This window comes from Tamandua tetradactyla, chromosome 2, assembly GCF_023851605.1.
Source record: "Tamandua tetradactyla isolate mTamTet1 chromosome 2, mTamTet1.pri, whole genome shotgun sequence".
Taxonomy (NCBI): Eukaryota; Metazoa; Chordata; class Mammalia; order Pilosa; family Myrmecophagidae; genus Tamandua; species Tamandua tetradactyla.
In genome coordinates this window covers 150,614,649-151,674,363 of record NC_135328.1, presented here as the reverse complement: position 1 = coordinate 151,674,363, position 1,059,715 = coordinate 150,614,649, and the positions used below count along the sequence as shown (strand labels likewise).

The window sequence follows — 1,059,715 nt, the reverse complement described above, 5'->3', positions numbered from 1 at the left end:
GTAGATGAGTATAACTCTATCACCAAGAACAGCTGGTAACACAAGACTCGATGTAAAGAAGACAGACCTGAACTTTTGGAAGTACACTTCATTGACGTATAACATACATACAGAATAGTGTACAAGAATAAGCACAGTTTGATGAATTTTCCCAAAGCGAGCATAGCACATCAAGAAATGTGTGATGGTACCACAACATTGTGAATGTAACTGCCTTATATATTTATATATAAGTGTATATTTATATATACAGCACTGATTTATCTATTTCGATGTGATAAAAAGGGAGAAACTTTAGGTCGAATATATGTTAATACAATAAAATGTATTTAAAAAAATAGAACTGTACAATACACACACACAAACACACACACAGTGCAATGGATCATTACCAGTATCCCAGAAGTGTCCTCATGCCCCCTTCCAGTTTTTCACCCCACCCAACAGTAACTATTATTCTGATCTCTAACACCCATTGATTAGTTTTCCTGTTTTTGTACTTTATATAAATGGAAATATATATACAATATTAACTCTTCTGTGTCTGACTTCTTTTGTTCAACGTTATGTTTGTGAGATTCATCTTTACTGTTGCATGTAGTCACATTTGTTCATTCTCATGTGGAATTATATTTCACTGTGTGACATCTAAAATTTTATTTATCTGTTATACTGTCGATGGACATTTGTGTTGTTTATAATGTAAGGCTATTATGAATGGTGTTGCTATCAGCATTCTTACATGGTCCCTTGAGGGAATATTTGTACTCATTTCTGTTGGTTATGTGCCCAGGATTGGAATCGATGGGTTAAATGGTATGTGTGTGTTCAACTTTAGTAGATGCTGTCAAATAATTTTCCAAAGTGGTTCTACTAAATTTATATTCCCGCCAGTACTGTGAGTGTCAGTTGTTCCACATTCTTACTAAAACTCAGCAGCCTTTCTTATTTTATCCATTCTGGTGGGTATGTAGTAGTATCACATTATGGTTTTAATTTGCATTTCCCTGATGCCTAGTGAATTTGAGAAAACTAAGCATCATTTTATATGTTTACTGATCATTTGAACATTTTTAAGTAGAGCCTGTTTAAGTATTTTGCCTATTTTTTTATTGGGTCATCTGTCTTTTTCTTATTGGTTTGTTTGAGCTCTTTAAATATTCAGGATAGGCGCCCCGCAGCAGCCGAGCCGCCCGCCCTCCTTCTCCCCCCTCTTTCTCCTCCGGCCCGCTGCACGGCGCCCGCGCCCCGCAGCAGCCGAGCCGCCAGCCCTCCTTCTCCCCCCTCTTTCTCCACCGGCCCGCCGCGCGGCGCCCGCGCCCCGCAGCAGCCGAGCCGCCCGCCCTCCTTCTCCCCCCTCTCCTCCCCCTCCTGCTCCAGCTGCTCTCCAACCACCACGGTGCCCTCTTCCCCCGCCTTCACCGTGCTCCTCCGCCACCAGCCTCGACAGCCTTGCCGCCCTCACCTGTCCTCCTCCAGAACAGCTACTGGGGGAGTGGAGATAATACAGAGCAGCTCCCGGAGCCACGAGGGAGATCAAAGGGACAGCGTACCCCATCCTGGAACGGCTGACTATCTGGGAGAACCAGCTCCGGTGAGATCACCAAGGGGCACGGGCTTTCCTGGGTGGGACGGCAAGCGACCGGAGTCCCTCCCTTCCACCTTCCTGGGCCAGCTGGTAGAATTGGACAGGCGGTCCCCTTAGGCCGCGGCGGCTGGTGCCCCCACCACACGAGGCCCCCCAGAACAACTGAGATAGTTGGGTCGGAAATCCCCAGACTGCGGAGAACAGTGACCGGGGGATCCCTTCCAAACACGTGACTCCCCCGTCGGCTGGGAACAGTGCACTCTCCCGGGCTGCGACAGCTGGCGCCCTCCCGCCACGCTTGGTGCCCCGGGCCGACTGGCTAATTTGGCCGGACGCTCTCCTGTGCTGCGACGGCCGGCGACCCTCCCCGCGTTTGGAACCCCGGGCCGGCTGGCATTCTTCCAAGACGCTTCGGTTGCCGAACCTCCCCTACGGCGAGAGTTTTCCAGAGTTGAGGGACCCACAGCAACTTTCGCTGGTGGAACCCACAGACAGGCGTGTGCCACGAGCGCCACCTACTGGGCAGGATAGGAAGAACACAACCCAGAGATTGCACAGAAAAATCTTTCGACCTGTGGGGTCGAACACCCGGGGAAATCTGACTAAATGCCCAGACGCCAGCAGAAGATAACGGATCACGCTCAGAAAATTGAACATATGGCCCAGTCAAACGAAGAAACCAATAGTTCAAATGAGATACAGGAGCTGAAACAACTAATGCTGAATATACGAACAGAAATGGAAAACCTCTTCAAAAACGAAATCGATAAATTGAGGGAGGACATGAAGAAGACATGGGCTGAACATAAAGAAGAAATAGAAAAACTGAAAAAACAAATCACAGAACTTATGGAAGTGAAAGATAAAGTAGAAAAGATGGAAAAAACAATGGATACCTACAATGACAGATTTAAAGAAACAGAAGATAGAATTAGTGATTTGGAGGATGAAACATCTGAATTCCAAAAAGAAACAGAAACTATCCGGAAAAGAATGGAAAAATTTGAACAAGGTATCAGGGAACTCAAGGACAATGTGAACCGTACAAATATACGTGTAGTGGGTATCCCAGAAGGAGAAGAGAAGGGAAAAGGAGGAGAAAAACTAATGGAAGAAATTATCACTGAAAATTTCCCAACTCTTATGAAAGACCTAAAATTACAGATCCAAGAAGTGCAGCGCACCCCAAAGAGATTAGACACAAATAGGCGTTCCCCAAGACACTTACTAGTTAGAATGTCAGAGGTCAAAGAGAAAGAGAGGCTCTTGAAGGCAGCGAGAGAAAAACAATCCGTCACATACAAGGGAAACCCAATAAGACTATGTGTAGATTTCTCAGCAGAAACCATGGAAGCTAGAAGACAGTGGGATGATATATTTAAGTTACTAAAAGAGAAAAACTGCCAGCCAAGACTCCTATATCCAGCAAAATTGTCCTTCAAAAATGAGGGAGAAATTAAAACATTCTCAGACAAAAAGTCACTAAGAGAATTTGTGACCAAGAGACCAGCTCTGCAAGAAATACTAAAGGAAGCACTAGAGTCAGATACAAAAAGACAGAAGAGAGAGACATGGAGAAAAGTGTAGAAAGAAGGAAAGTCAGATATGATATATATAATACAAAAGGCAAAATGGCAGAGGAAAATATTATCCAAACAGTAATAACTCTAAATGTCAATGGACTGAATCCCCCAATTAAAAGACATAGACTGGCAGAATGGATTAAAAAACAGGATCCTTCTATATGCTGTCTACAGGAAACACATCTTAGACCCAAAGATAAATATAGGTTGAAAGTGAAAGGTTGGGAAAAGATATTTCATGCAAACAACAACCAGAAAAGAGCAGGAGTGGCTATACTAATATCCAACAAATTAGACTTCAAATGTAAAACAGTTAAAAGAGACAAAGAAGGACACTATATACTATTAAAAGGAACAATTAAGCAAGAAGACATAACAATCATAAATATTTACGCACCGAACCAGAATGCCCCAAAATACGTGAGGAATACACTGCAAACACTGAAGAGGGAAATAGATACATATACCATAATAGTTGGAGACTTCAATTCACCACTCTCATCAATGGACAGAACATCTACACAGAGGATCAATAAAGAAATAGAGAACCTGAATATTACTATAAATGAACTTGACTTAACAGACATTTATAGGACATTACATCCCACAACAGCAGGATACACCTTTTTTTCAAGTGCTCATGGATCATTCTCAAAGATAGACCATATGCTGGGTCACAAAGCAAGTCTTAACAAATTTAAAAATATTGAAATCATACACAACACTTTCTCGGATCATAAAGGAATGAAGTTGGAAATCAATAATAGGCGGAGGGCCAGAAAATTCATAAATACATGAAGGCTCAACAACACACTCTTAAACAACAAGTGGGTCAAAGAAGAAATTGCAAGAGAAATTAGTAAATACCTAGAGGCAAATGAAAATGAAGACACAACATACCAAAACTTATGGGACGCAGCAAAGGCAGTGCTAAGAGGGAAATTTATTGCCCTAAATGCCTTTATCAGAAAAGAAGAAAAGGCAAAAATGCAGGAATTAACTGTCCACTTGGAAGAACTGGAGAAAGAACAGCAAACGAATCCCAAAGCAAGCAAAAGGAAAGAAATAACAAAGATTAGAGCAGAAATAAATGAAATTGAAAACATGAAAACAATAGAGAAAATCAATAAGACCAGAAGTTGGTTCTATGAGAAAATCAACAAGATTGATGGGCCCTTAGCAAGATTGACAAAAAGAAGAAGAGAGAGGACTTCCGGAGAAGATGGCGGCTTAGTAAGACGCGCGGGTCTTAGTTCCTCCTCCAGAAAAGCAACTAAAGAAACAGAAACAATACAAAACAGCTCCCGGAGTCACGACAGAGACCAAAAAAGACAGCGTACCCCATTCTGGAATGGCTGAACGGGTAGGGAGAATCCACTGCTGTGAGATACCCGAGGGGTGCACGTTTTCCCGGCTGGGGTGGCTGGCGTCTGGGGTCCCCTCCACGCACGTGGCTCCCTGGTCTGACTGGGAACATTGGAGAGCGGGGCCCTCCCGTCACGCTTGGCGTCTCGGGCCAGCTGGGCAATTTGGACCGGCACTCCCCCAAGCCACGGCCAGCGACCACCGCCTCCACGCGCGGACTGCCGTGCAGACAAATGACCGCCACGAGCGCCACCTACTGGGCAGGAAAAGAAAAACAGAGCCCAGAGATTCCACAGAAAAACCTTTCAACCAGCTGGGTCCCACACCCAGGGAGATCTGATCAAATGCCCAGACACCAGCAGAAAATAATGGATGACGCTCGGAAAATTGAAGATATGGCCCAATCAAAGGAACAAACCAATAGTTCAAATGAGATACAGGAGCTGAGACAACTAATGCTGAATATACGAACAGAAATGGAAAAACTCTTCAAAAACCAAATCAATAAATTGAGGGAGGACATGAAGAAGATATGGGCTGAACAAAAAGAAGAAATAGAAAATCTGAAAAAACAAATCACAGAACTTGTGGGAGTGAAGGACAAAGAAGAAAAAATGGAAAAAACAATGGATACCTACAATGGTAGATCTAAAGAGACAGAAGCTACAATTAGTGAACTGGAGGATGGAACAACTGAATTCCAAAAAGAAACAGAAACTATAGGGAAAAGAATGGAAAAACTTGAGCAGGGAATCAGGGAACTGAATGACAATATGAAGCGCACAAATATACGTGTTGTGGGTGTCCCAGAAGGAGAAGAGAAGGGAAAAGGAGGAGAAAAACTAATGGAAGAAATTATCACTGAAAATTTCCCAACTCTTATGAAAGACCTAAATATACAGATCCAAGAAGTGCAGCGCACCCCAAAGAGAATAGACCCAAATAGGCGTTCTCCAAGACATTTACTAGTTAGAATGTCAGAGTTCAAAGAGAAAGAGAGGATCTTGAAAGCAGCAAGAGAAAAACAATCCATCACATACAAGGGAAACCCAATAAGACTATGTGTAGATTTCTCAGCAGAAACCATGGAAGCTAGAAGACAGTGGGATGATATATTTAAATCACTAAAAGAGAAAAACTGCCAACCAAGACTCCTATATCCAGCAAAATTGTCCTTCAAAAATGAAGGAGAAATTAAAACATTTATAGACAAAAAGTCACTGAGAGAATTTGTGACCAAGAGACCAGCTCTGCAAGAAATACTAAAGGGAGCACTAGAGTCAGATACGAAAAGACAGAAGAGAGAGGTATGGAGTAAAGTGTAGAAAGAAGGAAAATCAGATATGATATATATAATACAAAAGCCAAAATGGTAGAGGAAAATATTATCCAAACAGTAATAACACTAAAAGTTAATGGACTGAATTTCCCAATCAAAAGACATAGAATGGCAGAATGGATTACGACCCAGCAATACCACTGCTAGGTATCTACTCAAAGGACTTAAGGGCAAAGACACAGACGGACATTTGCACACCAGTGTTTATAGCAGCATTATCTACAACTTCAAAGAGATGGAAACAGCCAAAATGCCCATCAACAGACGAGTGGCTAAACAAACTGTGGCGTATACCTACGATGGAATATTATGCAGCTTTAAGACAGACTAAACTTATGAAGCATGTAATAACATAGATGGACCTAGAGAACATTATGCTGAATGAGTCTAGCCAAAAACTAAAGGACAAATACTGTATGGTCCCAGTGATGTGAACCGACATTCGAGAATCAGCTTGGACTATATCATTGGTAACAGAGACCATCAGGAGTTAGAAACAGGGTAAGATAATGGGTAATTGGAGCTGAAGGGATACAGACTGTGCAACAGGACTAGATACAAAAACTCAAAAATGGACAGCACAATAATACCTAAGTGTAATGTAACTAGGTTGGAACACTGAATGAAGCTGCACCTGAAATATGGTTTTTTGTTTGTTTGTTTGTGTGTTTGTATCTTTTGTTTTTGTTTTTTTCTTTTTCCTTTTTATATATATATATATTATTAGTATTATTATTTTAATTCTCTTCTCTATATTAACATTCTATATCTTTTTCTGCTGTTTTGCTAGTTCTTTTCCTAAATCGATGCAAATGTACTAAGAAATGATGATCATACATCTATGTGATGATACTAAGAATTACTGAGTGCATGTGTAGAATGGAATGATTTCTAAATGTTGTGTTAATTTCTTTTCTTTTTTTTGATTAATAAAAAAATTAAAAAAAAAAAAAAGAAGAAGAGAGAGGATGCAAATAAATAAGATTAGAAATGAAAGAGGAGACATAACTACTGACCTCACAGAAATAAAGGAGGTAATAACAGGATACTATGAACAACTTTACGCTAATAAATACAACAATTTAGAAGAAATGGACAGGTTCCTGGAAAGACATGAACAACCAACTTTGACTCAAGAAGAAATAGACGACCTCAACAAACCAATCACAAGTAAAGAAATTGAATCAGTCATTCAAAAGCTCCCTAAAAAGAAAAGTCCAGGACCAGACGGCTTCACATGTGAATTCTATCAAACATTCCAGAAAGAATTAGTACCTACTCTCCTCAAACTCTTCAACATAATCGAAGTGGAGGGAAAACTACCTAATTCATTCTATGAAGCCAACATCACCCTCATACCAAAACCAGGCAAAGATATTACAAAAAAAGAAAACTACAGACCAATCTCTCTAATGAATACAGATGCAAAAATCCTCAATAAAATTCTAGCAAATCGTATCCAACAACACATTCAAAGAATTATACATCATGACCAAGTAGGATTCATCCCAGGTATGCAAGGATGGTTCAACATAAGAAAATCAATTAATGTAATACACCATATCAACAAATCAAAGCAGAAAAATCACATGATCATCTCAATTGATGCAGAGAAGGCATTTGACAAGATTCAACATCCTTTCCTGCTGAAAACACTTCAAAAGATAGGAATACAAGGGAACTTCCTTAAAATGATAGAGGGAATATATGAAAAACCCACAGCTAATATCATCCTCAATGGGGAAAAATTTTAAACTTTCCCCCTAAGATCAGGAACAAGACAAGGATGTCCACTATCACCACTATTATTCAACATTGTGTTGGAAGTTCTAGCCAGAGCAATTAGGCAAGAAAAAGAAATACAAGGCATCAAAATTGGAAAGGAAGAAGTAAAACTATCACTGTTTGCAGACGATATGATACTATATGTAGAAAACCCAGAAAAATCCACAACAAAATTACTAGAGCTAATAAATGAGTACAGCAAAGTAGCAGGCTACAAGATCAACATTCAAAAATCTGTAGCTTTTCTATACACTAGTAATGAACAAGCTGAGGCGGAAATCAAGAAACGAATCCCATTTACAATCCCAACTAAAAGAATAAAATACCTAGGAATAAATTTAACCAAAGAGACAAAAAACCTATATAAAGAAAACTACAAAAAACTGTTAAAAGAAATCACAGAAGACCTAAATAGATGGAAGGGCATACCGTGTTCATGGATTGGAAGACTAAATATAGTTAAGATGTCAGTCCTACCTAAATTGATTTACAGATTCAATGCAATACCAATCAAAATCCCAACAACTTATTTTTCAGAAATAGAAAAACCAATAAGCAAATTTATCTGGAAGGGCAGGGTACCCCGAATTGCTAAAAACATCTTGAGGAAAAAAAACGAAGCTGGAGGTCTTGCGCTGCCTGACTTTAAGGCATATTATGAAGCCACAGTGGTCAAAACAGCATGGTATTGGCATAAAGATAGATATATCGACCAATGGAATCGAATAGAGTGCTCAGATATAGACCCTTTCATCTATGGACATTTGATCTTTGATAAGGCAGTCAAGCCAACTCACCTGGGACAGAACAGTCTCTTCAATAAATGGTGCCTAGAGAACTGGATATCCATATGCAAAAGAATGAAAGAAGACCCATCTCTCACACCCTATACAAAAGTTAACTCAAAATGGATCAAAGATCTAAACATTAGGTCTAAGACCATAAAACAGTTAGAGGAAAATGTTGGGAGATATCTTATGGATCTTACAACTGGAGGTAGTTTTATGGACCTTAAACCTAAAGCAAGAACACTGAAGAAGGAAATAAATAAATGGGAGCTCCTCAAAATTAAACACTTTTGTGCATCAGAGAACTTCATCAAGAAAGTAGAAAGACAGCCTACACAATGGGAGACAATATTTGGAAACGACATATCAGATAAAGGTCTAGTATCCAGAATTTATAAAGAGATTATTCAACTCAACAACAAAAAGACAGCCAATCCAATTACAAAATGGGAAAAAGACTTAAACAGACACCTACCAGAAGAAGAAATACGGATGGCCAAGAGGCACATGAAGAGATGCTCAATGTCCCTGGCCATTAGAGAAATGCAAATCAAAACCACAATGAGATATCATCTCACACCCACCAGAATGGCCATTATCAACAAAACAGAAAATGACAAGTGCTGGAGAGGATGCGGAGAAAGAGGCACACTTATCCACTGTTGGTGGGAATGTCAAAGGGTGCAACCACTGTGGAAGGCAGTTTGGCGGTTCCTCAAAAAGCTGAATATAGAATTGCCATACGACCCAACAATACCATTGCTAGGTATCTACTCAAAGGACTTAAGGGCAAAGACACAAACGGACATTTGCACACCAATGTTTATAGCAGCGTTATTTACAATTGCAAAGAGATGGAAACAGCCAAAATCTCCATCAACAGAAGAGTGGCTAAACAAACTGTGGTATATACATACGATGGAATATTATGCAGCTTTAAGACAAGATAAACTTATGAACCATGTAATAACATGGATGGACCTAGAGAATATTATGCTGAGTGAATCCAGCCAAAAACTAAAGGACAAATACTGTATGGTCCCACTGATGTGAACGGACATTCGAGAATAAACTTGGAATATGTCATTGGTAACAGAGTTCAGCAGGAGTTAGAAACAGGGTAAGACAATGGGTAATTGAAGCTGAAGGGATACAGACTGTGCAACAGGACTAGATACAAAAACTCAAAAATGGACAGCACAATAATACCTAATTGTAAAGTAATCATGTTAAAATACTGAATGAAGCTGCATCTGAGCTATAGGGTTTTTTTTGTTTTTGTTTGCTTGTTGGTTTGTTTGTTGTTGTTGTTTTTTACTATTACTACTACTTTTATTTCTTTTCTTTATATTAACATTTTATATCTCTTTCTGTTGTGTTGCTAGTTCCTCTAAACCGAAGCAAATGTACTAAGAAACAATGATCATGCATCTATGTGATGATGTTAAGAATTACTGAGTGCATATGTAGAATGGTATGATTTCTAAATGTTGTGTTAATTTCTTTGTTTTTTTTCTTTCCGTTAATAAAAAAAAAAATATTCAGGATAGAAGCCGTTTGTAATATATACACATATATTTCAGTTATCTTTTCCCATTCTACGGACTTGCATTTTTCACTCTCTTAATGGGCCCTTTGGAGAGCCTCAGGTTCACTTCTAAGGGTGAACACGTGTGAACTCTTGAGAGCATGTGATTTTTGGGCATTCAGCTGGTAACCAAGACTAAGGCTCACTGCATGGCTCTGGGGGTCACCAGGCCTCTTTGAACCCTCCTGGGCCTTGGCTTCCTCATCTGTAAATGAGGCTTACTTTGATCATCCCTTGAGTTTTTCAATTCTGTGACCTCATTCTTCTGTGACCTGAGGATGATTTCCTGAGATGGTGAATCCTTTTAGCTGAGGAATAGAAATGGCTGAGAGAAGGGCAATGGATTGCAAGGGGTAAGAATTAGCCACAGGGAAATGTGAATTAAGAAGATTAAAAGTGAGGAATGAAACAGACCTGAGTGACTTTGAACAAATCACTTATGCTCCTGAGCCTGTTTCCCAATGAGGGTCACAGGCTTCTCTCTTTGTGAATTCTCATTCAATTCATTTACAAATGTTTATTGGGCATCCATAATGTGTCAGGCACTGCCATAGACATCATGTTTGAGGCTACTGGCCTCATAATGTTTGGGGCTACAGGTTTTCACAATCACACAGTCACACAATCGTGACTATGTAATTGTGAAAAACTTGTGTCTGATGTTCCTTTTATCTATGGTATGAACAGATGAATAAATAATATGTATAAAAATAAACAAATAGTGTGAACAAAGGTTAAAATAAATTGAGTAGATTGAAATACTAATGATCAATGTAAGGGAGCAGTAGCGTGTATAGAAAAAAAGGGGGAACAAAGGTTAAAATATATTAGGTAAATGGAAATACTTGTGGTCAATGGGGGGGGGTAAGGGGTATAATGTGCATGAGTTTTTTCTTTTTTCTTTTAATTTCTTTTCCTGGAGTGATGCAAATGTTCTAAGAAATGATCAAGGTGATGAATATACAACTATGTGATGATATTGTGAGCCACTGATTGTACACCAAGTATGGAATGTTTGTATGTTAAGAACTTTTGTGTTTGTATGATGTTTTGTCAATAAACGTATTGAAAAAAAAGTTAAATTGTTTTACAATCACCTTCAAGAATCAAGTCTATTGGAACACAGCTCAACAGTTTCAGGTACTTCCCTCTAGCCACTCCAATACACCATAAACTAAAAAGGGATGCCTATATAATGCATAAGAATAAACTCCAGGATAACCTCTCCACTCTGTTCGAAATCTCTCAGCCACTAAAACCTTACTTTGTCTTATTTCTCTCTTCCCCTTTTAGGTCAAGAACGCTTTCTCAATCCCTTGATTCCAGGTCCCGGCTCATCCCAGGATTTCTGCCCCATGTTGATAGGGAGATATACACCCCTGAGAGTCATGTCTCATGTAGGAGGAGGGCAGTGATTTCACCTGTCAAGTTGGCCTAGAGAGGCCGCATCTGAGCAACAAAAGAAGCTCTCTGGGAGTAACTCTTAAGCCTAATTTTAAGTAAGCTTAGTCTATTCTTTGCAGGAATAAGTTTCCTAGGGGTGAACCCCAAGACAGGAAATTCTCCAAATGGGGAAGTTGAATATTTCCCCCTTTCTTCACCGTGCCCCAAAGGGAACCTTGCAAATACTTTTTTATTCACTGCCCAAATTACTGTGGGATATATTGGGGAATCACACTAACTTGGACAAACTGACAAAGTCTCATGCCCTTTTCAAGATTCCATGTACTTATGGTGTTCAACTGAACTGACCATACAAGTTAAATTAGGAAACACACTATCCAAAATATAAATTTTGCACTAAATAAACATCCTTCCCTTTGGTCTCATATAGAAATTGAAGTTTTAAAATATGGAAGATATCATCCTTTACCCTGTATTCTGATTTACTTTAGTTATATCCAAATCAGCTTCATTCATATCTCTACTCGAAGTCAGATCCCTTTTTCAACTTTTTAAACAGTTTCCCATGGGGTACTGCTAACTTTCATAGCTTCAGCACTCTAACTCCGAGTCTCAGGTGTCACATAAATACCCAAAGTTTCTGTGAATGACCTGGTTATAAACAAACAGCTCAGTATCTCAGAATTTAGAAGTATCAGTTACAACTCCTGAATATATGTGACTGCTGTAAGAGTTTACAATCTAGGACCCTTTACAATAAATAGGCCCCAACCTGATAACCCATACTCTCAACTTCAATTCATTGAGTTTTTATATTACAGTTAGCTCATATGATTGAGGCATGATAATATTTTTCTTTTTGTTTCTGTCATTTTATTCAACACACAGTCCTTAAGGTTCATTCACCTAGTTGCATGCCTCACAACTACATTCCTTCTTGTGGCCACTCAGCAGTCCATTGTATGTATGCACCATAGTTCCCCTTCCATTCCTCAGTTCCTCAGTCTTTGTACCCCTAGGCCGCCTCCATTCATTGTGGATCATGATCACTGCTCCATAGAAACCAGTGTGCAAATGTGCATTTGTGTCCTCACCTTCAGTTCCTCCAGGTATACACTGAGCAATGGGGTTTCAGGATCATATGGCAACACCACCCCAAGCCTCCAGTGAACCACCACACTGCTTTCCAAGGGGCTGCACCTCTGTTTCCCTATGGACAGTGAATAGATACATCTCTTTCTCCATATTTTTCTCTAGCACTTATTTCTTTCTGTTCATTTCTATAGTTTTATTCACACATCATACACTCCAACCTAAGTATAGACATGCCTTCACAACCATTATCAATCTGAAGACATTTCCTTTTCTTCCACAAAGAACCCATATCCCTTTCTCAACGCCCTGACTGTTGACATTCAGTTTTGGCATAATGCCTTCATTACATACAGTGGAAGCATATTTCAATGTTATGGTTGACTATAGACCCCAGCTGGCATTGATTAAACTTTTTCCCATATACCATCTATTTTCAACACCCTGCAATATTGACATTCATTTGTTCTCCCTCATGCAAAAACATTCTTGTATTTGTACATTTAATCACCATCATTGCCCATGCTGGTGGACACTCTAGGCATTCCTAAGTTATACCATCTCAGTCTTTACCCTCTCTTTCCTTCTGGTTTCATACTTGCGCCCAGCCCTTCTCCTTCTATCATACTCACATTCTGCTTTATCCAGCATATTATTGTGCTACAATCAGGTAGTATTGTGCTATCCATTTTTTAATTTCTACAATCAGTCCTGCTGCACAATCTGTATTCCGTTAGCGCCAATTGCCCAATCTCAACCCTATTTCTATCTCCTGATAACCTATGTTCTTAACTTCAATTCTCCAACTTTGCTCATTAATGTTAGTTCATATTAGTAAGACCATACAGCAATTGTCCTTTCGTTTCTGGCTAATTTCACTCAGCATAATGTTCTCAAGTTTCATCCATGTTGTTACATGCTTCATGACTTTATTCTATCTTACAGCTGTGTAATATTCCACCACATGTATATACCACAGCTTGTTTAGCCATTCATCCTTTGATGGACATTTGGGCCTGTTTCCATTTCTTGGCAATTGTAAATAATGCTAATAATAAACATTGTTGTGCAAATGTCCATTTGTCGTCTTGCCCTCATTTCCTCTGAATATATACCTAGTAATTGGATTGTTGGATCATATGGCAATTCTATACTTAGCTTCCTGAAGAACCACCAAACTGCATTCCAGAGCAGTTGTACCATTTTACATTCCCACCAACAGGAGGTAAGTGTGCCGCTTTCTCCACATCCTCTTCAGCACTTTCTGGTTTTTTGTTTTTGTTTTTGTTTTTTTTCATAATGGCCAATCTAATAAGTGTCAGATGATATCTTATTGTGGTTTTGATTTGCTTTTCCCTAATAGCCAGTGAAGTTGAACATCTTTTCATGTGCCTTTTAGCCATCTGTAGTTCCTCTTCTGAGAAGTATCTATTCATGTCTTTTGCCCATTCTTTATCTGGATTGTTTGTCTTTTTGTGGTTGAGTTGAAGAATCTCTTAATATATTCTGAATATTAAACCTTTATCTGATATGTGGTTTCCAAATATTGTCTCCCATTGCATAGGACAAAGTTCTTTGATGCACAAAAGTGTTTAATTTTGAGGAGTTCCCATTTATCTATTTCTTTCTTCAATGCTCATGCTTTGGGTATAAGGTCTAGGAAACTGCATCCTATTACATGTTTTATAACATATTTCCTTACATTTTCTTCTAAAAGTTGTTTGACTCTAATGTTTAGGTCTTTGATCCATTTTGAGTTAATTTTTGTATAGGGTATGAGATATGCATCCTTTTTCATTGTTTTGTATTTGGATATCCAGTTCTCCAAGCACCACTTACTGACAAGGCTGCTCTGTCCCAGGTGGGTAGGCTTGATCACTTTATTAAACATCAATTGTCCATACATGACAGGGTCTACATCTGAACACTCTGTTCATTTCCATTGGTGAGTATATCTGTCTTTATGCCAGGATCATGCTGTTTTGACCACTGCAGCTTTGTAATATGCCTTAAAGTCAGGGAGTGTGAAACCTCCCACTTCATTTTTCTTTCTTAAGATATTTTTAGCTATTCAGGGCACCCTGCCCTACTAAATAAATTTGATTATTGATTTTTCTATTTCTGCAAAATAAGTTTTGGGGTTTTAATTGGTATTGCATTGAGTCTATAAATCACTTGGGTAGAATTGACATCTTAACTATATTTAGTCTTCCAATCCATGAACACAGTATGCTCTTCCATTTATTTAGGTCTTCCATGATTTCTTTTAGCAATGTCTTGTAGTTTTATGTGTATAGGTCTTTTGAATCCTTAAATTTATTCCTAAACATTTTATTCTTTTGGTTGCTGTTGTAAATGGAATTTTTTTCTTGATTTCCTCCTCAGATTACTCATTAATAGTGTATAGAAATACTGCAGATTTTTGGCTGTTGAATTTGCACACTGCTACTTTGCTGTACCCATTTATTAGCTCCAGTAGCTTTGCTGTAGATTTTGGGGGATTTTTGACATATATTATCATATCATCTGAAAACAGTGAGAGTTTTACTTCTTCATTTCCAATTTGGGTGCCTTTTATTTCTTTTTCTTATCTAATTGCTCTGGCTAGAACTTCCAACACAATGTTGAATAACAATGAGGAGAGTGGGCATGATGTCTTATTCCTGATTGTAGAGAGAAAGCTTCCAGTCTTTTCCCATTGAGGATGATGTTAGCTGTCAGTTTTTCATATATTCCCTTTATCATGTTGAGGAAGTTCCCTTCTATTCCTATCCTTTGAAGTGTTCTCCTCAAGAAAGGATGTTGAATTTTGTCAAATGCCTCTTCTGCATCAATCGAGATGATCATGTGGTTTTTCTGCTTTGATTTGCTGATATTGATTGGTTTCCTTTGCTGAACCATCCTTGCATACCTGGAATAAATCCCACTTGGTCATGGTGTATACTTCTTTTAATGGGCTGCTGGATTTGATTTGCAAGTATTTTGTTGAGGATTTTTCATCTATGTTCATTAGAGAGATTGGTCTGTAATTTTCTTTTGTAGCATCTTTGCCTAGCTTTGGTATTAGGGGGATACTGGATCTATAGAATGATTAATACAGCTTTCCATCCTCTTCAAATTTTTTGAGGAGTTTTAGCAGGATTGGTATTAATTTTTCCATGAATGATTTTCCTTGGACTCACATGTGACGCCATCTGGTCCTGGATTTTTCTTTTCGGGGAGCTTCTTTTTTTAAAAAAATTTTTATTAATAAACCAATCAGCATACAGCATGAGCATTCTTGCTGAGCGCAATCAATGGCTCAGAATATCATCACATAATTGTATATTCATCACCATGATCATTTCTCAGAACATTTACATCACTCCAGAAAAAGAAATAAAAAGAAAAAAGAAAAAACTCATACATATCAAATCCCTTACCCCTCCCTCTCACTGACCATTGGTATTTCCCCCTACCCAATTCATTTTAACATTCGTTCCCCCTATTATTTATTTATTTATAATCTATATTTTTACTCATCAGTCCATACCATAGATAAAAGGAGCATCAGAATAAGATTTTCACAATCACACAGTCACTTTGTGAACACTATATCATTATATAATCATCTTAAAGAAATATGGCTATTGGAATACAGCTCTACAGTTTCAGGCACTTCCCTCTAGCCTCTCTAATACACCTTAAACTAAAAAGGGGTTATCTATATAGCGCATAAAAATAACTTCCAGGATAACCTCTAGACTGTATTTGAAATCTCTCAGCCACTCACACTTTATTTTGTCTCATTTATCTCTTCCCCCATTCAGTCGAGAAGGTTTTCTCAATCCCTTGATGCCGAGTCCCAGCTCATTCTAGGATTTCTGTCCCATGTTGCCAGAGAGGTTTACACCCCCGGGAGTCATGTCCCAAGTACAGGGGGGAGGGCAGTGAGTTTGTTTGCCATGTTGGCTGAGAGATAGTCCACATCTGAGCAACAAAAGAGGTTCTCTGGGGTGACTCTCAGGCCTAATTTCAAGTAGGCTTAGCCTATCCTTTGCGGGTATAAGTTTCATATGAACAAATTCCCAGATTGAAGGCTTGGCCTATTGATTTGGTTGTCCTCACTGCTTGCAAGAATATCAGGCCTTCTCCAAATGGGAAAGTTGAATTTTCCTTCTTTATCACCATTCCCCCAAGGGGGCTTTGCAAATACTTTTTTATTCACTGTTCAAATCACTCTGGGATTTATTGGGCATCACTCTGTGCAAACCTACAAAATCTCATGCCCTACTCCAAGGTTCCATGTATTTGTGGTGTTCAATTAAACTGTCCATATAAATTGTATTAGGAGATGCACTAGTCAAAATATAACTTTTGTAGCAAATAAACATTTTTTGCTTTAGTCTCACACATAAATTAAAGTTTTAAAATATAAATTACTGTCTATTTTCAACACCCTGCAATATTGACATTCCTTTGTTTTTCCTCATGCAAAAGCATTTTTCAATTTGTACATTTAGTCACTATCATTGTACACTCAAGGCATTTTTAGATTATATTTTGGGAGCCTCTTGATGACTGATTCAATCACTTAACTTGTAATTGATTTGCTGAGGTCATCTATTTCTTCTCAAGTCAATGTTGTTTGTTCAATGCTTTTCTAGGAAGTTGACCATTTCATCTACCTTGTCTAGTTTATTAGCATAAAGCTGTTCATAATATCCTCTCATTACCTCCTTTATTTCTGTGGGGTCAGTGGTTATGTCTCTTCTTCCGTTTCTGATTTTATTTACTTGTATTCTCTCTCTCTCGCTTTCTCTCCCCACCCCCCCACTTCTCTCTCTCTCAACCTAGTTAAGGGCCCATCAATTTTATTGATTTTCTCAAACAACCAACTTCTGTTTTGTTGATTTCCTAGATTGTTTGCATGTTTTCAATTTCATTTATTCCTACTCTAATCTTTGTTGTTTCTTACCTTTTGTTTGCTTTGGGGTTAGTTTGCAGTTCCTTCCCTAGTTCTTTCAAGTTAACAGTTAAGTCCTTGATTTTTGCTCTGTCTTCTTTTTTAATATAGGCATTTATGGCAATAAATTTCCCTATTAGCGCTGCCTTTGCTGCATTCCATAAATTTTGATATGTTGTGTTTTCATTTTCATTTGTCTCAAGATATTCACTGATTTCTCTTGTAATTTCTTCCTTGACCTAGTGGTTGTCTAGGAGTGCATTGCTGAGCCTCCACATATTTGTGAATTTTCTGGCACACTGCCTGTTATTGATTTCTAACTTTATTCCTTTATGATCTGAAAAGGTGTTTTGTATGATTTCAGTCTTTTAAATTTATTGAGACTTGCTTTGTGACCCCACATATGGTCTATCCTTGAGAATGACCCATGAGCACTTGAGAAAAAAGGGTATCCTGCTGTTGTGGGGTGTAATGTTCTATAAATGTCTAAGTCTAGTTCATTCATCATATTATTCAAATTCTCTGTTTCTTTATTGATCCTCTGTCTAGATGTTCTATCCATTGATGAGAGTGGGAAATTGAAGTCTCCAGCTATTATGGCAGAGGTGTTTATTTCTCCTTCCAGGGTTGTCAGTATTTGCCTCATGTACTTTGGAGCACTCTGGCTCAGTGCATGAATATTTATGATTGTTATGTCTTCTTGTTGGATTGCTCCTTTTATGAATGCATGGTGTCCTTCTTTGTCTCTTTTAATTGTTTGATATTTGAAGTCTAATTTGTCAGATATTAGTATAGCTACTCCTGCTGTTTTCTGATTGTTGTTTGCATGAAATATCTTTTACCAACCTTTCACATTCAACCTATTTTTGTCTTTGGGTCTAAAATGAGTCTCCTGTAGACAGCATATTTATGGGTCATGTTTTTTAATACATTCTGCCAATCTATGTCATTTGTTTGGGGATTTTAATCCATTAACATTTAGTGTTATTAATGTAAAGGCAGTGCTTTCTCCTACCATTTTGTCTTTTGGATTTTATATGTCATGTAATTTTTTTTCTCTTTTTACATTTACTGATAGTCTTCATATCTACACTCTTCTCCAGACCTTTCTCTCCTGCCTTTTCCTATCTGTCTGTAGTGCTCCCTTTAGTATTTCTTGCAGAGCTGGTCTCTTGGTCACAAATTCTCTCAGTGACTGTTTGTTTAAAAATATTTAATCTCCCTCTCATTTTTGAAGGATGATTTTGCTGAGTATAGAATTCTTGGTTGGCAGTTTTTCTCTTTTATAATCTTAAACATATCATACCACTGCCTTCTCGCCACCATGGTTTCTGCTGAGAAATCCACACATAGTCTTATTAGGTTTCCCTTGTATGCAATGAATTGCTTTTCTCTTGCTGCTTTCAAAATTCTCTCTTTCTCTTTGATATCTGACAATTTGATTAGCATCTTGGAGTATGTCTATTTGGCTCTATTCTGTTGAGTGTATGCTGTACTTCTTGGATCTATAATTTTATTTCTTTCATAAGTGATGGGAAATTTTCAGTGCTTATGTCCTCCATTTCTCTTTCTCCTCTTTTGCTCTTCTCTTCTCCTTCTGAGACACCCACAATGTGTATATTTGTGTGCTTCATGTTGTCATTCAATTCCCTGGATGCTGATCATATTTTTCCATTCATTTTCCTATATTGTCTTTTGTGTGTGTCAAATTTCAGATGCCCAGTCCTCTAGTTCACTATTCCTTTCTTCTGTCTCTTCAAATCTATTGTTGTAGGTTTCCTGTTATTTTTTACATCTCATCTACTGCACCTTCCATTTCCATAAGTTCTGTGATTTATTTTTTCAAACTTTCAATTTCTTCTTTTTGTTTGCCCTTCTTTTTGCTTGTCTTCTTCTTTTTTTTTTTACATTTATTATTTTTATTTAAATTTCTAGCAGAAAATTTACGTACCTCCCCACCCCTTTCTTTAAGTTAGTGTAACAATTTTCCATAATAAATTGATTAAAGAGAAGCTTTGGTCAAGAATGGAATGAAAACAGCAAAAAAAAAAAAAAAAAAGCTACTGCTTCTTTTAAAAAACCAACACGTTCACCAATTATATTCAAACAAACACACAAATGATATTTGAACACTATGTTCTCAGTGTTTCTCGGCGGCTGGCTTTCCTCCCCATCATGCAAACGGCAGAGCTATTGTCAGTCGCAGTCTGTCATGCTAGATCCTGGAGGTTCACTCAGCTTCACATTATTCGAAGGCCCTGGATAGAAGACTCTAAAGTCTTGAAATCCCAAATTGTCATGGCTCCATCGATGCCAGTAGTGCAAAATTTGCGACAGTCTTGCTTGTCCACCTCATATATAGACACTTGAGTGATGCTATTCTGGTGCAGAGTCTCCAAGGTTGTATTGCGGTCCTCAGTTGTGGCCCTCTTGTCCATGTTGCGGAAGCGTTCCATGGCCGACATGTTACGCTGGATGCTCTGTTTTGGAAGGTCTAATTTGGAGACGAAGGTCAAGCAACCGCGGTCATCGTAGTTAAAGAGCATTGGGCAGCAGTCATGGCCAGCAGCTACAACGCTATTCTCAGAGATAAACGATACACTTAGGAGTGGCAGGAACTCTGTTTTCAGAGTTGAAACCCTGCATTTGAAGTCACAAGATCCTGCTGCCAGCAAAACATTATTGGGATGCCAATCCAAGCTGAGGACTGTGGAACGAATAGGCTTTTTAATGTGCTTGCTTACCCACCAGTCATTTTCAGACTCGAAGTAACAAACAGAAATGAGTCGCACTCCACTTCCCACAGCAAATTTGTTTTCAAGTGGGGACCACTTCACAAAAGAGGCTGCACGATTAATTCTCAGGATCACCAGGGTTGGCTTCCAGATACCATCTTTCTGACTCCAGACATAGGCATTGCGATCTGCCCCACAAGTGATGATACGGTCGCTCTTGGGGGCCCAGTCAATACCTGTGATATGTCCATTGTGCTCTTTGAGTTCATGAGCTTTCACCCACTGGCTCCCGTTTTTCTTATAGATGTGGACTTCGTGGTTATTGGGACTAAGGGCAATTTGGGTACGATCCCTGTTCCATGCATGACAAGTGATTGGCTCTAATAAAAACTGATGCAGAGACATTATTCTCAATGTTTTCAAAGGGTAGAAAGCTGAGGTCGGGGTAGTCTGGACAGCCGCGGAGCAGAAAATTCGCGGACTCTGGTCAGTCGACGCGAACAGGCTCCGGTGCGCGCGGGCGGAGACCGAGGCCGGGAGGGAGCGGCTCTGCTTGTCTTCTTTATATTCTCCCTCAACTCACTGATTTGAATTTTGATGAGATTTTCCATGTCTGTTCAAACATTCTGAATTAGTTGTTTCAATTCCTGTATCTCATTTGAATTGTTGGTTTGTTCTTTTGACTGGGCCATATCTTCGATTCTCCTAGTATGACTCATTATTTTTTGCTGGTGTCTAGGCATTTGGTTTCCTTAATTAATTTATTCTGGAGGTTGTTTTCACTCTTTTACCTAGGATTTTCTTGCTCAGTGGCTTTGTTCCCTCTGTTCTTTGACATTCAGTTCAACTTATTCTAGACCTCTAACTTAGGTTCTGTTCAACTGATCAGAATTTCTCAGTTCTTGTTTCTCTCTCTTTTTTTTTCCTATCCTGCCTATATGGAATCTCTCTTTTTTTTTTTTTCCTTTTTTTAAGAAGGTCTCCTCAGATATTATAGACCCTAGTCAGATTTTCCCAAACCAGACTGGTCCACATCTCAGGAGGAAAGTGCAACCAACATCAGTTTTCCCTGAGGGTGTGACTCAGCAGGTTGTCAAATTTTCCTATGAAGCCCCTAGACTCTGTGTTTTCCTATCCTGCCCAACATGTGGTATGTTTGCCCATGGTTTCCCACCAGCGTAAAATGATGTGGTGTCTTTAATTTCAGCAGACTCTTCCTGCCAAGAGGTGTGGTTGTGACAGAGATGAAGTTGTAGGTTGGCATTAATTGCTTCAGTTTTCCAGTCCCTGGGGCTCAAATTCCTTGAAGGAGGGATTCCACTTGAGCTGGGCCCCACCTTTCTCTCAGGGAAGGTACAGCCTTTAGGGAATTAACTCCTTTCACCTGACTCGTTACTTTATCTCAGACAAGTTTAATTCCACCCTTGCCTGGGGCACTGCTGGAGCCTGAGAAGCCTTTCCAGTTCTATCTAAAGAACTGTTAAAGAGTAGAGAACAAGCAAAAAAGGAAATAAAAACCTTTTCAGAATGGAACCCTACTCCTTGGGTTTGTCAATTAACAGCTTAAGCTGGTATGTAGCTCTATGTATCTCAGGGTCTAGGTGCCCCTTTTCTTGGGGTCCAGCCCTTTTCTGGTATTTTGTCCTGTTCAACCCAAAAGGCCTCTATGTTTTTTTTTTCCATCAGCCCTGCCCCCTCTCTGCCTGGGCAAAAACTCCTAATACCTTTAGTGCTTATTCCCAGTTTATCTGTACTGGGAACTTATTTTCAGTAGTCATATTTTGTTAATTAATTCCACAATTCGAGCTTGGTTGAGCTAAGCCCTTGCTGCTAGTAAAGTTTGTTTCCTTTCCCCTCAGGAAACCAGCCTGCTGTGCCCATGGGGGAGGGGTGCCAACATCTGTGGCTTGGGGGACTTACAATAATGTGTGGGGTCCCAGCCAGTCCACCTGGTCCACACTCTTGTATGCTGTGTGTCGGGTCACTGCTGTAGCCCCTGCAGTTGTTCTGTACTGTTCCTGGCTAATGGAGGATGAACTAAATTCTACACCTCACTGAGTGGCCATCTTGCCCCAGTATTGCTATTTTGAGCCTAAGATGCTGAGTAAATCAATTTAGGAATATTTGGGAAAATGCTCTTGAAATGAGGATGATTTGGAGTCTTTGTTTCCAAAGTAGGACTTACTAAGGAAATATTAGTACTTATATATTTTAAGTTCAAATATGAACTTGATTAATATTTAATAAATGGACTCATGGTTGAACATATCACTTAGAAATAAACATGCTTTGGGGATATATGCTCCAAAATGTTACCTGATAGAGGCATAATTAAAGAAATCTGAAGAACCCTGATCTCAGGCCTCAGGCTAAAATGGACAGCAGGGAAGAGCTGGCAAAGATGGAATGTAATTGGGTTTTGACACTGAGTAAGATAGTTAATTTCATATTCATCTTGGCCTAGGTTATGTTGTCTGGTTGTTTGGTCAAAACTGGCCTGTTTGTTACTGTGAAGATACTTCAAGATAAAATTTGCATCTACAAAAATCAGATTCTATCTATAATCAACAAAGGAACTTGTCCTCAGCAATGTGAGTAATCTCCTCATCTGATCAGTTGGACAGCTGAAGTTTTCAGAAGTCATAAGAAGAATTTCTGCCTCAACCTCAACATTACCTCTTGCTGGGATTTCCAGCTGAGCCAGCATTCCCAGGGGAATTTGGACTAAGGACTCCAACAACACCTTTATCAGAGTTTCCAGCCCACGACTTGCCCTATGGACTTTGGACATGCCCACTGTCATGGTTGCATGAAACAATTCTATATAATAAATCTCTCTTTCTCTCTCTCTCTACACACACACACACACACACACACACACACACACACACACACACACACACACACACACACATACACATACACATACACATACATATACATATACATACATATGCATATGCACATAAAATATCCGGTTAGTTTTGTTTCTCTGGAGATCCCTAACTAATACAGCAAGTATAAATTAGATCAAATCTGAAACTAAAGTGAGGTGACCTGGAAATTAGGTCAGTTCAGCAGTGGAAGCAGGAGAGGGGCTGAGTTGAAGAAAGGAATAGGAGCAGGCGAAGTGAGAATGACTATCATGATTGAAGCCACTAAGGAAAGACCTTTGGATTGTTCATTGTATTACTCTCAATCCTTAAATACCTGGTCATTTCCCAGGGGAAATTACGTGACACTGCCCTGTTAAACCCTTGGATGATGAGATGTGAGCAGAGGTGACATGTGCCACTTACAAGCAGAAGCTTAATAGCCAGCCCTCAGGCCACTGTTTCTCTCTTCCCTCTCCCATGATGACTACAATATCCATACCTAGCCTGCTCCTTCAAAGGGGATGCCCATGGGGAGAGGACATGGCGCAGAGCCACACAGACCCATGATGGTCATGTACTGTGAGTGACAAATAAATCTTTGTAGTCATCAACCAGTAAGATTCTAGGGTCCTTAGGGTTTGCAACTAACCTAGTCTATTCAGACTGATGTAGTGTGTGCTTTTTTTTCATAAAACCAGAACTGATAATCAAAATATTTAAAAGCCACTATAGCATGAATATCAGCTAGTCAGAATAGATGTCACAAATTGTCCTTTAGTTGCTAAATTTTCAGGATTGGGGTCCCAGGGAGTGGGCTAGGGTAACTAGGGTTGGGAAGAAGAGGTTCTTGAGGGACTCAGAGGATTAGCTATTTCCCAAGTGGTACAAAGGCATTTCAGTACAACTATGCCAGTGTTCCCCCGCTGTAAAGTACTGGGGAACTTACTTAGTGAGTTCAATACTCACTCAATACTCAGTGGATACTTAGTGAATCTTTTCAGCACTCAGTGGTGTACCCCAGAAAACCCATGTCCTTTAATCCTCATTCATCATTGCTGGGTGGAAAATTGATTAGACTATCTCCATGAAGATGTGACTCACCCAATTGTGGATATTAACTTTGGATTAGAGGGAGATGTGACTCCACCCATTCTAAGTGGGTCTTGGCTAGTTTACTGGAATTCTTTAAAAGAGGAAACATTTTGGAGAGAGTCCCTTTTTAGAGCTGCGAGACAGACATGAGAATGAAGAGAGAGCCACGTATCCATCTCCATGAAAGTTGAGAGTCCATGCAGCCAGAGACCTTTGTACATGAAGAAGGAAATCATCCCTAGGAGAGCTTCATGAAACAAGAAGCCTGAAGAGAAAGCTAGCAGATGTTGCCATGTTCGCCATGTGCCTTTCCAGTTGAGAGAGAAATCCTGAATGTCATCAGCCTTTTTGAACCAAGGTGTCTTTCCCTGATACCTTAGATTGGACATGTTTATAGCCTTGCTTTAGTTGGGACATTTTCATGGCCTTAGAATTGTAAATTTGCAACTCAATAAATTCCCCCTTTTTAAAAGCTGTTCCATTGCTGGTATATTGCATTCTGACAGTTAGCAAACTAGAACAGCATGCAATTTCTCAGCATAGAACACTCAATTCAGATATATATTGGAAGTTTATTTTCTTTTCTATTACAACATTAAATTGCTCTAACTTCAGGCTTTGGTCATTGCAATCATTTTCATTATTATCATCACCATTTTTATTATTATTATATTCCTGGCCTAGCATGATTTCCTCATACGTCTCATTCCTAGGCGCAGGAAAAGGAAAGGAAATTCACATAGCCACAGGATTGGATTTAGATTGTGAAGGGCATAAACAGCAGAATGTTGTGAGGCTGTATCAACTGTGGCTGTTGATATTATTAGTTGATATTATTTGTAGATGTGACATTACTATGATTGTGATATCACATTGCTAAAAAAGGCACTGGTAACTACAATCCCTATTTCTAAGGTGTTTGTATTTAAGAAACTAAACTCAGTGAAGGAAGAAAGATGGTTGCATAAAACACCTGTCAAGCAAAGACTAACCGCAAGGTGGGAAAGAGGCCCAAGATTTACTCAACGTACTTATTGCACGGAAACCAAACATTACTCTAAAATGTAGTTGAATATCAGGGATTTATGAGTAGTTATGGAGTCAATGTGTTTTATGCTCCAGGGCTTCTGAAGGGCAGTCTTTTTTGGCAGATTGTAGGATGCTAGAAATGGCCAAATTTCATCCTTATTTTAAATCCCTTAGCCCTACAGATTGTACATCAATTGGGCAGAATACAATGCCATATCACTATATTTTCCCAAGTACTTCAACATCACGTAAGCCTAAAAAATTCAAACCATCCTATTCACAGATACAGATTTTTTTAATTATTATATAAAGACTAAAGTTACATAGTCAACTTTGTAGGAACAATCCCAGCTCAGAGACATAAAGTAAGTGTGCAATATATGTATGTGAAATAATAAATAAATCATTCTGAAGCTATAGAAATCAACTCATTCACTTAGAGGGCAGACTCAAAATAATTATGCCTAAGAATCACCCCCAGAGAGCCTTTTTTGTTGTTCAGATGTGGCCTCTCTCTCTAAGCCAAGTCTGCAAATAAATTCATTACCCTCTCACCCACGTAGGACATGACTCCCAGGGATGTAAGTCTTCCTGGCAATGTGGGACATGACTCCCAAGGAAGAGCCTGACCATGCCATTATGGGATTGAGAATGGCTTCTTGACCAAAAGGGTGAAAAGAAATGGAACAAAATAAAGTTTCAGTGGCTAAGAGATTTCAAATGGAGTCAAGAGGTCATTCTGGAGGTTACTTTTATGCAAGCTTCAGTCAGATATTGCAAAATGCCACAATAGGCCAAGCCCCAACCAACAGTATTCCTGAAAACCCTTGAGAATACTCTGGGATCTACCTAAGCCGCCATAAAAGCTTTTCTTAGTAAGTTTTTTGTTTTTTTTTTTAGAAACCTAAGGCCTCCAGATTGATCCTATGCCAGATAAGCCCTGAAACCCAGAGATACTAGTCTCTCTAAGAACATCTACCAGGCTTTCTCCGCTGGCAGTGCTCCTGCCGCCACCCAGCCCTCCTCTCCCTCTTTCTCTGCTGGTGGCGCTCCCGCCGCCATCCTGCCCTTCCCTTTCCCCTTCTGCTCCGGCGGCGCTCCATCCGCCATCTTATCCTTCCCTTTCTCCTCCTGCTCCGGCGGCTCTCCAACCACCACCGTGCCCTCTTCCGCCTTCACCAGCTCCTCCGCCACCGTCCTCGACAGCCTTGCCACCCTCACCTTTCCTCCTCCAGAAGAGTTACTGGGGGAGTGGAGACAATACAGAGCAGCTCCCGGAGCGACGACAGAGATCAAAGGGACGGTGTACCCCATCCTGGAACGGCTGACTGTCTGGGAGAACCAGCTCCAGTGAGATCGCCGAGGGGCATGGGTTTTCCCGGGCGGGACGGCAAGCGTCCGGAGTCCATCCCTTCCTCCTTCCCAGGCCAGCTGGCAGAATTGGGCAGGCGGTCCCCTCGGGCCGCGGCAGCTGGCGCCCCCACCACGTGAGGCCCCCCGACCAACTGAGAGAGTTGGGTCGGAAATCCCCAGACCGTGGAGAACGGTGACCGGGGGGGGTCCCTTCCAAACACGTGACTCCCTGGTCCGGCTGGGAACGGTGTACTCTCCCAGGCTGCGGCGGCTGGCGCCCTCCTGCCACGCTTGGTGCCCCGGGCCGACTAGGAAATTCGGTCGGGTGCTCTCCCGGGCTGCGGCGGCCGGCGACCTACCCTGCGTTCGGACCCCCAGGCCGGCTGGCACTCTTCCAAGCCACTTCGGCTGGCGAACCTCCCCCACAGCGAGAGTTTTCCAAAGTTAAAGGACCCACAGCACCTTTTACTGGTGGAACCCGCAGACAAACGTGTGCCACAAGCGCCACCTACTGGGCAGGATAAGAAAAACAGAACCCAGAGATTTCACAGAAAAATCTTTCAACCTGTTGGGTCCAACACCCAGGGAAATCTGACTAAATGCCCAGATGCCAGCAGAAGATAATGGATCACGCTCAGAAAATTGAAAATATGGCCCAGTCAAAGGAACAAACCAATAGTTCAAATGAGATACAGGAGCTGAGACAACTAATGCTGAATATACAAACAGAAATGGAAAACCTCTTCAAAAACGAAATCGATAAATTGAGGGAGGACATGAAGAAGATATGGGCTGAACAAAAAGAATAGAAAAGCTGAAAAAAACAAATCGCAGAACTTATGGAAGTGAAGGATAAAGTGGAAAAGATGGAAAAAAAAATGGATACCTACAATGATAGATTTAAAGAGACAGAAGATAGAATTAGTGATTTGGAGGATGGAACATCTGAATTCCAAAAAGAAACAGAAACTATCGGGAAAAGAATGGAAAAATTTGAACAGGGTATCAGGGAACTCAAGGACAATATGAACCGCACAAATATACGTGTTATGGGTGTCCCAGAAGGAGAAGAGAAGGGAAAAGGAGGAGAAAAACTAATGGAAGAAATTATCACTGAAAATTTCCCAACTCTTATGAAAGACCTAAAATTACAGATCCAAGAAGTGCAGTGCACCCCAAAGAGATTAGACCCAAATAGGCATTCTCCAAGACATTTACTAGTTAGAATGTCAGAGGTCAAAGAGAAAGAGAGGATCTTGAAAGCAGCAAGAGAAAAACAAACCATCACATAAAAGGGAAACCCAATAAGACTATGTGTAGATCTCTCAGCAGAAACCATGGAAGCTAGAAGACAGTGGGATGATATATTTAAGTTACTAAAAGAGAAAAACTGCCAACCAAGACTCCTATATCCAGCAAAATTGTCCTTCAAAAATGAGGGAGAAATTAAAACATTCTCAGACAAAAAGTCACTGAGAGAATTTGTGACCAAGAGACCAGCTCTGCAAGAAATACTAAAGGGAGCACTAGAGTCAGATACGAAAAGACAGAAGAGAGAGGTATGGAGAAGAGTGTAGAAAGAAGGAAAGTCAGATATGATATATATAATACAAAAGGCAAAATGGCAGAGGAAAATATTATCCAAACAATAATAACACTAAATGTTAATGGACTGAATTCCCCAATCAAAAGACACAGACTGGCAGAACGGATTAAACAACAGGATCCTTCTATATGCTGTCTACAGGAAACACATCTTAGACCCAAAGATAAACATAGGTTGAAAGTGAAAGGTTGGGAAAAGATATTTCATGCAAATAACAACCAGAAAAGAGCAGAAGTGGCTATACTAATATCCAACAAGTTAGACTTCAAATGTAAAACAGTTAAAAGAGACAAAGAAGGATACTATCTACTAATAAAAGGAACAATTAAACAAGAAGACATAACAATCATAAATATTTATGCACCGAACCGGAATGCCCCTAAATACGTGAGGAATACACTGCAAACACTGAAAAGGGAAATAGACACATATACCATAATAGTTGGAGACTTCAATTCACCACTCTCATCAATGGACAGAACATCTAGACAGAGGATCAATAAAGAAATAGAGAATCTGAATATTACTATAAATGAGCTAGACTTAACAGACATTTATAGGACATTACATCCCACAACAGCAGGATACACCTTTTTTTCAAGTGCTCATGGATCATTCTCAAAGATAGACCATATGCTGGGTCACAAAGCAAGTCTTAACAAATTTAAAAAGATTGAAATCATACACAACACTTTCTCGGATCATAAAGGAATGAAGTTGGAAATCAATAATAGGCAGAGTGCCAGAATATTCACAAATACGTGGAGGCTCAACAACACACTCTTAAACAACGAGTGGGTCAAAGAAGAAATTGCAAGAGAAATTAGTAAATACCTCGAGGCGAATGAAAATGAAAACACAACATATCAAAACTTATGGGACGCAGCAAAGGCAGTGCTAAGAGGAAAATTTATTGCCCTAAATGCCTATATCAGAAAAGAAGAAAAGGCAAAAGTGCAGGAATTAACTGTCCACTTGGAAGAACTGGAGAAAGAACAGCAAACGAATCCCAAAGCAAGCAAAAGGAAAGAAATAACAAAGATTAGAGCAGAAATAAATGAAATTGAAAACATGAAAACAATAGAGAAAATCAATAAGACCAGAAGTTGGTTCTATGAGAAAATCAATAAGATTGATGGGCCCTTAGCAAGATTGACAAAAAGAAGAAGAGAGAGGATGCAAATAAATAAGATCAGAAATGGAAGAGGAGACATAACTACTGACCTCACAGAAATAAAGGAGGTAATAACAGGATACTATGAACAACTTTACGCTAATAAATACAACAATTTAGATGAAATGGACGGGTTCCTGGAAAGACATGAACAACCAACTTTGACTCAAGAAGAAATAGATGACCTCAACAAACCAATCACAAGTAAAGAAATTGAATTAGTCATTCAAAAGCTTTCTAAAAAGAAAAGTCCAGGACCAGACAGCTTCACATGTGAATTCTATCAAACATTCCAGAAAGAATTAGTACCAACTCTCCTCAAACTCTTCAAAAAAATTGAAGTGGAGGGAAAACTGCCTAATTCATTCTATGAAGCCAACATCACCCTCATACCAAAATCAGGCAAAGATATTACAAAAAAAGAAAACTACAGACCAATCTCTCTAATGAATATAGATGCAAAAATCCTCAATAAAATTCTAGCAAATCGTATCCAACAACACATTCAAAGAATTATACATCATGACCAAGTAGGATTCATCCCAGGTATGCAAGGATGGTTCAACATAAGAAAATCAATTAATGTAATACACCATATCAACAAATCAAAGCAGAAAAATCACATGATCATCTCAATTGATGCAGAGAAGGCATTTGACAAGATTCAACATCCTTTCCTGTTGAAAACACTTCAAAAGATAGGAATACAAGGGAACTTCCTTAAAATGATAGAGGGAATATATGAAAAACCCACAGCTAATATCATCCTCAATGGGGAAAAATTGAAAACTTTCCCCCTAAGATCAGGAACAAGACAAGGATGTCCACTATCACCACTATTATTCAACATTGTGTTGGAGGTTCTAGCCAGAGCAATTAGACAAGAAAAAGAAATACAAGGCATCAAAATTGGAAAGGAAGAAGTAAAACTATCACTGTTTGCAGACGATATGATACTATACGTCGAAAACCCGGAAAAATCCACAACAAAACTACTAGAGCTAATAAATGAGTACAGCAAAGTAGCAGGTTACAAGATCAACATTCAAAAATCTGTAGCATTTCTATACACTAGTAATGAACAAGCTGAGGGGGAAATCAAGAAACGAATCCCATTTACAATTGCAACTAAAAGAATAAAATACCTAGGAATAAATTTAACTAAAGAGACAAAAAACCTATATAAAGACAACTACAAAAAACTGCTAAAAGAAATCACAGAAGACCTAAATAGATGGAAGGGCATACCGTGTTCATGGATTGGAAGACTAAATATAGTTAAGATGTCAATCCTACCTAAACTGATTTACAGATTCAATGCAATACCAATCAAAATCCCAACAGCTTATTTTTCAGAAATAGAAAAACCAATAAGCAAATTTATCTGGAAGGGCAGGGTGCCCTGAATTGCTAAAAACATCTTGAGGAAAAAAAAACGAAGCTGGAGGTCTTGTGCTGCCGGACTTTAAGGCATATTATGAAGCCACAGTGGTCAAAACAGCATGGTATTGGCATAAAGATAGATATGTCGACCAATGGAATCAAATAGAGTGCTCAGATATAGACCCTCTCATCTATGGACATTTGATCTTTGATAAGGCAGTCAAGCCAACTCACCTGGGACAGAACAGTCTCTTCAATAAATGGTACCTAGAGAACTGGATATCCATATGCAAAAGAATGAAAGAAGACCCAAATCTCACACCTTATACAAAAGTTAACTCAAAATGGATGAAAGATCTAAACATTAGGTCTAAGACCATAAAACAGTTAGAGGAAAATGTAGGGAGATATCTTATGAAACTTACAATTGGAGGCGGTTTTACAGACCTTAAACCTAAAGCAAGAGCACTGAAGAAGGAAATAAATAAATGGGAGCTCTTCAAAATTAAACACTTTTGTTCATCAAAGAACTTCATCAAGAAAGTAGAAAGACAGCCTACACAATGGGAGATAATATTTGGAAATGACATATCAGATAAAGGTCTAGTATCCAGAATTTATAAAGAGATTGTTCCACTCAACAACAAAAAGACAGCCAATCCAATTACAAAATGGGAAAAAGACTTGAATGGACACCTACCAGAAGAGGAAATACAAATGGCCAAAAGGCACATGAAGAGATGCTCAATGTCCCTGGCCATTAGAGAAATGCAAATCAAAACCACAATGAGATATCATCTCACACCCACCAGAATGGCCATTATCAACAGAACAGAAAATGACAAGTGCTGGAGAGGATGCGGTGAAAGAGGCACACTTATCCACTGTTGGTGGGAATGTCAAATGGTGCAACCACTGTGGAAGGCAGTTTGTTGGTTCCTAAAAAAACTGAATATAGAATTGCCATACGACCCAGCAATACCATTGCTGGGTATCTACTCAAAGGACTTAAGGGCAAAGACACAAACGGACATTTGCACACCAATATTTATAGCAGCGTTATTTACAATTGCAAAGAGATGGAAACAGCCAAAATGTCCATCAACAGAAGAATGGCTAAACAAACTGTGGTATATACATACAATGGAATATTATGCAGCTTTAAGACAGGATAAACTTATGAAGCATGTAGTAACATGGATGGACCTAGAGAACATTATGCTGAATGAGTCCAGCCAAAAACTAAAGGACAAATACTGTATGGTCCCACTGATGTGAACGGACATTCGAGAATAAACTTGGAATATGTCATTGGTAACAGAGTCCAGCAGGAGTTAGAAACAGGGTAAGATAATGGGTAATTGGAGCTGAAGGGATACAGACTGTGCAACAGGACTAGATACAAAAACTCAAAAATGGACAGCACAATAATACCTAATTGTAAAGTAATCATGTTAAAACACTGAATGAAGCTGCAAAAAAAAAAAAAAAAGAACATCAACCAGTTTCATTCCTCTATCCTATAAGTTCAACATCTCTTTCCAGCCCGAAGAAGTTAAAGTGGCCTTTGCCCAGATATCCCTGAAGATTGGAGAAAGATCAAACAAGAAGAAGAGGGAGGAGGTGTAATTTTTTAGAAATAGGATTTAACAAATGATTATAACTACTGACTCATTATATAGATATTTCCTTTTAGTGTCTAGTGTTTTAGAATAGCCAGAAAAAAATACCTGAGGTTGTTGAACTGTAATCCAGTAGCCCTGTTCTTTGATAATGACTGTATAACTATATTGCAAAAAAAGAAAAGTCTGTTGTCTGAATGTGTTGTTCTGGTCCACTGATCAATTTGTCTATCTCTGACAATACTACACTGTCTTAGTTAACCTACCTCTATTGTAAGTCTTACAATCAGGTAGAATGCAATCCTAATGGTCAATATAAGGGTGGGGTAAGGGGTATGGGTGCCTAGGGGTTTCTTTTTTCTATTTCTTTTTCCGGAGTAATGAAAATGTTCTAAAAATGATCATGGTGATGAATGCACAATTGTGTGATGATACTGTGAACCACTAATTGTATACTTTGGATGGAAAGTATGGTGTGTGAATATATCTCAATAAAATTACATTAAAATTTTTAAAAAGCCATATACTACGATCATGTAATGAATAGTCTTCAATAATTAAGAAGTGTAGAGTGCTACCCAATCCATATAAGCTGAAGTTGTGTAAAATTTTTTAAAATGTACTTTACATGTTTTCTGTTGATTTACATACATGCTGGTGATTTTCAGATATAACTTACATTCATTACATTAATAATGTACCATCACAGCAACCATTCAGGGCACTCATTTGAATTAAGCTTTGGAACAATATAGAAAGATTTCACATTCTTTAATTGCAGATGTTCACTCAGAATTTGTTTACTTTTGCTTTGTACATACTTCTAAGAGATTTAATTAGTGGAACTCCAAGTCCATGACAGAGTAGCATAAGAAAATTAAAAGAGGGTACAGAGGCCCATGTTGGGCTCAGGAGCTAGTGTGGCTGAGGGCTCAGAACCAGGTAGGCAAGGTCAAATGAGTGAGAAGGACAGTTAGAACGGAATCTCACGGGAAGCTTGGAATGGCAGGAAGACAAAGCAAAGAAATGTCAGAATTAAATCATATGTGGAACAGGGCTCAAGACTGAAACACTGGACCAGATGGGGTGAAGCCAGATAATAAGGGAACAAAACGGAACGGGTAAATAAAGTTCAGAATCTGAGCAGTGGGGACGAAGTGTGTGTGTTGGGGCGGGGGGAGGGAGTAAGCAGACTCCTCCCAGCAGGTCTACTTGCTTGCGCTATTTGTCCAGGGCAAAGCAGCTTTGGGTCTAAATCCACTCTGCCCTCCTCCTTCAGCCCTATGGTTCTCACAAGGGGGATGACGCCTGCAGCTTCCTCCACTCCCCAACTCTCTCGTTTGGGTCTGATGGCAAAACGAACACCTGTGGGGAAATCATTCATTCAGTAAAATTTTAATTGTGCCTCTACTATGTGACAGACGCAATGTAAAGTGCAGAGGATCCACTACTGTATAAAACAGATTCTGCCTGCATGGAATTCGATTCTAGACAAGAAGACACTATAAACATAAATGTATTGTTCAAACTAAGAGAAGGGCTAGCAGAGTAGAGAATGAAGTGGGAGGAGGTAGGTACCAATCTACCAATCTAAAGCACCTTTAGATTGTCACGGGAAGTCTATCCACAGAGATGATTTTAAATTAATATGTGTTAAATCATCCAAAGTGCATCAGGAATAAGTCTGCAGTCTGGCAAAATCACAATGTTTGAGTTGCAGCAAGGCAGAAGGGGAGGGAGGTGGGAAGTGTTTTTGTAAGGACTAGTTTCCTGTGGAAGAGTTCTGAAAAGACCTCGTCTCATGGAGAGATCAACAGGAGGCTACTCTCATAGTCCAGGTATGAGATGCCAGTCTTGAATCAGCACTTAGCGCATATGGGGCAGAAAGTGGCACCTGGAGCCAAATTCCACCAGGTCCCTGTGGGAAGTTCTTCCGTAGGGAATGGGAAGGGATTCCACCAGCCGGGCTTTGGAGGAGTAAGAAGTGACAATTAACAGCTTGACTGCAAGTGGGTGGTAAAAGCAGACTCCAATATTAAAAAAAAATCTTAGCCTCAGGACACATACAAGTAGCACTCAACCAGAGCCCAGTACAATTATTAATTTTCAACAAAGACCTCTGCATACAAAAAAGTCTACGTACAGTTCATTCAGGTTAAGACGGCGGGGAAGTGTGTTGCATTTTACAAATGCACACATTTTTAATGAGGCTTAAAGGAAAAATTCCCATTTGTATGAAAACTTAGCTCCCCAAAGGAAAGTTTCATTCAGATAGCGCTCAATTCTCTAATCCTGGATCCCAGGGGCTGTAACCATAATCTCACATTGTCCGTTATGGTCAGAAATCACTTTACAGTCCGTTACTAGGTACCCGAGCCTGTGCTATCGGTCAAGTTAATCCAACACAGTACAAACTGGAGGGAGGGGCCAGGAGGACTCCGCCCCTCCCCGACGGCTTTTGCGTGTTTGTATGGTAACACGTACATAACAGGACATTTGCCATTTTAACCTTTTTAAAGTGTAAAATTTAGTGGCATTATTTACATTTACAATGTTGTGCTTCCATCACTACATTTGTTAGCAAAAATTTTTCATCACTCCAAACAGAAACTCTTTACCCATTAAGCAATAACTCTGCATTCCCCTCTCCCCTTCAACCCCTGGTAACCTCTCATCTACTTTCTGTCTCCCTGGTTGGTTTTTGTCTTTGTTTAAATTGTTGCGGTTCAGTCAACTCCCCGGCTACGGTGACGGGTTCCATAGAAACCACCACGTCTCAGAAAACAGGAAGAGGGGCTAATTCATAGCCCCCCCTTCCCTTCCCCCATTACCCAACCCTCTGGCCCCACCCTAGACTGCAGATGCACCAAACTAGGCGCTGGAGCCGGGAAGGGCGGGGTCCTAGAGCAGGGGCGTGGGCGGGGCCCGAGCACGCAGAAGGGCGGGGCCCTAGAGTGGGGCGTGGCCTGAGCGCGCCGGAGCGGACTGCGCAGGCGCAGCCTCACTACTCCAGCGAGGTGGAGGGGGCTTCACGGCCCAGGAAGGAAGATGGAAGATTACCAGGCTACTGAGGAGGTGAGCCCTTGGCCCTCGACGGGAAGGGTGTCGGCTGGGATCCCTGGGCGCGGGCACCCGGGGGTCGCCACGGGGGTGTTGTGGGCTCCGGGTCATGCCCGGAGAGCCCCGGCGGCCCTCTCTGGCGGCCTTCCTCCCCGCCGCACAGCTGCGTCCAACCGGCGAGAGCCGGACCTGCGCCCGCAGCTGTCCCTGAGCGCCGGGGCTAATCCTCCCCGCATGGCAGCAGCTGCCTTCCAGGCTCGTTTACGGGAGTGGGGATGAGTTCCAGGGATGGGAATAGTAAACTCGGGAGCGAGGACTCAGAACACGGACAGGGCGCCCGTGGGGGCGCTGTGGGGACGGACGAGTTCGATTGAGTTTGTTGGCGCCTCCTCGCCGGGCGGGCCGGCGGCGCCTGCTCACCCCGCGGCGGCCCAGGACCTTGCGAGGGTGGCTTCACCCCTTTATTCCGCGAGGCCCAGCCCCCGGGAAAGGTGTCTCAGGATCAGGGCTCCGGAGCACTGAAGGCTGTGGCAGGGTGACATATGTGTAGAATGTGCATCTCTCAAGTTCCTCCAGCCGTGGATTTTGTTTCCAGGCTGCCTGCAAAATTCAGAAGCGCGCACACTTATGAGAACCTTCCTTTGTCTCGCAACCTGCACCTTGTTCTTCAGTGCCGCTCTCATTCCCACCGTGGCCATGATCATTTATGTATCGTTTCACTTTGAGTTTGAAATATCAGTCAAGGCCGCTTATTCTTGTGGGCACAATTGTTCCCCTATTGCCTCAGTGAAAAAACCAAAGGAAAGCGCACAATTATCTGCCAAGCAGAAGACATTCATCTCAGCACTGTGCTGATAAAATGGCTTTCCTTCAAGCTAACAAGCCTTCAAGGATGTGCTATTATGGAGGAACAGTTGCTCATTCTCATTCTGTTAAATAATTCTTGTTGAAATTCAAGTAAATAGTGTCCTATGAATCATGCAGAACCTGTCAAAAACAAAAATTCTAGATAAATTTGGTAAGGTTTGATGTTTTATCACTTTTGAAATTTAGTATAAGCAGGAATTTTTTGAGAAGAAATAATTATGTGGTTTAAGGACTGATCTAATTTCCTCATTAGCACAGACTTTTCTATGACAGTGTCATAATGAATGTTTGAATGCTGCTAGTAACTGAGTAATTGTGATAAAATACAAGTCAGGAGTAGCTGGCAAAGGAAAAGCTTTTTCCATGAACTATTAACTAATATAATATTGTAAAATGGATTGTATTATAGGAATATTGAGTAAGACTTTACAGAAAAGTGGCATGTAAGATAAAGTTCTTAACAGCAATCTGCATTCTAATTCTGACTTTCACAAAAGAGGTGATTTAGTGACTTCATTATTCCAGATCTTAGTTGCATATTTGTAAAACGAAGGGCTCCCCAGAGTGATCTGTGTTTTACATTAGGTGTAAGCCTGAAAGGATGATACCATGACTATCTTATATGGCATGCTCTTCCATATGTACTAAATTGTCCATCCCAAACCTCAGAACTAAGCCTTTTCTGCATATCCTCTAATTTCATGTAGATACCAAGCTTGGTCTCTGTAACTCACTTCCAATTCATTATTCATCTTTCCTAGAGAAATTGCGACTCCCTGATAGAATCTGTACCTCTGCTCTACTTCCACTAAAAGTTCATTCACCAGCCCTTTTCATACTTGAACCATATGGAAGGTTATACAGGATTCTGATATTTGGTTTAGGATCACCATAGTCACTTGTAAGGCTCCTTTAAACTTCCGGGTATAATTTAATCTTAAGATTCTGCACGTTTTCATTAACTTGGGAATTAGCTGGATTTGTCTCCAAGTACGACTTCTGAGTAATGCCAGTGAGAGGACTCTTGGTCTTCATGAAAAGGGGCATTACAACAACAGTCCGAAAGTGCTTTCTGCTCAGATGATTTTCGGTAGGACGGAATAGGGTCCACAGTTGTGAAGCAGTCAGGCAGAGCAGAACACTCCCTGCCAACTCCAGGGGCCCTCTACCTTTGTTATCCCTGGATACACATTGACCCTGGTGGGCCACTGTGCTACACTCTCCGATGGCATGTGTGGAGGTAAGGACCATTCCCTGGGACTCAGCCCTAACTTTAAACTGCCTTTTCCCATATAAAAAAGCATATTGACTCTTTATATGGGAAAAAGCATCAGACAAGTGACTGATAAAGATGTTATTTTCCAAGATAACTTTGCATACATTCACATTTACTGTGTTTGTATGAGACATGCTTGTACAAAGAGAAAGAAAAAGAAAACCATTTATAAACTCTGGGCAGTAGATTACTACTGGCAGTCCACCTCAAAATATCAGGAAATAGCAAAATCTTTGGAAATTAAGTTCTTAAATTTAGAACCTCTTAATCAGCATACATCAGAGAAGAGTGAATTCTGTCTTTAAAATGGATTGCTTAAGGAGTTTCAGTTAACCTATAGAGTCTAGTACCTCCTTAAACTAATGTTTGTTAATTATTTTAGCAGCCAGTTGAAATGATGGAGAGATTATATTCTAGTTTAAAGTGAAGCCAATCTTTTGGATTGTAACATGATTAAAATAAAACAGAAACAAAACCCCTTACATTATATGCATGTATTCTAGTCCCCTGACTGCCACTCATTTGTGATCTTCAGAGATCCACTTGGTTCTTTTTGAGTCTCTTTGTAACAGTCTGTAAAATGAGCAGTCTGGTTAGATTATTTCTAAGGTTTTCATTGCTAAATTATGTTTAGTACCTAAATTTGTATTAATCAGTGCAGGGGAAACAGATCTTTTAAAGAAGTCAAACTTAATGAATTTTTTTTGCTCGCAGACTGCTTTTGTTGTTGATGAAGTAAGCAACATTGTAAAAGAGGTAAGAGGAGAAATACTTCCTTATTAAGTATTTGATTAATGGCTTGTATTAGTGAAAATAATGTGTCTTAAATACTGTCTTGGAATTGTTTCAACTGAGCCTGTGTGTTTTGACATTTCAAATAACAGTTTTTACTTCAATGAGTATCTAGATAATTACTCCAGTATTAAGTGTAAATTATATATTTTAAATAAGCTAGGAAATTTTACATGTGTAGTATTATTACTGAATGTTACTAAAGCATGATTCCATAACCTTTCAGTATAAAAGACTCACAGCATACAAATAAATGTTTCCAGTGTGTAATGAAGAAAGGGTGAGCAAAAAATTGAGCAACTTCCAAAGTATTTGGGACCTGGTCTTCCAGTTTGGGGCTTCTTCCATTCTGTATTTAAAAAAAATCCCAACTCTCTTCTTTATTAATCACATGTACCTCCCTTAGATGAGTATGATAGATTTAAAAAGGGGGGGGGGTATTTGTTCTTTATTCATTCATTCAAAACTGTATATGGGGGAGCATACTCTGGTCAGCAAAAACAGCTAATAGCCGTTGACTCTCAAAGAGTTTATGAAATAGGGATGGGGAAGAGTGAAGACAGTTATAAAACTGTCGTAGATGTAGGATTGCATTTACTGTGTGGTACATGCCACAGCATATGGTGCTATGAGAATGCTTAAAGAGAGATTTGACCTACTTAGTGAATTCGGGGCTCTCGAGTGGGTATATAGTATATTTGAGGGACTGAATGGAGGCAATGGTGCAGTTGGAGAGGAGAAAGCTGGGGAAGAAGCCCACAGCTTCCCTTCTGGTGTAAGAATGAAGACAGATATTGAAACTATTGACTAAGAGAAAGTCATTGGATGATCCTAGGGTCCTTCTGTAATTCAGAATTTACTTTAGTGCATATTATTAGTAGAAATTATTTACTCTAATGCCAGAGTAATAGAGAATCACAGCCTACTTTTGTGAACCATACCTGAAAATGATTTTGTTTTACCCTGTACATTATTCAGCATCAAGCTTGATTTTGTAGTTGCTTTGCAGTGTTTTTAAATTCTAAATTTCCTTTTCATTGTGTTTCATATAGAACACATTGGGGAGCAGGAAGATGGGTAAATCAAACTAGGACTGTGAGAGGTGGTGCTTGCTACAAAGTCTAGTTTCGTTTCACTGGTTTTCTGTATTACAGTGAGCAAGTACAATTGAAAGTAGGCATCTCACATCTAGATGGAAGCAGGAAGTAACATTGCGGTGTTACTTTAACATTTATCACTGGCCTCCCAAAGCTCCCCCCTCCTCCCAGTACTTTAGCTGTTGGGTAGTAATGAATTTCAGTGGGCTAAAATTGGAGGAGCATTTTCTTTTACCTTCCCTGAAAAACAGTAGATTTAAAATGTATGTGTATAAAGGAGAATTGTCAGTTTTATTTAAATTTCATTTCATTGTTCTCAGAATAATACACTTCCTTTATCAATCAGAAGGTATTTGGGTATGTCTAAGTGTGACCCCCTTTGTGTTTTGTTTTCTAGGCTATAGAAAGTGCAATTGGTGGCAATGCTTATCAACACAGCAAAGTGAATCAGTGGACCACAAATGTTGTAGAACAAACTTTAAGCCAACTCACTAAGCTGGGGAAACCATTTAAATACATTGGTATTGGGTTTTTTATTTTATACTGTTTGTTGATGGTGGATCTCTAAATACTGATAAGGGGCTCCAATTCCAGAAAAGGAGCTAATGTGGGGATATAAAGCCTAACTGCAAAGAAACTTCCTGATAATAATAGGCCAGTTGTGTGATTTCTGTTACGAGCTAAACAAAATGTCTTTAACTGGCACAATTGCAAGGCATAGATCAAGCAGGCATTCAGATCAGATGCTTATAAACAAGTCTGTGGTGAAAGAGAAAAAAATAATTTAATATGTGAGCTAAGGCAATCTGTAATTCTTAACATGAACATGATGTGATCTGCTAAAGGTGGGCAAAGAGAAATTTATGCTAGGTGGGTTTTCTAATGAAACTTGTTTTCATTTAAGTGACGTGTGTCATCATGCAGAAGAATGGAGCTGGGTTACACACAGCAAGTTCTTGCTTCTGGGACAGCTCTACTGATGGTATGCCTTTCGTTTGTGTATGTGAAGTCTTACCTTGTACATTGTTCCTAAAAATTGTCCAGTATCTTCTTGACCATGCTGAATTACGTTTTTAAAAGCAGTCTTTTATGAAATATCTGCTTGACTATTTCATGTCTTTGAATGCATGCTTATTAGACTTGCTTTTTTAAAAAAAAAAAAAAAACTTATAAATTAGGGACTTGCCAACCTTTTCTATTTGATTACCATAAAAAGGTAGGTACTTGGATGTTCTGACTTTATGAGAAATCAAAATGTCAAGTCTCACAGTTTTTCTAATTTTAAATGCTGCCGTCTTTTTTCCTCCCCAGGGAGCTGCACTGTGAGATGGGAGAACAAGACCATGTACTGCATAGTCAGTGCCTTTGGACTCTCCATTTAACTTTCTTGTCAAACCTATGCATTTTCTCCTGTTGTTTCAGTGTTTCCATTCCCTCTTCTAGACACCAAGTCTGAATTCTGTGAACACCTTTCTTGTTTTCTTTAAGTGGTTTTTTTTGTGTGTGTGGCACTCTCAAACTGTAGAGAAAAAAATCAAAATGATTGCACTGTTACATGAATGGTAGTCCGTGAGTCAGATGTGTAACTCACCGTAGTCAAAAGCTTGTATTGCCACTTGTCTTAACTCTGAATATTTCTTTTCAAGGGTGCTAAAAACTGGTATCTGCTAGTGTGAAATTTTCTCTGCTCTGAAATGATTCAAATACACTAATTTTCCATACTTTGTACTTTTGTTAGAATAATAAATTATTCAGATTTAATAAGTTTGTGGGTTGTTTTTCAGTCTCAATAGGATCATGAATGAATTCTTCATATTTAGTTGTTGGCTTCAAAATCTATAAAACTGTAAAAAGAAGTTACAATTCTGCTTTGGTCCTTTCCATAATAATTTGTTAACTTTTCCCCATGGGACCAGGACCCTTTCAACTTTGTTGTTGCCTGCCTAGTCCCACCTGAGCCTGGCCACATTTCTACCTAGTAGGCATCAGACACCCCCCACACCCACCCCGTATTCTATAATGCCCCTTTTACAAGGCTTAAGGTGGCAAAGATAGGCAAGCCGACTTCTGCTACTTTAGCCAGAGCCGACAGCACGTGTACACTCAGCCCAAATGTGTGACATTAACTTCTAATCCCATGTTATTTTTCAGTAGCAGTCACACACAAAAAAGCCTTAGTACTGCATAGTTCACAAGATGCTTTTACAATCATTCAGTTTACATCTATAACAACTGTGCACTTATTTAATAAGAAAATGTGTTTGGAGGTTTTCTCTGATATAAAGCCACACATCCAAGTAAGTGGGGAAAGTGGTCCCTGAACCTTGGCCTTCTGACTTTACTTTCAGTGCTCTTCCATGGGCTTTGTCAAACATGTTATCGTACACCTCAATGTCTACTTGCTGAAATGAAAAAAAAAAAAAAAAAGCCCTGCTCTTTGCTAAAACCCTTTTTCATTAAAACACTCATGTCTGAATGGCCAAATGAACTTCACATGCAAAGAGCACACAGAAATGAAGATACACATATTAGGATAGAATATTAAAATTTATTAACATTTACCAGAAAGGTAGTCTCAGAATAAAGCCATTCCCAAACATAAATATTTATTGACTTTTACCTGGCTAATTATAATGATCATTCTGTGATCAGGTGGTATGTGTGTGCCATTGGCACAGCTCCATAATATAATACATAATTCTCTCTTTTAGCTAAAAGTTAAGTGTTTATTTTACAAATACTTACAATGTTTTTGTAAAAGGCAGTTTTCAGTAGCAGAACATCCTTCTGTGTTTCATAGTATGGTATACTTATCGGTATATCTAAAACATGTCAAAAACAGGATAACGAGATTTCATAGACTAAAGCAATTCCCCTTTGGCCCAGGGAAAAAGATTTGCACGTTTTTTTCCCAAAAGTCTAACCTCTAAGGCAACTAACTGATTTCTTGTAACTCAATATGCACAAATATACTTTAGTGTTTCCAAGTCTAGTTTTTACTAGATGTTGATAGTTAATCATCCCTCTATAAGCTTCTGTTTTTTTTCCTGTGAAAAGGATTGAGGACTAAGTTACTGACCATGTGATAACCTATTTAGCATAATGAAACTTTCAGTCATGAAATACTTCACATTTGTCTTATACCCTGTCTATTATAATGATTGGATTTACATAATGTATCTAAACGTTTTTGCAAACTCCAACTATGTACAGTAAGAACCTAACAAACCTTGAATATCTTTTATCTATCCCCTTCTCTAGCCTTTCAAACAGGGCTTAAAAGAGAGAAAACTATCACTTTACTGCTGTAATGATTTAATAATAAATCAAGCAGACCTATTATCCACATGGATAGTGAAGCTGTCCCTAGGGAAACCGTTAATACCTATGATCATCTTACAGGCTTCTCCTAGACTGGACTGGTATAAAAAAGTTATCCAGAAGATGATGTTATTCAAGTTATTACCATGAAAGAACTCAAGTCAGCCCTTTGACTTGGTAATTTAAGTTTGTAAAACTCCAAAAAATGTTTTTTTCCTTGCTACTGTCAAGTTTCTGGCAGATCATATTTTAACCTAGTAACTTATGGCACATAGTCTACAGACTAAGGGCTATATACTTTAAGCACATTTTACATGGAGCATATAATACGACTGATTTATATATATGATACATCATGGAAACTGAAAATGCATGATTTAAATAACAATTTTCCCCTTAAGTACTGTCCATTGTAGTTTTTCTGGTTTCCAACTTAGCTACATAAAAGTTAAATAAATACTCTCATATTTTTAATTTCATTGACTTGATGCCATGAAGAGTTACAGTATGAAGATACCAGTCATCAGTTTATAATTACACTTGAAAACAATGACTATTTTTTAAAACTTCTAATACGTTCAGCTAAATGCCTCAAATATTTTACATTTACTGATAAATAACAGCATTCCAAATCATAAAGGACATAAATAAAATTTGTAAACTATATCACAGATCAGCATAAATTTCATTAGTTTACATTAAATTATTTATAGTATTTAGAAATTATAAAACTTGATAACAATATTTTTCCAACATACTGAAGCAAGTAATCATACCAATGCCAATGTAAAAGTGATGTAAACTTGAATTACCCTTGCAATAATAGTTGTTTTATTTCAAACATTCCTATTTACAAGGTTTTTTTAAAAAAACAAAACAATGTAAATGGAGTCCATAAGGTACATTATTGAAGTTTGAGTTAAAAAGTAAGATACTAAGGGGTCCATATGAATTGCCTCACAGGTCCAGCAGAACTAAAGGGGATTATAATTTTTAGCTGTGAATAGTAATTTGAGAGTTAATGCATAGATGAAGAAAATGTAGGTGCTGTTCGCAGAGTGGAATCATATTCTGTACTTGTGTATTTGCCATGATGGCATCAGAAAAGATGTTTACAATTTATGTTAATAGTTAAAGAGACATTAGTGTGTATGTCAAAGGAAAAACAAAGGAGGTATCTATACCAGGCTTCCATATTTAATCTCTGACGAAAGAAACAGGCAACTCGGCTTGGGCCTTCGATGATGCTACAGACCCAGCAACAAAAGAAACCTTTTCCACCAAGCAATTATTCTGTTTACCTGACCATCATGTGAAACACAGAGAATAGGGAATGATTTCCAAACCATTTACCTTCACCAATGATGTTTTTCATGACCTGTTTAGTATGTTTTGCTTTCTTTTCATCTAGTTTCCAAATGTGAAAGTGAAAAACTGGGCAAGAAAGAATCAGACCAATCATTTGTTAAAAAAAAAAAGCTCTAAGGAATGCCATGTTTTAATAGCACTGTAGAAAGTACTATTTATTGGAGTTGTGACAGTTACCCTGTTCCCCTCCCCAGCCACACACACAGATACACACAAGAACATACGTTCTTGAAAAACTGCATAGAAGCAATACCTCTCCCACTGGAGTTGGCAACTTATAAATTATCTTAGCCTTTCCTTATTAAACCCTCATTAGCACTCCACCACACCACTGCTTTTGCTTTCGTGCAGGTGAACTGCCCATCAACCAATCCCCTTATGAGCCATAACTCATGTATCACAGGACACAATCTCAATTAGCAGTCATTTAAGTAGTAGAGCCTTTCGTGCTCAGCTGTGCTGGGCTGCCCTTCTGTGGCAACCACGGGACAGACAGGTTTCCCATTAAGTGTAAAGGGTCAAACAGTACTGTGGGCGGGAAGGGCAGGGAGCAAGAGGTGCCCTGCTATGCACCTTAGTCTTAAGTGTTTCATGTGTACTTGCAATTAGTGAATTATGAAAAAAACCAAAGTACATAATTCTTTCTAATAAAAACAGGTAATTTCCCTCTCGCCACTGAAAATATGCTATTTTTCATTTAAAATCTTTGTATATAAAAAAAAGATCTGGCTATTGGATCTTTTTTGTCAGCACCTCTCCTTCCCAAATAAACGTAGCCACCCTGGCAATAAATCTGGTCCAACATTTAAATTTGCCCTCAGTTTTGGTTTTCATTGTTTTAAATATGTAAACAAACAAGGAACAGGAAATCTTTGCTTATAAGAAAATGTCTGAATATAAGCAGGTACGGGGGTTGGGGGGGGCAGGGAATGGTCACTGGAGAAAAATGTTCCGGTTCCTCGAAGTCTTGCCACTCTGGCAAGTCAGTCACTCTCCGACTCTTCCTTGTACTTGGCCCGGATGGCCTGGCCGTTCTGCAGAGGCATTTCTTCATAGTCACTCCTATTACAAAAGACATCTTTGATACCATGCTGATTTTGACAGCTCGTCATTTCTTCTCTGTCACAATGACTTGCCATTCTACCAAGAATTCATTTCACAGCTTCATTCTCGATTTTCCACTGTCGGCTGATGCTGCACATTCTTCCTCTCCCTCCCGCCTCCCCACCCCCACCAATTACGGGGACCCTATCAGTCCAGAAGGAACTGTTCTTGTGATCACCACTCAATTTAGATATTGAGCAAAAAGGAATGCCATTAAATCTAAGCCTGAAAAGATGAAAATGGAAAACCATGGAATCACATGATACTTCTAGGTGAAGTAGTAGAATACCCTGAAAATCATCTTAGAATGATTACCCCTTGGTTCAGTAAACGCAAAAAACAAGGCTACGGCCCCCCGTGAGATCTCCTTCAGGAGACAGAGACTTACCCATAGATCACATCATCATCTGAGTCATTCAGCATGGAAAATGCAGGATTGTCTTTCAACTGGGACTCTGAAACCAACAAAAGCATTTTTATCTTGAGCAATTCATAATATTATTCTGAGGAGGCCAGACCCTGTCCTGAAAAAAAGGATCAAAGTCAGAAAGGGCTGAGTTCAAATCCCAGCTTCCACCATTTATTATCCATGTGAACCTGAACCAATGATTTCATCCTGTGAGCTCATGTCCTCAACTACAAAGCAGAGATAATACCATCTACCTCACAGGGTTGTTGAGTAGATGAACTCAGCCTGCCTGAAAGTCCAGGCACAGGTTGGAGCCCACCAATGTGACCGGCCTCGGAGGTCCTGAGATGCTAGTTCCTTTCTCCCAGGTGCAGATAGGGAGTAAGGAAGGAAAAAGAGGACTCAGGAAACCGGCTCTGTCTGCCCTGCTTCTTGCCAGACCTTGGACCTGCAGCAAGTCATGTCTAAGTTCTTCCTCTGTAAAGTGGGGTTGATTATACCTTTAGCATCAAATTGCTATGAAGATCAAATGAGACACTGCACAAAGAAAGTGCTTTGGAAACTCACGAGCAATATGAAGTGTCATGTGATGATACTGAAATCTAACAATATATCCCTTGCCTCTGTCCAGGAAGTGCTCATCCTTTTAATTTCCTGTGTGAGAGGTGGGTTTGGTTTGTTTGTCTGTTTTGGTACCTTCTGGCTTTATTTTTAATAGTTTGGCCCTAAAACTCAGCAGACTTTATTTCCTGGGGCAGAGGGCTGATGGGCATAAAGCCTGTCATCTTGTGCAGAACAATACAATACAGGTTCAGCAAATGCAGTGTTCTAACTAAAGCCTAGAGCTTGCCACTTAAATTACCTTGAATTCACTGAAAGAGAAGGCACGGTGAATTGTGGTGCCCAACATTAATGAAAAACCTAGCAAGTAGGTTCTGCTGTTTAAGTTTTCTAACAGTAAGCCAGACCCCAGGGTGGCTTACCGTACAGAGCATTCTTCGATGGAGAATACACGAAGGCCAAGGTGTAGAGATAAAAGTTCAACAAGCCATAGAAAGATAAGAATTCCACTGGTGAAGAATTCCAGTCAAGGGAGATATGCAGTCCTGGGGACATAAAGGTTGGATTTATCGCGCCTTTGCTTCTAAGTCTGGCTGTTCCACCTGTTCACCAGGTGATTCTTTCTAGTGCTAAAATCTAGCCAGCACATGGCGGCTTCCATAAGCCCACTGTTAGCATGCTGTATTCCAATTTCACCATCAGAGGGGTGCAACAATTTTTCAAGGTCACAGTAAATCACAGGTAAACCATGACCTATCATACCAGCAGAGATCAGGCTCCCTCCTTGGAAACTTGGACTTCCCAAGACCGTGCTAGGGAATGAGGTGGGGAAGGGGGGCGGCCTCCTAACTACCCAGTGCCCATTGGCAGGACTGACAGATCAAGTTCTATGCCAACGGCATGAAAACCACGGGATTCTAGTTGAGTAAGTCCTCTTAACACAATGAGATGCAGAATTTGAAATAAGCTCTCAAACTGGTAGTTCTTAACCTTTCTAGATGACAGACCCCTTTGAGAAACTGATAAAAAGCTTACTGTGAAATTCAATCACAAAAAATTGAAAGCTTGTGCCTTCATTCTAAGGAATTAAGAGGCCCCAAAGCATGCATCCATGATTTAAAGGTTTATTTCCCAGGTGTCCCCGATGGCTTCCATCATTGCAGGGGTAGTAAAATGCACAGACTGGACCCAGCATTCTTTGGAAAATGGTCAGTTCAGCACATAAAGCAACAATCCTTACCCCCCTCACCCCTCTGACCCCACATATGGCATAGGAATGGACGACAGTCCCTATATGTTATGAGTCTTTCCTGAGACACTGAGGCTTAAACTATTCATGATTATCACAACGAAAAGAAACTACATTTTTATACACGGGGGTTACAGTAATAGAGATGCCAAATGGGTAGAGAGGATGCTCAGTTAGACTCTTTGATACCCCTCAGTGAAATGACCGACAGCTCCAGGCTGCTGTGAGCCTGGAACCCTGGCTGGGTTTCACATGTCTGTCCAGTTCTGTCCTGCTGAGAGGAAGCAATGAAGCATAAAGAAAGGGTCTGGTTCTCAGGAGTCCCTGGGTCAGAGTAAATGACCCCAGGGAGGTTCTTAACCCCGCAAACTTAAAGAAGTAACCTTGGCTCCCTTCACAGGCTGTACTAGGGATCAAACGACAGCATGTGTTAAGCAGTCAGCACAGACCAGGACAGTAAATGCAAGGTCCCCGCAGGTCTCCAGAGCCTAAGAGCTGTCTGCCTCTTCCTGATATTCATAAACCTACAACTCTAATCCTGGATGTAGAATGAACCCTTAAAATCTGAGGTTTCCCAATTAAAAGGATATAATTCTGGTAGTGAGTTGACAGTTCAGCTACAAAATTGTCTTGTAATACTTGTGCTCCAAACCTTAAATAAAGGATGATGATGCTGGAAAAAAAGGAAGACAGTAAAAATATAGAAAACATCATCAACTTCACATACATTATTATACTCATCCATTAACACTTACATTCTACCCACTATTATTTCACTTCATACACATGCACTCCCTGCCTCTGGTTTTTTTTGGTCTGTTCTAGGAGGACTAGAAATTGGTCAGCTGCTGGAACACAATGAGTTAACCCTGACATGGACAGTATCAAAAGTCTCTTCTCTCTTAATTTATGCTTTCAAGACCGTCTCCTCCACCAGATTATTAGCTGCCTGAGAAAAGTCTGCTTCTCCGTTATACTCCCACAGCCTCGGGCAAGTGACACAGTGACAGAAGCAATATGACTCTGAGCCAGATACATGCCCATTGATATATTTGGTTAGGAGGGGATTTAGGCATTTACCTCCACAGCCAACACTGGCTCTCCAGAAAAACCCCGACAGTCTCCTGATTGGGACTCCTGCTCTCATCTTACCTCCCTGGTGGGGTCTAGCCTCCACCTGGCTGCCACACTGATTATTCAATAAAAAAGTCAACTAGATCACATAAAATCCTCCAGAGGCTCCCGTGACTGAGAATAAAACCCAAATGCCCACGGTGGCCTGCAGAGCCCGCCCAGCCCAGGCTTCCCCAGCCCTGCTCCAGCCACACTGACCTTGAATGTGGCCTGTGCCTGCTGTCCCACCGCCCAGAGGCGTCCAAGGCTCAGCCTTCTTGTCACTTGGGCTTCAGGTCAAATGTCCCCTCCTCAGAGAGGTTTCCTGCTCCCCTTCCCCCCATCTAAAGCATCTGCTTCCCTCCTGCCACTGTCACTTCTCTCTGTCCTATTTTTATTCTGGCATCCGTGCCATTTATTTACTCATTTATCACCTGTCTTTCTCCATTAGAAAATAAACAGCACGCACAGGGGCAGCCTGTCTGTTCACCAGTATAGGCACTCAATAAATATTTCTTGAGTAAATAAATGAATCCCCTTCAAAATTTACATGAAGAGAGATCACAAAAGCATAACTTCCAAGATAAACAGTAGCTCTAACTACGGACTCCCTGAGGTGAAGAGTGTGTGGGGGGATGTGGGAGTGTGTGTGAGGGGATACGAGGAGGTGTGAGGGGTGTGTGTGAGGGAGGATGAGGGTGTGTATGTAGAGAGGGAAGTGTGAGGGGGTGTGAGGTGTGTGAGAGGAGCATCTGTGTGAGGGAGCTGAGAAGTGACAGAAAGACAACATGTGCACCAAGTACTAAAAAGAGGCTGAATAAGGTAAAACAAGGTACTATTACTTTAAGTGAATTTGTATGCTGTTATGGGTAACAATTCAAGCTCACATAAAGGTTCATGCTGATTCACGCATCTCCCTAGGCACTGTTCACTACGCCTGGAGGCTGGGGAACCGATGGGGGTGTTTAGAGGAGTCCTCACAGCCCGAACACCTGGGGACCCCCAGAATGGGCGGGTGAAGCCCGGTGGGGAGCCGGTCTCCAAGAGGCCTGTCCCAGAGGGCTGCATCTGACCCCCTGCACAGGAAAAGGTGCTGATACCCAGTTGCAATCCAAACCACCAAAAGAGAAAGGCAGATCACCAGATTTTTTTCGCTCTGGATTTTCATCTCAGAAGAAAGAGACAAACCATAAATAAGCAAACAATTATCTGGAGTTTGTTCAAAAGAACAACTCCCCAGGCCCTGTCCCTTCCTCATCAAAAGGCCAGCACCACCAGCAGCTAGGTCTGCAGCACCCACCCAAGGGGAGCTCCTCAGGTGGGGCGTCCTCCTGGCACAGTCTCCTTCCCAAGAGGACCATGGCCCTCCCACCTCAGCACCAGCAGTGCTGCTGCGCAAATGCCAAGTGCTGTGCTGAATTCAAACAAAAAGACCTCCTCGGGCTTCTTAGGATCCAAAAGGATTCTAAGGTGATAGGTAGGTCTCATGGTATTCTAATTTTCTGCAAGAAGTTCAACTGCATATGCTACTCGTACATGAGACTCAGGCAAGTGCCAGGTAAGAAGTCAGCTCTGATGGCTCCTGGCCATGTGTTCATGCTCTCCGCTTCCCTGGGCACGTACAGCAGAAACAGCTGCCCTCCTGCCCAGTATACGGGCTTCGTGCCCCAGCCACCCACCCCAGGTGAGAGGCCCTCTGGCCGGATGAATATGAGGACAGGCTGGGGAAAGACCATGAAATCAACCCCTCAAAATGAGAGAAAAAAAGGTTTGTGATAGCAATATAAAAACTCATAGCTTTGCTTCTTTCAAGAAATGAAGTCTTCTTACCTAATGACAAGCACCACAAAGGTCAATGCAGTCAAAAATTTTAACCTGAGGTCTGAAAAAGAAATAAATAATCCCATTAAACTTTGGAAGTAAATTCCACTCTCATGTCACAGATCCTAAAAATAAAAACAAAAACAAAGCAATGCCCCCTGAACAGAAAAACCCTCTTCCTTCTGCACTTTAAACCTCTGTGGGGATGGGAGAGATGCTGTCCTCACCGTCCCAGGGTCAAAAATATGGAGAGTAAGAGCCCCACGAGATCGGGCTGATGAGCCTGACTCTGCTGGGGCCAATTCTGGCGACAACGTAACCAGCACGTGGAAATCGTCCCAGATTATTCACTCACACTTGCCGGGGCTCCTCCCCAGGGACCCAAGGTACCAGTCCCTAGGCTGGGGTAAAGAGGATGAATCTCCTCAGGATAAGACTTCTCAAAATGAGACTCCAGTCCCTCTCGGGACACGGGCTGGGAAACCCATTCTGGCAGCATGCCCGGCAGTGCTTACCTACGTAAGGCATGTGACGCAGCTCCGAGCAAGCCCGCACTATCAAGAACAGAAGGTATAAAATGTACACGGCTGCCACCACCATGAAGAAAACCTTCATCCCCTAGAAGGAAATGAGACGGTGCTTGAGGAAAGAACAGGACTCCTCCCCTTCTACAGCCACCACCAACAGGAAGCTCAGAAATCCTTAGAAGGCCTGAGACACTGAAGCTCACTTCACAAAGCAGAACAAGAAAGTGCCCCAGTCCCTTCGACCTTTCTTTGATTGCAGCACATCCTCCTGTCTCTCTGGGGACACAGGCAGTTCACCTGGACAGGACCCTCATCTTTTGCTGACCAGATTTGTAAGAACCCAAACTCCTCCCATTACATGTGAGATGCTCCTCGCTTGGAGCATGTGATACTCTTGGCACACTGCCTCCACACAGTTGGTGCTCAATAAATGCCAGTGGCCACTGTCTGTCTCTGTCCCCTGGCGAGAGAACCTGGTTCCTTGTCCTGTTAGGAGGATGATGGCACAAGTCAAAGAAAGAATCCTGGATCAGATCGTAACACTCTCATCTTTTCTGGACCTCAGATTTCTTGTCTGTACAACAAAGGGGTTGAACACACAATTCTGTAATTTTGTTGCAGGGGAAAACACCCTTTCTTCTGCAGTTAGCAGTTTTGATACAGGAGGCAAGCACCAGCAAGTTCTGAGAGAGCTGGGGCTCTGGAAGAGGGGTGGGAATGGCCTGAAGCACTAAGGGTCCTTGTGGGGCTTTCCTTCACGCTGACCCCTTCATCTTAGCCCCTTGCCTTCCTCTCAGAATTCTGCTCTTGGTGCACAGCGTGGAGCAAGCAACTGAGGCAGGACACCCAGATTCTGTTTCTGCCTTACCACCAGCTGTGACTTTAGTCTGGGCTTTACTGTCTCCACTGTAAAACCAAAGGGTTTGGACTACAAAGCTGTGGGTCTCTCAGCATTTTAGCATCCTAGAAGTCTCAGGTTTCTGCAATGTTTGCTTTAGTAACAGACTGTGGCCACTTGGTCAGTCCTTTCTGGAAAGGAGATGATGATGTGGGAGCCACCTAGCCACTGGCTTTCCCCCACAGCCTGACTGAGAGGAGACACTCAGCCAGGGACCACTGCAGCCAGGGACCACCACGGCCAGGGACAACCATGGTAAGGGAACCTCACTCTACAGTCACAGACTTCGGGCCACCTGGGACACAGAGCCCTGGCCCGGTGGCTGCTCCCAGATGGGTGAAAGAGGGCAATTCCTACTACCTCCCCCTCAGTTTCCTCACATAAAAACTGAGGGACTGTTACAGACAAAGGCTTTGGGCGACAAGTAACAAAAAGTCACTTTTTTTTTACCAAAAAGTTTGAGGAAACTTTTGCCTGAATTGCTACATTTCATCTAAATCTGGGAGTAAAGGTCGACCAGTAGCCTAACATGTGATTGTCCCAGGATCTGTGGACTCACCCCTGCAGTACGTGCCAAAGCAGTTCCTTCTGCTCCATTCCTTCAGTGTCACTCCCACCCCAACCTAGAAAAGCCTCCTCTGAGTTCCTCATACTCCAGATGACATGACCTCCAAACCTCCTCCAGGTATTCAACTTTCCTTCCCAAGCCCAGCTCCCGTCCAGCCTCTCCCCAGCATGGTCTCCCCACATCCTGGGAGGAGCCAGCCCAACTGCCAGGCTCTGCATGCTCTGTCCCCTTTCTCCCTCCCTCCCTCCCCCCACCCAGTGCTTTCCCCACGCAGCCCTTGAGCAGTGTTTCGCTTCTCTGGCCTGGAGTGTTCCTCTCCAGTTCAAGGTACAGTCCTTCCCTACCCCTCAAAAAAAAAAACACAAAAAAAAAAACAGATTAAAGCATTTTACATAAAACTAAGTAAAACCCAACAAAAGGAAAAAATGCAAATAAAAGACTTCCTCCTCCTTAATAGTTTAAACCCCTCGGACCTCTCTATTTCCTGACTTTTCACTGTCCATAACCCACTGGCACAAAATAACATTCAGGTGGCAGAAAACTGTACAGTCTTTTATACTGGTCTCTTATTTTCCAAGGCTGTATTCCCTAACAAGGCATAAATTCTTTGAGGGCAAGGACCATGACATGTTATTCAGAAGTTTTATATCCAGAGACTTTCAAAAATCCTTGAACTTATCAACAACGAAATGTAAGGGCTACTGGCATGCTCCTATTATTGGATTTTAGTTAAGAACCAGACAATTTCTGTAAGTTTGAAATCCTTTCAAAATAAAAAGTTTAAGGATGAAAAAAATAAAAAGAATGAACAATTCAGTCATTAAAAAAATGCCTGAATTGCTAAAAAAAAAAAAAAAAAAAAGGAATCAGGCATATATCTATGGTCAAGTTAAACATCTTTTCAAGGCGTCTACAAAGAATTACTAATTTTATTAATGACACGGGAAGCTCTGTAAAGCCAAAGTGAGAAATGCTAAACTTCAACTAAGGTCACGATTCAAATCTCTGCTGCAGAAAAATCCCTCCTTTCTGCATGCCAGGGACCTCCAAGGACTGCCTGTGAGTAAGCAGAAGGGGTCTCGAACTCCCAGCTCCTGCACTGGGCTTCTTGCTGCCTCTCAGCACTGAGTGCACATGTGGGGGGTTGGCAGCTGGGCCCAGGGAGGGCGGACCCTGTAAGACAGAGAGGGGGCGTCTTTGACAACTTGGAGGATCTGAGAAAAAGCCACACTCAGAACCTGCTGCATAATTTGCAGGGTACTGGGTAAGATAAAAGTGTCGGACCCCTCGTTCAAAAGATATTAAGAATTCCAGGACGGTGACTGCAGAATATTAAACCAAGCACAGGGCCCTCTAAGCACAGAGGGAAAAAACTGTTTTAAAAAGTCTACTTTTTTTAATACAACTCAATCATATTTTCCAGAAAATTCTCCCACCAGGAACTTTCTATAGTTTTTTCAAATAGCCTGTTAGGCAAGCTCAGGTCAACAGTACAATTGAAGTGATAAAATTCAGTAATTGTATAAAACAGTACTTAGAAAAAAATCCTCAAGCTTCATTAATTATCCTTACCTGAAAATTTCCTGTGTCTACTCGATACTGGTATGTCGGATCATGTAATTCATTAACTCTACGAAACAATTTTATTTTAAAAATTACAGATTAATAACTGGCTTTGCTTTTTTTTCTTTTTTTTACTTTTTAATGTAAACTACTTACTAACCAACAGTAAAGAATTTTTAAAAAGCAATCCTAGATCTGTTCTGCAACTACGTATTGAAGAGTGCTTTGAAAATTACTGCTTTCTTCTTTCTTTGCTTTGAATATATACTATACAATAAAAAGAGTTTTAAAAAAGAGGCAATCCTAGATTTATAAGGTTGTTTCGTTTCACATTTAAAAAGGAGACACACCACTAAATGACTATGTACCCAGAGTTATCAGTGTTGTGAAGTTGCCCTCACAGAAAAATGCTGTATTTTTCTTCATAAAAATCCCTACATAGATCTTTCTCTTGCAATTCTGACAGCTGTTCCAAGCATCTTTTAATGGCACATGCAGGCACTATGCAATAGATGAGGGTGTATCAAGGAAGCAGTAAGAGTAAACATAGACTTCCATGAAATTCCTTTTCAAGATGGAAATGGGCAGCTGAGATGACAGGTGAGCAGGAGCATGTAGGCACAGAGAGGTGGGGATAATGAGAGGCAGGTGCCAGCATCACACTGGTCACGTAGGGCGAGTCGGGCATGCCAGTCACCAAAATCACACCACCTGGAAGGGAACTGCTTTGGGAAAATCCTACACAGGGGAATCAGGCTGTTGATACATTAGACTTCTGCTGCAGTACCACACGGCACAAATACTAACAAAAAGAATCTTTGGGAGCCAGTGTAAGGATGGAAGGTTTATAGGTGCAAGTGAAAGGAGAATCTAAAACTGAGAGGGTCTATGGAGAGCCAGGACCCAATCTGAGCATCATTTCTAAGTCTTGGAAATGAAAAGGAAAAATCTTTAGCAGTGACAGTCTTTGTCCTTTTCCAGCTTAGACTCGTGGAATGGTTAATATCTCTACAAGCCCTACAAGCAAAGACGAATTCCTCACTTTAAGTCATACTACCAACTCTTGAAACACTAGCTGACATATTCCCTTTCAGATGATTTCACAAAATACAGTGAGACTTTTAATCTGTCCACCACTGTTAAATGCTTTTCATCACTGAAATTTCACACATAATAAAATTACTCACGTTTGCCATATTCCTAGAGTAACAGAAGCCAGCCACAATAGTCCAACGATAAACAATTTAGGCAAATAGAAAGTTAAACACTTTCTTTCTCCCTAACGAGCAAAAAAAGAAGAAAATACAAAAAACCAAGTTAGTAATTCCAGCAACACAATGACCCCTGATATTCCATATTAGACACACTCCAATCATTTCTATGTAACACGCATTCTTCTATTTAGCATGAGGCTGAAGACAGATTGTCAAGGATAAATTCCTCTGTAAGAATTAAGTCCCCCAAGAGTGAAGAAGCAACCATGGGAGTCTGGGAAGGGAGGACTACATCTTAAGCTCTCTCCGCAGAGCCTACCTGGACCCGGATGCCGTGGTACACACACAGCCAGAAGAGGAGCAAGGCACACAGAAACATGGACTGGAAGAGATCGTCCAGCATCCCTGGGAACCAGCTGTTCACCAGAAAGGAGAGGGGGAAGAAAGGATCTGCAACACGAGAGGCAGAAATGCATAAACCAAAATGGGACTCCATGTCACCCAGCAAAGGGTACCCCATTCCCTTGGGAGGGAAGGCTCAGAACTCACTACCTGGTTCTCCCTGGGTCAGAGCCAAAGGAAAGTTAGTGAACCCAAGGGTATTTTGTTTTTCAAAACACCTAAAAGCTAACAAACAGATTGCTCTGAAAGCATTACAGAGAGCCGTATGCTCCCACCATCAGCTCCTCCCTGCAGGCCTGAGAATTCCTCCTGCTTCAGCGCTGGAAGCAAATACTTTTTGGAGCAGGTAAAGAGGAACAGACAGCAGTGCTTGGCCACCTTCAGCCAAATTCCAAGACTGCTGTGTCTGTAGCAATTCCAAGTTCTAACTACCAGAACAGTCACGTATTTGTTAAAGATCCCAGGCATCTGCCACATCTTGGGGAAACATCACTCATGGGGAGCTGAGGAACAGAAGGGTAGACATTCCTTATGGGGGTACCAGCAGGCTATTTCTGGAGCGCTTTGAGACTAGGCGACCTTTAAGATTCCTTTCATCTTTAAATTTTAAGGGGAAAGATTCCAAAATAAAAATGGCACCTACCATTATAAAGTAGCAGCAGAGGCAAAAGAATGGACATCCACTTCTGCTCGATTCCCCAGTCCCGCATGGAGAATTTCCGTAGGGAATGTGCAAACAGACACTGCAAATCAAATTGGGCTCACCAGTCACTGACGGAGGTGGGGTCCTCTTTGCATACATCCTGCTTCCTTAGAAAGCTAAGTCTTCCCAACTCTACAATCTAGGTAATTAGTGTCAGGCCTGCTGAGTTAAATCCTGGTTGAGCTAAGGTGGTCCCAGAGGTGACCAATGACAACTGAGGTAAGAGGGTAGAAATGCTGCAAAGGAGCCTTAGATAAGAGGGGTTCACTAACTGTTCTCGCAAGGGCACAGAAGGACCCAGGAATATAATGGCCATATCATCTGGAAAAGAAAAGAGCCCCACTCCTTAGCCCCTCTTCTGCAGCAGGTTGCTCCCAGAAGAGGCCAGCACAGAGGAAAACGCCCCCTGGGCAAAGGCCATTTGTGCGGATCCCACACCCTCCTGGTCCTGAAACTTCAAGGTGGCACCAGCTCTTAAGGAGGGCACCAGGTAGCAAGGCCTACGGCCATGGGCTGAGAGTGGGTCTATTTTCAAAAAACCCCCCTGAAGAAGGCACCCTGGGCCCATGGGAGATGTTTCTTTAAACTGTTTTAAAACTATTTCGTGATTTGTAGCCTGAGTTTTTTCCTGTAACTTGGCATAAACCAATTAATTTTCTAGGCAATCCGGGTTACTTAGGCTGATTGGTTATTTCCCCCAGTCCAAGTCATGTGACGAGGCTCAGGCATGCTTCTCTTCAGAACACACTTAAGGGCCTTGACTATCACCCCCTTGGGCCCAAGAGGGTAGCAGCAGAAATCAAGAAGGAGCAAGGACCAAATCGCAATGTCAGTTTTCCACTTTTATCTGCTACGTTCAGGGAACGGCTGGGGTTCTGAGGCCCCTGGCTTGGCCTGAGCATTGTACCCTCCAAGTTTCCGTCTATTCCAGTGATTGTGTCCTGCCTACCCAGCCATACCCCACAAACCACCACCATCTGTGTCCTTCCTCAGAGTTAGCCTGCTAAGTGCCAAAGCATCCTGGGGTGGCAACTGGAGAAGTCACCTCTGTTAAGCAGCAGGCACGTCCCCAAATGACACACCCTGTCAGCACCGGGGTAAGAATCCAGTGAAGGCAGAGTACAACCCTGCAGAATCAGTAAGTCAGGAATTCTGTTCTACTAAATGAAGCAGACATCTTCTTCCTCCGATTCGTAAGTACTTCTCTTCACAGACTGGGTCTCTGTGGGGATCTCTTCGGTTGGTAAGGGAAATCATTTTCCCCTAGAGTTACAGTGTGCTGTGGACACAAACCTCAGATCCCAAATGAGCCAAAAACCTGTATTTCCAGACCCATTTCCCTTTGGCCTTATACCTGCACAAACCCAGACAGAGACCGAAAGGTCCAGTATAATTTACCAAATGTAAAACCCCAGGAATGCACTGTTGGCCTTCAGAGAAGGGTAAACTTAAAATAATGGAGAAGTCCCTTCCCTGGACATGAAATGGTTGTTTTCAATGAATGATGATGAAATTGTACTAAAAAGCCAGTGCTGTGTAATTACTATTACATGGAAATCCTTGTTAAAAGTTACCATATCACCTGGGCTTTTATTCTTTTTGCACTACAGCATCCTAGCAGACATACATACAGCACATTTGATGGAGTGTCTAAAAAAGTTCAGACAGAGCTTCCATGTGGTTCACATTTTGATCATCATCATAGCATAAACTATATTTGTCCTTGCTAGGATTCTGACAGACTCAGTCAGCAAATGGTACTTACAGTGACAATGAAGGTAAGAACCACAAAGACAAATCGGAACCAAACTTCCAACTGCGAAAATGCAGGGTCATATGTCTTCCACTGAAATGGAAAAGGGAGGGAAATTTTAAAAAATAGTATAAAAAAGAAACACACCAGACTATTAATAATAGTTTTATCTCCCAGTGTGAGAATATAGATAATTTAAAAACTTTTTCTTCCTTATACTTTCCTGCATGTTCCAAAATTTTTACATTTTACATATGAGTACATTTAACTTACATATTAGAGAAATTAAAAGAGTTAAAAAAAAGTTCTTATGGTGTTATAGTAATTATGAATCTGGCAGATAAATTATTCTATAATCATAATAAGAACATTTAAATTTTACAGCTCACATCAAAAATTAATCTTGCCAATCTCTTTATTAGAAAAAACAATGTTTTCCACTAAAAGAAACATTTTTCTAAACGACACAAAAATATAAAGATGTTCTGAAAAAAACTTACAGTAAAATATATAAATATGAACCTGAAGCCAAGAAAGCAAACTGCAATTAAAGTTGCTGGCTCTCATGCTGGCTGGGTGGTGCCGCACGTGCCATGAGTGCACCTGGCAGAACCGAGGGTGAGCCACGGCTGAAGGCACTGCTGGCTGACAGCAGGGCAGAAGGCAGCCCTTCCAACCTTGTCACAACCAGACTGACAGCTAGACTCCAAGGCACTGCACTGGGCCAATGGGCCCCATCACGCTAATGCACATAATTAAAATCATCTGAGCAAGATTTAAAAACCAGATTGAGATTTATACTTCTGAACAAGATCAAGTAAAACAGTCTAAATATACCTTCCTGCCTCAAACAAATTAAAAACCAAGTAAAATAAAGGAAACCGTTTCCAAGACACTGGGCACGAGGCAGTGAAGGACAACGATCTCTGATGGATGGGAAACAGCTGAGATGAGCCCTCTCACTGCCTCTGCGCCATGAAGTGGGAACGGGGAGACCGAGGAACAGCTTAGTGATCTTCCTGAGCTGTGGACACACATCTGGGAGTCTGGGGAAACAAGGGGGTCAGAACTGGACAGGACAGCTAAACAGAGAAAGCTCAGATACCTGCCAAGGATTGTCCCTCACATGACTTTAGCTAAGCACACTTTTCAGGTGGTTCTTTGCCTTCCCTTGGGATTAGACGGAACAATGACCAGTGCTTGCACAGGGCCAGTAATAGTGCCTGCTCCCACAAGAAGAGAGAAAAATCTCACAGGAAAAGGGGTATCAGGAGCATACTCAGAAGAGTTTGCCTCAGTGGGAGGAAAACATTAGCCCGATATATATAAAATGCTGCTTTGGTTCTACCTGACAAAATTAAAAGGAGGGCCCAAAAAGATCAAACTGTCTCTGACTAACTAAATAACACCCCAGAAGAAAGCTCAAGAATATTTATAAGAGTACAAATATATTCAGCAACCAACAATGTCTGGCATTCAATAAAAAATATCAGACATGCAAAAAACAAAAACAAAAAAATCAACAAAGAAAATATAAAATGCTGAGAAAAATTAATCTTCAAAAACAGCAAGAAGCTGGTGAAACACTTAGAATGTTTAATAGAGACATAGGAGATGATTAACAGTATATCAGACATTAGAAACTCTAAAATGAAAGAGAGGGAAAAAAAAACTTATTGTACAAACAAGGAATCAGTAAGCTGTGGGACAACCTCAAGAAGCCTAGAATTTGCATATCTGGAGTTCCTGCACTTGGAGGTGGGGACCAAAAAGTATGTTTAAAGAAATAATGGCTAAAATTTTCCAAATCTGATACAAACTATAAACCCACAGGGATCAATATTTCAAAATATTGTAAGAAAAAAATGCTGACTTAGAATTTTCTACCCAGTAAAAATACCTTTCAAAAACCAAGGGAAAAAACAAACAAACAAATAAAACCAAGGGAAAACAAGTACACATAACAACTTGTTTTGAAAATGGGAATTTTTCCCAGTGCAGCTGATGTATCAGGGAACAACTTCAGCATAATATAAATTATGTACTATTTCCTTCACAAGAAATACTAGTTAATCACAGAAAACTGTTCCCAGCTGAAACACGCCACACAAGAATATACAAAAACAGACACACATGCCTCAATTATCTACCTCAGTTCACCGTGTATGTTACAAGCCTCACCCATCCACAGCTGGTGTTAAAACTTTCTGTCCAATTTCTGACAACCATCTTTCTACCACCTCACAATAACTTATTTCTGACACTTGCTTCTACAACTAAACTCCAGGTCTTTTTCATGTAAAGTGCCATATTTATTGTTGTGTGTATGGATTTCCTAACCACTTAAGATGTATAAAACTATTCTATTTATTGCATTCCTGTCATTTTTTATGTCACATAAATTTTTGAGTGCTGTGCCACCGATCTCAATTTTCCCATAAACCCTGTGGTTTTTACTGTATGATTTTATATACTATATTTATACAACATGGTGAATTTTAAGAACATCTTTGTTATAGCTGAACTGACAATAAAGACTTTTTACAGCATACAAAAGCTGAAAGAATTCATCACAAGCAGATGTGCACTATGAGAAATGTCAACGAAACTCCTTTAAAGCAGAAAAAAAATTTTTGTAGATGGCAAGTTGGATCTACACTGAAACAAAGGAAGGAAGACTATTGGAAACAGTGAATATGTGAATAAAAATAAAGTAATTTTTTTATTATTTAAATATCTTTTTTAGAAGTTGGCTATTTAGAACAAAATTAAACATGTATTTAGGATTTCATAACATATGTAAAAAAAAATGTATGACAAAGAGTTCAAAGGTGAGGAGGGAAGAAGTGAAAATGTATTCCTGTAAGGTTCTTAACTATATGTGAAATAGTGTATCATCACTTGAAAGTAGAGAGTGGAGAGTTAAAAGGTGTTTATTATACACCCTAAGGCAACACTTAAAATAACAAACAATTGTATTAATAAGCCAGAGCAAAGGACATAAAATGGAATCAGAAGAAAAAACATTCAGTGAATCCAAAAGAAGGCAGAAAAAGAGGAAAAGGGAACAAAGAACAGATAGCACAAACAAAAAAGAGCTAGCAAGATGGTAGATGGAAACCTAATCATATAAATATTCACTTAAATGGTCTAAAATTCCCAATAAAAAGGCAGAGAATATCAGACTGTATAAAAAAGCAAAAACCAACTATATGCTGTGTACAAGAAGCCTATTTTACACAGCAAGGCACAGGTTAAATTATAGGGAATGAAAAAATATATATATATCATGCTAAAACTAATTAATATTAGGAACAATACATTACAGAGCAAAAATTATTACCAGAGACAATGAAGGTCATTTATAATAATAAAAGGGTTAATCTATGAAAAAGACCTAACATTCTTAAACATTTATGTACCCAGTAACTAGATTATCAAAAAAATGAAGCAAAAATTGATAGATCTTTACATAGAAAAGTTCACATTATGTCAGATTCCAATAGCCCTCTTAATAATTAACAGAACTTGCAGACAGAAAATAAATAAGGATATAGAAAACTCGAAGACTCCATTCAACAATATTGAATAAATATTTCTTTCAAGTACAACATGGAACATGTACCAGGGCAGATCATATTCAAGGCCATAAAATAAGTTTAAATAAATGAAAAAGGACTCAGGTATACAAATTATGTTCTCTAACAAATGAATTAAATTAGAAATCAGTAACAGGAAGATATCAGGAAAATATTCAAATATTTGGAAACTAAATAACACACTTCTAAATAACTCATGAGTCAAAAAACAAATCAAAAAGGAAATTAGAAAGTATTTTGAACTGAATGAAAACAAAGTCAATACAAAAATTTGTGGGAAAAGCTAAAGCAGTACTTTGCAGGAAGTTTATAACATTAAACATTGTGCTGCTTTGAAATGATGTATGTACCCTAGAAAAGCCATGTTCTAATCCTAATCCCATTTTGTAAAGGCACATGTTTCTTCTAATCCCTATTCAGCATTGTATGCTTGAAACTGTAATCAGATCATCTCCCTGGAGATGTGATTTAATCAAGAGTGGTTGTTGAACTGGATTAGGTTGAGGTGTATATCCACCCATCTGGGTGGGTCCTGATTAGTGTCTGGAGTTCTATAAAAGAGGAAACATTTTGGAGAATGAAAGAGATTCTGAGAGTGCAGAGCAATGCAGCCATGAGAAACAGAGTCCACCAGCCACCGACCTTTGGAGGTGAAGAAGGAAAATGCCCCCCGGGGAGCTTCATGAAACAAGAAGCCAGGAGAAGAAGCTAGCAGAAGACGCTGTGTTTGCCATGTGCCTTTCCAGATGAGAGAGAAACCCTGGATTTCATCGACCTTCTTGATCCAAGGTATCTTTCCCTGGATGCCTTTGATTGGATATTTCTATAGACTTGTTTTAATTAGGACATTTTCTTGGCCTTATAACTGTAAATTAGTAATTTATTAAATTTCCCTTTTTAAAAGCCATTCTGTTTCTGGTATATTGCATTCCGGCAGCTAGCAAACTACAACAAACATATTTATTAGAAAAGATGAAAAGCCTCAAATCAGTGACTTCAGCTTCTACCTTAAGAAACTAGAAAACAGAGCAACTGAAATCATTCAACAGAAGAAAAGAAATAATAAAGATTAGAGCAAAAATCAATGTAATAGAACCAGAAAAACAATAAATAAAATCAATGAAACCAAAGCCATTGTTTGAGAAGATGAATAAAATTGATAAAACTCTAACCACACTTACCAGAGATAAAAGAGAAGATATAAATTATCAATATGTACAAGAGGAGTGATATTACTATAGATGTTAAGAGGATAATTAGAAAATGTTATGAACAGCTTTATACCTACAAATTTGACAACTTAGACAATATAGGCAAATTCTTTGAAAGACACAAAGTAGCAAAGCCCATTCAAGAAGAGAGAGATAAATGGACCTGCCATATGTCTGTTAAGGATATTCAATTTGTGGTAAAAATCTTCCAGAGAAAATTCCAGACCCAGTTGGCTGGTGAATTCTACTGAACATTTACGGAAAAATACACAAATTCTACATAAGTTCTCTCAGAATACAGAAAAGGACGGAATATCTCCCAACTCATTCTGTGAAATTAGCATTATCTTGCTATCAAAATTAGACAAGGAGACTACAAGGAAAAAAAAACTACAGACCAACATATCCTAAGAAAATAGATGCAAAAGTTCTTAACAAAATTTTACCTCAAATCCAGTAACTTAAAAACAGAGTAATATAGCATGACTGAATGGAGCTTACCCCAGAAACAGAAAGTTGATTTAACATTAGAAAATCAATCAATGTAATTTACCCTACAAATAAACTATAAAAGAAATAATACATAATCATCTGCGTAGATGCAGAAACAAGCCTTTGATAAAATCCAACATTCATTCCTGATTTTAAAGACTCTCAAATTAGGACCTGAAGAGGATTTTCCTCAAGCTGATGAAGAGCACTGACAAAAACCTACAGCTAATGGTGTACTTACTGGTGAAACAGTGAATGCTTTCCCTCCAAGTTCAGAATAAGTCAAGGCTGTCCATTCTCATCACTTCTATTCAACACTGTGCTGGAGTTCTTGATTCAAAAAGTGAAAAAAAAAATACTAGGCATGTAGCTTAGAAAGAAAGAAAACTATCTTTCTTCACAGACAATGCAACTGTCTGTGAAGAAAAATCGTATGGAATCTACAAAAGAAGACAGTAAAACTAATAAGTACTTTTAGTAAAGCTGCAGGATAATAAGAGCAATAAATGCAAATCTACACACTAGAAAGAAACAATCTGAAATTGTAATAAACAACATCATTTACAATAGCATCAAAAAAATACAAAATCCTTAGGGTGAAATCTGATAGGCAAGTCCTGTATACTGAAAACCAAAAAGCACTGCTGAAGAAAATTAAAGAAGGCCTGTGTAAATCAAGAGAAAGACAATATTCCTGAATCAGAAAGCTCAATACAGTTAAGATACTATTACCCTCCACACTGACCTATAGATTCAGTACAATCTCAATCACAATCCTAACAGGTTTTTTTGGTAAAAAATTGACAAGCTGATTCTAAAATAACCAAGGAAATGAAAAGGATCTAAAATATACAAAACAACCTTGAAAAGAAAAGTTGGAGGACTTAGACTACCGAAGTTTAAGATGTCATATAAAGCTACAGTTATCACAACAGCATGGTATCGGCATCAAGACTGAAGTCAATAACTTATGGCCAACGTGGCAAGTGAACTCACTGCCCTCTCAATGTAACAGAATAAGGAAAACATAAAAAGACCCCCATATACATGCTCAACTGATTTCTGACAAAAGTGAAAAGAAATCAAAGAAAGGGTAATCTTTCCAGTAAATGGTGCTGGATCAATTGGATATCTATAGGAAAGAAAGTGAGCTTAGACTATATCTTGTATCATATACAAAAATTATCTCAAAATAGATGACAAACATAAAAGTTTAAAAACTTTTAGAAGGAAATGTAGAAGCTTTGTGATGCTGGGTAGGATAAAGAACTCATGGATATAACAACAAAAGCACAGTCCATAAAAGAAACAACTGATAAACTGGACTTCACCAAAATTAAGAATTTCTGTTCTTTGAAAGAAGCTATTAAGAGAAAGAAGCTACAGACTGGGAAAAAAAAATTTGCAAATCACATATCTGATAGAGGACTTGTATCCAGAAATTTAAAAAACTCTCAAAACACTGATAAATCCCAAAATGATTTGAACAATGAATAAAGTATTTGCAAAATCCCCTTGAGGGAATGGGGAGAAAGGGGGAAATATTCAACTTTCCCTTCGGAGAATTCCTGAATTCTCACAACCAGTGGGGACAACCAAATCAATAGGCTGAGCCCTCAATCTTGGGGTTTGCCCCTATGAAACTTAGGCCTGCAAAGCATAGGCTAAACTTACTTAAAATTAGGCCTAAGAGTCACCCCCAGAGAACCTCTCTTGTTGCTTAGATGTGGCCTCTCTCTCTCCTTAAGCCGACATGGCAAGCGAACTCACTGCCCTCCCCCTCTACATGGGATATGACCTCCAGGAGCATAAACCTTCCTTGCAACATGGGACAGAAATACTGGGATGAGCTGGGACTCAGCATCAAGGGAGTGAGAAAACTTTCTCAACTAAAAGGGGGAAGAGAGAAATGAGACAAAATACAGTGTCGATAGCTGAGAGATTTCAAACAGCCGAGAAGTTTCCTGGAGGTTATTCTTACGCATTATACAGATATCCCTTTTTAGTTTAAAGTGTGTTAGAGAGGCTAGAGGGAAGTACCTGAAACTGTAGAGCTGTGTTCCAGAAGCCATGTTTCTTGAGGATGGCTCTATAATGATATAGCTTGTACAATGTGACTGTGTGATTGCGAAAACCTTGTGTCTGATGCTCCTTTTATCTAAGGTATGGACAGACGAGTTAAAAATATGGATAAAAATAAACAAATAATAGGGGGAACAAAGGTTAAAATAAATTGAGTAGACTGAAATACTGGTGATCAATGAGAGAGAGGGGTAAGGGGGATGGTATGTATGAGTTCTTTTTTTTTATTATTTCTTTTTGCTGGAGAGATGCAAATGTTCATAAAAATGATCACGGTGATGAATATACAACTATGTAATGATACTGTGAGCCACTGATTATACACCATATATAGAATGTTTGTATGTAAGAATGCTTGTATGGTTGTTAAGGTTTACAATAAAAATACTAAAAAAAAAACAAACTCTCAAAACTCAATGATAAGAAAATAAACAACCAAAAAAGCAAATGGGAAATATCTGAATAGTTACTGTACTAAAGAATATATACAGATGGCAGTTAAGCACATGAGAAGATGTTCGGTATCATTGCTAATTAGGGAAATGCAATAAAATTACAATGTGATATGACTACACACTTCCTAGAATGGCTAAAATTAAAGTTGACTATACCAAGTGTTGAGGAGGATGTAAAGCAACTACTCAGATGTGGCCTCTCTCTTTCTCTAAGCCGACCCAGCAAGCAAACACACTGCTGGTGGGAATGTAAAACGATACAATCACAATGGAAAATAGTTTGTTTCTTAAGAAGTTAAACATATCTCTACCATATGACCCAGTTATTCTATCACAGATATTTACCCAAGAGAAATGAATGCATACATCCATACAAAGACCTGTATATATGTTCATAGCAGCTTTTTTGTATCAGCCCCAAACAGGAAACAATTCAAATGCCCATTGACAGGTGAATGGATAAACAAATATTGGTATATCAACATCCACACAGTGGAATACTACTCAGCAACAGCAAGGAATGAACTATGAATACACCAACATCTTTTTTTTTCTTTTGCATGGGCAGGCACCGGGAATTGGACCCAGGTCTCCAGCATGGCAGGCAAGAACTCTGCCTGCTGAGCCATCATGGCCCACCCCATTCAACATCTTTGATCAACCTCAACATAATTATGCTGAGTGAAAGAACTCAGACAAAATAAAACAAAAAATGATGCATCCTGTATGATTCCATTTATACAAAATTCCAGAAAATACAAATGAATCTGTAGTGACAGAAACTGGGTCAGTGATTGACCTGCGGATGAGAAGGTGACAGGAGGAAGGGATTATAAAGGGACACAAGAAATTGTTTAGGTGTGAGGGATATGTTTATTATCTTGATTAGGGTGATGGTTTCCCAGGTATATACATATGTCAATCAGACCAAATTTTATATTTTAAATATGCTTACTTCATCACATGTCAATTATTTCTAAAAAGTCAACACTTAACAATTGATATTATTGGGAAATGGGAGATCATAATGATTAAGGACATAAGTGTTTTGAATTTAGAGACCCAGGGCTCAAATTCTACTCTTTTATTTCCTAGTTGGACAAGTTACTTAATCTCACTAAACCTCAGATTTCTCCTCAGAAAAAAGGGATGCTATTAACTACTTTGCACAATTATCATGGCTTTTAAATGAGATCATACAAAGATATACAAAGTTTAGCACAGTACCTGGCAAAAAGCAAAAGCTCAAAAAACAGCTGCTGTTACAAATCCAAAACATACAACTACTGTGATTACTGTTAAAGTATTTAGATTTTACCATAGCATCATTTATAGAATAATCATATTAGTGGTTATAAGGAATTGAAGGATTACATGAATATTCAAATAGAAAAAGCATAGTACATGTCTTAGCTAAAAAAACAGAATCGAAGGCACAATCAAGAAGTGAAAAAAAGAAATGATACCACCAGAAAACAATTTCAAAAACATGTTTAACATAACAGTGAAGAAAGTATACTGTTTTACCCTCAAGAACCTGTAACTCTTAAGAAATAAAACAACCATGGGCTCTATCAAAAGCGGGGCGGGGGATATTTGTTTTAAGATTCTGTCACAGAAGTAGAAAAGTCAACAGAGTCACTTTAAAAATTAACACTGAAAACAATGCTCTATTCAATAACTATAGCTAAAACAATTATTATTCATGTTAGTTCTAAAATACAAGTTAGTGGAGCGGGGGTGGTAGCAGGGAGATGAGGAGTTGAGAAGAAACAGAAGGAAGATAATGCTGTATTCTGGGCTTTCAAAATTGGATCGCACGTGCCAAACCTGATATCTGACACACAGCAGGCACCCAATAGCTTTACTGTATTCAATTCAGTTTTAATTTGCCTTCCTGTTGTACATGCCCCTGTCCTTCCCAACACCCAGACTCAGGGGAACAGTCTCCGCACATGCCTGCTCACTGGGAGGCTGGCTTTGTTAGCAGTAGCTAAGGATCACCTTTGGGTTCCTGGGGCCAGGCAAGCCTAACAGCTCAATCTGGCATTGGTTTGTGTCAAAGGTTTGAAAAGACTTGTTTTTTCCCTTGAGTGAGCCCAAGGGGAACATGTGAGGCTGAGAAGAGGGTCCTAACCAGACAGACCCAGCCCTGCCTTGACAGACCCCAGCTCTCCAGCACACAGTCTCCTGTGGTGTCAGGCCAGAGAGAAGAAAGTCAGACACCGAGATTCTGCGAAACCCCTAGCCTGAGCCAGAGCCAGGATTACAATCAGGATAGCGTCCACTGTACGCAGAAATTAGATTCTTTTGTTTTTATTTGTTAAACTCACGTACACAAAAATGTACTGAAATTTAAAAGTAAATGCAAAATAATTAAAAGGAAATTAAGTGTAAAATTCCCAGAAAACACTAAGGCTTTGGACATTTACTTTATAACTATCAATCCATTTTATTAGCTATCCTATCAAAGTCCCTCTGTCATTCAAGACGGTGTCTGTTTTCGGAGAGCTTGGGCTCACTCTGACACCATGAATAAACACTTGTTTCATATCCTAAGTCATTCCTCTCTAATGAAAAGCTAGGTTCTTTTGCTCTATTTCTTTTCTCCGCCCAACCAACCAATATTTGTTGAGGATCTCTTTATTCTACGTGCAAGCAAATACAATGCTATAGCCAAATCCTTGTGCTGATACTAAATAAATGGACTTCAAAAACAAAACTGGTAAAAATGCCTCAGGAAGCTGGCTAATTATTAGGCAAAGAACAACTGTTTGATCACATCCTCAGAGACTGCTCTGAAGAGAAAAGCCAGAGAACATGCAGGGATGGGGGTGGAGGTATTGCACTGCAGGCTGTCCCCAGCGGTGCTACGTGCAGTGACCAGGGCCGAATGTTGCAGAGTTCCTGGAACGGGATCCCAGTCTCAGAGTCACAGCCTGGGATTCCATAGCTTTAAAGAGAACATGAAGGATATTACACAGAAGTATTAGGGTGGGGGAGCCTAATATAGGCTTCAGTAATTTGTCCTATGAGAACAATTCATTAAGTAGAGATCCAATAATCCTGTCAATACTTATCAAAGCTACTGACTGCTACTGTTTTCATTCACATGGGGAAGAGATGACATTAACATCATAAAACCAGAAGAGGGTATTCCCAGTGATGCTGGTGAACCAGATAGAAAGCGGAAGGACTTGGAAACACAGATTACTGTTTTAATCTCATGCCCCATTGAAAGGTCATGGCATAGGAAGACAAAAGAGGGAATGAGAAGCAAATAGCTGGCTACAGAATGTCATTCAAGAATAGACTCGAAGAGCACTTAATTAGAGGGAAAAAGCCTAGATTAGCCACAAGGACACAGGGTTCAGAGGATGACGAACATGATGGCCACAGCGGGGAAGATACCACAAACACTCAGGAGGAGATGAGAGAAAAGCAAGTCAAAATGATCTGCAAGGTGTCAAAGTCCATACCACGTGGCATGTGCAGATCATGGGCAACCAAACAAGCCTTATTTAAACACAAGGAGGATGGGTGACAAAAGCAAAATGGCATATTAAGAACTCCAAACTCCTGTTTTTCCTACAGAAATCTTGAAAACAAGCAGAAACTATCAGAACCAATTTTCTAAGAACAATGAAAAACAGTCAAATGTTTACAACAACCAAGTGAATCCTGAATAAAGAAAAAGCCTTAAAAATGGTAGGAGTGAAAAGAGCTGATCACAAAAGAACAGATACTGTATGATCTCACTGATATGATATAGTTAGAATAAGCAAACTCATACAGTCAGAATCTAGAAGGGCTACCAGGGGTCAGGGTGGGTATAGGGAATGGGAAATTGAGGCTTAAGATGTACAGAATTTCTATTTGGAACAATGAAAATATTTTCGTAATGGATGGTGGTGACATAGCACAACATTGTGAACATAACAGCGCTAAAATATATATGTGAACATCATAAAAAGGGAAATGTTAGGTTGTATATATGGTACTAGAATAAATTTTTAATAATCCATGGAGGTGCACAACACAGTGAACCCTAAGTTAATACTACACTGATAAAAAACGTGCCATCATCAATTTAACAAATGCACTACACCAATGCAAGGTGTTAATAATAGGGATAGGGTGGTTATGGGAATTCTGCATTTTATGCATGTAAACCCACAACTTTTCTAATTAAAAAAAAAAATGGTAAGAAAGACTTGTGGCACCTTTTACTAGCCCTTTCTCCCCACCTTGGCTCATCACAGCAATAGCTCCCAGTCCCAGGGCAGGTCCCTGGTCCCAGGTTCGAGAAGGAGCAAAAGCATACCTCATTCACAGAATGGGGTGCATGCATGGTTCTGACCCCTCCGGTGGCTATCTGAAGGACTGATCCAAGCACTTGTCTCTGTCCTGTCTGTCCCAGAGACAACATATATACTTTGAAAAGTCCTGAGAACACCCTGAGCTTTCCTTCACCTCAACTATTCTTTACTATCACTACTAGCTGGCTGAACATTACAGAACCAGTCTGCAAAGGCTGAGAGAGTTGGGTTTTGTTTTGGTTTTCATGTTGTTAGCTCCTGGCATTCAAGGAAATCTCCGCTCTAACAGTAGCTGAATACAAGCTAAGGGAACAGAGAATTCAGTAAGTACACATCAAGGAATACAGTCTTTGCATGAATAGTTTGAGAAAAATCACTAAACAAATAGACTACTACTGCCGTCAACAATTAGGGGAAAAAAATATAACCCTTTGGGGTGGGGGGATAAAATCTGATTTCCAGAGCTAACACATTAAAATATTCAAAAGTCCAAATTTCAACGATAAAAAAAACAAAGTAAAATAGGAAGAGGCGGCCCATTCAAAGGACAAAACAAAATGATAAGAACAATCTATGAGGAAGCTGAGACATTGGCCTTACTAGACGTCAACTTTAAAACAACTGTTTCAAATATGCTCAAAAAACTAAAGGAAAGCATGACAAAGAAATACAGGAAATCAGGAAAACAACAGATGAACAAAATAAGAATTTCAATAAAGGGACAGAAATTACAAAACAAGAACCAAACAAATTATGGAACTGAAATGCACAATAACAAAATTAAAAATTCCCTAGAGGGGCGGGCCGCGGTGGCTCAGCGGGCAAAGCGCTTGCCTGCCATGCCGGAGGACCTCGGTTCGATTCCCGGCCCCAGCCCATGTAAAACAAACAAACAAACAAAATACAATAAAACAAGAAAATGTTTAAAGATGTTTCCTTTCCTTCCTTCTATCCTTCCTTCCTTCTCTCTGTCTTTCCTTCCCTTCCTCCCTCTAAAAAAAAAAAAAAAAAAAAAAAAAATTCCCTAGAGGATTGATGGATTTCAGCTGGGAGAGGAAAGAATCAGCTTTCTTCTTCAAGATAGGACAACCAAAATGTTTCAGTCTGAGGAGCAGAAAGAAAAAAGAATGAAGAAGAGCCCACAGGACCTATTGGACGCTATCAAGCATACCAGTATATATGCATTTTGTCTTAATGTGTCAGAACTGCTATGCCGAATACTATACAATGGGTTGACTTAAACAATAGCAATTTACTGTCTCTCAGTCATGGGAGATAGAAGTCCAAAATTAACATATTGGTAGGGCTTGCTTTCTCTCAGTGTTTTTAGTGTTTCAACAGTTTTCCATAGCGTGGCAATCTCTCTTTCTGGCTTCTCCTGACTTCTGACTTCTTATTCTCCTTCTCAGGTGCCTGTCTCTGTCTAAATTTTCTCTTCTTTTAAGGACTTTAGCCATGTGGATTAAGACCCACCCTGACTGAGTCAACACCTTAATTAATAATAGCATTTTGAAAAATTCTACAGCTTCGATTCCTGGTCCATGCACTACCCCCCACCCTCCCAAAATTCAACAAATGGTGCTGCAATAAACGGGACAGCCACCGAGAAAAAGAACAGGACTCAAACATTCTTTTGTGAGGGGCATGATTCAATCCACAACAAGGATCATGGGAGTCCCCGAAAGAGAAGAGAAAGAAAAACTGATAGAAACAATATTAAAAGATATTATGGCTTACAAGTTCTGAAATTTGACGAAGGACATGAATATACATATCCAAGAACCTCAATGAAATCCAAACAGGATAAATTCAAAGGGATCCATACCAAACATTTTATAATCAAAGCAGCAAATGCGAAAGAAAAAGACACTCCCAGATAAAATAAGAAGCTGAGGCAGTTTGTTACCAGTGTAGCTCTCCTACAAGAAATGCTACAGGAGTCTAACAGTTGAAAGAAAGGATGCTAGACAGTACTACAAAATCCCATGAAGAAATGAAGAATTTAGGTCTTCCTCTTCAGATGTCCATCTGATTGGATGAGGTTTACCCACATTATCTAGGGTAATCTCCTCTACTTAAAGCCAGCCAGTCAAGATGCTAATTGCATTAACAAAATACCTCCCCAGCAACAATCAGGCTAAAGTATGACCAAACAAAAGGAAGTTATAACCTAGTCAAGATGGCACAAAAAAATTAACCAACCCATGACCCAAAGCAATCTACAGATTCAAGGAAATTCCTATCAAAATTCCAGGAGCCTTTCTGGCAGAAATGGAAATGCCCATCTTCAAACTGATAAACCCTGCACAGCCAAAATCATTGTAAGAAAAACAAAAGGAGGATACACGCTTCCAGATTTCAAAACTTACTACAAAGACACAGTAATCAAGACAGTTAGGATATGCAAAAACATAAAGACCAACAGAATAAAACTGAGATTTCAGAAATGAACCCATACCTCTGAATCAAGTGATTTTTGACAAGGGTGCCAACTATACTTGATGAGGAAAGTACAGTCTCTTCAACAAATGGTCCTGGAAAGTGGACCCCTACTTCACACTATATTCAAAGAGTAACTTAAAATGATCAATGACCTAAATGTAAGAGCTAAAACCATAAAATTCTTAGAAGAAAATATACAGGAAAATTTTCAGGACCTTGTACTTGGCAACAGAGTCTTAGATATGATACCAAAAGCACAAACAGAAGAAAAATTAGATAAATCAGACTTCATTAAAATGAAAACTTACCAAATTTACTGTTGCATGCCTCTAGTGTATTTTTAATGCCATCTTTTTGTGCCTTTCATTCCCATAAGTTTCGTTATTTTTCTTTGCATGTTTTCAAATTCTTCTTTATGTTCGTTCACCTGGTGTTTTCTTAATAAGCTTTATCTCTTAGTCATATTTTCCTTCATCTCCTTGAATGAATTTTGATTTGTTTGAATAACATTCATTACAAATTCTTTATCTCCTCCAGAATTTTAATTTGTTCCTTTGACTGGGCCTTGTCTTTTTGTTTCTCAGTAAGGCCTGTCATTTATTCCTGATATCTGGGCATCTGATTATCTTCATGAGATTATTCTAAAGGTCGATTTCTCTCTCTTGTCAAGGTTTTCACCATTGATTGGGTTGGTGTTAAGGCTTTTCTTCTTTGACAGTTGGTTCATCAGTATTTCCCAGCCAAAACAGAGCCAGGGACTCATGCATGGGACACAGACCAGTTCCAAACGGCTCTGGGGACAGGGTCAAGAAAGATGCCCCAAAGTCTTTTCTTAGTCTCAACAAATGATGCTAAAATTGGATATTTATAATCAAAAGAATGAAAGATAACCCCCACCTCACAACCTTATACAAAAATTGACTCAAAATGGATCAGAGACCTAAATATAGGAGCTAGGACCATAAAATTCCTAGAAGATAATGCAGGGAAGCATTTTTAAGATCTTGTGGTAGACAATGGTTTCTTAGACTTTATACTCAAAGCGCAAGCAATGAAAGAAAGAAGATAAATGGGTCTGCTTCAAAATTAAAAACACTTGACAATAGGAGAAATATTTGGAAACCACATATCCAATAAGGATTTAATATCTAGAATATTTAATATCTAGAATATATAAAGAAATCCTACAACTCAACAATAAAAGACAACCCATTTTAAAAAAAAGCGAAAGACTTGAGTAAACATTTTTCTAAAGAGGAAATACTAGTGGCTAAAAAGCACATGAAAAGATATTCCAACATCAAGAGCTATTATGGAAATACAAATAAAAACTACAATGTCATAACATCTCATACCTATTAGAATGGTCACTATTAAAAAAACAGAAATCTACAAGTACTGGAGATGAGTGGAGACATGGGAATTCATTCACTGCTGGTGGGAATGTAAAATGGTGCAAGTGCTGGGGAAGACAGTTTGGCAGTTACTCAGAAAACTAAGTGTAGAATTGCCATATGATCTGGCAATATTAGGCATATACCCAGAAGAACTGAAAGTAGGGACTTGAACAGATATTTGCACACCTATGATCATAGCAGCATTATTCATAATTGCCCCAAAAGACGGAAGCAACCCAAGCACCCATCACCCAATGAATGTATAAACAAAATGTGTTTATCCATTTTGGATAAAATACATACGACAGAATATTATTCAGCTATAAGAAGGAATGAAATCCTGATGCATGTGACAACATGGATGAACCTTGAGAACATTATGTTGAGTGAAATAAGCTAGATACAAAAGGCTAAATAGTGTATGATCTCATTGATAGGAACTATATAATAAGCAAACTCATAGAGTTATAAATAGAAAAAAGGTTCACCAGGAGACAGAATGTGGATAAAGATTGGGGAGCTGATGGTTAATTTGTGCAGAATTTCTAGTTAAATTGATTGTAAGTGTTTTGATATGGATAGTGGTGATGTAGCCCATTATTCTGAGTGTAATTAATAGCACTGAATTATGTATTAATATGGAAACCATGAACTCTAGTTAGCAATATTTTAATATTCTTTCAAGAACTGTAACAAAGGTACCACATTAATGCAAAGTGTCAAGAACCAGGTGGTATATGGGAATGTTGTATTTTTTACATGACTTTTATTTAAACCTACAACTTCTAATTTAAAAAAAAATACGATTGAAAAAAAAAAACAGTATGCCACGTGAAAGAAACCAGATACAATGTTCTATATAGTGTATGATTTGTATAAGATGTAAAAATAAAATCTATAGAGAATTAGATTAGTGTTTATGTAGGGCTGGGGAAGGATAAAAGGATTGAGGAGTTACTGCTCAAGAGTACGGAGTTTTTCTCTTTGGAGCTATGAAAATGTTCTATAATTGACTGTGGAAATTGTAAGAACAGCTCTGTGATTATACTGAGAGCCACTAATTGTACACTTCGATGGACTGTAAGGTATGTGAGTAAAACCATGCTAAAAAAAAAGCCATTGATTGTACACTTTGGATTGACTATATGATATGCGAATATACCTCAATAAAGCTGATTTTAAAAAGTCAGTAAAGGGCGGGCCACGGTGGCTCAGCAGGTAAGAATGCTTGCCTGCCATGCCCGCAGACCCGGGTTCGATTCCCAGTGCCTGCCCATGAAAAAAAAAAAATCAGTAAAATAAATAAAAACATAGACTGGCAAGGAGATAAACAGTATGTCATAAATACCACTAAGACCTGGCAGGGTGGCAGCCTGACTGGAAGCTGACAATGTGCTGTGGGTATGAAGGGCGGAACTCATCCAGAAGGAAAAGAGCAAATAAAAGAGGCAGAGATGGAAGGATTGCTACCCTACTTCAAATATATTTATTTAAGTAGAAATCAATGAACCCAGTGCTCATGGAATATGGGGTTATGGACAAAAGGAGAGAAACTCCAGGCTTTATAAATTAGGGGGACATAAGAGTCAGCAACAATGCCAGATAGAAAATACAGTTCCCACGATAAGCCAAGACAGAAAAAGGACCTCAACTAAGAGGTTTGGACCCCAAACAGGAGACAAAATAACAAATGCCACACCATGGAACATTCCACTTAGTGCCCTACCCCACCTGGCCTAGAAACTCCCCACCGACACCTGGGCTCAAAGTTGTCTCCTCTCGAAACAGGCTCCCTCCCTCCCTGGGGCGACTGGTTCAAGATCCTTTCCCATTCCTCACCTGCCAACCGCCACCCCCACCCCCTACCCTGCACCACTTAACACCCCCCCTAGTTCCATTATCCTCCCAGTGCTGAAGGCATCCTTTCAGACACCCCCCATGCTAGGTGCCTGAATAAAAACATGTTGCCTGTGGCTGTCTGCCTCCATGCCTCTCAGACCATTTCTTCTCTTCTATTAGCTATCTAGACAGACACTTAAACACATCTTATGCTAAAAACAGAGCATCTGATAACTCTAGACTTGTCTTAGTGACAATTCTCTCTCTCAGTAGGCTGGATAACCAACTTACTTTCATCTTGAATTTTACGTTTTTTAACAAGAAAGAAGGGCTTGATGAAACAGAAATGACGGAAGCTGGGGGCAAGTGACCACGTGGGCCTGGAGTTCATAAAACCAAGGCCATTTGCAGACATGATGAGACATGGACCCCCCAAAGACTTCCCAAAGAAATATTAAATTAAAGGAACAGAAACAGAAAGAGAAGGATAATATTCATACAGAAAAGTATACGTATCGTAAGTGGGGACTGTACTTCTTTTTTTTTTTTTTGTACATGGACAGGAACCGGGAAATGGACCCGGGTCTCCGGCATGGCAGGCGAGAACTCTGCCTGCTGAGCCACCATGGCCCACCCTGTGTTTTCTATCTGGCATTGTTGCCAAGGGTCTAACGTATTTATTACCTTTCTGGATGCTCAAGAATGCTTCCAGAAACGAAGTTCTGGCTGTTGGCATAGATTCGTGGTGACCTATCCTAATGGTAACCAAAGAGGGATGACTTCTTTCTGAAACCACTCCCTGGAGCTCTGGCAGTAAGAACCTGTTATTTGCCTTCAATTAGTGATGGCAGAACTACATGCCCCCTGCTCATCTAATTGACGTATCAAATTATTTGGGAATAGATCTAAAAGGGAATGAAAAAGATACAAAAAATGGAAGACAAGAACCACGACCAACGATAAATTAAACAGTGGCCCAAACCCATGATAACAGGGTGAGGAAGTTAAAGCCTGTGGGGGGGGAAACGCTGAGACTGACTTTTAGGTGACAATGTTCAAATAAAGAAGATCAGAGAAAAAGGAGGTGTTTTACTTGGGAAGCATGGTGTTCTTTTCCTTCTGCATTCTTGAATTAGCATTCTAAAATTGCAAAGCCTGGAGCACAGAGGGTTAGCATGGGACAAGGTAAATTTAGGGGGTCTATTTTGGTTCAATCTTTGTACATGAATGTGAGGATACAGATTTCCTACCAGCTCCGCCAACCTCCCTGGGAGGTGCCACCTTGCAGAGTTGCAAGGTAAATGAGATGGTGCCCGAGAGGACTTATAGAAGAGTGCCTGGCACACTGGAACCTCTCAAACAACCATCAGTCTAAACAAAACCTGTACACACACACTCACAGCAGCATTATCATAGCCTCACAAATGGAAACAACCCAAGGGCCCATCAACTGATGAACAGATAAACAAAATATGGGCTATCCATACAATGGGATATTATCCAGCCGTAAAAAGGAATACAGTGCTCATACATGTGACAATATGGAAGAAGGTTGAAGACACTGTGTTGAGTGAAAGAATGCCAGACACAAAAGACAAATAGCGTATGATTCTGCTTATAAGAAATGTCCAGAATAGGCGAAACCAATAGAGACAGTAGATTAGTAGGGATGGGGGAAATAGGGAGTCACTACTCATAGATATGGGGTTTCTTTGGGGGATTGATGGAAATGTTCTGGAATTAAGAAAGGGTAGTCGCCCTACTTTGTGAATATACTAAAAACCACTAAGTTGTACACTTTAAGAGGGTGAACTTTATGGTCTTTGAATTATATTTCAATATAGTTGTTTTGAAAAATACAAGGGTACCCATTAACACCTTCCTTTAATATTCATAACTCTACGAGGTAGCAATTATTAACCCCATTTTACAGATAAGGAAATGGAGGTTCAACAAAATCAGACTAGTAAACAACAGAACCACAATCTGAACCTGGCTTATCTGTCCAACCTAAAACCCTCACTCCCATACACTGGCAGCACTGACTTCAACAAGTAGAAGGGACAAGGAGGGAGAGTTCAGCTGGATATAAGGAAGGGAAGTCAACCAGAACTGTACACCTGGGGCACGCCACCTAAGAATAGGGCATACCTTCTTGGCACTCCCCAGGACGAGGAGTGCCAAGAAGGTATGAAGGCCACGCCCAGGGCTGGAAAAGGGAGACCTCCTTTAGGAGGAGGACACTCTTGGTAACCTCTCAATTACTTTGCAATCTGAACACTCCATGATTTGACTCACTCTGTTTTTAGTCTCAGAACACCAGTAAGATTTTCCAATTTCTGTGTTGTTTCTTCAGGTTGTTCTTGGTTACTTAAGAAACGTACATAAGAAACTGTGATATTCCTATACTTTCTTGAAGTTTGACCAATCTTTTACTATCCAAAATAGCATTATTTAGACACTGTGATTTATTTCAATAATTCAGCAAAAGAACGGGAGCTAAAAATTGAGCTATAGAGCATTTGCAATCATCTGGTATACTTACTGTGAAGTTCATTTCCTTGATGGACTGCTTTAGGTGTTCAAATCCCACAATCACTGTGTACTGAGTGTAATTCAAGTAGCCAAGGTGGGCCACAATAATCTCTGCACATTTCTGCAAATAGATAAGATAGATTCTGCTCTCATTCAAAGCAAGCAAGACTCACTTTCCCACCAGCTGACCCATGAAATAACACATTTCAACAACAGATGATCAGAACTGATCATCTCCAGAAAACTCGCCAAAAGCCTAGAAAAATGCAGATACCAGCCAAAAGCAGTTCTTAGAAAGAAAGAAAGAATCAAATGGTTATTTTTGGAAAAACATTAACATATGACTTAAAATTTTTGGAATCTTTCTACTTCAGAAGATCGAAAATAATGTCACCTGCTTAAAAAGCTACATAAAAAGTTAACAATGTGATACAAACTTGGCACTTCCATACATGTACTGATGCACAGGGAAAAATGTAAGGTAAGATACTCCAAATCAGATACACCTGCCTAACTTTACCTCCTCGGTCAACTGTGCAATTGTTGTCATGACACAGAGTGGTTTACATATTTTCCTTTCTCCCCTATCAGCCTTTCATTCCCTACATGCCCACCCCCAACCCCCCATGTTCTCTTCACTAGGAGGTCAGGACCACATTAAAAAACAAGGCTGTGTGAACAGTCGCTAGTGTTATTATGTAGATGCGTGTGCTTATTTCTCTGCCAAGAGTCCTTTTCTTCTGTCCTTCCAAATCTGAGAGCAGGTCTCCTCTCTTTTGGCTCTATCCTTCCATAATGACAGGGAGGACAAAGCCTTGGCTCTGGGACGTGGCTGGTACTTGCCACCAAACCTCTGCCCCTGTCACCCCAGCAGGCCAGCACTCCCTTCAGAGCATCTCTCCGTTATTTGATGGTGCACTGATATTGCATCTTACTAATGTTAGATCCATTCATTCCTTGTCATGCTGAGTTCTTGCTGCCCATCTCTCTGTGCCATGTATATTTAGTTTTATCCAAACCAGGGACCATGCCCTCACATGCCCAGAGGATAGGTAACCAGTCCAAACAGGTGAGCTGATCCGGGCACTGCAAGAGAGTCCTGGTATTGCAAGACAGCCGCGCAAGGGGGCAGTTCTATGTCTTCCCAGGGATGGTTCGAGCTAAAGTTATGCCTCTGAATAGGGCGAAATCACCCCCTACATTACAGAGGGATGGAGGACCAACTTTATCAAAAGCTTCCCAAGCCTCAAATGTCTGAGGTTAGGGTAGGAAAACAGAACTGGGTTTTACCTGAGTAGCCTTGAAATACAGAGAGAATAATGGGTGGAAGGTAGGATGGGGGATTGGATAAAAGTGTGGGACTGATCTAACGGACAAGAAGGAAAGCACAGGAGGAGATGGGAGAAGGGTGTGCAGTGTTGTTAAAGCAGTATGGTGGTCACTAGATAAAATCTCTTTTAAAAACTCAGGCAAACTGGCAACCCAGCTGGCATCGGTCAGACAGGGGCTGCCCCTTAAGGGGGACAGATGCTCTCTTGCTGACCACATGCCCCATTTGCAACCTCTCCATCTGAAATCCAAGTCAACTGCTATTTGTCATGGTATTGAAGCTGCAGTTTGTCTCCTCCTGCCCGGATCAGCTCACCTGTTTGGACTGGTTACCTATCCTCTGGGCATGTGAGGGCATGGTCCCTGGTTTGCATAAAACTAAATATACACGACACAGAGAAATGGGCAGCAAGAACTCAGCATGACCAGGAATGAATGGATCTAACATTAGTAAAAGTATTTTTGCTGCATAGAGAAGCACATCTTAAAAGTTTAAAAATTTGCAAGGGATGCTTTAATTAACAGAAGAGTTCTGTCGGGCTGTGTACGCTTTCAAATAAAAACACCCTACAGTGAAACCACCTGAGGATGTGTTACTCCCAAGTTCAAATCACGGTTCTGCTATTTATTACAATGCACTTAGTGACAGTAGTTCCACTTTTTCACCGGCAAAGTGCAGATAGCCAAGATAGACAATGATCTTTTATATTTAAAAACAACCATGCAAAAGAAACAGTGGCAAATATCCCTGTAATGCAAAAACTCAGTAGCTTTTGAAGCGAGGGCAATGCTCTTTGCAGTGTTAGGGAAGGACCTGAGTAGAGGAACCCTGGAAAAGAGAAGTTTCCAAGGAGCTGAAGCAGTGTGACCCATAGCAGGGCCCCCAGTGGAAGGGGAAGGAACCCATGGAAATACACTGAAGGACAATTTTCAAGATGCACAATACAGAAGGCGTGTCCCAGAAGCCAACAGCACAGACAAACCAGCATATAAGGCAGTCTGGCTCTGCACGAAGCAAAGGCTTTTGGTGGAGAACAAACTCATTCTAGTTTGCACAAGACTTCCTGGTTTTAAAGTTGAGTGTCCTGTGTTATCATAGATAATTGGGGACCATCAGTTACACGAGCTTCAAGACATGCAGCCTTCCACCAATTGTTTATCATGTGCCTCCACTGAGAAGCAGCCACACTAGGGGCTGAGCTACCCAGTGAGCAAGGGCTTCAAGAGGAGGAGGCCAGCTACTGGCATGGGGGTCCTGCTAGACACTCATACCCCAAGGCCCTCCTCTCTACTCAGCAGAACCCACCTAACGCTTTCCATGCACAAGGCCTGGTGGGGCAGACACGGCCACCTCAAGCGGATACAAACAGCACATGTTTTCATATGTGTCCTCGAACTCCATCTTTGCTACTTTCCCCAAGACAGGTGGGGAAGGCATCATTCCATTTTATAGATAAGGAAGACACATTTCAGAAACTGGCTCAGCCCTGCTTACACAGGAGATAAAGAGGGAGGCAGAACAGGGGTCCAGATTACTTTCTGGTGTCTTTCCTAGACACAGTGCATGCTTGATGGATACAGAGAAGGGAACACTGCACTGATTCTTAAAGATTTTTTCTGATTGGCTAAAAAGTTTGGGTTTTTTAGTTATAAAATTAATTACAGGGACCTAAATAAATAAGGGGCTTGAAATGCCAAAAACAGAAAACAAGTACAATTTAAGGGACTGATTTAAAAATACATGGTACACAAAAAGGGGAAAAGAAGTGTAACAAACAAGGTATCAGTGGCTGAGAGAGTTCAAATACATTTGAGAGACTACACTTGAGGTCACTCTTATGCAAGCGTCAGTTAGACATTGCTACTATTGTAACTTGCCAAACCCCAACCAAAACCATTCCTGACAATTCTAAAGAATACCTAAGGCATTACATAAGAGTCTACAAAGGTTCCACGCACTCGGGTAACTTTCCAGAAATCTACAACATCCAGATGGGTCCCTGGACCAGGTAAGTCCTGAAATGCAGAGAGGCCACCCTCTCCAGAACATCAACTAGTTTTCCATCCTGCTATTCCATATTATCAATAGCCCCTTCCAAGGAGAAAAAGTTAGAATGAGCATAACCCAGATGCCCCAAAAAGTGGGAGAAAAATCAAAGGTAATGGTGGAGTTATACAAAGAAGGTAGAATTTAAAAAACAAGTATGGTTGCTGAATCATTATACTGATATTTCTTTTAGTCTCCAGTATCTTAGAGCAGCTAAAAGTAAAAACATAAAATTGTGGAATTGTAACCCATACCAAACTCTGAAATCTGTTCTACAACTAATTGTTGAGATGTACTTTGAAATTTAGTGCTTTTTTTGTGTATGTTATTTTTCATAAAAAAGAAGAAAAAATTGATTGTGATGATAAATGTACAGCTGTACGATGACACCGTGAACCACTGACTATATACTTTTGATGATTAAATGGCATGTGGGAATAATACACAGCAATAAAAAATAATTTAAAAAATGTGTGGTACAACCTACATGTAATTTTCCCAATGTTCCTTACAGGAACAGTTCCTTCTATTACTAGAAGACTTTCAATATACATAAGGAACATTAGAGACAGAAAAATAATCTCTGTTTCCAATTTTAACCACTTTATGTCAAGTATAATTCCTATATATAAATGCTAAAAGTCTTTATGGAAAGGTAGTTCATGTCCACTTATGGTGGTGTGAACAAGGAAGCTTATATTAAAATATTATAGACTGCAAGTCCTTGTCTATTTCACCACGGAGCAAGCTTACACAATATATAATTACAGCTTAAAATTTAGAAAACAGATGTACATGCTTAGAAATTCCCATGTGAAAAAATTTGAGTTTTATTTTCAAGAAGAGGGAATGCAGAAAAGAAGGGATGGCCAGGAGGCAGATTCTGTTCATCCCTTGTGAATGTACTAAAACCTAATAATTCAAAATGTTGACTGCTTTTCTTCTGAAGAACGCTGTATGAACTCACACGTGAAATGATTCCAGTGGCCCATCAGCGCTCCCTTCCCACAACACAGACTGTGGTTCTGACCAGGTCATTATCTTCTCTTAAACGTCAACAGAAGAGTGGCCAGCCACTGTACCTAATCCTTCCCCCACTTGAATTCTTTATTGTCAAGACAAACAAGGCTAGTGCTTTCACTTTTAATAGCTAGGCACAGGATCATGAGGCCTCGCTTTCACCGTCTGTGTTTGTAGTGAAAATCAAGATCAAGCGAACTTTTGCCCTTTGCTCCACGGGAGGTGTCGGTCCTCCCTGAGCTCACCTTAGGACACCTGCATTACCATTTGACAGGTGTACCGCCCCAGCCAAACTTCCCACCTGGCACTGTCCCAGCTTTGGAATAAAGAGCACGGGCTTAAAGCCTGGTCCCTGTACTTACAATCTGTGTCAGCCTGGGCAACAGCTTCAACCTCTCTAAGCCTCAATATTTTTCTTATATAAAGTGAAGTTCTAATAATAGTTTCTACTTCATAGATCTGTTGGGAGGATTTAATGAGACAATGTATGGAAAGTATGTGGCCTGATGCCTAGCCAGAGAAACCACTTGCTATGTGCTTTCAGACATTACTTTTCTCATCCTATAATGATGTGGGCTGCTCTATCTTTGGAGCTGTCCATGTTCTCCAGGCCCCAGTAACCTGCTGAATTCTGACTCAGATTCTTCACTCTAGCAGGTTCTGATTCTTCTGATTCTAAACAGAATACAGTGTAAGTAAAATCAAGAGTGAGGGCTTATTTCCCACTCTGGACTATCAGTTTTCCTCTCCCATAGCCACATGCTGCAGCATGAAAGAGATGCTCAAAAACACAGGCCACTGTTTCTGAGAGGCCAGGATCCTCTCAGGATGGATCGGGGAGTCATCATGATCTACAATCCCGTGATCAAGTATGGTCATGGCACAGTGAAAAAGCTTCACAGGTGACCATAAACATTCACCCATGGGTGAACTGGGCAGAAAGCTAAACAAAGTAAAAACAGGCAATCATGTTTTTATATGCTCAGGGTACGTGTATCTGTGTGTGTACGTGTATCTGTGTGTGTATATGTTTCTAAGACTCTAAAAGGGTATCAGCGCATAAGTTTAGATGAGTTTTCCATGCCATCGTTGGTATCATTCAATTTTTTTTTACTTAAAAAAAATTTAACAGCCTCATACTGTGCTGTCTACTTTTGACATCAGTGCGACCAGTCTGTAACAGGGTAGCATGATGAAAAATCATGGAACGTTCAAAAGCACATACCTCTGCACAAGTGAGCGTCCTTGTCCGATTGTGAACTTTGTTATGAACGAACATTGTGGTTCCATCTTGACCTACACCATCAACCTTAACAGTCATGGAAAAGGTTGTCTGAATAGAAGTTTCTACAAAAGAAAGAAAAGAGAAAGGAGTGAGTAAAAATTCTCTGTCCAAGACCACCTTGGGCACCACACACTGGAAAGGTGCTGCCTCTGCCTGCAATGGCCTTGAGAGCTGGGAACACACAAGAGTACCCGTGAGGATCTCAAGTCCACCATACGGCTTTGTATATTCGGAAACCTCCCACCTGCCAAGCAGAGTAAAGCTTTCCTCCTAGGTTCTGTCTCCTATCCACTGTTCAGGCAGGCTCTATAGAAACCTACATTTTAGATCCAACAGTTTCATTTTTCAAAAAGGCAGATCATTCATGGCTAAGGAATAGTTTTTAATATCCTACAAGTTTTTAATTTAACTTTATATCAAAATAAAAATATATTTCTTATTTTTCCTGTGATTTATTATTTTTTCTGACTATACGCTCATAAAAATTAAGAGGATTAAAAAAGACAAAGATGGCATTAACATTTACAATCCCACCACCAACAAATAACCTAAATAATAAACATTTTTTTCTTCCTTCTAAGCCATTTTCTAAGCATTCAAATACAGAGGAATATAAAATGTACTTTTGGTATTTTAAATTTTACAAAAGGAGGTAATTTTTTTGTGTTATGTGCATTTTTTCCCTCTACTTAATTTACTGGGGGCATCTTTCCAAACTCTTTCTCTACCAGAGGGCCTAATCTGAACTAGAGAAAAAGAAAATAATATGGGTGACTCTCTTCGCAACTCTCCCAAGGATGGTACACAAACAGTGCCATGCTAGATGGGGAGACATTAATTCATTACAAACAGTGGAAGCCTGAGCGTAGGGTTTTCAACTATTGCACTCCTGGCATTTGGAGCCATATAATTCTTGTTGGGTGGGGGGGTGGTTCCTGGGCATTTTAGGATGTTTAGCCGCATGTCTGACCTCTATCCACTAGATGTCAGTAGTTTGACCCCAATCAGTGACAACCAAAAATGTTCCCAGGCACTGCCAAGTGTTGCTGCAGGACACAGAACCAGTGCCTTAAGGTGTGAGGACTCTCCCAGAACCCCACTGAAAGAGGCCGGCTGCTGGGACCCCACTAAGCTAAGCTGACTATCCCCCCAACCCAACTTGCATCAAAATTTACTATGTCTCCTCCTAGAGAGTATTTACAGTGTTTTCAATTTTTCACTGTTATAAATTAAGAATGAACATCCCCTTACATTCATCTCTGAGTACTTGTCCAAATATTTTAAAGTCCTTTCAACCTCTAAATTATGGTGAACTATATTAAAAAAAAAAAAACCATCCCAAAATGTCAGGGTTCATACCTTTTGATTGATTCAACTCAACAACACATGTCAGCCACAGTTGCTGATTATATGTAGACAGTGGATTTGAAAGTATTTGAATTGGCTTTAGCTGGGGTGGAAAGAAAACACAAGTTAAGAAGTAATCCATGTGACCTTTCCACTGAGTCTACCAAAATATCTCCCCTTAACACAAAATTCACATTTAGTAAAGCAGGTCAGAGCATTAGCTCTGAAATTGAGACAGGTGTAACTTTCTTTTGGATAACACCTTTATCTGCCTTCCAGATAAAGAAAGGATCTGCTGCAATCCACTATTTTGCACCAAAATCTTTAGGCAGAGAGATTGCACCTCTGGAGCTGGGAGACAACTTATCTACTTGAACACTGAGGAGACACCACGCATGGAGAAAAAATGATGAGACATATAATATGATAACAAAGCACACCAAAGCAATATTTTCATATTCACGAGATAATACGTCTGGCACAAGCAAGCCAGACACAGCACTGTGTGAGGTCTGCTATTTTCAGCTTTAGGAAAGCCTTAATGGCCCTGGAGAGAAAAATTGGAAGGGGCCATGCTGCCAATGAGACTTCCGCAGTGTCTTTTCAAAAACCTAATATTGGTGCCTGAGAGCAGTGGGATACATAAGGAAGTGGTTTAAGGAGCCCACCCAAGGCTCCTTATTTGCAGGAACAATCTGTGGACACATATTTGTTGTTTCTATATTTTCATGCTTCTGTCACTTGCATTTGGACCATAATGATATCCCAGAGACCAAAGGCTTGCCTAACAGCCATCGTCCCCCTACAGGATGGCCTACTGCCTCCCAGAAGTGAGGCTGATCCTTTTGAAGAAAACCCTATGGTATGGAAGCTATTTTCAGTGTCAAAAATGAGACTTACCACCCTAAGAGCAGAAATTTTAAAAGCCCAAACTACAATCCGGAAACACCACAGCGACACCTCTTAAAACAGGTTGTCAGCTCAAAGGTTGAAGAAAATAAATAAGTGCAAACAAAGTGTGAAGACAGACTAAACAGAGGGCCCTTTCAAACAAGAGGAAGCAAAAAGAATGAAATTTGAAAGGTTTATATGTTAGGGCATTTTTCTCCTTCCAACTTTTTGAAAAATTGTAAGAGAAGAAATCTAGCAAGGAGAAGGGTTAGAAAAGACTGATGAAGGGGGACTGCAGATCAATAATCAGATTTAAACTATCCCTGTTATAGGGCTACAAAAATGGAATATGACTGCATTCAGTTTATAGATATTATGTTTGACATACAGAAAAACAAAAGCATTTAGTTGTTTGAGTTCCGACTCTTTAGTAATTATAAAAGAAAACTGAAATTCTCCAATGAGAAGGACCTTTGGTTTTCTCTGATAGTGGTGAAGAATCAAGGCACATTAAATTTTGTTGTTTTTTTTTTATTTAAAGTAAGTACATGCAAGGAATACCAAATAATCAGTATAAAGAACTGTTAACTGTTAAAAACTTGAAATGGAACCGAATTTTAACTTGGGCAAATGTAATAAGAAAAGGTCAGATAGTGTAAATGATCAATGTTAAAACTTACAATCTAATCAGATCTGTGGATGAATCAGGATGAGTTAATCACCCTTGGGAAATGAGCTGCAGTTCAACAAGAGCCAAGGCCACCACACTTCCTAAGTTCTGGGGTATTTATTAGAGCAGAAAAAATAATTGCGGCAATCAAGAACTCACAGGCCAGCAGGAAACAGTGGAATCAGCTTGCATGCTGTCTGAGGAAAAAGCCGAGGACAAGGATGGTCTACCATGAGGACCCTCCAAGCAGGGCCATCTCTTGATGACCCAGCAGTTTACAATGTCCCACTGGCTGCCACGGAGACCCATGTCTTACCTTTTTGCTATTATTTAGTGAAAAATTAGCTGCAGAAGTCTGGATCACTTTGGGCCCTAAAATACAACAAAAAGTGAAGGATGAAAAACAGGTTATATTTATATTGATATTTAAAGTATTGATTTTTTTTTCAAATGCCAAGAAAAACATGCTTTATATGGAGGTGGTTTTATTTTCCTGGTCATATTTTAGAGATTTTACAAATATAGGTAAAACACATAAACATTTGCAAACAGACACAAGAATATCTGCTCTGCTCTACTTCATGATTTCCCACCGTGGGGAGCAACATATGAATGCCACACATGCTGTACGATTTCCACAGGTTCTGTATTATTAGAAATCCTTTCCTTTCCTCTAAACAGGGCTCTCTCTACACCACACAGACCCAAGAAAACATTAACTGTCTAAACACTGTCTATGTATTTTGTAAAGTATTAAGATTTTTGTAAGAAATTAAAACACATTTATTTATTCATCCAATTAATCCAGTCTTCCAGAAATAGGGGACATGAAGCACAATATATATCAGGGCTCAAAGCGTTTCCTGAAATAATTAATTCACTAGCTTCACAGATTCTTACACTGTAATTCTTCAGTGCTTTGGCCTTAAAAGAAAAGAGTCAAAGAAGTCCCAGTGAATCTGATCTTAATTTAATTTAGAACTGGACTTGTTCTGTAAGCATACCACCCTCAACTGTGTGGTGCCAGTTTTCAGAGCTGCTCCAGCAACCAAAGCTGCCCGCTACCAACAATCCTCCATTTAAAAGGAAGAAACACACATGTATGTGCATCTGCCAATGCGTAACATGCCTTGGAATGTGTTTCTGCAATGCTGACAGAAGAAGGGCTTCTCTATGTAGGAAGGAAGCGTACAGCCACAGTGAAGCTTATTTTTAAACAGAATCACAATTGGAATGGATTCCTACCCCAGGAAGTTAGAGAGTCCGGTTTCCTGGAAAGAATTAAGTAAGGACTGGGAATCAGAAAACCCGGTCTCTAGTCTCAACCAACTAGGCTTTTTGGATCTCAATTTTCTCATTTGCAAAAGGAAGGTGATTAATTCGATGCTCCCTAAGGTACTTTATAACTTTGAAATTCTAATAACTTTCCCACATAAAGTAATTAGGAAGAGAGTACTCTACGGGGAAAAGAAAAGGATGTGGAAATCCTGCCACATTTCTACTTTTCTCAGCTTTGGTGCAACACTTTTCATGTCTGCAGGAGTGGAGAAGGTTGGATATGATCGCAGATGCTTGAGACAGAGAGTGGATTAAGAAGAGAAAGGTTAGCTGAGGTGCTATTGAGACTGGAGACCATGAGAACGGTAATAGCTGTAAAAATGAAGTAAGATCACAGATCTATCTGGTGCTGTGATTCATGCAATGTTTATTCCTTGGTGACTTAATGGGAAAGAAGAGACTCTATCAGCAGCAGCAGCACCTGAATAGCCACCCACGCCCCCAGCTCCCTCAGTCCATTCATCCACTCATGCTCAGTTTAGGTTAAGAAACTACTATTTTGAGACACAAATGCCTCTGGGACTGGTTAGGTCTAATTTTCATTCACACGTTAATGCTGAGTGCATCAATTAAGTAGGCACCTACCAGAAATCATCCTCACTGAAAAAGATATTTTATTTAGGAGGGAAAAAGAGAGAAACGGAGGAACAATGGATACTCTCCAACCACGTCAGGCTCCTGGCATCAGACGGCCTGGCCTTTGGACTAGGCCTGGAGAGACCCAGGTTTCTGGGAATGGTGTAAACCCTGGGAAGACCACTTGGCTTCCTTGGTTGTTCTCCATCTGTGAGAGCAGGCGTTGTACTAGATGGTTTCAAAGATCATCCTGAGGCTAAAATTTATGGTGTTGCTTTACACTGGCTGTCAAATGGGAGGATACCTAGTGCTCTGAAGACAAAGGGTGGGGGAGGACCCACCAGGGCCTCGCCTGGGAGGGCCCTGTAGCTGCTGAACACGTTTCACTCAGTCCTGCCAGAGCTCTGCAGCCACCTGGAGCAGCCCGGACACTCGTCTACAGCCCCCGTTCATAGCCATCGTACATGCTCTCGCCACCATTCGTTGGACTGAGTGCTTACACCACCTGTCTCCCACACAGGGCAGTGAGTTCTGAATTTCTTGGCACCCAGGGAGTGAGGGGGGCGAGGCAGAGTAGAAATGTTTGGAAATTGGAAATGTTTGATTGTCCAATAAAAGACACATTGTCAAGGCTGCCCAGCTGATGGGGTCCCTAGCTGCTGTCCAAGGCATAAAGTGTACAATCCTGATGGTTACTGGGGGCCTGCCAGCAAGTCCAGGAAGTACAGGGGTTGGAGCCCCTCTGCCCCAGTAGGTTCAGAGAGAAACAGCACTTCCCCTTCCAGCAAGGATGCCCTTGGCTGGTGAGAACAAGAGGGTACAGCTGGGAAGGTCTGAAAAGCCAACACCAAAGTTGCTGTAGTCTAATTAGGATGCAAACAGTTAAAAATGGGACCTTACCTTTGATCCCGACGAAGACTGTCAGGCCGAAACAAATGAAGAAGACGACAAACACAAGGACAAAGTGGCGCTTGGAGAGTGTGTACAGCCGCATGGGTGCCAGCCTGGGGAGCAGAAGCCAGGACGTGAGGGACAGACAGGGAGATGGGCGCACAGCAGCATGTGCCAGCTCTCCTGCCTGGCCCCCACCCCCTCACCAGAGCACTCATTCTGAAACCATTGGTCTTCCCAGACAAAACCCATCTCAGTGACCTCTCTGACCACTTCAGGGTCCAGATGACCTTCCTTTATGTTCTGGGCCAAACAGTTCCATGGTGGCCTCCTACCACCTGGTCTGCAGGGGGAAGCCCAAGCCACAGCCACACTCTCTGTGGCAGGAAAATGGCTTTCATACCCATTCAGGGCACGTTTCACTGTTCATGTAAGGGGTGGCTGGATGCTCCACTACACACACACACACACACGCGCACACACACACACACACACCTTCAGCTGCAGGTGCATCAATGCCCTCCCTAACCTTCATTCACTCACAGATGTGCAGCTCACTGCTAACTGTCACAGTCACAACCCAAATCACCGCTTTCTATATGGCATCCCCACTCACCCACAACTGTGTTTTTCCTATCCTGGTTTCTACATAACTAAAGACACCTCATTCGTTTCATCTCATCAGTGTAAACTGTGGAAGGCTGGTTTAGTTTCATTGTTTTTTTTTTTTTTTTTTGGGGGGGGCACAGTCCAGGAACCAAACCTGGGTCTCCCACATGGAAGGCAAGCATTCTACCACTGAACCACCTGTGCACCCATGGAAGGCTGGTTTTGATGCAACTGAATAATTGGCCTGCACTTTTCCGCTTTACACCAACATGGAAACTTATTCAGAGGATCAATCCTAACCTCACCCTATCAGGTTTCCCTCCTATTAATACCTATTTTTCCTTTAGTCTGAAGAAAATGAGAGTGGGATAGTTATCATTTTTCTTTTAGAACTTCCTAGATCAAACTTCAGCAAACAAAAGAAAAATCGGTAAAAGACCAGACAAACATTTAAATACTCGACTCTGAGGTCTAAGCCACCAGAAAAACCAGCAAGTACAGCTGTGCTCCAACAAAACTTTATTTACAAACAGGCAGCGAGCCAGAGGTGTACACCATGTGCCAATCCCTGCCCTATATCCATAAACCCAAAGAGAGGGGAGCAAATGTTTGGTTTGTTTTGCTTTGTTTCTTATGCTCTTCTTACCCCACAGCATTTCCATCCTACCCACCCCACCCCCACCCTACCTCCCCAAAGGCGGAGCCCGGAAACTAAGCAAAAGGTTATTTGCTTTCATGGTACAAAGCACACATGGGTATGCACTCACGCACACACACACTCTTCTCTGCACGGCTGCAGCGCACAGTCTCTGAGGAGGAACTCAGCCACCCAAGCTGAGCCCTATCTCAGGGCTGCGGTCACCACAGGTGACGTGGCCTTGCTGATACCAAGCCTGCTCACACCAGCCGTACCTGTGCAGCCTCCTGGTGAGTGTTCAGGACTTTTCCATGGACTCTCAGATCAGGATGTCCATGTCTCCTGAATGACAGGGTCAGTGAATAACAAGAATGAGTGCCTCCACGTCACCCTAGGGGGCTCTGGCCAGACAATGAACCACAAAAGATCCTGCTTTGTGGGGAAAGGGAAAGCCAATGAACTCAGTGGCCCCATCTCAAATGATTTAAAACCCCATAAAAAGAGAAGAGGCCTGAGAGCCTTGAAATATTAGGGCTAGAAATGACCTCCTGGGACAAAGTCTAACCTGTCCAATTTACAGGTGGGGAAACTGAAGTCCAGAGACTTGCCTGCAAGGACGCGGCTCGTCTTGACTGAGTCCACCCTGCCCTGGGGATAACTGTGTCTCCTTTAGAAGAAGCTCTGTGAGGCTGGACAGAGCTGAGTTCTGCCCATGCCCTTCTGGGGAGACTCCTGGGCAAGTATAAGGGTCTCCTTTCTCACTCTGACACCTTCTCTGTTCTCCCCAAGTGGAAGGTCTACCATTTAGTTTCTCAACTCAACCTGTTTAATGCAGTTTTGTTTTAGGGCCCTACAGACAGGAAGATTTCTAGGTAGCTGCAAGGGGTGTTTCCACTTTGAAAAAATATCATACAAGGCTAAAAAGCAATAAAAGATCTTGTACTAGATCCTAGAGCAGAGAAAGAACATGAGTGTAAAGACTGGAGAAATTAACTGGGTGGGGAGGGAGTCTGGGGGAAGGGTACACAGGAGCTCTCTGTGCTATCGCTGCCACTCCTCTGTAAATCTAAAATTATCTCAAAAAATAAAAAGTTTTTTAAAAAATGAGGCAGATGGAGTGGTGCGATGGTGGCTCAGTGGCAGAATTCTCGTCTGCCATGCCGGAGACCGGGTTCAATTCCTGGTACCTGTCCATGCCAAAAAAAAAAAAAAAAAAAAAAAGACTCCTGGTCCTTCTTAGGCACTGCCATCCCACTCTTGTCAGGGTGACCTGCCACCTGTGAGCAGGCCTGGCATCGAGACTCTAAAGAACACCGAGAAGCTCCTCAAGCACAGGCTGAGAGCATGGCAGAGGAGATTACTTAGAAGCAGAGAAAAAGGGATTACGATCATTATATTCTAAAGTTTGATTTTAAATATCTATTACCGATATCCTGAAAGCAGATATGGAGCAGGTAAGGAATGCTGGAAAATGAGACGTTAAGACGGACAGCCCAAGATCAAATTCAGGCAGCATACAACTTACCCAGGGCATTTTCCAATTTTATCCTCATTAAAGCTCAATAAAATCTATCATTTTCCTTTCCTTAACACTTCCACTTAAATTCAGCTCATTAGAAATTTTCCTGGTTGAGTAACCTCTCCAGATCCAACAGAAAAACGCAGAGAAGGCGGAATAAGGCCACCGCAGAGGAAACACGCTCACGGCTTCGGCGCCTACACTGCGCCAGGCTAGGTGGCGAGAGGACGGCAGCCAGTGTCTACTGTTCACTGTGAGCAGTGAGCCCTTCCAGCACCCTCCGCATGGGGAAGTCGGGGGCCTGACACTCTCCCTAGCGCACTGGGGTGCCTGGGGGTTGGGCGAGGGCACCCAGCAGAGTACAGGGTTAATGCCTGTGGGTGCCTTTCCTTCCTGGTTCTTTCTGCTCTCCACTTCCATCTATCTCATAGCTCTGAAGGACTTCACGAGAAAAATGAGACACCGGAAATCCCAAAAACATCACCCTACTTCAGACAAATCAAAGGTCTAAGGTGTGTTCACAGTCAAGCAAAACTTTGAGAAGCCAACATAAAGACAGGAGATGGAGCCAGGAGTACTTGCCAGAGCTGACCTACCCCGGCAGCCGAGACCCAGCTCTGTGACTACAATTGCTGGGCACAGTCCCCGTCGCAGCACAGAATACATTCCCTGTGCCAAACCTGGTGCCTCAAGGATTTCTCTGCCTACTTCCCATTTCGCTTTCTTGCTGAAATGCTAGCAATCACGCTAAACCTAGACAACTAACCTAGAGTCTTTTATACTCTATTATCAGACCACGGAGAGGGGAATATTTCCATGAAGGCATAGAAGGAAGAACGCAATGCAGAAAACAGACACAGCCTCGCAATGAGAGGCCGTTCAACCCAAGGTCTCTCCTTCACCCTGAGTCTACACCTCTGCTGTTACACATACTCTTCTTGAAATCCACCAGCCCACTATCCTGGCGCCCTTACTCTTCACCTCTCTAAATACGCTGAACTCCTGCTGCTTCTTTAGTTGTCCTTACCCCCCTTCAGGAGCCACTGCTCCTCCCTTCCCTCTCCCCACCCCACCCTAAAATAATCTCCCGCGTCATTTTCATTTAGACGCCCACTATATTACCTTATAGCCAATAGATTTAAAACCAAACTCATTCAAAAACAAAATAAAAGACATGCTTCTACTCCCAATTTCCTACCTCTATTCATTCTCATTACCCTATTTTGAAACTTTGGAGTCATCTCCTACACCCCACACAGCTAGTTTCCCTAAGTTGGTGGTGAAAGCCTAGGGTGCAGAGAAGGGCTCCTCATTTCCCCACAACACTAGGGACCAAGTCAAGCCTACCAGCTAACAAAATCTTCTGTCTAGATAACCAAGCAGGAAAACTTACTACAACCCCCTGCTGCCTCATGACAGCAGTCTCTACTTCTTCTTGATGGGACCCACACATCATCTTCCTCTCCACATATCTGTTCAACATGGCCATCTAATACATAAACTCTAAAATTCTGGCCCAGTTGAAGCACCCAGCCATTGGAAGATCTCCCAAATGCGATGGAACAGACTAAATCCTGAGACTCCCCTTGTACTCTTTGGGCCCCTTCTAAATAATCTTCATTTCATAAGTGCTTTGATACACCACAGAAATATTCCCTAGAGAAACTAAAACACTTTTATTGGAAAGGCTACCCAAAAAATGCAGACATAATCCAAATTATTGTAAGCCCTTCAATATGCATATCCATAACCAATATCCAAGGGAACTCTTCTAAGTAAGGTGAAATCTGTAAAGACACATCCAATTCATATGTGAAAAGAGCTGGAAAACTATCCTATGGAGCTCTCCACAGCCTAAGTGCATTATCATCTTATTGGAATATATTTTCATAATGCTCCTTCTCACCCTTTTTTCTTTTTCCCGTCTCTACTCTCCTCCCTTGGTGACTTCATTCTGTTTCAGGCTTTAAATATGATATGATTACATTGAACAATTACCACCTTTACATCAATTCAGCATTCTCCTGAACTCCAGACTCATATTAAACTACGTGACATCTCATGCAATGGGCATCTCAAACATGACATGTCTAAAACTGAACTGCTGATTTTCCTGCACATCTGCTTCCTCTGCCCAAGTCAGGAATGACCACTCCATCCTTCCAGTTGGAGGTCAAAACCCTTGAAGTCACCTTTGACATTTCTTGTTTCTCACTCCCTACAGCTGATCCATAAAAAAATCTTCAAAATATACATAGACTCTGAGTACTTCTCACTTATCAGACTAAGTCACTCTCATCTTTCATCTTGAGGATAGTAGTTTCTACCTGGTTTTCTCCTTCGACCTTTGAACTCTACACTCTGTCCTCTACCCAGACAACTTTAAGGAAAGTCAGATTGCTATTTCCACATTCAAAACTCTGCAATGACTTTCACATGACTAAGAGTGATAGCCAAAAACTTTATAATACAATTGTCACTGGTATGCTGGTTATCAATGCAGTTGTCTTAGTTTGCTAATGCTGTTATAACAAACACCACACTTGCGGGCTTAAACATTAGGAGTTTATCATCTCTGTTTCGGAGGCTGGAAGTCCAAATTCAAGGTATCAATAAACCATGTTTTCTACAAAGTCTAGAGTTCTAGTGGTGGCCTGCTGGCAATCAACCTCTGCCTCTGTCACACGGCAATCTGTCTCCTATCTACTCGTTCAACTTCTCTCCTCCTACAGCTCGGTCATCTGTGTCTCCATCTAGATTTCCTCTCCTTGTAAAGACTCCAGTCATTTTGGACAAAGGCCCAACCTGATTCAACATGATTTCATCCGAACAGGATCTTTGAAGAGACTATTTACAATTGAGTTCACACCCACAGGACCGGCGGTTAAGACTTGAATGTGTCTCCATGGAGGACATGATTCAATCTGCAAGATGGGTTTGTGTGCATATGTTTGTTTTAGCACAGCTCTCTCATTATTATTACCATTTCATTCTAAAGAACGGACAGGAGCCACCCAGAGAGGAAGGAAATTTCTGCTGACTATCCAGTGCCACACTCTGCCCTCTCTCACCCTGGGACTCCTGCTGCAAGCCAGCCTCCTGACAGAGGCCAAAAATGCCAAACCCTCCGTTCCCAGCCTTTCTCACAGCTAGGGCACAGAACCTGGAGGGAAAACAGCCGGGGGGACTTCTACAAAAGATTTCCCTTTCTAATAATGGGAGGTGTATGAAAGGAAAAACCTCTTTTGCTTCAGTGGATGTAATTATGACTCTGGAGTGGCTGTAGTCACCCAAGAGACAATAGGCAAGACACAGCAAACAGGCCCAGGACACAAAAGGGAAAGATGAAAACCACCAGTCACTGAATCAACAGCCCAACCCGGACTTGGGAATGAGTGAGAATATACCCTTGTGGCTGAAGACACACCAGTTAGATATTCTTAATAAAATCAAAAGCTTCCTAACAGTACACATACCCAAAAAATAAACCAAAATTTAAGATGAAACCCAAATACTAAGTCACACAGACATTATGGAAAATGGCCTATCTCAAGGCACTTGGAAATACCCGGAATATGAAAACAGTCATCAGTTTTCCCTCCCCCTGAGGTACTGTCCTTCCTACTTCCATGGATGAATTTCTCCATCTGGGCACTACCCCTCCCCCACCCCCACCCATTCCTCATTGCCCAGATGAGATCCCACTTCTGGTGGAGCCATTCCCCACCACTCTGACAGAAAGCAACTGTCTACTGGACAGCAAAGCACGATGCATAAGTCCATCTGGAGATTTTATGGTGGGTGATGAACTGTCCATACCCATCCACTCCTGCCCCAACCTGGAGCTCCTCTCTAGCCCCCGTGCCCAGTGCTGGCCTCGCAAATGGCAAGTATTCAATGTATACCAATTATTTGTATCTCTACTCACTCTTCCCTGGTTTACCCTTTTTTCCTTCATGTTCTAATATTTCCCATGCTATGAATAAATTATCTAACATGGAATTACAAAATTTAACATTTTTTTAATCTCAATATCATTGTTCTAGTTTGAAAGTTGCCCAAATGGGACATACCAGAAATGGAACGGGGAACTTAATAAGTTGCAAATTTACAGTTCTAAGGTTGTGAAAATGTCCAGATTAAAGCAAGGCTATAGCAATGTCCAATCTAAGGCTCCAAGGAAAGATACCTCAGTTCAGGAAGGCCAGTGACGTTCAGGGTCTCTCTCTCACCTGGAAAGGCACATGGTAAATATGATGATGTCTAATAGCTTTCTCTACAGGCTTCCTGTTTCATGAAGCTCCCTCCAGGGGTGTTTTCCTCCTTTATCTCCAAAGGTCTCTGGCTGCATGGGCTCTAAAGCTTTTTCCAAAATGGGTAGAGACACATCTCCAATGAAACCATCTAATCAAAAGTTACCACCCACAATTGGGTGGGTCACATCTCCACAGAAACAATCAAAAAGCTCCCACCCAGCAATACTGAATGAGGATTAAAGGATATGGCTTTTCTGGGATACACAAGATTCAAACAGGCCCAGCTGTCTTTTAATATTTTTTATGGCTCTGGCAGTTGCCCCTCCTTCTTTTAACTGGCCAAAGCACCTCCATGCAACTGTCTTCTCCCAAGTACAAATCCTCCAGGGCACACATGCCAGGTCAGAAGGCCACCCTGTCTCCTTACCCAATGAGCTGGAACCAGCGCCCTGATTAAGAGCCACTGCACACTTTAGATTCCCTGGAGCCAACATCATCCTTTCAGCTGAGCACTTCTTGCTCCCACGCAGGCCTTTAAAGTGTTAATAAATCAGAGCAGCTAAAAAGAAATGGTGGAGGGAGTACTCGATGAACTAGACTAGTTTAGGAGACTGGAAGTAGAATGAACATGATATGGATGGAAACTGGGTTAACAGAGACTGTGAGAAAGCACCTTGAGGTTCTGTCTTTAAGCAATGCAGATCAACAGATGGGAGGAAAAACCAAGCACCAACAAATGTCCCTGCCTTTTACAGAACCCCAAATGGCAACTAGCACCAGGAGTAAGGCAGAAGAGAAAATTATCCAGGCTTTTTATAAATATGTTTTGATCTCATTTCATAAAGTCACTAACAGTCGGTAGATATTACAAAATTTGCTTCATATTCAGCTGTTACCCACAGTTCCCATTTTAGAATTAAGCAATTAGACTCTGAACAGTAGTAAAGGACTTCAAATCTTTAAGCCAGTTCCCCACTTTGGTTAAGATTTTGTTTTTTCATAATCTACATAAATGCTGGGCGGGCCGCGGTGGCTCAGCGGGCAAAGTGCTTGCCTGCTATGCCGGAGGACCTCGGTTCGATTCCCGGCCCCAGCCCATGTAACAAAAACGGAGAAACAGAATACAATAAAACAAGAAAATGTTTAAAAATGTTTCCCTTTCTTCCTTCCTTCCTTCCTTCCTTCTCTCTGTCTTTCCTTTAAAAAAAAAAAAAAAAAAAAAAATAATCTCCCTTTGGTCCTAAAAACAAGCTTGGCGCCTGTCAGCCGGGATTCAAATACTGCCTCCCCTACTTCCTAGCTATGTCACAATAAATGAGCTCAATAACTTCTCAGGGCCTCAGTTTCCTTGCTATAAAATGGGGACAAGCAGAAAATGCACCTCATAGGGTTGTTGGGAGGCATAAACTAGAAAATAAGTATGAAGTACTTAAAATAGTATAGAAAGAATGTATTAAGAACTCAATGCATCAATTAAAGTAATTATTAGGCTTTTTCTCTCTCTACTATTTATTTTTTTAAGTTCCACTGTTCATTCTAATGATATCTCTGAAGACCCACTGTGAAAATCTCCCCTCCTCTAGCCCAGACACCCAAAGGAAAGGGCAGTAGTATATGACATTTCTTAAGCACCTACTTGGTGCCAGGCTAAGAGGTTCCCTGTGCAGCAGGTCTACCAGTCCACTGGCACATGTAAAGCAGGCAGAGGGGGCAACACACTTGCCAAAGATCCAGCGAGCAGACAGATGTGGGATTTGAACCCACGAGCACACACCCCAGCCTGTAAAGATTAGGGGAGAAAGGAGGCCCACCACCCCCTCTCACTCATAATTTCGGCCCCTCACCAAAACCTTTCCTTTTAAAATAATCTACTATTTAATGGATTTTGAGATGAAACTTCTGAGAGGAAGGAAAGAATGAGAACTCTGCCAAATTCAATCAGCCACATATAAGATATTACAAATAATTTACCTTTAGCTACTCAAGAATTAAGTTTGCAGAACATTCAAGAACCAACAACCTCAAAAGTTATTTTAACGAGCAATGGTCGAAGCTCCTCAAGGAACCATGAATTCATGGGTATCCTTTCCAGGTCGTAAGCCCAGTGACTCACAGCTGGGGACACATTTGCTAGGTCATCGAATGATTTCCAAGGCCAAATGGAGCAAGGAAGTAGGACCACAATGGTCAGCAAGCTTGGTCTAAGCAAGGGGCATGCTAACCTCCGAAACCAGCCCATCAACAGCACTTCAGCCGAGGGCCAGGCCGAGGGCTCTGGAGGCTGGTGGCCTGGGCTGGAAGTCACCCCTGCCAGCAGGTGACCCAGGGTGTCACCTCACCTCTTGGCATGTGGCCCTGAGAGCTCATGGGACTTCTCCGCACTTCACCTTCCTCATGGGGAGAGTGGTTTTGAGGACTAAATGAAATGATATATTTAAAGTGCTTACAACAGTCCCTGGTACAAAGTAAACATTCAAAAGTTATCTTTCCTGATTTCTATAGAGATCAATTTGGTTCAATAACAACAAAAAAAGATTCTAAGAAAAGCAATCCAGAAAAGTCTACGGCTGCAGGAAATTGAATAGTGAGGCCAGCCCGGTATCCGATCAAGTGCCAGGAGATTCAGAAGGCCTGGAACACAGAGACCACAGCAGGACCCACTGTGCTCAATTCATCGGAGCCATACCTTCACAGGTGGAGCAAGAGGAGTCAAGGGAAGGCACTTTTGCTTTTAAATGCCACCCGTATGAAAGGTACAAAATAAAATACACCTTAAAAAATGGTTTTAAATGCCATATAAGATGCACAAAAAAGTCGTATTTATTAAAATGTGCTACAGTAAGAGCAAAGCAATAAATGAATGTATCTCAACTATGTATAATACCATAGTTTAAGTAGGAAGTCATCTTCTCACCCTGTAAGACACACTCTACACCTTCCCTCACCCTTATTCTTGGGATCATCAGAGAAGGTGCTGCGCCACATGAATGGGGTTTGAAGGAGGCTTAACCATAACGTAAGGTTTTAGGAACTAGGATCTCTTTATTCTGACTGGTGTGGATGGCAATCGCTCCTGCCTTCTTAAGGAGAGCAGGCTGGGCTGAATCTGAGCAGGTTCACTCAGGACAGGATGAACAGCGGAGCGCATTGGGTACTTAGCTCGCCACCACAACTCCAAAGCGGCCACTGCTCCCCAAGGCCTCTACTCTCCATCCTCCCCACCCCAGTTCTTTCTCCCAGCCTCTCCACCTCTCTTCTGGCTCAAGTCACGTCTCACCTTTCTCAGCCCTGGGGCGGGCAGGGCTGTTACAGCCAATCAGTCAATGAACCTAAGTCAAATACACACTTCGGGTTTTCAGGCTCCTCACTCCCCACCCCCTGCCTCCTGCCCCAGGATTTTTCTTGCCTGCCAAAGCCTTTTTCCTACTTCCAGGTGCTGTTCTATTCTGAATGCTGGATGATGGTAGCTGTCAGACCTCCAGAGAACCACATCCCATACCAACCCCCTTATTCCTTGCTCAACACAGCCTGAGACCACTGCTTTAAGAAACCTGTTCAATAGTGGGAGAAATTAAAAGACCCCACTCCAGTGCTTCATTCAGGCTGTGGTTTTGCAGTTCTTCCTCAAGACCTTTACTTAGCAGCTTCCATTTGGTTCTGTTTCTCTGTCACGGAAGAGATTAGCACAGGACTCCAGTAGGAGACCCAGATTTCAGGCCTAGCTGACGCCCACAACACTCGGCAGTCCCTCAAACTCTCTGCCTCTCTATTTCCTATTAAAAGGGATAACACCACCACCCACCACCCAGAGCTGCTGTGAGGATCTAAGGACATCACCGATGGGAGAGAACTCCTAAGACAGCTAGATGTCACTCCACTCAGAAGATATGTTCCCATGGTATTCCAAAAGTGCTACTCACATAGGATATAAGAACACTGTCCCCTGGGCTGTGTAGAGACAGCACTGCTACCTCATGTCACTGCTACCTCCATCTGGGTTTTAATTTTTTTTTTTTAAGACCTTTAAATTACCCATCTAGGACTGACACTAGGCTAGTCTGATTTCCCATACTGTGCTGAAGTGAACAAAGCCGGGGCTTCTGAGGAAGCAGAGGGAATGTTTCCTTCCACCATGAGTTTGCACTGAAGAACACCCAGGATCTTACTTTTCTATGTTCAGAATCAGAGGTCAGCAGAGGTCTAATGCAAAACCTTTCTGCCTCTAAAACCCCAAATAAGCACAGAAATACACATGGTCCTGTTTTAAAGCATAACTTCTTTGGAGGATTGTGGGAACTTGTCCTCTAAACCTCCTGTCACCTACACTGCTCCACAGAGCAAGAAGACCCTAGGCATTGCTTCTCTGTGACTCTACAACTCCCCTCAACGCTAAACCTCTTTAATTCTCGCTTCTTCCTTTCCGGATGCTCTCTTGGGGGAAAAACCCAGGTGACTATGCTGCATCAAAAACAAATAAAACAGCGTCTCCGGAGCCCTTGACAGGTTTTTCCTCATTAAAACACCTGAGCTTCACAGAAGTAATAAGGCCCAAAGTCAGCAATGTAAAACTCATTAAACTCGGTATTCCTGTAGATCCAAAGCGGCTGTGGCAGGGTCACGACGTGCCATCATCATCAAAAAGCATTTATAAACCACCTCTCTTTACCCAGAGCTGGGCTACATCACAAAAAGCTGAGTGGGGCGCTCCGGACGCTTTTAATAAAAAGGTGCCGAATGGGGCCATTGAGAAACAGGGGCCCACAGCCTTTCCCTCAGGAAGACTGGGCCAGAGGCTGGGGGCAGGGGCAAGAGGTGCCCGAGTTAGGGCGCCGAGGGGATCCGTGGACAGCAGGCCAATCCTCAGTCTCTCGAGGAAAGAAGGGAGCGTCACCCCGTTTCCCCTGTGCGGGAACCTGCAGTGGGTCCCCAGACAAGCGGGGGGAGGGGGTGGCAGCTGGTCTCCAAAGATCCCCTTGGGTGTGTGTTCTTTGAAGCGCAGGAGGGTCCTGTAACCCCCTGCCCCCCCCACCACATTTCACATCTAACTCGAGCCAAGCTGGCAGGAAGGGGCACCAGCTCCCCCTCGTCTCCTCTTGCCCCAAACAGGCCCCCTCATCGAGGGACCTCCAAAAAAGCCCCAGCCCCTCCCGGCAGCGCTCCTCTCCTCCCCCTTCCGGACCTTTCCTCCGATCCCCGAGCTCCACGTGCGCTGAGGGGACGACGGGGGCCCCAACTTCTGACCCGGGTGCCCCGGCGGGCCCACCGACCCGGCTGCCAACTCCCCTCCGCGCCAAGTCTCGGTACTCACGGTTCCATCTCGGCGCCCCAACCCGCCCAGCGCCGCCCAGCAGCCGCGGCAGCCTCCGCCGCAGCCCGAGCGACGGGAGCCGCGAGCAGCGGGTTCGGCCAAACTCATCAGAGCGCGACGCCGCGGACGCGCCGCGGTCACGTGCGCGGAAGCGGAGAGGCGGGGAAGCGGCAGGCGGGGCGAGAGCAGGGTGAGGAGGCGGGCGCACCGGGGCTAACCGGGCAACGTCCACCCTTCCCGGGTCCGGCGTGCCATCAGGCAGAGTCCGCCTGGGTCCTCAATCAAAGGTCGTTGATAGAATGAATGAGTGAGTGAATGAAACGACTTGACTCTCACTCCTGGTCCACAGCGGGGGGAGACAGCGAGTTCATTCATTTTTCCAGGGAGTCTTAATCAGGATGTAAGGCTGGACCTTTGGAGTCCCATGCCCTGCAGTTATCTAAAAAACACCGTGGGGGGGTCTACATTTTTCTAGAGAGAGGATGGATAACTTTCTGCATTCCCCAACGGGTCTGTGGTTCCAAAAAGGTTTAAAACCGGGACAAAACTCACACACACACACACACACACACACACACACACAACCGTGATAGGAAAGCTTGCCCCAGCTCTGACTTTTTGGTGGTTTCCCCTGCAAATCTTTTCTTGACTACAGCTACCCGTAGCGTGTAGGTTTTCCATCCCCACGCCCGGCCCAGTCTTCAGGAAGGATGGGGTGTGGATCCTGGCATCTCACAGAGCGGAAAATATAACTGATGACCACAAGTCCTGGTTCTGTCAAGGCCCGCAGTAAAGAAGAGCAGGTGTCAGGGGCCACTTGCTCTTGAAATTGGCTTCTACGCAGTGGGAAGTGATCAGCTGACAAAAAGTACATTCCTGATTTAGGATACTGGCTCAAGGTTCTGGATTTCCATAATCAAGAATGGATGAGAGGGAGTGGCTGATAAGGGAAAGTTTATGTTGTATATATGTTACCACCCTGGACTGAATGTAGTAATATGGGAGAAAAAGCCCAAAGGGACATATGAAAAAATTGAACTATAGACTATAAGCTTTATATTAATGTTAAATTTCTTGAACTTGATAACTTTTCAGAATTGGAAGTATTAAGGATCTAAGGAGCATGATGTATATAGCCCACTCTCACATGTTTAGAAATTAGTAAACACATAGATGGATAGATAGGTAGAGTAATAGTAAATGTGGCAAAATGTTAAAAGTGGCGGATCTGAGTATCTAAGAGGGGGTATGTTGGAGTTCTCAGTATAGGTTTTGTATTATTTTTGCAACTGTCCTATAAGTTCAAAATTATTTCAAAATAAAAAGTAAGTTTAGAAATAGAAAAGAATGGATGAAAGACAATTTTCAAGTTTCTATTTGGAGCATTGGTCAAAATGTCCCCCTCCCCATATTGTTGTGGGTTTAAAACTGCAGCATGAAGCAAATCCATTAACAAGAACTTCATTCACGAAGCTGTCCACAAGCTCTGTTTTGGTACTAAGGGTGCCAAGATGAATAAGACATAGTTCCTGCCCTCAGCAAACTTCTGACAAAGTAGATTACCAAAACTGTGTGTCACAGGAACAGACTCTACAGTGGCCCTAAGGAAGCCACCTAGTTCAGCTGGGGAGGAGCTTGTGAAAATAAGAGAGAGGGTGCCTGCTGTCTGGGCGAAGTCGAGGGTGATTTGGAAATTAGGAAGGTGGATGGGAAGAGAGGCAACATCAGGCAAAGCAACAGCCTAAGTGAAGGCACTGAGTAAAACTAATCAAGTCCATCAGCACTCTGAGTCCTAAACCAAAGCTCTTAGAAGAATGATCAAAAAAGGATTATTACTCAAATTCTTTTTGCTGACAGAGGGAAAGGGGGCCTTTTCAGAACAAAAAGACCAGGAAACACAAACTCCAGTGCCTGCAGAGGCAGGCAGGGAACAGGGCACAGGTCGACTGGGTACTGTGAACTGGAGAGTGTGTGCATCTTCTAAAGGGGCAGCTGCCACCCAGCGCTTTGCTAGAATGTGAGCCCAGTACAGCTGGAGAGTCTGACTTTCAAATATGAATTTTCACAAGATACCTACCAATCCCAAAATGTTGGAAACTAATTTGAAAAAAATGTAAACCCTTTGCTGACTGCATTTGCCTGGAGGCAGCCAGTTTTGACCTCTGAGCTGGAAGCAGACTGCTCTGATGTAAAAGCCCTGCTCCAGTGACTGTACCAGCTTCCTAGCCTCTCCTAAGGCATCTCTAGGGAGATGAAACTCCAGCTACCCCAGGGAACCCATTCAGTTTTCATATGACTTCAGTCTTAATATGACTCCAGTCTTTAAGAAGCCTTGACATCAGCGAGGTCCAAACTGCCTCCTTGTAACATCTCACCATCGGTTCCCTTGTCGGCTGTCCAGCTGCAGTCAGACCAGCTTGAGCCCTCTTCCCTTGACACTCCTTCAAAGACAGCAGCATTGTCCTTCTTTGAGCCCCTCTTGTCTGGGTCACACTCTTTTTGTCATGTATTCGTTCTTCAAACATTAATTGAGCACTCAGTATGTGCCAGGCACTCTTTTCAGCTCGGGGTATACACTGCACATAGACGAGGTCCTGTCCTCATGGAACTTATCTTCTAGTGAAAGGCACAGCTACTAAACAAAGAACAACCCAAACAATTTCTTAATTACAACTGTGACAGAAAAGGAAATGAAAGAGTGCTATGGTAGTGTATATGATGGCTGGAGAAGGACCCAGCTTGTTCCGGGGCTCAGAGAAAACTCATCTGGTCCACAGACAATTTCTCACACAACATGATTTTGAGACTCCTTAACTCTCCAGCTTCCACTCCTCTGTCTATGCTTCCATTTTGGTAGGTTTGTATTTTAAGCTCAAAATGGAACACATCTCAGGTAACGTCCGTATCAGCCTAAGATGGAGTTCATATTCTGGCAGCTTCAGCTCCTTCATCCCATTATTTCATTCTCACGATATCTCTTTGGCTCTCCCACTCAGGGCCATGTTATCTAGTAATAAAATCCAGCATTTGGAGACACCTGCAGAGCTTAAGGAGTCAAGCCAATTAATTCTCCTAAAAACCTGATGGGTTATGAACCATCATTATTCTCATTTTGTAGAAAGGAAACTGAGGCCTAAAGAGGGTATGTGGGACTTCCGGAGAAGATGGCGGCTTAGTAAGACGCGCGGGTCTTAGTTCCTCCTCCAGAAAAGCAACTAAAGAAACAGAAACAATACGAAACAGCTCCCGGAGCCACGACAGAGACCAAAAAGACAGCATACCCCATTCTGGAATGGCTGAACGGGCAGGGAGAATCCGCTGCGGTGAGATACCCGAGGGGCGCGCGTTTTCCCGGCCGGGGCAGCTGGCGACTGGGGTCCCCTCCATGCACGTGGCTCCCCGGTCTGACTGGGAACGTTGGATAGCGGGGCCCTCCCGCCATGCTTGGCGTCTCGGGCCAGCTGGGCAATTTGGACCGGCACTCCCCCAAGCCGCGGCGGCCGGTGACCCCCCCCCTCCACGCGCGGTTTCCCGGGCCGACTGCGAGATTCGGATTGGCAAGATAAAGGAGCCACAGCATCTTTTACTGGTGGGACCCGCAGAAAGACGAGTGCCACGAGCGCCACCTACTGGGCAGGAAAAGAAAAACAGAACCCAGAGATTTCACAGAAAAACCTTTCAACCAGACGGGTCCCACACCCAGGGAAATCTGATCAAATGCCCAGACACCAGCAGAAAATAATGGATGATGCTCGGAAAATTGAAGATATGGCCCAGTCAAAGGAACAAACCAATAGTTCAAATGAGATACAGGAGCTGAGACAACTAATGCTGAATATACGAACAGAAATGGAAAAACTCTTCAAAAACCAAATCAATAAATTGAGGGAGGACATGAAGAAGACATGGGCTGAACAAAAAGAAGAAATAGAAAATCTGAAAAAACAAATCACAGAACTTATGGGAGTGAAGGACAAAGAAGAAAAAATGGAAAAAACAATGGATATCTACAATGGTAGATCTAAAGAGACAGAAGCTACAATTAGTGAACTGGAGGATGGAACATCTGAATTCCAAAAAGAAACAGAAACTATAGGGAAAAGAATGGAAAAACTTGAGCAGGGGATCAGGGAACTGAATGACAATATGAAGCGCACAAATATACGTGTTGTGGGTGTCCCAGAAGGAGAAGAGAAGGGAAAAGGAGGAGAAAACTAATGGAAGAAATTATCACTGAAAATTTCCCAACTCCTATGAAAGACCTAAATTTACAGATCCAAGAAGTGCAGCGCACCCCAAAGAGAATAGACCCAAGTAGGCATTCTCCAAGACACTTACTAGTTAGAATGTCAGAGGTCAAAGAGAAAGAGAGGATCTTGAAAGCAGCAAGAGAAAAACAATCTGTCACATACAAGGGAAACCCAATGAGACTATGTGTAGATTTCTCAGCAGAAACCATGGAAGCTAGAAGACAGTGGGATGATATATTTAAATCACTAAAAGAGAAAAACTGCCAACCAAGACTTCTATATCCAGCAAAATTGTCCTTCAAAAATGAAGGAGAAATTAAAACATTTATAGACAAAAAGTCACTGAGAGAATTTGTGACCAAGAGACCAGCTCTGCAAGAAATACTAAAGGGAGCACTAGAGTCAGATACGAAAAGACAGAAGAGAGAGGTATGGAGTAAAGTGTAGAAAGAAGGAAAATCAGATATGATATATATAATACAAAAGCCAAAATGGTAGAGGAAAATATTATCCAAACAGTAATAACACTAAAAGTTAATGGACTGAATTTCCCAATCAAAAGACATAGAATGGCAGAATGGATTACGACCCAGCAATACCACTGCTAGGTATCTACTCAAAGGACTTAAGGGCAAAGACACAGACGGACATTTGCACACCAGTGTTTATAGCAGCATTATCTACAATTGCAAAGAGATGGAAACAGCCAAAATGTCCATCAACAGATGAGTGGCTAAACAAACTGTGGCGTATACCTACGATGGAATATTATGCAGCTTTAAGACAGAATAAACTTATGAAGCATGTAATAACATGGATGGACCTAGAGAACATTATGCTGAGTGAGTCTAGCCAAAAACTAAAGGACAAATACTGTATGGTCCCACTGATGTGAACCGACATTCGAGAATCAGCTTGGAATATATCATTGGTAACAGAGACCAGCAGGAGTTAGAAACAGGGTAAGATAATGGGTAATTGGAGCTGAAGGGATACAGACTGTGCAACAGGACTAGATATAAAAACTCAAAAATGGACAGCACAATAATACCTAAGTGTAATGTAACTATGTTGGAACACTGAATGAAGCTGCACCTGAAATATAGTTTTTTGTTTGTTTGTTTGTTTGTTTGTATCTTTTGTTTTTGTTTTTTCTTTTTCCTTTTTTTATATATATATATATTTTATTAGTATTATTATTTTAATTCTCTTCTCTATATTAACATTCTATATCTTTTTCTGCTGTTTTGCTAGTTCTTTCCCTAAATCGATGCAAATGTACTAAGAAATCATGATCATACATCTATGTGATGATACTAAGAATTACTGAGTGCATGTGTAGAATGGAATGATTTCTAAATGTTGTGTTAATTTCTTTTCTCTTTTTTTGATTAATAAAAAAAATTAAAAAAAAAAAAGAGGGTATGTGATTTTCTTGGGTACTACAAGCAAGATAAGGACATCACCCCAGGGTTGCCTGGCCCTAATTCCATCCTCTTTCATTATTGTTGTCCTGTGCACTGACAGAGACATGTGACATTGCAGAGTCTCTGTGCAAATGGTAACCCATTTGTCATCTTTCCAATCCGACAGTTATTCAGCCCTCATAGCTCTACTTAAGAATGCTTCTAAAATCCAGATATGCTATTTCCACAGCATTCACCAGTAATCCTATTTAATTAGAAAATTTTGTCTGTGGATATTTGTATATATGTATTTCAAATGCTACATTGTTCCAAAAAGATCTAAGATGTCAGAAATTAGACTGGTCTGACATGATTTGTTCTCCTATCTAAGGTTCATTTCATTTTCTAAGGGCTGTTCTTTCTAGAATAGGACAGAAGGAAACTTCAGCAGTCTATAGTTTGCTGAATCCCACTCAAAGTTGACAGTAACCCAAGAGTCCCATCTGAAAAGACTCTTGATGCTCTAGGAAATCAATTGTTTGAACCAAGGGATTCAAACTCACTTTCTAATTTAACAATTTACATGTGTCTAGCATTTTATAGATACATTCTTTTGATCTCCTCACTGATCCTATTAATAATGATCATCAGAGTTGTGCTGGTTTGAAACTGTTATGTACCCCCAGAAAGCCATATTCTTCCAATCCTAATCCAATTTTTTGGTTAGGATGTTGTATTGTAGGTTGGGATCTTTTTGCTTAGGTTGTTTCCATGGAGATCTGACCCACCCAATTGTGGGTGTGACCTTTTGATTAGATTATTTCCATGGAGTTGTGACTCTGCCCATTCAAGGTGGGTCCTAATTAGTTTACTGGAGTCCTTAAAAGAGCCACAGAGAGCAGTAAGTTCAGATGCTTGGAGAGCCAACACAGAGAGCAGAGAGTTCAGATGCTTGGAGAACTGACACAGACACAGATGTTTGGAGATGCTAAACTAAGAAATGAAATCCAGAATTTGCCCCAGAGAAGCTAAGAAAGGACCCACAGACTGTTAGAGAGAGGAGGCCACTGGAACCAGAAATAAAACCAGAAATAATTGGAAAATTAATTCCAATTTTCCCTAACCCTTATCAATGGAAGATTTCTTTAAAAGGAAAATTCAGTGCAGAGAAAACAGAAGTCAATGCCAGTTATCTGTTCTTTGCATTCCCTATTCTTTGTTCCAAAGATAGAAAATCTCATAGTTTGGACTTCCACTTAAGAATGGTTGTAGTTGAAGACAGGTTGACATTAGTGATGTCTCTGGGACTGTGGTTTCGACAGCCCTGCACACCCATCTTCAGCTGACTCCTCTCTCCAATAAGTAGAGTTTCACACTTCTATCAGTGGCTCAATTCTCTTACCAAGATGTCTTCTCCAGAACCATTCCGTCTAGTCATTGGAAGGAGGGCTTGCTCCTGCCTGGGAAGGTGACTTCTCATTCTATATTTCTTTTTTTTTTTTTAAAGAGAGAGGGAGGAAGGGAAGGAAAGACAGAGAGAAGGAAGGAAGGATGGAAGGAAGGAAGGGAGGAAGAAAGGGAAACATCTTTAAACATTTTCTTGTTTTTATTGTATTTTGTTTATTTGTTTGTTTTTTACATGGGCTGGGGCCGGGAATCGAACCGAGGTCCTCCGGCATGGCAGGCAAGCACTTTGCCCGCTGAGCCACCGCGGCCCGCCCTCTATATTTCTTTTAATCCTAAGAACTGATCATCAGAAGTAGGGGTCTCAGGGGTGTAAACCTCCCCAGCAACGTGGAATAGAAATCCGAGAATGAGCTGGGACTCAGCATCAAGGAATTGAGAAAACATTCTCAACCGAATGGGGGAAGAGAAATGAAACAAAATAAAGTGTCAGTGGCTGAGAGATTTCAAACAGAGTCAAGAGGTTATCCTGGAGGTTATTCTTACACATTATATAGATATTTCCTTTTTAGCTTATGGTGTATTAGAGTGGCTAGAGGGAAGTACCTGAAACTGTAGAGATGCATTCCGGTAGCCATGTTTCTTGAAAATGATTGTATAGTGATATAACTTTTGCAATATGACTGTGTGATTGTGAAAACTTTGTGTCTGATGCTCCTTTTATCTACAGTATGGACCTTTTATTTACAATATGAGTAAAAAATATGGATAAGAAATAAACAAATAATAGGGGGAACAAAGGTTAAAATAAATTGAGTAGATTGAAATACTAGTGGTCAATGAAAGGGAGTGGTAAAGTGTATGGCACATATGAGTTTTTTCCTTTTTTATTTCTTTTGCTGGAGAGATGCAAATGTTCAAAAAAAAATGATCATGGTGATAAATACACAACCATGTGATGATATTGTGAGCCACTGATTGTATCCATGTCAAGAATGTATGTTTGTTCATTGTTTGTAATAAAAATATTTTTTTCAAAAAAGAAGTTGGCTTTATCTTGCTTATCAAGTTTAGTAACACCAGATATTCTTCTCCTGAGTTTAGTAACAGACATTCTTTTTCTGAGTAGTTATTGATAACTATAAGACTATCTTACTTTCTTATCAAAGTACTTGTTCTTGTATTTATTGCTGCCTAGCAAACTACCCAAAAACTATTAGTTATCTAATTAGTTTTAGGGTATTTTAGAATTATTAGTTATCTAATGCTACAAAATAAATTACTCCAAGATGTAGTGACTTAATACCATTTATTATATAACAGTTTCTGTTGGACAGGAATCCAGGTGCAGCTTAACTGGGCCTTTTGGCTAAGGATCTCCCATAAGACTGCAATCAAGGTATTGGCAGAGGCTGCATCTATTTCAAGGCTTATTGGGCACACATTATCTCTGAGCTCATGTGTGTAGTTGTTGGCAGAATTCAGTTCCTATATGTACTGTACTCAGTGTGTGATGGGTAATGTCCTGTGTCAGCTTGGCTAAATTATGGTATCCATTTGGTTAAGTTCTGGCCTGCTTACTACTGTTAGAGTATTTTTATGTGAGATTTGCATCCACAATCAGTCAATTGCATCTACAATTAATTGCATGTTTAACCAATAAAAGAGCTTGCCCTCAGCAATGTGGGGAGTCCCCTCATCTAATCAGTTGGAGCTGTTAAAAACCAGAACTGAAGATTTCAGAAGTCAGAAGAAAAATTTCTGCTTTAACTTCACCATTGGCTCTTGTCAGAATTGCCAGCCAGCCAGCCTCTCCTGGGGAATTTGGACTAAGGTCTTCAACGTCATCTTTGGTGGAGTTTCCAACTTGCAGTCTGCCCTACAGAGTTTTGGCTTGCCAGCCCCCATAGTCACATGAGCCAATCCTTTCTAATAAATTTCTTAATAGATACAGATATCTCCTGTTGGTTCTGTTTCCCTGGAGAACCCTGACTGAGACAGTTCCTTGTCATGTGGGGTTTGCCAAGGGACAGCTCAAAACATGGCAGTTTTACTTCATCAGAGTGAGCAAGTGAGAAGAAATAAAGAAAGAGAAAGTACTTCTTTAATCTTGGAATGACTTCCCTTGCTTTTGCTTATTCTATTTGTCAGAAACAAGTCACGACAGTTAAGCAATTAAGGGGATTATACAAAGAAAGGAATACAGGAGGTAGGGAACACAAAAACATTTTAGATGCTACCTACCCCAGGGCTTAAAACAACAACTTATTATTATTTCTTATGGTCCTGTGTGTTGACTGAGTCCTTGCTTGGCGCCTTTCTCACAATTGCAGTTAGATGGCACCTGGGGCTGCAGTCATTGGAAGGCACAATTGTGCCAGGCATCCAAAATGGCTTCTTTATTCATGTATCTGGTGCTGAGCTAGGATGCCTGGAACTACTGGGGTCTGACCAGGCACTCTTTCTCCATATGGCTGCTCCAAGTGGCTAACTTGGACTTCCTCTCAGCATAGAAGTCTTAGGGTATTAGAATTCTTCCATAGTGGCTAGTTTCTCCAAGAACATATATTATAGTACACCAAGGCAGAAGCTACAAGGCTTCTTCTGATCTAGCCTCAGACATCTACAACATTACGACCACCACATTCTTTTGACAAAAAAAGAGCCAAGGACTTCTGGGAAGATAGAATAGTATAGGTTACGTTCAACCCTGCTCCAAAAAACAGCTAGAGAAGGGATAGAAAAAAGACCTGGAGAGCGATTCCAGGGTGTAAGTAACCTGGGAGGGTCTTCTAGACCACATAGGGAGGTCCTGGTTAAAAAAGCAGAAGAACTCACATGCAGAGAACCAGAGACTGGCTAGCTAGTGCAAACAGCCTAGTGCTTCTGTTCTAGTTTGCTAGATGCCAGAATGCAATATACCAGAAATGGAATGGCTTTTAAAAAGGGAAATATAATAAGTTGCTAGTTTACAGTTCTAAGGCCAAGAAAATGTCCCAATTACAACAAGTCTATATAAATGTCCAATCAAAGGCATTCAGGGAAAGAGACCTTGGTTCAAGAAGGCCGATGAAGTTCAGGGTTCCTCTCTCAAGTGGAAGGGCACATGGCAAACACAATCAGAGTTTCTCTCTCATCTGGAAAGGCACATGGTGAATACAGGGTTCCTCTGTCATCTGGAAGGGAACATGACGAACATGGCATCATCTGCTAGTTTCTTTTCCTGGCTTCCTGTTTCATGAAGCTCCCCAGGAGGCATTTTCCTTCTTCATCTCCAAAGTTTGCTGGCTGGTGGACTCTCTGCTTCGTGGTGCTACAGCATTCTCTGCTCTCTCTGAATCTCTTTCATTCTCCAAAATGTTTCCTCTTTTGTAGGACTCCAGAAATTTATCAAGACCCACCCAAATGGGTGGAGACATGTTATCACCTAATCCAGCTTAACAACCACTCGATTAAATCACATCTACATGGAGATGATCTGATTACAGTTTCAAACATACAGTATTGAATAGGGATTATTCTGCCTTTATGAAATGGGATTTAGATTAAAACATGGCTTTTCTAGGGGACTTAGATCCTTTCAAACCAGCACAGCATCCATTTCCAGATAAAGGCCATCAGGAGTGTAGGACAGGAAGATGGCGACTAGGCTGCAGCAGCATAGAGTCCCCAACCTGTGCATATGCTCCACCACAACCCATCACTGCACTGCTGTGCCCCCCACCACGCCCTGCATACTGCTCCATACCCACCCTGCTTTAGACTACTGAAGGAAATCAGCATCCAACGTAACCCTATCAAGATATTTACATGCCACGAAGACAACAGAAAATCAATAACTATATAAAGATGGAGACAGATAGAGCTCAGTCCACTGACCAAATTAAAACACTGGAAGAGACTCAGACTTGGGGAACAACTAATCAAAGGTGTTCATATAACTTTACTAAATAAAATCAATGTGATGGCAAATGACATAAAAGAGATCAAGAAAACATAATAAGGAATTTGAAAGAATAAATAGAAAAATAGCAAATATTACAGAGATTAAAGATGCAGTAGACCAAATAAAAAATATACTAGAGACACACAACAGCAGATTTGAAGAGGAAGAAGAAAGAATGAGCAAACTAGAGGACACAACAACTGATTATGAACACACAAAAGAGCAAATGACCAAAAACATGGAAAAATTTGAATTGGATCTCAGGGAAATGATGGAAAAACCAAAGCATACAAATATAAGAATCACCAGTGTCCTAGAAGGAGAAGAGAAGAGTAAAAGGCTAGAAATATTAGTGGAGGATATAATGGGGGAAAGCTTTGCAACCTTTATAATAGACATACATATGCAAATCAAAGAAGCCCAACAAACTCCAAATAGAATAAATCCAAATAGGCCTTCCCCAAAACACATACTAATCAGTCTGTCAAATGTTGAAGAGTAGCAGAAAATCTTGAAAGCAGCAAGAGAAAAACAATCCACTACATACAAGGAATACCACATAAAACCGAGTTCAGACTACTCAACTGGCACAATGGAGGTGAGAAGGCAGTGGTATGATCTATTTAAGATCCTGAAAGAGATAGATTTCCAGCCAAGAATTATGTACCCAGGCAAATTGTCATCAAAACTGAGAGAAAGATTAAAATTTTCACAGATAAACAAATGCTGAGAGCATATGTAACAAGAGACCAGCTCTATAAAAAATACTGAGGGAGTTCTGCCAGCCAAAAGAAAAGACTGGAGGACAGCACAGAATTGAAGAGTACCAGTAGACTAACCTAAAGGATAAAAAAGAGAAAGAAGGAAAAGAACATATCAAACTGACAAATAAAATCCAAAGGATAAGATGGTGGATTCAAGAATTGCCTTTATAGTAACAACTTTAAATGTTAACAGACTAAACCTACCAATTAAAAGATACAGATTGGCAGAATGGATTAAGAAATAAAATCCAGCTATCTGCTTCTTTAAAGAGACTCATCTTAGATACAGGATACAAATAGATTGAAAATGAAAGGATGGAAAAAGATGTTCCATGCAATCCATAATGAAAAGAAAGCAGGAGTAGTTATACTACTATCAGAAAAAATAGACTTTGAATGCAAACACATCATAAGAGACAAACAAGGACACTAGATTTTAGTAAAAGGGACAATTAACCAAGAAGAAATAACAATCATAAATTTCTATGCTCCCAATCAAGGACCTTCAAAGTACATGAGACAGACATTGACAAAACTGAAGAGAGTGATAGACACTTCAACAATAATAGTAGGAGACTTCAATATACCATCTCCTCTATAGACAGAATAACCAGACAGAGTATCAACAAGAAAATAGAGAACTTAAACAATTTGATAAATTAATTAGACCTAACAGACATTTATAGGTCATTATATCCCAAAACACAAGGATATACGTTCTTCTCTAGTGCTCATGGAACATTCTCCAGGATAGATCATGTGCTGGGGCACAAAACAGGTATTTATGAATTTTAAAACATTGGAATTATTTAAAGCATTTTCTCTGACCACAATGGAGTGAAGCTGGAAATCAATAACTACCAAAGAACAAGAACTTTCACAAATACATGGAGATTAAACAATATATTCTTAAATAATGAGTGGGTCAAAGAAGAAATTGCTAGAGAAAGGAGTAACTATCTGGAGATGAATAAAAATGAGAATACAACATATCAGAACTTATGGGATGTGGCAGAGGCTGTGCTGAGAGGGAAATTGATTGCCTTAAATGCCTATATTAAAAAACAAAAAAGAGCAAAAATTGAGGACTTAACTGTTCACGTGGAGGAACCTGAGGAAGAACAGCAAACTAACTCCAAAGCAAACAGGAGAAGAGAAATAACAAGGATTAAAGCAGAGTTAAATAAATGGGGGAACAAAAGAACAATAGAAAGAATCAACAAACTAAAAGTTGGTTCTTTCAGAAAATCAATAAAATTGATGGACTATTAGCAAGGCTGACAAAGAAAAAAAGGGAGAGATACAAATAAACAAAATCAGAAATGTGAGGAAGGGTCATTACCATAGTCTCTGAAGAAATAAAAAAAAATCATAAGAGGATACTATGAACAACATACACCCACAAACTAGACAATTTAGATGAAATGAACAAATTCCTGGAAATACACAAACAAGCTACACTGACTCAAGAAGAAATAGAAGATCTCAACAAACCAATCACAAGTAAAAAGATTCAAACAGTCATGAAAAATCTTCCTACAAAGAAAAGCCCAGGGCCTGATGGCTTCACAGGGGAATTTTATCAAACATTCCAAAAAGAACTAACACCAATCCCATTCAAACTTTTCCAAAACATTGAGGAAAAAGGAACACTACCTTTTCTTATGATTTTATGAAGCTAACATCACTTAATACCAAAAGCAGGTAAAGATGCTATAAGAAAGGAAAACTACAGATGTTCATCCCTAATGAACACAGATGCAAAATTTCTCAACAAAATATTAGCAAATTGAATCCAGCACCATATTAAAAGAATTATACACCACGACCAAGTAGGGTTTATACCAGGAATGCAAAGATGGTTCAATACAAGAAACTCCATTAATGTAATATAGCACATTAACAAATCGAAAGGAAAAAAATCATATGATCATCTTGATTGATGCTGAAAAAGCATTTGACAAAATTCAACATCCTTTTCTGATAAAAACATTTCAAAAGGTAGGAATCAAAGGAAACTTCCTGAAAATGGTAAAAATGCATATATGAAATACCCATAGCTAGCATCATATTCAATGGTGAGAGGCTGAAAGCTTTCCACCTAAGATCGGGAACAAGACAAGATGCCCTATGCCATCACTATTATTCAACATTGTACTAGAAGTTCTAGCAAGAGCAATCAGGCAGGACAAAGAAATAAAAGGCATGCAAATCGGAAAGGAAGAAGTAAAACTTTCATTACTTGCAGATGATATGATACTATACTTGGAAAATCCTGAGAAATCTACAACAAAGTTACTTGAGCTATTACACAAATTCAGCAAGGTGGCAGGTTATAAAATTAATGTGCAAAAATCAGTAATGTTTCTATACACAAGCAATGACCTAATTGAGGAGTCAATTCAGGAAAAAAAATGTATTCAAAATAGCAACTAAAAGAATCATTTAAGAATGAACTTAACTAGGGATGTAAGGACTTGTACACAGAGAACTACACAAAGTGTTAGATTTAAATAGTGGAAAAACATTCACTGCTCATAGACAAGAAGGCTAAATGTAGTTAAGATGTCAATTTTACCCAAATTGATCTACAAATTCAACACAATATCAATCAAAATTCCAACAACCTACACTGAAGACTTGGAAAAGCTAGTTACAAAATTCATCTGGAAAGGAAAGAGACCCTGAATAGCTTAAATCATCCTAGAAAGAGGAATGAAGTAGGAGGATTAACATTCCCCAATTTTAAAACTTATTATAAAGCCACAGTGGTCAAAACAGTATGATACTGGCACAAAGAGAGAAGTACTGACCAATGGAACTGACTCAAAAGCAAAGAAGTAGACCACCAAATCTATGGTAAACTGCTCTTTGACAAGGCTCCCAAATCCACTGAACTGGGACAAAATAGTCTTTTCAATAAATGGGCATGGGACAACTGAATATCAATAGCCAGAAGAATGAAAGAGGACCCTTACCTTACACCCAATACAAAAATTAACTCAGAGTGGGTCAAACAACTAAATATAAAAACCAGTACCATAAAGCTCCCAGAAGAAAATGTAGGGAAACATTCCCCAGACCTAGTAATAGGAGGTAGCTTCCTAAACTTTACACCCAAAGCAACAAAAGAAAAAATAGATAAATGGGAACTCCTCAAAATCAAATGCTTTTGTGCCTCAAAAGACTTTGTCAAAAAGGTGAATAGGCACCTTTGGGAGAAATATTCTCAATGGGAGAAAATATTTGGAAATCACACTCAGATAAAGGTTTGATTTCCTGTATATACAAACAAATCATACAACTCAACAAAAGAACAAGCAACCCAATTATGAAGTGGGCTAAAGATATGAATACACATTTTTCTGAAGACCAAATACAGACAGCTAAAAAGTGCATGAAGAGATGCTCATTTTCAGTAGCTATAAGGGAAATGCAGATCAAGACTACAATGAGATACCACCTCATACCTATAAGAATGGCTGCTATTAAATGAACAGGAAACTACAAATGTTGGAGAGAATGTGGAGAAATTGGCACACTTATACATTGCTGGTGGGAATGTATAATATAGTACAGCCACTACAGAAGACTGTTTGGTGGTTCTTTAGGAAACTAAATATCAAGTTTCCCTATGACCCAGCAATAGCACTACTTGGTATATACTCAGAAGGGCTGAAAGCTGTGACACAAACAGATTTGCACACCAATGTTCATAGCAGCACTATTCACAATTGCCAAAAGATGGAAACAATCCAAGTGCCCATCAACAGATGAGTGGATTAACAAAAGGTGGTATATAGAGAGAATATTATGCAGCAATGAGACAAAATTGGTGTCCTGAACCATGTGACAAGATGGATGCGTCTTGAGAACATAATGCTAGTGAAATAAGCCAGACACAAAGGGATAGATCCTGTATGATTCCACTTTTATGACCATGGTAAAGGTAAAATCAGAGGCTTATAATACAGTATATAGGAGACCTAGATATACACAGAAGTTTGAGATGTGTGAACAGTTTGCTAATGAGGTTGAACTTAATTGTGAGGGAATAGACAGAAGTGAAGGCAATTCACTAGTGGACTATAAATAATATTACCATACTGAAGATGAACAAGATTGAAAGGGGTTGTATAAACTCGTGTGTTCCAGCAATTAACACTATAAATATAAGTTCTTGCATGAACTACTGCAAAGGTATGAATCTTGACAAAATGTGTCTAATTTTGGAGTACAGGAGGAAAACTGTTGCATGCTATGTGCTATGTTTAACAGGAAAACATCAATAGCACCACAGCAGTACCAGAGGTGCATAATGGGGAGAGATAAAGGAGTAGGGGAGGTTTGGATTTTCTACTTGGTAAGGGTGTGTTTATTGGTTATCTTTCTCTTGGGAACAATGAAATTATCTAAAATTGAAAATGTTGATAGAATGATGACTTTGGACATTATATGTGAGGCCCAGTAGGTGGAGGTGGCTGAGAGGTGTACTGACTGAGAATTAGATCGGTGAACAATGGTGTAAACATATGATCAAACATGCTGCTGCTACAAAAAGGAACGAAGTTGTGAGGCATGCAATGATGTAAATGAACTTGTGGGATATTTGGTGAGGCAAAATAAGCCAGAAACAGAACAGCAAATGTTGTATGATCACATTTAGAAAATACTTATAAGAAAACTGGGGCCTAGATTGTAAACTCTTATAGCAGACACATTTAGTCTGAAGTGGTAACTGTTATTTCTGGATTCTGAGGGACTGTTTTATATATGTATAACCTGGTATTTAGAGATAAGAATGAAGCTGATCGGGCTGGGATTAAGGTAATTCAGAACACAGGGGTATGCCGGTTTGAAATCATGTATATACCCTAGAAAAACCACACTTTAATCCTAATCCCATTTTGTAAAGGCAGCCATTTCTTCTAATCCCTATTCAGTACTGTATGTTTGAAACTGTAATTAGATCATCTCTCTGGAAATTTGATTCAATCAAGAGTGGTTGTTAAGGTGGATTAGGTACAGCATGTATCCACCCATTTGGGTGGGTCTTGATTAGTTTCTGAAGTCTCATAAAAGAGGAAACATTTTGGACAATGAGAGATTCAGAGAGAGCAGAGCAGAATGACATAGCCACGAGAAGCAGAGACCACCAGCCAGCAACCTTTGGAGATGAAGAAGGAAAACACCTCCCGGGGAACTTCATGAAACAGGAAGCCAGGAGAGGAAGCTAGGAGGTGATGCCATGTTCACCGTGTGTCCTCCCAGCCAAGAGAGAAGCCCTGACTATGTTCACCATGTGCCTTCTCACTTGAGAGAGAAACTCTGAACATCATCGGCCTTCTTGAACCAAGGTATCATTCTCTGGATGCCTTTGATTGAACATTTCTATAGACTTGTTTTAATTAGGACATTTTCTCAGCCTTAGAACTGTAAACTAGCAACTTATTAAATTCCCCTTTTAAAAAGCCATTCTGTTCCTGGTATATCACATTTCAGCAGCCAGCAAATTAGAACAAGGGGTAAGGAAAACATTGCCTATATTTTAGAACTCCACCTACTCTTTGAGATCAAAGGAATGAAGTTTTATTATGTCCAGAACCTAAATTTTCTGTAGTGCATTCCTAATTCGACCTGTCTGGATAGATCAATTAAACAATCCAAACACAAGGAGCCCAGAATAAGAATGAGGGCCTTTAATCCTATATAGTTTAATGTAATGCCTAGATACATCCCAGAGTGTATTAAGCAGATAATCAAAAAATATTGGAAAAGTCCCTTGAGGGATGGGAGAAAAATTATGGAACTATAAAACTTTACCACCAGGGAAACCCTGGATACTGTCAAACATTAGGGACACCCAAAGCAATAGGCCAAGCCCTTGATCTTTTTTTTTTTTTTTTTTTAAAGGAAAGACAGAGAGAAGGAAGGAAGGATAGAAGGAAGGAAGGAAGGAAGAAAGGGAAACATTTTTAAACATTTTCTTGTTTTATTGTATTCTGTTTCTCCGTTTTTGTTACATGGGCTGGGGCCGGGAATCGAACCGAGGTCCTCCGGCACAGCAGGCAAGCACTTTGCCCGCTGAGCCACCGCGGCCCGCCAAGCCCTTGATCTTGAGGCTTACTCTTGTGACGCTTATGTAGGTGGCATCAACAATGCCATCCTGACAAAAAGGGAGAAAAGAAGTGTAACAAATAAGGTATCAGTGGCTGAGAGAGTTCAAATAGAGTCAAAACGCTACTCTGGAGGTCAATCTTACACATGCTTCAGTTAGACAGTGCTAACTATCATAACTTGTGAAAACCCAACCAAAAACATTAGAACCAATCCTAAAGAACACCTAGGGCAATATATAAGATTCTACAAAGGTTCCATGTACTAGAGTAACTTTCCAGAAACCTACAACCTCCAGGTGGGTCCCTGGACCAGATAAGTCCTGAAATGTAGAGGGATCAGCCTCTCCAGAACATCAACTAGTTCCATGCCCCATCCCATATTATCAACAGCCCCTTCTAACGTGAAAAAGTTAGAATGGGCATAGCCCAAATACCCCTAAAGAGTGGGAGAAAGATCAAAGTGTGATGGTGGAGATATACGGAGAAAGTCAGGCTTAACAAATATGAGTGCTGAATCATTATACTGATATTTCTTTTAGCCTCCAGTACCTTAGAGCAGCTAGAAATAAAAACCTAAAATTGTGGAATTGTAACCCATACCAAACTCTGAAATCTGTTCTACAACTAATTGCTGCGATGTACTTTGAAATTAATTGTTTATATATATATATATGTTATTCAAAGAGAAGGAGGAGTGTAACAGAGAAGACAGGATTTAACAAATGAGTATGAGTGCCGAATCATTTTTATATTGCGATTTCTGTTGATATCAAGTGTCTTGGTGCAGCTAGAAGAAAATATGAAAAATTGTGAAACTGTAATCCATACCAAACTTTAAATCTGTTCTATAAGTACCTGTTAAAAAATGTACTTGGAAATTTATTGCTTTTTTATACATATATTTCACAATTTAAAAAAAAAGACACCAGTGCAGATTCAAGCAGAAGGGACTACAAAAGAACATGAATCCTGGGAGGTGTAGCTCTTTGGGGGACTATCTTTGGAGACTAGTTACATTAGGCAGGAAGTTCAAAAATAATTGCTTCTCTTTTATTCATCTCCCAAGAGGAAATAATTATGCACAGCACTTTTCAGTATCACTTTAAGGTTTACTACTATGCTAAGGTGTTTACATATGTTACCTAATTTTATCTTCTTAGCAAACATTAAAACAAATGCTCTCATCTTCCCTGGTACCTCTTGGTTGCTGGTATTTGTAATAATGAAACCTAGTGAGCAAAGGCAGGAAACCCTGCCCCTGCCCTGTGTGCCCAGCCTTGGCTCTTGCACACCCTGACATCACACAACCCTTACTCATGTGGCCCCAGGAGCCTCACCAGGAATCAGTGTCTAACACATCCCTACCCTTTGCCTTCTCTGCCTTTGGTAGTTTATGAGTTATATCGGTTTTTGAGGACTGCCATAACAAATTACCACAAACTGGGTGACTTAAAACAGCAGAAATTTATTCTTGCACAGTTCTGGAGTCCAGAAGTCTGGAACCAAGATGTTGGCAGGGATACGCTCTCTCCACTGGCTCTGGGAAGAATTCTTCCTTGCCTCTTCTGCCTTCTGGAGGTTGCCTGGCGTTCCATGTCTTGCAGCTGCCAGTCTCCGCCTCCATTTTCACAGAGCCTTCTTCTCTGTGTGTCTTTGTGTCCTCTCCTCTCCTTGCAAGGACACCCATCATCGATTAGTGCTCACCCTAATTCGGTATGACCTCATCTTAACCTGTCTATAACCACAAAGGCCCTACTTCCAGATAGGGTCACATTCACAGGTATCGGGGGTGAGGACTTCAACATATCGTTTTGTGGGGACATATTTCAAACCCATTACAGCGGTTTTTAAGTGTCAGTCACAATTTATGATATTAAAACTAGTATTTCATTTTATTGTCAAGGTTTGAATAGCACTATTCCCACCACTAACCCCTATGACTTCATTGTGCCAGCTTTTACCTGTCCTTTTCTTTCTGGGACCTGGCATTTAGCCTGGTCCTGACCGACACCCAGAACATGTTTACTGAACAAATGAATCAACTGGATTCTGTTAGATAACTAGCAGGAAACCAGTGATCCTGTGTTAACGGAGGTGCCCACTTGCCTGCTGGGGATTTCCTCCTGCTGAAAGGGTTAAGCACAGAGAACCGAGCAGTTGTCTTGATCAAAGATCAAGGGAAAGAATAAACAAAAGGACGGAGGAACAAATTCATTTTGGACAATGGGTCTTAAAACTTGCCAGCATTAGAATCCAGGGCGGCGGGGTGGGGGTGGGGGTGGCTGAAAAATCCCAATGCCCAGGATGAACCCAAACCAACTCATTCAGAATCTGAAGAAAAGCCCCAGGGGTGTGATGTGTCTGTGCAGCTCCAGGTCACAGGGTTCAGGTTGCCTAAAGCAATCCTCTCCTTTGGCCTGGACATATAGTACCAAGGGTCTATTGTGATTTCTTAGATCTGGCCTAAAACCGCCCAACTCAAGGAAATGTGGGGTAGAGTTGGAGGAGAGAGATGTGGCAAGAAGGCTGGAAGAAAAAAGTCCTGGGTTGGGATGAATGTGTGCGCAGAGCAAGCTCTGTACCTGAGCCGGGCGGGGTGGGGGTGGGGGGTAGGGGATGGAGGCATCAGGGGTCGCCCACCCCCACCAGGGGAGCCAGGTGAGGCCTAGAAGCAATCTCGCCACCTGGCAGCATTTCCTTTTAAAGTAGTCTTGCCTGAGAACTTTCATGTCCAAATGCAGATTATTTCATTATAAATTGCTTTCCTTTTATTTGTTTATTTAACTTACAGTTACGGACTTTATTAATTTTTAAGTTATGGGATTATGAATAAGAGAATGAATGAGAAGAGAGAGGAGAGGCACTCTCTGGGTTTCTTTCTTGAGAATCAGGGCTTTAGGCATGGTGGGTGGAAAAGGGCTGAGCCAATCAATAAGAAGAGCAAGACAATGAAAGCGCTGCAAGGGAAGAAAATTCCAGAGTGGAGAAGTTCCAGGTTGAAGCCCTGAACTCTTCCCTTTCTGCACATCTCAGCTAGCTTTCAGTCACCTCCTGCCCACTGTCCTGACAGTGATACCCCCGATACACGTGCACGCACACACACACACACAGACACACACACACACACACACACACACACACACACACACACACACACACACAGGCATATACACACACTGCCACCCTCAGAACAGGCACCTTCCCCAGCCTGCACTGATAAGCCTCAGGCAGCTCAGATGACATTGAGATTATAGAAGCTTCTGCTGGGGAGACCATCACTGGACCCTCCTCCCCCACCCCCATTCAGACTCATGGTGGACCATCTCTTTACTAACTTGGTTTTAGAGCCAAAGGCAGGGGGTGGATCTGAGATCATTCTATAGGATGAACAAACCCTAGTTCCGACAAGTGTAGCTTGCCAACTGAGCCAAGCCAGTCCACCAGCCCAGCCCTCCTAACTCTTGTTCCTCAAATATTTAGCTCCTACTTTATTCCATGTCAACAACCCTTTATCAGCACATCAGCTGTGGTCTTCAAGCAGAGACCCACCGCTCCTATTTCAGGGATGAGGCATGCTTTATGTTTAAGGTGTCCTGTCCCAGCACCTGGCCTGTTCTCATCTGGTGAATGATGGGCTCTCAGTTGGAAGAGCTGGGTCATTGCTGCAGTTGAAGGATGAGCCAAGCTCCAGGAGAAAATAGATGGGGATGCCTTAACCTGCCCTGCTATACAAGAAATTAATATCTTTACCCCTACTTTCTTTGCTATATGGATTTTGATTCTTTAGCTTTAAGAAATATTTTTCTCCCCTGATTATCAGATACCCTCCTGCATTTTCTTCTGTTTCCTTGATAGTGCTACCTTGTTCACTCAGGTTTTATCCTTCTTGACTTCACCTTGTATGTGCATTAGGTGGGGCTTGACTTTTTTTCTCCATATACTGAACAACTTTTCCCAATATCATCTACAAAACAGTCTTCTCTTTCACCGATGATATGTGAGGCCACCTTTATCAAATATTATGCTGTCATATATGCATGGATCAGTGTCATGGTCAGGTTCATGTGTCAACTTGGCCAAGTGTGGTACCTGTTTGTCTGGTTGGGCAAGTGCTGATCTGTTTGTTGCAATGAGGACATTTCATAGAATTAGATCATGAGCACTTCAGCTGCGTCCACAGCTGGTTCCATTTGTAATCAGCCAAAGGGGAGTGTCTTCTGCAATGAGTGATGCTTAATCTAATCACGGGAAGCTTTTCAAGGAGGATTCAGAAGAGACAGGCTCTCCTGTTTCAGCTGGTGAGCCTCTCCTGTGGCTCCATCGGAATCGTCAGCTTCACAGCCTGCCCTGCGGATTTTGGACTCTGCGTCCCTGTGGTCACATGAGACACTTTTATAAGTTTTATATTTGCTAGTGTTCCCTGTTGATTCTGTTTCTCCAGAGAACCCAACTAATACATTCAGTATCTAAGCTCTTTATTTTATTTCTTTGGTCCATTGTTATTCTTGTATATACTATTTTTCATTACCATAGCTTTGTAGTATGGGCAAAGTCATTCTCTTTACTCATCTTAAAAAAAAAAAATAATAACAGCTCTATGAAAGTCCTCAGTACCTCATACAGGAACTATTTAAAAAGTTGAAAAACAGACCAGACATCGAGTAGAGATATAAATGAAGCTGATCTGGATAGGACTGTGGTAGATCAGAATATAGGGTAAAGGATGATATTGTCCATATTTTAAAACTTCAACTTCTGTGTGAGACTAAAGGGAGAGCTTTTATTGGGTGCAAAATTTATATTTTGGGTAGTGTATATCCTAATTTAACTTGTATGGTCCGTTTGGTTGAACAACACAGGTATATGAAATCTTGAATAGGGTGTGAGATTTTGTTGGTTTGTCCAGGTTAGTGTGATGCCCTGATAAATTCCAGTGATTCTGGCAGTGAATAAAGAAGTATTTGCAAAGTCCCCTTGGGGGAATGGGGAGAAAGGAAGAAATTCAACTTCCCCATTTGGAGAATTTCTGATATTCTCCCAAGCAGTGGGGACAACCAAATCAATAAGCCAAGCCTTCAATCTTGGGATTCACCCCTATGAAACATTCCTGCAAAGTATAGGCTAAGCCTATTTAAAATTAGGTTTAAGAGTCACCCCCAGAGAACCTCTATTGTTGCTCAGATGTGGTCTCTCTCTAAGCCAACTCAGAGGTGAACTCATTGCCCTCCCTCCTACTTGGGACATGACTCCTGGGGTGTAAACCTCCCTGGCAACGTGGGACAGAAATCCTGGGATGAGCTGGGACCCAATATCGTGCGATTGAGAAACCCTTCTTGACCAAAAGGGAGAAGAGAAAAATGAGACAAAATAAAGCTTTAGTGGCTGAGAGATTTCAAACGGAGTAAAGAGGTCATACTGGAGGTTATTCTTATGCATTATATAGATATCCCTTTTTAGTTTATGGTGTATTGGAGTGGCTGGAGGGAAGTACCTGAAACTATTGAGCTGTGTTCCAGTCACCTAGATTCTTGAAGAGGATTGTATAAAGATAAAACATTTCTAATGTGAATGTGTGATTGTGAAACCCTTGTGTCTGATGATTCTCATATCCAGGGTATGGACAGATGAGTCAAAAACATGGATAAAAAATAAAAATAAATAAATAACAGAGGGGACAGGTAAAATAAATTGGGTAGATGGAAATATTAGTAGTCAGTGAGAGGAAGGGGTAAACTGTAAGGTATGTATGAGTTTTTTTGTTTTTATTTCTTTTTCTGGAATGATTTAAATATTCTAAAAAATGATCATGGTGATGAATACACAATTATGTGATGATTTTGTCAGCCACTGATTACATACCATGTATATAATGCATGTGTGCAAAGATTTCTCAATAACACACACACAAAATAACAGCTTTATTGAAATATAATGCCAATGCTATAAAATTCATCCTTTCAAAGTATACAATTCAGTGGTTTTTAGTGTATTCACAGAGTTGAGCAACTACTACCATTATCTAATTTTAGAACATCTTCATTACCCCCAAAAGAACTTGGTACCCATGAGCACTAACTCCCTGTTACTCCCTTTCCATCCCCTGACAACTTCTATTCTACTTTCTGTCTCTATGGAGTCCCTATTCTGGACAGTTCATATAAATGAAATCATATGCTATGTGGTATTTTGTGAATAGCTCCTTTCATTTAGCATAATTTGTTTTCAAGTTTCACCCACATTGTAGCATATATGAGTACTTTATTCTTCTCTATTGCTAAATAATACCTTATTGAATGGATGTACCACATTTGTTAATACATTTATCAGTTGTTGGACCTTCAGGTTGCTTCTACTTTTTGGCTATTAAAAATAATGATGCTAGGAACATTCATATACAAGCTTTTGCATGACATACATTTTTATTTCTCTTGGGTATATACCTTGGAGTGGAATTGTTAGGTCATATGATAACTCAGTTGCTGAACCTTGTGAGGAATTGCCAAACTGTTGTCCAAAGTGATGCATCATTTCATATTCCTACCAGCAGTATGTGAAGTTTCCCATTTCTCCACATCCTGGACAACACTTCTTAATAGCAGTCTTTTTGATTAAAGACATTCTGGTAGGTTTTAATTTACATTATTCTGATGGCTAATGGTGTTGGACATTTTTTCATGCACTATTGGCCATTTGTATATCTTCTTTGGAGAAATGTCTATTCGGATCCTTTGCCCATTTTAAAATTGTGCTATATTTGTTTTTGTTATTCAGTTGTAAGAGTTATTTATATACACGATATTCAATTCTCTTATCAGATAAATGATTTGCAAAACTATTCTCACATTCCGTGGGCTGTATTTTCGGTTTCTTGATGGTGTACAAAAAATTTTCAGATGGTATACAATGTATCTATTTCTTCTTTTCTTGTTTGTGCTTTTGATGTCATATATAAGAAAGTATCGCCTAATCCAAGGTCATGAAGATATAACCCTATGTATTCTTCTAAGAATTTTATAGCTTTAGCTCTTACACTTAGTCGTTGATCCATTCTGAGTTAATATTTTTATATGGTGTGAGGAGACCAGCTACATTCTTTGATATCCTCAATTGTTTTTCTGTTTGATGTTTCATTGATTTTATTCTAATTTTCATTATTTTGTTCCTTCTTCTTGCTTTGGGTTTAGTTTCTATTTCCACTGACTTCCAGCTTCTGACTATTCCCTATTGCTTTCTTCTCTGTGTCCAATTTCCTTTGTTTATAAGGACTTGCACTACGTTGGATTGAGGCCCAATGTCATTCAGTGCAGGCCCTCCTTACCTAATATCATCTTCAAAGGCCCCATTTACAAGTAGGCTCGCCTCCCCAGGACAGGTGCTGGGACCTAAGCATACCTTTTGGGGGGTACATGATTCAATTCTCAACCAAAACCATAGCTTATACTTTATCTAGGATTTTTACATCTACATTCATAAGTGAAATGGGCCTATAGTTTCTTTTCTTTTCTTATTTTATTTGATTTTGGATTCCAAATTACTCTAGTCTCATCAAGTAACTGGGGCAGCATTTTCTCTTTTTCTAGCTTTGGAACAGCTAGTTTGCAAATGACATTGACTTTTCCTTCAGTGTTTGACAGAACCCACTTATAAAACATCTAAGCAGGGGATTTGAGGTAAAAAGGTCTTGATTTTCATTTCAACTTAGTTTATGCTTCTTAGACTATCCATGTACTTGATTCTTTTTGTGCCAATTTTGCTCTTTATATTTTGCTAGGACTTTATCTTCTTTATCTATTTCAAAATTATTAATGAATCCAGAAGTGAAACAATATGAAGCTAATAAATTTTTTAAATATTTTTATTTTACACAAAAAACAAACATACAAACATTCTTGACATATGTGCTAGTTTTAAAAGATGTATGTCACCTAGAAAAGTCATGTTTTAATCTAAATCCCATTTCATAAAGGCAGAATAATCCCTATTTAATACTGTATGTTTGAAACTGTAATTAGATAATCTCCCTGGAGATGTGATTTAATCAAGTGGTTGTTAAACTGGATTAGGTGACGAAATGTCTCCACCCATTTGGGTGGGTCTTGATAAATTTCTGAAGTCCTATAAAAGAGGAAACATTTTGGAAAATGAGAGATTTGGAGAAAGCAGAGAATGCTGCAGCACCATGAAGCAGAGAGTCCACAAGTCAGCAACCTTTGGAGATGAAGAAGGAAAACACCTCCCAGGGAGCTCCATAAAACCAGAAGCCAGGAGAGAAGAAGCTAGCAGATGATGCCGTGTTCGCCATATGCCCTTCCAGATGAGAGAGAAACTCTGTGTTCACCATGTGCCCTTCTACTTGAGAAAGAAACCATGAACTTCATCGGCCTTCTTGAACCAAGGTATCTTTTCCTGGTTGCCTTAGATTGGACATTTCTATAGACTTGCAGCCTTAAAACTGTAAACTAGCAACTTATTAAATTCCCCTTTTTAAAAGCCAATCTGTTTCTGGTATATTCAACTAGCAAACTAGAGCAACATACAAACATTCTATACATGGTGTACAATCGATGGCTCATAATATCATCACATAGTTGTGTATTCATCACCATGATCACTTTTTTTAACATTTGCATCTCTCCATCAAAAGAAATGAAAAAGAAAAAAGAAAAAACTCATACATGCCATACCACTTACTCCTCCCTCTCATTGACCACTAGTATTTCAATCCACTCAATTATTTCAACCTTTGTCCCCCTATTATTGAAGCTAATAAATTTAATCATCAGGGCCTCTCACTTACACTGGCCCCATCCAACACAGTCTTTGCTTTTGCAAAACTTAACTAAGTAAGATATTTCAACAATCAGTTAGGACTGGTATCTTGTTCTACTCTACTTCCCCTTCCTCACACTTGTTGTGTCTGGGCATTGTAGAGGTGTTCAGAATTCTTAATTTTATGTTCTTTTTTCTCAAAAAGAGTCCCTCTTTTGAATATGGGCTTGAAGCCCCAAAACCTGGATCTGCCACTGCACAGAAGTTTTACTTCCAACTCCCTGCCCCCAAGCCAAATCCCCATTACTAATCTCTTCTGGGAGCCTTCCTCTTCCTCTCACTTCTTCTGATCAGCCTCCAGGTCCCTGCTCCTCATTTTGCTTCCTTTATCAGGTACAGCAACCTAACCACAGCAGCTCCTTCAAAATTACCTCCCTAAAGCCAATTACCATTCATTAGGCATGTGAAAAGCCATTCTACGGTCCAGAGATGTGATTTAATACTTCATAAACAAAATATACTTCTGTTACAAGATCCACCCTCTTTGATAAGGTAGTAGGGAATTTAAACATAACTAATAATTTTTTGTTGGCACAAATGATTTTTCTCCATCAAGCATATGAAACTCTGCAAAAGTGCTTCCCTTTAGTATTCCTGGAGTGTCTTAAAAGAAACTAAAGACCCTCTGGGTTATTATATGTTATGAAGTACAGTTGACCATGTAGCTTCTACCCTACCATGGTATCAGACCATGACCCAGTCTGGCTTGATTCACAAAGGGAATATTTTGCAAAGTTTGCACAATTCCTAATGTTATAATATTTTCTACAGACACTTCCCTATTTTTCTGCCTCATTCCCCCACCTCAGACACTTGGGCCATACATAATACAAAGATTCTGAAGTTCTTGTTATCTAGATGACTAAAGAGAGTTGGACAGTCTACAGCTCTGCATTGTGCTTTGAGAATCAGAGCCTGTCCCCACCTTAAATGGGAAGGATTTGGGAAGGTCTGAGCCTCTGATTCAGTACTATCAGCATCAGACATTGGGGTACCTGTTAAAATGTAGTTTCCTGGGCCCCACACTACATACTGACTAAATCAGAATTTTGTAGTGGGGCCTAGGTATCTTTATTTATTAAAACAAGTTACCCCCAGAAGGAGAAGAGAGGAGTAAAGGGCTAGGAAGAGTAGTTGAGGATATAATGGGGGAAAACTTCCCAACCCTCATAAAGGACAGAAACATACAGGTCAAAGAAGCCCAATGACTCCAAACAGAAGAAATCCAAATAGGTCTTCCCCAAGGCACATACTAATCTGTCTGCCAAATGTTGAAGAGAAGCAGAAAATCCTGAAAGCAGCAAGAGAAAAACAATCTACTACATACAAGAGAAACCAAACAAGATTGAGTTCAGACTACACAACTAGCATCCTGGAGGCGAGAAGGTGTTAGTATGATATGTTTAAGATCCTGAAAGAGACAGACTTCCAGCCAAGAATTCTGTATACAGCCAAATTGTTTTCAAAATTGAGGGAGAGATTAAAGTTTTCACAGACGAAGAAGTCCCGAAAAAAACTGTCAAGAGATTCGCCCTGTAAGGAAAACTAAAAGGAGTTCTGCCAGCTGAAAAAAAGACAAGAGAGGGAGGTCTGGAGGAGGACACAGAATTGAAGAGTGCCACTAAGGGTAATTTAAAGAATACAAAGAGAAAGAGGGAAAAGAATATATAGATCTGACAAATAAAATTTAAAAGCTAAGATGATGGAATCAAGAGATGCCTTTTTCAGTAATAACTTTGAATGTTAATGGACTAAACTTACTAATTAAAAGATACAGATTGTCAGAATGGATTAAGAAACATAATCCAGCTATATGCTGCTTACAAGAGACTCATCTTAGACACAAGGATATAAATAGATTGAAAGTGAAAGGATGGTAAAAGATTTTCCATGCAAGTTCCTAACCAAAAGAAAGCAGGAGTAGCTATACTAATATTGGACAAAATAGACTTTAAATGTAAAGACATCATAAGAGACAAAGAATGACACTATATACTAATTAAGGGGTCAATTCACTAAGAAGATATAACAAGCATAAATGTTTATGGTCCCAATCAAGGAGCTCCAAAGTCCATGAGACAGACATGAAGGGAGTGATAGATGTTTCAACAATAATAGTGGGAGACTTTAATACACCCCTCTCCTCTATAAATAGAACAACCAGACAGAAGACCAACAAGGAAATAGAGAAGTTAAATAACTTGGTGAATGAATTGGACCTAACAGACATATATAGGTCATTGCACCCCAAAGCACAAGAATATATATTCTTCTCTAGTGCTTGTGGAACATTCTCCAGGATAGATCATATACTGGAGCACAAAACAAGTCTTTATAAATTTAAAAGCATTCAAATTATTCAAAGAACTTTCTCTGACCAATGGAGTGAAGCTGGATCTCAACAACCACCAAAGAACAAGAACATTCACACATATACAGAGATTAAATAACACACTCTTAAACAACCAGTGGGTCAAAGAAGAAATTGACAGAGAAATCAGTAGCTATCTGGAGATGAATGAAAATGAGAATACAACTTATCAGAACTTATGGGACATGGCAAAGGCTGTGCTGTGAGGGAAATTTATTGCCCTAAACACCTATATTAAAAAACAAGAAAGAGCAAAAATCGAGGACTTAACAGCACACCTGGAAGAACTTGAGAAAGAACAGCAAATCAACCCCAAAGCAAATAGAAGAGAAATAACAAGGATTAAAGCAGAGATAAATAATGAGAGAACAGAAGAATAATAGAATCAATAAAACCAAAAGTTGGTTTTTGAGAAAATTAATAAAATTGATGGGCCATTAGCAAGACTGACAAAGAAAAAGAGAGAGAGGATGCAAATTAACAAAATCAGAAATGAGAAGGGGTGCATTACCACAGACCCTGAAGAAATAAAAGAAATCATAAGAAGATACTATGAACAACTATACACCAACAAACTAGACAACTTAGATGAAATGGACAAATTCCTGGAGAAACTCAAACAAGCTACACTGACTCAAGAAGAAACAGAAGATCTCAATAAACCAATCATAAGTAAAAAGAGTCAATCAGTCATCAAACATCTTCCTACAAAGAAAAGCCCAGGGCCAGATGGCTTCACAGGTGAATTTTATCAAACATTCCATAAAGAACTAATACCAATCCTAATCAAACTTTTCCCAAAAAATACAAGAAAAAGGAACTCTACCTAACTTATTTTATGAAGCTAATACCATTTTAATACCAAAACAAGGTAAAGATGCCATAAGAAAGGAAAACTACAGGCCAATCTCCCTAATGAACATAGATGAAAAAATTCTCAATAAAATATTAGCAAATTGAATCCAACAGCACATTAAAAGCATTATACACCATTACCAAGTGGGCTTTATACCAAGAATGCAAGGATGGTTCAATTAATGCAAGAGAATCAATTAATGTTATATAGCACATTAACAAATAGAAAGGGAAAAATCACACGATCATTCGATTGATGCTGAAAAAAGCATTCAACAAAATTCAGCTTCCTTTTCTGATAAAAACACTCCAAAAGACAAGAATCAAAGGTAACTACCTGTGCTGGTTTGAAAGGATGTATGGACCCTGGAAAATCCATGTTTTAATCAAAATCCCATTTTGTAAAAGCAGAATAATCCCTATTCAATACTGTATGTTTGAAACTGTAAGCAGATCATCTCCCTGGAGATGTGATTTAATCAAGAGTATTTGTTAAGCTGGATTAGGTGACAACACATCTCCAGACCATTTGGGTGGGTCTTGATAAGTTTTGGCGGTCCTATAAAAGAGGAAACATTTTGGAGAATGAGAGATTCAGAGAGAGCAGAGCAGAACAACATAGCTATGAGAAGCAGAGTCTACCAGCCAGCGACCTTTGGAGATGAAGATGGGAAATGCCTCCTGGGGAGCTTCATGAAACAGGAAGCCAGGAGAAGAAGCTAGCAGATGATGCCATGTTCACCATGTGCCCTTCCAGATGAGAGAGGAACCTGACTGTGTTTGCCATGTGCCCTTCCACTTGAGAAAGAAACTGTGAACTTCATCGGCCTTCTTGAACTAAGGTATCTTTCCCTGGATGTCTTAGATTGGACATTTCTATAGACTTGTTTTAACTGGGACATTTTCTTGGCCTTAGAACTAGCAACTTATTAAATTCCCTTTTTTAAAAAGTCATCCTGTTTCTGGTATATTGCATTCCAGAAGCTAGCAAACTAGAACACTACTTCAATATGATAAAGGGAATATATGAAAACCCAATAGCCAGCATCATACTCAATGGAGAGAGACTGAAAGCTTTCCCCCTAAGATCAGGTGCAAGACGAGGATGCCCACTGTCACCACCAATATTCAACATTGTGCTAGAAGTTCTAGCTAGAGCAATCAGGCAGGACAAAGAAATAAAAGGCATCCAAATTGGAAAGGAAGAAGTAAAACTCTCATTATTTGCAGATGATATGGTACTATACTTGGAAGATCCTGAGAAATCCACAGCAAGGTTACTTGAGCTAATAAATATATTCAGCAAGATGGTGGGATATAAGATTAATGTGCAAAAACCATTTCTATACACAAGCAATGACCTAGCTGAGAAGTCCGTTAAGGAAAAAATTCCATTCAAAATAGCAACTAAAAGAATCAAGTACTTAGGAATGAACTTAACTAGGGATGTAAAGGACTTGTACACAGAAAATTACATAACATTGCTAAAAGAAATCAAAGGAGATCTAATAGGTGGAAAGACATTCCCTGCTCACAGATAAGAAGGCTAAATATAGTTAAGATGTCAATTCTCTCCAAATTGATATACAGATTCAACACAGTACCAACCAAAATTCCAACAACCCACTTTGAAGATTTGGAAAAACTAACTACCAAATTCATCTGGAAGGGAAAGAGACCCCTGAATAGCTAAAAGCATCCTAAAAAACAAGAACAAAGTGGGAGGATTAACACTCCCTGAACTAAAAACCTATTATATAGCCACAGTGGTCAAAACAGCATGGTACTGGCACAAAGATAGAAGCACTGACCAATGGAACTGACTTGAGAGTGCAGAAATAGACCACCAAATCTATGGTCAACTGATTTTTGACAAGGCCCCCAAATCCTCTGAACTGGGACAAAATAGTCTTTTCAATAATTGGGCATGGAAGAACTGGATATCAATAGCCAAAAGAATGAAACAAGACCCCTAACTTACACCCTACACAAAAATTAACTCGAAGTGGATCAAACACATGAATATAAGAACTAGCACCATAACACTCCTAGAAGAAAATGTTCGGAAAAATCTTCAAGACCTACTAATAAGAGGTAGCGTCCTAAACTTTACACACAAAGCACAAGCAACAAAAGAAAACATAGATAAATGGGAACTCCTCAAAATTAAATGCTTCTGCACTTCAAAAGACTTTGCCAAAAGGTGAAGAGGCAGCCAACTCAATGGGAGAAAATATTTGGAAATCACATATCGGACAAAGGTTGATTTCCTGTATGTACAAAGAAACCATACAACTCAACAACAAAAGAATAAACAACCCAATTATAAAATGGGCTTTGACTAGGCATTTTTCTGAAGATCAAATACAGATGGCTCAAAAGCACACAAAGAAATGCTCATTTTCATTGACTAAAAGGAAAATGCAGATCAAGACTACAATGAGATACCACCTCACACCTATAAGAATGGCTGCTATTAAACAAACAGGGAACTATAAATGTTGGAGAGGATGTGGAGATACTGGGACACTTATGCACTGCTGGCAGGAATGTATAATGGTGCAGCCACAGTGGTATACTATTTGGTGGTTTCCTTAGGAAACTAAATATCAAGTTGCCCTATGACCCAGCAATGGCACTACTTGGTATATACCCAGAAGAGCTGAAAGCAGCAACACAAACAGACATTTGCACACCAATGTTTATAGCAGCATTATTCACAGTCACCAAAAGATGGAAACAAACCAAATACCCATCAATACATGAGTGGGTCAATAATATGTAGTATATTCATACAATGGAATATTTATGCAGCAGTAAGACAAAATGACATCTTGAAGCCATCTGTATATAGCGACCACTGTGGCTATATAATAGGTTTTTAGTTCAGGGAGTGTTAATCCTCCCACTTTGTTCTTGTTTTTTAGGATGCTTTTAGCTATTCAGGGGTCTCTTTCCCTTCCAGATGAATTTGGTAGTTAGCTTTTCCAAAACTTCAAAGTACATTGTTGGAATTTTGGTTGGTATTGTGTTGAATCTGTATATATCAGTGTCTATATTTTAGACAGGATGGATGAGCCTTGAGCACATAATACTGAGCCAAATCAGCCAGACACAAAAAGATAGATACTGTATGATTCCACTTTTATGACCAGCATAAAGGTATAATCAGAGGCTTATAATACAGAATATAGGGGACTTAGAGATACACAGAAGCTAGAGATGGGTGAACTGTTAGCTTATGATGTTGAACTCCAATGTAAGAGAACAGATAGGAGTGGAGTGTTTCTCTAGTGGGTCTGTGAGTAATATTACCATACTGAATATGAACAAGATTGAAAGGGGTTGTATAGACCTATGTGTCCCACTGATTAACACTAGAAATACAAATTAGTTCTCACAAGAATTATTTCAAAGACATAATTCTTATATAAAGAGTGTGTAAGTCCAAGGCACAGGGGGAAAGCTGCTATTGCACGCTATGAGTTATGTTCAGAAGGAAACCATCAGCACCACCACTGCAACAGCAAAGGTAAATAATGGGGGGAGAGACAAGTGTTAAGAGGAGGCTTAGATTTCCTATTTGGTGAGGGTGTGCTTATTGGGTTTTTATCTCTTGGGATCAATGAAATTATCTCAAATTGAGAATGTTAATGGACTGTGGACTTTGGGCCCTCTATATGATGCCTGATGAACTCAGGTGGCTGAAGGATGCACTGATGGAGAAGTAGATAGATGAACGATGGTGTATACTTATGAACGAAGGCTGTGCTGCTACAAAAAGGAACAAAGTCATGAGTCATGCAACAATGTGAATGAATATGTGGGACATTTTGTGAGGCAAAATAAGCCAGAAACAAAAGAACAACCATGGTATGGTCACCTTTAAAAATGCTTTTAAGAAAACAGCGGCCTAGATTATAAGTTTTTAGAGCAGACACATTAAGTCCAGAGTGGTGATTATTATTTCTGGATTTTGAGAGGCTGTTTTATAAATATAACCTGATATTTAGAGATAAGAACAAAGCCAAACAGGTTGGGGTTAAAGTAATTCAGAACATGGGGGTAAGAAAGACAGTGTCTATATTTTAGAACCACACATATTCTTTGAGGCCAATGGAAGAAAGGTCTATTTGTTCTGCAGCTGAAATTCTCTGTAGGGCATAATCTAATTCAACCTATCTGTATAACTCATTTGAACAATTGAAACTCAGGGAGCCCAGAATAAGAAAGAGGTCCTTTAATCCTGTATAGATTATTATAATGCCAGGATATGTCCTAGAATATATTAAGCAGATAATCAAAATGCATTGGCATTCTTTTTCTGTTGTCTTTTTCTTTTTCTGAATTGATACAAATGTTCTAAGAAATGATGAATATGCAACGATGTGATGATATTGAGAATTACTGATTATATATGTAGAACAGAATGATCATATGTTAATGTTTTTGTTTGCTGTTAATTTTTTTAATTAATAAATAAATAAATTTAAATATATATGTATATACAATAAAAAAAAATGCATTGGCAAAGTCCCCTGAGAGATGAAAGAAAAATATGGAACTATTAAACCGTACCATCAGGGAATCCCCTAATACGGTGTCAAACTTTAGGGACACCCAAATCAATAGGCCATGCCCTCGATCAGGAGGCTTATTCCTATGAAGCTTATGTAGGTAGCAGAGAAGCTTAGACTACCTATGCAAGCCTAAGAGTTACTTCTGGAGGACCTCTTTTGTTGCTCAGATGTGGCCTCAGTCTCTCTAAGCCCAACTCTGCAAGTGTTGGGATATGACATCTAGCGGTGAAAGTCTCTCTGGCAACATGGGAGATAACTCCCAAGGATGAATTCAGACCTGGCACTGTAGGATCAACAATTCCACCCTGACCAAAATGGGGAAAAGAAGTGTAACTAATAAAGTATGAGTGGCAAAGAGAATTCAAATAGAGTCAAGAGGCTACTCTGGAGGTTGCTCTTATGCAAGCTTCAGTTAGACCTTGCTACCTATCATAACCTGCCAACCCCCAACCAGGACCATTCCAGCCAATCCTAAAGAACAGCTAGGACAATATATAAGATTCCACAAGGGTTCCATGCACTTGAGTAACTTTCCAGAAACATACAACTTACAGATGGGTCTCTGGTCCAGATAAGTCCTGAAACCTAGCCCAGCCTCTCCAGAACATCAGAGAGTTCCATCTCCCTACCCCACATTAGTGACAGACCCTTCCAATATGAAACATTTAGAATCGCTATAGCCCAAACACCCCTAAAAAGAGGGATGGAAAGAACGGTGGAGTTCTATAGAAAAGATAGGATTTAACAAATGAATGTGAATGCTGGATCATTAAATTGGTATCTCTTTTAGTCTCCAGTATGTTAGAGTAGCTAGAAGTAAAAACCTAAAATTGTGAAACTGCAACCCATGTCAAAGTCTGAAATATGTTCTACAACTAATTGTGGTTCTGTGCTTTGAAATTTATAGCTTTTTTGTGTGTATATGTCATTTTTCACAAAATAAAGAAGGAAAAAAACCAAAAAACCAGTTATCCTGTGGTTCTTAGGCACATTACAGTTTGAGAGCCACCAGCTTAACCCAACACCTTGAAATTTAACTTCATGTTGCCCTTGCTGTCATACTTAGCCTGAGTTGCTTTACTAAGGCTCCTCCACTGAGGACTGAATCACGCCCCCCACAAAAGACATATTCTAGTCTTAATTTGAGTTCCTGTGGGTGTGTGAACCTATTCATAAATAGTATCTCTGGATATATTAAGGTGAGTCAGGGTGTGAACTTATTTGAGATGTTCCAAGGTCCTATTTAGGTATGGCCAAACCAAATCAGGGTGGGCCTGATTCCTTATGACTAGAGGCCTTATAAAGAGAGGAAATACAGATAAATAAAAATAAATGAGTAGAAGCCAGAGTCAGGGAAGCCAGGCGTCACAAAAAGTCACAGAATGAGACCCGGGACGTCACCACTGACAGAGACTTCCCTCACCAGAATGCGACTGACCCCGGGAGTAAGCATGGCCTGGCCAACACATTGACTTTGGACTTCCAGCCTCCAAACTGCGAGCCAGTAAATTCCTGTTGTTTAAGCCAACTCATTGTGTGGTATTTGTCATAGCAGATCTGGCAAACCAAGCTGTTTTTTGCTTTTTCCTTCGGCCAAATTCTCAAATGGGGCGTCTACCTTATTCCTTCACCATCCCCACCTTCGGATTCAGCCCTGATAATTGGGATTCATCCTACTCTCCATGCTTGACACCCTGTCTTGGAAACTTTCTGGTATCTTAGGCCTCCGGATAGCCAGGATTGGAACTTTATCTGTAAAACGGAAGTAGAAATGTCAAGAGCCTCGCAACTTCAAGTATGGTCCACAGGCAGGCAGCTCTGGCATCACCTGGGAGTTTGTTAGAACTGCTGAGTCTCAGCCCAAAGCTGCTGAATCAGAACCTCCATTCAACAAGCTCTCCTGGGGGATGTGAACGTGCACTAATGTGTGAGAAGCACCACTGGTTGGGAGAACTAAGGAAGATGGCATCTGTTTTGATCACAGCAGTCCCCCCTTCTACAAACACTGGAGTCCTGCTTTTAAGTCTCTGCCAGGAGGCTGATGGCCCTTACTAATACCAACCACTTGCCTTGCCTGCTCCTGGGGTCCCTGTTGCCAGGCGCTAAAACGGCCTCCATTACCAACTTCATCCTGGTCTTCCACCTGCAGCCTCTTTCCATACATTGCAGAAGCCACTCTCTGCCTACTGGATTGGACTTTGTTTCAGCAGCAAGCCTGTTCTGATCCCAGGTCCCAGCCCCACCACCCCACTGCCCAGCGCCCATCCCCACCCCACCCCCCCCAGCTCACCCAAACCTGCTGGAGTTAAATAGGCCCTCATAAGAGTCAGTGCTCTGTTGAGGGGCTGTGCCGAACTTTTTCTGAATAATCTGAAATCTGGAAGCTTCTAGCTCAGGGGTTAGAAGCAAGGACTGTGAAGGCACAGAGACTTGGGTTTCAGTTCTGGCTCTAAAATGTAACCTTGGACAAGTTCCTTGATCTTTGTAGATCTTATTTGCATCATAGCATTGTTAGGAAGATTATATAAGGAAATACATGTAAACTCTTAACCCAGGAACTAATACATAGTGAGGACTCAATGATAGGATAGAAATCTTAATCTCTAACAGAATATAATGCAAGGGACAAAGAAGGATGTTATATACTAGTACAAGGAACAATAGAGCAAGAAGGCAGGTCCACCGTAAACAGATAAACACCAACAATAACATTCAGCTTCAGAAAATATCAGCCTCAGGCTGTGGTTATACCCCTCTTCCCCCTTTCCTCAGTCTCCCCTATGGAATCGTCACTAAAATCTGTATCACTCTCTGAGACTTTGTAGAATGAGATTCTTCTTTTTCTTTCCTTTTTTTTTGAAGGACAATGAAGAAAGGGTGATGTAAGGCTGTATTCTAGTTTGCTAGCTGCCGGAATGCAAAATACCAGAAACAGAATGGCTTTTTAAAAGAGGAACTTAATAAGTTGCTAGTTTACAGTTGTAAGGCTGAGAAAATGTCCCAATTAAAACAAGTCCATAGAAAGGTCCAATCAAAGGCCTCCATCCAGGGAAAGATACCTTGGCTCAAGAAGGCCGATGAAGTTCAGGGTTTCTCTCTCGAGTGAGAAGGCACATGGTGAACACGGTCAAGGCTTCCCTCTCAGCTGGAAGGGCACATGGTGAACACGGCGTCATCTGCTAGCTATCTCTCCTGGCTTCTGGTTTCATGAAGCTCCATGGGAGCTGTTTTCCTTCTTCATCTCCAAAGGTCGCTGGCTCATGGACCCTCTGCTTTATGGTGCTGAAGCATTCTCTGCTCTCTCCGAATCTCCTTCCTTCTCCAAGATGTTTCCTCTTTTATAGGACTCTAGAAACTTATCAAGACCCACCCAAATGGATAGAGACATGTTGTCACCTAATCCAGCTTAACAACCACTTTTGATTAAATCACTTCTCCAGGGAGATGATCGAATTACAGTTTCAAACATACAGTATTGAATAAGGATTATTCTGCCTTTATGAAATGGGATTTAGATTAAAACATGGCTTTTCTAGGGGACACACATCCTTTCAAACCAGCTCAAGCTGTCATGGGTTGAAAACAGAAGTTGCTCCAAGAGAGGAACTAACATCTATATTGGGCACACTAGTGGATGTACGGTTTGAACAGTCAGATAAAAGAGGTTGATAATTGGTCAATGGCCAGTCTGAAGGAATTTCTCTAGAGGAGGCCACAGTGTTTATTGTTCTGCTGCCTTCTGTTCAGCACTTTAATCACTTGGATAAAGACATCAAAGCATGCTTTTCAAATTTGCTGACAATATTAACATCAACATTAGCAACCATCAAGAAGTACTTATTATAATTGGGTAGATGCAAATACTAGTGGTCAATGAGAGGGAAGGGTGAGGGGTACAGTACGTATGAGTTTTTTCTTTTTTCCTTCTTTTTCTGGAGTGATGCAAATGTCCAAAAAAAAAAGATCATGGTGATAAATGCACAACTATGTGATGATATTGTGAGTCATTGATTGTATACCAAGTATGGAATGTTTGTAGGTTAAGAATGCTTGTATGCTGCATTATCAATAAAAATATTTTTTAAAATAGAAGTGCTTTTTAGGTATTAGAGTCTGAGCTAAGAGTGCAAAAAATATCATAAATTTCAACCCACAACAACCCCACATGGAAGGCATTATTCTTTTCATTTAATAGGTGAGAACAAACAAACCTCAGCAACACTAAGTAGTTTTCACAGGATCACAAAGTTAGGAAGTAGAAAAGCCAAAATTCAAACTCAGGTCTGGCTCTGAAACCTATGCTCTTAACCACCATAAAAGCACTTGGGAGGTACAGCTAATATGAGGATGAGAGATGCAAATTTGGAAATGATCTCCAAAGGTTCAGGAGGTCAGAGATCAATGGAGTCTTGCACCACATTAATAGAAATAGCATGTCCACATCAAGGAAGGTGTGATACTCCTGTTTCTATGCTGGGTAGACCATCACACAGATGGGGTTTGCTCTGGATGCCATACTGCAAGGGGACCTGTGAAAAATCAGGATATTCTTTGCCCCTCTCGGTCCACAGTCCACTTTTATGGTAACTTCATCTTGGTTTGCCATCAAGCACCCACTCTCCCAGTTCTAAGTTAGTGATGTGATCCAGCCTACCAATTATGTCACATTGATAAGGCCCTCTGTTGACACTAGACTCAATCTCAGCCAAAGAAATTGAGCTCCAGGACTGTTGCTGGAACTACTGGGAAATAGAAGTAGACTCACTGTTGGCAGTGCCCAACTGGTAGAATGGAAATCTGCAGCCACTGTGGCTGTTGGTGCCATCTCTTGGGAAGAGCTTGACTGAGAAATGATCTGTCCAAGAAGAAAGAAAAGCTAAGAGAAAAGAGAGACTGTGAGTCCCTGTGACATTTTCTGAGCTCTTTCATTTTGCTGTTCAGGACTTTTCAGTTAAATGATCCAATAAATTTCCTTTTCTACAATAGGCAACACAAGTTGGGTTTTTATCACTTGCCACAGAAAGAGTCTAAATCCCAAACACAAAGAGGGAGAAGCCAGAGAACAATAACCAGAATGACAAGGACATGGGAAACAGCTTTCCCCGAAGAACAGCTGCAGAAAGTAGGGATGTTTGTACACAGGAAGAAGAAAAGAAACTACTGAACAATTCCAGAGATGCTGGAAAATGCCCCAAGGGCTGCAGTGTAGTGCAAGAAACAGGCCAGTTCTAGGCCCTGAGAGCAGGAGTGGGGCCCTGGAATGGAGGTTACAGGAACTAAAATTCATCTTACTATGGGCCATTCTCATACTTAGAGCTGGTTTAGTGGAGACAAATGGAGAGAACGCCATTTTCATGGATGCTTTAAGGAAGAAGGAGAAAGTTAAATGAAACTAAGTCTCTTCAGCCCTGAATATTCTAAGATCCTATGATCCCCTCAAAATAAATTAGCTAGGCTCATATCTAAAGGATGCAGAGCAGATGAGTTGTCATATTTTATAAACTATAAATCCCCTGTTTAGTGTAATTCATAACGTGTAGCCCATACCTTAATCTCAAGAAATCCCTCTAAAACCCCTCCTTTATCCCCCTCCTTAAGTTGCCATGCCATCCTTGGAATAAGCTTGTAGGTCAGAAAAAGAGAAACAAAACCAAAGTCTTAACAGCAGTCATTTCAACACTGAAAACTGGAGGCACCCATCAGAACCCCACCCAATGATAGTTCACTGGCAGAGGAAGGGAAAGGGACCAAACACATACCTCCATTTACATCCCCAGCCCTCATCCAAGAGAAGCAGAATATTCATGTCTTGCCTGATGTCAGAAGTCCCCTGCTGCTGCTGCTCTTTTCCCTGACTCCCTGTGGATCAGGGTGATCCTGAGTACAGGCAGCATACACTTCTTCCATCTCACAGTGACCACACCAGCAAACAGGTTTGGCCTGGAACTCGAATTTAAAGTTTGATTCCAATGTGAATATTCTATTTTCTGCACCCTTAAGTTAATTGAGAAATATTTTGAATGTCCCTGAATCTGAGCTAGCATCAAGACACTATCCCAAGGCCAAGGCAAAGAACAGGAGTTCCCAGAAGTTGTGGAATGATCCAGAACAGGTCTTGATGCCCTAACTGGGGGTTTCCAGAGTGCCAAGGATCTGCCTCCACCTCTGGCCTCCACAATGCTCAGCCTCTCTTTTTGGCCAGATAGGTAGCGAGAGCTGCTAACTTCTGTTAGTGTCTGCTTTGTGTAATCATTCTCAATACAAACACCAATATGTCCTGGAATAAAAAACAAAATCATTCTGTAATACATTTAACTCACATGATAGGTGAGGCAATAATGGAAGTTAATCAATGTCATGGCTTTGGGCACTTGCGGGGTCTATATTAAGTTCAAACAGCAAATAGGAAGAGACCCTGACTAAGATGCTTTGAAGCCATGTCAACGACAGTCAAAGAGGTAAGAGGAGAATCAGAAAGCAGTGGCACCACTGAAGCCCAGGGACTAAAAAGATCTAAAAAAATTCCAGCTCAGGGACCACACAATGCAAGGGCCATGGATTTGGAGCTTAGTAGGTCACCAGAGACCTTGACGAGAGTAGCTCCAGCACACGGTAGTGGAAGAAGACACAGGAGGGGAGGAAGTAGAGCCTGGGGTGAGGAGGAGGATGAGTCTGGGCTGAGTGAGGTTTGCTTGGACAAAGATCCATAAGTGAATAGGGAGGTGGTAGAGTTGGAGGAAAATCTGAAGGCCTAAGAACAAGAGGGGATAATTGGTGAAGCAAGATCCCAGGAGAGGAGATGGGTCAGGAGGATGGTGAGTGGTGCTGCCAGGAGCAACAATTGAAGATATGGGTGTGTCTGGAAGTGGATGACCTGTCCTGCCACCCACCATGGGTCCTCCTCTTATACATGTGTTGGCTGAGACCCTTGGTCCTACCTGCCTAGACTTGTGCCTTGTCCCAAACAGAAAATGATAGCACCAGCCTCACTCATGGAGCCAGATTGGTATGCAGCTCATTCTAAGTCCTCAAGCATTTAAGCTTAATGAAATTATTTTTCTATCTTTGCTCTGGTGGAGGTGGAAAACTTGGTTTTGAATTCACAGTCTCAACAGGGATACTTTCTATTCCCTCCCACCCCTCCAAAATAAAAAATAGTCAGAGAGAGTCACTGGTACTCAGTAGTTACAGTGAGTTGTCTTCCAATATCTTGAAAATAAGGGATAAAGATAGCTCTCTGCAACATTTACATTAAAATGAGTATGGAAGGGCTCAGGATAGCGATATGCAGATTTTGCCTTAAATAGAAAAAAAATAACCCTCTGACCTTTAAATATCTGTAACTTGAGCATATGTATTAACATATATAAAGAAAGGACATGTCAATCTGAAAAGGGATGTCAGTCAGCCTAGAAGCATGAAAAAAGGGAGATTCAGCCAAGGTCATCATTGAAGGTGAACACTGGGCTTTGTGCATGACTTCCAGTATTTTTGTCCCATTGGCAAATCCATCCCATTAGGAGATAGATGCACCAGGCTCTTTCAGCTTGATACTCTTAAACATTCCACTTGCACCTCAAGGTTCTCCATCCTGGCTAAGATACATACCACGCCAATTAAATCAGAATCCTTGAGCGTGGGCTCTGGGCATCCTTATTTTTCAATACTACCCCCAATGACTCTGACGTGCCACTTGCATCAACCATCCCTGTTCTAATGAATGCCCCTGGCTCGGACACCCGCTATTATTTGTTTTCTCATGAGGGTTCACACCGGCTAATGAAACACCAAGCATTCTGATTCTGCGCATTGTGTAGAGCTGGTTAATGTGAAGCCATCACTGAAAACAGGCTCTGCTCTCCATGCAATGTCAAAAACAGAACAGCAAGGCCAAGGGCCAGCTCCTGAGCCCTTTGGGAAGGATGCTCCTGGGCATTACTTCTCTAGCCAGGAAAGCCTAAGCCCAGCTTCATTGCTCCTAAACTTTACAGAGATAAAATAATAGTATGAGGAGAAACAATATGGAACTATTAAACTTTATCACCAGGGAAACCCAGACATTGTGTCAAACATTAGGGACATCCAAATCAATAGGCGAAGTCCTTCATCTTGAAGCTTTCTCTCATGAAGTTTATGAACATAACGGAGAAGCTTAGCCCAGCTATAGGTATAAAAGTCACCTCTGGAGGACCTCTTTTGTTGCTCAGATGAGCCTCTCTCTCTCTAAGGTCAGCTCTGCAAGTAAAACAATTGCCCTCCTTCCTACATGGAACATGATATCCAAGGATGAAAGTCTTCCTGGCAGATGACCCCCAGGGGTAAGTCTGGCCTTGGCACTGTGGGATCAACAATGCCATCCTGACAAAAAGGGGTAAAATAAGTGTAACAAATAAGGTATGACTGAGAGAGTTCAAATAGAGTTGAGAGAGGCTACGCTGGAGGTCACTCTTACACAAGCTTCAGTTAGACATTGCTAACTATCATAACTTGCCAAACTCCAACCAAAACCATTCCTGCCAATCCTAAAGAATACATGGGGCATTATGTAAGATTCTACAAAGGTTCCATGCCTAGGGTAACTTTCCAAAACCTACAACCTCCAGATGGGTCCCTGGACAAGATAAGTCCTGAAATGCAGAGGAGCCAGCCTTTCCAGAACATCAACTAGTTCCATCCCTCTATTCCATATTATGACAACCCCTTTCAACAGGAAAGGGTTGGAATGGCCATAACCCAAATACCTCTAAAGAGTGAGAGAAAGATCAAAGGTGATGGTGGAGTTATACAGAGAAGGTCGGTTTTAACAAATGAGTATAAGTGCTGAATCATTATACCAATATTTCTTTTAGCCTCCAGTACCTTAGAGCAACTAGAAATAAAAACCTAAAATTGTTGAATTGCAACCCATACCAAACTCTAAAATCTGTTCTATAACTAATTGTTGTGATGCACTTTGAAATTTATTGCTTTTCTGAATATATGTTATTTTTCACAAAAAAGAAAAAAAAGAAGGGAGAGTATAACAGAGAAGAAAGGATTTAACAAATGAGCATGGCTGCTGAATCATTATATTGATATTTCTTTTGGTCTCCAGTGTCTTGGAGCAGCTAGAAGGAAAAATAAAAATCGTGGAACTGTAACCCATACCAAACTTTAGAATCTGTTCTATAACTACTTGTTAATATGTACTTGGAAATTTATTGCTTTTTTGTATGTGCGTTATTTTTCACAATAAAAAAAATTATATGCTGAAATAAAAAAAAAATAGCATGAGAAACAAAATGAGGCTAAATAAGAAGGCCAACCACAATTCCCTGAGAACTGAACTCTATGGAAGCATCCTTATTATCCTTCATGTTTCTTTAATCTTGTTTCAGCTTGCTAATGCTGCTGGAATGCAATAAACTAGAAATGGATCAGCTTTTACAAAGTGGATTTATTTGATTACAAATTTATAGTACTAAGGATGAAAATGTCCAAACTAAGGCATCCAGAAAAAAGATACCTCGGCTTTGAAGAAAAGCCACTGGCATCTGAATACCTCTGTCAGCTGGGTATCTACTGGTCCTTGCTCCTGGCTTGTTGTTTTCAGCTATTAATTCCAGTGGCTTTCTCTCTGAGAGTCTGTGAAACCTCACTTAGCTTCTATGGGGCAAACTCTGGGTTTCATCTCTTAATTTAGCATCTCTAAACATCTGTGTCTCTTGGTTTTGTCTCTCTGCCTTCTGTGTTGGCAGTTCAAGCGTCTGTGCTTTCTCCAAAATGTTTCCCTCTTCAAGGATTCTAGTAAGCAGATTAAGATCTACCTTGAATGGGTGGGGTCACATCTACATGGAAACAACCCAATCAAAAGTTCCCACCCACGACTGGGTGGGTTACATCTCCATGGAAACAACCCTATCAAAAGGTCCCACCCAAACAATAGGTCTGCCTGCATGAGACTGAATTAGAACACGGCTTTACTGGAGTGCGTAATAGTTTCAAAGTAGCATAAACCCTTTACCATCTATACAGTGGATGAACTTGTTTACCTACCCAGCATCTGTTCCCTACATCCTTGCTTCCTAACACTACCACAATTTGGTTCAGCTCTCGGCTCCTTCTCTGTTAAGGACCCATGCCCTCAGCTCCTGAGGCCCTGTGACTTTCCTAAGTATAATTCCATGCCCCCAGCCAGTGCATGCTCAGGAAAGGGCAGATGGCCCCATTCTCATTTTGAGACAAAAGAGTTTGGTTTCTTTTCAGCTTTTTTACTATAGTTAGATATACATCCATACAAGTATACATAGCATGTGTACAGCTTGATAAATGCTCACAACTGAATACAGCTGTGTAACCAGCACCCAGAAAACCCTCTTCTGTCCCACTTCCAGACACTGTCCCCTCAAGAGAAGCCACTATCCTGACTGCTAATGGTGTAGAGTGGTTTTTCCTGTTTTTTACTTTTAATATAATGGAATCAAGTGGTATATACCTGATTTGTTTGGCTTCTTTTACTTGTCATTAATGTGTGTAAGGTTTATCTTTACTGTTATCTGTAGTTGTAAACTGTTGGCTTTCATTATTGTATAATATTCTATTATGGAATAAGCCAATATTTTTTATTCTTTCTACTTCTGATGAATATTTGGCTAGTTTCTAGCTTAGGAGTACTACAAATAATGTCACTATGAACATTTCAGTACATGTGTTTGGTTGGACATATGTATGCATTTCTGTAGGGTACATCTCTAGGAGAAGAAAGTTCAACTTAAGTAGATACTGTCAAACAGTTCTCCACACTAATTTTGACCAATTTACCTTTCATCTGCAGTGTATGAAATGCCTGTGTCCTTGTCAACCCATGTCTGTCTTTATCATTTATGCCATTTTGGTGGAGGTGTAGAGGAGATTCAAGGAGTTTTCCTGTAGACTTCAAAAGTTCTTTTTTTAGAGAGTCATTGAAAGCCAGCCAGTTTTCCCATGGATGTGGGTGAAAAACAGCAGCCCAAGTGGCTATAACCAACCAATTGCTTCCATGTTGTGGTGGATTGAATTGTGTACCCTAGTTTTGGTCTTGGTTCACATTCTGGTGGGTGTGGACCCATTGTAAATAAGATTTCTTCAAGATGTTACTTCAGTTAAGATGTGGCCCAACAGAATCAGGTCGGACTTTAATCTAGATTATTGGAGCCCTTTATAAGCAAGTGAAAGTCAGATGGAGAGAGAAGCCATAGGGAGTAGCTACATGCTGGACGTCAAAGGAATCCAGAAGAGAAAGGAGAAGATGCTGCCATGTACACTGCCACATGACAGAAAAGCCAAGAAACCTCAAAGATTGCTGGTCAGCCAAAAAATACTGGCCCCAGAAGGAAGCAAGCCTTCTAGCCTCTTGAAACTATGAACAAATACATTCATCTACCCATTGTATAGTATTTTTTTTGGCAGCTAAGAAACTAAAATACATGTTAAAAAGAAAGAATGTGGGAGCTTGACGTTATCATTAAGCTTCTGGATTAACCAACTCAATCCTATTGCTTAGACTGGTTTGCTTTGTGTTTCCTGTAATTAGCATCTGAAAGCATCTTTAGCCTCATCTTCATTTAGTACTTCCACTAAGTCACTTGAACCTCACAACGTTTTCGTGGAGAAGAGTTACAGGTTTCATTTTTCTGATGTGGACATTGATTACCAGTGAAATTCAAGTCAGTGAAGGGTAGAATTGAGACTAGAACCCATGTCTCCAGCTCCCCAATTTACTTGCTCTTCCCTCACACACCATGCCAGCTCTCCCCTTCCTGGCAAGCAGTACAATTGTCATCTCTCATTTTGTGACAATGACTGTGAGTCCCATGATCATATAGCTTCCACTTTTTCAGTGATGCCAAATTGCATAGCTAATATGCATAGCTAATATACCTAGACTGGCAAACCATCTATTGAAAATTGAGCTCCAGCAGCTGTGCTCTTTACCTCACCTTGTTATGAAAAGCTGACACCTATGTGAGGCAAATCCCCCGTCAGAAGGGCTGATGCATTATTAGTCATAAATCATTAATGAGGAAACCAAGATGGTGAGACGAGCAGGAGCAAAAAATATAGCAGCAAGTTCACCTTCTAGCTAGACAGATGCAAGAGCTGTAACTATCAAATTCTCAGCTTAGAAACCCAAGGGTGTTTCCCAGAGTTTTGTAAAGGAACAATCTATTGATACAATAATTCAGTAGAGCAGATGGAGACAGTTCAGTGACCTAAAACATCTCCTCACTTTAAAAGGTTTTTTGTGATTCAGTCCAACTGCTTTATCTACACAAAATACTATAAAGCACTCAACAGTAAACTTATTCTCATGGCAAGGAAGAGAATTCATTACCGTCCCCTTCCAACCATGGAGAATGCGCCATCAGGATCCAACTCAATTAATGATGTTATTCCTGGAGGAGTCAAGTAGTTGCTGGAGGACAGGTAGTCAAACTTCTCTTGTTCCTTTCCTGGCTTAAAATGCACCAATGGCTTCACATAGCAATTCTAATGAAATCCAAATTCCTTACTCTGGCCTTCAAGACTCTGCATGACCTGGTCCTGCCTAGCTCTGTGGACACTATGCCTCAGCCATGCTAGTCTTCCAGTTTTTTAACATACCATGTTTTTATTGCTTTATGGACTTTACACCCGCTATTTCTCTTTTGGAACTCCTCCCCAGCTCACTGTCCAGTGTCCTCCCCATTCTTCAGTTCTAAGTCAAGTGTCACTTTCTCAAAGAGCCTTTCCTAACCGCCTTCTCTAAAACTGCACTCTCACGGCTCTTTAGCATGTCACCTGGTATACTGTTGTCATAGCACTCATCCCCATATGTAATTCCTGTTTATTATCTGTAAGCCCGATGAGAGCAGACACACTCTCTGTCTTGGTCACTGCTATATTCTCAGCACCTAGAACAAGGGCAGGAATATAGGACATGCTGAATAACTGTTAGTTGACTAAATGGGTGAATGAATAAAGGAGTATCCATTTGTGGATTAACCAGTGGTGTGGACTTGTTCTCACCTCAGCTACCTACATTGAAACCACTTCACTATTCACTTGCCCTTTGCCAAAGACATATTCCCAGGAAAATGAAATACAGAGAAAAGAACCAATTAGAATGGGGGATGGGAGTGGGAGGTGGGAATTAGTGGAAAAGGAGGTTGGAACAGATATCAAAATTATGACTTGAGAATACTTGTGAGTTATTTTACCATGCTGTCAAGCCTCTCAGGAAGCTACATTAAACTAAAAAGATTGTGATGTTCATCCAAAGGGCTACACCCTAGGAAATGGGATTACATTTTTAAAAGGCAGAGGGAGGGGAAGTGTCTCCACTCATAATTGTGACCATGGTCCTAATATATTGCTGATTAGTCCCGGGAAACCAGTGAGACTTTGAAAAGATTTGATGTTAAGTATGATATAGACTCTTCTCTTCTCAACATATGTATGAAAGGGTGGATCATGCAAAAATGACTGCCCCTACTTCAAAGCTTCTAAGCACGAGTGAGCCAATTGCTATTAGAATCCTTGACTTCCACAGACCTTCTAGTTCAAGCTTCCCGTTTTACAGATAGGGAAGTCTGAGGTGCAGAATGAGCAGGCAACTTTCTCAGGGTCACATAGCTGGTAAGTAACAAAATCAAACGAGGTTCCAAGTCTCAGAAATCCTAGGAGAGACCTTTCTAGCACACCACAACACATCAGCTAAATCCAGCCATTCGCAATGGGTTCGAGCACTTTCCAGCCAGAATAGAAAAGCACAGAGAGGAAGGGTCTGCAGGTCCCCTCAGTGATCACCTTGGCTACAGCAGAGGGAGACAGAAATGAAAACAAACCACCCCCAACAGACAGCTCCGAGGGAGAGCTAAGGCAGGCTTGCTCATCCCATCATCACCGCGGCGCCATTCAGCCCGCAGGCCATGCTGCCTAAGGCAGTGCCCCAGCCTCAGCGATTTCCGCCAAAGCCCAGAGGTCTGAGGACCTCCAAGCACAGACCACAGCACCTTCCCTCCCACACACACAGAGACGTAGTGTGACTAGCGCGACGTAGGGTGACTGTCTCCCCAAAGCAGGACTCAGTGAAAACTGAGCCAAGACAGCGAGGGCGGTAGGCAGAGGGGAGGAGAAGGGAGAACGAAAGAGGACGAAATGGAAGAGGGAGGAGCCAAGCAAGCAAGAAAGCCCCGTGGATCCTTTTTCGGGATCTCAGAATCTCTGCTCAGGTTTCCGGACAAGAAGAAGGGCTCTTCACTCCAGCTCCCGCGACCTGCCCTTGACCCCGCGGAGTCAGAGCACCGCAACCAGAACCCGGCGCCCTGCCTCCTCCTCCCGGATTCCAGCTCCCAGCTCGCCCCAGCTCTCCCCACCTCGGGCCTCGGCGCTCCGCGGGAGGAGGGGCTGAGGGGCGGGGTCCGCTCTGCCGGGGGACAGCGCCGGGGGTCCCGAGGAGGTGGCGGCGGCCGACCCCCTCTGCACCCCACCTACCCCGCTACCCCGCCTCCCTTACCTGTAGTAACGGTCATCTTTGAAAGGCGTGAGGTCTTCCTTCAGCTCTCGGTACGCCTCCTGGAGCCGCTTGCACAGGTGCTTGAGCTCGCTGCAGAGCGGGGGCTCGAAAGCAGGGTACTCAGCATCCATCCCCGCGCCTTCCCAGCCGGCCGAGGAACCCCTCGCAGCACCCCAGCCGCCGCCTGCCGCGTTGCCACACGTCGCTATCCGGGGAGAGCCAGAGCTCCGGCGTCCCCTCCTCACGCCGCTCCTCCCTTTGTATTTCTTTCCTCGCCCCCTTCCTCTTCCAAGCTCCCGGGATTGGGGGTTGCCAGCATGCTGGGCGGGCCCGAGGAGGAGGCGGAGCAGGTGGCGGGAGAGGCGGGGGAAGCGAGGAGTGGGCTTGGGGGAGGGCAGGGGCCACAGTGGTGCTCTCTGAGCTCTACCGTGATAAGTGAGGAGCCGGCCCCAGACAGGGTGGGGATGAGGAGCCTGGCCAGGCCGTCCCGTCGAGGACCGGAGGTCTAAGGAGCCCAGAGGGCCGCGCCCAACAGCTACCGCCTGGGGAGGAGAAGGTGGGGGAGGAAGCCCAGCACAAGGTCATCTGCCTCCCATAACAAATATGTAAAAAGCCTCTCTCGCTAGTGGCATTATTGGGAAGGGGAAAGAAATTGGAGGCCAGAACAGAAAGGAAAATGGGGTTTGTAGGGCAGACCAAGAGTCCTTTCCTGTTGGGAAGGTCAAACGCAGACACGGCTCAGAGTTCAGCACCACGGACAGCTTCCGTGGATCAAGACTCGCTTCTTTTCCACTTGGCTTAAGGCAATACGTTTTAAACGAAGCCCATTGCGGTTATGTCATAATTAATATTATTTTTAACGATAAAGGAGTGACCAACTGAGTTGCTCCTCCACACCAAATGAGGGACTACGTTCTACCACTGCCAAATAAAGCCTAGGCAAGGGAGTTTCTCACGCTCTACAAAGCTCAACAAGAGTGTGTAAAATGAAAACTCACAAATTAACACATCTTCAATGAGATTGCTTATCTAAAGAATGGTGTGATCTTCTATTGTGAAATTTTCCTGTAATAAGTGGCGAAACGGTTTTTTCAGATGGTGTTGGTGCATTCTCATCCAAATCCAGGAGATGTTTCCATGCAAGGTTGATCTTTCCAGTAATACAGAGAACCTTTTATAAATATGCATTTGGAGAACCTAAACTGTTGACTCTAAATTCTCAAATGTGATCCTAGAAATTTGTATTTTCAAAGCTTCCTGGATTGAGTCTGATGATCACTCAGCTTTAGATACTCAAAATCTACTTTTACTGATGCTGTAACTTCACCCACTCTTGCTTGTTCTTTATTTTTATCTCCATGTTTTATTTCCTCCTTCCCTTTACATTTTTGAATGTTTTGTGTGCCAGCTGAACTCTCCTGTTAGGCTCTGCAAATCTTCTCATAACTTCTGATCATCCAGCATTGTGCACAGCTAGGTTTTAGCCTGAATGTATTAAGGTAAGTGGTTGCTCAGAAGGTCTGAAAATGGAGCTCAGAATTGGTAATATAGTGCGGAGAGACAAACAGTAAAACTCGTCACGTCAAAAAACATGCAGATTTGTTTTCTGCAATGAGATAGACTATGAGACCAGCATGTGGCATATTTCAAAGATTTTATTACTGACTACAGAGAGCTTTCATTAGGGGGAGTCTTAACCAACCACAAAGATACACCAGAATGCCTAAACATATTCCTGGAAGCCTTGCCTAGCTTCTCCAGCTTAGGCTTTTTTCCTTCTCTTTGACTATGGAAGCCACTAGAAGATAATACAAGACTGACTCTAAAGTAAATAATCTGACTCTAGTAGTAAATAATCTACTTTGTTATCTCTTTGACCACAAACAGCTAGAAATTCTAGGTAAAATATTGTATGCACACTCATGCCTTCACGTATAGTGACTGTGTAAATGCTGTGTACTACTGAGCCACATATAATACTATAATTACTTCCTTTTTCTGTATGTTATATTTCCCCTAGAATTAACAGTTTTTTTTATTGCTTAGCTTTCTATGTATTTATTGCTAATTCAGCCTCAGATTCCCCACACATTCTTTAATTCTCCTCCTCAGATATTTTGGTACATGAGGAATGCTATTGATTTTACTGTTGTATGACAAATCTTTTCTGGGGACCTCCTGACCACTGTGGAGTGGTTGCCCTCATGCCTAGTGCATGGCTATCATACTGAGAGGCCCCTCCACCCATTATCTGCGACTTCTTTTTGCTCTGTTATGTTTATATTCTATGTCTTTCTCTTTATTAGTGGAACATATCTGTTAGTAGTCTTCTGAGAAAGGGTGCATGGGATGCACATTTTTGGAGGTCTTAAATGTAGAAAAATGTCATGTTTTTACCATCACACTTATTTAATAGTTTGGATGGTAATAAAACCATAGATTGAAAGCATTTTCCTCTAAAGTTTATAGGTGTTTCTTCATTATTTATCAGATTTCAGTGCTACTGTTGAGAAATCTGAGATATTATTAATCCTGATCCTTTTTATACGGACCAGCATTTTCTCTCTGGAACTGCATATGCACTTCATTTTGTCCATAGAGTGATGACTTTTGAATACTACATGCCTTGATTTGGGGCTGTTTTTATCTGTTTGAACTGGACTTTGGGGTGCATTTTATGGCAATTTGGGTAATTCAGTATGGGCAGATTTTCTTGAACTGTTTGTTTGTTGAGTCTCTTCTCTCTTTTTCCCTCTATCTCTTTTTGGAAATCCCATCAGTTGGAAGTTGGCAGTCTTAAATTGGTACTTTAATTTCTTTGTCTATTGCCTCTACTTTTCTTCAATATTATCTTCTGATTTTTCTATTAAGATTTTCATCTCTACTATTATGCTTTTAATTTCCAAGCACCTTTATTACTTCACTGAATGTTCCTCCTTATAGGAGGTACTGGTCTTGTTTCATTGAGGCAACATTATTTCTTATCTCTCTCTGTCTCTGAGGGTATCAATACTAGTTCAAAAATATTTTCTCCACTTTTTATAATCGATTTCCTCCAAGTTGCTCTTTACTATTTGTTTGTGTCTCTATCTTTCATGTGAGAAGTTTTCTCCAGATGTCCAGCGATTTGCTTGAATATTTCTACTTAACAGTAGAGCTCTGGGGGTGCCAAGGTAGTTCAGTGGTAGAATTCTCATGTGCCATGCAGGAGACCTGGGTTCAATTCCCAGTTCATACACTTCCCCCCAAAAAACAAACAAACAAACAAAAATTCAAAAAATGGTGCTGCAATAACAAGAAACTCACATGGAAAAACAATGAAATGTGACCCCACCATACAGCATTAAAAAAAAAAGAGTAAGACTCTAAAATGCTTGAGAGCTCTGTGTGTAGGAGGGCTATTAACCATGGACTTTTTGTATATGATATTGTTGAGCTATATCCTTGGGGAACCTCTAATGTCAATATTATTGGGTCTTTCCTCTTGGACTGGTGTCCAAAGGGCACCCTTTTGTAATGTGAGTGTGCCATTCTTTATATCAGGAATCTATTTCCCCTTCCCTTGAATCTGCACTGGTTTTGTGACTTGCTTGGGCTAGTAGAATGTGTTGGGAGTTACTGTGTTATTTCTTCTGGCCCTAAGCCCTAAGGAATGTTGCACATTCCATTTTCACTCTCTTGAAAGCCAGCTTCCATGTAAGGAAGTTTGGGCTTGCTTGCTGGAGAGGACATGTGGAGAGAGGGCCCTGAGGATGAGAGCCCATGTGGAGGAGAGCTGAGGTGCCCCTGTCATAGTCAGCACCAATTGTCAGACATGTGAGCGAAGTCATATTGAATATTCCAACCTCAGGTGAGCTCTCAGCTGCAGGCAGCAACATGGATAACCCTAGACAACAACATATGGAGCAGAACTCTAGCCCAGCCTACCAAAAGATTTTTGGTGTTGTTTCAAACTAATAAGTTTTGGGTTGGTTTGTTTCATCACAATAAAAAATGGACACACCTGGTCTGGTGCTGTAAAGAAAAGTTCTTTCATTTCATACCGGTAGGTGAAGATCTCATTGCCACCATTCTGGAAGCAGAATGAAGGAAGAAAGATGGGAGAGGTCTGGCACATTTAGTATCCATGCATTCACTTCACACCCCTTTGGCTATCCAACGCTGTGCTGCAAAACTTCACAACTTAATACACTGACTGAAGCTGAATGTGAATATGGTTGAGGGAGAAGGGCTGGAGGCACATATGAAACCAAAAGGAAAGATAGAGGTTAAAGACTGAGATGGTATAAATTAGGACTGCCTACAGTAGACAAGGACGGCAATTAAAGGTACAAATATAAAAATGTTTTTGCATGAAGGAGAACAAATAAATATCAACATTGTAAGGGGCTGAAAATGGATGGTATACAGGAAAAGGTACAATCAATGCAAGCTAGGGTCTATAGTCAACAGTAACATTGTATATGCTTCGATCGAATGTAACAAAGGCATTATACCATAACTAAATGCTAACAAGAAGGGTGGGGGATGGGGGACATGGGGGAGGGAAATGGATTCTATGCAGAAGAAAAGAAAATGTCTTCATATAGATTATGGTGTTGAAGATGTGTTTATTTCCTCAGGTTGGATTGTATGATGTGCAAATACAATTGATTAAAAGTGAACAAGAGAAATGAGTGCTAGAGAAAATGTGAAGAAAGCAATGTACCTATTCACGCTGACAGGGAAACTGAGAGGTGAAGCCCCTCTGGAGGGCAGTGTGGTGGTTCCACAGGAAGCTAGGGGTGGGGATGCCCTAAGATCCTGAAACCCCCTTGCTAGTACATACCTGGAGGAACTGAGAGTGGGGACGGGAATGGACATTTGCACGCTGGTGTTAATGGCCACAGTGTTCATTCACAGTGAATGGAGGTGGCCTAAGGGTACAATGACTGAGGAATGGAAAGGGAAACTGTGGTGTTTACATACAATGGACTGCTGTCTGGCTACAAGAAGGAATGGAGTTATGAAGCATGCAACTAGGTGAATGAACCTTAAGGACAGTAGGTTGAATAAAATGTCAGAAACAAAAACACAAATATTATCATGCTTCACTCATATGGATTAACTGTAATATACAAACTCAGAGAATTGAAGTCGAGAGCATGGGTTATCAGGTTGGGGCCTATTGTAAAGGTTCCTAGAATGTAAACTCTTACAGCAGTCACATGTATTCAGGAGTTGTAACTAGTCATTTCTAAATTCTGAGGTACTGAGCTATATGTATATAACCTGGTCATTCCTTGAAACTTCAGTATATTTATCACCTGAGACTCAGAGTTAGAGCACTGAAGCTATGAAAGTCACCATTACCCCATTCAGCAACTGTTCAAAAAGCTGAAAAAATTACCAGACTTCATCTAGAGATATGAATGAAGCTAATCTGGATAGGACTAAGTAAACAGAATATCAGGTAGAAGATAATATGGTCTGTATTTTCAAACTTCAACCTCTGTGCAAGATCAAAGGAAAAGAGGTTTATTTGGTGCAGAATTTATATTTTTGGTAGCATATTATATAATTTAACTTGTATGATCAGTTTAGTTGAACACCATAATTACATGGACTCTTGAATAAGGAGTGAGATCTTGTTGGTAAGTACAGGTTAGTGTGATGCCTCAATATATCCCAGAGTAATTTGGGCAGAGAATAAAAAAGTATTTGCAAAATCCCTTTGGGGGAATGGAGAGAAAGGAGGAAATATTCAACTTCCCCATCTGGGGAATTCCTGATATCCTCACAAGCAGTGGGACAATGAATTCGATAGGCTAAGCCCTCGATTTTGGGGCTACACCTATGAAGCTTATTCCTGCAAAGGAAAGGCTAAGCCTACTGATAATTATGACTAAGAGTCACCTCTAGAGAGCCTCTTTTGATGTTCATATGTGGCCTCCTTCTCTAAGCCAACTTGGTAGAAGAACTCACCGCCCTTCCCCTCCCCATGTGGGACATGACTCCCAGGATGTAAATCTCCCTGGCAACATGGGACCTGAGTCCTGGGGATGAGCTGGGACCCAGCATCATTGGAATGAAATAGCCTTCTTGACAAAAAGGGAGAAGAGAGAAATGAGACAAAAAGTCTCAGTGACTGAGAGATTACAGAATCAAGATGAGGTAGTTTACAAGTTTAACCTCAGTACTGTTGTATAACTTTATGAATTTATGTGTATCACTTTATGGATTCATGTGTATTACTCTGTGTATTTGTGCACGTCACTATAAATTGATGCATTCATAAAGGTATATAATTGTAAGCTTTTTTGAAGGAAGAAAAGCAGAACGTCTGCAGTCGTGTAAACCATGTCCAGGCTTACTCAAGCATGTCCGAAGATATGGGTGTGCAAACAGGGAGGCTGCCAGGCCTGTTTTATGTCATGTCCTGGAGCTGCCTTTATGTCAGACAAAAGAGTTCTGCTGAGGGCCAGATAGTAACTCCCACCCTGCAAGTTCTGTCTCTACTTTCCGGTGCTTACCACCTATTCCCTTAGTAACTCCTCCCTTGCTCACTAGCCTATATAATCTAGAAACAAAGAATATTTGGGGTCAAACTTTGGTCTGCTGGAAATAAGGTTCTGGCCACTTCTCAGAGGCTCAGGTGCTTTCTTGGGTGAACAGAGTTTTCCCTACTTCAGAGAAGTTATCCTGGAGGTTATTCATATGCGTTATATAAATATCCCTGCTTAGTTTATGATGTATTGGAGTGGCTAGAGGGAAGTGTAAGGCCTGGCCCGGTAGCCTCTGGCTGGAAGGCCCCCACCTGAACTAAAACCGTGAACATCCGGGCATACAGCTGTTCAAACTCAGCCAATCAGGACCTGCCCTGACAAACAAAGGACCTCCACTGCACACGGCCCGTAGTTACGCCCACTGCACACGGCCCATAGTTATACCCCCACTGCACACGGCCGGTAGCTACTCCCACTGCACACGGCCCATAGCTATGCCCCCGGCCCTAAAGCACGCAAAACTCCTAGCCTACCCCGGGACAATAAAATTTTAAACTCGGACTCAGTTTCTCTGATTTCTCAGTTGGCTACCATTCAAAACATGACATTTTGGTGCCGAAACCCAGGAGGAGTTTCACGACCCCTCCCGGGGGAACTGACTCCTTGCCGGACGGACCTGGGACCCCTCTGCCGCTCATCGGCTGGCCTGTTCTCCGAGTGGACTTTTACTGACCTGTACCTTCAGAGTTGGTGAGTCACCCCTTGTCCATACCTCGGTCTTTTCCCTGCCATCCAGAGGGACCTGTCCGTAATCGCGGCCACGTCAGGAGCCCCTCTCCAACTGAGTCGTCCTCCGGGGACACCTGGAGGGCCTCTCGGTTTCCTGCCATTTCCAGGGACGTGGGGTGTGGAGACGTCCTCACCCTCACTCCTCCCTGCCAGTCCCCCAGGGAGACCCCGTTCCAACAGTCCGGCCACGCCTCGGGACGCCGTGACTTGGCCTATTTCTGGACTTGACTTAAATTATGGGCAACCAGGAGTCTCGCACGGACCCAAAAACCCCACTCGGATGTTTAATCCACAATCTAAGTACACTTTCTGCCAACAGACCAGCAAATGGTCAGAGGTCCCATATGTCCAGGCTTTCTGGCTTCTAAAATCCCGGCCTGATTTATGTGCTACTTGCAATCCTGCTCAAGTCCTCCTTGTGGCAAACAAACCTTCACCTTCTCCTTCCCTTACTCCTCCCTCATCTTCGGCTTCTGCTTTCTCCGATGAGCCGGAAGAGCTTGCCTCTCTGCCAGTCCCTCCTACTAACCCCCCTCCCCCTCCCAATGCCCCGGAACCTCTCGCTTCCCCAGTCAGCTCGCACACCTGGTCACTTGGCCCTCCAGCACCACCTTCTGCCCTGGCGTCATCTTCTGCACTTCTCTGTCCCCTTCGTGAAGTCATGGGAACCAAGGGCATGGTCCGCGTTCACATTCCCTTCTCTCTCTCTGATCTGGCTGCTATCGAGAAACACCTGGGGTCCTACTCTGCAAATCTTATGGCATATATTAAAGAATTCCTTCAACTAACCCAGGCTTACAACCTTACCTGGCATGATGTTCATGTAATCCTGTCCTCTACTCTCACCCTCGATGAGCACAGTCATATCACAGCTGCCTCCTGTGCGCATGCGGATCAGTTGCACCTGTCCAATCCTAACATGCTGGTTGGTAAGACTGCAGTTCCCATGGAAGAGCCTAACTGGGACTATCAGGTGGGAGGGGCCGGCTGTAAGTGCCGGGACCAAATGGCTTAATGTATATTAGCAAGATTAGAAAAGGCAGTCCAATAAGTTGTTAATTATGGTAAACTCCGGGAGGTTACCCAAGAAGCTTCAGAAAACCCTGCAGTTTTTCTAAATCGTCTTACTGAAGCTCTGATTCAGCACACTAGGCTAGACCCCGAATCTCGAGCCAGAGCCACGGTCCTAGCCACCCACTTTATAACTCAGTCTACCCCAGACATTAAAAAGAAATTTAAAAAAGGCCGAGGACGGCCCTCAACCCCCCATCCGTGACCTGGTGACCTTGGTCTTTAAAATCTTTAATAGCCAGGAGGACATGGCCAAAGCCACCCGGCAGGCCCATCTCCACCAAAAAGTAAATTTACAAGCCCAGGTCCTACTAGCAGCCCTGAAGCCAGCAAAGCTTCAGCAGCTAGGAAAAAGGAGTCCACCAAAAGTGGCTAGAAACACTCCGCCAGGAGCATGCTTCAAGTGTGGCCAGGAGGGACACTGGTCCCACCAGTGTCCGCACCCCAGGCCACCACCAAGCTGTGCCCAGAATGCAAGCGTCACAGGCACTGGTGCAGCAACTGCCCAAACCGGCAAACTGGCTCGCCCTTGGCACCTCAATGTGGAGTGCCAGCTGGCCAACTGGACGAGGCACCAGCACTGGAACTCCTCGGCCTGATGGATGACTGATGCAGCCCAGACTCAGTGACCCCTATCACCCTCGCCGAGCCCAGGGTAATGCTACAGGTGGCGGGTAAGTCCATTTCCTTTTTGGTGGACACGGGGACTACCTATTCAGTTTTGCCTTCTCATCCCGGTTTTAGCAGCCCCTCTCAGGTCTCGGCGGTTGGTATTGATGGCAAACCCTGCCAACCGCGGCAAACGCCACTGCTGTCGTGCAGCCTCGACCAACCCCCTTTTCTCACTTCTTCCTCATTTTGCCCTCAGGCCCAACTCCGTTACTAGGGCGAGACACTCTCCAAAAATTGGGAGCCTCAGTCCAATTTAGCTCCCTTCCCCCTTCCTCAGGGGTGGGACTCTTCTTAGCAGCCCTCATTCCAGAAAAGAAGGGCCTATCTCCACCACTCCCACCAGACATAGTTGACCCTGAAGTCTGAGACACATCGAAACCCATAGTGGCCACACATCATGCTCCAGTTATCATTAAACTCAGTCTTCTTGTTTTCCATCAAGGGTGGATCCTCCTCCAGGGAAAAATTGCTATCCCTCAGCTCCAATTACTACCTCTCATTACTGAAATCTACCAGTCCCTGCACATCGGGCCAAAGGCATTTCACTGCTTTCTCTATCCACTCTTTTCCTCCCCCTTTTTACTACAGGCTCTTAGAAAGGCACAAAAGACCTGTCTTACCTGCTCTAAGACTACATCCCAAGGTGCCCTCCAACCAGTTACGGGGCCACCTCCCTGGACAAGACTGGCAGCTGGACTTCACCCACATGCCCACTCACAAAAAATTCCGCTACCTCTTAGCCTTTGTGGATACCTTCTCAGGTTGGATTGAAGCCTTCCCCACTGCCAAGGAGACTGTGGAAACAGCCACTTCCCTTTTACTCCAGGAAATTATTCCACGGTTCAGTCTACCAAAACACCATCCAGTTTGACGATGGGCCGGCTTTCATCTCCTGCATCATTCAGCACGTAAAGAGGTAGCTGGGAATCGTGTGGAAGCTCCACATCCCCTACCACCCACAATCATTGGGAAAGGTACAGCCGGCACATGGAATCATCAAAATCCACCTAACCAAGCTAGCAGTTGAGGTAAAACTTTCCTGGCCCGAACTTCTTCCCTTGGCGTTAACTCACATTCGTGCTGCCCCGCGGGAGCCCACAGGCCTCAGCCCATTTGAACTCCTGTACAGTAGGCCATTTCTTCTCCCCAGTCTTCCTACCAACCCACCTTCTCTGGCAACATACCTGCCCTACCTCTCCCTACTAAGGGAATTGCTCCAGGAGCATGCAGACCAGGCCTTACCAGTCATAACAGGTAATTCTACATGCCTGCCCATCAAAACCCTACAGCCAAGTGACAGCGTCCTACTCTGTGAACTAAAACCACAATCTTTACAACCTAGGTGGTCAGGCCCATATATAGCCCTACTCACTACCCCTACAGCAGCAAAATTCTTAAGACATAGCACATAGATCCACCTGTCTCATCTTAAACTTTGCCTATCAAACCGGTGGAAAGCTACAGTGCTATCCCCCACCCGAATTCATTTTACATGCCATCATGGGCCCCCACACGGTCCTTCTCCTCACCTTTTTCCTATTCACCACCTAAGCCTCACCGATCCGACACACAGGTATATGCCTGGAAATTCACCATAAAAGAAGTTTGGGTCGTAGGATCAGCAGAACACTCTCAAATTATTGCCCAAGCTACTTGCCCAGTAGAACGGTGTCAAAAGCCTATTTCCATTATCATTGATCAGGGTAAAAGCCACCTCGATCCAGGAACAAAAAACACACCTGCGCTATGCTTCCTTTATAAGCAGCAACATGGCCACTGCCGCAAGTGACCAGAAACATATGGAGAGTATCCTCACTCTTCCTGCAGAATAACCCTACCCTGGGCAGATAACAAATACTACCGGGGTAGCCAGTACAGGGGGCCCATACTGCTGCCAAACCCGGATTGCTCACTAATCTGCCACCCCAACCGATCCTTGGAATTAAGAATAGCAGACCGATGGAATCCAAAATGGGAAAAGGGCGAAGCTGCAGTGGTCTATAAAGATCTCAGGTGGTCCCACCCACAGGGAAAATGGCTCATAGTCTGAAGCTATTGCCCTCTAACCACCAAGCCAGTAGACACTCTGCTGGAAATCAAAGATGTAATCCAGCAAGGTGAAACCCAGGTCCAACAAATCATGCAATCTGCAAAACCCTGAAACCCTTTCACCTGGAAAAATTTTTTGCACTTAATTGCAAGCACACTCAATACCACTCACATTTTTAATGCCTCTACCTGCTTCATTTGCACCTCCCTTGAAAAGCCTCTCTGGGCAGCTGCCCCATTACCAGACGCCCTTAATACCAGCATGCAGAATGGGTATGACCAGCAATTTCACTCCTTCCAAGTCCCTCTGCTCAAAAGCCACTTTTCTAGCTTCAGCATTTGTTATGTTGCAGCACAATCAAATTTCACATGTAACACAACTATCAGGGTGGAAAAGACACTCCATGCGGAAACACACTTCTTCTGGTGCAACAGGATCCTTACAAAAACCATAAACTCCTCCTCTCCCCTACCCTGCATCCCAGCAACTCTAGTTCCCCAAGTAAACTCTATGGGGAAGCTGAGCTGTTGTCTCTTCTCCCTGATCCTCATAGCAGGTGGATGATTTTCCTACCTGTACTTGTAGGATTGTCTCTTGCTTCTGCAGCTGCTGCCACAGGTGTAGGAGGGGGCACGTTAGACCATAGCTTGACAGCCATGGCAGACCTTGAGGGCAAACTGAATGCAGCCATCGGTGCCTCAAAGGCGTTCCTTGTCTCCCTTCAAAGGCAAATCACCTCCTTGGCGCAGGTAACCCTACAAAACCGAAGAGCACTTGACCTTTGACCCTTTAACAGCTGAAAAAGGTGGCACCTGTTTATTTCTGCAGGAACAATGCTGTTACTACATCAACGAAAGTGGCTTAGTTGAGGAGAACCTCAATGTCCTGACGAAACTGCAAAAAGACCTTGAAGAAAAGCAGGCTGTTGTCCAATCATCCTCCTGGTGGAACTCCCCTGTCCTGATGTGGCCAACCCCAATACTCACCCCATTTTTAGTTATCTGCCTACTGTTAATGCTCGTTTTCTTTTGTTTTAAGGTTCCTACAAGAGCGTCTCAAGGAACTTTCTCAGGTGACAGTCAATCAAATGCTGCTACACCCCTATGCCCCCCTTCCAGTCAAAGCACCGGCCAGCTAAAACCCCCTACCCAACGATGCCCCCGCTCACAGGAAATAGCCAGAAAGACTAAGACGCCCTATTATATCAAAAAGGCTGGAATGTAAGGTCGGCCGGGTAGCCTCTGACTGGAAGGCCCCCACCCGAACTAAAACTGTGAACATCCGGGCATACAGCTGTTCAAACTCAGCCAATCAGGACCTGCCCTGACAAACAAAGGACCCCCACTGCACACGGCCCATAGCTACACCCACTGCACACGGCCTGTAGCTATGCCCCCCCCCCCCCGGCCATGGCCCATAGCTATGCCCCCAGCCCTAAAGTGTGGAAAACTCCTAACCTACTACAGGAGGCCCTGTAGGCATCGTCAGCACCCCCACTAGCTAGCCTATATCTAACCCTGCCACTCCCGGCCCACATCCTGAGCACCCAGACCCAGGAACCTTACCCCAGGACAATAAAAGTTTAACTTGGACTCAGTTTCTCTGATTTGTCAGTCGGCTACCATTTAAAACATGACAGGAAGTACCTAAGCTGTCGAACTGTGTTCCAGTAGCCTTGATTCTTGAAGACGACCATTTAATGATATAGCTTTTACAACATGATTGTATAATTGTGAAAACCTTGCATCTGATGCTCCTTTTATCAAGTATGGACAGATGAGTAAAAAAAAAAAAGATAAATAGATAAATAATAGGGGGAGATAAAGGGTAAAAGTTGGGTAGATTGAAATACCGTGGGTCAATGAGAGAGATGGGTAATGGGTATAGGATGTATGCGCTCCCTGTTTTTCCTCTTTATTTATTTTTCTGGAGGGATGCAAATGTTCTAAAAATGATCATGATGAATATACAACTATATGATGATATTGTGAGCCACTGATTTTATAATATGGTTGAACTGTAAATGTGTGGATATTTCTCGATAAAAATATTTAAATAAATTTTTAAAAGATATATTTTTTAAAAACTTAGCAACTTAATATAACAGTCACTTATTTGCTCACTTTTTTTTTTAAAGCTAGACTTAGCAGAGACAAATTGTCTTTGTTCCACATGGCATCAGCTAGAACGACTCAACTAAGCTGGAGGATCCAGTTCCATGATGGCTCATTACCTTGACTGGCAAGTTGGTGCTGGCTTTTGACTGGCACCTCAGCAAGGGCTGAAGGGATTGATTCTTTTCTATGTGAGCCTCTTCATGTGATTACTTGGGCTTCCTCACAACATGGCAGCCAATTCTAAGAAGGAGAAAGCAGTCCTTCATAATGCTTGTGCTCAAAAGTTCCCGAACATCACTTTCTTTGCAGTCTGTAGATCAAAACTGTATAGGCCTAGCCTACTCCACTATAGATCTCTCCTCAGTGGGAGGAGACATGACTCAACCTCTTGATGGGACAAGCCTCATACCTATGTAGGGAGGGATGATATTTAAAGACTGTCTTCTATACCCTTGTTTTCAGTACAATTCCCTTGCCCATGATTGTGTCTGGTGTCCTGAGCCCAGAGACCCTCTATTTTATAGTCTTTAGGGAATCAACCTCTAGTTTCCTTCCAGCATTAGGGAAAGGAAGACACATAGTTGCACAGAGTGGGTAAAAGATTTGGGAATTTAACTCCTTCTCAGACTTTCAATCTATCCTCCTGTTTGCTTGTTTTAACTGAGGTATAACACACACAAAGTATACAATTTTAACTGTATAGATTATTCAAATTTTACATATTTCTTGATTCATGAAACTATCATAAAGGTCAAAATATAGAATATTTCCACCACTCCCAGAAGGTTTTCTCTTGCCCTTTCCTAGTCACTCCCCTCCCAGAGGTAACCACTATTCTATCTTCTATCATCTTCAATGTTTTGCTTTGTTTTTGAAATTTCAAGTAAATGGAATCACACAGTATGTATTCTTTCATGTTTGACTTTGTTCACTCAATATTACATCTGTGAGATTTTTCCACATTGCTGCATATTTTTATTTTTAATTTAAAAAATGCTACATAGCTTTCTATTGTATGAATGTACAACAATTTATCCATGCTACTGTTAATTTGGATTGTTTCCAGTTTGGGGTTATTACAAGTAAAACTGCTAGTGACAGTTTCATACATTTTTTAGGGAGGAGACATCTGCACTCATTTTACTTGGTAGTGGGATTTCTGGCATACGTGTAGCTTCAGTAGAAATGCCCAAAGTGTTTTCTAGAGCTGTGCCATCATTCCCGCCAACATTGTGGGAGAACTCCACATCCTCGCCAACCTTGATTTTTGTCTATCTTTTAAATGACAGCTATTCAAGTGGTTCATAGTGGTCCATCCATTCTCCTAATTTTTGCTCCATATTCACTTTCACTTGTAGAGAAGATTCTTGTGCTGCTAGTTCCTGAAATATTGGAGGAATCTATGGAGTACATTGGGCTGGCTTTCAGCTTTCTTCACTGCTGGATAAGGATTCAGGTTTCTCACATCTGTTCATTTGCTTGCTGTTTTGATTTGCTAATGCTGCCAGAATGCAATATACCAGAAATGGATTGGCTTTTACAAAGGGGATTTAATAGGTTACAAGTTTATAGTTCTAAGGCCATGAATATGTTCAAATTAAGGCATCAACAAGAGGATACCTTCACTCAAGAAAGGCCTATTGTGTCCAGGGTTTCTCTGTCACATGGAAGGCACATGCAACATCTGCTGGCCCTTCTCTCCTAGGTTGGTTTCAAAATGGCTCTCTCAGTTCCTGTCGGTCCTTCTGGCTTCTCCTGGGGTGTTTTCCCTCTCCAAGCGTCTATGGGCCTTCTCTTAGCTTCTCCAGGGCAAACTCTGGATTTCATCTCTGCTTAGCATCTCCTGTGGTATTTTCTGTCTCCAAACATCTGTCATCTCTCTGCAATCTGTTTGTCAAGGTTTATAATAATATCTCTCTACAATCTGTATTGGCTCTTTTAAAGGACTCCAGTTAGCTGAATAACACCCACCTTGAAAAGGTGAGTCACATCTCCATGGAAACAACCTAATCAAAGGATTCCACCCAACAATAGGTCTGCCCCTTACCCTCCACCAAGACTGGACAAAAGGATATGGCTTTTCTGGAGTACATAACAATTTCAAACCAGTACAATTTCCAAGTTCAAAAATTTTGTTGCTGTTATCTCCTCTCGTATTCTTCTGTCTTCGTGGTTTTATAAATATTTAAAAAATCCTTTTTCCATTGTCTTAGCAAGGTTTCAGGGAGTGTGAATGGAATTTCAGCAAAAGTAATGTGTGTTCGATCCTCTACTTTTATCTTTGCCATGTCTTATTAACGATGTTCTTCTGGAGTCCAGCTCAGAATAAACACTTAATACATGTTTGTTGAATGTTCTCAGATGATCCCTTCCATTTTCACTCTTGCCAGGGACCATTACCTTATTGCTACGCTCTTGCATAACTGTGAGAGAGAAAGCATGTTCGTTCAGTTGTGGCTAAGAATTCAGGTTCTAATCAATGTGAGCCTGTGTTGAATACTTAATCTCAATAAACCTCAGTCCCTTTCATGCGAGAAACGAAGATGATAATAGTTGCTTCCTAAATCTGTGGTGAGGATTATGTAGAGTAGTTAACACAATGCCTGATCTGCACTAAGTGCTCATTAATGCATTATGTGTTAACTCCCCCAGAGGCATTCACATATCCTCCAGGATTACTGAAATTTATACAACATTGAGAAGTTTAGGGAAGAGAATAAAAATCACTCATACATCCATTGCAGTTAACATCACTGTTAACATTGTGAAATATTTTTGTTATTATATATATAATACGATAAAATATTGTCAGAGCCCCTGTAGTGACTGGTAGAGAATGAATGGAAAGATACAATCACAAACCATAGTGATTGATTGATTTGAGAAACTCTCCAGTGCTAAACTGACAGCAGAAACCATCTTTTCTACAGCCAGGATACGGACAGGTTCAAATCTGGTCATTTCCATTCAAATAAGTCATTAGTCCTGTCTCTACCCAGTCTCCTTATAATTTTTGCAGATGTCACTAGCCAGGCCAACTCTCCCTTGCCACTGCTCTTTGTCAACATCTTGTTTAAAAATAAGACAGAACAAAAAACTCACCTTCAGACCAGGGCAGTGTGTGTACAAGTGACCTCACTCATTCTGTGCCCAGAACTTTCCTCATAATCTAGCACAGCAATACCACACATGATACTTTCCAAATATATCACTCAGGGATTTCTGCTGTAGACTGTTACTCCATTTCCCCTCAATTCTTAACTTTTACACAATTAGAACTATATCATATAAAGTCCCATTTAAGAACATAAATGACCCATTATTAAAAAACTCTTCTTAAATGTCATTTTAATGTTGCATGCTGTTCTACCCCAGGGATATACTATAATTCATTTGATCACCCTTCTATTGTTTTCTATTGTTGGTCATTTAGTTGTTTGGGGGTTTTTGCTACTACGAATAATGTTGCAATGAGCGTTTTTGGTTGTTTAGTTGTTTTGGGGTTTTTGCTATTACGAATAATGTTGCAATGAGCATCTTCATGTATAAATATTTGAATTTTTTTTTTTTTTTTTTTTTTTTTTTTTTTTTTAGACAGAGAGAAGGAAGGAAGGATAGAAGGAAGGAAGGAAGGAAGAAAGGGAAACATTTTTTAAACATTTTCTTGTTTTATTGTATTCTGTTTCTCCGTTTTTGTTACATGGGCTGGGGCCGGGAATCGAACCGAGGTCCTCCGGCATAGCAGGCAAGCACTTTGCCCGCTGAGCCACCGCGGCCCGCCCAATATTTGAATTTTTGATTATATTCTAAGGGTGAGAAGTGAAATTAATGGGTCTAAAAAAGTGCAGCCTTTAAAAACACCTTTTTTGTCATGGAAAGCTTCAAATAAAGAGGAGAGTTAACCCCTATGCACCCACTGACCAGCTTCAGGATGGTATTCCCTTTTAGCAGAGGATGCTTGCTAAATCAAAGTAAGGAATCTCTAAGTGGAGTTTAGGTCAATAGCTACTAGTTTACTATGTGTGTGTTGGGAAGGTGGCTCTTTGTTGTTGCAGAAGGACCTTCCTGCTGATGCTTCCCAAGTCACACCATCAGATAACCATGTTGCTATACAACATGGAAACCTCTTCATTTTGGAAAATAGTGTTGGCTACAAAATAGTTGTTCAGTAAATACTGTTGGTTGACTGTCTAGCAACACGGCTTGAAGGTCACCTGGAAAAAGAGATCCAGCCAGGAAGAAAAGAGACTGAAAGGAATTATGAGAATACCAATGAAAATTAATCCCAGGCTTAAAGAAAGCCACATAATGGCTAAGCTTTTAAATAATCTCTAACTTTTCATACAATTACAGTGAAATCAAATCTACTCAACGGAGTTGAATGGGCAGAGAAGCGCATAAGTCAGCATTTGTACAAAATCATGAGCTTTTCACCGAAACATTCAAGTTCGGTGAAAACTTGGGATGGGGAAACCAAACAATAATTCTCCCTTACTAATACAAACTAACAAGTCATCATTAATATCATCAATCACAGATGCTTCTTAGGAAGTTAATGGATTCCTTGTCTGATTTGGTTAAACCTGGTGAAAAGATCCTACTACAATGAACAGGATGAATAGATAGACTTAACCCCATCATTTGGATCTGTTCACGCATATGTTCCCCCACCCTCACCCCACACTGTTAATCTCTAGGAGGCAGGAACTGATACTAGATTCTGAATTTTCAGTACCTAAAATTATCTAGGACTTAAAGGGTATTAATGTTTGTTAAGAGTAAAATGAAATTAAAATGCCGTTCTTCTGGTCCAATGTATAATTTTTAAAAAATCAAAATCATGTTAATGAGGTTTGGAAAAGAATTTCAGGACACAACTTTTTATACATTGTCTATCTAAAATGACATACACTGTTTATCTAAATAAAAATTAAGTGAATGCATGCTGTGTAAATATATCTTTGATGCATCTTTCAAAGGTATTGGCAGCATAAAGAAGAAATACCACTTAAAATTATTCCTTCACATCCCTGTCTTTTTGAAATTTGAAATCATAGGAGACCACAGAGTGATACGCATTTACATTCAGTTCAGCCTTCACTATGCTTACTGGTTTGTTTATTTGTTAATTAGATTTTAAAGGGCATTGTTCCTTCTGAGAACATAAGGGAATTTGCAAAGAATCATCAAATCAAAACTACCCTTCAAATCATTTTCATCCTCTGAGAGGGATAAAATAAAGTCGTAGGAAAAAAACTAACTAGGAGATGAGATGTGAAGGGCAATTAACATGGTGGATATAATTTATTATTGCTGAATCACAAACAGTCAAAGAAACGATTCTTTCTCTGCTTTTCATAATACGTCTCTTATTTTTCTAGCCCTTCACTGAGATACTTCCTGGATACATTATTAATTGTATCTTGTTGCCAAACATAATTATAATAGACCCATTTTATTGAGCACATACTGTGTGCTGGACCCTGTGCTAAGCACTGGACAGTGTTGTCTTACTCTGTATTTTCAACAATATTATGAGGTGAATACGACTATTATGTCAATTTAAAGATGAGGTAACTGAAGCTTAGAAGGGTCAGATATCACTCATGATCTCACAGCAAAGTAGCAGGAGTGGGATTTGAACCTGGTCTCTAACTTCACAGAATTTGCTTTGACCCAATAAACCACACAACATCTAAGGAGGTGCCCCATTGAAGACCATTTATATTTGGAGACCCATTAGGAAACAGCACCCTTTCCCTGATTTCATGTAACATTGAAGATACTCCCCATATTTAAGGATATGTGAGGCTAAAACCTCTAGAAAATTTTAACAGTCTTAATAGAAACATTCATGTATTCATTCATGCATAGTAATATCCATGTCCTCCAGCCTGCCAATCTCATGACAGCGCCTCCCACTGAGTAAACCTGGCAGGAAGGGAGCTTGGGTTGGGGCTGGTGTGCAATTCACAGTGATGCCAACCTCCTGGACACAGAACTGGACACAGGAGGCAGAAATCTGGATCTGGGAGGGGGCTGAGAGCAAATGACCAGGCAGGTCCTGCTTGAAGAATTTCCCCCTGATGTCCATGAAACCATGAGGGCTGCTGCTTGATGGCATACACTATAAATAATACTGCAGAGACACGAGCCCCAGGAGTCACTTTAGGGTGAAGGACGAGACAAGGGGATAAAGCTGACAGACATGACGTTGCACTGGGGTATTTGAAGAGAAGGTTTACAAGTCATGGAATAGAGTACCAGAAGGTTAGCATGGAGAAGGGTGAGGCCAAGGAGTCCAAGTTAAGTGGCTACCACAAGATCACACAGTTAGTAGCCAGGCTTCCAGTGCTGAGTCTGTGTGGTAGTTGAATTCATTGTCAACTTGTGGTCAGGTGAAAGCACCTAGTTTTGTTGCTGTGGACATGAGCCAATGGTACGTGAACCTCATCTGTTGCTAATTACATCTGCAGTTGGCCAGGAGGCGTGCCTGCTGCAATGAATGATGCTTGACTTAATTGGCCGGTGCTTAAATGAGAGAGCGCAACGTAGCACAGCCCAAGCAGCTTGGCATTCCTCATCTCAGCACTCGCAGCTCAGCCCAGGCCTTTGGAGATGCAGAAAGAAGTCACCCCAGGGAAAGTTGTTGGAACCCAGAGGCTTGGAGAGAAGGCAAGTAGAGACCATCCTGTGCCTTCCCATGTAAGAAAGAACCTCAGTGGAAAGTTGGCTGCTTTTCCACTGAAGAACTAACAGAATAAATCCCCTTTTATTAAAAGCCAACCCATCGCTGGTATGTTGCACTCCAGCAGCTAGCAAACTGGAACAGTCAGTAATATATTATTGATGCCCCGTCTTTTAAAAGGGATTTAAGGCACATCTAGTCCCTCACATTCTTCACCACCACCAGACACTTCTGCAAATGTGACATGAAGCCACTATTCCCCAGAAGTTTCCTTCATATTGAATCTTAACATAATTTCAGACACAGCAATATAAACATGGCACCATATGTCTTATAATGAAATTCGGTGCTTTGTGATGATTGGACCATGTCTGTTTTTTTTCAGAAGGGATAGTTCTCTGGTTTGAAGATGGACCCAGATGAGGGACACCGATAGGCCCTGAGATGATAAAGGCATTGGCATCGCCAGCTCAGCTCTCAGGGGGAGCACTTTGGTTGCCTCGTTGCACTTCAGAGGTAAGTGCCTGGTACTGAAGTCACGTCTCCCTCAGGGCATATGAAGATGACAAAAAATAGCCTTTGTAGTTTTGAATAACAATTTTCGAGAGATTTGGAGTAAGAAAAACATCATTCCAACAAAGTTTCATTTAGGTGCCAACTAGTCAGTCTGCCCTTAAACAGCTGAGGCTCAGAGGGATTTGAGTCATTGGACAATCAGCTGAGATGCTGGGCAGCAGGACCCGAAAGCTCCAGCACCACCAGTTCTGCCAAGCGAGACTCTGGGCTCAGAACTGAGTCCCGTAAAATGCAAAGCTGTTCTGCAGCTTCATGGTTTGCTGATCATTTCTCATCAACCATCACCCACCCCCACTCCAATGTCATATATTGAGATTGAAATGCCAAGGCCACTCATCAAAATCCACAAGCTGCTGCCCCAACATTTGACAATAGATTTATCTTGCTTTTAAATTGAACATTGGAGCAGAGTGGAGCATATTAATTTCATTTTTACCATAATAAGCATTAAATATCCATTATGGCTCAGACAATATCAGGTATACTGGAAATATAAAGCAGAGTAAGAATCAATTCCTGTGTTCTAGAGATTCATAGTCTTTGCAGGATGGAGGATAGACACATGTATAAACAGATCCAAACGATATGATTAAGTCTATAATGGATCTTAGTCCAGGGAATGCATATACCTGGGAAGGCTTCTCAAAGGAAGTGATGCCTTTGCTGAAAAATGAGGAATGAAGAATTGAGACAATGGACAAGGGGGAGGAAAAATTCCAGCTGGTGGGGGGCACGTCATGTGCAAATAGCTCATTTGAGCATGATGTGTTCTGGAGCCTACAATAATTTGGCCTGGGTGGACCACAGGATTTGTTTTGGAGTGGCAAGAGATAAGGCTGAACAAGTAGGCAGAGGACAGACTCTGTGGGACCTCTGGACTACACTGAAGAGTTTGGGCTCTGTCCTGAACGCAGTGGGAGCAGGGGAATGACTGAATTGAATGAGATTTTAGAGAGATGGCCTCTGGGGGGCAGGAGTGCAGAGTAGAGGCAGAGGGCCAGTTAGGAGGCTGTTGTAGTTATCCAGAGAAGTGATGATGGCAATAGCCAGTACATAGTGCAAATGAGTGGAGGGGACAGTGTGGAAGATTTTTAGAAGGTAGAATTTATAAGACTGGAATTTGGGTGTGGAAAAAGAACACACCCCTTGGCTATTCCAATTATTTGGCTTGGGTGACTGACACTATAGGGCTGCTTGTTGAAGTGAAGCTGACTTTGGCTTTGGGCAATGCTGTGGGCTGCACCAGAGAGATGGCAGGAGGTGTGGAGGAGTGTTTCAGGTCTTGGATCTCAGGCACCACATGGTGTCCTAACCTCATCTGCTGATATAGCAAGACAGTGAGGTACAGCTTTAGTAGACTCAGTCTTAAAACAGTTTGACTAATTTTCTTTCTGATACACAATATGAGTAAGCTGATTTTGTTTTGAGAGGTGGGTTCCTGTTCTTGTCATTTTCAGGACCTGGAGAGCTGTCCATTTTCTCTCTTTGGGTTGACAGTGTTCCCAGGCTCTGCCTTTGGCCTTCCCAAGAGCCAATGTGGAATCAATGCACGCTAGCTAGAGTTCTGCATGCCACCTGCTCATTATTCCCTGCCCCTCATTTAGACTTCATGCTGTTACAGCGGAGTTTTGGCGAAGCGCATCCTTTCCCCAGAGGCCAAAGAAGGGGCAAGCTTAGCTCATCTATTCACCAAAATCCAACTGGTGTGATGTCAGGACCCAGAGGTGCTAATGGGAATCACGGGCAACGTGCCCTGGCCTCACTGAGCTGTGGGAGTTTGCCTCTTACTTCCATCTGCATGATTTCTTCTTGCCACTGCCAGCTGCCTGCTACAGTCTTTCTCTTGCAGTCACATCACTGCCCACTTAAAAAATGCCTCCTTCTCCCTTCCTTCTCTAGCTCTTTTATCCTCTAATGGTTTGATGCATCTTGGCTTTTGGGCTAGTGTGGTTTACCTTTTATAGTCACTACTTAGTCTGTATGGTCAACAAGTCCCACTGTGCTGTGTGTTGTCTCTGCTTCTTCAACTACAATCTGCTCGTCGTCCCCATCCACAGCTCGATGCTGTTGTAGATGTGCAGATAGCTAAACACCATCTTTCAGATAAAACACATGTGATTGTATGAAGTCATGATGAGATCAATAGCTCATGGATGTATTATTATGTTGAATCATATGAAATCACCAACATTCAACCATTTTGACCTTCAACAGTGACACTTCCAAATGTACTCACCTAATAAAATTGGTTGGTTTCTGATGATTAAACTCTAGGCACAACCTGTACGGCACACTCATTCACCAGTGGCCAATAATTTCAACACAGGAAACAAGACTAAAGGAAAATGTTCATTTCCTTTCTCCTAGATGCAGATATCCCAGCTCACTGATTAATTTGCATTATCTGCCTGTTGGCACCGACACAACAAAATTGAACTCCAGGTATGCATTTTATTTAAGCTGTTCATTTGTACCCACTTTGTCTTATTGTTATGGACGGAGAGTCATTCCATCACTGGAAGCAACACTGCATAAGTGTCACCACAGCATTTGCATGTGGGGCTTACCTGCCTCCTTGACATTTTAGAGTTTCACCCATAAAGCTTGGCCTGTCCAATTTAACACCGACCATTTTTTTAATTTAAACTAGTCAATGAACAGCTATTTAATTTGACATTATTGAACACTGGTATTCTAGGCAAGAATGCTTATTATCCTGTGGTTTCTATTTCTGATGCAATAAAAAATGGGTTTCTAAGTTATTGACAGAAAACAATCAGGAGTATTATCACTTAATATCTTTGAATTGCCCCCCTTTTGGGTTTTTATCAAGTTATGAGTTTATCAATGTGTCTTATTATATAATGTAGCTATGCATTTTTTCTCCCCATATGTGTATTATCTAATTATGGAAATATAATATAATATAATTACGGAAATATAAACTTTACCTATGAGTCGATTTCCCTCGGAGGACAGAATTAATGAGAAATAAACCTGCTTCATATTTCATTTATTCAACAAATATTTATTGGGACTTATGGGTCAGGCACTTTCTAATTGCTGGGAACTGGTTTTGGAGTTGGTATCAGGACTTCTAAAGTAGTTACGTCCTTTTTATTTAATCAAGAGTAACTTGGGTTGAGATACAACCACCATGCTCCCCATTCCCCAGCAACGCCCCAGCCCTTTCTGACATTGCCAGGCAGGACTCTTCCAAACAGATGGGTGTCCCTTAGTGAGTCAGGATTGATGAAGACAATAATGGGACCCTGAAAACAAACTTAGTTATTGGACCGGTTTGCTTAAGTTTTTCTGCTATAACACCAAAAAAAAAAAGAAACTCAGGCTTAAGTGATTAAATGTTGCCACATCAGTTTGTGGAAAGAGAAAGGGAGGTGAAGTGAAAATGTGCTAGGTATTTCTTAAGATGGCCTATAGTTTTCATTTAGTTTTTGTCTTGTTAGGGTATCAATGTTATACTTGCTTCATTGAGGATGGGAGGTGGTTCCTTTGTCTTCTAAAAATTTCTTGAATGTCTGTATAAGAGTGGAGGGATAAATCCCTTCAAAATTTGATGGTATTTACCAGTAAAACATTTTGGGTTTGTTTTCTTTGTAGGAAAATTTTCAACTAATGCTTGCATTTCTAAGGTTTCAAATCTAATGGAATAAAATTGTTCATAATATTCTTTATTTTTTTAAAAAAATCACTAACTGCAGTTATGTCCCATTTTTGTTCCTAATATCGTTTGCTTGTGCTTTTCTTTTGTCTTCCTATATCATGTCAGATATTTGTCAAATTCATCAATTTTTTCAAGAACTAATCTTTGACACCATGTACCTACTTGATTTTTTTTAATTTTCATGTTTATTAAATTTTGCTCTCATTATGTTTCCTTCTACCTTAAAGAAAAAGATTTTACTGTTATTTGTCCAGTGTGTGATGATGTATACTTGGTCACCAATTTTCAATCTTTGTTCTCATGTAAAATAAATATTCAAGGCCATTAATTTATCTCCAAGTAGTGGAGTAAAACTGCCAACCACGAATTCTATCTCCATCAAAACTGTCCTTCAAAAATGAGGGGGAAATTAAAACATTTTCAGATAAAAAAAATCACTGTGAGAATTTGTGATTTTTCATTCATTTTCAAGTTTTTCATTCAGTGAAAACACTGAATGTGTTTTCAGTGCATTCCATAACTTTTGATTCATTATCACACAGTTCTTCTTTGACTAATGAACTATTTAGAAAGCATTTTAAAATTTCAAATATTTGGAAAGTTTTATTTCTGTTTTTGTTATTGATTCCTACTGTAATTGCATTGCAGTCTGAGAACTGTGTCTATAACTGGGACAGACTTTTTGAATGTTATTAATAGTCGTTTTTTTTTTTTTGCTTTTTAAAAAATATTTTATTGAGATATCTTCGTGCACATACAGTCTATCCAAAGTTTACAATCAATGGCTCACAATATCATCACATAGTTGTGTATTCATCACCATGATCATTTTTAGAACATTTTCATCAGTCCAGAAAAAGAAATAGCAAGAAAATAGAAAGAAACATATATCCCATACCCGTCATGCCTCCCTCTCATTGACCACTAGTATTTCAATCTACCTAATTTTTTTTACCCCTTATTCTACCCCCCATTATTTATTCATTTTTCGTCCTTTTTTTTTTTACTCATCTGTCCATACCTTGGATAAAGGGAATGTCAGCCATTAGGTTTTCACAATCACAGGGTCACACTGTAAAAGCTATGTCATTATACAATCATCTTCAAGAATCAAGGCTACTGGAATACAGTTAGCAGTTTCTGGTACTTTCCTCTAGCCACTCCAATACAACGCAAACTAAAAAGGGATAGCTATATAATACATAAGAATAACCTCCAGGGTAACCTCATGACTCTGTCTGAAATCTCTCAGCCCCTGAAATTTTATCCTGTCTCATTATCTCTTTCCCTTTTAGTCAAGAAGGTTTTCTCAGTCCCATGATCCCAGGTCCTGGCTCATCCCCATGTCCCACAGTCATGTTCCACGTACCAGGGAGGGCAGTGAGTTCACCTGCCGAGCTGGCTTAGAGAGAGAGACCACATCTGAGTAATAGAGGAGGTCACTGCTAGGTATCATTATAAGTAGGCTTAGCTTTTCTTTTGCGGGAATAAGTTTCATAGGGGTGAGCCCCAAGATCGAGGGCTCAGCCTATTGATTTGGTTGTCCCCACTGTTTGCAAGATTATCGGGTCTTCCCTAGATGAGGAAGTTGACTATTTCCCCCTCTCTCCTTTGCAAATACTTTTTTATTCTCTGCCCAAATTACTCTGGGATGTATTGGGGCATTACCCTAACTTGTACAAACCAAGAAGTTCTCACTCCCTCTTTTAGATTCCACGTAATTATGGTGTTCAAGTAAACTGACTATACAAGTTAAATTGATAATGTGCTACCCAAAATATAAATTTTGTACCAAATAAACATCTCTCCCTTTGATCTCACACAGAGGTTGACGTTTGAAAATATGGGCCATATCATCCTTTACCCAGTATTCTGATTTACCTTAGTTCTATCCAGATCAGCTTCATTCATGTCTCTAGATGAAGTCTGATAACTTTTTCAACTGCTTTAACAGTTGTTGTGTGGGCTACTGCTGACTTTCATAGCATCACAGCTGTAACTCTGAGTCTCAGGTATTACACAAATACCCAAAGTTTCGGTGAACGACCAGGTTATATGCAAATACCTCAGTATCTCAGAATTTAGAAATAATAGTTACAAGTCCTGATTATATGTAATTGATGGAAGTGCTTACAATCTAAGAACCTTTACAATAGGCCCGAACCTGACAACCCATGCTCTCAACTTCAGTTCTCCAAGTTTGTACATTATAGTTAGTCCATTTGAGGGAGGCATGATAATAGCTGTCTTTTTGTTTCTGTCATCTCATTCAAAATACTGTCCTTAAGGTTCATTTACCTAGCTGCATGCCTCACAATTTCATTCCCTCTTGCAGCCACTTATTCCAAGTGAACAGTTAATTCCTCGATTTTTCCTCTTTCTTCTTTTTTGATCTAGGCATTTAGGGCAATACATTTTTCTCCTAGCACTGCCTTTGCTGCATCCCATAAATGTTGATATGTTGTGCTTTCATTTTCATTTGCCTCAAGATATCACTGATTTCTCTTGTAATTTCTTCCTTGACCTACTGGTTGTTGAAGAGTGTGCTGTTGAGTCTCCATATATTCATGAATTTTCTAGCCCTTTGCCTATTATTGATTTCCAACTTCATTCGATTATGATCCAAGAAAGTGTTGTGTATAATTTCAATCTTTTTAAATTTATTGAGACTTGCTTTGTGACCCAGCATATGATCTGTCATTCAGAATGGTCCATGAGCACTTGAGAAAAATGTGTATCCTGCTATCGTGGGGTGTAAAGTTCTGTAAATATCTGTTAAGTCTAATTCATTTATTGTATTATTCAAATTCTCTGTTTCTTTATTGATTCTCTGTCTAGATGTTCTGTCCATTGATGAGAGCAGGGAAGTGAAGTCTCCAACTATTATTGTAGATGTGTCTATTTCTCTTTTTAGTGTTTGCCTCATGTATTTTGGAGCACTCTGGCTCAGTACATAAATATTTATGATTGTTATGTCTTCTTGTTGAATTGTTCCTTTATTAATACATAGTGTCCTTCTTTGTCTCTTTTAATTGTTTTACATTTGAAGTCTAATTTGTTGGATATTAGTATAGCTACTCCTACTCTTTTCTGATTGTTGTTTGCATGAAATATCTTTTCCCAATCTTTCACTTTAAACCTATGTTTATCCTTGGGTCTAAAATGCATCTCCTGTAGACAGCATATAGATGGGTCCTGTTTTTAAATCCATTCTGTCAGTCCCTGTCTTTTGATTTGGGGAGTTCAATCCATTAACATTTAGTGTTATTACTGTAAGGGCAGTACTTTCTTCTATCATTTTGCCTTTTGGATTCTATATATCATATCTAATTTTTCTTCTTTTTACCTTTATTGATAGTCTTCCCCTCTACACTCTTCTCCACACCTCTCCCTCCTGTCTTTTCCTATCTGTCTCTAGTGCTCCCTTTAATATTTCTTGCAGAACCAGTCTCTTGGTCACAAATTCTCACAGTGATTTTTTTTATCTGAAAATGTTTTAATTTTCCCCTCATTTTTGAAGGACAATTTTGATGGAGATAGAATCCGTGGTTGGCAGTTTTTCTCTTGTAGTATCAAATCTATCATCCCACTGTCTTCTTGCCTCCATGGTTTCTGCTGAGAAATCTACACATAGTCTTATTGGGCTTCCCTTGTATGTGATGGATTCCTTTTCTCTTGCTGCTTTCAAAATTCCCTCTTTCTCTTTAACATTCTGATTAGTAAGTGTCTTGGAGTATATCTATTTGTGTCTATTCTGTTTGGGGTATGCTGAACTTCTTGGATCTGTAATTTTAAGCCTTTCATATGAGTTGGGAAATTTTCAGTGATAATTTCCTCCATTAGTTTTTCTCCTCCTTTTCCCTTCTCTTCTCCTCCTGGGGCACCCACAACACATATATTTGTGCACTTTGTGTTGTCATTCAATTTCCTGAGTCTCTGCTCATATTTTTCCATTCTTTTCCCTATATTTTCTTTTGATTGTCAGATTTAAGATCCACCAGTTCTTTAATCCTATCTTCTACCTCTTGAACTCTGACATTGTAGGTTTCCATTTTTTTAAAAATCTCTTCTATTGTGGCTTTCATTTCCATAAGTTCTGTGATTTTTTTCAGACTTTCAATTTCTTCTTTTTTGTCATCCCTTGACTTCTTTATATCCTCCCTCAACACATTGATTTGATTTTTGATGAGATTTTCCATGTCTGTTTGAATATCCTGAATTAATTGTTTCTCATTTGAATTGTTGGTTTGTTCCTTTGACTGGGCCATATTTTCAGTTTTCCTAGTATGATTCATTATTTTTTGCTGGCATCTAGACATTTAATTTCCTTAATTAGTTTATTCTGGAGATTGTTTTCACTTTTTACCTGGGATTTCCTTGCTGGATGACTTTGTTGTCTATCTGTTCTTTGACATTCAGTTCAGCTTATTGAACTGAATGTTCAGTTCAGCAGGTTGAAAGACTTTCCTATGAAGCTTCTAGACTCTGTGACTTTTTTCCTATCCCACCCAGTATGTGGCACTTTTCTGCCTGCAGGTTCCACCAGCATAAAATGATGTGGAACCTTTAACTTCAGTAGACACCCTCTCTTCTGGGGGCATGGTTGAGTCAGAAGAGAGGTTGTAGGCTGGCTTCAACAGCTTCAGTTTTCCAGACCCTGGGTTCTTAATTCCTTGAGGGAGGGAGTCCACCTGAGCTGGGGCCCAGCCCTCTCCTGGTGAAGGCAGAGCTGCCAGGGAATTAATTCATTTCACCTGACCAACCACTTTGATTCTCAGACAAGCTCATTTCCTCCCTTGCCTGGGGGAATTGGAGCCTGAGAAGCCTTGCGGTTGTATGCAAAGAGCAGTCAAGTCCACAACCACAAAAAAGAAAAAAAAATCCTTTTCAGTGCAGGACCCCCATTGCTCAGATTTGCCAATCAAGAGCTTAAGTTGGTACATTGCTCTGTGTATCTCCAGGTCCTATGTGCCCCCTCCTTTCCTTCAGGGCTTCGGCCTTTTCAAGTATTCTGTGCTGTCCAATCCAAAAAAACTGTTTTGTTTTGTTTTTTTTTCTTTTTCCATCAGCCCTCCCCAGCCTATGCCAGGGCAAAAAACAGCAACCTTAGCTTTTACTCTAGGATCAGTTGAGCTGGGGGTCTATTTTTAATAGTCAGAATTTATTAATTATCTCCACAATTGGAGCTTGGTTGAGTAAAGTCTTTTGGTGTTAGTAAAGTCTCTTTCCTTTCCCCTCTGGGAAGTAGCCTGTGGGGGAGGAGCGCTGGCTTCTGTGGCCTGGGGGACTCACGGTTCTGGGTGGGACACAGCTGGTCCAGCTTGCACAGACTGGTGTACGCTGTGTGTCTTGTCGCTGATGTAGCCATAGCAGTTGTTCTGTACTCTTCCTGGCTATTTATTAGCTGCTCTGGAGGACGAATTAATTCCACTCCTCACTAAGCTGCCATCTTGGACTGTAGCCCCAGGTCTCCTCTCATCTTAACTATAATTAGCCTTCCTATCCATGAGCACGGAATGTCTTTCCACCTATTTAGATCTCCTTTGATTTCTTTTAGCAATGTTGTGTAATTTTCTGTGTACATGTCCTTTATTTCCCTAGTTAGGTTCCTTCCTAGGTACTTGATTATTTTTGTTGCTATTTGGAATAGAATTTTTTCCTTAACTGACTCCTCAGCTAGGTCATTGCTTGTATATAGAAATGCTACTGATTTTTCACATTAAGTTTAGATAACACCACATTGCTGAATTTGTTTATTAGCTCAAATAACTTTGCTATAGATTTCTCAGGATCTTCCAAGAATGGTATCATACCATCTGCAAATAATGAGAGTTTTACTTCTTCCTTTCCAATTTGGATGCATTTTATTTCTTTGTCCTGCCCCATTGCTCTAGCTAGAACTTCTAGCACAAAGTTGAATAATAGTGGTGACAGTGAGCATCCTTGTCTTGTACCTGATCTTAGGCAGAAAGCTTTCAGTCTCTCTCCATTGAATATGATGCTAGCTACTGGGTTTTCATATATTCCCTTTATCATAATGAGGTGGTTACTTTTGATTCCTACCTTTTGGAGTGTTTTTATCGAAAAGAATACTGAATTTTGTCGAATGCTTTTTCAGCATCAATCAAATGATGATGTGATTTTTCCCTTTCAATTTGTTAATGTGCTGTATTACATTAATTGATTTTCTTGTGTTGAACCATCCTTGCATTCCTGTTATAAAGCCCACTTGGTTATGGTGTATGATTCTTTTAATGTGTTGTTGGTTTCGATTTACTAATATTCTATTGAGATTTTTGCACCTATGTTCATTAGAGAAATTGGCCTAAGAGCTCCCTCTAATCTTAGGATTAAGATTATGGCATCTTTCCCCAGTTTTGGTATTAAAATTATATCAGCTTCATAAAATGAATTAGGTAGAGCTCCTTTTCCCTCAATTTTTTGGAAAAGTTTGAGCAGGATTGATGTTAGTTGTTTTTGGAATGTTTGATAAAATTCCCCTGTGAAGCTGTCTAGCCCTGGACTTTTCTTTGTAGGAAGATTTTTGATGGCTGATTGAATCTTGCAACTTGTGATTGGTTTGTTGGGATCTTCTATTTCTTCCTGAGTAAGTGTAGCTTGTGTGTGTGTCTCCAGGAATTTGTCCATTTCATTTAAGTTGTCTAGTTTGTTGGTGTATAATTGTTCATAGTATCCTCTTATGATTTCTTTTCTTTCTTCAGGGTCTGTGGTAATGCACCCCTTCTCATTTCTGATTTTGTTTATTTGCATCCTCTCTCTTTTTTTCTTTGTCAGTCTTGCTAATGGCCTATCAATTGTATTGATTTTCTCTAAGAACCAACTTTTGGGTTTATTGATTCTTTCTATTGTTCTTTTGTTCCCCATTCATTTAACTCTGCTTTAATATTTGTTATTTCTCTTCTTCTATTTGCTTTGGGGTTAGTTTGCTGTTCTTCCTCAAGTTCCTCCAGGTGTGTTGTTAAGTCCTTGATTTTTGTTTTTTCTTATTTTTTAATATAGGTATTTAGGACAATAAAGTTCCCTCTCAGCACAGCCTTTGCCATATCCCATAAGTTCTGATAAGTTGTATTCTCATTTTCATTCATCTCCAGATAGCTACTGTTTTCTCTATCAATTTCTTCTTTGACCCATTGGTTGTTTAAGAGTGTGCTATTTACTCTCTGTATATTTGTGAATGTTCTCGTTCTTTGGTGGTTATTGAGATCCAGCTTCATCCCATTGTGATCAGAGAAAGTGCTCTGAATAATTTCAATGCTTTCAAATTTATAAAGACCAGATTTGTGCCCCAGCATATGATATATCCTGGAGAATGTTTCATGAACACTAGAGAAGAATGTAAAACACAAGGATTTGTGTTTTGGGATGCAATGACCTACATATGTCTGTTAAGTTTAATTCATTTATCAAGTTATTTAACTTTTCTGTTTCCTTGATCTTCTGTCTGGTTGTTCTATCTATAGAGGAGAGTGGTTATTGAAGTCTTCTGTAATTATTATTGAAACATCTATCGCTCCCCTCAGTTTTGTCAGTGTTTATCTCATGTACTTTGGAGCTCCTTGATTGGGAGCATAAACATTTATGATTGTTATATCTTTTTGGTGTATTGACCCCTTAATTAGTATATAGTGTCCTTCTTTGTCTCTTATGATGTCTTTACATTTAAGGTCTGTTTTGTCCGATATTAGTATAGCTACTCCTGCTTTCTTTTGGTTAGGAACTTGCATGGAAAACCTTTTACCATCCTTTCACTTTCAATCTATTTGTATTTTGTGTTTAAGATGAGTCTCTTGTAAGCAGTATATAGGTGGGTTATGTTTCTTAATCCATTCTGTCAATATGTATCTTTTAATTGTTAGGTTTAGTCTGTTAACTCAAATTATTACTGAAAACGTATTTCTTGATTCCACCATCTTATATTTTTTATTTTATTTGTCAGGTCTATATATTCTTTTCCCTCTTTCTCTTTGTATTCTTTAAATTACCATTAGTGGTACTCTTCAATTCTCTGCCCTCCTCCAGTCCTACCTCTCCTTTCTTTCTTTTTCAGCCAGCAGAACTCCTTTTAGTGTTTCTTGTAAGGCTAGTCTCTTGTTAACAAATTTTTTCAGACCTTCTTCGTCTGTGAAAACTTTAATCTCCCCCTCCATTTTGAAGGACAATTTGGCTGGGTACAGAATTCTTGGCTGGAAGTCTTTCTCTTTCAGGATCATGAATATATCATACCACTGCCTTCTCGCCTCCAGAGTGCTAGTTGAGTAATCTGAATCAGACTTCTTTGGTTAACCTTGTATGTAGCAGATTGTTTTTCTCTTGCCACTTTCAGGATTTTCTGTTTCTCTTCAACATTTGACAGACTGATTAGCATGTGTCTTGGGGAAGACCTATTTGGATTTATTCTGTTTAGAGTCATTGGGCTTCTTTGACCTGTATGTTTCTGTCCTTTATGAGGGTTGGGAAGTTTTCCTCCATTACATCCTCAACTACTCTTCCTAGCCCTTTAGTCCTCACTTCTCCTTCTGGGACACCAATGATTCTTATATTTGTGCACTTTGTTTTGTCTATCATTTCCCTGAGATCCAATTCATTTTTTTCCATCTTTTTTGCCATTTGTTGTTTTGAGTCTTCGAAGTCATTTACTTGTCCTCTGTATCACTTGTTCTTTCTTCTGTCTCTTCAAATCTGGTATTGTGTGCTCTAGTATGTTTGTTTGTTTGTGTGTTTGGTCAACAGAGTCTTTAATCTCTGTGATATCTGCTATTTTTCTATTTATTCTTTCAAATTCCTCTTTATGCTCTTCTACTATCTTCTTGATCTCCTTCATGTCATTTTCTATCCCACTTATTTTATTAAGTAGAGTTGTATGAATATCTTTGACTAGTTGTTCAAATGTCTGTGTCTCCTCTAGTGTTTTAATTTGATCATTAGGCAGGACTATATCTGTCTGCATTCTGTTATGCTTAGTGATCTTCTACTGTCATCATGGCATGTAAATATCTTGATTGATTTACTTTGGGAGTTGATTTCTTTCAGTAGTGTAAGGCCTTGTGTTTGTGGGATGGTTGTACAGCAGAGAGCAGGGTAAAGGGTGGGACAGTACCCTGCACCCAAGGAGTACAGCCTGGCTTACTTCCTAGTCCTGCATTCCTGTCCGTGTACTCCTGTGGGCTCCGCAGCTCTGCACCCCCATGCCAGGCTCCAGCCTTCTGCCTCTCAGTTCCTCGGCCACATCTGATCATTAAAGGCTTCCTGGAAGCAACTCTTGGGTATTATTATGGGTAGTCTTAGCTTCTCTTCTATAGAAATAAGTTTCATAAGAGCAAGCCTCAAAATCCAGGGCCTGGCCTATTTTCTTGGGAGTCCCCAATGGCTGGAAGGATACCTGAGGTTTTCAGATGGGAGAGTTTAATAGTTCCAGATCCTCAAAGGGCTTTACCAATACTTTTTAAATATCAACCCACCATAGAGAATTACAAGGCCTCATTTCCATTCTGGACTCTGGGAGTTTGGGTTGTTCAAATGAGCTATCCAGAAAGGATGATTTAGATTATGTGTAACAGGAAATTTAGGTTCTAGACATAATACACCTCTCTGTCTTTGATCTCATGCAGGAACTGAAGGTCTAGAGTACATACACTATTGTATTTATCCTATATTCTAGTTTACCTTAGACTCTATCAGACTGGCTTTGTTTTAAACTCTAATTAAGGCCTAATCTCTTTTTCAGTTACTTTAACTGTTGTTATCTATAGCTTTGCTAACTTCCAGTTCTGCAGCAGTCCATTTCTGGGACCTAGGAGTCACAGAGCTACTCAAAGTTCCGGGGAAAGACTAGCTGACACACATAGAGCTCAGTGTCTCAGAATCCAGAAATACATCCACAACTTCAAACCAAATATGGCTGCTATAAGTGCCCCCAATCTAGGCTCCCATTTTTTGGTACGTATTTTCTGAGCAAGACATTGGCATATTTGTTCCTTTGTTTCTGACTTATTTGTACAGCCTATTGTCCCTAAGGTTTATTTAGTTCATCATGTGCTCCTTGATGCCCCTCCTTTTTGTAGCCATGCCAAATTTCATCATATCAGTGTATCACTGTTTACCACTGTACTTCTCAGTCATTGTGTCCTTTAGCTCCCTCCATCTATTGGGCATCATGGGTAATACCCAAAATAAATGAACTGGGTCTTACAATATCTTCCTTTGGTTGTAGAATCAGTAGCACTCTCAATTTGAGACATTTTCATTGGTCTATAATGACAAAGAACCAGCAAACATAATATCATGAACTATTGAATCAAAACTATTCTTTATCACTTGTACTTCCCAGTTAGTTATAAGTACCATATAACTAACTGTGATATTATTGATATTTTAGTGTTAACTATTGGCCATAGCATGAATTTTTAGTTTCCCCCCATATCCCTATAACTATTGACTCTTTGTCCACTACCAAACCATTGAAAGAGCTCATGCAAGAACTTATTTATAATTGTAAATGTAATCATTGGGGATACATGGCACTATATGCCCCCTTTCAATCTATTCACCTTCAATATGGCAATGTTACTTATAAACCCACTAATTAGTTATCATCACTTCTATCCCTTCCCTTGCTTTAGATTCAACCTCTTTTGGATAGACTTTCTTCTGTCTCTAGCTTTTGTGTACCTCTAGGTTTGTATATTCTACAGTGGAACCTCTGAGATTACCTTTACCTGAGTCATACTAGCAAAATCATACAGTAACCGTCCTTTCGCAAATGACTTATTTCACTCAGCATTATGTCCCCAAGGTTTATCCATGTTTTCATGTATTCTGGGACATCATTTTGTCTTACTTCTACATGAGTATATATATATACCACATTTTGTTTATCCACTTGTCTGTTGATGGGAACTTGGATTGTTTCTATCTCTTGACAATTGTGAATAGTGCTGCTATGAACATCAGTATGCAAACGTCTGTTGGTGTCACTGCCCTCAACTCTTCTGGGTATATACTAAATATTGGTACTGCTTGGTCATAAGGTAACTCAATATTTAATTTTCTGAGGAATTGCCAAACTGTCTTCCACAGTGGTTGCACCATTATACATTCCCACCAGCAGGGAATAAGTATTCCTATTTCTCCACATCTTCTCCGACATTTGTAGTTGTCTGTTTGTCTAATAGCAGCCATATTTATAGGTGTGAGGTGATATCTCATTGTCACCTTAATTTGCATTTCCCTTATAGCTAATGGAAGTAAGCATCTCTTCATGTGCTTTTTAGCCATTTGTATTTGCAATTCAGAAAAGTGTCTATTCATATTCTCTTGCCCATTCTATAATTATTTTTGTTGTTGTTGAGCTGTATAATTTCTTTGTGTACACAGGATATCAAGGCTTTATCTGATATGTGATTTCCAAATGTTTTCTTCCATTGAATTGGATGCCTCTTCACTTTTTTTTTTTTTTGGCATGGGCAGGCTCCAGCCTTCACTTTTTTTTGACAAAGTCCTTTGAGGCACAGAAGCTCTTGATCGTAAGGAGTTCTCTTCTATCAGTTTTTTCTTTTGGTGCTTGTGCTTTGGGTGTAAAGTTTAAGAACCTACCTGCTATTACTAGCTCTTGAAGATGTTTCCTTGCATTTTCTTCTACAAGTTTTATGATACTGTCTCTTACATTTAGGCCTTTAATTCATTTTGAATTAATTTTTGGCTATTAATACCCAATTTTCCCATGCCCATTTATTGAAAAGACTATTCTATCCCAGTTCAGTGGATATGGGTGCCTTATTGAAGATCAAATATCCATGAATTTCGTAGTCGATCTCTGCACTCTTGATTCTATTCCACTGGTCAATCCTTCTATCTTTGTGCCAATACCATACTGTTTTGACTATTGTGGCTTTACAGTAAGCTTTAAAGTCAGGAAGTGATATTCCCCCCACTTCACTCTTCTGTTTTTAGGATATCTTTAGCTATTTGGGGTCTCTTTCACTTCCACATAAATTTCATAACCAGCTTTTCAAAGTCTTCAAAGTAGGTTTTTTTTATTTTAAATGGTATTGCATTTACTCTGTAGATCAGTTTGGGTAGAGTTAACATCTTAATGACATTCAACCTTCCTATTCATGAGCATGGAATGTCTTTTCATCTATTTAGGTAATTTTTATTTCTTTTAGCAATTTTTTTTTTTTTTTTTTGTAATTTTCTGTGTTTAGGTCCTTGACATCCCTGTTTAGGCTTATTCCTAGATACTTGATTCTTCTGGTCACTATTTCAAAGGGAATTTTTTCTTTGTCTCCTCAGATAGGTCATTGCTTGTGTATAGAAATATTACTTCTTTTTGTACACTTATCTTGTATCCCACCAATTTGCTGAATTTCTTTAGTAGCTCAAGAAACTTTGTCATAGATTTCTCATGGTTTTCTAAGTAAGTTCATCTGCAAATAATGACAGTTTTACTTCTTCTTTTCCTATTGGGTGCCTTTTCTTTCTTTCTCCTATTTAATCACTCCAGCTAGGACTTCTAATACAATGTTCAATAGCAGTAGTGACAATGGGCACCTTGTCTTGTTCTTAATCTTAAGGGGAATGATTTTAATTTCTCACTATTAAGTATGATGCTGTCTATGTGTTTTTCGTATGTGCCTTTTATGATATTGAGAAAGTTCCCTTTGATTCCTAACTTTTGAAGATTTTTTTAATCAGGAAAGGATGCTGGATTTGGTCCAATGCTTTTTCAGCATCAATTGATGCAATCATGTGATTTTTCCCATTCAATTTGTTAATGTGGCATATTATATTGATTTTCTTATTTTTAATTGGTGAGTTTAGACCATTAACATTCAAAGTAATTACTGTAAAACCAATTCTTGAGTCTACATTGTATCCTTTAGTTTTTATTGACAGATCTATAAATTATTTCTCTTCTCTCTCTATCATTTAAGTTACCATTACTCATATACTTCAATTATATGCTCTCCTCCAGACTTCCCTCTCCTGTCTTTTTTTGTCCCCAGCCAACAGATCTCCCATTAGTATTTCTTGTAGGGCTAGTCTCTTGTTGACTATTTCTCTCAATCTTTGTTTGTCTTTGAAGATTTTTAATCTCTCCCTCAATTTTGAAGGTTAACTTGGCGGGATAAAGAATTCTTGGCTGAAAGCCTTTTTCATTCAGGATCTTATATATATCATACCACTGCCTTTTTGCTCCAACTCAGTCTTATGTGTTTTCCCTTTCTGTAGTAGATTGCTTTTCTTGTGCTGTTTTCAGGACTTTCTGTTTCTCTTCAACATTTTACAGTTTGGTTAGTATGTGTCTTGGAGTAGGCTTATTCTGGTTTATTCCACTCGGAGTTCATTGGGCCTCTTTGATTTGCATATTTATGTATTTTATAAGGGTTGGGAAGTTTTCCCTGTTTTTATCTTCACCTAACTTTCCCAGCCCTTTCCTCTTCTCTTCTCCTTCTGGGACACCAATGATTCTTATATTTGTATGCCTCTTGTTGTCTATCATTTCCCATGATACAGTTGCATTTTTCAATTTTTCTTGTCATTTGTTCTTTTGTGCACTCTAGTTCACTTGTTCCGTCTTCTAGCTCACTTATTCTTTCTTCTGTTTCTTTGAATCTACTATCGTGTGTCTCTACTATATTTCTAATTTGGTCTACTATATATTTCATTTCTGGGAGATCTGTCATTTTTCTATTTAATGTCTGAATTCTTCTTTATGCTCTTCTAGTGTCTTCCTGATATCCTTTATTTCTTTATAAATATTTTTGAGTGATTGTTCCATATTCTGTGTCCACTCTGGAATTTTGATTTGGTCATTTGGCTGGGCTATTTCTGCTTGAATATTTATGTACTTTGTGATTTTTTTGTTGTATTTGGGGCATTTGATTATCTCAACTTGTTTTCCTCCACTCATCTAAAGTTCTGTATTTACTTGGTTTGCATTGAAGGTTTCCTTTTGCACTTGCCAAATCAAGGTCTGGATCTCATGTAGGGCATGCAACTCAACTTGAGGGTTTGTTAGAAGCCAGGCTGGAATGCATGGGTACTTCAGTGGTACTTTTCGCCACCTGGGAGACCCAGACTTGACTCTTGGCCCATATACCCCCCAAAAGATAATAATAATAATAATAATAATAATAATAATAATAATAAAATAAGACTATAAGTATGAGAAAACAATAAGAACAACAAAACACACTTCAACAGTAGTAGGTCCCAGAGTCAGGAGACACTGCAAGATATATTGGGAGTGAACTCAGACTGGTGCCCACCAAAGGGAGAGAAAATTTAAGGAAAAAAGTAATAAAAATAAATGAAATAAAATAGAATAATGAGACAATATATAAAATAAGAAATAAAAAATAATCAGGGGGTGCAAGGGTAGTTCAGTGGTAGGATTCTTGCTTGCCATGTGGGAGACCTGGGTTCGATTCCCAGCCCATACACTTCCCCCAAAACAAGCAAACAAGCAAAACAAACAAAAAACCAAAGATTCAACAAATGGTGCTGCAATAATGGGATACTCACATGGAAAAATAATGAAATTCGATATAAAAAATGCAAAAATATAAAATATCTTTTAAAATGAAAAAAACAGTTATACTACAAATAAAAATATATACAAAATATATTTTAAAAATGGAGAAAAAGGAAAAAATAATATTCAGAAAAAAACAGTAAAAAGATAAAAAATAAAAACCTAGGAGGATAGGGAGTCAGCTGGCCTGTACTTACTGTTTCTCGCCAGCAGGTGGCACTCCCAAGGCTCCTCCTCCATCAGGCCTGCCCAACCTGGTCTACAGCAGTTCAAAGATGGTGTGCATGGTTTGGGGGCTGCCCCAGACCTATGGTAAGTGGGTTGGTGGTCCCCACCAGTGGGACCGGGGAGCCGACCAGCACCTGGGGGATCAGGTGACTTTCAGTGCCCAGTGCCTGGCAGGTCCACCCCTGGTGGGGATCACGGTCAACTGACCCACCTCATTCTCCCCATCTCGATCCCTCCACCTGTCTCCTCCCCAGAAGCTCCCTAGAGACCCTGTTTGATTACTCACACCCTGGGACAGCAGTCCTGGTCATTTTCTCCCTGTCCCTTATCTTGTTCCATGGAGTAGGAGTGAACTCAATCCCCTCCACTCTGTCATCTTCAGATATTCTGTCTCTTTTAATTGTTTTACATTTGAAGTCTAATTTGTTGGATATTGGTATAACTATCCCTGCTCTTTTCTGGTTGTTTTTTTTTTGTTTGTTTTTTTGCATGTAATATCTTTTCTCAACTTTTCAATTTCATTCTGCTTTTTTCCATGGGTCTAAAGTGAATCTCCTGTAGACAGCATATAGATAGGTCCTGTTTTTTAATCCATTCTGCCAGTCTCTGTCTTTTTGTTTGTTTGTTTGTTTTCTTATTTTTCTTTTTTTGATTGGGAAGTTTAATCCATTAACATTTATAGGATTTTATGTCATATCTTATTTTTCCTTTTTACCTTTACTGATAGTTTCCATTTCTAGTCTCTTCTCCAGCCCTTGGTCTCCTATTTTTTCCTATTTGTCTGTAGTGCTCCCTTTAGTATTTCTTCTAGAGCTAGTCTCTTAGAAATAAACTCTCTCATTGACTGTTTGTCTGAAAATATTTTAAACTTCCCTCACTTTTGAAGGACAGTTTTGCTGGGTATAGAATTCTTGGTTGGCAGTTTTTCTCTTTCAAAATCTTAAATATATCATACTACTGGCTTCTCGCCTCCATGGTTTCTGCTGAGAAATCTGAACATAGTCTTATTGAGCTTCTCTTGTATGTGATGGATTACTTTTCTCTTGCTACTTTCAAAATTCTCTCTTTGTCTTTGACAGTCTGATTAGTAAGTACCTTGGAGGTCTATTTGTATCTTTTCTGTTTGGGGTACGCTGCACTTCTTGAATTTGGAATCTTATGTCTTTCATAAAAGATGGGAAATTTTCAGTGATTGTTTCCTCCGCTAGTCTTTCTTTCCTTTTTTCTTTCTCTTCTCCTTCTATAATACCCATGACACATATACTCATGCACTTCATGTTGTCATTCAATTCCCTGAGACCCTGCTCATATTTTCCCATTCTTTTTCAATTTTTTCCTTTGTATGTAGGACTTCAGATGTCCCGTCCTCTAGGTTGTGAATCCTTTCTTCTAACTCTTCAAATTTGCTGTTGCAGGTCTCCATTGCTTTTTATTATTAATTAATTTATTTATTTTACACGGGCAGGCACCAGGAATTTAACCCGGGTCCTCTGGCATAACAGGCAAGCATTCTTGCCTGCTGAGCCACCGTGGCCCGCCCTCCATTGCTTTTTAATGTCTTCTACTGTGCCTTTCATTCCCATAAGTTCTGCTATTTGTTTTTTCAAATTTTGAAGTTCTTCTTTATGTTCACCTAATGTCTTATTTATATTCTTCATCTCTTGTCATATCTTCTCTCAACTTGTTGATGTGATTTTTGATGTGATTTTACATGTCTGTTTGAACATCCTTAGTTGTTTCAACTCCTGTATTTCATTTGAAGTGTTGGTTTGTTCCTTTGATTGGGCCATATCTTCATTTTTCTCAGTGTGACTCATTTTTTGCTCGTGTCTAGGCATTTGATTTCCTTAATTAGTTTATCTGGAGGTCATTTTCACTCTTTTACCTAGGGTTTTCTTGTTCATTAAGTTTGTTCTCTATCTGTTTTTGGCATTCAACTTAACTTATTCTAGATCTCTAGCATAGGTTTTGTTTAACTGATCAGAATTTTTTTCAGTTCTTGTTTTTCTGGTTCTTTCCCTGCTATATGGAACTGTTTTTTGAGGAGGGTTTCCTCAGACATGATCAACCCCAGTCAGATTTTCCCAGACCAAACAGGCTCACATCTCAGGAGGAGAGAGTACCCAGTATCAACTCTCTCTGAGGGTGAGACCGTGCAGGTTGTCAGACTTTCCTGTGATGCCTCTAGACTCTGTGCTTTTCCTATTCTGCCCACAATGTGGCACTTTTGTCTTCCTGCAGCTTCCCACCAGTGTAAAGTGATGCAGTGCCCTTTAATTCTCAGCAGAATCTCCCTGCCAGTGGTATGGTTGAGGCAGAGGCTGAGATAGATAATGGGCTTAGGTTACTTCTGTTTTCTTGCCCTGGGGCCTGAATTTCCTGAAGGAGGGCTGCCACTTGAGCTTGGCCATACTCGCCTTTCTTGGGGAAGATACACCCTTTAGCGAATAGTCTACTTTTACCTCATTATTTACTTTGTCTCTCAAATATGCCTTAATTCTACCCTTGCCTGGGGCAGTGCCAAAGCCTGAGAGTGTTTGCAATTCTATGTAATGAGTGTTAGGAAGTAAACAACAAAAACAAAAAGGGATGGGGAAAGCCTTTTCAGAGCCAAACCCCAACTCCCTGGGTTTACCAATCAGGACCTGGAGTTGGTATGTAGCTCTATGTGTCCCCAGGAACTATGTGGCCCCCTTTTTTGGTGTCCTGCACTTTTCCAGTATTATGTGCTGTCCAACTCAAAAAGCCTGTTTGTTTGCTTGTTTTTCCCCCATCATCCCTGCCCCCTCTCTGCCAGGGCAAAAAATCCTGGTTCCTTTAGTGCTTACTCCAGGTTTATCTGTGCTCAGGGCCTGTTTTCAGCAGTCTGAATTTACTAATTAATTCCACAACTGGAGCTTGGTTTGAACGAACTTCCTTGCTTCTAGTAGATTCTGTTTCCTTTCCCCTCAGTGCTGGCCTCTGTGTCTTGGGAGATTCACAATTCTATACAGGATCTTAACTGTTCAATCCATTCCAGACTGGTGTATAATGTGCGTCTGGTCACTGATATCCCCACAGCAGTTGTTCCATACAGTTCCCGGCTATTTACTAGCTGCTCTGGAGTACAAACTAAATTTCACACCTTACTACACTGCCATCTTGCCGTACCTCCAATAGTTACCTTTTGACCTTGTATATGATCAATTTTTATGTGTTCCATATGCATTTCAAAATAATTTTGTATTCTCTATTTACTGGGTGCCAAGTTTATATATGTCCATGAAATCAACTTTTGGATTGTCAGATCCATCTGTAATAGAAAGGAATACATTGAAAATGCCCAACATGATCATGGATTTTTCAACAAATCCCTGTATTTCTATCAATTTTTTGCTTTGTAGACTTTGAGGCTATTTTCAAATACTTTTTGCCATGGAAATTTGCACATACTAAAAAATAGAGACTAGTATAACAAACTGTCCCTTTCCCCAACTCCTCTATGTCTCCATCACCCAGCTTCAGTTACAAACATTTTGCCATTCTTGATTCATCTATCCCTTCCCCTCTCCATCCCCATTTTGGCATTGTGGATATTTTTAAAGCAGATCCCAGATATAACTTTACACACAAGTGCTTTTTATATATTTCTCTAAAACACGTGAAATACATTGAGGCTCTGTTTGGTGCCTGTCAATGAAGAATTACTCTCACTTAGTGAGTTGAACCTCCATGGTTTTCACGTTCCTCTTTGGGAAGTTCACTTCCTCTCCAGTTAAGTGTATTCTGATAGAGCAGAGTGAAGGTATGTGAAGCAGCTTCTCCTGTGAAGTCCTGTCCCCTGGGGATGCTCAGTAAATGTTTGTGATAGCCATTTACCCATTGAAATCTTTAGAAATGGCCTTGGGAAGTCAAGGTTACTCAACAGGGAGCAACACTATGGAGTAAAATACTTTCCCAAATCTTGATATTACCATTGTTCTTTTCCTGCTATGCTGAACACTTGGTAGAAGCTAAGCAGGGTCCTTGGCAATTTTGGATAAAGGGAGTAATAGGGTGAAAGTGTTGAAGCCAAATATTATCTTCAGCTAAATCTAGGCAGACAGCCACTTTCTAATTTATAAAGGAGTTTTGCTGAATGAGGCATTCCTTGCAATGAGTGCCTCTCAAATGGGTGTTAGAAATCCTATTATAGGGATTTTATAAATATTGAGCACATAACATGTTGCAGGTGCTGTATGAGGCACTGGGCACTCCATGGGGTCCAGTGTAGATGGGAGGTAAACTGGTATTTATAGGTGCATCTTGATGAATGCATGAGCACAATGAGGTTATGTGCCCTGAAAGAAAGTAATCATAAACAAAACAAAACAAAACCCAAACTGGATGAATACTGTGACTGGGGATCCTTCCCTGAGAATATGATCTTGAAGGAACTCTGCAGGATGAGGAGCCAAAGGTGAAGCAGGGCATGTGTGTGAAAGCATAGCAGACAGCGAGATGAGCGTGTGCAAAGGTCAGTATGAAATGCAGAGCAGCGGGTCAAGTATTGATAGCTGAGACTGGAAAAGTAGGCAGGAGCAGGTAATGAGTTGGTCTTCTACCTAATAATAGTGGTGATGATGACAACAGCTAACCATGCATTTGCATATGCTAACTTGTTACCAGAATAAAAAAAATTTTAAACATCATCCTGGCTGCTGAATGAAGAGTGGACTGAGGGCAGGGGAAGCCAGAAGATCACCAGGTGGAAGGCTATTGGAGAGGTCTAGTGAGAGATGGTAAGAGCTTGTACCAGGTCAAGGGAGTGGAAATGGAGACTAGTGGAAGAGCTTGAGAGCCACAGCAGGAGGTGAGACGGACAGGACTTGGTGATGAATTGCATATGGAAAAGGCACATAAAAAATGGCTAATTGTCTGGTACAGCTGCGTTCCTTTACTGGGCTTGGAAACAACAGGTATAGAGTCAAGAGGATGAGTTTGACCTGGGACAGACTCTGCTGAATTTCTTCTGAGACTGGGTTTGTTTTGCATTCTGAAAAACACTACACCTAACCAGGATGTGCTAGAGTCGGCTTGTTCTGGCTCTTTGACAGCTAATGGCAAAATTTTCAGGAATCTTGCAAAGTTTTAAACATAGTCATTATTAAAAACTGAATTGCTCCTTATTGTGTATCTTTTCCCACCTCCCCAGTGACATCATCATGTTGGGTGCTTAAAATTGGGTCTGATGGGAATATTTACACTACAGAAATAAGCAAAAGCTCAAACCAAGGATTGATTTGGTTTTGTTTATTGGCTTAATCTAGGCCCCAGACTTTAAAAGTGAGGGAGAAAATGTGGACAATGCGCTTTAAATTAAAAAGTACATCATGCCTGGAGCCATTACACGGCACCAAAAAACTGAGGAACTATTTCCAGTATTCAAAAACGGTTATCTGATTCAGCAAAGAAGCTGCTCATGTCATTGATGTACAAGTAATGTTCTGACATTGTCTTACTCATAAATGCAAATGAAAACATCCACTAGCATTCCTGCTGAAATTACACGTGTCTGTCGATTACAACCACAGGTTGGCTACAGATAGGACAATTTGACAAAAATCAACAATGGCATTCTGTGAGAATCAATTGGCTATGTGGAATCTATAATAGAGTACCGTACATTTTATTATTTGTAACTGTATGCTACACACCCTTTATATCATTAAAATTTATAATACACAGTATATGTATGCGTACTGTTTTGGGTTATTTCTAGAGAGCTGGTGGTTAAGCATTTAGGCCTTAGCTGAAATGTTCTCATAAAGAGGGTAGCATGAGGGAGACAACGACCAAACAACAAAGAACACTGCATCAACAGGGGGAGATAATCATATGTCTCCAGCAGCAAGGATAAGGCCAGGCTGAATTATTTGAGTATGAGCACAGAGAAGGCAGAGTTCTGATAAAGTTGCCATTTCCATTTTATCCCATTTACCGAGCGTCTGGTAGACTCTGTGACTGCTTCAGCGATCGCCACACCCTGAACCCCTGAGAACACGCTGGCTTTGATATTCCTGAGCTGCTACAGCTCTGGCATGGTTCCTCTGGCCCCACCCCTCCCTTGCCCCAGTGGAGTTCAGAATCGATTTTTCTCCTTAGGATGGCATTGCTATTTAGAGGTGGGGGAATTTTTGTTAAAATATTTCAAAAACAAGTCAGGTGGTGACTGGCAACACAGCTCTTCTAAGGGGTGAGCACAATTTCCCTGAACTAATCTCTGTCAGTGAAGAAAATCATTGTTTTAACTCCACATTGAAAATGCAAAGCTTTCAAGAAATGCAAAAGTGCTGTGGGGACTGTTTTTAGGTTTCTTGGGGACTAACTCAGGCAATAAAGTGAAAATGAGGTTTGTGATAAAATGTTATTGTAACTAGAATTTGATCCACAGGGTATTTCATAATTATTTTTTTCTCACATGACTCTTAGTGATTCCTAAATTGTTTATCTCCCTTGCAATTGTTTCTGAATGTACCTGCATTTCCATATGCCCTTTCTGTTTTTGCAAGGTCAAGTTAGAAGCTGGGGCAAAATGCATGGTTTTCTGGATAGCATTTGTAACTTCTTGTGCATTTACAAGCGTAATTGTGTAATCATAGGTATTCTTACTAGCGTCAATTAATTTATTGTTCACTCACTGGGGGTAGGTTAGTTTTGTTCTTATGTTGATAAAATGCAGAAAAACTGGAAACTTGCTGATTTAAGGTGAAAGAACAAAGAATCTCTGGGTCATCATGAAACAATCCTGACCCCTGGTGTGCACTACTGGACATCTCTGTGGTGGCTCCTTCCAGAGGCCCTAGCTCTGCGCCTCACCCTGGAGGCTTTCGTGGGGCTTGGGACACTTCCTGGGAAAACAAAGCGCCAACTCCTAGCCCTTGATTTTCCTTTCCATTCAGGCTTTCGCCAGGTTGATGCCAGCTCTTAGGGGCTCCATGGGACATTATTCCTATTTCACTTCCAGATGAGTATTTCTGTCAATTGAAATGACAAGAAATCTTTTGCAAGAGTTCAGAAGAGCCAATTTACTTTTGTAAATCACCTAGCCAGCCAGTTCTATTTATGGCCACATTTCTGGATATCAATCCCTGGGAGCACAGACCTTAGTGAGGTTCTCCATGTAATCCACTGGTTTCAAGCCATACAAATCCTTGGCTGACCCGGAGTGGTTGGTTCTCTTCTCTAATTGAGTGGAAGATGATGTCAAGGGCCTCCAATTAAATGGGAGGCAGAAATCTCCAAGTGTTAATTAGGAACTGAAGATGAGCTGGGTCAGGATGAATCTGGCGTCCTCAATTTCAGCTGTCTGAGGAAAGACTAAATTTGCATAAGTTAGAATTGCAAATTTAGCAAACAAAATATTTGCATCTAGGGCGGTTTGTAAAGGGCAAGAGCTCATTTCTGTTTCCATCAGCTCTGCTTTGTAAGCAAGTACACTGTAAAAAATCTACCTTTGCAGCTCCAGCAAACATACTTCAGACTTGAGCAAGGTTCCCTTGCCAATTTGAGCAGAAACAAAGTGGATCTTTTACTTTAGCAGCGAGGGAGGAAAGAAAATTCACATAGGCCTTAGGTTTTCAATAAAATTCACATAAGCCCAGAGTTTGGAAGTTGGGAAAAATCTGAAGAATTTCTATTACAATAAAAAGTTATAGGCTTGGATTGTTGGTCCTGAAGGATGTTCCCTTAAAATAAGGCTCTGAGTTCAACATTTAGCAATACTGCACACTGCACATCTTCCTCTTGAAGACTACTGTGCGCAATACATATTGAAGTTTCTGGAAAAATCTTCTTTATTCTAAGGTGTGCAAAAATCCTGGGGAAATACAGGATATGCTGATTTTGTCCAATCTTCTCATTTTGTAGTTGAGCTAAATGAAGCCCAGTTGAGAGGCCTACCCAGACTACACAACTCCTTGGTGGCAGACCCAGGCCAAGCTCCCTTATCTTCCAGCTCTCTGAATGGTACTCTTCACATCTCACCCTCCTGCTGCTCCAGGATCCCCTGGCCAGAGTTTTAGCCAACCAGGTACTCTCGCCATGCTAGAACCCTTTTCACATGGTTACTGTGGTATCAGAAAGAGAGCGCCTCCCCATTCAATCATGCACATACATAGTTGTATAGAATTATGTTTGTTTAAAGGAGATGAATACTTCAGACATTTTTAATAAAATTTACAATGCTTCAAAAAAAAATGCCTAGGAGTGAATCCTAACCTTACCTATAACCTTGGAGTTCCCACAGACCCACGTATGAGCCCAGTCTCACTTGGGTCCCCAGTGGAGATGGACAGGCATATACCAGGCACCGGGTCTGAGTGGAGGCTGAAACATTTAGGAGCTGGTAAAGCACTTTATGGCTTCTGAGAGAAGAGGGAATAAAGCATTGATGGCTTCACAGCACAGCATGAAGGAGTCCTCTTGGACTCCACCGCCTCTTGGGGTGGGTTTGTGTCAGGGTTTTCTCCTGTGATATGCAGCTCTTTTGCCCTGCCCATGTGGGAAGTTTTGAAGACAACCCTTTTTACTTACCTTTGGAGCATGGCTGGCGTAGAATAATCTGGGGCTACTATCCTTTCTAGTGGTTTGCCTTTACCAAGCACTTTTCAACCACTCTGATAGTAAGTTCTCTGCCTCCATCTTCCTTTCACCCACACCCAGCCAGCTCCTTCTTGCTGGCAGCCCAGGCTCTCTAATGACAGTCTACTATTCCTGGAGAGTTGCCTTTCTTCTCTTAATTTTAACCTACTGAGTTTTCCATTTCTGTGATGTCCAGGTGAGGGTCTGGACAAGACAAATTTTATCCCTTATGTTGACTGAAAAGAAAGGAAGATTAAAACAAAGGTCTAGTTGCCCTGTGCTCACATCTGGGTGGCATCTCCCAAGACAGATTTCTACACTGAGAGCTGTGGGCTTGGGTTCACAGGAGTTGGCAACTTCCACAAGGCTGGTTCTCTGTGGTGTATGTTGCTTTATAGGAGCGCTTTGCAAAAGGAGCTGTGGGGCTCTGCCCCAATCAAGATGAAAGAGAGAGGCTTCAGGGCTTTGTTCTCCCACACAAGCACTGAACATCAAGCAAGAACTGGCAGAAACATCTTTCTCAAAGCTCCAAAAGCAGTTAAAGGATTACAGTAATAGGGGAGCACTGAAACAAGAAAAGCCTACTTAAAAGCAGTGGGATCTCAAGGTGCCCAGCTGCCCCCTTCCTCACCCTCACTGGGTGGGTGTGGAGCTAGTCTGAGCTCCTAGTGTGTGGATTCCTGGTTCTGGTGCTGGCGGAAGCAAAGGAACACTTGTGCACATATTGGGAGCATATATGTCTAGCCCAGTCTCTCTGGTGGTGGCCTGAGGGTCTGAACCAGGACACTTGTCACATACTCACTGCCTAGAACTTACCCTGTGTGTAGAAGGCAGCCTACACAGCTTTCTTACAGAACACTGTGGGAAAGCAATCTAGTGGCTGCTTGGGGCAAGGGGTTGCTGGCTTTAGGATATATATGCAGCATGGACCGTGAGGAAACTGTTTCCTAGGAAGAGGGAATGTTCCCGTATGTGTGAAACAGGAATTTCCAAGGCCACATGCACATGCCCAAGACAAGATGTATGTACAGAAAGGAAAAGATAGTCCCCTTTGAGCTATTCTCTTAACTCATTGTATGGCTAAACTCTGAAGGAAATCATTCTCTACAGGTCAATCTGCAAAGACTGGAAAAAATGTTTTCTCTTATCCCCACCTCCCCCTTTTTTTTTTGTTAGCTCTCTGTCATAACACTATCTGGATGACAGTTTAAGGAACAGACACCTCAGAGTCTAAGCTCCAGCAATAACACATCGAAATATCAAAAAAACTAGGTTTCAACAAAAGATTGCAAAACATAAAAGAAAGAGGAAGTGATGGCTCAGGCAAAGGAGAAAATTAAAGTATTATAAACCACCAATGAAGAGGATCAGATTTGGGACTTATCAAAGACTTAAAAAATGGTCTTAAATGTGCTCAAAGGGCTAAAGGGAAATACAGACAAAGAGTTAAAGGAAAACAGGGAAAAGATAGAAGATACAAAGAGAACAGTAATGTAGAGATAGGAATTATGAAAGGGAATCAAACAGAGCTGAAATTCTCTAATTGGGTTCAACAGCAGATTGGAGCTGGCAGAAGAAAGAATCAGTGAATTTGAAGATAAGACAATTGAAATCATCCAGTCTGAGGTACAGAAAGAGGAAAGAATGAAGAAAAGTGAACAGAGCCTGTGTAAGTTATGTGACACCATCAAGCATAACAATATACATATTGTGAGAATCCCACAAGGAGAAGAAAGGGGCAGAGAGAATATCCAAAGAAATAATGACTGAAGACTTATAAATTTAACAAAAGACATGAATGTACACATCCAAGATGCTCAACAAACTTCAAACCAAAGGTGCTGTGCTCTTGTTTTGATTTGCTCCAGCTCTCTCTCTTTCAATATACAGCGTCAATATATAGGTTTCAGGAAAAGTCACTTATTACTTTCGACCTCAGAATTCCCTCATTACCAGATTGGAACTAAATCTTTCCACAAAGGGTTTGTGAAGAGGGACATTTATTTTACTGGCAGGAGAGCAGTTTTTCACTGTAGCTGGTAGAACTTGCAGTTATTACGGGGTTGGGTTGTTGGAGTCATTTTCAACTTTGCTTTATTTTTGGACATTGCACATAGCCATATATTCTCGGGTTGTGCCATATTGATGGGAGAAAACGTTAGCTATTAAATTATTTTTAGGTGTATCTGTACAGCATACTGAGGGTAAAAAAACTCCAGGCTCCATATAAAGGCCCCCTGGTATAGATGTATTCACAACTTCTTTTTAAATATGTTTTTATTTAAGAATTTACCAGTCTTTTAATCCACATGATAAATCACCTGTTTTCAAGTACAATCTCATGGAAAATGCAACATTAAAAAATGAGAAAGACTGGATTAGTAAGTAGCACCGGGGCATGGTGGTTGGCCCCTGAGGCTAAAGGGGAACTGGCAAAGGTCTCATCTGAGTACTCAGTGCTGCCATTGATCTTGGCCACGGAGGGTGAGACTGCTGCCAAGACCCTGTCAGGAATGGAGAAACTAAGGCCTTCACTGCTCTGGCCCACTGGGGAGCACAATCTACCTGGGGAGCTACATGTCAGCAGCCAAGCAGGTTTTTGGAATGTCACATTCTCAAGAGGCTGCTCTGGTCTTGTCTGGGGTTTCCTGGAGACATCTGCATTTGTTTTTCCTGGGAGCTGTTTGTGGAGAAACTTGGCTGATCCCTTCAAAAGTCTGTTGCATTCCCCCTCCCCTCTTGGCTTTAGACCTCTAATACCTGCCAGTGAGTATAGGTGCAGGAAAAGAGGATGTTTCTAAGCCCTTTGCATGGGAGGGAAAACCTGCAAACCAGAGTTGCCAGCATGGGATCCATGGCATAAAGGGGAAGCCTAGACAAACTCCAAGTGGCCTGAGAACTCAATAAATTGAACACACTGCAGCTTTCAGAGAAACTGCCCTTCCCAATTTGCTTGGGTTTAGGGTCTTCAAATGAACTACTCAGTGTTTTTCTTCCACCAATGTTGGAAGTTAAGACCTAGGCTGGGCTGGTTATTCTAATGGAATGAAGACTTTCGGAGGGATATCTTCCCTCAGGATTTTCAAACATAGGAGTCAGAACTTCTTGTATCACTGAAAAACTATAACCCTAGGACTTAAGAGTCTCATGTAGTTGGTGGCAGGTCTTTGAGGAAAGTAGGAAGTGGTATTTAGTGCACACCATGCAAGTGAAGCACAGAAATTAATTACTTGAGGGTAGTCCTTCTTATAGTACAAGTACATGTTTTTTTTCACAAGTTCGGTATACTCTGGGCTGCTTGCTTTTTCATCCAGGAGGGAAAATAAAATATAACACTAATGAAGCCCAGGTTTCAGTGACAGAAGACACTGAAATGAAATGAACTGTACCTATTAGTGTAAGTGAAAAATAATATAGGTGCTTCATAGAGACCCTCAAGGTGGCACAAGGGGAGACAGGAAATTCTTAGTTGATTCACATGACAGGAGAAACCACCATCCATTTGAGTGAGATGGAGGAGAAACGAAAAGGATACATGGTGACCCTTGGTTTCCTGTACAAAGTAGGGAATGGTGTAATTTTTGCCTGTTTTGGAGAAGGGTGGAAAAAATAAGCATGAGGCTCTCTTCCTAAACTCCCTAATGGTTGAAGATAGTGGGAACAGGCTGGCATGACCTAGAAAGGCTCCTTACCAGTAAGATGCTGCTCTGTGGCCAATTTTTAACACATAAACTCCCATTTCTTTTCTGAAGGTGGAGGTGGGGGTATTGTGTAGCAGTGAAGAGGATGCATCATCAGAGGGCTCAGAGTGCCCGGAACAGAGCAGGAGCTAAAGGGGAAATGGGGTCCCTCAATTTCTGATAATACACACCTGGGAAAAGGTATAGACATTTCACATGGCCAAGAGATAGGCTTTGCAAGGGTTCTGACGCTGTCCTGAGAGGTGGCTTAAGTTTAACTTCAGACTTATTTCTCCTTTAGATTAAGTTAGTAATTTCTTTTCTATAGCCACGTAATTTCCTAATGAGCTTTTTGCTTCAACAATAGGGTTTCAAGGAAAAAAGTCTTAAAACCTCATGGAAGGCTTTCATTCTCATTTCAGAGGAACGTCCAGAGAGGTGGCCTTAACATCATCTAAGCCATGAGACACACGCTTCTTATGGAGGGAGGTGATGTGGAAAGCCGTAAACCCAGAAAAGAGCAAGTACAGGAGATGAGGAAGAACCCATTTATTTTTCACACCAGCACTCAGTTTCCTGTTGAGCTCTTGCTTCTAAACGGATACATCCTGTACTATTTGAAGCTATCACTCTAACGCGAATTTGAAGTAGATTTAAGAAATGAGCCCTTTCTTCACGTGAGTGGTTTCATACTCTTTAGTGCCTTGTGCAACTTTTTTTAAGATGTGCAGGAAAACAAATTCACACAGGCCTGCTCCTTTGGACGCTTGGGTAAGTAATACAGCCTGTGAAACCACCTGTTCACTTTTATGAAAATTCAACAAGTACTCAAATCTCATTCTATGGAAAGGATGAGCTCATGTCACGTAATGAGGGACAAAGGTGACCTCATCTATAATACTTCTTTTTTGGAAGAAGGCTAAGCGTTAAGTAGTCGATAGCTCATTACAAGCAAATAATCGCTAAGCACCAGAGTGAAAAGCTAGGAAAAAAACTAGGTTCTGTTCATTAATGTGACCCAGAAATCTTAGATTCTATTTCAGGATAGGTTTTGTCTATGGAATCCAGAAATTATTTTAACTCCTTAATACTTCAGTTTTCTTCTGAAAGAAAAAGGAGGTAAAAGGTATTCAACTTCACAATGGAGTTAGGAGTTTAGCTGCTGTACCTCTGTATCCTTGAAAAAATGCAATGTAATCTCCAAGAGGCAGTCATTTCTCTTCTACAATCAGTTTTTATTGCTAGGGTAGGAGGGCTAAATTGATTCCGTGTTATTCTGCTACCAGGAAAAGAACACTGAAAACTAGAATAAAAAGAAGATGCATTGTTTTCAAAACAACTCTGTAGAAAGAAAGGAGATTTGCCCCATTTTCTTACCAGGGCTTTAAAAATAAATAATTTCTGGAGCTGATGACTGAATTTGCACTGAATGGTCCAAAAGCTGAAGAATGGGGCTGGTGGAGATGGCAGTTTTTGATGGACTCCTTGGTATAGACTCAGGTACGTCATGATTGTTAGCGTTTGGGCCTTTCCCCACCTCCCCACCCCTGTCCATTTCTGACCAGGCCTCATTGCCTTTTTGTTTGAATGATGAGGATACAGTGAATATTAACTTGAAGTTCACACATTTTTATAGTAAAATGAGATATATTTTTATTCTGATATAAAATTCAGGTAAGGAACTTTGTCAAACTGTTATTAGCCTTCTATAACTATTATCATTTAAAGCACAGTTATAGGCTGATGATTATTTTAAAACAATGCCTAATTAGAATTTTCTAGTGTCCATAGTGGTTTTTGGCTTCTCTAGCTCCTAAAGCCTAAGTGACCACAGACCATAGGTTTATTTATTATCTCTGAAAAACCCAAAGGGTAGTCCTGTAAAGGTACCCATGACTAACAGTGCCTACTGATAAACCTGCCTCGCATGATGCCAAGTTCCTGCCCCATCGAGGTCAAGGGAATTCTAGAGGATGGTGAGGAGGCTCACTAAGCCTTTATTAATAACCACAATTAACAACTATACTAGTATTTATATTTAAATTGCTTAAAACCTGGTCTTATTACATTTTCTACAAAGTAACAAAGAAGGTGTTAAATATTTAGCACCTCTGATGTTTTAGGTGCTACACAGATGCAGCCTTAATCAGTTCCTCTTTAAAAACAAAAAAAATGCAAACAAACTTAGCTGCCACCATAATCTCTGACCTCTCAAAGACTTCAACATGAAGATAATAAGGATCTCAGGGTCACCAGTAACTCTGGGCAGTTAGCCAAGCCCCTGAGGAGAAACTGCAGGGTGGGTCATTTCAAGGAAGAGTGGTGATTTCTTCTCAAAGGATTCCAGACCACATCTGAATTCTGCACACTTTTTTTTTTGATCTGCAAAATTTTATTAAGCAATAGCTGGACAACTCTTACAACTTCAAATCATCAAGAAAAAAGCAAAAAGAGATTAATCCATCTCAATAAAGACAGAAAATAATTTGAACTAACCACATCATTTTGAATGCAAACCATTAATGCCTTCTAGAATACCTCCTATACAATCTAGTACACAAAATACATAAGAGGCAAATAAGGATGAGCTCATTAAAATGCAGTCAGAAATCTCAACAAATCTTGCTTGGAAAGTAAAACAAAGCAGGATGCTGAATTTAAAAGAATGCAACATTATAGGAACTGAGGTGCACAAAGCTGTGCACGCCATTTGCCAAGGTTTTGACAAGAACATGCTGGTGGTCTTGTTTGTTCTGGGACCTGTGCACCTGCATAACTGCACTTACATTAAAAGAGAAAAAAGAAAAGGAAAAAGAAAAAGCCAGTAGTAATAAACTTGAAATTATGTCCAAATTTACAGTACCAAAATAATGCATTTATAAATAAATGCAAAAAAATACCCCTTTGGTAAATAATACAGTGCCTTTTTCAGTCAAACGCATAACCCATGCTTTTCTATAACAAGAAATTTTTTTATCTACAATAAACAACAAGATCTTAAAGCCCTCCCCCCCCAAAAAAAAACAAATTTGTAAACTGAAAATACAGGTACAAATAAAGTTACAAGAAAATTGCACAAAGCCAAAGAGAATGAAAGCAATACAAAATAAGCCACAACCCTTCAAAGTTTTGTCAGCCAGAGATAAGGAAACACACAAATGGTGAAAAGTTTTGTGTGTTATTACAAAATACCAGGGTCTCAAAAAATGTTTCTTGACATATTACATCTCAACTAACTTCGTTCACAATAACTGACACAGGGACACAACGGGTTTCTTCTTCACCGATGCTGGGTGAATAATTTCCTTTCCAAGAAACCTTTTGAATTAAGATAGTGTAAAACTGCAGGACACTGAAGAACTCAAGTCAGCCTCGATATATATTCCTTTTTTCCTTTCTGAGCCAACCTACAGTTTAGAGGCAGTGGTAACACATTTTAGGGCTGTCCTCAAGGAGAGCCACTGAGCAGGGCACACTCATATGAAGAATCTGTCTTATCTGGAATCAGTGCTTTTTGTGGAATTTTATGAGAACAGGATTCCAAACGCATTTGCTTCTAGAGGTGAACTTTCTAAAAATTTGATTTGAACTACATTGGTTAAGTTTAGTGGATATCTCATTAACAAAGGGAAGGAAATATTTTTCTACAAAAAGGCATTGTTTTAAAACATACTTTCTACGTCTGAAAAGTGAAACAATGAAACACATTTTGAGCTCTCAGGCTGTTAGAGCTGGAAAGGAATTTAGAAGATTGTCTGGGCTGTCCCTTTCACTTTAAACATGGACAAATGGAGGTCCACACAGCCTCAGGGACTTGGCCAAGGTCACCCTCCAACTACAGGGCAGAGGAGGTTCGACGCTAAGGCCTCCTGACTTTGTGCTATATACTGAGATAAGATGTACGTGCACGTTTCTGAGACATTCTACAAGGAAGCAAAGGCCATGGATAAAAAATACTAACCTGCCAAACTCTTTGCTTTACACTGACATCAGAGCTTTGAGCTTCCTTGGTCCCAATTTTTCTCATCATATACACTTAATTGGCATACTGTACAGAAATAAGTGCCTTTGGTTTGATGAGGCTAGAATTTAAACACATTTAAAATTGGTTTCTAGGTTTGTTTATATATTGCCTCCCTCAAAAAGTCATGGATTCTTTATGTAGTTCACTTTTTACTGGACTAGTAGTTTTAAACTTAGGGATTCAATGAGGTATCTTAATATCTGTAGATTGCTATTAGTGAACACGAAGTACTTAGAATTCTGCTAAAGTACTGACTTTAGTAGTATTTAATAAATAGAGACTGAAAAGAATTTTTAAAATAAAACAATCACCATTAACTTAAATGACACTAAATTACAACTGAGGCAGACATCAATGTAAGCAGTATTTCGGCATAAGTTTATACCCTCCTTCTGGTCCCTTGGAGCAGAGACAAGGCTGGCAGCTGCTGCCTCTCACTGGGCACCGGCAGGCCCACATGCATCTGAAACATTATAGAATGTGGAGCTTTTTGTTCCCTTGTTGAGAAAATGTCTTTTGGGGAGTGAGCTAAGAATTTAGTAAGTTTAGCTCATTATTTGCTATAAATATCCATTCTCTCTTCACACACTTAAAGCTTTGAATTGAAGGATTTTCCCCTTATATTTGCTCTTAAGAAAAATTCTAAAATGTATCCTTTGGTGGTCTTTATCTCAAAAATCAACTAGAACTTAACAAGTGGAAACACATTACTTAATATTCCTTCATTTGCCACTCTCATTCTAAAATGACTCCCCCTTCATTTCACCTCACCCTCTATTCTAATTAAAGATAAAATTTCCAATAGAAGGGAAAATATTACTTTAGGTTATATTGCTGTAAAGAAATGTTCTTTCTATAATTGTTACCACAAAAAGACAAGAAAAATTATTTTTGAAGGATTAACAGGAATTTTTCTCAATTAGAAAAAGTTGCAAATTGTCCAGCAAAATCCCTTCTATCACACCTTTTTAAATTTCTTGCAGCAAAATATACTGCCACCAAAGAAGTCATTACAAAGATACTATTTTTTTCTAAATAAATAATGAAATGGGCATAATTCACCAATATATAGTAACAAAAGAATTCCTAAAAACACTGTTAAAAGTAAGATAAATAATCATCTTTTGGACAATATAACAGGGAAATTGCATTTAAATTATTTTAGAAATAGACTATAACTTTTATTGCACAACTAATAATAAGCCTTGAAACACCCTATATTGAAGCTCATATAAAATAACTAGATAATTCTGAATACATTGCTAAATTCTTTCTGGAAGAATTTACTCACCAAAAATCAGGTTCTATACCTTTAAAGATAAAATGGGAAACTCGGTATTAGCTGGCAGACATCCTTCAAGAGATTTAAAAACCTCAACAGAGTCTCTCTGGGGTCTGGAGGGAATAGTGCATGAAGCCATCTTACTCGGTGAAAGGAATGGGCCAGGTTCTTTTCTATTTTTTAGGCCACAATGTTTCCTCATGCTTATAGGCCAAAACAAAGGATTAAAAAAATTATTCTGAAAATACTTTTCTGGGACATTTCTTCTATCTGTTATCTGTTTTCAAACATCCAGATGTAGGACCCTAAACCAGTAGACAGTTCTTGTGTTCCTGCCCTAAGCAATCTTACAAATACAAACAATTAAAAACGGTTAACTGGGGCTCAAAGCAGGAAAAGGGTATTAGATCGACTGACTGACTGACTGATGGTCTGATCTGCAGTTAAAGAGTAAAGTGGTAAGTCAACCCACTATATTAAGTATTATAATTTTAACAATTTTCCCAGTGGTTTATATCTGCTCAAAGGTCTGTATACAGAGTTATTAATAAAACAACCTTCTTTCTTAGAGAAGATTATGAAACTTTTGTCAAAGATCTGATCATAACTCTTAATTTTTTAATACCCTGGTAAATACTTCAAATTTTTGCAGGTTTTTTTTTTAGGAGGGGGTGCATGGTTCGGGAATTGAACCTGGGTCTTCCAACCACCTGTGCACCCAATACATCAAATTTTTGAAGCTACAATTTCTAATCCGATGGAAGACATTTCAGTCAAATGAGCCTTAATGTAGCAGAGAAAAGGAAAGAAGCAGTTTCAAATCAAGTCATCGCCAACAATTTTCAAAAGAGAAAGTGCAGATACAGTGGTATCTGATGGGAAAGCAAGTCCAGAAATGGTAACTGAAACAAAAATAACCTTTACTAGTTTAAAATATAAGGGGGTGGGAGTATTAAAGGGGTGTTTCTCAGCAAGAGGGTATCTGGTGAGTCACCACCACTAGCTGAGACAATTACTGTCCTCTCTGGCTTCTGGCCAGGATCTCTACTTTCTCCCCAAGTCAATCATATTGAATGATCGTCAGAGAACCTATGGCATTTTGATGAATTATAAAACTAGCGGAGTCTTTCAATGTAAACGTCCTCAGAAGAGGAGTGTAGCCCTTGTACTGTTCCAAGCCACGCGGTATAAAGCACCTTCGGCAGTGCAGAGCCCTGTGAACACGCCTCAACTTGTGGGCCCTGCACTCGCCCGTGGTCCCTTCCCTCCATGCCAGCAAGTGAACTGTGTTTACACCTGTAGGAGCATCCCCCCATAAAGCCTACTTTTATTAATCAAACACAGTGCATTTGCCAAAACACCCTTCATTAATCAAGTCACCTTTGGGGGACTAACAGAATTTGCTTGTATTAACTGCTGCCCCAAGAGAACCTGTATCTCCAGGATTTTTGGATGTGTTTTTTTCAAAAAAAGGTTTTAGTTTTTACACTAGTGGTAATGTTGGAGGAGTAAAGCAAACTAGATGTTGTAGAGAATGAAGAGTAGTGCATACTCCCCCTGTTTAAAAGAACAGCTGGCTCTGAGGCAATCTATCCTAATTCTAAAGGGCCCCTTTCCCTGTGGAACCATAAGCAAACCCAGGCAAAGCAAAATGTCCGGAAAGAACACCAGATGGCTAGCAGCACCCTTTGCTTTCTAACACCACGCTACTATGTTTTGTTTTTGTTTAAAAAGAAAGAAAAGAAAGACTATAAAAGATAACAAAGGTCCAAATAAAGGAAAATGATTACAGTTGCGTACCCTCCCCTGGGGTCTGACAGACGTTTCCAGTTTCGGCTGTCTCTGGTCCTCCCAGGCACCCAGGCCGCGCAGTCTCCTTTAGCATCTTGGGACCAGACCTCCGAAAGGCTTCTCTGAATCTTTTTCTCCGCCTCACACTGTGGTTCTTCTCACTTGAGGCGTTGAGTCACGTTGGCCAGGGCAACAGCAAAGGCCTGCACGGCGGAGAAGGGGTACTGGAAGTCCAGAATGTACGCACTGCCATCGATCCTTCCAAACTGCATCACCTGTGTGGGGACAGCAAAGGCGTGAGAGGGGAAAAGGCCTGCACTTGGGCGATGAGGCTGTGTGCCCGACGGAAGCAGACACCACCATCTAGGAGACACTGCCATCAAAAGTGACGCTGAATCTGAACGAGTTTCCAGAGGAACACGTTAAACATCAAAATGGGAGACAATGAACATAATTCAGAACATGGAAAACTCCATAGGCCAAATGAGGTGGTTTTTTCACCAAGAGAAGAAAAAGAAAAAAAAAAAAAAAAGAAGAAAGGTGAATCTCAAGGTTAAGAGAGACTTAGGAGGAATATCAATCAATTGTAATTGTCCCATGCCTCAGAGCAGGGTTCCCAGCCACCTATGTGAAATTGCCCCATCTACGTACCTTGTTTTACTTGTTGCCTCAGTTACTATTATCCTATTATATTATACTAAGTTATATATTATATCTTATAACATATTTATTTGTTCATTTTTTTGGCCCCACTAAAATGTAAGCTCCATGAGGGAAGGGACTTTATCTGTTGTGTTCATTGCTCTTACTTAAAGCAGGGGTTGGTCAACTTTCTGTAAAGGGCCAATAATAAATGTTTTAGGCTCTGTGGGTCATATGGTCTTTGCCACAATTATACCACTCTGCCTTTTATAGTGTGAAAGCGCAATAAACAGTACTTAAAGGAGTGGGCATGGCTATGTGCCAGTAAACTTTATATAAGACAGGCAGCAGGCCAGATTGGCCTGTGGGCCAGTTTGCTGGCCCCCGGCTTGAAGGATTACTCATGCACATAAGTAGGTGTTCAATAAGCATCTGTCGAGTGCATTAATGAAAATGAGAATTTGAACATGAGATAGGTAGAAGGAATTCCCAGGATGGTGGAGACGGGAAATGTTAGATTTAATAGCTATGTGGCAGGGCTAGAACAACCATTCTAAACTGGAGTAGGAAGAACTGACAAATTCCCTCATGTTTCACTTTACCAAGAACTGTTTACATTCTGTCAAAGAACTGGATAATGACTTGATAATAAATACACGAAGAAATAAGCAAACTAACAACAACAAAGGAAAAAAATAAGCAATTATGTCTAGGGAATACTGTATAAAAAAGGAATGTAATCACACTATATTACATGGTTCAGCTGTGAATAATACTTATTGGCATGGTAAGATTCATGATTATTGATTTAACTGGGAAAAGGGAGAAGGGGTTCACATGTGGGTATATTTGTTTGCACGTTGGGGGGAAGAGAGGTGGTAGTCAAGAGACATAAACTCTCATCTACTGAAGGCAAAAGACAACATGGTGCCCAAAATTGAAAAATCAGTATAAAGGAGTACAGAAATTGGTATGGGGGTTCTGTTCAGGGTGATGGAAAAGTTTGGTAACGGATGGGGGTGATGGTGGTACAACATTATGAATATAATCAACACCAGTGACCTGTATATATGAAAGCAGATGAAATGGGAAATTTTAGGTTATATATACATGCTACCAGAATGAAAATAAAAACAAATGCATAATAGAGCGATAGAGCTGTACAACGTAAAGAGTGAACCCTAATGTTAGCTATGGATTACAATTAATAGAATAATTATAATAATACTGTTTCATCAATTTAACAGAGATACCACACTAATGCAAAAAGTAATATGGAAAAGCATGCATGTGGGGGGCCTGGTCATATATGGGAACTGTATTTTCTGCACTGATTTTTCTGTAAACCAAAAGGATGTAATAAAAAAAAATCTAGATATGTTCTTTACCAATATGGTGGGAAATACCAGAAAGAAACAAACAGGAGCTGAAAACACCTGCCTCTGGGAGAGTAGGTGTCATAAATGGAGGAGGACAGTGGACTGCCATTTTTCCTTATAGGTCTTGTAGGATCATTTGACCTTAAAAAATCAGTACACACATTACTCTGATTAAAAAGAAAAGATAGCAATGGGCTATCTTTGGAAAAGCATTAACTCCACTCTCTCTCACTTGGAGAGATTAGTTGTTTTCCCCATTTCTCATTTGGTCTTGACAGCCAAAGTACAGAAGACATCCACCCAATTTAAAGAATCCAGAGACTTGTCAGGATGAGAAAGGAGAGATTTCGGCCATGCCCTCAGATATTAAAAACAAAGTGACCATTGTTCCACAGCGTCCTTACCTGCCGCCCCTCCAACTCAATCTGGAAATTCTTTGCTGATTCCTGGGTTACCCGCCCCCCAAAGTCCAGCTGGTACACCTGGGTGGCTTCATTCCATAGCGGTTGCTTGTTGGCCATCACATACACAAAGCCTTGGCTGCCCAGCCGCCCATCTTCCTTCTCATTTGCTTTCCGGCACTTGAACTCATCTAGCTCATTGGCTGTCCTCAAATTTCTCTTGTTTTTCCACCCCTTTTTGCTGCCCTGACTTTGGTTCATCAGCTCGTCCCCACCGATGAACAGCTCAGGCTCACTCTCTGAGCTGTCCTGAAATTCGTTGGTCTTATTCAACTTCTTTGACTTCAGCTGGTCTTTCTGACTCTTCACTTTCTTCTTCTCCCTCCCCAGGCGGGGGCTGGAAATAAGGGAATTAAAGTCACTCAAAGTCCTGGCCTCTTTCTTCACTTTGCCCTCTGTGATAGCCTGGACACTTCCTTCCTCTGCTCGGCTGTCCAACCGCTTCCGGTTCTTTTTTCCAAATTTCTCAGTCCGCTGGGGGATGGGGCTTTCTGTCAGAGAAAGAACTTCCTGGAAGCTGTCTGCAGTCTCTACCATCACCTCTGTACCCAGGTGGCTTTGGAGGTCAGGAGGAGGTGGGGATACGATGGGCTTCTCCACCACTAAGTGTGGCTTGGTGGGCAGCGTGCCCTGGGAGTTCTGCACAGGAGGACACGCGCTATAGGAGTTCCATGGGTGCAAGGCGATAGGTGGCAGCTGTAAACTAGAACAGGTGCTGCTTCCTGGATACATCGGGGGCAAGGTACAGAAGGAGAGGTTGGGAGGGTATGCTGGCTGAAGGACGACAGCAGACTCCTGTTGTGCAAACTGTGTTGGGGACAGGGTGTCTTTTGGGGAACAGGGAGGCTGTACTCCCTGCAAAGGGGCGTTATTATAGCTTCCTGGATATGGCACTCCCATCCCATAGCCTGTCTGGAAGGTGGCAGTAGGGCTGGCTGGGGACTTAGGGGAAATAAAGGGCACTCGGGACACGTCCAGGTGCTGGCTCTGACCTATCACCAGAGGGGGGAGTTTTAAGGGGTTGGGCACTGAAGTCTGTGCTGTCCTTTCCTGAGGAACCCAAACGTCCTCACCCAGCACAGGGTCCCACTGGTAAGGGGGCGGCCGTTTCACGGTGACAGCAGCTTCAGTTAGTGTAGGGTGTCTCAAGGATTTCTCGACCTGACAGTGCTGGGATAGAGCTTCATCCTCTGTAAAGGCTGAGTTGACGTAGTCTGTCCGGTCCCGAGAGCTGTCAGGAGGGCTCAGGAGACTGTAGGAGGACTGCGAGGTCAAGGGGGAGGTGCTGACCGAGTGGGCCAGGGCCGAGCCAGGCTGGGAGCCGGTCCCTGCACTGATGTCTGGCCGGATACCACTACTTGCTAGGCTGCTGCTGAGGCCCATGCCAGACGAGCCACTGCTGCTCCCGCCAGCCCCACCCCCGCCAGAGCCACTGCTGCACTGGCTACAGGTGTACAGGGCTGGCAGGGGCCGTGCCGGGAACTGAGCTGCCACCACACTGCTCCTGGGCTTTGGAGGATGCTGCAGGGTGGCTCGCTGGCCTTCCACAAGCTGAGCTGTCCTGAGTGCAGTCTCACGGTTGCTCCTCCGTAGGGTAGCATGGATGAGGCTGTTATCCTGGCTCTGCGCTATGCCCCGCCCCTGCGCCAGCTGGCTAGCAATTTCAGGATAAGGAGGTGGGTCCCCCGTTGGGACCGAGTAGCGAGGTACTGTCAACCGGTTAAGGGTCGCACTAGTGCAGGGCTGTGGGATCTTCTTCTCAGTGGCCGTGAGCCTCAAGGTGGCAGAACTGCCCGGGCCTGGGAGGGTGTAGGTGTTCTGGGAACACAGCATCCGAGTCCGGGGCCGGCACACCTCCTCCACGTTGCCACTACTGTCGAAGGTAGTGATCCTCTCGTAACCCAGTGGAGTCTGGTAGTGTGCCGACGTGGGGTAAAGGGAGAAGTCGCCCTTCTTTAAGCAGACATCCACAGGGGGCTGGGGTGGAGGCAGCGGGGGAGGAGGTGCAGCCGTGGTGGGTGCAGCAGGGATGGTTCCTGGGTAAGGGGGTGGGGGATTCAGCTTATTCACCGGGACCTCCTGGGGAGCACTGAAGACCACCGCATCCCCCTCTGCTGCCAGCTGAGGGGCGGGCCGCAGGGTCCTGGCTGCCTTCTGTAGGTGCTCGTGGTCTCGGTCTCCACGATCCAGGACAGACAGCTGGATCCCACCCTGTGGCAGCGGTGGCAGAGACAACTGAGGTGGGCTTTGAATAATGCGGCCCATTTCCACACCTCCAAAAATCACCTGCCCAGGGTTGGAGTAGCGGCTGGAGACCGGGTATGGTGTAGCACTGTCTGCTACATGCTCGGCTGCCCCGACGGCTGTTGTCTGATTGGTCAGGACATCCAACTGTACATTCTGATTAGCCAGCAGGGACTGCACCAGGCCTATGCTCTGAGTGGGGGACATCGCTTGGGCAGAGCTGTGGATCGGAGCAATAGGGATGTTCACTGTACATGGTGGGTTGTTCTCAGGGACACCAGAGGCTCCTGTCGCTGGAAGGAAATAAAAAAAAAATGGTGCTTATAAAACAGTGGTATGAAACCAGGTCAGAATGAGCAATATATTTGGGCTCACCCAATTTTTTTACATACAAAATGCAACTGCTATAGACTGACATGGTTTGCTTGTGGGGAAAGCTGGACTGTTTACCCAAGTTATAAAAAGCTACCTCTAATATTTCTGAAAAGAAACCCAAGCCAATGGTGGGTGCTGCACAGTAGCCTATTGGTTGTCCATTAGCTAAGGCACTATCAGGCTTTTCAATGAAAATACCCTTGAATTTGGGCCCTGTGCCTGAAGTACCCAATCATAAAACTTAATTTAAAAAGGTATAAAGAAGCTTTTTTCCGCTATCCATAAAAATACCCACCCTGATGCAAGAAGAGAGAATGAAAAGAGTATGAAGCTCCACTGAGGACTCCCACGTGCCAAGGCTTCCAGTAGGTTTATCCACAAGTATATGTTGGTTAGGGTGGGAAGTGTCAAACGACAGATGCATCCTTAAAACTTGTACATAAATTTAGTTTTTATAAATAGAATACACAAGATGGAGTAGAGGAAGTAATTAAAAGAATTCTATAGCCAAATCTGCTTTTTAGCAGTTTAAACAGCAGTTAAGGTAGAGCCACATTGAATAAGACCCTGTAATACAGTGTGTATTTGAGAAATGATCTCCTGATCAAAAAAGGGTCCTTGGAGCTTTTATTTTATACTGTCTTATTTAAAGTACCTATTGAGTACTCCTGAATTTCACTCATCTGGGCCTAATTAAACCACCCCGTAGCTCCTAATCTAGTTATCTGAACATGGTGCTAAGTGCTGTGTGGCCACTCGTGTACGATCAGGAGATGTGCTCTAATAGGCTAAGTGTAAAGGCTGCTGACCTTCCACCAGAACCACAGAAAGAGACTGGACACTCTAGTAAAAGCTATGCTTGTCCCTGGGGCCCTTGAAGGGCTTGTCCCCTCTGCAGTCCTCTGATGAGATGTCACTACCCATGGCTGCATGAAGGGGTAACAGTAATCTGGGTCCTGTCTCTGATTTTCTGTTATTCCTGCTCAGATCCCAGTTCCAGATGTTTTCTCAGCTGAATGGAATATTGATAGTAGGCAACTTCACTGCTGAAGGGGAGGAAACTCTCTTTGTTGAGTCACCATCATTAAATGTAAGCTCCGAGACAATATGTTCCCTCCTCTTACTGGGAACAACAGACAACAACAGCAGCTGAGCAGAAGGGAGAGTTGTATTAGTCATACTCTAGGAGAACAGGGATGGTGTTAAGAGGAAAGTATAAAAAGTACTTCTAAATCTGAAATTCTGAAATAGTAAGAGATGTACTATGAAGCTCAAGTATGTGAGGCTTCAACAAACTGCGTATTTATGTGGCTGTAAAACCTTACCCATTAGGACTGCATTAATCTAGAACATATGTACACCTATGCATATGTATATATTCAGGAAAAAATAAACAATCAAATAACCTCAAATTTGTAAGAACCACTACTTGGGAAAGTAGAGTAGAAATAATCTTACAGTTAAAAAAACCTGGGCCGAGAGAAGGTAAACAAGTGAGGAGCAGAGCCCACTATGTGTCCTCTGTGCCTTACTGTCAGGACCAGGGCTCCTGCGCTAGCCAATGCCCAGTCCAAGGCAACTTCGTGTCAGAGGAAGAGTATGTTGGTGTGGCTGCACCTGGAGGAGGCAGGGCGCATGGGGCTCCTCTGGACTCACGCAACAGACACTCAGAACTGCACCTGCTTGTAAGCAGAGGAACTCCTATATATATCGAAGCACAGGTGGACTATTATTTAGAAAAGCAAATGCACATAACTGGGAATAGGTACAAATAATTGGCAAACTAATTTAAAATCATTTGACCTCATTATTAATCAAAATAAGATGCTTTAAGGACCTCTTTCACTCAACTAGAAAACACTTAAATTATCTTACATGCTACAGATATTTGAGACTTTGTAAAGTGGAACTGTAACATCTTATAACAGAGTTTATCTTTCACTTGATCAGGCGTATATATATTGAGATATGCATTGCATGTTGGAAGAGGGGTGTTTAAATGTAAAGATTGGATATCCTGGAGACAAGGCTGCTTTGGGAAATGGGGCTCTTTGGGCACCATAGAGGCATGAGATGCCCTTCTCTAAGGGGACTGAAAGCATGAGGAGTCTAGGAGATTGGGTTTTAGTTCTGATTTTATCTAGTCCTGTTAACTAACCTTTATTTGGGCACACAAGCCAAGAGGATTACAATGAGGATAAAATGATACTGCAGAAATGCTCTATAAACATAAGGTATCACTACCATTTCACTCATCCATATTCTTGTAGCTTCTTTCCTCCCCAGTTCAGTGACCTCTCTTCTGTGTCATGCCCATATTACCAACCTTAGCTTTTCCAAACAGAGGCTGCAGGCATAAATGAACACACTGTAATCCTCAACTACTCACCACCATGGTCCCCTCCACTTTCATGATCCACCAAGAGAGGGGTCATCAAAAAGAAGGGGACAAATGGGAACACACCTGGTAAATCATCTTCATCTTCACTGAAAACGTTTGGGTTGAAGACAGGTAAATTAATATAGTCCATGGAAATCTTTCGGACTTCTGGGAGATAAATGGTCATCTGCCGTGGCTGGAGATGCAGTAGGCTGGTTTTATAGATTACTGGGAGGAAAGATGGAAGGGCACGATTAATAGATACAATAAGGAGGAGCCAAAGTGTCAGCAGAGTCATGGGAAAAGAAATAGAAGGCTGTGGTTTTCTCTGTGACCAGAAGACAGAGTTGCATGACAAGGCCAAAAGCCCATGAGCAGCTCTTCATCTTGGTCCTCCTGGGGCCATGTGGGGCCATGCAAACCACATTTTTGGATCCAGTAATAACTTCTTGGTCTAGCTTGGCCACCTTGCCAATGGTTTGTCTACAGAATCGCAAATCCTGAAGGTTAAAAACACAGCTCACACTTACATTCTTTTTGGAATTTTTAAATGTAATTACATTTTTAAAAGACCACTTTTGTAAGAGAATAATAATTTAACTAAAATAGTGACGAAAACCAGAATGTCAAGCCCAGGGGACTCCCTAGAAATTAGAGAGTGGTTTGAAATCAACTACAAGATGATGGGTGACATAAGGTCACAGATAGTTAAATGTTGCTTTTTTTCAGGATAGGATTCTTGTCCTGTTGATTTTCAATTCCAATATAAGGATCAAGATAGAGATATACAGGGAATCTCAACATGGTTTCTTCAAACTCTAAGATTTAATTTGATTAACATTTAAGGGAAGGTTTAGATTGTAATTGAATAAATAAAGGAAACAATGAATCTGGATTTAAATTTCATAGTAGGTTAAATTGAGGACGAAATTGCCCTGTCAAGTTCCTTTTATATTTAGTACTCCCTCCAGTGAGATAAGCAGATAGAGATTATTATGATATTGATCTCCCACTGTAACCTTGCATAGCCTATTGGCTGGCCCAGCAGGCCTTCCTTTTAGAAGTGTCTTTGTAGAGCTGGTGCTCCACTGGCACTCACTAAGACAGCTTTTACTACCCAGCGGTTCTTACAGGCTTTGCCTATGTATTCGTCTCTATTGCCCACAAAAGAAAGTAAATATGAATTGTGGTTTAGATACTCTTTATGGTTCTGTATAGCTGAAGAATTAATGGATTAAAGTGTTATTCTTTGCTGTCCAGACTGACAAACAGCAATAAAATAAAATATCTTAGGAGGAGTTAAAACAAAACAAAACAAAACATCAGTTGCCTCCAAACTCATGGCTGAGGCACTGAGAGAGACTCCATATTTTACAAATTAAGAAATGCAAAAAATCAAAGATAAAAACATTCACAGGTCAGATCATTCTAATCAAAGGAAATAAATTCTTTGATATAGGGATCAGCACTCACTTTTTGTAAGTCCACCAAAACGTCATATATTGTCTTTGACACATATATATGTATATGACCTAAATGGGATGCCATATGCAACTTATTTTCTAGAATCTGTGTTCATTTAATTTTTCTCGTAAATCAAGGGGGAAAATTCTTTTAGCTTAATAAATGAATAGTAATTATACAGACTGAAAAACTCTTCTCAAACAGTCAATGATTAGGAGAATGACTTCAGTGCCATCAAACACAAAGCTTTTGTCCTGGGCACTCAAATTGCTCACACTTGAGACATATGCACCTCAAAAGTACCATAGACTTTCCCATTTTAACAACCCTATTGCCTTATTTGTGGATCTACCTAACATCCAGGAAATAAGAGCAAAGTGAAAAGATCCATCAATTAAATTCTCATTTCCATGCTTTTAAAAATATTTACTATAAGCAGATGATGAAGCTCTCAGCTTGCTGATGTGCAGATAATCATGATACTCAAATAGCAATGGTTACACCAACAGGGCACTGTTGAATAACTGAAGAAGAGGCTTTTGTATCATCAGACAATATCCAGGTTGTTAAAAATATTATAGGAGATTTTATTTGCATTTATGTTCAGGGATGATCCGCTGCATTTCTTAACTCAGTATTATGCTTTCCTTTTATTTCTCTTTCTCTTTGAACTGAGAAATCTCAACATGAAAAATCCAAATGTGGCAAGATGTAATTAATCTCTGAAGATGAATACATAGCAATAGGTCTTTTAAACATTTTATTTGGTAGAATAGTTTATTTTAGAGGATCTAACTGCATGAAACAACTCCTCTAAGTAGATTAAGAAATTTTCAGAAGCTGCACATAGTAGTTACACAGAGCACATTCAAGACGTAGGATGTCAGCACAGGAGGCTGTCAGCCAAGCCAGCCTCAAGACAGACAGTATAGAGTTGAACAATTAGGCAGCCTGAGATGAGGAGGTGAGCCACATGACTCCTTATCCAAATGGGATCTACTCATCAGAATTAAATTATCTTAAAAACACTCCCATGCCATTTTCCCACTGTCTATCAGATAAACATAACAAGATTGCTACTATTCATCTGGGCTGGGTTCCAGCCCAGCTTAGCATTCTCTTGGCTCAATTTTCCTCTATGCGTACTGTCATGGAAAAGATACATACTTACCTTGTATTTAGATATGACATTTATAAAGATTACCACTAAGAACTGTACTAACAGTCAGCCAGCTTCTCTTTACAGTCTTTAATGCTTTCTTCTTCAAAAGGAGTTTCTTTTGACTCAAGAACCTAAAAACACTGGTACCAAGATCTTCCGACAGTAAAAGGACTGGATATTAAAATGTCTAGAAACCAATCAGAGCTTTCTTTGATAGAGAGTTCTCCTATTTCTGTCATATATTAAAAAAAATAAGTGGCACTGGCAAAAAATCAATTTGAACGATAATCCTAAAATTAGTAAAATCACAGTTGCTGAAGTCAAAGTTTAGAGGTAAAATATATGCTAATCTTTTGGTGTCTTAAGAGCTCATTTCCTATTTTTGGCTGACTGAAGGATGAAATTGGATTTTGCAGTTGAAATTCAAACTGAGATAGGAGGTAGAAGACAGGACAGGGTTTTTACCTGCACCAAGGTTGGTTGGCAGGAAAGCAGCCAAGCCCACAATCTTAAATTTGGTTCCCCAGATATTAGACGTGACCTGAGCAAGATAGTTGTGCTGTGGAGAGAAAAAAAAAAAAGAAAGAAAAATCACAAACTATTTCCATGTTTTCTATTAGTCACTTAGTGAGTGCTTTAAAAGCCACAAGTGTGCATTGCCTGAAATATTCATTCCTTATTTTATTCTACCAATTTAAGACCAGAAGCTAACTAGAGCCGTGTTTACCCCTTTATTCTGCCACAACACATATGGACTGAATGCCAGGTACTTTTCTTTTCTTTTTTTTTAAATTTAAGAAAACAAAAATATACTTAGAACCACCAACAATGGATGACTTAGTTAGCTTAATCATAGGCATATTCAAATAAAGTATCCATATAATCATTGTAAAGCCTCTGTTTGTGCAAAGTTTCATAAGGCAATTTAAAATTAAGGCAACAAGGAAAACAATCTGCATATGCAGATAGCAAAGTTCTTAAATTCTAAGTATTAAACACTAAATCAGATATCATTTGATCAGCTGTCAAAACTGAATAATCTCAAAATATCAAGTAGAAAGTTCTTACAAATATCTGCATTGCCATAATAATGACCTACGTTACAAAATATTTTTCTGATTTCATGAACATGTGAAGATACAAATATTTTTACAATTAATATATGGAAATTTTAACCACCTAAACTGGATATCTTAGTTAGTTTATCCGTAGCCATATTAAAAAAATTTAAATAACAATCGTAAAGCCTGTTCGTACAATATGTTTCATAGACCAATTTAAAATAAAGGCAAGGAAGGGAAAAAATCTATAAATATGGGTATCAGAGTTACTTGAATTCTAAATATTAAACAGTAGCTTTTTATGTTTTTATTTGTTTATTATTATTTTTTAAATAGTATCTTAAATATCATTTGATTAACCATGAAAACTGCGTGCTCTCAAAAAATCAAGTAAAAACTTTTACAAATATCAACTTTGGTATAATAGTGAGCTATGTCACAAAATATTTTCAAATTTTTTATTTCAGGAATTTATTTTATCTAATATTACTATAACGGTCTATAGTTTCTTAAAACCGTTTTTTAGTTGTAAAATATAACATATATATACAAAGAAAAGAAAGAAAAAAAGCAATAATTTTCAAAGCACACTTCAACAAGTAGCTACAGAAGTTTCCAGAGTTTGTCATGGGCTACCATGCCCTCAACTCAGATTTTTCCCTCTATCTGCTCCAAAACACTGGCGGCTTTATCAGAGTCATAATAGTGGAATCACATAATAGTGGAATCTGTTCTTTTGCGTCTGACTTATCTCACTCAGCATTATGTCCTCAAGTTTCATCCACGCTATCATATGTTTCGGGGCATCCTTTTGTCTAAATGCTGCATAATATTCCATTGTATGTATATACCACATTTTGTTTATCCACTTGTCTGTTGACAGGTACCTGGATTGTTTCCATCTCTTGGCAATTGTGCATAGTGCCACTATGAACACTGGTGTGCAAATGTCTGTTCATGTCAATGCCCTCAATTCTTCTGGGTGCATACAGAGTATTGGTATTGCCAGGTCACAGGACAACTCTATTTAGTTTTCTGAGGAATCGCCAAACTGATTTCCATAGCAGCTGAACCATTTTACATTTCCATCAACAGTGAATAAGTGTTCTAATTTCTCTGCATTCTCTCCAACATTTAGAGTTTCCTGTTTGTTTAATAGCAGCCATTTTCATAGGCATGAGGTGATATCCCATTGTCATCTTAATTTGCATTTCCCTTATAGCCAATGAAGATGAGCAGCTCTTCATGTGCTTTTTAGCCATCTGTATTTGCTCTTCAGAAAAGTGCCCATTAATTTCCTCTGTCCATTGGTTCTTTGTTCTTTTGTTGGTGAGCTGTATAATTTCCTTACGTACACAGGATGGATATCAAGCTTTTACCTAATATATGCTTTCCAAATATTTTCTCCCACTGAGCTGGCTGCCTCTTCACCTTTTTGACAAAGTCCTTTGAAGCACAGAAGCTCTTGATCTTAAAGAGTTCCCATTTGTCTGTTTTTCCTTTCACAGCTTGTGTTTTAGGTATAAAGTTTAAGAAGCTACCTCCTATTACTAGATCTTAAAGATGCTTCCCTACATTTTTTTTCTAGAAGTTTTATGGCACCTCTTACATTTAGGTCTTCAATCCATTTTGAATTAACTTTTATATAGGGTGCAAGGTGGAGTCCTCGGTCATTCTTTTAGCTATTGAAATTCAGTTCTCCTATGCCCATTTATTGAAAAGACTATTCTGTCCCAATTCAGTGGATTTGGGGGCCTTATAGAAGACCAGATGTACATAAATTTGGTGGTCAATCTCTGCACTCTCGATTCTATTCCACTGGTCAGTCCTTCTGTCTTTTGTGTTGGTACCATGCTGCTTTGACCACTGTGGCTTTAAAGTAAGTCAGGAAGTAATAGACCTCCCAGTTCACTCTTCTTTTTTAGGTTATCTTTAGCTATTCGAGGTCTCTTTCCCTTCTATATAAAAAAATTTTTTTTTGACTTTTAAAATGGGAATTTAATGTTACAAGTTTATAGTTCTAAGCCTATAAAATTGTCTAAACTAAGGCATATGGAAAAAGATTCCTTAATTTGAGAAGGATGATGGGTGTAGAACACCTCTGTGAGCTGGAGAGGCATGTGGTTGGCATCTGCTGTGTCCTTGGCTTCTCGATTCAAACATCTTCTCCAGGGGCATTTTCTTCCAGTACCTCCAAATATCTGGGTCTTCTGTTAGCTCTGTCGCCTCTATCTGCTCTGAAGTTTCTTCAAAATGTTTCCCCTTTTAAAGGATCCAGTAAACTAATCAAGACTCACCTTGAGTAGGCGGAATCACACATGCACTTGGCACACATAAATACACACCTTATGTGAACATCATAATTACATGGAACCATATCTATGTATCCCCTTCCATATAAATTTGACAACTAGTTTTTCCAGGTCTTCAAAAGTAAGGTTGTTGGGATTTTTATTGGTATTGCATTGAGTCTGTAAAAAAGTTTGGGTAGGACTGACATCTTAAAGATATTCAATCTTCCTATCCATGAACATGGACTATCTTTCCATTTATTTAGGTCATTTTTATTTCTTCTTTTTTTGGGGGGGGGGGGAGCTGAGCCATTTTTAAAATTTCTTTCAGCAATTTCTGTAATTTTCTGTGTATAAGTCTTTGACATCCCTGGTTAGGCTTATTCCTAGATTCCTAATTTTTCTGGTTGCTATTCTAAATGGAATTTTTTCCTTAGTTGTCATCTCAGATAGGTCACTTGCTTGTGTATAGAAACATTACTGATTTTTGTACATTAATCTTAAATCCTGCCACTTTGCTGAATTTATTAGCTCAAGTAGTTTTACTGTAGATTTCTAAGGATTTTCTAAGTATAGGATCATGTCATCTGCAAATAATGAAAGTTTTTCTTCTTCCCTTCCTATCTGGATGCCTTTTATTTCTTTCTCTTGTCTAATTGCTCCAGCTAGTACTTTTAATATAATGTTGAATAATAGCAGTGACAGTGGGCATCCTTTTCTCTCCAATCTTAAGGAGAATGCTTTTAATTTCTCACCATTAAGTATGATGCTGGCTATGGGTTTTTAATATATGCCCTTTATGATATTGAGAAAGTTTCTTTCGATACTTAACTTTTGAAGTGTTTTTATCAGGAAAGGATGGTGGATTTTGTCAAATGTTTTTTCAGCATCAATTGATAATGATCATATGATTTTTCACTTTCGATTTGTTAATGTGCTGCATTACGTTGAATGATTTTCTTATGTTGAACTACCCTTGCTTGCATTCTTGGTATGAATCCCACTTGATCATGATGTATAATTCTTTTAATGTGCGGTTGGATATGATTTGCTAGTATTTCGTTAAGCATTTTCACATTTATGTTCATTAGCGAGATTGGTCTGTAGTTTTCTTGTATCGTCTTCACCCAATTTTTGGTATTAGAGTGATGTTAGCTTCATAAAATGAGTTAGATAGCATTCCTTTTTCTTCAATTTTTTGGAAGAGTTTCAGCAGGATTGGTGTCAGTTCTTTTTGAAAAGTCTGATAAAGTTCTCTGGTGAAGTCATCAGGTCCTGGGCTTCTTTTTCTGGGAAGTTTTTGATGACTAATTGGATCTCTTTACCTGTAATTGGTTTGTTGAGATCGTCTATTCTTGAGTCAGTATAGGTAATTCATGTGTTTCTAGGAATTTGTCCATTCATCTAAGTTATCTAGTTTGTTGGCATATAGTTGTTCATAATACTCTCATGACTTTTTAAATGTCTTCATGCTTGGTAACAACCCCCTTCTCACTCCTGATTTTATTTATTTGCATCCTCTCTCTTTTCTTTTTTGTTAGTCTAGCAAGGGGACCATCAATTTTACTAATTTTCTCAAAGAACCAACTTCTAGTTTTGTTGATTCTTTCTATTGTTTTATTGATCTCCAGCTTGTTTATTTCTGCTTTAGTGTTTATTATTTCTCTTCTTTTATTTGCTTTGGGGTTAGTTTTTCGTTCTTTCTCTAAATTCTCCAGGTGAGCAGTTAAATCCTTAAGTTTTGCTCATCCTTGTTTTGTTTTGTTTTTTTTTAAACATTTTAGGGAACAATTTTATTAGCTGCATGGTATTTCATCAAATGAGGGAACCATAATTTATTTAAATTTTTCTCCTACTGTATGACAGTTAAACCAGTTCAAGTTTTCCATATTATAAATAACATTGTGCAGAGCATAAGTTTTTTTGTGTGTATTTCTGATTATTTTCATAAGTTAGATTTTGAAAAGTAATATTACAAGTCATAAGTGTATGAACACAACAAAAAGTACATGATCATATCCACAGTTATTGATGCACACTCCAAAAAGTTTAAACCAATTTGTTGCCACCAGTAGTCCAGAGAAGGTGCCTGTTTTAATACAAACTCATTATGACTGAGTATTTTCTTTTTAAAATCTTTGATGATGTGATAGGCAATATCTCAATGATTTAATAAATACTTATTTGATTACCAGGAGGGTGATCAACCATCCTGGTTTGTCCAGGACTTAGTGGGTTCCTAGAATGCAGGTCTTTCAGTGCTAAAATTGGGAAAGTACTGGGCAAAATTAGGTGAATTCATCATCCTAATTACTAGTAAGGTTAAACATCTTTTGTTTGTGACAGTCTTTGCTCACTTTTTTCCCCTATTGACAAAAAAGAGTTCACTGTCCTCTTCTATTTCTTTAATGTTACATTATTTTACAAACATTACTCCATGTATTTTTATTACGGTAATAAAATATAAAATTTGTCATTTAAACCATTTTTTAAGTGTAAAATTCATGGCATTAATTACTTTCACAATGTTGTGCTACAATACTGCCTACCATTACTAAAATTTTTTATCACTCAAAAAGGAACTCTGTACTCATTAAACAATAACTCCCCCATCATTAAGCAATTACCTCCCCTAAGTCTCTGGTAACCACTAATCCACTTTCTGTCTTTATGAATTTGCATATTTAAATATTTCATCTAAGTGGAATCACATATTTGTCCTATTATGTCTGGCTTATTTCATTTAGCATAATATTTTCATGGTTCACTTGTCTGGAATGCATCAGAACTTGATTTATTTTTAGGGCTGAACAGTATTCTGTTATATGGCTATAAAACAGTTTATCCATTTAGGTTGTTTCTACTTTTTGGGTACTGTGAATAAGGCTGCTATGAATACTGATTTGTTTGAGTTTCTGCTTTGCATTCTTTTGGGTATACTACCTAAGACTGGAATTGACGGGTCGGTCATACGGTAATATGTATCTTTTTAAGGAACCACCAAACTGTTTTCCAAAGTAGCCGAACCATTTTATATTTTACCCAACAATGTATGAGGGTTCCTATTTCTCTGCATCCTTGCTAACACTTTTTAATTTCCTGTTTTTTTTTTTTTTTTTAAATAACAGCCATCCTGCTAGGTATGAAGTAGTATATCACTGTGGTTTTGATTTGCTTTTCCGTACTGAACAATGATGTTGGACAATTTTTATGTGTATATTGACCATTTGTATTTCTTCTTTAGGGAAATATCTGTTCAAGTTGTTTGTCAATTAAATTGTTTGTCTTTTTGTTTAGTTGTAAGAGTTTTTTTTTTACATATTTTGGATATTAAATCCTCATCAGATATGTGATTTCCAAATATTTTCTTCCACTGTGTAGGTTGTCTTTTCACTTTCTTGATGTTGTCCTTTAAGCAAGAATGTTTTTAATTTTGATGAAATCCAATTTATCTACTTTTTCTTTTGTTGCTCATGCTTTTGGTATAAATTGTAAGGATCCATTGCCTAATACAAGGTCCTAAAGATTTTCCCCTGTGTGTCTTCTAAGAATCTTAGAGTATTTGTTCTTTTATTTAGGTTGTTAATCTATTTTGAGTTACTTTTTGTGTATGGTATGAGGTAAAGTTCAATTTCATTATTTTGAATGTGAATATCCAGTTTCCCTAGCACCATTTGTTGAAGAGATTATTTTTTACACATTGAATGGATTCAGCACCCTTGTCAAAAATCAGCTGGCCATAGATTTGTGGATTTATTTCTGGACTCTTGATTCTATAACATTGGTTTATGTCTTTCCTTATGCCAGTATCAAACTGTTTTAATTTCTGTTGCTTTGTTCTTTTTCAGTATGGTTTTGATTATTCAGGGTCCCTTGCCATTTCATACGAATTGAATGACTGGCTTTTCCATTCCTGCAAAAACAGCTGCTGGATTTTCCATATTTTTCGCAGGAGGATAACAATAAGAACTTTTTGGTTACTGCTTTTCCTTCTTAGCTTAATTAACTATTCCCTTCTCTGGGGAAATTTATTTTGCCAAATTTCCATGATTATAAGTATTTCTGCTTGCCCCACAGGGCTGTTGTGAGAGCTTGGCCAAATCAAAAGGTGTTTTGACCTCTATAGTTGTGTCAGGTTTAGCAAATGCAGGAACTTCCTGTGTGTTTCTCCCTTCCACCTACTCCTCTTTAGTTGGCCTCCTGATCTCTGCCCCTCTAAAATTTCATCTTTTCTGAAGCTCTGTTGCAAAGGATCAGAAATCAATTCATGATCATTCTTTTATCATTTGATTATAAGCTCTTCTATAAATTGACCTTTTTTGCCTTCAATTCCCTGGAGGAGGTCAGCAACATATTCTTGTATCTCTTCAGCACTCTCAATTGACAAAACATACCTAGGACCAGAACAAGTCTCACTGCATGATCTCCTTGTTGACATCCCAAGCCGAAAGTTTTCCACAACTGCTGGGAGCACTAGCATACCAACTGCTCCCTGGGAGTCGCCCTGGCCACCACCCTGTTCCTCAAGCCGGAACCAGCTCGTTCTTGGTTTTTAATATAGGCATTTAGGGCAATAAATTTCCCTCTCAACACTGCCTTTGCCATAAATTTGGATATGTTGTATTCTCATCTTCATTCATCTCCAGATAGTTACTGATTTCTCTAGCACCTTTCTTCCTTGACCCACTGATTATTTAAGAGTGTGTTGTTTAATCTCCATATATTTGTGAAAGCTTGGGTTCTTTGGTGATTAATTTCAAGCTTTATTCCATTGTGATCAGAGAAAGTGCTTTGCATAATTTCAATCTTGTTGAATTTATAGAGACTCAGTTTATGTCCAGTAGATAATCTATCTTGGAGAATGTTCCACACGCACTAGAGAAGAATGTGTATCCTGGTGTTCTGGGATGTAAAGATCTATATATGTCTATTAGATCTGATTCATTTGTCTTATTGTTTAGGTTCCCTATTTCCTTGTTGATCCTCTGTGTGGTAGTTCCATCTATAGCAGAGAGTGGTGTACTGAAGTCTCCCATTATTACTGTTGACATGTCTACAGCTCCCTTCAGTTTTTCCAATATGTGCTTCATGTACTTTGGAAAGTATATTTATGATTGTTATTTCTTCCTGGTGTCCCTTTTATGCATATACAATGTATTTTTTTTGTTTCTTATGATATCTTTACATTTAAAGTCTATTTTGTCTGATAATAGTATAGCTACTCTTGCTTTCTTCAGGTTACTGCTTGCATAGAAGATCTTTTTCCATCCTTTCACTGTCAATCTAACTGTGTCTTTGAGTCGAAGATGCATCTCTTGTAAACAGCATATAGATGGATTATATTTTTTGATCCATTCTGTCAGTCTGTATCTTTTAATTGGTGAGTTTAGTCCATTAACATTCAAAGTAATTACTGTAAAAGCAGTTCTTGATTCTACCATCTTGTCCTTTAGTTTTTATTTGTCAGATCTCTATATTATTTTCCTTCTCTCTCTCTTTTCCTTTAAATTACCTTTATTCATATTCTTTAATTCCTCCTTCAGACCTCCTTCTCCTGCCTTTTTTTATCAGCTGAGAGGGCTCCCTTTAGTTCTTCTTGTAGGGCTGGTCTCTTGTTGACTAGTTCTCGCAATCTTTATCTTTGAAGATTTTAATCTCTCCCCTAATTCTGAAGGATAACTTGGCTGGATAAAGAATTCTTGGTCGAAAGCCTTTCTCACTCAGGATCTTAAAAATATTGTACCAGTGCCTTTTTGCTTCCATGGTGTGCTGGTTTGAAAGGATGTATGTCTCCTAGAAGAGCCATGTTTTAATCAAAATCTCATTTTGTAAAGGCAGAATAATCCCTATTCAATACTGTATGTTTGAATCTGTAATTAGATCATCTCCCTGGAGATTAGATTTAATCAAGAGTGGTTGTTAAGGTGGATTAGATGATGCCACTCCACCCATTCTGGTGGGTCTTGATAAGTTTCTGGAGTCCTACAAAAGAGGAAATATTTTGGAGAATAAAAGAGATTTGGAGAGAGCAGAGAATGCTGCAGCACCATGAAGCAGAGAATCCACAAGCCAGTGACCTTTGGAGATGAAGAAGGAAAATGCCTCCAGGAGAGCTTCATGAAACCGGCAGGAGAAAAAGCTAGATGATGCGTGTTCGCCATGTGCCCTTTCAGCTAAGAGAGAAGCCCTGATTATGTTCACCATGTGCCTTCTCACTTGAGAGAGAAACCCTGAACTTCATTGGCCTTCTTGAACCAAGGTATCTTTCCCTGGATGCCTTTGATTGGACATTTCTATAGACTTGTTTTAATTGGGACATTTTCTCGGCCTTAGAACTGTAAATTAGCAACCTATTAAATTCCCCCTTTTAATAGCTATTCTGTTTCTGGTATATTGTATTCAGGCAGCTAGCAAACTAGAACACATGTCAGTCTTATGTGTTTTCCTTTGTATGTAGTAGATTGCTTTTCTCATACTGCTTTCAGGACTTTCTGCTTCTCTTCAATACCTGAAAGTCTGCTTAGTATGTGTCTTGGAGTGGGCTTGTTTGGATTTATTCTATTTGGAGTTTGCTGGGCCTCTTTGATGTGTATATTCATGTCTTTTATAAGGGTTGGGAAGTTTTCTCCAATTATATCTTCAACTAACTTTCCCAATCCTTTACTCTTCTCTTCTCCTTCTGGGACACCAGTGAGTATTTTATTTTTGTGCCTCTTGTTATCCATCATTTCTTAAGATCTTTTCCATCTTTCTTGCCATTTGTTCTTTTGTGAACTCTAGTTCTATTGTTCTATCTTCTAGTACACTTATTCTTCCTTCTGCTTCTTTGAATCTGCTGTCATATGTCTTCAGTATATATTTTATTTGGTCTACTGTATCTTTCATTTCTGTGAGACCTGCCATTTTTCTATTTAACCTCCCAAATTCTTCTTTATGCTCTTCTAGTGTCTTCCCGATATCCTTTATTTCTTTATAACTATCCTTGAGTAGTTGTTCCATACTCTATGTTCCCTCTGGAATTCTGATTTGGTCATTTGGCTGGGTCATTTCTGCTTGGATCTTTGTGTGCTTTGTGATTTTCTGTTGTATTCTGGGCATTTGTTTAGCTTGATATGGTTATTATGAAAGTTGGTTTCCTTCACTCTTCTCAAGTTTTGTGTTTACTTATTTTTGGTGAATGAGTCCTTTTTGCAATTTGTTTGTTTGTTATTCTCTGCCAAATCAAGGTCCAGATCTCATGTAGGGGATTCAGTTCAACTTAAGGGTCTATTATAAGGTAGATTGGGGTACATGGGTACTCCAGTGGCAGACTTGCTGACTACTACACAAGAGACCCACGGTGAACTCCCAGCACCTGACCTTCAGTCCAGGACATTTTCTCTCCATCTTCTATCTTATTTCACAGAGCAGGAGTGAACTCACTTACTCCGGTCCACCATCTTCAGGTACCCATTTTTAAAATAATGAAATGTATATCTGGAATTGGGTGTGAGGGATGGATGTGTCCCAGTGTACCCTACATGTGTGTAGTCTAAAAAGTCTACCAAAGTGTTCTGGACACCTTTACTTGACTTTTCCTATCCCCTAATTACTAGACTAGAGAAAGTATCTAACTGATTCCATTTTTATCCTTGATATTTCTTTCTGAGGGTAATATCTGCTGCACTGATATCATTATGTCTTGAAACTGCTTGACTATTTGTTGTTTCATTAAATTAAATCCAAACCCATTAAAAAACAGTATTATTATGCTCAAGGCATGTATACACATACATTTTAGCAGCTAGGAAATAATACCATGCAATGGGTTGGCTTAACAACAGGAATTTATTGGCTCACAGGCATAGGCTAGAAGGCTTGCTTCCTCTTGGGATCAGAATCTTCTAGCTGGCTGGCAATCTTTGGAGTTCCTTGGCTTTTCTGTCACATGACAATGCAGATGACATTGTCTTCTTTTTCTTCCAAGTTCTGCTGACCTTCTCTTCCAGTTGCTGGCTGTTCACTGTGCCTTCCTTTACTATGTCCAATTTCCTTTGTTTATAAGGACTTGGACCAATTCAATTCAGTTTGGGCACAACTCTAATAACATCTTCAAAAGTCCTGTTTATAATGGGTTCACACCAACACAATCAGTGGCTGGGACCTGAACATGTCTTTTGTGGGAGACATGATTCAATTCCCAGTAGCCTACCTTCTGGATCCCCAAAAGATATGCCTCTTTCACACACAAAATATATTCATTTCCTCACAATATCCCAAAGCCTTAAATCATTTTAGTAACAATGCTAAGTACAAAGTCTCATTAAAATCAGTCATAGGTATTGTGCTGGTTTGAAAGTATTATGTACCCCAGAAAAGCCATGTTTAATCCTGATCCTATCTTGTGGAGGCAGCCATTTCTTTTAATCCTGATTCAATACTATAGGGCAGAAACTTGATTAAATCATCTTCACGGAGATGTGGCATGCCCAATTGTGGGTGTGATCTTTTAATTAGATGGAGATATGACTCTACCTATTCTAGGTGGGTCTTGATTAGTTTACTAGAGTCCTTTAAAAGAGGAAACATTCTGGAGAGAGCTCATAGCCAATAGAAACTTCAGGGCCGATGTAGACATTTGGAAATTGAGACAGAAAAAGCCCAGGTGCTAAGCAAGGAGTCACAGAAATAGCCAGAAACTAAAGAGAAGAAATCTCTGGCTCCAACAGATGCTAAACTAAGAGATAAAACCCAGAGTTGTGTCCTGGGGCAGCCAAGTGAATGCCCACAGATGCTCAGAGAGGAAATCACTGGCATCAGAAAGTTGGAAGCAATGAAATGGGAACCAGAACCAGTATATGCCAACAACGTGCCTCCACAGATCACCCTTCCTTGAGCAAAGGTGTCTTTCTTTGGATGCCTTAGTTAGGACATACTCATGGCTTTAGAACTGTAAAATTGTAACTTATTAAATTTCCTTTTAAAAAGCTGTTCTATTTCTGAAATATTGCATTCCAGCAGCTTAACAAACTAATACAGGTGTAGTCTGTCTGAGGGCAAAATTCTCCTCCATCTGATGTACCTGTGAGACCTGGAAACAAGTTATATGCTTTCACTATACAATGGTGGGACAGGCATAGGATAAACATTCCCCTTCTAGGAGGGAAAATTCAAAGGAAAACAGCAGACATGGGTCCCAGAGAAGATCAAAATGCAGTAAGACAAACCCTATTATATCTTAAGGTCTGAGAGTCATCTGAGGCTTTGGTGCTTTGAGTTATCTGAAGCTTTGTTCCTCTGAGCCTGATGAAGCAGGAGACCCAGCAGCCTCCCTTCCCTTTTAAGTGCTTGCACAGGAGTCATATCTCCTCAACACCTGGGTATTGGGATGGTGGCTAGTCTCACCAGGAATCTAAAGGCACAGGCCCACCATCTCCTTATGCTTTGTGCCTCATTGTTCAGCAAAAGTGCTGAACAATGAGGCACAAAGCCCGCCTTCTCCAAGTGTAGGGATGGACCTATTCTTCCACACATGTGAATGGGCCCGCTCTCTTGGCCCGAGGCCATCTCTTCTATCCAGACCTTGGTTACCATGCTCCTGCTTTTGAATTCTTCCTCCAATTCATCACTTTTCTGTCCCTTTCAGGTATTACTTCTATTCATACATATTTCCTAAAAACCTTACTGGCTTTGTGTGCAGTTCCAGGAGGTCCAAACATTCAGACAATAAAATTTTCCACAGATCTTTTCTGGATAACTGTAGTTCCAATCCTGGCTTCCACTGAATCCATGTTCAGCCACATCTTCGTTAGCAAGAGTTGTTCAGTTAAACCCTCACTCACATGGAACCCTATTCTCTGGGAGTCACTTCCTGAAAGCTCAGGGAGCAGCCTGATTGAGGTGTTTCTGGCCCTAATCTCAGAGAACATTACCTGGATAAGTCGAGAAGTTTCAAAATCATCAGTTGTTGGTTCCTTTGTGCTTAAGAGTTTAATTTTCAGCTTATCCCTTTACCCTTGCATTTTACCCTAAGCTGTAAAAAAGACAGACTGCACCTTCCACACACAGTTTGGAAATCTCCTCAGCTAGATATTCAAGTACATTGTTTTTAAGTTTTGTGTTCCATCCAACATCAGAACACAACACGTTCTCTGCCACTTTATAACAAAGATCACCTTTCCTCCAGTTTCCAGTAACACGTTCATCATGTGTTCATTCATCATTTCCCTCTAAGGGCTTTCCAGAAGAACCTTTAATGCCCATATTTCTACCAACATTCTTCTGTTCACGACGATATATATTCTCTAAGATGATACAAACTTTCTTTACAGCTTTCACTCATTTTTCAGCCTTCACAATTTCCTAGCCTCTACCCACTACACAATTCTAAAACCATTTCCATATTTTTAGGTATTTGCAATAGCAGTATCCCACTCCTGGTAACAAAAACTGTTTTACTTTCCTAGCTGCTACAACAAATACCATGCAATGGGTTTGCTTAATAACAGGAATTTATTGGCTCATGGTTTCAGAGGCTAGAAGGCTTGCTTCCTTCCAGGGTCAGTATGTTCTGGATGTCAGTGATCTTGGGGTTCCTTGGCTTTTCCAATACACAATGATGCACACGGTATGTCTTCTCCTTTCTCCTCTAGGTTCCACTAACATCCAGTTTCTAGCTGCTCCCCCTGGCTTCTCACTATCCAAATTTCATTCTTTTTATAAAGGACTTCAGTAATGCAGATTCAGGCACAATCTAATTCAGTTTGGTATCTTTTCCTTTCTTTTCTGGGTTCTGTGGACTTCCTAGCTTCTGGCTGCTCTCCCTGGCTTTCTTTTCTGTGTCTTGTTTCCTTTGCTTACAAAGACTTCAGTCATATTGGATTAAGGCCCATCCTCATTCAGTTTGGCCTCACCTTAATCAATATAATCTTTTAAAGTCCTATCTACAAATGAGTTCACACCCACAGGATCAGGGGTTGGGACCTGAACATGCCTTTTGTAGGTGATATAATTCAGTTACCAATAACAAATATCAATAAAAAACAGCATCAAGATACAGACCATCAAGGAGCTACTGGAAGAGATAAGGCTTGTAATTTTTTGTATACATGGAATTCCCTGTTACATGTTATATGGAAGTTATAAACAAGATGTTAGGAATTGCTGTGGCTGAGCCAGGGAAGGCTACTTCATGATGCCAGTGACACTCACATTAGCCCTGGAAGCATGTGGGCAGTAGCAGAAACAAGGGGAGGAGATAGAGCAGGTGAGTTGGGTAACCCAGGCATGGAAGATTCCCAGTGTAGCTGAAGGCTGGAGAACAGTAGGGCTGTGGCACATAGTGACTGAGGCGAGGTCAGGGGGATGGGGGTGGAGAAACCAAAACGGAAAGGCAGGCAAGACCAGCCTAAGAAGGGCATAAATACCAGGGATTTTGTTCTGTAGAAACTGGTGTGTGTGTGTGTGTGTGTGTGTGTGTGTGTGTGTGTGTGCGCGCGCGTGTGTGCACGTGTGTGTGTGGTCCTCTGAGGGATCAGAATGGGCTGGAGGTAGAGCACAGATAGATAAGTATGGGTATGTCTCAACCACAGCTATATTTTAGGTAGATGTGCCTGGCAATAGTCAGCAAGAAAGGACCAAAGTGGAGCAAGGGTAACTATGTTTGCATAGAGGCAGTGGCAGTGAAGAGGTGGGGATGAAGGGTCTATTCCTCCCCAAGCTTGATGTTCTGAATCAAGACAAAAGATAGGAACACACAGGAACAGGTGGGAGAGGAAGATGGCCAGTTCTGGTTTGGACATGCTGCGTGTTCAGCAATCATCAAGCAAACAATGAGAAAAGGTAAGAAAGACAGCTGGAGACCAGACATGCATTACAGCCCTGTAAAACACAATGGAGGCTGCGGCTAGACACTACCTGAGTGATATCTTCAAATGGAAACTCTCTTCGCGTCAGGCTGGGTGAGCCAATGGAGGGCTTCCGTATTGGTAGCCGAGGAGACCTGGATATCTCCTGAGCAGCCCGGGACAGCTTTGGGGACTTCCGAGCCTCAATGTTGATCCTACAGAGACAAGGTCGGAAGGTCAGACACCCGAGGTCAGAAAGCCTTACCATGACCTTGTCAAAAGCCAGCCATGAGTCTTAGCATGTCTCTTCCCATTCCAGACAAGTACCTGTGAATGCTCTCACTTGGGTCAGCTTTTCAGTGACCAGTTTTCTAAATTAACAGTCTCTATTGGCAGAAGGGTCTACTCTTTTTGCTTTATGAACATGAGGAAAGAATGATGGAACTGTATATTGAATAGCATATATTTAAAAATACACTGAGATTAAAGCAAGTGATTCATTTGTAAGGAACTGCAGGAAATTAAGTCTTTCACTTTCTACTGATTTATAGCAAGTTTAGGAATGCCCATATACCTTCTGCTAGGGGGTTGCAAAATTAGTCCTGAACAAAATGGCCAGTTGGAAGGGTAATTTCTTACCCTATGGCCACGATAATTTAAAAATGATTACCTATATCAGAGTTTTGATTTCAACAGATGTATCTAATACCACCTGCAATATTTAAATCAAATCAATAAATCTAAGGTTTTTTCTACTGCCTTTTGATCCTCTGGTCCTCAGTTCCTTTATTTATTTTTTATTTATTTTTTTTTTAGGGAGCATCAGATACAAGGTTTTCACAATCACATGGTCACACTGTAAAAAGCTATATAGTTATACAGTCTTCTTCCAAGAATCAGGGCTACTGGAATATAGTTCAACAGTTTCAGGTATTTTCCTCTAACCACTCCATACACCATAACCTAAAAGGGATATCTATATAATGCATAAGAATAACTTGAGGATAACTTCATGACTGTTTGAAGTCTCTCATTCACTGAAACTTTATTTTGTCTCATTTCTCTCTTCCCTTTTTTGGTCAAGGAGGCTTTCTCAATTCCATGATGCTGGATTCTGGCTCATCCCGGGAGTCGTGTCCCATGTTGTCAGGGAGATTTATACCAGTTCCTTTATTTTTAACATGGAGACACATGTATTTAATTCCAATGTTCCCAAAAGAGAATGTTATAAAATGAATATGGTAAAGTTTGTATGAAAGATATGCATTATGCTTCATATTTACTGCTTGAGTGCTTGTTAAGATACTTAGGGCTCCCGAGGATGGGAGGATGGTGGGGGCTTGAGATAATTAAAGCTATGTTTCAGGACAATCAACCTGGGCACTGCGTGTAGGGGGATTGAAAGTGGGGAAAGAAGGAAAGAAAGGAAGATGAATATAGGGAGACAGCAATATTGAGGAACCTTAGACTATAAAGAAATACATATATTAGCAATGGAATCACATCTAAAATATATAAAGAACTCTTACAACTCAATAAGAGAAAAATAACCCAAGAAAGAATAGGCAAAATATTGAACAGATAGTTCACAAGAAAAGATATCTAAATGGCCAATAGACATAAAAAAGTGCTCAACAGAGATATTAAAATTAAACTATAAAGAGATATCACTACATACACACTAGAATTGGCAAAATTACTCTTAAAAAAATGAAATGACAATACAACTGCAAGTGAGAGTGGGAAGCAGCTGGAATCCTCACACGTTGTTGGGGCTGAAAATGGTACAGCCACTTTAGAACACTGTTTGGTTGTTTCCAGTAAAGTTAAACATGTACTCACCCTGTGATGCTGCAATTCTCCTCCCAAGTATATCCCGAAAAGAAAAGTCCACAAAAAGGCTTGAATAGGAATGTTTATAATGGTTTTATTCATAATAACCTCTTAATGGAAACTACCCAAATATCTACCAATTGGTAAATGGAATAAACAAATTGTAGTATATTCATTACAATGGAATATTACAGAGCAATATAAGCAAAAACAAACTACCTATACATGAAACTACATGGGTGAATTGCAGAATCATTATATTCAACAAAAAACCCAAGAAGATAATAATACATGTTATTTGACTTCAATTATGTTAAATTCAAGAGCAAGCAAAACGAGTCTATGCTGCTGGAAGTTAGAGAAGTGATTACTTCTATGGGGTGGCTACTGAATGGGACAGGCCACAGAACAACTTTACAGGATGACTGAAATGCTCTTTATCTTCAGTGGGCTATGTGCTTAAGAGTTGTGTATTTTGCTGTTTGTAAAGTATGCCTTAATTTTGTTGGCAGGAAGGGATTTTTGTGAAGCTCTGGTCTTCTACAGATAAAGAAACTGAGATGCTAATCACATATACGCCACGGCGGCAGAGCCACAGCATCACAGCCCCTCCATCTCCTCACAGCTCTTTGCCATTCGTTAGCACAAACCTTTAAGGATCTAGATTAAAAAAAAAAAGAATAGTTTACTGTTTTTCAAAAAAAAAATACAGCATTATTATCATTTAGCCTGGCATTCTCTTCAACACATTATGTACACAGTAAACTTTTTTTCTTATTTTTCACAAACTGGAAGAAAAAACAAGTCAAGGTGTAGCTACCCCTATACCCTCAACCTTCATTGGTAACCACTAGGAAAGTGGGGTTTGGCAAACTTCCTTTCAGGTGCTTTTTTCTATGTAGAAATATGAAAACAATGAAATGCTGTAAAAATGCCAGGAGACTCTTTCAGATAAAAAGGCTGAAGATGTTTTCTCTTGCTGTGCTCTCCCTGAGTCAGTTTCAGTGGGACCCTGAGTGTGGGCACAGACACACACATGTCCAGCGGCACACGGGTTTGTTAAAAAAGAAGAACACGCTTATTGAGATTACCTGGGAAGTTTGGGTGATTTGCTAGCTCTGGAGATTTTGGGAGATTTCTTGGCAGCCCAGTCATCACTCAGTTCAATGTCACTGGAGTCTGAGCAGTTGCAACTGTCGATCACAGTAGAAATCAAGCTGTTTCCATAGATTTCATCTGGTAAGACACACCAAAAGCAAATTTAAGAAACAATGATCATTATTATAATCTGAAGGAGAGACTCCTTCTACAGGCCATCACTTGACTTCCAAAGGTTGGAATAAAAAGGGGCATAGCATTCTTTTCTGTTCTAACTTTTTATGCTGTTACATTTTCTAAGTAAATTAGGCAGTAATTGTACTGTTGTCAAAATGGTCAAAGCATTTTAATACCTCTTGGAAGGTACACAATAGTCTGGCACTGTTTACTGTGCCAAAGGCTGAAACAGCACATCAGATGTCCATCTGGTTCATGCTTCCAGATGGTTCTGGAATCCAGGTTGAGCGAGGGCTTTCTGACTTGTTGCTCCCTCAACAGCATCTGACGTGAGGCCTAGGGAAGGATCTGGTAGGTTCCAGGCCTGTTCTGGACTTGAATTCTCCAGATTCATGTCTGGTTTGGAGTCTTCAATAGTTTATGTTTACTGGAATTGCCACAAGATGGCCCTGGGGGCTTGGCTAGTCCTCAGTTGGAGCCACTTGTCTGCAAGGAGCAATGAGTGAAAAGAAGACCTTTCCAGAAGAAAATTCCATAGTAGCTCTGGGTTTTCTGAGGAGTCCTGCATCTAAGCCACTCAAATAATTTTGTCAATTGACCATGAGGAGGAAATGAGAGGTTCCAAGGTAGAAAATAAGATTATGTATACAGAGGACTCACAAAACTGCAGAGTAGTGGAAGTCTGCCTTCACCTCTGACATCCTCCTTGAACTCTCTTCTTGTCAACCCCCTCACAGTTCCCATTTCCAGGGCTCTCACATCCCTATACTACTCAAACCCCCACTCTGCCCTGTTCCCTGCTAGGTATGCTCTAGTTGGAAGTACCCCATTCTTCAAAATCGCTTTTTTCTTGCCAAATAAAGTCTCATTCCCTCAAGGATCCAAGAGCTTTACCAGTTAATAAAAAAGAAAAAAAAAACGGAATCATTCCATCACAACGAAATAATTTATAGAATATGGTGATTTTACCATTCGAAGAGGCTATTTACATTTCAGAGGTAGAGTTTGCTAATCTGAATTAATCCCTACACTTTTTTTTTTTTTAAACAAGGTAGGCACCAGGAATTGAACCCAGGTGTCTGGCATGGCAGGCGAGAATTCTGCTTATCTCTACACTTTTGACAATATGAATTAGACATCTGTGAACAGGGAGGCACTTGTCTTGGGGATGGAGGCTGGCACCAAATCTGTATTACCTACATGACCCACTTCTTAAACAACTTTCTGAACCGGAAAGCATGGCTCACGAATCCAGCCACGTATAGTAGTATGAAAAGGATTAATTCACAAGCCCCCAGCAGTGCTTTATGTTTTTAAAATTAGGAATGACTGGATCAAATGAAACTGTCATGATTCAAACACGCATGTCAGTGCACTTCTGTGTATTCCTGAACACATGACCAATTCACTGCCTGAGGAAATCCAATAATGCACTGCACACTCAACTCCCAGCTTACTCTTTTTTTTTTGTGCATGGGCAGGTGCCAGGAATCAAACCCGGGTCTCGGGCATGGCAGGCGAGAACTCTAGCTGATGAGCCACAGTGGCCTGCCCCTAGCTTACACTTTAATGCCAGGATTTTGCATGTGATGTGTCCCATACTATTTGCTTTTTCCCCTTTACTTATAACTACTTTTAAATCATCTGTCTCTTCAACTAATGTATAAATCTCAGGTGGGCAGAAACATTGTCTATTCTGTCTCCTGTTGTAACTCCAGAGGCTAGAACAATTCCTGGGACTCAAAAAGTACTTCTTGAGTATCTACTTTGTTGCCCAGGCTGTAGTCCAGTAATGAGAATCTTTGGGAGTGGGGCATGGACACTGATATTTTTTAAAGTTTCCCAGGTGATTCCCAGGTGCAGCCAGGGTTGAGAAAGACTAATCAAGGAGCAGAGGAAGACACTCTCCATAAGATGGACATTTAGGTAGTGTGTGTAAGAAAATGAAACTTGCTTTCTTATTACATCACTCCACCCCCCACCCTGCCACAGTCCTGCTTGTTCAGTGTAATAATTTCATCTGTGTAGACACTGGCACTATGATATATGTCATCAACATAACTATAAATTTACTGCCATGTATTAGCTAAACACTAGGGGAAGCCATTGATAGGTACCTCTTACTTCTAGTGAGTCTCATTAAATTATCATGGAAATTTTGGAACAATCCTTCAGGACATGTACCAAAATATAAGTTGGGATTGCTCTTTGAGAAGCAAAATTTTAACTACTGCATCTGGTGGCTTCATACCAACTGTCAATTTTTAAGAATATATACTTATTTCATCTGGATTGAAGGCGTTTCAAAATATGTAACCTGAATTAGACATCTTTTTAGAATTTGAAAAATTATTATTTAAAAGCTTTTTTAGTACCTTTAAAATATAATCTCTGACTAAAGCTTTCTTTTGAAAATGTTTGGATTTCTGCTTTCAAAAAAATCACTGGGATTCATGCTCTCTATTATAAAAACAAACAATTTTAATATCTGTTAAGTCACTCAGAGAACATTTATAATAGTGGAGTGCAAGCTATACTGCATAAAAACCACCTAGGGAACCCACTAAATTGCAGGGTTCCAAACCCCACCCAGAGGTATGGAATCATAATCTAAGGCTGAGGCCTAGGAAGCTGCCTTCCAGTATACCTACTAGGTGATATGCATGGAGGTGGCACACAAGAGTTAATTGGCCTCTCAAAATCAAAACTTTCCCCCTTCTAAACTAGTTTATATATACCATTCAGGTGGCAATGAGTCATATTCTGCCTGTGACACATCTGTTTTTGTCTTGAGGTGTTTAAATTCTTGACTTTATTAAACTTCTCAAATGTTTAAGTTTTTGCCCAAAATGGATCATAAATGTGAAAGTAGAGATATCCTGGTATTGTTTACCTATCACAGGAGACCAAAGTACCTATCAAAGTACTTACACTGAGTAAATATTTCTGGATTTGCTCTGCTTTCCAACTTTTTAATTCTTTTAATTATAAAAATAAAACATTCCCTCAAAGGATTGTCGGCAATCAATTCAACCTGGGTCTGACATGAGCTGATCAATGTTAAAAATCAAGAAACAAACAGGGCATTTGGTAGGCTGAGGTCAGGCATCATCTCTGAAAGGCTTATTTGTTCACCACACACCTATATCCTTCTACCCCTGGCCTCTTCTTTAATGGGAGGGAGGGTCACACATAAATGGTCAATATTTTAATCTGAGTACCAATTTTATAAAATTGTATATAAGGAAGGGATCTTAGAGATAGTTCCATTCAGTGACATCCCATGACCCAACACTGGTGTAATAACTCCTCAGTTAGCTCTAATTTCAATGTCTTTTTCTTTTCCTTTCCTCTGAAATTGTACTTTTCTTGCTTAATTTGCTGTTCTCCCTTCTGTCTCAACCTAACCTTCCTTCTTTCTGAAGTTATCCTCTCCCTTCTTCCTATCTGCCTCACTCCCAGCTCCCAATCCTTCCACTCACTCTCTTCTCTTGTTCGCTGATTGTGTCAAAAGACAGCAAAATTCACTAATACCCTTTTTTTTTTTTTTTTTTGCATGGGTAGGCACCGGGAAGTGAACCCGGGTCTCCGGCATGACAGGCATGTACTCTGCCTGCTGAGCTATCGTGGCCCGCCCACTAATACCCAATTTTAAAAGCATAGTTTAACTACTTTGAATTTCATATAGGAACACAGCAAAGTGCTGCTGCAGATGCTGAGAAGAAAAAAACAGCAGACAGAGGTGGATCAACTGTATCAAATCTTGGAGTAGGCAGGGAAGGCCGAGGTTGGAAAGGCCCATTGCAATGGGCAGTTAGGATGACTCTACCATGTCCTTGATGGCAGCTTCAGGGATGAGGGGTAGAGGCCAGTCAACTGGGCTGCAGAGTGAACAGGAGCCAGGAAGTAGAGAGAGTAAGTACAAACTAATGAAAACACATCTCATTCAACCAATGTTGTTTCAAGGGCAGGTGTCTGCTAGCACTGGGGATAGTGAGATGATTCAGTTTCCTTCCTCGAGGCCTTCATGACCCAGTGGGACAGTCAGGACCCCAGCGTACTAATGGCAGGGACCCAAGTAAGATGTCAGCAGTCTGCATGATGGGCCTCAGGGCACAGAGGACACGTGCTGTCCATTCTGCAGTAGGTGATAAGGGAGATTTCACAGGGAGGTGGCAGGATGTTTGAGTTGGCAGATACTGAGGGTATTGACACCTTAATATTCACTAATTGAGGATAAAGTGCTAGCACTAAGCAGTATAAGAAAAAGGACAAAGTCTCTTCCCTCCAGAAGCTTGTACCTAAGAGAGGCATGCAGAGAGCTTCTCGAATAAATTAACTGAATAATGAAAAATCAGAACAGGTTGAGGGTTTTGGGAAGGAGGGAGTGATTCATTATATCAAGATCTTCATGGACAAGCAAGAATTTTCACCAATAATCAGGTAAAAAGCAGTTAACAGTGGATTAGTGAGGGGTAGAAGCAAGATGATAGCAAGGAGAGGAGTAAGCTGAAGACAAGGGAGATTTCACAGGGAGATGGCAGAATGCTTGAGTTGGTGGATACTGAGACCTTAACATTCACTAATTGAGGAAAAGGTGCTAGCACATCATATCAAGATTTTCATGGACAAGCAAGAATTTTCACCAATAATCAGGTAAAAAGCAGTTAATAGTGGATTAGAGAGGGATAGAAGCAAGATGATAGCAAGGAGTGGAGTAGGTTAAGATTTGAAAACATTACTATTTCATATTGTTTCAATATTACATTAAGACACTCAATGGATACTTGCCAAATAAGTGAAGGGGAATCTGTAACTCCTAGAAGACCTGCACCTGCTTCCCTTGATTGAGAGTTAAGGTTTCCTCCACCCATAGCCCAAATTACATGAGACGTTTACAGAATGCTGTGATGACACTTTTGGAGCATACATTTAGAAAACTGTTAACTTAAATAGGATATGAAAATGTAGTAGCTTCCAGGATGTTCCACCCACCTAAGAAAGGCTCCCATTTTATATACAGGAATTATTACCTTTGTATGGCTTGTAAAGCATACTATTTCTCAAACGCACATGAGACCAGTGCCTTCAGTCCCTATAGCAAGGAGACCCACCTGGTTTGCTGTCTGTCCGCGGGTCCATAATGACGAACTCTGGCCTCAGCTTGCTGATGCGCCGTCCCTTGAGGATGGGCACGAGCCCACCCAGGTACTCCAGGTAGAGCGTGTAGCATGGGCCACCCACCTCTGGGTCATCCTCTGTGCGCTTCATGGTGCAGTGCAGTCGCTCATTGCCGGCTGAGGGGTAGCTGACAAAGTCTCTCATGTTGTTGGGGTCTGGAATCGGGGGCTGGAGATAGCATGTGGCAAGAAAACGAAGAATGAGTGGGTATGGGACAGTTGGCTGAGTAGGATCTCTGACTTCCCTGACATTGGCCTGGTCTAGAGCAGTGCTTTGCAGGTTTGGGCACACAGAGGCTCTCCTGGGGAGCTTTCCAATAAGCCCCCATTGGGATCCTGCCCCAGACAAAGAAATCAGAAGCCCTGGGAGTAGGGTCTGGGCAACTGTAGTCTTTTGTAAAAGCTCCGCAGGTGATTCTAATGTGCAGTCAGGCTTGAGAGTCACCGGCATAGAACCAAGATTTTAAGGCAATATGAAAAAAAAAAATCACAACAGATTCTGAAACTCTGGTTTCAGGAAAATGTTTCTTTCCGTGACCAAAAAAAAAAAAGCAATCTGATACTGAGAAACAGGGAAAGAATTTAAAAAAAAAGGTAGCACTCAAGGTGTGGTAGGTCTGATGGTAAGGGGGAAATCCACACTTGAACAGCACCTGACAAGATACATTCCACACACTATTAAAAACATACTGGTGTCTGAAGTGGCGGTACAAGAGATGGCTGGCTGTGAGTCCTGCATAAAGCAGGTTCTAGAATTGGATCAGGTGCAAATCCTGGCCATACCAGTGATGAACTATGGAACAAGTTACTAAACTCCTATGAAATTGTTTTCTTTTTCCTCAAATGAGAATAAAGGCAGCATCTGTTCTAGGGTTATCATCAGGAATAAACAAGATAGACTTTTACAAAATACCCCGAGCAATGTCTATTGTACAATAAATGCTAAAATAAACATTCACCAGGATGACATAGCAATTTAGCTCAGAATACTGCCTTTGCATAAGTAAGGTAACCTCTAGCACACAAAACAAATCTCACACAGACGCTAACAGTGACGCTAAGGACAAACTGCATTCTTGGAAGAAATCGGCAAAACTCTGCAGAGCAGCACACCTTCAGGACTCAGGTTTTCTTGTCAAGAAGTGGATAAGTCCCCTGTACCCTGGCACTGTTGCTTTCATGTTGTTTGTGTCTCTGCCCTTCTTTTAGTGAGCCCCCTGGAGCAGGGATATGAGAGGCAGGAGGTAAAAGGGGGTTGGGATGCTTTTACCTTGATGGTGGGGATGAAGGCAGTGGAGAGGTAAGAGCAAAGGCGGGGTGGCAAGGTCAGCTTGCTGACGTCCTTGTCTTCTCGCAGGGCACTGGCAATGGCCTGCTGGCACAGCAGCTGCAGGCTGGATACCCGATGCTCTACTCGTACCACGTACAGGGCTGGCCCTGAGGCCATGAGCAGCCGTGAGTCCCGGTGGCCCCAGCAGATGGAGATGATGGGGCGCTGCCAGCATAGGAAGAGAGACTATGATCAAGCTTTGCTCTAGTTTTAAGCACAGAAAGAGCATACACCCTTGCCTCAAGCAAAATAAAATGAGTTGTTGCTTTTGGGAATATTGTTTTTAAAACACAATAGAGAATGTTAAATGCTATATAATGAAAATTTTGTATTTTCACTGGCAAGTAGTTAAGTTCCCAGTCCAGAGCATACATAACAAAGCACTGGAGGTTTTATAAAGTCCTTTCCTGTGTATTATTCAATTTAATTTGATAGTAGCATAAAACATAAAACTTAATCAGTTCTGTATGCAGGCATATTATGGAAACACTGTGGGTATGGTTCCAGACCACTGTAAAATAGTAGATACCGCAATAAAGCAAGTCACACAAATTTTTTTGGTTTCCCAGTACATATAAGTTAGACCATATTATAGCCTATCCTGAAGTTAATTAAGTGTGCAATAGCATTATGTCTAAAAAACAATGTAAGTATCTTAATTAAAAAATACTTTATTGTTAAAAAATGCTAACCATCATCTGAGCATTCAATGAGTTATAATCCTTTTGCTGGTGGAGGGTCTTGCCTTGATTTTGGTGGTGCTGACTGATCAGGGTAGTGGTTGCTGAAGGATGGGGTAGCTGTGGCAATTTCTTAAAATAAGACAACAATGAAGTTTGCCACAATGACTGACTCTTCCTTTCAACAAAAGATTTCTCCATAGCATGCGGTGCTGTTTGAAAACATTTTACCTACAGGAGAACTTCTTTCAAAACTGGAGTCAATCCTCTCAAACCCTGCTGCTGCTCTATCAACTAAATTTATGCAATAGTCTAGCCTTTGTTGACACTTCAACAATGTTCACAGCCTCTTCACCAGGAGCAGATTCCATCCAAAGAAACCACTTTCTTTGCTCATTCATAAGAAGCACCTCCTCATCTTTTCAAGTTTTATCATGAGATTGCAACAATAGAGTCACATCTTCAGGCTTCACTTCTAATGCTAGTTCTCATGATTTTTACCACATCTGCACTTACTCCTCCACCAAAGTCTTGAACCCTCAAAGTCATCCATGAGGGCTGGAATCAACTTCTTCCAAATTCCTGCTAAAACTGATATTCTGACTTTCTTCCATGAATCCCAAATTTCTTAATGGCATCTAGAATAGTGAATTGTTTCCAGAAGGTTTTCAATTTACTCACAGATTCATCAGAGGAAACACTATCTATGGCAGCTATAGCCTTACAAAATGTATTTCTTAAATAATAAGACTTGAAAGTTGAAATGAATCCTTGATCCATGAGCTGCAGAATGGATGTTGTGTTAGCAGGCATAAAAACAACATTCATCCTGTTGTACCATGAGAGCTCTTGGGTGACCAGGTACATTGTTAATGTGTCTTTTATCCTGAACATTAGATCTCAATAGTGGGCTTAAAATATTCAGCAAACCATGTTGTAAACAGATGGCTGTCATTCAGGCTTTGTTATTCCCTTTAAAGAGCACAGGCAGATTAGATTTAACCCAATTCTCGAGGGCCCTAGGATTTGCAGAACGGTGACTGAACATTGGTTTCAACCGAAAGTCATCAGTCCCATTAATCCCTACCAAGAGAGGCAGCCTGTCCTTTGAAGCCAGGCATTGACTTTTCCTCTCTGGTTATGAAAATCGTAAATGACATCTTCTTTCAATGGAAGGCTTGTCTTGCCCATATTGAAATCTGTTGTTTATTGTAGCTACCGTCATCAATCAGTTTAGCTAGATCTTCTGGATAACTTGCTGCAGCTTCTACATCAGCACTTGCTGCTTCACCTTGCACTTTCATGTTATGGATACAATTTCTCTCTTTAAACCTCATGAACCAACCTCTGCTAACTTCAATCTTTTTTCTGCAGCTTCCTCAACTGTCAGCCTTCAAAGAATTGAACAGTGTTAGGGCCTCGCTCTGGATTAGGCTTTGGCATCAGGGAATGTTGTGGCTGGTTTGATCTTCCATCCAGACCACTAACGCTTTCTCCAAATGAGCAATAAGGCTGTTTTGCTTTCTTATCATGTGTGTGTTCACTTTTAATTTCCTTCAAGAACTTTTCCTTTGCACTAGCAACTTGGCTAACTGCTTGGCGCAAGAGGCCTGGCTTTCAGACATTCTTGGCTTTCAACATGCCTTCCTCACTAAGCTTAATCATTTTTAGCATTTGATTTAATGTGGGAGATGTGCTACTCTTCCTTTCATCTGAACACTTAAAGGCTACTGTAGGGTTATTAATTGGCCTAATTTCAATACTGTTCTGTTACAGGGAATAGGGAAGCCCCAGGAGATGGAGAGCGAGATGGGGCTGGTGGGTGCAGCAGCCAGAACACACACATTTATAGACTAAGTATGCCTTCTTATATGGGCATAAGCTTGTGGCACCCCAAAACAATCACAACATCAACATAAAAACCACTGATTACAAATCACCATAACAGATATACTAATAAAGAAAAATTTTGGAATATTCTGAGAATCACTAAAATATGATATAGAGACATGAAGTGAGGGCATGCTATTGGAAAAATGGTGCTGAGAGACTTAGACAATGCAGGGTTGCCACAAGCCTCCAATTTGTAACAAACTCAATGTCCATGAAGTACAAGTACAATAAAATGAGGTATGCCTGTAACAACATTTCTCCCCAGAACTTCAATCAGTTTGAGCTATAGTAACCTATATTCCTTACTGAAGCTCTGACATTACATCTGAGACTCTTACAGCTCCAAATAACCAGTGACATTTCCTATGGCTTGGGAGGAAGTGAGGAGGAAAACCAGATGGCCTTTCCCTTCTGTCCTGACAGGAAGCATTTTAGAGGGAACTCACCAAAATTGGAATCTGGTTTCAGGCTCAGTTCCTTTACTCACGAGCTGTGTGACCTGGGGACTATCATATAACTCCTGGAAGTCTTCCTTGTAAGTAAAATGGGAGCATCATGGGGATTAGAGATGATGGATGTGAAATGCTCTGTGACCTCTCACAGGTTACAACACGCTGATATTAAGTCACTATAATTTTCAGTCATCCTTGGGGCTGATGGGGCAGAGAAAGAAAGTTGAAAGCTATCTAAAAAGGGCAAAGGGGAACACAGCCATTCTTGTGATGGCCTATCTCAAAGGCAGACTGAAATCCAAATATGCAAGTCAGAAACTTGCTGTAGTGAAAAATGTTAAATGCTCATGGATACCATCTAAGTAAGGTCAGCCAAGGAAGAAACAAAGCGGCAGAAGGCTATGATGACAAAGCAGCAAGAGAAATGGTTCGTTCCAATCCAGACAGATAGACTTCTAATTTAATGAGCTCTTAAGGGATTTTAAAGATCAGAAGTGGAGATTCCAGGGTGGGCCACGGTGGCTCAGCAGGCAAGAATGCTTGCCTGCCATGCCCAAGGACCCGGGTTCGATATCTGGCTGCCCATGTAAAAAAAAAAAAAGAAGTGGAGATGCCAGATATTTCATATGAATAATGGAAAGGAACATAATTTTTACAATAATGTAGTGACAAACATGAAGATAAAAGGGACACAGGAAGAGACTCCTTTAAAATCACCTCCAGGGTCAGCTAATCCTGATTTCAACTTCAAGGCAAAATGCAAAGCTGAACATAATTTATCTTCCACTTCCATCACAGTTAGCCCGCATCACAGGTGGGACCAAAGCTGCAGCTTACAGGAGGAGGGTCCCCTGTTCCACTGGCTGTGGCGCCTGAAATTCAAGTTGGGGGCTTCTGGAACTTCTAGGATGGGTAGTCTTAAAGAAGATCCCACACAGAGGGTACACCCCTTAGAGGGGGCCTTTTAATTTAGAGCAAAGCATAATCATCCCTGAAGGTAGAAGAGATCAACTTACACACACACACACACACACACACACACACACACACACACATAGGTAAATATATAGTGATATAATTAATCCCTATAACTCCAGTGAGGACAGAGGCTCTCTAAATTTAATCTTAAAGATCTACCCCCTGACCCCTGAGCTTGTCAAGATAATATTCACAACTCACACTATTTGTCCCTCAAATAATGAGGGACAGTTTTTAATCAGCACTTGACTGGTAGGAACTGGCTGCGGAAATACAAGACACTTCTTTCCTCCAATTTTCCATTCCTCTTCAGTTGATCTACCTGACATGGCAATGCAGGGAATATCTTTACATCTCTCCTCCTGCTCCCTGCCTCCATCCCCACTTCTAGTTGTGCTTGTCATAACAACAACTTCTGTGTAAAATAGTTGGTTACATGGTCTTGGAAGGTCTCATATAAAATTATCATTATGATAAGTATGCATCTCTCATATCACTGTACTGAGGATTAAGCCTTTCCACAGATATTCAAACTGGATGAAAATCCTGATACCTTTACATGTATACTTACTACCCATTAAGACAAAAATGACAATCACAACTTCTTAAAACCTTACACATTCCATGGTACATTAAGCCTTCAGACACATTATTTCCTTTAATCCTCACAACTCCACCATACAGATCTTTTATTCCCATTTAACACAGGAGGCGAAGAGACTAAATAAGTAGTAAGGGAAGGGCTAGGATTCCCACCCATATCTGTCAAACTCCATAGCTAGCACTACTTTATTATAAGATGCTACCTCTCTCTTCAGTGTCAGAATCTTGATGCAACAGTCTATAGAATGTTTATTGTCCCACTGAAAAATGGAATTAACTCTCAATTATGAATAAAGTAATGAACCTTCAATCTGTTCAGTTAAGCCTATCTTACTCAGAAATAAACTGAAGGATATGTCTATAGAAAAGGCAAATGGACAAGAGGAAAAACAGGCTGCATAAATAGCAAATGGATAATGACCCAAATGATTCATTATGGCAAAAAGAAAAAAGAAAAAGAATCTACAGGTCATGGGGGCCCACAAGCAGAGATAAATTGGGTATATAGCGTTGTGAGATAAAGGTGAAACTGCAATAGGAGAGTATATCTTAAAGGTGAGAGAAGACTGAGCTAATCTACACTGTGTATAACACTAGTGAGAAAAAACAGAATTCTCAGCCAAGTAGCAGTGAAAGGACTTGAAAAATGAAAGAACTGAAAACTAGATATCAGGAGATAAGAAATTTTGGGTATAGAACTCACTCACCCGGCCAAGTTAGAGAGTTTATTCCAGCAATGGGAAGAAAACCTGTTAAGTTCATTTTTACAGCATATACTCCATATAAGGTGATAAAATAGCAAAATAAATGAAATGTTGTACCTTTGTTGTAATAATTTTTAAGGCTGTGTTAGAAAAATGAAGAAGAATTTATAGAAAGTAAGAGTTGCTTCTTTTCCCTGAAGATTTTGAGGTATCATTATAGGAAATGACATGAGGAAAATGAAATTATTACATTAATTAAGTCAGACAGTAGGAGCAGACCTATCAAGATTCCTTTAAGTCCTATCAGTCCAGAGAAAAACCTTTATAATCTGTCATCTCAAGTTTTTAAAATCACTTTCTTGCTGGCCTAATTTTTCCTGTGTTTTTTGTACAGATTCCAGCCTACAGAGCCCTCGCTATGACTGTTCTGTTGAGTTTCAGAAAGAACAAGAGCAGGAAGGACAGTAACTGCACATGCCTGCAGATGGGGGGTGTGGGGTGGCTACTGAGGCCAAGCTTGATTCAGCAGCCTTACAAGCACTGCTCCGTGGCTTGGTCCTCTGTGTTCAAGCATCCGCCGCCTGCATGCCTATACCCTTCCCAACACAGAGTACCCTTCTTCCTGGGAATTTCCAACCTCTTGGGATCAGCTACTGCGGAAGAGAAAAGGACCAAATGTTCAACTGCAATAAACCTTACAGGCACGGCTCCCACAGATTAATGTTTTTGTTTGAACAGCTGCTGTCTGTTAGAGAAAAACTCAGTTGTAAATTTGTGGGCTTAATCTCTTTCTCAAATTGTATGAAATGATTATTTTTAGAATCAATGTCTAGAACTGTGAAGTTGATGACATCCAAGTCTTAATTTGCACAGGAAAGCTCACATAATTTGTGCGTCTAAATCTGAGGCAAAGGGACAAGAAAATGAGCTTCATTTCAATGAGTGCTAGTATCGGGAAATCTAGTGCTTTTGTTAGTGGTATGGCACAAGGAGAGATAACAGTCAGCCGAAGAGGACACATCATTCACAATGGTGGTTTTGGAGGTGAGGGAGCTAATACAGTTAAGTTGTTCCTCAAGTATCTCACTGTCTAGTAGCCTGATGCTGAGCCACTTAAAAGGAGTGGAAGCTAGTTTCTTTACTTTGCTTACCTTGCTACGACAATATGGAATGTACTAGTCAATGTTTAGTGTTGACTCCTTACTATGGCATATGAAAGCATGATGAATTCCTCTCTAACCTTATCTTCTGCCACATGAAACAATACACATCATGCATACACTGAATAATTTATTCATCCATTGAGGTGTCAATCAGTCATTTAGTAAATATTTGTTAAATGTATACATAGGCTGAATACATTCACGGTATTAGGAGATTGGCACTGAATAGATTAAGTTCCCTGCTTTCATGGAATTTACCTTCTGGAGGAGTGTGATCTTAGTAACTCTAACATAATATGCCAGGTAGTGAGAAGCGCTATGAAGTAAAAACTGAACAGAATAAGGGGACAGAGAAAAAACAAGGGGAGCAGAGAAGGCTGCTCCAATGGATTGAACTGGAGGATAGGCCTGAATGAAATGAGGGAAATTATTTCTTTTTACTGGAATTGAAAGCTTCTGATTATATTCTTATTCTTGTATATAGCATCGAGTTGAATGGAGTCCTCCCCAAATTTAAGAGAACTTAAAAAAAAAAGCATGGTGACCTCTGCATATTAAAGGTAAATTATTCAGGCCTCTCACCTCTGTCTTTGATAGAGTGCCCACATGTCCTCTTTCATGAATACCTAATAAATTTTCTGCTTGTGTACTCTATGCTGTGCTGTGCCCCTGAATTTCTTCTTGCAGCATGGCCAAGAACGTAGAAGCCAAAATTCGGCAACCTATTTTGGCGAATCAGTCAGGAGGCACTTCTTCAACCTTCTGGACTGGTGAGTGCAGGGAGGCTTGGTTATATGCTGTCACTTTTTTTTCTCACTTAGCTCACTGATATCCTCTCCCATGTCATCATTTTCACTGCTCTCTCTAGGAACCTAGGGGCTCAAATGCGACTCCCCTGGGACATAAACATGTTTCACCCTGAGACATCGGGCTCTCTCCTTGGAGGTGGCAGAAGCCCCATCTCCATACCATGTAGATTCAAGGAGGCTTGAATTCATGTAGGGCAGTGGGTGATACTACCTTCTGGGACACGACTAGAGGCTTTTCCCTGTGTCAAGTAGGAGTTCAACAGGAGCCAAATCAAGTCCCTGTCTATCTGTTTCTCTCTCTCCTCTTCCTCCTTCCTTCGGCATTCTGAGACTTCCCCATACTCTCTTTTCCTTCCCTCTGAGGACCTAGACCCTTCCTCTTGCTGAATCTGTTCTTCTTTCAACCTCCTTCACAGAAGTCTTCTCCCTCTGCCTCCATGAGAACCTCCTTTCTCTACTGTCTGGCTTTCTATGCCTTCTGAGACATTCCATCCTTTGTAACACAGGATTCTGGGCTAAAGATTCTTGTACCAAACAAAGTGTTTAATACTCTAGGCAGTCACCTCTGGTTTATGCCAGAGGTACTTTCCAATGGGAGTTGTCTCCTTCTGAAAGCCAGAAGTGAGGTTTGCAGGGTAAACAAAAGCTCTGGCTATCGTTCCCTCCAGGTCTTTCCACTTCTTTGTCTGCTACCATGTCTCGAGTCCCAGCATGCTCTGCTATTAGCTTTCTTGAAGGTGTTGCCCCATGCAGGAAGAAACCATTGGCTGGGGAAAATAGCTGTTGGGTGTGTGTTCATTTTCTCTAAGATCTGTGCTGTAAGAGACGGAAGAAGCCTCATTCCTGGCCCTGTCCTAAAATATGTCCATACCTAAAACCCTCTAATTGCCAGAAAAGCCCAATAAGCCATGTTCTTAGAAGGAGCCCAATTTCCTTGCTGCATGTTCTTTCCTCTAGCTCGATAATGGTACCACCCGGGAATGGCATATGGGAAATCCTCTCCCGAAAATTTCACTGTTTGTCTCTGAGGCAGTAAATTAAGAGCACAGACACTCAGGAAGATGAATGAGTTGGCTTAGCAGCTTTGGGATAGTACTGGGCCATCCATCTCCTAAGTCTTTGAGGACCCTGGGGACTCCCGGGGATGGGGAGTCTAATCCCATGGGCCCAAGGGAACAGCAAGCCAGTGACCTGGGACAGCAGGTACCGGTATGGAAATCTGCCTTTTTATCTCTTTTCCTTAAAAGAGGTATTGCCTCCAGTATTTTCTACAGCATACTGCCTGGCCACAATATCACCTGGAGGCTGGCCAATGTTGGACCACAAATAGGACAGTAAGGTACAACCCTATTTTACAATTAAATCTCTTTTATAAGAAGGAAGGAAAGTGGAAAGAAATTCTTTACATACAGCTTTTATAGCCTTATATCAGGACAAACCTATTATAGGGCTCTTACAAATGATGTTTGCCCAGGAAAACTGTCAAAAGCTTCCTCCTCATGACTCTTCACGGAAGGAGGCAAATATCTGAAATAATCCTCTTTTATATAATGACTCCCCCACACTCCCCCAAGAATCCTCGTTTAGTCTCTATCAAAATGCATTGTGACCCAATTTAAAACTTCTAAGTTTTGCTTTCTTTTTAGCCTTCACCAAACAGGAAACTTAGAAGACAAAAAGTCTCCTCTTTTTCCTTTTGCAGAGAAGATGGGAAATGTTAACAGTCAATATAAACTAAAAAAGATGGGGAAGCATAGCTCTCCAATGGGACTCACAATTACAATACCATACCCCAGTCTGTAAAAGACAGGGGAAAGTAGTCAGAAATTCCCTATGCTCAGATATTTACAGCTTTCTAACAAGTCAAGGATCCAAAAAAGACACATCATTTTTGTTATGCTCACGTCTCAATTTCCATTAGAAAATCTTGTCTGCTAAAGAGCATGAGAATATATACCACCAAGCTGATTAACTGTAATAAGCTAAGGGAAATCACTCAGGAGAAAGAGGAAAACCCAGCTCTGTTCCAAGGGAGGTTAGTGGAAGCCCTAAATAAGTATTCTAACATAAGCCCAGATTCCTCAGAAAGCCAAATTTTGCTGGGCGCCCATTTCATCAGCAGTCTGCCTCTGACATATGGAGAAAGCTGCAAAAGGCCTGCAGACTCACACTAATGACTTATTAGAACCTGCCTTTTCTATCTCTAACAATCGAAACAAGACCTAGGAGGAGGCAAAGGCAAAGAGAGTTAAGAAACAGATTAGAGAACAAGCTCAGCTTATTGCAGTCACTGTTAACAGTACCTTGTCTTCTCAGTGTCACCTATATTGTAGCTTCAAGCCTCAAGAGCCTTACTTCAATGGGAAGTCAGAGGGTCACTGGCAAAGGGGGTGCCAGAAGCCTCAAGACAACCCTCAACCTTGGGACCCACTCGGATCTTGCTCCAAGTGCCACCAACATGAGCTTCAAGTCCAGGGACTTCACTGTCTCCCGAAGAGGGGACAGAACTGCCCCTCGAACCCTGCTTGGGGCAAGTGAAAAAGACTGAGGGTGCCCGAGGCTGCATATGGCTATGCTGACTTCACATATGACCAACTTAAAAGAGCCTCAGGTGACAGGTAAGATGATTAATTTTATAATTAACACTGGAGCCACTCTGTCCTCAACTGCCACTCTGGGCCTACCTCCAATCGGACTTGTCTGTTTATTGGAGTTGATGGTAAAACCTAAAACTAAAATCTTCACTACCCATCTCCTTTGTAGGCTGAAGGATATTCTAATGTCCCAACAATTTCTCATTGTCCCTGAATCCCATCCTCTTCAAGGGAGATCTTTTTTTCTTCCTGGGGGCCATCTTAAGACAAGTAAGCCCAGCTAGTGTTTACCTTCTTGTCTGCTCTGAGGCTCCTACTAGATGGAGACCTTTTGGCATCCAAGAAAAAATCTTAAGCAAATAAATCTGTCTGTATGGATGAAAGCATCCTAGGGCTAGGCCGGGAATAACCCTTGACTGCATGCAAGTTTTCCATTGTAAATCTTAAAAACACATTTTTGTAATCCTCTCTCACCTAACTCTCAATATCTATTTGCTTTTAAATGGCAGAGATAAAAGTAAGATTCCCACCCTACTCATTAAAATGATGTTGCCCTAAGGGTTTCAAAATAATCCCTACCTGTATCTTTAAAAATACCTTAGCAACAGATTTTACTGGCTTTCACCTGCCAAAAGGTATGAGGGTGGGCTTAATCCAATATGGCTGAAGTCTTCGTAAGCAAAGGAAACTGGGCACAGAAAAGGAAGCCAGGGAGAACAACCAGAAGCTGCAAAGTCTACAGAACCCAGAAGAGAAAGGAAAAGACATCTAACTCAATCAGGTTGGGTTTGAATCTGCATTACGGAAGTTCTTTATAAACAGAATGAAATTCAGATAGAGGGAAGCCACAGAGAGCAGCCAGAAACTGGACATCAATGGAACTTAGAGGAGAAAGGAGAAGACATGCCTTGTGCATCACTATGTAATGGAAAATCCAAGGAACCCAAAATTCAGATAGAGGGAAGCCACGGAGAGCAGCCAGTAACTGGACAGCAATGGAACTTAGAGGAGAAAGGAGAAGACATGCCTTGTGCATCGTTATGTAATGGAAAATCCAAGGAACCCCAGGACCGTTAACCAGCCAGAATACACTAACCCTGGAATGAAGCAAGCCTTGCAGTCTCTGAAACCAGGAGCCAATAAATTCCTGTTGTAAGCCAACCCATTGCATGGTATTTGTTCTAGCAGCTAGGAAAGTAAAACAGTTTTTGGTACCATGAGTGGGTACTGCTATTGCAAATACCTAAAAATATAGAAATGTTTTAATATTTTGTTGAAGACTTTTGTATCTATATTCATTAAAGAGATTGGTCTGTAAATTTCTTTTCTTATAGTATGGCTTTGGTATTACTTTGGTATTTCTTTTCTTATAGTCTGGCTTTGGTATTAGAGTGACGTTGGCTTCATAGAATGAGTTAGGTAGCTTTGTCTCCTCTTCAGTTTTTTTTTGAAAAGTTTGAGCAGGAGTGGTACTAATTTCTTCCTGAAATTGAATGCTTGGTAGAATTCACATGTAAAGCTACCTGGTTCTGAACTTTTCTTTTTTGGGAGTTTCTTTCTTTCCTTTTTTTTAAAATATATTTTTATTGTCAAACCTCGACAAACAAAAACATACATTCTATACATAGTGTACAATCAATGGCTTGTAATATCATTAGATAGTTATGTATTCATCACCATGATCAGTTTTTTGAACATTTGCATCACTTCAGCAAAAGAAATAAAGAAAAAGGAAAAATTCTTATATGCCATATTCCTTGCCCCTTCCTCTCACTGACCACAAGTATTTCAATCTACTCAATTTATTTTAACACTTGTTCCCCCATTACTTATTTTGCATACATATTTTTTACTCATCTGTCCATACCCTAGGTAAAAGGAGCAACAGAAACAAGGTTTTCACAACCACACAGTCAAACTGTAAAAGCTCTATCATTATACAATCATCTTCAAGAAACATGGCTACTGGAACACAGCTCTACAGTTTCAGGTACTTTCCTCTAGTCACTCCAATACACCATAAACTAAAAAGGGGTATCTATAAAGCATAAAAATAACACCCAGGGTAACCTCTCAACTCTGTTTGAAATCTCTCAGCCACTGAAACTATTTTATCTCATTTCTCGTCTCCTTCTTTTGGTTGAGAAGGTTTCTCAGTCCCTTGATGCCGAGTCCTAGTTCATCCCAGGATTTCTGTTCCACATTGCCAAGGAGGTTTACACCTCTAGAAGTCACGTTCTACGTAGAGGGGGAGGGCAGTGAGTTCACTTGCCATGTCACCTTGGAGAGAGAGGCCACATCTGAGCAACAAAAGAGATTCTCTGGGGGTGACTCTTAGGCCTAATTTTAAGTAGCCTTAGCCTATTCTTTGCAGGGTTAAGTTTCCTAGGGGCAAACCCAAAGATCAAGGGCTCAACCTATTGATTTGGTTGTCCTACTCGTTGCAAAAATATCAAAAATTCTCCAAATGGGGAAGTTGTATATTTTCCCCTTTCTCCCCATTCCCTTAAGGGGACTTTGCAAGTACTTCTTTATTCACTGTCCAAATCACTCTGGGATTTATTGGGGCATCACACTAACCTGGAAAAACCAACAAAATATCATGTCCTACTCAAGATTCCACATACTTATAGTGTTCAGTTAAACTAAGTATACAAGTTAAATTACAAAATGCACTAGCCAAAATATAAATCTTGCACCTAATAAACATTTCTCCCTTTAGTCTCACATAGGAGTTGAAGCATTAAAATATGGATCATATCATCCTTTACCCAGTCTTTAGATATACCTTATGTTCTAGTTTGCTAGCTGCCAGAATGCAACACACCAGAGATGGATTGGCTTTTAATAAAAGGGGATTTATTTCATTAGTTCTTCAGAGGAAAGGCAGCTAACTTTCATCTGAGGTTCTTTCTTACCTGGGAAGGCACAGGACGATCTCTATTGGCCTTCTCTCCAGGCCTCTGGGTTCCAACAACTTTCCCTGGGGTGATTTCTTTCTGCATCTCTACAGGCCTTGGCTGAGCTGGTGTTGAGATGTGGTATGCTGAGTTGCTTGGGCTGTGCTACGTTGAGCTCTCTCATTTAAGCACCAGCCAATTAAGTCAAACATCATTCATTGCAGCAGGCATGCCTCCTAGCCGACTGCAGATGTAATCAGCAACAGATGAGGTTCATGTACCATTGGGTCATGTCCACAGCAACAGAACTAGGTGCCTTCACCTGGCCAAGTTGACAACTGACTCGAACTACCACACCTTAGTTTTTGGGAGTTTCTTGATGACTGATCTTTTTACTTGTGATTGGTTTGCTGAGATTGTCTACTTCTTCTTAAGTCAATGTTGGTTGTTCATGTTTTTCTAGGAAGTTGTCCATTTCATTTACATTGCCTATTTTCTTGGCGTATAGCTGCTTATAGCATCCTCTCATTACTTCCTTTATTTCTGTGGGGTTAGTGACTATGTTCTCTCTTCCATTTCTGATTTTATTTATTTGCAATCTCTTTCTTTTTTTTTGTCAGCCAAGCTAAGGGTCCATTGATTTTACTGATTTTCTCAATGAACAAACTCTAGTCTTGTTGATTTTCTTGACTGTTTTCACGTTCTCAATTTCATTTATTTCTGCTCTAATCTTCATTACTTCTTTCCTTCTATTTGCTTTGGGGTTGGTTTGTTGTTCTTTCTCTAGTTTTCCAGGTTAATAGTTAACTTCTTGATTTTTGTTCTTTCTTCTTTTTTAATATAGGAATTTAAGGCAATAAATTTCCCTCTCAGCACTACCTTTGCTGCATCCCATAAGTTTTGATATGTTGTGTTTTCATTTTCATTTGCTGCGAGATATTTACTGATTTCTTTCCTAATCTCTTCCTTGTGTGCATTGTTCAGCCTCCATATATTTGTGAATTTTCTATTCCTCTGCCTGTTACTGATAACCAGCTTCATTTCACTATGATTTGAGAAAGTGCTTTCATAATTTCAATCTTTTAAAATTTACTGAGACTTGCTTTGTGACCCAACATATAGTCTATCCTTGAGAGTCATCAAAGAGCACTTGAGAAGAATGTGTACTCTACTGTTGTGGAGTGCAATATTCTATAAATATGTTAAGTCTAGTTCATTTATAATATTATTCAAAACATGTTTCCTTACTGATCCTCTGTCCAGATTTTCTATCCATTGATGACAGCAGTAAATCGACATCTCCAAATATGTTGAAATGTCTACTTCTGTCATTCTCTCTTCCATTTTCCTGTCTCTAGGTTGAGGTGTCTACTTCTCCCTTCAGTGCTGTGCTTGCTTCAGGTATTTTGGGGGACTCTGGCTTGGTCCATAAATATTTATCACTGTTATGTTTTCTTGATTGTTCCTTTTATTAATACTGTCTGGGGTATGCTGCATTTCTTTGATCTGTAATTTTATGTCTTTCATAAGAGATGGGGAATTTTCAGTAATTATTTCCTCTATTAGTCTTTCTGCCTCTTTTCCTGTCCCTTCTTCTTCTGGGACACCCATAACACACATATTTGTGCACTTCAGGTTGTCATTCAATTCCCTGAGATCCTACTCATATTTTACCATGCTTTTTCCTATGTATTCATTTGTGTGTAGGAACTCAGATGTCTTGTCCTTTAGTTCACTAATCCTTTCCTCTGCTTCTACAAAACTGTTGTTGTAAGTCTTCATTTTTTTATCATCTCTTCCCTATTGTACCTTTCATTCCCATAAGTTATATCATTTGTTTTTTCAAACTTTTGAGTTCGTCATTCTCACACAATGTCTTATTTATATCCTTCATCTCTTTTTCCATATCTTCCCTCAACTCATTGATTTGATTTTTGATATGATTTTTCATGTCTGTTTGAACATTGTCAATTAGTTGTTTCAACTCCTGTATCTTATTTGAAATGATCTGTTCCTTTGATTGGGCCATATCTTCGACTCTCCTATTATGACTCGTTATTTTTTATTGGCATCTAGGCATTTGATTTCCTTAATTAGTTTATTCTAGAGGTTGTATTCACTGTTTTACATAGGGTTTTCTTGTTGGTTGGCTTTGTTCTGTATCTGTTCTTTGGCATTCAGTTCAACTTTTTCTAGACTTCTAGCATAGCTTCTCTTTAACTTATCTGAATTTTTCAGCTCTTGTTTTTCTGTTTCTCGCCCTCCCTATATAGAACTTCTTTTTGAAGAGGGTCTCTCAGATATGATTGACCACAGTCAGATTTTCTAAGACCAGACAAGCCCTTGTCTTAGGAAGAGAGAGCAGCCAGTATCAACTTTTCCTAAGGGAGAAACCCAGCAGGTTGTCAGACTTTCCTATGAAGTCTCTAGACTCACTTCCTAACTGACTATTGCCTCTTGCCTCCCTCACTTCTGTCTTTGTGAGAATGCCCGCATGGATTCTTACATGTGTATCTAATAATTTTTTTGACTGCTTCCTCTAAAAAAAAAAAAGCCATTCAGGAAGAATTAAAATCAACAGAAAACAAAAGAGGTCAAAATCAATTATACTGCTTCAAGAGTGGGGAAAATGAGGCCACCTAAAGTCAATTCTTCTGATTGCTTCTGGCCCCTGGCTGAGGAGTGGCTATCCGGCCAGCTGAGGAATCAGATCCCTTACATGGCAGAGGACTCACCTGGTTGCCTTACAGCCAGCTGTTCCCCAGATTTGGATCCTCCTAAGAAGGAGGGGAACTGTCTTAGAGGAAAAACACTTAGAGTGCTTAACAGTACCTTGTGCAAGTAGGTGTTTAGTTTATGCTTTTTTTTTTTTTTTTACCAGGTTTGTAAAAAGAAGGAAGGCCTTCTCTAATAGTTCACTCAAAAGAAGTCTACTACTCACCATCAAAGTAACTTGGTTTAAGCCATTTTGATATATAAGTTGTAATGATTCTGCTACTAAGATAGAGGAATAAAACCTAGCTCAGGATTCAGTAAGCCAAATCTCAGTTTTAAAAAACACGACCAGTTTTGTTTTTCCTAAGAATACAACATCCAGATGGACCTTTTCATTTATTTACAGCAAACAGTGAAAAAAGGTGGACTCACGAAGCTTCATGACAATAGCAGAATTAATCTTCAACAAAAGGAGGCAAATATATTTTTGCTATAGGATTTTCCTTTAAAGGTTTAGAAGCGTATGCCCAAAAATGAAATCTCTTATTTGATATTCAGTTTCCACATCTATCTTTTTCCTCTTAAATTTTTACCCAAATACCCTACACATCAATGATGATCCTCTTAGAACACAGGGTTGCCTTCCCCCAACTTATCTTTAATGTAAAAAAGTTCTTAAAACTTAAAAACATCCAGTCTCCAATTATTGAAGTTTAAAACTTATAGTCAATAGGGATAACTCTAAAAATTTATTGTCTAGGTTATCAACTGTGTGGTTATATATAGATAGCTATAGTTATGAACAAATGAGATAAATTAAAGATTTTCAAATCATGTGCAGGTGGGAAAGCAAAATAAATGATAGTATTTTTCCTAATAGGAGCTTTGAACACAGGCATTGCTGCTATGAGTAATTCATGTGAATTGATTTTTTTAATCATCACAACTGATTTTTCTTTTTTGTGAAAAATAACATATATATTAAAAAGCAATAAATTGAAGGGGAGGGGCCAAGATGGCGGCTTAGCAATGTGCGCGTTTCAGTTTGTCCTCCAGAACAAGTGCAAAATAATCAGAAACAGTATAGAACAGCTCCTAGAGCCACAGCAGTGAATGGAACTGCGTACCTGACTCTGGACCAGCTGGACCAGCTGTGAGATTCCCCAGAGCTGTGAGTTCCCCAAGCTGCCGTGGCCGGGGCCCCCTCCCCACAGGCTGCTTCCCAGAGGGGAAAGGAAGAGACTTTAACAGCGGCAGGGGCTGAGCCCAACCAAACATCAATTGTGGCATTAATTAACAAATTCTGAATACTAAAAATAGGCCCCCAGCTTAGGTGAACCTGGTCAAAGTGGAGGTTGCTCACTGGGCTAACAGAAAAAGAAAAAAAGAAAAGAAACAGATGTTTTTGTGGCTGTAACTACAAAGGCTTGACTGCCTCTGGATTCAGCGGCAGGACTTCTCAGGCTGCAACTGCCCCAGGCATAAGCAGAAACAAGTTCCTTTGAGGGCCTGTCTGGAGCATGTGCCTTTCCCAGGGAAGGGGTGAAGCCCAACTCAGGTGGAATCCCTCCCTCAAGGAATTCAGACACCAGAGCTTGGTAATTTGAAGCCATTAAAACCAGCCTACAACCTCTTCTCTGTCTCTACCATGCCCAAAGCAGGGAGAGTCTGCCAAAGTTAAAGGTATTGCATCATCTTATGCTAGTGGGACCTGAAGGCAGACAAGCACCACATACTGGGCAGGATAAGAGAAAGAGAGTCCAGAGACTTCACAGGAAAGTCTTTCAACCTGCTGGGTCTCATCCTCAGGGAAAACTGAGGCAGGTGACTACTTCTCCCTGATAGGAGGCCACTTTGGTGAGGGAAAATCCGGCTGGGGTCTATAATACCTATGTAGACCCTCCTAAGGGTGGGGGCAAAAAAAAGCACCATACAAGCAGGGAAAGAAACAAGAAAACAAGAACTGTAAAATTCTCCTCTGTTAAACAAAACCTAAGCTAGAGGTCCAGAAAAAGCTGAACTGAATGTCAAAGAACAGATAGACAACAAATTCATCCAGCAAGAAAACCCTAGATAAAAGAAGTGAAAGCAATCTCCAGAATAAACTAATTAAGGTAATTAAATGTCTAGACACCAGCAAAAAAATAAGAAATCACACCAGGAAAATTGAAGATATGGCCCAGTCAAAGGAACAAACCAACAATTCAAATGACATACAGGAGCTGAAACAATTAGTTCAGAATATACGAACAGACATGGAAAATCTCATCAAAAACCAAATCAATGAATTGAGGGAGGATATGAAGAAAGCAAGGAATAAACGAAAAGAAGAAATGGAAAGTCTGAAAAGACAAATCACAGAACTTATGGGAATGAAAGGCACAGCAGAAGAGATGAAAAAAACAACAGAAACCTACAATGGTAGATTTCGAGAGGCAGAGGATAGGACAAGAAACAGAAACTACAGGGAAAAAAAATGGAAAAATATGAGCAGGGACTCGGAATTGAAAGACAATATGAACCACACAAATATACATGTTGTGGGTGTCCCAGAAGGAGAAGAGAAGGAAAAAGGAGGAGAAAAACTAATGGAGAAAATTATCACTGAAAATTTCCCGGCTCTTATGAAAGACTTAAAATAACAGATCCAAGAGGTGCAGCATACCCCAAAGAGAATAGATCCAAATAGATGTAATCCAAAACACTTACTAATCAGAATGTCAGAGGTCAAAGAGAAAGAGAGGACCTTGAAAGCAGCAAGAAAAAAGAAATCTATCCCATACAAGGGAAACCCAATAAGACTATGTGTAGATTTCTCAGCAGAAACCATGGAAGCTAGAAGACAGTGGGATGATATATTTAAATTACTAAAGGAGAAAAACTGCCAACCAAGAATTCTATATCCAGCAAAATTGTCCTTCAAAAATGAAGGAGAAATTAAAACATTTTCAGACAAAAAAATCACTGAGAGAATTTGTAACCAAGACACCAGCTCTGTGAGAAATACTAAAGGGAACACTAGAGACAGATACGAAAAGACAAAAAAGAGAGGTGTGGAGAAGAATGTAGAAAGGAAGACTAAGAGTCAAGGTAAAAAGAAGGAAAATCAGATATGACATATAAAATCCAAAAGGCAAAATGGTAGAAGAAGGTACTACCCATACAGTAATAAAACTAAATGTTAATGGATTGACCTCCCCAATCAAAAGATATAGACTGGGAGAACGGATTAAAAAACAGGACCCATCTATATGTTGTCTACAGGAAACACATCTTAGACTCAAAGATAAACATAGGTTGAAAATGAAAGGTTGGGAAAAGATATTTCATGCAAATAATAACCAGAAAAGAGCAGGAGTAGCAATACTAATATGCAACAAATTAGACTTCAAATGTAAAACAGTTAGAAGAAACAAAGGATACTATGTATTAATAAAAGGAACTATTCAGCATGAAGACATAACAATCATAAACAATTATGCACCAAACCAGAATGCTCCAAAATACATGTGGCAAACACTGAAAACACTGAAAAGAGAAATAGACACATTGACTATAATAGTTGGAGACTTCAATTCCCCACTGTCATCAATGAACAGAACATCTAGACAAAGGATCAATAAAGAAACAGAGATTTTGAATAATAAAATAAATGAGCTAGACTTAACAGACATTTATACAACATTACACCCCACAATAGCAGGATACACCTTTTTCTCAAGTGCTCATTGATCATTCTCAAAGATAGACCATATGCTGGGTCACAAAGCAAGTCTCAATAAATTTAAAAAGATTGAAATCATACAAAACACTTTCTCAGATCATAAAGGAATGAAGTTGGAAATCAATAATAGGCAGAGTGCCAGAAAATTCACAAATATGTGGAGGCTCAACAACACACTCTTAAACAACTAGTGGGTCAAGGAAGAAATTACAAGAGAAATCAGCAAATATCTCGAGGTAAATGAAAATGAAAACACAACATACCAAAACTTATAGGATGCAGCAAAGGCAGTGCTAAGAGGGAAATTTATTGCCCTAAATGCCTTTACCAAAAAAGAAGAAAGGGCAAAAATTGAGGAATTAACTGTCCACTTGGAAGAACTAGAGAAAGAACAGCAAACTAACCCCAAAGGAAGCAAAAGGAAAGGAATAACAAAGATTAGAGAAGAAATAAATGAAATTGAGACCATGAAAACAATTGAGAAAATCAATAAAACCAGAAGCTGGTTCTATGAAAAAATCAATAAGATTGATGGACCTTTAGCAGGAATGACAAAAAGAAGAAGAGAGAAGATGCAAATAAATAAGATCAGAAATGGAATAGGAGACATAACCAGTGACCCCGCAGAAATAAACAAAGTAATGACAGGATACTATGAACAACTTTATGCTAATAAATACAACAATATAGATGAAATGGACAACTTTCTAGAAAGGCATGAACAACCAACTTTGACTCGAGAAGAAACAGATGACCTCAACAAACCAATTACAAGTAAAGAAACTGAATCAGTCATTAAGAAGCTTCCCAAAAAGAAATGTCCAGGACCAGATGGCTTCACATGTGAATTCTATCAAACATTCTAGAAAGAATTAGTACCAATCCTGCTCAAACTTCAAAAAAAACTGAAGAGGGAAAGCTACCTAATTCATTCCAAGAAGCCAACATCACCCTCATATCAAAGCCAGACAAAGATATTACAAAAAAAGAAAACTACAGACCAATCTCTCTAATGAATATAGATGCAAAAATCCTCAACAAAATTCTAGCAAATTGAATCCAGCAACACATTACAAGAATTACACATCATGACCAAGTAGGATTCATCCCAGGTATGTAAGGATGGTTCAACATAAGAAAATCAATTAATGTAATACACCACATCAACAAATCAAAGCAGAAAAACCACGTCATCTCGATTGATGCAGAAAAGGCATTTGACAAAATTCAACATCCTTTCCTGTTGAAAACACTTCAAAGGATAGGAATACAAGGGAACTTCCTCAAAATGATAAAGGGAATATATGAAAAACCCACAGCTAATATCATCCACAATGGGGCAAAACTGAAAACTTTCCCCCTAAGATGAGGAACAAGACAAGGATGTCCACTATCACCAATAGTATTCAACATTGTGTTGGAAGTTCTAGCCAGAGCAATTAGACAAAACAAAAAACAAAAAACAAAAAACAAGGCATCAAAATTGGAAAGGAAGAAGTAAAACTATCACTGTTTGCAGATGATATACATGATACCATATGTCGAAAACCCTGAAAAATCCACAGCAAAACTACTAGAACTAATAAACAAGTACAGCAAAGTGGTAGGTTACAAGATCAACACTCAAAAATCTGTAGTGTTTCTATACACTAATAATGAACAATTTGAGGGAGAAATCAAGAAACGAATTCCATTTACAATTGCAAACAAAAGAATAAAATATTTAGGAATAAATTCAACTAAAGAGACAAAAGACCTATACAAAGAAAACTACAAGAAACTGTTAAAAGAAATCATAGAAGACCTAAATAGATGGAAGGGCATACCATGTTCATGGATTGGAAGACTAAATATAGTTGTCAATTCTACCTAAATTGATTTACAGATTCGATGCAATACCAATCAAAATCCCAACAACTTACTTTTCAGAAATAGAAAAACCAATAAGCAAATTTATCTGGAAGGGCAGGGTGCCCCAAATTGCTAAAAGTATCTTGAGGGAAAAAAAACGAAGCTGGAGGTCACACGCTGTCTGACTTTAAGGCATATTATGAAGCCACAGTGGTCAAAACAGCATGGTACTGGCATAAAGATAGATATACCGACCAATGGAATCAAATAGAGTGTTCAGATATAGACCCTCTCATCTATGGACATTTGATCTTTGATAAGTCAGTCAAGCCAACTCACTGGGGAAAGAGCAGTCTCTTCAATAAATGGTGCCTAGAGAACTGGATATCCATATGCAAAAGAATGAAAGAGGACCCGTATCTCACACCCTATACAAAAGTCAACTCAAAATGGAGCAAAGATCTAAACACTAGATCTAAGACCATAAAACAGTTAGAGGAAAATGTAGGGAAATAGCTCATAAATCTTATACTTGGAGGCAGTTTTATAGACCTTACACCCAAAGCAAGAGCACTGAAGAAAGAAAGAAATGGGAACTCCTAAAAATTAAACACTTTTGCACATCAAAGAATTTCATCAAGAAAGTAAAAAGACAGCCTACACAATGGGAGACAATATTTGGAAACGACATATCAGATAAAAGTCTAGTATCCAGAATTTATAAAGAGATTGTTCAACTCAACAACAAAAAGACAGCCAATCCAATTACAAAACAGGCAAAAGACTTGAACAGACACTTCTCAGAAGAGGAAATACAAATAGCCAAAAGGCACATGAAGAGATGCTCAACTTCCCTGGCCATTTGAGAAATGCAAATCAAAACCAAAATGAAGTATCATCTCACACCCACCAGAATGACCATTATCAACAAAACAGAAAATGACAAGTGCTGGAGAGGATGTGGAGAAAGAGGCACACTTATTCACTGTTGGTGGGAATGTCAAATGGTGCAACCGCTGTGGAAGGCAGTTTGGCGGTTCCTCAAAAAGCTGAATATAGAATTGCCATATGACCCGGCAATACCATTGCTAGGTATCTACTCAAAGGACATAAGGGCAAAGACACAAACGGACATTTGCACACCAATGTTTACAGCAGCATTATTTACAATTGCAAAGAGATGGAAACATCCAAAATGTCCATCAACAGACGAGTGGCTAAACAAACTGTGGTATAGACATACGATGGACTATTATGCAGCTTTAAGACAGAATAAAGTTATGAAGTATGTAACAACATAGATGGATCTTGAGGACATTATGCTGAGTAAAATTAGCCAAAAACAAAAGGATAAATACTGTATGGTCTCACTGATATGAACTGACATTAGTGAATAAACTTGGAACATTTCATTGGTAACAGAGACCATCAGGAGATAGGAATAGGGTAAGATATTGGGTAATGGGAGCTGAAGGGATACAGATTGTGCAACAGGACTGAATATAAAAACTCAGAAATGGACAGCACAATACTACCTAACTGTAATATAATTATGTTAAAACACTGAATAAAGCTGAATGTGAGAATGATAGAGGGAGGAGGGCTGGGGGCATAAATGAAATCAGAATGAAAGATAGACCATAAAGATGAGATGGTATAATCTAGGAATGCCTAGAGTGTATACTGATAGGGACTAAATGTACAAATTTTAAAAATGTTTGTGCATGAGGAAGAACAAAGGAATGTCATTACTGCAGAGTGCTGAAAATAGATGGTAATTCGTATTTTAAAATTTCACCTTATGTGTGAGACTAAAGCAAAAAATGTTTATTTGGTACAAAATTTATATTTTGAGTAGTGCATTTCCTAATATGACTTATGTATATGGCTTGGTTGAACACTGTGAGTGCTTGTAATCTTGGGTAGGACATGAGATTTTGTTGGTTTGTCCAGAGTGATGCCCCGATGAATCCCAGAGTGATTTGATCAGCGAGTGGAAAAGTATTTGCGGAGTCCCCTTCGGGGAACAGTGAGAACCGGGAGAGATTCAACTTCCCCAGGTTGAATTCTTGATATTCTCACTAGCAGTGTGGACAGCCAAAGCTATAGGCTGAGCCCACAGTTTTGGGGTTTGTTCATATGAAACTTAACCCCACAAAGGATACGTAAAGCCTACTTAAAATTTAGTCCTAAGAGTCACCCCCAAGTGAGCATCTTCTGTTGCTCAGACGTGGCCTCTCTCTCCAGCCAACACAACAAGCAAACTCACCACCCTCCCCCTGTCTACGTGGGACATGACTTCCAGGGGTGTGGACCTTCCTGGCAATGTGGGATAGAGATCTTGGAATGAGCTGAGACTCAGCATCAAGGGATTGAGAAAAACCCTAGAATGAGCTGAGACTCAGCATCAAGGGATTGAGAAAACCTTCTTGACCAAAAGGGGGAAGAGTGAAATGAGACAAAGTGTCAAGGCTGAGAGATTCCAAACAGAGTTGAGAGGTTATCCTGGAGGTTATTACGCATTAAGTAGATATCACCTTGTTATTCAAGATGTAGTGGAGAGGCTGGAGGGAACTGCCTGAAAATGTAGAGCCGTGTTCCAGTAGCCATGTTTCTTGATGATGACTGAATAATGATACAGCTTTCACAATGTGACTATGTGATTGTGAAAACCTTGTGTCTGATGCTCCTTTTATCTACCATGTCAACAGACGAGTAGAACATATGGAATAAAAATAAATAGGGGGAACAAATGTTAAAATAAATTTAGTTTGAAATGCTAGTGATAAATGAAAGTGAGGGGTAAGGGGTATGGTATGTATAATCTTTTTTTTTCTGTTATCATTTTATTTCTTTTTCTGTTGTCTTTTTATTTCTTTTTCTGAATTGATGCAAATGTTCTAAGAAATGATGAATATGCAACTATATGATGATATTGAGAATTACTGATTATATATGTAGAACGGAATGATATGTTAATGTTTTTGTTTGCTGTTAATTTTTTTTAATTAATAAAAAAGCAATAAATTTCAAAGCACATCACAACAATTAGTTGCAGAACAGATTTCAGAGTTTGGTATGGGTTACAATTCCCATGTAAATCAATTTTAGAACTGATGTTGGCTCACACTGTACTGGGCAATGGCCTTGTGCAATAACCTATAACTGAATTAACTTGGAAATGAATTATCCAATCTAAATTGCATTTAGTTATTTTTATAAATGCCCAATAAATTGCCTAACTTCCTCCCTGCTATAAAAATGCTCCTTGCCTTGGACTCCTTGAATAGCAGACCATGTGTGATTTTAGAATGATTATGGCCAAAAGTTAAGTCGGTGCTACATCATTAATACTGTACTTGATTTTTAATGGCACAATTATTTAGTTTTACATTATTAAGGCAATTTTTGAATGTTGACATGGACCTTCAAATGAAAAAAAAAATCAATAGTTTATTAAAATGCTGAAATACCACAGGGATATTTTTTTTCCCCAAGGAAGAGCAGTCCAAGAACCCCTCATATCCCTGGCCCTCAAATTGTTCGAATTCAAGACCCATTTTAATTTTGTGCAAGAGTTAATGAAAATGTTTGCAATGTTTATGGCTGTGCTGGTTTGAAAGGAAGTATGCCCCCTAAGAAAAGCCATGTTTTAATATAAAACCCATTTCATAAAGGTAGAATAATCTCTGTTCAATACTGTATGCTTGAAACTGTAATGAGATCATCTCCCTGGATGATGTGATTTAGTCAAGAATGGTTGTTAAACTGGATTAGGGGATGACATGTCTCCACCCATTTGAGTGGGTCTTGATTAGTTTCTGAAGTCCTATAAAAGAGGAAATACTTTGGAGAATGAGAGATTCAGAGAGAGCAGAATGACACAGCCATGAGAAGCAGAGTCCACCAGCCAGCGACCTTTGAAGACGAAGAAGGAAAATGCCTCCCGGGGAGCTTCATGAAACAGGAATCCAGGAGAAGATGCTAGCAGATGATGCTGTGTTCGCCATGTACCTTTCCAGATGAGAGAGGAACCCTCTCATGTGTTCACCATGTGCCTTTCCAGAGGAGAGAGAGACCCTGAACTTCATTGGCTGTCTTGAACCAAGGTATCTTTCTCTGGATGCCTTAAATTGGACATTTCTATAGACTTGTTGTAATTGGGACATTTTCTCGGCCTTAGAACTGTAAACTAGCAACTCATTAAATTCCCCTTGTTAAAAGCCATTCCGTTTCTGGTATATTGCATTCCAGCAGCTAGCAAACTAGAACAATGGTCTTTGAGTCTCTAGGACATTCCAGGCACAGTGAACATCAGAGAAATGAAGAAACATAGTTCCTCACTTCAAGAAGATAAAACAAGTAGACAAAGAAGTGGAACACATGCTGGAGGTAATAAGCCCCCACAGTGAGAAGAGGGGTCATACTCAGTTGTGCAGATTTTTAAAGAAAGCAACTAAGTTGGCTTTGGGACAATAGATTTCCCCAAGCTGGGAAAGCAGAGAAGAACCTTCCTTGTAGTAGAAGGAGGATGTTTGCTGGAAGGTGTCCTAAGTTATACAAAATATTAGATGGTTCTGAACATACTTGAAATATGTTTCAGAACTTGAATTAACAAATATTGTAATAAGCATGAAAGCATATTAACTCAGAAAGATTATAATTCCCACCCTCTCTTACCTTTCAATTAGGCTACGTATAAAACGCTCTTGTGAGATCTGCTTGAGAAGGGCACGTAACCCACTGATTAAAATAAGCAACAGAGGATGCACAGGTGGCTCAGTGGTAGAATGCTCATCTTTCAGGCAGGGAGATCTGGGTTCAATTCTTGGACCATGCACTACCTGCCCTCCTCCTCAAAAAAAAACAACAAGCAACAGAAAGAACAAAAGAAAGGCTATGTTGACAACTGACCACCTATTCATACACTGAACAAATATTTACTAGCATGAATTATATTCCAGAGAATATGCTGGCAGAAAGGTCACAACAGTAAACAAGGCAATCTCTCCTTCAGTTCCAAATCCACAGGGTCTCTGGTGCCTATGCTGATTTTGTGACACAGACTGGCCTCATGCATCCCTGGGCTGGCTTCAACACTTACAACTACTTGGCTTCTAAAATAGGAATCTGGATGTCTTACCCAGCCACACTTCCCATCTTGTTTTTATTGTTTTCTCTTGAACATGCCTTTTCACAACTTTATACTTCTAAATCTCAAGTCTGCCTCCCTGACTCCATGGCTGGCCCTTTCCATCACATTCTTAGTGGCTCCACGGAATCCTTCTATTTGTTGTCATTCTGCAGTACTACACCTTTCCAATTGTGCTGATCTGGATTATATACTTTATCTTCTGACTCTAGGAAATAAAGAGAAGACATGGACAGTGTTGACTCACTTTAAAGTCATGCTATCCAGCTACAGGTGTGACTTCATTTCAGCTTATTATCTCAAACGACTTCCTTATATTCCCCAAGGCACTGATGCCCATTTTTTTTCTATGATTCTCATCTCTGCCTTTTAGATCTTGGAGAGAATAAAAGTTGTCCTACAAGATGTGCTTCAGGTCCCTCCTTTCCTTAGAAGTTCTTTGGCTTTTCCCACAATCTCTCCTCCCAGCATGACTTGTAGATTAAGCTCCCATTCCTCTCAAACTCACACCTGCCAGCCTATAGTGGGCCCTTGTTCCATGCTGTTCTTTTGCTTCCTTCCTTTTTTTTTTTATCTCCCAAAGTCTTATTATTTGCTTATAAATATGGTCATTTCTCCCCATCTCATATTACCATGCTCCTTTTTTCTTCCCTTCACTGAAGGCTTTTCAAACAGTAGTCCACATTTACTGCCAAGACTGCTTCACCTGATGCTGCTGTTTAAGTCTCTAATTCTCTGTCTTGTCTGCCACAGCCATACCTTTAGCATATAGAACAATGCTTGGCACATAGAAGAAAGGCTCAATAAGTACTGATTGAACGAATAAACAAATCTTCTGCAACATTACTTCCATCACTATAATTTGATTGTAATTCTCTCCTCCTGCAGAGAGAGGCCACATCTGAGCAACAAAAGAGGCTCTCTTGGGGGTGGCTCTTAGGCCCAATTTTTTAAAATTAATTTTTAAATTTTTAAAAAAATACCAAAAAACACTAAACAAACAGCAATATGAAACCCCACTACTGAACTGACCTTCTAACCTTAAAATCCAATTTTCTCTTGTCTAATTCAGGTGTTGTCTTTTTGCTGGATATACTCTTCTTTACTGGTTTGCTTTGACACTTTTCTTCTAATTCCTTCTTTCTTCTGCTACTTGTTAAATGAAGACTTTTCCTGACCACCTAAAGTTCTATTCTTGGCCCTTTCCTCATTTCCCCTTTCTCTCCATTTATTTCCTTGGCCTTTAATCCAATCTCATTTCTCCAACTGTAGCTTCTATGCTGATGACTCCAAATCTCTTTCTTTAATCCCGATCTCTTGCCTAAACTACAGTCCCACAAATCAACCGTCTTCTAAACAACTACACCCAGACATATGGGTGGCATCTTTACTAAAATCTTCTACTTCTTACTCCAAAGGGCTTCTGATAAACTGATTTTACTGGTACTGGCACCTTTCTCCTCCTGGGTGTCACAGAACCAAGTATGTATCAGATCTTTTAATCTTGTTTCCCCAACTCTGTTTTCACTTACCTAGTTTTCACCCTCATTCCTCTTGGCAGGGATTATGACAACAATGCTGTCAAATTTGTCTTCCAAAAGCCCTGCTCTGCCTCTCTAGTGATCACAAATCAAAAATAGAAAATAAAACAAAAAAACAAATTAAGTTCAAACACCTTAACCAAAGATATAAATGCTGACCTAATCTGGTCCCAAAGCACTTTCCCAATCTTACTTCCCATCATTTTCCTTCACATAATCTATGCTTTAGTCAGACTATATTTTATTTCAAGAAGTTATTATTTTGTTTTTTAGATATCATGTTATGATGATTGCTGGTAGCTCAAGAAATGAAGAGAAAACAATACAGATGGGAAATGATTTTAAGTTATCAAACCCCTGAAGTTTGCTTAACGTACCATGACAATGCCCAGAAAGAAGGTTCATTCATTCATTTGGCCGATGTTTACTGAAATTCTACCCTGCAGCAAGCACAGCCCAAGCACCTGAGCCACAGGTAAGTAGGACATTTGAAGCTCACATCCCAGTGGGGTCAAATAAGTGAACAAATAATAACAGCATTTCAGGTGAAACTGCTGTGACAGAAAACAGTGTACTACTGCAGAGAGTAACTCTGATAGAGTAGAGTACTTCAGAGGGAGTGACATGGAAGTCTTTCCTAGAAGGTGAGATTTGAGCTAAGGACTGGATGGATGAAGAGGAGTCAGTCTTGAGAAAAAACAGGGGAAGGCGTGAAGCTGGCATGTTTCAGGTACAATGAGGAGGCCAGAATGGCTAGTGCTTGGGGAACAAGGAAGAGAATATGTTAGATGAGGCTAAGGGAAGGCAAGGCAGATAGCATGTAGTACCTTGTGATGGTTTGCAGGGGAAAGCCACTGAGGATTTTAAGCAGGACTGACATGTTGAATGTAAATCTTCTAATATGATATGATGGTACTGGGTTATGGAATAATATATGCTCCAAACAAAAACTCTGCTAGATATTGTGCTTATTACCTTGGCTGAGTGTGCAGGTCTCCAGAAAGGAGTAAATACAGTTTGTCTTTAATGTATTTCCTTAGCTCATGATGCAGCAAAATTGCCACATCAGACATCCTAACGCAGCTTTAGACCTAGAATTTTGCATGTGGGCTGTTGTTTTTTTTGAAGTGTTTTTTTCACTCAGTGTCATACTCTGATAAATGTTTACTGAATGCCTATTATGTGTAAGGCACTATGGACACAATAATGAATGAGATGAACAAGGACTCTGGCTTTCCACGACCTTACAAACAGACCTTGAGCAATTTTACAAGTTTGATGGGCACTACCCAAAAATGTTTTAAAAAAAAAAAAGGGTACTACAGGGTCAATATAATTTAACAGTCAGGGAAATCAGAAGAGAAATATAATTTAACAGTCAGGGAAATCTACATAAATGTAGAAGTGACATTTATGCTCAGACATAGCAGACACATTGGAGCTGGCCAAATGACATGTGGGGGAACAGCATGGTGGAAAGCCTGGAAGAGTGTGGTACTTCTATGGAACTGAAAAATCCAGAATGGAGGATCACAAGTGGATGGAGCAGGGAAAGCCAAATCTGGAAAGGATGTAGAGTCAGTTTATGGAGGTCCCTCTGAAACACACAGGAACTTTGGACTTAATCCTAAGGGTAGCAGAAAGCTATTGAGCTGATTTGTGATTAAAGCCAAAAGATTATGACTGCAAAATGAAGACTGATTTAGAAGGGGAGGGAGAGGCTTACAACATTCAGGTGAGATGATAGTAGCAGGGACTAGGGGGTGGTAGTCGAGGTAGGCATTGAGATATATTAGAGGTAATATCTCCAAGATTTGGTGGGAATAGGAATTGTCAAGAGGGCAGAGTAAAGGAAGACTTCTGGTTTCTAGCCTGAACAACTGAGATAATGGTACCCCATTCTGGAGGAGCACATTTTTAAAAATTAATTAAAAAAAAAACAAAAACAAATGCAAACATTCTTAACTTATGATCATTCTGTTCTACATACATAATCAGAATTCACACTATCATCACACAGTTGCATATTCATCATCATGAGCATTTCTTGGAATATTTGCTTCTATTCAGAAAAGAAATAAAAAGAAAACAGAAAAAAATTCATACATACCATACCCCCACCCCTTCCCCTCACCAATCACCAGCATTCCACTCTAAATTTATTTTAACATTTGTTCCCCCTATTATTTATTTTTATTCCATATGTTTTACTCATTTGTTGATAAGGTAGACGAAAGGAGTATCAGACACATGGTATTCACAATCACACAGTCACATTGTGAAAGCCATATCATTATACAATCATCTTCAAGAAACAAGGCTACTGGAACATAGCTCTACATTTTCAGGCAGTTCCCTCCAGCCTCTCCATTACATCTTGACTAACAAGGTGTTATCTATTTAATGTATAAGAATAATCTCCAGGATAACCTCTCGACTCTGTTTGGAATCTCTCAGCCATTGACCTTTATTTTGTCTCATTTCAGTCTTCTCCCTTTACATAGAGAAGGTTTTCTCAATCCCTTGATGCTGAGTCTTCAGCTCATTCCAGGATTTCTGTCCCATGTTGCCAGGAAGGTCCACACCCCTGGGAGTCATGTCCCACGTAGACGGGGGAGGACGGTGGGTTTGCTTGTTGTGTTGGCTGGAGAGAAAGGCCACATCTGAGCAACAAAAGAGGTTTCTTGTGGGGTAACTCTTAGGCCTAATTTTAAGTAGGCTTGACCTATCCTTTGTGGGGGTAAGTTTCATTGAACAAACCCCAAGATTGGGGGCTCAGCCTATAGCTCTGATTGTCCACACTGCTTGTGAGAAAATCAAGAATTCAACTTGGGGAAGTTGAATTCTCCCCCTTTTTCATCATTCCCCAAAGAGGACTTTGCAAATACTTCTTTATTCACTGTTCAAATCACTCTGGGATTTATCGGAGCATCACTCTGGACAAACCAACAAAATCTCATGTCCTACCTCAAGGTTTCATGTACTTATGGTGTTCAATTAAGCTGTCTACATAAGTTATATTAGGAAATGCACTAGTCAAAATATAAATTTTGTACCAAATAAACATTTTTTGCTTTAGTCTGACACATAAGGTAAAATTTTAAAATATTAATTACCATCTATTTTCAGTACTCTTAGGCCTAATTTTAAGTAGGCTTGACCTATCCTTTGTGGGGGTAAGTTTCATATGAACAAACCTCAAGATTGGGGGCTCAACCTATAGCTTTGGTTGTCCACACTGTCTGTGAGAAAATCAAGAATTCAACTTGGAAGTTGAATTTCCCCCCTTTCTCATCATTCCCTGAAGGGGACTTTGCAAATACTTTTTTATTCACTGTTCAAATCACTCTGGAATTTATTGGGGGATCACTCTGTACAAACCAACAAAATCTCATGTCCTACTCAAGGTTCCATGTACTTATGGTGTTCAATTAAGCTATCTACATAAGTTATATTAGGAAATGCACTAGTCAAAATATAAATTTTATACCAAATAAACATTTTTTGTTTAAGTCTTACACATAAGTTAAAATTTTAAAATATTAATTACCATCTATTTTCAACACCCTGCAGTAATGACATTCCTTTGTTCTTCCTCATGCAAAAACATTTTTAAAATTTGTACATTTAGTCATTATCATTATACATTCTAGGCTTTCCTACATTATACCATCTCAGTCTTTATCATCTCTCTTTCTTTCTGATATCATTTGTGCCCCAGCCCTCCTCCCTCTATCATTCTCATGTTCAGCTTCATTAAGTGTTTTAACATAATTGTACTACAGTTAGGTAGTATTGAGGAGCACATTTTTAAGGGGGAATTATTTGAGGTTTGAACACAAGTATGAAATACTGGTGAGACTGCGAAGTGGAAATGTGCAGTAAGCAGCTGGGATATCCAGGTCTCTTTACTATGCTTCAGACCTTTATAGAGACAGTTGTTAAAGCTATAGGGGTGGTTAAAATTGTCTAAGGAATGCTGAGTGAGATAAGAATAGGGCCCAGGCAGAGCTGGAAAAATTCCCACAAATAATAGACAGAAGACTCTTTTCCTCTAAATGATCACAGCACCTGGTAAAGATTTCTACTTCAAAATTTAAAGCATTTATGTGTAACTATTCCATTACCTTTCTTCATTAGACTCTGAGCTCCCAGGAGACATGGATCTTGTCTTCTTTCCTCATATATAAAACATTAGCAGTTAGAGCTAAGTGTCATGCATATATGAAGTCCTCAAAATGTTTGTTAGATGTGCGAATGAATAACAAACAAGAAGGTATACTATTTTGTCAAAAGACATATTTAAATAATTAATGCCTGTACCTATAATTATAAAATTTCCAAAATTTGGTATTCCTGCCTTTCTGATAAGCTGAGTAAGGTTATGGTATAAAATCCTTATTTATTATTTGCCTTATCTATTATCCACTGATTCCCAGACTGGTCTCCACTGCAACCCTTTGAATAGTTTATCCTTTGCTATAATTGACCCAGAATCAGAAAAGAACTAACTGGCCTAAAGGTTTCCAGAAATAAAAACAAATAGAAAGGGGCCCATCTGTGCATATATCCTTAAAGGTCCTTAAGCTTTTTATCTTATTGTTTCACAATAATTTATTTAAAACATAAAAATCTATCACTGGCAAAAAAACATAAAATTAAGAATGAATAAATGAGGATTCAACATATTACTTCTGGATGTTTCTATTTCTACTTAAGAACAAAGATAAACATCAGCTTACTGTCTATGTATTTGGATAGGGAACAGAATAAAGCACATTCTGCTTAAAACGCCAAAACTTCTTTTTCCCTTATTTCCCTGCTTTATATCCTATAATGAAATTAAATTCAAAAGAGTAAAATAAAGTTTATTAAAAATAATTATAATGGGTATAACCAATCCAGGAATATTTAATGGAGAGTGGTAGGATACTAGTACACTGATACCATTTATCAAAAGTAGTTAAATGATGGAAATGTTCAAATGTTGCTCAAGCAAGCCCATACCTGCACGAGTGTATCCAGTGTGAAAATGTGCTCTCCACGGACATTATAGAACTTGACCAGGGCACTCTTCAGAAGAGGACCATTGGGAAGTTCACCAAGTTGACTTTGTCGCTCCATGCCAGCAACCGCCAGCAAGTCTCCCTGGGTGCACCACTGGGCCACCACCTCTAAAATCACAAAGAAGAAAACAGTCAACAAGATAGGGCCTCCCTGAACTTTCCCTCAACAATGTGGTCATTTATCTTAGTAGTTTAAAAAATAGAGACGCTCAGCAAATACAACTGAACTCATTCCTTTTCCTCAGGGAAGACAGTAAATAATTTCTGTGACAATAAAGATCATGTTAAATAATAGGTATTTATTATATGGAAGGAGATTGCAGTTCCCCTAAACATAGCTAAGCAGGTAAATACCCTGATATGATAATGTAAGCATATTCATATCTATCTCTAATACCAGCATTTCCATAAGGGAACTTGCAGAACTCTTTTTTCCCTCTCTCTTTTTATCCTTTAAGTTACCCTTCCTTATACTAATACTCTTAAATTCTGTGCCTTCCTCCAGGCCTCTCTTTCCTGTCTTTTTTTTTTTCCAGCCAATAGAACTCCCTCTGGTATTTCTTGCAGGGCAGGTCTCTTGTTAACAAATTATCTCAACATTTGTTTGTCTGTGAAAATTTTAAGCTCTCACTTTTGAAGGACATCTTTGGTGAATAAAAGAATTCTTGGCTGGAAATTTTTCTTTCAGAATCTTAAATATATCATACCTCTGCCTTCTCATCTCCATGGTGTCAGTTGATTAGTCTGAACTTAGTCTTATGTGGCTTGTATGTGGTAAATTGCTTTTCTCTTGCTGCTTTCAAGACTTTCTGCTTCTTTTCAGCATTTGACCGTCTGATTAGTATGTGTCTTAGAGTGGGTCTACTGGATTTATTCTATTCAGAGTTCACTGGGCTTCTTTGATTTGCATACTTATGTCTTTTCTAAGGGTTGAGAAATTTTCCCCAATTACTTCCTCAAATATGCTTCCCAGCCCTTTACTCTTCTCTTATCCTTCTGGGATACCAATGATTCTTATATTTGTGCGCTTCGTATCATCAAATCATTTCCCTGAGATCCAACTTCAATTTTTCCATCTTTTTTACCAGTTGTGCTTTTATGCATTTGAATTCAGTTGTTCTATCCTCTAGCTTGCTTATTCTTTCTTCTGCCTCTTCAAATCTGTTTTATGTCTGTAGCATATTTTTATTTGATCTACAGAATCTTTCATTTTCATAAAAGCTACTATTTTCCTATTTATTCTTTCAAATTCTTCTTTATGCTCTTCTAGTGTTTCTTGATATCTTTTATGTCTTTAGCCAACCATTGAACTTATTGAGGAGATTTGTCTGTAATTCCCTGCCAAACCAAGGCTGGGACCTCATGCAGGAAGTGCAACTCTAACTGAAGATCTGTTGAAAGCCAGGCAGAAAGGCAGTTTGCCAGACAGCACTTTCCACATCTTTCCAGCAGATGGCACTCTTGGGCAACCTCTTCCCCTCAAGTCCTCCTCTCCTAGAATAAGTCAGTCGACTTGGCTGGGACCCAACCAGGTGCAAAGCCAGCTCAGGCCACAGGTCTCCAGGTGCTCAAAGTCGCCAACCCTGGGGCTGGGGGGTGAGCAGTGTATACCTCAACAAAGAATCTGTTTGTGGGCATGATAGGTTGGTGGTCCCCAGGCTCCTATGCAGAATTACCTTGGGCTGTGGAACTGAGTATTCAACTGCCCCTACCCACAGCCAGCCCAGGAGTGCCTCATCCCACCTCTCTGCCTGGTGGTGGGAGCAGGGAGTCTCTTTTGCTGGCCATCTGTCAGCTCAGCTCAGCTCTGTGTCCCTCACCCTCCTACAGAGGGAAGACCCCCAGTCTCAGCCAAAATCAGGAGCTCACAGCAGCCTGCCTCAGGGATGGGAGTAGGTACTATGTCCTGGCAGCAAGGTCTTTGTGCGGAGGTAAAATAAATCTGCTGGCTTCCGGATTCCCCACAGAAGCTCCCAGCTGAGGAGTTGAGAGAGAAGACACTGTCTACATTCTAGAACCTCTTCTACCCTTTGAGACCCTCTTGATGTTCTCAGTATTTAAAGGGATGATAAAAGAGACAATTCTATAAAACAAACAAATGAAACCCAGCAGTTTGAATGCTTTTATTCTAAGGCAAATGTGGGGTGAAATAAGAAGTACCTTTGAAAGCTTGTTCTACCACTGAAAGATGCAAGGGCTTAGTCAGAGGATTTCATAATTCATAACTGAATTATTTTTCCTCAAGAAAGGTAAAAGTCACAATAAAGTGTAAAAATGAAGTCTGACAGGTGGGGAAGAAGGCTGGTCATAGGAACAATAAGCTACTTGGAACTCTCAGTTCTTTACACATGACATAAATTACAGTGTTGATGATAAACTACAGAATATCATGAGTCACCTCCCTTCAGTGAAGTTCTCTAATATTTCTTTGGGACAGTAACAGAGGAAGACTAAGAGGATGACAGAGTGTCTCACCTCTCTGTAATAAGGTAGATAACTGTAGCCAGAAACTGCTGCCTCATGCCATCCTGACAGTATTCTGGTTAGCTCTTTCCGGTACTGACTAACAGAGCTTATCAAGCAGTACATAAAACACACAGCTGCTCACATCACATGTAAGACTGAATCATTAAAATGTTCCAATATCAAGAGAGAAAAGAGAAATTACCTACATGTAACATCTACTGTTTAGCACTTTACTTTAATCTAACTTTCTTAAATTAGGACAACTCCGTACAAAAGCATTTCCCTATATGAACGTAAATAAGTGAAGAAATTTTTAGGTTAGTACAAGCATTTGTTGACTAGAATGCAAAATTTGCCTGTTTATAGGATAAACTCAAGTAAAAAACTGTTTTCTGTGGGCGGGTTACTCTGGGTCATACCTTTCCTAGATCACCCAATATGTGTTACTATTAGACTCTGATGTACATTTGGAAGGAATGTGTTAAGACACGGTGATCAAATACAATCTCCTTTCAAAGCCATAGCACAAAACAACAAATCCAGGAGTAAAAAAAAAAAACAAAGTTTCCATAAACAAGATGGTAAACAATTTTTAAAATTTCCTATACAAAGAATAAAAAGAAATTGGGTGGTAATATTATTTTCACCATGATCAGATATTTGGCAGAGGACAAAGTCTGGGACTCCAGAACTAGAGGCAGGTTCCAAAGAAATTAAACTTGGTTAAAAGGTTTGAAAATAGAATTTTTTGAAGGAAAAAAGTTAAGCTCAGAATAATAAACATATGGGAGAATTTAGAATGACTAGCCCTAACATTAGCTCCTAGAAAGACAGAACATGCAGAAAAGGAAAAAAGCACAAGGAAGTTAAGTTCATTGATACCACAAAACAAAAACAAAAACAACTCAGTTCCTAATGGAGTCCATTTGTCCTATAAAGGACTTTTACATAGTTTATGTCCCCTTGGAGTTTATAGACTTAAGAATTCCTTACAATTACAGATTTAAACAGCAGAATGGGTTACCCAAAAGAGAGTGTATAATGTTTTTCTGAAAATATGCCTAGTTTAAAAACAGAACTCTTAAGCACAAGGGAATGTGAAGAAAGGTATGATACATCCCTGTCAACAAAGAATTAAATTCATAGACTTGATTCTTCATCCCACTGTGATTCCTGACTAGGCTGTACACAGCAATAATCTTTTGGAGTGATGCCCATTTTTGAATGACAGCAATATGTAGTATCAAAGGTTCAGACTTGTCCCCCATCTGCACCTCAGGAATTTCCACCTACTCCTTCAGATTACAGCAGGTCCTTTAACATCAAGGACCAGAGGAAGCCCAGGAATTGAATTTAAAAACCTTTCTACATTGTACCGTTCAACCCTGAAGGAGGAAGAATTGTTTTTCTAAAGCACTCATCAGGGTCACAACATAAAAGTATCGAATTGCAAAATTCAAAACACCACAAATGCAGTGTATGCGGACTTTCTCTTGAGATAACAGTATCTCATAGCATCAATGAGATGTTAACCTGTGTACCAGTGCTTCAGCCTGGCAATTGTAGGCCTTCCACAGTATTTCAAGGTAACTTTAAATAATGATCAGTTCATTAATAAGCCTACAGATTCTTAAAATTATAGTGGTTCTTTATAAATGATGTCATGCCCCATCTGCCATCTCAAGAATGGCAGGTGCTGTGTCTATTTACTGTGCAGTACAGTGTCAATCAGATGCAAACATGCTTGTACGCTCAAGAGATGATCACCATTGTCTTAGTGAGGAAAAGAGCAGAGTAAGATAAAGACTGAATATCAGAAATCCCCCTTCAAAATAAGAGGAGGTATCAACTTTTCAGATAAACACAGGAGCTAAGGGGAAATGGCCTTTATTAACCAGACTCCATTAAGCACAGAGGAAGTCACAGCAGAGAGCAGGAATCAATAAGTATTGGTGGAAGACAGCCATTCTGGAAGGCAAATCTGCACAGAGCTGATCTGTGGGCCTGGGGTCATATTCAGTGTTTTGTACCTTTCAGCCCTGAACGGATGACAGTAGGCGATAAGTCATCGTAGTTGTTCATTAGGCTGATGTCTCCAGAGGTGAAGCTGACGGTGAGCAGTGGCTTGACGTTCTGCATGGGGATGGGATAAGCTGCTGGACCATCTGTGGGAACAAAAGTGCTGAGTGAAAGGAAGGCAATAAGCACATGGTCCAAACCCAGGTTCGCAAGGCTGCTTGTTGCTGTAAAAAAGAAAACTGTCGGATAATGTAGATCAGACTCTGAGCTGACATGTTACCAAAAAGGCAACATTCTATGCATTCAGGAACTAATTACCTAAGGGCCATTGGAAGGGTGGCACTTAATGGCGAACTTGGTGTGGCTTGGGCTACCTGGGCTCTTTTGTGAAGTGGTGAGAATACATGAAAAGTTTATTAACTTATGTGTTAATGTGCTATGCTTCTAATGATCTAGAAAAATATTTTATGCCATATAATGTTCAAATACAAGGTTGGTGGGAAGAGGGATGAAAATGATTTCTTAATCCTGGCCTAAGACATGCAAAATTGCTTTTCAACACTAAATGCTCTTCAACTGACTGTTAATGGAAATGAACAGCCCCAGCAGCCACCACTAGTTCTTTCTGACATTTTAACCACAAAAGACCCCAAATCTGCAGAGAAGGCTGAGGCTGGGGAGAGTTCAGAAAGAATTTTGCAGTTTCCTCAGTGCACTAACAGCACTTATGTTCCGGAGGAGTTACCCAGATTTTAAGGAAGAATCCCTGATAGGCATGTAGTAGATTCTCTCCCGTTGTTTAAAAGAAAATGCAAACATCTCTAGAAGGGCTGGGGAGTCAGGGCTCTTTCCGAAGCCTCCTGGAGAGCTCCCCTCTTCCTGGATACTGAATTCCTCTCTTGGCAGGCAGAGATGGGGGAGTGGGGGTGGGGCTAGCCAAGATCCGCCTGCCCACTCACCCCCACTCAGATTTGCTTGCAAAGGATTCCCAGGCACAGCTCCCCTGTACTTCATCTGAAGAAGCTGTAGGTGCCTGCTTCCGCTCTCAAAGCCCCCAGGCTGTTACAGGAAATTGCTCTATCTGGAAGGCAAATATCTGCTATCCTCTCAAATGTCCCATTGCTTCTGAGAAGGATAACTGGTAACAGTGGCAGCCAGAGGCAGAATTCTATTCTTAGACTGACCCTTGACTGGCTTTATAAACTTAAGTAGGATTTTGGAACATAGTAAGCCTTACAAACTTAGTCTCTAGACCTAGTTTTTTCCAATAATAAAATGAATAAAATGCACTCAACCTATTAAGAGGAGTTCTATTTTAAAAAGCATGCTAAGTCCAATGTTATAAAGACATTTACTTTATCACTAGGAGGCCACAGAAATGATGAACATTGAAATCAAGGCTGGTATCCTATTAGGAAAAGATACAGTTACCTCCCAAGAGGATTTATGGGTACCAGGAATACTTCTCTCTCCCAAGACTCACTGATACCAAAATGCTACCCCTATAAACAGTGTCTTTTCCTAAAATAAATACACACATATGTACATATATACATAAACAAAATCACACATATGTGTGTACAATATGCATGCCTCTCGCTTGGAATCCCCTCTGTGTCAGAGGCAGAAGACACAATGAGAGCACTTCAAATACTAATGGAGCCAGATATTTTAAAAACTTGCCCTGAACCAGCCTATCCCCCAGGGACCTGCGTGTTCCAGGCACAGGAAAGGTAAATCCACTCCATGCCTATAATAGGCACTCCGCACAGCTGTAAGGCCACAGCTGCGCTGGTCAAAGACACAAGTCCTGCAGGGTGTCAACTTCTAACCATGGTGCCAATCACCTCCCACCATTTTCATAATATGTTTTCATTTTAAACAGATTGGGTATTGGTAAAGGAACAAAGCCCTGAGCAGGCCAGTGTTAGATGCTGATATTGGTGGTGGCCAGCATCAAAATCAAAGGCTTCCACTTTTTTTTTTGGCCCTTTACCCATTTGAGAGATAAAGTACAATGTTAGAAGTGAAGGAAGCTAACTTTTTAAACTCCAGCTTCTGAACAATTTTTTGTTTTGAAACAATTTCATTACTAGCCCAAATGTTCAAGTACTAAGATATCAATGAATCCAACATAACGCCACTGTGAAGCTAGTGGAGAGGGGGTAGTTCTTTTGAACTGAGAAATGGAACAGTTTCTGCCTGAAATAAAAAAGACAGACTGGGACATGGAATATATGCCCAAGGCACTGGCCTTCATTATGGACAGAACTAATCCTTTACTCACACAGCTGAAGTTACAGGCTTTAATAACATTAGGGATTTGGATATATCACATATTAAGTTATGTTAATAGCACAGAATTTTTCACCTTTAGCTCTACTCCTGCTAAGCGGCTAAGTCCTACAACACCCTAGGGACACAAGAAAGGTCACAAGTCTCATTGTATATCTAGGAAAACCTAAGCTAATTCACTTAACCAATTTGAACAGTGACTGCGAGAAAAGTGATAGAAGAGGGAAGACAGTCAAATCAGGAACAGAGATTAGGCCCAATCCTGTACTGTATTTCAGTTCTACATTTTTTCTAGTAAGTTCAGGTACTGTGAGTATGGTGGACCTTTAGACTTCCTCCTCTAAAACAGTTTATTCTCTTTTGATTACTCTTTTGTTTTATATCTTGTTAAATGACAAAAGAAATGAAGAGACACATGAGTTACCCTGTGGAGGGGAGTAGTCATCTGAGTCGGTGTCGCTCTCGCTGCTGTCCTCCACCAGGAAGATAGGGTAGTTCCAGGACATGCTGAGGATGCCGTCGGACTCATGTAGGAGGACATGCGCCAGCATCCTGCCATGACAGTCCATGACAATCACCTGCCCATCTGCAGTGCCAAACAACACCTGCAAACAAGACAGGACACCTGACTGGACAGGAAGAAAGTACAATAGCTTCTGACAAACTTCACTGCCTCAAATTTGTTTTAGAAGACAAAATATATATTTACAAATAAGAAAAATAAACAAAGGTAAGCAGAAACTTAGCCAGCTTTTATTGTAAGGATTTTTTATTTCTCTCTCTTTTTTTTTAACTTGTTAAATTATATAATATAACATATATACAGAGCAAAGAAAGAAAAAAAGCAATAGCTTTCAAAGCACTCTTCAACAAGTAGTTACAGGACAGGTTCCAGAGTTTGTCATGGGCTACCATACCATCCTCTCAGATTTTTACTTCTGGCTACTCCAGAATATAGGAGAATATTGAACTATCTCAGTCATTGATACTTTACTAGTTACACTTCTTCTCCCCATTTTTGTCAGGATAGAATTGTTAATCCTATGGTGCCAGGGCTGGACTCATCCTTGGGAATCATCTCCCACACCTCCAGGGGGACTTTCACCCCTGGATGTCATGTCCCACGCAGCACAGAGGGCAATGAGTTCACTTAGAGTTGGGCTTAGAGAGAGAGAGAGGCCACATCTCAGCAACAAAAGAGGACCTCCAGAGGTAACTGTTAGGTATACCTATAGGTAGGTTAAGCTTCTCCGCTACCTACATAAGCTTCACAAGAGTAAGGCTCAAGCGCAAGGGCTTGGCTTATTGATTTGTATGTCCCTAAGGTTTGACACAGTATCAAGGGATTCCCTGATGGTAAAGTTTTTCTCCCATCCCTCAAGGGACTTTGCCATTACCTTTTTTATTTATTTATTTATTTTTGCATGGGCGGGCTCTGGGAATCGAACCTGGGTCTCCGGCATGGCAGGCAAGAATTCTGCCACTGAGCCATGGCTGCCCGTCTGCCATTACTTTTTGATTATCTGCTTAATATTTTCTAGAATGTAGGCTTCCTAATCTACATCTATATCTTATTCATTTCAATTTAATACTAAAATGTGGCTAAAAGAATAATGAGTATATGCATTAGGTTGTATGGATATTTTCAAAGCACACTGGCAAAATCAAAATCACTGTGTCACCTTTTATGAGTTTTCTGTGTTTTTCATTTGTTTCATTTTGGTTGAAGGAAAGGGATTAAAAGAATACTCATTTGTTTTTCTGGAAAATGAAGGAACAGTCCCACTTTTTGTCATGATGGCTTGTCAATCCCATAGTGCCAGGGCCAGGCTCATCTGTGGGATGTATTCACAGTATTATTATACTCATTGAGTATTTAACTTTGTATTAAGCACCATGCCCAAAACATTACCTCAACTGTCAAAATGACACCATGAGTTAGGTACCAGTATTCTGTCATGGACCTCAATGGGTCTGAAGCCTGAAGTGCCGAGGGATGCTACTAGGAAATTTTCCTTCACTTACCATGTCTTGGTGCACACATTCAGGAATGTGTTGGTGGTGTAGGCACGCACACAGCCAGAGCTGAAGAACAATCAGGGGTATTAGACCCTCTCCACGAAAAAGGCAAAGGGAGTATCTTACAGCTGGAAACAGCCCCTGACAGGAGTGGTGTCATCACAACTAATGTCCCAAAGTGGAACTTTGGGACCAGGGAGGCAGGACCCTACTAAGGAGCATGCTGTGTAATTTTCAGGTTTATTGAACCTCTGTAGTGTCTGTTGCCATTAAAAAAAACTTTCTTTTTTGTCCAATGAAATTTTTCTATCCATCAGTATTTCATGTGAGAACTATGCAAATCATAATCTCCATTTTACAAACGTAGAAACAACTTAAGAGAGGTCCAGTAAGTTGACAAAACCATTAGGTGGCAAAGCTAGAACCATCTGACCAGAGAGGCCAAGATTTTTATGAAGGGAAGGCACTTAAGGTTCTTTTGGATCCTTGCTTCCTTTTGCTTTTTAAGATTTTGACATTCATTTCCTTGAGGGCAAAGATTTCACTGGATGCACAGCTGTATTCCTCATACTTAACAGAGCTTTAGGTACACAATGGGCACTCAAATTATTGCTAAATGAATTAAAGTCAGTGATAACCACAAGGCCATTTTAGGACATAAAAACTGATGATTCAAGATAGGTTAATTCAAAAAGGAGATATTTCACTGAAGCAGAAATAAGTTCATAGAATTTACAAAGCTTTTTTTAGAATAAATTTTCCATCAAATATTTTTAAAAATATGATCTACATTCTAATGACTGAAACTTAAAAAAGGCTAAAATAATTTTCCTCCAGAGCAATGCTAAATTCATAGCGCATGCCAGTTACAGGAAAAGCAAATAAAACTACAAGGGACACAGTAAAGTTCCTTTTAGCTAGTAACAGGAAAAATAAGCATGCCTACCAGAACTTCACGTAACACAGACATGGCAGTCAAGGCCCTGGAGGGGCAGGTCAAACCTGCTCAAGCCTAGAGAGGCAGATGTTTAATGTGCTTGGTAAGGAGCTTTTTGTATTGCTAAACACATAACATGATCTCTTACACCTTTAACTGAGATATACGACAGCATATTTGAAAAGAAAATGATATGTGGCTATTTATGCGAAGCAGACTCTTCCTTGACCCCTTTGACATTCTCACTCATTCAAGTATGTTCTGAAAAGCAACTATTTAAGTAGGTGCGAGGTGAAGGGATTATTTTCTTGCTTATATATGCAATTACTTTTGTTCCTAATAAATATAGCTCCTAACAGACAACAGCAAACAATTACTCACCACAAATACTTTCTCATTTCTCTATTGTGTGGTATTTTGATTTGTCTGACTCACATGCTATACTCTAAGCTTTTGAGCTTACAAATCTGCTTTGCTCACCATTATATGCCCAGATATATCACAGCATACGGCATATACCAGTAAGGATTTGTGAAATAAGGAAGGAAGGGAAAGAAGGAGGAAGTGAGTGGGGAGGATGATGGAGGAAGGAAGCAAGCCCTCTGCAAGAAGGGTCTTTTGAGAAAAAGTCCTATTTTCCATTTTAGAGAAGACCAGATACTAGACAACAGAACAGGCATACAATTCCTGAATTAAGGACTGGTAATTTAATGAGTTATCCAGCACTCAGCATCACTCTAAAGCAAAACAATTAAAAACAGTCCCCAAATCCCCCACAATTAATCAATTCAAACCACAGCTCCCGTGGAAAAGCAATGCACTATTAAGATCAGATAGAAGTGAAAAGAACCTCTAATAGTCATATTGTCAAGCAATGATGGAAGAAAGTTACTCTGTTTTAGAACAAGTATGTTTGAGAAAACTGAAGAACACTGATATCAGATGAAACCAGATTTAAAAAAATCTCCTCTATTACAAGTTCTTTTCATGCCTATTCACTTCCAATGAGATAAAGCTTATGTGAGTAAAGGATTTCAGGAGAACAAGACAGAAGTGTCTAATAATAATGAATACACAAATGGGCAAATGCATTACTCTCTGTAGCTTCTACTCTCTAATCCTCGTCAAGTAATGAATATGCTCTAAAAGGGCCACTGCTGCAAAAAAGGGGCTAGCTCCTCCTTCCCCAGCAGACTTCTTTCTTGGGTACTTCTTAGGGCTTGGCCCTAGGCCTTTCCGCTCTGGAATGAATGAATGATGGTAGCTGAGACATCTGTGTGAGAGCTTCTGGGACCCCACACACCTTACTGAAAACCACGGTCCCTACAGGCCTCTAAACTTCATCTTTGCATGCTTGTCTCTCCATAAGCTTCTTAAGGGCAGCTCTGCATTTTCAGGTTTCTCATACAGTGGCTCTCACAGCTGAATGCTCCACAATTATTAATAAATAAATTTCTTTCCCTTTGGCCTTTGCCCAAGTTTGCCTACAAACGAAGCAGCAACTTCCTTTCTTCTTTAAACTATAAATTTTAAAGACCAACCAATGGCCCAATTCTCCCACAAAACTCACTACCAAATACATTTTCAACGATGGATTATGTAAATTTCTGTTCCATATTTTCCTGACATTTCCTCTGTTAGCTTTTAGGCTTCACATACGGGCAGGGACAATGATTCGTCTGTAATGTTTACACCAGCAACCAAATAAATAGATCGAATCCTATGGGTCTGTAGGCCAATCACTGTCTCTTCAGGCTCAATTTGTTTTCCAGTCTTGAAAATGCTCATTGCAGGGCAGTTAAAAATTTTTTTTTCTCCTACCATTCATTTATTTAGTCTCTCCACTCCAGCCACATGGACTTCCTTGCTTTCCCCTTAACCCTGCAAGCAAGTTTCTGTTTTTATAGAAGTCTTCATACTTGCGGTTCCTTCTCTCCGGAAATTGCTCTCACCAGGTATCAGGGAGGCTGAATGCCTCACTACCTTCAGCAGTATGCTCAGTTATCACCTCCCAGAGATACCTTCCTAGACTACCCTTTTAAAAACACCAACTCCACACTCTACTACGACTGCTGAGCAGACTTCTTGCCAGTCTTTTTTGGCCTTTACTAAGTATCCATTTTTTTTTTCAATTAATTTATTTTATCATATATATTATATAATATTTACTACAGAAGTTGTAGGTTTACAAAACAATCAAGCACTAAATACAGGATTCCCATATACCAATTTACCCTGAAAACTTGAAATGGCGTGGAACGTTTGTTACAACTGATGATAGCATTAAAAAAAGTAATAGCTGTATTTTTTTAACTGTAGTTACTTCTTAAAGATTATTAAACTTGTACTATAATCTATCATCCATAATTTACATTAGGTATATTTTCCCCATATACTACTATTAACGCCTTGAATTAATACTGCACACTTGTTATAATTCATAAAATAACATTCTTATACTTGTATTATACTATAGTCCGTTGTATACAACAGGGTTCACAGTGCTGTACAGACCTATGCTTTATTTTTTAATTTTTATCCTAATAAAAAAAATCTTAAAGTTTCCCCTTTTAATCACATTCACTTCTATTGTTCAGTGCATTAATGTGCTATCACCACCATCTATTTCCACATTTTTACCATCAACCAAATCAGAAATTCTGTACAAATTAAGCATCAACACCTCATTCTCTAAACCTAATCTATTTCCTGGTAACCTATATTCTAGATTTTAATACTTTGAGGTTGCTTAATATAATTAAGTTCATAACAGTGAGATTATACAATATTTGTCCTTTTGTGTCTGGCTTATTTCATTTAACATAATGTTCTCAAGTTTCATTTACACTGTCACATGCATTAGGACTTCATTCCTTTTGACAGTTGAATAATATTCCATTGCATGTTGTTCTAGTTTGCTAGCTGCTGGAATGCAATATACCAGAAATGGAATGGCTTTTAAAAAGGGGAATTTAATAAGTTGCTAGTTTACAGTTTTAAGGCCAAGAAAATGTCCCAATTAAAACAAGTCTATAGAAATGTCCAATCTAAGGCATCCATGGCAAGATACCTCGGCTCAAGAAGGCTGCTGAAGCTCAGGGTCTCTCTCTCAAGTGAAAAGGCACATTGCGAACAGGGTCAGGGTTTCTCTCATCTGGAAAGGCATGTGGGGAAAATGGCTGTCATCTGCTAGCTTTCTCTCCTGGCTTCCTTTCATGAAGCTCCCCGGGAGGTGTTTTCCTTCTTTGTTTCCAAAGGTCAGTTGCTAGTGGGCATTCTGCTGCTTGTGTTTGTGTCGTTTTGCTCTCTCAGAATCTCCTCCATTTTCCAAAATGTTTCTTCTTTTATAGGATTCCAGAAATTAACCAAGACCCCACCCAATGGGTGGAGACATGCCTCTACCTAATCCAGTTTAGCAAACACTCTGGATTGGGTTACATCTCCAGGGAGATTATGTAATTACAGTATTGAATAGGGATTATTCTGCCTTTTACGAAATGGGATTTTGATTAAAACATGGCTTTTCTAGGGTTTGGCACATATGTATATATCACATTTTGCTTATCTGTTCATCAGTTGATAGACACTTGGGTTGCTTCCATCTTTTGCCATTTGTGAATAATGCTGCTGTGGGCAAATATCTGTTAGAGTCCCTGCTTTTGATTACTTGGCTATATACCTTATAGTGGGATTGCTGGGTATTTTTATACTTAATATTAAGTATTTTTATACTTAGCTTTTTGAGGAACTAGTAAACTGCCTTCCACAGCAGCTGCAACACTTTACATTACAACCAACAAAAGAATGAGTGTTTCTATTTATCAGCATCCTCTCCAACTGTGAAGTTTAGATTTTTTTTCTTTAAATAGCAGCCATTCTAATGCGTGTAAAATGGTATCACGTTGTGGTTTTGATATTCATTCCTCTGATAGCTAATGATATTGAGCACCTTTACATTTGCTTTCTGGTCACTTAAATATCTTCTTTGCCCACTTTTTACTTGGTTTGTCTGCCTTTTGGTTGTTGTATTAGTTTGCTAAGGTGCCAGAATGCAATATATCAGAAATAGAATGACTTTTAAAAAGGAAACTTATTATGTTACAAGTTTACAGTTCTAAGGCCATGAATATGTTCAAATTAAGGCACCAACATGAGGTTACCTTCATTCAAGAAAGAATGATGCCACCTGGAACACCTGTCAGCTGGGAAGGCACATGGCTGGCATCTGCTGATCCCTTGCTCCTGGGCTCTGCTGCTTTCAGCTTCTGTTTCTGTGGAGGTTCCTCACTTGGCTTCTGTGGGGCTTTATTTAATTCCCCTGGGACGCGACTTTGGGTTCTGGCTTGCTTAGCATCTCAGGGGAAGGCATGTGGCGATGTCTGCTGGGCTATGCCCATGTCTAGGCATCTGCTCTCTGTCAGAACTTCAAGCATCTCCAAACATCTGCCTCTTTGTCAGCTCTGAAGCAACTGCTCTCCAAGTGTCTACATCTGTATTTCCAAACGTCTGTGTCCGTATCAGAGTTTTCTCTAAAATGCTTCCCCTTTTAAAGGACTCCAGTAAACCAATCAAGACCTGGCTTGAATAAGAGGAGTCACATCTCCACCTAACCAAAAGGCCACACCCATAATTGGGTGTGCCATATCTTTGTGGAGATGATCTAATCCAAAGGTCACAACCACAACTGGGAGTGCTACATCTTAGTGGAGATTATCTAATCAAAAGGGTCTCTACAATACTGAATCAGAGTTAAAGAACATGGCTTTTTCTGGGGTATACAACACTTTCAAACTGGCACAGTCCTTAATTTGAAGAATTTCATTAAATATTCTGGATAGTAAACCTTTATTGGATATATGGTTTCCAAATATTTTCTACTATTATGTGGACTGTTATTTTACTTTCATGTTAAGGTCCTTTGAGGTAAAAAGTTCTGATATTTGATGAGGTCCCATTTATCCATTTTTTTTCTTTTGTGGCTTGTGTTTTGGGTGCCAAGTCTAAGGAACCATTGCTTAACTCAAGGTCTTGAAGGTGCTTCCCTACATTTCCTGTAGGATTTAGATAGTTCTGGCTCTAATATTTAGGTCTTTGATCCATTTAGAGTTGATTTTTTTATAAGACACAAGGTAGGAGAACTTTTCTCTCTTTTTTTTTTGGTTTTGCAAATATAGATCCAGTTTCCCCAGCATCATTTGCGGTAGAGTATTCTTTCCAATTGGGTGGTCTTTACCCCCTTGTCAAAAAATCAGTAAGCCAAAAATGTAAGGGTTGATTTCTGAGCTCTCAATTTGAATCTATTAGTATATATTTCTGTCCTTGTGCCAGTACCAAGCTATTTTGATTAATGTAGATTGTCGTAAGTTTTAAGATAGGAATGTGTGAGTTCTCCAATCTCATTTTTCTTTTTCAAAATGGCTTTAGCTATTCTGGACCTCTTACCCTTCCTTCCATGAAATTTGATTGGCTTTTTAATTTCTGGAAAGGTTGCTGAAATTTTTATTGGGATAGCATTGAATCTATAAATTACTTTATAGATGTTTAGTATTCCAATCCATGAACACGGAATAGACTTCCATTTACTTCTGTTTTATTTCAGCAAACAATGTTTCGCAGTTTTTTGTCTTTACACCCTTTGTTAGATTTATTCAGACAGTTGATTCTTTTAGTTGCTATTGTCAATAGAATTTTCCTTGATTCATTCTTCTGAATGTTCACTGCTTATGTATATAGACTCTAATGATTTGGGGATGTATTGATATTGTAACTTTCTACTTTGCTGATTTCATTTCAGAATTTTCTGTATATTTTGCATCTTCCCTTCCAATGTGATGCTGTTAATTTCGTTTTCTTACCAAATTGCTCCAGCAAGAACTTTCAGTACAATGCTGTATCACAGACAATGGACATGCTTGTCTTGTTCCTGATCTTCAAGAGAAAGCTTTCATTCTTTCATCATTAAGTAGGATGTTAGCTGTGGGCTTCTCAAATATGCCTTTTATCAGGTTGAGGAAGTTTCCATCTACTCCTAGTGTTCATAGGGTTTCATCAAGAAGGGGTTGAATATAACAAAGGCATTATACCAAAACTAAATGTCAACAAGTGGGGATCAAAGGGAGAGGTATGGATTCTTTGAAGAAGAAAAGGAAATGTCTTCATATAGATTATGGTGGTGAAGGCATGTCTATTTACTTAGATTGGACTGTATGACATGAGAATAAAATTGTTTAAAATGAACAGAAAGAAACAAGTGCTAGAGAAAATGTGGACAAAGAGATGTACCTATTCACTGTTGGCAAGGAAGCTGAGGTGCAGCCTCTCTGGAGGGTAGTGTGGTGGCTCCACAGGAGGCTAGGGATGGGGTTGCCACATGATCTTAAAATCCTATTGTAGATATATACCTGGAGGAACTGAAAGTAGGGACACAAATGGATATTTGCATAGCATACTGGTGATTATGAGGGTAGTGTTTGCAATTTGCAATGGATGGAGGTGACCTAAGGGTACAGTGACTGAGGGAAGGAAGGGGGAACTGTGTTGTACACACACAAAAGACTACTGAGCAGCTGCAAGAAGGAATGAAGTTGTGAGGCACGCAATTACGTGAATGAATCTTAAGGACAATGTGTTGAATGAAATGGCAGAAACAAAATGAGAAATATTATCATGCCTCACTCATATGAACTAATTATAGTACACAAATTTGGAGAACTGAAGTCAAGAACATGGGTTATCAGTTGGGGCCTATTCTAAAGGTTCCTAGATTTTAAGCTCTTACAGAAGTCACATCTACTCAAGTTGTAACTGTTATTTCTAAATGCTGAGATACTGAGCTATTTGTGTACAACCTGGTTGTTCCCTGAAACTTCAGGTATGTATGTGACACCTGAGAACCTAAATGAGAGCAGTGAAGCTATGAAAGTCAGCATTACCACATACAGTAACTGTTAAAAAAGGTGAAAAAGTTATCACACTTCAACTAGAGATATGAATGAAGCTGATCTGGATAGGACTAAGGTAAAAAAAAGGGTAAAGGATGATATCATCCACATTTCAAAACTTCAGCTTCTGTGTGAGACACAAAGGAAGGGATGTTTATTTGGTGCAAAATTTATATTTTGGGTAGCACACTATCTAATTTAACTTGGATGGTCAATTTATTTGAACACTGTAATTACATCGAATCTTGAATGGGGTGTGAGATCTTGGTTTGTACAGGTTAGTGTGATGCCCAGATATTTCCCAAAGTAATTTGGGTAGAGAATAAAAAAGTACTTGTAAAGTCCTGTTCAGGGACTGGGGAGAATGGAGGAAATATCCAACCTCCCCATCTGGGGAATCTTGATATTCTCACGAGAAGGGGGACAACCAATTAAATAGGCTGAACCCTCAATCTTGGGGCTTGCCCCTATGAAACTAATTCCTGCAAAAGAGAAGCTAAACCTACTTATAATTATGCCAAGAGTCAACCCCAGAGAATCTCTTTTGTTGCTCAGATGTGGCCTCTCTCTATAAGACAACATGGCAGATGAACTCACTGCCCTCCCTCCTTTGTGGGTCATGACTCCCAGGGGCGTAAATCTCTCTGGCAACGTGGGACATGACTTTCACGGAGAAGCTTGGACCCAGCATCATGGGATTAAAAAAACCTTCTTTACCAAAAGGTAGAAGAGAGAAATGAGACAAAATAAAGTTTCAATGGCTGAGAGATTTCAAACAGTCGAGAAGTTATCATGGAGGTTATTTTTATGAAATATATAGATATTCCTTTTTGTTTGTGATGTATTGCAGTGGCTAGTGGGAAGTACAAGAAACTGTTGAAATGTGTTCCAGTAGCCTTGATTTTTAATTCTATATTAACTATATGGCTCTTACAATGTGATCATGTGATTGTGAAACCCTTGTGGCCGACACTCCCTTTATCCAGGGTATGGAAAGATGAGTTAAAAAAAAAGGACAATAAATAAATAAATAATGGAGGGAGACAAGGAGTAAAACAAATGGGTAGAATGCAAAAGTAGTCAATGAGAGGGAGGGGTAAGGGGTATGAGATGTATGGGTTTTTTCTTTAGTCTTTTTATTTCTTTTTCTTTAGTGATGCACATGTTCTAAAAACAATCATGATGATGAAAACACAAATATGTGATGCTATTGTGAGCCACTGATTGTACACCATGTATGGACTGTATGGTGCATAAAGATATCTCAATAAAAGTATTTTTTTTAAAGAACAGTTCAAGACCAGATGGCTTCACAAGTGAATTCTACCAAACATTCCAAGAAAACTTTATTCTGCCCAAACTCTCCCAGAAAGTTGAAAAGGAGGGAACACTACCTAATTCATTCTATGAAGCCAACATCATCCTTGAACCAAGGACAGATAAAGATACCACTGTGAAGAAAACTGCACACCCATTTTTTCTTATGCATATAAATGTTAAAAACTTTACAAAATATAGGAAACCTAACTCGATAACATTAAAAGAATCACATACCATGATCAAGGAGATTCTATCCCTGGTATGCTGGGCTGATTCAATTTAAGAATATCAATTAAAATAATACACCATATTAAGACCATGATGGATTAAAACTACATGATCATCTCAATTAATGTAGAAAAGGCATTTGTCAAAATCCAGTACCCTTTCTTTAAATATTTTTTATTGAGCTATCTTTACACACATACAGCCCATATATAGTTATGCAATCAGTGGCTCATAGTATCATCACAAAGTTCTTTATTCACCACCATGATTATTTTTAGAGCATTTGCATCACTCCAAAAAAAGAAATAAAAAGAAAAAGCTCATATATTCCATACCCCTTACCCCTCCTTCTCAGTGACCACTAGTATTTCAATCTACCCAATTTCTTCCCCTTTATCCCCCCCCCACCAATTATTTACTTGTTTATTATCCTTATTTTTTTTTACTCATCTGTCCATACCTTGGATAAAGGGAGCATTGGACACACTTTCACAATCACGCACATCGTAAAAGCAGGGAGATTTATGCCCATGGGAGTCATATCCCAAGTAGGAGGGAGGGTAGTGAGTTCAGCTGCAAAGTTGGCTTAGAGAGAGAGAGGTCTTGGGCTGTTCTTGATGAAGGGTTTTTAATTATGATTCAATCTCTTTACTAGTAATTGGATTGAGGTCCACTTCTTTTTGAGATAGGGTAGTTTGCATGTTTTTTTAAGAAATTTTTCCATTTTATTTAGGTTATCTAATTTATTGTTCATAGTCTGTCCTTAACAGTCCTTTTTATTTCAGGGAAGCTAGTAGTAATATTCCCCTTTTCATTTCGGATTTTTATAATTTTCATCTTCTCCACGGGGAACTATCAAACTATTTCCACAGTGGCTGCACCATTTTACATTCCTACCAGCAATGTACATTCGCCACACCCTCTCAAAAACTTGTAGTCTCTGGTTTTTTTTAATACTTGCCATTATAGTGGGTGTGAAATGTATCTCATTGTCGTTTTGATTTCCATTTCCCTAATAGCTGTAATGTTAAGCATCTTTTTCTGTGCTTTTTACCATTTGTATTTCCTCTTTGAAAAACATCTTTGCCAATTTCTAAATTGAGTTGTTTGTCTTTTTACTGTTGAGTTGTTGGATTTCTTAATATATTCCGAGTCTTAAATTCTTATCAGATATTTTATTTCCAAATATCTTCTCCTAGTGACTGGGCTGTCTTTTCGCTTTCATGAGAAATTCCTTTCATGCACAAAAGTTTTAATTATGAGGATGTCCTATTTATTTTTTCTTTTGTTGCTTGTGCCGTGGGCATAGAGTTTAAGAAACCATTGTTCAATGCAAGATCCCCAAAATGATTCCCTGAGTTATTATCTAGGAGTTTTATAACCCTGGTTCTTTTTAAATTTGTAACATTTTTAAAGTTTGGTATGGGTTACAGTTTCATGATTTTTCGTTTTTTTCTTGTAGCTGTTCCAAGACACTGGAGACCAACAGAAATATCAATATAATAATTCAGCAGTCATACTCATTTCTTAAATCCTATCTTCTCTGTTATACTCCTCCTCCTCTTTAAATAACATATATACATAAAAGCAATAAATTTCAAAGTAATTGCAACAATTAGCAGCAGAACAGATTTCAGAATTTGGTATGGGTTACAATTCCACAATTTTAAGTTTTTATTTTTAGCTGTATAGACCTGGTTCTTATATCTAGGTCTCTGATACATTTTGAGTTAATTTTTCAATATGGTATAACATAGGGGGTGTTTTTCTTTTGTATACGATAGCTAGTTCTTCCAATGCCATTTGTTGAAGAGACTATTCTTACTCAGTTGAGTGGACGTGGCAGCCTTGTTAAAAATCAATTGACCAGGAAGATGGCGGAATAGGACAGGTTGAATTCATTCCTGCTCCAAAGAACAGCTAGAGAAGGGACAGGAAGGCAACTGAGATGGCGATCACAGGGTGTAATTGACCAATGAGGGTCTCCTACACCACATAGGGAGGCCCTAGTTGCAAAAGCTGAAGAACTGAGAAGCAGAGAACCAGAGACTCTGGCTGGGGCAAACAGCCAAACATGTCCCAATTTAAATGGAGCTGGAGCCCTCAGGGGTGCACAGATGGGGAGACAGGGACTAGGAAGTTAGCCAAGTCATGTTCCTTGAATGTACTACGCTCCCCGTGCAGCCCCATGACCTGTGATTCACCCCACATACCTGACTACCTACCCCATGCTTCATGCATGCCCACCCTACACATACCAGTCCCACCACCCCCACCCTGCACATACCCGCCCCCACACCCCCAGCCCAAGCACACACACGCCTGCCCCAGCCCAGCCCACCTTCCTGAGCAAGCAGTCTCACCCTGCTCCTTCCGAGACCCATCTCCTCCTCCCTACTCCCTGTAGGAGGCTGCCAGTGCATAAAGGCTACAGGTACTTACCTTTATACTCAGGCTACATTCACTGTCAGCCCATACAGTTGGCCAATCCTGCCCTGCCCCCATTGAGCTCTACAGATGTGTACATCAGTTTACGTCTCTCCCAGACCCATGCAAACACATCGCCCACAGTCATGTCCCCCAGCTCTGTGCAAGTGCTGATTTGCACAGCCAAGCCACATTCGCCCCTAGCCCACACAGGTGCAACCCCAGCCCATTGACCCTGAGCTCTGCACATGGCCCCACAAAGGTCCAGTTCCCTAGACCAGCACACATCAAGGCCATGACCCCCAGACCTGTGTACCCACACAGCCACATCCTCCCTGATGCTGGGAGTCCATGCATTCATGCACTGACTTCTTTACCTCAAGGCATCACACCATTGTTGTACCCTGCCCTGCACCCCACATCCTGCTCCACATCCATCCTGCAAATACAGAGCTTTAGACTACTGAAGGACATCAACTTCGAAACTAAACCAATCAAGATATGTACATGCAGTGAAGACAACAGAAGATCACTAAGTATATCATGATGCAGAGAGATATAGCTCAGCTTAAAGACCAAATTAAAACACCAGAGTAGACACAGACTTTGGAATAATTAATCAAAGATGTTGGTATAACTCTACTAAATAAAGTAAATGGGATGGCTAATGACATAAAGGAGATCAAGAACACACAAAGAGGATTTTGAAAGAATAAACAGAAAAATAGCAGAGATCACAGTAAAGATGCTGTATATCAAATAAAAAAATACTAGTGACACACAACAGCAGATTGAAGAGGCAGAAGAAAGATAAGTGAACTAGAGTACAGGATAACTGATTTGAACACACAAAAGAGCAAATGGCAATAAAGATGGAAAAATCTGAATGGGATCTAAGGGAAATGATGGACAAAACAAATATAAGAATCACTGGTATCCCAGAAAGAGAAAAGAACAGTAAAGGGCTAGGAAGATTAGTTGAGGATATGAAGGGGGAAAACTTTCCAACCCTTATAAAGGACATAAATACGCAAGTCAAAGAAGCTCAACGAACTCCAAACTGAATAAATCCAAATAGGCCTAATCCAAAACACATAGTAATTAGCCTGTCAAATGTTGAAGAGAAGTAGAAAATCCTGAAAGTGGCAACAGAAAAACAACCTACTACATCCAAGAGAAATCACATAAGGCTGAGTTCAGACTATTTAACTGGCACTATGAAGGTGGAAAGGCAGTGGTATGATATATTTAAGATCCTGAAAGAGAAAGACTTCCAGCCAAGGATTCTGTACCCAGCCAAACTATCCTTCAAAACTGAGAGAGAGATTATAATTTTCACAGACAAACAAATTGTGAAAGACTGTGTCAACAAGAGACCGGCCCTGAAAGAAATACTAAAGGGAGTTCTGCCAGGAGAGGCAGAGGCAAAAACAAAAGACAGGAGAGGGAGGTCTAAAGGAGGGCACAGAATTGAAGAGTACCAGTAAGGGGAACTTAAAGGATAACAAGAGAAAGAAGGAAAAGAATATACAGATCCAACAAATAAAATTGAAAGGATAAGATGGTGGACTCAAGTAACACCTTTTCAGTACTAACTTTGATTGTTAACAGGCTAAACTTACCAATTAAAAGATTGAGATTGCAGAATGGATTAAGAAATACAATCCAGCTACATGTTGCTCAAGAGAGACTCATCTTAGACACAAAGATACAAATAGATTGCAAGTGAAAGGATGGAAAAAAAGATGTTCCACCCAAGTTGTAACCAAAAGAAAGCAAGAGTAGTTAGTTGTTACTAATACTGGACAAAATAGACTTTAAATGTAAAGACATCATAAGAGACAAAGAAGGACACTATATACTAATAAAAGGGACAATTCACCAAGAACAAATAACAATCATAAATGTTTATGCTTCCAAGCAAGGAGCTCCAAAGTACATGAGACAGACATTGGCAAAACTGAAGGAGCGATAGCTGTTTCAACAATAATAGTAGGGGACTTAAGTACACTATTCTCCTCTATAGACAGAACAGTCAGAGAGAGGATCAACAAGGAAATAAAGGACTTGATAAATGAATTAGATGTAACACACATATATAGGTCATCACACCCCAAACCACCAGGATATATATTCTCCTTTAGTGGTCATGGAACATTCTCTAGGATAGACCATATGCTGGGGCATAAAACAGGTCTGTATGAATTTAAAAACATTGCAATTATTCAGAGGACAGTCTCTGATCACAATGGAAAGACGCTGGATATCAATAGCCACCAAAGAACAAGAACTTTCACAATAAATGGAGATTAAATAACCCCCTCTTAAACAACAAGTGGTCAAAGAAGAAACTGCTAAAGAAATCAGTAGCTATCTGGAGACGAATGAAAATGAGAACATAACATATCAGAACTTAAGGGATGTGGCAAAAATTGTGCTGAGAGGGAAATTTATTGCCCTAAATGTGTACATTAAAAAACAAGATTAGGCAAAAATAGAGGATTTAACTGCTCACATAGAGGAATTTGAGAAAGAACAGCAAACTAACCCCAAAGCAAACAGAAGAAGAGAAATAACAAATGTTGAAGGAGAGTTAAATGAATGGGAAAACAAAAGAACAACAGAAAGAATCAGTAAAACCAAAAGTTGGTTCTTTGGGCGGGCCGCGGTGGCTCAGCGGGCAAAGTGCTTGCCTGCCATGCCGGAGGACCTCGGTTCGATTCCCGGCCCCAGCCCATGTAAAAAACAAACAAACAAACAAAATACAATAAAACAAGAAAATGTTTAAAGATGTTTCCCTTTCTTCCTTCCTTCCTTCCTTCTCTCTGTCTTTCCTTCCCTTCCTCCCTCTTTCTAAAAAAAAAAAAAAAAAAAAAAAAAAAAAAGTTGGTTCTTTGAGAAAATCAACAAAATTGATGGGCGACTACCAAGACTGAAAAAGAAAAAAAGAGACAGAATGCAAATTTCAAAAATCAGAAAATGAGAAGGGGGTCATTACCACAGACCCAGAAGATATAAAAGAAATCATAAGAGGATACTATGAACAACTATATGCCAACAAATTAGACAACTCAGATGAAATGAACAAATTTCTGGAAACATGCAAATAAGCTACACTGACTCAGGAAGACATAGAAGACCTCAACAAACCAATAAGAAGTAAAGAGTTACAAACAATCATAAAAAATCTTCCTAAAAAGAAAAGCCAAGGGCCCAATGGCTTCACAGGGGAATTTTATTAAACATTCCAAAAAGAAGTAACACTAATCTTGCTCAAATTTTTCCAAAAAATTGAGGAAAGAGGAACACTACCTAACTCATTTTATGAAGCTAACATCATTTAAACACCCAAACTGGGTAAAAATGCCATAATAAAAGAAAACTATAGGCCCATCTCCCTAATGAACATAGACATAATAATTCTCAACAAAATACTAGCATATTGAATCCAACAACACATTAAAAGAATTCTACACCATGGCCAAGTAGGGGTTATACCAGGAATGCAAGGATGGTGCAACCCAAGAAAAACAATTAATGTAATACAGCATATTAACAAATTCGAAGGGACAAATAATATGATCATCTTGATTGTCACTGAAAAAAGCATTCGACAAAATTTACCATCCTATTCTGATAAAAACACTTCAAAATATAGGAATCAAAGGCAACCTCCTCAATATGATGAAGGGCATATATGAAAAACTGACAGCCAGCAGCATACTCAATAGTGAAAGGATATCAATACCAAAGGAATGAAAGAGGACTCTGACCTCACACCCTATACAAGAATTAACTCAAAGTAGATCAAACACCTAAACAGAAGAACTAGTACCATAAAGTTTCTGGAAGAAAATGTAGGGAAATATTTTCAAGACCTAGTAATAGGAGCTAGCTTAAACTTTACACCCAAAGCACAAGCAACAAAAGAAAAAATAGATAAATGGGAACTCCTCAAAATCAAATGCTTTTGCACCTCAAAAAAACTATCAAAAAGATGAAGGGCAGCCAACTCAATGGGAGAAAGATTTAAAAATCACACATCAGATAAAGGTTTGATATCCTGTATACATAAACAAATCATACAACTCATCAACAAAAGAACAAACAACCCTTAGGACAGACCAAAGCCTTTAACAGACTTTGATGAGATTTTTTGTTTCTGATTTTGTATTGTATTTGTATTGTTACTGAAATGGTCTAAGGTTTTCTGATATTGTGATGGAATGACTATATTCTATATTTGGAAAGAACATGTCTTTTTGGAGTCCAAAGGGTGAAATGTGATGGTTTGAATTTGTGGACCCCAGAAAACCCATGTCCTTTAATTCTCATTCAGTATTGCTGGGTGGGAGTTTTTAAATTATCCATGCAGATGTAACCCACCTAATTGTGGGTGGTAACTTTTGATTAGATGAATTCCATGGAGGTCTGTTTCCACCCACTCAAGGTGGGGTTGCTTACTGGAGTGCTTTAAGAGGGAACCATTTTGGAAAGAGCTACAGAACTCTCAGCCAGAGACCTTCAGAGATGAAAAAGGAAAATGCCCCTGGGAAGCATCATGAAACAAGAAGCCTGGAGAGAAAGCTAGTAGATGCTGCCATGCTCACCACATGCCTTTCCAGCTGAGAGAGAAATCCTGAATGTCATAGGCCTTCTTGAACCAAGGTATCTCTCCCTCAATACCTTAGATAGGACATTTCTATAGTCTTGCTTTAGTTAGGACATTTTCATGGCCTTAGAACTGTTGTTTTGCAACTTAGTAAATTCTCCCTTTTAAAAGCTGTTCTGGACTTCGGATTCTGGCCGTGTGGTTCCGTTTCACTCAGTGTCTTTTTTTGCGGGTGAGAAGATGGCAGCAGGGCCGCCCAAATCGGTGCTGTTTGTATGTCTGGGTAACATTTGTCGGTCACCCATTGCAGAAGCAGTTTTCAGAAAACTTGTAACTGATCAAAATATTTCAGATAACTGGAGGATAGACAGTGCCGCAACATCCACTTATGAGCTAGGAAACCCTCCTGATTATGGAGGGCAAAATTGCATGAAGAAGCATGATATTCCAATGAATCACGCTGCCCGGCAGATTACCAAAGAAGACTTTACCACATTTGATTATATACTGTGTATGGATGAAAGCAATCTGAGAGATTTGAATAGAAAAGGTAGTAAAGTTAAAAACTGCAAAGTAAAAATTGAACTACTGGGGAGCTATGATCCACAAAAGCAACTTATTATTGAAGATCCCTATTATGGGAATGAATTGGGCTTTGAGAATGTGTACCAGCAGTGTGTTAGGTGCTGCAAAGCATTTTTGGAGAAGTCAGAATAAAGCTGCAGCTGTTCATTGCTGAAGGCCAACAATGATTAACATCTTACAGTGATGTTCTAGATTTTTCAGTGTGTTAAAAATGTAATGTTTCATAGCTCAAGACCACAACTTTTGTTTCAATTGACTCGTTTATCTTAAAAAATAATTGTAGCTGGAAATCAGTGTGTTTGCAGAAGAATTAATAAAATTCTCTGATTGAGCTTACGGGGTACATTAAATGTTCTTAAACAAATGGGACCTCTTCTCTTGCCCCGATTACAAAAATAGTGAAACAAACAAAATAAAAAAAGTAGGACAAACAAAAAAGTAGAACCACAAAATACAATGTTTTGTGTGTTTTGTAACAATCGTTTCTTTTCAGTGTTTAACCTCAAGATACTATCCATGGACAACTAGCCTTCTAATATGCTTAATTATGATCTTAGTAAATAATTAAACATTACTTTCAGGCCCAAGTCAATATTTGAGCCCATTGAGACTTTTAAATAATCTACCTCTTTAATAAGACGATACGTATAACTTGATGGACAAATGTCTTCTCTTTACCTATACTACCTCTTTTCTCTTACCCCAGGGCCTTTTATTGAATTACATACTACCCTAGTTATGGGTTTTCACAATCTTGATAGTATTTTGATTCACACATACCCTGAGTGCACATTTGTATGTTAAAAGGAGAGGAATAGAATAATTTATGGTATAAATCTTAAGCATTAGTCTTAATTTTTCTTTATCTAGTTTATTTCATGAGGAAATCAACTTTTTGCTCCCATTTGGACCACGTTACCTCTGAAAATTTAATCTTATCCAGAAAGGACACTGTATACTGTTTCATCATACGCTCACTTTGACAAATGTGTCTGCTTTATGTGCACATATAACCCAAATGTCAAATATTATATATTGGCTTATATGGGAAAAAAATAGTTTAAAAAGCTAGAAAAAGAGAAATCTATTATGTTGAAGTCCTTAAATATGTGTCATGTTCTTTTATCAGTGTTTCATTTATAGGTAATTACTATGTACTTTGAGAGAACTGTATTTGACTATATAGCAGAAAAGGTTGTTTTCAAAATAAACTGGGGAGTATAAAAATACAATTGAGATATAAAAAAAAAAAAAAAGCTGTTCTGTATCTGGTATATCACATTCTGGCAGCTAGCAAACTAGAACAGGTGCCAAAATCCTCTTTGATGGCTTCTCAAATCTATGCTTTCCTGGGCTGCCCAGGAAATGTAGCCTTTCAGGTAACTGTCCCCCAGAGCTCTGAGAAAGCACTGACTCTCCACCACTTCTACCCCAATGAGAGGCAGGGTTGAAACAGTGGCTGCTGCTGCCTTTGTCCAGGATGGTTTGAAACACTAGCTCAGAGCTGTCTGGGACCCAGTGATCCAAATTTACTAATCAACAAGTATACCTCTGTTCTTGGAGAAGAGGGTTTTTACAATTTCTGTCCCCAGTGAGCTAGCCAGGGAGTGGGCCCCCAAGGTGGCCCATTGTGAGAATGGGGGATGGGTACCAGTAGCTGCCCCACGGAGAGAGCAACTCACTTTTCTTTAACGTAGTTTATCAGCCTCTTCCACCTGCGCTTCACTATATAGTGTTCTTTTGGCCTCTGGAAGGCCTCTGGAGCCCCCAAACAATTGCTTCAGACAGTTTCTGCCCATCTGATAGCTGTTTTGATGGGAGGCCTGAGTTCTGGAGCTTCCTATACTGTCATCTTCCCCAGAGGTTCTCAGACAGTTTTTAATATCAATGCTATTTTAAACATAATTATGGTATCCACATATAATCTCTTAACTTCTGTGTACTCCGTTCTAAATTATTTTTAGATGAAGTTATTTAAAAATGTAACAACTATTACCAATACTTTTTAAATGTACCAAATTATAACCAAAGAAGAGATAGAGGAGGTAAAATTATTCAAAAGAAATATACTTTGAGAGCAGTGGTGATATCTCATCAGTACTTTATCTTTGGACACAACCATCCATCTAAATTCTTGAATAAAGACCATGTTGGGTAATTTCAACTTCAAAAATACAAGCTTCTATAAATGTTCATCTCTTTTATAGTTTAATTAGTAGCACTGGAACCAAATCCTGCATTTATTTCCTTTTGTGATTTAAATAAATTGATTATGAATTCCCAGTAGTAACAGTACCACTGGTGGCAAACATCTAAATATGTTGGAATGGATAGAGGAATGAAAGGACAAACTGTGATGTCCCTTTGCTCTTTAGAAAGAACCTTCTCTGTTCTGACATGCCGCTATAGTAAAAGTTTATTGTTGTTTTTTAAAGACTTCCTTGTTGGGCTTCAGAAAACTGGCCTTTAAATGTGCTTCAAAGCCAGATTTGAATGTTTTGTAACTTCAGAAAAAGAGTTTCTGAAAGCAGATAGTTAATGACAGAATTGCTCAACTGAATATTTCCTGTTTTTTTAAAAAAAGGATGAAATGTAATTTCCCATTGACTATAGCAATCACTTTTAAAAGATTTTTAAATGTAAGATCTATTCTGATAAATATACGAAAGAATTTCACCCAAAGTTCTCATAATGAAACATCTGAGTCTTTGGGCTAAACAAGCAATTCTAAGTTATCTGATCTCTTTATTGCAGAAAAGAGTACCTTTTTTAGGGGTGGTGGTGGTGGTGCATGGTCCAGGAATCGAACCCTGGTCTCCCACATGTAAGGCAAGCATTCCACCACTGAACCACCTATGCACCTCTGAAAAGACCACTTTTAAACTAACCCATCAAAATAAACACTATCCAATGTCTAAACACTTTCAGAGAAGGAGATATTTTATCTGCATCAGACATCGAATACAATGTTTAATAATTCCATGGCTGGAATATTTGCCCCCAACTCCTTCAGGTTCCATTTTAAAGTTCATCCCACCTTTAATTACACCAAAGACAAATAAACAAACGGTCCTATAATCTCCTATGTGAGAAATTCATCATGTACCTTAGGCTAATCACCTTCTAAAGCACACTCTCATATTGTTTTTTGGGAGTGGAGGTTCAGTCTGACTAAGGGAGTAATAAAAAAAAATGCATTTAACTAGATTATCTCTGGAAGAACACAGAAGCAACTGGAAACACCAATTTGCAACTAGGGAACAGAACTGGGTGGCCTGGGAGCAGTGGAAAGAAGGGGGCTTTATATATCATTTTAACGGTTAGAATCTTATACTATATGAATGCACTATTAAAAATATTTTTACATATAATTTGAATTAGAAGAAATGTTACAAGAATACGGTCCTGTATTACGTCTTTGGAGTAGGCTTGAAGGGTCTCAAGAGGCCCATAGGGATGATGGTAAACTTTTTGTTTGAGTGAGAAATACTGCATGATGTTGCACTCTGCTTAGCTGTTTGCTGTGGACAGTCCAGACCTGCTGGGGAAACATTATTTCCTTTGCACAGAATTCAGGATTAGGGGTCAGTTGACCAAGGTATGGTCCTATTTTAACTCCTAACCACTCATGAAACTTTGGGTTGATCATTTATTTCTCCCTATGTCTCAGTCTCATCTATAAGCTAAAAAAGTTATATTAGATGAGTTCTCAAATTCTTTCCTGCTTCAAAATGCTATGAATCTTTAAAATATATCTAAATATATTTATCAATATTTTTATATAATTTTTCTGTGGCTAGAAATAAATTTCTTCAACAGAAGGATTAGGAGGTGATGATTTTCTGGTCTGAGGAGAATAAAACTTCTCTGAATTGCCAGCAGCTCTGAGGGCACACATAGATGTGAGCAGACCCAATAGCACTGTGATTGGCAGGGGCACACATGTGAAGCAGCAAACACATGCCTCCTCTCCAAGTGATGCCAAGATTCTGTGAGTGCCCAGGGAAGAGGGTGGTGGAGCAGCAGGGCACATGACTTGGAAGGGCCTCAAAAGAGCCTGGGCAGCTCATTTTTCAGTTTTCCAGTTCAGTCATCTGGTCAATCACTGGTATTCAGGTAAAGGCTGCACATCAAAACCAAGGTCATCATCTTACTATGGTATTAATGATATTAATAAAGGTATGTATACAAATCTAATAATAAGTTACAAGATATGGACTTTAAAATAAGTTTAGGCTACCAATATAGGGAAGGCATTATGTAATAATAGGCTGCATGTATCTTTCATTCTTGGCCTAACGAATAAATGTAAACTTCAAGAAACAATGTAACTTATTTATGCTAAGAGTGTTCTACATGGTAATTTTTTTTTTGCATGGGCAGGCACTGGGAAATGAACGTGGGTCTCTGGTATGGCAGGCGAGAACTCTGCCTGCTGAGCCACCACGGCCCACCCTCTACATGGTAATTTATCAATGATCTGAGTCCAGAAATCAAAAGGCCAACTTCATTTTTAAAAGTCTTAATTGCAGTTGTCAGTTAACCAAAGAACACTGACAAAATAAAAATGAAAGAGAAAGTCCTAAGACAGTAACTGTACTTGTTTCTGCAAAAGAAATCTATTTTCTCCTACAAGATGTTCAACAACAGAATCTCTAGAACATATACAAAAAGAAAAACTAAAAATTAAACAGCATCAATACCATATAAAGATGGTTACGCAGGGTGGGAGATCATCTCCCAGCTTCCTTTCCTGAGTTCATTTCCATTATTTTCCTTAATTGTTATTTATGTATCTCTTGCCTATTTTGCCAAAAACAGTTCCTATAAATTTTTGGTTCAGCGCTTTAGATAAAATACAATTCCTTTCTGCAGTACATGCGCTACTAAAAAGCCACGGGAGAGTCTAATCGGGAAGAACGAGATTTGTTCTTTCCATTAGTTTAGAGAAAACCTAATTTCAAAGCTGTGCTCCCACACACAGATAACTGGCTCCTCACCAGCCAGGAATTCCACCACAGGCCCTTGAACCTACTGACCATTCATTCACTATCTAGGGCCTTTAGTGTAGGAATGAATCACTGAGATGTTTGACTCCAGTGGGTTCGTGAATCAAAAAAAAATAATCTGAGTACAAGAGCCTGTGTAAGGGAGTCTTCCATGTTCTTCTAGCGGAATGTTGAGTACCATGGCTTTGAAGTCTTTTCATGGATATTAAAACCTATACACACCCACGGTACCACTTTAAATGGCCAGGTGTGTCAGGACAGACAACTCTGGGAGCCTGAAGGAGGTGGGAGCGACATGTGGGGTGCAGCCTGCTGAGCTGCTCTAAAAAACCAGCATCACAGGAACCACAAAGGGAAGTCTTTCCCTATAGTGAAAAAAACAAAACAAAACAAAAAAACTTTGCAAATAATGAACTGACTGTTATTTTTGGTTTGACTTTTTCTTTCAAAATGTGGACCTCACCTATATGTTAGTGTCAAATATCAGTAAATTATTCTCCTTTATAAAATTGTGGTGGCAACCTCAGGTTTTAACTGAGGAAGGAAAGGGAGGAGCAAATTGCTTTTAAACATTGCCTTTAAATCTCGTTTCATACCTGACAGTGGAAGAAAAAGAAAAACCTTCAGAAGAAATATCTCTATCTCCTCTGATGCAAACAAATGATTTACTTTAATCTGATGAAATCTTCTTCAAAGTAAAGAAAAGAGGAGGTGTGACAATACACCATGGTTATAGAAGGAAATGCTACTTTTGGAAGAGATTTATCTATATTGAATTATGTAAAGGTGAGATGACATGCTGTCTGAGAGTCACTTTAAAAACAGCAAAGAAAAAAAAGAAAAAAGTGATGAAAAAAAGCATAGGTGGCATGCTGGTTTGAAATGATGTATGTACCCCAGAAAAGCCATGTTTTAATCCTAATCCCATTTTATAAAGGCAGCCGCTTCTTATGTGATTTAATCAAGAACGGTTGTTAAACTGGATTAGATTGAGGCGTGTCTCCACCCATTTGGGTGGGTCTTGACTGGTTTACTGGAATCCTATAAAAGAGGAAACATTTTGGAGAATGAGAGATTCAGAGAGAGCAGAGAATGACACAGCCATGAGAAGAAGAGAGTCCACAAGCCTTTGGAGATGAAGAAGGAAAACGCCTCCCGGGGAGCTTCATGAAACAGGAAGCCAGGAGAGAAAGTTAGCAGATGACACCTTGTTCACCATGTGTCCTACTAGCAGAGAGAGAAACTGTGACCTTGTTCATCATGTGCCTTCTCACTTAAGAGAGAAACCCTGAACTTCATCAGCCTTCTTGAACCAAGATATCTTTCTTTGGATGCCTTTGATTGGACATTTCTATAGACTTGTTATAACTGGGACATTTTCTCAGCCTTAGAACTATAAACTAGCAACTTATTAAATTCCCCTTTTTAAAAGCCATTCTGTTTCTGGCATATTGCATTCAGGCAGCTAGCAAACTAGAACAGGTGGCAAAATATGAGGGTTCTTTGCTTTACTGAATTTTTATATTCTAAAATTTTTCATAATCAATTTTCTAAAATTATATAATTAAAAATCCCTGTAGTATCCTTTTATGACCTGGAATACATTCAGAAATTTAACAAATCTCCTTGAGTTCTATGGTGGTATATCAGTTAAGACCTTATATTCAAAAAGTGAATGAATAACTCTTTAGTGCATTTGAGTATCTATGACAGTCCATTTTTCATCAATATTCCTGAAAAGATAGGACTCTGTTACACTAGCTGCTCAAGTCCTGATTCTTCTCCATTTCAAATAGGAAATATAAGTCTTATTTCTTACAAAGTATACATATGGCAGAATAATATGCTTCCTTCAGGCTAACTTTATTCTTTGCAGAAACGTTTTCATTTTATAGCTGTCACAGCAGTCAAAGGGTACTAACAGTGATTGTTGCTATGTTGCTGTCCCCCATCATGGCACCAACATTGTTAACTGCTGTACTAACACCAGTGGACTCAGGGTCATCCATCACATCAGTACACACCAGATCAAGAGGGGACACATTTTGTGAAAAACCTCCATTTAGTGGACAAGAAGAAGCTTGGGACTTATCCTTTACAACCCAAAGCAAAAAGAATAAACATTCCTTCTGCCTTGGGAAAACAAAAGCTAACCAGCACAGAAGCTATAGAAGAAAATGTCACCTCCCTTACATTTGCATGGGATAAGACCTGAAAAGCTGAATCTCATCTTGGGGACTAATTTTATTAACCCAGACCCTTTCTACTTTTGAAGTCATGGTTTAAAGTACCTAAGGAAATGTTAGGTCTACTTTATTTAAGGTCCATGCCCTGGCCTCCCCCTATTTAAAGTTTTGTATTTGTAAACAAACATTGCCTGTAGTTATCCAAAAGTAAAGTCTAAATATTTAGCAAAAAGATGTATTAGGTGAAGAATTCCCATTTTACACTAAACAACTCTCTTCTAAACAAGGCCAAATTTTCACAAAAATAGATTTTAAATAGACAGCTTTCCATTTAAACAGGGAGAATATCTTAGGTGGGTATTTAAAATACAATCATACATAGACAAAATCCAGTTCATGTAAATTTTTCAACCTACCAAATAGTTCTATTTCAGTAGGACTATTATTTTCTCTAAGAACACTGAACATTCTAACCAGGTGAAATTTTTTTTTTCCTAGAAAGGATAGCAGCATGCTGAAAATACTGACAAAATATTCCAAAGGAGAACCCATTGGTTATTTATTATAATTAAAGGTGAAGTATAATATGCATATATTGAAAACAGTTTTCAACTTTTAAGAGTATGCCTATACCTCTCTCTCTAAGCCAACTCAGCATATGAGCCCACTGACTTCCCTCCTATGTGAGACATGACTCTCAGGGGTGTAAATCTTCCTGGCAATGTAGGACAGAAAGCCTGGGATAAGTCAGGACTTGACATCAAGAGATTGAGAAAGCCTTCTTGACCAAAAGGGGGAAGAGAGAAATGAGACAAAGTAAGTCTCAGTGGTTGAGAGATTTCAAACAGAGTTGAGAGGTTATCCAGAGATTATTCGTATACATTATACAGATATCCCTTCTTAGTTTATGGTGTATTGGAGTGGCTAATGGGAAGTATCTGAAACTGTTGAGCTGTGTTCGAGTAGCCTAGATTCTTGAAGACAACTGTATAAAGATATAACAATTACGATGTGACTGTGTGATTGTAAGAGCCTTTTGTCTGATGTTCCTTATATCCAGGCTAGGGACAGACGAGTAAAAAAATACGGATAAAAATAAATAAATAAATAATAGGGGGACAAAGGGTAAAATATATTAGGTAAATGGAAACCATAGGGGTCAATAAGAGGGAGGAGTAAGTTGTACTGTATGCCTAAGATTTTCTTTTTATTTCTTTTTCTGGAATGATGCAAATATTCTAAAAAAAATGATAATGGTGATGAATGCAGCAACTATGTTGATGATATAGTGAGCAACTGATTGTGCACCATCTATAGAAAATATGTGTGTAAAGACTTTCTCAATAAAACAATTTTTAAAAAGTAAGCCTATAATTAATTTTGGGAAGAAAACCTGTTTTTATGGCTCTACTTTCCCTTTTCCTATCGTATATGATTGTGCTCCTGATACATTTTCTAAGTTCATCATTACACAGTCTCCTTTGCTTTATAATTTAATCATGGTTTGCATCCTTCAGTGCCTAGACAAACTCTATGGACTGGTTAATTATCGGTATTTCCTAAATTTATGATGAACAAGCATTTGCCTTTATTATTTTTTTGAACACTGACTTGTGTTCTCATTAAAGGAAATGAACCTTAGAGTTTTCTCCTTGTGACTATAAACTTCCTAAATATAATTTTAGGATGTTCATCATGAATATGTGTCACAGGCGAACAGGGTGAAAATGAGAATTTCAGATTATTAATAGAGAAAATCTGTTGGCTCATAATAAAAATTCTCATTACCAGAGAGTGGAAGCTGTAGAGTGAAGAAGAGATGGAGGAAGGTAAGGAAAGGGGTCAGATATGACATGGGAAGAAAAAAAATGAAAAAAGGCTTGGGGTACAAGATATTTGAGGATATCATAAATCCTATTCTGCTGTACTCAGGCAGTGCCACTGGTAAACCATCCCAGGGAAATGGCAAATCTTTAAAGGCTTTATCCAAGGAAATCACATAAAATTTCTTGGTGGGATATTCTAATATTTAATAATTCTCACTGAGTTAGATTTTCTGTATCATAGATTAAGATTAAACTGGTAATAATTAATATTTGGAAACTGTTCATGGATTTCAGTGGAAGAAATAATTCATATATTAAAGTCCCCATTAGAACTGCTTTCTAAATGAATAACCAGAGACAAAAAAAATTAAAAAAAAAACACACACACAAAAAACCCAACATCTGAATTTAACCAGCCTTAACTGATGAGAGTCTCCACATCAGTATCAGCAGAGGTGAAAAAACTAAAATATTTAGACTTTTCTGTATAAAATGTTAGGGAGGAAAAAATAATGTGGAATCTCACAGAACAGGATATTTCGGGTAAACTAAGAATTCTTCTCATATATGTGGGAATAGGTAGCGAATACAGCAATTTCTCATGAGAGGCTGTGAACTTAGTCACCACCAGGGCACAGTGGTGAAGGAAGCTGGTAGTTTCAGAGAAACCATTCTTCCTTCACTTGCTGCAATGCCTACACTACAATCAGCATGGACCTGTGGACTCCAGGGAGAAATGAGACATAGTCCTCGCCCTCCTATCTAGTCAGGAAGAAAATAAGAGGTAAAAAATTACACCACAATGTAAAAAATGCTTCAAAATGTGCTCGTGGTATACAGGAAGTACTACTAAAAACCTGTGAGAGAATTTCTAACCCTGTTTGGGGTTGGGGCGAAGAGAGGTGGTTTTAGGGAAGACTGGTGACAAGGTGATGTTTGAATAGAGCCTTCAAGGATGAGTGGGAGCTTACCGCAGATGCACAAGGGGAAATGGGCAGAAGAAAGAGACTGGGCAAAGGTAGGAAAATGACCTGCATTTCATAAACCAAAACAGTTCACTCTGGTTAGTGTAGAAGTGGGGAAGAAAAAGGGCTAGAAAGTTGAGTTGTCACGTTATACTGAACACCTTACTAAACCCCACTAAACTGAGAGCAATGAGTGAAACGTCAGCAGAGAACTAGAGAAAAGAGGACGGTAGACAACAGAAGCAACTTCTTGAAAGCTGGAAAGCAGATGAACAAATGGCAACTGATCAAATAGATCAGAGCAAGTTGAAGCCCAAACCTGCGGCAGGGAAGAAGACAGGAGTGCTGATTTGTGCTATGGAACCTGAAGACTCTCCTGAAAGTAGTCACGGGGTTGAAAACAGGAGGATATGATCAGGCCTCCACCATTCCCTCTTCCACCCCATGTAGGCCAGCAACAACACTGGCAGAAGATCTATATTTTATTCTCTGGAAGGGGTGGATCAGAAGAACTGGATGTGGGAAGAACAGATACGGCAAAAAATCAACATACTAAATGAGAATACTCAAGCTTGCTTCAGTCACTAGGTAAGGTCCATCTACTAGTAGCCACTTTTAACACCATCTCTGGTTTAGGAGAAGACTACTGAAAGACAGATCCTGATGGATGGCAATTTTCCTAATCAGAAAGACAAGTCCACTGTTCGCCCCACAGGGAATTCCATCAAACAACTGTCTCCCTTATACAAGGCTTCCAGTTAGCTTTTTCATCCTCTTGGAATATAACAGTTAACCAAGGATCACCAGACATTTCAGAGAAGCATTTAACATGTAATAATATGAAAAAGATAGACTAAAACAAAAACCGAAAGAAGAACATGGAGGGTAAATGCAATGAAGAATACATAGCAAACTGTCAAAACCTCAAATTAATACTCTCATGTTGTTCTATGCTTGTCAAACAATAGGATGCTATTTTTTTAAAGGAACAATCAAGAAACAAAAAAAACCTTGTGCTAACTAAAAATTTAATAGAAATGTTTCAAAAAGAAAAAAAAATTGGAGGATATTGTTCAGGAAACCACCCAGATAAGAGAAAAAAGTAGATAAAAAAAGAAATTGGTAGATAAAGATGCTAAAATCAGATGATTAATCTATAAGGATCAACATCAAAAACAAGAATTCCATACAGAAAGAAAAGAAAAAAATTGAAGAAGAAACTATCACAGAATTAAATAGGATATGTCCTAGGGCTGAAAGACATGAGTGTTCAGGCTGAAAGCGACCATATGTCCCTAGCTAATAAGTGAATCATATGTATCAAAGCACATCATCTGGACATTTCAAAAACACCCTGAGACATGCTCCACCAAAATGAGGGAAGAAATCACAAAAGCGAGGAGAACAGGGATAAGGAAGGTCTAGGTGAAGATGACCTAAAGGCTACAAGGCGTAGGTCTTGTACACCTTGTACACTTTTGCTCAGAGCAAAGAACAGAGACCAGGAGTTAGTAATGTCAGGTGGGAACCACTAAAGCTGTGGCAGTGGAAGAAATTACTGGAAAGACAGAGAAAAGACACTAGAAATCAATAAAATGAGCAAAAGAGACAAGTGCAGAAGTCTGAGGAGGAGCTGTCGGGAAAGGGAACAGTACCCCAGCCATGGAGTAGGGGTGACAGATAGATCTGTGAAGGGGTAGTTCAAGCTCAGTGTGAGCAGGATTTGGTTGTCAAGGCATCCCTGAGGGTGGAGGGAGGGCAGTTCAGAAAGCATGAGCCCTGGATGTTCGACTGGGAATGGAGATGCCTTACAAGGAGCCAAGCAGAGGGTGAGAGAAGAGGAAGCAGTACCCAACTGTTTACAGAACCAATTTCACCTGAAGCCAAGAATTCTGAAGGTGATCCTCCATGGCTACTGGGGCCTAGACAGAGAGGTCAGTCTGAGTAGGAAGCAGACTGATCTGGCAAGAAAGGCCACCAGTCAAGGATTGAGGTGAATAAAATGGACCAGACTCAAAGGGATTGAAGCTGCAAACACCAGAAAGAAACACAGCAGTGGTCATTCTGGGCTGCAGTGAAGCATGGGAAATTGGGTATCTCTAACAACCGTAATGTGTACCCAGCTTTAATGCATTGACATTCCCTTAAAGTGAAACAAAACATAGTTCATATACTTGAATTATGTCTGTGCCATGTTGCAAGAACTACGGTACAGACAAGTACAAAAGAACACAAAGACACAAAGCCACAAGCCTGAGAAGTGGTACTCTGTAGAACTCCTTGTTCCCCATAGCAGAGGGAATGTTCCTGGGAAATCTCCCAGGAAGGGCAGGAATTAGGGAAAGTTCCCTTTCTACACCATTTAAAGTATAACAAATGAACTTTTGCTTAGAAGTTATTACAAAATTTTTCCTTGTTTAAACTAAATTCCTCAAGCTTGAATTTAAGACTTTTTTCCTTTTGTCCTACATGCTAGACGTATATTTTTAAATGTACATGTTTCATATATCAAGTCACACGATTGTATCCTGAACCCCCAGGGGATGTCGAACAAACAGCATTTTCTCCTTATATACCAGGCTATGATGCTGGGTGTATCCATCTCCCTTTCTCTGAGGCCCTCCATCATGGCACTTCCACAGCATACAGCAGCAGTGTATTTATTGGCCTAACTCCTCATCTGGTCCACAAGCACCTCAAAGGCAGGGCCAAATCCTACTCATTGTTGAATCCCCTAGCATCTCTGGGTCTCTACATCAATCACACTGTACAGGCATGGTGTAGTTGGGACCCAGGCTGGCCTGCTCATTGGGAACATAAGGTAAGCCTCATAGACGGCTCATGAACTCTGTTCCTCAAGGTGAGGGAACAATGTGAAATCAAAATTTCCACACACACCCCTTTTTTTAAAAGTAATTTAATATCTATTTTCTTATTTGATCATTACATAAGACCTGGGAATTAGGAAACAATTCATCCCCTTGGAACAGAAAAGGAAACTGAAGCAGGGAGAGGGTAAACACCTCACACAAGGGGCAGGGTGAGAGGCCAAACTTCCCCATGTACCATGCTTCTTTTCGAGGCAATGTAGGAGCAGTTAAAATGAATGAAAACAAAACTTTATATTAAATCTAAATGTTTCATATAAATACATGCACATATTAAAGATAATTAGATGTCTCTTTTTATCTTGGAAAGGAAGAAACTTGGAATTGGGAACCTTTCATGATTCTCATAATACTAACTTTAAAAGAGGGAAAATACTCAATTCAGTAAGAAAAATGGCTCAAAAATAGAACTATGCTTATGTATTCTACTGCTTGCTATTACCAATACTAAATCTAAATCACTGTTATGAAATATAGCATTCTAAGGATTCTGCTATGCTTGGAAAACACAAGTTTTGTATTTACAAAAGTTTAAATTAGTCGACTTTACATTTTTAGGGCAAATAATAAATATATGATTTTATTAATTTATTATATGTCATTTCATCATGAAAGCAAAATGGGCATATTGAAGAAAATTTTGAAATTCAATTAAAAAAAATCATAAAGGGGACAACCAAAGCAATAGGCTGAGCCCTCAATCTTGGGGTTTGTTCATATGAAACTTAACCCCACAAAGGTTAGGTGAAGCCTACTTAAAATTAGGCCTAAGAGTCACACCCAAGAGAACCTCTTTTGTTGCTCAGATGTAGCCTCTCTCTTTCAGCCAATACAACTAGCAAATTCGCTGGCCTCCCCTTCTCTACGTGGGACATGACTCCCAGGGGTATGAACCTTCCTGGCCATGTGAGACAGAAATCCTAGAATGAGCTGGGACTCAGTACCAAGGGATTGAGAAAACCTTCTTACCAAAAGGGGGAAGAGAGAAATGAGATAAAATAAAGCATCAATGGCTGACAGAGTCCAAACAGAGTCGAGAGGTTATCCGGGAGGTTATTCTTATGCATTAAAGAGATATCACCTTTTTTAAATTAAGGCATAACAGAGAGGCTGGAAGGAACTGCCTGAAAATGTAGAGTTGTGTTCCAGTAGCCATGTTTCTAGAAGATGATTGTATAATGATCTAGCTTTTGCAATATGACTGTGTGATTGTGAAAATCTTGTGTCTGATGCTTCTTTTATCTACCTTATGGACAGATGAGTAAAATATATAGATTAAAAATAAATAAATAATAGGGGGAACAAATGTTAAAATAAATTTAATAGACTGAAGTGCTAATGACCAATGAAAGAGAGGGTAAGGGTATGGTATGCATGAATTTTTTTCTGTTTCTTTTTATTTCTTTTTCTGAATTAATGCAAATGTTCTAAGAAATGATCATGATGGTAAATATACAACTATGTGATGAAAAAAAGCATGTTCATATTGTATGTTGATTGGTTTTATTAATAAAGATTTAAAAAACACCAGATACACACACTAATTGTAGCATTTTGATTCATTTCTTTCAGTTCTTTTTACTATGTGTATGGGTTTCTTTTGATTGTTTCATGATTTTTTTCTCTTCACATTATAAGATAATTACATCACTTTCTTAACTACATTCTATAATTCATTCAACTATTATATGATCCTTTGTGGGGTTGTATCACAGTTTACCAGACCATTCTCCTTTTTAGATAAGTAGACTGTTGCCAATCTTTACTATAATGAATAATGCTTTAATGAATACACTTCTAATTTCTTCCTTCTTGTTTCTTTTAGATAAATTTGTAAAATGTGAAGTGGATGATAATTTTTAAGACCACTGACATAATCTGCCAAATGGCTTCTCCAAAAGTTTAATATACCTCATTATCAGCAAAGGATGAGAATGCTTATTTCATACTACTCATCATTACTGTTCTAGTTTGCTAGCTGCCGGAATGCAATATACCAGAAACGGAATGGCCTTTAAAAGGGGAAATTTAATGAGTTGCTAGTTTACAGATCTAAGGCTGAGAAAATGTCCCAATTAAAACAAGTCTATAGAAATGTCCAATCAAAGGCATCTGGGGAAAAATACCTTGGTTCAAGAAGGCCGATGAAGTTCAGGGTTTCTCTCTCATCTGGAAAGGCACATGGTGAATGCAGTCAGGGCTTCTCTCTCGGCTGGAAGGGCACATGGCAGACACGGCGTCATCTGCTAGCTTACTCTCCTGGCTTCTGGTTTCATGAAGCTCCCCGGGAGGCGTTTCCCTTCTTCATCTCCAAAGGTCGCTGGCTGGTGGACTCTCTGCTTTGTAGTGTTGCAGCATTCTCTGCCCTCTCTGAGTCTCTCTGAGTCTCCAAAATATTTCCTCTTTTATAGGACTCCAGTAAACCAATCAAGACCCACTCAAATGGGTGGAGACATGTCATCCCCTAATCCAGTTTAACAACCGTTCTTAACTAAATCACATCAACTAGGAAGATGATCTCATTACAGTTTCAAATATACAGTACTGACTAGGGATTATTCTACCTTTAAGTAATGAGATTTATATTAAAACATGGCTTTCTTAGGGGGCATATATCCTTTCAAACCAGCACATTCCACTCTCTGGCCCCTAAAAAAGACATGTTTTTCCCATATACAAAATACATTAATTTCATAACAATATCAGATATCCTTAAACCTTTCAGTAGCAATACAAACAAAGTATCAAATTAGAGACAGTATAAAATCTCATCAAATCAGTTACAGGCATGGTCTGTCCTAAGGCAAAATTCTCTCCATTTGCTCTGGACCTTTGAAAACTCATGACCAGTTATTTGCTGCCAACATACAAAGAAGGAACATTCACAGGATACATAGACACATTTCCATAGGGAGGAAGGAACACAGGGGTCACCGGACCCATACAGTTCCGAAAACCTGCAGGGCAAAGTTCATTAGATTTCAAAGTCTGAGAGTCATTTATCCTCCGGGCTTTAGAAAATGGCAGTCCCACCCTTTCCAAATGCCTACGCCTGCCTCTCTCTGAATACAACCTTGGGGGATATTGGGGAGACCACCTTTCTCTCGGCTCCACCCTCTCCAAGCATGGGGGCCACACCCGGGCTCTCTGCCATCTCCGGGGCACACACTCAACCCCTCCATGTGGTGGCAGCCAGGCTCTCCCCACACCCCAAGAAACGTGCTTCACCCTCTCCAAGGCCTGAGGCGGCATGACTCTTCCACTGCAACGAGGTGGAAGGCCCATTCTCTGCCTTTGGGGCAAACTCACCCTCTCCACGGGCTTGGGTGGGTCCACTCTCCTGGCCTGAGGCTTCTTGACTTCAGACCTCAGCTTCCACGGTTTTGCCTCTGAAGTTATTTTTCCTCCAATGTGTCCCTTCTCTGAACCCCTCAGTCCAGATTGGCAGCGGCTCTGTTTATACAGGTCCCACAGCACTCTCGTTGGCTTTCTATGCAGTAGCCTTGGATCATGCCCATCAGACATAAGGAGTTTCCACAAATCTTTCCTGGATAACTCCATGTCCGATCCTGGCTTTCTCTGAAATGGCTGGCTGGTTCCACATTTGGTTAAATCCACACTCAGGGCACTATACTCTGGAGTCTCCCTTTCTGTAGGCCCAGAATTTTCCAGGACCTCAATTTCTAGTTTCTTTTTACTCAAGAGTTCAGTTCTCAGCTTATCTCTTTCCTTTCGCATTTCACTATAAGCTGTGAGGAGAAACCAGGCTGCACTTTCAACACTTAATTTGGAGATCTCTTCTGCTAAATATACAAGTTCATGGCTTTTACAATCTGCCTTCCAGCCAAAGCCACGAGTCAATTTTGCCAGATTATCTGCCATTTTAAAACAAGGCTCACTTTCCTTCCAGTCTACAATAACACGTGCTTCATTTCTGTCTAGGGCCTCATCAGAGGTATCTTTAGAGTCCACATTTCTCCCAACAGTCTCTCCAAAGCATTCTAGGCCTTCTCTATCAAGCTTCTCACAACTCCTCCAGAATCTTCCCCATATCCATTTAAAAAGCCACTCCAACATGCTTGGTATTTGCAAACCACAGCAGCAGCACCCCACTCTCTGGTACCAAAATCTGTTCTAGTTTGCTAGCTGCCGGAATGCAATATACCAGAAACGGAATGGCCTTTAAAAGGGGAAATTTAATGAGTTGCTAGTTTACAGATCTAAGGCTGAGAAAATGTCCCAATTAAAACAAGTCTATAGAAATGTCCAATCAAAGGCATCTGGGGAAAAATACCTTGGTTCAAGAAGGCCGATGAAGTTCAGGGTTTCTCTCTCATCTGGAAAGGCACATGGTGAATGCAGTCAGGGCTTCTCTCTCGGCTGGAAGGGCACATGGCAGACACGGCGTCATCTGCTAGCTTACTCTCCTGGCTTCTGGTTTCATGAAGCTCCCCGGGAGGCGTTTCCCTTCTTCATCTCCAAAGGTCGCTGGCTGGTGGACTCTCTGCTTTGTAGTGTTGCAGCATTCTCTGCCCTCTCTGAGTCTCTCTGAGTCTCCAAAATATTTCCTCTTTTATAGGACTCCAGTAAACCAATCAAGACCCACTCAAATGGGTGGAGACATGTCATCCCCTAATCCAGTTTAACAACCGTTCTTAACTAAATCACATCAACTAGGAAGATGATCTCATTACAGTTTCAAATATACAGTACTGACTAGGGATTATTCTACCTTTAAGTAATGAGATTTATATTAAAACATGGCTTTCTTAGGGGGCATATATCCTTTCAAACCAGCACAATTACTTAGTAAAACTCATCTATCTTTTTATTATTATTTTACTAATAAGTGAAAAAATATACCCTCATTCTGTGCTAATTTTGCACTGTTGTCTCAAAGAATGAATACTTATTCACTATATGACTAATGACTACTTGAGCTTCCTTATTTGTCAATTACTTATTCGTGTCCATTGGCTTATCAACCAGCTATTTACGTGGATTTAAATTAAATTTGCATGAACATTTTATAGAATTAAAATGTTAACTCAATGTTTACCATTTGATCGGAAATGCTATTTCCCCAAATTCAAATTCTCCAAATTAAAATATTTTAAGTTAATTTTTACTTATGCAGTTTTATTGTTATTTTTCTTTGTGATTCTTTATTAAGGATTTCGAGAGCTTTTCATGTGAGAGTATTTAACTACTTCTCCTTCTCAGCTTTCATGGTTTAATATTACACTTAGGGCATTACCTGCTGGTCATCAGGAGTCCAAATGCCACACGTGATTTGACTCTCCAAGTTGATCTCAGATGACCAGTGTCTTTGCCCACTGACAGAACCAACCAGAACAAATCCATCACGGTATGAAATAAGCGCTTGAGTCCCATCATGGCTCCAGGTAAAGTCACTCACCTATGAGACACATGCAGAGAGAAGTCAGTTTGTTATCTGAAAAGGAGAGTACTTCACAAAAAGATTTGTTAAAAATTTGTGGGTTTACAGAACAATCCTGCATAAAATTCACGATTTCCATATACCATCCTATTAACAGCTTCCACTGGTCTGGTACATTTGTTACAATTGATGAAAGCACATTTCTGTAACTGTACTATTAACTAGAGTCCATGGTTTAGCTTAGAGTTGTTCAGTTGCATGGATTTAAAAAAACTTTTATTCTAGTAACATATATACAACTTAACGTTTTTCCTTTTAACCACATTCAGATAAATAATTCAGTGTTGTTAATTATGTTCACAATATTGTGCTACCACCACTACCATTACCAAAACATTTCCACTGCTCCAAATAGGAGCGCTGTGCATTTTAAGCCTTAACTCCTGAAAAGGAGACACTTTAATCAGACACTAGATTTAGGTCATTAAACTTAGCCATTTGATAAGATTGAGATGCCTTAAAGGAAACAATATATAAAAGACATTATTTGAAAGTTTTTTTTTAATATATTTTTTTGCATGGGCAGGCACCGGGAATAGAAACCCGGGTGTCTGGCATGGCTGGTGAGAACTCTGCCAGCTGAGCCACCATGGCCCTATTTGAAAAGTTTTAAGAGAAACGATAAAAAACCTTATCAAGAGAGGGATATTTCATAAATTATCATTTATCATGATGTGTGTTTTGGACCTTTGTATTTTTTTCCTTTGAATATGTTTAATATGCTTATTAATAAAAATTTCTGCTTTGCATCTTCTAAAAAGAACCTGAAAACTTATATAATACAGCATTTTAGCTTCTTCATGCTGGAAAGGGGTGTTGACCTTACAGGGCAGAGGAATGAAACTGGCTGATGTTCTTGGAGAGACGTGGAGTACCTCATGGTTTTAGGGCTTATCTGGCATAGGAACAATCTGGAGCCCTTAAATTTTTGATACAATAAACTTACTAGGAAAAACATTTATGGAGTCTTAGATAAAGCCCAGGGAATTTTTTTAGCGTTTTCAGGAATATTATTGGTTGGAGCATGGCACACTACAGCAATTTTCCATTATCTGGCTGAAGGTCACATAAGAGTAACATCCAGAATAACCTCTCGACGCTATTTGAAATCCCTTAGCCACTGAAACTTTATTTTGCTTCATGTCTTTTCCTCCTTTTGGTCAAGGAGGCATTCTTAATCCCATGATGCAAAGGCCAGGCTCGTCCCTGGGAGTCATGTTGCACATTGCCAGGGAGACTTGCCCTCTATAAGTCATGTCCCATGTAGAGGGGAGGGTAGTGAGTTATCTGCAGAGTTAGTTTAGAGAGAAAGGCCACAACTGAGCAATAAAAGAGGCGTTTTGCAGTGCCTCTTAGGTAAAATTATAAGTAGGCTTAGCTTTGCCATTACAGAAATGTTTCATAAGGGCGGGCCTCAAGATTGGGGGCTTGGCTTCTTAAAATGAGAGTCCCTAATGTTAAGAGAGTATCAGGAATTCCCCAGGTGGGGAAGTCTGATAGTTCCACATTTTTCCCTAGTCCCTCAAGAGACCATGCAAATACATTTTTTTCTACCCAAAATACTCTGGAATGTATCAGGGTATACTGCATTAACCTTACAGAATAACAAGATCTCATTCCCTATTCTAGGTCCTGTGTAGTTACGTTGTTTAAATAAACTGACCAGACATGTTAAATAGGCAGTGTGCAAGAGACAGTTGAAATTTGGACAAAATAAACTTCTTTTCCTTTGGTCTCAAATAGAAGTTGAGGTTTTAAAATACAAACAATATCATCTTTTACCCTGTATTCTGATTTACTTTAGTTCCTAACCAGGTCCATTTCATTCATATCTCTAATTGAAGTCTGATCTCTTTTTCAGCTTCTTTGTAACAGTTGGTGCCTGCTGATTTTCAGAGCTGCAGAATTGTAACTCTGAGTCTCAGGTGTCACACACATATCCAAAGTTCCAAAGAACTACCCAGTTACACACAAAGAGCACAGCATCTCAGAATTTAGAAATAAATCAGAAATAGATGCGATTACTGTAAGAACTTACAATCTAGAGACCTTTATAATGACCCTTATTGAATACTCTGTACTTCTTATTCATAAATTGCCTAATCTCTGCTCACTTTTTATTCCCTGATAACTTGTGCTTTCAAATTCAATAAAATTTGCTCATTACACTTAGTTTACATTAGTGGGACCATACAATATTGTCTTTTCGTTTCTGGCTTATTTCACTCAACATAATGCCCTCAAGGTTCATTCACCTAGTCATATGCCTCACGACTTCATTCTTTTCTGTATCAGCTCAATACTGCCACATGTATATACCACAATTCACCTTTCCCATCATCAGTACCCTTAGGACACCTCTAGCATGAATTATGCTGCCATAAACACAAGCATACAGATGTTTATATGTATCCCTGCTTTCAGTACATCCAAATATATACTTACAACAGGGTTGCAGGATCATATGGTGTCATGGTCAGGTTCATGTGTCAACTTGGCCAAGTGGTGGTACCTGTTTGTCCGGTTGGGCAAGTGCTGGCCTGTCTGTTGCTACGAGGGCATTCTATATTTAAATCATGATCACGTCAGCTGCATCCACAGCTGATTCCATTTGTAATCAGCCAAAGGGGAGTGTCTTCTACAATGAGTAACACTTAATCTGATCACTGAAAGCCTTTTAAAGAGGATTCAGAAGAGACAGGCCCTTCCTGCTTTGGCTGGCGAGCTTCTCCTGTGGAGTTCGTCCAGACCCTACATCGGAATCATCAGCTTCACAACCTGCCCTGCAGATTTTGGACTCTGCGTTCCTGCAGTCACTACAGACACTTTTATAAATTTTATATTTGTGAGCATTCCCTGTTGATTCTGTTTCTCTAGAGAACCCTAACTAATACATCTTGGTACCAGGAGTGGTTCTTAAGAAAGAGAATCCTAAAAATGGTTTTTTATGAATGGTTTTCTACTCTGACTAGACTCAAAGGCACTAAGGACTCTGATTCCCATAATCAGAATGATACTCCCAATCCATGGCGTGAGTTGGCAAAAGAGACAGTCAAAATATTACCATTCTATTCTCCCAATGCTTCACTTGTACAAACCCAGGCCCTCGGCAATAATGTTTTTGACACCTTTACAGAGTTTTGTGGAAATAAGAGGTATAGAGATGTTGGCTGGTTGTTGTTAGATACACTGGCTACGTTAAGGAGTGAAAAGGATGGGCTTCAGGCTTCAAACGAGAAGCTTAAGTGCCATCTGACAGATGTAGACGTTTCTATGAGTATTCTGAAAGAAAACCTTATTTCCTGTAGCTGTAGACTTGAGATCTCTGAAAATCAGACTCAGAATCTTGCAAGAGTAGCAACTTTACAATGTAAACTGAAATCTCAATGTTGCATGGTGTCTGCCATTAAAGTGAGGGCAGTGATTGGAAAGGAGTGGGACTCTGAAAAATGGGATGGTGACATATGGATTGATAATGATGTCGGGGGTGAGGTTGAAATCCAAAGTCATGCTGAGTCTTCTCTAGATAATCCTGAGGACATAACCACCCCACCTCCAGCCTGCCCTGAGGAGTTGGCCACCCAACCTCCTTCTGAACAGATTAGCCCTAGAGTGATTAATTCTGTTTCATAAGATTAAACTGCAAATGAAGGCCCTGAAGCAAATGGCTTGGAAGATATTTCTAATTCTTTTCATGACCCACTCCTACAAGCCCTCATTTCTTCCAGACCTATAACTAGACTAAAGTCCCAACAGGCCCCTAAAGGTGAGGTAAAAAGTATCACACATGAGGAGGTATGTGATACTCCAAAAGAACTGTGTGAATTTTAAAATTTATATAGACAGAATCAGGGGAATATGTGTAGCAATGGGTTTTAAGGGTGTGGGATAATGGTGGGAGAAATATAAGGCTGGATCAGGCTGAATTTATTGATATGGCCCACTAAGCAGAGATTCTGCATTCAATGTTATAGCTCGAGTGGTTAGAAAAGGTATTAATAGTTTGTTTGGATGACTGGTTGAAACATGGATCAAAAGGTGGCCAACATTACCTGAGGTTGAAATGCCAGAACTGCCCTGGTATAATGTAGATGAGGGGATCCAGAGGCTTTGAGAGATTGGAATGTTAGAGTGGATTTATTATGCAATGCCTGCTCTTACACCCCAGGAATGTCTGGAGGATGCACCTGTTACCAGAACAGTGAGAAATAAATTTGTGAGACTAGCACCACCAACCCTGAAGAGCTCTGTGGTTGCACTTCTCTGTAGGTCAGATATTACTGTAGGAACGACTGTCACTGAGCTGGAATCCTTAAACACAATGGGGATGACAGGATCCCGAGTTGGCAGAAGCCAGAGGGCAGCACTTAATTGCCAAAGACAGGGTAAACACGGCTATTATAATAGACAGCAAACTCAAAGCAGACGTCAAAACTACATGACTTGCAGAATTTGTGGTATTGGCTAGTAAATCATGAGATACCTAGAAATACAATAGAAGGGCAGTCTACTAAATTCTTGTTCAAGCTGTATAAACAAAAGAGTTCGAGGTAAAATGAACATAACTCTAACCTGAATTACAAAAACACAGAATCTCGGCCCCTTGATCAATTTCCAGACTTGACAGTTTACAGACGCAGAGCCCCCTGAATGAAGGGGAGGCCAGGTCCCTTTGGGGGAGAACCCTGTTACACTGACACAAATTTATACTGTTAATCTTCCTACAAGTCTTCCCCAAGGAGACCGATGGCCTTTTACCAGTGTAACTATGCACTGGGGAAAAGGAAATGATCAGATATTTCGGGGATTATTAGACACTGGTTCAGAAGTGACATTAATTCCAGAGGATCCAAAACATCACTCTGGTCCACCAGTCAGAGTGGGAGCTTATGGAGGCCAGGTGATCAATGGAGTTTTAGCTCAGGTCTGTCTCACAGTGGGTCCAGTGGGCTCCTGGACCCATTCTGTAATTATTTCCCCAGTTCTAGAATGTATAATTGGTATAGACATACTGAGGAACTGGCAGAATCCCCACATTGGCTCTCTAACTCGTGCAGTGAGGGCTATTATGGTGGGAAAGGCCAAGTGGAAGCCACTAGAACTGCCCCTACTGAGCAAAATAGTAAATCAGAAGCAATACAGGATTCCTGGAGGGACTGCAGAGATTACTGCCACTCTTAAGGATTTGAAGGATGCAGGCATGGTGATTCCCACCACATCCCCACTCAACTCGACTATTTGGCCTGTGCAGAAAAACAGATGGGTCTTGGAGGTTGACAGTGGATTACCGTAAGCTCAGCCAGGTGAAGGATAAGTTCCTGCATCTGGTCCCTCCTATGACCAAAAAAGAGGCACAACACCTATTTGGTCTCTTTGGATTTTGGCAGCAACATATTCCTCGTTTGGGGGTGCTACTCTGGCCCATTTATCGAGTGACCAGAAAATCTGCTAATTTTGAGTAGGGACCTGAACACAAGGGAGCTCTGCGACAGGTCCAGGCTGCTGTACAAGCTGCTCTGCCATTTGGGCCATATGATTCAGCAGATCCAATGGTGCTGGAAGTGTCAGTGGCAAATAGAGATGGTGTCTGGAGCCTCTGGCAGGCCCCTATAGGAGAATCACAATGCAGACCCTTAGGACTTTGGAGCAAAGCCTTACCATATGATGCAGATACCTACTCTCCTTTTGAGAAACAGCTTTTGGCCTGCTACTGGGCCTTAGTAGAGACTGAACACTTAACCAAGGGCCACCAAGTTATCATGAGACCTGAGTTGCCTACCATGAGCTGGGTGTTGTCTGACCCACCAAGCCATAAAGTTGGGCATGCACAGCAGCAGTCTATTGTAAAATGGAAATGGTATATATGAGGTAGGGCCAGATCAGGTCCTGACGGCACAAGTAAGTTACATGAAAAAGTAGCCCAAATGCCCATGGTCTCCACTCCTGCCACATTAACTTCTCTTTCGCAGACCAGAGCTATGGCCTCTTGGGGAGTTCCTTACAGTAAACTGACTGAGGAAGAGAAAACTCAGGCCTGACTTACAGGTGGTTCAGCACGATATGCAGGTGCCACCCAAAAGTGGACAACTGCAGAACTACAAAAAAAAAAAAACAACCCTATAGCTCAGATGCAGCTTCATTCAGTGTTTTAACATGATTACTTTACAATTAGGTATTATTGTGCTATCCATTTTTGAGTTTTTGTATCTAGTCCTGTTGCACAGTCTGTATCCCTTCAGCTCCAATTACCCATTATCTTACCCTGTTTCTAACTCCTGCTGAACTCTGTTACCAATGACATATTCCAAGTTTATTCTCGAATGTCGATTCACATCATTGGGACCATACAGTATTTGTCCTTTAGTTTTTGGCTAGACTCACTCAGCATAATGTTCTCTAGGTCCATCCATGTTATTACTTGCTTCATAATTTTATCCCGTCTTAAAGCTGCATAATATTCCATCGTATGTATATACCACAGTTTGTTTAGCCACTCGTCTGTTGATGGACATTTTGGCTGCTTCCATCTCTTTGCAATTGTAAATAACGCTGCTATAAACATTGGTGTGCACATGTCCGTTTGAGTTTTTGCCCTTAATTCCTTTGAGTAGATTCCCAGCAATGGTGTTGCTGGGTCGTATGGCAATTCTATATTCAGCTTTCTGAGGAGCCGCCAAACTGCCTTCCACAGTGGTTGCACCATTTGACATTCCCACCAACAGTGGATAAGTGTGCCTCTTTCACCGCATTCTCTCCAGCACTTGTCATTTCCTGCTTTGTTGATAATGGCCATTCTGGTGGGTGTGAGATGATATCTCATTGTGGTTTTGATTTGCATTTCTCTAACGGTCAGGGACATTGAGCATCTCTTCATGTGCCTTTTGGCCATTTGTATTTCCTCCTCTGAGAGGTGTCTATTTCAAGTCTTTTTCCCATTTTGTAATTGGGTTGGCTGTCTTTTTGTTGTTGAGTTGAACAATCTCTTTATAAATTCTGGATACTAGACCTTTATCTGATATGTCATTTCCAAATATTGTTTCCCATTGTGTAGGCTGTCTTTCTACTTTCTTCATGAAGTTCTTTGATGCACAAAAGTGTTTAATTTTGAGGAGCTCCCATTTATTTATTTCCTTCTTCAGTGCTCTTGCTTTAGGTTTAAGGTCCATCAAACTGCCTCCAATTGTAAGATTCATAAGATATCTCCCTACATTTTCCTCTAACTGTTTTATGGTCTTAGACCTAATGTTTAGATCTTTGATCCATTTTGAATTAACTTTTGTGTAGGGTGTGAGATATGGGTCCTCTTTCATTTTTTGCATATGGATATCCAGTTCTCTAGGCACCATTTATTGAAGAGACTATTCTGTCCCAGGTGAGTTGGCTTGACTGCCTTATCAAAGATCAAATGTCCATAGATGAGAGGGTCTATATCTGAGCACTCTATTCGATTCCATTGGTCGATATATCTATCTTTATGCCAATACCATACTCTTTTGACCACTGTGGATTCATAATATGCCTTAAAGTCAGGCAGTGCAAGACCTCCAGCTTCGTTTTTTTTCCTCAAGATGTTTTTAGCAATTCGGGGCACCCTGCCCTTCCAGATAAATTTGCTTATTGGTTTTTCTATTTCTGAAAAATAAGTTGTTGGGATTTTGATTGGTATTGCATTGAATCTGTAAATCAATTTAGGTAGGATTGACATCTTAACTATATTTAGTCTTCCAATCCATGAACACGGTATGCCCTTCCATCTATTTAGGTCTTCTGTGATTTCTTTTAGCAGTTTTTTGTAGTTTTCTTTATATAGGTTTTTTGTCTCTTTAGTTAAATTTATTCCTAGGTATTTTATTCTTTTAGTTGCAATTGTAAATGGAATTCGATTCTTGATTTCCCCCTCCACTTGTTCATTGCTCGTGTATAGAAATGCTACAGATTTTTGAAAGTTGATCTTGTAACCTGCTACTTTGCTGTACTCATTTATTAGCTCTAGTAGTTTTGTTGTGGATTTTTCCGGGTTTTCGACGTATAGTATCATATCGTCTGCAAACAGTGGTAGTTTTACTTCTTCCTTTCCAATTTTGATGCCTTGTATTCCTTTTTCTTGTCTAATTGCTCTGGCTAGAACCTCCAACACAATGTTGAATAATAGTGGTGATAGTGGAAATCCTTGTCTTGTTCCTGATCTTAGAGGGAAAGTTTTCAATTTTTCCCCATTGAGGATGATATTAGCTGTGGGTTTTTCATATATTCCCTCTATCATTTTAAGGAAGTTCCCTTGTATTCCTATCCTTTGAAGTGTTTTGAACAGGAAAGGATGTTGAATCTTGTCAAATGCCTTCTCTGCATCAATTGAGATGATCATGTGATTTTTCTGCTTTGATTTGTTGATATGGTGTATTACATTAATTGATTTTCTTATGTTGAACCATCCTTGCATACCTGGAATGAATCCTACTTGGTCATGATGTATAATTCTTTTAATGTGTTGTTGGATACGATTTGCTAGAATTTTATTGAGGATTTTTGCATCTATATTCATTAGAGAGATTGGCCTATAGTTTTCTTTTTTTGTAATATCTTTGCCTCGTTTTGGTATGAGGGTGATGTTGGCTTCATAGAATGAATTAGGTAGTTTTCCCTCCACTTCGATTATTTTGAAGAGTTTGAGGAGAGTTGGTACTAATTCTTTCTGGAATGTTTGATAGAATTCACATGTGAAGCCGTCTGGTCCTGGACTTTTCTTTTTAGGAAGCTTTTGAATGACTAATTCAATTTCTTTACTTGTGATTGGTTTGTTGAGGTCATCTATGTCTTCTAAAGTCAAAGTTGGTTGTTCATGTCTTTCCAGGAACCCGTCCATTTCCTCTAAATTGTTGTATTTATAAGCGTAAAGTTGTTCATAGTATCCTGTTATTACCTCCTTTATTTCTGTGAGGTCAGTAGTTATGTCTCCTCTTCCATTTCTGATCTTATTTATTTGCATCCTCTCTCTTCTTCTTTTTGTCAATCTTGCTAAGGGCCCATCAATCTTATTGATTTTCTCATAGAACCAACTTCTGGCCTTATTGATTTTCTCTATTATTTTCATGTTTTCAATTTCATTTATTTCTGCTCTAATCTTTGTTATTTCTTTCCTTTTGCTTGCTTTGGGATTCGTTTACTGTTCTTTCTCCAGTTCTTCCAAGTGGACAGTTAATTCCTGCATTTTTGCCTTTTCTTCTTTTCTGATATAGGCATTTAGGGCAATAAATTTCCCTCTTAGCACTGCCTTTGCTGCGTCCCATAAGTTTTGATATGTTGTGTTTTCATTTTCACTCGCCTCAAGGTATTTACTAATTTCTCTTGCAATTTCTTCTTTGACTCACTCGTTGTTTAGGAGTGTGTTGTTGAGCCTCCACGTATTTGTGAATTTTCTGGCACTCCGCCTATTATTGATTTCCAACTTCATTCCTTTATGATCCGAGAAAGTGTTGTGTATGATTTCAATCTTTTTAAATTTGTTAAGACTTGCTTTGTGACCCAGCATATGGTCTATCTTTGAGAATGATCCATGAGCACTTGAGAAAAAGGTGTATCCTGCTGTTGTGGGATGTAATGTCCTATAAATGTCTGTTAAGTCTAGCTCATTTATAGTAATATTCAGATTCTCTATTTCTTTATTGATCCTCTGTCTAGATGTTCTGTCCATTGATGAGAGTGGTGAATTGAAGTCTCCAACTATTATGGTATATGAGTCTATTTCCCTTTTCAGTGTTTGCAGTGTATTCCTCACGTATTTTGGGGCATTCTGGTTCGGTGCGTAAATATTTATGATTGTTATGTCTTCTTGTTTAATTGTTCCTTTTATTAGTATATAGTGTCCTTCTTTGTCTCTTTTAACTGTTTTACATTTGAAGTCTAATTTGTTGGATATTAGTATAGCCACTCCTGCTCTTTTCTGCTTGTTATTTGCATGAAATATCTTTTCCAAACCTTTCACTTTCAACCTATGTTTATCTTTGGGTAAGATGTGTTTCCTGTAGACAGCATATAGAAGGATCCTGTTTTTTAATCCATTCTGCCCATCTATGTCTTTTGATTGGGGAATTCAGTCCATTAACATTTAGTGTTATTACTGTTTGGATATTTTCCTCTACCTTTTTGCCTTTTGTATTATATATATCATATCTGACTTTCCTTCTTTCTACACTCTTCTCCATACCTCTCTCTTCTGTCTTTTTGTATCTGACTCTAGTGCTCCCTTTAGTATTTCTTGCAGAGCTGGTCTCTTGGTCACAAATTCTCTCAGTGACTTTTTGTCTGAGAATGTTTCAATTTCTCCCTCATTTTTGAAGGACAATTTTGCTGGATATAGGAGTCTTGTTTGGCAGTTTTTCTCTTTTAGTAATTTAAATATATCATCCCACTGTCTTCCATGGTTTCTGCTGAGAAATCTACACATAGTCTTATTGGGTTTCCCTTGTATGTGATGGATTGTTTTTCTCTTGCTGCTTTCAAGATCCTCTCTTTCTCTTTGATCTCTAACATTCTAACTAGTAAGTGTCTTGGAGAACGCCTATTTTGGTCTAATCTCTTTGGGGTGCGCTGCACTTCTTGGATCTGTAATTTTAGGTCTTTCGTAAGAGTTGGGAAATTTTCAGTGATAATTTCTTCCATTAGTTTTTCTCCTCCTTTTCCCTTCTCTTCTCCTTCTGGGACACCCATAACACGTATATTTGTGCGGTTCATATTGTCCTTGAGTTCCCTGATACCCTGTTCAAATTTTTCCATTCTTTTCCCGATAGTTTCTGTTTCTTTTTGGAATTCAGATGTTCCAGCCTCCAAATCACTAATTCTATCTTCTGTCTCTTTAAATCTATCATTGTAGGTATCCATTGTTTTTTCCATCTTTTCTACTTTATCCTTCACTTCCATAAGTTCTGTGATTTGTTTTTTCAGTTTTTCTATTTCTTCTTTATGTTCAGCCCATGTCTTCTTCATGTCCTCCCTCAATTTATCGATTTCATTTTTGAAGAGGTTTTCCATTTCTGTTCGTATATTCAGCATTAGTTGTCTCAGCTCTTGTATCTCATTTGAACTATTGGTTTGTTCCTTTGACTGGGCCATATTCTCAATCTTCTGAGCGTGGACAGTTATCTTCTGCTGCTGGCGTCTGGGCATTTAGTCAGATTTCCCTGGGTGTCGGACCCAACAAGGTTGTAAGATTTTTCTGTGAAATCTCTGGGTTCTGTTTTTCTTATCCTGCCCAGTAGGTGGCGCTCGTGGAACACGTTCGTCTCACGTGTTTGGAAGGGATCACCCCCGGTCACCGATCTCCGCGGCCTGGGGATTTCCAATCCAATTCTCTCCGTTGGTTCGGGGGGATGCGCGTGGTGGGGGCGTCAGCCGCCGCGGCTTGAGGGGACCCTGTGGCTGGTCGCCGGCTGCAGTGGGCCCGGGGAATTCGCCACCGGACCAGGAAGTCGCCCGCAGGGGAGGGGCGTCGGTCACCGGCCGCCGCGGCCTGTGGAATTCCCCACCGGACCAGGAAGCCGCCCGCGGGGGAGGGCCACCGCGGCTTGGGTAGCCCTCTGATCCGAGACTCGTAGCCGGACCAGGAAGCCGCCCGCAAAAGAGGGGCGCCGGCCGCCTTGGCTTGGGAAACTTGCCTCTCCGAGACTCTCAGCCGGCCCGGGAAGGGGGGAGGGAGGAGCTCTGGCCGCCACAGCTGCCGCTGCTCGGGAAATCGCGCACCGCTCGGGGATCTCACCACAGCCGAGTCTCGCAGTCAGACTAGCCAGTCCAGACTGGGGTACGCTGTGTGTCCATTCCCTGCCGTGGCCCCGGGAGCTGTTCTGCACTGTTTCAGTTCACCTACTAGTTGCTTTGGAGGAGGAACTAAGACGCACGTACCTTACTAAGCCGCCATCTTGGCCCCGCCTTTAATGCTGTTTTGTTCATGTTATACTATCTAAGTTACAAGATATCAAGTTTAAGAATGAATATTACCCAAGGATTTGCACCCCATACTGGAGAGATTTAATGTGTTTCAAGTTATATGGAGGACAGTTGAGTATTGTTAGGTGAAAGAAAAAATGTATGTTTTATTGTTTTTTATTTAGAAATTAGATATGGTTTAAAGTAGTATGTATAGCTGCCAAGTTGACAAGGGGTGGACTGTCATGGTCAGGTTCATGTGTCAACTTGGCCAAGTGGTGGTACCTGTTTGTCCGGTTGGGCAAGTGCTGGCCTATCTGTTGCAATGAGGACATTTCATAGAATTAAATCATGATCATGTCAGCTGCATCCACAGTTGATTCCATTTGTAATGCTTAATCTGATCACTAGAAGCCTTTTAAGGAGGATTCAGAAGAGATAGGCCCTTCCTGCTTTGGCTGGCAAGCCTCTCCTGTGGAATTCGTCCAGACCCTCCATCGGAATCGTTGGCTTCACAGCCTGCCCTGCAGATTTTGGACTCTGCGTTCCCATGGTCACGTGAGACACTTTTATAAATTTTGTATTCGTGGGTGTTCCCTGTTGATTTTGTTTCTCTAGAGAACCCTAACTAACACATATGGCAATCCTATACTTAGGCTCCTGTGGAACCACCACGCTGCTCTCCAGAGGGGCTGCACCATTCTATTTCTCTACCAAGAGTGACTAAGTACAGCACTAGAGATTAATTTTGCTTGTAATAGAACTTCACATGAATGGAACCATAAAGCATGCTTACTTTAGCGTCTGCTTTTGCTCAGCATAATGGCTTTGAGAGTCATCTTTATTCTTGCATCTAACAGTAGTTCGTTCCTTTTTATAGATTAGTAGTATTCTGTTCTATGGACATACTACAATTTGTTTATCCATACAAACTGCTAAATATTTGGGCTGTTTTCAGTTTTTAGTGATTATAAAGTTGCTATAAACAGTCCTGTACAAAACTTGTTGTAGACACATGGTTTCACTTTTCCTGGATAAATACCTAGGAGTGGAATTAATCCCTTGGTCACTGGTGAATGTATGTTTAACTCTAACAGAAATTACCAAATTTTTTTCCAAAGTGCTTATGCCATTTTATATTCCCATAAGCAGTGTATGACAATTCTAGTAGTTCTACACCCTCACCAACATTTGATACGACCAATCTTTTTTATTTTAGCCATTCTGGTAGGTGTGCAGTGGTAGAACATTGCAGTTTTAATTTCTATTTCCTTGGTGACTACTGTTGTTGAGTATCAATTCACAATTATTGACCTTCTGTATATATTATTTTGGGAAGTGCCCAAATCCTTTGTCATCTCTCCCCCTCAACCATCACACACATACATATGGACTTGTTCACCTTTTTACTGCGTTGTAAAATTTCTGTATAAATTCTAGATACATGTCTTTTGTCTGACAGGTGCACTGAAAATATTTTCTACCAGTCTGTGCCTTGCTTTTTCTATTCTTAATGGTACCTTTCAAAGTGGAGAAGTTTTCAATTTTTATAAAATAGAATATAATTTTTTAAGTTTATGAATTCATGTTTTGTGTGTGTGTGTTATCAAGGAATCTGTGTCTAATCCAAAACTGCAAAGATTTTTTTCTTACATTTTCTTCCAGAAGAAGTTTAGGTTTTACATTTATTTCTATAACTCATTTAGAGCTAATTTTTATACCTGGTGTAAGGTAAAAATCAACTTTTTTTTTTCCATGTAGATATTTGGTTGTTTTAGCACCATTTGTTGAAAAGACCACCATTTCCCCAATAGATTACCTACGTATTTTTAAATAACTTTTAATACCTTTTATTATTTACTGTGTCTACAGTTATGCCAATTTTTCATTAATTAAGTTATTCATTTGGGTTTCTTCTTTTCTTCTCTTGATCAGTCTTACAGGTAGTTTGTCTGTTCTGTTAATTTATTTCCAAAAAACCAATTTTTGGATTTGTTGCTTTCTTTTATGGTATCTTTCCCCACACCTCCAATTGATATTAATATGGCTGCACCAGCTTTCCTTTCTTCTTAGCCTTTTCCAAACGTATTTTTGCTTTCCTTTTACTTCATATGTTCCAAAGTTTCAGGTGTGGTTCCTTTCTTTTTTTAAATAAAATTTATTTGTATTATCAAATCAAAACCACAAAGATGAACATTCTTGACATACAAACATTCTGTGTATGGTATACAATCAATGGCTCACACATATCATACCCCTTATCCCTCCCTCTCATTGACCACTAGTATTTTCATCTACTCAATAGATTTTAACCTTTGTTCCCCCTATGTTTTTCTATACCCCTTACCACTCCTTTTCATTGTTCACTAATATTTCAAGCTACTAAATTTGTTTTAACATGTGTTCCCTCTATTATCGACTTATTTTTAATCCATTTTTTACTCATCTGTCCATACAGTAGATAAAAGGAGTATGAGACACAAGGTTTTCACAATCACATAGTCACACTGCAGAAGCTATGTCATCATACATTCATCTTCAAGAAACATGGCTACTGAAGCACAGCTCTACAGTTTCAGGCACTTTCCTCTAGCCTCTCTAATACACCTTAAACTAAAAAAGGGATATCTATAAAATGCATAAGAATAACATTCAGTAAGAAAACCTCTCAACTGTATGTGAAATCTCTCAGTCATTGACACTTTATTTTGTCTCACTTTTCTCTTTCTCCTTTCAGTTGAGAAGGTTTTCTCAATCCCTTGATACTGAGTCCCAGCTCATTCTAGGATTTCTGTCCTATGTTGCCAGGGGGGGTTATACCCCTGGGAGTCCTATCCCACATAGAGAGAGGGAGGACAGTGAGCTTGCTTGCCATATTGGCTGAGAAAGAGAAAGGGCACATCTGAGCAACAAAAGAGGTTCTCTGGGGGTGACACTTAGGCCTAATATTAAGTAGGTTTAGTCTATCCTTTGTGGGGATAAGTTCATATGAACAAACCCCAAGATTGAAGGCTCAGCCTATTGATTTAGTTGCCCCCACTGCTTGCGAGAATATCAGGGATTCTCCGAATGGAGAAGTTGATTTCCCCCTTTCTTGCCATTCCCCAATGGGACTTTGTAAATACTTTTTTATTCACTGTTCAAATCCCTCTGGGATTTATCAGGACATCACTCTGGACAAACCTACAAAATCTCATGCCCTATTCAAAGTTCCATGTACTTATGAAATCAATTAAACTGTCCACATATGTTATATTAGGAAATGCATTTGTCAAAATATAAATTTTGTACCAAATAAACATTTTTTGCTTTAGTCTCACATATAATTAAAGTTTTAACATACTCATACCATCTATTTTCAACACCCTGCAATACTGACATTTCTTTGTTCTTCCTCATGCAAAAACATTTTTTAATTTGTACATTTAGTCACTATCTGTTCTAGTTTGCTAGCTGCTGGAATGCAATATACCAGAAATGGAACGGCTTTTAACAAGGGGAATTTAATGAGTTGCTAGTTTACAGTTCTAAGGCCGAGAAAATGTCCCAATCAAAACAAGTCTATAGAAATGTCCAACTTAAGGCATCCAGGGAAAGACATCTTGGTTCAAGAAGGCCAACGAAGTTCAGGGTTTCTCTCTCAGCTGGAAGGGCACACGGCAAACACAGTCAGGGTTTCTCTCTCGGCTGGAAGGGCACATGGCGAATACGGCGTCATCTGCTAACTTTCTCTCCTGGCTTCCTATTTCGTGAAGCTCCCCGGGAGGCAGTTTCCTTCTTCATCTCCAAAGGTTGCTGGCTTGTGGACTCTCTGCATCTCATGGCTTCATCTTTCTGCTCTCTCTGAATCTCTCGAATCTCCAAAATATTTCCTCTTTTATAGGACTCCAATAAACCAATCAAGACCCACTCAAATGGGTGGAGACATGTCATCCCCTAATCCAGTTAAACAACCATTCTTGACTAAATCACATCACCTAGGGAGATGATCTCATTACAGTTTGAAATATACAGTATTGAATAGGGAGTATTCTACCTTTAAGAAATGGGATTTATATTAAAACATGGCTTTTCTTAGGGGGCATACTTCCTTTCAAACCAGCACACTATCATTGTACACTCTAGGCATTCCTAGATTATACCATCTCAGTATTTATCATCTATCTTTCCTTCTGGTTTCATTTGTGCCCTCAGCCCTCCCTCCTCTACTATTCTCACATTCAGCTTCATTCATTGTACTAATGTTATTGTGCTACAATTAGGTAGTATCGTGCTATTCATTTTCAAATTTTTACAATCAGTTCTGTTCAATCTGTATCCCTTCAGCTCCAATTACCCAAAATCTACCCTATCTATCTCTTGATGGCACCTGTTCTTAACTGAAATTCTTCAAGTTCATTCACTAATGTTAGGTCATATCAGTGAGAACATACAGTATTTGTCCTTTTGTTTCTGGTTATTCTACTCAGCATAATGTCCTCAAGGTCCATCACATTGTTACATGCTTCATGGCTTTATTCTGTCTTATAGCTGCATAATATTCTATCATTACGTATATACCACAGCTTGTTTAGCCACTTGTATTGTTGATGGACATTTGGGCTGGTTCCATCTCTTAGCAATTGTAAATAATGCTGCTAGAAACACTGTGTTTGTGTTCTTGCTCTCATGTCCTCTGAATAGATACCTAGCAATGGAACTGCCGGACCAGATGGCAATTCTAAACTTAGCTTCCTGAGGAACCGCCAAACTGCCTTCCACAGTGGTTGTACCATTTGACATTCCCACCAACAGTGGATAAGTGTGCCTCTTTTTCCACATCCTTTCTAGCACTTGTCATTTTGTTTTATTGATAATGGCCATTCTGGTGGGTGTGAGATGATATCTCATTTTGGTTTTGATTTGCATTTCCCTAATAGCCAGGGAAGATAAGCATCTATTCATATGCCTTTTAGACATTTGTGCTTTCTCATCTGAGAAGTGTCTGCTCATGCCTTTTGCCCATTTTGTAATTCAGTTGTCCTTTTGTTGTTGAGTTGAACACTCTTTATTATTCTGGATACTGGGCCCTTATCTGATATATTGTTTCCAAATATTCTCTACCATTGTGCAGGCTGTCTTTTTATTTTCTTTTTTTTTTTTTTTTTTTTAAAGGAAAGACAGAGAGAAGGAAGGAAGGATAGAAGGAAGAAAGGGAAACATCTTTTAAACATTTTCTTGTTTTATTGTATTTTGTTTTTCCGTTTTTTGTTACATGGGCTGGGGCCGGGAATCGAACCGAGGTCCTCCGGCATAGCAGGCAAGCACTTTGCCCGCTGAGCCACCGCGGCCCGCCCCTTTTTATTTTCTTGATGAAGTTCTTTGAGGTGTGAAAGTGTTAATTTTGAGGAGTTCCCATTTATCTATTTCTTTCTTCAATGCTATGCTTTGGGTGTAAGATCTAGGAAATTGCCTCCTATTATAAGATTTATAAGATATTTCCCTACATTTTCATCTAAAAGTTTTACGGTCTTAGATCTAATGTTTAGGCCTTTGATCCATTTTGAGTTAATTTTTGTATAGGGTGTGAGATATGGATTCTCTCTCATTCTTTTGCATGTGGATATTCAGTTCTCTAGGCACCATTTATTGAAGAAACTGTCTTGTCCCAGGTGAGTTGGCTTGACTGTCTTATCAAAGACCAATTGTCCATAGATGAGAGGGTCTATATCTGAACACTCTATTCAATTCCTTAGTCAGTATTATGCTGCTTGGACCACTGTAGCTTTGTAATATGCCTTAATGTCAGGTAGTGTGAGACCTACGACTTCATTTATCTTTCTCAGGATATTTTTAACAGGGCCTTCTGCTCTTCCAGATAAATTTGATTATTGGTTTTTCTATTTCTGAAAAGTAAGTTTTTGGGATTTTAATTGGTATTGCATTGAATCTATGAATCAATTTAGGTAGAATTGACATTTTTATATTTAGTATTCAATTCATGAACATGGTATGCCCTTCCATTTATTTAGGTGTTCTGTGATTTCTTTTAGCAATTTATTGTAGTTTACTTGCGTAGGTCTTTTGTATCCTTACTTAAATTTATTCCTAAATATTTTATTTTGTCTCATCCTCCACTTTACTAATCCTATCGTCTGCTTGTTGGAATCTGACAATGTAGGTTTCCATTGTTTCTTTCTTTTTTTTTTTTACAGCTCTTCTACTATGCCTTTTATTCCCATAAGTTCTGTGATTTCTTTTTTCAGACTTTCAATTTCTTCTTTTTGTTTATTCTTGTCTTCTTCATATCCTCCCTGAATTCACTGATTTGATTTTTGATGAGTTTTTCCATGTCTGTTCGAACATCCTGAATTAATTAACTCCTTTATCTCATTTGAACTGTTGGGTTCTCCTTTGACTGGGCTTTATCTTCAATTTTCCTAGTATGATTTGTTATTTTTTGCTGATGTCTAGATATTTAATTTCCTTAATTAGTTTACTTTGAAGATTGTTTTCACTTTTTTATCTAGGATTTTCTTGCTGGATGACTTTGTTGTCTATCTCTTCTCTGACATTCAGTTCGGCTTATGCTAGACCCCTAGCTTAGGTTCTGCTGAACATATCAGATTTTTTCAGTTCTTGTTTCTTGCCTGGCCTGAATGGTGCTTCTTTTTTTTTCCCCCCTTAGGAGGTGTACTTAGGTATTATAAACCCCAGTCAGATTTTCCCAGACCAAACTGGCCTCCTCTCAGGAGAAAAGAGTCACCTGCATCAGTTTTCCCTGAGGGTGAGACCCAGCAGGCTGACAGACTTTACTTAGAAGCCTCTAGACTCTGTGTTTTTCCTATCCTGCCTTGCATGTGGCACTTGTCTGTGGGCAGGTCCCAGCAGCATAAAATGATGAGGTACCTTTAACTTCAGTAGACTCTTCCTGCTGGGACGTGGTAGAGACAGAGAGGACGCTACAGTCTGGCTTTAATTGCTTCAGGTTTCCAGACCCTGGGTTCTGAATTCCTTGAGGGAGGGATTCCACCTGAGCTGAGCCCCATCCCTCTCTTGGGGAAGGTACAGCCTCCAGGGAATTACTTCCTTTTACCTGACCAGCCTCTTTGCCTCTCAGACAGGCTTAATTCTGCTCTTGCCTGAGGCAGCTGGAGCCTCAGAAGCCTTGCAGTTACATGCAAAGAGCAGTCAAGCCATAGAAACACAACCACAAACAAGATAAGAAAAAAAAAAAAAAAAAAAAATCCTTTTCAGAGCAGGACCCCCATTACTCGGGTTTGCCAATCAAGAGGTTAAGTTGGTACATTGGTCTATATATCTCCAGGTCTTATGTGCCCCCTCCTTTCCTTCAGTACCCAGACCTTTTCAAGTACTCTTTGCTGTCCAATTTGAAAAGAAACCTTTTTTTTTTTGGTTTTTCTGACTGCCCTGCCCCCTCTGTGCCAGTAAAAAGCAACCTCACCTTTTACTGGTGGTTCAGCTGAGCTGGGGGCCTAGTTTTAGTAGTCAGAATTTGTAAATCAGTTCCACAATTGGAGCTTGGTTGAGCTCAGCCCTCTGGTACAGGTAAAGTCTCTTTCCCTTCCCCTCTGGAAGCAGCCTGTGGTGGACAGGCGGCGACCTCCGCGGCTTGGGGGACTTATAGTTCTGAGTCTAGCTTGTGCAGACTGGTGTACACTGTGTGTCCAGTCATGGATGTGGCCCCAGTAGTTGTTCTGTACCATTCCTGGCTATTTACTAGCTGCTCTGGAGGATGAACTAAATTCCACTCCTCACTAAGCCGCCACCTTGGACCTATCGCCTCAGGTGTGGTTCTTAACAGCATATATCTAGTTCAACTCAGAAGCCTGGGTTCACTGACATCATATTCCAACCAATTATGCTGTCTAGTTTTTGTTAAGAATTGAAAACAATGTTTCTCAGTGATAACACATTATATTACATTTTTCAGCGAAACTAAAAGTTCTTTCATTTTACAAGATAATGTTATTTATTTAAATGTATTTTAATCTATTTATCTCAGGAAAGAATTCTACCAAAAGTAAAAACATCTTCAAACTAAAGAGCTAAAATGTAGAGCCAGTGGAAAACAGCTTCTTAGAGACAAAAGCAATCTTACAGTCACAAAACAGAGAGAATATAGGATGTTTAAATGAATTAATTGTGTTTATTACATTATGTTGCCAGAGAGATATGAATATACATAATGGGAAAAACCAAATATATAGAGAAATAAGTAGAAATCCCCCTTCTTCTGCCTGATTTTGAATAGCAAAGGGTTGTGGATTAGCTGAAGCTGAACAGCAGCCCAGACCAGGCCACTGCCCAAGGGGGCTTTTCATTTAGAGCTTGTGCACCTGGCACAGTGGTTTATGGTGACCAATACTGTAAAATAATGCATGTACTGTTCCAGATTCATTGTTTTTTTTTTCAGATTTGTTTTTAAAATAAAGGCTTCATAATCATTTCCTGTAAAAGAAATTAAGTATCACTTGGCTTTTGCCAAGCATTTGATTACTTTGTCATAGTGAAAGATGTGCTCTGTAATGAGGATCAACTGCCACTTCCTTGAAAAGGTATTAGTTTTTCTCTGCATGGGTTTCAAGGATACTCCTCCTCCAAACCAAAAACCCACTCTTCTCTTTAGGTATGTTTTAGGTGCACAGAGCCACACTCCTTCCATGAGTGATTCACTGTTAACAGAGTCACCAAGTCTTTTCGTCAGATAAGATCTGACTCTAACAGAATTTAAAAGCAATCAAACCTCTCTCAAGTACAAGAGTTTAAGGGTGAACACTGCTCAGTGGGGGTTCTAAGGTTTAGAGAATCACAATTCCAAACACCAAAATTATATAAAAGATATATAAAATTACATAAGAGATATTGCAATTACTTTTTTTCACACCTAGTAGATAAAGGTATTGGTGAGATTGTAGGCTGCTTCCAGATGTTTTCTGGTCTAAGTAAATTCATTTGCCTTCAGGTCTAAATTCATCTACTCTTTTGTGCTTCTAAAGGGTTTGTCTGCTACAAAATCTGAATGGAAAGAAAGGTTGAAGATATGTTGGGGTGTTGGTGACCACATCGTGGCAGCACCAAAAGACAGAAGGTTCCTTCGTTGGAGATGCATACAGGGTGTGGGGGTTGCCCCACTTGGCTGTCCTAGCTTGCTTTTTCAATGGTAGTAAAGCCTGAGTCCTTTTGGACAGAATATGAACACACAAATTCAGCTAAAAGAAAAACTCATTTCTTGTCAGGAAACAACACAGTATGGAAGAGCGTTTTGGACTCAAACAAACTGGGTTCAAATCTTGGGCAAGTTACTTAATCTGCCTGACCTGGGTTTTTTCTTCCACTAACTGAGAATAAAAAATCTTGCAAATGGGGTTCCTTTGAAGATTAAGAGAAACAACCTGAAAAGGTCAAGAACTTAGCTGGCATTTAATAAATCCTAGCTCCCCTTCCTTTACTTTCTCTGAGTGATGATTTAGAGTTTTCTTGCCCTCCTAAATTAGAAGATTTGTTGCAACCTAAATCACTAGGCCTTCCTAGAAAAAAGAACTGGTTGCATAGGATGACTGGTGAATGACAACACTTTAGAGACACTGATGGACAAATTCAGAGAAATCTCCACTTTACAGAGACTGTGAAGAGAGACCTAGGTGCTGTTGATGACATTATGGTACAGTTTGCAGGACAGGTAGGTTCTATGCCAAGTGACTTTGGGGTAGTAGTACCTCATGATACTACAGGTACTATAACATGTAGTGATAACTGTTAGCATTTAAAAGTTTGCCATGTGGCAGGCATTGATATCAGTACTTCACATATATAATTTTATCTAATCCTTGTAATGATCTTCTGAAGCAGGTACTATTATAATTTCTGTATCACAGATGAGGAAACTGAGGCAAAGAGAGGTTAAGTAAATCACATAAGGTTACACAGCTTGGAGTCAAGGAGTGAGATTTGGGGCCTACGTGGCCTAACTACATAGCACGTGCTCTTGACCATGACATTCACCTTCAGGGTAACATGAACTTCTCCTGGTCAGAGCATTCCACACTCACGGTTCTACTTCAAGAACGTCAGCAGCAACAGAGCAGACTCTCTCCTTCTTCTCGCTCCATACAGGAAACTGATTAGGCCTATCAGTTAATATTAATGATTTACCCTACCAAATAAATAAACTCATAATAAAAGAATGTTCTGTTTTCACACAGAGGTTTATCTGTCTTCTTGTGTTGATGTTTTACAAAGAGTCTCAGCTTGCTAACAGTAACTATTAGTAAAATCTTTATTCCTTGTGACTTTATTTCACTGGTTTAAATCTTTCAAGCTTGGAGAGCTCAGAGCTTATTTAGTCATGGTGAGGGGAAGGGAGAATGATAATCCAGTTCCTGAGAAATATACAGGGGGGCAGTGACAGGGAAATCATTCTGGGGGCAATTAAAATAGCCCAAAAATCTCTCATCAATAAACTTCCCCAGAGGAACTGGGCTTGGAAGATACATATTTGTGAAATCTCAGGATAGGAAATGCTTGTTGTGACATGTGCCCTTAAACATGTGAGAAGAGGAGCTCCCTGGGCCCATTTCTCATGTTGAAGGAAGAGCACAACTGTAAGCCAGAAGGAACTTATAGAGTCCTTTTAAAAATAGTGCAACTCAGCAGGGCCTCCTTAGAGCAATTGTTTTCCTCATAGCTGAGACAAATCTCTATCAGAAAAGGAGAGGCTAGGGATGACAACAGGTGGCCACTCTAATTGAAACCTGATAGAAGAGCATATTACCAAATCTTTGCTTGGTGAGTAAGTAGTAAGACACATATGTGGAGCTCCCTGTGAGGGAAGTATGAAGATCACAACACAGGGAAAATACCTGTTTAAAGGGAGCAAAAAAGTGTTATGCCAGAAATACTTCGGATGATCCAAATATAATATGCATTCACAACACTGAATGGTAAAAAATGATTTCACAGATTCAATTAAAGCTTAAAATTTGGAAAGTTCTCACAAAAACAGCACAGGTGAAAAGAAGGAAATAAAATCTTGCATTCTCTCTTTTTATCTAGTGACATAATCAAGAAGAATTGAAAAATAGGTCTCTAATTTTGGTTATTTCTGCACCACCTTGCTACTGAAAGAGTTTTCAGTAGTCTGAATCCTTAGTCTGGTATTCCCTTTCCCACAGTCTTGCATTACAAGGGGCTCCCCCACTCACCTGAGCCCCACGGTCATTGACCAGCTCCACAGACCACCTGCCTTCATACTGGATCCACACGAATATCCCTCCGTCCGCATCACAGGTGGCCAGTTTCTGGTATGGCTCATTCCACCTCACCAGCACCACCTAGAAAACAGTCAAGGAGATATTCACCACAGTGAATAAGTCAGCAGGTCAGGACTACTCTACAAGGGGCCAGACTTAAATAAAACGTAGTTAGTCTGAGAACAAGATTGATAGAGAGTGTGGGAAATTAGCAGAGAGCAGGGCAGAGCCCACACAAGACAGTTTTACTCTGAACCAGATTTTTTTGACATGGCTTCCTGATAAACAGCAGACACCTGAGCAAATAACAAATTACTGCAAGAACATACCCATCACTATAACATGCCCAATTTCCATCTGTATCCAACACCTGTCCCTCACTTCCTCATCCTAAAAGGTAGAAACTCTGGTAGGTAATTTGTGAGATTAGGTGAACTCTGCCATCTCCAAGAGCTGGTGGAGCCTAAGGGCAGTCCTTACAACGCCCCAAGTTGTAAAGAATGAGAGGTACGAAATAGTTCCTGGAGACCAGGGGCCACAAAACCATCACTTTGAGGTTCACTGTGGTGAATGTCCCCTGAGGCTATTCCCCAACTGGCATATCCCAGTGATCATGATGAACTAATTCAAAGATTCAGCACATACTTCTTGAACCCATGCTATGTGACTAATATGAGCGGTAGGATATGAGGCCTCTGCCCTTGGGTAAGTTAAGAAATCCAGTTAGGGAGGTCAGTGGATAGACATAAATATGTGTCAATAACATGAAAATAATTTTTAAAAAATCAGTATTCTGCTATTCATAAGAAAGATTTGTAATTTCCTGTCTACTCGCAGGGCTCTCTAATAAACATATGAACATGTGACACAGTGTAAATGATTTCTAAATTCTAACCTATCTACTAAAATAGAAGGTGAGGTCAGGACTGACCATGAAGAACCTCCACAATGCCCAGATTCCTTCCTCATACCCATCTGTCCAAACCTACATTTCCTGCTTGCTGACCAACATGTAAATGCCATCACTTCTCAAAGTTATTCAAGGGACACACCGATTTTAGGATTCTAAATTTGTTTTCAGGATACCAGAGAGCTAGGAGAGATCCTCAGGAATTGTCTGATACAGTCCATCTTGAGCTAGGTTTCCAACCAGCCTTGGTTCACAACAATTGATGGTTATTGGCACTAGCTGGAAGATGCATAATAAAATCATCAAATTTTCCAAAATGAAATGATTACCCACTTAAAGTGTAAAGAATCCTATAACTTTTTAAAGACTCTGCAAAAAAAATCAGAGAAAGCTGTGAAGATGCAATCTTTTAAAACCTGACACTCTCTAGTCAAATCTGATAGACTTGATGGACAAGCATACTAAAGTCAATTTCCATGGTACGGATGTTGAAAACGCCCCTCAGCAGTCCGATCTAGCTTTATCCATCTGCTGAGACTGCCTTTCTTGCTCTGTTCATTGCTCTGCACAGAACCTACACACTCCACTGCAGCTCAGTTTACATGCTGCCTCCTCTGATGGATCTGTGCTGCTTGAGGAAAGGGACTGAGAGGAACTCATCTTTGAATACTGACACACAGTTATTCTGAGTATATTATGACAAACAATAGTATGATCAGAAGTTATGATCCTATTAAATTATATCTTTGAACTGAACTTTTTTGGGGGGGAGGGGGTGCATGGTACAGGAATTGAATCCGGGTTTCCCACATGAAAGGCGGGTTTTCTAACTACTGAACTACCCATGCACCCCCTCAAAGTGAACATTAATTGAAAACTATTCCAAGTAGGTTATTTTTAAGTCTGAAAGGCATTTTAACGTTACCAAACACTGAATGACTGCATATTATACACCAGACACTATTAGGTGCTGAGGGCAGATACCAAGTCACATCTTTGTACCCATGAAGTTCATGGGTTTACTAAAACCCGTAAGTTCATGTTTACTAAACAGACATAATGCAGTGCTCCCTCTGTGATTCTAGAGCTGAGAATATACACAGGAGGGGAACTTAACTTAGATGGAGATGGAGGGGCAAAAAAATCCAGATTAATTCCTTAAGTCTAGTTTTTAAAATTCCCTCATTTAAATTACTGAACTTACTTTTTTTTTTAAATAATAGTCAAACCAACAACAAAAATCTTTAGCTATCATTGAATGGATCATAAAATTTATAATTTCCAAATGTTCAATAATAGTTAACTTTGTAAAATTCTCTCAGATCCAAGATGATTTGGTCTAAACATTACAATTCACAAGTGTGTATTGTAATGAGGCTGTAATTTGGTCCCTAAAGACTCACCCTTCTTTTTTGGAATCATTAATAATTTGGCCCACAATCATTAATAAACATCAGAATGACTACCTTAGAATGGAATACCACAAGAAGAATACAGTATTCAAGAAGGATCAATTTTTAAACTATTTCCACAAGTTATCACAGTGAACATTCATTGCCTCTTTGTAAAACAATATTTGATGACAAGAAACGAGGTTAGTCATATTTTCTATGTTTTTGCCTTTAACATCCATAGCCACGTGTCGTTATGGATGTATATTTAGTTACCATTAACAACAAATCCTCTCTTCACGAAAACAGCCTACATAGTTATAGCCTGACACTAACACAGAAGAGCATAGGCAAAAATTATTTTAAAATTATTTCTAATATTACACGAAAGATTTCTTGGTCTTAAGACAAAATAGTTACCTTTGTTGGGTTAAGAAAACATTAACAGACTCAATTCCATCTTTTTATAATTCTCCATCAGTCAAAATGCAGCAGTAAATGAAAACAAGGTTCCCATTCCCATACTTCTTTGCTGTGAGTTCTAACTGGTATAAATGAATAGGTGGGTCACTCCCCTAAGGTAGAGAGAGGAATCTTTCCAGTGATTTTTGGTTTAAAAATAAAGAAAAACTGCTAATGCTGTTTCCATGGATTAGTATTCTCATTTCCTCTCTTGTCTACAACTCATAGCTATCTGCCTTATCTTTCCAGCAACTTATTTCCTGTTCTCCAAATCCTTCCAGCCTATTTGGCAATATGAAAACATACCAGAATGCTGAGGAATTACTGATCAGGGGGCCAGCTGGGCTCACAGTTGCCGAAATTACGTGGCCGAGTGTGAAGCATGTGCCCAGACATTCTAAGGCAGAACTTTCCTTCCCTTTTAAAGGAAAATGGGATTCCCATTTACTCTTGGCACAAAAGAACTTCAGTGTTCAGGGTGTTAGTTAAATGAAGTGTGTGAGCCTCTATGATATAGTCGGGGATGAGCAAAGTTTTGATGTAGGTCTTTAATGATTCAAAAAAATGCCAACCTGTCACCCTCTTAATATAAGACATATTCTATCATCTTATAGTGTTACTGTTATTAATAAGTACTTTTTGAGGGTAAAGAAATCTGTGCTAAAAAGACACGACAATCTGCTGAAAGCCTATTCGGGCTATAATCTAGTGCCCTAAATAAACCACTTGACTTCCTAAACCTAGAACTATTTTTAACCCAGAGTCAAACAAGCATCAGTTAAGCCATCTCGAGGATGGTCACCTTTTGAGGTAAGAACCCTTCAAATGGTGTTGACAAACATATTTACATAGGATACCACCTCAGTGAACAATCAGAATTACCAATATTAGGACATATTTCCCTCATCTTAAAAAAAAAGGTAATTTGAATGAGCTAGTGGCTAACAACAAATAGCTCAAGTAATAAATACTTGTGATAACCGCTCAGTTCTTATTCTGTGATTTAAGTGAAACAGCAACAACTTGAACTGTACAAGAAAAACAAAATGATTGCCAATTTAATTTTAGATACATTTAGTTATTTTAGCATCATGAAATAGAGGCTAGAAGGAGAACAATTTTTTTTTTACAGACTGATGTCAACCAGCATGCTGTTATTTTTCAAGTAAAGTCACCTGAAAAGATGGGGTAATTGGTAGCTCAGTGGTTAGGAGGGTAGGCTCTGGAGTCAGGTGGCCTGGGCTTGGGTCCTGGCCTCACCACTCTCCAGCTGCGTGGCCTGCTCACATGCCCAGTGTGCCAAACAGGGGTTAGTGGCACATCTTTCACAGAGGTGTTGTGAGGAGTCCAATGAGAAAGGACCTTACAACGGGGCTTGCACAAATATTCAAGAAATGATAGCTCTTTATTATTAACTTCTGAACTAAAAATTCAAGGAGATAAAAAAAAACTGGTCTAGCAAAGCACTGAAATGCCTAGTTTCCTCTAATTTAGTATAAGATAAATGATTTGAAAATTAGTCCCCCTTTCCAGCCTACCTCCTGCTGCTTTAACCTGTGACCTGACCCTGTACCTTAAAGACTAACACCTCCACATACTTCATGCCACCACTGACCTGGAACACCCTTCTGCCCCTAGACAACTGGCAGGTAAAGCCTTTCCTGACCTTTGAGACACTCGTCTTGCTTTTACTGTGCACCTGCTCTGCAGAGTTCTGGTGACGACAGTTTGCTGCGCTGCACTTACTTGCCTACACAGCTCTTCCTTACTGAATGACAGCCTCTTTGCTTCTGTATTCCAGTGCCAACACTGTGCCAGGCACAGGATGAGCATTCAGCAGGGTTTTCCACATTGAACTATTCCTGTAGACTTTTATATTAATCTTTCTCTCCCCCTTCTTTTCTCTATTCAATTCATTCATTAACAGGGGAAATGGTAAAAATGATAAAATGGTTCATATGAGAATTTTACCCACTTAAGGCATGCAATTCAATGATTTTTAGTATATTTACAGAGTTATGCGACCATCAACACAATTTATTTTAGAACATTTCATCACCCCAAAATGAAACTCATAACCTTTAGCTATCACCCTCCCTCCTCCCCCATTGCCTACTCCCTCCCACAACCCTAGGCAACCACTAATCTTTTCATTTTATACATTTGCCCATTCTGGACATTTCATACAAATAGAAGCATATAATATTTGTCTTTTTGTGTCTGGCTTCTTTCATTTTGCAGTGAAAGAAGGTTCAACAATGCTGTAGCATGTATCAATACTTCCTTCCTTTATATGGCCAACTACTATTTCATTGTATGGAAACAGCATATTTTGTTTACCCATTCATCTGTTGATGGACATTTGGGTTGTTTCCACCTTTTGGCAACTGTGAATAACACCACTAGGTACATTTGTGCACATGTTTTTGTGTGGACATATGTTTTCATTTGATTTGCATTTCCCTGATATCTAACAACATCGAGCATCTTTTCAGGTGTTTCTTGTCCATTTGTGTATTGCCTTTGGAGAAATGTCTATTCAAATTCTTAGCCTGTTTTTCAATTGAGTTAATTATCTTTCTGTTATTGAGTTGTAGGAATTTCTTTGAATATGTCAGAGGATGACTCTCTCAGTCTTGGCTGTTTTAGGACACCACTCAGGAAATGCACAGCAACACATTCCTTCCTATTATTTTCCAAAGCCTCCTTGCTAGAAAATAATATATCTTCTTATTGGATAGAGTTTGCATCGTAAGGCAGCAATGAATTAGGAATAAAAAAGAACTCCATGTCTCCTGATGAATGTCAAATTACTATTCCTAGCTGTTATGGGTTGAACTGTGTCTCCTAAAAAGATACGTTGAAGTCCTAACCCCCAGAACCTCAGAATGTGAACTTGTTGGGAAACAGGGTCACTGTAGTTGGAATTAGGTAAATTAAGATGGGCTCACACTGCAGTAGGACAGCCCTAAACCAATGTAACTGATGTCCTCATAAGAACAGAAGAGACAGCCACTAGGGGAGAGGCCATGTGAAGATGGAGAAGATAGAGAGTAGAGTCAGAGTGACTCATCTGTAAGCCAAGGAACAGCAAGGATTGCCAGCAAACACCAGAAGCTAGAAATGGAAAGGAAGGACTCTCCCCTACAGGCGTCAGTTGGATCACGGCCCTGGTGAAACCTTGATTTTGGGCTTGTAAACTCCAGAGCTGTAAGACAATAAATTTCAGTTGTTTTAAGCCACCCAGTTGATGGTACTTTACTAAGGCAGTCCCAGGACACTAGCTTTTCTATCTACTGACTGGAAAGATTCTTCTACTAAAGCAATATATAAAATGTCTTGAATAGTTATGTTAAAACTACAGTCTGTAGGAAATGCAAAAGTTAATACATTCCTTCCCTGACCACTTTGGCCACTGATTCGTGCACAGTTCAAAAATCAATGAAATAGTATACCTTTTCTAATTTCCTTCCTCTTCCATTTAGTCTTAGTTGCTATCTCCTGAGCAAAAAATTTCCTGAACTATCAACTATGTCTCTCCCTTCATGGGTCTCTCCAAAAACATATCAGTTTTATGCATTCAGGAGACATAACTAGGCACCTACAACACAACCAATGCTAGGTGCTGTGAGGTCCCAAACTTCTGAGAATACAACTGAGCTCCTGAGAAGCTTGTCCCACATGAACGGGACAAACTGTGAAAGAAGGTAATTCTTGCTGGTTAAAAGATATGATCAACTTATGGTAAATTCACACAATTCCTGACGGTCTTCCTCTTCAATCCTTTATGCCAACTTGCTAGGGCCTAAGGAGTAAACCTGCAGGCCCACTGGGCTTGGTGAGCTCTTGAAATGGGAGGCAACATCAAGGCTACAGAGAAGGATCTGCAGTCTGAGATCAAGCTGAAAAGCCTGTAAAATTAAAAAAGCTGAACCTGATATAGCACAATAAACTGGCCTAGGGCTGTTGGAATGCGGATCTTGAGGCAAATCTTGAAGTTGGTACCTGATCCTTCAACACTCAGCTCAAATATCACCTATTCTGTGAAATTGTTTCAATGCTCACAGGCAGAATGAACTGCTTCCTCCTCTGTGCTCTCAAAGCCCTTTTCTGCCCCTCTAATCCAGCCCTTAGCGTGCTTGGGTTTCCTTATTTCACTGCTTGTCTGTGACACTACACGTAAGCTACGTGGTTAGATTCCCTGAGTAGAGACGTAGGCTCCTCCTTTCTGACAAAGTGAATAGGCTCAAAAACTGTTTAATTAGAATGCCAGGAGATGAAAAAAACATTTCAGGTGTAGGAAAAGCACCCACCATGAGGAACTAAATGTCACCTGGGAGGGGCACAATAAGTGGAAGTTTCTAAACTAAGTGGGAAGTTTTATTCTGGGAATAGGAATAATAATGGCTAACATTTATTAAGATACTTCCTTCACTGCTTGATGAATTCTCTCTTTTTTAAAAAATTTTTTATTAATTAAAAAAAAATTACAAGAAACATAAACATTCCCAACACATACACTCAGCAATTCACAATATCATCACATAGTTGCATATTCATCATCATGATCATTTCCCAGAAGATTTGCATCAATTCAGAAAAAGAAATAAAGACAACAGAAAAATATAACAAAGAAAAAAAATTTTACATGCCATACCCCTTACTGATCCCTTTCATTGATCACTAGCATTTCAAACTAAATCTATTTTAACATTTGTTTCCCCTATTAATTTTTATTCCATATGTTCTACTCATCTGTTCACAAGGCAGGTAAAAGGAGCATCAGACACAAGGTTTTCACAATCACACAGTCACATTGTGAAAGCTGTATCATTATACAATCATAATCAAGAAACATGGCTACTGGAACACAGCTCTACATTTTCAGGCAGTTCCCTCCAGCCTCTCCATTACATCTTGGATAACAAGGTGATATCTACTTAATGTATAAGAATAACCTCCAGGATAACCTCTTGACTCTGTTTGGAATGTCTCAGCTATTGACACTTTGTCTCATTTCACTCTTCCCCCTTTTGGTCGAGAAGGTTTTCTCAATCCCTTGATGCTGGGTCTCAGCTCATTCTAGAGTTTTTCTCAATCCCTTGATGCTGAATCTCATCTCATTCTGGGATTTCCATCCCACGCTGCCAGGAAGATCCACACCCCTGGTAGTCATGTCCCACGTAGACAGGGGGAGAGTGGTGAGTCTGCTCGCTGTGATGGCTGGAGAGAGAGGCCACATCTGAGCAACAAAAGAGGTTCTCTTGGGGGTGACTCTTAGGCCTAATTTTAAGTAGGCTTGACCTATCCCCTGTGGGATTAAGTTTCATATGAACAAACCCCAAGACTGGGGGCTCAGCTTATAGCTTTGGTTGTCCACACTGCTTGTGAGAATATCAAGAATTCAACTTGGAGAAATTGAGTTTTTCCCCATTCTCACCATTCCTCGAAGGGGACTTTGCAAGTACTTTTCCACTCACTGAGCAAATCGCTCTGGGATTCATCATGGCATCACCTGGACAAACCAACAAAATCTCATGTCCTATACAAAGTTCCATGTACTTAAGGTGTTCAATCAACTATCTACATAAGTTATATTAGGAGATGCACTAGTCAAAGTATACATTTGTACCAAATAAACATTTTTTGCTTTAGTCTCACAGGTAAGTCGAAATTTTAAACTATTAAGTACCATCTATTTTCAGCATACTGCAGTAATGACATCTTTTGTTCTTCCTCATGCAAAAACATTTTTTAAATTTGTACATTTAGTCACTATCATTATACACTCTAGGCATTTCTAGATTACACCATCTCAATCTCTATCATCTATCTTTCTTTGTGATTTCATTTATGCCCCAGCCCTCCTCCCTCTATCATTCTCATATGCAGCTTCATTCAGTGTTTTAACATAATTGTATTACAGTTAGGTAATATTGTGCTGTCCATTTCTGAGTTTTTATATTCAGTCCTGTTGCACAATCTGTATCCCTTCAGCTCCAATTACCCAATATCTCACCCTATTTCTATCTCCTGATGGTCTCTGTTAACAAGGAAATATTCCAAGTTTATTCACTAATGTCAGTTCATATTAGTGAGACCATACAGTATTTGTCCTTTTGTTTCTGGCTAACCACACTCAGCATAATGCCCTTAAGGTCCATTCATGTTGTTACATACTTCATAACTTTATTCTGTCTTACAACTGCATAATATTCCATCTTATGTAAATGTCACAGTTTGTTTAGCCAACTGTCTGTTGATGGACATTTTGGCTGTTTCCATCTCTTGGTAATTGTTAATAATGCTGCTATAAACACTGGTGTGTAAATGTCCATTTGTGTCCTTGGCCTCGTGTCCTTTGAGTTGATACAGCATATAGATGGGTCCTGTTTTTTAATCCATTCTGCCAGACTATGTCTTTGATTGTAGAGTTTAATCCATTAACATCCAGTGTTATTACTGAATGGGTAGTACTTTCTTCTACTATTTTGCCTTCTGGATTTTATACGTCATATCTAATTTTCCTTCTTTTTACCTTTACTCATAGTCTTCCTTTCTACACTCTTCTCCACACCTCTCTCTTCTCTCTTCATATCCGTCTCTAGCATTCCTTTTAGTATTTCTTGCAGAGCTGGTCTCTTGGTCACAAATTCTCTCAGCGATTTTTTGTCTGAAAATGTTTTAATTTCTCCCTCATTTTTGAAGGACAGTATTGCTGGATATAGAATTCTTGGTTGGCAGTTTTTCTCTTTTAATAATTTAAATATATTATCTCACTGTCTTCTCGCCTCCATGGTTTCTGTTGAGAGATCTGCGCATAGTCTTATTGGGCTTCCCTTGTATGGGATGGATTGCTTTTCTCTTGCTGCTTTCAAGATCCTCTCTTTCTCTTTGACCTCTGACATTCTGATTATTAAATGTCTTGGAGTATGTCTATTTGGATCTATTCTCTTTGGGGTACGCTGCACTTCTTGGATCTGTAATTTTAAGTCTTTCACAAGAGTTGGGAAATTTTCAGTGATAATTTTCTCCATTAGTTTTTCTCCTCCTTTTCCCTTCTCTTCTCCTTCTGGGACACCCACAACACGTATATTCATGAGCTTCATATTGTCTTTCAATTCCCTGAGTCCCTGCTCATATTTTTCCATTTTTTTTCCCTATAGTTTCTGTTTCTTGTTGGATTTCAGATGTTCCGTCCTCCAGTTCAGAAATTCTATGTTCTCTCTTGAAATCTACCATTGTAGGTTTCCATTGTTTTTTTCATCTCTTCTGCTGTGTCTTTCATTCCCATAAGTTCTGTGATTTGTTTTTTCAGACTTTCAGTTTCTTCTTTTTGTTCTTTCCTTGCCTTCTTTATATACTCCCTCAATTAACTGATTTGGTTTTTGATGAGGCTTTCCATGTCTGTTCGTATATTCTGAATTAATTGTTTCAGCTCCTGTATGTCATTTGAATTGTTGGTTTGTTCCTTTGACTGGGCCATATCTTCAATTTTCCTAGTGTGATTTGTTATTTTTTGCTGGCATCTAGGCATTTAATTACCTTAATTAGTTTATTCTGGAGATTGCTTTCACTTCTTTTATCTAGGGTTTTCTTGCTGGCTGAATTTGTTCTCTGTCTGTTCTTTGACATTCCGTTCAGCTTTATCTGGACCTTTAGCTTAAGTTTTGTTTAACAGAGGAGAATTTTTCAGTTCTTGTTTTCTTGTTTCTTGCCCTGCTTGTGTGGTGCCTTCCCCCCCACACACACTTAGGAGGGTCTACTTAGATATTATAGACCCCAGCCATATTTTCCCAGACCAAACTGGCCTCCTATCAGGAGGAAAGAGTCACCCGCATCGGTTTTCCCTGAGGGTGAGACCCAGCAGGTTGAAACAGTTTTCTGTGAAGTCTCTGGACTCCGTTTTTCTTAGCCTGCCCAGTATGTGGTGCTTGTCTGACTGCAGGTCCCACCAGCATAAGATGATGCAGTACCTTTAACTTTGGCAGACTCTCCTTGCTGGGGGCATGGTGGACACAGAGGAGAGGTTGTAGGCTGGTTTTAATGGTTTCAAATTATCAAGCCCTGGTGTCTGAATTCCTTGATGGAAGGATTCCACCTGGGTGGGGCTTCACCCCTTCCCTGGGGAAGGCACAAGCTCCAGATAAGCCCCCAAAAGAGCTCACTTCTGCCTATGCCTGGGGCAGTTGCAGCCTGAAAAGCCCTGCTGCTGTATTCAGAGGCAGTCAAGCCTTGTAGATACACAGCCACAAAAACCTCTGTTCCTTCTTTTTTTCTCCCCCTTTTTTCTGTCAGTCCTGCCCCCTTGGTGCCGGGGCAAAAATGAGCAACCTCTGCTTTGATCAGATTCACCTAAGCTGAGGGCCTATTTTTAGTAGTCAGAATTTGTTAATTAATTCCACAATTGGCATTTGATTGTGCCCAGTCCCTGCTGCTGGCAAAGTTCTTTCCTTTCCCCTCGGGAAGCGGCCTGTGGGGGAGGGGCGCTGGCTGCCGCAGCTTTGGGAACTCACGGTTCTGGGGGGTGATCGCAGCCATTCCAGCTGGTCCAGACTGGGGTACACTGTGTGTCCGGTCACTGATGTGGCCCCAGGAGCTGTTCTGTACTGTTTCTGGTTATTTAGTAGTTGCTCTGGAGGACGAACTAAAATGTGCACATTGTTAAACCGCCATCTTGACCCGAAGTCCTTGATGAATTCTCTTTACTCAGATTCCCTAAAAGCAGAACCTGAGAGGGGAATTCTTGTGCAAGTGGTTTATTATGGGAAGGCTTTTGGGAGAATGGTAGTGAGGGAAGCAGGATAGGGCCGGGGAAGGAAGTTAAAAAAGGATGTGGTGTCAGGTGGAGACCAGCTCAGCCTATTCCCACGGACATCTCTAGTATGTGAATTGCACCTCAGAGTTGGCTCCACTGTGAGGCATGGGGGGGCCGGTGTTTTTTGGTTCCTCTGAGTCAGTCACCAGCTGCTGGCTACTTGGCAGGAACAGGGTCAGGGGTAGAGTAGTAAAGGGGACAAGGCGGCAGCTTTAAGCCTCAGCAGACAATACTCACAGCATCCAGTATACTTGTTATCCAGTAATCCTTCTGTCTTCCCTTTGCTAGACTTTCTTCCTCTTCTTATCCTTTAAATGTTGGTGAGCTATATAGGACTCAGCTGTGCTGCCTTCTCTTTTTCATATACATATTTCCTAGTGATCTGGTCTAGTCTAATCTTTACATATCATCTAAACACTGATGACTTCCAAATTCATATCTTCGATCCTTTAACTCCAGATTCTACCCAGTATCTCTATTTGATATCTCTAACGTGGATATCTAACAAACAACTTAAACTCAGTTTGTCCCTATCAATTCTCAATTTTGGACTTCTCCTAGTCTCAAAAACACAAGTCAATAAATACCTGTTGTTTAAGTCATCCCATTGCATAGTATTTGTTTTAGAAGCCAGGAGACAAAGTTTTGGGTACAGGAAATGGGGTGCTGCTAAGGCAGATACCTAAAGATATCCAAATGGATTTGGAATTGGGTAATGGGGTGAGGCTGGAAAAATTGTGAGGTGCTTGATAGTAAAAACCTATATTGCTCTGAAGAGAATGCTTGTACAGATATGGACATTAAAGGTACCTCTGATGAGGCCTTAGAAGCAAATTTATGTGTTTTTGGAAAATTTAGGAAAGATGATCTTTGTTATAAAGTGGTAGAGAACTTGGATAAATTGTTTTCTGATATTGGATGGCAGGCAAAACTTGAAAGCAATGAATTTAAATATTTAGCTGAAGAGATTTCCAAGCAAAGTGTGGAAGGTACAGCATGGTTTCTCCTTGTAACTTACAGTAAAATGCAAAACAGAAGAGATAGATTGAGATGGGAATTAAAAAATTCTCAGCCTATCCAGGTACTATGCTCTGAGACCAGGGCCAGAAGCAGCTCTATGAGAGACCTTCCTTAAGCGTCCAAGGAGTGAGTCCTGTAGAACAGGGCTCCATGTGAGGGTTTAAATGAACAACCCTTTTTGTGAAGAAGGGTGTGGCTGAGTATACATCCAGTCAGTGATTTCAGTGGAAGTGAGGATTCAAGATGCAGTTATCCAGCAGGATCTGTGGAAAGTGCTTTTGTTGGATGGCTTGAACCCCTGTTTCAAGCCATGTCAACATGTGTTTTGCAAAATTTGTATGAGCAGAAGTAATGCATGAAAGGGACAGAGAAGGTACTAACTGAAGACTGACTTAATCGGCAGAACCATGGAAGCAGAGGTCTGGAATAAAAAGATCTCCTCCGGTCAAGAAAGCAGGCCCACCCAGGTCAGTGGAATGGGCAGGTGTGCACATCTGTTTCAAGTGAGTAGACCATGCACCCCAATGTTTACAGATGGCATGGCCTATATCCTGGCATTAAGAGAGTTTGGATGCCATCCCAGTGCTGTGAGAGGGTAGGGCCTATACCTTAAAAATATTTTGAGAGATTGTGGTTGCTATGCAAGCACTTGAAAAGTGTGTAGCTGCTGCTCCAACAGGTAGAAAGACAAGGCACTATTCTAGAGGTGACTCTCAGAACTTGAAATCAAATGGATTTGCTTGCTGGGTGTTAGACTTGTTTGGGACCTGTAGCCCTTGTTTCCCTTCTGTAATTGGAATGCTTATATCCTCTACTCATTCATTTTCTAGACTTAACAGATCCATCAGACAGAGGAATTTTGCTCCAGGATAGACCACATCATAATTAAATCTGATACTTAGCAGGTTACTGAAATGACATAAGGCTTTGGGGATGTTGTGATGAAATGAATGTATTTTGCATATAGGAAGAACATGTCTTTTGGGGGTCTAAAGGGCAGACTGTGGTGGATCGAATTGTCCACTCCAGTTTGGAAATGCTCTTGGTCCATATTCTGGTGAGTATGGACAAACCATAAAGAGGATCTCTTGAAGATGTTACTTCAGTAAAGGTATGGTGCAACTCAAAACAGGTTGGACTTATATTACTGGAGTTTTTGATAAGCAGAATGAAATACAGATACACAGAGAAAGCCAGACATAAAGGAAATCCAGAGGATAAAGAAGAAGACATTGCCTTGTATGCTGTCATGTGAAAGAAAAGTCAAGGACCAAGTATTATGAGCAGTCAGCCACAGAATGCAAGTCTTCAGGGAAAAAGCATCATCTTGTGATGCTTCAATTTTGGAGTATTCCTAGACTCAAAATTGTGAGTCAATAAATTCTTGTTGCTTAAGTTAACCCACTGAGTGATACTTGTTTTAGCAGCTGGGAAAGTAAGACAACAACTCAAATTTTTATATTCTAAAACAAGAGAATTACTTTTATGATTGCATGGAAATTGATAGATTACAAAGTGGTCTGATTCTCAAAACCACCCCATGACCTGGTGGTACCTGTAGCAGGTATTATTCTTCTTTATTTCACAGAAAAGGAAACTGAGGTTCAAAGAGATTAAATGGATTTTCAAAATATCCCACCAGCAAGAGGCAAAGGAGGAGCCAAGAACCAGGAGTTTCCACTCCAAGTCCAGGGTGTTTTACAGTCTAAAAAATAAAGTTGATAAAGGCAGAATCATTTCACAATCCTATTGTTTGGCAACACCTAATCATCATGGGAAAACTACTGCATTTGTGAGAAATACTCAAAATTTTTAAATTACAAAGCTGAGCATACTAGTCCAGAAAATTTGGATCATACACAATGGACTATGAAAAAACGTTCTGAAAAAAACAGAAAGAAATTGGGGGGCAGAAGTGTGAGACATAAGCACAAATTATAAGAAAGCCCAAAGTTTCTATAAGTGAGGTAACTAATAATGGAATGGGCTTTCTTTAAAGGGAACCTGGACCACTGGAAAGAGTTCCAGCAGAGGCTTGACTGCCAGGTGCTGGGAAGTATCTCAGCCAATTAGGGACTTTGCTGCACTAGAACCAGAAGATATCCACATTACCACCCAGCTCCAACACTATGAAACTAAAGCCAGCATGCAACAGTAAGGATTAAATGTGTTCTCCACTTTAGTGATGTTATGGCCTCAAAAAAATAAAATAATAGAAAACGTTAGCCTTAAGATACCTACTAGTAATCCTATTCACCATTTGGTAAAGGCAAATTTAATTATTAAAGTATTTAAGTCAGCTATTCAATTGAAAATTTATATTTTAAAGATTAGACTTATCAGGTGTATACTTAAGTCACCGTTTATATTTAATCTACTATATTAATTTCCAAGATGATCCTCTTTGTTTCTCAGTGTAGGAATCAGGATTCTCAGCACCCTGCTAATCTTTATGGCACTGCTCCAGACACAATATCACCACCTTTGATCTGTAGTCAAGTTTGACTCTCAACTGAAAGTAAACTCTCAGCTCATCTTCCAATAAACCAGCCCAGAGCAAAGCCTGCCTCCAGTTCTGAGTGACTATGACAATACCAGAATAGGGGAACTGTGCTTAAGTGGCAACAGAAGACCTGCATTCTCATCTGGGATCTTTGCCTTCATTTCCTGTGTCTGATAAATCAAGTTAGCCTACATAATTTCTAAAGATCCTTCTACCTCTACTTTGATTCATTGGGCTCTATTTATTCAAATATTAATTCAAATATCAAAACATGCCAATTCCTAAGTGTAGTACATTGCAAAACTTAAAATATTCAACACCCAGGAAGAAACCTAGCAGCTGGATCATGCGTGACATAACCACCTGAACGAGAAGATGGGGGTCAGGGGAGGGGGATTCAGTGAATACTAGAGCAATCTTTCACTTCAAAGTTAGGATTTGGATATACTAGCTCCCTCCTAAGCACTTACATAATCTTTAAAAAAATGAGACATTATTTACTTTACTTTTATTTTATTTTTTATTTTTTTATTAACGGAAAGAAAAAAAAAAAGAAATTAACACAACATTTAGAAATCATACCGTTCTACATATGCACTCAGTAATTCTTAACATCATCACATAGATGCATGATCATCGTTTCTTAGTACATTTGCATCGGTTTAGAGGAACTAGCAACACAACAGAAAAAGATATAAAATGTTAATATAAAGAAAAGAAATAAAAGTAGTAATAATAGTAAAAAACAACAACAACAAACAAACAAGCAAACAAAAACAAAAAAACCCCTATAGCTCAGATGCAGCCTCATTCAGTGTTTTAACATGATTACTTTACAATTAGGTATTACTGTGCTGTCCATTTCTGAGTTTTTGTATCTAGTCCTGTTGCACAGCCTGTATTCCTTCAGCTTCAATTACCCATTGTCTTACCCTGTTTCTAACTCCTGCTGAACTCTGTTACCAATGACATATTTCAAGTTTATTCTCGAATGTCCGTTGACATCAGTGGGACCATACAGTATTTGTCCTTTAGTTTTTGGCTGGATTCACTCAGCATAATATTCTCTAGGTCCATCCATGTTATTACATGGTTCATAAGTTTATCTTGTCTTAAAGCTGCATAATATTCCATCGTATGTATATACCACAGTTTGTTTAGCCATTCTTCTGTTGATGGACATTTTGGCTGTTTCCATCTCTTTGCAATTGTAAATAACGCTGCTATAAACATTGGTGTGCAAATGTCCGTTTGTGTCTTTGCCCTTAAGTCCTTTGAGTAGATACCTAGCAATGGTATTGCTGGGTCGTATGGCAATTCTATATTCAGCTTTTTGAGGAACCGCCAAACTGCCTTCCACAAAAGACCATTTGACATTCCCACCAACAGTGGATAAGTGTGCCTCTTTCTCCGCATCCTCTCCAGCACTTGTCATTTTCTGTTTTGTTGATAATGGCCATTCTGGTGGGTGTGAGATGATATCTCATTGTGGTTTTGATTTGCATTTCTCTAATGGCCAGGGACACTGAGCATCTCTTCATGTGCCTCTTGGCCATCCGTATTTCTTCTTCTGGTAGGTGTCTGTTCAAGTCTTTTTCCCATTTTGTAATTGGGTTGGCTGTCTTTTTGTTGTTGAGTTGAACAATCTCTTTATAAAATCTGGATACTAGACCTTTATCTGATATGTCATTTCCAAATATTGTCTCCCATTGTGTAGGCTGTCTTTCTACTTTCTTGATGAAGTTCTTTGATGCACAAAAGTGTTTAATTTTGAGGAGCTCCCATTTATTTATTTCTTTCTTCAGTGCTCTTCCTTTAGGTTTAAGGTCCATAAAACTGCCTCCAGTTGTAAGATTCATAAGATATCTCCCTACATTTTCCTCTAACTGTTTTATGGTCTTAGACCTAATGTTTAGATCTTTCATCCATTTTGAGTTAACTTTTGTATAGGGTGTAAGAGATGGGTCTTCTTTCATTCTTTTGCATATGGATATCCAGTTCTCTAGGCACCATTTATTGAAGAGACTGTTCTGTCCCAGGTGAGTTGGCTTGACTGCCTTATCAAAGATCAAATGTCCATAGATGAGAGGGTCTATATCTGAGCACTCTATTCGATTCCATTGGTCGATATATCTATCTTTATGCCAATACCATGCTGTTTTGACCACTGTGGCTTCATAATATGCCTTAAAGTCCGGCATCGCTAGACCTCCAGCTTCGTTTTTTTTTTCCTCAAGATGTTTTTAGCAATTCGGGGCAACCTGCCCTTCCAGATAAATTTGCTTATTGGTTTTTCTATTTCTGAAAAATAAGTTGTTGGGATTTTGATTGGTATTGCATTGAATCTGTAAATCAATTTAGGTAGGATTGACATCTTAACTATATTTAGTCTTCCAATCCATGAACACGGTATGCCCTTCCATCTATTTAGGTCTTCTGTGATTTCTTTTAGCAGTTTTTTGTAGTTTTCTTTATATAGGTTTTTTGTCTCTTTAGTTAAATTTATTCCTAGGTATTTTATTCTTTTAGTTGCGATTGTAAATGGGATTCGTTTCTTGATTTCCGCCTCAGCTTGTTCATTACTAGTGTATAGAAATGCTACAGATTTTTGAATGTTGATCTTGTAACCTGCTACTTTGCTGTACTCATTTATTAGCTCTAGTAATTTTGTTGTGGATTTTTCTGGGGTTTCTACGTATAGTATCATATCGTCTGCAAACAGTGATAGTTTTACTTCTTCCTTTCCAATTTTGATGCCTTGTATTTCTTTTTCTTGCCTAATTGCTCTGGCTAGAACTTCCAACACAATGTTGAATAATAGTGGTGATAGTGGACATCCTTGTCTTGTTCCTGATCTTAGGGGGAAAGTTTTAAATTTTTCCCCATTGAGGATGATATTAGCTGTGGGTTTTTCATATATTCCCTCTATCATTTTAAGGAAGTTCCCTTGTATTCCTATCTTTTGAAGTGTTTTCAGCAGGAAAGGATGTTGAATCTTGTCAAATGCCTTCTCTGCATCAATTGAGATGATCATGTGATTTTTCTGCTTTGATTTGTTGATATGGTGTATTACATTAATTGATTTTCTTATGTTGAACCATCCTTGCATACCTGGGATGAATCCTACTTGGTCATGATGTATAATTCTTTTAATGTGTTGTTGGATACGATTTGCTAGAATTTTATTGAGGATTTTTGCATCTGTATTCATTAGAGAGATTGGCCTATAGTTTTCTTTTTTTGTAATATCTTTGCCTGGTTTTGGTATGAGGGTGATGTTGGCTTCATAGAATGTTAGGTAGTTTTCCCTCCACTTCGATTATGTTGAAGAGTTTGAGGAGAGTAGGTACTAATTCTTTCTGGAATGTTTGATAGAATTCACATGTGAAGCCGTCTGGTCCTGGACTTTTCTTTTTAGGGAGCTTTTGAATAACTAATTCAATCTCTTTACTTGTGATTGGTTTGTTGAGGTCGTCTATTTCTTCTTGAGTCAAAGTTGGTTGTTCATGTCTTTCAGGAACCCGTCCATTTCATCTAAATTGTTGTATTTATTAGCGTAAAGTTGTTCATAGTATCCTGTTATTACCTCCTTTATTTCTGTGAGGTCAGTAGTTATGTCTCCTCTTTCATTTCTAATCTTATTTATTTGCATCCTCTCTCTTCTTCTTTTTGTCAATCTTGCTAAGGGCCCATCAATCTTGTTGATTTTCTCATAGAACCAACTTCTGGTCTTATTGATTTTCTCTATTGTTTTCATGTTTTCAATTTCATTTATTTCTGCTCTAATCTTTGTTATTTCTTTCCTTTTGCTTGCTTTGGGATTCGTTTGCTGTTCTTTCTCCAGTTCTTCCAAGTGGACAGTTAATTCCTGCATTTTTGCCTTTTCTTCTTTTCTGATAAAGGCATTTAGGGCAATAAATTTCCCTCTTAGCACTGCCTTTGCTGCGTCCCATAAGTTTTGATATGTTGTGTCTTCATTTTCATTTGCCTCTAGGTATTTACTAATTTCTCTTGCAATTTCTTCTTTGACCCACTTGTTGTTTAAGAGTGTGTTGTTGAGCCTCCATGTATTTATGAATTTTCTGGCACTCCGCCTATTATTGATTTCCAACTTCATTCCTTTATGATCCGAGAAAGTGTTGTGTATGATTTCAATATTTTTAAATTTGTTAAGACTTGCTTTGTGACCCAGCATATGGTCTGTCTTTGAGAATGATCCATGAGCACTTGAAAAAAAGGTGTATCCTGCTGTTGTGGGATGTAATGTCCTATAAATGTCTGTTAAGTCAAGCTCATTTATAGTAATATTCAGATTCTCTATTTCTTTATTGATCCTCTGTCTAGATGTTCTGTCCATTGATGAGAGTGGTGAATTGAAGTCTCCAACTATTATGGTATATGTGTCTATTTCCCTTTTCAGTGTTTGCAGTGTATTCCTCACGTATTTTGGGGCATTCTGGTTTAGTGCGTAAATATTTATGATTGTTATGTCTTCTTGCCTAATTGTTCCTTTTAATAGTATATAGTGTCCTTCTTTGTCTCTTTTAACTGTTTTACATTTGAAGTCTAATTTGTTGGATATTAGTATAGCTACTCCTGCTCTTTTCTGGTTGTTATTTGCATGAAATATCTTTTCCCAACCTTTCACTTTCAACCTATATTTATCTTTGGGTCTAAGATGTGTTTCCTGTAGACAGCATATAGAAGGATCCTGTTTTTTAATCCATTCTGTCAGTCTATGTCTTTTGATTGGGGAATTCAGTCCATTAACATTTAGAGTTATTACTGTTTGGATAATATTTTCCTCTACCATTTTGCCTTTTGTATTATATATATCATATCTGACTTTCCTTCTTTCTACACTTTTCTCCATGCCTCTCTCTTCTGTCTTTTTGTATCTGACTCTAGTGCTTCCTTTAGTATTTTTTGCAGAGCTGGTCTCTTGGTCACAAATTCTCTCAGTGACTTTTTGTCTGAGAATGTTTCAATTTCTCCCTCATTTTTGAAGGACAATTTTGCTGGATATAGGAGTCTTGGCTGGCAGTTTTTCTCTTTTAGTAACTTAAATATATCATCCCACTGTCTTCTAGCTTCCATGGTTTCTGCTGAGAAATCTACACATAGTCTTATTGGGTTCCCCTTGTATGTGATGGATTGTTTTTCTCTTGCTGCTTTCAAGATCCTCTCTTTCTCTTTGACCTCTGACATTCTAACTAGTAAGTGTCTTGGAGAACGCCTATTTGGGTCTGTTCTCTTTGGGGTGCGCTGCACTTCTTGGATCTGTAATTTTAGGTCTTTCATAAGAGTTGGGAAATTTTCAGTGATAATTTCTTCCATTAGTTTTTCTCCTCCTTTTCCCTTCTCTTCTCCTTCTGGGACACCCACTACACGTATATTTGTACGGTTCACATTGTCCTTGAGTTCCCTGATACCTTGTTCAAATTTTTCCACTCTTTTCCAGACAGTTTCTGTTTCTTTTTGGAATTCAGATGTTTCATCCTCCAAATCACTAATTCTATCTTCTGTCTCTTTAAATCTGTCATTGTAGGTATCCATTGTTTTTTTCATCTTTTCTACTTTATCTTTCACTTCCATAAGTTCTGTGATTTCTTTTTCAGATTTTCTATTTCTTCTTCATGTTCAGCCCATGTCTTCTTCATGTCCTCCCTCAATTTATCAATTTCGTTTTTGAAGAGGTTTTCCATTTCTGTTCGTATATTCAGCATTAGTTGTTTCAGCTCCTGTATCTCATTTGAACTATTGGTTTCTTCGTTTGACTGGGCCATATTTTCAATTTTCTGAGCGTGATCCATTATCTTCTGCTGGCGTCTGGGCATTTAGTCAGATTTCCCTGGGTGTTCGACCCCACAGGTTGAAAGATTTTTCTGTGCAATCTCTGGGTTCTGTTTTTCTTATCCTGCCCAGTAGGTGGCGCTCGTGGCACACGTTTGTCTACGGGTTCCACCAGTGAAAGTTGCTGTGGGTCCTTTAACTCTGGAAAATTCTCGCCGTAAGGGAGGTTCGGCAGCCGAAGCGTCTTGGAAGAGTGCCAGCCGGCCTGGGGTTCTGAATGCGGGGAGGGTCGCCGGCCGCCGCAGCACGGGAGAGCGTCCGGCCGAATTAGCTAGTCGGCCCGGGGTGCCAAGCGTGGCGGGAGGGCGCCAGCTGTCGCAGCCCGGGAGAGTGCACTGTTCCCAGCCGGACGGGGGAGTCACGTGTTTGGAAGGGATCCCCCGGTCACTGTTCTCCGCAGTCTGGGGATTTCCGACCCAACTCTCTCAGTTGGTCCGGGGGGCCTCGCGTGGTGGGGGCACCAGCCGCTGCGGCCTAAGGGGACCGCCTGTCCAATTCTACCAGCTGGCCTGGGAAGGTGGAAGGGAGGGACTCCGGTCGCTTGCCGTCCCACCCAGGAAAGCCCGTGCCCCTTGGTGATCTCACCGGAGCTGGTTCTCCCAGATAGTCAGCCGTTCCAGGATGGGGTACGCCGTCCCTTTGATCTCCCTCGTGGCTCCGGGAGCTGCTCTGTATTATCTCCACTCCCCCAGTAGCTGTTCTGGAGGAGGAAAGGTGAGGGTGGCAAGGCTGTTGAGGCTGGTGGCAGAGGAGCCGGTGAAGGCGGAAGAGGGGAGAGGAGAGCCTATTTACTTTACTTTTAATCTTTTTTTTCTAATCATGAAAGCAGCAAATACACACTAACTATAATTCACATGTCACAGAAACGTGTAAATGGAGAATGAATATTCCTTGAAATTCTGGACCTCCAAAACAACTATCTTAACTATTTGTACACATTCCTGCAGATTCATATTTTCCATTCCCTAACTGAATGCATCCGAAGAACACCTTAATCAAAATAAAAGTATACTAGCTTCCTCTCTGTAAGCTCCTGACATCCTCTTTCCCATTTCCTGTCATCTTACATACATTAATATTTTAGTTTCAAATAGTTTCACATTTCTGTGCTTTGTATTTAAAACCAAACCACAACCTACTGGCAGGATGGACTACCTCCCTTCCTCCCCTCCACATTTCAGAAGACCTGATCCAAGTGTTAGGGGAAGAGCAGTTCCTTAATAAAGTGCCTGTTAATGAAGTATGATTTCCTTAAGAAAACTGATGGGAGCTCCCTCCCTGGATGACGCCGCTGACTGGTCTTTAATACAGTCCTAGGATATTTTTCTAAACAGTTTGAGTTTTCTAAACTCAAAGATGGCTCTTCACACCTCCTAGAATGGTACAGTTGTCAGTTAGGTAAGATACCATGAGGGACAGATTTCCAATCTTCTGAGCTGCTGCAGCATGAAGGCACAAACCACCTGTTACTAATTACTCAGTCTGACAGCACAGAGGTAGTAAAACTCATTTAAGGGACTAAACCTTCAATGTGACATCAACTGCCAAAATGACTATTTTCAGAGAAAAATTCACACATACATAGCATACACAAATGTTAATTGTCAAAGCCAACTCTTTCCTTTAAGATAATTTTCAACTTCTAATGACACAGTCATAGCAGTTAAATTAGTTCATTTCTTTTCAGACATTAAATCAGTCTACAATAGTAGGAGGAATGAGTAGGCAGCTTCCCCAGATTGGGGGTCCAGCCATGGGAACTGGTAACAAGTCTCAACTCAATAATATACCCTTACAAACAAACACAGCAGTTTCTTTAAAAAGAAAGGGGGTGGGGTGGGCCACAGTGGCTCAGTAGGCAGGAATGCTTGCCTGTGATGCGAGAGGACCAGGGTTCAATTCCTGGTGCCTGCCCATGTTAAAAAAAAAAAAAAAGAAAGGGGGTGGGGGTGGGGGTGGGGGTGGGGGTGGAGGGAGAGGGAATGGGAGGACGGGAAGGAGGAAAATAAATCCAAAGATTGATATCGATGATAAAGATGTTACTATGCATAGCAACAATTCATGATTCTTCAATAGAGTATGGACTGCGCAGATGGTACGACTTCGTTCCACTACTTCCTGGCTGTGTGGCTTTGGGAGGTCTGTATTCTCATACGGTTTTGAGAGGATTAAATGAGTCAATTCAGTTAACATTTGTTTTATCAAGGCCTGACACAGCGCTCAGTAAGGATTAGCTATTGTTGTTCTACCCTCTTTCTAATACTGAAAAAAAGTGGGTGTGTGTGAGTGTTAAAGGTACAACCTTAGATTGAAGTATAAAGAATTCATCATTTATATGAAATACTCTCACAAAAGCATGACTTTTCTCTGTCATTTTTCTAATGGGAAATTCAAAGCTAGGCCAAAACCCCTGACATCTTATACCCCAGAACTGTCTCCTTTGATCCTGCTTTATTCTTTCTTTTCACCACAGCAGAAATTTTCTAAAGTGAAAATTCAAAATAGGAATTTTTACTCATTACTCCAGAATTGGTAAGCATTTTTCAGAGAGCAGCATGAACAATATTTGCTTCCCTGTCTGCGGGCTCTCTTCAGTTCCACTATATCCCAAAGTGGCTACCAATCTGCTCCCATCCCAACATACTTGTGGACCCACTATACCCCAAGGTACCCCATGCACTCACATCAGGTCTCTAGACTACTAGGTGAGGAACCTCAAAGGGGTAGGGATCCAGGTAGTGGAACACACAGTAGATCATGGATGAAGACCCCTCTCTCAGCAGACAACCACACACACAACTCCCACCCCAAAGCCTGTAGACTACTGTTCTCTGCGTTATTTCTTCTGAAGTCAGTGATAGACAACCCTCTGGATGGAGGTTTGTGCTTCTACCACTGAGCTGTGAAGTCTCACAGGGCTGACAAGGGCCAAAATGTCCACAGACATAGATGCCACAATGAAATTATTCCCTGCCACTATAATTCTTTCTGTATGAACTCAATGTGCATTTACCAAGCACCCACAAAAATCCCTGGCAAAATATTTCCAAGCCCCTCACATGCACATGGAGCACTTAAAACCTATGGCTTGTTACCTGATACTTACGCTAGGAGAATGGCAACTTCCCACATCTTTCGGCAGCAGACAGGATCTTTTAACACGCAGAAAAGATCTTGCTAGGAAGAAAATCTAAACAGCATCCAATTTGCATTGCAGTGGACATTCTGGTATTAAAAGGCATACAATATCCAGGGAGTTTTATGAGCTAACTCTGGGGAATGCCTCAGCACATCAAAGAGGGGTGGAGCCTGGCTGTAGGCTGACATATCTGTGCCAGGGACTAGGAATGTTTTGTGTAGGAGACCTTCCTAATTCTCCAACAACCCTATAATATAAATATTGCCTCTTACTTTACAAAAGATGAAACCGGCTTTGGAGAGTGTGGTCTCGCTATTTAAAGGTAGACCCCAAGGCAAAGTTACATATTTAGAGATTGTATGAGATTCCTAAAGACTGGACAATGTTCTCACTGTCCATGTTATACCCTGATACTGATATACATGTTAGACAACAGCATGATGTTGTTAGTCACGGTTTTAGTTATTCTTAGAAGAGTTACAGATCATGGAAATTTACTTGTCAGTTACACTACTTTGCTCTAATGCTTCTCTAAAAGTACATGTAGTCAGCTAGAAGTCAGGCCAAAAAAGAAAGCAAAACAAGTATGCAAATTATGTTCTGCCTGATTAACATAATCCTAGCAAATTTGTATAGGTGAGACAGGACAAAACTTCTGCTATGTTTTGTGGCTGATGACCCCAGTATAAGTCAACTGCCAAATGTTTTTTTTTTTTTTTAACTTTTTTATTGTATAGTATAACATATATACAAAGCAAAGAAATTAAAAAGCAATAGTTTTCAAAGCACTCTTCAACAAGTAGTTACAGGACAAATCTCAGAGGTTGTCATGGGCTACCATACCATCCTCTCAGATTTTTCCTTCTAGCTGCTCCAGAATAAGCTAGAAGGCTTAAATATTTTTTTATCATCACAATCGACTTTTTTCCTTCTTTTTTTATGAAAAATAACATATACAAAAAAGTGATAAATTTCAAAGCACAGCACCAAAATTAGTTGTGGAACATATTTCAGAGTTTGACATGGGTTACAATTCCACAATTTTAGGTTTTTACTTCTAGCTGCTCTAAGATACTGGAAACTAAAAGAGATATCAATTTATGATTTGTTAAATCCTATCTTCACTGTATAACTCCACCAACACCTTTGATCTTTCCATCACTCTCTTTAGGGGTGTTTGGGCTATGGCCATTCTAACTTTTTGATATTGGAAGGGTCTGTAACTAATATGGGGTAGGGAGATGGAACTATCTAATGTTCTGGAGAGGCTGGGCCCTCTTGATTTCAGGACTTATCTGGACCAGGGACCTATCTGGAGGATGCAGGTTTCGAAAGTTACTCTAGTGCATGGAACCCTTGTGGAATTTTATATATTGCCCTAGGTGTTCTTTTTTTTTAAAATTTTATTTATTAATTAAAAATTAATTAAAAAATAAAACATCAACATATATAATCAGTAACTAACAATATCATCACTTAGTTGCATATTCATCATTTCTTAGAACATTTGCATTAATTCAGAAAAAGAAATAAAAAGACAATAGAAAAAGAAATAAAACAAACAGAGGAAAGAAAAAAAAAGATTATACCTACCATAGTCCTTACCCCTCGCTTTCATTGATTACTAGTATTTCAACCTAAATTTATTTTAACATTTGTTCCCCCTATTTTTTATTTTTATTCCATATGTTCTACTCCTTTGTTGACAAAGTAGATAAAAGGAGCATCAGACACAAGGTTTTCACAATCACACAGTCACACTGTGAAAGCTACACCATTATACAATCATCCTCAAGAAACATGGCTACTGGAACACAGCTCTACATTTTCAGGCAGTTCCCTCCAGCCTCTCCATTACATCTTGAATAACAAGATGATATCTACTTGATGCATAAGAATAACCTCCAGGATAACCTCTCAACTCTGTTTGGAATCTCTCAGCCATTGACACTTTGTCTCAGTTCACTCTTCCCCCTTTTGGTTGAGAAGGTTTTCTCAATCCCTTGATGCTGAGTCCCAGCTCATTCTAGGATCTCTGTCCCACGTTGCCAGGAAGGTCCACACCCCTGGGAGTCATGTCCCACGTAGAGAGGGGGAGGGTGGTGAGACTGCTCCTTGTGTTAGCTGGAGAGAGAGGCCACATCTGAGCAACAAAAGGGGCTCTCTTGGGGGTGACTCTTAGGCCTAAATTTTAAGTAGACTTGACCTATCCTTTGTGGGGTTAAGTTTCATATGAACAAACCCCAAGACTGGGGGCTCAGCCTATAGCTTTGGTTGTCCACACTGCTTGTGAGAATATCAAGAACTCAACTTGGGGAAGTTGAATTTCTCCCCACTCTCACCATTCTCCAAAGGGGGTTTTGCGAATACTTTTCTACTCACTGATCGAATCACTCAACTGCCAAATGCTTTTATTTCTTAAAATAGGTTTATTTAAAAAAATGCTTCTAAGAAAATTAGGGCCTAGACTGTAAGCTCTTACAGCAGTCCCATCTACTCCTGAGCTTTAACTGTTATTTCTAAATTCTAAGATGCTGTGCTGTTTGTGTTAACCTGGTAGTTCCCTGGAACTTTGCGTGTGACACCTGAGTCTCAAAGGTAGCATTCTCCAGCTCTGAAAGTCAGCATTACTCTATACAGCAACTGTTTAAAAAGCTGAAAAAAGAGATGAGACTTAGATGTGAGATATGAATGAGTCTGATGTAGTTAGGACTAAAGTAAATCAGCATACAGCATAAAAGATGATATTGTCTCTACTTTAAGACTTTAACTTCTGTGTGAGACCAAAGAAAGATTTGTTTGTTTTGCCCAAAATTAAATTTTTTTGTGTGTGTAGCACACTATGATTTAACCCATCTGGTCAGTTTTTTTTTAAAAAAACAAACTAATTACATGAAACAGAAAAGGGAATGAGATCTTGTTATTCTGTACAGGTTAATATAATACCCTGATGCACTTCAAGAATTTTGGCAGAAATGAAAAAGTACTTGCAAAGTCCCTTGAGGGACTGGAGAAAAATATGGAACTATTAAACTTCCCCACCTGGGAATTCCCACCTGTTCTCTTAAGCAATGGAGGCTCCCAATTTAATAAGTCAAGCCCTTGATCTTGAGGCTTGTCCTTATGAAATTTATTTCTGTAATAGCGAAGCTAAGCCTACTTATAATTAATGCCTAAGAGTCACCCCCAGAGAACCTCTTTAGTTGCTCAGATGTGGTCTCGATATAAGCTAAACTCTGCAAATAAACTCATTATCTTCCCCTACACATGGGACGTGACTTCCAGGGGTGGAAGTCTCCCTGACAATGTGGGTCATAACTTTCAGCAATGAGCTCTGGCATCGTGAAATTGGCAATGCTTTCTTGACCAAAAGGGGGAAAAGAAAAAAAAAATAAAATAAAGTTACAGTGGCTCAGAGACTTCAAATAAGAGTTGAGAGTTCATTCTGGAGGTTACTCTTATGCAAGTTTCAGCCCAATATTACAAACTGTCACAGCATGACAAGCCCCAACTAACAGTGCTACTGAAAACCCTCTGGGCTCTATAGCTTAAGTTGTTTTTTTTTTCAGAGATTTAAAGCTTCTAGATTGTTCCTATGCCAGATAAGCCCTGAAATTCAGAGGTACCAGTCCTTCTGAGAACAATCAATTTCATTTCCCCACCCTATAATGTTGACACCCTTATTTAGCATGAAGAAATTACAGTGGGTTATCACCCAGATATCCCTCAAAATTGAGAGACTGATCAAATGAGGAGTTGTAACCTACAACTTAGGAATTAACAAATGATAATGATTACTGAATCATTATATAGATATTTCTTTTTACTTTCACATGTTTTAGAATGGCCAGAAGGAAATACCTGAAATTGCTAAATTGTAATCCAGTTGCCTTGATCTTTGATAATGACTGTCTAACCATATAGCCTTTATCTTGTGACCTTGTGATTTTAAAAATCTTGTGCCTAACCCTCACTTGTATCCCTTTATACAGTTTTGTAAGTTTAGAGTTTTTGTGATCATTAAAAACAGCCCCTAATGTTCATTAATGAAGGGCCTTGAGTCAGTCTAGAACTAACATATCTCCAGTTATCAATCTGTGCACGGCTGATATTTAGATAATCTCCAACCTCACCTTGAGCCACTGTGCTCATTATCCTAAAAATTGCCCACCTTTTAGTACTATAAAACCATTAGAGTTACTGCAGTTTCAGGAGTCAGATTTTTAGGCTGATAGGCCATTTGATCTCCTGTTTGGCACTAAGCAATAAATTCTTTCTCTCTTTGAAACCCCAGTGTCTCAGGAATTGGTCATTTCAGTGCATCAGGCAGAAAACCTAACACTTTTGATTCGTATCAATACCATTTTACAAGCAAACTCTGATGAGAAGAGCTTTAGCTATAAATCTAAACTAAATGAATAATTACTGGCTAGGTGATTTAGGCAAAAGGAAATCCCTGAACAACTGAGTCTCCAAATTAAAATATCAGTCAAATAAGTGTTAATTAGAGGCATACCTGGGGTGTCAATGATGATGGAGAAAGGGGTCACAATAAGGAACACAGTCTACAACTGGAGGAGGGGAGTAGGCCAGTAGGAGTAGTCTCCAAATGCAGACTAAGCTGCTTAGGAGTCTGGTGGAGGGGGCAGAGATGCAGGCAGGTGGTTGAGCACAAGGAGGGTATAGCCAACCACTAGGAAACTTTTAAATTACTTTTAAAAAGCTAATGTCAATCATCAGCTCTCGAGCAATCTCTGGAGATTCACTCACGATAATTCAAAACTAAATGTACCATGTTTTTAAGGTATCAACTAACACCAACAATTTTATAAATGCCAAAGGTAAATGACATGTAAAGTTCTATAAATTTTTTAACTATGATTTTTGGATACTCTTTCTATAAACCGACTGTTGGTCTCAGAAAAAGAATTCTAAGAGCAAAAGGACCACTTGATGCAGAGCCTCCTCAGCCCCCACCCCCCAACCCCCAGCATCCTTGACAGGTCCATGGATCCAGATCTGAACCAACTGCTACACTGGCTGGTATTGCATCTTCCAGAAGAATAAAGACATCCCAGATAACTAGAAATATGTCATGATCTGTCTCTGCTGATAATGTCCTCTCCTACCTGATACATGCAGATGTACATCAAAGGAGAATAGTGTGTTAATACCTCAGCAATCTATCATACTGTATATCAACATGCCCTCATCTAATCAAGGGACAACACACCACCCAGTGGGTACCCTCCCCTCCCAGCATCACTGTACCTTTAAAACACAGTTCACAAAACAAAGAACCGGAGCCATTTTCGCTTTCTTCCCGCTGGTTCCCTAAATGGGAGCCATTCTTGGGCTCTCATCTGTTTTCTCTCTTTCACTCTTCCACTTCCTTTCTTCCTGCTTTATTCCCTCAATAAATCTGTTAAGTTTTAACTAGCTGTCTCATGTGGATTGCTCATACCTAACAACCTCGTGCCTAACACCTACAACTTCTCTAAAATAAATAAACATACATACATACACAAATGACTATGATTTGTTTCTACAGAACTGTACCATTTACACATTGTTTTCTCACAGAATTTTTTACTGTCTTCAAGCTTTATCATACAAATAATTTTGAAACAGTAACCAAAACCCAACACTCATTTGGTAACTGAATTAAATCAAAACAATCTGGGACCCCATCCACTTAAATTCAATTAAAGCAAGGAGTGAGCATTTTGCAAGGTCACTGAGAAGGAAAGGGCAGATGCAGGGAGGCACAGGGGCAGTAGAAACTTCATATGGGACATAAAATCAGGGTAGGTTTTGAGTAATGTTTAAAAATTCACCTGATGGTTAGAGAGATGTGTGTCTGCGAGGAAGCTACTCTGCATCGAGTGTAAAACAGCCTGGAACCTTCCTGGCAGTGCAAGTAACTTGGTCCTTGGTTGCAGCAGAAAGAGCAGCAGAAAGTGAAGATGGAGACGAGCATTGCAAACAGCTCAGTAAAGGACGGAGCTTACTTCAGTGACAAAAATAAAATTACTCTGCAATCAGAAGTTAGCTATTAGCTTTGTAGAATATCACAAATTGAAGAAGAAAACCATTTTGATGACTTTCCTCTCTCCAAATGCTAAAACAACCATAAAATTTTCATTTTGAAACAGAGAAGTATACAATGATGACAAAAGACATTTTAGAAGTAAACAGCTTAGGAAAGAAAAAAAAGGCTATTTTTATGTAAAGGTAAATTAGCCTGTAACAGTACAGAAAATTTGCACAGTTTAACCCACTGAATGTGATAACTTCCTTTAAATTTAGATCTAGTTGAATATCCCAGATAAGTGGGGCAACATGGTCCTCAGAAGATTAAAACATGCAGAAATAGCAGAAAGAAGGTAGCATTATAACTAGGGAGTGCTACTGAAAGTATTCTTGCTATATTTAAGTTCTCACTAATTCTCAAAAACAGACGTAAGTGTCTCATTAGCTAGGAAACAGCAGAAACCATTCCAAATTTTTACCTCTGAAGCTCAAAGCAGTTCAAAGTAAGTTAATTTAACTTGTCCTTACAATGTCCATGGGAACCTATTAATTCCTTATGAATTAAAAAGCAGTTTGCATATAAGAAACCATGTACAAAGACTTTCCCATTACTTGTTTGTAGAGCTAGCATTAAGGGTCAGGCTCCTATAATTCAGTCCAGAATACCAGTGTGGTTGCTTTGACTACACTGAGATACAGATTGAAATACTTTTACAAAAGCCAGATAATCCCACAAAATTATAAAGAAGTCTTAAACATGATAAATTAAACAAAAAGAAATAAAGAAAGTGAGGAGTTACAGTTTTCATCTATTAGGGCAATTCTAGTATAGAGTAAAACTTAAAAGATGAGCACTTTACATGAAATAGATGAGAAGTCCAGGGTTCAAGTAAGCTACCAACTGGATGATCAGTCTTTAAATCATTCAGAGCTGACTGTATCTTGCCACATGAAAGGACTTGCCTCAACATCCTTGGTCCATACCTTCCACCCCACATAGATTTTCTGGAGTTCTTCCAAATCAAAGAGGTTCAGGACAGTGCCATCTTTCAATGCTAACTGTTGTCTAAAACTGACTATACTTCTTGGGCTGTGGGACACTTTACATTTATAACCCAGTACATAATCATTAGATCAAATAAAATAGTAAAGTTAGTGCAAATATACAACATTCGTTGTGCTTTATGCAATACTTGCTAGTTTCTAGAAAAAAACTACTTTGTTAAAGAAGATCAACCTGAAATCTCCTGCTGTATCATCTAAATGATTTCTGCCTACTTTAGGACAGAGCCTGGAACAACACATCAATGGTTCTATGTTAAGAACTGAAATGTCATCATCCTTTTCTTTGTAAATAAAAACATGCATAGTAAGTACGAATTATGAGGGAAAACCAGCTGTGTTATCAAATTCAATTATGATTACTTCATACTTTGAAAGGATACAAATGAAATTCAGCATTCCCCAAACTATTTCCAAGATGATAGGTCATTCCCAACCAATGCAGTTACTTATAAAAAGTACCAAGTTGTCTAGACTGTAGAATTAATATGCAAATGACACTGGGTTGAATCCCAATGAAAATATGTAAGAGATTCTGGAGAAGGCTAAAATATTTCCTACTTTTACTGAGCATCTCCTGTACACCAGACACCATGCTGGAGCCAAAGAGATAATATGGTACTCGGTTCACATACATACAGAGGGAAGACAGAGAGGTAAATAATTATAAAACAGCTCAGGCCTGTGTTAGAAATATCTGGGAGGTGCTCTGAGAGCAGGAAAGATAATGTCGGGAAGCTTCCTTATTCACAAGCCTCTGAAAGAAATACATTTCCAGGTGACTCCAAACAGGGGAAACATTAGCACTCCCTGCTAAAACATTAATTATCCAGAGTTCCTAAAGCCTGTGACTTCCCTTCTGCTACATATTCCACTTTTAGAGTAAAAAGTGGGGCAGGGGGTTCTTAACAGCTGCAAATAGAACATTCTAATTATATGTTTCCTAACATATTTAACAATTAAGATTTTCTCTCAAAATATTTCTTAATGTTTAACTGCATGTGTATATGTGCTGCTACAGGATAACTTAACAAGGGCTAACATACAATAACTTAAATTACCTGAAATATATCTTAACTTTTTTTTTAACTTCAATACCATTTTAGCAGCTCTGTATTTACATTTAGTTTTTAGTATTTTCAAATTTTATTTTCCCAATTTAACCTTTTTTTTTTTTTTGGCATGGGCAGGCACCAGGAATCAAACCTGGGTCTCCAGCATGGCAGGCAAGAATTCTGCAACTGAGCCACTGTTGCAGAGCCCCCAATTTAACCATTTTTAAGTATACAAATCACTGACATTACATTCACAGTGTTGTGCAAATGTCACCACCACCATCCACTAACAAGATTTTTCATCACCCAAAACAGAAACTCTGTATGTACTGAACAATAACTCCCAATTTTCCCCTTCCCCTGGCCCCTGGTAACCTCTAATATATCTTCTGTCTCTTATTAATTTGCTTATTTTAGATATTTCATATAAGTGGAATTATACCATATCTGTCCTTTTGCGCCTGGCTTATTTCAATCAATATGATGTTTGCAAGGTTTATTCATGTTGCAGGATGCATTAGAATTTCAGAACTTCATTCCTTTTTATGGCTGAATAACATTCCATGGTATGTATGTATCATGGTTAGGGACATGTGTCAACTTGGCCAAGTTGTGGTACCTGTTTATCTGATTGGGCAAGCACTGGCCTGTCTGTTGCAATGAGGACATTTCATAGGATTAGGTCATGATCACGTCAGCTGCATCCACAGCTGATTCCATTTGTAATCAGCCAAAGGGGAGTGTCTTCTGCAATTAGTGATGCTAAATCTAATCATGGGAAGCCTTTTAAGGAGGACTCAGAGGAGACAGGTTCCATTCCTGCTTTGGCTGGTGAGCCTGTCCTGTGGAGTTCATCCAGGCCATCCATCGGAGTTGTCGGCTTCATACATAACCTCCCTGAACCTCAGTCAACTCATCTGTGAAACAGGGGTACCACCACCTAACCTACAGGACAGCTGCAAAGATCACAGCTGCCAAAAAAAAAAAAAAAATTACCATTCATTCTAGACTTAAAATCTACCAGGTTCTTTACATTTATAATCTCATTTAATTCTAAAACCTCTAAAAGGGAATTACTATCCTCATTTTAAATATGAGCAACTGAGGCTTAGCAGTGTTTATCTATTTCCCATAAATCCCATAACATGTGGGGACAGAGCTAGGATTAGATCTTACTCAGACCCCAAAGCCTGTACTCTTAACCTCTGAAATCTGCCTCCTTTCTATGGCTGAAATGACACAAGTATAACATTTGACCCAGTACATGGACAAAACTGGTCCTGGTGAACAGCAGCTACATTAGTTACTGTCATTATAATACAGCAAATTGCTTTCTTGATGTTCTTGGGGACTCCAACTTGGGCATCATGGTCCCATTCTGATTAGACAAAACCAATGTTCTCTGGTCTTTTCAGGCCTGCAGAATCTCACCAACACTGTCTTGAATCTTTTCTCTACCATGGTTTCCACCAGACTGCACTCTCCTGCCCCTCCAATCTTTTTTTGCTCAGCAGTCTTCGAAATTCCACCTGTAAAATGGGTGTGTTCCCCAAGGTTCTCTTTTCTACCCACATCTCATTTTCCACATCCCCTTGAGAAATATTTATCCTCACACCCTCAGCTATCACCTTTCTGTTACTGATTTTCAAATGCCTTGAAATCTGACCCCTCTCATGAACAGCACAGCCAATGAACGTCAGGGGACTCAGGGAGCCAACAACTCCCACCTTTTTCCTGCTTATCTGCTGCTTCAGGAGTGAACCTGGCCCAAATCACTCGGCACTATTTACTTCCGTCCTTATAAATCACTTGAGCAAGAACTGCCATCTCTCACTCCACTTCTAGGGAACCTAACCAGACACTGTAACTTTGGAAAAATGAGACTGATGTGAAATTTGGTGTTATCACAAGTCAGATCTGAGGATCAACAACGTCAGCATCAACTGGAAACCTGTTCGACATGTAAATTATCAGGCCAGCCTAGATCAACTGAATCAGAAATTATGGAGTGGGGTCCCCAATATGTGTTTTAAAAAGCCCTCCAGGTGATATTGATGAACATTAGTTTGAAAATCACTCCTTGAGTTCACTCTGAAGGAGATGGACAAGCTGTTTTTCATTTTCATGGAAGATGATGCCTAAGAAAGCTACTCAAGTGCCCAGGTGCCCAAGAAAGTTCCAGGTGCCCAAGAAAGGTACTCAAGAGGCCTGAACAGAAAACAAATAAATAAAAACATGGGAAGGCAATAGGGGGAGTGGTCCTTTGTACATATTTGGGTACATAATTATTTCTCCTGCAGAAACAAGAAAGGGGAGATAAACTTTGTAAAATTTTTGGTAAGAACAGGGATTGGCTTGGAAAAGAGAGGGCATTTGCAGAATTAAACCTTATAAAGTAAAGGAAAATCTGGGTTTTTACAATTATGAAATTGTAAAGAAACATTTTGCTGTTCACTTGCTTATTGTCATGTGCTACACACTAGAAACCCTCATTGATGATCCACAGAGATGTATCATTTGATCTCTGACCACTCTGAATGTGAGGTCATTTTTGAGATGATAGAAAGACAATCAATCAAACAGACTTTGGTGGAAAACAGTGAACTGCTTATCTTTGAAGGAAAACATCATTATAGGGTAAAGAACATGTGCTGAACAGGCTGACTTCTACTCAGGGAATATCCCGGGCATAACTCAACCCAAATGATCTTGACTAGGTAACTGGATGTACTGAGCACTACCACCACGGTGGAGGCCCTCCAGAGCCTGAGAGGATGGCAAGAGAGCTCAATACAGGAGAAGCAGGGGACACTTTCCATGGACTTAATCAGTGATTTCCAAAGTGAAGTGCAGGTTCCCCCAGGTGTCCACAAGACAATCCCACTGAGATACAGCAGAACATCTGGCACTTCTTCTTATAGTTATTTTAAAGTAAACAGAAAATAAATGCTACTAATATTTAATACCTAGAGTGACAATGGGGTCTCTGGTCCCTAATTCAAAAGTGTTATGCATGTCAGGTAAGGTCAGGCACTCAGAGGGAAGAGTACAAGTTCTATAACATTCTGCTGTTCACTTGCTTACAACAGGTATGTTAAATATCTGCCCAGGCAAGTAGGTTTCTGAGTTAGGTACCTAGTTTAACTAAGTTAACCTCACAAAATGGACAAGTAGTTTTAAAAGATCATTGCAAAGAAACCACTGAGTGAAGATAAAACTAATTATGCAAGCACAGTGAGCATGAGGGAAAGAAGGCAGAATTGACACTTCTCCTCCCAGAATGGATCTTCACCAGCCACATTATGAGGTAAATGCAAAGGTGATCTAAGCAGATCTGACAAGACACAGGCCTCTCAAAATTGAAATTATCAAGAAAGAATTTACCAAGAAGACTATTTTAAAATATGGATTTACATACACACTGTGAATTAATGAAGGTGGCCTTCTAAGCAGTATACCTTCAGAAGTCACTTTAAAATAGAATCAACCCATTATGACTGGCAAGGCATTTAAAAATAACATCTATTTCATTGACACATCCTTTCACAATTTCTTTTTGTTAATTTTATAATATACATTATTATTACGGTTAGAGTAATACATAATATATAAAAACAATATGGCATCTATTGGGATACATGCTTAACTTTTTTACTGACAGGCTTTTATAGCATGCCTATGTAACAAGAAATACCTTTACATTAATTTTAACCTCAGTAAATGTAAAAATTTTTACAGATATTTTTTAATTTGATAAACTTAATAAAATGGTAATTCTCAGTAAATTGATACCATAGTTAAACTCTATGTTTATGAGTAAACATTTTATCTTGTTAAATGTGCTTAGTACTAAACAACTCTGAGGTTAACAGATTGTTAAGCAATAGTTATAAAATGCTAGTTACCAGCACCTTCTTTTGCCTGATTATTGGGATCTGAAAAACTCAGGCAGAATTGCCTCAAGTGCTGCAGGTGACTGGAGGTCTGCGGGCAAGTCAGAGGATAAGAGAGGATATGAACACCCATCCCCTCCTTTTCGTCAAAACCCACGGATGTTAAAGACCTCTGAGTAGAGCACAATCACCACATGCATGGGCTCTGGAGTCAGACAGACTTGTTTTAATTCTGGCTGCAGAACACACTAACTGTGTGGCTTTGAGCAAGTTTCGCCTTAAATCTGGTAGGTTGTGAGGAATAAACAATTTTTAAAAAAACAAAAGAAAAGAAAAGGAATACAAAGCACCTGGTACATAGAAAACAGTCAATAAATGTTACAACTGATCACCTCTTACTTAAAAGTATATTCATGAAGTGCCTGGCCTTCCAACAACTGGATTGGAAATGTTTCTCAGGCACTGTGCTTTGGCTAGTAATTAACACCTCCAGTACACTGCAGGATACTTTAATTCTAGTTAACTAAAAGCTTCTTGCTGCATGTGTAGTCCTTGGACTAAGTAGCATTCACCTCACTTATGAGCTTGTCACAGGAGAACTCTAAACCCAAACCACTAAAAAAAAAAGAAAATCATGAAGGGCCAGCCATGGTGGCTCAGCAGGCAGAGTTGTTGCCTGCCATTCCAAAGACCCAGGTTTGATTCCCAGTGCCTGTCCAAGGGGGGAAAAATCTAAACCACTGTTGGAATGTCACGTTAAATGTTGAAACAGAGCTCAGTTCAGGATGAAAGGCAGTTGTTCCCGTCCTTGGTGAGACAAGTTAAAAACCACTAAGAGAGTACAGAAAGCTTGGAAGGTCATTCCAGGCTTAACATTAACCTTTCTTGTCTTTTTCCCCTTTCTCTTGTTAGGTCGGGGGAATGGGGAAGGGCACTGCAACTTGAGCTGTGGAGGCTGTGTCGCCCCTCCCAACATGACTTCCGGAACTAATGAACTGCCCCTTCTGGACATCACCTGGCCTCCATCCTCAAAAGCTGCCCACGCCAAAGCCCGCACGTGGATTCACTTCTCTCCATCTTGGGTTCAGTGAGCTCTGCCCGGGAGCACAGAAATATACCCGCCCACTTTAAATTTCCTGGTCTACCTTCCTTCTTTCTCACCCTTTCACCTCCTAAATGTTTCATCTTGGTGCCAAAACCCAGGAGAGGAGTGCAGGTGGTGCCTGCTTGGCCAGGGGTGCCCCAGCTTCCTCTCTCCTCCTTTCTCCACATAGCCAGCGACAAGGGATCCTTTGGCCGCCACTGCATCCACCATGGACTGGGTAAGTCCCTTCCATCCTAGCCCTGCTACTGGGTTTCGCCATTCCGAGAGAGCCTGTCTGTAAATTACTCCCCGAAAACCGTGAATTCACGTCAGGTTCTCTTCTGAGGGCTGAGGTGAACGGGGATGCCTGCAAGCCTCACTCCCTTTCCCGGGACTCGAAAAGTTGTGGGGATGCCCCACTTCTCATTTCCCTCCCAAATTCAGGTCCAGGACCTGAAAGGGCCTCAAACCAGGGTGAGACGTTCCCTGGGAAGACAAGCACCGGCTCGTAAGAGCTCCGAGGACTCTCTCAGGGTGTTGGGATGCCGACACTCTGGGCCAGTCCTTTGTCCTTTGAGACCCATCAGTATGGGCAACAAATCCTCGAAAACCAAACCTTGTACTCCTCTGGGTTGTCTTCTGACAAGCCTATCCACCCTGGATTTACTTCCAGACATCCGGCCAAAATGCCTCACTTACCTTTGTAAAAAGGCTTGGCCCCAATATCAGTTGGATAATGATTCTCATTAGCCTGAGGATGGGACTTTCGATTTTAATCCAGGGATTGGGTTTTTAAATTTGCCATTCAGCGGTCCCAGGATTCCTTCTCCACCCTTACAAACCACCGCAACTTTTGCCAGAGGAAAGACAAATGGGCCGAAATTCCTTATGTCCAGGCTTTTTGTCTTCTGCGCTCCCGCCCCTCCCTCTGTACTTCCTGCTCTATGGCTCAGGTTCTTCTAGCCAGAGAAACCCTCAAATCCCCACTTCTACACAAACAATCTGATGAAACTTCCTCCTTTTCCGACCCCCTCAATTCATCTTCCTTTAAACAACCAGGGCCTCCACCGCATTTAGGGAAACTATCCTCCTCTCCCTCTGGCGGAGCTACAGCCACCATCTTGTCCTTCACCTCCTACACCTTATTTGGTATAAGACTCCTTAACCCAGAATCCTATGTTACAAAAGATGGAATGTCTCAGAAGGCATTGAAAGCCAGACATGAGAAAGGAGACTGTCATGGAGGCAAGACATGACAGTCTCCTCTGCCGGCGGCTCTCCCGCCACCATCTTGTCCTTCACCTCCTCCTTCTGCTCCAGCAGCACCTCAGCCGCCATCTTGTCTTTCACTTCCTCCTTCTGCGCCGGCAGCGCTCCAACCGCCACCTTGTCCTTCTCTTTCCCCTTCTGCTCTAGCGGCTCCCCAGCCACCATTTTATCCTTCCCTACCTCCTTCTATTCCAGCAACTCTCCAACAACCACCGTGCCCTCTTCTCCCTTCACCAGCTCCTCCACCACCGCCTACTCCTTCACTGTCCTCAGCGGCCCTGCCATCCTCACCTGTAAGCTCCCATACCTCTCATAAAAGTACTTTACTCTGCCCGCTCAGGGAAGTTGCAGGACCTGAAGGGTTAATTCGAGTACACACTCCTTTCTCCCTGGCTGATCTCTCTCAAATCGAGAAATGGTTGGGCTCCTTCTCTAACGATCCAACTACCTATACTAAAGAATTTCAATATCTGGCTAATGCCTACGACCTTACCTGGTATGATATCCATGTAATCTGCTCTTCTTCCTGTTGCTTTTCTAAACTGGCCCACAGAAGCCCTCTCCCAATATACCCGCCTAGACCCTGACTCAGAGGCTGATAAAACCATCTTAGCCACACATTTTATATTCCAGTCAGCTCCAGATATAAGGCGCAAATTAAAAAAAATCAAGGACAGTCTTCAGGCCCCTATTCATGACCTGGTAAACACGGCCTTTAAAATTTTTAATACTTGTGATGAATTGGAGAGGGCGGAGAAGGAGCCCTGGGACCGCCGAAGGGCAAACTTACAAACCCAATCCCTGATTGTGGCCCTGCGGCCCACTTCAACTGACAAGAAGCTGGCTACGACTAATCCACCACCAGGAAGGTGTTTCAAATGTGGCCTTGACAGACACTGGTCCCGCCAGTGCCCCAATCTTCGACCGCCCAAGGGACCATGCCCCATCTGTGGGAAAAAGGGACATTGGAAAAGTGACTGCTCCACGGCACCTGGCCGTGGAGGGGCTGTCCTTCCAACTGTTGACCCCACCACTGGCAGTCCTGGGCCTGGCTGATGACTGACAATGCCTGGCCTCAGCGACCCCAATCACCCTCGCGGAACCCAGGATAACAATCAAGGTAGCAGGTAAGTCCACCTCCTTTTTAGTGGACACAGGGGCAACCTTCTCCATCTTCCCCTCCTACTCAGGTCAACTTCTTCCTTCCCAGGTCATAGGACCCCTTACATGTATAATAGAAGGCTACCCCATTACAAACTCTTTCTTAGTCATACCTTCTTGCCCCACCGCACTAATGGGGTGAGACCTTCTTGCCAAATTAGGGGCCTCACTACACTGGATACAAAAACCTCAAACAAATTTACTATTACCCTTATGTGTGGCCTCCACTTCCACTCGGGATTCCACCCTTCCCACTCCTCCCCTACCAGCTCACCTAGTAAACCCGGAAATATGGAATACCTCAACTCCCCTAATAGCTTCCCATCATAAACCAGTTCTCATCTGACTAAAAGATCCATCCTCACTCCCATCTTGGCCACAATTTTCTATCTCCATAACCCACCAGAAAGGACTCCAACCATCACTAACCAGCTCAAGGGGAAGGGATTCCTCATACCCACTAACTCGCCATATAACACCCCTATCTTGCCTGTCAAAAAACCTGACGGTTCTTACCATTTAGTCCAAAACCTCAGACTAATTAATGAGGCTGTCATCCCCATCCACCCAGTAGTTTCCAGTCCATATACTCTTCTCTCACACATACCTCCTCACACTACTCATTATTCTGTCCTGGACCTTAAAGATGTCTTCTTCACAATCCCTCTAGACCTTGCCCGTTACAGTTTATTTGCCTCTACCTGGGAAGACCCGGACTCTTTGGTGGCCCAACAACTTACATGGATGGTATTACCTCAGGGGTTTCGCGATAGCCCCCATATCTTTGGCCAAGCCCTAGCCAGGGACCTAATAGAGTGCAATCTAACTCCCAGTATCATTCTCCAATATGCAGATGACCTGTTAATTTGCAGCCCTTCTGATAAAACTTCCATAAAGGCTACAGCCACCCTATTAAATTTTGTAGCTGACAGAGGATATTGAGTCTCCCCCGCCAAAGCTCAACTTTCCTCCTCCACTGTCACCTACCTGGGGCTCTGCCTCACTCCCACATCCCAACACCTAACAGTAGACAGACAGCAAGCCCTCCGAGAACTCCAACCTCCAGAAAACGCTGAACAGATTTTGTCCTTCCTAGGTTTTGTGAGGTTCTTCCGACACTGGGTCCCTGGCTTTTCCCTCCTAGTGAAGCCTCTTTATGATGCGGCCAAGGCGACGTCCACGGGACACCTTGACGACCCCTCTACTGTAGCCAAAACTTTCTCAGTTCTCCCTGATGCCTTACTTCGATCACCTCCACTCGTTCTCCCAAATTCTAACAAACCCTTTTTCCTTTTCACCGATGAAAAGCAAGGAATAGCAGTGGGAGTCTTAACCCAACCTCTGGGACCAACTTATAATCTGGTGCCTATCTCTCTAAACAGATGGACCCCACCACCCGTGGATGGCTTCCCTGTCTCTAAGCACTAGCTGAGGCTGCTACCCTAACGTGTGAAGCTCTTAAACTCACTCTGGGTAGGTAGGCCTCTCCAAGTCCTGTCGACACATCATCTACAAGACCTCTTATCCCATAAATCTCTCTCTCTGCTCATCCCTTCCTGTCTCCAGGAATTTCATTTACTCTTCCTGGAAAATCTGGATGTCATACTTTCTGTCTCGCCTAGCCTCAACCCTGCTATTCTCCTCCCTCACGGTCCCCTATCAAGCCCCTCTCCACAGCCCACTCACCTTTGCACTGAAATCACTTTGTTCACCTCCCCACGTCAGGGCCTCTCAGACACGCCACTGTTGCAAGCAGATCTCACCCTTTTTATAGACGGTAGCTCAATTATAGACCAACAGGGATGGCGCAGGGCTTCATACACTATAGTTCCTCTCACCAAAATACTTGAAGCTGTACAGCTCCCAGATGGAACCGCACTCCAAAAAGCTGAACTAATTGCTCTCACTAGAGCCTTACACCTAGCCAAAAACAAATCCACCAATATCTACACGGACTCCAAATATGCTTTCCTAATCACACACTGCCACCCAGCCATCTGGAAGAAGCGAGGGTTCCTTACCACCAAAGGCTCACCTGTAATTAATGCTAAGCTTACTCAACGCTTGCTTCAATCACTTCTATTGCCCTCACAGGTGGCCATCATCCACTGCAAAGGGCACCAAACAGATAATTCCGATATCACCCGTGGAAATAATTGGGCCAATGCTGTCATGTGAGGACTGACTAAAGAGCCCTCACCTTTAAACCCTTCAGCACCGATTCTTTTCTTTACTCTTCCTTCCCTCCAACCTGCCTACTCTTCCAGGGAACGTGAAAACCTCCTTGCACAGGGAGGCTCTACTACACCGGAAGGCTGGATCTTCCTCAATAACAAGGTGGCTCTTCCAACCAAACAGGCCCCCGATATTCTTTCTCAAGTATATTGGTCACTTCATATCGGACCTAGGGCCCTCACATGGTTCCTCCAGCCCTTATTCCATCACTCATCCCTAACTAACCTCATAACGTCGGTCTGCTCCTCCTGTCCCACTTGCCAAATAACAAACTTGCAAGGAGGGTTGCGCCCCACTTTCCCAACCCATCAACTGAGGGGTCACCTTCCAGGGCAGGACTGGCAAATCGATTTCACACACATGCCCACTCACAAAAAATTACGATACCTACTAACTATAATTGACACCTTAACAGGCTGGATAGAAGCTTTCCCTACTAGTTGGGAGACTGCTGATGTGGTGGCTGGCATCCTCCTGAAACAAATCATTCCCCGCTTTCGACTACCCACCTCCATCCGATCTGATAATGACCCAGCCTTTATTTCTCAGGTGGTCCAGCAGACCTCGTCAGCCTTGGGAATAGAATAGAAACTACATGTTCCTTACCAACCCAAATCCTTTGGTAAAGTAGAACAAGCTAACGGTCTTATCAAGACACAACTAACCAAGTTAGCCATTGAACTATGACAATCTTGGGTTGACCTCCTTCCTCTAGCCCTTGCCCGACTATGTGCTACTCCATGGGCACCTACTTTCTTAAGTCCTTTTGAGCTCATGTACGGCTGCCCATTCCTACTTAATCACCACCTGCCCGTGCAGCCTCCCCCTTTGGGCTCTTACTTACCATATCTCTCCTTAATCAGGCATTTGCTGCGGGAACATGCAGATTGATACCTGCCACAACCCAAGGAAACTAATCCCACTGATCCTGCCCATGGGCTCCGGCCAGGAGATGAAATACTCCTTTAACAGCTTCAGCCTGGACCACTCCAACTGTGTTGGACACACAGTGATTCTCACCACTCCTACGGCGGTGAAACTTCTGGGTGACTCCTCTTGGCATCACCTATCATGGGTCAAACTATACAAACAGGATGAGAACCCCTACACTTGTCACCCCCTGGGGCCCACTTGCGTCTGCATCACTCGTGCTATTTGTTCTCCTAATCCACACTGAGGGCACATCCTACGTATGGAGCAAAATATTCAAACCTTAAACAAACTAAAAGAAGATCTCTACCACAAAAGACAAGGAACCAACTCTGCCTTAGACTGGTTTTCTTCTCCCCTGGCGACATGGCTCCTCCATCTACTAGGACCAGTTATCCTAATCTACCTCTTTTTTCTCCTAGCTCCCTGTTTCCTCAACTTCCTTCAGGGACGCATGAAGGAACTATCATGGGTAGCAGTCAACCAAATGCTCCTACATCATTATCACCACCTACCCTCCTCACCAGATTCCTATAGCTAACCTCCTCCCTCTCCTGACCATGACAACCCCAGTCTATCACCCCACATCACCCCAGTACAGCAGGAAGTAGCCAGAAGAATCTCGATGCCCTATTATCACAAAAAGGCTGGAATGTTAGGTCAGGGGAACGGGGAAGGGCACTGCAACTTGAGCTGCGGAGGCTGTGTTGCCCCTCCCAAAATGACTTCTGGAACTAATGACCCACCCCTTCCGGACAACATGATTTCCAGAACTGATGAACCACCCCTTCCGGACGTCACCTGACCTCCATCCTTAAAAGCTGCCCGCGCCAAAGCCCGTGTGCGGACTCACCTCTCTCCATCTTGGGTTCGGTGAGCTCTGCCCGGGAGCACAGAAATAAACCCGCCCACTTTAAATTTCCTGGACTACCCTCCTTCTTTCTCACCCTTTCGCCTCCTAAACCTTTTATCTCCTATTACTTCAAAATTCTAAAACAAATTGCCAACCTTTCAGATTCCTAATAGGCAAGGAACTAATCTGTGTAGTGGCAAAAGCATTTGTTTTATACATGAACACATAATTCCTATAAAAGGAAGGTACTAGCAATGTGATATATGTATGTATATATCATTACACACTCACAAGGGTGTTTCTACTTTTAAAAAAAAGGTCTCTAAGGGACTCAAAGATAAAAATAACTTGAGTCTTCAAGTAACAGGGAGTGGCAAATGCCAATGACATAATCCTACCAAAACAAATCAAATAACAGTTCACTGAGAAGTAACACTCGTTTTGTAATTTTGTTAAGGTATTTAAAAATAAGAAAACTGAATATTAAATGTCTATTAATGGAAAACGATTTTGAGTCTATACAGGTGGTTCTCTATTTAAAGAAAAATGAACTTTGTACAAATTGCCTCTCCACACTAAATTTTATACAGGGGCTCCAAAGCAAAGATTCATAAGTGAAAGTTATTTATTGTGATTTTTTTGGGTAGGGTGGGGTAGGGTAGAGGAACCGACAGTTAACTAACCATCTTAAGGTGCTGTCTGCTACAGCTGCCCCTGAGTGAAAGGTATTTTTTTGTAAAGGCAAGGAGGAAGCAGCAGCCATTTACAGCAAAGCAGGTCAATGATAAAAGGAAACCCTCTCTGGTCTTATCATGAAGGGTAGTCCTCAAAATCTCCAGTGGACAGGCATGACCTGTCCTAAAGGGTGGGAACTGAGTGTGCACCACAACCATGCCACACTAGATGACTGAAGACGTGAGGGGTGGGATGCATGGTAGGATACATGGTAAGCCAACAACCTTTTATGAGGCTTGGTTTGGAGAAACAGTGAAACCCTCTCCTATACGTATTTACTAGTGGCAACTTGTTGATCTTACACAGGTAGATTAGATTGTGAACACTAAAACCATAAGCCCTAGTACCTGTTGAAGAAGGTGCAAACTTATTATTTTATATTTTTCTGCAAGTGGACTTGTCCTCACTGCCCTGTGGAACACCTACATCTACCATTCTGGCTTTCAGACTTGACATTCAAATTTTCATAATACATGAATCAGCTTTCTACATCAAAATAAATCTGTTCTCAATGGGCTAGGCAGGTTAGTGTGCCAATGTATAGAACCTATATTATGGAGGGGGGCACGCCGCCTGCGTACTTGACCATCTCTCTCAAAAACAGCTCAGAGCACCCAGGAAAAGCCACAGGCTGGCCCGGCCATGCTGTCAGACGACAACAGAAAGAGAACTGTGACTTAACATAGATTTTTTTGTTTTACATACATCGGGAATTAAAGATCTTACGTGGTTAGAGGCTCCCCAGCGCAGTCACTTCTCTAAGAAGAATCTCAATGTAACGAAAATCCAAAAAGGAAAACCTCAGCCGCTTCTCAGGGTGAACGAACATGACTTCACCATGAGGCCTGCCTTTGGAGGCCCTGCCATCCCTGTGGGCATGGATGTACAGATGGAGAGTCTGGACAGTATCTCCGAGGTAGACATGGACTTCACCATGACCCTGTACCTGCGGCATTACTGGAAGGATGAGAGGCTGGCCTTTCCCAGCACCAGCAACAAGAGCATGACCTTCGATGGCCGACTGGTGAAGAAGATCTGGGTCCCAGATGTCTTCTTTGTTCACTCCAAAAGGTCATTCATTCATGACACCACTACCGACAACATCATGTTGAGAGTGTTCCCGGATGGTCACGTGCTGTACAGCATGAGGATTACTGTCACTGCCATGTGCAACATGGACTTCAGCCACTTCCCTCTGGACTCCCAGACCTGTTCTTTGGAGCTGGAAAGCTATGCATATACAGATGAAGATCTGATGCTGTATTGGAAGAATGGGGACGAATCCCTGAAAACAGATGAGAAGATATCCCTGTCTCAATTTCTGATTCACAAGTTTCACACCACTTTCAGGCTGGCCTTCTACAACAGCACCGGCTGGTACAACCGTCTGTACATTAACTTCACCTTGCGTCGCCACATCTTCTTCTTGCTCCAAACCTACTTCCCCGCCACCCTGATGGTCATGCTGTCCTGGGTATCCTTCTGGATCGACCGCAGAGCTGTGCCCGCCAGAGTTTCGCTGGGTATCACTACGGTGCTGACCATGTCCACCATCATCATGGGTGTGAATGCCTCCATGCCCCGCGTCTCCTACATCAAGGCCGTGGAAATCTACCTCTGGGTCAGCTTCGTGTTTGTGTTCCTCTCTGTGCTGGAGTACGCGGCTGTCAACTACCTGACCACAGTGCAGGAATGGAAGGAGTGGAAGCTGAGGGAGAAGTTCCCATGCACCAGAACCTATATTATAATTTACCTTAACCAAGCTCAACTGCAACACACATCAGCCCTAGGAACAGGTAATGTGTTTCAGCAGGGTTGAGGGGAAGGATGGATACCACTCTTGGAGTTGAGATGGGGCTATGCTTTATTGCAATAACAAATAATCCTGTGCCAGTTTGAAGCCATTATGTACCACAGAAAAACCATGTCCTTTAATTCTCATTCAATATTTGCTGGGTAGGATCTTTTTGACTGTTTCCATGGAGATGTGACCCACCCAATTATGGGTGGTAACTTGTGATTAGATGGCTTCCATGGAGACGTGTCTCCACCCTTTCAAGGTGGGTTGCTTACTGGAGCTCTTTAAGAGGGAACCATTTTGGAAAAAGCTTTAAAACCAACAGAGCCCACATAGCCAAAGGCCTTTGGAGATGCATAAAGAAAATACCCCCCAGGGAACCCACTGAAGAAGCCTGAAGAGAAAGCTAGCAGACATCACCAAGTGCCTTTCCAGCTGAGAGAGAAACCTTGAACATCATTGGTCTTCTTAAGTCAAAGTATCTTTCCCTCAATGCCTTAGTTTGGATATTTTTTTAGACTTCCCTTAATTTGGACATTTTCAAGGCCTTAGAACTGTAACCTTGTAACCTAACAAATTATCTTTTTTTTTAAAACCATTCCAGTTCTGGTATACTGCATCCCAGCAGTTTGCAAACTAACACAAATGCCTACCTCTAATTGGCTTAAAACAACAGGGTTCTTTCTTAATCATGCTTCATACCCACTGTAGATCAGCTGGGGTCACTGCTTCACACTGTTTTCCACGCAGTGACATGGGCTGATGGAGCCTCCAGTGCCTGTAACATAGTCAACTGCAGCATATGGAGAAGGGAATGTGGGAAAATGAGGCATTATTTTTTTTTAAGTTTCTGTTCATATTTCATTGGACAAGTGAAATTAGATGAAAACACCTCATTGGAAGGGAATGGAGAAGTGGGAACCTACCACGTCACTGGTAGGAGGAGAGCTGGAGTGGTCAGTACAGTGCAATGACTACGACTACCTCTACCTCAGAATCCACTTAGGGCCTTGCTGGCTCCAGCCATGACTGCCTCCTGTCCCTTAGTGTTACTCTAAGACATAAATGCCCACTTTCAAGATGGTTTCCACAAAGGCTTGAATAAATAGTACAACTGCTCTTGGAAGTCTTCCAGGACTATTTTCCACAGTTTCCACCTAAAATTCACCTTCTTGTTGGAAGCCCCTTTCCTGCTGAACAAACACATTCTCACTACCCATAATCACATCAGCTTTACAATCCTATCAAAATCTACTTCCCTCAATCCCTGGTTAATGTAACGTAAAATAATGTAGCCCAAAGTCATACACTTCCAGCTGTGTTCTCGTGAGATTACAGACAGAAAGCAGGCTCACCCGAATTTTCCTCTGGGATTCTGAATGCCTGTGCTTAAGAGAAAAAGACAGGCACTTGTTGTGAGAAAGTTAAAAACAAACAAGTTTTAAAAAATCCATTTTGAACACCTGTGACTATTTGAGTGAAACACTGTTAAACTTATACTACAATGTATGTATATATAGAAAAGTGGTCTGGAAAGAAATACCCAAATATAAACAAGGGTTACCTACAGGAGATGGATTACAAGATTTTTAAATTTTCCTCTTTGAGCATCCCCCCTCTTTTTGTAACAAAATAAATATATATGATTTACATAATTTCATATATATAATATATAAAAATTAGTAAACAGTATATTAAAATAGGTCTGTTTAGCACATTTTAAAGGAATTCTTTTTGTATATATTACCTCTTTTACTCTACTTTTTAAAACACTGCACTTGACGTAAAGAAAGCAAAAACTGATGAACATTGTATTTAGTTGATTTGTAAAACTGGACCTCTGTATCACAGACAGAATCTATGACATGCAGAAATCATCTGATTGAATTGCCTAAAAGCAAGGATGATTCTTGCCAAGAATATGCAAGTGGTGAAGTCAGCATGAGAGCAAGACAAATGGGAAGAGACAACCAGCACTCTGCTCTTTAAATGGTGGGTACTGACAGGACAGGGGTGGACAGGAGGGAATACTGATAGAAGTGATTATAACAGCAGCTCACATTTATTGGGTGCAGGTACCCTGCTTGATTCTCTGCTAATAGTGCTACATGCATTCTCTCATTAATCCTTGGACCACCCCTACTGAATAAGCACTATTGTGGCCCCTTACTTTTACAGATTAGAAAACTGAAACAGGAAGATAACACAATTTGCCCAAGGTCCCACAGCTTCTACAAGATGGAGCCATGATGTGGAGGCCAGGCATTCCTTAACACTAAGCCCGTGCTCCTTAAAACTATCCTAACTCACCTTGCACAATATTTCAAATCAACTTCAAGTGGACTGAGCAAAATGCAGAAATATCAAACCACAGCAAATCCAGCATAAATAAAATTGTACAAATATAATGTCTTTGAAAATGATCACTTTTTGAGCTTTGAGGCAAGAGGAAAATTTTGAGGAAAAATGACAGGCACAATTATAGAAAAGTAGAATTGCTGCTATTTGAGTCTATGGTGAACATGGTTGTTCTGTGTCCAGCACTCCTGTTTTCATAAAGGAGGGAGCAATGCCTTAGTCCTATCCACATATCTGTGCCAGGATCAGCCATCACCACGCTTCCCAGCTGCCGGGGAGGACCGGGACTCAGGCCATGCAGGCAGGTCTTCCAGACCTTACTGACAGGGATTGCTCCAAGGGATAGGATATTATGATCACTCCTGAAATTGTATATATTGGCCCTGAAGGACAGAGAGTCTTTCTTTTTCCCTAGATCTACTGTGACAAGAGAATAAAGTAAACACATGAAGAAAACACATGAGCCAAAGACAAAGAAAGCAGACATCTGAAGATACCATCTAAATCCCTGGACTGAAATGTGCTGAAAGTCACATCAACCGAGGGATATGTCAGTTTTGAGTTATAATAAATCCCTGATCCTGTGCCTTTTTGTTGCTGTTGTTAAAGTAGGATTTCTGCAACTTTTACCAAAAGAGATCTAATTAATGTTAACTCAAATTACTCAAATTAAAAGGTTAAGAGAAATGAGGGGGCCCCACCCTGACCAAGATGGCAGTGTAAAACACTCTAGGGTTTTATCCCCCATACTGAAGCTTTGAAAAATCAGGAATAAATGGCAAAAACGTCTTTCTCAAAGCTCTGGAAATACTTAAAGGATTGCAGTAATAGGGGGAGCAATGAATCAAGAGAAAAGCAATCTTAAAATGGTAGAAAAAATCTCATGACACCCTTGCTGGCCCCTCCTTCATCCCCTCATGGACTCAGCATGGAGCCAGCCCTGGTTCCAGAGGGAGCACAGTAACCTTTGTGAACATAGTAAGGTACATGTATGTCTGTGCAAATCTCTCTGGTGGCAGCCGGTAAGACAGAATCCAGGACACACACTGCAGCAGGTGGCTCAGAGAGCTTTCATACAGAATACTGCAGAACAGTCAACTCACAGCTGCCTGGGGTAAAAAATTGCTGGCAGCAGGATAGACAGTGCAGCAGAACTGTGAGAAAACACTAGGGAAATGAGGACATCTGTAATCCTAATTCTCTGGGGGAATTACCAGGGTCACCCATGCACTCAAGGCCAAGACATCACAGAAAAGACTGTGGAAGAGCCCATGTTTATTTGCCTCAGACTATTTCCCAAAACTCATTATTAGGATAAACTCTTAAGGAAAGCTTTCCCACAGGCCAAACTGCATAGTGTTTCCTTTTCCCTTTTTTTTTTTTTTCTGTTAGTTCCTCACAATCAAGCAAATCTCTGTCACACTAGCTGGATACAAGCCTAAGAAAAAGACACCTCAGATGCTAAATTTCCATGATAACACATTAAAATATCAAAATGTCCAACTTGCAACAAAAGATTACAAAATATACAGAGAAACAGGAAGTAATGGTCCAACAAAGGAAAAGATTAAAGCATTAGAAACCATCAATGAGAAGGACCAGACCTGGCATGTACCAAAGACTTTTAAAAAAATAATCCTAACTATGCTCAACGAGCTTAAGGAAAATACAGGCCAAGAACTAAAGAGTATCAGGAAAACAATTAATGAATGTGAAGAAAATTGTCAATAAAGAGAGAAATCAAGAAAAGAACTCAAACAGAGTTGAAGATCACAGTAACAGAAATAAAAAAAAAATTCCTACAGAGGTTCAACAGCAGATTGGAGCTGGCAGAAGAATGGAGTAGAGAATCTGAAGATGAGGTCATTGAATCATTTGGTCTGAGGAACACAGAGAAAAAAGAACAGCAATCTATGGGACACATCAAGCATACCAATACACACATTGTGGGAGTCCCAGAAAGAGAAGAGAAAAAGGGGCAGAAAAAATATTCAAAGAATAGCTAATGATCTTGCTGTATACAAGGACCATGTTGTTATTTAGTTTTTCAAGATATATGCATTGTTGTAGTTTACTAGCTGCCAGAATACAACACACCAGAGACAGACTGGCTTTAAATAAAAGGGGATTTATTTAGTTAATGTACAGTTCTTCAGAGGAAAGGCTCAACTGAGGTTCTTTCTTACATGGGAAGGCACAAGGTGATCTCTGCTGGCCTTCTCTCCAGACCTCTGGGTTCCAACATCTTTCCCTGGGGTGATTCCTTTCTGCATCTCCAAAAGTCTTGACTGAGTTGCGAGTGCCAAGATGAGGTATGCTGAGCTGCTTGGGCTGTGCTAAGCTCTCTCATTTAAGCACCAGCCAATTGAATCAAACATCATTCATTACAGCAGGCACGCCTCTTAGCCGACCGCAGATGTGTTGAGCAACAGATGAGGTTCACGTACATTGGCTCATGTCCACAGCAACAGAACTAGGCAAGTTCACCTGGCCAAGTTGACAATTGAATTTAACTACCACATGCATACTGTTACATTTCATCATAATATACTTCCTTATGTTTTTTTATTTAAAATTTTATACAATGAAATAAATAGGAACACTCCCATCCCCTAACTGTACTCCAAACATATATATTAGCCTATATAAGAAATCCTCTCAACATTAAAGTTGTGCTCATGCTATTTTTATTATTTTAAATACTTTCAATTTATTTCTCTTTTAAAATAAACACAGTACCCATGCAAAATGAAATTCAAATTATGCTGTCTGAATGAAGTTCTTTAGACCCTTGAGTTTTCAATTTTCAGAAAACCAATCCATAAATGGAATACTTTCCTCCCCATCTATCATATGACTTTTCAATTATTTGGCTTCAATATTTTTAGAATTCTGTTTGCTCCTTTTCCTGTTAGTTGATTTTCCTATCTGTTGGGCATAGTAATGACTTTTCCTTATCTGGGAAATACCCATGTGAACTATACTCTACAGATGGCCCCTGGAGGCCATTCCAATTACAAATACGTTTGGTGAAATGAAGTACAAGGAATAATAGTTAAGTCAGCCTTCTCTTTAACAGTTGTATGACAATCTGCTGCATAAAGTTAACTCTGAGGAGCAAATTAAACAAGCAATGATGTAGCTATTTGTAGATACTGCCCCATAGCTAGCACATTTGCACACTGTAGCAACTGATAAAACAAGTGGGTTCAGGTTAAAATACACTGTTTAAGTTGAAGGTGCTAAAAAATCAATAAGGAAAACAGAGACAAAACAATGTAAATATCCATCAATACACAAATGAATAAATAATAATAATGATACACCCATTCATTTGAATAAGAATCTTTTTCTTTTCTTTTAGATCGGTATGTAACATCAAGAAAATGTTCAAGTAAAATTAGATAGAGGGAAAAAGCAAGCTGCAGAATAGATGTACTGTGACTATCATTTTTTAAAGCGGTGTACCTTTACACATATGATTGTGTAAATTTTGCCTGTTGTTACATGCATAAAAAGTTTATGAAGAATACCAAACTGTCAACATTGGTTGCGTCTCTGGATACTGGATTCTCTTCTTTACTCTCTGAATATCTTAACGTGTTCAAAGTATGACTGATGTAATTTAAAATATTTAAACAATATTTAAAGCAGATTAAATTATCTGGCATAATTGCTAGTTCACATGCACATGAATTTTTGTTCAACGGAACTGAATCTGGCTATACTCTTCAACAGATGCTCTAACATTAAACCAAAACCTTTTTCATATATAAAGTGTGATAGGTACTACCAGGCTTTCATTCATCTTCTGGCCAAAGCCATACCAGTCATAAGGGAGTTGTTCAAAGTGTTGTTTGCCATCTCAAAGGACAGTAATAGAAAGAGGCATACCACATGAATTACATGACCCTTTATAGCATTTTGCAATTACTTATAAGTAGTTTTTAATTAAAACCTAAGAAAAAAAGTTTACAGTAAAATTCCCAACTTTACTTCTATTAATCTCCACATCAAAACACAATTTTCAATGTATATATGAAGTACAAGAAAAAAAAGTATGTCTTGCTTTTATTTCAAGGAAAAGTATTATTTTATTGACTTTAATAACAGAATTTATTAAGAAAATTTAATCCTTTGCCTACTGTGATACTCTCCATAAACATATACCAAATCTTGTAAAATTATGAAACTGTTGTTTATTTTGGCTCCATAGAGCTATGATTCAGTAGATCATATCATCTTGATATGGGACATTTCATTTTTAAAGCTCAGATAAGCAATCAGAGATAACTAACACTGGGCAAAGTGACAACAGTCTTGTATTTCCTGTAGATAAATTACTGGTGTCTACCATCACAAGTGCCCTTTTGGTTAGAAGCATTATTTTTCCCAAAACCAAAGAATACTTCTACAGAACTCAGGGATATACTATGATCAAGTCATGGGCAGCATAATCTTCCAGAATACTTAAAATGTGAAACAATATGGACCATGGGTCATCAGAAAAACATCAAGAACCTTTCATGTCATGTAAATAGCCCTAAATAAAAAGTGTTACAATGTAACAGTGGCACCTAATAAAGTCAACTGCTGTGCTAAACATGAATTGATTTACTTTGCAACTACTTTCTTTTCTTCCTCAGAAACCAGTGAAAAACCATAAGCTGGAACTGAAAATAAAAATCAGAAGTTTAATGTTAAAAAGGACAAACTTCGTGTGTGTGTGTACCTTCATTTGACCCCAAACCCCTGCAAAACTTAAATATATATACGGATACTCAAATACAAAATTTGCAGTGAGACATGGACTCCCATTTGGAGAAAAAATTATGTTTTATACTTTTGAGGACTTCAGACTACCCTAACATTGCAGAAGGATAGGGGAGAACAGCTGTGCCTCAGACTAGGTGCTTTGTATATTAACATATATGTTAATACTCTTAACTGCTAAGGAAAGATTTGACAGAAGATTCAAAGGGAGAATTGTGAAGTGGTGCGGTTACCGATGTTTATAAGGTTGACTATGCATTGCTAAGAAACAGTTCACTTCAGTCAATACTCTATTTAACAATGCAAGGAAGCAAACTAATCATTTCAAAAGATTACCATCTGTTCTAGTATGCTAGCTGCTAGAACGCGATATACCAGAAACAGAATGGTTTTAAAAAGGAGGAATTTATTAAGTTGCAAGTTTACAGTTCTAAAAGACTGTGAAAATGCCCCAATTAAAGCAAGTCTAGGGTAGGCTATGGTGGCTCAGCAGTCAAAGATCTTGCGTGCCATGCCAGGGACCCCAGTTCAATTTCTGGTGCCTGCCCATGCAAAAGATAAAGCAAAAAAGATAAAGCAAGTCTATAAAAATGCCCAAACGAGGGCACCAACAAGAGTTTACCTTCACTCAAGAAAGGCTGATGAATTTCAGGGTTTCTCTCTCAACTGGAAAGGTACATGGCAAACATGGCAATGTCTGCTAGCTTTCTCTCCAGGATTCTTGTTTCACAGAGCTTCCCTAGAGGGTGATTTCCTTCTTAATTTCCAAAGGTCCCTGGCTGAGTGGGATCTGGTGGTTCTCCTGGCTCTGAAGCTTTTTCCAAAATGTTTCCTCTTTTAAAAGATTCCAGTAAACTAATCAAGACCCACTTGGAATGTGCGGATCACACCTCCCTCTAATCAAAGGTTAATACCCACAATTGGGTGTGTCATATCTCTGTGGAGATAATCTAATCAAGTTTACAGCCTACAGTACTGAATAGTGATTAAAACAATCGGTTGACTACACAAAATGAATCAGGATTAAAACACGGCTTTTGTAGGGCACATAATCCTTTCAAGCCAGCATACTATCTTATTTAAAATGACAGACTTTAAAGGACCAACTGTCAACTAACTGGAGTTCACAGATGCCCCAGTTATCTGCCATGATGAATTTCTACAGCTTTATACTGTTAAGAATTAACGAATAAATTCAACATTTCCTTATTCAACTAATAATAAAAATCATTCAACTAGTAAATAAGGCCATATATTAAAAGTAAAACTTTTTTATGACTTAGATATTCTCTAGTCTATGCTATATATTTCTTAATAAAATTTCAATTATGATATTGATTATAAGTTATAGAATTTACTTTGATGATTTTAGTAAGATATTTTTTAAAACAGTAAATTTATTTTCCAGATGATCAGCAGAGTTACTATACCTGTAATGAGGACTTTGTTTTATTTACTGGCAAATGAGTATACTCTTTTTCTCTAAGTATCTTATGTGATATAGACTAGTTTTATTACCAATCTTCTACATAAGTGCATTTTAAGGCTAATTATTTGTTAGCTTAGCATAGAAAGCACTATGTCCTGGGTCATATGAATTAAATGTAATTTGGCAATTTGCTATAACATATAGAAAATGGGGGAAACGTAATTATTTATATTGATTCTACTAAACCGTTTTAGATGCTCAAGTTCCTTAAAAAGTACCTCTATTAATTTCACTAATATGTACTAAGATAGCAGAACTGATTAACTACAGAAATCACTTGTTGGAGGAGTGGGTTTGAGTTGTTCACAAGCACATTCAGGAATATGAAGAGTTACTATGAAATCTAAGCTAAAATTGCATACTCAATAAAGGCTGGTCACTAAAAAAATATTTCAATTGAATTCAGTGAAAGTGACAAAACTAAAAAATCAGAGGTAATAATCTGGAGGGATACTGCACCTTTCATCTCCCCAAGTGGCTTTAGAGTCTTGCTCACAAGAAACAGCTGTAACCACTGAACTGTATATTTTAAATAAGTGAAATTTATTTGTGAATCATAACTCTATTAATAAAGCTGTTAAAAATAAACTGTATTTGTGCAAGAAAGATCAGAAACCCCTTTTAAAAAGCTTTTTCTTGAACAAAATATTATCATTACCATATTTATAGCAAGTAACGCATGTCTAGACATTGGGAAAAATATCCTGGAATTCATGTAGTGAGCATGTGAAAAAATTATTTAGCAGAAATAAATTTAAAAATTATTTAATTTAAATTAAAGTTACATGTTTAGGGAATAGTTCTTTTAATTAATTAAAAAAAATTTTTTTAAATACCAAAAAACACCAAATGAACGCAAACATTCATAATTTTTGGTCATTCCATTCTACATATATAATCAGTAATTCACAATATCATCACATAGTTGCATATTCATCATCATGATCATTTCTTGGAATATTTGCATCTATTCAGAAAAAGAAATAAAAAGAAAACAGAAAAAAATTCATACATACCATACCCCCTACCCATCCCCCTCACCAATCACCAGCATTTCACTCTAAATTTATTTTAACATTTGTTTCCCCAATTATTCATCTTTATTTCATATGTTTTACTCATCTGTTGATAAGGTAGATAAAAGAAGCATCAGACACAAGGTTTTCACAATCACACAGTCACATTGTGAAAGCTATATCATTATACAATCATCTTCAAGAAACACGGCTACTGGAAATACAACTCCACATTTTCAGGCAGTTCCCTCCAGCCTCTCCACTACATCTTGACTAACAAGGTGATATCTACTTAATGCATAAGAATAACCTCCAGGAAAACCTCTCAACTCTGTTTGGAATCTCTCAGCCATTGACACTTATTTTGTCTCATTTCACTCTTCCCCCTTTTGGTCAAGAAGGTTTTCTCAATCCCTTGATGCTGAGTCTCACCTCATTCTGGGATCTCTGTCCCATGTTGCCAGGAAGGTCCACACCCCTGGGAGTCATGTCCCACGTAGACAGGGGGAGGGTGGTGAGTTTGCTTGTTGTGTTGGCTGGAGAGAGAGGCCACATCTGAGCAACAAAAGAGGTACTCTTGGAGGTGACTCTTAGGCCTAATTTTAAGTAGGCCTGACCTATCCTTTGTGGGTTTAAGTTTCATATGAACAAACCCCAAGATTGGGGGCTTGGCCTATAGCTTTGGTTGTCTGCACTGCTTGTGAGAATATCAAGAATTCAACTTGGGGAAGCTGAATTTTCCCCCATTCTCACCATTCCCCGAAGGGGACTTTGCAAATACCTTTTAATTCACTGTTCAAATCACTAGGGAGTCATTTTTTAGGAACCCCTATTTTACTCAATTTTTCTTTCTGTTTGGATTAATCAACTACCTTCCAGCCTCAATTCCTTCAGAAAAGGACACCTACTGTGGTGTGCTATGTTGGAGAACTTCGTGAAGCTTTAAGGAATACGTATAATTGACAGGTGGTCATTTGATATATAACGTTCATAACAATTTTGATGTCCTAGAAAAGTAATGGTCCTCAAATTCTAACTTGTAATTTGATGTAATGTAATGAATTTGTATCAAAAGTCTTGATTGCCAGAGTTTCAAAGCAGCTTCCTAAATCACACATAGTATTCTCTTCATGAGGACTCACAGTCCTTCCAGGTCTTGGCAGTAGCCTCATTCCTTCTCTGTTTTTGCCAGGACCTACTAAACTCACTCTCCCAATACCATGGCAAGCATTTTTCCTAACTGTATCCTCTGCTCTTGCCAAACTTTTCCTTTTTGGCTACTTTCTCCCAATTTCTCCTCATTTATTTCTGTAAAGCACTTGCAGATGAGAGTAAATAAATTCTCTCTAAATTTTCACTTTTAAAAATGGGTCACTCATCCAGGGGCGAAAGTCCCCCTGGTGACGTGGGAGATGACTCCCAGGAATGAATATGGCTTTGGCCCTGTGGAATCAGCAATTCCATCCTGACCAAAAGGGGGAAAAGAAGTACAACAAATAAAGTATCAGTGGCAGAGAGAGTTCAAATAGAGTCAAAAGGCTACTCAGGAGGCTGCTCCTATGCAAGCTTCTGTTAGACTTTGCTACCTATCATAACCTGCCAAACCCCAAATAGGACCATTCCAGTCAATCCTAAGGAACACCTAGGGCAATATATAAGATTCTACAAGGGTTCCATGCACTAGAGTAACTTTCCAGAAACCTACAACCTCCAGATGGGTCCCTGGTCCAGATAAGTTATGAAACCTAGAGGGCCCAGCCTCTCCAGAACATCAGCTAGTTCCATCTCCCTATCCCATATTAATGAGAGACCCTTTCAATATGAAAAATTTAGAATGGCCAAAGCCCAATCACCCCTAAAAAGAAGGATAGAAAGATCAAAGGTGATGGTGAAGGTTGAGTTATACAGTGAAGGTAGAATTTAACAAATGAATATGAATGGCGAATCATTAAATTGATATCTCTTTTAGTCTCCAGTATCTTAGAGCAGCTAGAAGTAAAAACCTGAAATTGTGGAACTGCAACCTATGTCAAACTCTGAAATATGTTCTACAACTAATTGTAGTGCTGAGCTTTGAAATTTATTGCTTTTTTGTATATATGTTATTTTTTCACACAAAAAAAGAAGGAAAACAGTCGATTGTGATGATAAAAAAATATTTAAGGGTGGGCCACAGTGGCTCGGCAGGCAAGAATGCTCGCCTGCCATGCCAGAGGACCCGGGTTTGATTCCCGGTGCCTGCCCATGTAAAAAAAAAAAAAAAAAAAAAAAATTAAGCCTTCTAGCCTCCTATGTTTTGGAGCAGCTAGAGGGAAAAATCTGAGAGAATTGTATGGGAGCCCATGACAGACTCTGGGATCTGTCCTGTAACTACTTGTTGAACAAGTGCTTTGAAAATTACTGCTTTTTTATTTCTTTGCTTTGTATATACGTTATACTATACAATAAAAAATGTTTAAAAAAATGGATCACTGTATGTGCCCGCAACAGTGCTAAACACTTTCCATGGATTCATATGTTTAGTCCTATGAGATAGGAATTGTTATCTCCACTTTACAAATAAAGATAAGAGTAACAGAGAGGTTCAGTAAGTGACCCAAGGTCATTCAGCTAATAAATGATTAAATCAGATTTCTAACTAGGCAGTCTGGACTGCACCTTTGTATGTAACCACTATTGTATACTTCTCTTCTGGATAAGGAAAATCCTACAGCTCTATTAAGCTGAGGTTAAGGAATAAAGGGTTCCTTATACATCAAATAACTTATTTTTAAAATACATTATTTTGTAACAAGAAATGTAGTAAGGCAGTAAAAAGAAAATGTACTAAAATGACACCATTAGGATCTATAAATATACTTTATGCAGGTTTTATTCTCTTGAAATAGAGCTAGAGTACATATCTATTAGTACTCTGTACGTTTCATTTTGTCTCCATGGCATATTGAATGTCCTCCAAATTATTTCAAATTATTAACTTTTTTACTCCAATAAATTTGTAGTTACCCCATTAAGATTTGAGCACTGAAATTCTAAATTTATCGTTCTAATTCAGAAAGCAGCTTCACCTGAAATTGGTAATAAAATTTACCAATTAGTAATCTACCAAAGAGTTACGGCTAGACTTCAATGAAATAATTCTAGGGGTGAAGATTCCAGTTAGCCAATGGCAAAACTTTGTAACCAAGATATTACACACTGTATTTTAGGTTTTCCTAACATAAACCAAGCTGTATGACACTATATTTGATGGCAAGACTATTGTGGGGAAGGACAGAGAGAGGAAAATACTTAACATTGAATAAGTATCTCTATGTACCAAGCACTGTGCTAAATTATGCGTGTGTGTATAGTGCGTGTGTGCAATAAATCAGTATCCAGGGAGTTGTATATATGTACACACATGCAGTTACATATGTATAGCAAATACTTATTTGTTTTATCTGTATATATGCGCATATATGCATATGTATAATTCTCACAATGCGTTGAGGCAGATGTTATTAACATTTTACAGAAGAATCTGAGATTCAGAGAGTAAGTGACACAAATACAAAATCTGAAAGCCAAGATGTGATGCCAGAGTATGCTAACTCCAGAACCCTCACTCTATAAGCCACCATGTGTTTCCTGTTTTGACCAAAATCATCCCCTGTGGGCTTTCATCTATGGAACTTCCTAAGTAAAGGGGGCCCCAAGCTAGAAGCCTTGGATGCAGACCAGTGATACATATTGGGAGATAGATTCAATAGAAAATCGGTAAGAATAGTCTTAGAATGTTTAATCCATAATGAACTGTCAATGTAGGCCCCTGATATTTTTATCCACCTGTGAATTTGCGTGAGGGTGGAAGGCTAATAGGTAACAGTGAATATTTTCTATTTTTCTTTGTAATTGCTGAATGGTATACTGAGACAGACTATATTCATAGCAGCAATACACTGAGGTAGGTGAGGGCAACTGCTTTTCAGATGAAAGCATCTAGTTTGTTATCTGAGTCAACTAACTTTTAACTTCACTAAAAGCTTGACTTTCGTTGGGAAGATGGCATACTAGGAAGCTCCAGGAATCAGTGCCTTCACCAGAACAACTATTAAATAGGCAGGAACTGTCTGAATCAACTATTTTGAAATTCCAAAATCCAGTAGAACATGGTACAGGGAAGAATGGGAGAAAGACACCGGTAAACTGTGGTAAATACTGATGAAGTACACGCTCCCTGTGCTACCATTGCCCATTCCCTCACCTCACAGCAGCCAACAGTGAGGTCCTCAACTCTAAGCCCTGGATATCGATTCAGTGTATATTTAGCTTTCTGGGAGAACACTGCAAGGTATTGCCACCCAGCTGACTATCCTATGAACAAATAACCAAATCCTTCTGTCCCACAAGCCCTCAGAGTTCTTTTGTTTGCATTTCTCACTCAGCCACAACTAACAATGGCACATTCAGACGTGATGCCTGAGCAACAGAGTCAACTGCTCAGGCCCAGGTGGGGTTGTAATGTCACCTCATCCCAATTTAGACAGCTGGGAAGTGTCAAATTTAAATGCTGGGCCTGAAGAAATGATCCATCCTGTCAAATAATAAGAAGATGTAAAAATAATGCTAAACAAACATATACTTCTTATACTAAAAATCATGCTTCCCAAAATTTCAAATTTTGAGAATTCCTTGAGTATTAGTCAGGATTCTGTAGGCAAAGAGAACCAACAGGAGATAACTGTAAATATGAGATTTATAAATGTGTTGCATACAACTGCGGGGATGCACAAATCCAAATTCCGAAGGGCATGCCGTGGACAGGCCACAACGATGAAGCTATTCATGATTCCGCAGAAGAGGCTGGCTGGCTGAAGTAGAGATGAAAGTTCTCTCTTCTGACTGCTGAAATTATCACCTCTCCCTTTAAAGCTTTCAACTGCCTAAATTAAGTCCAGCTCACTGGATTTTCTCACAACAGAAGACACTCCCCTTAGTTGATCATAGTTATAATCAGCCATAGATGCAATCAACTGATTGATTATTTAATAAACCAGCCTTCTGGTTTATTAACCATCCATCTGGCTGTAAATGCAATTTGTCACCAAGTCCTATTCATTGGGTCTTTTGAGTAATTCTTAAATTAGTCTTTCATTCTCTCTTCCTATTACCACTACTTTATCCCAGCCCCTAGTCATTTATTAGAGCACTCTCTAGGTGATCTCATCCAGTGCAGTGGGTTTAAATACCAATTGTATACCGAAAACAATAAAATTTTATCTCAAGTCTGAATCTCCTCCCTGAACTCTAAACTTCTTAATGAAACTACTCATTCAACACATTCACTTGGATGTGAAACCATCTCCAACCTAACAAGTTCAAAGCAGAGCTTCTGAATTCCTGCCCCAAACATGGTAAACAGGGCAGGAATGTATTTTTGTTTATTTTGTGTTCCCACCTCAGTAAATGGCAACTCCATCTTTCCAACTGCTCAGGCCAAAAATCTTCGAGCCTTCATTTTTCTCGCACCTCATATGTGATTAATTAGCAAATCCTGTAAAGTCTAATTTCAAAATATATCCAGAATCCAACCAGTCTCCCCATCCAACACTACCAGCCTGGTTGCCCCACCTAGATAAACTGCAAGAGCCCATAACTACTCTCCTATTTCCAGCCTGATCCACCTGAGGTCAGTCTACACAGCACTCAGATTTCTGTCCTTCTTCATCAAAGAGCAAAATCATTTCCACAGCTTTACCTCTGGGAATATGATTCCAAAAAGCTCTCTATTCTCTCCCTTTTGCCCCCTGAAACACTCCCACTCACCTGTACCTGCATCCCCTAGTAATCACTAACCTACTTGTGGGCTCTGCAAATTTGCTATTTCTAGTCATCTCTTATAATTTCTACCACAATATGCCTCACAACTTCACATTTTCTTATGACAGAATAATATTCCATTGTGTGTATGTGCCACATTTTATTTATCCAAGCACCTGTTGGTGGACACGGTTGTTTCCCCTTTGGCTACTGTGAATAGCCTGTTTTCACTCTCTCAGGGTATATATCGAGAAGTGGGATTGCTGGGTCATATTAGTAATTCTATATTTAACTTCTTGAAAAACTGCCATATTGCTTTCGACAGTGGCTGCAGAAATTTGACATTCCCAACAATGCATTCACTACAATTCGAATTTCTCTGCATATAGTCTCCAATACTTGTTACTTTTCCATTTTAAAATAATAGCCATCCTTGGGGGTGTGAAGTGGTACCTCATTATGAATAAGCCCTTAACTAACACATGGTTTGCAACTATTTTTCCCATTCTGTAAGTCATATTTTCACTTTCTTTTTTTTAATCTTGAACCCTGACTTCTGCAGTTCTCAATTTCCAGTTAAACACAGGTTTATTTCCACTTTGATAGCCTACTGTCACCTCTGCCTGAACATTTCCAAGTGAACTTATCTTTCCTTAAAAACTGTCACTCCCAACGTGATCACTCAATTGCTATACATAATATCATTATACTCCCAAGACAGAAACCTATAATTATTACTTCCTTTAAGTCTCAATGCATTTGGTAATATATTACCATTATAGCACCTGGGGCAGATTGAGAAAATGGCTATTGTGCATTCTCTTTCCCAGTGCAATATGACTTTGCAGCTACTGCATCAAAAAGTAGAGCCTATTTTTCTACCCTTGAATCTAGGCTTGTCCTGTGTCTTCGGGCAACAGAATGCTGTGGAAGCAATAATGTGCCAGTTCCAGGATCAGGACTCAAAAGCTTGCATGCTTATGTTTTCTCTTAGAATCCAATCCATCTGCCATGAAAACAAGCCCAAGCCAGCCTGCTGAATGGCAAGATATGTGTACTGGGTACCCTCATCATTTCAATTAACAGCCTGCCAATCCTAAGTGCAGAGTTCCCTAGGTGACTGGCAGCTGACCACAGCAGATGCATACTAAATCTAACCAAGACCAGAAGAACCATCTAGGTCAGCCCAGCCCAACTGCTGATGCACAAAACCTTGCACTAAATAAACAGTTGTTTTAAGTGCAAAGTTTTGAGGTGGTTTGTCAGGTGGTTAGTAACCATCACAAAACTTAACTCAGTGCATTAAAAGAGAACATATAAAAATTGCCTACTACATAGAAGGTCCTCGATAAATGTTCAGTACACCTCCAAATGTGATAATGGAGAGAAGTCTGTCTCCCCACTAGACTTCGCTCTTCAAGAGCAGGATCCTATCATGTTCCATATTTCCAACACCCAGTACAGTGTCTAGCATGAATGTAAAGGCACAATATCTAAGTGTTCAACGATTTTCAAGCGAAGATTTGAAAAATCTACACTTCAATGGCAAATTGATTTAGCGGCAAAAAATAACAGAACCTTACAATTAAACTTAGGCATAGTTACTAACTTTTCTAAAATATGTTACCTCATCCATAAAAAATGGGGATAAGAAGACTTCTTCGTATATTTCTGAGAGCTGAATGAGATAATTCATGTGGCATGCTTAGTATAACACCTGGCACACTAAAAGCCAGACATACATGTTGGGAGTTATTATTACCCTCTGATTTTCTAAGTAAATTATAAGTTACTTAGTAATAGCAGCTTTACTTTTATGCTTTTAGATCCCCCACTGGGCTTAAGATACCACTGAGTATACAGCAGTCATTTTTAGATAGTTCATTAACAGACTGATTTCAATTTCTACACAAGGAGCTCAAATGGTTTCCCAGTACCCACTAAAATGTCAACTAAACTTATGTAGTAGTAACAAAAACAAAAAAAAATCTTACTACCTAACCTATCATATATTAGGCAGCAGCATCACATATTCTATCAGTTAGGAAGGCTTTCAGGTACTAGTAACAGAAACCCAATTAACAATGTCTGCTTGAGACAAGATGCCTAGAGTGAGACAGGTAATGTCATTCATGCAGTAGCGGTCAAAATGCTCAAGCCAGCAACTTTTAATTCCTTTGGCCTTTCCCTTATAGCCACAGCTGTTCACTATGGTAAGAATGAGACTGTGACAGCCATGTCTGTACCTTTCATGTGGACTACATTTTTCCCAGGGTTGCCAGGAGATTCTACTTATTTCTCACTGACTAGAACTGTACCTGTTCCCACAAGAGAGGCTGTGAAAAGTAAGCAGTTAGTATTTTCCAAAGATAACTGCACCAATTTATCTCATTCCACAAGCTCTTCTTACTATGTATTCTATTTGCTGATGCTGCTGGAATGCAATAAATCAGAAATGGAATGGTTTTTATAAAGGAGGTTTATTAAGATATAAGTTTACAGTTCTAAGGCCATAAAAATGTCCAAACTAAGGCATGCAGAGAAAGATACCTTGACACAAGAAAGGCTGATATCTGTCACATGGGAAGGCATGTTGGCTGGTGTCTACTGGTTCTTGTTCCTGGTTCTGTTACTTCCAGCTTCTGACACCAGTGGCTTTCGCTCTAAGAATCTATGGGCCTTCACTTAGTTCCTCCAGGACACAACTCTGGGTTCTGGCTTGCTTAGCATCTCATGGGAAGGCACACAGTGACATCTGTTGGGCTCTGCATCTCCAAACATCCATGTCTACACATCCACTCTCTCTGCCAGTACTCCAAGCATCTTCAAATGTCTGTGTCTCTGTTGGATCTGGTTCCTGGCTAGTTTCTGTTGGCTCTCAGCTCATGGCATCTCCTGGAGCTTCTACATTTCCAAACATCTGTGTCTGCATCTGAGGTTCCTCCAAAATAGTACCCCTTTTAAAGGGCACTAGTAAACTAATCAAACCCACCCTGAGTGGATGATGTCATACCTCCATCTAATCAAAAGGTCACACCTACAACTGAACAGATTACATCTCCATGGAAATAATCCAATCAAAGTTCCACTCTGCAATGCTGGATCATGATTAGAGAAACATGGCTTTTCTGGGGTACATAATAGTTTCAAACTAGCACATCATGTGACATGGAAACTCTTCTATTGGGAAGTGGGGTTTATGCCCCTTCCTCTTGAATTCAGGCTCTAACCACAGTAGAGGTGATGATAGTGACTTTCAAGGCTAGAAGAGGTGATACACAGTTGTCACCTGATGCTTTCTTTCTCTTGGGACACAGAACTCTGGAGCCTGGGACTCCACGAAAAGTATTTGGCCATGCTGAAGGGGTCATGCAGACAGACCACACAGAGATACAGAAACGATATGTCTGAAGAGGACTTCCCTGTGCAGGCACCAGGCACATAAAGTGAGGAGGTATTCAAGAAGACCCCCGCCCCAATCACCACTGAAGCCTCATGGCAGATTCTGAGCCAGAACTACCCAATTGAGCTGTCTTGAGTTCCTGATCACAGAAACCAGGAGCAGTTATAAATGATAACTGCAGTTATAAGCCACTAAGTTCTGGGGTGATTTGTTAGGCAGCAACAGATAACTAAAGCAGTAGTGTTGGCAGGCCAGAGAAAAGGGACTTGGGAGGATGTTGGCTTAGCCTGGCAAAAGTTGCTGCTACTCATCATCTTTCTATCCAGTTGCTGTCCTCATTTTCCGCCATATACTCCAAGCAAGGTGTGGCCTTCATGCCTCTGTTTTTTCCATACCTGGAATTCCATCTCAAGTTAGCAAAAGCAGAGGTATCCTTCAGGTTATGAGACAATCCTACCATTTTCATTAAGCCACAAAGATCTATTTCTGTCCATAGCAGGCATTTTTTATTTAATTATATTCAGTCACATTATTCTTTTTTCCCCACTATTCTGGCTTCTCTTAAGTCTAGTGTGAACTCTTTTTCTTGGTGATCTCAACATGTACATATACATACATACACATTCACCCAAGCTCTCTATCAAGTAAGAAATAGATGGTTTATGCTAGGGTAAGTGTCTCTTTAGTATGCTTCACTATAAAGTAAGCCCTTCTCCTTATCACCTAGTAATGGTATACCCTGGAAACTCAGAGTAAAAGTAACTTCTCTGAAAATCTTCTCGGATTAAACCCTCTCATCCCTGCTATAACTGAGCACCTTCAACACCCTTCTATTTTAGCACTTGTTACATTAAATTGGACTTGTGTGTACCTGTCTTCCCAACAAACCACCCCTTTAATTAGAAAAGGACCATAGCTTATTCATCCTTTTATCCTAATAACAAATGTTGACACACATTCAACAAATGTTTAATGAATAAAGGGAAAAAGCACTAATGCTTAATTGTCAGCAATTAACAAAAGGGAAAAAAATCTTAAATTAAAACTCCCATTTAATTGCTTAAATTACATTTGGGAGTCTTACTTCCTTAATACTTAGTTTAGGTAAGGATAGCAAGGCTACTGATACATAAACACACCAAAAAAATGCCCTTAATAAGCTACTCTGGAAAACGGTCACATTTCAGACTTGTTTTAGAACAAAAATATAATAAGTCCTAGTAGGTACTGCTCATGAATAAATTTTACTACTGAAAAACTGAAACTAGAAGCTCCTATAATGGTACCCGGTACAGTATGATGTTTCCTATGTTCATTGTATTACTGTTGTTGGAAAGGAGAAATGTTTTTGTAAACAACTTTGTCAGCCCACTTCTAAGACATTAAAAAGTAAAACTGAATTTTTACAATGACCTGGAGAATTAAGAGATAAACCTTGTTACCTGTGGCACATGAATATCATGTAACAGGCTGGAAAGCTAAACATTCTTGTCCTGCTCCTCAGTCCATGGGACAATACTCTTCTCTCCCATGTGACAGAGCATTCGGGATAGAATACAAAATTGAGGATCTTCTCCTGGGATCTTACTAACAAAGTCATTATCTTCTTTGAACTTGCTAATTCTCCTACAATTTCTTTCCAGTTTTGAAAAATCAACGTAATTCTTAAAATACCACCTATATTTACATTATATCAACATTAACACTTCATTCCTGGAAAGTATTCGCTATTTACTTCTAATCGGCACTCACATCTAAGCAGGCCTTAGTACGTTATGTCATTAATAGTATCCTAATGATACTATAAAAATGAGTCAAGAAACAGTCTACACAATCAAGGATTCCAAATCGCGGGATGTGCCACCATAAAGATTCGCAGCTTCCTAGTTTTGAGTCTTATATGATCACAGGAAATAAACATTTATGATGCTCTTCTCTCTGTGCCCATATGAAATCTAGATGCTCTTCAAGGACCAAACCATTTGGTCCTAAATCCTTATCTCCAGCACAGCAGGGCTCAATAAGTATCTGCTGAATGTATCAACATGAAAAAAATAACTAGAAATATACTACGTTGCAAGGGAGTTGGTGAGTACTATGAATACATCCTAAGGAAAAATCTGTGTGGACTGAAACAGTTAAGGCAGCTTCTTGGAGAAATTAGCCAAACAGATCACCATGGTAGCCATAACTCATGTAAACCAAATACCCATTCTTTGAAAAGCATTAATTTCATTAAAATAAATTACCATGTAGAGTAAACTACATAATCTGTGAATAGATCTCAACAAATTACCTTTTAGGAATTTCCCATATTTTGAAGCTGGATGCATGCAGCATTTGAGTCTGATCCCAAAGTGCAAAGCTGCCTAGGATGGCGAAGACAGCCCAACTAAACTGCTAAGCCTGCTACTCTCTGCAACTGTGGATGCAGATCATCATGGTTTTCTCAACCGAGGGCTCCTTAAACAACACTCCAAGTGGAAGGCCAAACAGGCAGTGGGGAAGGGTGCCAGCCCTTGAGCCAGAACACTGGGGTGTGAACCCTGGCTCCACCATTTTCTAACTGTATAATCAGGAGCAAGTTACTTAACGGGCCTGCATTACCATTTCCTGCAAAATGAAGGTGAAAAGAGTGCCTGCCTCAGAGGGTTGCTGAGAGTACTGATGAATTTATATATGCAAATTACTTAGGACAATGCCTGGAACACATTAAGAGTTTTGGAAGATTACTGTTACTGTTACCATCATTGTTAATCCAACTCTACATTTTCACTCATATTGAAGAACTTTTTCTATAAGAACTTGACTTATTTACAGCTAAGCTCCCATCCCACTCTACTCATTACCTACTTTAACCTTCTGGTTCTTTCTATCTGAGCAATGTCGAGGTGGTCAGACCAGGCTCAAATTAGTAATGTATGTTAATACAGAATGCCCTTGATAGTTTCAGTTTTTATTACATAAAATTTCTCCAAACATTGTATATTACAGTCTGTTAAAAAACAGACAACAGTTTGAAAAAATGGTATTGGATGAAATACTCTATAAAAGTTCAAACAGAAAAAAAGATCAAATTACTGTAGATGGGGACTTTGAGCTCCAAGTGCATTAGAACCTTTTAAAACAAAAAAACGTATGGTTGGCTAGAGTATAAAAAAATCTTGTCATTTCAGAGTTCATTTCTAATATTAAGAACAACAATTCTGGGCCACAGTGGCTCAGCAGGCAAGAACGCTTGCCTGGAATGCCAGAGGACCCGGGTTCGTTTCCCAGTGCCTGCCCATGTATTAAAAAAAAAAAAGAACAACGATTCTGGAGAGATAGTGGAATAAGATAGGTTGAGTTCACGCCTGCTCCAAGAAAACTAGAGAAGGGTCGGTCATTCCAAGATGTAAGTGACCTAAGAGGGTCTTCTACACTATACAAGAAAGACGTGGTTGCAAAAGCTGAAGAACTGAGATGCAGAGAACCAGAGACTGTCCACCTAGAGCAAACAGCTTAATGTGTCCCTTTTGAAATGGGAGGCCAAAGCCCTCAGAAGGGCACAGACAGGGAGTCAGGGACAAGGAAGTAAGTAAAACTGTGTTCCTTGAATACGGTGCCTTCATACAAGCCACCACTGTCCCAGACCTGCGATTCACTCCCCACCCCACCGGAATCCCCAATAACACACCAAGACAACCCCTCACCCAGCTCCAACTCACAGGTGCATACCTACTTAAACCTGACACACCTCCCCATGCAGACGCACAATCTCACCCTGCCTCTCCTGAGACCCATGCCCAGTCCGCTGATCCACACCTAACCCCCTCTACCCCTGTAGACAGGTGGCTGCACATCTGGGTTGTAGGTACTAATCATCATACCCAGGCTACACCCGCCCCAGGCCCAGAGTTATGTAATCCAGACCCACCCCCTACCCCCAAGCTCGTTGCATGTGGACACCAGCATATGGCCCTGGAAGATCTGTGCACATGCACATGCACAACTCTACCATGTCCCAATTTCTGGGCAAGTGCTGATCTGCATATCCAGACCACAACTGCCCTTAGGCCATACAGATGCACCCTGAGCCTACATACTCCAGGGCCCCAACACCACAGACCCACGCATATAAAAAACCACATCCTCTCTACCAGGGACCTACACATCCATGCACTGACATCCTGACCCCAAACCCCAAACCCCTGCCCTGTACACACCCTTGTCCCACCTCCTGACAGGTGCTCACGTGTGTTTCTGTGCTGCAGAGCCCCTGTCACGCACACACGTACACGCCTGCACCAACCAAGTGGTCACTGCAATGTTGTGCCCCATCCCATGCTCTGGGTCCCCCTCCACATCCATTCAGTAAATACAAAGCTTTACACTATTGACGGACAATAACTTCCAAAATAACCCTATCAAGATATTTGCATGCCTCAAAGGCAACAGAAGTTCACTAAGAATATCAAGATGCAGACAGTTAAAGCCCTGGCTAACGACCAAAATAAAACAGGAGGAGACACAGACTTGGAACAACTAATTAAATATGTCAATATAACTTGACTAAATAAAATCAATGGGAGGGCTAATGACAAAAAGGAAATCAAGGAGACACTAGAAGAGTACAAAGAAGAATTTAAAAGAATAAATAGAAAAATAGCAGGTATCACAGAGATTAAAGACGCTATAGGCCAAATTAAAAAATATACCTTAGATACACATCAGCAGATTTTAAGAAGCAAAAGAAAGAATGAGTGAACTAGAGGATGGAGCAATTGATTATGAAAGCAAAAAAGATGAAATGGTAAAAAAAAAAGATGGAAAAATTTGAATTGGATCTCAGGGAAATAAGGGAAAAAACAAACTGCGCAAATGTAAGAATCATCAGTGTCCCAGAAGGAAAAGAGAAGGGTAAAGAGCTAGGAAGATCAGTGAAGGGCATAATGGGGGAAAACTCCCCAAACCTTATAAAGGGAATATATATGCAAATCAAAGAAGACAAGGAACTCCAAATAGAATAAATACAAATAGGGAAACCCTAAGACAAATACTAATTAGTCTGTGAAATGCTTAAGACAAGTAGAAAATGCTGAAAGGGGTGAGAGAAAAACAATCTATGACATACAAGGAAAAGCACCTAAAACTGAGTTCAGAATACTGAACTGGCAATATGGAGGAGGGAATGCACTAGTAGTATATATTTAAGATGGTGAAAGAGAAAGACTTCCAGTCAAAGAATTCAAGCCAAGGACCAGCCAAACTGTCCTTCCAAACTGAGGGAGAGCTTAAAATTTTCACAGACAAACAAATGTTAACATTACCAATTAAAATATACAGACTGACAGAGTGGATTAAGAAATATAATACGGGAATAGTCCAAGATGGTGGTTTAGCAAAATGTGGGATTAAGTTCGTCCTCCAGAATAGCTATTAAAGAGCCAGGGACAGTACAGAACAGTTCTTGGGGCGACATCAGTATGGACCAGCTGTGAGCATGCCCCAGAACCGTGAGTTCCCCAAGCCGAGGCAGCAGGGGCCGCTTCCCTGCAGGCTGCTTCCCAGAGGGGAAAGGAAAGAGACTTTACAAGCAGTAGGGTCTGAGCACAACTTAGCTTCAAGTGTGGAATTCATTCACAAATTCTGACTACTAAAAATAGGCCCCTAGCTCAGGTGAACCTGGTCAAAGAGGAGGTTGCTGATTTTTGCTCCAGCACAGAGAAACAAAAAAACAGAAACAGAGGTTTTTGTGGCTGTGTTTCAACAAAGGCTTGACAACCTTTGGATACAGCAGCAGGGCTTCTCAGGCTGCAATTGCCCCAGGCACAGGCAGGAAAAAGCTTGTTTGAGAGTTGGTCTGGAGCCTGTGCCTTCCTTCCCCAGGGGAGGGGTGAGGCTGAACTCAGGTGGAATTCCTCCCTCAAGGAATGTGAAGCCATTAAACACAGCCTACAACCTCTCCTCTGTCTCCACCACACCCCCAGGAGGGAAGGTCTGCCAAAATTAAAGGTACCACATCATCTTATGGTGGTGGGACCTGTAGGCAAGACAAGTGCACATACTGGGGAGGATAAGAAAAACAGAGTCCAGAGACTTCACAGGAAAGACTTTCAACCTGCTGGGTCTCACACTCAAGGAAAACTGATGCAGGTGACTCTTTCCTCCTGATAGGAGGCCAGTTTGGTATTGGAAAATCTGGCTGGGCTGTGCTACATTGCGTTCTCTGATTTAAGCACCAGCCAATTAAATCAAACATCACTCATTGCAGCAGACACGCCTCCTAGCTGACTGCAGAAGTAATTAGCAACAGATGAGGTTCAGGTACCATTGGCTTAAGTCCGCAGCAACAAAACTAGGTATGCTCACCTGGCCAAGTTGACAACTGAATCTAACTAACACAGGGGATTTATTGGCTCACAGAACTAAGAGTTCAGTAATACAGCAGGAGTGAATGAGGGAGACACTTCCTGCATCTTGGCATCAAAAAAATGGCTCCTTTAGTGTTATAAAAGAAAATAGCTCTGTTAAACACTGTCAAAACACTTTTTTTTTCTCTGCAAGGTTATACTAGAATTACACAATAAGGATTCATTGTACCATGCTGAATAAACAAATAATCAGCAAAATATATGCAAATATTGCAATGATAACAATAACTATCATACAAAATTTATAAACTCCATGCCTGTCCCACTGTGGACAACTATATAATTTTTCTGCACTTTTTTTAAAAGAAGTGTTTTTTTGATAAAATAGTACTAACAAATATACCATCCACAAGTCATACACCCTGTAGCTGTTATTATAAGAGGGATGGATCAGTAAGGATGCCTTCCCTCTTTAGGGAACAAGGTTATATGCTCAGAAAACGTGAAGCAATTAGCCTACTTGGAATTGAAGCAATACTCTGCTCTTTCCACAAGTGTTTTAACCAATCTCACTAATTAGTCTGATTCACAAATGCCAATAAACACTACCAGGGCATGGATTCCTCAGATGCTTCAACCATAAGACAAAATGCCTATTAGATACTGCTCAAAAAGAGTTAACTAATATCATGCTGAATCAAGCAGTTAAGCTAAAAAGAACTCAATTCTATTTTAAATTATTTTAGCATTAATGATCACAATTTTTCAAGTAGGAAATTCTAATTTTATAGATAACCAGTCCCTAAATAATGGCCCTAAATACAAGATAAAAAATCTTGTATTTTACAGACACAACTAATCAAAGGGCAACAGAATCATCAAAATGAAATTCATAGATAGTTCAACCTCGCATCTGAAACTCAGTACGTGACCTTGGACAAAAGTTTTGAGGGTTTGATGTTGGTACAATGAGTGCCACAGCCTTCAGGTAAGCCTCCTGTGTGCCAGAAACTTTAAGGAATGCAGGCACTTAGCCTGGTACTCAGTCACAGGGTTATGTCTATGCCAGGACCTCTCTAAGAAGACCTATCTTGTCCCTCTGTTGTTATTTACTTCTGTGCCTTCCTTCCTGATGCCAGTCCTCCACCAGAGCTCTTCTCTACAGGAACCTGGCTCCCTAAGACATGTACTTATTTACAATTCTTTCTTCTACTTAAAAGGTTAACCATAAGAGAATCACTGAGATCTGTCTGATTGGAATAAAATTTATATATTCTCAAAATTTTTGTTTGCCAAATTGAATATGCTATTTGCAGAAATTTTTAATCTTAAGTCTAACTTTTAAAAATTAACAGTGAATGGCTAAATACTTTTTATTAAAGTGAAAGATTTTTATCAATTTGTGTTGAATACTTTTGTGGGTTTATTTTTTAAAATAGACTCCGCACCTTCAGTTCTAAACAGATACCATATGGCTACTTCCTTATTATTTATTCTTCAAAAAATGTTAACTGCAATTCTGGCAGTTCTTCGTTAAACATTATTCATAAAACATAAACAGCTCTAGCAATTATCCACAAGAGACTTCAGAAGTGTGTAAAAAAGTGAATTCTACCTCCTTCTGACAATGACCTCTCTTTCCTTTCTCGAGTTCCCCGCTGGCTATCCTATACTAGCTGGGCTGCAGGATATCTATTATGACTTTCTAGTGGAAATAAAAAATGAGGCCTCATTTCTTCAGAAGCTATTTCTTCAAGCATCCAGGCTTCTGAAGAAAAACCCGAGAAAAACAGATATATATGTGGGAAGACAGAAGAAGAGAGTAACCAGCTCTATTCCCTGATTAGTTACATGGTCTTTGGGCCAATGAGCACCATTAACCAGCGTTATTCGTAAGGTTTAGAAAGTTGCCCCCCACCCCTCATACCACAAAGCAAAGCCTAGCTTGGAAAATAATAACTAGAAAATCCTGTGGAATGATGACTTCTGCAGAAGCCACAACATTTTAGATATGTTTTTAGATCAAGAATTCATAAGCTGCTTGGCCCAGATCCATAAGTACAGGAAAGTAAGTTGGAAGAATATAATGTGCCAAACAACCAACTCCACAGATAAGTCCTCCACATCCCTACTGCATATGGAAAGTTAAAATTTTCACAGCTGGAAGGGACCTTGGAGATTATCTAGCTAGGATAAAGAAACTAACATACAGAATTTCTGGTCAGCCTTGTGAGTTCAGGTTTTAAATACCACTTCACTATTTCAAACAATAGAAACAACTGATAAAATATTTTTAAGGAGGATAAAAGGAAAGCAGAAACATCTTTCTCAAAGCACCAGAAAAACAGTTAAAGTATTGACACAGCAGGGCAAGCACTGAATCAAGAAAAAGTCTGCCTAAAACAGGTAGGATCGTGTGATGCTTTGGCTGGCACCTGTCCCACCCACATCAGCTAGTACAAGGATCTCTGGTCCAGTTCCAGAAGGAGTAGAGTAATCTTTGTGCACATACTGGGAAAATGTATGTCTAGAAAATACTGTCTGATGATGGTCTGAGAAACTCATTTTCTCAAAACTTGCACACAAGTAAATGGCAGCTCATGGCTCCTACAGAATACCATGGGAAAATTCTCAAGTGACTGCCTGGGGGAAGGGATTGCTGGCTGTAGGACATACAATGCAGAGCCCAGGACTGTCAGGAAATCGCTTCTTAGGCAAGAGGGCATATTCATACCAATGTCCTGGGGGAATTCTCACGGTCGTATGCACATGCTCAAGACATGATGCATTTGCAGGAAGGATCATGGCAGCACCTGTATTTTAGCCTTGAGCTATAAACTCTGAAGGAGAACACTTGAACATTTCAATCTGCAAAAGACTGGAAAAGGTGTTGTTTTTTTACTTTGTTTTTTTTCAAGGAAAGCTCTGTCATAACAGTAGCTAGATATAAGCTTAAGGAACAGACACCTCAAAGTCTAGATTCTGATGATAATATATGTATTGAAAAGGTCTAGGTTTCAATGAAAGATTAAGAAACAGGAAGTGTTAGCCAAGGCAAAAAGAGAAGATTAAATCATTAGAAACCATCAATGAGGAGGATTAAACCTGGGACATACCCAACAAAAGACCTTAAAAAATTATCCTAAATATGTTCAAAGACCTAAAGGGGGAAAAAGGACAAAGAATGAAGGAAACCAGGAAAAAGACATATAAATACAAAGAGAATATCAATAAGGAGATGGAAATTATAAAAAGGAAATGGAGCTGAAGACCATAGTAATATAAATAAAACTTCCTTGGGGTAAGAGGGAGTTCAACAGATGACTGGAGCTGGCAGAGGAAAGAATCAGTGAACTTGAAGATAAGATGATAAAATCATCCAATCTAAAAAGCAGAAAGAAGACAAAATGAAGAAAAGTGAACACAACCTGAGGAACCTGTGGGACACTATCAAGTATACCGATAATCTACATTGTGGGTATCCCGGAGAAAGAAAAAAAGAGAACGAAGTAGAATATTCAAAGAATAATGCCTGAAAACATCCCAAATTTAATGAAAAACATGACTATGCATTTCCAAGACGCTCAATGAACTCCACATAGTATATACCCCAATAGACCCAGGCAGCAATATATTATAATCAAACTGTTGAATACCAAAGATAAAGGAAGAATTCTGAAAGCCACAAAAGAGAAGCAATATGTCACATACAAGGGAGCCTCAATAAGATTAAGTAGCTTTTCTTCATCAGAAACCATGGAGGCAAGATGGCAGGGAGACAACATATTCAAAGTGATGAAAGCAAAAAATTGCCAACCAAGAATTTTATATCCAGCAAAACTGTCTTTCAAAAATGAGGGCACACTTCCTGGAAGATGGCGGCTTAGTAAGACGCGCGGATCTTAGTTTCTTCTCCAGGACACCTACTAGGGGAGTAGAAACGATACAGAAAGCGCCCAAAGCCACAACAGAGATAAAAAAGACAGCGTACCCCATCCTGGAACGGCTGGCTGGCTGAGAGAAGCAGCTCGGGTGAGATCGCCAAGGCGCGCGGGCCTTACCGGGCGGGGTGGCAAGCGGCCGGAGTTACTCCCTTCCCCCTTCCCGGGCCGGCTGGGAGAATTGGAGAGGCGGTCCCCTGAAACAAAGACGGCTGGCGCCCACACCACGCGCAACCCCGGACCAACTGAGAGAATTGGATCGGAAACCCCCAGGCCGCGGAGAACGGTGACGGGTGGGGGAGGCCCCTGCCAAACCCGTGACGCCCGGGGAACGTGCACTCTCTCGGGCGGGCCGCTGCCGCTGGCGCCCTCCCGCCACGCTTGTTGCCCAGGGCCGACTAGGAAATTCGGACGGGCTCTTTCCCTGGCTGCGGCGACCAGCAACCCTCCCTGCGTTCGGACCCCGGGCCGGCTCAAGCTGTTTCGGCTAGCTAACCCCCCGGACGGCGAGAGTTTTCCAAAGTTTAAGGTCCCACAGCAACTTTTACTGGTGGGACCCGCAGACAAACGTGTGCCACGAGCGCCACCTACTGGGCAGGATAAGAAAAACAGAACCCAGAGATTTCACAGAAAAATATTACAACCTTGCTGGGTCCAACACCAAGAGAAATCTGAATAAATGCCCAGACGCCAGCAGCAGAAGATAACTGTCCACGCTCAAAAGATTGAGAATATGGCCCAGTCAAAGGAACAAACCAATAGCTCAAATGAGACACAAGAGCTGAGACAACTAATCCTGAATATACGAACAGAAATGGAAAACCTCTTCAAAAATGAAATCGATAAATTGAGGGAGGACATGAAGAGGACATGGGCTGAACATAAAGAAGAAATAGAAAAACTGAAAAAACAAATCGCAGAACTTATGGAAGTGAAGGATAAAGTAGCAAACATAGAAAAAATAATGGATAGCTACAATGATAGATTTAAAGAGACAGAAGATAGAATTAGTGATTTGGAGGATGGAACATCTGAATCCCAAAAAGAAACAGAAACTATCGTGAAAAGAATGGAAAAATTTGAACAGGGTATCAGGGAACTCAAGGACAATATGAACCGCACAAATATACGTGTTGTGGGTGTCCCAGAAGGAGAAGAGAAGGGAAAAGGAGGAGAAAAACTAATGGAAGAAATTTTCACTGAAAATTTCCCAACTCTTATGAAAGACCTAAAATTACAGATCCAAGAAGTGCAGCGCACCCCAAAGAGATTAGACCCAAATAGGCGTTCTCCAAGACACTTACTAGTTAGAATGTCAGAGGTCAAAGAGAAAGAGAAGATCTTGAAAGCAGCAAGAGAAAAACAATCCATTACATACAAGGGAAACCCAATAAGATTTTGTGTAGATTTCTCAGCAGAAACCATGGAAGCTAGAAGACAGTGGGATGATATATTTAAAATACTAAAAGAGAAAAACTGTCAACCAAGACTCCTATATCCAGCAAAATTATCCTTCAAAAATGAGGGAGAAATTAAAACATTCTCAGACAAAAAGTCACTGAAAGAATTTGTGACCAAGAGACCAGCTCTGCAAGAAATACTAAAGGGAGCACTAGAGTCAGATACAAAAAGACAGAAGAGAGAGATATGGAAAAGAGTGTAGAAAGAAGGAAAATCAGATATGATATATATAATACAAAAGGCAAAATGTTAGAGGAAAATATTATCCAAACAGTAATAACACTAAATGTCAATGGACTGAATTCCCCAATCAAAAGACATAGATTGGCAGAATGGATTAAAAAACAGGATCCTTCGATATGCTGTCTACAGGAAACACATCTTAGACCCAAAGATAAACATAGGTTGAAAGTGAAAGGTTGGGAAAAGATATTTCATGCAAATAACAACCAGAAAAGAGCAGGAGTGGCTATACTAATATCCAACAAATTAGACTTCAAATGTAAAACAGTTAAAAGAGACAAAGAAGGACACTATATACTAATAAAAGGAACAATTAAACAAGAAGACATAACAATCATAAATATTTACGCACCGAATCAGAATGCCCCAAAATACGTGAGGAATATACTGCAAACATTGAAAAGGGAAATAGACTCATATACCATAATAGTTGGAGACTTCAACTCACCACTCTCATCAAGGGACAGAACATCTAGACAGAGGATCAACAAAGAAATAGAGAATCTGAATATTACTATAAATGAACTAGACTTAATAGACATTTATAGGACATTACATCCCACAACAGCAGGATACACCTTTTTCTCAAGTGCTCATGGATCATTCTCAAAGATAGACCATATGCTGGGTCACAAAGCAAGTCTTAACAAATTTAAAAAGATTGAAATCTTACACAACACTTTCTCGGACCATAAAGGAATGATGTTGGAAATCAATAATAGGCAGAGTGCCAGAAAATTCACAAATACGTGGAGGCTCAACAACACACTCCTAAACAACGACTGGGTCAAAGAAGAAATTGCAAGGGAAATTAGCAAATACCTCGAGGCGAATGAAAATGAAAACACAACATATCAAAACTTATGGGACGCAGCAAAGGCAGTGCTAAGAGGGAAATTTATTGCTCTAAATGCCTATATCAGAAAAGAAGAAAAGGCAAAAATTCAGGAATTAACTATCCATTTGGAAGAACTGGAGAAAGAACAGCAAGCTAACCCCAAAGCAAGCAAAAGGAAAGAAATAACAAAGATTAGAGCACAAATAAATGAAATTGAAAACATGAAAACAATAGAGAATATCAATAAGGCCAGAAGTTGGTTCTATGAGAAAATCAATAAGATTGATGGGCCCTTAGCAAGATTGACAAAAAGAAGAAGAGAGAGGATGCAAATAAATAAGATCAGAAATGGAAGAGGAGACATAACTACTGACCTCACAGAAATAAAGGAGGTAATAACAGGATACTATGAACAACTTTACGCTAATAAATACAACAATTTAGAGGAAATGGACGGGTTCCTGGAAAGACATGAACAACCAACTTTGACTCAAGAAGACATAGATGACCTCAACAAACCAATCACAAGTAAAGAAATTGAATTAGTCATTCAAAAGCTTCCTAAAAAGAAAAGTCCAGGACCAGATGGCTTCACATGTGAATTCTACCAAACGTTCCAGAAAGAATTAGTACCAATTCTCTTCAAACTCTTCAAAAAAATCGAAGTGGAGGGAAAACTACCTAATTCATTCTATGAAGCCAACATCACCCTCATACCAAAACCAGGCAAAGATATTACAAAAAAAGAAAACTACAGACCAATCTCTCTAATGAATACAGATGCAAAAATCCTCAATAAAATTCTAGCAAATCGTATCCAACAGCCCATTAAAAGAATTATACATCATGACCAAGTAGGATTCATCCCAGGTATGCAAGGATGGTTCAACATAAGAAAATCAATTAATGTAATACACCATATCAACAAATCAAAGCAGAAAAATCACATGATCATCTCAATTGATGCAGAGAAGGCATTCGACAAGATTCAACATCCTTTCCTGTTGAAAACACTTCAAAAGATAGGAATACAAGGGAACTTCCTTAAAATGATAGAGGGAATATATGAAAAACCCACAGCTAATATCATCCTCAATGGGGAAAAATTGAAAACTTTCCCCCTAAGATCAGGAACAAGACAAGGATGTCCACTATCACCACTATTATTCAACATTGTGTTGGAGGTTCTAGCCAGAGCAATTAGACAAGAAAAAGAAATACAAGGCATCAAAATTGGAAAGGAAGAAGTAAAACTGTCACTGTTTGCAGACGATATGATACTATACGTCGAAAACCCAGAAAAATCCACAACAAAACTACTAGAGCTAATAAATGAGTACAGCAAAGTAGCAGGTTACAAGATCAACATTCAAAAATCTGTAGCATTTCTATACACTAGTAATGAACAAGCTGAGGGGGAAATCAAGAAACGAATCCCATTTACAATTGCAACTAAAAGAATAAAATACCTAGGAATAAATTTAACTAAAGAGACAAAAAACCTATATAAAGAAAACTACAAAAAACTGTTAAAAGAAATCACAGAAGACCTAAATAGATGGAAGGGCATACCGTGTTCATGGATTGGAAGACTAAATATAGTTAAGATGTCAATCCTACCTAAATTGATTTACAGATTCAATGCAATACCAATCAAAATCCCAACAACTTCTTTTTCAGAAATAGAAAAACCAATAAGCAAATTTATCTGGAAGGGCAGGGTGCCCCGAATTGCTAAAAACATCTTGAGGAAAAAAAACGAAGCTGGAGGTCTCGCGCTGCCTGACTTTAAGGCATATTATGAAGCCACAGTGGTCAAAACAGCATGGTATTGGCATAAAGATAGATATATCGACCAATGGAATCGAATAGAGTGCTCAGATATAGACCCTCTCATCTATGGACATTTGATCTTTGATAAGGCAGTCAAGCCAACTCACCTGGGACAGAACAGTCTCTTCAATAAATGGTGCCTAGAGAACTGGATATCCATATGCAAAAGAATGAAAGAAGACCCATCTCTCACACCCTATACAAAAGTTAACTCAAAATGGATCAAAGATCTAAACATTAGGTCTAAGACCATAAAACAGTTAGAGGAAAAGGTTGGGAGATATCTTATGGATCTTACAACTGGAGGCGGTTTTATGGACCTTAAACCTAAAGCAAGAGCACTGAAGAAGGAAATAAATAAATGGGAACTCCTCAAAATTAAACACTTTTGTGCATCAAAGAACTTCATCAAGAAAGTAGAAAGACAGCCTTCACAATGGGAGACAATATTTGGAAATGATACATCAGATAAAGGTCTAGTATCCAGAATTTATAAAGAGATTGTTCATCTCAACAACAAAAAGACAGCCAACCCAATTACAAAATGGGAAAAAGACTTGAACAGACACCTCTCAGAAGAGGAAATACGGATGGCCAAGAGGCACATGAAGAGATGCTCAATGTCCCTGGCCATTAGAGAAATGCAAATCAAAACCACAATGAGATATCATCTCACACCCACCAGAATGGCCATTATCAACAAAACAGAAAATGACAAGTGCTGGAAAGGATGCGGAGAAAGAGGCACACTTATCCACTGTTGGTGGGAATGTCAAAGGGTGCAACCACTGTGGAAGGCAGTTTGGCGGCTCCTCAAAAAGCTGAATATAGAACTGCCATACGACCCAGCAATACCACTGCTAGGTATCTACTCAAAGGACTTAAGGGCAAAGACACAAACGAACATTTGCACACCAATGTTTATAGCAGCATTATTTACAATTGCAAAGAGATGGAAACAGCCAAAATCTCCATCAACAGAAGAGTGGCTAAACAAACTGTGGTATATACATACGATGGAATATTATGCAGCTTTAAGACAAGATAAACTTATGAACCATGTAATAACATGGATGGACCTAGAGAATATTATGCTGAGTGAATCCAGCCAAAAACTAAAGGACAAATACTGTATGGTCCCACTGATGTGATAGGACATTCGAGAATAAACTTGAAATATGTCATTGGTAACAGAGTTCAGCAGGAGTTAGAAACAGGGTAAGACAATGGGTAATTGAAGCTGAAGGGATACAGACTGTGCAACAGGACTAGATACAAAAACTCAAAAATGGACAGCACAATAATACCTAATTGTAAAGTAATCATGTTAAAACACTGAATGAAGCTGCATCTGAGCTATAGGTTTTTGTTTTGTTTTGTGTTGTTTTGTTTGATTTTACTATTATTACTTTTATTTTTTTCTCTATATTAACATTCTATATCTTTTTCGGTTATGTTGCTAGTTCTTCTAAACCAATGCAAATGTACTAAGAAATTATGATCATGCATCTATGTGATGATGTTAAGAATTAATGATTGCATGTGTAGAATGGTATGATCTCTAAATGTTGGGTTAATTTCTTTTTTTCCGTTAAGAGAAGGGATAATTGGAGATGAAGGGATACAGACTGTACAACGGGACTGGATATAAAAACTCAGAAATGGACAGCACAATACTACCCAATTGTAATGCAATTATGTTAAAACATTGAATGAAGCTGCATGTGAGGTATAGGTTTTTTGTTTTTGTTTTTTTTGTTTTTTTTCTTTCTATTATTGTTTTAATTCTTATTCTGTTGTCTTTTTATTTCTTTTTCTAAATCGATGCAAATGTACTAAGAAATGATGAATATGCAACTATGTGATGTTATTAAGAATTACTGATTGTACATGTAGATTGGAATGATTTCTAATTGTTTTGTTAATTCTTTTTTTAATTAATAAAAAAAAAACTGAAAAAAAAAAAAAAATGAGGGCACAGGGTGCATGAGTGGTTCAGTGTTAGAATGCTCGCCTTCCATGTGGAAGATCCGCATTCGATTTCTGGATCATGCACCCCCCCCCAAAAAAAAAGAGGGCACAGCCCCTTCTAATGTGTAAGGGTTAGAATGGACAAATCCCAAAAGCCCCTGAGAGTGGGAGAAAGAACAAGGATGATGGTGGAGTTGTACAGAAAAGGTAGGGTTCAACAGATGAGTATGACTGCAAATACTGGTGTTTTTTTTTTAACCTCCAGTACGTTAGAGCAGCTAGCATTAAAAACTTAGAATTGAAGAATTGCAATCCATACCAAACTATGAAATCTGTTCTACAACTAATCATTGTGATGTACTTTGAAATTTATTGCTTTTTTGCATATATGTTATTTTTCACAAAAAAGAAAACAAAAGAGGAGTGGTATAACTGAGAAGATAGGATTTGACAAATGAGTATGACTGCTGAATCATTACATTTATATTTCTTTTGCTCTCCAGTGTCTTAGAGCAGCTAGAAGAAAAGATGAGGAATCATGGAACCGTGACCCATAAACGGTTTTAACTTAAACTTAACTTTAAGTTTAAGTTAAGTTTTAACTTAAACTTAACTTTAAGTTAAGTTTTAACTTAAACTTAAACCGTTTAAGTTAAAAAACTTAAACGGTTTAAGTTTTTTAAAGTTTAACAAACTTTAAAATCTGTTCATACCTACTTGTTAAAATGCACTTGGAAACTTACTGCTTTTTTGTATATATGTTATATTTCACAATTAAAAAATGTAGTTAAGAAAAAATGAGGGCAAGTTCAATCTTGAAATTTGCCCTTATAAAACTTATTTCTATAATGGCAAACCTAAGCTACCTATTATTATGCCTAAGAGTCACCACAGAGAACCTCTTTTGTTGCTCAGATGCAATCCCTCTCTCTAAGCCAACTTTGCAAATTAACTCACTACCTTCTCATCCCCACACAGGACATGACTACCAGGGGTATAAGCCTCCCTGACAAGATGGGTCATGACTCCCAGGGATGAGCCTGACCCTGGTATCATGGGGTTGAGAATGCCTCCTTGACTAAGGGGGAGAAGAAATGAAACAAAATAAAGTTTCAGTGACTAAGGGATTTCAAATAGACTTGAGAGGTCATTCTGGTGGTTATTCTTATGCAACCTTCAGCCAGATATTGCAAAATTGCCACAATATACCAAGCCCCAACCAACAGTATTTCCGAAAACCCTAAAAAATACCCTGGGCTCTATCTAAGACTCTGTAAATTTTTTCTTAGTAAGTTTACTTTTCAGAAACTTAAAGCCTCCAGATTGTTCCTATGCCAGATAACCCCTGAAACCCAGAGGTACCAGTCTCTCCATCAACATCACTCTGTACCCCATAAGGTGAACACCCCTTTCCAGCACAAAGAAGTTAAAATGGGCATTGCTCAGATATCCCTTAAGTTTAAGAGAATGACCAAATGAGAAAGATGAGTGTAACTGAGATGTTTGGATTTAACAAATGATTATGACTACTGACTCATAATATAGATATTCCTTTTAAGTTTCTAGTACATAAGAATAGCCAGAAGGAAACTATTGAACTGTGATCAAGTAACTTTGATCTTTGATAGTGGTTTCATAACTATACAGCTTTCATCTTGTGACAGTATGATTGTAAAAATCTTGTGACTGCCATCCCCTTTATCTGGTATATGGTTAGATGAGTAATAAAATAAAGAAGTGCATGAAAAAAATTGAGGGCAAGATTAAGATATTCCTAGATAAACAAAAGATGACAGAGTTTATTAACAACCCCATGAGAGATGCTAAAGACAGTGCTGCAGGTTGAGAGAAAAGCACACTGGACAATAGATGAAAGCCACAGGAAGAAACAAGGATCTTCAATAAGGGTAACGACATGGGAAAAGATAAACGCCGGCATTACTATATTTTTGGTTTGTAACTCCACCTTTTACTTTTTACAGGATCTAAAAGACAAATGCATAAAAGGTAATGGTTAATCAGTGGGCTTGGAGTCACAGTGTATAAACATACAATTTGTGACAAGAACTATATAAAGGTGGGGGAACAGAGGAGTAATGGAGCATAGTTTGTGTATACCAGTAAAGTTGAGTTGTTACCTAATATACATCTCCATGCATTGGAGATGCTTGGCAACTACAATGAAAATATCAGAGAATATGCAAACTTACAGAAACAGAAATTAGGGTACCAGTCAGCAGGGGGATTGGAAAGTTAGTGTATAATGGGTGTAGAGGGTGGTGAGGGTACTGCAACATTAAAGTAATCCAACTGAATGATATGCTTGGGAGTGGTTGAGCTTAGAAGTTTTATGTGGTATATATGTTCCCACATTTTAAAAAAGAATAACTGCTTACACACTAAGAGTACCTTCCATAAACTCAATACCTCCAGATGGGTTCCTAGGCCAGATAAGTCTTGAAATACGGAGGGGCCAGCCTCTCTAAGAACATCAATTAATTCCATCCCTCTATCCCATACTATCAACACCCCTTTCAACATGAAAAAGTTAGAATGGGTATAGGCCAAATACCCTTCTAATGATTAGGAAAAGGATCAAAGGAGAAGAAGGAGTTATAAAACAGAAGATAAGATTTAACAAATGAATATGATTGTTGAATCATTTAAATTGATATTTCTTTCAATCTCAGATGTTTTGGAGCAGCTAGAAGGAAAAACCTAAAATTGTCAAAGCATAACATGTACGGAACTCTGAAATGTGGTCTATTTGTGACAATGTATTTTGAAATTTATTGCTTTTTGTAATATGTTATATTTCACAAAAAAATGTTAAAAGAAAAAAAAAGAGTGACTAAAGAGACAATGACAATTAAATGCAACAAGTGATCCAGGACAATTTTTATCAAGAGAAAAGAAAAGGCTCAAAAGGACATTATTGGAACATATAAAAAAACTGGAATATGGAGTAAGCTTAATGTTAAATTTCTTGAACTTGATAACTGTACTTAAGGTGGTTAGATAAGTGAATATCCTTGTCCTTGGGAAATGGATATGGCAACTGTTCTAGTTTGCTAGCTACCGGAATGCAATATACCAGAAACTGATGGCTTTTAAAAAGGGGAATTTAATAAATTGCTAGTTTACTGTTCTAAGGCCGAGAAAATATCACAATAAAAACAAGTCTATGGAAATGTCCAATCAAAGGCGTCCAGGGAAGGATATCTTTGTTCAAGAAGGTCGATGAAGTTCAGGGTTTCTCTCTCAAGTGAGAAGGCACATGGTGAACATGGTCAGGGTTACTCTCTCATCTGGAAAGGCATGAGACAAACATGGTATCATTGCTAGCTTTCTCTCCTGGCTTCCTGTTTCATGAAGCTGCCCAGGAGGCATTTTCCTTCTTCATCTCCAAAGGTCGCTGGCTGGTGGACTCTGCTTCTTGTGGCTGTATCATTCCGCTCTCTCAGAAATCTCCCTGCTTTCTCTCGTCGTTTTCTTTTATAGGATTCCAGTAAACTAATCAAGACCACCAAAATGGGTGGCGACATGCCGCCACCTAATCCAGCTTAACAAACATTCTTGATTAAATCACATCTCCAGAAAGATGATCTGGTTACAGTTTCAAATTTACAATACTGAATAGCGATTAGAAAAAAAAAGCTGCCTTTACAAAATGGGATTAAGATTAAAATATGGCTTTTCTAGGGTACATACATAATTTCAAAACAGCAAAGCAACATTACAAATTCAAGGAGCATGATGCAAGTAACTATACTCAAGTGTTCAGAAAATGGATTGATCAATAGACGAACTGAATATTTCCAGGAAAAGTTATTTATTACTTATTTCACTTACTATGCATTTCCTTGGTTTAATTATTTGGCCCCGAGCAGTGTGGTCTGTTACCACCATAACAAATACCAAATCATGATTTTTTTTCACCCACTGTTCTTCGATTTGCAACTAGATGTAGTGAAATTCCTCATCTGTTCATCTGTTTAAAAAGTGGCATTTTTCTTTAATATGGCATTAATTATTTTACTATTTTAGTATGCATATTTGAAAATAAGATTTTGTGAAGAGCAACTATGTAATGCTTAACAGAAACAAAACAAAATACATGTGACGCAAATCTTATAAATCAAATGGAAACAGGTATTGAAATAACAGATAAAAAAATCTAGCTGTTACTCTGAATAAAAACTAGGTTCCTCAGGGTACACAGGTGGTTCACTGGCAGAATGTTCGCGTTCCATATGGGAGACCCAGGTTCAATTCCCAGAACATGTACAACGCCTGCCCCCCCCCGCCCCCGCCAAAATAGAGGCCTTAGCCTCAAAGATGTAACAGTCTTTGCTCTCGTGTACAGTCTGCAATATCTTAGCACACTGTCAATTAAGTATCTCAGACTCTCCTATCTGCATCCCAGACCAATTATCTGGATATTTTTAGCCTCTGTAAATTAGTTGTAACCTTGTGTTCATAGCCAGCAAGGAAAGGCTCTATAGATTTTCATGTGAAATGAGCAATAAAAGGAGTATTTATTTCAAACAGAAGATAGCTAGAAAACACTCCCTGATCCTAATAGGGAAACTGACTTGGCATGGAGTTTCCAGTCAGATTTACTACCAGGCATATTTTGTGCATGGATTAAATACAGATGTAAAAAACTGATACCTCCTGGCACCAAAGACCTCTGAGAAGTAAAAACACAATTATGAAAATCCCTTGGAGTTGGCAAGTCAAATCTAGACCAATACCAAGTGTAGGCACCTGCCATGTAATCAATGATGACAACAGTTTTGGACTTCACTGGAACAAGCTTCACATTTTCTACCAAGGATCACTTTGCAGGACCTTCTGGAAGTTAGTACAACTCTGTGGTCAGGGTCAGAATAAATAACTGAAAAAATGGGGTTCATATCCCTGGATAATAGATGATGCTACTGAGCTGTATATTTTTTAGACACAATACATTTATGCAACAGAGCTCATTTAATGATGCTACAGGACCTTCTGAGTTGAACCCAATAAAAGTAATGTCAAACCATTCTTTCAACAAGCAGAGAAATTTTCAGAGTTGAGGAGCTTGAATATTCTAGAGGCAAAAAAAAAAAAGTAAGCCACTTACAATTATTATGCTGATGATTAGAAAATGTTCTTAGTGATAAGAAGGATGTGGAGTAGACGTGACTCATCAACAAATAAGCTAACCTCTAAAATCAGGAGGAAATTGGTATAACTTGGAGGAGGAATACACATTCTTTATAAGAAAGAAAAAAATGTAATAAATGTGGAAATGATAGTACTCTGAATAAAACATAAGTGCCATCACCTCAAAGATGTAACAGCTATTCTTTAGATAACTTTCTCATATACAGTCTTTCTAATAAGCTCTCTTCCTGGATTTTATTCCATACATTTCTGCATTGTAGGGTATTTCTACAATGAGAATATACATGTATTAATTTCACAGAGAAAATAAATGACTTGCACCTCTGAAGGAAAACACTTAAAAAGCTAAAGGATGTGAAGCATAAGGTATAACTCTTCTATTCACATATCATAAAATCCATTCTAAGTGTACAAATCAATGGTATAATCACATAGTTATGATTCCCTACCACAATCTATATAATGTCTAGGGACTCAATTTTGAATAAAAGAAACACACCACCAATCCATCAATTAAGAATGAAAAAAGAAAAGCCAGACAGTCTGGCCCAGAATGTGATTAAATGGGTTTTGAAGGTTTTCTTTTAGGAATCTAAGGCTCATTCATCTCTCTTAATTCTAAGGAACAACATATTGTTATTTTTAAACAGTGGAAAATTCTCTAAACTTTAAAAAATAGTCAAAAGAAAAACAACTTTATACAAATCTATAATTAAATATTGCTCTATTGAAATAATCAGTGGCTCCTGATTAGTACTGTTAATAGCAAAGCAACTTCTGATACTCCTATGCTCAAATCCCTCCAGGGGTCCCAATCTCATTCAGGGTAAAAGCCAAGGTCCTGAGAAGAAGGTGCCAAGATGGAGGCTTAGCAAGGTGCGCAATTTAGTTCGTCCTCCAGAACAGCTACTAAATAATCAGAAACAGCACAGAACAGCTCCTCGGGCCACGTCAGTGTCCAGACACACACCATACTTCAGTATGGACACCCTGGACCGGCTGTGAGCCCCACCAGAACCGTGAGTTCCCCAAGCCACGGTGGCCGGCGCCCCTCCACCACAGGCTGCTTCCCGGAGGGGAAAGGAAAGGGACTTCACCAGCAGCAGGGGATGAGCACAACCAAACACCAACTGTGGAACTAATTCACAAATTCTGACAACTAAATAGACTCCCAGCTCAGGTGAAACTGCTCAAAGCAGAGGTCACTCATTTTTGCCCCACCTGTGAGAGCGCAGGGCTGACGGAAAAAGAAAAAAAAAAAAAAAAACAGAAACAGGTTTTTGTGGCTGTGTTTCTTCAAAGGCTTGACTGCTTTTGGATACAGCAGCAGGACTTCTCAGGCTACAACTGCTCCAGGCACAGGAAGAAACGACCTCCTCCGAGGGCCTATCTGGAGTCTGTGCCTTCTGTAGGGGAGGGGAGAAGCCCAAATCAGGTGGAATCCCGCCCTTAAGGAATTCAGACACCGGGGGTTGGTAATTTGAAGCTACTAAAACTGGTCTACAACCTCTCCTCTATCCCCACGACACCCCCAGCAGGGAGAGTCTGCCAAAGTTAAAGCTACTGGATCATCTTATGCTGTTAGGACCTGTAGGCAGACAAGGGCCACATACTGGGCAGGATAAGAAAAACAGAGTCCAGAGACTTGAAAGGAAAGACTTTCAACCTGCTGGGTCTCACCCTCAGGGAAAACTGACATAGATGACTCTTTCCTCCTAACAGGAGGCCAGTATGGTCTGGGAAAATCCGGCTGGTATCTATAATACCTAAGTAGACCCTCTGAAGGGTTGGGGTGTGGTGGGGGGGAGGAGGGGGGAAGGCACCATTCAGGCAGGGCAAGAAACAAGAAAACAAGAACTGAAAAATTCTCCTCTGTTAAACAAAACCTAAGCTAGAGGCCCAGAAAAAGCTGAACAGAATGTCAAAGAACAGACAGACAACAAATTCATCCAGCAAAAAAACCCTAGGTAAAAGAAGTGAAAACAATCTCCAGAATAAACTAATTGAGGTAATTAAATGCCTAGACGCCAGCAAAAAAAAAAAAAAAAAAAAAAAAAAAAAAACATATCACACTAGGAAAACTGAAGATATGGCCCAGTCAAAGGAACAAATCAACAATTCAAATGAGACACGAGATTTAAAACAACTAATTCAGAATACATGAACAAACGTGGAAAACCTCATCAAAAATCAGATCAAAGAATTGAGGGAGGACATGAAGGAAAGGAATGAACAAAAAGAAGAAATCGAAAGTCTGAAAAAACAAATCACTGAACTAGGAGAATAAAAGGCACAGTAGAAGAGATGAAAAAAACAATGGAACCCTACAATGGTAAATTTCGAGAGGCAGAAGATAGGATTAGTGAACTGGAGGATGGAACATCAGAAATCTGATAAGAAAAAGAAAATATAGGGGAAAAATGGAAAAATATGAGCAGGGACTGAGAGAACTGAATGACAATATGAAGTGCATGAATATACATGTTGTGGGTGTCCCAGAAGGTCAACAGAAGGGAAAAGGAGGAGAAAAACTAATGGAGGAAATTATCACTGAAAATTTTCCAACTCTTATGAAAGACTAAAAATTATAGATCCAAGAAGTGCAGTGTACTCCACAGAAAACAAATCCAAATACACATACTCCAAGACACTTATTAATCAGAATGTCAGACATCAGTGAAAAAGAGAGAATCTTGAAAGCAGGAAGAGAAAAGGAATCGATCACATACAAGGGAAGCCCAAAAAGATTATGTGTAGATTTCTCAGCAGAAACTATGGAGGCGAGAAGACAGTGAGATGATATATTTAAATTACTAAAAGAGAAAAACTGCCAACCAAGAATTCTATATTCAGCAAAACTGTCCTTCAAAAATGTGCGAGAAATTAAAACATTTTCTGACAAAACATCACTGAGAGAATTTGTGACCAAGAGACCAGGCTCTGCAAGAAATACTAAAGGGAGAACTAGAGACAGATACGAAAAGACAGATGAGAGAGGTGTGGAGAAGAGTGTAGAAATGAAGACTATGAGTAAAGGTAAAAAGAAGGAAAATTAGATCTGACATGTAAAATCCAAAAGGCAAAATGGTAGAAGAAAGTAATATCCATACAGTAATAACACTGAATGTTAATGGATTGAACTCCCCAATCAAAAGACATAGACTGGCAGAATGGATTAAAAAAAAGGACCCATCTATATGCTGTCTACAGGAAACACATTGTAGATCCAAGGATAAATACAGGTTGAAAGCAAAAGGTTGGGAAAAGATATTTTATGCAAACAACAATAAACAAAAGAGCAGGAGTAGCAATACTAATATCCATGAGCTCAAACTCTGAAGACACTGAAAAGAGAAATAGACACATCTACCATAATAGTTGGAGACTTCAATTCACCACTCTCATCAATGGACAGAACATCTAGATAGAGGATCAATAAAGAAACAGAGAATTTGAATGATACAATAAATGAGCTAGACTTAACAGATATTTATACAACATTAGACCCCACAACAGCAGGATACACCTTTTTCCCAAGTGCTCATGGGTCATTCTCAAAGACAGACCATATGCTGGGTCACAAAGCAAGTCTCAAATTTAAAAAGATTGAAATACAAAACACTTTCTCAGATCATAAAGGAATGAAGATGGAAATCAATAATAGGCAGAGTGCCAAAAAATTCACAAAAATGTGGAGGCTCAACAACACACTATGAAACAACCAGTGGGTCAAAGAAGAAATTACAAGAGAAATCACTGAATATGTCGAGGCAAATGAAAATGAAAACACAACATATCAAAACTGATGTGACGCAGCAAAGGCACTGCTAAGAGCGAAATTTATTGCACTAAATGCCTATATCAAAAAAGAAGGGCAAAAATCGAGGAATTAACTGTCCACTTGGAAGAAGCAGAGAAACAACAGCAAACTAACCCCAAAGCAAACAAAAGGAAAGAAATAATGATGATCAGAGCAGAAATAAATGAAATTGAGAACATGAAAACAACTGAGAAAATCAACAAAACCAGAAGTTGGTTTTATGAGAAAATCAGTAAGATGGATGGACCCTTAGCAAGACTGATAAAAAGAAGAAGAGAGAGGATGCAAATAAATAAGATCAGAAATGGAAGAGGAGACATAACCACCACCCCCACAGAAATAAACTATACTATGAACAACTTTATGCTAATAAATGCAAAAACATAGATGAAATGGACAACTTTCCAGAAAGGCATGAACAACCAACACTGACTCAAGAAGAAATAGACAACCCCAACAAACCAATCACAAGTAAAGAAACTGAATCAGTTATTAAGAAATTTCCCAAAAAGTCCAGGACCAGATGGCTTCACATGTGAATTCTACCAAATACTCCAGAAAGAATTAGTACCAATATTGCTCAAACGCTTCAGACAAACTTAGAGGAGGGAAAGCTACCTAACTCATTCTATGAAGCCAACATTACCCTCATACCAAAGCCAGACAAAGATATTACAAAAAAAAGAAAACTACAGACCAATCTCTCTAATGAACATAGATGCAAAAATCCTCAACAAAATTCTAGCAAATCGAATCCAGCAACACATTAAAAGAATTATACATCATGATCAAGTAGGATTCATCCCAGGTACGCAAGGATGGTTCAACATAAGGAAATCAATTAATGTAATACACCATATCGACAAATCAAAGCAGAAAAACCACATGATCATTTCGATTGATGCAGAAAAGGCATTCTGACAAAATTCAACATCCTTTCCTGTTCAAAACACTTCAGAGGATAGGAATAGAAGGGAACTTCCTTAAAATGATAAAAGAAATATATGAAAAACTCACAGCTAATATCATCCTCAATGGGGAAAAACTGAAAACTTTGCCCCGAAGATCAGGAACAAGACAAGGATGTCCATTATCACCACTGTTATTCAGCATTGTGCTGGAAGTTCTAGCCAGAACAATTAGACAAGAAAAAGAAATACAAGGCATCAAAATTGGAAAGGAAGAAGTAAAACTCTGTTTGCAGATGATATGGTACTATATGCTGAAAACCCCGAAAAATCCACAGCAAAACTACTAGAGCTAATAATGAGTACAGCAAAGTGGCAGGTTACAGGATTAACACTCAAAAGTCTGTAGTGTTTCCATACACTAGTAATGAACAATCTGACGGGGAAATCAAGAAAAGAATTTCATTTAAACTGCAACCAAAAGAATAAAATATTAAGGAATATATTTAACTAAGGAGAAAAAAGAACTTATACAAAGAAAACTACAAAAAAATTGTTAAAAGAAATCACAGAAGACCTAAATAAATGGAAGGTCATACCGTGTTCATGGACTGGAAGACTAAATACAGTTAAGATGTCAATTCTACCTAAATCGATTTACAGATTCAATGCAATATCAATTAAAATCCCAAAAACCTAAATTTCAGAAATAGAAAAACCAATAACCAAATTTATCTGGAATGGCAGGGTGCCCCAAATAGCTAAAAGTATCCAGAGGAAAAAAAAATGAAGTCGGAGTTCTCACGCTACCTGACTTTAAGGTGTATTATGAAGCTATTGTGGTCAATACAGCATGGTACTGGCATAACAATAAATATATTGACCAATGGAATCGAATAGAGTGTTCAGATATAGACCCCCTCATCTATGGACAATTGATCTTTGATAAGGCAGTCAAGCCAACTCACCTGGGAAAGAACAGTCTCTTCAATAAATGGTGCCTACAGAACTGGATATCATACGAAAGAGGCCCCATATCTCACACCCTATACAAAAGTTAACTCAGAGTGGATCAAAGACCTAGACATTAGATCTAAGACCATAAAACAGTTAGAAGAAAATGTAGGGAAATATCTTATAAATCTGATACTTGGAGGCGGTTCTCTAGATCTTACACCCAAAGCAAGAGCATTGAAGACAGAAAGAAATAAATAGGAACTCCTCAAAATTAAACACTTTGCGCATCAAAGAACTTCGTCAAGAAAGTAAAAAGAAAGCCTACACAATGGGAGACAATATTTGGAAACGACACATCAGACAAAAGTCTAGTACCCAGAATTTATAGAGATCGTTCAACTCAACAACAAAAAGACAGCCAACCCAATTACAAACTGGGCAAAAGACTTGAATAGACACTTCTCAGAAGAGGAAATATAAATGGCTAAAAGGCACATGAAGAGATGCTCAACTTCCTTGGTTATTAGAGAAACGCAAATCAAAACCATAAGGAGATATCATCTCACACCCACCAGAATGGCCATTATCAGTAAAACAAACAATGACAAGTGCTGGAGAGGATGTGGAGAAAGAGGCACACTTATCCACTGTTGGTGGGAATGTCAAATGGTACAACCGCTATGGAAGGGAGTTTGGCGGTTCCTCAAAAAGCTAAATACAGAACTGCCACAAGACCCGGCAATACCAATGCTAGATATCTACTCAGAGGACATGAGGGTGAGGACACAAATGGACATTTCCACACCAATGTTTACAGCAGCATTATTTACAAGTGCGAAGAGGTGGAAACAGCCAAAATGTCCATTAACAGACGAGTGGCTAAACAAACTGTGGTATATATATACGATGGAATATTATCCAGCTGTAAGACAGAATAAAGTTATGAAGTATGTAACAACATGGATGGACCTTAAGGACATTAGGCTGAGTGAGATTAGCCAGAAACAAAAGGACAAATACTGTATGGTCTCACTGATATGAACTGACATTAGTGAATAAACTTGGAATATTTCATTGGTAACAGAGACCATCAGGAGATAGAAATAGCATAAGATATTGGGTAATTGGAGCTGAAGGGATACAGATTGTGCAACAGGACTGAGCGTAAAAACTCAGAAATGGACAGCACAATACTACCTAACTGCAATACAATTATGTCAAAACACTGAATGAAGTTGAATGTGAGAATCATAGAGGGAGGAGGGCTGGGGGAACAAATGAAATCAGAAAGAAAGATGGACGATAAAGATTGAGATGGTATAATCTAGGAATGCCTAGAGTATATAATGATAGTTATTAAATGTAGAAATTTTTAAAAAGTTTTTGCATGAGGAAGAACAAAGGAATGTCATTACTGCAGGGTGCTAAAAATAGATGGTAATTAAAATTTTAAAATTTCAGCTTACGTGTGAGACTAAAGCAAAAAATGTTTATTTGTTACAAAATTTATATTTTGACTAGTGCATTTCCTAATATAACTTATGTAGACAGCTTGATTGAACACCATAAGGACATGGAACCTTGAGTAGGGCATGAGATTTTGTTGGTTTGTTCAGAGTGATGCCCCCATGAATCCCAGGGTGATTTGAATAGTGAATAAATAAGTATTTGCAAAGTGACCATCGAGGAATGGTGAGAACAGGGGAAAATTCAACATTCCCAAGTTGAATTCTTGATAATCTCACAAGCAGTGTGGACAACCAAAGCTATAGGCTGAGCCCCCAGTCTTGGGGTTTGTTCATATGAAACTTAACCCCACAAAGGATAGGTCAAGCCTGCTTAAAATTAGGCCTAAGAGTTACCCCCCAAGCAAACTTCTTTTGTTGCTCAGATGTGGCCTCTCTCTCCAGCCAACACCACAAGCAAACTCACCACCCTCCTCCTGTCTACATGGGACATGACTCCCAGGGGTGTGGACTTTCCTGGCAACATGGGACAGAAACCCTAGAATGAGCTGAGACTCAGCATCAAGGGATTGAGAAAACCTTCTTGACCAAAAAGGGGAAGAGTGAAATGAGACACAGTGTCAATGGCTGAGAGATTCCAAACAGAGTTGAGAAGTTATCCTGGAGGTTATTCTTACACATTAAGTAGATATCACCTTGTTATGCAATATGTAATAGAGAGGCTGGAGGCAGCTGCCTGAAAATGTGGAGCTGTGTTCCAGTAGCCATGTTACTTGAAGATGATTGTATAATGGTATAGCTTTCACAATGTGACTGTGTGATTGTGAAAACCTTGTGTCTGAGGCTCCTTTTATCTACCTTTCAACAGACAAGTAGAACATATGGAATAAAAATAAATAATAGGGGGAACAAATGTTAAAATAAATTGTTTGAAATGCCAGTGATCAATGAAAGAGAGGCGTAAGGTATGTATAAATTTTTTTTCTGTTTTCATTTTATTTCTTTTTCTGAATAGAAACAAATGTTCCAAGAAATGATCATGATGATGAATATGCAACTATGTGATGATATTGTGAATTACTGATTATATATGTAGAATGGAATTATCAAAACAGGAATGTCTGCGTTTGGTGTATTTTGGTATTTAAATAAATAAATAAATAAATTTCAAAAAGAAAAAAAATAGCCAAGTTTATGGTAACAGCAGAAAGGATTAGGTGGCGATCAGGGGACATGAGGAGGTGTTGCAAAGTCCCTGTATTTTACCAAAAGACTTCAGTACTGACTTTAACAACTGTGATAAATTCAAGATGAATGCTGTAATCTCTATATCAGCTACTGAAAAACTACAACACAGCAACAGAATTAAAAAGCCAACAGAGAAGTAAAACGAAAAGTTCTGGTTAGCACAAAAGAAGGCAGGAAAGGAGAAGCAGAGGAACAACAACAAAATAAGAAATGGAACAGAAAACAAAATACCAAAATGGCACCTTGACAGATGAATTAAATGTAAGCAAACTAGAATCTGCAATGGTAATATAAATGTATAACCCACATAAATGTAATAACAGGCTAATTTCCAATGGTAGAAATCACTCTGAATGACAGAGAGTAGAACTGCACTTTTGAATGGAGCTCTTTAAAGGGTAGCGTTTCAATAAGAGCCCATTTCACGTGTTTAGAGCCTATGGGATGTTATTCTTATCTTCTATCTCTTCCAACATTAAGTAAATGCAAAAGCAACAAATAGCTGCCCAATAAACATGTATGGACTTCTCCTTCTACCCAATTTTCTGCTTTCATCTACCCACTCTGTAACACAACCCGATTATTAACAAATATCATACCCTATTTGCCACCATTGCATGCAAACATGTCTTTTATTCAATCTTCTACATTATTTATAAAAAAAATTGATTTCAAGACTGATTCTTGAGGCATATGATATAATAATATATTCTCTCACACAGGCACTAGTACTGCTTATTATACATGGCCTGTATAGAAGAAGTTGAGCCAAGAATCTGTCAGTTCCTGGAAGTTCTCACTTCAAGGCTCTGGGTCTGCCTGAGCCTCTAAGATGGCATAGAGAGGCACACACAGAATGCAGAGTGCAGGGCAAGAGGAAAGTTGTATGAGAAGTATCAGGAGTGTCACTTCTTAGCGGACTAGTCACCTAGGACAGAATTATGGAATCTGTAATTCATGCTACTTATTGGTACTCTATCCAAACTTATTTTTTTTTGAGACAAATACAGGAAGAAGAACAAGGCTTCAATGTCCTTATTTTATCAAAATTCAAAAAAAAAAATTACTATTAACTTTTAGCCCAGGAGGGTCTAATAATAACTAAGTCCCTCTAGACCAGAGTCAAAGGCAAAGACTAAGGAATCACCTTAGACTTTCCTTTTACCATGAACTGATGATGTGAACAAGCAAAAAGACAAGAACTAAAGAGTAACCGAAAGGGTAATGTTAGGCCTTCCCACTGGGATACATGTTTAAATAAAAAAAAAATGACTTCCTTTCTGGGGCACAGGATCACAGCAAAAGGTGCATTCCCCTCAACCAGTAAAAATAATAGCAGAAACCACAGTTCTTTCTCTACTCAACTAATGGAATTGCTGGCATCTGGGGTACTGAGAGCTTACTGTGGTAATTTTTATGTGCTACATATGTTAGTTGTGGGAATGAATCAGTATGGTCCTCAGACTGGAAGCTAATGTTTACATTTCAAAATGTCTTTTGAAAGACTGGCCACAAATCACTCTTGCATGACTTAAATTTGAAGCCAAGCCCTCTTCACAACACGCTGAGCAACATCAACTGCTAATCAAGTTCAAATATTTTTACTAAAGAAATAGTATTTTCCCCAGGGCACAGGCTTGAATTTCTAGCCCAACAAAACCTTTATTAGTAGCCACAAGTCAATCACAAATATCCTTTCGGTTCAAATACAACTCCCACCAATTGTATCCACTCCTGTGGGGAGGAACACAGATGGAGAGAGGACGCAAGCCCTTCTTCCCCTTCAGGGCTCATGACGCCCAGCCTTTTTAACAAAGCTCCAGCACACTCTTGGAGCTCTGGCTATGGAGAGACAACACCCTGAAGTACAGAAAGTAATGCCTGGAAAACTCTCAGTAGCTGGAGTGAAGAAACTGTTAGCCGTTGGTATTTTATTTTTGTTACATAAACCTGCCATGTTTCTGAAATGGAAGCATCTATCCCCAAGTCGCTGGGCACAGCTAGAAAAAGTGTCAGCCTCTCTGATTACTTCAACTAGACGGTTTCTCTTCTCAATCACTTTTTTTTTTTAAAGTAAACTTCATTTTATAAAATAGTTATAGATTTACAGAAAAGTTGTGAAGATAGTACTTACCCTGCACCCAGTTTCCCTTATTATTAACATCTTACAATGGTGTGGTGCATTTGTTACAATTCATGGATGAACACTGATACTTTTGGTCTTTCTACAGATTTATTCATATTTACATTTTAAACAAATGGAATCACATAATATGAAGCACTTTTTATCTGATTTCTTTCACAGTATAATTTTCTAAATTATTATTTTTTTAATTAGAGAAGTTGTGGATTTACACACAAAAAATGGAAAAAATATAATGTTCCCAAAGTGTCTGTTGTTGACACTTTGCATTGGTGTGGTACCTTTCTTACAATTGACAAAAGAATATTAAAATACAACTGTTAACTCTAGTTCATAGTTTGCATTAGGTGTATTTTTTCCTGTATACCACCCTATTATTAACACCTTGTAATGGTGACCTACATGTGTTATAATTCATGAAAGAACATTCTTCTATTTGCAGTGTTAACCATAGCCATTGTCCACAACAGGGTGAACTGTGTTATACAAATCCCATTATTTTATCCTCTAACTTTTCTTCTAGAAACATACATGACCCAAAATTGCCCCTATCACATTCACATACATAACTTAGCATTAATTACACTCACAATAATGTGTTACTATCATGACTATCCATTTCCAAACATTTATATATACCACATTTGTATATACCACATTTTGTTCATACATTATTTGGCTGATAGACACTTGAATTATTTCCATCATTTGGCAACTGTGAAAAAGGACACTATGAACATCAGTGTACAAATGTTCTGTTCAAATCGCTGCTTTCAGTTTCTCTGGGTATATAACTAGTAACAGGATTGCCAAATCACATGGCAATTCTACACATAGCTTTCTGAGGAATCACCGAACTGTCTTCCACAGCCACTGCACCATTTGACACTGTCACCAGCAGTGAATGAGTCTTTCTCTTTCTCTGCATCCAATCAACATTTGTAGTTTTCTGTTTCTTTTAATATTGGCCATTCAATATCTCTTTGAAGCTTTGATTTGCATTTCTTCAACAGCTAGGGATGTTGAGCATCTTTTCATGGGCCTTTTAGATCATTGTATTTCCTTTTTGGAAATACAGCTGTTCAATCTTTTGCCCATTTTATTAAAAATGGTTGGTCTTTTTATTGTTGAATTGTAGAATTTTTCATATATTCTGGATACTAAATCCTTTCAGATATGTGGTTTCCAAATATTTTCTCCCAAGAGTTGGCTGCTTTTTTATTTTCTTGACAAAGTACTTCGAAGGACAAAGTTTTTAATGCTAGTTGTGAGTTTTTCATATATGCCCTTTATCATGTTGAAGAAGTTTCTTTCTATTTCTATCTTTCCAGGTGTTTTTATCAAGAAAGAATGCCACATTTTGCTAAATGCCTTTTCTGCATCAGTTGAGATGATCATGTGTTTTATCCCCTTCAATTTGTTAATATGGTGTATTTCAATGATTGATTTATGTTTAACTTCTCTTGCATTCCTGGGATAGAACCCACTTGACCACGGTGTACAATTATTTTAATGTGCTGATGGATTTTATTTTTAACTATTTTGTTAAATATTTTTCCATCTATATACATTAGAGAAATTGGTCTATAATTTTCTTCTCTTGTAGTATCTTTATCCGGCTTTTGTGATATTGGTGATATTGGCTTCAAAAAATGAATTAGGTAGGGTTCCCTCCTCTTCAATTTTCTAAAAAAGGTTGAGCAGGATTGGTATTAATTTTTCTTAGAAAGTTTTGTAGAATTCACCTCTGAATCCATCTTGTCCTAGGCTTTTCTTTGTTGGGAGTTTTTTGATGACTCTTTCGATCTCTTTTTTTTGTGTGTGTTTGGTCTGCTGAGGTCTTCTATAGCTTCTAGAGTCAGTGTAGGTTGTTCATGTGTTACTAGAGCTTGTCCATTTCATCTAGGTTGCCTAATTTGTTGGTATATAATTGTTCATAGTATCCTCTTATGATTCTTTTTTTTTCTGTGAGTCAGTAGTAACGTCCTGCCTCTCATATTTCTAATTTTATTTCCAGCTTATCTCTTTTTTTCTTTGTCACTCTAGCTAAGGGTTTGTCAAGTTTATTGACCTTCTCAAAGAACCAACTTTTGGCTTTGTTAATTCTCTCCATTGTTTTTTTTATACTTGATTTCATTTATTTCTGCTCTAAGCTTTATTTCCTTCCTTCTGGTTTTCTTATTAGCTAGCTGTTTTGTTTCGTTTTGTTTTTTCTAGTTCTTCTAGGTGTGCGGTTAGATTTTTATTTTCACTCTTTCTTTTTCTTTTCTTTTCGGCATGGGCAGACTCCAGCAATCAAACCCAGGCCTCCAGCATACAGGCGAGAATTCTGCCATTGAGCCACCGTTGCACCGCACTCTTTCTTCTTTCATAATGTAGACATTTAGGGATACAGATTTTCCTCTCAGCACTGCCTTTACTGCATCCCATAAATTTTGACATTCTGTGTTCTCATTTTCATTCAAGATATTTACTGATTTCTCTTCTAATTTCTTCTTTGACCCACTGATTGTTTGTGTGTCTTGTTTAATTTCCATATATTTGTGAATTTTCCAGTTCTCTACCTGTATTAATTTCCAGCTTCGTTTCTATATTGTCAGAGAAAGTGCTTTATATATGTATATGTATATATATATATATATATATATATATATATATATAGCAAAATATATATAAAATTGCAATCCTTTTAAATTTACTGAGCCTTGTTTTAGGACCAAATATGTGAGCTATTCTGGAGAATGATCCATGGATGCTTGAGAAGAATACATATCCAGCTGTTTTGGGGTGCAATATTCTGTATATGTCTGTTAGGTCTAGTACATATATTATTCAAGTTCTCTGTTTCCTTATTGATCTTCTCTCTAGATTTTCTATCTGGTAATATGAGTGGCATACTGAAGCCTCCAACTATTATTGTAGATACCCCTATTTCTCCCTTCAGTTTTGCCAGTATTTGCCATGTATATTTTGGGGCACTTTGGTTAGGCGCATAAATATTAATGAACGTCATTTTTCTTGGTGGATTACTCCTTTTATTAATACATACTGCCCTTCTTTGTCTCCACACTTTTGCATTTAAAGTCAAATTTTTCCAATATTAGTATAGCTTCCCCAGTCTTTTATTTTGGTTACTATTTGCATGGAATATTTTTTCTAATCTTTCACTTTTAACCTATTTATGTCCTTGAGTTTAAGCTGAATCTCTTATAAACATTATATAGATGGATCATACTTTTTTTCCCCATTCTGTCACTCTGTGTCTTTTGATTCGGGAGTTTAATCTATTAACATTCAATGTTATTACTGTAAAGGTAGTACTTCAACCATTTTATCTTTTGGTTTTTATATAACACATCTTATTTCTGTCTCTCTCCCCCAACCCTTTAGTTATCCATACTGATAATCTTCATGTTGACACTCTTCTCCTAGTCTCCCTCTCCTGTCTTTTCCTTTCAAACTGCAGAACCCCCTTTAGTATTTATTGTGGGGCAGATATCTTGTTAACAAACTCCTTGTTTCTGTTCTTTTGTGAATATTTTAAACTCTCCCTCATTTTTGAAAGACAGCTTTACAGTTAAAGAGCTCTTGGCTGGCAGTTTTCCTCTTTCAGTACTTAAATATATCATACCACTGCCTTCTCCCCTCCACAGTTTCTGATGAAAACTCGGCACTTAATCTTATTGCAGCTCCCTTGTATGTGATGAATCACTTTTCTCTTGTTCTAAGAATTCTTTCTGTCTTAAGCATTTGAAATGTTGATTAGTATGTGTCTCGTAGTAGGTCTACTAAGTTTTATTCTGTTTGGAACACACTGAGGTTCTAGAACCTGTAATATTTAAGTCTTTCATAAGAGTTTGGAAATCTGTGGACATTATTTCCTAAAATATTCTTTCTGCCCCTTTTCCCTTCTCTTCTCCTTCAAGGACACTCATGACACATGTTTGTGCATTTTGTGCTGTCATTCAATTTCCTCAGACCTTGCTCATTTTGATTTCCATTCTTTTCTGTTTGTAAAGTTTCAGTTGTCCCATCTTCTAATTCGCTAATTCTTTCTTCAAACCCGGGTCTCTAGCATGGCAGGCAAGAACTCTGCCTGCTGAGCCACCATGGTTTACCCTGTAATATATTTTTTTTGCCCCTCCCATTTATTTTTAATCTCAAAATATAGAAATATAAAAATTTTTAACCACAAAATTCTATTATGCTTCTTTCCATACTTTCAAATTCTTCTTTATGCTCACCTTAATATTCTTTATCTCCTTAGCCATATTTTCCTCCTTCTCCTTGTACGGACTTTGGAGAATTATTTGAGTATCTTTGATTAATTATTCCAAATTCTGTGTTCCCTCCAAAATTTTAATTTGTTCCTTTGACTGGGCTAGAGCTTCCTTGTTCTTAGTATGTCTTGTAATTTTATCTGATGTCTAGGCATTTAATTATCTTGATGAGCTTACTCTGATGGTCTGTTTCTTTCTCTTGCCTAGGGTTTTATTGTTGATTGGTTTTGCATTAAGGCACTTCTTTGACACTTGTTTCAACTTATTCTAGTCCCACAGAATTACCCATGTTTAAATGACCAGATGTTTTCAGTTTTTTTTCATCTGATTTATGTCCTGAATATGCCTTGCAATTTTTAAGATTGCCCTTCTTGTGTAACTGTTTCACCTCCAGGAGAAGGCTTCCTTTCTTCTGATCCTTCTCCAGAGAATCTTAATTCACTCTGTTTTTACTTTCCTACATTATTTGTAACTCTTCTTTCATTGCCTCTAGCTGCTTTTCCCTGGGAGGCAAGTTCTGGGAGGAGGATCGCCCCAGATAAGACTTTCCAAAGTCAGTATTTCTCAGCCAAAGCCCACAATAACGACGGCACAGACTAATTCCAAAGTACCCTGCAGAGAGGGTCAGAAAAGATGCCCAAAAGTTCTTTTGATGGCCCCTCAAAAGTGGACTTTCCGAGCCTGCCCAGTGGATAGCACTCCTCAGCAAACTTTTCCCTGCAGCCTTGGGAATGCCCTACATCTTTGAACTCTCACTGCCTTTGCCCCTGTTGGAAGTAGAATTAAAACAATGGCCACAGTGGTCTTTTCTGGGGTGGGCTAAAACAGCAGTTCAGAGCCAGGAGCCACTGATTTAAATTTGCAGATAAAAAGCTGTGATCAGTGGTCAGCCAGACCCACCCTCTCCTTGCTTCTGTTCTTGGGCAAGAAGGTTTTCATGTCCCTCTCTGTCCATAGAAGCTAAAGAGGGTCCAGACTATTACATCTCACCTTGAATATGGGGGATGGGCACAGGCAGTTGTCATGGAGCACATTACTCTCAGTTTTTTACCACAGTTTTTCAGTTTTTTTGTCCCACTCTTCCATGGATGCTGTACAGTGCTTCCGTGGCCTCCAGAGCCCCAGAACAGCTGTTTTAGGCAGTTTTTGCCTGTTTGCAAGGTGTTTTTGTAGGAGGACTGTGTTCTGTAGCTCCCTACACCACCATCTTCCCCAGAAGTTCCTCTCAGTAAACTTTTTTTTTCTGACTTAAAATTTTTATTCATTCATTACAAATATTTAAAAGTTATATGCATACAGGTATAAGCAGTCATCTGCAAACTATTTAACAACACTAATTTTCCACTAGTACTTCAACAAATGAACTCTTGAAAAAGGAACTGTTATATAACTTAAGAGCAGAACATACAAAAATAGGAACTTAATATGAATGACTTTAATAAAAATGAATTACGCTTATTTAAAATGCTATAATAAATACTACAACCTCCCTATACACAGTAAAAACTATATGGAAATTCAGCCAAGTAGTACAATTAACTAACATACTTAAATAACTCTTCCTTCTGATAATATGAGCAATACACTGGAAACAAAACACTACGGATTAGTAAAAACTAGACAACCACTTGCTAAAATTTTCACTTCTAAAAAATATAACAAAAATCTGATGAAAATTATAAAAACTTTAAATTCTAAAAATATTTTAAAAAGTTGAATACAATATTGTCCCAATTCTTACAATGCTAACAATCACAGTAGTTTTAAAATTAGATAATAAAATAAAGCAAATGACCAAAACCTCTTTTATTCCATTTTTAAAAATAATCTCAAATTAACATTAACAGAAAGATTGATTTGATTTATGATTCTTCTCTTTAGAAAAACCAGCAAGAAAGAGGGTTACTCTTAACTGTAGAAAATGGCATTTTTAAATGTCCGCAATAAAAAACAAAGAATTACTACACTGCAAAGATCTTTCAAAAGTTTGAAATAAGTATTGCACATAACTTGAAGTTAACTTGCCACAATTCATCACATTCAAGTTTCAAATCACCTTTTAACAGAAGATTCAATTCTTCAAAACAAAAGGAGTAAACTATCAAGTCTTTCCAACAGCACTCTCATAAAATGCAAAATTCATTCACTTCAAGTTTTATTTTGCATTCTGCAGAGGCAGGTGTATGGAGAAGTAGAAACATTATACCAAAGCGTGGAGACCACAAGGGGCCAGGGGAGGGTTCCTTGACATAGAAAATAATTAGAAACCCTTTATTTGACATTGCAAAAATAACCATGTAATTACCCTGTTACTACACCGTAAGTACACAGCTAGTGCCATGCTAGTGCACTGGAGCTACACACGTGGTAAACTGAAGTGATATGTTACAATCTGTAAACTAATTACATGTTAATTATGCTTTAAGTTACATGGTAACTCCCAACTACAATCCCATGTAATTGGAAGGACATATAATCAAGAAAGTTCAGAATAATAGTTAATAATTGTTTATGCCCTATAAATTGAAGTGTAACCAAATAATCTGTAAACACGCTGTCACACAATCAAAAGTAAATATTAGTAAAATAACAATTTCTTACATTAGTCATGCATACTAACATTACAACCTGACCCACGTCAGGCTATTTTTTTCTTTATATATAATTTAAAAGAGCAGACATCTCTGAATTAAACACTCAACATCAATTTATTAATATTAAAAATGGCTAAGCAGTCACCAAAAATGTCTGCATTATGAATAATTTTAAAAGCTTAGTAAGAAGCTGTAGACAATTTTTTTATTTTAAATTTCTACCCTATACTTAATTTATTTATTATTATTTTTTAGGAACTACAGTGTTATCTGGCATTTTCATGCAAATTTTTTTCATTAATTTGTGATACAAGGCTATTTCTTAAATTATACGTACACCAATAACTGGTGGGTAGGATGCTTAAGCAGCATGCTTTCTCTTCTCTGCAGACTCTAAAATAGCACTGCCAGTGCACAACATTCGTAATTTAAAATGCATGCGGAGCACTGAAATGTATAAAAGCAGAATATAAGAAAATAAAATGTGTTAAAATTATTTATATTAAAAAATGAAGTATATGACGAGCTCTCAGTAGTGAAAGCAAAAAAAGCTACTCTTTGCAATATGAAAAACAGGTATTACATAAAGAGGTATCCTGTCAGTGAAAAGTGTACCTAAAAATGTTTACTTTTGGAAAAACAAGATACACAAAAGAAGTACATAACAAATATACATTATGTGCATGACAAAATAAATTAGCTTCAAAAACACAGTACCGGGGCCAGCCACAGTGGCTCAGCAGGCAAGAAAGCTTGCCTGCCATGCCAGAGGACCTGGGTTCGGTTCCCGGTGCTTGCCCATGTAAAAAAAAAAAAAAACAAAAACAAAAAACAAAACACAGTACCGAAATTCAGCAGGCCATGTACAAAGGGAAAAATTATTATTCAAAGCTAGGTCTCAAACAGTGTTATTTCTGGTAATGTTAATTCATCACACCTGTTTACTGAGTACGAACAGCACAATAGCACACCCCAAGCCACCTAAAAGCATTTAAAAGAATAAAAGAGGCAAAAGAACATTACAATTAGAATTATGTAGTTCAAGAGAAAAGAAAACAAAAGTCCCTGACCAGCTACACAAGAGCATCCTCTGTTCACATGCCTGCTTTTGATCTTTGCAGGGAATTCTTTAAAATCAGTTCCCTTTTTTTGTGTTTGACTATTGTACAGCAAATGCTTTCATTTTGACCTTTGGAACTTAACAGGTACTGTTCATTAAAGACTGTATTAAAAATAAAGGACTAGGGTGGCCATGATGGCTCAGCAGGCACAGTTCTTGCCTGCCATGCCCAAGACACGGGTTCGATCCCCAGTGCCTGCCCATGCAAAAAAATAATTAAAAAATAAAGGACTGCTTTTCCTAAAGACAGTCAGTAGGGGGTCATCAGCCAGGTGGTTCCACAGCAGTGCCAGGGCAAGTCTTTGGTTTTGAAGGATTCAAGATGGCACTGTTAGGTAGCAGAACTGGCAACATTGCCCATGGATTATTCTTTTCTTTTAATGTTCTGCACACTGACAATAATCCTTCCAATGATGAACACACATTTAATAAGAGAATGTCAATTAAAATAAAAGTTACTCCCATGGCCAGGGCTTCAAGAGATTATTTTAAATTTACCCCTGAAGCATACTGTTCAACACATAGCAACATCTTTCAAAGCTAAAATTTTATTTATAATAAAGCATGCATTTTACTTGATGAAGTTGGCACTTCAAACACTATGTCCCATGCTAAGTTCTGAAATTGTAATGTTATTTTATAGGAAGAGTAAGATAAACACATGTACCTTTGCACAGATTTAAACAGTTACTTAGTTCAACAGTGCAAAACACTTTGCAACTAAACTTTTTTTAAAGTTTTTATTTTTCATTTTCTGTGTTACAACTAAATTATAGGATACCCAAAGTAACTTTAAATTTAAAAGTAAGGCAATCAGCAGCCAACTGTCTTTCGTTTTGGCTCAAGTGTACTATGTTGCAAAATAAAAAATGATACCCTTCAGGTATCTCTAGATCTGGTCTTTGTTTTTAATGTCAAAATGGAGAGCAAAGGCTGACACCTGATGAGCATTAGTAAATTAGGGTATAGAGTTTATATAGAACATCAAAAATAAAATGTATACATTTGTTCTTCAGGAGAGGAAATGCTAGTTTTTCAACCAGACGACCTTAATTCTAGCTTTGGTAGGTTTCCTGCCGCTGTGACCAGATAAGTTAAGTCTAAAAATATATAAGCACACTCCCTCAGTCTTAACTTTACCCAATTTCTACATCCTAGGTTTTTAAAAATTGCTTACAAGAAAATAAAATTAGCTCTGCCTATTTCACTATTTCTTTTTTCTGATGTGGTAATACCTTTGAGGCATAATGAAGGAATATTCAGCCTCAAAACTCTTATGTTTAATTATAACGCTGCCTCAATCTTGCTCATGCATAATAACTGTTAACTTCCTCTGCTGCTGCTAAAAGAATAAAAAGCGGATGGAGAAAAGAGAGGGCCAAAAAAGAGAAACAAAAAGAAAGAAAAAGGAAAAAAAAGCACTTCCCTGGGGAAAAACTCTGCCAGGATAGACTGATAGGATTATTGTTATTGTGGCATGGTTATTTTAATGAAAGCATTCTTACATGTTATCTTATTAATAATAATTTAATTAAAAACCCAAAATACTCTACTGTTTCATTTCTCTTTTAATATTTCCCTCTCTCCTCTAAGAAAATGTTGTAGGAAGTTTGGATCCTCTTGGTCTCCAGCACAACAAGAGAATAAAACTTCCACGCAACATAACGGCAATATGAAAAGGAGTTCACATATAGTGCTTTCAGCGACACAAGAATCTACAAAACACCTATATTTGTTATACATTCTTTTCGTTATACTATTGTTAAATTACAGACTACTACAAAAGGACATACCAGCTTGAAGAGGTTGAGGAAGGGGTCAGAATTAACAGAAAAGCACACTTATTCTGAGGTCTGAAAATGAGCACTGTAGTTTTCCTTTAGTTTCAGCAGAATGAAATATGCTGAGGGTGGCGGCCACCTTCCTTTACCAGGGGCTGTGGAATTCCCTGCCAGCATGAGAATGGATACTGGCCCAGCAACATTCACAGTAATACTGCAGACAGGTAACATTAGCACAGAAAAATGGAGCAGGTAACATTAGCACAGAGAAATGGAGCAAATTCTCCCCCACACTGGGACCCTTACATTCATCACACAGCTGATCATCTAAGATATATGGCTTAACTTCTACCTGTTTATCTATCTGTCCATGCTGCAGATGAACAAACAGGTGCTGAAACTTTTCTCTACAATCCCTTTATTAATCCTTGGTCAGTTCCCACTATCATTTCTTAAGGCACCTATTTCAAAGCTTCAACACTCTCCTTAAAACAGCTTCTCCACCCTGCTCTCTGCTAACATTTAGTCCTGAGCCTTTCATCCTCCTAGAAATTTATCCACATCTGCATCTAACTTTGCACCTCTTTTTCTGTGACTTCAGAATTAGACTCTCTCCTTTTGTCAGAAGTCTATCCTATTCTTCTCTGAGCCCTTACCTGTATCTAAAAACTGTCCTTTTCTACCAAAGTCCCTCAGTCTATACAAGTTAAAAGGGCCTTGAAGAACTGGACTCTGAAACTCCCAACAACCTACTTGCCTCCTTTCCTGGCCAGAACTCCTAAAACAGCAGCCTTCATCTATCTACTACACTGTCAGTCCCCAGGATTCAACATCTGCAATCATACAGCACATTGCTGAGAAACAATGATCTCAAAATAGCTAAATCCATTCACCATTTTTAAGTCCTTATCTTGACATCTTCACAGCAAATGAAACTTCTGGCCTGTCCATCCATGAAATTCTTTACCTTGGACTCATGTTGCTGTCCTCTGCTTTGTTTCCACTCTTAATCACTCCTCTGTTTTCTTCAAAGCCTCCTCTTTCTTCCCCTGTCCTTTAAGGTGGGTGTCCCCCAGGTTTCTTTCTTTGGGCCTCTTCTCATCCTCAATACTTGGCTTGGACAATCTCATTCACCCTTGAAATTTCAATCACAACCTAAACCCTAACTCCCAAACATTTATTTACCTGGCTCAGACCCTCCTCTTGAACTCAAATTTTTCAAAAATCAATTTTATTGATACATAATTGAGATACACTAAAATATACATTTTAAAGTGCACATTTCAATAAATTTGACACATTTACACATCCATGTAACCACCACCACAATCAAGAGCCCTTCTACCTCTACCCACTCAATCCCTCAAGAACCACTGAACTACTTTCTGCCACTGTAGATTAGATTTGTATTTTCTGGAGTTCCATACACTACACATGTAGTCTTTTGTGTCTGCCTTCTTTTGCTCAGGATACTTGTTCTTGACATTCACCCATATGTGGCTATGCATACATCTGAACTTGAATTTTTTAATAGCCATACTAGCTGATCCTCAAAAACAACAAGTTCTAAAATGAAGTCTATGTAGTTCATCTAGAACATGGCATCCACTAATAAATTTTGGATTCATATGGGGCTACACCCTTCTTATGTGCCATCCACATCAAGCCTCTCAGCAATTTCACTAATTTCACCATCTACATATCTTTCAGATTTGCCCTCATCATTCCTATTGCCATAGCATGAGCATATCTTTTTTGATAGATAGATCCCTACATAACCATTTAACCAAAGCTTCAGCTCCTAGTCCCTCCTATTCTTCAATTCAGAACCTAAAGGGCATATATAATCATATCCTCTCCTGCTTCCACTCTTTGCTGCTTCCCATCATCAATGGTATAACATTCTTTCCTTACTTGGCACACCAGATTCCATCTCTTTCTCTAGCTTACTCGACCATTAGTCTGACTCTTAGATGAAAACTTTTTTTTAAATTTAATTAAAAAATTAAACAAAATAAAACATCAGCATACATAATAAGTAATTCACAATACCATCACTTAGTTGCATACGCATCATTTCTTAGAACATTTGTATTAATTCAGAAAAAGAAATAAAAAGACAATAGAAAAAGAAATAAAACGAACACAGGAAAGAAGAAGAAGAAAAAAAGATTATACCTACCATACCCCTTACCCCTCGCTTTCATTGATCACTAGCATTTCAACCTAAATTTATTATAGCATTTGTTCCCCCTATGATTTATTTTTATTTCATCTGTTCTACTCCTTTGTTGGCAAGATAGATAAAAGGAGCATCAGACACAAGGTTTTCACAATCACACAGTCACATTGTGACAGCTATATCATTATTCAATCATCCTCAAGAAACATGGCTACTGGAAGACAGCACTACATTTTCAGGCAGTTTCCTTCAGCCTCTCCATTACATCTTGAATAACAAGGTGATGTCTACTTAATGCTTAAGAATAACCTCCAGGATAACCTCTTGACTCTGTTTGCAATTTATCAGTCATTGACACTTTGTTTCATTTCACTCTTCCCCCTTTTGGTCCAGAAGGTTTTCTCAATCCCTTGATGCTAAGTCTCAGCTTATTCTTGGGTTTTTCTCAATCCCTTGATGCTGAGTCTCAGCTCATTCCAAGATCTCTGTCCCACGTTGCAAGGAAGGGCCACACCCCTGGGAATCATGTCCCACGTAGAGAGGGGGAGGGTGTTGAACTGCTTGTTGTGTTGGCTGGAGAGAGAGGCCACATCTGAGCAACAAAACAGGCTCTCTTGGGGGTGAATCTTAGGCCTAAATTTTAAGTAGACTTGACCTATCATTTGCGAGGTTAAGTTTCATATGAACAAACCCCAAGACTGGGGGCTCAGCCTATAGCTTTGGTTGTCCACACTGCTTATGAGAATATCAAGAATTCAATTTGGGGAGTTGCATTTCGCCCCTTTCTCACCATTCCCCGAAGGGGAATTTGCAGATACTTTTCCACTCACTGATCGAATCACTCTGGGATTCATCGGGGCATCACTCTGGACAAACCAGCAAAATCTCATGTCCTACCTGAGATTCCAAGTACTCAGGATACTTGATTGATGGCGTTCAATCAAACTAACTACATAAGTTTTTTTTTTTCTGTCTATATAAAATGTTTATTTTTGGAGAGCTATGTGGTCTGGCATTTGGGAAGGCACTCTACCCCCACCAGGCCAACCACACAGCTGGAAAGAGAAAGCAGGAGGTGGGAAGCTGGCCACTTACTCACCCCTTCCTTGCACACTCCAGAGAAAACAGGCCTGCTCTGTTCTCAAAGTGGGCAGTAGAAAGCTGGTACTGTCTTTGCTCCTAGTGTACTGTGAGAACCCATGTGTGTTCTCTGGTGCCCAGCTTCTCTGTTTCTCCTGGGCCTGATACACATGGATCAACCCACACACTCCCTCTCAGTCTCCAAATCTAGTGAAGAGCCAGGCTGACTCCACCAGGTTCCTAGTGCACTAGGAAATGCACTAGTCAAACTACAAATTTTGTAATAAATAAACATCTTTTGCTTTAGTCTCACACATCAGGTGACATTTTACAATATTAATTACCATCTACTTTCAGCACCCTGCAATAATAACACTCCTTTGTTCTTCCTCATGCAAAAACATTTTTAAAATTGTACCTTGTACATTTCACTATCATTATACACTCTAGGCATTCCTAGATTGTACCATTTCAATCCTTAACATCTATCTTTCTTTCTGATTTCATTTATGTCCTCTGCCCTCCTCCCTCTATCATTCTCACATGCAGCTTCATTCAGTGTTTTAACATAATTGTATTACAGTTAGGTAGTATTGTGTTGTCCATTTCTAAGGTTTTGTATCCATTCCTGTTGAACAGTCTGTATCCCTTCAGCTCCACTTACCCAATATCTTACCATATTTCTATCTCCTGATGGTCTCTGTTACCAATGACATAATCCAAGTTTATTCACTAATGTCAGTTCATATCAATGAGACCATACAGTATTTGTCTTTTAGTTTTTGGCTAGTCTCACTCAGCATAATGTTCTCAAGGTCCATCCATGTTGTTACATACTTCATAAGTTTACTCTGTCTTAAAGTTGAATAATATTCCATCGCATGTATATATCACAATTTGTTTAGCCACTCGTCTGTTGATGGACATTTTGGCTGTTTCCACCTCCATGCAATTGTAAATAATGCTGCTATAAACATTGGTGTGCAAATGTCCGTTTCTGTCTTTGTCCTTACGTCCTCTGAGGAGATACCTAGCAATGGTATTGCTAGGTCATATGGCAATTCTATATTCAGCTTTTTGAGGAACCGCAAAACTGCCTTCCACAGCAGTTGTACCGTTTGACATTCCCACCAACAGAGAATAAGTGTGCCTCTTTCTCCACATCCTCTCCAGCACTTGTCATTTTGTTTTGTTGATAATAGCCATTCTGGTGGGTGTGAGATGATATCTCATTGTGGTTTTGATTTGCATTTCTCTAATAACCAAGGAAGTTGAGCATCTCTTCATGTGCCTTTTGGCCATTTGTATTTCCTCTTCTGAGAAGTGTCTGTTCAAGTCTTCTGCCCGTTTTGTAATTGGATTGGCTGTCTTTTTGTTGTTGTGTTGAACAATCTCTTTATAAATTCTGGATACTAGACCTTTATCTGATATGTCGTTTCCAAATATTGTCTCCCATTGTGTAGGCTGCCTTTTTACTTTCTTGATGAAGTTCTTTGACGTGCAAAAGTGTTTAATTTTGAGGAGTTCCCATTTATTTATTTATTTCTTCAGTGCTCTTGCTTTAGGTGTAAGGTCAATAAAACTGCCTCCAATTATAAGATTTATAAGATATTTCCCTACATTTTCTTCTAACTGTTTTATGGTATTAGACCTGATGTTTAGACCTTTGATCCATTTTGAGTTGACTTTTGTATAGGGTGTGAGATACAGGTCCTCTTTCATTCTTTTTTTTTTTTAGTGTTACCAGCCTTAGGCAGCCACTCATCATTTTTTTTTTTTTTTTATTAACGGAAAGAAAGAAAAAAAAAATAACACAACATTTAGAAATCATACCGTTCTACATATGCACTCAGTAATTCTTAACATCATCACATAGATGCATGATCATCGTTTCTTAGTACATTTGCATCGGTTTAGAGGAACTAGCAACACAACAGAAAAAGATATAAAATGTTAATATAAAGAAAAGAAATAAAAGTAGTAATAATAGTAAAAAACAACAACAACAAACAAACAAACAAGCAAACAAAAACAAAAAAAACCCTATAGCTCAGATGCAGCTTCATTCAGTGTTTGAATATCATTACTTTACAATTAGGTGTTACTGTGGTGTCCATTTTTGAGTTTTTGTATCTAGTCCTGTTGCACAGTCTGTATTCCTTCAGCTTCAATTATCCATTGTCTTACCCTGTTTCTAACTCCTGCTGAACTCTGTTACCAATGACATATTTCAAGTTTATTCTCGAATGTCCGTTGACATCAGTGGGACCATACAGTATTTGTCCTTTAGTTTTTGGCTGGATTCACTCAGCATAATATTCTCTAGGTCCATCCATGTTATTACATGGTTCATAAGTTTATCTTGTCTTAAAGCTGCATAAGATTCCATCGTATGTGTATACCACAGTTTGTTTAGCCATTCTTCTGTTGATGGACATTTTGGCTGTTTCCATCTCTTTGCAATTGTAAATAATGCTGCTATAAACATTGGTGTGCAAATGTCCGTTTGTGTCTTTGCCCTTAAGTCCTTTGAGTAGATACCTAGCAATGGTATTGCTGGGTCGTATGGCAATTCTATATTCAGCTTTTTGAGGAACCGCCAAACTGCCTTCCACAGTGGTTGCACCCTTTGACATTCCCACCAACAGTGGATAAGTGTGCCTCTTTCTCCGCATCCTCTCCAGCACTTGTCATTTTCTGTTTTGTTGATAATGGCCATTCTGGTGGGTGTGAGATGATATCTCATTGTGGTTTTGATTTGCATTTCTCTAATGGCCAGGGACATTGAGCATCTCTTCATGTGCCTCTTGGCCATCCGTATTTCTTCTTCTGGTAGGTGTCTGTTCAAGTCTTTTTCCCATTTTGTAATTGGGTTGGCTGTCTTTTTGTTGTTGAGTTGAACAATCTCTTTATAAATTCTGGATACTAGACCTTTATCTGATATGTCATTTCCAAATATTGTCTCCCATTGTGTAGGCTGTCTTTCTACTTTCTTGATGAAGTTCTTTGATGCACAAAAGTGTTTAATTTTGAGGAGCTCCCATTTATTTATTTCTTTCTTCAGTGCTCTTGCTTTAGGTTTAAGGTCCATAAAACCGCCTCCAGTTGTAAGATTCGTAAGATATCTCCCTACATTTTCCTCTAACTGTTTTATGGTCTTAGACCTAATGTTTAGATCTTTGATCCATTTTGAATTAACTTTTGTATAGGGTGTGAGATATGGGTCCTCTTTCATTCTTTTGCATATGGATATCCAGTTCTCTAGGCACCATTTATTGAAGAGACTGTTCTGTCCCAGGTGAGTTGGCTTGACTGCCTTATCAAAGATCAAATGTCCATAGATGAGAGGGTCTATATCTGAGCACTCTATTCGATTCCATTGGTCGATATATCTATCTTTATGCCAATACCATGCTGTTTTGACCACTGTGGCTTCATAATATGCCTTAAAGTCCAGCAGCATGAGACCTCCAGCTTCGTTTTTTTTCCTCAAGATACTTTTAGCAATTCGGGGCACCCTGCCCTTCCAGATAAATTTGCTTATTTGTTTTTCTATTTCTGAAAAATAAGTTGTTTGGATTTTGATTGGTATTGCATTGAATCTGTAAATCAATTTAGGTAGGATTGACATCTTAACTATATTTAGTCTTCCAATCCATGAACATGGTATGCCCTTTCATCTATTTAGGTCTTCTGTGATTTCTTTTAACAGTTTTTTGTAGTTTTCTTTGTATAGTTTTTTTGTCTCTTTATATAATTTATTCCTAGGTATTTTATTCTTTTAGTTGCAATTGTAAATGGGATTCGTTTCTTGATTTTCCCCTCAGCTTGTTCATTGCTAGTGTATAGAAATGCTACAGATTTTTGAAAGTTGATCTTGTAACCTGCTACTTTGCTGTACTCATTTATTAGCTCCAGCAGTTTTGTTGTGGATTTTTCCGGGTTTTCGACGTATAGTATCATATCGTCTGCAAACAGTGATAGTTTTACTTCTTCCTTTCCAATTTTGATGCCTTGTATTTCTTTTTCTTGTCTAATTGCTCTAGCTAGAACCTCCAACACGATGTTGAATAATAGTGGTGATAATGGACATCCTTGTCTTGTTCCTGATCTTAGGGGGAAAGTTTTCAATTTTTCTCCATTGAGGATGGTATTAGCTGTGGGTTTTTCATATATTCCCTCTATCATTTTAAGGAAGTTCCATTGTATTCCTACCTTTTGAAGTGTTTTCAACAGGAAAGATTGTTGAATTTTGTCAAATGCCTTCCCTGCATCAACTGAGATGATCATGTGATTTTTCTGCTTTGATTTGTTGATATGGTGTATTACATTAATTGATTTTCTTATGTTGAACCATCCTTGCATACCTGGGATGAATCCTACTTGGTCATGATGGATAATTCTTTTAATGTGTTGCTGGATTCAATTTGCTAGAATTTTGTTGAGGATTTTTGCATCTATGTTCATTAGAGAGATTGGTCTGTAGTTTTCTTTTTTTGTAATATCTTTGCCTGGTTTTGGTATGAGGGTGATGTTGGTTTCATAGAATAAATTAGGTAGCTTTCCCTCCACTTCGATTTTTTTGAAGAGTTTGAGGAGAGTTGGTACTAATTCTTTCTGAAATGTTTGGTAGAATTCACATGTGGAGCCGTCTAGTCCTGGACTTTTCCTTTTAGGAAGTTTTTGAATGACTGATTCAATTTCTTTACTTGTGATTGGTTTGTTGAGGTCATCTATTTCTTCTTGAGTCAAAGTTGGTTGTTCATGTCTTTCCAGGAACCCGTCCAAGTCATCTAAATTGTTGTATTTATTAGCGTAAAGTTGTTCATAGTATCCTGTTATTACCTCCTTTATTTCTGTGAGGTCAGTGGTTATGTCTCCTCTTCCATTTCTGATCTTATTTATGTGCATCCTCTCTCTTCTTCTTTTTGTCAATCTTGCTAAGGGCCCATCAATCTTATTGATTTTCTCATAGAACCAACTTCTGGTCTTATTGATTCCTCTATTGTTTTCATGTTTTCAATTTCATTTATTTCTGCTGTAATCTTTGTTATTTCTTTCCTTTTGCTTGCTTTGGGATTAGTTTGCTGTTCTTTCTCCAGTTCTTCCAAGTGGACAGTTAATTCCCTAATTTTTGCCCTTTCTTCTTTTTTGATATAGGCATTTAGGGCATTAAATTTCCCTCTTAGCACTGCCTTTGCTGCGTCCCATAAGTTTTGATATGTTGTGTTTTCGTTTTCATTCGCCTCGAGATCTTTACTAATTTCTCTTGCAATTTCTTCCTTGACCCACTGGTTGTTTAAGAGTGTGTTGTTGAGCCTCCACCTATTTGTGAATTTTCTGGCACTCCGCCTATTATTGATTTCCAACTTCATTCCTTTATGATCCAAGAAAGTGTTATGTATGATTTCAATCTTTTTAAATTTGTTAAGACTGTCTTTGTGACCCAGCATATGGTCTATCTTTGAGAATGATCCATGAGCAGTTGAGAAAAAGGTGTATCCTGCTGTTGTGGGATGTAATGTCCTATAAATGTCTGTTAAGTCTAGCTCATTTATAGTAATACTCAGATTCTCTATTTCTTTATTGATCCTCTGTCTAGATGTTCTGTCCTTTGATGAGAGTGGTGAATTGAAGTCTGCAACATGTGTCTATTTCCCTTCTCAGTGTTTGCAGTGTATTCCTCACGTATTTTGGGGCATTCTGGTTCGGTGCATAAATATTTATGATTGTTATGTCTTCTTGTTTAATTGTTCCTTTTATTAGTAGATAGTGTCCTTCTTTGTCTCTTTTAACTGTTTTACATTTGAAGTCTAATTTGTTGGATATTAGTATAGCTACTCCTGCTCTTTTCTGGTTGTTATTTGCATGAAATATCTTTTCCCAACCTTTCACTTTCAACCTATGTTTGTCTTTGGGTCTAAGATGTGTTTCCTGTAGACAGCATATACAAGGATCCTGTTTTTTAATACATTCTGCCAGTCTATGTCTTTTGATTGGGGAATTCAGTCCATTGACATTTAGTGTTATTACTGTTTGTATAATATTTTCCTCTACCATTTTGCCTTTTGTATTTTATATATCATATTGATTTTCCTTCTTTCTACACTCTTCTCCATACCTCTCTCTTCTGTCTTTTCGGTTCTGACTCTAGTGCTCTCTTTAGTATTTCTTGCAGAGCTGGTCTCTTGGTCACAAATTCTCTCAGTGACTTTTTGTCTGAAAATGTTTTAATTTCTCCCTCATTTTTGAAGGACAATTTTGCTGGATATAGAAGTCTTGGTTGGCAGTTTTTCTCTTTTAGTAATTTAAATATATCTTCCCACTGTCTTCTAGCTTCCATGGTTTCTGCTGAGAAATCTACACATAGTCTTATTGGGTTTCCCTTGTATGTGATGGATTGCTTTTCTCTTGCTGCTTTCAAGATCCTCTCTTTCTCTTTGACCTCTGACATTCTAACTAGTAAGTGTCTTGGAGAACGCCTACTTGGGTCTATTCTCTTTGGGGTGCGCAGCACTTCTTGGATCTGTATTTCAAGGTCTTTCATAAGAGTTGGGAAATTTTCAGTGATAATTTCTTCCATTAGTTTTTCTCCTCCTTTTCCTTTCTCTTCTTCTTCTGGGACACCCACAACACGTATATTTGTGCGCTTCATATTATCATTCAGTTCCCTGATACTCTGCTCAAAATTTTCCATTCTTTTCCCGATAGTTTCTGTTTCTTTTTGGAATTCAGATGTTCCATCCTCCAATTCACTAATTCTAGCTTCTGCCTCTTTAAATCTACCATTGTAGGTATCCATTGTTTTTTCCAGCTTTTCTACTTTGTCCTTCACTCCCATAAGTTCTGTGATTTGTTTTTTCAAGGTCTATTTCTTCTTTTTTTTCAGCCCATGTCTTCTTCATGTTCTCCCTCAATTTATTGATTTGGTTTTTGAAGAGGTTTTCCATTTCTATTCATATATTCAGCATTAGTTGTCTCAGCTCCTGTATCTCATTTGAACTACTGGTTTGTTCCTTTGACTGGGCCATATCTTCAATTTTCCGAGCGTGATCCGTTATTTTCTGCTGGCGTCTGGGCATTTAATCAGATTTCCCTGGGTGTGGGACCCAGCAGGTTGAAGGATTTTTCTGTGAAATCTCTGGGCTCTGTTTTTCTTATCCTGCCCAGTAGGTGGTGCTCGTGGCGCTCGTCTGTCTGCGGGTCCCATCAGTAAAAGGTGCTGTGGCTCCTTTAACTTTGGAAAACTCTCGCTGTGGGGGAGGGTCGCCAGCCGAAGTGGCTCGGAGGAGTGCCAATCCGAATCTTCCAGCCGGCCTGGGAATCCGCGCATGGGGAGGGTCGCTGGCCTCCGCGGCTTGGGGGAGCGCCTGTCCAGATTTCCCAGCCGGCCCTGGGCGCCAAGCGTGGTGGGGCGGCGCCGGCCTCCGCGGCTTGGAGGAGTCCCTGTCCAAATTTCCCAGCCGGCCCGGGGCGCCAAGCGTGGCGGGTGGTGCTGGCCGCTGCGGCTTGGGGGAGTGCCTATCCATCGTTACAAGCCGGACTGGGAAGCAACATGTTTGGAAGGGACCCCGGTCGCCAGTCTCCGCGGCTTGGGGGATCTCCGATCCAATTCTCCCAGCTGGTCCGGGGGGCTGCGCGTGGGGGGGTGGCACCAGTGGCTTGAGGGGATCGCCTGTCCAATTCTCCCGGCCGGCCTGGGAAGGAGGGAGGGAGGGACTCCAGCCGCCTGCCGCCCTGGCCCGGGGAAGCGCGCACCCTTCGGTGACCTCACGGCAGCGGGTTCTCCCAGCCAGTCAGCCGTTCCAGAATGGGGTTTGCTGTCTTCTTGGTGTCTGTCGTGGCTCCGGGAGCTGTTCTGTACCGTTTATCCAAGTTGAATTCTTGATATTCTCACAAGCAGTGGGGACAATCAAAGCTATAGGCTGAGCCCCAAATCTTAACCCCACAAAAGATATGAAACTAAACCCCACAAAGGATATGAAACTAAACCCCACAAAGGATAGGTCAAGCCTACTTAAAATTAGGCCTAAGAGTCACCCCCAAGAGAACCTCTTTTGTTGTGCAGATGTGGCCTCTCTCTCCCGCAAACACAATGCAAACATCAAAATTTAATGACAAATTAGTTGAAAGCAAAGATAAGAAAATTACACAATCATAATTACCGAAGACCTGAGGAAAGGTTAGAAACCGAAGTCCCGTCTATATTTAAGGAAGGGAAGGAGGCAGGAAGATGCAGGAGAGATTTTGCTTTAGCAAATGCTGAAATTCTATACCAGTCTTAAATCAGTAAGCGTCAAAACTACTCTGCCTTTTAACTACTGCAAAGGTATGAATCTTGTACAAAGAGTGTGTAAATTCAGGGTATAGGAGGAAAATACTATTGCATGCTAAGGTCCATGTTTAATAGGAAAACATCAACAGTACCTCAGCAACACCAGAGATGCACAATGGGGGGAGGGACAAGAGTTAGGGGGAGGTTTGGATTTTCTATTTGGTGACGCTATGTTTACTGGCTATCTTTCGCTTGGGAATAAAATTATCTAAAATTGATGGACTATTGACTTTGGACATTATACATAAAGCCCAGTAGATGGACAGGGCTAAAAGACGCACTGACTGAGAAGTAGATTGGCGAACGATGGTGCATACATATGACTGAACATTGTGTTGCTACTAAAAGGAATCAAGCTGTGAGGCATCAACACAGTGAATGAACATGTGGGACAACTGGTGAGACAAAACTGACAGAAACAAGAGTAAATGTTGTATGATCTCATTTAGGAATTATTTATAAGTAAACTGGGGCACGGATTGTAAGCTCTTACAGTAGTCACATTTGGGCTGGAGTGGTTACTGTTATTTCTGGGTTTTTGAGGGGCTGATTTATATATGTATAACCCAATATTCACAGATAAGAACAAAGCCGATCAGGTCAGGATTAAGGTAATTCAGAATACAGGAGTAAAGAAGACACTGCCTGTATTTTAGATCTTCACCTATTCTTTGAGACTAAAGGAGGAAAGGTTTATTTTGTCCAGAATCTAAATTTTTAATAGCATATAACTTAACACAACCTGTCTCGATAGGTCATTTAAACAATCCAAACACAGGGAAACCAAAATAAGAATGGGGGCCTTTAATCCCGTATAGTTTAATGTAATGACTAGGTATATCCCAGACTACACTAAGCAAATAATCAAATAGTATTGGCAAAGTCCCTTGAGGGATGGGAGAAACATTATGGAAATATTAAACTTTACCACCAGGGAAACCACAGATACTGTGTCAAACATTAGGGACACCCAAATCAATAGGTCATTCCCTTGATCTTGAGGCTTGCTCTTGTGAAGCTTATATATGCAGCAGAGAAGCTTAGCCTCCCTATAGGTATGCCCAAGAGTAACTTCTGGAGGACCTCTTTTGTTGCTCAGATGTAGCTTCTCTCTCTAAGTCCAACTCTGCAAGTGAAACCATTGCTCTCTCCCCTACATGGGGCATGACATCCAGGGATGAAAGTCTCCCTGGTGGCAATGACCCCCAGGGATGAGTCTAGCCCTGGAACAGTGATTTCAACAATGTCTTCCTGACCAATAGGGAGAAAAGAAATGTAAGTGGTTGAGAGAGTTCAAATGGAGTCAAGAGGCTACTCTGGAGGTCACTCTTATACATGCTTCAGGTAGACATTACTACTATCATAACTTGCCAAACCCCAACCAAAACCATTCCTGCCAATCCTAAAGACTACCTAAGGTATAAGATTCTATAAAGGTTTCATGCACTAGGATAACTACAGATAACTTTAAAGATGGGTCCCTGGACCAGATAAGTTCTGAAATGCAGAGGGTCTAGCCTTTCCAGAATGTCAACTAATTCCATACCCCATGCCATATTATCAACAGCCCTTTCCAACATGAAAAAGTTAGAACAGCCATGGCACAAATACTCCTAAAGAGTGGGAGAAAGGTCAAAGGTGATGGTGGAGTCATACAGAGAAGGTCGGGTTTAACAAATGAGTATGAGTGCTGAATCAGTATACTGATATTTCTTTTAGTCTCCAGTACCTTAGAGCAGCTATAAGTAAAAACCCAAAGTTGTGGAATTGTAATCCATACCAAACTCTGAAATCTGTTCTACAACTAATTGTTGCAAAGTACTTTGAAATTTATTGCTTTTTTGTATATATGCTATTTTTCACAAAAAAGAAGAAAAAGAGAAGGAAGAATATGATAAAGAAGATAGGATTTAACAAATGAATGACTGCTATATTGATATATTGATATTTCTTTTGGTCTCCAGTGTCTTGGAGCAGCTAGAAGAAAAAATGAAAAATCATGGATCTGTAACCCATATCAAACTTTAAAAATCTGTTTTATAACTACTTTTAAATGTACTTGGAAATTTATTTTGTATATATGCTAATTTTCACAATAAAAAAAATGTTAAAAGCTACTCTGCCTTGTCCATCAACAGATAAATGGATAAACAAAATGTAGTATATACATATAATGAAATATTATTCAGCTGTAAAAATGAGTGAAGTTTTGACACACCAACAGCATGGATGAAACTTTAAGACATCATATTTATAAAATAAGCCAGACACAAAAGGACAAATATTGTATGATTCTACTTATATGAAATATCTAGAATAAGCAAATTCAGAGACAGAAAATTGATTAGAAACTACCTGGGATTGAAGGGGATGGGGAATGGGGAGTTATTGCTTAATGGGTACAGAATTCTGTTTGAGGTGATGAAAAATTTGATAATTGACAGTAGAGATGGTAGCACAATACTGTACATGTAATTAATGTCACGGAACTGCACATACAAAAAATGGTTAATATGGCAAAATTTATTTATTTATATTACGTATATTATGTAACAAAGTTTGCCATTTTATACACATATCAAAATTTTTTTTAATGCTAAAAAAAATTCTGCCTGAATGAATCATTAGAACTCAAAATATTGAAACTTTTGTTACTAAAAGAAGCCCAAGTATGCAAAAACAGATTCTTTTTATATTTGATAACTAAACATGAGTGATAACAATTAACATACTTACTTTTATCAGTATTTTCTTCATTCATTGCATTTTATTGGTATTTTCATTTTACTCAAACTATCTGTTCTGACAGCAACCCCGGGCTGGTCCTGGGGGGAATCAATCCTGGAGGAAGCAAGCCTGGCAATATGCACAGATCTATGCATATCAAACCATCATTTTAATGATTGTGTTTAATGATAATTTTGAAGAAGTATCCCCAAATTAAAAAGGTTTTTTCCCAATGCATAATCTATGTGTTATCTGTGTGATTTTTAAAATCTCACTGTACATGTAGCAGCCACTATTTATTGAGCATCTTCTGAACCAAACACTGTACCAGAATACTTTATATATAAATGAGATCTTATTTCATCTTCTCAACAACCAAAGATGAAATTATAATTTCTGCTTTATAACTAGGGAACCATGGTGAAGGTTCTACGACTAGAAAGTGATAGAACCAAGAGTTGATTCAAGGTCTATCTGACTCCAAATCCTATGTTCTTTAATCTCCACATTGCCTCTAATAGCACACCATTTCAGAAGATCAGTAAATGCAGGCAACTGAGCATACAATCTTGCATTTTTATTTTAAAGTATCAGATATAATTATATAATTAGTTATTTCATTATTCTAGAAACCTTACATGTTCAAGCCAGCAGGCTGGTTATGCAATTACTTCCCTAAAAGAATCAGCCATATGGAGGTATATTTCCTTCTACAGAGAACCCATGCTATATAAACAAAATGCTGTTTTTCAGGATTCAGGGGAACTAAAGTGTGTACAAATGAACAAGAAAGTTAAGATGCAACTTATGCTGATAAATAATATAAACAAATGTAAATTGATCTTTTAAAGTGCAGAAGTTTCTTAAGTCTGCTTTCAAAATAAAGATAGTAGCCTAAAATCATTACATCTTCAGTCTTGCTGAATCTGTGCTATCACAAGCAACAACCATTCCTTAAATGCTCTAATTCAAATAAATGATAAACCAGATAAGCGAGATATGCATGGATTCTTAAAAATAATAGAAGGCCATACATTGTAAGTGCCAAGCAAGTGGAACAAACAACAAGCAATGGGTGACTGTACGATTATGGAATGGTAAAGCTGAAGCAGCTCTCTGGAATCATCCAGACCAAACGAGTCACAGTGCTTCATGGAAAGGGTAGGACTAAGTGGAACTTTAAAAATTGACATCGTTTATAATATTGTTGAGTATAAGAGAAAAGGCACATTAAAAAGAGGGACTCCTCAGGGATAGGTCCAGAAGAAAGCAAATAGGAGCACAATTATGAAATGTTCTAGATCCACTGTGGTCATAAGAGATGGTTTGGTCAGGGGTAGTTTGTGCAAGTACCTTCTTCCTCTAAGAGGCATAATCCTAGCAATGACTTTCTCACCTCATTTTTTTGTGTGTCCCTACCCCCACACCCTGTATATACATGCAGAGTATGGGTGCACACACTGGTAGAGGGGAAGAGGGAAGGAAACCCATCCAGGCATGCTCTGGGACAAACTTAGGAAAACAGAACCAAATCAATAGGGACTTAATAATTTGCACTCAGCAATTACGAGTGGCCCTATAAGAATGTCTACAATATTGTTTCAGATTTGTTGGTTCTAATGGCTAACTACTAAGAAAACAATTTTGCTAAACTTTCCAGAAAAATATTTTTTCATTAGTCAGAAAATTATCAAGATACTGTGTACTCCCACCAAATGAAGTTACAGACCCCTGAATATGCCCTATTTTCTACTCTAGTTTCAAAGAGCAAGGTTGGAAGTCCCTAAGAATGGACAATTATCTGCCCTGCTGCCCCCAGCAGTCCAGGCAGCAGTTCATTGTTAAGAGGCTCAATTCAGACCCACACTTTTGCTTCTGTCCACACCTAGCTCAAATCATCTCTCAGGAACAGAATCATGTTAACCAAGCTCACTTAGTCAAATGTACACAAGGTCACTTTATTAATTTACTCTGCTTTTATACTGGGATGAGTAACACTCCAATCCAGAGGAAGAGTAATCATCAGGATTCATAATAAGGGGAGTTACACAGATCTGGCATTTAAGCAGTGTTTCCAAGCCAAGGGGATTTTCAAGGTCTTGCCCCAGAGTCAGGAGGAATTTGCCATAATTAAGGTCTACCTCAAAAGCCACACTTCCTTCAGGAAATAAACCCACAGCACCATCAGAAGCACCCTCCGCCACCCCTGAGTCCCTCCGTCACCTGGTCCCTCTCAGGTTCCTGATGCTCTGCCTCAGAGTCATGATCAGAGTTCCCTGCTGACCTCTCCCTGTCAGCCTCTATCTCTATCTCTCCAGAAGGTGCAACAGACATGTGACTGATCAACTGTCACAAATATTAGGCCTGTCCCTATCATATGTAAATGTATTATGGTACATATCATATATATATATATATATATATATATATATATATATTCAATTCTGCAGAGCACAAAGATGAAATACTAACAGTCCCAGCCTTGCTTGTTCACAATTCAGTCAGCACTCTTCTAACACAGACCTGGCCCAGAAATAGCTGATAAGATGTCGACTTAGACTTCAATAAGTCTGTTACAGGAGAATGTTCCAAAATAAAGTTTAATTGCAATGTTCTTTCATCAAATCATGTTGCCTTTAAACAAATAAATTTAAACGTCTATTCCTCTTTGATTGTTGTTATTCATTACTTTTTTTATTTTATGCATGGGCAGGCATCAGGAATCACACCCGGGTCTCCGGCATGGCAGGTGAGAACCCTGCCACTGAGCCACCACTGCCCACTCTGTTATTCATTACATTTTAAAAGCATGATTTGTCTTTATGTGCTTCTGTCAGCTGCTCCCTTACCACCCATACTTTCTCTATCACAGCACCACCACTCTTTGTAATATTGCTATTTAAATTTTGTCTGTCACAAGGTTGGGGGTTGCATGAAGGCAGAGGCTGTATGGTGGACCTTGGTTGTTTTTTAACACTTACCCCATTCATTCCCTCTTTTAAGTCTGCATGCTTGATGGGGGATGACCCGATCCACCCCTAGCTCAGGTGTGCCTATGAGGTAGGCCTGACCAATCAGACCATTGCCTCCTTTTGGTCACAGAGAATGGGTTAGGTTTGGGTACATGACTAATTCTGGATAATAAGAATCAAGCCCAGCACTTCTGCTGGGGAAGAGCAGTCTCATTTGCAACTGAAATGAGACTTGGGAGACAATTAGCCTGAGGTTGCCAAGGGAAGCCAATTTGAAAGAGTCTACCTGAAGAGTGAAATGGCACAGAGAGAAGCAGAGAGATGGAGAGGCACTGGGTCCTAGTAGATCAAGCCAAGCCTCAAACTAGGTATCTTCTGGATCTCTTTAGTTTTGTGAGCTAGTATGTTCCTTTTATTAACTGCTAAAGCTAATGTAAGTTTTCTATACTGTAATCAAATATACCAATTAATTAAAATTGTGTTCATCTAGTTCACCCTATACCACAGCACTTAGCATCAGACTACTTAGCAACGCAAAGAAGATGCTTAATATTTTTTCAAATTAATTGAGTGAAAACTTAGGGTCAAAGTATTTTACATTGGGTAATTATATTTTGAAAATGTTAACAGTAAAACAATTGCCACAATTCATCTTCACTAGGAAAAAATATGAAAAGTTGACTTTCTGGGCATAATCTATTCTAGAAAAAAAGCCTTCATATACAATAGTCATTATAAATATATGCAACATCAATGAATTTTGGACTATAGGAAAGCCTTGGTATTTCCCTCCAGATGAAGTTAAGTCTATGATAACCATTGACTGTTATGTTGCAACCTGAATTGTTTTGTGCTTTTGATCATTACAAAAGGGATGTGAACTACTGTGAGAGGAACAACTGGCTCCAGGTCACATCTTTGAAAATTTAATTGGCTTCTTTTTTCCACATCAGGAAAATAAGATAGCTGCTCAACAACAGGGCCAAATGTTCCTAATAACTGTCATTATCAGCTGAGAATGGATTTTCTTTTTAATAATTAAATTCTCTATTATTCAGAAATGAAGGAAATCCAATTATACAAGTGAGACAGCAAAGCATGGGAGGAAAAGGGTCCTAATAGCCACATGGGTTCATTATGAATCATTATTGTATTTTGAGTTGTTTTTCAAGTTGTAGAGATGGATCTGTGCGAATCAAGTCATACTTTCATGCAATTCTTTCTGCACCCAACAATGAGTTTTATGACCTGTAGCCATAGTTAATTAAGTATACAATTTAGGGCCATGAAACAAAGATAGTGATCTATACAGAAATAAAGCTTAAACAGTAATGTCCACCTCAATGCCACTAAAACCCCAGAATTAATTTCCCCTCTAGAATGAGGGCAGGAGAAAAATAAATACACTACTTAGCTTTTTATTTTAAGGTCCAAGGGCAGGTTCTTATTTCCATGGCACTTACACTCAAACAGAAATGACAAAATATGAAATAAACAGTCAATACCAGCCAATTTATCTGACAATATTTTAAGACCAATAACATTACAAAAGAATTTCTTAGAACAAAGTGAGCATTTGAATTTTAAAAGGGGGGGGGAGGGGAAAGCTTCTTAAGCGCTCAGTAGTTTCAGGGAAATCACAATTAAATATAGTAATAGTAGAAAATAAAAGTAACCAGGAGAATTTAGAATCTTGGAGCTGGTAAAGTTCTTAAGAGATCACTTCTTTTATTTATTTATTTTTTTTGGCACAGGCAGGCACCAGAAATCGAACCCAGGTCTCTCCGGCATGGCAGGTGAAAATTCTGTCACTGAGCCGCTGTTGCACGGCCCACGATCACCTCATTTTTAACATAAAGAAAATCAAAGGTCAGAATGTAGCTAGCTAATATTCATCCAGTGAACATTAGAACTGGAACAGAATTCAAGCTTCCTTCACACTAGGCCCATACCCAACTCCATGCTGGGAATTTTCAAGAGACATCTCTGCATCTGCTTACTGCTTTTCCAATTGTCTTTTGTCATTCTTTATCATTTTATAAAAAGCAAATGAATCATGGCAATATTGCATTTCAATTATTCAGTAATGGGTAAGGTAGATGAGGGATACATGAATAAATAAAAACAGGCAGAAGATGACACAAGGAATTCAAATATTTCACATCCCAGATCATTTGGTTGGCCTTTGTCCCAGGTACTGAAAGATATCACTTAAATCTTTCGAATTCCTTGGGTGATAGCAATGTCTTTTGCTATTCATGGTGCCCCCACCACCACCACCATACTTGACAGTGTATGCTAACGAGATGACTCAGGTTAGGGTGGGGGCTGGCCCAACCAGCAAGACCAACATGTGATTAAGGGTTGGGATTTTGAGCTAAGTCATTATAAGCAAGAGCACTGGGGAGGTAAGGAGGACGGGAGATTAACGTATGCATTCATTACATCAATCATGTCTATGTAATGAAATCCCAGTAATAACTATGGACATTGAAGCATAAGAGTTTTCCTGATTGGTAATACACATCCATATGTCAGGAAGATTACGCATCTTGACTCTATGTGGAAAAGACATAGAGAGTCGCCTTTGAGACTCTCCCAGAACTTGCTCTATGTGACTTCTTTTCACTAATCGTGATCTATATTCTTTTTGCTAACATAAAACTGTAATTTTAAGTATAGCACTTTCCTCAATTCTGTGAGTCATTCTAGAAAGTTACTGAACCTGAGGGTGATGGGAACCCCAAATTTGTAGCCAGTTAATAAGTACAGGTGGCCTGGGAACCCGTGAACTCCATGTGGTGTGAGAAAAGTCTGTGCCTTTAACTTATGAAGTCCGACCAAACTCCAGGTAGTTACTGGAAGAACTGCACTGCAGTTAGTTTTACAAGTTAGGAGAAGGACCTATTTTCTAAGGTCCCCCACCTGCACTAGTCTGTCAGAGATGAATTCACTATTCAAAATCTTTCCACAGTCTGGGTCAGGGAGAACAGGTTAAGGAATTTTAAGGCCTTAAATCCCTCTACCCACATAATCTCAGCTCTGGGATAAAATGGATAGAGTTCTAAGACAGTTATGTGACTTGGATTTGATTCTGAGAAAAATGCTTTATGAAATCAGGAAGACACCACCCTAAAGAAAAGGACCCAGTTAACAGACAGGAATTCAACAAGAATGGATTGGTCTTAGGCACTAACTCAAAATAGACCAAGAAATTCGAGTTAAAGAAGAAAAAACAGTTACTCCCAGGTCTGTCACTGACTGAAATTCTGACTTTTCCTGAATGGTAATCTCTCTGTTCTTTAGCTTATCAATTGACAGAAGTAGCTGAAAAATTGCCTGATTATAAAAACTTCCTGACATATCTAATAGTGCTAATTAATTCTGTCTAGCTGTAAGGGAGCCATGGATAAAAACAAGAACAAAGCATATGTTGATTTTCTTACCAGCAATATTCTTTAATGAGTCAACTCTCCTAAATAATTTCAATGAGCTGAAGGAAAACATCAACAAAGAACTAAAAAAATCTTAAAAACAATCCCTGAATAAAAGGAGGAATTCAATAAACAGAAGTTTTAAAACTGAAAAAAAATTCTGGAAATAAAAAGCAGGATAACGGAAATTAAAAAGTCACTAAAGAGATAAAACATCATATTTGAAGAGGCAAAAGAATCACTGAACTTGAAATTTTTCAGTGTGAGAAGCTAAAAGAAAAAAGAATGAAGGAAAGTTAACAGGGCATAAGACACCATGAAGCATACCAACATATACATTATAGACAGAGAAGAGAGTCCTAAGCAGAGAAGAGAAAGAGAAAGAGCAAAAAATATAATTGAAAAAATAGCCCCAAACTTCCCAAATTTTGCAAAAGATATACACGTCGAAGCTCAACAAATTCCAAATAGAGTAAACTGAAAGATCCACACCAAGACACATGAATTATAGTCAAAATACGGAATACCAGATTCAGAGAGAATCCCAAAAGTATCAAGACATAACTCATTATGTACACGGAAACCTCAAAACGATTAAGTGCTGATTTACCATCAAAGACCAAGGAGGACAGAAAGAAGTGGGATGCCATATATAAACTGCTGAAAGAAAAAACTGTCAACCAAAAATTCTATCTCTGATATACTCATTAACAGACTGAAGGAATGAAACCACATGATCATTTTGACTGATGCAGAAAAGCCATTTGACAAAAATAAGCACCCTTCTGGGTAAAAACACTTGAACATCAGGAATAGAAGGAAATTTCCCCAACATGATAAATGGCATCTATGACTATGGACTATATGATTAAGCCAGAAAGCAAAGTACTCCAGTGATTGGGATGTATCAAAAAAGACACATAAGCCAGCTTGAATGGGCTTCCACTGGCCAAATAAGGGACATAGTGAGCATAACTATATCCAAATAACTAAGGACAGTAAACACTGAAAAAAAATGAAATCTTTGAGTTCATACTGATAGTAGGTAAGTAGGTGAATGAGTGGATGTGTATAGATGAATAGGGAGAACAGAGGACTCCTGTGTATAACAGAAGGTCAACTGCCAACATTCTACAGAGGATCACTGATGTTGGAAAATTACCATTTTGTGACCATCACGATAAAGATTGGTTTGAACAATAATATTCAATGGATACTACATCTAAGGAAGTAATTTTGATAAGGAATAGGATATTTGCATGATTTAAAATGTCTTCCCACAGACTATTCAATGCAATTGGGAAAAAAACATAACTATCTGGTAGAAAAATGAGACAATCCTATGGCCAGGCAATCAAAATTAACATCACCAACAAGGAACAGACAGATACCATGTACCTCCACAAGTGATACTCTGAGAAAGATATCACTTATGTAGTGTTCCAACTGCAGATGATTAATCTGGATCTAATATCGAAATCAGGCAATCAAAATTAACATCACCAACAAGGAACAGACAGATACCATGTACCTCCACAAGTGATACTCTGAGAAAGATATCACTTATGTAGTGTTCCAACTGCAGATGATTAATCTGGATCTAATATCGAAATCAGGCAATCCCAAAATATGGAACATTATATTAAAGTAGGCAGAGAGGTTGTATTCTTCTAAATGTTAAAATCATGAAAGAGGGGAAAAAAAAAAAAGACTTGAACAACTGTGCCAAATTGCCAGATTAAAAAGACCTAAAGATAAACAATAACTAAATACAGTATGTGATCCTAAATTGGATCCTGCACTAGAGCAAAAAAATAAAGCTTTTTTTTTTTTTTGCTATTTGGTCAACTGACAAAAGTGGAATATGGACAACAGATTCACGAATTGAATCAATGTTAAATTTCCTGAAGTTGATAAACTGATAACTGCATTACAGTGTTTATATAAAGAGAATGTTCTTAGGAATTATATACTGAAGTATTTCAAGGTAAAGGATGATGACATATACTCTCAAATGGCTAAGGGAAAAAATATACAAATACACATACACGAAGGGAGAGGGAGAGGGAGAAGGAGGAGAAAGAGCAGGAAGAAGGGAGAGAGGGAGGGAGGACAAGCATGAGCACAAATGACAAACTAGGCAAAGTGTAAACAATATGTGAATTTGAGTAAAAATTGTGTTCTTTGCAGTTTCTTGCAACTTTTACTAAGGCTGAAAATATTTCCAACAAAAAGGTTTTTTAAATGCCTTTTATCCAAGGTTCTAAGACATGCATTAATAAGCTCCCTGGAGTATGCATGCAGCTCTCCTCCTACCCTCAAAAAGAAATGGAATTACAACTGTGCAGACCAATGTGGTAGCCTAACGACATGTGGCAAATGGGCACTTGAGATGTGGCTAATCAGTTTCCTTGGGAAGAAAAGCCCCAGACATTTCTGGATCTAGGACAAAAATACAAAAGGGGCCCACTATCACATACCCAATATGTAAACAACAAGTGGGGGACAAGAAACAGATCTTTGGTCATGCTGTTTAAGTAATTCTCTAATTAGCCACAAATGCCATGTGTAGTGACTTTCCTGAAGAACAGAAAAACTAAAACCTAAAATCATGAAAATATCAAGTGAATGGAGAGACAATAGATAGCTTTTAAGCTTTTGTTTTCAAACCTTGATGGACAAAATCAGCTTCGCAAGTCTAAACACTAATTCATAGTGTCATATAAACAAAGCCATTAAACATTTATTTCTGCTACCAAGGAATTTACAAAATAGACCTTATTGACATGATGGTGCTTCCAATGCTATTTTTTTTTTCTATTTTAAGGTTCTGATTAATGAATTTTGCTTTAAACTCTAAAATTTTAAGAAACAAAGAGAAGTATAGAGTTAGATAAAATTGCTATTTTCTTTAAACACTGTTACAGGGATGATATATAGGGAGGGGAAAAAAAGGCTGGAAATGAACTTGAAAAGGGGGATTATTTCAGGATAAAGAAAGATTCCCAGGCAGAGACAATTTCCTCTGTATTTTAGGAGATCAAATCTAACTAGGCCAAGTGGGAAAAACAACAAATGTCAGTCAGAATTCCATAAAACAGCAACAAAGAGGAAAAGAAACCAAATGTGGGTTGCCAGAAGGTAAAATAATTGCCAGAAGGTAAAATAAAAACACCCAACAGTACAACGTTGGGCAAAAGACACAGGCATATTTGTTTTGGAAGTTCAGAATCAAGCATGTGGGCGGGCCCAATTAGAAATACCAAACTGTTTCACAGAACAAACTCTCATGTTCTTCCTACACCCTCCCCACTCCATCCTATGCAATATTCCAGAGAATGATTTCCATCACCTTCAGACATAAAGTACCTGTTATAGTCTGAGACCCACTGCTCAATGGACTATGGATCCATTTGTATGTTTCTATCTAAAAGTCTCGCTGTTAAAAGGTCATTTATGGCTCCACATGTATCTAGATGTCAGGAGTCAGATGCTGTTGACTTAGATGGAAGTGAGCAGGACCGAATGAACTTATAAAACACAATCAAGAATACCTTCCTGAGTGCGGGCAAACAGTTTAGCAATTCAACACAAAGTTGAACCTAGAATTACCATATGATCCAGTAATTCCCCTCCTAGGTATATAACCAAAAGAACTGAAATTAGAGACCCAGACAGATATTTATATACCAATGCTCACCACAACATTATTCACAACAGCCAAAAGATGGACATAATCCAAGCATCCATCAATGAATGAAAGAATAAATAAAATGTAGTATATACATACACTGGAATGTTATTCAGACCTAAAAAAACCTGAAGTACTTGGTACATGCTACAACATTACCTGATGCCTGAAGACACCATGTTGAATGAAATAAGCTTGACATAAAAGGATAAATATCATATGATTTTTCTACACGAAATACTTAGAATAATCAAATTCATAGTGACAGAAAGCAAAATAGCGGTTACCAGGGGTGGGGCAGGGGAGAATGTGGAGTTACTACTAAATGAGTATGAGTCTGGGTGTGGGATGATGAAAACAGTCTTGAAAGAGATAGCGGTGTGAGATGGCTAGGTTCTGGTGTTAACTTGGCCAAGTGATCATGCCCAGTTGTCTACAAGGATAATTTGTGGCTGGCTGATAAACTGGAAGGCTGGTATGTTAAATTATCAGTCAATTGACTGCATCTGTGGCTGATTACACCTGGGATCAACTCAGGCGTGCCTCCCACAATAAGATAATCCAATCAGTTAGAGGATTTCAAGGGTGGAAAGAGACTTTTACACTGCTTCTTCAGCCAGCAAGCCTCTCCTGTGGAGTTGGTCAAGACCCTTCATTGGAGCTGTCAGCTTCACAGCCTGCCCTATGGATTTTGGACTCTACCATTCCCATGGTTGCGTGAGACACTTTTATAAATCTTATATTTATATATATATATATATATATATATATATATATATATATATATATATATATATATATATATGTCCTGGTGGTTCTGTTTCTCTAAAGAACCCTAATTAATACATGGTGAGTTATACAATATTGCCAATGTACTTAATGTCAAAGAACTGTCCACTTAAAGTGGGTTAAATTATTTTTAAGCTATTTCTATTTTACCACAACTAAAACTGATAAATTATTCTTTAAAATGGCAAATTTTGTTATATATGTTATTACAACAATTTGTTAAATCAAGTTTACTTCATTCACTTACTTCTCCATTTTATGAGTCTCAATACAAAAATCCTTTTATTTCATTTTTCCCACCCAGTAAATCTTTAAAAATAAAGCTAGAAAACAGAAATGAAACATCCGCCAAACTCTAGTAGTACATGTCAATTTTTAAAATTCTTTTCTAGGATACAAAATTAGGTAGGTCTCCATTATTTTCTTCACTCTTAATACACTAAAAGTTTATCTGAAAAAAAGTATGGGAAAGTCTTAGGGGTTTTGGTTTCACAACCCATATTTTTGATTATTATATAATAATAATAATCTTCATTACAAAAATCTCTGGCAAACTTTAATCTTAATTCCCTGAACAACCCATAGCTTCCTCCTTGGACTTAACCAAAATACAAATGGAGAAAGGGATAACTAAAGGTACTTTCCTCTTAAGAGGTAGAAGGATAGTCATCCAAATAAGCTATGCAAGATTCTTTTTTTCTTTTCCTTGAATTGACCCAACCTCCTAGAGTAGAGATGATTTTAAGTTTTTGTTTGTTTCTAGCACTACCTCAAGGATGCTACCAGGACCTCTTTGCCTCAAGTATGAAAGAAATGGCCTTTTAAAATGCTAGAAGATGAACAAATAAAGGTGGAATATATAAAATACATTTTTTCAAGCTACGACACAGTAGGTCAAGACAGGACAGCTAATCCTTGAAGAGGAAACCACTGGAAGAAAACAGACAGTAACAGGGTAATTACTTAGCTAAAGTGAAACGTAACAAAGCATTCACAGGGCTCTGACTGAGAGAGAAAAGAAAAAGTCAGCAAGGCAATGTCCAAGTGTAGGCTTAGAGGGGAGAGAGAATAAAACAAAAGATCTAGTCTATGGAGGTTAGGGCCATCTCCCTTCCTGGAGAATTGAGGATTACATATGGGAAAAACAGGCATAGCCTCATATCTGCTAAATCCATCAACAATATGACAAAGCTATCCAGAGTCCAGTCTAATACCCCATCTCACCTTGTTCACCAGCCCCATCCTCACCACACAGGTTACACTGTTAAGCAGAGTCTTCCACAATGGGATTAACAGATTTTAAGTAAGAAGATGGAAGGGGGCTTGTACTATAACTAGCACAGTGGCAAAGAAGGAGGAGAGAAGTAGCCATGTTTCATTAGTATGTGGAAGTTGAATAGAGTGGGAGTCTTGCTAATGAATTACATTTGGGAACAAAAAAAGGGCAGGGAGATTTCTGAGTTGAAAGCCTGACTAACTAGGTGGACTTCATGCCATTTACTGAAATGGAGAAGACTGAGGGTGGAACAGGCATGGTGGCTAAAAAGCAGTGGGAAAACAAATACTGTTTGCATGACCCAGAGTTTGAAATGCTTATTGACTGATGTCAAAACTATCTCATTTATCAAGTCAGGAATGGAGTCTGGAACTAGAGGAGCTAGCAGGGAATAGATAAATTTTGGAGTCATCAGCATATAGATGGTTTTAAAGACCACCTAGCTAGATAATCAAGAAAAAGATGCATGCCTGGGGTCTTCCAATATTTATAGATGAGAGGAATTAAAAGGGCAGAAAAAGCAAAGGGTGGAAAGTAGAGGCCAGAGAGGTAAGGAGAAAACTAGGCGAGTGTGGTGTCCTGGAAAAGCATTAGAAAACATATGAACTCTGCCAAATGCCACTGAGATTTCAAGTACAACAAAGTGAACTATAGGTTTGACAATGTAAGGTCAAGGGGAATATGACATCTCAGTAGAATGGGAAAGAAACCACACTCAAATGCACTAAAGGGTAAATGGACATTTTAAAAGCTAAATGAAATCGCAAACTTCTTAAAGAAGTTAAGAGTATTAGAACAGACCAATATTTTAGTAAGTTTTACTGAACAGAGGAAATAGAAATGGGGAGGTATACAGGATCAAAGACGTTTTTTTGTTTGTTTTTAATGATGGGCAATTCCAGGCCACATTACTAGACTAGAGAGATAGAGCATAATAGGAGATGGAAAAACTACAAAAGCAAAGTGCTTGAAAAAGCAAAAGCAAAAGAAATCCAGATGAGATGACACCTAAGAACAGGGTATTTTTATCCACTGACAAATTAAACATAAGAAAATCTCCATGACTACTGCTGTTGTCTTAAGGGAATATGAAGGGAAGGGTACAGAGATGGCTAGCTAAGCCCCCAAAAGTGTATCCAGCCAGGGAACACATTTCCCAGCCTCCCTTGCATTGTGTTTGGTCACACAACTATTACCTGCCAACGGAATGTGAGCAGAAGTCATATGTGTTACTTATAGGCTAGGGTTTTCAAGAGGATATGCCTTCTCTACTCTCTCTTCCTTTCCCCCAGCAATAAGGAGAAAACTGAGGCCCTAGCAGAGTACAGAGCTACAAAATGGTAGAAGCCTGGTTCCCTGAATCATCACACGAGAGTATGTTACTTGCTACCAGAACACCCATATTGCATTCTCAAGTGAATGAGAAAGAAACTTCTTAGATCATTACAAATTTGTTATAGCAGTTTGTGTTTCTCAAACACATACAGAAAGTCAAAACCAATGCCACCTCTAGAAATTTGTTTTAAAGAAATAACCAGAAATTTGCACATAAATTTATGAACAAGCAGATTCAATAAAACATTACCCATAAATGGCAAATACCAAAAATAAACTCTACAAAAAAACAGAAGATTAATTACGTAAGTCAGGAAATATCCACATGATGGCATTCTTTGCATTATTCGATTAAAATTAAGTATTAGAAAAATTGGGTTCCAGAAAGATGGGAGAATACGATAGACTGAGTTCACCCCTGTTCCATGAACACCTACCTAGAGAAGGGATGGGAGAAGGTGATTCCGGGATATAAGTGACCTGGGAGAGTCTCCTGAACAACCACAGAGAGGGGCCTCAGTTGTAAAAGCTGAGGAACTGAGAAGCAGAGAACCAAGAGACCACCTGGGTGATGCAAACAGACTAATGCGGGAGCCCAGAGCCCTCAGGAGTGCATGGAAGGGGAGATGGGGACTGGGAAATAAGCCAAGCCACATTCCTTGAACATGCTATCCTCGCCAGCGCACCCCAGGACCCACAACTCACCCCACACCCCATGCACCTGAACCCTATCACCTGCTGCCCTCTCCCCGGGTTCCAAGCACCGCTGCCCTGCCAACACCCCACACACGTTCCTGTACCACACCCACACGCCAACAGTGGCCCCAGCCTAACCCACCTCGCCTCCACAAATGCAGTCTCATCCCACCCCTTCCAAGCACTACATCATCCTCTCTGACCCCTGCAGGCAGCTGCCAGTGCATAAAGGCAGTGGGCACTTACCTCCATACCCAGGATACACCCATTCCCAGCCCAGACAGTCATGCAAGCCCACCCCATCACCCCTGAGCTCTCACCCATATACATCAGTTTACAGCCCTCCCAGATCTGAGCATGTACGTGGCCTCCAGTCACACTCCACTGTTCTGGGCAAGTGCTGACTGGTGCAGCCAGGTTACATCCGCCCCCAGCCTATGAAAGAGCAACACTGACCCACTGCCCTGAGCTCCGTGCATGCATTCAAAGAGCCCTGCACCCTGAGCCAACACACACCAGGGTCCCACCCCCCAAACTTGTTCACCCACACAGCCATACCCTCCCTGCTGCTGGGTGCCCACACTCACAGGCATCATCATAGCATCTCCTACCTGCATCTATACCTGCAGCACATCACCACAATGCTGTGCCCTGCCCCGCAACCTGCATCACATACATTCAGCAAATAGAAGGCTTTAGACTACTGAAGGATATTAATTTCCAAAGTAAACCAATCAATTCAACAGAAGATCACTAATCACATCATGATACAGACAGATACAGCCCAGCCTAATGACCATATTAAAATACCAGAGGAGACACAGATGTTGGAACAACTAATCAAAGATGTTCATATAACTCTACTAAATAAAATAAATGGAATTCTTAATGATGAGGAGATCAAGAAGATACTAGACAAGCATAAAGAGGAATTTGAAAGAATAAATTAAAGAACAGCAGATATCACAGAGATTAAAGATGCCACAGACCAAATCAAAACATACTAAAGACACACAACAGTAGATTTGAAGAGGCAGAAATAAAAATAAGTTAACTAGAGGAATAGGACAACTGATTTCAAACACTCAAAACAGCAAATGGCAAAAAAAAGATGGAAAATCTGAATTGGATCTCGGGGAAATGATGGTCAAAGCCAAGTTCAAAAGTACAAGAATCACTGGTGTCCCAGTGGAGAATATAAGAGTAAAGGGCTAGGAAGTTTAGCTGAGGATATCATGGAGGGAAATTTCTTAACCCTTATAAAGGACATAAATAAACAAGTTAAAGAAGTCCAACAAACTCTAAATAGAGTAAATCCGAATAGGCCTTCCCCAAGAAACACACTAATCAGTCTGTCAAATGTTGAAGCAAAGCAGAAAATCCTGAAAGTGGCAAGGAAAAACAATCTACTACATACAAGGGTAACCACACAAGACTGAGTTCAGACTACTCAACTGGCACTATGGAGGCAAGAAGGCAGTGGTATGACACATTTAAGATTCTGAGAGAAAGACTTTCAGCCAAGAATTCTGTACTCAGCCAAATTCTCCTTCAAAACTAAAGGACAGATTAAAATTTTCACCCACAAACAAATGCTGAAAAAACTGGTCAACAAGAGACCAACCCTACAAGAAAGACTAAAGGGAGTTCTGCCAGTTGAAAAAAAAGACAGGAGAGGGCGGCCTAAAGGAGGGCATATAGAACTGAAGAGTACCAGTAAGGATAAATTAAAGGATAAAAAGAGAAAGAGGTAAAAGAATATACTGATCTGACAAATAAAACACAAAAGATAAGATGGTGGATTCAAGAAACGCCTTTACAGTAATAAATTTGATGTTAATGGCCTAAACTTACTGATTAAAAGATACAGATTAGCAGAATGGACTAAGAAATATAATCCTGATATATGCTGCTTAAAGGAGACTCATTTTAGACACAAGGATACAAATTGAAACTCAAAGGATGGAAAAAGATGTTCCATGCTGTGTTAGTTAGATTCAGTTGTCAACTTGGCCAGGTGAGCATACCTAGTCTTGTTGCTTCGGACATAAGCCAGCGGTACGTGAACCTCATCTGTTGCCAATTACATCTGCAGTCAGCTAGGAGGCGTGTCTGCTGCAATGAGTGATGTTTGACTTAATTGGCTGGTGCTTAAATCAGAGATTGCAACGTAGCACTGCTAAGCAGCTCGGCATTCCTCATCTCAGCACTTGCAACTCAGCCCAGGCCTTTGGAGATGGAGAAAGAAATCACCCCGGGGAAAGTTGTTGGAACCCAAGGGCCTGGAGAGAAGACCAGCAGAGACCATCCTGTGCCTTCCATGTAAGAAAGAGCCTCAGTGGAAAGTTAGCTGCCTTTCCTCTGAAGAACTAACAAAATAAATCCCCTTTTATTAAAAGCCAGTCCGTCTCTGGTGTGTTGCATTCCGGCAGCTAGCAAACTAGAACACATGCCAAGATGTAACCAAAAGAAAGCAGGAGTAGCTAAACCTAATATTGGACAAAATAGACTTTAAATGTAAAGACATCATAAGAGACAAGGACACTATATATTAATAAAAGGGACAATTCACCAAGAAGAAATAACAATCACAAATGTTTATGCTCCCAATCAAGAAGCTCCAAAGTACATGAAACAGACATAGGCAAAACTGAAGAGGGTGACAGATGTTTCAACAATAATAGCAGGAGACTTCAATATACCATTCTCCTCTATAGACAGAACAACCAGACAGAAGACCAACAAGGAAGTAGAGAAGTGGAAAAACTTGATAAATGAATTAGACCTAAAACATATATATATATAGGTCATTACACCCCAAAACACCAGGATATACATTCTTCTCTAGAAGTCACAGAACATTCTCCAGGATAATTCATATGCTGAGGCACAAAATAGGTCTTTATAAATTTAAAAACACTGTGCTGGTTTGAAAGGATGTATGGATCCTAGAAAAGCCATGTTTTAATCCTAATTCCATTTTGTAAAGACAGAATAATCCCTATTCAATACTATATGCTTGAATCTGTAATTAGATCATCTCCCTGGAAATGTGATTTAATCAACAGTGGTTGTTAAACTGGATTAGGTGACGACATGTCTCCACCCATTTGGGTGGGTCTTGATAAGTTTCTGGAGTCCTATAAAAGAGGAAACATTTTGGAGAACAGAGGAGATTTAGAGAGAGCAGAGCAGAACAACATAGCCATGACAAGCAGAGTCCACCAGCCAGCAACCACTGGAGATGAAGAAAGAAAATACCTCCCAAGGAGCTTCATGAAACAGGAAGCCAGGAGAAGATGCTAGCAGATGACACCATGTTCACCATGTGCCCTTCCAAATGAGAGAGCAACCTTGACTGTGTTCACCATGTGCCCTTCCAGCCAAGGGAGAAACTCTGACCATATTCGCCATGTGCCCTTTCACTTGAGAGAGAAACCATGAACTTCACTGACATTCTTGAACCAAGGTATCTTTCCCTAGATGCCTTAGATTGGACATTTCTATAGACTTGCTTTAACTGGGACATTTTTTCGGCCTTAGAACTGTAAACTAGCAACTTATTAAATTCCCCTTTTTAAAAGCCATTCTGTTTCTAGTATATTGCATTCCAGCAGCTAGTAAACTAGAACAAACACTGAAATCATTCAAAGCACTTTCTCTGGTCACAACGGAATGAAGGTAGGTATCAATAACCACAAAAGAACGAGAATTTTCATATATACAATGAGATTAAATAACATACTTGTAAACAACCAGTGGGTCAAAGAAGAAATTGCTAGAGAAAATCAGTAGCTATCTGGAGATGAATGAAAACAAGAATGCAAAATATCAGAACTTATGGGATGCAGCAAAGGCTGTGTTAAGAGGGAAATTTATTGCCTTTAGTGCCTATACTAAAAAGAAAAAGAAAGGCCCAGACCAGCAGAGGCAGCAGCCGGAGCAGCTGTAGCCTGTGCCCTCTCCCGTCCGCCCGCCCTCCGCCACCCTCCACCCGCCCCGGGGTCTCTTTCCCCCTTCCTCCTCCTCCTCCTCCACCCCCCTTCCTCCTCCGCCCACCCGCGGGGCCCCCCTCGCCTTCCCGCCTGCCCCTATTGTTCCGCCCCCGGCCTCCCGCCCTTCCCCTTCCCGCCCGCTCCCCTTTTCCCCACAGTCGCCTCGCGCCTGCAGTTTTTGGCTTTCACCCCCACCAGTGACCAAAGACTTGACCACTCAAAGTCCAGCTCCCTAGCACACTGCTCGACATGGACACCGGTGTGATTGAAGGTGGATTAAATGTCACTCTCACCATCCGGCTACTTATGCATGGAAAGGAAGTTGGCAGTATCATCGGAAAGAAAGGAGAATCAGTTAAGAAGATGCGTGAAGAGAGTGGTGCACGGATCAACATCTCAGAAGGGAATTGTCCTGAGAGAATTATCACTTTGGCTGGACCCACTAACGCCATCTTTAAAGCCTTTGCTATAATCATTGATAAACTGGAAGAGGACATCAGCAACTCTATGACCAATAGCACAGCTGCCAGTAGACCCCCAGTCACCCTGAGGCTGGTGGTCCCTGCTAGTCAGTGTGGCTCTCTCATTGGAAAAGGTGGCTGCAAGATCAAGGAAATACGAGAGAGTACAGGGGCTCAGGTCCAGGTGGCAGGGGATATGCTCCCCAACTCGACTGAGCAGGCCATCACTATTGCTGGTATTCCGCAATCCATCATTGAATGTGTCAAACAGACCTGCGTGGTCATGTTGGAGACTCTCTCCCAGTCCCCCCCGAAGGGCGTGACCATCCCATACCGGCCCAAGCCGTCCAGTTCTCCGGTCATCTTTGCAGGTGGTCAGGCCTATACCATTCAAGGACAGTATGCCATCCCACAGCCAGATTTGACCAAGCTGCACCAGTTGGCAATGCAACAGTCTCATTTTCCTATGACGCATGGCAACACCGGATTCAGTGGCATTGAATCGAGCTCTCCAGAGGTGAAAGGCTATTGGGCAGGTTTGGATGCATCTGCTCAGACTACTTCTCATGAACTCACCATTCCAAATGATTTGATTGGCTGCATAATCGGGCGTCAAGGCGCCAAAATCAATGAGATCCGTCAGATGTCTGGGGCGCAGATCAAAATTGCGAACCCAGTGGAAGGATCTACTGATAGGCAGGTTACCATCACTGGATCTGCTGCCAGCATTAGCCTGGCTCAGTATCTAATCAATGTCAGGCTTTCCTCGGAGACGGGTGGCATGGGGAGCAGCTAGAACAATGCAGATTCATCCATAATCCCTTTCTGCTGTTCACCACCACCCATGATCCATCTGTGTAGTTTCTGAACAGTCAAGCAATTTCAGGTTTTAAATACTTTGTAAATTTTCAGTTTCTACACACTTTACCATCCACTCGTGATTTTTTAATTAAAGCGTTTTAATTCCTTTCTCTGTTCAGCTGTTAATGCTGAGATCCATATTTAGTTTTATAAGCTTTTCCCTGTTTTTTTGTTTTGTTTTGGCTCATGAATTTTTTTTTTTCTGTTTGTCATGGAAATGTAAGAGTGGAATATTAATACATTTCAGTTTAGTTCTGTAATGTCAGGAATTTTTCAAAAAAAAAATTAAAAGATGAACTGGAGCTTTTTCTTTGTGAATAGAAACTGGATGCCACAGTGATTCATGTGGGTTTTATTCCTTTTGTGTTGCTGTTTTTGTAGCTTTTATATCTCAAAGCACAAGGACCCTGCTTAGGTTTTTAACAGAATCCTTTATTCCAATTAAGATGTTTTCTTCTGTTTTACCACCACTCCATTTTTTTTATGACCCTTGATCCTATTTTCCCTTGAAATCCTGCCTTTGCTTGAAAGTTGACCTAATAGCTATAGCAAGCTGACTGTGCACTTGGTTGGCCCTTGTAAAAACATGTCCCAAACATTGGGGATTAATCTTTTTTGGAACTTGCCTCTGCAAAATGGTAAACAAGCACTGCATCTTCCCTAGGGGTTGCAGGATGCAGATAACACATGCACGTGGAAGCAATAGTACGTGTATCCAGTTGATACTCAAGTTATGGGAACTCTTCTTTTAATCCAAGTGTGCAAATTATAAACTAAAATTTTTATTTTCTTGTTTTTAATTAAATTAATTTAGAAAAGTATTCCTGCTGCCATTTACATGGATAACTTTAGTAGTTTGGGGCCTTGAGATGATACTCATTTAGGCAGTAAAAAAAAGAACCATAAAAATGGAAATTTTGTCCAAAGTCCTCAGATACTGTTCTACTTACTATGTATGCTACCCCATTCATTGAGCAAGAAAACCCTCAACAGCTGGGCCTGCATGGAGTGGTTATATTTCAAGGTACTTCACAGGGGTTACAATGACAGTCCTCACCCCAGTCAGAATCTGGGGTCAAAACAGGGATCTGTTTAGCACCCCAATCCTTCAGCCATTACATGCTATCAGTTCCCTAAATCCCCCAGCCATGGTTTGGGCAGAGAAATGGAGGAATAAAGAATGAGCTACAATTGCCACCTGAGAAACCTCAGAGGGAAGGACCCAGCCTTAGCTTCCCTTCTCTCAAGTGAAAAATGTGTAAACAGTAAATAAAACAAAACAAAACAAAACAAAACAAAAAAAGAAAAAGAAAAAGAAAGAACAAATATTGAGGAGTCAACTGCTCACATGGAAGAACTTGAGAAGGAACTTGAGAAACTAACCCCAAAGCAAACAGAAGAAGAAAAATAACAAAGATTTGAGTTAAATGAATGGGAGAATAAAAGAACAACAGAAAGAATCAATAAAACTAAAAGTTGGTTCTTTGAAAAAAATCAATAAAATTGATGGGCCATAGCAACACTGACAAGGAAAATAAGAGAGAGTATGGAAATGAACAAAATCAGAAATGAGAAGGGGTGCGTTACCACTGACCCTGAAGAAATGAAAGAAATCATAAGATAACACTATGAACAACTGTATGACAACAAACTAGACAACTTAGAGGAAATGGACAAATTCCTGGAAATACACAAACAAGTTACACTGACTCAGGAAGGAACAGAAGATCTCAACAAACTAATCACAAGTAATGAGATTCAATCAGTCACCAAAAATCTTCCTACAAAGAAAACCCAGGGCCAGACAGCTTCACAGGGCAATTTTATGAAACATTCCAAAAAGAACTAACACCAGTTCTGCTCAAACTTTTCTTAAAAACTGAGGAAAAAAAGGAATACTATCTAACTCATTTTATGAAGCTAACATCACTTCAATACCAAAACCAGGTAAAGACACCATAAGAAAGGAAAACTACAGACCAATCTCCCTAATGAATACAGATGCAAAAATTCTCAACAAAATACTAGCAAATCTAAACCAACACCACATTAAAAGAATTATACACCATGACCAGGTGGAGTTTACACGAGGAATGCAAGGATGAGTCAATGCAAGAAGATCAATTAATGGAATATAACACACTGACAAATCGAAAGGGAAAAAAAATCACATGATCATCTCGACTGATGCTGAAAAAGCATTCGACAAAGTTCAACATTCTTTTCTGATAAAAACACTTCAAAAGATAGGAATCAAAGGTAACTTCCTCAATATGATAAACGACATATATGAAAAACCCACAGCCAGCCATCACACTCAATGGAGAAAGACTGAAAGCCTTCCAGCTAAGATCAGAAACAAGACAAGGATGTCTTCTGTCACCACTATTACTCAACCTTGTACTAGAAGTTCTAGCGAGGGCAATCAGGCAGGAAAAAAGAAATAAACAGCATCCAAATTGGAAAGGAAGAAGTAAAACTTTCATCATTTCCAAATGACACACTATACTTGGAAGATTCTGAGAAATCTACAACAAAGTTAACTGACCTAATAAACAAATTCGGTAAAGTGGCAGGATATAAACTTAGTGTGAAAAATCAGTAACAATTCTCTACACAAGCAATGCCCTAACTGAGGCGTCAATTAAGGAAAAAAATTCTACTCGAAATAGCAACTAAAAGAATCAAGTACCTAGGAATGAATGCATCTAGGGACGTAAAGGACTTGTACACAGAAAACTACATAACATTGCTAAAAAATATCAAAGGAGATCTAAATAGATGGAAAGACATTCCGTGTTCATGGACAGGAAGGTTAAATACAGTTAAGATGTCAATTCTACCCAAATTGATCTACAGAATCAACACAGTACCAATCAAAATTTGAACAACCTACTTGAAGACTTGGAAAAGGTAGTTACCAAATTCATCTAGAAGGGAAAGAGACTCCAAATAGCTAAAAGCATCCTAAAAAAGAAGAACAAAGTGGGAGGATTAACACTTCCTGACTTTAAAACTTACTATAAAGCCACAGTGGTCAAAACAGCATGGTACTTGCAAAAACAGAAATATTGACAAATGGAATTAAATCAAGAGTGCAGAAATAGACCACCAAATTTATGGTCAATTAATTTTTGACAAGGCCCCCAAATTCACTGAACTGGGACAAAATAGCCTTTTCAATAAATGGGCATGGGAGAACTGAATATCAATAGCCAAAAGAATGAAAGAGGACTCTTACCTTACACCGTATACAAATATTAACGCAAAGTGGATCGAACACCTAAATATAAGAACTAGCACCATAAAGCTTCACGAAGAAAACATAGGGAGAGACATTCAAGACCTAATAATAGGCAGTAGCTTCCTAAACTTTACATCCAAACCACAAGCAACAAAAGTCAAAATAGATAAATTAGAACTCAAATCAAATGCTTCTGCATCTCAAGAGATTTTGTTAAAAAGGTGAAGAGCCAACTCAATAGGAGAAAATATTTGGAAATCACACATCAGACAAAGGTTTGACATCCAGCATACATAAAGAAATCATACAACTCAACAACAAAAGAACAAACAACCCAATTATGAAATGTGCTAAAGATATGAATACACATTTTTCAGAAGAGCAAATACAGATGGTTCAAAAGCACATGAAGAGATGCTCATTTTCATTAGCTATAAGGGAAATGCAGATCAAGACCACAATGAGATACCACCTCACACCTGTAAGAATGGCTACTATTAAACAAACAGGAAAACAAAAATGTTGGAAAAGATGTGGAGAAATTGGGACACTTATGCAATGCTAGTGGGAATATGTAATGGTATAGTCACCATAGAAGACAATTTGGCAATTCCTTAGGAAAATAAATATCAAGTTGTCCTATAGCCCAGCAATAGTACTATTGGTATACACCCAACAACCAGCCTTAAGTAATGGAAAGGGAACTTCCCCCCACCACCAATTCCATAACTGTCCAACAAAATGATGGAGGACTGAACTATAGAGGAAAATAAAAGGAACTGAGATAACGTATTAAACAGAACGTTTAATGACACATCTCAGAATGTAAAAGATATCCACATATAAATGAGCTTCTGAAAGTACTGCTGAAGGTTTTCCACAGAGAAGCACGGTTGCTCTTCACAAAGTCACAGATACTCCACAACTTTACTCTCTACAAGGTAAGTAGTTCATAAGTATTTGACAGAGTAAGAAAATAAGAGTTCTAACCCTCTTTGTCAGTACATAAATCACCTAATTACTATGTACATATTTTTTTGTAAAATGAGAGAGAGAGTTAAGAAAATAAGTCTCTTCTAAACTTGATACATTAATCTCATGATTGATTTTAGGACAGGTAAAATCATCTTTTTCAACCTCAAAAGGTGCCTCAGAGCTTTAGCTTTCTCGAATTTGGCAAGCAAATCCACACACCATAATAGCCTTAAAGATTTTCTACCCTCAATCTCCACTTCAGTCTTCATGTTCAAAACAGAAGACTCCTCCTATGTCAGTCTTCAAGGATGTCAAGGGCAGGAAGGATGATGACCAGTTCTTCTCCATCTCCAATAAGGACAGAATAAGAGAATTAGAGACTGGGTTTACAATAGCCATTCGAAAAAACTTTCTGATAAGAGGATAATGCTGAAGTGAACCCCTCAGCAGAATTCATTTGGAAGTGTGCTCTCTGTGTGTGGGTAGTCATGCACATACATGTACTCTTTTTTTTTTTTTTAACTTTTTTTATTAATTAAAAAAAAATTAACAAACAAAACATTTAGAAATCATTCCATTCTACATATATAATCAGTAATTCTTAACATCATCACATAGTTGCATATTCATCATTTCTTAGTACATTTGCACCGATTTAGAAAAAGAAATAAAAAGACAACAGAAAAAGAAATAAAATGATAATAGAGAACAAAAACTATACGTACCATACCCCTTACCCCTCGCTTTCATTTACCATTATTTCAAACTGAATTTATTTTAACATTTGTTCCCCCTATTATTTATTTTTATTCCATATGTTCTGCTCTTCTGTTGATATAGTAGCTAAAAGGAGCACCAGACATAAGGTTTTCACATTCAGAGTCTCACTGTGAAAGCTATATCATTGTTCAATCATCATCAAGAAACATGGCTACTCGAACACAGCACTACATTTTCAGGCAATTCCCTCCAGCCTCTCCACTACATCTTGAACAACAAGGTGATATCTACTTACTGCGTAAGAATAACCTCCAGGATAACCTCTTGACTCTGTTTGGAATGTCTCAGCCATTGACACTTTGTCTCATTTTACTCTTCCCCCTTTTGTTTGAGAAGGTTCTCTCAATCTCTTGATGTTAATTCTCAGCTCATTCTAGGGTTTTTTCTCAGTCCTTTGATGCTGAGTTTCAGCTCATTCCAGGATCTTTGTCCCACATTGCCAGGAAGGTCCACACCCCTGGGAGTCATGTCCCATGCAGAGAGGGGGAGGGTGGTGAGACTGCTTATCATATTGGCTGGAGAGAGAGGCCACATCTGAGCAACAAAAGAGGATCTCTTGGGGGTGACTCTTAGGCCTAAATTTTAAGTAGACTTGACCTATCTTTTGTGGTGTTAAGTTTCATGTGAACAAACCCCAAGACTGGGGGCTCAGCCTATAGCTTTGGTTGTCCACACTGCTTGTGAGAATATCAAGAATTCAACTTGGGGAAGTTGAATTTCTCCCCATTCTCACCATTCCCCGAAGGGGGCCTACAAAAACTTTTCCAGTCACTGATCAAATCATTCTGGGATTCATTGGGGGGTCACTCTGGACAAACCAACAAAATCTCTTGTGCTACCTGAGATTCCAAGTACTTATGACATTCAATCAAACTATCTACATGAGTTATATTAGGAAATGCGCTAGTCAAAATCTAAATTTTGTAACAAACATTTTTTGCTTTAATCTCACACATAAGGTGACATTTTGAAGTATTAGTTATCATCTATTTTAAGCACCCTGCAATAATGACAATCCTTTGTTCTTCCTCATGCAAAAACATTTTTAAAATTTGTACATTGTACATTTCACTATTGTTATACACTCTAGGCATTCCCAGATTATACCATCTCGATTTTTAACATCTATCTTTCTTTCTGATTTCATTTATGTCCCCTGCACTCCTCCCTCTATCATTCTCACATGCAGCTTCATTCAGTGTTTTAACATAATTACTTTACAGTTAGGTAGTATTGTGCTGTCCATTTCTGAGTTTTTGTATCCAGTCCTGTTGCACAGTCCGTAACCCTTCAGCTCCAATTACCCACTACCTTACCCTATTTCTATCTCCTAATGGTCTCTGTTACCAATGATATATTCCAAGTTTATTCACTAATGTTGGTTCATATCAGTGAGACCATACAGTATTTGTCCTTTAGTTTTTGGCTAGTCTCACTCAGCATAATGTTCTCAAGGTCCATCCATGTTGTTACATACTTCATAAGTTTATTCTGTCTTAGAGCTGCATAATATTCCATCGTATGTATATACCACAGTTTGTTTAGTCACTCGTCTGTTGAAGGACATTTTGGCTGTTTCCATCTCCTTGCAATTGTAAATAATGCTGCTATAAACACTGGTATGCAAATGTCTGTTTGTGTCTTTGCCCTTAAGTCCTCTGAGTAGATACCTAGCAATGGTATTGCTGGGTCATATGGCAATTCTATATTCATCTTTTTGAGAAACCGCCAAACTGCCTTCCACAGTGGTTGCACCATTTGACATTCCCACCAACAGTGGATAAGTGTGTCTCTTTCTCCACATTCTCTCCAGCACTTGTCATTTTCTGTTTTGTTGATAATGGCCATTCTGGTGGGTGTGAGATGATATCTCATTGTGGTTTTGATTTACATTTCTCTAATGGCCAGAGACATTGAGCATCTCTTCATGTGCCTTCTGGCCATTTGTTTTTCCTCTTCTGAGAAGTGTCTGTTCAAGTCTTTTTCCCATTTTGTAATTGGATTGGCTGTCTTTTTGTTGTTGAGTTGAACAATCTCTTTATAAATTCTGGATATTAGACCTTTATCTGATATATCGTGTCCAAATAATATCTCCCATTGTGTAGGCTATCTTTTTACTTTCTTGATGAAGTTCTTTGATGTGCAAAAGTGTTCAATTTTGAGGAGTTCCCATTTATTTATTTATTTATTCAGTGCTCTTCTTTTAGGTGTAAGGTCGATAAAACCGCCTCCAACTATAAGATTCATAAGATATCTCCCTACAATTTCCTCTGTTTTATGGTCTTAGATCTAATGTTTAGATCTTTGATCCATTTTGAGTTAACTTTTGTATAGGGTGTGAGATACAGGTCCTTTTTCATTCTTTTGCATATGGATATCCAGTTCTCTAGAAACCATTTATTGAAGAGACAGTTCTGTCCCAGGTGAGTTGGCGTGACTGCCTTATCAAAGATCAAATGTCCATAGATAAGAGGGTCTATATCTGAGCACTCTATTCGATTCCATTGGTGCTGTTTTGACCACTGTGGCTTCATAATATGCCTTAAAGTCATGCATCATGAGACCTCCAGCTTCATTTTTTTACCTCAAGATACTTTTAGCAATTTGGGGCACCCTGCCCTTCCAGATAAACTTGTTTATTGTTTATTGGTTTTTCTCTTTCTGAAAAATAAGTTGTTGGGATTTTGATTGGTATAGCATTGTATCTGTAAATCAATTTAGGTAGAATTGACATCTTAACTATATATAGTCTTCCAATCCATGAACATGGTATTCCCTTCCATCTATTCAGGTCTTCTGTGATTTCTTTTAACAATTTCTTGTAGTTTTCTTTGTATAGGTCTTTTGTCTCTTTAGGTAAATTTATTCCTAGGTATTTTATTCTTTTAGTTGCAATTGTAAATGGAATTCGTTTCTTGATTTCCCCCTCAGCTTGTTCATTGCTAGTGTATAGAAACACTACAGATTTTTGAGTGTTGATCTTGTAACCTGCCACTTTGCTGTGCTCGTTTATTAGCTCTAATAGTTTTGCTGTGGATTTTTCCAGGTTTTCGACGTATAGAATCATATCATCTGCAAACAGTGATAGTTTTACTTCTTCCTTTCCAATTTTGATGCCTTGCATTTCTTTTTCTTGTCTAAATGCTCTGGCTAGAACTTCCAACACGATGTTGAATAACAGTGGTGATATTGGACATCCTTGTCTTTTTCCTGATCTTAGGGGGAAAGTTTTCACATTTTCCCCATTGAGGATGATATTAGCTGCAAGTTTTTCCTATATTCCCTTTATCATTTTAAGGAAGTTCCCTTGTATTCCTATCCTTTGAAGTGTTTTCAACAGGAAAGGATGTTTAATCTTGTCAAATGCCTTCCCTGCATCAATTGAGATGATCATGTGATTTTTCTGCTTTGATTTGTTGATATGGTGTATTACATTAATTGATTTTCTTATGTTGAACCATCCTTGCATACCTGGGATGAATCCTACTTGGTCATGATGTATAATTCTTTCAATGTGTTGTTGGATTCGATTTCCTAGAATTTTGTTGAGTATTTTGCATGTATATGCATTAGAGAGATTGGCCTGCAGTTTTCTTTTTTTGCAATATCTTTGCCTGGTTTTGGTATGAGGGTGATGTTGGCTTTATAGAATGAATTAGGTAGCTTTCCCTCCACTTCGATTTTTTTGAAGAGTTTGAGTAGGGTTGGTACTAATTCTTTCTGGAATGTTTGGTAGAATTCACATGTGAAGCCGTCTGGTCCTGGACTTTTCTTTTTGGGAAGCTTTTGAATGACTGATTCAATTTCTTTACTTGTGATTGGTTTGTTGAGGTCATCTATTTCTTCTTGAGTGAAAGTTGGTTGTTCATGCCTTTCTAGGAACTTGTTCATTTCATCTACATTGTTGTATTTATTAGCATAAAGTTGTTCATAGTATCCTGTTATTACCTCCTTTATTTCTGTGAGGTCAGTGGTTATGTCTCCTCTTCCATTTCTGATCTTATTTATTTGCATCCTCTCTCTTCTTCTTTTTGTCAATCTTGATAAGGGCCCATCAATCTTATTGAATTTCTCATAGAACCAACTTCTGGTCTTATTGATTTTCTCTATTGTTTTCATGTTTTCAATTTCATTTATTTCTGCTCTAATCTTTGTTATTTCTTTCCTTTTGCTTGCTTTGAGGTTAGTTTGCTGTTCTTTCTCCAGTTCTTCCAAGTGGACAGTTAATTCCCGAATTTTTGCCCTTTCTTCTTTCTTGATATAGGCATTTAGGGCAATAAATTTCCCTCTTAGCACTGCCTTTGCTGCGTCCCATAAGTTTTGATATGTTGTGTCTTCATTTTCATTCGTCTCGAGATATTTACTGATTTTTCTTGTAATTTCTTCCTTGACCCACTCGTTGTTTAATAGTGTGTAGTTGAGCCTCCACGTATTTGTGAATTTTCTGGCACTCTGCCTATGAATGATTTCCAACTTCATTCCTTTATGATCTGAGAAAGTGCTGTGTATTATTTCAATCTTTTTAAATTTGTTAAGACTTGCTTTGTGACCCAGCATATGGTCTATCTTTGAGAATGATCCATGAGCAGTTGAGAAAAAGGTGTATCCTGCTGTTGTGGGGTGTAATGTCCTATAAATGTCTGTTAAGTCTAGCTCATTTATTGTAATATTCAAATTCTCTGTTTCTTTATTGATCCTCTGTCTAGATATTCTATCCATTGATGAGAGTGGCGAATTGAAGTCTCCAACTATTATGGTAGATGTGTTTATTTCCCTTTTCAGTATTTGCAGTGTATGCCTCATGTATTTTGGGGCATTCTGGTTCAGTGCATAAATATTTATGATTGTTATGTCTTCTTGTTGGATTGTTCCTTTTATTAGTAGATAGTATCCTTCTTTGTCTCTTTTAACTGTTTTACATTTGAAATCTAATTTGTTGGATATTAGTATAGCTACTCCTGCTCTTTTCTGGTTGTTATTTACATGAAATATCTTTTCCAAACTTTTCACTTTCAACCTATGTTTATCTTTGGGTCTAAGATGTGTTTCCTGTAGACAGCATATAGAAGGATCCTGTTTTTTAATCCATTCTGCCAGTCTATGTCTTTTGATTGGGGAGTTCAGTCCATTAACATTAGTGTTATTACTGTTTGGGTAGTACTTTCCTCTACGATTCTGCCTTTTGTATTTTATATATCATATCTAATTTTCCTTCTTTCTACACTCTTTTCCACACCTCTGTCTTCTGTCTTTTCGTATCTGACTCTAGTGCTCCCTTTAGTATTTCTTGCAGAGCTGGTCTCTTGGTCAGAAATTCTCTCAGTGACTTTATGTCTGAGAATGTTTTAATTTCTCCCTCATTTTTGAAGGACAATTTTGCTGGATATAGAATTCTTGGTTGGCAGTTTTTCTCTTTTAGTAATTTAAATATATCATCCCACTGTCTTCTAGCTTCCATGGTTTCTGCTGAGAAATCTACACATAGTCTTATTGGGTTTCCCTTGTATGTGACAGATTGTTTTTCTCTTGCTGCTTTCAAGATCCTCTCTTTCTCTTTGATCTCTGACATTCTAACTAGTAAGTGTCTTGGAGAACGCCTGTTTGGGTCTATTCTCTTTGGGGTGCGCTGCACTTCTTGGATCTGTAATTTTAGGTCTTTCATAAGAGTTGGGAAATTTTCAGTGATAATTTCTTCCATTAGTTTTTCTCCTCCTTTTCCCTTCTCTTTTTTTTTTTTTTTTTATTAATTAAAAAAAGAATTAACAAAACAATTAGAAATCATTCCAATCTACATGTACAATCAGTAATTCTTAATAACATCACATAGTTGCATATTCATCATTTCTTAGTACATTTGCATCGATTTAGAAAAAGAAATAAAAAGACAACAGAATAAGAATTAAAACAATAATAGAAAGAAAAAAAAACAAAAAAAACAAAAACAAAAAACCTATACCTCACATGCAGCTTCATTCAGTGTTTTAACATAATTGCATTACAATTGGGTAGTATTGTGCTGTCCATTTCTGAGTTTTTATATCCAGTCCCGTTGTACAGTCTGTATCCCTTCATCTCCAATTATCCCTTCTCTCTTTTTTTTTTTTTTTTTAATTAACGGAAAAAAAGAAATTAACCCAACATTTAGAGATTATACCATTCTACACATGCAATCATTAATTCTTAACATCATCACATAGATGCATGATCATCATTTCTTAGTACATTTGCATTGGTTTAGAAGAACTAGCAACATAACCGAAAAAGATATAGAATGTCAATATAGAGAAAAAAATAAAAGTAATAATAGTAAAATCAAAACAAAACAACACAAAACAAAACAAAAACCTATAGCTCAGATGCAGCTTCATTCAGTGTTTTAACATGATTACTTTACAATTAGGTATTATTGTGCTGTCCATTTTTGAGTTTTTGTATCTAGTCCTGTTGCACAGTCTGTATCCCTTCAGCTTCAATTACCCATTGTCTTACCCTGTTTCTAACTCCTGCTGAACTCTGTTACCAATGACATATTTCAAGTTTATTCTCGAATGTCCGTTCACATCAGTGGGACCATACAGTATTTGTCCTTTAGTTTTTGGCTGGATTCACTCAGCATAATATTCTCTAGGTCCATCCATGTTATTACATGGTTCATAAGTTTATCTTGTCTTAAGGCTGCATAATATTCCATCGTATGTATATACCACAGTTTGTTTGGCCACTCTTCTGTTGATGGAGATTTTGGCTGTTTCCATCTCTTTGCAATTGTAAATAATGCTGCTATAAACATTGGTGTGCAAATGTCCGTTTGTGTCTTTGCCCTTAAGTCCTTTGAGTAGATACCTAGCAATGGTATTGCTGGGTCGTATGGCAGTTCTATATTCAGCTTTTTGAGGAGCCGCCAAACTGCCTTCCACAGTGGTTGCACCCTTTGACATTCCCACCAACAGTGGATAAGTGTGCCTCTTTCTCCGCATCCTCTCCAGCACTTGTCATTTTCTGTTTTGTTGATAATGGCCATTCTGGTGGGTGTGAGATGATATCTCATTGTGGTTTTGATTTGCATTTCTCTAATGGCCAGGGACATTGAGCATCTCTTCATGTGCCTCTTGGCCATCCGTATTTCCTCTTCTGAGAGGTGTCTGTTCAAGTCTTTTTCCCATTTTGTAATTGGGTTGGCTGTCTTTTTGTTGTTGAGATGAACAATCTCTTTATAAATTCTGGATACTAGACCTTTATCTGATATATCATTTCCAAATATTGTCTCCCATTGTGAAGGCTGTCTTTCTACTTTCTTGATGAAGTTCTTTGATGCACAAAAGTGTTTAATTTTGAGGAGTTCCCATTTATTTATTTCCTTCTTCAGTGCTCTTGCTTTAGGTTTAAGGTCCATAAAACCGCCTCCAGTTGTAAGATCCATAAGATATCTCCCAACATTTTCCTCTAACTGTTTTATGGTCTTAGACCTAATGTTTAGATCTTTGATCCATTTTGAGTTAACTTTTGTATAGGGTGTGAGAGATGGGTCTTCTTTCATTCTTTTGCATATGGATATCCAGTTCTCTAGGCACCATTTATTGAAGAGACTGCTCTGTCCCAGGTGAGTTGGCTTGACTGCCTTATCAAAGATCAAATGTCCATAGATGAGAGGGTCTATATCTGAGCACTCTATTCGATTCCATTGGTCGATATATCTATCTTTATGCCAATACCATGCTGTTTTGACCACTGTGGCTTCATAATATGCCTTAAAGTCAGGCAGCGCGAGACCTCCAGCTTCGTTTTTTTTCCTCAAGATGTTTTTAGCAATTCGGGGCACCCTGCCCTTCCAGATAAATTTGCTTATTGGTTTTTCTATTTCTGAAAAAGAAGTTGTTGGGATTTTGATTGGTATTGCATTGAATCTGTAAATCAATTTAGGTAGGATTGACATCTTAACTATATTTAGTCTTCCAATCCATGAACACGGTATGCCCTTCCATCTATTTAGGTCTTCTGTGATTTCTTTTAGCAGTTTTTTGTAGTTTTATTTATATAGGTTTTTTGTCTCTTTAGTTAAATTTATTCCTAGGTATTTTATTCTTTTAGTTGCAATTGTAAATGGGATTCGTTTCTTGATTTCCCCCTCAGCTTGTTCATTACTAGTGTATAGAAATGCTACAGATTTTTGAATGTTGATCTTGTAACCTGCTACTTTGCTGTACTCATTTATTAGCTCTAGTAGTTTTGTTGTGGATTTTTGCGGGTTTTCGACGTATAGTATCATATCGTCTGCAAACAGTGACAGTTTTACTTCTTCCTTTCCAATTTTGATGCCTTGTATTTCTTTTTCTTGTCTAATTGCTCTGGCTAGAACCTCCAACACAATGTTGAATAATAGTGGTGATAGTGGACATCCTTGTCTTGTTCCTGATCTTAGGGGGAAAGTTTTCAATTTTTCCCCATTGAGGATGATATTAGCTGTGGGTTTTTCATATATTCCCTCTATCATTTTAAGGAAGTTCCCTTGTATTCCTATCTTTTGAAGTGTTTTCAACAGGAAAGGATGTTGAATCTTGTCGAATGCCTTCTCTGCATCAATTGAGATGATCATGTGATTTTTCTGCTTTGATTTGTTGATATGGTGTATTACATTAATTGATTTTCTTATGTTGAACCATCCTTGCATACCTGGGATGAATCCTACTTGGTCATGATGTATAATTCTTTTAATGTGCTGTTGGATACGATTTGCTAGAATTTTATTGAGGATTTTTGCATCTGTATTCATTAGAGAGATTGGTCTGTAGTTTTCTTTTTTTGTAATATCTTTGCCTGGTTTTGGTATGAGGGTGATGTTGGCTTCATAGAATGAATTAGGTAGTTTTCCCTCCACTTCGATTTTTTTGAAGAGTTTGAAGAGAATTGGTACTAATTCTTTCTGGAACGTTTGGTAGAATTCACATGTGAAGCCATCTGGTCCTGGACTTTTCTTTTTAGGAAGCTTTTGAATGACTAATTCAATTTCTTTACTTGTGATTGGTTTGTTGAGGTCATCTATGTCTTCTTGAGTCAAAGTTGGTTGTTCATGTCTTTCCAGGAACCCGTCCATTTCCTCTAAATTGTTGTATTTATTAGCGTAAAGTTGTTCATAGTATCCTGTTATTACCTCCTTTATTTCTGTGAGGTCAGTAGTTATGTCTCCTCTTCCATTTCTGATCTTATTTATTTGCATCCTCTCTCTTCTTCTTTTTGTCAATCTTGCTAAGGGCCCATCAATCTTATTGATTTTCTCATAGAACCAACTTCTGGCCTTATTGATTTTCTCTATTGTTTTCATGTTTTCAATTTCATTCATTTGTGCTCTAATCTTTGTTATTTCTTTCCTTTTGCTTGCTTTGGGGTTAGCTTGCTGTTCTTTCTCCAGTTCTTCCAAATGGATAGTTAATTCCTGAATTTTTGCCTTTTCTTCTTTTCTGATATAGGCATTTAGGGCAATAAATTTCCCTCTTAGCACTGCCTTTGCTGCGTCCCATAAGTTTTGATATGTTGTGTTTTCATTTTCATTCGCCTCGAGGTATTTACTAATTTCCCTTGCAATTTCTTCTTTGACCCAGTCGTTGTTTAGGAGTGTGTTGTTGAGCCTCCACGTATTTGTGAATTTTCTGGCACTCTGCCTATTATTGATTTCCAACATCATTCCTTTATGGTCCGAGAAAGTGTTGTGTAAGATTTCAATCTTTTTAAATTTGTTAAGACTTGCTTTGTGACCCAGTATATGGTCTATCTTTGAGAAAGATCCATGAGCACTTGAGAAAAAGGTGTATCCCGCTGTTGTGGGATGTAATGTCCTATAAATGTCTATTAAGTCTAGTTCATTTATAGTAATATTCAGATTCTCTATTTCTTTGTTGATCCTCTGTCTAGATGTTCTGTCCCTTGATGAGAGTGGTGAGTTGAAGTCTCCAACTATTATGGTATATGAGTCTATTTCCCTTTTCAATGTTTGCAGTATATTCCTCACGTATTTTAGGGCATTCTGATTCGGTGCGTAAATATTTATGATTGTTATGTCTTCTTGTTTAATTGTTCCTTTTATTAGTATATAGTGTCCTTCTTTGTCTCTTTTAACTGTTTTACATTTGAAGTCTAATTTGTTGGATATTAGTATAGCCACTCCTGCTCTTTTCTGCTTGTTATTTGCATGAAATATCTTTTCCCAACCTTTCACTTTCAACCTATGTTTATCTTTGGGTCTAAGATGTGTTTCCTGTAGACAGCATATAGAAGGATCCTGTTTTTTAATCCATTCTGCCAATCTATGTCTTTTGATTGGGGAATTCAGTCCATTGACATTTAGTGTTATTACTGTTTGGATAATATTTTCCTCTAACATTTTGCCTTTTGTATTATATATATCATATCTGATTTTCCTTCTTTCTACACTCTTTTCCATATCTCTCTCTTCTGTCTTTTTGTATCTGACTCTAGTGCTCCCTTTAGTATTTCTTGCAGAGCTGGTCTCTTGGTCACAAATTCTTTCAGTGACTTTTTGTCTGAGAATGTTTTAATTTCTCCCTCATTTTTGAAGGATAATTTTGCTGGATATAGGAGTCTTGGTTGGCAGTTTTTCTCTTTTAGTATTTTAAATATATCATCCCACTGTCTTCTAGCTTCCCTGGTTTCTGCTGAGAAATCTACACAAAATCTTATTGGGTTTCCCTTGTATGTAATGGATTGTTTTTCTCTTGCTGCTTTCAAGATCTTCTCTTTCTCTTTGACCTCTGACATTCTAACTAGTAAGTGTCTTGGAGAACGCCTATTTGGGTCTAATCTCTTTGGGGTGCGCTGCACTTCTTGGATCTGTAATTTTAGGTCTTTCATAAGAGTTGGGAAATTTCCAGAGATAATTTCTTCCATTAGTTTTTCTCCTCCTTTTCCCTTCTCTTCTCCTTCTGGGACACCCACAACACGTATATTTGTGCGGTTCATATTGTCCTTCAGTTCCCTGATACCCTGTTCAAATTTTTCCATTCTTTTCCCGATAGTTTCTGTTTCTTTTTGGAATTCAGATGTTCCATCCTCCAAATCACTAATTCTATCTTCTGTCTCTTTAAATCTATCATTGTAGCTATCCATTATTTTTTCTATGTTTGCTACTTTATCCTTCACTTCCATAAGTTCTGCGATTTGTTTTTTCAGTTTTTCTATTTCTTCTTTATGTTCAGCCCATGTCCTCTTCATGTCCTCCCTCAATTTATCGATTTCATTTTTGAAGAGGTTTTCCATTTCTGTTCGTATATTCAGCATTAGTTGTCTCAGCTCTTGTGTCTCATTTGAGCTATTGGTTTGTTCCTTTGACTGAGCCATATTCTCAATCTTTTGAGCGTGGACAGTTATCTTCTGCTGCTGGCGTCTGGGCATTTATTCAGATTTCTCTTGGTGTTGGACCCAGCAAGGTTGTAATATTTTTCTGTGAAATCTCTGGGTTCTGTTTTTCTTATCCTGCCCAGTAGGTGGCGCTCGTGGCACCCGTTTGTCTGTGGGTCCCACCAGGAAAAGGTGCTGTGGGACCTTAAACTTTGGAAAACTCTCGCCGTCCTGGGGGTTCACTAGCCGAAACGGCTTGAGCCGGCCCGGGGTCCGAACGCAGGGAGGGTTGCTGGTCGCCGCAGCCAGGGAAAGAGCCCGTCCGAATTTCCTAGTCGACCCTGGGCAACAAGCGTGGCGGGAGGGCGCCAGCGGCAGCGGCCCGCCCGAGAGAGTGCACGTTCCCCGGGAGTCACGGGTTTGGAAGGGGCCTCCCCCACCCGTCACCGTTCTCCGCGGCCTGGGGGTTTCCGATCCAATTCTCTCAGTTGGTCCGGGGGCTGCGCGTGGTGTGGGCGCCAGCCGTCTTTGTTTCAGGGGACCGCCTCTCCAATTCTCCCAGCCAGCCCGGGAAGGGGGAAGGGAGTAACTCCGGCCGCTTGCCACCCCGCCCGGTAAGGCCCGCGCGCCTTGGCGATCTCACCCGAGCTGCTTCTCTCAGCCAGCCAGCCGCTCCAGGATGGGGTACGCTGTCTTTTTTATCTCTGTTGTGGCTTTGGGCGCTTTCTGTATCGTTTCTACTCCCCTAGTAGGTGTCCTGGAGAAGAAACTAAGATCCGCGCGTCTTACTAAGCCGCCATCTTCCAGGAAGTCCCTCCCTTCTCTTCTCCTTCCGGGACACCCACAACACATATATTTGTGCGCTTCATATTATCACTCAATTCCCTGAGCCCCTGCTCATATATTTCCATTCTTTTCCCTATAGTTTCTGTTTCTTTTTGGATTTCAGATGTTCCATCCTCCAGTTCACTAATTCTAACCTCTGTCTCTTGAAATCTACCATTGTAGGTTCCCATTGTTTTTTTCATCTCTTTTGCTGTATTTTTCATTCCCATAAGTTCTGTGATTTGTTTTTTCAGACTTTCCATTTCTTCTTTTTCTTCATTCCTTGCCTTCTTCATGTCCTCCCTCAATTCATTGATTTGGTTTTTGATGAGGTTTTCCATTTCTGTTCGTATATTCAGAATTAGTTGTCTCAGCTCCTGTATCTCATTTGAACTATTAGTTTCTTCCTTTGACTGGGCCATATCTTCAATTTTCCTGGTGTGATTTGTTATTTTTTGCTGGTGTCTGGACATTTAATTACCTTAATCAGTTTATTCTGGAGATTGCTTTCACTTATCTTACCTAGGGTTTTCTTGCTAGATGAGTTTTTTGTCTATCTGTTCATTGACCTTCAGTTCAGGTTTTTCTGGGCCTCTAACTTAAGTTTTGTTTTACAGAGGGTAATTTTTCAGTTCTTGTTTTCTTGTTTCTTGTCCTGCTTGTAAGGTGCCTTTTCCCTCTCCATCCTTAGGAGGGTCTACATAGGTATTACAGACTCCAGCCGGGTTTTCCCGGACCAAACTGGCCTCCTTTCGGGGTGAAGGAATCACCTGCGTCAGTTTTCCCTGAGTGTGAGACCCAGCAGGTTGAAAGACTTTCCTGTGAAGTCTCTGGGCTCTGTTTTTCTTATCCTGCCCAGTATGTGGCACTTGTCTGTCTGTGGGTCCCCCCAGCAAAAGATGTTGTGGCTCCTTTAACTTTGGAAGGCTCTCCCTGCTGGGGGCGTGGTGGAGACAGAGGAAAGGTTGTAGGCTGGTTTTAATGGTTTCAAATTGTGAGGCCCTGGGGTCTGAATTCCTTGAGAGACGGATTCCACCTGAGTTGCATTTCACCTCTCCCGTGGGGAAGGTCCAGGCGGGAGACAACCCTGAAAACAGCCTTTTTCTGTGTATGCTTGGGGCCGTTGCAGCCTGTGTAATCCCGCCGCTGCATCCAGAGGCAGCCAAGCCTCCATAGAAACAGCCACAGAAGGCTCTGTTTCATCCTCTTTCCTCTCTTTCGGTTAGCCCAATAGGCTACCTGCGCCTTCACCAGTTTCGCCTGAGCTGGGGGCCTATTTTTAGTAGTCAGAATTTGTTTATTAATGCCAGTATTGGTGTTTGGTTGGACTCAGTCTCTGCTACTATTAGAGTTTCTTTCCTTTCCCTCCGGGAAGCCGCCTGTGGGGGAGGGGCGTCGGGCTCTGGCCGCTGCAGCTTGGGGAACTACGCGCGGCTTGGGGAACTCACTGTTCTGGAGACTCGCAGCCAGTCCAGCTGGTTCAGAGTGGGGTACGCTGTGTGTCCAGTCACTGTTGTGGCTCCAGGAGCTGTTCTGTACTGTTTCTGGTTATTTAGTAGTTGCTCTGGAGGATGAACTAAAACGCGTGCATATTACTAAGCCGCCATCTTCTCTCCAGCCACATGTACTCTTTTCCTTCTCTTGATTTAGAATTTTTCCCAGATATACTCACTTAATAAATTTATTATTTGTTGCCCACAAGCAGTGTACCAAGCTCTGCAGATAAAAAGATAATCCTTGTTCTTGAGGAATTCACAATCAAATAGAGAGAGACAAGCATGCAAGCAGATGACTGAAACAAAGTGTGGCCAGGGTTCCCACAGAAGTAGCAAGGCAGTAGGCCTCTCAGAGAAAATAAAACTCAATCCCAGAAGTCACATTATTATTCCCATCATTGATATGTTCCTGTAATGAAACTAATCCCAAAAAACATGCATGACTGCCTATCTGCTCTTAAGTGAGGAAAATCCCATTACATGAAGAATCAGGACATTTCTTGACTAACAGCATGACATCAGTAGTATTTGTAGGAAATTATATTCTAGAAGAAACACATTCCCAAGTAATTGTTTTCTGAGACAATCTTTCTGGAACATAATCAGTTTGGATAATATACATGCTCACCTGCTGAAGACTCTTCCAATGAAAAACTCATCTTTACTGAATAACACAATCTTCACCTTGCTACACAGTAAAAGGAGGTCTATAATTCTAAGAAACCATCACTCTTCAAACAGTCAAAAAAATTCCCTTCTTGGATTTTCAGTAGATAAGCATACATCTATATCATTTCAATAAATACTACTGTCAACAGGAGAAAGGCCTGAAACAGAGGTAGTGGAAAAAAGATTTTTTTTGGTGACAAATGCTTTTTTCATTTAGGAAAAGCTGGTTTGCTTTTTGTGCTGGTAGTTCTTACTTGTTTAGTTTTATGAAAGGTGCTTTTAGGGGACATGTTTTAACCATCTGACTAAAACCATCAGCATATTTAACAAATGTAAAGCTATTTATTAGAGATTAAGAATTATCCGACTATATGTTTGCAGTCTATAGAATATAAACTATACCATTTTACTGAAAATCTTTAACAATTAAAACACACAATGTGAGGATGGCAAACTAATCTAGAAGTCTAGACACAAACATTTATAACAAAATTCAATTCATCCCGGGCTTAATTTATATAACTGAATAAATTTATAACTTCAAAAATTTGAATGAATGCATTTTTAAGAAATAGTTTGTTAAATGCTATATAACACAAAACCGATTTTACATATTAACTGTGGGTGCAATAAGTGATCTTCCATTTTGTTTCTGTTTTTTTATTTCAGTTGTGAAACCATACTAGAGTTGGCATCTGCAATTTGGCTATGTTCTAAGGCCAGAAATATAATCAAGATGTTGCAAAAGTTTCATCATTGGCGTTGGGGGGGGTGGGAGGGCAAAGAGTTATTTTGCTTGTTGTGGAGGAAGGGGAGGGAAGATGAGGTAACTAAGCAAAGGATAAGGATGAGTAAAATGTCATTTTTCCAGGAAATGGAAAAAAGATCAAGCTCTTTGAAGTTTCTCTTCATGAGTCCTTTTCATAAGCTCACAATTCCTTATCTGAAATACTTGTAGTCAGGAAAGTTTTTAAATTCATAATTTTTAAACTTTTAGAAAAAGCAATACAAGGCATATCTATTAATTACATAACACTCGCAGCAGGGTATGGGGCAACACCCATAAAAAGGCATATAAATATTTCTGCAGCTGAAGTAGATGTGAAAATGACAATAAACAGGCTCACATCATTTCAGGTAAGTTCCTAACACTGAATTAGTGATAAAGAAACTTGGAATTTTCAGAGCCCTTAGTTTTCTTAATCATGGAGAAAGGCCTGTGGATCCATACTTACACAAATTCTAAGAAAATAAAGAAAAATTGAAGGAGAACAGTAGAATCTTGGATTTGAATTCATCTCTCCTCTGTATGAACCATATGAATTTAGGCAAGTTGTTTAATCTCTCTATTCACCTCATTTTCCTTATCTTTAAAATGAGACTGATGATATCTACCTATTAGTCTGGTGTGAAAGCCACATGAGGTACATTAGTTAGAGGGCACCTGATATGACGTCTTGCAATTGGCAGCAGGACGACCTACCATTCAGGTTTGCCTATAACTTTTCCATTTTTCGCATGTACCAGGAAACTCAGATAACTGGTCTCCCTAACTGGCAGGCTTTAAACTAACGGTAATTATTCTAATATTAAGAATAGAAATTAATTAAAAGGAAAAATGCAAAGTAGAGAAAACACATAAAATATTTCCAATGCTGAAATATTCAGACCACTGTCTAGGAATAATAATCACCTCTTTTAGGGTAGGCAGAATTTTAAAACAGCACACACACCAGAATGCACACACCCTGTATAATCCCCTCCTTTAGAGTGCAGGTGGATCTAACCTAATCAGGAGCGCTCTTTTTCAGAAATGAGAAAAAGACAGATTCAAAGCTACAGCAGTACTCTCCTACTGACCTTAAAGAAACTACTGCCCTGCTGTGGAGAAGATAATAAGGGAGGAAATAGCAGGTGACAACTCAGAGCTGAGGACATTAGACCCACAACCAGAAAGAACTGAACGCGGTCAACGGTCTGTGAAGATTTCAAGCTTCAGACTGGAGCACACCAGCCAACACCATGTTTCCCAGCATTGTGAGACCCACAGCTGCTCCAAACCAGGGCTTCTATTTCTACAGAACTGTGAGATAAAAAATGGGTTTTATTTTAAGCCACTAAAACAATTTGTTACACAGCAACAGAAAACAAATACATCTTTTAAGAGGGTATCCATTTCAAAATTGCAGAAAAATGCATGTTTCTCCATTGTAGTAGGTATGGAAGCATTACAAAACATTATAATTCCTTGCACAAAATTATGATTTTCTTTTTTAAAGAGGAAAATTTCAAATTCAAAAGAAGCCTCTTAGTAAATTTCAAGTCAGGCCAGAAAAAATAAATCTCACAGCATGCTTTGCCTCAGAATTTAAAACTTTCATACATTGTTGGTGGGAGTGTAAAATGGTACAGCTACCTTGGAAAACTACTTAGCAGTTTCTACTAAACCTAAACATATGTCTACTCCAGTTCGGAAATTCTACTTCTAGATATATACCTAAGAAAAATGAGTATATAAGTCCTCAAAAAGACATGAATGTGAATATTGATAACAGGTTTAGTCATAAAAGCCAAAAACTGGAAGCAATCCAAATGCCCATCAACAAAATGGATAAATTGTGGTATCTTCCTTCAATGAAAAACTAAGACCAATTAACAAGAACAAGCTATTAGTAAACAAAACAGGGGTGAATTTCATAGATAGTATATTGAGTGAAAGAAGCCACATATAAAGGAATATTTAATGAATCATTCTATTTACATGAAGTTTAAGCATGGGCACAACTTTATCTGTGGCAACAGAAATCAATAGGGGTTACTTCACAATGGACATAGCGCCAGATACCATAAAGGGTCCTGGAAATATTCTATATGTTCATTTGCTGGGAGGTTATAAAGATGACTGTGTATGTAAATTACCGGCGAGATAAACACTTAAGATTAATGCATTTTACTGTTATGCTATAGTTCAAAAATATTCTTGTTTCTTTACCATAGCTATTCCATAACCATCTAATGACTTTTTTAAAAATGTTATTGTAGTAACATGTATACAAACTCAAAATTCTCCCATTTTAATCATTTTCAAGTATAGCAATTCAGTGGTAATTAGTAATTACATTCACAATATTGTGCTAATATCACCATCATCCACTACCAAAACTTTCATCACTCCAAACAAAAAACTCTATCAATTAAGCATTAACTCCCCATTCCTTCCCCCAGCTCCAGGCCCCTAAAAATCTGGAATATACTTTGCATCTATGGATTTGCATATTCTAGGTACAAATTTCTCATAAGAAAATACGCAAATGAGCTAGTGAACAATGAAACATGAATACTGTCTAACTGGTCACCACAAATTACCATTAGTGTTTTAAACACAATTATAAATCGTCTTTTAAACACAGTACCTAACAGGTAGGCATTGCTCAGTAAATGCTGACTGAATAAATTTCACAAATAATGCCACTGTTAATGTTTTAGAAGCCCAGAGAACTCCCTCTCTACATATATATATAGCAATAATTTCTTCAATATAACATACCCAATAGATGTGCAGAAATATGGCTCTTATCGAATTAATTACTGCCTTCACCTCTGTCCAATTAATTACTTTGTTCACCTCCAAGTACAAGAAATACAAACCAGGCATTAAACCATCATCAAAGAAATGTAGATGCTAAACGTCCAAGGTGAAGCAGCACAATTTTCATTTTTTACAGTTAGACTTGTATTGAGGCATTAAGTTCTATTGTGGAGACAGGGTGAACAGACTCAGAGCATAACAGTTAGTTAAGATCATCTCATCGAACCCTATCTCCTCTCTGGTTAGAAAGTCTCCCTGACCTCCTTAACTGGCTGGATATCCCACCACTGCTTCAACACTGCCAGAGAAGCAAAGGCAGCTCATGGGTTAGGGAAAGGAGAGGCTAGGAATGCAGGGAGCACCTGACACACTCAGAGGAGCACCAATAACCGCATCTACCGAAAAACATTCCAACTGCAACACAGAAGAATGAATGAATAGTTCTGAAGTTTCACTCAGCAGCAAGTCTAAGAAACCGAAGTCAAGTAAGCTTTTAGTCCACAGGAGCTCAAAAATACCACTAGAAGTGACCAAACCAAAAGGAAAACAAAACCACAGGCTTACCTCACTATTGTGACCACGCAAGTTGAAGTTTATTCTCTGTGGAGTATTTCTATCCCTGCGGCAGTGGCTCGAGGTAAAGGTGACCCCGACAACACCACGTCCATTGCCAGTGGCCAGCCAGCCTTCCTCGTAGTACCGCCTTCTGCACACAGGCTTCTCCTTCTCACTCTTAGGAACGCGACCCTTCCAGGAGAGGCAGAGGATGTTTGAATCGCTGCAAAGCACAGGCCCATGTTCCACTGCTGCATACATACTTTTTTCTGATGAACTGTTTCACTCAAAAAGTAACACTTAATACCAAGAAATTTAAAGTTGTTTATTTCATGGATTTTACTTCTTTATTTCAGTTTTGTGGTTGGCTTGTGTTGCTTTGTTTTGTTTTCCTTGAATTAAGACTGACCTGTCCTAAGTAGAAGGTCAGTATTTTATAAAGATCCACCAAAATGCATAGTGAAAAAATTCCTCTATAAAAGATGATGGCAGTCTGCTAAGAAAAGGTAATGTTTAAATAAAAAATGTTGGGTCCATTTTATTTTCAAGTTCTTAGAGGAAGAGTGCACTGAACCTTTGGAGAAAAAGCATCATTAATTAAGTTGTAATCAAGAAACAGATTTTCTTCTTTTTGCTCAACTTGGTTATTCTCATTCAGCCTGAGATTCCAGTTTAGTGTAATATGTTTCCAGAGACAAAGAGTTGCAAATACATAGATTTCAAGTAACTTAAGGCTTTAAGAATTCCTCTAGCTGGAATTTTCTCTTCCAAAGTTCAGAGGCAGAAACAGAATATAAACAATCATCTTTCTTCGGAAGCCACCCTATAGCGTGTTTTCTGAACTAGACAAATCTCTGCTGCTAAAGCTGAAAAAGATTGCATAAAGGGAAAAAAAGGCACACAAACCGTGCAAACAGACCAGAGTTTGTGCGGACAGAAGTCCAAATTTTAGGAAGAAGAAGAGACTCTTTGCCCACTGTTCAGAACCAAATCATTCCCTGGGTTCTAGAGTTTCTGCAACTCAAAGCAAGGCCCGTGTTAAAGGCCAGTCGTCGTGTCCTCTGGGAATTCTGTGCTCAAACTGACTGCTCCTCCACAGGCTAGCTTACTTCTCAGGGCCATAGAGGTATCGGAAGAAAGCCCCTTCACTTATGAAAACCACAGATGTTCTAAAGCTTTTCAAGTAGTCAGAATGTTTGCCTAAGTCCATCTGTTAACAAAACAAAACCACGCTTTGGGATTTTATTTCTTTTTCTTCTGTTTCCTTCTTCCCTATCCTGGTTACTTTTCCCCTTTTCTGCTCCTAAAAATAATGTATTTTTCCATTCGGATGAAATAAACTAATCTCAAAATTAAGTCCATAAAGTAATCTTCCTTTCATATAAATGTCTTCTTGGATTTAACAAGGAAGATAATCCCTTAAAACAAGAAAACAGACAAGAGTCAGAATCTTCCTCCACTGCTCCCCTAAAGATTATGTGTTTTGATGATGGGCATTTTCCCACTCACATTCAGAGACTGTTTCCAAACGCCATATGTATAGTCCAAGAAAAAGGAAACTTTGCTTAGATCTTCCTTGATATTTATTTTGTAATAATTGGTTTCAATTGCTACTTTAGGATATTCTGTTATAGATGCAGGAAAGCAAAAGAAAAATAAATTAAAGTTTTCAAATACAGTTAACTAAAAAGGCAAAGGAATTAATTCATGTTCAAACTTGTCCCATCATACCTGAACTTGCTTTCCTCCAGTCATAACCACACTGTAATAGTTTCTTTTCAGTTCAGAATTTTAAATCTATCCAAATCATCACACCCACAGAAAAACAAAATGCAAAAAACACTGTATGATCCCACCTGCAATGCTTGAAATCGTACTTCTCCACAGTCACCCTCTTGCTTAGTTCCTTCTTTAAAACTTGAGAGGTATTTTGGAGGCCTGAACTGTGCAAATCTTTTTTTTCTTTTTGCAAACTTTCTTTACCCGTGAAGACCATATGGAAAATTGGCCATTAGTGATGTATTTTTTCTCCCCAGGCTCCTGAGTCCAGTGGTATCAAGTTGTTCCATCTGATTCTTAAACTAATTTCCATCAGTTGTAAATCTCTCAAGTGTGCACAAGAATGAGCCTGTCTTCTTGTGTAAATGTGTGCATACAGAAAGAAATTTCAAATATACATATACACACACTCTTCAACTGGCCCCCGAAGCATCAGCCTTCCCAGTCAATTCAGGAACCATCTAATTAATCACAGCTTGGAGGCCCGGACTCTTGCAAATCTGTGAAACAAAAAAGTACATACAATAAAAGAGCCTAAAAAGAACAAAGGATAAACAGTCAACAGAATAATCACTATAACTGAAATTAAAGACCCATCTTTATACTTATATACTTATAATGGAGCTATTGATTGCCCTGACTGATAAAATTCAAATACTAAAAGGATTCCCCAAACCAATTTATAGAGAATAACATAAAGAGCTTGCATACAATTATAAACCCATGTACTAAATTTGGCAGGGGCTAGACATGCAATAAACTCAGTTCTCCTGCACTGTTCTGTCCCAAGACTCTGGGGCCAGAATGTGTGACTTCAGCACACCCCCCTTCTCCCCCTCCCCAGAGGACAGGATCATTATTTAGGCAGGCATCCTTAAAAAGCAGGCTTAGTCATGTTATTTGAAATGATTTTGTCACTATCACTAAAATATATTTCCTGAAGATACAAAGTGGCAGGGGTTTTTCAAACTCCCTGGTAGGTGTCTTTCACACAGCAAATATATCTGTCTTCTTGGCTTTAAGTTACAGACCAGCGGGAAATAACACAGTCTATCTCCAGCAAACCCTCCTTCCTGCTGTCTCAGTCCAGGCCCACATCACCTACCACTACAAATACTATAAGACTCTGCCTTTAACTTCCCCACACTTACCCCACCCTCCAGAGAGTCTAGCTAAAAATGCAGGTGACCCAGTACTACCCCACAGCACATCTGATTCCAGCTAGGGTAAGGCCCAAGTATCTGCATTTCTAACCAACTCCCAAGAGATGACAATACTGCCAGTTCTGGGACCCAATATTGAGAGCCACTTAGCCTGAGGAATCAAGTTCCAGCAAGGCCCTTTATGATCAGGTTTCAAGCTGACTTCCCAGGTCTTTGTGCCATAGCATCAATGTCCAGACTGTGTTACCACAATTACCTCTGACCACTCTTCATCCCCCAAAGCGCTGTGCTATCCTAGTCTTCTACATTTTCATTCCTACTTCTCCCTCCACCAGAAAGGACCCTCTACTCCTGCTTTAACATCCAACTAATTCTAAGACTTCTAGTCTACTAAGATGGCAGCATTCGATGCTGCAGGGTGACATTCCCTTCAAGAATTTTTCAAGTAGCAAAACTTAGTACATCCGTTTTCCTCAAGACTCCAGAAAACAGTTAAAGAGTTGTAGTAACTAAGCAAGAGGCAAATCAAGACATAAATTACAGCTTTAAAAGCGTTAAGAAAAGCTCATGTATCCTTGCTGGCCCTTTCCCCAACCACTCACCAGTGCAGCACTGAGCAAGACTACACTCACACTGTGGGTCCCTGGTACTTTTCTAGAGGAAGCAGAGCAAACCCTATGCACGTGCTGTGGTGCCTGAATGTTAATGCCAATACACTGGTGGCAGGCAGAAAGAATGAGCCAGGAAACTCATCTCTGGATTATCTTCTGAGAACTTATCCTACAGAAAGAAGCAGATGTAGACAGCTAAAAAAGTGTAAGAACAAAAGTGAAGCAGCCTGAGTCAAAGGACTACCTGCTTTAAGAAATACAACTGAGCATCAGGAGTAGGGAGAAGTTTATTTCATAGAGTAAAGGAGGCACTGGAATTCCAGTAAATGGAGGAATCTTTAAGGTCACAAGCAAGAAAAATCACAAAAGACAGAGAGGACACTCCACTTCATTTTCATCCCAGGATGATCTTCTTGATAAGAGAGCTAAATTCTGAAGGAGAATACCAACCAACACTGAGCAAACTTGTAAACAGTGTGAAAAGTATCTTTTACCTTGGTTTGTTTTTATTAGGTCCTGGCAGTCAAGGAAATCCCTTTGTTATCACTACCTCAATAGGAACCTAGGGAACAAAAAGCTCGAGGTACTAAACTGTAGAATGAACCCTTTAAAATATTAAAATGTACTGTATGCAACAGAAGATTACAAGACAAGGAAAGAAGAAATGATGGCCCATCCAAAGGAAGAGGATGAAAATTACAGGAAACATCAGTGAGGAGGAACAGACTTTGGACATATCAGACAAAGACTTCTAAAAAATGATCCTCAATATGCCCAAGGAGATAAAGGAAACATGGAGGAAGAACTAAAGGATATCAGGGAAATGATGAAAGAACAATATGACAAAAAAAGTTAAGATTTAAGAAAACAAAATGGCAAAATGACAGAACAAAGTCCTGCATTATGAGTAGTTATTTTAAATATAAATGGAGGAGTAATCCGGGAAGATGGCAGAGTAGGGTGGGTCGAGTTGACCCCTGCTCCAAGGGAACAGCTAGAGAAGTGCTGGGAAGGTGACTGGGACAGGAATTCTAGGGTTTAAGTGACTTGGGAGGATCTTACATCACATAGGGAAGCCTGGGTTGCAAAAGCTGAAGAACTGAGACACAGAGAACCGTAAACTATGCAGCTTCTGCAAACAGCCTAATGTACCCCTTTCCAACAGCTGCCTGGTGCCCTCAGGAGTGCATGGACATACATCAGCATCTGGACCCCTCAAATGCATGAATGTGCACATGCGCAGACCCACTACACTCCCCAGCTCTGGGCAAGTGCTGAACTGTGCACCTACGTCACACCTGTCATCAGCACACACAAAAGAAACCCCACCCTGCTACCTGAGCTCTGCACACTTGCACACCAGGGCCCCGTTCCCCCAGACCAATGCACTCCAGGGCCCTGCCCCACAGACTTGCCCACACACACAGCCACATCCTCCCTGCCGGGCATGCAGCTGTACACTGAACACTTGACCCCTGCACCCTAACCCCCTGACCTGCACATGTGCACACCCTTGACCCACACGGTGGCACAAGCGTCATGCTCCCATGTGCACATGTGTGCTACATAATTCCCACCCTGTACATGCGGGCATGCTTGCTCCAACCCCCTGCACCTATAAACCCACGCCTGGGTCCCACCCACGCAAAAGCACCCATGCCTGACATACATCCTGCAAACTCCTAACCTGTGCCCCGCCCTGACACACTTGCATGTCTGCATCTCAATCCACCCAAACTCTTCCTCTGTGCCCCGACCTCGGTTCCCCATATCCTACACCCGGACACCCATGCTCCATGCACCCACTTAGATCCAGCTTGCGCACCAGCCTCAGTGCATCAACACAGCCCCTCCCAGGGGCCTCTCACTGTGCCCCACTTATGGGTCCCTCACGCTGCACCTTGCTCCTGCACTCCATGGCCTGGCTGGAATTAACCCCACCAACACAGCCCCCACACCACAACACCACACCCCGCACTGCATGTGCACAGGCATAAGTGTAACATCACCGACTCATGTCTATACCCGCGACACAACCCATCACCACAATGCTGTGTCCTGCCTGACACCCTGCATCCTGTTCTACATCCGTCCTGCAAATACAAAGCTTTAGAATAATGAAGTAAATTAATTTCCAAAGCGATCCTATCAAGATATTCACATGCCTCAAAGACAACAGGTGATCACTAAGATAACAAGATGCAGACAGGTATACCCGAACCTAATGACCAAATTAAAACAACAGAAGAGACACAGACTCTGGAACAACTAATCAAGAATGTTCATATGACTGCTAAATGAAATCAATGGATGGCTAATGACATAAAGGAGAGCAAGACACTAGATGAGCATAAAGAGGAACTTGAAAGAATAGAAAAAAAGCAGATATCACAGAGATTAAAGACGCTGTAGACCAAATCAAAAATAACTAAAGAAACAAAACAAACAAATTTAGAGAGGCAAAAGAAAGAATAAGCGAACTAGAGAACAGGACAGCTTATTTGAAACACACAAAAGAACAAATGACAAAAAATATGGAAAAATTTGAATTGAAGACAAAGACTTCCAGCCCAGAATTCTGTCCCCAGTCAAACCATCATTCAAAACTGAGGGGGAGATTAAAAATTTCACAGACAAAGTTTGAGAGAATATGTCTACAAGAGACCAGCTCTATAAGTAGTACTAAAGGGAGTTCTGCCAGCTGGGAAAAAAAGGACAGAAAAGGGAGGTCTGGAGGAGGGCACAGAATTGAAGAGTATCAGTAAGGGTAACCTAAAGAATGAAAAGAATAAGAGGGAAAAAAACATATAGATCTGACAAATAAAATCCAAAAGATAAGACTGTGGATTCAAGAAACGCCTTTACAGTATTAACTTTGAATATTAACAGGCTAAATTTACCAATTAAAACATACACATAAGCAGAATGGATTAAGAAATATAATTCATCTATATACCGCTTATAAGAGACTCATCTGAGACACAAGGATACAAATAGATTGAAAGTGAAAGGACAGAAAAAGATGTTCCACACAACCTGTAACCAAAACAAAGCAGCAGTAGCTATACTAATATCAGGTAAAACAGACTTTAAATGTAAAGACATCATAAGAGACAAAGAAGGACACTATATAATAGTAAAAGGGAAAATTCACCAAGAAGAAATAACAATCATAAATGTCTATGCTCCCAAACAAGGAGCTCCAAAGAACATGAGACAAACACTGGCAAAACTGAATAGAGTGATAGACATTTTAACAATAATTGGAGACTTCAATACATGACTCTCCTCTATAAACAGAATGAGACAGAGGATCAACAAGGGAACAGAGAACTTAAACTATCTGATACAGGCATCAGACCTAACAGACATATAAGTCATTACACCCCAAAACACAAGGATATACATTCTTCTCTCATGCTCACAGAACATTCTCAAGGACAGATCATACGTAGTTGGGTCACAAAACAGGTATTTATGAATTCGAAAACATTGAACTTATGCAAAGCACTTTCTCTGATTACAATGGAATAAAGCTGGAAATCAATAATCAACCAAGAACAAGAACTTCCACAAATATATGGAGAATAAATCACATCCTCTTAAACAATAAGTGGGTCAACAAAGAAATTACTACAGAAATCAGTAGCTACCTGGAAAACCAATGAAAATGAGAATGCAACATATCAGAATTTATAGGAAGCGGTAAAGACTGTGCTGAGAGGGAAACTGATTGCTCTAAATGCCTATATTAAAAAAGAAGAAGATCCAAACCTCCCCCTAACTCTTGTCCCTCCCCTCATTGTGCACCACTGGTATTGCTGAAGTACTGTTGATGCTTTCTTGTTAAACATAGCCCAAATACCCCTAAAGAGTAGGAGAAAGCTCAAAAGAGATGGTGGGGTTATACGGAGAAGGTTGGGTTTAACAAATGAGTATGAGTGCTGAATCATTATGCTGATATTATTTTTAGCCTCCAATACCTGAGGGCAGCTAGATATAAAAACATAAAATTATGGAATTGCAACCCATAGCAAACTCTGAAATCTTTTCTACAAACAATTGTTGCAATGCACTTTGAAACGTATGGTTTTTATGTATATATGTTACTTAAAGAGAAGGAAGAGTATAACAAAGAAGATAGGATTTAACAAATGAATCTGACTATTGAATCATTATATTGATATTTCTCTTGTTCTCTAGTGTCTTGGAGTAGATAAAAGAAAAAACAAAAAATTGTGGAACTATAACCCACACCAAACTTTAAAACCTGTTCTATAAGTACCTGCTAAAATGTACTTGGAAATTTATTGCTTTTTTTTGGTATCTATGTTATATTTCACACTAAAAAATAAACAAAAAAAAATTTAAAAACAGAGCAAAAAGGAGGACTTAACAGCTCACCTGGTGGAACTTGAGAAAGAACAGCAAACTAACCTCAAAGCAAAGAGAAGAGAAATAATAAAGATTAAAGCAGAGTGAAATGAATGGGAAAACCTAAGGACAGCAGAAAGAATCAATAAAACCAAAAGTTAGTTCTTTGAGAAAATCAATAGCAGCTAGAAACATTCACAAAGAAAAAAAGAGAGAGGATGCAAATAAAATCAGAAATGAAAGGTGGAGGGGTCGTTACCACAGACCCTGATGAAATAAAAGAAATCATAAGAGGATACTACAAACAACTATATGCCATCAAACTAGACAATACAAATTTCTGGAAACACACAAACAAGGATGAGGAGAAACTGGAACACTTATTAACTATTGGTGGGAAGTGACTTAGGAAGAAACAGAAGAACTAACCAATCACAAGTAAAGAGATTAGGTCAGTCATTAAAAATCTTCCTATAAAGAAAAGCTCAGGGTCATCAGGGTCAGATGGCTTCACGGGGTAATTTCATCAAACATTCCAAAAAGAACTAACACCAATACTGCTCAAATTTTTCAAAAAAATTGAGGAAAAAGGAATACCATTTATCTCATTTTTTTATTAATTAAAGAAAAAAAGAAATTAACAAAACATTTAGAAATCATTCCATTCTACATATGCAATCAGTAATTCTTAACATCATCACATAGATGCATGATCATCGTTTCTTAGTACATTTGCATCGATTTAGGAAAAGAACTAGCAAAACAACAGAAAAAGATATAGAATGTTAATATAGAGAAAAAATAAAAATAATAATAATAGAAAAAAAAAGACACAAACAAGAGACGAACAAAACAAGAGACAAACAAAAAAAAACCCTATAGCTCAGATGCAGCTTCATTCAGTGTTTTAACATGATTACTTTACAATTAGGTATTATTGTGCTGTCCATTTTTGAGTTTTTGTATCTAGGCCTGTTGCACAGTCTGTATCCCTTCTGCTCCAATTACCCATTATCTTACCCTATTTCTAACTCCTGATGGTCTCTGTTACCAATGACATATTCCAAGTTTGTTCTCGAATGTCGGTTCACATCAGTGGGACCATACAGTATTTGTCCTTTACTTTTTGGTTAGACTCACACAGCATAATGTCCTCTAGGTCCATCCATGTTATTACATGCTTCATAAGTTTATCCTGTCTTAAAGCTGCATAATATTCCATCGTATGTATATACCACAGTTTGTTTAGCCACTCGTCTGTTGATGGACATTTTGGCTGTTTCCATCTCTTGGCAATTGTAAATAACGCTGCTATAAACATTGGTGTGCAAATGTCCGTTTGTGTCTTTGCCCTTAAGTCCTCTGAGTAGATACCTAGCAATGGTATTGCTGGGTCGTATGACAATTCTAAATTCAGCTTTTTGAGGAACCGCCAAGCTGCCTTCCACAGTGGTTGCACCATTTGACATTCCCACCAACAGTGGATAAGTGTGCCTCTTTCACCGCATCCTCTCCAGCACTTGTCATTTTCTGTTTTGTTGATAATGGCCATTCTGGTGGGTGTGAGATGATATCTCATTGTGGTTTTGATTTGCATTTCTCTAATGGCCAGGGACATTGAGCATCTCTTCATGTGCCTTTTGGCCATTTGTATTTCCTCTTCTGAGAGGTGTCTGTTCAAGTCTTTTTCCCATTTTGTAATTGGGTTGGCTGTCTTTTTGTTGTTGAGTTGAACAATCTCTTTATAAATTCTGGATACTAGACCTTTATCTGATATGTCGTTTCCAAATATTGTCTCCCATTGTGTAGGTTGTCTTTCTACTTTCTTGATGAAGTTCTTTGATGCACAAAAGTGTTTAATTTTGAGAAGTTCCCATTTATTTATTTCCTTCTTCAGTGCTCTTGCTTTAGGTTTAAGGTCCATAAGACCACCTCCAATTGTAAGATTCATAAGATATCTCCCTACATTTTCCTCTAACTGTTTTATGGTCTTAGACCTAATGTTTAGATCTTTGATCCATTTTGAGTTAACTTTTGTGTAGGGTGTGAGATACGGGTCTTCTTTCATTCTTTTGCATATGGATATCCAGTTCTCTAGGCACCATTTATTGAAGAGACTGTTCTGTCCCAGATGAGTTGGCTTGACTGCCTTATCAAAGATCAAATGTCCATAGATGAGAGGGTCTATATCTGAGCACTCTATTCGATTCCATTGATCGATATATCTATCTTTATGCCAATACCATGCTGTTTTGACCACTGTGGCTTCATAATATGCCTTAAAGTCTGGCAGCGTGAGATCTCCAGCTTCGTTTTTTTTCCTCAAGATACATTTAGCAATTCGGGGCACCCTGCTCTTCCACATAAATTTGGTTATTTGTTTTTCTAGTTCTGTAAAGTACATTTTTGGGATTTTAATTGGTATTGCATTGAATCTGTAAATCAATTTAGGTAGGATTGACATCTTAACTATATTTAGTCTACCAATCCATGAACACGGTATGCCCTTCCATCTATTTAGGTCTTCTGTGATTTCTTTTAACAGTTTTTTGTAGTTTTCTTTGTATAGGTTTTTTGTCTCTTTAGTTAAATTTATTCCTAGGTATTTTATTCTTTTAGTTGCAATTGTAAATGGAATTCATTTCTTGATTACCCCCTCAGCTTGTTCATTACTAGTGTACAGAAATGCGACAGATTTTTGAATGTTGATCTTGTAACCTGCTACTTTGTTGCACTCATTTATTAGCTCTACTAGTTTTGTTGTGGATTTTTCCGGGTTTTCGACGTATAGTATCATATCGTCTGCAAACAGTGATAGTTTTACTTCTTCCTTTCCAATTTTGATGCCTTGTATTTCTTTTTCTTATCTAATTGCTCTGGCTAGAACTTCCAACACGATGTTGAATAATAGTGGTGATAATGGACATCCTTGTCTTGTTCCTGATCTTAAGGGGAAAGTTTTCAATTTTTCCCCATGGAGGATGATATTAGCTGTGGGTTTTTCATATATTCCCTCTATCATTTTAAGGAAGTTCCCTTGTATTCCTATTCTTTGAAGTGTTTTCAACAGGAAAGGATGTTGAATCTTGTCAAATGCCTTCTCTGCATCAATTGAGATGATCATGTGATTTTTCTGTTATGATTTGTTGATATGGTGTATTACATTAATTGATTTTCTTATGTTGAACCATCCTTGTATACCTGGGATGAATCCTACTTGGTCATGATGGATAATTCTTTTAATGTGTTGTTGGATATGATTTGCTAGAATTTTGTTGAGTATTTTGCATGTATATTCATTAGAGAGATTGGTCTGTAGTTTTCTTTTTTTGTAATATCTTTGCCTGGTTTTGGTATGAGGGTGATGTTGGCTTCATAGAACGAATTAGGTAGCTTTCCCTCCACTTAGATTTTTTTTGAAGAGTTTGAGGAGAGTTGGTACTAATTCTTTCTGGAATGTTTGATAAAATTCACATGTGAAGCTGTCTGTTCATGGACTTTCCTTTTTAGGAAGCTTTTGATTGGCTGATTCAATTTCTTTACTTGTGATTGGTTTGTTGAGGTCATCTATTTCTTCTTGAGTCAAAGTTGGTTGTTCATGTCTTCCAGGAACCCGTCCATTTCATCTAAATTGTTGTATTTATTAGCGTAAAGTTGTTCATAGTATCCTGTTATTACCTCCTTTATTTCTGTGAGGTCAGTGGTTATGTCTCCTCTTCCATTTCTGACCTTATTTATTTGCATCCTCTATTCTTCTTTTTGTCAATCTTGCTAAGGGCCCATCAATCTTATTGATTTTCTCATAGAACCAACTTCTGGTCTTATTGATTTCTCTATTGTTTTCAGGTTTTCAATTTCATTTATTTCTGCTGTAATCTTTGTTATTTCTTTCCTTTTGCTTGCTTTGGGGTTAGTTTGCTGTTCTTTCTCCAGTTCTTCCAAGTGGACAGTTAATTCCTGCATTTTTGCCTTTTCTTCTTTTCTGATATAGGCATTTAGGGCAATAAATTTCCCTCTTAGCACTGCCTTTGCTGCGTCCCATACGTTCTGATATGTTGTGTTTTCATTTTCATTTGCCTCGAGGCATTTAATAATTTCTCTTGCAATTTCTTCTTTGACCCACTCGTTGTTTAAGAGTATGTTGTTGAGCCTCCACGTATTTGTGAATTTTCTGGCACTCCGCCTATTATTGATTTCCAACTTCATTCCTTTATGATCCGAGAAAGTGTTGTGTATGATTTCAATCTTTTTAAATTTGTTAAGACTTGCTTTGTGGCCCAGCATATGGTCTATCTTTGAGAATGATCCATGAGCACTTGAGAAAAAGGTGTATCCTGCTGTTGTGGGATGTAATGTTCTATAAATGTCTGTTAAGTCTAGCTCATTTATAGTATTATTCAGATTCTCTATTTCTTTATTGATCCTCTGTCTATATGTTCTGTCCATTGATGAGAGTGGTGAATTGAAGTCTCCAACTATTATGGTATATGTGTCTATTTCCCTTTTCAGTGTTTGCAGTGTATTCCTCACGTATTTTGGGGCATTCTGGTTTGGTGCATAAATATTTATGATTGTTATGTCTTCTTTTTAATTGTTCCTTTTATTAGTAGATAGTGTCCTTCTTTGTCTCTTTTAACTGTATTACATTTGAAGTCTAATTTGTTGGATATTAGTATAGCTACTCCTGCTCTTTTCTGGTTGTTATTTGCATGAAATATCTTTTCCCAACCTTTCACTCAACCTATGTTTATCTTTGGGTCTAAGATGTGTTTCCTGTAGACAGCATATAGAAGGATCCTGTTTTTTAATCCATTCTGCCAGTCTGTGTCTTTTGATTGGGGAATTCAGTCCATTAACATTTAGTGTTATTACTGTTTGGATAATATTTTCCTCTAACATTTTGCCTTTTGTATTTTATATATCATATTGATTTTCCTTCTTTCTACACTCTTCTCCATACCTCTCTCTTCTGTCTTTTCGGTTCTGACTCTAGTGCTCCCTTTAGTATTTCTTGCAGAGCTGGTCTCTTGGTCACAAATTCTCTCAGTGACTTTTTGTCTATAAATGTTTTAATTTCTCCTTCATTTTTGAAGGACAATTTTGCTGGATATAGAAGTCTTGGTTGGCAGTTTTTCTCTTTTAGTAATTTAAATATATCATCCCACTGTCTTCTTGCCTCCATGGTTTCTGCTGAAAAATCTATACATAGTCTTATTGGGTTTCCCTTGTATGTGACAGATTGTTTTTCTCTTGCTGCTTTCAAGATCCTCTCTTTCTCTTTGACCTCTGACATTCTAACTAGGAAGTGTCTTGGAGAACGCCTATTTGGGTATATTCTCTTTGGGGTGCACTGCACTTCTTGGATCTGTAATTTAGGTCTTTCGTAAGAGTTGGGAAATTTTCTGTGATAATTTCTTCCATTAGTTTTTCTCCTCCTTTTCCCTTCTCCTCTCCTTCCGGGACACCCACAACACGTATATTTGTGCGCTTCATATTGTCATTCAGTTCCCTGATCCCCTGTTCAAAGTTTTCCATTCTTTTCTGGATAGTTTCTGTTTCTTTTTGGAATTCAGATGTTCCATCCTCCAATTCACTAATTCTAGCTTCTGTCTCTTTAAATCTACCATTGCAATTATCCATTGTTTTTCCAGCTTTTCTACTTTGTCCTTCACTCCCATAAGTTCTGTGATTTGTTTTTTCAGTTTTTCTATTTCTTCTTTTTGTTCAGCCCATGTCTTCTTCATGTCCTCCCTCAATTTATCGATTTCGTTTTTGGAGAGGTTTTCCATTTCTGTTCGTATATTCAGCATTAGTTGTCTCAGCTCCTGTATCTCATTTGAACTATTGGTTTGTTCCTCTGACTGGGCCATATTTTCAATTTTTTGAGCGTGATCCGTTATCTTCTCCTGGCGTCTGGGCATTTCATCAGATTTCGCTGGGTGTAAGACCCCGCCGGTTGAAAGATTTTTCTGTGAAATCTCTGGGCTCTGTTTTTCTCATCCTGCCCAGTAGGTGGCGCTCGTGGCACTCATCTGTCTGCGGGTCCCACCAGTAAAAGATGCTGTGGCTCCTTTAACTTTGGAAAACTCTCGCTGTACGGGGGGGTCGCCAGCCGAAGCGGCTTGGGGAGTGCCAATCCGAATCTCCCAGATGGCCCAGGGATCCGCGCGCAGGGAGGTTCGCCAGCCTCCGCGGCTTGGGGGAATGCGTGTCCAAATTTTCCAGCTGGCCCGGGGTGCCAAGCATGGCTGGGGGGCGCCAGCCGCTGCGGCTTGGGGAAGTGTCTATCCACCGTTCCCAGCCGGACCGGGAAGCCACGTGTTTGGAAGGGACGCCGGTCGCCGTTCTCCGCTGCTTGGGGATCTCTGATCCAGTTCTCCTAGCTGGTCTGGGGGGCCACGCGTTGGGGGTGGGTCGCCAGCCACCGCGGCTTGAGGGGACCGCCTGTCCAATGCTCCCAGCCGGCCCGGGAAGGAGGGAGCAAGGGACCCCGGCCGCCTGCAGCCCCGGCCTGGGCAAGCGCGTGCCCCTCGGCGATCTCACCGGAGCGGGTTCTCCCAGCCAGTCAGCCATTCCAGAATGGGGTACGCTGTCTCCTTGGTCTCTGTCATGGCTCCGGGAGCTGTTCTGAATCATTTCTACTTCTCTAGTAGCTGTTCTGGAGGAGGAACTAAGACCCACGCGTCTTACTAAGCCGCCATCTTCTCCGGATGTCTATTTATCTCATTTTACGAAGCTAACATCACTTTAATACTGAAAATAGGTAAAGATGTTACAACTAAGGAAAACTACAACTTTGTTAAAAAGGTGAAGAGACAGCCAACTCAATGGGAGAATATACTTAGAAACCACATATCATATAAAGGCTTGATATCCTGTATACCTAAGGAAATTATACAGCTCAACAACAAAAGAACAAACAACCGAATTATAAGATGGATAGAGGAAGTGAATAGGCACTTTGCTGAAGAGCACATACATATGGATAAAAATCATATGATTAGCTGTTCATCTTCACTGGGTATAAGAGAAATGAAAATTAAGATGACAATGAGACATCAACTCACACGAATAAGAATGGCTGCTATAAAACAAACAGGAAACTATAAATGCTGGAGAGGATGAGGAGAAACTGGAACACTTATTCACTATTGGTGGGAATGTAAAATGGTTCAGTTGTTGTGGAAAACAGTTTGGTGATTCCTCAGAAGACTAAATATTGAGGCGTCCTATGACTTGGCAATACCCATACTTGGTATATACCCAGAAGAGTTGAGGGCAGTGACACAAACAGACATTTGCACACCAATGTTCACAGCAGCACTATTCACAATTGCCAAGAGATAGAAACAATCCAGGTGCCCACTGACAGACAAGTAGATAAACAAAATATGGTATATACATACAATGGGATTTTATGCAGCATTTAGACAAAATAATGTTCCAAAACATGACAATGTGGATGAACCTTGAGGACATAATGCTGAGTGAAATGTTAGAAACAAAAGGACAGATATTGTATGATTCCATTATTATGACTCTGATAAAGCCACCAGTGTTTTGAAGCAGCTATAAGGAAAAATCTGAGGTGAGGCATGGTAGCCCAGGACAAACTCTGGAAACTGTTTTGTAGCTGCTTGTTGAAGGGTGCTTTGAAAATTACTGCTTTTTAACATATATATATATATATATATATATATATGTTATAATTTACAACTGAAAAACAGTTGGAAAAAAAAACTATAGGCAGTTATAGCAATATTAAATAAAATATATTCCTGAAATTAAAAATTTGAAAATATTAAGTAACACAGCTCACGACAATAGCAAAGTTGATATTTGTAATAACTTTTTACTTGATATTTTGAGAATGTACACAGTTTTGATATTCATATAGTATTTAAGACACTCTTTAGTATTTAGAATTCAAATAACCCTGATATCTGTATTTACAGATTTTTTTCTTCCCTGCTTTAATTTCAAATTGGTTTATGAAATATTTTGTACAAACAGGTATTACGATGATTACTATGTTTTTTAATATGCCTATGGATGAGCTAAGATATCCATTTTAGGTGGTTAAGATTCCCATATGTTAACTGTATAAATATTTGTATCTTCATATTTTCCCGAAAGAAGGAAAATATTTAGTAACATAGGTCATTAATAAAGCAACACAAATATTTGTAAGAACTTTCTACTTGATATTCTGAGAACATTCATAGTTTTAACAGCTGATCAAATGGTATCTAGGTTAGTATTTAATATTTAGAATTTAAGAACTTTGCTTTCCAAATACGTAGATTTTTTTCCTTGTTGCCTTAATTTTAAATTGGTTTATGAAACTGCACAAACATAGGTTTTACAATGATTATATGGATAATTTATTTAAATATGCCTATGGTTAAGCTAACTAAGATATCCACTGTTTTGGTGGTTTCAAGTATATTGTTTGTTTTCTCAAATAAAAAATATGTAAAAAATAATAAACTAAAAAAAAAAGAATGGCTGCTATTAAACAGGAAACTACAAACAAATGTTTGAGAGGATGTGGAAAAACTGGGACACTTAAACACTGCTGGAGGGAATGTATAATTTTCAGCCTCTAAGGAAGACAGTTTGGGGATTCCTCAGAAAAACTAAATCTCAAGTTGACCTATGACCCACAATACTACCACTCAGTATATACCCAGAAGAGTTCAAAGTAGTGACAGAAACAGACATTTGCACACCGATGTTCATAGCAGCATTATTCACAATTGCCAGAAGACTGGAACAATTCAAGTGCTGATCAACAGATAAGTGGTTAAACAAAATGTGGTATATAACATACAATGGAATATTATGCAGCAGTAAGACAAACTTCCTGAAGCATATGACAACATGGATGAACCTTGAAAACATAATGCTGAGTGAAATATGCTAGACACAAAAGGACAGATACTGTATGATTTTACTTTCATGACCTTGGTAAATAAAAACTCGGAGACTTATAGAATATGAGGGACATAGAGATACATGGATGTTAGAGATGGGTGAACGTTTAGCTAATGAGGTTGAATTTACATGTAAGGGAATAGACAGAAATGAAGGCAGTTCATCAGTGGGTCTATAAGTAATATTGTCATATTGAAGGTAAACATGATTGAAAGAGATCCATGTATCCCACCGATTAACACTACAAATATAAATAAGTTCTTGCATGAACCACATCAAAGGTATGAATCTCGTACAAAGAGTAAATAATATTGGTATATAGGGGGGAACTGCTATTGCATGCTATGGTCTATGTTTAACAGGAAGACATCGACAACTATAGCAATACCAGGGATAAATAATTGGAGGGGAAGGACAAAAGTTAAGGGGAGGTTTGGATTTTTGGTAAGGGTGTGTTTATTGATTATTTTTCCCTTGAGAGGAAAGAAAATTATCTAAAATTGAGAGTGCTGATGATTATACAACTAAATGAAGATAATGTGAGACATGGGTTGTCGATTTTGGACATTGTACACAATGCCCAAAGGATGGAGGTGGCTTAAGGATACAATGACTGAGAAGTACAATGATGAATGGTGGTATATATTTATGATCAAATATTGTGCAGCTACAGAAAGGAACGAAGTCATGAGGCATGCAATGAGGTGTGGCGAATGGTGGTATATACATATGACCAAATATTGTGCAGTTACAGAAAAGAACAAAGTCATGAGGCATGGAACGAGGTGAATGTACCTGTGGGATGTTATGTGATGGAAAATTAGCTAGAAACAAAAGAGAAATATTGTCTCTCTTAGAAAATAGTTAAAAGAAAATTGGAGCCTAGATTATAACCTCTTATAAGTAGTCACATTTAGTCTGGAACTGTTCATTGTTATTTCTAGATTTTGAGACGTTATGTTATACATGTATAACCTGATATTTCCTTGGAACTTTGGATACCTGTGTGACACCTAAGACTCAGAGTAAGAGTTGTGTAGGTCTGAAGGTCAGAATTACCATGTGCAACTACTGTTAAAGAAACTAAAAATTAGATCAGGCGTCAATGAGAGATAGGAATGAAGCCGAATGGGTCGGGTCTAAGGTATATCAGAATACAGGGGTAAGGAAGACATTATCTGTATTTTAGAACTTCACCACCCAGTGAGACCAAAGGGAGATCTTAGGTTTTGCCCAAAACCTAAAGTTTCTGTGGCACATAATCTAACACAATCTGTCTGGATAGATCATTTAAACAACCCAATCAAATCGAGTCCAGAAGGGGGATGACAGCTTGTAATTCTGTATAGCTTAATGTAATGCCCAGGTACATCCGAGTATGTTGAATAGATTAAAAAGTAGTGGCAGCTGCTTCGTCGGGGGTCATGATGGGGAGCAAGATGGTGTCTGCCAGCAGGGTCGTATAGGTAGTCAAGCCACATACTCCATTAATAAGGTTCCCTGACAGGACAGACAACCCTAAACTCAGTGTATCAGAAGCTTTGAGATCAGCAGGAATACCATCTCACTCATCTGCAATTTCACAGCATTCTGTGGGAAGTAAATCACCAGAGTTGCTGATTCATCAGGGTCCTCCAGATACTGCAGAAATAATAAAATCATTACCTCAGAAATACAGAAGGAAACCTATGTCTCAAGAAGAAATCGAATTTATCAAACGTGGAGGTCCAGAATAATCACTGACAGGGCTACTGTTTATCATCAAAGAAAATAATTATCTTTACAATAAAGGGATTTCCAAATGAGAAATGATCTATTGTACATTAAACAACTTTAATAAAATATTCTGTAAAAAAATGAAAGAAAATTTAGATGGATACTTGTATCTCCTAATTTATGTATCTTGGTCAGCTTCTCCACAAGTTTACCTAAGTATTTATAAGCTTTATAATTATTAATGTTACATTTTTAAATGCTATTCTATTAACTTACTCTTATCAAGTTTTACTCCTGTTGAACTATTGAAAGCACATGATGTCTGGTAAAACATAGGTTTCACCTAATTTCACTTTTCTTTCAGGTGCTGTTTAGGGATGGAAAGAATTTATCAGACAGAATTGTTGCTGATTAGGATCAGTGAAATAATGACTCCATTATTTGTTCTCAATTCTTTAATGTTTTTACATTGACAAGGTTATTGGAGTATAACTGGCTTAATAAGCATATGCTATTTTCTTTTTTTTTTTTTTTTTTTTTTTTTTTTAAAGGAAAGACAGAGAGAAGGAAGGAAGGATAGAAGGAAGGAAGGAGGGAAGAAAGGGAAACATCTCCAAACATTTTCTTGCTTTATTGTATTTTGTTTTTCCGTTTTTGTTACATGGGCTGGGGCCGGGAATCGAACCGAGGTCCTCCGGCATAGCAGGCAAGCACTTTGCCCGCTGAGCCACCGCGGCCCGCCCTATTTTCTTTTTTTAACATGGGCAAGCACTGGAAATTGAACCTAGGTCTCCAGCATGGCAGGCAAGAACTGCCACTGAGCCACCATTGCCTGCCCAATAAGCATATACCATTTAAAGGATAAAAATATAACCAAGGTGAAACATGACTTTGTGGTATTGAGACTGGGGAGATAATGCAAAAGATTATTACTTGTAATCTACATTCAGAAAAAATGTGAAAGAATATAAAATGGAAAATAAATGAAGAGTTCAGTGAATATAGCATAGGAATAAGTGTTCGACTGGAAATTGCAGTTGGTAGGTGTTAAAATGTCATTTTCTGTGGTTTATTTTTAGTGTTTTGATTGTGATCATGTATGCAAATTGTGATAACCCAGTAACTTTCTCAAACTTAATGTATGAAAACCTCATAAAATCAACCTAAAGATTTACCTTATTAAAGCAATTTATGAAACTTATTAATAAGATCTTTCTGTGCCAAGAGTATGTTATTATTGTGTAAGTAAAGGATCACAAAGCTAAATAAATTCTCTTTGACATCCAAAAAAAAAGTAGTGGCAAAGTCCCTTGAGAGAAGGGAGAGAAAATATGGAACTATTAAGCTTTACCACAGGGTAAACCCCTGATATAGTCTCAAATATTAGGGACTCCCAAGTCAACAGGCCAAGCCCTTGATCTTGAGGTTTGCTCTTCTGAAGTTTATTGATGTAGCAGAGAAGCTAAGCCTATCTACAGTCATGTCTAAGAGTTATGTTCAGAGGACCACTTTTGATACTCAGATGTGGCCTCTCTCTCTCTAAGCCCAACTCTGTAAGTAAAATCATTACCCTCCCTACTACATGGGACATTACATTCAAGAGTGAAAGTCACCCTGGCAACGTGGATACGAATTCCAGGGATGAGCTTGCCTTGGCACCATGAAATTGACAATGCCTGTTTGACCAAATGGAGGGAAATAACTGTAAGAAAATAAGGTATTAGTGGTTAAGAGAGTTCAAATAGAGTTGAGAGGCTGTTCAGGAAGCTGCTCTTGTGCAAACTTAAGCTAGATATTATTATTTACCATGGTTTGCCAAACCCCAACCAATGTAATTCCAGCCAACCTTAAAGAACATCAAGGGCTTTATTTGAGATTCTACAAAGGTTCCATGCACGATGATTACTTTCCAGAAACCTACAACCTCCATATAGGTTCCCAGACCAGGTTAAGGTCAAAACCCAGAGAGGTCAATCTCTCCAGAATCTCAACTAGTTCCATGCCCCTATCCCATATTATCAACAGCCCTTTCCAATATGAAAAATTAGAATGGGCATAGTCTCCCTAAAGATTGGGAAAAAGATCAAAGGAGGAGGAAAAGTTATAACAGAGAAGATAGGATTTAACAAGTAAGTATGACAGCTGAATCATTCTACCATTATTTCTTTTAGTCTCCAGTATCTTGAAGCAGCTAGAAGGAGAAACCTAAAATTGTGGAACTGTAACCCATACCAAACTTTGAAATGTGCTTTATAACTACTTCTTACAATGTACTTTGAAATGTATTGCTTTGTATTTATGCTATATTTCACAATTTAAAAAAAATTTTTGAGAGCTTAAAGTGTTGACCATAAATTGCCTAACAGGAAAAAAAGAATGCAAAAGGAAGAAAAGAAAGGACACCAGAAAATAGGCTGAAGTCACATGAAGAAATAAAGATCTCTGATAAGGTAAATGTGGGTAAATATGATTGCCAGTACCATGGTATTTTTGGTTGGTAACCCCAGTTTTTACTCCCTACAGGACCAAATTAAAATGCATAAAAAGTAATTATAAATCATTGCTTTTGGAATTATAATGTATAAATATGTCATTTGGAATAAGACTACATAAAAGTGAGGGACAGAGGGGTACAGGAATATAGTGCATGTATACTGTTTAAATAGTTATCAAAGCAAATAACACTGTTACAGATTTAGGATATTAAATTTAAGCCCCATTATAACCACAAAAAAAGTATTAAAATATGTACAGAAAGAAATGAGAAGGGATTCTAAATGGTTTGGGAAAAGAACCTGAATAGACATTTCTCCAAAGATATACAAATGGCTAATAAGCACATTAAAAAATGTTCAACATCAGGCCACAGTGGCTCAGCAGGCAGAGTTTTCACCTGCCATGCCAGAGACCTGGGTTCGATTCCTGGTGCCTGCCCATGTTAAAAAAAAAAAAAGTGTTCAACATCATTAGCCATTAGGGAAATGCACATTAAAACTACAATGAAATTCCACTTCACAACCATTAGAATGCTATCATTTTAAAAAACTGAAAATAACAAGTGCTACAAGGATACCTGTCTTCTCCCAAGAGATAAGGGAATCTTAGTTCATTGTGGTGGGAATTTAAAATGGTACAGCTGCTATGGAAAGCAATTTGGTGGTTCCTCAGAAAGTTAAACAGAGAGCTATCATGAAAACTAACAATCCCACTTCTAGGAATATATTCAAAGGAATTGAAAGCAGTGATTTGAATGGATATTTGTACACCCCTTTTCATTCAGCATTATTCACAATAGCCGAAAGGTGGAGACAACCCAAAAATTCACTAGGAGATGAACATGTAAACAAAATATGGCATATATATATATATATACACACACACACACACAATGGAATATTATTCAGACCTAAAAAGGAAAGAAGTTCTGATAGATGCCACTAGATGGATGAACCTTGAAGACAGCATGTTGAGTGAAATAAGTCAGACACAAAGGAACAGTTGTTGCATGATTCCACTTACTTGCAATAGCTTGAAATATTGCAAATTCATAGAGACATAAAGTAGAGTACAGGTACCAGGTGCAGAGGACGAGAATAGGGAATTAATGCATAATGAGTGCAGAATTTCTGTTCGATCTAATGGGAAAGTTCTGGTAACAGAGGGTGATAAGGGTAGCACAACATTGTGATTATGACTAACCTCAGGAATTGTATGCTTGGGAGTGGCTGAGACAGGAAAGTTCATGGAGTACATACATTCCCATTCTTTAAAAAAGATTCTAAAATGTTTTAAAGATTTAAAAAAAACTTTAATAGAAAGATTAAAGAGATAATAACAACTAGAGACAATACATGATCCCAGACTGGATCTAATAATAGAGGCGAAAAGGCCCCAAAAAGGACACAGTCAGGACATACAAAGAAACTGGAAGATAGCCTGCAAGCTTTATATCCATGTTAAAAAGTTCTTGAACTTGGTAACTCTACTTAAGATAACTATCTTAAGTGAAGATCCTTGCTCTCAGGAAATGTACATGGAGGTATTATGTTTGAGGAGAATCAGGTGTGAAACCTGCTCTCAAATATTCAGCAGAAAAATAGACGGAGATGGATGGATGGATGGATGGACAGACGGATGGATGGACAAAAGGAAGAAAGGAAAGGGTAATGTGGCAAAATGTCAAAAGTTGCATTTTAAAAGGTGACTTGGTGTTTCTCGCAATTCCCTGTATGGAAGTTTTATTATTTTTATAATTGTCCTATAAACTTAAAATCATTTAAAAATAAAAAGCTTCAAAAAGACAAAACTACCACTTATTGAATTTTAGTGAAATATCAAAGAAAAATATCCATGATTATCTGAAAAGACTATTAAAATACACCTCCTTTTTCTAATCACATATTTGTATCAGGTCCGATTTTCTTCATAGACATCAATAAAAGCAACATATTGGAACAAACTGAATGTACAAGCAAACATGAGAAACCACCTAACTTTTAATAAGTCAGACATTAAAGATATTTACCAAAATGTAAAATAATGCCCCTTTCTAGCTAACTTTTTTAGTTTTAGAAAGTATACTTATTTTCATAAGAAAACATATTACTGATACTAACATTTAATGGGCTTATTTCTTAAAATAAATTAATAAATACTTAATTTCTCACTTTTAATTTCTAATATAGTAAACATCAACAGATAACACATGTCAACAAAAGCTCCTTTGGATCCTTAATAATTTTTAAGATATACTGATATCAAAAAGTTAGAAAACCACTGATATACACCAATTCTTTAAAATGTAAGTTTTACATAACTATTAAGTATGTAGGATAAATTTCTATGGTAAAGGTACAGATAAAGGTATGTCTTTTATCTCCATTATGGTGTTTAACCAAACTTTAAACATACTATATATTTAAAATTACAAAACACCATGTACACTAGGCAATATGACATTTAAGAAAAAATGACACACTAGCTGTTCTAGTTTGCTAGCTGCCAGAATGCAATATACCAGATGGAATGGCTTTTAAAAGGGGAATTTAATTTAATTTAATAAGTTGCTAATTTACAGTTCTATTCTAAGGCCGAGAAAATGTCCCAATCAAACAAATCTATAGAAATGTCCAATCTAAGGCATCCAGGGAAAGACACCTTGGTTCAAGAAGGCTGATGAAGGTCAGGGTTTCCCTCTCAAGTGGAAAGGTACATGGCAAACACAGTTTCTCTTTCATCTGGAAGGGCAGATGGTGAACACTGTCAGGGTTCCTCACTCATCTGGAAGGGCACATGGCAAACATGGCATCATCTGCTAGCTTCTTCTCCTGGCTTCCTGTTTCATGAAGCTCCCCAGGAGGTGCTTTCCCTCTTCATCTCCAAAGGTCGCTGGCTGGTGGACTCGGCTTCTCATGGCTGCATCGTTCTCTGCTCTCTTAGACTCTCCAAAATGTTTCCTCTTTTATAGGACTTCAGAAACTAATCAAGACCCACCCAAATGAGTGGAGACATGTCGTCACCTAATCCAGCTTAACAACCACTCTTGATTAAATCACATCTCCAGGGAGATGATCTGATTACAGTTTCAAACATACAGTATTGAATAGGGATTGCTCTACCTTTATGAAATGGGACTTTGATTAAAACATGGCTTTTCTAGGGTATATACATCCTTTCAAACCAGCACATTAGCGTATGATTCAAAATCGATAATGGATGCAAAACTCTAACAGCAAAATAGCACAATCATTACGTCATAGTTTCTGAAAGGCTGGTGCCAAAATAAGCAGTACCAAGATATAGGTGATATCGGATGCTTTGCTTCCCTTCTTTCTGTGTTATTTTCTCAATTAGAAAATGAGGACGATAACTGATTAACCATCTTCTAAGGGATGATAGGAATTGTTTCCTAGAGCTACTGTAACAAAGTATCACAAATGAGTGGCTTAAGACAACAGAAACTCATCTTCTCACAGTTCTGGAGGCTAGAAGTATGGAAATAAAGGCAGGCCATGTTCCCTCAGAATCCTAGAGGTAGAAAGGTAGAATCCTTCCTTGCTTCTCTCCAAGTTTCTGGTATTTGCTGGTGGCAATCTTTGGCTTTCCTTGGCTTGTACAGGCATCATCCCAACTTCTGCCTCTGTTTTCACATCCATCACTGTCTCTCTTCACATGTCTTTCTTCCCATGTCTGTTCCTCCTTTTTTTTTTACAAGGACACAAATCACATTGGATTAGAGCCCACCCTAATCCAGTATGATTGCACCTTAACTTAAATACATCTGCAAAAACTTATCACTTCTAAATAAGGTCATATTCATAGGCACCGCAGGTAGGACTTCAATGTATTTTTGGGGGGAACACAATGCAACCTATAACAAGGATATAAAATGCAAGGAAAATATTACAAAAAGCTAAGGGGGAGGTAGAATTATATTTCAGGGATGCAATATTCCATTTCTTTATCTGGATGGTGGTTATGCGATGTTCACTTTATAACATTCTTTAATACATATGTGTGTTCCATTTCTCATGCATATATGATATATCATAATAATTACTTTTTTAAGTTTTAAGAATATCTTCAAAACGAGGTCTAACAAGCTGTGTAAACTACATTAGGCACTAGCCTTCTGGAATTTCTAGAGAACTTACAATCAATTATTAAGAAAGATTTCAAAAAACTATTATATCTAACCTTAATAAGTACTCTGCCAAACTAAAAATTCCCAATAAAGCATCAAAGATGCTATTTTGGTTTTCAAGCTAAGAAGGTGTCTAACAAATAAAACGAATATTAACAGTAATAAATAGAGATGAGAAAATTTCAGAATGAAGTTTAATTTCTTTCTAAAGGATAAAAATCTAAGACATTGATTGGTTAAACAGAAGATTGCAATGAGAAGCAAAAGTGGTAAAGTGAATTTGGGCCAAAAAAAAAAAAAAAAACAGATGTTAGATGTATGCAAAAGGAGGAAGAAAAACAGAAAATTTCGCATAAAATTCTCCAACACCCTTCATTTTAAGATTTTGAACGTATACTTGTTTGAGGAACAGGAACAGGTAATTAGTTTTCTTGTTTAATGATTTAAAGTAAACATATCCCAATTTCTATTCAAGGGGTAATAACTCTGCTATTCCAGCTGCCTGATGAGGGCATAGGAGACTAAGATGAAACTCTCATACCCCTACCTGGGGTGGAAGGTACAGTGGTTTCTTTCCAAACTCAGATTTCCCTCCTGTGATCTCCCTTTTAACTTCTTTTTAACTTAAAGTAACTACAATGAACTTTCTTGCCTCTAATTACAGAATCACTCCCTTGGAAATTTTCCAAAATCCACAAACATCCACTAAGCTCAAGGCAGTTGTAACCGCTTCCTAATTAGTTTCAATAGCTGCTTAGAGGCTAGTTCAAATTTACCTTCAAAGACCACCTTTTAAGACAAGGATATTCTCAACAAATAAAAAAAGCTTTTCCAGCAATCACTTGCCATGTGGCAATCTAGATATACAGAGAAATACCTACGTACATGAAAAATTTACTCCACCACTATAAAGATAATGGAATTTAATAATGTTTTTATGTATTCATTGAGTTATCATTCTCTACCTCCTAATTTGCCAACTATGCTAGTGAGATAACTAAATATATGTATAGTTATCTCCAGGCTTATTCAAAAATGCATTCTTACTACAACTGTGTCAGTATCAAAGCATTATACTATTGGCTTCTACTGTAAATTTTACAGATAATATTTCACAGAAACAATGTCTGATTCAGAATACAACAGCTTGTTTAGATGAAGCACAGTTAAGCATTGTGCACACACAACAATGCCTTTTCTGCAGGTAGTAGTGCTGTTTCTCCATTTAATTAATCACCTCTACTAAACCATAAACTCTTAGTACAGGCTTTTTATTCTAATTTTTCAATCACCTGCAGTACCCACCGTACTCCTGCATTTAATTAAACAATTAGTAGGGTACTAAGTGTGGTGCGCTGCCCCAAACAGTTTTTTTAAGGAAAGGGAAATCATAAATAAAGACTAAGGTTCTCCACATGAATGTTTGGTAAACACCAGGCACTAAACATTTGGGTCTCCCTAAAAGCCTAAGGCTGACAGACCTCACAGCCTAAATAATAAAATTTAAGGGAGAAGGCTGTGGGTCCACTGCTGTCTTCAGAGGACAGCAAAGACCTACATCTTCAGGGAAAGTCACTCTCTATTTACTTTCTGGGCCTGATTTAAAAAACCAATTCTAAGACTATGGACATCTAATAGCTATACAAAGAGAGGAGGTCACAGAGGTTTTAAGACAAAGAGTTTGCTTATTTTTTAAAAGAGAGTAAGAGTTTGATATTTCTTAGAGTGAATATATGCCTGAAATGTAGATTTTAAAACATAAATAAGAAAATAGAAAACAAAAAAAATTTTAAAAAACATAAATGGGGCTTATTAGTCTCAAAAGTCATTTGTCATAATTAAAACTAAAGGACATTTCATTTATCTAAATGACAAAGAATGAAAGAAATTGATAATACCCACTATCAACTAGGTTACAGGGAAATGAAAGAGTAATTTCAGGAATATAATTTTAAAAGCTTAAAATCCTGCAAACCTTTTGATTCAGCAATTTCACTTCTGGAAATTTATCATAAGGAAACAATCTGGGATTGTGCAAAAACTTAGCTATAAAGAACTCCATTGCATATAGGAGAAAAAATATGAAATAAACTATATGTCCAAAATGGAATAGTGGTTAATAAATTTTGGTATAGACATAAAACAGAGTACTATGCAGCCATTAATAACTACATTGTAGAAGACCATGCAATGACATGGAAAAATGTTCTCAATAATTTAAGTTAAAAAATGAAATTACAAGTCACACTTCCAGGATTCTCTGAAGAGCATGCCCACTACTATACAACTAGATCCTGGGTAAATTACAGACAACACACACAATTTTTAATTGCACTGGCAGGAACTCTCTGAGGACGGCACATGCATACAAATAAGCAAAGTGAGATGCCAGGGTTATCTAGGGGGCACATGCAGATATAAGATGATTCTGACCAGTAGAGAACCAAAAGTCCCACATCCCAGGAAATTCTTCAGTCTTGTGTAAACCAGACAGTTGGTCATCCTATCAGATATCTAAAATTTGGCCCAACCTCAAGGTAAGGCAGTTAAACCTGAGTCTCACACATTCAGCAGGGCTTGAACTTCTACCCTGATTCTAGGCTGAAGCAAATGCAATCTTGTCTGCACAAAAATATTCCTAATTTAAAGACTAAGGATTCCCACAGATGAGGTTCAACCAAAAATCAGTTTGTAATAAAAAATCACCAATGCAAAAAAAGTTCACCTTCAAACTCTCAGTAAACAACAAATTTAGACCGTCAAAGCTTCAGAAATTGGAATGAACATAAACTGAATTTTAAATAATTAGGCTTGAATGTTTAAAGGAATGAAAAAGCAAGCAACAAGACACTATTTGAAATGACCAGAGAGAAAGAAATAAAACCTTCAGAAACAAAAAATCTAATCACTGAAATAATAACACAATGTATGAGTGAGACATTAATGAAAGAAGGAATTAACTGTATCTAATAGTTCAAGAAACCACCCATCTAACTTTTCATTGCACAGAGGGATGAGAAAAATATAAAAGAGAGATTAAAGCCAATACCTTCACTCTCTAGCCTGTTTTTCCCATCACATCCTCCTGCCTTAGTTAACAAGCATGTATGGACCATCAAAACAATAAAGATTTTAAAAAGAGATGAAGAGAAATAGAAGACAGATTGAGAATGGCTGATTTATATGTAATTGGAATTCCAAAAGGATAGAACAGAAAAAACGGAGAACTGTCTAAAGATATACTGATTAAGAATTTGTTAGAAAGTATAAAAGAGTCGCATGTAGATACAAGAAGCACAGTATACACCAAGCAGGATAAATAAAAAAGGAAAGCTGTACCTGGGTGCATTCTAGTAAAACTGTAGAAATTTTATATCAGAAAAAAAGAAAGGCTATAAAAGTTAAGGAGCTCAATGTTCACCACGAGTTAGAACAGTACAGAATAAACCAAAAGATAGTAAAGGAAAGAGATGAGAAAGATAAAACAGAAACTCCTAACAGAAAAAGAAAGAGAGCTAAACAAAGTCAAAAGTTGATTCTTTGGAAAAATTAATCAAAGACACACACCTGTGACAAGACGAATCAAGCAAAGTATCTGATAAAATTTAATATCTGTTGATAAATTACAAACTAGAAAGAGAACTGTGTAATCCGATAAAGGATATTTAGCAAAAAACTATAGCAAGCATTATACTTAATAGTGGAACAAGACAAGAGCTGCTACTCACAGTATACTAGAAATCTTAATCAGTGTAATAAGACAAAAATCCTACAATCACACTGTTCTGGATACCCTAGCCAGTACAGCGAGAGAGCGAGAGAGAGAGCGAGAGAGCGAGAGCGAGAGAGAGAGCGAGAGAGAGAGCGAGAGAGAGAGCGAGAGAGAGAAAGAGAGAGAGAGAGAGAGAGAGAGAGAGAGAGAGAGAGAGAGACTGACTTTCCTGAAGTTAAAATTCCACAGCATATTAGGTGCTTAAGACACAATTCAAAGCAACTGGTTTATTCAGTGCTCCTAACACTAAACCAGAGGTCTTCCTTCCTAATTCCACTCACCATTTCAGCCATAAGGTTAAGAAAGGGCAGCTACAATATCATTCCCCACCTTAAAAACAGTCACTTGATCTCTTTCACTGTCTTGCATTCAGGGTCTCTACCAGGAGGGACCCACACCTAACCTCAGTAGCCTAATTTTCCACCTCTGCCCTCTGTAAAAATTATGCTCCTTTCAAAGCATATTACTGCTTGTATGCCAAGCCCCAGGCTACCTTTCCCTTCAGCCACTCCCTCTTTAACAATGCTTACTTAGTCCATAAATAAGTATTTGCAAAATCCCCTCGAGGGGACTGGTGAGAAAGGAGGAAATACTCAACTTCGCCACGTGGGTAATCCTGATATTCTCCCAAGCAGCAGAGACAATCAATTCCATAGGCTGAGCCTTCAATCTTGGGCTCACCCTGATGAAACTTATTTCTGCAAAGGAGAGGCTAAGCCTACTGATAATTATGCCTAAGAATCACTCCCAGAGAGCCTCTTTTGTTGCTCAGATGATGCCTCTCTCTCTAAGCCAACTTGGCAGGTGAACTCACTGCCCTGTGCCCTACATAGAACATGACTACCAGGGGTGTAAATCTTCATGGTATCGTGGGACCTGACTCCTTGGGATAAGACAGGACCCAGAATCATGGGAATGAGAAAACCTTCTTGACTCAAGTGGGGAAGAGAAATGAGACAAAATTAAGTCTCAGAGGCTGGGAGATTTCAAATGGAGTAAGGAGGCTATCCTGGAGGTTATTCTTACACATTATATAGATATCCTTTTTAGTTTATAGTGCATTGGAATGGCTAGAAGGAAGTACCTGAAACTGTTGAACTGTGTTCCGGTTGCCTTGATTCTTAAAGAAGACTGTATAACCATATAGCTTTTACAGTGTGACTGTGTGATTGCGAAAACCTTGTGTCTGTTGCTCCTTTTATCCAGAGTATGGACAGATGAGTTAAAATACACACATATAAGGATAAAAAGTAAATAATAGGGAAAGATAAAGGGTAAAAACTGGGTAGACAGAAATATTGTGAGTCAATGAGAGGAAGGGGTAAAGGGTATGGAATGTAAGAGTTCTTTTTTTCTTTTTATTTCTTCTTCTGGAGTGATGCAAATGTTCTATAAATGATCATGGTGAAGAATATACAACTATGTGATGATATTGTGAGCCACTGATGGTATAACACAGTTGAACTGTACATGTGTATATTTCTCAATAAAAATGTAAAAAAAAAGAAAAGAAAAAACAACACACATTTCAAATTTCCTCAATTTAGCCCATCTTTCATGGTGCATCTTCAAAACTACCTGCTCCATAAATCCTCACCAGCTCCTCTCTACTGGATATAGACTTCTCTTCTTTAATCCTCAGCATATTTTTCTTTCTCCAATTGCTCAGTCAATTTTCTACCATATTATAACTATTTTCTTCTCTGCTAGCCTGGGAGCACTTTAGGTTACATGTCTGCTCTTCACACATCTAGCACAGTACAGAGCAGGATTTCATTAAATGTACGTTCAACTGAATGCAAGTCCCTTTATTTGTCCATAATGTTAATAATGTTTCCTTGTAGGAACAAATGACCCTGTGTAGGAATGAAAATGCTTTCCCAATAATATTATAGATTATATTCTTTTATAGGCCAATAAACAACGGGAGAAGTCTTCCCATGGCCACCAGCAAACATAAACAGACACACACACATAACCTTCGGTCACACAAGTGATAGACAGAGGTAAATGCAATTCCACACATTCTGTAACGTGAGCCATATCTGTCTGGATCTCAAACTGATACACCTACCCTGCCTTCCCTCCTCATTACTTAAATAAGATTGTGTTTCCTGGGCTATCTTCTCTATTATATTGTGAACCTTCTTAGGGCAGCAAATATTCCTTCATAATCACTGAATCTCCAGACCTAGAATAAATAAAGATTTGCAGAATGGACGACCACTGAATGTAGGAAGAAGCCCCATATGCCAATTACTTCTAAAAGCATCAATGTATGTCTTAACAAAAGAATAAGATCACCTTGAATGTTAAAATTACAGGTCTATTATATTGACAAGCCTATAATTAAATAGGAAATTGCATATTTTGTAAATGTTTCCATTAAAAGAGCTGGAATAAAAATTTGGGGCTCTTAAAAGGCTAAGTTTTAGATGACAGATGACAGTAAACGTACTGAGTATAAGTATATAATAAAATTGGTTCGGAAATACCAATAAGTACTATTACAATAAACAATTCCAAGTAGCTAAAAATATCCCCACATTCCTGCCAGCGTTCCACTGTTAGGGTGTTTAGATGACATCACAACATTGAAATTTACTACAAACATTAGTAATACAAGATCTTTTGGTAGATGCATTGTAATGCAGAAAATGCAAACTAGTCTATGGTCTAGCATATTGAACAAGAACAAACAAGTTTAGGTATAGTGAAAAAAGTACCTCCTGGGTCATAGCTACACTGTAAATATAAAACATAAGCAGTTTCCTTTAGGAAAAAGAAGACACAAATAACTCAGAGAAAAACAAAGGATGTGGTAAAACAACCCTGTGTTACTTCCACCTCCACATTCCATGTTCCTGACAAAGAAAGGTACAATTGGTTATGGTAAATCTGAATTTTAAAATGTCTCCTGGATTATTACTCATTTGTGTGTATGTGTATGCATGTGTGCATGAAAGTCTTCTTTTTTTCTTTTGAAACTGTGGTAAAATACATTACAAAATTTGCCATTTTATCTATTTTAAGTATACAATTCATAGGTATTAATTCAATTTATAATGTTGTGCAGCCATCACAACAACTGTTTCCAAATTGTTTTTATCACCCAAAAGAGAAACTTCGTACACATTAAAACAATTCCCCATTACCTTCTTCCCCCCGCGCCTGATAAACTCTAATCTATTTTCTGTCTCGATGATTTTGCCCATTCTAATTATTTTATATAAGTTGAATTACCTATCTTGTCATTTTGTGTCTGGCTCATCTCACTTAACATAATACCTTCAAAGTTTATTCATGTTGTCACATTTATCAGAACCTCATTCTTTTTTACAACTAAATAATATTCCATTTTATGGAATATTTTGCATATCCATTGATCTATCAATAGACACTTGGGTTGCTTCCACCTTTTGGCTATCATCAACAATGCTACTATGACCATCAGTGAGCAAATATCTATGAGCCAGTCCTTTCAATTATTTTGGATACATATCTGTGAGTGGAACAGCTGGGTCATATAGTAATTGCACTGGTTTCCCAGGCTGCTATGACAAATACCATACACAATTTGGCTTAAACAAAAGGAAGTTGCTGTCTCTTGGTTTCAGAGGCTAGAAGGCTTGCTTACTTCCAGAGTCAGAGGAATTCTGGCTCTGGCAATCCTTGGGCTTCCTTAGTGTTCTTGTCAATTGGCAACAGCCTCTCCCATCTCTTCCGGGTTCCCACTGACTTCTGGCTTCCAGCTTCTGGCTCCTTCCTGTGGTTTTCTCTTTATAAGGCCTCCAATTATCCCCATGAAGACCCACCCTCAACCTACTGAGTCACACTTTAACTAAAAATAACATCAAGAGGTTCTATTTACAATGGCTTCACACCCACAGGAATGCATATTAAGATTAAGAATATGCCTAATTTAGGGTGTCTAATTTAATCTACCACAATAACTCTACGTTTAACTTTCTGATGAACTATCAAACTTTTCCACAGTAGCTGAACCATTTTATATCCTCACCATTGATGTTCAAACTTCCATATCTCTGCATCCCCGCCAATACTTCCTCCCTTCCTCCCTCCCTTCCTCTTTTATTACAGCTACCCTAATAGTTATGAGGTGGTGTCTCACTGTGGTTTGGATTTGTATTTCCCTGATGGTTAATGCTGTTGAGCATCTTTTCATATTTACTAGCTATTGGCATATCTATTACACAGTTTTGAAAGTTTATTTTAAGAGTAACAGAACATTTCAGTAAGTATTTTCTAACTTACAACTTGAAAGGTCTTTTAAAAGAACAAAACTGGATTATAATAGATAATGGCATTTTGTTATGTTTCCTAAATTTTAATAACCAAATATTATTCATGAATATCTATATTTTATTAAACTAATCTGCAAACATAACAACAATTTACACCACGATGAGTAAATCTGTTTTCACATTTGCTGTCATCCTTTTTACTTGCAAAAATAATCCACTGGCATTTTCATATAGAAAAAGGGCTCAAATGGGTAGCTGGAATGCAGCCAACAACTGAACAAAGTCCTGGCTGTGGTCCAGCCTCAGCTGGGTTCTATATGGGAAGGAAAAATTTCAAGTGATTCCTTCCTGGTTCCAACAGAAAGCAGAAGTGACCGACAATCAGCCAACAGATAGGGTAGTCATGCGGAGTAAGTCCCAGACTACCCAACTGGGCTTGGCTTTGGGTCAGGAGGTAGGGCAAGGAGGACAGCTAAGATGGACCAGATCTATACTCAGAAACGGCTAACACAGAAAGAGATTCTAAGCTTGATCAGTGTCACTTACTAACTTGCTTAGCATCAAATGACTAAGTAGCCCTGTACCATAAAGTAAATTGTGGCTGGAAATCAAGTAGAAATCACCTCTCTCAGTCACTAAGAGAGCACTATACAGATATTCACATGATAAACACCCTGCAAAAGTATTTTCATACTTTGCTAAAACACAATGACCCTTTGGACAGGAATATTTTCATTTCCTCATGACAATGACATTGTTATACTTAATCAAACAACAATACACAAATATTATAAAATATCTACAAAGAGACCTGGACAAGACTACGTACGTCACAGAAGTCAATATAAAAATACAGTATTTGGTTAGGCGGGATCAAATGGCGGCGTAACAACATGCGCGTTTTAGTTCGTCCTCCAACAACTACTAAATAGCCAGAAAAAGTACAGAACAGCTCCTGGGGCCACGTCAGTGACTGGACACACCGCATTCCCCAGTCTGGACCAGCTGGACCGGCTGCAAGCCCCCCCAGAACCCCTGAGTTCCCCAAAACGTGGCAGCTGGCGCCCCTCCCCCACAGGCAGCTTCCCAGAGGGGAAAGAAAAAGACTTTACCAGCAGCAGGGGCTGAGCCCAAACAAACACCAATTGTGGAATGAATTAACAAATTCTGACTACTAAAAATAGGACCCCAGCTCAGGTGAACCTGGTCAAAGTGGAGGGTGTTCATTTATGCCCCAGCGCCAAGGGGGCAGGGCTGACAGAAAAAGATAAAAAAAAAAAAAAAAAAAAAAACAGAGGTTTTTGTGGTTGTGCTTCTACAAAGTCTTGACTGCCTATGGATACAGCAGCAGGACTTCTCAGGCTGCAACTGCCGGAGGCACAGACAGAAACAAGCTGGTTTAAGGGCTTGTCTGGAGCCTGTGCCTTCCCTGGGGGTATGGAGGGGTGAAGCCCAACACAGGTGGAATCCCTCCCTCAAGGAATTCAGACACCAGGGCTTGGTAATTTGAAGCCATTAAAACCAGCCTACAGGGGCGGGCCGCGGTGGCTCAGCGGGCAAGAGTGCTTGCCTGCCATGCCGGAGGACCTCGGTTCGATTCCCGGCCCCAGCCCATGTAAAAAACAAACAAACAAACAAAATATAATAAAACAAGAAAATGTTTCCCTTTCTTCCTCCCTTCCATCCTTCCTTCCTTCTCTCTGTCTTTCCTTCCCTTCCTTCCTCTCTCTAAAAAAAAAAAAAAAAAAAAAAACCAGCCTACAAACTCTCCTCTGTCTCCACCATGCCCCCATTAGGGAGAGTCTGCCAAAGTTAAAGGTACCGCATCATCTTATGCTGGTGGGACTTGCAGGCAGACAAGCGCCACATACTGGGCAGGATAAGAAAAACAGAGTCCAGAGACTTCACAGGAAAGTCTTTCAACCTGCTGGGTCTCACCCTCAGGGAAAACTGACACAGGTGAATCTTTCCTCCTAATAGGAGGCCAGTTTGGTCTGGGAAAATCCGGCTACAGTCTATAACATCTAAGCAGACCCTCCTAAGGGTGGGTGGGTGCAGAGGCACCTTACAGGCAGGGCAAGAAATAAGAAACAAGAACTGAAAAATTCTCCTCTGTTAAACAAAACCTAAGCTAGTGGTCCAGAAAGAACTGAACCGAATGTCAAAGACAGACAGGAAAAAATTCATCCAGCAAGAAAATCCTAGGTAAAAGAAGTGAAAACAATCTCCTGAATAAGCTAATTAAGGTAATTAAATGCCTATAAGCCAGCAAAAAATAACAAATCACACTAGGAAAAATGAAGATATGGCACAGTAAAAGGAACAAACCAACAATTCAAAAGAGATACAGAAGTTGAAACAATTAATTCAGAATGTACGAACGGACCTGGAAAACCTCATCAAAAATCAAATCAATAAATTGAGGGAGGATATAAAGAACACAAGGAATGAACAAAAAGAAGAAATCCTAAGTCTGAAAAAAAAAAATCACAGAACTTATGGGAATGAAAGCACAGTAGAAGAGATCAAAAAAACAATGTCAGATTTCAAGAGACACAAGATAGGATCAGTGAACTGGAGAACGGATCATCTGAAATCCGACAAGCAAAAGAAAATATAGGGAAAAATGCAAAAATATGAGTAGGGACTGAGAGAACTGAATGACAATATGAAGCACACGAATATACGTGTTGTGGGTGTCCCAGAAGGAGAAGAGAGGGGAAAAGGAGGAGAAAAACAGAGGAAATTATCACTGAAAATTTCCCAACTCTTATGAAAGACTTAAAATTACAGATCCAAGAAGTGCAGGGTACCCACAGAGAATAGATCCAAACAGACTCCAAGACTCTTACTAATCAGAATGTCAGATGTCAAAGAGAAAGAGAGAATTTTGAAAGCAGCAAGAGAAAAGCAATCCATCACATACAAGGGAAGCCCAACCAATAACACTATAAGGAGATTTCTCAGCAGAAACCATGGAGGTGAGAAGACAGTGGGATGATATATCTAAATTACAAAAGGAGATAAACTGCCAACCAAGAATTCTATATTCACCAAAACTGTCCTTCAAAAATGAGGGAGAAATTAAAAAATTTTCAGATAAAAAATCACTGGGAGAATTTGTGACCAAGACCAGCTCTGCAAGAAATACTAAAGGGAGCACTAGAGACAAATATGAAAAGACAGAAGAGAGAGGTATGGAGAAGAGTGTAGAAAGGAAGACTATAAGTAAAAGTAAAAAGAAGGAAAATTAAACCTGACATATAAAATCCAAAAGGCAAAATAGTAGAAGAAAGTACTACCCATACAGAAATAACACTAAATGTTAATGGATTAAACACCCCAATCAAAAGACATAGACTGGCGAGAATGGATTAAAAAACAGGATCCTTCTAAATGCTGTCTACAGGAACGACACCTTAGACCAAAAGACAAACATAGGTTGAAAGTGAAAGGTTGGGAAAAGATATTTCATGCAAATAACAATCACAAAAGAGCAGAAGTAGCTATACAAATATCCAACAAATTAGATTTCAAATGTAAAACAGTTAAAAGAGACAAAGAAGGATACTGTGTATTAATAAAAGGAACAATTCAGCAACAATGCATAACAATCATAAATATTTAGGCACTGAACCAGAACGTTCCAACATACATGTGGAAAACACTGAAAAGTGAAATAGACAAATCTAACATAATAGTTGGAGACTTCAATTCACCACTCTCTTCAATGGACAGAACATTTACACAGAGGATCAATAAAGAAACAGAGCATTTGAATAATACAATAAATGAGCTAGACTTAACAGATATTTATAGAACATTAAACCCTACAACAGCAGAATACACATTTTTCTCAAGTGCTCACAGGTCATCTCAAAGATAGACCATATGCTGGGTCACAAAGCAAGCCTCAATAAATTTAAAAACACTGAAATCACACAAAATACCTTCCCAGATCATAAAGGGTTGAAGTTGGAAATCGAAAATAGACAGACTGCCAGAAAATTCACAAATATATGGAGGCTCAACAAAACACTATGAAACAACCAGTGGGTCAAGGAAGAAATTACAAGAGAAATCAGTAAATATCTCGAGGCAAATGAAAATGAAAACGCAACATATCAAAACTTATGGGATGCAGCAAAGGCACTGCTAAGAGGGAAATTTGTTGCCCTAAATGCATATATCAAAAAAGAAGGATAAAAATCGAGGAATTAACTGTCCACTTGGAAGAAGTAGAGAAACAACAGCAAACTAACCCCAAAGCAAGCAAAAGGAAAGAAATAATGAAGATCAGAGCAGAAATAAATGAAACTGAGAACATGAAAACAATTGAGAAAATCAACAAAACCAGAAGCTGGTTTTATAAGAAAATCAGTAAGACAGATGGACCGTTAGCAAGATTGACAAAAAGAAGAAGAGAGAGGATGCAAATAAATAAGATCAAAAATGGAAGAGGAGACATAATCACTGCTCCCACAGAAATAAACTAAGTAATGACAGGATACTATGAACTACTTTATGCTAATAAATGCAAAAATTTAGATGAAATGGACAACTTCCCAGAAAGGCATGAACAACCAACATTGACTCGAGAAGAAATAGACGACCTCAAGAAACCAATCACAGGTAAAGAAATTAAATCAGTTATTAAGAAGCTCCCAAAAAGTCCAGGACCAGATGGCTTCACATGTGAATTCTACTGAACACTCCAGAAAGAATTAGTACCAATACTGCTCAAACTCTTCACAAAAACTCAAGAAAGCTACCTAACTCATTCTACGAAGCCAACATCACCCTCATACCAAAGCCAGACAAAGACATCATAAAAGAAAACTACAGACCAACCTCTCTAATGAATATAGATGCAAAAATCCTCAACAAAATTCTAGCAAATTGAATCCAGCAACACATTAAAAGAATTATACATGATGACCAAGTAAGATTCATCCCAGCTATGCAAGGATGGTTCAACAAAAGAAAATCAATTAATGTAATACACCATATCAACAAATCAAAGCAGAAAAACCACATGATCATCTCGATTTGATGCAGAAAAGGCATTTGACAAAATTCAACATCCTTTCCTGTTGAAAACACTTCAGAGGATAGGAATAGAAGGGAACTTCCTCAACATGATAAAGGGAATATATGAAAAACCCACAGCTAACATCATCCTCAATGGGGAAAAACTGAAAACTTTCCCCTAAAACGAAGAACAAGACAAGGATGCCCACTTCACCAATGGTAGTCAACATTGTGCTGGAAGCTCTAGCCAGAACAATTACACAAGAAAAAGAAATACAAGGCATCAAAATTGGAAAGGAAGAAGTAAAACTCTCACTGTTTGCAGATGATATGATATTATACGTAAAAAAACCCAAAAAATCCAAGCAAAACTACTAGAGCTAATAAATGAGTACAGCAAAGCGGCAGGTTATAAGATCAACACTCAAAAATCTGTAGTGTTTCTATACACTAGTAATGAACAATCTGATGGGGAAATCAAGAAACGAAGTCCATTTACAATTGCAACCAAAAGAATAAAATATTTAGTAATAAATTTAACTAAAGAGACAAAAGACCTATACAAAGAAAACTACAAGAAATTGTTAAAAGAAATCACAGAAGACCTAAATAGATGGAAGGGCATACCATGTTCATGGATTGGAAGACTAAATATAGTTAAGACATCAATTCTACCTACACTGATATACAGATTAAATGCAATACCAATCAAAATACCAACAACTTACTTTTCAAAAATAGAAAAACCAATAAGCAAATTTATCTGGAAGGGCAGGGTGTTCCACATAGCTAAAAGTATCCTGAGGAAAAAAAAAAAGTTGGAGGTCTCACACTACATGACTTTAAGGTATATTATAAAGCTACAGTGGTCAAAACAGCATGGTACTGGCATAAAGACAGATATACTGACCAATGGAATTGAATAGAGTGTTCAGATACAGACCCTCTCATCTATGGACAATTGATCTTTGATAAGGCAGGCACGCCAACTCACCGGGGAAAGAACAATCTCTTCAATAAATGGTGCCTAGAGAACTGGATATCCATATGCAAAAGAATGAAAGAGGCCCCACATTTCACACCCTATACAAAAGTTATCTCAAAATGGATCAAAGACCTAAACATTAGGTCTAAGACCATAAAAAAGTTAGAAGAAAATGTAGGGAAATATAAGTCTTATACTCAGAGGTGGTTTTATAGACCTTACACTCAAAGCAAGAGCACTGAAGAAAGAAAGAAATGGTAACCCCTCAAAATTAAACACTTTCGCGCATCAAAGAACTTCATCAAGAAAGTAAGAAATCAGCTTACACAATGGGAGACAATATTTGGAAACAACATAGCAGACAAAGGTCTAGTATCCAGAATTTATAAAGAGATTGTTCAACTCAACAACAAAAAGACAATCCAATTACAAAATACGAAAAAGACTTGAACAGACACTTTTCACAAGAGGAAATACAAAAGGCCAAAAGGCACATGAAGAGATGCTCAACTTCCTTGGTTATTAGAGAAATGCAAATCAAAACCACAATGAGATATCATCTCACATCCACCAGAATGGCCATTATCAACAAAACAGAAAATGACAAGTGCTGGAGAGGATGTGGAGAAATAGGCACACTTATTCACTGTTGGTGGGAATGTCAAATTGTGCAACCGCTGTGGAAGGCAGTTTGACGGTTCCTCAAAAAGCTGAATACAGAATTGCCATATGACCCGGCAATACCATTGCTAGGTGTCTACTCAAAGGATATAAGGGCAAGGACACAAACAGACATTTGCACACCAATGTTTATAGCAGCATTATTTACAATTGCAAAGACATGGAAATAGCCAAAATGTTCATCAACAGACGAGCAGCTACATAAACTGTGGTGTATACCTACAAAGGAATATTATGCAGCTTTAAGGCAGAATAAAGTTATGAAGTATGTAACAACACAGATGGACCTTGAGGACATTAGGCTGAGTGAGATTAGCCAAAAAGAAAAGGACAAATACTGCATGGTTTCACTGTTATGAACTGACATTAGTGAATAAATTTGGAATATTTTGTTGGTAACAGAGACCATCAGGAGATAGAAATAGGGTAAGACATTGAGAAATTGGAGCTGCAGGGATACATATTGTGCAACAAGACTGAATATAAAAACTCAGAAATGGACAGCAAAATACTACCTAACTGTAATACAATTATGTTAAAACACTGAATGAAGGCGCATGTGAGAATGATATAGGGAGAAGAGCTGGAGACATAAATGAAATCAGAAAGAAAGACAGACCTTAAAGGTTGAGATGGTATAATCTAGGAATGCCTAGAGTGTATAATAATAGTGACTAAATGTAGAAAATTTTTAAATGTTTGCGCATGAGGAAGAACAAAGGAATATCATTACTGCAGAGTGCTGAAAATAGATGGTAATTAATATTTAAAATTTTCAAGTTATGTGTGAGGCTAAAGCAAAAAATGTTTGGTACAAAATTTATATTTTGACTAGCGCATTTCCTAATATAACTTATGTAGATAGCTTGATTGAACACCATAAGTACTTGAAACCTTGGGTAGGACATGAGATTTTGTTGGTGTGTCCGGAGCGATGCCCCGATGAATCCCAGAGTGATTTGATCAGTGAGTGGAAAAGTATTTGCAAAGTCCCCTTCAATCAAAGCTATAGGCTAAGCCCCCTCTTGGGGTTTGTTCATATGAAATTTAACCCCACAAAAGACAGGTTAAACCTGCTTAAAATTAGGCCTAAGAGTCACCCCCAAGAAAACCTCTTTTGTTGCTAAGATGTGGCCTCTCTCTCTCCAGCCAACACCACAAGCAAACTCACGACCCTCCCCCTGTCTACGTGGGCCATGACTCCCAGGGGTGTGGACCTTCCTGGCAACGTGGGACAGAAATCCTTAAATGAGCTGAGACTCAGCATCAAGGGATTGAGAAAACCTTCTCGACCAAAAGGGGGAAGAGTGAAATGAGACAAAGTGTCAATGGCTGGGAGATTCCAAACAGAGTCAAAAGTTATCCTGGAGGTTATTCTTATGTATTGAGTAGACATCACCTTGTTATTCAAGATGTAATGGAGAGGCTGGAGGGAACTGCCTGAAAATGTAGAGCTGTGTTCCAGTAGCCATGTTTCTTGATGATGACTGGATAATGATATAGCTCTCACAGTGTGACTGTGTGATTGTGAAAACCTTGTGTCTGATGCTCCTTTTATCTACCTTGTCAACAGACGAGTAGAACAAATGGAATAAAAATAAATAATGGGGGAACAAATGTTAAAATAAATTAGTTTGAAATGCTAGTCATCAATAATAGGGAGGGGTAAGAGGTATGGTATATATAAATTTTTTTTCTGTTTTCATTTTATTTCTTTTTCTGAATAGATGCAAATTTCTGAAAAATGATTATGAGGATGAATATGCAACTATGCGATGATATTGTGAATTACTGATTATATACGTAGAACAGAATGATCAAAATAGGAATGTTTGCATTTGCTTCGTGTTTTCTGGTATTTAAAAAAATTAAAAATTTAAAAAATTTTTTAAAATACAGGATTTAGTCCCTGAACTTAAGCAGTATGCAATCTAGTAAGGAAGCTAAATTCACACATACATCTTGACGAAAAGAGGGAAAAGAGAAATGAGACAAAGTAAAGTTTCGGTGGCTAAGAGATTTCAAACAGAGTTGAGAAGTTATCCTGGAGGTTCTTCTTATGCATTACGTAGATATCCCTTTTTAGTTAATGGTGTATTGGATTGGCTTGGCTTGAGAGAAGTACCTGAAACTGTACAGCTGTGCTCCAGTAGCCTTGATTCTTGAAGATGATTGTATAACTATATAGCTTTTACAATGTGACCAACTGATTGTAAAAACTTGTGTCTGATGCTCCTTTTATCCAGAGTATGGATAGATGAGTAAAAAAATAAAAAATAAAAAAATAAAAGAAAATAATAAGGGGGATACAGGGTAACAAATTGGATAAATTTGAAATACTACTGGTCAGCAAAGGGCGGGGTGAGGGGTGTGGTATGAGTTTTTCTTTTCTCTTTTCATTTCTTCTTCTGGAGTTGATGCAAGTATTCTACAAATGGTCGTAGTGATGAACACACAATTATGTGATGATATTGTAAGCCACTGATTGTATACTATGTATGGACTATATGTGTGTGAAGATTTCTCAATAAAAAATATTTTTTTAAAAGCCACACATTATTCCTGCAAAAGACAGGATAAGCTTACTTAAAAATCAGGCCTAACAGTCACCCCTGGAGAACCTCTTTTGCTACTCAGATGTGGCCTCTCTCTCTAAGCTGACATAGCAAGTGAACACTGCTGTCCCCCTCTACATGGGACATGACTCCCAGGGGGTGCAAACCCCCTTGGCAACATGGGACAGAAATTTCGGGATGAGACAGGACCTGGCATCAAGAGAATGAGAAAACCTTGACCAAAAGGGGGAAGAGAGAAACGATACAAAATAAAGTGATAGTGGCTGAGAGATTTCAAGCAGAGTCAAGAGGTTATTCTGGAGGTTATTCATACACATTATATAGATATCCCTTTTTAGTTTATGGTGCATTGGAATGGCTAGAGGGAAGTACCTGAACTGTAGAGCTGCGTTCCGATAGCTTTGTTTCTTGAGGATGGTTGCATCATGATATAGCTTTTACAATATGACTGTGTAACTGTGAAAACTCTACATCTGATGCTCCTTTTAATTAGGGTATGGACAGATGAATAAAAAATATGGATAAAAATAAATAAATAATGGGGGGCAAAGGGTAAAATAAATTGGGTAGATGGAAACACTAGAGGTCAATGAGAGGGAGGGGTGAGGGGTATGGTATGTATGAGTTTTGTTTTGTTTTTTCTTTTTTATTGCTTTTTCTAGAGAGATGCAAATTTAAAAAAAAATGATCATAGCAATGAATACACAACTATGTGATGATACTGTGAGCCGCTGATTATACACTGTACATGAAATATTTGCATGTTAAGAATGTATATTATGTTGTTTAATCAATAAAAATTTTTTTTTAATTCACACATACAAAATAAGAGAACAATTAAATTTGAAATGGTGGGACTCTGACGACGATTACAATAGAAATTGAGAGGAAAGAGATGTGAGTAGGGGTCTGAACAATTTATCTCAGGGAGCTAGACTAGAAGTAGAAAAGGCATTTAGCCTGAAAACCATGAGAACTGGGTCGTTGTACCATCTAGGACTATTTAAGGAGACAGAGGTAGATGAACAGACACATTTGCAACAGAAAATATCATGGTTAATCTTTCCCCATCAGAACAATCTGTGAGGTAGACATTATTCCTGTTCTACAGACAAAGAAACTCAAGTTCATACCTTACAAGTTACTTAACCAGTCTGATCTCAGTTTTTTCATCAGCAAAATGAAGGAATTGACATAAACTAGTGGTTTTCAAACTGGGACTAGTGAAGCACCAGAGTATTCTGGCCATGATTCAGAGCACTGAAATGGGCAGACCCCAGGCTCAGTACCTATTTCTCTACAGAAGTTTTTACATTATAATTCCAGCACTGAGTACAGTACTTAGTATATTATGAATGATCAATAAAAATTCGAGGAATAATCAATGAATCAAACAAATGGCACTTTCTCAACTACAAGCTGACTCTCACTCACGGTGATACATTTTCTTGTATGTTTAGTAGGTTGAGGGTGACATTCTTTCATAAGAGATTTGCATTTATTCCTGCCAAGCACCCCTAGCAATTCCAACCAGAACCATCTAAATTAATTTCTCAACTCCAGGACAAGCAGGTAGCATAAATTCAAATCCCAAACCCAAATGTCTCAGAAAAAACTTTTTGTTTTAAGGTGGAGATACTGGCTCCCTCTGATATGGGATGGTTTTGACCTTTTTGCAGCCTTGCCCTTCAGAGAGGCTCCAATGAAACTCCCTATCATGGCTGTTTTACATATTTATAACCTGGTATTTTGAGATTAGAGTGATGGTGATTGGATCAGGATTAGCATAATTTAGAAAATACGAGTAAGGAAGACATTGCCTGCATTTCAGAATTCCACCTACTCTTTGAGACCAAAGGGAAAAAGTTTTATTATGTTCAGAATCCAAATTTTTTCTGTAGCACATAATCTAACTCAACCCATCTGGATAGATCATTTAAACAATTCAAACACAGGGAGCCTAGAATAAGAATGAGAGCCGTTAATCCTGTATAGCTTAATATAATACCTGGATACATCCTAGAGTATATTAAGCAGATAATGAAAAAATATTAGAAAAGTCCCTGAGTGATGGGAGAAAATTATGGGACTATCAAACTTCATCACCAGGGAAATCCTGGATACTGTGTCAAACATTAGGGACACCAAAATCAATAGACCAAGCCCTTGATCTTGATGCTTGCTCTTGTGAAGCTTATATACATAGTGGATAAGCTTAGCCTACTTATAGGTATGCCTAAGAGTCACCTTTGGAGGCCCTCTTTTGTTGCTCAGATGTGGTCTTTCTCTCTCTAAGTCCAACTCTAAAAGTGAAACCATTGCCCCCTCCCCATGTGGGACATGACATCCAGGGATGAAAGCCTCCCTGGAAGTGTGGGAGATGAATCCCAGGGATGAGCCTAGCCCTGGCACCATGGGATCAACAATTCCATCCTGACCAAAAGGGGGGAAAGAAGTGTAACAAATAAAATATCAGTGGCTGAGAGAGTTCAAATAGAATTGAAAGGCTACACTGGATGACACTCTTACACATGTTTCAGTTAGACACTGCTACGTATCATAACTTGCCAACCCCCAAGCACAACCATTCCTGCCAATCCTAAAGAACACCTAGGGCACTATATAAGATTCTACAAAGGTTCTATGCACTAGGGTAACTTTGCAAAATCTACAACCTCCAGATGTGTACCTGAACCAGATAAGTCCTGAAATGCAGAAGGGCCAGCCTCTCCAGAACTTCAACTGTCCATCTCCTTATCCCATACTATCGATAGCCCCTTCCAACAAGAAAAAGTTAGAATGGCCATAGCTCAAATACTCCTAAAGAGTGGGAGAACAGTCAAAGGTGACAGTGGAGTTATACAGAGGTCGGTTTGACAAACAAGTATGAGTGCTGAATCATTATGGTGATATTTCTTTTGGCCTCCAGTAAAGTTGGAGTGGCTAAAAATAAAAACCTAAAATTGTGGAATTGTAACCCAATACCAAACTCTGAAATCTACTCTACAACTGTTACATTGCACTTCGAAATTTATTGCTTTTATGTATATATGTTATTATTTAAAGAGAAGGAAGACCATAACAGAAGATAGGATTTAACAAATGAATATGACTGTTGAATCATTATATTGATATTTCTGTTGGTCTCCAGTGGTTTGGAGCAGCTAGAAGAAAAAACAAAAAATCATTGAACTGTAACTTCTCCTGTGGAGTTCAACAAGACCCTTCGTTGGAGCTGCCAGCTTCACAGCCTGCCCTACAGATTTTGAACTCTTTCATTACCTTGTTTGTGTGAGACACCTTTATAAATCTCATATTTACAAATATCTCCTGTTGGTTTATTTCTCTAGAGAACCCTGACCAATATATCTGGTCTACACATTTACAGGAGGGGTCCACATACTCCCACCCATACACTTCAAATGTGTTAAGAGTTGAGACTAGGTAAACATGGTAGGAAAGACAATCAAAGACACACCCTGAGAGGGTAAGGAAAAATCAAGAAGCCAACAAAAATGAGAAACCAGATTGGCTAGAAAGGAGGAAGACGTTGGATTTGGTTGAGAAATTATATTCAGGGGCAAAAGACAAAAGGCAGGATGCAGAAAGAGAACAGAAAGCCAAGAACTGGAGATAAAACTACGTCCAGAATTCGGAAGAGTCTGCAGAAAAAAAAAAGAGGTAACTTTCAACAATAATTAGAAATGAGAACAGAGTCAAAGAGGTACAGTGTTCTTTGGCTCTTTTTATTTCTTAATGATAAGGAGTCCAGTCTGAATCTCAGAAATTAGCTCTGAAGGGTGACTATTAGTGACTATAATATTTATTTTTATTGATACTTTCACCAAAAAAAGGATAGTTTAGAAATACAGTACTATCCCTTGTGTACATAGCTCACCAAAACAATATACAATATATTGTTGTATATTGTTTTGAATTTGATTCAAAACTAAATATCAAATTCAAGTAGCAAACATGGCATAGGAAACCTCATGTACTGGGAAACAGATAAATGAATAAGACATTCCATCATTGGAAACAAATAATCAGTGGTGCTATGCTATGTAAAATCATAAGATTTAGAACACAAGTCAAATGAGGTCAGAATGAACATCCAGAAACTATTTTGCACACGGATTTTGTTATATAGATTGGGGAATAAGTGGGAATATCACTATGGGCTTGGAAACGTTTATTATTCCAATTCAACCATTATTAAATGCTCCCAGGCATAATGATATGAGATTTATTATTATTATTATTCCCTTTTATTCTAACAATAACCATGTGGAGGAGGTAGATATAATTACAAAATTAGGCTCAAAGAAGCTCAATGAGAACCCAGACATACCACTATATCTTAGCACATTCATTTACACATTCCTATAGATTTTCATGTAGTATGATGCACTGTATGCCAAACAAAAGAATTCAAAATAAATAAATGGTTGACACAAAATGGGGTCCATAAGGGAAGGCACCTGCACTCCTTTAGGAGTATGCTTCCTACAGGTGTTACTACAATAACACTAACAAGACTGAAAAATGTACCAGGGAAAATTGTGCTGATCTGTGAGTACTACTGTTTACTGGACAGGCGCATAAATACATATGGGGAAATGGACTACAGATTTTAAATCTCTACTGTGAGTATGCCTGATCTGTGGAGTAGCCGTTCTTCCAGAAAAGTTTATTCCCTCAAATAGAAGAGCAGATTATCAGGTAGCAAGTAAAAGGATAATAACCCAAATCTTCTCTTAAGCCACTATTCAATTAAGAGCCACAATTCCAGCTGGAGATAATGAACACAATTCTTGGGTTCAGGCAATGATTTATATCCTGTAGGTTCCTGGAGGGAATTCCATATTCACTTATCAAAAGCTTAGCTTTTGAATAAAACAGATCAGTTCATTTCCTTCAAATTCTTACAGCACAATCTTAAGATCTTAATTAAGATTGTATTTAGTACATCTAAATTTGGATATACTTGACTTGGCCCAGGACTAAACAAGAAAGAAAAACTGACTAGAGTTAGTGGGAAAAGAAGGTTGGAGAATCAATAAGTATAAACTCAAAGCAAGTACTTAACGAATGATGAATATATACTATGGTTTTAATGTATCTATTAAAAACACAATTCTTTCCAAGAAGAGTGCCAGAAAATTCACAAATACGTGGAGGCTCAACAACACACTCTTAAACAACGAGTGGGTCAAAGAAGAAATTGCAAGAGAAATTAGTAAATACCTCGAGGCAAATGAAAATGAAAACACAACATATCAAAACTTAGGGGATGCAGCAAAGGCAGTGCTAAGAGGGAAATTTATTGCCCTAAATGCCTACATCAGAAAAGAAGAAAAGGCAAAAATGCAGGAATTAACTGTTCACTTGGAAGAACTGGAGAAAGAACAGCAAACTAATCCCAAAGCAAGCAAAAGGAAAGAAATAACAAAGATCAGAGCAGAAATAAATGAAACTGAAAACAACAGAGAAAATCAATAAGACCAGAAGTTGGTTCTATGAGAAAATCAATAAGATTGATGGGCCCTTATCAAGATTGACAAAAAGAAGAGAGAGGATGCAAATTAATAAGATCAGAAATGGAAGAGGAGACATAACTACTGACCTCACAGAAATAAAGGAGGTAATAACAGGATATTATGAAAAACTTTACGCTAATAAATACAACAATTTAGATGAAATGGACGGGTTCCTGGAAAGACATGAACAACCAACTTTGACTCAAGAAGACATAGATGACCTCAACAAACCAATCACAAGTAAAGAAATTGAATTAGTCATTCAAAAGCTTCCTAAAAAGAAAAGTCCAGGACCAGATGGCTCCACATGTGAATTCTGCCAAACGTTCCAGAAAGAATTAGTACCAATTCTCCTCAAACTCTTCGAAAAAATCGAATTGGAGGGAAAACTACCTAATTCATTCTATGAAGCCAACATCACCCTCATACCAAAACCAGGCAAAGATATTACAAAAAAAGAAAACTACAGGCCAATCTCTCTAATGAATATAGATGAAAAAATCCTCAATAAAATTCTAGCAAATCGTATCCAACAACACATTAAAAGAATTATACATCATGACCAAGTAGGATTCATCCCAGGTATGCAAGGATGGTTCAACATAAGAAAATCAATTAATGTAATACACCATATCAACAAATCAAAGCAGAAAAAATCACGTGATCATCTCAGTTGATGAAGAGAAGGCATTTGACAAGATTCAACATCCTTTCCTGTTGAAAACACTTCAAAAGATAGGAATACAAGGGAACTTCCTTAAAATGATAGAGGGAATATATGAAAAATCCACAGCTAATATCATCCTCAATGCGGAAAAATTGAAAACTTTCCCCCTAAGATCAGGAACAAGACAAGGATGTCCACTATCACCACTATTATTCAACATTGTGCTGGAGGTTTTAGCCAGAGCAATTAGACAAGAAAAAGAAATACAAGGCATCAAAATTGGAAAGGAAGAAGTAAAACTATCACTGTTTGCAGACGATATGATACTATACGTCGAAAACCCGGAAAAATACACAACAAAACTACTAGAGTCAATAAATGAGTACAGCAAAGTAGCAGGTTACAAGATCAACATTCACAAATCTGTAGCATTTCTATACACTAGTAATGAACAAGCTGAGGGGGAAATCAAGAAACGAATCCCATTTACAATTGCAACTAAAAGAATAAAATACCTAGGAATAAATTTAACTAAAGAGACAAAAAACCTATATAAAGAAAACTACAAAAAACTGCTAAAAGAAATCACAGAAGACCTAAATAGATGGAAGGGCATACCGTGTTCATGGATAGGAAGACTAAATATAGTTAAGATGTCAATCCTACCTAAATTGATTTACAGATTCAATGCAATACCAATCAAAATCCCAACAACTTATTTTTCAGAAATAGAAAAACCAATAAGCAAATTTATCTGGAAGGGCAGGGTGCCCCGAATTGCTAAAAACATCTTGAGGAAAAAAAACGAAGCTGGAGGTCTCGCACTGCCTGACTTTAAGGCATATTATGAAGCCGCAGTGGTCAAAACAGCATGGTATTGGCATAAAGATAGATATATTGACCAATGGAATCGAATAGAGTGCTCAGATATAGACCCTCTCATCTATGGACATTTGATCTTTGATAAGGCAGTCAAGCCAACTCATCTGGGACAGAACAGTCTCTTCAATAAATGGTGCCTAGAGAACTGGATATCCATATGCAAAACAATGAAAGAAGACCCGTATCTCACACCCTATACAAAAGTTAACTCAAAATGGATCAAAGATCTAAACATTAGGTCTAAGACCATAAAACAGTTAGAGGAAAATGTTGGGAGATATCTTATGGATCTTACAACTAGAGGCGGTTTTATGGACCTTAAACCTAAAGCAAGAACACTGAAGAAGGAAATAAATCAATGGGAGCTCCTCAAAATTAAACACTTTTGTGCATCAAAGAACTTCATCAAGAAAGTAGAAAGACAGCCTACACAATGGGAGACAATATTTGGAAACGACATATCAGATAAAGGTCTAGTATCCAGAATTTATAAAGAGATTGTTCAACTCAACAACAAAAAGACAGCCAACCCAATTACAAAATGGGAAAAAGACTTGAACAGACACCTCTCAGAAGAGGAAATACAAATGGCCAAAAGGCACATGAAGAGATGCTCAATGTCCCTGGCCATTAGAGAAATGCAAATCAAAACTACAATGAGATATCATCTCACACCCACCAGAATGGCCATTATCAACAAAACAGAAAATGACAAGTGCTGGAGAGGATGCGGAGAAAGAGGCACACTTATCCACTGTTGGTGGGAATGTCAAATGGTGCAACCACTGTGGAAGGCAGTTTGGCGGTTCCTCAAAAAGCTGAATATAGAATTGCCATACGACCCAGCAATACCATTGCTAGGTATCTACTCAAAGGACTTAAGGGCAAAGACACAAACGGACATTTGCACACCAATGTTTATAGCAGCGTTATTTACAATTGCAAAGAGATGGAAACAGCCAAAATCTCCATCAACAGAAGAGTGGCTAAACAAACTGTGGTATATACATACGATGGAATACTATGCAGCTTTAAGACAGGATAAACTTATGAAGCATGTAATAACATGGATGGACCTAGAGAACATTATGCTGAGTGAGTCTAGCCAAAAACTAAAGGACAAATACTGTATCGTCCCACTGATGTGAACAGACATTCGAGAATAAATTTGGAATATGTCATTGGTAACAGAGTCCAGCAGGAGGTAGAAACAGGGTAAGATAATGGGCAATTGGAGTTGAAGGGATACAGATGGTGCAACAGGACTAGATACAAAAACTCAAAAATGGACAGCACAATAATACCTAATTGTAAAGTAATCATGTTAAAACACTGAATGAAGCTGCATCTGAGCTATAGGTTTTTGTTTTGTTTTGTATTGTTTTGATTTTACTATTATTACTTTTATTTTTTTCTCTATATTAACATTCTATATCTTTTTCGGTTATGTTGCTAGTTCTTCTAAACCGATGCAAATGTACTAAGAAATGATGATCATGCATCTATGTGAGGATGTTAAGAATTACTGATTGCATATGTAGAGTGGTATGATTTCTAAATGTTGGGTTAATTTCTTTTTTTCCGTTAATTAAAAAAAAAAAAAAAGAGAAAGGGTAATTGGAGCTGAAGGGATACAGACTGTACAACGGGACTGGATATAAAAACTCAGAAATGGGCAGCACAATACTACCCAATTGTAATGCAATTATGTTAAAACACTGAATGAAGCTGCATGTGAGGTATAGGTTTTTTGTTTTTTTTTTTCTTTCTATTATTGTTTTAATTCTTATTCTGTTGTCTTTTTATTTCTTTTTCTAAATCGATGCAAATGTACTAAGAAATGATGAATATGCAACTATGTGATGTTATTAAGAATTACTGATTGTACATGTAGATTGGAATGATTTCTAATTGTTTTGTTAATTCTTTTTTTAATTAATAAAAAAAAAAATGCCAAAAAAAAAAAAAAAAAAATAGAGCATGAGCTCAGGTGAGCCAACAATATCAAAGAAGTGGGCAGAGTCTCAGGAATTAATTAGACAACAGAGGTTGACATCATGTTTCTGAGTGAAAGAGAGGCCTCAAGCCAAGCTAGAGATGGTCCCAAAAACCACAAAACAATCACTTTTTATCCCTATTCCTCCAAAAAGATGAATGCTGCCCCAAAAAATAAAAATAAAAGAAGAGGTACTTCTGGTACCGCTGAACAAAGAGGAGGGAGTAGTTTTAGGATATTTGCATTGCTGAAGTGAACTCTCCATAACATGAGCATTGTCCCAAGACATCCAATGTTAAGAACTGATATCCAGTATACTGAGCAATAACTTCCACAAAATTGCTCTTCTCCAGGCCACTAGAAGTTATAGAAACAAGCGACTGCTTGAAATGAGATACCTGCACAACCTACACTGAGTGCTCCCAGCAGTGGAAAAGCAACAGAGTAGGCAGAGGAGTTGTTCTTGACCCTGCGTCCAAGGTTAATTCTTGCTTAAGGTGGCTCTAATATAAACTTCTTCAGTCCACAGACTATGTTTTTAAAAATATTTTTGGGCATTGGGTGTTCAAGAATTCTGAATAAGGGCCACGGTGGCTCAGCAGGCAAGAATGCTCGCCTGCTATGCCAGAGGACCCGGGTTCGATTCCCGGTGACTGCCCATGTAAAAAATTAAATAAATAAATAAATAAATAAATAAGAATTCTGAATAAATATTTCCAAAAAAATACTATCACAGGCATTGTAATCACTACACAGGCTAGTCCAAATGTCATTTTAATCCACAATGTACTTGGGTTATATAGTCCTTTCTCCTATACTCTTTAATGTCTTTGAGGAAATCTCATTTTCCTGACTTTCTTGATTGAGAAATTGTTAAAAGTTAAGTTCGGGACTGGGAGAAGCCAGGCAAATATTTTTGGAGTTTAATAATTTAGGCTTTTTTTGGTTGCACAACAGAAACACTTCATTACATCTGCAGAGGAGAAAGTGCTACTTTGACATCTCTCACTTCCAATTTAAAAGACAGAGTATGTGGGAAAGGGGAATCCTATAGTGTAAGTGTTCCAAGTTGAGTCCATCTATATTAATTTACTGTTACCTGTACAAATTATGAGCTCAGAACCAGAGAACAGTAGAGGCAGTAATTAGGCAGAATTAATTAATTCATGCTTACTCCTCCATTGTCAACTATGAACATGCTGACTTTGGTGCTTTAAAAGAAAAGTCTCCCTAGTTTGTTACAGTCATTACTTTGCTCCATAGGAGATAATGTGCTCCAATTTGGAAAGTATGTGTGAACTGTACATTCCGCCGTCTCACAGCAGGGGTTCACCTTCATTCAATACTTTTAAAGAATGAAAGTTCTTTGGCAGTCACAAAGTTAAATAAGCTGATAATTTATTGTCATCCACAACCTAACTACAAACAAGATCTTAATTAATTTGCTAGCAGTTACTGCCTGTTTACTAATATTAGCCCTTTTTTTTTCTTTTTGCTCACTACAGGGGTTATTACAAGGCACATTTCCTTAAACCCCACTCTGACAGATTTAGTTACTGAAGAAAGAGAAAGAACTTGCCATGGGACTAGTTTTATATTGAAGGTGGTTCCAAAAGCACCCATAGGGACAGTGACCTAGGGTTTGAGAGGGATAAGAGAAGCATCAAGAGAGGGCTAAAGAATGGCATGACTAGTGTGATAAGTGCAATGCTGAAACAAAGAGCTTCAATAAATGTTAGTTATGATTGTTATTACTAGGAATGATTCCCAGTTGGTAGTGGCAATAAAAAAGGCGAAGAAGTGTGTGAGGGGGTTGGGTTACTATGAACGAAATCAGAGGTCCTATGGAATAGGTTACATTTTGACATGGTAAGTTTGCAGTCTTTGAAACGAATCTGTTTTGCTTTGTTAATGCTGTCAGAAATGCAATAAACCCTTCCGGAGAAGATGGCAGCTTAGTAAGACGCGCGGGTCTTAGTTCCTCCTCCAGAAAAGCAACTAAAGAAACAGAAACAATACGAAACAGCTCCCGGAGTCACGACAGAGACCAAAAAGACAGCGTACCCCATTCTGGAACAGCTGAACGGGCAGGGAGAATCTCCTGCGGTGAGATACCCGAGGGGCGCACGTTTTCCCGGCCGGGGCGGCTGGCAACTGGGGTCCCCTCCACGCACGTGGCTCCCCGGTCTGACTGGGAACGTTGGATAGCGGGGCCCTCCCGTCACGCTTGGCGTTTCGGGCCAGCTGGGCAATTAGGACCAGCACTCTCCCAAGCCGCGGTGGCCAGCGACCCCCGCCTCCATGCACGGTTTCCCGGGCCGACTGCCGTGTAGACAGATGAGCGCCACGAGCGCCACCTACTAGGCAGGAAAAGAAAAACAGAGCGCAGAGATTTCACAGAAAGAGCTTTCAACCAGCTGGGTCCCACACCCAGGGAAATCTGATCAAATGCCCAGACACCAGCAGAAAATAATGGATGACGCTCGGAAAATTGAAGATATGGCCCAGTCAAAGGAACAAACCAATAGTTCAAATGAGATACAGGAGCTGAGACAACTAATGCTGAATATACGAACAGAAATGGAAAAACTCTTCAAAAACCAAATCAATAAATTGAGGGAGGACATGAAGAAGACATGGGCTGAACAAAAAGAAGAAACAGAAAATCTGAAAAAACAAATCACAGAACTTATGGGAGTGAAGGACAAAGAAGAAAAAATGGAAAAAACAATGGATACCTACAATGGTAGATCTAAAGAGACAGAAGCTACAATTAGTGAACTGGAGGATGGAACATCTGAATTCCAAAAAGAAACAGAAACTATAGGGAAAAGAATGGAAAAACTTGAGCAGGGGATCAGGGAACTGAATGACAATATGAAGCGCACAAATATACGTGTTGTGGGTGTCCCAGAAGAAGAAGAGAAGGGAAAAGGAGGAGAAAAACTAATGGAAGAAATTATCACTGAAAATTTCCCAACTCCTATGAAAGACCTAAATTTGCAGATCCAAGAAGTGCAGCGCACCCCAAAGAGAATAGACTCAAATAGGCATTCTTCAAGACACTTACTAGTTAGAATGTCAGAGGTCAAAGAGAAAGAGAGGATCTTGAAAGCAGCAAGAGAAAAACAATCTGTCACATACAAGGGAAACCCAATAAGACTATGTGTAGATTTCTCAGCAGAAACCATGGAAGCTAGAAGACAGTGGGATGATATATTTAAATTACTAAAAGAGAAAAACTGCCAACCAAGACTTCTATATCCAGCAAAATTGTCCTTCAAAAATGAAGGAGAAATTAAAACATTTATAGACAAAAAGTCACTGAGAGAATTTGTGACCAAGAGACCAGCTCTGCAAGAAATACTAAAGGGAGCACTAGAGTCAGATACGAAAAGACAGAAGAGAGAGGTATGGAGTAAAGTGTAGAAAGAAGGAAAATCAGATATGATATATATAATACAAAAGCCAAAATGGTAGAGGAAAATATTATCCAAACAGTAATAACACTAAAAGTTAATGGACTGAATTTCCCAATCAAAAGACATAGAATGGCAGAATGGATTACGACCCAGCAATACCACTGCTAGGTATCTACTCAAAGGACTTAAGGGCAAAGACACAGACGGACATTTGCACACCAGTGTTTATAGCAGCATTATCTACAATTGCAAAGAGATGGAAACAGCCAAAATGTTCATCAACAGACGAGTGGCTAAACAAACTGTGGCGTATACCTACGATGGAATATTATGCAGCTTTAAGACAGACTAAACTTATGAAGCATGTAATAACATGGATGGACCTAGAGAACATTATGCTGAGTGAGTCTAGCCCAAAACTAAAGGACAAATACTGTAAGGTCCCACTGAAGTGAACCGACATTCGAAAATCAGCTTGGAACATATCATTGGTAACAGAGACCAGTAGGAGTTAGAAACAGGGTAAGATAATGGGTAATTGGAGCTGAAGGGATACAGACTGTGCAACAGGACTAGATACAAAAACTCAAAAATGGACAGCACAATAATACCTAAGTGTAATGTAACTAGGTTGGAACACTGAATGAAGGTGCACCTGAAATATGGTTTTTTGTTTGTTTGTTTGTGTGTTTGTATCTTTTGTTTTTGTTTTTTTCTTTTTCCTATTTATATATATATATATTATTAGTATTATTATTTTAATTCTCTTCTCTATATTAACATTCTATATCTTTTTCTGCTGTTTTGCTAGTTCTTTTCCTAAATCGATGCAAATGTACTAAGAAATGATGATCATACATCTATGTGATGATACTAAGAATTACTGAGTGCATTTGTAGAATGGAATGATTTCTAAATGTTGTGTTAATTTCTTTTCTTTTTTTTGATTAATAAAAAAAAATGTGGTAAAAAAAAAAGAAATGCAATAAACCAGAAATGGAAGGGCATTTATAAAGGGATTTATTTCTAAGGCCATAAATATGTCCAAATTAAGGCATTCAGAGAAAGATACCATGACAAAGAAGGCCAATGGCGTTCATGGTTTTTCTGTCAGCTGGGAAGGCACACGGTGACACCTGCTAGCTTTCTTTCCCAGCTTCTCACTTCAAACAATTTCTTCCAGGACATTTTCTTTCTGCATTGCCAAACGTATTTTTCTGTGTCAGCCCTGAAGCTTTTTCCAAAATGATTCCCTCTTAAGGGACTCCAGTAAGTGGATTAAGACCCACCTTGAATGGATAGAGATACAGCTCCATGAAAACTACTAATCAAAGGACCCTCCTACAATTAGATGAGTCACATCTTCATGGAAACAACTTAATAAAAAAGACCCCACCTTACAATATTAAACTAGGATTAAAGAATACGGCTTTACTGGAGTACGCAATAGTTTCAAACTGGCACGGATGGGGTGGGGTTGCGATGAACAGGACCAAGGGTCCTATGGAATAGGTTCTACTTTGACATATTAAGTCTGTAGTGTCTTCGAAACATCCAAAATGTAAGATCAGGTAAGTAGTCGGACACATGAATCTCAACCGCAGAGGAGAAGTATGGACTAGATATATTAATTTAAGAGTCATCAACATAAAAATGAATTAACCACAGAATATGATGAGTTCAATCAGGGAGAGGAAGAAGATGGAGTACTGGATCTTATGGGGAACTCAGTGGAACCCCAACATTCCACCTCAGAGAAAGGTGAAGGAACAAACAGAGAAGACTATGTAAAAACAGTCGAGAGAGAGAACGAAAACCAGCACATTGGAGTCACAACACTTAAGCAAGAAAAAAGGTTCTGCTCAGAGATCAAGTTGAACGATGACACTGGATGTCGCTAAATGGAGATTATTAGTGATTCTGACAAGGGTAGTTTTAGTATCTTATGTATTAATTTCAACTATGCCTAACTTTCATTTACAACATTGTTGGATTAAGAATGTGCATTACAGGGGCATGGCAGTGCTGCGGAAAAAAACACTGACCTTGGAGTCAAAAGCACCAGCAAGGTCTTGGACAAGTTCTTCAACAACACTAGCTTTAGTTTTCTCCAGAGGTAAAATGACAAGGTTGGACAAGATTCCCAAACACAGGTCCTGAGTTCCCTGAGTCTACCACGCCAATAACAAGACTATGAGGTATTTTTCAAAATTTAAAACATGTACTGAGAACAGTGTATCTACCTATAGTATAGTTACACAAACTACAATGTCCCATTTCTTTGTTTTTGGTAGAACTTATAATTAAGTGTGGTAACACCTGAGAACCTGGAGAACAGCAGTGGCTAAAAGGGAGCTCTGGAGTCTGCCCAACTTCAAATCCTGCCTCCATCATTTATAGCAGCATGTCTGGAGCGATGTTATCTAAACATTCAAGGTCTCAGTTCCTTCCTCTACAAAATGGAGATTATAACAGTACTTATTCTCAGAGTTCTTGAGGGATTTAGTGAGTTAATCCTTGTAGACGCTTAGCAATAGCTCTCTGATGATTTTCCTCTGACCTTTTGACCATTCTTTCTCAGTCATCTCTGCTGTTCCTCCACCTTTATCTGAGTTGGAATGTTGGGAGTTCCACAGGCTCACCACTAAATCCTCTTCTCCATCTCTACCCTCTCTTTCACAGAGTTCATCATTAAGGACATAAAGTACTAAATAAATATGTTGGTAAGTCATTATCTTGAACTGAGCAAAAGCTCTTATCTATTAAGATGACAGTCATTTCTAGGGGACAAGGCAGGAAAATAATAAAAAGGAAGAATGTGATGGGGAAAATATTAGTGACCACTGGTGGCTGCTAACTCAAAAATTCTAATTCTGGATGCCCAAAATACATCTGCCACCATATTCTATGATGTTCAGCAGCTTGAATTAAAAATCTAAAGGGTAAGGCTTTGTTTCTAGAGGAAACAACAAATGACCAAACCCAAATTTAATTTTTAAATGACAGAACCATAGATTTGAGAGAACTTTCAGCAGTCCAATCACTCAACATAATGAGGATGTAGCTTGACAAATTTCTCTCAAATTCTGGTCCACCATTTTAGAACAAAATTTTGTAATATACAGAAAGTGACTAAAATTAATAATACTAAAGGCTGGCTGGTTAAAGTGAAGATTATGCCCTAAATGCCCACCTACAGCATTACTCAACATTACCCTAGAAATCCCATCCAGTGCATTAAGACAGAAAAAAAAACATCGTATAGAAATGGAAAGAGAAAAAAAAATTAACTTCATAAAAAATACAATTTTTCATCTAGAAAACCCCACAAAACTGAATGAAATTAGAACTCTTAAGAGTGTTCAACAAAATGGGAAAACATAATACACAAAAATAAACTTATGATGATAAATGAGCCTATGTAGTTACCTACTCCTTCTACTAAATTCTGTTTTAAATGATCATACAAATACAGAAGTTGAAAAAAATCTCCAAGAAACAGAAATAGGTACCACTGATGGGCCCCTGAGGAATTTCTAAAAGGGATGGAGCAGATGGGATAACACTGATAGAAAAATACCAAAGAGTCTTCATTCAACCAGGCAAAGAAGAGCAGGATCACCTTCAACTAAAGGTTGCAGGCCTGACTGGCCACAGACTATCTGCCTACACTGGAGAATGAGGAAAGCAGGAGTTTGACCTTGGCAGGCATTGTTGTGCTGCACCCACAGGCAATAGAGCTAGGAGAAAAAAGGAGCACTAACTTCTTTTAACTTTGTACTCCTGCAAAACTGAGCTGCTGGGGGGTGGGCAGAGGGTGCAGATTACAGCTCAGCAAAGCAGTAAAATTCCCTAGAAGTGATCTTCTAGATCTAGTGATCTAGAAGAGATACTATTGGACGAATGCTAACTATACACAGATATCTGATATAACAGCAGCAGAGGCTGGAAGGAGGGTGTGTAGGAAATCAAAGTGAAGACTTTCTTTCAGAATCCTCTTAGGCCTACCCTCCCATAAGTCTACCAACTGTCAAAAAAAGTAATTAAACTTGTGTTTGATTGTTCTGTATGAATCCATGCTGTCTTCTCTTATCACTCAGTTACTTTGGTTTTCTGTTTCACACTTTGGGATGTCAATTTGGATTTAGATCCCTTTGAGAGCAGGAATCACATCTTCAATACAGCTCTATGCTCACAGGTAAACAAATGACTGATTTTGTATGAAAACAGAAACAAAGATACCAATTGTTCTGAGCATGAACACTAGGACTTCTAAAATTATATTTTTAGCATTGCATACATTTATCCTTTTATGATTCATTCTCAAAGATCTGTATAATCTTTTAATCAGCCCACAGACTCTTCTTCAATACTGGCTTGAAAGCAGTTTTTCAACTGAAACATCAGGTATTTCTTTTCTAACATTTCTAACATTCCATTATGGTCTTTCAATGAGGAAACACTGTGTTAATTGAAGTAAGCATTTTTAGAAGACCCTAGGTTCCGTGAGGAAGAAGGAGAACTTACAGGGTAATGCAGCAACCATCCAAACTCTCAAAAATTATCTTCATCCAAAAGTTAGGTTTAAAGTGGAACTCAGTAAACAGCAAACAAAATTGAACAACAGTTTTTGTATAACCCTCTGAAAAGAAATAATTCCGAAGGATAAAAAGATGGGAAAATATATATTACATCTTTATTTTGAAATAGCCAAAAATAAGAAGCAATCTAAATACCCAATTATAGTAAAACATTTAAGTACATTATGAATTAGCTACTTAATGGAATATTATACAGTCATCAAAAGGTATAATTTTGAACCAGTCTTAATGCTAAAAGAACGCAAAGGTGTCTGTAGTCTTGATTATACCTGTAAAAGAATGTATATGGGGAAAGAATTAAAGAGAATGTTCTCATACAAAAATGGAATTAAACTAGAAATTAATAACAGAAAGACAGCTAGAAATTTCCAAAATATGTGGATACTAAACTTCTAATTAACTTCTAATTAATTCATGGGTCAAAGCAGAAGTCTCAAAAGAAATTTTACAATATTTTGAACTAAAGGAAATTAAATACAAATGAAAATGAAAAAATACTTTATCAAAATTTGTTGTATGAAGTAAAAGCAATGATTAAAGGGAAACTGTTAGCACTAAATGCATTTATTATAAAGAAAGATCTAAAATCAACAAGTTAAGCTTCCAACTAGAAAAAGAAAAGCAAATTAAATCTAAAGTAAGCAGAAGAAAAAAATAAGTAGAGGACTTTCGGAGAAGATGGCAACTTAGTAAGATGCCCGAGTCTTAGTTCCTCCTCCAGAACAGCTACTAAAGAAACAAAAACGGTACAGAACAGTTCCCGGAGCTACGACAGAGACCAAAAAGACAGCGTACCCCATTCTGGAATGGCTGAACCGGCAGGGAGAATCCGCTGCAGTGAGATCCCCGAGGGGCGCGTGCTTCCCCGGACGGTGGTGGCTGGCGGACGGAGCCCCTCCCTCCCTCCTTCCGGGGACGGCTGGGAGATTTGGACAGGCGGTCCCGTCAAGCCGTGGCGGCCGGCACCCTGCCCCCCCCACCCCACACGCGGCCTCCCGGGCTGGCTGGGAGATTTAGATCGGAGGTCCCACAAGCCGCGGAGGCCAGCGACCGGGGTCCATTCCACACACGTGGCTTCATGGTCCGGCTGGGAATTTCGGATCAGCACTCCCCCAAGCCGTGGCGGCGGGCGCCCCCCGCCACGCCTGGCTTCCCGGGCCAGCTGGGAGATTTGGATCAGCACTCCCCCAAGCCACAGAGGCCGGCAGCACCCACACGTGCGGATTCCCGGGCCGGCTGGGAGATTTGAATTGGCACACCCCGAAGTGGCGGGATCCAGAGCCCCTACCTCCCTCCTTCCCGGGCCAGCTAGGAGTTTTGGATCGGGACTCCCCCAAGCAGCGGTGGCCGGCGCCCCGCCCCACGCGTGGATCCCCGGGCCGGCTGGGAGATTTGGATCGGCACTCCCCCAAGCCACTTCGGCTGGCAATCCTCCCCCACAGCGAGAGTCTTCCAAAGCTAAAGGAGCCACAGCATCTTTTACTGGTGGGACCCGCAGACAGACAAGCGCCACATACAGGCAGGATAAGAAAAACAGAGCCCAGAGATTTCACAGGAAAATCTTTCAATCTGCTGGGTCCCACACCCAGGGAAATCTGATTAAACGCCCAGATGCCAGCAAAAAATAACGGATCACGCCAGGAAAATTGAAGATATGGCCCAGTCAAAGGAACAAACCAATAGTTCAAATGAGATACAGGAGCTGAGACAACTAATTCTGAATATACGAACAGAAATGGAAAACCTCTTCAGAAACCAAATCAATAAATTGAGGGAGGATATGAAGAAGACATGGTCTGAACAAAAAGAAGAAATAGAAAGTCTGAAAAAACAAATCACAGAACTTATGGGAGTGAAGGACAAAGTAAAAAAGATGGAAAAAACAATGGATACCTACAATGGTACATTTAAAGAGACAGAGGCTAGAATTAGTGAACTGGAGGATGGAACATCTGAATTCCAAAAAGAAACAGAAACTATAGGGAAAAGAATGGAAAAATTTGAGCAGGGGATCAGGGAACGGAATGATAATATAAGGCACACAAATATACGTGTTGTGGGTGTCCCGGAAGGAGAAGAGAAGGGAAAAGGAGGAGAAAAACTAATGGAAGAAATTACCACTGAAAATTTCCCAACTCTTATGAAAGAACTAAAATTACAGATCCAAGAAGTGCAGCGCACCCCAAAGAGATTAGACCCAAATAGGCGTTCTCCAAGACACTTACTAGTTAGAATGTCAGAGATCAAAGAGAAAGAGAGGATCTTGAAAGCAGCAAGAGAAAAACAATCCATCACATACAAGGGAAACCCAATAAGACTATGTGTAGATTTCTCATCAAAAACCATGGAAGCTACAAGACAGTGGGATGATATATTTAAATTACTAAAAGAGAAAAATTGCCAACCAAGACTTCTATATCCAGCAAAATTGTCCTTCAAAAATGAGGCAGAAATTAAAACATTTTCAGGCAAAAAGTCACTGAGAGAATCTGTGACCACAAGAACAGCTCTGCAAGAAATACTAAAGGGAGCACTAGAGTCAGATACGAAAAGACAGAAGAGAGAGGTGTGGAGAAGAGTACAGAAAGAAAGAAAATCAGATATGATATATATAATACAAAAGGCAAAATGTTAGAGGAAAATATTATCCAAACAGTAATAACAATAAATGTTAATGGACTGAATTCCCCAATCAAAAGACATAGACAGGCAGAGTGGACTAAAAAACAGGATCCTTCTATATGCTGTCTACAGGAAACACATCTTAGACCCAAAGATAAACATAGGTTGAAAGTGAAAGGTCGGGAAAAGATACATCATGCAAATAAAAATCAGAAAAGAGCAGGAGTAGTTATACTAATATCCAACAAATTAGACTTCAAATGTAAAACATTTAAAAGAGACAAAGAAGGACACTATATACTAATAAAAGGAACAATTAAACAAGAAGACATAACAATCATAAATATTTATGCACTGAACCAGAATGCCCCAAAATACGTGAGGAATACACTGCAATCACTGAAAAGGGAAATAGAGACATCTACCATAATAGTTGGAGACTTCAATTCACCACTCTCATCAAGGGACAGAACATCTAGACAGAGGATCAATAAAGAAATAGAGAATCTGAATATTACTATAAATGAGCTAGACTTAACAGACATTTATAGGACATTAAATCCCACAACAGCAGGATACACCTTTTTCTCAAGTGCTCATGGATCATTCTCAAAGACAGACCATGTGCTGGGTCACAAAGCAAGTCTTAACAAATTTAAAAAGACTGAAATCATACACAACACTTTCTCGGATCATAAAGGAATGAAATTGGAAATCAATAAAAGGCCGAGTGCCATAAAATTCACAAATACATGGAGGCTCAACAACACACTCTTAAAAAACGAGTGGGTCAAAGAAGAAATTGCAAGAGAAATTAGTAAATACCTCGAGGCAAATGAAAATGAAAACACAACATATCAAAACTTAGGGGATGCAGCAAAGGCAGTGCTAAGAGGGAAATTTATTGCCCTAAATGCCTATATCAGAAAAGAAGAAAAGGCAAAAATGCAGGAATTAACTGTCCACTTGGAAGAACTGGAGAAAGAACAGCAAACTAATCCCAAAGCAAGCAAAAGGAAAGAAATAACAAAGATTAGAGCAGAAATAAATGAAACTGAAAACATGAAAACAATAGAAAAAATCAATAAGACCAGAAGTTGGTTCTATGAGAAAATCAATAAGATTGATGGGCCCTTATCAAGATTGACAAAAAGAAGAAGAGAGGGGATGCAAATAAATAAGATCAGAAATGGAAGAGGAGACATAATTACTGACCTCACAGAAATAAAGGAGGTAATAACAGGATACTATGAACAACTTTACGCTAATAAATACAACAATTTAGATTAAATGGACGGGATCCTGGAAAGACATGAACAACTAACTTTGACTCAAGAAGAAATAGATGACCTCAACAAAACAATGACAACTAAAGAAATTGAATTAGTCATTCAAAAGCTTCCCAAAAAGAAAAGTCCAGGACCAGCGGCTTCACATGTGAATTCTATCAAACATTCCAGAAAGAATTAGTACCAACTCTCCTCAAACTCTTCAAAAAAATCGAATTGGAGGGAAAACTACCTAATTCATTCTATGAAGCCAACATCACCCTCATACCAAAACCAGGCAAAGATATTAGAAAAAAAGAAAACTACAGGCCAATCTCTCTAATGAATATAGATGAAAAAATCCTCAATAAAATTCTAGCAAATCGTATCCAACAACACATTAAAAGAATTATACATCATGACCAAGTAGGATTCATCCCAGGTATGCAAGGATGGTTCAACATAAGAAAATCAATTAATGTAATACACCATATCAACAAATCAAAGCAGAAAAAATCACATGATCATCTCAGTTGATGAAGAGAAGGCATCTGACAAGATTCAACATCCTTTCCTGTTGAAAACACTTCAAAAGATAGGAATACAAGGGAACTTCCTTAAAATGATAGAGGGAATATATGAAAAACCCACAGCTAATATCATCCTCAATGCGGAAAAATTGAAAACTTTCCCCCTAAGATCAGGAACAAGACAAGGATGTCCACTATCACCACTATTATTCAACATTGTGTTGGAGGTTCTAGCCAGAGCAATTAGACAAGAAAAAGAAATACAAGGCATCAAAATTGGAAAGGAAGAAGTAAAACTATCACTGTTTGCAGACGATATGATACTATACGTCGAAAACCCGCAAAAATCCACAACAAAACTACTAGAGCTAATAAATGAGTACAGCAAAGTAGCAGGTTACAAGATCAACATTCAAAAATCTGTAGCATTTCTATACACTAGTAATGAACAAGCTGAGGGGGAAATCAAGAAGCGAATCCCATTTACAATCGCAACTAAAAGAATAAAATACCTAGGAATAAATTTAACCAAAGAGACAAAAAACCTATATAAAGAAAACTACAAAAAACTGTTAAAAGAAATCACAGAAGACCTAAATAGATGGAAGGGCATACCGTGTTCATGGATAGGAAGACTAAATATAGTTAAGATGTCAATCCTACCTAAATTGAGTTACAGATTCAATGCAATACCAATCAAAATCCCAACAACTTATTTTTCAGAAATAGAAAAACCAATAAGCAAATTTATCTGGAAGGGCAGGGTGCCCCGAATTGCTAAAAACATCTTGAGGAAAAAAAACGAAGCTGGAGGTCTCACGCTGCCGGACTTTAAGGCATATTATGAAGCCACAGTGGTCAAAACAGCATGGTATTGGCATAAAGATAGATATATCGACCAATGGAATCGAATAGAGTGCTCAGATATAGACCCTCTCATCTATGGACATTTGATCTTTGATAAGGCAGTCAAGCCAACTCATCTGGGACAGAACAGTCTCTTCAATAAATGGTGCCTAGAGAACTGGATATCCATATGCAAAAGAATGAAAGAAGACCCGTATCTCACACCCTACACAAAAGTTAACTCAAAATGGATCAAAGATCTAAACATTAGGTCTAAGACCATAAAACAGTTAGAGGAAAATGTAGGGAGATATCTTATGAATCTTATAATTGGAGGTGGTCTTATGGACCTTAAACCTAAAACAAGAGCACTGAAGAAGGAAATAAATAAATGGGAACTCCTCAAAATTAAACACTTTTGTGCATCAAAGAACTTCATCAAGAAAGTAGAAAGACAACCTACACAATGGGAGACAATATTTGGAAACGACATATCAGATAAAGGTCTAGTATCCAGAATTTATAAAGAGATTGTTCAACTCAACAACAAAAAGACAGCCAACCCAATTACAAAATGGGAAAAAGACTTGAACAGACACCTCTCAGAAGAGGAAATACAAATGGCCAAAAGGCACATGAAGAGATGCTCAATGTCCCTGGCCATTAGAGAAATGCAAATCAAAACCACAATGAGATATCATCTCACACCCACCAGAATGGCCATTATCAACAAAACAGAAAATGACAAGTGCTGGAGAGGATGCGGAGAAAGAGGCACACTTATCCACTCTGGTGGGATAGTCAAATGGTACAACCACTGTGGAAGGCAGTTTGGCGGTTCCTCAAAAAGCTGAATTTAGAATTGTCATACGACCCAGCAATACCATTGCTAGGTATCTACTCAGAGGACTCAAGGACTATAAACATTTGCACACCAATGTTTATAGCAGCGTTATTTACAATTGCCAAGAGATGGAAACAGCCAAAATGTCCATCAACAGACGAGTGGCTAAACAAACTGTGGTATATACATACGATGGAATATTATGCAGCTTTAAGACAGGATAAACTTATGAAGCATGTAGTAACATGGATGGACCTAGAGAACATTATGCTGAGTGAGTCTAGACAAAAACTAAGAGACAAAAATAAACAAATAATGGAGGACAAGGGTTAAAATAAACTGAGTAGATGGAAATACTAGTGGTCAATGAGAGGGAGGATTAAGGGGTATGGTATGTATGAGTTTTTTCTTTTTCCTATTTCTTTTCTGGAGTGATGCAAATGTTCAGAAAATGATTATGGTGATGAATACACAACAGTGTAATGATATTGTGAGCCACTGTACACCATGCTTGGAATGTCTGTATGGCAAGAATGTTTGTATGTTGTTTTATCAATAAAAATATTTTTTGAAAAAAATGGGCTACTTAAAAGGAGCAAGCAATGAGTGTATAATTCAGATAGCTTGTGTGGTATGTGAATATAGTTCAATTAAATTGCATTGAAAAGAAAAGCAATGGGATCTCAGGGGCTCTGGTTGGCCACTCCTACACCCTGTACTGGCTCAGTGTGGAGCCGGGCCACACTCGCAGAGGGGATCCCTGATTTTTGGCTCAGGAGGAAGTACAGTAAGCCTCATGCACACAGTGCCCCATTCTGTCCAGTGGTGGCCTAAGGGACTCACCATCTCAAAACTTGCCCTGTATGTTGAAGGAAGCTCAACAGAGCTCTCCTACAGACTGCTATGGGAGAACAGTCAGGTAGTTGTCAGAGGCAAGGGATTGCTTGTTGTAGGATACAGAATACAATGACCAGGACTATGAGGAAACTGTTTCCTAGAGAAATTTGTTTCTGTGTAAAGAAGGGAATTCACAGGGCCACATGATCAAGCTCAAGAAAAACTATATGAACAGAAAGAATCAGGGTAGGCCTGCACTTTCACTTTGAGCTATTCTCTAAACTCATTCTACAGATAAGCTCTGAAGGAGAGCACTCCTACAGGTTGACTTGTGAACTGGAAAGATGATGTTTTTTCCTGTTCTTCTTTTTTTTGTTGTTGCTGTTGTTGTTAGCTACTGGTATTCAAGTAAAGCCCTGTCATAACACTGGCTGGATACAAGCTTAAAGAAAAGATGCTTCAGGATCTAAATTCCTGTGATAATACGTTAAAATATCATAATGACCAGGTTTTGCCAGAAGATTACAAAACATACAAAGAAACAAGAAGTACTGATCCAGATGAAGGATGAGATTAAAGCACTAGAAATCATCAATAAGGAGGACCAGACCTGGGACATACCAGAAGACAAGTTAAAAAAACAGTCTTAAATATGCTCAAAAAGCTAAAGGAAAACATGAACAACTAACTAAAGGAAACAGGAAACCAATAAATGAATACAATAAAAGAGAATATCGACATAGAGAATGGAACTTATGAAAAGGAACCAAACAGAGCTGAACACTATGATAACAGAAATTAAAAATTCCTTCGAGGACAGAAAAAAAAGTATGAAGCAATTAAACTTTACCACTGGGGAAACACCTACTACTGTGTCAAACATTAGGGACACTCAAATCAGTAGACCAAGCCCTTGATCTTCGGGCTTACTGTTGTGAAACTCATGTATGTAGTAGAGAAGTTTAGCCTACCTAAAAGTATACCTGAGAATTACTTCCGTATAACCTCTTTTGTTGCTCAGATGTGGCCTGGCTCTAAGCCCAACTCTGCAAGTGAAATCATTGCACTCCCCCACTACGTGAGACATGATGTCCAAGGGTGAAAGTCTCCCTGGTGGTGTGTGCAATGACTCCCAGGGATGAGTCTGGCCCTGGCACCTGGGGATCAACTATGCCACCCTGATCAAAAGGGAGAAAAGAGAGTAACAAATAAGGTATCAGTGGCAGAAAAAGTTCAAATAGAGTCAATAGGCTACTCTGGAACTTGCTCTTAGAACAGGCTTCAGTTAGACATTGTTACCTACCACAACCTACCAAACACCAACCAGAATCATTCCAGCCAATCCTAAAGAACACTAGGATTCTACAAAGGTTCCATACACCAGGGAAATATTCTAGAAACCTACAATCTCTAGATGGGTCCCCAGACAGATAAGTCCTGAAATGCAGAGAAGCCAGTCTCTCTATCTATGGAATAGAGAGTTCCATCTCCCTATCCCATATTATTGACAGTCCCTTCCCACATGAAAAAGTGAGTCCAAATACCCATAAAGAGTGGGAGAAAGATCAAAGGTGATAGTGGAGTTATATAGTGAAGGCAGGGTTTAACAAACAAGCATAATTGCTGAATCATTATATTGATAGTTCTTTTACTCTCCAGTATCTTAGAGCAGCTAGAAATAAAAACCTAAAATGGTAGAACTGTAATCCATATCAAACTCTGAAATCTGTTGTACAACTAAATGTTGTGATGTACTTTGAAATGTATTGCTTTTTTGTACATATGATACTTTTCACAAAAAAAAGAAAAATATTTATTTCTTTTAGCCTGCGGCGTTTTGAAGCAGCTAGAAGGAAAAATCTGAAATAATGGAATGGTAACCCATAACAAACTCTGAATATGTTCTGTATCCACTTGTTGAAGTGTATTTTGAAAATTGTTGCTTTTTCTTTCTTTTCTTTGTGTGTATATTGTACTTAACAATAAAAACATTTTTTTTAAATGCATGAAGGAAAAAGTTAAATTAGAAGATTTTAAAAACAAAACAAAAATTCCCTAAAGGGATTCAATAGCAGATTGAAGCTGGCCGAAGAAAGAATTAGTGAACTTCAAAGTAAGGCAACCGAAATCATCCAGTCTGAGGAGGAGAAGGAATAAAGAATAAAGAAAAGTGAACAGAACTTGAGGAACCTGCAGGACACCATCAAGTGTACCAATATATGCACTGTGGGAATCCCCAAAGAAAGAGAATAAGGGGCAGAAAGAATACTGAAGAAATAATCGCTTAAAACTTCCTCAATTTAACAAAAAACATGAATATACACATCCCAAAACTCAATGAACTCCAAACAGGACAAATCCAAACAGAACCACACTACAGCATATTATAATCAAACTTTCAAATACCAAAGGTAAAGAGAGCGTTCTGAAAAGTCACAAGAGAGAAGCATCACGGTCATATATAAGGGAGCCTCAATAAGATAAGTATCAATTTATCACTGAAAACCACAGAGGTTAAGAAGGCAATGAAATGATACATCTAAAGTAGTGAAGCCAAAAAATTACTGTGGTTTGAAAGGATTTACATACCTGAGAAAAGCCATTCTTAACCCTAATCCAATCTCATGGAAGCAAACGTTTCTTTTAAACCCTATTCAGCACTGCCCATTTGGAAGCATGATTAGATTATTCCTCAGAGATGTGGCTTGCCCAATTGTGGGTATCAACTTTTGAACAGAGCGAAATGTGACTCCACCCATTCCATATGGGTCTTGATTAGTTTACTGGAGTCCTTTAAAAGAGGAAGCATTTTGGAAAAAGTCCCTTTTTAGATTCCAAGAGAGCAGCGACACAACAGATTCATGAAGTAGAGAGCCCACCTAGCAAGAGACTTTTGGAGATGAAGAAGGAATACTCCCCCAGAGAGCTTCCTGAAACAAGAAGCCTGGAGAGAAAGCTAGCAGACGTCACTGCCATCTTTGCCATGTGCCTTTCCAGTTGCGAGAGAAACCCTGAACTTCACTGGTCTCTCTTAAATGAAGGTAACCTCTTGTTGGTGTCTTAATTTGGACATTCCTATAGCCTGGCTTTAACTTAGACATTTTCACAGTCTTAGAACTGTAAACTTGTAACTTAATAAACTCTCCCTTTTTAGAAGCCATTCCATTTCTGGTATATTGCATTCCTGCAGCTAGGAAGCTAGAACAATTACAAATCAAGAATCCTATATTCATTTAAATTCTTTCAAACATGAGGGTGAGATTAAAATATTCCCAGATAAACAAAAGCAAAGCAAGTTCATAACCACTAATATAACCTTATAAGAGATAATAAAGTGAGTTCTGCATGTTGAAAAGAAAGGACAACGGAGAAAAGATTGAAGCCATGTGGTAAGGGTGCCAACAGGGGTAAATATAAATGCCAATGCTGTTGTATTTGTTTGCAACCCAATCTTTTACTTCCTACAGATGTAAAAGGCAAATGTATAAATTTTAATGAGAAATCAATGATTTGGGACTCATAACTACACAACTACACAAGGTGGGAGACAGAGTATAAGAGTATACTTGTATATTAGTGAAGTTGGTATTAAAGCAAACAAGGCTGTTCTTGATTTTTAATGTTAAATTTAAGACTCATGGTTACTATATAGAAATTCTCTAATATATATAAAGAAGATATTAGAGAATATGTCAGCTCATGGAGAAAGAGACTAGATGCTGGGGGAGGTGAGCAAGGTGAATGGGGAGTTAATACATTATGGATATATGGTTCTGTGTGGGGAGAGGAGAAGGTGGTAAGGATACTGCAACATAGTGAATGTGACTAAGCCTATGAATGGTATGCTTGGGAACGGTTGAGATGGGAAAGTTTATGTTGTATATATGTTCCCAGAATAAAAACTAAAAAGAGCAACTGATGAGACAATAGCAATTAAAGGAAAATACATGGTCCTGAACAAGAACTAACAAAGGAGAGAAGGCTAAAGAAGTTATTACTGAGACACACAAAAAATTAGAAAATAGACTGTAAGGTTTTTATCAATGTTAGATTTCTTGAACTTAAAAACTGCACTTAAGGTAGGCACATAAATGATATCCTTGTTCTTAGAAAATGTAGATGACATTATTAAGTATTCAAGAAGCATGAGGTATACAACCTACACTCTAGTGTTCAGAAAATGGACTGATTAGATAAACACGGAGGGACTGATAGAGAGATGGTTAAAATGAAGCAATAAATGTGGCAAAATGTTAAAACTGATTGATCTGGGTATCTGGGAGGATAAGGGTATGCTCGAGTTCTCTGTTTGGGGTTTATATAATTTCTGTAACTGTCCTGTAAATTTGAAAGCATCTTAAAATTTGAAAAAGAATCATAGAAGTGAGAAAAAATATTAACTGCAATTGATCAAACCTCTTTAAACATGTTAAAATCCACAAGACCATAATGATACTAAAAAATAATTGGGTACTGTGATGGTTAGGTTCCAGTGTCAACTTGGCCAAGTGATGGTGCACAGCTATCTGATCAGGCAAGCACTGGCCTAACCATTATGGCAAGGATACTTCATGGCTGGTTGATAAACCAAATGGCTGGTTCATTAAATCAACAGTCAGTTGATTGCAGATGTGGCTGATTGCATCCACAATCAACTAAGGGTACGTCTCTTCCAAACAAGAGAATCCAATCAGTTGGATTTGATTACATCGTTTGAAGACTGCCCTTCAGATTTTCGACTCTTGCATGCCCATGGTTATGTGAGATAACTTCAGAAATCTCATATTCACAGATATCTCCTGTTGGTTCTGTTTCTCTAGAGAACTCTAATGCAGGCATTTTTGTAGGACTTTAGGGAACCAATTTGTTCTGAAATCAAAGAAAAAGAGTCAACAACCAAACAAAGTTTATTATTGCTTTAAATGTATAAAAGAAAATAAAAAATGTTGCCCTTAGAAATTATAATAATGGTGGAGACTGTGGGTGATTTCTACCATTTTATAAATGTACTGTAATGTTTTTGCATTTCATATGTTTAAAAGCAAAAACAGCTTATAAAAACAGCAAAAACTGACATAACACCAACAAAGCTAACTTTAAACCACAAAGCTCCTCCCTCATTTGTCACCCCATTAATACAATCCTAAATTTTGACTGAAATAAAAAGTTTCTATATATGCTTTAATATTTTGGGACAGAGAATATGAAAGCTGTGCTATAACCTGGTGGGGAGCTCTGGGAACAAAGATAAGGGTTTAATTTTAATCCAAAGAACATTTTTCCTACTCTCATGTTCAAAGTTTAAGAAGACAACAAGTATTGCCTTACTTCAGCTACTAAAATTTTTATCAGCTAACTTCCTTATTAGTCTATGGACTTTTAAGGTACCTCAAAGCTCTTATAGGAGGAAGCTGAGCTCTAAATTAGTAAAGTTAACATCAAATAAAAAAATTTAAAGGATAGATGGGGAGCATGAAATGGGAAAAGAATCAGACCAGGCTCCAGATCAGGTTCTGGTCTATTCTAGTTATTAGCAGGGAGACCGGCTATGAGGCAGGCCCACCTTCTCTAAAAGGTGGTTTTCCATCTGCAAGCAGAGAGTCTATCTGCTGTCCGTTTTATCACCTTTAGCAACAACACTATGAAAAGCAAAAGAAGTATGTAGCAAACTTATAAACTAAAAAGTGGTGCCTTGTCAAATTTATGATACTAATTTGATTTTCTGTGTTGTCACAAGGTACCACATAAAATTGGTCATCTTATCTATGCTTTTCTGTTTTTTTACATTATTTGTAACTTGTCAGTTTGAAGGCACTTACTCCTTCAAAGCACCAAGTCTTCACAGTTTTCTGAGCTCCCCTGGCTCTGCATTATTGATGGCAGAGGTATGGTTCAAGGCATTCTATTATAAGAAATGACATTCCAGGAGCATTCCTATGGAATGCAGAAAGAGGACTGCAAAAGAAGAGAAGGGTACTATGGGATAAAGTATATCCAACAAGCTACATACAAAACTATGGATTTTTATGAAAAAGCAAGGCTCTTAGCACTTTTTCAGAATACCACTTGTTTTTAAAATACTTTAAAGTAGTAATAAATGATTCCTCCCCTTTCTGAAGCTAAGAAATTTAGTAGCGTAAGGGGCATTTCTAACCAGTCTCCCATAAGGGGTTCTCCATTGCAAAAATGTTTATTCAAGTGGCAATCATGTAGCTCCACTCAAACTCCAGTAACATATCATACTTCAGTAAAACTGACATTTTCTGAGGAGAGAAAATTGAGTTTAAATGTGTTAAGTCAAATGGGCAATAAACCATCTTTTCAACTAATGTAGAGACAAAGTAGATCCTGGACATCTGAGAAGATGACAAACCAATATCTTTATAAATTCCCAAATTCTCCAGAATCACAAGACTAATCTCTCTGCACAGTAAAGGTCATTTCAGCCACTTTCTTCAACAGTGGTCATTTCACAAAAATCTTTGTATAGGCTCCTGAATTTTTCCTGAATGATGTTTCCATCAAGAGCAGAGGTCTCTTGATGTACAGAGGTGTGCAGATCCTTAACACCTCCAACCTTTTCAAATTTTACTAACATTTTATCTTTCACTTAACAAACAAAAAGCTTTAATAAGTTTTTTGTTGTTGTTTCTCTTTGATCAATTCATTCACACTGCAGACCCAAGGCATCATCAAATTAATTTTCCATTCTTTTATTTAGCCACAATGCTTATTTTCTGGCTAATAACTCACATATCAAAAGTTTCACATCCATCAACACCACTAAGAATCGTCTTTCTTTGAGAACTTTTCACAAAGAAACAAAGTCTTTATTAGCTCAGTAGAACTGCTTCTTATAAATTGAATATAGGATAACCAAACCACCTTGAGATGTTAGGAGGTTGGCTAGGCTCATTTACTAGGGCATTCACTCCTTGTTAAACAACTGCCCATCATGGCCCTTGAGGGGTCAAAGGAAAATAGTTCAATTCTTGACGGCTAAATCCAAGAATTTTAAATGTTGAATGTAGCCACTACTAAAAGGCAAAACAAAAGATCTATGTCAACTTGAAAATATTGGAGAGAGGTGGGGCAAGATGGAAGGATAGTGACTTATGGAATTTAGTTCTTCCTCCAGGACAGCTCCTAAATAGCCCAGAACTGTATGGAACAACTGATGGGGGGGATATCAGTGACCAGACACACATTGTACACCAGTCTGGAATGGGTGGAACGCCAGAGATCCCACACAGAACTGTAAGTCTCCCAAGCGACAGAGGTCAGCATCCGCCCCTACCCCCCACAAGTATATCAGGCATTTCCTTGAGGGGAAAAGAAATAGACACAACTAGAAAAATGAAAGGTAACGCAACCAAGCTCCAATTGTGGAATTAATTAACAAATTCACACTAGTGAAAACAAGCCCTCAGGGCAGATAAACAAGGAGTGAGCACTAAAGGAACCCAGAGTTTTTGACCAGCAGAAAGATGAAGGGGCTGATGGGGAAAAAATATACTGGAAAAGGGCTGGGCCCCAAGAAAAGGGGGCACATACAGCCAGGGGACACAGAGCTCTGTATCAACTCCAGCCCTTGACTGGCAAACCCAGGGAGCTGGAGTCCTGCTCAGAAAAGGTTTTATTTCTCTCTCTCTCTCTCTCTTTCTCTCTCTTTTTAACTGCTTAACAGATGATTAGATAGAACTGCGAGCATTTTCAGGCTTCAGCTAGTGCCAGGCAAGGGCAGAATTGAGGCATGTCTGAGAGGCAAAGTAAATGGTGAGGTGAATGGGGATAATACCCTAAAGGGTATATCTCTCCCAAGAACAGGAGGACAGGGCCCAATTAAAGCTATGGCCCTCTTTCAGAGAATTCAGGTCCCAGGGGCTATAAAAGAGAAGCAACCTTAGCCCACCTCTAATCTCAGCCTCTGTCTCAACCACACCACCCACCGGCAGGGAGAGGCTGCTGAAAATTAAAGGAACTGCATCACTTTACGTTAGTGGGAAGCTGCATGAACAAAAGAATATCAATATTGCAGGCTGTTGAAAATAGATGGCCATTCATATTCTAAAACTTCAACTTCCACAAAAACAGGTGGCATATAGGAAGGGCAAGAACCAGTAAAATAAGACTGAAAACTTCTGACCAGTTAATCAGAAGCTATGCTAGAGGTCTAGAATTATTTGAACTGAACGCCAGAAGAATGCATAGAGGACAAACACAGTCAACAAGAAAACCCTAGGTAAAAGAGTGAAAACAAGTTCCAGGATGAATTAATTAAGGAAATCAGATGCTAGCAAAAAATAACGAATATGAGTTGATAGAGGGAGGAGGGCTGGGAGCACATATGAAACCAGAAGGAAAGATAGACATTAAAGACTGAGATAGCATAATCTATCTCTAGGAATTCCTAGAGTATACAATGATAGTGAATAAATGTACAAATTAAAAAACGTTTTCACATGAGGATGAAAAAAGGAATATCAATATTGCAGGGTACTGAAAATAGATGGCCATTCACATTTTAAAACTTCAACTTCTGTGTAAGACTAAAGCAAAAAGAGTTTATTTGGTAGAAAATCTATATTCTGACTAGTACACTTCCTAATATAACTTAAATGGACCATGTTAATCGAACACCATAAGGACATGGAACCTTCAGTAGGGCATGAGATTTTGCCAATGTGATGCCCCAATAAATCCCAGAGTGATTTGAACAGTAAATAAAGAAATATTTGCAAAGTCCCCTAGGGAGAATGCTGATAAAGGGGGAAAATTCAACTTTTCCATTTGGAGAATTCCTGATATTCTCGCAGGCAGTGGGGACAATCAAATCAATAGGCCAAGTCCTCAATCTTGGAGTCTGTTCATATGAAACTTAACCCTGCAAAGGACAGGCTAAGACTACTTAAAATTAGGCATAAGAGTCACCCCCAGAGAACCTCTTATGCTGCTCAGATGTGGCCTGTCTGTCTCAGCCAACACGACAAGCAAACTCACTGCCCTCCCCATCTCTACGTGGGACATGATTCCCAGGGGTGTAAACCTTCCTGGCAACGTGGGACAGAAACCCTAGAATAAGCTGGGACTCAGTATCAAGGGATTGAGAAAACCTTCTCAACTGAAAGGGGGAAGAGAGAAATGAGACAAAATAAAGTGTCAATGGCTGAGAGACTTCAAACATAGTCAAGAGGTTATCCTGGAGATTATTCTTATGCATTATATAGCTATCATCTCTTTAGTTAAGGTATACTGGAGAGGCTGGAGGGAAGTGTCTGAAAATTTAGAGCTGTATTCCAGTAGCCACGTTTCTTGAAGATGATCATATAATGATATATAGCTTTCGTAATGTGACACAAAACCTTGTGCCTGATGTTCCTTTTATCTACGGTATGGACAGATGAGTAAAATATATGGATTAAAAATAAATAAATAACAGGGGGAACAAATGTTAAAATAAATTTCGTAGATTGAAATGCTAATGATCAAAGAAAGGGAGTGGTAAGGGGTATAGAAAAAAATAGGAGAAACAAAGGCTAAAATATATCGGGTAGATGGAAATACTAGCAGTCAATGAGAAGGAGGGGTTAGGGGCATGATATGTATGAGTTTTTTTCTTTTTTCTTTCTATTTCTTTTTCTGAATTGATGCAAATGTTCTAAGAAATGATCATGGTGATGAATATACAACTATGTGATGATATTGTGAGTTATCGATTATACATCAAGAATGGAATGATCATATGGTAAGAATGTTCATGTCTGTATGCTATTATGTTTAAAAAAATTTTTTTTAATTAAAAAAAAAAAAGACTAACCCAGAGAACCTCTTTTGCTGCTCACATGTGGCCCCTCTCTCTCAGCCAACATGGCAAGCAAACTCACTATCCTCCCCCTCTCTATGTGGGACACAACTCCCAAAGGTGTAAACCTCCCTAGCAACGCAGGACACAAATCCTAGAATGAGTTGGGACTCAGCATTAAGGGATTGAGAAAACCTTCTCAACCAAAAGGGGGAAGAGAGAAATAAGGCAAAATAAAATGTCAGTGGCTGAGAGATTTCAAACAGTTAAGAGGTTATCCTGGAGGTTATTCTTATGCATTAGACAGATATCCCCTTTTTAGTTTATAGCATATTAGAGTGACTAGAGGGAAAAACCTGAAACTGTAGAGCTGTGTTCCAGTAGCCATGTTTCTTGAAGATGAATGTATAATGATATAGCTTTTGCAATGTGACTATGTGATTTTGAAAACCTTGTGCCTGATACTCCTTTGATCTAAAATACTGACAGATGAGTAAAAAAATATGGATTAAAAATAAATAAATAATAGGGAGAACAAATGTTAAAACAAATTGAGTAGATTAAAATACTAATGATCAATGAAAGGGAGTGGTAAGGGGTACAGAAAAAAATAGGGAGAACAAAGGTTAAAATATATTGGGTAGATGGATGGTGGTCGATTGGAGGGAGGGGTGAGAGGTACGGTATGTATGAGTTTTTTCTTTTTTCTTTTTGTTTCTTTTTCTGGAGTGATGCAAATGTTCTGGAAAGTGATCATGGTGATGAATATACTACTGTGTGATGATGTTATGGGTCACTGATTGTACACCATGTATGGAACACTTGTATGTTAAGAATGTTTGGGTTTGTGTATTATTTTGGTTTTTCAATTAAAAAAAAAGAAGACAGTGGCATGATATATTTAAGATACAGAAAGAGAAAAACTGTCAACCAAAAATTCTATACCCAGCAAAACCATTCTTCAAAAATGAGGGGGAGTTTAAAATACTTTCAGACAAACAGTCACTGAGAGAGTTTGTGACTAAGAGACTGACTTACAAGAAATACTGAAGGGAGCACTACAGGTAGATAGTAAAAAACAGGAGAGCGGCATCAAAGAGAGAGGTGGAAAGTGTCAAAATGAAGACTATAGGTAAAGGTAAAAAGAGATAAAAAAAATAAGATGTGATATATAAAATCCAAAAGACAAAACAGTAGAAGAAAAGTACTGCCTTTACAATGATAACATTAACTCATAATGGATTCAACTCCCCAATAAAAATGACCCATCTGTATGCTGTCTTCAAGAGACACACTTCGACCCTTGGCCTAAACTGATTGAAAGCGGAAGGTTGCAAAAAGATATTTCATGCAAACAACTACCAGAAAAGAGCAGAGGTAGCTATACTAATATCTGACAAATTAGACGTCAACTCTAAAACAATTTAAAAAGGACACTATTAATATATAAAAAGAACAATTTATCAAAAAGACGTAACAATCATAAATACTTATGCACTGAGTTAGAGTACCTCAAAATATATGAGGCAAACACTGAAGGGAGAAGTAGATACCTCTACAATAATAGTTGAAGACTTCACTTTACTGCTCTCATCAATGGAGTGAACATCTAAACAGAAGATTAATAAGGAAACAGAGATTTTGAATAATAGGATAAATGAAGCAGACTTACGACATTTACAGAACATTACACCCCACAACAGCAGGGTACACATTTTTCTCAAGTGCCCATGGATCATTCTCAAGGATAGATCACACGCTGGGCCACAAAGCAAATCTCAATAAATTTTTTAAAAACTAAAATTATACAAAGCACTTTCTTGGATCATACTGGAACGAATGAGGTCAGAAATGAATAACAGGCAGAGAGCCAGAAAATTCACAAATACATGGAGTCTAAACAATACACTCAAGGAAGAAATTACAAGAGAAATCAGTAAATATCTGAAGGCAAATGAAGATGAAAACAGAACATATCAAAACTTATGGGATGCAGCAAAGGCAGGGCTGAGATGGAAATTTATTGCCCTAAATGTTTATACTAAAAATGAACAAAACACAAGAGTTGAGAAATTAGCTGTTCACCTGGAAGAACTAGAGAAAGAACAGGAAACTGACCCCAAAGCGAATGGAAGGAAAGAAACAACAAAGATTAGAGCCAAAATAAATGAAACTGAGAATACTGAAACAGTAGAGAAAAATAACAAAACCAGAAGTTGGTTCTTTGGGAAAAATCAATAAAATTGATGGACCCTTAGCTAGGCTGACCAAAAGAAAAAGAGAGGATGCAAATAAATAAAAGCAGAAACAGGAGAGGAAACATAACCACAGACCTTGCAGAATTAAAGGAAGTAATGAGAGGACATTATGAGCAATTATATTAGAAACTGGGCAATGTAGATGAAATGGACAACTTCCTAGAAGAACATAAAGAACCAACACTGACTCAAGAAGAAACAGACAACCTCAACAAACCAGTCACAAGTAAAGAGACTGTATCAATCACCAAGAAGCTCCCCAAAAAGAAAAGACAAGGACCAGATGGCTTAACATGTGAATTCTACCATGCATTCAAGAAAGGATGTGTACCAATCCTGATCAAATTTTCAAAAAAAACTGAACAGGAGAGAAAGCTACCTAACTAATTCTATGAAGCCAACATCACTGTAATACCAAAGTCAGACAAAGATAGAAGAGAAAAAAATTATAGACCAATCTCTTTAATGAATATAGACACAAAAATCCTCAACAAAATACCTATAAATCGAATCCAGCAGCACATTAAAATAATTATACACTGTGACCAAGTGAGATTTATTTCAGGTATGCAAGGCTGGTTCAACACAAGACAATCAATTAATGTAATACACCACATCAATCAACAAATTCAAAGTGGACAAAAATGTATGGTTATCTCAATAGAAGCAAAAAAAGGCATGTGAAAAAATTCAGTATCCCTTCTTGATGAAAACACTTCAAAGGATATGAATAGAAGGGAACTTCCTCAACATAATAAAGGGAATATAGGAAAAACCCACAGCTAACATCATACTCAATGGGGAAAGACTGAAAGCTGTCCCTCTAAGATCAGGAACAAGACAAGGATGACCACTGTCAGCATTGTCATGCAACATTGTGCTGAAGTTCTACCCAGAACAATTAATCAAAAAAGAAAGAAAGAAATAATAGGCATCCAAATTGAAAAGAAGTAAAACTTTCACTGTTTGTAGGAGACATAATACTGTACATTGAAAATCCCAAAAAATCTACAGCAAAGCAACTAGAGCTAATAAATGAGTACAGTGGCAGGGAACAGGATCAATATCCAAAAATAAGTAGTGTTTCTATACACTAGTAATGAGCAATCTGAGGAGGAAATCAAGAAAAAAATTCAATTTAAAATAGCAACCAAAAGAATCAAATATTTAGGAATAAACATAACAAAAGGGCACAAAAGAACTATATAAAGAAAACTACAGGAAAATTCCTAAAAGAAATCATGGAAGACCTAAATAAATGGAAGGGTATACCATGCTCATAGATCAGAAGACTAAATATATGTAAGAAGTCAATTCTATCCGAATGATTTATAGATTCAATGCAATACCAATTAAAACCCCAACCACATCCTTTGCATAAATAGAAAAACAAATAACTAAATCTATCTGGAAGGGCAGGGTGCCCCAAATAGCTAAAAATATCTTGAGAATTAAAAACAAAGGGGGAGGTCTCATACTACCTGACTTTAAAGCATACTGCAAAACTATAGTGGTCAAAACAGCATGGTACTGGCATAAAGACAGATATACTAACCAATGTAACTGAATTGAGTGCTAAGAAATAGACTATAGCATCTACAGACAATTGATCTTTGATAAGGCAGTCAAGCCAAACCAACTGGGACAGTACAGCCTCTTCAATAAATGGTGTTTGGAGATCTGCATATCTATGTACAAAAGAATGAAAGAGGACCCATATTTCATACCCAATATAAAAATTAACTCAAAATGGAAAAGACCTCAACGTTAGAGCTCAGACCATAAAACTTTTAGAAGAAAATGTAGGGAAACATCTTATAAATCCTGTGATAGGAGGTAGTTCCCTAGACTTTACACCCAAAGTGCAAGCAATGAAAAAAACAAAATAGATACATGGGATCACCTCAAAATTAAACACTATTGTGCATCACAGAACTCAGTCAGGAACATAATAAGACAGTGTACACAACAGGAGACAATATGTGAAAACTATATATCAGATAAGGGTTTAGTATAGCTAAAAGGCATATATATGAAAAAATACTCAATTTCACTGGCTATTAGAGAAATGCAGGTCAAAACCACACAGACATATCATCTCACACCCACTAGAATTGCCACACTTAAAAAAAAAAAAAAAAACAGAAAATGACAAGTGCTGGAGAAAATGTGGAGAAAGGCAAACTTATTCAACGTTGGTGAGAATGCAGAATGGTGTAACCACTCTGGAAGGCAGTTTGGCAGTTCCTCAAGAAGCTAACTAAGTATAGAATTGCCATATGATCCAGTAATCCCATTACTAGGTATACATATGCAGAGGAAGTGAAGGCAAGGACACAAATGGACATTTGCACACCTATGTTTATAGCAGCACTTTCACAATTGCCAAGAGACAGAAACAGCTCAAATGTCCACCAATGAATAAGTGGATGAAAAAGCTGTAGTAGATAAATACGATAGAATATTATGCAGCTGTAAGACAGAATAAAGTCATGAAGCATGTGACAACATGGATGAACCTTGAGGACATTATGCTGAGTGAAATTAGCACTCAGCATAATGAAACAAAAGGACAAATATCATACAGTCTCACTAATACGAAAATTAATGAGTGAACTTCAAGAAAAGTTAAGAACACAGGTTATATCATTGGATAGACAGAGAGTAGAGATTAGGCATTTGGTGCTGAAGGAGTACAGAACATTCAACAGGACTAATGGTTAAGATCCAGAAATGGATAGCACAATACTTTCTGATGGTAGCACAATAATATAAGTACACAAAATGAAGCTGAGTGTGAATATGGCTGAGGGAGAAAGGATGAGAGAAGATGGAGGATAAAGACAGAGATGGTATAACTTAGCGATGCCTAGAGTGGAAAATGGTGATTAAATGTACAAAAATAAGAATGATTTTGTATGAGGAAGAACAAATGAATGTCAAAATTGTAAGGTGTTGAATATGGGATGGTATACAGGAAAAAATACAATCAATGCAAACTAGGGTCTATAGTCAACATAACACTGCAATTTGCTTCCACTGAATGTAAAAAAGGCAATATGCCAAAACTAAATGGCAATAAGTAGAGGATATGGGTAGGGGTATAGGATTCTTTGTGGAAGTAAAGGAAATGTTCTCATATAGATTGTGGTGGCAAAGCCATGGCTATGTGATTATACCGGGAACCACTGATTTTTTTACTTAGGTTGGATTGTATGATGTGCAAATAAAACTGTTTAAAAATAAACAGAGACAGGGCAGTGCAATGGCAGCTCAGTGGCAGAATTCTCACCTGTTGTGCCAGAGACCCGGGTTCAATTCCCGGTACCTGCCCATGCAAGAATAAAAAAAGGAAAACTAAACAGAGAGATAACAGGTGCTGAAGAAAATGTGGAAAGAGAGATGTCCTTATTAACAGTTAGTAAGGAACCAGAGTGTTGCAGCCCATCTGGAGGGCAGTGTGGTGGATCCACAGGAGACTATGGGTGGGGTTGCCATATGATCCTGCAACCCGGCTGCTAAGTATATACTTGGAAGAACTGAAAGTGGGGACATGAAAGGACAGTTGCACACTGGTGTTTGTGGTGACTGTATTCACAATTTGCAATGGATGGAGGTAGACTAAGGGCACACTGACTGAGGAATGGAAGGGTGAACTCTGGTGTATACATACAACTGACTATTGAGTGGCAGCAAGAAGGAATGAAGTTGTGAGGTGTGCAACCAGGTGACTGAAACTTAAGGACCGTATGTTGGACAAAATGTCAGAAACAGAAAAATATTATCATGCCTCACTCATATGAACTAACTATAGCATATAAACTCAGACAACTGAAGTCGAGAGCATGGGTTATCAGGTTACTGCCTATTGTAAAGATTCCTAGATTGTAAACTCTTACAGCAGCCACACCAACTCATGGAGTCTTAACTGTTATATCTAAATTCTGAAATGCTGAACTCTTTGTACATAACCTGGTCAGTCCCTGGAAATTCGGGTATTTGTGTGAAAACTGAGACTTAGCGAAAGAGCTGTGAAGCTATGAAAGTCAACATTACCCCATACAGAAACTGTTAAAAAAGCTGAAAAAGTGATCAGACTTCAACTAGATATATGAGTGAAGGTGATCTGGACAGGACTAACATAAGTCAGAATAAAGGATAAAGGATGATATGGTCTATATTTTAAAACTTCATCTTCAGTATAACACCAAAGGAAGAGATATTTATTTCATATAAAACTTATATCTTTGGTAACACACCATCTGGTTTGGCTGGTATGGTCAGTTTATTCGAACACCATGATTACATGGTATCTTGAATATAGAGTGAGATCTCGTTGGTTTATAGAGGTTAGTGTGATGCACTGATACGTTCCAGAGTAATCTGAGCAGAGAATAAAAAATATTTGCAAAGTCCCCATAGGGGAGAAAGGAGGAAATATTAAACTCCCCTATCTGGGAAATTCCTGATATTCTGGCAAGCACTGGGGACAACCAATGTAATAGGCAAGCCCTCGATCCTGGGGCTCACTCCTATGAAATTTATTTTTGCAAAGAAGAATCTAAGCCTCCTTATAACTATGCCTAAGAGTCACCCCCAGAGAACCTTTTTTGTTGCTCAGATGGGGCCTCTCTCTTGAAAATCACTTAGAAGTTGAATTCACTGCCCTTTCCCCACCCTCTACGTGGGGCATGACTCCCAGGGTATAAATCTCCTTGGCAATGTATGACATAATTCTGGGGATGAGCCAGGACCCAGCATCATGGGATTGACCAAAACGGGGAAGAGAGAAATGAGGCAAAATAATATTTCAGTGGCGGAGAGATTTCAAACACAGTCGTGAGGTTATCCTGAAGGTTATTCTTATGCATTATAGAGCTATCCCTTTTTAGTTTGTGGTGTATTGGAATAGTTAGAGGGAAGCACCTAAAACTGCTGAACTCTGTTCCAGTCACCTTGATTCTTGAAAACGACTATTAACTATATAGCTTTTATAATGTGACTGTGTGATTATGAAAACCTTGTGGCTGACGCACCATTTATCCAGGCTATGGACAGATAAGTAAAAAATAAGGTAAAAAATAATTAAGATGGGGGGGATAAGGTTTAAAAAAAATTGGGTAGTTTGCAATACTAATGGTCAATGAGAGGTAGGGTAAGGAGTATGGTATCTATGAGGTTTTTCTTCACATATCTTTTTCTAGAGTAATGTAAATGTTCTAAAAATGATCATGATGAATACACAACTATGTGATGGTAAAAAAAAACTGCATGTGATGATAAAATATGTAGTGATCTTCCCCCTTCTCTGCCGGCGGAGCTCCATCCGCCATCTTGTCCTTCCCTTTCTCCTCCTGCTCCGGCGGCTCTCCAACCACCACCGTGCCCTCTTCCACCTTCACCGGCTCCTCCGCCACCGTCCTCGACAGCCTGGCCACCCTCACCTTTCCTCCTCCAGAACAGCTACTGGGGGAGTGGAGACGATAGAGAGCAGCTCCGGGAGCCATGACGGAGATCAAAGGGACGGTGTACCCCATCCTGGAATGGCTGACTGTTTAGGAGAACCACATCCGGTGAGATTGCCGAGGGTCGTGGGCTTTTCTGGGCGGGACGGCAAGCGGCCGGAGTCCCTTCCTCCCTCCTTCCCAGGCCAGCTGGCAAAACTGGGCAGGCGGTCTCCTCAAGCCGCGGTGGCTGGCGCCCCCACCACGCAAGGCCCCCCGGACCAACTCAGAAAGTTGGGTCGGAAATCTCCAGACCGCGGAGAATGGAGACCGGGGGGGGGGGGTCCCTTCCAAACACGTGACTCCCCGGTCTGGCTGGGAACGGTGCACTCTCCCGGGCTGCAGCGGCTGGCGCCCTCCCGACACGCTTGGTGGCCCGGGCCGACTAGGAAATTCGGTCAGACACTCTCCCGGGCTGCAGTGGCCGGCGACCCTCCCCGCGTTCGGACCCCCGGGCCAGCTGGCACTCTTCCAAGCCGCTTCGGCGGGCAAACTTCCCCCACGGCGAGAGTTTCCAAAGTTAAGGTGCTGTGACCCACAGACCCGCAGACAAACCCGCAGACAAACGTGTGCCACGAGCGCCACCTACTGGGCAGGATAAGAAAAACAGAACCCAGAGATTTCGCAGAAAAATCTTTCAGCCTGTTGGTTCGAACACCCAGGGAAATCTGACTAAATGCCCAGATGCCAGCAGAAGATAACGGTCCACGCTCAGAAGATTGAGAATATGGTCCAGTCAAAGAAACAAACGAATAGTTCAAATGAGATACAGGAGCTGAGACAACTAATGCTTAATATACGAACAGAAATGGAAAACCTCTTTAAAAACGAAATCGATAACTTGAGGGAGGACATGAAGAAGACATGGGCTGAACAAAAAGAAGAAATAGAAAAACTGAAAAAACAAATCACAGAACTTATGGAAGTGAAGGACAAAGTAGAAAAGATGGAAAAAACAATGGATACCTACAATGATAGATTTAAAGAGACAGAAGATAGAATTAGTGATTTGGAGGATGGAACATCTGAATTCCAAAAAGAAACAGAAACTATAGGGAAAAGAATGGAAAAATTTGAACAGGTTATCAGGGAACTCAAGGACAATATGAAGCGCACAAATATACGTGTTGTGGGTGTCCCAGAAGGAGAAGAGAAGGGAAAAGGAGGAGAAAAACTAATGGAAGAATTTATCACTGAAAATTTCCCAACTCTTATGAAAGACCTAAAATTACAGATCCAAGAAGTGCAGCGCACCCCAAAGAGATTAGACGCAAATAGGCATTCTCCAAGACACTTACTAGTTAGAATGTCAGAGGTCAAAGAGAAAGAGAGGATCTTAAAAGCAGCAAGAGAAAAACAATCCATCACATATAAGAGAAACCCAATAAGACTATGTGTAGATTTCTCAGCAGAAACCATGGAAGCTAGAAGACAATGGGATGATATATTTAAATTACTAAAAGAGAAAAACTGCCAAACAAGACTCATATATCCAGCAAAATTGTCCTTCAAAAATGAGGGAGAAATTAAAACATTCTCAGACATAAAGTCACTGAGAGAATTTCTGACCAAGAGACCAGCTCTGCAAGAAATACTAAAGGGAGCACTAGAGTCAGATACGAAAAGACAGAAGAGAGAGGTATGGAGAAGAGTTTAGAAAGAAGGAAAGTCAGATACGATATATATAACACAAAAGGCAAAATGGTAGAGGAAAATATTATCCAAACAGTAATAACACTAAATGTTAATGGACTGAATTCCCCAATCAAAAGACATAGACTGGCAGAATGGATTAAAAAACAGGATCCTTCTATAGGCTGTTTACAGGAAATCATCTTAGACCCAAAGATAAACATAGGTTGAAAGTGAAAGTTGGGAAAAGATATTTCATGCAAATAACAACCAGAAAAGAGCAGGAGTGGCTATACTAATATCCAACAAATTAGACTTCAAATGTAAAACAGTTAAAAGTGGCAAAGAAGGACACTACCTACTAATAAAAGGAACAAATAAACAAGAAGACATAACAATCATAAATATTTACGCACTGAACCAGAAAGCCCCAAAATACATGAGGAATATACTGCAAATACTGAAAAGGGAAGTAGACACATATACCATAATAGCTGGAGACTTCAATTCACCACTCTCATCAATGGACAGAACATCTAGACAGAGGATCAATAAAGAAACAGAGAATTTGAATATTATAATAAATGAGCTAGGCTTAACAGACATTTATAGGACATTACATCCCACAAAAGCAGGATACACCTTTTTCTCTAGTGCTCATGGATCATTCTCAAAGATAGACCATATGCTGGGTCACGAAGCAAGTCTTAACAAATTTAAAAAGATTGAAATCATACACAACACTTTCTCAGATCATAAAGGAATGAAGTTGGAAATCAATAATAGGCGGAATGCCAGAAAATTCACAAATACGTGGAGGCTCAACAACACACTCTTAAACAACGAGTGGATCAAGGAAGAAATTGCAAGAGAAATTAGTAAATACCTCGAGGCAAATGAAAATGAAAACACAACATATCAAAACTTATGGGATGCAGCAAAGGCAGTGCTAAGAGGGAAATTTATTGCCCTAAATGCCTATATCAAGAAAGAAGAAAGGGCAAAAATTTGGGAATTAACTGTCCACTTGGAAGAACTGGAGAAAGAACAGCAAACTAATCCCAAAGCAAACAAAAGGAAAGAAATAACAAAGATCAGATCAATTTCAAAAATAAATGAAATTGAAAACATGAAAACAATAGAGAAAATCAATAGGCCAGAAGTTGGTTCTATGAGAAAATCAATGATTGATGGGCCCTTAGCAAGAATGACAAAAAGAAGATGACAGAGGATGCAAATAAATAAGATCAGAAATGTAAGAGGAGACATAACTACTGACCTCACAGAAATAAAGGCGCTAATAACAGGATACTATGAACAACTTTATGCTAATAAATACAACAATTTACAGGAAATGGACGGGTTCCTGGAAAGAAATGAACAACCAACTTTGACTCAACAAGAAATAGATGACCTCAACAAACCAATCACAAGTAAAGAAATTGAATTAGTCATTCAAAAGCTTCCCAAAAAGAAAAGTCCAGGACCAGACGTCTTCACATGTGACTTCTATCAAACATTCCAGAAAGAATTAGTACCAACTCTCCTCAAACTCTTCAAAAAAATCGAAGTGGAGGGAAAACTACCTAATTCATTTTATGAAGCCAACATCACCCTCATACCAAAACCAGGCAAAGATATTACAAAAAAAGAAAACTAAAGACCAATCTCTCTAATGAATATAGATGCAAAAATCCTCAATAAAATTCTAGCAAATCGTATCCAACAACACATTAAAAGAATTATACATCATGACCAAGTAGGATTCATCCCAGGTATGCAAGGATGGTTCAACATAAGAAAATCAATTAATGTAATACACCATATCAACAAATCAAAGCAGAAAAATCACATGATCATCTCAATTGATGCAGAGAAGGCATTTGACAAGATTCAACATCCTTTCCTGTTGAAAACACTTCAAAAGACAGGAATACAAGGGAACTTTCTTAAAATGATAGAGGGAATATATGAAAAACCCACAGCTAATATCATCCTCAATGGGGAAAAATTGAAAACTTTCCCCCTAAGATCAGGAACAAGACAAGGATGTCCATTATCACCACTATTATTCAACATCGTGTTGGAAGTTCTAGCCAGAGCAATTAGACAAGAAAAAGAAATACAAGGCATCAAAATTGGAAAGGAAGAAGTAAAACTATCACTGTTTGCAGACGATATGATACTATACGTCGAAAACCCGGAAAAATCCACAACAAAACTACTAGAGCTAATAAATGAGTACAGCAAAGTAGCAGGTTACAAGATCAACATTCAAAAATCTGTAGCATTTCTATACACTAGTAATGAACAAGCTGAGGGGGAAATCAAGAAACGAATCCCATTTACAATTGCAACTAAAAGAATAAAATACCTAGGAATAAATTTAACTAAAGAGACAAAAAACCTATATAAAGAAAACTACAAAAAACTGCTAAAAGAAATCAAGAAGACCTAAATAGATGGAAGGGCATACCATGTTCATGGATTGGAAGACTAAATATAGTTAAGATGTCAATCCTACCTAAATTGATTTACAGATTCAATGCAATACCAATCAAAATCCCAACAACTTATTTTTCAGAAATAGAAAAACCAATAAGCAAATTTATCTGGAAGGGCAGGGTGCCCCGAATTGCTAAAAACATCTTGAGGAAAAAAAACGAAGCTGGAGGTCTCACGCTGCCAGACTTTAAGGCATATTATGAAGCCACAGTGGTCAAAACAGCATGGTATTGGCATAAAGATAGATATATCGACCAATGGAATCGAATAGAGTGCTCAGATATAGACCCTCTCATCTATGGACATTTGATCTTTGATAAGGCAGTCAAGCCAACTCACCTGGGACAGAACAGTCTCTTCAATAAATGGTGCCTAGAGAACTGGATATCCATATGCAAAAGAATGAAAGAAGACCCATATCTCACACCATATACAAAAGTTAATTCAAAATGGATCAAAGATCTAAACATTAGGTCTAAGACCATAAAACAGTTAGAGGAAAATGTAGGGAGATATCTTACGAAACTTACAATTGGAGGTGGTTTTATGGACCTTAAACTTAAAGCAAGAGCACTGAAGAAGGAAATAAATAAATGGGAACTCCTCAAAATTAAACACTTTTGTGCATCAAAGAACTTCATCAAGAAAGTAGAAAGACAGCCTACACAATGGGAGACAATATATGGAAATGACATATCAGATAAAGGTCTAGTATCCAGAATTTATAAAGAGATTGTTCAACTCAACAACAAAAAGACAGCCAACCCAATTACAAAATGGGAAAAAGACTTGAACAGACACCTACCAGAAGAGGAAATACGGATGGCCAAGAGGCACATGAAGAAATGCTCAATGTCCCTGGCCATTAGAGAAATGCAAATCAAAACCACAATGAGATATCATCTCACACCCACCAGAATGGCCATTATCAACAAAACAGAAAATGACAAGTGCTGGAGAGGATGCGGAGAAAGAGGCACACTTATCCACTGTTGGTGGGAATGTCAAATGGTGCAACCACTGTGGAAGGCAGTTTGGCGGTTCCTCAAAAAGCTGAATATAGAATTGCCATATGACCCAGCAATACCATTGCTGGGTATCTACTCAAAGGACTTAAGGGCAAAGACACAAACGGACATTTGTACACCAATGTTTATAGCAGCGTTATTTACAATTGCAAAGAGATGGAAACAGCCAAAATGTCCATCAACAGAAGAATGGCTAAACAAACTGTGGTATATACATACGATGGAATATTATGCAGCTTTAAGACAGGATAAACTTATGAAGCATGTAGTAACATGGATGGACCTAGAGAACATTATGCTGAGTGAGTCTAGCCAAAAACTAAAGGACAAATACTGTATGGTCCCACTGATGTGAACGGACATTCGAGAATAAACTTGGAATATGTCATTGGTAACAGAGTCCAGCAGGAGTTAGAAACAGGGTAAGATAATGGGTAATTGGAGCTGAAGGGATACAGACTGTGCAACAGGACTAGATACAAAAACTCAAAAATGGACAGCACAATAATACCTAAGTGTAAAGTAATCATGTTAAAACACTGAATGAAGCTGCATCTGAGCAATAGGTTTTTGTTTTTGCTTTTGTTTTTGTTTTTACGATTATTATTACTTTTATTTCTTTTCTCTATATTAACATTCTATATCTTTTTCTGTTGTGTTGCTAGTTCTTCTAAACCGATGCAAATGTACTAAGAAACGATGATCATGCATCTATGTGATGATGTTAAGAATTACTGATTGCATATGTAGAATGGTATGATTTCTAAATGTTGGGTTAATTTCTTTTTTTCCGTTAATTAATAAAATAAAAAAAAATGTAGTGATAACGTGAGCCTTCAATTGTATGCTGTGTGAATATATCTCAATAAAATTACACTTAAAAAAGAAACCATGAAAAACAAACAAAAATATATCTCCAATACAAACTGTCAACAATTCCTGAAGTACTACAGGTGATTTCTATTTAAACTGGTAGAGGGATTCAACCTGGCATGTGAATCACATAGACATCTTTTCAACCTCTTTGCCCACACCTCCATTTTCACCCTGCTGTTATAATTAATGCTAACAGGTTAACATTTTCAAAGATCCTGCATTTATCCACGCAAACAAGCTAATTCTAACAACATCCTAGGTGATGGATTTCCTCACAGAAGAAAAATCTAAGCTCCTGAAGTGATGCAGCTACTCAGAGAATTGAAAACCTAGTGGGAGTATACTTGACCCCAATTTCCACTGAAAGAAATAGGGAGGAGGGGTTGCGACTTCCCCCACTCTTGTGAAAGTGTACCTTTACCAACTAAGGCAGAGACTGCCAATCATGGACGCAATATGCATTCTTCCCTTCTTCTTGACCAACAGAAGTCCTATTTGCCCAGCTAAGTGCCCAGCTAAAAGGCTCATTTCCCAACCTTCCTTATAGTAAATGTGGCCAGTGAAATTTAAGTGGAGGTCAAACTGCTGGGTGAGGCTTCCAAGAAAGATCTCGGAAAAGATTGATTGACTGAAGGTCAGTCCTCTTGCCTTCCTGCCATTTCTGAATCTTTCAGTGCTCCCACAGCCATCTTGCACCATCAAGAACATCGATGTGATGATGGTAAGAGAGAATAATCAAGCAATCTTGGGCTCCTGATGACCATGGGGGCCATCCAATTGCCCTGGTCTGTCTGCCTCCAGACGTCTCTTTTTTTTTTTTTGAATGGGCAGGCACCAGGAATCGAACCCAGGTCTCCGGCATGGCAGATGAGAACTCTGTCTTCTGAGCCATGTGACCCACCCTGCCTCCAGACTTCTTAATGTGAAAAGTAAACCTTCCTCTTGTATAAATCACTTATTTCAGTTTTTGTTATATGCAGCAGAACCTAATCTCATGAATATACTTAAAAAGAATTCATATCCTTTGCCTGTATTTTTTATAATCTCAGTCAAATCATATTTCATTCAGACAATATTTATGTCCTATAAATTTCTATTAATATCTGATGAATGAATGAATGAATGAATTGGAGCCTATCTTTGAAACCTCAAATATTTATTTGGCTCTTGAGTCATCTCCAGTTTTAAAGTTTTGAAAGTTTTCTATGACTATTTAAATTCAATTTAAATTAAGTACAATTAAATAAAAATGCTGTTTCTCAGGTACATTAGTCACATTTCAACTGCTCAATAGCTATATGTGTCTAGTAGCTACCTTATTGGGCAGCACTGGTACAGAACATTTCTATCATCACAGAAAATTCTACTGTACAGCATTAATCTAGAAATTCACTTTCTCTTGGCATCTATGACAACCAGCTCTGTTTGTTTTCCTTCTACCTTACTAAGCATTCCCCAAAAGTTCTTCATCCTCCACACACAACTCAAAGAGTGGCATTTCTGAGGGCTCCATCCAAGTTCTCCTTCTCTCCTCACTCAATCAAGGTGATCTGCCATGGTATGCATCTATTGCCAGCTTTATATAGAAAGCCTAAATATTTGCTAGTATCTTAAATATTCTCAGAAACTCCTGCAAGAATCCAAGATTAATGCTAAATCACAATCCACTAGCTACTGGTCCGATATTTAGTCAAGAAAGAATGGTTCAAAATTGCAATCACTAAATTGCACTTTCAATTATCCTTGGATTACTGCATAAAGCTTTACAATTTACACAAGGTATTCAATCCAATTCAATTCCAGTTCATACAGAGTTCCTAAAGTCACGTAACGGTTCTATGTGTGCCTAACAACTCAGAGGAACAGGTATTTTTCATAACCTCCAAAGTCAGTAGAGTGTATGATCTGCCAATGAATCTGTGTTCCCAGAGAAATACAATGAGAGCAAGGAAGGACAATCTATTGGTACACCTTAAGTGAATGTGAAATAGGGAAAATCAAATTTACGAAAAGGATTTACAAAAGGAGTCCTTGTGATCACAAGCTTTCTCTGTGCATTTAAAACACAATTTAATTTAAAATATTGTATTTATACTTAGGTTCTCAGGAATATCTCTACCACATAGAGCTACCCCACTTGATTAAATTTTGCTCAAATTTCTTTGCACTTAGGGGATGCAAGGGTAGTTCAGTGGCAGAATTCTCATCTGCCATGCAGGAGACCCGGGTTCGATTCCAGGCCCATGTACTTCCCAAACAAACACACGAAAAAACAAACAAACAAAAATTCAACAAATGGTGCTGCAATAAAGGGATAGTCACATGGAAAAAGAATCAAATGTGACCCCCACCATACAGCACACACACACACAAAAAAATTTCCCTGAGCTCAAGACAACACTGATGTGAAAATAGACTTATGGTTTATTTTACTAAGAAATATCTGATTTTAGAAAAAATAATTCCAGAGTGTGTATAACAGGTTCATCTCCTCAGTTTACTAGAGTTTTTGTTCACAGCAGTAATGGTGGTGATTTGGTTTTGGCTTTATTATTTTATTTTACTTTCTTTTTAATTTTTTAACAGTTTTATCCACATACCATACAATCCATACGACGTGTACAATCAATGGATCTTGGCATAATCACAGTTATGCATTCACCAACACAGTCAATATGAGAACATTCTCATTTCTTCTTAAAACAAAAAATCCCATACCCCTTATGATTGCCCTATTACTAGCACTTAGCTTTGGTATCGTGCCTTTGTAACACTGAAAGAATACTACTGTTAACTGCAGATCTTAGTTTTCATTAACTGTATTTTTCCCATATATCACCCTATTATTAACACCTTATAATAGTGATATGTGCTTGTCCTAGTTCACGTGAGAACTTTCTTATATTTGTACAATTAACCACCATCATCATCCACTCTAGGTTTTGCCAAGTTATACAATCCCAGTTGCTTTCCTCTAGATTTCCTTCTGGTGCCATACATGGCCCTAGCCTTCCTCTTTCAACAATACTCACACTCAACTTTGTCAATTACACTTACAATATTGTGCGACCATCACACAGTATTGTGCTAACCATGTTTTGCTTTATTTTTTAATGCAAAGCTTAGGTGCTTTTACAACCTGAGTTCCTTCATACTTGTTAACCGTTGCAGATAGGTCTCTTCCATATTTGTAAACTGAGGTGGTGAAGTTTCTTCTGCTGAACCTCAATGCCCTTGACTGTTGCCATCCCTGTGCACAGTTACATGGGAGCCACCATTTTCTACAACCATTTATCAGTCCCTTCCTGGAAATTCTCAAACCCAGAATTTCTAGACACCTGGGTCATAATATGAAAAGCATGGGTACTAGTAGCCATGTTGTGCCAGATGGTCTGAGAAGTAGAGGATGCTGGTCTATGACAGGTAAGAATAACCAGAAGCACTTAGGGGTGCTAAGAGAAGAGAAAGAGGTGAAGAGTGAAAGGAGAGAAAGGAGGCAAACTTGCAGGCCTCAACTATGATTTCAGTCTCTGGTTCCCAACCTTGAGTACAGCCACATCCTGCCTGTATTCTATTATACGGTCCAGAATCCTTCCACTAAATTCCCCTTTTTACATAAATCAGTTTGAGTTAGGTCTCTTACTAATAACCAAGAAGCACCTAGGTAACAGAGGGCTCTAGGGTCCTTTTTGTTGATCATTTTGAAAGAAGATAGAAACCTACCGATGACAGACCAAACTCAACAGGGTCTTTAAGCAAGAATGAGGCAAGCTGCACCTCTGAACCTGCTTCCATGGCAGTGATTAGATGGGATAATCAAAAACACTGCTTCTCCCCAGGCCACCAAAAGGCTTCACAGCAATTTTCTGGCAAGCCATTAAGTGACAGGTCAACTACTCAAAGCAACTAATGTTAGCTTATAGGGGAAGTGACTTGTTCTCTATTCCACACCCTTGCTTTGAGAGTATAATACAGGAGAGAAAGAAGAAAAGTTGTCAGGACAGCACCAAAAACCACTGTGCCCAGAGAGAAGCATTGCCCTGGGCAACAGCAGCAGGTCAAAGACGAAAAGCAGACACATTTCACCTCATTAACTCTGTCTTAGTTTGCCAGTTTGCTATGACAAATACCACACAATGCATTGGTTTTAACGATGGGATTTTATTGGTTCACAGTTTTGGAGGCTAGAAGTCCAAAATTAAGGTCTTGACAACCTATGCTTTCTCTCAGTGTCTATAAGCAATCTGGTGCTGCTTGGCCACAATCTTTGAGGACCTTTGACCTGCATCTCTATCACATGGCTTCTCCTTCTGACTTCTACTACATTTGCTCAGTTGTCTGTAGTCTCTGTTTAGATTTACTCTCCTTATAAGGACTGCAGTCATATGAATTAAGGCCTACCCTGATTCAATTTGGATTCATCTGAATAGGACCTTTGAAGATCTTATTCACAATTGAGTTCATACCCCAACTAATAACACCTTTAAAGGTCCTATTTACAAATGGTTCACACCCACAAGAACATCGATTAAATTTTGAACGTGTCTTTTTGGAGGACATGATTCAAGTCCCAATAGAGACAGTAAGCAAATACAAGCTTATAAAACAAAGGGGGGCACTCAAACAAATACTTGAAAACTGATGCTCATAGCAGCACTTTTCATAATAGCCAAAAAGGTGGGAGCAACTTAAGTGTCCCTCAACAGATAAACAGATAAACAAAATGTGTATAAACACAATGGAATATTATTTTGCTGTAAAAAGAAACAAAGTTCTTATACATGCTACAACATGGATGAATGCTGAAAACTTCATGCTGAGTGAAAAAAGCCAGACACAAAAGAAAAAATGTTGCATGACTCCCATTAATGTGATATATCTAGAATAAGTAAATTTATAAAGACAGAAAGTAGATTAGACATTACCAGGGGCTGGGAGGAGGTTGGAATAGGAAGTTATTGCTGGTGGATACAGAGTTCTGTTTGGAGCGATGAAAAATTTTGCAAATAGATAGTAGTGATGATTGCCCAACATTGTAAATGTAATTAATGCCACTGAATTGTGTGCTTAAAAATAGTAGAAGTGGGCGGGCCGCGGTGGCTCAGCGGGCAAAGTGCTTGCCTGCTATGCCGGAGGACCTCGGTTCGATTCCCGGCCCCAGCCCATGTAACGAAAACGGAGAAACAAAATACAATAAAACAAGAAAATGTTTAAAAAATGTTTCCCTTTCTTCCTCTCTTCCTTCCTTCTATCCTTCCTTCCTTCTCTCTGTCTTTAAAAAAAAAAAAAAAAAAAAAAATAGTAGAAGTAGCAAAATTTTGTGATATATATATATAAAACTACAATAAAATAAGTTAACTAAAAACAAAGGGGCAACATATTAGAACTTGTCAATGGTTTATTATATATATTTGATATATGGAGAAGCACTATCTGCTTTTTTCAAAGTATGTCAACCTACCTGAGCCTACTCAGAACAAAACTGTAGCTGATTTGAGTGGTTAGTCTGAATAGGCACTTAAAAAAAAAGAGTTTTGGCTTTTTAACTGGAAGAGGGAGGGTGCTGAACCCAAGCAGCAGTCTCCTGAAATTAGTAATAATGAAAAGTCATTCAACGCCATCTATTTACCCCAAGCTACTAATACCTGATCAGCACGGTCTTAACATTACTAATTCCTAAATATTTCTACATAAATGGAACAGTTCCTTACTCCTCAGAAATCACTGCTGGTTTCCTATCAGCCACAAACAGATGGCAACTCAGAAGAGTCCTGTTCCCATTATGCCAACTTGGCAGGAGGCTCACCTGCCACCACCTGAAACACCAATCCCTCCCACCTTTCCACAGAAGGCTCCCAAAAACTACTAAAATCCGGCCTGGATGCCCACTGATCAGCATCCTTAAAGCATAGGGAGGAAGTCTCATTACAACTACACTAATTAATAAACATAGGGAGGGACCACATCACATACTAATATAATTGCAGGAAGGCTGTGGCTGTTCACTGCAGTCCCGCTACATGGTCCAGGGAAGTTCCCTGCCTGGTTACACTGGGATGTAGTCCAGTTTTGCTAATATATCCATATGTATGAGAATCCGAGCAGATCTTATTATATCAAACTACACGAAACCTTTAGAGATGCTAAAAGTTCAATTTCAGACACATTATTATACCTGTAAAATTACATTTGCAACAAAACAACTATCCTGCTTTTATAATCTCAACATAGATTTCTTGACCACAATTCTTTAACCTAAATGACCAAAGAGTAAGAGAATGACAGACTGTTCACAAGTTATGCAGAAGTTAGAAAACTGTGAAAAATACATCAGGAGGAAAGGAGAAAAGAATACAGATTGTGTACTTCATCAGATTCCATGCAAAGAAGCTCTTTTGTGCTTTCCAGACAAACTTGCTAATCACTAAGTTCTTAACCATTGACTGTGCCTTGCCTGCCCAACCAATCAAACTTGACTCTTTGAAATATTAAGCCAAGGCTTTCATTAGCAAGAGTATCTTAAGTTAACTACAGCTTATTGTACTCAGGTCATAAATATGCTCTTGAAATATAGACCAAAATCCTTAACTATGGGATACAAAGCCCAGTGTGAAACAGGTTCTCTCCCACCAATGCCTGTGCATTTTCTCAGGGAGCATTTTCTGCCCTTATACCTTACACTCCTTCTTCATGGCAAGAATGAATGAATGGACTCTAATCATTATTTTATCAGTCAGCATGTCTTCAGGTGCAAGTAAAAGGTAACCACAACAACTCAAATTGGCTTAAACAATAAGGAAATGTATTTCTCCTAACAAGTCCAAAGGTAGGAGTATGCCAGGTGTGAGATGCCAGGACTCTGAGGAGTTTCTCTGCTGCTTTCTTGGTTCAGACCTCTCCTCAGCATTGGCTTCATGTTCAGAATGACAGTAAGATGTTCCCAATACCACATGCAGATAAGACAACTTTCAGAGGATGAAAAGGACCATCTTTCCTGGTACTGTCATTCAAGGTAGAGAAATTTTCCCCAGAACCTCCTGGTATAATTTCCTCTCATCACATTGGCCAGAACCACATCAGTCGCTTACCCCTCTAGCAATCACCCACTGTGAATGGGGAACCAGGACGACTGGCTGAACAAGTAAGGATTGACACCTGTTCTGGGGATGGGGTCACCTTCTCCAGAGTCACATGGTGGAAGAGTGGATATATAAAAACAAATCACAACTCCTATTAAGAAGGAATAAGGCAGAAAAGGATGTCTGATATGTACTTAACAGAGTCTATGAATTATCAATTTGGGGTGTAGGCCCTGGTTCCCAACATAATCTAAGACTTCCAAGAGAAAATCTCTACCAGTCTATCTCACAGGTCAAGCTATAAAAATGGCAACACTAACAAGGAAAGGAGGCCACAGAGTGAGAGAGGGCATAAGAGAAGGGATGTAGGACTTTCAATCAAGAAGTATGGGTTCAAGTCTCAAGACTTCTGCTTAACAGCTCTATGAGCATTGGCAAACCCCTTACCCTTAGTTCTCTATAAAAAAATAAAATTAAAAAAAATGTATGACATACTGTGAAAGGTTTTCTGTGAGGCCAAATAAACTGGTATATGTGGAAAAATATTTCGTATAACTGTTATGCATGTTAAGCACTGATTATTACTTGCAATGAAAAAGTCACAAACCACTGAGAAAAACTCCTTGAGAAGGCTAGGGCTCCTAGCTGTAATCTACTAATGGGCATCTGCTTTAAAATATTATATTTCTATTTATTTACTAGTGAATTGGTTGGAGGTTTTCCAGTACAAGTTACGATCATCTCCAATAGTTAGGATGGAATTTAACAACTCTACAGAAGTGGTCTTACAAGTTGTAGAAAACCAAAGCCAATAACCACTTCTCTGCTCCCTCACTGACTTCTCTCTGAAGGCAACTGGTTTCACACTGTTTTCTAAATCTAAAGTCAGGGTGGTAGTATTTTACCAGTCAGATAAGATTAAAACATTCTAAAAATTAGAGGTACTTTTAGTTAGGAGACAGAAGACTGATTTGAATGCACAAGTAGAAGTTACTGGTTACCCAAGAGAACGCTCACATTAACAGGTGAACAGAGAAGCCAATGGATAATAAAGTTTGGAGGCATCTAAGGACTCACTGCTAATGCTATTTTTATCAAGCAGTGTAGGCATGAAACTGCCCAACATGTAACTTGTCCTACCTAATTTCCAGTCTGCCCTCTCCACCCCTTCTGTTCATTTGTCTTTACACATAAGCAGGGTAGAGATGGGTAAGCAAGCACAGAGTTTTTCAAACCTATCTAAAAAATAAGGCATGCATTTATAGATTGCTAATCACTTTTTTTCATTATATACAATATGCTTCATCTAAGCAATAAAATCTGAAGATTGGTCAGGCCTAGCATTAAAATTCTGGGTTTATGTGTTAACTTCCTATGACGTGCAGAAACATAAAAAGCTTCTTCACAGTGAGTGTGTCTCTCTCTCTTGGACTTAAAAAGTCAGCAACAACATATCCTGACATTCTGTTCTGGTCCAAGCCAAAGAATAATGAGATAACAGTATGAGAGCAAAAACATCTTAGAGAATTACGATGAATGGATAATGGAAAGTGGATAATTTGATAGGCATTTCTGGTGCCCAACTTCCTTGTGGTCTACAAATGTAAAAAAGTATATACTTCAAAGGGCAGAATATATTTTCTATATAAATTACATGTATATAAGTGAAAGGATTCTGTGAACTATAAAAACTATAAAGTTCTACACATCTACGGGGTTTTCACCATAGCTACTCTTTACAGAACATGCTGCCATTTGTGGTCCTGCCTCTTTAAAATCCAACCCTTCTAACACAGTGTGGTAGCCCAGATTGAATACTAGAACAGAAAAGGCATTAGTGAAAAAAATGGTGAACTCTGAATAAAGTCTAGAGTTTGGTTAACAATGTACCAATGCTAATTTCTTAGTTTTGACAAACGCACTAGTTATATAAGATGTTTATATTAGTGGAGCCAGATAAAGAGTATACAGAAGCTCTCTGTACTATGTTTAGAACTTTTCTGTAAATCTAAAATTACTCCAAAACAAAAAGCTTATTAAAAAATTCAAAACACCCAATGTCCACTCAAAAAGAAGGGGGGAAATCTACTTCCAAGTGGAAAAGACTTTCTAAGCAAACTATCAAAGTAGAAACTATAAGGAAAAAAGATTGACAAATGTGACTATGTAGAAAATTTAAAGTTTTCTACATCACACCATGTCATAAACAGAGAGCTGAAATGCAAACAAGCCGTAAAAATATAACACAAATTTCAAAGAGGGATTAATATTTATAACACTGCAAATGTTCTCATTTTAAAAAGTCACATTAGGTACTCCATCTGCTACTGTGGTTTCCACACATTTCTAATCTATGACATGTCCAAACTCACATTCCAAGTCCCCAGAAACTACAGGCCTAAGCTTTGCAAAGACTTTGCACTGTCAAAACTAGACTCAGATTTCAGCACCAGCCAATCATGTGGACAGAGAAGAGGAGAAAAAAAGCATTGGCTGTATCTTCTACCTGAGCACTATTCACCTGGATTTCCACACAAAGTTGATTACCCAAGGGAAAACATCTTTTGAAATAAAATATAATTACAACCTTTAAGTTATCAGTTTATAGTAGAGCAAACTTATCTTAGTAAATTTTTTGGGGGGGTGGGGATGATTATGGTTATGTATGTGCTTTTAAATTTAGAAGGGGACCAAAGAATTAGGGGAGAGATCACACTTATTTCAAAATGTCCTCATATATATAAGTTTATATTAAGTTAAACTAAGAATCATATTAAAAATTAATATATTATCATATTAAGAATTAAGAAGCAGAAGGTTATAAATCTCATGTAACATTTCAGTTCCACACATGAAACAATATAAGCGTCAAGAAATAAAATCTCAGGTGGGCCACAGTGGCTCAGTGGCAGAGTTCCTGCCCATGCAAAAAAAAAAAAAAAGAAAAGAAATAAAATCTCTCACACGGTGTAGGGTGTGACAGTGATGTAATCACTGAACTAAAAATTCAGTACTAGAGGTCTGAATCCCAATTGAGTCTCTATCATGTTCAATAACCTTAGACCGAGCTCTTGCCCTACTTACTTGGAGCTTCTTATGAAATAAGACTATGAAAATAGTCCACTTCTCAAAATAACATTATGTGGTAAAAAAACAGTACCTAAGGTCAGGTCGACCCAAAATAAAGAGAAAGGAACTGAACCAAATCTTAACTTCTTAAGAGCTTCCTTTATTATCTAATTTGGGAATAAGTCCAGACTCCCCAGCATGGCTTCTTCTTCATACATCTCACCTTGGGTCCACTTTACCGCTTATTAGTACCAAAGGAGGTTCAACTCAAACCAATTTTGCTAGTCATTAGCAATATAGTAAAAGGTTTGATAATAACTGACTAAAATTAAAAGGTTGAAGTAACTGGCTTAAATTGAATTCCAGAGATTATTTGTATCTTTCACATGACAGTGCTTACCTTAATTCCCACAAATAATGTTTTGGCCGTCTTGTATAAACCAGAGAAACAGAATAATTCTCCAAAGTCAAGCTTTTCTGTAACGTGTAAAGGAGAAAGAACTTCAACATCTGAAATTGGAGAAGGACATTGGGAGTGCATCTTATATGACAATTAGTCATGCCAAGGAGACTACAGTTATTTGCAAAACACAGAAAGCCAAGAAAGGGAAGACAATGTGATATCCCTGAGCTCTCAGAATGGAAAACAATACTCATACCATTTCTGAGGTCAACCTTGAGACTGCTTTAGTTATTTTAAAATGAACTTATTACATTAAGTTTATAGAAAGCTGATATTGAGCTACTTATAAATACTACTGCTTCTATACATAATTCTGTATGAAAAAACAGCATTTTTAGCATAGGAGAGACTTAATAGTTCTTTATCACATTTATCACATAAGATGCTAGTCTTATTCACTGTGACTGAGTACTTTTCATACTGTCATAACATTTTTCAAAACATTAATTTTGATTGACCAAAAATTTTAAATAAATATATTCCATATATCAATGTAATCATGCGGCTTGATGATGGTTAGAAAAGATCTAGTAGTGACTATTTAAAATTAAATGATGACATAACTAGAGAAAATTGAATTATGGCAATAATTTCTGGATTTCATACATCAGCACGTTGTTCCTCACAGTTAAGAGACCTGGCTGTCACAGTCACTACAGTGAAGAAGAGGAGGGTGAAGTAAAATCAAACACAGGTAGGATGCCACAAATTCAAAGAGACTGGGAAGTGCTGCTCTGATAAGCTATAATGTATAGATCTGGGCAGCATCCCAATGCCACAACACTTAATTTATTCTCAAATTCATTACAACCAAGGCTGTATAAGAAGACAAAACAATGTGTGCACTTTCATTCTCACTTTTGTCTCAGTACTAAAAATTATTACAAATGGAAAAAGATAAGCAAACTGAGCTTCCTATCTTTTGTTAAAAGTGGTTATGTTCTATTTCAAGTATTACATAATACATTTCATTATTCAGAAAATTAATCCTGAAAAGTAAATGTCCATAAAACTGGGTTTCTCATTACATGTGAAAAGATGAAGAGAAAGAGTTCATACTACTTATAAAGGCTGGAAAATGTGACCAGAATTTTCATCATATTCATATACCTGGTTGTCCACTAAACAGAACACCTTTAAACTTCTTTTTCTCAGTTACACTGAATTACTTTTTAAAGGTATTACTTTTTAAAGGCATTCTTATCGAATTTGATAAATGTCAATACCACAGTTAAACTTTCTGATTATTTAACAATTCTAAACAGTAACTCTGGCTACCTAAAATGTCAGCTTTGGGTGACCAGGATTTTATATACATAGCATAAAGCCTAACTTCTTATGATGCAAGTACTGATATTCTAGGCACTGAAGCTGAATTTGTCCATCTGGTTTTGTGGCTAAGAGGACTGTCTAAAGCTTAAGAAACTGATTATATATGAAGATAATCCTGTATATCCTTAGCATATGGTAATATCACGGCTGATCAGCTTTTCAGGAATACTGAAGTTTCCCAGCAGTAAATGGCTCAGCTTGCCATTCATCCAAGGATCTCTGACAGTACTTTTTATCAAAGCCGTTAGTAACAATATGTGTCTCTCTCCATGGAGCTAATACAACCTCTTAATAGTTAAAGATGAGGGAAAGGCATGGTACAGGGAAAAATAACATGGTACCAAAAGAGTTTTCTACCCGACTCCAGTTTCCCTTGGTTGGGATGAAAGTTATATACACGCACACACATCAGAAGAGTAACGGCCTCCAGAAGTTTAAATTAATCTTCCTTTTGTCACTGTCTAAAAATTGGTTAAAGAAACATTCCATAGGATGAAGAAATTCTGAACCCAGCGATGTTTCCCTACAAGTTTCAAGCGGAATTCAAAAACATTGAGTAACAGTTTTTGAAAGCAGATAAGAAGAGTCTTTAGAACTCAATGTTCCAACTGGTAACTAGCTGTACCAACAGTTGAGACATAGGAGTAAAGTTTTTACTTTAAAGTTCTAAGTATAAAGTTTTACTTTAAAGTCTTTAGTTTCATAAACACATGCACTAAAAGAGCCAAATTCTTAGCCTTAACAGATATTAGAGCTGACACCATAAAATCTTTGATCTAGTGGCTCTCATATGCCCAAAATTAAAACTACCAAAAAGAATAGCAGAAATAATAATAACAAGGCAATACCTTATATTGTGTGTTAACAAATCCTTTCACATCCATTAGGACCTAAATTGAATTATTAATTTTTTTAAATTAAGAGCTCAATATTTTAAATTGTAGAGTGTGTTATCTTAGAGTTCTTTCATATCCATTTTAATTCTAATTGTGTTTCTGATTAAAAATAATAATAGTGAGAAAGATGTTCAAATAAGTGTATATGATCTACACTGCACCTCTGCACTCCAACAGAATGTTCTACATGTTACAGCTGATTATACTATTATTATTATTACAGTAGAGATTTCCATGTTCATCTATTTTTCAATTCTATTCTTAAAATGCTCTTTCTCTCAGCTAAATATAGAATTACTTTATAATCCGGCTATTCCACTACTAGGTATAAAGACAGAACTGAAAGTCGGGATGTGAACAGATATTTGCACATCAATGTTCACAGTGGTATTATTCACAATTGCCAAAAGATGGAAGCAACCCAAGTGTCTATCAACTGATGAACTGATAAACATAAGTGGTATATACACACAATGGAATATTATTCAGTTGTAAAAACAAATGAAGTCTTGATGCGTGCAACAGCATGGATGAAACTTGAGGACATTATATTCGATGAAATAAATAATCCAGGCACAAAAGGACAAATACTGTATGAATTCACTGTTAAGAACTAATTATAATTGGTGAACTCATGGTCAAGTCTAGAATACAGGTTACAGGAGATAGATTGGGGTTAGGGCATGGGGAGCCGATGCTTAACTTGTAATGATTTTCTATATAGGCTGATGGTAAAGATTTGGAAACAAATGGTAGTAGTAGCACCACATTGTTCTGAGACTAATTAAACAGCATTGAACTGTACAAGTAAATGTTGTTAAAAGGAGAAACTTTAGGATGTACGTATTACCATAATAAAAATTATAAGGATAAAACATAGCACTGTACAACATAGTGAACCCTGTTATAGATGAAGGACCATTGTTAAGAGCACAAGTTTAAGAATGTTCTTTCATGGGTTATAACAAATGTATGACACTAATACAAGGTGTTAATAATAGGGAAGTGTTTTAGTTTGCTAGCTGTCAGACTGTGATATACCAGAAAAAGAACAGCTTTTAAAAGGGGAAATTTATTAAGTTGCAAGTTTACAGTTTTAAGACCATGAAAATGTTCAAATTAAACCAAGTCTATAAAAATTGTCCAAACCACAAGATGTTACCTTTACTCAAGAAAGGCTGATGATGAGATTTTGTAGGTTTGTCCAGAGTGATGCCCCAATAAATCCCAGAGTGATCTGAACAGTGAATAAAAAAATATTTGCACAGTCCCCTTGGGGGAATGGCAAGAAAGGGGGAAAATTCAACTGCCCCATTTGGAGAATTCCTAATATTCTTGTAAGCAAGGGAACAACCAAATCAATAGGCCACGCCCTCAATCTTGGGGTCTTTCATATGAAACTTGCCCCTGCAAAGGATAGGTTAAGCCTACTTAAAATTAAGTCTAAGTCATCCCCAGAGTACTTCTTTTGTTGCTCAGATGAGCCTACCTCTCTCTCTCAGCTAACATGGCAAGCAAACTCACTGCCCTCCCCATCTCTAAGTGGGACATGACTCCCAGAAGTAAAACCTCTCTGGCAACATGGGACAGAAATCCTAGAATGAGCTGGGACTCAACAAGGGATTGAGAAAAACTTCTTGACCAAAAGGGGGAAGAGAGAAATGAGACAAAATAAAGTGTCAATGGCTGAGAGATTTCAAACATAGTCAAGAGGTTATCCTGGAGGTTATTTTTATATTATATAGATTATACAGATATCCCCTTTTTAGTTTAAGGTGTCCCAGAGAGGCTAGAGGGAAGTGCCTGAAACTGCAGTGCTGTGTTCCAGTAGCCAGATTCCTCGAAGATGATTGTATAATGATACAGCTTTCATAATGTGACTGTGTGAGTGTGAAAACCTTGTGTCTGATGCTTCTTTTATCTAGGGTATGGACATATGAGTAAAACATATGGATTAAAAATAAATAAATAACAGAGGGAACAAATGTTAAAATTAAAATATATATATATAATTGGGTAGATGGAAATACTAATGGTCAATGAGAGAGAGGAGCAAGGGGTATGGTATGTATGAGTTTTTTATTTTTTATTTTTCTGGAGTGTTGCAAATGTTCTAAAAAATGATCATGGTGATGAATATACAACTATGTGATGATACTGTGAGCCACTGATTGTACACCATGTATGAATGTTTGTATGTTAAGAATGTATGTGCTTGTATGTTGTTTTATCAATAAAAAATTTTTTTAAAATTATACAGAAAGGAAAGTAACTTCAAACAGCTAAAGATATCTTAAAAAAGAAGAGCAAACTGGGAGGTCTATCACTTTCTGAGTATAAACCCACAGTGGTCAAAACAGCATGGTACTGACACAAAGATAGAACTGACCAGTGGAACAGAATCTGGAGTGCAGAGATTGGCCACCAAATTTACGGACATTTGATCTTCAATAAGGTCCCCAAATCCACTGCAGTCTTTTCAATAATGGGAATGGGAGAACTGGATTTCAGTCACCAAAAAAATGAAAGAGGACCCCTACCTTATACCCTAGACAAAATTAATTAAAAGTGGATCAAAGACCTAAATGTGAGAGCTTGCACCATAAAACATCTTGAAAAATACGTAGGGAAACATCTTCAAGATCTAGTAATAGAAAGTAGCTTTTTAAACTTTACACCCAAAGCACAAGCTGTAAAAGAATAAACAGACAAACTGGAACTCCTTAAAATCAAGAGCTACTGTGCCTCAAAGGACTTTCTTAAAAAGGTGAAGAAGCAGCCAAATCAATGGCAGAAAAATATTTGAAAACATCAGGTAAAGGCTTGATATCCTGTGTACATAAAGAAATTATACGGCTCACCAACAAAAGAACAAACAACCCAATTATAAAATGGGCAGAGGAAATGAAGAGCAAATACAGATGGCTAAAAAGCACATGAATTGCTGTTCATCATCACTGGCTATAAGAGAAATACAAATTAAGATGACAACGAGATATCACCTCATACCTCTACTAATGGCTGCTATAAAACAAACAAGAAACTTCTAAATGTTGGAGAGGATGCAGAGAAAATGAAATACTTATTCACTCTTGGTAGGAATATAAACGGTTCAGCTGCTATGGAAGTCAGTCTAGCAATTCCTCAGAAAACTAAATATTGAGTTGCCCTATGACCTGGCAATACCAATACTCGGTATATATTCAGAAGAGTTGAGGGCATTGACAGGAACAGACATTTTCAAACTGATGTTCATAGTGGCACTGTTCACAATTGCCAAGAGATGGAAACAATACAGGTGCCCATCAACAGAAGAGTGGATTAACAAAATGTGGTATATACATACAACAGAATATTATGCAGCATTTAGACAAAATGATGTCCCGAAACATCTGACAACACGGATGAACCTTGAGGACATAATGCTGAGTGAAATAGTCAGACACAAAAGGACAGATACTGTATAATTCCGTTACTATGACTCTGATAAAGTTGACAGTGTTTTGGAGCAGCTAGAAGGAAAAATTTGAGATGAGGGCATGGTAGCCCATGACAAACTCGGGGAACTCTTCTGTAACTGCTTGTTGAAGTATGCTTTGAAAATTATTGCTTTTTTTATTTCTTTACTTTGTACATATACGTTACATTTTACAACAAAAAAATGGTTTAAAAAACTATAGGCAGTTATAGTAATATTAAATAAAATAAATTCCTGAAATCAAAAAAAAAAAAGAAAGGCCGATGAAGTTCAAGGTTTCTCTCTCAACTGGAAAGGTACATGGCATGAATGTCGAACATGGCGAAGTCTCATGGCTTTCTCTCAGGCTTCTTGTTTCATAAAGCTCCCCCTGGGGCAAATTCCTTCTTCATCTCCAAAGGTCTCTGGCTGCGTGTACTCTGGTGGTTCTCATGGCTCTGAAACTCTTTGCAAAATGTTTCCTCTTTTAAAGGATTACAGTAAACTAATCAAGACCTGCCTGGAATGGGTGGAGTCACATCTCCCTCTAATCAAAGGTTAATACCCACAATTGGGCATGCCATATCTCCATGGAGATAATCTAATCAAATTTCCACCCTATAGTAATAAATAGGGATTAAAAGAAAGGGCTGCCTCCACAAGATGTATCAGGATTAAAACCTGGTTTTTCTGGAGTATATAATCCTTTCAAAATGGCACAGGAGGTATATGGGGAAAATGTATAGACCCAATGTAAACTATGGACAAGAGTTAATAATACTATTTTAATAATCTCTCAATTGTAACAAATGTAACTACTGTTAAAAAATAGTACAATTATTAAAAAGTACTATCAAAAATTTTAACCAATGTTCCACCTCTTGCAAGGTGTTGGTAGCAGGGCGGGGTATGGGAATCCTGAATTTTATGCAGGATTGCTCTGTAAAGCCACAACTTCTCTAATAAAAGAAAGTTATACTTATATATATATAAATTATCATTAACACTAAAAAATGCTTTCTCTCTCAAGGGTGGGGTATCCTTGACACCAGACAAATACAAAGATTGATATTCCCAATTACTGGCATGAGAAAAAAATATTGGATTCCAAATTAATCTTACTCAAAGGGGAAAACAGCATAATTTTTAAATTCCATGAATAACCTGAAGTTTTAATTTTCATGCACCATTTTCTATGAAACCAAGAAGCCAGAGTTGATCCATTGGTATGAGCCCTAACATGTCAAAAAGGGAAGAGTAAAGGGATAAGAAAGTCTAAGTTTATCAGTTAGCAGTAATCTAAGATGTGACAATTAATTCAACACTTCTGAATAAAGAATTTATTTAATTTTAACCTAATACGTAGAAGGCATCTATTTCCTTAACTTCTTGAAATATCTTCCCCTCTCTTTTGCTAAAAGCACCCCAAATCTCCTTCAGTAAGTGAGTCCTCCTATTCCATGTGGTCTTTATGGGACTGTTAACTGAAAACAATTCTGCACACACACACATACAGACACCGTTGAAGAGTATACAATTCACCCAAACTAAGCCAATCATATTCTCTCTCCAAGATATCTAAATTTATAAAGAATGAAGAATGAAGCCAGTTGGTGCAGAGTCTTTGAAAACTAAGGGCCTAAACAGGTTATTAGGTGTTTGTGACTCTAGACCTCTGAGCAAGCTTAGTTCTTGGTCTTGTCAGAGCCTAGCTATTCAGCACTTTCTGTTTACACTACTGTAAATGCCAGACCTACAGTGGGGTAGCCTGCCTTTTCCACTCATTATTAAACCATGGCCATCTTTCCAGACTAGTTCATATAGATCCATGCCATTATTTTCAATGACTACATGAATGAAGGTAACAATCTATTTAACTGACTTCTTATTAAGGCATTTCCAATTCTTTACTAAGTGCATATTATATGTTTACTGAAGTTTCCTATAATTCTTTAGGATAAATTTCCAAGTGTGGACTTATTAGGTCAATGGCTATATGCACACTTTACATGTTGATATAAACAGCAGCTACCTAGAATAAGTATGTCCAATGATATCTAAATTCAGTCCACATTATATTGCCAATATAACTGAAAAATGGTACCTTATTTTTTGCTTTTAATTTCTTTAATTACTAGAAAATTGAATACTTATTTATCATTTATATTTCCTTTAACAATTTTGTGTTCTGACTCCAAGTCTAGAATAGGAAGTATAAAAGATGAGCCTGGAACAGTTCATCCTACTCATACCAGAAAGCGAGGACTATTAAAAGATATGTCAGAAGGACTGTGGAGTCAACCTGAATAAGCTTACCCTGCCCAAAGATGGGGCCACTTGAGTATTAGTAAGCAAACTGCAATGGACTGAAAAACCTCTTATATGCTGAAATTCAGAAGTTCATAATGGAACTAAAAAAAAAAAGAAAAAGAAAAAGAAACCCATCAATCACCACTGGAGGATGCTAGGGAATCTATTTACGATTTTGAAAACTGGCAAATAAAGGGAAAGAATCAGACATTTTTCTCACCCTTTCTATACAATCTCATACCTGAGGGTAACCAAATAATTACTGGAGGAGAGTTTCTATCTATAGAACTATTTCAGCGAATGAAAGAATTAAAATATGCGGTAGACTGAACTATGTATCCCAACACAAAGATATGTTCATCTTAATCCACATTCCTGTGAATGGGAACCCATTTGTAAATAGGACCCCATAAAGATGTATTATTAAAAGTGTGACCCCACTGAATCAGGGTGGGCCTTAAACTGTATTACTAAAGTCTTTTATAAGCAGAAGAAATTCAGATGCAGTCTGTCAAAGAAAACCACAGAACAAAACCAAAGACACCAAGTGACTGTGGTCTGCCATCACCAGAATGCTACTGACTCTGGGGAAAGCATGGCCTTGCTGATACCTTGATTTTGGACTCGAGCCTCCAGAACCAGGAGTCAAAAAATTCCTGTTGCTTAAGTCAACCCATGGTGTGGTATCTGTCATAGCAGCTCTGGTAAACTAAGACAGAATGTAACCATATTGCAATCCTTAGTGACTCTGTAGATCAAGGTAATGACCATAAATGGTTTTTAACATCATGAAAAAGAAAGAAATCAGAAATTACGTGCTACCTTTGGAATATTCCTGCCCCCACAAAAACTAAAACCCAATTCTTCTGATCAAGCCTCTAGATATAAGTACCAATATACAAAAAATATAAGATACAAAGTACATTATTTAACATTTCAGGGAAACAATCAGCAAAAATTTGTTTCTTCAATAAAACAGTTAAAAAAAAAAAGGAAAAAAAGATCTAAAGCATATAGATGAAAGGAGACTTGAGACAAACTAACCAAATACAATGTATGGACCTTATTTGGATTTTAAGTCAAACAAACAATCCTATATCTATATCTATAGATATAGATATATACACATATGACAGTCAAGGAGAACTGATTGGATATTTGTTAATATTATGTAATTATTCTTTTAAGGTTAGACAATAGTATTGTGACTGGTTTTTGTTTTTTTATTAAGGGGTCTTTTTTCTTTCAGAGACATAGTAAAATATTTACAGATAATATTATATAACAGGTAAGAGAGTAGAGAGGTGCAGTTCATACCAAATGGGCCATGTTTCATAACTGCCAAAACTAGGTGGCAGACACTGCTTCATTATACTATTCTTCTTTTTTTAATGTTTAAAAATTTCCAAGCTAAAAAGTTAAAATTTAAAGAAAAAAGATCTGTTCATAGCAATAGCCTGGTATTCTAAAGTGGTGTTTACTCTTTTCTCATTTATTTTTAGAGCTCTTTATGTGTTGAGATGCCCAATATATATGCCACAGGTATTTTCCCAGTTCATCATTTCTCTTTTGTGTTCATGCCATTCTTTACTACAGAGACATTTAAAATAATGTAGTTGTCAAAATTTTGTCACATCTTTTATTTTACAGTTTCTTGTTTATTGTTAAGCTGAGAAAGACTAGCCCAATACCAGAAATATATAAACATTTACCTATATTTCCCTTCAGTGCTCTAAAGATTTACTGGACAGGAACCCTACATACCCTCCTTTATGCCACCATTACAGCATTAGTTGGGAAAGACAAATATCATATGACTCTTCTATAAATTCCAGAAAGACAGATGCACCATGTCAGTATCCAAATGGAAGGAAAGTGCTAGGATCCAGGATCCAGTAATGACATAACGCCCATATTACTTTATGACTCCTAAAATATAGGAGTACCTCTATTATTTTAAAGAGGTACTATGTATTAAATAACTAGCTTGTTTCCCATTTTAAACAAAGATATCTATAATTCCCAGTGATAGTTTCTGATCATGAGGTTGCCACAGTTAACATTTAGCACATTAAAATTTAGTATGTTTAATATGTTAAAAATTAGTAACTAAATTAACATAATCCTAACCAAACAAAAAGACATTTGACACTTTAATTACATATTCCATGCAGTCTCAGCAGTCTCAGTAAGGGCAAATGTACAATTTCTGTAAGGCTTTTGGTAATATTGAAAATACGCTACAGACTCCTAAATAGGGACCAATGCTATAACTAAATCAAAGCATTTTCTAACTGAGGTTTTACTCTACTTTCTAAAGCATTCTGCAAATCACACGCACTACTGGGTTACTCCTTATCTTCAATCTTTCTCTATCCACAGAAGAAAATAGGAGTGATTGTAACTGATATTGTAAATGCCACTGAACAAGATGAAGAAATTGATTTGCACCTAGTCTAGCAGCGCAAAGAGCAAGCACTCAATAAGCATTCCTGAATTCTGAAACTCAGTGACTCTGCAGCAAAACCTGGGCTTCACATACTGTTCTATAAACTACCTAGTTAGTGAGAATTGAAATTTCAACTAATGGAAGATTGTTGCTGTCTCTTTACCATTCCACCACTACTTGGAATCTCAGCATCAATGTTGAGGATAGTTCAATTTAAAAGACTCCATGTACCATGCATCCTTTAATGGGTTAAAAATATCTCGATTCAGAGTTTTTGTGGGTAAAAGAAGTGTGAATATCCAAACTCCATTCTTACAGCTCCATAGGAAAACTATAAAATTCAATACAATTCACTCATCTTTTCTAAATGAAGCCATTGTTTTAAAATATACAATAATAAGTTCTTTCTTATTATTATTTCTTTAGCACAAGAAGCAGTCCTTTCTATTTCTCTTCCATGTCTGAAAACTCCACTGTGTTAAAAAAAATTTCCCTTATATGACTCCTTCTCAGTTCTGCATACTTCTAACTCCAGAGGTCAACAACACTCCCCCATACATGAAAAAAACTGCTACTTTCATAGCCCTTACTAAAACAGAACTCTTAAAATTCTTAAAGGAAATTCATATCCACTAATAACTTTCATACAAATTAAGCACTATTTAAACTGAACAAAATGCTAGATTTGGCTCTTCATGATTTACTCATATAATTATTTCCTCGACAGTAAACTATCAAGAACAAGGGAGAACACTTGTTATTTTCCCATTCTTAATGTAGTTATCATTCATTGCACAGTGCTGAGATCAGCTTCCGAACTACCCAGCCAGACAGCAGGAGTCCAGGGAATGGTTGCTTTCTCAATTGCAGCAGGGCTATGAGCAAGGTGCCCTGTAGCTTCACATTCAGCCCAACATCAAACCCCAGCAATCCCGTGGCCTGGTGACTGAGAACGCTCCCAGACCACAGCACCATTCCCGGTGGACTTGCCTGCACAAACTAAACTCCAACTACTGAGAAATGGAAACCTGAGATACATACAAAGAGGCACAAAGAAAGAGACCTCCAAAATGGATTTCTGCCTTCAAAACCTTAGAATATCTTGCCTACTGAGAGGATTTAGTGGTAACCCCTAAACAAAGCGCTACTGAACCACACAGTAAAATTAAAAAGGAAGGAGAGTCCCCAATTAGACAAATACAGAAAACACTTCTCTGGCAAAGCGAGGTAGCTATCCCCAAGAGGAGAGAAGTGTTAGAAGGGTTTCCCATCACCATGGCAATTTAACAGGTAGAATGAAAAGGTCCCAGAGAGCACCGTGCCACCTCATTTCCTTCCACAATGATATCACCCTTACCTTCCCAACCTTGAAGCGGTCTGGCAGGAAAAAGTAGATACCTCTCCCTGCTAACTGCCCCATCCGGGTCAAACTTTAGAATCAGCATCATACACTTTGTTTTTAAACGAAGGGAAAAGAGGAAGGGTTGGCATTATGAGCGGAATCTCCGTGACTTGCCAGAGGAAATAGCACAGACTACAGACAGCAGAAGCGCCAGGATTTCCATGTAGCTGGCACGACAGGTGACTGGGCGCTGCTTTGCAGACACCCCGCTCCTAGGGCTTTACCCAAGGTGGGGCGGGCAAGAAGGGAAGGAAGGAGAGGAGAAGCGGGCTGGAAGACGAGAGGTGGGCAGAAGCAGGGAGGGAAATCCACTTCATCTGGACATTGGGTTGGAAGAGGAGGGGCACAGCCCTTCTCCCTTAGAGAAACCGTTTTAAGGGATTTTCTGTCTCCACAATTAAGAGGAAAAAAAATGGCTCCAAGCCAAACGCCTCCTGATTTACACACACACACACACACACACACACACACACACACACACACACACACAAACCAAGCTCCTCTTTCGCCCCATTTTCTTACACGGTGAAACAAAAGGCAAAAATAGCAAACCAGCAGCAACCGCCACCCAGAGCTTTAGTGTCACACTCCCTCTTCCGACCCGCAGCCTCAAAAAGGACCCCTCCGTGTCGGCCCCATCCCTCGCTCGCCATCACTCAGCACCTCCGACCCCTCCCGGGCCGAGCGCGGCGGCGGCCGCACTGACGGTGGCGGCCGCACTGACGGTGGCGGCAACCGCCCTCCCGGGCCGGGGACCTCCCCCTCCGGCGCGCCCCCCACGCCGCCCGGCGCCGGGACAGAGGGGCCTGCGGGGCGCGGGCGCCTGAGCCAGCGTGCCCGTTCGCAGGGACTGACGCCGGGCAGGGACTCCGGGGGGCCATATGCGAGGGGCGCCCGGTCACTGCCCCCTCCGCGGGGCGGCGGAGCATCCCGCCCGAGCGGCGCGGACGGTGGCCCCGGCGCGCCCTGGCCCCGCCTCACCTCCTGAGGCGGCCGTGGCGGCGGCCACCCGCGGCTCCTCCGCGCCTCTCCGCCTCCTCCTCCGACAGCACCACTCGGCCGCCGCCGCCGCCGCCGCCACCTCCCCCCGTGTCTCGACCAGGCTCCGCCTCTCTCCGCCGCGGCCGCTGGGCCAGCCCAGCCACGTGATCGCGTCACGTGACCCAGACGGCGCGCGGCGCCTACCCGAGGCCCCCAGCGGCTTTCGGACGGGGCAGACCGGCTAGCGTCCGCCCGGCTCGCCACTATTGGGCTCGGTCCGAAAGGTTTGCGCCCCGGCGGCCCAGCTAGTGTCTAGAGGGTAGGTCGGCCCGCCGAGAGCGGTGACTCCAGCGGGTCTAGGTCCGCTCTCGCCGATATTCACCTCGCAGTCGTCCAGACCTTAACCGCTTCCCAGCTAGGCTACCTGCTCCCACTCCCAACATCAACAGAGCTTTGCCGCGCGCGCGCGGACACATACCCGGCAGACCGTTTTGCAGTGAAACGAGTAGAAACTACTCTGATCTGAACCTCGCTTACTTAAGAAATCCTAATTAGCCTATAACAGAACGATTTGCATGATGTCCGAACTTGGAGCCGGAAGTGGCTATCACATTGTCTTGGATTGAATGCCACTGAAAAGCACAAATTTGCTTGAACTATGAACCGACGTAGCTTCCCTGAAAGCAGTTATTAAGTGTCTTTGAGGGTGATGATCTCAGATATAGTATCGAGTCTCCCTCCCCCTCTCTACCCGTCCCCCTCCCTCACCAACCTCCTTTCCCTGTCCCGTTGCTCTTACAGAGAAAAGACCACATAGCATTATTTTAACTCTCATAGGGAAAAATTCACAGCCTTTCCCTCCTATTAAATTAATGGCCTGAGAGACAAACTTTATGCAACCCTCCTTCATTTTCCATCATATACTGATTGTGTGACTTTTCACATATGTATGATTTTAAGAAAATTTGGACAAGGTCAGCATTCTTTCTTCCTTGATTGGCGGTGTAAAATGCCCTAATTGTCCTTAAGAATAGCAGTCACACTTTGCAAGGGCTCAGCACTGTTTTGTTTTACCTATTTGCAAAAGGTTTCAAATTCCATTCAGATTTAAGAGTTTATGCTTCTGTGAATTTGTGCTTATAAAGAAAGAAAAGAAGCAGAGTGAGTCTAGTCAATTTCTGAAATTACATGCCCCCGATTTTACAAATATTGAAAGGTGCTACTAGATTTTTCTGTTTAAAGAAAGATTAATTTTAAATGAGGATATTTGCCTTATACATGCATGTAAACATATGCATTTAATAAAAGTAATAATAGAATTATTTGATAACAAAATTTTATAAGCACCTTTAAATTTGATTCTTTCTTTTTTTTTAACATGGGCAGGCACCAGGAATCGAACCGATTTCGGACATGGCAGGTGAGAACTCTGCCTGCTGAGCCACCGGGGCCACCCAAAATTTGATTAAGAAAGAAAACTACAGTTTAAATCTTAGAGTACTGTAAACATTAAAGATAGTCCTCATCAATTCAATGGCATGAATAGTTATGCTTTAACTGAGTGCTCAACATTATGCTAAACGCTGTGAGGAAAGCAAAGTGTACAATTTGGCTCTTGCCCTAGAAATTGCCAGTGTCAGAAAGAATTTAAAAATATATGGATAAAAAGTAAATAAGTAATAAAGGGGATAAGGAGTAAAATTAATTGGATGGATCAAAATATTAGTGGTCAAAGAGAGGGGGGTAAGGGAAATGGGATGTATGAGTTTTTTCTTTTTTTTTATTTCTTTTTCTGGAGTAATACAAATGTTCTAAATGTGGTGATGAATACACAGTTATATGTGAGCCATTGATTGTACACCATTGTATGGACCGTATGAAGTTTTGTCCATAAAAATATTTTTAAAAAATAGAATTATTTTTAAATATACACATAAAATTTGCACATAACATATTTTTAAAAGTCTCCCCACTCCTCACTCTCTCACACACACAATACACAAGCACACACACACACACACATTAACTGGAGCCAGCTGCCAAAGGCCTGATACTAATTATGAAAAATCAAAAACTCTGACCCTTAGAGAGTCAGGGAAAGGACTAAAAATGAAACTCTGCAGTTGAAAAGCGTCTGTGACCCAACAAATACGATCTATCTGACAACATATAAATGATTTAACAAATATCATGAAGACTGAACAACACAGATGTTCTCTTTTCTGGGAAATCAAAACACACCAACCTTGAAACTACTTTTCTCCCAGCACCATAGTCTTCCTTAAGGCCCTTATATACGAGCTCTCCTTGATTCGAGCACTGAATCAACCCTCAGCAAAACTCTAAAAACGCCTCCAAATTTGTTTTCTGCCTCTGCCATCAGTGGTTATGTGAATGGTCTTTGGAGCAAAGTGTCTGGATTGAAGTCTTGGTTCTATCACTTACTATCAAGTGACAACAAGAACAATATCCCTACCACTGTTTCTTTAACCATACGTTCAAATAATGGTATCCATCTCACAGAACTGTAGAAAGAAGTAAATGAAATAATTTATATAAAGTACTCAGTAGAGTGCCTGACACTAGGTACTCAATCAAAAATAATAGCTAATGTTTACTGAATTCTTCACCCGGGCCAAACATTGTGCTTTGTTTGCTCCTATTCTTACTGTTCTTTTTGTTCCCTATTCCTTTTGGCTGACTTTCCTTCCCGCTTCACACCCACACCCACACAAACACACCCATCCTCAGAGATCTATTCTCTCCCTCTGCTTTTTTTTGGAGGAAAATGGTTTGTTTAAGACATTTTAACCAGGAGTCTCATTTACAGGAGTCTATTAAATCTATTGTGAATCTGCATTTTAAGTTATTTTTTTTTCCTTTTCTAATTATGAAATGAAAACTGTTGCCTCTTTTTCAGGAATTTGAGACAATTGTGAGCCATTGGAAGGGAGATTTGGCAGCAGGGACTCTTCTACTGGCCTTTGAAATTCGGCTTGCCCAATAGTTCTCATTTTGTTGTGTTTGAGGTATGCTTTTAAACATTAGAATTATTGGCAACACAATCAAAGACGTTAAACCAATCTGCAATCATTGATAATTACTTTAAAAAAACAAATGTCTCTCCTGTGATATTCATGACTGCGACTCTATTAACTGGCTGGCCTCCAGCTCTAGGTTAAGTTTGAGGAAAGCGTCTTAGCTCCTGTGACCAAGCTCCTAAAAGTTCTCAAGACACATATGACCTTACTTTGCAAATTATACTCTCCTTCCCATCTGCCTTAGCACTCACAATGAGCACTCACAATGAGCTCTCAACTCAAACAGAATCTGATAGGCAATCTGGTATCAGTCAGGCCGCTCAGCTGTGACATAAACATTTTACACACATGGAGATTGGGCTGTGCACCCGCGAAGGAGTGTGGGGCTAGCACAACAGTTGAGCTCTACTGTGCTACTCCCTGAAGGCACAAGGGATCAGGAATCACAGTGGGGTGCCTGGTTTGGTTCCTGTTCCTTTCTCTTCTTTCTCCATTTGTCTGTACTCTGTCTTTCCGTGACTTCACTCCAAGGGGTCCTGACACTGAAGATCTAGAAGCTCTTCTCCTGAGGCCTCTTGTCTGCCTCTCCACCCTGCCCCACACCTGGTCCAGCGTACCTGTGGACACCTCTCCTCCCTCCAGCCACCACGCCCCTCATAGCCCAGAGTTTGTGCTGCCTGAAGTCCTCAGTCACCAAAGCACTCAGCACAGGCACAGGGAAACTGGCTCCTTGAAATAGGGAGCCAGAAAGTGTCCATGGTTTTGTCTTTGAATGTGTGCTGAGAGCCCAAAATTCCAGTGCCAGTGTAGGCTCCTTCATGGGAAATATAGCGCTTGGAATAAGAGAGGAAACCCCTGTGGTCCCTCTGTACTCTGCACGAGCCATGCCACATCCAGACTTGCTTTCAGGCTTGGATGCTACAATCGCCACATTACAAGGGGCGTATTCATAAATTGCCACACATCTTATAAAGGGTGGCAAGGATAGTGACGACTCTAGAAGCTATATTATAATGTTATACAGTTTTATAAATAGTTGATTTCATACATTTGAGAGCGATCATGTGAGAGCATTACTCCTTCTTAGTCATTACTCAAACTCTTGCTTTGGACTAGGCACTGCCTGAAACTAGAACCCAGGGTTTACAGAAAAGGAGATTGGTGCAAATAAAGACAGCCTTCACACAGAGAGTGGTCATCAGGGAAATGGGTAGCCTTGTAAAGTAGCCTTGAACCCATCCATGGCCATTCTTTCACTCTGGCAAGCTGGGCTGGATGACGCAGAGAGCAATTACCAGGTCCCCTGTCATCTCTCTACCTTAAAGCCTAGAGCCTGCTGTCAGCTGTCTGCTTCCTCTTCCTCATCCTGGTTAGCTCCTCCCTGAGCAAAAGTAACACCTGGGCCCAAAGTCTAGCCATTCACACACTAAAACAAAGCGAAAAATTGGCTCAGATCATTCTGGAGAAGAAAAAGATGGGAGGGAAAGGGCAAAAGAAAGAGGGAGCTTTTTTTTTTTTTACTCTGCTCCTTTCCCCCATTCAGAAGGCAGGCTGTGAGCAATTTGCCATGCTTTGCCCCACAGTTAAAGCATCGTTCTCCTTCCTCCCAATCCTTTCTATCCTGAGTTGGTTCCTTTTGGTGCCCTGAATTCTGGCCAGACCCTCTGAAAATAGGGAAATGTAGTTGGGTACCAATTTTTCTTTAAGCAGAGTGGTGGTGGGTGTTCCAGAAGGCAGTGAGTGGCCTTAAGTTGAGCCCTTGCTTAGGCTGGTAGACCCCATTGTCTTGGAAAGACTCTTTTTTCTTGCCTATGCCCTAAAAGCTGCCTTACCCTTTGAAGTGCAGAATTGATCTATGGGAAGAAGGACTAGGGATATGTGAAAGAAACTTGTGTTCCTCTAGGAGGAAAGGAATTGATGACTCCCACACCTTCTTCTACAAGACTGAATGTGAAGGGCTCATATCTGCATAGACAAGGAAGGGGAGGGGTGGCCAAGAGAGCTGAGTGATGGGAGTCCATGCACCGAAGCTGGTGGTATTCCAGAGGAAGCTAGTGGGATGGGGAGAAAGGGATACCCCCGTCTGTGATATGACCCTAACTTCAGGAGGCTGGCTGCCCTCTGGGAAGCTGCTGGGTATCAGGGCCAAGGGGCTGGTAGATGAGGGCTATGATATTTGGAAATGAAGACTATTAAGGTATATAGCTTGTGACGGACACATAATACAGAGATATTAACTTCTGTCAAAGATCTAGCACCTTAAACACTTGGGTCTTAACTATTAATATGTGACCTGTTTGTTATATCTTGTTTTGTTTTCTTTTAACCACTCCATGGAAGAACCAGTCAGAATGTCACATTCAGAATTTCTGAATACAGTGAGGGTATTTTGGAAAGAATGTCAGAAAGAGACATGGCCACAAGGCCTGGGTTACAATCCATATCACCACTTGGTAGACTGGGCAAGCTTGGGCAAATTACTCCATCTCTCCAGCCTTCCTTTCCTTTCAAACTCTAAAATTCTATGACTCTTTGAATGACGTTTGTTGATAGAGAGATACAGTGTTCCCTCCTGGCCCATGACTTCTCTCTGTAGTTTGGGACATTTATGCCAACCTATCATCAGGGATGCGTCTTTCCACAAAGCCTGGTGAAAGTGAGAAACAAGGCTAACTGCAAGGGATTATGGGGTATAGCTGCATGCAGTTTTATCCCTCGATAGACTTCTTAAAGTATAAAATATCAAAATGAGTTTGCAAGGGGCAGACCTCCCCAGTAACGTTTAGTTTATCCGTAGCAAACTCATCCAATGTATGCTTCTTAAGCCAGGAGGACTGTAGAGGAAGAAAGAAAGACAGGGCATCTTTAAATTAAATTTCTATCCCTATCCCATCCTTTCCTTTACTGTCCTTCCTCCCATACTATTCTTTCCTTGACCCCAAAGCCAAGCTATGAAAGTCCTTGACTAGGGCTAATGTACAAGTATTTCTCTATTGGGGTTGGGGCGGAGTGGGTGGTTTCCTACCAGAAATTTTCTGAAAATACAAGCACAGCAAACACTGTTGGTTGTACTAACAACCATTCTCCCCTCCTCATAGCTGTGTGTGCAGGAAAACCTGGCCACACCATTAGTCCCTAACTGGTCTAAGTCAGAGGTTCTTAAAGTGAGGCTCCCCTCTAGCAGCACCTTCCTCTGGGAATTGTTAGAAAGACAAATTCTTGGGCTACACCCTGAACTTACTGAATCTGAAACACTGATGTTGAAGCCCAGCAATCTGTGTTTTAACACTCCCTGCAGGTAATTCTGATGCACACTGAAAGTTAGAGAGCCATTGATATAAACTAATCTGACAGTTCTGTTCTCTTATTTTTAGAAATAGGCAATTTATCCAGTACCAGTCAATGAAACTTAAGGAGCAGCTTGCTAGGGAAATCTATTGGAAACCGTTTCTTAGCTCTTAAAAGAGACTTAGGACCCTCCTTTCAGAGGTCTGTGAGGTCAAATGGTTTTCATAATAATCTAAGACATTATTTGCCTTTTTCTCTCTCCTTCTCTTCTGAACACACACTGGACTTTTACAGAGGCAACATGTGATACGTGACACTACAACAGGTTGAATTCAGAAGCAGATAAGATAACACATTTGTTTTCTATTAAGCCGGGCATTAAAGAGATTTGTGAAAATATAAAATAATGTCACTCTTCTCATTAAATGTACTTTTTTTTGGAAAATATAGGGAGGTTTTTTTCCATTAAAATGTACTGTTTGTGTTAACATGTACTAGGTTTATGATTATTTTAAATGAATTAATAAAAAAGCATTTTTTAAATGTTGGTTTTAATTTATAAAATGGTAAATATCCATAGACATAACCACATTTTTTAAAAAGGCTCTTTAGGGTCTCCAATGGGTGTCCTGAGAGGGAAAGTTTTGAGAACTACTGTGCTGGATGAGGAGGTGATGCCTGGGGCTGCTACTGCCATCTTGTGACCAAGAGAGGACCCAGTCGACACACTGCAGAGAGCAGAACAGAAGTAGCAGCTCTGGTGTCTATTCTATACACCTTCGCTATTTTGAAACTCCTTGTTCTCAGATGGTAAGTCTCTTTATTGCTTAAACGATTTAGGATTGGATTTTCTCTTGCTGACAGAATCTTCCTAGCTGTTTTAATTTATACTCAGCTCTGAGGGCCTCAGTGCCCTTGCCATCCATCTTTATGTTTTCAGGTCTTTGAGGATCAATGACACTATTGAGCAAGTGAAGATACTGAAGCTCCAAGAAAAAATATAAAAAGAGATAGAGAATAAAATGTGAGAAAGCTGCCACTCGCGAAGTTAACAGAAATCATTAGCATTCTAAAAGTAGATGTCAAAAAACAGACAAAACATCATGGAAATATACTGGAACACATACAGTTAGGAAAGTAAACCTTCTGATTAAGGCTATGTACTTAAGCCATTGTAATTTCTATTTTAAAAAATTGTTAACCTTTATGTAAATGTTAGCCATTTTCAGTTTGACTCAGTAAAAAGCTTAGATTTTGTAAATGGTAATTCTAGTTCAAAGCCTTAAGGTGATGTTTGCCAGTAGGACCGCTGGAATATAAATATCAAGTCGTACCTTTGTAATTAAGCATTGTTCCAAAGAGGATCACTTATTAGACGTGTAAATACTATTTGTTATATAAGAAAATAGAGAAAGAGGGTCTCTGAAAGATAAGAGAACTTTTAAAGTATTAGATACAGAAGAAAACAAGTAGCCCCAGAAATAATTATCTACATTAGGGTAACCATATGGCTCAAAATTAATACAAGAGTTTTGGATGTTGTAGCAGATGGATAATGTGTCCACCATTAAGCCCTGCCATATGATAAGAGTTGTATCTAGAAGCCTCTGCCCAGCCAGGAACTACATTTCCCAGCCTCCCTTCCAGCTACGTAAGACCATGTAACTGAAGCTTGTGATGGACAGGTGAGGAAGTGATGTATGTCACATCTGGCCAAGGCAGTTAAGACATTGGTGTGCTTCTCCCCCTCTCTCTTTCCCTGTCTGCCAGCTAGATGCAGAGGACTTGAATCTCCATGGAATTGAGCCATCAGATGGAAAGACCTGGGTTTCTGAATCTGCTCAGGTGGAGGGCAGACAGCCAACAAGGAATACCTACATGGGACTGCTAACGGAGTACAAAATAACGTTTCATTTGTTAAGCTCTGAAATTTGCATGTAATGTTGACATAGATGCTAAGCAATCTTGAAATCTTCAAGCTCTAAGCAGGTATCAGAAAAGTTTTTGACATTAGGAGAAAAAAGAACAAGTTTCATATTTACTGTTGTATCACCATGCCCAGGGACTAGTGGCAGATAGTGATTAAATGTTTGATGAATATTTAATTCATTTAATTCACCCATCCATTCATAATTGAATGCCCGGCTTCATAATTGAATGGATGGATGAATTAAATGTTTTTATGAAGGCTATGATATTTGGAATAAAATAACACTGAACATTGTGGAGAAGGTTTCACACATTAACTAGGATTTATTTCCGTATATTTTAAGAAAATAAGAACTGGATAAAGTTGCCTCAAAAGGTAGTGTGTTTTCCTGGAGTTAATAAAGAATAGGTTAGGCAACTACGTGGCAGGAGTGTGGAAAGTTCAAACTTGGAGAGGTGGTTGGACTAGCTTCATCTTGATATTTTTAATAAAGTGATCAGCTATCTAGTTAAGGATTCTATATTTAGCCATTTTAATAATGAGTAATATTTTTAGTTGTTTTTTTTTTTACGGGGGTGCATGGGCAGGGAATTGAACCCAGGTCTCCCACATGGCAGGCAATATTTTTTGGATTTTAAATTATTAATTTAAGAAGGAAAAATAAGAGATGAAAAATCCGTATTTCAAAATGGTTTTCAGATCACACACCAAAGGAATCTGTCTAATTGTTTACCTAAAATTACAGGCAAGGTATCCTATAGGAAATTATCACTTCTAGAATTCTGGCCTTGCAACCCTTAACACACACAGAGAGACAATGATGAATTCCAGTTGGTATGACAATCAGAAAAAAAATTTTTCTTTGATATTAACTTCCCAAATAACTTAGATTTTACATGAAAAAAATTCACAGGATGAGAGAGAAAATATACATTGACACTCGTTTATCTATGGTAGACTTCTGAATGTAAATTCCATTTCTCTTAATAAGACTGAAAGATAGAACAGGAAGTTGGCTTGAGAAATAGGACAACCTGAATCTACAGATTGGATAGTTTTCCTAGAAGTGATTTAGAAAAGAGAAATATATCTTTCTAGCTATAATCTATTTATCTATCTATCTAATCTATCTGTTTTAGGTGTTACGTACTTTCTCTTAATCTTTCCAAATCTCCTAAATAATAGAAGCAAAGCAGTGGAGAAGTAGACTAGTTGCCTAGCAACATGAAATTAGTGAGACATGTTCTCTTTCATTGACTTGATTTTAAATCAAGCTCTTCAAAGCAACCATGAGATAAATGACAAAATGTACAAACTCATAATGTCAGCACCATGCAGTGAGCTTGAGGAATAAAGCTACATACGTGGTTCATATATTAAGATATTGGAGTTGAGTTGTAAAATATTCATTTTAGTCCAGAAGATCCATCTTTTCCATGTAGTGATTAAACTTTTTAAAATGGCTCTTGCTGATGTGGACGTGGATCTCCAGGGTCTGTGTGTGGATTTCTTTTTTGTTTGTCAATTTTGTTTTAATATAGTAAAACAAGTATGAAGTCAAGAAAACCTTTGTAAATCCTTCTACACAGTGGTCTCAAAAGAAGAAGGAAAAATTTTAAAGAGACTGTCATCCTCAAATGTAGAAATTTATAAACTAGGAAACTATATTCTTTTGTCAGTACAAGTCAAATGCATTCTTTCTCTACTGGAAATTAAGTCTGAAATCCAGACCAAGTTCATTTATTCCAATGTACTGATTCCGAGGAGAAAAATTACAGTTTATAGCAGCATTTTATTTCACTGATAAGACAGGGAGCAAAGGAAGGACACATTCCAGCTCATGAAAGTTCTGGATTCCCAAAGCAGGAATAGCGTGTGTCTGTGCTTTCAAAACTCTTGGTCAGAGCTCCTCCTAGTGGAATAACTTACTCAGTACCATATTGTAAGACTTCCCCAAGAAGATTCAAATTTTTAATCGATGTAGCAGAGTGTCACATATTCAATAAACCACTAATTCCTTCTTAGGATGGAGGAAAGAGTTCACACTGAGTGCTTTTTTTTTTAAAATGCACTATTATTTCTTTCATTTAGCTTATAATTGATCATTATTACATTGAGAGTTTGGTTAACATTTGCATAGGGTTTATGACCTGTCAGGTGCTATTCTGAGGGCTTAAGTACAACCGCTCATTTAATCCTCACAACAACTATATGAGGGAGATACTAACTTCCTCATTTTATAGGTGAGGAAACAGAGGTTCAGAAATGAGAAATAATTTGTCCAGTGTCATAGGCTAGTAAACGGCAGACTCAGGATTTGAACCCTGCTGTCATTGAGCTTTACTATGCTATGTTGTCACAAACTTGGAGTAAGCAGAAAATGTCACAATGTGTATTTAAAAGCTTCTTGAGTGTTATGATGTTGAACTGATCTTTTTTTTTTTTTTCACATAGGCAGGCACCAGGAACTGATCTTTTGAAAGTTTTTGAGGTATGATTAACATACAATAAAATGAAAAAAAATCAAAGTGCTCAGTTGAATGACTAAGCAGATGTGTATATCGATACAAACACTACCTAAAATAAGAAATAGTCTATTTCTTCCAACCAGAAAGTTCCCTCATGCCCCATTATAGTCAAACCTGCCTCCTCTTATTCCCCTAGTTCTAACTTCCATTACTAATAAATAATTTTTCTCTACTTTGGGATTTCATAAACATGGAATCATACAGTATGTATTCTTTTGTATCTGGCTTCTTTCACTTAATATAAATTTTTGAGATGTGTCCATCTTACTGTTTCAGTAATTTAGTCCTTGTTAATTGCCAAATGCTATTTCACATTGTTTATCCATTGTCCTGCTGACAAATATTTGAGATGTTTCCAGTTTTTTGCTATTATGAATAATACTGCTATGTACATTACCATACATGTCTTTTGTGGACATACGCTTTCACTTCTCCTGTGTAAATACCTAAGAGAAGAATTTCTGGGTCACAGAACACATGATTGCTTTACTTTATAAGAAACTGTCAAATAGTTCTCCAAAGTGGTTGTGCCAATTTACACTTCAACCAGTAATGTATGAGAGTCCTAGTTGCACCACTTCCTCTTCAACATGGGATGGTCTCAGTCTATTTTATTTTATCCATTCTAGGGAGCATGAAATGGAATCACGTTGTGATTTTAATTTGCACTTCTCCAATGATTAGTGATGTTGAGCATCATTCATAGAAAAATTGAATATTTTCTTTCATGAAGTGTTTATTCAAGTCTTTCGCTCATTTAAAATTTGGGTTTATTTGCTTTTTTGTTCGTTGTGGGAATACTCCTTAGATTCTGCATATGAGTCATTTATCAGATACATGTGTTACAAATATTTTTCCCATGCTGTGGAATGCTTGTTCATTTTTTAAATGGTACCTGTTGATTAGAAGAAATGTTCATTTTGATATTCCATTTATTGACTTTCTATTTTATAACTAGTATCTTCCCTAAGGTTGTGAAGATATTCTCCAATATGCTCTTCTAGAAACCTTATACTAAAAGCTATTAAGTTTAGGTCAATAATCCACCTCATATTAAGTTTTGTGTCTGGAGTGAGGGAAACAAAGTTGTTTTTAATAAGGGTCTCCAGTAGTTTCAAAACCACTACTTTAAAAGAGTTTCCTTTCCCCACTGAATTGATGACTCTGGTCAAAATTCATTTGGAGCTATCTATATATATTCCCCAAGTATTTGATATTTTTAAGGCTACTGTATATTTAAAATTTTTCATTTTCTAATTTTTCACTGTTAGTATGTAGTTAAAAAGTTGATTTTTGTTTATTGATCTAGTATCATATGATTTTTTGAAATTCAATTATTAATTATTAATTTTTTAGATTTATTAGGGTTTTCACAGGCACAAACAAGTGGTCTCGAATATGATAGGTATATTTCTTTTTTGCAATCTGCATAGCTATTATTTCTGTTTCTTGACTTAATGCACTAAAACTTTCAGTTTGATATTGAATGGAAATGGTTAAAAATGGATGATCTTATCCTCTTCCCAATTTTAAAGGGAAAGCATTCAGTCTTTTGCTATCATATGTTATGTTAACTAGTTTTTAAAAATATATGCACTTATCAGATTGAGGAAGTAACCACACTTTCCTAGTTTGTGGAGTCTTTATCATGAATGGGTATTAAATTTTGCCACTTTTTATGCATCTACTTGATGCATGTTTTTTCTCCTGTATTCTGTTAATGTCAAGAGTTACACTGATTGTTTTCAAATGTTGAACTAACCTTGTATTCCTGGGCCAAACTTCAATCGGTCATGATATATATTATAAATGTTATATTTTGCTGGGCTCCATTGGGTAATATTCTGTTAAAGTTATTTCCTTAATATTTTCACAGAGAATTTATGTATGAAGAGTATTATGGTGATGTCATCAACATGGTGATGTAAGATATCCCCCGAAAAAGCCTCCTTAGAGATTTAGTGAATAAAAGGACAAATCCCACTTAAATCTCTGGAGAATGGTAGATACTGGAGAAAAAACTCCATAAATACTGAATCAAAGAAACAGAAAAATACCAGGTAGAAAAACTCCATCCAGGACCCATTTCCCTCTTCCTCACTTGACCCCACACAGCTTGGGAGACACACAAAGGCAGCACAGCTTGGGTACCTCCTACTACAGACAGACTGTAGGGCAACTCACAGAAGCGAGTTAGAACCCCATGCATATCCTGGCATAGGGAACTAAGTCCACAGAGACACAGGGCAAAACATGAACCACTGAGGAGTGCTGCACACAAAAGGCCCTCTGGAGTGAGGAGGAGACCATGATAGAAATGCTGGCAAGAAGTGTTGTGCCCTTACTCAATCCAGTTTCAGTCAGCTGGACCACCTTAAGGCAAAACAGACTTTTATGAAGTGACCCAGCTTTCTGAATTAACCCAATCTGGCTCCTTGGGGCCAGATACCCTAATGGAGAAGAAGAGCTATTCTAAAGGTCAAGAATAATACCAAGCATCAAAGAAGAGCCTTAACACAAAGCCAATCAATAATACCTCCCCCCCCCCAAAAAAAATGGGTTAACTTTTTTTGAATTAACTTTTTTTGAATTAACTCATCAAGATACTCAGATGCCTAGACATCAGAAAAAAGGACAAGCCATACTAAGAAATGGAAGATAAAGCTCAGTCAAGGGAACAAATTAAAACTTCAGAGGAAACTCAAAAGTTAGAACAACTAATCAAAGATGTTCCAACAAATCTCCTAAACCAATTCAAGGAGACTAAGGAAATATGGATAAAGAGTGAGAATATATTAAGAAGACAATGTGTGAACATAAAGAAGGGTTTGAAAGTATAAAAAGAAACAACAGAAATTATGGGTACAAAAGGCTCAGTAGTAGAGATTAAACATAGAGTAAAGGCCTACTACAGCAGATTTGAACAGGGAGAAGAAAGAATCAGTGAACTAGAAGACAGGAAGATTGAAAATCAAAATCATACAGTCAAAAGAATAATAGAGGAAAGAATAGAAAACATTGAGCAGTGTCTCAGGGACTTCAGTGCCAGCAAGAAGCACACAAACATATGTGTCATGGATGTCCCAGAAGGAGAAGAGAAAGGAAAAGGGTCAAAAAGAATATTTGAGGAAATAACGGCCAAAAATTTCCCAACTCTTATGAAAGACATAAGTATACATGTCCAAAAAGCACAACGTACTCCAAACAGAATGAATCGTTATGGACCTACTCTGAGACACATATTAATCCCAATGTCAGATGCCAAGGAAAAAGAGAGAATTCTGAATACAGCAAGAGAAAAGTGATTTGTCATATACAAGAGATCCTCAATAAGACGAAATGCTGATTTCACATCAGAAACTATGGAAGCAAAAAGGTAGTGGTATGGATATCTTTAAGATACTGAAAGAGAAAAACCGCCAGCCCAAAATTCTTTATCTGGCAAACTATTCTTCAAAACTGAGGGAGAGAATGGCAAATTTAGCCCTCCCAAAAATCAGCCCCTCCAGCAGCTGCTAGCAAAGGAAGACTGGGCTGGAACTTTTGCTCCCTGTGTTCCAGTATCCATTCTGCCACTCATCCAGGTAAGGACCAGGGGCTGCCTAGCTTTTCCTCTCCCACCCCTCCCTCAAAGAAAAACTGGCTACTCAGCCCCAAAGAGAACAATTCAACTGGAAAGATATTGAGAGTGCCAATTTTATACTCCATTTTGGCAGAAAGAACTAGTACAGTCTGACCTGAAGATGAGATGATGACCCCAGGTGTGGAAGATAGCATGGTGACTCTGATGTCAGTGAAGAGCCTGATAAGTCTGCTGGCTTGACAACTTTAGGACCAACAAGGGCAAAGGATGTGACAGTCATTCATATCAAGGAATGACTAACCCTAGAAAGCACAATCCATGCCCAAGAAGAAAATCAGAACACCCAAATGTGGTTGCTGCTCACTCTGGGAAAGTGAGTGGAGAGGCACCATCAACAGTTGAGAATAACGGTTTGGCAACAGTAACTCTGGTTGGAATCACAGTTTAGGGATCTTAAAGCCATTGGCTTCATTAATAGCCCCTTGCAAATATGAAAAATGTCCCTAAAGAGAACGAGAAAGACTAAACATGAAATGGTAAAAAGTTCCAATAGCCAATACCAGAATGAAAAAAATAATAAAGCTGGAAGACTCACAGAAAAAAATTGGAAGGAACAGGCTGTACTTCCAGCTGATAGTTTACTTTCTAATGAGATAAAATTTCAAAGCACAGCACAACAATTAGTTGTAGAACAGATTTCAGAGTTTGGTATGGGTTACAGTTCCGCAGTTTTAAGTTTTTACTTCTAGCTGCTCTAAGACATTGGAGACCAAAAGAAATATCAATTTAATGATTCAGCAAGTCATACTCACTTGTTAAACCCTACATTCTCTATATTACTCCACCATCACGTTTGGTCTTTCTCCTTCTCTTTAGGGATATTTGGGCTATGCCCATTCTAACTTTTTCATATTTGTAAGGGCTGTCAGTATATGGCTTAGAGAGATGGAACTAGCTGATGTTCTGGACGGGCTGGCCCCATCTAGCTTTCAGGACTTATATGGTCCAGGGACCCAACTGGAGGTTATAGGTTTCTAGAAAGTTAGCCTAGTGGATGGAACCTTTGTAGAATCTTGTATAATACCCTAGGTGTTCTTTAGGATTGGCTGGAAGGTTTCGGTTGGGATTTGGCAAGTTGTGACAGGTGGCAATATCTAACTGAACCTTGCACAAGAGTGCCCTCTAGAGTAGCCTCTTGGCTCTATTTGAACTCTCTTAGCTGCTGATACCTTATTTGTTACACTTCTTTTCCCCCTTTTAGTCAGGATGGCATTGTTGTTTCCACAGTGCCAGGGACACACTCATCTCTGGGAGTCATCTCCCACAAAAGGCATCCATTTTAATTCAGAAAGAGGCAGTGTCTATACTTTGAGAAGGCATTTGTTTCTCACAACAAGGCTACCACACAGCTTCTAGGCCTGCTTTGCCACCTTCTTCAGCAACGACTTGACTCAAAGATTTGCTCCTAGCTGCCTCTTTGCTTGCCACCTATAATAGGGATCCAGAGTGAATAAGGGATGGACTTCTCTTCCCTAAGACAAAAAACCTTCAGATTGCTGCATTTTTCTAGAATGTAGAGATCTTTGCCCTTGAGACTGAGGAGGCCGCTGGATGACCAGTTGTGCAGGGGCTCAAGTGTTAATAGAACTTGCCCGGTTTATAACATATAATTTCTGCCTCAGAGGAAAGATAGTGGAAGGGGGAAATAAGTTTGTACAATATTTATTTTAGGAAAACAACTACATTTAAAGACAATTTATAAAAAAAAAAAAAAAGACATTCCAAGTCTTTATGACATCCCACATATTCCCATGACATCCCATAAAATGAGTCATATTAAAAAGTTCTAAATATAGGCACCCACAGGTCTAATTCAGCACTATCCCAATAGATCCTTCTCTTCCTGAAGAACAATAGCTTTCTCTTTCCTGAACAAATGCAGTCAGATTGTAAACAATTGTGATGTCCTTTAAAACTGTAAGAGTTCATAAAACAGGAAAAGTAAACTATCAGTTGAAAGCACGGCCTGTTCCTCCCAATTTTTTTGTGAGTTTTCCATCTTTGTTATTTTTTTCATAATGGTATTGGCTATTTGGAACTTTTTACCATTTCATATAAATTTTTATATATTTCTATTGTCAAATCTTCACACACATACAGTCCATACATGGTGTACAATCAGTGGCTCACAGTATCATCACATAGTTGTGTATTTATCACCCTGATCAGTTTTTAGAACATTTGTATCAATTCCAGAAAAAGAAATAAAAAGAAAAAACTCATACATTCCATACACCCCACCCCTCCATTCCATTGACCAGTAGTATTTCCATCTACCCAGTTTATTTCACCCCTTATCCCCCCTATTATTTATCTATTTTTATCCATATTTTTTTGCTCATCTGTCCATACCCTGCATAAAAGAAGCATCAGATACAAGATTTCACAAACACTTGGTCACATTGTAAAAGCTATAAAGTTTTACAGTCATCTTCAAGAATCAAGGCTACTGGAATACAGTTATACAGTTTCAGGTACTTCCCTCTAGCCACTCTAATATACCATAAACTAAAAAGGGATATCTATAATGCATAAGAATAACCTCCAGGATAACCTCTCAACTGTTTGAAATCTCTCAGCCACTGAAACTTTATTTTATTTCATTTCTCTCTTCTACCTTTTGGCAAAGAAGACCTTCTCAATCCCATGATGCTGGGACCCGGCTCATCACTCAGAGTCCTGTCCCACATTGTCAGGGAGATTTACACCCTTGGGAGTCATGTCCGACGTAGTAGGGGAGGGTAGTGAGTTCACTGCTGAGTTGGATTAGAGAGAGGCCACATCTGAACAACAAAAGAGGTTCTCTGGGGGTCATTCATAGGCATAATTATAAGGAAGCTTAGCTTCTCCTTTGCAGGAATAAGTTTCATAGGCACAAGCCCCACGATCGAAGGCTTTGCCTATTACATTAGTTGTCCCCAGTATTTGCCAGAATTTCAGGAATTTCCCAGGTGGAGGAGTTTAATATTTCTTCCTTTCTCCCCTAAGGGGACTTTGCAAACACTATTTTATTCTCTGGGATAAAAGTGCAAATTACCCTGGGATATATCAGGGCCTCACACTAACCTGGATAAACCAACAAGATCTTCAGCCCTGTTCAAGATTCCATGTATTTATGGTGTTCAAATAAATGGCTCATACAAGTTAAATTACAGAATGTGCTACCTCAAATATGAAATTTTCACCCCATAAACATATCTTCCTTTGGTCTCACACAGATGTTGAAGTTTGAAAATAGGGATAATATCATTCTTTACCCTGTATTCTGATTTACCTTAGTTCTACCCAGATCAGCTTCATTCATATCTCTAGTGATATCTGATCACTTTTTCAATTCTTTTAACAGTTGCTATATAGGGTAGTACTGACTTTCACAGCTTGAGCTCTAACTCTGAGTCTCAGGTGTCACATAAATACCCAAAGTTTCAGGGAACAACCTGGTTATACACAAATAGCTCAGCATCTCAGAAGTTAGAAATAACAGTTACAAATCCTGAATATATGTGACTGTTGCAAGAGCTTACAATCTAGGAACCTTTACAACAAGCCCCAACCTGATAACTTGTGCTCACAACTTCAATCCTCCAAGTTCATATATTGTAGCTAATCCATATGAGTGAGGCATGATATCCTTCCTTTTTTTTTTTGTAGTAATGTGTGGATGTTACTTTAAACACTATGCCCTTGTGTTGCCCAAATCCTGCTGATCTACTAGCCCAGGTTCCAGATACAAAATCAGCTGATTGAGAGAAGGGGTTAAATTTTCTTCAGTTTCATCATTCAAACTCCCAACAGGAGTTAGAAATAACACCCATTTCTTCTTTCTTGTCATTTCCTTTGTGAAATGTGAAAAATTTATTTTTCACTGTGAAAAATAATATTATTTTTCACTGTGAAAAATAGTAATCCATCCCAAGTCATATGCTGGAGCAGTGCATGTTGGGAGAGTACTGTAGGTTTTGTGGTCATGTCTGTATTGGTGTTCAATGCACTGCGGACGTGTTTTGAAATAAAACAGATGATTATGTTAAAAAAATGAGGAAGAGGTAAAATATTCACAGATAAACCAAAACTGAAGGAGTCTGTCAACAAAAGAGGTGCCCTATAAGAATTACTAAAGGAGTTCTGCAGGCTGAAAGGAAAAGACAGGAGAGAGAGGCTTGAAGTAATGTAAAGAAAGGAATATCATCAGTAAGGATAACTAAAAGGGTAAGTGCAAAACCCAATAGTACTGTATCCTTAAAATACAACTCTACTCATTAATTCATAGAAAATCAGATTACAGTTGAACAAGAAAAGGCATATTACTGATAACAGGTGTGCAAAATATAAAGTGGGACAAAAATATTAGAAACAGAGTGATATGTGAGCAGAGAAGGTATATGCTATTGAAACTACAATGGCATCTTTTCAAATTAGTAGGTTAAATATAGTGACTGTATAAAATAAGCCATATTTTATATGGTTTTATATTTTAAAGGGTAACCATAACAAAAGTATTTTTTAAATATACAGAAAAGTGACTGAGAGGGGGCTCAGTCAGATACATCAAAAGAAGAGCAACTACACAGAAAAGGAGGTTGCAATAATGGAAAAAGACAAAAAAAAAGAGAGAGAGAGAGAGAGATGACATGTAAAAACCAAAAGACAAAATGGCAGAAGTAAATACTACCTTTACAGTAATAACACTGAATGTCAATGGATTAAACTCTCCAATCACAGCCAGTGCAAAGGGAGTGCAGTTAAAATTCTCATCTGTCATGCCGGAGACCTGGGTTCGATTCCCAGAGCCTTCACATGCCAAAAACAAACAAACAAACAAAAAACCTCTAAAATAAAAACACACAGATTGGCAAAATGGATAAAAAAGCATGATCCAACTATATGTCAGAGATTCAGCATAGACCCAAAGACACAAATAGTCAGAAAGTGAAAGGATGGAAAAAAGATATTCCAGGCAAATAGTAACCAACAAAGAGCAGGAGTAGCCACACTAATATGTGCAAAATAGACTTTAAGTCAAAAGCTGTTATAAGAGACAAAGGACAGTATATATTAATAAAAGAATCAATATGCCAGGAAGAAATAACAATCATAAATATTTATGCACCTAACCACTGTGCCCCAAAATACATGAGGTTAACACTGGCAAAACTGAAGGGAACAATAAGGAACGCTACAATAACATTTGAGACTTCATACCCTACTCATCAATAGAGAGAACATCTAGACAGAAGATCAGCAAGCAAACAAAGAATTTGAATAATATGATACACAAAATAGACCTAACAGATATATACAGAATATTGCACCCCCAAACAAAAGGATATACATTCTTCTCAAGTGCACAGGGATCATTCTTCTGGAGAGACCACATGTTGGGTCATAAAACAAGTCTTAATAAACTTAGAAAGATTGAAATTATACTATCTTCACTGACAAAAAATGAAACAAAACTGGAAATCAATAACAGGGAGAGAACTGGAAAATCCACAAATATATGGAACTTAAATAATATTCCCTTGAACAACCAGTATATTAAAGAAGAAACTGCAAGGGAAATCAGTAAACACCTCAAGACAAATTAAAACAAGAACACAGCATATCAAAACTTATGGGATGCAGGGAAGGCAGTGCTGAGAAGGAAATATACAGTCATAGTGCTTACATTAAAAAAGAAGAAAGAGCTTAAATCAAAGAACTAACTGCACATTTAGAGGAACAAGAAAAAGAACAGCAAACTAATCCCAAAGAAAGCAGAAGAAAAGAAATAACAAAGATTAGAGCAAAAATAAATGAAATTGAGAACAAAAAAAAACAATAGAGAGAATTAACAAAACCATAAGTTTCTTCTTTGAAAAGATGGACAGCTATACTGACAAAGAAAACAATAGATAAGACTCAAATAAATAAAATCAGAAGCAAATGGCCGGGGGGTGGGGGGGAGACATTACTACTAACCCCACAGAAATAAAAAGGATCATAAGAGAATACTATGAACTACTGTATGCCAACAAATTAGACAACCTAGCTGAAATGGGAAAATTCCTGGATTTCTTCACTGACATGGGAATATACAGAAGACCTCAACAGACCAATTACAAGTAAAAAGGTTGAAGCAATAACCAAAACCGTCCTGTCAAAGAAAAGCACAGAACCAGATGGCTTCACAGTGGAATCATTCCAAAATGAATTAATACCAATTCTGCCCAAACTCTTCAAAAAAATTGAAGAAGAGGCAACACTACCTAACTCATTCTATGAGGCCAGATACCAGTAATACTAAAGCCAGATAAAGATACTGTAAGAACAGAAAATTAAAGACCAAACTTTTCAATGAATATGGATGCAAAAATTCTCAACAAAATACCTGCAACTCAAATCCAACAGCACATCGATAGAATTCTACATCATGATCAAGTAGTTTTTTTTTTTTCTATTAAGTTTTATCCCAAATATACAAGGGTGGTTCAATGTAAGAAAATCAGTTAATTTAATCTACCACATTATCAAAAAAATGGAAAAATCCCTACGATTATCTCAATTGATGCAACATACCATTTGACAAAATTCAGCACCCTTTCTTGATAAAAATACTTAGAAAAATAGGAATAAAAGGAAGCTTCCTCAGCATGATAAAGGGCACATATGAAAAACCCACAGCTAACAAACTGAATGTTGAAAGACTGGAAAGTATTCCCTCTAAGATCTGGAGCAAGACAAGGACACCTATCCCATTGTTATTTAGCATTGTACTGGAAGTTCTAACCAGAGCGATTAGGCAAAAAAAAAGAAAGAAAAGTCATCCAAATTGGAAAGAAAGAAGTAAAATTTTCAATATTTGAAGGTGACATAATCCTATTTATAGAAAGTCTCCCAAAAATTGACAACAAAGTTACTAGAGCAAATAAATGAATTTGGCAAAGTGGTGGGTTCAAGATCAACATATAAAATCCTTCTAGTGTTTCTATACACTAGTAATGAGCAATAAGAGGAGGCAATTAAGAAAAACTTCCATTTATAATAGCAACTAAAAGAATCACCTATCTAGGAATAAATTTAACCAAGGATGTGAAGGACTTGTACACAGAAAACTACAAAACATTTTAAAAAGAAATTTTAAAAGACCTAAATAAATGGAAGGATGTTCTGTGTTCATGGAGTAGAAAACTAAATATTGTTAAGATGCCAATTCTACCTAAAAATGACCTACAGATTCAATGCAACCCCAATCAGAATTCTAATAGCCTACTTTGCAGAAATGGAAAGCCAGTTACCAAATTTATTTGGAAAGACGAAGGGCCATGAATAGTGAAAAACATCTTTAAAAGATAAAAATGAATCCAAAGGACTCACACTTACTCACTTTAAAACATGTAACAAAGTTACTGTGGTCAAAACAGCATGGTAACTGGCACAAGGATAGATATACCAACCAATGCAATTGAATTGAGAGTTCAGAAATACACCCTTACACCTATGCGCAATTAAATTTTTTTTTTTTTTGCATGGGCAGGCACTAGGAAACAAATCAATTGATTTTTGATGGCACTGCCAAATCCACTCAATTAGGAAAGAACAGTCTCTTCAACAAATGGTGCTGGAAGAGCTGAATATCCAAAAGCAAAAGAATGAAGGAAGACTCCTATTTCAGACTAAATACAAAAATTAACTCAAAATGGATCAAAAACCTAAATATAAGAGCCAGGTCTATAAAACTATTTTAAGAAAATGTAGGGAAGCGTCTTCAGGATCTTGTATTAGGCAATGGCTTCTTAGACTTTATGCCCAAAGCACACATATCAAAAGAAAAAAATAGATAAATGGGGCCTTCCCAAAATTAAAAACTTTTGTGCATCAAGAAACATTGTCACGAAAGAGAAAAGACAACCTATTCAATGAGAGAAAATATTTGGAAACCACATATTTGATAAGGGTTTAATATCCATAATGTATAAGCAAATCCTACAACTCAACATTAAAAAGACAACTCAATTAAAAAATGGACAAAAGTCTTGAACAGGTATTTCTCCAAAGAGGACAGACAAAAGCTAAAAACACATGAACAGATGCTCACTGTAACTAGCTATTAGGAAAATGCAAATCAAAACCACAATGTTATATCATTTCATACTCATTATAATGGCTACTATTTTTTAAAAAAGTAAATTACAAGTATTGGAGAGGATATGGAGAAATAGGAACACTCGTTCATTACTGGTGGGAATGTAAAATGATGCAGCTGCCGTGGAAGATAATGTGGCAGTTCCCAAAAAAATATGAAATTACATGTGACCAACAATCCCGCTACTAGGTATATACCCAGAAGAACTGAAAGCAGGGACCCAGATATTTGCATACCAATATTCATAGTGGCATTATTCACAATTGCCAAAAGATGGAAGCAACCCAAGTATCCATCAGCCAATGAATGGATAAACAAAATGTGGTATGCACATATGATGCACTATTATTCAGCTACAAAATGGAATGAAGTCCTGATGCATGTAACAACAGAGTTAAACCTTAGGACATTATGATGAGTGAAATAATCCAGACCCACAGGGAAAAATAATATATGACCTCACTGCTATGAACTAATTATAATAAGCAAACTCATAGAATTAGAATCTAGAATATAGGTTAACAAGCTATAGTTCAGGGGTAGAGAATGGAGAGCCAATACTTAATTTGTATAGAACTTCTATTTAGTTTGAAGTATGGAAATGAATGGTGGGAATGGCAGCACATTATTGTGAGTGCAATTAAGAGTACTGAATTATGTACGCGAATGTAGTTGAAAGGGGGAAGTTTGGGATTGTGTTTATTACTAGAGTGAAAGTTAGAAGATAAAACATGGGACTGTAAGATACAGTGAACCCAGCTGTGGACAATGGACTGGGGTTAATAGTACAAGTATTAGACTGCACTTCCATGAATCATAACAAATGTATGAAAACTATACAAGCTTGCAACTTAAGTTAGATCCTCCACTGTCTTCATTGTTTTGTTTTGTTTTTTTTGTATGCTCTATAGCAGGGGTCACATTTCCTTCTTTTTTCCATGTGAGTATCCTGTTATTATAGCACCATTTGTTGAATTTGCTGTTGCTTGTTTGTTTGGGGGGGAAGCGTATGGGCTGGGAATTGAACCCAGATCCCCCACGTGGCAGACAAAAATTCTACCACTGAACTACTATCTTCAATATTTTAAGATCAGAATCGGGACTTTATTTTTGATACAGGTTGGAATCTGAGCACCAATGAGATTTTCAGAGATCTCGTTTTTTCATATTTAAATATTTTTATTGACACATATTTACACACATACAGTCCATACATGGTGTACAATCAGTGGCTGACAATATCATCACATAGTTGTGTGTCCATCACCATGATTTTTTTTTTTTTCACATGGGCAGGCACCGGGAATCGAACCCGGATCCTCTGGCATGGCAGGCAAGCGTTCTTGCCTGCTGAGCCACCGTGGCCCCCCCACCATGATCATTTTTTAGAACATTTGCATCACTCCAGAAAAAAAAATCAGATAGAAATCAAAGGAGATGATATACCACAGGAGAAAAGGGACCCAAATTCCATCCTCTGGGTTCAAGGTAGGAAGGAAATGGAGTCTAGGGTTCTGAACTTTTCCAGCAGTTGAAAAAAGAGTTCATGGTGAACTAGGTTCTGGATTAAGCACAGTGGGAGCTCTCTCCAGGTCAGTTACGCAAAGACGCGCTGGGCTATGGGGGGGGGGAAGGCAGGTTGGCAAATAGCAAAATGAGGGGAGGGAGGGTGTCACAAAGCAGGAGAGGAGTCCAAATTGCTGACTAAGCATATCACTAAATTTAAAGAGCAGCAGCAGTGGGAAGAAAAATATATGGAGAAAGAGTGGAAATGAGATGGCAGGGCCCACATCAAGGTACTGGGGTGTTGAAGGACAGTTCAGGTACTGGGTTTCTAGAATGTGTTGTGTCTTTCCTGATTACATGGACTGGAATATGTCTCTTGACCAGGGGTTCTCCACAGAGCTACAGAGCACGGCAGAGAAGCTCTGGGAAAAAAAAGACCAAAATATTTGGTGGTAAGGTTGTGATATTGATGCATATATATATATACTTATTTTTTCTGTAATGTGGTTACATTGCTTTTAAAAGGAGAAAGTTAACATTTTAAAGTAAAAAGTGGACATCTAATGACTAGATGCCATGACAAGATAAGTTTTGTTACAATGTGGTGTGAGTTTAGCAAAGCAGTTTAGTTGACTGGCTCAGCCTGAGGGTACCTGGGGATTGTAGAAGAAGTCCTCAGACCTCCCATTTTGTCACACAAGGTCAAGTGAGTTCTTTTCTGTGCTGCAGGTTTCCAGGCCACTGGAACGAAGGGCACATAAGGGCATCCTGCTATCAGGGTGAATGGAGGCTGGAATCCTGTGGAAGAAGAGCCACCTTTTTCTTCCCCTGAAAGCAATGACCAGTAAGTAGCAAAGTCAGGTACCTGCCACCGTTTTCTAAGATGCACAAAGGCACATGAATAGTGGCAGCTCTGTGTTTCCCATCTATGAAATGGAACATTATGTAACTTGCATTTCTTTTATTAACATAACTTTAACCCTATTTCTTGTGTAGCAGTAATCCTGGTTTTATTTTGGTAAGGGTGTATTTGCCTCCTTCTGGATTAGGTGATGTAATAAACTTTCTCCAAGTTAACAAGATATCCATATCACTTCTCTTTAATCCCCAGATTTCTTCTGGAATTGGGGTAGGTCAGAAGGGAGACTTTCAGGTCACATATTTGTAAAGCATGTAAGGTTTGAAGTTTATTCAACTTAGTAAGTTGAATAAGAGCCCTATAATGAATGCTGGGGGCAAAAAAGAGGAAGGTTCAGAACGGAAGACGAAAGAAAAGAACTCAGTTCACCAGACTGAGATAGAAGTTTGGAGCTTTGAGAATGCTGAGGTTTCCTCTTCTTTCTCTGTGGAATAAATGGTGAATGCATAACTATGTGATTATATAGGGAGCCAATAATTGTACACTTAGGATGGATTGTATGGTGTGTGAATAAAACTGTTTTAAAAATAAGGAGAAAGATACAAATGCTGGAGAAGAAAAAGAGAACAGTTTGGTTTCAATTGGGTACTTAATAAAGCTCATGAGAAAAAAGAAAGTTTATTCTATTTGGCGATACTTTCCCCCCACACCACCAAATAATATAGTATGATATTTGTTGACATCTAACAATTATTAGGGAAGAAAAAGGCAGTTTATCAGTGGTTTCCAAATATTGTCTTCATTATATAGGCTGCCCTTTTACTTTCCTGACAGTCATTTGACATGCAAAAGTATTCAGTGTTGAGGAGATCCCATTTATCTATTTCTTCTTTCATTGCTTGTGCTTTGGGTGTAAGGTCTAGGAAACCACCTCCTACCAGATCTTTAAGATATTTCCATACATTTTCTTCTAAAATAGTTTTATTGTCTTAGCTCTAATATTTAGGTCTTTGATCTATTTTGAGTTAATTTTTGGATATGGATTTCTAGAACTCCAACCACTATATTTTGAAGAGGCTGCTGTGTCCCAATTGAGTTAACTCGACTGCTTTATCAAAAATCAGTTGTCCCGACTCCTGGGAAACCACCATCCTGGGCTACAGGCATCTAGGAAATTGAAAATGACACTTCAGCTATGCTAGGTGTACAATAGGAAGTGTTACAATTCGATATTTTTGTAACAGATGCCTTTTTACATCTGTGACCTCTACTGCTTTGCTCTTTGTGACTCACCACTTAAGAATGTGCCCATCAAGGGGTTTGGGCCCCCTGGACCATTCCCCCCCAAATTCTATCCTTGCTTCACTTGAGACCCAAGTTGAGTATAGAGCCACAATTCTAAGCAAACAAGATTAGTGACATGATAGATAATCAAATTGATGATCTAGGAAAAGACAACATAAAACTCTCTCCTGAACTGAGTGTGATTTTTTTAAAAACGTCCTTTTTTTCATTGTGAAATATAATATACACACAAAAAAGCAACGAATTTCCAAGTATACTCCAACAAGCAGACACAGAACAGATTTCAAAGTTTGGTATGGGTCATAGTTCCACAATTATCTGTCTTTTCCTCTAGCTGCTCCAAGACACTGGAGACCAACAGAATGGATATGATTTTTAATGAACATGATCAGGAGTTGAGAGACTCGGGCTATCAGAAACATGCCTTTCTTATGCTTATTAGTAACTGACTGGGATATCATAGAGATACGCCACGTAAAAGGAATATAGTATGTGTTAGTTTGGAAGATACCAGAATGCAATATACCAGAAGTGGAATAGCTTTTAAAAAGGGAAATTTAATAAAATTACAAGTTTACAGTTTTAAGCCTATAAATTTGTCCAAACAAAGACATCCAGAAAAAGATACCTGAATTCAAGGAGGGCTGATGGGTCAGGAATACCTCTGTCAGTCAGGTAGTCAGGTGGCTGGCATCTGCTGTCCCTTGCCCCTGGCTTCCATTGCTTTCAGCCTTTGTTCCTGTGGAAGTTCCTCACTTTGTTTCTCCAGGGCTGGCTTTCTTCTCTTGGCTTCTCTTGGTTCTCTCCAGGTTCTGGCTTGCTTTACATCTCATGGTGATGTCTGTTGGGCTCCAACCATCTCCAAACATCCATGTCTGTGTTCTCCAAGCATTGGCATCTGTTTCAGTTCTGTTCTGAAGTTTCTGTTGGCTCTGTCATTTCTGACTCTCTCCAAAATGTTTCTTCTTTTAAGGGATTCCAGTAAACTAATCACAATCCACCTAGAATAGGTGAAGTCATATCTCCATCTAATCAAAAGGTCATACTGAGCTCTGGTGCCACCTCTGAAAACCTGCAACAATGAAAACCGTGACAGAATCAATACATCTTTGGATGATATCAAATTGAACTGAAAGGAAGAAAAGAAGCAAAAATTTCCAAGCAAAAAGACTCCAACAAAGTGGTATATGGCAATTCTGGATGAGAATATGATGGGGAATCCAACAGAATTCTGGTTTTGGTAAGAAAAGTTTGGGCTGTAAGAGGCAGAGTCATACCTGGAAAGAGACATCCTTATGGGGTTATCACTGGCCTTGCAGCTAGGAAAGCAAATGAAATTCGAAAAGGAATTAGTTCTATGAATCGACCACCTCTAAGTGACAAGAATATAGAGAGATATTTTCCTGTGTTAAAAAGGAAGTTTGGAGGACTTCTGGGCCAAGGTGGCAGCTTAACAATGTGCATGTTTTAGTTCATCCTCCAGAACAACTACTAAATAACCAGAAGCAGTACAGAACAGCTCCTGGGGCCACGTCAGTGGCCAGACACACAGTGTACCCCAATCTGGACCAGCTGGACTGGCTGTGAGCCCCCCCAGAACCGTGAGTTCCCCAAGCTGTGGCAGCCAGTGCCCTTCCCCCACAGGCGGCTTCCCAGAGGGGAAAGGAAAGAGACTTTACCAGCAATAGGGGCTGAGTCCAACCAAACGCCAATTGTGGAATTAATTAACAAATTCTGACTACTAAAAATAGGCCCCTAGCTCGGGTGAACCTGGTCAAAGAGGAGTCACTCATTTTTGCCCAGGCACCAAGGGGGCAGGGCTGATGGGAAAAAAAAAAGAGAAGGAAACAGAGGTTTTGTGGCTGTGTTTCTACAAAGGCTTGACTGTCTTTGGATACAGTGGCAGAGCTTCTCAGGCTCCAACTGCCCCAGGCATAAGCAGAAACAAGCTTGTTTGAGGGCTTGTCTGGAGTCTGTGCCTTTCCCAGGGGTAGAGCCCAAGTAACTCAGGTGGAATCCCTCCCTTAAGGAATTCAGACACCAGGGCTTGGTAATTTGAAGCCATTAAAACCAGCCTACAACCTCTCCTCTGTCTCCACCACACCCCCAGCAGGGAGAGTCTGCCACAGTTAAAGGTACCACATCATCTTATGTTGGTGGGACCTGCAGTCAGGCAAGCGCCACATACTGGGCACGATAAGAAAAACAAAGCCCAGAGACTTCACAGGAAAGTCTTTCAACCTGCTGGGTCTCACCCTCAGGGAAAACCGACGCAGGTGACTCTTTCCTCCTGATAGGAAGCCAGCTTGGTCTGGGAAAATCCGGCTGGGGTCCATAATACCTAAGTAGACCCTCCTAAGTGTGGGGGGTGATGGGGAAGCACCATACAAGCAGGACAAGAAACAAGAAAACAAGAACTGAAAAATTCCCCTCTGTTAAACAAAACGTAAGCTAGAGGTCCAGATAAAGCTGAACTGAATGTCAAAGAACAGAAAGACAACAAAATTCATCCAGCAAGAAAGCCCTATGTAAAAGTAGTGAAAGCAATCTCCAGAATAAACTAATTAAGGTAATTAAATGCCTAGACGCCAGCAAAAATTAACAAATTACACTAGGAAAATCAAAGATATGGCCCAGTCAATGGAACAAACCAACAATTCAAATGAGATACAGGAGCTGAAACAATTAATTCAGAATATACGAACAGACATGGAAAACCTCATCAAAAACCAAATCAATGAATTGAGGGAGGATATAAAGAAGGCAAGGAATGAACAAAAAGAAGAAATTGAAAGTCTGAAAAAACAAATCACAGAACTTACAGGAATGAAAGGCATGGTAGAAGAGATGAAAAAAACAATGGAAATCTACAATGGTAGATTTCGAGAAATAGAACATAGGATTAGTGAACTGGAGGATGGAGCATCTGAAATCTGGCAAGAAAAAGAAAATATAGGGGAAAAAATGGAAAAATATGAGCAGGAACTCAGAGAAGTGAAAGACAATATGAAGCACATGAATATACGTTTTGTGGGTGTCCCAGAAGGAGAAGAGAAGGGAAAAGATGGAGAAAAACTAATGGAGGAAATTATCACTGAAAATTTCCCAACTCTTATGAAAGACTTAAAATTACAGATCCAAGAAGTGCAGTGTGCCCCAAAGAGAATAGATTCAAATAGATGTTCTCCAAGTCATTTACTAATCAGAATATCAGAGGTCAAAGAGAAAGAGAGAATCTTGAAAGCAGCAAGAGAAAAGCAACCCATCACATACAAGAAGCCCAATAAGACTATGTGTAGATCTCTCAGCAGAAACCATGGAGGCAAGAAGACAGTGGGATGATATAGTTGAATTATTAAAAGAGAAAAACTGCCAACCAAGAATTCTAAATCCAGCAAAATTGTCCTTCAAAAATGAGGGAGAAATTAAAACATTTTCAGACAAAAAAATCACTGAGAGAATTTGTGACCAAGAGACCGGCTCTGCAAGAAATGCTGAAGGGAACACTAGAGACAAATATGAAAAGACAGAAGAGAGAGGTGTGGAGAAGAGTGTAGAAAGGAAGACTATGAGTAAAGGTAAAAAGAAGGAAAATTAAATATGACATATAAAATCCAAAAGGCAAAATAGTAGAAGAAAGTACTACCCATGCAGTAATAACACTAAATATTAATGGATTAAACTCCCCAGTTGAAAGACATAGACTGGCAGAATGAATTAAAAAACTGGACCCACCAAGATGCTGTCTCTACTCAAAGGACATGAGGGCAAGGACACAAATGGACATTTTCACACCAATGTTTATAGAAGCATTATTTACAGTTACCAAGAGATGGAAACAGCCAAAATGTCCATCAACAGACGGGTGGCTAAACAAACTGTGGCATATACATATGATGGAATATTATGCAGCTGTAAGACAGAATAAAGTTATGACGTATGTAACAACATGAATGGACCTTAAGGACATTATACTGAGTGTGATTTAGCCAAAAACAAAAGGAAAAATACTGTATGGTCTCAGTGATATGAACTGACATTAGTGAATAACCTTCGAATATTTCATTGGTAACAGAGACCATCAGGAGATAGAAATAGGGTAAGATGTTGGGTAATTGGAGCTGAAGGTATACAGATTGTGCAACAGGACTGAATATAAAAACTCAGAAATGGACAGCACAATACTACCTAACTGTAATACAATTATGTTAAAATACTGAAAGAAGCTGAATGTGAGAATGATAGAGGGGGGAGGGCTGGGGGCATAAATGAAATTACAAAGAAAGATAGATGATAAAGATTGAGATGGTATAATCTAGGAATGCCTAGAGTGTATAATGATAATGACTAAATGTACAAATTTTAAAAAATGTTTTTGCATGAGGAAGGATAAAGGAATGTCATTACTGCAGGGTGCTGAAAATAGATGGTAATTAATATTTTTAAATTTCAACTTATGTGTGAGACTAAAGTGAAAAAATGTTTATTTGGTACAAAATTTATATTTTGACTAGTGCATCTCCTAATATAACTTATGTAGATAGTTAATTGAACACCATAAGTACATGGAATCTTGGGTAGGACATGAGATTTTGTTGGTTTGTCCAGCCAGATGCCCCAATGAATCCCAGAGTGATTTGATCAGTAAGTGGAAAGTATTTGCAAAGTCCCCTTTGGGGAATGGTGAGAATGGGGGAAAATTCAACCATCCCAAGTTGAATTCTTGATATTCTCACAAGCAGTGTGGACAACCAAAGCTATAGGCTGAGCCCCCAGTCTTGGGGTTTGTTCATATGAAACTTAACCCCACAGGGGATAGGTCAAGCCTACTTAAAATTAGGCCTAAGAGTCACCCACAAGAGAACCTCTTTTGTTGCTCAGATGTGGCCTCTCTCTCCAGCCATCACAGCGAGCAGACTCACCACTCTCCCCCTGTCTACGTGGGACATGACTACCAGGGGTGTGGATCTTCCTGGCAGCGTGGGATGGAAATCCCAGAATGAGCTGAGGCTCAGCATCAAGGGATTGAGAAAAACTCTAGAATGAGCTGAGACCCAGCATCAAGGGATTGAGAAAACCTTCTCGACCAAAAGGGGGAAGAGTGAGATGAGACAAAGTGTCAATGGCTGAGAGATTCCAAACAGAGTCTAGAGGTTATCCTGGAGGTTATTAGTTGTTTCAACTTCTGTATCTTATTTGAAGTATTAGTTTGTTCCTTTTACTTGGCCATATGTTTATGCTTTCTAGTGAGACTCATAATTTCCTGCTGACATCTAGCCATCTGATTTTCCTGATTAGTTTAATCTGAAGGTCATTTTTTCCCTTTTGCCTAGGATTTTCTTGTTGGTTGGCTTTGTTCTCTATCTGTTCTTTGACATTCAGTTCAACTTATTCTAGACATCTAACATAGCATCTGTTTAACTGACTAGAATCTTTCAGTTCTTGTTTTTTTGGTTCTTGTCCTGCCTGTATGGAAGTTTTTTTGAGATTGCCCTTTTGTGCATGTGTGCAATTGATTCACCCCAGGGAAAAGCTCTCCCTTCCCTCTTCCTCCTCAGAGAATGTTGTTTTGTTTTGCCTATGTATGTTTTTACCACTCCTTTCATTCCCTTTAGCAACTTTTTCCTGGTGGTCTGAATCTGGAAGCAGTATCTCCCCAGATAGGATCAACCCCAATCAGATTTTCTCAGATCAGTCAGGCCTAGGTCTCAGTAGGTATAATCAGTATCAAGTTTCCCTGAGGATGAGACCCAGCAGATTGCCAGTCTTTCCTGTGAAACCTCTCAATTCTGTGCTTTTCTTGTCCTGCCCAGCAGATGGTGCTTTTCAGCCCACTGCTCCCCAGCAGTGTAAAGTGGCACTCTGCCTTTAATTCTCAGTGGACCCTGTCCCTACCATGGGCATGGCTGAGACAGAGGCTGAGCCTGAAGATGGGTTTAAATTGTTTCTGTTTTCCAGATCCTGGGGTCTGAATTGTCTACACAACAGTCATCTACTGTGCTGGCCCTTGCCTTTTTGTGTGTGTGGGGGGACAGGGAGGATCTGTTCTTCAGCCCCCTTTTCCCTCTAGGATGGAAAAGTTACAGTTCTCCCCAGCAGCTCCCCTTTTTCCACCCTGCTAGTAATGGGAACATATTTGAAATAGGCTGGCTTCCACTTTTTGTAAGTTGAAACAGTTGCATGAAACAGGCTGGTCTCTGCTTTTTGTAAATTGAATCTGCTGCTGATATTCCAGCCCCAGGTGTCTAAATTCTCTGAATGAAAGCTACCACTTGAGCTATTCCCTGCTCCACCCCCTTTTTCTTGGCGAAAAACGTTAGGGAACTATTTCCTTCACCTGATTAGTTTCTTTGTCCTACCCTTGCCTGGGACAGTGCTGAAAATTGAAAACACCTGCTACTTTCTTTAATGGGCTGCTAAAAACTAAAAAGAAAGAAAAAAAATCCTTTTCAGGATTTCTCCCCAGGAAATGAGGAATTGAGACTAAAAGATGTTGGTATCAGTTTAGCAGAAATCTTGAAAAGGTGCATATAAACTTTAGACCACAATGTCCCCCCATGGAGAGTGAGAAGAAGAGAAAGCTTGTCCTTGACAGAAAGGAAGAAGTAAGTAGATATGTCCAGGGTAGCAGGCCCAAAGCTGGAGGAGGGCCTGAAAGTCTCTGGTCTCAGCATATATATCAGACTTGACATACATTGATAATAAATTCCTCTTTTTTTTTTTTTTTTGCTTAATTCAAATGTATCTGTTCATTAGAACTAAAGGTGACTAAATTAATATATTGTGAGTTAACTTTCAAATTTTTCGGTGCTTACTATGAACAATCAGTACTTATGTAATGATCTATGTTACAGGCTTTATCTTATTTAAGCCTCAAAGCAACCTTATATTTTTTGTGGCACCTTGAAGGCAGTCAGCTGCCTCAGCATGAAGCCGAATGTCTCCTTCCCAGCCACTGACTGCCAGAAGCTCATTCAAGTGGATGATAAATGCCAACTATGTACCTTTTATGAGAAGCGAATGGCCACAGAAGTTGCTGCTGATGCTCTAGATGAAGAGTGGAAGGGTTTTGTTGCCTGAATCAGTGGTGGGAATGACAAACAAGGTTTCTCCATGAAGCAGGGTGTGTTGACCCATGCCTGTGTCTGCTTTTTACTGAGCAAAGGGTGTTCCTATTATAGACCAAGGAGAACTGGAGAAAGAAAGTGCAAATCTGTTTGAGGTTGCATTGTGGATGCCAATCTGAGAATTCTCAACTTGGTTATTATAAAAAAAAGGAGAGAAGGAAATTTCTGTACTGATACTAGCATGCCTCATCACCTGGGGCCCCAAACAGCCAGCAGGATCCCAAACTTCTCAATCTCTCTAAAGAAAATGGTGTCCACCAGTATGTTGGGAGAAAGCCCCTGAACAAAGAAGTTAAGAAACCCAGGATCAGAGCAACCAAGATTCAGCGTCTTGTTACTCCACGTGTCTTGCAACATAACTGCTGGCATATTGCCCTGAAGAAATAGCCCACTAAGAAAAATAATGAAGAGGCCACAGAATATGCTAAACTTTTGGCCAAGAGAATGAAGGAAACCAAAGAAAAACGCCAGTAACAGATTGCCAAAAAAGGGAGGTTGTCCTCTCTGAGAACTTCTACCTCCGAGTTAAGTCAAAAATGAGATTTTTAAGAGTTACAAATGAATAAGATCAGACATTAAGTAAAAAACAAAACAACTGGGTGGGCCACTGTGGCTCAACAGGCAGAGTTCTCGCCTGCCATGTCGAGACCCGGTTTAATTCCCAGTGCCTGCCCATGCAAAAAGCAAAAACAAAAGCAAAACCTTATAAAAGTAGATGTTATTATAATTACTACCTGCATTTTACAGCTAAAGGAACCAAGAAATAGAAAAGTTTAATAATTTGCTCCAAATCACAACCTGTTAAATGGCAAAACTGGGATTGCAGCACAGTATTCTTTTTTTTCTTTAACATTTTTTATTGTGAAATATAACAAATGCAAAAAGTGGTAAATTTCAAAGTACATTTTAACAAGTAGTTAATTTCAATGTATAGATGGGTTACAGTTCAACAATTTCAGGTTTTTCCTTCTAGCTGTTCTAAGACACTGGAGACTAAAGAGAAATACCAATACAATGATTCAAGAGACATACTCATTTGTTAAATTTTATATTCTCTATTACAATTCCTCTTTCTCCTTTAATCCTTCTCCCAATTTATAGGGATATTGGACAATGACCATTCTAACCTCTTCATATTGAAAAGGGGTGTTGATACTTTGGGGTAGAGGAATGCATCTGGTTGATACTTCTGGAGAAACTGGTAGCTCTGGGTTTCAGGATTTATCTGGCCTAGGAATCATCTGGAGGTTTTATGTTTCTGAAAAAATAAACTTAGTGAATGAAACTTTTGTACAGTCTCAGGTAGACCCCTAGGCATTCTTTAGGTTTTACAGGAATACTGTTGGTTGGGGCTTGGCAAACTATGGTAATTACTAATATTTAGCTGAAGCTTGCATAAGAGTAGCCTCCAGAATAGCCTCGTGCCTCTATTTGAAATCTCTTAGCCACTTGAAGCCTTATTTTGTTACATTTCTTTTCCCATTTTGGTCAGGTAGGCATTGTAGATCCCCCAGTGCCAGGGCCAGGCTCATCCCTGGGAGTCATGTCCCATGTAGGGGGGAGGATAATGATTTCACTTGCAGACTTGGGCTTAGAGAGAGAGACGCTACATCTGAGCAACAAAAAATGTTCTCTGAAAGTAACTCTTAGGCATAATTATAGATAGGCTTAGCTTCTCCATTACAGAAATAAGATTCATAAGTGCAAGATTCAAGATCAAGGGCTCAGTCCTTAGGATTTGGGAGTCCTTAGTGTTTGAGAGAGGATTAGGGGTTTCCCTGGTGAGAAAGTTTAGTAGTTCTATATTTTATCTCTTGTACCTCAGGGTGTACACTGTTTGGTTTTTTTTTAAGACATAATGCTATTGCACACTTATTAGACTACAGTATAGTGTAAATATAACTTTTATATACCGGGAAACTAAAAAATTTGCCTCATTTTATTGCAATATTTGCTCTACTGGAATCGAATCTGCAGTGTCTCTGAAATATGCCTGTACAGGCCTCCTATACACCTCTGTTCCCCTACATTTGTGTAGTGCTTGTCACAAATTAAATGTTTATGTATTATGAACCCAAACCTACTGGTTTTTTATTACAATATGTATCTGCCATTTAGATCCTTTAGGAAATATAAAATAAAGTTGCAAACCAAAAATACAATAGTACTGGCATTTATATTTACCTATGTGTGACCCTCACCAGAGATCTTTATTTCTCCTTGTGGCTTCAATCTGTTGTCCATTGCCCTTTCCTTTCAACCTGCAGAACTCTTTAGCATCTCTGCAGGCTGTTCTAGCGGTGACAGAGTCCCTCAGTTTTTGTTTATCTGGGAATGTTTTAATTTTGCTCTCATTTTTTTTTTTAGTACTCTATTTTGGTCTATTCATTTATTTATTTTGGGGTGCATGGTTCAGAAATCAACCATGCTCGCCTTCCATGACGAAGTCCCACATGGAAGGCAAGCATTCTACCACTGAACCACCTGTGTACCCAAGGTATTTATTTTTTTCTTAATTTTTTAAATCATTTTTATTGTGAAATATAACATATATACAAAAACCAATACATTTCAAGGTACACTGTAACAAGTAGTTACAAAACAGATTTCAGAATTTGGTATGGGTTACAGTTATACAATATAAGATTTTTTTCTTCTAGCTGCTCAAAGACACTGGAGAATAAAAATAAATATCAATATAATGATTCAGCAGCCATACTCATTTGTTAATCCTTTCTTCTCTGTGATAACTCCTCCCTCTCCTTTGATCCTTCTCTCAATATTAATGTGTATGTGGGCTATGCCCATTCTAACTTTTTCATGTTGGAAAGAGGTGTCAATAATATAAGATAGGGGGATGGAACTAGTTGATGATCTTGGAAAGGCTAACCCCTCTGTGTTTCAGGACTTATCTGGCCTAAGAACCCATCTGGAGTTGTAGGTTTCTGGGAAGTAATGTGTGAAACTTTTGTAGAATCTCAGCTAAAGCCCTAGGTTTTCTTTAGGGTTGACAGAAATTGTTGGTTGGGGGTTGGCAAACCACGGTAAACAGCAAAATCTAGTCGAAGCTTGCATGAGAGTAACCTCCAGAATAGCCTTATAATTTTACTTAAACTGTCTCAGCCACTGATACTTTATTTTGTTACATTTCTTTCCCCCTTTTGGTCAGGAAGGCATTGTTGATCTCATAGTGCCAGGTTCAGGCTTATCCCTGGAAAGTCATCTCCCACATTTCCAGGGCAATTTTCACCCCTGGATGTCATGTCCCATGTAGGAGGGAGGGTTATTATTTTACTTGGAGAGCTGGACTTAGAAAGAGAGGCCACATCTAACAACAAAAAAGGTTTTCTGGAAGTAATTCTTAGGCATAACTATAGATAGGCTTAGCTTAGCCACTACAGAAATAAGCTTCACAAGAGCAAGCCTCAATAATCAAGGGCTAAAAAAATAAAATAAAATAAATAAAAAAATAATCAAGGGCTTGGCCTGTTGACTTGGGAGTCCCTAATGTTGGGGACAGTATCAGGTTTCTGTGGTGGAAAAACTTAATAGTTTCATGTTTTTTCTCCTATCCCTCAGGCAAAAGAAAGTATTTTGCCAGTACTTTTAAATTATATGCTCAACATACTCTGGAATGTAGCTGGGAATTACATTAAGCTATTCCAAATAACAAGCCCTCTTTCCCATTCTGGGCTCCATGTGTTTGGGTTGTTTAAATGAGTTACCCAGACAGGTTGAGTTAGATTATATGTTACAGAATATTTAGGTTTTGGACAAAATAAACCTCTCTCCTTTGGTCTCATTGGGTAGGTGAAATTCTAAAATATAGACAATGTCATCCTTACTCCTGTATTCTGATTTACCTTAGTCTGGACCCAATCAGCTTCATTCTTATCTCTAATTGAAGCCCGGTATCTTTTTCAGTTTCTTTAACAGTTGTTATATGTGGCAATGCTGACTTTCAGACCTGCAGAAAACCAGCTGTGAGTGTCAGGTGTCACACAGGTACCGAAAGTTCCAGGAAAATACCAGGTTGTACAGAGATAGCACAACATCTTAAAATATAGAAATAATTACACCTCCAGACTAAATGTGACTGCTATGAGTTTACAATCGAGGCCCCAGTTTTCTTATGAGTATTTTCTAAAAGATACCATACAATATTTGTTCTTTTGTTTCTGGCTTATTTTGCATTACATAATGTCCCCCACGTTCATTCATCTTGTTGCATGCCTCATGACTTCATTCCTTTCTGTAGCCACACAATATTTGATCACATGTATACATGACAGTTTGTCATTCTCTTTCTCAGTCAAAGTATCCTTCAGCCACCTCCATCCACTCGCATTACAAACAGTATTCTTGGTAAAAAATTCACACCACTAACCATTATGCTCAACTTTATTATTTATTGAAACTTCGTGTACTACATATACATATTATATCTAGATATATTATGCACTAAACATATGTACCAGAGGAAAACATTCAGATTTATAAGCTTTTCATGGAAATCTTCAAGAATGCACTAAAGTAGATGGGGCAGTATGATGAATTCCATTTGCCTATCACCCAGTTTCAACATTCATCAATATTTGAACCGTGGTTCATCCACCTCCCATTGTTAAATTACCGATGTACATTTATCCTAACTAAAAAAAACAGGATTGGTACATTATGATCACTAAACTCCAGACATTATATAGATTTTCTTAATTTTTAACTAATATTCTTTTCCTATTCCCAGATTCCATCTAGAAACACTTCACATTTAGTTGTCATATCTCCTTAGTCTCTTCTAGTCTGTAACAGTTTCTGTCTTGCCTTGTTTTCATAGTCTTGGCAGTTTTGAAGTGTACTGATCAGTTGTTTCGTAGATGCTCCTGCAATTAGAGTTTGTCTGATGTTTTCTCATGATGAGACTGGGGTTATGGGCTTTTGGGAAGACCACAGAGGTGAAATACCCTTCTCATCATATCATCAGATCATGAGTGATCTATGGATGGTCTTGGGGAGAGAATCTGGGAAATATTTTTCTTCATGAAAAAAAGAGACAGCTACACCAGGAAGAACTTTTTCCTTATTTTCTCTGCAGACAAGTGGAACATTCCTTTCCTTGTTTGGGCTGCTGTTGTGAGCATGTAATCCTTACAGTCACCATCTTGTGACCATAGGCCATAGGCCAAGAATGAAAAGCCAACATTATTAGGATGGCAGAGTAGAAGAAGGTTGGACCTGCTGGAACTATATGCCTCCAGACTTTTTGTTATGTGGGACAATCAAACTTCCTTATTGTTTAAGTCACTTGGTTGGTGTTCTGTTACTTGAAGTCAAAAGCATTCATTACGGACACAGGTGCTTTATCCATCTTGTTTACAGCTTTATCTACTGTCCACATCTAAGACAAGGTAGGCGCTGAATTACTTTTTTTTTTTTTGTATGCTGTATGTTGGGGGCTACATTTCATTCTTTTTCCATGAGAGAATCCCCTCATTGCAGCACCACTTGCTGAATTTTTGTTTATTTGGTTTTTTCATTTGTTTGCTTGTTTGTTGGGGAAGTGCATGGGCTGGGAATCAAACCATGGTCTCCCACATAGCAGGTGAGAATTCTACCACTGAGTTACCCTTGTACCCTCTCAATTACTTTTGCTTTCTCAATTACTTTTTGAATGAATAAGTGCAGGACTAAATGAACTGAAGAAACTATTATAAAAATCATAGACTATCAAAGAGTGATGCCATCAACATGGCAATGTAAACAGCTACTGTAAACCTCTCCCCAGAAATTCAGTAGAAAATAAGGGCTATTTTCATTTATTCAGAACTCTGGAGAAAGGTATAGCCTGAAGAAGGATTGTACAAACACTGAATTAAAGAAAAAGGAAAATATCAGTAGGAAACTTCTGTTGTGGACTGGCCAGTCCTCTCTGGTCCCACATACCTCGGAAGTGCACAGAGGTGGCAGTCGCACTTTCCACTGGGGACACAGACTATAATGTCTCTCACAGAAGTAAGACAGATCCCCAACTATATCCAGACACAGGAAACCAAGCCCACAGGGACTCATGGCAGGACTTAAACCACTGGAGCGGGTAGAATACAAAAGGGCAGCAAGGAGAATTTTTGAAAATGGAGGAGAATGTTGAGGGTACAGCAAAATCTTGCCTAAAAGCAGCAGACACCCAACAGAGACTACCCAAATCAAGTGTTTGGGGTCCTGGTGGACAGGGGAGGGCATTTCTAGGCCGAGGCCAGTGAGGGATGAAGAGTCTGAGAAAACGTAGACAGAGACTGTTTCCAACCCTGGGTCCTGGTTCCCCTTCCCCATCCATAAGGGACACACTAATCAGACTGTCAAATGCTGAAGAAAAGGAGAGAGTCCTGGGACCAGCAAGATAAAAGTGATTCACCACATACAAGGGAAGCCACATAAGACTAAGTGCTGATTACTCTTTGGACACCATGGAAGTGAGAAAACAGTGTTGTGGTATATTTTGATTTTAGATTCTGAAAGAGGAAAATAGCTAGCAAGAACTCTTTGTTGAACAAAGCTGTCCTTCAAAAGTGAGGGAGAGTTTAAAATTTTTGCAGATAACAAATGCTGAGAGAATTTGTTAACAAGAGACCTGAACTACAAGAAATACTAAAGGGAGTTCTCTCAGCTGAAAAATAAAGACAGGAGAGCGAGGTCTGGAGAAGGGCACAGAATAGAAGAGTATTAAAAAGGGTAAGAAAGCATAAAAGGAAAAAGATAAAAATAGATATGACAAATAAAAACTGAAGGATAAGATGGTTAAATCAAGTACTGCCTTTATAGTAATAACTTTGAAGGTCAACAGATTAAATTCCCCAATTAAAAGATACAAATTGGCAGAATGGATTAAAAAATATGATGCATCTATATGTTGTTTATAAGAGACTCATCTTAGACCCAAAGATACACATACATTGAAAGTTAAAGGATGGATAAAGACATTCCATACAAGTAACCAAATGAAAGCTAGGGTAGCTATACTAATATCAGACAAAATAGACTTTAAATGTAAAGATGGCATAAGAGACAAAGAAGGAGACTATATATAAATAAAAGGGGCAATTCACTAAGAAATAGCATCATAAGTATTCATGTATGCAATCAAGGAGCTCCAAAGTATATGATGCAAATACTGGCTAAAATGAAGGGAACAACAGACATTTCCACAATAACAGTGGGAGACTTCAATACACCACTCTCTTCTATAGACAGAATAACCAGACAGAGGATCAATAAGGAAACAGAGAGCCTAAACAATATGATAAGTGATTTAGACCTAATAGACATGTATAGATTGTTGCACCCCAAAACACAAGGATATATATTCTTCTCAAGTACTCATGGAGCATTCTCCAGTATAGATCATATGTTGGGGCACAAAACAGGTCTCAATAATTTTAAAAAGACTGAAATTATTCAGAGCACTTCATAATGGAATGAAGCTGGAAATCAATAACCACTGAAGAACAGGAACATTCACAAATTTATGGAGATTAAACAATACACTCTTAAACAATCAGTGGGTCAAGGAAGAAATTGCAAGAGAAATCAGTCAATATCTGGAGATGAATGAAAACAAGAACACAAAATATCAAAACCTATAGGATGCAGTGAAGACAGTACTGAGAGGGAAATGTATAGCTCTAAATGCCTTCATTAAAAGGTGGAAGGGGCTAAAACCAAAAGCCTAAGTGACTAAAGAAACTAAAGAAAGAGCAGCAAACTAACCATAAAGCAAGTAGAAGAAATGACAAAGATTAAAGCAGATATAAATGAACTAAAGAACAAAAAAACCAATAGAATCAATTAAAAAAAAAAAACCTTGAGAAGATCAATGACATTGACAAATCCTTAGCTAAACTGACAAAGTAAAAAAGAGAGATGATGCAAATAAAGAAAACCAGAAATGAGAGGGGGTTTATTACCATGGGCACCAAAGGAAGAAAATCACAAAATGATATTATGAACAACTGTATGCCAACAAACTAGACAACTTAGATGAAATAGGCAATTTCCTAGAAACACACGAACAACCTATACCAACTCGAGAAGAAATTGAAGACCTCAACAAACCATTCACAAGTAAAGAGATTCAGTCACCAAAAACCTCCCTACAAAGAAAAGCCCAGGGCAAGCTGGCTTCACAGGGGAATTTTAGTAAATATTCCAAGAACTAAAACCATTCCTACTCAAATTCATCCAAAAAAATTGAAGAAAATGGAACATTTCTATGTTGGTTTGAAACTGTTATGTACCCCAGAAAAGTCATGCTCTTTTTTTTTTCTTTTTTTATGAAAATGAGCATCTCTTCATGTGCTTTTTTTTAATTAATAAAACCAATCAACATATAGTATGAACATCCTTTCTTTTTTTAATCACATTGCATATTTCATACAATGTTGTATATTCATCATCATGATCGTTTCTTGGAACATTTGCATCAATTCAGAAAAAGAAAACAGAAAAAATTCATACATACCATACCCCTTACCCCTCCCTTTCAATGATCAGTAGCATTTTAATCTACTAAATTTATTTTAACATTTGTTCCCCCTATTATTTATTTATTTTTAATCCATATGTTTTTACTTATCTGTCTATAAGGTAGATAAAAGAAACATCAGACACAAGGTTTTCATAATCACATAGCTACATTGTGAAAGCTATATCATTATACAATTATCTTCAAGAAACATGGCTACTGGAACACAGCTCTACATTTTCAGGCAGTTCCTTCCAGCCTCTCTGTTATGCCTTAACTAAAAAGGTGATTATCTATTTAATGCATAAGAAAACCTCCAGGATAACCTCTCAACTCTGGAATCTCTCAGCCATTGACACTTTATTTTGTCTCATTTCTCTCTTCCCCCTTTTGGTTGAGAAGATTTTCTCAATCCCTTGGTGCTGAGTCCCAGCTCATTCTAGGATATCTGTCCCACATTGCCAGGAAGGTCCACACCCTTGGGAGTCATGTCTCACGTAGAGATGGGGAGGGCAGTGAGTTTGCTTGTCATGTAGGCTGAGAGAGAGAAGCCACATCTGAACAACAAAAGAGGTTCTCTTGGGGGTGACTCTTAGGCCCAATTTTAAGTAGGCTTAGTCTATCCTTTGCAGGGTTAAATTTCATATGAATAAACCTCAAGATTGGGGGTTCAGCCTATTACTTTGGTTGTCCCCACTGCGTCTGAGAATATCAAGAATTCTCCACTTGGAGAAGTTGAATTTCCCCCCTTTCTCACCATTCCCCCAAGGGGAATTTGTAAATACTTTATTATTCACTGTTCAAATCCTTCCGGGATTTACTGAGGCATCACTCTGGGCAAACCTACAAAATATCATGCCCTACGAAAAGTTCCATGTACTTATGGTGTTCAATAAAGCTGTCCATGTAAGTTATATTAGGAAATAAAGCCATGCGCTTTTAATCCAAATCCAATCTTGTGCGCACAGACCTATTGACAGGGTGGGACCTTTTGATTAGGTTATTTCCATGGAGATGTAACTCACCCAATTGTGAGTGGGACCTTTTGATTAGATTATTTCTTCGGAAATATGGCCCTACCCATTCAAACTGAGCGTTAATTAGTTTACTGGAGTCCTTAAAAGTGCTGACACACAGACAGATGCCTAGACATAGACGTTTGGAGATGTTTGGAGACAGACAAGCTCAGAGAGGAGGCCACTGGAACCAGGAGCTAAAAGCAATGAAACCTGGGAGCAAAGGAACCACAGATCTTGCCATGTGCCTTCCCATGTGACAGAGAAACCCCAGGCAGGTTAGGCCTTTCTTGAGTGAAGGTATCCTCTTGTTAATGGCTTGATTTGGACATTTTCATGGCCTTAGAATTGTAACATGTAACTTAATAAATCCCTTTTATAAAAGCTTATCCATGGGCAGTGTGACAGTGGCTCAATGGCAGATTTCTCACCTGCCATGCCGGGGACCCAGTTTCAATTCCCAGTGCCTGCCCATGGCAACAAAGCTGATCCATTTCTGGTATATTGCATTTCAGCAGCTTTAGCAAGCTGAAACAGGTTATGGTACCAGAGAAATGGGGTGCTGTAGTTTGCAAATTCCAAATATGTTGGAATAGCATTTTACAGGGATAAGGAGAAGATTCTGGAAGAATTGTGAGTAATGAATAAGAAAGGCCTGACTTGCTTTGAAAAGACTGTTGGTAGAAATAGGGACACTAAAGGTTCTTCCAATAAGGACTTAGACAGAAATGATGAAAGTGTTATTGTAAACTGGAAGAAAGGCAATCCTCGTTTTAAATTTAAAGCAAATTTGGCAAAAATTGAGACCTGGTGTTGAATGGAAGTAGAATTTGAAGGCAACAAGCTTGGATATCAAGCTGAGGAAATTTCCAAACTGAATGTGGAAAATGCAACCTGGCTACTTCTTACAGCTGATAGTAAAATGTGACAGGAAAGGGATAAGCTGAAAGCAGCATTCCTAGGTAAAAAGAAACCAAAAACTGATAGTTTGGAAAATTCTGAGTATTTGGAAAATGAGACCCTAGAGAATTTTGCCCCACATGAGGATCTAACCAAACATGGAACCAGTCAGTTATTTCAGAAAAAGTCAGGACTAGAGATGGAGTTATTCAGAAAGGATCTCTGGAAAGTCCTATTGTCTGATGGTTTTGACCCCTGTATACTGCATGCCAAGTCAACAAATTTTTTTGCAAGGTGTGTATGAATGGAACCACTTCCAGTCTGGACTAAAAGGTACAGAAAAGGGACATTGAAGGAAAAATAACTTCAAAGACAGAATCACGGAAGCTGAGGTCTGAAGCCAGGAAATTTCAGGCCATGAGAGCAGGTCCACCCATGAATGTGAAGAGTGTGACTTTGCCCCAGAAGTAGAGGGCACTCTTCATTATTCCAGAAGAGTATTGTTCCCTCAGGCCTCAGACAGGGTGAACCACATTCCCTGGGGATTGGGAAAGGCCTAGCCACCACCCTACTGTTCTGAAGGAGTTGAGTGTGTGCCCCAGAGATGACAAAGAGTCCAGGTGCCACCCAGATGTTTGAAGAGGGTGGGGCCAAGAACAAGGTGGTCTTCCCAATGCTTGGATATGTTGCAACCCTCACTGCAGTGTTTCAAGAGAGCAGGGCTGTTGTGTAAGCCCTTGGAGAGGATGGTACTGCTACACTCTCAAGACCTGCAGGTAAATGGCTGTTAGATCTTAAAATCTGCTAGTTTTTGGAACTCTTTGGGCCTGATGACCCTTATCTTCTTTGCAATTTCTTCCTATGGCAATGAGAATTTTTATCCTATGAGTGTACCTCCTTTGTATATTGGCAGCAGATAACTTGATCTGAGTTTCACAGGTCCACAGCCAGAGAATTTTGCCTTTAGTCAGATCATACTTGTAACTGATTCTGATGATATTTTATACTCTTTTTGAGTTGGTATTGTATTTGTATTGCTACTGAAATGGTTGAAGGCTTTTGTAATATTGTGATGGAATGAATATATTTTGTATGTGAAAAGAGCATGTCTTTTTGGGGTCCAGAGGGTGGGATGTCTGGTTTGAAGCTGTTATATACCCCTGAAAAGTCATGTTATTCTAATTCTAGTCCAGTTTTGTGGGGACAGAACACAAAGGTGGGACTTTAAGATTAGGTCATTTCCATGGAGATGCAACCCACCCAATTGTGGGTGGGACCTTTTGATTAGATTACTTCCATAGAAATATGGCCCCACCCATTCAAGGTGGGTCTTAATTAGTTTACTGGATTCAAGTACTTAGGAATAAACTTAACCAGGGATATAAAGGACTTGTACACAGAAAACTACAGAACATTGCTAAAAGAAATCACAGAATATCTATATAGGTGGAAAGACATTCCATGCTTATGGATAAGTAGGTTAAATGTAGTTAAGATGTCAATTCTATTCAAACTGATCTATAGATTCAATGCAATACCAATAAAAATTCTAACAAAACCTACTTTGAAGACTTGGAAAGCTAATTATCAAATATATTTGAAAAGGAAAGAGATCTCCAATAGCCAAAAATATTCTAAAAGAGAAAAACAAAGTGGAGGACTAACACTTCCTGATTTTAAAGCTTATTATAAAGCCACAGTGGTCAAAACAGCATGGTAGTGGCACAAAGACATATTGATCAATGGAATCAAATGAAGTGTGGAAATAGATCACCAAATCTATGCTCAATTGATCTTTGACAAGACCCCCAATCCACTGAACTGGGACAGAATAGTCTTTTCAATAAATGGGCCTGGGAGAACTGGATATCAATAACCAAAAGAATGAAAGAGGACTTGACTTTACACACTATACAAAAATTAACCCAAGGCACGGCGCCCACGCCCCGCAGCAGCCGACCCGCCCGCCCTCCTTCTCCCCTCTCTTTCTCCGCCGGCCCACCGCGCGGCGCCCACGCCCCGCAGCAGCCGACCCGCCCGCCCTCCTTCTCCCCCCTCCTCCCCCTCCTGCTCCGGCCGCTCTCCAACCACCACGGTGCCCTCTTCCCCCGCCTTCACCAGCTCCTCCACCACCAGCCTCTACAGCCTTGCCGCCCTCACCTTTCCTCCTCCAGAACAGCTACTGGGGGAGTGGAGATAATACAGAGCAGCTCCCGGAGCCACGAGGGAGAGCAAAGGGACGGCGTACCCCATCCTGGAACGGCTGACTATCTGGGAGAACCAGCTCCGGTGAGATCACCAAGGGGCACGGGCTTTCCTGGGTGGGACGGCAAGCGACCGGAGTCCCTCCCTTCCACCTTCCCAGGCCAGCTGGTAGAATTGGACAGGCGGTCCCCTTAGGCCGCGGCAGCTGGTGCCCCCACCACACGAGGTCCCCCGGAACAACTGAGATAGTTGGGTCGGAAATTCCCAGACTGCGGAGAACAGTGACCGGGGGATCCCTTTCAAACACGTGACTCCCCCGTCGGCTGGGAATAGTGCACTCTCCCGGGCTGCGACAGCTGGCGCCCTCCCGCCACGCTTGGTGCCCCGGGCCGACTAGCTAATTTGGCCGGACGCTCTCCCGTGCTGCGGCGGCCGGCGACCCTCCCCGCATTCGGAACCCCAGGCCGGCTGGCATTCTTCCAAGACGCTTCGGCTGCCGAACCTCCCCTACGGCGAGAATTTTCCAGAGTTAAAGGACCCACAGCAACTTTCACTGGTGGAACCCGTAGACAAACGTGTGCCACGAGCGCCACCTACTGGGCAGGATAAGAAAAACAGAACCCAGAGATTGCACAGAAAAATCTTTCAACCTGTGGGGTCAAACACCCAGGGAAATCTGACTAAATGCCCAGACGCCAGCAGAAGATAACGGATCATGCTCAGAAAATTGAACATATGGCCCAGTCAAACGAAGAAACCAATAGTTCAAATGAGATACAGGAGCTGAAACAACTAATGCTGAATATACGAACAGAAATGGAAAACCTCTTCAAAAACGAAATCGATAAATTGAGGGAGGACATGAAGAAGACATGGGCTGAACATAAAGAAGAAATAGAAAAACTGAAAAAACAAATCACAGAACTTATGGAAGTGAAAGATAAAGTAGAAAAGATGGAAAAAACAATGGATACCTACAACGACAGATTTAAAGAAACAGAAGATAGAATTAGTGATTTGGAGGATGAAACATCTGAATTCCAAAAAGAAACAGAAACTATCCGGAAAAGAATGGAAAAATTTGAACAAGGTATCAGGGAACTCAAGGACAATGTGAACCGTACAAATATACGTGTAGTGGGTATCCCAGAAGGAGAAGAGAAGGGAAAAGGAGGAGAAAAACTAATGGAAGAAATTATCATTGAAAATTTCCCAACTCTTATGAAAGACCTAAAATTACAGATCCAAGAAGTGCAGCGCACCCCAAAGAGATTAGACACAAATAGGCGTTCCCCAAGACACTTACTAGTTAGAATGTCAGAGGTCAAAGAGAAAGAGAGGATCTTGAAAGCAGCGAGAGAAAAACAATCCGTCACATACAAGGGAAACCCAATAAGACTATGTGTAGATTTCTCAGCAGAAACCATGGAAGCTAGAAGACAGTGGGATGATATATTTAAGTTACTAGAAGAGAAAAACTGCCAGCCAAGACTCCTATATCCAGCAAAATTGTCCTTCAAAAATGAGGGAGAAATTAAAACATTCTCAGACAAAAAGTCACTAAGAGAATTTGTGACCAAGAGACCAGCTCTGCAAGAAATACTAAAGGAAGCACTAGAGTCAGAACCGAAAAGACAGAAGAGAGAGACATGGAGAAAAGTGTAGAAAGAAGGAAAGTCAGATATGATATATATAATACAAAAGGCAAAATGGTAGAGGAAAATATTATCCAAACAGTAATAACTCTAAAGGTCAATGGACTGAATTCCCCAATTAAAAGACATAGACTGGCAGAATGGATTAAAAAACAGGATCCTTCTATATGCTGTCTACAGGAAACACATCTTAGACCCAAAGATAAATATAGGTTGAAAGTGAAAGGTTGGGAAAAGATATTCCATGCAAATAACAACCAGAAAAGAGCAGGAGTGGCTATACTAATATCCAACAAGTTAGACTTCAAATGTAAAACAGTTAAAAGAGACAAAGAAGGACACTATATACTATTAAAAGGAACAATTAAGCAAGAAGACATAACAATCATAACTATTTACGCACCGAACCAGAATGCCCCAAAATACGTGAGGAATACACTGCAAACACTGAAAAGGGAAATAGACACATATACCATAATAGTTGGAGACTTCAATTCACCACTCTCATCAATGGACAGAACATCTACACAGAGGATCAATAAAGAAATAGAGAACCTGAATTTTACTATAAATGAGCTTGACTTAACAGACATTTATAGGATATTACATCCCACAACAGCAGGATACACCTTTTTTTCAAGTGCTCATGGATCATTCTCAAAGATAGACCATATGCTGGTTCACAAAGCAAGTCTTAACAAATTTAAAAAGATTGAAATCATACACAACACTTTCTCGGATCATAAAGGAATGAAGTTGGAAATCAATAATAGGCGGAGTGCCAGAAAATTCATAAATACATGGAGGCTCAACAACACACTCTTAAACAACAAGTGGGTCAAAGAAGAAATTGCAAGAGAAATTAGTAAATACCTAGAGGCAAATGAAAATGAAGACACAACATATCAAAACTTATGGGACGCAGCAAAGGCAGTGCTAAGAGGGAAATTTATTGCCCTAAATGCCTTTATCAGAAAAGAAGAAAAGGCAAAAATGCAGGAATTAACTGTCCACTTGGAAGAACTGGAGAAAGAACAGCAAACTAATCGCAAAGCAAGCAAAAGGAAAGAAATAACAAAGATTAGAGCAGAAATAAATGAAATTGAAAACATGAAAACAATAGAGAAAATCAATAAGACAATAAATAGAGAAAATCAATAAGTTGGTTCTATGAGAAAATCAACAAGATTGATGGGCCCTTAGCAAGATTGACAAAAAGAAGAAGAGAGAGGATGCAAATAAATAAGATTAGAAATGAAAGAGGAGACATAACTACTGACCTCACAGAAATAAAGGAGGTAATAACAGGATACTATGAACAACTTTACGCTAATAAATACAACAATTTAGAAGAAATGGACAGGTTCCTGGAAAGACATGAACAACCAACTTTGACTCAAGAAGAAATAGACGACCTCAACAAACCAATCACAAGTAAAGAGATTGAATTAGTTATTCAAAAGCTCCCTAAAAAGAAAAGTCCAGGACCAGACGGCTTCACATGTGAATTCTATCAAACATTCCAGAAAGAATTAGTACCTACTCTCCTCAAACTCTTCAACATAATCGAAGTGGAGGGAAAACTACCTAATTCATTCTATGAAGCCAACATCACCCTCATACCAAAACCAGGCAAAGATATTACAAAAAAAGAAAACTACAGACCAATCTCTCTAATGAATACAGATGCAAAAATTCTCAATAAAATTCTAGCAAATCGTATCCAACAACACATTAAAAGAATTATACATCATGACCAAGTAGGATTCATCCCAGGTATGCAAGGATGGTTCAACATAAGAAAATCAATTAATGTAATACACCATATCAACAAATCAAAGCAGAAAAATCACATGATCATCTCAATTGATGCAGAGAAGGCATTTGACAAGATTCAACATCCTTTCCTGTTGAAAACACTTCAAAAGATAGGAATACAAGGGAACTTCCTTAAAATGATAGAGGGAATATATGAAAAACCCACAGCTAATATCATCCTCAATGGGGAAAAATTGAAAACTTTCCCCCTAAGATCAGGAACAAGACAAGGATGTCCACTATCACCACTATTATTCAACATTGTGTTGGAAGTTCTAGCCAGAGCAATTAGGCAAGAAAAAGAAATACAAGGCATCAAAATTGGAAAGGAAGAAGTAAAACTATCACTGTTTGCAGACGATATGATACTATACGTCGAAAACCCAGAAAAATCCACAACAAAATTACTAGAGCTAATAAATGAGTACAGCAAAGTAGCAGGCTACAAGATCAACATTCAAAAATCTGTAGCTTTTCTATACACTAGTAATGAACAAGCTGAGGCGGAAATCAAGAAACGAATCCCATTTACAATCGCAACTAAAAGAATAAAATACCTAGGAATAAATTTAACCAAAGAGACAAAAAACCTATATAAAGAAAACTACAAAAAACTGTTAAAAGAAATCACAGAAGACCTAAATAGATGGAAGGGCATACCGTGTTCATGGATTGGAAGACTAAATAAAGTCAAGATGTCAATCCTACCTAAATTGATTTACAGATTCAATGCAATACCAATCAAAATCCCAACAACTTATTTTTCAGAAATAGAAAAACAAATAAGCAAATTTATCTGGAAGGGTAGGGTGCCCTGAATTGCTAAAAACATCTTGAGGAAAAAAAACGAAGCTGGAGGTCTCGCGCTGCCTGACTTTAAGGCATATTATGAAGCCACAGTGGTCAAAACAGCATGGTATTGGCATAAAGATAGATATATCGACCAATGGAATCGAATAGAGTGCTCAGATATAGACCCTCTCATCTATGGACATTTGATCTTTGATAAGGCAGTCAAGCCAACTCACCTGGGACAGAACAGTCTCTTCAATAAATGGTGCCTAGAGAACTGGATATCCATATGCAAAACAATGAAAGAAGACCCGTATCTCACACCCTATACAAAAGTTAACTCAAAATGGATCAAAGATCTAAACATTAGGTCTAAGACCATAAAACAGTTAGAGGAAAATGTTGGGAGATATCTTATGGATCTTACAACTGGAGGCGGTTTTATGGACCTTAAACCTAAAGCAAGAACACTGAAGAAGGAAATAAATAAATGGGAGCTCCTCAAAATTAAACACTTTTGTGCATCAAAGAACTTCATCAAGGAAGTAGAAAGACAGCCTACACAATGGGAGACAATATTTGGAAACGACATATCAGATAAAGGTCTAGTATCCAGAATTTATAAAGAGATTGTTCAACTCAACAACAAAAAGACAGCCAACCCAATTACAAAATGGGAAAAAGACTTAAACAGACACCTACCAGAAGAAGAAATACGGATGGCCAAGAGGCACATGAAGAGATGCTCAATGTCCCTGGCCATTAGAGAAATGCAAATCAAAACCACAATGAGATATCATCTCACACCCACCAGAATGGCCATTATCAACAAAACAGAAAATGACAAGTGCTGGAGAGGATGCGGTGAAAGAGGCACACTTATCCACTGTTGGTGGGAATGTCAAAGGGTGCAACCACTGTGGAAGGCAGTTTGGCGGTTCCTCAAAAAGCTGAATATAGAATTGCCATACGACCCAGCAATACCATTGCTAGGTATCTACTCAAAGGACTTAAGGGCAAAGACACAAACGGACATTTGCACACCAATGTTTATAGCAGCGTTATTTACAATTGCAAAGAGATGGAAACAGCCAAAATCTACATCAACAGAAGAGTGGCTAAACAAACTGTGGTATATACATACGATGGAATATTATGCAGCTTTAAGACAAGATAAACTTATGAACCATGTAATAACATGGATGGACCTAGAGAATATTATGCTGAGTGAATCCAGCCAAAAACTAAAGGACAAATACTGTATGGTCCCAATGATGTGAACGGACATTCGAGAATAAACTTGAAATATGTCATTGGTAACAGAGTTCAGCAGGAGTTAGAAACAGGGTAAGACAATGGGTAATTGAAGCTGAAGGGATACAGACTGTGCAACAGGACTAGATACAAAAACTCAAAAATGGACAGCACAATAATACCTAATTGTAAAATAATCATGTTAAAATACTGAATGAAGCTGCATCTGAGCTATAGGGTTTTTTTTGTTTTTGTTTGCTTGTTGGTTTGTTTGTTGTTGTTGTCTTTTACTATTATTACTACTTTTATTTCTTTTCTTTATATTAACATTTTATATCTTTTTCTGTTGTGTTGCTAGTTCCTCTAAACCGATGCAAATGTACTAAGAAACAATGATCATGCATCTATGTGATGATGTTAAGAATTACTGAGTGCATATGTAGAATGGTATGATTTCTAAATGTTGTGTTAATTTCTTTTTTTTTTTTTCCGTTAATTAAAAAAAAAAAAAAAAAAAATTAACCCAAAGACTTAAATATAGGATCCAGCACCATAAAACCCCTAGAAGAATATCTAGGGGAACATCTTCAAGACCTAGGAATAAGAGGTAGGTTCTTAAACTTTACACTGAAAACAGAAACAATGAAAGAAAAAAATAGATAAATGGGAACTTCTCAAAATGAAATGCTTCTGTGCCTCCAAGGACTTTGTCAAGAAGTTGAAGAGGCAGCCAATTCAATGGGAGAAAATAGTTGGAAACCACATATCAGACAAGTATTCGATATCCAGTATAGATAAAGAAATCATACAATTCAACACAAAAGAACAAACAACCCAATTATAAAATGGACAAAAGAATGAACAGACATTTTTCTGAAAAGCAAATACAAATGGCTAAAAACACATGAAGAGATGTTCATCTTCATTAGCTATAAGGGAAATCCAAATAAAAACTACAATGAGATATCGTCTCAAACCTATAAGAATGGCCACTATTAAACAAATAGGAAACACAAGTGTTGGAGAGGATGTGGAGAAATTGGAACTTATTCATGGCTCGTGGAAATGTGCAACCTCTATGGAAGACGGTTTGGCGATTCCTCAGAAAACTACATTATCAAGTGGCAATACCACTACTTGTGGTATATACCCAGAAGAGCTGAAAGCAATAACAGGAACAGACATACGCACACCAATGTTCACAGTGGCATTATTCACAATTGCCAAAAGATGGAAACAATCCAAGTGCCTATCAACAGACGAGTGGATAAACAAAATGCGGTATATACAGATGATGGACTATCATGCAACAGTAAGATGAAATGAGGTCCTGAAGCATATGACAACACAGATAATCTTGAGGACATAATGCTGAATGAAATAAACCAGACACGAAAGGATAGATACTGATGATTTTGCTAATATGACCCTGTTAAAGGTAAACACGAAGTCTTAAAATGTAGAACACAGGGGATCTAGAAACATACAAAAGCTAGAGATGGGTGAACAGTTACCTAATGAAGTTTAACTTTGAATGGGAATGGATAGAAGTGATGGTAGTGCATTAGTAGGTTTATGAGTAATATTGCCATATTGAAGGTGAACATGATTGAAAGGGACTGTATAGAACAATGTGTTCTAGTTTGCAAGCTGGTGGAATGCAATATGACAGAAATGTAATGGCTTTTAAAAAGGGGAATTTAATAAGTTGGAAGTTTACAGTTCTAAAGCTGTGAAAATTTCAATTAAAGCAAGGCTATACAAATGTCCAAGCTAAGGCATCTAGGGAAAGATATCTTGGTTCAAGAAGGCTGATGACATTCAGGGTTTCTCTCTCAACTGGAAAAGCACATGGCGAACATGGCAACATCTGCTAGCTTTCTCTCCAGGCTTTCTTGTTTCATGAAGCTACCTGGGGTGGGGGGCGTGGTTGTTCTCCTTCTTCATCTCCAAAGGTCTCTGGCTGCATGGGCTCTTGTGGTTCTCATGGCTCTGAAGCTTTTTCCAAAATGTTTCCTTTTAAAGAATTCCAGTAAACTAATCAAGACCCACCTGGAATGGGTGGAGTTACATCTCCCTCTAATCACAGATTAATACCCACAACTGGGTGTGTCATATTTCCGTGGAGATAATCTAATCAAGTTTCCAACGTACTGTACTGAATAAGGATTAAAAGAAACGGCTGCCTCCACAAGATGGATCAGGGTTAAAACATGGCTTTTCAAACCAGGATACCAGGTATCTCACCAATTCACACTACAAATATAAATAAATGTTTGCATGAACCACTTCAAAGGATGACTCTTGTATAAGGAGTCAGTGATAGAGGGGTGTAGAGGGAAAACCACTATTGCATGTTATGGCCTATATTTAATAGGAAGACATTGCAGAAATACTAGGGATAAATAATTTGGGGGGGAGGGACAAAAGCTAAGGGAGTTTTGGATTTTGTCTTTAATGAGGGTGTGTTTATCTGTTATTTTTTTTCTTGGGAGCAATGAAAAGTGTCTAAAATTGGGAGTGACGATGATTGTACAACTAGGTGAGGATACTGTGAAGACAGGGATTGTTTACTTTGGACATTATCCATGATGACCAATGAATGGAGGTGACTGAAGGGTACAAAGACTGAGAAGCAGAAAGGTGACTTGTGGTATATACATATGATGAAATAATGCATGGCTATAGAAAGGAATGAAGTCAGGAGGTAGGCAATGAGGTGAATGGACCTTGAGGACATTATGTTGTGCAAAATAAACTAGGAACAAAAGGAATAAATATTGTATGGTCTCTTCTAGAGAATACTCATGAGAAAACTGGGACCAAGATCGTAAACTTTTATAGCAGTCACATTTATTCCTGAGCTTTAAGTATTATGTCTAGATTCTGAGATGCTGTGCTATATATGTATAACCTGGTATTTCCCTGGAACTTTTGGTACCTGTGTGACACCTAAGACTCAGAGTTGGAGTTCTGCAGCTCTGAAAGTCACCATTCCTACAACAAAACGGTTAAGGAAACTGAAACAGTTATCAGTCTTCAATTCGAGATAAGAATGAAGCCCATCTGGTTGGGACTAAGGTAGATCAGAATACAGAGTAAAGGATGACAGTGTCTGTATTTTGAGATCTTCACCTGCTGTATAAGGCCGAAGGAAGAGAGCTATAGAAAAACCTTTCTGTTGCACACAATCTAACTCAACCTGTCTGGGTACTTCCTTTTAAACAACCCAAACACATGGAGCCCAAAATGGGAATGAGGGCTTGTAATTCTATATAGCTTAATGTAATGCCTGGATACATCCCAGAGTATGTTGGGCAGATTATTAAAAAGTATAGGCAAAGTTCCTTGAAGGAATGGAGAAAAAATACAGGACTATTACATTTTCCAACCTGGGAAATCCCTGATACTCTTTTAAACACTGGGGACTCCCAAGTTAATAGGCCAAGCCCCTGATCTTGAGGCTAGCTCTTTAAAACTTATTTCTGTAGCAGAGAAGCTAAACTTACCTATAATTATGGCTAAGAGTTACTTCCAGGAAACCTCTTTTGTTGCTCAGATGTGGCCTCTCTCTTTCTAAGTCCAAATCTCCAAGTAAAATCATTACCTTCCCTTCTATGTGGGACATGACGCCCAGTGGTGCAAGACTCCCTGGCAATGTGGGACGATTCCCAGGGATGAGCCTGGCCCTGGTACTGTGGGGTCGACAACACCTTCCTCACCAAAAGGGGGAAAAGAAATGTAACAGAATAAGGTGTCAGTGGCTGAGAGAGTTCAAAGAGAGTTGCAAGGCTTCTGGAGGCTACTCTTATGCAAGCTTCAGCTAGATATCACTAATAGCTACCGTTTGCCAACCCCCAACCAACATCATTCCTGTTAACCCTAAAGAATTCCCAGGGCTCTATCTGAGATCCTACAAAAGTTGCATGCATTAAGATTAGTTTTCAGAAACCTAAAACCTTTAGATGGTTCCTAGGCCAGATAAGTCCTGAAACCCAGAGGGGCCAGTATCTCCAAGAACATCAACCAGTTCTATCTCCCTATCCCATATTATTGACACCCTTTTCAACATGAACAATGTTAGAATGGGCATAACCCAAATAATCTCTAAAGACTGGGAGAAGTATCAAAGGAGAAGGAGGAGTTATCACCGAGAAGAAAGGATTAACAAATGAGTATGACTGCTGAATCATTATATTGATATTTCTTTTTATTCTCATCTTGGAGCAGCTAGAATTAAAAACCTGAAATTGTGGAACTGTACTCCATACCAAACATGAAATCTGTTCTATACTACTTGTTAAAATTACATTGAAATTTATTGCTGTTTTGTATATATGTCATATATACAAAATTTTAAAAAATTTCAGCCAGAAAAAAAATCTACCTTTAGAATCTTGTTGATCACTTTTGGAAGCAGGTAAACTTCTTAACCTATGCTTACTTACAAAACAGCTCAAAATGGTTTATTATTTTTAGTAAAATTTAGATTAAGAAGGGGGAAATCTAGCTTATTGCAGGAAGTTTTTAATTTATGAATATAAACTGTCTTTGTATAACAACTCATTTATAATTTGGCCATTAAAAAAATATTTTCCCATGAGATTATAGTTGGAATGATGATTAGGGTAAAGATTAACTTTTAAAAACAATAAGGAAATGGAAATACTATATACTTCCCTTTAAAAACAGTGTGCATAATTACCCCTTTCTCTTACTCACATATACACACACAAAACTGAAACAGCTTTCAAAAATAAATATAAGGGGCAGGCCACAGTGGTTCACTGGCAGAGTTCTTGCCTGCCATGCTGGAGACCCGGGTTTGATTCCTGGTGCCTGCCCATGTTAAAAAAATAAATAAATAAAATAAATACATACATATATATATATATATATGAAGATTAAAAATAGTTGAGGTTAAATTCTACTTTAAACCCATCAGATTAGTAAAAATAAAGTGTTGGCAAGGATGTGGAGAAATAGAAACGTTGTCAGATTGTTGTTACAGTGTTAATTGACTCAACCATTTTGGAGAGCATCTGGCAAGATTTGTTTTAATGTTTTAAAAATATTTTTATTGTAAACAACAAACATACAAACATTTTATACATGGTGTACAATCAATGGCTCACAATATGATCACATAGTTGTGTATTCATCACCATGATCATTTTTTTGAAAATTTGCATCTCTCCAGTAAAAGAAAAAAGAAAAAAAACCTCATACATACCATACTCCTTGCCCTTCTGTCTCATTGATTACTACGATTTCAATCTACTCAATTAATTTTAACCTTTGTTCCCCCATTATTTATTTTTTATCCATATATTTTATTTGTCTGTCTATACTATGAAAAACGGAGCACCAGACACAAGGTTTTCAAAATCACAAAGTCACATTGTAAAAGCTATATGTTTATACAATCATCTTCAAGAAACATGGCTACTGGAAAACAGCTCTACAGTTTTAGGCACTTTCCTCTAGCCACTCTAATACAACATAAACTAAAAAGGGGATATCTATATAATGCGTAAGAATAACCTCCAAAATTTGACTCTGTTTGAAATCTCTCAGTCACTGACACTTTGTCTCATTTCTCTCTTCCCCCTTTTGGTTCAGGTTTTGGTCAATCCCTTGATGCTGAGTCCCAGCTCATCCCAGGTTTTCTGTCCCATGTTGTCAGGGAGGTTTACACCCCTGGGAGTCATGTCTCACGTGGGGGGGGGGAGGGCAGTGAGTTTACTTGCCGTGTCGACTTAGAGAGAGAGGCCACAAGGCTTAGCCTATCCTTTGCAGGGATAAGTTTCATGGGGCAAACCCCATGATTGAGGGCTTGGCCTATTGATTTGGTTGCTCCTACTAGCAAGATTTTGTGAAGTTGAAAATGTGCCTAACCTATGACCCAATAATTACATTTCTGGGAAGTAATTTAGAGAAATACTTACACATGTGCAGAAGGAAACAAATATATTCACTGCAAAATTGCCTGCAACAGTAAAATGTGGAAACAACTTAAATACCCATTAAGAAACAATAGATAAGTAAATTTGATGTGTTCATGATTGAGCAATAAATTATAGCTATAATGAAGTGAAAACACATGGATCAAATTGGACAGATTGAAAAATAGTATGGGAAGAATTGTATAATGACAGTTTAAATCAAGATGCCATTTATGTATTTTTTATGTCTAATAAACACACAAAACAATACGATAAATATATTATGGATACATATAACACAAGTAAACAACATGGATGATAACACATCGATATCATGTACTACTTGCCTTTGAGAGTAAGAAGGGGACTGGGATTGGGGAAGAAGATAAAAGAATTTCATTTCTGTATTTCTTTAAAAAAATCAGAGTTAAATATGAATAACATTGTTCAGTCTGACTGATGGAGAGGTAGTATGATTGTGTATTTATACGTATTTCAAAGCTTTCATACAAAGAATAAAAGTAATGAGGAATTTGGAGTAAAGGAAAAATAAGGATATGAAATTAGATGCCACGACTAAATTCACATGCTGAGATGCCTATCACACGGCCTATGTGTAGTTGCTAGGGGCAGTTGACAAGTTAGTTCTCTAGCAGTGTTCATAAGATTAAAAAGCAAATCAAGAAAATAAAATCATTTAGGAGGAATATAGCTTTGTTCTCACTGAGAAGTAAGTTTCCCCACTATGGGTCCACATTTGTGTGACAGAGCTTTGCTCCTCATAGTACAACCTGCCAAACAGCAGCCAGCGACATCATATGGGAGTTTCTTGGAAATGCAGAATCCTGGGTCTCAGCCCAGACCTAGTCAGTCAGAATCTGCACTTTAACAAGATTTCCAGAGATTTGCATGCACATTAAAGACTGAGAAGCATTGGCACAGAGGAAGGAGCCCTCAGTATAGTATCGGCCTAGATCATGACCATAATTTTATTTTGGAAAATTTTCATAGCAGCTTTTGAACCAATCAGCATAGTACAGCTATAGTAAAGCCTTAAACATTTATAGAACGTTTACTTTTTGAGTAGGTAGCTTCTACTAAAATTTCTAACATGCATTAATTGCATTCACCAAATGATTTAATGTGTTTTATAAGATCACATTAAAACCAGCTCCCCCATTTCATGTCCTATGGGAAGTTCAAAGACTTCATAAAGATGTCTGTGAATTCCTCAATCCCACCTTTGCTTTACTTTTTTTTTTTCTTTCTTTGGTGTTAAACTCAACTTCTCTTCTTGATTTAACAAAATATAAAGCATATACATCCAAAGGCATTATGTAAATGCTAATGTTACTGAGGCTTTGGGGGAGACAGAGAGTGACTATCACAGCTACGTAAACTATACAACATTGAATATTAGACATTCCCTGCAGAAAGATCCTGTTTGAGAAATTATAAATCAATATATATAGCTTAATGGTTTGCTTCATTTAAAAATTCCATACTGACTAAAATAACCTACAGTGAACTTATGTTAAAAACAAAAACCCCTAACCAATTGAGTGCTGCCATTACTTTTCTCAAACTAACCAAATATAACTACTATTAATAAGTAAGATTCTGTAACTACTTGAGGAGTCGGTTATTTAATTTGTGGATTTTTAACATATGCTGGTTTCTTGCTGGGTATGCTCAGCATTTCCTTGGCAGTAAAAGGAAACAGCTGTGCTGGTAGATTAGCCTACAGAAAACTGAACAAAACTCAAAACCAAAACCTTCCACCCAGAGCCTTTATTGGACACACTAGGCCAGGGGTTCTAAGCTCTGACTGCACATTAAAATCACCAGGGGTACCGTTTGAAAACATTGATGTTTGGGGTCAGATCCCAGAACAATTATATCTGAATATCTAGGGGCTGATGCCAAGCATTAATTTTTTTTAAAGTTCTTCATGTAATTCTAATGTGTTCAAGAAATCAGAAAAACCTTCTGAAACAGAAATTCTGCTTCATATTTTTAATAAATGAAAGATGATAAAATAGTGAAAAAGTAACTGTCAAAGCAGTGTGATCTTATTGGAATGGGGAGGAGGGACTGTTTGTGTTCTTAGAAGAAGGTTCAAAGAGTGTCACTAAAATTTTATTTGTGGCTATTCCTGGTATCTCTTGGGTATTTCTTATTGTCTTATAGTTGGACAGGTTAACTAACAGGCTGTAAGTGGACTTTGTATTGCTACACTGTCCCATTTTCCTTACTGTGGTATCCAAAGAAAGATATTTAACATTTGCCCCAGCACAACTTTTTAAAAAAAAGAGGTTAGGAAATAAGATTTTCCTTCACATAACACTCTTTGTAGTCACTGTGTAATAAGCCTTTTTACATACCTTTAAACTCTGGGACTCTAAGAAAACATTTCTTTAGGTTTCATGTTAATATAAAAGGTATTAGATGACAGATACATGAGGCATATTAAAACTGACTTTATGTATGTCTGAAATACAAGATTCTATGTCTTTTCTCTACAACTGTACATTCTAAAGAAACATATCTTATTTACCAAGTTTTAGTACTGGGTTTTAATACCAGGTGTACCAATTACCCATCAAAACTGTGTGCATTACGGGGATCAAAATGTTGGGATTGAGTACTGCATAAAAATAGACATACAGATCAATGGAATGGAACTGAGTTCAGAAATAGACTCTCACATCTATGGTCAACTGATTTAATTATTATTTTTAAAAATTTTTATTAATAAAACCAATCAACATACAAACATGAGCATTCTTAATGTATGAACATTCCATTCTTGGTATGCAATCAGTGGCTTACAATATCATCACACAGTTGTATATTCATTACCATGATCATTTCTCAGAACATTTACATCACTCTAGAAAAAGAAATAAAAAGAAAAAAAAACACCTCACACATATCATACCCCTTACCCCTCCCTCTCAGGTCAATTGATTTTTGACAAGGCTGCCAAAGCCACTCAACTGGGATACAACAGTCTCTTCAACAAATGGTGCTGGGAGAACTAGACAGCCACATCCAAATGACTGAAAGAAGACCCATGTCACCTGTACACAAAAATTAACTCAAAATGGATCAAAGAGCTAAATATAAGAGCTAGGACCATAAAACTTCTAGAAGAAATATAGGGAAGCATCTACAAGATCTGGTGGTAGAAGATGGTTTCTTAGACCTTAATCCAAAGCACAAAGCAATGAAATAAGAAATAGAAAAATGGGACCTCCCCAAAATTGAATATTTTTGTGCTTCAAAGGACTTTGTTAAGAAAGTGAAAAAGTAGCTGACTCAATGAGAGAAAATGTTTGGAAACCACATATCCTACAAGGTTTTAATATCCAAAACATATTAAGAAATCCTACAATTCAACAATAAAAAGACAAACAAACCAATTAAAAAATGGGCAAAAGACCTGAACAGACACTTTTACAAAGAGGAAATACAACTAAAAACCAGATGCATAAAATGAAAAAATGTTCAAAATCACTAGCTATTAGGAAAATGCAAATCAAAACCACAATGAGATATCATTTCACCTCTACTAGAATGACCAGTATCAAAAAACAAAACAAAACAAAGCAACAACAAGCAGGAAACCACAGGTGTTGGAAAGGATGTGGAGGAACATGAAAACTTATTCACTGCTGTTGGGAATGGTGCAGCCACTGTGGAAGACAGTTTGGCAAAACGGTTTCTCAGGAAGCTAAGTACAGAACTGCCATATGATTCAGCAATCCCACTACTAGGTGTACACTAAGAAGAACTGAGAGCAAGGTTGTGAACAGACCTTTGAACACTGATGTTCACAGTGGCATCATTATTCATAAGTGCCAAAAGATGGAAACAACTGAAGTGTCCATCAACTAATGAATGAACAAAATGTGGTATATTCATATGGTAGAATATTATTCAGCTAAAGAAGAAATGAAGTCGTGAGGTATGCAACAGCAGGGATGAACCTCTGAAGACATTATGTTGAGTGACATAAGTCAGACACAAAAGGATAAATATTGTACGGTCTCACTAATATGAACTCTTGGAGGTAAACTATAGAGTATAGGTTACCAGGAGCTAAGAAGAAGGTAGAGAATGGGGAGGTGAGGCTTAATTGGAACAGAATCTTTAATAACGTTGATTGTAAATGTTTAGAAATGGGACAGAGGTCATGTAGCACATTACTGTAAAGGTAACTAACAGTGCTGAGTTATGGGTATGATTATGGTTAAAGGGGGAAGTTTAGGGTTGTGTACAGCCTAACAGGATAAAACATGCAACTGTATAATGCAGTGAACCCTGTTGTGGATGATGACTATGATTAACTGCACAAATGTAAAAATGTTCTTACATGAACTAGAACAAACGTATGTCCCTATTACAAGGTGTTAATATGAGGGTGGTGTTTTAGTTTGCTAAAGCTGCTGGAATGCAAAATACCAGACATGAATAGGCTTTTATAACGGGGAGTGAATAAGATACAGGTTGGCAGTTCTGAGGCTTTAAAAATGTCCAAAGTAAGGCATCCAGAAATGATACCCTGACTTTGAAGAAAGGCCAATGTCTGTGGCATGGGAAGATATGTGGCTGACACCTGCTGGTCGTTGGTCCCAATTCCATTGCTTCCAGCTTTGATTCCACTGGCTTTCTCTTCAGGTGGCTATGGGTCCTGACTTAGCTGTGCTGGGGCAAAACTCTGGGTTTCATCTTTTAGCTTAGCATATATATCATGGAAAGGTACATGGTGATGTCTGCTGGGATCTGTTTCCTGTCTGGCTTCTGTTGACTCTCTTGGCTCCTGGCATCTTCTGGGGCTTCTGCATTTCCAATGTCCGTGTCTAAGCTTTCTCTAAAATGTTTCCCAGTGTCAGCTCTTTTAAGAACTCCAGCAAACTAATTAAGACCCACCTTATATGGGTGGGGCCACATCACCATGGAAACAACCTAATCAACAGGTCCCACCCTACAATCCTGAATCAGGATTGAAAGAACATGGCTCTTCTGGGGTACATAACAGTTTCAAACCAGTATAGGTGGTATATGGAGGAAAAAGACAACTAATGCAAACTACAGACTATAGTTAACAATAACAATGTAATATTATTGTATCAATCATAGCAAAGATACAATTGCAAAGTCTCAATAATAGAGGGGTATGTAGAAATGTTCTATTTTTTACACGACTTTTCTCTAAACCCACAACTTCTCTAATTAAAAAAAATTGTATAGATCAAGTTATATAAGAATCATGATAAACACACCTAACTATAATAATTCCCTGCTTCAGTAATGCATGTATAAGTGAGTGAAAATGGTACACTGGTGCTTTGAATAAACATATCATAAGCAGGCAGGTAAATAGGTTCTAAATGATTCCAGATGCCATGGAAGTACTCTTTTCTCCAGGAAAACTTCCATTACCAGAATTCATCCCACTGTACTAACTTCAAGAAGGGAGACAAAACCTTTATCAGTGTTATTGTTTGTGCCTCTTATCAATCACAGAATTATTATACACAATGTATTTAACCTAATATATTGCTTCCCTATGGATGTCTTTGCTTCCTTCTGGTTCTACTTTTCTTTTTAAAATATATTTAAATAGGGATTTTTAAACAACAAGAGACAAGTAAAATGATTTCTTAATGAAAGAATGCTTGCCCTGATTGGAAGTTTGACCAACAAAGTTTGAATAGGGAAAAATTAAAGATGTGAAGCAGAATGTAGCTTTCCTGTGTGGTTGTTTCTACCCCTCTGATCTTTTTAAAAATTGTATTTGGAGGGAAATGCGAACTATAGTTTACATTGCTTCAGACTTCTCTTCCCCATCTTCTTTACCAATACAGTTAGCTGGTATGGAAATATTATTTACATGATAAAATGCTACCAAAGGCCCTTCCTTGGAATATTTATCAAAACACTGTGAAGTTTCTAACTGAAACAAAATACCCCTTGCTTCCCCACCCCGCCACTGCAAAAACCCACAGTTTTTAACAGGAACAAGCAAAATAAATACCTAAGAAATAATAATAATTTAGAAGCATATTTCATTATATTCTTAATGTATTAAATTGATATTAAAAGTATGAAAAACATTGTTTATATTTTAATAAATGGTAATAAAAGCCAAATTACAGACACTGTTTAAGCACACCCCCCACCCCCCCTTTTTTTAACTTCAGAGTACATGTACTTAAACAAAACAACAAAGTTGGCTCAGGGGCTTTTTTTTCCCAGAACAAATGACACCACAGTAGCATGCTCTTAAGCAATTCTCTAGGTGTAATCAGTCACATAAGATACCAAATGGTGACAGTCTGTTTCATATTTGTTTTTCATAATTCCTAAGTGGTCAATATCTAATGTTTTCACTTCTGGGTAAGGGAAAAGGCATTTTGGTCCATTAATTCACCTACTCGCTCCTGAAGGACATTAACTAACTCAGCGATTACAAAGACGTGAGTGTCATCAATGTCTTGAATGATGAATTTCTTCCCTAGGGCATTGGACTCATCCAAATACAGCAGGAACTGCTTCATGGCAGGATCGCTGTGGAAATAAACACATGATTATAAAATGCCTTGTCAAATTATACCATGAACAATTAAATTTGGGCATACAAAATTTTTAGGAAAATTTACAAAGTTTTGAGCTGCTATCAATTCCTCTTCCTCTCCGCCTCAAGTTTCACAAATTTTAGCTAGGGCTTCCTTTTAGAACTGTTAGTGTGAATTTTCAAGAAATGAAAAGATTAAAAAAAAAGTAACTGACAAGTGAAAAAATAATGTTCAAAGCTTTGCCTTTTAATAGGGCCTAAAAATCACAGCTTCCTTAATTGATTTTAAAAATGAATTTCCTTACTTGCCCATTTATGAAAACAATAGCTATTCATTATCTCGTCAGTGACAAATTAACCACAAAACCAGTTAAATAGTCAATTTAATAAAATAGGGTATATCGCAAGAGCCCAATCTGAATTCACCTAGTTTTGTAACTTTCACTAATGTTACTTAATCGCCCAGAGCCTCTATTCTCAACTATAACAGTTAGCCTACATTAACAGAACTGTTATGGAAATTAAAGGAGATAAAGGCCAAAGAGAGGGCCTGGTTTGTAATAGATCCTCAAACATTTTTCCTTTCTTATAATTAGTCTGAACTATTATTCAGAATCGTTGAAGAAAATCTAACATTACCTCTTTAAGAATACTGAGTTCAAAGAAGAGATCCAAATTTAATTCTATATATTTTTGGTTTTGACTATATCCTTATGAGGGAAAGAAGCATACAATTTTTTGGTAGGCAGCACAAATTTACAGAAATTTTTGTAAATTTTTCGTAAAGATCCCAAATCACAACGGACTCTCTTTTGATCTAATATACAATAATGTGTTTTAGCAAAAGATGAATATAAAAATATCTTGTAGTATACAGATTTAATTTTTCGAGAAAATCGAATCTTACAGGTTTTTTTTTGTTTCTTGAGAAATATCAACATCAATTATAAAGATAAAATTTTAATCCAGAAGAGGTCAGTATAATTTACTGAAAACAATAAAAATAAGTGTTAAGTACAAACACAGGTATAAATGAAGCTAACAAAGAACTGCAAAATAAAAATCCCTACAGGGTGATTAACAATACATTAACAGTGAAATAAAATCAAACAAAATATTAACTTTACTATTAAATGAAATCAAGCAACCAAAGAGATCATTTTCTTAACTAATTTCAACAAATAACACTGAAATGGTTTTATTATTTACTATGCTGTTATAATGATGTAAACAAATACGTGGGTCTATGTCAGAACTATCACAGATTCTAAATTAAGTTTCTAGTACATTATCTTACACTAGGTTTGAAACAGGTTAATTACATTTATACATTCAGGTACAGCAAAATTTAGCTCAATTTTATGATAGCAGTATTAGAATGACTATTCTAATGTGTAGAACTGATTTCAAGTTTTATTAACTCACTCAATAGGTACTTATTATGAACCTATTATATGCCAGGACTATTTGGATCCTGAGGATTCAGCAGTGAACAAACAATAGTTAGGAGTCCTTACTGTTATAGAGCTTATATATATATATTTTTTTAATTTTTTTATTAGTTAAAAAAAATTAACTAACACAACATTTAGAAATCATTCCATTCTACATATGCAATCAGTAATTCTTAATATCATCACATAGGTGTATGGTCATCATTTCTCAGTACATATGCATCGATTTAGAGAAAGAAATAGCAAGACAACAGAAAAGGAAATAAAGTGATAACACAGAGAGAAAACAAAAAGTACAAAAATATATGAGAAAAAAAAAAAAAACTATAGCTCAGATGCAGCTTCATTCAGCGTTCCAACATAATTACATTACAATTAGGCAGTATTGTGCTGACCTTTTTTTTTTTTTTTTTTTTTTAGAAATCATACCATTCTACATATGCAATCAGTAATTCTTAACATCATCACATAGATGCATGATCATCGTTTCTTAGTACATTTGCATCGGCTTAGAAGAACTAGCAATATAACCGAAAAAGATATAGAATGTTAATATAGAGAAAAAAAATAAAAGTAATAATAATAAGAACAAAACAAAACAAAACAAAACAACACAAAACAAAAACCTATAGCTCGGATGCAGCTTCATTCAGTATTTTAACATGATTACTTTACAATTAGGTATTATTGTGCTGTCCATTTTTGAGTTTTTGTATCTAGTCCTATTGCACCGTCTGTATTCCATCAGCTCCAATTACCCATTATCTTACCCTGTTTCTAACTCCTGCTGAACTCTGTTACCAATGACATATTCCAAGTTTATTCTCGAGTGTCGATTCACATCATTGGGACCATACAGTATTTGTCTTTTAGTTTTTGGCTAGACTCACTCAGCATAATGTTCTCTAGGTCCATCCATGTTATTACATGCTTCATAAGTTTATTCTGCCTTAAAGCTGCATAATATTCCATCGTATGTATATACCACAGTTTGTTTAGCCACTCGTCTGTTGATGGACATTTTGGCTGTTTCCATCTCTTTGAAATTGTAAATAACGCTGCTATAAACATTGGTAGGCAAATGTCCGTTTGAGTTTTTGCCCTTAATTCCTTTGAGTAGATTCCCAGCAATGGTATTGCTGGGTCGTATGGCAATTCTATATTCAGCTTTTTGAGGAACCACCAAACTGCATTCCACAGTGGTTGGACCATTTGATATTCCCACCAACAGTGGATAAGTGTGCCTCTTTCACCGCATCCTCTCCAGCACTTGTCATTTTCTGTTTTGTTGATAGTGGCCATTCTGGTGGGTGTGAGATGGTATCTCATTGTGGTTTTGATTTGCATTTCTCTAATGGCCAGGGACATTGAGCATCTCTTCATGTGTCTTTTGGCCATTTGTATTTCCTCCTCTAAGAGGTGTCTATTCAAGTCTTTTTCCCATTTTGTAATTGGGTTGGCTATCTTTTTGTTGTTGAGTTGAACAATCTTTTTATAAATTCTGGATACTAGACCTTTATCTGATTATGTCGTTTCCAAATATTGCTTCCCATTGTGTAGGCTGTATTTCTACTTTCTTGATGAAGTTCTTTGATGCACAAAAGTGTTTAATTTTGAGGAGTTCCCATTTATTTATTTCCTTCTTCAGTGCTCTTGCTTTAGGTGTAAGGTCCATAAAACCGCCTCCAATTGTAAGATTCATAAGATATCTCCCTACATTTTCCTCTAACTGTTCTATGGTCTTAGACCTAATGTTTAGATCTTTGATCCATTTTGAGTTAACTTTTGTGTAGGGTGTGAGATATGGGTCTTCTTTCATTCTTTTGCATATGGATATCCAGTTCTCTAGGCACCATTTATTGAAGAGACTGTTCTGTCCCAGGTGAGTTGGCTTGACTGCCTTATCAAAGATCAAATGTCCATAGATGAGAGGGTCTATATCTGAGCACTCTATTCGATTCCATTGGTCGATATATCTATCTTTATGCCAATACCATGCTGTTTTGTCCACTGTGGATTCATAATATGCCTTAAAGTCCGGCAGCGTGAGACCTTCAGCTTCGTTTTTTTTTCTCAAGATGTTTTTAGCAATTCGGGGCACCCTGCCATTCCAAATAAATTTGCTTATTGGTTTTTCTATTTCTGAAAAATAAGTTGTTGGGATTTTGATTGGTATTGCATTGAATCTGTAAATCAATTTAGGTAGGATTGACATCTTAACTATATTTAGTCTTCCAATCCATGAACACGGTATGCCCTTCCATCTGTTTAGGTCTTCTGTGATTTCTTTTAGCAGTTTTTTGTAGTTTTCTTTATATAGGTTTTTTGTCTCTTTAGTTAAATTTATTCCTAGGTATTTTATTCTTTTAGTTGCAATTGTAAATGGGATTCGTTTCTTGATTTCCCCCTCCGCTTGTTCATTGCTAGTGTATAGAAATGCTACAGATTTTTGAATGTTGATCTTGTAACCTGCTACTTTGCTGTACTCATTTATTAGCTCTAGTAGTTTTGTTGTGGATTTTTCCGGGTTTTCGACGTATAGTATCATATCGTCTGCAAACAGTGATAGTTTTACTTCTTCCTTTCCAATTTTGATGCCTTGTATTTCTTTTTCTTGTCTAATTGCTCTGGCTAGAACCTCCAACACAATGTTGAATAATAGTGGTGATAGTGGACATCCTTGTCTTGTTCCTGATCTTAGGGGGAAAGTTTTCAATTTTTCCCCATTGAGGATGATATTAGCTGTGGGTTTTTCACATATTCCCTCTATCATTTTAAGGAAGTTCCCTTGTATTCCTATCCTTTGAAGTGTTTTCAACAGGAAAGGATGTTGAATCTTGTCAAATGCCTTCTCTGCATCAATTGAGATGATCATGTGATTTTCTGCTTTGATTTGTTGATATGGTGTATTACATTAATTGATTTTCTTATGTTGAACCATCCTTGCATACCTGGGAAGAATCCTACTTGGTCATGATGAATAATTCTTTTAATGTGTTGTTGGATATGATTTGCTAGAATTTTATTGAGGATTTTTGCATCTATATTCATTAGAGAGATTGGTCTGTAGTTTTCTTTTTTTGTAATATCTTTGCCTGGTTTTGGTATGAGGGTAATGTTGGCTTCATAGAATGTATTAGGTAGTTTTCCCTCCGCTTCGATTTTTTTGAAGAGTTTGAGGAGAGTTGGTACTAATTCTTTCTGGAATGTTTGATAGAATTCACATGTTAAGCTGTCTGGTCCTGGACTTTTCTTTTTAGGAAGCTTTTGAATGACTGATTCAATTTCTTTACTTGTGATTGGTTTGTTGAGGTCATCTATGTCTTCTTGAGTCAAAGTTGGTTGTTCATGTCTTTCCAGGAACCCGTCCATTTCCTCTACATTGTTGTATTTATTAGCGTAAAGTTGTTCATAGTATCCTGTTATTACCTCCTTTATTTCTGTGAGGTCAGTGGTTATGTCTCCTCTTCCATTTCTGATCTTATTTATTTGCATCCTCTCTCTTCTTCTTTTTGTCAATCTTGCTAAGGGCCCATCAATCTTATTGATTTTCTCATAGAACCAACTTCTGGTCTTATTGATTTTCTCTATTGTTTTCGTGTTTTCAATTTCATTTATTTCTGCTCTAATCTTTGTTATTTCTTTCCTTTTGCTTGCTTTGCGATTAGTTTGCTGTTCTTTCTCCAGTTCTTCCAAGTAGACCGTTAATTCCTGAATTTTTGCCTTTTCTTCTTTTCTAATATAGGCATTTAGGGCAATAAATTTCCCTCTTAGCACTGCCTTTGCTGCGTCCCATAAGTTTTGATATGTTGTGTTTTCGTTTTCATTCACCTCGAGGTATTTGCTAATTTCTCTAGCAATTTCTTCTTTGACCCACTTGTTGTTTAGGAGTGTGTTGTTGAGCCTCCACGTATTTGTGAATTTTCTGGCACTCTGCCTATTATTGATTTCCAACATCATTCCTTTATGGTCCGAGAAAGTGTTGTGTATGATTTCAATCTTTTTAAATTTGTTAAGACTTGCTTTGTGACCCAGCACATGGTCTATCTTTGAGAATGATCCATGAGCACTTGAGAAAAAGGTGTATCCTGCTGTTGTGGGATGTAATGTCCTATAAATGTCTATTAAGTCTAGCTCATTTATAGTAATATTCAGATTCTCTATTTCTTTGTTGATTCTCTGTCTAGATGTTCTGTCCATTGATGAGAGTTGTGAGTTGAAGTCTCCAACTATTATGGTATATGAGTCTATTTCCCTTTTCAGTGTTTGCAGTGTATTCCTCACATATTTTGGGGCATTCTGGTTCGGTGCGTAAATATTTATGATTGTTATGTCTTCTTCTCTAATTGTTCCTTTTATTAGTATATAGTGTCCTTCTTTGTCTCTTTTAACTGTTTTACATTTGAAGTCTAATTTGTTGGATATTAGTATAGCCACTCCTGCTATTTTCTGGTTGTTATTTGCATGAAATATCTTTTCCCAACCTTTCACTTTCAACCTATGTTTATCTTTGGGTCTAAGGTGTGTTTCCTGTGACAGCATATAGAAGGATCCTGTTTTTTAATCCATTCTGCCAATCTATGTCTTTTGATTGGGGAATTCAGTCCATTAACTTTTAGTGTTATTACTGTTTGGATAATATTTTCCTCTAACATTTTGCCTTTTGTATTATATATATCATATCTGATTTTCCTTCTTTCTACACTCTTCTCCATACCTCTCTCTTCGGTCTTTTTGTATCTGACTCTAGTGCTCCCTTTAGTATTTCTTGCAGAGCTGGTCTCTTGGTCACAAATTCTCTCAGTGACTTTTTGTCTGAGCATGTTTTAATTTCTCCCTCATTTTTGAAGGACACTTTTGCTGGATATAGGAGTCTTGGTTGGCAGTTTTTCTCTTTTAGTATTTTAAATATATCATCCCACTGTCTTCTAGCTTCCATGGTTTCTGCTGAGAAATCTACACATAGTCTTATTGGGTTTCCCTTGTATGTGATGGATTGTTTTTCTCTTGCTGCTTTCAAGATCCTCTCTTTCTCTTTGACCTCTGACATTCTAACTAGTAAGTGTCTTGGAGAACGCCTATTTGGGTCTAATCTCTTTGGGGTGCGCTGCACTTCTTGGATCTGTAATTTTAGGTCTTTCATAAGAGTTCGGAAATTTCCAGTGATAATTTCTTCCATTAGTTTTTCTCCTCCTTTTCCCTTCTCTTCTCCTTCTGGGACACCCACAACACGTATATTTGTGCGCTTCATATTGTCCTTGAGTTCCCTGATACCCTGTTCAAATTTTTCCATTCTTTTCCCGATAGTTTCTGTTTCTTTTTGGAATTCAGATGTTCCATCCTCCAAATCACTAATTCTATCTTCTGTCTCTTTAAATCTATCATTGTAGGTATCCATTATTTTTTCCATCTTTGCTACTTTATCCTTCACTTCCATAAGTTCTGCGATTTGTTTTTTCAGTTTTTCTATTTCTTCTTTATGTTCAGCCCATGTCCTCTTCATGTCCTCCCTCAATTTATCGATTTCATTTTTGAAGAGGTTTTCCATTTCTGTTCATATATTCAGCATTAGTTGTCTCAGCTCTTGTATCTCATTTGAGCTATTGGTTTGTTCCTTTGACTGGGCCATATTCTCAATCTTTTGAGCGTGGACAGTTATCTTCTGCTGCTGGCATCTGGGCATTTATTCAGATTTCTCTGGGTGTCGGACCCAGCAAGGTTGTAAGATTTTTCTGTGAAATCTCTGTGATCTGTTTTTCTTATCTTGCCCAGTAGGTGGCGCACGTGCACACGTTTGTCTCAAGTGTTTGGAATGGGTCTCCCCCAGTCACCGATCTCCGCGGCCTGGGGATTTCGGATCCAATTCTTTCCATTGGTTCAGGGGCCGCGCGTAGTGGGGGCGTCAGCTGCCGCGGCTTGAGGGGACCCTGTGGCTGGTTGCGGGCCGCAGCGGGCCTGGGGGATTCCCCACCGGACCAGGAAGCCTCCCGCCGGGGGGGGGGGCCACCGCGGCTTGAATAGCCCTCCGATCCGAGACTTGTAGCCGCGGACTCGAAGCCGCCCGCAAAAGAGGGGCGCCGGCCGCCTCGGCTTGGGAAACTTGCCTCTCCGAGACTCTCAGCCGGCCCGGGAAGGAGGGAGGGAGTAGCTCGGACCGCCGCAGCTGCCGCTGATCGAGAAATCACGCGCCGCTTGGGGGTCTCACCGCAGCTGAGTCTTGCAGTCAGACTAGCCAGCCCAGACTTTGGATAGCCCTCTGATCCGAGATTCGTAGCCGCGTACTCAAAGCCGAGACTCGAAGCCGCCCGCAAAAGAGGGGCGCCGCCTGCCTCAGCTTGGGAAACTTGCTTCTCTGATACTCTCAGCCGGCCCAGGAAGGAGGGAGGGAGTAGCTCGGACCGCCGCAACTGCGGCTGTTCGGGAAATCGCGCGCCGCTCGGGGGTCTCACCGCAGCCGAGTCTCGCAGTCAGACTAGCCAGCCCAGACTTTGGATAGCCCTCTGATCCGAGGCTCGTAGCCGCGGACTCGAAGCCGAGACTCGAAGCTGCCCGTAAAATTGTGGCACCGGCCGCCTTGGCTGGGAAGCTTGCCTCTCCGAGACTCTCAGCCGGCCCGGGAAGGAGGGAGGGATTAGCTCGGACCGCCGCAGCTGCGGCTGCTCGGGAAATTGCCGGAGCTTATATTCTTAAGTGTTATAAGAAACAACAACAAAAAACAACAAAATGCCAGAGAAATAGGATAAGAAATAGCACAGATGACAGATCTTGCAGTTTTAAATAGGAAGGTCAGAAGTGGCCTGACTGAGAAGATAACATTTGAATAAATAGACCAGAAGAAATGAGTGAGCAAGCCTCTTGGATTAATTTAGGGAAAAGCAGTCTAGGCAGATCAAAGAGAAAGGACAGCATGGCTAGAGGGAGAGACAAAAGGGTGAAGTAGGATGCCAGGTCAAACAGTCATGAACTTGTCCAGATCACAAAGGGCCTTGGAAGATTTTAGATGCACTGGTTTTTAATCTGAGTGACATGATTTAACATATGGCTGACTTAAATTTTAAATATAAAGGTTGTACTGGTTGCTGGGTTGAGAAAAGACTGGCAGAGAGAGAGGGCAGTGGAGAGGGAAGGGTGGAAACACAGAGACCAGTTAGGAGGCTGTTGCAGTAATCCAGGCCTGAGAGAATGTTTTAGATATAGGTGGCATTTTATTTGCCAATGCTGCTGGAATGCAATACACCAGAAATGGACTGGCTTTTATAAAGAGGATTTAGTTACAAATTTACAGTTCTTTGGAGGAAGGGCAGCTAGCTTTCCTCCAACTTCCCTCTCAGTTTCTTGAGTTCAAACAGCTTCCCGTGGGCATTTTCTTTCTGCATCTTCAAATGTCTGGGTCTGTGTCAGCTCTGGGCTCTGAGCTGCTGAGGTCTTTTCTGACCTCCCTCTTTACTTCAGCCAGCCAGCTTCTTGAAAGGAATTCATCAAACACCTTCATTGGAGTTGCTGGTTTGTGCCCTGCCATGTAGAGTTTGGACTTGTGCATCCCCATGGTTGTGTAAGACACTGTTTATGGAGACTCATATTTACAGATGTCTTCTCTTGGTTCTGTTTCCCTAGAGAAGCATGACTACTACAGGTGGTAACAATGGAGATGATAAGTGGCTGAATTCTGGATGTATGTTTAATGTAAAGGCAGCATGATTTACTAAATCTAGATACAAGCTTTGAAAGGGAGGAATGACGGAGGAAGATTTCTGGTCTGAAGATGGAGTTGCCTTTTATTGAAATAAGGAGGAATGCAAAAAGAACAATTTTTTTTTTGACAATTTTGAGTTTCTTATTGTAAAACGTTAAACATTCTTTTTACATCTGATGGGCACAAAATACTTTTCCTATATTGAAGGTAACCTATTAGAATCAAATGGGTTTTTAACAATGAGAAAGAACAATTTTGAAAGTAAAATCAAGCATTTAGTTTTACAAATTTTAGGAGGAAAATTTACCTACCTTTCTGAATGACTAAAGGTTAGGCACAAAAAATTTATAAATGCGTAAATCAGACAGCTGCTTCTAAAAATCTGAAGTACTTGCCTGAAAATGCAGAGCTGTGTTCCAGTAGGCATGTTTCTTAAAGATGATTGTATAATGATATAGCTTTCACAATGTGACTGTGTGATTGTGAAAACCTGGTATCTGATGCTTCTTTTATCTACCTTATGGACAGATGAGTAAAATATGGATTACAAATAAATAAATAATAGGGGGAACAAATGTTAAAATAAACTTATTAGATTGAAATGCTAGTGATCAATGAAAGGGAGGGGTAAGGGGTATGGTATATATGAATTTTTTTCTGTTTTCTTTTTATTTCTTTTTCTGAATTGATGCAAATGTTCTAAGAAATGATCATGATGATGAATATACAACTATGGATGATGTGAATTACTGATTATACGTAGAATGGAATGATCATATGGTAAGACTGTATGTTGGTACATTTAATAAATCAAATAAATTTTTTAAAATTAAAAAAAATAATAATCTGAAGTACTGATGAGCTCATTTGCATTGCCAAGCCCTTTAAGTTGCAAGCCTTTTTTTTTTTTTTTTCTGGTAATTAGTAGTATGGCCAGAAAGGACCAATGAGGAATTTTGCTTTGTTTTATTGAAAAAATAGAAAAGAAAAAGTTCTACTTAGTTGTCATTAAAAAAAAAAAAAAGAGGGCCACAGTGGCTCAGCAGGCAAGAATGCTTGCCTGCCATGCCCGAGGACGCAGGTTCGATTGCCGGTGCCTGCCCATGTAAAAAAAAAAAGAGTATGTTTTTAGGCATGTTATATTTGAGATGCCAAATAGATACCAAAATAAAGATGAATAGGTAGGTGGATATACAATTCTGAAGTTTAGCACTGAGGTCCAGGGTGAAGACTAAACTTCAGTCATCAATCCAAGGCATTATATTAAGCTATCAAGGGAATGAACAGAAGTAAGGAGAAGAGTGCAGGGATGGAACCCTGGACACTTCAACACTAAAAACTCAGGGAGAGAAAAAGGAATCACTAAGATAGGAAGAAACTCTGTAGAGTCCTGAAATTTAAGTGAACAAAGGATTTCAGGAAGAGGGAATGATCAACTTTGTGAAATGCCACTAATAGGTACAGTAAGATAAGGAGTGAGAATTGGACCATTGGATTTAGAAAGCGATAAGACCTTGAGCAGTTTCAGTGAAGTCAGAGGTTGAAAAAGCCTGAAAAGAGTGTGTTTAACAGAGAATAGGAGGAAATAAATTAGAGAAAGTGAATACAGAAAGTCTTTTGAGAAATTTGCTATAAAGAAGAGCAGAAAAATAAACTGGAAACCAGAAAGAGATGTGGGAATCAAAGAGGTTTTTCCTTCCCAGAGGGGGAAATTATAGCATGTTAGTATGCTGAGCAAGAGGACCAAGTGAGAAGAGAAAAACTGATAAAGCAGGGAGAAAGAGGAAAACTGCTAAAAAGGTTTCCTTAAATCAACACGTGGACAAGGGGTCCAGTTCACAAGTGGAGAGATTACCTTTAGATAGGGAAATGGACAGGTCATCCATAGTAACTGGTGAAAAGTAGATTATATGGGCACAGGTCGAAATGGTAAAGACTTGTGGAAGTTCTATTCTTCCACTGTGGAAGTTTCTCAGTGAAACAGCTGAAAGTGAGAACAAGGAAGTTGCCTGCAGTAAGAGAAGATGAAGGTATGAAATATATTTCATCCATTGTAAGCACCACATTTTTCCCCTCACATTTTAACATCTCTGGAACTGGGATGAGTCTTATAATTAATGGCATGTTACAGTATAAATGGGAGTGATTTTCTAAGAGGTACATAAAATATTGGTAGATTTTATCTTCATGAGATTTAATGAAATATGACAACTTTTCTAGGAAAGTGGGAGAATGAATGGACTAGGGAAATATAGCAGGTCTAATGGCTAGCATTAAAGGGTCCATATGACTTTAATAGCCATGAATTTCAAGTAAGATCAGTTCGTATGCTTGCAATTTTTTCCTCCAGCCATTTAGAGCTATGGGAGTAAAGGTACAGCCATCTAGAGCTATGGAGGTAAAGTTATGAAACCATATATGATTGTTATATGTTAGGATGTTAAATTTTAACCCCGTGGTAACCACAAGGAAAATAGATGAAAAATATATCCAGACAGAAGTGAGAAGGCACTCATATGGCGCTACACAAAAAAAGCAAATAAATCTAATAGTAGGCTTTAATTGAAGTAAGGGATAAAAAAGGTATAAGACTTACAAAGGCTAAACAGCAAAATGGCAGAAGAAAGTCCTGTATTACCAGTAGTGACTTCAAATGCTAATGGATCAAACTCTCTAGTCAAAAGGCTGAGACTGGCACAGTGGGTTAAAAAAACATGACCTGGAAAGATTAAAGGTGATGGTGGAATAATACAGAGAAGATAGGACTCAACAAATAAATGTGAATGCTGAATCATTAAATTGATATCTCTTTTAGTCTCTAGTATTTTAGAGCAGCTAGAAGTAAAAACCTAAAATTGTGAAATTGTAGCTCATGTCAAAATCTGAAATATGTTCTACAACTAATTGTGGTGCTATGCTTTGAAATTTAGAGCTTTTTTGTATATATGTTATTGTTCACCAAAAAAAGAAGAAAAAAAAAGTAAATTGTGATGATAAAAAAAGTTTTTAAGCCCTCTAGCCTCCTATATTCTGGAGCAGCTAGAAGGAAAAATTCGAGAGGATCATATGGTAGCCCTGGGACAAATTCTGAGATCTATCCTGTAACCACTTTTTGAAGAATGCTTTGAAAATTATTGCTTCTTTTATTTCTTTGCTTTGTATATATATTATACTATACAATAAAAAAAGTAAAAAAAAAAAAAAAAGAGTGGGGAAAAGATCAAAGGTGATGATGGAGTTATACAAAGACGTTCAAATTAACAAATAAGTGTAAGTGCTGAATCACTATACTGATATTTCTTTTAGTCTCCAGTACCTTAGAGCAGCTAGAAGTAAAAACCTAAAATTGTGGAACTGTAACCCATACCAAACTCTGAAATCTGTTCTACAACTAATTATTGCAATGTACTTTGAAACTTGTTACTTTTTTGTATATGTTATTTTCACAAAAAAAAGAGAGAAGAAGGAGTATAACAGAGAAGATAGGCTTTAACAAATGAATATGACTGCTGAAACATTATATGGATATTTCTGTTGGTCTCCAGTGTCTTGGAGCCACTAGAAGAAAAAACAAAAAATCATGGAACTGTGACCCATTACAAACTTTAAAATCTGTTCTATAACTACTTGTTAAGATATACTTGGAAATTTATTGTTTTGTACATATGTTATATTTCACAATAAAAAAAACATTAGAAAAACAAAACAAAACAAACCATGACCCAACTACATCCAAGTCAAATATCCAAGTAGCCTGGGGTAAAAGGGTGAAAAAATATATACCATGCAAGTAGTAACCAAATGAGAGCTGGCATGGCTATACTAACATCAGATAAAATAGACTTTAAGTCAAAAACCATTGCAAAGGACAAAGATGGTCATTATACACCAAGAAAAGGGACAATGCATCAGGAAGATGTAACCATATAAATATATACATACCTAAAGCAGAGTCCCAAAACATATGAAGCAAATACTGACAGATTAGAATGGAGAAACTGACAAGTTCTATATTAACAGTAAGAGACTTTACTACACCACTCTCAATAATGGATAGAACTTATAGTGGATAAGATATCAATAATGGATATAGTCAGAAGATCAATAAAGAAGTAAAGGACTTAAATGCACTAAACCAACTAGACCTAACAAACATATATAGAACACTGCATGCAAGGAAAACAGAAAACACATTCTTCTCAAGTGGTCATGAATCACTCTCCAGGATAGACCAAATGTTGGTCCACAAAACAAATCTCAATAAATAAATAAACTGAAATAATATCATGTATATTATCTGATCACAATGGAATGAAATCTGAAATCAATTACAAGAGGGAGAAATGGAAAATTCATAAATATGTGGAAATTAAACAACATACTCTTAAACAACTAGTATGCTAATGAGCAAATCAGAAGTGAAATCAGGAAATATCCTGAGGTGAATGAAAATGAAAATACAATAGACTAAAACTTATGGGATTCCACAAAGATTGCACTGAGAAGGAAATTTATATCCCTAAATGCTTACATTAAAAAAGAAGAAAAACTTCAAATCAAAGCTCTAACCACAAAACTGGAAGAACTAGAAAAAGAAGAGCAAATTAAACCTAAAGCAAGTATAAGGAAGGAAATAACAAAAGATTGGAGCAGAGATAAATGAAACAGAAAACAAAAAAACTGCAGATAAAATCAACAAAACCAAAAGTTGGTTCTTTAAAAAGATCAATAACACCAACAACTTTTAGCTTCTAACAAAGAAAAAAGAGAGGATACAAACAATGAAAGTCAGTAATGAAAGGGGGGGCATTACCATCAACCCTGCTAAAATGAAAAGGACGATAGGAGGATACTATGAATAACTATACTGATAAACTGGATAATTTAGATGAAATGAACAAATTCTTAGAAACACACAAACTACCTACATTGATTCAAGAAGAAATAAAAGATCTCAACAAACTAATCATTAGTAAAGAGATCAAAAATAAGAGTAAAAAATAAGTCATCAAAAAATCTCCCAATAAACCAAAGTCTAGGACTAGGTGGCTTCACAGTGAAATCCTACCAAACATTCTGTGTTAGTTTGAAAGGATTAAGTGCCATAGTAAAGCCATGTTTTAATCCTGATCCATTTCTTGGAAGCAGTCATTTCTTTTTATCTTTATAGGTTGGAAACTTGATTGGATTATATTCACAGAGATGTGACTCACCCAATTGTGGGTATTAACCTTGATTACATGGAGATGTGACTCCACCCATTCCAGGTGGGTCTTGATAAGTTTACTTGAATCCTTGAAAAGAGGAAGCATTTTGGGAAAAGCTGGAGATTCATGACAGAACCACAAGAACCAAGAGAACCCACACAACCAGAGACCTTTGGAGATGAAGAAGGAAAACACCCCCAAGGGAGTTACATGAAACAAGAAGCCTGGAGAGAAAGCTGGCAGACTCGCCATGTTTGCCATGTGTCTTTCCAGCTGAGAGGAAAACCCTGAACTTCATCGGCCTTTCTTGAGTGAAGGTAACCTCTTGTTGGTGCCTTAAATTATAGACTTGCTTTAACTGGGATATTTTCATGGCCTTAGAACTATAAACTTGTAACTTAATAAATTCCCCTTTTAAAAGTTGTTCCATTTCTGGTATATTGCATTCTACAGCTAGCAAACTAGAACATATTCCAAGAAGAATTAATTCCAATTCTGCTCTAACTCTTCCAAAAAACTGAAGAGATGGGAACCCTAGTTTGAGGCCAACATCATCCTCGGATCAAAGCTGGATAAAAATGCCACAAGAAGAGAACACTTAACAGATCCATATCTCTTATGAATGTATGTTCTAGTTCGCTAGCTGCCGGAATGCAATATACCAGAAACGGAATGGCTTTTAAAACGGGGAATTTAATAAGTTGCTAGTTTACAGTTCTAAGGCTGAGAAAATGTCCCAAGTAAAGCAAGTCTATACAAATGTCCAATCTAAGGTATCCAGGGAAAGATACCTTGGTTCAAGAAGGCTGATGACGTTCAGCATCTCTCTCAGCTGGAAGGGCACATAGCGAACATGGTCAGGGTTTCTCTCTCATCTGGAAAGGCACAGGGTGAACACGACATCATCTGCTAGCTTCCTCTCTAGCTCCCCGGGAGGTGTTTTCCTTCTTTATCTCCAAAAGTCTTGGCTGGTGCACTCTCTGCTTCATGGTTCTGCGGTGTTCTCTGCTCTTTCAGAATCTCCTTGTTCTCCCGTTGCCCTTAAAAGGAACTCTCTATTTTGTCATTCTGCAGCATTCTGAAGCTTTCTCCAAAACACTTCTTCTTTTATAGGATTCCAGTAAACTAATCTAGACCCACATAGAATGGATGTAGATGTATTAGGTATTAAACACCTAATCAAGTTTAGTAGCCACACCTGATTGAGTCATATTCATGGAGATAACCTAATTAAGTTTCAACCTATACTACTAAATAGGGATTAGAAGAAGCTTATATACAGACACAGCATATTAATCCTAACAGAAATCAAATTCATTCTGGAATGAATATATTTTTATTGAATGTCAGGTGACTCAGAAACATTCTTCTGATATCAAGAGCAAGCATTCTAAAAGGACTAGGTTTTTTCCTTTTAAATAGTCTTAAGACCTTAACCTTAAAACACTTATTCTCTAAATTCAAGGTTTCTTCTTGTTAAAAAAAAATGTTTCTGCTAAAAAGAAATATTTGCAAGTTAAATTCTTGCATTTAGTTTTCTATTCCTCTAAATTACAGGAAAGGAATTTAAAAAGTTATTAACACTTTTCTAATAAAAGCAATATGCAGTCATTATAGAAGATTTGAAAGAACAGAAAGCAAGAAGAAAAAATGTGCATGTAGTCCTACTACATGAGATAAAATACCATGTTCTACTTAGATACTTTTCTATCTTTTTTTCCCTGAAATTATAGTTTGTATTTTGCTGCTAGCTTTGCAACCGTGACATAAATATCCTCAGGCAAGACATTATTGAACTATAAAACTTCCATCCTCATCACTCTCAGCTGATCAATTCTTTATCATTGCATTCAGGAAAGAGAAGGATTTGGACAGGAATTCTCTTAGCACCCCCAAATTGCTCCTGTTAACAGGTTTAGGTTGGAAGAAGCACTCTACCTCCTATCAATCCCTCTACTGCACTCTGAATCCCATGCCCTTTGCAATCTCAAGTGAACATCTCTCTTCTCTGTAGTAGTTTATCCTCATCAACAAACATCTATTCTCCCACATTAAATCAGCACAAATAACAAGAACCTAAGCCTCTTACTATATCCTTTTGCAGCCACCCACTCTTTTCTCTATGCCTCTGCTCGCTATCATACCTTCCTCATCTCCCTTTCTCTTTTCCAAGTACTTCAATCTGGTATCTACTCCATACTTCATTATAATAATTCATGGTAGACTGGATCATGTGCCCCACAAAGACATGTTCAAGTCCTAACGCCAGTCCTGTGGGTGTGAACTCAGTTGTAAAGAGGACCTTTGAAGATACTAGCTGGATAAAGCCAATCTGGATCAGAGTGAGCCTTAATTAGGCCCTAAGAAGAAGAGGAAATTTGGATGAAGTCAGTGAATAGAAACCAGAGGACCGAGAGATTGTCATGTGATAGAAGTGGAAATGCACCTACGTGCCAGGGAATGCCAAGACTACCAGCAAGCTACCACTGAAACCACCAGCCTCCAGGAGAAAGCATGGCCTGGCAATATCTTGATGTTGGATTTAACAGCCTTGAAAATTAAATTAAATCAAATTACTACTGTTTAATCCAATCAATTTGTGATATTTGCTGCAGCAGCCCTTGCAAATTAACACACCGCACTTACAAAAAAAATCAATGAACTCCCAGTAGAAAAACTGAGGAACAAGAATGTTATAAAACATACAAACCAAAAAGCAAAATGAGAGACTAAATCCTGCTTTATCAGGATTTAGTAAATGTGTTAAACTCTCCAGTCAAAAAGCAGTGTTTAGCAAAATGGATATTAGTTAAAATTACACCAAATTGGATTAGGATGGGCCTCAAATATTTGTTGGTACTCAACAGATATTTGTTGAATGTATGAAATATGCCAAAAAGCCCTGTAAATCAGGAAAAATGAGGCCATTTAATTGTTTCTGAGTTTTACTAACCTCATAGCTGCTGATATATAACCAACATAGCTTTTTCCTCTATCAATTTCTTGACGTGGGAAAAGTTGTGGGTTAGCCACATAAATGGCTGAAGGAGGAATCTACTTAAGGTTTAGACAAGCATCATTTTAGCTCAGGCCACTGCCATTTGTTATCTGAGAGACTGCAATAGCTTATCCTTACTGATATCCTTGACTCTAGCTGATCACTTCTCTAATCTATTCTCCACAAGGCAGGAAATCTAATCAGGTTAACTCTTGGGTTTTAAACACTTAAGAGATTTAAAGGCATGGAATACCAGGCTTTTTTTTTTTTCTTTTTCATGATTTGGCTCTGCCAATCTCGCCAGTCTCACTTTTATCATTCTGACCTTCCAACCAAATAGACAAAAATCTAAGCTCCCAAGATAGCAAACTATTTATCTGGAGTTCCTTGAATTGCACAATGTTATTGCTCACTTCAGAGAGGTGATTTAGCTAAGCATGAGATTATATCATTTTAGGGGCACAAAGCACAGTAAATAGTATTTGAAACAATGGGAGGGTCCACAAGGCAGTGTTCCCAGATGAGACAGAATTCCTGGTGGCCAAACTGGCAAGTGGAGACAGAGCCAGACTGATCCAGCAGTTCAGGGATTAAGACTAGGTGAACCTGTGTTAAAACTAAGCCCTGTGTTAGATTACTTTGCGGAATTCAGCCCATTACGGTTTCTAGTTTCTCCTCTGGGATTTGTATAAAGGCATTCAAAAAACTTTCTTCAACTGGTTCTGTTGTTTTTCTTTCTTCCTTTCTTTTTTTTAAGATGGCAGTTTGAAATAGTGAAGATTTAGGCGAATTCCTGAACTACTGCGGTCCCTAAAATTCTATTCAATCTGATGATTTGAGGGGTTTACAAGGCCTGTTTCTCCAAAGAGTGCTAATCTAACAAATAAAGATGCCTTGGATTATATAAACTGTTGAAAATAATCCCAATTATATTAATTTAACAGAGACATTGGAATGTGGCACCAGGAATGAATTTAGCAACAAAAACTGCCCATTTGTTATGTAAGTAAGAAAACAAAAGTTGAGGAAGTAGGAAAAGATTTTATTTCATTGATATTAAAAGAAAAAAATGGATAGGATTTTAGACGAATACATATAAATCAAATTCAGTATGTAGATTTTAAAACTCACAAAGTATCAAAACTACTAACCATTCTATAAGCACTCCTTTCAAGACGTTGACCATTTTTCCCACTCAGATGCAATGACTTCAAGAATGCTAATAAAAGGGAGAGATGACAAAATTAAAGAACATCAGTTGCTATACTTTGAGATTTCCCTCATTTCAAATATTAAATGTCAATATATAATATTTAAGTCCATGAAAGATAAAAGTGCCAACATTAAGAAACAGATTGAGATTCTGAATTTTTAACAAGATTAAAACGAGTCTCTTTATATTATTTTACCCAATGTCAATTAATCATAATGAAAGCAACATGTTTAACTCCACACCAGTGTGTCCAACCCAGGTTTAAAACATATCCATTACTGGAGAGATTTACTTTCCCACCCAGAAGTATAACAGCTAAGATCCTGGGAGGCAGGAATCACAGAATGGTAGTTTTGAAATGGGCCTTAAAAACTATATAGTAAGCCCAAGAATCTCATTTCACAGCTGGCGATGAGATTAAGCAGCAGCTCCAGCCAAAAAAAAAAAAAAGGGCAAAAATGTACAAGCTAGGTCTTTCACCAAACTACGTCCCTCAAGGATTTGCATTTGAAGGAAATCAACAGCGTACGCCCACTAAACCCTCGCACTTTTTCATCTGGGCGCGGAGCAATGCATGCTCCAAAATAAATCTATGATACTGCAACAAAGCCTACAAAAACGGCCACCCGAACTTGTCAGGAAAGACCCAGAGCGGGTGGGGACCCTGGCTACTAACCCAGTACCTGGAGAGCAGATATGTGGCTTTCCCCAACTCTCTTCAGTTTTCGGATCCCATCGTTTCCCACGTACCCCACTCTACCCATTTACTCCAAGGCCCAGTACGCACCTCCACCTACAGACGCAGCCGAGCCTCGGCGTCGCAGACGGAGTACGACTGTGTGAGCAACGTGCACGTCACCACGCTCTTGAGGGTGGAGCGCGCCGGCGGGAGGCGGAGCGAATACCCGGCCCGGTCTGCGGGGGTGGGATCACGTGCCTCGCGCTACTTGGGAGGAGGGTGCTGGCTCCCAGTGGCGGAGAGGGTGGGCTCCGCGCCTTCCCTCCTCACCCCAGCGACTGGGTGCCGGAGTGAACGGTTGGGGGCGGGCAGAGTCTGCGCTGTGCAGGTAGGAGGGGTTGGGGCTGGGCTTGTGGGAGCGGTCCTGGCGGGCGTGGGAAGGCAGGGTTCGGACCCGAACCCCAGGCGCAGGTCTGGACTGACCGCGGACATCGGCCGCAAGGCGCGAGCGTCTCTCTCCGGACCTTGGAAGCCTGGCTCTTCTCTCTCACTAGCTGCTCATCTCTTTTCTCCCCCAGAGTAGAGCACCTGCCAGTAGCATAAGCCTGGGCTCTGTAGTCAGGAAGACATGTTGACAAAGAGGAGACAATTTAATCATTCAAATCTCAGTCTTCCGTACGACAGCCTCTTGTTCACGCTCTGACCCCAGTGATTGAATAGCTTTAATGTTGTGAGGTGTCCAAACCTGGGTAACGGTAATTTTGAGGTGAAAGACGCCAAAAGGTTCTAAAATTAATCCCTTCTCCGAATTCTGATCTGTAGTCTGAGCTCTTTAATTTTTTTTTTTTTTTTTTTTAACAAAGTGAGATACGAGGTTCTTGCTTTCTGCCTTAGGTTAAATTATACTTCCCCTAGTTAAGCGCATGAGATCTTTTAGGAACCTAGCTTTTCCTAGGTTTTCTTTTTCTTTCTCTCCCTCAAATCTTTTTCCTCCTGTTGGTTTCCATGTCATTGCTTGCTCTCTTTAAAATCTGCTTTTTCCTTTTCTGGTCTACATTCTCTTTCTTGACCATCTCATTAGTTCCATCACGTTGAACAGCCACTATTGAGCTCCAGTAGCTGGTAAAGTGCAGTACCTGCACTTTAATGTACTGTGAGCACTCTAAATTCGGCCTCGTAAATTGAACTAGTTCTTATCTCTCATTCTCATTTGAAAAAACTTGAATTTCTCTGGATGATCTAGATTTAAAACCTCCATCCATGTATTCAGCAAATATTTTTGTGCTCCTGTTTTATGTGCCATCACTATTCTGGATGCTGGGGATACAGTACTAAACCAGTAACTAATTTTAGTAGGGGAAGGGAGACACCAAACAAATCAGTTAACAAGAAGGTATCAGGTGGCAGTGTGTAACAGAGTAACGAAAGGGTTACTTTGCTTAGGGGATGTCAGAAATGGCCTTCAGGAAAATTGCTGAATGTGAACGTTACTTCTGTAGGCCTGCAATAACTGGAAATTTTAATAGCATAAAAAGGTGTAATTTGTAACAGCAGTCAAAATAAAGGTATTGCTTCAGGGATAGAAAGTAGACCAGCTGAACAGGATAGAGAGCCTACATGTACATCTGTGGGAGCTTAGTATTCCAGTAAATGGTATTATAAGGCAGGGGGAAAGCAGACTATTCAGTAAATGGTGCTGAGATATGTGGTATCCATGTGGAATGAATATAAAAGTGAATTCCTCCATTATACATTCACAACAATAATTTCCGGAGGGATTAAAGACCTTAATATGAAAGACACATTTGTAAGATGTTTAGAAAAAAACATGTAGAAGACTGTATTGAACCTGGAAAGGATTTCCTAAGATAAAGAAAAAAAAAGTGCCGTTGAGGATACTATTGTATTACTCCAAATGTGGGGTGAGGTTTGAACTAGACTAGCAGTGAAGATGGAGGAAAGTAGACGATTTGGAAAGTGTTTGGGTAACAGTCATCAGGAAATGCATGGTTTGGATATGGGGGGAGGAGAAAACAAGAAATCAAAGGCAATACCTAAGTTTTTTTCTTGAGCTGTGAGGTAGATGGTACCATTTGGATGGTGGTGATGGGGAGGACGAGAGGAGGATGAGTTTGGGGAGAAAAATAAAAAATTCTGTTTTGGATAGTTAAGTTTGAAAGACTGTTTGAACATCCGAGTGGAAATGTTAATGTAGCTTTTGGATATTAGCCTGGAAAGATTATGGCTGGAGGTACACCTTTGGGAGCATTGGTTTATAGATGAATAGAATTGTGATGTATTTTAGACTCGGCTGCATTGGGCAAAATATAAGATAATAATGACTTAAACTTGCCTATAGTTCCATAGGTGGGCAGTCCACAGCCAGAATGGCAGCACCTTCACAGTCATCAGGAACTCTGGTTCCTTATGACTTGCTGCTCTGCCATCCTTAGCATGCTACTTCATTATTTAAGGTGGTTGCTTGAATTCCAGTCTTCTCCTGCTCTTTTTAGCAAGAGGGTGGAGGAAAAGGTAAAGGCATGCACTCTTTTCCTTAAGTACACGTCTCAGAATTGCATGTCATATTCACTTACATGCTTTTAAGCAGTTCTTAATGATCACACTTACCTATAAGGAAAGATAGGCGGTGCAGTTTTTATTTAGTTATCCATATGCCCAGCTCCAATTCACGGGTCTTATTTATAATGAAGGGGAGAATGGATATTTAGTTTCAGTCCAGTTTCTACTCCAACCAGGACAATGAAGCTACCATTATATAGTACCAGTTGCCTCTCTATTGTTAAATTTAATGGAAGTGCTTGTCCCTTTATCTTATTTGAATATTTGTTTTATTTGGTATTCATAATTCCTCCCTTTATCTTCTGTGTCCTCCTTCTTAGTCTCCTTCTCAGGATCTGCCTTTTCTGTTCTCTACTTGTTATCAGTGTTTCAGGTATAATGCCATCACAATCATAATCCCAAAGGCTTTTTTATAATAGAAATTGACACACTGATTCTGAAATTATGTAAAGTGCCAAAAACTTAGGATAGCCAAAACAATCTTGAAAAGGAAAAACAAAGCTGGAGAGCTTATACTGTGTTCTTCAAGACTTACTCTGAAACTACAATAATCAAGACACTGTGGTATTTATATAAGGACAACAAATAGATCAATGGAATGGAATAGGGAATCCAGTAATAGGTTTGTATCCATACACTCAGTTGATTTTCAACCAAGGCACAAAGTCAATTCACTGGGGAAAGAAAATCTTTTCAGCAAATGATGATAGTACTGCTGGATAGCCACTATTGTGGGTTGAATTGTGCTACCTCCCCCGCACATATATTAAAATCCTAACCCCTGGTACCTCAGAATGTAAGTTTATTTGGTAATAAGGCATTGAAGATGAAATTAGTTAAGATGAGGTATCCAGCATTACTGGTGTCCTGAAAGAGAGGGAGAGTCTTAGAAACAGATGAAACGCAGGGGAGAAGGAATATCCATTATTCTTCATCCCTCATCCAACTGATTGTCAGGTTTTTTGATTCGGTTCTCTTAATAGCTCTTAAATCTTTTTTTTTTCCTGTTCATTATCAGAGACCCTACCTTAATTCAAGTTCATTTTTCCCCTTGATTATGAATAACACCCTTGCCACTGATTTTTCCCATCTCTAGTTCAATTTTTCCCCAACCTATTTTCCACATAGCTGCCAAGTTTTATAAAAAGAAAAAAGATCATATTACTCTTTGTTGGGTTTTTTTATTGTATAGTATAACATATATATAAAGCAAAGAAGGAGAAAAGCAATAGTTTTCAAAGCACTCTTCAACAAGTAGTTACAGGACAGATCCCAGAGATTGTCTTGGGCTACCATACTATACTGGTTTGAAAGGATTTATGGACCCTAGAAAAGCCATGTTTTAATCCTAATCAATCATGTGGGAACAATGGTTTCTTCTTTTCTCTATTCAGTACTATAGGTTGGAAACTTGATTAGGTTATCTTCATGGAGATGTGACTCAATTGGTTATGGGTATTAAACTTGATTAGATGGAGACATGTCTCTACCCATTCTACGTGGGTCTTGATTAGTTTACTGGAATCCTATAAAATAAGTATTTTGGAGAAAGCTTCAGAATGCCACAGAACCATAAAGCAGAGAGTCCACCAGCCAGTAACTTTTGGAGATGAAGAAGGAAAACACCTCCCAGGGAGCGTCATGAAGCAGGAAGCATGGAGAGAAAGCTAGCAGACCATCGCCATGTTCGCCATGTGCCCTTCCAACCGAGAGAGAAATCTTGAACCTCATCGGCCTTCTTAAACCAAGGTATCTTTTCCTGGATGCCTTAATTCAGACATTTCTATAGACTTGCTCTAAGTAGGACATTTCCTTGGCCTAAAAACTGTGAACTTGCAACGTATTGAATTCCCATTTTTAAAAGCCATTCCGTTTCTGGTATATTGCATTCTGGCAGCTAGCAAAGAAGAATGCATACCATCATCTCAGCTTTTCCCTTCTAGCTTTTCCAGAACATAGGAGATTATAAGGAATAAATTTTTTTATTGTTACAATCAACTTTTTTTTTCTTTTTTGTGAAAAATAACATATATGCAAAAAAGCAATAAATTTCAAAGTACAGCACAACAATTAGTAGAACAGATTTCGGAGTTTGGTATGGGTTACAATGCCACAATTTTAGGTTTTTGCTTCTAGCTAATCTAAGATAATGGAGACTAAAAGAAATATCCGTTTGATGATTAGACAGTCATATTCGTTTGTTAGTCCCTACCTTCTCTGTATAATTCTACCATCACCTTCGATCTTTTTATCCACTCTTTAGAGGTATTTGGGCTATGGCCACTCTTAACTTTTCCATGTTGAAAGAGGGTGGCAGTTATATGGGGTAGGGTGATGGAACTAGCTGATGCTCTGCAGAGGCTGGGCCCTGTAGGTTTCAAGTCTTTCCTGGTCCAGTGACCCATCTGGAGGTTGTAGGTTTCTGGAAAGTTACCCAGTACATGGAACTGTGTATTATATAATGCCTAGATGTTCTTTAGGATTGGCTGAAAGGTTTTGGTTGGGGTTTGGCAAGTTATGATAGGTAGCAAGATCTAACTGAAGCTTGCATAAGAATGACCTCCAGAGTAGCCTCTTGACTATTTAAACTCTCTCAGCTACTGATACTTCATTAGTTATGCTTCTTTTTCCCCTTTCTGTCAGGATGGCATAGTGGATCCCACAGTACCAGGGGCGGACTCATCCCTGGGAGTCATTGCCCACGCTGCCAGGGAGTCTTTCAACCCTAAATGTCGTGTCCCACATAGGGGGAGGGCAATAGATTTCACTTGCAGATTTGGGCTTAGAGAGAATGAGGCTACATCTGAGCCACAGAAGAGGTACTTCCACATGGGGGGAGGGCAATATTTTCATTTACAGAGTTGGGCTTAGAGAGAGTAAGGCCATATCTGAACAACAAAAGAGGTCCTCTAGAAGTAACTTTAAGACTTACTAATAGGTAGGCTAAGCTTTTCTGCTACATATAAAAGCTTCATAAGAGTAAGCCTCAGTATCAGGGACTTGGCCTGTTGATTTGGGTGTCCCTGATGTTTGACACAGTATCAGGGGTTTTCTCTGGTGGTAAAGTTTAATTGTTCCATATTTTTTCTCCCATCCCTTGTGGGACTTTGCCAGTACTTTTTGATTATCTGCTTGATATATTCTAGGATGTATTCAGGCATTACATTAAGCTATAAAGAATTAAAGGCCCTCATTCTTATTCTGGCCTCCCTGTGTTTCAATTGTTCAAATAAGGTATCCAGATAGGTTGAGTTAGATTATGTGCTACAGAAAATTTAGGTTCCGGAGAAAATAAACCTTTCTTCCTTTGGTCTCAAAGAGTAGGTCCAGTTCTGAAATACAGACAGTGTCTTCCTTACCCCTATGTTCTGAATTACCTTAATCCCGACCTGATGGGGTTTGCACGTATCTCTAAATACCAGGTTATACATATATAAAACAGCCTCTCAAAATCCAGAATTAATAATTACCACTCCGGACTAATTGTGTCTGCTATAGGAGCTTACAGTCTAGATTCATGTTTTCTTATAAGCATTTTCTAAAGGAGACCAGACAATAATTGTTCTTTTCATTTCTGGCCTGTTTTGCCTCACCAAATGTCCCACAGGTTCATTCACAACGTTCCATGCCTCACAGCTCTGTTCCTTTTTGTAGCTGTACAATATTCGATCATAAGTATAAAGCATCATTTGCCAATCTACTTCTCGGTCAGTACATCCTTCAACCACCTGTGCATTCATTAGGCATCATGTATAATGCTCAAAGTCTACAGTTCAACAACACTCTCATTGTAGATAATTTCATTGTTTCCAAGAGAAAGATAATCAATAAACAAACACACCTTCACCAAATAGGACATCTAAGTCTCCCCTTAACTCTTATCCCTTGCCCCGTTATTTACCTCTGCTGTTGCTGTGGTAGTGCTGATGTTTTCCTGTTAAACATAGCTTATAGTATGCAATAGCAGTTCTCCCCCTGTACCCTGGACTTAAACACTCTTTGTACACAAATCATACCTTTGAAGTCGTTCTTACAAGAACATATTTATATATCTAGTGTTAATCAGTGGGACACACAGGTCTATACAACCCCTTTCAATCATGTTCACTTTCAATATGTTAATATTACTTATAGACCCAGTAGAGAGTTGCCTTCACTTCTATCTATTCCCTTACATTTGAGTTCAACCTCATTAGCTAACCTTTCACCCTTCTCTAGCTTCTATGTATCTCTTAAGTCCCCTATATTCTTTATTATTAGCCTCCAATTTTACCTTTACCATGGTTATGAAAGTGGAGTCATACGGTATCTGTCCTTTTCTGTCTGGCTTATTTCACTCAGCAGTATGTCCTCAAGGCTCATCCATCTTGTCATGTGCTTCAGGATGTCATTTTGTCTTACCATTGCATAATATTCCATTGTATACATATGCCACGTTTGGTTAAGGCAATCGTCTGCTGATGGGCACTTGGATTTTTTCCATCTTTTGGCAATTGTGAATAATTCTGCCGTGAACATCAGTGTGCAAATGTCTGTGTCACTACTTTCAGCTCTTCTGGATATATATATTGAGTAGTGCTACTGCCGGGTCATAGGGCAACTTGATGTTTAGTTTCCTAAGGAACTGCCAAACTGCCATCCATAGTGGCATTTATTATACATTCCCATCAGCAGTGCCTAAGTGTTCCAGTTTCTCCACAACCTCTCCAACATTTGCAGTTTCTTGTTTGTTTTTAGCAGCCATTCTTATAGGTGTGAGGTGGTTTCTCATTGTAACCTTGATCTACATTTCCCTTAAAGCTAATGAAAATGAGCATCTCTTCTTGTGCTTTTGAACCACCTGTGTTTGCTCTTCAGAAAAATGTCTATTCATATTTTTAGCCCATTTTATAATTGGGGTGTTTGTTCTTTTGTCGTTGAATTGTATATAGGCTATCAAACCTTCGTCTGATGTGTGATTTCCAAATATTTTCTCCCATTGAGTTGGCTGTCTCTTTACCTTTTTGACAAAGTCTTTTGAGGTGCAGAAGCATTTGATTTTGAGGAATTCCCATTTATCTATTTTTTCTTTTGTTGCTTGTGCTTTGGGTGTAAAGTTTAGGAAGCTACCTCCTATAACTATGTCTTGAAGATGTCTCCCTACATTTTCTTCCAGAAGCTTTATGATACTGGTTTTTATATTTAGGTGTTTGATCCACTTTGAGTTAATTTTTGTATAGAGTGTAAGGTAAGGGTCCTTTTTCATTCTTTTGGCTATTGATATCCAGTTCTCCCATGCCCATTTAATGAAAAGAGTATTTTGTCCCAGTTCAGTGGATTTGAGGGCCCTTTCAAAAATCAGTTGACTGTAGATTTGGTGGTCTATTTCTGCACTCTCGATTTGATTCCATTGGTCAATATACCTCTCTTTGTGCCAGTACCATGCTGTTTTGACCACTGTGGCTTTTTAATAGGTTTTAAAGACATGAAGTGTTAATTCTCCCACTTTGTTCTTTTTTTTAAAGATGCTTTGAGCAGTTTAGGGTCTCTTTCCCTTCCAGATGAATTTGGTAAATAGGTTGGTTGGTGGAATTTTGATTGTTACTGTGTTGAATCTGTAGATCAATATGTGGAGAATTGACATCTTAGTGATATTTAACCTTCTTATCCATGAGCAGGGAATGTCTTTCCATGTATTTAGATCTTCTTTGACTTCTTTTAGCAATGTTATATCATTTTCTGTGTATAAGTCCTTTATGTCTCTGGTTATTAAGTTCAGTCCTAGGTACTTGATTCTTTGTTTGCTATTTTGAATGGAATTTTTTCCTTAATCAGCTCCTCAGGTCATTGTTTATGTACAGAAATGTTACTGACTTTTGTACATTAATTTTATATGCCACCACCTTGCTGAATTTGTTTAGTAGCTCAAGTACCTTTGTTGTGTATATCTCAGGATTTTCCAAATATAGTATCATCTCATCTGCAAATAATGAAAGTTTTACTTCTTCCTTTCCAATTTGGATGCATTTTATTTCTTTTTTCTGTCTGATTGCTCTAGCTAGAACTTCTAGTAGAATGTTGAATAATAGTGATGACAAGGGCCTCTTTTTCACATTCCCAATTTTAGGGTGAAAGCTTTCAGTCTCCATTGAGTATGCTGCTGGCTATCAATTTTTCATATATTCCCTTTATCATATTGAGAAAATTACCTTGAATTCCTATCTTTTGAAGTGCTTTTAGCAGAAAAGGATGTTGAATTTTGTCAAATGCTTTTTTCAGCATCATTTGAGATGATCATATGATTTTTCCCTTTCAATTTGTTAATGAGCTGTGTTGCATTAATTGATTTTCTTGTGTTGAACCATCCTTGCATTTCTGGTAAAACCCCTACAACTTATGGGATGTGGCAAAGGCTATGCTGAGAGGGAAATTTATTGCCTTAAATGCCTATATTAAAAAACAATAAAGAGCAAAAATCGAGGACTTAACAGCAAACCTGGAGGAACTTTAGAAAGAACAGCAAACTAACCCCAAAGCAAATAGGAGAAGAGAAATAACAAAGATTAAAGCAGAGATAAATGAGAATAAAAGAATGATAGAATGAATCAACAATACCAAAACTTGGTTCTTTGATAAAACCAATAAAATTGATGAGCCACTAGCAAGACTGACAAACAAAAAAGAGAGGATGCAAATAAACAAAATCAGAAATAAGAAGGGGTGCATGTTCTAGTTTGCTAGCTGCCGGAATGCAATATACCAGAAATGGAATGGCTTTTGAAAGGGGAATTTAATAAGTTACTAGTTAACAGTTCCAAAACCAAGAAAAATGTCCCAATTAAAACAAATCTATAGAAATGTCCAATCTAAGGCATCCAGGGATAGATACCTTGGTTCAAGAAGGCCCATGAGGTTCAGGGTTTCTCTCTCAAGTAAGAAGTACATGGTGAACATAGTCAGGGCTTCTCTCTCAGCTGGAAGGGCAGGTGGTAAACATGGTGTCATCTGCTAGCTTTCTGTCCTGGTTTCCTGTTTCATGAGACATTTTCCTTCTTCATCTCCAAAGGTTGCTGGCTGATGGACTCTCTGCTTTGTGGTGCTGTAGCATTCTCTGCTCTCTGTGAGTCTCTTCTTTTCTTCAAAATGTTTCCTCTTTTTATAGGATTCCAATAAGCTAATCAAGACCCATGCGAATGAGTGGAGACACATCTCCACCTAATTCATTTTAACAATCACTCTTGATTACTTAAGATCACAAGATGACATCAAGGAGTAACTCCCTAAGTCACATCTCCAGGAAAATGATCTAATTACAGTTCAAACGTACCATACTGAATAGGGATTAGAAGAAACAATTGCCTTTACAAAATGGGATTAGGATTAAAACATGGCTTTTCTAGGGTACATACATCCTTTGAAACTGGCACAATGTATTACCATAGACTCTGAAGAAATAAATCATAAGAGATACTATGAACAACTATACACCAACAAACTAGACAACTTAGATGAAATATGCAAATTCCTGGAGACACACAAACAAACTACAATGACTCAGGAAGAAATAGAAGATCTCAACAAACCAATCCCAAGTAAATCAGTCATCAAAAATCTTCCTACAAAGAAAAGCCCAGGGCCAGCTTCACAGGGAAATTTTATCAAACATTCCAGAAAGAGGTAACACCAGTCCTGCTCAGACTTTTCCCAGAAATTGAGGAAAAAGGAACTCTGCCTAATTCATTTTATGAAGATAATATCATTTTAATACCAAAGCTGGGTAAAGATGCCGTAAGCAGGGAAAACTATAGGCCAATCTCCCTAATGAACATAGATGCAAAAATTCTCAATAAAATATTAGGAAATTGAATCCAACAGCACATTAAAAGAATTATACACCATGACCAGATGGGGTTTATACCCAGAATGCAAGGATGGTTCAACACAAGAAAATCAATTAATGTAATACAACACATTAATAAATCAAAAGGGAAAAATCACATGATCATCTCAATTGATTCTGAAAAAATATTCAACAAAATTCAGCATCCTTTTCTGATAAAAACACTCCAAAAGATAAGAATCAAAGGTAACTACCTCAATATGATAAAGGGGATATATAAAAAACCAATAGCCAGCATTGTACTCAATGGAGAGAGACTGAAAGCCTTCCCCCTAAGGCCAGGTACAAGACAAGGATGCCCACTGTTACCACTGTTATTCAACATTGTGTTAGAAGTTCTAGCTAGAGCAGTCAGGCAGGACAAAGAAATGAAAGGCATCCAAATTGGAAAGGAAGAAGGAAAACTGTTGTTATTTGCAGATGATACAATACTATACTTGGAAGACCCTGAGAAATCTACAGCAAAGTTACTTGAGCTAATAAACAAATTCAGCAAGATGGTGGGATATAAGAGTAATGTGCAAAAGTCAGTAACATTTCTGTACACAAGTAATGACCTAGCTGAAGAGTCAGTTAAGAAAAAAATTCCATTCAAAAAAGCAAATAAAAGAATCAGATACTTAGGAACAAACTTAACTTGGGATGTAGAGGACTTGTACACAGAAAATTACATAAAATTGCTAAAACAAATCAAAGGAGATCTAAATAGGTGTAAAGACATTCCCTGCTCATGGGTAGGAAGGTTAAATATCATTAAGATGTCAATTCTCCACAAACTGATCTACAGATTCAACACAGTAACAATCAAAATTCCAACAACCTACTTTGAAGATTTGGAAAAGCTAACTACCAGATTTATCTGAAAGGGAAAGAGACCACAAATAGCTAAAAGAATTCTAAAAAAGAAGAATAAAGTGGGAGGATGTTCCAGTTTGCTAGCTGCTGGAATGCAACATAACAGAGATGGATTGGCTTTCAATAAAAGGGAATTTTTAAAAAAATTTATTAATTTAAAAAAATTAAGAACAAACAGAAACATTAATATATAATTCTGTTCTACATATATATTCAGTAATTCTCAATATCATCACATAGTTGCATATTCATCATTTCTTAGAACATTTGCATCAATTCAGAAAAAGACAACAGAAAAAGAAATAAAACAATAACAGAAAAAAAAGATTGTACATACCATACTGCTTACCCCTCACTTTCATTTATCACTAGCATTTCAAACTAAATGTATTTTAACATTTGTTCCCCTTATTATTTATTTTTATTCCATATGTTCTACTCATCTGTTGACAAGGTAGATAAAAGGAGCATCAGACACAAGGTTTTCACAATCGCACAGTCACATTGTGAAAGCTATATCATTATTCAGTCATCCTCGAGAAACATGGCTACTGGAACACAGCTCTACAATTTCAGGCAGCTCCCTCCAGCCTCTCCATTACATCTTGAATAACAAGATGATATCTACTTAATGCATAAGAATAACCTCCAGGGCAACCTCTTGACTCTGTTTGGAATCTCTCAGCCATTGACTCTTTGTCTCATTTCACTCTTCCCCCTTTTGGTTGAGAAGGTTTTCTCAGTCCCTTGATGCTAAATCTCAGCTCATTCTAGGGTTTTTCTCAATCCAAAAGGGAATTTATTTTGTTCTTCAGAGGAAAGGCAGCTAACTTTCAAGTGAGGTTCTTTCTTACATTGGAAGGGTGGTCTCTGCAAGTGTTGAGGTGAGGTAGGCTGAGCTGCTTGGCCTGTGCTACATTGGGTCTCTCATTTAAGCACCAGCCAATTAAGTCAGACATCATTCATTGCTGCCGGCACGCCTTCTAGCAGACTGCAGATGTAATCAGCAACAAATGAGGTTCACATGCCATCGGCTGATGTCCACAGCAATATAACTATGCACCTTCACCTGGCCAAGTTGACAACTGAATCTAAATACCACAGAGAATTAACACTCCCTGACTTTAGAACCTATTATAAAGCCACAGTGGTCAAAACAGCATGGTACTGGCACAAAGACAGAAGCATTGACCAATGGAATCAAATTGAGAATGCAGAAATAGACCACCAAATGTATGGTCAACTGATTTTTGATGGGGCCCCCAAATCCTCTGAATTGGGACAAAATAGTCTTTTCAATAATTGGGCATGAAAGAACTGGGTATCAGTAGCTAAGAGAATGAAAGAGGACACTTATCTTACACCCTACACAAAAATTAAGTCAAAGTAGATTGCTAAATATAAGAACTAGCACCATAAAGTTTCTAGATGAAAATGTAGGGGAACATCTTCAAGACCTAGTAATAGAAGGTAGCTTCCTAAACTTTACACCCAAAGCACAAGCAACGGAAGAAAAAATAGATAAATGGAAACTCCTCAAAATCAAATATACCCAGAAGAGCTGAAAGCAGCGATACAAACAGACATTTGCACACTGATGTTCATAGCAGCATTATTCACAATCGCTAATAGGTGGAAACAAACCAAATGCCCATCAACAGATCAGTGGGTCAGCCAATTCTGGTATATACATACAATGGAATATTATGCAGCAATAAGACAAAATGATTTCCTGAAGCATATGACAAGATGGATGTGCCTTGAGGACATAATGCTGAGCAAAATTAACCAGATACGAAAGAATAGATACTTTATTTTTTTTATTAATTAAAGAAAAAAAAAGAAATTAACACATTTAGAAATCATACCATTCTACATATGCAATCAGTAATTCTTAACATCATCACATAGATGCGTGATCATCATTTCTTAGTACATTTGCATCGATTTAGGAAAAGAACTAGCAAAACAACAGAAAAAGATATAGAATGTTAATATAGAGAAAAAATAAAAATAATAATAATAGTAAAAAAAAAAGAAAAAAAAGACAAACAAACAAACAGACAGACAAAAAAAAACCCTATAGCTCAGATGCAGCTTCATTCAGTGTTTTAACATGATTAATTTACAATTAGGTATTATTGTGCTGTCCATTTTTGAGTTTTTGTATCTAGTCCTGTTGCACAGTCTGTATCCCTTCAGCTCCAATTACCCATTATCTTACCCTGTTTCTAACTCCTGCTGGACTCTGTTACCCATGACATATTCCAAGTTTATTCTCGAATGTCGGTTCACATCAGTGGGACCATACAGTATTTGTCCTTTAGTTTTTGGCTAGACTCACTCAGCATGATGTTCTCTAGGTCCATCCATGTTATTACATGCTTCATAAGTTTATTCTGTCTTAAAGCTGCATAATATTCCATCATATGTATATACCACAGTTTGTTTAGCCACTCGTCTGTTGATGGACATTTTCACTGTTTCCATCTCTTTGCAATTGTAAATAATGCTGCTATAAACATTGGTATGCAAATGTCTGTTTGTGTCTTTGCCCTTAAGTCCTTTGAGTAATGGTATTGCTGGGTCGTATGGCAATTCTATATTCAGCTTTTTGAGGAACCGCCAAACTGCCTTCCACAGTGGTTGCACCATTTGACATTCCCACCAACAGTGGATAAGTGTGCCTCTTTCTCCGCATCCTCTCCAGCACTTTTCATTTTCTGTTTTGTTGATAATGGCCATTCTGGTGGATGTGAGATGATATCTCATTGTGGTTTTGATTTGCATTTCTCTAATGGCCAGGGACATTGAGCATCTCTTCATGTGCCTTTTGGCCATTTGTATTTCCTCTTCTGAGAGGTGTCTATTCAAGTCTTTTTCCCATTTTGTAATTGGGTTGGCTGTCTTTTTGTTGTTGAGTTGGACAATCTCTTTATAAATTCTGGATACTAGACCTTTATCTGATATGTCATTTCCAAATATTGTCTCCCATTGTGTAGGCTGTCTTTCTACTTTCTTGATGAAGTTCTTTGATGCACAAAAGTGTTTAATTTTGAGGAGTTCCCATTTATTTATTTCCTTCTTCAGTGCTCTTGCTTTAGGTGTAAGGTCCATAAAACCACCTCCAATTGTAAGATTCATAAGATATCTCCCTACATTTTCCTCTAACTGTTTTATGGTCTTAGACCTAATGTTTAGATCTTTGATCCATTTTGAGTTAACTTTTGTATAGGGTGTGAGATACAGGTCTTCTTTCATTCTTTTGCATATGGATATCCAGTTCTCTAGGCACCATTTATTGAAGAGACTGTTCTGTCCCAGGTGAGTTGGCTTGACTGCCTTATCAAAGATCAAATGTCCATAGATGAGAGGGTCTATATCTGAGCACTCATTTCGATTCCATTGGTCGATATATCTATCTTTTTTTTTTTTTTTTAATTTTTTTAATTAATCAAAAAAAAAGAAAAGAAATTAACACAACATTTAGAAATCATTCCATTCTACACATGCACTCAGTAATTCTTAGTATCATCACATAGATGTATGATCATCATTTCTTTAGTACATTTGCATCGATTTAGGAAAAGAACTAGCAAAACAGCAGAAAAAGATATAGAATGTTAATATAGAGAAGAGAATTAAAATAATAATACTAATAAAATATATATATATATAAAAAGGAAAAAGAAAAAAACAAAAACAAAAGATACAAACACACAAACAAACAAACAAAAAACCATATTTCAGGTGCAGCTTCATTCAGTGTTCCAACCTAGTTACATTACACTTAGGTATTATTGTGCTGTCCATTTTTGAGTTTTTGTATCTAGTCCTGTTGCACAGTCTGTATCCCTTCTGCTCCAATTACCCATTATCTTACCCTGTTTCTAACTCCTGCTGGTCTCTGTTACCAATGATATATTCCAAGCTGATTCTCGAATGTCGGTTCACATCAGTGGGACCATACAGTATTTGTCCTTTAGTTTTGGGCTAGACTCACTCAGCATAATGTTCTCTAGGTCCATCCATGTTATTACATGCTTCATAAGTTTAGTCTGTCTTAAAGCTGCATAATATTCCATTGTAGGTATACGCCACAGTTTGTCTAGCCACTCGTCTGTTGATGGACATTTTGGCTGTTTCCATCTCTTTGCAATTGTAGATAATGCTGCTATAAACACTGGTGTGCAAATGTCCGTCTGTGTCTTTGCCCTTAAGTCCTTTGAGTAGATACCTAGCAGTGGTATTGCTGGGTCGTAATCCATTCTGCCATTCTATGTCTTTTGATTGGGAAATTCAGTCCATTAACTTTTAGTGTTATTACTGTTTGGATAATATTTTCCTCTACCATTTTGGCTTTTGTATTATATATATCATACCTGATTTTCCTTCTTTCTACACTTTACTCCATACCTCTCTCTTCTGTCTTTTCGTTTCTGACTCTAGTGCTCCCTTTAGTATTTCTTGCAGAGCTGGTCTCTTGGTCACAAATTCTCTCAGTGACTTTTTGTCTATAAATGTTTTAATTTCTCCCTCATTTTTGAAGGACAATTTTGCTGGATATAGGAGTCTTGGTTGGCAGTTTTTCTCTTTTAGTGATTTAAATATATCATCCCACTGTCTTCTAGCTTCCATGGTTTCTGCTGAGAAATCTACACATAGTCTTATTGGGTTTCCCTTGTATGTGACAGATTGTTTTTCTCTTGCTGCTTTCAAGATCCTCTCTTTCTCTTTGACCTCTGACATTCTAACTAGTAAATGTCTTGGAGAACGCCTATTTGGGTCTATTCTCTTTGGGGTGCGCTGCACTTCTTGGATCTGTATATTTAGGTCTTTCATAAGAGTTGGGAAATTTTCAGTGATAATTTCTTCCATTAGTTTTTCTCCTCCTTTTCCCTTCTCTTCTCCTTCTGGGACACCCACAACACGTATATTTGTGCGCTTCATATTGTCATTCAGTTCCCTGATTCCCTGCTCAAGTTTTTCCATTCTTTTCCCTATAGTTTCTGTTTCTTTTTGGAATTCAGTTGTTCCATCCTCCAGTTCACTAATTGTAGCTTCTGTCTCTTTAGATCTACCATTGTAGGTATCCATTGTTTTTTCCATTTTTTCTTCTTTGTCCTTCACTCCCACAAGTTCTGTGATTTGTTTTTTCAGATTTTCTATTTCTTCTTTTTGTTCAGCCCATATCTTCTTCATGTCCTCCCTCAATTTATTGATTTGGTTTTTGAAGAGTTTTTCCATTTCTGTTCGTATATTCAGCATTAGTTGTCTCAGCTCCTGTATCTCATTTGAACTATTGGTTTGTTCCTTTGATTGGGCCATATCTTCAATTTTCCGAGCATCATCCATTATTTTCTGCTGGTGTCTGGGCATTTGATCAGATTTCTCTGGGTGTGGGACCCAGCTGGTTGAAAGGTTTTTCTGTGGAATCTCTGGGCTCTGTTTTTCTGTTCCTGCCCAGTAGGTGGTGCTTGTGGCGGTCGTTTGTCTGCGGGGCAGTCGGCCCGGGAAACCGCGCGTGGAGGCGGGGGTCGCTGGCCGCAGCTTGGGGGAGTGCTGGTCCAAATTGCCCAGCTGGCCCGAGACGCCAAGCGTGACGGGAGGGCCCCACTATCCAATGTTCCCAGTCAGACCAGGGAGCCACGTGCGTGGAGGGGACCCCAGTCGCCAGCCGCCCCAGCCGGGAAAACGTGCGCCCCTCGGGTATCTCACCGCAGTGGATTCTCCCTACCCCGTTCAGCCGTTCCAGAATGGGGTACGCTGTCTTTTTGGTCTCTGTCGTGACTCCGGGAGCTGTTTCGTATTGTTTCTGTTTCTTTAGTTGCTTTTCGGGAGGAGGAACTAAGACCCGCACGTCTTACTAAGCCGCCATCTTCTCCGGAAGTCTGATATATCTATCTTTATGCCAATACCATGCTGTTTTGACCACTGTGGCTTCATAATATGCCTTAAAGTCAGGCAGTGCGAGACCTCCAACTTCGTTTTTTTTCCTCAAGATGTTTTTAGCAATTCGGGGCACCCTGCCCTTCCAGATAAATTTGCTTATTGGTTTTTCTATTTCTGAAAAATAAGTTGTTGGGATTTTGATTGGTATTGCATTGAATCTGTAAATCAATTTAGGTAGGATTGACATCTTAACTATATTTAGTCTTCCAATCCATGAACACGGTATGCCCTTCCATCTATTTAGGTCTTCTGTGATTTCTTTTAACAGGTTTTTGTAGTTTTCTTTGTATAGTTTGTCTCTTTAGTTAAATTTATTCCTAGGTATTTTATTCTTTTAGTTGCAATTGTAAATGGGATTCGTTTCTTGATTTCCCCCTCAGCTTGTTCATTACCAGTGTATAGAAATGCTACAGATTTTTGAATGTTGATCTTGTAACCTGCTACTTTGCTGTACTCATTTATTAGCTCTAGTAGTTTTGTTGTGGATTTTTCCGGGTTTTCGATGTATAGTATCATATCGTCTGCAAACAGTGATAGTTTTACTTCTTCCTTTCCAATTTTGATGCCTTGTATTTCTTTTTCTTGTCTAATTGCTCTGGCTAGAACCTCCAACACAGTGTTGAATAATAGTGGTGATAATGGACATCCTTGTCTTGTTCCTGATCTTAGGGGGAAAGTTTTCAATTTTTCCCCATTGAGGATGATATTAGCTGTGGGTTTTTCTTATATTCCCTCTATCATTTTAAGGAAGTTCCCTTGTATTCCTATCTTTTGAAGTGTTTTCAACAGGAAAGGATGTTGAATCTTGTCAAATGCCTTCTCTGCATCAATTGAGATGATCATGTGATTTTTCTGCTTTGATTTGTTGATATGGTGTATTACATTAATTGATTTTCTTATGTTGAACCATCCTTGCATACCTGGGATGAATCCTACTTGGTCATGATGTATAATTCTTTTAATGTGTTGTTGGATACGATTTGCTAGAATTTTATTGAGGATTTTTGCATCTATATTCATTAGAGAAATTGGTCTGTAGTTTTCTTTTTTTGTAATATCTTTGCCTGGTTTTGGTATGAGGGTGATGTTGGCTTCATAGAATGAATTAGGTAGTTTTCCCTCCACTTTGATTTTTTTGAAGAGTTTGAGGAGAGTTGGTACTAATTCTTTCTGGAATGTTTGATAGAATTCACCTGTGAAGCCGTCTGGTCCTGAACTTTTCTTTTTAGGAAGCTTTTGAATGACTAATTCAATTTCTTTACTTGTGATTGGTTTGTCGAGGTCATCTATTTCTTCTTGAGTCAAAGTTGGTTGTTCATGTCTTTCCCGGAACCCATCCATTTCATCTAAATTGTTGTATTTATTAGCGTAAAGTTGTTCATAGTATCCTGTTATTACCTGCTTTATTTCTGTGAGGTCAGTAGTTATGTCTCCTCTTCCATTTCTGATCTTATTTATTTGCATCCTCTCTCTTCTTCTTTTTGTCAATCTTGCTAAGGGCCCATCAATCTTATTGATTTTCTCATAGAACCAACTTCTGGCCTTATTGATTTTCTCTATTGTATTCGTGTTTTCAATTTCATTTATTTCTGCTCTAATCTTTGTTATTTCTTTCCTTTTGCTTGCTTTGGGATTAGTTTGCTGTTCTTTCTCCAGTTCTTCCAAGTAGACAGTTAATGCCTGAAGTTTTGCCTTTTCTTCTTTTCTAATATAGGCATTTAGGGCAATAAATTTCCCTCTTAGCACTGCCTTTGCTGCGTCCCATAAGTTTTGATATGTTGTGTTTTCGTTTTCATTCGCCTCGAGGTATTTACTAATTTCTCTAGCAATTTCTTCTTTGACCCACTCGTTGTTTAAGAGTGTGTTGTTAGACAAAAAACCTATATAAAGAAAACTACAAAAAACTGCTAAAAGAAATCACAGAAGACCTAAATAGATGGAAGGGCATACCGTATTCATGGATTGGAAGACTAAATATAGTTAAGATGTCAATCCTACCTAAATTGATTTACAGATTCAATGCAATACCAATCAAAATCCCAACAACTTATTTTTCAGAAATAGAAAAACCAATAAGCAAATTTATCTGGAAGGGCAGGGTGCCCCGAATTGCTAAAAACATCTTGAGGAAAAAAAACGAAGCTGGAGGTCTCGCGCTGCCTGACTTTAAGGCATATTATGAAGCCACAGCGGTCAAAACAGCATGGTATTGGCATAAAGATAGATATATCGACCAATGGAATCGAATAGAGTGCTCAGATATAGACCCTCTCATCTATGGACATTTGATCTTTGATAAGGCAGTCAAGCCAACTCACCTGGGACAGAGCAGTCTCTTCAATAAATGGTGCCTAGAGAACTGGATATCCATATGCAAAAGAATGAAAGAAGACCCATCTCTCACACCCTATACAAAAGTTAACTCAAAATGGATCAAAGATCTAAACATTAGGTCTAGACCATAAAACAGTTAGAGGAAAATGTAGGGAGATATCTTATGGATCTTACAACTAGAGGCGGTTTTATGGACCTTAAACCTAAAGCAAGAGCACTGAAGAAGGAAATAAATAAATGGGAACTCCTCAAAATTAAACACTTTTGTGCATCAAAGAACTTCATCAAGAAAGTAGAAAGACAGCCTTCACAATGGGAGACAATATTTGGAAATGATATATCAGATAAAGGTCTAGTATCCAGAATTTATAAAGAGATTGTTCATCTCAACAACAAAAAGACAGCCAACCCAATTACAAAATGGGAAAAAGACTTGAACAGACACCTCTCAGAAGAGGAAATACGGATGGCCAAGAGGCACATGAAGAGATGCTCAATGTCCCTGGCCATTAGAGAAATGCAAATCAAAACCACAATGAGATATCATCTCACACCCACCAGAATGGCCATTATCAACAAAACAGAAAATGACAAGTGCTGGAGAGGATGCGGAGAAAGAGGCACACTTATCCACTGTTGGTGGGAATGTCAAAGGGTACAACCACTGTGGAAGGCAGTTTGGCGGTTCCTCAAAAAGCTGAATATAGAATTGCCATACGACCCAGCAATACCATTGCTAGGTATCTACTCAAAGGACTTAAGGGCAAAGACACAAACGGACATTTGCACACCAATGTTTATAGCAGCATTATTTACAATTGCAAAGAGATGGAAACAGCCAAAATCTCCATCAACAGAAGAGTGGCTAAACAAACTGTGGTATATACATACGATGGAATATTATGCAGCTTTAAGACAAGATAAACTTATGAACCATGTAATAACATGGATGGACCTAGAGAATATTATGCTGAGTTAATCCAGCCAAAAACTAAAGGACAAATACTGTATGGTCCCACTGATGTGAACGGACATTCGAGAATAAACTTGAAATATGTCATTGGTAACAGAGTTCAGCAGGAGTTAGAAACAGGGTAAGACAATGGGTAATTGAAGCTGAAGGGATACAGACTGTGCAACAGGACTAGATACAAAAACTCAAAAATGGACAGCACAATAATACCTAATTGTAAAGTAATCATGTTAAAACACTGAATGAAGCTGCATCTGAGCTATAGGTTTTTGTTTTGTTTTGTTTTGTTTTGTATTGTTTTGATTTTACTATTATTACTTTTATTTTTTTCTCTATATTAACATTCTATATCTTTTTCGGTTATGTTGCTAGTTCTTCTAAACCGATGCAAATGTACTAAGAAATGATGATCATGCATCTATGTGAGGATGTTAAGAATTACTGATTGCATATGTAGAATGGTATGATTTCTAAATGTTGGGTTAATTTCTTTTTTTCCGTTAATTAAAAAAAAAAAAAGAGAGAAGGGGTAATTGGAGCTGAAGGGATACAGACTGTACAACGGGACTGGATATAAAAACTCAGAAATGGACAGCACAATACTACCCAATTGTAATGCAATTATGTTAAAACACTGAATGAAGCTGCATGTGAGGTATAGGTTTTTTGTTTTTGTTTTTTTTTGTTTTTTTTTTCTTTCTATTATTGTTTTAATTCTTATTCTGTTGTCTTTTTATTTCTTTTTCTAAATCGATGCAAATGTACTAAGAAATGATGAATATGCAACTATGTGATGTTATTAAGAATTACTGATTGTACATGTAGATTGAAATGATTTCTAATTGTTTTGTTAATTCTTTTTTTAATTAATAAAAAAAAAAAAAAAAAAAGAGTGTGTTGTTGAGCCTCCACGTATTTGTGAATTTTCTGGCACTCCACCTGTTATTGATTTCCAACTTCATTCCTTTATGATCCGAGAAAGTGTTGTGTATGATTTCAATCTTTTTAAGTTTGTTAAGACTTGCTTTGTGACCCAGCATATGGTCTATCTTTGAGAATGATCCATGAGCACTTGAGAAAAAGGTGTATCCTGCTGTTGTGGGATGTAGATTCTCTATTTGTGAGATTCAGATTCTTTATTTCTTTTTTGATCCTCTGTCTATATGTTCTGTCCATTGATGAGAGTGGTGAATTGAAGTCTCCAACTATTATGGTATATGTGTCTATTTCCCTTTTCAGTGTTTGCAGTGTATTCCTCATGTATTTAGGGGCATTCCGGTTCGGTGCATAAATATTTATGATTGTTATGTCTTCTTGTTTAATTGTTCCTTTTATTAGTAGATAGTGTCCTTCTTTGTCTCTTTTAACTGTTTTACATTTGAAGTCTAATTTGTTGGATATTAGTATAACTACTCCTGCTCTTTCTGGTTGTTATTTGCATGAAATATCTTTTCCCAACCTTTCTCTTTGAACCTATGTTTATCTTTGGGTCTAAGATGTGTTTCCTGTAGACAGCATATAGAAGGATCCTGTTTTTTAATCCATTCTGCCAGTCTATGTCTTTTGATTGGGGAATTCATTTCATTAATATTTAGTGTTATTACTGTTTGGGTAATATTTTCCTCTACCATTTTGCCTTTTGTATTATGTACATCATATCTGATTTTCCTTCTTTCTACACTCTTCTCCATACCTCTCTCTTCTGTCTTTTCGGTTCTGACTCTAGTGCTCCCTTTAGTATTTTCTTGCAGAGCTGGTCTCTTGGTCACAAATTCTCTCAGTGACTTTTTGTCTGAGAATGTTTTAATTTCTCCCTCATTTTTGAAGGACAATTTTGCAGGATATAGAGGTCTTGGTTGGCAGTTTTTCTCTTTTAGTAATTTAAATATATCATCCCACTGTCTTCTAGCTTCCATGGTTTCTGCTCAGAAATCTACACATAGTCTTATTGGGTTTCCCTTGTATGTGATAGATTGTTTTCCTCTTGCTGCTTTCAAGATCCTCTCTTTCTCTTTGACCTCTGACATTCTAACTAGTAAGTGTCTTGGAGAACGCCTATTTGGGTCTGTTCTCTTTGGGGTGCGCTGCACTTCTTGGATCTGTAATTTTAGGTCTTTCATAAGGTTCGGAAATTTTCAGTGATAATTTCTTCCATTAGTTTTTCTCCTCCTTTTCCCTTCTCTTCTCCTTCTCGGACACCCACAACACGTATATTTGTGCGCTTCATATTGTCCTTCAGTTCCCTGATCCCCTGTTCAAATTTTTCCATTCTTTTCCCTATAGTTTCTGTTTCTTTTTGGAATTCAGATGGTCCATCCTCCAGTTCACTAATTCTATCTTCTGTCTCTTTAAATCTGCCATTGTAGGTATCCATTGTTTTTTCCATCTTTTTTACTTTGTCCTTCACTTCCATAAGTTCTGTGATTTGTTTTTTCAGTTTTTCTATTTCTTCTTTTTGTTCAGCCCATGTCTTCTTCATGTCCTCCTTCAATTTATCGATTTTGTTTTTGAAGAGGTTTTCCATTTCTGTTCGTATATTCAGCATTAGTTGTCTCAGCTCCTGTATCTCATTTGAACTATTGGTTTGTTCCTTTGACTGGGCCATATTTTCAATTTTCTGAGCCTGATCCGTTATCTTCTGCTGGCGTCTGGGCATTTAGTCAGATTTCCCTGGGTGTTGGACCCAACAAGTTGAAAGATTTTTCTGTGAAATCTCTGGATTCTGTTTTTCTTATCCTGCCCAGTAGGTGGTGCTCGTGGCACTCGTTTGTCTGCGGGTCCCACCAGTAAAAGGTGCTGTGGGTCCTTTAACTTTGGAAAATTCTCGCCGTGGGGGAGGTTCGCCAGCTGAAGCGGCTTGGAAGAGTGACAGTCCGAATCTGCCAGCCGGCCCGGAGATCCGAACGCGGGGTGGATCGCCGGCCGCCGCAACCCGGGAGAGCGCCTGTCTGACTCTCCTACCCGACCCGGGGCGCCAGGCGTGGCGGGAGGGCGCCAGCCGCTGTGGCCCGGGGAAGGGCACCGTTCCCAGCCGAACCGGGAAGCCACGTGTTTGGAAGGGACCCCGATCACCGTTCTCCGTGGCCTGGGGATCTCCGATCTAATTCTCCCCGCTGGTCCGGGGGGCGCGCGTGGGCGCCAGCCACCGCGGCTTGAGGGGACCGCCTGTCCAATTCTCCCAGCCGGCCCGGGAAGGAGGGAGGGATTGACTCCGGCCGCCTGCCACCTACCAGCCCAGGGAAGCCTGCCCCCCTCAGCGATCTCACCGGAGCGGGTTCTCCCAGCCAGTCAGCCGTTCCAGAATGGGGTACGCTGTCTTCTTGATCTCTGTCGTGGCTCCTGGAGCTGTTCTGTATCGTTTTTACTCCCCTAGTAGCTGTTCTGGAGGAGGAACTAAGACCCGCGCGTCTTACTAAGTCCCCATCTCACATGAGCTGCCAAGTTCCTCTGGAGCCAGGGCCAGGAATTTCTGGGGCAAGGTCCAGTTAGCTGGCATGTCCATGCTGGGCCTCAAACTTTGTTCTCTCAGGAGCCTGAAACTTGGTGGATATCTGTGAACTCAACCAGAGCTTCTGGGGAAAGGTGGGCTGGAGCTGAGAAAGATCTGGTCCAGGGGCTCCCCAGAGACACCAAGAAAACTGAGACCTTCTAGCTTTATTTAACCCGAGAAGACACTGACAGGAGTAATTCGAGGCCCAAGAATAGGTACTTTATGATTCCACTTTTATGACCATCATAAAGATATAATCAGAGGCTTATAATGCAGAATATAGGGGACTTAGAGATACCTAGAAGCTAGAGGTGGGTGAACTGTTAACTAATGAGGTTGAACTCTGTGCTGGTTTGAAAGGAAGCATGCCCCCGAAGAAAAGCCATGTTTTAATATAAATCCCATTTCTTAAAGGTAGAATAATCCTTATTCAATACTGTATATTTGAAACTGTAATGAGATCATCTCCCTGGTTGATGTGATTTAGTCAAGAATAGTTGTTAAACTGGATTAGTGGATGACATGTCTCCACCCATTTGAGTGGGTCTTGATTGGTTTACTGCAGTCCTATAAAAGGGGAAACATTTTGGAGAAAGACATTCAGAGAGAGCAGAGCAGAACGAGAAGCCTCAAGAAGCAGAGAGTCCACCAGCCAGCGACCTTTGGGGATGAAGAAGGAAAATGCCTCCCGGGGAGCTTCATGAAACAGGAAGCAAGGAGAGAATTCTAGTGGATGATGCTGTGTTCGTTCGCCATGTGCCCTTCATAGAAGCCCTGACTGTGTTCCCCATGTGCCTTCTCACTTGAGAGAGAAACCCTGAACTTTATCGGCCTTCTTGAACCAAGGTATCTTTCCCTGGATGCCTTTGATTGGACATTTCTATAGACTTCTAATAATTGGGAACTTTTCTTGGTCTTAGAACTGTAAACTAGCAACTCGTTAAGTTCTCCCTTTTAAAGGCCATTCCATTTCTGGTATATGGCATTCCAGCAGCTAGCAAACTAGAACAAACTCCAATGTAAGGGAATAGATAGGAGCGAAGGTGATTCTCTTGTGGGTCTATAAGTAATATTACCATATTGAAGATGAACAAGATTGAAAGGGGTTGTATAGACCCACATGTCCCACTAACACTGAAATGTGAATGAGTTCTCGCAAGAATTACTTCAAAGATATGATTCTTTTATAAAGAGTGTTTATGTCCAGGGTATAGGGGGAAAACTGGTATTGCATGCTATGAGCTATGTTCAAAAGGAAACCATCAGCCCTACTGCAGCAACAGCAGAGGTAAATAATGGGGTGAGGGATAAGAGTTAACAGGAGGTTTAGATTTCCTCTTTGGTGAGGGTGTGTTTATTGGTTTTCTGTCTCTTGGGTGCAATGAAATTATCTAAAATTGAGAATGTTGATGGACTGTAGACTTTGGGTCCTGTGCATGATGCCTGATGCAGGTGGCTGAAGGATGCACGGATGGAGAAGTAGATTGGTGAACAATGGCATATACTTATGAATGAAGGGCTACAAAAAGGAAGAATGTCGTGAGGCACGCAACGATGTGAATGAGCATGTGGGACATTTGATGAGACAAAATAAGCCAGAAACAAAAACAACAGTGGTATGGCCACTGTTAGAAAATGCTGGTAGGAAAATAGGGGCCTAGATTGTAAGCTTTTAGAGCCGGCACGTTAAGTCTAGAGTGGTGATTAATATTTCTGGATCTGGAGAGGCTGTTTTATATATTTAACCTGATATTTAGAGATAAGAACGAAACTATACAGGTTGGGATTAAAGTAATTCAGATCATAGGAGTAAGGAAGACAGTGTCTATATTTTAGAATTACACATACTCTTTGAAACTAATGGAAGAAAAGATTATTTGATCTGGAACTGAAATTTTCTGTAGTGCATAATCTAATTCAGCCTAACTGTATAGCTCATCTGAACAACTGAAACACAGGAAGCACAGAATAAGAAAGAAAGCACAGATTAAAGATTCCTTTAATCCTGTGTAGATTATTATAATGCCTGGAAACTTCCTAGAGTATATTAAACAGGTGATCAAAAAGTATTGGCAAAGTCCCCTGAGGGAGGGGAGAAAGACTATGGAACTATTAAATTTTACCATCAGGGAATCCCCTGATACTGTGTCAAACCTTAGGGACACCCAAATCCATCTACCATGCCTTCGATCATGAGACTTATCTTGTGAAGCTTATGTAGGTAGTAGAGAAGCTTAGGCTACCTATACGCATGTCTAAGAGTTGCTTCTGGAGGACCTCTGTTGTTGCTCAGCTGTGGCCTCAGTCTCTCTAAGCCCAACTGTGCAAGTGAAATCATTGCCCTCCCCGCTATGTCGGGCAAGACATCCAGGGTGAAAGTCTCCTTGGCGACGTGGGAGAGGACTCCCAGGGATGAATCCAGACCTGGCACTGTGGGATCAACAATTACATCCTGACCAAAAGGGGGAAAAGAAGTGTAATTAATAAAATATCAGTGGCAAAGAGGGTTCAAATAGAGTCGAAAGGCTACTTTGGGAGATGCTTTATGCAAACTTCAGGTAGACCTTGTTACCTATCATAACTTCCAACTCCCAACCAGGGCCATTTCAGCCAATCCTAAGGAACACCTTGGGCAATATGCAAGATTCCACAAGGGCACTAGAGTAACTTTCCAGAAACTTACAACCTCCAGATGGGTCCCTGGTCCAGGTAAGTCCTGAAACCTAGCCCAGCCTCTCCAGAGCATCAGATAGTTCCACCTCCCTACCACATATTAGTGAGAGACCCTTCCAATACAAAAAAATTAGAATTGCCATAGCCCAAACAACCCCAAAGAGGGGTAATGGAAAGATCAAAGGTGATGGTGGAATTATACAGGGAAGGTAAGACTTAACAAATGAATATGAATGCTGAATCATTAGATCGATGTCTCTTTTAGTCTCCAGTATTTTAGAGCAGCTGGAAGTAACAATCTAAAATTGTGAAATGTTGTAACCCTTGTCAAAGTCTGAAATGTGTCCTACAACTAGTTGTGGTGCTGTGTTGAAATAACCTTTGTTGCAAATGGTTATTCACAAAAAAGAAAGAAAAAAAGTTGATCGTGATGATTAAAAAATATTTAAGCCCTCCAGCCTCCTATATTCTGGAGCAGCTAGAAGAAAAAATACAAGAGGATTGTATGGTAGCCCATGACAAACTGGAATCTATCTTGCAGCCACTTTTTGAAGAGTGCTTTGAAAACGATTGCTTTTGTATTTCTTTGCCTTGCATATATGTCATACTATACAATAAAAAAAAAATTTTAAAACAAAATCCATACTCCCTAATGATTCATGGATTAGAGGTAATCATAATGGAAATATCAGGACTTGTGGGATTTTAGTAAAGCAAACTTAGAGGGGAATTTAAAGTCTGAAATGCATTTATAAAAGAGCAGAAAAGCTGCTCATCAGATATTAAAGAAGCATTCAATTGTAGAAGTTAGGAAAAGGACAGATGGAACTGAAAGAAAGAAAGAAGAAAATAAAGGAGATCAGAAATAGAAAACAAAGCAACAAAAAATGGAGATGATCAGCAAAACTATAGATGGTTCTTTGAAAAAAAACATCTGGGAGACTGCTCAAGTTTTTTTTTTTAACAGGTAAAAATAAACAATGTTAAGAAACAAAGTGAACAGTTGGAATAAAAAAACAAAAACCATGAACAACTTTATGCCAACGATTTTGAAAACTAAGTGTACATTTCCCAGAAAAGTAGACACTATCAGAATTGGCTCAAGAAGAAAGAAAATCTAAACATTTTAGAAGAAACGTGTCATGGTCAGGTTCATGTGTCAACTTGGCCAAGTGGTGGTATCTGTTTGTCTGCTTGTGCAAGTGCTAGCCTGTCTGTTGCAATGAGGACATTTCATAGAATTAAATCACGATCACGTCAGCTGTATCCACAGCCAATTCCATTTGTAATCAGCCAAGGGGAGTGTCTTCTGCAGTGAGTGATGCTTAATCTAATCACTGGAAGCCTCTTAAGGAGGATTCAGAAGAGACTGGCTCTCTTCCTGCTTTGGCTGGACCCGTCATCAGAATTGTCGGCTTTACAACCTGCCCTACAGATTTTGGACTCTGCGTTCCCACAGTCATGTGAGACACTTTCATAAATTTTATATTTGCAAGTGTTCCCTGTTGATTCTGTTTCTCTAGAGAACCCTAACTAATACAAAACCCACTCTGAAGAAAAGAGGCATACTATCAGCCAGGTGCCATGTGCAGACCTTGTGTGAATATTAATTAAAAAAAACCAATAGTGCAAAAGAAAACAAAAAGCAAACATTTGTGAAGTAACTGAAATATTCATTGGGTATTTGATGGTACTTACAAGGAGTTCTATTTATTTTTTAGGCGTAATAATGGTTTATATATATATATATATTTAGGACAGGTGGGTTCTGAAGTATTTATGAGTTAAATGATGCGATATTAGAGATTTGCTTCAACATAATGGAGTATGGTGGTGATGTAAAGTGAATATGGTTTAGGGTACAGGTATGTGCTCTTCAGTGTAATAGCCCTAGTTATCTGTGGCTGTTTAAGTTTTAATTAATTAAAATTAAATTATTTAAAAATGTCACTTCCTGTCACACTAGGCATTTTGTTCAGACTAGCTGCATACATTTGAAGTCTTCCCTAATCACATGTGGCCTGTGATTGTTGGATGGTGCAGATAGAAAATTTCTGTCATACCGAAAGTTCTGTTGGATAGAGCTAGTATAGAACAAGCAAGATTCGCATGAGTGGATGATTGCTGAAGCTGAGTGATAGGTATATGACAATTAATTTTGCAATTGTCTCTTTATTTATGTACATTTGAAATTTTTCATGAAACAAAAAAAGGGAAAGGAGGTAGGAAGGAAAGAGAAAACATGCATGACCTTTGTGAGGAAAATTAGAGAAGACTTGAAGATACACCTTTTCATGGATGGAGAGACTCCATATGGTGAAGACATCAATTCTCCCCAAAGTAATCTGTAAAAAGAAAAAGAAAAAAATGTCATTATCCAAAGACAACTGGACATGGTTCTAGAATGCTGAATTGTTCTAGAAACCATCATGTCATATTAGATAATGCTTATTCAGCTGATGAATTAGTTGGGTGGACAGTTGTCTTTCTTTGATAGGATGCCAGCAATTCAGTTTCAAAGGTTTCAATAATGATGGGTGCCACCCTGAAGGAGTTTGAGAAAAGCTAAATATTTCCATGGATTCTAAGTATGTCTTTCATTCAGAGCCTCTTGTCACTTTTGTCATGAGAGAGAGAGAAATTTTAAGACATTTAGAATATTTAAATATATAAAATATTAATATTAAATATAAAATATTTAAATGTCTGTATTGTTATTCTGTTTGGTACTCTGAATTTTCCTGTTTTGTATTAAATATGGCTCATGAAACTACCAGCAAGATGTTATTCTAATAGCTCTCCTTTAAGTTTTCAAGGGGCAAATGTTTTTTAATTGAAAATATTTTTCCTGTATTGGGAAACTTTGTGGGCTATCCAATGTGATGGCAACATATTTTTATGATTAAAGGAAATGTTTTAATTATATGCTTAATTAAATGTGGTATAATTGTTCTACATCACAGAATGTCCCTGGCTGCTTATTGTATAATCTGCAGAAGAATAGGAACCTCTACTTCCCTATTGAAAAGGGACACATACTGGAGAGAGATCCGTGAGTACAGTTTAAACATCTCCTTATAGAAACTGTGATATATAAATGGTGGCTGGATTTCCAGGATGTCCACAAAAACTTATTTAACCTATAGTAAGTCTCAGATTTGTTTGCACCTGTTCTATGCTAATGACCCACCCCAAATTTGTAGGTCTAGAGCCATGCACACTCTTTTTCTTGGAAATTCTTTACCCTCTCCGTCAAAATCATGCTTACTTTTCTAAACTCGACTTAAATATCACTGCATTCTCATTCAGCAGATATTGACTAAACTCTTGTTTTGTGCCAGGCACTTGTGTTAGGTTTTGGCTTTACAGTGGTAAGCAAGGAAGATGTCCTTGCCGTCTTGGAATTTAGGGTCTAGCACTAATTTACCTTCCATGCTGTAGCCAGGCCTTCCTCTAGGAAGCTTTCCCTGTCACACTAGACCAGGGGAGATCCTGCCACTTACCATTTTGTATGTAAATATAGGACTTGCTTAGTTCTCTGACTTCCTCCGTAGGCTTTAAAATCTGTGAGGGCAGGGTCTTATCTTGACCATTATATCCTCAGTTGCTTATTATTGTACCTGGCATATAATAAGTGTTCAAATTTTATTTATTGGATGGAAGAATGAAATAATCTATTTTCTGAGAATTATTTATGATACTTGTGAAATGAGAAGATCAGCTTAGATCATCTTTCATTCATTTGACAATTATTGATCACCTACTATGAGTGCCAGGGACTATACTATATTGGGTAGAGTATCGAACAAAACAAAAAGTCCATGTCCTTATGAAGCTTCCTTTTGATTTTTAAGGTAGATCTATTTTTAAGACAGATCCTTTCTGTCTAGAGAATTCTGTGGTTCTTTATTCCAAATATAAAAAGACAAATGGGGAACGTGATTCTCTCCTGCCCACATTACTCTCCCTCCTTCCCCCTTCTTCTCTCCTTCCTTTCTCCCTTCTCCTTTCCTCTCATTTTCTTTCTCTCTTTCTCTGTCTCTTTTTCTCTATTTTTCTTTTCTTCCCTAAAAATAAAAAAATAAAAAGAGAAGTGGGGACAGAGAAGGGAGTTTACTTTCTGTCATTATATCTGGCAGAACAAACTCAAGAGTGTTGAATTTACTTTAAGGTGGAATAAAGGTCTGTGAGAGTTTATTTTATTTACAGGAGCTCATTGAAAAAGAGATATTATAGTAAGAAGCAAGTGGGGGTAACAGTAGTGGGGGTAACAGTAGAGAAGGAAACAGGTAGCCAGTCCCTGGGGCCAATGGGGTAGGGGAGAAGGACAAAGGACACCATCTTAGAATGAAAAATGGCCGAGAAAAGTTGCACAGTCAAGAAGCAATGTGATGATCTTGTGAGTTATTGATTATATACCAAGAATGGAATGCTTGTATGTTAAGAATACTTGTGTTTGTATGTTATGTTTAAAAGAAAAAAATAAAATAAAAAAAGCAATATCTGCCACAACTCCTGATCTCAACTACAGAACTCCCAGAATTGTACTCTTCCCCCATTCTAGAGAAACACCACAGGGTCCTAAAGTTTGGGAGGAATGTCCATTGCCATTTCCTAGTGCATAGGGAAAGTCAAGTAAGGGGAATTCCTTATCCCTCAGTAAGGAGAAGAAATGTATTCTTGGCAGCCTCGGTTGAAACTCTGAACAAAGAGAGTACTACCTCTTTATGTCAGATCAGTTAGTTATAGGTTAAATAGATTTTTGTGGGCTGGCCTTGGTACCTAACCATCTTGAGTGTTAAATCAGTTAAGGTTGTTTCCTACATGCAATAAAAACTTGACTACAGTGGCTTAAATTAGTGAGGTTTTAATTTTTCTCACAGAACAGAAAGTCAGGAGAGATAGAACTTAGGGCAGGAATAGCAGCCAAGCAATCCTTCTGTCTTTTTTCTCCATTATCCTTATTACGTAACTTTGTCATCAGGTCACAGAATAGTTGCTGAATCCTTGAGCATCAAGAAGTCAGAAGGTCATAAAAGCCATCTTATAAGGTTTTGTCTTTTTATTTGGGGAGGGACCCCTCTCCGTAGATCTATATTTCATTAGCCACAGTTATGTTATACAGTAGCCCTAAGTCCAGAGGAGTTGAGGAAACTGAATATTTTAGGATAGTAATAAGGTTGTGATGGTAAGGATTAAGGAGTTTACGTAAAGTGCATAGGCAACTAGTGTATCTGCAACTAAGAATTTTTTTAGTATTAAAAAATACTTTCCCCTCTCTTTCTCCGCCGGCCCGCCGCGCGGCGCCCAAGCCCCGCAGCAGCCGAGCCGCCCGACCTCCTTCTCCCCTCTCTTTCTCCGCCGGCCCGCCGCGCGGCGCCCAAGCCCCGCAGCAGCCGAGCCGCCCGACCTCCTTCTCCCCTCTCTTTCTCCGCCGGCCCGCCGCGCGGCGCCCAAGCCCCGCAGCAGCCGAGCCGCCCGACCTCCTTCTCCCCTCTCTTTCTCCGCCGGCCCGCCGCGCGGCGCCCAAGCCCCGCAGCAGCCGAGCCGCCCGACCTCCTTCTCCCCTCTCTTTCTCCGCCGGCCCGCCGCGCGGCGCCCAAGCCCCGCAGCAGCCGAGCCGCCCGACCTCCTTCTCCCCTCTCTTCCCCCTCCTGCTCCGGCTGCTCTCCAACCACCACGGTGCCCTCTTCCCCCGCCTTCACCGTGCTCCTCCGCCACCAGCCTCGACAGCCTTGCCGCCCTCACCTTTCCTCCTCCAGAACAGCTACTGGGGGAGTGGAGATAATACAGAGCAGCTCCCGGAGCCACGACGGAGATCAAAGGGACAACGTACCCCATCCTGGAACGGCTGACTATCTGGGAGAACCAGCTCCGGTGAGATCACCAAGGGGCACGGGCTTTCCTGGGTGGGACGGCAAGCGACCGGAGTCCCTCCCTTCCACCTTCCTGGGCCAGCTGGTAGAATTGGACAGGCGGTCCCCTTAGGCCGCGGCGACTGGTGCCCCCACCACACGAGGCCCCCCGGAACAACTGAGATAGTTGGGTCGGAAATCCCCAGACTGCGGAGAACAGTGACCGGGGGATCCCTTCCAAACACGTGACTCCCCCGTCGGCTGGGAACAGTGTACTCTACCGGGCTGCGACAGCTGGCGCCCTCCCGCCACGCTTGGTGCCCCGGGCCGACTGGCTAATTTGGCCGAACGCTCTCCTGTGCTGCGACGGCCGGTGGCCCTCCCCGCGTTTGGAACCCCGGGCCGGCTGGCATTCTTCCAAGATGCTTCGGTTGCCGAACCTCCCCTACGGCGAGAGTTTTCCAGAGTTGAGGGACCCACAGCAACTTTCGCTGGTGGAACCCACAGACAGGCGTGTGCCACGAGCGCCACCTACTGGGCAGGATAGGAAGAACAGAACCCAGAGATTGCGCAGAAAAATCTTTCAAGCTGTGGGGTCGAACACCCGGGGAAATCTGACTAAATGCCCAGACGCCAGCAGAAGATAACGGATCACGCTCAGAAAATTGAACATATGGCCCAGTCAAACGAACAAACCAATAGTTCAAATGAGATACAAGAGCTGAGACAACTAATGCTGAATATACGAACAGAAATGGAAAACCTCTTCAAAAATGAAATCGATAAATTGAGGGAGGACATGAAGAAGACATGGGTTGAACATAAAGAAGAAATAGAAAAACTGAAAAAACAAATCACAGAACTTATGGAAGTGAAAGATAAAGTAGAAAAGATGGAAAAAACAATGGATACCTACAATGACAGATTTAAAGAAACAGAAGATAGAATTAGTGATTTGGAGGATGAAACATCTGAATTCCAAAAAGAAACAGAAACTATCCGGAAAAGAATGGAAAAATTTGAACAAGGTATCAGGGAACTCAAGGACAATGTGAACCGTACAAATATACGTGTAGTGGGTATCCCAGAAGGAGAAGAGAAGGGAAAAGGAGGAGAAAAACTAATGGAAGAAATTATCACTGAAAATTTCCCAACTCTTATGAAAGACCTAAAATTACAGATCCAAGAAGTGCAGCGCACCCCAAAGAGATTAGACACAAATAGGCATTCCCCAAGACACTTACTAGTTAGAATGTCAGAGGCCAAAGAGAAAGAGAGGATCTTGAAGGCAGCGAGAGAAAAACAATCCGTCACATACAAGGGAAACCCAATAAGACTATGTGTAGATTTCTCAGCAGAAACCATGGAAGCTAGAAGACAGTGGGATGATATATTTAAGTTACTAAAAGAGAAAAACTGCCAGCCAAGACTCCTATATCCAGCAAAATTGTCCTTCAAAAATGAGGGAGAAATTAAAACATTCTCAGACAAAAAGTCACTAAGAGAATTTGTGACCAAGAGACCAGCTCTGCAAGAAATACTAAAGGAAGCACTAGAGTCAGATACAAAAAGACAGAAGAGAGAGACATGGAGAAAAGTGTAGAAAGAAGGAAAGTCAGATATGATATATATAATACAAAAGGCAAAATGGTAGAGGAAAATATTATCCAAACAGTAATAACTCTAAATGTCAATGGACTGAATTCCCCAATTAAAAGACATAGACTGGCAGAATGGATTAAAAAACAGGATCCTTCTATATGCTGTCTACAGGAAACACATCTTAGACCCAAAGATAAATATAGGTTGAAAGTGAAAGGTTGGGAAAAGATATTTCATGCAAACAACAACCAGAAAAGAGCAGGAGTGGCTATACTAATATCCAACAAATTAGACTTCAAATGTAAAACAGTTAAAAGAGACAAAGAAGGACACTATATACTATTAAAAGGAACAATTAAGCAAGAAGACATAACAATCATAAATATTTATGCACCGAACCAGAATGCCCCAAAATACGTGAGGAATACACTGCAAACAATGAAGAGGGAAATAGACACATATACCATAATAGTTGGAGACTTCAATTCACCACTCTCATCAATGGACAGAACATCTACACAGAGGATCAATAAAGAAATAGAGAACCTGAATATTACTATAAATGAACTTGACTTAACAGACATTTATAGGACATTACATCCCACAACAGCAGGATACACCTTTTTTTCAAGTGCTCATGGATCATTCTCAAAGATAGACCATATGCTGGGTCACAAAGCAAGTCTTAACAAATTTAAAAAGATTGAAATCATACACAACACTTTCTCGGATCATAAAGGAATGAAGTTGGAAATCAATAATAGGCGGAGGGCCAGAAAATTCATAAATACATGGAGGCTCAACAACACACTCTTAAACAACAAGTGGGTCAAAGAAGAAATTGCAAGAGAAATTAGTAAATACCTAGAGGCAAATGAAAATGAAGATACAACATATCAAAACTTATGGGACGCAGCAAAAGCAGTGCTAAGAGGGAAATTTATTGCCCTAAATGCCTTTATCAGAAAAGAAGAAAAGGCAAAAATGCAGGAATTAACTGTCCACTTGGAAGAACTGGAGAAAGAACAGCAAACTAACCCCAAAGCAAGCAAAAGGAAAGAAATAACAAAGATTAGAGCAGAAATAAATGAAATTGAAAACATGAAAACAATAGAGAAAATCAATAAGACCAGAAGTTGGTTCTATGAGAAAATCAACAAGATTGATGGGCCCTTAGCAAGATTGACAAAAAGAAGAAGAGAGAGGATGCAAATAAATAAGATTAGAAATGAAAGAGGAGACATAACTACTGACCTCACAGAAATAAAGGAGGTAATAACAGGATACTATGAACAACTTTACGCTAATAAATACAACAATTTAGAAGAAATGGACAGGTTCCTGGAAAGACATGAACAACCAACTTTGACTCAAGAAGAAATAGACGACCTCAACAAACCAATCACAAGTAAAGAGATTGAATTAGTTATTCAAAAGCTCCCTAAAAAGAAAAGTCCAGGACCAGACGGCTTCACATGTGAATTCTATCAAACATTCCAGAAAGAATTAGTACCTACTCTCCTCAAACTCTTCAACATAATCGAAGTGGAGGGAAAACTACCTAATTCATTCTATGAAGCCAACATCACCCTCATACCAAAACCAGGCAAAGATATTACAAAAAAAGAAAACTACAGACCAATCTCTCTAATGAATACAGATGCAAAAATCCTCAATAAAATTCTAGCAAATCGTATCCAACAACACATTAAAAGAATTATACATCATGACCAAGTAGGATTCATCCCAGGTATGCAAGGATGGTTCAACATAAGAAAATCAATTAATGTAATACACCATATCAACAAATCAAAGCAGAAAAATCACATGATCATCTCAATTGATGCAGAGAAGGCATTTGACAAGATTCAACATCCTTTCCTGTTGAAAACACTTCAAAAGATAGGAATACAAGGGAACTTCCTTAAAATGATAGAGGGAATATATGAAAAACCCACAGCTAATATCATCCTCAATGGGGAAAAATTGAAAACTTTCCCCCTAAGATCAGGAACAAGACAAGGATGTCCACTATCACCACTATTATTCAACATTGTGTTGGAAGTTCTAGCCAGAGCAATTAGGCAAGAAAAAGAAATACAAGGCATCAAAATTGGAAAGGAAGAAGTAAAACTATCACTGTTTGCAGACGATATGATACTATATGTAGAAAACCCAGAAAAATCCACACCAAAATTACTAGAGCTAATAAATGAGTACAGCAAAGTAGCAGGCTACAAGATCAACATTCAAAAATCTGTAGCTTTTCTATACACTAGTAATGAACAAGCTGAGGCGGAAATCAAGAAACGAATCCCATTTACAATCGCAACTAAAAGAATAAAATACCTAGGAATAAATTTAACCAAAGAGACAAAAAACCTATATAAAGAAAACTACAAAAAACTGTTAAAAGAAATCACAGAAGACCTAAATAGATGGAAGGGCATACCGTGTTCATGGATTGGAAGACTAAATATAGTTAAGATGTCAATCCTACCTAAATTGATTTACAGATTCAATGCAATACCAATCAAAATCCCAACAACTTATTTTTCAGAAATAGAAAAACCAATAAGCAAATTTATCTGGAAGGGCAGGGTGCCCCGAATTGCTAAAAACATCTTGAGGAAAAAAAACGAAGCTGGAGGTCTCACGCTACCTGACTTTAAGGCATATTATGAAGCCACAGTGGTCAAAACAGCATGGTATTGGCATAAAGATAGATATATCGACCAATGGAATCGAATAGAGTGCTCAGATATAGACCCTCTCATCTATGGACATTTGATCTTTGATAAGGCAGTCAAGCCAACTCACCTGGGACAGAGCAGTCTCTTCAATAAATGGTGCCTAGAGAACTGGATATCCATATGCAAAAGAGTGAAAAAAGACCCATCTCTCACACCCTTTACAAAAGTTAACTCAAAATGGATCAAAGATCTAAACATTAGGTCTAAGACCATAAAACAGATAGAGGAAAATGTTGGGAGATATCTTATGGATCTTACAACTGGAGGTGGTTTTATGGACCTTAAACCTAAAGCAAGAACACTGAAGAAGGAAATAAATAAATGGGAGCTCCTCAAAATTAAACACTTTTGTGCATCAGAGAACTTCATCAAGAAAGTAGAAAGACAGCCTACACAATGGGAGACAATATTTGGAAACGACATATCAGATAAAGGTCTAGTATCCTGAATTTATAAAGAGATTATTCAACTCAACAACAAAAAGACAGCCAACCCAATTACAAAATGGGAAAAAGACTTAAACAGACACCTCTCAGAAGAGGAAATACGGATGGCCAAGAGGCACATGAAGAGATGCTCAATGTCCCTGGCCATTAGAGAAATGCAAATCAAAACCACAATGAGATATCATCTCACACCCACCAGAATGGCCATTATCAACAAAACAGAAAATGACAAGTGCTGGAGAGGATGCGGAGAAAGAGGCACACTTATCCACTGTTGGTGGGAATGTCAAAGGGTGCAACCACTGTGGAAGGCAGTTTGGCGGTTCCTCAAAAAGCTGAATATAGAATTGCCATACGACCCAGCAATACCATTGCTAGGTATCTACTCAAAGGACTTAAGGGCAAAGACACAAACGAACATTTGCACACCAATGTTTATAGCAGCGTTATTTACAATTGCAAAGAGATGGAAACAGCCAAAATCTCCATCAACAGAAGAGTGGCTAAACAAACTGTGGTATATACATACGATGGAATATTATGCAGCTTTAAGACAAGATAAACTTATGAACCATGTAATAACATGGATGGACCTAGAGAATATTATGCTGAGTGAATCCAGCCAAAAACTAAAGGACAAATACTGTATGGTCCCACTGATGTGAACGGACATTCGAGAATAAACTTGAAATATGTCATTGGTAACAGAGTTCAGCAGGAGTTAGAAACAGGGTAAGACAATGGGTAATTGAAGCTGAAGGGATACAGACTGTGCAACAGGACTAGATACAAAAACTCAAAAATGGACAGCACAATAATACCTAATTGTAAAGTAATCATGTTAAAATACTGAATGAAGCTGCATCTGAGCTATAGGGTTTTTTTTGTTTTTGTTTGCTTGTTGGTTTGTTTGTTGTTGTTGTTTTTTACTATTACTACTACTTTTATTTCTTTTCTTTATATTAACATTTTATATCTTTTTCTGTTGTGTTGCTAGTTCCTCTAAACTGATGCAAATGTACTAAGAAACAATGATCATGCGTCTATGTGATGATGTTAAGAATTACTGAGTGCATATGTAGAATGGTATGATTTCTAAATGTTGTGTTAATTTCTTTTTTTTTTTTCCGTTAATAAAAATAAAAATAAAAAAAAAATTATCACATGGAATATGCTTCACCTAAAAAAAAAAAAAAAAAAATACTTTCCAAGTGCCAAATAAACATAAACTTGTAGAATGCTGCCTATATTTAAAATGAATTTATCTACATATGGTATTAACCACTAACTATAACATAATTCTTTGGTAAAAGTCAATTCATGTCCTCACTTGGTACTGGGCAAACATAATCCTTTAGTAGAAACCTGGTAGTGCAAGAGAGGATTCTCCCTGTTGCTTATTAACTGGTCATAAACTACAGAAGGAGTCAGAAGGGAAGTTAGCTTCCTACACATAGGATTCAGTGAAGCATGTGGTCCTGGCATATCATTGGTGGAACAGGGATGAGGGTCTCAGGAGATTTGCTGGGGGTGGGGGGGAGGGTGGCAGAATCGGAGGTGGAAGAAGGGGAGAATGAATATGAAATGCTGTAACTACAGATTAATATTATGTATAAATTATAACTATAAAGTAGCCAGTGCTTATTGATTAGGCTGTTTGTGTCTGGGGATAGGAAGCCATGTGCTAATAACAACTCATTATATTCATAGAAAAATATGAATGACTTTATCAGTTATATATGATATAAATAGTTACACTATGCCAATTTTCTGTCAAACTTTTAAAAATTAATTTCATCACATTGATTTTTTCTTTCTTTTTGAAGGTAATATAATAAAGTTTACTGGATCACTTATTCTAGGGTAAGTGTCAGCTGTGCATTATTAGTTGTCTTCATTACACTACTGTTTGGAATTTCATTGGAAGTGATTTACAGGTAGTATCGAGTAGTAAAAAGGGTGTAGGTTGTGGAATTAGACAGATGGATTTGATTGCTAGTTCTAACCCTTAAGTGTTATTGTAGTCAATTTTATTTACTTTTCTAATAGAAACTGTTTTTTCCTGAGTAAGTATATAATGGGGACTCTACCTATCTTGTGCAGTTGCTAGAGGACATACATAGCAGTCATCCAGTAATTAGCTTCTTCACATTTAAAATCATCACAGTGGAATAGTGTCTGGTATTAGATTCTTTTCATTTTTTATTAGAGAAGTTGTAGGTTCACAGAAAAATCATGCATACAATACAGAGTTCCCATATACCACTCTGTTATTAACACCTTGCATTAATGTTGTATAGTTGTTACAATTCTTGAAAGAACATTTTTATTATTATATACTAGTAACTATAGTCCATTCTTTACAATAGGGTTCACTGTTGTGCACTCCTATGTATTCTTTTAATTTTTTTCTAGTTGTATTAGATTTAAAGCTAGTAGAGAAGGTAAAAACTGAGCATAGTCAAAATCATTTTGAAAATCTCTTAAATCACCATAAAGCAATCACACATGGAAATTGAGATTCACGCTTCTATCACATGCTCTTTCAGAGGCACACACTTAAAGAATTGAGTGGCCCTCTTTCCTAAATTGTTGTCATTCTCTTTCCTTTCTTTTTTTGGGGGAGAAGGGGTTGTCAGAGGGGAAGGGTGAAAAACATTTGTTAAATTTATGTGTAATAAATTATACATAATTTTATGTATATTTAGTATTATGTATAATACTACTGTACTGTGTTTGTTAATACTTTTTTCACTAGTATAAATATAAAGTCAACTTTTAGATGCTAAGATGATAAAGGAAATACATTTCTCCATGGCATTGTAACGTAAGGCAATACCTTCAGATGATTTGTCCTTATGACTCATTTTGGGCAAAGGATAAATGTAAATGTATACTCTTTAAGGAGTTTTCTTTGTCTAGCTCACAGTTTTACTCAGGAATAGAGTGAAAAGTAATCATATAGTTCTTGGTAAAGAATTTTGTGTTTCCTGGAAAACATGATAAAAATGCTCCAACATTGCTCTTTTTATCTTGCTTGCTTTGGTGTGGAAATCGAAGGTCAGGCAGTAACTGACGTTACTAAGCTCTAAATTCATACAGAAGGCAGCATTTGTCTTGATTTAGGAAGCGATTATAGCTTAGTCTGATTAGGAAAGAAATCCTCCCTTTGAGGCACACAATAAATAACATTATATTTTACATTTAAAAGTTGACTTGAGTATAAATTGGTATCATCTTTTTGAAAACACAGTTCACCATTATCTAGTAACGTTGAACAGTATGTAGCCTGTCAGGAGGCATGCAGTTGTACTTGTGTATGTGTGCTGGAGAAGCGTGTCCACAGGAGCACAGTGTTGGTGCATAAACTGATAACAGCATTGTGTGTGATAGCCTTATGCTGGGTATTTACTATATGCCCATCTCTGGCAAAGTGAACCAATAAATTGTGGTATATTCCTTCAATCGGTGAATCATATCCCATATAAAAATATAAATGTATGTACTACAAGTACATGCAACAGCATGGATGAATCTCACAAACATAAGACTGAACAGAATAATGCATAGAGTATCATCCAATCAGTATGAAGTTCACATATAGACAAAACTAAACTCTTTGGTTTAAGGATATATATATAGGTGGAAAAACTATAAAGAAAAGCAGGGACATATCATAAAAGTCAGAATAATAAGGGCCTATAGAGATGAGAGAATGATAATAATCAGGAAAGATAGGGCTATGGTTATGTGACTATTATTACTAATTAAAGTGAATTTGTGTATATGTGTATCATATGCATGTTTCTGTATGTATGTCATATTTCCCAGTAAAGAAAGAAAAAGTTCATTAGGAAAAGCTTAATAAAAAGGAGTAGTTCTTGTGTTACATTTAGATCATATATTGATAATTAATTTTTTGTTTCTTTTTAAGAAGTTCTTTATTTCTTACATATGAAATTCTGGCCCTGAAGAAGTCATTGACATTAGATACTCAAGTGGTAGAAAGAGAAAAAATGAAGTCGTATATATATGTGAACACAATTTCTTTAGATAAAGGAGAAAATCTCGGTAAGTTATGGCAAAGTAATCTCATCTTTGTAAAAAATGGAAGCTAGTTGTTGAATTTAAAAAGGAATCTTTAAAACATAACATTAATAAAGTAGGTTCATTAACTCTAAGAATCATGAAACCCTGTGAGAACCAAGCTCCTAAAAAATGAATAGAAGACCAAATTTTGAATTTCCATATCTGCCCAAGTTTGCAGCTCTCCTGTGGTGAAAGGGAGTGAAAACCAGACTCCTGTTTTAGTTCAAACCTGGAATTCCACCCCTTAATGAGGATCTTCAATTCAGAGACAGACCCTTAGTTTGCCAAGTACAAAACACAGTTTTGTCCTTTAGCTTAGAGATATTTCTGTCTTATGGAATTTGTTCGTGCGAACTGAAGTGATGAGGCTGATTGATAAATAGAATACTTACCTGTTTACAGAGGGAAGAATCTGCCACAAAGGTCGGAAAGCCTGTCTTTGCCAGTAAGGCATTCTGCTTCTGGTTATCTTGGTTTTAGAGCAGAGGCATATGTATGTATCAAGCTCTAGGTAGCCTGGTGAGTCACTGTATGTGCCTGCGCCTGCCTTGTCAACCAGAAGAGTCACGCCTGTCAGCACATGACCTTCCCGGAGGGGGCATTTTTGTGCTGCTCCCCGATCTGTGATCGGTCTGTCACCACTCTCTCCTACTTGCATTGATTGTTATCTCAGTTTCCTGTACTTGAGCATGCTTTCATGATGTGTTATAATTTCAGTTTCATGGATCACTTTTTTTGGTATGATTTACCTATATACCGAGGCTTAATCTTTGTAAGATATCTCCAAATTTCAGTTAGAGATTAGCTATTTTTGAAGGATGTTTTCCTGAATACAGCTAATTCTATATAATAATTTTATTAGTTTTAATTAGTGTTTTCGTTTTGTTATGTTTTAGTTTTTACTTTTTCCCTGACTTGGAGAGAGATCTTATTTAAGGGTCTATAGTTCTGTGTTCCCCTAATTGTTTTAATTGCATTGATATTGACAATAAAATAGAGGAAAGGTGCTATTTTATATTTTCTTTGGGAAAAAAATTTGGGAGTTTAGTTTATACATTTTTCTTTGAAGCATTGGAGCATAGCATTAAGAGTACATACTTGGTTTCATTTAAGTTTATAATCATGTTAGGAATTACCTACCAGGCAAGAAAAGAACTTCACAAAGCAGTAAGAAAAGTATTGGCAACATCAGCCAAGATATTATGGAGTCCATTTGCTGGTAAGTACCATATTTTTTACTTGGAATCCTGTTATCAGTAATCTGAACGTTGTTTGATGGTCAACCTGAGATATTTTTCCCATTTCTTATGCTAATGTTTATTATATCTATAGAAAATTGAGTAATGTTGGTCACTCAGGTGGTATTTAATTTTAAGTGCTCAATTCTTTGAACAATCTTTTTCCTCTCATCTTTATGAATAAAGTTGTAGGTGAGTATCAAGACTAAAAATAGCTTATTCTCTTGATAAGATTTCAAAATCTTTAACTTCTTAGAAAATCACTCCCATGGTTTTTTTGTAATGAGAATGAATATTCTATCAAAAGTGTAGATTTTACAATCAGACAAGTCCACAATGTGGGACTAGTTATAAAACAGCAGGCCTGCTAACTCTTTTCAAAGTTGGCGTGATGAAAAAGAAAAGGTTGGGTAAACTTTCTAGACTAAAAGAGACTAAAGAGACATAGTCAAATCCTGGTTTAAAAAACAATTCTAAATATGTTTTGAGGGCAGGCCACGGTGGCTCAGCAGGCAAGAATGCTTGCCTGCTATGCCAGAGGACCCGGGTTCAATTCCTGGTGCCTGCCCATGTAAAAAAATAAATAAATAGATAATTGTTTTGAGACAATTGGGGAAATCTTAATGTGTAGTTGAATTGGCTATTAGATGATTTCAGATTTTTATTAGTGTTCTTAACTGCGATAATGTCATCGTGGTTATGTAGGAGAATGCAGGCTGAACCATGAAACATCATATGTCTGCAACTTCCTTTCAAATAGTTTAACAACAAACAAAACACACACACATGGTTATAGATAAAGCAGATATTGCATAGTAATAACAGGTATTGAATCTAGATGTTTTAGGCATATGGATGTTTATTGTATTGTTCTTTAAATTCTTCCATTGTTTGATATTTTTTATAATAAATTGTTTGGGGTGGATAAAGAGAGGACATAGTACATAAACATAAGGCACACATGCATAATAAAACAATATTATATTTTGACATAATGACAATATGACAGAACTGAGAACAAGCATATCAGTCATGAACAATACCTATAAATAGATTTAACTCTCCTATTGCAGATATCATATACTTATAAATTACCATCTTACCATCCTTAAATAAACGCATAAATAAAAATGTTGTCTTAACTGTTCACACTGTCTTGTTTTCTTTCTAAGACACTTTTAGTACAGTTGATGTAGATGATCATGAATGTTCTGTGTGGCTGCTGTTGAGGAAGAGCAAATCCGAAGATGAGGCAGCGCGGTTGCAGGCTGTGCAGGAGATGTCCGAGAGCCACCACTGGCACGGTAATGACACCACCTGGAACTCAGCTAGCTTCTGGCTTCTGATATAGAAGAAAGGGAATGAGAGATTAAGGAAGGAAAACAATTGAGGCAATTGTTTTATATGTATATATATAAATAAATTGTCATATATTTATATAAAGATTTTTTTTCCCCACAAATTTAAAGAAGAAGCGCCAGTACTTGAAACTGTTAGGTATTAGAGGAAGACAATGTATGTCTTTTTTTTTTATTACTATAGAATTTGTGGGTTTACAGGGCATGCATAACAATCATGCATAAAAAATAGGATTCCCATTCACCCATTCACCACCCCACCACTAGCACCTTGCACTGGTGTGGAACATTTGTTACAATTGATGATACCACGTTTTTATAATTGTACTATTAATTAAAGTCCATGGTTTATTTTAGGGTTGCTTGTTTGTATAGTGTAGTTCCATGGATTTTTTAAAAAATTTATTCTATTACCATATATACAATCTAACACTTCCCGTTTTAATCACATTCAGGTATTTTTTCAGTGCTGTACATTATGTTCACAATATTGTGCTGCCATAATCACCATTCATTACCTAAACATTTCTGTTATTCCAAATAGGAACTCCATACATTTTAAGCCTTGACTTCCCATTCCCTAAACTCACCCTGTCCCCTTGTAACCTGTGTTCTAGATTCTGCCTCTATGAGTTTATTTATTTTGATTATTTCATATCAGTGATATCATATGATATTTTTCCTTTTGTGTCTGGCTTATTTTACTCAATCCAGGTTCATCCATGTTGTTACATGTATCAGAACTTCATTCTTCTTTATGGCTGAATAATATGCCATTGTATGTATTACCAAATTTTGTTTATCTGTTCACCAGTTGATGGACACTTGGGTTGCTTTGTAACCTACTCTTTTTTAAGTTATGAAAAGTAACATGCATACAAAAAAGCAATATATTTCAAAACACACTGCAACAATTAGTTGTAGAACAGATTTCAGAGTTTGGTATGGGTTACAATTCCACAATTTTAGGTTTTTCCTTCTAGCTGTTCTAGGACACTGGAGACTAAAAGAGGTACCAATATAATGATTCAGCATTCATGCTCATTTGTAAAATCCTGTGTTCTTTATCACAACTCCACCTTCTCCTCTGATCTTTCTTCCAATCTTTAGGGATATTTGGGCTATGCCCATTCTTACTTTTTAATGTTGGAAGAGGCTGTCAGTGATATGGGATGGGGGATAAAACCAGTTGATGTTCTGGAGAGGCTTGCCTTTCTGGTAATAGGACTTATCTGTCCTAGGAACCCATCTGGAGGTTGTAGGTTTCTGGGAAATAATCATAGCACATGAAACCTTTGTAGAATCTCAGATAAAGCCCTAGGTATCCTTTAGGGTTGGCAGGAATGGTGTAACCTACTTTTTTTTCTTTTCTTTTTTTTTTGGCCTGGACAGGCACCGGAAATCAAATCCTGGTCTCTGGTGTGACATCTAACCTACTTTTAAATGTTTAGAATTGATAGAAAGATAGAATGATAAATAAGATAAATGATAGATACATAAATATAACAAATGTAGCATAATGCTAATAATTGGTAATCCTGGGTATCTATCTTCTGAGTGGTGATGGGAAGGGGTAGGTTGGAGTGCCATGTATGTTTGCTTTCAGTTTGACAGTCTACATGGCTTTAATTCTAATAATTAGTGAAATGTACCTGATTTATGTGTGTGTTTGTGTTTTAGGGCTATTTACCATGTTTTAGTATTTAAAAACTACATAGTTTTGTAGTAAAAGTACATGAATAAGGTCTCAGATCTGCTCTGATTACTATACGGACTGAACTACAATTTGTTGGTAGAGTCATCTTGTAAAAACAGGGTAAGCAAATACAAAATGATAGTGTTTAGAGGAAAGTTAAGAGTGGTGTAACGGTGACTCAGTGGCAGAATTCTCGCCTGCCATGCCAGAGACCTGGGTTCGATTCTCAGAGCCTGCCCATGCTAAAAAAAAAAAAAAAGAAAGTTAAATCTCAGGATAAGATCTCTGACTCCAATAAAAGAAATCAATTGAGCTGTAATTATAATTATAGTAATTTATAATTATTAGAGTTTACTAAATGTTAGTGGAGCCTTAAAATAAAAACCTTTTTCAGAATTTGAATCTCAAGACTCCATTATAGACATCATTGTATCAAAAAAATCAGGGGAAATGCCCTGACTTGTAGATTTTGAGAAAGTTTCCCACTTGATCCTGAAATTCGCATCCAGGTTAGGAACTGACATTGAAAAGAACATCTGCTTTAGTGATGTTGCTAAAGCATGGAATTTTGTTTTTGGTACATAAAGAATGGAATGTTTAAATTATGAAGTACTACCATCTGGAAGCTGAAACTGAATGTTCATGGCCTTTGTGGAATGTAAAAGCACAATAGTTCTATCTATAATAAACACCTAAATGCAACTTAAGGTGCTTTGAGTAGTGATGTTTTGAAAGCTGGAGTGATTAAAAAGGAAAAAGTCAGAGAAATTGGTTCTGACCCATCAGTTTTCACCTTGAAGCTTAATTTTTTTCTAAAAAGCTTAGACTGTGATCTGGTATCCAGATATATTTTGGGGAGAATTGTAAAAATCAACTGTTGAAATTTTAGATGTTATGTATTATATAAATAATAGCTTACATATTTTATAAATATAATTGTAATGAAAAATTACTTGGTAAGTTTTGAATTACAAACGTAGCAGTTTCACATTTAGAGTGCTTTCAAATATATTTTGTTCGTGTAACCCTTGCAACAATTATAAGGTAATTTGGGTGTTAACAAATCTACTTCCTCAATAGATTACCAGTATAGGATAATCGCTCAAGCCTCTGATCCAAGAACTCTCATCGGTTTGGCACGAAGCAAAGACAGTGATCTTCGTTTTTTTCTCCCACCACCTCCTTTGCCATCTTTAAAAGAAGTAAGTAAATGAAATAATCCAAATGGTGAAAAATAATTTAACAGATCACCTTCACTTTGGGTACAAACTCAACTTTCAAAAAGTAGCTGTTGGCTACTTTTTACAAGCAGGTAAACTAGGATGTAAAACTGACAGTAGTTTTCATACAAAGATTTCTTCATCCTTAATGAGTGCTATTCTTCTTATATTGTTTTACTCTTTTAGGGACTGGGAGTCTATATGTTACCATAGGGCAACTTCATGGCATATGAACATTAATCGATGAGTTGTTTTAAGGTTTTCTCAACATTGATACTATTGACATTTTGGACCAAATAATTCTTAGTTGTGGAGGGCTGTCCTGTGCATTGTAGGATGTTTAACTGCATCCCTGACTTCTAACTCATTAGATGCCTGTAGCACTACCCAGTATTGTAACAGCCAAAAATGTCTCCAGATGTTGTTAAAAGTTGCCTGGGAGGCAAAATAGCCCCCAGTTGAGAACCACTGCTACAGATATTAAAGCATGTTTCCTGAGCTCCTTTCCTAGACTAGAAAATGAAAATCTTGAAACTTCTTTGTTAGCAATCAGTTTTTGAAAAATAGAAAAATGAATGTGCTAGATGTAAGTTAATAGGGAAAATGAGGTAGTAATGAGTTCTGGATTGAAAAACTAATAGCTATAGATAAAAAGGGTGTAAAATTCATTTTGAGTCAAGGTGTCACGTGGCCTGTGAGATGAAAATCAATAGCTGTAATTTGCAACAGGTCTTGCAGATTGAGGTAGCAAACACAAAAAAGTATAGAATTCAAAATTAAATAATTCTTTATTTACCTGAGTAGGTGACTGTTTTCAAGACAAAAAGAACTAACTTAGCTCTCCTAATTCTTTTTTTGACTTTGATTCTTTGGTTACATTAAAAAAAAATATTGTGTAAACATTAACAAAATTTCACATATTAACCATTTGTAAGTGTAAAATTTAGTGGCATTAATTATAGTCACAGTGTTGTGCTACCATCACCACCATCCATTACTAAAACATTTTGTCACCCAAAACAGAAACTTATACCCATTAAGCAAACTCCCCAGTACCTCTCCCCCTGGCCCCAGGTAACCTCTTAATCTTTTTCTTTGCTTATTTTACATGTTTTATGAATTTACTTACTTCACATATTTCACATAAGTGAAATCATATATTTGTCCTTTGGGTCTGGATTGTTTCACTTCACATGTTTTCAAAGTTCATCCTTGTTGACAACTTCATTCCCTTTGCAGCTGAATAATACTCCAATGTCTGTATATACTACATTTTATTTATCTGTTCATCTGTTGATGGGCACTTGGGTTGTTTCCACCACTTGGCTATTGTGATTAATGCTGCCATGAACATTGATGTATAAGTATTGATTTGAGTCCCTGTATTCAGTTCTTTTGATATATATACCTAGGAATGTGATTGCTGGGTCATATGGTTATGTTTAACTTTCTGAGGAACTGTCAAACTGTTTTCCACAGCAGCTACACCATTTTACATTGTACAAGCATTCCAATTTTTCCTCATCTGAGCCAACACTTATTTTCTATTTTTTAACAGTAGCTGTCCTGGTGGATGTGAAGTAGTATCTCATTGTGGTTTTTATTTGCATTTCCATGATGATTTATGATGTTGAACATCTTTTTATTTGTTTATTGGTCATTTGTACACTCTTCTTTGGAGAAGTGTCTATTCAAGTCTTTTGCCCACTTGTTAATTAGGTTGTTTCTCTTTTTGTTGTTGAATTGTAGGAATTCTTTATTATATATTCTGGATACTAAATCCTTATTAGATACATAATTTGCAACTATTTTTTTCCATTCTTTAGTTTGCCTTTTCCTTTCTTGATAATGCCCTTGATGCACAAAAGTTTTTAACTTGGATGAAGTTCAGTTTTTCTTTCTTTCTTTTGTTGCTCATGATTTTGGTATCTTATCTAAGAAATCATTTTATCTAAGAAATCATTGTGAAATGCGAGGTCATAAAAATTTCTCCCTGTATTTGGTCTAAGAGATTTATGGGTTTAGCTATAATGCTTGGGTAATTGAGCCATTTTGAGTTAATTTTTATATATGATGTAAGTTAGGTGTTCATTTTTTTGCATGTTGGAACAACCAGTTTTTTCCCAGCATGAGTTGTTAAAGAGACTATTCTTTCCCCATTAGTGTATTTGGCAGCCTTATTGAAAATCATTTGATCTTAAATGTGAGGGTCCATTTCTGGACTCTTAATTCTATGTAATTAGTCTATATGTCTGCCATTATGCCAGTACCACACTGTTTTCATTATGGTAGTTTGTAGTAAGTTTTGAAATCAGTAACTGAATCCTCCACCTTTGTTCTTTCTCAAGATGGTTTTGGCTATTTGAGACTCCTTGTGATTCTATGTGAATTTCAGCATTGGCTTTTCCATTTCTGCAAAAAGAGGGCTGCTGTCCCCCCTATGTGGGACATAATATCTAGGGATGAAAATCTCCCTGACCACATGGGACATGACTCCCAAGGATGAATCCATCCCTTGCACTGTGGGATCAACAATCCCACCTGACCAAGAAGGGGAAAAGAAGTGTAACTAATAAAGTTTCAGTGGCTGAGAGAGTTCAAATAGAGTCAAGAGGCTACTCTGGAGATTGTTCTTACGCAAGCTTCAGTGACACCTTGATACCTATTATAACTTGCCAACCCCCAACCAGGACCATTCTAGCCAATCCTAAGAACACCTAGGGCAATATATAAGATTCCACAAAGGTTCCATGCACTAGAGTAACTTTCCAGAAACTTACAACCTCCAGATGGGTCCCTGGTCCAGATAAGTCCTAAAGCCTAGACCAGCCTCTCTAGAACATCAGATAGTTCCATCTCCCTACCCCATATTAGTGACAGACACTTCCAGTATGGAAAATTTAGAATGGTCATAGCCCAACACCCCTAGAGAGAGGAAAGGAAAGTTCAAAGGTGATGGTGGAGTTAAACAGTGAAGATAGGATTTAACCAATAAATATAAATGCAACAATAAATATGAATGCTGTGCTATTATCTCTTTTAATCTCCAGTATCTTCGAGCAGCTAGAAGTAAAAACCTAAAATTATAGCAATGTAACCCATGTCAAACTCTGAAATATGTTTTACAACTAATTGTGGTTGTTCTGTGCTTTGAAATTTATTGCTTTTTCATATATATGTTGTTTTTCACAAAAAAGGAAAAAAAAAGTCGATTGTGATGATAAAAATATTGAAGCCTTCTATCCTCCTATGTTCTGGAGCAGCTAGAAGGAAAAATCTGAGAGGATCATATGTTAGCCCATGACAAACTATGGGATCTTTCCTGTAACTGCTTGTTGAAGAGTGCTTTGAAAACTGTTGCTTTTTTTATTTCTTTGCTTTGCATATATGTTATACTATACAATAAAAAAGTTAAAAAAAAAAAAAAAGGAAGGTGCTGCTGGGATTTTTAAAGGGATTTCATTGATTCTGTAGTTTGCTTTGGGTTGTATTGACATCTTAGTAATATTGTTTTCCAGCCCATGGATGCAGTTGTCTTTCCTGTCATTTAGGTCTTTAATTTCTTTCAGCAGTGTTTTGTAATTTTCAGTGTACAAGTCTTTCACCTCCCTGACTAAATTTATTAGTAGATATTTAATTCTTTTAGATGAATTTGTACATAAAATTGTTTTCTTGATTTCCATTTTGGGTTGTTCATTGCTGATATATAGAAACACAACTGATTTTTGCCTGTTGATCTTCCCTGTAATGTTGCTGGATTTGTTTATTATTTCTAATACTTTTCTGTGGATTCTTTAGGATTTTCTGCATGTAGAATCATGTCATCTGCGAATAGCAATAGTTTTACTTACTATTTTTCCTGTTTGAATATCTTTTATTTCTTTTTTCTTGCTTAATTGCCCTGGCTAAAAATTCCCAGTATAATGTTGAATAGCAGTGGTAAAAATAGATATTCATCTGATCTTAGAGAGGAAGCTTTCAGTGTATCACCATTGAATATGATGTTGGCTGTGGGTTTTTCATGAAGGGACTTTATCATATGGAGGAAGTTCCCTTCTGTTCCTAGTTTTCTCAGTGTTGGATTTTGTCAAATGCTTTTTCTGAATCTATTGATATGTAGTTTTTTTTCCTTTCTGTAATGTGGTATATTATATTGATTTTCTTATGTTGAACCACCCTTGTATACCTGAGATAAATTCCACTTGATCAGCTGTCTAACCCTTTTAGTATGCTATTGGATTCAATTAACTAGTATTTTTTGGAGGATTTTTGTGTGTAGAAAGCTTGATGTTAATTCTTGTTTGAATGTTGGGTAAAATTCACAGGTGAAGCCATTTGTAACTGAATTTTATTTGTTAGGAGGGATTGATTACTGATTTAATCTCTTTATTATAGTCTGTTGAGATTTTCTATATCTTCTTGTGTCAGTTTAGGTATTTTGAGTGTTTTTAAGAATTTGTCCATTTCATCTAGATTATCTAATTTATTGGCATACAGTTCATAGTATTCTCTTATAGTCCTTTTTAAAATGCTATTATTATATTTAATCACAAATTTAATCTTCATTACTTTATCCCCTTACATTTGAAAATGTATTTTTATTATAAAATATAACATATATACAAAGCAAAGAAAGAAAAAAGCAGTAATTTCCAAAGCATACTTCAACAAGTAGTTACAGAACAGAGCTCATAGTTTCTCATGGGCTACCATTCCATCATCTCAGATTTTTTTCTTCTAGCTGTTCCAAAACATTAGAGGCTAGAAGGAATATTAATATAGTGATTCAGCAACCATACTCGTTTGTTAAGTCCCGTTTTCTCCTTCTTCTCCTTTAATTCTTCTCCTAATCTATAGGAATCTTTGGGGAATGCCTGTTCTGACTTTTTCATGTTGAGAAGAGGTGTCTACACTAAAGGATAGGGTGATTTAATTAATTGGTAATCCAGGAGAGGCTGGTGCCTCTGAATTTCAGAATTTATCTGATCTATGAACCCTCCAGAATGATATGTTCCAGGAAAGCAAATCTAGTGCATGAAACCTTCATAGAGTCTCACTTCGAGCTCTAGGTGTTCTTAAAAGTCACCAGGAGTGATGTTGATTAGGGTTGGCAAACCATGGCAATTAGCACTATCTTAACTGAAAGCTGTATAAAACCAGCCTCCAGAATAACCTCTTGACTTCATTTGCTCTCTCTTGGCCACCGATGCCTTATTTTATTACACTTCTCTTCCCCCTTTTGGTCAGAAAGTGTTGTCAATCCCACGGTGCCAGGGCCAGAATCATCTCCCGGAGTCATGCCCCATGTTGTCAGGGAGATTTTTGTCCTTGAATGGCTTGTGTGCGTAGTAGGGAGGGCATCAGTTTTCCTTGCAGAGTTGGGCTTAGAGAGAGAGAGGCCACATCTGAGCAGCAAAGAGACTTCCTGGAAGCAACTCTATGCTTTTTTATCGGTAGTCTTAGCTTTTCCCTTACAGAAATAAGTTTCATAAGGGCAAGTCTCAAAATCCAGAGCTTAGCCTATTTATTTGGGAGTCCCCAGTGTTTGAGAGGGTACCTGGGGTTTCCCAGATGGGAAAGTTTAATATTCCATATATAAATATATTTTCCCCACCCCCTTCAGATGCTCAAGTGACTCTACCAATACTTTTTTATTATCAACCCACCATAGTCTGAGATGTATCCTGATATTATATTAAGCTGTACACAATTACAAGGCCTTGTTCCCATTCTGGAATCCAGGAGTTTGGAGTGTTTAAATGAGCTACCCAGAGAAGTTGATTTAGATTATGTGTTAAAGAAAATATAGATTCTAGACATAATAATCCTCTGTCTTCGATCTCATACAGTAGTTGAAGTCTAGAGTAAATAATGCTATCATCTTTTACCATGCATTCTAATTTATCTTAGACCCAGCCTTAGAGTCCGTTTTATAGCTGTAAGAGCAGTAGTAATGTCTCTCACTTATATTTCTGAGTTTCTGAGTTCAGTTATTTGCATTTTCTTACTTTTTTTCCTCCTTGTCAGTCAAGAACATTTTGTCTATTTTATTGATTCTTTCAAAGAGCCCACTTCTGGGATTGTTGATTTTCTCAATTGGTTTTCTATTTCATTTCTCTCTAATCTTTATTATTTACTTCCTTTTGCCAACTTTAGGTTTAGTTTGATCTTTCTTTTCTAGAGCCTTCAGTTATGAGGTTAAATTTCTGACTTAAGATCTTTCTTCTTTTTTAAAGTAAATGTTATTTCCACATAATTGTGAGTTTTCAAGTTTTCCTTTGGTTATGAATTTTACCTTCATTTTTTTGTGGTCAGAGAAGATCCTTGTATGATTTCAACCTTTTCAAATTTATCAAGACTTGTTTTATAACATAAGTATGATCTATTCTAGAGAATGAACCATGTGAATTTGAGAAAAATGTATATTATATATAATTATATATTTGTTAGGGCTAGTTGTTTTATAGTATTGTTCAAGTACTCTGTTGTTTCTTTATTAATCTTCTGTGTAGATGTTCTGTCCATTTATTGAAAGTGATGTATTGAAGTCTCCACTATTATTACAGATCTATCTGTTTCTTGCCTTCAATTCTGTCAGTATTTACTTCGTATATTTTGGGTCTTTGTTGCTAAGTGTTTATATGCTTATAGTTGTTGTCTTCTTGATGAATTGATCTCCTTATCAATACACAATGTCTTCCTTTCCCTCTTATAACTGTTTTGACTTAAAGCCTTTTTTTTCCTGATATTAGCATAGGCACTCCAGTTCTATTTTGGTTACTATTTGCATGGAATTTTTTTTCATCCTTTCACTTTCAAACTATTTTTGTGTCTTTGGATCTAAGGTCTCTTTTAGACTGTGTATAGTTGGATCTGCTTTTCTTTTATCCACTCTACCATTCTCTCCCTATTGTTTGGATTGTTTAATCCATTTACATTTAAAGTAATTATAATAAGGAGTTATTTCAGCCATTGCACCATTTGTTGTTTTTTTTTTATATGTCTTATACTTTTTTGTTCCTCATTTTCTCTGTATCTGCTTTCTTTTGTGTATAATTGATCTTGTATAGTGAATGGTTTTGTTCGCTTTTCCTTTTCTGTATATTGTTAGAAATTTTCTTTGTGTTTACCATGGTGTTTGTTTTTATTAAAGCACTAAATCTAGTTTCAGTTGATGCCAACTCAACCTCAATAGAATATGTAGTTTCTGTACTTCTACCCGTCCATCCTTTTCTTTTCACAAATTACATCTTTATGTATTGTGTGTTCAGTAACAGAATTGTCATTTTTACATATTTTAATTTTAGACCATGTGATAAAAAGTAGATCATAAACCAAAAATACAGTTTACTGGCATTCATATTTTCCCATGTAGTTAACTTTTATTGTGGATTTTTATTTCTTCAGAGGGCTTCAGTTCATTGTCTAGTGTTCTTTCCATTCATCCTGAAGGCTTCCTTTTAACATTTCTTATATAGCAGGTCTAGTGGTAACAAACTCTCTCAGCTTTTGTTTATTTAGAAATGTCTTGGGATTTCTCCCTCCTGTTTGAAAGACAGTTTTGCCTGATATGGAATTCTTGTTAACAGTTTTTTTTTCTTTCAGCGCTTTCTATATCATCTCGCTGACTTCTGGCCTCCATGGGTTCTGATGAGATATTGGCACTTAATCTTATTGAGGATCCATAGTATGTGATGAGTTGCTTCTTTCTTGTTGCTTTTAGCAACCTCTTTGTGATTCAACAGTTTAGCTATAATGTGGCTCAGTGTGGATCTCTTTGAGTTATTCCTGTTTGGAGTTTGCCAACTTTGGGGATGTGCATATGCACGTATTTCATCAAATTTAGGGAGTTTTTTATTGTTTTTCTTTAAATTTTCTGATTGCCTCCTTCTCTTTCTCTTTTCCTTTGTGGCTTGTATAATGCATATGTTGGTGTGCTTCCCACAGGTCCCTTAGGCCATGTTCACTTGTCCTCATTACTTTTTCTTTCTGTTGCTCAGTTGAATAATTCCAGTTTTTCATCTTCAAATTGTTGATTCTTTCTTCTGCCTGTTAAAATCTGTCAAGCCTTCTAGTGAATTTTTTACTGTACTTTTCATATCTAGAATTTGGTTCCTTTTAAACATTTTTCTTTATTGAAGTTCTCCTTTTGTTCATGTATTGTGTTCCTGAATTCTTTTGTTTCTATGCCTGTGCTTTCCCTTACCTCATTCACCTTTTTTCAAAGGATCGACTTAGCACATTTGATTAGTAATCCCTGTGACTGAGCTTCAGCAAAGATGGTTTCTGTCACCTTGTTTTGTTCCTTTGTATGAGCTATGCTTTCTTGTTTTTCTCTGTGTCTTGTGATTTTTTGTTGAAATCGAAGCACGTATATATTTTGATGTTTTAACTCTGGCAATCAAAATTTCCCCCCTCTCCAATGTTGATTAATTTTTTGATGATTGAGGAACATCATGGTCTGTTTGTTCAGTGCTGTTTCCAGATAACTGTTGCAAAGTCAGTATTCCTTGTTGTGTATGATCAATGAAGTCTTTGTTCCTTTTGCTGTTATCAGGTGACACTTCAGCGTATTTCCTTGAATGCCAACAGCTCATAAGTATTAAAAACAAATAACAAAAAAAAAGCAAAGAAAAATCTCTTCTAGTCTTTTCAAGGACTAGCTCACCTTCTTTTGAAGGAGAGCTCTGTGTTGAGGCTCTCCTTCAACTCTTAGCCCAGCTTATATGAGGTGATATATATATATATATATATATATATATATATATATATATATATATATATATATCTCAGCCTAAGGAGAACACTTAAGGTCTTCTCAGGTCTTTTTTGAGCAAATATCATTCTCTGACATCTGCTTGGCTTTCAAAAATCCCCCTTTATGCATGTATGCATCTGGATATTTTAATTATAGCAGAAAATTCTTTCCAGTTTCATGCTGGCCTCAGGTGTTTAATTATATGTTGTAGCCACAGTCTTTCTCCCAAGGTGCCTGTTATTTACCAGGTTCCATGCTATTTCTCTATACCACTTCTCCCTCTCAGGTGAGTTCTAGGTTAGGCAAAGCAGTGAGGTCTGGGAGTCATTCTTTCAAGTAGGCACCAGATGGGTTGGTACAGGCATATATGCACCCTAATTTGCAAACGAAGTATGCTCTGTTCCCTCCAGAATCTGGGATGAGGACCCACACTGAGAGTGCAGCTGCTATCCCATAGGGGCAGTGGAGCCAGGTAGGGGAGAGGTCAGGGCAAGTACAAGCACCATGCAGCTTTCCTATTGTTTTTAGATTGCCTCTTTCTTTATTCAGCCGTCCTTTGGTTGCTGGACAACTTTGTCTGTTTTCTAGAGTTCTGGGAAAATTGGTTTTGATAGTTTCTGCTTGTTTATTTCATATTTCTTTGGGGGCCTTGTATTTGGAGGTTTTACTCTGCCATCTTGCTGACATCGTTCTCCCAACCACAGAATAATTTACATGTCTCTGATTATGAATGAGTCCTGTTTTTCTGCTCTTTGTTGTACTCAGTTGTTGAGATCATTTATGAAGAATTTGTTTTCCTTTTATTTCAGGATTCCTCCATTGAAGAAGAACTCAGACAATTGCTAGCTTCTTTACCTCAAACAGAGCTAGATGAGTGTATCCGGTATTTTACATCTTTGGCCCTAAGTGAAAGCAGTCAGAGTCTAGCTGCCCAGAAGGTAAGACCGTTATTATTTAGTAAATATTTTTGAATACCTACTCTTTTAAAGATATATCAGGGGCTAGCACTAAGAAACTTGGGATAGTCGTTCAGCTCAGTAACTAAATAAATATATTGACTTCAGCTGTGTGCCTGCACACTGGACCAGGGGTTATGGATAATGGATAGATAGGTATATTAACAAAGTAATAGAGTGTGTAAGAGAAGCAAGTTGCTGTGAGAGTCCTTACCTCTGCTTAAGGAGGTAATTTAAGCTTCACAGTTACAAGATGTAACTCCTTAGTTACATCTTGAAGAATGAATAAATAAAAATTGACAAGGTTTTTAATACCATCAATATGCAAATGACACCTAAATTAGTATCTTTAGCCTGTGGTTTCAAGTAAAGTCTAGCTTTAAATATTCAGCCTCTTAGTTGGTGTCTCTACTAGGAAGTATAATTGGGAGCACAAATTTATCATGGCAGACCCCCCTTGCTCTGCAAAGTTCTTCCTCTTCTAGTCTTTTTCAGAGCAGTAAATGATATACCATTTACCTAGTTGCTTAAGCTAAAGATTTGGAATTTTTTTTATTCCTTTCTTTTGTGTCTAACTTATCAACAGTTTTTATGGGCTATTCCTTCAAAAAACACCTTGAATGCATTTGTCTCACCATCTTCACTATAGCCAACCTACATCATCATCTCTTTATTTATAATCACCTGATATTTCATCCTGGGTTCTTTTCTTTAATAATTTTAAGGTCTTTTTAAAATTATTTCATTTTATTGGGGTTAACTATTCCTTTTTGTGCTGTCATTGACTCTCACAGTTGATTGTGTCTTTATGTAAGTTATAAATTTTTATTGTGAGCTTGTCTTCTGTTGAAATGATTGTTTTCTTTAGGAGTCCCAAGCACTGTGGATTTTAAATTTGTCCTTATAAAACAATTTCTGTGGTTATTTCTGCTGCTACCCTCGGAGTTTCACTGTTATAGAATTATCTTTTATGGTAATTTCTTAGTTTGAGATTTCTGTAGCATGTAGGAAGTGTGCATTAATATCTGTCTATGATATATTCTTTGGATTTTTATTTCTCACAGAAGACATTTTTTGTACTAAAGTCCAAGTAGAAATACGCTTTCTTGTTGCTTCCATGGGCTGGTGGGCAGAGTTATTCTGGACTATCTTATATTGAGAGGGGACTAGCTTTGCAGGCCCCTGACTTTATATAGGGATCTCAAATCTAGCTCCCACAAAGTGTGAGACCCAAGATCACATCTCTTGAATGAGTGTAAAAATCCCATCCCCTAGAGGCCTTTGGGCATTTTCATATCACCAGCCGTATTCTTACACTTTTACTGTATATATTCTAGCACCAGAGGATTTCCCTTTATTTCTTATTCTTTTCTCTGAAGCTGGCTATGTGTTACAATCATTTTTATTATATTTTTTCAAACATTTCTACATGTTTGTAGTGGGAAGGGTTAATGGAAGCTGAGTTCCCCAACTTGCAAGGTCCAGAAGACTTACTGTTCTAGTCAGCATTGTCCCCTGGTCTGCTGCAGTAGTCTCTCCATTTCATGCAGCAGCTAGAATGATACCTAAAATACAAATTAGATCAGTCTCTCCTCTTCTTACATCCCTCCAAATGGCTTTCCAGTCCATGGTAAATCCAAACCCTTGACTATTTGAAATCAAGGTATGAACTGGTCCTTGTTTGTGAGTCTCATCACCTCCCCAGTCAGCACATTTATAGGATGTAAAGTTTGTTTAGTAGCAGAGGGTATGAAGACTTAAGGAAACCATAGCCTGAGTCGGAGCTGACACCATATCCCTATTGTATGTACAGCCTTATCTGTGCTCTCAGAGTGCTCCACACGGATGTGCAGCTGCTCAGGTTCCGACGCTTTCCAGATGAGAAAAGTCATTCTGAGAAAGGTTTATATTTTTTCTCCCTACTTCACCTGTTCCTACAGTGTTAGCTATGTGCCTCTTCTTTAGATTCGAATAACTGGTACAAAACTATCACAATACATACCAGAGGACAGCTCCGGAGTGAACCAGAGGACAATGTCTTAGCTGCAGTATTCCAAACAGACTCCAGTTTCAGATCTATTCGAGGACTGTTCCTGAATTCCAACATTCTTATTATATTGTCTAACAAGTCTTTTGTATTTAAAAATGTCTCGATATCCCTAAGAGAAATTAAAACAGATAACCATTGCTATTACTAAAATAACCATATGATCTACTCAGTGAGGGGAAAGTAGTTTATCTTTTACCAATTGAATGATTTGTTTTTCCCTTATTTCCCTTTTCTGAGAAATTAGAGTTCTCTAGTCATATGTATCATATAATTTATATAATTTCTCCCTTTGGGCCATGCTATGGTATTATGGTCTGTCACAAATTTAGCTGGCCCCAATGAATTCTAATAATTTTTGTATTGTTAATGCCCAGAATGTCACTGCCTGGCCACTAGAGCCCTTTCTTTAGGCTGAACTGAGCCTTTTTCATTTTTACTCATGGTGGCTGGTCAAAGCATCTTTGTTTTCTAATAATAAGATATTCCAGGCACATCTTGATTCTTTCTGACCTACAACATGAAATGGCTGCTCTGTCAAGGACGTCTGGTTCTTCTTAGTGGACAATCTTATTAGAATCCAAATTGTGGGCATGCACAACAAAATATTGTATTGTTCCATATGAAGGTAGATCAGGTTAACTCAGGGGCTCCTACCTAGTGGTATCAGAGCAGAAAAATTATCTTTTTCCTAAAAGGCCTAAAATCAGGATGATATTTCCGGTTCTACTGGGTTTTTTTTTTTAAATAGCAGTTTTATTGAGATATAATTTACATACCATAAAATTCGCTCTTAAAAAATATACACTTCACAGATTTTAGCATATTTACAGAGTTGTGCAACCATCACCTCTTGTAATTCCACGACATGGATTATAACTGTTACTATCATTAGTCATATTGATACCAAAATTATCCTGGATTTGGCTGGTGGCAGTTCATTCAGGTTGGCTCCCTTGTGCTTTTTTTTTCTTCTTTTTTTAAAAAATATTTTTATTATAAACAATGAACAAACTACAAATATTCTTGAAATACACACATTCTTGACATACAAATTCATAACATAGTTACAATCAGTAGCTCACAGTATCATCACACAGTTGTGTATTCATCACCAGGATCAATTTTTTGAACATTTGCATATCACCAGCAAAAGAAAGAAAAAAGTATAAACTCATACATGTCATACCCTTACCACTCCCTTTCACTGACCACTAGTATTTCAGTCTACTCAATTTATTTTAACCTTTGTTTCCCCTATTATTTGTTTATTTCTTTTTTTTTTTTGATTTTTTTTTATTAATTAAAAAAAGAATTAACAAAGCAATTAGAAATCATTCCAATCTACATGTACAATCAGTAATTCTTAATAACATCACATAGTTGCATATTCATCATTTCTTAGTACATTTGCATCGATTTAGAAAAAGAAATAAAAAGACAACAGAATAAGAATTAAAACAATAATAGAAAGAAAAAAAAACAAAAACAAAAAACCTAACCCCACATGCAGCTTCATTCAGTGTTTTAACATAATTGCATTACAATTGGGTAGTATTGTGCTGTCCATTTCTGAGTTTTTATATCCAGTCCCGTTGTACAGTCTTCAGCTCCAATTATCCCTTCTCTTTTTTTTTTTTTTTAATTAACGGAAAAAAAGAAATTAACCCAACATTTAGAGATCATACCATTCTACATATGCAATCATTAATTCTTAACATCATCACATAGATGCATGATCATCATTTCTTAGTACATTTGCATTGGTTTAGAAGAACTAGCAACATAATCGAAAAAGATATAGAATGTTAATATAGAGAAAAAAATAAAAGTAATAATAGTAAAATCAAAACAAAACAAAACAAAACAAAAACCTATAGCTCAGATGCAGCTTCATTCAGTATTTTAACATGATTACTTTACAATTAGGTATTATTGTGCTGTCCATTTTTGAGTTTTTGTATCTAGTCCTGTTGCACAGTCTGTATCCCTTCAGCTTCAATTACCCATTGTCTTACCCTGTTTCTAACTCCTGCTGAACTCTGTTACCAATGACATATTTCAAGTTTATTCTCGAATGTCCGTTCACATCAGTGGGACCATACAGTATTTGTCCTTTAGTTTTTGGCTGGATTCACTCAGCATAATATTCTCTAGGTCCATCCATGTTATTACATGGTTCATAAGTTTATCTTGTCTTAAAGCTGCATAATATTCCATCGTATGTATATACCACAGTTTGTTTAGCCACTCTTCTGTTGATGGAGATTTTGGCTGTTTCCATCTCTTTGCAATTGTAAATAACGCTGCTATAAACATTGGTGTGCAAATGTCCGTTTGTGTCTTTGCCCTTAAGTCCTTTGAGTAGATACCTAGCAATGGTATTGCTGGGTCGTATGGCAATTCTATATTCAGCTTTTTGAGGAACCGCCAAACTGCCTTCCACAGTGGTTGCACCATTTGACATTCCCACCAACAGTGGATAAGTGTGCCTCTTTCTCCGCATCCTCTCCAGCACTTGTCATTATCTGTTTTGTTGATAATGGCCATTCTGGTGGGTGTGAGATGATATCTCATTGTGGTTTTGATTTGCATTTCTCTAATGGCCAGGGACATTGAGCATCTCTTCATGTGCCTCTTGGCCATCCGTATTTCCTCTTCTGAGAGGTGTCTGTTCAAGTCTTTTTCCCATTTTGTAATTGGGTTGGCTGTCTTTTTGTTGTTGAGATGAACAATCTCTTTATAAATTCTGGATACTAGACCTTTATCTGATATATCATTTCCAAATATTGTCTCCCATTGTGAAGGCTGTCTTTCTACTTTCTTGATGAAGTTCTTTGATGCACAAAAGTGTTTAATTTTGAGGAGTTCCCATTTATTTATTTCCTTCTTCAGTGCTCTTGCTTTAGGTTTAAGGTCCATAAAACCGCCTCCAGTTGTAAGATCCATAAGATATCTCCCAACATTTTCCTCTAACTGTTTTATGGTCTTAGACCTAATGTTTAGATCTTTGATCCATTTTGAGTTAACTTTTGTATAGGGTGTGAGAGATGGGTCTTCTTTCATTCTTTTGCATATGGATATCCAGTTCTCTAGGCACCATTTATTGAAGAGACTGTTCTGTCCCAGGTGAGTTGGCTTGACTGCCTTATCAAAGATCAAATGACCATAGATGAGAGGGTCTATATCTGAGCATTCTATTCGATTCCATTGGTCGATATATCTATCTTTATGCCAATACCATGCTGTTTTGACCACTGTGGATTCATAATATGCCTTAAAGTCAGGCAGCGCGAGACCTCCAGCTTCGTTTTTTTTCCTCAAGATGTTTTTAGCAATTCGGGGCACCCTGCCCTTCCAAATAAATTTGCTTATTGGTTTTTCTATTTCTGAAAAATAAGTTGTTGGGATTTTGATTGGTATTGCATTGAATCTGTAAATCAATTTAGGTAGGATTGACATCTTAACTATATTTAGTCTTCCAATCCATGAACACGGTATGCCCTTCCATCTATTTAGGTCTTCTGTGATTTCTTTTAGCAGTTTTTTGTAGTTTTCTTTATATAGGTTTTTTGTCTCTTTAGTTAAATTTATTCCTAGGTATTTTATTCTTTTAGTTGCAATTGTAAATGGGATTCGTTTCTTGATTTCCCCCTCAGCTTGTTCATTACTAGTGTATAGAAATGCTACAGATTTTTGAATGTTGATCTTGTAACCTGCTACTTTGCTGTACTCATTTATTAGCTCTAGTAGTTTTGTTGTGGATTTTTCTGGGTTTTCGACGTATAGTATCATATCGTCTGCAAACAGTGATAGTTTTACTTCTTCCTTTCCAATTTTGATGCCTTGTATTTCTTTTTCTTGTCTAATTGCTCTGGCTAGAACCTCCAACACAATGTTGAATAATAGTGGTGATAGTGGACATCCTTGTCTTGTTCCTGATCTTAGGGGGAAAGTTTTCAATTTTTCCCCATTGAGGATGATATTAGCTGTGGGTTTTTCATATATTCCCTCTATCATTTTAAGGAAGTTCCCTTGTATTCCTATCTTTTGAAGTGTTTTCAACAGGAAAGGATGTTGAATCTTGTCGAATGCCTTCTCTGCATCAATTGAGATGATCATGTGATTCTTCTGCTTTGATTTGTTGATATGGTGTATTACATTAATTGATTTTCTTATGTTGAACCATCCTTGCATACCTGGGATGAATCCTACTTGGTCATGATGTATAATTCTTTTAATGTGTTGTTGGATACGATTTGCTAGAATTTTATTGAGGATTTTTGCATCTGTATTCATTAGAGAGATTGGTCTGTAGTTTTCTTTTTTTGTAATATCTTTGCCTGGTTTTGGTATGAGGGTGATGTTGGCTTCATAGAATGAATTAGGTAGTTTTCCCTCCACTTCGATTTTTTTGAAGAGTTTGAAGAGAATTGGTACTAATTCTTTCTGGAACGAATGGTAGAATTCACATGTGAAGCCATCTGGTCCTGGACTTTTCTTTTTAGGAAGCTTTTGAATGACTAATTCAATTTCTTTACTTGTGATTGGTTTGTTGAGGTCATCTATGTCTTCTTGAGTCAAAGTTGGTTGTTCATGTCTTTCCAGGAACCCGTCCATTTCCTCTAAATTGTTGTATTCATTAGCGTAAAGTTGTTCATAGTATCCTGTTATTACCTCCTTTATTTCTGTGAGGTCAGTAGTTATGTCTCCTCTTCCATTTCTGATCTTATTTATTTGCATCCTCTCTCTTCTTCTTTTTGTCAATCTTGCTAAGGGCCCATCAATCATATTGATTTTCTCATAGAACCAACTTCTGGTCTTATTGATTTTCTCTACTGTTTTCATATTTTCAATTTCATTTATTTCTGCTCTGCTCTTTGTTATTTCTTTCCTTTTGCTTGCTTTGGGATTAGTTTGCTGTTCTTTCTCCAGTTCTTCCAATTGAACAGTTAATTCCTACATTTTTGCCTTTTCTTCTTTTCTGATATAGGCATTTAGGGCAATAAATTTCCCTCTTAGCACTGCCTTTGCTGCATCCCATAAGTTTTGATATGTTGTGTTTTCATTTTCATTTGCCTCGAGGTATTTACTAATTTCTCTTGCAATTTCTTCCTTGACCCACTCGTTGTTTAAGAGTGTGTTGTTGAGCCTCCAGGTATTTGTGAATTTTCTGGCATTCTGCCTATTATTGATTTCCAACTTCATTCCTTTATGATCTGAGAAAGTGTTGTGTATGATTTCAATCTTTTTAAATTTGTTAAGACTTGCTTTGTGACCCAGCATATGGTCTATCTTTGAGAATGATCCATGAGCACTTGAGAAAAAGGTGTATCCTGCTGTTGTGGGATGTAATGTCCTCTAAATGTCTGTTAAGTCTAGCTCATTTATAGTAATATTCAGATTATCTATTTCTTTATTGATCCTCTGTCTAGATGTTCTGTCCATTGATGAGAGTGGGGAATTGAAGTCTCCAACTATTATGGTATTTGTGTCTATTTCCCTTTTCAGTGTTTGCAGTGTATTCCTCACGTATTTTGGGGCATTCTGGTTCGGTGCATAAATATTTATGATTGTTATGTCTTCTTGTTTAATTGTTCCTTTTATTAGTATATAGTGTCCTTCTTTGTCTCTTTTAACTGTTTTACATTTGAAGTCTAACTTGTTGGATATTAGTATAGCCACTCCTGCTATTTTCTGGTTGTTATTTGCATGAAATATCTTTTCCCAACCTTTCACTTTCAACCTATGTTTATCTTTGGGTCTAAGATGTGTTTCCTGTAGACAGCATATAGAAGGATCCTGTTTTTAATCCATTCTGCTAATCTATGTCTTTTGATTGGGGAATTCAGTCCATTAACATTTAGTGTTATTACTGTTTGGATAATATTTTCCTCTGCCATTTTGCCTTTTGTATTATATATATATCATATCTGACTTTCCTTCTTTCTACACTCTTCTCCATACCTCTCTCTTCTGTCTTTTTGGTTCTGACTCTAGTGCTCCCTTTAGTATTTCTTGCAGAGCTGGTCTCTTGGTCACAAATTCTCTCAGTGACTTTTTGTCTGAGAATGTTTTAATTTCTCCCTCATTTTTGAAGGACAATTTTGCTGGATATAGGAGTCTTGGTTGGCAGTTTTTCTCTTTTAGTAATTTCAATATATCATCCCACTGTCTTCTAGCCTCCATGGTTTCTGCTGAGAAATCTACACATAGTCTTATTGGGTTTCCCTTGTATGTGATGGATTGTTTTTCTCTTGCTGCTTTCAAGATCCTCTCTTTCTCTTTGACCTCTGACATTCTAACTAGTAAGTGTCTTGGAGAACGCCTATTTGGGTCTAATCTCTTTGGGGTGCGCTGCACTTCTTGGATCTGTAATTTTAGGTCTTTCATAAGAGTTGGGAAATTTTCAGTGAAAATTTCTTCCATTAGTTTTTCTCCTCCTTTTCCCTTCTCTTCTCCTTCTGGGACACCCACAACACGTATATTTGTGCGGTTCATATTGTCCTTGAGTTCCCTGATACCCTGTTCAAATTTTTCCATTCTTTTCCCAATAGTTTCTGTTTCTTTTTGGAATTCAGATGTTCCATCCTCCAAATCACTAATTCTATCTTCTGTCTCTTTGAATCTATCATTGTAGGTATCCATTGTTTTTTCTATCTTTTCTACTTTGTCCTTCACTTCCATAAGTTCTGTGATTTGCTTTTTCAGTTTTTCTATTTCTTCTTTATGTTCAGCCCCTGTCTTCTTCATGTCCTCCCTCAATTTATCGATTTCGTTTTTGAAGAGGTTTTCCATTTCTGTTCGTATATTTAGCATTAGTTGTCTCAGCTCCTGTATCTCATTTGAACTATTGGTTTGTTCCTTTGACTAGGCCATATTTTCAATTATTTGAGCGTGATCCGTTATCTTCTGTTGGCGTCTGCGCATTTAGACAGATTTCCCTGGGTATTGGATCCAAAAGTTTGGAAGATTTTTCTGTGAAATCTCTGGGTTCTGTTTTTTCTTATCCTGCCCAGTTGGTGGCGCTCTTGGCACACGTTTGTCTGCAGGTCCCACCAGTAAAAGGTGCTGTGGGACCTTAAACTTTGGAAAACTCTCGCCGTCCTGGGGGTTCGCTAGCCGAAGCGGCTTGAGCCGGCCCGCGGTCCGAACGCAGGGATGGTTGCTGGTCGCCGCAGCCAGGGAAAGAGCCCGTCCGAATTTCCTAGTCGGCCCTGGGCAACAAGCGTGGCGGGAGGGCGCCAGCGGCAGCGGCCCACCCGAGAGAGTGCACGTTCCCCGGGAGTCACGGGTTTGGAAGGGGCCTCCCCCACCCGTCACCGTTCTCCGCGGCCTGGGGGTTTCCGATCCAATTCTCTCAGTTGGTCCGGGGTCTGCGCGTGGTGTGGGCGCCAGCCGCCTTGGTTTCAGGGGACCGCCTCTCCAATTCTCCCAGCTGGCCCGGGAAGGGGGAAGGGAGTAACTCCGGCCGCTTGCCACCCCGCCCGGTAAGGCCCGCGCGCCTCGGCGATCTCACCCGAGCTGCTTCTCTCAGCCAGCCAGCCGTTCCAGGATGGGGTACGCTGTCTTTTTTATCTCTGTTGTGGCTTTGGGCGCTTTCTGTATCGTTTCTACTCCCCTAGTAGGTGTCCTGGAGAAGAAACTAAGATCCGCGCGTCTTACTAAGCCGCCATCTTCCAGGAAGTCCATCTATTTGTTTATTTCTTATCCATATTTTTTACTCATCTGTCCATACTATAGATAAAAGGGGCATCAGATGCACGGTTTTCACAATCACACAGTCACATTGCAAAAAGCTATATCATTATACAATCATCTTCAAGAAACATGGCTACTGACACACAGCTCTACAGTTTCAGGCACTTCCCTCTAGCCGCTCTAATACATCATAAACTAAAAAGGGGATATCTGTATAATGTGTAAAAATAACCTCCAGGATAACCTCTCAAATCTGTTTGATATCTCTCAGCCACTGACACTTTATTTTGTCTCACATCTCTTTTCCTGCTTTCGGACAAGAAGGTTTTCTCCATCCCTTGATGCTGAATCCCAGCTTTTTCTAGGATTTCTGTCCCACATTGCCAGGGAGGTTTACCCCTGGGAATCATGTCCCATGTAGAGAGGAAGAGAGCAGTGAGTTCACTTGCCTTGTTGGCTGAGAGAGAGAGAGAGAGAGAGAGAGAGAGAGGCCACTTCTGAGCAATGAAAGAAGTTTGGTTTAGCCTGTCCTTTGCAGGGATAAGTTTCATAGGGACAAACCCTAAGATTGAGGGCTTGGCCTGTTGATTTGGTTGTCCCCACTGCTTGCAAGAATATCAGGAATTCTCCAAATGGGGAAGTTGAATTTTTTCCCTTTCTCCCCGTTCCCTCAAGGGGACTTTATTTTGTTTTACAGCTGCATAATATTCCACCGTACATATATACTATAGCTTGTTTAGCCACTCATACGTTGTTGGACATTTGGGCTGTTTCCATCTCTTGGCAATTGTAAATAATGCTACTATAAACATTGATGTGCAAATGTCCATTTGTGTCCTTGCCCTCATGTTCTCAGAATAGATATCTAGCAGTGGCATTTCCAGATCATATGGCAGTTCTATACTTAGCTTCCTGAGGAACTGCCAAGCTGCCTTCCACAGTACTTGTACCATTTTACATTCCCACGAACAGTAGATAAGTGTGCCTCTTTCTGTACACCATCCCCAGCACTTGTCATTTTCTGTTTTTTTTTGTTAAAGATATGGCCTTTGTGGTGGGTGTGAGATGATATCTCATTGTGCTTTTGATTTGCATTTCCCTAATAGCCAGGGGTGTCGAGCATCTTTTCATGTGCCTTTTAACCATTTTCATTTTCTCTTCTGAGAAGTGTCTGTTCATGTCTTCTGCCCATTTTGTAATTGGGTTGTTTGTCTTTTTGTTGTTGAGTTGAACAATTTCTTTATATATTCTGGATACTAGACCCTTATCTGATATGTCATTTCCAAATATTGTCTCCCATGGTGTAGGCTGCTTTTTACTCTCCTGACAAAGTTCTTTGATGCACAAAAATGTAGAGTTCCCATTTATCTATTTCTTTCTTCTGCTTTGGGTGTAAGATCTAGGAAATTGCCTCCTATTACAAGTTTTATGAGATATTTCCCTACATTTTCTTCTAAATGTTTTAGCTCTAATGTTTAGGTCTTTGATCCATTTTGAGTTAATATTTGTATAAGGTGTGAGATATGGATCCTCTTTCATCCTTTTGCATATGGGTATCCTGTTCTCCAAGTACCATTTATTGAAGAGACTGTTCTGTCCCAGGTGAGTTGGCTTGACTGCCTTATCAAAGATCAGTTGTCCATAGACAAGAGGGTCTATATCTGAACATTGTCAATTGCATTAGTCATTATATCTATCTTTATGCCAGTAGCATGCTATTTTGACCACTGTAGCTTTGTAATATGCTGTGAAGTCAGTTAGTGTGAGACCTGTGACTTCATTTTTCTTTCTCAGGATATTTTTAGCTATTCAGGGCACCCTGCCCTTCCAAATAAATTTGGTTATTGGCTTTTCTATTTCTGCAAAGTTAAGTTTTGGGGATTTTAATTGATATTGCATTGAATCTGTAAATCAATTTAGGTAGAATTGACATCTTAGTCTTCCAATCCATGAACACAGTATGCTCTCCCATTTATTTAGGTCTTCTGTGATTTCTTTTAGTAATTTCTCATAGTTTTCTTTGTATAGGTCTTTTGTATCTTTAGTGGAATTTATTCCTGAATATTTTATTCTTTTGGTTGCAATTGTAAATAGGATTTTTTTCTTGATTTCCCTTCAGATTGCTCATTACTAGTGTATAGAAACACTACAGATATTTTGAGTGTTGATCTTGTAACCTGCCACTTTGCTGTACTTATTTATTAGCTCTAGTAGTTTTGCTGTGGAATTTTGGGGGGTTTCGACATATAGTATCATATCATCTGCAAACAGTGAGAGTTTTACTTCTTCCTTTCCAATTTTGGTGCCTTGTGTTTCTTTTTCTTGTCTAATTGCTCTGGCTAGAACTTCCAACACAATGTTGAATAACAGTGCTTACAGTGGACAACCTTGTCTTGTTCCTGATCTTAGGGGGAAAGCTTTCAGTCTTTGTCCATTGAGCATGATGTTAGCTGTGGGTTTTTCATATATTCCGTTTATTATGTTGAGGAAGTTCCCTTTTATTCCTATCCTTTGAAGTGTTTTCAACAAGAAAGAAGGTTGAATTTTGTCAAATGCCTTTTCTGCATCAGTCAAGATGATCATGTGGTTTTTCTGCTTTGATTTGTTGTTATGGTGTACTACATTAATTGATTTTCTTATATTGAATCCTTGCATATGTGGAATAAATCCCACTTGGTCACGGTGTATAATTCTTTTAATGTGCTGCTGGATTTGATTTGCAAGTATTTCGTTGAGGATTTTTGCATCTATATTCATTAGAGAGATTTGTCTGTAATTTTCTTGTAGTATCTTTGTCTGGCCTTGGTATGAGGGTGATGTTGGCTTCATAGAATGAATTTGGTAGCCTTCCCTCCTCTTCAGTTTTTTTGAAGAGTTTGAGCAGGTTTGGTACTAACTCTTGAATGCTTGGTAGAATTTACATGTGAAGCCATCTGGTCCTGGACTTTTCTTTTTTGGGAGTTTCTTGATGACCATTTCAATCTCTTTACTTGTGATTGGTTTGTTGAGATCATCTATTTCTTCTCAAGTCAGTGTTGGTTGTTCATGCCTTTCTAGGAAGTTCTTCATTTCATCTACATTATCTAGTTTATTAGCATGAAATTGTTCATAGTATCCTCTCATTACCTCCTTTATTTCTGTGGGGTCAGTGGTTATGTCTTCAATTCCTGATTTCTGATTTCATTTATTTGCATCCTTGTTTTCTTTTTGTCAACCTTGCTAGGGGTCCATCAATTTTATTGATTTTCTCTGAGAACCAACTTCTGGTTTTGTTGATTTTTCTCAATTGTTTTCATTTTCTCAATTTCATTTATTTCTGGTCTAATCTTTGTTATTTTTTTCTTTTTGTTTGCTTTGGGGTTAGTTTGCTGTTCTTTCTCTAGTTCTTCCAAGTGGACAGTTAATTCCTCGATTTTTGCTCTTTCTTCTTTTTTGATATGGGCATTTAAGGCAATAAATTTCCCCCTTAGCACTGCCTTTGCTGCATCCCATAAATTTTTATAAGTTGTGTTTTCATTTTTATTTGCCTTGAGATATTTACTGATTTCTCTTGTAATTTCTTCCCTGACCCACTAGTTTAAGAGTATATTGTTGAGCCTCCAAAATTCAGAAAATTTGTGAATTTTCTGGCCATCTGCGTGTTTTTCATTTCCAACTTCATTTTTTAATGATACAAGAAAGTGTTTTGTATGATTTCAGTCTTTGTGAATTTATTGAGACTTACTTTGTGACCCAGCATATGGTCTGTCCTGGAGAATAATCCATGAGCACTTGAGAAAAAGTTGTATCCTACTATTGTGGGGTATAAAGTTTTATAAATGTCTGTTAAGTCTGGTTGATTTATTGTATTACTCAGATTCTCTGTTTCTTTATTAAACCTCTGTCTAGATGCTCTATCCATTGAAGAGAGTGTGGAATTGAAGTCTCCAGCTATTACAGTAGATGTATCTATTTCTCTTTTCAGTGTTTGCCTTATGTATTTTGGAGGACTCTGGCTCAGTGCATTAATGTTTATGATTGTTATGTCTTCTTGTTGAATTGTTCCTTTTATTAATGCATAGTGTCCTTCTTTGTCTCTTTTAATTGTTTTACATTTGAAGTCTAATTTTTCAGATATTAGTATAGCTACTCCTACTTTTTTCTGATTGTTTCTGCATGAACTATCCTTTCCCAACCTTTCACTTTCAAACTATGTTTGTCCTTGGGTCTAAAATGTGTCTCCTATAAACAGCATATAGATGGGTCCTGTTTCCTAATCCATTCTGTCAGTCTGTGTCTTTCAATTGGGGAGTTTAATCCATTAACATTTAGTGTTATTACTGTAAGGGCTGCACTTTCTTCTACCATTTTGCCTTTTGGATTTTATACATCATATCTAATTCTTTTTACCTTTACTGATAGTCTTCATTTCTATACTCTTCTCTGCACCTCTCTCTCCTATTGCAGAACCGGTCTCTTGGTCACAAATCTCAGTGATTTTTTTTTGTCTGAAAATGGTTTCATGTCCCCCTTATTTTTGAAGGACAATTTTGCTAGATATGGAATTCTTGGTTGGCAGTTTTTCTCTTTTAGAAACCTAAATATATCATACCACTGATCTTGCCTCCATGGTTTCTGCTGAGAATTCTACGCATAGTCCTATCTGGCTTCCCTTGAATGTGAGGAATTGCTTTTCTCTTGCTGTTTTCAAAGTTCTCTTTCTCTTTGACATTCTGATTAGTAAGTGTTTTGGAGTATGTCTATTTGGATCAGTTCTGTTTGGGGTACGCTGTACTTCTTGGATCTGTAATTTTATGTCTTTCATAAGAGATGAGAAATTTTCAGTGATAATTTCCTTCATTTGTCTTTCTCTTCCTTTTCCCTTCTCTTCTTTTGGGACACCCACAACACATATATTCGTGTGCTTCATGTTGTCTTTCAGTTCCCTGAGTCCTTGGTTGTATTTTTCCATTCTTTTCCCTGTATTTTCTTTTGCTTGTTAGATTTCAGATGTCCTATCCTCCAGTTCACTAATCATTTCTTATCTCTCTTCGGATCTAGCATTTTAGGTTTCCATTGTTTTTTTCATCTCTTCTACTGTGCCTTTCATTCCCATAAGTTCTGTGATTTGTTTTCTCAGACTTTGTATTTCTTCTTTTTGTTCACCCGTTGCCTTCTTTATATCTCCCCTCAACACACTGACGTGTTTTTGATGAGATTTTCCATGTCCAGTTGAACATTCTGAATTAGTTGTTTCAACTCCTGTATCTCATTTTAATTATTGATTTGTTCCTTCAACTGGGCCATATCTTCAGTTTTTCTAAGTATGACTCATTATTTTTTGCTGGCATCTAGACATTTTATTTCCTTAATTGTTTTTTCTGGAGATTGTTTTCACTCTTTTACCTAGGATTTTCTTGCTGGATTGCTTTGTTCTCTCTATGTTCTTTAACATTCATTTCAGCTTATTCTAGACCTCTAGCATCCATTTTGTTTAACGGATCAGAATTTTTCAATTCTTGTTTCCTTGTTTCTTGCCCTGCCTATATGGAGTCTTTTTTTTTTTCCTTTGGAGTGTCTACTTAAATATTATAGACCCCAGTCAGATTTCTCCAGACTGGCCTCCTCTCATAAGGAAAAAGTCACCTGTGTCAGTTTTCACTGAGGGTGAGACCCAGCAGGTTGACAGACTTTTCTATGAAGGCTCTAGACTCTGCTTTTCCTGTTCTGCCCAGTATGTGGTGCTTGTCTGCCTGCAGTTTCCCACCAGTATAAAGTGATGTGGCGCTTTTAACTTCAGCAGACTCTCCCCATTGAGGGTGTGGTTGAGACAGAGGAGAGGTTGTAGGCTGGTTTTAACTGCTTCAGTTTTCCAGTCCCTGAAGTCTGAATTCCTTGAGAGAGGGATTTCACCTGAGCTGGGTCCCTGCCTGCTGCTGGGGAAGGCACAGCCTCCAGGGAATTAATTCCTTTTGCCTGACCAGCCTCTTTGTCTTTCAGATAAGCTTAATTCTGCCTATGCCTGGGGCAGTTGAAGCCTGATAAGCCTTCTTGTTTGCTATCTGATGAGCAGTTAAGTAGTAGAAACAAAGCAAAAAAAAAAAAAAAGAAATCTTTTTCTAAGCAGGATCCCCCTTACTTGGGTTTGTTAATCAAGAGCTTAAGTTGTTACTTTGCTTTACATATCTCTAGGTTCTATATGCCCTCTTCCCCTTTTTTTAGGGCCCAGCCCTTTTCAGGTATTTTGTGCTGTCTGATCCAAAAAAACCTCTATGTGTTTTTTTTCTCTTCTATCAGCCCTGCCCCCTCTGTGCCAGAGCAAAAACTCCTAGTACATTTAGCTCTTACTCAAGGTTTATCTGAGCTGGGGGCCTATTTTCAGTAGTCACAATTTGTTAATTAGTTCCACAAGTGGAGCTTAGTTGAGCTCAGACCCTGCTGCTAGTAAAATCTCTTTCCATCTCTTTAAGGAGCCAGACTGCTGTGCCTGTGGGGGAGGGGCACTGGCCTCTGGCTTGAGGGACTTACAATTCTGTGTGGGATCTCAGTTTGTCCAGTTTGTCCAGACTGGTATATGCCATGTGTCTGGTCACTGATGTGGTCCCAGCAGTTATTCTTTACTGTCCCTGGCTGTTTACTAGCTGCTCTGGAGAACAAGCTAAATTCCACACCTCACTAAGCTACTATCTTGGCCAGGTCTACTCGCCCCCCCTTTTTTTAAGAGATACAGAAAAATTATGCAGAAAAGAAAGAGTTCCCACATACCTCCCTCACACATGCAGTTTTCCCTATTATTATTACTTTGCTTTAGTGTGGTAGCAATTAGAATTGATAAAACAATATTATTACAATTATCCTATGAATTATAGTCCATAGTTTACATTAGAGTTCACTGGTTGTTCTTTAGAGTCATGTTCTTTAGAGTTCTTTTTATGTTGTATAGTCCAGTGATTTTTTTTCTAGTGACATATATATAAAATAAAAATCTTTTAACATTCAAATTTATAATTCAGTGCTGTGAATAATATTTACAATGTTGTGCTACTATCATCACCATCTATTGTCAAAACTTTTCCATCACACCAAACAGAAGCTCTGTAAATAATAACTCCCCATTCCATTCCCCCACCCAGACTCCTAATACCATGTAGTCTAGCTTCTGACTCCAAGAATTTGCTTGTTCTAGTTACTTCTATAGCAGTGAAATCATACAGCATTTATCACTTTGGCTTATTGATGGCTTATTGAACTCAGCATGTTCTCAACTTTCATCCATGTTTTTGCATATATCAGAACTTTATTCCTTTTTACCACTAAGTAGCATTCCATTGTATATCTATACCACATTTTGTTTTTCCATTCATCTGTTGATGGACGCTTGGATTGCTTTCATCTTTTGGCAATTGTGAATAATGCTTTAATGAACATTGGTGCAAATACCTATTCAAGTCCCTGCTTTGTGGTATGTACCTTGAATGGGATTGCCAGGTCATATGGGAATTCTATACTTAACTTTCTGAGGAGACACCAAACTGTTTTCCATAGTGGTTGCACCATTTTACCTTCACACTAACCATGAATGAATATTCCTATTTCTCTACATTTTCTCTAACACTTTTAACTTTACATTTTTTTAAAATGGTAGCCATTCTCATGGTTTTGATTTGCATTTCTCTAATGGCTAAGATGTTTGAGTATCTTTTTATGTGCCTTTGGGCCATTGTATGTCTTCTTTGGAGAAATACCTATTCAAGTCTTTGCCCTTTTTAATTGGGCTGTTTGTCTTTTTGTTGTTGAGTTGTAGAATTACCTTATATATTTTGGATATTAAACTTTTTTCAGATATGTGGTTTCTAAATATACCCTCCCATTTTGTAGACTGTGGTAAAGTACCTTGATGCACAAAAGTTTTTAATTTTGATGTTTGATTTTTGTATTTCTTCTTTTGTTGCTCATGCTTTTGGTGTGAAGTCTAAGAAACTATTGCCTAACCCAAAGTCCTGAAGATGCTTCCCTATTTTTTCTTCTAAGACTTTTATAATTTTGATTCTTGTACTTAGGTCTTTGGTCTATTTTGAGTTGATTTTTATATGTATGAGGTAAGGGATTCTCTTCATTCTTTTGCATATGAATATGCAGTTTTCCCAGCACATTTGCTGAAGAGAATATTCTTTCCCCATTTAGTGGACTTGGCATGCTTGTCAGAATCTGTTGACAATCTCTCTAAGGCAACATGGCAGGTGGGCTCATGCCTACCCCACTACATGAGACATGACTCCCAGGAGTGTAAATCTCCCTTGCATCATGGGACAAAACTCCTAGGTTCGCTGGGACCCAACATCATGGCATTGAGAAAACCACCAAAAGGGGAAGAGAGAAATGAGACAAAGCTTCAGTGACTGAGAGATTTCAAACAGAGTTGAGAGATTATCCTGGAGGTTATTCTAATGCATTATATAGATATTCCCTTTTTAGTTATGGTGTATTGGAATGGCTGGAGGGAAGTACTTGAAATAGTTGAACTGTGTTCCAGTAGCCTTGATTCTTGAAGATAATTGTATGAAGATATAACTTTTACAGTGTGACTGTGTGATTGTGAAAATCACGTGTCTGATGCTTCTTTTATCCAGGGTATGGACAGATGAGTAAAAAAAAAAAAATTGATAAAAAATAAATAATAGGGGTATATGGGGTAAAATAAATTTGGTAGATGGAAATACTAGTGGTCAATAAGAGGGAGTGGTAAGGGGTATGGGATGTACACATTTTTTCTTTTTTCCTTTTATTTCTTTTTCTGGAATTATGCAAATGTTCTAAAAAATGATCATGCTGATGAATACACAACTATGTGATGATATTGTGACTCATTGATTGTATACCATGTGTGGTAGTTAGATTCAGGTGTCAGCTTGACCAGGTGAAGGTACATAGTTCTGTTGCTGTGGATATGAGCCAATGGCATGTAAACCTCATCTGTTGCTGATTACATCTGCAGTCGGCTAGGAGGCGTGCCTGTTGCAGTGAATGATGTTTGATTTAATTGGCTGGTGCTTAAATGAGAGAGCTCAACATAGCACAGCCCAAGCAGCTCAGCATACCTCATCTCAGCACTTGCAGTTCAGCTCAGGCCTTTGGAGATGCAGAAAGGAATCATCCTGGGGAACGTTGTCAGAACCCAGAGACCTGGAGAGAAGGCCAGCAGAGATCACCCTGTGTCTTCCCATGTAAGAAAGAACCTCAGTTGAAAGTTAGCTGCCTTTCCTCTGAAGAACTATGTGTTAACTAAATAAATCCCCTTTTATTGAAAGCCAAACCATCTCTGGTGTGTTGCATTCTGGCAGCTAGCAAAATAGAACACCATGAATGGACTATATGTGTGTGAAGATTTGTCAATAAAAATATTTTTTTAAAAATCATTTGGCTATAAGTGTGAGGTTTATTTCTGAACTCTCAGTTTGATTCCATTGTTCAGTTTATCTGTTCCTTTGTCATGCCAATTTGATTACTGTGGCTTTGTAATAAATTTTAAGATGGGAACATGTGAGTCCTCCAACTTCATTCTTTTTCAAGATGGCTTTAGCTATTCGGTGTTCTTCTCATTCCATATAAATTTGATGATTGGCATTTCTGTTTCTGCAAAGAAAGCTATTGGAATTTTGATTTGGATTGCATTGAATCTGTAAATTGGTTTAGGTAGAATTTACATCTTAGCAATATTTAGTGTCCAATCCATCAGCACAGAATGTCCTTCCATCTATTTAGGTCTTTAATTTCTTTCAGCAGTGTTTTATAGTTTTCCATGTAAAATCCTTAACATCCTTGATTAAAATGATTCCTAAGTATTTGATTCTTTTACATGCTACTTTAAATGGACTTTTTTCTTGATTTCCTCTTCAGGTTGTTCCTTACTAGTATGTAGACACACTACTGATTTTTGTGTGTTTATCTGGTGTGCTGTTTTGAAACTCTTATGTACCCCAGGAAAGCCCTTTTCTTTTAATCCTGATCCAATCTTGTAGGGCCAGACCCATTGTTTAGAGTGGAACCTTTGATTGGATTGTTTCCATGGATATTGACTCACTTAATTGTGGATGTGGCCTTTTGATTAGATTACTTCCCTGGAGATGTGACATGGCCAGTTGGGGGTATGATATGACTCTGTCCATTCAAAGTGGGTCTTGAATAGTTTACTGGAGTCCTTTAAAAGGGGAAGCGTTTTGCAGAAGGCTCAGAGCCAACAGAGATGTAGGCATTTGGACATGATTAGAATGCCATCAGAGAGAGCAGACACCTGAATGCAGACGTTTGAAAGTGGAGAATCCAACAAATGTCACCACGCGCCTTCCCATGAGATGTATAAGCAAGCCAGAACCCAGAGTTCTGTCCCGAAGGAGCCAAGTGAAGACCCACAGAGGCTTAGAGAGGAAACTCCTGGCATCGGAAGCTAGAAGCAGTGGAACCAGGAACAAGGACCAGCAGATGCCAGCCACATGCCGTCCTATGTAACAGATATTGGCTTTTCTTTAGTCAAGGTATCATTCTCTGAATGCCTTATTTTGGACATTTTTATGGGCTTACAACTGTATATTTGTAATTTTATAAATTCCCTGCTATATGGTACTCAGGCAGCATTTAGCAAGCTAAAACATCTAATACTCTGCCATTTTGTTGAAATCAGTTGGCCAGAAATGTGAGGGTTGATTTATGAGCCCTCAATTCAGTTCCATTTCACAATATATCTTTGCTTGTGCCAGTAACAAACTGTTGTGAAAATTGTGGCTTCGTAATATGTTTAAAGATTTGGAAGTGGAGGTCCTCCAACTCCATTCTTCCTTTTCATGATGGGTTTAGCTATTCAAGGACCCATACCCTTCCATATAAATGTGATGATTGCTTTTTCCATTTCTGCAAAGAAAGTTGTAATTTTTTTGGGGGGGGGGATTCATTTGTGTTCTAAATTTTTTTTATTAATTTTAAATTAAAAAAAAATATGACAACAAAGAAACACAAACTTAATATATAATCATTCTGTTCTACATTATATAATCAGTAATTCACAATATCATCACATAGTTGCATATTCATCATCATGATCATTTCTTAGAACATTGGCATCAATTCAGAAAAGGAAATAAAAGATAACATAAAAAGAAATAAAATGAAAACAGAAAAAAAAAATTATACATACTGTACCCCTTACCCCGCCCTTTCATTGATCACTAGCATTTCAAACAATTTATTTTGACATTTGCTCCCCTTATTTAATTTTATTCCATATGTTCTACTCATCTGTTGACAAGGTAGATAAAAGGAGCATCAGACACAAGGTTTTCACAATCACACAGTCACATTGTGAAAGCTATATCATTATACAATCATCATCAAGAAACATGGCTACTGGAACACAGCTCTACATTTTCAGGCAGGTCCCTCCAGCCACTCCATTACATCTTGAATAACAAGGTGATATCTATTTAATGCATAAGAATAACCTCCAGGATAGCCTCTCAACTCTGTTTGGAATCTCCCAGCCATTGATACTGTCTCTTTTCACTCTTCCTCCTTTTGGCCGAGAAGGTTTTCTCAATCCCTTGATGCTGAGTCTCAGTTCATTCTAGGGTTTTTCTCAGTCCCTTCATGCTGAGTCTCCTCTACTTCTAGGATTTCTGTCCCACATTTCAGGAAGGTCCACACTCCTGGGAGTCATGCCCCACGTATACAGGGGGAGGGTGGTGAGTTTGCTTGTTGTGTTGGCTGGAGAGCGAGGCCACATCTGAGCAACAAAAGAGACTCTCTTGGGGGTGACTCTTAGGCCTAATTTTAAGTAGGCTTGACCTATTCTTTATGGGGTTAAGTTTCATATGAACAAACCCCAAGACTGGGGGCTCAGTCTGTAGCTTTGGTTGTCCACACAGCTTGTGAGAATATCAAGAATTCAACTGGGGAGGGGGTTGAATTTTCCCCTGTTCTCACCATTCCCAGAAGGGGACTTTGTAAATACTTTTCCACTCACTGATCAAATCACTCTGGGATTCATTGGGGCATCACTCTGGACAAACCAACAAAATCTCATGTCCTACTCAAGGTTCCATGTGCTTATGTTGTTCAACCAACTATCTACATAAGTTATATTAGAACATGCACTAGTCAAAATATAAATTTTGTACCAAATAAACATTTTTTGCTTTAGTCTCACACATAAGTTGAAATTTTAAAATATTAATTACCATCTATTTTCAGCACCCTGCAGTAATGACATTCCATTGTTCTTCCTCATGCAAAAACATTTTTTAAATTTGTACATTTAGTCACTATCATTATACACTCTAGGCATTCCTAGATTATACCATCTCAATCTTTATCGTCTATTTTTCTTTGTGATTTCATTTATGCCTCTAACGCTCCTCCCTCTATCATTCTCACCTTCAGCTGCATTCAGTGTTTTAACATAATCGTATTACAGTTAGGTAACATTGTGCTGTTCATTTCTGAGTTTTTATATTCAGCCCTGTTGCACAATCTGTATCCCTTCAGCTCCAATTACCCAATATCTTACCCTGCTTCTATCTCCTCATGGTCTCTGTCACCAACAAAATATTCCAAGTTTATTCACTAATGTCAGTTCGTATCAGTGAAACCATACATTATTTGTCCTTTTGTTTTTGTCAAATCTCAGCATAATGTCCTTAAGGTCCATCCATGTTGTTACATACTTCATAACTTTATTCTGTTCTACAGCTGCATAATATTCCAGTGTATGTATATGCCACAGTTTGTTTAACCACCTGTCTGTTGATGGACATTTTGGCAAGTTGTTGTGATTTTGATTGGGAGTTCATTGAATAAATAGGTAGGATTGATATCTTAACAATATTTAGTCTTCTAATCCATGAACATGGAATGTCTTTCCATTTATTTAGGTGTTCTTTAATTTCCTTTAGCAATTTTTTTAATGTTTTTAAAAATGTTTTTATTGAGAAAAATCTTCACACACATACTTTTCATACATGGTGTATAATCAGTGTCTCACAGCATCATCACATAGTTGTGTATTCTTCGTCATGACCACATTTCAGAATGTTTGCATCACTCCAGAAAAAGAAAGAAAAAGAAAAACCTCATACATACTGTACATCTTACCTCTCACTGATGACTAGTGTTTCTATCTACTCAATTTATTTTACCCTTTTCCCCCTTAATATTTATTTATTTATTTTTATCCCTATTTTTTATTCATCTGTCCATACCTTGGATGTAAGGAGCATCAGATAAAAGGTTCTCACAATCACACAGTCACATTGTAAATGTTACATCTCTGTACGATTGTATTAAAAAATCCAGACTACTGGAACATAGCTCAACAGTTTCAGTTACTTCCCTCCAGCCAACCTAATAGACCATAAACTAAAAATATTTTTTTCATTTCTCTCTTCCCCCTTTTGTTCAAGAAGGCTTTCTCAGTCCCATGATGATGGGTCCCAGTGAATCCATTCAAGGAGGAGTTGCTTACTGGAGTCCTTTAAGAGGAAACCATTTTGGAAAAAGCTTTAGAGCCACTAGAGCCACCAGAACGGACAGAGCCCCAGGGAAGCCATTGATCTCATCATGTGCCTTTCCAGCTGAGAGAGAAACCCTGAATGTCATCAGCCTTCTTGAACCAAGGTATCTTTCCCTGGATGCCTTAGATTGGACATTTTTATAGCCTCACTTTAGTTTGGACATGTTAATGGCCTTAGAATTGTAAACTAGCAAGTTAATAAATTCCTCTTTTCAAAAGCTGTCCCCTAAAGATGTTTAAAAGCTGCTGGAACGGTATATTGCATACTGGCAGCTTGCAAACTAGAACAGGGTATAAGGTTAGGGTGCTCCTTCATTCTTTTGGCTATTGAAATCCAGTTCTCTCATGTCCATTTATTGAAGACCATTCTGTCCCATTTCAGTGGATTTTGGGGCCTTATTGGAGATAAAATGTCCAGAAATTTGGTGGTCAATCCCTGCACTCTTGATTCTATTCCATTGGTCTATCCTTCTATCTTTCTGCCAGTATCACACTGTTTTGACTACTGTGACTTTGTAGTAAGCTTTAAAGTCAAGAAGTGATAGTCCTCCCACTCCGCCTGTCTTTTTTAGGATATCTTTAGCTATTTGGGGTCTCTTTCCCTTCCATATAAATTTGATAATCAGCTTTTCCGTATCTTTAAAATAGGTTGTTGGGATTTTGTATGTAAGTGTTGCATTGAACCTGTATATCAGTTTGGGTAAAATTGTCATCTTGATGATATTCAACCTTCCTATCCATCAGCATGGAATGTCTTTCCATCTATTTAGGTCATTTTTAATTCCTTTGAGCAATTTTTTATAATTTTCTTTGATATCCCTGGTTAGCCTTTGTTCTGGTTTTTACCCTAGAAAATCAATCTTTTAATCCTAATCCCATTCTGTAAAGACAGCCATTTCCTCTCATCCCTATTCAGTATGTTGAAAACTTTTATTAGATTATCTCCCTGGAGATGTGACTCAGTCAAGAGTGGTTGTTAAACTGGATTAGGTGGATACACGTGTATTCTAGGTGGGCTTTGATTACTTTACTGGAATCCTATAAAAGGAAACATTTTGGAGAAAGCTAGAAATTCAGAGAAAGCATAGAAGAACAACAGAGCCACAGGAAAGCCACCCAGAGAATGGCACAGAACCATGAAGTAGAGAGTCCACCAGCCAGTGACTTCTGGAGATGAAGAAGGAAAATGCCTCCTGGGAAGCTGGAGAGGAAGCTAGCAGATGATTCTGTGTTCACCATGTGCCCTTCCAGCCGCGAGAGAAACCCTGACCGTGTTTGCTGTGTGCCCTTCCACTTGAGAAACTTTGAACTTCATTGGCCTTCTTGAACCAAGGAATCTTTCCCTGGATGCCTTAAATTGGACATTTCTATAGACTTGCTTAATTGGGGCATTTTCATGGCCTTAGAACTGTAAACTTGTAACTTATTAAATTCCCCTTTTTAAAAGCCATTCCATTTCTGGTACATTGCATTCTGGCAGCTAACAAACTAGAACAGTCTTATTCCTAGAAACCTGATTCTTCTGGTTGCGATTTTGAATGGAATTTTTTCCTTAGCTGTCACTTTAGAGGTTGTTGCTTGTGTATAGAAACATTACTGACTTTTGTATGTTAATCTTATATCCTTCCACTTTGCTGAATTTATTTATTAGCACAAGTTGCTATGCTGTGAATTTCTCAGGGTTTTCTAAGTATAGCATCATGCCATCTACAAATAATGAAAGTTTTCCTTCTTCCTTTCCTATTTGGATACCTTTTATTTCTTTCTCCTATCTAATCACTCCAGCTAGGAATTTTCATACAATGTTGAATAATAGTGTTCACAGTGGGCATCCATGTCTCGTTTCCGACCTTAAGGGAAATACTTTCAATTTCTCACCATTAAGTATAATGCTGACTGTGGGTTTTTCATATATGCCCTTCATGATATTGAAAAGTTTCCTTCGATTCCTAACTTTTGAAGCATTGTTATCAGGAAAGGATGCTGGATTTTGACGAATGCTTTTTCAGCATCAGTTGATATGATCATGTGATTTTTCCCATTCAGTTTGTTACTGTACTCTATTACCTTGATTGATTTTCTTATGTTCAACCATGCTTGTATTCCTGGTATCAATCCCACTTGGTCTTGATGTATAATTCTTTTAATGTGGCATTAGATTCGATTTGCTAGTGTTTTGTTAAGAATTTTCACATTTATATGTTCATTAGGGAGATTGATCTGTAGTTTTCTTTTCTTGTATTGTCTTTATCCAATTTTGGTGTTAGAGTGATGTTAGCACCATAAAAAGCATTCCTTTTTCCCCAGTGTTTTGGAAGAGTTTGCTTAGGATTGTCATTAGTTCTTTTTGAAATGTTTGATAAAATTTTCCTGTGAAACCATCTGGTCCTGGGTTTCATCTTTGGGAAGAGTTTTAGTGACTGATTGAATCTCTTTACTTGTAATTTGTTTGTTGAGATCTTCTATTTCTTCTCAAGTCAGTATAGTAATTCATGTGTTTCTAGGAGTTTGTCCATTTCATCTAAGTTATCTAGTTTGTTGGCATATAGTTGTTCATAATATTCTCATAGGATTTTTAAAATTTATTCATGATCTGTGGTAACGACCTCCCTCTCATTTCTGATTTTGTGCTCTTTTTTTCTTTGTTAATCTAGCTAGGGGTTCATCACTTTTACTGATTTTCTCAAAGAACCAACTTTTTTAATAATTTAATTTGTATTTATATTTTTTATTTTTTTGGAAACATAACAACATACAAACATGAACATTCTTAACATATAAGCATTCTGTTCTTGGTATATAATCAAAAACTCACAATATCATCACATAGTTGTATATTCATCTCTGTGATCATTTCTTAGAACATTTGCATCAATTCAGAAAAAGAAATAAAAAGAAAAAAGAAAAAAACTCATACATGCCATACCCCTTTCCCCTGTCTTTCATTGACTGCTAGTATTTCCATCTGTCCAAAGCATTTTAGCCTTTCTTTCCCCTATTTTTTTTCTATACCCCGTACTACTCCCTATCATTGATCACTGGCATTTCAGTCTATTATATATATTTTAACATTTGTTCCTGCTATTATTTATTTATTTTTAATCCATAAGTTTTATTCATCTGTCCGTACCATAGATAAAAGGAGCATCAGACACAAAGTTTTCACAATCACACAGTCACGTTGCGAAAGCTATACCATTCTGCAATTATCTTTAAGAAACATGGCTACTTGAACACAGCTCTACATTTTTAGGCACTTTCTCCAGCCTCTCCAATATACTGTAACTAAAAGGGTAATATCTATATAACACATGAGAATAACCTCCAGGATAACCTCTTCACTCTATTTGAAATCTCTCAGCATTGATACTTTATTTTGTCTCATTTCTCTCTTCCCCCTCTTGATCTGAGAAGGTTTTTTCAATCCCTTGATGCTGACTCCCAGCTCATTCTAGGATTTCTGTGCCACGTTGCCAGGAAGGTTCACACCCTGGGAGTCATATCTCACATAGAGACGGGGAGGACAGTGAGTGTGCTTGTCGTGTTGGCTGAGAGAGAGAGGCCACATCTGAACAACAAAAGAGGTTCTCTGGGGGTGACTCTTAGGCCTAATTTTAAGTAGTCTTAGCCTGTCCTTTGCAAGGATAAGTTTCATATGAACAAACACCAAGACTGAGGGCTCGTCTTAGTGCTTTGGTTGTCCCCACTGCCTGTGAGAATATCAGGAATTCTCCACACGGGGAAGTTGAATTTTCCCCTTCTCACCATTCCCCCAAAGGGACTTTGCAAATACTTTTTTATTCACTGTTTAAATCACTCTGGGATTTATCAGGGCATCACTCTGGAAAAACCTACAAAATCTCATGCCCTACTCAAGGTTCCATGTACTTATGGTGTTCAATTACACTGTCCATATAAGTTATATTAGGAAATACACTCATCAAAATATAAATTTTGTACCAAATAAACGTTTTTTTGCTTTAGTCTCACCCATAAGTTAAAGTATTAAAATATGAATGGCCGTCTGTTTTCAACACACTGCAATGTTGACATTCCTTTGTTCTTCCTCATGCAAAAACATTTTTAAATTTGCACATTTAGTCAGGATCATTGTACACTCTAGGCATTCCTAGATTATACCATCTCAAGTCATTATCATCTGTTTTCCCTTCTGATTTCATTTGTGCCTCCAGCCCTCCTCCCTCTATCATTTTCATGCTCAGCTTCATTCAGTGTTCTAGCATTACTGTATTACATTATGTAGTATTGTGCAATCCATTTCTGAATTTTTACAATCAGGCCTGTTGTACAATCTGTGTCCCCTCAGCTCCAATTACCCAATATCTACCCCATTTCTATCTCCTATTGGTCTTTGTTCTTAACTGAAATTCTCTAAGTTCATTCACTAATATTAGTTCATATCATTGAGACCATACAGTATTTGTCCTTTTGTTTCTGGCTAATGTTTCAGCATAATGTCCTCAAGGTCCATCCATGTTGTTACATACTCATAACTTTATTCTGTCTTATAGCTGCATAATCTTCCATCATGTGTATATACCACAGCTTGTTTAGCCATTCATCTGCTGATGGTCAGTTTGGCTGTTTCCATCTCTTGGCAATCGTAAATATGCTGCTATAAACATTGTTATACAAATGTCTGTGTCCTTGCCCTCATGTCCTCTGAGTAGACATCTAACAAAGATATTGCTGGATCATATGGCAATTCTATGCTTAGCTTCCTGAGGAACTGCTAAACTACCTTCCACAGTGGTTGTACCATTATACATTCCCACCAACAATGGATAAGTGTGCCTCTCTCCACATCCTCTCCAGCACTAGTCATTTTCTGTTTTATTGATAATGGCCATTCTGGTGGGTGTGAGGTGGTATCTCATTGGTTTTAATTTGCATTTCCCTAATAGCCAGGGAAGTTGAGCATCTTTTCACGTGCCTTTTGGCCATTTGTAATTCCTCTTCTGAGAAGTGTCTGTTCATGTCTTTTGCCCATTTTGTAATTGGGTTGTCTTTTTGTTGTTGGTTGAACAATTTCTTTATATATTCTGGATACTAGACCCTTATCTGATATATTGTTTCCAAATATTGTCTCCCATTGTGTAGGCTGTCTTTTTACTTTCTTGACAGAGTTCTTTGATGCACAAAAGTGTTTAATTTTGAGGAGTTCCCATTTCTTTCTTTCTTCAATGTTGTTCTTTGGGTGTAAATCTAGGAAACTGCCTCCTATTATAAGATTTATAAGATATTTCCCTACATTTTCTTGTAAATGTTTTAGCGCTAATGTTTACGTCTTTGATCTATTTTGACTTAATTCTTGTATAGGGTGTGAGATATTGATCCTCTTTCATTCTTTTGCATGTGAATATCCAGTTCTCTAGGCACTATTTATTGAAGAGACTGTTCTGTCCTAGGTGAGCTGGCTTGATTGCCTTATCAAAGATCAATTGTCCATGGATGAGAGGGTCTATATCTGAACACACTATTCGATTCCATTGGTCAGTGTATATATCTTTACACCAATACTATGGTTTTGACCACTGTAGCTTCGTAATACACCTTAAAGTCAAGTAGCATGAGACCTCTGACTTCATTTGTCTTTCTCAGGATATTTTTAGCTATTCGGGGCACCCTGTCTTTGCAGATAAACTTGGTTATTGATTTTTCTATTTCTGAAAAGTAAGTTTTTGGGATTTTAATTGGTATTGCATTGAATCTGTAAATCAATTTAGGTAGAATTGACATCTTAACTTATATTTAGTCTTCCAATCCATGAACACAGTATGCCCTTCCATTTATTTAGGAGTTCTGTGATTTCTTTTAGCAATTTCTTATAGTTTTCTTTGTATAGATCTTTTGTATGTTTAGTGAAATTTATTCCTAAATATTTTATTCTTTTGGTTGCAATTGTAAATGGAATTTTTTCTTGATTTCCCCCTCAGATTGTTCATTTCTGGTGTATAGAAACACTACAGATTTTTGAGTGTTGATCTTGTAACCTGCCACTTTGCTGTACTCATTTATTAGCTCTAGTAATTCTGCTGTGGAATTTTTGGGGTTTTCAACATGTAGTATCATATCATCTGCAAACAATGAGAGTTTTACTTCTTCCTTTCCAGTTTTGATGCCTTGTATTTCTTTTCCTTGTCTAATTGCTCTGGCTAAACTTCCAGCACAATATTGAATAACAGTGGTGATAGTGGCATCCTTGTCTTGTTCCTTATCTTAAAGGGAAAGTTTTCAGTTTTTCCCCGTTGATGATGATGTTAGCTGTGGGTTTTTCATATATTCCATTTATTATGTTGAGGAAGTTCCCTTCTATACCTATCCTTTGAAGTATTTTCAACAGGAAAGGATGTTGAATTTTGTCAAATGCCTTTTCTGCATCAATCGAGATGATCATGTGGTTTTTCTGCTTTGATTTGTTGATATGGTGCATTATATTAATTAATTTTCTTATGTTGAACCATCCTTGCATACCTGGGATGAATCCTACTCGGTCATGTGTATAATTCTTTAATGTGTTGCTGGATTCAGTTTGCAAGAATCTAATTGAGGACTTTTACATCTATATTCATGAGAGATTGGTCTGTAGTTTTCTTTTCTTGTAATATCTTTGCCTGCCTTTGGTATGAGGGTGATGCTAGCTTCATAGAATAAGTTTGGTAGCTTTCCCTTGTCTTCAATTTTTTTGAAGATTTTGAACAGGATTAGTACTAATTCTTTTTTGAATGTTTGGTGGAATTCACATGTGAAGCTATCTGGTCCTGGACTTTTTTTGGGGGGGGGGGTAGCTTCTTAATGACTAATTCAATTTATTGTGATTGGTTTGTTGAGGTCATCTATTTGTTCTTTTCTGCCTTTGTAGAAAGTTGCCCCTTTCATCTACATTGTCAAGTTTATTAGCATGAAGTTGTTCATAGTGTCCTCTCATTACTTCCTTTATTTCTGTGGGGTTAGTGGTTATGATTCCTCTTCCATTTCTGATTTTATTTATTTGCATTTCTCTCTTCTTTTTGTCAAGCTCACTAAGGGTCCATCAATCTTATTGATTTTCTCATAGAACCAACTTTTGGTTTTGTTGATTTTCTTATCATTTTCATGTTCTCAACATCATTTATATCTGCTCTAATCTTCATTATTTCTTTCCTTTTGCTTGCTTTGGGGTTAGTTTGCTGTTCTTTCTCTAGTTCTTCCAAGTGGACAGTTAATTCCTTAATTTTTGCACTTCTTATTTGATATAGGCATTTAGGGCAGTAAATTTTCCCCTTAGCACTGCCTTTGTTGCATCCCATAAATTTTGATATGTTGTGCTTTCATTTTCATTTGCCTTGAGATATCTACTGATTTCTGTTGTAATTTCTTCCTTGACCCACTGGTTGTTTAAGAGTATGTTGTTGACCCTCCATATAATTGTGAATTTTTTTGCCCTCTGCCTATTATTGATTTCCAACTTCAGTCCTTTATGATCCAAGAAAATGTTGTGTATGATTTCAATCTTTTGTTTGTTTGTTTGTTTACATAGGCAGGCACCGGGAATCGAACCCGGGTCCTCGTGCATGGCAGGCAAGCATTCTTACCTGCTGAGCCACCATGACCCGCCCAATTTCAATCTTTTAAAATTTATTGAGACTTGCTTTGTGACCCAGCATATGGTCTGTCCTTGAGAATGATCCATGAGCACTTGAGAAAAAGTTGTATCCTGCTGTTGTCGGGTGTAATGTTCTATAAATATCTGTTAAGTCTAGTTGATTTATTGTAGTATTCAATTTCTTTGTTTTTTAATGATTCTCTGTCTAGATGTTCTGTCCATTGATGAGAGTGTGGAATTGAAGTCTCCAACATTTATGGTAAATGTGTCTATTTCTCTTTTCAGTGTTTGCCTCATATATTTTGGAGGATTCTGGCTCGGTGCATAAGTATTTATGATTGTTATGTCTTTTTGTTGAATTGTTCCTTTTATTAATACATAGTGTCCTTCTTTGTCACTTTTAAGTGTTTTGCATTTGAAGTGTAATTTGATGGATATTTGTATAGCTACTCATGCTCTTTTCTGATTGTTGTTTGCATGAAATATCTTTTCCCAACCTTTCACTTTCAACCTATGTTTATCCTTGCGTCTAAGATGTGTTTCCTGTAGACAGCATGTAGATTGGTCCTGTTTTTTAATCCATTCTGCCAGTCCATGTCTTTTGATTTGGTAGTTTAATCTATTAACATTTAGTGTTATTACTGTAAGGGAAGTACTTTCTTCTACCATTTTGCCTTTTGGTTTTTATATGTCATATGTAATTCTTCTTCTTTTTACCTTTACTGATACACTTCATTTCTACACTCTTCTCCACAGCTCTCTGTCCTGTCTTTTCTTATGTGTCTCTAGTGCCCCCTTTAATATTACTTGCAGAGCCAGTCTCTTGGTCACAAATTCTCTCAGTAATTTTTTTGTCTGGAGATGTTTTAATTTCCCCCTCATTTTTTGAAGGACAGTTTTGCTGGATATAGAATTCTTCATTGGCAGTTTTTCTCTTTTGGTACTTAAATATATCATACCAATGTCTTCTTGCCTTCATGGTGTCTGCTGAGAAATCTATGCATAGTCTTATTGGGCTTCCCTTGTATGTGATGGATTCCTTTTCTCTTGCTGCCTTCAAAATTCTCTTTTTCTCTTTGACATCTGACATTCCGATTAGTAAGTATCTTGGAGTATATCTATTTGGATCTATTCTGTTTGGGGTATGCTGCACTGCCAGGATCTGTAATTTTAAGTCTTTCATTAGAGTTGGGAAATTTTCAGTGATAATTTCCTCCATTAGTTTTTCTCCTTTTCCTTTCTCTTCTCCTTCAGGGGCACCTACAACACGTATATTTGTGTGCTTCATGTTGTCATTCAGTTCCCTGAGTCCCTGCTCATATTTCTCCATTCTTTTCCCTATATTTTCTTTTGCTTGTTGGATTTCAGATGTCCCATTCTCCAGTTCAGTAATCCTATCTTCTGCCTCTTGAAATTTAACATTGTAGGCTTCCATTGTTTTTTTGTTTTTCATCTCTTCTACTGTACTGTTCATTCCCATAAGTGCTTTGATTTGTTTTTCAGACTTTCAGTTTCTTTTTGTTTGTTCTTTGCTTTCTTTATATCCTCCCTCAATTCATTTATTTGATTTTTTTTTTTTGGCCTGGCCAGGCACTGGGAATCAAACCTGGGTCTGCAACATGGTAGGCGAGAATTCTGCCAGATTTGATTTTTATGAGGTTTTTCATGTCTGCTCAAACATTCTGAATTAATTGTTTTGACTCCTGTATCTCATTTGAATTGTTGGTTTGTTCCTTTGACTGGGCCTACTTCAGTTTTCCTAGTATGATGTGTTAGTTTTTTGCTGGCATCTAGGTGTTTAGTTTCCTTAAATAGTTTATTCTGGAGATTGTGTTCACTTTTTTTTACTTAGGGTTTTCTTGCTGGATGACTGTGTTGTCTGTCTGTTCTTTGACATTCCATTCAGCTTATTCTAGACTGCCAGCTTATGTTTTGTTTAACAGATCAGTATTTTTCAGTTCTTGTTTTCTTGTTTCTTGCCCTGCCTTTGGTGCCTTTTTTTTCTCCCTTAGAAGTGTCTACTTAGGTGTTATTGACCCCAAACAGATTTTTCGCAGGCCAAACTGGCCCCCTGTCAGGAGGAAAGAGTCACCTGCATCAGTTTTCCCTGAGGGTGAAACCCAGCAGGTTGAAAGACTTTCCTGTGAATCCTCTAAACTCTGTTTTTTCCTATCCTGTCCTGTATATGGCGCTTATCTGCGTGTGGGTCCCACCAGCATAATGTGATGTCATACTTTTAACTTCAGCAGACTTTCCCTGCTAGGGATGTTATTGAGACAGAGGAGAGGTTGTAGACTGGCTTTAATCACTTCAGTTTTACAAACCTTGGAGTCTGAATTCCTTGAAGGAGGGATTCCGCCTGAGCTGGGCCCCACCCCTCCCCTAGGGAAGGCAAAGGCTCCAGACAAGCAATCAGACAAGCTCAATTCTGTCCTTGTCTTGCGGAGGAGGATCCTGAAAAGCTGTGCAGCTATATCCAAAGATCAGTAAAGGCCCAGAAACATAGCCACAAGAAAGAAAAAAAAAATCCTTTTCAGAGCTGGACCCCCATTTCTTGGGTTTTCCAACAAAAGCTTAAGTTGGTACGTTGTTTTGTGTATCTCCAGGTCCTATGTGCCCCCTCCTTTCCTTCAGGGCCCAGACCGTTTCAAGTATTTTGTGTTCTCCGATCCAAAAAGACCTCTGTTTTTTGTTTTTTTTTTCTTTTCTGATCAGCTCTGCCCCCTCTGCACTGGGGCAAAAACCAGAAACCTCAGCTTTTACTCAAGGTTCAGCTGAGCTGGGGGCCTATTTTTAATAGTCAGAATTTGTTAATTAATTCCACAGTTGGAGCTTGGTTGTGCTCAGCTCCTGCTGCTAGTAAAGTCTTTTTCCTTTCCCTCTATGTAGTAGCTTATGGGGGAGAGGCACTGGCCACTGCAGTATGGGGAACTCACAGTTCTGGGTGGGCTTGCAGCTGGTGCATGTCACTGCCATGGCCTCAGCAGTTGTTCTGTACTGTTCCTGGCTATTTACTTCCTGCTCTGGAGGACAAAGTAAATCCCACTACTCATTAAGCCACCATCTTGGCTCTAGAAAAGAACCAACTTTTGGTTTTGTTGAGTCTACTGTTTTGTTATTCCCCAGCTTGTTTGTTTCTGCTTTAATCTTTATTATTTCTCTCCTTTTATTTGCTTTAGGGTTAGTTTGCTGTTCTTTCTCTAAATTCTCCATTTGAGCAGTTAAATCCTCCAGTTTTGTTTGTCCTTGTTTTTTAATATAGGCATTTAGGGCAATAAATTTCCCTTTCAACACTGCCTTTGCCACATTCCATAAGTTTTGATATGTTGTATTCACATTATAATTTGTCTCCAGATTTATCAATTTCTCTAGCAATTTCTTCCTTGACCCACTGATTACTTAAGAGTGTGTTGTTTAATCTCCATACATTTGTGAAATTTCTGGTTCTTTAGTGATTGTTACTTTCCAACTTTATTTCATTGTGATTAGAAAAAGTGCATTGGATCATTTCAATCTTTTTTTTTTTTTTTTTTTTTTTTTTTTTTTTAAAGGAAAGACAGAGAGAAGGAAGGAAGGATAGAAGGAAGGAAGGAAGGAAGAAAGGGAAACATCTTTAAACATTTTCTTGTTTTATTGTATTTTGTTTTTTTTTTGTTTTTGTTACATGGGCTGGGGCCGGGAATCGAACCGAGGTCCTCCGGCATAGCAGGCAAGCACTTTGCCCGCTGAGCCACCGCGGCCCGCCCGGATCATTTCAATCTTATTAAATTTATAAAGACACTCAGTTTGTGTCACAGCATATGATCTGTCCTGGAGAACATTCCATATGCACTAGAAAAGAATATATATCCTGGTGTTTTGGGGTGTAATGATCTATATATGTCTATTAGATCTAATTCATTCATCCCATTGTTTAGGTTTTCTATTACCTTGTTGATCCTCTGTCTGGTTGTTCTGTCTATAGTGGAGAGTTAGGAATCTCCCGCTATTATTGTTGATATGTCTGTAGCTCCCTTCACTTTTTCCAGTGTGTGCCTCATGTATTGTGGAACTCCTTGATTGGGAGCGTACACATTTATCATTGTTATTTCTTCTTGGTGATTTGTCCCTTTCATTAATATGTAGTGTCCTTCTTTGTCTCTTAAGATATCTTTACATTTAATGTCAGTTTTGTCTGATATTAGTATAGCTACTCCTGCTTTCTTTTGGTTAAGAACTTGCATAGAAGATCTTTTCTACCCTTTCAGTTTCAATCTGTGTCCTTGCATCTAAGATGTATCTCTTGGAAACAGCATATAGGTGGATTATGTTTTTTAATCCATTCTTCCTGTCTGTATGTTTTAATTGGTGAGTTTAGTCCATTAACATTCAAAGTAATTATTGTAAACACAGTTCTTGATTCTACCATCTTGTCTTTAGTTTTTATTAGTCAAATCTGTCTATTTTCCTTCTTTCTCTTTTTTCCTTTAAATTTCCATTACTCATATTCTTCAATTCTGTGTTTTCCTCTGACTCTCTCTCCTGCCCTTTTTTTTAATCAGCAGACAGGTCTCCCTTTAGTATTTCTTATAGGGTAGGTCTCTCTCTCTCTTTTTTTTTTCCTTTGTATGCTACATGGTATCACATTTCATTCTTTCTTCTAAGTGGCAATCCCATTATTGCCGCACCATTTGTTCATTTTTTGTGTGTGTGGAGGGGGAAGTGCATCATCTGGGAATCGATCCACGGTCTCCCACATGGCAGGTGAGACGTCTACTGCTGAATTAACCTTGTACTGCCCTATTAGGGTAGGTCTCTTGTTGACTAGTTCTCTTGGTCTTTCTTTGTCTTTGAAGATGTTAATCTCTCCCTCGGTTTTGAAGGATAATGTCTGGATAAAGAATTCTTGGCTGGAAGCCTTTCTCCTTCAGATTCTTAAATATATCAAACCACTATCTTCTTGCCTCCACGGTGCTTGTTGAACAGACTAAACTTAGTCTGACGCGTTTTTCCTTGTATATAGTAGGTTGCTTTTCTTTTTCATTCTGCTTTCAGAACTTTCTGTTTCTCTTGAACACCTGACAGTTTGATTCGTTTGTATCTTGGAGCCGGTGTGTTCAGATTTATTCTATTTAGAGTTCATTGGGCCTCTTTGATTTGCATATTTATATCTTTTATAAGGGTTGGGAAGTTTTCCCTGATTGTATCTTCCACGAACTTTCCTGACCCTTTATTTACTCTTCTCCTTCTGGGACACTAATGATCCTTATATTTGTGTACCTCTTATTGTCCATCATTTCCCTAAGATCCATTTACATTTTTTCCATCTTTGTTGCCATTTGTTCTGTTGTACATTCAGGTTAATTTGTTCTATCTTCTAGCTCACTTTTTCTTCCTTCTGCTTCTTTGAATCTGCTATCGTGTCTCCTGTATGTTTCTAAATTGGTCTATGGTACCTTTCATTTCTGTGAGAGCTGCCATTTTTCTATTTAACCTTCTGAATTCTTCTTTATGCTCTTCTGTTGTCTTCCTGATATTCTTTATTTCTTTATAAGTATCCTTGAGTAGTTCCATATTCTTTGTCCCCTCTGGAATTTTGATTTGGTCATTTGGCTGGGTCATATCTGCTTGGATTTTCACATGCTTTGTGATTTTCTGTTGTGTTCTGGGCATTTGATTATCTTTATATGGTCATTTTGCGAGTTGTTTTCCTTCACTCTTCTAAAGTTTTGTATTTATTTGGTTTTCACTGATGGTTTCCTTTTGCACTTGGTTTGTTGTTATTCTTGGCCAAACCAAGTCCTGGATCTCATGTGTGGGATACAATTGAACTTGAGGGTCTAGTAGAAGCTAGACTGGGATGCATGGGTACTTCAGTGGTAGAATGACTGCACACCACATGGGAGACCCAGGCTCGACCCTTGGCCAGTGCACCAAAAAAAAAAGATAATAATAATAAAATAAAATAAGATTATGGGGGTGTGAGGATAGTTCAGTAGTAGAATTCCCACCTGCCATGCAGGAGACCTGGCTTCAATTCCTGGCTCATGCACTTCCCCAAAACAAAACAAACAAGCAAACAAACAAATGAAGAACCAAACAAAAATGAAAAAATTCAACAAATGGTGCTGTAACAACAGGCTACTCACATGGAAAAAGAATGAAATGTGACCCCCACCATATAGCATACATAGAAAAAAATAATAGGAAGAAGGTTATAATAAAAACATGAAACAGAAAAAGCACGAACAACAACAAAACACACCTCAACAGTGGTAGCCCCCCCCCAAAAAAAGTAGACACCCTAAGATATACTGGGAGTGAAATCAGACTGGTGCCCATCAAAGGGAGAGAAACTTTAAGAGAAGGAAGAAATTAATAATAAAAATAAGTGAAATGAAATAATAAAAAATATGTGAAATAAAAAATAATAAAAAGATAAAATATCTTTAAAATAAAAATAAAAATAATGAAAAAGACAGTTATACTCTAATAAAAATGTATAGAAAGAATATTTTTAAAAGGGGGGAAGAAAAAAGAATATGAAAGAAAAAAATAAAAAATAAAAATAAAAACCTAGGCAGATAGGGAATTAGCCTGTCTGTGTTTACTGCTTTTCACCAGCAGGTGGTGCTCCCAAGGTTCCTCCTCCCTCAGCCCCACCCACCCTGGCTGTAGCGGCTCCTGGCAGACCTGCTGGGGAGTGGGAAGAGTCAGACGGTGGGGGGGCAAGGGGGGGGGTCTGCCACAAATTGTGCCTGTGAGGCTGGCTATTCCTGCACCCAGCGAATGACTGCGCTATGTGCTGATTTGAAATGATGTATGTACCCTAGAAAAGCCATGTTTTTATTCTAATCCCATTTTGTAAAAGCAGCCATTTCTTCTAATCCCTATTCAGCACTGTATGTTTGAAATTGTAATTAGATCACCCCGGAGATGTGATTTAATCAAGAGTGGATGTTAAGCTGTATTAGGTGGAGGCATGTCTCCACTCATTTGGGTAGGTCTTGATTAGTTTACTGGAATCTTAAAAAAAGAGGAAACATTTTGGAGAAAGAGAGATTCAGAGGGAGCAGAGAATGCTGCAGCACCACGAAACAGAGAGTCCACTAGGTGGTGCTTTGGAGATGAAGAAGGAAAATGCCTCCCAAGGAGCTTCATAAAACAGGAAGCCAGGAGAGAAAGCTAGCAGGTGACATCATGCTCGCCTTGTGCCCTTTCAGTTGAGAGAGAAACCATGACTGTGTTCACCATGTGCCCTCTCTGTTGAGAGAGAAACCCTGAACTTCATCGACCTTCTTGAACCAAGGTATCTTTCTCTGGATGCCTTTGATTGGACATTTCTATAGATTTGTTTTAATTGGGACATTTTCTCAGCTTTAGAACTGTAAACCAGCAACTTATTAAATTCCCCTTTTTAAAAGCCATTCCATTTCTTGTATGTTGCATTTTGGCAGCTAGCAAAGTAGAACATTCTCCCACCTGGATGCCTTTATTTGTGTGGGGTCATTGATTATGTCTGCTTTTCCATTTCTGATTTTATTTGCATCTTCTCTCTCTCTCTCTCGTCAACCTAGCTAACAGTAGATTGATTTTGTAAAAAAACCAACTTCTTGTTTTGTTGATTTTCTCTATTGTTTTCATATTCTCAGTTTCATTTATTTCTGTTCTAATCTTCATAATTTTTTTGCTTTTGTTTGCTTTGGGGTTAGTTTGCTGTTCTTTCTCTAGTTTTTCCAAGTGAACTGTTAATTCCTCGATTTTTACACTTTCTTCTTTTTTGATGTAGACATTTAAGGCAATAAAGTCCCCTCTCAACACTGCCTTTGTTGCATCCCATAAATTTTGATATGTTGTGTTTTCATTTTCATTTGCCTTGAGATATTTACTGATTTCTCTTGTAATTTCTTCCTTGACCCACTGGTTGTTTAAGAGTGTGTTGTTGAGCCTTGTTGAGCACATTCCACCCTCTGGACCCTATAAAAGACATGTTTTCCCCATATATGAAATACATTCATTCCATAACAATATCAGAGAACCTTAAACCATTTCGGTAACATTACAAATGAAATACAAAGTTAGAAACAGCACAAACTCCTATCAAAGTTAGTTACAGGCATGGTCCATTATAAGGCAAAATTATCCTCTGGCTCTGGACCTTTGAAACTCAGACAAGTTATTTACTGCCAATGTACAAAAGAGGAAGAGTCATCAGATACATCTACATATTTCCATAGGGAGGAAGGAACACAGGGGTCACTGGACCAATACAGTTTCGAAAACCTGCAAGGCAAAGACCATTAGATTTCAGAGTCTTAGAGTCATTTATCTTCAGGGCTTAAGTAAGTGGCAGCCCCCACCCTTTCCAAAGGCCTACGCAGAAGCCTACCTCTCTCCGAATGTAACCTTGCAGGACACTGGGGAGACCATCTTTTTTCTCGGCTCTACCCTTTCCAGGCATTGGGGCCGCACCCGGGCTCTCTGCCATCTCCAGGGCACATGCTCAACCCCTCCATGTGGTGGTAGCCAGGCTCTCCCCAAACCCCAAGGAATGTGCTTCATCCTCTCCAAACCCTGAGGTGGCATGACTCTTACACTGCAACGAGGTGGAAGGCCCATCTCTGCCTTTGGGGCAAACTCACCCTCTCCATGGGTTGGGTAGGTCCACTCTCCTGGCCCAAGGCTTCTTGACTTCAGACCTCAGCCTCCATGGTTTTGCCTCTGAAGTTATTTTTCCTTCAATGTGTCCCTTCTCTGAACCCCCCAGTCCAGACTGGCAGTGGCTCTGTTTATACAGGTCCCACAGCACTCTCGTTGGCTTTCTATGTAGTAGCCTTGGATCGTGCCCATCAGGAGTTCCTACAAATTCTTTCCTGCATAACTCCATATCCGATCCTAGCTATCTCTGAAATGGCTGACTGGTTCCACATCTGGCCAGATCCTCACAAGGAGCACTAATCTCTGGGGTCTCCCTTCCTGGAATGGAAGCCTAGAATTTTCCAGGACATCAATTTCTGGTTTCTTTGTACCAAAGAGTTCAGTTTTTAAGCTTATCTCTCCCCTGTTGCATTTCACTATAAGCTGTGAGGAGAAACCAGGCTTTACTTTTGACATCTAATTGGGAGATTTCTTCTGCTAAATAGCCAAGTTCATGGCTTTTAAAATCTGCCTTCCAGCCAAAGCCGCTAGTCAATTTTGCCAGATTATCTGCCATGTTAAAACAAGGCTCATCTTCCTTTCAGTCTATAATAGCAAATGCCTCATTTCTGTCTAAGGCTTTATCAGAAGTGTCTTTAGAGTCCACATTTCTACCAACAGTCTCTTCAAAGCATTCTAGGCCTTCTCTATCAAGCTTCTCACAACTCTTCCAGAATCTTTCCCTTATCCATTTAAAAAGCTGTTCTAGCATGTTTGGTATTTGCAAACCACAGCAGCACCCCACTCCTGGTACCAAAATCTGTTCTAGTTTGCTAGCTGCCAGAATGCAATATAAACAGAAACGAATGGCCTTAAAGACGGGGAAGTTAATAAGTTGCTAGTGTACAGTTCTAAGGCTGAGAAAATGTCCCAATTAAAACAAGTCTGTAGAAATGTCCCATCTAAGGCATCCAAGGAAAGATACCTTGTTTCAAGAAGACCAATGAAGTTTAGGGTCTTTCTCTCAAGTGGAAGGGCACATGGTGAACACAGTCAGAGTTTCTCTCTCATCTGGAAAGGCACATGGTGAACATGGTCAGGGTTCCTCTCTCATCTGGAAGGGCACGTGGCAAACATGGCATTATCTGTGAGCTGCTTCTCCTGGCTTTCTGTTTCATGGAGCTCCCCGGGAGGCATTTTCCTTCTTCATTTCCAAAGGTCACTGGCTGGTGGACTCTGCTTCTCGTGGCTGTGTCGTTCTGCTCTGCTCTCTCTGAATCTCTCTCATTCTCCAAAATGTTTCCTCTTTTATAGGACTTTAGAAACTAATCAAGACCCACCCAAATGGGTGGAGATATGATATGCCTCCAGTTAATCCAGTTTAACAACCACTCGTGATTAAATCACATCTCTGGGGAGGTGATCTAATTACAGTTTCAAACATACAATACTGAATAGGGATTAGAAAAAACAGTTGCCTTTACAAAATGGGATTAGAATTAAAACATGGCTTTTCTAGGGTACATACATCATTTCAAACCAGCACAAGCCTCCATATATTTGTGAATTTTCTGGCACTCTGCCTGTTACTGATTTCTAACTTCATTCGATTATTATCTGAAAAAGTGTTTTGTATGATTTAATTTTTAAAAAATTCATTGAGGCTTGCTTTGTGATGCAGTATATGGTCTATCTTTGAAAATGATCCATGAGCACTTGAGAAAAATATGTATCCTGCTGCTTTTGGGTGTAATGTTCTGTAAATGTCTGTTAAGTCTAGTTCATTTATCATATAATTCAAAATCTCTGTTTCCTTATTGATCTTTTCTCTACATATTCTGTCTGTTGATGAGAGCGGGGAATTGAGGTCTCTAGGTCTTATGGTAGAGGTGTCTACTTCTCCCTTCAGTGTTTGCCTCATGTATTTTGGAGCACTCTGGCTTGTTTGCATAAATATTTATGGTTGTTATGTCTTCTTGTTGAATTGTTCCCTTTATTAATATATAGTGTCCCTCTTTGTCTCTTTTAACTGTTTTACATCTGAAGTCTAATTTGTTGGATATTAGTATAGCTTCCCCTGCTCTTTTCTGGTTGTTGTTTGCATGAAATATCTTTTCCCAAGCTTTCACTTTCTTTCTATTTTTGTCCTTGGGCCTAAAATGAGTGTCCTGTAGACAGTATATAGATGGGTCCTGTTTTTGTTTTTTTTTTTAATACATGGGCAGGCACCAGGAATTGAACCCAGGTCCTCTGGCATTCCAGGCAAGCGTTCTTGCCTGCTGAGCCACCGTGGCCCGCCCTGGGTCCTGTTTTTTAATCTGTTCTGCCAGTCTATTTCTTTTGATTGGGAGAATTTAATCCATTCACATTTAATGTTATTACTGTAAAGACAGTAATTTCTTCTACATTTTGTTTTTCAGATCTTATATATCATATCTAATTTTTTTGTCTTTTTACCTTTAATGACAGTCTTCATTTCTACACTCTTCTCCAGACCTCTCTCTCCTGCCTTTTCCTATCTGCCTGTAGTACTCCTATTTCTTGCAGAGCTGGTCTCTTAGACACAAATTGTCTCAGGGATTGTTTGTCTGAAAATATGTTAAATCTCCCCCTCATTTTTGAAGGGCAGTTTTGCTGAATGTAGAGTTTTTGGTTGACAGTTTTTCTCTTTTAGTATGTAAATATATCCTACCACTTGCCTCCATGCATTCTGCTGAGAAATCCACACATAGTCTTATTGGGCATCCCTTGCATATGATGGGTTACTTTTCTCTTCCTACTTTCAAAATTCTATGTCTTTGACATCTGACAATCTAAGTGTCTTGGAGTATGTATATTTGAACCTATTCTGTTTCTGTATGCTGTACTTCTTGTGTCTGTAATTTTATGTTTTTCATAACAGATGGGAAATTTTCGGTGATAATATCCTCCATTAGTCTTTCTCCTCCTTTTACCTTATCTTCTCCTTCTGGGATACCCACAACACGTATATTTGTGCCCTTCATGTTGTCATTCAATTTCCTGAGACCCTGCTCATATTTTTCCATTCTTTTCCCTATATTTTCTTTTGTGTGTTGGATTTCAGATGTCCAGCCTTCTAGTTCAGTGATCCTCTTAGATCTATTGTTGTAGGTTTCCATTTTTCACCTCTTTTATTTTGCCTTTCATTCCATAATTCTGTGATTTGTTTTTTCAAACTTTTAAGTTCTTCTTTTTGTCCACCCAGTGTCTTCTTTATATCCTCCCTCAGTTCTTTGAATTTTGATGAGATTTTGCATGTCTCTTCCAGCATCCTGAATTAGTTGTTTCAACTCCTGTATCCCATTTCAGGTGTTGGTTTGTTCCTTCAACTGGGCCATATCTTTGATTTTCTAGTATGACTCATTATTTTTGCTGACATCTAGGCATTTGATTTCCTTAATTACTTTATTCTGGATGTTGTTTTCACTCTTTTACTTAGGGTTTTCTTGTTTAATAGCTTTTTTCCCTATCTTTTCTCTGACATTCCATTCAACTTACTCTAGACTACTAGCATAGGTTCTGTTTAGCTGATCAGAATTTTTCAGTTGTTTTTCTGTTTCCTTCCATGCCTGTATGGAGCCTTTTTCTTTTCTTGAGGAGATTCTTCTTAGATAGTATAGACCCCATTCAAATTTTCCCAAACCAGACAGGCCAGTGTCTCAGGAGGAAAAATAGCGAGCATCAGTTTTCCTGAGTGTGTGACCCAGCAGGTTGTCAGACTTTTCTGTAAAGCCTCTAGTCTCTATGCTTTTCCTGTCCTGCCCAGTATGTGGCACTTATTTGCTTCTGGTTTCCCACCAGCTTGAAGTGATGGCAATACCTTTAATTTCAGCAGACCCTCCCCACCAGGGGCATGGTTGAGACAGAAGTGAGGTTGTAGAATGTCTTTGATTGCTTCTGTTTTCCAGCCCGTAAGGGCCTAAATTCCCTGAAGGAGGGATTCCACTTGAGCTGGGTCCTGCACTCCTTTTCTTGGGGAAGACACCCTTAGGGAATAAACCCCTTTCACCTGACTAGTTACTTTGTCTCTCAGATGTTGCCTGGCAGCATCTGACTGGGATGGGCTGAAACTGCAGGAACCCATATTTTCACCTTGCCAGCCAATATCTGGCTCAAGTCTGTGTCCTGTCCCCCTCTCTACTTGGTATAGGTATCCTGTGGCCAAACCAGTCCACAGACCCCCCAGGTGAGAACTGAGCCACTTGTTGCTCATTTTTCCATAGTGTTGTATTTTTCTCACTGATTTGTAAGAGATTACTATTAGTGACAGCCCTTGATCTATGGTATGATTTCAAATTTTGTTTTCCCTGTTTATATGTTTTAGTATCTATTAGGGCTAGTCCCCCTACTACTCTTCTGTTTCATTATTTTCCTAATTATTATTGTTTTTTCTTCCATAATAACCTGAATTTTAACTAAGAATTTACAGCTCTATGATTATGTCTTTATTTTGAATGCGTCCTATAATGCTTTCTTTTTATGATTTTGATGATAAGCTTTTAAGTGGACTCTACTAGCACACGTAGGAGAATAATGCATTACCCTGATTATTAGATGCTGAAAGAAAGGATGCTTGAACATGATGATCAACACTGGACTTTTCTTTATTTGATAAAGAACTTCATGTTAGTCTTTCAACTTTCAGATGAGAAGACACAGAGGGAAGAATAGTGAAAGATTCAGAGTAGTCTTTTCTAAAAATAATTCCATATGGTTTCTAGTCTAAGTAACAGTTTGTATAAATAAAATTCTCTTTAAATTTCCAAAATATTCAGAGTCCTGTATAGTAATACTTTCTAATATGGCATAGGTTGGGCCTGAGATTTTTTTTGTCAAATAAAAAAATGTTAGTCTTTTTTTTCAGTAAAAATTTTATTTCTTCATTTTAGGGTGGTTTGTGGTGTTTTGGAGGAAATGGACTTCCTTATGCCGAAAGTTTTGGAGAAGTTCCTTCAGCTACAGTAGAAATGTTCTGTTTAGAAGCCATAGTAAAACATTCTGAGGTAACTTAGATTTTCAGAACATGGCTTACTTTTTATGATTACTACAAAAATTTTACGAGTTGGTTCACTCAATGGAAATTATCCTGTTATTTGTAAAAGTAACCAAAAGCTCTTCACTTGATTTTAAATCTCTGCTTCCCCCCAATTTAATTGTTAGACTTTATAACCATGATTTGACACCAATACATGAATTTCATTTTTTCATGTTTTAAAAAATAGATTTAATCTTATTTGTCTATAAAGAAAGCCACCTGTCTGCTATACCTGGCACTTGCCTTTGAGTTATACTGTATTCTGTAGCCTTTTTAAGATCATTTGAACACCTCATATTATCAGGTATTTAATTGCTATTAAACATCTGTCAGAGTTGTATGTGACCTTGTATGAGAAAAGGAAATATTTAGATAACCATACTTCTTGAATTATGATTGCAGCATATGTGTAATGATTTTTTTTTTTTTTTGCTTTTTAGCATTGTGGCAGCTTTTTTATCATGATCACAGTTTCTTTAAAAAACAGAAGAAGAAAACACCAAACTTTAGATCTGTGTTGTTAAAACCTTAGTGCATAAAAATCACCCAGGAGCATGTTAAAAATGCATATATTCTGCTCACCTCCAGTGGCTTTAATTTTATCAATCTGGGGTGGAGTCCAGGAACTTGCATTCTTAGCTGAAATCCCTGGTGAGCATGATGATGCAAGTGGTTCATCTCCACATCAAGGGAAACACCATCTTCTTCAATTTAATTTCGGGAACCATTAGCCGTGGCTTAAAAGCATGATCCTTCCTAGTTACCTTTAGTTCCATGGAATTAGGAATTGAGCACAAAGAGGAGATAATAAAAATAAAAGTGTTGTTGTTCTGAAGGAAACATGAAACTAGCTTGGGTTTTGTGATTTATGAGTAGTTTGTGAAACAGTGGCTGCATCTTCATTAGAAAGTAGCAGTGCATGGAACAGAATAGCTACATTTCCAGAGGCCTCTCAAATTATTACGTATCTTACTTGATAGTTGTCTAGAAGGCATACTTTGTAATACATGTAAATATGATAAAATTAATGAAAATATAGAAAATGAAAATTGTCATTTATCCGTGACATGTTGTCAGCAAATAAATCCAGTAATGGCAAAAGGCAAGGCAATCCCAGTGGCATTAGACAAATATTAGTAACTTGTTGGTGATCCTGTCAACCTTAGCATAATATATGGTGCTCTCCAATTTTCATTTTCTCTCTTTTCCCTATTAAAAATTCAAATCCATTTTTTCCTGTTTTTATTTGTGATCTTCCCCCCACGTTGGAAATTTTCTAGCTCCTGAGTTTTAGGCCAGCCCATAGTTGTGGGTGCTTCTTGCCCTGGGGTCATGTGTAGGGCTGCAGGTGTTGCTTGTCCATGTCTGAGTACGTTCTTGGGTCCAGGAGCGATATTGACCTGCTGCATAAAGGATTATCTCCTGAGACTAGAAGGCAGATTTCTCAAGGTAAAAGTACCATTTTTGGAAGTTTCAGGCTAATAAAAGTATCACTATAAATTGAATCAAGCCTGTAAAAATGATATCGTCTGGATACTTCTGATTAAGAGCTAAGCAGAATAATTTTAAGAACAGTTTTTAGAAGCCCTGGTGAAGCTGTGGCTTCTTAGGTTTGTTTTTTTGTTTGTTTTTTTCTGATTTAAATAAACTGAGACCAGGGTTTTGAGAATTTTCTGTGGGTCTCTGTCTTTGAGCAGGGCCACTGGCTGTTCACATTAGCATGCTGTACCATCTAGTGTGGCGGATTTGTACTTCATAAAGTAAGTTTTTATTCATTTGTTGTGCTAGATATCTGAACATTGTGATCAAATTGAAGCCAGTGGAGGCTTGCAGCTACTTCAGAGGCTGTACCAACTTTACAAGGACTGCCCTAAAATACAGAGAAATATAATGCGTATCATTGGAAATATGGCTCTGAATGATCATCTTCACCCCACGATTGTTCACTCAGGTAACAACTTTATATCCCAGTATTCAGGATTCAGCCCTTTGATCTGCCTCTCCTACCTCCACCTGTCATAATATATTGTTTTTTCATTTTTGTTATAGCAGCTTTATTGAGATTTAATTTACAACCATACAGCTCACCTGTTTAAAATGTATGTTTATTGAGTTGTGCAATCATCACCACAGTCAATTTTAGAATATTTTCAGCATCCCAAAAGAACCCCATATCTGTTATCAGTCATCCCCATTTCCGCCCAAACCTCCTAGCCCTAGTTAGCTGCTAATCTCATTTCTGTTTCTGTAGATTCACCTAGTCTGGACCTTTTGGAATCATATAATATGGTCTTTAATATTTGATTTCTTTCACTTAGCTTAATGATATGTTAATTATTCAATAGATTTAGATTTTGCGTAGGGTTTGTTATGGGTCCTTAAAGGGAGCTTGTAGTTTTCAGAATTACTTGAGACATAGAGATATGCCATACCTGAGATGATAAGTATGACTTAGTCTTTTAGGGCTGCTGTAACAAAATACCAAAAGTTCATGGCATAGAACAAAAGAAATGTCTCACAGTTCTAGAGTTTAGAATTCCAAAGTCACGGTGTCTGTAGGGCCATGCAGCCTCTTGAGCCTGTAGGGCTCTTCTGGCTTTTATGGGGAATGTGTTTACTCCTTCATCAAGTGTGATATTAGCTCATAGGTTTTTCATAGATGCCCTTTATTAGAATGAGGAAATTCTTGTCTATTCCTAGTTGACTAAGTTTTTGTTACAAATAGGTATTAAATTGTGTTAGAAAAACACAACTTTTTTGTCTGGTTTATTTACTGTTGGAGAAGCCATAAAATATTGCTATTGTTGGAGAAGCCATAAAATATTGCTGACATGGCTGCCGTAGCTGATGCAAGGCAACACAAAATGGCTGACCCGAAATCTGCCCTCCGCCTTAGCAATAACGGTGACCAATCCCGGAAATCTGCCCTCCAGCCTAGCAACAACGACCACCAATCCCAGCCGGACATGTGTCCCTGCATGCTTCCCAGCCTATATAAGCCTGTGCACTTCCTGAATAAAGCAGATGCCTTCCATTTTCCTCTGAGGGTTGTCTCCTGAGTCGCGTGCTGTGTGCTCTGTGTCTGTGTGACAGACTCAGTACGGCCGCTTACCCCCAGCCATCAGCTAACCAGCCATCAGCTACCCCACAATTTACTGTGTATCTTCGGGGTTCATCCATATTGTTACATTTCAGAATTTTATTTCTTTTTACAGCTGAATAATATTCCATTGCATGTATAACCATATTTTGTTTATTTGTTTATCTATTGATGGACACTTGGGTTTCTTCCATCTTTCGATAAGGAGTGTACCTATTTCTCCACATCCTCTCCACTTGTAATTTTCTGGTTTCTTAAAGAATAGCCATTCTACTAAGTGTAATATGGTATTTCATTGTAGTTTTGGCTTGCATTTCCCAAATACTTTTTTTTTTTTTTACTTTTCTTTATTGTATAGTATAACATATATGTAAAGCAAAGAAATAAAAAAGCAGTAATTTTCAAAGCACTCTTCAACAAGTAGTTACATGACAGATCCCAGAGTTTGTCGTGGGCTACCATAAGATCCTCTCATACCCAAATGCTTATTGATGTTTGGCATCTTTTCATGTGCTTTTTAGCCAATTGTATATCCTCTTGGAGAAATAGTCTAGTCAAATCTTTTTGCCCATTTTTTAATTGTGTTGTCTTTTTATCATTGAGTTATAGGATTTAGTGATATATTCTAGATATTAAACCCTTATTGGATATGTGTCTCTAAATAGTTTCTCCCATTGAGTAGATTGTCTTTTCACTTTTGTGGTATAGTCCTTTGAGACACAACCATTTCTAATTTTGATGAGGCCCATTTATCTATTTTTTTCTTTCATTGCCTGTGCTTTGGGAGTAAAAGACTAAGAAACCACCACCTACCACAACATCTTGAAGATGCTTCCCTATGTTTTCTTCTAGGAGTTTTATGGTCCTGGCTCTTATATTTAGGTCTTTGATCCATTTTGAGTTAATTTTTGTATATTTAGTATGAGATATAGCTTCTCTTTATTCTTTTGCATATGGATAGCCAGTTTTTCTAGCACCAATTTTGAAGAGACTGTTCTTTCCCAGTTAAGTGGACTTGGCAGCCTTGTCAAAAATCAATTGGTCATAGAGATGACTCCCAGGGATGAATCCAGCCCTGGCACCATGGGATCAACAATTCCATCCTGACCAAAAGGGGGAAAGGAAGTGTAACTAATAAAGTATCAGAGTTGAGAGGCTTCTCTGGAGGTTGCTCTTACACAAGCTTCAGTTAGACCTTGCTACCTATCATAACCTGCCAGCCCCCAACCAGGACCATTCCAGCCAATCCTAAAGAACACCTAGGGAAATATGTAAGATTCCACAAGGGTTCCATACACTAGAGTAACTTTCCAGAAACCCACAACCTCCAGATGGGTTCCTGGTCCAGATAAGTCCTTAAACCTAGCCCAGCCTCTCCAGAACATCAGATAGTTCCATCTCCCTACCCCATATTAGTGACAGACTCTTCCAGTATGAAAAATTTAGGATGGCCATAGCCCAAACATCCCTAAAGAGAGGGATGGAAAGATGAAAGGTGATGGTGGAATTATACATAGAAGATAGGATTTAACAAATGAATATGTCTGCTGAATCATTAAATTGGTATCTCTTTTAGTCTCCAGTATTTTAGAGCCGCTAGAAGTAAAAACCTAAAATTGTGGAATTGTAACCCATGTCAAACTCTGAAATATGCTCTACAACTAATTGTGATGCTGTGCTTTGAAATGTATAGCTTTTTTTGTATATATGTTATTTTTCACAAAAGAGAAGGGAAAAAAGTCAATTGTGATAATAAAAAAATATTTAAACCTTCTTGCCTTCTATATTATGGAGCAGCTAGAAGGAAAAGTCTAAGAGGATCGTATGGTAGCCCATGACAAACTCTGGGATCTGTCCTGTAACTACTTCTTGAAGAGTGCTTTGAAAACTATTACTTTTTTTTATTTCTTTGCTTTGTATATATGTATATTATACAATAAAAAAAGTTAAAAAGAAATCAATTGGCCATAGATATGAGGGTCTATTTCTGATTTCCCAATTCAACTTTATTGTTCAAAATATCTGTCTTTGAGTAACAAATATGGATTAAAAATAAAGAAATAATAGGGGGAACAAATGTTTAAATAAATTGGGTAGATGGTAATACTGGTGGTCAGTGAGAGGGAGGGATAAGGGATATGGTATGTATGAGTTTTTTCTTTTTTCTTTTTCTTTCTTTTTCTAGAGTGATGCAAATGTTCTAAGAAATGATCATGGTAATGAATATACAACTATGTGAAGATATTGTGAGCCATTGATTGCACACCAAGTGTGGAATGTTCATATATTAAGAATGTTCGTGTTTATATGTTCTTTTGCTTTGTCAAGAAAAATAAAAAATATATCTATCTTTGTGCCCGTAACATGCTGTTTTGACCATTGTAGGTTTGTCATAAGACTTAAAGTCAGGAAGTATGAGTCCTACAACTGTTCTTCTCTTTCAAGATGTTTTTGACTATTCAGGGCCCCTGATCCTTCCTAATAAATTTGATAATAGGTGTTTCCATTTCAGCAGAGTTGGCTGTTAGAAGTTTGATTGGGGTTATATTCAATCTGTAAATCCTTTTGGGGAGCGTTGACATCTTAATGATATTTACTCTTCCAGTGCATGAACATGGAATGTCTTTCCATTTACTTAGGTCTTCTTTGATTTCTTTTAGTGAAGTTTGTTGTTTTCTACATAACAAGTTCTTTCCATCCTTGGTTAAGTTTATTCCTGGATATTTGATTCTTTTAGTTGTTATTGTAAATGTTATTTTTTTCTTGATTTCTTCCACGTGTAGTTCATTACTCGAGTATAGAAACAATACTGATTTTTGCATGTTAATCTTGCACCCAACCTGTTTCAGTTTGCTAAAGCTGCCAGAATGCAATATACTAGAAATGGGTTGGCTTTAATAATAGGGATTTATTAACTTAAAATGGACAGTTATAAGGCCATGAAAGTGTCCCAGTTAAGGCATCCACAGAATGATCCCTTCTCTGAAAAAAGGCTGCTGGCATCTGGGGTTCTGTCAAAAAGCAAGGCACATGGCTGGCATCTGCTGGTCCTTAACTCCAAGGTTTTGTTGCTTTCAGCTCCTGGTTCTAGGGGCCTCTTTTCTGAGCTTCTGTGGGTCCTCTCCTAGCATCTCCAGGGCTTTTGTCTCTGTGTCTTCTCCAGACTTCTCTGGTGTTTCTCTGAGCTCTCTCAGCTTTTTCTGTCATATCCTCTCATACAGGACTCCAAAAAAAGTATTAAGCCCACCTTGAATGTGGTGGTTCACATTTCAATTGAAATAACCTGACCAAAAGGACCCACCCACAATAAGGCTGCATCCATAGGAATGGATTGAAAGAACATGGCCTTTTCTGGGGTACATAACAGCTCCAAACTACCACACTGCCACTTTGCCAATTTCTTTATTAGCTCTAGTAACTTCACTGTTGATTTTTCAGGTCTTTCTATATATGGGATCATGTCATCTCAAATAGTGAAAGCTTTACTACTTCTTTTCCAGTGTTGATGCCTTTTGTTTCTTTTTCTCACCTAACTTCTGTGGCAAGAACTTCTAGCACAGTGTTGAATAACAGTGGTGAGAGGGCATCCTTGTCTTGTTCCAGATCTTAGAAGGGAAACTTCAGTGTTTCACCATTGAGTATGGTGTTAGCTGTAGGTTTTTCCTGTTACCCTTAATCATGTTGAGGAAATTTCCTTCTATTACTAGTGTTCTAAGTGTTTTTTTTTCTTTTAAAAAAGGAGGGGTTAATTTTACCAAATGCCTTTTCTGGGTCAGTTGAGATGATCATGTGTTTCTTCTGCTTCTTTTTGTTAATGTGGTTATTACATTAATTGATTTTCTTGTGTTGAACCACCCTTGCAACCTTGGGTAAAAACCCACTTAATTTTAGTATATAGTTCTTTTAATGTGCTGTTAGATTCAATTTTCAAGTATTTTTTTGAGGATTTTTTTCATCTATATTCATTAGAGAGATTGGTCTGTCATTTTCTTTTCTTGTAATGGCTTTATCTGGCTTTGGTATGAGAATAACATTGTTCTCACAGAGGGAGTTAGGTAATGTTCCCATCTCTTCAGTTTTTTTTTTTTTTTAGAAGTAGAGTAGGATTGGTATAAATTCTTCTTGGAATAATTTGTTGAGTTCCCCTGAAGCCATCTGGTCCTGGGCTTTTCTTTGTTGGAAGTTTTTTTGATGACTAATTCAACCTCATTACAAGTAATTGGTTTGTTACGGTCTTCTATTTCTTTTAGACTCAGTGAAAGTTGTTTGTGTGCTTCTAGGAATTTGTCCATTTCATCTAGGTTATCTTAATTTGTTGGCATATACTTGTTCATAGTATTCCCTTATGATCCTTTTTATTTCTGTGGGGTCAGTAGTAATGTCCCCCCTCTCATTTATGATTTTGTTTATTTGCATCTTCTCTCTTTTTTTTTTTCTTTGTCAATGTCACTAAGAACTTGTCGATTTTATTGACCTTTTCAGAGAACAACTTTTGGGTTTAATTCTCTCTGTTGTTTTTTAGTCTCATTTTTTTTTCCTGCTCTAATCTTTGTTGTTGCTTCTTCTTGCTTTGCAGTTCATTTGGTGTTCTCTTTCTAGTTCTTACAGGTATGTAGTTAGATCTTTAACTTTAGCTCTTTTTCTTTTTTAATGTAAGCTTTTAGGGCTATAAATTTTCCTCTCAGAGCTACCATTGCTGCATCCCTAACTTTTGATCAAATGCTGTGTTCTCATTTTCATTCATCTCAAGATATTTACTGATTTCCCTTGCAGTTTCTTCTTAGACCCTTTCATTGTTTGAGCGTTATTTTTTGTTTGTTTTTGTTTCTTTTTTTTATTTATTAAACATACCAGCATACAAATACAAACATTCTTACCATATGATCATTCCATTCTGAGTGTATTTTTAACTTTCATTTATTTGTGGATTTTTCAATTCTCCACCTGTTATTAATTTCCAGTTTCATTGCATTATATTCAAAAAAGATGCTTTGTATAATTTCAGTCTTTTTACATTTATTGAGATTTGTTTTGTGGCCAAAATATCATCTGTCTTGGAGAATGATCCATGTGCATTTGAGAAGAATGTATAGCCTGCTCTTTTTTGGGTGCTGTGTTCTGTATATGTCTGTTAGGTCTAGTTCATTTATCATTTTATTTAAGTGCTCTGTTTCCTTATTGATCATCCCTCTAGATGATATTCTGCCTATTGATGAGAGTGGTGTATTGAAGTTTCCAACTATTATTGTAGAGGTCTCTATTTTCCCTTCAGTTTTTCCAGTGTTTGCCCTGTGTTTTGGGAAACCATGGTTAGTTGCATAAATATTTTTGGTTGTTTTTTTTCTTGCTGGATTGACACTTTTATTAAAACATAGTATCCTTCGTTATCTCTTATGACAGCTTTTGACTTAAAGTCTATTTTGTCTGATATTAATATAACTATTTCAGCTCTTTGTTGGTTACTGTTCGTAGTATCTTTTTCTTCCTTTCACTTTAAACCTGTTTGTGTCTTGAGTCTAAGGTGAGTGTTTTGTAAACATCATATAGTTGGATCATACTTTTTTATCCATTCTGCCAAACTATGTCTTTTGATTGGAATGTTTAATTCATTAACTTCAGTGTTCTTACTGTAAAAGCAGTACTTGATTCAGCCATTTTGTCCTCTTCTTTATATGTCATTTCTTTTTTCTGTCTCTCTTTTCCTGTATTGTAACCTCCTTTTCTTTATAGTTGATTTTTTTTAATGTAACTTACTGATCTGTTTCTCATTTCTCTTTCTGTATATTTTTTAAAACACTTTCTTTGTGGTTACACTGGGGGTTAAATTGCCCATCCTACATCTTTAACTTAGTAATTTGAAAGATACCAACTTCCATATCCCTCTCGTTTCCCGGTTTATGTTATTTTTTTCCCACTTTACTATTTTATATTTTGCATGTCCATTATTAGTAAACATGTCTTTTTCTTTTTCAATTAGGAATTAAAGAGTAGATTTGTATATTGTGGATACAATATTATGGTGATTTGCATTTACCCTTCTAGTTACTCTTACTGATGATCTTCCTTTCTTCACACCTTTGTCTTTTCCTTTCAACCTGCAGTGATTCTTGTACGGCAAGTCTTTGTTTGATAGACTCTCTTCGTTTCTGAGAGTGTTAATATTTCAAACTCTCTGTCAATTTTGAAGGACAGTTTTTCCAGATAAGCAATTTTTGTCCTGCAGTTTTCCTGTTTCAGTGCCTTAAATATACCACCACTTGCCTCCATAGTTTCTGATAAGAATCTGCACTTGGTCTTATTGAAGATCCCTTATTCATGATGAATCACTTTTTTCTCTTGCTGTTTTCAGAATTCTCTCTTTGTCTTTGTCATTTGACATTTGATTAGCATGTGTCTCAGAGTAGGTCTGTTAGGATTTATTCTGTCTGGAGTATGTTACTCTTCTTGGACATGTATATTTGTCTTTCATAAGGGTTGGGAAATTTTGGGCCATTAATTCCTCAGATATTTTTTCTGCCCCCTTTCCCTTTCTTCTCCTTCTGGGACATCCGTGATGTGTATGTTTGTATGCTTCATGCTATCATTTAAATCCATGAGACAGTGTTCCATTTTTTTTCTTCTCTATTGTGCCAGTTTGAAAGGATTTATGTACCCTAGAAAAGCCATGTTTTAATCCTAATCCCATTTTGTAAAGGCAGGCATTTCTTCTAATTCCTATTCACTACTGTATGTTTGAAACTTTAATCTCCCTGGAGATGTGACTCAATCAAGAGTGGCTGTTAAGCTGGATTAGGTGGAGGTTTGTCTGCACCCATTTGGGTGGTCTTGATTACTTTACTCAAATCGTATGAAAAGAGGAAACATTTTGGAGAAAGATTGAGATTCAGAGAGAACAGAGAAGAATGACATAGTCACAAGAAGCAGAGACCACCAGCCAGCGACCTTTGGAGATGAAGAAGGAAAACGCCTCCCGGGGAGTTTCATGAAGCAGGAAGCCAGGAGAGAAAGCTAGCAGATGACACTGTGTTCACCATATGCCCTTCCAGCTGAGAGAGAAACTGTGACTGTGTTTGCCACGAGCGTCTCACTTGAGAGAGAAACCCTGAACTTCATTGGCCTTCTTGAACCAAGGTATCTTTCCCTAGATGCCTTTGATTGGACATTTCTATAGACTTGTTTTAATTGGGACATTTTCTCTGCTTTAGAACTGTAAACTAGCAACTTTTAAATTCCCCTCTTAAAAAGCCACTCTGTTCCTGGTATATGGCATTCTGGCAGCTAGCAAACTAGAACATCTATTCTTCTGACTGTATGATTTCAATGGGCTTCTCTTCTAGTTTGCTGATTCTTTCTTCTGTTCACATCTGCTGTAGTATGACTCTAGTATATTTGTTATCTCTACTATTGTGCCCTTCATCCCCATAATTTCTCTTATGTTTTTTTGCATACATCAAATTCTTCCTTATGGTCATGCATTGTCTTCTTAATATCCTTTATCTCTTTAACCATATGTTCCTTTATCTCCTTGAATTGGTTAAGGAAATTTGTGTGAACTTCTTTAAGTTCCAAATTAAGAGTCTTCTCTGAATTTTTATTTTGTTCCCTTGACTGAGCCACATAGTCCTGTTTTTTGTATGGCTTGTCACTTTCTGATGATGTCTGGGCATCTGATTATCTTGATGAGTTAATTCTGGAGGTCAATTTCTCTCTCTTGACTGTGGTTATATTGTTGATTGGCTTTGTGTTAAGGTGTTTTCTTTGAAACTTGGTCCAACTTTTTCTAGATCTTTAGAATAACCCATGTTTGTTCAAATAGTCTCAGCTCTTCTTCATCTGATTCCTGCCCTAGATATGCAGTTTTTAAGATTGTCCTTTTTGTGCAGTTGTTTCACCTCCAGGAGAAATCTTCCTTTCCTCTTTCTGTCTTCAGATATCTTGATCTGTTTTGTTAGTTTTTGTGCAGAATTTTTTCTCCAGTTCCTATTATTTGTTTAAATTCTCTCCTTGACTCAGTGTACCCTTTTCCTTACATTTTTCAGTTCTGGGATTTGTCCTGTCTTTCGTAAGAAATTCAGCTTAACCCCACCTTTTTTGGCTCTGGTTTCATCTCTCTTAGGGTATACTGCCCCGGGAGCCACATTGGGGCACTTCAGAAAGGTTGGTCACTCCAGAAAAGTTCATTTTTAATTTTAGGTAGTTTAGCCAAAAGAAACTGGATTGAGTGAGTGCCCCTCTTGCCAACAGCTCTCTTTTTCCCCTCGCCCCCCAGGTCCTTTTATATGCAGCACGACTTAGAGGCTTGTATTTCTGCTCTGGATATCTGGGGACTTAGTTCCCTGTGTCTGCATATGCATGAGGTTCCAATTTCCTACTGTGAGTGACTGATCTGCAGCACAAGGGCCCGGGCTGCTGCACTTTCATGACTCCCAAGTTGCACAGGACTGAGAGATGCGAATGGGAACAGGCTGGTCAACGTAGGTTGGGAATCTGTAAATTGCTTGGTAATATGTAAATTGCTTTGTGTAGAATTGACATCTTAACGATATAAAGTCTTCCGGTCTATATGCATGGAATAGCCATCCATTTATTTAGATCTTCTTTGATGTCTTTTAGCAAAGTTATAGTTTTCTGTATAAAAGTACTTTATATCCTTGGGTAGGTTTATTCCTAGATATTTGATTCTTTTAGTTTCTATTGAAAATGATATTTTTTTTCATTTCTTCTGATTATTCATTGTTAATGTATAGAAATACTGATCTTCAGGTGTTGGTTTTTCACCCCACCACTTTGCTGAATTCATTTATTAGCTCCAGGAGTTCTGTTGTGAATGTTACAGGATTTTCTGTATATAGGATCGTGTCATCTGATAATAAGGAAAGTTTGATTTCTTCTTTTCCAATTTGGATGTCTTTTTATCTCTTTTCTTGCCTAATTTCTCTGGCTAGCCTAATTTCTCTGGCTAGAACTTCCAATACAGTGTTGAATTATAATGGTGACAATAGGCATCATTACCTTGTTCTTGATCTTAAAGGGAAAGCTTTCATTCTATCCCCATTGAGTATGATGTTAACTACAGGTTGTTCATATATTCCCTTTATCATGTTGAGAAAGTTTCTTTCTATTCTTCTAAATGTTTTTTATCAAGAAGAGGTGTTGGATTTTATCAAATTCCTTTTTGGTATCAGTTGAGGTGATCATGTGATGGTTTTCCTTCGTTCTGATAATATTGTGTATTCCATTGATTAATTTTCTTATGTTGAACAAAATTTGCATACCTGGATGAATCCTATTTGATCATGGTACATAATTCTTGTAATGTGCTGTTAAATTTAGTTCTCTGGTATATTGTTGAGTTTTGCATCTAATTCATAAGGGATATTGGTCTGTAATTTCCTTTTCTTGTGTTATCTTTAATTGGCTTTGCTATGGCCATGACATTGACCTCATAGAATGTATTGGAGGGCTCCCGCATCTACAGTTTCTTGTAAGAATTTGAGCAGGATTGGTGTTAATACTTCTCAGAATGTTTGGTAATATTTCCCTATAAAATTATCTGGTCCTGGGCTTTTATTTATTAGCAGGTTTGTGATTTGATTCTGGTTTATTGAGATCTTGTATTTCTTAAGTCAGTATAGTTAGTTTGTGTGTCTGGGAATTTCTCCATTTCATCTAGTTTATCTGCTTAGTTGGTATACACTTGTTCATAGCATGCTCTTACAGTACTTTTTTTGTTTCTGTTCAGTCAATAGTAATAGCCCTCTTTTTGTATCTGATTTCTGTTATTTGTGTCCTCTTTCTTCTTATCTTTGTCACTTTATCTAAAGGTTTGTCCATTTTATTCATCTCTTCCAAGAATCAACCTTTGGTTTTGTTGATTCTCTCTAAGGTTTTATAATTCTCTATATCATTGATCTCCACTCTATTTCATTTCCTTCTTCTGCTCACTTTGATTTTAGTTTGCTGTTCTTTTTCTGATCCTCCAATTTGAGGTTAGGTCTCTGATTTGAGATCTTTCTACTCTTTTCATGTAAGCATTTAAAGCCAGTTATAAATATCCTTCTCAGTATTGCCTTTGCTGCATCCTATAAATTTTGTTATGTTGAATTTTCATTTCATTCACCTCAAGATATTGCCTTATTTCCCTTGTTATAGTCTCTTTACCCCCTTGGTTGTTTAAGAGTGTGTTGTTTAATTTCTACATTTTTGTGAATTTTCCATTTCTCCCTCTGTTGTTGATTTCTAGCTTCATTCTTTTGTTGTTATAAAAGCTACCCTGTATGATTTAATTATTTTTTAATTTATTGAGACTAGATTTGACACCTAAATCCGGTCTATCTTGTAGAAAGATCGATGTGTACTAAAGAAGAATGTGTATTCTTTTGTTGTTTGGTGAAGTGTTCTATATATATAGAACACCTGTTAGGTCAAGTTGCTGTAAATCATTGTTCAGGTTTTCTGTTTCCTTCTTGATCTTCTGTCTAGATATGTTCCATCCATTATCTAAACTGGTGTATTAAAGTCTCTTGTCAATATTTGCTTCATATATGTTGAGGCTCTAATGTTAAATGCATATATATTTATAATTGTTACATCTCCTTGCTGAATTAACCCCTTATGTAATAACCTTATTTATCCTTTGTAACAGATTTTGACTTAAAGTCTATTTTATCTAATATTAGCATAGCTACCCCAGCTCTCTTTTGGTTACTACTTGTAAGGTATATATTTTTTCCCTCCTTTCACTTTCAAGCCATTTATGTCTTTGAATTTAAGGTTAGTCTCATGTAGACAGTATGTGTCGTACTTTTTTAAACATTCTGCCAATCTCTGCCTTTTGACTGGAAAGTTTATGCCTTTTAAATTTAACTACTGATAAGGCAGAACTTTGTTTTGCCATTTGCTATACAGTCTTTGTGAGTCTTATACCTTTATAGTCCCACAATTTAAATTTTACTGTCATATTTGTTTGTTTGTTTTTTTATTTCACCATGCTGAGTCCCTTTTCGTTTATTTCTGGACATATTTTTCATCTGTTTTCCTTGTGTATGCCAATGGGTGAATATTTAACATTCTAAATATTTAACAATCATATGTGGTGTAATACCAACCAGACCTCAGTAGCATACACATATACTTTTCTTATGCCCATTGTCCTCTTCTTTTTTGCATTTGGTAGCATTTATATTTTGTTCTATATATAAATAGAATAGTGGGGTCAAAAATCATGTCATGACTTTTTATGCATTTGCATTTTAGCACCTGTAGGAAATAAGAAATGAAGTTACATACCAAACAATGTACTACAGTAATGCTGGCATTTATAGTTACCCAAATGCTTACCATGCTTACCAGTGCTTACATGTCTTTATTTATTTATGCTGCTTTGAACCACTGTCTACTGTTCTTCCCTTTCAGGCTGAAGAACTACCTTTAACATTTCTTATAGGGCGGGTCTAGTGGTGATAATTCCCTCAGCTTGTGTTTATCTGGAAATGTCTCAATCTCTTTCTCATTTGTAAATGAAAGTTTTGCTGGATACTAAATGCTTGGCAGTTGTTTTCTTTCTGCACTTTTAATTATTCCACCCATTGCCTTCTTTCTTCCGTGGTTTCCAATTAGAAATCTGCATTAAGTTTAATTGGGGTTCCCATGTACATAACACATTATTTTTCTCTTGCAGCTTTCAGAATTCTCTCCTTGTCCTTTGCATTTGGTAGTGTGATCAGTATATGATAGTGTGTATTTTTCTTCATGTTTATTCTTTTTGTTGTTCTCTAGGCTTCCTGGATGTGTGTATTCATGTCTTTTGCTAAGTTTGGGAAGCTCTCTGACATTCTCTCTTTGAATATTTATTCTACCTCTTTTGCTTTGTCTTCTTATTCTTGAACTACCATAAATGTGTTTATTGGCACACTTGATAGTGTCCTAGAGGTGTTTTTGGCTATTTTTGCTTTTCACATTTCTTTTGTCTGTTCCTCAGCCTGACTGACTCATTTCAAGTGTCTTGTCTTTAAGTTTGCTGATTCTTTCTTCTATCTACTCCATACTGCTTTTGAAACCCCTTTGTGAATATCTCATTTTAGTTATTGTCTTCAACTCCAGTTAGTTCAGTTTGGTTCCTTTTTAACATTTCTGTCTCTACGAAGATTTTCATAGTGCTCATTCATTGTTTTCCTATTATCCTTTAGATCTTTCTCTGCATTTTCCTTCATCTCCTCAGGCATTTTTAATGTCATTTCAAAAAAAATTGTGCTTGGTATGTTTATATTCAGGTCTATTTTGTTGGTGTTTTCTGGATTTGTATCGTCTTCCATTGTGTGGGCTATCATTTCTGTTTCTGTCTTGTAATCTTTTGTTGCACACTGTACATTTTAATATTTCAAAATGTTAACTCTGGGATATAACATTTAACTCATTCCCTGACATGTCTGTTTCTTGGGGTTGTAACCAGCTGATGATATAACAGAGATTTTCTCTAAGGAAGGTCCACCCAAGGCAAATGCAAAGCGGTGGGTCCTCTCTTCTGGGCCGGTGTCTAGTTCGGGCCTGTACTTGCTGGTTACTTAGGAATCCCTTCTCTACTTTCTAGGAGACAGACCCTGTCTCTTTCCGGGATGTTCCATTGCAGTACTTAACATAGGAAAGACTTTGCCTCAGTCTGTCTGCCTCAGTTGTTTCTGACACTGCCTTGTTGTCTCAAGTTGCTTTTGCCTGGAGGGTAAATTCTGGGAGTGGGGCACAACAGAGAGGAGTTTCCCACATCAGTCTTTCCCAGCTGCAGTGAGTCCAGAGACCCACAAAGGGAGTCAGACTGCCCTGGAGAAGGAATGGGGAGGCTGGCAAGGGCACCAGGAGCTGCTTCCCCAGCTCACCAAAACTGTGCTTTCTTGACCTGCCCAGCAAATACAGCTCTTCAGCTGTCCTCCACAGCTCTGAGGAAGCATAGCATCATCTGTAAGTCTCCTCTGCTGCCTTTGTCTGGTGCAGGTTGAAACAGTGGTTGTCCTTTGTGCTAGGCCCAACCCCCAACAATCTAAAATCTCTAATCAGAAGCTGTGTTCTGCAGTCAGCGCATGGTCACTTCAGGTGTTGGAGGAGTGGATTTTTTATATCCCTTTCTGGACCAGTAAAGCTGCTCTGGAGCCAGATTCACATTAGTCTGTGAGAGTGGGGTGTGGGTGCTGGTAATCTCCACATGGAAAGAGCAGTTTACTGGTATTTACTATAATTTACCAGTCTTTTCATCATGCCCCCCCCCACCTTGGATGCCATATAGTGTTCTGTACTAGACTCCAGAGTTTCAAATTAGTTGATTCAGACATTCCTATCTGTTTAATGGATTTTCTGGTGGAGTGACGGTTTTTTACTCTGCCATCTTCCTGTAATCTTCTCTTAGGGATATATTTTGAGACTTCCAACTGTGCTTGGATCTTATCCTTTTTACTGTCTCAGGAATTGACATTATTATTTCTTCTCTAATACACATTGTCAGCTGTTCCCTCTCATTTGGCTCTTACTGAGCAAGACAAATTAGAAAAAAGATATCAGAAACAAAAATTTTAAAAGTCTTGATTCCATATGCTTCTTAACTTCCACACTTTCTTTCTAAAGCTAAACTTATGAGTTATCTGTACTTTCTTTTTGCTTAGTTCCCATTACTTCCCTATACTCAACATTGAATTCTGTTGCCATCCCATGTTTTATTTTTAATTGTTTTCCTTAGGCATTCTGTATCTTTATGTGTTTATATATATATATATATATATATTTTTTTTTTTTTAAATCAGTCTTATTAATGTCAGGTCCACAACTTTTTGCCATTCAGATTTCCAGAAGTTAAAAGATTATCAAAGGTGGTGTGATGGTAGCTCAGTGGCAGAATTCTCACCTGCCATGCTGGAGATCTGGGTTTAATTCCCGGTGCCTGCCCATTGTAAAAAAAATTAAAAAAAGATTATTGAGGTGATTCAGTGGTAGAAAGCTCACCTTCCATGCAGGAGATCTGGGTTCAATTCCTGGACCATGTGCCTAAAAAAAAAAAAAAAAAAAGAGATTATTGAGAGTATCTACTATTGGTATAGATGTAATAAAACTGGCCATCTCATGCAGTGTTGGTGCAAGTGTTAAGTTCATTAGTTTTTTTGAAGGGCACTTAGCAGTATCTATGAAAAGCATGTATATACCATTTGACCTAATAATAAAACATCTAGGAATCTCCCATCTAAATACTGTAAGTGCATGTTTATAAAATTTTTATGTAAGAATATTTATTAGAGTATTGTTTATAGTATGGGAAAACTGGAAACAATTTAAATGTCAATATGAATAGTAGTTAAATAAACAATAGTATACTCATACTATGTGATGCTATAGTTAAAATGAATGAAGTTGATGTATATGAAGAGCAATCTAAGACTTATTGCTGAAGAGCAAAAGCAAGACAGTAGAAATAGTATGACTTCATTTAGGAAAAAACAAAAACACGTATATAGAGTTACTGTGTGCATGTATACATTATACATATAATTTGTATACCTTTATAAATAGTTCTTTCTAAAACATTTGGAAGGTTGTCTTCCAAACTTTAAACTCTGGTGACTTTTGTAAATGGCATTGGGATATGATGGGAATGCTAAAATGACACTTTTATTATTAAATGCTACTTTTTAAAAACAACATACTCATATGTTATGTGTTTAGTACATCTTAAAGAAACACATTTTTCAAGGGGCATTTGATATTTTATCAAAGGTGAAGAATCTCAGGCATTGTGAAAATCCCTTGTCAATTGAAAAATACCATAGAAATGGCTTGTCATGCTTCTGCTTGTGATTCCTATCTTGTGACTCCTCATTTAAAATAAAGCCTATATCTTCCTAAAGGTGTAATTTTTAAATATTCTTAGTTTGTTATTAAAAAGCAGTTTTACCAGATTTTGAGGAGAATTTTCAAATATTGTTAAAGTTAGTGGGTCTGAAACTTCTTTTGGATAATTAAACCTGGCCTCCAAACATTACAGTGATTCTCAACATTTTTTGCTACAAAGAATGGAATAAGGACATGGGAACAACTGCCATTTGTCGAGTACCTGCTTGCATCTGGTAAAAGGCCTGGTGTTTTTACATACATATACTTGTTAAAACCTTCGTCCAACTCAGAGGGGCTAGGTAGCCTGACTGAGGTTCCACAGACACCAAGTCTGTGTGGCCTCAAAGCCCCTGTCCTGTTTTATTGTATTTGGTTTTTTGGGGGGAAATGTGGGAAAGGCTCTCTGACTGTGCACAATACAGTGCTCTTATTTCTGGACCCCACTGAACAGAGCTCCATCTATGGGTGATTTTGACTCCAGCTAACAAGTGCATAATCAGACATGTTACAATTGGTGAGATAGTTAATTCTGTTAAAGTTCCTCTGTTGGATGCAAGAATAACTCTCATCTAGTGGAGAGGATTGCAGGGTGATCGTGACCAGATGACACGATCCCAAACTGGTATCTGACAATATCTGAAGAAATGAAGAGAGCTATGGTCATAGGACCATCTCTCTAAACTGGATTTTCCTTTAGGTTTCTGAATTTCTGGTAGCACTGCACAAAAAGGTTTGATAACTTCTAAAAATTTCATCCCATAGTGGTGACTGGAGATACCTAGCAACCTTGGAGTTCCCTCTGGTTAGGTCCTCTCACTTGGGTCTGGCCTCCCACTTGGATCTCAACATGCTGTGGTCCGCCCCTCTGTTTTATTTTAAGGTATATAAATGATACAGGAATAGATCCCTCTTATAAATGCTTCAGTGAATATAGATACAGCAAAAAAAGTTAAACCCACCTGTTTTACTGAGCATGCCCCAATTCCACCTTCCTCCCAAGAGGTAATGATTATTTGTTAGTTTGGTGTTAAGTGTCTTTCCAGATCTTTTTGTGTGTTTGTGTGTATTATCTGTGCACATGCATTTCTTCCTTAGACTTTTATTTTGAAATAATTTCAAACTTACAGTACAGTTGCTAAAATAATACAAAACCCATTCAGAGAACTTCATTGTACACCCTCCACAGATACCCAGGTCCACGAATTTTAACATTTGCCATTTTTGCCATGTCATTTGTTCATCTAAATATCCATCCATTTGTCTGTTTACCTATCTATCTGTCTCTTTCTCCTAAACATTTGAGAGTAGTTTTTTAAAAATACAATGTTCCTTAAACACATATGTCCATATATTTACTAAGAACAAGTAAACAACATAACAGTGAATCATAAACAACGATTATGTAATCATTATCCATACAGTATAAACGGGGGAATTCCTAGGGCTACATGCACATGCTCAAGAGGCATGCATGGGTAGAAAGGATCGGGAAGGCCCCTCTGCTTTGACCTAGAACTCTTCTCTAAAAATGACTGTATGAATGTACCCTGAAGGAGGGTACTTACATAAATCAGTCTCCAAAGACTGGAAAAGTTTTCTTTTTATCCTTTTTTTAATTAGCTCTTGGCATTAAGGAAAGCTCTGTAATAAAACTAGCTGCCTGTGTCCAGGTTTCAACAAGAGGTTATAAAACATAAAAAGAAACAGGTAGTGATGGCCCAGACAAAGGAGAAGATTAAAACTTTAGAAACCATCAATGAAGAGACTCAGATCTGAGACATTCCAGACAAAGACTTTTAAAAAGTAGTCCTAAATATGCTCAAAGAGCTAAAGGAAAATATGGATAAAGAACTCAAGAAAATCAGCAAAATGATAGATAACACAGAGAATATCAATAAAGACAAGGAAATTATGAAAAGGAACCAAATAGAGCTGAAGAACACAGTAACAGAAATTAAAAATTCCTAAAAGGGTTTAACAGCAAATTGGAACTGACAGAAGAATCAATCAGTGAAATTGAAGATAAGAGAATTGATACCATCCACTCTTTGGAGCAGAAAGAAGAATGAAGAGCAGAGCCTGATGAACCTCTGGAACACATATCATCAGGCATACCAGTATACACATTGTGGGAGTCCCAAAAGGAGAAGAAAGAGCAAGGACCAGAGAGAATATTCAAAGAAATAATGAAGCTCTCATACAAGAGAGCTTCAATAAGATTCAATACTGATTTTTCATCAGAAACTATAGAGGCAAGAAGGCAGTGGGAAGACAAATATATAGTGAAAGCAAAAATTGCCCTGCCCATCGAGTATTCTATATTCAGAAAAACTGTCTTTCAAAAATGAAGAAGGGGGGGGGGAGCCTGCCCAGGCCCCCAAAATAAATAAATAAATAAACAAATAAATAAGTAAATATATTTATATATATGAAGGAGGGGGTACGCTCTCAGCCATTATATTACACTTTACAGTACAATATCCAAAAGCAGGAGCAGAACCAAAGAAAAGATGCATTTTGCCAATACTTTTTGGTTATTTGCTTAATATACTCTGGGATGTATCCAGGCATCACATTAAGCTGTGCCAGATTGAGGGCTTTCGTTCTTATTCTGGGCTCCCTGTGTTTGGATTGTTTGAATGATCTGCCCAAATGGGTTGAGTTGGATTATGTGCTGCAGAAAATTTAAGCTATGGACATAATGAAACTTTCTTCCTTTGGTCTCAAAGAGTAGGTTAAGTTCTGAAATACAGGCAGGGTCTTCCGTACCCGTTTTCTGAAATACCTTGATCCTGACCCAATCAACTTCTTTCTTATCTCTAAATACCAGGTTGTACATATATAGGACAGCCTCTCAAAATCCAGAAATGACAGTGTTCTAGTTTGCTAGCTGCTGGAATGCAATATACCAGAAACAGAATGGCTTTTAAAAAGGGAAATTTAATGAGTTGCTAGTTTACAGTTCTAAGGCCGAGAAAATGTCCCAATTAAAACAAGTCTAAAGAAATGTCCAATCAAGGCATCTGGGGAAAGATACCTTGGTTCAAGAAGGCTGATGAAGTTCAGGGTTTCTCTCTCAAGTGAGAAGGCACATGGTGAACACAATCAGGGCTTCTCTCTCAGCTGGAAGGGCACATGGCTAACACGGCATCATCTGCTAGCTTTCTCTCCTGGCTTCCTATTTCATGAAGCTCCCCGGGAGGTGTCTTCCTTCTTCATCTCCAAAGGTTGCTGGCTGGTGGACTCCCTGCTTTGTAGTGTTGCTCTCTCTGAATCTCTCTGAATCTCTCATTCTCCAAAATGTTTCCTCTTTTATACGACTTCAGAAACTAATCAAGACCCACTCAAATGGGTGGAGACTTGTCATCCCCTAATCCAGTTTAACAACCATTCTTAACTGAATCACATCAACCAGGGAGATGATCTCATTACAGTTTCAAATATACAATATTGAATAGGGATTATTCTACCTTTAAGAAATGGGATTTATATTAAAACATGGCTTTTCTTAGGGGGCATACTTCCTTTCAAACCAGCACAGACAGTTACCACTCTGGACTAAATGTGACTGCTATGGGTGAGACTAAAGCAAAAAATGTTTATTTGTTACAAAATTTATATTTTGACTAGAGCATTTCCTAATATAACTCATGTAGATAGTTTGATTGAATGTCATAAGTACTTGGAATCTCAGGTAGGACATGAGATTTTGTTGGTTTGTCCAGAGTGATGCCCTGATGAATCCCAGAGTGATTTGATCAGTGACTGGAAAAGTATTTGCAAGCCCCCATCGGGGAATGGTGAGAGTGGGGAGAACTTCAACTTCCCCAAGTTGAATTCTTGATATTCTCACAAGCAGTGTGGACAACCAAAGCTATAGGCTGAGCCCCTAGTCTTAGGGTTTGTTCATATGAAACTTAACCCCACAAAGGATAGGTCAAGTCTACTTAAAATTTAGGCCTAAGAGTCACCCCCAAGAGAGCCTCTTTTGTTGCTCAGATGTGGCCTCTCTCTTCAGCCAACATGACGAGCAGTCTCACCACCCTCTCCCTCTCTGCATGGGACATGACTCCCAGGGGTGTGGACCTTCCTGGCAACGTGGGACAGAGATCCTGGAATGAGCTGAGACTCAGCATCAAGGGACTGAGAAAAACCCTAGAATGAGCTGAGAATTAACATCAAGGGATTGAGAGAACCTTCTCGACCAAAGGGGGAAGAGTGAAATGAGACTAAGTGTCAATGGCTGAGAGATTCCAAACAGAGTTGAGAGGTTATCCTGGAGGTTATTCTTATGCATTAAGTAGATATCACCTTGTTGTTCAAGATGTAGGGGAGAGGTTAGAGGGAACTGCCTGAAAATGTAGAGCAGTGTTCCAGTAGCCATGTTTCTTGATGTTGATTGAACAATGATATAGCTTTCACAATGAGACTCTGTGAATGTGAAAACCTTGTGTCTGATGCTCCTTTTAGCTACTATATCAACAGAAGAGTAGAACATATGAAATAAAAATAAATAATAGGGGGAACAAATGTTAAAATAAATTCAGTTTGAAATGCTAGTGGTAAATGAAAGCGAGGGGTAAGGGGTATGGTATGTATAATCTTTTTTTTTTCCCTCTGTTATCATTTTATTTCTTTTTCTGTTGTCTTTTTATTTCTTTTTCTAAATTGATGCAAATGTTCTAAGAAATGATGAATATACAACTATGTGATGATATTAAGAATTACTGTTTGTATATGTAGAATGGAATGATATCTTAATGTTTTGTTTGTTAATTTTTTTTAATTAATAAAAAAGTTAAAAAAAAAAAAAAAAGAAATGGGATTTTATTAAAACATGGCTTTTCTTAGGGGGCATACTTCCTTTCAAACCAGCACAGACAGTTACCACTCTGGACTAAATGTGACTGCTATGGGAGCTTATGGTCTAGGCCCCAGTTTTCTTATAAGTATTTTCTAAATGGGATCATACAATGTTTGCTCTTTTGCTTCCGGCTTGTTTTGCCTTGCCAGGTATCCCCCAGGTTCATATGCATCGTTATGTGCTTCACAACCTCATTCCTTTTTGTGGCAGTACCATGTTTGGTCATACGTTTACACCATCTTGCGCCAGTCTGCTTCTCGGTTGATGCATCTTTCAGCCACCTCCATCTACTGGGCCTCACGTATGGTGTCCAGGGTCTGCTGTCCATCAGCACTCTCAATTTTGGATGGTTTGGTAGTTCCCAAGGGAAGGATGGCCACTGGGTGCACCCTCACCAGATGGAGGATCCAGCCCTCCCTCCGGCTCTTGTTCATCCCCTCATTGTGTACCGCGGTGTTGCTGCAGTGCTGTTGGTGTTTTCCTGTTGGACACAGCCCATAGTGTGTGGTAGGATTTTCTCCCGTATACCCTGAAACCGTACACTCGTTGTGCTGGGTTCATATTTTGCAGTGGTTCATGCAAGAGCTTGTTTGTATGTGTAGTGTTGATTGGTGGGACACACGGGTCTGTGCAGCCCCTTCGATCATACTCACCTTCAGTATGGTGATATTGTTTGTGGACCCACTGGTGAGCCACCTTCACTTCTCTCTATTCTGTTGCAGTTGGTTTCAACCTCACTGCGGACTGTTCACTCATCTCGAGCTTCTGTGTGTCTCTTGGTCCCCTATATTCTGTATTGTTAGCCTCTGATTTTGCCTTTACTGTGGTCAAAGAAGTGGAATCACAGTGTAAAAAAATAAAATAAAAAGAAGTAGGGATTAAGACATTCCCGGGTATACCAAAGTTGAATCACTTTGTCACTGCTAGACTGGCCGTACAAGAAATACTTACTGCATTCAATCTGTAGAGTGAAAGAAAAGGATGCTAGACAATTGACTGAAGCCGCATGAAGAAATACAGAGCTCTGGTAAAGATAATGGCATAGTGAATATAAATGCCAGTACTAATGTGTTTTTGGTTTGTAACTCCACTTTTCACTTCCTACAGGATCTAAAAGGAAAATGCCCAAAATGTAATGATAAATTAGTGGCTTTGGACTCATAATGCACAAACAGGCAATTTGTGATAAGAACTACATAAAGGTTGGGGGATGGAGGAGTATAAGAACGTAGTTTATGTGTACTATAAAATCAAATGATGTTATAGATTGAGAGTGTTAAATTTAAGCCCCGTGGTAACCACAAAGAAAACATCAGAGAATATGCAAACTCATTGTTTGTTTGTTAAGCTGCTAGAATGCAATATGCCAGAAACAAAATGGCTTTTAAAAAGGGGAATTTATTAAATTGCAAGTTTACAGTTCTAAGAACATGAAAATGCCCAGACTCAGGCATCCAGGGAACGATACCTTAATTCAAGAAAGGCCAGTGGGTCCACAATACTTTCTCAGCTGGAAAGTCACATGGCGATGTCTGCTAGGATTCCTTGGGGGTGTTCTCCTTCTGATCTCCTAAATCTCTGGCTGTGTAGCTCTCTCAGCTCTTTAACTTTTTCCAAAATGGTTCCCTCTTAAAAGGCTCCAGTAAGCAACCCCACCTTGAATGGGTAGAGACACATCTCCATGGAAACCATCTAATTGAAAGTTACCACCCACAATTGGGTGGGTCACATCTCCATGGAAACAATAAAAAATATCTCACCCAGCAATATTGAACGAGGATTAAAGGATATGGCTTTTCTGGGGTACACAATAGCTTCAAACTAGCATACTCATAAAGACAGAAAATAGAGTACAAGTCACCAGGAGTGGGGTGGCAGAGGCAGTGGAGACTTAATGCAAAATGAGTATAGGGTTTCTGTTTAAGGTAAAGGGGAAATTCTAGTAATGGATGGTGGTGAGGGTATTGCATGTCATGACTGTGATTAATCCCCACTGATTGGTATGTTTGAGAGGTTTTTGGATGGGCATATTTGTGTTGTGTTTGTGTTCTTCCCTTTAAAAAAGAAAGAGATATACTAAAAAGATAGTGAAAATTAATTGCTATGTATGATACTGGATTGGATCTAGGAAGGGAGGAGAAAAAGTTCATAAGGACAATATTGAGACATAAGAAAAAATTGGAATATAGAATGTCTGCATATATGTATATATGTATACATATCAACATACACTGATATATTGATATAACTAATATATCCATGTTAAATGTCTTGAACTTTATAATTGCACTTAACATGACTACCTAAGTGAATATCCTTATTCTTAGGAAATGTACATGGAAGTATTATGTATTCAAGGAGTATAATATGTGCCACCTGCTCTCAGAGGTTCAGAAAGAGATGGATGGATGGATGGATAATGTAGATAGATAACATAGGTAGATAGACAGGTAGATAAATACAGGGCTAGCCAGCTATGTAAGCAGATAAGGAAGGAAAACAGGGAGGGAGAGCAAAGTTTGCAAAATGGTAAAACTGGTAGACCTGGGTGGGGGGTGGTATATGTTGTAGTTCTCTGTATGAGGTTTGTATTTTTTTGCACCAGTCCTGTAAGTTTGAAACTATTTCAAAATAAAAAGTGGAAAAAAAATAAAAATTAAAAAAGCCTCTCTTAATGAACTTATTTGTATCAGGATTCAGATGTTTTGTTTTTTAAAACCAGGCTGGGTTTCTATAATGGCTGAAGCAATGAAATCTCAACACATTATGGAGGCCTCACATGCTGCCAGAACTCTGGCTAATCTAGACCGAGAAACTGTGAAAGAAAAATATCACGATGGTGTTTATGTGCTACATCCCCAGTACCGCACAAGGTAAGAAAGCCATTGGGCAAAAACTTGAGTTTTTAGTCAATTTCTGCATAATTTAAGTAAGTTTAATGCCTTGTAAATAAGTAAAATATCTTATTTACTGAAACAATTTGTCCATAATAACCTTGGAAGAATTGAAAGTTGTCATGAAAGCATACCAACTAGCAAAATTATCAGTGTTATTTTACATCCAAAATTTCCTGAAGGTTGTTTCATTCATCTTATAAAATGTATTACACTTATGCTTTGTAATGCATATTTCTTCTTTGTTTCAGGATCTGGGTTAATAAATGATTTGGATTGTACAGGTTAAAGCCGATAGGGAGATAGGACATTATTGTATGCAGACAGCTAATTTAGCCAAGGCCTAAAACTCAAGGGACTGGTGAGAAAGTTTATGCCAGGTATAAAAGTATCCATTGGCAGGGTTAAGTTTTAGTTAATTTGACTCATGCTCCTTCTTAAGGGTATTTCTTGTCACTACTTTCAGTTGAGTCGTTACTATAATAGTAAATATAGAAAGGACTACAATGAAAATATTATATATTTCCTAGATTTTTGTTAGGCATGTAAAAAAATTTAAAAGCTCAGAAAATTAAACTTTTTTTAAAATTTGAAAACCATATTAACTGGTTAATTCCAACTTGTAAATAAAATAGTATGGTAGTGCCTTTTATATGTGTATTTCATAGTTGTGTATATAATTTGAATAGCTGGCAAATAATAAATTATCTACAATTTTAAAAATATGTCATATCTAAAGAAAACTTTAGATTTACTCTTTCTGATAAGCATTATTTTCCTTGAATTTGGAAATCTCTTTATTGTGTACTGACTTTGAAACTACATTATATATATATATAAGAATAATAACTATTCTTATTTAAGTTTTAAGTACTTTTATTGATTTGTAGAATATTCTCATGGAATTCTCTGGAGAGTAATCTGGCGATGACATCTGTCACTTCATTGATCATTAAACCTGCAGTTTATTTGGTTGGTCTGACTGGCTGATTGGTGTCTCCATTTTTTTAAAAAAAAGGTGTTTCCATTTTACTAGGCAGTGAGCATGCTCCATATATCTCTTCATCAAAACACATAGGGCTCAGAGGGGGCCAAGATGGCGGCTTAGTAAGGTACGTGCGTCTTAGTTCCTCCTCCAGAGCAACTACTAGGTGAACAGAAACAGTGCAGAACAGCTCCCGGGGCCACGGCAGGGAATGGACACACAGCCTACCCCAGTCTGGACTGGCTAGTCTGACTGCGAGACTTTGCTGCGGTGAGATCCCCAAGTGGCGCGCGATTCCCTGAGCTGCGGCAGCTGTGGCAGCCGGAGCTCCTCCCTCCCTCCTTCCCGAGCCGGCTGAGAGTCTCGGAGAGGCAAGTTTCCCAAGCCGCGGCGGCCGGTGCCCCTCTTTTGCGGGCGGCTTCCTGGACTGGCTATGAGTCTCGGATCAGAGGGCTACCCAAGCCGCGGTGGCCGGCGACCGGTGCCCCCCACCCTGGGGGCGGCTTCCTGGTCCAGTGGCGATTTCCCCAGGCTGCGGCGGCCGGCGACCGATGTCCCTCCCCCGCGGGCGGCTTCCTGGTCCGGTGGCGAATTTCCCAGGCCGCAGCGGCCGGCGACCGTCGCCCCTCCCCCGTGGGCGGCTTCCTGGTCCGGTGGCAAATTCCCCGGACCGCTGCGGCCAGCGACCGACACCCCTCCAGGGAGAGGAGGGAATTTCCGACAGTGGCAGGGACTGGGTCCAACTACACCAATAGGGGAATTAATAAAGGAGCCACAGGGTCCCCTCAAGCCGCGGCGGCTGATGCCCCCACCACGCGCGGCCCCCCGGACCAACTGAGAGAATTGGATCGGAAATCCCCCAGGCCGCGGAGAACGGTGACCGGGGGGGATCCCTTCCAAACACGTGAGACAAACGTGTGCCACGAGCGCCACCTACTGGGCAGGATAAGAAAAACAGAACCCAGAGATTTCACAGAAAAATCTTACAAACTTGTTGGGTCTGACTCCCAGGGAAATCTGACTGAATGCCCAGACGCCAGCAGAAGATAACGGTCCACGCTCAGAAGATTGAGAATATGGCCCAGTCAAAGGAACAAACCAATAGTTCAAATGAGATACAGGAGCTGAGACAACTAATGCTGAATATATGAACAGAAATGGAAAACCTCCTCAAAAATGAAATCGATAAATTGAGGGAGGACATGAAGAAGACATGGGCTGAACAAAAAGAAGAAATAGAAAAACTGAAAAAACAAATCACAGAACTTAAGGAAGTGAAGGATAAAGTAGAAAAGATGGAAAAAACAATGGATACCTACAATGATAGATTTAAAGAGACAGAAGATAGAATTAGTGATTTGGAGGATGGAACATCTGAATTCCAAAAAGAAACAGAAACTATCAGGAAAAGAATGGAAAAATTTGAACAGGGTATCAGGGAACTCAAGGACAATATGAAGCGCACAAATATACGTGTTGTGGGTGTCCCAGAAGGAGAAGAGAAGGGAAAAGGAGGAGAAAAACTAATGGAAGAAATTATCACTGAAAATTTCCCAACTCTTATGAAAGACCTAAAATTACAGATCCAAGAAGTGCAGCACACCCCAAAGAGATTAGACCCAAATAGGCGTTCTCCAAGACACTTACTAGTTAGAATGTCAGAGGTCAAAGAGAAAGAGAGGATCTTGAAAGCAGCAAGAGAAAAACAATCCATCACATACAAGGGAAACCCAATAAGACTATGTGTAGATTTCTCAGCAGAAACCATGGAAGCTAGAAGACAGTGGGATGATATATTTAAAATACTAAAAGAGAAAAACTGCCAACCAAGACTCCTATATCCAGCAAAATTGTCCTTCAAAAATGAGGGAGAAATTAAAACATTCTCAGACAAAAAGTCACTGAGAGAATTTGTGACCAAGAGACCAGCTCTGCAAGAAATACTAAAGGGAGCACTAGAGTCAGAACCGAAAAGACAGAAGAGAGAGGTATGGAGAAGAGTGTAGAAAGAAAGAAAATCAGATATGATATATATAATACAAAAGGCAAAATGGTAGAGGAAAATATTATCCAAACAGTAATAACACTAAATGTTAATGGACTGAATTCCCCAATCAAAAGACATAGACTTGCAGAATGGATTAAAAAACAGGGCCTTCTATATGCTGTCTACAGGAAACACACCTTAGACCCAAAGATAAACATAGGTTGAAAGTGAAAGGTTGGAAAAAAATATTTCATGCAAATAAAAACCAGAAAAGAGCAGGAGTGGCTATACTAATATCCAACAAATTAGACTTCAAATGTAAAACAGTTAAAAGAGACAAAGAAGGACACTATCTACTAATAAAAGGAACAATTAAACAAGAAGACATAACAATCATAAATATTTATGCACCGAACCGGAATGCCCCTAAATACATGAGGAATACACTGCAAACACTGAAAAGGGAAATAGACACATATACCATAATAGTTGGAGACTTCAATTCACCACTCTCATCAATAGACAGAACATCTAGACAGAGGATCAAAAAAGAAATAGAGAATCTGAATATTACTATAAATGAGCTAGACTTAACAGACATTTATAGGACATTACATCCCACAACAGCAGGATACACCTTTTTCTCAAGTGCTCATGGATCATTCTCAAAGATAGACCATATGCTGGGTCACAAAGCAAGTCTTAACAAACTTAAAAAGACTGGAATCATACACAACACTTTCTCAGATCATAAAGGAATGAAGTTGGAAATCAATAATAGGTGGAGTGCCAGAAAATTCACAAATACGTGGAGGCTCAACAACACACTCTTAAACAACAAGTGGGTCAAAGAAGAAATTGCAAGAGAAATTAGTAAATACCTAGAGGCAAATGAAAACGAAAACACAACATATCAAAACTTATGGGACGCAGCAAAGGCAGTGCTAAGAGGGAAATTTATTGCCCTAAATGCCTATATTAGAAAAGAAGAAAAGGCAAAAATTCAGGAATTAACTGTCTACTTGGAAGAACTGGAGAAAGAACAGCAAACTAATCGCAAAGCAAGCAAAAGGAAAGAAATAACAAAGATTAGAGCAGAAATAAATGAAATTGAAAACACGAAAACAATAGAGAAAATCAATAAGACCAGAAGTTGGTTCTATGAGAAAATCAATAAGATTGATGGGCCCTTAGCAAGATTGACAAAAAGAAGAAGAGAGAGGATGCAAATAAATAAGATCAGAAATGGAAGAGGAGACATAACCACTGACCTCACAGAAATAAAGGAGGTAATAACAGGATACTATGAACAACTTTACGCTAATAAATACAACAATTTAGAGGAAATGGACGGGTTCCTGGAAAGAAATGAACAACCAACTTTGACTCAAGAAGAAATAGATGACCTCAACAAACCAATCACAAGTAAAGAAATTGAATCAGTCATTCAAAAGCTTCCTAAAAAGAAAAGTCCAGGACCAGACGGCTTCACATGTGAATTCTATCAAACATTCCAGAAAGAATTAGTACCAACTCTCCTCAAACTCTTCAAAATAATCGAAGTGGAGGGAAAACTACCTAATTTATTCTATAAAGCCAACATCACCCTCATACCAAAACCAGGCAAAGATATTACAAAAAAAGAAAACTGCAGACCAATTTCTCTAATGAATATAGATGCAAAAATCCTCACTAAATTCTAGCAAATCATATCCAACAACACATTAAAAGAATTATACATCATGACCAAGTAGGATTCATCCCAGGTATGCAAGGATGGTTCAACATAAGAAAATCAATTAATGTAATACACCATATCAACAAATCAAAGCAGAAAAATCACATGATCATCTCAATTGATGCAGAGAAGGCATTTGACAAGATTCAACATCCTTTCCTGTTGAAAACACTTCAAAAGATAGGAATACAAGGGAACTTCCTTAAAATGATAGAGGGAATATATGAAAAACCCACAGCTAATATCATCCTCAATGGGGAAAAATTGAAAACTTTCCCCCTAAGATCAGGAACAAGACAAGGATGTCCACTATCACCACTATTATTCAACATTGTGTTGGAGGTTCTAGCCAGAGCATTTAGACAAGAAAAAGAAATACAAGGCATCAAAATTGGAAAGGAGGAAGTAAAACTATCACTGTTTGCAGATGATATGATACTATACGTCGAAAACCCGGAAAAATCCACAACAAAACTACTAGAGCCAATAAATGAGTACAGCAAAGTAGCAGGTTACAAGATCAACATTCAGAAATCTGTAGCATTTCTATACACTAGTAATGAACAAGCTGAGGGGGAAATCAAGAAACGAATCCCATTTACAATTGCAACTAAAAGAATGAAATACCTAGGAATAAATTTAACTAAAGAGACAAAAAACATATATAAAGAAAACTACAAAAAGCTGTTAAAAGAAATCACAGAAGACCTAAATAGATGGAAGGGCATACCTTGTTCATGGATTGGAAGACTAAATATAGGTAAGATGTCAATCCTACCTAAATTGATTTACAGATTCAATGCAATACCAATCAAAATCCCAACAACTTATTTTTCAGAAATAGAAAAACCAATAAGCAAATTTATTTGGAAGGGCAGGGTGCCCCGAATTGCTAAAAACATCTTGAGGAAAAAAAACGAAGCTGGAGGTCTCGCACTGCCTGACTTTAAGGCATATTATGAAGCCACAGTGGTCAAAACAGCATGGTATTGGCATAAAGATAGATATATCAACCAATGGAATCGAATAGAGTGCTCAGATATAGACCCTCTCATCTATGGACATTTGATCTTTGATAAGGCAGTCAAGCCAACTCACCTGGGACAGAACAGTCTTTTCAATAAATGGTGCCTAGAGAGCTGGATATCCATATGCAAAAGAATGAAAGAAGACCCGTATCTCACACCCTATACAAAAGTTAACTCAAAATGGATCAAAGATCTAAAATTAGGTCTAAGACCATAAAACAGTTAGAGGAAAATGTAGGGAGATATCTTATGAATCTTACAATTGGAGGCAGTTTTATGGACCTTAAACCTAAAGCAAGAGCACTGAAGAAGGAAATGAATAAATGGGAGCTCCTCAAAATTAAACACTTTTGTGCACCAAAGAACTTCATCAAGAAAGTAGAAAGACAGCCTTCACAATGGGAGACAATATTTGGAAATGACATATCAGATAAAGGTCTAGTATCCAGAATTTATAAAGAGATTGTTCAACTCAACAACAAAAAGACAGCCAACCCAATTACAAAATGGGAAAAAGACTTGAACAGACACCTCTCAGAAGAGGAAATACAAATGGCCAAAAAGCACATGAAGAGATGCTCAATGTCCCTGGCCATTAGAGAAATGCAAATCAAAACCACAATGAGATATCATCTCACACCCACCAGAATGGCCATTATCAACATAACAGAAAATGACAAGTGCTGGAGAGGATGCGGTGAAAGAGGCACACTTATCCACTGTTGGTGGGAATGTCAAATGATGCAACCACTGTGGAAGGCAGTTTGGCGGTTCCTCAAAAAGCTGAATATAGAATTGAGAATATAGAATTCTCAAAGGAATTAAGGGCAAAAACTCAAACAGACATTTGCACACCAATGTTTATAGCAGCATTATTTTCAATTGCAAAGAGATGGAAACAGCCAAAATGTCCATCAACAGACAAGTGGCTAAACAAACTGTGGTATATACATACGATGGAATATTATGCAGCTTTAAGACAGGATAAACTTATGAAGCATGTAATAACATGGATGGACCTAAAGAACATTATGCTGAGTGAGTCTAGCCAAAAACTAAAAGACAAATACTGTATGGTCCCAATGATGTGAATCGACATTCGAGAATAAACTTGGAATATGTCATTGGTAACAGAGTCCAGCAGGAGTTAGAAACAGGGTAAGATAATGGGTAATTGGAGCTGAAGGGATACAGACTGTGCAACAGGACTAGATACAAAAACTCAAAAATGGACAGCACAATAATACCTAATTGTAAAGTAATCATGTTAAAACACTGAATGAAGCTGCATCCGAGCTATAGGTTTTTGTTTTGTTTTGCTTTGTTTTGTTTTGTTTTTACTACTATTACTTTTATTTTTTTCTCTATATTAACATTCTATATCTTTTTCGGTTGTGTTGCTAGTTTTTCTAAACCGATGCAAATGTACTAAGAAACAATGATCACGCATCTATGTGATGATGTTAAGAATTACTGATTGCATGTGTAGAATGGTATGATTTCTAAATGTTGGGTTAATTTCTTTTTTTCCGTTAATCAATTAAAAAAAAAAAAAAAAACACATAGGGCTCCACAGTAAACCTGTGCTCCTAAAGCTAGCCTTAAGTTAATTTTATGTCACATAAACCTAGTACACAGAGAGTGCTATATAGACTTTTACCAAAGCAGTAATGCATTTATTCTGCTTCTTTTTAAAACTCTCTCCCCCCCAATTAGTGAGCCCATTAAAGCAGATGTCCTTTTCATTCATGGCCTGATGGGAGCAGCATTCAGAACATGGCGCCAGCAGGACTGTGATCAGGTTTTAATTGAAAAGCCGCCTGAGGATGAAGATAGATATACAACGTGTTGGCCCAAGGTAAGGAGCAGCTAACTCTAGTAGGCCACTGTTTTAGTTTGTTAAAGCTACCAAATGCAATATACCAGAAATGGAATGGCTTTTAAAAAGGGAATTTATTGAGTTGCAAGTTTACAGTTCTAAGGCTATAAAAAGGTCCAAACCAAGGCATCCAGAGAAAGATACCTTGGCTCAAGAAAGGTCGATGAGTCCTAAATACCTCTGAAAGCTGTAAAGGCACATGGCGACATATGCTAGCTTTTCTTTCCAGCCCTCTCATTTCAAAAGACTTCCCTAGGGGTGTTTCTTTCTTCATCTCCAAAGGTCTCTGGCTGTGTAGGTTCTGAAGCTTTTTCCAAAATGGTTCCCTCTTAAGACCCACCTTGAATGGGCGGAGATACATCTCCATGGAAACTACCTAATCAAAAGGTACCACCCACAATTGGGTGGGTCACATCTCCACAGAAACAATTTAAAAGATCCCACCCAGTAAAGTATTGAATTAGGATTAAAGAACATGACTTTTCTGAGGTACACAACAATTTCAAACTAGCGCAGCCACCTTTATACGTGATACCCACCAGCCTTTGGAGCTCTCTTTGTGACTGACTTTTCTAGGATTTTTTTCCATGAACTTTCTCTTTCCCTCAGGGACACTTTTATGTTATATGTTAATAGCTGGGCTTGTCCCACCATATGTTATGTCATTTCCCATGAGGGTGCAGTTTGTGACTCTAAAGGAGAATATTCCATTAAGTGAAAAATAAAAGTGACCAAGGGCCAGTGATAGTTCACATCTATTAAAAACAATGTAATATTAGGCTAAACAGTGGGAGAAAGATCAAAGGTGATGGTGGATTTATAAAGAGAAAGTAGGATTTAACAAATGAGTAGGATTGCTGAATCATTATATTGATATTTCTTTTAGCCTCCAGTGTCTTAGACAAGCTAGAAGTAACAACCTAAAATTGTGGAATTGTCACCCACACCAAACTCTGATGTCTGTTCTACAACTGATTGTTGTATGCTTTGAAATTTATTGCTTTTTTCCTATATATGTTATTTTTCACAAAAAATAAAAACAAAGTCAGTTGTGATGATAAAAAGACATATTCCTTCTAGCCTCTAATGTTATGTGGCAGCTAGAAGGAAAAATCTGAGCTGATGGAATTGTAGCCCATGACAAACTCGGGGATCTGTACTGTAATTACTTGTTGAAGAGTGCCTTGAAAACTATTGCTTTTTTCATTCTTTGCTTTGTATATGTATTATATTATACAATAAAATGTTTAAAAAATAATATATTAGGAACATAATTAGATTCATAATAGCTAATTCTCTTATTTCAGTAATGATAAAAATAGAATGACTTTGAAAGAGTAAAATTTACCTTGGATTTCTTTGACCTTACTTCTTCCAAAGAGCCTTAACTCTGGAATGAACTGATTGGATGGAATTTGTCTTAAGCTCATTTAAAATTGATACTACATATATGTCTGAATAGTTTTTAAAACATTTTTGTTGAGATATCTTCACACACCATACAGTCCATCCAAAGAATACAATCAGTGGCTCACAATATCATCACATAGTTGTGTATTCATCATCATGAGCATTTATAGAATTTATATCAATCTAGAAAAAGAAATAAAAAGGCAAAAGAAAAAAATCATACAACCCACATCCCTACCCCTCCCTCTCATTGATCACTAGTAACAAATAGCTTTTTTTACCACTACTTCTTACCTTCACAAAGGTTTTTTAATCAAATAGAAGGAATTGCATATACTTTCTCTCTGGTGACATTCTACAGTAGCAGAAACTGTAACTGTTATCATTATCTCTGAAATCTCAGGTCCAAACTCTAACCATGAGACTGGTCTGGAGACTTTTGGTCTGGAGTAATAGCTTTCTATTAAAAGCTTTCAAAAAGCCAGTTTGATCTAGATTCTAAAAATGGGCCTTGCTTTTGGTCATAAGCAGATTAAAATTGAGCATATTCTCTTGAAACCTGTATTGGCTTAAGATGTAAATATTGACACAACTTTGTGACCAGAGACATAAAAAATAAAATGCTAGAATTGTTTTTCTTTTAAACCAGTCTTTCAGAAATTTGGAATTGCTTTTATAGTCACCTTCGAATTTTATTTCACTGCCATTTTAAATTAGTTGTCACTATCATAAGAGGCCTTTAGTTATGAATTTCAATTACCAGGAAGTAATGGGGTCAGTGGAAATTCATTTATTTCTTTTGTACCTTTTATTTTACTTAGACATGGTTAGCAAGAGACTGTCCTGCCCTTCGAATTATATCTGTGGAGTATGACACCAGCCTCAGTGACTGGAGAGCAAGGTGCCCTATGGAAAGGTAACAGGGGAAAATGCCTTCAGACTAGGGGGGAGGGGAAGGTTCAAGATCACAAGTGGATTACCTGGGGTGGGAGCTGATTTTTGTCTTTTAATGCCACCGACAGTATTTTCTTCTGAAAAATTAACTTTTTTCCTCTTCTTCTAGAGGGAGTTAACTGAAAATAAACAACCACATAGAATAAGGCTTACATATATTGTCAGTGTTGGATTATACAGGAAAGTGGTTTTTTTGCTACTCAAAGTAAATGTGATGCTTTTTCCTTTTGTGTTCACAATGATATCAGCTAAAGGAGGCAAACCAAAAAGATGCTAAGCAGTGTAGGCTACTTATATACATAGGAAAAAGCAGTGGATTTCTAGGCTACAGGATCCAGATTGTAGCCTGATTCTACCTTTGACTCACAGGGTAACCTTTGTAACAGTCACTCGGCTTGTCTGGGAAGCTTTGCTACACATTGAGAGGGTTACTCTAAATCAGTATGATTAAAGGTCCTCTCTGGAAGGGACCACACTTAGGTGCTGAGGACAAACAGGTGGCAAGACTCCAGGTCTCCATCTGCATTTTACCTGGTAGTACAAGGCATATAGTAGGTTGTATATAGCTCTGAAAAGGTTATTATTTGAAAAGAGGATTCTATAGATAAAAAGATTGAAACATACTAATTTTGAAGTTCCCCTTCAGTTTGAAATAACAAACCCAAATGACGAAAGCTTAATATTTGCAGTGAAAGTACAAGTAGAACTAAATCGCAGTAACTGCTGACTTCACGTAGGTGACTTTACAGAGGATAACTGCATGGTCGTTAGTCACCTTTCCATTGTCAGGCCAGGGAACCAGAAAAGACACCGTCCACATTGGTAGAGGCAGTTGGTATGAGACCCAGGTTTAACTGTAAAAATTGCCAGAAACATTAGATGTCCAGACCTTTCTTGTTTAATAAAATGAATGACTTTTTCTGGGCTTAGGTATTCCCAGTGATGCCAGTGTTGACAAGTTACAAATAGAGAATGAGCAGTTTCAAAAATTAAGCAGAGAATATGGGGGTTATTCCTAACTCCAAAATATAGTTACAAGTTCTTGCTTTAAATAATTGGATGGCAAAATATGGGTTATCGATAGCATCCTGCACGTCTACTGTTTTCCTTTTGTCCAGAAAGTCTATTGCATTCAGAAGTGATGAACTTCTTAGGAAGCTCAGAGCTGCTGGTGTCGGGGACAGGCCAATGATCTGGGTATCTCATAGCATGGGAGGTAAGTATGGTTCCGTTTCTGCATGGTGAGAACTGTGAGGTTGTCAGCCATGTGGCTGGCCTGAGGTCACTGTCTCTCTCAGTTTTATTTAATAGTGGCCCTTGTTAGTTCCTGAATTAACGTTTTTGGCTTTGCCTAGGAGTTTCTGAATTACTGCTCTCCTTCCATGAAGGAGAAGGGGACAGTTAGAAACAAATCATAGCAAAGGGATATGAGTTTGACAACTTAATGCTTTCATGTGGTGATAATAGGAATCCGAGGCAGTCCCTGGCTGTTTAAGCCCTGCTTCTGACTACCCTCCCAGCATTCCTGGCTGGTCAAGGGGCTCCCTTTCTTCCTCCCTGAAGAGAACCCTCCTCCTCACTATAGCAGAGTCCACTGCTGCTTCTGGCTCCCTCGCCACCTGCTGGCCAGCCTGCCCAGAGCCTTCTGAGGTAGAGACATGCTCTCAAGTGTCCGACCCATTGCTTTATACCGGATACCCTGCTCCTGGAAGCCCACTCTCCCCCTCCCTCCCAAACCCCTACCATCCAGCTCTAAAATTTTCACCATCCACAGCCCCTTGTGCCCTCTGAGATCCCATTACCCTCTGTGTGATCTGTGTTCTCTGTAGGCTCTTAACCCTGGGGTGAGGGGACAGAAGAGAAGGTGCTTCTTCCATAAAAGCTTTGTTTTTGGTGGGGAATAGGCTTGATGAGCCCAGCATCTTGGTATGGGCCGTCAGTGGGCTGCTGAGGGCAGGATGGAGACAGGAGCCCCCAACACAGGCGGCATCTAACCTCCCCTCCCCGGGACAGTGTCTTCTGCCCCGAGCAGAGCATCTGCCTTACAAACGTGTTTCCAGCCCCTCAGCTGGCTGTAGGCTAGTGCTGTGTATTCTAGAGGAGCACGAGCATTAGCACGTGTTACTGTTTTGAGGCCTTGTTTAATATACTACAGAGAATTATTGCTTAAACCTTTTTTTTAAAAGGTAGCTTTCTCTGTGTTTGTTTTGACCCCCCATCCCCTTTTTTTAATTAAGAATGGAGGAAAAGAAAATAACTTACACATTTCTTTCCCCTTTCTTCTGTATGGCTAGGTCTTCTTGTCAAAAAGATGCTGTTGGAAGCCTCTAAGAAGCCAGAAATGAGGACTGTTATAAACAATACCAGAGGAATGATTTTTTACAGTGTCCCTCATCATGGGTCCCATTTGGCTGAATACTCTGTTAATATTCGCTATCTTCTCTTTCCCTCTTTGGAAGTCAAAGAGCTCAGCAAAGGTAATGCTTATTTTTTGTCGCCAAGGGAATTGGGGTTATGGTAACATCAGCTATACAAGAGAAGGGGACAAAAAAGTTTCTTCTTTGAATAAACTGGCATTTAAAAACCCAGTCTATTCAAAGAATGAACAAATAAATGATTTAAACAATTATTGCTTTCTGTAAGCTCTTTGAGGGGAGGGTGCCCGTCTTACTCATCCTTTTTTATCGAGATGCCTTGTGCTTGGTAGATGCCAAATAAATTTTTGGATTAATCAACTTTTTTTCTTTATGTGGGCAGGCACCATCAACTTTTTTTTTTAATCCCATGTAGCAGCACCTAGAATTCTGGTGTTTGATCATTGCTGTTTTGTTTTTTTAAGAAGGAAACATATTTAAAAGAATTACTGGAAAAAAAAGTTTCTAAACTAGTTCAGTCAACATAGAGAAGAAAAAAAGTCACTCTCCATCTCCACGGTCCAGAAATAACCATTAACACTTGGGTGTGACTCCCTTCGGGCCTTCTTTAGTGCACCCACAACTAAATATAGATGCACGTATTTTTTCGGTAAAAATCTAGGGGATATAATACATATTGTTCTGTAGCTTCTTAATTGATTGAGTTTTCTATATTATAGAAAACTAGAGGCATTTAGACAGAGGGGTGTCTCCCCATAAGGAGTTGTTGTTTGACATCATGGAGAGCCTACAGGAAAAGTATATAGAAACTAGTTCTATGGCATAGAATTAAAGTAGTTGTACCTATCTTTATTTATATATATGTATATTGTCTCACTTTATTATTTGTGTATGAGTTGTGCTCAGACTATCCATGGAAAAAAAAATGTTTGGACTTGTTTGGTACCCTCTCTTTTTATCCTTGCTGTTCTTTTGATGAAGTATAATAATAACTTAAATACTAGGTTCAATATAATTTAAAATTAGAAAAATTTAATGGCTTGCTTTAAGTATTGTTCCAAATTTCCAGTGAACTACATTTTTCCATGAGTTTGGGGGAAAAAATCATCAGCTGTTAAAATATAAATGCACATTTGAGGTTTTCAGCATATTAATTTTAAAGCACGATACTTGATTAAGCATTTTCTCTTTTTGAAACTCATGTCAGTCAGAGCTTGGAGCCCCTGGCTCAAATCTTAAATGCCAGTTGTCTTTTTATTTATATTTTCTATTTATTCTGCATTTTGGAGAGTTCCTTTGATCTTTGATTTTTTTTTTCCAGTCAGATTTTATTTTCTAAGACACTTTCCTGTTCTCTGGTTGTTCTTTACTCATATCATTCTCTGCTTTTGTGGCTGTAATATGTTTTCAAATCATCCCAAAAATATGAATTAGTGGGTATTAAAAAGTTCCTTTTTTGTTTCTTCATTTGGTTGTTTCCTCTGTAGTCAAGTTTACTGTTTGCATATCTGTGTTCTGTGTCTTGTAGGTCGTGGGCTTTTCTGTAATACCTGGTGCTTCTTGGTTGCACTTTCTTATTTTAGGAAGGGGGCGTGCACTGTGAGATGGCTGACAGGCTTTGCTGGCCAGAGGCTATGCTTTAGGGTCAGCCTGAGGGTGCTGACCACAGACTGTGGGAACCCTGCAGTCTCCACCCACCAGTCTTCCCTGGGCTACTTGGTCGTGCCAGCCAGAAATGTGATGAAATCACTTCCTCTGCTGGCTCTCCTCTCAATTCTGAACTGTTTTTATTCCTTTACTCTCATTTTAATGATGTCTTGGGACAGAAAACAAACGTGTACACAAGTTACCACATTAACTCTGAACCCTAATTTCCTCTCCAAATTTGAAAAGTTAATATATTTTATTATGAATTGGGTAAACAGAACTTGTTACAACCTTATTCTCTGATTTTTCAGATTCTCCTGCACTTAAAACACTACAGGATGACTTTCTGGAGTTTGCTAAAGATAAAAACTTCCAGGTGTTAAATTTTGTAGAAACGCTACCAACCACTATTGGCAGCATGCTTAAACTCCATGTGGTAACTGTGGAATCAGCAGGTATTTCCTCTTTTGAAACTCACTGGCCTCTATATGCATAGTTGGTGATAAACCAGCATTTAATTATAAATGTCAGTTTTTATGTTCCGCTCCTCAGGCTCAGGAGACAGTTTCATGAAGATCTAGATTCCAATTCTGTTACTCTTTCAGCCACTGGTTGAATCTCTGCAAATGTACAACCCTAGCATTACTCCCTGCCTTCCCTTCTTTTAAGTGCTTAGATGACAAAGGTTAATTGACTAAGTCGAACTTAGCAGTCAACACTGAATTTTACTGCATTTCAGAGCTATTGAAAGGAGCATTTCATTTAACAGATTGGAAGCTGCATGTGAAAACTTAAAAGCAACTAAAGGTTTTGAAGGTTTAGTAAAATAGAAAATATATGGGGAATATTCAAGCAGCAGAAATTCCAATGGGGGGAAAAACCTAGTGTTAAAGTACAATTCTTTCAGATAGGCCATGATGGCTCAACAGGCAGAGTTCTCACCTGCCATGCCAGAGACCTGGGTTCGATTCTTAGTGCTTGCCCATGTGAAAAAAAAAAAAAAAAGAAAAAAAAGTACAATTCATTCATACTCTCAGGGTTGAGGGAAATGGCCAATATGTGCTACTGGGGCATATTGTAATAGACAGTAGGTTGTTTGAGGGCAGGGCTTACATCTCAACTCGCTTAATAGCATCCTGTGTTACCCAGTACATAGTAGATGCCCCATAAATTCTGTGACCTGAGATGCTTTTCCCTCACCAGGCTGACTCCTCAGCTTGCAGGTCATCTCTGGGAACCCTTTTCTGGTCACCTCTGAGGCTGGGTTAGGTGCTGTCCCTGGCGCCTCGACCACACTGTGAGTTCCTTGAGGCCAGGCGTAGTGTGCATCTGTAACGCCTGCCAAATGAGACTTCAGTCCGCAAAATGATTTTCGTCCTAACTTACCGTATGTTATCTCAGTAAAATTAAAAACACTTAATACTTGTTGTAGAACTTAAAGCTGCTTAACTTAAAGTAATATGTATGGGTGAAGAGTTACTCTTTCTTAGTTGAAGAACTTGAGTTCAGAGGACAGCTGCCAAATGTTTAAAAAGAAGCTAAAAGCAGAATTGATATTGTGGACCAGCTACTTGTAGTGACACACCTTATCATGCCTCGGTCCAACCTCTTCTTCCATGTCACCAGGAGGCCCGTCTTCCTTTAGAGCCCCCACTTACGTTCCTCACCTTTTGTACCTCTTCTCACTTTCATCTAGGTGGACTTTGTTAAATTGAAACATCATAAACTCTTACAAGTCTCTCAAGCAATCAAGCACTAAATCATCTCCCCAACACTTTACCCCCTCCACCCCCTGGTGGAGTGATCTTGGATTTGGGTATAGAATGGGCCATATGTAAGACGGTCTCAGTCCCCTCATCAAGACAAAGATGTGCATCATAAAGTTCCTAGTAGAAACTCTGGTTAAAAACCAAAGTGTGGAATATTTTACTAATAACCTGCAGAGATAGGAAGGTTTTGAGCATGATCGTGCACAGGCTCTGCTCACTATTACATTTGGGGAAGTAGGGCAGACCACACATAAAGAATTTATGAAAAGCCTAAAATTATAATCATACTTACTGAGAATCCATTCTTGTTTAAATTAGTCAAGTATAACTTAACCCAGACAAACTTCAAGTTCCTTTGTCTTATAAGTCCCTTGTTACCACTAAACCAACATTTAGAACTACCCATTTGGCTTCCTTCAGTATTGGCAAGGGGGAGATTCGTATTTTTACTTAGATTTTATTGACATTTTTGTTTTCTTCAGATTTAGGCATTGGAGATCTAATTCCTGTGGATGTTAACCATTTAAACATTTGTAAGCCAAAGAGAAAGGATGCTTTTTTGTATCAACGTACCTTACAATTCATCCGTGAAACTTTAGCCAAAGACCTTGAAAATTAAGTCGTCGTATTCTGTTTTTCATATGTGAACATTAATATGAGAAACTTGGTGTTCTTTCCCTTTTTTAAGCTCCAAGCAACCCTGCAAACATAGTAATGATGGCATCAACACAGTCTGGAATATGTTGTAGGCAGCAGAACATGGTTTTCAGTTCATGAACTGGAAAGCACAGAAGTAGCAATCAAAGGATGAAAGACTAAGTCAGATTGCTTCAACTTGTAAGAAATGCCTTGTGTGCCAGTTTGTGCCACAGCGTTGTGCCTAGTGGCACAGATGGGAGCTGCCGTGATAGAGAATAACCTTTTTCATGAGTGACTGGCTCTGGGCTCACACTGGGAGAGGAACTGGTGAAGGAGAGCTGTCATCAGCCCATCACAGAAATGCCACTTGCAGAGCACCTAAAATGGAGAGAAGAATGAACCAGAACATAAAAGAGACTTTTTTTTGTTCTTGGGATCCAAGTGATGTGAGTTTTTAAAAGTATACCCATGTAAGTCATCTGCTGCTGTATTATTGATAACTTGGTTAGACCCATTGTTATGCATGGCTCAGTTTCATTATGTTTTTATTTTCATATTGCTGAGACAAACCTTATTTTAAAAATTCTGCTTATACTATTTCTTTCCAGACTGTAACTACCTATACTGGTAGTTTGTCCTAGATAAGGATAAAGTAGCTAATCCATTATGATCATAGTATGAAATAAAACTATTCTAAGCCATTATATATAATAGCAATAATAGTATGAATCTCAGATTTTAGTTAGCTGAGTGTATCTTTCTTGTTCATTGGGAAGTGGTATTTATTGACCTGCAGCATGTGAGAAATAGGAACTCATGTTGGTGGACTTTTCAAAAAAGTAATTTTAATAATTGAGATATTAACGACATACAATAAAATTCATCCTTTTTAAGTGTATAGTTTACTTTAATATATTCAGAGTTGTACAGCCCTCATCACTAATTTCAGAATGTTTTCATTACCCCAGAAGTGACCCCATACCCATTAGCAGTCAGTTCCCATTTTGCCTCTTCACTCAGCCCCTGGCAACTACTACGCCACCGTTCACAGGTATTTCATATTAAAGGAATCACACAATTTAGCCTGTGAGTGGCTTCTTTTATTTAGCATGTTTTCAAAGTTCATCCATGAGGCAGTGCTTTTTTTTTAAGCTGAATAATATTCCATCGTATGGATGTGCCATGTTTAGTTTATCTGTTCATCATTTGATGGACATTTAGGGTCTTTCAATTTGGGGGCTATTATGAATAATGCTGCTATGAACATTCATATACAAGTTTCTGTGTGCATGTATGTTTTCAGTTCTCTTGCATATAAGTCTAGGAATGTAATTGCTAGGCCATATGGTAAGTCTATGTTTAACGTTTTAAAAATGATGGATTTTGTAGAATGGAATAGTCAAAGCTAAAACTAGAGTACTAGTCATCTGAAGGTAAACTGGGGTCATGAGAAAGCCTATCAACAGCCAATGTTAATTTTGCAACAGAAGTGACTTAACCACTGGTTTTATTGTATAGATACGGCGAATATTTGAGGCATACCTTCTGGAATTTTCATCTCTCTGTAATATGAAATACTTCTGTGTGATTTAGTTTTTGACATCTGGTATAAAAATATGTCCATGAGAAAAATGTAAACATATTCAATAAATGTCATTTTAAAGTATATGTAGACCTGATTGTGCTTTCATGTTAGATGTTGAACATTCCCCAAACGGTTCAAATCCATTAGAAATTTGCTCTATAAAAAGTGGTGTTTTGTATGAATTCTTATTAAGGCAGAAGGCAAAATTAGTGTAATTGCCAAGAAATTCCCAAAGTTAGAACTAGCCATGCTTGTAAACATTCCAGTTCTTAACTGCTTTCAGCTGAGCCTTGCAGGTTAGAACACTGTCATGGAGTTTTTTTGTTTTCTTTTTTTTTTTTTTGATTTTTAATAAAACCAATCAACACACAATATGAACATTCTTTTTCTTCATCACATAGTTGTATATTCATCATCATGATCATTTCTTAGAACATTTGTATCAATTCAGAAAAAGAAATAAAAAGAAAACAAAAAAATTCATACATACCATACCCCTTACCCCTCCCTTTCAATGATCACTAGCATTTTAATCTACTCAATTTATTTTAACATTTGTTCCCCTATTATCAATTTATTTTTAATCCATATGTTTTACTCATCTGTCCATAATGTAGATAAAAGAGCATCAGATTCAAGGTTTTCACAATCACACAGTCACATTGCAAAAGCTATATCATTATACAATCATCTTCAAGAAACGTGGCTACTGGAACACAGCTCTACATTTTCAGGCAGTTCCCTCCAGCCTCTCTGTTATGCCTTAACTAAAAAGGTATTATCTATTAAATGCTTAACGCATAACCTCCCGGATAACCTCTCAACTCAGTTTGGAATCTCTCAGCCATTGACACTTTATTTTGTCTCATTTCTCTCTTCCCCCTTTCGGTTGAGAAGGTTTTCTCAATCCCTTGGTGCTGAATCCCAGCTCATTCTAGGATTTCTGTCCCACGTTGCTAGGAAGATCCACACCCCTGGGAGTCATGTCCCACATAGCAGGGAGGAGGGCAGTGAGTTCATCTGCCAAGTTGGCTTAGAGAGAGAGGCCACATCTGAGCCACAAAAGAGGTTCTCTTGGGGGTGACACTTAGGCCTAATTTTAAGTAGGCTTAGCCTATTCTTTGTGGGGTTGTTTCATATGAATAAACTCCAAGATTGGGAGCTCAGCCTATTGCTTTGGCTGTCCCCACTGCTTATGAGAATATCAAGAATTCTCCACTTGGGGAAGTTGACTTTTGCCCCTTTCTCACCATTCCACCAAGGGGACATTGCAAATACTTTTTTATTCACTGTTCAAATGCTTCTGGCATTTACTGAGGCATCACTCTAGACAAACCTACAAAATCTCATGCCCTACTCAAGGTTCCATGTACTTATGATGTTCAATTAAGCTATCTACATAAGTTATATTAGGAAATGCACTAGTCGAAATAGAAATTTTGTACCAAATAAACATTTTTTGCTTTAGTCTCACACGTAAGTTAAAGTTTTAAAATATTAATTACCATCTACTATCAACACCCTGCATTATTGACATTCCTTTGTTCTTCCTCATGCAAAACATTTTTAAATTTGTACATTTAGTCACTATGATTATACACTCTAGACATTTCTAGATTATACTATCTCAGTCTTTGTTGTATTTCTTTCCTTCTGATTTCATTTGTGCCCCCAGGCCTCCTCCCTCTATCATTCTCACTTTCAGCTTCATTCAGTTTCCTAACATTATTGGATTACAGTTAGGTAGTATTGTGCAATCCATTTCTGAATTTTTACAATCACAATTGTTGCACAAGCTGTATCCCTTCAGTTCCAATTACCCAATATCTACCCTATTTCTATCTCCTGAATACCTCTGTTCTTAACTGAAATTCTCCAAGTTCATTTAGTAATGTTAATGCATAACAGTGAGACCATACAATATTTGTCCTTTTGTTTCTGGCTAATCTCACTCAGCATAATGTCCTTAAGGTTGATCCATGTTGCTACATACTTCATCACTTTATTCTGTCATACAGTTGCATAATATTCCATCATATGTATATACCACAGCTTGGTTAGCCACTCATCTGTTGATGGACATTTTGGCTGTTTCCATCTCTTCACAATTGTAAATAATGCTGCTATAAACATTGGTTTGCAAATGTCCGTTTGTGTCTTTGCCCTCATGTCCTCTGAGTAGATACCTAGCAATGGTATTGCCAGGTCATATGGCAATTCTATACTTTGCTTCCTGAGGAACCACCAAACTGCCTTCCACAGCGGTTGTACCATTTGACATTCCCACCACCAGTGGATAAGTGTGCCTCTTTCTCCAGCACTTGTAGTTTTCTGTTTTATTGATAATGGCCATTCTGGTGGGTGTGAGATGATATCTCTTTGTGGTTTTGATTTGCATTTCCCTAATAGCCAGGGAAGTTGAGCATCTTTTCATGTGCCTTTTGGCCATTTGTATTTCCTCTTCTGAGAAGTGTCGTTCAAGTCTTTTGCCCATTTTGTAATTGTGTTGTCTGTCTTTTTGTTGTTGCTTTGAACAATCTCTTTATAAATTCTGGATACTAGACCTTTATCTGATATATCATTTGCAAATATTATCTACCATTGTGTAGGCTGTCTTTTTACTTTCTTGACGAAGTTCTTTGATGCACAAAAGTGTTTAATTTTGAGGAGTTCGCATTTCTTTGTTTCTTTCTCCAATGCTCATGCTTTGGGTGTAAGGTCTAGGAAACTACCTCCTATTATAAGATTTATAAGATATTCCCCTACATTTTCTTCTAACAGTTTTATGGTCTTCGATCTAATGTTTAGATCTTTGATCCATTTCGAGTTAATTTTTGTGTAGGGTGTGAGATACAGATCCTCTTTCATTCTTTTGCAAGTAGATATCCAGTTCTCTAGGCACCATTTATTGATGAGACTGTTCTGTCCCAGGTGAGTTGGCTTGACTGCCTTATCAAAGATTAATTGTCCATAGATGAGAGGGTCTATGTATGAACATTCTATGCAATTCCATTGGTCAGTATATCTATCTTTATACCAGTACCATGCTGTTTTGACCACAGTAGCTTCATAATATGCCTTAAAAGTCAGGTAGCGTGAGACCTCCGACTTCATTTTTCCTTCTCAGGATACTTTTAGCTATTCGGGGCACCCTGCCCTTCCAGATAAATTTGGTTATTGGTTTTTCTATTTCTGAAAAGTAAGTTTTGGGGATTTTAATTGGTATTGCATTGAATCTGTAAATCAATTTAGGTAGAACTGACACCTTAACTATATTTAGTCTTCCAATCCATGAACACAGTATGCCCTTCCATTTATTTAGGTCTTCTGTGATTTCTTTGAACAATTGTTTTCTCTCTATAGGTCTTTCATCTCTTTAAATTTATTCCTGAATATTTTATTCTTTGGTTGCAATTGTAAATGGAATATTTTTCATCATTTCCCCCTCAGATTGTTCATTACTAGTGTATAGAAACACTACAGATTTTTGAGTGTTGATCTTGTAACCTACCACTTTGCTGTACTCATTTATTAGCTCTAGTAGTTTTGCTGTGGATTTTCTGGGGTTTTCAACATATAGTATCAAATCATCAGCAAACAGTGAGAGTTTTACTTCTTCCTTTCCAATTCTGATACCTTGTATTTCTTTTTCTTATCTAATTGCTCTGGCTAGAACTTCCAACACAATGTTGAATAACAATGGTGATCGTGGACATTCTTGTCTTTTTCCTGATCTTAGGGGGAAAGTTTTCAGTTTTTTCCCATTGAGGATGATATTAACTGTGGGTTTTTCATATATTCCTTTTGTCATGTTGAGAAGTTCCCTTCTACTCCTATCCTTTGAAGTGTTTTCAACAGGAAAGGATGTTGAATTTTGTCAAATGTCTTTTCTGCATCAATTGAGATGATCATCTGTTTTTACTGCTTTGATTTGTTGATATGGTTGGTGTACTACATTAATTGATTTTCTTATGTTGAACCATCCTTGCATACCTGGGATGAATCTTACTTGGTAATGGTGTATAATTCTTTTAATCTGCTGCTGGATTCGATTTGCAAGAATTTTGTTGAGGATTTTTGCATCTATATTCATAAGAGAGATTGGTCTGTAGTTTTCTTTTTTTTGTAATATCTTTGTCTGGCTTTGGTATGAGGGTGATGTTGGCTTCATAGAATGAATTAGGTAGCTTTCCCTGCTCTTCAATTTTTTTGAAGAGTTTGAGCAGGATTGGTACTAATTCTTTCTCGAATGTTTGGTAGAATTCACATGTGAAGCCACCTGGTCCTGGACTTTTCTTTTTTAGGAGCTTCTTTTGACTGGTTCAATTTCTTTACTTGTGATTGGTTTGTGGAGGTCATCTATTTATTCTCGAGTCAATGTTGGTTGTTCATGCCTCTCTAGGAAATTTTCCATTTCATCTGCATTGTCAAGTTTATTAGCATAAAGTTCTTCATAGTATCCTCTCCTTACTTTATTTCTATGAGAGTCAGTGGTTATGTCTCCTCTTCTATTTCTGATCTTATTTATTTGCATCCTCTCTCTTCTTTTTGTCAACCTTCCTAAGGGTCCATCAATTTTTTTGATTTTCTTATAGAAGCAACTTCTGGTTTTGTTGATTTTCTGGATTGTTTTCATGTTCTCAGTTTCATTTATTTCTGCTCTAATCATTATTTCTTTCCTTTTGCTTGCTTTGGGGTTAGCTTGCTGTTCTTTCTCTAATTCTTAAGTGGACAGTTAATTCCTCGATTTTTGCTCTTCTTTTTTGATATAGGCATTTAGGGCAATACACTTCCCTCTTAGCACTACCTTTGGTGCATCCCATAAATTTTGATATGTTGTATTTTCATTTTCATTTGCCTCAAAATATTTACTGATTTCTCTTGCAATGTCTTCTTTGACCCACTGGTTGTTCAAGAGTGTGTTGTTGAGCCTCCATATATTTGTGAGTTTTCTGGCCCTCTGCCTATTATTGATTTCCAACTTCATTCCTTTATGATCTGAGAAAGTGTTTTGTATGATTTCAATCTTTTAAATTTATTGAGACTTGCTTGTGACCCTGCATGTGGTCTATCCTTGAGAATGATCCATGAGCACTTGAGAAAAAGGTGTATCCTGCTGTTGTGGGGTGTAATGTTCTATGAATGTCTGTTAAGTGTAGCTCATTTATTGTATTATTTAAACTCTGTTCCTTTATTGATCCTTTTTCTAGATGTTCTTTCCATTGATGAGAGTGGGGAAGTCTCCAACTATTAAGGTAGATGTGTCTATTTCTCTTTTCAGTGTTTGCCTCATGTATTTTGGAGCACTGTGGCTTGGTGCATAAATATTTATGATTGTTATGTCTTTTTGTTGAATTGTTCCTTTTATTAATACATAGTGTCTTTCTTTGTCTCTTTTATCTGCTTTATATTTGAAGTCTAATTTGTTGGATATTAGTATAGCTACTCCTGCTCTTTTCTGATTGTTATTTGCATGGAATATCTTTTCCCAACCTTTCACTTTCAACCTGTGTTTATTGTTTGGGTTCAAGATGCGTTTCCTGTAGACGGCATTTAGATGAGTCCTGTTTTTTAATCCATTCTGCCAGTCTGTGTCTTTTGATTGGGGAGTTTAATCCATTAATATTTAGTGTTATTACTATACGGGCAGTACTTTCTTCTACCATTTTGCCTTTTGGATTTTATATGTCATATCTAATTTTTCTTTTTTTACCTTTACTGATATTCTTCATTTCTACACTCTTTTCCACACCTCTCTGTCCTGTCTTTTCATATTTGTCTCTAGTGCTCCCTTTAGAATTTCTTGCAGAGCTGGTCTCTTGGTCACAAATTCTATCAGTGACTTTTTGCCTGAAAATGTTTTAATTTCCCTCTCAATTTTGAAGGACAATTTTCTTGGATATAGAATTCTTGGCTGGCAGTTTTTCTCTTTTAGTAATTTAAATATATCATCCCACTGTCTTCTCGCCTTCATAGTTTCTGCTGAGAAATCTACACATGGTCTTATTGGGCCTCCCTTTTGTGTGATGGATTGCTTTTCTCTTGCTGCTTTCAAGATTCTCTCTTTCTCTTTGACATCTGACATTCTGATTAGTGTCTTGGAGTACGTCTATTTGGATCTATTCTGTTTGGGGTACGCTGTACTTCTTGGATCTGTAATTTTAAGTCTTTCATAAGAGTTGGAAAATTTTGAGTGAGATTTCCTCCATTAGTTTTTCTCCTTTTCCCTTCTCTTCTCCTTCTGGCACAACCACAACACGTACATTTGTGCACTTCATGTTGTCATTCAGTTCCCTGAGTCCCTGCTCATATCTTTCCATTCTTTCCCCCATATTTTATTTTGCTTGACAGATTTCAGATGTCCCATTCTCCAGTTCACTAATCCTATCTTCTGCCTTTTGAAATTTGACATTGTAGGTTTCCATTGTTTTTTTTTCATCTCTTCTACTGTTCCTTTCATTCCCATAAGTTCTGTGATTTGTTTTTTCAGACTTTCGATTTCTTCTTTTTGTTTATTCCTTGACTTCATTATATCCTCCCTCAATTCACTGATTTGATTTTTGATGAGGTTTTCCATGTCTGTTCAAACATTCTGAATTAATTATTTCAACTCCTGTATCTCATTTGAATTGTTGCTTTGTTCCTTTGAGTGGGCCATATCTTCTATTTTCATAGTATTATTCATTATTTTTTGCTGATGTCTAGGCATTTAATTACCTTAATTAGTTTATTCTGGAGATTTTCACTTTTTTTTTTACCTAGGATTTTCTTGCTGGATGACTTTGTTGTCTATCTGTTCTTTGACATTCAGTTCAGCTTATTCTGGACCTCTAGCTTAAGTCTGTTTAACAGATCAGAATTTTTCACTTCTTGTTTTCTTGTTTCTTGCCCTGTCTGTATGGTACTTTTTTTTACCCCCTTTAAGGAGGGTATATTTAGCTATTATAGACCCCAGCCAGATATTCCCAGACCAAACTGGGCTCCTATCAGGAAGATAGAGTCACCTGTGTCAATTTTCCCTTAGGGTGAGACCCAGCAGGTTGAAAGACTTTCCTATGAAGCCTCTGGGCTCTCTGTTTTTCTATCCTGCCTAGTATGTGGTGCTTGTCTGCCTGATGATGCGGTACCTTTAACTTTGGCAGACCCTCCCTGCTGGGGGCGTGGTGAAGACAGAGGAGAGGGTGTAGTCTGGTTTTGATGGCTTTACTTTTCCAGACCCTGGGGTCTGAAATCCTTGGAGGAGGGACTCCACCTGAGCTGGGCCCCACCTCTCTTTTTGGGAAGGCACAGGCTCCAGGTAAACTCTCAAACAAGCTTAATTCTGCCCATGTCTGGGGCAATGGAGCCCGAGAAGCCTTGCAGCTGTATTGAAAGAGCAGTCAATCTGTAGAAACACAGCCACCAAAATGAAAGAGAAAAATCCTTTTCGGAGCAGGACCCCCATTCCTTGGGTTTGCCAATCAAGAGCTTACGTTGGTACATTGCTGTGTGTATCTCCAGGTCCTAAGTGTTCCCTCCTTTCCTTCAGGGCCCAGACCTTTTCAAATCCAAAAATCCTCTCGGTTTTTTTTTTCTTTTCTTTTTTTTCCTTTTTCCATCAGCCCTGACCCCTCTGCTCTGGGACAAAAACCAGCGATCTCCCCTTTTACTCAAGGTTCAGCTGAGCTGGGGACCTATTTTTAAGTAGTCAGAATTTGTGAATTAATTCCACAATTGGTGTTTGGTTGGGCTCAGCCCCTGCTGCTGTTAAATGCTCTTTCCTTTCCCCTCTGGAAAGCAGCCTGTGGGGGAGGGGCACTGGCTGCCGTGGCTTGGGGAACTCACGGTTCTGGGGGTGCTCACAGCTGGTCCAGTTGGTCCAGACTAGGATACACTGTGTGTCCGGTCACTGATGTGGCCCCAGCAGTTGTTCTGTCCTGTTCCTCGCTATTTATTAGCTGCTCTGGAGGACCAACTAAATCCCACACTTCGCTAAGCCACCATCTTGGCCCTCTTCCTCCTCTTTTTGTGTCATGGAGTTTTAACTTCTGATCCCAGAGTTTGGAAACACTAAGCTTATTAGAACTAATCTCAGGAATTGGAAAGCTAATTTATAAAGAAAACCAAATAGGTGCTGAGTTCTGCGACCGTCACTGAGTACCTTGCTGCAAATTCAATCTCCAGGCACAAAAAGCTCTTGTCATATCTGCCTCTATAATTTAAAGTTCAGAATATTATGATACTTGGGATTAGATTAAATCATATTTAAACCACTGAAAGCCCACAAAATATCCTACTCTGTCTATCCTCAACCAGATCTATTTCAGACAACTCAGAATTAATTCAAGCAGAATACTTCTCAGTTGTTTACTTTTCTCCCCACATATGGTTAACTACCAAATGCTGTCCACTCTATCACAAACCTACCTCAGTCCTTTCCTGTCTCACCTGCCACAATTTTACCTCAGGATTTCACATCTTGCCTAGTTTCTCATTCTAATAATAAAATAGAACTAATTCAGTGAACATTTATTGAGTGCCTGCGAACAAAGTGGTGCTTTAGATAAGAATGAGGTAGCATTATTATCCATATTTTAGAGATAGGAAACTAAACATTACAACCTTTTTGAAAATTTGCCCAGTCTCAAAACTAGTGAGCACTAGGGTTCGAACTGTGTTTGATTTAAAAATCTGTTTGTTGCAGCATTTCCACAGAAGATTTTACATATTATTAACATTAAGAGCTGTTCATTTTTATATTGTCATTAAAACAGATAAGGCTAGGGCTCTCAAGCCGATCTTAGAATTTCTCTCTAATACATAATTAAAAGGACAAAATATATATATGTAAAAAGGGAAACTAGCGAGGAAAATTCAGCAGCCACTAAAAAGATAAATGACTAAGAGCTCATGTCATTAATTTCAAAAAGAGGTAGCTAAGAAACAGAAGGGGTATTGGGGCAGAGGATTAGTCAACACAATCTGGAGAATTTTTATGACAGTTGCCTATTTTGTAGACAAAGGGGGAAGGTGGTACCGAGGGAAAGTTAAGAAAACCCTTGAGGGTAGGAACCTCATCTATCATTGAAATTTCCAAAAAACAAACTAGAAATGAGTCACATTTCCTGAGGGGGCTGCAATACTAACAGATGAAATCAAGAGAAAAATAAGTAGGTATTTAACAGAACCTCAGGAGAGAGAGGAAAGTCCAGATTTTCTCACAAAGGTGCTATTGGGCTTGCCCCAGCTGTGCTGTAGGAAAGACTCACACCCCCAGACAACACAAGAGAGATTAAGTGGTAATACCAAAAAAGATGGCTTGAAAGCAGTGTAACATAAGGCAAGAAGGAGGTCAGAGAACTCACCCTCCATTCATCTGGGAAAACAGGAGGTCTGGATGAAGCTCCCTTATACACAAGCAATTTGAAAAAGAAATGGCATGCCATTAAAGCAACATAATAAAGCCAAACAAAATAAATGTACAGTGTTCTCTGATGGTTCCATTCTAAAACCAACATAATCCTTATCCCCCACTCCAAAAAAAAAGTTGGGGCAGGGAGGAGATGAGAGGAGAGGTAAGAATACAAATTGCAAACCAAATCAATATAATTACAGAATAAAGTATAAACAACCCATTAAAGAAAATGTATATGGGTGAAAATCCCATTACTGATAAATGACTTGAGACAATGGATACAGAAGGGGGAAAAAACTGATTAGATCAGTTAGGAGATAATAGATAAGGAGGTACTCAACTGTAAAGGCAAATAGACAGGTCTGGTGTAAACTCAGAAAATGAATACTTACATGCTTTTTTGACAAATTTGCTTATGGATTAAATTCAGGCATATTAAAAAATCAATAGTACATGAATGGACTTACGCTTTCAGTAGTAACTAGCTAGATAATCTGGACCAACTTTAGAGAGAATTAAAAATATCTGAAATATTTTAAAAAAATTACATCGAGCTAATAAGAAAATTAAGAAATTATTAGCAAATATGTAAGAAAAGACAAGAAGCCAGAGAGAAGACCAGCAGTCAGATTACCTTTGCTTGGGGCAGTACAAACATAAGCATATTTGGCAGCCCCTCTGTGCATGTTGTAGTTTGTTAAAACCGAAGACATTTAATATACCAGAAATAGGTTGGCTTTTTCAATGGGGATTAATTTACAAGCTTATGGTCCCAATCAAGCAATCACCAGGACAATACCTTCCCCCTCCACCCCCTGAAACTGGCAATCCTCAGCCCCTCTGTCACATGGCCGGACACATGGTGACATCTGCTGGCCTCTCCCTTCTCTCTGGGTTTCGTTGCTTCCAACTTCTGGCTTCAGTGGCTTCCTTTCTGAGCTTCTATGTGTGGCTTTTCTTTAAGCGTCTCTGAATTTCATCTCGGCTTCTGTGGGACTTTTTCATGTCTTCTCTCTGTCTTTTATCCTTTGATAAAGGACTCCAGTAAGAGTTAAGACCCATGAGCACACCTCAACTGAGATAACCTAATCACAAGGCCCCACCCACAAAAATCTACACTCACAGGAGTGGATAAAAAGAACATCTTTCCTGGGGTCTTTTCATGCAGCTTCAAATCATCACAGCACACAATTGTAAAAAGATGTTCCTGTGGGAGACAGCTTTTGTTTTTAAAAAGGCCTCCTTTCCTTCAACACCACAGTACATGACTTGGGTCATACAGCAGAGGCTGTATTTCTGATCCTGCTGCCCTTCCTTGGCTGGCATCTCTGAGAGCCTTTACAGATCAAAAAGAAACTAAGGAGATGGAGCTCTGGTTCAGGCAAGTTTCCCAGAGCAAATCCAAGTCAAAGGCCAGTACTTGCCAAGGAAATCTTATAACTCCATATATCCATTAAACTAGGTCTGCAAAGGAAAAGGGCTACATATACAAAATAAGGGTGAATAAGAGGTAAACCAGCCTGTGTTCATGACTCTTGGTCAGTTCAGGGAATCTCAATCCTACCACTTGAATCCCATATTGATAGTATTCCCAGACACCCAACAAAAGCAAAGGAGGAAGGTACTCTCAGGCTATCCCATAAATTGTTCCTAAAAAATAGTTCTTCCAATATTACAATCAGTGTCAAAGATAACCAGACTTAAAGGAAAGAAGATATCGCAAATGGGAACAAACAAAAACAGCAAAATTCAGCCAATGGAACAGTTGCACATAAACAATAAAATTGCTATGCTTGACATATTTCATAAACAGGAAACTATAAAGTGATTTAGATTTTAGGAAGTATCAAAATAACTTCTAGAAAATATAAGTAGCAGAAATTAGATCACAATGAACTCCTAAAGAAACTAAGTGAACTAGATAGAAGACAGGTAAAAAAGTTATCCAGAATACAGCACTGAGAGACAAATGATGGAAAGCATCAAAGAGAGGCTAAGGACATAAACAAGAAAAAAGATAAGAAGGTCTATCATATGTTTGATTAGAGTTCTAGAAAGGGGGAGAAAAAGAATGACCCAGAGGCAATATTTGGAGATAATGGTTGAGAAGTTTCAACAATTGATGAAATACATGAATCCACAGAGTCAAGAAGTTCAATAAGTCCAAAACAAACAAAAATAAACCCGTAGCTACACACAACACAGTGAAACTAAAGACTAAAATGAGGAAAATTTAAATATTCAGAGGGAAAAAGTTTAAAGGAACAATCCAGTATAATAGAATGGAAAGAACTAAGCAGTATTCCAAGCAATGAATCCTGTGGGTGATACAGGGAGAGTACAGTTAAGTGTCATGATGTCAAGGCTGTTTAAAAAAGTAACTTTTTTGGAAGTCCCTTTAACATATCTGGGGATTTACCAAGGGCACTAATTACAGAAAAATAATCATGGAATTTATTTGGGCTTAGGGTTTCTGTTGGGGTGATGGTAAAGTTCTAATACTGGATGGTGGTTAGAATAGCACATCTTGGATGTGATTAATCCCACTGAACGGTACGTTTGGGAGGGGTTGAGATGGGAGAGTACATGTTATATACGTGTTTCCACAACTAAAGAAAAATTATCTTTCAAGACACCATGACCATTAAAGGCAGTACATGATCTTGGACCAGATATAATAATTGACAAAAGAATCAAAAGAACATTGACAGAGCTGAAAAAAAATTGAATACAGACTGAAAGCTTTATATCAGTGTTGAATTAAACACTGAACTTGATAAGTTGATTACCATCAATCATTATCATTGAACTTTATAAGTAGTTGCATAAATGAATATCCTTGTTCTTAGAAAGACAATACACATGGTAGTATTATGTGCTCAAGAAGCATGATATACACAATTTAATCTCAACTGTTTATAAAACTGATAGATCAACAGACAAATAGATGGTTAGATGGATCAACAGACTGATAGAGCAAATGTGACAAAATATTAAAGTCATGGATCTGGGTATCTGGAGGTGGGGGTATGTTGGAGTTTTCTGTATGAGTATTGTATTATTTTTGCAAACACCTTTTTTGTACTTTTCAAATTATTTCAAAAGAAAAATAAAACGAAGGCAAAACAGACATTCCCAGATACACAAAATGGAGAGAAAGCATTGTTACCAGATTTTCCTGAAATGGCTAAATAAGGAAAAAATTAGGAGTATAGAAGAACTGACACACAAAATCACACCTCTCTCTCTCTTTCTCTCATACACACACACACGTTTTATTTTATATTGATAAAATCACTTCAAAGATCAATCTAGCACTTGGCCATGAAGCAAATCTTAACTTGAAAAAAGGAAATGATTTTCTAGACCATATTCTCAAGTCACAATCCAATAAAATTAGGAATAATTTTTAAATTCCAAAAGCTTCAACTAGTTGGAAATTACACATTCTTCTAAATAGCCCTGGACCAAGAGAAAATTAAAGCAAATTACAATCTAGAAATTAATAAAAGAATATTTCATACCAGAATGTATAGGATGCAATTAAGGCTATATTCAGGGGGAAATGTATAAATTTAAATATCTAATTGTTCAATGAGAAAGACTAAAAATAAAAGAACCCAGAACCACTTTTAAGAAAATAAAAATTTGAAAAATACAAACTAAAGATAAGCTGAAATTAATGAAAAATGTTTAAAAAGAAACAGAAAAACTTGAAAGACTGTATAACACAGTGAACCCTATTGTAAAATATGGACTACAGCTAATAGTAGTATAATAAAAATAATATTGTTTCATCAAGCATAACAAAGATACCACATTTATGCAAAGTGTTAAAAAGGGAAAACTGTATACAGGTGGACAGTATATGAGAACTCTATTTTCTACATGACTTTTCTGTAAACCTACAACTTCTCTAATAAAAACAGTAAAGATTTTTTTCTAACTAGAAAGGATATGTAATTCAACCCTAAAATTATTATTTGAAAATGTGAATACAATTAAATATCCCCTTGGGAAATCCAATTAAGGAAACAAGAGCAATGGTTTCTTATTTAATAAATGGTACCAGTATAACCACCCCTCAGCACAAAAGCGTTGGACCCGACGTTACGGTTACAAACTATATCCCACATGCCTCAAAGAGTTGCTCTTAGCCCAGGCAATAGTAACCATCTTACCACCACACAGATTTATTTAGGTAATTCCAATACCCACTACTTCTATGAATAAAATCCCAAACGTTTAAGGTTCTCTGAAATTATTTCTTCCACGCCATCAGTCAACATCCTTTTTATGTACAAAAGTCCACTTTATTACTTTGTCAATTCTCAGTCCTCTTCTCTCAAATCTTCCCTGATCCCTTGTGCACAATTAATCACTCTCTCATTTGTACTCTAGTGTCTCATGGCAATAGATGACAACAATGGCATAAACAGTTTGCCTTGGATTCTAGCAAGTACCGCACCAGATTGTTTTCTCCCCCATCTAAGCCCCTAGGCCATGCACTTAGTTTAAGTGACTTCAGTATAAAGGAACAGCCATTTTTATGATATTGAGATTGCCAGAATACTCTCATGCCTGAAAATCATGAGAAAGCATTAAACTGTATTTTGTGTAATAGCTTAGAACAAACCTGGAAAGAACTTGGAGATTGTTTACAAACTTCTTTTGGCTCCAAGCAGTGATACTCAAAGTACTGCTACAAGTTTCCTATAGACACTAGATTTGACTATCTCCCTAGTCTTACAGATACTATACCACCATAAAGTACGGCAGCATTCAAATCATAAATTCTTAACTAAATCATTACTTTGCTGTCTTTTCAAATTAGCTTGATCAAAAAAAAATCCCAACTGAACAAAAAGCAAAAACTCAGAAATAGCTAGTAGTAATACATCAGATCTAAAACAGGAGCCTAGCAAAGGAGGCTATACCAAGGTTCTCATCATATCTGAAAGGAAATAAGCCACATTTTTAAAAAAGACATTAATATTTAATAGGTATTTACAACTTCAGTACAAACTTTCACTTCAAATAAGCATTACGCGGTTTTATTAATTACTGATCACCCCATAAGTTGTTTTTACAGCTCCCCTTCCCAGTGGAATTACTTCATTGTAAAACAAATGTAATTAATGCATTATTTTGTTTATACCAATGCACACCTCAGGGAGAAATTTATTAAGTGTCTGGGACTTCAACAATTTTAAACTTTTACAGGAATGGTTTGGGCAGATGTCCCAATTCCATTCATTTACCAGAGCAAATTATTTTAATTGACAAGAAGCCTGAGTAATTAGGTTGTACACGGAGTAGAACTGGGCCAGAAGGACTATTTTGAATTGTACAGTACTTAAAATACTCCACAGTGCAGCAAAATATCTTACAGAACAGTAGTAATGAAATAATTTAGAGGACCATGGTAAAAAGGTCTGGGTGAGGGCATCCAATGAAGACTGAAAAATCAAATGTCTACAGAGAGAAAGATCCAAGATGGTAGCTGTTCATTGTGAAGGTTATCCAATCCAACACAGCTGCTAATTTAGGAAACCTACCAACTACCAATCAATAGATTAAAAAAATAATAATAATAAGGCAATTCCAATTATGGTTTATTTTTTAAAAAAGAGTCCTGGTGTGAAACCTTTTCATAGTATCAACTAAAAATCCAGTTTGTGCTGTTTTGAATAACCAGGATCAAATAATATTTGTTCAATTCTTAATGCTAAACTACTTATGTTTTTTCTTGGGTCCCACCTCCCAACTCCACACAACCCTGGGTGTTAACACTTACTGCCTGATTCTTAAGAGCTACTTGTGTGATGTGTCCCTACCTTCACTGAAATTCTGTTTTTGGCACCATTTATCCGCTATTGGCTATCTAGAACAAAGAAGAAACCTAAAAATTAGGCATATTCCCAGCATTGCAAGCAACATTCTGGAGCTAACTCTTCCCCTGTTTCACTGCTACACATGTCTGCTTTCAAATTCACCTCCTTTTTGGTGGGAAAAGAGGTTACAGAAAAAAGAGCATCTGAATGAAGGCGTCAGTTGCATTCACAGCTGTGCCTTTTAGTAGCAACCGGAAAGTTGGTAAATCTACTTCTCCAAACCTATTAACTGCTAGCTTTTTTTCTCCCCCTAACTCTTTCAAAGATTATGTCTACATCTTGCATTTGCCATGAAGGTAAAACTGCCATAAAGTGTTTAAGCACTGTAGAAGTTATCCTAATTAGATAAGGCCAGAAATATCATCTTTTGTGACAGGTCAACCATGCATATTATCTGCTTATCTCTCTGGGTGACTAATATCCTTTTCTTATCAGTTTTCAGAAGTAATGAAATAAATGTTGTAGTTGTGTGTTTGTTTTAAATGCTAAATTTAAGTGATGTGCAATGTATCTTGATAGTGGCAATAAATAATTCTGAAATCTCAGGGGCTTGGTGAAAAAAAAAAAGAAAGATATTCTAGGCAAGATAATTACTGTCATCCTAACCTTTAGCATTTAGTAGAGGAGTCCCTATAAAGGTTATCACAGTATCACTGCTTGTCTAATTCTCAGACATGAAAGACTCATATGATATGCAGCACATGAAGATTTTGCCAATGAACTTATTAGCAAAAAATATATTATCTGCTTCAAATGGATCCTGGGCCTTTTAATATTATTTTAAAAATGCAAAACAATATGGTACCATCTTTTCAAATTATTGAATAGGTAAGTAGTGGTGTTGGAAATGTGCAGGAAAAAATGTAGAGGAAAATAATAAACCTAATAAACACATATATAAATAAGCAAACCTAGAAATGCTGCCCTGGAGATTCATATGCACTAGAACATGTAGTACTATCCTTTGTAAAGCTGCAGGTCGGCAGACCAGGCTAGCACAAATATTCTTCCCACTGTAACAATGAGAATCAATACTATGTGCCATTATGAGTTTTCACATCTTGCGCTTTTGCAGGGCATAGAATATAAGGGGGGGAAAAGAATTCATGAAGTTTCATATAATGAATAGATAGTTTAAGAAATCAGGTGAGGGGAAGAGGGAGTTTTGGATTAATGGGTGCAGAGTTTCTGTTTGACGTGATGAAAACGGGGTAGAGGATGTTGGGATGGCAGCACAATATTGTGAATATAATTAAGACCACTGAATTGTACACTTGAAGAGTGGTTAAAACGGGAGATTCTGAGTTGTATGTATGTAACTACAATAAAGCATTTTTATCAAAAAAAAAAGTTAAAGAGACATCCCAAGGATCAGGCCTGCAGCTATTTAGAGGGTATGCAGCAATCAGAGGGGCGCAGTCTTAGCCAGTATAAGCTGAGGTTAACCTACCAGTATCTTCCTCAGAGCCAGTCCAGTGTACCTCCCACAGGATTCTCCATAATCCAGGCTTATACATGTACCTAAACACACCCAAGGGGTCAATGGAATGTACAGTCTAGTCACTGGTTAACCTACGTCCTCTTTCCTACTTTGATTTTTTTTTTTTCCAACCTGGTTAAAGTGGCCCAGGTACAGTTATGCGCAGTCCCAACTACCTTTTAACGTTCTCTTTACTTTACCCATCAATCGACGTTTAGGTGGTTCGCCTGAAACTTATTCCAAATCTGTAAAATACAAACAAAACCAAAAAATACCCCATACACACATAAGTTGAACAACTATCTAAAATTCAATGGGAGAGCATTTCTTGGGCGATAGATATGTTAGATTTCTTTCCTGAAGTTCATACGCTGATTCTGGCAGAGGGCTTCCCGTACCCTGAGAGAAAACCTAAAGTTGCGCAAGCCTCGAATAAAACATTTTGGTGGCTGGATCATCATCTTACTGAACAAGAGACAATCATCTTATTGAACAAGATTTGACAGAAGTCCAAATGTGCTTTTCAGTGTGACTTTAACAAATGCCTCTTTGGACTGGGGGGCTTGATGAAAAGGGGATTTTTTTCCCCTTGCTAAAGTGATGCCTGTAAGGGAAGAAGACGCACATACTACAAGAGAATGGTTGTCAAAGTTTCTCAGTCATGTTTCTGCCAGTGGGTCAAACAACTGCAGCGCCATCCTCCTGTCTTTGTCACTGACTGTCACCCAGTGATCAAAGCCCTTTTGCCCACGGTCTGTTGGCGGCTCCACCGTAGCCTCTGGAGGGACCAGGTCTGCCTGTGCCCTTTCAAGGCTCCTGGTCCCTGGGTCCAGAGGATCAGAGCTCTTGGAAAGCCAGACATTATTCGACAGTTTAGGATGATGCAGAAGTTTCCAGAAGGGATCCTGATGGTCACCAAGAATGGTGGCTGCCTCTGACTTCACCTGCCGGGTGCCATCAGTTTCTGGGCTCGCAGCAGACAAAGTGCCAAGGAAATCTGCTCGTGGAGAGAGTGAGCCAGCAGCAGGCTGGTGTCCGGACAGCCGGTCGCCGTGGCCATCAGCGAAGAGATGCCTGTTGCTCTGCAGAACCTGCAGGTGGAAAGCTGCAGGGGCCGACTTCTTTCTCCGTGGAGGGGCCTTGGGCACAGGAGGCAGAACCTCCAAAGGTGGCGGCACCAGGGCGCCTGCCCCCGGGGGGGCCTCGGCTGATGTAGCCTGTCCATGGCTTGGTCTACGCTCGGCCCCTTTCCCAGGCTGAAATGTTCTCGGTTTGGGAACAGGAGGGACTTGAGGGGCTGTCATCGGAGAGGGGGATTCAGTGCTGGCCTCCAGGGGCCCAATTGTAAAACGGACAGTCTGGGGCTCCAACTGCTCCTCCGGTGATGTGGGCTGAGAAAAGGCAAGACAGAGAAGCATAAATAAGAAGCAAAAGCTTGGGGAGTTCAGAATGAGAGAGGACACAGACAATGGTCGGCAAAGGAACAGAGACAGCACTGAGCCGACGTTCTTAACAAATACGAGATCTGAGAATGGCTGGGATGCCAAGACTGGTGACCAGATAGAAAAAAGATGGGAGAAACGCACACGTTTATCCAGTAGAAGAGCAGGTCCAATGACACGTGCATGGAAATTTTAAAACCAGGGCCATGGCAAATAATTTGAGACAAAATTTTCTTTATTAACTTAGGAGTTGGGGATATGTTCTTCCTTTATTAAAACTGAACCTCTCCAAAAACCTTTTCATTTCAGGTGGGAGAGCTTGGTAGATAATATGCCCAGCGTGTTGTATACTTATGCTACAGCAGTAAGCTAAGTGAAGGGTGAATGGATATTACTGTTTTCTTGAATCTTTTATATTTAAGTCTAGGAGAATGGGAAATTTCTTAATTTAAGAAATGAAAGACATAAGTTATTGAAGTGTTAGTAATTCAAATATTTATAAGCATTATTGAAATACATATAAATTAAGTATAGAAGAATGGGACTTCGTATGCTTGTTTCTGGTTCAAAACTATCACAAAGGAAAAAACTTCACAGCACAGGGTGAAGCTTTTGTACAAAAATGGCCATCAGTTGCCTAAAGTTGACATTTCAATATTTCCTTCGGTTCTTTAGAAAACAGACTGGGAAAAAATTCCTTTCTCAACAGCCTTTTACTGTAACTCCTATGCTTCAGGTTGGGAAAACAAATCTATCACTTCCGCACCTGGCTTTTAAAAGTACATTTTTTTTTCATAATTGTCATAACATCTATACAACATAACGTTTCTGATTTCCATCCACCTTCAAACATACAGCTCAACAGCATTACATTCACAACTCAGTGCTGCCCTCACCAGCATCCATTAGCACAACTTCTGCCTCACCCCAAACAGAAACTCTGCACCCATTAAGCATTAACTTCCCAGTCCTCATCTCCACCCCTGGTAAGCTATAACCTTGTACCTGGCTTTTAAAAGAAAAAGCAACAACAGGGTAAAAGAGGAGGAAAGTGGTCAGTTTTGTAAGGAGCAATGCAAAATGGACAGATGGCCAGGAACTAAAGTGGGAAAGAATAACCACCCAAAAATGCAAAGCAAGCTCTGTAAGAATGAAGCATCAGAGCAACCTCTCACACTTTCTACAGGTGAAAAAAGCAACAATCACCCCTGGATGACAGGCAAGGGATTACCGAGTGTCCTGTTACTACAACACTGAGATCAAACGGAAGATCCAGATGTCTCTATAGGCGCCAGTCTTTGAGCTGCTACTGTCCTTACAAACTCATGTCTTTGAAGCAGCAAGCAAGGCTGAGAAGCTTGAGAGCGAGAGCAAAAAACAATCTGCAAGAAAAGTGGCAGAAAAGCTGTCGAACCGCCAATACACCTGGGTCATGCAAGAGTTTGTCAACAATTGCTAATCTAGGAATTGGTGTTGGTTCTCCTCGTGAAATAAAATCTATATACGTGAAACTAGGGGCACACAGACCACACGCAAATGGGAACTATTAGAACATTTGGAGAAAAGCAATTGTTCGGTTTGGGGACTTAAATGGAATGTTTTATGAAGCATAATAACTCGAAGCTGTTCCTGTCCCCTTGAGAATTTGGAAAAGGAATCTACTCCCCGTTTTCCTGCTCAGCTGGCACTAGGATGTAGCAGGGATAGGAACGAGAAAGCAGTTATTACGCATTCTCCTCAACAATGTGAGGACAAATGTGTTTGGAGAGACTGCATTTAACTAGATTTTTCTCTGTGAGACACACTTCTTCTCTAACAAGACATTTGAACAACTCAGGAGGAAGAGGGTGTGTTGCCAGGTTCTTACTTTTCCTGTCCTTCTCAGTGTTGGCTTCTTGATGGCAGGAACTCTGGGGGCAGGCCGACGAGGCAGGAGCTGGGGCGCCTGGGGGGATTCCAGCGGTGCCGTCCCAGGCCTGGGCTCTGGTCTGGGGAGCCCTTGGTCCCCCAGGACCATGGTATGTAAGGTTTCTTCTGGGGTCCCTGGAACATAAAATCGCATAGCTAAAGTATAAACAGCAAGGTCATTCACAGCATGGTTTAACCTCTGGGCCATCTACAATTTACGAACGAAATGTACTTTCTTAAAAAAAGTTCTTCAAAGACTGTCAAGCCTGACCAGCTAAGCTTGGTCCCCTGCTGATATTCACAGTCACCTTCTCTACAGGTGTGGTGATATGGGGCCCATGGATGGTCTCAGCGGGGCTGATGAAGCCCTGAGATCACATGCAGAGTCATTTCTCAAGGAGATGATCCCAAACTCCTCAACAGCTCAGGGGGTCTCAACACCAAGAAAATGTTGGACAGATTTCAAACTCAAAACTCTATTAACCTCTACATCTCTTAAGCATTTTAAAAATAGTTTTACTGAGATATAATTCACATACCATAAGATTCACCCTTTTAAAGGGTACAGTGCAGTAGTTTTTAGTCTATTCAGAGTTGTGCAACCATCACCATTTAATTTCAGGACATTTTCATCATCGCAAAAGGACTCCCATAACTTGTCAGCGGTAATTCTCCATTCCTCCCTCCCCACAGCCCCTGGAAACCACTAATCAACTTTTCGTCTCTGTGGAATTGTCTATTCTGGACATTTCATACAAATGGAATCATGCAATATCTGTCCTTTTTGTGTCTGGCTCCTTTCATCTAGCATATATCAGTACTTAATTATTGCTTATAGCTAAATAGTATTCCACTGTATGGATATACCACATTTCACATCTTCGTTCATCAGTTATGGACATCTGGGCTGTCATATCCATGGAATTTTAATTTTTTCTTTTAAGTAATGAAAGAAACCACTTATGGTGGTGGCACCCTATGACTGTGTCTCTCATCCTCTTGGCTCATACCCTCCCTGAAATGTTACTTGTGAATTCAAATAAGTTAAACATAAGGACTAAAGCAAATGAGGTCATTGTAATTATAATTGCATCTGCCTGTCCAAAATGCCTATCTTCCCTCTCCAAAAGAGATTCTGGTTAAAAATCAAAATCAAAACAAGAACAAAAACTGTTAATTACCAGCAACTGTGAATGTCTGAAGAAGATCCCAAGTTAAGGTGTGATTAATCTAAGTTACGTGAAGCATCAGCATCAACGGGCAGGTGGCGGAGAGGTCCCTGCCCAAGAATAAAGGGTCCACCCTTCCTCGTTATTTTTAAAAGGGGATATTGTACTTGGAATGGGGCACCCACTTCTAAGTGCATCTTTTTTCAGAGCCAGCAGAATGAGTTAGGAGCTGCAGCAGTAAGCTTTCTTAAAAATTAATTTTTGTTGATTTTAAGTGCTGCTCAATAATCCTGGAATTATTTTTATATATTGACTGAATTTTGAATATCTAATTTTAAGTGAATAATAAATCTTCATAGTGGGATTTTATAAAAAACTGCTAAAGGGTACTTTCATTTAGGACTGCCTCCAGAAAAACAAAAAAGCTGTTTTCCTTTCTTAGGCCACCTTTGGGCTTACAATGAAAAGAAAAGGGGAAAAGTGTTTCTCCTGAGCCAAGGCAGGGAGGTCAGGGGACACCTACCTCCTTTGGCTTCCATGAGACAGCGGATGGCTGCTTCCGCCTCCTGGGCATTGGTGGTTTTGATCTGCTTGACGTTATAAGGTTTACTGATTCCAGTCCTCGCTTTGGGCTGCAGGACAGAATCAGGGAGAGAAATGGACAACAGGTAGGAAAGTGGCCGCCCACAGCATGCACACTCCCAACTGGTCGGAACACAAGTGGAAAACTTGGACGGTGAGTAACACAATAACTCCCATGGAAAGCATATGTGATGGCTAACTGTATGTGTCAAGTCCGCTAGGCTGTTGCTTCCTCTTGTTTGGCAGGAAACACTAGCCTAGCTGTTGCCGTGGAGGTGTTCTGTAGATGGACTTAGCATCTACAGTCAGCTGACCTTAAGTAAAGGAGAGGGTCCTCCACAAGGTGGGTGGGCCTCATCCACCCAGTTGGAGGTCTTAACAGCAAGAACACCGGGTTCCAGGAGATCGCAAGGAATTCTGCCTCCAGACTACAATTCCCACTCCTTCCTGAGTTCCAGCCTAAGGAATTTGAACTCAAGAATTCAACATCCTTCTCATCAGAAATTTCAGCTTCTGGCCTGTCCTACAGATTCTGACTTGAATCACATGAGCCAATTCCTTAAAAATCTCTTCACAAATACACACACACACACACACACACACACACACACACACACACATACCCTATTGGTTCTGTTTCTCTGGAGAACCTGGCCGATCAGGTAATAGCCAGAAAGCATAATGAGGCCACTCAATCTTTCATGCATGAACGGCCTTCAGGGAGCATCATTCTTTGACTCAGCCTTCACTGAGTCCAGCTGAAGAAGGATGGCAGGCTGTGCCACAATATAATATGGCATGGTGACAAAACTCCATGGAATCCAGAAGCAATCTGGGAAAGCTGTGCACCTCAGCTGGACTAGAACTGTTACTTCCCAAGACAAAAGGGATAATGAGCGCTCCAGAGGGGACCACACATAGTCAGCCAACTGTGTCTGGATGTGATGAGTCATGGGCCAGGGAGGGGAAAGACATCAGCAGATGAGATCAGTGTGTTAAGGCCTGTTGAGCTTGGACTTGACCCAACAGGGACTGCTGAAGAATGACAGAATTGGATTGGTATTTTCAAGGGCTTTCTCAGGCAACACTGAAGGATGACCAGAGACAAGAATGCTGATGAGGAGGTCCCTACCTCACAGAGGCATCACCGTGAGCAAGGCCTCCTTCCACGGCCGAATTGAATAAAAACAACTTCCAGATGCATGCTTCCTTGAAAGTGCTTGTCCTACCTCTTAACCCAATCTGTTGGCTGTCTCAATAGCCCGCCTTTACCATTCTAGACCATAAAGGCCAAGTCAATGCCTGATGCAGGTGGGCATCCGGCTTGGCCAGCTCCACACTCTGTCATGTGGGGTCCTGTGTCCGGCTTCCACCCAGCACCTGCACTCTGCCTTCACCTACCTTGCCCTTCACCTCTCCTCTGTGGACCTTCAGCCACATGCAACGGCCCACTACCATGCACCGCAACTCCAGACCTCTACCACCCTACATGGCCCTTATTCTTCCTGGTGCTCTCTCCACTTCATTATCTGGGCCCTTCACAATCTTGGATCCATTCAGTAATCATTTGCTGAAGGCCTATGAGGCACTGGTCACTGCTCTGGTCATGCAGGAGAGAACAGGACAGACGAAAGCCCCTGCCCTTGCGAAGCTTACATTTCAGAAGAGAAGCAGAGCAGAGTGAGGTTGCTACTTGATGTAACAAGTGCCAGGGAGGATTCTTCTAACAAGGAGACATCTGAGCAGCAACCAGAGAGAGAGGACACCATGCGCATTGCAGGTTTCCCAGGGAAGAGCAGAGGGAATAGTACATGTAGAGGTCCCGGAAGGGATGGTGAGAGCGGATAGGGGAGTGGAGGCAGGAGGAGATGGGGCAGGGACGTGGCCTGGAGCAGGTCACAGGAGACCAGGAGGCCTCATGAAGGTCTGGGGTTTTATTGGATGAGAGAGAAGCCTCTGGAGGGTCTGAGCAGGGGAGCAATGTGATCTGGTTTGTTTCAAAGGATCCCTCTGGCTGCCGTGTTGAGTGAACAAGAGTGAAAGCAGCAGGGCCTGTCAGAGGCTGCTGCAATGGTCCTGGACCTGAGAGACAGTGGCAGAGGATGGAGCGAGGTAGGACAGGGCATTTCCTCCTAGGTTTTATGAAGCAGAGGCAGAAAGCCACGCTATTTACACAAACTAGGGGCAAAGTGAAAACCCCTCTCACTTTGGGGCACTGAAGTCAATTAGGGTCCAGACAGAACAGCCACCTCTCTTACCTGCTCCTTCTTACCTGCCTCCCCACGCCCACAGTGGCCATGGAAGCAAAGTGGGGAAGGGAGAGGGAGTCGGGCAAGTGCTGGACTGTAACAAGGTCCTACAGGACTTGGACAGTCAGGTTTCAATGCCATGCAGAAAAGGAGAGCTAGAATTCAAAGGGGCCTGACAAATAATTCCATATTCCCACTGAACTCACCAAATAAAATGTGCCACCATGTGCCAGGCAGAAAGCACAAGCAGTGAACAAAACAAGACTGAGTCCTGGTCCCTTGTAGAATCTTATTTGATTGGTGGGAATAGCTAGTTGGTCTCTCCTCTCAACTGACTGTATACCAGAATGATGATCATTTTGTTGTCACAATGACTCACCTCAATTTTTCCTTCTTTGCCTCCCCACCCACCTGCCCTGCCCCATGCCAACCACTGCCCTGTAAGCCAAGGGCAAAGGCAAAAACCAGAAGGGAAGGGAAGCAGATGGGTCCGCCACAGGGGGACACGGGATGTTCTATCAACCATCACCTTCCCTCCAACTCCCGGCCCAGCCATCTGCAAAGCCCCGTAAAGGGGGTGCACGGGTGGTTCAGTGGTAGAATACTCATCTTCCACGCGGAAGACCTGGGTTCAATTCCCGGACCATAGACCCCCCCCCCCCCCAAAAAAAAAACCATAAAGGGGCTGCCATGCTGAATTACAGGGCTTGGCGGACAGGGAGCGGATTAAAGAGACATAAATGTACGTCTGCAAAGAAACAATCCCATGTGCTGTTAGGAGCTAAGCCCGGACCAGGGCAACTCCTGGGTTTGAGCTGCTGACCCATTTCACTTGGCGTGGGACGCAGAAGAACTCACCGGCTGCTGAGGAGCTCCAGGCAGAAGTTTTGCTGTCTGCAGAATTGAATACTGCCCGTGGGTGCCAGAGGAGATGGACGCATCGGAGGCCGACTTCTTCACCATTAAGCCAGCTGTAAAAATCAACCAAGTCTCAGCTGAAGTCACTGCTGCTGCAGGGCGACTTCCCAGCCAGCTGGAAGGAGGCTCAGCTATACCACAAGTCTGGGTCAAAGCATTTGCCGCTTAGAGCAGACACAGACACGGGCGCCTGACAGTGATTTTTACTGAGATTCTCTTTGACTCAGTTAACAGTTGTGTCTATAATGTAGAGTCACTGGAGAAGTATTATTTGAATGTAAGTTTTAATCTGCTGCACTGTGGTCTGAATTTGATATAAAAGTCATGATTTTTAAATGGTTGAAAGCATGCTACTATTAACCTGAGCAACAACATCTTTCAAGTGTTTTGGGGGGCATTTAAAAAATGTGAAGCAGAGGAGTACACTACATTAAATTATATTTGCAGCCATTAACCCATCATGTTTCACTATACTATCTGATCACAGAAAATGACACACTAATGGATACCAATTCGATAAGAAAATTAAAATTGTATGAAGTGATACATAAATGTTTAAAAAAAGAGAAACTGGGAGTCTTTTTGTTAACAACCATAATTTCTAGGAAGTCAAGTGAATTTAAAAATTTATTCTTTTATTTCTCTACATTTGTAAATTTCCCACAATAATATTTATACTCAGAAAAGCAAAAATATGATTAAAAAGGCAAGTGTGGCTGCCTTGCCAGTAGATTGCCATTGTGATGTAAACATAAGCCGGCATGAACCAAATTCAGAAAGGAACGCCCTCAGGAACCAGCATGTCCAATTGTCACATCTTCTGGGTGGAGAAAACAGCAGAGGTAAAAGACGAAGTGGTCAAAACCACAACTTTGCTTCCAGGTTAAGGGAGGCGCGCTGGGCGAAAAAACCACTGTTTGGGGGAACCAGAAGAAACCCACCACCCTGTGAGATCCAGGCTAAGGCAGAGCTCGCGGTCAAAGCCACGGGGGGTGTGTGGGCAAGAGGCGGCCGAACACAGAAGGGGCGACACGTGGGGCGGAGGGGCCCGTGCAGTCGCCGCGCTTGTTCCAGGACCTGGGTTTGCCGATTTCTAGCGCAGGGGAGGCTGGTGGGAGGCCGAGGCGCCTGCCCCCCAGGGACCCGCGTCAGGAGTGGGGAGGTGGACGCGTCTCGCACTCGCCCGCGGCCCCAACCTCCCATTCTGTAGGATTCGAGCTGAAAGCAGCTGTAGCAAAAGCGCTGTTAAAGGAGGATGAAAAACGGCTTTCCAAATGCGTCATTTCAGGTGCCGGGAGAAACACAACCGTCTCTGATACAGAACACGCCCGGATTTAAGACCAAACAAGAGCCTGAGGGGGAATAAAAAGCAGTGCGCGGACTCAAACTCTAAGCGAAAGTATTTAGAATTATTTTTTCAGCAGTAGGAGACAGGTGGTTATTCCCAGCAGGCATCGTGGTTAGCCGAAAGCAAGCAAAGTCTTACTTGGAGGGGGGGGTCTCTGCGGTGGGTGAGGTGGCCGAGGCCTACTGGGAACCGACAGAGACCTGCTCGGAGAGCGGTGGCGGAAATCCCCAACTGCTTCCAGCTCCTGCTTTAACTCCACCAGGTCAGCATCATCTGGAGGGCATGGCGGAACGGGAGGAGGGCGGCCTCAGTCCAAACGCGAGCGCGTCCGACTCAGGCCCGCGCCCAGGACCACGGAAGTGAGGGAGAGCTCCCGCCCGGCAGCAGGCGCTTCCATTCCGATACCAGCGTCCCTTCTGCTGGCGTGGGAGCGAGGGGGCAGCTGACACCTGGCCGGAGTGGTCAGCAAACCATGGACAAGCTTGTTTGCCAGACTCGAGACACTGACGTTTGTTTTTTGAAAAATGGGCAGGCACCGGGAATCAAACCCGGGTCCTCTGGCATGGCAGGCGAGCATTCTTGCCTGCTGAGCTACAGTGGTCCCCCTGACACTGATGTGTTTTAAAAGCTTAGGTGTGCTCACAGCTGAAGGGATCAACGGGACTTCCACACAGAGTAGAGGAGAAAGTTGAAAACCAGAAAGATTCACCAGATCCCAGGGGAGAGACATTTCTAATTCCTTACTCTAAGACATGACGGCTTTTGGGAAAGCAGAGAATACCCTCACTCCTCTGCTAGGAGGGCGGCCTGATGGGCAGGGGTACACTCCCAGCCTGAGATGTCCCTGCTCCCTCGTCAGGTCCATATACCGTGAGCCCACTGCAGCCACGGACAGGCATCCACCCCCTGACTTGGACCGTACATGCCTCCTGAGGCTGAACGGGACAGAGCAGACGCAACTGCTTGTGTCTTGTCACAGCGCAGCTTATGAACCAGGGACAGTTTTACGTCTTCTCTCCCATACAACACAGCCTGGTCCCTTTCGCCCCATCCCACAAACCCAGCAGCCCCATCTTGCTCTGTTAACTCCTTCAAAGAGGCATTATTTACACTCACACCTCCCCACCCTCAGGAGACTCCCGAGTGACGGCCACCCCGGGAGAAAGGGCTGCCTGTGCTCTGGAGAACACAGAGCTTCAGGCCTCCCGTCCAGGGCGAGAGGCCCTCTGGATGGGAAAGGCTGGGCCACCTCAGTGCACTCACCAAGGCCACACTGCCGGATTGGGGTGCAGGTCTCAAACCTGCCTGTGCATCCGAATCACCCAGGGAAGTTTATAAAATGCCAGATTCCCAGGGTCCTGCCTCCCTGACCAAATACACATCTCTACGGCAGGATTCAGGAAGCTGTTTAAACAAATACTCCTGCAGGTTCTATGCAGCCAGGCGGCTAAGTCATAGGGACTTGACAAAACACCCTCCCTGGCCAGCACCGCCATCCACTTTCTTCTGGTCTCCCTTCTTAGCCGCACCTCCACGGGTTCTGACTCACGGCAGGGGATCCTGCAGAAGCTCTTCAGGCCTTTCCCTTTCTCCCTGCAACTGGGGGAGACACCAGACAGCTGGAAGGCACTCTTGGCTGCCCAGAGAGCTGTGTCACAGGATTTGCTGCAGAGTCAGACCGCCCTCCTTCCCTGCCTTGTTGCTCTAGTGGATGTTAATGCCTACTCCAAAGACTGAGCACACTGTTTAATCTAGGGATGTGCAGCTCAATCAAGATAACCTCTCAGACCCCCTTTGTGTCTGAAATGATAATGATGCTAACATATACTATTACTGTATAATTAATATCATATTGAACACAAATATAACAATATATCAGCAACTCAGGACATAGCTTTTAAATGTGTCTCTTATGGGACTGGATCCTTAGAAAAGTTTACAGGAAAAAAAGTCACAAATATAAAACTAGTTCAGCAACCATTTGAATATACAGAGGAGACAGGAATTTTCATGCATCTGGTGGTTTATAGGGGGATAAGTTGTTGTAAAAAATGAAATAACTAGAGAGGATGGGGGTTCCCCTTCCAGAGCCCAGTTTCTCCCACCTACTAAGACGCTCTCCTGTTTTATGTCCCTTTTATGGGCCCCGCCCACTCGATTGACAGCATTAAAAGAAACAAAGAATGCTCTTGGTCTTGAGCAGAAACATAGGGCAGAGGTTATTTAGAAAAGGAAGTTCCCAGCTACCTTTGTAGGTTGGGTGCTGCTTCTTTTTGGCCAGTGCTGGTGACTTGCTGGAAGGGGCCCCTGCTGTGGAGCCAGGGGCCTCGGAAAGGCCGTCCGCAGAGAGTTCGCTGTCTGAGACTACAGGCTGACTCAGCTCATCCACCAGGTAGTCTTCATCATCTTCAAGAATATCCCCTGGGAGAAGGAAGTGAATCACAGAAAATGATTAGGGTGAACACAGCTTGCCCTCATCTGTGGGTCTCTCCAGTGTCAAGGCCTGTGGTTCGCAGGCACAGCCTAAGCACTCCCCAGCACCACTGGAAGGGCACAGGCCCAATTGGGAATGGGCTCTGCAACCTCCCAAGATTTGGCCGCGGCCCAGGCTGCAGCCCTGACACACTCCAGACCACTTTTCTCAGCAGACTAGTGTAGATGCCTCCAGGATATCATGACATATGCTATTCCTACACATGAACACTGCCGAGGTTTTTCACACAAAATACTACGTGTGCACTTCAAATATTCTTACAACTTGTACACGGTGGGGCCCTTTCAGAGATCATTAAAACTTCGTGCTGATCTTGTTCTTCTGTATAGGTTAATGTGATACCCTGATACATCCCAGAGTATAAAAAATAAAATACATCCCAGAAAATAAAAAAGTATTTGCAAAGTCTCCTTGAGGGACTGGGAAAAAACATGGAACTATTAAACTCCAAATATTAAATTCCATCTCAGGAATTCCTGATATTCTCATAAGCATTAGGGGCTTCCAATTTAATAAGTCAAGCCCTCAATCTTGGGGTTCACCCCTATGAAACTTATTCCTGCAAAGGAAAAGCTAAGCCTACTTATAATTATGCCTGAGAGTCACCCTTAGAGAACCTCTTGTTGCTCAGAGGTGGCCTCTCTCTCTCTCTAAGACAACTCTGCAAATATACTCACTACCCCTGCCCCCACCCCCCAACCCCATAAGGGACATCACTCCTGGGTATAAATCTCCCTGGAAGTACAGGATTAAGAAAGCGATCTTGACCAAAAGAGAGAAAAGAAATGGAAGAAAATAAAGTTTCACTGGCTAAGAGATTTCAAACAGAATCGAGAGATTGTTCTGGAGGTTATTCCTATGCATGATATACATATTCTTTTTCAGTTTCTAGTGTATTAGAATAGCTAGAAGGAAATACCTGATTTTGTTGAACTGTAATCCAGGAGACTTGATCTTTGATGATGATTGTATAACTATATAGCTTTTATGGTGTGGCCACGTGATTGTGAAAACCTTGTGACTGACACTCCTTTTACCCAGGGTATGGGCAGATGAATAATAAAATAGAGACCAATAAATAAATAAATAAACCTCATGCTTAGGGAAATGTAAAGCAAAACCACAATGAAATACCATTTCACACCCACTAAAATGGCTAATATTATGATGACAGAAAATAAGTGTTGGAGAGGGTGTGGAGAAATAGGAAGTCTCATTTATTGTTGGTAAGAATGTAAGATGGTACAGCCATTGTGGAAAAAATTTGGCATTTCTTTAGAAAGGTAAGTATAGAGTTACCATATGACCCAACGATTTCACTTCTAGATACATGCCCCAAAGAACTGAAAGCACAAACTTGAAAAGATATTCGTACACCAGTGTTCTTAGTGGCATTATTCATAATTGTCAAAAAAAATTAAAGCAACCAAAGAGTCCAGTAACCAAAGAATGGAGTAACACAATGTGGTTTATACATGTAATGGAATATTATTCAGCCATAAAAAGGAATGAAGTCATGAGACAGCCTGGGTGAATGTTGAAGACCTCATGTTGAGTGAATAAGTCAGACACAAAAGGACAAACATTGTATGAAATCACTGATATGAAATAATTAGACTAGGCAAATTCAAAGTGTCAGAATTTAGAATATGGGTTTACCAGGGGCTGCACTGGGCACACAGAATGGGGAACAAATGCTTAAATTGTACAGAGTTTCTATGTGGATTGATCATGATGTTTTGGTAATGGCTGGTGGTGATGGCAGCACAACACCATGAGGGCATTAACAGTGCTGAATTATATTTACGTGAATGTGATTAAAAGGGGGGACTTTTCATTGTACACCTGTTACTAGAATAAAATTTAAAAAAATAAACAGAACTATACAACACAACAGTGAACCCTAAGGTAAATCATAGTCTATATTAAATAGCACAATTATAAAAGTGTGATATCGGATGGTGTGATGGTGGCTCAGTGGCAGAATCCTCGTCTGCCATGCTGGAGACTCGGGTTTGATTCCCGGTGCCTGCCCATGCAAAAACAACAACAAAAAGTATGCTATCATCAATTGAAACAAATGTTCCAGCAATGCCAGCTGTTAACAACAGGGTGGTATATGGGAACTTGATTTTGTACATGATTTTTCTGTAAACCTACAACTTCTCCAATACAATTTTTTTTTAAATAAAAAAAATTAAAAAAACTCATGCTCATTGCTGGGACACCCTCCTGCCTGGCCTGCTTACTGACTGAGAAGCTTTCATGGAGTACCTACCTTCTGATTCATAGTCCAAACCTGTGAAGTCACAATTTTCCTCTAGCAAACAGGAATTGGCAGTGGGAGACACAGAGGCCATGCTATCCCGTTTTCGGATGATTTCCTCTTGCAAACCCTTCAGCCAGTCCTGTGTCTTTGGTCTAATCTTCACTGCTCTGCCTTTCACCTGCGAGAGCAGAGTAACCATCAAAAACACAAATGAATGAAAACAAACAATTCCCTCTGATCATGCACTGCTTCTCACTCAAACTCACACAACTGGAGCCAGGGAAACCTTCACGGTCTGCTAAAATTCAGAGAAGTGGATGGGCTGGGCCTTGGGCAGGCTGCTGCTTCATTTGCACACATCTGGTCTAAGTAGTAGATGAACTATCACCTGCTTTTCTTTGTGGGTGAATTTTAAACCAAGATATTATCATGACTGAAGCTACAGATGAGTGGCCTATTCCAAAACACATGCAGACCCAGTAATTCAGTGCGCACTATGCTCTAAAACTTGCTCTTTCTCTTTAAGAGAAAGAGAAATTCTGCATGTAGCCAGGGCTGGACATGTGGGCCCTGGCAGAACCAGAGAAAAGAGTCCTAGCTCCCTCCCTCATGTGGGTTCTACATCTAAAGGCACAGGTTGGGTGCAAGCTGAGGCAAAAGGAGAGGGGAGGGCATGGTCAGGTAAGAACAAGAGGAAACTACAGAGGTTAATCAGCCCCAACAGCCTTACCTTCATGCCATCTACATCCAGGACGCTGAGAGCCGAGTGACTATCTGCAAAGGTCACCAGCATCTGCCCTTGGTTGATTCTGGAGTAAATAAAATTTTCCACATCAACTCAGAGAATGACTGGGTTGGTACCCCTCAGGGACTAATGTCCCACCCTGGAACCCACGCCCACCGGGGCAACAGTTACCTGACCAGAACAATGGTCCCGTAATTCCCCAAGGTCTGCATGAGTTCAGCCCGCAGGTCTTCAGGAAACTCGTTTTTCTCTTCCAGGGTTGGTGACTGCAGATTCACAACGACAGTGGCATCGAGGGGGCCCTGGAAGGAGGACACTTCCTGGAAAATTCTCTCCCGAGCATCCACATCAACTTCTTGTACTTCTACTTCCACGACAGCAAGCACGGGTCTGTGTTAGACATGAAAGGAAAAGAGATGGCAATCTGGGACGAGACATCTACTGCCCTCCCTCTATTGCTGTCCTGAGCTCTGCAGGAAAAGTTCACAGCTCAGCCCATTGATGCAGCCACAAGCATTTGCTAGCTGTTTTATCTTTGGCCAATCTTAGCACTATCTTGGCATTTTTCCCAAAGGATGATTTGAGAGGGAAAAAAAAAAAATACTGTCACACTCCAAAGATTTAACCTCGTACTCAGAAAATAGCCAGCCACCTGCAAATATTTTTTTAAATGGCTATACCTGGGATTGTTCAGGAAGCAGAGAAGCCCTTCTCTGTGAGAGGTTTGGTTTTTTGGAGGGCTATTTAGAAATTTGTACTAAGAGACACAAAAAATGTCCCTCTGGCTCTTCTCTTTTGAGCTAGTAATCTCACTCCTAGGACTTTATTGTAAAGAAATGGTCAGAGATTCAGGTATAGCTTTACACAAGATTCTTCATTAAAGCACTGTTGACAGGAAGAGGAAAAAAGGAAATGATCAGATTGTTTCATTATGGGGAAATAGTGGTGGTAGGTCCATATAATAATATATTGTGCAAACAGTAAGATAAGGTTGTAAAAATCCATATGCATACACAGAAGAACAGATCAGCAGGAAATAATGCAATGTATTATTACTCCACTTTCCACAAATTTAGATAATCCTTTATTATGAGGATTATGGAACCTTATTGAAGATATTTACAACACAGTATTAAGTGGAAACAAAGCATAGTACAAAATTATGTGTAACATGGTGACAACCTTTTAAAACAACAGAACACTGTAAAAATTGAGATAAGACATAATGTGATAATAGCAGCACCACATACATACACATACACAAATTTAAACTACTATTGTTAGAGTTTTTCACATCTAGAAGCAAAAAAAAAAAAAGTTTGAGAAAAATCTTACAGAAGTATACACAAAATGAGTTATTTTTAAAAATTTTCTTTTATCAGAAAATCTCAAAGAAGCCTGATGTGTTAAACAGTCTGGATTAAAATGGTGGAAGGACAGGCCATCAACTTTAATACTAAAGTGAAAACCACTGTGCCCGGTACAGGGGAAGGCAGCAGAAATTGATCCATAACATCTCTGACCCTTCCTATTTTTTTTTTTTTAAAAGAAAAGAACCACAAAAACCTCTCATTATAGGACCTTCCTTACTGCATACTAACAAATTAAATTACTATTAAGGAAATTCAGCCAAATAAGTGAGAATCTTCAATTTATCTATTCTAGTGTATTCATTGAGTCTAGAGGGTTTTAAGTCGGACAGAATTCAGGGGGTTCCATGGGCTATATTTTCATTTTCACCCATCTCTAGATGAAATACAGCATTTCCTTTAATTACAATTGTAGGATATAAAAAAGAAGTATTGGTAATCTCTGTGACCAAAAGAAAACACAAATATTTTTATAGAACATTATAACTGTAGATATCTCGCAATATCATTTATACTCATTATGACATTAAAGTTATATTATTAGAACTGCTGCTAGATGCTGTTATTTAATGAGTTAATTAATTACAAAGCATATACATTACTATATCACAAATGTTTTAAAATATTTTGATAACTATTTCAAAAAAGTTGGTTTCTTTTGTAACTTTATATATATTATTTTGAGCATTTAAAAATACATTATTCTGAGGGGTCCATAAGAGTCACCAGGCATTGCAAAGTAGTTCACGCACAAAAAAAGGCTAAAAACAAACAAACAACCTTGTCTAAAGAAAGGTCAAAGCTGTCTGTCTTTTTATTTCTAAATCTCAGAACACAGCACATAATAGAGATCAAGCAATCTTCACTGCATGAATGGATAGACTGGATACTAAGTAATCCTGCCATGTGATTTTGGTTCTTAAAACTGGATCTAAATGAAACAAAAAACATTTTAAATGAAACCCTTACAATCTTGGTAAAATTTTTAAAGTCATTGCCTGAAAATTTTTTATAGGGACAAAACATCACAAAGAACATATTTTTACCTTCAAATTCACAAGATACATTAAAATCATTAACTGAAACAATACTACTTCAGCATTTGTGTAAATCTTACTTTACATCGAACAATGTAGTAGTTAAGATTTTAGGAAATTTGTAAGCCACATTCACACATCCATTTGAATTCAATATAATATTTACAAAATATCCTTATTAAAGCAGATCCAACAACTGATACTTTGGTGCCACTTAAGTAGCAGTTGAATAAAATTACCTGTTTGTGAAAATAATGAATGTACGTGTAACACACCCAATAATTAAGTCTCCAGTAATTTAGATTGGCCTCCATAGGCATTACCAGAATAAAAGGAGAGTATTTCCAATTAAAAAAACATAAATCTTGCAATTCTCAAGGATATACCATCATTTCCTAATACCTTAGAACGCTTCCTTCACCATCCTACAAATGTAAACTGGCACCTTTAGGTAAACATTTATGAAAATCTTGCACATACGAGAATGTGCAAGATTTGACTTGATCAAACATTCAAATCAAAGCCATGGGGGTAAGGGGACTGAAATTCTGATTTAGCTTAAGCTGTTTCCTCCTCCTCTGGGTGTCTTTTAAATATCAAGTTAGTATATAGCTTAATTTTCCCTCTCCTACTTGTCTTTCTCTCAACACCCTCCGTGGATGTTCTCATGTAGAGGGTTTTAACGCTACTTACTTAAGTCTTGATGCTACTTACTTCCAGGCTCCATTTCTAGCCTTGCTGGGGTGTCCCAATTCTCACCTCTTATTTCCAATTATGAAGACAACTCAACTCATTAGATATAAAAACAAACTCCTCTTTTCTCCCTTAAAACCTACTCTTCCTTTTCTAGGCTCTATCTTAGTCTTCCTCAAGTATCCAAATTAAAAACTTGAGTGTTATCCTCGACCATGGTTAACTAGTCAAAGTGCTTTTGATCCTAAACCAGAAACCTGAAGTTCAGCTTCTCCACTCCATCTTAACTGTTACGAACTCAATCAATTATTGGTAAGATTTTATCAATCTCCTCATCCTCTATGGTAGTTGAATTGTGTTACCCAACCCCCAGCCCAACCCCCTAAAAAACCAAAACATGTTCTTAATCTTAATCCATTCTTGTGGGTTGGGTAACACAATTCAACCATCATAAAAAGGACCATTTGAAGATGTTATTTTTAGTTAAGATGTGGCCAAGTGAAATTAAAATGAGTCTTAATCACATTTCTGAAGACACTTCAGAGGAGAAAGCAATGGTAAGGAGCTAAAAGACAGAAATCAACAGAATAAGTAAGAAGATATAGCCATGTGATGGAAAAGTCAAGGAACCTAAGGACTGCTGATGCTACTGACCCCTGGAGGAAGCATAGCCTTCTAGCCTCTGAATCCATGAGCCAATAAATTCCCACTGTTTAAGCCAACTCACTGTGGGCTATTTGTATATGCCATGTACAGCGGCTGGGAAAATAAGATATCCTTCCTACTACTTCCCTGACTCTCAAATCCACAGTTCTACTAACAACAAAGACTGACTATGTGACTCCTCCCCTTAAAAAGGTATGATGGCTTCCCCTCGTTTACAAGGCAAAATTAAAAGTCCTCAGCTGGGCACATGAGACCCTTTCCAGTGTGACCCAAACTAACGTACACGGCTTGCCGTCTCTCTGCCCCCCAGGCCTCCTTGTGGGTCTTAAACTCGACCTCTCACTGCTCTGTATGCATGCCAGTCCCTTTCACGATGTTACAGGCATTCCTCCTGTCCCTGAGCCTTTTTTTCTTTGCCTGCAAAACTCCTAATAACACTTGTGATATAGCTCATTGCTTTATGCCCCAGGAAGTGAATTTCTGCCTCAGCAATGATTCTAAAGCTCTGTGTCCTTAGTTCTGACACAAACTCCTCATGTATTGTGATTTATCTGTGTACACATCAGTCTTCCCTAATAGAAAGAGTTTCTCAAGGTCAAGGATGGTGTTAAAAGCCTGGCTCATGACAGATGCTTAAGATATGCTTGATGAAAGACAAAAAAAAAAAAGAGGAATGAAAAGAACAAATACATGGCAAGGGTGTGAGAAAACAGGCACTTCATATACCACTGGTGAAATGATAAACTGGTACTATCTTCCGGAAAGAAATATGGCATATATATCATAAATCCTAAAACGTACATACCCACTGACATAGCAGTCCCACTGCAGTAATTTGTCATGAAGAAATGATCAGATATTGCAAAAAAAACCAGTACTTTTTTTTTACCTCTAAAAATATCACTGCAGTAAAAAAGAAGAAACAATTTACATGCCTACCAATATAGGACCTTGATTTAATACGTTATCTTATAATCATAAAGCAGAATACAACAAAAACATTAAAAATATTAATGAGAGAGTCTTCCATTTCTGTGAAGATAGAGTAGGCGTTGCTCTCCCTAGTCTTCCCTCTACATACAACTAAAAAATCCAGATTTACATATAAACAACGAGACTGAAAAGCAAAGAGAAAAAGGCAGATCAGCAAAGGACCTTGTGACTTCTAGGAACTACAGAGTAATTGTAAGGTAGGACACTAAAATGGTACCTGTTATGGGGTACATTCATAGAACCTACATAACATATTCACACATTTGGACTTTACAATGGCTATACATGGAAATATTAACTTTATAGATGAGGAAACTGAGGCAAGAAAGCTTAATTTGCAACTGAGGTTTTGTAACTTAGTGGGAACTAAGGTTCACACAGATCAGTGAGTTTTCTGGAATTTCGTTTTGGCTCCTCTATCCCAGAAATAAGCAAACTGAAAACTCTAACAAGGACAGACAAAAAAAGCCCCAAAAGAAAACTGTTGGAAGACGGTGGGGTAAGAAACTCCAGGAATTAATCCCTCCACCAAAACAACTACTGAATTGGCAAGAACTGTCAATTAAATATTATGAAACTCTGGAAGCTACTGGAACTAGTCTCTGCAGCACCAGGGAAGGCTGGATGAACTGGCTGGTAAACTGTGGTCAATACTGGAGAATTTCGCCCTCTGAGTAACGGCTGCCATTCTCCATTCACCAAAACCATTTGGCAAGCAGCCGTGGGGACTGCAGCTCAGGCTCCTGGTACAGCCTGCTCGGTGCCAGGAAAAGCTATAATGACCTAAGTTCTCCAAAATCCAGGTGTTTATGGTCTGATTGCTGGTCTCTGCTTTGGAGTAACTACTTCAGATAGCTGGGGAACCAGTTCTGAGGGCAGCCATCCTTCCAATACCCACTTTAGACAAAATCAGCAGAGGGGTCTTAAAGAGGCAGCTTATGCTTGTTGTTGTCTCTCTTCTTTTCCATTCCCCATTTTGGAGCAAAAATAGTTTGGAAAAAGTGACAAATTGATGGCACCAGTCAACAACAACAAGGAAAGCCCTAGCAATCCCAGAGGAGTGGGAGAACTACATTCCCAGAGTTCTAGCAACATAATACTCATAATGTCCAGTTCTCGGCAAAACAAAACACACAAAGAAACAGGAAAGCCTGATCCACTCACAGAATTTTTTTTTTTTACCAGAAACCAGCCCAGAAGAAGCACGTACATTGTAACTATTAGTCAAGACTTTAAATCAACTATCCTAAATATGTTCAAAAAGGTAAGGAATCCACATACAAAGTACTAAAGGAAATTAGGAAAACCTTGACTGAACAAAGCAAAGAGATGAAAACTATAAAAAGGAACCAAACAGAAATTTTAGAGCTGCAAAATTCAGTACTTGAAATGAAAAACTCATTAGGCAGAATCATGAGCAGATGTGAACAGGCAGAAGAAAGGATAAGTGAACTTGAAGACAAGACCAACTGAAATTACAGCATGAGAAGAAAAATTAATGAAAAAAATTGAACAGAGCCTGCAGGACCTGTGGGAAACCAGTAAGCATACCAACATAAGCATTATTAGAGTCTCAGAAGGAAAAAAGAGAAAGGGACAGAAAAATATCTGAAGAAATAATGGCTAAAAACTTCCCCAATCTGATGCAAGACATGAATATACACATCAAGGAAGAGCAGTGAACTCCAAGCAGGGCAGATTCTAAGAGACCTTCAACACCAAGACACAGTATAGCTAAATTTGTAAAAATCCAAAGACAAAAAGAACATTATGGAAGTATCAACAAGTGACATGCCACATACAAGGTATCCCCTATAAGATTAACAATGCATTTCTCCTCAGAAACCATGGGAGCCAGAAGACAGTGGGTTGGCATATTTGAAGCCCTTAAAGAAAAAAATGTTGTTGACTAAGAATTCTGTATCTGGCAAAAGCATTTTTCAAAAATCAAGGAGAGGTATCTACTCAAAGGACTTAAGGGCAAAGACACAAACGGACATTTGCACACCAATGTTTATAGCAGCGTTTTTTACAATTGCAAAGAGATGGAAACAGCCAAAATGTCCATCAACAGAAGAGTGGCTAAACAAACTGTGGTATATACGTACGATGGAATATTATGCAGCTTTAAGACAAGATAAACTTATGAGGCATGTAATAACATGGATGGACCTAGAGAATATTATGCTGAGTGAGTCCAGCCAAAAACTAAAGGACAAATACTGTATGGTCCCACTGATATGAACGGACATTCGAAAATAAACTTGAAATATGTCATTGGTAACAAAGTCCAGCAGGAGTTAGAAACAGGGTAAGATAATGGGTAATTGGAGCTGAAGGGATACAGACTGTGCAACAGGACTAGATACAAAAACTCAAAAATGGACAGCACAATAATACCGAATTGTAAAGTAATCATGTTAAAACACTGAATGAAGCTGCATCTGAGCTAAAAAAAAAAAAAAAAAAAAAATCAAGGAGAAGGCTGGCCATGGCGGCTCAGCAGGCAGAGTTCTCACCTGCCATGACAGAGACCCAGGTTTGATTTCCGGTGCCTGCCCAAGCAAGAAAAGAAAAAAAATCAAGGAGAAATTAATACATTTACAGGTAAATAAAAGCTGAAAGAGTTCATTATCAGAAGACCTGCCCTACAAAAATTGCTAAAGGGAGCCCTTCAGGCTGAAATAAAAGAACAGTAGACAATAACTCAAAGTCATTAAAACAAAAAAGAACATTGGTAAAGGTAAGCTACATAGGTAATTATAATATCCTGTATTATATGTCCTTGGTTTGTAACTGCTCTTTCTCCCTATATGATTTAACAAGCAATGTGTAAAATAACATTTAAAATCTATCTTAATGAGCGTTCAACGTATAAAGATGTAATGTGAGACAACAATATAAAGGGAAAGGGTGAGACACATAGTAGAGAGTTTGTATACTACTAAAACTAGGTTGGTACTAGTCAAACTAGATCGTTATTAAGTTTATAAGACATTAACGGTAATTACAAAAGTAACCACTAAGAAAATAACTGAAAAATAGAAAAGGAAAGAAGGGAACTGAAATGGTACACTACAAAAAAAGCAACTAAACATGAAAAAATTCAGTAATTGAGTAATTGAGGAACAAAGAACATTCAAGACATGCAGAAAACAAACAACTAAATGGCAGAAGTAAATCTTTTCTTACCAGTTATTATCTTAAATTCCAATGGATTAAACTCCCCTATTAAAGGCAGAGATTGGCTGACTGGATAAAAAAGCATGATCCATCTGTATGCTGTGTAAAAAGGCTCACTTTAGGTAAAAAGACACAAACAGACTGAAAGGAAAACGGTGGAAAAAGACCTTCTAAGCCAACAGTAAAAGAGAACTGGAATGGCTATGTCAAACAATAACAAAAATTTTACTTTTTTAAGTAAAAAAAGATTATATGAGACAAAGAAGGATACTACATATTGATAAAAGGTTCAATCCAGCAAGAAGATATAATTTTTATATAATATATAAACAAACATGCACTTCATAATAGAGAATCGAAATATATCAAATAAAAATTGGCAGAATCAAAATGAAAAATAATCATACAATAATAATTGGTGAGTTCAATACACCACTTTTAGTAACTGATTGTACATCTAAACAGAAGATCAATAAGGAAACAGAGGACTGGAACAACACTATTAATCTGTTAGACTTAATGGACATATATGGAACACTTAACCCAACAACAGCATACATATTCTCTTCAAATGCACACAGACTATTTTCCAGGACAGACCATGTTATACCATAAATAAAATCTTAATAAATTTAAAAATACTGAAATCATATACAGTATCTTCTCAGACCACAGTGGAATAAAACTGGAAATCAATAGCAGAAGGAAAGCTGGGATATGTGGAATTTACACAACACGCTACTAAACAATCAATTGGATAAAGAAGAAATCATAAAGGAAATTAGGAAATATTTTGAGACAAATAAAACAAAAACACAGCATACCAGAACTTACAGGATGTAGTGAAAGCAATGCTCAGAGGAAAATTGAGAGCAGTTCATTAAAAAAGAAAAAGGATAAAAAATTCATACCTAATTTCACATCCAAAGAAACTACAACAAGAAGAGCAAACTAACCCAAAGCTAGTAAAGTGAGGAAATAGCAAAGATGAGAGTAGAGATAAAAGGAATAGAAAATTGAAGAACAGAGAGAATAAAAAGAAAAAAGTTAGTTCTTTTAAAAAAGCAATAAAATCAACAATACTTTAGCCAAACTGAAAAGAAAATGAAAGAGGACACAGATAACTAAACTCAGGGAAAAAACTGGAGCTATTACTAACAAACTTACAGAAATAAGAGAATTAACTACAGAAATAACTTTACAGTTTATAAGAGAGTACTATGAACAAATTAAAAAACCTAGATGAAATAGACAAATATCTCAAAACATACAAATTACATAATCTAATGCAAGAATAAACAGAAAATTTCAACAGCTCTATTAGAGTTAAAGAGACTGAATAAAAATTAAAAGCCTTCCGATAAAGAAAGGTCTAGGACCAGGTAGCTCAATTGCTGAATTCTACCAAACACTTTAAGAACACTTAACACCAATCCTTCTCAAATTCTTTCAAAAAATGGAAGAGGAGGAATTATTTCTTAACTCATTCTATGAAGACAGCATTACCTGATACCAAAGCCAAATAAAGATACATGAGACAAGAAAATTACAGATCAATATCTATCATGAATAACAGATGTAGAAATCTTCAACAAAACACTGTCAAACTGAGCCCAACAAAATATTTAAAGGACTATACAACATGACCAAAGAGGATTTATTCTATAAATGCAAGGATGGATCAACACAAGTCAATCAAGTAATACACCACAACAAAATTAAAGAAAAGAACCTATGATTACCTCAATTGATGCAAAAAAGGCATTTGATCAAAATCCAACATTCTTTCATTAAAAAAACTCAGAAAACTAGTAAGAGAAGGGAACTTTCTCAACATGATAAAGAGCAATTATGAAAAACCTACTGCAAATATCACATTCACCGGTGACAGACTGAAAGCATTCCCTGTAAGATGAGAAATAAAAAAACAAAGATGCCCGGTGTCACCACTGTTATTCAACATTGAATTGGAAGTTCTAGCAGAGATTTAGGCAAGAGAAAGAAATAAAAGGCATCCAAACTGGAAAAGAAGAAATCAAACTCTCCCTACAACAGATGATAAGATCCCATACATAGAAAATGCCATAGAATCCATAAGAAAGCTACTAGAACTAATAAATGAATTAAGCAAAGTTGCAGGATACCAGATAAACATGCAGAAGTTTACACTTAGGGCTCTCTACATCAGTAATGGAAAACCTGAAAAGTAAATCAAGAAAACAATTCCATTTACAAAGCATCTAAAATAATAAAATACCTAGGAATGAAATTTAAGCAAGGAAGTGAAAGATAGGTACAGTAAAAACTACAAAACATTGCTGAAAGAAATGAAAGAATTCTAAATAAATGGAAAGACATCCCATGTTCATAGATTGGAAGGCTTACTATAGTTAAGATGGTAATATAGCCTAAGCAATCTACAAATTCAATGCAATCCCTATCAAAACTCCAGTAGTCTTGGTTCCTTGAAAAATTAGGTATAGACTTATCATACAATCCAAGAATCCCAGAAAAGATATTTGCACACCAATGTTCATGGTGGCATTATTCACAATTGCCAAGATGTGGAAGAAATGCAAGTGTCCATCAACTAATGAACGGATAATCAAAACGAGGTATACACATACCATGGAATATCATTTAGCGGTAAAAAGGAATGAAGTAGAAAAAAAGTCGATTGTGATGATAAAAACATACTTAAGCCCTCTAGCTTTCTATATTCTGGAGCAGCTAGGAGGAAATATATGAGAGGATCGTATGGTAGCCCATGACAAACTCTGGGATCTGTCCTATAACCACCTGTTGATGAGTGCTTTGAAAACTATTGCTTTTTTATTTCTTTGCTTTGTATATATGTTATACTATACAATAAAAAAATTAAAAAAAGGAATGAAGTAATGATATATGTGATAACATGAATGACCCCTGAAGACACCAAGTTGAGTGCAATAAACCAGACACAAAAGGACAAATAATGTATGATCTCACTGATATGAATTAATTAGAATAAGTAAACTCAGAATACAGATTACCAGGGGCTAAGTTCGAGTTAGGGAATGGAGAGTTAATGCTTAATTTGTATAGAGTTCCCATATGGATTGCTTATCAAGTTTTGGCAATGGATGGCGGTGATGGTAGCACAACATTGTGAATATAGTTAACAGCATTGAAATATATATCTGAATGAAACTCAAAGGGGTAATGTTAGGTTGCCTATATGGCAACCAAATAAAACTTTAAAAAAAATCTATGAAACTACATTACACAAACCTAAGTTTAAACCATGGACTATAGTTAATAGTAAATTATAAAAATGCTCTTTCATAAATTGTAATAAATGTATACCACAGTAATGCAAGGTGTTAATAACGGGGGTATATGTGCACTCTATTTTATGCATGATTGTTCTGTAAACCCGCAACGTCTCTAACAAAGAAAAAAAATCCTGGATTCTGTTTTGCAGAAATGGAAAAGCTGATCCTTAAATTCATACAGAATTGCAAGGGACCCCAAACAACCAAAACTATCCTGAAAAAGACACGAGTTGGATGACTCAGACTTCCTGATTTTAAAACCTATTACAAAGTTTTAATAATTAAAACAGTATGGTATTGGCATTAAGATAGACATATGACCAATGGAATGGAATTGAAAATCTACAGATAAACCATACATCTATGGTCAGTTCCTTTCAACAAGGGTGCTAAGGCCATTCAATGAGGGTGGGGGTGGGGACGATAATCTCTTGCACAAATGGTGCTGGGTCAACTAGAAACCCATATATGAAAGAATGAAGGGGAACACCTACCTCTCACTATCTATAAAAATTAATTCCAAATGGATCAATGACCTAACTATAAGAGCTAACACTATAAAACTCTCACAAGCAAACATAAGGAAATATCTTCAGGACCTTGTAGCATGCAATAGAGTTTTTTATTTTTGCACCAAAAGTGCGACCAACAAAAAAGAAAAAATAGATTAAATAGACTTCATTAAAATTTAAAACTTTCATGCAAAGGGCATCATCAAGAAAATGAAAAAACAACCTACAAAGCAGAAGAAAATATTTGAGAACCATATATGGTAGGTTAAACTGTGCACCCCAGTTTGGACCTGGCCTTGGTCTGTATTCTGTAAATAAGATCCCTTCAAAATGTTACTTCAAGTAAGATGTGGCCCAAGCGAATCAAACTGGGCTTTAATCCAGATTACCAATGTGCTCTTTCTAAGCCCTGGATGAGTGAACATTAGATGGACAGAGAAGCCACTGAAAACAGCCAAAAGCTAGAAGTCAATGGCACCTGGAGGAGAAAGGAGAATACATCACCATGTGTACTGCCAGGTGATGGAAAAAAAAACTAAGGAACACAGAAGATTACTGGCCAGCCAGAAGACACTGCCAACAAGAGGAAGCAAACCTTCTAGCCTCTGAAACTTGAGCCAGTAAATTCCTGTTGTTGGGTAACATTATCAACATGCTGACGTAAGACACACCCTAGAAAAGCCTCCCCTCAGAATCACCTATCAAAAGGGCAAATTCCACTTGCTTGGAACTCTGGAAGGATGATAAAGACTCAAAAAAGACTCAAACACTGAATTAAAGAAAAAGAAAAACAATTTCCAGACCAAATAGGAGATTTTCTTCCCAGATCTGCCAGTCCAGACCCCTCTTGTGCACTTAGTCCCATGCAAGTTAGGAGTCACACAGAGGCAGCACAGCACTGAAGAAAAACTCAACAGCCTACTCAATGGGAAATAACTGAAAGCTTTCCCTCCAAGACCTGGAACAAAGCAAAGATGCCCAGTGTCATCACTGTTATTCAAAACTGTACTGGAAGTTCTAATCAAAGCATTAGGGCAAAAAAGAGAAATGAAAGGCATCCAAATTGGAAAGGAAGAAGTATAACTTTCACTATTTGCAAATGACATGATCCTATATATAAAAAGCCCCCCAAAATCTACACCAGAGCTACTAGTACTAATAAACCAATTCAACAAAGTGGTAAGGTACAAGTTCAACTAGCAAATATCAGTTGTATTTCTATACAATAGTAATGAGCAATCTGAGGAGGACATCAAGAAAAAAAGTTCCATTTACAATATAGCAACTAAAAGAATCAAATATCTAGGAACAAATTTAACCAAGTATGTAAAGGATAAGTACATTGAAAACTACAAAACTTTGCTGAAAGAAATCAGAGAAGACCTAAATAAATGGAAAGACATTCTGTGTTCATAGACTGGAAAACTAAATTGTATTATGTCAAATTCTACCCAAAACGATTTATAGATTGAACACAAACACAATCAAAATTGCAACAGCCTACTCAACTAAAATAAAAAATTGTCAAATCTATTTAGAAGGGTAAGATCCAGAATAGCCAAAACCAAATTGTAAAAGAGGAAGATTGGAGGACTCACATTTCCTGACATTAAAGCTACAGTGGTCAAAGCAACATGGTAGTGGCACAAGGATAGATACACTGATGAATAGAACTGAATTGCAAGTTCAGAAATAAACACATCTATTTGTCAGCTAATTTTTGATAGGGCTGCCAAGTTCTCTCAATTGGGAAAAAATAAGTCTCTTCAACAAATGGTGCTGGGAGAACTGCATATCCACCTGCAAAAAAATGAAGGATGAACCCTCTCTCACTCCATATACAAAATTAACTCAAAGTAGATCAAAAGTCTATATAGAAGAACCAGGAATATAAAACTCCTAGAAAAAACGTAAGGAAGCATATTCAGGATCCTGTGTTACACAATGATTTCCTAGATGTTACACCCACAGCAAAGCAATAAAAGAAAAATAAATAGGACCGTCTCAAAATTAAAAACTTTTCTTCCTCAAAGGACTTACTCACAAAATTAAAAAGACAACCTACTCAATGAGAGAAAGTATTTAGAAACCACATACTTGATAAGAGTTTACTATCCAGACTATATCAGCAAATTCTACAACTCAACAATAAAAAGACAAGCAACCCAATTTAAAAACTGGTAAACACCAGAATAGACATTTCTCCAAAGAGGATATACAAATGGCTAAAATATGTATGAACATAGCCACTATTAAAAAAAAAAAAAAACGAAAGCAAAAGAAAACTACAAGTGTTGGAAAGGATGTGGACAAGTAAGTGGGAAATGTAAAATCCCCATTCATCACTGGCAGGAATGCAAAATGATGTAGGCACTGTGGAAGATAGTTTGGCAGTTCCTCAGGAAGCAGTTCCTTTACATATACAGTCTGGCACTCCAGCTACTAGGTATTTACCCAAAATAACTGTTGGCAGGGACTTTAACAGATTATTGCTGTTCCATGTGGTATTACTCACAATTATCAAAAGATGGAAGTGACACAATTGTCCACCAACCGATGAATGGATAAACAGAGCATGGTATATGCGTATAATGGAATATTCATTCTGTCATAAAAAGGAATTAGCTGCTAAACCTGGAGTTCTGCAGATCGAAAAGAAGGGAAAAGAGAAGGGCTTGGAGGAGAGTGTATATATAATTACCAGTAAGGATAAACTAAAAGGATAAAAAGAGTGAGGAAAAAAGACGAGATGAAATATGAAAGCCAAAGGATAGGTCAAGATGTTCTATCTATTGATGAGAGTGGTGTATTGAAGTCTCCAACTATTATTACTGTAGAGACATATATATATATAAAACATGTCATATATATATATATAAAACTGTTGCTCAGTGGCAGAATTCTCGCCTGCCATTCTGGAGACCTGGGTTTGCTTCCCGGTGCCTGCCCATGACAAAAACAAATGAAAGCCAAAGAACAAAGTGGTTGAAGTAAGTATTGCCTTTGCAGTAATAACAGTGAATGTTAATGGATTAAACTACTCAACCAAAGACATGGATTGGAAGAGTGAATTAAAAAAACATGACCCATCTGTATACTGTTTATAAGAAACCCAAGGATACAAATATTTTGAAAGTGAAAGGTTGGAAAAAATATTCCACAGAAACAAGAGCTGGGGTAAATAGCTACATTTGCAAGAATGTTATGAGAGACAAAGAAAGACATTATATGTTAATAAAAGGGACAATCCGCCAAGAAGAAATACCATAAATACTTATGCACCTAAACACAGTACCCCAAAATATAGAAGGCAAACACTGGCAGACCTGAAGGGAGTAACAGATTTCTCTGTAATCATAACAGTTGAAGACTTCAATACACCACTCTCATCAATAGACAGAACATCTGGGCAGAGGATCAGTAAGGATATAAAGAACTTGAATAATATCATAAAGCAGACCTAATAGATATATACAGAACACTGTACCCCTAAGCAGCAGGATTTACATTCTTCTCCAATATTTATGGGTCATTTTCAAGAACAGGCCACATGTTGGGTCACAAAACAATTCTGAATTTATAAAGATTAAAATTACACAAAGCACTTTCAATACTCAAAATGGAATGAAGCTGGAAATCTCCAGGTAGAGAATTGGAAAATTTACAAATATATAGAGGTTACACAACACACACTTAAAGAATCGGCAAGTCAAAGAAATTGCAAGAGATCAGTGAATATCTTGAGATGAATGAAAACAAGAACACAACACATTAAATATCATGGGATTCTGCAAAGGCAGTGTTGAGAGAGAAATTTGTAGCCCTAAATGCCTACATTAAAAAAGAAGAAAGAGCTAACATCAAAGACCTAAATACACAGCTCAGAGGAACTAGAAAAAGAACATCAAACTAATTTCAAAGCAAGATGAATGAAAGAAATAACCAAGACTAGAGCAAAAATAAATGAAGTTCAGAATATTAAAAAACCCCAAAAGATAGAATAAATGAAACCAAAAGTTGGTCCTTTGAGAAGCTCAATAAACCCTTAGTTATACTGATACAGAAAAAAACTGGAAGATGTAAATAAATAAAATCAGAAATGAGAATGGGGACATTACCACTGACCCCAGAGAAATATAAATGATCATAAGAGGATACTATGAACAACTATATGCCAATAAGCTAGACAACTTAAATGAAATGGTCAATATTCTAGAAACACATGGACAACCTACACTGACTCCAGAAGACATAGGAGATATCACCAAACCAATCACAAGTAAAGAGATGAAATTAGTCATCAAAAACCTCCCAACAAAGAAAAGCCCAGGACCAGATGGTTTCACAGCTGAGTACTACCAATCATTCCAACAAGAATTAATACCAAACTGCTCATACTCTTCCAAAATAGTTGAAGAGGGAATGCTCCCTAACTCGTTTTATGACGCCAACATCACCCTAATAATAAAGCCAGATAAAGATACTACAAGAAAACCAAAGACTAACATTTTCAACACAAGAATATTGATTAATGTAATACACCATAACAATGGTGAATAACAATCGCCACTGTTACCCAACATTATGCTAGAAGTTCTAGCTAGAGCAGTTAGAAAAGAAAAAGAAACAAAAAGCACCCAAATAGGAAAAGAAGAAAAACTTTCACTATTTGCAGATGATACGATCCTATACCTAGAGAATCCCCCCAGAATCTAAGGCAAAGCTAGTAGAGATAATAAACTTGTCCAGAGTTCCAGAAAGATAGCCAAATAGGGTAGTTCAAGTATAGCCCTTTAAGGGACAGGAGAGCAACTGAGATGGCGATTCAAGAGCGCAACTGACCTGGGAGAGCCTTCTGCACCACATAGGATGGCCCTGGATGCAGAGGCCTAGGAACTGAGATGCAGAAAGCTGGAGCCTGGCACAGAGGCATGAAGCCCATGGGAGTGCACAGATGGGGAGACGGGGACTAGGAAATAAACCAGGCCGCATTCCTTGAATGCGCTACCTTCATCAGTGCAGCCCTGTGACCCACAACTCACCCCACATTGCATGCAACTGAACCCTGTCACTTGCCCCCCCCCTCCAAGCGCCCCTGTCCTACCAATATTCAGTGTGTGTACCCACCTCCCCCACCCCAAGTACAGCCCAATCCACCTCTCCTGCACATCTCCCGAGCACTACCTCCCTCTCCCTGTTCCCTGCAAGCTGTTGTCAGCTCATAGAAACTGCTGGCACATACCTTTGTACCCAGGCTACACCCACCCCCCACCCATAGTGTTGCACAGCCTCACCCTGTGCCCCCCTGAGCTCTGCACATGAGTTTACAGCACTCCTAGATGCGCGCATGCACATGGGCCCCCAATCACATCCTTCAGCTCTGAGAATATTAGGTTATGGCACTCCCAGACTTGCGCACGTGCACAGCCCTTAGTCACGCTTCCCAGCTCTGAGAAAGCACTGACCTGCACAGCCAGATCACATCTGCCCCCAACCCAGGAAGGCATAACACTGACCTGCTGTCATAGCTCTACACATGCGCACAAAGGGCCCCATGCCTAGACCAGCACACACCAGGGTTATGTCCCCTAGATCAGTGCACCTGCACAGCTACATCCTCCCTGGCTGCTGGGCGCCCACGTTCACAAGCACCAGCATAAAATCCCCAACCTGTGCCTATACCTGCCCTGAAACGAATCACCGCACTGTTGTGTCCCACCCTGTACCCTGCTGACAATATGAGGCCTTCGCTTCTGAAAGAAATCAACTCCCAAAGTAAATCAATCAAGATATTTACATGTGTCATGGTCAGGTTCATGAGCAACTTGGCCAAGTGTTGGTACCTGTTTGTCTGGTTGGGCAAATGCTGGCCTGTCTGTTGCAATGCGGACATTTCATAGAGTTAAATCATGATCATGTCAGCTACATCCACAGCTGATTCCATTTGTAATCAGCCAAAGGGGAGTGTCTTCTGCAATGAGTGATGTTCAGTCTAATTACTGGAAGCCTTTTAAAGAGGATTCAGAAGAGACAGGCTTTCTTCCTGCTTGGGCTGGCGAGCCTCTCCTATGGAGTTCGTCCAGACCCTCCAACTGGAATCGCTGGCTTCACAGCCTACCCTGCGGATTTTGGACTCTGTGTTCCTGCGGTCACATGAGACACTTTCACAAATTTTATATTTGTGAGTGTTCCCTGTTGATTCTGTTTCTCTAGAGAACCCTAACTAATACAACATGTGACAAAGACAGCAGAACATCACTAAGCATGTCACAATGCAGACACATGTAGCCCTGCCTAAAGACCAAATTAAAGCACCAGAGGAGACACAGACATTGGGACAACTAATCAAATATGTTCATATAACTATACTTAATAAAATAAGTGGGATGGCATATAGCATAAGGAGATCAAGAAGACAGAAGAAAAGCATAAAGATGAATCTGAAAGAATAAATAGAAAAATAGCACATATCACAGAAATTAAAGACTCTGTTGACCAAATAAAAAACTTACTAGAGGCACACAACACCAGATTCAAAGAGATAGAAGAAAGAATAAATGATATAGACGACAGGATGACCGACTTTGACCACACAAAACAGCAAATGGCAAAAAAGATGGTAAAATTTGAATTGGATCACAGGAAATGATGGACAAAACAAAGTGCACAAATATAAGAACCATTGGTATCCTAGAAGGAGAAGAGAGGAGTAAAGGGCTAGGAAGATTAGATGATGATATAGTGGGGGGAAATTTCCCAACCCTTATAAAGGACATATATATACACACAACTCAAAGAAGCCCAACAAACTCCGAATAGAATAAATCCAAACAGGACTTCCCCAAAGCACATACTAATCAGTCTGTCAAATGTTGAAGAGAAGCAGAAAATTCTGAAAGTGGCAAGAGAAAAATAATCTTCTACATACAAAGGAAACCACATAAGACTGAGTTCAGGCTACTCAACTAGCACCCTGGAGGCGAGAAGGCAGTGGTATGATACATTTAAGATCCTGAAAGAGAAAGACTTCCAGCCAAGAATTCTGTACCTAGCCAAATTGTCCTTCAAAACTGAGAGAGAGATTAAAGTTTTCACAGACAAACAAGTCCTGAAAGAATTTGTCAACAAGAGACCAGCCCTATAAGAAATACTAAAAGGAGCTCTGCTGGCTGAAAAAATAAGAGGAGAGGGATATCTGGAGGAGGGCACAGAATCGAAGAGGGTAACTTAAAGGATAAAAAGAGAAAGAGGGAAAAGAATATATAGATCTGACAAATAAAATAAAAAAGATAAGATGGTGGATTCAAGAAATGCCTTTTCAGTAATAACTTTGAATGTTAACAGACTAAACTTACCAATTAAAAGATACAGATTGGCAGAATGGATGAAGAAATATCCAATTCAGCTATATGCTACTTACAAGAGACTCATCTTAGACACAAGTATACAAATAGACTGAAAGTGAAAGGATGGACAGAGATGTTCCATGCAAGTTCTTAACAAAAGAAAGCAGGAGTAGCTACACTAATATCGGACAAAATAGACTTTAAATGTAAAGACATAATAAGAGACAAAGAAGGACACTATTGCTAATTAGAGGTCAATTCACCAAGAAGATATAAGAATCATAAATGTTTATGCTCCCAATCAAGGAGTTCCAAAGTACATGAACAGACATTGGCAAAACTGAAGGGAGCATTGATGCTTCAACAATAATAGTAGGAGAATTCAATACACCACTCTCCTCTATAGATAGAGCAACCAGACAGAAGATCAACAAGGAAACAGAGAAGTTAAACAACTTGATAAATGAATTAGACCTAACAGACATCTATAGGTCATCGCACCCCAAAACACAAGGATATACATTCTTCTCTAGTGCTCATGGAACATTCTCCAGGATAAATCATATGCTGGGGCACAAAATAGTCTTCATAAATTTAAAAACATTAAATTATTCAAAGCACTTTCTCTGATCACAGTGGAATGAAGCTGGATCTCAACAACCACCAAAGAATGAGAATATTCACAAATATATGGAGATTAAATAACATACTTTTATACAACCAGTGGGTCAAAGAAGAAAATGCTAGAGGAATCAATAACTATCTGGAGTCAAATGAAAATGAGAATACAACTTATCAGAACTTATGGGATGCAGCAAAGGCTGTGCTGAGATGGGAAACTTATAGCCCTAAATGCCTATATAAAACAACAAGAGGGTGGGCCATGATGGTTCAGCAGGCAGAGTTCTCGCCAGCCATGCCAGAGACCCAGGTTTGATTCCCAGTGCTGCCCATGCCAAAAAAGAAAGAAAGAGCAAAAATTGAGGACTTCACTGCTCACCTAGAGGAACTTGAGAAAAAACAGCAAACTAACCCCAAAGCAAAGAGAAGATGAGAAATAAGAAAGATTAAAGCAGAGTGAAATGAATGGAAGAACAAAAGAACAATAGGAAGAATTAATAAAACCAAAAGTTGGTTGTTTGAAAAAATCAGCAAAATTGAAGGACTACTAGCAAGGCTGACAAAGAAAAAAAGAGAGGAAGCAAATAAGCAAAATCAGAAATGAGAAGGAGAGCGTAACCATAGACCCTGAAGAAATAAAAAAAATCATAAGAGGATTCCCTGAACAACTATATGCCAACAAACTAGACAAATTAGATGAAATAGACAAATTCCTGGAAACACACAAACAAGCTACACTGACTCAGGAAGAAACAGAAGATCTCAACAAACCAACCACAAGTAAAGAGATTCAGTCATCAAAAATCTTCCTACAAAGAAAAGCCCAGGGCCAGATGGCTTCACAGGGGAATTTTATCAAACATTATCAAACATTCCAAAAGGAACGAACACAAATCCTGCTCAAATTTTCCCAAAAAATTGAGGAAAAAGGAACTCTACCTAACTCATTTTATGGAGCTAATATTTTAATACCAAAACTGGGTAAAGATGCTATAAGAAAGGAAAACTACTGGCCAATCTCCCTAATGAGCATAGATGCAAAAATTTTCAACAAAATATTAGCAAATCGAATCTAACAACACATTAAAAGAATTATACTTCACAACCAAGTGGGGTTTATACCAGGAATGCAAGGATGGATCAACACAAGAAAATCAAAAGCAAAAAAATCATATGATCATCTCGACTGATGCTGAAAAAGCATTCAACAAAATTCAACATTCTTTTCTGATAAAAAACAACCCAAAAGATAAGAATGAAATGTAACCACCTCAGTATGATAAAGGGAACATACGAAAAACTGATAGCCAGCATCATACTCAATGGAGAGAGACTGAAAGCCTTCCCCCTAAGATTAGGAATGAGACAAGGATGCCCACTGTCACCACTATTATTCAACATTGTGCTAGAAGTTCTAGCTAGAGCAATCAGTCAGGACAAAGAAATAAAAGGCATCTAAATTGGAAAGAAAGAAGTAAAACTTTCATTATTTGCAGATGACATGATACTATACTTGGAAGATTCTGAGAAATCTACAGCAAAGTTACTTGAGCTAAAAAACACATTCACGAAGGTGGCAGGATATAAAATTTATGTGCAAAAATCAGTAACATTTCTATACACAAGCAATGACCTAGCTGAGGAGTTAGTTAAGGAACAATTTCCATTCAAAATAGCAACTAAAAGAATCAAGTACTTAGGAATGAACTAAACTAGGGACGTAAAGGACTTGCACACAGAAAACTATGTAACATGGCTAAAAGAAATCAAAGAAGACCTAAATAGGTGGAAAGACATTCCCTCCTCATGGATAGGCTAAATATAGTTAAGATGTCAATTCTACCCAAATTGATCTACAGATTCAACACAGTACCAATCAAAATTCCAACAACCTACTTTGAAGATGGAAAAGCTAGTTACCAAATTCATCTGGAAAGAAACAGACCCCAACTAGAATAGCTAAAAGCATCCTCAAAAAGAAGAACTAAGGAAGGATCAACACTTCCTGATTTTAAACCAATCCAGCAAAGTAGCAGGATACAAGATCAATACACAAATATCAGGAGAGTTTCTATACACTAGTAATGAGCAGTCTGAGGAGGACATAAAGAAAAAAATGTCATTTATAATAACCAAAAGAATCAAATATCTTGAAATAAACAACTAAGGATGTAAAGGCCTAATACACAAAAAAGTACAAAAATATTGCTGAAAGAAATCAAAGAAGAACTAAATAAATGGAAAGACATTTTGTGTTCATGGATTGGAAGACTAAATAAGTTGTCAATTCTATCCCAACTGATTAACAGAATTGATGTAATCCCAATCAAAATTCCAACAGCCCACTTTAAAGAAATGTAAAAGCCAGTTATCAAATTTATACGGAAACAGAGTAGAGAGGTTATGCTGGAGGTTATTCTTACGCATTAAGTAGATATCACATTGCTATTCAAGATGTAATGGAGAGGCTGGAGGGAACTGCCTGAAAATGTAGTGCTGTGTTCCAGTAGCCATGTTTCTTGATGATGATTGTATAATGATATAGCTTTCACAATGTGACTTTGTGAATGTGAAAACATTGTGTCTGATGCTCCTTTTATCTACCTTGTCGACAGACAAGTAGAACATTTGGAATAAAAATAAATAATAGGGGGAACAAATGTTAAAATAAATTTAGTTTGAAATGCTAGTGATCAATGAAAGGGAGGGGTAAGGAGTATGTTATGTTATTGTTTGCTTTTCTCTGTTTTCATTTTATTTCTTTTTCTGTTGTCTTTTTATTTCTTTTTCTGAACTGATGCAAATGTTCTAAGAAATGATCACGATGATGAATATGCAACTACGTGATGATATTGTGAATTACTGATTATATATGTAGAATGGAATGATCAAAATAGGAATGTTTGTGTTTAATTGATGGGTTTTTTTTGCCTTTTAAAAAATAAATAAATAAATAAAAATGAAAAAAAAATTAAGTTGGGGCAACTGTGAAAAAAAAATTCATGGAAGGGTAAGGGATGCCAACTAACCAGAGAACAATGAGGTTGAAGGACTCACACTTCCTGACTTTAAAGCATATTGCAAAGCTACGGTGGTCAAGACAGCACTGTACTGGCATAGAATTAGACTTACTGACCTATGGAACTGAACTGAGAGTTCAGAAATGGACCCTCACATCTATGGTCAACTGATTTTTGGCAAGGTTGCCAAGTCCCACTCAACTAGAACAGAACAGTCTCTTCAAAAACGGTGCTGAAAGAACTGGATATCCATATCCAAAAGAATGAAAGAGGACCCCTATCTCACGCCTTATATAAAAATTAATTTAAAATGGATCAAAGGCCTAAATATAAGAGCCAGAACCATAAAAGTCCTAGAAGAAAACATAGGGAAGCAACTTCAAGATGCTGTGGTAAGCTGTGGTTTCTTAGACTTCACACCCAAAGTGCAAGCACCAAAAGAAAAATAGATAAATGGCTCAAACTGAAGACTTTTGTGCTTCAAAGGACTTTGTCAAAAATGTGAAAAGGCAACCTACACAAAGGGAGAAAATATTTGAAAACTACATATTTTATAATGGTTTAATATCCAGATTATATGAGGAAATCCTACAAACAGACAAACAACCCAATTTAAAAATGGCCTAAAGACTTGAATAGACATTTCTGCAACGAGGAAATACAAATGGCTAAAAACCCACATCAAAAGATGTTCAACATCACTAGCCATTGGGAAAAGCAAATCAAAACCACAATGAGATATAATTTCATACCCACTAGAATGGCTACTATTAAAAAATAAGAAAACAACAAATGTTGAAGAGATTGTGGAGAAACAGGAACACTCATTCACTGCTGGTGGGAATGTAAAATGGTTCAGCTCCTGTGGAAGACAGTTTCGTGGTTCCTCAGGAAGCTAAGTAAAGAACAGTGATATGATCCAACAATTCTGCAACTAAGTAAATACTCAGAAGAACTGAAAGCAGGGAAGAAAACAGACATTTGCATATCGATGTTCTTGGTGGCACTACTCCTATCTGCTAAAAGATGGAAGCAACCCCAGAGCCCATCAATTGATGAATGGATAAGCAAACTGTGGTATATACATGTGACGGAATAGTATTCAGTCATAAAAATGAGTGAAGTTCTGATACGTGCAACAACATGAGTGAACCGTGAAGACATCAAGTTAAGTGAAATAATTCAGACACAAAAGAAAAACATTGTATGATATCACTGATAGGGAATAATTAGAATAAGCAAACTCAGGGTCAAAATCTAGATGGGGCAGGGACAGAGAATAGGGCATTGTGGCTTAGAATATACAGCGTTTGCACTTGAAACAATGGAAAGTGTTCTGGAAATGGATGTTGGTGAGGGCTGCAAAACTCTGTGAAGGTACTTAACAGCACTGAAATACATATATATATATCTGAATGTAGTTAAAGGGGGAAACATTAGGTTGTATGTATGGTAATAGAATAACAATTTCTTGTAAAATCTACACCACGGCACTACATAGTGATCCCTGAATTAACCACACACTATAGTTAATAGCACAATTTATAATAATTTGCTTTCTTCAATTGTAACAAACATACCACACCAATGCAAGCTGCTAATAATAGTGGAGAATACAGGAATCCTGTATTTCATGCATGAATGTTCTATATACTCACAACTTCTCTAATAAAAAAAGAAAGTTAAAAAGAAAGATAACAGGGTAATCTCCAATCACTTGGAAGGAAACCAATACGCTTCTGAACAATCCATGGTTCAAAGAGAAAGTCTCAAGGAAAAATTTTTTAAAATACATTGAACTAAGTTAAAATAAAAATATAACATATCATAACTTGTGGGGCACAGCTAACGTAACGCTGAGAGGGAAATTTTATTTCATTAAATGCAAAGAAAAAAGGAAAAGCCTAAAATCTGTAATCTAAGCTCCTGCCTAAAGAACCCAGAAAAAGAAGAGCAAAATGAACTCAAAGCAAGCAGAAGTAAGGAAGGAAATAATAAAGATAAGAACAGAGATCAATAAATTAAAAACAGAAAAACCAAATACAAAAATTAAGGAAACAAAGAAAAAATAATCAATGAAACAAAGATCTGGTTCTTTGAAATGATCAATAAAGCTGACAAACCTCTGGCAAGACTGACCAAGAAAAAAAAGACAGAGAACACAATTTACCAATATCAAGAATGAAACAGGCCCAGCAGACCCCAAAAGTATAATGAGAGAACAGGAGGAAGAACTCTATACACATACATTTGACAGTTTAGATTTTAAACCCTGACCGCCTCCAAAACAAGCCCAGATGGTTTCATTGTAGAATTCTACCAGATGTCTGAATTATTAAACCCCTAAAAAAAAAAAAAAAAAAAAAAAAACAGCAATTCTGTACAATTTCTTCCAGAAAAAAAGAAGAGGAGGGAACACGTCCCACATAATTACATAATTTTAGGAAGTTAGTGTTAACTGATGCCCAAATCAGACTGTCCCCAAAAAAGAAAGCTCTAGATCAATATTCCTCATAAACGCAGATGAAAATATCCTTCAACTATTAGCAAAGTGAATTCAGCAATATATAAAAAGAATCATACACCATGACCAAGTGGGGTTTATTCAAAGATGCAAGGTTGGCTCAACTTTAGAAAAATCAATGTGAGCCACAATATTAACAGGCTAAAAGAAGGAAAATCACATGGTTGTACAAATTAATGCAGAAAAGGCATTTGACAAAATCCAACACCCACACCCATTAATGATAAAATTCTCAGAAAAATAATATAGGGGAATTTGCTCAACTTGATAAAAAACATCCACACAAAACCTATAGCTAATGTTATACTTAATAGTGAAAGAGGATGCTTTTCCCCTAAGATTAAAAAGAAAATCTCACCACTCTTAACATAATACTGGAATTTCTAGCCAGTGCAATAAGTCAAGAAAAGGAAATCAGAGACATACAGTTCAGAAATATATAAGTAAAACTGTCTCAGTGGTAGATATCATGATTGTCTATATTGAAAAAACCAAGGAATCTAAAAACAAAAACAAAAAATCCTCCCAGAACTAAAAAATGAGTTCAGTAAGTTCACAGGATACAAGGTAAACACTCAGAAATTAATTCTATTTCTATGTACTAGCAATGAACATATGGATACCAAAATTAAAGAAAAGATACACAGCAAACCATTACTAGACAATGTGTTACAGGAGGGAATGATGGATCATTTTTGTGTGTGTTCAAATATTTTTCCCTAATTGTCAATCATCAAGATGTTTTCTACTTTCGCAATTAGAAAAGTCAGTAAAATACTAAGTAAGATGCATCTCAAACTGCTGTGGCCAGATGTGCACACTAGTTTCTCACTTCTGAGTAAAAGCTACTCCATCCAGTTGTTCAGGCCAAAAACCTTGGAGTCAGCCTCAATTCCTTTCTCTCACACCCCACAGCCAATCTATGCCGAATCCAACCACCTCTCACCACCACCCCCTACCGCCCTAGGGCGAGCCACCGTTGTTTCTTCCCTCAGGTACCGCCATCGTGTCCTCCCTGGCTCCCTGCTTCTGCCTGGTCCCCTGACAGTCTCTGACTGAGTCCACTAAGACCTCAGCCGGACATGCCACTCCTCCACTCAGAGTAAAATCCAAAGTTCTCTTCATAACTCACAGGGTTTCATATCATTGTGTTTTCTTGTGCATTTTATCCCTTTGTATCTCTTCCCCTCACTCTTTCTCCTCCAGCCTCTCTGTTCACCTGGTCTGATGTTCACTGACAGCTGCCACTGCCAGGCTTTTGCACGCTTATCCCCCTTATATAAAATGCTCTTTCCTCTGAGAGCCACATGGTTTGCCACATGTTCTTCTAAAGGCCTTCTTGCTAGAAAGATCTTCCCTGAACACTGGGTATAAAATGGCATCAAACCCTCATCTTTCCTTCTGACACTCCATTTTTTTGCAAAGCACTTGTATTCGCTTGCTGCCTACCTCTGCTCACTAGAAAATAAGTTTCATGAAAAAATGATTTTCGTTTTGTTCACTGTTTATTCCCAGGGCCAACCACATGGCCTGGCAACTTAGGTCCCTCAATAAACATTTGTTGAATGTATGTTTTAAAATATACTCATCCAACTGGCAAACTCGGAAGTTATACATCTGAAGATTTCCCAAGTGTCACTTCCAGGTATATATTTGCAACCACATGCATCTAAAGAATTTAGATGTATTTAACTGTTCAACACCAGCTTTGTCTCGATTTCTTTCCTTAGAAAAGCTTAAATTGACAGAATCATTTCGGTAGCAGCCTTTGGAAGACCAAACACTTCCTTATCTACACTTCCGCAAGCCATCAGCTACTGTCTTATCTTCCTCTGGGCAGCCTGTGTGCACATCTGCGTGGAGAAAAACCACCTTCCTCCCTCCGTTGCCTCCCACTTCCATTCCATCCCGGATGCATGATGCAGGGGGCCAAACACAACTTGGAGCATTTAAAAGCCTTGAATTCAAAAATGTAAAACCCTATAGGGGGGCAGTGCAATGGTGGCTCAATGGCAGAATTCTCACCTACCATGTTGGAGACCCAGGTTCAATTCCCAGTGCCTGCCCATGCAAAACAAACTAACAAACAAAACGCTATAGTGTTTGTAGTAACAAAATATTAGAAAAAGTTTCTGTCAACAAGCAATCAATTCCATAGACACATTTAGTAGAATACTAGACAGCAGTTACAAATGAATTGAAACAGATCTATATTAGCAAAACTGTATCTCAGAAATATTAAGGAAAAAAATGCAAGTTGAAGAATAGCATCATTTATTAAAATTTAAAAGGCACAAAATGCTTTAAGTTGTGTCTTTTAAATTTTCATTAAGTGTCTAAATTTTCATTAAGTGTCTTTATGATATGGAGCAGTGACAAAAGGTTAACATTTACTAATTCTTTCTTCTTTCACTGCACCTTACACGTGCAGAGACACCCTCACACACAGGTGTGCACAAATCTTTTCGGGAAGAGCACGTTGGCTCCCTGTGGGGATGGGGAGAGTTGCCCTCTGCAGCAGAGGAGAGTCAAAGCAATCTCAGGAGAAACATACCTATGATCAGATGCCTGTAGCTCTGCTCGGCCGTAATACATGAGGACTCCAGGAGACCAGGTGTGCCTGACTTTGGTGTCGACGTTTAGATCGCTGTCGAGGAGGTTGAGCTCTCCAGCTGCTCAGAAGGGGATTCCATTCAAGAGGCCCACGGATAATGCAAAATTGTTTCAGTATACACGAATGCCGAAATTTTTACTCACAACACACCACAGGCCTTAGTCGCATTCGCTCTACCCCACCTGGGCTTGAAACCATGCTAGCACTGCTTTGAGGTCTGGAGTTTAAGAAAATTCTCAAATGTAGATGATCTATAACAGGGAAAACTATCCCTGCATACAATCCTGCCCCAGCAAGCAAACTATGGGCCTGCAACATGGGAACTGCTGCTGCAAGGTTTTCTACTCCAAGGACCACAGAAATTACAGCTCTGCAGCCCTTCGTCCATTGAGAGAGGCAGAGATGAAGCATCACAGAGTCATTCCAGCCCCCAGCTCCCAGGGCCGAGGGCCATGCAGATGCTCACTGACATATCGGAATGCAAATTCATTTTCATTATGTAGTTTCCTGACTTGAACAAAAACTGAACAAAACGGGCTGGATAAAGCACGTAAGGTGTGTAAGTGTGCATGTATCGGGGGTATGGGGAGGCTGAGCAAAAGACAGAAGGGAGACAGCCCTACGCAGGGAAGGGGGCAGTGGAAGGGAAACACCCCCAAAGCACAACTTCCAAAGCTTGGGGGTTAAAGTGTGAGATAATCACTGCTCTGAACTTATCAAGAACATTGTCACCGACCTAGTAAAGAGCCCTGAGCTGCCTGAAGGTGGTCCCTTCCTCTGGGGTATCTGGCCTTCACCCTGTACCAGATCTCAGAAGTACACACGTCTCGCTCACCTGTTTTATCGAAAGAATGCTTTTTCCTCCACCACAGCACCCTGTCTGTCCAGGCAGGAGTCCGGCATTTGTCACTCGTGTCATAGGCAGCTGAGCCCACGTCATACTTGTAGGTGGGTCCAAAATTAATAGCGCCTTCGTGAAAGTCTTTAAATATCTGTTTAGAGAAACAGAAGTCATAAGACCTTCTTAATTCTCTAGGTTCTGTATGCTGTACACAAACATAAAATTAAAAAGTTACATTCCAGGATGTTCTATTCTTTAAAAGTCACAGAATCTACATTTTATTTGCACAACTGTTTGAAACTGGACCTATCGGTGCTTTTATGTTAGCAAAACAGTGATAACTGTCTGTTCCTCCGCAGACCTGCACTCGCTTCCTCCGGTGACCTATTCACACATCTACATCCCCGCGCCCAGCAGGCTGCAGAAAGAGGGCGTGTGCTCTTCTCTGCATCCCAGGTCCAAGAGCTATGCCTGGCCCCACCTCACAAGTCCCTATGAATATCTACTAACAAGTGAACTGAGTAAGCAGACACATAATCCCAGTAGAGGTTTTCTCTTTCTTTGTTTAGCTCTAGCTCTGGCCTTGGCGCTAAGGGAAGGCTTGGAAACACCCACCCGCTAATTCTCAGCGCGCCTCAGTGAAAGGGCGTGAGAATATTGGCTAGGAGAAAGAAAACCTGTTTGCGGAAGGTATGATGTGGTCACTTTTCCATCTGCCTACCCCTCGGGGATCAGTGGCAGGAGTCGAGGAGAGAGGGCAGTAAAAACCCTTGAAGGTTTTCATAGAGCCTACCTCCCTGATCCTCCAGTTCAACCAGCTTTACCCTCCAAAGGTAGATGGAATCTTAGTGCACTTCCCATGGCTCAGCCCCTCCTGCTGAGGACCTAGTGGCACTGGAATAACACTCCAGTATCGGCTGGAGGAGAAGATAAGAGGCGGGTCATGTGGAAGGAGGCCAGTGTGACCTTGAATAACTGAGGACAGCTCCAATGGCTGAATCTTTCCTCTCTGTGTCATGGCCAAAGGAGTCACGAAAATAAAATGCACAGGGCTCATTTAGGAGGGGAAGTAGGAACTCTGTACTTTGACAGTTTGGACTGAATCACAGTTCTGTGTACTGAGCGCGTGACCTTGCATAAGTTAAGTGACCACGGCCTCAGTTTTCCTGTCAGTTAAATGGGTCTAATACTAATTTGTAAGGCAATCTTAAGAATGACACGTATAGGCTGGTATGTAATATATATTAGATATTATAATTTGGTAGTGTTTTTACCAACAAGAAAGAAAGATCACCAAAATAAAGTATTTTGAGCAGAGTCTAAACTGTCACTCCGTGGTTTATATATCTGAAATAAAGCAGCCCCTGAAAAGTCTCATACAAGAGGATGAGGAGGCAGGGCAGAGTTGCGTGTTGTGGGCATGGACACATTGTGTAAGCTCGAGGGCTGACATCAGTTCCTACAGAGGCATCTGTGACTCCAGCTGAACACAGCTACTCACTGGTGAGCTACAGAAACTGGGGACTCGGCTTGTCTGAAAAAGGAGACAGTGACCCAAGCTCCAGCTGGGGGACACACGCGATGGTGCCGGCAGGAAGCCCGCCCTCCCTCTGCACACATACACTGGTGCACTTGTGTGCCAGGGTTCTTACACAGAGGGATGGCCGCTCAGCCACCAGAGGGCATACAGTCCTGCCCATGACCAGCTAAGGCCCTTTTAAGGAGAAACAGGGAGTGTGTGTGTGGATGGTCTTGGGTTTCCCTAAGTTCATATGTCACATGCGTTTCTTACATCAGAAACGTTGATAGATCCACTCAGGGAATTTAATTTGCTGAATAATAAGCATATACACTTTTGGGGCAGCTGCTAAAAATATATCTTAAAAGCACCACTTACTTTTCCACTTGATTTCTGTAGCTGCAGTTGATCAAATTCCAGAAGTTTCTTCCAGTCTTGACGTTTAACAAAATAGAAGACTTCTTCGTAGGTAAGGTCAATGCGGTAGTTGAAATCGCCACACCAAAACACATAATCGTGGGAAAAAACGTTTCTTCCCTAAATTATAAAGAAAATTGATAATCATTACATGATATGTTGCAAGAAACGAGTGAAAAGGGAGAAAAACAAGCTCACCATATGGATGACAAGTAAAACCACACTTTTCTTAAAATGTTACTTAAGGAAAAAAAAAAAAAACTTCCACTATAGCATCTCATTTTCCACTAATCCCATAAGCCTATCCAGAAATTTTTTCATGACATATTTCTGAATTTTAAATAATTTTGTTGAACAGTCTGGAGAAAGCTCCAACTCTGAGAAAGCAAAAGGGTAAGTGCTTCCTCTGCCAATTCAGACCATGAGGACGGGACTGTGTCCTGCTTTTGTAACTGTTTACCCTCTTGGAAGAATTGTCAAACACTCAGCATGAAGAGAATGAGGCTTATGAAAAGTATGAGTGCTCAGAATGTGCAGCTTCATAGGATGTCATGGATTTTATACACTGTCACCCTGTGACCCCTTCCCATTCTCGCCACCTCCCCCTCGCCCTCCAATCCTACCCAGACCCTAAGAGCCCGTGGTCCCCCAGAATGCCTGCCCACCACCAGCTCAGCCCGAGACCCCCAACCCCGGTTTCCCCCGAAGCTGTCGTCCCCTGGGAATAGCAGCTGCTTTGTATCCACTGTACAAAAGGGCTGGCTCTGTCCCAGGTGCATTTCATCTTCACAGCAGCCCTGTGAGGCAGACACCACTGACTCTCTTAGATCAAAATCCACATAAAAAAGCTCAGAAACTAAGTAACTTGGTGAAGGTTATACAGCTGGTGCATGATAGAGACCAAATTTGAACTCAGATCTGCTGGCTTCAAAAACCCATTTCTGTTGTACTACCCTATGTAGCATTCTTGCTCCCCGACTCCACAACAATTATCTGGACAGAAGGGTTTAAACAATCACAACCAAATACAGTGAGTGCAGAGCTCAGCTCTGTCCAACAAAATATTCTGCGTGTTCTATATCTGAGCTGACGGATTTGGTAGCCTCTAGCTTCCCACAGCTAAAGTACTCTAAATAGGGCCACCTAATTATAATTCTAACGATTTCAGTTTATTTGAACTAATCTAAATTTAAGTAGCTATTTGTGGTTGGTGTACTGGCCAGCACAGGTACACAGAATTAACTTCGATGTACCCTCAGAATTTCAGATCTTGGGAAAAAGAATTGTATTATGAGCCATTAAATTATCTTGAAATTTACTAAAGTTTGTTCAAGTAAGAAGGGTTGGACTTTTAAAAAATCAACACACACACAACATACGGGTATCCTCCATATTGTAGCAAACTGCTCATTGAAAAATTCTACACACACATATATTTCTTTTTTAACCCAAGGAAAAAAATTACAAGGATTATAGCACTTATTAATGAAAACGAAGGAATTTCACCTCGAGAACTGGGTCAACCCATTAAATAGCAGGAGGATGTCAGTTTTAAGGGACCCATTGTCACAGGGGAGAACTCCATGACCTAATCAGGCATCTCTCAGGCACTGGGAGAAAACGTGGCTAGCAAATCTGATGTCTACCCTCACCACTGCGGAACAGCTAGAGCTCAGTTTGCACCAGGCTGAAGGTGTGCCAGGGCGTCCCTGTTTGCACAGGAAAGAAAACAGAGAAATCTTAATTTGGAAAGAAAATCCTTGGGCTTCAGCCTGAACGCCTCGCGACCACCACCAGGGGGCAGCATTGTGTGCGGTAATGGCAGCCTCTCGCTCAGAACACCTTGGCCTGGACCCCTTACACGTGCTAACACTGCGCCTCTCAAACAGACCGAGTATCGTAATGTATGGACTCAAACGTTCTTCATCAACTTGGGCAATTCATGGATATGCTGGTTTTCTTTCACCGTTCCACTCATTTCAACTAGAAAATTTGGAAAATGTACCTAAGGAAACTCAGGGCACCCTGGGAAAATGCACCGCGACAGGTCCCTCAAGCATACGTCTATTACACACGTGCATTCCAAGTCTCTTCCGTGGAAAGACACAGCTGTCTCCCCTCCCCTAGGGTTGAGTACCCAGGGGCAGGGACCCGCCCGTACTTTCATATGTAATGCCTGGCTCGTCTCAGAGATGCAAACAATTATTTGTGGGGCTCAACTGAGCAGGGAGGCCACAGCGTCCCCAGCCGCCATCCCCCAAGCCCAGACCCTCACCGTTGGGAAGCTCAGCTTCTGGGTGATCTCCCTGTAGTCCTCGTTGCGCTCCTTCACCTGGGACTGCCCGGCGGTCAGGTGGCTGCATATGAAGCAGAAGCTGGTACTGTGGAACTGGAAGCGAATGCCCACGGCACCTTTGTTGCCGGCTTTTCCACCCATCCCAGTTTTTACTGTGTCGATCGCCACCTCCCTGGAACACAGCAAAGCGCGCATTTGGTTGGTTCCTCAGCGGCCACAAGAACAATGCAAAACTGTTTTGCTGTGCAGCTGAGCCCTGGCCACAGTGAGCCCGCTCACAGCGCTGCGAGTGCCGCCACCATCAGCCACGCAGGCTGCCGCGTCATTCCATCAGCTGCCAACACAGCCCAGGACCCACCCAGCAGGTCTGTCATCACCTTCCTTCATAAGGAAGTTCCCTCACTCTCTAGGTGATAAGTTCCCTTCTGGGAAGTACAGTAGGTCTTCTAGATGACTCTAACTCTCAGGTGCTCTGTACTCAAAAAAGAAGCCAATGAAGCACCCAATGAAGCCAGCTGATGATGCATCAGTCCCTGCTTTCTGCTTTCGTATTCTCAAGGCCAGCAGAAGCAGCAAGGATGTGCTGCCCTCACCCCCATGAGACCATCATGCCAAGATCAGAAAGCACCACTAGGACAACCAACGTGTTTAAGGCCTAGGAACCAACCAGACTTTTTTCAAACTGACTTTTAGTTCAATGCAGACTCTTGCCAACTTATTACGAACACGACCGGGGAGGTCCAGGGCACCATGGGCTAAAAACATTATTTTTTAGCAGTTCAGTGATAGTGCCACACCTGAGGCCTGCTGGTGTGTGTGTTTCCTGCACTATTCCTTGGTAGACAAGGTGAGGGTGAGTCATGGTGACAGGCGTGCTAGCTAAATGAGCTCTGGATCCAAGAGGCGGGAAGCTGGGGACACAGGAACCCGAGGCCAAGACTAGTAATCTGGAGAGCCTTGGCACTGCTCTCCTCATTGTAATTTGTCTCTAACCTTTACCCACTAACTCAGGACCTCGCCAAATTGCCAAAATAATGTATTTAGAAGGACACAGACTTAAAAGTTTCTCAGGAGTCAGAGAGGAGGGCTGCACACACAGCCATCCTGCCATCCCTGTGCTGCCATGGGGCACATCTAAGTCTTCCAGCATGCTGAGATACTCAACCTGGTACAATCTTACTGGATTTAGGAGGAACAGGCTGGCTTGAAGCCTGCCATCAGCAATCAGAAAAACTGGGGCAATTCAAATGCCACGCAACAGACCAGTAGTAATAAAAGGCTGTTAGAAAGTTGAGGGAAAACATCCAAACTCCACAAAATCCACACACACACACACACACACACACACACACACACACGTGTGTGCGCGTGCGCGCGCCAGCTTTCCTAAAAGGAAATGCATTCCTTGAGACTTCCTCTTTCTGATATATGTCACATCTTTGAAAAACAATATGGGGGGGTGATAATTATAGAGGCTTTCTACCCACAAATCCTATTTAGAATTCTTTTTTAAAAAAATCAAGAGAATTAGCATTTCCTGCTGAGTTATTCAACCCTTGGTCAGGAAGTTTCCTGACTGTAAGATTTCAACAAGGAACCCCTTTTCTTGTGCAAAATAGAGCTTGGGTGACAATCTAGTAACTGCTCTTTCCAAAAGAGCTCCACTTCCCGAGTTAGAAGTTTCACATTGAGTCCGAATAGGTAGACAATATTCTATTCAGCCTTGTTTTCACTTGGGGGTTTTGGTACATTGTCTAGAAAAACGGTTAAGTCCTGGTTCCTGCTGCAGGGTGGAGGGAGAGAAGGAGGAAATCACAGAACAAAGCCCAAGGATTAACCATCCCTCCCGTCCCCAGATGCCTACGAATGAAATGTTCTTACCTGATGAACGGGACGTGGTATGGACGAACAAAGATATAAAGACAAACGCCCACCAGCTGTGCCGAAGTCAAGAGAATGTACCTATGGGAGCGTGAGATGGCTTTCTGAAGCTGCTCACCCCACATCTTCCTGTTGGTAGTGCTGGAAAGAAAACAGAAAAACAGTGCTGTCTGCAGCGAGCTGGGAGCGTTTTCTCCCCCTGCCCACCTCAGCCCTGAAGTTACTCTTTTCACAGAGCTGATTTCACACTGCCTGCCGGGCCCCTGGTGCCATGCTTTCGTTCCCATAAAGATCAAAATTAACTTCTTGTTAGTTGTGTCTTGCCCATCGTGGTACCTCTTCATCTACCCAGAGCCTAGCACAGCCTTGCCCACAGGAGTGCAAGGGAATTCATTGTATCGAATTTGTTCAGAAAGGTCCTTTAAATAAAGCTAGCCCAATTTAGGAAGAAAAAAAAAAAAAGACAGTGATTTTGATTCTTCCCCTTTGTACCTGGCACAGAGAAGGGCCACCTTCTGCACTCAGCTCTCCCACCTTCTGCATTCAGCTCTCCCACCTTCTGCACTCAGCTCTCCCACCTTCTGCACTCACCTTTCCCACCTTCTGCACTCAGCTCTCCCACCTTCTGCACTCAGCTCTCCCACCTTCTGCACTCACCTTTCCCACCTTCTGCACTCAGTTCTCCCACCTTCTGCACTCAGCTCTCCCACCTTCTGCACTCAGTTCTCCCACCTTCTGCACTCAGCTCTCCCACCTTCTGCACTCACCTTTCCCACCTTCTGCACTCAGCTCTCCCACCTTCTGCACTCAGCTTTCCCACCTTCTGCACTCACCTTTCCCACCTTCTGCACTCAGCTCTCCCACCTTCTGCACTCACCTTTCCCACCTTCTGCACTCAGCTCTCCCACCTTCTGCACTCACCTTTCCCACCTTCTGCACTCAGCTTTCCCATCTTCTGCACTCAGCTCTCCCACCTTCTGCACTCAGCTCTCCCACCTTCTGCACTCAGCTTTCCCACCTTCTGCACTCAGCTTTCCCACCTTTAGCCAGAAGCACGGCGCAGCTCGCCTATCCCTGCCCCTCACCCCATGCACTCCAGACTCAAGAGTCAACTCCCCTAGTCCAGCCTGAATCAACCTCAAAACATATGGCCCAGGCAGCAGCATCCCATAGAAACTATAGCACAAGTCAGCCTTTTCTCCATTTCTTTAATCAGCATATCCACCTGTTAGCATGGGGAGGAAATGTCTCAGAAAATCTACCCACTCCTGATCCCGGGCCTAGCTGAGCCACAAGCAGGAAGGCTCTAGGAAAGCCGTAAGGGTTCTGCTGCTGGCTGGGCCTGGCTCAGGAGAGCCACAGCTCCACGTGTCATGGTACAACCCCAGGGCCCTCACTTACCTGGCATTGACAATATTCCCAGCACTCAGTTCCACCATCTCTTCAAACCCCACAGCAAAAATGTCAGCTGGGCTGCTGTCATCTGCGAACAAGGCAGGAGATGAAAGAAGTCAGAATCCCCGAGCCTTGCATTACTCAGTTCATGGGGATTCCTGCATTCCCTCTCGCCAGTCACGCTGTCCCATGCCCACCCAGGATCCTGGGGAGAGAGGAGCCATGTGGAGCCCTCCCTTCCCTCCAGCTCCTGCTGGACTCGTGGCCCACACAACACCTGGCCTCCTCCTTGTACAGCTTCAGGTGAGTGACTGAACCATCCAGAATCTGTCTCTTTATCTGCAAAGCCAGACACGAGCCACCACCTCCCAAGGTGGCTGGGGCATATAAATGAGATAACCCAGGTAAAGGAGGTAGCTCCTGGCTGGCACATCCAGGAGTTCCGTGATGTTTACTTACTCTCCCTCCCTGGTGATGTCGCATACATTAGAGCAACCTCCTCAACCTGACCCAAAGTGACCTGGAGGCAGGACCATCTCCTGTGTCCCTTTGTGCCTCTCAGAGTACTTGTGTGCAGAGCTGCTCAGTTAACACCTAACTGTTGTGTGCTGCCCTAGGGGTGGTCACCATGGGTCAGAGAAGAGGAAGTCCAGCCAGAGCTGAGGCAGTGAACGGTGTTGTCTGTGAGCTGCTTTGATGAACTCCACAAGTGAGAAGGCTGACTTAAGGCATGAACATGAGCCCATAGGTCTCATTCACCTGCCTTGGCTTTGTTTCCTTCAACCAGGAAAGTTCAATATCATCCCCACAGCAATTTACTGGATGCCACCACTCTCCCGTCCTATCTTTCCAAAACTCAGGTATTTGACCCGTCAAGCCCAGCTCTGTTGCAGCTGCTATAGATAAGGTGAAGTACCACCCTCCCCAGACACCCCTTCCCATCAGTGAAAGGACAGGTCATCCACTTCCTTTCTTACTGAGCCTCACAGGTCAAACTTGCTTCAACTTAGCCCCCTTAAAGCTTACTTTTTCAAAATTTTTTTTTATTGTGGTAGTTAGATTCAGTTGTCAACTTGGCCAGGTGAAGGTACCTAGTTCTGTTGCTGTGAACATGAGCCAATGGTACGTGAACCTCATCTGTTGCTGATTACATCTGTAGTCAGCTAGGAGGCATGCCTGCTGCAATGAATGACGTCTGATTTAATTGGCTGGTGCTTAAGTGAGAGAGCTCAACATAACACAGCCCAAGCAACTCAGCATACCTCATCTCAGCACTTGTAGCTCAGCCCAGGCCTTTGGAGGTGCAGAAAGGAATCACCCCAGGGAAAGTTGTTGGAACCCAGAGGCCTGGAGAGAAGGCCAGCAGAGATCACCCTGTGCCTTCCCATGTAAGAAAGAACCTAGTTCTTAGAAAGGCAGTTGGAAGTTAGCTGCCTTTCCTCTGAAGAACTAATGAAATAAATCCCCTTTGATTAAAAGCCAACCCATCTCTAGTATGTTGCATTCTGGCAGCTAGCAAACTAGAACACAGCTAAGTTTGCCATCTTAGTCATTTTCAAGTACATAGTTCATTATATCTATGACGTCATGCTGCCATCATTACCATCCAGGACCAAAATTTTTTTCTTCAACACAAACTCTACACCCATGAAGCAGTAACTCCCCATCCCAACCCAGCCCTCAGCATCTGGTAATCTGTAATCTACTTTGTCTCTATTAATTTGAATATTCTAGCTATTTCATGTAAGCAGAATCAGAATATCTGTCCTTTTGTGACTAGCTTATTTCACTTAGCATGTCTTCAAGTCTCATCCACATAGTGGCATGTATCAAAACTTTGTTCCTTTTTGCAGCTGAATACTAGTTCACATATGGTATAGCTCATTTTGTTTACTCAGTCATCTGTTGACGGACACTTTAGTTGCCACTGCCCTTGTGGATAATGCTGTGATGAACACCGGGGTGCCAGTGGCTGAGTCTTTTGTTTTCTTTTTTTTTTTAGTAAAAAACACCTGTTCCTGTTTGATCTGTGTGCTGGTTTGAAAGGAAGTATGTACCCTTGAAAAGCCATGTTTTAATCAAAATTCCATTTCATAAAGGCAGAATAATCCCACTTCAAATACTGTATGTAATTAGATCATCTCCCTGGAGATATAACCCAATCAAAAGTGGTTGTTAAGCTGGATTAGGTGGAGGCGTGTCTCCACCCATTTGGGTGGGTCTTGATTAGTTTCTGAAGTCCTATAAAAGAGGAAACATTTTGGAGAATGAGAGAGATTCAGAGAGAGCAGAGCAGAATGACACAGCCAGGAGAAGCAGAGTCCACCAGCCAGCAACCTTTGGAGATGAAGAAGGAAAACGCCTCCTAGGGAGCTTCATGAAATAGGAAGCCAGGAGAGGAAGCTAGCAGATGAGGCCATGTTCGCCATCTGCCCTTCCAGCCAAGAGAGAAACTCTGATTGTGTTTGCCATGTGCCTTTCACTTGAGAGAGAAACCCTGAACTTCACTGGCCTTCTCAAACCAAGGTATCTTTCCCTGGATGCCTTTGGTTGGACATTTCTATAGACTTGTTTTAATTGGGACATTTTCTTGGCCTTAGAAATGTAAACTAGCAACTTATTAAATTCACCTTTTTTTAAAGCCATTCCGTTCCTGGTATATTGCTTTCCAGCAGCTAGCAAGCCAGAACAATCTGATTGGCAGCAGTAACTAGAACTCTCTCCTTCTCCTGAGTCTGGTGGGTTTCCAGGAAGAACTGGTGATCCCACTAACCTCTGTCCCTGTAGAATCCCCCACTAAGTAAGGATCTGCTGGCTATAACCACCCACACTGTTCCTGCAGGCGAAGAGGAGTCATTTTAAGTATCAGGGAGGGAATTTTCTTCAACCTAACTCACTGGTTTAAAGGTCATACTAAATGTTCTCAGCATTCCTGGGACCTGCTGGGGGGAGATGTTCAAAATGGTCTCTGGATGTATCACGAACATCTGCACAGGCCACCAGGTACTGAGAAACCTATTAAGTCTGATCCATGACCCCAAGCGCCTCTCCTCTCAGCAAGCAGAAAATGAGGGTGCAGGCAGGGGACATGGGACGCTGAACACAGCTACTGAGAATGTTAATAAGCACAGGCCCAGGTTAAGTCAGTGGGACCAGGAATCACTCCTCAGCAGGCAATGAAATGGATGATGAATCTCTTCTGGAAAGGAGAGGAGGGCTCTGAAGCCACTGGATGCATAGCATGATCTCAGACAAAAGGTAAAGTGCTAAACTTAGAATGATTTTGTTCTTAAAAAGGATGCAAGGTCTTTCATCACCACCTAAAGCTGATGTTCACGGTTGGTTTGTGGGAACACAGGTTTCTTGGTCAATTGGCAATATTAACGGGTTGGCTCAGGACATGTTCCTTCCAGTAATGCAGCTCCAGAAGCCACATCTTTCTTCTAATGATAAGAACGTCCTGATTATCAACATCTAAAACAGCAAAATCTCTATATGTGAAGAGAAAAGAACTTCACCACCTCGATAACACTTTCAAACATTAAGAAAAGGGAAGAACTCAAATAGTCAATGTGTTACGTAGTGTGGTGGACTGAATTATGTAACCCAATTTACAGGTACTTGGTCTTGATCTGCATTCCTATAGCTGGGAGCCGCTGTAAATCGCATCTTTTGAAGATGTTATTTTGGTTATGGTGTAGCCCAAATGAATGAGACTGGGCCTTAGTTTGGATTCCTGGAAACCTCATAAAGAGAAAGAATCTGGAAGTCAGAGTAAGAGAAAGCTGCAGGCAGATGTGGTCTCTCTCTCTCAGCCAACACAAGCAAACTCACTGCCCTCCCCCTCTCTATGTGGGACATGACTCCCAGGGGTGTGGACCTTCCTGGCAGTGTGGGACAGGAATCCTAGAACGAGCTAGGACTCAGCACCAAGGGACTGAGAAAACCTTCTTGATCAAAAGGGGGAAGAGAGAAATGAGATAAATTCAAGTGTCAGTGGCTGAGAGATTTCAAACAGAGTCGAGAGGTTATCCTGGAGGTTATTCTTATGTGTTTTATAGACATTTCCTTTTTAGTTTAAGGTATATTAGAGAAGCTAGATGGAAGTGCCTGAAACTGTAGAGCTGTGTTCTAGTAACCATGTTCCTTGAAGATGATTGTATAATGATATAGCTTTTGCATTGAGACTGTGTGATTGTGAAAACCTTGTGTCTGATGCTCCTTTTATCTACGATATTGACAGACAAGTAAAAAATATGGATTAAAAATAAATAAATAATAGGGGGAAGAAATATTAAATAAATTGAGCAGATTGAAATACAAGTGAACAATGATAGGGAGTGGTAAGGGGTATAGAAAAAAACAGGGGGAACAAAGGTTAAAATCTATTGACTAGATGGAAATACTAGTGGTCGATGAGAGGGAGGGGTTAAAGGGTATGGTATATATGAGTTTTTTCTTTTTATTTCTTTTTCTGGACTGATGCAAATGCTCTAAAAAATGATCATGGTGATAAATACACTACTATGTGATGATACTGTGAGCCACTGATTTTATACCATGCATGGAAGGATTTGTATGTTAAGAACGTTCATGTTTGTATGTTGTTTTGGTTTGATAACAAAAAATAAATTTAAAAAATAAATTAAAAAAAAAAAAAGGAAATGAGTCCCTCCCCACCCAACCTTCAGCCAGCATCAACTTGCCAAACATATGAGTGAACAAGACTTCAGATAATTCTAGCGCTCGGCCTTTGAGTTTTCCATCTGGGGCCCCAGACATCATGGGGTAGACATCCCCACTGTGCCCTGTCCAAATTCCCAGTCCACAGAATCCATAATAAATTATTTTTATGCCAATTAAAAAAAGAGAGAGAGAAAGCCACAGAAAAAAGCTGAAGTCAACAGAACCCAGATGAGAAAGGAGAGGCACTTACCAAGCAACACAAGGCAGGGATACAAGCCAAGGAACCCCCAAATCGCTGGCAGCCAGGATCAGAATTTTGCAGACTTTGAGGAGGAAGCATTGCCTTACAGAAGCCTCGATTCTGAACTCCTAACTTCAGCACCATGGGGCAATACATTCCCACTGTTTACACCAAACATGGTGTTTGTCACAGCAGCCTGGCAAACAGACAGGCAGCATTCCTGTAGGAAGTGTGACCACAGGATTTTAAGCATTCTCAAGAGTGGAAATGCCAAATACTAACTTCCACAAGGCCGTGGCTGTTAAAAAGGGCAACTATGAGAATTAAGTGGAATTTCCAATGTGTCCTTACCAAAGGAACTGCACTCACCCTGAAATTCAGCAACTCCAGAAAGCTTGGGTGAATCCAGCAGCCAGTCAGTCAGTTCTCCAGTCCCAAGAAGATTGCTCCTGAACTGCTTCCCTCCATTGACATTCCAGGTTCCCATGGCAATTCGAATCCGCTTGAAATTTGTGAATTCAGACTGACGCTCAGACATAGCTTTCAGGATCCTGGGAGTCACTGTGAGGAGAAATGAAAAAAGGCACGTTTCTCTGAAGTTCCAAACCTCAGGCACCCATCAAAAATATGGAAGGCACTACCTTTCACAGAAGGATTAATTCGTTTGGACATGGACCAAAATACGATCTTTATGAAGATGACAAAAAACCATAATAGCCATTTTTTTTTCTCTGATGACATTATAAAAATAAAGTCTGGGAAAGACAAGACTAGAAATTCACCCCTCCACATTTTTACTCAACCAGAGCTGCAGAGGTTGTGTGACATCAGATTACAGGGAATTTCACAGACATAAAGGGAAAATGCTTCACCCTCAGCTCACTGTATGATCTAGTAGAGGAACAAGGCACAAAAATTTAAGCAAAGGGACACTAACACCTTACATAGTTAAAATACACACACACACACACACACACACACCCCTTTATAGGTCTTAGTACCCAAAACACCCATCTTTGCATTTTCACCCTCCATACTACATGCTTGATGTTTTGGTTCAACTTCAGACTTGAGGCTATTCAAAATCATTACACTGAGCCCTTCCTCTAGATATCCAATATACATTCAATATACATTTAAACTAGTGATTTAACCCAAATCTACCTTGCTACTAATTAGAACTCACTATATAGCAAGAGCTTCTTTTAGCTTTTACTTAGTAGTATTACTCCCAGAGTAGAAACCAAATATTACCTTGGCTTTTAGAAGCCAAAAGAAAATTTCCCAATGATGGAAGAATGTATAGTAGCAAGGGGCTATGAAAGCATTTTTAAAATGGGCAAATTAATTTATCAAAAGCACTAAAAATTCTAAGACGAAACTTATGCCTCCCAGTAAGGAACAAATTCTGGATCACCCCTTCCCTTCCACTGGCTTTATAATGTTTACAGGCTCTAGGAAATAAGGAATCACTAAAATGTCCCCCAAAGAAACTTCTAGGTATTGATAGAATCATGACAGCCTTGCCCCCGAGACCGGAAGATGCCCACACGTCCAGAAGACAGCAGTGTTCCTTGTTCCTCTACTTATGCAGGTTCCTCAGGAGCCCTAACAGAAGCAGGGGCCACCTTCCATCATGGTGAAAAATTCCCCCAAACAAACAGGAACTAAGAGCCCCTTCAGGCTGAGAAAGAATTTCTGGAAAGAGCTAACATTCAAAGAAATCAGTGCTTTAGAAATGGTGCACCCACTATTCCAGAGCCCCCTCAATTTCTCCTCTCAGCATGGAAAAAGAGAACAGGACAAGACATAGAAGTGTGGGCTCCCATTCCAAGCCAAAAAGCACAGACTTTCAGGAAATACAGTGATAACTGGAAGCTGCTTGGGTAAACTGGCCAGATCACAAAACTAAGTAAGCTGAAGTTACAAGCCAGAAATCCACATCACAGAGAGTGAAGAAAAGGGCTCTGCCCCACATCCGAAGAGAACATTTGCCATTTGCCATCTTAGGTTTGCACAAGGAGGAGTGAGAACGTGCAGCTGGTTGGTATAACCATCAACACCTATTCCACCATCACTACCACCTATGCACTCCCCAGGGAAGGACAACTGGATGCCTCCATGCAAGAAGAATGGGGTGTCCCCGTTACCCAGAAGAGCCGTGCTGTCCATAAGCATCCTTCCTTTGTCTGCCGACTCCTCGCTGTAGACATCCCCAACCAACAGCAGCTTGATGGCCTCCTGCTTCACCCCATCGAAGAAGTTGGACTGGATGGTACGAGACACAGATCGGGCTCCATCCTTCAGCTTCCCCACCTGCCACAAGCCAACAGCACAGGCTGTGACGGGGATTTGGGGCAGCCTTCCATCCACGCCACCCTACCCATCCTAGAGTCTGCTCCTACCTTGGCCTTCCCTTCCAGGGCCCTGCTTCCGGTGAACACTTTGCTCAGGCTGTGCCCATTTAGAGACCACATAGCTTTGAAGGATTCCACAAAGCGGTCGATGATGGGTTTTGAATTGAACCCCAGGCTCTCAAGCTGCAGGTGAAGGACCTGGGTAAGAAAAAGGGACAGAGGTTGATGACTTCTCACACAGAGACCCTCCATGGCCTCTGCTGACCCTCCAGCAGCCTGAGCATGGACATCGCCAAGGGCCATCCCAATGAGTTCCTTATTTCAGCATATTGCAGACTACTCAGTGCCCTGGAAGATTCTGCACACCTCCAGAGAAGAGGAGGACCAGCAGCAGAGAAAGTCATTTCTCCCCACAATCACCCTGATGTTTTTATGCATTCCACCGGCCCCCCCCCCCCCCGTGGTCCCCCTCACCCCTCGGCACATCCCTACCACTACCATCAGAGAGTAGAACAGCAAGCAGTGGCCGACTGCAGACAGGGCTGGCCCCACCCTCCCTTCTCCCAGCAATGAGCCAGGAGAGGTCAACCAGATGGCCAGGACCACACAGAAAAGACTCAAGTCCTCAGGCTTCCTCTAGGTTTCAAATCCAGCCATTCACATCAACCAGACTCCTCTTCTCTTTGCCCAGTGGTATAATCACTACTGCTTTTCAAGGTGGCACTGAGTACCTTTGGGCCACTGTGTCTGGAACACATTCCCCAAAAGTACCTGAGCGCACTTCTCTATCACAGGAAAAAAAGGCACATTATAGCATGGACAAGCCAGCCACCCAGAGAAACCTCTCCCTGGATGCCTCAGTCCATCCCTGTCCCACCTCCCTCAGAGCTGGAAGGGACGCCACCCTCACCCCACCACCCAACGTGCTTGGCCAGCCTGTCAAGCACAGGACACGACCCAGCTGGCCTCAGGGGTGATAGGACGGACCTCCAGTGCGATGAAGCCCTGCACGGTGTTGGTTCGGTCCAGGCAGTCGAGGCAGTTCATCCGCAGGGTGCCTTTCTGAAAACTTAGCACAACGATGAGAAATGCAAATGTTACAGGTCATGTTTGAAGGGGCAGCTGGAGCACAAGGGCACCAAAGGAAATATGGGCCAGGAGTGAGTCCTTACCCTGGCTCACCTAGCCCACCAGCACCCATGCTGGGTGTCCTGCCAGGTCCCAAGCCCTGCTGGGTGGTGGACAGACCCCGATGCTCCTGTCTGCAGCCTGCACATCACGTTATTACAAGTATTGTGATTTCGGGAAAATGGACTCTCTCTTCTCCTCTGCTCCAAATAGGACAGCCCTCTCCCACTTTCCATGGATGATCCATGTTTTTGCCAGCTGGCCCAGCATGATTAGTCTAAGTAGCCCCCTTTCACTCTCAGAAGCATCTCAATTTGGATGGTTTTTGTAAGCCACTCTAGCTCTGTGCTTTAATACCATCTCCATCAACTTGCAAAATGTAAAAGCAAGTTTCTGATGGCAGGAAAGGAAAGAAGACTGGAACCCAAAATACCCACTTCCACAAAGCTTATGACCCCGGAAACTCCAAGTGCGGCCACACAGCAAGGAGCAGGAAACAGGTACACGCCCTTGGGTTGGGGAAGACGAGTGCCCCCTCGCTTCCCCAAAGGGAAAACAAAGCACTCCAGAGGAAACTCACCGTGGACTTACACTCTTGCCCTTCGTAAACACATCAAATTCATCCCAGTGAAGCTTTAACTGAGGTCTCAACAGGTTCTCCAATTTCTCTAGCTTACCCCCTTTGGCAAACTGATGGAAGTCAAAATTTATCATAGGTGTGTCGCCGGCATGGCCAGAAGCCCAGAGCAACTTCTGCAAAGGAAAACAGGGAGGCGGGTGAGAGGGGCAGAGATGGGGGAAGGCAATGACCGCCAACTTCCTCTCCTCCTCGGGATTCATGAGGCTGCCCAAGACTCCTCCACAGAGCCCATAAGTCTAATGGTAAAACTTAGCAGGACAGAGAGATTCATCAGCCCTGAACCTGAAAAAGCAGCACAGGACAAAACATCACAAAGGGCATCTTGCCTGCAAAAGGGCAGAAGGTCCACCTTGGGCAGAAGGGAGCACATTCAGATGTGGCTCCCCAGGGCAGCAGAGAGCCTGTCTCAGACATCAGAGCCCTGCAGGAAGGACTGCAGGGGGACGCAAGTAGAGGGAAGGGTCACTCTTCACCTCAGAGAGCCCAAGAGCCACGGGCTCCTCAAGCACAGCAGCTGCAGCAGGCTGCGGACGGAGCTCATAATCCAGCTGGCCGTTGCCCTGGTAACCAGCCACATCCTGACCAAAGTACAAGTCTCAGAGCGGATGTGCCCTGATGCAGCCAGCTCGCCTGGCTGGGGTCTCTGGAAGGAGGGCAGGGAGTGGGGCCCAGTGAAACATCAGCATGGGAAAAAGGGGGCCGAGGGCCAGTTGAACCCAGGCCCTGCATGCCAGCCCACCCTGAAGGCTGCACAGAGATGGGGAAGTACAGCAGATGGTCTTGGGGCGTCTGTGGCCCAGCAACACCTCAGTTTCTCACCAAAGAGCCTCATGGCGGAGAAGAAACTAGCTGCCTTCCCAGCACCCACCCTACTTTTCCCTGGCCCACCTGTCACCCACACCCCTTGGCTTCAGGTCAGATTTAGTTCAGACTTTCTCCAGCCAGGGACTCATGTGACATTTAAGGACTAAAAGAACTCTGGGTGGCCTGGCCCAGTGCTATTCAAGGGGCCGGTCCGTGATAAGCCGGAATGTAACTCAGCATGTGGCTTCCAGCACCGAGAGAGTCTCACGTGAGTAAGCAGCCAGCCGGATGAAACGGTGTGTCCAGCGGCATGGCAGTTACATTCTGGGGCAAGCGCCTTGCCTAGGTGGGGACTGATGGCAACAGGGTCACAGACCAGCTGTGGGGGCCGTGGCCATGCCCAGCACAAGCACCCACTCAGCCATGGGCACGAGGAGCCGGGCTCAACCTACCCATCGGGCCTCCCAACGTGACAATTCGGCAACCCTGAGTGGGCGCACGCCACCTCCTGACCCGCCTGGGAACCGGCCCTCACCCACCCACCTGGCCCCACATCCCCCAACACCACACACCACAAGACACTGTCCCTCCTGCCTCCGGTCACAAAAGAAGCCTTCTGGGCTAGGACCGTGTCCACCAGCAGCTGGGAAACGGGCTCAAGGAAGCCTTTCCCATAACTCAAGGCATAAAGGGGAGAGAGGGCCTCGGGATTTATCTCTCTCTCTTGTTTAAAAATAAAAAGGCAGCATTGCTGCCAAGATGGGTGGAAGATGCGATACTTCCTGAGCTTGTTGCTGATAGCAACAAACCAAACAAGAAAGGCAGATCTGGCTGATAAGACTGGCCTGCAACCAGAAAGTCTCTGCCACGAGCCTGCAGCTTTTCTAAGCAGAGCACCCAGTCAGGGCACAGGCAGCCCGGACACCCTGGGGGTCAGCCTGGCTTCCACTATCGCTAGTGGTTTCCTGGAGCTTCAAACAGGTGAGGGCCTGTTAAGCAAGGGGCATGGAAGCCACCATGGCTTGCTCTGCAGCTTTTTAATGTCATGGTTTTCTTTTAGGAAACAGAAGACACATGAGAAGCAGGTGATGCGCCCAGCCGGGCTCTGTGGGCAGGGGGCAGCGAGGCAGGCAGCTGGAATAGATGCCCCTGACCCTGTCCTAGATTCCTCTCGCTCTGATCAGGTCTGCTGGATGCCTTGGGGAGCCCACAGGGAGCTCTGCACACAAACACCTTCCAGGGGTATCCCAAGCAAGAATGGAAGTTTGAAGGCTGCCAAGGAAGCATGCTCAGTCGAGTGGTGGGGAGGCACAGGCACCAGGTGGCACTCAGGCCTGCCCAGGGGGTGCAGGGCAGCTCCTGGAAGGAATGGGAGGCAGCAGCTCCCCAGCGAGATCAGGGGTGGGCTGGGGAAGAACAAGTGTGCGTGTGCAAGGCGAGGGTGGGTGCTCCTTTCCTCCTCTCTGGACTGAGAACAAACTCCAAGACAGCTGTGGAAAGGACCAGCTGTCCTAGATCCTTACTGCCCTACCTGGGAAGCACGGGGTGGGGGGGGGGGGGGGGATCACATTTATAAACGTGAAATCGAGCACATCAGGAGCCCTGAATCACGACCACCACCTTGTTAAGGGGCTGGACTGTTAGGGAAGAACGACTCCCCAGGCCGACTCCCAGGCCGAACTGGAGTCCCCGTTACTGGCTTAGCCCCACCCCCGGGACCCTCCCCCACACTCCGCCACGTGCGCAGGAGGCAGGGGCTGGGGGGTGCTTACCTTGAAGGCTCTGTTGAGCACCTCCTCTCCGCCTCGGCTCCCCAGCAGGTTCACGACCACCTGCTTTCCGTACTGCTCTTTCAGAAGCACCATGTGCCTGCAGAGGCGACATGGCGTCACGGTGCCATCTCACCATGGCCCAGACTAGCCGCCTGCCAGCAGATGGGACATGGGGCCAAGGGCCAGCCATTCCCCACCACCCCAAACGATGTATTGTTTCGGACGAGAAAAAAACCAAACACCTCTCCCGGCCCCCCTCTTCACAATCCACTGTCAGGAGAAGCATGTTGGGAACTGCGCAAACTTCTACTCAGTTTTGATACTGGATAAATGATTCAGGCTTTATATAAAGTAGCATCAGTAAGTCCAGAATTGCTAATTTGACCTTTAACTAATGGAGGCTTTAAATGCCATGTGCATATCTCAAACTGACCTCTTATTTCACTTGGTGCATGCCTGCCCTTCTCAAAACTAGGGAAAAAACTAGGGCATCAACTTCAGTTGCTGAATTTCCATCAAAGTGCTGCATTTCGTTATGGTTAACCAAAATAAGGTGCAAGAGAACTTTCACACTTCAGGAAAATATTCATATATCAGAGAATATTTTACAAATATATACACATATTTATAAATATGTGTGCATATTCTGTTATATTTTCAACATGAGTGCTGAAATTTTAAGGGACAGATGCCAACATTTATCACTAGTTTTAAATAATGTTAGAAATGTTTGAATGCAGTAGACCCTTTAAAAAAAAAAAAGACATAGGGAGATGCTTAAGATAAAACAAAGAAAGTGAATGTAAAGCTGTAATTTCATAGCACAGTCTCTGCGCCTAAATATAGAAAAGGGGCTGGAAGGAAAGACACCAGATGTTAAAAGTGGTAGAATTGAATGCAATTGTAAAAGATGTTCTTCATTAAACATTTTGGTATTTTTCATATTTCTACAATGACTATTTATTTCTCTTATAAACAGATTTTTAAACTTTTTATTGTATAATACAACATATATAAAGGAATAGCTTTCAGAGCACTCTTTAATAAGCAGTTACAGGACAGATCCCAGAGTCTGTCATGGGCTACCATACCATCCTCTCAGATTTTTCCTTCTAGCTGCTCCAGAACATTGGAGGCTAGAAAGAATAAATATTTTTATCATTATAATAGACTTTTTTTTCTTTTTTTGTGAAAAATAACATATACAAAAAAGCAACACATTTCAAAGCACAGGGTAACAATTAGTTGTAGAACAGATTTCAGAGTTTGGTATTGGTAATAATTATAAACAGATTTTAAAAATGTGATTAGATATGCCAGTTAGGAGAAAAGAACCCTTTACAGTCAGTAAGAGAAAAAAAAAAAGCACATTCTCTTACTAACTTTGAGGGAGAGCATCATGTCGCAGAAAGAAAAGGGATTTTCAAGTGGGTAGTTTGAGTTTTAGTTCCTCAGTGGACTAACTATCTGACCTTAGTTAGGCTGAGACCCAGCGTCCTGGACATGATGTTTCTTCCTGGACAATCAGCCTTACCCTCCCTGCAACCACCCTCCCTGGGAGAGAGGTGTGGCTGTACCACCTGGTACCAAGAGGACCTCTGCAGGTTGGCATTGCCCTGGGGGTGGGCAAAGCAGGGGCCCCAGGTGATGGTGGGAGAAGAGATAGAAAGTGTGGTGGCTCCATCCCTTTGGAGCTGTCTTTGGTGCTGACTGCCTAGAGGTCACCCCAACCTGGGGACCCACACATGGAGCTCCAGAGCAGGCTCTGCCTCCAGGAGGGAAGTCAGAGGTACCTGGCTTGACGAGTCAGGCTCTGGGTAACTTTAATTTTGGGGTGAAATGTGAAGAAGCCCTTGGTGGCCACACCTCCCAGCCACATCCTACAAAGCCACACCCTATAATGCATCTGATGAGGAAGCAGGCTGATGTTTATCTCCATCTGTAACTCCTACACTACTCAGCAGGTTCCAAATTCCAGAGCTGAAAGAGAAGCAATGTTATTCTGTCCTTTACTCAGCCACCAACCCTGAACACCCTTGATCAAATTATTTCCTCTTCTCTGAGCTAGTTTCTTCAACTGTAAAACGAGGCTGAGATTCCTTCTGCAAAGAACAGTCAGGAGGACTAAATAGGAAAGTAAAATACAGTGATTGGCACATGGGATCTGGGTTTCCTTTCCTTTCCTTTACTCTAAAAATAAGATACCAGACTTGATATTGATCAATTAAGAGATTTATCTCATGGGCTCCAGGGACCGTGGGAGAGGGTCTGGCAAATTCACACCAAGGTCAGTACGCATGAAAACTCTGGCCAAGTGAAACCACCCCCAGCCTCAGTTATTCTCCATTTAAACTCATTTTCACTCTCTGCCTGTTACTGTTACATGATATTACTTGGAAAACTCTGGAGTGTGCTGGGAAATGGAAGACTTAGAGTTTCATCCAGAATCTTCCTTCCCATCATTTGGGTATAAGTGGAGATATCAACAGTTGATCTCATGCCCTGAAAGCCATGCTAAGATTCCCAGGCATAAGTAGCTAAATGCAAAATGAGAGTGGGTGAAAGAAGCCTTTACCGTCCCACACAGGTGAGACCCAGGTACCACCTCCAGTGAAAGGTGCATGCTTTCAAAACTCATTATGACCCTTCCGTGGTGACACGATCCCATCCCAGTCCAGGGCCTGCTCAAACAAGCCCTTCCTTCAGACACAGGGCCATAGATAAAGGAGTGGTCAAATATCCTAGACGAACAGGTAAGTGTGCCACCAAAACACGACAAAGAAAAACCAGTATTCTGTGACTATTAAACTACCCACATAAAGGCTTTCTGTTTCGCTTTTCATTTTCTTTAATGGGAGGTGGGGAAGGGATTCACTGTGAATCAAATACATCAAAGAACTGAAAAGTTCTGATGCCCTCTAAAAGGTGGCTTTGGGGCACCCACAAATAACATGTGCACCTGTCTGCCTCAAGAGGCAGTAGCAGGCCGCATGCCTCAGAGCCTCCCGACACCTCACCCCTGGGTTCATTAGACACACGTAGGGCCCCATGCTCAAGTTTACTCTAATAACATGAAGACGGATAACCCCTCCTCCAGGGAGCCAACGCTTCTAGGCACACTTCACGGCTAAAAGCATTACAGATGAACCTTTCTACAAGACCACATTTTAAATGGCAGCTGCTGTAAAAGGACCTGTGGTCCCAGGAAGTAGTTCCAGGGTTTGCAGAAAAGTTGGAAAGCTTTCCAAGGTGCAAGAGAGCTTCAGGAGTGCTGGGGAAAAAGAGAGGGCTTCTTCCCTTGGGTATAAGCGTGTGCACACATGCGCACCACACATTACCAGGACTAAAAAAGTTTTAAGTTCATATAAATGTGCTTAAAATATTAAAGATAGTTCTGGTTTTTTTAAAGCTTATAAACCTATGAGGGCTTTTGAAACAAGCCTATGCCTGACCTTTTCCTCTTGTTTCTACTCAGCTTAAGGAGAATTTCATTTTTAGTTACATGTTTATTTGCCAAGAACAGTTAATGTAGATCAAAGAATGATTATGCTATGTTAATACTGTTAATTATTCTATATTAACAAGACCAGGAAACATAATACTATATTAATAGTACCAGGAAAAAAGGCCATTGCATTTTCATTGACATAACTATAAAACTCTTCACTGTAAACGCCTACAATGTGTAACACATATTAAGTAGGGGTTTGCAGTTGGGTTGACTTACCAGTGTCTTGTTAAACGAAAAGTATGCTCAGCAAATTTAAAATACAAATAAAGTTTCAGGTAGAATGACTATGACACTTTAAAAAATTACCTTTGAGAATTTTTATTACATTCAAGTAAGAGTTTAGAAATTAGTATTAGATGAAAAAATATATTGAGGCGCTGTTAGAGGAACTGTTAAGTCTATTTCACGTACATATGACTAATGATATGGCTTAGAAATACTGTTTTGCAGTTTCTGAAAAATTATGTTATGATCCAATCTGTGTTTTAAAAAAACAAACTATATAATGATGTTTACAACAAAACCATTCCTGCCAAGCCTCAAGAACACCTAGGGCATTATATAAGATTCCATGCACTAGGGTAACTTTTCAGAAACCTACAACCTCCAGATGGGTCCCTGGACCAGATAAGTCCTGAAATGCCGAGGGCCAGCCTTTCCAGAACTTCAACTAGTTCCATCCCCCTATCCCATATCATCCACAGCCCCTTCCAACATGAAAACAAGTTAGAACGGGCATAGCCCAAATATCCCTAAAGAGTGGGAGAAAGATCAAAGATGATGGTGGAGTTATACAGAGAAGGTCAGGTTTAACAAATGAGTATGATTGCTGAATCACTGTATCGATACTTCTTTTAGTCTCCAGTATCTTGGAGCAGCTAGAAGTAAAAACCTAACTTGTGGAACTGTAACCTATACCAACCTATGAAATCCGTTCTACAACCAATTGTTGCGATGTACTTTGAAATACATTGCTTTTGTATATATATGTTATTTTTCAAAAAAAAAGAAAAAAAAAGTCCATTGTGATGATAAATGCAAGAAAAAAGACGTTTACAATGATACATAAAAAGCTAATAGCAATAATCTCTAGGAGTACGATAGGGAGCAAATCATGACCCCCACAAAAGTATCAACCTCTGGTCCTGTGGGTGTGGACCTACTTGTAAACAGGACCTCTGGGTGGGGTGGGCTTTAACACAAGACGGCTGAAGTCCTTATAAGCAAAGGAAACTGGACACAGAAAGAGAAGCCGTGGGGAGCACCCAGCTCTGGAAGTCAACAGAAACCAGAAGAGAAAGGAGAAGATATTGCATGTGCATTGCTGTGCAAGGCACCCCAAAGATTACCAACCAGAAGAAGGTACTGACCCTGGAAGGAAGCAAGCAAGACTCCTAACCTCTGGCTCCATGAGCCAATAAATTCCTGTTGTTAAGTCAACCCACTGTATGGTATTTGTTTTAGCAGCTATGGAACTAATACAAGCAGGAACTGGGAATTACAGCACTTTTACTTTTTCCACTTTATCTCTTTCTATACCATAAACTTATTTAACCTGGGACTATATTAACTTTAAAACAAAAACAAACAACTACCAATGTCCTTTAATTTAGACTCTCTCTTATTAACCAGGACAAACTTATAACATTTTATTGTAAGAAGGAATTGGGAAAGGATAATAATTGCAAAGTGTTACCTGAATATTTAATTAACCATCAGGGAAACTGGAAAGCAAGTAAAACTCCCATTTTGTAAACTCACTTCTGGCATAAAAGACCAAAGTAACTAGCAGATTCAGACGCAGGGTCCCGGACCCTCCACTTCCTGGTGCAGTCCCCTGTGTGACAGAGGAAAGTCCCCTCGAGACACAGGCTGGGATGACGGTATCAAAGAGCCTTACCTGTCAAAAGCAGGGGCATTGGCTTCCAGGCCTCTGTTGAGTCTCAGATGGTGGGAGCCAACCTAATAGAACGAGAAATAACCGCTGTGATCCTTCCCGCTGTGTGAGCTGGGGAGGCAGTGGCTTTCCCACCCGCGACGTGCTCCTGCCAGGCCCCTGCACGCTGCAGCCCTCTGAGCGCCCTTCACGGCAGAGCCACACTCACAAAGCCAGGCCTCTGCGCCTCGACTGCAGACAGTGCTCTAAATTCAGGTCCCAGAGCCTCAGAGTGTCTAGCACTGCAGCCGCCACGTCCTAACTGCAGCTAGGACCATGCTGGCTATACTTCTGCCACAGAAAGAAGAGAAATTCCAGGATAATACCACGAGGCAGATGTCGGATCCACAAATCCTTCAACAGCACAGAGGTGCAGCCAAGCAAGTACAGAGACAGAAACCCTTCAAAGCCTCCATCATGCCTCCAAAGGCCTCTATTTCCCCCTAAAATCTAAGTTATAATGGCCTAATATTTGCCTTATGCTTTTTAGAACCACCTATTTAACACTCATCTTAGTCTTTAAAACAAACTACAAAATACATACTGTTACTGGAACCAGACTGAAGCGCTCTTATTGGCTCAAACTGGGACAATTTGAGAACCAAACTACATAAAGACAGTATTTGATTACAACCTGACAATAAAATTGGAATCCATGAGTCTACACTGATGGGTGGGTGAGTGGATGGGGGGGAAGGGAGGGTTCCTTCTTTCAACAGAATACCACGGAAGGAGTGGTAGAAAGCTATCATTTTATAACCATCGTTGTAAAGAACTGTACAGACAGAAGACTTGAGCTGATGGTAGCTCTTAAGAGAAAGTTTGACGAGGAGCAGGATACCTACATGATTTCAAAGTGTCTCCCAAAGACCGCTTAGTGGTTGCAAAAGAAAACACTAACCATAAGGGGAGAACAGCACCTTGACAGTGTCCGAAAGGGCAGATGGACCCAGGTGTCCCCAGATGTGATGCCCTGAGAAGGACACGGTGTCACATACATGCTACTCTGACCAGGGATCCTCACCCTGAGTCTCATTCATGATGAAACACCAGACAAACCACAAATGCGGAACATTCTATTTACAGGAAGCCTGCAGCCTCCAAAAAACATCAACACCATGAGGGACCCAAAGACTGAGGAACTGATCCAAATGAAAGAAAAGTAAGTCTTGACAATCGAATGTGGTCTGTGATCCTCCTACATCATGTACACGGGGGTGAAAGAGCTATGGAAGGACATTGTTCAGGAAATTGATGAATGTGGAATATGGATCACACATTAAAGGATATTACATCAGTGTTAGTTTCTGAACATGTACCTATAGAGTGGCGATGTGACAGAATATTCTTGCTCTCATGAAAACACCCAGATCTATTAATGGATAAAGAGACAGTGTATGCAACCTTCTAACAAATGGTTCAGGAAAATAAATACTACGTGTGTTGGGCAAAATGTTAACATTTGGTGAATCTGGGTAAAGGACATTCATGGGTTCTCTCTACTGTTCTTACAATTTTTCTGTAGATAAATTATTTCAAGATAATTTGTTTAAAAAATTTCTGTTTGTTTTGAATTTTGTCAATGTGCTCATTGGCTCCACCTATGTTATTAGATGTTGCTATTATTTAATATGCACCAAGTATTATTTTAAAACAAGGAACATCGACAATATATCTGTCCCTCTACTTCGAGGACTATACCAATCCAGAAGGCTGGGTTCTCACCAATAGATTTAGAAGTCACTGAGAAAAGGTTTTCTGTGATTCCACAATAAAGTTCAAAGTCCCTGTGGCTCTACAACACCTTAGTCATAAGGGAAATGAGCCTGTAGAATGAAGTATCTTGGCTGTTAACTATAGAGAACTCCTACGAAAGGTTCTGCCAAAACACCTTCCTTTTGCCATTGTGTTGACCCTGCCCTCCTTTTTCTCTAGTATCATCAATACCTGGCTAGGACAATGTCACTTAATCAATTCAAGCACTTTTCTGGCCCCTGCAGTGCTGAGAAAGAAGGCTCCATCCTGCAATCTGGGGCAAGTTACTTCAGTCTTCTGAGCTTACAAGAGGGGCACCCCATAGGTAACTGGGTCTACATCTCCTCTCCATTACAGCAATCCCTGAGAGACTCCTGATCTGTTCCGTGTTGGTCACTGCAAGAAATCTCCCATAGCTTCAAAGATAAGCAGCAGCTGTTTTGAAACTAATTCCCATGGAAGCACAGCCAACAGAGAAAAACAGGACACCAGGGATTCAGGGCCTAGATTCTGAGCCAGGTCTGTAGCCCCAGCAGGTCCTACCACTGCACATGTCCTACTGGCCCCCCTGAGTCACACCCCAAAGTTGTTTGTGTGTTTTTAACATGGGCAGACATGGGGAATCAAACCCAGGTCTCTGGCATGGCAGGCGAGAACTCTGCCACTGAGCCACTGTGGTCCGCCCACCAAAGTTTCTTTTAAAGGTGGAAATCGCAGCCATAGATGACTTAGCTTTGCTGTATCCAATTTACAGACTCTAACTCCCTATTAGAAAAATTAGCTACATCATAAGCATCATGGACCGGGACGATGAGAAAGTCTTGATAAGTGGTGATGGTAGAACAACATCGTGAGTGCAATGAACACCCCTTAATTATATACTCAAAGTGGTTAAAGAAAGAAATGTTATATTGTAGGTTACCCAACAGAATTTTTAATTAAAAAAAAAACAAACATCAAAAGCGTTACTGAGCACACTCTGTGGCAAGCACAGAAGGGTATACGATACAGAGATGGGGAGAAAATGCCCAAGAGGGTCAGCTCCCAACTGGAATCACTTCCGAAAAGGTTTGGAAACAAAAGTTTCTAACCAGTCTCGGTAACAAGCGTAAATGAACTTGATGGGGATTGTGGCCCTCAGCCCTGAGAAGAGGCAGTGAGTAGGGTGAGAGCTGCAGGTCCTCACCCCATCGGCCTCCAGGAAGCCCAGGATGCAGCCGTGAACCTGCAGGAGGGAGCAGGGGGCCTGGCAGCCAGAGCCTGCCCCGCCCCCATGCCTTGGGTCTTTGCTCTCCAACTATGGACTGACATAAACTTCGCATGTGAAGGGGGCCAGGCAGTGGTCCTGCAGCTGGTCCAGCATCACAGCTGCAAACAGACCCACCTGGAAACACCCATGGAAGAGTGAGGGTGGGACATGGGAAGACAGGATTGCGAGTCTGAAACAGCCGTTGTCAGCGTGAGAGTCAGGAGCCGGCAGCGTCAGCATCCCCAGGGAGTTTGTTACGAGAGCAAATTCTTAGGCCCCATCCCCAGGTCTCCTGAACCTCAATCTCTTCAGGTACAGCCAGCCATCTGTTTAAACCCTCCAGGTGAGTCTTAGATGTAAACACACTAAAGTATGAGAAGTGCTGATCTCAACTCACTTCCTTCCTCAATTCCCTTTTTGCTCAGGCCGTAAATGCCTGTGAAGGGACAAGGGCAGCAGGGCAGGAACGGCTGGGAGGCTGTGTCCATCTCTGTCCAGCCAGGGAGTCAGGCCCCACCAGCAGCTGCTTCCTGGGCGTACACCTCAGGCTATGAGCGCCATCACCTCGAGTGAACGGGACCTCGGGCAGATGCAGAAGTCAAACTGAGCAAGGAGCTTGGGCCCACTCTCTCAGAAGCCCACCACAGTACATCCACTTGTGTCCCTTTGGTTTCCTGGGGCCTCACTTTCTGCCTCTCACCTGTAAATCCAACACTGGCCTCCTGTCTGTCTGTCCTTCCCTCCATCTCCGTCCCCCTAGCACAGACTCACATCTTGTCTCTGGCATTACCTGGTTCTGAGATCATTCCGACAGAGCCTCAGGGAGCACTTCAGTCAGGGGCAGAATCAATTACTGTCCGCACTGCCCACTCACCCCTCCCTCCCTCCTCTCTCGCCAGATGAATACTTGACCAGTTACTCACACCAGGTCTCTAGAGTCAGTTCGATGCTATAAGCTATGGACTGGTCAGCCTGGGTCGCCCACGCAGAGGCTCCACTAGCACCTGAGAGACTCCCGTAATCCAGCCCGGAATCTCCCCACCGCAGCCCCTTCTGCCTCTACCCTAGTTATGGGCTGCAACTGCCTCTCATCTGGTCTCCTTCCCATTGGTCTATCCATATCATCCACCCCCTGAAACCCTTTAATGCAGGGCTTCAGTGAGGTGACAAACTCCCTTCAGTGCCAACCACGATGGGTGTGTCTACACCCCAGGAAGGGGCCAAGGCTGCAAGTCAAAGCTCTTCACCCCTCACCTCCACGAAGAGCTGGCTTACCTGCACACACACCACTGAGCTGTTCCCAAACTCCACTACACACTGGGGTCCCCCTAGGGGTCTTTAAGAACCATTGATGTCTGGCTCTCACCCCCAGACATTGTTTTAATTGGTATGGAAACAATTAAACAATTAAACTTGGTTATCAGGACTTTCAGAAACTCCCCAGGTGGCTCTACTGTGAAGCAAAAACTGGGCACCGCTGCTTTAGTGGTTCCTGGGATAAATTCTGAACCTGTCTTGATCCAGCCTTCCTTTCTCTCCAGCCTCAACTCCCAGCCCACATAGCCTGGGCTCCAAGCTTCGGAACCAGTGCAGCTTTCTGGATATGCCGTGATCTTAGGGGTGACAACATTTGCATCCCTTGTTCCCACTGCGTGGACTGCCTTCCCTGCCTAGCTAATTCCTCCCACCTTCCCAAATCAGTTCAGAAAAAAAGGAATCCTGAAGGCAGCCCTCCTATCCTCCCCTCAGCTGGATGAGTCCCTGCTGCCGAGAGCTGCCATCGAGACATCAGCCTTCCTCCAGCACAGCTCTGAGTGTGTGCAATGGTCACGTCCCTGGCCCTCTTCCTTTCAAGGCAGGAGCTACATATCTTATCCCTAGTGCCCAGGTTGTTCCCAGTTGATGCTCGATGAATGTCCGAGGAACAAATCATTGCTTAGTGCAGGGATGTTGCTCTGCCATCGGTATGCAACAAGGGTTGGCAGAGCAAACACCCCAGGAAGCTTTTTTGTGTTGTGTGCGAACAGAGGAATGCAGAGGACACTGTCACCCCATCTCATAGCGTCCCTGTGAAGACTCGGGGCAAACTCACCCTCAGTTCTCAGGACACAGGCAGCCATGCTTCGAATGCAACTTGTACTTTTATCTCTGAGCTGCTAAAATTTCCAAATATTATATTAATGCCAACTACCATTTTGAATACTTTCTAGGTTCTAGGTACTGAGCCAAATTCTATTTTACATTATCATATTTAATTCTCTCCATAATTCTATGAGATTGGCATTAACTCCATTTTGCAGAGGAGTAAACTAAGGCTTAGCAGAGGCAAGAATGCATCAAAAGTATATGGTTGGGCGGGCCGCGGTGGCTCAGCGGGCAAAGTGCTTGCCTGCCATGCCGGAGGACCTCGGTTCGATTCCCGGCCCCAGCCCATGTAAAAAACAAACAAACAAACAAAATACAATAAAACAAGAAAATGTTTAAAGATGTTTCCCTTTCTTCCTTCCTTCCTTCCTTCTCTCTGTCTTTCCTTCCCTTCCTCCCTAAAAAAAAAAAAAAAAAAAAAAAAAAAAAAAAAAAAGTATATGGTTACCACGTGGGGGTTCCAGAACTTGAACTCAAACCAAGGTCTGTATAACCTCAAAGTCCACACTCTGAATCGTGATGGTAAAATGCCTGGTGATCTTTTTTCTTTCTCTGGTGGTTGCTAGGGAGCTCAGTTAGTAAAATGCTAACTATACACCCAAAAGTCCTTATACTTTTTCATCAAGTGAAAAAAGAAGGGGGAAAGTTTCAAAATGGGGAAAAAACACCAGAATTGATCCTCAGCTTGTACTAGAAGTAGATGACCACAACCCCCCATTTAAATCTCCTCTCCTTGTCCACTGTGGAAACCACCCAATCTTTCTTCAATCAAGCATGGTATTTGGAGGATAAACTCAGCTTATCCTTCATAAACGCTTAGTAAATTTAATAAACACTACCACCTTTACAAACTTATGTTCAAGACATGGCAGTTTGGGTGAAAACCAACTATCCTGAATGTAAAAGGTGACCTGGCTGTCAAAACGCCGGATGACTCAAAAGTCACTGACCCCGGGTGAGATCAGCTTGAGGGGACCGTTTGGGGCAGGGCCAAGCTGCCTGGGGAGCTTCACGATGGTCAAGCTGGAGACCAACAATAAAGAGCCAGATGATAAACTTTTCTCAGATGAGGGAGACCAGATAGAAACCAGAATATTACAAGCCTAAGAAACATGATAGAAGCTGCTCAAATGAGCTGGGAGGAGAAGATAACATGGAGAAAACAAAGAACCAAGAGACAGTCCTCAAAGGTCTGAGGGCAACTCAGGTGGGAGGAGAATCAGACTTGCTCTCATGCGCCCCCTGGAGCACGCTGCAGAGATCACAGGAAAACAGGGGTGATGCAGGAAAGAGATCTCAGGGTGCAAGAGGATGAACGGTCGAGTTCTAAAGGGTCCTTTCCAGATTCTGAAAGTCCATCACAGCCATCCCCCCAATTTTTTGATTTCTCACAAATGTACATGAAACTCTGCATGGTTTCCTTGGTTCCTTTTTTGTACCACTCATTTGCTCTATGCCTTTTATTCTTCTAAGGACAGAACTCAAGAAGTTCCAGAAGGAGAAATCCAAATTTAAAGAACATCAAGTTTCAAAACCTCTTCTGAAAGGTCCAGAATAGGCAACTTTATAGAGGCAGAAAGTGGATTAGCGGCTGCCTGGAGCTGGGGAGGGGGCACAAATGAAGAGCAGCTGCTCATGGGTGCAGGGTTTGGGGGGAGTGATGACAATGTCCTAAATTAGACCATGGTGATGTTTACACAAGTCTGTAAAGACCCCAAAACCACTGAACTGTACATTTTAAATGGGAGAAATTATGGTACGTAAACCGTGTCTCAATAGAGCTAGTTTTTAAAAAAAGAAAGCTCTTTTAGGTTGCTCCCCAAAGGACTTTTCCATGAGCTATAATCCTCAGGAGAGCTGATCCAGGCTACCTTTTAATGCCACCGGCTGTCCTGGAGGTCCTTCCTAGTGGAAAGGCTGCATGTTAATAGGGCCATTTTGTTTTGCACAGAACTCGGAGCCCAAATGAGACTTCAGCCACCAGTCCTTGCGCTCACAGCCGAGGTGGTCCATTGCCACACCATAACTGTGGCTCGGGGGCAGCCTGCGGGTGCAGAGACCCACCCGAGGCCAGCACTTCCAAACCAAGGACCACCAGGTAGACGCAAGCCTGGGGACGCTGGCAGACGGAGCCTGACCCTCTTTTCTTCAGCTTCTGGTTGAAAACCTACCACAGTAACACGAGAGGCCTTGGGAAGAAAAGTCATCCAGGACAAAGGCCCAGCAGAGAGGCTCTCTGAATGCCGAGACATTCCCTTGGGACAGGGAAGAGGGTGCAGGACTAGTGTCAAAGAATCGCAAGTCCCCAGACCCAGAGCCCACCCTGTTAGAGGACCTGCTGAACAGGGTGGCACGTCACTTCATCGACGACAAATGTATACTTGGAACCACTCACTGCCCCACACTTGCCCAAGGAGAGAGAAGGCCAAATACCTCTGGCACTGACCCAGCCCCTGTTTTGGCGGCAAGGTGTATTTTTAGAAATCAGAGGAAAGTTGTGTGCAGTTCTCACATGGCCCTGCCACTGGCACCCCCAATGCCAGCCCTCCTACACAGACACGCAGGGCCCACGAAGCTCTCTGAAGGCCTCTGTGAGAGTGCCAACTCTAGAAAAACATCTTTGGCCATGTTCCAAATACAATGAACTCAGGGCATAATTTAAGATAATCCTATCCAGTAAACTATGGTGTTCACTTACTCAGCAAAGACATCCCAAGGCTCCACTGGAGTCAACAGTGAACACAACATACACTTGCCAACAGAAAAATGACAAACCGATGTCTCTATTTTCTCTGTATAAATACCACACACACCCACAAATGTGCAAACACACTACACTTTGACAGCTCAGCCCAGTACAAACCACCTAAGAAAAAGGACCAGAAATGATGGTGCTAAAAACAAACAAACTAAAAGGCACAGGGATAAAACAAACCAACCAAGTCTGTTTAGAAGAGAAGGGTGGGGTGAACGCTTACAAACAGACATGTTATTTTTTCAGTTTTATTACCCACCTGTAGTCCTGGCTGCTCCCAAAATAGTGGAACTGAGCCTCTGATCTGGACAAAAGAGGACACTCCATCATCCATGTAAATTGTCTGTAGCACAAGGAAACATAAAAGGAAAAGAGATTCTTCAGTGAAACCAAATGTCCCCGAGGCCGAGTAACCAGATCCAGCCCGAGACCTGACACCAGGCGGCAGGCAGGGCCCCCCGCAGGCTCCAGCGCCCCGTGCTCTCTGACCACGGGCTGGCGGGACGCAGCGGGCGGGCTGGCTGAGGATCGGTCTCCGTGGAGTCTCAGCAGCTGGTGCCCCCCAGGCCTGCTGCCCAGCTGCCTCCCACAGCGCCGACCAAGCATCCCGTTCCCAGAGACCATGAGGAATTCACACTCTTCCTTACCGACCTCCCCGAAATCCCTAGCAAGCGTTCCCTGACAACCCATTTCAGGAACAGAGGCAAATGGGCCCTGAGATTGAAGTAAGACCTTCCTTAGAGCCCTCTATATTTACTTTGTCCAATAGCTAAGGATCAAGAGCTATGAGGAAAGGATTGAATGAAATATCATGAGCACGCTATGTCCAAGAGACGTCGGTGACCACACAAGTCAGCCTTCTACTTGACGATACCATTCAAGACGCAACTTGAACTTAGATTTGGTCCTGGCCCTACGCCACTGTGTTCTAAGTCAACACACACAACACCTGCATAGAAGCCAATGATGCTTCTGTATCTCCTTCCCCAGCTGTATATACAGTCGCCTCAGAGTACACACACTCCTAGTTTTCCTGCAGGCTACAGAGACCATATAGGGCAAGACAGTTTTCAAAGGACAAAAAGTACGACCCTGAGCTTCACAGGGAAAGGCCACAGCAGTGATCAGATGCTCTGCCCTTTATTTGTGAAACTCTACCTTGGCCTGGCAGGGTCGGCCTGGGCAATGTTGCTAGTCCTTTCCATAGGTGGTAACCCTGCTCCCTTACAGAAGAGCTGCAGATCTGTACCTTACAGAGCAGGGCAGAGCACGCTTGGATCACATGTGCATTAGTGATTCTGCAGGGGACAGCTTGAATGTGAGCTCTACAGTTTCCCTGGACCACAGGAATTAGAGGACTTGGTGGCTTTATTGCTGAACTGAAATTCTATTCTTTAATTCCCAAAAGAAAAAAAGAGTTAAAAACTTGCCACCTTTTAAGACCACTGTATAACATTTTTTTACAGTGTGACCGTGTGATTGTGAAAACCTTATGTCTGATGCTCCTTTTATCTAGGGTATCGACAAATGAGTAAAAATATATGGATAAAAGAATAAATTAATAGGAGGGGATAAAGGGTAAAAAATTGAGTAGATTGAAATACTAGTGGTCAATGAGAGGGAGGGATAAGGGGTATGGGCTACATTATTTTTTTCATTTTCTTTTTCTGGAGTGATGCAAATGTTCTAAAAAATGATCATGGTGACGAATACAAAACTATATGATGATATTGTGAGCCACTGTGTATTAAGATTTGTCAATAAAAATATTTTTTAATTTAAAAAAAAAAAAAAGAACTTGCCACCTATTTCCAGATACTGACTTCAGTAAATTTGTTACACATGATTACTAAGAAAAACAGAACAAAAAACAGCATGTTGTTTAAACAACCAGGGGTATAGTGGGCTACAGGGAAATTAAGTGACTGGTTTGTGTGGCTACATGGGTCCATGTTACTGAAAAGAAACCAAGGAATTAAGCTAGGAAACTACTCATCTTAAGAAATGTGCTAATAGACTATTTCCACCATCAGCCCCAATTCTTCTTGAGTTGAGACTTCCACAGAACTAGTTTTGGAGAACACCAATAGGCAGACCCAGTGCCCCAGACCTCCACTCCTGGAACACGAAGGAAGATACCTCTGAATTTCTCTACTCCTTCCTCTCACATGAAGATATTCTACGCCACAGGACCAGCTTCTGGATGACTTGATCAAACACCAGTGATTTCTGTGCTTTGCGTTTTGTGCAAGAGAACATGGTTTTTAACCTTAGTGGGAAATGTGACACCTAACCTCACAGATATCATTTTAACCGTGGGATTTGGGGGAGGTAAGGGAGGTAGGGTGGGAGAGTGAAGCACCTGGCCCACGGGCTCTAACACCAGACCGATGGAGATCACCTTCCATTTTGCAAGCTCCCAATTGCCCAGCAGGATGACCTGGGTAAGAAATCACTTTTACCCTCAGCTTCTCTCTCTCACTCGAAATGAACTCCTGTCACCTGGCATACATACCTGGAGCAGCTGTGGGTAAATGAGGGAACGTGACCCAGGCAAGGAGTGGGTGCTCAAGAAGTATAGTTCCTACTTTTTCCATCAACCTGGTCCAGGCAGAATGGCTCCCACAAATAACGATGGCAAGAAGGACCCTTCTGCCATCAACGAGGTGGGGACCAGAGAGTAAGCCATCAGCATTCACAAGGGCATGCATGGAACAGGCTTCAAGAAGGATGCTCCTCGGGCTCTCAAAGGGATCCAGAAATTTGCCATGAAGGACACAGGAAGACCAGATGTGTGCATGGACAACAGGTCAACAAAGTCTTCTGGGCCAAAAGAACAAGGAGGTCCCATACCGTATCTGGGAACAGTTAGTCAGAAAATGCAGTGAGAATGAAGAGTTACCACACAAGGTCTATACACTGGTTACCTACGTACCTGTCGCCACTTTAAAAAACCTATAGATAGTCAATGGGGATAAAATCTAACAGGTGATTATCAAACAAAATGATAAATAACTGCCTTAAAAAAAAGAGTCATAGACCCCAGCCCCCACCCTCCCCGCAGGGCAACATGCTACCCCTATGGGTCACCTAGAAACAGCAGAGAGAATAGAGAGAGAGAAGAGGGACAGGGACAAAACAGTGGCAGGGACAGGGTTTCAGCAGTGGGAAGAAGAGGAAAGTTAAGAAGGATCAAAGCAGCAGGAAGGAAACCAGGAGCGGCAGCAGGGCCAGGACAAACGGGGGACCTCTCAGAAAGGGGGGGGACCCACTGGGCCATGAGGGCCAGGACCCTGGGCTGGGCAACCTCAAAGGCACGGAAGCAGAAACCAAACGGCCATAAAAAGAAAGGGGCAAAGCACAAATACAGCCACTGTGCACATCTACTTCGACCTAAAAAGGCTTTCTGCTGAACTCCTATTTCCTGTTGAGGGAATTTGCAATCCAATGCTGTCCAAGGACACACACAGAAATTCTAACCTCCCTGATTAGTCAGTGGCCTTATGTTCAATAGAAGATTGAGGGGACTTTCTGGTTTTGTTTTTCCAGCACGGTGAGTCATGACTGTAGAGCAAGGCCACCAGCTATGACTCACCACAGAGCTGAAAAGACTCGAGGCTCCCTCTGAGGGACTAAGATGTCACACATGAGCATGTGCACACACGCACTTGTGCAGACATATCCAAGCACACATAAGCATGCACACAGACCCACGCTTGAGTGCATGCACACATGCACACAGAAAACACACACGCATATACACATGCATACAAGCACACACAACACACAGCATGCACATGAGCTGCCCTGGAAAGAAAGGCTGTTCATTCCTCTAAGAAAAATATTAGACCAAGGTAATAGCGGATGGCGCAGATGGTGCAGACAGCTCTTCCCTTTCCTGGCTCCTGGAGAATTTAATTCGTAAACCATTTTCCTACTAAGAGTTCCCCCAACACAGGGAACCAATCTAGTAAATAAGTCTCGAGCTGCCAAACGGTGACCGCAAAGGCAATTAATTAGTCAGCTGCCTTCATGCTTTTACCATAGGACCTCCACTTCCAAAGGATTAGTGGGTTTGGGCCCGAAGAGCCTCATTTCCTGAGTAGACGGCCCCTGGGGACTCGGCTTCTGCCCCAGGCCCACGTGACCCTGGGCGAGCACAGCGGGGTAACTGCTAAAGCCCCACCTAGAGCATACCCTCCTCCCTGCAGAGTGCCCAGTGCCAACTTCCTCAGGGCTGTGCCTGCCACCCGGGGCCAGGAGACCAAGGCTCAAAGCCTGCCAGCTGGAGAGGTGTGACCTGGCCCGCAGCCTTCCCACAAGGGGAGCTCAATGAGGAGGGCGTGGCTGGTCCTGTGAGCCACTCCTCCCAGATCCCATTCATTACCTGGCAGGCCACTAGAGAGAGTCGCAATCCAGGTATTCCCCCAGCTCCCTGGCGTCCAGGCTTTGCCCCATGTGGGCCAAGGATCCTCCAAATTCACCCACCTGCTGCTGGGCACAGTCATCATTTAACATTAGAAGAGGCTTTAACAGCACAGAGGGGTAGGCCAAGGGCCAGCTGTGGCTGCTAAGCATCTACTTCACTTAAAGAGTTTTTGTTTAAGAGGAAAACTTTTGACCTTTTCAGCTATAAAGCATCTTGAACAGAAAACACTTGAGCAGTCCTGAGACAGGGAAAAAGTAGCTCTCTTGCTACAAGGGGAAATAACATGCTTTTCTTCTCTTGGAAACAGCTGCTTGCTTCCCTCCCCATCTCTGCTCACCTTGCCTCCCTGAACCTTTTAGAAAAGGGACCTGGTTAGAAACCACCTGGAGTTGGCTCACGGGGAAGGCTGGAGGCACCACCCACTGCACCCCCACCAGGGCCGGCCCTGCGGCCCCATGTCTCTCCGTGGACATCCCCAGCAAGAGGCCCAGGAGAAGGAACACAAGCCAGTCTGCAGAACCCGGGTCTATGGAAGTGTTCACTCATCTGCAGGAAAGCAAAGACAGTGGTGAGATTTTCCATGACGCTCAATGCGCTTCATTTAGAGCAACGTCTTTCAACACGGGCGGGTGTCTTCTTAACATTTTCGATCCTGAAATGCCCTTTTAGGAAAGGGTGGCAGTGGTGACAAGCAGTTGTCTTCCAAGAACTGTTTAAATTGTGCCTTTTCTTTCCCTCCAAACTATGTCACCACCTTAGACCGGGACTTCCTCTACCACTCGGGACTTCTCCCGGTCCTGGCTCTGGCAGGTTTCCCAGCCGCAGTAAGGTCCGGGAAGTGATTCATCCCCCACCGCCCGGGGCGTGGGGTGGGGGGGAACCTTCTCCCTCAGACATCATGGGGAACAGGTTGGGCGTCCTGAGGCGGGGGGGGGGGGGGGGGGGTGGTGTGTGTGTGGATGAGTAGTGGAAAGAGCCCCGCAGGCCTAATGCGGTGCAAAGCCACGCCCCCCGCGGCCCTGCCACGTGTCTGGTGAAATCGAAATCACGTGCAATTAATTTGCAGCCTCTTGGGACGAAAGCCCGAGGTTTTATTGAAGGACCACACTGCAGGAACACGCATTACTCTGATCTGGAACCCAAAAGGAGGAAAAGGAGACAAGAGGCAAACCAGGGACACTCACTCCCAAAGGCTTTCAGAAGCCAAGGAATCCTTCTCCCTAATCCTGAGAAGGCAGAGAGCACAGAGCAATTTAAATAGCATCCAGCTGTGCTGGGAGCCCGAGGGGCCAGGGGCGGGAGGGGCAGGTTGTTCACCTCTCAGGCATGTCTCTAAGGCCTGGCTTGGCTGGCCACCAGCTGTGGGAGATTCAGGAAATGCAGGAACAGCATCCCAGCTTCCAGCCCAAACACAAGGAGCCAAACTCATGTCATAAGGCACAAAATAACTAGAGGAAAGGCCTTCAATCCCTAGTCTACAGAAAGATGAGAAAAGCAAAGAGAATATTAAGATTTTTGTCATAAAGCTATATGCACTGCATTTAAAGCATGGTCCTTTAAAGTAGAATCAGGCCCTTTTGGTAGTAAAATGTCCTCTTTTGGGAAACGTCAGTGACAATGGAAGGCATTGTCTTTCCAATGATTTATTTACTTGGTAAGCTAAAGTAGATGAAGCCCCAAGTTTCTTAAATTGCTTGAAAATTCAAAATTTGGGGACCACCAAACAAAAGGACAAAACAAGGTACCATCTACTCGAGGGCTGCAGGGATTCACTCAGCCCACCTGACAATAATCTCTTAAATTTGGTTCTCTCCGCAAGGGCAAGGGTTCTGGGGTTTTGATTCCTACCAACGCACTCTGCATGTCTAGCCCTGGGTTCCTGGCACAGCAACCAGCCCATCATGGCAGGTGATAAATAATAAATATTGTTGATTGAATCAAATGGCCCCCAGGCTAATAACAAAACAATGATAAAAATCGGGAGGGGAAAAAGTGGTCATCAAAATGAGGCACGATAGCAAAAAGAAATCGTTTTTAAATCCTACAACTCAACAATAAAAAGGCAAACAGCCCAATTTTAAAATGGGCAAAAGACTCAAATACGTATTTCTCCAAAGAGGATACACAAATGCCTAAGAAAACACAGGGAAAGATGCTCAACATCACTAGCCATAGGCAAAGGCACACCAAAGCCACAGTGAGATATCATTTCACACTCACTAGAATGGCTACTATTAAAAAAGCAGAAAACTACAAGTGTTGGAGAGGATGTAGAGCACTAGGAACCCTCCTTCATTGCTGGTAAGAATGTAAAATGGGGCAGTTACTGTGGAAGACAGTTTGGCAGTTTCTCAGGAAACTAAGTATAGAATTAATATGACCCAGTAATATTGCTACTAGGTATACACCCAGAAGAACTGAAAGCAGGGACTCAAACAGATATTTGTACACTGATATTCATAGTGGCATTATTCACACTTACCAAAAGATGGAGGCAACCTAAGTGTCCATCAGCCAATGAATGGATGAACCAAATGTGGCATATACTTATGATGGAATATCATCCATCCATAAAAAGGAGTGAAGTTCTGATGCAGGCTACAACGTGGATGAACCTTGAGGACATTATGCTGAGTGAACTAAGCCAGACACAAAAGGACAAATATCGTATGATTTCACTGATATGAACTAGGTGTAATAAACAAACTCGTAGAGTTAGAATCTAGAATATAGGTGACCTGGGGATAGACTGGAATTAAAAAATGGGAAATGGATGCTTAACTTGTACAGAATTTCTATTTAGGTTGATTGTAAAGTTCTGGAAATGGATGGTGGTGATGGTAGCACATTATTGTGAGTATAATTAACAGCACTGAAGTATATATATGAACATGGTTTAAAGGGGAAACTTTAGGTCATATATATATGTTTCTAGAATAGCAATTACAAGGTAAAACATAGGACCGTATAACTCAGTGAATCTTATTGTAGATGATGGACTATAGTAAATAGTATAATTATAAGAATTTTCTTTCATGAATTATAACAAATGAAACACTAATGCAAGGTTAATAATATGGTGGCATATGGAAAAAAATACGCTGAATGTAAACTACAGACAATAGTTAATAGTACATTTTTTTTTTGCGTGGCAGGCACTGGGAATGAAACCCGGGTCTCAGGCACGGCAGGCGAGACCTCTGCCTGCTGAGCCACCAGGGCCCGCCCAATAGTACTATTTTAGTGATCTTTTATCAATTGTAACAAAGTTAACTACAAAAAAATTCTATCATCAATTATAATAAATGTTCCATACCACATTTGGTGTGAGGTAGTATATGGGAATCCTGTATTTTATGCATGATTGTTCTGTAAAGCCACAACTTCTCTAATAAAAAAAATATATATATATATATTTTAAAGTCATTTTTACAGGGTAGACATAGGCAAGAAATAAGAAAAAGTCTTCTATTTGGGGGTCACATGCACGCTCGCTCTCTTTTTAAGCAGATATTTCTGTCCCCAGTAGACAATGTGAGCAGTCTCAAGCAACTAATTGCACCCACTACTAATTTTAAGGCTCCTTTCTAACAGCCCTTATATTGAACGACTGGCTCCAAGATGGTCTTACTCATCTCTCTATCCTCTGAAAGACAGAGCCCACCCAGGGTGGGCATTCGAACATGTGCTGAATTAAATTGGCCACCATCCTGCTAGGAAATACCTCTCACAGCCACAGAAGTCATGCGGAGATACAAAGCCACAACTCCACCGAGCAAACAACATATCTGAAACTGTCTACCTGCCATAATACTACATTGCCCCCTGCACAGACTCTCCTTTCTTACGACTTCTTCCACCTACTACTCTATTCAGTGGCATGGAGCTACAGATTGCAAGTTGGAGGGTGAGTTGGGGAACAGCAGTTGTAAGGCGGCATCTCTGGGAACAGGATCAGAATTTAGAAAAAAAGAATCAATGAGAAATTAAACAGATGATTCTATTCCATGGGAGCTTGCTTCTAGGATGAAGCTTCGGTTGATTTAGAATAAAAACCAGAAAAACGGTTTCTCTCATCCTTCCATTGTATTGCTCTACTTATTTTTGTCCTAAAACGATTCTCAAACCAAACTTGTTCATCCATCAGCTGCTATCTGAATCATCGCCAACCCTGACGATCCTTTTGGTCAAAAATATCTCAGGCAATGAACATTTTTCCATCAGGATAAGTGAGTCAAAAACACACACCAAGGTGATGGTAGAGCAACACTTTGCATGTTAATTCACAGCACTGAATTATATATTGGAATGTGGTTAAAATGGGAAATTTTAGTTGTGTTACTAGAATAAAAATTAAAATGAACAAAAAGGACTGTACAACACAATGAGCTCAAATGTAAATGATAGACTATTGTTAATAGTAAATTATGAACATGTTCTTTCATGAATTGTGACAAATGCATGCACCACAATAATGTAAAGTATTGATAATAGGGTGGCAAAAGGGAAGTCTGTATTTCATGCATAATTTTTCCGTAAACCCACAACTTCTCTACTAATAATTTTAAAAAGATGTACCATGGAAACCAGAGGCCAAGTTCTCATGCAGAGCACCAATCATACATCCCATTCTCCCATCAGAGTAAGGAACCATGTCAGAAACCCCTCAGATACATCAGGGTGTCTTCTGCCCAATAAATGGAAAGCTCTCTTGCATGAGCTGTGTCTACGCTGAGTCTCTCGGTGCCATGGACCAGGCCTGCATACTGACCTGCTCGGTCTCCACGAAGTTGGACACGTGGCCGTCGTCATTCACTCCACGAGTGTGGAACCGAGCGCCGGCGCGCTCGCAGCTGATGCGGGAGATGAGGCAGGCCTTAGCCTGCTTGTGTGAGGCATACACCGTGCGAATGGTCACCACCCCACAGATGACCTTCAGTAGCCAGTCAGAGCAGTCCACCTGGTGGAGCTTCAGGGGCACATGCAGCAGTTGGTTCCTGCAAAATGGAGCCCCCACAGAATTGGGTCAGCACACGTAGTACATGTGACAGTGCCCCCAAAGCAGTTTATAAGGCACTGCTGTGGGCTGTAGTGTGTCTCATCAGAAGATATGTCGTCAGTACCCATTTATGTGACCTTATTTGGAAATAGGGTCTCTGCAGATGCAATTAGTTCAGATGAGTTAAACAATAGGAATTGGTTAAAAAAAAGGAATTTCTAATTAATTAAACAAAAGGAATTCCTTGTCTCACAGTTTTGAATGCCACAAGGCCAAAATCAAGGCGTCAGCAGCTCTTCCCGAAGCCCATAGCGTGCTGGCGGAGGCTTGCCGGCAATCCATAATTCAGTCTCTGCCTCCCTCACATGGCCGTCTCTCCCCACCCTTCTCCTACTGTGTCCAAATTCCTCCACGTACAGGCACCCCACATGTATTTTGGTTTAGGCCCATTCTGATTCAGTTTGGCCTCATTTAAAGAACAGGGTTTTCAAAGATCTCATTCACAAATGAGTTCATTCACAGTACCAGGGTTTAGGGTTTCAACATGTCTTTGTGGGGACGTGATTCGATCCGTAACAGTTAAGGTGGGCCCTAAATCCAATAAGACTGGTGTCCTTATAAGAAGAGGTAAACCTGGACACAGACACCCAGGGAGTAAGCCGTATGATGGCAGAGGGACTGATGGGGCCACAGGCCCAGGAACACCTGGACCACCAGAAGCTGGAAGAGGTGAGGAAGGACCCTCCCTACAGAATTCCAGGACACATGGCCCTGCCACACCTTGATTTTGGACTTCTAGCCTCCAGAAACAATAAATTCCTGTTGTTTCAAGCTGCCCAGTTTGTGGTACTTGGTTATGGCAGCCCTTGAACATACTATGACAGGCACCAACAGGGGGCCCAGCATTTTGGGGTTCAGTGAAATGGATGCTCACGGGTCCCCACACGCGAGGACATATAGGCCCGGAATGTCCATGCATTCCAGGGAGACCTCAAAGAGTGGGAGCACAGGACTGTGTGCAGGAAAAAGGGGAGCCTTCCCCAAAGCTGATGGTGGGGTGGCCAGGATCACCAAGATAGGTGCTGGTGTGTGAGCCAATCCTAAGCCTTCCAGGGAATTTCAAAGTAGCCTTTGTTTAAACCCATGGACAACATATTTTAATCTTAAACTCCATTCAGTTAAATATTCAATATATGCATGCTTATTTAAACTATTCACACATACTGTGATGTAAACACAGTGAAAGCATTACAAAACAAAACAAAATAAAGTAAAAAGGATGAGATAAAAATCAACCTTAAGGAAATTCTGGGGTCTCCTTCCCACACCCAGTGGACCATCCTGGGTTTCTGGGGATGCCTGGTGTCCCTGGTGGTTTTGATGGTGATTACAGCTAATAGTAAGTGAGTGGGCCGAGCACCCTTCTAAGCGCTTTTGTGTGCATGCACTCACTTCATCTTGAAATGAGCCAAGGTGAGAGGTATTGTCATTAACCCCATTTTGCACATAAAGCAACTGAGACCCAGAGAATTAAGAACTTGCCCAAGGTCACAGAGCTGGGAAGAGGCAGAGCAGAGCGCCAAGCCTGCAGTGTGAGCCTGAAGCCCCTACTTTTCCCCACAGCCTTGCTGGCCCTGCACCTCTATTAAAGAAGGCCCTACTTTTACAAGCCAACCACACCAATCTCACCTTTCCCCCACCTTGGCCTCCTGACACCCACCCGAGTTTACTGAGCAGACTGAGCAGCTACCGAAAGCCCAGGAAGGAGGTGCAAAGACAGATGCCACAACAGCTCACCGCTGCCTGGTGTGCACCTGGGGGTGGAGACCTGAGCCAGGGCGTTCTCAGGCCCCAACAGGCTCCCAGGGGGTAGCAACCAGCACCACGTGACGCTCTCTTAAAGGGTATTAAGCAAATCTAGATCACCATGACCTACTTGTTTTAAAAAGCCAACATTATTCTTGCCTTTGAGCTGTCCTCAAAGATAGCAGCATTTTCTTACTGTGCCATGACATCTCAGATCTCTCAGTAGCTAGAAGGAGCCACTCCCTCCCCCCTGGGCAGGCATCCCTGATTCTCCTGCCCCCCACTCCCCACCCCCACCCTACCCCCACTCCTCAGGAGCACAGGGCCCCTGCAGACCCACATCTCAGCCTTCACGGCCACGGTTCTGTTCTGCTGGAAAATGATGACTGTGCAGCATTACTTTACAAAAACACTTTCCCTCTTCTGAATCACTGCCTAAAATTCAATCATAAACCACCTTCAGTCACAAGTATATTCAATCTGCACATGACATCATATCGCATGTGGACTATTCCACAGCTTGCCAGCCACACAGCAATTGTTGCCACCACCAGGCGTCAAGAGAAGGAAATATTTTGCCAAATGGATAACCCCCAAATAAACTCTTTCCTAATCACACCTGCCAGCCCCTCTGTGGGAGGACAGCTCATATCCTATTGGGAAGAAATACCCAAATCGATAAAGGAAAACAGACTTTTGAGTTCCCTCCCAGGACTTGAGTAATGGGGAAGCAATTATGGGTGGGACAGATACCAGCCTGAAAAGGTGACTCTGCCCCATAGTACAACCCCGCCCCTCCCCCATTGTCTAGCCATGTTCAGTGCTGACCCAATTTGACTCTTGATATGGGTCCGCCAGACCACAAATGCTGCACCACCCAGCGTCTGACCACGCCACCGGGAGTTGACTCAGTTGTGGTTGGTAATGTGGCTGCTGCCCTGAGTCCAAACACCACACCCTGGAGGGTGCTACTGCCAGGCATCCTCCTCTGCAGGCCAAGACGAAGTCTGCTGTCCACTTCAAGGGGAACGCATGGCCCCACTCCCTCCCCCCAGCCCTCACCCCCAGCCTCCATGCCCCTTGCTTTGTCTTACTTGCTTTGTGTTGTGTCCCCCACATCACCAGCCCCAGAGCTGGCCTCGGACAACCCGAGAGGGGCAGTCACAAGGAGGTGGGGCCACTCAGATCCCCCAGTGACCTCATGCAGTCCCACGATGTTTCAGCCTTTGACATCTCTCCCCTCTGCTCACCTGATAGTCCTGATCTCAAGTAACTTCCCAAACTTAGCAGAGATCCCACTTAAAACAGAGCCTCTCCGCATCAATGCTTGGCCACTCTGATGCCAACCCAGTGACCCGCAGAGACACCACCCACCACCTGTTCGTCCACACCACCGCCCACCGTGGCCCAGAGATGCAGGATCCCAGGCTCCAGCCACACCTGCCAAATCAGCATCTGCACTCTAACCAAATCAGCCAGAGGCTCACAAGCATTTTCAAGTCTGAGCACGTGATGGCCCCCCAAAAATTCAGCCCCAACCTGAGAAGGCATGAGGATGTGGGGGAGGGGGGCGCCAGGCCATGGAGGGAACTGTGAGGCCACCCCTTTCTCCAAATAGAAACCAGAAACTCACTGTGGGAATCCCAAGCACAAAGAACATTTTTCCAATGATGGAAACCCACGTCTGCCTCTGTTAGGGAAAAGGGAGGAAGGCACAAATAAAGGGCATACTTAAATCTCACCAATTCCATTTTGGAGCTGGGAAAGTGGACGGAACTCCAAAAGGCAGAAACTGGAATTCGAAGAGAAATGCATTATATGTGGTATACTGAACGTTTTCTGGGCAAGATTTTTATCCCTTTGGCTTCTGACTCGCTTCCCACTCACCTCCCTGTACCTCTGAAGGGGACATCATTGTTGACAAGCCCTGCCTGGTCACCACAGATACATGAAAATCATTGCCCCCAGGCAGCTCAAAGGCAGCCCCATCTCAAGAGGGGTCAGGGTCATGACCCTGGGTGTCCCCCTAACCCAAAAGGCCAAGATGACTTCAGTGCATTCTTAGCCATCTTCCTTAGGTGATGGGAAGGAGCGGACCAGATGATCCAAAATATGCAGAAGTCCACCAGCATTTGCCTGGGCTTTGGGACATGTTTTATAACGGGACTCAAGTAACCTCAGGCAAGCGGACTCAGTTTCCCCAATTTATGGGACTGGTTTGGCGTTGTGATTAACGACACAGGATCCGGAGCCAGCATGCGTGGATTCAAATCCCGGCTCTGTCCCATTCTAGGTTGTGTAGTGTTCACCAAAACTTCCACACTTGTTGGAGCCTCAGTGTCCATATCTGCAAAATGGGGATAACAGACCCTCCCTACATGGGTTCTTAGGAGGATCAAACCAGTTATTACCCACAGCGAGCCCAGAGCAGGGTCTGGAACATAAGTGTTACACAAACATCAGCAGTAGATATGCGACCACTGGAAGATAACCAGGAACACTTAGCACCGCCCCGCTAAGCACTCAGGACTTAGGTGCCCTACTCAGGGAGCCGATTTTCTTGTCTAAATCTACATTAAAGCACTTTTTGCATGTTCCGGAGCCTGCAGGGGTTGGTTTCCGTCTCTTTGTGCGACCAGAGAGCAGGCACCAGTCACTGCTGTCCAGAGAGAATCCCCGGTCCCGGGGACGCCGCAAAGCAGAAGTCCAGGGCCAGGTGGCCCTCGGAGCCCCTGCCCGTGTGGCCCCCACGGGAGGGGCGGGACGGGGACGCTCACCAGAAGAACGAGCTCCCCGCCTCGTGGTCCCCACTGTCCTGCTTCTGCGCCCGGACGGTCAGGTCGAAGCACGACCCCTCGTTGGGCCAGGAGAAGTAGAACACCCCCGAGCTGAGGGTCTTCTTCAGAGCCGCAAGGCGCTCCTCCTCCTTGGCTTCCCCCTGGAGAGGGCAGAAATCGGTGGCGGTGATTTTGTAGATTTCGGCATCTGGAATTCTGCCCACGGATGTGCAGCCTGTCACCAAAACCAGGAAGCCCAGGGAAGTGCCACCTGGAAGGTAAATCAGAGAAGAGGGCCTGATGTCACAGCACAGCTGTGGAGAAGCACAACAAAGTAACTCAGAGACACAGAAGAAAAGGGACACAGTGGGGAAACCCTGGTCCGGTTTTCAGTGCCAGCAAGGTGGCTTCCCATCACCTTACTACACCCCCATGGCTCTCCCCGTCCCTAAACTGGATGGCTCAGAAATGGGCAGGTCTCAAAGCAGGGGCCTGGGAAGAGTCACAGCCATGGCTCCTAGGAGCGCATCAGAAATGCAAATTCCCAGCCCCATTCCAGACCTCCTGAACCACTACTCTGTTTTAATAGAGTCTTCTCGGTGATTCAGAGGCACCCACACTGGAGTGGGAAGGAGGCTTACAGCCTTCCCAGACCTCAGGCTCTCTCCCCCACACCTGCACCCAAAGCCGCTTGACTCCTCCCCTCTCCATTAACTCCTCAGCCACTGCCCAGACTCAGGTCCTTCCAGCCTGGGCCACCCCCGCACTGTCGCTGCAGGTGCTTTCCCAAACCCATCTACCACAGACCTCCTCCGCGTAAAATCCTTCTGTGGCTTGCAGGCATCTGGAGGATTTAAAGGAAAATGCCCCTCCAGGCCTCCAGGCTGCACCCTGCCTACCTTGCTGGCGCCTTCTCCTTTCATTTCCCCAAGTGCAGACTCTCATGGACTGTCCTCTGCAGCTCCTCAAATGTGCCATGTGTCCTCACGTCCCTGTGCCTTTGCCCACAATGTTCCTTCTGCCCGGAACACTCTGCCAGTCCATTGTCTGCCCAGCAAGCCCTTCCACGATCCCATCCCACTTTCCTCCTGTCCTCCTCTCTGCCCGGCAGTACTGAAAGGCTTCAGGTCCCCTGCCACTCCCTTCTCAAGAACACCCACAAGCCACCCCACATGCTCCATCAGGACCAGTCTGCCTCAGCCCTCCCACCCTCACCAGGTAAACTCCTCCTCGCCCTTCTTGGGCCGATTTTGCATCACCTCCTCCAAGCAGTCCTCCCTGCTTTCTCAAGGCATAGTTAGGCCTCCCTTCTAAATGTCAATAGCATCTCTGTCAGCACTTATTACATGCAAAGTTAATAACCCCATTCCCCATCTGTTTCCCCCGACAGAGTATGGAATCCTTACGGTAGGGCTCAGGTTTGCTGTTACATCCGGGCATGGCCCGGAGCAAGCGTTTGATGAATATTTCCTAAATGAGTCAACAAGAGAGTAGCTCAAGCCTCTCTGCTTCCCACCTGCCCCTGTGAAGGCTGCGCCTCTCCCCATCCCGGCAACCCTGCCACAGGGTCCCTGACTCTTGTTCTCTGTCCCACATCTTGCTCTACAGAGCAGAGGTGCTGGATAAACACATGCTGTGGGAGAGAGAGGGGCAACAGCAAAGTTCATCTCCTGGACAGCAGGGACACCTGTCCCCTGCCTCCCCAGTGGTGGGAGAGGCTCCACGAGACCCACACACTCACAGTGGCATCACAAAGATGGGCCGTGTGCAGGGGGATGACTGGCCAGGTGAGGCACCCCGACCCCACCCCACATCCTCCTTTAAGGGCTGGCGTGCCTCCCTAAACACAGCTCCCACCCCACTCAGGTTTAAAGGCTCCATTCCCACTCAGATTACTCCAAATTGCTATATGCTGTTAGCGAGAGTGATGGTTTCGATGTTCTTAGGTGCCTGGACCCTCTGATAAGACTGAAGACTGCCCCTCTCCTTCCATTTGCTCACCGCCGCTCTGTCTGCCCACCTTCTCCTCCGAATTCCCTCCTCACACTTAACAGTGAGAAGTGCTGCTTGTGGTGAGGGAAAGACTGGTTTTTATTCAAGATCACACATTCAACTCGTACGTCGCTGCTTATACGACGCTGCTGAGGCAAATGGGCAGCGGACACCAGCGGGGCAGCGAGATCAGCTGCTATTGCATCTCTCCAGTCTCGTTATCAGGAAACCAACAGAACCACGGAAGAATAAAGAGAGGTCTGCTCAAAAAGTTTAACAGAGATTCAAAAGTGTGACAGAGATGCAGCAGGGTCTGGAAATAGTCCTCAGCCACGAACAGGAGCTGCAGCGGCGAGGACACGTGGCCAAGGGGCTGCACACAGAGGAAGCGCAGGAAAAACTCAGGGGCGGCAGATCTGAACCCAGGTGAGCAGGGACGAGAGGGGCCCGAGCTGATGAGTCAGTGAGTCTGGGAGGGACAGTGGCAAAATTAAAGGTAAGAATACCTTTAAATTTACGCCATGGAAAGAATTGAGCAGCCCGTATCACGAGCATCCCTTTAGAAAAGAGCCAGCTCATGCACCATTTTGAGACGCATCATGAATTGCTCTTGAGAATGGGACATCTGAGCCCCTGGGTGTAGGGGCTTCTGATCTCCTGTAGCTTAGGGAACTGTCCTCTATCCCTCTATGATATAAGTCCAGGCCCTTCTTCTTCCCTAAGAGAAGCAGATGAATCCATCAGAAGCCTCCTACGAGGCTTGGGAAGAATTACATCCGACATGGCTGGACAGGAACAGCCCCAAGGCAGCCAGCCTCGGGCATGCAGCCGGAGGCATCTGAGACCCACCGCGTGTACTCTGGCCCACCTCTCTCTTCATCATGCCCTTTGCAAAGAACTCCAAAAAGTTCCCTAGCCCCCGTCAGAAGGGGGCGGTGGGCGGAGGGAATGCAAAGTCCCTCGGTGAGCTAGTGAAATCATGAAATTACGAGCCAAGCCAACCACTCAGCGCGCTAACACCCCACAGTGGCAGCTGTCTGGGGGCTGTGTCTTAAGAAGAAAGGCGTCATCTCTGGAAGGCAGGTGGGGGGTGTGTGGGCGGACACCCTCAGGGGATGCAAATCTTCCACAGCCCTTGCTAGAACGAAATTCCCAGGCGCCCCATCTGCCTCTCGCCATGGGCCTGTCTGTGGCAAGGAAAAGCTGAAATCGCAAAACCGAAAGGTGGCCCCTGGTGTCCAGGCTGACGAGGCCACCGTTCAATTCTTTAGGGAGTGGGTTCAAGGAGAACTGTGGAAAATGTTTCCCCCCAATCGCTCCACCTGAGTCCTGAAGTTGCTCTGCAGCACCACTCCCTCAACAGCCTCTGCGTGGGGGGAACAAGTTCCTGGCAAGAGTCCATCTGCTTTGAACACAGCCAGCATTTCCTGTTCAGGACAGCGGTGCCGGGGGCAGGCTTGGGAAGAGCGTGTCGCAGCAGGCATTAGAAGGCTCTTAAAATAACTGAGACAGAAAGAAAGGTTCTGCCACACAGAGAATTTGGGCTCCAGAGTCCCGGGAGGAGGGACCCTGAAGCAGGTGCCGGTGAATCGGAAGAGCCACCAGCTGGGAAGGGCAGGGGACGCACCCCTTCCGTGACAGCTGCTGCTCATGAAGATGCTCTTACAGGTGCATCTTACACAGGGACCCACTTATTCTCCCAACAACCCCAGAAGGAAGTACCATTAATGGCCGGTCTTACAGGGAAGGAAACAGAGGCACAGAGAGATGAAGTAGCCTACCCAGAGTGAACAGCGGGGAAGCTGGGATTCAAATCCACTTTCTGCCTAATCCAAGCTCCTCAAGCCAAGTCTGGCCCGGGGAGCTCTGAGCTTGCAAAGAGTCTCGCCAACCCACGTAATAACACTGCTTCTGCCGGGCTATTGTTGCCAGTTTACTACACAAGTGACTGTGGCCCAGGGGAGCTGAATCACCTGCCTCAGTCACACGGCTGGTCTGTGCTGGAGCCAAGATGCAAACGTGGGACCAGCTCTGCCCAGCTCCCAGGCCCAAGAATCTGCCATAGCTTTGGCTTGTTGTAACTCTCTAAAAGAATGCAGACAAGTGGTGGACTCCAGCTCACTTAAAAACTGACACCAAAGTTTTCATAATTAGTTTTAAACAGCTGCAAATTATATACATTTTCAGCATATTCTACATACTTAGAGATATTTAAAAACAAAGCTGCTGGAGCCCTCTTTACAAGTCTCCGATGGAATCTGAACAATCATCTTCTAGTATTTAAAGGCAAACGTGAACTAGTTTTTTAACAGATGGAATTTTTACTCAGAGTGCCATTCTGCGTCTCCCATGAAATTTTATCCTCATGGAACACATTTTCTGCTTCGGTGTCTTTTATTAATCACCTTGTCCCACTGTGCAGCAATCTGACCCTAAAGCTCAATTTTAAAAGTTTCTTCTGGTTTGAGTTATCAGTGCAATTATTTTTAGTACACAATTTGTCAAACAATACACATTTTGTTAAATAATCATTTAACATAAAAACGAAGCATTTGTTGGAAAGGCATCTTTTTTCTTTTGATGAAATGGATGGGACTTCTAGTTCATACCCATGGACAAATGTTATCTATTGACATAATGAAACTAATTTTTCACACCAATTCTAATTTTATTTTTCACTTGTATAAACATAAGCACTAAGAAGGCTTGTTCACATTAATACATAGATGAGACTAGAAAGAGCTTTCATTACAGAAACGTCACTCAGTCCTTCTGAGTTATGTGCTAAAAAGTAAAAATCACAACGGTCTGTGGCAAAATGACTGAAAAAATGCTGTCAGCTGACATCCCAATTAAAAATTCTCTGATTTTATGGAAAGCCAAGAATTGATTCTTACCTGCCTCGCAAACAAAATTGTTCCCTGGGGATTGGTAACATTTCCTCTATTTTGGTGACAACATATTTTGTTTTTCTGGTTTTTTGTTGTTGTTGTTGTCAAGTCTATGTTGGTGTTTGACAGCAACATTTTGAATTGCCCTTTTGTAAAAGAATCCACAGGCATTCACTGCCTGGAGCAGGGCACCATGGTAGGACGTGGCTGGCCCTTCTTCTGTCCCATGAAGGACAGTGAGAGCGGAGAGCCTGCCTCCCGATCGCAAGCATGTCCGTGGGCACGTACCCTGAACGGTCCATGCATATGACCCTGAGCCTGGGGACCCTGCCGCTCCAGTAGGGGGGCAGAACCCCAAACCCTGCTCGATGACCCTCTGCCCAGCACCCAGCTTCCTCGTACTTGTATGCCGACATTACTGTGTCTAACGAAATCCTGTTTAATAGCCTCTGCATTCTCTAGGTGGTACCAGCTGTTTTAGGGACAGGCTCAGGCCTAGCTTCAGACTGTTGGGGCAGGGGTTAGCTGGGGGGGGGGGGGTCACTGCTCCCCTGCCCCATGAGAAAATGCAGTGGAGGCTGATGACTGCCCCATAGAGAAGGTGTCTTTTGGGGGACAAAAGCAAGGTCTCTGGGATTCAGCTGCCCAAGGAGTGTGAAAGTCCCCTTCCAACACTCATGTTGAGCCTAGGATCGGGGCTTTGTTTTTATTAAGGCGAGATCAATTATCTGACAGCCAGGAAGTAGACCAGGCCCAGGGAGAACCTCAGAAGCCAGAGGTCAAGTCAGTCTGGGGCTCAAAGCAGCGAGGCTCTTTGTGGCAAACCTACCTTGGCTTAGGAAGACCGGAGGCTCTGGTATCCTCTCCCTCCAGTGACCTGCAGACTTCAGGCAAGGCTCCCACCCTCTCTGGGCTGCAGAGAGGGAGGTACCAGATGGCCTCCCCATCACTTCCAACTCTAACCCCCCATTCTAGGGCTCAAGCCAAAGCAAGACCACACCTAGGTCCCAGGTAGCAGGCCAGAGGCAGGTGAGCTGAGGTGAGGACAAGCAATGGGTCATAAGGCCAAAAGACACACTAGGACCAGAAGGAGACACACACACACACACGCACACACAATGCTCCTCCAGAGAAGAAGAGGCTCAGAGTCCAGACAACTCCACCTACAGCCTAGACAAGGAGCAGAATACAACGACCTCAATGTCACCTTAGAAATCCTGTCCTCCAAGACAGCTGCTTTCAAGACCCAAGGCCAAGTCAAAGCTGAAGTGATGAGGTCTACATCATGTCCAGCTGTGGCCATCAGTCATCTGGCTTGGAAGGGCTGGCTTTTGGGATCACGATGTGAATGCCATGTGCAGACCCAGTGCCCTGATGAGTCAGGGATGATGCCAGGCATGTTCTCTCTGCAGGGCCTCTTGCTCCCTCTGGGTACTGGCATTCTCTGGTGAATGCCCAGCCTCCGAGTTCACCTCCCAGCCAGGTTCTTGCAGAGCATCTTATCTCTCCTTCTGTTCACACAACACACTCTCACACTTAAATCTGCAAGCACAGGACCTAGGAACTCTGGGCTTTCTCACCCATGGAGTGGGGAGCTTGGACCAGAGCCTCTCCTACCCCCACCCACAATCTCAAGTGCAATTGCCTTGCACCCACAGGGCAGAGTGCCAAGTACCTCTTTCACCTTCTCTGTGGTGAACATGAAAGTGGTGTAAGTGGTGGTGTGCCAGAGCCAGCTTCTACAAGCTCATGAGGTCCATTATGTGTCCTTTTCCCTAACTCTGCACTGGTAGGTTGGAATCAGCCAGCGCAGGAATATTTACACTGTGGAAATAGGCAAACACTAGATACCAGGACTCCCCAACCCCTCCAGCAGAGAGCTGGATGCTAACTATGTACCAGCACATTCCTGGGTGCAGGTGTAAAAACTCATTACTCTAACACTATCAAAGGCCGTTCCGTTCCAGGACTAGCTGGAGAGCATTGCATGCCCAGATTAAAGACTAACAAACTTCCCTCTCCAGGGAATTTTCCTTCTGAAGCACCTACCCACGAAATCGCCCCTCCGTTAGCCTGAGGAGATCAGCAGCCCACCAGGAGCCAATGACCCGAAGCCTCTCAGCCTCGGCCCTTTATGCCACACTCTCTGCAGGCCAGCTCCCTCCATTCGCTACCCTTTTCCCTGCCCCCAGCCCACCCTGTGACTGTGAAATGGAGACAGCTCTGGGGAGGGGTCCTCCAAGACCCTCCCCTCAGCCACGGGACTGCCACTGTTCCCGGGCTGCACACTAGCAAACTGCCCGTGGCATTCCAGCCCGGTGTTTGAGGAACCCTCAACCCTCTTCAAAGCTACCAGATTCACCCCTGCATGTAAATCTCTTAAGAACTCTTGAAGACAGAGATGAGACAGGGTCCTGGTTTTGCAGATGGGAAAACAGGCCTGGAGGAGATGAAATGATCACAGAAGGTCCCTCAGCTGTGAGGCTGGAGTTAGAGTCTGGTGGAGAGCTTATAGGGATGTCTCACACAGCTCCACAGGCTGCTCACAGCTGAGCACAGGAGGCACAATTATTTACAGACCACAATTTGAATCAAGTCCCTGAAGGCTTTGAAACCGGCAGGACTTGAAAGCTAAGGTAAAAGATTTAAATCCTCATAATCAAGGGATAAATTCTGTTTTACTCCTATACTCTCACTGTCTTTGCTTTTTATTACCAGGAAGCCCAAACCCAGGAATTCCCTAGCTGATCGCAGGGGCCCCACCCACTTCCTGCTGGCATTTCAGGGAAGAGGGAGAAGCTCTGGGCTTTCCATGAAAAACCAGGATAAAACTTCTATGCAGGGTGGGCCACGGTGGCTCAGCAGGTAAGAGTGCTTGCCTGCCTGCCATGCCCGAGGACCCGGGTTCGATTCACGGTGCCTGCCCATGTTTAAAAAAAAAAGCTTCTATGCATTTCTTAATTTCTGACATGAAAGGCTATTTTCACTGAAGTGGACTGAAATTTAACAACTTCCAAGTTAAGCCCCTGAGAGGAAGCCACTTTCTACGTACAGAGGCTTCAGCCTTAAAAAGGTCAAAGGGGAGACCCAGCCCCCACGTGGGCTGGCCATCCTGGTGGCCACCAAAATCTGGAATTACATCCTATGCTGCCCCAGCCCAACGCTCTCGGCAGGTAAGGGAAAGCAACAACAACAACAAAGTAAACAGACCACAGCTCTGGTTGGAGACCTACAGTGGAAAAAAGAAAAGTAAGTGAAAGCCAAACACTTCTCAATGTAACCAAAGGGGAACAGGAAAACTCAGCTAAAAGGCTCATCATCCTCTCCCTCAAATACCCTAGGGCACTTTCAGAAACATGTTGAAAACAGGCCAGATAACCCTGACATCCCAAAAGCCACATTCATGTGCAGCCTTCCCAGGCTCATCTGGAGGGTGAGCCCAGCAGGAGGGGTTCAGGGTATTGAGAGAGCGTCAGAAATGGGGGCTGACGCAGAAAACCTCTTGTGTTGCTCAGATGTGGCCTCTCTCTCTAAGCCAACTTGGCAGGTGAACTCACTGCCCTCTCTCGTATGTGGGACATGACTCCCAGGGGCGTAAATCTCCCTGGCAACATGGACAGACCTCCCGGGATGAGCAGAGACCCAGCATCAAGGGATTGAGGAAGATATATTGACGAAAAGGGAGAAGAAAAAAGAAACAAAGTTTCAGTGCTGAGAGATTTCAAACAGTCGAGAAGTTATCCTGGAGGTTATTTTTATGCATTATATAACCATCCCTTTTAGTTTGTGGTGTATTGGAGTGGCTGGAGGGAAGTACCCGAAACTGTTGAGCTATATTCCAATAGCCTTGATTCTTGAAGACAATTGTGTAATGATACGTTTACAATGTGGCTGTGTGATTGTGAAAATCTTGTGTCTGATGCTCCTTTTATCCAGGGTATGGACAGATGAGTAAAAACTATGGATAAAAATAAATAATAGAGGGGATAAGGTGTAAAATAAATTGGGTAGATGGAAACACTAGTGGTCATTGAGAGGGAGGGGTACGGAATATGGGATGTATGAGTTTTTTCTCTTTTCTTTTGATTTCTTTTTCCGGAGTGATGTAAATGTTCTAAAAATGATTATGGTGATAAATACACAACTATGTGATGATATTGTGAGCCACTGATTGGACACCGTGTATGAAGTGTATGTCTGTGAAGATGTGTCAATAAAAATATTTTTTTGACATTCTTTATGATCTGATTATTTATTCAATTTCTCATTAATCAAAAAGATGTGTTCATTTAAAACAAAGGAAGGAAAGATTTCAGTTTAGTATGAGTATTTTACAAATCCAAATTCAATCAATGTTCCTTATTTTATTGCTACCTGCAAGCCTACCTGAAACTGAAACCTAAATTCATAATCCCTTTTACAAAGTATATGGCTGTTAATTCCTAAATAAATTATGCTACAACACAAACACTTTGTAAAATCAGCTGGAAAAATTGTTGAGATCTTCTTCTTTGCAGATTTTACCAAAAAGGATAACTTCCTTCTATCCACATAATATCTAAATTTTGAAATTTCTTGTTCCAGTGTGTCTAATAATACAACTTGATTTTGTGTGAGTTCCTGGAAGGCTTGTTTTGATCTCTGCAGACCAGGCAAATAGTGAGAAAGCAATCCTTCTGCTAGCTGCTCCACGACTTTGTCTTCTAACTCAAGTCCTCTAATAATCCTTCATCTGGAGAGGTGTCACTTAAACCAGGAATCTTCTCCCTGAACTCCAGGCTGTCAGGGAGCCCTGTCAGGACCCCATTCAGAGGTGGCAGCCCAGAAACATTCATATTCCTCCTGCTGGGACAAGGAAGAGTCAGACCACCTGACCAGCCAAAGCAGAAAGGTGGTATCCAATGCCTCCGACATCCAACCAGAAAAAAGTGTTGTTTGCACTGGCCCGAATCTTAAATGCACTTTGATCAGCCAGCCACCAAATATACTCCAAGAAATGATGACCTATAATGCTACAGTACAAATCATACATTCATAAATATTTTTAAAATTAGATTCAACATTTTAATGGTTAAGTTCATGTGGTTTGCCAGGTTGTGGTGTCTAGTTTGGTCAAGCAAGCACTGGCCTTATTACTACTGTGAGGAAAGATATTTCATCGATTTAACTCATCAGAAAGTTGACTGCATCTATGACTCATTACTTTACAATCAACTAGGGAGACTGCCTTCAGAAATGAAAGAAATTGCATCTTATCAGTTGAAGGCCTTAAAGGGAGAAAACTGATGATTTTTTCAGCAGTCAGAAGAAAGAAAGTCCATCTCTACTTCAGCGAGACAGTTTTCTTGGGGAACGCGTCCAAATCCACCACCAGTTCTCCCAGCGTGTAGCCCAAAGTCTCGTGAACCAATTCCTATAATAAATTTCATAATATTTACAGTGCATACACATGATGTATATACGTTTATCCTGCTGGTTCTGATTCCCTGAAGAACACTAATGCAAACATGTAATCAATATTTTAAAAATTATTAATAAAATATTTTACATCTTTTTGTACTAAATTTTTGAAATCTGGTATTTTTTTTTGACAAGGCTCATGAGCATTTATTGAAATATTAAAATAATTAGAACTTAACGAGGTACAATTCTCAGTCTGATCTAATAAAAAAATCATAAGACATGCAAGAAAACTGTATCCTTAATGGAGATAAAAATTAATCTATAGAAATAGACTCAAGAAGGAAAGATGACAGGCTCATAAGTACATTAAAATTGTTATTATAACTGTATGCTATTTATTTATGAAAGTAGAGACAAATTAAGCATGCTACATAGGAAAATGCAAGAAATGAAAAATTAGGACTTCTAGAGATGAAGGTTTGAGATGAAAAAATGGATGTGATTAACATCAGATTAAACACTGTAGAAGAAAACATCAATGACTTTAATAATACAGCAATAGAAACTATCCAAAATGAAACGTAGAGTGAAAAAAGGATGAGAACAAAATGAACTGAGGACCGGGAAGCTGTGGGGCAACTTCAAAGCTCTCTGGTGTGTATTTTACACTTACAGCACACCTCAATTGGAACTAGCCTTATTTCAAATGTTCAAGTGCCATAATGGATAGTGGTTGCTGTACTGGTGAGCACAAGTCTAGAGGATTCCTCTGAAAAACTAGTTAATAAATATTCCCTGAGTTCTTCTAAATTTTAACAGTTTTTCTATAGCCTTACTATTTATTGGACAGCTCATATATGAATAAAAAATTCTTATTCCTTGTATTTCCTGAAAATACTGCTCCACTGTTGAACTGTTTTCTTTTATTACTGTTGAGGAGACTGATACCAACTTGTCTTTCTCTCCTTGGTAAATGACTTGGTCTCTCTGTAGGAGGCCCTAGGGAATTTCCTCTTTGTTCTTATTTTTATCTTTAAAGTCTAAAAGTTTTGCTTCCGTATGTCTTTGAGTCAACCATTTCAGGTCAACTTTTTCAAGTACACAGTAGACCCTTTCACTATACAGATTCTGGTCTTCTTTTACTTCTGAAAGCTTGAAATATTAGTTCTGTTTCAGTATTTTCCTTTTCTTAAGGATTCTAATGACATGCATGATAGCTCTTTTTGCAAATCTTCTACATTGATCATTTTCTCTCTGATCTTTTTGATTTCTGTTTTCAGTCTTCTGCCCATTTTTATACCATTCTTCAATGGCCCTTATTAAATTTTCAATCTCATCTCTTTGCCTTGGGCACCATGTACTCTATTAAGGCTTAATTTCTAAACTGATTCTGTCCTATTTTTCAGATTTCTTCCAGTCATCTCTCATTTCATATCTCCTTAGCTTTATCCACTTCTGTTCTAAGTTTCTGCATTTCTGATTTGAGGTATTCTTGTTCGTTTGTTTTCATATCCAAAAAGACTTAAGAGGCGATGCAATGGTGGGTCAGTGGCAGAATTCTCGCCTGCCATGCCGAAGACCTGGGTTTGTTTCCTGGTGCTATTTTGAGCCAAGGCTCGAAGCAGACAATCTAAGCATCCTTCTAAAATATCTTAGGTCCTGTCAACAGCTGTTACCTTCAGCTTCTTTAAGGTGTCAGTGAGATTATCCATGTTCCTCTCAGAGAGTGAGGAGCCGGCAGGGCGCGGCGCTATGTCCTCCCTCCACCTCCGTCTCTTCCGCAGCTACCGAGTGACCCGCGGGGGGCGGCCGCCGGGGACAAGCAGCTGCTGCTGCAGCGGGCGGCACCGCCGCGGCGGGGACGAGCGGCGGGGGGTGCGGGGCGGGGCGGGCAGGAGCAGCCTGCGGAGGGTGCGGCTCGGGGCTGCCGTGAAGCCTGGCGGGCCACGGAGAAGCGGAGCCGGCCCCCACGCGCTGCCCGAGCGCGCCCCGCCCTCCAGTAAAAATATTTTTAAAAACAGAAAAGGGGGCCCAGCCAGCAGCACAAATCCTGTGGCCTGCCCTCCCCAAGTACTGTGTTCACTCACTCCTGGGGGGAGGGGGAGGGCAAGGAACTAGTTTCTGGGGGCAGGTAGGCAGGAGACTGACCGTAGGGAGGGAGGGAGGCTCTGCCTGGGGGGGGGGGGGGGGAGGTGGTCACTTCTTTCCACCTTCCCTGCCCCCTTTGCCATCCTGCCGAAACCTGCCCTGGCTCTCAGCCATCAGAGCTTGGGACCCCTTGGGCACCCTGCTTCTTTCTGTACAATGTCATTTTGAGGGCTTCCGTCCTCCCCAAGTGGGATCAATTTCCTATAAGTGATCCTTGATCGTAGCCCGGGGGGGAGGGGTGGGCGTTTTCTCCCTGGGATGGAGAAAAGTCTCCTCCTTGGGAGCCCAGCCCAAGAAGGCAGCAAAGGCAGGTGGCTGAGAGCAGGCCCCAGGGCCAGAAGCCACAAGTTGAAAACCCAGGTCCTGACTCAAGAACAGTGACCCTGGGGGATGTTCTGTACTTGACTGGATCTAAGTCACCATCGGTGGTGAAATGAACCATTAATTGATATACAAGACAAACGGTGCCAATTAGAACTGTAAGATGCCAACAGCCTTAAGCCCTCCTGTTTTCATAGGTGTTACAATGTAAATGAAGGTGTCTTAGAACAGATGCATTATAGTACTTAAAATTCTTCTGTGCTTCAGTCTCTGCATCTGTAAAGCAGGATGATAAATAGTTACTGACATCAGGGGCTGTTGTGAGAGCTGAGTTAATAAATTAAGAACACTTTGGGAGGGCCACTGTGGTTCAGCAGGCAAGAATGCTCACCTGCCATGCCAGAGGGCCCAGGTTCGATTCCCGGTGCCTGCCCGTGTAAAAAAAAGCAAAACACTTTGACCAGTGCCTAGCATAGAGTAAGTGCTATGTAAGCAATAATTGTTGCTGTCGCCACCTTCAAGACTAGAGGCAGGGGCAATGGGCATCTTTCACAGTCTCAGATTGCTGCAGGGTAAAACCCCATAAAAGCCTTGGAAGGCACCTAGCCCTGCTGGGAATCCCAGCTGAACTTCCCGTCTGTGGCTTACATCTTTTTTTGGCATGGGCAGGCACAGGGAATCAAACCCAGGTCTCCAGCATGGCAGGCAAGAACTCTGCCTGCTGCGCCGCTGTGGCCAACCCTGCAGCTTATATCTTTAGGCAAGTTCCATTAATTGTCTGTGTCCTTTACTACACAAAAGGGATAAAGATACATTATCACACTGGCTTATTTGAGGACTAAGCTGATGTCTCTCTAGCACTTGCCACAAAACAGATATTTCATAAATGGACTTTGTTGCATGGGTACCGTGTCCTTTTTTCTAAAGAGTTTGGAAATGATCAATGTAACAGTCATCATTCAGGAAAAATCACCCCATGAAAGAAAAGAGTCAGAGAAGTAACGGCAAGCATAACAGAGCTGTTCAGTTGGCTTTAAGAAACCCCTCAACAGGTGAAGGTCTCCCAGGTGGTGTGGGAGATGACTCCCAGGGATGAGTCTGGCACTGGCACTGTGGGATCAACAATGCCTTTCTGACAAAAAGGGGGAAAAGAAGTGAAACAAATAAGGTATCAGTGGCTGAGGGAGTTCATACAGAGTCAAGAGGCTACTCTGGAGGTCACTCCTATGCAAGTTTCAGTTGAACATTGCTACTGATCATAACTTGCCAACCCCCTAACAAAACCATTTCTGCCAATCCTAAAGAATACTTAGAGCATTATATAAGATTCTGCAAAGGTTTTTCAGGCACTAGAGTAACTTTCCAGAAGCCTACAACTCCGGATGGGTCCCTGGACCAGATAAGTCCTGAAATGGAGAGGGGCCAGCCTTTCCGGAACATCAGCTAGTTCCATCCCCCTATCCCATATGAAAAATTTAGAAGGACCATAGCCCAAATACCCCTAAAGAGTGGGAGAAAGAGCAAAGATGATGGTGGAGTTATACAGAGAAGGTCGGGTTTAAGAAATGAGTATGATCGCTGAATCATTATATTGACATTTCTTTTAGTCTCCAGTATCTTAGAGCAGCTGGAAGTAAAGACCTAAAATTATGGGACTGTAACCAATACCAAACTCTGAAATCTGTTCTACAACTAATTTTGTGATGTGCTTTGAAATTTATTGCTTTTTTGTGTGTGTACATGTTATTTTTCACACAAAATAGAAAAAAAAAATCAGTTGGGAAAAAAAACCCAAAAAACAAACCTCGACACATGAAGAAAATTTACCATCTGCCAGGTAAAGACACTCATGCCCAACCTGGGAAAGGTACCAGGTTTTGGAATTTGGGTCATCCACAGCCATCCCCATTTCAGTCAAGTGGGACACAGACTGAGGAATGTCACCTCTCTTCCCTGGGCTTGGCCACAAACATCTCTGACAATCTCCACAGCCACCCATCGCAGATGCCACTGGGGGGAGCCACAAACATTAGGTGGACCAAGGTCCTGTAGACTCAGAAGTGAACTGAGAGCTCCCATGGCGCACAGGAAGGCTGCCAGAGACCAGCCCACCCCTCCACTCTCCCAGGCTGAGCAAGGATGTCCACTTCTACCCCTTGTCAAGTCAGACTACATTTCCCATGATTCAAATGCAATTTCCTTTCTTTTTTCTCATGCCTACAGGTGGGGCATTGCTGGGGTGGCTTTTTTCTCTGCACGAACAACTGCCAGTCCCGGCTATTCATCCCTCACATTGTGCTGCAGAATCCAGAGGCTTTGGAGTCTCAAGTGTCCATACTTAACCCCTGTCCTTCCTCCCTCCAAGTTGGCACATTTCCTAGGGGACAGATCCACCGTAAACCATAAACAACTCCCTGGGCAGACCTCACCGACCAGCCTCTGGAAAAACCTGGGTCCTGGTGGGCAAATGAGGATGGCAAGCCTCCTTGTACCCAGCGTCTCCTCCTTCTCCCCCAGCCCGGCATGCAAGAACCTGGCCACATTCACCTTCTCTACCTACCTCCACTGCATTATGAAGCAGGTTCTGCAATACAAAGAAGCATTTTAAAGGATAACAGAGCTTAAAATAAAATGTCGAAATCCTGCAGTCTTTCCAAACTAACACGAGAGCGGAATCTGCCCATTGCTTTAGAAGTCTAAGGATCCTCCTTCTGACAACTGACATCTCCATCTGGATGGCACTTACCAGATTTTAACCTGAGCTCACCCAAGCAGCCATAAGCGTCGGTGAGTTTTCCATACTGTCCTTTAATCACTTCCTTTTCTTCTGGAGCTAGAAAAGAAACACATCATAAACGCATCAACATCGGAGTTCATTCATACTGCAGCTTTCCAATCTGGCTCCCCACCCACTCGAAAAAGAAAAAGAAAAGGCGATAGCTCAGCCCACAAATAAAATGTGTGGAGGTTTTTGACTAGCAAATCACCGAGCTGCAATGATTTCGATCTTCTCAAAAAAGCTTGCTCTCTAGAAGCACTGACAGCTTCCCGGGAGCTCGAGAGGGTCGAAGTAAGTCGGGCTTCCCCAGGCCAGGCTCTCCCTGTCACCCTACAACGCAGCCTGGTTCCGTAGGTTGTAAGGGGAGTGAATCATCATTAACCATTTGTAAGGACTTTCCCCTGCGACAGTATCATCCACTAGAGGCTTCCCCTTCCGAGGGTCCTTCACCCCCAAATGACTTGAGAACACATGGGGGAGAGCCCAGCGTGAGCCTGCAGGTGACTCAGAGCCTGGAGATAGCTGTGACCGCACTCCGCCCCTGCCCCTATATCAGTTCAATGAATTCCAAGGCAGGCGACCCTGCTGGGTCTTTAACAGTTGTTGCTGATGCCAAAGCAGAGACATAGCCAAGTTTAAAAGTAAGATATGGCAGAAGGAAGGACCATTAGAAGCAGGGGGGACCCTGAATCTCTATAATGATGCCACAGACCCCTTGGGCAATAGGGGTGGCTCCTGGAGCCCTTCTCAGATGAATGCTTTATAATACAAACATGCATGAACCTCGAAAACATTATGCCACATGAAGGAAGCTGGTCACAAAGACCACATATCACACAACTCCATTTATAAGGAATATCCAGAATAGGCAAATTTATGGAAATTAGAAAATAGATTAGTAATTGAATAGGGCCTGGCAGGGGCGGTGGTGGTGAACGGAATGGGGAGTCACTGCTAATGGGTGCAGGGTTCCTTTAAGGAGGGATAAAAATATTCTAAAATCAGACTGTGGTGCTGTTTGCACCACCCTGTGACTATACCAAAAAACAGTGAATTTCACGCTTTAATTGGGTGAAGTAGTAGGATATATGCATTATACGTCAGTAAAGCCGTTTTAGAAAAACAACAGAAAAAAAATCACATTATAAAGGAAACCAACTTTATTGAAATCTAGTTATCAAAATATTTAAATTTTTATGGTAATGTAGGTGCTTGATTATGAATACCTTAAATAACAAAATTTAATGGGGTCTGTGCTGGTTTGAAAGTATTATGTACCCCAGAAAAGCCATGTTTAAATCCTGATTCAGTCCTGTGGGCGTAGCCATTTCTTTTAATCCTGATCCAACATCATAGGTGGAAACTTTTGATTAGATTATTTCCAGGGAGACGTGATGTGCCCAATTGTGGGTGTGTCCTTTAGATTAGACGGAGACGTGACTCCACCCATTCCAGGTCGGTCATAATTAGTTTACTGGAGCCCTTTAAAAGAGGAAATGTTTTGGAGAGAGGGGAGCCAACAGAGCAGATGTAGATGCTTGGAGAACAGCTGCTTCAAAGAACAGAGACAGGGATGTTTGGAGATGCTTGTAGCCCAGTGGATGTCGCCTTCCCATGAGATATTAAGAAGCCAGAACCTGGAGAGAGCCAAGGGAAGCCAAGAGATGAAAGCCAGCCCCAGGGAAGCAAAGAGAGGAATTCCCACAGGGACAGAGGAGCCCAGGAGCAAGGGACCAGCAGATGCCAGCCACATGACTTCCCAGCTGACAGAGGTGTTCTGTTCCCATCAGCCTTTCTTGAATTAAGGTACCTTTCTCTAGATGCCTTAGTTTGGACATTTTCATAGGCTTAGAACTGTAAACTTGCAACTTATTAAATTCCCTTTTTAAAAACCATTCCATTTCTGGTATTTTACACGCTGGCAGCTTACAAACTAAAACAGGGTCTAATGACTACTCTAACTTCAAACTAGTGATGAGAACAAATGTTATTTTGAGATATCTGCCACGACTCTCACATGAGGTAAAAATATCTTTAATTTCTATTGATGACAAAGTCCCAGATATGGCTGATATACTGGTTTTGTTGCCTGCATTCCTAACAGAAGGAAACGCTACATTTCAGTTACGATTTATGAAAATAAAGATGTACTTTTTTTCCATCCAAGAGAACCAAACCTCAAATTCCAACCACAGAGCCCTTAGGGAGCCACGGACCCTGGGATAGGACCACGTCTTTTTTGTTTAATTAAAAATATATATTGTTGATTCAATTTTTTTTAATTTGTAAAAAAGGAATTTTTCAGTAGTTCTCTGGACTTGGTTTTTTTTCACTCCACACTAGGTTACAAAGATTCACCCGTGGTTCTGTGCTTAGCTGGAGTTAATTTGTGTTTGCGGCTGTATACTAGTCCATTGTGGGAAAATACCACCAGTCACACAGCCATCTTCTGTCCCTGGCGTTGAGTTTGTTGCCAGCTGACTGTCAGCTGCAGTCACAAACACGCCGTGTGAACTTTCTGGTACTTGTTTCCCGGTGTGGCTTGACAAGGCCTTTGGGTGGGGGTGGGGGGCGGGGGGGTTCATCCACACCTATGAGTGATTTCTTGAGTTGCTGGGCATGTGCATGTCCAAGTGTATAAGAAAATGGCAAACTGTTTTCCCAGCATTGTACCGATTCTGTGACTGTTTTCCTGTCATTGTTACAATGGCACTCCAACCAGCTATTCATAAGAGACCCCTTTGAGCCGCAGCATCCCCAGCCCTCGGGATTGTGAGATGCTTAATTTTTGTAAGGAGAACGGGTGGAAAATACTATCTTGTTGTGGCCTTGATTTCCATTGTCCTGATAAACAATGCATTCCTACTTCATCGTGGAGTAAGGAAAGGAACCAGCTACTGCCCACCCGCCCCCCACCTCTCCTAAACACTAGGCTCGTATATCAGACTGCCCGCTTACCAGAGTTGAGAAATTTAAGCCAGGAATCAAGGCCCCAAAGCAAAATATTAAAAAGTAAAACAAATGACAGACAACAAAAGACCCTCGAGTCTGAAAGAGGGGTATCCAGGCAAGAGCACCTCCTAGCCCTGAGAGCGGTGGACATCTCATCACCTCCTGCTGTTTCCACAGATGTCCACTGACAGGATAGTGTGGCCCAGGCAGGAAAATATGAAAAGACCAGAGGCGAGAGCCTGGACACATCTTTTAAGTGCAGAGACCTAGTCTTGACACTCCACACTCAAAAGACCTCCCCACTCCACACTCTCCAGGAAAAACATGCTTTTCTAGAAACTGAGCAAAGTGGATGTGTGCTCATCAGACCCCAGGTCCCGACTTGGTTGGAAAGGGTGGTGAGTCTGAGAGTCCCAGCCCTCCCTTCCGAAGCTCTTTCCAATCTCCAGGCTCCCGGGGAGGCCGGACAGCAGCGGAGTATGACCCACTGGTCCGGGTGGAGGGCGCGTCGGGGAAGGCGCTGGCCACAGAGCTGGCCGGGCAGGGAAAGGAAACAGACCAGAAGGCAGACTTCCCCCTTTTCCACTCCTCCAGGCGGGACTGCGGTCAGATGCGATTTCAGGAGAGAAGCTGGATTCTTGAAGACGACTGTGTAAAGATATAACTTTTACAATGTGACTGTGTGATTGTGAAAACCTTGTGTCCGATGATCCTTTTATTCAAGGTATGGACAGATGAGCCAAAAAAATATGGATAAAAATAAATAAATAATAGGGGGGATACAGGGTGAAATAAATTGGGTAGATGGAAATACTAGTGGTCAATGAGAGGGAGGGGTAAGGTATGGTATGTATGAGTTTTTTCTTTTTATTTCTTTTTCTGGAGTGATGCAAATGTCCTAAAAATGATTTCGGTGATGAATACACAACTACGTGATAATACTGTGAGCCACTGAGTGTACACCATATATGGACTGTATGTGTGTGAAGATTTCTCAATAAAAATATTTTTAAAAAAGAGAGAAGCTGGTTACCAGCCTAGTTAAAGAATCCAACAATTCTAAAGTCACTTGGTTTAAGAAACCTGCAAATACCATTAGAGAGATTTACTAAGAAAGCAATCATTCAGCCTCAATGTGAGTTAATTTAACACAAGGGTTCTTAATGATATGACAGAGGAAGACTAGGCTGTCAGTGGCACTTCCGTGGACAGTTTTTGGGGGAATCTGTGTAATCGCTAACTTTGTATGCAACTTTTTGTATGCGTATGCGTATTTTTTTCATCGTTTTCAGTAGTATCTTAAAAGGGGAAGTGAGCCTCAAAATGTTAATAACTAGGTTAATGAATTCCTTTTCCCTAGATACTCTCATGAATTTTCTGAGTGGTTGTTTTATTGGGTGATGGGATGGGGAGATAGGGTAACCCCACTATAAGTCATAAACCTCACAGAGTAGATGCTCTAGATTGTAGAGAGGGATGAAGTTTTGGCAAGTCAGAAACAGCCAGAAGCCTTGAGTCTGGCAGATGGTGGGTGTGTGGGGTGGGGGGTACCTTTGAAATTAGGGTCTCAGGGTGTCTCGGAAAAGCACTGAGAGGCCACAGCCCCACCTATTCCATCAACATGCTTCAGAGAATTTAGGGCAGTTGAGAGGGCTGGTAGAATAGTGTTTCAGTTTCCTACTGCTGCTGTAACAAATGACCACAAATTCAGCAGCTTAAAACAAGACAAATTTATTATCTTAAGAGTTTGGGGTGTCAGAAGTCCAAAATGGGTCTCCCTGGGCTAAAATCATGGTGTCAGCAGAGCTGCATTCCCCCTGGAGATCCTAGAGCAGAATCGATTTCCTTGCCTTCTGCAGCTTCTGGAGACCACCTGCACCCCTTGGCTTTTGGCTCCTTCCTCCATCTTCAAAGCCAGCAGTCGCACCACTCTGATCACTGCTTCCCTCGTCCTATCTCATTCTCTCTCCTGCTTCTGCCTCCCTTTTCAATATTTTAAGAGCCCTTGTGGTTACTTTGGGCCCACCCAGATAATCCAGAATAATCTCCCCATCACATTGTCCTTAATTCGATCACACCCGCTGTGATGATCAGGTTCTGGTGTCAACTTGGCCAAGTGTTGATGCCCAATTGTCTGGTGGGGCAAGCACTGGCCCGAATGTAGCTGCAAGGGTATTTCATGGCCGGTTGATTAAATCATCAGCCAGTGGATTGCATCTCTGGCTGATTACATCTACGATCAACTAAGGCACGGCTCCCACAATAAGATAATCTAATCAGTTGAAGGCTTTTAAAGAAGAAGAGGGACTCTTTCACTGCTTCCTCAGCCAGCGAGCCTCTCCTGTGGAGTTCATCCAGACCCTTCATCGGAGCCACCAGCTTCATAGCCTGCCCTGTGGATTTTGGACTCTTCCATTCCCGCGGTTGCATGAGACACGTTCATAAATCTCATATTTACAGATCTGTCCTGTTGGCTCTGTTTCTCTAGAGAACCCTGACTAATACACCCACAAAGTCCCCTTTGGCACATAAGAAAGCATAATCACAGGTCTGTGGATTAGGTCGTGGACATCTTTGGGGGGCCCTTAATCCACCGACCACACATGGATACAACCCACATCTCAGGCCCTGGCCCCAGCTCTTCTGCCCCCTGTCCCCACCCCAAGGAAGGGGAAGAGGAGCTGTCCCCTTCCAACACATCAGAGTCCTCCTGGGACAGGGTCCCCCCCTACTCTATCGTCTATGAGATCCCAACAGGTAGAAATGAATGTCACTTCCTAGCAGGCCAGGTGCATCGCCAAACTTGGGGATCTCCAAGTTTCTGGCACTGCAGGTAGAGCCAGGTAGAGAGAAACCGCATTTCCTGGTTCCTCATTTCAGAAGACAAGCCGATATACTCAATCAAATAATTCTGACAGATGAAAATAGATTTCAACCCCAGGAGCTTTATAAAGCCTTCCAACAGAACCTGGAAGGTTGAGTATCACCTGCTCTCATTTGCTCACCCTAAAACAAGGAGGCTTTTGTATATTCATTCACCTGTGTAAACAGAGCTGACCAAATAAAACAGTGTCAAGAAACTGCTGCACAAAGTTACTGGTCAAATCCACACTTCAGGAGTGGGAGCTTCACCACAAGGGGAGGCTGTGGCAGCACAACTGACCCTTTGCCACATGGTCATTAGAGAAGATTCGCTTGTGTATCACTTCCCCCCACCAAGGAAAACAACTAAGCTAACACAAATTTACAAAAACAACAAGGTATCCTCACATTAAAAACAAACAATGCAGGGCCACCTTGTCTCACTCTAATCCTGTAAATTGTTGACTCCCTAATAAAAACAACTTCACCCCCAATTTCTACAATGCGATAACTCAAAACAAGGCGTGATTGTGCACGTTACAGTCATGTGAGATGGCTGTTTTCCCACCACAGACACACTACCTGTGAACCTGGGAACCTTTTCACCTGGGGCACGGACTCCCCCTGCAAACCTTCTTTCCAGAAAGAAAGAAGTTTTCTTTCTAAACGCCCCCCTCTCCCAGCTTCCCTTAGCTTTGGCAATGGCTAAGCAGGCCGGTCTGCCCTTGGCTTGCCCTCACTGCCCCTGCTGCCCCTCCCCCAGCACTCCTTGAGGCTTCTTCCAAAATCAACCCATCTCCTGCCTGCCCCAAACAACGGCGTTTCCTCGGTTACCCATTTGGAGAGGTTCCCAAAATGGAGGCACAGATCAAATGTCTAGAAGCACAGAGCAGGGAAGGAAGAACGCAGCTGCTGGAAGTGGCCCTGGGTGACACCTCACCCTCCAAAAGGGGCGGCCGGTCAGGTCTAGCCACTGCCACCCGGCATGCCAGCCCAGCGTTACCAAATCTCCCATTTTCCAGAGAAATAGGACACTCCTGAGTGTTCAATGTTGGCAACCGAACCGAATTTATTTTAAGCACTGTGTGGGCAGAATGCACACCTCTGCAGACCGTATTTGGCCATTTGCAACTTCTGTCCTTCCTTACTCAATGTCTCTAAAATAGACGACTTGCTCCTACCTTCCACACTTTGATTGCATTTCCTGTAGGCTCTTCCATATGAGGACTGTTTGCACACCCACTCCTCAACCCCCCACCCCCACCCCACCCCACCCCGGCCATGACCCATGAATTTCTGGCCTGTTGAAGAATGTCTTCTTGGTGACTCTCCCAACCCTCCTCCCTGCCCACCTCCTGCCATTGGATCCAGCCATTCATTCATTCAGTGAACATGGCACTGAGCGCCCATGGTGGCTGCTACTTCTGGGCCTGGGAATGCAGCAGTGAGCCAAACAGCCAAATATCCAGAGTTGAGGCAAGCCTGGCCCTTGGCAGTGGCAAAGAAGGGACACGTGTCATGAGTGGATGGGTGAGGACGAGGAAGGCAGACCTGAGGTGAGGACAGGGGGCAGGAGCAGGGCACTGCCAAGGCCATCGAGGAAGGGAGTGGAGTGCTAGGACCCCCTTGGAGCCAGGCACCATCCCAGCTTCCTTCCGAGGCAGACAGACTAGATCAATAAGCAACATAGATGGTGAGAAGAGCTAAAGAGAAAAAGTAAGCAGTGTGGGGGCATGGGGCTGTTTGACATTTTAAGATACCATGGACTGAGAAGGCATCATGGAGGAGGGGATGCCTGAATCCAGAAGTGAGGAAGGAAGTGAGAGATGGCTGTGTAGACAGTGGAGAGCACATGCAAAGGCCCTGGGGTTGAAGCATCGCTGGCATGTGCAAGGACCAGAGAGGAGGTCAGTGTGTCTGAAGGGACTCAGAGGAAACAGAGAACAGGATGGTCTGCAAAGGGCCTTATATGTCATAAAAAGATGCTGGGTTTCACTCTGAGGGAGAGGGGGAGCCACTGCAGGGTTCTGAAGATCAGTCTGGCTGCTCTAGAGAGGCAAGGGACAAAGCAAGGGGACCAAGCAAGCAGAGATGACAACTCAGACCAGGGTCATAGCAGTGGAGGTGCTCAGAAGCCATCAAATTACAGAGAGACACGCACATAGAAGCCCATATTTTTTTAAATTACAAAACTTTCCAAGGAAAAGTAGAGTAGTATAACATACTTTATACCTTCAATCCTCTATCAACTCATGCTCACTCTGTTCTCATTTATATCCCCTACCCTCTTCTCTCCACCTTAAATCAGCAGATCTCAAGAAGTGAATCTCAGCATCAGGTGTCAGAAAAACAAATGATCTGGCCTTATCCCAGACCTACTGAACCAGGAACCCTGGGCTTGGGGCCCAGCAATCTGGTTTTCACGAGCCCTTCAGGCAACTCCAATGCATGCCAATGCTGGAGAATCACCACACTAGATCATTTTGAATAAATTCCAGACATCATATTTCATCTATAAATATTTCAGTAACAATCTCTAAAAGGACTCTTTTTTTAAACATAACCATGATACCATCACCACATCTGAAAAATTTAGTCCTAATACTTTAACATCATCAAATATCTGGATATATGTTGAAAGTACAACCAAAAGGATTTACGGACAGATTAGATGTGGGATATGAGAGAAACACAGGAGGACATCAAGTTTTTCACCTGCACAACCGAAAGGATGGAGGTGCCACCTTCAATGATAGGGAAGATGGACAGAGACGGCTGGGCGAGGGTGTGGGGAAGAGGGCAGGGAGGGGACACTGTGGGGTAGGGATCAGGCATCCAGATGGAGAAGCTGAGAACAGGGCTGAAGTCCAGGACAGAAGCCAGGCTGAAGACATAAACTGAGATCCCAGCATCAGAAGGGAGTGAAAATCAGGTGACGAGATGGCATCAGCTAAGGGGCAAGTCCAAACTGGACTGAGTCCAGGTGCTGCACACAGAGCATTTAAACGTCAGAACACTGAGAAGAAACGGCCAAGAAGAAATAAGAAAACCCAGAAGCGTGTGGCATCCTGAAAGCCAAGATAAGAAAGTGTTCCAAGGGAGAAAAAGGGGTCAGCTGGCACAAGGAATGTGAATTCATCATTTTAGTCAGCAATTGGAAAGTCAGAGAAGAATGGTTTCAGGGAAGTCAAAGGACAAAAATCTAACTGGAGCGGGAGTGAGAAAATAGAGACAGTGAGTACAGACATTCTGGTTTTTTGTTTGTTTGTTTTGGCAAACTCTGTTTTATTCCCTTTTTTATTTTTTTTCCAGAAAGGCTCAAGGGGTCAATTGCTTTCGTCTTCTGGAAAATCCTTTATTGAAAAGGGGTCCCTCCTGGCAACACCAAACACAGGCAGGCATTTTATTTTACTAAGCAGTCTCCCTTTTTTGGTTTTTCCAATGATCTCAGTGGAAACTTGACCAAGTAGACAATTCTTTTGAGGAACTGTGTGTGTGTAGAGCAGAGAAAGGGGGAGGTCATTGGAAAAGGAAGTGGCAACAAAAGATGTTTCTAGGTTTCTAGGATGGAAGAATTAATACCAAGTTTGTACGCTGGCAGAAATGAGTCACAAGAGAGATAAAAACTGGTACTATAGGGGACTAAAGGAGCAAAACCCTTGGGTAGGTAAGTGGAATCCAATATGCAAGTGGAGGGCCAGCCTTAAACGCAGACAGTTCATCCACCGAGAGCAGGAGAGAAAGTGGAGATTATGGGAGTGGATGGGAGGTGGGTCGACGCAGGAAAGGGAACTGGTAGAAATTCTCTTCTGATGAAAATGAGAAGCAACACCAGCAGTGAAGAGTGAGAACAGGTAGGAGGTGCGGTAGAGCTGAGAAGAGGGAAGGTGTGAAATCGTCATCCGGGCAGGCGCGAGAGTGGATGGGCTGCAGAACTGTAACAGGAAGGGCTCCTTGGACTCAGGGGAACTTACGGTGAAACCAGTCAGCGTGGTGGCGGGTTGTGCCAGTTTAAAAGTATTATGCACCCACGAAAAGCCATGTTTTAACCCTGATGACAATCTTGTGGAGGCAGTCGTTTCTTTTCATCCTGATTTAATATTGTAGATTGGAAATCTTTTGATTAGTTTATCTCCATGGAGATGCGACACACCCAATGGTGGGTATTAACATGTGAGTAGATGGAGATGTGACTCCACCCATTCCAGGCGGGTCATGCTTAGCTTAGTGGAATCCTTTAAAAGAAACATTTTGGAGAAAGAGCCAGAAATGATAGAAGCCTTAAAGCTAACAGAAACTTCACAGCAGAGCTGACAACAGCTGTGGACACGTGGAGAACAGAGACATGGATGTTTGCAGATGCTTGGAGCTCAGCAGATGCTGCCATGAGATGTTAAGCAAACCAGAACCTGGAGAGGCAGACGCCAGCCATGTGACTACCCAGATGACAAAGGTGTTCCTAATGCAGGGACATTCCTTGAATTAAGATAACCTCTTGTTGGTGCCTTACTTTGGGCATTTTCATTGCCTTAGAACTGTAACCTTGTAGCTTATTAAATTCCCCTTTTTAAAAGTCGTTCCAGTTCTGGTATATCACATTCCAGCAGCTAGCAAACTAACAACACGGGTCATCTTTAGAAACACTGAGCTACATAGAGACATGGAGAGCAGGATTTCACTAGGGCAGTGGTTTTACTAAGTGAGAAGAACCAAGCAAAAGACACACAGGGGAAGTGAGGGTGAGTGCAAAGGTGCTTGGTGATTAACATGAAATTTAAATGGGTAAAGAGGGCAGAGAGGCACAGGGGTTGGGAATGAGGGACCGAGGAAAGGTGACAATTCAAGGGAATGCAACCTGTTCTAGTTTGCTAGCTGCCGGAATGCAATATAACAGAAACGGAAAGGCTTTTAAAAAGGGAAATTTAATGAGTTGCTAGTTTACAGTTCTAAGGCTGAGAATATGTCCAATTAAACAAGTCTACAGAAATGTCCAATCAAAGGCATCCATCCAGGGAGAGATATCTTGGTTCAGCAAGGCCAATGAAGTTCAGGGTTTCTCTCTTAAGTGAGAAGGCACATGGCAAACACAGTCAGGGCTTCTCTCTCAGCTGGGCGGGCACACGGCGAACACGGTGTCATCTGTTAACTTTTTCTCCTGGCTTCTGGTTTCATGAAGCTTCCCGGGAGGCGTTTTCCTTCTTCATCTCAAAGGTCACTGGCTCATGGACTCTCTGCTTTGTGGTGCTGCACTCTCTAAATCTTCCATTCTCCAAAACGTTTCCTCTTTTACAGGACTCCAATAAACCAATCAAGACCCACCCAAATGGGTAGAGACATGTCCATCACCTAATCCAGCTTAACAACCACTCTTGATTAAATCACATCTCCAGGGAGATGATCTGATTACAGTTTCAAACATACAGTATTGATCGAATAGGGATTATTCTACCTTTATGAAATGGGATTTTGATTAAAACATGGCTTTTCTAGGGGGCATACTTCCTTTCAAACCAGCACACAACCCCAGTAGGGTCAAAAATTGTTGGGATTAGGGTGTTGAGGGATAATCAGAAAAGATGGAGGTGGAAGATGAAGAGTGGAATATTGAAACACAGGATGGAGGGGTTTGGGCACTGGCAGGGACAAGGTCTCTGTGGGGACCATGACTGTGGGTAGGCGGGAGTGGGGGGCTGAGGGAGGACGGAGGGCTCACTCTTTGCAATAGAGGAGATCAGGGAACTGAGAGGCCAGGGTCTCAGAAGAATCACATAGTGGCAACAGAAATTGCCAACAAATACAACAGGAGTCATTGTCTGAGAAACCGACACAGAGAAAGAACATAACATCACCAAGCAAACAGACGACCGCCAGGAAGGGACTGTGGGTAAAAGTGCCGCATCACTTATGGGGTCAAGGATCAACCAAGGCAATACCCTGCCCACAGGAGAATTTGACCTTTGGTTCACTCTCTGGCCCTGTTTCCGGGGTAATCCGATAAAAGCTGTCAATGTAATTAGGAAGCTTATGATACAAATAACCCCAATTGGGAGGATGCATCTGGACTGAGAGGAACTACAAAAGAACCAGTGGAGACTCATGGCCAGCATGTCCTGTGAGAAGACCCTGACTGCTGAGGCATCCTGTCTGGATTCACACCAGGGTGGCTTGCACACTCACCCCACATGAGTCGCCTCCTTGCACTTCGGCTGCAGCTGGAGCAGTCTCCCAGTGGCCGTATGAACCTGTATGGACTGCTGAAAGGGTCATTCACTCAGAAGGAGGGCCCTGTGCTGGCCTGCAAGGGAGCTGTGATTTCTGTCCTGTGTCCTCGGTGGGGCCTATGGTGGTCTCGGGCGTTGAAATGCTTAGATGCACCCCAGAGCATGTCCTGGCAGGCGCTGCACCCTGAGATTCAAAGTGGAGCATTTCCTGGAGGAGGGAAGTATGATGGTGTGGAGGTGACAAAAAGGAGCGTGGGGGACAGCACTTCCTCTCCAAGCCCAGTGGCACCAGGGCGGGAGGCCTTCAGGGGAAGCAGTGGCTGCCCGAAGCAGAGGCAATGCGACCCTGGATTCTGGTTCCCGGGACAGAGCAACGCCAGGCCACCCCAAGGCAGGGCTGGGTGTCATCCGGAGCAGCAGTTCTGATGAGCTTGACCAGTGTTAGCTCCACCTCTGAAAAACCAGGCCAACTCTCTCTCACTAAACCAACTCTGCAAATAAACTCACTGACCTCTCTCCTACATGACACATGACTCCTAGGGGTGTAAATCTCCCTGGCAACATGGGACAGAACTCCTGGGATGAGCTGGGACCCAGCATCAAGGGATTGAGAAAACCTTCTTGACCAAAAGAGGGGGGCGGGGGAGATAGAAATGAGACAAAAGAAAGTCTCAGTGACTGAGAGATTTCAGAGTCAAGAGGTTATCCTGGAGGTTATTCTAATGCAGTATATAGACATCCCCTTTTTAGTTTATGGTGTATTAGAATAGCGAGAAGGAAATACCTGAAACTGTTGAGCTATAATCCAGTAGCCTTGATTTTTGAAGATGATTATATAACTACATTGCTTTTACGTGACCATGTGATTGTGAAAACCTTGTGACTGACACCCCCTTTATCCAGGGTATGGACAGATGAGTAAGAAAATAAAGACAAATAAATAAATAATGGCAGGGGGCGGAGGGGGGATAAGCAGTATGGGATTGGGTGTTCTTTCTTATTTTACTTTCTTGGGAAGAAATGAAAATGTCTAAAATTGATTGTGGTGACGAATGTACAACAATATGATGACACTGTGAGTCACTACTTGTATACTTTGGATGATGATATGGTATGTGACTATATCTCAACAAAATTTCATTTAAAAAAAAAAGGTCAGGCCAAGCAGCTCTCTCAGCTCTGCTTCTGAACCAGCAAGCAGCTGGTCCAGATCAAAATTCAAACAAACCGAATGCACTTCTCTAATAATATTTTCCACCACACCACGCCAAAACGAGATACCAGGAGAGCGCTGCCCACAGGTCAGAAAAATAAGTAGGCCAGTTTAAAAACGCTCAGGGCGAACGACTGAGATGCCGTGTGGAGCTCCATTTCTTGTCCCCGATATTAAGCCATCTGCTTGTGTTTTAGGTCTCAAGGGGACCGGATCGTCTGTCCCTCCTTCAGGTGCTAACTCTGAGCTCTGCTCGGGGCTGGCTGTGGCTGTTCCTCGCAGAGGTGTCTCCTCTTCGGGAGACAATGGTTTCCGCAGGGCAGGGGGAGGCGGCAGGGTGGTTGCTAAGCAAAGTGGAAATCAAAACATCTGTGTGGAACCGAGGCTGGAGAGCCAAGACGAAAGCGAACTGGCCAGACAGACAGTGTCGGCTCGGCTGAGAACGGCTCCTGGGCTCCTCACTGCCCCTGGCCCTCCCCACAAAGTCCAAGCCACACAGGGGGGCCCTGTGGGAACGCTCCAGAGAAATGTTAGCCGGACATTTGATCACCAAATCTACCTGCTTTAAGCTCACATATGCTGCCTCCCCTCTGTTAGAAGGGACGTCCTTCCCTGCTCTGGTTTGTCTACCTCTCTCCCGGGTCCTGTCCCCTCTCCCCTTTGAAGACTTGCTCCTACAATTTCCCCCTTTCATCCCAACTGATCATTTCCATCACCATGTCAACAGGCTAAAACATCACATGGTAAGAAGCCATCTGGACCCCAACCCTCCCTACTTCATTTCTTCATTCCTTCGCTTGAAAGGTTTGTCTGCACAGCGGTCTCCACTTTCTCCCCTTTGGAGCAATTCCACCAGGCTTTTGTCTGCACGGCTCTCTGAAGCCTCGTCCATCCAGGTCTCCAGGGACTCCTACATTGGGAGCCACGGCCTCGTGCGGAAGCTGTACTAACGTGCAAGGCTCAGCCAGAGACCGTATGCGGGAAAGGTCTAGAAAAACAGCGGAGAGGCAGGGGCGCCTGGCTCCCCCACGCCACGCGCACATCCCACCCCCACGCTGAGCGGTCTGAGGGCTTCAGCAAAGGACCAGCCACTGATTCTTCATAGTCAAGTCTTTTTTTCCTTAAAAGGTTCTTCCGCACAGCAATTTTCAACTTAAAAAAATTCTGACACGAGGCTAGACCTGCTTCTGGCAGAGCCGGGCATCGCCATCGAAGCCCAGGGCCAGCCTGCCTCTCTGTGAGGGGCTCCACCAGGCAGCGCGGGGAAGGCCAGGCCATCATCTCTGCCACGGGGGCCCGGGGCCCGGCAGGATGGGCTCGTGCGGGGCGGGAATGTATCATAAAAACACTCATTTCTCCGCGAACGCGTGCGTGTTCTCTTCAGACGCCTGGCGGCGGGGTGGGGGTGGGGCGGCTGCTCCTCTGACACGGGGTTCAGGGCGCGACGACAGAGGATCCCACGCCTCGGTCTGTCCCCCGCTCCCCGCCTGGGGGCCCCCTGGAGCCGGGCTTGGATGACGTCACTCCCTCCCACGCCAGGCAGGTCCGCCAGCCCTGCGCAGCCTCACGGCTCTGCTCCGACTCTCTGCACCCGCTTCTCTTCCCCACAGACGAGCGGGGCGGGTTCTGCACACACCCTCCTTCCCGCCTCTTCTTCCATGCTCAGGGGATTCCCGCCACCTCAACAGCCCCTTCCGCACCCCTGCCCAAAAGATCCTCCTCAGAGCAAACACACACACACACACACGTGCACACGTGTGCACACACCCCTCTGAAGGTATTATTCCAGGTGTTGTCTCCTTTTCCGAAATGACACTCAGGGAAGCGAGAAGCTTCCGGAACTGAGGGAGCCTGAGGGAAGGGAAAGCAACAGCACCGTTCAACCTTACTGGAGACTTCACTAAACAGGACTGCAGCTGCTTTTTTATTCTGTTCCCCTCCCCGCATCCACAGATACAATGCAATCCCCTCAGAGCGTGGATGAGTTTCTCCTGCCCCAGCCCCGAGGTCCTTGGCGGCCCGGCCAGGTGGCCCTTCCCTCCCCACCCCCACCCCCACCCCCGAGCCCAGGAGGTGCTCAGCGGGCCCTGGGCTGCGGGGATAACGGGTCACTCAGCTGGGATGCCGGGAGCCTGCCGTGTGCAGGGCTGTCACGGGCACCAGGAGCACATGGGTTGGTGGGGCAGGAAAGCCACCAGGGAAGCCAAGTGAAGAAAATGCTTCAGGAAGGAGGTGGGGAAAAAGCACTGGGATTTGCCTGCAAGATTCCGCAATGTAGGAGTCCCTGGAGACCTGGATGGACGAGGCTTCAGAGAGCCGTGCAGACAAAAGCCTGGTGGAATTGCTCCAAAGGGGAGAAAGTGGAGACCGCTGTGCAGACAAACCTTTCAAGCGGAGGAATGAAGAAATGAAGTAGGGAGGGTTGGGGTCCAGATGGCTTCTTACTATGTGATGTTTTAGCCTGTTGACATGGTGATGGAAATGATCAGTTGGGATGAAAGGGGGAAATTGTAGGAGCAAGTCTTCAAAGGGGAGAGGGGACAGGACCCAGGAGAGAGGTAGACAAACCAGAGCAGGGAAGGACGTCCCTTCTAACAGAGGGGAGGCAGCATATGTGAGCTTAAAGCAGGTAGATTTGGTGATCAAAGTTTGTGACGATTCTCCTCTCGGTAAATTAGGAGGAAAATCGTTTGCTGAGAGGAGTGAGATGCCTAAAGCTGGAGGAGATGTGAAATCATCAGCTTGGAGACCTGAAGAGAAAACGCACTAGGAAAATGTAGTAGGTTTAGGCATAGCCCTGAAAACCCTTTGTGAATGGACAACAGACCAGGGAATACAGTGTGCTTTCCTCCAGCCACACTTAACTACCTGGGTGCCTGGATGGAAGAGGGAGAGAGAAGGATTGAATCAGGGCTGGAGATTCTGCCTGGTAAGTAGGAAAGAGAGAGAGAACACTCAGAGAGCGGTGGGTTGTGTACGAGAGTGATTATAGTCATGGATCGGAATCCAAGCGAGGTAAGGAGGGGAGAGGCTGTGAGGAAGGTGAAGGCTCTCGGGAAGGTTTAAGAATCGACAGGCCTAGGTGGGGTGAAAACTGGTTTGCGTAGGGGCACGGAAGAAGTTAGAAAGACAGAAGGCAGTCCATAGTGGACAGAAGAACGAGATGGAAGAAAAGAGTTGGAAGTGAGGAGTGAGAGGACGGCAGATTAGGGGCTTAACCTAATGGACATGAAATCACCCAGGATGGAATATTAGTTTCCCAGCTGCTGTAACAAATTATCACAAATCGGTGGCTTAAAAGAAGAGAAATTTATTCTCACACAATGCTGGAGGCTAGAAAATGGAAATCAAGGTGCCGGCAAGGTCATACTCCCTCTTGTAGCTCCAGGGGAGAACACTTTCTTGCTTTCTCCAGCATCTTTTGGCCCCAGGCATTCGTAAGTTTGTGGGTGCAGAACCCCAATCTGTCCCCACCTCAGGTGACCATCTTCGCCCTGGTCTCTCTGTGTCTCTTCTCCTTTTGTAATACGGACACAGTCATGTTGGGTTAAGGACCCACCCTAAGCCAGTACAACCTCATCTTAATTTACATCTGCTATTTCCAAATAAGGTCACATTCTGAGGTGCTAGGGTTCTTCAACATATCTTTTTTTGGGGAGGACGCGATTCAATACACCATAGATGCTGGCAAAAGTAGTGGTGGAGAAACCCAGCGAAGCCAGGAGCCAAGCTCTTCAATGAATGAAGAGGAAGGTGGGTTTCAACAATGAGGCATGGGCTTCCAAAGGAGCCGTCCTTTTTAGGGAGGGAGGAAGAGATTTTGCACGGAATCAGCAGTGAGGAACAAGAAGGAAAGACACCTGCTCCACCTCTAGCTCGCAGCACTCAAGAAGGGCAGAGTAAGGAGTCGTCTTAAGAGAAGGCCCAGTTTGGGGAAGAGCCTGGAGGCACAGGAGTGTTCAAAGAAGAGGCTGGCAATGGAGGGGGTTTGTTGAGTCCAGGACACAGTTCAGAGGGCTCAGGCAAAGACTCAAACAAGAGTTGATCCACCAACAAAGATCAATTCTTATTCTATGTTTTCATCCAGAATCCAGGTCAGAATTCACTTTTTCAAGCTTCTTCGCTGTTTCTAATTTTCGTTGTTTGGTGAGAAAACAGGCATTAGTAGACATGAGATCTGCAAGTTCATCTGTGTTAGATGTTCTCCAAAGACTGTCAACAGAGCCGCAGCCCACATTCTTCAGGGGCTTCCAATCTCCGATGGACACAATGGTCCCCAAGTCCAGGAAAGATAAAGGAATAAACGCACCAAACTCATTGATGAATGAACATGTTAAGTATACTTTATTGTTCGCATTCCCACACAAAAAACATATTTTGAGGTACATATATTTTGTGACTCTTTTGGCCTCCTTTTTTTTTTTCATTTTAAAAGTTTTATCACAATCATACAATCCAACCTAAGTTTAAAAAGTAAAAAATCCATAATCACATAGCCATGCCTTCACCACCACAATCTATATGAGAACATTTCTTTTTGTTCCGCAAAGAAGCCCATAGCCCTCCCCCATATCCCCCGCTTACTGACATTTAGATTTGGCATATTGCCTTTGTTACATTCAATGAAAGCATATTACAATGTTACTGTTAACTATAGACCCTAGTTTGCATTGATTGTATTTTTCCCTGTATACCATCCCATTTTCAACACCTTGCAATGTTGACATTCATTTGTTCTCCCTCATGCAAAAACATTCTTATTTTTGTACATTTAATCGCCATCTTTGTTCACTCTAGGCTTCACTAAATTATATCGTCTCAGAATTTAAATTAACCTCTATCTCTTCTGGTTTCATACGTGTCCCCAGCCCTTCTTCCTCAACCATACTCACACTCAGCTTCATTCAGTGTACTTATATTATTTTGCTACCATCAGATAGTATTGTGCTATCAATTTCTGGATCTTTACAATCAGTCCTGTTGCACATTCTGTACTCCTTCAGCACCAAATGCCCAATCTCTACCCTCTTTCCATCTCCAGATGGAAAAGATAAACTTTAACTCTCAAAGTTCACTCATTAATGTTAGTTCATGTAAGTGAGACCATACAGTGTTTGTCCTTTTGTTTCTGGCTAATTTCATTCAGCATAATGCCCTCAAGGTTCATCCACACTCTTACATGCTTTAAGACTTTATTCTGTCTTACAGCTGTGTCATATTCCATCGCATGTATATACCACAGCTTGTTTAGCCACTCGTCTGTTGATGGACACTTGGGCTGTTTCCATCTCTTGGCAATTTTGAATAATACTACTATAAACATTGGTGTGAAAAGGTCCATTCGTGTCCTTGCCTTCAGTTCCTCTGAATATATACCTAGTAATGGGACTGCTGGATCATATGGCAGCTCTATACTTAGCTTCCTAAGGAACCGCCAAAATGCCTTCCGGAGTGGTTGCAGCATTCTACAGTTTCACCGACACTGAACAGGTGTCTTTCTCCAAGTCCTCTCCAGCACTGGCCTCCTTCTTGATACGTACACATCTATTGAGTAAACATGTCTGCTCGTTTATAGAGGTCCTGTCCAAGTTCAGGGGGAAATACGCACAATATTTTCACAAAAGGGCAGAAGATACCGTCTCAGATGACCTTGGTTACCACCACTTCACTGATTTGTAAACTGCCTCCTCCAGTTTATCATTGAGCCAAAGGCTGGCTGTGCCTGGAATTAGCCCCAATCTTGACAAAAGAAAAGCCTCTGGTGGGGGTCAGAACCTGGCCTTAGGAGCGTAATCACATCACTGTAGGGGCTCCCAAAATGTATCTAAGAGAGGTGGACCATAAAATGTTGACAGATGTTCTGAGAACAAAGGGTTAAACTTATTTGGGAAACACACCACTCACCAGGTTACTTTACTGCAGCACTCTGCAATCTTTTATATACTAACTTTCACTGCAGATCTCCAAGGGGAAATGGTTTCCTGACTTTCCCAAACATTTTCTCATGAAACCATTTTGTTCTAGGAGCCCCTGTGTAGTGAAGCCAGCTTTTACAGAACGAGCACCCTCCCTGTTTCTGATCTCTGTCCCACACTCCCTCGAGTGGCTTACCTAGACCTTCCCAGCCCTGGCCTTTCAGACGGGATGCCATAACCACCACCTGCCCCAACCCCTGACCCCTGGAACCCCCTACTACTTCCTGCCACTCCTGGTCCTGCCATGCACATCAAGCTATTCACTCCTGAACATCTGTGCTCTGCCTCTGTGCTCCCAGCACTGAGCTAGGCGCTAACGGAGCCAAATCTCAGGTCTCAATTTGAACCTGAGCAGATGTGTCCCCAGGAAGGCAAGTTCAATCTGGGCTTGCTGAGAAGGCCTGAGAACCAAATGCCTTCATGGGACAGGATTCCACAATAGGTAAGAGAAACAAATGGAAGGCACGGCTGTAGGATCAAATGAGAGGCGAGATGCTGAGTGGATGCACTGTCTGAACCACAGGGCCTCTGGCCCAGCCCCTGCTCCATGCCTGAATTGCAGGGAAATAGACCAAGAGAAAGAATAATCCACATTCATCCACCGAACATGCATTACGCATGGACCACCTGTGCTAGGCAGGGCGGGCAGTGCTGGCACCCTTGTTTGGGCCATTTGTATTCTTGCTTTTGACAACTGCTTGTTGTATCCTTTGCCAATTTTTCTATTGAATTATTTGCTCTTCTTCTTCATCTACAGGAGCTTTTAAATACTATGATTATCAATCTTTGTCCAATTTATACATTGCAAGGGGCTGTACATCATTTCCTTCTGGCCTCCTGCTTGTCTTTTAACTACGTTTATGGTGTCTTTTGATCCATGGGGGTTTTAAATTTCTACGAAGTCACATCTATCAGTCTGACAGAGGGAAAACAGTGGGCGGTTCGTAGGGTGCTGGCTAAATGCTATTACTTGATTAAATGCTGGCTACATGGGGCATTGACTTTGTGAGAATTCATGGAGATGAACACTTAAGATTTGTTCATTTTTCTATATGTACATTGTATTTCAATAAAAAATATTTTTTAAAACTGTCAGGTTTTTCCCTTTATGATGGCTGAGTTCTATGCTTTGCTTAAAAAGGCTTTTCATACCATATGGTATATTTTTTCCAATACTGTTAAAGTTGGATTTTTTACATTTAACTCTTAAATCTTACTTTAATGTCTGACACAATGTAGGGCTCTAACCTAATTCATTTTTTAAATATTATTTTTATTGTAAACCTTAACAAACAAATATACAAACATTCTTAACAGACAAACATTCTATACATGGTGTACAATCAATGGCTCATAATATCATCGCATAGTTGTGTATTCATCACCATGCTCATTTTTTGAACATTTGCATCTCTTCAGCAAAGAAAGAAAAAAGAAAAAATTCATACATACCATACCCTTTACCCCTCCCTTTCACTGATCACTAGTAATTCAATCTTCTCAGTTTATTTTAACCTTTGTGCCCCTTATTATTTGTTTATTTTTTATCCATATGTTTTACTCATTTGTCCATAGCATATATAAGAGGAGCATCATACACAAGGTTTTAACAATCACAAATAGTCACACTGTAAAAGCTATATAGTTATACAATCATCTGCAAGAATCAAGGTTACTGGATACAGCTCAACAGTTTCAGGTACTTCTCTCTAGCCACTCTAATACACCATAAACTAAAAAGGGGATCTCTATATAACACAAAAGAATAACCTCCACGATAACTTCTCGTCTCTGTTTGAAATCTCTCAGCCACTGAAACTTTATTTTGTCTCATTTCTGTCTTCCCCCTTTTGGTCAAGACAAGCTTTCTCAATCCCTTGATGCTGAGTCCCAGACCATCCCAGGATTTCTGTCCCACATTGCCAGGGAGGTTTACACCCCTGGGAGTCAGGTCACATGTAGAGGGGGAGGGCAGTGAGTTTGCTTGCCGAGTAGGCTTAGAGAGAGAGAGGCCACATTCTCTGGGGGTAACTCGTAGGCCCAATTTTAAGTAGGCTTAGCCTATCCTTTGCAGGGACATCAAACTTAATTCATTTGTATGGATAGTTATGGTCAAAAGCTTAATAAAAACTTTTTCCCCCTCAGTAGGAGAATTTGACATTTGTTTATCTAGGTCAGTTTTCTGGGGAACTCCATAAAGGTAGAATGTCAACTACTGTTGGGGATTGAATCATGCCTCACAAGAATCATTTTCAAGTCTTAATCTGTGTTCCTGTGGGTGTGAGGCCATTTGTACACAGGACCTTTGAAAATACTATTATTTGTTAAGGTGTGGGCCCATCTGTGAATAGGATCTTCAAAGATTTAGATGAGGCCAAATTGAATCAGGGTGGGCCTAGTCCATATGACTGGAGTCCTCAAAAGCAGAGGAAATTTGGATGCAGGCAGTCAGGAGAAGCCGGAAGTCAGCAGAAATCAGAAGAGCAGACACAAGGACAGAGAAACGGCCATGTGACGGAGAATTGCCGGAATGCTACAGATTCCAGGAGACCGCAAGCCCTGTCATACTCTGATGTTGGATTTCTGGCCTCCAAAACCATGCAGTAATAAGTTCCTGTTGTTAAGCTGTGTGGTATTTGTCATAGCAGCTCTGGCAAACTAAGACAACTATGTTCCTAGAAAACAATGCTTGTGATAAAAGTGGTCTTGGTTGGCAAATTATCTCTGGGCAGAGAGGAACCATAAATGAATTATATAGCCCTATGGGGACACCAGGCCTGGTGCTTTACTTGGTATGGTTACCCTTGCAATGAGGACAGCCCTTTCATGACCTGACACCTAAGACCATAGGGTTTTTATGAGGGATGCTGGCTCCTTTGGGATATGAGGCTCTCTAGCCAGGAGGAAAACTAGTTACTTCATGGCCATTAGCTGTCCCCTACATGAACTGTTGCAAAGACCACTCCCTCCCCTGGAAGCGTTATTCTGACACTGCCCTACTGGCAAGCAGAGGCAAGCAGAGATTTCTGCCTTGCTCCTTTTCAGTGGCTATGCCAAGTGTGACCTGGTCTCACAAGTCTGACTATTTGGCTGAACAAAGGAAGCCACTGTTAGGCACTGCACAGTCAACTGCCCCAACACCTCATATTGAGTCGTCAGTCCCTCTTTTCCCAGATGATTTAAACTGTCACCTTTACATTAAGCTAAATTATTCTATTTCCAAGAGTCTGTTCTGGTGCCTCTACTCTTTTTTTTTTTTTATTTTTTTAATATTTTTATTGACAAGTCTTCAGAAACATACATTCCATACATGCTGTACAATCAATGGCTCACAATATCATCACATAGTTGTATATTCATCACCATGATCATTTTTTAGAACATATGCATCACTCCAGAAAAACAAATGAAAAGAAAAAACTCATACATACCATATGACTCACCCCTCCCTCTCATTGGCCACTAGTATTTCCATCTACCCAATTTATTTTACCCTTTGTCCTGCCTGTTATTTATTTTTTATCCATATTTTTTACTCATCTGTCCATACCCTACATAAAAGGAGCATCAGACACCCAACGTTTTCAAAATCACACAGTCACGCTGTAAAAGTTACATCATTATGCAATCATCTTCAAGAATCAAGGCTACTGGGACACAGCCCAACAGTTCCCCTCCAGCCACTCCAATACACCAAAAACTAAAAAAGGATGTCAATATAATGCATAAGAATAACCTCCAGGACTCGACTCTGTTTGAAATCTCTCAGCCACTGAAATTTTATTTTGTCTCGTTTCTCTTGCCCCCTTTAGTCAAGAAGGTTTTCTCAATCCCTTGGTGCTGGGTCCCATGCACCCTCCTCTTGAACTGATTTGTGCCTATAGTCTCTACTGCTGCATGGCTTTATGGTACTGTTTAGCAATCTGGAAGATCAAGTCTGTCCTCTTCGATCCTTTTCAAAGTCTTCTTGGCTATCTCTGCCAGTTTTATCTTCCAGAGCCATTTGCTCATCATTCAACAGATGCTTATTGAGCCTCTTCTCCACAGCGGAAAGTGCTGAGAACACAGAACTGAAAAGACAGACAATGCCCCTCGCTCCCAAGGAGCTTGCATTTCATGATGGACAATAGATGAGACATAAACTAGGAAATAAAGTTCTAAATAAGGTCATTTCAACTAGTAGTAGGTGCTACAGAGAAAATAAAAAAGCAGATGATGGAACCGAGAGAGTCAGTGTTTGGAGGCCATGGACAGCTTTAGCTAGGGGCTCAGGGAAGTCTTGCTGAGGAATCAGGAGTGAGGATGTCATCAGGCAAAGATCTAGGGGGAAGAGCATTCCAGGCAGAAGGAACAGCAAGGAGAAAGATTCCACGGCAGAAACAGATGCTCAAGTGGAGTAAGCACAGGGTATGGCAGAAGAAGAGACTGGAGAAATAGCCAGGGGACAGAAAGCATAGGTGGCCTGTCAGTCAAGAAGGCCCACTGTGAGGTAAGAGGGGATCTATAGGATCACCCCTCAAGCCTTTGTTCTGCGCCTATATTCTCTGATAAGACAAAATTAGAATAAGCAAATTCATACAATCAGAAACTAGAAAATGGGTTACCAGGGGCCAGGGTGGGGGTAGGGAATGCGGAGTTAAGGTTTAAATTATAGAGGTTCTATTTAGGGGGATGGACGGTGGGGTTGTACTACAACATTGTGAATGCAATGAACAGCACTGAAATATACATTTGAATGTGGTTAAAAGGGAAAATTTTTGGGTGGGCCATGGTGGCTTAGCAGGCAGAGTTCTCGCCTGCCATGCCATAGACCCAGGTTCAATTCCTGGTGCCTGCCCATGCAAAAAACAAATTAAAAATAAAAAATAAATAAAAGGGGACATTTTAGGTTGCATTTATATTACTAGAAAAAAATTGTTTTAAATATCCATAGGACTGTAAAACACAAACAGTGACCCTAAAGTAAGCCATGGACTACAGTTAACATTATGAATCTAAAAAACGTAATTTCATCAATTGCAGCAAATGTGTCACACTAATACAGGGTGTTAATAATAGGGTGGTATATGGGAAACTGTATTTCACGCTTAATTATTTCTGTAAACCTACAACTTCTCTAAAAAAAAAATTTCTAATAAATGTTCAGCAACCTAATTTTCCTGACAGCAAAGTGAAGCAAAAAACTTCAAAGGAAAGGGAACTGCTAAAGTCAGACACACACTCAAAAACCCCAGAACTCTGGAGCCTTTAGTATAAACAATGCAACTTAATTATATTTTAAATTTCAGATATACTGTTTTATGTAATCTGTTCCTATGTTTCAAGAGTAAGCTACGGATACCATTTATACAACTGTATTAAAAATTTGATCACTACCCTCCCCACACCATTAGGAAAAGACCTTTACAGCCGGAGCTCTCCAAGGCAGCCTCTAGCCCACATGGTGCCTTTATGTGAACTGGAAAATAGCGCCCCCTCTGGACATATCGAGAAACAGAGTCACAGCTTGGACAGCAAGTGGGGGCAGGGAAACGGGATTCCAGCCCCTTCCGTAGGCTGGGAGGTCTCAACTAGGATGGCCGATATTTTCAAAATGTACTTTTTCCTCTGTCAACAAACAGCAGACTAAAAGCAAATACAGTCAAGGTCGAAATCAATTTATACTACCAAATGATATCTCTCATTCCTCACCCCAAAACACTGTCCACGCCTTCTGTCTGCAGGATGATGCATGCGGCCCTTGGAAAGGAGAAATGCAAGATTCTGTACGACGGCTTTGCAGACATAAGATGACAGAGCGGAATTTCATCCTTGCCTGCTCCATGGCGGGGCCCTCCCAGACGCATTCCCGACCCCTGGCACCTGCCCTTCCGGGTCCGGGAAGGAAAGAGATGCAGAAGCAGCACTATAGATCGTCCTTGTTAGAAGGACCTGATTCAGACCTAGGCTGGTGACAAGTCACTCCCAGCCCTCGTTTTTTCAATATTCCTTTCTCTATCCACAACGTTTAAATAAAAGCAAATAGTCCCATATTGTGCCGCTCCATGATTGTCGTCACGTGTTGTGACACCGCATGTCACTGCTCAGCAGGAGCACGGTGCAGCCACCCACATCTGATCACACCCTAATCACGCATCTCTGCTGGGAGCAGCCAGCCTGGTTTCACAGCAGCAGCAGCAGGAGATGCCGAGAACCATCTCCTCTTCCCAAAGAGAGCTTTCCCAACATCCAGTATTTACTAGCCATTGACAGGACTCGTGGCAAAGCTAAGTTTGGGTAATGGATAGTCAGTTAAAACAGATAAAAAAGACCACACATTTCCAGAGACAGAAACAATCCCCCTCCCTAATCGAATGACAGTCAAGTTTATAAAATAAAATGCCATGCAATATGATGAGAAAGACAATTTTAAGAAGTCAAGGATGTTAAAAAAGAATCTGATAAATCAGCCACTGAATTTGCAAAATCTGTGGTATTTTAATAAATATCCAATTCATGTTCCTAATTTAAGCCTAACTTGCTATTGCTTTTTTCTTTTTTAAAAAATGCAATTTTATCAAGATATATTCACACACCATAGAATTCATCCAAAGTATATGATCAGCGGCTTACAGTGTTATCACATGGTTGTACATTCATCACCACAATCAATTTTAGAACATTTTCATTACTCCAGGGGAAAAAAAAAAGAAAGAGAGACAACCCAAAACATCCTGCTATTGCTTTTTAAAACTTTTTAGCTGGTTATAGGAAAGGGGTAGAATCAAGGAGAGATCTTCTCATGGATTTCAATTCATTCATAAGCACCCAGTAAAAAATGTATAGCACCAGCTTGCTAGGTTTGGCTCAGACTTCAAAGCCATCTTAGATTTTACCTTGCCGGATCATTTAACTAAGATTTGAATTCCTGGAGAGTTTATCATTTTAGGTGTGTGAAATAATGGTGTGGCTTATGCTTAGCATTTAAGCTTTTTGTTTTGTTTTGTTTTTTAAGACACATGGAATCTCGGACTAGGAAAGGCAATTAAAGGTCGTAATTCATTTATCTTCAGATGGGGATTCTGAAGCCTGGCACATGCATAAGGGAGAAGCCGCCCAGCACCCACCTCGGGCACGACACCCACGTGGGAGGAGCACTCCCACCCCCACCCTAGAACAAAGCAAACGGGGCAGAAGGAAACGCATCGCTCACTTAGGAACTACTCCCAGTTAGAAAAACAAAGGCGGGTGAGGTGGGTAGGGAGGGGTAGAGGGACTGATTGCTTGATGGGTTACAGGGTTTCTGTTGGGAGTGATGGAAAATTTGGGGTAATGGATGGCGGTGGTGGTAGCACAACATCGCAAGTGTGATTTTACCACTGAACTGTACCCTTGGAAGTGGTTATAATGGGATGTTTTGAGTTGCATATATGTTACTATTAAAAGCAACAGTTAAAATTTTTTTAAAAATAATAAAAAGAGAGGGAAGTACCTGAAACTGTTGAGCTGTGTCCCAGTAGCCTAGATTCTTGAAGATGATTGTGTAAAGATATAACCTTTACAATGTGACTTGTGTGATTGTGAGAACCTTGTGTCTGATGCTCCTTTTATCCAGGGTATGGACAGATGAGTAACACATATGGATTAAAAATAAATAATAGGGGAAAAAAAGAGTAAAAAAAAAAAAAGAAGGTAGATGGAAACACTTGTGGTCAATGAGAGGGAGGGGTAAGGGGTATGGCATCTATGAGTTTTTTCTTTTTTCTTTTTATTTCTTTTTCTGGTGTAATACACATGATCTAAAAAACATCATGGTGATGAATACACAACTATGTGATAATTATGTGATAATAATATGCATCATGTATAGAAAGTATGCGTGTGAAGGTTTTTCCTCAATTAAAAAATTTAAAAATAATAATAAAGGGGCTATTCGTTATGATCCAAGGCCAGCATCTTACCGCCTCACATTGAGAAGCACGCCTGGCAAACCTGGCCGCACACTGCTGCCTCTCGGGAAATCTAGTGCTTCCTTCAGCACCCGGTCATCGCCCGTTAGGTCCACTTGCGGCCCTGCTCTAGGTGCTGGGGTCAGCCACCAAGATGAGTAGTAAGATGCAGGTCAAGGCCAAGTCTGCCCTCAAGGAGCTCAGGATGGAAACCCGCCCCCATCTTTTCTCACCAAGAGCAAGCCTCTTCTTTGTGACACGACAGGCTCTGCTCAGCGAATGGTACTCAGTTCCCCAAGTCTAAATGCTCCTCTACAAAACAGGTGTGTCCACTGAAAACCGGTTACAGGAGGAATGATTTTTTTTTTTAATTTTTAAATTTTTTTTAAAATACCAAAAACCACCAAACAAACGCAAACATTCTTAACTTTTGATCATTCCGTTCTACATATGGAATCAGTAATTCGCAATATCATCACATAGTTGCATATTCATCATCATGATCATTTCTTAGAACATTTGCATCTATTCAGAAAATGAAATAAAAAGAAAACAGAAAAAAATGCATACATACCATACCCCTTACCCCTCCCTTTCATTGATCACTAGCATTTCAATCTAAATTTATTTTAACATTTGTTCCACCTATTATTTATTTTTATTCCATATGTTTATCTCATCTGTTGATAAGGTAGATAAAAGGAGCATCAGACACAAGGTTTTCACAATCACACAGTCACATTGCGAAAGCTATATCATTATACAATCATCGTCACGAAACATGGCTACTGGAACACAGCTCTACATTCTCAGGCAGTTACCTCCAGCCTCTCCATTACATCTTGACTAACAAGGTGATATCTATTTAATGCGTAAGAATAACCTCCAGGATAACCTCTCGACTCTGTTTAGAATCTCTCAGCCATTGACACTTTGTCTCATTTCACTCTTCCCCCTTTTGGTCGAGAAGGTTTTCTCAATCCCTTGATGCTGAGTCTCAGCTCATTCTAGGGATTTTCTCAATCCCTTGATGCTGAGTCTCAGCTCATTCTAGAATTTCTGTCCCACATTGCCAGGAAGGTCCACACCCCTGGGAGTCATGTCCCATGTAGACAGGGGCAGGGTGGTGAATTTGCTTGTTGTGTTGGCTGGAGAGAGAGGCCAAATCTGAGCAAGAAAAGAAGTTCTCTTGGGGGTCACCCTTAGGCCTAATTTTAAGTAGGCTTGACCTATCCTTTGTGGGGTTGTTTCATACGAAGAAACCCCAAGACTGGGGGCTCAGCCTATAGCTTTGGTTGTCCACACTGCTTGTGAGAGTATCAAGAATTCAACTTGGGGAAGTTGAATTTTCCCCCTTTCTCACCATTCCCCAAAGGGGACTTTGCAAATACTTATTTATTCACTGTTCAAATCACTCTGGGATTTATCTGGGCATCACTCTGGACAAACCAACAAAATCTCATGTCCTCCTCAAGGTTCCATGTACTTATGGTGTTCACTTAAGCTGTCTACATAAGTTATATTAAGAAACGCACTGGTCAAACTATAAATTTTGTACCAAATAAACTTTTTTTGCTTTAGTCTCACACATAAGTTAAAATTTTTAAATATTAATTACCATCTATTTTCAGCACCCTGCAGTAATGACATTACTTTGTTCTTCAGGAGGAATGATTTTACTGATGCTGTACACCCACTGGCAACGCTTATCTTCCTGGACTAGACATGATTTTTGAAAACCAAAGGTAAGCATGAATAGGCAAAGCCAGTCTTTTTCCATGTCTATATATGCCTTTTGCCCCCCGCCAAGAATGAGATTTTACTGAACATGCTGTCCTTTGCAGCCACCTGCCTTATTCAAACCAACTGAACATGATGCTAAAGAACTCTGCCACTAACCTCGGGCAAGTTCTTTAGCATCTCTGTGCCTCAGTTTCTCCAACTATAAAATGAAGATTATTAGTGTCTGTCTCTTTGTGAGGACTAATTAACTCAATCACATAAAACAGTCAGAATAGAGCCTGGTATGTGGGAAGCTTTCTGCAAACATTAGCTATTATTATCAAGTCAAACCACAGTTGATTGCAGTTAAAAATTCAAAATAGCTTGCAATGAACATCCTCAAAGCAAAATGGGATCCTGATCTGTGATTATTTCCTTAAATTTCTACAGGTAGATTACTGGATCAAGGATGGGCATGCTTTTAAAGGTTTTGATTCATTTGGCTAAGTGAATTTGCATGGACAGAGGCACCTTCCAGTGTGTTTCCCAAGAGAGTTAGGAAGTGCCCTTAACTGGGCCATTTGCACTGACCAAAACGAGGATCCCGGCTACCTGCTGGGAGCAAGGGATGGCAGCCTGGACTTGCTGGAGCAGCTCTGGGGGCTTTTTTACCCTGCATGATTATTTTTATATCTTGGAGCATCTGTAGGTTTGCAGAAAGTACAGAGTTCCCACATAGCCTCTACGGTGGTTTGAAGTTGTACGCACTGCCCACCCCCCCCCCCCCCCGCCAAAAAAAACGTTCTCAACCGAATCCATTCCTGTAGGTGTGAACCCATCGTAAGCAGGACCTTCTGATGAGGGTGCTTCAGTTAAGGCGTGGCCCACCTCAATGAGAACTGGCCTTAATCCTATTACTGGAGATCTTTATAAGAGAATGAAATTCAGACCAAGAAAAAGCCACAGGAAGCAAGAAGTTGAGATTCAATGGCACCCAAAGGAAAAACGAGAGGCCAGGAGAGGCCACCCTGTGGACCGCCACGACACTGAAGAGCAAGGACCAGGGATCACCAGCAGCCAGCCCCAGGACGCCAGTCTTCAGGAAGAAAGCATCATCTCGATGACAAAGATTAGGACTTGCTTTTAGCTTCAAAACTGTGAGCTAAAAAATCTGCATTAAATAATGCAAATTAAACAAGTCAACTCATTGTACGGTATTTGTTGGAGCAACCAAGGACATTAAAACAGCCCACTTCATCATGCAGTTTTCCCTTTTATTAACATTTCGTATTAGTGTGGTGCCTTTGTCACAACTGATGAACCAGTATTTTATAATTATATTATTAACTGTATTCCACAGTTTACATTAGGGTTCACTCTGTGTTGGACCACTCTATGGGTATTCTTTTCTCCCATTCTTATTGAGGTAACAGTTATACAATTCCTCACTGTGACCATTTTCAGGTATACAATCCCACGGTGTTAATTGCATTCACCATGTTGGACTGCCCTCACCATCTTCCACTACCAAAACTTTTCCATCGCTGGGGGCTTTGCTTTAAGAGTTTGGCTTCATGGGACGCAGGCACCCTCACCAGCCCGACTGATTTTTACCCGGCCATGCCCTCATGGGTCGGACACCTACCACCCAGCCCTGCCAGGAAATGCTTAGAGACCCCATGATTTGGGACCTAGTTCCCAATCTGAGTCTGGGTCAGTCCACCTAGGGATTTAAGGACTATTCCAAGTGTAAAGAAAGCATAAAAGATTCCCCATCCTCAGGCAGAGGGCTGAACCAGTCCAGCAGCAAGAGCTGGGCAGCTAAATCTCACAATGGGGAGAGTAGCGAGCTGAAGGAGTGCTCCAGAGGTCTCTCTCTCTCTCTCTCTCTCACACACACACACACACAGTGCCCAGAGCAGCACCACAACTCCTCTACCCCAAACGTGTGCAGGGTCTGAGGCCAGAGTCCAAATGGAGGTCCACACCCCATATGTCCAACTACTCCTAAGCTTTAAATGAAGCTACCAAACTGTTCCTGGAGAGCCACTCGGGCCTGGCCACCTTCTCTTCCCACGGCCTCCCCACCCCACCTGGGCTTCATACCACCCTGAGAAAGGACACACCAGCCAGCACGTCTCCAATTCTATCCAAACCCCACACCCTGCCACGCTCCAGGCACGGGTGGACACACCAACTGCCTAGTCTGCTCAGACGACCTGGAGGAGGCCTCTGCAGGCCTGCAAATGGCCTGGGGACCATTTGTCTAGGAATTCCAAGGTCCCGTGCAGCTGGAGCGTAGTCTAGAAGGGGGAGCAAAAGTGCTGGGAGGACTGAGCCCCTGTGCTGCAAGGAGAGGCTCAGCCGGAGGAGAGCCAGCTGGACAACGTGGGGGCCCGGGGCCAGGCCCGCTCCTTCCCGGTTCCTAGGGCAGTGCTTCCAGTGAGCCCAAATCGTGTCCTCCGGAAGGTTTGTGTTTTCACAATCACACTGTCCAGGGAAGGCCAAGGGAAGACCTGCTCAGATAGCACCCTGCTCTTTCAGGCTCTGGTTTACTCTAAGTGGTCACTGTGCTTTTGAAAATGTATATGGGGGGGGGGGGGGGTGCAATGGTGGCTCAGTGGCAGAACACTCACCTGTCATGCAGAGACCCAGGTTCGATTCCCGGTGCCTGCTCATGGCAAAAAAATAGTATGTTGGAAAGATGATTGTATAATGATATAGCTTTTACAATGTGACTGTGTGATTGTGAAAACCTTGTGTCTGATGCTGTCTTTATCTAAGGTATGACAGATGAGTATAAAACATGGATTAAAAAAATAGACAAATAATGGGGGAACAAATGTTAAAATAAATTCAGTAGATGGAAATACTAGTGGTCAATGAGAGGGAGGGGTTAGGGGTATGGTATGTATGAGTTTTTTCTTTTTTCTTTTTATTTCTTTTTCTGGAGTGATGTAAATGTTCTAAAAAAAATGATCATGGTAATGAATACACAACTATGTGATGATATTGTGAGCCATTCATTGTACACCATGTATGGAATGTTTTATGTTAAGAATGTTTGTGCTTGTATGTTGTTTTATCAACAAAAATTTAAAAATAAAAACAATGTGGGGGACAATGGATGAACCTTGAAGATATCATGCTGAGTAGAATAACCCAGACAAAACAGACAAATATTGTATGATTCCATGTAAATGAAAAATCTAGAATATGCAAATTCATAGAATCAGAAAGTAATTAGAGTTTACGAGAGGCAGGGGAGGAACTGCTTAATGTGCCCAGTTTCTGTTTGGCCTGATATAAAAGTTTCAGTAATAGATGGCGGTGACGATATAGCATAAAATGGTGAATGTAATTAATGCCACCGAATTGTTAAAAATGGTTAAAATGGCAGGAATAACTACATTTTAGGAGGTGATTTTTCATCGAAAAACACAGGGGCAGTTGAAATAAAATTGACAATATTGTAAAAACTATTAGTACTAAGTGACAGGTACACGGGAGTGGGGGCCATTTTTCCTCTCATTTTGAAATTTTCCACAACTAAAGGTTAAATGAAAAAAAAACTGTTTTGAGGCCACACAGTCAAAACAAAAGCCTGGAAGACTTGAAATCACGATCTTATCAGTGAGTTGCAGAAAAGACAGGCAGAAGTGCACACTAACCCAGTTGGATTTTTTTAAGTATTACCCTGAGAAAGCCTACAGCTGGGAAGGGACTCATACGTAAATCAGGAGAGACCCGGGGTCACGACTCCAGTTTCCCAAGTCAGGAGTCCAGAACCTTCTACCAGGCTGACCAGCTCTTCAACCTTCCTGCAGGAGAATGTGTAAAATGGCAAGTCAATCCTTTCTCTCAGGAAGCCCTCAAGCAGGTCAAACTTCAAGTCACTGACCAAATACACCAGGGCCATAAACACTGAGCAATTCACCACCACAAAAGTCCAGACACGGCCTGGTTCCAGCTTGAGGACCATGTCATCGATGACAAACAAAGCCGACTGTTGTGACCTTTCCACAAACACAGCAGCAGCCGGAGAGCCCAGAAGGGCTGTGTTTACTCGGAACTTTTCCCCCTAAAATCTCAAAGCAAACTTTGGGACACTCACTAATTAATTTCATTGAGTCTCTCAAGTCTTCTTCCCCACCCTGCACTCCCAGCTGCCTGCTCAAAGGTCAGCAAGAGACGGCGAGAAAGGGAGAGGGTGTCAGCATGTCACTCATGCACAAACACATAATCTCTGGAAATTCTCAAGCTGCCTTCCTGGGGGCTGTCTGGAGAATATGGACCTTTAGAGCATTAGCGTTCTATGACAAGCCACAGATGGGGTCAGGCGTGCTCCAAAAATGGATTAAACGCATTCCCCGTAAGCACATTTTCCTTCATCGGTTCCGTGCTAAATCTAAAAGAGGACGGAGAGATGGATGGAGAGACAGACAGAAAGACAGCAAGTGCTTTTCTTGTCCCGATGCGCAAACAGTGCATCCACGTGCCGTGCATGGACGTGGGCCAAGGAAGATGGTTACATGCTTTGGCTTTTCCAAAGCAGGAACCTCTGAATCGGGTCACCAAGAAAACCTTGTAAAAAACTTTTGAATTGGTACCAATAAGGTTGGCTTTTCTGCCTTTGGAATTCCAGCTCCCGCTGATCCACATATCAAAGACCAATTCTCAACCCAATTCTTTCAGAAGAAGCGATGTGGAATTATTCCTTCAACAATCTCACTACAGGCTCGATGGTCCGACGCGGAGAACTATAACTCGGTGTCAACACTCAACAAATCATCCATTTTTCCTAAAAGCACAATCCAATTCTAGCTGAAAGACATTTTTCAAGTTAAGATCCTCTGGGGTTAAAATGTGCTGGGAAGATGCTGGCAGCCAGTGTCGGAAGAGCGCGTGCTTTGGTTAGCGGGCTGACTCACCTAACGCTCTGCTGCTCTCTGCAAAAGAGGCAGCAGCATCTGCACCGGAGCTGGGCAGAATTGAGAATCATGCAGGGGCCAGAGGAGAGACCGTTTCCCACGTGAGAAGATGATTCAGTCTCCTTAGCCTGTCATTACTTACCAGGGAGACCCATTACAGGATAAAAACACGCCGAGGTGAAAAGAGAGCTGCCCCAAACTGTAACCACAAGGATAGGGGGAAAGGTCAGTTTTAGGCTGCCAGTTACACTGCCAGGAGTGGGGACAGTGACCTTCTTCTTTAAAAAATGAAAGATTACTAATCTTGTCAAAAAAAAAAGGAAAGCAAAAAAGGCAGCCCTGCAGACACAGATGGAAATTTCAGGTTCAGGTATGTATGTGGGCCATTCTGTACAATAGAGACATGTTTAGGATATTTTAAAAGTTTAAAACTTTTAAAAGTTTAAAAGTTTAACTTTCTAGTAACAGAAGGCCTTCTCTGGGCCAGCAGTACCGCCAAATACCACAAGTGCTTTTTAAAAATAATTTCACTTATTTTAAGAAAAACAGATTTTAAAAATTAAGTCCAAGGTCTATTGAGAAATGAATGCTGGGATAAGTGACAAAAACATGGACTGCATATGCGTTGAGGACATATAAATTCCTTTCATTTACCTTCTGTTCCGGAATGGATTGTAAGCACCAATGTAATGTAAATACATCTCAGCACATACTTGATTTCTTATGACATTACCCTCACTGGTCATTTTTAAATCTTGGCTTTTGAAAAAAGTAATGTCTTTCTTTTCAAATGACTTCAGAGGAACTCTTAAATGTGTACGAACCTTGCTTAGTTTTGCTCTAATCCAACAGGACGTTTCAATTATCTTTGATGAAGCAGTGGTTTTGTACCATGAAATTAATCTCTCAGTTCTGATAAATGTGCTAAGAAGTAGATATCTAAAATGGAATGGAAATTTTCAAGACCTTACCAAATGACCAAATTTGGACTTCTCAGAACAGAGCACAAACTGGAATATCTGATAATAACCTAATCCACCATTCACTGCATATTTTTGATGCTGAGAATATTGTAGACATTGTATCAATCATCAAGTGACTGAAAGCAAGCCAGATAACTATTAGCTAATGAAATGCTTAGGGAAGAGGAAATAGAAGAAAGGGTCCTTTCAAGACCAAGAGTCAATGCGAACAAATGCAAAACAAAAACAAAAAAGAGCTGAGACATTTGGAAAGAACCTCACAAGTGGGCACACTCTGCAGTTGACCCCAGCTGCAATAGGTGATCCTCTACATTTTCTTTAGCTACAAACATAGCAAGATAGTGCAGCTGGAAACCAGTTGTGTGCCTATTCTCTGGTGTTAAAAGTTTAATATTCTAATAATCCTATTTGGTTTTGCTCACTTTGGTATCACTTAGGCCTTCCCCCATGATTTGTAGCAACAAATCAAGGGAGAGGGAGGTGGTGACCCAGGAAACCACGCTTTGGGTGACATTACAGATAGAGTCATATCAGAGTCATGCAGGCAAGAGCTGTGTCATCTGGGCAAGTAAGTTTTCTAGCTTCTTCAGGCCTCGGCTTACTCATCTATAATACAGGGATGGTAATACTAGCTTTCATATAACTCTGAAAATTAAATAACCGTATGTTTCTAAAGTCCTTAGCACAATGCCAGTCTTAAGACTCCTGAGCCCCTTGTGAGAGCACACTGGCTTAGCAACTGTCTAATTTCAAATACACCCAGCATGAAGGTTAGAGACGCCGAGAGTATTTGTGCTTCCAAGTCCTATACTTGGCAGTGCTGGCGCTTCTCCGACAAACTCGAGGCAAAGAAGTTAAGTTTACATTTGCAAGGCAAAACCAACAGTGGTTTCTCCGGAGTCTCCACGGAAGGGGACTCCCCATTCCCAGCGGGAGTGAGTGCGCCCCCAGACAAACCAAAGGGCAATCAACGGTTTCATCAGCTATCGGTGCAAAAGAAAAAGAACGCCAGACACAACACATGGTGCTGTTAGGTCGCTCCCCAACCCCCACCCCGCGCCCAGGAGCATCAGGAACGTGTAGCGCGCCCCAATAAGGCGCGAGGCACAAACGGCTAGAGCCCTGCTCTCCAAGAACTGAAACCCGCGGCGAGCTCGACGCCGAGCAAAAGGCGGGGCGCGCAAAGGGGAGACCCCAGGGAGGAGCGCCGGCCGCGGTGCTGCGGGACTCAGTACAGCCCGAAGAGCTCTCGGACGCCCCCCGCGTCATTTCATTCAAAAGAGCCACCCTCCTCCGCGCCGCCCCGGGACCGGTCAACTCGGGGAAGGGAGGTGCCCATTTTGGTAATTCTCCGGAAAGGCAGGCGCCCTCTCCTCTAGGCACCGCTACCCTCCGGCCGGAGAGCGGGGCGCGGGGTCAGGGCGCGGACGGCGGGCGAGGACTCACCGAGCGTGGCCACCGTTCCACCCTCGAAGAGCAGGCAGTCCCCGCGGCCGCGCGCCTCCAGCAGGACGCTGATCTCCCCGGTGGCCTCCAGCCGCTCGAGCAGCCGCAGCCCTTTGCTCAGAGCCATGGGCGCCCAGCGTGGCGCCGGGCTGGGGCCCGGGGGAGATCGGGAGCCGGGCCGAGGGCGCGCAGCCCGCTACGGCTCTCCGCGCTCCACGCGCCGCCACTTCCAGGAGTTTCACTTTGTGCCTCCGCTCCCCTCCCGGCGCAGGCTCCTCCCCGGCCTCCTCTTAACCCTCCTCTTCCTCCTTCTCCTCCTCCTCCTGGCCTAGGGCAGGTGAGAGCGCTTGGCCACTGTGCTGCCCATGGCCGCTGTCTGCGAAGGCGCAGCGCTCCACCCCGGCAGGCAGCTGCGCGCTGCTCCGCGGGGTCCCCGGGGGCCCAGGCCGCTGGGGGTGCCTGGTCCCGGCTTCTTGCGCCCTGAGGCTGGTGGCGGGGTGGGGGTGGGGTCTGCTGGGCGGTGGCGTGGAAAGGAAGGAGGAAGATAACCGCATGTTCCTCGCAGCGAAGGAGGATGAACTCCACGGAGTGTCCTTTGGAGCCTGCAAAAGTTTGAGGACGCAGGCGGACTTATAAGGGATGCCCTGGCCTGGCTGGGAACTGTAGGAAGGAGCCCAAGGGAAGTTGGGCCTTGCTGTCGTCGTCTACTGCGACCCTGGGCGAGTTCTCCGTGCCTCAGTCTCCCTGTCTGTAAAACGGGAGTGATATCTGCCTGTTTAACAAGGTTGGGTTGCGGATGGAAGGGGTTAAGTTGGGAAAGGGCCAACTGGCACGTGGAGTGTTCACACATATTGCCTTTACGAGTTTGCTGTAAATGAGGATATTGCAGCCCATGGTGCACACCAGCAGAGAACAGATCATGGTGGGTTACCGTAGCGAGAACTGAGAACTCCAGGTCTGCGATAGGGGACTCTTGGAAGCCATGGTAGGTTGAGGTTGAATTGGGTAGCCATTGAAGACACGCTCTCAATCTTAATCTGCATCCCTATGGATGCACACCTATGGGTGTGAATTTCACTTTTTGAAGATTTTTTTTAAAGTGGGGCCCAAGTCAGAGTGGATCTTACTCCATATTACTGGTGTCCTTTATAAGCAGAAGAAATTAGAAGATAGCCAGAGAAAGACGCACACACAAAAAAAGCTGGAAGTCAATGGAAACTGGAAAAGAAGACACAAGAGAGAGGTCACCATGTAAGTAAAGGCAGGGATGGAAGCCAAGGAACTCTGATTGTGCAAGCCAGCGCAGGAATGCTACAGACTCCAGAAGAAAGGGAGGCCTGTCCAGACCCTAATGTTGGACTTTTAGCCTTCAAATTCTTGAGCGGATAAATTCCTATTGTTAAGCCAACCCATTGTGTGGTATTTTCATAGCAGCTCTGGCAAACTAAGACACAAGGCATGAGATTGGGAACAAAAGATGAGAAAAGAAGGACAATCCAACTCCATCAGGCCCTAGAGTAGGCCACAGCAATAAATTTTAACTTAGCTGTATTGTGGAGAGTTGGTCAGGAGTGGGGGAGCCAGGGAGCCCCAACAATTATCAAAGCAATCACAAGGAGAAAAATAGGGAAGAACTTTCAAATGCAAACAAGGCAGTATTTTGTACCTGTTAGCCTGAGATGCAAAAAAGACTGTGAGGAGTCAGAAATGTCCCCAGCATCTAAAGAGTGGGGCAGTCATGGTACCATTGACCAAGAGAGGAAAATTGGGGAGGTGGTTGGTTTGACTGGAAACAGAAACTGGGGGTGGGGAAGAGAGTCTGGCTTTGATTTTGTTGAGTTTAAGACGTTGTTTTTGTTTCCTAGCTGCTAAAATAAATACCCTACAATGGGTTAACAACAGAAATTTATTGACTCACGGTTTCAGAGGCCAGAAGGTTTGCTTCACTTGAGTCAGAATCTTCTGGCTAGCTGTTAGTCTTTGGGGTTCCTTGACTTTCTGTCACATTGGTGGCATCTTCACCTTTCTCTTCTGGGTTCTGATGACTTTCAGCTTCTGGTTGCTCCCATGGCTTCTCCTTCTATATCCAGTTTCCTTTGCTTATAAGGACTTCAGTCATATTGGATTAAGGCCCACCCTCATTCAGTTTGGCCCACACGTGAACTAATAACATCTTCAAAGGTCCTCGTTAGAAATGGGTTCACACCCACAGGCCCAGGAGTTGGGACCTGAACATGCCCTTTATGTGGGACATGATTCCATCTGCAACAAATGAGAAGGGTCATCCAATGAGAAATGGCTGCCTATGAGAACCAGCAATGAACAGTAGGAGGGGAGTAGAAGGCAGGGGTCTCAGCTGCATGAGGGTAGGAGGAAAGGCTAAACGAAATATCCAGATATAATAGCAAAGCCATGCATGGGGAAGCTACGGGCCTGGAAAGCCCTGGGAAGGAAGGAGTGGTCATGATTTGAGCACCTTAGAAATATCTATAAGAACAAGGACACAGAAAAACAAAAACAAAAACCTTGGCCAGGTGAGATGGCAACAGTGACTTTTGAGTGGGCAGTTTTATTAAAATGTTGGGAGGAAAAGAAAACAGCTTGCAAAGAATTAAGGAGGAAGGCATGCAGGAGGGAAGTATGGGCTAAGTGTGGCTGGGAGAGACATCAAATCAATAACATGACAGGTAGACAGGGCAGCAAAGGCTGGTTTTTGAAGATGGGCACATGTTCTTAGAGGGCAAGCAGCAAGGGCAGCAGAGAAGTAGTCAAAGATGTTGATGTGGAAAGGAGGGGCCCAGTCTCCAGAGATGAACAAGGAGAGCCAGGTCAGTGAGGCAGAAGGCTCAGTTCTTCAAGGAAGATGGACACAGTTTTCTTTGCATCATAGGAAGGGAGAGAATGATGGGGACCTGATGTGGAGGCAGAAAGGAGGAGATGAAAGTGACAGGGCTGGGGTGGCAAAGTGGAGGCTTCCTGCTCTCAGTAAGGTCAGAGGGGTGCCTTGTTCTGGAGCTTCGCCTCTGGCGAGCTTCATTAAGCCAAGGGAAAAAAAGCACAGGAAGGGAAGGAAAATTGGGGAGAGCAGAAAAAGGCCAGAACAGTTGCTGAAGGGGAGTGCTTAAAAGAATCTAAAGTTACATTTAAATCCTTGGGCTGAGAAGATACTGGCATTGCAGAGCTGGAGATAATCTTGGCTGAGCAGCTATCTGCTTCCTCTTTCTGAAATGAGGAGAATTCTCAGTCTTGTCAGTTCTGCCTTAAAGATACATCCAGGATAAAGAACAATGATATGGTCGCCTTTAGAAAATGCTTATAAGAAAACATGGGCCTAGATTGTAAGCTTTTAGAGCAGACACATTAAGTCCGGAGTGGTGAATATTATTTATGGATTTTGAGAGGCTGTTTTATATATATATATATATATATATATATCCTGATAATTAGAAATAAGAACAAGGCTGATCAGGTTGGGGTTAAAGTAAATCAGAACACAGGGTAAGGAAGACAGTGTATATATTTTAGAACCACACGTACTCTGAGACCAAAAGAGGGCAGGTTTATTTTGTCTGGAGCTGAAATTTTCTATAGCGCGTAATCTAACTCAACCTATCTGTATAGCTCATTTGTACAATTAAAACACAGGGAGCCCAAAATAAGAAAGAGGTCCTTAAATACTGTATGGTCTCACTGATATGAACTAACATTAATAAATGAACTTGGAGAATTTCAGTTGGTAACAGAGACCATCAGGAGATAGAAATAGGGTAGATATTGGGTAATTGGAACTGAAGGGATACTGGTTGTGCAAGAGGATTGATTGTAAAAATTCACAAATGGATAGCACAATACTACCTAATTGTAATACAATAATGTTAGAACACTGAATGAAGCTGAATGTGAGAATGTTAGAGGGAGGAGGCCTGGGGGCACAAATGAATCAGAAGGAAAGATAGACAATAAAGACTGAGATGGTATAATCTAGGAATGCCTAGAGTGTACAATGATAGTGACTAAATGTACAAATTAAGAAATGTTTTTGCATGAGGAAGAACAAAGGAATATCAATATTGTGGGGTGTTAAAAATAGATGGTAATTCATATTTTAAAACTTTAACTTATGTGTGGACTAAAGCAAAAAATGTTTATTTGGTACAAAATTTATATTTTGACTAGTGCATCTCCTAACAGAGTTTATATGGACAGTTTAATTGAACACCATAAGTACATGGAACCTTGAGTAGGGCATGAGATTTTGTAGGTTTGTCCAGAGTGATGCCCTGATAAATCCCGGAGTGATTTGAACAATGAATAAAAAAGTATTTGCAAAGTCCCCTTGGGGGAATGGTAAGAAAGAGTGAAAAATCAACGTCCCCATTTGGAGAAGGTCTAATATTCTTGCAAACAGTGAGGACAACAAAATCAATAGGCCAAGCCCTCAGTCTTGGGGTTTGTTCATATGAAACTTATCCCCACAAAGGATAGGCTAAGCCTACTTAAAACTAGGCCTAAGAGTCACCCCCCAGATAACCTCTTTTGTTGCTCAGATGTGGCCATTCTCTCTCAGCCAACACGACAAACAAACTCACTACCCTCCCTCTCTCTGTGTGTGGGACATGACTCCCAGGAGTGTAAAACTTCCCGGGCAACATGGGACAGAAATCCTAGAATGAGCTGGGACTCGGCATCAAAGGATTGAGAAAACCTTCTCAACTGAAAGGGGAAGGAGATAAATGAGACAAAATAAACTGTCAGTGGCTGAGAGATTTCAAATAGAGTCAAGAGGTTATCCTGGAGGTTACTCTTCTGCATTTTATAGATACCCCTTTTTAGTTTAAGGTGTATTAGAGAGGCTAGAGGGAAGTGCCTGAAACTGTAGAGCTGTGTTCCAGTAGCCATGTTTCTTTAAAATGATTATATAATGATACAGCTTTTGCAAAGTGACTTCATGATTATGAAAACCTTGTTTTGATGTTCCTTTTATCTACATTATGGGCAGATGAGTAAAAAATATGGATTAAAAATAAATAAATAATAGGGGGAACAAATGTTAAAATAAATTGGGTAAAGGGAAATCCTAGTGGTCAATGAGAGGGAGGGGTAAGGGGTATGGTATGTATGAGTTTTTTCTTTTTTCTTTTTATTTCCTTTTCTGGAATTATATAAATGTTCTGAGAAATGATAATGGTGATGAATATACAAATATGTGATGATATTGTGAGCTATTGATTGCACATCAAATATGGAATTGTTCATACATTAAGAATGTTTGTGCTGTATGTCGATTGGGTGTATTAATAAAAAAATATTTTTAAAGATTTTATGTGAAATAAAAAAAAAGAGGTCCTCTAATCCTATATAGATTATTGTATTGCCTGGCTACATCCTAGAGTATATTAAGTATATCAAAAAGTATTGGCAAAGTCCCTTGAGGGATGGGAGAAAGAATATGGAACTATTAAACCTGACCAACAGGGAATCCGTTGATACTGTGTCAAACTTTAGGGACACCCAAATCCATAGGCCATGCCCTTGATCTTCAGGCTTACTCTAGCTTATGTAGGTAGCACGGAAGCTTAGCCTACCTATAGGTATGCCTAAGAGTTACTTCAGGAGGACCTCTGTTTTGCTCAGATGTGGCCTCAGTCTCTCTAAGCCCAACTCTGCAAGTGAAATCATTGCCCTCCCCCCTACATGGGACATGACATCCAGGGGTGAAAGTTTCCCTAGCAATGTGGGAGATGACTCCCAGGGATCAATCTGGGCCTGGCACTGTGGGATCAACAATTCCATCCTGACCAAAAGGGGGAAAAGAAGAATAACTAATAAAGTATCAGTGGCAGAGAGAGTTCAAATAGAGTTGAGAGGCTACACTGGAGGTTACTCTTACGCAAGCTTCATTTAGACCTTGCTACCTATCATAACCTGACAAACTCCAACCAGGACCATTCCAGCCAATCCTAAAGGACACCTGGGGCAATATATAAGGTTCCACAAGGGTTCCATGCACTAGAGTAACTTTCTAGAAACTTACAACCTCCAGATGGGTCCCTGGCCCAGGTAAGTCCTGAAACCTAGAGGGCCCAGCCTCTCCAGAACATCAGATAGTTCCATCTCATTACCCCATATTAGTGACAGACTCTTCCAATATGAAAATTTAGAATTGCCATAACCCAAACACCCCTAAAGAGAGGGATGGAAAGATCAAAGGTCATGGTGGAATTATACAGTGATGATAGGATTTAACAAGTGAATATGAATGCTGAATCATTAAAATGATGTCTCTTTTAGTCTCCAGTATGTTAGAGCAGCTAGTAGTAAAAACCTAAAATTGTGGAATTGTAACACATGCCAAACCCTGAAATATCTTCTACAACTAATTGTGGTGTTATACTTTAAAATTTATTGCTTTTTTGTATATACGCTATTTTTCACAAAAAAGAAGGAAAAAAGTCGATTGTGATGATAAAAATATATATAAGCCTTTTAACCTCCTATATTCTGAAGCAGCTTGAAGGAAAAAAAAAATCTGAGGATTGTATGGCAGCTCATGACAAACTCAGGGACCTGTCCAGTAACTACTTGTTGAAGAGTGCTTTGAAAACTGTTGCTTTTTTATTTCTTTGCTTTGTATATATGTTATATTATACAATAAAAAGGTAAAAAAAAAAAAAAAAAAGAGAGAGAGATACATCTAGGATACCCCAAGGAATTGCAACAGGAACTCAAATAAGTACATGTACACACAGCATTATTCATAGCAGCATTAGTCATACTAGCTTAAAGGTGGTAAAGGGCCAAATGCCCATTAACGCAAGAATGGATAAACAAAATGATAGTCTATCCGTACAGTAGACTCATCCACGAAAAGGAACGAAGTACTGATATATGCTATGACATCAGTGAACCTCAAAAATATTAAGTGAAATGAAAGAAGCCAGACACAAGACACATATTGTATGAGTCCATTTATAGATAATACGTAGAGATATAAATAGATAAATACATATAGACAGAAAGCAGAATGATGGTGGCAGGGCAGGGGGAAGGGGAAATGGAAAGAAACTGTTTAATAGGTAAGAGGTCTACTTCGGAATGATGGAAAAGTTTTGGAACAAGATAGAGGTGGAGGTTGCACAATATTGTCACTGAATTGTTTAATTTAAAACAGCTAATTTTATGTTCAGTAAATTTCACCTCAATAGAGTATATTGTATACACACAGATGTCACTCATTCAGGGTCTAACTATCCACTATGCCCATTGTTTTAGGTTTAGATCCCTGCGACGTAGAGTCTGAGCTGGAGATTTGCAGCAGGTATATTGGAAGGACTCTCAGGACCGATGTCAAGAGAGAGTGAAGGGAGCAAGTTAGGGGCAGGACAGCTCCCTTCAGCCAAGAGTAACCTCCCCAGCAGCTGATGGAATCAGTACTTCCTCCTGGGACAGGGATCTGGGCCAAGCACCACAGCGTCCCTGTATCAACTAGCCCCATCTTGGTGCAAACCAGAATCTTTAGCCTGTATCTAGTAGCCCTCCCTCCACCTTTGCCCTGCCTTTGGCAGCCAGAGTGTTTGTTAAAACAATAAATCTCACCAAGTTGTTCTGCACGTCTCACCCAGTAGAAGCTAAGGCATTCCCTGTTACCCACAGACTCTCCAAGACCTGTCCCCAGCCACATCTCCAGTCTCACTTGCCTCTACTCCCTTCTGTGCTCAGCCCAGCATAGGCCCACGGCTCTCCTCTCCTTCCTCATGCACCAGACATGCCTCCGCCTTAGGGCCTTTGCACATGCAATGCTGCTCCCCTAGGAATCCATATAACCAGTTCTCTTGCTTCTTTCAGGTCTGTGAAAGAGTTCTCTTAGAAGTACCTAAAACTGTTGAACTGTGTTGCAATAGCCCTGATTCTTGAAGAAGATTGTATAACTATACAGCTTTTACAATGTGACTGTGTGATTGTGAAACCCTTGTGTCTGATGCCCCTTTTATCCAGGATATGGACAGAGAAGCTAAAAAAAAAAAAGATAAATAAATAAATAATGAGAGGAGAAAAAGGGTAAAAATTGGGTAGATTGAAATACTGTGGGTCGATGAGAGGGAGGGGTAAGGTACATGGGATGTATTTCTTTCTTTTTCTGGGATGATGCAAATGTCCTAAAAATGATCATAGTGAGGAATACACAACTATGAGATGATATTGTGAGTCACTGATTGTATAATATGGTTGAACTCTATGTGCGTGGATATTTCTCAGTAAAAAAAAGTAAAGGGTCAGAGCAGAAAGCTCAAAGAAACCACTATTCAGGAAATGGTCGTAGTTTTTTGTCATTATAATGACCAAGACTCCCTTCAATATCTACCTCCCCATGATACCTCCCCAGAAATATTCATCCTTCCTTTTTCTGATTTCCTCCAACAATTAAATACCAATTTACATGAGTATTTGATGTCTTTGCTATTTGATGTTTTACGTTTTATATATTATCAAGTCGCAGTTCTTTAACAAAGTTATAAACTTCTTAAAAAACACCCCACAAAACCATGTTTTCTATTGGGCAATGCCAAGCACATAATACATATTAATAATTATATCTTGGGAACTCAGACACCACTTAAATGATTGCTGAGTTTCTCAGAGGATCGGCCTTATCTCTCTCACCTTCTCTGAACCTAACCAACGGCACAGTGCCACTTATACATTCAAAAAATGGTACAAAGAAACCCAGTCTTCAAGCATTGTTCCTGTAATTGGTCAATGATTTTAATATAAAATACTATTTTCAGATTTAGCGCAAAACTGAACTTTTCTGCTTGTTTTTTACTTGATAGATTCATTTAGGCCCTGTTTAACCAAACATTAATATTTTAGCATTTCCTGAATGTGATACAATTTATTTCCCAGTATGTGCAACTCGAAGAAGAATTTGGTTAACAAAATAACACCCTTATGAAAATGAAGAGATTCTAAACACATTAATGCAAAATGTTAATAATAAACTGTGTGAGGTGGGGGACATGGGGACTCTGTACCTTCTGTGTGATTTTTCTGTAACCTTACAATCGGTCTAAATAATAAACAATAATAAAAAAGAAATTTAAAAATGTCCTCTTAGCAAAGTCCTTCTGAACTTTCCTTTCTCCATTTCCTCTACCTGTTCCCCAATATTTCAGATCTCCCTCCCTTGCTTTATTTTTTTCTCTCTAGCACTTACCACTGTCTAGTAGAATTTAGAACTGACTTAGTTACCTTGTTTATTCTCCATGTCTCCCATTACATTTTCTTTTATTTTTATTATTTGTTTTGTTTTGTTTCTCCCACTATACTTTAAGATCCCTAAGCAGAGTTTTTTTGTTTTGTTTTATCTTATTTGTTCCCTGTTGGATTCCCAGTGCCTAGAACAGTGCCTGGTGCAGAGTCAGCACGGCCGAAGTACAAATGAATCAATGAATCTTCTCAATAACACTGAGTCTCAGTGGGAGTGGAGGACTACACCTTCTCTTGGTGTCCAGTGAGCGGGAGGAGCTCAGGAAAGCCTGGGTGGAGATGATGGACTCATCCCACGTGGTGGGCAATGGCTTCACCTACCAGGTGAAACTCTCTTCTTCCAAGTTCACTTCTGTCCTGGAGGCTGTGGCTGGGGAGTATGCTCTGGTCATCAACAGCCATAGCCTGGGCCACACGTTGGAGGCAGACACGGAGCTGGAGTTTCTAGAGACGGCATGAGCCTGCAATGCTGTCATCTGCTGCTGGGCAACTGCCTTGCACAAGTGGTGGAGTTGAATAAAAAGTACAAGAAAGCTGTGACACTTGCCCCTGGGGATGGAGCCAATGACATCAGCATGATCAAAACGACTCACACTGGTGTGGGCATCAGTGGGTAGGAAGGGATCCAGGCCGTCCTGGCCTCTGAGTACTCCTTCTCTCAGTTCAGCTTCCTGCAGCGTCTCCTGCTGGTGTGTGGGCCACTGATCCCACCTGCACATGTGCATGCTCCTCTGCTATTTCTTCTACAAGAACTTTGCTTTCACCATGGTCCACTTCTGGTTTGGCTTCTTTTGCACTTCTTGGCCCAGACCGTCTATGACGGGTATTTCATCACCCTATAGAACAGCATGTACACCTCCCTCTCAGTCCTGGCTATGGGGGTTTTGATCAGGACATCCTGGAGCAGCAGAGCATGGAGTACTCTAAGCTCTATGAGCCAGGCCAGGTCAACCTCCCCCTCCCAAAGCCAGAGTTCTTCATCTGCATTGCCCAGGGCAGCTACACCTCCAAGCTCATGTTCTTCATCCCCTGTGGGGTGTTTGCTGAGGCCACCTGGCATGATGGCGCCCAGCTGGCTGACTACCAGTCTTTTCCTGTCACCGTGGCCACTTTCCTGGTCATTGTGGTCAGCATGCAGATTGGGCTGGATACAGGCTACTGAACAGCCATTGACCATTTCTTCATCTGGGGAAGCTTAGCTGTGTACTTTGCCATCCTCTTGCCAAGCACAGCAATGGGCTCTTCAACACTTTTCTGAACCTGTTCCGGTGTGTGGGGAATGCCCAGAACACCTGATCCTCAGTGGGGCTGACCATCGTGCTCACCTCAGTCGTCCGCATCATGCCTGAGGTCCTCTTTTGGTTCCTCAAGCCGAGCCTGAAGCCCAGTCTCTCTGACACGGTCCGCTACACCCCACTGGTGAGGAGGAGGCAGAAGCTCCAGCACCGCTGCATGTGGCTGGTCGGAGGCACAGATTCCCTGCACTCGGGCTGTGCCTTCTCCCCCCAGGAGGGCTTTGGGGAGCTCAACATGTCTGGCAAAAGATGGGGCTCATCTCCCTTGTTCTCTCCAGCTCCACCACCCACTCCAGTTCCAGCTCGGTTGAGAGCCGGGGCAGGGAAAAGTGACAGCACCTGCAGCCCCAGGGGCACAGTGGACAAGCCCCTCAAGGGGTGAGGCCTGGAATGGATGCCCTGCGCAGTTGTCGGAGCCTGCAGGGCTGGCGGGTCACTGAGGGGATGGCATCGGGGAGCTCTGGTCCTCATTCCCTTTGGCTGGGGCCCATCCTCCTTGCCTGTCCCATCACTTTCCCCTGGTAGACTCTCCAGGAGTGACTGGGGCTTCCCAGCTGAGTGGGGTGGAGAGGGCGGGTCCCAAGGCCAGAGTCAGGAACCAGCCTCACTGCAGGGCTAGAAATGGAACCAAAAAGAGAAGAAAAACTGTAAGAGGTTCGATCTGCCCCTGCCTTAACCAGGAGCCCACAGGGGGATTCTGTAATGGGTCCGTATTTTTTTTTTTGACTCCCATTCCCCTGAGGGGACTCCAAGACCATGTAATTCCTGAATTGCATGGAATGCATCATGCCAGGGAGCTAGAGGCCTGCTGAGGCCCCTGAGCCCCCCACACCATGTATGTCTCTCCTGAACTTGTGTTTAAGTCCAGTTTGGTATTTTTGGCAAGTGGGGGGAGGCCACTGTGTGGTTATTAGTTTGTGGTTGTTTTTTACCTCTCCTGGGGAAGAGGAGCAGGCTCCGACTGGCTGGCTGTGGAGTGGTTTGGGAGGTGCCATCTCGTATTTGGCCCATCTGGGCCTGGGGGGCATGTGGCAGAGAGGCTGCAGGGAGGGAGGTGCCTGGCAGCCCGGAGAGTCTAAAGGGGAGCTGCTAGGTCCTGTCTCCTTCCTCACCTCGAGAGTAAGGTAGGCCGTCCCCCCAGCACACACTCACCAGTTCCTGGATTCTGTAAGTCCTGCTGCTATTGGGCTGGAGCCTAGGAAAGTGGTCCCACCATTCTCAGTGAAATGAGGCTGGGCAAGAGATTTAGTCCTGGAGAAATAATGACGTTTACTCTAATTCTAAATTTAGACCCAAGTTCATTAGCAGACTCCCTTCTTACTTCCCTTCTCCCTCTTTAGGACTCTGTGACCCTGAGTGCCCTGAGGTGGGGCTGAAAGGGGAGGCTGGTCCTGCTTCTCCCTTTTCTGGGAAGGAGGAAGAGTCCATGGTCAGGGTGGTGGTAGAAGAAGAGGGCAAAACTGGGGAAGGGGAGTCTTTTTTTTTTTTAACTTTTTAAATTGTATAACATGACGTATATGCAAAGCAAAGGAAAAAAAAGGAATCGTTTACAAAGCACTCTTTAACAAGTAGTTATGGAACAGATTCCAGAGTTTGTCATGGGCTACCATTCCACCATCTCAGATTTTTCCTTCTAGCTGTTCCAGAAAATTGAGGCTAGAAGGAACAAATATTTTTTTATCACAATCAACATTTTTTTCTTTTTGTGAAAAATAACATATATACAAAAAAGTAATAAATTTCAAAGCATATCGCAACAATTAGTTGCAAGAACAGATTTCAGAGTTTGGCATGGGTTACAATTCCATAATTTTAGGTTTTTACTTCTACCTGCTCTAAGGCACTGAAGAAGAGGAATCTCGAGAAGGAAAGGCCCCTTTTGGCCATACAGCTTACAAACTCAACATCATGTCTGCTTGTGTGTCTCTCAAAGTGAAAGTCTGATTGTTATACCAAGGAGGAAACTATTTTTTTCATATTTGGTTTGTCTATATTATATACATATTTTATATAGATAGATAGATATAATTTTTTGATTCTCATTTTTAGGGCGGGAGGAAAGTACTAAGTTACACTGAGCTATAATTAAGGAACATACTATATATTTTATGACACATTTCTATACTTGCAAAATTATATCATTTAATGGATATAAAACATCAATTTCTGAAAAAAGAAACCAACCCTGTAATCATAAGTGTAGAACTTTCCTGGGTTCTGTGAGTTGTTTCAGCACATTATCAAACCTGAGGGGATATGTGAGGTGAGAGCCCTCAAATTTGTAGCCATCTGACCAAAGGGATGGGTGGCCCAGGAACCCCAAGTTTGTGGCCGGTGTCTGAAGGACGGGAGGATTGTGCCCTTAACCCGTGGAGTCTGGACTAACTCTGGGTATCTAACTGCATTGTAGTTGGTGTCCAAAGTTCACCCAGCTGCTGCAGCGACTTTGGCTTCTACTCTGAGGGTGGCGGGGAGAGGAAGGACGTCAGATTTAGGTGTTAACTGGCTCACTCTAGCTGCTGAACTGGCACTTGACTGAAGGGGGAGGCAGAGAGAGCAGCTGGGTGGACTAAGTAGGAGGCTGTTGCTACGACAGGGAGTTGCTGGTGGGGGTTGGACAAGGTGATAGTGAAGGGATGGGGGAAAAGAGTCTGGCTCTGGAGAGATCTTTGAAGGATAAGCCTTCAGGATATGCTGACAGACCAGATGTGAGTGTTTTAAGGCAAAAGCCAATATTCTTAGTTCATTCATTAACTAATTCATTCATTCAATCAAATTGTAACCTTGGGTAAATTCACTTAAGGATCTTTGTCTTCCCATAACTCCAAATTACTAACATTGCTGGGGAAATTGTATAACCTTGTAGACTGGTGTCATTTTTAAGAAGAGTAAGCATTTGATTATCATTTTATAATATTCAAGATATAATTCACCCCGGGTTCAATTCCTAGTCTGTGTGCTTCCCAAAAAACAAACAAACAAGCACAACAAACAAAAATTCAACAAATATTGCTGCAGTAACAGGATACTTACATGGAAAAATAATGAAATGTGACCCTGCCATAGGGCACACAAGAAAAAAAAGGTATAATGTACATGCCAGAACAATAATTATTTAATATTATTGTTCTAATTTGCTAGCTGCTGGAATGCAATATACCAGAAATGAAATGGCTTTTAAAAAGGGGAATTTAATAGGTTGCTACTTTACAGTTCTAAGGCTGAGAAAATGTCCCAATTAAAACAAGTCTATAGGTGGGTAGCCAAGATGGTGGCTTAGCAATGTGCGCGTTTTAGTTCGTCCTCCAGAACAACTACTAAATAACCAGAAACAGTACAGAACAGCGGACATGTTTGTGACCGGACACACAGTGTACCCCAGCCTGGACCAGCTGGACTGGCTGCAATCCTCCCCAGAACTGTGAGTTCCCCAAGCCGTGGCAGCCTACACCCATCCCCCACAGGCTGCTTCCCACAGGGGAAAGGAAAGAGACTTTACCAGCAGCAGGGGCTGAGCACAACCAAACACCAATTGCGGCATTAATTAACAAATTCTGACTACTAAAAATAGGCCCCCAGCTCAGGTGAACCTGGTAAAAGCGGAGGTCGCTCATTTCTGCCCCTGCTCCAAGGGGGCAGGGCTGATGGAAAAAGGAAAAAAAAAAAAAAGGAAACAGAGATTTTTGTGGCTGTGTTTCTACAAAGGCTTGACTGCATCTGGATTCAGCGGCAGGACTTCTCAGGCTGCAAATGCCCCAGGCATAGGCAGAAGAAAGCTCATTTGAGGGCTTGTCTGGAAACTGTGCCTTCCCCAGGGGAGGGGTGAAGCCCAACTCAGGTGGAATCCCTCCCTTAAAGAACTCAGACCCCAGGGCTAGGTAATTTGAAGCCATTAAAACCAGCCTACAACCTCTCCTCCGTCTCCACCTCCCTCCAGCAGGGAGAGTCTGCCAAAGGTATAGGTACCACATCATCTTATGCTGGTGGGACTCACAGGCAGACAAGTGCCACATACTGGGCAGGATAAGAGAAACAGAGTCCAGAGACTTCACAGGAAAGTCTTTCAACCTGCTGGGCCTCACCCTCAGGGAAAACTGGCACAGGTGACCCTTTCCTCCTGATAGGAGGCCAGTTTGGCCTGGGAAAAATCCGGTTGGGGTCTATAATACCTAAGCAGATCATCCTAAGGGGGGCGGAGGGCAGGGGGTGGGGGGAAAGGCACCATACAAGCAGGGCAAGAAACAAGAAAACAAGAACTGAAAAATTCTCCTCTGTTAAACAAAACCAAGCTAGAGGTCCAGAAAAAGCTGAATCGAATGTCAAAGAACAGATAGACAACAAATTCATCCAGCAAGAAAACTCTAGGTAAGAGAAGTGAAAGCAATCTCCAGAATAAACTAATAAGGTAATTAAATGTCTATACGCCAGCAAAAAATAACAAATCACACCAGGAAAATTGAAGATATGGCCTAATCAAAGGAACAAACCAACAATTCAAATAATATACAGGAACTGAAACAATTAATTCAGAATATACAAACAGACATGGAAAACCTCATCAAAAACCAAATCAATGAATTGAGGAAGGATATAGATAAGGCAAGAAATGAATAAAAAGAAGAACTGGAGAGTCTGAAAAAATAAATCACAGAAATTATGGGAATGAAAGGCGCAGTAGAAGAGATAAAAAAAGATGGAAACCTACAATGTCAAATTTCAAAGGGCAGAAGATAAGATTAGTGAACTGGAGGATGGACTATCTGAAATCCGACAAGAAACAGAAACAATAGGGAAAAAACGGAAAAATATGAGCAGGGACTCAGGGAATTGAGACAATATGAAGCGCACAATTATACTTCTTGTGGGTGTCCCAGAAGGAGAAGAGAAGGGAAAAGGGGGAGAAAAACTAATGGAGGAAAATATCACTGAAAATTTTCCAACTCTTATGAAAGACTTAAAATTACAGATCCAAGAAGTGCAGTGTACCCCACAGAGAATAGATCCAAATAGACTCCAAGACACTTACTAATCAGAATGTCAGGTGTCAAAGAGAAAGAGAGAATATAGAAAGCAACAAGAGAAAAGCAATCCATCATATACAAGGGAAACCCAATAAGACTATGCGTATATTTTTCACCAGAAACCATGGAGGCGAGAAAACCAGTGGGAAGATATATTTAAATTACTAAAAGAGAAAAACTGCCAACCAAGAAGTCTATATCCAGCAAAATTGTCCTTCACAAATGAGGGAAAAATTAAAACATTTTCAGACAAAAAATCACTGAGAGAATTTGTGACCAAGAGACCAGCTCTGCAAGAAATACTAAAGGGAGCACTAGAGGCAGATATGAAAAGACAGAAGAGAGAGGTGTGGAGAAGAGTATAGAAAGGAAGACTATGAGTAAAGGTAAAAAGAAGGAAAATTAGATATGACATATAAAATTCAAAAGGCAAAATGGTAGAAGAAAGTACTACCCATACAGTAATAACACTAAATTTTAATGGATTAAACTCCCCAATCAAAAGACATAGACTGGCAGAATGGATTAAAAAACAGGACCCATCTATATGCTGTCTACAGAAAACACATCTTAGACCCAAAGATAAACATAGGTTGAAAATGAAAGGTTAGATAAAGATATTTCATGCAAATAACAATCAGAAAAGAGCAGGAGTAGCTATACTAATATCCAACAAATTAGACTTCAAATGTAAAACAGTTAAAAGAGACAAAGAAGGATACCATGTATTAATAAAAGGAACAATTCAGCCCGAAGACCTAACAATCATAAATATTTATGCACCGAACCAGAATGCTCCAATATACATGTGGCAAACCCTGAAAAGAGAAATAGATACATCTGCATAATAGTTGGAGACTTCAATGCCCCACTCTCATCAATGGACAGAACATCTAGACAGAGGATCAATAAAGAATTTGAATAATACAATAAATGAGCTAGACTTAACAGACATTTATAGAACATTACACCCCACAACAACAGGATACACCTTTTTCTCAAGTGCTCATGGATCATTCTTGAGGATAGACCACATGCAGGGTCACAAAGCAAGTCTCAATAAATTTAAAAAGATTGAAATCATACAAAACACTTTCTCAGATCATAAAGGAATGAAGTTGGAAATCAATGATAGGCAAAGTGCCAGAAAATTCCCAAATATGTGGAGGTTCAACAACACACTCTTAAACAACAGTGGGTCAAGGAAGAAATTACAGGAGAAATCAATAAATATCTCAAGGCAAATGAAAATACAAGATATCAAAACTTATGGGATGCAGCAAAGGCAGTGCTAAGAGGGAAATTTATTGGCCTAAATGCCTATATCAAAAAAGAAGAAAGGGCAAAAATCGAGGAATTAACTGTCCACTTGGAAGAACTAGAGAAAGAACAGCAAACTAACACCAAAGCAAGCAAAAGGAAAGAAATAACAAAGATTAGAGCAGAAATAAATGAAATTGAGAACATGAAAACGATTGAGAAAATCAATAAAACCAGAAGTTGGTTCTATGAGAAAATCAATAAGATTGATGGACTCTTAGCAAGACTGACAAAAAGAAGAAGAGAGAGGATGCAAATAAATAAGATCAGAAATGGAGGAGGAGACATAACCACTGACCCCATAGAAATAAAGGAAGTAATGACAGGATATTATGAATAACTTTATGCTAATAAATATAACAATGTCGATGAAATGGACAACTTCCTAGAAAGGCATGAACAACCAACTTTGATTCGATAAGAAATAGAAGACCTCAACAAACCAATCACAAGTAAAGATACTGAATCAGTCATTAAGAAGCTCCCCAAAAAGAAAAGTCCAGGACCAGATGGCTTCACATGTGAATTCAACCAAACATTCCAAAAAGAATTACTACCGATCCTGCTCAAACTCTTCCAAAAAATTGAAGAGGAGGGAAAGCTACCTAATTCATTCTACAAAGCTAACATCACCCTCACACCAAAGCCAGACAAAGATACTACAAAAAAGAAAACTACAGAGCGCTCTCTCTAATGAATATAGATGCAAAAATCATCAACAAAATTCTTGCAAATCAAATCCAGCAGCATATTAAAAGAATTATACACCATGACCAAGTAGGATTCATCCCAGGTATGCAAGGATGGTTCAACATAAGAAAATCAATTAATATAATACACCATATCAACAAATCAAAGCAGAAAAACCACATGATCATCTCTATCAATGCAGAGAAGGCATTTGACAAAATTCAACATCCTTTCCTGTTGAAAACACTTCAAAGAATAGGAATACAAGGAAACTTTCTCAAAATGATAAAGGGAATATATGAAAAACCCACAGCTAATATCATCCTCAATGGGGAAAAACTGAAAACTTTTCCCCTAAGATCAGGAACAAGACAAGGATGTCCACTATCACCACTGTTATTCAACATTGTGTTGGAAGTTCTAGCCAGAGCAATTACACAAGAAAAAGAAATACAAGGCATCAAAATTGGAAAGGAAGAAGTAAAACTCTCACTGTTTGCATATGATATGATACTGTAGGTCAAAAACCCTGAAAAATCCACAGCAAAACTACTAGAGCTAATAAACGAATACAGAAAAGTGGCAGGTTACAAGATCAACACTCAAAAATCTGTAGTGTTTCTATACACTAGTAATGAACAATATGAGGGGAAAATCAAGAAATGATCCATTTACAATTGCAACCAAAAGAAAAAATATTTAGGAACAAATTTAACTAAAGAGACAAAAGACCTATACAAAGAAAACTACAAGAAATTGTCAAAAGAAATCACAGAAGACCAAAATAGACAGAAGGGCATACCGTGTCCATGGATTGCAAGACCAAATACAGTTAAGATGTCAATTCTACCTAAATTTATTTACAGATTCAATGCAATACCAATTAAAATCCCAAAAACTTACTTTTCGAAACAGAAGAACCAATAACCAAACTCATCTGGAGGGGCAGGGAGCCGCAAATAGCTAAAAATATCCTGAGAAAGAAAAATGAAGTTGGAGGCCTCATGCTACCTGACTTTAAGGCATATTATGAAGCTACAGTGGTCAAAACAGCATGGTATTGAAGCAACCAAAATGTCCATCAACAGATAGTTGGCTAAACAAACTGTGGCATTTACATAAGATGGAATATTATGCAGCTGTAAGACAGAATAAAGTTATGAAGCATGTAACAACATGAATGGACCTTGAGGACATTATGCTGAGTGTGATTAGCCAGAAACAAAAGGACAAATACTGTATGGTCTCACTGATATGAACTGACATTAGTGAATAAACTTGGAATATTTCATTGGTAACAGAGACCACCAGGAGATAGAAATTGGGTAAGATACTGGGTAATTGGAGCTGAAGGTATACAGATTGTGCAATAGGACTGAATATAAAAACTCAGAAATGGACAGCACAATATTACCTAACTGTAATACAATTATATTAAAACACTGAATAAAGCTGCATATGAGAATGATAGAGGGAGGAGGACTGGGGCATAAATGAAATCACAAAGAAAGACGATAAAGATTGAGATGATATAATCTAGGAATGCCTACAATGTATAATAATAGTGACTAAATGTACAAATTAAAAAAAATATTTTTTCATGAGGAAGAACAAAAGAATGTCATTACTGCAGTGTGCTGAAAATAGAGGGTAATTAATATTTAAAAATTTCAACTTATGTGTAAGACTAAAGCAAAAAATGTTTATTTGGTACAAATTTATACGTTGACTAGTGCATCTCCTAATATAACTTATGTAGATAGGTGGTTGAACACCTTAAATTGAATTCTTGATATTCTCACAAGCAGTGAGGGCAATCAAAGCTATAGGCTGACCCCCCAGTCTTGGGCTTTGTTCATATGAAACTTAACCCCAAAGGGGATAAATCAAGCCTACTTAAAATTAGGCCTAAGAGTCACCCCCAAGAGAGCCTCTTTTGTTGCTCAGATGTGGCCTCTCTCTCCAGCCAACACAACAAGCAAACTCACCCCCTTCCCCCAGCCTATGTGGGACATGACCCAGGGGTGTGGACCTTCCTGGCAACGTGGGACAAAAATCCCAGAATGAGCTGAGATTCAGCATCAAGGGATTGAGAAAAACCCTAGAATGAGTGAGACTCAGCACCAGGGATTGAGAAAACTTCTTGACCAAAAGGGGGAAGAGTGAAATGAGACAAAGTGTCAATGGCTGAGAGATCCCAAACAGAGTCGAGAGGTTATCCTGGAGGTTATTCTTATGCATTAAGTAGATATCACTTTGCTATTCAAGATGTAATGGACAGGCTGGAGGGAACTGCCTGAAAATGTAGAGCTGTGTTCCAGTAGCCATGTTTCTTGATGATGATTGTATAATGATATAGCTTTCACAATGTGACTGTGTGATTGTGAAAACCTTGTGTTTGATGCTCCTTTTATCTACCTTGTCAACAGACGAGTAGACCATATGGAATAAAAATAAATAATAGGGGGAACAAATGTTAAAATAAATTTAGTTTGAAATGCTAGTGATCAATGAAAGGGAGGGGTAAGGAGTATGCTACATAAATTTTTTTTCTGTTTTTGTTTTATTTTTCTATTGTCGTTCTATTTCTTTTTCTGAATTGATGCAGATGTTCTGGGAAATGATCATGATGATGAATATGCAACTATGTGATGATACTGTGAATTTCTGAGTGTATGTGTTGGGAATGTTTGTGTTTCTTTCTTGTAATTTTTTTAATTAATAAAAAATTTTAAAAAACAAACAAACAGCATGGTACTGGCATAAGGACAGATTTATTGACCAATGGAATCGAATAGAGTGCTCAGATATAGACCCTCTCATCTATGGACATTTGATCTTTGATAAGGCAGTCAAGCCAACTCACCTGGGACAGAACTGTCTCTTCAATAAATGGTTTCTAGAGAACTGGATATCCATATGCAAAAGAATGAAAGAAGACTCATCTCTCACACCCTACACAAAAGTTAACTCAAAATGGATCCAAGACCTAAACATTAGGTCTAAGACCATAAAACAGTTAGAAGAAAATGTAGGCAAGTATCTCATAAATCTTATGCTTGGAGGCAGTTTTATAGACCTTCCACCCAGAGCAAGAGCACTAAAGAAAGAAATGGGAACTCCTAAAAATTAAACACTTTTGTGCATCAAAGAACTTCATCAAGAAAGTAAAAAGACAGCCTACACAATGGGAGACAATATTTGGAAACGACATATCAGATAAAGGTCTAGTATCCAGAATTTATAAAGAGATTGTTCAACTCAACAACAAAAACACAGCCAATCCAATTACAAAATGGGAAAAAGACTTGAACAGACACTTCTCAGAAGAGGAAATACAAATGGCCAAAAGGCACATGAAGAGATGCTCAAGTTCCCTGGCCATTAGAGAAATGCAAATCAAAACCACAATGATATATCATCTCACACCCACCAGAATGGCCATTATCAACAAAACAGAAAATGACAAGTGCTGGAGAGGATGTGGAGAAAGAGGCACACTTATTCACTGTTGGTGGGAATGTCAAACGGTACAACCACTGTGGAAGGCAGTTTGGCGGTTCCTCAAAAAGCTGAATATAGAATTGCCATATGACTCAGCAATACCATTGCTAGGTATCTACTCAAAGGACATAAGGGCAAAGACACAAATGGACATTTGCACACCAATGTTTATAGCAGCATTATTTACAGTTGCAAAGAGATGGAAACAGCCAAAATGTCCATCAACAGATGAGTGGCTAAACAAGCTGTGGTATATACATATGATAGAATATTATGCAGCTGTAAGACAGAATAAATTTATGAAGTATGTAACAACATGGATGGACCTTGAGGACATTAGGCTGAGTGAGATTAGCCAAAAATAAAAGGACAAATACTGTATGGTCTCACTGATATGAACTGACATTAGTGAATAAACTTGGAATATTTCATTGGTAACAGAGACCACCAGGAGATAGAAATAGTGTAAGATATTGGGTAATTGGAGTTGAAGGGATACAGATTGTGCAACAGGACTGAATATAAAAACTCAGAAATGGACAGCACAATACTACCTAACTGTAATAAAATTATGTTTAAACACTGAATGAAGCTGCATGTGAGAATGACAGAGGGAGGAGGGCTGGGGGCATAAATGAAATTAGAAAGAAAAATAGATGTTAAAGATTGAGGTGGTATAATCTAGGAATGCCTAGAGTGTATAATAATAGTGACTAAATGTACAAATTTTACAAATGTTTGTGCATGAGGAAGAACAAAGGAATGTCATTACTGCAGGGTGCTGAAAATAGATGGTAATTAAATATTTTAAAATCTCACCTTATGTGTGAGACTAAAGCAAAAAATGTTTATTTGGTACAAAATTTGTATTTTGACTCATGCACTTTCTAATATAACTTATGTAGATAACTTGATTGAACGCCATAAGTACTTGGAATCTCAGGTAGGACATGAGATTTTGTTGGTTTGTCCAGAGTGATGCCCCGATGAATCCCAGAGTGATTTGATCAGTGAGTGGAAAAGTATTTGGTGAGAACAGGGAGAAATTTAACTTCCCCAAGTTGAATTCTTGATATTCTCGCAAGCAGTGCGGACAACCAAAGCTATAGGCTGAGCCCCTAGTCTTAGGGTTCTTTCATATGAAACTTAACCCCACAAAGGATAGGTCAAGTCCACTTAAAATTTAGGCCTAAGAATCACCCCCAAGAGAGCCTCTTTTGTTGCTCAGATGTGGCCTCTCTCTCCAGCCAACACAACAAGCAAACTCACCACCCTCCCTCTGTCTACGTGGGACATGACTCCCAGGGGTGTGGACCTTCCTGGGAACATGGGACAGAAATCCTAGAATGAGTTGAGACTCAGCATCAGGGATTGAGAAAACCTTCTCGACCAAAAGGGGGAAGAGTGAAATGAGACAAAGTGTCAATGGCTAAGAGATTGCAAACAGAATCGAGAGGTTATCCTGGAGGTTATTGTTACACATTAAGTAGAGATCACCTTGCTATTCAAGATTTAATGGAGAGGCTGGAGGGAACTGAATATGAAGAGCTGTGTTCCAGTAGCCATGTTTCTTGATGATGATTGAATAATGATATAGCTTTCACAATGTGACTGTGTGATTGTGCAAACCTTGTGTCTGATGCTCCTTTTATCTACCTTGTCAACAGACGAGTAGAACATATGGAATAAAAATAAATAATAGGGGGAACAAATGTTAAATTTAGTTTGAAATGCTAGTGATCCATGAAAGCGAAGGATGAGGGGTATGGTGTGTATAATCTTTTTTTTTCTGTTTTCGTTTTATTTTTTTTCTGTTGTCTTTTTATTTCTTTTTCTGAATTGATGCAAATGTTCTAAGAAATAAAGAATATGCAACTAAGTGATAATATTGTGAATTACTGATTACATATGTTAATGTTTTAGTTCATTTGTTAAAGTTTTTTTAATTAATAAAAAACAAACGAAAAACAAGTCTATAGAAATGTCCAATCACAGGCATCCAGGGAAAGATTCCTTGATTCAAGAAGGCTGATGAAGTTCAGGGTTTCTCTCTCAAGTGGAAGGACACATGGCGAACACAGTCAGGGTTTCTCTCTCTCTGAAAAGGCACATGGTGAACAAGTTCAGGTTTCCTCTCTCATGTTGAAGGGCACATGGGGAACATGGCGTCATCTGCCAGCTTCTTCTCCCGGCTTCCTGTTTCATGATGGCCCCTGGGAGGCATTTTCCTTTTTCATCTCCAAAGGTCACTGGCTGGCGGACTCTGCTTCTCGTGGCTATGTCATTCTGCTCAGCGCTCTCTGAATCTCTAGCTTTCTCCATAATATTCCCTCTTTCATAAGACTCCAGAAACTAATCAAGACTCACCCAAATGGGTGGAGACACATTTCCCCCAATCCAGCTTAACAACCACTCTTGATTGGGTTACATCTCCAGGGAGATGATCTAATTACATACAGTATTGAATAGGGATTGTTCTGCCTTTATGAAATGGGATTTAGATTAAAACATGGCTTTTCTAGGGTCCATACATCCTTTCAAACCAGCACATTTATCAAATATCCAGTTAGTATTCAAATTTCCAGTTGTCTCCTAAATGTCATGTTTCTGTCCACATTTGTGTGATTCAGAATTCAAATAAAGCTTGCACACCACAATTAATTGATATGTCTCCTAAATCCCTTTTCATCTATACCCGTCTCCTCTGTTTCTTTCACCCCCCCACCTTGAAATTTATTTGTCAGAAAAATCAGATCATGTGTCCAGTAACCCTCTGTATATCATTTTTTTTCTGAGTGTGTTCTTGAGGAGTCCTGTAGCTTAGTAGTTTGATCTAGAAGCTGGATCAGAGCCTGTTTCATGGCAGGTGGTATATTCTGCCCTGACCACACTACCACCGTGCCACCTGGACGCTGGCAGTATCTGACTGCTTCCTGCTTCCTCTCCCTGCCCACACTGCCCTCTCACTGCAGGGCACTCAAAGCGAGCCCTGTTCAGCCTGCTGATGGTTTCCACCTGCACAGTGGGTACTTTTGTGCGTTAAGCAGCCGACAAGGCTCGGTCAGACCTGCCCCTACCCGGATCTCCCGCTTCCTCTCCCTCTGTCCTCGCCGCCCCTGCTGCCTCTGTCTGGATCCAGGGTTTGTCCTGTTCCCACCAAACCATCTTCCAATGGCCGCATCCTTCTCCGCGTAGTTTTCCAGCTTCCATGGAACCTCCCAACTGGGATCTGACCACACTATTTTCCCTTTCTTCTCCTTTGTGGCAGTTCCACGACTTGTAGTCACGTATGTATTTATAATTTACCTGGTTGCCTTCATTGAGACAAGTTAGCATAGGGGTTCAAAGCACGGTCTCCAGGTTTGAATCTCGGCTCTGCCCCTGACTATGTATGTGACTCCAGGCTTTGCCCAATTTACTTAATTTCTGGGCATCCCATAGTCCTCCTCGTTTATGTGGGCTGTGATGAGGTTTGAGTAAATGAAGATCTGTCAGGTGCTTACAGATCTGGCATACAGCAGGCATCCAGATCTGGCATCCCCACGCCTGGCATACAGCAAGCACTCTGTCAGGGAGACACAGCCAGGGCTGTGCCTGCAGAGTTGATTGTTGCACACCCCGGGCGTCTGGTGTTCAATGACCGCTTGTTGAGGCACGGAAAGGAAGGGTGTGTAAACACCTGTTTTGGAGCTGAGTGGGACCCTGAACCTCTCGAATAGGTATGGTGTGTCTCGGTTTGCCAGGGCTGCTGTGACAAATACTACACGTTGGCTTGGCTTAAACAACAGGAAGTGGCACACTGTTTGGTGGCTGGTAGTAAGACATTAAGGTCTTGACAGGCTGTGCTTTTTCCTAGAGTCTGCAGCATCCTGGTGCTGGCTAGCTGGCGATCCTTGGCGTGTAGAAGCATTTCTTTCTTTTTTCTTCTTTTTTTTTCTTTTAATATTTTAATTGTGATATCATTACAATATCTCCATCTAGAGTATACAATCAATGGCTCACAGTGTCATCATATGATTGTGTATTCATTATCATGATCATTTTTAGAACATTTGTATCACTCCAGAAAAAGAAATAAAAAGAAAAAATATCTATACTTCCCATACACCTTACCCCTCCTTCTCCCTGACCACTAATACTGTAATCTATCCCCCCCTTTTTTTTTTTTACCCCTTATCCTCCTATTATTTTTTTATCCTTATTTTCTACTCATCTGTCCATTACCTGGATAAAGAGAGCATCAGCCACAAGGTTTTCACAATCATATGGTCACATCGTAAAAACTATATCGTTATACAATCATCTTCAAGAATCAAGGCCACTGGAACACAGCTCAACAGTTTCCCACTAGCCATTCCAATACACCACAAACTAAAAAGAGATATCTATACAATGCATAAGAACAACCTCCAGGATAATCTCTCGACTTTGTATGAAATCTCTCAGCTGCTGAAACTTTATCTCATTTCTCTCATCCCCCTTTGGTCAAGGTTTTCTCAGTCCAATGAGTCTGGGTCCCAGCTCATCCTGGGAGTTCTGTCCCATATTGCAAGGGAGATTTACACTGCTAGGAGTGACGTCTCACAAAGGGGGTTCACTGCCAAGTTGGCTTAGAGAGAGAAGCCATATCTGAGCAACAAGAGAGGTTCTCTGGGGGTGACTCTTAAGCATAATTATAAGCAGGCTTAGTATCTCCTTTGCAGAAATAAGTTTCATAGGGGTGAGCCCAAGATCAAGGGCTCAGCCTGTTGAATTGATAGTCCCCACTGCTTCCGAGAATATCAGGAATTCCCCAGATGGGGAAGCTTAATATTTCCTCCTTTCTCCCCAGTCCCCAAGGGGGTGTTGCAAATGTGTTTTTATTCTCGGCCCAAATAACTCTGGGATGTATCACAGCATCACACTAACCTGGGCAAACCAACAAGATCGCACTCCCTGTTCAAGGTTCCATGTAATCATGGCATTTGAATAAACAACCATACAAGATGAATTGGAGAGTGTGCTCCTGTAGAGGCATTTTGGCCTCCTTCACGTGGCGATCTCTTTCATTCTCTGGCTTCTCCACTTAGTCCTCATCCGAATGGGATCTCTAAGGATTCCAATCATAAATGAGCCCACATGTTAACTAATAAAACCATCTTCAAAGGTCCTATTTACCAGCGGGGTCACACCCACGGGACATGGAGTCAGGGCCTGACTGTGTCTTTGGGGGGGAGACGCCATTTAGCCCACCACACTGGGCCAATGGCAGTTCAGATGATATAAGCCTGTCACTCAGCCCCAGAGCCCAGACTCCAAATACTGGTATACAGTGCCCTGACACAACAGGAGGGAAACAGGGCAGAAGCTTAAGGTCTGGAAAAAACAGGGAGTTGCCCATAAGACTGAGTGGACATTTGCCAGCGGGGAGCAGAGCGAGTTAGTCCCATTCTATTGCTCTGGGGTCACTCGTCACAAGGACAGCTGTGTCTCTGCCCACATCCACACCATTAGGGCCAGACGACAGGTGAAGGCCAATGGCATCCACTCATTAGGGCCTGGTTGGGCCTTGCTGGTATCTACCCCGGGAAGGACAGGTGCTAAGAACCTCTAATAAGAGGGTGTTTGTGAAAGTCTTTTTAGTATTTTCACATATATGTTCACGTTTCCTAGCTGTCAGAGTGCAATATACCAGAAATGGAATGGCCCCCCCCTTTTTTTTTTTGGCTGGGCAGGCACCGGGAATTGAACCCACGTCTCCGGCATGGCAGGCAAGAACTCTGCCTTCTGAGCCACCATGGCCCACCCTGGAATGGCTTTTAAAAAGAAGAATGTAATAAGTTGCTAGTTCACAGTTCTAAGGCTGAGAAAATATCCCAATTAAAACAATCTAAGGCATCCAAGGAATGATACCTTGGTTCAAGAAGGCCAATGATGTTCAGGGTTTCTCTCTCAGCTGGAAGGGCACATGGCGAACATGGCGACAGTCTGCTAGCTTTCTCTCCAGGCTTCTTGTTTCATGAAGCTCCCTTGGGGGCCTTCTCCCTCATCTCCAAAGGTCACTGGCTGGTGGACTCTCTGCTTCTCGTGGCTCTGTCATTCTCTTGTCCTTCTCTGCTCTCTCTGAATCTCCAGCTTTATCCAAAATGCTTTCTCTTTTATAGGATTCCAATAGACTAATCAAGACCCACCCGAATGGGTAGAGTCACGTCTCCATCTGATCAAGTTTAATACCCACAAATCGAGTCATATCTCTGTGGAGGTAACCTAATCAAGTTTCCAACCTTTAGGGCTGAATAGGGATTAGAAGAAGATGTTGCTCCCATAAGATTGATAAGGATTAAAAAGTGGCTTTTCTAGGGTACATAAATCCTTCCAAATCGGCACAATATATGTATATATATATATATGAATATGTCTTAAATACATATGGCACTAATATCTGTATCTGTACACACACACACACACACACACACTCACACACATGCATGCACATGGATTATGGCCTCAGCTAGAGATAACTGGATATAGGCTCTCATTGATTTTCCTTCAGTGCCCCTTAATAGTAGACCTCTCAAGTCCATGATCCCGAGATCTCACCAGAGCAACTCAGCGACCAGTAGCTTCTCGGACACAAGGAAGCATCCTCTACCCAGAGAACCTGGTGGACAGACTGTGGGGTACTCAGTCAGCTCCAAATCTGGAATGCGGAGAAGGCTGCCCTCCATGCTGGGCTGTGTAGAGCCTGCCCCTGTCCCCAGGTCCCTTCCTGCTGGCCTGGGACTGAAGGTCAACACTTCTCTGTTAGGTGAATTGATAAAGAGACTGGTTTGCGTGGGCATCTGTGGGCCCTGAGACCAGGAGAACTTTACTCATCCTTGGCCACAGACCAAGTTCCCTGCACAGGTGGGCCCAGGCCCAGCCCAGCGTCGCAGCGGGAAAATACCCTAGCACACACCTGACACAGGTGGAGGGCAGCAGGGACTTCCGCATGCCAAGACAGCAAGTGTGCGCTGGTCCCTAGGACGTTGCTCAATTGCGCGCCACCTTTAGGGATGGGGGCATCGTGACTTTGGGACTGGAATCGAGCTGTTATGTCACTGTCACCAGAAGGAGGTTGGCAGAGCCTGCGACAATGAAGGTCAGCCCCCTGTGCTCTTGTTCATTCTCTCCCCCACCCCTGCCCCACCATGAGAGTGGGATAAACGGACAGGCAGGGGGAAGGAGGGAGCGCACGGCTGTCAAGCCCCTGCACCCCAGCCTTCTTGCCAAAGAGGGAGCACAGGCCTCCCCAAAGTGGGACAGGCCTGAAACTTTCTTTAACCTTCTCTGGAAATGCCCCTTTTCTGGTTGGGTTTCAAGGTTTGTAGATGATGGGTAAGGTGTGCATCTCCACCCGGGAGACCCTTCTAGCAATTTGCAGCGCTCTGCTCCGTGGTAACCTGGCCGCCTGGTGAGGAAGCAAGCTCCACCCCACGCCCCGTCCCTGGGGGAGGTCCTGACCTCATCCCTCTTGGTGTGCCAGGGAGAAGTCCTTTCTAGTTAAGACAAAAGATGAATGAGGTAGTGGCTATAAAGTCCCTTCCTAAAGCTGATGATCCTCTTCAAATCATGACTAAACTTATTTACTTGCAGTAAATGGGGGAGGCGCTAGAAAGGGTCATAGACCATGGTGTCCTGGGAAGGGGAGGCTGGTAGGGTACATCAGCAGTGCTTGACCACAGGAGCAAGATGGAGGAGGAGGGCTGAAACTGAGCTTCCACAGCCCAGCTCCAGGGCTGAGTTGCCTTTTATGGGTCTTCTTGGCCAGCCTACCAAGCAGGGGGCAGCCTGCTGCTGCTCTGATCTGGGGCGGCCAATCAGATGCACAGATGGGGGATGCCGAGGCTCGAAAGTGTTCGTTTCAAGATCCCCAGCAGCTCCCCACCTTTCAGGAAGTGAGAAATTGTGAGCTTCAGCTCCAGACCTCGCAATTTATACACAAGATAGGAAGGAGAGAGGTATTAATTCATGGTTGGTGCCAGCTACGTCTGTCCCTTTCATAAGGGAAAAGTTAAAGCTTCTCCAGAAGCCCCAACAAATTTTCAGTTAACACTCATTGGCCAAAACTGCATTGTATGGCCCTCCACCCCCTTAAACACATGGAGAGTTTTCCAGTCTCTACAGCTGAGATGGACAAGAGAGAAAGGAGTTGGGAATGAATGGGTTTGGGGTCCATTGGCCAACACTATCCCCATGGCTAGCATAAGCGGTATCTGACCATCAGCCTTGTTTCTTTTATCATCAGGCTTATCACTCGCTTGGAAACTAAGTTATAAATTCTTTCCCCATATTTATAATAATAGTAACAATAACCATACCATATATCTTATGAAGATATACTTATTATTTTCATTTTTCCAGAGCACAGTGCTAGCTCTGTATTTCCTCCCCATGGCGATCGTAGTAAAGCAGATAGGTCAGGAACAGTTTCTGATGTGCTCATGAGAACACTGAAACTTTAATGAAATTTGCTATTTATGAGACACTGGCAGGTCTCCAGACTTCTCAGCAGTGATTTTTCAGTTGGCTACACTGCCTTTCTCATTTCATATTTTATCTATTCAAGAGAACTTGTTTTTCTACTGTGCTGCTGAGAAGTTCAGCAGGCTAAAATGGTTTTTCTTCTTTGCTGACGAATGCCCCAGTCATTGGTGTTTTCAGCACAGTTTTAGAACCAGAGACCAACTTATCAGTTTACCTGTGGATACACTTCTGCAGGGTGGTGTGAAATTAAAACCTGATCGTAACTGAAAAAAAATGTGCAGATCAAGCCGTGTGACTCTTGTAACCACAAAACTGAACATGAATCGATGTTAGATGTAACAAAGATGATAGCTAAAAGGAATTACCACAGCTTAGCACAATAAAAAGCAGAGAGAGAGAGCTGCTCTCTGAATTCAGTTGACTCATACCATCTCATGAACCCTTGCTTTTTTAGCTATCTAAAGAACCCCTTGTTAAAAGAGGTCATCTATTTGCTCCTCAGTGAGGAAATGACTTTTGCATTATGAAAATGATTCATATATTTGTGTTTTTAAGCATATTTATACACTAAAAATCTATGGTGTGTGAGCAGGAAGCCTCTATGCCTGGTTCTGCCTAAAGCCTCCTCAGACTAGCAGTGAGTGCTTTGGTAACAGCAGCTGTTTTAAAGCTTGACTTGTTTCCTGCCTAGTGAAGCCAGCAGGCCACTGTTAGTCTATGCATATTTATTTAGACAATAATATTGACTAGACAATCAGATTTTTTTTTTCACTCTCTTTTGGGTCAGAAGAATTTGCTTATGATTAGTTAAATAAGCCTTCTCTGCCTTTCAGTGCCAAGGTTCTTCTCCAAGTCTGTGAAGAGAAAGTTGTATACATCCTTCTCTACCTTTTCTTTTCATTCTCTTTGCCACAACTTTCCCCCTTCTTTCCAAACCCCCCGTTCAAAAATCTAAAACTCCAAACCCAGTCAAACAGGGCCGTGAGTTTTGAAGCAAAACCTATTTAGAAGACAGACTTTCTCCCCAAGGCCTAGCTACTTTACATTTTTTCCCCTCCTGTGGCTTAAGGGTGAGAGGAGGTCTTTGGTCTCACCCACACTCATTCTGAGTATAAAGAGCCAACAGGATGTTGGCACAGATTAAACGGTGTCCTTTGCAGACAGCTGACATGGAGAACCAGTCTGAACCTTTGAGGACTAAGTGGAAACTGATCTGCAATGTAAAAACAAATTATATATATAATTAGATACATATATAGATATGTATCTCCCATCCACTTGTGAAATTATTCATCCCGCCCTCTTCATTGCATTCCTTCAGTTCATGTGTCATAAGAAAAAGGAATGAGATGGAGAAGCAATTAGAAGCCAAAGAACAGGATGTGTTTAGGGAAATGAGATGTGAACGCTTGGTTAGGTATGGAATTAGACTTTGTCTTTAAAGCAGCACTTAATCTTATTTGAGTCAACTAAACCTTATGAATCTGGGGAAAAGTACAAACTCTCTTCCCAAGGGAAAAAAAGATAAAGATCCGTATGAATGATTTACCTATAATCTCATGTGGTTCATTAACTGCCCCTCCACCTCCAAGTATGATAAGGACCACAGGTTAAGAACACTCATTTTAGAAGAAGCCACAGCAAAATTACCTCTAAAAATGGCAAGGAGCCCTGAATAGCCAAAACTATCTTGAAAAAGAAGAACCAAGTGGGAGGATTCATACGTGCCAATTTCAAAACCTACTACAAAGCTACAGTAATCAAAAACCATGGTACTGGCCAAGGACAGACATATAGACTAAGGGAACAGAATTGACTGTTTAGAAATAAATTCACACTTCTATGTCCAATTGATTTTTGACAAGAATGCCAAAAATGGGGAAAGAATAGCCTCTTCAACAAATGGTGCTGGGAAAACTAGATCACCACATGCCAAGAAGAAAAGAAAAGAGAAAGAAAAAGAATTAACTTGGACTGCTACCTCATACCACATATAAAAATTAACTCGACATGTATCAACACCTTAAAATAAGAGCTAAAACTATAAAACTTTTAGAAGAAGACAGGGAAAAGTCTTCAGGACCCTGTATTAGGTAATTTCTTAGATGTAACACTGAAAGCAAGAGCAATGAAAGAAAAATTCATTTGATTTAATCCAAAGAACATGGTAGGAGAGGATTCAAAACAGCTGATTAGGGATGATGAGGGAGAGACTGGGCTCACCTCTCTCCCAGTAAAACAACTAGAAAACAGGCAGAAACTATCTGCAGCAACAGTCCTGGGGCTCAGGAGATTGGGGGTATGCTGTGCAACACCCAGGAAGCTGCAGGACAAAGAGAGGGAGAAGCTTCCCCTCAGCCCTGGCTCCCAGTGCCAATCCCCCACTCTCAGGACAGAAGTCTTCTGTTTCCTGGTGTTCGGGCAGTGGCAGATTGAAAGGGCGGTGGAAGCCTATTCTCCCCAGAACAGGGTAGAACATGGTCTAGCAATGTTCTGGCTTTTGGTTGGCAAGTTTGGGCTGCTGGGACCTGTGGTTTCAACCTGTCTAACCTTATTGGCTATGCTATTGCCTGGAATCATCAGCTAAGAATAGCCTGCCTTTTGAGAGCTGAGCAGAATAGGTTGCTAAAGAACACCATCTGCTGGAAGGTGAGGACATTGTACCTCCAGGAAGGCATCTAAAAGGCTTTTGGATGAAGAGGGCCATATGCTGGGCAGTCCAGGAAAGTGCACCCTTGGGGAGTGGAATTAAAAGTTTTTTGGTGTCTTTACCCAACCCTCTCCCCTGGATCCTGTGAAACTGGCATGAACCCCCTTTTTAGGTCCCTGGCTCACCCCTGGTTTGGTAATACTGATGATCCAAATGTCATGAAAAGCATTAACATAAACCCAATCAACAACAAAAGCTTTGATGAGAAACAATCGACTTTCAGAGTAAAGTTATTCAGATAATCTGTTGCCGAGACATCAGCAAAACCTAACAAGCCATAAAAAGAAACAGGAGGATATGACCTAATCAAAGGGTCAAATAAAAAAGCCAGAGGAGATACAGAATCTGGAACAATTAATCAAAGATGTTCAAACAAATATCCTAAACCAATTCAAGGAGATGGCTAACGAGATAAAGGAGAGAAAGAAGACAATAGGTGAGCACAAAGAATAATTTGAAAGTGTGCAAAGAAAAATAACAGATCTAACGGAAATAAAAGGCACAATAGATGAAATTAAAAATACGCTAGAGGCACACAGCAGCAGATTTGAAGAGGCAGAAGAATCAGCTAGCCAGAAGACACAGTATATGAATTCAGACAGACAAAAGGACAGATATAGAAAAGAATGGGAAAAATTGAGCAGGGTCTTGGGGAAGTGATTGACAGCAGGATGTCCCAGAAGAAGAAAAGAAGGGAAAGAGGGAAGAAGGAACATTTGAGGAAAGAATGGCCAAGAACTTCCCAGCTCTTATGAAAGACCTTTATATTCAGGTCCAAGAAATGCAATGTACTCCAAACCATATATAAATCTGAATGACCTACTCTGAGACACCACTAATCAGAATGTCAAATGCCAAAGACACAGAAAACTTCTGAAGGCGGCAGGAGAAAAGTGATTCATTACATACAAGGGATGTCTGATAAGACGAAGCCTTGATTTCTCATCAGAAACCATGGTGATGAGATGGCAGTAGTATGCTATATTCAAGATACTGAAAGAGAAAAACTGCCAGCCAAGAATTCTCTGTCTGGCAAAACTGTCCTTCAAAAATGACGGAGCTAAGCAGAAGCTGAGAGAACTTGTTAACAAGAGACCTGCAGTACAAGAAATACTAAAGGGAGTCCTGCAGGTTGAATGGAAAGGGCAGGAGGTAGAGGCTTGGAGGAAAGTGTAGAAATGAAGAGTATCAGTAAAGGTAACCAAAAGGGTAAAAAGAGAGACAAAAATAAGATATGACATATAAAGCCAAAGGATAAAATGGTTGAATAAAGGTACTGCCATTATAGTAATAACATTGAACGTTAATGAATTAAACTCCACAATCAAAAGACACAGATTGGCAGAATGGATAAAAAATATATATAATCCATCTATCACCTGTTTACAAGAGACTCACCTTGAACCCAAGGATACAAATAAGTTGAAAATGAGAGGCTGGAAAAAGATATTCCAAACAAGCAGTACCCAAAAAAACAGCTGGGGTAGCTATATTAATATCAAACAAAATAGACTTTAAAATGCAAAGCTGTTATAAGAGACAAAGACATTATATATTAATAAAGGGAGCAAGCCACCAAGAAGAAATAACAATCATAAATATATATGCACCTAATAAGGGTGCCCCAAAATACAGAGGCAAATACTAGCAAAACTGAGGGGAGAAATAGATGTATCTCCAATAATAGTTGGAGACTTCAAAACACCACTGACATCAATGGATAGAATATCTAGACAGAGAATCAGTAAGGAAACAGAGAATTTGAATAATTTGATTAATGAACTAGACCTATCAGAATGATATATCCCCGGATAGGATGTACATTGTTCTCATGTGCTCATGGATGATTCTCCAGGATAGACCATATGTTGTGACACAAAACAGGTTTCAGTAAATTAAAAACTATTGAAATTATACACAGCATAATTGTATGCTCTGTTTGGCCTACTCTAGGCCCCTTACCTTTCAAATATATTTGGTAATCCCGTTGCTTGATTATGATGTAGTTGTCAATGCCTTACAAGAGAACACATGCCCCCCTCAGGATGTGCCTTTCCCTCCCTCCTGGCAATCACACCAATAAGTAGAATTGAATCACAATATAACCTGGCTGAGAACACATAGGTCTGCTAAGGAAGTAAAGGAATTGTGCCTCAAAAGAGCAGAACATGCAAGAGCCTAGAAAGTATATATCTGAGACTGAATTTCAACTTGGCTAGGTTAGGTTCCAGTTGTCTGGTCAAACACTGACCTGGCTGTCACTTTGGAGGTATTTCACTGATGGGATTAGTATCTGCAATCAGTTGACTTTAAGTAAAAGACATTACCCTCCACAAAATGGATGAGCCTCATCCAACAAATTGGAGGTCTTAAGAAGATCTTAAGATTCAAGACTACACCCTCTACTCCTATCTGAGTTTGCAGCCTGAGGAAGTTAGACTAAAGACTTCCTTCCCAGAATTTCCAACCTGTAGTCTGTGGAATTTTCATTTTCCAGTTCCACGATTGTGTGAGCCAATTCTTTAAAATCCTCTCTCATTCTCTCTCTCTCTCTCTCTCTCTCTCTCTCTCTCTCTGTATATATATATATATATATATATATACATATATATATATATATATATATATATATATATATATATATATATATATATATATATATATATGCATCAGAACCAGATGGTTCTGATTCTCTGACTGATATAAAGAGGTAGAATATAAACCTGGATAAGGGAGAGCTTATCAATAGTCCACTCTTTCATGATACAGGACCTTGGAAGATGGTGCTAAGATGCTGCTAAGAGGCTCTCAGAAGCTTGGAGAAAGTGTTAAAGTAGAAATACCAGACCTACCATGGCAGATGTTAGGAAAGGGGATCAAAAGGCATGAGCATGCTAGAGACAATACACTATATAAGGTGAGAAATTCTACCAGCCAACTAAGTTCCAAAGAAGGGCTCAGGGGACAGGATGGTTTGTTTATTGAAGGAATGGAATATGTGCTGGTGAAGATACCAGCATTGAGAAATTCATTGGTCACTGTCCTCTGTAGGCCAGGGCTGAAGGTAGGAGAATGCTGTTATAGAACTTGGCCCTGTAGTGGCAATGGGATACTCAGCTTCCCAAATGGTAAGGGTTAAGTAGATCTTAACCATCAGAAGCAAGGTGCTAGTAATTATCATGAGAGACAGGTTGGAATGGAATGGAGGGCCTACTCTGCAGTGAGCTGGGAAGATGGTTAACAGAACATAGTGTCCTTGGGGGCAAGATGGATCAGCTGCCAATAAGGGTGTGGTAGGTAATATACTAAAATAGGCCTCAAGATTCCCACTCCTAGAATACATGCCTGCAAAATCCCCTCCCCTTGTGTGCAGGTGGGACTGTGAATAGGATGGATATCGCTCTTGTAATTAGGTCCCCTTATATGACAGAAGGAATTTTGCAGATGTAGCTAAGGTTCCTGATCAATTAACTTTTGAATTAATCAAAAGATAAATTTAAAAAGATGAGGCTGCAAAAGAAGTTGGAGGCATTTAGAGTGAGAGCTCACTATGTTGGCTTTGGAGAAGCAAACAGCTGTGCTATGAAATGCATATTCAGTAAGCCACATGGTAAAAATTGAATGTGGCCTCTGGGAGTTTGAGAGCATTCTTGGTTAACAGACAGCAGGAAAATGAAGACCTCATTTTCTGAAGAAACAAATTCTGCCAACAACCCGTGAGCTAGAAAAAGGACCCCAGACCTCAAATGAGATCGCTGTCCCAGCTGACTTCTTGACCCCCAGCCTTCTCAGACCCTCAGTGAGGACCTAGTTAGACTGTGAGGGACTATTTAACCCATGAAACTGTGAGATCACAAATGGACGTTGTCTTAAGCTGCTAAATTTGTTACACAGCAAAAGAAAACTAATACAATGGGTACTGTATGATCCATACAATCAAAAGAACAAGGATGAATTAGGACGATGAGGAGGCCCTTGGGTCTCAGCCAATTTTCAGGCCTGGGGCTCAGTGACTGAAGAGGGTGCTGGCTTCTCAGGATAGGGGACCCTACAGCACACAGGGAGCCAATATGTAATGATTCTTCAAATATGCCCAAGGGACCTACAGCCATTGACTTGGAATCTTAGTCTCCTTGGGCTAACATCACAAAGTACCACAAACTGTGTAGCTTAAAAACAATGGAAACTTATTGTCTCACAGTTCTGGAAATTAGAAGTCTGAAATCAAGGTATCAGCAGGGCCATGCTCCTCTGAACCCTGTAGGAGAGAATTCTTTGCCTCTTCCAGCTTCTGGTGGTTGCCAGCTATGCTTGGATTTCCATGGCTTGTGGCTGCTTCTCTCCAGTCTCTGCCTCTGGCTTCCTATGGCCTTCTACTTGGTGTGTCTCTTTTTATAAGGATACCAGTCATATTGGATAGGGTCCACCTTAATTCAGATGACCTCATCTTAACTTGAACACAAAGACCTTTTTCTATATATGGTTATATTTTTAGGTACCAGGGATTAGGACTTGAACATATCTTCTTGGGGAGCACAATTCAACCAATAATACTTGGGTAACCACAAACCAGGGAAAGTGGAATACCCAGAAACTTTAAGGCCTCTTTTTTTTTTCATTACATAGTTGTATATTCATCATCATGATCATTTCTTAGAAATTTGCATCAATTCAGAAAAAGAAATAAAAAGAAAACAGAAAAAAATTCATACATATCATACCCCTTATCCCTCTCTTTCATTCATCACTAGCATTTCAATCTACTAAATTTATTTTAATATTTGTTCCCCCATTATTTATTTATTTTTATCCATTTTTTTACTCATCTGTCCACAAGGTAGATAAAAGAAGCATCAGACACAAGGTTTTCACAATCATACAGTCACATTGCAAAAGCTGTATCATTATACAGTCATCTTCAAGGAACATGGTTATTGGAACACAGCTCTACATTTTCAGGCAGTTAGCTCCAGCCTCTCTGTAATGCCTTAACTAAAAAGGTGATATCTATTTAATGCGTAAGAATAACCTCCAGGATAATCTCTTGACTCTGTTTGGAATCTCTCAGCCATTATACTTTATTTTGTCTCATTATGCTCTTCCCGCTTTCAGTCGAGAAAGTTTTCTCAATCCCTTGATGCTGAGTCCCAGCTCATTCTAGGATTTCTGTCCCATGTTGCCAGGAAGGTCCCTGGGAGTCATGTCTCACGTAGAGAGGGGGAGGGCAGTGAGTTTGCTTGTTGTGTTGGCTGAGAGAGGCCGCATCTGAGCAACAAAAGAGGTTCTCTTGGGGGTGACTCTAAGGCCTAATTTTAAGTTGGTGTAGCCTATCCTTTGTGGGGTTAAGTTTCATATGAACAAACCCCAAGACTGGGAGCTCAGCCTATTGCTTTGGTTGTCCCCACTGCTTGTGAGAATATCAAGAATTCTCCACTTGAGGAAGTTGAATTTTCCCCCTTTCTCACCATTCCCCCAAGGGGACTTTGCAAATACTTTTTTATTCACTGTTTAAATCCTTCCAGGATTTATTGAGGCATCGCTCTGGACAAACCTACAAAATCTCATGCTCTACTCAAGGTTCCATGCACTTATGATGTTCAGTTAAGCTGTTCACCTAAGTTATATTAGGAAATGCACTAGTCAAAATATAAATTTTGTACCAAATAAGCATTTTTTGCTTTAGTCTCACACATAAGTTAAAGTTTTAAAATATGAATTACCATCTATTTTCAACACCCTGCATTATTGACATTCCTTTGTTTTTCCTCATGCAAAACACTTTTAAATTTGTGCATTTAGTCACTATCATTATACACTCTAGGCATTCCTAGATTATAGCATCTCAGTCTTAATTGTCTTTCCTTCTGATTTCATTTGTGCCCCCAGGCTTCCTCCAGCTATCATTCTCACATTGAGCTTCATTCAATGTTTTAACATTATTGTATTACATTTAGGTAGTATTGTGCTATCCATTTCTGAGTTTTTACAAACAATCCCATTGCACAATCTATATCCCTTCAGTTCCAATTACCCAATATCTACCCTATTCCTATCTCCTGATGACCTCTGTCCTTAACTGAAATTATCCAAGTTCATTCATTAATGTTAGTTCATATCAGTGAGAGCATACAGTATTTGTCCTTTTGTTTCTGGCTTACTTCACTCAGCATAATGTCCTCAAGGTCCATCCATGTTGTTACAGACTTCATAACTTTATTCTGTCTTACAGCTGCATAATATTCCATCATATATATATACCACAGTTTGTTTAGTCACTCGTCTGTTGATGGACATTTTGGCTGTTTCCATATCTTTGCAATTGTAAATAATGCTGCAATAAACATTGGTGTGCAAATGTCCATTTGTGTTCTCATGTCCTCTGAATAGATACCTAACAATGGTATTGCCGGGTCTTGTGGCAATTTTGTATTAGTTAGCTTCCTGAGGACCCACCAAACTGCCTGCCACAGCGGTTGTACCATTTGACATTCCCACCAACAGTGGATAAGTGTGCCTCTTTCTCCACATCCTCTCCAGCACTTGTAATTTTCTGTTTTATTGATAATGGCCATTCTGGTGAGTGTGAGATGCTATCTCATTGTGGTTTTGATTTGCATTTCCCTGATAGCCAGGGAAGTTGAGCATCTTTTCATGTGCCTTTTGGGCATTTGTATTTCCTCTCCTGAGAAGTATCTGTTCAAGTCTTTGCCCATTTTGTAATTGGGTTTTCTGTCTTTTTGTTGTTGAGTTGAACAATCTCTTTATATATTCTGGATACTGGACCTTTATCTGATATATCATTTCCAAATATTGTCTCCCGTTGTGTAGGCTGTCTTTTTACTTTCTTGACAAAGTTCTTTGATGCACAAAAGTATTAATTTTGAGGAGTTCCCATTTATTTATTTATTTCTTCAATGCTTATGCTTTGGGTGTAGAGTCTAGGAAACTGCCTCCTATTATAAGATTTACAATATTTCCCTACATTTTCTTCTAACTGCTTTATGGTCTTAGACCTAATGTTTAGGTCTTTGATCCATTTTGAGTTAATTTTTGTGTAGGATGTAAGATATGAATCCTCTTTCATTCTTTTGCATGTGGATATCCAGCTCTCTGAGACTGTTCTGTCCCAGGTGAGTTGGTTTGACTGCCTTATCAAACATCAATTGTCCATAGATGCGAAGATCTATATCTGAACACTATTGAATTCCACTGGTCAGTATATCTATCTTTATGCCAGTACCATGCTGTTTTGACCACTGTAGCTTCGTAATATGCTTTAAAGTCAGGTAGCATGAGACCTCCGACTTCATTTTTCTTTCTCATGGATACTTCCATTAGAAAAGCTATTTTCTATATAAAAAAAAAATAGAATAGTTTTCTATTTCTGAAAAGTAAGCTTTTGGGATTTTAATTGCTATTGCATTGAATCTGTAAATCAATTTAGGTAGAATTGACATCTTAATTGTATTTAGTCTACCAATCCATGAACATGGTATGTCCTTCCATTTATTTAGGTCTTCTATGATTTTTTTGAACAATTTCTTATAGTTTTCTCTGTATAGGTCTTTAGCTAAATTTATCCTAAATATTTTATTCTTTTGGTTGCAACTGTAAATGGATCATTTCTTGATTTCACCCCCCCCAGATTGTTCATTACTAGTGTATAGAAACACTACAGATTTTTGAGTGTTGATCTTGTAACCTGCCACTTTGCTGTACTCATTTATTAGCTCTAGTAGTTTTGCTATGGATTTTTCAGGGTTTTTGACATACAGTATCATATCATCTGCAAACAGTGAGAGTTTTACTTCTTCCTTTCCAATTTTGATGTTTGTATTTCTTTTTCTTGTCTAATTGCTCTGGCTAGAACTTTCAACACAATGTTGAATAACAATGGTAATAGTGGACATCCTTGTCTTGTTCCTGATCTTAGGGGGAAAGTTTTCAGTTTTTCCCCATTGATGATGATGTTAGCTGTGGGTTTTTCATATATTCCCTTTGTCATTTTAAGGAAGTTCCCTTGTATTCCTATCCTTTGAAGTGTTTTCAACAGGAAAGGATGTTGAATTTTGTCACATGCCTTCTCTGCATCGATAGAGATGACCATGTGGTTTTTCTGCTTTGATTTGTTGATATGGTGTATTACATTAATTGATTTTCTTATGTTGAACCATCCTTGCATACCTGGGATGAATCCTACTTGGTCATGGTGTATAATTCTTTTAATATGCTGCTGGATTTGATTTGCAAGAATTTTGTTGAGGGTTTTTGCATCTATATTCATAAGAGATTGGTCTTTAGTTTTGTTTTGTTTTTTTTTTTTTTTTTGTTTTTGGTAATATCTCTGTCAGGCTTTGGTATGAAGGTGATGTTGGCTTCATCAAATGAATTAGGTAGCTTTCCCTCCTTTTCAATTTTTTTTGAAGAGTCTGAGCAGGATTGGTACTAATTCTTTCTGGAATGTTTGGTAGAATTCACATGTGAAGCCATCTGGTCCTGGACTTTTCTTTTGGGGGAGCTTCTTAATGACTGATTCAATTTCTTTACTTGTGACTTGTTTGTTGAGGTCGTTAATTTCTTCTCAAGTCAAGTTAGTTGTTCATGCCTTTCTAGGAAGTTGTCCATTTCATCTACATTGTCAAGTTTATTAGCAGGAAATTGTTCATAGTATCCTCTCATTACTTCCTTTATTTCTGTGGGGTCAGTGGATATGTCTCCTTTTCCATTTCTGATTTTATATTTTGCATTCTCTCTCTTCTTTTTGTCAACCTCACTAAGAGTCCATTAATCTTATTTTCTCATAGAACCAATTTCTGGTTTTGTTGATTTTCTTTATTATTTTCATGTTCTCAATTTCATTTATTTCTTCTCTAATCATTATTTCTTTCCTTTTGCTTGCTTTGGGGTTAGTTTGCTGTTCTTTCTCTACTTCTTCCAAGTGGACAGTTAATTCCTCGATTTTTGCCCTTCTTTTTTGATACAGGCATTTAGGAAAATAAATTTCCCTCTTAGCACTGCCTTTGTGCATCCCATAAATTTTGATACATTGTGTTTTCATTTTCATTTACTTCGAGATATTTACTGATTTCTCTTGTAATTTCTTCCTTGACCCACTGGTTGTTTAAGAGTGTGTTGTTGAGCCTCCACATATTTGTGAATTTTCTGGCACTCTGCCTATTATTGATTTCCAACTTCATTCCTTTATGATCTGAGAAAGTGTTTTGTATGGTTTCAATCTTTTAAAATTTATTGAGACTTACTTTGTGACACTGCATGTGGTCTATCCTTGAGAGTGATCTATGAGCACTTGAGAAAAAGGTATATCCTGCTGTTGTGGGGTGCAGTGTTCTATAAATGTCTGTTAAGTCCAGCATATTTGTTGTATTATTCAAATTCTCTGTTTCTTTATTGATCCTTTGTCTAGATGTTCTGTCCATTGATGAGAGTGGGAATTGAAGTCTCCAACTATTAAGGTAGATGTGCCCATTTCTCTTTTCAGCGTTTGCCACATGCATTTTGGAGCATTCTGGCTCAGTGCACATATATTTATGATTGTTAAGTCTTCTTGTTGAATTGTTCCTTTTATTAATACATAGTGTCCTTCTTTGTCTCTTTTATCTGTTTTACATTTGAATTGTAATTTGTTGGATATTAATATAGTTACTCCTGCTCTTTTCTGATCATTATTTGCATGGAATATCTTTTCCCAACCTTTCATTTTCAACCTGTGTTTATCCTTGGGTCTAAGATGCATTTCCTGTAGACAGCATATAGATGGGTCCTGTTTTTTAATCCATTCTGCCAGTCTATATGTTTTGATTGGGGATTTTAATTCATTAACATTTAGTGTTCTTACTGTAAAAGGGCAGTACTTTCTTCTACCATTTTCCTTTTTGGATTTTATATGTCATATCTAATTTCCCTTCTTTTTACTTTTACTGTTAGTCTTCATTTCTACACTCTTCTCCACACCTCTCTCTCTCGTCTCTTCATATCTGTCTCTAGTGCCCCCTTTAGCATTTCTTGCAGAGCCGGCCTCTTGATCACAAATTCTCTCAGTGATTTTTTTGTCTGAAAATGTTTTAATATCTCCTTCATTTTTGAAGGACAGTTTTGCTGGATATAGACTTCTTGGTTGGCAGTTTTTCTCTTTTAATAATTTAAATATATGATCCCACTGTCTTCCTGCCCCCATGGTTTCTGGTGAGAAATATACACATAGTCTTACTGGGCTTCCCTTTTATGTGATGTATTGCTTTTCTCTTGCTGCTTTCAAGGTTCTCTCTTTCTCTCTCTTTTTTTTAATCTAAAATATTTTTTATTTTCTTAAATGGCAATTAATATGTAATTTCATCTTGTTTACTTCATTTGCCTTATAATACAGCCAAATTGAATTACAAGATTTTTGTTGTTCATGACATATTTTTTACCACTTGTGCCCTATTCATAATCAGTTTTCCTTCTCCAGAATTCCTTGCTTCCCATTATCTTCAAAAGTGAAAATGTTACCATGTTTCATTAGCCTCCTAAATTGGCAGTTGTCCATGATGTTTTACCCTGCCACCATTTTCTTAGAGACTTAATTTTAACTCCTCCTTTGTCTGACCTCCATAATTCTTTAGCTGAGCCTCCTTTAAAACTTACATTATTTTATACTAATAAGTGAATGAGCAATTTTAAAATGTAAATCAAGTACACTGAACATATATTTGTGATGTAAGGTCAAGAGAAAAAGTAGATGTTAAAATTTTATGTAATTATTACTGCAAAAATAAATGTGCAGATATAATATAATGCTGGGTATTATTATTATTGCTAAAAATAAATGGATCCAGGGTGCATGGGTAGTTCAGTGGGTAGAATGCCTGCTTTTTTTAAAAAAAATTATTTATTTATTAATTAAAAAAATTAACAAACGAGCTAAAACATTAATATGTGATCATTTCATTCTACGTATATAATCAATCAGTAATTCACAGTATCATCACTTAGTTGCATATTCATCATTTCTTAGAACATTTGCATAAATTCAGAAAAAGAAATAAAAAGACAACAGAAGAAGAAATAAAACAAAAACAGAAAAAAAAAGATTATACATACCATACCCCTTACCCCTCACCTTCATTGATCAATAGCATTTCAAACTAAATTTATTTTAACATTTGTTCCCCCTATTATTTATTTTTATTTCATATGTTCTACTCATCTGTTGATAAGGTAGATAAAAGGAGCATCAAACACAAGGTTTTCACAATCACACAGTCACATTGTGAAAGCTATATCATTATCAATCATCATCAAGAAACATGGCTACTGGAACACAGCTCTACATTTTCAGGCTGTTCCCTCCAGCCTCTCCATTACATCTTGAATAACAAGGTGACACCTACTCAATGCATAAGAATAACCCCAGGAAAACCTCTCGACTCTGTTTGGAATCTCTCAGCCATTGACACTGTCTCATTTCACTCTTCCCCCTTTTGGTTGAGAAAGTTTTCTCAATCTCTTGATGCTGAGTCTCAGCTCATTCTAGGGTTTTTCTCAATCCCTTGATGCTGAGTCTCAGCTCATTCTAGGGTTTTTCTCAATCCCTTGATGCTGAGTCTCAGCTCATTCTAGGATTTCTGTCCCACGTTGCCAGGGGGGGGCCACACCCCTGGGAGTCATGTCCCACGCAGAGTGGGGGAGGGTGGTGAGTTTGCTTGTTGTGTTGGCTGGAGAGAGAGAGGCCACATCTGAGCAACAAAAGAGGCTCTCTTGGGGGTGACTCTTAGGCCTAAATTTTAAGTAGACTTGACCTATCCTTTGTGGGGTTAAGTTTCATATGAACAGACCCCAAGCCTGGGGGCTCAGCCTATAGCTTTGGTTGTCCACACTGCTTGTTAGAATATCAAGAATTCAACCTGGGGAAGTCGCATCTCTCTCCGTTCTCACCATTCCCCGGAGGGGGCTTTGCAAATACTTTTCCACTCGCTGATCTAATCCCTCTGGGATTAATTGGGGCATCACTCTGAACAAACCAACAAAATCTCATGTCCTACCTGAGATTCCAAGTACTTATGGTGTTCAGTCAAACTATCTACATGTTATATTAGGAAATGCACTAGTCAAAATATAAATTTTGTACTAAATAAACATTTTTTGCTTTAGTCTCACACATAAAGTAAGATTTTAAAATATTAATTACCATCTATTCGGCACCCTGCAGTAATGACATTTCTTTGTTCTTCCTCATGCAAAAACATTTTTAAAATTTGTACATTTAGTCACTATTATTATACACTCTAGGCATTCCTAGGTTATACCATCTCAATCTTTAATGACTATCTTTCTGATTTCATTTAAGCCTCCAGCCCTCCTCCCTCTATCATTCTCACATGCAGCTTCATTCAGTGTTTTCTCTTTCTCTTTGACATCTGACGTTCTGATTAGTAAGTGTCTTGGAGTACATCTATTTGGATCTATTCTGTTTAGGGTATGCTGCACTACTTGGATCTGCTATTTTTAGTCTTTCACAAGAGTTGGAAAATTTTCAGTGTTAATTTCCTCATTGTTTTCTCTCCTCCTTTTATCTTCTCTTCTTCTTCTGGGACACCCACAACACATATATTTGTGCACTTCATGTTGCCATTCAATTCCCTGAGTCCCTGCTCATATTTTTCCATTCTTTTCCCTATATTTTCTTTTGCTTGTCAGATTTCAGATATCCCATATTCCAGTTCACTAATCCTATCCTCTGCCTCTTGAAATCTGACATTGTAGATTTCCATTGTTTTTTTTCATCTCTTCTACTGTGCCTTTCACTCCCATAAGTTCTGTGATTTGTTTATTTCAGAATTTTGATTTCTTCTTTCTGTTCATCCCTTGCCTTCTTTATATCCTCCCTCAATTCACTGATTTGATTTTTGATGAGGTTTTCCATGTCTGTTCGAACATTCTGAATTAATTGTTTCAACTCCTATATCTCATTTGAATTGTTGGTTTGCTCCTTTGACTGGGCTATATCTACAGTTTTCCTAGTATAATTAGTGGTTTTTTGCTGGCGTCTAGGCATTTAACTATGTTAATTAGTTTATTCTGGAGATTGTTTTCACTTTTTTTTACCTAGGATTTTCTTGCTGGATGACTTTGTTGTCTATCTGTTCTTTGACATTCAGTTCAGCTTATTCTGGACCTCTAGCTCAGGTTTTGTATAACAGTTCAGAATTTTTCAGTTCTTGTTTCTTGTTTCTTGCCCTGCCTGTATGGTGCCTTTTCTCCCCCCATAGGAGGCTCTACTTAGGTATTATAGATCCCAGCCAGATTTTCGCAGACCAATCTGGCCTCTTGTCAGGAGGAAAGAGTCACCTGTGTCAGTTTTCCCTGAGGGTGAGACCCAGCAGATCGTAAGACTTTCCTATGAAGCCTCTGGGCTGTCCGTTTTTCTATCCTGCCCGGTATGTGGCACTTGTGTGCCTGCAGGTCCCACCAGCATAAGGTGATGTGGTACCTTTAACTTCAGCAGACTCTCCCTACTGGGGGTGTGGTGGAGACAGAGGAGAGGTTGTAGGCTGGTTTTAATCGCTCCACTTTCCAGACCCTGGGGTCTGAACTCCTTAAGGGAGGGAATCCACCTGAGTTGGGCCCCACCCCTCTCCTGGGGAAGGCACAGGCTCCAGACAAACACTCAAACAAGCTTAATTCTGCTTATGCCTCTGGCAGTGGAGCCTGAGAAGCCTTGCAGCTGTATCCAAAGAACAGTCAAACTATGGAAACACAGCCACCAAAATGAAAGAGAAAAATCTTTTTCAGAACAGGACCCCCATTCCTCGGGTTTGCCAATCAAGGGTTTAAGTAGGTACCTTGCTCTGTATATCTCTAGGTCCTATGTGCCCCTTCTTTTCCTTCAGGGCCCAGACCATTTCAAATCCAAAAAAAACCTGTTTTCTTTTTTTTTCCTTTCTTTTTCTGTCAGCCCTGCCTCTTCTGAGCCAGGGCAAAAACCAGCAACCTCTGCTTTTACTTGAGGTTCAGCTGAGCTGGGGACCTATTTTAGGTAGTAAGAATTTGTGAATAAATTCCACAACTGGAGTTTAGTTGCGCTCAGCCCCTGCTACTGGTAAAATCCCTTTCCTTTCCCCTCTGGGAAGCAGCCTATGGGGGAGGGGTGCCGGCTGCCATGGCTTGGGGGACTCACGGTTACGGGGGAGCTTGTAGCCGGTCCAGCTGGTCCAGACTGGGGTATGCTGTGTGTCTGGTCACTGACATGGCCCCAGCAATTGTTCTGTACTGTTACTGGCTATTTGTTAGCTACTCTGGAGGACAAATTAAATCCCACACCTCGCTAAGCCGCCTTCTTGGCCAATTTTAAGGCCTCTTGGATACATGATCCAAGATGACATTGATACCAAGGAACTTAGCTTCATCAAGGATCCGCTAGTAGAGAGGAGGTGTATGGGGTCCAGATTATAAATGAAGGGACCAGTAGTCAGTTCCTCAATTCCCAAATATGTCATTGGAAAGGATACACTTGATAGTTGACAGAACTCCCTCGATGGTTCCTTAGCCTGTGGAACAAGAGCTGTCGTAAGGGGGAGGGCCAGGTAGAAGCCTCTGAACTGTCCTCCGCCCTGCCCAAACCAGTAAATATACGACACTCCTGAGGGGCGGGGTAAGGTAGGGACAGTGGGCCTTAATAACCTAAAGGATGCAGGAATGGCAGCCCCCTCATATGTCCATTTAATTCAAGTCTGGCCCTGACAAAAAACCAAAGCTGGAGGATGAGTGTTAACTACTGTGAACTCAGCTTCTGTCGAAGTGGGGTGCAGCATGTGGATGCAAGGAAGAATGAAGTTCACCTGCCCCCAGGTCCTTTAGGGTTCTGGAGAGACTGCTCTAGGGGGAAGTCCTCCCATTGGGTTAGCTGGGGTTCTGCACCTGGTCTTCCTTGTCCTTCAGCTTTAGTCAAAGGAATGATGTTTGACTCTCCCTGAAGTCACTCCAAGTGACCTGGGGAGATCGTGCTTCCTGCCCCCTCTAAGCTCTTAGAGCCTGGGGGGGGGGGGGGGCCAGCTCCCAGAAGGGAAAGGGTGCTTCCACCAGGGGGAGCACACAAGCCTCCATTACGCTGGAAGCCGTGGCTGTGGCTGTGGCCAGGTCTCCTCAGGCTTCTTGTTCCACTAGAACAGAGGCAAAGAGTTGCTCTCCCAACAGGGCAACTGATGGGTTGACCTTAGGAGCTGTGGGGCTACTGTAACAGAGTGTGGGCGAGGACCAGTCACTCTGGCATCAGCTAATTTACTGGGGTGTCCCTGGGGACTCATTGTGCACAATTCTGATGGCACATGGGTAAGTGCATACTTCAGAGGGGGCACAAGCAGGCTCTAGCTAGCATGTGCCATTATTAGTGACGCTCAGTTTAATCCATGCGTTAATGCTGGACAACAGCACACTACCACTCCGGGAGTCAGAAAGACAACAAAAGTTCTCCATCGTCAACGTGTTTGCTTTTCCCCCTTTGCAATTAGCAATAACCTGAAAATAAGTGGTCCCAGATGGGAAACCAGAATTGTTTAAGCATACAGTAATGTCCATTAATGATTCTTGCTTGAATCAGTTTATTCTATTGGGAGTCGAAAATGTCTTGTCATTTCTTCTACATACATTAGCTAACATTCTTTTATAATGAAGAGCTTTCTCTCACTAACCAAGATGAACTGATATTCCTCTTAAAAAGGCAGGGCAATGCTTAATTCTTTTTCCTTACTTACTATTTCTCAGGTTTAACAGTCATCTACAATGGGGCAGGTGCTTTTTTTCCTTTTTTGAGTAACTGATGGATGCATAGAATTTTATCACTTTTATAGTCAATCTCCAGGTCCTCAAATTTGTCCCAGATTTGGCCATTGGCAGCCCCTCCCACATGGATACAGGTCATTTTGTATTGGTTTTCTTCCTATCCAATACTTGACATAACATTGCTATGAGTGTCTTCATAATAATCACTTTTAATGACTCCTAATCATTCTATAAACCAATTTCCAATAACTAGACATTTAGAAGTAAAAAAAACATTTTTTTCTTCAGGTATTTTTAGCTACATTGAGGATCAGGGCACCACCATCATGGTGGAATTAAGACTAGACAGTATTTTTAAAAGTAAAAATAAGCACAGCAATCATTGCATCTAAACTTGCCCCTATAATCCATTCTGCTCCCTGTAGCCAGACTCCACTGCAAATGCAAACCCAAAATCTCAGGAGAAGGGTGGTAGTTGTAAATGTGGGGCACAGGCCGTGTGTGGTCTTCCTGCCAGGCTGGCCTGACTTCAATTCTTTGCTTGCAGCAGGCTTTTCCCACCCCTTTGTGGCTCCTATAGGTCTTTGTGGGCTAAGAGATGGCACATTCTTGAAACCCAGATGAATTGATAATCATAATAGCTAACATTTATTAGTGAAGGAAAAAACTGAATTTAGCCTGAGATTGTATCCTTATCTGTACAGTGAAGGGACGGAGAATGTGATAACCTCCACAGCCAGTACTATGTGATTCTAGGTACATGTAAATTACGAACCACCTTTAACCTCTTCACTCAAGAGTCATTTGATGGCTAAGAAAAAAAATGGGAAATCACTATTCATATTTGACTACCAAAAATGTACTGGGTGATGATCAGAGAACAGAATCAATTTTAAAAATAATCTAAACAATCAAACAAAGAATGAGATCTGGGAGGGGATGATCGATGGCTCCAGAAAAGGGAGTGGGAGTAGGAGCCCTCTGCAACCCCTCACCTTTCCCCAGTGCCGGAACTAAGGTTTAAGAAGGTCCTGGTCCTCAGTCTTGGGATCTACCAGTTTCAGGTGAACTTGCCAGTCAGGTACTTCACGTGATACCGAATTTAGCATTCAGATAATAAGCTCAGATAACCTCTCTGCTGACTTGGACATCCCTGACAGACTATACTGCTGAAAACCTATCTGGGAGGCCCACGGGAAGTCCACGGCAAAGAGGCAAGAATAACTTTCTGACATCCTGGAGGACTGTCGTCCTTTCCTGTAGACTGGTGTCTACTGTAAGGAAGGAGAAAATCTCAGAACTTTCTAATTACTTAATAGGCTTATCAGTTTGTGAAAGATCAGAGTGTTTGACAAAGCAAAGAAAATCAGTGAATACATGCTGAGGCTCATATTTTATAAGGTGCTCATGAGGCTTGGAGCAGAGGAGCTGGCCCTCCTGAACTTAAATTTCCCCATTTATGAAAACAGTGCTAAAGGTTATTATAGAAGAGAGAGCTCACAATCTCCCCTCCCCTCACAGTTACAGGAGTCAATTAGTGCTTGCTGATCACTTTTTGAGATTAAGGATAATGGATGGAAAAAGAGGGTCTTTACTGCATCCACCTGGATTAGAACTAAATCTTTCCAATAGCTTTAAATTTTTAAAAATTATAATGCAAGCTCATTAAAAAAGTTAGAAAAGTATAATTTTATAATAAAGATCAGTCATAATTACACTCCCAAAGAACAGCTGGAGAAACAAATCTTTACCAGCCTGTGCCCTGTTTCCTGGTCCAAGTTCTGTATTTTTAGCCCTAGCCTTAGAACTTCTGCTG

The 1,059,715-nt window shown here is 39.7% G+C and overlaps 6 protein-coding genes and 7 pseudogenes across 31 annotated transcripts; 8 read left to right on the top strand and 5 right to left on the bottom strand.

Annotated features, from left to right (window-relative positions):
• Positions 1 to 19,416: 19,416 nt before the first annotated feature.
• LOC143662670 (actin-related protein 2/3 complex subunit 1A pseudogene) lies at positions 19,417 to 20,617 on the bottom strand (annotated as a pseudogene).
• A 14,683-nt stretch (positions 20,618 to 35,300) lies between these two features.
• Positions 35,301 to 41,203, top strand: DYNLT1 (dynein light chain Tctex-type 1). Of its 2 annotated transcripts, XM_077149383.1 has the most exons (5): positions 35,302 to 35,422; positions 38,265 to 38,306; positions 39,837 to 39,960; positions 40,344 to 40,421; positions 40,751 to 41,203. In XM_077149383.1, exons 1-5 carry the CDS (start codon positions 35,396 to 35,398, stop codon positions 40,819 to 40,821), a joined length of 342 nt encoding a protein of 113 aa, XP_077005498.1. In that variant the 5' UTR covers positions 35,302 to 35,395; the 3' UTR covers positions 40,822 to 41,203. The 2 variants fall into 2 exon arrangements, with proteins under 2 accessions (XP_077005499.1, XP_077005498.1); XM_077149384.1 differs by lacking the exon at positions 40,751 to 41,203 and having other exon boundaries at positions 35,301 to 35,422; positions 40,364 to 40,419.
• Positions 41,204 to 41,967: 764 nt separating this feature from the next.
• On the bottom strand, positions 41,968 to 102,209 carry TMEM181 (transmembrane protein 181). 2 transcript variants are annotated; one of them, XM_077149382.1, is made up of 18 exons: positions 92,550 to 92,787; positions 91,300 to 91,366; positions 89,788 to 89,891; positions 87,290 to 87,345; positions 85,425 to 85,515; positions 84,006 to 84,127; positions 78,395 to 78,505; positions 58,026 to 58,106; positions 56,201 to 56,300; positions 55,475 to 55,605; positions 55,129 to 55,220; positions 53,951 to 54,008; positions 50,901 to 51,003; positions 50,395 to 50,446; positions 48,042 to 48,124; positions 46,625 to 46,714; positions 45,621 to 45,687; positions 41,968 to 45,190 (listed from the first exon to the last, which is right to left on the bottom strand). In XM_077149382.1, exons 3-18 carry the CDS (start codon positions 89,879 to 89,881, stop codon positions 45,112 to 45,114), a joined length of 1,410 nt encoding a protein of 469 aa, XP_077005497.1. In that variant the 5' UTR covers positions 89,882 to 89,891; positions 91,300 to 91,366; positions 92,550 to 92,787; the 3' UTR covers positions 41,968 to 45,111. The 2 variants fall into 2 exon arrangements, with proteins under 2 accessions (XP_077005497.1, XP_077005496.1); XM_077149381.1 differs by lacking the exons at positions 91,300 to 91,366; positions 92,550 to 92,787 and adding an exon at positions 102,108 to 102,209.
• A 97,932-nt stretch (positions 102,210 to 200,141) lies between these two features.
• Positions 200,142 to 623,083, bottom strand: TULP4 (TUB like protein 4). Of its 7 annotated transcripts, none has more exons than XM_077149360.1 (16): positions 623,028 to 623,074; positions 609,756 to 609,832; positions 509,024 to 511,293; positions 344,477 to 344,605; positions 321,150 to 321,311; positions 284,374 to 284,554; positions 281,666 to 281,800; positions 277,111 to 277,277; positions 244,285 to 244,509; positions 242,949 to 243,183; positions 237,651 to 237,795; positions 234,797 to 234,941; positions 220,015 to 220,108; positions 217,008 to 217,151; positions 211,868 to 214,461; positions 200,144 to 209,717 (listed from the first exon to the last, which is right to left on the bottom strand). In XM_077149360.1, the coding sequence occupies exons 3-16, from the start codon at positions 509,273 to 509,275 to the stop codon at positions 209,601 to 209,603; spliced, it is 4,725 nt and encodes a 1,574-aa protein (XP_077005475.1). In that variant the 5' UTR covers positions 509,276 to 511,293; positions 609,756 to 609,832; positions 623,028 to 623,074; the 3' UTR covers positions 200,144 to 209,600. The 7 variants fall into 7 exon arrangements, with proteins under 7 accessions (XP_077005479.1, XP_077005475.1, XP_077005478.1 ...); XM_077149363.1 differs by lacking the exons at positions 609,756 to 609,832; positions 623,028 to 623,074 and adding an exon at positions 622,646 to 622,765 and having other exon boundaries at positions 509,024 to 510,432; positions 510,871 to 511,293; XM_077149359.1 differs by lacking the exon at positions 623,028 to 623,074 and adding an exon at positions 622,646 to 622,760.
• On the top strand, positions 302,620 to 303,298 carry LOC143674068 (low molecular weight phosphotyrosine protein phosphatase pseudogene; annotated as a pseudogene).
• LOC143654345 (gamma-aminobutyric acid receptor subunit rho-2 pseudogene) lies at positions 389,572 to 390,749 on the top strand (annotated as a pseudogene).
• On the top strand, positions 484,309 to 485,872 carry LOC143674067 (poly(rC)-binding protein 2 pseudogene; annotated as a pseudogene).
• On the top strand, positions 527,303 to 528,096 carry LOC143662658 (alpha-ketoglutarate dehydrogenase component 4 pseudogene; annotated as a pseudogene).
• On the top strand, positions 622,837 to 851,000 carry SERAC1 (serine active site containing 1). Of its 13 annotated transcripts, XM_077149367.1 has the most exons (24): positions 622,837 to 622,964; positions 624,032 to 624,065; positions 625,566 to 625,674; positions 629,578 to 629,784; positions 630,745 to 630,963; positions 633,359 to 633,395; positions 635,309 to 635,356; positions 647,436 to 647,550; positions 735,627 to 735,715; positions 745,146 to 745,182; positions 747,254 to 747,390; positions 748,538 to 748,627; positions 749,819 to 749,950; positions 752,781 to 752,902; positions 762,488 to 762,616; positions 807,052 to 807,165; positions 808,986 to 809,148; positions 832,752 to 832,902; positions 840,378 to 840,519; positions 842,772 to 842,866; positions 844,023 to 844,120; positions 845,199 to 845,381; positions 847,238 to 847,381; positions 849,178 to 851,000. In XM_077149367.1, the coding sequence occupies exons 9-24, from the start codon at positions 735,628 to 735,630 to the stop codon at positions 849,312 to 849,314; spliced, it is 1,962 nt and encodes a 653-aa protein (XP_077005482.1). In that variant the 5' UTR covers positions 622,837 to 622,964; positions 624,032 to 624,065; positions 625,566 to 625,674; positions 629,578 to 629,784; positions 630,745 to 630,963; positions 633,359 to 633,395; positions 635,309 to 635,356; positions 647,436 to 647,550; position 735,627; the 3' UTR covers positions 849,315 to 851,000. The 13 variants fall into 13 exon arrangements, 11 of the variants coding, with proteins under 11 accessions (XP_077005482.1, XP_077005487.1, XP_077005484.1 ...); XM_077149372.1 differs by lacking the exon at positions 624,032 to 624,065; XM_077149369.1 differs by lacking the exon at positions 630,745 to 630,963.
• On the top strand, positions 655,704 to 657,501 carry LOC143662647 (small ribosomal subunit protein eS6 pseudogene; annotated as a pseudogene).
• On the bottom strand, positions 686,212 to 706,147 carry GTF2H5 (general transcription factor IIH subunit 5). Of its 3 annotated transcripts, none has more exons than XM_077149377.1 (3): positions 706,036 to 706,147; positions 705,187 to 705,254; positions 686,212 to 686,676 (listed from the first exon to the last, which is right to left on the bottom strand). In XM_077149377.1, the coding sequence occupies exons 2-3, from the start codon at positions 705,219 to 705,221 to the stop codon at positions 686,496 to 686,498; spliced, it is 216 nt and encodes a 71-aa protein (XP_077005492.1). In that variant the 5' UTR covers positions 705,222 to 705,254; positions 706,036 to 706,147; the 3' UTR covers positions 686,212 to 686,495. The 3 variants fall into 3 exon arrangements, with proteins under 3 accessions (XP_077005492.1, XP_077005495.1, XP_077005494.1); XM_077149380.1 differs by having other exon boundaries at positions 706,042 to 706,094; XM_077149379.1 differs by having other exon boundaries at positions 705,932 to 706,045.
• Positions 851,001 to 864,060: 13,060 nt separating the features above from the next.
• On the bottom strand, positions 864,061 to 1,009,989 carry SYNJ2 (synaptojanin 2). 4 transcript variants are annotated; one of them, XM_077149354.1, is made up of 27 exons: positions 1,009,811 to 1,009,989; positions 973,545 to 973,631; positions 958,044 to 958,314; positions 953,233 to 953,458; positions 944,292 to 944,375; positions 936,093 to 936,154; positions 930,682 to 930,778; positions 928,046 to 928,218; positions 927,325 to 927,406; positions 926,386 to 926,535; positions 926,131 to 926,248; positions 924,350 to 924,541; positions 919,060 to 919,141; positions 917,659 to 917,799; positions 915,757 to 915,949; positions 913,443 to 913,601; positions 911,540 to 911,696; positions 910,645 to 910,762; positions 882,983 to 883,201; positions 882,797 to 882,875; positions 882,076 to 882,244; positions 879,551 to 879,724; positions 877,442 to 877,576; positions 875,896 to 876,008; positions 872,730 to 872,838; positions 870,997 to 871,172; positions 864,061 to 869,078 (listed from the first exon to the last, which is right to left on the bottom strand). In XM_077149354.1, exons 1-27 carry the CDS (start codon positions 1,009,935 to 1,009,937, stop codon positions 868,347 to 868,349), a joined length of 4,425 nt encoding a protein of 1,474 aa, XP_077005469.1. In that variant the 5' UTR covers positions 1,009,938 to 1,009,989; the 3' UTR covers positions 864,061 to 868,346. The 4 variants fall into 4 exon arrangements, with proteins under 4 accessions (XP_077005469.1, XP_077005468.1, XP_077005470.1 ...); XM_077149353.1 differs by having other exon boundaries at positions 864,063 to 869,078; positions 926,131 to 926,296; positions 1,009,811 to 1,009,987; XM_077149356.1 differs by lacking the exon at positions 864,061 to 869,078 and adding an exon at positions 869,757 to 870,511 and having other exon boundaries at positions 926,131 to 926,296; positions 1,009,811 to 1,009,988.
• A 7,077-nt stretch (positions 1,009,990 to 1,017,066) lies between these two features.
• LOC143657628 (phospholipid-transporting ATPase ID pseudogene) lies at positions 1,017,067 to 1,020,754 on the top strand (annotated as a pseudogene).
• Positions 1,020,755 to 1,059,715: the final 38,961 nt, after the last annotated feature.

Coding starts and splice junctions, on each gene's coding strand:
- DYNLT1 (XM_077149383.1), top strand. CDS start 35,396: ATGGAAGATTACCAGGCTACTGAGGAG. Junction 35,423..38,264: donor ATTACCAGGCTACTGAGGAG/GTGAGCCCTTGG, acceptor TTTTGCTCGCAG/ACTGCTTTTGTTGTTGATGA. Junction 40,422..40,750: donor CTGGGACAGCTCTACTGATG/GTATGCCTTTCG, acceptor TTTCCTCCCCAG/GGAGCTGCACTGTGAGATGG.
- TMEM181 (XM_077149381.1), bottom strand. Junction 46,715..48,041: donor GTCAACTCACTACCAGAATT/ATATCCTTTTAA, acceptor GGAATTCTTCAC/CAGTGGAATTCTTATCTTTC. Junction 45,191..45,620: donor GATGATGATGTGATCTATGG/GTAAGTCTCTGT, acceptor CTTTTGTAATAG/GAGTGACTATGAAGAAATGC.
- TULP4 (XM_077149362.1), bottom strand. CDS start 509,275: ATGTATGCAGCAGTGGAACATGGGCCTGTGCTTTGCAGCGATTCAAAC. Junction 237,796..242,948: donor GCGGACAGACAGCAAACCAG/GTGGGTCTCCTT, acceptor GTGTCTTACCAG/ATGAAATCTATGGAAACAGC. Junction 234,942..237,650: donor AAATCACCCAAACTTCCCAG/GTAATCTCAATA, acceptor TTGTCTCTGTAG/GATCAACATTGAGGCTCGGA.
- GTF2H5 (XM_077149377.1), bottom strand. CDS start 705,221: ATGGTCAACGTCTTGAAAGGAGTGCTTATAGAATG. Junction 686,677..705,186: donor AAAGGAGTGCTTATAGAATG/GTTAGTAGTTTT, acceptor TTATTTCCACAG/CGATCCTGCCATGAAGCAGT.
- SERAC1 (XM_077149365.1), top strand. Junction 840,520..842,771: donor ATACAACGTGTTGGCCCAAG/GTAAGGAGCAGC, acceptor TATTTTACTTAG/ACATGGTTAGCAAGAGACTG. Junction 847,382..849,177: donor GGTAACTGTGGAATCAGCAG/GTATTTCCTCTT, acceptor TGTTTTCTTCAG/ATTTAGGCATTGGAGATCTA.
- SYNJ2 (XM_077149353.1), bottom strand. CDS start 1,009,937: ATGGCTCTGAGCAAAGGGCTGCGGCTGCTCGAGCGGCTGGAGGCCACC. Junction 973,632..1,009,810: donor TGGAACGGTGGCCACGCTCG/GTGAGTCCTCGC, acceptor TTTCTTTTCTAG/CTCCAGAAGAAAAGGAAGTG. Junction 928,219..930,681: donor TGCTCAACAGAGCCTTCAAG/GTAAGCACCCCC, acceptor TTTCCTTTGCAG/AAGTTGCTCTGGGCTTCTGG.